This window comes from Mus caroli, unplaced genomic scaffold, assembly GCF_978045245.1.
Source record: "Mus caroli unplaced genomic scaffold, Mus_caroli_1 scaffold_4, whole genome shotgun sequence".
NCBI classification, from domain to species: Eukaryota; Metazoa; Chordata; class Mammalia; order Rodentia; family Muridae; genus Mus; species Mus caroli.
The window spans coordinates 5,918,165-7,071,597 of record NW_028227259.1 but is presented as its reverse complement, the minus strand read 5'-3'; the positions used below and the strand labels follow the sequence as shown (position 1 = coordinate 7,071,597).

General features: G+C 40.9%; 1 protein-coding gene, 6 non-coding genes and 13 pseudogenes across 28 annotated transcripts in view; 6 read left to right on the top strand and 14 right to left on the bottom strand.

The window, feature by feature from the left end:
* The window catches only part of LOC147004912 (sperm motility kinase X-like), a 16,465-nt pseudogene extending 1,111 nt beyond the window's left edge, over positions 1-15,354 (bottom strand).
* Positions 1-239,841, top strand: part of LOC147004907 (protein DBF4 homolog A-like) — a 386,595-nt pseudogene extending 146,754 nt beyond the window's left edge. The window contains exons 5-14 of the transcript XR_015046882.1: positions 93,575-93,651; positions 131,753-131,819; positions 223,438-223,617; positions 226,192-226,242; positions 227,697-227,766; positions 230,483-230,519; positions 232,577-232,705; positions 233,124-233,235; positions 236,868-236,992; positions 238,529-239,841. The product of XR_015046882.1 is annotated as a protein DBF4 homolog A-like (transcript). The remainder of the gene's footprint in view (positions 1-93,574; positions 93,652-131,752; positions 131,820-223,437; positions 223,618-226,191; positions 226,243-227,696; positions 227,767-230,482; positions 230,520-232,576; positions 232,706-233,123; positions 233,236-236,867; positions 236,993-238,528) is intronic.
* Positions 7,457-34,384, top strand: LOC147004911 (protein DBF4 homolog A-like; annotated as a pseudogene). Its single transcript, XR_015046886.1, has 9 exons — positions 7,457-7,627; positions 16,279-16,458; positions 20,936-20,986; positions 22,445-22,514; positions 25,212-25,248; positions 27,306-27,434; positions 27,851-27,962; positions 31,574-31,694; positions 33,225-34,384. The product of XR_015046886.1 is annotated as a protein DBF4 homolog A-like (transcript).
* LOC147004910 (small nucleolar RNA SNORA48) lies at positions 127,746-127,889 on the bottom strand. The gene has a single exon (XR_015047047.1). It is a non-coding gene; the product is annotated as a small nucleolar RNA SNORA48 (small nucleolar RNA).
* On the bottom strand, positions 165,720-173,141 carry LOC147004909 (sperm motility kinase X-like; annotated as a pseudogene).
* Positions 211,414-222,516, bottom strand: LOC147004908 (sperm motility kinase X-like; annotated as a pseudogene).
* Positions 239,842-275,624: 35,783 nt separating the features above from the next.
* LOC147004905 (protein DBF4 homolog A-like) lies at positions 275,625-391,493 on the top strand (annotated as a pseudogene). The gene is made up of 6 exons (XR_015046883.1): positions 275,625-275,992; positions 276,500-276,660; positions 313,301-313,377; positions 358,154-358,220; positions 387,289-387,413; positions 388,947-391,493. The product of XR_015046883.1 is annotated as a protein DBF4 homolog A-like (transcript).
* On the bottom strand, positions 354,084-354,227 carry LOC147004906 (small nucleolar RNA SNORA48). The gene has a single exon (XR_015047050.1). It is a non-coding gene; the product is annotated as a small nucleolar RNA SNORA48 (small nucleolar RNA).
* A 27,672-nt stretch (positions 391,494-419,165) lies between the features above and the next one.
* On the top strand, positions 419,166-809,622 carry LOC147004899 (protein DBF4 homolog A-like). 17 transcript variants are annotated; one of them, XM_085836427.1, is made up of 17 exons: positions 419,166-419,636; positions 420,111-420,271; positions 457,321-457,397; positions 542,561-542,627; positions 578,182-578,361; positions 582,827-582,877; positions 584,336-584,405; positions 584,588-584,649; positions 795,859-795,909; positions 797,364-797,433; positions 797,617-797,693; positions 800,149-800,185; positions 801,077-801,119; positions 802,244-802,372; positions 802,792-802,903; positions 806,487-806,611; positions 808,140-809,622. In XM_085836427.1, exons 1-17 carry the CDS (start codon positions 419,558-419,560, stop codon positions 809,083-809,085), a joined length of 2,337 nt encoding a protein of 778 aa, XP_085692553.1. In that variant the 5' UTR covers positions 419,166-419,557; the 3' UTR covers positions 809,086-809,622. The 17 variants fall into 17 exon arrangements, with proteins under 17 accessions (XP_085692553.1, XP_085692552.1, XP_085692555.1 ...); XM_085836426.1 differs by having other exon boundaries at positions 801,074-801,119; XM_085836429.1 differs by lacking the exons at positions 578,182-578,361; positions 582,827-582,877; positions 584,336-584,405; positions 584,588-584,649 and adding exons at positions 660,519-660,595; positions 705,574-705,640; positions 793,106-793,284.
* LOC147004904 (small nucleolar RNA SNORA48) lies at positions 538,487-538,630 on the bottom strand. Its single transcript, XR_015047055.1, has one exon. It is a non-coding gene; the product is annotated as a small nucleolar RNA SNORA48 (small nucleolar RNA).
* Positions 566,750-567,445, bottom strand: LOC147004903 (sperm motility kinase X pseudogene; annotated as a pseudogene).
* Positions 567,989-577,258, bottom strand: LOC147004902 (sperm motility kinase X pseudogene; annotated as a pseudogene).
* LOC147004901 (small nucleolar RNA SNORA48) lies at positions 701,574-701,717 on the bottom strand. Its single transcript, XR_015047054.1, has one exon. It is a non-coding gene; the product is annotated as a small nucleolar RNA SNORA48 (small nucleolar RNA).
* On the bottom strand, positions 739,975-747,461 carry LOC147004900 (sperm motility kinase X-like; annotated as a pseudogene).
* A 28,387-nt stretch (positions 809,623-838,009) lies between the features above and the next one.
* Positions 838,010-992,017, top strand: LOC147004896 (protein DBF4 homolog A-like; annotated as a pseudogene). Its single transcript, XR_015046884.1, has 7 exons — positions 838,010-838,072; positions 867,353-867,429; positions 903,834-903,900; positions 984,951-985,079; positions 985,496-985,607; positions 989,204-989,328; positions 990,861-992,017. The product of XR_015046884.1 is annotated as a protein DBF4 homolog A-like (transcript).
* LOC147004898 (small nucleolar RNA SNORA48) lies at positions 899,760-899,903 on the bottom strand. The gene has a single exon (XR_015047049.1). It is a non-coding gene; the product is annotated as a small nucleolar RNA SNORA48 (small nucleolar RNA).
* Positions 931,637-939,064, bottom strand: LOC147004897 (sperm motility kinase X-like; annotated as a pseudogene).
* A 28,967-nt stretch (positions 992,018-1,020,984) lies between the features above and the next one.
* LOC147004892 (protein DBF4 homolog A-like) overlaps positions 1,020,985-1,153,433 on the top strand; it is a 203,279-nt pseudogene continuing 70,830 nt past the window's right edge. Inside the window, exons 1-3 of the transcript XR_015046885.1 lie at positions 1,020,985-1,021,049; positions 1,052,161-1,052,237; positions 1,089,931-1,089,997. The product of XR_015046885.1 is annotated as a protein DBF4 homolog A-like (transcript). The remainder of the gene's footprint in view (positions 1,021,050-1,052,160; positions 1,052,238-1,089,930; positions 1,089,998-1,153,433) is intronic.
* Positions 1,085,889-1,086,032, bottom strand: LOC147004895 (small nucleolar RNA SNORA48). The gene has a single exon (XR_015047048.1). It is a non-coding gene; the product is annotated as a small nucleolar RNA SNORA48 (small nucleolar RNA).
* Positions 1,115,559-1,121,947, bottom strand: LOC147004894 (sperm motility kinase X-like; annotated as a pseudogene).

The window sequence follows — 1,153,433 nt, the reverse complement described above, 5'->3', positions numbered from 1 at the left end:
GTGGAAAGGATCGGCATACTAGTTGCCCTCCTTACTGCTACTTGGTTTTTTATGGTTGGCTCTGTGTTTTCCAACATTCTATACAGGGCCTGGGATCTGGTTTTTTTGTTGTCTTGTCTTCCTGTGGTAATGAAAGACACCCGGAGGGCAGACACTCACTCAAGCCTCGGGACAGCCGCGCACTCAAGAAGACACTGAGACCGAACTTAAGATGTAGAGAGTAAGATTTAATACAGCAACGACAAGAAAGCACATAAAAAGCACATATACCAGAGCTCTGGGGTCGAAACTCATACACCCAGCATGGTGTAGAGGAGAATCGACGCCCGGCCCAAATTTTTCACAGGCTTTTATAGGAAAAAGCCAGGGGAAAAGTACAAGTTTTATGTCACCAAGGGGTCGTGTCCTATATTTTGGCAATGTACCCGATCTATTGGAACATTCTGGGGTAGTACCAGGAGGCCCCTATCTCAAAACTGTTCTTGGAACAGTCCTCAGTTAGGAGGGGTAGGACTAGGTTTGTTCCAGGAGACCCTTATCTAAAAAATGTTCCTGGAACAGTTTTCAATTGGGAGGGGGTCGGACTCTGGGGTAAAGAGTTCAGGAATGTACTCTGGGGTAAAAAGTTCAGGAGTGTTCCGGGAACAGTCTCTAGATGGGAGGGGTAGGAGGACTATGAGTTGAAGATTTCAGGTGTCCAGTAATTTTCCTCTTTCATTCCCCACTCCTTCTAGTGAGTAATTCTAATCTTAGAATTTCAGAAGTCTATATTTTTATGCGGAGAATACTGCATTTACTCTATTTTAACATAGGAACAAAAACAGAATAAGAAGCATTAGTAAACAGAACTAGGCAGGGGCCCTTTTAGCGAGGCTTGAGGGTCTGGGCATGATGTAGGTGCACGTAGATCAGATCTCTGGCTGGAACTGGTGAGATGTCCTTGGGGTACCAAGCTCGTTCACTGTAGCCAGTTGTGACCAGACTTCTTTCTGTACCACCTGCAAGCCTTTTAACTTAACATACAGATCATTATTATAACAACATAGGTTTAAACACATTATTTAAGACAGTGATGGGCATAGGAGTCTCATAAAGGATCTTAAAAAGAGTGAAACTGAATCAAGAGGGAGTATTTCTAGTACGTTTAAATAGGGCATAGGGAAGGAACACCAAGTCTATGCCAGTCTCCACGATTAATTTTGTCAAGGTCTGTTTTAGAGTTTTAAACTAATTTTTTATCTGTCCTGAGTTCTGAGGTCTCACAATGTAATTTTTATTTGACCTCTAAATACTTGGCCACACCCTGACTTACCTGGGCAATAAAGGCAGGGCCATTATCTGACACTATTGCTTTTGGCACTCTGAACCTTGGAAAATTTTTCTTTAATAATTTTCTTGATGACTATGTGAGCAGTCTCATTTATCCATTTTGAGAACGTTTTTTTCTCAGTAAAGTTTATTTTCCAGTTGATTATTGCTCTTTGGGATGCCTGTTTGGCGGTTAGATCTGCCATCTGATTTCTTTTGTTCACAGCATCTTAGGTCTTTTTTTTTTTGCAGATGTCAACAGCTTTCTTTGTATGTATATTGTTCTATACAGTGGCAAAAGCATACCTGCTGTTAGTGTAGACTTTTCTTTTGTCATTTATAAAGCTTGTATCAAAACCACAAATTCAGCTTTCTGGGCTGAAGTCCCTTTAGGGAGGCTGCTGGCCTAGATCACTTGCTTTTTGTCCACCGCTGCACTGCTGTCCCCGCCTTCCGCTTACCTTTAACCATGAGGCTACTGCCATCCGTGTACCAGTTCAAACTTTTAGGCCAAGGCTGATTTAATCTTTACCTGCCGAGGTAAATAGTCCCCTCTGTTGGTAGATGGCCCCATGGATATGAGCTGCTTTCCATCTACTACTGCCGCTCCTGTTCTTCTTTTTCTCTCCACCACAAAGCTGCTGCCATCTGTGTACCAGGCAGGCACACCTGGCCAAGGCTGATCAGTTAGATCTCTCCTCGTTCCAGTTTTTTCAGCCAGGACATCAGCACATTGATGTACAGGAGTGGAGTCATCTGCCAAGGAGCAGCAAACTCCAGTTCATTCAGGAGCTTCTAGGAGGGCCAGAATTTCTTCTTTGTTTTTAATGTCTCTGCCTTCAGCCAACCGCAGGGCTTGAGTTAGCGCCAGGAGTTCAGCCTTCTGAGCCGAAGTTCCTTCTGCCAGAATGTCAGAGCAGTGATGAGTAGGTGAAGACTCAGCAGGTTAGCAGGGGAAGCGAAGGTCACTTGTTCTGTCAACAAAAAGCTCTGATAATGTGTCCATCAGTCAGGGGAACGATTGGATCATGTGCCAAGTTTTGTCTCAGAGTCAATTTATCTGCGTCCTTGACCAGAAGCCACTATGTGCAGACAAGCAGGCCATCTTTTACAAGTATGCCACCGGTCTTTTTTAGGGTCCCAATTTTTGAGTAAGAACTTCTTTGGCAATACCTTTGTTCTCAGTCACATCTAGGAGTCCCAAAGTTGGGTACAACATTAGGGCAGTCTCAATAGCATCTAAGGCCATCCAAGGTTGTTCTTTATTTTTTATACGAAGGGCTGTTTATCTTTTTAATTTAGCAAAACCTGGAATCCACAGTCTGCAAAGGCCCGCAGTGTCCAGGAACCTTTTAAACTTGCTTTGCACTGGTCAGTGGAGGAATATGAAACACAGTCTCTTTTTAGCTGCTTTAACAGGTAGGCCACCGGTCTCTTTTAAGGACTCAGCTTCTGTGTTAGCACCCCTTCTGCTATCTCTTTACTTTTAGCCACGAACAGGTGAAGGGTTTGGTCATGAGGGGGGCTCCTCTTCTTTTTGTTCTCACCCAGTGCTCTTCTTTTTTAACAGTAAACACTCTGATCTTTAGCCAAAAGCTTTCTTTTGTTGCCAGGTACTAAGTTTTCTACTTTCTCTGACTTTTGTGGCCAGCATTTCATTTCTCTTATCTTTTTTTAAAAAATTTTCTGGCTCCCTATTTTTTACAGATCATTTCTAAGTGCTAGTATTATTAGCAAGTGTCACTTTGCTAGGTTCTAGTCTTTGTCATTTATCTTTCTTTGCTCCTGTTTCCTAACTGTAATGGAGATCTCATATAATGTCTCTCTCTCTCTCTATCTATATGTATATATTTTTTTTCTCTTCCTTGTCTTTGCTTACTTTGAATGTTATCTAATTATTACATCTATATTCTGTCACTTAACTTTTCTTATAGTTTGCCTCTACCCTGGTTTATCTCTCTGTCTTACAGCACATCTCTGATTCTGACTCTGGTCTCTGTACTTGTCAGCCTCATTTTACTGGTTCCTCTTTTAAATATTTTTCATTTAGAGTATCTTTCTCATTTCAGACCTAATTTTTTATTTCTATTTTTACCTCTTTTTACTGTTAACTTATCTCTTTTGAGTCTGCTGAAGCTTTGCTCTCAGCTCTTTTTTTTGCAGACCTCTATTCTTCTCTTAACTTCTGTAACTTTTTATTACCTAGGTCAGATTGTTGGGGCACTTTCTAGTCCCACAGAGATGAGACCCTCATCAGAGCCTGGCAGTTAGACTCGCAGGTGCTCCTTACCTTGGATGTCTCCCTCACCGGAGCTTAGAACAGACTCACTGCCAGCAGCTCAGGGCGGTGCCTGAGAAGAGAAAACACACGGGGCAGAGAAGGGAGTGCAGCTCTCATCTGGCTGCACCAGACCACTGATATTTTAAAATGAACGCAATTTTTTCTGTTAACAAGAGACAGGATACAGGGGACAGGGGAATGAGAAGCAACCAGGGAACCTTGTGGCGACCTTAGATCAGACGTGGCGACCCGCTGAATTTAAGCATATTCAGCGGAGGAAAAGAAACTAACCAGGATTTTCTCAGTAACAGCGAATGAACAGGGAGGAGCCAAGCGCCGAATCTCCGCCGCGCACCGCGGCGGCGCGGGAAATGTGGCGTAAACTCCTGGGAGTGGCAAACAAACACTGGCAGGGAGGGGGAATTTAACCACTTGTTAGACACCCGGTGCTCTCTGCACTGTCTTCCCGCATGGCTTGGAGGCCTTGGAGGCGGCGGCGTGTGGGCATGCACCTGTGCGCAGACTCTGGGAGGAGCCAAATGAGGGGCAATTTAACCACTTGAGACACCCCCGTGCTCCCTGCACTGTCCTTGGTGAGGGAGCAAGTAGCCAGGCAGACACAAGGGAGTGCGGGCAGACTCCAGGGGGGAAGCCAAAGGAGGGACGGCGGCCGCAGTTGGCCCCTCCCCAGCTGTGGCAGGCTTTACGGCCACTCCAGGGCGCCAGGCGGGACCGGCAGGCCGCCGCACTCACCACCAGCATCTCACAACTCGCTCGCGGGGCACAGACAGCCCCTGTCGCCGCTGCCGTACCTGCAGAACCAGAACCTCAGCACCACTGCTGCTATCAAAGCCCTAACTGCGCCGCCAAAGCCTGAAATTTTTAGCCCAGCTCTGCATTTCAGAGCTCTTTTGAGCAGCCCGGGGCTCCCCAGCCGAGTGTGGACCGTGCGCCGCCTTTGTCCGCCGGTGGCAGCTGGTCCCCCGGCCTCCCCGCGATGGCCCCGCAGCAAGGCCGGCCGGCGCTGCCCGCCCGCTGCAAGCCGCCGGTACCGCCTCGCCGAGAGCGCGGTGGGTAGGACCGGCCTGATGGTTTTTTTTTTTTCTTTTTTTAAAACCATTGCTGACAAATTCTGTCCTGACGTCAGTCCAAGTCTACAGTCGACAAAGGGTTAACACACACACACAATCTGTCATGTGACAAAAACACAACCAGCCAAACGCCACTTTCTGACGGGGTCGGATTCCACATCGACTCCCTTTCCTGACGGGGGTGGGACTCCACATCCACTCCCGCCCTGGCAGAGAGAACACTGTCCTGACGGGGGTGAGATTTCACATCCACTCCCGCTCTGGCAGATTGTCTATTTTTAGAATAATAGCAGGCGCAACAAGAGCAGATACGAGACTGAGACAAAAAAGAAACCAAAAACAGCGGCGACTTCGCGTCGCCCACAGGCAACTTACAGAATCAGATTGAGACCTACCTGGCTTCCAGAGGGGTTCATCAGGCGTCCCTGATCCTCCCCGGTTCCTCCTGGGACGTCTCCCAGGGGCAGATCGGACGGTGGACACCTGGACACGTCTGTCCTTATCCACCCCGCGCTCTCTCTCCCGGAGCACGGTCTCAAGTGCTTGTACTAAGCACAGAGCGTCACGCAAAACCGAAACTGCGATCGCACCAGATACAGAACGGCCTACCTGGCCTCCAGATTGAGACCTACCTGGTCTCCAGAAACAGAACACAGACACCAGACCAAAACAAAACAGAAAATCTTACCTCTGAGTGGGTCCAGGACTTCTGGGTGGTCGCGCTGATTCCCAGCCAATGCACCAAATGAAAGACCCCCGGAGGGCAGACACTCACTCAAGCCTCGGGACAGCCGCGCACCCAAGAAGACACTGAGACCGAGAGTGAGTCCAGGACTTCTGGGTGGTCGCGCTGATTCCCGGCCAATCCACCAAATGAAAGACCCCCGGAGGGCAGACACTCACTCAAGCCTCGGGACAGCCGCGCACCCAAGAAGACACTGAGACCGAACTTAAGATGTAGAGAGTAAGATTTAATACAGCAACGACAAGAAAGCACATAAAAAGCACATATACCAGAGCTCTGGGGTCGAAACTCATACACCCAGCATGGTGTAGAGGAGAATCGACGCCCGGCCCAAATTTTTCACAGGCTTTTATAGGAAAAAGCCAGGGGAAAAGTACAAGTTTTACGTCACCAAGGGGTCGTGTCCTATATTTTGGCAATGTACCCGATCTATTGGAACATTCTGGGGTAGTACCAGGAGGCCCCTATCTCAAAACTGTTCTTGGAACAGTCCTCAGTTAGGAGGGGTAGGACTAGGTTTGTTCCAGGAGACCCTTATCTAAAAAATGTTCCTGGAACAGTTTTCAATTGGGAGGGGGTCGGACTCTGGGGTAAAGAGTTCAGGAATGTACTCTGGGGTAAAAAGTTCAGGAGTGTTCCGGGAACAGTCTCTAGATGGGAGGGGTAGGAGGACTATGAGTTGAAGAGTTCAGGTGTCCAGTAATTTTCCTCTTTCAGTAACTGTTGCTGTTGTTGTTGTTGTTGTAGCATTAAATAAGTAGCCATCACCGTGTTGAACTTTTTCTCCTGCAAACTTTCTCTTATCTCTTCTGGATTGTATCCCAGGACACCCATGAGTACGATTATACTGGGGTCTGGGTGGCTTTCAGTGTTCTCTCCCATGGAAGCTGGAGAAGCTTCATTGTCATATTTTAGCCACTTGAATCTGGCAATCTTTTGAACTGTTGGCCTCTCTCCAGGGTTGACAGTTAGCAATTTGACTATCACATCCCAAAGTTCTGGTGAGAGACTAAAACTCCTAGAGTACTTTCCTGCAAAGATCTTCTGCTTTGTTGCTTCATAGCCATATCCCTCGAAAGGGAGGCGCCCTGTGGCCATAAAATTAAGTACAACCCCCAAGCTCCAGACATCAGTGGCCCGACCATCGTACCCTCTACCTTCCAGCAGTTCTAGGGCACAGTAAGGGAGGGTTCCACAGAACTTGACCAGCTTCTGGCCCATGATTGATTATCTTGGTGCCCAATCCAAAATCAGCAAGCTTTACATCTCACTTGTGAGGGAGACAGAGAGGTGTGTGTGTGTTTCAACCTCATAGACAAAAGCAGATTTCGATCTCAGTGTTTAATATAAAAAAATTTTGTTATAGGGAAAATTCCTAAGAGGTGCGTATGTGTCTAGTAACTAAGTACTAAAGTGCAGGTTGTGTTCGAAAGTTTAAAAAAGTTGTTTGATTCTCATCTGCTTTTAAAATAAAAGATGAATGGCAGAGTCCTTAGTGGGCTTAGGTTCTTATATGTAAACAAAGTGCTTGAATCCCTCCTCTAGTTCTTTTAAGTACTAGACAAACTATGAAATGGAAATGCGAGCATTATTAACCCCTAAGAATTAGGTTGTTTATTCTAGATGAGTGTGTGTGGCTACCTAGATAAATAAGCTTTCAATATTTAAAACACCTGTGTTGGGTTTTTACCGCCCTGTTAATTCCCCACATGAAGTTTACACCATGAGAAAGTAAGTTTTCCAGAACGGCTCTATAGAATTCCTGCTTCAGACACGGAACAGGAGTAAATAATAACTATTTTCTGCTGATTCAGCTCTTGTTCTCCAGTATAGAGTTTGTGGAAACCATACAGGACAGTTTGCCTTCATCCTAAGTGGTAATATTAGGGAAAACATTTAGATTCTAAGGACTTAATTTGTTATGACTAGTAATGTTTCCTTTCTGCAATAAAGATGTTGAACATTTTTTGTAAAATAAATTAAAAAATTTGTCTGCATAAAATGTTGCCTGATTCTTTTGTAATCACAGGTGGCATCCAAGACAGAAATGAAAAGAATCGACCATCCTTGAAATCCCTGAAGGCTGATAATAGACTGGAAAAATCCAAATATAAGCCCCTTTGGGCAAAAATATTTTACCTTGACTTGCCTTCTATCACCATATGTGAGAAACCACAAAAAGATATAAAGGAACTCGGAGGGGTAAGTGAGAACCGCACACCCACCGGAAGTTGAGAAAAGTAATAATTGGCGTTCTGTAATATAAATTACCAGGGCGTTTCATTTTGGAAATTACAGCGATTTAGCAGTAGCGCTTTGATGAGCTATTGGTTATTAGTGAATCACTTGGGAACTGGGAGTGTAACCCAGTGGTCTAGCACCTGCTGACATGTGCAAGACTTTCTGTGTTCAAGTCCCAACATCAGAAGATAAAGAAAACTTTTTTTTAAAGCCTTTTGTAGCCTGATAAAATGTCAAGTTTCTGTGATTGGTGGTTTGGTATAAACGAGGCTCCTATGTCCTAGGAAACCTGCCTTTTCTTTCAAAATACCAGGAGCCATTTGACTGATGGCTGAGGGGAGCTCTTATGTGTTAAAATAATTCTTTAGTTTTATACATATACACATACATGTGTGTGTATGTATATATATACACACGTATGTGTATATGTATAATTATTATATATGTGGCATATAATTTAGTAGTGTACACATGTGTGTATATGTATACTTACATGCCAGGAGAGAAGTACTCAGTCAGCAGGCACCTGTCATGGAGGGAACAATTTTCGAGACAGGGTTTCTCTGTGTAGCCCTGGCTGTCCTGGAACTCACTCTGTAGACCAGGCTGGCCTGGAACTCAGAACTCCACCTGCCCCTGCCTCCCGAGTGCTGGGATTAAAGTCACGCGACACCACGCCCTGCAGAGTAGTAGTTAAAGTGCCTTCCCTGTCGCATCCATTTCTTTATGATTAGAAAACTTTGGCAAAACTCTATAAAGATTTCTTAGGTGTAATGTTAATGTGACCTAAAATCTAACAAATGTGGTTATTATGATTTTTACTGTTTTCAGAGGTTTCTGCTGGACTGAAAGTTAGCAGTTTTGAACATTTTGTTCCCAGACTGAAAGTTCACAAGAATACTTCACGAGTTTCTTAGAGTTCCTCATTAATGTGATATTTTCCTGCCTGCCCTTGACGTTTGCCTTCATTCTTTGGGAGGCAGTTGATGGAATCTCACTTTGACTATGAAAGGCACATGGATTTCACTCACTCTTGGTCAGTTACATTCACATATGAACTGTGTTGCAGTCCGTTACTCCTGTTACCCTCCTGCCCTTGCCCACTCTCTTCTGCATAGCTAGGTCCGCTGCCCCCCTAAGCAGCCTATTTTCCTCCTGTCCATTTTGTTGACTTACTGTTTTGTATTTATGGTAGCATTTATCATAATGACAGTATGGCTGCACTTCTAAAGGTCATGGCTGATAGACCTACTACCATCAGCTGTATTCCTGTCAACAGGATGTTCATGTTCTCAGGACATCATAGATATGAGTAAAGACCCCTCTTTTTCGCAATGAAGTGCTACCTGCTAAGCTTGTAACATGATACACCACCATTATTTTAATATCGGTGGCTATGCAGTAGTTGATAGCTTTCTCAACTACGTTGGCCATTCTGTTAACTTTGGGTATAAAGAACTCATGTTTAGATTTGTGCTTCTCACAGCAGATGCTTCACACGATGTTGTATCTCTAAGTCCAGCTCGGAAACCCACAAATGGAGCTTTGACTAAATGAGCAGTGTCATGTTGGTGCTGGCACAGGAATCACTTCCCTTTCTTTCTTCCCCCATCCTCACAACACCTCCTAAGATACTTTCAAGAAACAAATTTTCAATTACTTCTACCACAAATGGTTGTTAGAGACCATTTTGACTTTATACATGTCAGATTTTACCCTTTAAAGGTTTCAAGTACCTCAGCGGCTATCCTGAAAGCATGAGTTTTGTAGCGCTGCGGCAGGGGAGTTAGCCTGACCATGAAAGTGGTGTTTTCCTGAGGTGAGCTCTCCAGCTGTTGTGATCCCTCTGATTGCCTCCAATACAGAAAAACCTCTGCTGCATAAGTTGTGTTCTTGCATCTGCACCCTCCCCTTAGGAACAACCAAGTGCTGGGCTAGTGAGGTAGCCTGCAGGTAAGGGAGGGCATGTGCTGCCAAACCCATGGCAAAAGAGAGCACTGACTTCCACAGCCCACCACCTTTCTTGTTGGAAAAGAAAGTACCTACTTCTGGTCTTTGCTGTTTAATTCACTGATGTCAATTTAGTCCTTAGGTCCTGGTTTCTGTCCATATTTAAAGGTACCCAGTTTTATCAAATTGTCATTTATTTCAATGGTTCTCTCTTCCTCCAATGTTTAGTTTTATTTAACCTGTCTATCCTTTTATTTTCTTTTGCTTTGGATCGCCCCAATGGTGTCATTGCTTAATTGATCACACATATTTGTTTTCTGTGAGTCTTAATGAAACTGTGCTAAAAATTTGCAGAGGACATTTGTGATAATTCAAGTATTAACTGTATAGCAGTCAGTTTTCACATAATAGTGAACCTTTCTTTATAGTGTTAGAAAAATAGCCAAATGAAAGCCACTTAAGAAGGATAAAGAGAGCCGGGCAGTGGTTGTGCACGCCTTTAATCCCAGCACTCAGGAGGCAAAGGCAGGCAGATTTCTGAGTTCGAGGTCAGCCTGGTCTACAGAGTGAGTTCCAGGACAGCCAGGGCTACACAGAGAAACCCTGTCTCAAAAGAATCACATGAGTAAAGTGACACAAGGACAAGCCTGAGGTACGGACATCATGCTTTTCCATAGAGACACGTGAATAACAACAATTGAAGTACACTCAGTCGTATCCACTTCACTTGGGAGGGGCACATTCAAAAATACATTCCAAGAACAATTCTGTGCTTTGGAAAAACTGAGGTCACAAGATTCATCTTGTTTCTTGGAGTTTTCTCAGAAGCACTCAGAATTCTCACTTGACTCCATTCTTGGACTGTGTTCCAACAGGGTGTAATACCTTGTTACTTTATGATCCTGAGCACAAACAAGTATAATTTTTGTGTTTGCCCATTAAAATGTAGAGGCAGCAATTTCCAATCAGTTCTCTGAGTATGGTTTTCAGGGCATACTATTGTGCTTTTGTTAGACTCAAAAATGAATCCTATGTCTGTCTTTCCTGGAGCTCTAATCTAGATAGAAATGGCATGGTATTGTGTGAAAAACCTCTTCCTAGGGAAACACAACACTGTTGAGATATCTGTTCACCCCAGATAGGAATCTTACGACCGAGCAAAGTATGGATACCACCAAAGTCTAACTTGGTGGAGCAGTGAATTTTACTGAGGTTCCTTCCAGGAGCAGAAATGAGTCAGACAACAGCATCTCCAAGGCCCTCCTCAGCATGAATGACAGCTCACAAAAGCTGGGAAACCTGGAGCACACTGAACACACTGCAGGCAACTCAGCTGGTTTCTGCTTCTTCCAGGCAGCTGGTCTGGTCTCAGAATCTTTGCAGCTTTTCTCCTATAAGAGTCTTTACAGCTCAGCTTCCTTTTGTCTGAAAGAGATTCTCAGCTTTTGTCTCTACTCTGTCTGGGAGGGGCCTAGGGAATCTGGTCACTTTCAGGGACTTCCTTAAAGTTCTTTTTAGTAGTTTACCTTTCTGCTTAAGGAGCTTCCTATAGAATGGAATGTTTCAGTTCCCCAAGAAACTTACACAACCCATGGGTACAACTGATTGTAATTTAATACAAAAATCAAAGGAAAGGGGAGATTAGTTCTACCTGAAGGATTGTAGAGGACATTGTGTGGGCATAATAACTAAATAATTATAGAGCCGCCCTGGGAATATGTAGAAATTGCTGTTAGGATACAGATGGACATGCTTACCCACCATTGTGAATCAGTACAGTTAATGTTTGAGCTGAGTCTTGAAGGAATGTTAGGAATGTACTTAGTAAACTATATGCACATTATAGAAAGAACATACTTAAAATATATGCCTGTATAGGTGTGCTTGTGTACTTAATGCTACAAACTCCCTGCAAGTGAAACTGAGATGTGGATGTGGCAAGAATCGCTTATGTTAGAACCAGATTATAAAGGGCATTTTCTTCATGATACAGGATAACAGAGTAGTGTTGGGCTTTGGAAGGCAGCAGGGTTTTTGATGTAAGCAGTGTAACTGGCTGGCCTGGAAGTTTATAATCTTCCTGCCTCTATTTCCCCGGTTCTGAAATAATAAGTCTGAGCCACACACAAGAGAAGTGGTTTCCGGTTTGCTTTCCTTGTGGTTTTGTGGCGGTGTTATTTTGAGAGATAGTAAGTTAGGGTTTCTTTGTGTGTTTATTGTGCCCAAAACTACCAAGGGGGGGGTTGTTGTTTGTGTATTTTAAGTTATGTTTGTGTGTTTGCTGTATAAAGGCAGTGCAGGTGCCCAAGGAGGACAGAAGGATGGCATCAGACCCTCTGGAACTGGAGTTAGAGAGTTGTGAACCGCCGTGCATGTGCTGTGAATTGAGCACAGGGTCTTCTGCACAAAGTAGCAAGTACTTTATCTGCTAAGCCATTCCCGCTCTCTTTTTTACGTTTTTACACTAAGAAGTTTTAATTCCGTTTCAATGAAATTAATACTGGGAGAAATTTATGGTATTAGAGTTGTATAACATTCAGTCCAGTGAGTGAGAACTCAGAAATAAACTATTTTATATGTAGCCAGTTGCCTACTTATTTTTGTTTTTTATTGATAAGATCATTCTGCCAGCCAGTTTCAGGAAAGCTGGATATCTACATGCCAAAGAATGAGTTTGTAAATTTACCTTACATCACATATGGAGCCAAGATACACATGTAAGAGGCTTCCGATACTTAGAAAATACCATTGACAGCAAATTAAAAGTATTCATAAGTTCAGCTTAGTTAAAATTAACAACTTCTCTATCTCCCAGGACAGTAACGAGAAATCACTAAATGGTAGAGAATATTTCCAAGTCGTTTATGTTCCTCCAATTAATAGTGTTTACTAGGCCTACATGAAGCTCTGGGTTCAGTCGCAACCACTGCAGAAAACAGTGTCACAGACCAGTATTCCAGCATTCAGGGGTAAAGGCAAGAAACTCAAAAGGTTATCCTTAGGTCAAGGCCAATTTAGTCTTGTTTCCAAAGAAAAATGGTATATTCAGTATCTAGTAAGTGTATTCTATACAGAATATGTGAACATTTCAACAGAAAGGTAATCCAATGGGTAAAGGGGGCTGTAGAGGCTCAGCAGTTAAAACCTCTTATTCATACAGAGGATTTGAGTTCAGTTTTCAGCACCCAACTGGTGGCTCTAAATCATCTATAGTTCTAGGAGTTCTGACACCTTCTGGCCTCAGCAGGCATTGGGCACACATAACAGATAAATAGATGTATGTATACATGTAAGCAAACACATAAAAATGAATAATGGGTGAAGGGCCTAAATAGATATTCAGCCCCACAGCTTTGTGATTGTCAGGTATATGCAAGGTTAAACTCGTAGGCATGCCTATCAGTTACTGTCAAAGAACCAGAAAATAAACATATTAGCCTTCACAGTTTGACTTATCCACCATTTCTGGGAATGTAAAAGGCAACATCTGTGCAAACAGTATGGGCAGTTTCAAGAAAGGGGTTCCAGCAATTTATGTATCTGAAAGAGTTGAAAGTGGGGTGTCAAAGAGATAACTGAACACCTGCAAGCTGACCAAGACATGGGGAACAGGCTGGTGAGCAGGATTCGTCCATGTTCTTCAGTTCCTTCCTTCAAGCTCCTGCCAGGGATGCCCCTAGAATGGCCATTTTCAACCTGTGGGGCTCAACCCCTTTGGGCTGTTGGTTTATTATTTTACTATGTTCTTATATCTACCACCTTAGTCCATTCCAACCCCCCAACACAAGGTAGGAGAGGAAGGAGCTTAGAGTGGAAAGGGGACATTGACCTGTGGGATACTTCCTTCAGATTTAGGGTCTGCACGTTCCTAGAGACCAACCCAGTCTTCATTGTTAGAATATCCAGCAGTCCAGCAAACCATCAATTGCAAACACAGTGAACCAGCAGCAACAAAGGGGACAGCAACCACATAGGCCTGCTCAGGGTTCTCCCCTGCTCTGGGGACCCTCTCCAGAGTCCCCAGAATTAAACTATATGTTACTGGCAAAAATCACGTCCTGCTAGAGCAAGAGACAAATCATAGTTAACTGCTGTGGCCAAGCTGAAGCAGCCTACAACCCACCCCTGGGATTAAACATGTTTATATAACATAATTGGGTTTTTAAAGAAACCAATATTTTCACTACATTTGGGAGGGAGTCAGTTGACCCTTTCACAGGGGTTACCTAAGACTATCAGAGAAAACAGATACTTACGATTCATAAGAGTAGCAAAACTCCAGTTATGAAGCAGTAACAAAAATAATTTTATTGTTAGGGTCATCACAACATGAGGAATTGTATTACAGGATTACAGCACTAGGAAGGTTGAGAACCACTGCCCTAGATGACAGACAGACTGTTACCTGCAATGATAGCTGAAATAAACCCCTTCCTCAAGTTGCCTTTGGTCAGGGCTTAAGCAAATTCCAACAAGGAGGTGCTTCTCCCCATTGGATGTTCTAGCCTAGCACTCACAGTTATCTCTCTGCTTCCTGACTGCAGATACACTGGCTCAGCCTCTTCATGCTCCTGCTATCACACCCTCTCTTCCACGGTGGATTGATGAGATTCCCTCAAATCTGAACCAGAATAAACCTTTCTTCAGGTTATTTTTGTGAGGTATTTGGTGCCTGCCCATGAGAAGTGTAGTTAATACAGTGGCTGATCACCCTGCCTTAGATCTTTTTCGTTTGCATAGACTCTGGGGCTTGATCCTACTTTATGACCTCGTTTCACTTTGAAAGTCTTGTCTGCAAAGACCATGGAGCATGCATCTCAGCCGCTGTGACCCTTTAATACAATTCCTCCTTTTAGCAGAAAGTTTTTTTGTTGCTACTTCATGACTATTTTGCTACTGTTATGAGTCATAATGTAAATACTGATAAACAGGATAGCTGGTATGTGACTCCCTAATGGGTTGTGACCCACATGTTGAGAACCCCTGCCCTGAAGCGTATATTTTCACCTTTTTTTTTTAAATTATTTTTTAAGTATATGAGTCATTTTATCTACATATATTTACACATGTGTTTAGCACATACATACTGTGCCTGAAATGGTCAGAATAGGGCATCAGATCACCTGGAAATGAAGTTACAGACAGTTGGGAACCTCCGTGTGGGTTCATATGGACTGAATCCTGGTCCTCTGGAAGAGCAGCCAGTACCTGTTGAGTCATCCCTCCAGCCCATTTTCACCTTACTTACCACACAGTTGGGACAATTTAGATGAACGTGTGTGTATGTGTGTGTGTCGGTAAATTGCTGGAAACTTAATAAAGTTTAAAAGGCAGTATTTTATAAATTAGCATTTACATTCTTTTCTACTTTTATACAAGACCCATATATTTTTTCAATAAACAAATAGTGATAATTTATTAGCTGGTCAATAAAAAGGAATGTTGCCTAGAAAGGAAAGGGAAAAACAACTTGCATTTCACTAAGGTTGTTCTTGCCAACAGCTAATTCTGAGTCAATGGTAGCTTAAATTAACTTATCACAAACTTGGTTCATTTTGGTTTTAGTTCTTTAGTTTTATGTAGTTTCATGTAGTGTGTATGAATGTGCCTGCAGTGCATGTGATGTGCACTCTCACATGGAGGTCAGAGAACTTGCAGGAGTTGGTTTTTCCTTCTGCTGTGTGAGTCCAGGTGCTCGAGCTCAGATAATTAGGTTTGGTAACGAGGACCATCGGCATCACCATCAAGCATCCGGCTGCCCCAAGTTACTTACTGCCTTTCATACTGTGAATCATTAGAAATTAGAACTGGGAAAAAGTCTTATGATTATTAGTCACTTCTGCTTGCTTCTTAGTATTGTGTCAATTGTATTTATATGTATGTGTTTTAATAGAACTAACTAGTTCAATACCCCTTCCCCTGGGTGATGGTGATCTTTAATAACACCATGCTGCTGTGTGTGGTGGAGTGCATGTTCTGGAAATTTTATGCTTGTGAGAAAAAAGGTTCCTTTCTTCTGCTATTAGGAAATGTTATAACGTTAATGATCGAAACTGATGTGCCCGGTACATGTAAATAAAATTTGAAATACAATGGCCGGCTTATACTAGCTGCATTTCAGATGCTTACTGTCCACGTGTAGTGTTACATAGTACAGGCAAAGAAGAGTTCATCTCTGTAGGAGGCCTTGCTGCTGGGACTCCAGCAAGTCACTTCCACTGTCATCTCCAGTGTATGTAGATAAGTGCAGGAGAGTGCGTGGACTGCATTAATTAGGATAAAATACTTAAGAATAGTACATAGCACATGATATTATTAATGAAACTCCCATTATATTTCCTCAGAACTATGGGCTCAAAAATGCAGCGTGAAAAGCATCAATTTGTAAAACATTAGATTATAGCTGGGCGTGGCAGCGCACACCTTTAATCCCAGCACTTGGGAGACTGAGGCAGGCGGATTTCGAGTTCGAGACCAGCCTCGTCTACAAAGTGAGTTCTAGGACAGCCAGGGCTACAGAGAAACCCAGTCTTGAAAAACCAAAAAAAAAAAAAAAAAAAAAAAAACTCACAAGACATTAGATTATATGAAATTGGAATTTGTTCACAGTAACTTTAAAGAGCTTTGGAAAATTTTATTATAAATTCTTTGTTTTCTTCTAGCGAGTTGAAGAATTTCTCAGCAAAGATATCAGTTATTTTGTTTCAAATAAAAAGGAAGCAAAGTATGCACAGACATTGGGTCGCGTTTCTCCTGTACCAAGTCCAGAATCTGCATATACTGCAGAAACCACCTCTCCTCATCCCAGCCATGATGGAAGTTCCTTTAAGTCTCAAGACAGAGTAAGTGTGTCCTATATGCTTTGAGCCTAGGGCAAAGTGGATCTCATGGTTTTCTCTTTGTTTTAAGACAAATAAATCCCTCTCAGACTGGTTTGAACTCCCTCAGAATTCTTATTCTTTCTGCCTTAGTGTCTCCCAGGTCCTGGAGTTACAGATGTTTGTCTGACACCTGACACTGGGCTTCCAATAGCAGGGTTACAGTGCATAGAGTGAGTGGTTATAAAGCCAAAGATCTGTGGCTTTCTCACCTAATGTTTCTGTCTTTTTAAAAGGTGATTAAGTTTTCCTTAATAATATAGTAGTCAAGTTGTACCCTGATTCCTAAAGCATGCACTTGCACTTGAGACAGGTAGCTTTTGTTTTCTAGAATAATTTACAACTAAAGTTAATAGCCAGCCATTCTTTTGAAGAAAAGAAAAACTTGTAAATCTTTCAAAGTAGATAAACTGACCATCTACAGCATACTGACTGTGCACAACATATAAGTTAGGCATATTTTTACATATCCAGAAGTTGATGGGAAAAACAAAATAATATTTTGTGACAAGTAGAAAATGTTTGTGTAAATATTGTATGAATATTAGTTTTTTGACAAAGATGATGTGGTCTACAAGGCCTACAGTGATATGCTGTTTGTCCCCTCCCATAAAAATAAGTTATGATCCGTGTTTAAAATTTTTCTGACAGTACATTTCTATCAAGTTGGAAGACAAAATGAAGGGCAAACTGATGTAAATACTTAGAAAAGAGAGTTAGAGATAAAATGCTTACTGTATCTAAATTGTTATACTACGATATAATTAAATGGGCATTTGAAGCATAGCCACATGAAAAGCAGTTTGAATGCAGACAGAGCAGAAAGCAGGAGTTGCAAAGGCAGTCCTGTGAGAAAGGGAGGAGAGTGGGTCAGGTTGTGCAGTAGTGCTGTTTGGTAAAAATGTAATACACTACCAACAAGCTCTTGATGTGTTCATGGCCTTTCAACTGCTTTTCATGCTGTCTTACTTTAAAAGGGAAATAATTTATAAAAATTGTGTATTAATGTTTTTCTTAAATCTTTTTTTAATACAAAGCTGAGCCAGGCCTGTTAGCCCAACTCCTTAGGAATGTGAGGCAACCTAATGAAGGAGCTAGAGAAAGTACCCAAGGAGCTGAAGGGGTCTGCAACCCTATAGGAGGATGTCTTAGTTAGGGTTTTACTGCTGTGAACAAACACCATGACCAAGGCAAGTCTTATATTAAAAAAAACAACATTTAATTGGGGCTGGCTTACAGGTTCAGAGGTTCAGTCCATTATCATCAAGGTGGGAGCAAGGCAGGCACGGCGCAGGAGGAGCTGAGAGTTCTATGTCTTCATCCAAAGGCTGCTAGTGGAAGACTGACTTCCAGGCAATTAGGGTAGGGTCTTATACCCACACCCATAGTACACACCCATTCCAACCAGGCCACACCTATTCCAACAAGGCCACACCTTCAGATGGTGCCACTCCCTGGTCCAAGGATATATAAACCATCACATTCCACTCCCTGGTCCCCATAGACTTGTTAAAAAACATGAGTCTATGGGGGCCATACTTAAACATAGCATAATGCAAAATGCATGTAGTCCAACTTTCAAAGTCCTCATAGTCTATAGCAGTCGCAACAATGTTAAAAGTCCAAAGTTCAAGGACTCTTCTGAGATTCATCAACTTAATTAACTGTAATCCCCAAAACAAGGCAGGAAACCAGCTGGGCAAACTCCAAACTCTGCATCTCCATGGCTGATGTCAAAGCAGTCTTCAGATCTCCACTCATTTTTCATCTATGTTGACTGCAACAAACTGCTTTCTCCTGGGCTGATTCCACTCCTTGTGAGCAGCTTTCCTCAGCATGTATCCCATGGCTCTGGCATCTTTAACATCTTTGAGTCTCCAAGGCAATTTCAATGTTACAGCTTCTTGTTTCAGTGTCTAGGATTCCACTTGATCTTTTGGACTCCTCCTCAGGGCTGGCATCACTTCTCCATCTCTGTCCTCTGTAGCACTCTATGCTCAGGTTGATCCACTCCACTACAGCTGCTGTTCTTGGTGATCATCCCATGGTACTGACATCTCCAATACACTGGGGTGTTCCACTCCAACTAGGCTTCAGCAATAGCCTCTCATAGGCTCTCTTCAGGGTGCCAAGCCTCAAATCCTTTGCATGACCCCTTCAGTCCTGGGCCATCAATTACAGCTGAGGCTTCATCTTCTCCAATGGCCTTCCCTGGCCTCTCACAGTGCTAAGCCTCAGCTTCTCTCCATGATCCCTTCATTCCTTCACAAGCAGTACCACCTGAGTGACTCTTACACATTACCAAGTCCAGCTGCAGCATGAGGTACAACCTTGGGTATCTCTGGAACACAGCTTCTTTGTGCTCCCAGAAAACAATTTCCAGAAGATTTCACCTCAATGATGCTGGTCTCTTCTTAATCACCGCTAATTCCTTAGCTCCAGCTAACCAGCATCAATTTTCCCAGTAGTTCCTCCCATTCTTAAATCTAGAGCCAGAGCCACATGGCTGAAGCTGCCAAGTTCTGCTGCTTACAGGAACTAGAACATGATCCCCTTGTACAATAGTAAATCCTTCACTGCCTAAGCTTGGTTATTCTGGTTCTTGCTCTATAGATTGAGCTTGAATGCAGAGATCAGCATGCTTGTCTCATGGGATTAAAGGTGTGTACCACCATACCTGGATCTAATTTAGCTGGGTAGGATCTTTCCCCAAGGTCCCACTCCCTTAATCTTTATCTCCTAGAACACAAGATTTTGCTCCATTTCACTTCCTGGTACTCCTTTAATACTCAAACCATATATTTTATATTTTTCCTTTCTAAGCTTGCAATGCTTGTTCAAACTTCTCTTCATAAGACTTAACCAGAGAACAAAGTCTCTGCTGGGCTTTTTTGAAACTTCTTTTGTCAATGCAATTAATCCAAGTCTCTTCACCTTAGCCTCAGGCAAACTTTTCAGACAAGGGCAAAAAGTAGCCACATTCTTCACCAAAATACCACAAAACCAGTCTTTATGCCACATTCTGAAATTCTTCTCCTTTGAAATCTCTTGGGCCAGGTCAACACAGTTCAAATTACTCCCAGCAACAAAGTCTTCCATATTCCTACTAGGATGACCCATTAAGCCCCATTTAAAGCATTCCACTGCTTTCCAAATCCAAAGTCCCAAAATCCACATTCTTTCAAATAAAAGCATGGTCAGGCCTATCACAGCAATACCCCACTCCCGGTACCAACTTCTGTCTTAGTTAGGGTTTTACTGCTGTGAACAGACACCATGACCAAGGCAAGTCTTATATAAAAAAAAAACAACATTTAATTGGGGCTGGCTTACAGGTTCAAAGGTTCAGTCCATTATCATCAAGGTGGGAGCATGGCAGCATCCAGGCAGGCACAGCGCAGGAGGAGCTGAGAGTTCTATGTCTTCATCCAAAGGCTGCTAGTGGAAGACTGACTTCCAGGCAATTAGGGTAGGGTCTTATACCCACACCCATAGTACACACCCATTCCAACCAGGCCACACCTATTCCAACAAGGCCACACCTTCAGATGGTGCCACTCCCTGGTCCAAGGATATACAAACCATCACAGAAGATCAACAATATGAACTAACCAGTACCCCCAGAGCTGTGTCTCTAGCTGCATATGTAGCAGAGGATGGCCTAGTCGGCCATCGGTGGGAGGAGAGGCCCTTGGTCTTGCAAAGATCATATGCCCCAGTACAGGGGAACGACAGGGCCAGGAAGCAGGATTGGGTGGATTGGGGAGCAGGGCCAGGTGGAGGGTATAGAGGACTTTTGGGATAGCATTTGAAATGTAAATGAAGGAAATATCTAATAAAAAAATTTCAAGTTCATTAAAAAAAAGCAGTGTGAGGCAAGAGTATCATAAGTTGAAGGGCAGCTGGGGCAACTCAGTGAGAGCAGATGTAACGTTAAGGCTTTCGAAGGATTGGGGATGTAGCTCAGTTGTAGAATGCTTGCCAAAATACACCACCCAAAAGGAAAAAGAATAAAATCTCAAATTAACCTGAAAAGTGTAGATTTTTTCTTGTTTTCTGAGACAGATTCTCATGTAATTCAGGCTGGCCTTAAGTTTGCTATATAGCTTGACTTTAAAATGTCAGTGGGTGCTAGCTATTTTCATTTACATAGAATTGATCCTCTAGCATCTCATTCAGTTTCTTTCTTCGTGTGCCTGTGCGTGTGCCTGTGTGTTTGGTATGTTTGTAGATGTTTTCTGCACTGGAAAAAAAGAGGGAAAAAATTTTAGTCTGTCTTCCAGGAGAATAATGAAGCCACTTTTGACCATAAATTTTCTGTGTTCATAGCCATTGAGACTATATGAACAAAATTTTCTACTTTTAAGGGGTTCTCTTTTCTAACCTTTTCTCTGATGAAGTACTATAATTGTTTGGTATTTTTGTTGTTGTTGTCTTACAGGTATGTTTGAGCCGAGGAAAATTGTTAGCTGAAAAAGCTGTCAAGGATCATGTAAGTAGGAATTTGAAATTCACAGAGTGTGGGCATCAATTGGGACAGTGGGCTGGTGTCTAGCACATGAGGTCCTTAACTCTTCATAAGCCAGGCATAGCAGCATGCACCTGTCATAACAGCTCTGAGGTGGTAGGGACCAGAAGTTCAAGGACATCCTCAGTTACATAAGGAGTTCAAAGCCAGCCAGAGCTAGAAACCCTGTGATGCGGGTACAGGGAAGAAAGAAAAACATGCAGTGCATATTTTGCTTCTTTATTGTCTTGTTTTCTGAGACAGATTCTCATGTAATTCTGGCTGGACTCAATTTGCTATATAGCTTGACTTCCGAGTGCTGGCATTATAGATATATACTACCATATATAATATAGGTACAGCTGTATTTTATTCAAAATTTAACTGTGGGCTGGCTAGATGACTCAGTGGGTAAAGCTGCTTGCTGCCAAAACTACTGACCTTAGTTTGATACCAAGGACCTAAATGATGAAAGAAAAGAACTGACTCTTGAAAACTGTCTTCTGATCTCCAAGCGTGCACTGTGGTATGTGTGTACCGACACACATACACACAGACAAGCATACAAGTAGAATAAGTGAATGTAATAAGAAATACTCAACTTGGGGTCGGTAGTAAAGTTGGCAAAATGCCTGTCATGAAAGCAGTAGAACTTAAATTTGGATGTCTAAAAGCCACATAAAAAGTAAAAGGCCCAGGCATAGCAAGAGGTGCCTCTGATCTTAGCATTGACATTTTTGGAGAGGGATAGGGTGGGACACTTGGGTCCCTGAAGCTAATTGGCCAGTCAGCCTAGCTGAATCAGTGACTTCCTGGTTCAGCAAGTGACCTACCATCTCTAAAAAAATTGAAAGTGGAGTATGATTAAAGAAAGACATTTGGCATTGACCGGAGGCCTCTGCATCTCACAGGCATGGACACACCACATACGAAATTTGTAACTGAAAGTTGAAGATATTCTGGAGATAACTCTTTCATTTCTAGTGGAAAAAAGCTCAAGTTATAGCTTGTCTCATTCTATCAGAAATAGAAGCTACTTTTTCCCGGAGGAACATCCCCATCTTGTGGACATCCTAAACATTACTGAAAACTCGAAGGTTACCTTAAGATATACATTTAATTGTTAGGATATACATTAATTCTTAGGTCAGGCAGAGTGGGCATACCTTTATTCCCAGCACTTGAGAGGCAGGTGGATTTCTGGCTTCCAGGCCAGCCAGGGCTACTAAGTGAGACTTTGTCTCAAACAAAACATAGGAATATATTAATTGGAAACAATTTAAGAATGCCAAAATACAAAACAAGGTCCTCATTTCTATTGTAATTCATTAGGGACATTTATGCATAATCTCTTCAATGGCATTAAGATTTAAATAAGGTTTAAGGTTTAAAAAGTTTTAAAAGTAATTCTTAGACAAACTTGGTTTTGTTTTTGTTTCACAGGATTTTATTCCTGCTAATAGTATATTATCAAATGCCTTATCATGGGGAGTAAAGATTCTTCATATTGATGGTAAGATGACCTTTTGATAGCATTTGTAGTACGTGCCTGTCTGTCCTTTAGTTACATAATAAGAATTTTGGTAGTAGGGGGTATCTCCCATGGTAAACTTTAACATACAGTTACTGCCACTTAACATCGCAGTTTAACTCCAAAGGTAAAATTGCTAACCTTCAGTTCTCATTTCAATAAAGACATTCGATACTACATTGAACAGAAGAAGAAAGCACTGAGTGCACTCAAGAAATCCAGTGCGGTATGTGGCTCTTTTTTAAAACTCTTCTTAAAAGTGGTACTTTGTTTTTTGGTTTTTTGTTTGTTTGTGTGTTTGGGTTTTTTTGTTTTGTTTTTTTTTGTTTTGTTTTGTTTTTCTAGTGTTTTTGTTTTTAATATAAGTAATTCCGCAATAAGTAAAAAACATACTTTGAGACTCTTTTATGGATTTCTGAATTGTGTGTCATTTGACTTGAAGCTTATATTCATAAATTAAAAATTGTTTCTGGGGTAATGGCATAGGTTTTTTTCATCCTTTTTTGTTGCTGCTGTATTTTAAGAGATACTGTTTATTCTATAGAAAAACATAAGAAAATGCAGAGATGTTTGCTGTGGTTGTCCTATTATTCTCTTGTCGCCGAGTGTACAGTCTCTTCTGGCTTCATCTTTGAGTCACTCTTTGTCTCTTACACCCCTGCCTAACTACTATTCAGTCCGTACACTCCATCTTCTCACTGTTTTGCAGATCTCTACTCCTATATTTCTAACTCACTTTTAACTGACAAGGTATGAAACTGAGAAGCAGTTTGCAGATCCTTTTGATACCTTTTAAAGCCAGCTGTGTTGGATGGTTTTCCTGCTGTTGTCCATTCCTTCCTTGAGCTCTATTATTCATCTCTGCTTCTCCCTGTTTTCTCTTAGTCCTCAGACCATTTTTCGGTGGTTTGCTTTTACTACATACAATCCTTAAACGACTTAGATACAAAGAAAAGAAAGGTCTGTACTCTGGTACATAAAAAGAGATGGAGACAAAGTAGTTTGGAAATTTGGTGATTTTATGTAGTAAAATAAGCAGCTTATACTTTCCACAGCTTTAGTAACACCAGGGCTTTGTATCTGAGGTTGTGTTCATTTAGGTTTTCCTGTTTTGTTTTCCCCTCTTCCAGTTGGAAGTGGTCATCGCTCATTATCTTTGAAAAACTAGCTCCTCACTTTTTATTTGCATTCTGGTATTGACTCCACCCAGTAAATTTTGTTTTATGAGTGCCATACTCCTTTTCAGTTCTACAGTCTTTTGTGTACCAGGTAATTTTGGCTACACACAAGAAATTGCCAATGTTGTGTAGATTCCTTATCTATTAGAATAGTTAGACAATACTGATTTTGTTTTTGCTGTTACTGTTTTTCTGTTTTTGTCTTTGTTTTTATAAGATTTATTTATTTATTTATTTATTTATTTATTTATTTATTTATAAGTACACTGAAGCTGTCTTCAGACACACCAGAAGAGGGTATCAGATCTCATTACAGATGGTTGTTAGTCACCATGTGGTTGCTGGGATTTAAACTTGGGATCTGTTTTAGTTTTTGAGACAGGGTCTCGCCAAGGTAGCTCTAGGTGTCCTGGAACTCACTATGTAGACCAGGCTAGCCTCAAACTCTTAGAGATCTACTTGCTTCTGCCTCCTAAGTGCTGAGATTAAAGGAATGCACCACTGTACCTGGCATTACTGTTTTGTTAACAGATCTAGCCGTCCAGTTTTTATTCAGACTGTAAATTCTGTCTTAATTTCATAGATACCTGCAGTTTTTTAAGACTTGCATATAGTATTGGGGTTGTCTTGTACACATACTATGTGCATTTGTCTGAGATTTAGACAGTGATATAAGTCTCAGTTGCACTTCGCTTTGGATTTATTCATAGCATGAGCAGTGTTGAGTTCACACAAGAAATTGCCAATGTCCTATCTACTACAATAGTAGCACATACAGTTGGCCCACATGTAGATTTATACAGGGAATTAGGGATGCCCATCTCCAGCTTGCTCCTTAAATCCTCTGCTCAGGGATCTCTTTCCGAGCTACCCTAGTACATAAGTGGGGATGTCACATACAACCTACACTACTGCCCAGACTGCACACACAGGACAACTGGAAGGAAAGGAAAACCACTGGAGCCTCTTTTGTTATTTCCCTAGTAAAACAGATGAGGTGAGGTTAATGTTTGAGCCATTCACCCTGACAGCTTCATACCAAAGGTCCTAAGTGTGACATGCTCGACACTAAGGTCTGCTTCCTCTTTAAAACTTTCCTATACCTATCTAGTTCTTACTGAGTGCCATCCAGAGTTTCGTTATGATCGGTGACTTGATTCCCCCGAAGGAATGCAGTTCACATAGGTCTTCACTGTTAACTGTACCTTGTCCTTGCTAACCAGTGTTGAAGGCTCAATGATCAGTGCCACTGCCACTACTCTCCAACAAAGAATGTAAAGTTAGGACTGAATTCTGTAGAGATGATCAGTATCTTTCATTCTTGAGCGCCATTCAGTTTTTTGATTGAATTGATTTTAAGAAGCAAGATTTTCACCCTGTACAGTAGCCACTCTGATAAACTATTTTTCTTGTACATTTTTTTCTCTTGAAGATGACTGTGCAGTTTTTTTCTGTATTTTTAAACCCAGTATTTTCACTGTATTTGTTTTCCTTTTTAAAGGGGAAAAAAGCTGGTCCTGGAATACAAAAGACAAGAAGTAAGTATTCCTGATACATTGTTTAGTTTTCTTTTAGAGAGCAGAAAAAGATTAAGTCTGAAGTGTACAGCTTGGGCTCTTGGCCACAGGTACATGGTGTTCTAGGTTTTAACTCCAAGATGCCCAGATATTTATATACTTAGAAAGATTTGCTGAGGTAAAGTAACTAGTTATTTCCGTGATTTATTCAAGGATTTCTTAGTAATTTTTAGAACATGGACCTCAGCTACAGTCTGATGACACTTAAGCTACCCTTCCCCATGTTAATAATTTTGTAAAGATGTCTTCTTCTGTGTGTGGGAGGGGTTAGGTGTACATTAGTGCAGATGCTCCAACAAGCTAGAAGAGGACGTTGAGTCCCTTGGAGCTGAAGTTACATCAGTTGTTAGACCTGACATAGGTGCTAGGAACTGACCTTGATCTTCTATAATATCATTCTGTGATCTCCATTTCTGAGCTCTAGCTCCATCCCCGAAATTAATATTTTCAAAAACATTTTTTAAAACTCATTATAGTCCCAGAAGAAACAATTCTTCAAGTCCATTTACTGGGCGGGATGAACATGAGGAATGCTTTGGGATAGCTTTACAGTGTGAACATATCTGTGCCATTCAGCTCAAGAATCTTGGATGGTTGGTATGAATGCAATCCGGTATACAATCCGGACGCTGCAGAGGCCAAGGAGCCTGGGCCTTAGTAGAGGGATTCTGTCTTACAAAATCCAAAACACATCCTTGGCGTGACAGATACAGGGGAATGATAGTGGAAGATATTTTACCTGAGGCCTACACCTTTCAACTCTCTTGAGTTTTAAAGGATTTCTAGATGGTTTACCCACCATAGTCTTTACTGATTTGCACCTGTCTAATGGTATTTTCTCTTCATAAGCAGGGAGACTCAAGAAGCCTTTTTTAAAGGTTGAAGATGTGAACCGTTAGTGTCAGAATCCAGTGTGTTGGAAACTGTGTTAGAACTATAGAGAAAACCTCATGAGACTTATTTTCCTGACTGTGATGTGCAGAGAGCAGTAATTCCCTTGTGCTCAGGGACTGAATTTAGTTTCATTCTATTGTAGATTTGAATTCAGAGTATCTGCTTTAGACTTATCATAAAATTATCTCATTTTTTTAGTATTTTAAATAATCACTCTGGCTGCATTCAATATCATGAGTTTGAACAATTACTAAAAATTCACCCCTGTAATTGTGGGAGAAATTATTGATAGTACTTGGAAATGTTTTGAAAAGAATGGAATTCAGACATGCTTCAACATGGTGGAGCTTTCAGGACTTCATCCAAAATGAAGTATGAAGGAAAATACTGCATTATTCAATGTACATAAAGCATTCAGAATATTCAGATTCGGTCACTGCTGGTTGCAAAGACCTGTAGGGAAATAGAGGGTCCTAGGGTTTTTACTTTTGCAAGGTAAGCACCATGAGATGGGGTAGTGCTTTCACAAGTTAATGTTTAATGTGACTGCACTGTCCAGTTTCAAATGGTATCTAGAGCAGTGCTCAACCTGAGGGGGACAACTTCTAGGGGACTGAACAACTCTTTCACAGAGGTTCCTAAGACCACTAGAAAACACTAGTTACAATACGATCCATAACAGTTGAAAAATTACAGTTATGAAGTCTCAACAAAAGTAATTTTTTGGCTGGAGATCACCACAGCTGAACTGTATTAAAGGGTTCCAGCATGAGGAAGGTTGAGACCCACTGCTCTAGAAGCTGGGATAGTAATTCCAAAACTTAATGATTAATGTGACTAAACTCTACGGTTTTAATTAGTTTCGATGGTAGGTGTTTTCGGGAGGATCTGGGAGGAGGTGAGAAAGTGGGAAGTGATCAGAATATTGTATGAAATATTAGTTTCAATTTTTTAGGTGTTAAAAGAATAGGCCTACAAATTGGTTCTTTGAAAGGAAGGTTACCCCTACCAAGTCTTTCTTGTTTATTTCAGATTTGAGGTGATTTACAGAACTTAGATATAAGGCTTTGAAACATTTCTTTCATCCTAGAGAAGCTCACATGTATTTGTCTTTATTCATTTAGGTGCTACAGGCCATTTTACCTTCAGCTCCCCAGTATGCCGTGTATAAGCTACTTTCTTCAGAAGCCCTGCAGTCCGTTTGATATAGAGAAGTCATCCAGCGTCCAGAAACAAGCTCAGCCCAAGCTCAGGTTGGTGGGAAACTTGATTCTTAGAAAGAATGCTATTTAATTTAGACTTTCACTATGATTGTTTTTTTTTTCCTTCATAAGCATTTGGGGTAGTGTATTTTGTGCCATGATGGTAGTATGTGTGCTTGTTTTCCCTGTAAATATTTTAATGCTTCTATGCTAGATTTAGTGTGAATAAAAGTACATTATTTGGACATTTTAGGTGTGAGTGGGGTTCAGATACTAAAACCCGTTTCTCTTGACCATTTGAACTGTTCTTCAGAATATTTATTACATTTTGTTTTACATTTCTTGAAATTCAGTTAAAAGTATTTGCTGTTCAAAAGTGACAGATTGTGCATATGTTAGTTTAAGGCAATACGTTTTAAAATTATTCATTAGCAGTTAATTTTGTTACCATGTACTTCTATCACTAGAATTAATACGGATGGCGATAAATGTGGAACCCCAGTTCAACTCCAGTTGAAGGAAAAGAGAAAAAAAGGATATTGTGAATGTTACTTCCAGAAATACGAAGATCTCGAAACTGTAAATGTGATTTTCCATTTGGGATTGGTGTTTCTAAACATCTAAATACTGTTTTTATTTTTAAGTCCCATTTTACTATGCCGAGTATAGTTTGCAACATGATAGTCACAAATATATTCTAGAGTAGAAACATCTCTGGTTTGTTTTATGGTGGGGATAGAACACAGCTCTGCACTTTCTAGGCATGTACATCAGCACTCCTGCATCTTGAATCTGAAACACTTGAAATTGTAAGAATCCAAGGAGGGAAATCGACATTGAGAAAATAATTTTTATTCATTTAATAAATATTTGAGTGCTTAGTATATAACTACAATATAAAAATATAACAAAATATATGTAGACAGTATTAGATCAGTGCAAGGAGAAACAAAACAGGAATGGAGGTTTGCTATCATGTGTTTAGACTTGGCAAAGAAATACTTGACTGATGTTTAAGTAGAACTACAGAAAAGTTAGGTAACCAGGCATCTTGATACCAACCGAAATCGGCAAGGGTAGATAGACCCAGAGTAGAGGATGATGGCCTAGACTAAGCAGGAATAGGAGTTCTTGGGGCATGGTCAGGTTGTTGGAATACTCTAAAAATGAGACTGGAGGGATTCATATGATTTTTGGATTAAGAGATGGTAGATAAATGAGAAGTTCCTATATTTTGGTCTGAGCAATTAAAAAAGAAAAGTCTTGCAAGAGCATATCAAATAAAAGAAGTTTTTAAAGATGGGGAAGGCCTGTTGGAGTTTGAAAGCTTATTAAAATCACTGGTAGTCTTGTCTGTATCCTTAGAGTTTGGTGCATAGCAAGTGCTTATTAACCATAGCAGTTACTTTTTTAATTTCTTAGCTTTTAAATAGTAGGTAGACAGACTTAGTGGTGCACAACTTACAGCCTCTCTACTTTCAACCTCCGCAAGCTCAGGCAGGATGAATATCAGAGTGCATAAGCTCAAATATTTATCATTTGAGATGGATTAATATTTACCAGGGGTTTTGATTTGTTTTACTGATGTAATAAAGAAGGACGTACAGTTAGTTTTAAATTGCATTGAATCAGAAGCTGAAGTATTTCAAATTTTTTTCCTTTTCCTTCTAATTGTTTTGAAATTAAAGTTATTGATTGGTTCTGAAATTTACGTGCCATTGTGAGGTCAGAGTAGTATAGAATGTTTGCTTTTCTTTATCTTTGAGCTCCTAATGTGTTCAGAAATATAAGAATGAGAGGAAAGTTGTCCACTGATTGTCACAAAGAAAGTAAATTTGTGAAAGTTGATTTGAGAAGAAATTTAAGATCGTGACTTTGAAAGTTTTTGTTTGTTTTTTAATTTAAACTAAAGCAGAGTTCGGTAGGTCACTCCAACACTCTGGGAGGGTCTTGGGTTTGAGAGCAATTTGGACTACATAATGAGATCTTATCTTAAAAAACCAACTATTGTTTTATTACCTTGGGTTTCACAATAATTCATTTCTATCCATGCAAAGAGACTGAGATAGGAAATATTTTTGAGGGCTTAGGAGATGGCTCAGTTAGTGACCTGCTTGCAAAGGAGCTAAGATTGATCTCCAGAACCCACGTCAAGAAGTGTGGACATGATGGTATGCTGGGGCAGACAGGCTCATTCCTGGCCTGCTGGTCTGCTGGCCTGCTTTACTGGACTGAACATCCAGGTGCCCAGCACCTATAGAAGGAATGGTAGACAAGGTTGTCTTCAGTCTACACACACGTACACAAATATTTTTAAGTAGTGTAGGTAAAGCAGACATACAGTACTGTAGCTAAAGTATAGCATACAGAAAAGAGAACAAGAAAAGCCAAAAGGTGACAGGCCTGAGTTATAAACAGGATATATAAAGCTATCCTTGTCTAGTTGTATTGTAGCATGGAGAATGTTCAAAATAAGTGGAATGTGCCGTACAGTGGTAGCGAATGATGAGAATGACATTAGGGGTGTAGCTCAGTGCTAAGGCCTAGGCTTGGCACATGTGAGACCCAAAAGTAAAGGTAAATGAGAGTGCTTGACTTGCTATCAGAGAAGGCACAGACCTCTGAGACATACAGATCAATAATACTAAGTAATAAAAACAACTAAGTGAATTTAGAGAGAAAGTATATGTTTCACTTCATAATTTTTTTTCTTCCCAGAATATAAATGAATTCAATCTGATCTTTAAAAATGTGAAACTTATTTGAGATGTTTTGTTTGTTTTTCTGAGGGTTTCCCTCTGCAGCTCTGGCTTCGGTGGAACTCACTCTGTAGATCAGGCTGGCCTCAAACAGATATACCTGCCCCTGCCTCTACATCCCCAGTGCTGGGATTAAAGGTTTTGTGTGTGTGTGTGTGAGTGAGTGTGCGCGTGCCACCATACCCAGCTCTAGGCTCTATATAGGATATCCTGAATTTATTGACAAGACAATTAGCCTGGAGATCTCACCCTTTCAGAAGGAAGGTTGTTTCCTGTAAATTCTATACTATAAATTTGGTTTTTTTCATTTGGCACAGGGTCTTACTATTTAGACCAAATTCAGAGAAACCTACCTACCACTGCTTCCTCAGTACTAGGATTAAAGATGCCCTACCATGCCCAGTTTACTTTCCTTTTAATCACTCTGAGATTGAAAAACATTCCCTGCTGGGCTGTTGGGGAGCATGCCTTTAATCCCAGCTCTTGGCAGGCAGAGGAAGGCAGATTTCTGAGTTCTAGGCCTGCCTGGTCCTTAGAGTGAGTTTCAAGGCAGTCAGAGGTATACAGAGACACCCTGTCTGGAAAAACCAAAAGAAAAGAAAAAACACTCCCCTTTCCTCTGTTGCAATCAGTAGGTAATGAGGTAACTTGTTTGTTCGTACTTGGGTGTTTTCTTCAGTTGTGAGTCTTTTTGTAATGTATAAATGTAGCATTTATCAAAGGTCTTGGTTTTTAAAGTTTAGTTTTTACTTTTTACAGAAGTGTGTGTGTGAGTGTATGACATACGAGTGGAGTCTAGAAGAAGCCATCAAATTACCCGAAACTGGAGTTACAAGTGATTGTGTGCTACCAGATTTGGGTACTAGGAACCACCTTCAAGTCTTGGAAGAGCGTTGCGTGCCTATAACAACTGAGCCAGCTTTCTAGCCCTTTAATTTGTTTTAAAACTCTTCTAGACTCTTGTATGTCTTAAATTTTTGTATATTAAGGTAAAGGATTTCATTTAGTTCTGTAAGCCCTACTTTGGGAATTATATACAATAGTAGGTGAAGTATGTTTTATAAAGTATTAATATATTACTGAATATATTAAAGGTAGTTCTTAACTTTATCTGTTTTGAGATCCTTTAAAAACAGTTTTTAAATTGAAATATAAATACATCATTTCCCTCTTCACCACCCTCCCTAATTATTGCCTCTTGCTGTCTCTCAAATACAAGGGCTCTTTCTAAAAAATAGTTTATATATATATATATATATATATATATATATATATATATATATATATATCATTCATATACACACACGTGTGTGTGTGTGTGTGTGAGCGAGAGAGAGAGATGTTATTTGGGTTTGGTATTTGATTTTTTGGTTTAATTCATATAATTATTGAATGTAATTTTAAGATGCTTTTGTTGTGGTTTTGTTTTAGCACCTTCTGAGTGAGAAACACAGGAACTTTGCACAGAGTAACCAGTATCAAGTTGTTGATGATATTGTATCTCAGTTAGTTTTCGATTTTGTGATGGAAGAGACACACCTAAAAAGAAAAGGTAATTTGCCAAAGATACTGTTAAGCTATTTTATGGCACTCAGATTTAATATGTTTGTCTGCTCTTAGAAAGAGTACAGATTTTTTTCTAATGATGTAAATATTTTTTAGAACGAATACCTTCTTCCCTTCTTTTTCCTGCCACTAAAGGTACTTAGTCTCCCTCTAACATGGTTTTGAAAGGGAGCTCACAATTTTTTCTGTTAAGGTCAGTTATAGAGTCGATGTTTTAGGTTTTGTAAATTGGAAGAGCTCAGTGACTTCCAGTCAGCTGTGTTACTGAACACTGAGCATGGCTATTTTTCAGTGGAACATTACTTAAGAAAGTAAAGATATAGTAGCAGGCAGCATTGTAGCAGGCAGCATTGTTAACCTCTGGTGTCGAACCATGTGGTTTTCAATGTACTCAGTCTAAAAATGTTGATTAGGAATGCTTTTATATGGGTATACAGTAGGGTTGATAATTGGTCATCTGTTTTTGTCCTAGTCTTAGGGCATAACGATTAGAGGTGTGATAGTGAAGCACAACTCTGAAAAGCAAGTAGGGGGTGCTCTGTGTTTAGACCCTGGATCTCTGTAGGACTCTTGGTGGACATTATGGCTGACTACTAATGTGGCCATGTGCGACTCCTGTGAGGACTTAAAATGTTTTGAAAGTTTCAGGAAGGACCTGAACAATTTTTTATCTAGTTATTCCCTAATCATTTTATCAGTACAGCTTTTTTACTTCTTGTCAGTCTCCAGTTGGACTACTGTGACATTTTTGAACTCGAAATTTGTTAGAAGGAACTCTAGTCCCTATTTTGGTTTTACTTTGCTTTTTCGGGATCATACCTAAGGCCTCACCAATGAGGCACAAAGAGGGAATCTTTGGCATTGCTTAAACACTATATATAAGTAAAGGGAACTACTCTGGTTGGAGAGACAGGTGGATTGTAGAGGGCTCACTGTTTCTTGTGATGTATAATGCAAAGTGTAATTGGGGACCTGATAACGTGTCATGTGTTTGCATAATTAGGATTGTTCAAGAGATTCTAAGACTCTATGTGAGGAAGACGTTTAGGTCAATATATGTTTGAAATTAAAGGGTTACTTTGTCCCGTTTACATGTGCAAAGATCTAGTTCACTTTGATATGAAATAGTTTAAATGGAAAATATGTTTCTGCTTTTAGTTTCAAACAAGTACTTTCTGAAACCAAACAAACATTAAAGCACTAGTATTTTTTAAAGATAACAACAAAATCAGGGTCAGATACAGATACTGTCATCTTTCTTTGGTTTATACAATTCATGCTGTTTTGTTTTTTTCATAATTAGTTCAAAGGGTATTGTTTATCTCAAGGAGGGAGCCGAATGAATGGGGAGGTGGTACCCTAGTTCAGTTTAGGTGATTGCTGTGTTTTACTTTAAAAACATCTAAAGTAAATATTACGATTTCTGTGTTAGGGTTATCCTAAGTCAGTTTCGTAAATAACTCATACATAGTTTTATTCATTTCTAAATTCTTGCGTTTTTTTTTTCTTTATAAAGAATAAGATACAGTGTTGGGTCCCTTTCTTCTGTTTCTGCAAATGTCCTGAAAAACACTGCACCGAAGGAGAAGCCACTCTTGGAGCCCAATTTCCAGAAGGACGTGGGAGAAAGCAGTGGGCAACTGCTCAAGCAGAACTCTCAGTATGAAGAAACCCAGAAACCTGAAGAAAAGCCTGGGTTTGCTTCAGAGCCTACAACCTATTCTTCAGCTGGATTGAAAGGATGTGACCGGAAACCAGTGAGCGTGTTCAATGCCAGTGAGCCTGACCCAGAGCAGGAGTGTTCACAGCTACCTCTGCATGACAGCACACTGGAACACCAAGTGACTGTAGGTAGAAATGATGGAGAACAGAGAGTAGACGCCGCTCCAGGCGTGTCGCAGTTCTGTGGACAAGTTTCTCATCTCAGTACAGAAAGTAATCTACCCCAACCACATTAACTGTAGACATTACACATCTTTCAGCAAAAGATCTGCAAGAAAAGGGCTTTCATGTTGTGATAGGTCATGCTTCTGACCTGGTGGCATTAAATACATCAAAAGAGCAGCTAACAATGAAGGCGAGAACTCCACCCTGTAGTCCCCAGGAGCCTCATGAGTGTGACACTGGGAACATGGAGAATTTGCCTTGCAGTAAGATCCAGCGGATAGTGAGAATGCTATTAGGCCAAAAGACAGCAAAGGCTGAACTGGGTGCTGAATTGGATAAAAAGAGAACTGAGTATCTTCCTGCACATGAAGACAGAACTTGTGGGTCACCAGTACAGTCTCTTTTGGATCTTTTTCAGACAAGTGAGGAGAAATCAGAATTTTTGGGTTTTACCAGCTACACTGAAAACAGTGGAATATGTGATGTTTTAGATATTTGGGAGGAAGAAAATTCAAGTAGCCTGTTGTCAACGTTTTTTTCTTCTCCTTCAACTTCTGCATTCGTTGGATTTTAGTATTTAATGTGCTTTTCAGAAGTGACAGCTCTATTCCTGAAGTTTTTATAAATACATATATAATTAGTTGTGAGGGGGGGGAGTTGTTTTGTTTTTGCAAACTTTGTTTATGGAGCCATCTGTAAATATTAATTAAGGTGGTATTTGTAATTTTTTACAGGATTGAGTAGCTGTTACGAATTATACAATAAAAACTTGTGACTTATTTTATATTCCTGAGAGTAAAAATGAATATCATTTGCTTTATCACTGAAAATAATTTCAAGTGAGATTTGAAACCTATCAAAAATGTATGCACTATATATTACATACTATTAACTATTGCCTATTAGCATAGATTTCTATGATCAACATGTTATGCTTTAAAAAAATTCAGGTAGAAAGGAAGAAAAAGGACGTACTAATTGGTATATTTGGATTCTGGCCATTACTAGAAACATTGGCTCTAGACACAGACTCAGCTGGATTCTGTTAGGATCCTGACCCTGCAGACTGAAGTTATTGCAGGGCTCAAAATAATCCCAAAAAAACCTTAAGGGGAAGGAATTTAAGTAATTCAGTTAATTGAGAATAATTTCTTTACAAATTGGTTTTTGTTTGGTACTAGATGGTAAGAGATGTAGTGGATTGTTGGAATTGTTTTTAAATGCATGGGAGGAGTGACACAATCTGTCACTTGACTATTAAATAGAACAGGAAAATTTCTAAGTGTAAGATGAATGTCATCCTTTACCTTTGAGTATATGTGTATAGGAGTGGAACGATAGCCACTGAGGAGAGTTTTTCATGGTCTAAAGGATGATGCTATTAACTACTGTATAAAGATACAATGTCACTAAAACGTTGATTATCAGTATTCACTTAAAGTATTTTGTTACGTTTATTTATGTGAGTACTAGGGGTGGATGGATCACAGGCTATGTCATGGTTGTGGAAGTCAGAGGACTCCCCATGAAAATTCTTTCCTACCATGTAGGTCCTAGAGATCAGAGTCTCATTGTCAGGTGTGATGGCAGGCCCCTATCTACTACCCTTCTCATGGGTCCAATAGTAGTAATTTTTTGAGACTAAGGCAAAATGTCAATAAACAACTTCCAGGGGCAAAAAAACACTGCAAATTGAAAAAAGACTGTTACTCTTAAAGTATCATACAACAAACAATTATTTGGGAATATAAAAAAATCTAGAAAGTTAGAAAATATGTAGGCTTTTTTAACCTTCATGTCTCCAAATGGATTTGTATCATTTTGCCTTAGTTGTATTTAATAAAAGCTGAATACTTCCAATAGTTTTAATTTTTAATTTGACTAGGTTTGAACTAAAATACTATTTAGAACATCTCCAAGACCTTCCTAATGAATACTGGGCCTTAAAGTTTAAATGTTTTACTACCCAAAACAGAGCAATAAATGATTTGTATGGGTTGGACAATGTGGAAGACACTCAGCCTAGGCACATAGATGAAAGAATTTTAACTAAGACTTAGGTCGTTCTCCTTCCCTCCCTCAGATCTTCTGATCTGGTTTCTAGATCCTTCAAGTATCCTTAAGCAGGATAGATAGTGTTAAGTCAATTTGATTAGTAAAAAATAACATGCTTTCAATTAAAGAAATCTTATTTAATATTTGAGAAATCAGTTTATTTCAATTTTGCTTTTTATAATTGTCAGCTCAGGCAAAAATACATACATACATACATACATGTAAAACAACTAACTGCATTAGTAGTTCTGTTCACTAAGTTGTAACGCTAATTTTCCAGTTTCATTCCTCAGGTCAAGTTTTCATTGATAACTAGTGAGTTTCTTTAAGTAAAATCTTTATTATTAATAAACATTTTATTTTTTGAGTTTGAGTCTTAGAAAATTTTAAGCAAGATAGATAGTTCTATTGTCAAGTTTCAGAATTCTTATATTGACTTCTAATGCTTATAAACTCAACAAAAAAAAATGCTTCTGAGTACTCCTTTTCAGAAGCAACCAAAATTTTCCTGTTCTGAAGGCTCTGTGCTGTTGTGTTTGTTTCAAGTGATACAAACTTGGAAGGGAGAACCTCAGTTTGGAATGCAGGCATGAATTAATATTTGTGTTTAGTAGTTTATGCAGGAGGAGGACCTAACCCAGTGTGGGGAGTGTGATCTATTTATGGCACATGGACCTAGGATGGATACAAAAGCAGCCTGAGCAAGCCCTGGAGAGCTAACTAGTATTCAGTGTTCCTCCATGGCCTCTGCTTCAGTTCCTACCTCCAAACTCATGCCCTGAGCCCCTACTGCCCTTGCTTACCTCCTTGAGAGACTATCATGTACTCTGAAATAAATGCTTCCTCCCCCAAGTTAACCAACTTTTTTAAATCCACGCTTTATCACACCAACAGAAAACTACTGCCATCTGTTACTAGAAGGAGTAAACTGAGTGATAGTTATATTCCCCAAAGGATCCTCAAAATTTATGACGCATCCAAAAATATACATTAGGTACCTCTAATCCCATAAAATCCTTTCCTTACTCCATCATAGCTCTTTTCATATACTCTGTATATACTTAGGTCCTCAAAGTCTCCTGGCCCTTGAGTGCCTGGTGTATTCCAGAAAAGCTGGGGATTCTATAGGAGGCAAACTCAGATGAATTTTGTTTTGCGGGATATTTAAGGAGTGACTTTGGATGTCCACTGACTCCAAGGGGAGCTTCTTGGAGTTGCTAAGTGAAGGTAGTTGATGGTCACTGAATATAGGACATTCCTAAAAGGGCCTCACTTTGCCCCAAAAGGCTAGCCAGTCCCCAGCAGGTGGAGTACAACATTATTGATGGATCAGTATGGATAATCTTTGATGTATCTGCCTGTCATTGCACAAGAAAACTACAATGGCCTGGTGGCAGTTGTAGCTTAAAATTTAGCAGTTTTCTCAGTTAATAAGCACAAATGCAGGAGGGAGGGTCCCAACAGTGACAAGGACAGATATTCTTTGTTTCCATCTGTTCTTTTCTTAATGAGGAACTAGAGTATCATAAAATATTTGAAGTTAAATTATAGAACATTTCAGATGATAATACACTAAATCCAAATCATCATGGTCACCAAGCAGATACTACTGAATGTATTATATTCTGATATCCTTACCATTCTGGTTAATTCTATGTGCAAGAAGAGCTAGAGTTGGCATGACTATGGACCCATTCTTATACCTCTTTTTTTTTTTACTGTACATTTAATCTTCTTGTCTAGCATGCTGTTGTATAGTGACATGCCAATACATGGCACTCTTCTTTTTGCCCTCAAAATGTGGTGGTTGCTAAGTATGGTTGCTTATTCCTGTAATCAGCACCAAGGAGGCTGAGGCAGGAGGATCATGAGTTCAAGACTAGCCTGAACTGGATAGTTAGATCCTGTCTCAAGAAGGAAAAAAAAATCATTTTGCACAATAGATGCCTACTACTGTGCCAATAAATGTCTGGCTAATCTCTTGAAGAGAATATGTCAAGCGAGCTTCTGATGACTTCAAGAGAATATGTCAAGCGAACTTCTGACGACTAGGAGCCTATGTTTTTGCTTCCATGCCTACCCAGCACAGCAGCTTGTTCACATGCCCCCTGGGTGGCAGGTACCTGCAAAATGAAGATGCTTGCTGCCACATGCTTCTACCTCTTCCATTCATTCCCTTTTCTCTAGGCTCTTTAAAAGCCAATAGTGTAATTACTCATTCCCCATAAGTCTCAATATACTCTAAACTTGTCCACTTTTCCTTCCATATAAAGGGACAGATAGCCAAGGAAGGACATGGGGAAGCTGTCCATGGGTAGTGGCTTTCATGCAACTCCTGAGTAGAGCAATTTGACAGTTACATTTATTTTTCTTTTTAACCCACAAACCTATCTATGGGCTGTTTTAGATTTCCTTCCTTTCCAGCTGGTCTTAGGGATGGCCCCTAAGATTGGGTTAGGACCACATTTGTACCACGTGGGGATGGGGTGGGGGCTGTTAATTCGAGGCTGTCTCATTTGTTCCTGTAAATTATGAGCCCTCTGATCTTGTTTTTGCCCAAACCTGCACAGCTTACAGTGGGTTGTTACTTTATCCACCTAGTTTTATGAATTCAGAGATCTTTAAAAAAAATGGCAAATATGAATGTTGGTGTCCCATTGGCCAAGTGTTTCATTTCACATACATGATGATAAATCATTGTAGGCCCCCAGATCCTAGCTCAACTGATGGAAATACCATTTAGCCTGTAAAAACTAACCAAGTAAACAGTACTAGTAGCTGAAAAGACCTAATCTATCAAAATCAGAGTTCTGGGAAAGTCTCAATGTACTAACCTTCCTTTTTTGGTTTCTGTAGTTAACTGAACCATGTCAACCCAGGATACAGGGTTTGTGCTTAAAAGCTCACCCTGAGAAAGACTTGGATCCTGCACACCCACCCAATGTAGTTGTCAGCTGGCTAATACTGGCTTGAATCTGTGTCTGCGTAGTACTCTTCGGTGGATGCCCCACAATAACTGCAGAAAATAACTTTATCTTTCAGAAAGTATGTAACTACACTGAAGATGGTTTGATCTTATTCTAAATGTCCCAGGGACTCAGTTATGACTTTCCTACTGGAACTTGCCATAACTTTTTAAAAATTTTTTAAGTATTTAAAATCTTTTAAAGCTTGTATGTATACTTATTGGTAATATCTGTAATATCTGTATATACATATATGTCATTATATGCATATAATATATAATGAATATTGATATTGTAATGCATATTGAACACAGTTTTTTCTCCCTCTACTTCCCTCAGTCCCTCCCTCCTGCCACACATAACTCTCCTGTCTCCCAGATCCCTTCCTCCTCCCCTCAGAGAAAAAAGGCACCCAGGAAGGGCAAACAAGCTTATAATACATACATATATACATATATACATACATACATACATACATACATACATACATACATACATGTTACAGCCATAACAAGCTTACAGTAAGACCAGGCACATTCATTTACAGCACACCTGGACAAGGCATAGTAGGAGGAAAAGGTCCCACAAATAGAAAAGTCAGGGTCAGCCTCTGTTCCCACAGTTAGGATTTCCACAAGAGCGCCATGCTACTCAGCCATAACATACAGAGGACCTAGGTTTGACTTTTACAGGACCCCTCCTACAGGACTCCTACAAGTTCCCAGGGATCCCCATTAGTTGATTCTCTAGGCCATGTCCTCCTGGTTGTCCTTGACCCTTCTGGTTCCTCCAGTCCTTCCTCGCACTCCACAGGACTACCTGAGCTCTGCCTATTGTTTGACTGTAGCACTCTGCATCTGCTCCCATCAGTTGTTGGATGAAGTCTCTCTGGTCTCTGATGATTATTCTGCTAGTTCCACTTCCAGCACACTCAGGAGACAGAACAATGTCCTATCTTTAGATTGAAATGTTGTGGTGGGGTTGGTGTCCCAATCCTTTTATTTGAGACCTTGCTGGTTACAGAAGATGGCCAGTTCTGGCCCTATGTCCCCTATTACTAGGAGTCTGCTAGGGTTGCTCTCAGATTCCCTGAGTTTCCATTGCACTAGGTTTTCACCTCACACCCCACATCCTCCCAATGCCAGTTGTTTCTCCCAGTATTCCCTCTCTCCTTAACTTGGTTCCTCCTGTTCTCAACCTGCCCTGCCCTCGAGTCCACCTGAGAAATCTATTCAATTTCCCCTTCTCCAGAAGATCTTTGCATCTTCCCTTAAGCCCTACTTGTTGCTTAGCCTCTCTGGGTCTGCAGATTTTAACGTGATTGTCTTTTACTTTACAGCTAGTAATCTACTTATACATGAGTACATGCCATGTTTGTCTTTCTTGGTCTGGGTTAACTCACTCAGGATTCGGATTTTTTTTTGCGGGGGAAGGGTTGGGAGCTGTTTGTTCATTTTTAGTTCCATTCAATTGCCTGCAAATTTCACAATGTCATTGTTTTTAACAGGTAATACTCCATCATGTAAATGACCACATTTTCTTTATTCATTGTTCCAATGAGAGACAAATAGGTTGTTTCCAATTTCTCTTTATTATGCATAAAGCTGCTATGATCATAGTTGAGCAATTGTTCTTATGGTAGAGTGGGGCATCTTTTGGGTATATGCCCAGGCGTGTTGCAACTTGGCCTTACAGTAGATTGGTTTCCTTTTTTTCTGAGCAACTGCCTTATTAATTTCCATAGTGGCTGTACAAGTTTGCACTCCCACCAGCAATGGAGAAGTGTTAGCCTTGCTCCACATCCTTGCAAGTATGACCTGTCACTTAAGTTATTATTGACCTTAGCCATTTGGTCAGGTGTAAGATGAAATCTCAAAGTAGTTTTGATTTGCATTTTCTTTTTTTATTCTTATAAAGAACATTTAATTGGGCTGCTTACAGATTCAGAGGTTCAGTCCATTATCAAGGGGGGAGCAGGGCAGCATCTAGGCAGGCATGATACAGGCAGAGCTGGGAGTTCTACAACTTCATCTGAAGTCTGCTAGTGGAATATTGACTTCCCAGCAGCTAGGGTGAGGGTTTTTTTTTTAATTTTTAATATTTTTTATTACATATTTTCCTCAATTACATTTCCAATGCTATCCCAAAAGTCCCCCATACCCCCCCCCACTTCCCTACCCACCCATTCCCATTCTTTTGGCCCTGGCATTCCCCTATATTGGGGCATATAAAGTTTGCAAGTCAAATGGGCCTCTCTTTCCAGTGATGGCCAACTAGGCCATCTTTCGATACATATGCAGGTAGAGACAAGAGCTCCGGGGTACTGGTTAGTTCATAATGTTGTTCCAACTATAGGGTTGCAGATCTCTTTAGCTCCTTGGGTACTTTCTCTAGCTTCTCCATTGGGAGCCCTGTGATACATCCAATAGCTGACTGTGAGCATCCACTTCTGTGTTTGCTAGGCCCTGCATAGTCTCATAGATTTGCATTTTCTTGATGGCTTGGGATGTTGAACATGTTTCAAATGGTTTTTGAGCCATTTGAGGAACCCCGTTATTGGGAAGTCTCTGTTTAGATCCATTCCCCATTTTTAATTAGGTTATGTGATTTGTTGATGTCTAGTTTTTATGCCAATACCATATGATTTTTATTACAATAGCTCTATAGTACAGCTTGAAATTAGGGATAGTGATACACCTCCAGAGGTTCTTTAGTTGTTTAGAATTGTTTTAGCTATCCTGGGGTTTTTTGTTTTTCCATATGAATTTTAGCATTGTCCTTTCAACATGTGTGAAGAATTGTGTTGGAATTTTGAGGAGGATTACTTTGAGTCTGTAGATTGTTGCTGTTTTGTTTGTTTTATTTTATTTTTTTAAGGTGGTCTTTTTTTTTTTTTTTTTGCTATGTTAATCCTATCAATCCAGAAGAATGGGGGATTTTTCCATCTTCTGATATCTTCTTCAATTTCTTTCCTCAAAGACTTGAAGATTTTTTAATAGTTCCGTGATTAGGGTTACCCCATGGCATGTTACATGTGGCTAATGTGAAGGGTGTTGTTTCCCTGATTTCTTTCTCAGCCCACTTGTCATTTGTATATAGGAGGGCTACTGATTTTAGTTAATCTTGTATCCAGACCCTTCACTGAAGTATTTATCAGTGCAAGGATTTCCGTGCTAGAATTTTTGAGGACATATATGTATGCTCTCATAACAACTGTAAGTAATGATACTTGGACTTCTTCCTTCAAATTTGTAACCCTTTAATTCCTTTGTTATTTTAATGCTCCAGCTAGAACTTCAAGTACTTTACTGTATGGAGAAAGTGAACAACTTTGTCTTGTTCCTGATTTTAGTGGAATTGCTTTGAGTTTCTCTTCATTTACTTTGATGTTGGCTATAGGCTTTCTGAAAATTGCCTTTATTGTGTTTAGGTATGTTCCCTTTGCCAGCAGCCATCTAGGAGAAGCTAAGAAGTATGTGATGGTTTCACTGTGGACTGTAAGTTACAGTGAGTGAGCACTTTTCAGGCAAGGCCAAAGGGACAGTATTTTATGAAAGATTCTTGCTATTAATATGCCTTTCCTGTACGTATGTATGTATGTATGTATGTATGTATGTATGTATGTGTGTGTGTATGTATGTATGTGTATGTCTTAGTCAGGGTTTCTATTCCTGCACAAACATCATGACGAAGAAGCAAGTTGGGGAGGAAAGGGTTTATTCGGCTTACACTTCCATGCTGCTGTTCATCACCAAAGGAAGTCAGGACTGGAACTCAAACAGGTCAGGGAGCAGGAGCTGATGCAGAGGCCATGGAGGGATGTTCTTTACTGGCTTGCCTCCCCTGCCTTGCTCAGCCTGCTCTCTTATAGAACCAAGACTACCAGCCCAGAGATGGTTCCACCCACAAGGGGCCTTTCCCCCTTGATCACTAATTGAGAAAATGCCTTACAGTTGGATCTCATGGAGGCATTTCCTCAACTGAAGCTCCTTTTTCTGTGATAATTCCAGCTGTGTCAAGTTGACACAAAACTAGCCAGTACAGTGTATATATGTGTGTGTATATATATATATATATATATATATATATATATATATATATATGGTCAATCACTAGGTATTATCCTACTCATTTGGCCAGATTTCGACAAATCAACCAAGATGTACTGTCTTACAGTAATGCTATGTAGACAAATCGATGATTTCTTAGTGATGATCCTTTAAAAATGTCCTAAAATTATGCTAGTAATTATTAAGCCCTGTGTAGTAGGAAATGCAATTAAAGCCCTATTTGATATAAAAATTGCAATTAGAACTCTGCCAGTCAGGCAGGAGAGATGGCTCAGTGGTTTAGAACACTGACTGCTCTTCAAGAGGTCCTGAGTTCAATTCCCAGCATCCACATGGTGGCTCACAACCATCTGTAATAGCATCTGATGCCCTCTTCTGGTGTGTCTGAAGACAACTACAGTGTTCTCGCATATATAAAATAAATAAATCTTTAAAACAAAAACAAAAACTACCAGTGTTGATGTGTCAGGAGTTAATTGCTTCTGGTAAAGAAAGCAGGCATTTACAACTTAGAACACATTTCTGGAGGCTGTGAAACAATTAATCAAAGGTCCTAAACAGGAACAAAGGATTTATTGTAGGGGCAAAGACCGAAGATAAAATATTGACTGGGTTTATCTATACAAAGCTTCAATGCTAACAAGTCAAGTAAAAGTTATCTAAAAAAGCAACCCTAATCTCTCACAAGATCAAGTCTTGTCCCTGTCACCATTGCCCTTTGCCTTCTGCTACCTTCAAGAGAGAGCCAAGAGCTCCGGAGCTGGCCTCCACTTCTCTTCACTCCTAGTCTCTAAGAAGTGTCTCCTAAAGGGCTGTTGGATTTGGCCAAAGGCCTTTTCAGCATCTAATGAGATTATCACGTCACTTTTTTCTCTTTCAGTTTGTTTATATAGTGGATTGTACTGATGGATTTTTCATATATTAAACCACCCCTGCATCTCTGGGATGAATCCTACTTGATCTTGGTGGATAATCTTTTTGATGTGTTCTTGGATTTGGTTTCCGAGTATTTTGTTGTGTATTTCTCACCTATGCTCATTAAGGGAAATTGGTCTGTAATTTGTTTTGGGTATCAGAGGGACTGTGGCCTCATAAAATGAATTTGATAGTGTCCTTCTGCTTCTATTTGTTGAAGAATTTGAGGAGCATTGGCATTAACTCTTCTTTGAAAGTCTGGTAAAGGGGCAGGAGAGATGGCTCAGCGGTTAAGAACACTGACTGCTCTTCAAATGTCCCAATTCCCAGCAAACACATGGAGCCCCACAACCACCCATGATGAGATCTGACGTCCTCTTCTGGTATATCTGAAGACAGCTACAGTGTACTTATATACAATAATAAATAAATCTTAAAAAAAAAAAAAGAAAGTAAGCTTGGTAGAATTCTCCTCCAAAATCCATCTGGCCCTGGGCTGTTGTTGTTGTGAGACTTTTAATGACTGCTTCTATTTCTTATGGGTTAGATCTATTTAAATTGTATATCTAATCTTGATTTAACTTTGGTAAGTAGTATCCACCAAGAAAATTGTCCTTTTTTTTTTCAAAATATTTACAATTTTGTGGATTAGAGGTTTTTGAAGTATGACCTAGTGATTCTTTGGATTTCCTCAGTGTCTGTTGTTATGTCCCCTTTTTATTTCTTATTTTGTTAACTTTGATATTCTCTCTCTGTCTTTTAGTTAGTTTGGCTAAAGGTTTGTGTATCTTGTCTTTTCAAAGAACCAATTTTTTTGTTTCACTGATTCTCTGTATTGTTCTTTGTTTCTGTTTTATTGTTTTCAACCCTCAGTTTGATTATTTCCTACAGTCTGCTCCTCTTGGATGTGTTTGCTTCTTTTTGTTCTTGAGCATTCAGGTTTGTCCTGCGCTATTCCCGTCCCGCATGAACGCACACAGAACACAAGTCAAGACCTTTCGTGGTTACACTTTATTCATAATCGTGAGGTAGAACAAAGAAGGATAGAAACGTGTTGCTATATATACCCACAGGTGTGACGTGTTAATACTACTGGCGGTTCCACCCACAGTCTCAATTGTCCCAGGGGACGGACTAGTGACTTGGCAGGCATTTGCTCCGGCACATGCGCACAATGGAGCTTAGCGCCATCTAGTGACGGCACGTATTATCACGGCTTCCTACATCTCCCCCTTTTAGTTATAATAAAACAAGGCTGGTCTAGGCAATGCAGTTATGTCCATCTACTGTGGCTCCTGTTTTAGGTCGTTCCTCCAATGTCACAGCCTTACCTGTCGTTGGAAAACCCTATTGCCACCGGGCCCCGTGCCTTAGGTTGGTCTGTGCATGAGGAAAGTTGCCCGTCTTTGGATACCTCAGTACTGTTTGACAGTAACTGCTAAATGACCTAGGGCGAACTCTATAAAAGAGGCCAGCCAAAAAATGAATTAGTGGGGGAAATCATGCTCATCCCATCGCATGCAATGAGGAAACCTCAGCAATGTAAAAGGCTGATCAATGATCAATGAGTCTCTCTCATTCCAGTGCAATGGATCCACAGATCCTTGGAATGTAATAGCAGAGAACTCAGATGCCAATCAAGTTCTGAGCATGGATAGCCAAATATCAGAAGAGGTGCCTTGCTCTATGGCAGCAAGTGCTTGAGCAATTGTCACGTCTTTGTTGAGATCTGAGTTTGCAAACCAGCCATAGTAAAAACACTAATCCACAACACAGGGCTGCCCCAAATAGGCCTACTCCCACCCATTCCTTAAAATATGAGAATGCAGAAGACATCCAGAAAGTAAGTCCTTTGATTCCATCAACCAATGACGGGTCCACGCACGTGGAATTAATCGCCATCACTGCTACACGTAGCGCCTCAAGCTTTTCATCAAATCCTTCCGACCAGTTTCCTGTAAGAAACAAAGACAATTCTTTAGATAGATTAGCTGCACACGTCCAACTTTCATATTGGACACTAGTAATACATAAGGCTCCTGATTTCTTATCACAGCCAAGCTGTGCCATTTGGAGCAGAATTTCCAGCCTTTCCTCCACCAGATCAATGCGCTGGTTCACTATCATTAGCCCACCTTTTAATTGGGCACTAAGCACTGAATGTTGATCAATCGCATCTGCCACAGAGGAGGACAACTGCTCGATAGTTGTGCTTGACTGGACTGATGTTGTCATAGCAATTCCAGCAGCCGTAGCTGCCACCGCACTGGCAGCTATTGCCACCACAACAGCTGCAGTGATGCCAAAGTCTCGCTTTTGCCTGAGCAAAGATACGGTGGAAGGAGTCTCCACAGGGACAGGAATCCATCGTGGAATCTTGGCAAGCATTGCACGGCTGGCCCACTTAAGGTTCCAGCATTGTGCCATCCAGCAGGTTTCATTAGTACAGGATTCAAAGGATCCGTTAGAAAGAACAAACAAGAAAGGGGTGTACACACAAACTGGAGTATATGGATAATTAATTTGTTTTACCAGGGTCTTATTAAGTCCAGTGATTTCAGTAGTAGAATTTTGATAAATGGTTCTATCAGGTAATAGAACTTGATGAAACTGAGCAAATTTTGAAATACCAGTAAAAATCGCTTTTCCAGCAGCTCCTCCTTGGAGGAAAACCAAGGGATTAATATCTGTACAGCTACCATTAATCCCACAAAGTACCCATTTATGAAAAGGATGCATTTTAAAGTCTTGTATGAAAAGTCCCTTTTTCATAGCAAATTTACTAGGAACCCAAATCCACAGAGGTAGCACGAGGGCTAGAGGTAGTTTCCAAGGGATCCATCCGGGAGTCATTTTCAGGTGTCAGAATTCTTCGTGTCAGTCGTTCTGGCAGCCAGAATGGGTTGTCTTCTTCCTGTGGGAAAACACAAACAGCTCCCCTGGATCTTATTAATATAGGATCCGGGCCTTTCCAGAGACCAGTCAAAACATCTTTCCATTTTACTATCTCTTTTGGCCTGTCAGGCTCTGAACAATGACGTTCAGCCGCAGTGTGGCCTTGAGCATCAAGATTTAAAAAATTAAGAGTGAAGAGTGCCATAGAACCAGCTATTCTTGGTACTGGGGGTAGAGCCTCCTCGACTCCCCCCTTTTGTTTAATTAAGTAGGACTTGAGAGTACGGTGAGCCCGTTCCACAATGCCTTGTCCTTGAGGATTATATTGGAGACCAGTCAGATGAGTCACTTCCATCTGGCGACAGAACTGTTGAAATTTTTGAGAGGTATAAGCTGGCATGGCCTTTGGTAGAGCATAGGGTCTTTGCCACCAGAGTTGGGGATTGGGAAATGGTGACAAGGAGAGGTAGGAAATTGTTGTATACCCCCAACCCCTCCCTTCTTCTCCTGTCATTTTCAATCCAACTGAATATAATTAACACTCTATATATTTAAGATAAACAGCACTGACACAATACGGGAGGTTGCATTTCTTTTCTAATAATACACTTGCAGACAAATCAAACGGTAAAATTCACTGTGAGCTAACCTTTTGAAGGACTCTATTTAACTATTTCCTGTGAAAGTGTGTGTGTGTGGGGGGGGTGTGGGTGTGTGGTGTGTGTGAGCGGTGTGTGTGTGTCTGGTGTTTAAGTGTGTTTGTGGTGTGTGTGTGTGTGTGTGTGTGTGTGTGTGTGTGTGTGTAGTGGGGTGATAGTCCTCCTCTCCCCAAGCTCCCAGAATAATGACTCTGAAACTCAAGTTATATTTACAAATACCTTGGTCATAAGCTTTGGCTGTTCCTCAACTAGTTCATAAATTAATCATTCCATTTTTTTATTCTAAGTTCTGCCATGTGGCTGGTTATCTCTGCTCAGCTCCCATGCTTCTGTGCTCCTCCATGTTCCCTGGCTCTGTCCCATACTCCTTGCTTCCTACCAGAGCTCCCATCCTCTGCTTCCTGCTTTAGCTGCAGACCAATCAGCTTTGTTTGACAGGTGAAGCTTCCAAACAGACATAAGTTCCTTCTACAGGATCCCCCTTCTCATCCACCACCACTACCACCCCCGCCATCTTACCCTCAGATATTAGTTTTGATTTATTATCTTGGATAATGTGTGGATGATTTCAAGGTTATGACTTAGCTTTTTCTTCTGTAAGAGTTCTTACCCTAGACACCATAGGGAGGTTGCATTTCTCTCCTAGTGGTGAATTCACAGACATGAACCAGTGAACAGTTCACTGTGAGCTAACCTTGAAGGTCTATTTAACTGTTTCCTGCATGTCATTACTATTCAGATGATTTAGATGCCAGGCATCCTTGGTAATTCAGACCATACCCAACAAGTAGTGGATATTCTTTATCTTTCTAGTGCACAGTTAATGAAGTTGAGGGAGATACATGCCTGTTGGGATGGAGTCACCACATTCACTTGAATTTTACAGAAAGTACCTGCTGCTGATGAAAGGTCTACATAAAAAAAGAAAAAAGAAAGAAAAAAAGAAAAAGCAGGTCAAATGGGAAGCTGCTTTTAGAAAGTGGACTCACAAAATTGGAAAAGAAGATGGTAGAACAGAGAGCCCTCTTAGTCCTTAGACAAGACTATATCCTTGGCACAAAGGTCATGCCCAGGCCTCTGCGTGGAGCCCCCAAGGCTTCAGCCAGTGCTGCTTGCTCTTCTGGGAGACAGTGAGGAGCAGTGGTGCTGCCTGAAGGCTCCAAGCACAAAGTCTTGGTGGCCCAGATCGGGGTTGAGGAAGAGTTTGACAGCGAGTAGCTACCACAAAACATGCTCCTGGATGCCCTGCCTAGCCGCGAGCAATATCACCCTGGTTCCAGTCAACAACAGGGTATCCCAAACTCGTCTAGGCGTTGGCTCCATATTTATGGTGCTTCAGAAACCAGAAACCTTGAGCCAGACCAACAACTCGTTGTAGTGAATATTTGCATGTAAAGCTCTTTGGGGAAAACAAACTAACAAACAAAATGTGTGGCACACTACAGTTTCCAATGCTACAACAAAGAGAGGTAGGAAAGATAAAGATAGAAGAACAGAGCAGTGCATACGAGGTGGAGGGAGAGGCAGAATTAGAGATGTGACAGACAAAGGGGAGACTGAGCGACTGAGTGAAGGCTGCAGTGGATGGGGGAACATGTCATTGCTGAGTGTGGCCTGTTGGGTGGGGTGCAGCAACCTGGAACTTGAGCAGACTCAGCCTCCGAATATGCCTGAGCTCTGAGTAACAACAGGACTTCTGAAATGAAGAACAGTTAATTTTGTGGATGGCACCTCTGTGAAAAACTTCCATGACCGGAACTGCTCCAGAGGCCATGTGGATGCCCGTGCTATTGCCAGAAACCAAGTGGAATCTATGACCCCCCCACCGATTGGAAAGGGCAAGGAAGCGTCTTTTGCAGTGTTATCAATGACTATAGACACGGACAAGAAAGAGAAACACAGAAGGCTGCTACCTGCACCCCAACCACCCCTCTCCAAAAGTGATCGCCCAAAAAGAAAGCCATCAAAGAGAACTCTTAAAAGCTGTGTTAAGCATGCGGTAATGTAGAGCTCCACAATTGATGGCTTCTGTTCTGGTGCAGGAAGGACTCCGGTCTCTTTAAGGGGTTGGCCACTGAGAGTTTCACCATGTTCGAGTGAGTATGTGGGCAACACAATCTGAACTTTTTTTCTTTTTTCTTCCTTTTATTTGGGAGTGAGTTACAAGGGTGGGGATGTGGTCCTGAGAGAACTAGGGAGTGAGTGTGAGCGGAGTGCATTATGTAAAATTCCCAAGTAATCATTAAAAACGTTATGTTGTAGAAATTAAAAGAAAGAAAAGAAAACACAGTATCTAACCTCAGATAAAAATGGAATTGAGCCATTAAGAAATACCGGAAACATCTAGGTACTCATAAATCCAGACCAGGAAAACTAAAGATAATTTATAGCAGCACTTGTTAAAATTTGTGGGAATCAGCTAAAGCAAGGATAAAGGAAATTTATTCCATTATATGCTTAGATTTGAAAGAAGGACATGGTCATGGTGTCTCTTCCCTGTTATCCCAACACTCAAGAGGCTGAAGGCAGGAGGATCAGAGTTTGAAGTTATCTTGGACTATGTGAAAAGCACACTCCCTCTGCACCCCTTTACCCCCCTCCCCCCCATGCAACAGACAAACAAATAAAGCTATTTAGCCCAAGATGGTCCTCACTTAAAATTCCCTTTTACCTGCTGACATTGAAAGTACAGGTATGTTAACACCACACCTCACTGTTTTCTTTCCTAATCTTGGTTAGCCTTTGTGCTTTTGTTTTGAGACAGACTCTTAAGAGCCCAGGCTGGTCTCAAACTTACTATGCAAAACAACTTTGAACTTCTTCAGATCCTCCTGTCTCTGCCTCCAAAGTCTCCTGTTACAGGTGAGCGCCATCACTCGCCATTTCATCAGTACAGACCTTTAAGGATGCCAGACAGGGCATCCGCTTCTGCTTTCCTATTTTCGAAATTTCAGCTCTTTGTATATTTTCTGCTTCCAGGCCCTTTTTTGATAATGTGTTTTGGAGATGTTTTACCCCAGTTTGTGGCTTATCTTTTAATTCTCTTAAAAATATCTATCACAGAAGTTGTTTTTTCTTTTATTGAAAATAGATGTTTTTCATACAATATATTCTGATTACAGTTTCCTCTCCCCTAAATGCCCCCAAATCCCCTCCACCTTTCCTTCCATCAGATCCATGCTCTTTGTGTCTCTCATTGGATAGCAAACAGACATCTGAATAACAATATAAGATAAAACAAAAACAAAAAATCAGAATAGGACAAAATAAACAAAACAAAAAAAAAGAATCAAAGGAAAGCACAAGATATCCATGTAGAGACAGACTCACACATCTGTACACACAGGAACCCCCTAAAAACATGCAAGGAATATGTAAAGTAGAAAACCAAACCAATCCAAACCAAACCAAAAACCCTACCAAAACCCACAAGACAAACTGAGTTCTTTGAAACACAGGTAGATGTTTCTAGTTGCAATGAAAAATAGACCATTTGTTCACTCCTGAACCTTTCTTTTGGTGTTGGGTCTCACTAGCCACAGAAAGCCCAAGGGTGGTTGGGTTTTTCCTCTTACCTTCTAGGTATTTTTATCTTGTTTCATTTTCACTGTGCACCCCTCCATTTGGAGCTCATTTCCCTTGCTGTTGAAGGTATGACATTGGTGTCCAGTTCATTTTCTGCCTTCGCGTGGTCACCTGGGGGTGAGACAATCCTTTCTTCCCACATTGAGTAGAAGGGTGAGCTTTCATCTCAATGTTGTCTCTGATCTGAGAGGAATAGCATCTAGGATTTTACCAATAATTGTGCTTTTAATGAATATTCTTCATCAAGGGAGGGAGTTGTCCCTTTTCTGAGTTTGTGAGAGGTTTCACTGCAATTATTTCATATCATAATCCTGCATTTATAATTATGTTCCTATTATTTTTATTCTTTAGCTTGTTGTTGCAATGGACTGCATTGACTTTTACATATTCAACCATATTTGCATACCTAGAATAAATCCCAGTTTTTAACTTGCTGTTTTTGAGACAAGATCTCATGTATCCCAGACTGGTTTCCAAGGTGTTTTGCAGCAAAAATTGACCCCTAAATTAGTGTTCTTGACTCTACCTCCCAAGCTGAGGATGCAGACTAATGACATACCTTGTTTATTTGGGGCAGATAGTAAACCCCAGGTTGTCAAGAACGCTAGGTAAATAGTTTATCAACCGACTCTTTTATTTTTACTTGGTTGAACACAATTTGCCAGTGTCTGCCTGAGGTTTTCTATGTTTGTGCTCATAAGAGACACTGGCCTGTTCTGTTTGTCTTCATGTTTTATTTTTAGAGCCATGCTAATGCTGGCCTCACCGCTGGTAGGAACTCTTTCTGCTTCTGTGTTGTGGAAGAAAGTTCACAGAATTTGCTATCATTCTTTTTTCCAAGCATGACTGAACTTACCAGCCACTGTACCAAGATTCTGCAAGATTTGTGGTTTGAAAGGCCATTATTATTGACATGGTGTCTAGAATGTTCCTTTGTAATCTTTTGAATGTCTATTTGACCAGACCAGCAGTCATCGATCCTCTTTCTTCGCTACCACTTGTATTTGTGTCTTCTCTGCTTATTAGTTATCATGACTCCGTGTTTATTAGTTCTATTCATCATTTTAAATTGTCAAATTTTGTGTTTGTCTATTTTGATTTCCTGTTTTCAATTTCATAGATTACTGCTATATTTTTTCTTACATTTGTTTTAATATATTTCTTTTGAGACACTTGTTAACTAAAATGTGTTATTTAATTATTATTATATTTGGTGGGTATATTTCCAGTTCCTGTGAGTGCCCGACTCACCAGCAAGAAAGACACCACAACAGGATCCTTCTGCAGACATTTATTGGGAGAGCTTGATTGCAGGGGCGAAAAGACCCCGAGCCCCAGAACTGGTGCTGCTTATATAGGCCTAGGAGAGGCATGTCTACACCCGATTGGTTATGCTTTCAGTACCTCATTGGCACGCCTCGGGCCAGGCAGTGACTCGGCAAAAAACTCTACTGCACATGCTCACATTAGTTGTTTACCCAAACTTATGGGTGGTGGCCAGCAGTAGCCAGCGCCATCTTGTAATAGCGTATGTGGCTTCCCACATCTCCCCTTTAATTTTAATAAAATGATGCTGGACTAGGCCCGTGCAGTTATTTCCATCTGCCACGGCTCCTGTTTTAGGTCGTTCCTCTAGTGTCACAGCCTTACCTGTCATAGGGTTACCCTATCGCCACCAGGCCCCGTGACTTAGGTTGGTCTGTGCACGAGGAAAGTTGCCCATCTCTGGATACTGTGACGCTGTGTGACAGCAACTGCTAAATGACCTAGGGCCAACTCTACAAAAGAGGCCAGCTAAGTTTTAAGGGAATGAATTAGCGGGGAAATCATGATCACCCTACCGTGTGTAATGAGGAAACCTCAGCGATGTGCAAGGGCTGATCAATGATTGTTGAGTCTCTCTCATCCCAGTGCAATGGATCCATAAATCCGTAGGGTGCAAGAGCAGAGGACTCAGATGCCGACTAATTCTTGAGCATAGATAACCGAACTTCAGGGGAGGCGCCGTTTTCAATGGCTAAAAGTGCCTGAGTTATAATCACATTGTCACGTTTTTGTTGGGTTCTGAATTTGCAAACCAACCAAAGCATGAATACCAGTCCACAGCATATGGTGGCACCAGACAAAATCACTCCCACCCATTCCTTAAAGTAAGAAAATGCAGAGGTAAGCCAAGAGGTAAAGTCTCCAAGGGTCACTGGTTCCACTCTGATCCCATTAAGGTTCAGGATCTGTATCTGCAGCTTCGTCTGCAACCTTTCCAGCTCCTGTGACCAGTTCCCCTTCAGATAATTCAATAACTCTGTAATTTTAATAAAAGAATTATTAATATAATAATGGGAGTAATGCACACATGCGGAGTTGATGCCACACAACTCATTTGTATGACATCCATCATCTGTTCCATGTTATGTTGTAAAATATCCACTCTCTGATTCACTAACATTAATCCTGAGGCGATATGAGAATCCACCCTTTGCAGGGTAAGCAATGCCTCAGACGTTTTCTCTACTATTTGACTTATGGTGTCAGCAGTATTAACTTGATTGGCCATAGCAATTCCTGAGGTAATCACTGACGCTGCAGACACCACAATGGCAGTAACAATGGCAGCTGTGATTCCAAAAATCTCTCTTTTGCCGAACAAGACTCATAATTGGGAACTTCACTGGATCTGCCTCAACAGGCACAGGGACAAAAGTTGGTAGATGTACCACTAAGGCTAAGAATTTGGTTCCATTCCAGCATTGCATCAAAAAACAAGTGACATTTGTACAATCTAACCATTCTGTATTATTTTGAAATTCAGCCAATATAAAGAAAAATGGAGGATTAACACAAACTTCTACTGGAGAAGTAGTCATATTTCTGATAACTCTATTAGATGTCACATTCTCTAAATGAGCAGAGGTATTGGAAAGTGTGGCAGAAAAATTCAATATCTCATGAAAGTTTCCAGTCAGCAATGCAAAGGCTGACAAACTGGTACTAGCACCTGCCTCATTACTTAAAATCCATTGGTAATATGGCGAAATATTTTCTTTTCCTGTAGCATCTCCTTTATCATTCATTACGGCAAAATCCAATGGAGGTGACAAAACAAAACCCTTTGCTATTTCTTTCCGAGGAAAAAATTTTGATTGACAAGGTGAAAAAATTATAGGAAATGCAAGGTCCGGAAGACACCAGGGCACGCTGTGTATAGCAGTAGCATTGCCAACGGGCCATCGTGATCTTTTTGGAATAGTCACATTTCCCTTTATCATAATAGTGGTGATGTTTATAGGTGAAGTTACATTATTTCCAACATCACTTGAGCCTGACTGTACTCCTTGAACAACTTGCGTTAAAGCATTAAGTAACACTCCAGAGCTCACTTTATTTTGGGTAATGGGATCTGCCCAATTAGAGATAATCTTTTTCTTTAAAAACATACAGGGTGTAAAAGGTTTATCCACATTATGCACAAAGCATAGTGTATAATTTAACTGAAAACTCGTACTATTATACACCCGTGGCTCTTGAGGAGGGTGTCGTGCACAAGGTGCATCCAAAAAACATTCAGTTGCAAAAAACAAAGGCAAGGTAGAGGAATTTGAATGTACCTATAAGGATTCTACTGGCCATGATCTCACTACGGCCCACAGAGGTATACTTATCCCTGTCTCAATCATCAGGAGTAAGAATAACAGGATCATCTCATTTTGGGATTCATTTTGATCTTTCATAGTTCTTGTCAGTCGGGTCGGAACCCAAAGTGGATTATCTTCACCCTGTGGAAAAACACAAATAGCTCCCCTGGATCTGATTAATATGGGATCCGGACTATGCCATTTATTATCAAGTACATTTTTCCACTTGACCATTTCATTGGGCGGTTGAGGCCATTGGCCATGCCTCTCGGCTGGTGATCTTCCAGCATCATCCAATTTTTTAAAATTAAGAGTAAATATTGTAAGGGATAGAGCCATTTTTGGCGTCATAGCCTCTATTCCCCCTTTTTGTTTTTGCAAATATTGTTTCAAAGTACAATGGCCTCTTTCAATGATGCTTTGGCCTTGTGGATTATAGGGCAACCCAGTAATATGTTTCACTTGCATTTGTTTGCAAAATTGACTAAATTTAGAAGAGGTATATGCAGGACCATTATCTGTCTTTAGCAGCAGGGGCTTGCCCCATGCAGCTCAAGCCTCTAAGCAGTGGGATATGACATGAACTGCCTTTTCCCCTGTCAAGGGAGAGGCATGTAGGACACCAGAACTGGTATCTAAGGACACATGTATATATTGTAATTTGCCAAAAGCTGGGATATGCGTGACGTCCATCTGCCAAATATCTAGGGGTCGCAATCCGCGAGGATTAATGCCCACGGAAGGTGCATTAATAAATTCTACACATTTACCACACTGTAGGACAATATCTCGGGCTTCTCTTCGTGTGAGCTTAAACTTCTGTCGCAATGTAGAAGCAGGGACATGATAAAGTTGATGAAAATTCTTAGCACCTTCTATAGAACTTTGTGATAGCAAAACCATATCTCTGGTGGCTGAATCAGCAATTTCATTTCTTTTAACCATAGGTCCAGGTAATGATGTATGTGCTCTAATATGTAGAATATAAAAGGGATGCTCATGCATCAAAATGCAATCCTGTATTTTCATCAAAATTTCAGATACTGGACTAGACTGCTTAAAATTTCCGGCAGTCTCTAATGCTAATAGAGCATTAACCACATAAACAGAATCAGAGATAATATTTATTATTATAGTGATAATATTATTATTTATTATTTATTTTTATTTATCTATTTATTAGTATTAAATATTTTTCTTTTAATATTTATTAAATGTTTTATTATTCTATATTAACTATTTATTATTTATTATTAATATTATAGAGATAATATTTATTCTCAAGCCTACTCTTTTTACCCTTTAAACACTGCTTTTGCATATGACCTATTTGTCCACAATTATAGCAGGTTATTCCTTTTGTTTGTGCCATCAAAACAGCGGCAGCCAGCCCTGCATTTGAAAGGGTTCCTCCTATTTCTCTACAGGCCTTCATCCATGCCTGTAGTCCTTTCCCTTTCCAAGGTGTGATAGCATTTCTGCATTCTTTGGTACATTGCTCATAAACTAGTTGTCCAATTAGCGGCATTGCAGCCTCAGAATCACCAAATATGCGTCTGGCTGCTTCCATCATGCGAGCCCCAAATTCAGAGAACGGCTCATTAACTCCCTGAATAATTTTTGTCAGATTACCAGATACCTCTCCTCGATTAGGCAATGCTTTCCAAGCTTTCACTGCTGCCTGATTGATTTGATCATAGACCTGCACTGCGTATCCTAATTGATTGTTTGTCCATATACCCTGACCTGTAAGCATTTCAAAGCTCCATGCTGGTTGCCCTGCAGTAGCATTAGCACAGGCCTGACTCAAACACAGATCATGCCAGATAGACTTCCAGTCTAGATACTGTCCCATAGTAAGACATGTCTTTACCACACTCATCCAATCAGAAGGAGTCATGGCTTGCTGAGCCAGTCTATCAATTTGGGACTGAGTAAAAGAGGCATTGACTCCATAAGTCCTTACTGACTCTGCTAAATCTTTCACTTGTTTATGCGATATTGGCTCATAATATCGCTGTTGAGCTTGATCCTGAAAAACAGGAAAAGCGTGACATATTTTATGCAACCCTCTAGGAGTGCAAAAAGAGTGGCCATTGCCACTTGTTTTCTTTTCTGTATAAGGCGGAGGTGATGGGGGAGCACTGAGACTCCTCGCTATTGGACCATATCTTTCTGCCTCATACTCTGCAGCAGCCTCCTCCAAATCTTCCTCCTCACCTGCTGATAATTCCGAGTCCTCCGAGCTAGATAATTCTAATAACTCAAAGTCCTCGAGAGGAGATTGACTCAATTTTTTGATCTTCATTCTTTATATTGTCTTTTGAATCTCTATATTTTGGTTTGTTTTCCTTTTCTCTTTTTATATCTCTTCCTTTACTTATTTTTCTGTGCGCTCCTTCCTTTTCATTTCTCTCTGTTTCTGACATGCTTTCCTGGTGCTCCTGTAAAAGTCGCTGCCCTTCCTTAACAGCTGGTTCACATTTCTTGTCCTGGATACAATCCTTAATCAACTTCCATAACGGTCTTGTTCCTGCTTTCACTTTCCCTTCAGCTTCCTCTCTTGCTATATCTCTCCCTAACTTTTCCCAACTAGGTAGCATCAGGGACTCAGTGGGGGCAAACCAAAGAGCCAGTCTGTCTATCTCTGTTAAGAACCCTCTCACTGTACTTTCAGAAATCTTTAGACCTCGTCCGTTAAGCAAGGCTTGCACTGGCCCTACTAACGGTGTAGACTGGCCAGTACCCATGATCGTCCTGGACTAAAGTGTCCTTGAGACACTCACTTATTTACGTGCAATTCTTAGTCCCAAGATCGACTCACGACTTTATCTACACTTGCATTATGATCTTATGTATCTGCCAAGCTATTCCCAGCAGATACAGTCGTGTCCAGGGCGATGAAAATTAAGACAATAACACAATATCAGGACAAGAAAAAACAAGCAGCACAACCCCAGCAACAATTACTGGATGTATTCCGTAGGAAAGCATACCTCTCAGAGACTTACATTAATTTCTTTTTACTTACCGGTACCGCCGTTCCCCAGCTGAAGAGTTCTGAATCCACGAAGTCGAATCCTTCTCAACAGCCTTTATTGCGGGAACACTTCTCCTCCCCGTGATGCAGTTCTGAATCCTCCCTGTAACAGGGGGGTCTTCGCTCGTGCCTGAAGATGTCTCTTCCTGGGTTTTGGCACCACTTGTGAGTGCCCAACTCGCCAGCAAGAAAGATGCCACAACAGGATCCTTCTGCAAGCGTTTATTGGGAGAGCTTAATTGCAGAGGCGAAAAGACCCCGAGCCCCAGAACTGGCGCTGCTTATAGAGGCCTAGGAGAGGCCTGTCTATACCCGATTGGTTATGCTTTCAGTACCTCATTTGCATGCCTCAGACCAGGCAGTGACTTGGCAAAAAACTCTACTGCACATTAGTTGTTTACCCAAACTTATGCATGGTGGCCAGCGGTAGCCAGCACCATCTTGTAATGGTGTATGTGGCGTCCCACAAGTTCCCTTTGTGTTAGTGATTTTAGTGATTTCTGGTTTAATTCAACTATGTAAAAATAGAGGGGCTGGAGAGATGGGCCAGCAGTTCAGAGCACTGGCTGCTTTTGCAGATCACCGAGGTTGGCTTTCTGTCATCCATATGGTGTCTCATGAAGGGTTGTACTTCAGTTCCAGAGGATGCAAAGCCCTTTTCCAGCTTCTGTAGGCACTAGGCATGCAAGTGGTACACATATGTACATACAGTCTAACACATATCAAAATAAATGTAAATGAATTAAGAAAATATATGTATATGTATACAAGCAATCCTAGAAGCACCCTCATCCGGAGAAATTTGGGGAGGCTTTTCAGCCCATCCCAAAATGTGCAGTTTGAGAAACTGTATGTATTTTTATTAACTGTATCAATGTTATGTAATTAAATAAGATTAATATAATATGAATCTATTGAATTAAATATATTATCTTCTTACTGTCTTGATGTACTCAAGCATTGCTGCTTGTTTTCCACTGAACAGAAAAATAAACATTCTCTGATACAAACACACTTTAGCTTTCTATATTGGAAGTAACAGAGGCCATATCATTTTAGAGTTTTTGTGTAAGCAAATATTGACATGTTGCTCATTTCTTATATTGTTCATTCACATTTCAAGTAAGATTTAAAAGTTTATAAACGTTTTTAGTCATTATTTTATTTTAAAACTTTTTTTGAGAATTTCATACATGAGTATTGTATCAATAACATTTCTAAGCCACCCTCACCACACTCCAGTTCCTCAGTTTCCCCGCTCAAATTTGTGACTTATTTTCCTTTAATTATTATTGTCTTACACACACACACACACACATCTGCTGACTCCATTTAGTCGACCCCTAGATGAAGAACTATAGGCAACTATTGATTTCATAAGGGAAGAAGAACCAAACTTCTCTAGAGATGAGAACCTTTATCGATTATCTAATCCTAAGTGGTCATCTTTAAATATATATACTTATGAGTTTATAAATATACAAAATACAACACAATATATTTGTATTTATAAATATAGTAGATACTCATAATTTAAATCTATAATACAAAATTTATATTTATATAAATAAAATTATGCTTATAAATGTATAAATATTTAAATATATAATATACATATATAAATTTATAAGTACATTCCTATACTTATGAGTTTATAGAAATTTTAACCAACACAAACTTAATTTTTCTTCTTAGAGTCTTTACCATTCAAACAATATGAGAAGAGATAGGATATAATGATCTATAACTCCAGCACACAGAGGAAAAAGGCAGGAATATCAGAAGTTCAAAGTCAGGTCTTCACATGGCTGTGTGTACACATGTGCACATACCTGTATTCATGACAAACACATACATACAATTTAATATTTGCATACACATTAATGAAGACATAATTTGTCATTTAGTATTGTTTCTAAGCATCTAGTAATTTGGAGTTCTAAGTCTAATGAGTGAGGTCTTTTTAACTTCTACTAAGGAGTGATTTGCATTGAAAGATCCTGACAGAATGGAAAAGGACACAGAAGCCCTGAAATTGGCAAGATAGATGTCAGTGTTAGCAGAACTAGCTTCACTGATTTAGAAAAATAGAGGTGCACAATGCTCTGGCTACTCCTTGAACCTGTGTGTCTGCCAATGTTTTGACCGTTCCTTGACCCATGTGTGTGCCCACTGATGAAGCCCATTGCCAGGTGTTTGTAATATTGGTTGCTGAGAAAGAGTCAGAAAATCTCCCCAGCAACCACAGCCCGGCCAATCCTGAGTTGCTACACCAGCATCAGACTCTTTCCTTGTACCCCTCCCATACCTATTTCTTGAGAATAGACATTGTTTAGATCTGGAAATCCCCTACTCTCCCCCTTCTCCTTTCCCCCCTGAGGGCCTATAAAAACTGGGACCTCTTTCCTCTCAAGGTCGACTCCTCTACTCCTGCGCTGGATATGAGTCCTCCCCAGAGCTCTGGCTTTCCCCGAATAAAGCCTCATGTGGTTTGCAACAGGCTCGGTCTATAGTGAGTTCTTGGGTGTCCACTATTGTTCTGAGGAAGAAGCGAGGGGCTCCTCTCGGAGTCTTTCAGCATCACTCCAAAATTTATATATTGAAGCCCCACTATGATGGTATTTGAAGATGAGATCTTGAGAAGTAACTAGGTCCTAGGGTGAAACCTCCACTATCAGATTAATGTTTGCATGACAAAGGGAGAGAGAGAGAGAGGGGGAGAGAGAGAGAGAGAGAGAGAGAGAGAGAGAGAGAGAGAGAGAGAGAGAGAGAGAGAGAGAGAGAGAGAGAGAGTGGTCAGAGCAGGAAAGCTCTATTTGTATCTCATAAGGATGGGGCAAGGAGGCTGCTGTCCATGGCTCAGAAAGTAGTCCTTGCCTGGCACCAGATCTTGCAGTGCCTGCCTTGCTTTCTGACCTCTACCACTGTGATAAATGTTTCATTGTGTGTGTGTTTTGCTTGGTAGTGCTAAGAGTCAAACCCAGGCAGGAGTTACAGCTCTGTTCCTTACATGTTTGTTACTTAAGTTACTCAGTCTATGCTGTTAGTGCCGTAGCAATGACTAACTATGACAAACCTTTAAAAAAAGTATTTCAATATTTGTTACATCAAACTGATATGTTTAGCTTTTGAAATTATTTAGCATATTCCAAATAACCTAAAATGTGAAAAAGTAAGCACTCTATTTAGAGCAATGTAATAATAAAACTTTGCATTAAATTTGTATAATGCTTTGGGTAGGATGGCCATTTTTACTATATTAATGCTATTGACCTATGATCATGGGAGATCTTTCCAACTTCTGATATCTTCTCAATTTTTTTCTTCAATGACTTAACAATCTTATCATAGAAGTCATTCTTTCACTTGCTTGGTTAGAATTATCTGAAGATATTTTCAATTGTGAAAGATATTCCCTGATTTCTTGCTCATCCCACTTGACATTTGTATATAAGAAGGCTACTGATTTTGGGGAATTACTTTTGTATCCAGATACTTTGCTGAAAGTGTTATCAGCAGTCAGGGTTCCCTGGTTGGAATTTTCAGTCATTTATGTATACTATCATATCATCCCTCTTGTGGGATATTCAGTAGACAAGACTGCTCAGACACAGGTTTAAATCAATAGAAAATCTTTATTATTCAGTCGGAGACTATACTGGGTGTTCGTGATCCCAATGTAGCCCTGGGACTTTCTCAGGGTGAGTTTTCAAGCACACAAAAAGGTCTCAGTTGACATACTTCAATTAATAAGAGCAGTGAGTCAGAAGCAGAACCCACAGAAGCTGAAAAGCAAGGTTAGTACATTTAGAGCCTTCCTCAGAACTATGGGTTTGATGGATTAGGTCTTTGTTTTCATTTGGGCAGGTGGAGGTGTCTACCTCCTGAGTTTTACAGCCTGAAGGGTACTTCCATCATGGAGTCAGTTATGCTATGGCCTGTGGACCTACTACAGTCTGAGGTCTGTTATAATCTGCAAATAAAGACACTTTGACCTCTTCACTTCTAGTTTTATTTCCACTAGTTGTCTATTGTTCTTGCTAAGACTTCAGGTTCTATATTGAATAGGAATGGACAGAGTAGACAATCTTGTGGGATTTCTTTGAGTTTCTCTTAATTTAAGTTCGTGCTGCCAATGGTTTTGCTGTAAGTTGTCTTTATTGATTACGTATGTCCCCTGCATCCCAAATCTGTTCACAGCTCTTACGATGAAGGGATGTTGGGTTTTTCTGCAATTGATGAGATGATCACGTGGTTTTTTGTCTTTCGGTTTTTATATGTTGGATTACATTTATTGATTTACATATGTTGAATCATTTCTGCATCTTTGTGATAAAGCCTACTTGATCTAATTCTTAATCTTCTCTCTCTCTCTCTTTTGTTCTGAGGGTCAAATGCCAATATATAGATTTCAAAATCTATAAAGCTCAAGTTCTAATTATGTTAATATGTGTGTTATTATTATTTCATCCTGGTGAGCCTCTAACATTTGATAGGGGCAGTGTCTTATTTAGGGCTTTATTGCTGTGAAGAGACAGCATGACCAAGGCAACACTTATCAAGACAATATTTGATTGGAGTTGGCTTACAGGTTCAGAGGTTCAGTGTATTGTCATCAGGGTGGGAGCATGGAAGTGTCGAGGCTGGCATATGGCAGGAGGAGCTGAAGGAGCTGAGAGTTCTATGACTTCATCTGAAGGCTGCTAGGAGAAGACTGGCTTCCATGCAGCCAGGAGGAGGGGGTTAAAGCCTACACCCACAGCGGTACACCTATTCCATCAAAGCTACACTTTTGAATAGTGCCACGCCCTAGGTAGGGAAAGTGGCCTGAGAAAGTAGTTTCCCTTATCTATTACTGGTGCAGGTTTGAAGTTGACAGATATAGGAGGAAGCAAACGTATCGCAGAGCATCCAGCTGACTCACACTTCACAAGCCTTCCTAGACCTCTGGGAGACATCTGATTCTCCTGGAGTTGGGTTAACCACTCTCCCTTAGGTATCAAAATGATAGTAAATGCCAATTAAAAAAAAAAGGCGTGGAGAATGGATAGAGATATCGCAGAGGTTTAAAACACTAAGTGTTCCTCCTGAGAAAATGAGTTGGATTTCCATAACCCACAAACCTTCTGTAACCCCAGTCCTAGGGACCCAACATTCTCTTTGGGCCTCCAACCATAGATACTGCATACACATGGCGGGTGCACAGACACACCTGTTAGCAAAATACTTCATACGACTAAAAGCATTGAAAACCGCCTTGGGTAAATTCTTATCAAAAAGGCTTTTCTTAATTGCACCTGAAAACGTGTGACTCACGCCCAGCACACAGTAGGCCCTCAGTCCAGATCTGTGTCAAAACTGACTTGTCCTGCACTCAAGGCATGGTCGCTTGGAAACACAAGCAATAGTAGTAGCTAGTGAGCAACCCTGCAGCTCCTCTCAGACCTCTGGGGCGAATTCGGGGTGTGGCCACTGTGCAGGTGACCTCCATCACCTCTCCTTCTTTGGTCTGCAGTCTCCTTCTTGGGTTTTGGGGTGGCGATGGTCGCGTCGCCTTGGAGACCAGCTAGCTGTGCGGGGAGGGAACTACATTTCCCAGCTACTCTGGTGCGCGTGGCCGGATGCGGCGCGGGGGCAAGTGCACCACCAGGCCCGCTGCGCACCCGGCTCGCTCCCCGCCATGCTGGCCGCCCGCCCCGGCCTCCGCCTGTGGATGAGGTGGGAGGCGCTAGAAGCCACTTAGGTACAGCCTGGCGCCCGAAGCGGCGCTCGCTAGCTGCCCTCGCCACCGAAGCGCCCGCCAGGCACAATGCAGCACTGAGGCAAACGCGGCTGCGGCAGAGGCAGCGGCTCGGGCTGGGAAGGGGCGGTTGGGAGCCCGAGCCCCGGGCCGGGGCAGGAGCAGCTGAGCGCCGCCACCATGCAGGCAGCAGCGGCCGCGTCCTTCTGGCTGCTCTGCGTCTTGGGGACCTGCCCCGAGGCGCGCTGCGGTCGGGCAGGTAAGTTCGCAGCTGCTGGGGCGTCCAGGACACTTTGGAGCCTGGAAGGACCCCGAAAAGCCGCACCCGCAATTCCACAGTGCGCGGTTTTTTATTTTTATTTTTTGAAGGGCGGCGCGGAAGGGGTGTAAGCACACATGTGTGGGGGACACGAGGATGCATCAGCAATCTGGGATCAAATGCTCTTTCTTTCTTTCTTTCTTTCTTTCTTTCTTTCTTTTTTTTTTCCTCTTTCCTCCTGCAAAAGAAGAGTCTCCTTCAGGAGAATGGGAACGGGGTGCCCTGTTTCTGGGCCCGGAGATGCTCCAGGGGAGCTGGTTCCAGGGTTTTCCAGCTGGTGTCTCTGCGTCCTTCCCAGTTAGGTCCGGGAGGGAGGAGGCGGGGGGATAAAGGTGATGAGGACCGCAGGATGGAGGCCTGTGGGTCAGGGTCATTATTTTTTGCTGTTTCTCTCCACTCCCTCCTTCCCTCCTGCCTGCCTGCAAGGAGTCGCCTCACTGAAAGGACTGGAGAGGGGGAACGAAAACCGCTTCCTGGAGCGCCAGAGCATCATACCACTGCGCCTCATCTATAGCTTGGGCGGCGAGGATGAAACTCAGCACGACCAGCTCAACACTAGGGTGAGGGGCAACCCTGGCGGACCGCAGGTGAGTGGCAGGGTTCTGGAGGTGGTCCTCCACGCTGCCCAGAGACCCCGAGTTTGCTTAGGGTTGTCCTGGAAAAGCGGTGTACCGGGTGAAAAGAGCACAGTCCTAATGTGATTCCCGCATGATACTCTTGGTGCAAGTGCAAAAAGGAGGAAAAAAGGAACCGAAAGAAGGGTAGGCTAATGTTTTGCAGAGGTGCTAGGGGGTAGGGGTAGCATTGGATGCACCTAGTAGCCCTGTAACCTGAGCTAGGGAGAAGAGGCACAGACCCTCATCTCCTTAGTCAAGCAAAAACTGCATGGGGTAGGAGGAGATTCTATTTAGGCAGGATATGCATCATCATCTTTGTTGTTTTAACTCTGAGAGAAAACATTATCAACCAAATTGATTATTGTAGAAAGAAGAGAGGAGAAGAAAACTAGGCTGCTCTAAGAAACCAAACTAAAATAAATAACATCTCAAAATCCCCTGGTCACTGAGATTTTTGAACACCAGAGACATGCCCATTCAGTCCTAACGTAATGTCCGAAAACGGGTCTTCCTTGGGTGCGATCGTTTTATTGAGCACTTACATTGCTCTGAAAACTAACTTATTTCAGTACTTGCATTTTAATCAATACCAAACATCTATAGATACAAATGAGTACTGGCTAACTCTAGCAAACATTTTTGGGACCGTAAGTGTTTTTATGTTTGTATGGATCAAGCTGACAATTTGTTCATCTACAAGTGCATCTGAAGTTCATGTAGTTGGTAATTGAAAACTTTACTTAAGTAAAGATAAGCTGGGCAGTTTCATATAATAAATACATTCAACACTAACATAACTGTGATGTGATAATGTACTCAGTTATTCACGTGTGTGACATATGTAAAGAGTGAAAAATATCTAAGTCTATATTTGCACTTGAATATTTGGCTCCATTAAAATTTTGTTGACATAGGTAGAAATTCAGGGTAACTTGTAGTATCCATGGATGTTAGATTAATGTAGTAGAGAACCTAACATGTCCAGCTCTTAATGAAGGATTTTATTATCTGAATTAATGCTTGGCAGCTGCTTGTTTCTCTTGTTAAATTTTGGCCTGTTTCCATGGAAAACCTGCAGAAGGGATCCTGTCTTATTTTTCAGTTAGTTAATAATTATTCCTGTGAAGGAGTATTCTGATGCTTGTTTGTAGCCTCTGATTAAAAAGAAAAAAAACAATCTAGACACACACACACAAACTAAACAGAGGAATATAGTGAATTCTAGCTTCAGTGACTGGGAACTTACAGTCCATCTTGCTTTTCTCTGCCTCCTACTGGCCTGCTCCTTTCTGTATTACTTTGAAGCAAGCAACTGATGCTTTGTTTATTAACATTTTCAGTAATAAAACTCTGAAAGATAAGGGCTATATTAAAAATGCAACTCTGAATTGCCACAGTAAAAATAAGATTCATTCTTTGATACTATAAAACAACCATTCTTTCAGAAACACTTATCTCAAAAATATACTTATATGTTTGTTACACACACACACACACACACACACACACACACACACACACATTCATTTTGAGCCAGAGCTAAAAGAAAGGGCATACTTAGTTCATTGAAGTCTCTTTTAGTGTATGATTTCTTCTACCTATGCTTTTGTCTTTATTTTAATTTGCCTTTTAATTGGTTCTTATTTTTAATTTTCATTGAAATTTACTTATTGAGACATGACGTCTTTTATTCTGTATAGAGTTTTCCATGGTCAGGAATTTGCTGATGTAGACAGTGTGTTAGAGCAAGCCCCAGAGTCTTTGTGGGAAGGGAAGGAAGGATGGAGAGGAGCAGAGATGCAGAGCGAGGGGTGTGAGGGAACAGACGCAGGACCTCTGTCTCTGCCGCCTGCTGACCATGACCTCATATTCGCCCACATTGTGATGATAGAAGGAAGGCCACTGCTTCTGAGAAAAAGAGTGTTGTTTTCTCTCTCAATGTTTCTAGAACACCTCTTCTGAGACGTTTTAACTCAGATGGGCCTCTCCATATGGGGCATACGATACGATAGGCCCTTCACAAGGAAACTTTGCAGCCCAGGTGAATGAGACTGTTGTTTGGTAGAACTTAGGTTAAACATGTATAGATGACTACTCCGAGTCAGAATTGGAAGTAATGCTATTTATAATTATGGCAAATTATCCTCGGTATCTAAAGGTACACACAGCACATTTTGATATCTCCATCACCCAGGGAGTCAATGTACTTTACCAGGATCCTTTAATTGCAGCAGGACACCACAGAGAACTGATGGAATCTCAAAGACCAGTATTTCCTACAGAGAGGAAACTGAGGGATTTTCTTGTCTGTTAGGCCTTCCTGGTTTCCAGAGAGCTATAATTTAACCTGAAAATGTGTGGATTTTATATAGCTCTTGTTACTATTATTATTATCATTATTATTTTGGTAAAAAGAACTTTTGGCACTGTAGGTACCCATGGATATCTTTAGCATTTTCCTTTGTATTATAGAAATAATGTCTGGATGATTCTTTTGTTACCTCATAAGGTACACGTGTGTGTGTTTGTGTGTGTGTGTGTGTGTCTGTGTGCAAGCAATTCATTTATTGACTCATTAAGAGGAATTTATTCACTTTGAGCTCTTGCTAGTTAGCATTTTAAGTAAATCAAGGTCATAGGGATTTAGAAATAAAAGCCACAGTTCTAGCCTTTAAGGGGTTTACAGAGAGCTGGGAAAATGAATGAGTGCTTGAACAATTATTCTTTGCCCTTCAGTCTTGAGGTAATTACAGGGGCTGTGGAAACAGTGGAAGCCCAGTGCCCAGCGCATAACCCCACAAGAAGTCTCTGGGCTCTCCCAGGAGGTGCTGTTTGATTGGTCATATTACAGACAGGGAGTGGGCATAGCTAGCAGAGAGGGCAGCATATTCAGAGTCACATGGAAGCCAGGCATTGCCTCTGCTAACTGCAGATGAGATTTGGGGGACCAGTGTGAGAAGCATGTCGCTCCTAGATGCTGCAGCAAGTTCTGATGTTCTGAGGAGTTGGGACTTGGCTCTGCAGGCTATGTAAGCCTTTTGGCAAGGAGGATTAACTGGCTAAATTCATGATCCTATGGTATCATCCTAGTGTTACAGAAGAATAATTGTAATTCTCAAGAGTGAGCAGGAGTATTATTCACTTTTATTCACTGATCAATTCCAGTTCGTATCATTAAGCTTTGTAAGTGCCGAGCTCCCAAACATGCTGAGAAGACCAGATGAGTGGCATTTATGAAGCACCTAGGTCAACACTGGGTATGCAGTGACTCTCTAAGAGTCTTTTAAGTCATAGTCACTCCCTTGGCAGCTCCAGGACTGTTTTTATTCATTTTATGACATCATTTGAATGCAAAATGATGCCCTCATTACCTGAATTTAACACATTCCCTGAAGTTACAGATTACTCATTTTTTACATAACATGGAATGGTCTTGGAAGGAAGAGACCTTATAGGCCATTCAAATTAGCTCAGAAATTACCACTTACCTGATAGGCTCGAGCAACTGACCAAGGGAAGGTGGTCACCACTGTAGTCTTAGATAGTTCCATTCCTCAAGCTCAAGAGACTAGGTGAGTATCAAATTTCTTTTATATTATTAATGTGAGCTTGTTTCAGTTTTCATCCATAGATGGCAATATGAAGCTTTTATTTTAGAAGAAATTTCACTTTGGTTCTACTTGAATGGTGACAGTTTAGTGTGAAATGGTGATTTCACTGATACAAGGCCATATTGTGAGATTTTTTTTTTCTTTTTACTTATTGCATAGTGAGTTATTCCAGTGCTTACTAATTCTTATTGCAAATGGGATGATTACCCTGTGTAGACACTCATTATGTCATAAAATGCTAGAGATTATAGTCAAAATAGTTGTAGTTGATTGTGAGTAACCTTGCTGTCTTCAGGGTTGTCAAATATGAAGTAGTGCCAAGCTTAGAAGATAGCCCTCGAATATTTAAAATATTGAGGTTTTTGTTTTTTTTCCTTCTTTCTTGACAGTTTTTTTTTTTTTTTGCTAAAAGAATTGCCTGTCTGTAGATAGTAAGGTAAAACATATATCTTTCATGAATTTGTATAAGGTGTCATGTACTGAGCCTTACTGCTTATTGACCATTGATGGCCCTGTCGTTGCTATCTTAGACGTGCTTACTAATGGTTGCTCTTTGTGCCAGCTAAGCAGCATATAGTTACCACGACACTAGACGTGGGTCATCTGATAGTTTATTTTGTTACATGGTTACCTTTATATTCTGTTATGTATTTTTAAAACACCCAGTGATTTTATACTCCTACAAACGACATAATTTCTTCTATCAGAAGTATTGTTTGGAAATACAAGATCTACTTTCTTCCATCCTGTCCTCTGCAAAGTATTACAGCTTCATAAGGAGTCGTCAAGTGGGGACAAGGACATGGATCTATAACTCTCCACCGTCTTATTGCTCACCATTAGTGAGTGGGTCAGAAAGCACACTCAAGGCAAGATGGCAGCAGAGCTGTGCTCTGGCTTTTTTGTTTATATTTTGGCGAATATTTATATATATGGCATGGAATGTGTGAGCTGTCCTTAACATCAAGCTGTTCCCTCTGAGGGCACCGAGTCAGGCTGGCACTCAGTTATCTGCAGTACAGCTCCCCCAGTGGTGAAGGGTTCCTAGGAATTATAGCTTTCATGGTAGCTTGCCAGGTTAGCACAAACATCTTTTTTTTTTTTTTTTTTCTAAAAGTACATTTGTTAAACTTAGTAGCTCAATATTAATACATTTTTGCCATATGGAGCAGGAAAGAAATATTTCACAGTGCATTTTTGTTTACCTACCAATTCAATAAAGTAAAAATAAAAATTAAAATATCCATTAATCCCTTAAATATTTTTAAAACAACCTTCTTTTAATTTTACAACTATCTATCATCTATCAATCAATCTATCTATCTATCTACTGTGCATGTGTGTGTGTGCGTGTGTATGTTTGTACATGTGAAGGTCAGAAGACAACATCATACAGGAGTCACGTCTCTCCTTTTACCATGTAAGTTCTGGGAATTAAACTTAGCTTACCAGGCTTGGCTGCAAGCATCATTATCCACTGAGACATCTTGTAGGCTTTCCCTTAAAGTTTCATTCAGAATATAAATGTAGGGATAGAATTCTAGACGACAGAAGAGACCTAATTCAGGTATCACTCTTTCTTATCTTTGATATCCCAATCTGTATGTGTATACTGTGTGTGTGTATGTGTAACAGATACATATACATATAGTTATGTATGCAATTCCTCACAATTATTTTATTGTGCACAGAGGATTCACTGTTTGATCATTTCTTCATAGCTACATGGAGACCAAGTAGGAGCTTATGAGTTTATAAAGAATGTTGTTAGTTTTACTTACTTTCTCACAGTACAAAACATGCCACGTGTTCTTTTTATGGTTCTAGAGCCCATTTTAGAGAGAGACCTGCTGTTTTTCTCCTGACTCACTGAGAATGGAATCTGTAACAGAGGTATCATTTCACAGCTCAGTGAGGCTAAGCTAGGACCACCTTTATCAGGAAGTCTTGAGGACTAACCCCATGTGGAAAGAAGATGCTCATCAGAGTGGGACAGGCTTGGAAGGGGGGGTGGGGGGTGGGTGGAGAAAAGCGAGAGGAATGGTCGGAAGCAGGAAGGGAAGGAAACTGAGAAAAGAAGATGTCAGTGTTATGTATGCTGTGTATTAACATATTTAATATGTGGTAATTTTGTGGGGGCTTTTATGCCAAATTAACTTCTTAGTGTTTGGTGTACATCATGTTCACAGAAGTCCAGTGGTAGGTCATAACTTGCCATCTTTAATGAAGCCAACAGGGGATTTGAACTCAAAAAGTTCATGTCCACTTCACTTGCTGAATTCTTGGGTCAGACAGGATTCAAGACATGTAGATGTCTTTGGCATCAGAATCCAAAAATTTCTTTTATTTCCCCGATTAGAGTTACACTTTTAGTGCTTCAAAAATACCGGTGTTTATATTTGAAGTTACAGTACTGTGAAGAGGCTTGCTGAGCACAGTAGGGGTCTTCAGTTTTACTATCTTAATAACTAATGGAATATGTGGTAGACATTTGACTTCCAAGAGCAGGTCTCAAAAGAGGTGTCTATTGATATTATATTGATGATTATGTTTTCATTGTAAGTTCAATTTTTAGAATTCAGCAGTCAATATCAAAATTATATATGCTCTTGTAGCCATAGGGTTTTTTTTTTGACAGAAACATTAAATGGTAAACAGAGGTCTATATTCATATAGTCCCCCATCAAAGGAAAAGGTACAGTGTATCTTTATTTCCCTATAGTTCCAGTAGCTTAAGGGTTCCATATGTCAAACCATTCAGGTAAGACAGATTAATAATAACCCAAATGATAAGTTCTGTGAACATCTTACTGGATGTGTTTATTTTGGTAGTAAAAGTACTAGAAAGAAAAAGAAAAGTTGGAAGCAAGAGTTGAAAATACAGGAATTCATTTTTCCAAATGCGTTCCAAGTACCGTAAGCACTGTGATGAGTGACTTGTGTTCATTCTGTTTAAGGACGAGGTAGATACTATTATACCCACTTTGTAGGCGAGTGAGTTAGCTTTCCCATGCTCATGTAGCTTAATAAAAGGGTAGAAATGGGAAAATAATTCTGAAAGGAAATGTTAAAATCAACAAAATAGCCTTTAACAAAGTTTTTGCTACTAATTTATCCTGAATTTCTATTTATCTGTGTTAGAATATACCAACATGATTTCGTCAGAAACTCCTGACCCTTCTTCTCTGGATAACTTGTAATTATTTTACATGTAAATAAAAATTACATGTGTTTAAAAACTACTTAACATGAAAACTGACTTTAGCCTTCCACTCCCTTTACTCCTGATTTTAGGTCCTTTTATGGTAAAAACCTATTTTCTTTTCTCCAAGAGAAGCTATTACATATAACTGGATTTTCAAAATAAAATGAAAGATTCTGCATCGTGATGCCAAAATGCCAGCAGTTCTGATTGGAAAGAGGGGTTTAGAATTTAGTTATTCCTTTTTCCCCAGGATCTGTTGGTTGTTTGTGTGTCAGAGGGTTTCAGAGTCATGTGTTTGAGCAGGTTAAATGAATGTATATCTTCTCCATTTCAGAAATGAATGTTGTACCAGGGCATTGTATGTTTTAGCAGAGCTGCCTTTGTTGCTTGATTTCTGTTGTGAGGAAAGATCACTAGATGGCTGAGGAGAAGAAGTGGATGATGGGTTTTTGGAGCTAGCACCGAAGAGCTCTCTTTGCAGGAGTAGTTTTCTAACATTCTACCTATGGCAGCCGAAGGCGGGGCTCAAGGTCTAATTGGATCATTTCTCTGTGTGGCACTGTCTGGTGTGTGTAGCTTTATCACCAGGTGTTGGATTCTGTCCCTCTTTTTCCCTTGGCATTTGTTCTTTAGGTAGGCTAGTCTCCTCCACTGACAAGAGTACCTTGCTGGTAGACAGCTTGAGTTTCTGGCAATCACTCATTCTTTTGTGTATGCGACGTCTCTTTCTGTGGATGAAACAGCAAGATGCTTGAGAAGAGTGTCTCCTCCATAGAAACTGGTTCCCCAGATTTCCTTGAACCCCCTAGTGTGCTCTGATGCGTTTAGAGTGCCCTGATAGGGTTCTCTCTTGAAACACAATTGTGTATGATCAGCAGGTACAAGTGACAGCCAAGGCTATTCATAGTCTGGCTGTATTAGCCCAGGGTAGCCCGGAGGCCTAGGAAGGAAGACAGCTGCCTGAAAAAGTGACCTGGGACATGCAAGTGTGAGCTGAAGGTAAGAGTGGGGAGCAGATGAGGCTCCCGGGAAGAGGCTGCGCCCATTGTCCTAGATTGGCCCAGCATCCCGGCTCAGCTTAGACAGGACAAGTCAGAGTTTTAGCCTTCGCCATTCAGGGTTTTAGTGACTGACCTTAATTTTGATTCTAAGGTCATAACAGGAGTGTGTTTTTAGCCTGAGGGTGCATCTGTTCTCCAGAGAGGTCTACATTTGTGCTTCAGCCAGGAGGACACTGTCGCCCTCATTCCTTTCCCACGTCTTTCCGTCCTCTTTCCTCTTTGTTTTTGTTCCTTCTGCTTCTCCTTTCTCTCTTATTCTTGGTTTGTCTTTTTAAAGTTCCTCGGGATTGTGGGAGAGGGCTTAAGCAGCCTGGGCTTAAGGAGTCTGGAGCACTGGGCCTGTGTCAGGAGATGTCACCTAGCTAAACATTGATTTCCTAAAGTCAGGCAGGAGTTTTTAAAATTTGATTCTCTAAATATCATACGTAAATTGTATGAAATGAGTACTAGTTCATTTTGAATGGCATGTGATGCTTGTTAACCGAACGTTCAGTGAATAAGTCTGTATAAACTCGAGTTTAGAAGGAAAACAATCATTGGTTTGAATTATTGAGTCAAGCAATTTTTCTTAATTGTTTGCCATAATTGTTGAGTTAATTTCAAGGACATTTTGGTTTCCTGAAGCTTAGCTATAGTCTGTACTTTGAAACATGTTGCAGAAAACGTTAGAAAGTGTTGAATAAGGGTGGTGAGCGTTTTAAAGGGTTCATTTTCCAAGTCGCCATTATGCTGGATACCTCAGTCACCATTTCTTAAGAAGAGTTTTTATGGATGTTGGTAGAGGCTTAAACACTACCAGAGATGATAAAAGTTTGGATTCTGGACCAAAACCAACATCTACTTATTTTGATCCTGTTTCTGGCTTAACTGTAAATGGCTCACTGCTTTCTCTCTAGCTTGTGTGTAATAAAAATGCCTTTAAATTGGACAGCTATGGATTGGGCAGAAGATAGCAGAAACCCGGGCCCATTTCTGATTGGGTAGGCCACTGGAGGTGAGACTTTTAATCATAGCCGAGAGCAAGTGTTGTCGACTGTCACGGAGCCACCAGGAAAATACTGGCAAAAGCAGGGATATTGTTGAAATAGAGAGAATTCTCATGTAATTGAATTTCTGACCTAAGAATTTCACGGGGTAGTCCCAGGTCTGAGTGATGTAGCACAGGCAATGTTCTCTCACGGTTAAGAAGGAGAAACTCTATTCGTTTACAGCTTGAGCAATTTAATATGAAACATGGTTGAGGGTATCGGTTAATAAGTTTAAGTGTTCCAGTGATAAAATGGTAAAGCTTGCAGTATGGGTTGGAATATATTTTATTTTTAGCTTCAGTGCATAGAGAAGCACAGGACAAAGGCACGCAGCTTTGCTGTATTGTGTTCTGTTGCGGTGTTGAGTGGAGGCAGTCATGTACCAAGCACCCAGCACAGGAGTGTTGATCCATGCCTGGGGAGGACTCTGTCCGTGTTTCTGCTCCAAATCCTTGTTCTATGGACTGTTCCTTGGTTAATAATGCGTTCCCTCTCTTTCTTTGTAAGCTTTCTGTGAGCTTGGCCACTGTTTTGTTCACTATTTTCTTGTGAACGTAGGAAATGCTTCTCTGCAGCCTTTGGAGTACCTTACCTTTCCTCTTCTTTCTGTCAAGTGCCTCTGTTTCCCTTAGCAACGGAAACAAACGCAGTCCTCTGGAGGGTGGCTTGCACCAGCATTGGTACGCATGCTGGACACAGCTTACTTTGGGGGTTTGGAAATGTGTGACAGGCCAACAAGCTCTTCGTTTTTCCACTTACTGTGTGGTAGTATTTCATGTGACTCCCTTGCTCTTTTTCTTGGATTCCACTTCAGTTGGCTCTCCTTCATTTTCTTCATTGTGTATGTATCACACACTTCTGTGCAGAAGGCCTCCTTCCTCACATCATTGCCCTGGCCCTTGTTCCTCTGACCCTCCTGGCTCCCAGCTTCCTGTGCTCAGTCAGTCACTCCTCCATCCTGGCTGAGCCTGACACTTTGAAAGTCTTGCACCAGGACAGGGATCCATTGCTGCAGGAGAGGGACAGTGTGCCTTATTGCTGCAGGATGCATATTCAGCATCAAGGAATGACGAGGCATTTTACAGGCTACTCCGAGTCAGACGTGCCTCGGGCGTGGCATACAATTGTGTGTGCTTATGCGTGGGCTGTGTGTGTGTGTGTGTGTGTGTGTATCCAGACACTGATATCTGTGTGAAGTTGTTTCCATGAGATAGACTGTAGTCTTGGGTCTCAGACTTGGTAATCCATACTTACTATTGTCTGCTGCTCAGCACTGTGCCTGTCCCAAAGTAGGTACTCAGGAAACATTTTTAGGGCTTTTTTTTTCCCCTCAATTTTCTGTCTCAAAGATATGAAGAAAAAAAAATCTGAGACCATTATGTTATTGACTGTTATTGACAGCTGTCTTACTGTCTCACGGACTCCTAAATCACCATGACACAATCACTCATGTCAGCTTATAGCCCTGTCTCCCCTAGCAAAAGTAAATCCAAGCTATTTAACCTTCTTGGCTGAGTTGACTCAGCAGGCTGTGCCATTTGCTGCCAGGAGCAGCATCTTCATTGATACAACCATGTTTGGTCTTTTGTGAGAGTGTCATATAAGGTTTCTGATAGACTTGAGTTCATGGGACATATTCAGGTGGGGATTTCCTTGAATGGTCATTCTTTAATTTTTAACTGCAGTTATAAACTAAGGCAGTACTTAAATTTTTTTCCCTGAAGCTAAGTCCCAGATAATTCTTGTGTCATAATTTTGTTTTAACCTTTTCTAATTTTTATATTTATTTTGTGAAAATGTGTTATTTAATACTAATAAAGTTATATGATTAAACACCAATTAATCATTCACAATTAAGTAGTTAATATAAGACACAAGCATATTATAAAATTTAGTGATAATATAAACTGAATATTTATCAACTATGTACTTGACTTTTAAACAACATTTAACTCTATGTGTGTGTGCGTGTGTGTGTGTGTGTGTATGTGTGTATGTATATGTGTGTACACAAACATGTGCCATGTGGATACGTGAAGGTCAGAAGAACACTTGTGGGAGTCAGTTCTCTCCTTCCATTATTGGTAGATAGTGGAAGTCCCAGGGACAGATCTGAGGTCACCAGGCTTGGAATCAGTCAGCTTTATGCTCTGAGCCATCTCAGTGCATCTCCCCACCCACTTCCTTTTGGAGATATATGTAGCTGAGGCTGCCCTTGAACTCTCAAGTCTCTCGTTCTTTTCTCTACCTCTCAAGGGTGAGGATTACAGGTGTGAGCCACCATTGACCTAGCTTATGCTAATGCTGACGATACATGCTAATATAAGATGCTTTAATGTTTTTAAATGTATGAGGTGGTTCCCCACATGGTTCCCCAGGAGATCTCCATGCTCCTGGAAGAGCTTCACATGCTGATTTAATTCTGGAGAAGAAACCACAGAGGGGAATTTGTAGTCTAAGTAGTTTCATGTGTTTATAGTGTGGTGTGAGTGGAGGATCTGAGAACAGGGTTAAGTAGAAGAGACACCCATTGTCCGTGCAGAAAAGATGCCGTGGGAAAAGGTGAGGTTCAAGTGTCATTCTGGAGAAGTGAGCTCCTTAACTATCGTTATGACTTCACGTAACCCTGGGTATCCCGGAAAGAGAAGGATTCTTGTCTTACTTATGAGTATGTATGTACACACACACACACACATATGTATACAGTTTGTTAGTTTGCTGTGTGTGACGGGCACCAGTGGAGGGCAGAAGACACCTCTCAGGATTTGGTTCTCTCCTTCCCACTCTGTGCGACCTGAGGATCCGACTCGGGTCATCCGCATTGGTGGCAGGTGCCTTTACCTGCTGAGCCATGCCATTGGCCTTAGTTTTAGCAGACTTTGCTCTCTATAGATGTGCCTGTTCTCTCGGTGCTTCAGCCATGCCTTACTTAGCTTAATGTTTTCAACACTGATCCACATTGTAGCTTGTGTACTTCATCCCTTTTCAGTGCTGAATAATGTTCCATTATTTATTCATTGTCTTAATATGAATTTATGCTAATTAAATTCTTTCACTATGAATAGTGGTGCTATTAATATCTGTACACAAGATTTTGTGTGGGCTCATGGAAACTGGAGCGTGCCACAGAGCAGCATGTGTGTCAGAAAACAATAACCTTGCTACATATAGTAGTGTGCTTTTTGTTTCCCAAATTCTACTTCATATTTTCTAAATACCCTGGCCATGATACATTTGGTGATTTTTATAGAGGTTTTCTTTTTCAGAGAAAACCCAAATTGCAGCACTGGACAGGGTGGGGGTGACCCTAGGCAGCAGGGATGTGAACCAAGCCCTCTCTGCTGCTGCCTTCTGCCCTGTCCCTGGAGTGTTCTTCCTTTGTTCTGGTTGTTTCTAATAATAACTTTCCAGGGAAACAAGTCCCATACCATAAAGATTTACGCTTTAAATGCAAAATTTAGTGTTTTTAAAGACTATTTTTAATAAGCTTGTAGTCATCTTCACTGTGGGGGTTTTCCTCTTGTGGTGGTTTGTATCACAGCAGTGTTTGTGGGTGCTCCAGCATGCTGTTCAGATCTTCATCCCTCTACTCCGGTTCTCTCTCTCTCTCTCTCTCTCTCTCTCTCTCTCTCTCTTTCTCTCTCTCTTTTGAGTATTTTTTAAAATTGGATATTTTCTTTCTTTCTTTCTTTCTTTCTTTCTTTCTTTCTTTCTTTCTTTCTTTTTCTCTCCTGGTTTACAGGAAATGAGCAAGAACAGCATTTTTTTTCTTTTTTTATTAGATGTTTTCTTCATTTACATTTCAAATGTTATTCCCTTTCCTAGTTTCCTTTCCAAAAATCCCCTATCCCCTCCTCCCTTCCCCTGCTCCCCAACCCACCCACTCATGTGTCCTGGCCCTGGCATCTCCTATACTGGGACATATGATCTTCGCAAGTCCAATGGCCTCTCCTCCTATTGATGGCTGACTAGGCCATCCTCTACTACATATGCAGCTAGAGACATGAGCTCTGGGAAGTACTGGTTAGTTCATATTGTTGTTCCTCCTATAGGGTTGCAGACCTCTTTAGTTCCTTGGGTACTTTCTCTAGCTCCTCCATTGGGGGCCCTGTGTTCCATCCAATAGCTGTGTTAATTGTGTTATTTTCCTTAAGAAATAATTAGGTTAGAAAAGCCGGAATGCTTTTTTTTCCTTTAGTATCATATGTTCATGGCAGAAAGTGTTTGGGAGGAAAGCACCAAATGTGCTTAGTATTGTCACTGCTGTTGTTACTGGTGTGCGTGCTCTGTGTGTGTACATGTGTGTGCATTCATGTGTGTGCACATGTGTGTGTGTGCATGTGTGCATGCTGTGTGTGTGCATGTGTGTGTATTCCTGTGTGTGCACACACATGTGCATGTGTGGTAAGGGGGTATGGTATGTTTGTGCATGTGTGTGTGCACATGTGTGTGCATGGTGTACGTGTGTGTGTGTAGGTATGGGATGTTTCATTTCTCTGAGGCCTTGGCCCAGATTTTGGCTTCACATTTCACTTGAAGAGAGACAAGGTCTTCTTCCTGTGCGCTTCTGGCCCCTGTCCATTGGTGTGTCAGTTATGTCTGAGTCATTAACCACACCTTCTTATACCTCCTGCTCTGTGCAGTGTGTTGTCACTAGAATTGCAGACCCTTTGCTTCTCTCCTTGTCCTTCTGTCCTTGAATAATAATGGGAGCTGAGGAGATTGGAAAGCATGTAGTAGACTTGGAGTCTTGTTCTTTTTTTTTCTACAGAGTTTTAACTTGCGAGCTCTGTAGTGTATAGTTAAATTTTTCTTTTTTCTTTTTCTTTTGGACAAGATCTTGCTGTGTTTTCTAGGCTAGTCTGGTGCTTGCTTTATCACCCAGGCCAGCCTCAGACCTCCTGTAGGTTTTCTGCCTCAACATCCTGAGTGCTGGAACACACACATGTCCATCATACTGTGCTCCATCAATTCTCTGATACTGCACATGCAGTTTGTGTGTGTATGCATGTGTGTGATAATTCCCTTTAATGACTTGGTATGTGGACTGACATCTATTTTCTTCACTTCACTGATACTTACTGAGGGTGTCCTATATGGCAGGCACCGTTCCAGGCCCTTGGATTATATCAGTGATTATTTTCTCTTTATTCTGAGGCCCATATTTTAGCAGGCATACTAGCCAGCAGTAAGTGCTGTGGGAATGAGAACAGCATGGTGGGGTGGGGGTGGGGTGGGGTTATGGTGTTGGGATGGTGGAGCAGCAAGAAGGCATAGGCTGTAGTCTCTCTTGCAGTGTTGGAGATTGACCTTAGGACCCGTGCATGTTAGGCAAGCACTCCACCACTTCAGTAATGCTCAGCCCTAGATTGTGATCATTAGTAGGGTGATCCATGGGTCCTCAGAGAAGACCTCCAGGGAAGGGGAAAGGGAATCATGCAGGCATCTAAGAGGAACATTACAGGATGGAGTAACTGGTAGATTAACCCCAAGGCCTGTCACTAGCAAGAAGGCTATCCTAAAGAAGGGGGTGCTTGCCAGCCATGGTGGCACAGCCTTTAATCCTAGCTCTCAGGAGGGCAGGGCAGGTAGATCTCTGTGAGTTCTACATGGAGAGTCTGGGTCAGGATCACAGAGCTCTGGTTGGCCTAGAACTCCTAGCCCAGGCTGGTCCCAATCCTGTGTTAATCATCCTGCTTGTATCTGCTAACTCTTTGGAATATAGGTGGGTGTCACCACCTCCAACCAGGAAAGTCTTACTAGGGGTGGACTTTGTGATTATTCTTGTCTGTGGCTTGGAGATGCTATTTGGGATAACTCTTATTTCTGGACCTAGTTTTAGTTTCATCCCTATAATGTTTAAAATACTGGATAATCTCATCAAGGAAGACTAAGTAAGTGTTCAGTAAGGTTTCTGGAGGCAGCCCAGTTTCTTTCTTGTGCCACAGTCTCATAATATAGTACATCTGGGTTCTTCTCTGCATAGCTATATTATTTTTGTGCTCTTAGATGAACTTATATTTTATGGTTAATACAAGCATGGAAGTAAGCTTCTCCTTTTGTGTTTGTAGATATTCTCAGTGCCAACTTTCTGTAAGAGCTTGCTAAGTAGCAGGTACTTTTTTTTTTTTTCTGTGCATAAAAGATGAGGGTGCTTCCAACTCACCTTTGAACATATCCTGTTTCACAAAGAGAGGAAGTAGACACAAACTGCATTAAGACACTTTTATTATCTGTCTAAGAGAGAAAGCAAGATGATTCAGCATCCGAACAGACTCTTCTGCCAATAGGAATTGAGAATCTATCTGAGGAACTTAAGCCAGGGCATATCTTAGTGGTAGTGTGTACCCACTGTGTACAAGACCCAGCTCTTAGTTCCTTTGATCATAAATATGAACAAAGAGATAAAAAATCCCTTATAGAACAGACTCATCTGTCAATTTTCTCAATGCAAGAATGAATCACATAACCCTTTGAAACTCCCTAAAACTCGGCATTCCACCCTCTTATGCTGTCCTGTAGTGATGCGTTTTGTAGGTCATGCAGTTGAGTTGCTACTGAACTCACGGGCAAACATTATGGGAATAAAGTTTTCAGTAAGAATCAGTAGAATGCATATGCTGACAAGGACTGGGCTCTCTGTGACAGTGGTGTTGCTTATAACTACTAAACAACAAGCCACTAACGTAGTTTATGTGAAAGCCATAGTCACTGTAGTCCTGATGAGTACTTCCCACTTTAGGCTAATACAACTTATCAGACAACTTTTCTCCATAGGATTATCCTATAACAGTTGTCAGAGTTGAAGCATAAAGGCCACATGTTAGGGGAACAGAGATGCTGGGGACAGACCGCTCAGACAGCGTGAGAGTCCTTGTCAGCTAGAAGTGACAAGGCAAGCAAAATCAGTCTGACCACTCACTGAATCAACAGAAAATGTTGTTCACATATCCTGCCTTTTGGTGCTTATATGGCACAATAATATACATCGTTGCACTTCAGTCTATTCTGTCTTCCCAGCATCTCTCAGAGCTTGCCATTTAATGAATGCAAAGCCCGAGACTTAGAAAGCTGAGATAACTTACCCAAGATGACTTATCTTAGGAAGGGATAGAGCTCGTATGTATAAGGAGAAAATGTGGCTCTAGGATCTAGAGTCGTTGTAGCTTGTCTTAAACATTGAACAGAGGGAAAACTCTTTGAGGCCAGTTTAAAAACCTGGGTTACCTTACTGCCTTGTGTACCAGAAACACACCTTGTCAGACAATAGGGGTCTGTGGGCAGGGCCTTATGTTCCTCAGGGTCCACTGTGGTTTTCATGGAGTCTTTGGCACACATTGCATTCAGGCTTGCTGGCTCTAAGGAAGATAGATAGTGGGCCATTCCAGGAAGGTCAGAGAAGGACGGAGATGGTGCAGAGGCAGTTTGCTGAGGATGCTGGTCTGGGGAATGTTTGAGTCAGGAGCCTTTGCCAGGAGGCCATTTCTGAGAAACTCAGTGGGAGAGGCTCAGAGAGGCTGACTACCTACACAGTTTTGAGAAGTGAATGAATGTTCCCTGGGCATCGTTTCATAAATTAAATGAAAGGTGACCTCTGTGGTACTTGAAGTGTCCATCTGCTTAGAGTAGCAAAGAATGAAGTATCACCAAACCAAATTTCATGTTTTCCTTTGAAAAACGACTCAAGATTTCCGTAGAAATCCTTTCTTTAACTCAGAATGTCATATGCATGGAGTTGTCATAAGTCTGCACTGAGTAGAAGCTAGGACTACAGAGCATAATTTAATTCAGCTTTGTATGAAAACACTAAACACACAGAGACCCGGGTCACCCACATGAAAGGCAGCAGACGACATCTCAGACCCTGAGTATGTGCACTTTGGTTGACACTTGGGATCTGTGCAGAGAGAGAAAATGGCTCCAGTCCAGCTCTGGGCTCAGCAGCTCCACTGTCCTGCCCTCAGGAGGCCGTGGCTTCCAGTGATTCTAGTTGATGTGACCTTCTGTTTCTGACACTGTGGTGCTTAAGTGCAGTCAGCCTTTGACAGGAGGTTGTTTCAGTTACAGGTTGAGTTCATGCTAGAAGCCATGAATGGTCAAACTAGGAGTTTCATTCCTGTTTGTCTTCAGGAGTGAGGCCATGATGCTGAGAAGCCATGAGGGTTCCAGCCCTGGGCTCTTTCAGAGCTAATGGATCTCTGTCTGTGGCTCTGACTTCATGTCAGTGAGCATGCTCTAGAAGCTCCTCTGCAAGGCACGCATCTTTCCTTCACCCAGAGACCACTTATTCCATTTATTTACAGTTCTTGGTAGATTTGCCAAGCTACAGAATTTGGTCCTTTCAGCTGTATAGGTCTGTAGCTGGCTACATACTTTTCTCGCCGTGATTTGTGTACATGTGCACACATGAGCATGATGAGGTAGGAGTTGATCTGTAGAGTTTTCTTGTGTGTATAGTGTCTCTTAGTGTTTCCTACTTCAAGAGAGAATTGAGACTCAGTATATTTAAAAAATGTTTTCCACATCTCCAAGGAAAGTCTTTAATGCTAAGGATTAAGCAACCAGCTTGAGTGCAATAGTGACTTGCTAAGGTGAATAATAGAAGCGCAAATAAAATTATTTTCTAGAGTTTATATATCCATATACAACTGAATAATTTCATTATTTTGCTATCCCTTAAATTTTTGATATATGTCTTTGTTGTATCTATTAGTGTATTTATTCACTTAGGTTTTTGTATTTGTTTGTTTTGAGACAAGGTCTCACATGTATTCCAGGCTGTCCTGGATACATATAGCTCAGGCTCACATCATACCTGTGTCTCTCTCTTGCCTCCCATATGCTGAGATTTGAGCCATGTACTACCATGCCTGACTTTATTAGTATGTTTAGATTCAGATATTATAAAAGGTAGAATATCTGAAAAGACTATACACCAGATATGTGTAATGTAGTATATTTAAAATAAGTTTTTAAATGATATTTATGTTTTACTTCAAACATATATGGTAGACAGTTTCTTCATTTTCTCTCTAACTTAGTGGAAAGAAATACCCATTAAGCAGCTTGGAGATCCCAGCTGGTATTATGTAAGAACCTGTGAATTAAATCAATAAGCCCATGCTTTTAAGGCATGTTTTTCATAGGTATTCACGGATTTTTAAGATATTTTATGATATTCCTATGTCACTATCACACACATACATATATGCACATATACCTATGTCTGCTTCTCATTGTTTTCCTCCATTACTGTGGTATCTGGGGAGTTGAGATGACTATTGTGTGCATCCCACCAGCCTTCATCCCACTACTTACATGATGAGTTTGTAGTGGTCCTGTCTTTAGAGCTCTGTCATCTTGTGTCACAGGGTCACTTTTGGTCACTGTTTGAAAGTTACAGATAAAAACCACTCTGGGAACATGGTTCCCTCTGTAGATCATGATAGACCACTGCAGTGATTTTTCTCATCCAGTGACGTTTTGTTTTTTTAAATTTTTTCTTGAATTATCTCTTGACTATGTTCAATGTTCATGGTAAACTTTTGGATAGTTGGGATATGTAGTAAAGTATGAAACTGGTTCTTTTAAAGGTTATTTTATGTGTGCGTATGAGTGTGTGTGTGTGTGTATGTTTGTGAATATATGCGCGAAAATACCTCTAGAGTTATGTAGCTGTATTTTCTAGCCTTAGAAGAGTGACCAAGGCTAACCCAGTGGGAATTTGTTTCCTAAAGAACGTCTAGTAGAATTGGGACATGCCAGTCATTCACTCTAAGGTTTCGTTCAGAGACATTCCTGAGTTTTCTTTTATAAACACCAGCGCTGGCTCCTCAGTGTAAATGAGCTTAATTCTCAGTCATCTCTATTATCTGTAAACAAGATGAAATCAAGTATGCAACGAAAAAAGACAGAATAGAGTGGGCAAAATACATCCCGATGTGAAGAACTCAGCATTCTCAATTCTGCTCTTTGGAGTTGGTCCATTCCTGTTGCTCTCTCAAGGACAGACTGTATGTTAGCTGGCAGAAGCAGCTCTTGTTTACAAGTTTGCTTTTGGAATTGGCTTTAGGGCTCAGTGACTAATTATCCACTTTAGAGCGGCAGCTTGATGGCTCACGGATATTTCTTCCTCTTATTTCCCCTGCTTTTATATGGCATTCACTACTAGCATTGCTCCCTACAGCGAATCGTCTCACTGCAAACTCCGCCCTTTAAGGTTTTCTGACGTCACTGTGGTTATAGCTATTTCCGGTTCTTTTATGTGAGAAGAAGGTGGAAGGTAGGAAGTTTTGCTGACTCGGTTCTAAATCCCGTGGAAAACCTACTGTGGGCTTAGACGAGCTCTTCCCTCGCCTCTCCCAGGTCTTTCCTGCACTGAGGAGGAACATCAGTTTCCCAGTGCTGAGTCACCTGAGGGATCTTTGCCCACTGATTTTCCTGGGGGCTCCTCACACTCAGATTCAATTACAGCCCAGTGTAACTATAGATTGTGTTGTGCCCAGACTCCTAAGTGTCTTAACCGACTCCATTGACCTTCAGGATTATGCAAGCAAGCATTTTTTTTTTTTTTGTTCATGCCTGAAATTAAAGGTCTAGTAATGGGCAGTTAATGGCGAGGATGCTTGGGAGACTGACTTATCAGAAGATAGCTGAAGCATAAATAGGTAATGAGGCTTCCTGGCTTCCTGAATGGAGATGAGAAAATGGGACCTGGTGCCAGCACAGGTCAGCGTGGTCTCTGCCTCCTGCTGACTGGAACAGGGGCCACTGGAGAAAAAGGGCCTCAGGATCTAGAAAGTCACAGAGTCCAGGGTTGTCAACAGATGCAGGGAATGTTGCTTAAGACGTCGTCTTATGGGCTGGAGAGATGGCTCAACCGTTAAAGGCTAGGCTCACAACCAAAAATATAAGAAGTCATCTTATTCAACATCTAAATAACATATCCTTTGCCATTGGGTAGTAAACCCCCACATAGATTATGTTTATATCAACTGTGGAAAAAAATAAAACAAAACAACCCTCTAAATAGAGCCAACAAGAACTGAAGTTTGAGATGGAAGGCAAGGAAGAGGAAGTAAAAGTCAAAATTTTGGGGTTCAGTGATTTTGAGAAACATTTCTACAAGGAACTCGGTTTACTGTCCACCACCAAGTGGACACTAAATAGTATCCGTCTTGGTTCTTTGTTTAGTTTAGTTTAGTTTTGTTTTTTAAATAAAATGGCAATGATTGGAATCTCCATGTTATTTATCTGCATTCCTCATATGTGGCCTGGTTTCTACTTTTCTTTTTCTTCTCTTCCTTAAATAAAAACTTGAAAACTTGTGTTGTTTTTGATTGAACTTAGTGAAGTTTAGGCAGAGAGCTTTCAGAACATACACGTTACTTTTGAGGAATACTAGAGAGTGTTGAGTGAGTTGGTACACGCCTGTCGTGTCAGCACGGGGCCTGAAGCAAGGACATTCCTGGGAATTTGATGTCTCCCTGGGCCACAAAGCCAGCACAAAGTCAGTTAAAGCTAGAACGTGAAAGTCTGTCTTAAGAAAACAGAAAGTCATATTTAGGAAATCAGTAAGTAGATGTGGATCATCAGTGTCAGTAATAACTTTTGTTATTATTGCTTGTAAATAGTAAAGAAAAGGAATGTGAAATTCTGTATATTGAATACCTATTACCACAGAGGTCTGCACACACACGTCTTAGTGTTCTTTTGATAAACAGTGCATTTCTTAGAATGGTGATTTTCACTCTGTCCTCCCTTAGACTCATGTGGGGTCACTGTCAAAGATGTCACCTTAGGGTTGTTCACTGTAGAGCAAACAAACCAGAGTTGCAGAGTCCACAGCACAGGCTCCAGTGCATTTATCGAAGTTTTCTCAGGGAGAATTCAGCATGTGGCCAGCGTTGAGATGTTCCTTCATTCCTGTAGTTTAGGCCTGACCTTCCCAAACCCATTCCTCAGACTGTCTGGCTGCGTTCCAGCATTTCTCATCATTTCCTGAGCTGACTGGACCCAGGTTTTGAACCTTTGTTGGTCTTTTAGACGGTGTGTGTGTGCTGCTTTCTCAGTCTGAGGAGCACCAAGTCACTGCAGGCTACATTGCAGACAGAGAGCTGCTCTGTAGCTTACACTGTTAGGGCACATTTGCATATTTTGTAACCATTTTTTGTAACCATATGTTGGTGGCTTTTGACTGTGAGACTTGGGAGAGGATGCAAGGACTGCATCTCATTCATCTTCTTACCCCCAGGGTCAAAACTCTAAAGGATGAATGGACCCACTGCCTTGTAACAAGTCCACACAGTGTGCAGCATTGCTTTCTGCTCTCTAAAAGAGGTCAGAGGCTCTAAAAGACTTGTTCCAGTTTATTCACTTGTAGATGAAAGAACCACCATTTCATCCTGGATTAGCTCTTTTAAGTCATCTTTAAAAAACATTTTTATTGATTCTTTGTGAATTTCACATCATGCATTCATCTCTAGTCCCTCCATATTTGCCCTCCACCCTTTCAATCTCCCCTCCAAAAGAAAACAAAAAGTTAAAAAAAAAAAAAAAACCAACCTCTTTGTGGAAGCCACAGTGTGTCCCAGTGTGTCCCAGTGTGTCACACAGTATACCTTTTTGCCCAGACAGCTTTACTTGCAAATATTCATTGCAGTCTTTGGTTTGGTCCAAGGCCGCTGGCTTCTGCTATACTATCAATATTGGATCCCTACTTGGAAATCCTGTTGTTGCTGGATGATAGAGTTCCTGCAGCTTTGGCTCTGCTGGACAGGCTCCTGCATATGCTCTAGGGGCTTATAGATAGGGTAAATGTTGGGGTGGGCCAACTCAACGTCCTGGATCTGGGCCTGGGTTGTAGGTGAGTTGGTCAGCTCTGCTTTGCCCAAGCCACTGGGGCCTGCTCGCCAGACAGAAACCAGAGATGTTTTTATCAGAGAGTCATCAATACAGAAACATGAATGGTATCACTTATATCATGTATGTTGTGTTAGCTCACTCTCCTTGCTAATGGCTTGTGTACAGTTCTTCACAAGGTTGTCTGAGATCTTAGCTGCCTGGCTACTCTTACTCACGTGGCCACACAAATGCTACTGCAAAGAATAGCAATCTTGGTGGATTGGGGTTTCAGTCTCAGGCCTCTGACAAAAGTTTACTTGAGGCAGTGGGGTAATGGGTAGGACGAAAGAGAGGCTACTTCTTATGATGTCCAAATAGGGCTAATATGTACAAGTGTTACTTGGGATTGGCTGTTTGTCTTTTATTAAACTGAAGATACTAGACTTCTAGGAATCCATCAACTGAGAGAGTATTCAAGAAACAAGAATAGCTAAAGGTTCTGCCGCATACTTACAATCTTTTTAATAATGTTAATTACTTTTACAATTACGTTGCATAACACCACTTGGTTGGTAAGCTTCCCGGTCCATTACTAGTCATTAACTTATGCTCAGGTTGAAATCACTTAAGAACCTTCACTTTTGTCAATGTTTGACTTTACCATGAATGCTTTACTGCCGGCTTACTTTTTAAAATAACGTTGCTAATAAGGCAATCTTGAAAAATTGAATTTTAACCTCTGGCATATATAGGTTGGTTGGCTCTGGTTTGCTGACTTTAGATGATGTCAAAAGAAAAGGACAGGATGCCAAGAAGCTGAATTTATAGGGAACGTGGTGTTATCTTAACTTCGTATTTAAATTTCAGATGTTTCTGTGAATAATAAACAGGTCCCAATCTGGAAATCATATCAAGTTCCTTGGTTCCTACAATTCTATGATTCATTTTTGAAATTAGAAATTAAAATTAACCTTATGTAATTATACTGATTTATTAAGGGTTTTTACCATCTAGATCGTTTGAAAAATATTATTACATTTTCCTTCTGCAGCCTTTGTTTCACAACTCCTATAGATTGTTAGCCATATTTTTCATACCTATGTCAACTCTTCAGTGAAAAATGGATATTTATTTATATATTAAATTGTAAGCCTGAGTTTCTAAACCTTTAATTAGACTGGTCTTAGAGCACACTTCATGTGTCAGATGAGGTCATACTGAGTTCTAAAACAGAGTTCTAAAACAGAAGTCCAAAACTTGTTCTTCACATTCGATTTTCTTTCTGTAGCCTCTAAAACTGCAGCTCAGAGATCATTCTCATGTCTCTAAGGATGTTTCTGTCACAATTATCACTTACCAGAAATCATGAAAACCTGCATGTATCTCTGAACCACAGAATGACAACAAGGCCTTCAGGTAAGGTGGAGAGGCCTTCTGGGAGCTGGCTGCCTGGCCGGCCACCAACTGGTGTACTTGGAAGTGACTTTTGCCCATATGAGCCTCATTCTTCCTGTTTGTAAGATAAAAGGCTCCAGTGAGTCCAGTTCTAGGAATCTTTTCTGTAATATTCTGTAATGCTAAAGTGTTTTGACAGCTTTGAAAATAAGAAATGAAGAGCTGAGGTGGTAGAACTTTTGCCTTGGCTGTGCAAATCTCTGTTTCAATGCCTCTACCCCTTAAGATCAAATTTTGTTTTTGCATAATAATCATAAGTCCATTTTAGTAAAATTTTATTTGTGAAAGAAATATCCCTTAGATATAGTTGTCATCTTCTTGTCCTTGTCTTCCTCTTCCTCCTTCTTTTAGGTGCGTGTGGGGTGTGTGTGTGCTGGGGACTGAGCCCATAACCTTGCTCATGGGAAGAATGCATTTCTCTGCTGAGCCACACACACGAAGGACTTCTGCTATTCCTAACTTTTCATCTTCAATGTAAAATTAATAAGTTGGTAGTCTACATGAGCTAGTTGTCTCCCCTCACACACTTTGTTTTCCTTCAACTTGTAAGGTTAAAGCTGAGGATGATCCTGCGTCATTAAAGCTGTGGGGAATAAGCTGGACTCTTTTTTTTTTTTTTATTAGATATTTTCTTTATTTACATTTCAAATGCTATCCAGAAAGTTCCCTATACCCTCCTCCCACCCACTCCCGCTTCTCGGCCCTGGCATTCCCCTGTACTGGGGCATATAAAGTTTGCAATACCAAGGGGCCTCTCCTCCCAATAAGGGCTGACTAGGCCATCCTCTGCTACATATGCAGCTAGAGACATGAGCTCTAGGGGGTACTGGTTAGTTCATATTGTTGTTCTACCTATAGGGTTGCAGACCCCTTCAGCTCCTTGGGTGCTTTCTCCAGCTTCTCCATTGGGGGCCCTGTGTTCCATCCTATAGATTACTGTGAGCATCTACTTCTGTGTTTGCCAGGCACTGGCATACCCTCATATGAGACATAAGCTGGTTTCTTAATGCTAGAGGACTCCAGTGCAATTCTACTTAATGTATTACTTTTGCAGTGTAACCCAAGGAAGTACCTGCCTTTCCTGTTTGGATTACTTATCTACTAGACATATGAAGTCAGCTCCCAAATGCTAGAACACCACATAGAATGCAGATACTACACTTGCATTTATCTTACAGCCGGTGTGGTATGGTAGTTGGATGAGGTTTGACTGTGTCTCTTGAAGGTCCATGAGCTGCAACTATGGTCCCAACACTGGCTTGGCTGGAGCAGTGGATCCTATGAAATCGACATTGGACCTGGGGAGAGCTACTTAGGTCATAAGCATGGTGTGGCCAACTTATGTAGGCCTCCTCTGATTGAGTTAGTTCTCATGAGAGTGGTTCGTTTCTGAGACAGGGTCTCATCATGTAGCCCTGGATGCTCTAGAATTTGCTGTGTATACCAAGCTAACATCAAACTCCGAGGTCCACCTGTTTTCGTGTCCTCGTCCCAAGTGTTGGGATTAAAGACACACTGTGACTGACCCACAAAAGTGGTGTTTTGTACAATGAGACCATTGCAGGTTCTTTGCCTGATTCATTATCACATGTGGTAGCCAGAGGTCCTTCGTGAGGCAGGTGTCTGGCCATCTGGCCATTTGGACTTGTCACCTATCAGAACTGTGAGCAACATAAACCTGTGATTGTATCTGTTACTCAGTGATGAGTATTTTGTTATAGCAACATAAAATGGAGTAATAATTCCCGAAGGCCTCTGTGTAGAATTTGATACTTGTGACCAAACAAGTGTCAACCCTGCTGCTGTGGATGCCTTGATTTGTAACCCAGCAATGGAGGAAAATATCATACAATATTGGTTCACTGAGTGTTTTGAATTTGTTTTAGCAGTGCTAGGGACCCTGTATCAGTTCCCTGTTATGGTTATAACACCTTGCTCAAAACATAGTGTCTTAAAAAATTAAAAAAAAAAAAAAAGTCCAGTCCTGTAGTTCTGGAAAGCATTGGCTGTCCTTCAGGAGGCTTTTCTTTCCAAACCTTTTTAAGTGTTCTCAGAGGTCATTGGATAACGTGATGTCTTCTCCTTCTGCCACGTGGGTGCTGAGGATTTACACAGCTCTCCAGCTTGGCAGCAAGTATCCCAACCACTGAGCTGTCACTATGGCTCGGTCTTTCAGGGGCCTGGAGGGACATTGGCTCCTTGAAGTCTCTGAAGGCTGCCCATGTGCCTGATCATGCCACCAATCTCACATTGCCCTGCTCTCTACTCAAATCAGCGCATTTTCTCCATTGTCTTCTTGCTCCCTCTTATAAAAGCTGATGTTTTCAGACAGAAGCCCCTCTTGTGACCCAGGATAGTCTCCCCATAAGTCCTCAGCTTAATAGTTGCTTTTTATGACCCTTCTTTAAGGCCATGTATTCCCAGTCCTAGGGCAAGAGTGTGGACCTTGTGTAGGGCTGTTATTCTGCCTTCCTGTCATTGCTGTACCTCACTGACTTACTACCCCAGAAAGGTCTTCTGAGACCACCCCGAGACCAGCATCTGTTTTATTAATTCTTTTTTTCCCACCTCACACCAGTCAGAATGGCTGAGATCAAAAACTCAGGTGACAGCAGATGCTGGTGAGGATGTGGAGAGAGAGGAACACTCCTCCATTGCTGGTGGGATTGCATGCTGGTACAACCACTCTGGAAATTAGTGCGGTGGTTCCTCAGAAAATTGGACATAGTATTACCTGAGGACCCAGGTATACAGAAAAATTTATTGACTCTTAAGAGAGTCGTTATATTTTCTAAACTTATTTATTTTTAATCTAAGTGATAAGTCACTTTCTGTTTCTGTGTAGTAGGCAGGTAGAGCAGAAACTTGGTCAGTCTAACTCCTCCTAGCATGTGGAGTACTGTCAGAGAAGTTTGTTCAGCTCACCTTTTTGATTATGGCTTTTGAAAAATCACCTTGCCGGGTGGTGATGGCACACACCTTTAATCTCAGCACTTGGGAGGCAGGGGCAGGTGTATTACTGAGTTCGAGGCCAGGCTGGTCTACAAAGTGAGTTCCAGGACAGCCAGAGCTACACAGAGAAACCCTGTCTGGGAAAAAAACAAAACAAAAAAAGAAGAAAAGTCACCTTATGTATATTATAATTGTATTAAGTAATACACACTTAAAAATGCTTGAACCTTAGTTAAAATAAGATTTTCTTTTATTTCCTTTCAATTGAAGTTTTCCCTTGACTGAGGCCTGTAGAAACAATAAACAAAAACAAACAAAAACACATATGTAAAAAGGAACTTCAGGAAGAAAATTTATAAAAATCAGACTGAATTACCCTGTGAAAACTGAATAGTACTACAGGGTATTATGTTAAGTTAGGTAAGCCATGCAGAAAGACAAGTACTTATTATCGTTTCTCACTTATGATAGCTTAAAATGTCAGTCTAGAAGAAGAGGAAGAGGGGGAGGGAAGGAGGGAGGAGGAGAAGGAGGAGGAGAGAAAGGAGGGAAAGAAAGAAGAGGAGGAGGGAGAGAGAGAAGAGTAGGGGGAGGAAGAAGAGGAGGAGGGAGAGGAGGAGAAGGAGGGGGAGGAAGAAGAAGAGGAAGTGGGAAGGGGAGGAGGAGGAAGTTGGAAGGGGAGGAGGAGAGAGAGTCATAATAGTAATTATTAAAGCCAGGAAAAAAGGAGTGAAAAGGAGCTATCAGGGGGTTGTATAACAGGTACCGCACACATACGGTGGAGTAATGAGCTCTTCTGTACTGTAGGATGATGGGAGTTCACAGTAAGCTCTTAGATATTTTATGAAAAATTATAGGAGAAGAGCTCAGAGGCTCCAAATATTAAGAAATGGTAAGGAAATAGAAATTATAATCACCCTGATATAATTTTATAAAAATGTTTTGAAATATTACACTGTACCTTGGACAGATAAGCAATTATCACATGCTAATTATCAAGGAAAAAAGAATTAGAATGAACAAAAACAGTAACTACATTACTAAAATTAATGGTAGTGGTACCAGACTCTGAGCTATCAAACCAACGTAGCCTGTTCACCACAGATTTATGATGTTAATATTTACAATTCAGAGGAGACGGAGATAAAAGCTGTTACAGTCACATAAGGAGCCTGGAAGAGGAGAAGAGGGAAAGGTTCATTTTAATTGAGACATCAGTTCTGGTAAGTAGGCCTTTCCTGATGCAGTTCCCAAAACATGATCTTAGTGCTTCAGGAAGCCCAAGGAGCTTTGAGGCAGAAATAAACTGTCTATTGACCTGGCATTTAGATCGAGCAGGCCTAATGGGAAGACTGCATCTAGAAAGCAGGTAATTTGTAGTCACATCATGGTTTACTTGGGCATCCAGGTGATTAATAAGACAGCCTGTTAGTGAGAAATACTAACAGAATACTCCAGAAATACTGAGTCAGCGCCTAGTGCTGGACAGCACCAATTCCTTGATTTCATCCTGCTCTGCAGTGAGGAGAGAGATGGAAGACTATGGGAGAGGAGTGTTGTGGACTGAACCGGGCCTTCCAAAAATTCATGTACTGGAGCTGTTACCTCGTGTGGCTATACATGAAGACAGGGTTTTTAAAAGAGGAGATTCAGGTTAAATGAGGTCATCCAGCTGGGGTCCCTAATCCAAGAGGACTCCTGTCCTCAGGACAAAGAGGAGTGACTCTGAGAGTTCACACAGAAGACTGCGTGAGGACATGGTGAGGCCACACAGAAGCCTTGGGAGAAACTGAACCTGCCAGCCTCTGTCCAGGGACACCCATCCTCCAGAACTGTGGATAAGGGACTCTGTTATTTAAGTCACCCCACCTGTGGGCTTCTGTTAGGGACTCTGTGGCAGTTTCTAGGCTGAGTCCTGAGATTCAGATAAGGTTGTTTTCTGGAAACTGCCTAGGGCAAGGGTCTGGTACAGAAAAGCTCTCAGGAGAAGTCGTGAGTAAAAGATACAGGCAATGTTGTTCTTTTGAACTAGAGAATAGATGAAAGAAGTCCATGTGGACAGGGTGCAGGGAAGAGCACTGTGCTTGCTTGGGGTGGGCAGGAGCTGTTGCTGTGGTAGAAAAGCAAGGCTCTTTGATAGAACAGGGAGTTGTAAGGAGTGACTCCAAGGACACTGGTAAGTGAAGGAAAGCAGGGCTTGGTGGTACCTGGAGTTGGCTGTGAGGAGTTGGAAGAGTTGTGCTTGACTGACTGACGAGGCTGAAGGAATCTGAACCCTTGCTTTTCCTGGTCAGAGGAGAACTGAGGAGTCTCCCACCCACGTTCTTTCAGATGCTGTTCAGTCTTGTTGCCCCAGAAAGCTCTTTTATTGCTAGTTAGGCCTCTTTTTTCACCACGTCCTGAATGTAGTGAGCGTGAAGTCCAGGGCTGGTTGCAGCCCCACTGATGCCCTGTTCTTGGATTGGCAACACGAAGTGGGTTCAGCTCTAACACAGTGTTCATTGTTTCTCTTCATGATAGCATTTATATATGTTTATTTTATTAGGCACATATGAAAAAACAGACCTGACAGCACACAAACATACAAACAGAAGAATAACCACTATAAAAATCTGGTAGTCCATAGTCTACTGCTTAGAGCTAGTGACTATTGGCACTGGGAGTGCAAGGAAAAAGCTGTTATGGTTCCTGTAGTTTATGGCCATGATCATCCAATATGCAAATATGAATATGATCAATAGGTACGTTTAGAGCCCCTGCTTGTTGTCAGAATTCGTAGGATGACACAATAAACAGTGATTATTTTTGTCAAAGAAACATTTTGGGGGGGTGATATTCTCAGGATGTACAAAATCTTAAAGTTTGCTCTTAGAAAGAGGTGGCAACGTCTTTGAAATTAGGTCTCACCACTTAGAACTGGAATGTTATTTTAAAGGTATACCTTAGAAGTTTGATGGAGGATTTTTTTTTTTAATTTTAGTTTACCTGTCTTCCTTTAAGTATATTTACTGTATTACTTCACTCTTGAATGAAGCTTAATTTTGAAAGTGCTGCTCATAGACCAGAGAACAGGGCAGTAAAGTTGGATATGCAGTGTTTCCTGAAGAAAGACAAAGCAGAAAAGCAGGCTGATGGTAATTAACTTTGAGCTGGTGAGCACTGGGCTCCCAGGAAGGCCTACCGCTTTGCTCTAATATGCCGTCCTTTATCCTCCTCTCTGAACTGTTGTCTCATTTCTGATGCCAGGAGCCTTTCAGAAGCATCCTAGGAATGCTCACATCTGGTCACCACAGCTGCCTAGTAAATCTGCTTTACCTTTCTGATGTTGCAGCTGACGCACGTGGACAAGGCAAGCTTCCGGGTGGACGCCTTTGGAACCTCTTTCATTCTCGATGTGCTGCTGAACCAGTAAGTGCCTACTGCTGAGTTGTCTTCACATCAGATATGCTACCTAGGGACGTCAAGGTGTCCATGCTGCTGATAGTAGGAAATGAATGCACATTAGAAGTTGAACCATGTTACCAGCTCACTTTCAGAAATGTGGAATGGAAGGCAAGGGTTCTTCCAGCACCTGCATCATGAGAACATGTCCGACCTGAGTTTCCGATGGATGATAGATTAGGAAATACACTTAAGGCAGTAAAAGCCCCTTTCTCTGTGTGTGTGTGTGCTTGTATGTGGACATATCCATGTACATACGGGTTCATTCGTGTATAGGTGGGTCTGGAGCTCAGAGGACAATTGGTGGAATTCGGTTCTTACTGTTTGGGTCCTAGCCATTGAAATCAGACCCTCAGGCTTGGTAGCAGGCACCGTGGCCTGCTGAACTGCTGAGCCATCTTAACTGTTTCATTCTTGTGGTTTTTGAGAGAAAGGGTCGGGGAAAGAGAGAGGGACTTTTTACTCATGTGCATTCTGTCCAACTTGCTTATGTTCTTTGAAAAATTCTTCATGTAAAACCACATATGACCATATTTACCAGAACAAAAATAAGAAGCTTATAATGCTGAGAGAAAAGTAGATTTTAAAAAAGATATGGTATGAAGATATTAGAAAATGTTTTTCCTTTTGGCCTGGTATCTATACTAAATGTAGGTGGTACATGGCTATTTCCTTTTTAAATTTTTCTTTACTCTTGAATTTATACATATGTATAATGAAATACTGTATAATCTTAACCATAATTACTCAGTTTTTATACCCCTACTTCTCTATTTCTCATATTACCTCAGCACATTCTTTTCCCGACTTTGTGCCCCCTTAAATTACAAACTGAATCTAGTTAGTACCGTTCATATATGCATGGACATGGGACTGTTCACTGGAGCACAAGCATCCTACCAGTGGCCACATCTCAGAAATGATTGTCCAACTCTCAGCAACATACTACCACTGACTACTCAGTAATCCCTGACAATACCTATGCTGGTGTTTTGGCTGGCTTGATCTTACGAGGACGTACGCAGGTGACTCCAGCTGCCGTTGGTTCATGGGTGCACATGTGTATCATAGTCACTTGCTATGGTGAAGAGACACCATGACCAAAGTAACTCTTATAAAAGAAAGCATTAAACTGAGGGCTCGCTTAGAGCTTTAGAGGTTCTCCCATTACCATCATGGCAAGGAACACGCTCATTGCAAGCATACTTGATGCTGGAGAAGTAGCTAAGTGTTCTACATCCTGGTCGGCAGGCAGCAGGCAGAGAGAGATGCTGGGTCTGTTGTGAGCTTTTTGAAACCTTCAAGCCCACCTCCAGTGACACACTCCATAAGCCCACCTCCAACAAGGCCACACCTCATAATTCTTTTAATCTTTCTCATAGTACCATTCTCTGGTGTCTGAGCATTCTAATATATGAGTCATTGGGGGAATTTCTTATTCAAACCACCACAGTCTACAAGACAGCATTCCATAGCGCTCTTCCCCATCCTCCAGCTCTTATGTCTTCTTCTACCTAGTTTTCTAAGATGTTCCTTTGTGTGTGTGTATGCGTGTGTGTGTGTGTGTGTGTGTGTGTGTGCATGTGTGTGTATATGTGTGTGTGTGTGCATGTGTGTGTGTGTGAGGCATGATAATGTAGACATCCTGTTTGGGTTGAGCACTAAGTCTCATATTCTTGGTGCTTTGACAAGTTATGTATCTCTCCACTGACTGCTGACCAATGATAAAGAAATTTCTATGACCCAAGTTAAGAGCAGCCAGGGTCTATGGGTATAAACATATAAGCACAGATATTTAGAAAGCATTTTAACATCATGACCATTGATGTTAAGAATATAACCGTAGAAGGTTTTACTCAGGGCTGGTCACTTCCTAGCCATGGGCTAAATAATTTTTACACTCTCAGAAAAGGAATTTCATTTCGTGGAGCAGGACTGAAGTCTGGTCACAGCGTTATGACTTACTCCACACCAGTTGCATTGTTATTGCACCATGGGGCACAACTTGCCTTCAGGTTGGAGTTGCAGCGTGCAGAGCAAGGGTAAAGCCATGATGTGTTTTCGCCCCCATCAGCCTAGGTAGCACCTTACAGCATGGCCCATGATGGACATCAGGAAATTTCTTGCTTATATTTTGATTACTTTCTCTGTCTGATAGCCAAAGTGTGTGTATGCATGTGTGTATGTGCGCTTGTGTGTATACACATGTGAGCATGTGTGTGTGTGTGCACACGTGTGCATATGTATATGCACGTGCACATACATATATTGTGTGCATGTGTGTTGTTTTCATCAATAGGGTCTTACAGTCCAGTAAATCCTCATAAGTAATGGGAACAAGAGCACAGCTAAATGACAATAGTCTCTGTTACTTTTCAGATTTCTGGGTTCTCCCTGACCAAATAACTTGTAGGGAGGCATCTCACGACTTATATTGCAACTTATACGTAATAACCCATGAAGTCTATCAGTGAGCCAATTGTCTATTAAATACCGGGTATTCCATTTTAACTCCTTTTTTAAAAGTTATGTTTTGGAACTAGCTTACTTATTAGCAGGTTCTGTAGGCTTTTTCACACAGCATTAATTTTGCATACCCTACTCCACACTGCTCTTCTCCCTGTGCCCTGCCCTCATCCCCATTTCATTAATCAACTTGCAGGATTATCCACTCACAAGACATTTTACATTTCACCTGTGTTCTTCTGTCCCTCCAATTATTTCCTTTTAGCTGGTTTGTGAGATAGGGGACGTCTATGTGGTTTAACTCCTTAGGGTGAGCCCTCCCTTCACTCCCCCTGTTTAATCCCTGGTCATCCAACTTCCCTATTTTAGTTTTACCTAAAGCGAATCTCCTGCTTTCCATCTTGCAAGCACCTCCCAAAGCTCTGTCTAGTTTCCCGGTTTATGCTTGTGCTGCAAGTTAAACACCCAGAAGAGAAGGTTTGAAGGCATGGTCTGCATGTGAGAGGACAGAGCATTTGTCTTCCTGGGCCTGAGCAGTTACCTTATTCAGTATACTTTTTTTTCTAATTCCATTCATTTAGGCAAATTTTATGATGTAATTTTTCTTTACAACTTAGCAACATTGTATTGTACATAGGTGCTGTATTTTTTTTATCCGTCCATCTCTTGGTACATGTATAGGTTGATTTCATTCTCGAGCTATTGTAAATAGAATGACAGAGGAAATAATGTGAAAGTGGCTCTGTAGTTGAGTATAAAGTGTGTTAGTAGCTATTTTTTCTATTCTGTAAAAAACAGGTTTTTTTCTACCTCATTTTTAAGTAGAAGTTTTGTTTTATTTTATTTTATTTTTATTGATTTCATGGTTTCAGTTTATCTCACTGCTGAGGTTCTATTGGTTTAGAAAGAAGGAAAGTAGAAATTGAATTTGCTTTTTAAAAGCTTTGGGCTCTTCTCTCATGAAGGAATTCAAGGACTCTGGAACAAAGGAAAATTTTTTTCTTTTACTACAAGAAAATGTGTAGCTGCATATCAGTTGCAGAATAGATTTAATTATACTTATTTTTAGGTTGAAATTGAAGAAAAGGAATCATTATGTAACATTCCTTCAAAACAGACAGTAAGCCAGATTATCTATAATCAGATTATACAAGAGTTCATTCACCCTTTGGGTTGTAGTTTTGCAGAAGGCATTTTAAAAATTCAGAAAGGCTAAAAGCAAGAAACACAGCCAGTCCCTGTTTTGTCAGAGTTATTAAGGTTAGCGAGTGGCTTCCTTCATGGGTCATGGCTATGAAATTTCACTCTTTAGGACAGATACATTAATAACAGCAAACATATGGCCTCCTCTGCTATGATTAGTCCTAAGGCTAAACTGGAACTTCCGAAGGTCGGCAAAGGATAGAAGAAGGCTCAATAAAGACATCCAACATATCAGTGAATACATATTGTGTGAGTTCTTTTGTGATTGTGTTACTTCACTCAAGATGATGCCCTCCAGGTCCATCCATTTGGCTAGGAATTTCATAAATTCATTCTTTTTAATAGCTGAGTAGTACTCCATTGTGTAAATGTACCATAATTTCTGTATCCATTCCTCTGTTGAGGGACATCTGGGTTCTTTCCAGCTTCTGGCTATTATAAATAGGGCTGCTATGAACATAGTGGAGCATGTGTCCTTTTTACCGGTTGGGACATCTTCTGGATATATGCCCAGGAGAGGTATTGCTGGATCCTCCGGTAGTACTATGTCCAATTTTCTGAGGAACCGCCAGACTGATTTCCAGAGTGGTTGTACAAGCTTGCAATCCCACCAACAATGGAGGAGTGTTCCTCTTTCTCCACATCCTCGCCAGCATCTGCTGTCACCTGAATTTTTGATCTTAGCCATTCTGACTGGTGTGAGGTGGAATCTCAGGGTTGTTTTGATTTGCACAATATGTATTCACTGATAAGTGGATATTAGCCCAAAACTTAGGATACCCAAGATATAAGATACAATTTGCTAAACGCATGAAACTCAAGAAGAATGAAGACCAAAGTGTGGACACTGTGCACCTTCTTAGAATTGGGAACAAAACACCCAGGGAAGGAGTTACAGAGACAAAGTTCGTAGCTGTGATGAAAGGATGGACCATTTAGAGACTGCCGTATCCAGGGATCCATCCCATAATCAGCTTCTAAACGCTGACACCATTGCATACACTAGCAAGATTTTGCTGAAAGGACCCAAATATAGCTGTCTCTTGTGAGACGATGCCGGGGCCTAGCAAACACAGGAGTGGATGTTCACAGTCAGCTATTGGATGTATCACAGGGCTCCCAATGGAGAAGCTAGAGAAAGTACCCAAGGAGCTAAAGGGATCTGCAACCCTATTGTTGGAACAACGTGATGTACTAACCAGAACCCCGGAGCTCTTGTCTCTAGCTGCATATGTATCGAAAGATGGCCTAGTCGGCCATCAATGGAAAGAGAGGCCCATTGGACTTGCAAACTTTATATGCCCCAATATAGGGGAATGCCAGGGCCAAAAGAATGGGAATGGGTGGGTAGGGAAGTGGGGGGCGCTATGGGGGACTTTTGGGATAGCATTGGAAATATAATTGAGGAAAATATGTAATAAAAATATTAAAAATCAAAAAAAAAATAAAAACAGCAGAAAAGTAAAAAAAAAAAAAAAAAAAGACATCCAACATTTTATCTGAGCAGTCCAGGCTGAGTCTTTTCCTGTAAATTACTCAACTGTTTTTTAACGAGTGAATAATTAAACAGAATAGTGGGAACTTTTTCTTTTCTATTCCCTGAGCGTTTTATGACAGGTTACCTGTCAAAATGACCCCTCTATCAACAGACCACAGAGAAGCAAATGCCACAAGCAGAGAGCTGGGCTCTATTGGAATGTGACACCTAAGCAAGCATTAGAAAGAACTAAAGTCCTTGTTTTTGGAAGAGATGCTCTTGTGCAGCTCTCAGGTCTGGGATGATCCAACTCCAAGATGTAGACGTGGGTCTTGTTATTATTATGGACTCTTTCCCTCTCCTTATTTCAGTAACATCCAAACACTTTCTCTCTTACACTGTGTGCCTTAGTCCAATCTTTTTATTTTCTCTTTCACCGAAGGGATGGTACCCAAGACTTGGAGGAGCTGACCACACTGAATAGAAGACAGCAGGGGTGCTGGGGTTGGGGTGGGGAAATCAAGGGCAGGAACAGAACACTCAGATTTTGGTCAAATGGGCAAGTTCAGACTTGCCAATTAGGAACATTATGCCTTCTTTCCATTGTAGCCTTGAATTTATAGGAAAAATAGGGGTCCAGATACATAAAAGACATGATATGTATTCAACTGGGAGAAAAAGCTAGTTCAGGAAGTCCTCCCTCTCCCCCTCCCTCTCCCTCTCCCCCTCCCCTCCCTCTCCCTCTCCCCCTCCCCTCCCCCTCCCCCTCCCCTTTTCATGTGTATATGTTATATGTGTATGTGTAGTCCCTCTATTTTGTTCCTGCCTTATACTATTATCATGTTATATCCTACAGATCTAAACCTTATGTCTATCCATTCTCTTGATCTTTGGCATTTATATCCTCCTCCATGTTTTTAGTTGTGATGAATAATGTTTCTTTGGATATTTTCCTACACAACTTATATTTTTCTCTTGAGTAAATATCCAAAAGTAAAATTATCAGGTCATATAGTCCCTTTCTTGCTAGAAAAATGCTCAAGTGTTTTCTCTAGTGGACTTTTGAGATTTTAGTTGTGGTATGACATGTGCTTCTTTCTGTGAATGCTATGTCTAGTGTAAAGAATTACTAAGGTTTTAGATTTTTGTATTGTCTATTGCAAATCTGGAAAGACTTCTATATTTTCTTTTTTTCCATTTTTTATTAGTTATTTTATTTATTTACATTTCAAATGTCATCCTCCTTCCCAGTTTCCCCTCCACAACCCCCCCCCAGCCCGTTCCCCCTCCCCCTGCCTCTATGAGGGTGCTCCATCACCTGCCCATCCACTCCTGCCTCAGCACCCTAGCATTCTCCTACCCTGGGTCATTGAGCCTCCACAGAACCAAGGGGCTCCCCTCCCAATGATGCCCGATCAGGCAGTCTTCTACTAGATATCCAGCTAGAGCCATGGATACTCTTTGGTTGGTGGTTTAGTCCCTGGGAGCTCTGGGAGGGTCTGGTTGGTTGATATTGTTGTTCTTCCTATGGGGTTGCAAACCCCTTCAGCTACTTCTATAATATCATTTCTTTTCTTTTCTTTTTTTTGTGTTGAGTTTTTATACTGAGACTTCTTTATTTTTTATTGGATATTTTCTTTATTTACATTTCAAATGTTATGCCCTTTTCTTGTTCCTGCTTCTATGAGGATGTTCCCCATCCACCCACTCCCACCTTTGGGTCCGTGAATTCAATGGCTATAATCTTATTATGCTTTCTTGATTCAAAGTGAAACTTTTCCTTAGAAATAGATATTGAGCTTTTGAAACCTCTGCAGGCAAGAGTCTCCCATTGACAGAATACCCTAAGGAGCTATATGTGGACCATGGACCTCACATATTTTATCCTTAGCACAAGCATATTTCATTTCTGTTTTTGTTCATTTGTTTCTTTGCTTGTTTTCTCTCTTTTGTTTTGTAAGCAGGGTTTTGATATCTATCCCAGGTGTACTCCAACTTCCTCCTAACCCTCCTGTTACATTCTGAGTGGTGGGATTGTAGTGTGCATTGATGGCCTGCTTCCATGATTATTAGCTTCCTCTTCCTTACCACCACCACCACCACTGTCACCATCGTGAGAGGTTGTAGTTTTAAACCATAAGCCCCCAAACTAAGATTTTGTTAGTATAGGTGTAGTTTCCTCGAATTCTAAGACATTCTTTGAACCATCCAGGATGGTTTGATTATTACTAGGTCTGCCTTAGGTTTCAAAGCCCAGAACTGAGGGAATTGGAAAGGAGGTACTGGAAAGGCCATTGGATCTGTCTGCTGTTGAGCCAGAGAGTGACTTGTAGAGAACAGACATTAAATACTAAAGCTAAGACCTGGGAAGTTATTTCTGAAGGGATGAGGTGAAGGACTTCTAGAGATTCAGAGGGGAGCTGGACCCTACACATCTTTCTATTACTGGTTCACATAAACGTTCTGTTGTTTTGTTCATTATTAAAAATATAGCCTTAACGTCTGGAATAATGACATATGACTATAATTCTAGCAGGCAGGAAAATGGGGTAAGAGAATTGTAAGTTGTAAATTAAGGTCCACCTGGGTTATCTAACCAGAGACTATGCCTAAAAAATGGGAATAATCATCCATAGGAAAGCCATAATGAAGTCCATTACTTTATACTATTATTATATATATATATATATATATATTAATAAAAAGAAGATACAGCTATTACTTGATATTTTTAGCATTATCTTCTCTTTTTAACTGATAAGAAAATAAGAAAATCTGGAGGTTATAGCATGCTTATGAGCATATTATTTAAATTTGTAGATAAAAATAAAGAGGCATTTAATAAAAGCAAGGCCATAGTCAGGTTGTCAAGGAAGATAGCATAGAAATACTATTTTCATGCTTGAAATGATTTCTGTATATATTTTTCATTTATACATGTATTAGATCAGTTGAAAATGTATTTGATAGATTCAGTCAGTACTTTAAATGTGCAACAGTGAAACCTGCATTACAATTAAATGGTTTTGCAGAATTGAATAGATGCCCTTTTAATTTTTTACACTGATTAGAGGACATATTGCACACTGTATCATCAGCATTCTCTGCTATCTATCAACAAGATGCCAAATGATTTAATCCTGCCAATTACCGAGCAGTGGTAGTAGGACAGATGCACTATAGTTTTAGTCCATATGGACAATACAACTAATTGATTTTCTTAGACATAGTATAACTTAATTGTATGCTATTGCTGCTGAGGTGTGGTATGGACAGTGGCCCAGGGTGGTGCACATCTGTGATCCCATTTGTTTGGGAAACTAAGGAGGAAGAGTTACTTGAGCTGGTGAGTTCAATGAAACATTGGCAAATTTGTCTGAAAAACAAAGATAGTAATGTATTACCAAAGCCAAAACCAAACCAAAGTGTTCTCCAAAACAACAAAATATATTGGATGAATAAAATATTTTTTGAAATAAAAGATGTATGTGCAAATAACTCTTTCTGTTTTCTAGTTACTATTGGGTTGTAGAGGAAGGTACAGAGTATGCTATATATATATATATATATATATATATATATATATATATATATATATATATATGTTTTAATTAGGCATTTTCCTCATTTACATTTACCTTTCCAATGCTATCCCAAAAGTCCCCCATATCCTCCCCCCACTCCCCTACCCACCCACTCCCACTTTTTGGCCCTGGCGTTCCCCTGTACTGGGGCATATAAAGTTTGCAAGTCCAATGGGCCTCTCTTTCCAGTGATGGCCGACTAGGACAGCTTTTGATACATATGCAGCTAGAGTCAAGAGCTCCGGGGTACTGGTTAGTTCATATTGTTGTTCCACCTATAGGTTTACCCTTTAGCTCCTTGGGTACTTTCTCTAGCTCCTCCTTTGGGGGCCCTGTGATCCATCCAATAGCTGACTATGAGCAGCCACTTCTGTGTTTGCTAGGCCCCGGCATAGCCTCACAAGAGACAGCTATATCTGGGTCCTTTCAGCAAAATCTTGCTAGGGTATGCAATGGTGTCAGCGTTTGAAGGCTGATTATGGGATGGGTCCTGGGGTATGGCAGTCTCTAGATGGTCCATCCTTTTGACACAGCTCCAAACTTTGTCTCTGTAACTCCTTCCATGGGTGTTTTGTTCCCAATCCTAAGAAGGGGCAAAGTGTCCACACTTTGGTCTTCGTTCTTCTCGAGTTTCATGCGTTTAGCAAATTGTATCTTATATCTTGGGTATTCTAAATTTCTGGGCTAATATCCACTTATCAGTGAGTACATATTGTGCGAGTTCTTTTGTGATTGGTTTACCTCACTCAAGATGATGCCCTCCAGGTCCATCCATTTGCCTAGGAATTCCATAAATTCATTCTTTTCAATAGCTGAGTATACTCCATTGTGTAAATGTACCACATTTTCTGTATCCATTCCTCTGTTGAGGGGCATCTGGGTTCTTTCCAGCTTCTGGCTATTATAAATAAGGCTGCTATGAACATAGTGGAGCATGTGTCCTTCTTACCGGTTGGAACATCTTCAGGATATATGCCCAGGAGAGGTATTGTGGGATCCTCTGGTAGTACTATGTCTAATTTTCTGAGGAACTGCCACACTGATTTCCAGAGTGGTGGTACAAGCTTGCAATCCCACCAACGATGGAGGAGTGTTACTCTTTCTCCACATCCTCGACAGTATCTGCTGTCACCTGAATTTTTGATCTTAGCCATTCTGACTGGTGTGAGGTGGAATCTCAGGGTTGTTTTGATTTGCATTTCCCTGATGATTAAGGATTTTGAACATTTTTTCAGGTGCTTGTCTGCCATTCGGTATTCCTCAGGTGAGAATTCTTTGTTCAGCTGTGAGCCCCATTTTTTAATGGTGTTATTTGATTTTTCTGGAGTCCACCTTCTTGAGTTCTTTATATATATTGGATATTAGTCCCCTATCTGATTTAGGATAGGTAAAGAACCTTTCCCAATCTGTTGGTGATCTTTTTGTCTTATTGATGGTGTCTTTTGCATTGCAGAAGCTTTGCAACTTTATTAGGTCCCATTTGTAGATTCTCGATCTTACAGCACAAGCCATTGCTGTTTTATTCAGGAATTTTTCCCCTGTACCCATATCTCAAGGCTTTTCCATACTTTCTCCTCTATAAGTTTCAGTGTCTCTGGTTTTATGTGGAGTTCCTTAGTCTACTTGGATTTGACTTTAGTACAAGGAGATAGGAATAGATCAATTTGCATTCTTCTACATGATAACTGCCAGTTTTGCCAGCACCATTTGTTGAAAATGCTGTCTTTTTTCCACTGGATGGTTTTAGCTCCCTTGACAAAGATCAGTTGACCATAGGTGTGTGGGTTCATCTCTGGGTCTTTAATTCTGTTCCATTGCTCTACTTGTCTGTCACTATACCAGTACTGTGCAGTTTTTACCACAATTGCTCTGTAGTACAGCTTTAGGTCAGGCATGGTGATTCCCCCAGAGGTTCTTTTATCCTTGAGAAGAGCTTTTGCTATCCTAGGTTTTTTCTTATTCCAGATGAATTTGCCGATTGCCCTTTCTAATTCGTTGAAGAATTGAGTTGGATTTTGATGGGGATTGCATTGAATCCGTAGATTGCTTTTGGCAAGATAGCCATTTTTACAATGTTGATCCTGCCAATCCATGAGCATGGGATATCTTTCTATCTTCTGAGATCTTCTTTAATTTCTTTCTTCAGAGACTTGATGTTCTTATCATAGAGATCTTTCACTTCCTTAGTTAGAGTCACGCTAAGGTATTTTATTTTATTTGTGACTATTGAGAAGGGTGTTGTTTCCCTAATTTTTTCTCAGCCTGTTTATCCTTTGTGTACAGAAAGGCCATTGACTTTGTTGAGTTAATTTTATATCCAGCTACTTCATTGAAGCTGTTTATCAGGTTTAGGAGTTCTCTGGTGGAGTTTTTAGGGTCACTTATATATACTATCATATAATCTGCAAAAAGTGCTATTTTGAGTTTTCCTTTCCAATTTGTATCTCCTTGATCTCCTTTTGTTGTCAAATTGCTCTGGCTAGGACTTCAAGTACACTGTTGAATAGGTAGGGAGAGAGTGGACATCCTTGTCTAGTCCCTGATTTTAGTGGGATTGCTTCCAGCTTCTCACCATTTACTTTGATGTTGGCTACTGGATTGCTGTAGATTGCTTTTATCATGGTTAGGTATGCACCTTGAATTCCTGATCTTTCCAAGACTTTTATCATGAATGGTTGTTGGATTTTGTCAAATGCTTTCTCCACACCTAAGGAGATGATTATGTGGTTTTTGGATTTCTTCAGGATCTGTTGTTATATCTTCTTTTTCATTTCTGATTTTGTTGATTAATCAGGATGTTTTCCCTGTGCCCTTTCGTTAGTCTGGCTAAGGGTATATCTATCTTGTTGATTTTCTCAAAGAACCAGCTCCTAGATTGGTTGATTCTTTGAATAGTTCTTCTTGTTTTCCACTTGGTTGATTTCTCCCGAGTTTGATTATTTCCGACCATCTACTCCTCTGGGGTGAATTTCTTTCCTTTTGTTCTAGAGCTTTCAGGTGTGTTGTCAAGTTGCTAATGTGTGCTCTTTCTAGTTTCTTTTTGGAGGCACTCAGACCTATGAGTTTTCCTCTTAGATATGCTTTCATGGTGTCCCATAATTTTTGGCATGTTGTGGCTTCATTTTCATCAAACTCTAACAAGTCCTTAATTTCTTTCTTTATTCCTTCCTTGACCAAGGTATCGTTGAGAAGAGTGTTGTTCAGTTTCCATGTGAATGTTGGCTTTCTATTATTTATTTTGTTGTTGAAGATCAGCCTTAGTCCATGTGATCTGATAGAACGCATGGGACAATTTCAATATTATTGTATCTGTTGAAGCTTGTTTTGTGACCAATTATGTGGTCAATTTTGGAGAAGGTACCATGAGGTGCTGAGAAGAAGGTATATCCTTTTATTTTAGGATAGAATGTTCTGTAGATATCTGTTAGATCCATTTGTTTCATAACTTCTGTTAGTTTCACTGTTTAGTTTCTGTTTCCATGATCTGTCCTTTGGTGAAAGTGGTGTGTTGAAGTCTTCCACTATTATTGTGTGAGATGCAATGTGTGCTTTGAGCTTTACTAAAGTTTCTTTAATGAATGTGGCTGTCCTTGTATTTGGAGCATAGATATTCAGAATTGAGAGTTCCTCTTGGAGGATTTTACCTTTGATGAGTATGAAGTGCCCCTCCTTGTCTTTTTTGATGACTTTGGGTTGGAAGTCGATTTTATTAGATATTAGAATGGCTACTCCAGCTTATTTCTTCAGACCATTTGCTTGCAAAATTGTTTTCTAGCCTTTCTTTCTGAGGTAGTGTCTATTTTTTTTCTGAGATGAGTTTCCTGTAAGCAGCAAAATGTTGGGTCCTGTTTGTGTAGCCAGTCTGTTAATCTATGTCTTTTTATTGGGGATTTGAGTCCATTAATATTAAGAGATATTAAGGAAAAGTAATTGTTGTTTCCTATTATTTTTGTTGCTAAAGTTGGCATTCTGTTCTTCTGGCTGTCTTCTTTTAAGTTTGTTGAAGGATTACCATCTTGCTTTTTCTAGGATGTGGTTTCCATCCTCGAATTGTTTTTTTTTTTTTTTTTTTTTTTTTTTTTTCCTGTTATCATCCTTTGAAGGGCGGGATTCCTGGAAAGATAATGTGTGAATTTGGTTTTCTTGTGGAATACTTTGGTTTCTCCATCTATGGTAATTGAGAATTTGGCTGGGTATAGTAGCCTGGGCTGGCATTTGTATTCTCTTAGTGTCTGTATAACATCTGTCCAAGCTCTGCTGGCTTTCATAGTTTCTGTTGAAATACTGGTGAAATTCTGATAGACTTGCCTTTATATGTTACTTGATCTTTTTCCTTTACTGCTTTTAATATTCTATCTTTATTTAGTGTATTTGTTGTTCATATTATTATGTGTCGGTAGGAATTTTTTTTTCTGGTGCAGTCTCTTTGGAGTCCTGTAGGCTTCTTGTATGTTCATGGGCATTTCTTTCTTTAGGTTTGGGAAGTTTTCTTCTATAAATTTGTTTAAGATATTTGCGCGTCCTTTGAGTTGAAAATCTTCATTCTCATCTACTCCTATTTTCCCTAGGATTGGTCTTGTCATTATGCCCTGGATTTCTTGGATGTTTTGAGTTAGGACCTTTTTTTTTTTTTTTTAAAGATTTATTTATTATATGTAAGTACACTGTAGCTGTCTTCAGACTCTCCAGAAGAGGGCGCCAGATCTCGTTGCGGATGTTTGTGAGCCACCATGTGGTTGCTGGGATTTGAACTCTGGACCTTCGGAAGAGCAGTCGGGTGCTCTTACCCACTGAGCCATCTCACCAGCCCCCGAGTTAGGATCTTTTTGCATTTTCCATTTTCTTTGATTGTTGTGCCTATGTTCTCTATGGAATCTTTTGCACATGAGATTCTCTCTTCCATCTCTTGTATCCTGTTGCTGATGCTCGCATCTATGATTCCCAGATTTCTTTCCTAGGGTTTCTATCTCCAGCGTTGCCTCACTTTGGGTTTTCTTTATTGTGTCTACTTCCCTTTTTAGGTCTTGGATGGTTTTTTTTCAATTCAATCACCTGTTTGGTTGTGTTTTCCTGGGATTTTTGTGCTTCCTCTTTAATGTCATCTACCCGTTTTTAGCAGTGTTCTCCTGTATTTCTTTATGTGAGTTATTAAAGTCCTTCTTGATGTCCTCTATCATCATCATGAGATATGCTTTTAAATCCGGGTCTAGTTTTCCAGTGTGTTGGGGTGCCCTGGACTGGGCGAAGTGGGAGTGCTGAGTTCTGATGATGGTGAGTGGTCTTGGTTTCTGTTAGTAAGATTATTACGTTTACCTTTTGCCATCTGGTAATCTCTGGAGTTAGTTATTATAGTTGTCTCTGTTTAGAGATTGTTCCTCTGGTGATTCTGTTACCTTCTATCAGCAGACCTGGGAACTAGCTCTCTCTCCTCTGAGTTTCAGTGGTCAGAGCACTCTCTGCAGGCAAGCTCTCCTCTTACATGGGAAGGTGCACAGATATCTGGCGTTCGGACCTCCCTCCTGGCTGAAGATGAAGCCCCAAAACAGGACCTTTCCCAGAGGCTGTGTTGCTTTGGCCTGTCCCAGAAGTTGTTAGCTTCTGTAGTGCACACTCTCACCTGTGCAGACTACTTTTGGTGGAGTCGCGGAACCAAGATGGCGCTTGTGGATGCTGAGGGAAATCCCTCCCGGGCTGGGTGGACACCTGTCCCCTGGCTGGGAAGGTGGCCGGATGCCTGGATCCCGAAAAGGGCGCTGCCTCAGAAGCTCTGTGGCTCCTGCCTGTCCCAGAAGCTGTTAGCTTCTCCAGAGTATGCTTAGTACAGGTGATAATATTTCATAGAGGTTGTTGCTTTGGTGTCTATGAAGTATTTTTCTCATCATATTGTAGACCACTCTCTTACCACATACCATGAATATATGTGTTTTCTCACATATCAACGTATCATTCCAGTCAGTGAAAGCTAGTATGACAGATGTAGTGTATATCCCTGTCCCAGGACTGAGAATTCTTCAACAGTTCTCTTTCAGTATTTTAAAAATCACCTCTATATCCATTCCCAAACTACATGTGTTCTCTCTCTCCCCTTTAAAACTTTGAAGGTGGCATGGATTTGGGGATTTTTATTTACGTAATATTTGTACTAACTATAGGGCATATTCCTGGAAAGCCTCATATTGTCCCAACTAATATAGTGGGAGCCCACTAGGGTCCTGTGTTCTTTCAACATGGCTCGACTCATGGATAAATACTTCTTAGTTCTGGCTCTGCAAGAAAGACTTTGCTTTCTGAGACAACTGGATTGATATTTTACTTCTAGATTTCTATGGGGACTAGTTTATACATGAAGCTTTATCTCCTCTTGCTATTTCAATTGTACATCACCATCATCATATTACATAAGAAGAGTTAGGCAACAGCTATTCTCATTTCCTATTGTTAATGGAATCATAGCATGAGCATTTGAGCCTTTGGATAGCTCAGCTATCACTTAACCTCATGACTCTAACTTCCCAGTTACAACTCCACTCAGAATATTATTGTAGCTAATCAAATGATGATTATTTGGCCCTTAAAAAATACTACAGATCCAACGAATTAGATTCTTACTGTTCTCCAAGAGGGTCTATTTAATTAATGGTCTTGAAACCCACTAGCAAACAGTTTGATGTCTTTTCCTCCACAGCTAAAAAATTTGGCGAGAGATCTGCAGTCAGGTTCATTTCAGATCAGAGAAGTTATTCTCATGTTCAAGTCATTGTTGGTCATGGAAATAGGAACTTTCCAGTAAAAGGTGTCAAAAATCCATGGTCATCGTGCCATCAAACCTGGAGAAAAGAGGTTTTGCCTGATAAAATAGTTCTGATAAAGCTTTGAAAGAAACTGATCACCCCCTCCCCACTCATACCCAAACACCCACGTGGATTTTGAGTTGTATAAGATTTAGTTAGGACATTTTATTTTTAAAATCAGAGGAAATAGTTGTATAAAGTGAAGGGAGGTACAGCAGACAGGGAGCCAATGCGTCAGTTGTACTGTGTGAAATCACTCTAAGCACCAAGAGATTGAGTGTTAATGCCTGAGATGAACTTAGTGACACATACCTCTAATCCTACTCAAGAGGATGAGGCAGGAGATTTGATGATTCAAGATAGCCTGGGCTACATATGGAATTCTAAGCCATCCTGTATTTCAGGAAACACTGTTTCAAGAAAGTAAAAGTATATTACTATAATCCTAACATTTAGGAGGTTGGCACAGGAAAATTGCTGTAAGCTTAAGGCTATATAGTATGTGTTACACCACCTAGAGATACATAGTAAGACCCCAGCCTAAAAAAAGAAACCAAAAATCCAAAACCAAAATACCCTAAAATATATACTGTGATGGTTTTTATATGCTAGGCCCAGGGAGTTGCACTATTAGGTGTGGACCTATTGGAGTAGGTGTGGCCTTGTTGGATTATGTGTGTCTCTTTAAGACCCTTATCCTAGCTCCCTGGAAGTCAGTCTTTCACTAGCAGCCTTCAGATGAAGATGTTGAACTTTTAGCTCTGCCTGTACAATGTCTGCCTAGATGCTGCCATGCTCCCACCTTAATGATAATGGACTAAACCTCTGAACCTATAAGTCATCCCCAACTAATTGTTGTCCTTATAAGAGTTGCCTTGGTCATGGTGTCTGTTCACAGCAGTAAAACCTTAAGACAGAAGTTGGTACCAGGAGTAGGGTATTGCTGTGATAGGCCTGTCCATGGTTTTGTTTGGAAGAATGTGGATTTTGGGACTTTGGATTTGGAAAGCAGTGGAATTCTTTAAATGGGGCCAGGAATATGGAAGACTTTGTTGCTGAGTATGATTTGAACTGTGCAGATTTGATCTGCAGTCAGGTTCATTTCAGATCAGAGAAGTTATTCTCATGTTCTAGTCATTCTTGGCCATGGAAATAGGAACTGTCCAGCGAAAGGTGAAAAAAATCTATGGTCATGGGCCTGGCCCAAGAGGTCTCAGTGGAGAAGAATTTCAGAATGAGGCCTAGAGATTGTTTTTGTGGAATTTGGTAAAGAATCTGGCTGCTTTTTGCCTGTATCTGAAGAGTCTACCTGAATCTAAGGTAAAGAGATTATATTAACTATATTGACAAAGGAAGTCTCAAAAAAGGCCAGCAGAGACTTTGTTCTCTGATTAAGTCTCATGAAGAGCATTTTGAACAAGCATAGCAAACTTAGAAAGGAAAAATATAAAATATATGGTTCAAGTATTAACAGGGCACCAGGAAGTAAAGTGGAACTGAATTCTATGTTCTAGGAGATAACAAATGAAAGGATTTGGGGGTAAGATCCTACCCAGCTAAGTTTAGATTCAGATATAAACACACCTTTAATCCCAGGAGACAAAGCCAAACAAATCTCTGATTGCAAGACCAGCCTGGGACAAAGCAGGGTCTAGGTGAACAAAAATTTAAATCCAGGCCTGGTGGTACACACTTTTAATCCCAGCATGACAGGAGACAGAGCCATGCAGATCTCTGAGTTTAAGGTTAATCTACAGAGCAAATTCCTGGAAAGCCAAGCTTAGGCAGAGAGGGAGTGAGAAAACAGAAAGCTGGTAATAGAAAAAGGGGACCATGTTCCAGTCCCAACAAACAGCAGAACATGGCAGCTACAGCCATGTGACTCTGGCTTTAGAGTAAAAAATAAATGGCACTACTGGGATACTTGATGCTTGTTAGCTGGAGCTAAGAAATTAGTGGTGATTAAGAAGAGACCAGCATCACTGAGGTGAAATCTTCTTGGAAGGGTTTCCTGAAAGCACAAAGAAGCTGTGTTCCAGAAATAGCCAAGGTTGTACCTCGTGCTGCAGCTGTACTTGATGATGGGTAAGAGTTACCCAGGTGGTACTGGTTTTGAAGGCATGAAGGGGTCATGGACAGCAGCTGAAGCTTGGCACTGTGAGAGGCCATGGAAGGCCATTGGTGAAGGTGCAGCCTCAGTTGCAGTTGACAGCGCACGACTGAGGGGGTCATGTAAAGGATCTGAGGCCTGGCACCATGAAGAGAGCCTCTGGGCTATTGGTGAAGCTTAGTTGCAGCAGAAGAAGCAGTGTTTTGGAGATACCAGGACCATGAGATGAGCACCAAGAACAGCAGCAGCAGTGGAGCACAGGCAGCTGGAGCCTAGAAGACAAGCGGTGTGCCATAAAGGGCAGAGCTGGAGACGTGACAGAAGCCCTCGGAGGAGCCTAGAAGATCTGGAGTGGATTCTAGACATTGGACTGTTCAAGTCTGATTTTGCTTTTGATTGTGACTGTGCCCTGATATTTTTCCCTCTGAAGTAGGAAAGTATTTTAGTGAAGCCTACAGTTAAGAGATTTTGAATTGTAAAAAGACTTTGGATTCTGAAAGATATTAGATATTTTAAAGGGATTGAAATTTTAATATATGCCTGAGATTCTCTCTTCCATCTCTTGTATTCTGTTGCTGATGCTCGCCAAAACTTAGGATACCCAAGATATAAGATACAATTTCCTAAACGCATGAAACTCAAGAAGAATGAAGACCAAAGTGTGGACACTGTGCCCCTTCTTAGAATTGGGAACAAAACATCCATGGAAGGAGTTACAGAGACAAAGTTTGGAGCTGTGACGAAAGGATGGACCATCTAGAGACTGCCATACCCGGGGATTTATCTCATATTCAGCTTCCAAATGCTGACACCATTGCATACACTAGCAAGATTTTATTGAAAGGACCCAGATATAGCTGTCTCTTGTGAGACTATGCCAGGGCCTAGCAAACACAGAAGTGGATGCTCACAGTCATATTGGATGGATCACAGGGCCCCCAATGGAGGAGCTAGAGAAAGTACCCAAGGAGCTAAAGGGATCTGTAACCCTATAGGTGGAACAACATTATGAACTAACCAGTACCCTGGAGCTCTTGACTCTAGCTGCATATGTATCAAAAGATGGCCTAGTTGGCCATCACTGGAAAGAGAGGCCCATTGGACACACAAACTTTATATGCCCCAGTAAAGGGGAACGCCAGGGCCAAAAAAATGGGAATGGGTGGGTAGGGAAGTGGGGGGGGGAAGGTATGGGGGACTTTTGGGATAGCATTGGAAATGTAATTGAGGAAAATACGTAATAAAAAATATTAAAAATTAAAAAAAAGAAATTTTAATATGTAAAGACTGTGGGACTTTTAAAGTTATTTAGATCTTGGGGATGAGTAAGAAAGCAAGCGTTAAATGTGTTTGTGTGTCAAGTTGACAAGAGGTCAATTGTGCTGGCTGGTTTTGTGTGTCAGCTTGACACAAGCTGGAGTTATCACAGAGAAAGGAGCCTCCCTTGAGAAAATGCCTCCATGAGATCCAGCTGTAAGGCATTTTCTCAGTTAGTGATCAAGGGTGGGAGGGCCCATTGTGGGTGGTGCCATCTTTGGGTTGGTAGTCCTCGGTTCTATAAGAAAGCAAGATGAACAAGCCATGGACAGCAAGCCAGTGGGTAACATCCTCTGTGGTCTCTGCATCAGCTCTTGCTTCCTGACTTGTTTGAGTTCCAGTCCTGATTTCCTTTGGTGATGAACAGTAATGTCGAAGTGTAAGCTGAATCAATCTTTTCCTTCTCAACTTGTTTCATGGACATGATATTTGTGCAGGAATAGAAACCGTGACTAAGACACATTCATACACACACATACATACATACATATGTGCATGGATACAACAAACATTGGATTCTTGTTTTTCTTATGATCTTAAATAAACTTACTGTGTTTGAGTATCAAAATGTTCTAGATTTCCATAGGTAATACTGCTTTTTATATTTAGTAAGTGGAGATTTTTAAGAGAAAAGTCTCACTCATATTTTTTATGGTACTTTAGATTCCTTATCTCATATTACTGTCTCCAGAGGCTGGGCAGTCACATTATGCGTCCTTTACATGGAAAAGACAAAAAGAGAGCACACTGTGGTAACTGATGCCTGTGATCCCAGCACATGGAAGGCTGAAGCAAGTGGATGGTTTGAGTTTTAGGTTTCCTTGGAGTTACATAGTAAGTCCTAGGCCAGCCTGTATTAGAAACAAGTACCCTTCCAACCCCCTTAAAACACAAAAAGAGTATCTTGTCCTATGTCCCACTGGAGAAACTAGGAATTTTAAAAATCCTTTTTATTGAAAAATAAGTATTTTCATACAATATATTCTAATCACATTTTCCCACACTTACCTCTTCCCGGATCCTTCCCTCCCATTTAACTCTTGCTTGCTCTCTCTCTCTCTCTCTCTCTCTCTCTCTCTCTCTCTTAGAAAAGAGATCTCTCCTTTTGTTGTCTAATTGCTCTGGGTAGGACTTCAAGTACAATGTTGAATAGGTAGGGAGAGAGTGGGAAGCCTTGTCTAGTCCCTGATTTTAGTGGGATTGCTTCCAGCTTCTCACCATTTACTTTGATGTTGGCTACTGGATTGCTGTAGATTGCTTTTATCATGGTTAGGTATGCGCCTTGAATTCCTGATCTTTCCAAGACTTTTATCATGAATGGGTGTTGGATTTTGTTAAATGCTTTTTCAGCATCTAACGAGATGATCATGTGGTTTTTGTCTTTGAGTTTGTTTATATAATGGATTACATTGATGGATTTTCGTATATTGAACCATCCTTGCATCCCTGGGATGAAACCTACTTGGTAAGATGGATGATTGTTTTGATGTGTTCTTGAATTCGGTTAGCGAGAACTTTGTTGAGGATTTTTGCATCAATATTCATAAGGGAAATTGGTCTGAAGTTCTCTATTTTTGTTGGGTCTTTATGTGGTTTAGGTATCAGAGTAATTGTGGCTTCATAGAATGAGTTGGGTAGAGTACCTTCTGATTGTATTTTGTGGAATAGTTTGTGAAGAACTGGGATTAGTTCTTCTTTGAAGGTTTGATAGAACTCTGCACTAAACCCATCTGGTCCTGGGCTTTTCTTGGTTGGGAGACTATTAATGACTGCTTCTATTTCTTTAGGGGATATGGGACTGTTTAGATCATTAACCTGATCTTGATTTAACTTTGGTACCTGGTATCTGTCTAGAAACTTGTCCATTTCATCCAGGATCTCCAGTTTTGTTGAGTATAGCCTTTTGTAGAAGGATCTGATGGTGTTTTGGATTTCTGCAGGGTCTGTTGTTATGTCTCCCTTTTCATTTCTGATTTTGTTAATTAGAGTACTTTCCCTATGCCCTCTAGTGAGTCTGGCTAAGGGTTTATCTATCTTGTTGATTTTCTCAAAGAACCAGCTCCTCGATTGGTTGATTCTTTGAATTGTTCTTCTTGTTTCCACTTGGTTGATTTCACCCCTGAGTTTGATTATTTCTTGCCGCCTACTCCTCTTGGGTGAATTTGCTTCCTTTCTTTCTAGAGCTTTTAGGTGTGTTGTCAAGCTGCTAATGTGTGCTCTCTCTAGTTTCTTTTTGGAGGCACTCAGAGCTATGAGTTTTCCTCTTAGAAATGCTTTCAATGTGTCCCATAAGTTTGGGTATGTTGTGGCTTCATTTTCATTAAACTCCAGAAAGTCCTTAATTTCTTTCTTTATTCCTTCCTTGACCAAGGTATCATTGAGAAGAGTGTGAACCAATGTGAAAAGGATTCATCTGAAATGAAGATGTTGTGAAATAAAAGGAAAAGCACAATATTGTAATAAAATATTAAAGGAGATAATTATTGCATATCTGAGAAAAGATAATGGCGTTGGGTATCTAGAGGAAAGTAAAAGGGATAAAAAATGGAAGGGTTGAAGGATATAGGTGGGGTGGGGTAGACATAAAAACAGGACAGATTTATAAATGGTCAATAAGAGAGAAGGTAAACACCTAGAGGAGAGTCCGGATCCAGTCCTGTCTCCTGTAAAAGCCCCGCCAGAATACTGTAAAGCAATGAGGAACCATTAATCATATAATTTCAGGAAATGTTTTTCTTTTATATTTTCCCCAATGATTCTGGGGACTAAACTCACTGCTTTCTGCATGCTAGGTGTTTTAGGGTTTTATTGCTGTGAACAGACACCATGACCAAGGCAACTCTTATTAAGAACAACATTTAATTGGGGCTGGCTTACAGGTTCAGATGTTCAGTCCATTATCATCAAGGCAGCATCCAGGCAGGCATGGTTCAGGAGGAGCTGAGAGTTCTACATCTTCATCTGAAGGCTGCTAGCAGAATACTAACTTCCAGGCAGCAAGGATGAGGGTCTTATAGCCCACACCCTCAAGGCCACACCTACTCCAACAGGGCCACACCTTCTAATAGTGCCACTCCCTGGGCCAAGTCTATGCAAACCATCACATTAGGCAAATGCTCTATCATTGGTCAATACATCCTCAGCCTGGGAAAAATCTTCATAATTTCATAATATGAATTTCTAGATTGAACGAGCCCATTGAATGCACAGGACAATATGCCAAGTCTATGCAAACCATCACACTAGGCAAATGCTCTATCATTGGTCTATACATCCTCAGCCTGGGAAAAATCTTCATAATTTCATAATATGAATTTCTAGATTGAATAAGCCCATTGAATGCACACGACAATAAATGAGGAAAAAAGATCTACACAAAGATACACAGTTGTTAAATGCTAGAAGAGCAATGAGAAAAGAAAAGATTAGAACAAACTCAAGGGAGAAAAAAATCTCAGGTTACAACACTGAAGATCAGAATAGATCAGAGTTACAATAGCAGTACTAGTGATGTTGAACATTCTGCAGCTTACTGAACTAAAAATCTAAGTCATCAAGCAACAATGAGTTCCCAAAGCCAGATGCTGTGCCACGTACTTCCCAGCACTTGAGAAACTAAGACAGGAGAGTGAGTGGTTTCAGGGCCAGTCCGGGCTGCAACACCTTGTCACAACATCCCTGCAAATATGAGTTCTCAGAAAGTATAGCAGTGAAGCACACAGGAAATTAATCTGATTAAATATGATTTCGGGAAGGCACCGGGAACTGAACCAGAGAGAGGAGAGGGGGAGTTTTTGGTGGAGACAGCCCCAGCAAGATTGTGAGGACTGTGATGAAGAGAAAGTTCATGATGACAGCTGGCTCGCAGCTAACAGCAAGCCCAGAGTGCAGTGAGTCCGATGCTGGCAGTAGTATGCATACTAACTAAAAATGGGTTTGGTGAATCACCGGTATTTGCTCGTACTGATTGCTCACTGTTTTACACAGAAGTTTGAGGTTGTTTGGTGATGTGTGGTTCAATGTATGTCATTAAACACAAAAGTTATGGGAAGAAAAATTCATCTTGTCTTTGTGTTTAGTGATCCGGAGAATGACCTCTGAAGTCAGGCCATTCGGTCCAATCCTGTCTGCACGTCTCGCCCTGCATGCCTCCACTGAGACGCTTGCTCTCTCTGCTTCACTGTCTCACCTGTGTGGAAACACAGCACCCCCTTAACAAGAGGCCTGTGTGTATTACATGAGTGAATGAACATAAAGCTGTGAGACAGTGTTTAAACAGTAATAATAGTAGGAGGGGAAGCGTAAAGTAAGCATCCTTTAAAAATAAATGGAAGCATTTAGCAGAAACTTTATGCTAACAAAACCAAAAATATATATGATATGTATAATATATAGTATGACCTATAATAGTGACCATTTAAATGTGAAATTAATAGCTGATTGGTATAATTTCTTTTGTTACTTTTCTCCTTTGTGCTTTTTGTATTTTGTTGTTTTGTGATAGGGTTAACTCAGGCTGGCTCTGGAACTGACTATGTGGCTCAGGGTAGCCTGGAGCTCAGAAAAATCTTTCTACCTTAACTTTAGGGGTGCTGGGCTTCCAGTGTATGCTACTGCATCTGAAACATCTATTTATATAATTCTAGCTTTTGATACTAGGAACCTTTTCCTTTTTAGTATGAGTTTTAAAATTTATTGTATTATTTTCTGTATATGAGTATTTTGCCTGCATTCCTGATGCCAAGAAGGCAGAAGAGGATGTTGAACTCCCTGGAACTGGATTCACTAGTGGTTGTGAGTGGCCATGTAGGTGCTGGGAACTGAATTCAGGTCTGCTGAATGAGCAGCAAGTGCTCTTAGCTATTGAGACATCTCTCCAGCCCTAGTATGAATTTTTATTAAGGTGTTCCTTAATTGTTATTTTCTGCCAAATGGATGGAAAATAATTTACCAAATAACATTGGAATTACGGTACTGTGAACTTAAAATTCTGATTTTCTTATTATAACTGTAATATGAGTTTATTATGAAATATTCGGAAACTCTGCAGACATAGAACAAATGAAATTTATAAATCAGTGATTTTACTACCCAGGGAAAACGCCTGCTAGCATTTCATTGTTTGCTTCTGTTTTTCTTCACGTATACATATATTTTCTCTCTTTTGCAACATGTGGTACTTTCTTTAAGAAGACGTTACAAGTATTTGTTATTAAAAGACAGTGTTTCCTACAGCCAACTGGCCTCAGACTTACAGATGGCCTTGACCTCCTGTCCCTCCTGCTTTTCAGGTGATAGAATAATGGTGGTTCACTGCCAGGTGTGGTTAAACATCCTTTACTGGCTTATATGGAACAATAGTGCCAGAAGTATAATTGTAAGTTTTGTCGTGATTGCTATTTTGAGAGAGCATCTTGGTCCATAGCTTAGGCTGGCCTGTTCTTAATACAGTCAAGTCTGACTTCACAATCACCATAGTTGTGCTTTAGATGCCTGAGGCCACTGTTCTTGGGGGATTGTAAGTTTTGTATCTTATTTAATTTCCTGTCTGCCTTTTCCAGACTTTCTCTGTGATATTATATTGTCAGTCTTTAGAGCTAAGCATTTATACACATTTGCAATAATTTCTTTAGGTAAAATTCATAGAAGCCAAGCTATTTATTGTTGAACTGCTCTCTGAAAGTTTTGTGCAGCTACACCCGCAGTATTTATAGATGTTGCAGTTCCTTAATAGTTTTGTCAACATTTTGTTTTCTAATAATAATTATTTATAAAAGTCATACAAATATTGTTTATCTATTTTTTATTAGACTATTGGGTGTAAAATATAAGTTTAAATTTTTTATACTAAAATTTGAAAGATCATTTTCTCTAAAGAAGGAAATAATGAACTATCATTAACATTGTATAATGATGCCAATTATGTGTATTCTCAGTGACTGTTATATTCTTCATAAAGATAATGATACCATTGACAAATGGACAGAATAGACCTTAAGTGTTGTAATAAACCAAGTATGGTATCATGACCACTCAAGGCAATGCAATGGACACACTTTGGAAGGACTTTAGGACATATTTTGAAAATGGAATTGACAGACATCTCTGACCATTAGATATGAGGAAGTAAGAGGAATTGAAGAGCCAGTGGCCATTCCATAGTTCTTAACAAGAGGAGTTTGATAAGTTATTTATGGAGATGGAATGGATGTAAGAAAATCGTATTTGTTACACAAGATTGGTTCAGGGTTCAGGTTTGGATATGTTTAAGTGTGGTACACATACATATGATAAACTAGTGGAAATATTGATTCTGTTGTTCAGAGGAGAATTTTAACTAGAGTTTTAAGTATGGACATTTTCATAAAAACAAAAAGAGAAACTTTTAGATGAAATTATCAAGGAAATGAAAAAAAAATAGTAGAAGCAAGGACTCAGCCCTAGTGGCTAGCTGTGTGAAGGACTGAGCCCTAGTGTGAGGCTGTGTGAAGGACTGAGCCCTGGTGTGTAGCTGTGTGAAGTACTGAGCCCTGGTGTGTAGCTGTGTGAAGGACTGAGCCCTGGTGTGTAGATGTGTGAAGGACTCAACCCTAGTGTGTAGCTGTGTAATCAAGTATTTAGAGTTTAGAAGCCAGCAAAAGAGGTTGGGAAGCAGGAAGAAGAGAAAAACAAGCAACTGTGGATGGTAGGAATTTAAGCAGAAGGGTGCTCAGCGGTGGCAGGTGCTCCTTATGGGTCAGATAAGATGAGCACATTGATCATGGATCATAAGGCATTTGTAGATGATTAGTGAGTTTGATAAGAGCAGGCTTTGAAAGGAAAAATCATACAAATGAATGGTTTTTTTCTAAATAAGAGACATAAAAATTTATACAGTGATAGGAAAGATCTAACAATTTTTTCAAATCCCAGGAGAGGGAAGGATTTCTGGTGCTTTCTGAGTAGACAAGAATGGATGAATTAGGTATATGAGCAAGAGAGGTGCAATGGATTAGCTTTAGATAACTAGAGAGCTAATCATTAACAGTAGGGAAGGCTGAGCATAGGACGTATAGGGATGCAGTGATGGGGGTCTATGCAACTTATACATCTGTATTTGTTTTCCCTTCATGATACAACAAGCAAGAAATAATCTTTGAAAATGGATGGGGGAAGGTAGATGTTGAAGGTTTGAGGAGAGAAATGAAGACATGGGATATGCTGGGACACCGGTGGGTGTTGTACAGACTGCTGTAGGATGTGAGTGCCAGGCAGTTTTTACGGCTTGCTTATAGTTATTATATGTTAAGAAACACCTTGAGCTGCTATTAGTTTCATTTAGCTGTACTGGTAGGCCTCGAATAGACCCAGGACTTGTTTTCATCAGTATTGGTTCAGTCTGGGGAATGTCATATGTCAAGTGATGGGTTTGCAAGGTAGTGAATGCTGAGACTGACTCTCACTTGAACAAAAGCATGAGGAATGATAGAATGGTAGTAAACCCAATGGCTTAGAAGTTCTATTGCACTCAAAGTTTTGAAATGGTGTGTTAAGAAAGCTGGAATAGGTGCTGGAAAGATGGCTCAGTGGTTAAGAGCACTTGTTACCCTTTCAGAGGACCTGGGTTTGGTTTCTACAATCCTCATGTTGGCTTACATCTATTTGTAACTTCAGTTCTAGGAAATTGTCCACCCTCTTTTGGACTTCTTGGGCACTAGGCATTCACATAGTGTACACACACACACACACACACACACACACTCACTCACAGACATGCATAAAAGTTTAAAGCATGAAATGAAAATAAAGCTCAAATAAATGAACATGGTAAAAAAGAAGTAGAGAGTATTAAAGCAGATAATACTATAACTGGAAGGTTAAAGATATTACTATGGCTACTAGGGAATGATATCCAATCTCACTGGATGAGATTAAGTTGTTAATTTGAATGGTGACTTAAGTAGATACCAAAAATCTCCAGAACGTAAAATAGGAGTGATGTTGGACAGTGTGATCCTGAACCAAAACTGAAACTTTGAGAAAGTGAGGGGAAGTGACTGGAAACCAGAGACTACAGGATGTGTGACAGTATAGTCTGATGCATGGCATAAAAAAGGAGGTAAGTTTTAGTGGAATGAGGAAAAATTGCTCAACTGAAAATGAGAAACAGACATATTCTCCCTCTACCACCAGACCCCCATTAGCAAAGTTATACAGCTCCTACTCAAGAAACTCTGCAGTGCTGCTTCTGAGAACAAGATGATGAAGAAAAGAACAAAAACAAAAGTTGCAGCTAAGGGATGGATTCTGTGGATAGCCATGTGTGAATTCCAGAAGGCATCATGACTGTGAAGCAGCTGAGTTGTGGGAGGAGACAAAGCCAGATAGAGATTAGAGAGTTGGCGATGGGAGCTTCCTAAGGTAACTGGCATAAACTGATATAAAGGGCCTGGTTAGATTAGCCTTTGGGATTCTAAAGGAGACGGAGAAGATGAAGCTGCAAGTGGTGGTGGTGCTCTCTTGCCATGGATCTTGCCAGGTTTGGAGTCCATACCTGACATTTACTTATGAGGTCATGTAAGATTGGGAAGGTGAAGGGAAGCTGTGGGTGCAGTTTTACTTTGAATGCATGGCTCTTCTTCATTTCTGATGATGAGGTAAAGAGATTTGCCTTACTATCAGAGTGTTATAAAAGATAGTAATTATCAGCAAATGTAGTTAATTTGAACCATTCTTAGTTCAGTCTTTTTCTTTATTTTTAAGACCTCACTGTGTATTGTGCTGGCCTTGAACTCATGATCTTCCTGTCTCTGCTTTCTAAGTACTAAGATTACTGGCATATCCTACCACATCTGGCTCATTTTAATACCCAAATCTCTTCCTTCTAGAATATGCATTGGGAAGTTTGAACTCATGATCTTCCTGCCACTCTTTACAAGTTCTAAGATTATTGGCATACCCTACCATATCTGGCTCATTTTTATAACCAAATCTCTTACTTCTAGAACATGAATGGGAAAGCTAGGTAAATCTTGACATAGGTTTGGCATTTTCTTCTTAAAGCTAATCCTACTCCTGACTGAGAAGGAGTGAATCTCTGACCTCTGTGCCTGCTCTTGGGACTCTTTTCCTCCTGTTGTGTTGTTGTATCCAACTTCCATGTGATATCTTGCTTTGTTACGTTTTGTCATATTTGTCTGTTATCTCATAAAAGCCTATTCTTTTCTAGTGAGAGGCAGAAATGGAATGCATCTCTAATGGAGAGAATGGAGGGAAGAACTAGGAGGAGGAGAGAAAAGGGAAACTATGAGCTATGAGAAGGACTTATTATATGAGAAAAGGACTTGTTTTCAATAAAAGATGAAGAAGCGGTAAAAGGATTAGTGGGATAGGAAGGGTTAAATTCAGATGGGGAGGAGAGCAAGGTAGAGAAGGGAATATAGAGAGGGTTAAATAATACTAAAGACATTTCAAAAAATCATATGTAGAAACTTCTAAATAAATATACATATATGTATATATATTTCACACGATATCCATTTACTAATAGCATAATAGTATATTTGGAATAACTATTCTGCATACATGTGTGTGTGTATATATATATATATATATACACACATATATATACATACACATATTATATATATATATGTATATATATACATACATATACACATATACACACACACACATACACACACACACACATACACAGACACACAGACACACACACACACACATATATATATGTAAAGTTATCCTAGAACCAGGTAGCAGTGCTGCTACTAGACACCAGAGAGTATATAGTACTGAGAATGGGTTGCTTCTTTTGATGAAGTTGTTAGCTTGTGAGGGCCCATAGACCCCCCAAGATCTGTACAGGCCATTGCCAAAGTACTAGACTACCCTCCAGATACTCTGCATCTGATATAGAAGCAAAAAAACAAAAAACAACAAAGAAACAAACAATAAACCAAAACCAAACCAAACCAAACCAAACCAAACCATCATCAACAACAACAAAACCCCAAACGACAACAAAAAAAGGTCTAGGGTATTAATAGTGTATTTGGTTACCCTCTAGAACTTAACAGTACGGCTCTGTTACTGAAGACATTGCATACTTGAATCATAAGAACTTGGAGGAATCAACCTATTATAGACCTACAAGTTTCAGCCCTCCTGGCTAGCTTTGATAGTGCTAGAAGGTCCTTAGCAAGCTACCAAAAGAGAAAAATAATCACCAATTTTACCCATCTATGAAACCTGTGACCTAAACCATTGATGGGACTGCCATGCCCACTGGTGCAACAGTGAAAGGAATACCATAGGAGCACCCAAGCACCTTATGCATGAAGTTAATCCATGATCCACGAGATAAACCTATACCTGACACCATTACCAGGCCAAGGCCCTGTGGCTAGACTGGCCATGGACCCTAAGGAAGAAGCTACTACTATTGTGTTATTAAATAGACACACTATTAAACTGGCTCCTAACTGCTTATTATATGAGTAGAACAATGCATCTCTCAGTTCTCGGGTAATCTCTTATTTACAGTAGATGAGACAGAGACCCACAACTGGCCAGGATGTAGAAAATAGGAGACTTCAGAATGCTGCGCCCTGAGTAACACATCTATGCTGGACCATTCTCTCCAAGGCATAGGGATCATTGAAGAAGAGGGAATATAAAGATCATAAGAGCCAGCTGTGGTGGATGACGCTAAGTAAATAGTGTCTTCTTGACACAGAGGGCAAAGCCACACAGAAGTTGTCAACAGCACTCACACACAAGTCTTTTTTGGGTCCAAAAAAACCCAAATCCCAGCATGGAGTGTGGAGATGGAGATAAAATTTCATTCCTGGATGCAGAGCTGTTAACCATTGTTAGTTGTTGGGAGAAGAAAAAGTTAAGTTTTCTCTAAGGGTGTGTTGACTAGTAGTAGACCATATATGCAAGAATATCTGGGCTGCACAAATTGGTCTTCATGGGTTAAAAAAAGAGAAAAGAAAATGACACAAAGGTAGTTGGGGAAGAGTATGGATCTGGGAAGAGTTGATGGAGAAAGGGTGAGTATAATCAAAATACATTTTATTAAGTTCTCAATGAACTAATAAAAAAACTAAAAACAAAAAATGGGACTGGGGCAATGCCTTAGTTGGTAAAGTGCTTGCTGAATTAGCATGGTGGCCTGAGTTTGAATCCCAAAGCCCATGTTGAAAATAGTTAAGTGTCCTTAGAAGAATCAAGTTAGTCCTAGATTTGGCAGTGTTGGAGAGGCTCGTGTCTCCCTTGGTTGAATGTCATACATGCCACCCAGTGCTCCTTTTCATTGCTTTTCTGTTGTGTGTTCCCTGGTATCCTTGATTGTCAAAGTGGCAATGAGCTACAACAATCAGAACATGCAACAGAGCATTATATGCTAATAGAGTTACCAGGATATTTGTAAGCTGATTGTTCAATTATACTTTCATGTTTGGTGATGTTTTATGGTATGTAAATCTAGGAGGTTCTGATTTTGTAAATGTGAATGTGACTAGGCTTTCCCCTTACAGTCCTGTGACCCTACTGCAAAGCTAGACTTAGAAATCTTGTCTTTATTAGAAAAAAAGGAGTCTATAAATAAGATCTAACATTACTGATAGTGCACATCTCAATGTTTGCTAAGCATATTTATTCCTTATGTATACACTGAAAGCTCACTGATAATTTTCATCAGATTTTGACTTAGTAGAGCGTAATCATCTCAGTTATTGTCCCATTATTGTGAAGAGACACCACAACTAAGACATCGCATGAAAGATAGTGTTTAGTTGGAGACATGCCTACAGTTTCAGAGGATTAGTCCATGAGTACTGTGCTGGGGGACATGGCCTTCTTACAGGCAGGCATGGCATTGGAGCAGTAGCTGAGAGCTCACATCTGATTTGCAAGTTGGAAGTAGAAAGAGAGAGAAGGAGGGCGGGAAAGAAGTAAGGAGGAAGAAAGAGGGAGAGGGAGAGACAGAGACAGGCACTGACAGAACCGGTGTGGGTTTCTGAAACTATAAATCCTATCCCTGGTGACAAAGCTCCTCCAACAAGTCCACACTTTCTAATCTCTCCTAAATAGTTCTATCAACTGAGGACCAAACATTTGAATGAGTCTACCTACCCAACTTACCACAGTAACTAAAGTAGACTCACCTTTTAGCACAGTGTTACCCAGAAATTCCCTTGCAATTGCACAAATGAGAGAGCTTTTCATATTTACAGATTGGTAAGTAATAAAATGAAACTCACATCCAAAATTGTCACACATAAGCTTTTATAGTTTCAATTTCATGTCGCGTAAACAAAACAGGATTTTTAAACACTGGTTATTATGAACTGAGGAAATAGATACCAACTTTGCCATAAGACTGAGTTGTAGAATGGGTAATTAACTCTTGGTGCTACAAAGGCCCAGGGACTGCCTCTTGCTTTTGTCTAGTAGGATTCTCAGCTAGATAGTTATCTCCCAGGAAATGTCTAGTTGATTATTCTTGCTTAAAAGGAGCAAGAAAAAGAAATACACAAGAGAGAAGGTGATTTGATAAGGATTGGCAGAAGATGCACAGAATAAAAAGTAAGGTCAAAGTACTTTAAAACGTTCTCAGCTTAGTATTTAAGCAAATTAAAATTAGGTTCTTAAAGTTTCCATAAGTCGTTCCAATAACCTTTTTATAGCTAAACATCTAATGATGTTTTTGATCTTCATTGTGACCCCTATACTATATGGCTTATAATCATCTTGGAAATTTTGTTGTTCTTTTATATTCATATTATCCCAAGTAATTTTTTCTCAAGTATTTGGCAGTTACTCTAAATAAAATATATTGATTATCTGTAATATAGCAGTTACTAAGTGTGAGTTACTCAAATGCATGAGCAGCCTATGCCTTGGAGTTTATTACTTTGCATGGTTCTGTGCATTGACCATGCAGATGGACTTCATGTGGTGCCAGCCCGGACACTACCATTTCTAGAATCCAAAATGACCTCAGCTGTGTGCTTAGAAAGCAGTGCCAGTGGGAATGCAGGTGGTGCTGTTGGTGAGGAATTGACTCTGTGTCTTGTGCATGGTTTTGGTTGTTGCTTGGGTTTCCTGACGTCATAGTGGTATGACTGAAAAACGAGATTTCCAAGTGAGTTTCCATAATAGAAGCTGTGCAGCACAGATGATGCAGGGGATCCCTTTTTCCAACTGAGCTAAGAGCCAGCTCAGCTATGGGAGGAGAGGACCTCACCCGCAGCGAGAGAGGAGTGGAAAGAAAAGAGGCCTCTTTAATCAATAGCATCTGTGGGACACAACAGACTTCTAGTGTCAACCTATATAGGAGGGACTCAATTTTTCATTCCATTATAGCATCGGAATAAAGTTCAAGGGTCATGTTCTCAACCTTTGGCTCAAGTCTCGGTGTCATGAAGGCTTCTAAGGTAACTTAGGTATGAACATTGAACCTAAAGTAAGTTATTCCTTCCATATAATCCCAAGACGAAGGTTGATAAGGACAAGATGAATGCAAAAGCCAATCCTGTTCAAATAGTGCAAAGAGGACATACCCAAAAGCCACTAAGACTGAGAGGACTGTCACCTGGTCCCCCTGTTCTGGTAAAAGAAAATGTATTTTATTTGAGTCTCGATATTTATTTATTGTTTGTTTGTTTTGGAGAATGAGTCTTACTATATAACCCAAGTTGGCCTTGAACTCTGTCCTCTTGCCTCAGCCTCCCAAGGCTGCAATTAGGAATATGCACCACTGTGCTTAACTGGGAATGATTGATTAAGGTTTTGTCTCTTTTTTTGGGAATGGTTTTTGTGGTTTTTAGCTTTATTCTCTGATCATCATTTTTTAATGTATGAAGTGGCCTAGATTTTAGCTTACATATTTTAAGACTTTTTGTTGATTCTTTGTGAGTTCCACGTCATGCACCCCAGCCCTGTACATCTCCCCATTCTCTTGTATCTACCCTTCGCTCTCGCAAACTACCCCACGAACAAAATACACACACACACACACACACACACACACACACACACACAGGAGCAAACAAACAAACAAAAAACCCAATGCATAGAAAAACATTTATTCGCTCAAGCTGTAGTATGCCACAGTATATCCCTCTGTCCACACATCTTCCTTACAAATGTTCTTTGCAATGAGTCTTGTTCAAGACCTCTGGCTTCCGCGACACCATCAATATTGGATCTTCATTAGGATTCCTCCCAGTTATCCTGTTGTTAGGCTCTAGCATGGAGATCCTGTAGCCTTTGACCAGCAAGACTGTTTTTTGTTTTTGTTTTTCCTTCACAAATTCCAACCATTCACAGATAATACAGATTTTGAGGTGGCCCATCTCAGAGGGCTGGGTGGTAGCCCATTGTTTTCCCTTATCTGCACCACCAGGGAGAGTTCTCCAGCACTGCTCTGGCCAGGCCACTCATTGTTGCCATCAGTAGGAGGCAGGGTCAGCCCTTGGGGCTGGCTCAGCCACATCCACCCCTTCAGAGCCAGCTAGCTGCACTGTGCTTTCCAGTCAAGGCAAGGGCACATTCTCCCAAGTGCTTCAGCCTACAAGGCACTGGGCCAACTCTTGTTTTAACACCCTTGGGGCTGGCTCACCCATGCCTTTGTCAGCTCCATTGTGTTGTCCAGGTGAAGTGCAGGGCTTGCTCTTTTGAGTACTTCAGCCAGTGAGGGGGCAAGGCTAGCTCTCCCATCCTCTTGCCCAGCTCTCCCAACTGCTACAGGTGGAGGGGATGCTCACACCTATGCCACCTCAGGGCAGAAGTGTGGTGATGTGCATGGAACCCGCTCACTTGTGCCCACCACCAGAGTCAGCTCTGCCATACTGTCCAGGTGAGGGGCAGGGTTTACTCTCTGAGTGCCACAGCTGTTTGTTGTTGGGGAGGTCTAGCTCTCCTAGGCTCCTGACCCTCTGGGTAGCTTTCCTAATTTTGGGAGTCAGCTCTCTCACACCCCTGTCCAGGGCCAACCCCACTGTGCTGCCTGGTCATTGTTCTCTACTAGCACTGTGTGGCATAGTAAAACACAAGTCTCTGTCTATCTTCCTTTTTCCTGTGCCACTTGGGATTTGATTGAAATTTTATGTGTCCTAGGCATGAAATAGATTTGGCCACCAAGCCAGGCATCAAGCTAGGATAAACATAGGACTGCCATCTGCTCTGCCCCTGGCTGATAAAAGAACAACATGACCAACATGGTGTCTCTTTGCCCATTGCCAGGGGCATTGCCAGCTTATGTATATCTTTCTAGGCCCAGTTTCTGACTATAAAGTGTTTTAAATGACTGGTTATGATTCAAGCTAGTATTCTAGTAATACTATTTTTAATTTGGTGACCTTCATGTGTATCTTATTTGAATTTACCCTATTAATCAAAACTTATGTAAACATCTTTTTGAGATAGCTCCCTCCCTGCAGCTTAGGCTCTGTGAGACATGCCTTCAAGATTCTTAATAACAGTTTTATGATCCTATCTATGATTCATACTTACATGATTCTTTTAGGGCTGGGGACTGGAATGGGTCAGCCCTTGTTTTGAAGGCATGAAGACCTAGGTTTGATCTCTCTCACTGAGTGGAGAATCCCTAAAAACTTTCCTGTTTAGGGGAGTAATCGAGTTCCTTGTGAGTCTTAGAAAGGCTTTTCTCTTGATATATGGTCTTGAAGAAGCAGCCTAAAGTCTTTCTGAGGTTTTAGCACCCAATCTTCTTATCCTTGCCTTAATCTTAGCCCCAAGGACACATTGTAGGGATGGTGCCTTAGGCTTGGTAGTTGCCTTGAGGCTGTTTCTTGGAAAATGATGGCCAAGCCAGTTAGTTCATTTGTTTCTTGGGCAACTCCAGTGAGCATATTGGAAGCAGTGTGTCCTTAGCACAACGCTTCAAAGTGTAAGAATCTCAGTCCTTTCCTGGGTGGTTTGGTTAATGTGATACTTGGGCAAGGTAGTGTCTGCTGGTTTTTGTTATCACAAAGCTATTGCCAGGACATATTTTGAATATACAGTTAATTGTTCCTTAGGAGAGTCATATGTTTGGAATCTAGTGAACACTGTCTACTAACAAGACTGTATGTAGACTGGAAACATGAGATCACTTGGGAGTCACCACCACTCTTTTGAAGATTGAAGGGAGAGAAATCTGGAAAGATCTTCTCAGAGTAAAGTTAATAAAAACATAAAGGACTCCTGAGCATCGTGTGTTATGCTGAGGGACTGTAGGTAACTGTACTCACAATACAACCTAGGGACACTCTGATACTGTGTTGGGGAGTAAGGCTATGGCCTGTGGAGAAGGTAAGTTTAATTGTTGAAGTTTGATGGGGCCATTGCAAAGTTACAACACAGTACAAGAGAAAGGGGCATGAGGAAGTTTATAGTATGTAGGAATAGGTGATTATCCTGATTATCCAAGAATATTAACTGATTAAGAGGACAAGACAGAGGTGAACAGCAATGAACATTCCCAATAAGGGGCTCAGTAGGTATAGCCTTGTTCTTACAGAGGTCTTAGGTTCAATTGCCAACACCAAATGGTGTCTCACAGTCATCCCAGAGATCCTGTACTGTATTCTGATCTCATGGGCACCTGGCATTCATGTGGTACATGCCCTCATATAAAGGCAAAACCCTCCTATAAATTAAATAAATCTAAAATGAAAAAAAGCAATCAAAACATTTCAACTGAGAATTCTAGAGAAAATACTTGAAAATCCAAATTAGTGAATAGGTAGTGGATTGATTGAAATCAAGATTATCAAAGCATCAAAATATCAGAGATGTTTTTGACAGAAGATTTTCCTGCCTAATCATTAAAATAACAATACTTAGCATACTTTCACAAGAGTACAAGCAAAGAAAAACAGAATTGTATGAACTGTTTGTGGAGTAAGTTACATGGCGCCTTTTCAAGCAGTGCAAGTAGCTATGGATGCTTGATTGGAAAGGCTGCGAAATTCCTGAGCAGAGGGTTTTTCTTCGCTGTAATTAGTCTTGCTGTGATTCATACTGTCTTATCGCTTAGATTTTATAATCCAAGTGAAAATATTCCCTTGACATTTGAAAACTCGGAAGGCTTCAAATTTGTTTTTGAGGAACTAAGATCATTACTACTGCTGCTACAACTGTTGTTTTTCTAAAGCCTATTCCCTTTCTTTTTTAAAAATTTAATGAGATATTTTCTTTATTTACATTTCAAGTTTTATCCCCTTTCCCCATTTCCCCTCCGAAAACCTCCCTATCCTATCCTATGTCATTCTGTGAATTCTGCCTACATATAACACAATTTGCCTACTACCTACCCATACATACTTGACATATCGCAAACGTTTTTATATACATATTTTAAGGCTCAAGTTTATTCATTTAAAAGTGGTCAGTGTTCACTAAAAATTGACTTATAGTCCTGAAATTTCTAATAAGATGACAAATGTCCTTATAGCTTAATTAACTTTTTAGGCTTTTTTAAAATCTGCAACATACAACCTGACACACCTTAGTGAGGTCTCCCCTAGAGCTAACAGGAGAGTGCAATCCCGGAAGTGGGCAGGCGTCTGGGAGAGTCAGAGTATCTGTCCCCCTTTGTAGCATGTATCAATTTCCCCTAGCACTACGAATGCTAGTCAATAGGGATGAAGCTTCTAGTAGATTCTAAGCTCAATTTTCCCCTGTCTAATGACATATATGTGATGTCTTCAGCAACAGGTTGTAGAGAGTAACCAATAGCATTGTCAATAGCCTGTGATGTTTTTAGGTACAAAATCCCAACACCGAGAACTCCTTCGACAATGACCGAAAAGGATAGAACCCATTCTTGGTCCTGGGGATTGTTTTTGGTAGCATGTGATGTCCATTTGGGTCATTCTTTCCTGCCATTTTATTTAACTCTATCTAAATTCATTTTGTACAGGCATGTATTTCAGAAAGCTTCTATAGTAGTAGGTTCCCTTATGCAAGATGGCTCAGCAGATAAGAACACTGGATGCTCTTGTAAAGGACCTGTATCCAATCCCCAACACCCACATGGCGGGCCACAACTCTAAGTCGAGATTCATGAGCTCTTTCATTCTCTTCTGGCCTCCATGGGCACTGTATCTATTAGTACACAGACACACATGCAGGTGAAGCACCAATACACATAAACTGAACTAAACAAATAGATAACTAATTACATGTACATCCAATCATACGAGAAGGTTGCAGAGCAGACTGTGAGAAAAACCAGCATCTAAATGGTTACAATGTTTTGCTTTTCCTTTCTCGTGTTTATTTGTGTGTGTCTGTAGCACTTGTGTGTCTGCACGTGGAGGGCACAGGACAACTTGGGAGAGTCAGTTGTTTACTTCCACTATGTGAATGCCAGGACTGAAGTTAGGTTGGCAGGTTGGCACCAGTGTCATTACCCACCGAGCCATCTTGCCGGCCCATTGTTCTCATTTTCTTTGCTCTTTCTTTTTCTGTGTATAGTAGACTAATAATTTGTGAGGAAAAAACATATATGATACATAAAAATGGTAAGAGGCAAAATTTTTGATAGAAAGCTGTAGTAAAAGAAAACAAAACAAGAAAAAACAAAACAAAACAAAACAAAACAAAAAGAAACCAAGACTAAAGTCTCTTGAAAAAGGAATCATGTGTCTGTAGTTTCCTTCCCCCAGTGCTGGGCGGGGGAATCGGCTGTGCTCCACCATGGGATCACAGGTGGTGGAGCAGTTCAGCTTCTATCTTTGTAGAAGCCCTAGCTGTCTAGCATATTCCCTCCCTGCCTGCCTGCTTCCTTCCTTCCTTCCTTCCTTCCTTCCTTCCTTCCTTCCTTCCTTCCTTCCTTCCTTCCTTCCTTCCTTCCTCTTTCCCTTTCTGTAAAATGTTGATTTTGTTAAAAATATGAATTAAACAATTATTAAAGGCGATCGATATGTGTGAACTTGATGCAAGTTTTCAAATGGGATATCTATTCTAGGCTAACCCACCCCCACTCCCATCCCAAAACACTGGGGGTCAAGCCCAGGACCTCGAGCATGCTTGACAAGGTGTTACTGAGTTATCGTCAACAGCAGGATCCTCTTTAATTGCCATTTCTCTTTCGTTGTTGTAGCGAGTTGCTGTCTTCAGGTTATGTAGAGAGACAGATTGAACATGGAGGCAAGGTCGTGGAGAACAAAGTAAGTAAAATTTCCTTCCTTTGTGGGGTATCTTGTTTGGGGTCCAGACTTCATGCTTGCTAGATGTGCCTTCTACCAATTGAGCTGTGATCCTTAAATGAAAACTGTACCTGACTCAATGAATGCCTACAAGTCAGACTCTAAAAAGTCTCTGCTCAGTTGTCGTACAACAATCAGTGTAAAATCAAGGGTAGTATGTGTGATCTGGGGTATGAACATGAATGGGCAGAGAGGTGTACATTCACATAAAAATGAAATTACTGCTTTGGTAAATCGTAAAGACCTTAATTTTTAATTTAAAAACGTTAAAATATGTAGTTCAAAGACAGAGATGCACATAAAACCAGATAAGGACCAATGAGTCACCTTATAACTTCCATCCAATTTGAGCTGTAGAGCCTGGTCAGCGAGCCCACAAGCTCATGAGCCCACGTGTTGCTTTGCCCTATCCCCCCTCCAAGCCCCCTGCCCTGCCCCTGGCTCGCCCTGCTCCTGTACTAGGAGACCACCCTCACTGGGGAGCCTGCCCCCCCAGACCACCCTCACTGGTGAATCCCCCTCCCCTGAGTCCACCCTTACTGGGGAGCCTGCACAGCCCCCCCTTTCACCCTCACTGGGGAGCCTGCCCCACACACATCCCCTCCCTGGGGAGCCCACCCTCTTAGCACTGTCATTTATAGTTCCATGACCAAAGCTTCTGTCTAGTTTAGTTTTGTCTATTTGCCTTTAAAGTGTCTCAAGCTTATCATTTTGCTCTTTATAATTTACTTGAGGAAAGAAAATTGTTTATCTTATACAGTTTCTCATTGTCTGGATTTTAGTGTTGACTATAATTTTACATTAGGGCAAGTAAAATGCACCTTGGTGATTATCTTTAACAGAACAGTTGATTTTGCCTTTGGGGCCTTTTAGGTTTTACTGAATTCTTTTGCACAATCTCGACTTTCAAGTTCTGTTATAGCTGTTTTGATATCTTCTCCCTCCAAGGCTATAAAATATCCTTATGTACAAAAGAGATACATATTTTTATTCTTTTAATAAGACAAAAATTTCATCTTTAACATTTATTTATTTATTTTATTTATTTCAAAACTAAGTTCCAGGAGTGAGGGAGATGGCTCAGTCAGTTACATAGCTACCATTGAAAGCCTGAGACCTTGAGTTCTGATCCCCAGAACCTAGGTGAAAAGCCAGGCTGGAGGCACACACTTGTGGTCCATCCGATGAGATGATTTCTGGGGCGGGTGGCCAGCGAAATGTAACCGAATTGTTCAGCTCCATATTCATGAGTCTTAGATTTTGTCTTAAAGAGAAGGTGAAAGTGATTACAGAAGATTCCCCACATCAATGCCTCTGGCCTTTACCAGCACAGCATTCAAGTGTGTGTACACTCACACACACCAAAGCACACAGCCCCCTCACAGTAAGTATAAATGAAGGCCTGACTGTAACCCTGTGTGTAGAGTATAGGTTTTGTTTTTTTACATTTGATAGGAACTTATTTAATTCTTTTATGTTTACACCTGTGTTCCGATTAAATTGTTTTCCCTTATAAATAATGATAGCCGCCATTTGTCAGAGGCATAATGCTCCCTGCCTCACATACTCAATATAAATGTTCCTTAGAGATATGTATTATCTTCTTTGTAAAGGGGGTACAAGAATGAGTGAAGCAAGACAGGTTACAAAGTGACATACCGCATTGGAGTTTAAGTCCAAGCTCATCCAATGTTGACTTGTGTGAAGAATTGTGTAGATGTGTGCATTTATGTGCATATATTTTCATAGTTTTGTTTTCTTTGAAAGAGACACTCTGTAGTCTGGACTGGCCTTAAGCACACCTCAGTCATCTCGCTTCAGCCTTGCAAGAGCTCAAATTACTGGCACGGGCCACCATACCTGGCACCAGGAAATGGAAAGCACTTATGCATTAGGATCACAGGAAGGAAGTTTTCAGTCTTGAATGTGCAGAATGGCAACTGTGGATTTGGGAGAGAGGGAAATGGAAGCATTGAGGAGTGACAGATAGCACATTCCAAACCACACACTTTGCTGGTTTTAAGTCACAGGCTTTGTTACTGTGGTTTCTGGGTTTTGTTTGACTGTTTGTTTGCTCTCTCTCTCTCTCTCTCTCTCTCTCTCTCTGTGTGTGTTGTGGTATGTGTGTGGTTGCATACATCCCCATGCCTGAGTGCAGTGGAGGTACAAGATGACTTGTACAAAGCACTCCGTTCTCTCACTCCACCCTCTGGGGTCTTGGGACTGAACTCAGATAATCAGTCTTGGCAGCAATTGCCTTTTCCATAGAGCCGTCTTTCTGTCCCACCATTAAATATCTCCTCTTTGGCATACTATGATCTTCCTGAAGGTGCCAGCATTGCTAAATTCCTTTAGCATTCATTTTCCTAAATCAGATTTCCAGCTCATTTCTTTTTTCCTTGGAATCTTACCCAAATTTGTTTTGTTTTGTTTTCTTTAATGAATAAGTGACAGTAAAAAGATACTGTAAGGACAGTTGTGAGAAATCATTTAGAAAAACATAAATGTGGTGACTGTTAGGAAAGCCGGCATCATCCTCACTTTGTATTTCCCATGAACCTAAGCAGCACTGATAGAGAACTGCCCATCATCTCCACAGCTCGTAAGGTTTCTCTATCTCCAAGAAACCCAGTTCCCAACCTTCCAGCAGTTCAAAAGCTTCCCATGTGCTGAAGGAATAGTATTTTAGACATGTATCTTAAGGTGTTTTATTTGTGAAAAAGAAATGCAGTGTTGTAGACATCTTTGTTAAGCCAAATACAACCAGTTTTCATAAATGATAGAATTCGGATCAAAGGCATCATTCTTTCATGACATCTTATTATTTCTACTTTTTAAAATGTAATGACAGGATCATTTATCCTTTTATATGCAACTCAAATTTCACTGAGATTGTCTTATATAATTGAGTAGTACAAAAACAAAACAAAACAAACAAAAAAACCCCAAGCTTGAATTATTTCTTTTGACCCTAGGAAGTACAAACTTAGGTATTAAACTGTCAGTGCATCTTAGAAACAAATTTGTTACAGCACAAAAGAACAACACAGGAGTCAGTCAGCTTTTGCTTGTCTTAGACATTGGATTCTCAAAACCACTCTAATCCTTCAGAATGCTGGTCAAGAACAGTAAGTAAGCCATTAAGTAGGAAGGAGAAACTGGACTCTGGTGTAAAGTGACTTTTGCTGCATGTGTTAACATAGAGGCATCCTCCCCATTGTGTCTATTGTAAGCAGACATAGGTCTTTTTCTCAAGTACTTTTCAGTGTATCTTGGACTTTGAAAGCTGCCTTTGAGATGCAATGCCCAGTGATCTAGGCCAGACTATACTCTTCAACCCTACCCTCCTCTCCCTTGACCTATCTCCCTTCCCTACCCTCTTCTTCCTTTTCTTTCTCTCATCTCTTTCTTACCGGCTTTACCATGTAGCTTAGGCTGGCATTGGGCAGTTTTCCTGATACATTCTCCTGTTGTGTGTGCCTTCATGCTTTGCTTAATAAACCTCATTACATGCCTCTCAGTGTCTCTCTCTGTCCCTCTCTTTCTCTTAAAAAACACACCAAACACCCTCCTTTTCCAAGGTACCTCTTTTACTTACAACTTTATCCTGTATTTGAGACCCTTGTTTTCTTGTCTAGAATCCTAAATGCAGTAGCTTTTCCAGACTCTTGGGTAATAATTAGTCACCTTAAGAGTCACTTAGTCATACGGGCTGGATATGCGAGATGATTGTAGAAAGGAATAAAAAATGGATCTATTTATAGAGGCTGTTACTTAAGCTTAAATTTAAATCCTGGGCTGTGTGGAGATAGGGAGGTGGCCATCCAAGTGGGAGAAGTTCAGAGACGTGCATTTTTAAGGCTGACTGGTAGCGAATGCCAACCAAAGATCCTCAGTCCTTGGAGGTGCTCTCTGTACTGACCTATGTCCCCAACCCTGTAGCATAAATTCTTTAACAATGTATAGGTGTGCAAAGAATATAAAATGCTTTCAAATAATTAATGAAGCAATGATAGGACAATTTGGTAGCTACCATGTATTGGAATCTGTAGTGACATTTTTTTTAAGCTGCACTTTGTGGAAGATTTGGGTTGAACACTCTTAGTACTGAACTTGAATTCTGAGAGCAGAACCTTTTTTGCAGGAGAGAAGACATGTTGGGCTATGGGAGATTCAAGTCATGACATGTCTAGCTACGTGCCCCACCTGAATTTAGAATAGAAAATCTTCAGATTACTGTGGTGGGCTAATGATTGAGCAAGTGTAGTGGAAAAACAAAACGATATGTAAATGAACATTGTTTTCCATTTAAGAGAGGCACATTCTGGTTTTATGAAATCAGAAAAAAATCTTCTAGTCAGTAGCAACTTGATTTCTCTCTATACTAAGACCAAAGTCTGTGATGACTTCAGCAATAGGGCCTTCCCATCAAGTTCTGGTGGGAACTAAAGACAAAAGCAATGGCCTGTATTGTTTTGGCAGTGTGTGGGACAGCTCTGGCCAACAGCTTAAGAAGAGTAGCTCACCCCTGACCCTGGGCTTTTCATTTGGTTATCCTTGGCTTCTGGGAGCTGCATTATCCCCTGGGTGGGGTAAGTTTAATTAAAATCATTTAAATGAATGCATACGTATACAAGAGGTTATGAGATAGCAAGTTTCCATATGGCTTTAAAAAAATTCTTATTATTAGTTATCCCTCCCCAATTCCCCTTCCGCCTTACTCTCCTATCCCTGTCCCCTTTATCAAGACAAGGCCTCACTATGTAGCTCACAGTAACCTGGACCTCTCACCATGTGGCCCAAGTGGATCTCAATTTAGGAGTGGTTAAGAGTCTACTACTTCTGCTTCCCAAGTGATGGGATCACAAGCATGAGCTAATACACTTGGTTCTTAGGAAAAAAAATTATTTTTCTTTAAAATTTTTGAAACTGAGGCTCATGTGACTCTGGCTGGCCTTGCACTGAGTATGAGACTGAGGTTGGTATTAAATGTCTACTCTGCTTACCTTCATCTTCCCAGTGCTGGGATTGCAGACATGCATCAGTCTGCCTATCATTACGTGTGAGTGTGTGTGTGTGTGTGTGTGTGTTTGTGTGTGTGTGTGTACCAGTTAGAATGATTCTATAAGAATGAGATGTACACTTTCCAAATGACAAATGTAAAGTAGGTTTAATTTATGACCATTTAATAAATAAATAATTGAATTGAACTTCATGGTAGGTGGCAGAGGGGTTGAATTCTAGTATCTTTTTATTCAGAAACACTCTTAATGGCAAATAGGGCTGGTCCTGGAAGCCTTGTTCTTTGGGTCCTGTGGGCTTGACCTGACACTCATTTTTAAAACATTGATGTTTGAACGGATGAATGGAACTCAAAGGAACACTCAGTTTTCTCAGCCACTGGTGCAAGAACCATGTTATTTTCCAAAGGTATTTTAAAATCCTGAATTAAAGTATCGCTGGACTAAACAGTTTTGTTGATCAGTGAATTAGAATCTTGGGGCACTGATTCTTCTTGGCTCATAATTCACTATATAGTGGTGTCCTGTAGGAAAAGTAAACTTTAATCGACTTTCTAATAACTCAAGCTTCAAACTAAGTCTTGGTTTAGGGGTAAGTATGAGTCCAGTTATTTATTGCTAGTGGATTGGGAGAGTTAATGGCTTTTTCTACCTAATATAATCCCATTGTGCTCCCACAGAGAGGCTACTGTTAGCATGTTTTCTCCAGTAAATGAAACTCTTGTTCTCAATGGTATTGCATGATGGATAGGGCAGCTATGGTGGCATACCCCTTTAATCCCAGCAGATAGATGTGGCTCTCTGTGATTTTGGGCCAGCCTGGTCTACATAGTGGGTTCCAGGTCATCGAGGGCTACATAGAAAGACCTTGACAGGGAAACAAAAAGACTATTTTCTTGTTTTACATTCCCCCAAATTATGTATTTTACCAGTTAATACTTATTATAATGCTGATGTTACTACTACAGAGTTCCTGTTGTCTTAATATTGACCTAAGATACATCTTGACCTGACAGTAATAGTAATAACTGGACTGAGGAATAATGAAAGAACTCACTATAGTTGGAGTAGTGCAAGTACGTGCTATGTACTGGATACTAGTGGGCAGGTTTTGCCCATGCATTAAGTAGTCTTTTCTTTGTTATCTTCAGTCTGCATGTGAAGAAACTGACACAGAGTTGAACACACTGGTCTAAGAATTTGGAGTCAAGAAGCCTGGTAGTAGGATTTGTGTTTTTATCCACCAAAGTCCAGAGCTCTCTGGAAACAATAATAGTGGAGGAATTAAAATGTAATTTTTCTGACTCTAGTACTTCAATAACATCTCCTTTGACAGTTGTATTTAGTAAGTTGTAATGTGGAGATGTAATTGGCTCAGATGAGTCTCAATTATTCTCTAGAGAAAATTTCCGTTCTTCCAAAGAAGTCCATGTGCCTGCAATGGATGCCCTATATTCTCAACCATTTGTTCGTGTGTCTATTTTAGCCCGGCTTTGTTCTCTATAGAAGTTAAATGGTGCATTGTTTGGTACAGGGGAGCATAGTGGCTTCCAAGCCATTATGTCTGAAATATGTTGCTGCTGTGCACACGGCAGACACATGCTCCATTCTCCAGCCCATCTTAGGCCTACATATACATTTATCTACATCTGGAGAAAAGGTGAAATTTTATGAGCAAGAGTAATGAAGCTGAAACATATCATCATCTTGCCAGAAACTTGAAGAGATTTGATTACATCCTTGCCAAAGTGCTTTTAAAATGCCCACCCTCCTTCCCCACCCTCTCCCTTCTTCTCAACACACAAAGGAGCCACACAAATCTAATAAACGGATGGAGAAAATGTTTGGTCCTCCCTCACACACATTAGCTATTCAGGTCAGTGAGCTCACTGTACTTTTTGTCTACTACCAAGCATCTGTGTATTTCGCATCTCCTCTGTCGGCTTGATGGGGTGCACACTTCCTCTCTGGCAGGCTTGTGCAAGCTTATGCTCCTCCACCATTCTGTAATCAGCGTGGTTCAGGAAGGTCTCGGATTTCATGACTTGATTCTCCTTGAGTTATAGGAAAAAGAATTCTTTGGGGATTAAGTGAATTTCCTTTTCTATTGGACTAAAGCGCGGTAGCTGTAGGTTTCTCATCATGCATCAGTTGCCTTAATGGACTTATAGAGATTACGAGTCATCTTAAGTCTGTACTCTAAAGAAAATATATTGGTCCATTACCAGTTGATGCAGGTCAGGTATCATAGTGCTGGGTGTACGAAAAATAAAGTGACAACTGCTGGCAGCTTGAGTTCTGTCCCCAAGCTTGGCTCTCAAGCTTTAGTAGGGAGTCCCTCTTTTTTTTTTTTTTTTTCCTCTAGTGTAAAGTTTCTCTGCCCAAAGAATAGATTTGATATATATATCCACACAAAGTAACACCAACTAATTTTGTTTTGTATATAGGTCTAATATAGCAACAGGAGCTTTTCTAGTTTAATTTTGAAACCAATCTTTTCATTATGAAGTGTCTTCCAGTCTACTCTTGGCAATTTCTTTTTGTATCAGAGTACACTGTTGTTAGAGTAATTACAATCAAACAGGAAGTTACTTTAGCTAGCTTGAAATACCACACACACACACACACACACAATTCTCTTGATGTTACTCTAAGATATAATTATGTTCTCGTTCATTATTAAATTCTTGCTTTCCAGTGAGTATTATTATAAAATAAAAATATGTAGTAAAAACCGGAGAATCATTACCCTAGGAATTGAGCAGTTTGAATGTTTATAGGCATTTTGGATAGTAATTTATCAAGGGTCCAACTGGATTGGTGTTTGTTTGTTGGTTTGTTTTTAGAATTCTTGCATCAGTGCAATAAGAAAAGGCTTAGATGCAGGTGGACTTGATAATCCCAATAGGAAACTCTTACAAACTCAGACATGGTGAGTTTCAGAGGCTAGAACATTAACACTAGAGATTTATGTCAAAGGGAGAGAGCAGCTCAGTTTCTCAGCTGCTTTGCAATTCTTATTCCTTGTATAAATGTGAAGAGAGTTCTGGTCATCCATACAGCAGCATGCAGAACATAATGCTGTTCTTGCCCTCATGAAACTTGTCTTTAAGGAGTTAAAGGTATCTTTTAATTATTTACCCCCCATTTCCTGAAAATTATATATTTAGGAAGTGATTTATAACAGACTGCACGTTGTTGTGTGTGTACTTTGTGGTAGGCTTGATCTCATCAGACTGGTGGGTCAGAGAAGATATGTTAATTCTTCAGTACTGATCCTGAATACAGGACCTTTCCTGAGTGTGATAGGCAGATCCTCTCCCAGTGAGCTGCACATCAGCCCCAAGGCGTGCTTCGTGAAATGATACTACATTCAGAGTTTGAATAATAAATATTTGGCAGGTGAGATGGAAGCAAGGTTCTCTGGCAGTACAATTAGCATATTCCAAGGCCCCCCGAGACCTCGATGCAGGATGTCATAACATGTGAACAGAAAGAAATCAGAAGGGTGGGCAGTAAGCATAGAGCAGGAGGATCGGGAGGACTGGGTGGACCAGGAAGACCGGGAGGAGGAGGGATGCACATGGATCCATATGTCTCTCACTCTTCTAGCCCTCTTTATCTCAGAAAACATGAGATAAACTGCCACGGTCTCTGGAGTGCTAAGTGTTAGACTGATGATCCCACGGTATTCCACATCATAGAAGCATGTTGGATGAGGTCTATTTTTGAGGACATGCTATCTTTCTCACTAAGTAAAAATTTACAAATGTCCTCAGTAATGTTAGCAGATGTGACCACCTCAAGGCAGATCTGTAGTTTGCAAGCATAAACACTCAGGCACTATGAATACTGTTAGCACAAGCTGGGTGAACCTTAGCTTCTGATTGTACCGGTTAATATCTGAGGCCCCAGACAATTTACTGATACCTGTGTGCTTTATTCTTCTTTTCTCCTACAAAAGAGGAAGCAAAGAGGCAAACAAAGCTCTGGCCGTGGAAAGAACACTATCAATGTCAGTGCGGGCTTAGGAGTAAGGCCAAGTCGCAGGGTGCAGAGGGTGTCTGGGCACATCTGTGGTGGCTTTTGACCATTTTAACTGTCAATTTCCAAACTTCTCATGACACAGGCATCAGGTCAGCCATGGCCGTTCCCTTTGCTTCGATGACCTGTGTATGTACCATCTCACTTAACGTGCATGCTTAGAATACATGCTAGTCCATGCCTGTGGAATGATACAGATAGACTGGATTGCCCATGTGCTAGAAGTGTGGTTTCTCCTGACCTCCAACAGTGTGGGTGCAAAGGTCCATTTGTGAGAGATCTGGGTGAATGTGTTATTTCTCCTGCTATAAGGATGTTTCATGAATGTGAACAGGAGCAGGTAGGAAGCCATATGCTCACCCCTGGAAGTGTACCTTCTTTCCCAAGGATGGCTCATGCTCAAATTTTTAGAGACACTTTTTAGTCCGTTTTAAATTCCAACCTACAAATTATGACCACTTGAATTGGTTTGGGATAAAATTTCTGTAATTTAACATATTTCACACATATCAAAATTATGTCAAATATTTTTAAAAGAAACCTATGTGAGATATAATGTATTACATTTAACATATTACATGTTTTACTACATTTGTTTCCTTTCTCTGTCTCTCTCTCTTTGTCTCTCTCTCTCTCTTTGTGTGTGTGTGTGTGTGTGGTATGCATGGTGTGTAGTATATGTGTTGTGTGTATGCATTTATATGTGTGACACATGAGTCGTGTGGTGCATGTGTGTGATGTATATGTGATGTATGTAGGTCCTATGGTGTATGTTGTGGTGTGTGTAGGGGTTATGTGTAGGAAGGACAGTGGGATGGAAACCATCACTTTGTGCATGTCGCATGCATTTTTCCTTCGAGCTTCATCCCTCATAGGTTCACCAAATCTACCTGTGCTTCCTGACATCTGCTTTTCTTGAATCCTTGTTTCTACTCTTCCAGTTTTGTCTTGCTGTATTTATTCTTTATTCTTTTGTTGAATGAGCCATATTAGTTTAGTGTATTTAATAAATAACTTTATTTTCTTTAGTATTGTTTACTTTCCAATAATGTCTCCTCTTATCTTTCCTCTGATTTCCTTCTCCTGGTATCTTTTCCACAACAGACTCAGTGATATGTACCTGTAATTCCATCAGTCAAAAGGCAGAGGCAGGAAGGTTACTATAAATTTGTGGCCAACCTAGTGTCTATAGCAAGTTATGTGCTAGCCTGGGCTACTTAGTAAGCACTTGTCTCATAAAATGAAACAAGAAGAACCACAACAAACCTTCCCTGTGGTTCTGTGTGTGGCTGAATGAGTTTAATGTTTAACCAACCTACTAAATAACGGTTTCCTTCTGTTCTATTTTTTGTAAACATCCAGCATCCAACTATGTAAACTGTACTTTTCTTGTTTTCCAACTCCTCTTTTTGTTTTTGAGACAGTCTAGATGTGTAGTCTTAAACTTCTGAGCTTAAGAGAGCCTCTCTCCTTATCTGCTGGTTGCAGATGTAACAGGCCTGTTCCAGTGAGCTCAGCTATAGTACATTCCTAAGCTACATTCTAGCAGCACCCTGGGACGTTGGCTACATAGATTAGGTTACTTGGGCTCTTTGCTTGACTCATACATTATTCACACCTTTAGAAGTATCGTTCAATTGTTTAAAATTTGTATATTTAGCATTCTAAATGTTCCTTTATTGTAAGTGCAGTCTACAAGATATTGGCTCTTTAGATGTTGGCCTGGTATTTAAAGGGAGTAAAAATGTTGATAATCCTTAAGTGTCTAGATAGCTTGTAGATCAGGAAAGAGGAGGTATGCTGATTCATCTCTCTCCTTCATTTTAAAGGATAATAATGCCAGTAAGATGAATGGCCAACTCATGCCTCTAGGACAGTTTATGAATAAAAAGCACCTTTTTTTTCTTGCTCAGCATCTTTCAAAATCCAACACACCCTTGAATGCCTACTTGCCTTTCTCCACCGACATTGAGATCTTCCTCCCCTTATTAAGGCAACACTGTGCCTTGCTCTGTCCCAGGTGACTCCACAGTCATTCAGGGAGGGGAGGCGGGACTTGGATGTTTTAGGACTCAGGGTACAGGAAGGAAGGGAGGTGCTGCAAGGGAGCCTGTACTTGGCTGCCAGAAAGAACCTCTTCATCTTCCTTTCTACAAAGAAGTAGTGGACAGAAGAATGATCAAATGGAGGTGAAGTTAAAGTGAAAGAAATACAGCGGAAAAGCAGAGAAAAAAGCTATTTTCATCTTCCTCATTACTTCAGATTCTCAAATAGTTATAACAGTCCTGTTAATGTTTTCATTGACTTACATGTTTATTTTTGTTTTATTGAAATAGGATGTTGAAAACAAGGTTGACATCAAACTTCCTATGTAGCTAAGAATGGTCGTGAGCTACTGACCTTCTTTCCTGTCCCTTTTTTTTTTAAAAGATATTTTCTTTATTTACATTTCAAATGTTATCCCCTTTCCTAGTTTCCCCTCCAAAAGTCCCCTATCCCTTTCCCCCTTCCCCATGCTCCCCAACCCACCCACTCCTGCTTCGTGGCCCTGGCATTCCCCTATACTGGGGCATAGAACCTTCACAGGACCAAGGGCCTCTCCTCCCATTCATAACTGACTAGGCCATCCTCTGCTACATATGCAGCTGTAGCCATGAGTCCCACCATGTGTTTTCTTTGATTGGTGGTTTTGGACATAGTACTACCAGAAGATCCAGCAATACCACTCCTAGGCATACCTAGAAGATGCTCCAACTTGTAATAAGGACACATGGTCCACTATGTTCATAGCAGCCTTATTTATAATAACCAGAATCTGGAAGGAACTCAGATGTCCCTAAACAGAGGAACGGATACAGAAAATGTACATTTACACAATGGCATACTACACAGCTATCAAAAACAATGAGTTTATGAAATTCTTAGGCAAATGGACGGATCTAGAGGATATCATCCTGAGTGAGATAATCCAATTACTTGTACCTCTTAAAGCTTATAGGAGAGTGATACAGTGCCTGCTCCCCTCTTCTCCCCTCCCCTCTTTTACCCTTCCTTTTGTTTCATTCTTTCATAAGAAAAATAACTAACAGAAATCTTTTCTTTCTTTATTTTAGGGAAGCCTAATAAGCTTTCTTTTTCTATGTGTCTTTATCATCTTGTTCATATTCAAATACCTTATAAAGTATAAGGTTTCAAGTAATTTATATCTTTTATGCTAAACACTTCATGTATTGCAACACATTGAAATTTTGTTATTTATAAAATGATGCTATGGTGTGGTAGTTTCCTAGAAATAGTTATCATTTCATGGGTTTATAATTACATAGACAGTGTACCTGGCCCATGTCCATTTTCCATTCTCCCAATTTAGAAACATGGCTGAGCGGACCTGGTAAGAGCCATCTCTGCACTGCAGTAATTCATTACAGAGAAGCTCTTCATGGGAACCTAAAACATTCAGTAGCAGTATCAGGCAACTGAAGAAGAATTTCTCTTGATTTGGAATCTCTGTTTGACTTAATCATAGAACGGGAGAGCTGCTTGCTCATATTATTTAGTAAAAATGAATGAGGATTTATATGTGTGTATGTATGTGAGTGTGTATGTGTATATGCATGTGAGTGTGTATGTGTATATGTGTGTGAGTGTGTGGGCATGTGTATATGTGTGTGTGTATGTATATACATGTATGAGAGTATGTGTGTGAGTGTGTATATATGTAAATGTGTGTATGTGTATATGCATATATGTGAGTATGTATGTGTGTGTATATGTGTGAGTATGTATGTGTGAATGTGTGTCAGTATGTATATGTGTGTGTCTGTGTATATATATATATATATATATATATATATACACACATACATATATGTGTATGAGTGTGTGTGTGTATATGTGTATTATATGCAGATGTGCTCAGAGGAATAGGGTTGATCTCAGTTGCTTCTTACCTTATACACTGAGCTAGTATCTCTCACTTGAGCTCTGTAGTCATGTGATTTCACATCACTGTATTGACATGGGTCCTGGGATGTGAACTTCTGTCCTCAGGCCTGTGCATCAAACATTACTGCTGAGCTATCTCCCCAGGCCCTAGCTGAGAATTGCATTTTCCTTCTTAAAGATTCATTAGTTTGTTTTGTTCATTATGCATGTGTGTATGTGTATGTGTGTTACCTGGGTGGGTGCACAGGCCCAGGGAGCTCTGAGGGTGACAACTGGAGTTACAAGTAGTTGTGAGCTACCTGACTCGGGAGAGTAAGAGTGGGGCTGGGAACCAAACTCAAGTCCTCTGCAGGAGAAGGAAGAGCTCTTCTGGTTTGTTTGTTTTGTTAAGACAACAGTTTTTATTCCCTGTACAGTATTCCACTCAGATGAAACCAGCAGGCTACATGCTGCTCAAGAACAGCCCCCGAGAGTCTGGAAGGTACACCACGCCTCAGTTCTCTTTCTGTCTTCTGTATACAGTCAGCAATGTCCATTCCCAATCAGATCTCAGACCAATATGGCAGGTAGGCAATGGGGTTCCGACAGAAGGGAGCTATAGCAGCTAACCTTCCAGAGTCCCATCACCCCAGTCAGTGTTACAGTTCTCCTCAAAAGGTCTCCAAGACAAGAGAGGAAAAAGAAAAAGAACATGAAAATAAAATCCTAGGCCAACAGCCAGAGGAAGCTTGGAATACGAAGGAAACCAAATGAATGAATGAATGAATGATCATCGTGAAAGACTCCAAAACTCCCAAAGGGAGGCACTTACTCAAGCCTCGGGTCAGCCGCGCACCCAAGAAGACACTGAGACCGGTACTTAAGATGTATAGAGAGTAAGATTTAATACAGCAACGACAAGAAAGCACATAAAAGCACATAAACCAGAGCCCTATAAAGCAACAGCAAGCAAATACATGAACTAGAGCTCTGGGGTCGAAACCCACACACCCCGCATGGTGTAGAGGGGATTCGACCACTAGCCCAAACTTTTCACAGGCTTTTATAGGAGAAGGGTAAGGGGGGAGCAGGGCAGGGAAAATACAGGTTTTACGTCACTAAGTGATTCAGCCAAGGGTTTTTCCAAAGTGCTTTTGCAACCGCGTCCCACACTTTGGCCATGTACTTGATTCATTGGAACTGAGGTTTTTACTCACACCCTTATCTCAAAAATGTCCCTGGCACAGTCCTTAGTTAGGAGGGGTAGGACTGGGTTCGTTCCAGGAAATCCTTATCTCAGAAATGTCCCCGGAACAGTTTTCATTTGAGAGGGGGTCTGACTCTGGTGTGAGAGTTCAGAATGTACTCTGGGGTGAGAGTTCTGGTGGTCAGTAATTTTCCTCTTTCATTCCCCACTCCTTCTAGTGAGTAATTCTAATCTTAGAATTTCAGAAGTCTATATTTTTATGCGGAGAATACTGCATTTACTCTATTTTAACATGGGAACAAAAACAGAATAAGAAGCATTAGTAAACAGAACTAGGCAGGGGCCCTTTTAGCGAGGCTTGAGGATCTGGGCATGATGTAGGTGCACGTAGATCAGATCTCTGGCTGGAACTGGTGAGATGTCCTTGGGGTACCCAGCTCGTTTACTGTCTCAGCTGTTGGGATCCCTGGAGCAATGTCGTCCGCGTACTCAGTCCGATTTTTCCCAGTTGTGACCAGACCACCTGCAAGCCTTTTAACTTAGCATACAGAGCATTATTATAACATAGGTTTAAACACATCATTTAAGACTATAATGGCCATAGGTGACTCATAAAGGATCTTAAACAGAGTAAAACTGAATCAAGAAATAGGGCATAGGGAAGGAACACCAAGTCCATGCCAGTCTCCACGATTAATTTTGTCAAGGTCTGTCATAGAGTTTTAAACTAATTTCTTTATCTGTCCTGAGCTCTGAGGTCTATACACACAATGTAATTTTTATTTGACCTCTAAATACTTGGCCACACCCTGACTTACCTGGGCAACATCATCTGACACTATTGCTTTTGGCACTCTGAACCTTGGAAAAATTTTCTTCAATAATCTTCTTGATGACTATGTGAGCAGTCTCATTTATCCATTTTGAGAACGTTTTTTCTCAGTAAAGTTTATTTCTCAGTTGAGGTCAGGTCTGTCTTTTCAAGGGAGGACTAGTTTTCTTTCTTTCAGTTTTTACCATTTTATACAGGGTTTCTTTTACCAGTCTTAATTTATCTATAACTTGATAGTTTTCAGACTGCCAGGATCATTGCTCTTTGGGATGCCTGTTTTTGGCGGTTAGATCTGCCATCTGATTTCTACAGCATCTTAGGTCTTTTTCTGTAGATGTCAACAGCTCTCTTTGTCTGTATATTGTTCCATACAGTGGCAAAAGCATACCTGCTGTCAGTGTAGACTTTTATAAAGCTTGTATCAAAGCCACAAGTTTAGCTTTTTGGGCTGAAGTCCCTTTAGGGAGGCTGCTGGCCTAGATCACCTGCTTTTTGTCCACCACTGCACTGCTGTCCCCGCCTTCCACTTACCTTTAACCAGGAGGCTACTGCCATCCGTGTACCAGCTCAAACTCTCAGGCCAAGGCTGATCTGATCTTTACTTGCCGAGGTAAGTAGCCCCCTCTGTTGGTAGATGGCCCCATGGATATGAGCTGCTTTTCATCAACTACTGCTGCTCCTGTGACAAAGCTACTGCCATCTGTGTACCAGGCAGGCACACCTGGCCAAGGCTGATCAGTCAGATCTCTTCTTGTTCCAGTTTCCTCAGCCAGGACATCAGCACATTGATGTACAGGAGTGGAGTCATCCGCCAAGGAGCAGTAAACTCTGGTAGTGGGTATAGTCACATGCTGACCCAGAGTAAGCTTGTCAGCGTCTTTAACAAGCAGGGCCGCCTTTATGCTGTCAAAGGCTTTTTGGTGTTCCTCAGTCCAGGTGAATGGGACTTTTTTTTTTTTTTCTGCAAAAGCCCGCCGTCCCCAGAAACTCACGTACTTGGCGCGGGGTGGTGGGGGTTGGGATCAGCATCACAGTCTTTTTTCTGGCCTCGGTGAGCCACCACTTTTCGTCGTCTCGGCACCTCGGTACGACATAACTGAGCTTTCTTGGCTGATACCCGATACCCCAACTCACCCAGTTCATTCAGGAGCTTCTAGGAGGGCCAGAATTTCTTCTTTGTTTTTGATGTCTCTGTCTTCAGCCAACCGCAGGGCTTGGGTTAGTGCCAGGAGTTCAGCCTTCTGAGCCGAAGTTCCTTCTGCCAGAATATCAGAGCAGTGATGAGTCAACAAAAAGCTCTGATAATATGTCCATCAGTCAGGGGAACAATTGGATCATGTTTTCCAGAGCATTAGTCAGCCATCGGTCAGGGGGCTGAACCACACTTTTAGGGCATGTGCCAAGTTTTGTCTCAGAGTCAGTTTATCTGCGTCCTTGACCAGAAGCCACTATGTGCAGACAAGCAGGTCATCTTACAGTCACCAGGTCTAATTTTTACAAGTATGCCACCGGTCTTTTTCAGGGTCCCAATCTCTGAGTAAGAACCTCTTTGGCAATACTTTTGTTCTCAGTCACATCTAGGAGTCCCAAAGTTAGGGACAACATTAGGGCAGTCTCAATAGCATCTAAGGCCATCCAAGGTTGTTCTTTATTTTTTATACGAAGGGCTGTTTATTTTTTTAATTCAGCAAAACCTGGAATCCACAGTTTGCAAAGGCCCGCAGTGTCCAGGAACCTTTTAAACTTGCTTTGCACTGGTCAGTGGAGGAATATGAAACACAGTCTCTTTTTAGCTGCTTTTAACAGGTAGGCCACCGGTCTCTTTTAAGGACTCAGCTTCTGTGTTAGCACCCCTTCTGCTTTTTCTTTACTTTCAGCCACAAACAGGTGAAGGGTTTGGTCATGAGGGGGGGCTCCTCTTCTTTTTGTTAGGGCAGTCTCTCACTCAGTGCTCTTTTTCTTTAACAGATAACAGTAAACACTTTGATCTTCAGCCAAAAGCTTGCTTTTGTTGCCGGGTACTAAGTTTTCTAGCTTCCCTGACTTTTGTGACCAGCATTTCATTTTTCTTATCTTTTTAGAAAATTTTCTGGCTCCTTATTTCTAGTCTTTGTCATTTTTCTCTCTTTGCTCCTATTTCTTAACTGCAATGGAGATCTCATATAATGTCTCTCTCTCTATATATATATCTTTTTGTTCCTCTTTTTTGTCTTTGCTTACTTTGAATGTTATCTAATTATTACATCTATATTCTGTCACTTAACTTTTTTCATAGTTTACCTCTCTTTACTGTTAGGTCAGATTGTCGGGGCATTAGTCCCACAGAGACGAGACCTCATCAGAGCCTGGCAGTTAGACCCGTAGGTGCTCCTTACCTTGTATATCTCCCTCACCGGAGCTTAAAACAGATTCACTGCTATCAGCTCAGGGCGATGCCTGAGAAGAGAAAACACATGGGGCAGAGAAGGGAGTGCAGTTCTCACATCAGACCACTGATATTTCAAAATGAACACAATTTTTTTCTCTGTTAACAAGAGACAAGATACAGAGGGCAGGAGAATGAGCCTTCCTCCCACCCAGGAGGCAGGCAAAGGCTGAAAACAGATCCTTTGATGTGAAGAGCCCAGCGCTGAGTCTCCTCCGAGCGCAGGAAGCGGCGTAAACTCCTGGGAGTGGCAAACAAACGCTGGCAGGCAGAGGCAGCAATTTAACTATTTAACTACCTGATAGATACCTGGTGTTCTCTGCACTGTCTTTGGGGAGGGAGCACGCAGTCAGGCAGGCACAAGGGAGTGCGGGTAGACTCTGGGGGGGGCCAAAGGAGGGACGGCGGCTGTAGTCGGCCCCTCCCCAGCTGTGGCAAGCTTCACGGCCACTCCGGGACTGGCAGGCGGGGGCTGGCAGGCCGCTGCACTCACTATCAGCATTTTACAACTCACTCGCAGGGCACAGACAGCCTCCGTTGCTGCTGTGTCTGCAGAACTCAGAACCTCAGCACCACTGCGGCAGCTCTGGATCTCAGAGCTCTTTTGAGCAGCCTGGGGAGGACCGGCCTGGTGGTTTCCTTTCCTTTTTTAAAACCATTACTGACAAATTCTGTCCTGACGTCAGTCCAAGTCTACAGTCGACAAAGGGTCAAACACTATTTTCTGACGGGGTCGGATTCCACATTGACTCCTTTTCCTGATAGGGGTGGGATTCCACATCCACTCCCGCTCTGGCAGAGAGAACGCTCTCTCTCTCACTCTGCCAGGCAACAGCCAGGTCTTTTTGACTGTTCAGTACCCTGGGCACTCCTTCCAGGGTCTCCCTTGGAACATCTTTTTGGGGTGCAGACTGTGAGGCCATAGACAGTCGTCCTCTCACAGCCACTGCCAGAATAAACCCACAATCTCAGAATACACAAATGCAGCAGTTCCACACCTACACACCCAGCAGACTGTCCCATTTCTAGAATAATAGCAGACACAACAAGAGTGGACACGACAAAAGCAGACACGAGACTGAGACAAAAAGAAAAAACCAAAGCACGAGGTGGGACTCGAACCCACGATCTCGCAACCTGAAGCACGAGGTGGGACTCGAACCCACGATCTCGCAACCTGAAGCACGAGGTGGGACTCGAACCCACGATCTCGCACAGAGGCACGAGGTGGGACTCGAACCCACGATCTCGCAACCTGAAGCACGAGGTGGGACTCGAACCCACGATCTCGCAACCTGAAGCACGAGGTGGGACTCGAACCCACGATCTCGCACAGAGGCACGAGGTGGGACTCGAACCCACGATCTCGCAACCTGAAGCACGAGGTGGGACTCGAACCCACGATCTCGCACCCTGAAGCACGAGGTGGGACTCGAACCCACGATCTCGCACAGAGGGGTCCACTAAGCGTCCTTAGTCCTCCCCTTGTCCTCCTGGGACGTCTCCCAGGGCGCACAGACGGTGGACACCTGGACACGTCTGTCTATCCACACCCTGCGCTCCTACCCGGAGCGCGGTCTCACTGTGCACATTGCACACTGAGCGTCTGCAAACCCGAAACTGCGATCGCACCAGATACAGAATGGCCTTCCTGGCCTCTCAGAGACAAACAAAACACAGACACCAGACCAAAACAGAACAGTAAATCTTACTTCTGAGTGGGTCCAGGACTTCTGGGTGGTCGCGCTGATTCCCGGCCCATGCACCAAATGAAAGACTCCAAAACTCCCAAAGGGAGGCACTTACTCAAGCCTCGGGTCAGCCGCGCACCCAAGAAGACACTGAGACCGGTACTTAAGATGTATAGAGAGTAAGATTTAATACAGCAACGACAAGAAAGCACATAAAAGCACATAAACCAGAGCCCTATAAAGCAACAGCAAGCAAATACATGAACTAGAGCTCTGGGGTCGAAACCCACACACCCCGCATGGTGTAGAGGGGATTCGACCACTAGCCCAAACTTTTCACAGGCTTTTATAGGAGAAGGGTAAGGGGGGAGCAGGGCAGGGAAAATACAGGTTTTACGTCACTAAGTGATTCAGCCAAGGGTTTTTCCAAAGTGCTTTTGCAACCGCGTCCCACACTTTGGCCATGTACTTGATTCATTGGAACTGAGGTTTTTACTCACACCCTTATCTCAAAAATGTCCCTGGCACAGTCCTTAGTTAGGAGGGGTAGGACTGGGTTCGTTCCAGGAAATCCTTATCTCAGAAATGTCCCCGGAACAGTTTTCATTTGAGAGGGGGTCTGACTCTGGTGTGAGAGTTCAGAATGTACTCTGGGGTGAGAGTTCTGGTGGTCAGTAATTTTCCTCTTTCAATCGACTTCCAGGCTAGAATGTGCCATCTATCAAAACCAAAATAGAACACCCAACAGATAAAATAACTTAAAGCCATTTTCTTTTAATTGCATCAACTCCAATCCTTCTGCAGGTTACCATGCTGACTGTACACACATATACAGTTTGTCTGGTTGTCGCATTGGTTGTGTGTCCTGTGTGAGAGCTTAGCTTTGACAGAGTTAAGTCTAAACAAAAAAGAAAGGCCAGTTCACTTGGGAGTTTTAATAAAGGAGGTAGAAAATGTGGCTCAGCAATTGGCCCTGTAGCCTCTTCCATGGCTCAGCAATTGTCCCTGTAGCCTCTTCCAAGGCACTGTTCATAGAAAGTGAGGGATGGGATCAAGGAAGAAGAGTAGGAAACCAAACCCAGGCAGATTTTATGTAAAAGCATTTGGTACCCATGGCTATCATGGTAGGTCAGCAGTGGTCTGGTCTCGGGATCCTGCTCTATGATATGGTCCAGAGATATTCTACAGCGATATCTAGGGTCAAGTGTTCTCCAGGCAGAGGGTCTCTTCGCAACATCAGCATCTCATTAGATGACAGCTGGCCCAAAGATGCTGGCACATGGGAGTGGCCGTTGAATTGTTTTGGTGTTTTCTTCATTAATGAGGCCTTGCCATGAGTTTCTGGAGAGCAACCTGTAGTCTTGGCCATAGCTAGATTGTTTCTTGGCCAAATGTAACCCAGCTCTGGTACTAGAAGTTTTATTTGGTGACAAGATAGTCCCAGTTAGGGCTTTCCCTGTTATTTGACAATTTCATTTAGATCCCTTTCATATATTTATATATTTTTAAAGCTTCTCCTATATTAGGTTTTCATGATGTCTATTTTTAAAAAGTGGCTATTATTCCAATGTGTAATATACCACATTTTTTCATCAGTTCATCTGTCGAGGGACCTCTATGTTGTTTGTAATTTCTGGATGTTATAGAGCATCAATGAACATGGTTGAGCAAATGTGTCCATGGTAGGATGAAGTGTCCTTTTGGGAATATGCCCAGGAGTAGTATAGCTGGATCTTGAGGTGGATCGATTTCCATCTTTCTGGGAATCAGCCACACTGATTTCCATAGTGACTGTACAAGTTTGTGCTCCCAGTAGCAATGCATGAGTGATCCCTCACTCATGAGGGATCTCCAGCATGAGCTGTCATTTGTTTTATTGATCTTATCCATTCTGATGGGTATAAGATGAAATTTCAAAGAAGTTTTGATTTGCTTTTCCTGATGACTAAGGATGTCGAACAGTTAGTTAAGTGTTTCTCAGCCATTTGAGTTACCTCTTTTGCGATTCCCTGTGCCCCCTTTTTAATTGGGTTATTTGTTTTCTTGATCTCTAGTTATTTTTTGCCTTTGAGTTCCTTATTGACTGATGATAGCTGCAAGTAATCATGATGTAAATGTTGTGTAATCAATATGTAACTATTAGATTACTGCAGACCAGAGATATAGCATATACAAAACCTTGACGGCAGTCCCGAGGACCAAAAGGCAATAAAAATATATTTAAAAATCCCCATTCTAAACAATAATATATTCTCTCTCTCTCTCTCTCTCTCTCTCTCTCTCTCTCTCTCTCTCTCTCTCTCTCTCTCTCTTCCCCTCCCTCTCTCTTCCCCTCCCTCTCTCTCTCACTTTCTCTCTCTTTCTCTCTCTCTCTTTCTCTCTCTCTCTTTCCTTCTCTCCATTCCCCCTCCCTTTCTCTATCTCTCTCTCATTTGATACTGGTTCTTTCTATATAGTTCAGGCTGGCCTGAAACTTTTAATCCTCATGCTTTTGTACTGCTAAGTGCTGAGATTCCAAAAGCACATCTGGCTTTTGAATTAGTCATAACAAAGAATGAGATTCATACCTCAAGAGACATTTCAGCATCCCTCACTGGGAAATGTGACCAGACGATTCCTCAGCACTTCTGCATGATCTCTGTCCCTCTCCCCTTTTCTTCTCTCCCTCTCTCTCTCCCCATCTCCTTCACTCCTCTCTCCCTCTCTTTTACCTTTTCTTTCCCTTTTCCTCCTTCCTTCCCACTCCCATGTACAGACACACACACACACACACACACACACACACATACACATTTTTGTAAACTTCATCTTGTTGTGTTTTAGAATTCCCTGGTGGGGTTTCTTAAGTAGCTATGATGCCTGTTTTATTGATGAGCAACCTGAGATTCAGAGCATGTCTCTCTTTAAAAGAATGCTTGGGATTATGAATATGTATCAAGCATATACTTTGAAAAAGATATGGTCTGCCTGATTAAATAAGACAGAAACAGGCATGCAGGAAGAGAGATAAATATTTAAAAATTAAAATATCTAGAAGTTAGCAGGGAATAGTGAGAAGCTGTCTGAAAAAGCTTTGGGAGAATGAGACATTTCAAAAGCAGTGGCCTGTCTGAAGTTGAAAAATTACTGCATTTCCATTTGAAGACGCAGGGGGCAAATGGCTGTGATGCTGATGCTCTGTTCAGTGGGTTTCCTGCTTTGTGATTTTGTCCTTTTCTAATCCAGGCCACGTAAATTCCTTTTAGGTTATCATCTCAACTTGTTTATAATGAGTTGTCTTTTTCTTTTGAGATCGTGTGGACTAATGAAAGTTTCAGCACAACTTTAAATTTCAGAAATAAATGGTAGTTTTGAGTTTCCTACAATAAAATTTCAGTATTTTTTTATCCAATTAAACCAATTAATAGATACAAAGATGCAGATTTTCTTTTAAATAGTATTAATTATTTAAAACTAAACATCTGCATGATTATGACTGTTAGTGTATTCAACAGTATGAAGTAAGTTTGAAGCAAAATGGTTATTTCTTGAACAAATAACAGTGAGAAATAGCACTATGCCTGGCAGACAAAGTGCCCATCTCTGTGAGGAGACACTGGAATTTCTCCTTCCTGCAACATCTGACTTAGATTATTGGATATGATATATAATACTTCCATAGCAGCTGGTTCCTTAAAGTCACATGAAGGTCTAGAGAAACTTCAAACGTGGTTAGACTTGAGAAAGTTGGTGTGAAGTCGGTGAGTGTGATTGACACATGTGATTCTAATTTCATATACACACAGATACACACCATAGCATTTGTGTGGAAATCAGAGGACAACTTTTTTTTTAATTATTTATTTTCTTCATTTACATTTCCAATGCTATCCCAAAAGTCCCCCCATACCCTCCACCCCCAATTCCCTACCCACCCACTCTCACTGCTTGGCCCTGGCGTTCCCCTGTACTGAGGCAGATAAAGTTAGCAAGACCAATGGGCCTCCTAGAGCACTGATGGCCGACTAGGCCATCTTCTGATACATATGCAGCTAGAAACAGGAGATCTGGGGGCGGGGCGGGGTACTGGTTAGTTCATATTGTTGTTCCACCTATAGGGTTGCAGACCCCTTTAGCTCCTTGGGTGCTTTCTCTAGCTCCTCCATTGGGGGCCCTGTGATCCATCCAATAGCTGACTATGAGAATCCACTTCTGTGTTTGCTAGGCCCTGGCATAGCCTCACAGGAGACAGCTATATCTGGGTCCTTTCAGCAAAATCTTGCTAGTATATGAAATGGTGTCAGCATTTGGAGGCTGATTATGGGATGGATCCTCGGTTATGGCAGTCTCTGGATGGTCCATCCTTTCTTCTCAGCTCCAAACTTTGTCTCTGTAACTCCTTCCATGGGTGTTTTGTTCCCAATTCTAAGAAGGGGCAAAGTGTCCACACTTTGGTCTTCGTTCTTCTTGAGTTTCATGTGTTTTGCAGATTGTATCTGATATTTGGGTATTCTAAGTTTCTGGGCTAATATCCACCTATCAGTGAGTCATATCTTGTGAGATCTTTTGTGATTGGGTTACCTCACTCAGGATGAGGCCCTGCAGGTCCAGCCATTTGCCTAGGAATTTCATGAATTCATTCTTTTTAATAGCTGAGTATTACTCCATAGTGTAAATGTACCACATTTTCTGTATCCGTTTCTCCATTGAGGGGCATCTGGCTTCTTTCCAGCTTCCTTGGTTCCATACCCAATGTTGGGATGCCCGGATCTCAAGGAAGCCATGGTTTCATATTTTGAGCAATCTTTACACTGTGTGTAATTATGGTTGTATAGATGTTTGCTCTGCCAGCAGTGTGCAGGAGTTGCCAATTCACATGTATTCAACTTTTTTGTCTTTTTTTTTTCCCGAGGCAGGGTTCCTCTGGAAGATTTGTGAGGGCTTTAGGATCTCTTTCAGTGTGAATGTAGTAGTAATGATGCTTTGGAGACCCGCAGCAGAGCTGTAGGGCTAAGCTGTCTCTGTCCACTTTATATTTGCTTATGGATTCCAATGGACACTCATGGCTTATCAGTTCTGTTGCTACCTCTAACTTGAGCAAACATATCTATTGGTCACGTGCAACATGTCAGGTCCTCTGGTCCTTGCTCTGCCTTCAGGACCATTGACTTCCGGCTGACAGGTAAACCTGGAGCCAGCCAGCTGAATTGACATTCTCACGGTGCATGAAGGTTCTCTAAAGTCTGCTGTTGCTTCTCACATTCCTTGGTAATCACCAGCACTCCATGGATCTTTGATCCAGGGGCTCTGAGTCCTGTGGAGAGGAATACACTGGGCCACGGCAATTGTGGGACTGGTGCCCAGCATGGGTGTCCCTACATGGCATGGGCAGAATGAACATAGGCAGAACTCCTTGCCAGAATTGGCATTCAGTCCTCAAGGAAAAACGTTTTCTTCCTTCCTTCCTTCTTTCCTTTTTTCCTTCCTTCCTTCCTTCCTCCCTCCCTCCCTCCCTCACTTTCTTCCTTTCTTTCTTTCTTTCTTTCTTTCTTTCTTTCTTTCTTTCTTTCTTTCTTTCTTTCTCTCTTTCTTTCTTTCTTTCTTTCTTTCTTTCTTTTTTCTTTCTTTCTTTCTTTCTTTCTCTTTCTTTCTTTCTTTCTTTCTTTCTTTCTTTCTTTCTTTCTCTTTCTTTCTTTCCTTCTTCCTTCCTTCCTTCCTTCCTTCCTTCCTTCCTTCCTTCCTTCCTCCCTCCCTCCCTCTCTCTCCCCCTCCCTCCCTCCCTCCTTCCTTCTCCCCCTTCCCTCCCCGTCTCTCTCCCTTCCTTCCTTCCTTCCTTCCTTCCTTCCTTCCTTCCTTCCTTCCTTCCTTCCTCACTCCCTCCCTCCCTCCCTCTTCTCCCCCCTTCCCTCCCCCCCTCTCTCCCTTCCTTCCTTCCTTCCTCTCTCTCTCTCTTTCTCTCTCTCTCTCCCTCCCTCCCTCGCTCTCTCCCTCTCCCTCCTTCTCTCCCTCCTTCTCTTTCTTTCTTTCTTTCTTTCTTTCTTTCTTTCTTTCTTTCTTTCTTTCTTTCAACTAGTTCATTAATGGATGCGCAGCACATACACATGAGAGGTTCAGAGAATAACCTGAAGGGGAGGTTAGAATTTGCTCTTATTTAACATTGCAATCAAGAATATAAATTTGTGTAAAAATGACAAGTCAACGAGAAGGCACTTTGAGCTTCTGAGACAGCAAATTATAGGTAGACAAAAGGGGTAAAAAAACAAAAAAACAAAAAAACAAAAAACAAACAAAAACAACAAAAACAAAAAACCAAGTTGAGTTAGTGCGGTAGGTGGGTCCTTCTGGTGCCTCCTGAGGAGGTTAAGTCCTGTGGAGTCTCAATGATTGACAGCTGTGGAAGAAAGAGCGCCACATCTACCTGTCCACATGACATCAGCACACAAGGCATGGCCAGAACCCCTTTGACATCTGCATTCTAATGGCCACAGACTCAAAATAATTTTACCAAGTTGGCCTGCAAGCATGCCTTCTATTGTCCTTCGTTATTCTTGCAACTTTCTCTAGCTATCCTGGTGGAGTCACAGCTCTGCCACTCCACTGAAACCACCATTCTTCCTGAGATCTGAGCGAGCCTCCTGTGTCAGCTAGCACTGTACACACTTGAGCATTCATGCCTCATCCAGACCAAGAGCCTCCCCTTTGTTCAGCTCCTGTTGTAAGACTCCGGGGAGCCTTAGCCTACCAGAGACCCCTGAGTGAACCACATGGAGCCTGGATGGATGCAAAAAGCAAGAGGAATTTATTGTTCCAGTGCACAGGGTTTATCCCAGACCTAAAGGAGAGGTGCCAACCCCCAGTGCCCATTCAGTGAGTTTTTATATTCCAGGGGCAGAATAAAGCATCAGCAGCTTTTCCTCTACTTTCAACCTGTGATTTCAACAGAGCCTCCCAATGGCAAAGTCACCTGGAATTCCTACCTGGCTCTGTGCTCTTCTGCTCTGGTCTGTATCTTCAGCACACTGCTCTCCACTCTCTGGTATCATCATCCTCCAGGGACCACAGTGCCTGCAAGAGCACTGGAAACACACAAAAGGAAGGGCCCTGTTAGGAGAAATCTCCAGGACCCATGCTGGTCTGTGCTGGCACAGGCCTTCAGGCTGATTCTTCCAGAGTAATCCATTGCTCCATTCACACACCCTTTTCTAGCACCCTTGCCCAGCCTCAGGACACTGTCTTCTGCTGTCAGCATGTCAGGACTCCACTTAGGAGGGAAGACAGGATTGGATTTTTCTCTAAGACAGTAGCTACATTGCCACCAAACCCCTGAGCATGGATGCTAGTAATTTGTTGAGGTAAGGGGACAGTTTTAAAAGTACAAAATAACCATGGTCTTTCCCACCTACACACCAGTTCCTGAATAATTACTTGGAGGCTTATTATTAATGTAAAAGGCCTAGGCCACAACTTAGGCTTGTTTCCTGTCTAGCTTGTAACATGTTTAACCCACTAAAACTATACTATATCTGCCAAGAGGCAAATGACCTCTCCTTGATTTCCTGTGTCAATCTTCCTTGGAGTTTGTCCAGAATAAATCTCCCACTTCTGACTATCTCCTGTAGTTCCAATCGCTCTACTGGAACTCCTCCCCCCTCCCCCCTCGATTTCCTGGCCTTTGCTAATAAGTTTAACTCCCTGCACACAGGGTGACTCACAGCAGCTCTAATTTCAGCTCCATGTATACATCACCTCTGTCCTCCGTGGCTACTTTTACTCACATGCATTTGAAAAAGTTGCATCTCTGACATTTATGGTAACACCACCTTTGGCTGTCTATAGAATTCCACAAAGGAATCTGATGGAGAGTACAAGCCATGAGACTCAGAAGACAAAACCCATACCTTAATAGCAATAATTGTAACCAAGTAGATTTCTTTATGGTGTGCTCTAGAGATAATCTCTTGTGTACTGTCTGGAGGTAATATATGTCAATTAAAAGATGCTGCTGTGAGTCTCATCAGCCAGTGCCTAACTCTGTGATGAGGGTAGACCAAGTTACCATAATCATAGAAAGATAACAACTGTATCAATGAAATAAATTATTAATTTTTCCAATGTCAGAAGGTGATAGACAATTATTTTTGGTTATAGACTGACTTCTTTTTTTTTCTTTTTTTAATTAGATATTTTCTTCATTTACATTTCAAATGCTATCCCCAAAGCCCCGTATACCCTCCCCACGACCTGCTCCCCAACCCACACACTCCTGCTTCCTGACCCTGGCATTCCCCTGTACTGGGGCATATAATCTTTGCAAGACCAAGGACCTCTCCTCCCATTGATGGCTGACTAGGCCATCCTCTGCTACATATGCCACTAGAGACACAGCTCTGGTGGTACTGGTTAGTTCATATTGTTGTTCCTCCTACAGGGTTGCAGACCCCTTTAGCTCCTTGGGTACTTTCTCTAGCTCCTTCATTAGGGGCCCTGTGTTCCATCCAATAGATGACTGTGAGCATCCACTTCTGTATTTGCCAAGCACTGGCATAACCTCACAAGAGATAGCTATATCAGGGTCCTTTCAGCAAAATCTTGCTGGCATATGCAATAGTGTCTGCGTTTGGTGGTTGTATATGGGATGGATCCCCCGGTGGGGCAGTCTCTGGATGGTCCTTCCTTCCTTCTCAGCTTTGAACTTTGTCTCTGTAACTCCTTCCATGGGTATTTTGTTCTCCATTCTAAGAAGGAGCAAGTGTCCACACTCTGGTCTTCCTTCTTCTTGAGTTTCATGTGTTTTGCAAATTGTATCTTGGATATTCTTAGTTTCTGGGCTAATATCCACTTATCAGTGAGTGCATGTATAGGCTGACTTCTAATTTCCCCAGGTCTCTAATAGAAGGCAAATGTTGTACAAAACACTCAAATGATTCCTTAAATGGAGCTCATATTTCCCTTCAGTCTAGTTTAGAAACCAAGAAGCCGAACAACCTCTTGTTTCAGCATCTTCATAATTCTTTGTGATGCCATAGTTAAGAGGTGATTGGGAAAGGGAAAGTTATTTGAATCCTAGTTATTCATCTGCTGCATTTTCTATTTGTGTATTTTTTATGTACAGATATAATCTCAGTTCTTAGCCCAGACTGGCATGGAATTTTTCTATGTAAACCTCAAATGGTGGTTAAAGGAAAATTGGGCACTTAATGTACAAGATTGTATCTAGATCTTTGTCTCTGCCTGCATAAAAATCAACTCCAAATAGACTGAAGACCTTAAAGAAGATCTGATACTCTAAAATTGATATTAGAAAAGTAGGGGAAACAAACTAAGGTCATAGCATAAGTTAGCATTTGTGAATTGAACTGCATTTTTTCCAGGAAACATGGCAAACCATTGATAATTGAGTTGTCATAAGTGTCACCATAGGAAACAAACTTGGACATTACCAAAGGACAAAATAATTTGCCAGCATGTGAAATGGAAACCCTAGCACAGTGCTGGCAGAGCAAACATCTACACAACCATCATAAGACCTCCTGTGGAGATTCCTCAAAATGTTAATGCATGTCTCCTGGGAGGCTCTTCCAGTGCCTGGAAAATACAGAAGTGGATGCTCACAGTCATCCATTGGATGGAGCATAAGGTCCCCAATGAAGGAGCCAGAGAAATACTCAGGGAGCTGAAGGGGACTGAAGCCCCAAAGCAGGAACATCAATTTGAACTAACCAGTCCCCTCAGAGCTCCTTGGACCTATACCACCAATCAAAGAAAACACATGGTGGAACTTGTGGCTCTGGCTATATTTGTAGCAGACGATGGCCTAGTTGGTCATCAATGAGAGGAGAGGCCCTTGGTTCTGCAAAGGCTCTATGCCATAATATAGGGGAATGCCAGGACCAGGAATGGGTTTGGGTGGGTTGGGGAGCAGGGGAAGGGAGGAGGGGATAAGGGATTTTCTGAGGGGAAACCAGGAAGGGGATAACATTTGAAATGTAAATAAAGGAAATATCTAATAAAAAAGAAAGGAGAGAGGGAAGGAAGGAAGGAAGGAAGGAAGGAAGGAAGGAAGGAAGGAAAGAAGGAAGGAAGGAAAAGAAAAAGAAAGAAAAAGAAAGAAAAAAGAAAGGAAGGGAGGAAGGAAGAGAGAGAAAGAAGGAAAGAAAGAAAAGAAAGAAAAGAAAGAAAGAAAGAAAGAAAGAAAGAAAGAAAGAAAGAAAGAAAGAAAGAAAGAAAGAGAAACAAAGAAAAGAAAAGAAGAGAAAGGCAAGCTCTGGAGTCAACCAGTGTGCAGAGAACTGATACAGAACTCTACACAGTTCCACACAACACCAAGAGGATCTGCCAGATGGCACATGCTGGCTGCGCTTCCTCAGGAAGAGACACAAGCTTGTTTAGAGTTTCTTTCAACAGTGATTTGGTTTCAGGAAGCCAGGGCTCCTGTCATCTTGGAAACCTCTCCATCTCTAGTTCATGTGGCAGCACAAAGCATCCCTTCTGCCCTGAAGAAAGCTCTGCCATCTCAACAGGATATGAGTGGCTGGGCAGAAATACAAGCTGTGGGTTACCCAGATTTCAGGCTACAAAACACTGTTTTGTGAACAGAAGTCAGGACCCTGGTGAACATCTCCATACCCAGTTATAAAGAGATTTTGAAGACACTGAGATAGGACAACTGCAGAGGGAATTAGAACTCATATGAATTGATCCAAACCAAGTCCTTTCACAAGGTGGCTACTCTACCTCCACATGTCTATTGAGAGAGAATGTATTTGGGCTTTCAAATCCAGGAGGTGCAACCTGTCACAAAAGTACCAAGGATTCTGAGCAGGAGGGTCAGAAGTCGGTAGCCAGCCTAGGCTACATAGCAAGACTTTGTCTCATAAAAAATAAAGGAGAGAATTGTGCTTAACTTGAGTAGACTTGAAAGACATTAGGCTAAGAAAATAATCTACCAAATAGAGATCAATATTGCCTAATTGAAGCCTAAAACACAAATCTCCACTACTGATAAACAATAGCATGATGGAGAGATGTTTGCAGGATGCATTCTAGACAGTATGTAGGAGGAAGAGGGCAAATATGTAATGCACAGGGTGAAGACCACAGTGCATCATGAAGATCAGTGTGCTCTCACCACTGGAAAAGTGGTGCCTTTGGAAGACAGACATGTTAGCTTGTTCCAGTATGCAGACGTTTATATAGATATAAAATAGGACACGGTAACACACAGTTCAAACACAAAAAGTTTACTGTAGATTAAAAAAAAATAGTCTGTGTAGTCCGAGTTGTTTAAACCATACAATTTGTGTCCAGGTTCCAGCATCTGATACTCTTGGAGACACTTGTGCCTAAGCAGATCTTAAACCGAGATCTCTGGATATCCTCGATGGTTGATATTCACTCAGAGACACAATGCCTAAAATCAGAAATCATTCACCCTTCAGTATCCAGGACCTTTTTAAAAAAATTATTATTAGATATTTTCTTCATTGACATTTCAAATGCTATACCCAAAGTCCCCTATACCCACCCGCAACCCTGCTCCCCAACCCACCCATCCCCACTTCCTGGCCCTGGCATTCCCCTGTAGTGGGGCATACGATCTTCACAAGACCAAGGCCTCTTCTCCTATTGATAGCAGACTAAGCCATCCTCTGCTACATATGCAACTAGAGACACAGCTTTCAGGGGTACTGGTTAGTCCATATTGTTTCTCCTATAGGGTTGCCGACCCCTTTAGCTCCTTGGGTACTTTTTCTAGCTCCTTCCTTAGGGGCCCTGTGTTCCATCCAATAGATGACTGTGAGCGTCCACTTCGGTATTTGCCAGGCATTGGCATAGACTCATAAGAGAGAGCTATATCAGGGTCCTTTAAGCAAAGTCTTTCTGACATATGCAATAGTGTCTGGGTTTGGTGGTTGTATATGGGATGGATCCATAGGTGGGGCACTCTCTGGATAGTCCCTCCAGGATCTTTTTTAAAGGCCATCTTCATGGTTCATTTCTGCAGGAGACCATAAACTACCCAAAGGAAAACCTTGCTGTCAGACCAGAGGGTCTTACTTGTTTTCTTTTTTTTTTTTTTTGATTTTTAATATTTTTATTACATATTTTCCTCAATTACATTTCCAATGCTATCCCAAAAGTCCCCCATAGCGCCCCCCACTTCCCTACCCACCCATTCCCATTCTTTTGGCCCTGGCATTCCCTTATATTGGGGCATATAAAGTTTGCAAGTCCAATGGGCCTCTCTTTCCATTGATGGCCGACTAGGCCATCTTCGATACATATGCAGCTAGAGACAAGAGCTCCGGGGTTCTGGTTAGTACATCATGTTGTTCCAACAATAGGGTTGCAGATCCCTTTAGCTCCTTGGGTACTTTCTCTAGCTTCTCCATTGGGAGCCCTGTGATACATCCAATAGCTGACTGTGAACATCCACTCCTGTGTTTGCTAGGCCCCGGCATCGTCTCACAAGAGACAGCTATATTTGGGTCCTTTCAGCAAAATCTTGCTAGTGTATGCAAAGGTGTCAGCGTTTAGAAGCTGCTTATGGGATGGATCACTGGATATGGCAGTCTCTAAATGGTCCATCCTTTCATCACAGCTACGAACTTTGTCTCTGTAACTCCTTCCCTGGGTGTTTTGTTCCCAATTCTAAGAAGGGGCACAGTGTCCACACTTTGGTCTTCATTCTTCTTGAGTTTCATGCGTTTAGCAAATTGTATCTTATATCTTGGGTATCCTAAGTTTTGGGCTAATATCCACTTATCAGTGAATACATATTGTGTGAGTTCTTTTGTGATTGTGTTATTTCACTCAAGATGATGCCCTCCAGGTCCATCCATTTGGCTAGGAATTTCATAAATTCATTCTTTTTAATAGCTGAGTAGTACTCCAGGAAATAATCAAACTCAGGGGCGAAATCAACCAAGTGGAAACAAGAAAAACTATTCAAAGAATCAACCAATCAAGGAGCTGGTTCTTTGAGAAAATCAACAAGATAGATAAACCCTTAGCCAGACTCACAAGAGGGCACAGGGAAAGCATCCTAATTAACAAAATCAGACATGAAAAAGGAGACATAACAACAGATCCTGAAGACATCCAAAACACCATCAGATCCTTCTACCAAAGGCTATACTCGACAAAACTGGAGAACCTGGATGAAATGGAGAAGTTCCTAGACAGATACCAGGTACCAAAGTTGAATCAAGATCAGGTTAATGATCTAAACAGCCCTATATCCCCCAAAGAAATAGAAGCAGTCATTAATAGTCTCCCAACTAAAAAAAGCCCAGGACCAGATGGGTTTAGTGCAGAGTTCTATCAGACCTTCAAAGAAGATCTAATCCCAGTTCTTCACAAACTATTCCACAAAATAGAAACAGAAGGTACTCTACCCAACTCATTCTATGAAGCCACAATTACTCTGATACCTAAACCACAAAAAGACCCAACAAAGATAGAAAACTTCAGACCAATATCCCTTATGAATATTGATGCAAAAATCCTCAATAAAGTTCTTGCTAACCGAATCCAAGAACACATCAAAACAATCATCCATCCTGACCAAGTAGGTTTCATCCCAGGGATGCAGGGATGGTTCAATATACGGAAATCCATCAACGTAATCCAGTATATAAACAAACTCAAAGACAAAAACCACATGGTCATCTCGTTAGATGCGGAAAAAGCATTTGACAAGATCCAACACCCATTCATGATAAAAGTCTTGGAAAGATCAGGAATTCAAGGCCCATACCTAAACATGATAAAAGCAATCTACAGCAAACCAGTAGCCAACATCAAAGTAAATGGTGAGAAGCTTGAAGCAATCCCTCTAAAATCAGGGACTAGACAAGGCTGTCCACTTTCTCCATACCTATTCAACATTGTACTTGAAGTCCTAGCCAGAGCAATTCGACAACAAAAGGAGATCAAAGGGATACAAATTGGAAAAGATGAAGTCAAAATATCACTTTTTGCAGATGATATGATAGTATATATGAGTGACCCTAAAAATTCCACCAGAGAACTCCTAAGCCTGATAAACAGCTTCGGTGAAGTAGCTGGATATAAAATTAACTCAAACAAATCAATGGCCTTTCTCTACACAATGAATAAACAGGCTGAGAAAGAAATTAGGGAAACAACACCCTTCTCAATAGTCACAAATAATATAAAATATCTTGGCGTGACTCTAACTAAGGAAGTGAAAGATCTGTATAATAAAAACTTCAAGTCTCTGAAGAAAGAAATTATAGAAGATCTCAGAAGATGGAAAGATCTCCCATGCTCATGGATTGGCAGGATCAACATTGTAAAAATGGCTATCTTGCCAAAAGCAATCTACAGATTCAATGCAATCCCCATCAAAATTCCAAATCAATTCTTCAACGAATTAGAAAGTGCAATCTGCAAATTCATCTGGAATAACAAAAAACCTAGGATAGCAAAAACTCTTCTCAAGGATAAAAGAACCTCTGGTGGAATCACCATGCCGGACCTAAAGCTCTACTACAGAGCAATTGTGATAAAAACTGCAAGGTACTGGTATAGTGACAGACAAATAGACCAATGGAATAGAATTGAAGACCCAGAAATGAACCCACACTTGTTTTCTTACAACAGGTTCTTATCCATGATCATGCTTGGAAACAGGTCCTGCTCTGGCTTCAACTATTAAACACTTCATATTTCACTTTGGCTCCACTCAAAACTTACTTGGTGGAATTTACCTTTTAAGCTCTCAGATGCCTTGGGGTAGTGTGCACCATGACATGATCTGGCTTCACATGGCTCCTATGAAGATGAACTGGTTAATGTTTCAGATAAGGGTGTAGACAAGGCAATACAAATTTGGAGAGACAACTAGAGTCACAAAAAATATGATAATACTTTGTTTGGAATACAGATTCTCACCATTTCAACTAATTTCAAAAGCAGCAAAAATGCCAAAGGAATGCTCTTCTCTCTCTCTCTCTCTGTCTCTCTCTCTCTGTCTCTCTCTGTCTCTCTCTCTCTCTCTCTGTCTCTCTCTCTCTCTCTCTCTCACTCCCCATCTCTTTCTCTCTCACTGTGTGTGTGTTTGTGTGTCCGTGTGTGTGTTTGTGTGTCCCGGCATCCAACAATGGGAAATTCCTCCCTGGCCCTCTCCTGTATCTGTGTGCATCCTCAGTAGGCTGCTCTTCACTCTCTGGTATCAGTTTTCAGGGAGCACAGTGCCTGTAAATGCTCTTCAAACAGACATAAGAAAGAGAGATCTTAGTAGAAATCTTCAGGACTTATGCTTCACTGTGCTGGCCCTGTGCTGGCATGGGCTGTCAGGCTGGTTCTTCCCGAGTGCTCCACTGATCCCTTCCCCCACCCTCCTCCAACACCCTGGCCAGGCTCAAGACACTGTCCTCTGCCCTCTACATGTGGTGAAGTTACTCACAAAGGATACCGTGGGATTGGATTTATCAGTGATAATACATTACCACCAACCCCTAAGATGTATATTCTTGTAACCTGTTTATTTCAAAGCATATCATTTAGTCCAGAAAAGTGTTCAGTGAGTGCAAGCATTTGCTACCAAGGGTGGGGACGTTAATCCATTCCCTCAGACAGATAGGGTATAAAGACAGAACTGACTCTGGCTGGTTAACTTCCATGCACATACAGTAAATAAATATTTTTTCTTTAAAGAAATTGACATTATTTTAAACAAAAAACCTAGAGGTAGAAGTGTATTGTAGTCTCTCCACTTACCTGGTACCATGGCTACCTCCATGGCTCTTTTGACTGAGAGCCAGGCAGGCCTCTGTTGTTGGTCAGGGTGCACTGCTGTGGATTGGCAGGCAGCAACATAAAGTTCGCAGGCCTCTTAGAAATCCGTTCCTTAGGGTCTTCCAGGCCCGTCTTCGAAAGGGGGCCTGGGGCGCAGTCTGACACCTGTCATGGAGGTGTCCCTGGAGTGTATTTCGGGAGGATGGTCTGGACTCTCTCTGTTGTAGAGCAGGACCCTCACCCTTGGCCTCCTTCCTGGATAATGGAGGTGATGTAACTTGTGTGTTCATGATGTCCATTTGTCCAGGTGTAGTAACAATGTGGAGCTGTCCCATGAGGTTTGGATCTTCCAAAGACTCTCCAGTAGATATTTCTTCCGAGGTGTAACTGATCTCTGTCTCCCAGATGCTCTTCATGTACTGAGCCTGTCCCATGATGTTTGGATATTCCAAAGACTCTCCAGTAGATATTTCTTCCGAGGTGTCACTGATCTCTGTCTCCCAGATTCTCCTTATGTAGTGAGCCTGTCCCATGAGGTTTGGATATTCCAAAGACTCTCCAGTAGATATTTCTTCCGAGGTGTCACTGATCTCTGTCTCCCAGATGCTCTTCATGTACTGAGCCTGTCCCATGATGTTTGGATATTCCAAAGACTCTCCAGTAGATATTTCTTCCGAGGTGTCACTGATCTCTGTCTCCCAGATTCTCCTCATGTAGTGAGCCTGTCCCATGATGTTTGGATATTCCAAAGACTCTCCAGTAGATATTTCTTCCGAGGTGTCACTGATCTCTGTCTCCCAGATTCTCCTCATGTAGTGAGCCTTTCCCATGAGGTTTGGATATTCCGAAGACTCTCCAGTAGATATTTCTTCCGAGGTGTAACTGATCTCTGTCTCCCAGATTCTCCTCATGTAGTGAGCCTTCTGGACAAGCTGGGGGCTGATGCTGTTGAGTGGAGTTGTCTGCTTCTTGAAGCAGTTCCGGGTGGGTGGCATAGAGTGGCTCATTGTAGTTCTCTTTACCTTCTCAAAACTGACGGTGGAAAGGATAGGCATACTAGTTGCCCTCCTTACTTCTACTTGGTTTTTTATGGTTGGCTCTGTGTTTTCCAACATTCTATCACACGGCCTTGGATCTGGTTTTTTTGTTGTCTTGTCTTCCTGTGGTAAATGTTGTTGTTGTTGTAGCATTAAATAAGTAGCCATCACCGAGTTGAACTTTTTCTCCCGCAAACTTTCTCTTATCTCTTCTGGATTGTATCCCAGGAAACGCATGAGTTTGATTATACTGGGGTCCGGGTGGCTTTCAGTGTTCTCTCCCATGGAAGCGGGAGAAGCTTCGTTGTCATATTTTAGCCACGTGAATCTGGCAATCTCTTGGACTGTTGGCCTCTCTCCAGGGTTGATAGTTAGCAATTTGGCTATCACATCCCAAAGTTCTGGTGAGAGACTAAAACTCCTAGAGTACTTTCCTTCAAAGATCTTCTGCTTTGTTGCTTCATAGCCATATCCCTTGAAAGGGAGGTGCCCTGTGGCCATAAAATAAAGAACCACCCCCAAGCTCCAGACATCAGTGGCCCGACCATCGTACCCTCTACCTCGCAACATTTCTGGGGCACAGTAAGGGAGGGTTCCACAGAACTTGACCAGCTTCTGGCCCGTGATTATCTTGGTGCCCAATCCAAAATCAGCAAGCTTTACATCTCCTCTGTGGTCCAATAAGATGTTTTCTGGCTTTAAGTCCCGGTGGACAATCCCTTTCTGGTGACAATACTGGAGGGCATACACCATCTGTTTAAACAGTCTGTGGCACTCCTCCTCTGCTAGATAGCCACACTCTTCAATTCTACTCAGCAGCTCTCCTCCCACAGCATGCTCCAGAATGATGAAAATGTTTCTGGAGGTGTCGATTATTTCTAAAAGTTTAATAATATGGGGATGATCAAGGGATTTCATGATTTCGATTTCGGATTGCACAAGGGGGTTTCCCCTGCTTTTGGGGAGGATTTTTATTGCTACTTTTGTTTGTGTGGGGAGATGGCTCGCCAGTTTTACCTCTCCAAAGGATCCTTGGCCAAGGGTTGTTAATATTTTATAATTTTCTGTTATGGCGAATTCGCCAAAGGGGTTGGACCTGAGGTCCTCACATGCTTGCCACCTCTTCATCATTGCTGATAAGTCAATTGTTTTGTGGTCAGTGTCCACAACACCTAGGGATGCAAGAAAAAAGGGAAGTAAAAGTGGGTCTAAGAGAAACATTTATAGCCTTAAATTCCTGTGCTAATACAAACACAAAAGTTGTCCAAATGATCTAATGATGCATGTCACAGTCATAGAAATATTAGAACAAGCAAAATCCAAAAGAATTAGAATCAAGTTCAGAATATGAATTGATGAAATGAAGACAAAAATAATACAAAGACCAATGTAACTGTCTTAGTTTGGGATTTTTAGCTATGAATAGCCTCCATGACCAAGGCAACTCATATTAAAGACAATACGTATTTGAAGCTGCCTTACAGGTTCGGGAGTTCAGTCCATTATCACCAATGTAAGAATATGGCAGCATACTGGCAGGCATGAAGCAGGAGGAGATGAGAGTTCTACATCTTCATCTGAAGACTGTTAAGAGAAGACTGTCTCTTCTTAGAAGTTAGGAGTAGGAGCTCAAAACCCACCTGGACAGTGGCACACTTCATCCAACAAGGTGATACCTGTTAATAGTGCCACTCCCTGGGCCAAGCATATTCAAAACCACTCTGGTAACAAAGACTTGTTTATTCTAAGGATAACAATAACAAGTAATCTTCCCCAAGATAACTCATAGAAATTGGAAGATATACATTAACAATATTAGGGAGAAGATAATGCAGTATACAGTGGAATATACAAATGGAATCCAGACATCCAAACAATCAGTAGGGAATCTCTTAAAAATGTTCCAGTGAAGTGGAAAAATCTAGAAAAAATTGATGAACCTCTAGATACACATTAAACTACCAACTAAAACTAAAAAGAGGGAAAACATCCAAACTGAAGACTGTATGATTCAGAGGCAGTTGATGGCAAAAAGCTCCAGTGTTTTCTGGGTAAAGGAGGGAGTTGCACATATGAACTCACAGCATTGTGACCTGCTTAGGCTCAAGTCAGTCAAAATCTCATGAAGAGGGGAGGTGGACAGGAAATCACACACCTAGCTGATGAGCCCTTCAAAACTGATAGCTGTCAGGAGAGCTATCAATTTTAAGGATGTGGCCCCTTACGGATAAGGTTGGACAGACTACTCTTCAGTGGAACGCCACATACCTGAGAGTATGAAGACAAGAGAAACTGTACTGGATGGCCAGACACAAAACAAACGACCCAAACCAGGATAGTAGGAAATGCCGAGTGGAGGATCTGGGTGGAGTTAGGGGAAAGGATAAATACAACCAAAATATCATGTAAAATTCTCAAAAATCGCCGGGTGTGGTGGCGCACGCCTTTAATCCCAGCACTCGGGAGGCAGAGGCAGGTGGATTTCTGAGTTCGAGGCCAGCCTGGTCTACAAAGTGAGTTCCAGGACAGCCAGGGCTACACAGAGAAACCCTGTCTTGAAAACAAAGAAACAAACAAATCTCAAAAATCAAATTTCAAACAAAAATGCAAAAAGATTTAAATAGTAATTTAAAAGAATTTCTTAACAACAATAAAAATAAGAAAAGGCCAGACCAGACAAACTCATTGGTGATTTTCATCAAATCTTTAAAGAAGAGCCCACACCAGTACTTCTGAAACTATTTACTAAACTAGAAAGAGGAGCAGGAGCAATCAAGATTCATCCTTAGAGAATGTATTTCGCAGATACTGAGGCCACATGGGCACAGTAACAAGAGTCATAGTAACATAGTCAACACCTGTGAACACAGACACAATAATCCTTAGTCTGAGAGCTTAATGCCTCACACAGAATTCAACAGCACTTCAAAGGGTTTCCAAACTTCCTGATCAAGATGGATTCATCCAGTCCTGCCAGGGCTGCAACAACCACCACCGATTGACAACGCTGCATAGAAATGGAAGGGCAAAAACATCCAGTGGAAGAAAGACAGCATTTTCAACAAATGGTGCTGGCACAACTGGTTGTTAACATGTAGAAGAATGCGAATAGATCCATTCCTATCTCCTTGTACTAAGGTCAAGTCTAAGTGGATTAAGGAACTACACATAAAACCAGAGACACTGAAACTTATAGAGGAGAAAGTGGGGAAAAGCCTTGAAGATATGGGCACAGGGGAAAAATTCCTGAATAGAACAGTAATGGTTTGTGCTGTAAGATCGAGAATTGACAAGTGGGACCTCATGAAACTACAAAGCTTCTGCAAGGCTAAAGACACCATCAATAAGACAAAAAAACCACCAACAGATTGGGAAAGGATCTTCACCTATCCTAAATCAGATAAGGGACTAATATCCAATACATATAAAGAACTCAAGAAGGTGGACTCCAGAAAGTCAAATAACCCCATTAAAAAATGGGGCTCAGAACTGAACAAAGAATTCTCACCTGAGGAATACCGAATGGCAGAGAAGCACCTGAAAAAATGTTCAACATCCTTAATCATCAGGGAAATGCAAATCAAAACAACCCTGAGATTCCACCTCACATCCGTCAGAATGGCTAAGATCAAAAATTCAGGTGACAGCAGATGCTGGCGAGGATGTGGAGAAAGAGGAACACTCCTCCATTCTTGGTGGGATTGCAAGCTTGTACAACCACTCTGGAAATAAGTCTGGCGGTTCCTCAGAAAATTGGACATAGTACTACTGGAGGATCCAGCAATACCTTTCCTGGGCATATATCCAGAAGATGTCCCAACCGGTAAAAAGGACACATGCTCCACTATGTTCATAGCAGCCCTATTTATAATAGCCAGAAGCTGGAAAGAACCCAGATGTCCCTCAACAGAGGAATGGATACAGAAATTATGGTACATTTACACAATGGAGTACTACTCAGCTATTAAAAAGAATGAATTTATGAAATTCCTAGCCAAATGGATGGACCTGGAGGGCATCATCTTGAGTGAAGTAACACAATCACAAAAGAACTCACACAATATGTATTCACTGATAAGTGGATATGAGCCCAAAACTTAGGATACCCAAGATATGAGATACAATTTGCTAAACGCATGAAACTCAAGAAGATTGAAGACCAAATTGTGGACACTGTGCCCCTTGTTAGAATTGGGAACAAAACACCCAGGGAAGGAGTTACAGAGACAAAGTTCGTAGCTGTGATGAAAGGATGGACCATTTAGAGACTGCCGTATCCAGGGATCCATCCCATAAGCAGCTTCTAAACGCTGACACCATTGCATACACTAGCAAGATTTTGCTGAAAGGACCCAAATATAGCTGTCTCTTGTGAGACGATGCCGGGGCCTAGCAAACACAGGAGTGGATGTTCACATTCAGCTATTGGATGTATCACAGGGCTCCCAATGGAGAAGCTAGAGAAAGTACCCAAGGAGCTAAAGGGATCTGCAACCCTATTGTTGGAACAACATGATGTACTAACCAGAACCCCGAAGCTCTTGTCTCTAGCTGCATATGTATCGAAAGATGGCCTAGTCGGCCATCAATGGAAAGAGAGGCCCATTGGACTTGCAAACTTTATATGCCCCAATATAGGGGAATGCCAGGGCCATAAGAATGGGAATGGGTGGGTAGGGAAGTGGGGGGCACTATGGGGGACTTTTGGGATAGCATTGGAAATGTAATTGAGGAAAATATGTAATAAAAATATTAAAAATTTAAAAAAAAAAGAATCACATGCTCAGCTGAAGAATGGAATTGTCATTTAAAAAGAAGATCATGGATCTGGAAATCACCCCGTAGTGTTTAACAAGCCAGTGCAGAGATACTGGCTCTCAAGTGCTGAAGCATAGTTAGGGGAAGGGGCCTGTAGTACAAGGGATTCATTAGGAATGGAAAGAAGAAAGAAGGGACTGGGGTACAGGTTCTTAGATTAGGTGAATATTCTTAAAGTACATTATGTGCATATTCAGAAATGTTTTAGGGAACTGTCCTACTTTATGCTTAATGTTTATTAACAAAAACTTTAAAAAGTAAATAAATGGCAATGAAAATGAGTAGGTAGAAAAAGACAAACTGAAGATAATTAACGATGATAATTTAAACTATGTAAAAAAGAAAATCTAAAATCAAAGACAAACTAAAAAAAAAGAAAAAAGAAAAAAAGGAAAACTAAAACCATTACCTGCAAACCTCAAGCAGTAAAGTGAGAAAAGGGCTCACCTTGTCAAAGTCCAAGCAAGTTCACCAAAATCCGAGTCCAAAAACGTAACCAGTGTCCAAATAAAACAAAAAACCTTCGCCAAAATCCGAGTCCAAAAAACGTAACCAATGTCCAAGTCAGAAAAAAAACCTTCGCCAAAATCCGAGTCCAAAAAACGTAACCAATGTCCAGTTCAGAAACCTTCGCCAAAATCCGAGTCCAAAAAACGTAACCAATGTCCAGTTCAGAAACCTTCGCCAAAATCCGAGTCCAAAAACGTAACCAAAGTCCAATCCAAATTTTCCCCAGAATCCAAGTTCAAAATTATCACCACAGTCCACGTCTCCCAAACCACCACCAAACCACTCTATGCACCAAAAGGACAAAAACCAGCCCTGGGCAGTACATTTTATGGGCAGGTGTCTGTCATTTATCACAGTGGTTCTTTGTGAGGTCAGAGAAAAACATGGACCAATGAGGGATGGCCACACTCCTGTCCCAGAAGACTGTATTAGCTACTCTGCAGTCACTGCTACCAAGTGCCCAACCAGAAGCAACAGAATGGTTTATTTTGGCTCACACTTTGAGGGAACAGGGAAAGCATGATGTAGAGTGATAGCATGTGGCTGTTCACACAGTACTGCTGGTCACCCCATATCCAATGCCAGGTCAGGAAATTCCTTCCTAGAGCTAGGAGCCTACCTTTTAAAGCTAGATTCCAGCTTCCCTTCGCAGTATTACCAGCTAGAGACCATGAGTTCTGACACAAGTGTCTATAGGGGATTTTTTTTTTAATTCAAACCACAATAAGAACTGTCTCCACTCTAAAGGTAATAGAAACAGTAGTAGGAATAATGATAATATAGGCCCCCAAACCTTTATGCTTTAATGGGTATAGACTCTGGTTGCAGGAAACATTTTAAAAAGAACCAACAAGTTCCCGCACAACTGCCAGGCACCTACAACTCTCTGCCCCGTGGTACCTGGCTGGCCAGTCACTGGCAAGCAGTGGCCAACCTGTTTCTATCCCATGGAGACTCTCTGACCCAGGGCTCTTGAAATGTCTCCACCCAGCTTGCTATGTTCCCACAGGCAGGATCTGCCATTGAAATGGGGAGACTAGTCATTATTACATCTTGTCCTCATGCTAAAACCTTCCAAAAAGCCTAATTCTCTCCTGCTTCCTCTCTTTCTCTGTCCAACTGGGAAGTCCCTCTTACTCGCTCAGTTATTGGCTCCTTCATTTATTAAAGGATTGGTTCACAAGAAGTCACCTGGGTATGTGACTCTTCCTTGTCCACAGCCCCTCCCAGGAGAGCAGAATTACCATCAAAATACAAAACAGCACCAGGCCCATCCACAATAGACTGATATTTACCAGTAAAAAAGTGAACAACCCAGAGGATGCTCCTATGTCCTTTGGGAGTAGGACCCAAAATCTGTGCTAACAACTGTCTCTTACAGACCTCAACATATCTATGTTCAAAGTAGTCATATCTCTCTATATACTTGCTGTCCAAACTATGCCCCTCAATGTTGTTGTCCTGTCACAAAATATTCTTTTTCAAACACCCTAGAGCAAGTTACTAAAGTATGTGGGACTTAGAGGAAGGGAGTTTGGTCATAGCTTCCCCAAAAGACTCTTATTAGATTTCTCATCAGAGACCTAGAAGCCCAGGAGACAGAAGGCAGACATCTTCGTGATGATCCAAAAAGAAGAACATCAGCCTAGAATCATACAGACAGCAAAAGCTGTAGGCATGGGAGATAGAGAATCTTCAAATATCAAAATCTCATCCTGTTCTACAACAAAGTGCCTTATACTGAGAAACATATAAACAACAGAAATCCATTTCTTGTACGTTTGGAGATTGGTAAGTTAAAGAACAGGATATTCAGGATGTTTGATGTGTATTGAGTGCCAGGATGCTAAGGGTATACAAGGCCTTTTATTTTGCTCTAACATGCTATTTTGTTGTATATTCTCACATGGTCCTGGGAAATGAAACTCTCTTTCATTTCTTTTTCTTTTCATATAGACAAGGTTACAATCCCCTTTCAGCTCCTTCAGTCCTTCCCCTAACTCTTCCATAGAGGTCCTCTAGCTCAGTCCAATGTTTGCCTCCTCTAAGTATCTCCATCTATGCCAGTCAGATGATGGTTGAGCCCCATAGAGGATAGCCATGTAAGACCTATGTCTGCAAGCACAACACAGCATCAGCAATAGTGTTGGGATTTGGTGTCAGGCCCTATTCTATAGGGGACACATTCTTTCATGATTGTGAACACCTGGGTTGCTACCACAAAGGTCTCAAATCGGGCTGAAGATTCAACATAGATTTTTGTGAGCCACATGTTCCAACATCAGGCCCCAAAACTAGAGCTGGTTACTGTCACAGTACCAATACCATGCAGGTTTTATCTCTATTGCTCTGTAGTACAGCTTGAGGTCAAGGATGGTGACTCCCCTAGAAATTCTTTTATTTTTGGGAATAGTTTTCCCTATCCTGGTTTGATTTTTGTTTGTTTGTTTTTTTTAAATCCAGATGAATTTTAAAATTGCTCCTTCTATCTCTATATCTATATATTGCTTTTGGAAAGATGGTCATTTTTACTATGTTAATTTTACTGATCCTTCCGCGGGATCTCTGCAGAGGGCCCTAAGGTCCCCAGAGGACTCTCCATGCTGCAGGCACCCTAGGACACCCGGGACCCTGGGATCATCACTGGTGAGTGGAACGCAACATCAGTTCCAAAAAACCCAGAGGGTCTTGTGCTAGCATCAACAGGGTTAAAGCACAAAGGCAGGCCCTAGCACTCCCAGAATCTTGGGATCACTGAGACCAGTCCATGCAGGAGAGCACGTGGGCAGCAGAAGCAACAGAGGTTCTTGGACAGGGTCCCTTTGGGCCTCCATCCTTAGCCAGGAGACAGAGCTGAGACCCAGACCCCTGGACACCTTCCTTGCCAGAGGAGAGTTGGCCTCCAGGGAGGGCTCTGACCCCAGGAACCCGGAGATGGGTCTGAGCTCAAGAGTTCTGTGCATCTTCCCTGCAAGAGGAGAGCCTGCCTGCAGAGAGTGCTCTGATCACTTGGACACTGGAAAGAGTTGGTCTTCCAGGATGCTGCCAGAGCCTAAAGAATCACAGGAGGAACAAGCTCCAGTCAGAGACAGCTAGAACATCTGACACCAGAGCTTACCAGATGGCAAAAGGCAAACAAAAGAATCTTACTACAGGAACCAGGACCACTGGGCATCATCAGAACCTAGTATGCCCACCACAGCGAATCCTGGATACCCCAACACACCTGAAAAGCAAGATTCTGATCTAAAATCACATCTCACGATACTGGTGGAGGATTTTAAGAAGGGCATTAATAACTCACTTAAAGAAATGCAAGAGAACACTGCTAAACAGGTAGAAGCCCTTAAAGGGGATGCACAAAAATCCCTCAAGGAATTATAGGAAAACACTGCTAAACAGGTAGTAGACCTTAAAGAGGAAACACAAAAATCCCTTAAAGAATTACAGGAAAACACAACCAAACAGGTGATGGAATTGAACAAAACCATCCAAGGTCTAAAAATGGAACTAGAAACATTGAAGAAAACTCAAACAGAGACAACTCTGGAGATAGAAACCCTAGGAAAGAAATCAGGAACCATAGATGCGAGCATCAGCAACAGAACACAAGAGATGGTAGAGAGAATCTCAGGTTCAGAAGATTCCATAGAGAACATCGGCACAACCATCAAAGAAAATGCAAAATGCAAAAAGATCCTAACTCAAAACATCCAGGAAATCCAGGACACAATGAGAAGACCAAACCTACGGATAATAGGAGTAGATGAGAATGAAGATTTTCAACTTAAAGGGCCCCAAATATCTTCAACAAAATAATAGAAGAAAACTTCCCAAACCTAAAGAAAGAGATGCCCATGAACATACAAGAAGCCTACAGAACTCCAAATAGACTGGACCAGAAAAGAAATTCCTCCCGACACATAGTAATCAGAACAACAAATGCACTAAATAAAGATAGAATATTGAAAGCAGTAAGAGAAAAGGGTCAAGTAACATATAAAGGCAGGCCTATCAGAGTTACACCAGACTTTTCACCAGAGACTGTGAAAGCCAGAAGATCCTGGACAGATGTTGTGAATTAACTCTTGATTTACATTCCTGAGATGAATTTAAGCTCTGAGAAGCCCTGTGAGCAGCAAAAGGCTGGGTTTTCTTTCTCAGTGTTCCTATCACAATTCAGCAGCACTGGGCTTTCACTGAAGAAATGCCAGTCATTCCTCCTGGTGTGGTTTTCTGATTAGCTCTTCCTTCTATGGCATTGGTCCTCTTTTCAAGCCCAACACTTTCAGCACTCTCTTTGTGCTATTTCTGCATGCAATAAACAATTTGGATATCTGCTGGTTTTTCTGAAGACATAACTTAGATCTGACACTAAGCCCACAAGCACTACAGATTAAAAGCTGAGTGTCACATGACTGCTCACCCTTCAAATGCCAATCACAATCCCCTAAGGTCTAACCAGATATCCATTAATAATGGTTCCCACAACTTCCTCTTTTGGTTAAATACTTCACTAAAACAAGGTACACACAGAACTAAACACACTTGGATTCCCTAGTTCACTGTAAAAGGTGCAGTCTGGAAACAGCCAGGTGAAATGATTGCAAAGGGACAGGGAGCACACAAATGTTTGGAGGAAGGAAGTATAGAGGTCCCAAACATTGACATGTGCTCTGGCATGTTATCCACAGCACATTGACATTTTAACAACATCGAAGCTCTCTGCAGCCCATGAGTTAGCCAGGGGTCCATCATCATTCATGGCCTCATATGCAAGAATGACAGTCACAGAACAGATTTTGGGGTTCTTATAAAGCCTTGTGCCAATAACTGGAGACTTAGGAAAAATATTATTATAACAATATTAACCATGGCATTATCTTCCCTCTCAGGAAATTTCCAGAGTACAGCAGGGACTTTCATAGGACCAAAGGTTTAAGATTCTTCATATAACCATGCCTGACCTCAAGCTGTACTACAGAGCAATTGTGATAAAAACTGCATGGTACTGGTATAGCCACAGACAGGTAGATCAATGGAATAGAATTGAAGACCCAGAAATGAACCCACACACCTATGGTCACTTGATCTTTGACAAGGGAGCTAAAACCATCCAGTGGAAAAAAAGACAGCATTTTCAACAAATGGTGCTGGCACAACTGGGGGTTATCATGTAAAAGAATGTGAATTGGTCCATTCTTATATCCTTGTACAAAGCTCAAGTCTAAGTGGATCAAAGACCTCCACATAAAACAAGAGACACTGAAATTTATAGATGAGTGAGTGGGGAAAAGCCTCAAAAATATGGGTACAGGGGGAAAATTCTTGAACAGCATATGGCTTGTACTGTGAGATCAAGAATCTACAAATGGGACCTCATAAAATTGCAAAACTTCTGTAAGGCAAAAGATACTGTCAATAAGTCAAAAAGCCACTAGCAGATTGGGAAAGGATTTTTACCAATCCTAAATCAGATAGGGGCCTAATATCCAATACAAAGAACTCAAGAAGCTGGACTCTAGAAATTCAAATAACCCCACTAAAAATGGGGTACAGAGCTAAACAAAGAATTCTCAACTGAGGAATACTGAATAGCTGAGAAACACTTGAAAGAATGTTCAACATCCTTAATCATCAGGGAAATGCAAATCAAAACAACCCTGAGATTCCTCCTCACACCAGTCAGAATGGCTAAGATCAAAAATTCAGGTGAGAGCAGATGCTGGCGAGGATGTGGAGAAAGAGGGACACTTCTCCATTGCTGTTGGGATTGCAAGCTTGTACAACCACTCTGGAAATCAGTCTGGCGGTTCCTCAGAAAATTGGACATAGTATTACAGGAAGATTCAGCAATACCTCTCATGGGCATATACCCAGAAGATGTTTCAACTGGTAATAAGGACACATGCTCCACTATGTTCATAGCAGCCTTGTATATTATAGCCAGAATCTGGAAAGAATCCAGATGTCCCTCAACAGAGGAATAGATACAAAAAAAAAAAATGTGGTACATTTACACAGTGGAGTATTACTCAGCTATTAAAAACAATGAATTTTTAAAATTCTTGGGCAAATGGATGTGTCTGGAGGATATCATCCTGAGTGAGGTAACCCAATCACAAAAGAAGCCACTTGGTATGCACTCACTGATAAGTGATTATTAGCCCAGAAACTTAGAATACCCAAGATACAATTTGCAAAACATATGAAACTCAAGAAGAAGGAAGTCCAACGTGTGGATACTTCATTCCTCTTTAGAATAGGGAACAAAATATCCATGGAAGGAGTTACAGAGACAAAGTCTGGAGCTAAGAGGAAAGGATGGACCATCCAGAGACTACCCCACCCGGGATCTATCCCATAATCAGCCACCAAATGCAGACACTATTGCACATGCCAGCAAGATTTTTCTGAAAGGACCCCGATATAGCTGTCTTGTGTGAGGCTATGCCAGTGCCTGGCAAATACAGAAGTGGATGCTCACAGTCATCTATTGGATGAAACACAGGGAACCCAATGGAGGAGCTCAAGAAAATACCCAAGGAGCTGAAGGGGTCTGCAACCCTATAGGTGGAACAACAATATGAACTAAAATACCTCCCAGAGCTCATGTCTTTAGCTGCATATGTAACAGAAGATGGCCTAGTTGGCTCTCATTGGGAAGAGAGGCCCCTTGGTCTTGCAAACTTTATATGCCCCAGTACAGGGGAACGCCAGGGCCAAGAAGTGATAGTGGGTGGGAAGGGGAGTGGGGGGAGAGGGTATGGGAGACTTTTGGGATAGCATTGGAAATGTAAATGAAGAAACTATCTAATAAAAAATTAAAAAGAAAAGATTCTTCTTATATCATAATGGCAGGTACTAGTTAGAGATAACCACACAGACCTCTAGTCAAGATGTAGAACAATTAAGTGAAAGCAAGTAGAGCGAAGGTTTTACACAGACACAAACACATGCATATGCAAAGGTAAAATGAAATATAGTTTCTCCAAGTATAAATCCTGGAGATGGACACCAGGATTTGAATCCCTTCTCTGTTGGCTTTTAAATGGTTTATGATTGGGTGGGTTACTGGAATTCTGTGTCTCAATGTATTTATTTTAAAATGTCTGTGGTTCACAAAGTTGTTAAAAGAATTTTAAAAGTTGGTACCCATAATTCATAACAGTTTCTGTTACTTTATATGTTACATATAAAGTGGATGCTCACAGTCATCTATTGGATGAAACACAGGGAACCCAATGGAGGAGCTCAAGAAAATACCCAAGGAGGTGAAGGGGTCTGCAACCCTATAGGTGGAACAACAATATGAACTAAAATACCTCCCAGAGCTCATGTCTTTAGCTGCATATGTAACAGAAGATGGCCTAGTTGGCTCTCATTGGGGAGAGAGGCCCCTTGGTCTTGCTGTTACTTTGTTAGCCTATTATATAATTAAAATTTATATTTAGTTCAATTTAATTTTTTTCTGATCATTGTTTCCATGCATAACAATTTCTCACATTTTCTCCATTTCATTTACTATTTCTGCTGCATCTCTGTCTAGAGTGATATACTGTTCTTTGTTTTGTTTTATTTTTTTTTCTGCTCTGTGTGACATGATGTTATAAGTATATTTTGGTTTCCATCACTGATCTTTAATGACTTCTCAGACCTTGGTAATGCATAGAGTCATTGGTTAGTTCAGCAGGTTTACAGCTTGGACGAGACATGGCTACACAAAGCAGAGGTACCTTCTCTTGCTCTGGCTGGATGACCATTCTCCAGCCTTGGTATCACTCTGAATATCAGAGATGCCCCTGAGGGCTAATGAGCATTGCCCAAATGTTTGCATTTTATATTATTATCTTCCATATTATGGAGAGAAACAGAGAGACATAGACATAGACAGAATATAGAGACTATTTTTTAAATGTAATTACTTGGCAAGGAAATTTTTTTTAAAAAGCTTGCATGATAATTCTGTTTGTACTTCATATTTAGAAATGCCTTCTCACAATGTTTTTTCGGTCTGTCTTCTCTTACACACAACATGCTAACAATAACGAAAGGTAGTAATTCTGTGGAGATATGTATATCTGTGTTGGCCTTTCAGAATAGAATTAGACCCCATGTTAATTCCTTTAAGAGACAGAACATCTTTGCTAAGCAAGGAGCTACTTGACTATATTACATTTCCATCTCTCATAGACAATGTGCGATCCCATTGGATGTTTTCCTGAGGAGCAATTTATGAATCGAGGAATTTCTATAGGCTATGGGAAATTTGTTCCAAGAAAAATACCATTATATAGTTAGATCTTCAAAATGTGTACAATTTTACCTTCCTATCTGCTGGTTTTACATCTGAGGATTCAAGGATCCATGGATAAAATATGTTAGAAACTTTTATAATAAATCTGAAAGAAATTTAATTTGAGGCAATCCTTTATGTATCAAGGAGGAAATTAAATTTTCATACCAATAAGATAAATGCAGTTTATTTTTAAATAAGGTATTGCATCTTAGCTGAATATTGGATATTGCAAGCTACAGAATATCCTCAGATTTTTTTTCAGAATTGATTCAGATTTGGTCTTTATAGTCACCAGTTCTGGGAACACAGTGTCACATACGTGTAGAGTCTGAAATGACAAAACTATGTGTATTGATATTTTATGAGCTGATGGAAATGTTGTGATAATCTGAAGCCAGAACTCATCAAGGTTTTTTTTTTTAATGAAACTCAAGTCAAAACGCAAGTACCTACTTTTCCACTTAAGCATTTGAACACAATACAATCCAGAGAAATGTTTCTTTGATATTTATATTCTGAGCAATGATTGTAGGAGTATATTAAGACTTTGGCTTTTTGTAATTAAATCATTGTATTTTTATAAGAACAGAACCCCAGAATTATTTTTATTGAAAATAGATGTTCTTCATATAGTATATTCTCATTATAGTCCCCTCTCCATTCTCTCTACGATCTTCCCATTTTTCCTTTCACCCAAAGTGGCACACTCTATCTTGGTCTCTTTCCCATCCACCCCTCTGTCTCATAAACACACACATTAGAAAGCAGACTTGTAAAATAAAAATATAAAATAAAAACAAGCAAACCATAATGGGACAAAAAATGAGCAAAGAAAAAAATCACAAGAAATACATATTGATGCAGACACATATATTCACATACACAGAACTCTCATGAAAACACAAAACTTGAAACCATAAATATAGGCAAATTCCAAGACAATGCATTATGAAGCCCCCCCCCAATCTCTCTAAAAATACCATTTAGTTTGTGTTGGCCATCTCCCATTGGCCATGGAGCCTGCCCTTAAGTGTGATTCGTATGCCTCATGCAACACCATTGGGAATAAAACTCACTTTTCCTTTATGAGAGACTATCAGTTGGAGATAAATCCCAGGTTAGGGATGATAACTTGTATCTACTTCCCTCTTAACTAGGATTCCATTTGGCTTAGAGCCATGCAGGCCCTGTGTACACACACTGCCAGTCTCTGTGAGTTCAGATGTGCATCAGTCTTGATGTTTCTAGAAGACCCTGGTTTCCTTGTTGTCTTCCTTCCCACTGGCTCTTCTGCAATTCCCTGAACCCTGAGAGAAGCCATTTGGTGAAGACATCACTTTTAGGACTGGGTGTTCCAAGGTTTCTTAATCTGCACGTTGTTCTTGTGGTTCTCTGTGATTGTTCCCATTTCCTGCAGGAAGGAGCTTTTCTAGCAGCTGAGAAAGACACTATTCATGGGTATAGCAGAATGTCATTAGGATTCATCCTATTTCTATGTTCCTTTATCAGAACACTAGTAATTGTTTTTATCCTGGCCTATCTAGTTTGAGGGTCCTGGCCATCCAAGCAGTATTAGGAACAGATGCCATCTCATGGTGTGGGCCTTAAACTCAATCAGATATTGGTTGGTTAGTCCTACAAGCTTTATAACAGTATTGTACTGGAGTGTCTTGCATGCAGGTCACCATTGTAGATTGAATAGCTTATAGCTGGGTAAATGATTATCTTTCTCCTTCAGTGGTGTAGAGAGTACTTTCTCATACCGTGAATAGCACTAGTCAATAGATGTGAAGGCTTTAGGTAGGCATCAGTTTGACTTCTCCATCTTCAATGAGTTACACAGGTGTTGTCTTCTGCAGTAGGGCCTTGCCATCAATTTATGGAGAACAACCAATAGCATTGGCAATAAATAGCCTTGGTTGTTTGGAGGTTTCCATGGGGACACCCTAGTCAACAATTCAATTGCATGTAACCCATTTCTGATACTGGGGGTTTCACTTGCTGGTGACAGATATCTAGTTGTGGTACTATTTGGTAGTTTTGTTCAGAATTCTTTCATATGTGTTTATTTTTTAAAAGCTTCTATTGTATTAGGTTTCAAAACAAACTTAGGACAGACATGGATGCACACATAAGTGATCTCAGAACTTTGATGCCTGATGTTGGAGAATTACTAAGAATTCTAGACCAGGCTTGGTTACAAAGTGACACCCTGCCAGTCTCAATACAGAAGTGCGTGAAGACATAGGATTTAATATCTATAGTTTTCTTTTGTCACCATTCTGTAATAGAATGGCAATACTAGAAATGGGTGATGGTTTGTATATCCTTGGATCAGGGAGTGGCACCATCTGAAGGTGTGGCCTTGTTGGAATAGGTGTGACCTGGTTGGAATGGGTGTGTCACTGTGGGTGTGGGTATAAGATCCTCACCCTAGTTGCCTGGAAGTCAGTCTTCCACTAGCAGCCTTTGGATGAAGACGTAAAACTCTCAGCTCCTCCTGTGCCATGCCTGCCTGGATACTGCCATGCTCCCACCTTGATGATAATGGACTGAACCTCTGAACCTGTAAGCCAGCCCCAATTAAATGTTGTTTTTTATAAGACTTGCCTTGGTCATGGTGTCTGTTCACAGCAGTAAAACCGTAACTAAGACAGAAGTTGGTACTGGGAGTGGGGTATTGCTGTGATAGGCCTGACCATGCTTTTATTTGAAAAAATGTGGATTTTGGTACTTTGGATTTGGAAAGCAGTGGAATGCTTTAAATGGGGCTTAATGGGTCATCCTAGTAGGAATATAGAAGACTTTGTTGCTGGGATTGATTTGAACTGTGTTGACCTGGCCCAAGAGATTTCAAAGGAGAAGAATTTCAGAATGTGGCATAAAGACTGGTTTTGTGGTATTTTGGTGAAGAATGTGGCTACTTTTTGCCCTTGTCTGAAAAGTTTGCCTAAGGTGAAGAGACTTGCACTAGTTCCATTGACAAAAGAAGTTTCAAAAAAGCCCAGCAGAGACTTTGTTCTCTGGTTAAGTCTTATGAAGAGAAGTATGAACAAGCATAGCAAGCTTAGAAAGGCAAAATATAAAATGTATGGTTTGAGTACTAAAGGCATACCAGGAAGTGAAATGGAGCAAAATCTTGTGTTCTAGGAGATAACAGATTAAGGGAGTGGGACCTTGGGGCAAGATTCTACCCATCTTAATTAGATCCAGGCATGGTGGTACACACCTTTAATCCCATGAGATAGGCATGCTGATCTCTACATTCAAGGTCAATCTACAGAGCAAGAACCAGAATAGCCAAGCTTAGGCAGTGAAAGATTTAGAAAACATAAAGCTAGTGATAATGTGATAGTACAAGGGAATCATGTTCTAGTTCCTGTAAGCAGCAGAACTCGGCAGCTTCAGCCATGTGGCTCTGGCTCTAGAGTTAAGAATGGGAGGAACCACTGGGAAAATTGTTGCTGGTTAGCTAAGGAATTAGCAGTGATTAAGAAGAGACCAGCATTACTGAGGTGAAATCTTCTGGAAATTATTTTCTGGGAGCACAAAGAAGCTGTGTTCCAGAGATACCCAAGGTTGTACTTCATGCTGCGGCTGGACTTGGTAATGTGTAAGAGTCACTCAGGTGGTACTGCTTGTGAAGGAATGAAGGGATCATGGAGAGAAGCTGAGGCTTAGCACTGTGAGAGGCCAGGGAAGGCCATTGGAGAAGGTGAAGCCTCAGCTGTAGTTGATGGTCCAGGACTGAAGGGGTCATGCAAAGAATTTGAGGCTTGGCACCCTGAAGAGAGCCTATGAGAGGCTAATGGTGAAGCCTAGTTGGAGTGGAACACCCCAGTGTATTGGAGATGTCAGTACCATGGGATGATCACCAAGAACAGCAGCCGTAGCAGAGTGGATCAACCTGAGCATAGAGTGCTACAGAGCACAGAGATGGAAAAGTGATGCCAGCCCTTAGGAGGAGTCCAAAAGATCAAGTGGAATCCCAGACACTGAAACAAGAAGCTGTAACATTGAAATTGCCTTGGAGACTCAAAGATGTTAAAGATGCCAGATCCATGGGATACATGCTGAGGAAAGCTGCTAACAGGGAGTGGAACCAGCCCAGGAGAAAGCAGTTTGTTGCAGTCAAAAAAAACATGAACAAGGAGTGGAGATCTGAAGACCGCTTTGACATCAGCCATGGAGATGCAGTTTGGAGTTTGCCCAGCTGGTTTCCTGCCTTGCTTTGGGGATTACAGTTAATTGAGTTGAATGAATCTCAGAAGAGACCTTGAACTTTGGACTTTAAACATTGTTGCGACCGCTATAGACTATGAGGACTTTGAAAGTTGGACTAAATGCATTTTGCATTATGCTATGTTTACGTATGGCCCCCATAGACTCATGTTTTTGAACAAGTCTATGGGGACCAGGGAGTGGAATGTGATGGTTTGTATATCCTTGGATCAGGGAGTGGCACTATCTGAAGGTGTGGCCTTGTTGGAATAGGTGTGACCTGGTTGGAATGGGTGTGTCACTGTGGGTGTGGGTATAAGATCCTCACCCTAGTTGCCTGGAAGTCAGTCTTCCACTAGCAGCCTTTGGATGAAGACGTAAAACTCTCAGCTCCTCCTGTGCCATGCCTGCCTGGATACTGCCATGCTCCCACCTTGATGATAATGGACTGAACCTCTGAACCTGTAAGCCAGCCCCAATTAAATGTTGTTTTTTATAAGACTTGCCTTGGTCATGGTGTCTGTTCACAGCAGTAAAACCGTAACTAAGACAGAAGTTGGTACTGGGAGTGGGGTATTGCTGTGATAGGCCTGACCATGCTTTTATTTGAAAAAATGTGGATTTTGGGACTTTGGATTTGGAAAGCAGTGGAATGCTTTAAATGGGGCTTAATGGGTCATCCTAGTAGGAATATAGAAGACTTTGTTGCTGGGATTGATTTGAACTGTGTTGACCTGGCCCAAGAGATTTCAAAGGAGAAGAATTTCAGAATGTGGCATAAAGACTGGTTTTGTGGTATTTTGGTGAAGAATGTGGCTACTTTTTGCCCTTGTCTGAAAAGTTTGCCTAAGGTGAAGAGACTTGCACTAGTTCCATTGACAAAAGAAGTTTCAAAAAAGCCCAGCAGAGACTTTGTTCTCTGGTTAAGTCTTATGAAGAGAAGTATGAACAAGCATAGCAAGCTTAGAAAGGCAAAATATAAAATGTATGGTTTGAGTACTAAAGGCATACCAGGAAGTGAAATGGAGCAAAATCTTGTGTTCTAGGAGATAACAGATTAAGGGAGTGGGACCTTGGGGCAAGATTCTACCCATCTTAATTAGATCCAGGCATGGTGGTACACACCTTTAATCCCATGAGATAGGCATGCTGATCTCTACATTCAAGGTCAATCTACAGAGCAAGAACCAGGATAGCCAAGCTTAGGCAGTGAAAGATTTAGAAAACATAAAGCTAGTGATAATGTGATAGTACAAGGGAATCATGTTCTAGTTCCTGTAAGCAGCAGAACTCGGCAGCTTCAGCCATGTGGCTCTGGCTCTAGAGTTAAGAATGGGAGGAACCACTGGGAAAATTGTTGCTGGTTAGCTAAGGAATTAGCAGTGATTAAGAAGAGACCAGCATTACTGAGGTGAAATCTTCTGGAAATTATTTTCTGGGAGCACAAAGAAGCTGTGTTCCAGAGATACCCAAGGTTGTACTTCATGCTGCGGCTGGACTTGGTAATGTGTAAGAGTCACTCAGGTGGTACTGCTTGTGAAGGAATGAAGGGATCATGGAGAGAAGCTGAGGCTTAGCACTGTGAGAGGCCAGGGAAGGCCATTGGAGAAGGTGAAGCCTCAGCTGTAGTTGATGGTCCAGGACTGAAGGGGTCATGCAAAGAATTTGAGGCTTGGCACCCTGAAGAGAGCCTATGAGAGGCTAATGGTGAAGCCTAGTTGGAGTGGAACACCCCAGTGTATTGGAGATGTCAGTACCATGGGATGATCACCAAGAACAGCAGCCGTAGCAGAGTGGATCAACCTGAGCATAGAGTGCTACAGAGCACAGAGATGGAAAAGTGATGCCAGCCCTTAGGAGGAGTCCAAAAGATCAAGTGGAATCCCAGACACTGAAACAAGAAGCTGTAACATTGAAATTGCCTTGGAGACTCAAAGATGTTAAAGATGCCAGATCCATGGGATACATGCTGAGGAAAGCTGCTAACAGGGAGTGGAACCAGCCCAGGAGAAAGCAGTTTGTTGCAGTCAAAAAAAACATGAACAAGGAGTGGAGATCTGAAGACCGCTTTGACATCAGCCATGGAGATGCAGTTTGGAGTTTGCCCAGCTGGTTTCCTGCCTTGCTTTGGGGATTACAGTTAATTGAGTTGAATGAATCTCAGAAGAGACCTTGAACTTTGGACTTTAAACATTGTTGCGACCGCTATAGACTATGAGGACTTTGAAAGTTGGACTAAATGCATTTTGCATTATGCTATGTTTACGTATGGCCCCCATAGACTCATGTTTTTGAACAAGTCTATGGGGACCAGGGAGTGGAATGTGATGGTTTGTATATCCTTGGATCAGGGAGTGGCACTATCTGAAGGTGTGGCCTTGTTGGAATAGGTGTGACCTGGTTGGAATGGGTGTGTCACTGTGGGTGTGGGTATAAGATCCTCACCCTAGTTGCCTGGAAGTCAGTCTTCCACTAGCAGCCTTTGGATGAAGACGTAAAACTCTCAGCTCCTCCTGTGCCATGCCTGCCTGGATACTGCCATGCTCCCACCTTGATGATAATGGACTGAACCTCTGAACCTGTAAGCCAGCCCCAATTAAATGTTGTTTTTTATAAGACTTGCCTTGGTCATGGTGTCTGTTCACAGCAGTAAAACCCTAACTAAGACAAAATGTTTCCACAATATATATTGAATTAGGTGTTATAAATAATATAAAGCTTATTTCAGTTATGGAGAAGAATGTATGTAGATTATACACAAATAATTGGACTTTTTATGTGAGCAACAGAGCATGTTCAGATTTTGATCTGTGGGGATTCTAGAAAACTACTTTGAGGATATGAGATGCTACATATATTTGGTTTGGTTCTTGTCTTTAAATGGGGAAGCCATTTAGAAGCACACTACTCATTTAATTCCTCAGACTCAATGTTTGTGGTGTGTTAGCATAAATCTTGCTGCAGCCCACAGCTAACATATAGTACACGTGTTTAATGGCATGTGGCTTTCTAATCATCTTTAGCAGTTTGCTGCTCAGTAAAACAGTGAAATAAGTTTACCCAAAAACAATGTAAAGATCATTCTAACTTGTTTTTTAGAATTTTTTAGGGAAGTTCTGTTTCTTAATTAAATCTAATTAACTTTGAAAGTTTACTGGATCAGTCTTTTTAAACCTCTAGAATAAAGATATGTAATTAGAAATATTCACAATTAATAAGGGTACGTGCCATCATTAAGAAAAAGTAGATGAAATGTGAAGGTTAATGATTTGAAATACTGGTTTATTATGGTCGCTTTGAAAATGTATAAACCAAGTCATCTGTGTCCTGTGTACTTCACTATTGTAAAAATATCAGTGTCCTGCAGATTTTCCTCCCTGTCTTACATAGCAAGCTATGTCACTTCAACTGTGTGCCTTGTTTATTTGACCTTCTTATGAATTGTATGCTTGTGGTCTCCATTGGCTTTGGACATCTGTGCCATGCAATTGGAAGAAAGAATGAGTGCTTTGCCTGGTATGTGATGAACAAATGGGGCTGGACTGGCAGTGTGGTTTCTTCTGAATATTGACTTCAGCATTGGAAGCATTGTCATTGTTAAATCATAAGGACACTTATGACACTGATTGGCTTTTAGCAGAGAACAGTGACGCTCAGTCAGTTCAGTTCTCTCTAAAAACAGTGATGGCACTAACTACATTTCATAAAGTGCTTCTGTAGCTCATTATTCTATTCTCTGTGAAGGAAACAGTACTATTCTAATTATTCTGTTTCTAATGTGACAACATTGATATATGCTTGCCAATGTTAACTCAATTGGGCATCAAAATGAACAATATTTTAAATGAGCATTTCTGCTGAGTCTGCAGGATAGAAGAAAATTCATCATGAAGTAATCTTCCTAGATCATTTTATTGCTTTTATATATTTCAAGTTACATGAGCAACTTTCAAATAGTGCCAAGGTGCCTTAAGATCAGTGTTCTTATGAATATAAAATTACAGCTAACTGAATTTTGTAGTCAACTCATCACTTAAGCTGGCAGATTTTGGTAGGAAAGCAGTTAATTACCGGTCTGTTTGCCACACTGTGAGAGTGCTGGGCAGGTGGTGGCACTGCCTTTGTTTAGGTGCAGTGCCTCTCCCACCACAGATCACAGGAAATTCTTTTCTTCCTGGAATGAAGAAATTACTTTTGTCTTTTGAAAAGTGATGGAGTAAAACATAGAGGTTGGTAGATTTTTATAATGTGTAGGCTGCTTATTAGTTTTCCTGACATGATAGCAAGACACTCACACATGACACCGAATAAGATGTCAGTACAATTTTGAACATAAAATGTACTAAAGAAGTCTTTTTTCTTATCGTAGTTTTTATTATGAAAAAGCAATCAAAAGCAAAATGAAAATATAGTAAGTATACCATACAACTTGAAGAATTCTAAACTTTTTATTGAACTTGGAAGAGCTGTGAAATGACATCTTAGTTCCACTTTGGGCATTCTGGGATGGACAGCGTTCAAAATTGTATGTTACCCTAAGGACTCTATTAATGTGGGAATCTAACAATAGTGTAAAATTACCAGAAGTGACTGTTATTTCAGATATTGCTTATATCAATGTAATTGAGAATGGTTATTTAAATTCTAGGTCCTAGACTAGAACTTTTGTAAGTTGTTCTTAGAAATTTGAGTAGAGTACCTTCTGTATCTATTTTGTGGAATAGTTTGAGCAGAATTGGAATTAGGTCTTCTTTGAAGGTCTGATGGAATTCTGCACTAAACTCATCTGTTCCTGGGCTTTTTTTTTTTTTTTTTTTTTTTTTTTTTTTTTTGGTTGGGAGACTATTGATGACTGCTTCTATTTCTTTAGGGGATGAGGGACTGTTTAGATCATTAATCTGATCCTGATTTAATTTTGGTACCTGGTATCTGTCTAGGAAGTTATCCATTTCATACATGTTTTCCAGTTTTGTTGAGTATAGCCCTTTGTATATGCCCCAGTACAGGGGAACGCCAGGGCCAGGAAGTGGGAGTGGGTGGGTTGGGGAGCAGGGCAGTGGGAGGGTATAGGGGACTTTCGGAATAGCATTTGAAATGTAAGTGAAGAAAATATCTAATAAAAAGTGAAGAAAAAAAAAGAAATTTGATGGTTGGCCTTTGATAGCTCGGCTCATCCACAGGAAGTCACCACCTCTCCTGCCTGTCACTGGAGCTGTGGCTCCCTGGGTTCCCAGCCTCTCCTGCCTGTCACTAGAGCTGTGGCTCACTGGGTTCCCAGCTACTGGGGTGACACTTGATGGCACTGTGATGTGTTGACACTATTCTGTCTCAGTTATTTTTTTTTAATTTTTAATATTTTTATTACATATTTTCCTCAATTACATTTCCAATGCTATCCCAAAAGTCCCCCATAGCGCCCCCCACTTCCCTACCCACCCATTCCCATTCTTTTGGCCCTGGCATTCCCCTATATTGGGGCATATAAAGTTTGCAAGTCCAATGGGCCTCTCTTTCCAGTGATGGCCGACTAGGCCATCTTTCGATACATATGCAGCTAGAGACAAGAGCTCAGGGGTTCTGATTAGTACATCATGTTGTTCCAACAATAGGGTTGCAGATCCCTTTAGCTCCTTGGGTACTTTCTCTAGCTTCTCCATTGGGAGCCCTGTGATACATCCAATAGCTGGCTGTGAACATCCACTCCTGTGTTTGCTAGGCCCCGGCATCGTCTCACAAGAGACAGCTATATTTGGGTCCTTTCAGCAAAATCTTGCTAGTGTATGCAATGGTGTCAGCGTTTAGAAGCTGCTTATGGGATGGATCCCTGGATACGGCAGTCTCTAAATGGTCCATCCTTTCATCACAGCTACGAACTTTGTCTCTGTAACTCCTTCCCTGGGTGTTTTGTTCCCAATTCTAAGAAGGGGCACAGTGTCCACACTTTGGTCTTCATTCTTCTTGAGTTTCATGCGTTTAGCAAATTGTATCTTATATCTTGGGTATCCTAAGTTTGGGCTAATATCCACTTATCAGTGAATACATATTGTGTGAGTTCTTTTGTTATTGTGTTACTTCACTCAAGATGATGCCCTCCAGGTCCATCCATTTGGCTAGGAATTTAATAAATCATTCTTTTTAATAGCTGAGTAGTACTCCATTGTGAAAATGTACCATAATTTCTGTATCCATTCCTCTGTTGAGGGACATCTGGGTTCTTTCCAGCTTCTGGCTATTATAAATAGGGCTGCTATGAACATAGTGGAGCATGTGTCCTTTTTACCGGTTGGGACATCTTCTGGATATATGCCCAGGAGAGGTATTGCTGGATCCTCCGGTAGTACTATGTCCAATTTTCTGAGGAACCGCCAGACTGATTTCCAGAGTGGTTGTACCATCTTGCAATCCCACCAACAATGGAGGAGTGTTCCTCTTTCTCCACATCCTCGCCAGCATCTACTGTCACCTGAATTTTTGATCTTAGCCATTCTGACTGGTGTGAGGTGGAATCTCAGGGTTGTTTTGATTTGCATTTCCCTGATGATTAAGGATGTTGAACATTTTTTCAGGTGCTTCTCTTCCATTCGGTATTCCTCAGGTGAGAATTCTTTGTTCAGTTCTGAGCCCCATTTTTTAATGGGGTTATTTGACTTTCTGGAGTCCACCCTCTTGAGTTCTTTATATATATTGGATATTAGTCCCTTATCTGATTTAGGATAGGTGAAGATCTTTTCCCAATCTCTTGGTGTTTTTTTTTTTTTTTTTTTTTTTTTGTCTTATTGATGGTGTCTTTAGCCTTGCAGAAGCTTTGCAGTTTCATGAGGTCCCACTTGTCAATTCTCGATCTTACAGCACAAGCCATTACTGTTCTATTCAAGAATTTTTCCCCTGTGACCATATCTTCAAGGCTTTTCCCCACTTTCTCCTCTATAAGTTTCAGTGTCTCTGGTTTTATGTGAAGTTCCTTGATCCACTTAGACTTGACCTTAGTACAAGGAGATAGGAATGGATCGATTCGCATTCTTCTACATGTTAACAACCAGTTGTGCCAGCACCATTTGTTGAAAATGCTGTCTTTCTTCCACTGGATGTTTTTAGCTCCCTTGTCGAAGATCAAGTGACCGTAGGTGTGTGGGTTCATTTCTGGATCTTCAATTTTATTCCATTGGTCGGTTTGTCTGTCACTATACCAGTACCATGCAGTTTTTATCATAATTGCTCTGTAGTAAAGCTTTAGGTCCTGCATGGTGATTCCACCAGAGGTTCTTTTATCCTTGAGAAGAGTTTTTGCTATACTAGGTTTTTTGTTATTCCAGATGAATTTGCAGATTGCACTTTCTAATTCGTTGAAGAATTGATTTGGAATTTTGATGGGGATTGCATTGAATCTGTATATTGCTTTTGGCAAGATAGCCATTTTTACAATGTTGATCCTGCCAATCCATGAGCATGGGAGATCTTTCCATCTTCTGAGATCTTCTATAATTTCTTTCTTCAGAGACTTGAAGTTTTTATTATACAGATCTTTCACTTCCTTAGTTAGAGTCACACCAAGATATTTTATATTATTTGTGACTATTGAGAAGGGTGTTGTTTCCCTAATTTCTTTCTCAGCCTGTTTATTCTTTGTGTAGAGAAAGGCCATTGATTTGTTTGAGTTAATTTTATATCCAGCTACTTCACCGAAGCTGTTTATCAGGCTTAGGAGTTCTCTGGTGGAATTTTTAGGGTCACTTATATATACTATCATATCATCTGCAAAAAGTGATATTTTGACTTCATCTTTTCCCATTTGTATCCCTTTGATCTCCTTTTGTTGTCGAATTGCTCTGGCTAGGACTTCAAGTACAATGTTGAATAGGTATGGAGAAAGTAGACAGCCTTGTCTAGTCCCTGATTTTAGAGGGATTGCTTCAAGCTTCTCACCATTTACTTTGATGTTGGCTACTGGTTTGCTGTAGATTGCTTTTATCATGTTTAGGTATGGGCCTTGAATTCCTGATCTTTCCAAGACTTTTATCATGAATGGGTGTTGGATCTTGTCAAATGCTTTTTCCGCATCTAACGAGATGACCATGTGGTTTTTGTCTTTGAGTTTGTTTATATACTGGATTACGTTGATGGATTTCCATATATTGAACCATCCCTGCATCCCTGGGATGAAACCTACTTGGTCAGGATGGATGATTGTTTTGATGTGTTCTTGGATTCGGTTAGCAAGAACTTTATTGAGGATTTTTGCATCAATATTCATAAGGGATATTGGTCTGAAGTTTTCTGTCTTTGTTGGGTCTTTTCGTGGTTTAGGTATCAGAGTAATTGTGGCTTCATAGAATGAGTTGGGTAGAGTACCTTCTGTTTCTATTTTGTGGAATAGTTTGTGAAGAACTGGGATTAGATCTCCTTTGAAGATCTGATAGAACTCTGCACTAAACCCATCTGGTCCTGGGCTTTTTTTAGTTGGGAGACTATTAATGACTGCTTCTATTTCTTTGGGGGATATAGGGCTGTTTAGATCATTAACCTGATCTTGATTCAACTTTGGTACCTGGTATCTGTCTAGGAACTTCTCCATTTCATCCAGGTTCTCCAGTTTTGTTGAGTATTGCCTTTGGTAGAAGGATCTGGTGGTGTTTTGGATGTCTTCAGGATCTGTTGTTATGTCTCCTTTTTCATTTCTGATTTTGTTAATTAGGATGCTTTCCCTGTGCCCTCTAGTGAGTCTGGCTAAGGGTTTATCCATCTTGTTGATTTTCTCAATGAACCAGCTCCTTGATTGGTTGATTCTTTGAATAGTTCTTCTTGTTTGCACTTGGTTGATTTCACCCCTGAGTTTGATTATTTCCTGCCATCTACTCCTCTTGGGTGAATTTGCTTCCTTTTCTTCTAGTGCTTTTAGGTATGTTGTCAAGCTGCTAATGTGTGCTCTCTCTAGTTTCCTTTTGGAGGCACTCAGAGCTATGAGTTTTCCTCTTAGAAATGCTTTCATTGAGTCCCATAAGTTTGGGTATGTTGTGGCTTCATTTTCATTGAACTCTAAAAAGTCCTTAATTTCTTTCTTTATTCCTTCCTTGACCAAGGTATCATTGAGAAGAGTGTTGTTCAGTTTCCACGTGAAGGTTGGCTTTCTGTTATTTATTTTGTTATTGAAGATCAGCCTTAGTCCATGGTGATCTGATAGGATGCATGGGACAATTTCAATATTTTTGTATCTGTTGAGGCCTGTTTTGTGACCAATTATGTGGTCAATTTTGGAGAAGGTACCATGAGGTGCTGAAAAGAAGGTATATCCTTTTGTTTTAGGATAGAATGTTCTGTAGATATCTGCCAGATCCATTTGATTCATAATTTCTGTTAGTTTCACTGTGTCCCTGTTTAGTTTCTGTTTCCATGATCTGTCCATTGGTGAAAGTTGTGTGTTGAAATCTCCCACTATTATTGTATGAGGTGCAATGTGTGCTTTGAGATTTACCAAAGTTTCTTTAATGAATGTGGCTGCCTTTGTATTTGGAGCATAGATATTCAGGATTGATAGTTCCTCTTGGAGGATTTTACATTTGATGAGTATGAAGTGTCCCTCCCTGTCTTTTTTAATGACTTTGGGTTGGAAGTCAACCTTATCAGATATTAGAATGGCTACTCCAGCTTGTTTCTTCAGACCATTTGCTTGGAAAATTGTTTTCCAGCCTTTCATTCTGAGGTAGTGTCTATCTTTTTCTCTGAGATGAGTTTCCTGTAAGCAGCAAAATGTTGGGTCTTGTTTGTGTAGCCAGTTTGTTAGTCTATGTCTTTTTATCGGGGAGTTGAGTCCATTGATATTAAGAGATATTAAGGAAAAGTAATTGTTGTTTCCTGTTATTTTTGTTGTTAAAGTTGGCATTCTGTTCTCGTGGCTGTCTTCTTTTAGGTTTGTTGAGGGATTACCTTCTTGTTGTTTCTAGGGCGTGGTTTCTGTCCTTGTATTGGTTTTTTTTCTGTTATTATCCTTTGAAGGGCTGGATTCGTGGAGAGATAATGTGTGAATTTGGTTTTGTCATGGAATACTTTGGTTTCTCCATCTATGTTAATTGAGAGTTTGGCTGGGTATAGTAGCCTGGGCTGGAGTTTGTGTTCTTTTAGTGTCTGTATAACATCCGTCCAGGATCTTCTGGCTTTCATAGTCTCTGGTTAGAAATCTGGTGTAATTCTGATAGGCTTGCCTTTATATGTTACTTGGCCTTTTTCTCTTACTGCTTTTAGTATTCTATCTTTATTTAGAGCATTTGTTGCTCTGATTATTATGTGTCGGGAGGTATTTCTTTTCTGGTCCAGTCTATTTGGAGTTCTGTAGGCTTCTTGTATGTTCATGGGCATCTCTTTCTTTAGATTTGGGAAGTTTTCTTCTATAATTTTGTTGAAGATGTTTGCTGGTCCTTTGAGTTGAAAATCTTCATTCTCATCCACTTCTATTATCCGTAGGTTTGGTCTTCTTATCTATGGTTCCAGATTTCTTTCCTAGGGTTTCTATCTCCAGTGTTGCCTCATTTTGGGTTTTCTTTATTGTGTCTACTTCCCTTTTTAGGTCTAGTATGGGTTTGTTCATTTCCATCATCTTTTTGGATGTGTTTTTCTGTAAGGACTTCTACCTGTTTGATTATGTTATCCTGTTTTTCTTTAAGGATTTGTAACTCTTTAGCAGTGTTCTCCTGCAATTCTTTAAGGGATTTTTGTGCTTCCTCTTTACTGTCTTCTACCTGTTTACCAGTGTTCCTTTGTATTTCTTTAAGTGTGTTATTAAAGTCTTTCTTGAAGTCCTCTACCATCATCATGAGATATGCTTTTATATCCGTGTCTAGCCTTTCCGGTGTGTTGGGGTGCCCTGGACTGGGCGAAGTGGGAGTGCTTGGTTCTGATGATGGTGAGTGGTCTTGGTTTCTGTTAGTAAGATTATTATGTTTACCTTTCGCCATCTGGTAATCTCTGGGGTTAGTTGTTGTCGTTGTCACTGTTTAAAGATTGGAGCAGAAGCTGTGTTCCACTCACCAGCAGTCTCAAAATCATGTGGCGGGGGTCCTGGGTAGCTGGTGGGCGTCAGCCGACCCTGCACTCTAGCTACCCAGGTGCTGGTCCGGCCAGAAGAGGCCTGCGGTCCTACTCAGGCCGGTTTTCTGCTTCCCTAACTAATGCATTCTCAGGTCCCGCGCGCAATTGGATTGGAGCAGAAGCTGTGTTCCACTCACCAGAAGTCTTAAGATCCTGTGGCGGGTGTTGTGGGTAGCTGGCGAGTGTCAGCCGACCCTGCAGCCTAGCTACCCCGGCGCTTTTCTGACCGGAGAGGCTTGTGGCCCTACTCAGTCTGGAATTCTGCCTCCCCAACCAAAGCAGTCTCTATTTTTGAATAAATATTCAGATTAGAATTTGTTCGATCAAGAAAAGAATGAAAATATTACCCTTGGAATGTAAAGATGCCTGAGGTTGAGACAACCTTTTGAGGAAAATAATTATTTTTCCCATTCCTGAATTACAATGAATAAAAGAAGGAAGGAAGTAGCTGTTTATTTTGAGATCAGGCAGTTGAATACCACTGGACACATTTACTCTGCTGGGTTTTGGGTGTTCCTTTCTTCCAAAAAGAAAATGAAAAAAATGTAGCTAGTGTGGGATATTTCTTGAAATATACTATTCTGTTGAACATTTAACAGAAATTGAGCCTGTTTCTTAAATTTTGTATTGGGTATGTCAATAAGTATATTATAAGAATTATTTGTCTGCATAGCTAAAGATATGGTGGAAGTGTATGAATATGATTTATACTTGGTTTTATGTATTAAAATATTATTTTTATTATTAGAGTAAGGTAAGTTCATCTTAAAAGACTCTCTTAAGTCTGTTGGTTACCCAGTGCCACACAGTCCTGAAGATATACATGAAACTCACATCAAATGGACTCAACAGGTTATATTTACGAATATATATTATATTACATATATATATTTACACACACATATATACACAAACTAAACACTAGCATCCATTAATTTATTGTTAGATAAGGAAGAAAGTGAGATGGAAGTCTTCAAACCCAATATCGTGGTGGTTTTCTTAATGTAGGTAATTTAAAATATGAATAACTTAGAAATGGTATGTTAACAATTTTTGTGCATTTTCTGTGTCTTTTTTGTATGTCTTATTTCCCTTACCTATTAAAAATGCCCCAAAAGATGCATACTATTTTGTATTTGTCTAATAAATATATGTCCTTAATGTTTATCATGTTAAGAAGCATGACAAAATCATGTGCATCATCTGGTATTTTTCCATTATTGACTGACATATCATTTCTGTTCAAGCCTTTCTTAAGGATATTTTAATTTTTCTAATTACCCGCAATTATGCACATTTCTGCATGTCACTCTTGGTTGTGAAAGCATGATTTGCTAGTCATATAGAGTTGTTTTAAAAGCCACTGATTCTTCACTCCAAACTGGTGTGCCAAGGATGGCCCTGTACCTCCAGTGTCACAGCCTGTTGTCTAGCTAAGAATGTGCCGTGGGTATCCATCCCATGCATAGGGTGTAATGAGCAAGACTCATTCACCAATTGATGATTTCCCCCAACTAATTGTGCATTATTTTATCTTTTAATTTAAGACATGCAATTAACTGTGGTTTATTGTGTTTGGACACAAGTGTGTGTGAGATGACAGAATTGCATAGAAAAATGCAATGGAGGCAAACTGTCAAAGGGGGACAGCTCCAGGCAGCAGAGCATTTGATGCTGGGTTTCATTCACACTTTGGCATGGAAGAGCTTTGGAAACCATTTCCTTCTCTTCCCTTTCTCTTGTATGTGAACAATGGCCTAAATGTCCAAATAAAGGAGGCCAATGTGGTCCAGACGCCTGTATCCTCTGTACTGAAAATGCTACTTCCTTATTAGGAACAAATCCCAGAGGATAAAATAATGTATCAGGTTTGTTCTGTGGACTGTATTCTCGTTCATCACTTCTTGTTTCATCACAAATAAGCTTATAGTAGGCAGTCCAACTTTTTGAGAGAAATGTGAAACTTGGAGTAAGTTAGGCCTGGTTGTCTGGTCACAGTGTTGATCTATCAGCCACTTAGGTATCTGATCACAATGTCGGTCTATCAGATAGTTGATCCATAGCCTTTAATCTCAGTCAGCCAAGTGTCTTTATCATTATAGATACAGACATTTACCTTTCAGCTGTCGAATTCTTTAACAAATTGTTGATCATTATAAGTATCCCATATATAGATGTGTATATAGATGTGCTAAATACAATATATATGATACTGTTACTATGTATACAGATCTCACTAATAAAATACATCTCAGAATTTAGGACAGTAATGGGTGAATCTGATTTTAATATTGGGTGATTTTGTCCTTGGATGAGGTGAAACAGGCATAGCTATATTTATAGATTTTTCACTTCTGAACAGAACACAGTTCTAAATTCCAGGTAGTTGAAAAGCTCTAACCATTTTCAGTAAGACAAGTCCTGCTTACTACTCACTGAGCATTATTTTCTACATACATTTAGACTGAATTAGTTTGAGTGGTTTATCACTGCGATCTTCCTGTTGCGGAGCTTCACTGTGTTTTTATGTATTAAATTGTGTGCCACATTTGGACTCCTTTCCAGTTGTCTTCACATCATTTATGGGGAAAATATTCTAACGCATTATGTGCCCATGGCCTCACTACTTTGGTGCTGCTAGTAAACTGTGGCACAACCAAATTCCAAACTTGTTTCCTCATCACAGCTGTCGATTGGCCTTTATCTTCTCCTGGGATGAGCTGCTTCCTGCTTCCCATGTGGCTGTCTGTTTCTGTTACTTATTTGTTTGTTTCTTTCTTTCTTTATTAAGAGGTTTTATTCATTCATTCAATCATTCATTCATTCATTCAGAGGTAGTTCCTGTAACCCTTATCAGAATAGGGCCATTCTCATTGCTGTCATCAGCTTACCAGATTGATTCGTATTTCTAATGCTTTGAAAGTATTTTAGTCACTTGCCTTTTGCTTCAGCTACATCTCATGCTCACTATTGTCTGCACTATGTACACAACCCTACAAGAGATACTTGATAGAAAGTATTGACAGTAAATATTGGCTAATGGTTAAAAATATGCATGACAAAGTGAATAACCATCTGAAGATGAAGGCTCGATTGAACTTAACTAATCTTTGTTTAATTAGCTTTGGAAAACTGACTTTTTATAGAACAACTGTCTGTCTATCAGAGTTGTTCTAGATATTGATAGTCAAGAGTACAGATGAAATTGATGGGTTGAGATAGTGTATTTTCTCCAGTATGTTTTGAGTCTCTCACGCATGGGTTTCATACATTGTTTGATATTTACAAGGTTTGGACCTTCAGGTTACAGAAATAAAATCATCACTGAGCAAATGTAGCTATTAGACTGCACCTAACCGCCTATTTGAACTGTTAGCAACTGCAAAGTATATCAGGCATTGAATTAATTGTTATGAATTTAACTCATTTTTTCAAGAAGTTATTCATGTTTTCTGAGACGTATCTTTTCTGTGTGAAATGAAAGACCACAGTACAAATACAGTCCCAGGTCCTTTAGTGTTGGTGGTTTGTATTGAACACTGTAGGGCTTATTACCCTATTTTCTAATAACTAGGGACTTACTGGTACGGAAAAATCTGTACACTAAATTTGAATCAGTGCTGTGCCATTCCTCCCAGAAATCTAAATTTTGGGTTTTTTTTTTCTTCTTTTTTAGATTACTATAATTACATCATTTCCACTGTCCTTTCCTTTCGTCAGCCTATTCTTTATGTCCCTTCCACACACAAACTGTCATTGACATGCACAGCCCCATTTTCTTTAAATCTTGTTTCATACGTACGTGTATATATGTTTCTCTCAACACAAATACAGCATGCTCTCTTCATGTAATGTTATTTGTGTGTTTGTGTCTTCAGTAGTTTGAAATTCAAAAACAAATGAATGAAGTCATGCTTTTGTGATGCATTGAGCACTTTAAAAGAAAAGAATTGAAGCAAACTCATGAATTCATTAGGAATTAGACATTTATTTTCTATTTAATAGTGTAAGAACTCAAAATGGGGGCTGGAAGAGATGGTTCGGGGGTTAAGAGCACTTCAAGAGGTCCTGAGTTCAATTCCCAGCAACCGCATGGTGGCTCACAATCATCTCTAATGGGATTTTATGCCCTCTTCTGCCACGGACTGGCCTCAATCAGCCCCTCAACCCACAGAAGAATCAGAGTCCTGCAGTGGGCAGGGAGTTGGCAAAAAGTAACAGATGTGAACACAAGGGAGTGTTGATCTGAATGTAATTTCTCAAAGCGAGCATCAGACTTACATATTACAGAAGAAAACAAAGAAGTTAGGTGACACATCAGCCAAGGTACATTGAAGTTATCTGACACAAAACAGAGAAATGCATACAAAAAGACTGGCAGGTACCAGGCAATGTTTACAACTGAGATAAGATCAGCCCTATCTAAAGTCAGCTATTCACAGGAGCCAGGTGAAAGGTCTGATGCAATGCTAGTCTATTGTTAAACCCACCACCAGGGGTCCCTTAGTAAATACCTAATTATGGAATTCCTCTGGGCCTAGTGAAAAACATGCACTAAGGGAGTTCAGTACTACTAACCCTTTCATAATATAATACTTTAGTTCCTCCTAAGAGCACAGCTGTTCTTTCTGCTATTATGTAATGTAGGCTGCCATTCATGTCTGTAATGGGAATTCTAAGTATACTTTGCTAAGGTTGCCCTGAGATTTCTAGCTCCTATCCAGTATAAATACTACAAGAAAGCATGCAAGACCATCCACAATATTGCAGGGACAAATTTGGATCATTCGTATTATGAGAATGCTAGGGTTCCAGGAGGATAAGGTTCTGTGAAACATTTTTGCCTCAAGACTGCTTCCAAACTTTTGGGCCTGCCACACAGTCTTTACTGAAGTGGGTGTGGCACTCTTCTGGTGTGTCTGAGGAGAGCACCAGCGTGTTCATTTATATAAAATAAATAATTGTAAAAAAGAGCTAGAAGTAATTTTAATTTCCATCTAAATCAGATTAAAGAGGAGTATAGATTTATAGTTTGTGCAGCTTTTGCATGATAGCATGGGAGCAATCCAGGTTTCATCTCATAATGTTAAAAGTCAGCCTAACTATTTTGAAGGACACTTAGGTTGTTTATCCTGGGATGGAGAGAGGTACACCAAGAAGTCTCTAGTAAACAATTGAAGTCATAGTTTGTTTTACTGTCTGGTCAATGGAGGAACAGAGTTGAATAGCTCTGTGGGTTTTTTTGGTTTTTTTTTTTATATATATTTTATTACGTATTTTCCTCAATTACATTTCCAATGCTATCCCAAAAGTCCCCCTTACCCTCCCCCTCTCCCCCATTTCCCTATCCACCCAATCCCATTTTTTTTTTTTTTTTTGGCCCTGGATTTCCCCTGTACTGGGGCATATAATGTTTGTGTGTCCAAAGGGCCTCTCTTTCCAGTGATGGCTGACTAGGCCATCTTTTGATACGTATGCAGCTAGAGTCAAGAGCTCTGGGGTTCTGGTTACTTCATATTGTTGTACCTCCTATAGGGTTGCAGGTCCCTTTAGCTCCTTGGGTACTTTCTCCAGCTCCTCCATTGGGAGCCCTGTGATCCATCCACTAGCTGACTGTGAGCATCCACTTCTGTGTTTGCTAGGCCCCAGCATAGTCTCACAAGAGACAGCTATATCAGGGTCGTTTCAGCAAAATCTTGCTAGTGGATATTAGCCCAAAACTTAGGATACCCAAGATATATAATACAATCTGCTAAACACGTGAAACTCAAGAAGAATGAAGACCAAAGTGGGGTCACTGTACCCCTTCTTAGAATTGGGAACAAAACATCCATGGAAGGAGTTACAGAAACAAAGATTGGAGCTGTGACGAAAGGATGGACCATCTAGAGACTGCCATACCCAGGGATCCATCCCATAATCAGCTTCCAAACGCTGACACCATTGCATAGCTCTGTGGTTTTAATCAAGGAAACTCTCCATGCTGTCTCTCCACAATAGGTCTTGAACATCACATTCCTAATGTTGATAGTTCTCTCCAACATTTTAGGGGAATTTTTGTAAATAGAGATATATCTCTGCAGAGGACATTTTAAGTGCGTGTGTGTTTGTTTTATGCTTCTCAAAATTCACATACAAAATAATAGAACATAAAAACTAAAAAATAAATAAATTTTCAGATGCTAAGTAGGGTCCATTCAGTGGGTTTGATTGATATGAAATCTCTAGATGAAAGTCTTTTTCCAAAGGTATAGATGTTCAACTGTTTTATACCATTCACAAATGCAATTCATCATTAGAGCTATAACAGTAAATTTAAGGTCTAGCTTGACACATCTGTTATGGCCTGCAGGGTTCTGTTTTAGTAGGTCTTTCTTACATTACATAGTTTGTAATAATGAATGGCTTTATTACAGAATGAAGAATCACTCTATTTTACAAGGCCTTTGGACCATTAAACACATAATTTTAATGCAAAGTTTAGGCAGTTGCTTTTATTTAGCACTGCAAACAGACAATCTATTTAGAATTAGATGCTCCACTCTGGATGTGGAGTGGGCTGTAGGCACAGCCTTCTCTGTCCTTCCTTCCTTCCTTCCTTCCTTCCTTCCTTCCTTCCTTCCTTCCTTCCTCCTTTCTTTTCTTTTCTTTTTTCTTTTCTTTTCTTTTTCCTTTCCTTTCCTTTCCTTTCCCTTCCTTTCCTTTCCTTTCCTTTCCTTTCCTTTCCTTTCCTTTCCTTTCCTTTCCTTTCCTTTCCTTTCCTTCCTTCCTTCCTTCTCTCTCTCTCTCTCTCTCTCTCTCTCTCTCTCTCTCTCTCTCTCTCTCTCTCTCTCTTTTACTAATATTACTTTTATTACAGTTGCTCTTTTAAACATTTCCTTTGCTATGAAACAAAGGATACTTATAAACAAAATAAGCCTGTCCTTTCTATCTCAACATCTGGCACCAAAGTCGTTCATTTGAGTAGTGAGCTAATGTTGACACATTAATATCACTCATGTTAATTAGAGACGTGTATATACCCTTCCAATATTGTCAGTGGTTTCACTGGGGAAATCTCTTCCTGAAAGAAACCAGCAGATAGCGTCAGATATGGGAACTGCACTTAGACTGATTCAAAGATCAAGCTACAGTTAGAGTTCTAAATAGGAGATGGGTCTTTTGTTTTTTCCAAGGCAGGGTTTCTCTCTGTAGCCCTGGCTATCCTGGAACTCACTCTATAGACCAGGTTGTCCTCGAACTCAGAAATCCACCTGCCTCTGTCTTCCAAATGCTGGGATTAAAGGCATGTGCCACCACTGCCTGGCTTTTCTTTTCTTTTCTTTTCTTTTCTTTTCTTTTCTTTTCTTTTTTTTTTTTTTTTTGTCTTTTAATAATGTCCACTCTGGTTTAAATGGTGACATTTATGACACCTCATTTATCAATGGTTGGTGATTATTTCATGGAAAAATGCAATCCAATTCACAAGGTTCTAATACAAAAAAGAATAAAGTTCTTGCATTTTTAAATATTTCTTCTTTATTACTTTACACTGTTCCTTTATCAGCTATCCTAAGAAATCTTTATCTAGAGATTTTATAATTTTAGATCTTACTTTTAGAACTAAGATTCATTTGAGTTCACTTTTATATCTGCTGTCCATCATGGATCCAAGTTTATTGTGTGAGTGTGGATTTTCACTTGGTCCTGCCACCTGTTGAAAAGTAATCTTTAGCCAAGCACTGGTGGTGCGTCCCTCTAATCTCAGCATTGGAAAGGCAGAGACAGGCAGATCAATGTGAATTGGAGGCCAGCTAGTCTACAGAACAAGTTCTATGACAGTAAAGATCACACACACACACACACACACACACACACACACACACACACACACACATATTCCATCACCATCACTCTGGGGCAATAGGAGCTTGCCAACAGAGAAAAGAACTCATAACGTGGAGTGAACTCAGACCCTATGAATCTTAGAATTCAGAAAGGCAAATGTGGAACCATTCCCTGCCACCTCAGCCTGCACTGGAACATGGAACCTCATCACCCCACTGAGAGGACCTCATATGACCATAAATCATGTAGGAAAAACACATGGTGTCCTCTTTAAAAGATTAGTACTTATAAGCATTTGAAGACATTGAACTTAGGAAGACACAAAATGGAGAAATTCTGGAAATGGAATATCTAGGTAAGAAAACAGGAACAACAGATGCAAGCATCACCTATAAAATACAAGCGATAGAAAAGAGAATCATAGGACTGAAGTTACAATAAAATATATCCATCAGAAATGTTGAATTCCAAACATCCCTGATACGAAACAACAGGAAACTGGGATACCATGAAAAGACCAAACCTATGAATAATAGAAAGAAAAGGAGAAGAACCCTAGTTCAAAGGCCTAGAAAATATTTTCAACAAAATCAGAGAAGATAATTTTCCACTCTAAAGAAGGAGATGCCTATAGAGATACAAGCAGCATACGGAACAGTAAATAAATTTTACCAGAAAGAAGGCCTACAGAGCCAATGGACTGGACTCAAGTAGACTCACTATCTGGATCTGAGTTAGATACTCTTCGTGTATTTTATGGTTGTGTAGCTTAGTGTTCTCACAGGACAGAAAACTGTGGCAGTGAGGGCTTCTCTGACCCTCTTGGATGCGCTTAAGACCCTCTTCCTCCTCCTGGTTTACCTCGTCCAGCTGTGATACGAGGGTTTGTGCATAGTTTTCATGTAACTTGTTAGTCCATGTTCACTGGATCCTTGAGAGGCCAGCTCTTTTATATCAAGGGCTATGGAGGAGGAGGAGTGAATATGATAGAGACAAGAGGTGGGGAGGGGAACGTGGAGGAATGGAGAGAGGAGAGACTGTACTCAGCATTTAATGTATGAGAAAAAAATGAATAAAATAAATTTAATAATGGAAAATCACAAAAGGATCCTGAAACAAGGAACACTATATTTGAAAGGAAAAAAAAAAACTGATGAGACTTGTTAGGACTCTGTCTTCTCTCTCTCTCTCTCTCTCTCTCTCTCTCTCTCTCTCTCTCTCTCTCTCTCTCTTTTTCTGTGTGTGTGTGTGAGTGTGTGAGTGTGTGTGTGTGTATGTTGTGTGTCCAACCAGATGTAAAGAATACCCATCAAATGTAAAGTTTAAGGGCAAATGCATATTCAGACACTAGAGGTGGACGATTTGTGAGGGCTTCAGGATCTCTTTCAGTGTGAATGGAGTAGTAATGATGCTTTGGAGACCCGCAGCAGAGCTGTAGGGCTAAGCTGTCTCTGTCCACTTTATATTTGCTTATGGATTCCAATGGACACTCATGGCTTATCAGTTCTGTTGCTACCTCTAACTTGAGCAAACATATCTATTGGTCACGTGCAACATGTCAGGTCCTCTGGTCCTTGCTCTGCCTTCAGGACCATTGACTTCCGGCTGACAGGTAAACCTGGAGCCAGCCAGCTGAATTGACATTCTCACGGTGCATGAAGGTTCTCTAAAGTCTGCTGTTGCTTCTCACATTCCTTGGTAATCACCAGCACTCCATGGATCTTTGATCCAGGGGCTCTGAGTCCTGTGGAGAGGAATACACTGGGCCATGGCAATTGTGGGACTGGTGCCCAGCATGGGTGTCCCTACATGGCATGGGCAGAATGAACAAAGGCAGAACTCCTTGCCAGAATTGGCATTCAGTCCTCAAGGAAAAACGTTTTCTTTCTTTCTTTCTTTCTTTCTTTCTTTCTTTCTTTCTTTCTTTCTTTCTTTCTTTCTTTCTTTCCTTCTTTCCTTCCTTCCTTCCTTCCTTCCTTTCTTCCTTCCTTCCTTCTTTCTTTCTTTCTTTCCTTCCTTCCTTCCTTTTCCTTCCTACCTTCCTTCCTTTTAAACTAGTTCATTAATGGATGCAAATTATAGGTAGACAAAAGGGGTAAAAAAAAATAAATAAAAAACAAAAAAACAAAACAAAACAAAAAAAAACAACAACAAAATCCAAGTTGAGTTAGTGCGGTAGGTGGGTCCCTTTGGTGCCTCCTGAGGAGGTTAAGTCCTGTGGAGTCTCAATGATTGACAGCTGTGGAAGAAAGAGCGCCACATCTACCTGTCCACATGACATCAGCACACAAGGCATGGCCAGAACCCCTTTGACATCTACATTCTAATGGCCAAATACTCAAAATAATTCTACCAAATTGGCCTGCAAGCATGCCTTCTATTGTCCTTCGTTATTCTTGCAACTTTCTCTAGCTATCCTGGTGGAGTCACAGCTCTGCCACTCCACTGTAACCACCATGCTTCCTGGGATCTGAGCAAGCCTCCCGTGTCAACCAGCACTGTGCACACTTGAGCAATCATTCCTCATCCAGACCAAGAGCCTCACCTTTGTTCAGCTTCTGCTGTAAGACTCCTGGGAACCTTAGCTTACCAGAGACCCCTGAGTGAACAACATGGAGCCTGGATGGATGCAAAAAGCAAGAGGAATTTATTGTTCCAGTGCACAGCCTATACATGAGTGCATGTATAGGCTGACTTCTGATTTCTCCAAGTCTCTAATAGAAGGCAAACGTTGTACAAAACACTCAAATGATTCCTTAAATGGAGCTCATATTTCCCTTCAGTCTAGTTTAGAAACCAAGAAGCTGAACAACCTCCTATTTCAGCATCTTCATAATTATTTGTGATGCCATAGTTAAGAGGTGATTGGGAAAGGGAAAGTTATTTGAATCCTAGTTATTCATCTGCTGCATTTTCTATTTGTGTATTTTTTATGTACAGATATAATCTCAGTTCTTAGCCCAGACTGGCATGGAATTTTTCTATGTAAACCTCAAATGGTGGTTAAAGGAAAATTGGGCACCTAATGTACAAGATTGTATCTAGATCTTTGTCTCTGCCTGCATAAAAATCAACTCCAAATAGACTGAAGACCTTAAAGAAGATCTGATACTCTAAAATTGATATTAGAAAAGTAGGGGAAACAAACTAAGGTCATAGCATAAGTTAGCATTTGTGAATTGAACTGCATTTTTTTCCAGGAAACATGGCAAACCATTGATAATTGAGTTGTCATAAGTGTCACCATAGGAAACAAGTGTGGACATTACCAAAGGACAAAATAATTTGCCAGCATGTGAAATAGAAAACCCTAGCACAGTGCTGGCAGAGCAAACATCTACACAACCTTCATAAGACCTCCTGTGGAGATTCCTCAAAATGTTAATGCATGTCTCCTGCGAGGCTCTTCCAGTGCCTGGAAAATACAGAAGTGGATGCTCATAGTCATCCATTGGATGGAGCATAAGGTCCCCAATGAAGGAGCCAGAGAAATACTCAGGGAGCTGAAGGGGACTGAAGCCCCAAAGCAGGAACATCAATATGAACTAACCAGTCCCCTCAGAGCTCCTTGGACCTATACCACCAATCAAAGAAAACACATGGTAGAACTTGTGGCTCTGGCTATATTTGTAGCAGACGATGGCCTAGTTGGTCATCAATGAGAGGAGAGGCCCTTGGTCCTGCAAAGGCTCTATGCCCTAATATAGGGGAATGCCAGGACCAGGAATGAGAGTGGTTGGGCTGGGGAGCAGGGGAAGGGAGGAGGGGATAAGGGATTTTCTGAGGGCAAACAAGGAAAGGGATAACATTTGAAATGTAAATAAAGGAAATATCTAATAAAGAAGAAAGGAGGGAGGGAAGGAAGGAAGGAAGGAAGGAAGGAAGGAAGGAAGGAAGGAAGGAAGGAAGGAAAAGAAAGAAAAAGAAAGAAGAAAGGAAGGAAGGAAGAGAGACAAAGAAGGAAAGAAAGAAAAGAAAGAAAGAAGGAAAGAAGAGAAAGAAAGAAAGAAAGAAAAGAAAAGAAGAGAAAGGCAAGCTCTGGAGTCAACCAGTGTGCAGAGAACTGATACAGAACTCTACACAGTTCCTCACAACACCAAGAGGATCTGCCAGATGGCACATGCTGGCTGCGCCTCCTCAGGAAGAGACACAAGCTTGTTTAGAGTTTCTTTCAACAGTGATTTGGTTTCAGGAAGCCAGGGCTCCTGTCATCTTGGAAACCTCTCCATCTCTAGTTCATGTGGCAGCACAAAGCATCCCTTCTGCCCTGAAGAAAGCTCTGCTATCTCAACAGGATATGAGTGGCTGGGCAGAAATACAAGCTGTGGGTTACCCAGATTTCAGGCTACAAAACACTGTTTTGTGAACAGAAGTCAGGACCCTGGTGAACATCTCCATACCCAATTATAAAGAGATTTTGAAGACACTGAGATAGGAAACTGCAGAGGGAATTAGAACTCATATGAATTGATCTAAACCAAGTCCTTTCACAAGGTGGCTACTCTACCTCCACATGTCTATTGAGAGAGAATGTATTTGGCCTTTCAAATCCAGGAGGTGCAACCTGTCACAAAAGTACCAAGGATTCTGAACAGGAGGGTCAGAAGTCGGTAGACAGCCTAGGCTACATAGCAAGACTTTGTCTCATAAAAAATAAAGGAGAGAATTGTGCTTAACTTGAGTAGACTTGAAGGACATTAGGCTAAGAAAATAATCTACCAAATAGAGATCAATATTGCCTAATTGAAGCCTAAAACACAAATCTCCACTACTGATAAACAATAGCATGATGGAGAGATGTTTACAGGATGCATTCTAGACAGTATGTAGGAGGAAGAGGGCAAATATGTAATGCACAGGGTGAAGACCACAGTGCATCATGAAGATCAGTGTGCTCTCACCACTGGAAAAATGGTGCTTTGGGAAGACAGACATGTTAGCTTGTTCCAGTATGCAGACGTTTATATAGATATAAAATAGGACACGGTAACACACAGTTCAAATACAAAAAGTTTACTGTAGAATAAAAAAAAAATAGTCTGTGTATTCCGAGTTGTTTAAACCATACAATTTGTGTCCAGGTTCCACCATCTGATACTCTTGGAGACACTTGTGCCTAAGCAGATCTTAAACCGAGGTCTCTGGATATCCTTGATGGTTGATGGTTGATACAATGCCTAAAATCAGAAATCATTCATCCTTCAGTATCCAGGACCTTTTTAAAAAAATTATTATTAGATAATTTCTTCATTGACATTTCAAATGCTATACCCAAAGCCCCCTATACCCACCCGCAGCCCTGCTCCCCAACCCACCCATCCCCACTTCCTGGCCCTGGCATTCCCCTGTAGTGGGGCATACGATCTTCACAAGACCAAGGCCTCTTCTCCTATTGATAGCAGACTAAGCCATCCTCTGCTACATATGCAACTAGAGACACAGCTTTCAGGGGTATTGGTTAGTCCATATTGTTTCTCCTATAGGGTTGCCGACCCCTTTAGCTCCTTGGGTACTTTTTCTAGCTCCTTCCTTAGGGGCCCTGTGTTCCATCCAATAGATGACTGTGAGCATCCACTTCGGTATTTGCCAGGCATTGGCATAGACTCATAAGAGAGAGCTCTATCAGGGTCCTTTAAGCAAAGTCTTTCTGACATATGCAATAGTGTCTGGGTTTGGTGGTTGTATATGGGATGGATCCATAGGTGGGGCACTCTCTGGATGGTCCCTCCAGGACCTTTTTAAAGGCCATCTTCATGGTTCATTTCTGCAGGAGACCATACACTACCCAAAGGAAAACCTTGCTGTCAGACCAGAGGGTCTTACTTGTTTTCTTACAACAGGTTCTTATCCATGATCATGCTTGGAAACAGGTCCTGCTCTGGCTTCAACTATTAAACACTTCCTATTTCACTTTGGCTCCACTCAAAACATACTTGGTGGACTTTACCTTTTAAGCTCTCGGATGCCCTGGGGTAGTGTGCACCATGATATGATCTGGCTTCACATGGCTCCTATGAAGATGAACTGGTTAATGTTTCAGATAAGGGTGTAGACAAGGCAAAACAAATTTGGAGAGACAACTAGAGTCACAAAAAATATGATAATACTTTGTTTGGAATACAGATTCTCTCCATTTCAACTAATTTCAATAGCAGCAAGAATGCCAAAGGAATGCTCTTCTCTCTCTCTCTCTCTCTGTCTCTGTCTCTCTCTCTCTTTCTCTCTCTCTCTCACTCCCCCTCTCTTTCTCTCTCACTGTGTGTGTTTCTGTGTCCGTGTGTGTGTTTGTGTGTCCCTGTCTGTCCAAATATGGTGAGTTGTAAGGGTATCTAAGTAATGGTGAGTTAGAAGCAAGCTGACTAGCAAGCCAGGATGGTTTTATGAGCTGCACCATGAGCAATGTCATCTTGGACACAAACACAAGTAGATCAGTTCAGACACTCTGGGGTCCTACTCTGCTTCCAGTGTCCACTTGCTCTTCTAATGTCTCATGGGTACATCTGGAGACAGGCAGCTGATGATCTCTACATGCCTGGAAGTTCCTCTGAGGTTTGGTTTCCCAATGATGACCTGCATGCATGTCATGGTACCTTGTTTCCAGACTTACTGAGATCTATGGAGTACTTTGCTTGGCTGGCAAAACTGTGGAATCACCAGCCAACATGAACCAACCTAGAGGGCAAAGTCAGGACAATCATGAGTTCATACCTTCCTCCCACAATCCATGCTCAGTCCTCAGGTTGCAAAGGACCTGAGAAGGGTATCACACAAGCCAGACACACTCTGTTAATCTGCAGACAGAGGAAGAATTTGCCCTTAGTTTCGTACTGTGATGTAGAGATGGTCCCACCCCCGCCTCCCAGCATCCAACCATGGGAAATTCCTCCCTGGCCCTCTCCTGTATCTGTGTGCATCCTCAGTAGGCTGCTCTTCACTCTCTGGTATCAGTTTTCAGGGAGCACAGTGCCTGTAAATGCTCTTCAAACAGACATAAGAAAGAGAGATCTTAGTAGAAATCTTCAGGACTTATGCTTCACTGTGCTGGCCCTGTGCTGGCATGGGCTGTCAGGCTGGTTCTTCCCGAGTGCTCCACTGATCCCTTCCCCCACCCTCCTCCAACACCCTGGCCAGGCTCAAGACACTGTCCTCTGCCCTCTACATGTGGTGAAGTTACTCACAAAGGATACCGTGGGATTGGATTTATCAGTGATAATACATTACCACCAACCCCTAAGATGTATATTCTTGTAACCTGTTTATTTCAAAGCATATCATTTAGTCCAGAAAAGTGTTCAGTGAGTGCAAGCATTTGCTACCAAGGGTGGGGACGTTAATCCATTCCCTGAGACAGATAGGGTTGTAAAGACAGAACTGACTCTGGCTGGTTAACTTCCATGCACATACAGTAAATAAATATTTTTTTCTTTAAAGAAATTGACATTATTTTAAACAAAAAACCTAGAGGTAGAAGTGTATTGTAGTCTCTCCACTTACCTGGTACCATGGCTACCTCCATGGCTCTTTTGACTCAGAGCCAGGCAGGCCTCTGTTGTTGGTCAGGGTGCACTGCTTTGGATTGGCAGGCAGCAACATAAAGTTTGCAAGCCTCTTAGAAATCCGTTCCTTAGGGTCTTCAAGGCCCGTCTTCGAAAGGGGGCCTGGGGCGCAGTCTGACACCTGTCATGGAGGTGTCCCTGGAGTGTATTTCGGGAGGATGGTCTGGACTCTATCTGTTGTAGAGCAGGACCCTCACCCTTGGCCTCCTTCCTGGAGAATGGAGGTGATGTAACTTGTGTGTTCATGATGTCCATTCGTCCAGGTGTAGTAACAATGTGGAGCTGTCCCATGAGGTTTGGATCTTCCAAAGACTTTCTAGTAGACATTTCTTCTGAGGTGTCACTGATCTCTGTCTCCCAGATGCTCTTCATGTAGTGAGCCTTCTGGACAAGCTGGGGGCTGATGCTGTTGAGTGAAGTTGTCTGATTCTTGAAGCAGTTCTGGGTGGGTGGCATAGAGTGGCTCATTGTAGTTCTCTTTCCCTTCTCAAAACTGATGGTGGAAAGGATCGGCATACTAGTTGCCCTCCTTACTGCTACTTGGTTTTTTATGGTTGGCTCTGTGTTTTCCAACATTCTATACAGGGCCTGGGATCTGTTTTTTTTGTTGTCTTGTCTTCCTGTGGTAATGAAAGACCCCCGGAGGGCAGACACTCACTCAAGCCTCGGGACAGCCGCGCACCCAAGAAGACACTGAGACCGAACTTAAGATGTAGAGAGTAAGATTTAATACAGCAACGACAAGAAAGCACATAAAAAGCACATATACCAGAGCTCTGGGGTCGAAACTCATACACCCAGCATGGTGTAGAGGAGAATCGACGCCCGGCCCAAATTTTTCACAGGCTTTTATAGGAAAAAGCCAGGGGAAAAGTACAAGTTTTACGTCACCAAGGGGTCGTGTCCTATATTTTGGCAATGTACCCGATCTATTGGAACATTCTGGGGTAGTACCAGGAGGCCCCTATCTCAAAACTGTTCTTGGAACAGTCCTCAGTTAGGAGGGGTAGGACTAGGTTTGTTCCAGGAGACCCTTATCTAAAAAATGTTCCTGGAACAGTTTTCAATTGGGAGGGGGTCGGACTCTGGGGTAAAGAGTTCAGGAATGTACTCTGGGGTAAAAAGTTCAGGAGTGTTCCGGGAACAGTCTCTAGATGGGAGGGGTAGGAGGACTATGAGTTGAAGAGTTCAGGTGTCCAGTAGTTTTCCTCTTTCAGTAACTGTTGCTGTTGTTGTTGTTGTTGTAGCATTAAATAAGTAGCCATCACCGTGTTGAACTTTTTCTCCTGCAAACTTTCTCTTATCTCTTCTGGATTGTATCCCAGGACACCCATGAGTACGATTATACTGGGGTCCGGGTGGCTTTCAGTGTTCTCTCCCATGGAAGCTGGAGAAGCTTCATTGTCATATTTTAGCCACTTGAATCTGGCAATCTTTTGAACTGTTGGCCTCTCTCCAGGGTTGACAGTTAGCAATTTGACTATCACATCCCAAAGTTCTGGTGAGAGACTAAAACTCCTAGAGTACTTTCCTGCAAAGATCTTCTGCTTTGTTGCTTCATAGCCATATCCCTCGAAAGGGAGGCGCCCTGTGGCCATAAAATTAAGTACAACCCCCAAGCTCCAGACATCAGTGGCCCGACCATCGTACCCTCTACCTTCCAGCAGTTCTAGGGCACAGTAAGGGAGGGTTCCACAGAACTTGACCAGCTTCTGGCCCGTGATTGATTATCTTGGTGCCCAATCCAAAATCAGCAAGCTTTACATCTCACTTGTGAGGGAGACAGAGAGGTGTGTGTGTTTCAACCTCATAGACAAAAGCAGATTTCGATCTCAGTGTTTAATATAAAAAAATTTCGTTATAGGGAAAATTCCTAAGAGGTGCGTATGTGTCTAGTAACTAAGTACTAAAGTGCAGGTTGTGTTCGAAAGTTTAAAAAAGTTGTTTGATTCTCATCTGCTTTTAAAATAAAAGATGAATGGCAGAGTCCTTAGTGGGCTTAGGTTCTTATATGTAAACAAAGTGCTTGAATCCCTCGTCTAGTTCTTTTAAGTACTAGACAAACTATGAAACGGAAATGCGAGCATTATTAACCCCTAAGAATTAGGTTGTTTATTCTAGATGAGTGTGTGTGGCTACCTAGATAAATAAGCTTTCAATATTTAAAACACCTGTGTTGGGTTTTTACCGCCCTGTTAATTCCCCACATGAAGTTTACACCATGAGAAAGTAAGTTTTCCAGAACGGCTCTATAGAATTCCTGCTTCAGACACGGAACAGGAGTAAATAATAACTATTTTCTGCTGATTCAGCTCTTGTTCTCCAGTATAGAGTTTGTGGAAACCATACAGGACAGTTTGCCTTCATCCTAAGTGGTAATATTAGGGACAACATTTAGATTCTAAGGACTTAATTTGTTATGACTAGTAATGTTTCCTTTCTGCAATAAAGATGTTGAACATTTTTTTGTAAAATAAATTAAAAAATTTGTCTGCATAAAATGTTGCCTGATTCTTTTGTAATCACAGGTGGCATCCAAGACAGAAATGAAAAGAATCGACCATCCTTGAAATCCCTGAAGGCTGATAATAGACTGGAAAAATCCAAATATAAGCCCCTTTGGGCAAAAATATTTTACCTTGACTTGCCTTCTATCACCATATGTGAGAAACCACAAAAAGATATAAAGGAACTCGGAGGGGTAAGTGAGAACCGCACACCCACCGGAAGTTGAGAAAAGTAATAATTGGCATTCTGTAATATAAATTACCAGGGCGTTTCATTTTGGAAATTACAGCGATTTAGCAGTAGCGCTTTGATGAGCTATTGGTTATTAGTGAATCACTTGGGAACTGGGAGTGTAACCCAGTGGTCTAGCACCTGCTGACATGTGCAAGACTTTCTGTGTTCAAGTCCCAACATCAGAAGATAAAGAAAACTTTTTTTTAAAGCCTTTTGTAGCCTGATAAAATGTCAAGTTTCTGTGATTGGTGGTTTGGTATAAACGAGGCTCCTATGTCCTAGGAAACCTGCCTTTTCTTTCAAAATACCAGGAGCCATTTGACTGATGGCTGACGGGAGCTCTTATGTGTTAAAATAATTCTTTAGTTTTATACATATACACATACATGTGTGTGTATGTATATATATATACACACGTATGTGTATATGTATAATTATTATATATGTGGCATATAATTTAGTAGTGTACACATGTGTGTATATGTATACTTACATGCCAGGAGAGAAGTACTCAGTCAGCAGGCACCTGTCATGGAGGGAACAATTTTCGAGACAGGGTTTCTCTGTGTAGCCCTGGCTGGCCTGGAACTCACTCTGTAGACTAGGCTGGCCTGGAACTCAGAACTCCACCTGCCCCTGCCTCCCGAGTGCTGGGATTAAAGTCACGCGACACCACGCCCTGCAGAGTAGTAGTTAAAGTGCCTTCCCTGTCGCATCCATTTCTTTATGATTAGAAAACTTTGGCAAAACTCTATAAAGATTTCTTAGGTGTAATGTTAATGTGACCTAAAATCTAACAAATGTGGTTATTATGATTTTTACTGTTTTCAGAGGTTTCTGCTGGACTGAAAGTTAGCAGTTTTGAACATTTTGTTCCCAGACTGAAAGTTCACAAGAATACTTCACGAGTTTCTTAGAGTTCCTCATTAATGTGATATTTTCCTGCCTGCCCTTGACGTTTGCCTTCATTCTTTGGGAGGCAGTTGATGGAATCTCACTTTGACTATGAAAGGCACATGGATTTCACTCTCTCTTGGTCAGTTACATTCATATATGAACTGTGTTGCAGTCTGTTACTCCCGTTACCCTCCTGCCCTTGCCCACTCTCTTCTGCATAGCTAGGTCCACTGCCCCCCTAAGCAGCCTATTTTCCTCCTGTCCATTTTGTTGACTTACTGTTTTGTATTTATGGTAGCATTTATCATAATGACAGTATGGCTGCACTTCTAAAGGTCATGGCTGATAGACCTGCTACCATCAGCTGTATTCCTATCAACAGGATGTTCATGTTCTCAGGACATCATAGATATGAGTAAAGACCCCTCTTTTTCGCAATGAAGTGCTACCTGCTAAGCTTGTAACATGATACGCCACCATTATTTTAATATCGGTGGCTATGCAGTAGTTGATAGCTTTCTCAACTACGTTGGCCATTCTGTTAACTTTGGGTATAAAGAACTCATGTTTAGATTTGTGCTTCTCACAGCAGATGCTTCAGACGATGTTGTATCTCTAAGTCCAGCTCGGGAACCCACAAATGGAGCTTTGACTAAATGAGCAGTGTCATGTTGGTGCTGGCACAGGAATCACTTCCCTTTCTTTCTTCCCCCATCCTCACAACACCTCCTAAGATACTTTCAAGAAACAAATTTTCAATTACTTCTACCACAAATGGTTGTTAGAGACCATTTTGACTTTATACATGTCAGATTTTACCCTTTAAAGGTACAAGTATCTCAGCGGCTGTCCTGAAAGCATGAGTTTTGTAGCGCTGCGGCAGGGGAGTTAGCCTGACCATGAAAGTGATGTTTTCCTGAGGTGAGCTCTCCAGGTGTTGTGACGCCTCTGATTGCCTCCAATACAGAGAAACCTCTGCTGCATAAGTTGTGTTCTTGCATCTGCACCCTCCCCTTAGGAACAACCAAGTGCTGGGCTAGTGAGGTAGCCTGCAGGTAAGGGAGGGCATGTGCTGCCAAACCCATGGCAAAGGAGAGCACTTACTTCCACAGCCCACCACCTTTCTTGTTGGAAAAGAAAGTACCTACTTCTGGTCTTTGCTGTTTAATTCACTGATGTCAATTTAGTCCTTAGGTCCTGGTTTCTGTCCATATTTAAAGGTACCCAGTTTTATCAAATTGTCATTTATTTCAATGGTTCTCTCTTCCTCCAATGTTTAGTTTTATTTAACCTGTCTATCCTTTTATTTTCTTTTGCTTTGGATCGCCCCAATGGTGTCATTGCTTAATTGATCACACATATTTGTTTTCTGTGAGTCTTAATGAAACTGTGCTAAAAATTTGCAGAGGACATTTGTGATAATTCAAGTATTAACTGTATAGCAGTCAGTTTTCACATAATAGTGAACCTTCCTTTATAGTGTTAGAAAAATAGCCAAATGAAAGCCACTTAAGAAGGATAAAGAGAGCCGGGCAGTGGTTGTGCACGCCTTTAATCCCAGCACTCAGGAGGCAAAGGCAGGCAGATTTCTGAGTTCGAGGTCAGCCTGGTCTACAGAGTGAGTTCCAGGACAGCCAGGGCTACACAGAGAAACCCTGTCTCAAAAGAATCACATGAGTAAAGTGACACAAGGACAAGCCTGAGGTACAGACATCATGCTTTTCCATAGAGACACATGAATAACAACAATTGAAGTAAACTCAGTCGTATCCACTTCACTTGGGAGGGGCACATTCAAAAATACATTCCAAGAACAATTCTGTGCTTTGGAAAAACTGAGGTCACAAGATTCATCTTGTTTCTTGGAGTTTTCTCAGAAGCACTCAGAATTCTCACTTGACTCCATTCTTGGACTGTGTTCCAACAGGGTGTAATACCTTGTTACTTTATGATCCTGATCACAAACAAGTATAATTTTTGTGTTTGCCCATTAAAATGTAGAGGCAGCAATTTCCAATCAGTTCTCTGAGTATGGTTTTCAGGGCATACTATTGTGCTTTTGTTAGACTCAAAAATGAATCCTATGTCTGTCTTTCCTGGAGCTCTAATCTAGATAGAAATGGCATGGTATTGTGTGAAAAACCTTTTCCTAGGGAAACACAACACTGTTGAGATATCTGTTCACCCCAGATAGGAATCTTACGACCGAGCAAAGTATGGATACCACCAAAGTCTAACTTGGTGGAGCAGTGAATTTTACTGAGGTTCCTTCCAGGAGCAGAAATGAGTCAGACAACAGCATCTCCAAGGCCCTCCTCAGCATGAATGACAGCTCACAAAAGCTGGGAAACCTGGAGCACACTGAACACACTGCAGGCAACTCAGCTGGTTTCTGCTTCTTCCAGGCAGCTGGTCTGGTCTCAGAATCTTTGCAGCTTTTCTCCTATAAGAGTCTTTACAGCTCAGCTTCCTTTTGTCTGAAAGAGATTCTCAGCTTTTGTCTCTACTCTGTCTGGGAGGGGCCTAGGGAATCTGGTCACTTTCAGGGACTTCCTTAAAGTTCTTTTTAGTAGTTTACCTTTCTGCTTCAGGAGCTTCCTATAGAATGGAATGTTTCAGTCCCCCAAGAAACTTACACAACCCATGGGTACAACTGATTGTAATTTAATACAAAAATCAAAGGAAAGGGGAGATTAGTTCTACCTGAAGGATTGTAGAGGACATTGTGTGGGCATAATAACTAAATAATTATAGAGCCGCCCTGGGAATATGTAGAAATTGCTGTTAGGATACAGATGGACATGCTTACCCACCATTGTGAATCAGTACAGTTAATGTTTGAGCTGAGTCTTGAAGGAATGTTAGGAATGTACTTAGTAAACTATATGCACATTATAGAAAGAACATACTTAAAATATATGCCTGTATAGGTGTGCTTGTGTACTTAATGCTACAAACTCCCTGCAAGTGAAACTGAGATGTGGATGTGGCAAGAATCGCTTATGTTAGAACCAGATTATAAAGGGCATTTTCTTCATGATACAGGATAACAGAGTAGTGTTGGGCTTTGGAAGGCAGCAAGGTTCTTGATGTAAGCAGTGTAACTGGCTGGCCTGGAAGTTTATAATCTTCCTGCCTCTATTTCCCCGGTTCTGAAATAATAAGTCTGAGCCACACACAAGAGAAGTGGTTTCCGGTTTGCTTTCCTTGTGGTTTTGTGGCGGTGTTATTTTGAGAGATAGTAAGTTAGGGTTTCTCTGTGTGTTTATTGTGCCCAAAACTACCAAGGGGGGGTTGTTGTTTGTGTATTTTAAGTTATGTTTGTGTGTTTGCTGTATAAAGGCAGTGCAGGTGCCCAAGGAGGACAGAAGGATGGCATCAGACCCTCTGGAACTGGAGTTAGAGAGTTGTGAACCGCCGTGCATGTGCTGTGAATTGAGCACAGGGTCTTCTGCACAAAGTAGCAAGTACTTTATCTGCTAAGCCATTCCCGCTCTCTTTTTTACGTTTTTACACTAAGAAGTTTTAATTCCGTTTCAATGAAATTAATACTGGGAGAAATTTATGGTATTAGAGTTGTATAACATTCAGTCCAGTGAGTGAGAACTCAGAAATAAACTATTTTATATGTAGCCAGTTGCCTACTTATTTTTGTTTTTTATTGATAAGATCATTCTGCCAGCCAGTTTCAGGAAAGCTGGATATCTACATGCCAAAGAATGAGTTTGTAAATTTACCTTACATCACATATGGAGCCAAGATACACATGTAAGAGGCTTCCAATACTTAGAAAATACCATTGACAGCAAATTAAAAGTATTCATAAGTTCAGCTTAGTTAAAATTAACAACTTCTCTATCTCCCAGGACAGTAACGAGAAATCACTAAATGGTAGAGAATATTTCCAAGTCGTTTATGTTCCTCCAATTAACAGTGTTTACTAGGCCTACATGAAGCTCTGGGTTCAGTCGCAACCACTGCAGAAAACAGTGTCACAGACCAGTATTCCAGCATTCAGGGGTAAAGGCAAGAAACTCAAAAGGTTATCCTTAGGTCAAGGCCAATTAGTCTTGTTTCCAAAGAAAAATGGTATATTCAGTATCTAGTAAGTGTATTCTATACAGAATATGTGAACATTTCAACAGAAAGCTAATCCAATGGGTAAAGGGGGCTGTAGAGGCTCAGCAGTTAAAACCTCTTATTCATACAGAGGATTTGAGTTCAGTTTTCAGCACCCAACTGGTGGCTCTAAATCATCTATAGTTCTAGGAGTTCTGACACCTTCTGGCCTCAGCAGGCATTGGGCACACATAACAGATAAATAGATGTATGTATACATGTAAGCAAACACATAAAAATGAATAATGGGTGAAGGGCCTAAATAGATATTCAGCCCCACAGCTTTGTGATTGTCAGGTATATGCAAGGTTAAACTCGTAGGCATGCCTATCAGTTACTGTCAAAGAACCAGAAAATAAACATATTAGCCTTCACAGTTTGACTTATCCACCATTTCTGGGAATGTAAAAGGCAACATCTGTGCAAACAGTATGGGCAGTTTCAAGAAAGGGGTTCCAGCAATTTATGTATCTGAAAGAGTTGAAAGTGGGGTGTCAAAGAGATAACTGAACACCTGCAAGCTGACCAAGACATGGGGAACAGGCTGGTGAGCAGGATTCGTCCATGTTCTTCAGTTCCTTCCTTCAAGCTCCTGCCAGGGATGCCCCTAGAATGGCCATTTTCAACCTGTGGGGCTCAACCCCTTTGGGCTGTTGGTTTATTATTTTACTATGTTCTTATATCTACCACCTTAATCCATTCCAACCCCCCAACACAAGGTAGGAGAGGAAGGAGCTTAGAGTGGAAAGGGGACATTGACCTGTAGGATACTTCCTTCAGATTTAGGGTCTGCACGTTCCTAGAGACCAACCCAGTCTTCATTGTTAGAATATCCAGCAGTCCAGCAAACCATCAATTGCAAACACAGTGAACCAGCAGCAACAAAGGGGACAGCAACCACATAGGCCTGCTCAGGGTTCTCCCCTGCTCTGGGGACCCTCTCCAGAGTCCCCAGAATTAAACTATATGTTACTGGCAAAAATCACGTCCTGCTAGAGCAAGAGACAAATCATAGTTAACTGCTGTGGCCAAGCTGAAGCAGCCTACAACCCACCCCTGGGATTAAACATGTTTATATAACATAATTGGGTTTTTAAAGAAACCAATATTTTCACTACATTTGGGAGGGAGTCAGTTGACCCTTTCACAGGGGTTACCTAAGACTATCAGAGAAAACAGATACTTACGATTCATAAGAGTAGCAAAACTCCAGTTATGAAGCAGTAACAAAAATAATTTTATTGTTAGGGTCATCACAACATGAGGAATTGTATTACAGGATTGCAGCACTAGGAAGGTTGAGAACCACTGCCCTAGATGACAGACAGACTGTTACCTGCAATGATAGCTGAAATAAACCCCTTCCTCAAGTTGCCTTTGGTCAGGGTTTAAGCAAATTCCGACAAGGAGGTGCTTCTCCCCATTGGATGTTCTAGCCTAGCACTCACAGTTATCTCTCTGCTTCCTGACTGCAGATACACTGGCTCAGCCTCTTCATGCTCCTGCTAGCACACCCTCTCTTCCACGGTGGATTGATGAGATTCCCTCAAATCTGAACCAGAATAAACCTTTCTTCAGGTTATTTTTGTGAGGTATTTGGTGCCTGCCCATGAGAAGTGTAGTTAATACAGTGGCTGATCACCCTGCCTTAGATCTTTTTCGTTTGCATAGACTCTGGGGCTTGATCCTACTTTATGACCTCGTTTAACTTTGAAAGTCTTGTCTGCAAAGACCATGGAGCATGCATCTCAGCCGCTGTGACCCTTTAATACAATTCCTCCTTTTAGCAGAAAGTTTTTTTGTTGCTACTTCATGACTATTTTGCTACTGTTATGAGTCATAATGTAAATACTGATAAACAGGATAGCTGGTATGTGACTCCCTAATGGGTTGTGACCCACAGGTTGAGAACCCCTGCCCTGAAGCGTATATTTTCACCTTTTTTTAAAATTATTTTTTATTTTAAGTATATGAGTCATTTTATCTACATATATCTACACATGTGTTTAGCACATACATACTGTGCCTGAAATGGTCAGAATAGGGCATCAGATCACCTGGAAATGAAGTTACAGACAGTTGGGAACCTCCGTGTGGGTTCATATGGACTGAATCCTGGTCCTCTGGAAGAGCAGCCAGTACCTGTTGAGTCATCCCTCCAGCCCATTTTCACCTTAACTTACCACACAGTTGGGACAATTTAGATGAACGTGTGTGTGTGTCGGTAAATTGCTGGAAACTTAATAAAGTTTAAAAGGCAGTATTTTATAAATTAGCATTTACATTCTTTTCTACTTTTATACAAGACCCATATTTTTTTCAATAAACAAATAGTGATAATTTATTAGCTGGTCAATGAAAATGAATGTTGCCTAGAAAGGAAAGGGAAAAACAACTTGCATTTCACTAAGGTTGTTCTTGCCAACAGCTAATTCTGAGTCAATGGTAGCTTAAATTAACTTATCACAAACTTTGGTTCATTTTGGTTTTAGTTCTTTAGTTTTATGTAGTTTCATGTAGTGTGTATGAATGTGCCTGCAGTGCATATGATGTGTACTCTCACATGGAGGTCAGAGAACTTGCAGGAGTTGGTTTTTCCTTCTGCTGTCTGAGTCCAGGTGCTCGAGCTCAGATAATTAGGTTTGGTAACGAGGACCATCGGCATCACCATCAAGCATCCGGCTGCCCCAAGTTACTTACTGCCTTTCATACTGTGAATCATTAGAAATTAGAACTGGGAAAAAGTCTTATGACTATTAGTCACTTCTGCTTGCTTCTTAGTATTGTGTCAATTGTATTTATATGTATGTGTTTTAATAGAACTAACTAGTTCAATACCCCTTCCCCTGGGTGATGGTGATCTTTAATAACAGCATGCTGCTGTGTGTGGTGGAGTGCATGTTCTGAAAATTTTATGCTTGTGAGAAAAAAAGGTTCTTTCTTCTGCTATTAGGAAATGTTATAACGTTAATGATTGAAACTGATGTGCCCGGTACATGTAAATAAAATTTGAAATACAATGGCCGGCTTATACTAGCTGCATTTCAGATGCTTACTGTCCACGTGTAGTGTTACATAGTACAGGCAAAGAAGAGTTCATCTCTGTAGGAGGCCTTGCTGCTGGGACTCCAGCAAGTCACTTCCACTGTCATCTCCAGTGTATGTAGATAAGTGCAGGAGAGTGCGTGGACTGCATTAATTAGGATAAAATACTTAAGAATAGTACATAGCACATGATATTATTAATGAAACTCCCATTATATTTCCTCAGAACTATGGGCTCAAAACTGCAGCGTGAAAAGCATCAATTTGTAAAACATTAGATTATAGCTGGGCGTGGCGGCGCAAACCTTTGATCCCAGCACATGGGAGACTGAGGCAGGCGGATTTCTGAGTTCGAGGCCAGCCTAGTCTACAATAGTGAGTTCTAGGACAGCCAGGGCTACAGAGAAACCCAGTCTTGAAAAACCAAAAACAAAACAAAACAAAAAAACCAAGACATTAGATTATATGAAATTGGAATTTGTTCACAGTATCTTTAAAGAGCTTTGGAAAAATTTATTATAAATTCTTTGTTTTCTTCTAGCGAGTTGAAGAATTTCTCAGCAAAGATATCAGTTATTTTGTTTCAAATAAAAAGGAAGCAAAGTATGCACAGACATTGGGTCGCCTTTCTCCTGTACCAAGTCCAGAATCTGCATATACTGCAGAAACCACCTCTCCTCATCCCAGCCATGATGGAAGTTCCTTTAAGTCTCAAGACAGAGTAAGTGTGTCCTATATGCTTTGAGCCTAGGGCAAAGTGGATCTCATGGTTTTCTCTTTGTTTTAAGACAAATAAATCCCTCTCAGACTGGTTTGAACTCCCTCAGAATTCTTTTTTTTTTTAATTTTTAATATTTTTTATTACGAATTTTCCTCAATTACATTTCCAATGCTATCCCAAAAGTCCCCCATACCCACTTCCCTACCCACCCATTCCCGTTCTTTTGGCCCTGGCGTTCCCCTGTACTGGGGCATATAAAGTTTGCAAGTCCAATGGGCCTCTCTTTCCAGTGATTGCCAACTAGGCCATCTTTCGATACATATGCAGCTAGAGACAAGAGCTCTGGGGTACTGGTTAGTTCATCATGTTGTTCCCCCTATAGGGTTGCAGATCCCTTTAACTCCTTGGGTACTTTCTCTAGCTTCTCCATTGGGAGCCCTGTGATCCATCCAATAGCTGACTGTGAGCATCCACTTCTGTGTTTGCTAGGCCCCGGCATCGTCTCACAAGAGACAGCTATATCTGGGTCCTTTCAGCAAAATCTTGCTAGTGTATGCAATGGTGTCAGCGTTTGTAAGCTGATTATGGGATGGATCCCTGGATATGGCAGTCTCTAGATGGTCCATCCTTTCATCACAGCTCCAAACTTTGTCTCTGTAACTCCTTCAGAATTCTTATTCTTTCTGCCTTAGTGTCTCCCAGGTCCTGGAGTTACAGATGTTTGTCTGACACTTGACTCTGGGCTTCCAATAGCAGGGTTACAGTGCATAGATAGAGTGGTTATAAAAAAGATCTGTGGCTTTCTCACCTAATGTTTCTGTCTTTTTGAAAGGTGATTAAGTTTTCCTTAATAATATAGTAGTCAAGTTGTACCCTGATTCCTAAAGCATGCACTTGCACTTTAGACAGGTAGCTTTTGTTTTCTAGAATAATTTACAACTAAAGTTAATAGCCAGCCATTCTTTTGAAGAAAAGAAAAACTTGTAAATCTTTCAAGGTAGATTAACTGACCATCTACAGCATACTGACTGTGTACAACATATAAGTTAGGCATATTTTTGCATATCCAGAAGTTGATGGGAAAAACAAAATAATATTTTGTGACAAGTAGAAAATGTTTGTGTAAATACTGTATGAATATTAGTTTTTTGACAAAGATGATGTGGTCTACAAGGTCTACAGTGGTATGCTGTTTGTCCCCTCCCATAAAAATAAGTTATGATCCGTGTTTAAAATTTTTCTGACAGTACATTGAAGACAAAATGAAGGGCAAACTGATGTAAATACTTAGAAAAGAGAGTTAGAGATAAAATGCTTACTGTATCTAAATTGTTATACTACGATATAATTAAATGGGCATTTGAAGCATAGCCACATGAAAAGCAGTTTGAATGCAGAGAGAGCAGAAAGCAGGAGTTGCAAAGGCGGTCCTGTGAGAAAGGGAGAAGAGTGGGTCAGGTTGTGCAGTAGTGCTGTTTGGTAAAAATGTAATACACTACCAACAAGCTCTTGATGTGTTCATGGCCTTTTAACTGCTTTTCATGCTGTCTTACTTTAAAAGGGAAATAATTTATAAAAATTGTGTATAATGTTTTTCTTAAATCTTTTTTTAATACAAAGCTGAGCCAGGCCTGTTAGCCCAACTCCTTAGGAATGTGAGGCAACCTAATGAAGGAGCTAGAGAAAGTATCCAAGGAGCTGAAGGGGTCTGCAACCCTATAGGAGGATCAATAATATGAACTAACCAGTACCCCCAGAGCTGTGTCTCTAGCTGCATATGTAGCAGAGGATGGTCTAGTCGGCCATCAGTGGGAGGAGAGGCCCTTGGTCTTGCAAAGATCATATGCCCCAGTACAGGGGAATGCCAGGGTCAGGAAGCAGGATTGGGTGGATTGGGGGGCAGGGCCAGGTGGAGGGTATAGAAGACTTTTGGGATAGCATTTGAAATGTAAATGAAGGCAGTATCTAATAAAAAAATTTCAAGTTCATTAAAAAAAAGCAGTGTGAGGCAAGAGTATCATAAGTTGAAGGGCAGCTGGGGCAACTCAGTGAGAGCAGATGTAACGTTAAGGCTTTCGAAGGATTGGGGATGTAGCTCAGTTGTAGAATGCTTGTCAAAATACAACACCCAAAAGGAAAAAGAATAAAATCTCAAATTAACCTGAAAAGTGTAGATTTTTTCTTGTTTTCTGAGACAGATTCTCATGTAATTCAGGCTGGCCTTAAGTTTGCTATATAGCTTGACTTTAAAATGTCAGTGGGTGCTAGCTATTTTTATTTACATAGAATTGATCCTCTAGCATCTCATTCAATTTCTTTCTTCGTGTGCCTATGCGTGTGCGTGTGTGTTTGGTATGTTTGTAGATGTTTTCTGCACTGGAAAAAAAGAGGGAAAAAATTTTAGTCTGTCTTCCAGGAGAATAATGAAGCCACTTTTGACCATAAATTTTCTGTGTTCATAGCTATTGAGACTATATGAACAAAATTTTCTACTTTTAAGGGGTTCTCTTTTCTAACCTTTTCTCTGATGAAGTACTATAATTGTTTGGTTTTTTTGTTGTTGTTGTCTTACAGGTATGTTTGAGCCGAGGAAAATTGTTAGCTGAAAAAGCTGTCAAGGATCATGTAAGTAGGAATTTGAAATTCACAGCATGTGGGCTTCAATTGGGACAGTGGGCTGGTGTCTAGCACATGAGGTCCTTAACTCTTCATAAGCCAGGCATAGCAGCATGCACCTGTCATAACAGCTCTGAGGTGGTAGGGGACCAGAAGTTCAAGGACATCCTCAGTTACATAAGGAGTTCAAAGCCAGCCAGAGCTAGAAACCCTGTGACGCGGGGACAGGGAAGAAAGAAAAACATGCAGTGCATATTTTGCTTCTTTATTGTCTTGTTTTCTGAGACAGATTCTCATGTAATTCTGGCTGGACTCAATTTGCTATATAGCTTGACTTCCGAGTGCTGGCATTATAGATATATACTACCATATATAATATAGGTACAGCTGTATTTTATTCAAAATTGAACTGTGGGCTGGCTAGATGACTCAGTGGGTAAAGCTGCTTGCTGCCAAAACTATTGACCTTAGTTTGATACCAAGGACCTAAATGATGAAAGAAAAGAACTGACTCTTGAAAATTGTCTTCTGATCTCCAAGTGTGCACTGTGGTAAGTGTGTACCGACACACATACACACAGACAAGCATACAAGTAGAATAAGTGAATGTAATAAATACTCAACTTGGATCGGTAGTAAAGTTGGCAAAATGCCTGTCATGAAAGCAGTAGAACTTAAATTTGGATGTCTAGAAGCCACATAAAAAGTAAAAGGCCAGGCATAGCAAGAGGTGCCTCTGATCTTAGCATTGACATTTTTGGAGAGGGATAGGGTGGGACACTTGGGTCCCTGAAGCTAATTGGCCAGTCAGCCTAGCTGAATCAGTGACTTCCTGGTTCAGCAAGTGACCTACCGTCTCTAAAACAATTGAAAGTGGAGTATGATTAAAGAAAGACATTTGGCATTGACCGGAGGCCTCTGCATCACACAGGCATGGACACACCACATGCGAAATTTGTAACTGAAAGTTGAAGATATTCTGGAGATAACTCTTTCATTTCTAGTGGAAAAAAGCTCAAGTTATAGCTTGTCTCATTCTATCAGAAATAGAAGCTACTTTTTCCCGGAGGAACATCCCCATCTTGTGGACATCCTAAACATTACTGAAAACTCGAAGGTTACCTTAAGATATACATTTAATTGTTAGGGTATACATTAATTCTTAGGTCAGGCAGAGTGGGCATACCTTTATTCCCAGCACTTGAGAGGCAGGTGGATTTCTGGCTTCCAGGCCAGCCAGGGCTACTAAGTGAGACTTTGTCTCAAACAAAACATAGGAATATATTAATTGGAAACGATTTAAGAATGCCAAAATACAAAACAAGGTCCTCATTTCTATTGTAATTCATTAGGGACATTTATGCATAATCTCTTCAATGGCGTTAAGATTTAAATAAAATTTAAGGCTTAAAAAGTTTTAAAAGTAATTCTTAGACAAACTTGGTTTTGTTTTTGTTTCACAGGATTTTATTCCTGCTAATAGTATATTATCAAATGCCTTATCATGGGGAGTAAAGATTCTTCATATTGATGGTAAGATGACCTTTTGATAGCATTTGTAGTACGTGCCTGTCTGTCCTTTAGTTACATAATAAGAATTTTGGTAGTAGGGGGTATCTCCCATGGTAAACTTTAACATACAGTTACTGCCACTTAACATCGCAGTTTAACTCCAAAGGTAAAATTGCTAACCTTCAGTTCTCATTTCAATAAAGACATTCGATACTACATTGAACAGAAGAAGAAAGCACTGAGTGCACTCAAGAAATCCAGTGCTTCTGGGAGGGATGCGGTACGTGGCTCTTTTTTAAAACTCTTCTTAAAAGTGCTACTTTGTTTTTTGTTTTTTTATTTGTTTGTGTGGTTTTTTTTTTTTTTTGGTTTGGTTTTTTGTTTTGTTTTGTTTTTCGAGTGTTTTTGTTTTTAATATAAGTAATTCTGCAATAAGTAAAAAAAATACTTTGAGACTCTTATGGATTTCTGAATTGTGTGTCATTTGACTTGAAGCTTATATTCATGAATTAAAAATTGTTTCTGGGGTAATGGCATAGGTTTTTTTCATCCCTTTTTGTTGCTGCTGTATTTTAAGAGATACTGTTTATTCTATAGAAAAACATAAGAAAATGCAGAGATGTTTGCTGTGGTTGTCCTATTATTCTCTTGTCGCCGAGTGTACAGTCTCTTCTGGCTTCATCTTTGAGTCACTCTTTGTCTCTTACACCCCTGCCTAACTACTATTCAGTCCGTACACTCCATCTTCTCACTGTTTTGCAGATCTCTACTCCTATATTTCTAACTCACTTTTAACTGACAAGGTATGAAACTGAGAAGCAGTTTGCAGATCCTTTTGATACCTTTTAAAGCCAGCTGTGTTGGATGGTTTTCCTGCTGTTGTCCATTCCTTCCTTGAGCTCTATTATTCATCTCTGCTTATCCCTGTTTTCTCTTAGTCCTCAGACCATTTTTCGGTGGTTTGCTTTTACTACATACAATCCTTAAACGACTTAGATACAAAGAAAAGAAAGGTCTGTACTCTGGTACATAAAAAGAGATGGAGACAAAGTAGTTTGGAAATTTGGTGATTTTATGTAGTAAAATAAGCAGCTTATACTTTCCACAGCTTTAGCAACACCAGGGCTTTGTATCTGAGGTTGTGTTCTTTTAGGTTTTCCTGTTTTGTTTTCCCTCTTCCAGTTGGAAGTGGTCATTGCTCATTATCTTTGAAAGAACTAGCTCCTCACTTTGTATTTGCATTCTGGTATTGACTCCACCCAGTAAATTTTGTTTTATGAGTGCCATACTCCTTTTCAGTTCTACAGTCTTTTGTGTACCAGATAATTTTGGCTACACACAAGAAATTGTCAATGTTGTGTAGATTCCTTATCTATTAGAATAGTTAGACAATACTGATTTTGTTTTTGCTGTTACTGTTTTTCTGTTTTTGTCTTTCTTTTTATAAGATTTATTTATTTATTTATTTATTTATTTATTTATTTATTTATTTATAAGTACACTGAAGCTGTCTTCAGACACACCAGAAGAGGGTATCAGATCTCATTACAGATGGTTGTTAGTCACCATGTGGTTGCTGGGATTTGAACTTGGGATCTGTTTTAGTTTTTGAAACAGGGTCTCGCCAAGGTAGCTCTAGGTGTCCTGGAACTCACTATGTAGACCAGGCTAGCCTCAAACTCTTAGAGATCTACTTGCTTCTGCCTCCTAAGTGCTGAGATTAAAGGAATGCACCACTGTACCTGGCATTACTGTTTTGTTAACAGATCTAGCCGTCCAGTTTTTATTCAGACTGTAAATTCTGTCTTAATTTCATAGATACCTGCAGTTTTTTAAGACTTGCATGCAGTATTGGGGTTGTCTTGTACACATACTATGTGCATTTGTCTGAGATTTAGACAGTGATATAAGTCTCAGTTGCACTTCGCTTTGGATTTATTCATAGCATGAGCAGTGTTGAGTTCACACAAGAAATTGCCAATGTCCTATCTACTACAATAGTAGCACATACAGTTGGCCCACGTGTAGATTTATACAGGGAATTAGGGATGCCCATCTCCAGCTTGCTCCTTAAATCCTCTGCTCAGGGATCTCTTTCCGAGCTACCCTAGTACATAAGTGGGGATGTCACATACGACCTACACTACTGCCCAGACTGCACACACAGGACAACTGGAAGGAAAGGAAAACCACTGGAGCCTCTTTTGTTATTTCCCTAGTAAAACAGATGAGGTGAGGTTAATGTTTGAGCCATTCACCCTGACAGCTTCATACCAAAGGTCCTAAGTGTGACATGCTCGACACTAAGGTCTGCTTCCTCTTTAAAACTTTCCTATACCTATCTAGTTCTTACTGAGTGCCGTCCAGAGCTTCATTATGATCGGTGACATGATTCCCCCGAAGGAATGCAGTTCACATAGGTCTTCACTGTTAACTGTACCTTGTCCTTGCTAACCAATGTTGAAGGCTCAATGATCAGTGCCACTGCCACTACTCTCCAACAAAGAATGTAAAGTTAGGACTGAATTCTGTAGAGATGATCAGTATCTTTCATTCTTGAGCGCCATTCAGTTTTTTGATTGAATTGATTTTAAGAAGCAAGATTTTCACCCTGTACAGTAGCCACTCTGATAAACTATTTTTCTTGTACATTTTTTTTCTCTTGAAGATGACTGTGCAGTTTTTTTCTGTATTTTTAAACCCAGTATTTTCACTGTATTTGTTTTCCTTTTTAAAGGGGAAAAAAGCTGGTCCTGGAATACAAAAGACAAGAAGTAAGTATTCCTGATACATTGTTTAGTTTTCTTTTAGAGAGCAGAAAAAGATTAAGTCTGAAGTGTACAGCTTGGGCTCTTGGCCACAGGTACATGGTGTCCTAGGTTTTAACTCCAAGATGCCCAGATATTTATATACTTAGAAAGATTTGCTGAGGTAAAGTAACTAGTTATTTCCGTGATTTATTCAAGGATTTCTTAGTAATTTTTAGAACATGGACCTCAGCTACAGTCTGATGACACTTAAGCTACCCTTCCCCATGTTAATAATTTTGTAAAGATGTCTTCTTCTGTGTGTGGGAGGGGTTAGGTGTACATTAGTGCAGATGCTCCAACAAGCTAGAAGAGGACGTTGAGTCCCTTGGAGCTGAAGTTACATCAGTTGTTAGACCTGACATAGGTGCTAGGAACTGACCTTGATCTTCTATAATATCATTCTGTGATCTCCATTTCTGAGCTCTATCTCCATCCCCGAAATTAATATTTTCAAAAACATTTTTTAAAACTCATTATAGTCCCAGAAGAAACAATTCTTCAAGTCCATTTACTGGGCGGGATGAACATGAGGAATGCTTTGGGATAGCTTTACAGTGTGAACATATCTGTGCCATTCAGCTCAAGAATCTTGGATGGTTGGTATGAATGCAATCCGGTATACAATCCGGACGCTGCAGAGGCCAAGGAGCCTGGGCCTTAGTAGAGGGATTCTGTCTTACAAAATCCAAAACACATCCTTGGCGTGACAGATACAGGGGAATGATAGTGGAAGATATTTTACCTGAGGCCTACACCTTTCAACTCTCTTGAGTTTTAAAGGATTTCTAGATGGTTTACCCACCATAGTCTTTACTGATTTGCACCTGTCTAATGGTATTTTCTCTTCATAAGCAGGGAGACTCAAGAAGCCTTTTTTAAAGGTTGAAGATGTGAACCGTTAGTGTCAGAATCCAGTGTGTTGGAAACTGTGTTAGAACTATAGAGAAAACCTCATGAGACTTATTTTCCTGACTGTGATGTGCAGAGAGCAGTAATTCCCTTGTGTTCAGGGACTGAATTTAGTTTCATTCTATTGTAGATTTGAATTCAGAGTATCTGCTTTAGACTTATCATAAAATTATCTCATTTTTTTAGTATTTTAAATAATCACTCTGGCTGCATTCAATATCATGAGTTTGAACAATTACTAAAAATTCACCCCTGTAATTGTGGGAGAAATTATAGATAGTACTTGGAAATGTTTTGAAAAGAATGGAATTCAGACATGCTTCAACATGGTGGAGCTTTCAGGACTTCATCCAAAATGAAGTATGAAGGAAAATACTGCATTATTCAATGTACATAAAGCATTCAGAATATTCAGATTCGGTCACTGCTGGTTGCAAAGACCTGTAGGGAAATAGAGGGTCCTAGGGTTTTTACTTTTGCAAGGTAAGCACCATGAGATGGGGTAGTGCTTTCACAAGTTAATGTTTAATGTGACTGCACTGTCCAGTTTCAAATGGTATCTAGAGCAGTGCTCAACCTGAGGGGGACAACTTCTAGGGGACTGGACAACTCTTTCACAGAGGTTCCTAAGACCACTAGAAAACACTAGTTACAATACAATCCATAACAGTTGAAAAATTACAGTTATGAAGTCTCAACAAAAGTAATTTTTTGGCTGGAGATCACCACAGCTGAACTGTATTAAAGGGTTCCAGCATGAGGAAGGTTGAGACCCACTGCTCTAGAAGCTGGGATAGTAATTCCAAAACTTAATGATTAATGTGACTAAACTCTACGGTTTTAATTAGTTTCGATGGTAGGTGTTTTCGGGAGGATCTGGGAGGAGGTGAGAAAGTGGGAAGTGATCAGAATATTGTATGAAATATTAGTTTCAATTTTTTAGGTGTTAAAAGAATAGGCCTACAAATTGGTTCTTTGAAAGGAAGGTTACCCCTACCAAGTCTTTCTTGTTTATTTCAGATTTGAGGTGATTTACAGAACTTAGATATAAGGCTTTGAAACCTTTCTTTCATCCTAGAGAAGCTCACATGTATTTGTCTTTATTCATTTAGGTGCTACAGGCCATTTTACCTTCAGCTCCCCAGTATGCCGTGTATAAGCTACTTTCTTCAGAAGCCCTGCAGTCCGTTTGATATAGAGAAGTCATCCAGCGTCCAGAAACAAGCTCAGCCCAAGCTCAGGTTGGTGGGAAACTTGATTCTTAGAAAGAATGCTATTTAATTTAGACTTTCACTATGATTGTTTTTTTTTTTTCCTTCATAAGCATTTGGGGTAGTGTATTTTGTGCCATGGTGGTAGTATGTGTGCTTGTTTTCCCTGTAAATATTTTAATGCTTCTATGCTAGATTTAGTGTGAATAAAAGTACATTATTTGGACATTTTAGGTGTGAGTGGGGTTCAGATACTAAAACCCGTTTCTCTTGACCATTTGAAATGTTCTTCAGAATATTTATTACATTTTGTTTTACATTTCTTGAAATTCAGTTAAAAGTATTTGCTGTTCAAAAGTGACAGATTGTGCATATGTTAGTTTAAGGCAATACGTTTTAAAATTATTCATTAGCAGTTAATTTTGTTACCATGTATTTCTATCACTAGAATTAATACGGATGGCGATAAATGTGGAACCCCAGTTCAACTCCAGTTGAAGGAAAAGAGAAAAAAAGGATATTGTGAATGTTACTTCCAGAAATACGAAGATCTCGAAACTGTAAATGTGATTTTCCATTTGGGATTGGTGTTTCTAAACATCTAAATACTGTTTTTATTTTTAAGTCCCATTTTACTATGCCGAGTATAGTTTGCAACATGATAGTCACAAATATATTCTAGAGTAGAAACATCTCTGGTTTGTTTTATGGTGGGGATAGAACACAGCTCTGCACTTTCTAGGCATGTACATCAGCACTCCTGCATCTTGAATCTGAAACACTTGAAATTGTAAGAATCCAAGGAGGGAAATCGACATTGAGAAAATAATTTTTATTCATTTAAGAAATATTTGAGTGCTTAGTATATAACTACAATATAAAAATATAACAAAATATATGTAGACAGTATTAGATCAGTGCAAGGAGAAACAAAACAGGAATGGAGGTTTGCTATCATGTGTTTAGACTTGGCAAAGAAATACTTGACTGATGTTTAAGTAGAACTACAGAAAAGTTAGGTAACCAGGCATCTTGATACCAAGCGAAATCGGCAAGGGTAGATAGACCCAGAGTAGAGGATGATGGCCTAGACTAAGCAGGAATAGGAGTTCTTGGGGCATGGTCAGGTTGTTGGAATACTCTAAAAATGAGACTGGAGGGATTCATATGATTTTTGGATTAAGAGATGGTAGATAAATGAGAAGTTCCTATATTTTGGTCTGAGCAATTAAAAAAGAAAAGTCTTGCAAGAGCATATCAAATAAAAGAAGTTTTTAAAGATGGGGAAGGCCTGTTGGAGTTTGAAAGCTTATTAAAATCACTGGTAGTCTTGTCTGTATCCTTAGAGTTTGGTGCATAGCAAGTGCTTATTAACCATAGCAGTTACTTTTTTAATTTCTTAGCTTTTAAATAGTAGGTAGACAGACGTAGTGGTGCACAACTTACAGCCTCTCTACTTTCAACCTCCGCAAGCTCAGGCAGGATGAATATCAGAGTGCATAAGCTCAAATATTTATCATTTGAGATGGATTAATATTTACCAGGGGTTTTGATTTGTTTTACTGATGTAATAAAGAAGGACGTACAGTTAGTTTTAAATTGCATTGAATCAGAAGCTGAAGTATTTCAAATTTTTTTCCTTTTCCTTCTAATTGTTTTGAAATTAAAGTTATTGATTGGTTCTGAAATTTACATGCCATTGTGAGGTCAGAGTAGTATAGAATGTTTGCTTTTCTTTATCTTTGAGCTCCTAATGTGTTCAGAAATATAAGAATGATAGGAAAGTTGTCCACTGATTGTCACAAAGAAAGTAAATTTGTGAAAGTTGATTTGAGAAGAAATTTAAGATCATGACTTTGAAAGTTTTTGTTTGTCTTTTAATTTAAACTAAAGCAGAGTTCGGTAGGTCACTCCAACACTCTGGGAGGGTCTTGGGTTTGAGAGCAATTTGGACTACATAATGAGATCTTATCTTAAAAAACCAACTATTGTTTTATTACCTTGGGTTTCACAATAATTCATTTCTATCCATGCAAAGAGACTGAGATAGGAAATATTTTTGAGGGCTTAGGAGATGGCTCAGTTAGTGACCTGCTTACAAAGGAACTAAGATTGATCTCCAGAACCCACGTCAAGAAGTGTGGACATGATGGTATGCTGGAGCAAACAGGCTCATTCCTGGCCTGCTGGTCTGCTGGCCTGCTTTACTGGACTGAACATCCAGGTGTCCAGCACCTATAGAAGGAATGGTAGACAAGGTTGTCTTCAGTCTACACACACGTACACAAATATTTTTAAGTAGTGTAGGTAAAGCAGACATACAGTACTGTAGCTAAAGTATAGCATACAGAAAAGAGAACAAGAAAAGCCAAAAGGTGACAGGCCTGAGTTATAAACAGGATATATAAAGCTATCCTTGTCTAGTTGTATTGTAGCATGGAGAATGTTCAAAATAAGTGGAATGTGCCGTACAGTGGTAGCGAATGATGAGAATGACATTAGGGGTGTAGCTCAGTGCTAAGGCCTAGGCTTGGCACATGTGAGACCCAAAAGTAAAGGTAAATGAGAGTGCTTGACTTGCTATTAGAGAAGGCACAGACCTCTGAGACATACAGATCAATAATACTAAGTAATAAAAACAACTAAGTGAATTTAGAGAAAAAGTATATGTTTCACTTCATAATTTTTTTTCTTCCCAGAATATAAATGAATTCAATCTGATCTTTAAAAATGTGAAACTTATTTGAGATGTTTTGTTTGTTTTTCTGAGGGTTTCCCTCTGCAGCTCTGGCTTCAGTGGAACTCACTCTGTAGATCAGGCTGGCCTCAAACAGATATACCTGCCCCTGCCTCTACCTCCCCAGTGCGCTGGGATTAAAGGTTTTGTGTGTGTGTGTGTGTGTGTGTGTGTGTGTGTGTGTGTGTGTGTGAGTGAGTGTGCGCGTGCCACCATACCCAGCTCTAGGCTCTATATAGGATATCCTGAATTTATTGACAAGACAATTAGCCTGGAGATCTCACCCTTTCAGAAGGAAGGTTGTTTCCTGTAAATTCCAAACTATAAATTTGGTTTTTTTCATTTGGCACAGGGTCTTACTATTTAAACCAAATTCAGAGAAACCTACCTACCACTGCTTCCTCAGTACTAGGATTAAAGATGCCCTACCATGCCCAGTTTACTTTCCTTTTTATCACTCTGAGATTGAAAAACATTCCCTGCTGGGCTGTTGGGGAGCATGCCTTTAATCCCAGCTCTTGGCAGGCAGAGGAAGGCAGATTTCTGAGTTCTAGGCCTGCCTGGTCCTTAGAGTGAGTTTCAAGGCAGTCAGAGGTATACAGAGACACCCTGTCTGGAAAAACCAAAAGAAAAGAAAAAACACTCCCCTTTCCTCTGTTGCAATCAGTAGGTAATGAGGTAACTTGTTTGTTCGTACTTGGGTGTTTTCTTCAGTTGTGAGTCTTTTTGTAATGTATATATTCTGTAGCATTTATCAAAGGTCTTGGTTTTTAAAGTTTAGTTTTTACTTTTTACATGTGTGTGTGTGTGAGTGTATGGCATACGAGTGGAGTCTAGAAGAAGCCATCAAATTACCCGAAACTGGAGTTACAAGTGATTGTGTGCTACCAGATTTGGGTACTAGGAACCACCTTCAAGTCTTGGAAGAGCGTTGCGTGCCTATAACAACTGAGCCAGCTTTCTAGCCCTTTAATTTGTTTTAAAACTCTTCTAGACTCTTGTATGTCTTAAATTTTTGTATATTAAGGTAAAGGATTTCATTTAGTTCTGTAAGCCCTACTTTGGGAATTATATACAATAGTAGTTGAAGTATGTTTTATAAAGTATTAATATATTACTGAATATATTGAAGGTAGTTCTTAACTTTATCTGTCTTGAGATCCTTTAAAAACAGTTTTTAAATTGAAATATAAATACATCATTTCCCTCTTCCCCACCCACCCTAATTATTGCCTCTTGCTGTCTCTCAAATACAAGGGTTCTTTTTAAAAAATTGTTTATATATATATATATATATATATATATATATATATATAATTCATATACACACACGTGTGTGTGTGTGTGTGAGCGAGAGAGAGAGATGTTATTTGGGTTTGGTATTTGATTTTTTGGTTTAATTCATATAATTATTGAATGTAATTTTAAGATGCTTTTGTTGTGGTTTTGTTTTAGCACCTTCTGAGTGAGAAACACAGGAACTTTGCACAGAGTAACCAGTATCAAGTTGTTGATGATATTGTATCTCAGTTAGTTTTCGATTTTGTGGAATATGGAAGAGACACACCTAAAAAGAAAAGGTAATTTGCCAAAGATACTGTTAAGCTATTTTATGGCACTCAGATTTAATATAATGTTTGTCTGCTCTTAGAAAGAGTACAGATTTTTTTCTAATGATGTAAATATTTTTTAGAACGAATACCTTCTTCCCTTCTTTTTCCTGCCACTAAAGGTACTTAGTCTCCCTCTAACATGGTTTTGAAAGGGAGCTCACAATTTTTTCTGTTAAGGTCAGTTATAGAGTCGATGTTTTAGGTTTTGTAAATTTGAAGAGCTCAGTGACTTCCAGTCAGCTGTGTTACTGAACACTGAGCATGGCTATTTTTCAGTGGAACATTACTTAAGAAAGTAAAGATATAGTAGCAGGCAGCATTGTAGCAGGCAGCATTGTCAACCTCTGGTGTCGAACCATGTGGTTTTCAATGTACTCAGTCTAAAAATGTTGATTAGGAATGCTTTTATATGGGTATACAGTAGGGTTGATAATTGGTCATCTGTTTTTGTCCTAGTCTTAAGGCATAACGATTAGAGGTGTGATAATGAAGCACAACTCTGAAAAGCAAGTAGGGGGTGCTCTGCGTTTAGACCCTGGATCTCTGTAGGACTCTTGGTGGACATTATGGCTGACCACTGATGTGGCCATGTGCGACTCCTGTGAGGACTTAAAATGTTTTGAAAGTTTCAGGAAGGACCTGAACAATTTTTTATCTAGTTATTCCCTAATCATTTTATCAGTACAGCTTTTTTACTTCTTGTCAGTCTCCAGTTGGACTACTGTGACATTTTTGAACTCGAAATTTGTTAGAAGGAACTCTAGTCCCTATTTTGGTTTTACTTTGCTTTTTCGGGATCATACCTAAGGCCTCACCAATGAGGCACAAAGAGGGAATCTTTGGCATTGCTTAAACACTATATATAAGTAAAGGGAACTGCTCTGGTTGGAGAGACAGGTGGATTGTAGAGGGCTCACTGTTTCTTGTGATGTATAATGCAAAGTGTAATTGGGGACCTGATAACGTGTCATGTGTTTGCATAATTAGGATTGTTCAAGAGATTCTAAGATTCTACGTGAGGCAGACGTTTAGGTCAAAAATATGTTTGAAATTAAAGGGTTACTTTGTCGCCTTTACATGTGCAAAGATCTAGTTCACTTTGATATGAAATAGTTTAAATGGAAAATATGTTTCTGCTTTTAGTTTCAAACAAGTACTTTCTGAAACCAAACAAACATTAAAGCACTAGTATTTTTTAAAGATAACAACAAAATCAGGGTCAGATACAGATACTGTCATCTTTCTTTGGTTTATACAATTCATGCTGTTTTGTTTTTTTCATAATTAGTTCAAAGGGTATTGTTTATCTCAAGGAGGGAGCCGAATGAATGGGGAGGTGGTACCCTAGTTCAGTTTAGGTGATTGCTGTGTTTTACTTTAAAAACATCTAAAGTAAATATTACGATTTCTGTGTTAGGGTTATCCTAAGTCAGTTTCGTAAATAACTCATACATAGTTTTATTCATTTCTAAATTCTTGCGTTTTTTTTTTTTCTTTATAAAGAATAAGATACAGTGTTGGGTCCCTTTCTTCTGTTTCTGCAAATGTCCTGAAAAACACTGCACCGAAGGAGAAGCCACTCTTGGAGCCCAATTTCCAGAAGGACGTGGGAGAAAGCAGTGGGCAACTATCAAGCAGAACTCTCAGTATGAAGAAACCCGGAAACCTGAAGAAAAGCCTGGGTTTGCTTCAGAGCCTACAACCTATTCTTCAGCTGGATTGAAAGGATGTGACCGGAAACCAGTGAGTGTGTTCAATGCCAGTGAGCCCGACCCAGAGCAGGAGTGTTCACAGCTACCTCTGCATGACAGCACACTGGAACACCAAGTGACTGTAGGTAGAAATGATGGAGAACAGAGAGTAGACGCCGCTCCAGGCGTGTCGCAGTTCTGTGGACAAGTTTCTCATCTCAGTACAGAAAGTAATCTACCCCAACCACAGTTAACTGCAGACATTACACAGCTTTCAGCAAAAGATCTGCAAGAAAAGGGCTTTCATGTTGTGATAGGTCATGCTTCTGACCTGGTGGCATTAAATACATCAAAAGAGCAGCTAACAATGAAGGGGAGAACTCCACCCTGTAGTCCCCAGGAGCCTCATGAGTGTGACGCTGGGAACATGGAGAATTTGCCTTGCGGTAAGATCCAGCGGAAAGTGAGAATGCTATTAGGCCAAAAGACAGCAAAGGCTGAACTGGGTGCTGAATTGGATAAAAAGAGAACTGAGTATCTTCCTGCACATGAAGACAGAACTTGTGGGTCACCAGTACAGTCTCTTTTGGACCTTTTTCAGACAAGTGAGGAGAAATCAGAATTTTTGGGTTTTACCAGCTACACTGAAAACAGTGGAATATGTGATGTTTTAGATATTTGGGAGGAAGAAAATTCAAGTAGCCTGTTGTCAACGTTTTTTTCTTCTCCTTCAACTTCTGCATTCGTTGGATTTTAGTATTTAATGTGCTTTTCAGAAGTGACAGCTCTATTCCTGAAGTTTTTATAAATACATATATAATTAGTTGTGGGGGGGAGTTGTTTTGTTTTTGCAAACTTTGTTTATGGAGCCATCTGTAAATATTAATTAAGGTGGTATTTGTAATTTTTTACAGGATTGAGTAGCTGTTACGAATTATACAATAAAAACTTGTCACTTATTTTATATTCCTGAGAGTAAAAATGAATATCATTTGCTTTATCACTGAAAATAATTTCAAGTGAGATTTGAAACCTATCAAAAATTTATGCACTATATATTACATACTATTAACTATTGCCTATTAGCATAGATTTCTATGATCAACATGTTATGCTTAAAAAAATTCAGGTAGAAAGGAAGAAAAAGAACGTACTAATTGGTATATTTGGATTCTGGCCATTAGTAGAAACATTGGCTCTAGACACAGACTCAGCTGGATTCTGTTAGGATCCTGACCCTGCAGACTGAAGTTATTGCAGGGCTCAAAATAATCCCAAAAAACCTTAAGGAGAATTTAAGTAATTCAGTTAATTGAGAATAATTTCCTTACAAATTGGTTTTTGTTTGGTACTAGATGATAAGAGATGTAGTGGATTGTTGGAATTGTTTTTAAATGCATGGGAGGAGTGACACAATCTGTCACTTGACTATTAAATAGAACAGGAAAATTTCTAAGTGTAAGATGAATGTCATCCTTTACCTTTGAGTATATGTGTATAGGAGTGGAACGATAGCCACTGAGGAGAGTTTTTCATGGTCTAAAGGATGATGCTATTAACTACTGTATAAAGATACAATGTCACTAAAACGTTGATTATCAGTATTCACTTAAAGTATTTTGTTACGTTTATTTATGTGAGTACTAGGGGTGGATGGATCACAGGCTATGTCATGGTTGTGGAAGTCGGAGGACTCCCCATGAAAATCCTTTCCTACCATGTAGGTCTTAGAGATCAGAGTCTCGTTGTCAGGTGTGATGGCAGGCCCCTATCTACTACCCTTCTCATGGGTCCAATAGTAGTAATTTTTTGAGACTAAGGCAAAATGTCAATAAACAACTTCCAGGGGCAAAAAAACACTGCAAATTGAAAAAAGACTGTTACTCTTAAAGTATCATACAACAAACAATTATTTGGGAATATAAAAAAATCTAGAAAGTTAGAAAATATGTAGGCTTTTTTAACCTTCATGTCTCCAAATGGATTTGTATCATTTTGCCTTAGTTGTATTTAATAAAAGCTGAATACTTCCAATAGTTTTAATTTTTAATTTGACTAGGTTTGAACTAAAATACTATTTAGAACATCTCCAAGACCTTCCTAATGAATACTGGGCCTTAAAGTTTAAATGTTTTATTACCCAAAACAGAGCAATAAATGATTTGTATGGGTTGGACAATGTGGAAGACACTCAGCCTAGGCACATAGATGAAAGAATTTTAACTAAGACTTAGGTCGTTCTCCTTCCCTCCCTCAGATCTTCTGATCTGGTTTCTAGATCCTTCAAGTATCCTTAAGCAGGATAGATAGTGTTAAGTCAATTTGATTAGTAAAAAATAACATGCTTTCAATTAAAGAAATCTTATTTAATATTTGAGAAATCAGTTTATTTCAATTTTGCTTTTTATAATTGTCAGCTCAGGCAAAAATACATACATACATACATACATACATACATACATGTAAAACAACTAACTGCATTAGTAGTTCTGTTCACTAAGTTGTAACGCTAATTTTCCAGTTTCATTCCTCGGGTCAAGTTTTCATTGATAACTAGTGAGTTTCTTTAAGTAAAATCTTTATTATTAATAAACATTTTATTTTTTGAGTTTGAGTCTTAGAAAATTTTAAGCAAGATAGATAGTTCTATTGTCAAGTTTCAGAATTCTTATATTGACTTCTAATGCTTATAAACTCAACAACAAAAAATGCTTCTGAGTACTCCTTTTCAGAAGCAACCAAAATTTTCCTGTTCTGAAGGCTCTGTGCTGTTGTGTTTGTTTCAAGTGATACAAACTTGGAAGGGAGAACCTCAGTTTGGAATGCAGGCATGAATTAATATTTGTGTTTAGTAGTTTATGCAGGAGGAGGACCTAACCCAGTGTGGGGAGTGTGATCTATTTATGGCACATGGACCTAGGATGGATACAAAAGCAGACTGAGCAAGCCCTGGAGAGCTAACTAGTATTCAGTGTTCCTCCATGGCCTCTGCTTCAGTTCCTACCTCCAAACTCATGCCCTGAGCCCCTACTGCCCTTGCTTGCCTCCTTGAGAGACTACCATGTACTCTGAAATAAATGCTTCCTCCCCCAAGTTAACCAACTTTTTTAAATCCACGCTTTATCACACCAACAGAAAACTACTGCCATCTGTTACTAGAAGGAGTAAACTGAGTGATAGTTATATTCCCCAAAGGATCCTCAAAATTTATGACGCATCCAAAAATATACATTAGGTACCTCTAATCCCATAAAATCCTTTCCTTACTCCATCATAGCTCTTTTCATATACTCTGTATATACTTAGGTCCTCAAAAGTCTCCTGTCCCTTGAGTGCCTGGTGTATTCCAGAAAAGCTGGGGATTCTATAGGAGGCAAACTCAGATGAATTTTGTTTTGCGGGATATTTAAGGAGTGACTTTGGATGTCCACTGACTCCAAGGGGAGCTTCTTAGAGTTGCTAAGTGAAGGTAGTTGATGGTCACTGAATATAGGACATTCCTCAAGGGGCCTCACTTTGCCCCAAAAGGCTAGCCAGTCCCCAGCAGGTGGAGTACAACATTATTGATGGATCAGTATGGATAATCTTTGATGTATCTGCCTGTCATTGCACAAGAAAACTACAATGGCCTGGTGGCAGTTGTAGCTTAAAATTTAGCAGTTTTCTCAGTTAATAAGCACAAATGCAGGAGGGAGGGTCCCAACAGTGACAAGGACAGATATTCTTTGTTTCCATCTGTTCTTTTCTTAATGAGGCACTAGAGTACCATAAAATATTTGAAGTTAAATTATAGAACATTTCAGATGATAATACACTAAATCCAAATCATCATGGTCACCAAGCAGATACTACTGAATGTATTATATTCTGATATCCTTACCATTCTGGTTAATTCTATGTGCAAGAAGAGCTAGAGTTGGCATTGACTATGGACCCATTCTTATACCTCTTTTTTTTTTTTTTACTGTACATTTAATCTTCTTGTCTAGCATGCTGTTGTATAGTGACATGCCAATACATGGCACTCTTCTTTTTGCCCTCAAAATGTGGTGGTTGCTAAGTATGGTTGCTTATTCCTGTAATCAGCACCAAGGAGGCTGAGGCAGGAGGATCATGAGTTCAAGACTAGCCTGAACTGGATAGTTAGATCCTGTCTCAAGAAGGAAAAACAAAAATCATTTTGCACAATAAATGCCTACTACTGTGCCAATAAATGTCTGGCTAATCTCTTGAAGAGAATACATCAAGCGAGCTTCTGATGACTTCAAGAGAATATGTCAAGCGAACTTCTGACGACTAGGAGCTACGTTTTTGCTTCCATGCCTACCCAGCACAGCAGCTAGTTCACATGCCCCCTGGGTGGCAGGTACCTGCAAAATGAAGATGCTTGCTGCCACATGCTTCTACCTCTTCCATTCATTACCTTTTCTCTAGGCTCTTTAAAAGCCAATAGTGTAATTACTCATTCCCCATAAGTCTCAATATACTCTAAACTTGTCCACTTTTCCTTCCATATAAAGGGACAGATAGCCAAGGAAGGACGTGGGGAAGCTGTCCATGGGTACTGGCTTTCATGCAACTCCTGAGTAGAACAATTTGACAGTTACATTTATTTTTCTTTTTAACCCACAAACCTATCTATGGGCTGTTTTAGATTTCCTTCCTTTCCAGCTGGTCTTAGGGATGGCCCCTAAGATTGGGTTAGGACCACATTTGTACCACGTGGGGATGGGGTGGGGGCTGTTAATTTGAGGCTGTCTCATTTGTTCCTGTAAATTATGAGCCCTCTGATCTTGTTTTTGCCCAAACCTGCACAGCTTACAGTGGGTTGTTACTTTATCCACCTAGTTTTATGAATTCAGAGGTCTTTAAAAAAAATGGCAAATATGAATGTTGGTGTCCCATTGGCCAAGTGTTTCATTTCACAAACATGATGATAAATCATTGTAATAGGCCCCCAGATCCTAGCTCAACTGATGGAAATACCATTTAGCCTGTAAAAACTAACCAAGTAAACAGTACTAGTAGCTGAAAAGACCTAATCTATCAAAATCAGAGTTCTGGGAAAGTCTCAATGTACTAACCTTGCTTTTTTGGTTTCTGTAGTTAACTGAACCATGTCAACCCAGGATACAGGGTTTGTGCTTAAAAGCTCACCCTGAGAAAGACTTGGATCCTGCACACCCACCCAATGTAGTTGTCAGCTGGCTAATACTGGCTTGAATCTGTGTCTGCGTAGTACTCTTCGGTGGATGCCCCACAATAACTGCAGAAAATAACTTTATCTTTCAGAAAGTATGTAACTACACTGAAGATGGTTTGATCTTATTCTAAATGTCCCAGGGACTCAGTTATGACTTTCCTACTGGAACTTGCCATAACTTTTAAAAATTTTTTAAGTATTTAAAATCTTTTAAAGCTTGTATGTATACTTATTGGTAATATCTGTAATATCTGTATATACATATATGTCATTATATGCATATAATATATAATGAATATTGATATTGTAATGCATATTGAACACAGTTTTTTCTCCCTATACTTCCCTCAGTCCCTCCCTCCTGCCACACATAACTCTCCTGTCTCCCAGATCCCTTCCTCCTCCCCTCAGAGAAAAAAGGCACCCAGGAAGGGCAAACAAGCTTATAATACATACATATATACATATATACATACGTACATACATACATACATACATACATACATACATACATGTTACAGCCATAACAAGCTTACAGTAAGACCAGGCACATTCATTTACAGCACACCTGGACAAGGCATAGTAGGAGGAAAAGGTCCCACAAATAGAAAAGTCAGGGTCAGCCTCTGTTCCCACAGTTAGGATTTCCACAAGAGCGCCATGCTACTCAGCCATAACATACAGAGGACCTAGGTTTGACTTTTACAGGACCCCTCCTACAGGACTCCTACAAGTTCCCAGGGATCCCCATTAGTTGATTCTCTAGGCCATGTCCTCCTGGTTGTCCTTGACCCTTCTGGTTCCTCCAGTCCCTCCTTGCACTCCACAGGACTACCTGAGCTCTGCCTATTGTTTGACTGTAGCATTCTGCATCTGCTCCCATCAGTTGTTGGATGAAGTCTCTCTGGTCTCTGATGATTATTCTGCTAGTTCCACTTCCAGCACACTCAGGAGACAGAACAATGTCCTATCTTTAGATTGAAATGTTGTGGTGGGGTTGGTGTCCCAATCCTTTTATTTGAGACCTTGCTGGTTACAGAAGATGGCCAGTTCTGGCCCTATGTCCCCTATTACTAGGAGTCTGCTAGGGTTGCTCTCAGATTCCCTGAGTTTCCATTGCACTAGGTTTTCACCTCACACCCCACATCCTCCCAATGCCAGTTGTTTCTCCCAGTATTCCCTCTCTCCTTAACTTGGTTCCTCCTGTTCTCAACCTGCCCTGCCCTCGAGTCCACCTGAGAAATCTATTCAATTTCCCCTTCTCCAGAAGATCTTTGCATCTTCCCTTAAGCCCTACTTGTTGCTTAGCCTCTCTGGGTCTGCAGATTTTAACGTGATTGTCTTTTACTTTACAGCTAGTAATCTACTTATACATGAGTACATGCCATGTTTGTCTTTCTTGGTCTGGGTTAACTCACTCAGGATTCGGATTTTTTTTTTGCGGGGGAAGGGTTGGGAGCTGTTTGTTCATTTTTAGTTCCATTCAATTGCCTGCAAATTTCACAATGTCATTGTTTTTAACAGGTAATACTCCATCATGTAAATGACCACATTTTCTTTATTCATTGTTCCAATGAGAGACAAATAGGTTGTTTCCAATTTCTCTTTATTATGCATAAAGCTGCTATGATCATAGTTGAGCAATTGTTCTTATGGTAGAGTGGGGCATCTTTTGGGTATATGCCCAGATGTGTTGCAACTTGGCCTTACAGTAGATTGGTTTCCTTTTTTTCTGAGCAACTGCCTTATTAATTTCCATATTGGCTGTACAAGTTTGCACTCCCACCAGCAATGGAGAAGTGTTAGCCTTGCTCCACATCCTTGCAAGTATGACCTGTCACTTAAGTTATTATTGACCTTAGCCATTTGGTCAGGTGTAAGATGAAATCTCAAAGTAGTTTTGATTTGTATTTTCTTTTTTTTTTTTTTTCCTTATAAAGAACATTGAATTGGCCTGCTTACAGATTCAGAGGTTCAGTCCATTATCAAGGGGGGAACAGGGCAGCATCTAGGCAGGCATAATACAGGCAGAGCTGGGAGTTCTACAACTTCATCTGAAGTCTGCTAGTGGAATATTCACTTCCCAGCAGCTAGGGTGAGGGTCTTTTTTTTTAATTTTTAATATTTTTTTATTACATGTTTTCCTCAATTACATTTCCAATGCTATCCCAAAAGTCCCCCATACCCCCCCTTCCTACCCTACCCACCCATTTCCATTCTTTTGGCCCTGGCATTCCCCTATATTGGGGCATATGAAGTTTGCAAGTCCAATGGGCCTCTCTTTCCAGTGATGGCCGACTAGGCCATCTTTTGATACATATGCAGCTAGAGACAAGAGCTCTGGGGTACTGGTTAGTTCATAATGTTGTTCCAACTATAGGGTTGCAGATCTCTTTAGCTCCTTGGGTACTTTCTCTAGCTTCTCCATTGGGAGCCCTGTGATACATCCAATAGCTGACTGTGAGCATCCACTTCTGTGTTTGCTAGGCCCTGCATAGTCTCATAGATTTGCATTTTCTTGATGGCTTGGGATGTTGAACATGTTTCAAATGGTTTTTGAGCCATTTGAGAAACCCCGTTATGGGAAGTCTCTGTTTAGATCCATTCCCCATTTTTAATTAGGTTATGTGATTTGTTGATGTCTAGTTTTTATGCCAATACCATATGATTTTTATTACAATAGCTCTATAGTACAGCTTGAAATTAGGGATAGTGATACACCTCCAGAGGTTCTTTAGTTGTTTAGAATTGTTTTAGCTATCCTGGGGTTTTTTGTTTTTCCATATGAATTTTAGCATTGTCCTTTCAACATGTGTGAAGAATTGTGTTGGAATTTTGAGGAGGATTACTTTGAGTCTGTAGATTGTTGCTGTTTTGTTTGTTTTATTTTATTTTTTTAAGGTGGTCATTTTTTTTTGCTATGTTAATCCTATCAATCCAGAAGAATGGGGGATTTTTCCATCTTCTGATATCTTCTTCAATTTCTTTCCTCAAAGACTTGAATATTTTTTAATAGATCCGTGATTGGGGTTACCCCATGGCATATTACATGTGGCTAATGTGAAGGGTGTTGTTTCCCTGATTTCTTTCTCAGCCCATTTGTCATTTGTATATAGGAGGGCTACTGATTTTAGTTAATCTTGTATCCAGCCCCTTCACTGAAGTATTTATCACTTCAAGGATTTCCCTGCTAGAATTTTTGAGGACATATATGTATGCTATCATAACAACTGTAAGTAATGATACTTGGACTTCTTCCTTCAAATTTGTAACCCTTTAATTCCTTTGTTATTTTAATGCTCCAGCTAGAACTTCAAGTACTTTACTATATGGAGAAAGTGAACAACCTTGTCTTGTTCCTGATTTTAGTGGAATTGCTTTGAGTTTCTCTTCATTTACTTTGATGTTGGCTATAGGCTTTCTGAAAATTGCCTTTATTGTGTTTAGGTATGTTCCCTTTGCCAGCAGCCATCTAGGAGAAGCTAAGAAGTATGTGATGGTTTCACTGTGAACTGTAAGTTACAGAGAGTGAGCACTTTTCAGGCAAGGCCAAAGGGACAGTATTTTATGAAAGTTCTTGCTATTAATATGCCTTTCCTGTACGTATGTATGTATGTATGTGTGTGTATGTATGTATGTGTATGTCTTAGTCAGGGTTTCTATTCCTGCACAAACATCATGACCAAGAAGCAAGTTGGGGAGGAAAGGGTTTATTCGGCTTACACTTCCATGCTGCTGTTCATCACCAAAGGAAGTCAGGACTGGAACTCAAACAGGTCAGGGAGCAGGAGCTGATGCAGAGGCCATGGAGGGATGTTCTTTACTGGCTTGCCTCCCCTGCCTTGCTCAGCCTGCTCTCTTATAGAACCAAGACTACCAGCCCAGAGATGGTTCCACCCACAAGGGACCTTTCCCCCTTGATCACTAATTGAGAAAATGCCTTACAGTTGGATCTCATGGAGGCATTTCCTCAACTGAAGCTCCTTTTTCTGTGATAATTCCAGCTGTGTCAAGTTGACACAAAACTAGCCAGTACAGTGTATATATGTGTGTGTGTGTATATATATATATATATATATATATATATATATATATATATATATATGGTCAATCACTAGGTATTATCCTACTCATTTGGCCAGATTTCGACAAATCAACCAAGATGTACTGTCTTACAGTAATGCTATGTAGACAAATCGATGATTTCTTAGTGATGATCCATTTAAAATGTCCTAAAATTATGCTAGTAATTATTAAGCCCTGTGTAGTAGGAAATGCAATTAAAGCCCTATTTGATATAAAAATTGCAATTAGAACTCTGCCAGTCGGGCAGGAGAGATGGCTCAGTGGTTTAGAACACTGACTGCTCTTCAAGAGGTCCTGAGTTCAATTCCCAGCATCCACATGGTGGCTCACAACCATCTGTAATAGCATCTGATGCCCTCTTCTGGTGTATCTGAAGACAACTACAGTGTTCTCGCATATATAAAATAAATAAATCTTTAAAACAAAACAAAAACTACCAGTGTTGATGTGTCAGGAGTTAATTGCTTCTGGTAAAGAAAGCAGGCATTTACAACTTAGAACACATTTCTGGAGGCTGTGAAACAATTAATCAAAGGTCCTAAACGGGAACAAAGGATTTATTGTAGGGGCAAAGACCGAAGATAAAATATTGACTGGGTTTATCTATACAAAGCTTCAATGCTAACAAGTCAAGTAAAAGTTATCTAAAAAAGCAACCCTAATCTCTCACAAGATCAAGTCTTGTCCCTGTGACCATTGCCCTTTGCCTTCTGCTACCTTCAAGAGAGAGCCAAGAGCTCCGGAGCTGGCCTCCAGTCCTCTTCACTCCTAGTCTCTAAGAAGTGTCTCCTAAATGGCTGTTGGATTTGGCTAAAGGCCTTTTCAGCATCTAATGAGATGATCATGTCACTTTTTTCTCTTTCAGTTTGTTTATATAGTGGATTATACTGATTGATTTTTCATATATTGAACCACCCCTGCATCTCTGGGATGAATCCTACTTGATCTTGGTGGATAATCTTTTTGATGTGTTCTTGGATTTTGTTTCCGAGTATTTTGTTGTGTATTTCTCACCTATGCTCATTAAGGGAAATTGGTCTGTAATTTGCTTTGGGTATCAGAGGGACTGTGGCCTCATAAAATGAATTTGATAGTGTTCCTTCTGCTTCTATTTGTTGAAGAATTTGAGGAGCATTGGCATTAACTCTTCTTTGAAAGTCTGGTAAAGGGCTGGAGAGATGGCTCAGAGGTTAAGAACACTGACTGCTCTTCAAAAGGTCCCAATTCCCAGCAAACACATGGAGCCCACAACCACCCATGATGAGATCTGACGTCCTCTTCTGGTATATCTGAAGACAGCTACAGTGTACTTATATACAATAATAAATAAACCTTAAAAAAAAAAAAACAAAAGAAAGTAAGCTTGGTAGAATTCTCCTCCAAAATCCATCTGGCCCTGGGCTGCTGTTGTTGTGAGACTTTTAATGACTGCTTCTATTTCTTATGGGTTAGATCTATTTAAATTGTATATCTAATCTTGATTTAACTTTGGTAAGTAGTATCCACCAAGAAAATTGTCCTTTTTTTTTTTTCAAGATATTTACAATTTTGTGGATTAGAGGTTTTTAAAGTATGACCTAGTGATTCTTTGGATTTCCTCAGTGTCTGTTGTTATGTCCCCTTTTTATTTCTTATTTTGTTAACTTTGATATTCTCTCTCTGTCTTTTAGTTAGTTTGGCTAAAGGTTTGTGTATCTTGTCTTTTCAAAGAACCATTTTTTTTGTTTCACTGATTCTCTGTATTGTTCTTTGTTTCTGTTTTATTGTTTTCAGCCCTCAGTTTGATTATTTCCTACAGTCTGCTCCTCTTGGATGTGTTTTCTTCTTTTTGTTCTTGAGCATTCAGGTTTGTCCTGCGCTATTCCCATCCCGCAGGAACGCACACAGAACACAAGTCAAGACCTTTCGTGGTTACACTTTATTCATAATCGTGAGGTAGAACAAAGAAGGATAGAAACGTGTTGCTATATATACCCACAGGTGTGACGTGTTAATACTACTGGCGGTTCCACCCACAGACTCAAATGTCCCAGGGGACGGACTAGTGACTTGGCAGGCATTTGCTCCGGCACATGCGCACAATGGAGCTTAGCGCCATCTAGTGACAGCATGTATTATCATGGCTTCCTACATCTCCCCCTTTTAGTTATAATAAAACAAGGCTGGTCTAGGCAATGCAGTTATGTCCATCTACTGTGGCTCCTGTTTTAGGTCGTTCCTCCAATGTCACAGCCTTACCTGTCGTTGGAAAACCCTATTGCCACCGGGCCCCATGCCTTAGGTTGGTCTGTGCATGAGGAAAGTTGCCCGTCTTTGGATACCGCAGTACTGTGTGACAGTAACTGCTAAATGACCTAGGGCGAACTCTATAAAAGAGGCCAGCCAAAAAATGAATTAGTGGGGGAAATCATGCTCATCCCATCGCATACAATGAGGAAACCTCAGCAATGTAAAAGGCTGATCAATGATCAATGAGTCTCTCTCATTCCAGTGCAATGGATCCACAGATCCTTGGAATGTAATAGCAGAGAACTCAGATGCCAATCAAGTTCTGAGCATGGATAGCCAAATATCAGAAGAGGTGCCTTGCTCTATGGCAGCAAGTGCTTGAGCAATTGTCACGTCTTTGTTGAGATCTGAGTTTGCTAACCAGCCATAGTAAAAACACTAATCCACAACACAGGGCTGCCCCAAATAGGCCTACTCCCACCCATTCCTTAAAATATGAGAATGCAGAAGACATCCAGGAAGTAAGTCCTTTGATTCCATCAACCAATGACGGGTCCACGCACGTGGAATTAATCGCCATCACTGCTACACGTAGCACCTCAAGCTTTTCATCAAATCCTTCCGACCAGTTTCCTGTAAGAAACAAAGACAATTCTTTAGATAGATTAGCTGCACACGTCCAACTTTCATATTGGACACTAGTAATACATAAGGCTCCTGATTTCTTATCACAGCCAAGCTGTGCCATTTGGAGCAGAATTTCCAGCCTTTCCTCCACCAGATCAATGCGCTGGTTCACTATCATTAGCCCACCTTTTAATTGGGCACTGAGCACTGAATGTTGATCAATCGCATCTGCCACAGAGGAGGACAACTGCTCGATAGTTGTGCTTGACTGGACTGATGTTGTCATAGCAATTCCAGCAGCCGTAGCTGCCACCGCACTGGCAGCTATTGCCACCACAACAGCTACAGTGATGCCAAAGTCTCGCTTTTGCCTGAGCAAAGATACGGTGGAAGGAGTCTCCACAGGGACAGGAATCCATCGTGGAATCTTGGCAAGCATTGCACGGCTGGCCCACTTAAGGTTCCAGCATTGTGCCATCCAGCAGGTTTCATTAGTACAGGATTCAAAGGATCCGTTAGAAAGAACAAACAAGAAAGGGGTGTACACACAAACTGGAGTATATGGATAATTAATTTGTTTTACCAGGGTCTTATTAAGTCCAGTGATTTCAGTAGTAGAATTCTGATAAATGGTTCTATCAGGTACTAGAACTTGATGAAACTGAGCAAATTTTGAAATACCAGTAAAAATCGCTTTTCCAGCAGCTCCTCCTTGGAGGAAAACCAAGGGATTAATATCTGTACAGCTACCATTAATCCCACAAAGTACCCATTTATGAAAAGGATGCATTTTAAAGTCTTGTATGAAAAGTCCCTTTTTCATAGCAAATTTACTAGGAACCCAAATCCACAGAGGTAGCACGAGGACTAGAGGTAGTTTCCAAGGGATCCATCCGGGAGTCATTTTCAGGTGTCAGAATTCTTTGTGTCAGTCGTTCTGGCAGCCAGAATGGGTTGTCTTCTTCCTGTGGGAAAACACAAACAGCTCCCCTGGATCTTATTAATATAGGATCCGGGCCTTTCCAGAGACCAGTCAAAACATCTTTCCATTTTACTATCTCTTTTGGCCTGTCAGGCTCTGAACAATGACGTTCAGCTGCAGTGTGGACTTGAGCATCGAGATTTAAAAAATTAAGAGTGAAGAGTGCCATAGAAACAGCTATTCTTGATACTGGGGGTAGAGCCTCCTCGACTCCCCCCTTTTGTTTAATTAAGTAGGACTTGAGAGTATGGTGAGCCCGTTCCACAATGCCTTGTCCTTGAGGATTATATTGGAGACCAGTCAGATGAGTCACTTCCATCTGGCGACAGAACTGTTGAAATTTTTGAGAGGTATAAGCTGGTCCATTGTCTGTCTTAAGGAGTTTGGGTTTTCCCCAAGCACTCCATGCCTCGAGGCAATGTTGTATAACATGAGAGGCTTTTTCACCTGTTAAAGGTGTGGCAAACATTACACCAGAGCAGGTGTCAATAGAAACATGTAAATATTGATTTCTCCCAAAGGAGGAAACATGCGTGACATCCATTTGCCAGACCTGTAATGGCCTGATGCCACGAGGGTTTATTCCCACATGAGGGACAGGTAAAAATTCACAGCAATTCTGACATTGAGTAACAATTTCTCGAGCTTCTTTTCTAGTTAATGCAACGGTGACGTAAAGTTTTAGCTGTCACATGAAAGCGCTTATGAAATTCTTTTGCTGCTTTTGCCTGGGAAGACAGAGCAACAGCTATAACCTTAGTGGCTTTATCTGCCAAATCATTTCCCAGAGACATAGGGCCAGGGAGGCCTGAATGTGCCCTGACATGAGTAATATAAACAGGGAATCTTCTATTTAATAAGACAAATTGTATTTGTTGAAAAATATTGGCAACTTTGCTAGAGGATTTTATTACACCAGCTATCTCAAGAATATTAACGGCATCATTCACCACATAGGAAGAATCTGATACGATGTTAAGCGGTCCTGGGAATGCTTTAAGAACCTCCAGTACCACTAAACATTCCACAACTTGGGGTGAGGTTTCATTATATTGCTTAGTTGCTATCTCATTATTTACCACATAAGCACCTATACCAGTGTTTGATCCATCAGTGTATACCACAATCCCATCTGTAAGTGGGTCCTTAGCTGTTACTAGTGGAAACACTATAGCCTGATTTAGGGCAAACTGTAAAATTGGATGTTTTGGATAATGATTGTCAATCTGTCCTGAAAAGGAGGTGACTAAAACTGCCCAATCATTAGATGTGGCTGCCAAGGTTTGAACTTGTGCAGCAGTATAAGGTACAATTAGGATTTTAGGATTTTGTCCAAAGTGGGTAATAGCTGCTTTTAGGCCTTTAAGGGCAAGCTGTGCAACTGCATCAGGATACCAATCTATTATTTTAGCAGGAGATGCATTTGGATGAACCCACAATAAAGGTCCATTTTGCCACAAAACTGCGGTTGGCAACTGGGCTGTCTTAAAGACACACAAATCAAAAGGTTGTGACTCATCAATGCGTTGTAATTGAGCCTTTTGCAAAGCTTTTTCTACTGTCTGCAATGCCTGATTGGCAGCAGGATTAAGGGCTCTAGGGGAGGAGATATGAGAATCCCCTTCCAAAATATCAAATAAAGGTTTTAACTCAGCAGAGGAAATCTTTAAAAATGGTCTGAGCCAATTAATATCTCCCAATAATTTTTGGAAATCATTTAAGGTGTGCAAATGATCTCTGCAAATCTCTAATTTTTGAGGAACAATTTTGTGAGGATAAATGAGTGTTCCTAAAAAGGCTCCTATTTGAGCAACTTGCACCTTTTCAGTAGCCACCTGCAATCCCCATCGCCCTAACGTTTTTATTAATATAGGGTATGCTTCTTGCAATAACTGTAAATTTTTATGGCAAAGGAGTATGTCATCCATATAAATTGCTATGAGTAGAGATGGAAAATGATTTCTAACTGATTTAAGTGCCATTTGCACGTACAGTTGACACATGGTAGGACTATTTGCCATCCCCTGAGGTAGGACCTTCCATTGGTATCTATGATCAGGCTCTAAATGATTAATGGCTGGGTGGTAAATGCAAATCTTTGCCTATCTTGAGGACATAAAGGTATAGAGAAAAAACAATCTTTAATATCTATAATTATAATTTCCCAATTTTTAGGTAGTGCAGAGAGCAATGGAAGCCCTCGTTGAACTGGCCCAAACAGGCGCATTTGTGCATTAATTGCTCTAAGATCATGTAATAAACGCCATTTGCCAGATTTTTTCTTAATTACGAAAATAGGTGTATTCCAAGGTGAGGTAGAGGGCTCTAAATGACCTAAGCGTAGCTGTTCAGAGACCAGTTTTGTGGCTGCTTCTAATTTTTCAGAGGATAGATGCCATTGAGGAACCCATACAACTTCCTCTGTAAGCCATGGTATGGGCATGGAACCCTCAACAGCTGATCCTAGAAAAAACCCAAGCCTTGTCTTCCATTATTACCTTTTTGAGGAATAGGTTCAAGTCTACCCTGCTCTCCTTTCCCTAGTCCCTTTCCCTCTTTATAGCCCATTTTCTTCATCATTTGAACAGCTTGTGGTGAGTATTCATTAGTCAAGGTTATTCCCATTGCCTGTAAGATGTCTCTCCCCCAAAGATTAACTGGGAGTGGTAAGACATAGGGAGTGAATCGTCCCGTTTGACCTTCAGGTGCTTGCCAGCTCAAGGAGCGAGAGCTGATAGTGGGGCAGGACTGATATCCTAACCCTTGTAGTGAATGTGATGACTGAGTAACGGGCCAAGCTTTTGGCCACCAGTGGGAGGAGATGATACTTTTATCTGCTCCTGTATCCAAAATCCCTTTGAACTGTTTCCCTTCTATAACTAACTCTAAGGATGGCCTGGAATCAAGAGGCATTATTAAGTAAGCAGAATCATTGCCAGTAGAGCCAATTTCTCTAGCAGCTTGAAGGACACCAGAGGAGGGGGAGTAGCCATGTAGGCTTGGCAAGATTATTAGCTGAGCTATTCTATCTCCTTGTGATATAGAAAAAAACACCTTGAGGACAAGAACAAAGAACTTGAAGTTCCCTTTCATAGTCTTGATTTATGACTCCAGGGTGAACAGTGAGGCCTTGTAAAGTAAGGGATGCCCGGCCCAGTATCAGGCCGACGCTTCCAGATGGCAGAGGCCCTTTGTAGTCAGTGGAAATGGGCTGCACCCCCACCTGGGGTGTCAGCATGAATCGAATTGTGGAACAGAGATCCACTCCTGGTGAGACTTCTGCAGCTCTGTGGACTGTAGTGTCCGTCTGTCGTGAGCTGGGGATCCCATATGTTTTGGGGCCCTGAGACCTGGGGCCCAGAAACTCGTTTTTTGAATTGTCTTCACTTCTTTCTGCCTGAGGAGGTCCAGACTGAATAAGTCTGCCTTTGATGTCTCTAATTGAGCGACACTCACTGGCTTGATGATAACCTTTTCCACACCTAGTACACAGTCCTAGCACTTTCTTTTTTACGGGGGCCTGGCAGTCTCTTCTTATATGTCCTGGTTTGCCACAATTGTAGCAGATCTTGTGATTACTTGTATCTGAACACCTTTGGCTCTGCAGGATGGCAGCTGCTAGCCCTGCATTAGTTAAGGGGCCTCCAAGCTCATGACATACCCTTAACCAGTCCTGCAGTCCTTTACTCTTTCTGGGTGTAATCGCTGCTCTGCATTTCTGTGTGGATTGTTCATAAATCAACTGTTCCACTAACGGCATTGCCTGTTCAGAGTCTCCAAAGATTCTGCCTGCTGCCTCTGTCATCCTAGCTACAAAGTCTGAGAATGACTCCTGAGGATTTTGTATGATTTTTGTCAAGTATCCTCCAGCTTCTCCCTTTCTGGAAAGTGCTTTCCACGCCTTAATGGCAGCAGCGGAGATTTGATTGTATGCTCCCCAATCATAATTCGTCTGATTATTAACATACTGCCCTTGTCCTGTTAACAATTCAAATGTCCAGTTTCTCTGATCGCCTTCAGCAGTGGCATTGACTTTTGCCTGCGTCTGAGAAGCGTCATGCCACAGCGCCTTCCATTCGATGTACTGCCCCATATTAGGGAGTGCAGCCTTCACTGTTGTCTGCCAGTCTCCTGGAGTCATGGCCAAGGTCATAAGCCTTTCAACTTGAGATATGGTAAAATTGGCACTAACTCTGTAATTACGTACAGACTCAGCAAGTTCTTTTATCTGAATATACTCCACAGGTGCATGTACTCGCCCTCCATCAGCAACTTCATAGACAGGGAATGTCTGATAAATTTTTTTCTTTTCCTCCCTGGAGAGGAAAGAATCAGAAAAATTCTCCACATAAGGTGGAGGAGTATTGAGAACAGAAGGCCTAGAGGTGGCCTGCTCTGTGTCCCCAGTAACTTTTAATTTTTTCTCTGATTTCTTTACTTGCCTTTCTTCTGGATATCTTTCTTTTTTATAGTGAGCTGTCTCATATTCTAACTCTTCTTCCTCGGAGGAGCTAAGCTCTTCTGATTTTAATCTATCAAGCTTCAAAGCCTCCAGTTCCTTTACTGGATAAAGGCTTTTCTTTTCCTGAACTTTCTCCTTATCTTTTTTCTCTCCCTGGGAATTTATTCCCAAACCTTTCACTTCCTCAGATCCAAGGTCTGAGGAAGGGCTTAGCTTTTCACGTGCACGTTTCCTTTTTTGAGCTCTTAACCTATGGTCCCGCTCCAATTCTGGCATACTGTCTTGTAATTCTTCCAAAATCCCTTGTACTGTCCTAACAGTTAAAAGACACTTCTCATCTTCCAGGCATGTTTTCACTAGTTTCCAAAATGCCATGGTCTCTACCTTTAATTTCCCATTCTGTTGTTCCTTAATTAAGTCTTCCCTTAATTTCTCCCAAGAGGTAGATGTTAATGATCCTGAACACGCATACCAAGGTGAGATACGTTCAATTTCCTTAATGAATGTTTGTAGTGTTTTTGTAGATACTTTTATGTCACGTTGTTTTAAGACAGACTGCAAAGCTGTAATCACAGAATGTGAAGTTCCCATACTGCTCCTCTATATACAGGAGAGCTTAAGTACAGGACAAGCACCGCGGCTTATGTACGTCCCTCTGAGCGTGCTTAGCAGCAGTCAAAATTCAGAACCACCTCTGGTGAGTGTAGGAAAGAACCGGGAGGTATAGGGTTAACACTGCCAACAAGAGAACAAAAGCTTCCAGTTACAGGGAGGGATTAGAGAGATCAAAGCCAGTATATCTTTTGGAGCTTACCTTCCACCACATTCCGGTCTTCCTCCGATTTTGGAGTTCTCCTCTGGCCGCTGCGCATTGGTCAGGTGTCTTTTTCCCGGGATTTCGGCACCAATTGTCCTGTGCTATTCCCGTCCCGCAGGAACGCACACAGAACACAAGTCAAGACCTTTCGTGGTTACACTTTATTCATAATCGTGAGATAGAACAAAGAAGGATAGAAACGTGTTGCTATAAATACCCACAGGTGTGACGTGTTAATACTACTGGCGGTTCCACCCACAGTCTCAAATGTCCCAGGGGACAGACTAGTGACTTGGCAGGCATTTGCTCTGGCACATGCGCACAATGGAGCTTAGCGCCATCTAGTGACGGCACGTATTATCACGGCTTCCTACACAGGTTATGATGCTAGTATGAGATCTTATTTCTCTATGTTGGCACTTAGTGCTATGAACTTTCCTCTTGGCACTGCTTTCATTGTCTTCCATAAAGTTTGGGCATGTTGCATATTCATTTTCATTGAATTCCAGAAAATCCTTAATTTCTTTATTTCTGTCTTGACTCAATTTTATTCAATAAAGACTTTATTCAATAGAGACTTTTTTTCAGTTTTTATGAGTTTGTAGGCTTTCTATTGTTTCTGTTGTTACAATCTAGCTTGAATTTGTAGTAGTCTGATAGGATACAGAAAGTTATTTCAGTTTTCTTATATCTGTTGAGTCTTGCTTTGATAATTTTGGAGAAAGTTCCATGAAGTGCTGAGAAGAAGATATATTCTTTTGTGTTTGGGTGAAATGTTACTAGGTCCATTTGATTCATAATGTCTGTTAGCTCCTGTATTAGTTAGGGTTTTACTGTTGTGAACAGACACCACGACCACGACAAGTCTTATGAAAAAAATAAAAAAGAACATTTAATTGGGGCTGGCTTACAGGTTCAGAGGTTCAGTCCATCATCAAGGTGTGAGCATGACAGTATCCAGGCAGGCATGGCGCAGTGAGAGTTGAGAGTTCTACATCTTCATCCAAAGGCTGATAGTGGAAGACTGACTTCCAGGCAACTAGGGTGAGGGTCTTAAGCCCACACCCACAGTGACACACCTACTCTTACCAGGTCAAACCTATTTGAACAAGGCCACACCTCCAAATGGTGCCAGTCCCTGGCCCAAAAATATACAAACCATCACAGCTCCATTATTTTTTGTTTAGTTTTTGTTTGGATGATCTGTCCATTGCTAAGAGTCAAATATTGAAGATTCTCACCATCAATGTGTGAGGGTCAACATGTACTTTGAACTTTAGTAATGTTTCTTTTACAACATTGGTGCTTTTGGTTTGGGGGCATAGATGCTAAAAATGAGATGTCATCTTGGTAGATTTTTTTCCTTTGATGAGTATGAAGTGTCCTTCCCCATCACCTTTCATTAATTTTGGTTTGAAGTTTATGTTTGTTAGATATTAGAATGGCTATACCAGCTTGCTTCATGTTTCTGTCCATTTGCTTGAAAAGTCTTTTCCCAACTCTCTGAGATAATATCTACCTTTGCTGTTGAGGTGTATTTCTCATATGCAACAGACTGACGGATCCCTTTTTCACATCCATCCTGTTAGCCTGTGTCTTTTTATTAGGGAATTGAGTTCATTGATATTGATCAATATTAATGATCAATTATTGTTGATTCCTGTTATATTGTTATGTTGTTGGTGGTGTGTTTTTCTCCTTCTTGGTCTTGCCAGTATGAGATTATGTGTTTCCTGTGTTTTTATGGGTGTAGTTTTCCTTTGGGTTGGAATTTTTCTTCTAGTACTTTCTGTAAGGCTGTATTTGTAGATAGATCTCATTTTAATCTTACATTATCATGGAAGATCTAGTTTTTCTCATGTATGGTGATAGATAGGTTTTCTGGCTATAGTAGTCTCTGCTGGCCTCTGTGATCTCTGAGAGTCTACAGCACATTTATCCAGGCCCTTCTGTATTCTAGAGTCTCTATTGAGAGGACAGGTGTGATTCTGATAGGTCTGCCTTTACATTTTACTTAGCCTTCCCCCCTTGCAGATCTTAATCCTCTTTTTCATTTTGTATGTTTAGGGTTTTTTATTATCATGTGGTAAGGGAACTTTCTTTTCTGGTCCAATCTATTTTGTGTTCTTTAAGCTGCTTTTGTACCTTTATAGACATCTTGTTCTTTAGGTTAGGAAATTGTTCTTCTGTGATTTTGTTGAAAATATTTTCTGGGTCTTTGAGCTGGGATTCTTCTATTCCAATTTTTCAGGGCTTGCTGTAGTAGAGTAGCTGGGCTCTAGGTGCTGATTTCTGGGTTTATCTTTTTGGATGGGTGTTTTGTTCCTTTGTTTCTGTTTCTTCTCTGGTCTTCTGGCCAGTGGTTGAGCAGAGGATCTCTGCCCAAGTTAGGGCCTGTATTCTGGCACCTGGCATGGCCTTTGGTAGAGCATAGGGTCTTTGCCACCAGAGTTGGGGATTGGGAAATGGTGACAAGGAGAGGTAGGAAATTGTTGTATACCCCCAACCCCTCCCTTCTTCTCCTGTCATTTTCAATCCAACTGAATATAATTAACACTCTATATATCAATACGGGAGGTTGCATTTCTTTCCTAATAATACACTTGCAGACAAATCAAACGGTAAAATTCACTGTGAGCTAACCTTTTGAAGGACTCTATTTAACTATTTCCTGTGAAAGTGTGTGTGGGGGGGGTGTGGGTGTGTGGTGTGTGTGAGCGGTGTGTGTGTGTCTGGTGTTTAAGTGTGTTTGTGGTGTGTGTGTGTGTGTGTGTGTGTGTGTGTGTAGTGGGGTGATAGTCCTCCTCTCCCCAAGCTCCCAGAATAATGACTCTGAAACTCAAGTTATATTTACAAATACCTTGGTCATAAGCTTTGGCTGTTCCTCAACTAGTTCATAAATTAATCATTCCATTTTTTTATTCTAAGTTCTGCCATGTGGCTGGTTATCTCTGCTCAGCTCCCATGCTTCTGTGCTCCTCCCTGTTCCCTGGCTCTGTCCCATACTCCTTGCTTCCTACCAGAGCTCCCATCCTCTGCTTCCTGCTTTAGCTGCAGACCAATCAGCTTTGTTTGACAGGTGAAGCTTCCAAACAGACATAAGTTCCTTCTACAGGATCCTCCTTCTCATCCACCACCACTACCACCCCCGCCATCTTACCCTCAGATATTAGTTTTGATTTATCATCTTGGATAATGTGTGGATGATTTCAAGGTTATGACTTAGCTTTTTCTTCTGTAAGAGTTCTTACCCTAGACACCATATGGGAGGTTGCATTTCTCTCCTAGTGGTGAATTCACAGACATGAACCAGTGAACAGTTCACTGTGAGCTAACCTTGAAGGTCTATTTAACTGTTTCCTGCATGTCATTACTATTCAGATGATTTAGATGCCAGGCATCCTTGGTAATTCAGACCATACCCAACAAGTAGTGGATATTCTTTATCTTTCTAGTGCACAGTTAATGAAGTTGAGGGAGATACATGCCTGTTGGGATGGAGTCACCACATTCACTTGAATTGTACAGAAAGTACCTGCTGCTGATGAAAGGTCTACATAAAAAAAGAAAAAAAAAAAGAAAAAAAGAAAAAGCAGGTCAAATGGGAAGCTGCTTTTAGAAAGTGGACTCACAAAATTGGAAAAGAAGATGGTAGAACAGAGAGCCCTCTTAGTCCTTAGACAAGACTATATCCTTGGCACAAAAGTCATGCCCAGGCCTCTGCGTGGAGCCCCCAAGGCTTCAGCCAGTGCTGCTTGCTCTTCTGGGAGACAGTGAGGAGCAGTGGTGCTGCCTGAAGGCTCCAAGCACAAAGTCTTGGTGGCCCAGATCGGGGTTGAGGAAGAGTTTGACAGCGAGTAGCTACCACAAAACATGCTCCTGGATGCCCTGCCTAGCCGCGAGCAATATCACCCTGGTTCCAGTCAACAACAGGGTATCCCAAACTCGTCTAGGCGTTGGCTCCATATTTATGGTGCTTCAGAAACCAGAAACCTTGAGCCAGACCAACAACTCGTTGTAGTGAATATTTGCATGTAAAGCTCTTTGGGGAAAACAAACTAACAAACAAAATGTGTGGCACACTACAGTTTCCAATGCTACAACAAAGAGAGGTAGGAAAGATAAAGATAGAAGAACAGAGCAGTGCATACGAGGTGGAGGGAGAGGCAGAATTAGAGATGTGACAGACAAAGGGGAGACTGAGCTACTGAGTGAAGGCTGCAGTGGATGGGGGAACATGTCATTGCTGAGTGTGGCCAGTTGGGTGGGGTGCAGCAACCTGGAACTTGAGCAGACTCAGCCTCCGAATATGCCTGAGCTTTGAGTAACAACAGGACTTCTGAAATGAAGAACAGTTAATTTTGTGGATGGCACCTCTGTGAAAAACTTCCATGACTGGAACTGCTCCAGAGGCCATGTGGATGCCCGTGCTATTGCCAGAAACCAAGTGGAATCTATGACCCCCCCCACCGATTGGAAAGGGCAAGGAAGCTCTTTTGCAGTGTTATCAATTACTATAGATACGGACAAGAAAGAGAAACACAGAAGGCTGCTACCTGCACCCCAACCACCCCTCTCCAAAAGTGATCGCCCAAAAAGAAAGCCATCAAAGAGAACTCTTAAAAGCTGTGTTAAGCATGCGGTAATGTAGAGCTCCACAATTGATGGCTTCTGTTCTGGTGCAGGAAGGACTCCCGGTCTCTTTAAGGGGTTGGCCACTGAGAGTTTCACCATGTTCGAGTGAGTATGTGGGCAACACAATCTGAACTTTTTTTCTTTTTTCTTCCTTTTATTTGGGAGTGAGTTACAAGGGTGGGGATGTGGTCCTGAGAGAACTAGGGAGTGAGTGTGAGCGGAGTGCATTATGTAAAATTCCCAAGTAATCATTAAAAACGTTATGTTGTAGAAATTAAAAGAAAGAAAAGAAAACACAGTATCTAACCTCAGATAAAAATGGAATTGAGCCATTAAGAAATACTGGAAACATCTAGGTACTCATAAATCCAGACCAGGAAAACTAAAGATAATTTATAGCAGCACTTGTTAAAATTTGTGGGAATCAGCTAAAGCAAGGATAAAGGAAATTTATTCCATTATATGCTTAGATTTGAAAGAAGGACGTGGTCATGGTGTCTCTTCCCTGTTATCCCAACACTCAAGGGGCTGAAGGCAGGAGGATCAGAGTTTGAAGTTATCTTGGACTATGTGAAAAGCACACTCCCTCTGCAACCCTTTACCACCCCCCCGCCCCCCCATGCAACAGACAAACAAATAAAGCTATTTAGCCCAAGATGGTCCTCACTTAAAATTCCCTTTTACCTGCTGACATTGAAAGTACAGGTATGTTAACACCACACCTCACTGTTTTCTTTCCTAATCTTGGTTAGCCTTTGTGCTTTTGTTTTGAGACAGACTCTTAAGAGCCCAGTCTGGTCTCAAACTTACTATGCAAAACAACTTTGAACTTCTTCAGATCCTCCTGTCTCTGCCTCCAAAGTCTCCTGTTACAGGTGAGCGCCATCACTCGCCATTTCATCAGTACAGACCTTTAAGGATGCCAGACAGGGCATCCGATTCTGCTTTCCTATTTTCGAAATTTCAGCTCTTTGTATATTTTCTGCTTCCAGGCCCTTTTTTGATAATGTGTTTTGGAGATGTTTTACCCCAGTTTGTGGCTTATCTTTTAATTCTCTTAAAAATATCTATCACAGAAGTTGTTTTTTCTTTTATTGAAAATAGATGTTTTTCATACATATTCTGATTACAGTTTCCTCTCCCGTAAATGCCCCCAAATCCCCTCCACCTTTCCTTCCATCAGATCCATGCTCTTTGTGTCTCTCATTGGATAGCAAACAGACATCTGAATAACAATATAAGATAAAACAAAAACAAAAAATCAGAATAGGACAAAATAAACAAAAAAAAAAAAGAATCAAAGGAAAGCACAAGATATCCATGTAGAGACAGACTCACACATCTGTACACACAGGAACCCCCTAAAAACATGCAAGGAATATGTAAAGTAGAAAACCAAACCAATCCAAACCAAACCAAAAACCCTACCAAAACCCACAAGACAAACTGAGTTCTTTGAAACACAGGTAGATGTTTCTAGTTGCAATGAAAAATAGACCATTTGTTCACTCCTGAACCTTTCTTTTGGTGTTGGGTCTCACTAGCCACAGAAAGCCCAAGGGTGGTTGGGTTTTTCCTCTTACCTTCTAGGTATTTTTATCTTGTTTCATTTTCACTGTGCACCCCTCCATTTGGAGCTCATTTCCCTTGCTGTTGAAGGTATGACATTGGTGTCCAGTTCATTTTCTGCCTTCGCGTGGTCCCCTGGGGGTGAGACAATCCTTTCTTCCCACATTGAGTAGAAGGGTGAGCTTTCATCTCAAAGTTGTCTCTGATCTGAGAGGAATAGCATCTAGGATTTTACCAATAATTGTGCTTTTAATGAATATTCTTCATCAAGGGAGGGAGTTGTCCCTTTTCTGAGTTTGTGAGAGGTTTCACTGCAATTATTTCATATCATAATCCTGCATTTATAATTATGTTCCTATTATTTTTATTCTTTAGCTTGTTGTTGCAATGGACTGCATTGACTTTTACATATTCAACCATATTTGCATACCTAGAATAAATCCCAGTTTTTAACTTGCTGTTTTTGAGACAAGATCTCATGTATCCCAGACTGGTTTCCAAGGTGTTTTGCAGCAAAAATTGACCCCTAAATTAGTGTTCTTGACTCTACCTCACAAGCTGAGGATGCAGACTAATGACATACCTTGTTTATTTGGGGCAGATAGTAAACTCCAGGTTGTCAAGAACGCTAGGTAAATAGTTTATCAACCGACTCTTTTATTTTTACTTGGTTGAACACAATTTGCCAGTGTCTGTCTGAGGTTTTCTATGTTTGTGCTCATAAGAGACACTGGCCTGTTCTGTTTGTCTTCATGTTTTATTTTTAGAGCCATGCTAATGCTGGCCTCACCGCTGGTAGGAACTCTTTCTGCTTCTGTGTTGTGGAAGAAAGTTCACAGAATTTGCTATCATTCTTTTTTCCAAGCATGACTGAACTTGCCAGCCACTGTACCAAGATTCTGCAAGATTTGTGGTTTGAAAGGCCATTATTATTGACATGGTGTCTAGAATGTTCCTTTGTAATCTTTTGAATGTCTATTTGACCAGACCAGCAGTCATCGATCCTCTTTCTTCGCTACCACTTGTATTTGTGTCTTCTCTGCTTATTAGTTATCATGACTCCGTGTTTATTAGTTCTATTCATCATTTTAAATTGTCAAATTTTGTGTTTGTCTATTTTGATTTCCTGTTTTCAATTTCATAGATTACTGCTATATTTTTTCTTACATTTGTTTTAATATATTTCTTTTGAGACACTTGTTAACTAAAATGTGTTATTTAATTATTATTATATTTGGTGGGTATATTTCCAGTTCCTGTGAGTGCCCGACTCACCAGCAAGAAAGACACCACAACAGGATCCTTCTGCAGACATTTATTGGGAGAGCTTGATTGCAGGGGCGAAAAGACCCTGAGCCCCAGAACTGGTGCTGCTTATATAGGCCTAGGAGAGGCATGTCTACACCCGATTGGTTATGCTTTCAGTACCTCATTGGCATGCCTCGGGCCAGGCAGTGACTCGGCAAAAAACTCTACTGCACATGCTCACATTAGTTGTTTACCCAAACTTATGGGTGGTGGCCAGCAGTAGCCAGCGCCATCTTGTAATGGCGTATGTGGCTTCCCACATCTCCCCTTTAATTTTAATAAAATGATGCTGGACTAGGCCCGTGCAGTTATTTCCATCTGCCACGGCTCCTGTTTTAGGTCGTTCCTCTAGTGTCACAGCCTTACCTGTCATAGGGTTACCCTATCGCCACCAGGCCCCGTGACTTAGGTTGGTCTGTGCACGAGGAAAGTTGCCCATCTCTGGATACTGTGACGCTGTGTGACAGCAACTGCTAAATGACCTAGGGCGAACTCTACAAAAGAGGCCAGCTAAGTTTTAAGGGAATGAATTAGCGGGGAAATCATGATCACCCTACCGCGTGTAATGAGGAAACCTCAGCGATGTGCAAGGGCTGATCAATGATTGTTGAGTCTCTCTCATCCCAGTGCAATGGATCCATAAATCCGTAGGGTGCAAGAGCAGAGGACTCAGATGCCGACTAATTCTTGAGCATAGATAACCGAACTTCAGGGGAGGCGCCGTTTTCAATGGCTAAAAGTGCCTGAGTTATAATCACATTGTCACGTTTTTGTTGGGTTCTGAATTTGCAAACCAACCAAAGCATGAATACCAGTCCACAGCATATGGTGGCACCAGACAAAATCACTCCCACCCATTCCTTAAAGTAAGAAAATGCAGAGGTAAGCCAAGAGGTAAAGTCTCCAAGGGTCACTGGTTCCACTCTGGTCCCATTAAGGTTCAGGATCTGTATCTGCAGCTTCGTCTGCAACCTTTCCAGCTCCTGCGACCAGTTCCCCTTCAGATAATTCAATAACTCTGTAATTTTAATAAAAGAATTATTAATATAATAATGGGAGTAATGCACACATGCGGAGTTGATGCCACACAACTCATTTGTATGACATGCATCATCTGTTTCATGTTATGTTGTAAAATATCCACTCTCTGATTCACTAACATTAATCCTGAGGCGATATGAGAATCCACCCTTTGCAGGGTAAGCAATGCCTCAGACGTTTTCTCTACTATTTGACTTATGGTGTCAGCAGTATTAACTGGATTGGCCATAGCAATTCCTGAGGTAATCACTGACGCTTCAGACACCACAATGGCAGTAACAATGGCAGCTGTGATTCCAAAAATCTCTCTTTTGCCGAACAAGACTCATAATTGGGAACTTCACTGGATCTGCCTCAACAGGCACAGGGACAAAAGTTGGTAGATGTACCACTAAGGCTAAGAATTTGGTTCCATTCCAGCATTGCATCAAAAAACAAGTGACATTTGTACAATCTAACCATTCTGTATTATTTTGAAATTCAGCCAATATAAAGAAAAATGGAGGATTAACACAAACTTCTACTGGAGAAGTAGTCATATTTCTGATAACTCTATTAGATGTCACATTCTCTAAATGAGCAGAGGTATTGGAAAGTGTGGCAGAAAAATTCAATATCTCATGAAAGTTTCCAGTCAGCAATGCAAAGGCTGACAAACTGGTACTAGCACCTGCCTCATTACTTAAAATCCATTGGTAATATGGAGAAATATTTTCTTTTCCTGTAGCATCTCCTTTATCATTCATTACGGCAAAATCCAATGGAGGTGACAAAACAAAACCCTTTGCTATTTCTTTCTGAGGAAAAAATTTTGATTGACAAGGTGAAAAAATTATAGGAAATGCAAGGTCCGGAAGACACCAGGGCACGCTGTGTATAGCAGTAGCATTGCCAACGGGCCATCGTGATCTTTTTGGAATAGTCACATTTCCCTTTATCATAATAGTGGTGATGTTTATAGGTGAAGTTACATTATTTCCAACATCACTTGAGCCTGATTGTACTCCTTGAACAACTTGCGTTAAAGCATTAAGTAACACTCCAGAGCTCACTTTATTTTGGGTAATGGGATCTGCCCAATTAGAGATAATCTTTTTCTTTAAAAACATACAGGGTGTAAAAGGTTTATCCACATTATGCACAAAGCATAGTGTATAATTTAACTGAAAACTCGTACTATTATACACCCGTGGCTCTTGAGGAGGGTGTCGTGCACAAGGTGCATCCAAAAAACATTCAGTTGCAAAAAACAAAGGCAAGGTAGAGGAATTTGAATGTACCGATAAGGATTCTACTGGCCATGATCTCACTACGGCCCACAGAGGTATACTTATCCCTGTCTCAATCATCAGGAGTAAGAATAACAGGATCATCTCATTTTGGGATTCATTTTGATCTTTCATAGTTCTTGTCAGTCGGGTCGGAACCCAAAGTGGATTATCTTCACCCTGTGGAAAAACACAAATAGCTCCCCTGGATCTGATTAATATGGGATCCGGACTATGCCATTTATTATCAAGTACATTTTTCCACTTGACCATTTCATTGGGCGGTTGAGGCCATTGGCCATGCCTCTCGGCTGGTGATCTTCCAGCATCATCCAATTTTTTAAAATTAAGAGTAAATATTGTAAGGGATAGAGCCATTTTTGGCGTCATAGCCTCTATTCCCCCTTTTTGTTTTTGCAAATATTGTTTCAAAGTACGATGGCCTCTTTCAATGATGCTTTGGCCCTGTGGATTATAGGGCAACCCAGTAATATGTTTCACTTGCATTTGTTTGCAAAATTGACTAAATTTAGAAGAGGTATATGCAGGACCATTATCTGTCTTTAGCAGCAGGGGCTTGCCCCATGCAGCTCAAGCCTCTAAGCAGTGGGATATGACATGAACTGCCTTTTCCCCTGTCAAGGGAGAGGCATGTAGGACACCAGAACTGGTATCTAAGGACACATGTATATATTGTAATTTGCCAAAAGCTGGGATATGCGTGACGTCCATCTGCCAAATATCTAGGGGTCGCAATCCGCGAGGATTAATGCCCACAGAAGGTGCATTAATAAATTCTACACATTTACCACACTGTAGGACAATATCTCGGGCTTCTCTTCGTGTGAGCTTAAACTTCTGTCGCAATGTAGAAGCAGGGACATGATAAAGTTGATGAAAATTCTTAGCACTTTCTATAGAACTTTGTGATAGCAAAACCATATCTCTGGTGGCTGAATCAGCAATTTCATTTCTTTTAACCATAGGTCCAGGTAATGATGTATGTGCTCTAATATGTAGAATATAAAAGGGGTGCTCATGCATCAAAATGCAATCCTGTATTTTCATCAAAATTTCAGATACTGGACTAGACTGCTTAAAATTTCCGGCAGTCTCTAATGCTAATAGAGCATTAACCACATAAACAGAATCAGAGATAATATTTATTATTATAGTGATAATATTATTATTTATTATTTATTTTTATTTATCTATTTATTAGTATTAAATATTTTTCTTTTAATATTTATTAAATGTTTTATTATTCTATATTAACTATTTATTATTTATTATTAATATTATAGAGATAATATTTATTCTCAAGCCTACTCTTTTTACCCTTTAAACACTGCTTTTGCATATGACCTATTTGTCCACAATTATAGCAGGTTATTCCTTTTGTTTGTGCCATCAAAACTGCGGCAGCCAGCCCTGCATTTGAAAGGGTTCCTCCTATTTCTCTACAGGCCTTCATCCATGCCTGTAGTCCTTTCCCTTTCCAAGGTGTGATAGCATTTCTGCATTCTTTGGTACATTGCTCATAAACTAGTTGTCCAATTAGCAGCATTGCAGCCTCAGAATCACCAAATATGCGTCTGGCTGCTTCCATCATGCGAGCCCCAAATTCAGAGAACGGCTCATTAACTCCCTGAATAATTTTTGTCAGATTACCAGATACCTCTCCTAGATTAGGCAATGCTTTCCAAGCTTTCACTGCTGCCTGATTGATTTGATCATAGACCTGCACTGCGTATCCTAATTGATTGTTTGTCCATATACCCTGACCTGTAAGCATTTCAAAGCTCCATGCTGGTTGCCCTGCAGTAGCATTAGCACAGGCCTGACTCAAACACAGATCATGCCATATAGACTTCCAGTCTAGATACTGTCCCATAGTAAGACATGTCTTTACCACACTCATCCAATCAGAAGGAGTCATGGCTTGGTGAGCCAGTCTATCAATTTGGGACTGAGTAAAAGAGGCATTGACTCCATAAGTCCTTACTGACTCTGCTAAATCTTTCACTTGTTTATGCGATATTGGCTCATAATATCGCTGTTGAGCTTGATCCTGAAAAACAGGAAAAGCGTGACATATTTTATGCAACCCTCTAGGAGTGCAAAAAGAGTGGCCATTGCCACTTGTTTTCTTTTCTGTATAAGGCGGAGGTGATGGGGGAGCACTGAGACTCCTCGCTATTGGACCATATCTTTCTGCCTCATACTCTGCAGCAGCCTCCTCCAAATCTTCCTCCTCACCTGCTGATAGTTCCGAGTCCTCCGAGCTAGATAATTCTAATAACTCAAAGTCCTCGAGAGGAGATTGACTCAATTTTTTGATCTTCATTCTTTATATTGTCTTTTGAATCTCTATATTTTGGTTTGTTTTCCTTTTCTCTTTTTATATCTCTTCCTTTACTTATTTTTCTGTGCGCTCCTTCCTTTTCATTTCTCTGTTTCTGACATGCTTTCCTGGTGCTCCTGCAGAAGTCGCTGCTCTTCCTTAACAGCTGGTTCACATTTCTTGTCCTGGATACAATCCTTAATCAACTTCCATAACGGTCTTGTTCCTGCTTTCACTTTCCTTTCAGCTTCCTCTCTTGCTATATCTCTCCCTAACTTTTCCCAACTAGGTAGCATCAGGGACTCAGTGGGGGCAAACCAAGGAGCCAGTCTGTCTATCTCTGTTAAAAACCCTCTCACTGTACTTTCAGAAATCTTTAGACCTCGTCCATTAAGCAAGGCTGGCACCGGCCCTACTAACGGTGTAGACTGGCCAGTACCCATGATTGTCCTGGACTAAAGTGTCCTTGAGACACTCACTTATTTACGTGCAATTCTTAGTCCCAAGATCGACTCACGACTTTATCTACACTTGCTTTATGATCTTATGTATCTGCCAAGCTATTCCCAGCAGATACAGTCGTGTCCAGGGAGATGAAAATTAAGACAATAACACAATATCAGGATAAGAAAGAAAACAAGCAGCACAACCCCAGCAACAATTACCGGATCTATTCCGTAGGAAAGCATACCTCTCAGAGACTTACATTAATTTCTTTTTACTTACAGGTAGCGCCGTTCCCCAGCTGAAGAGTTCTGAATCCACGAAGTCGAATCCTTCTCAACAGCCTTTATTGCGGGAACACTTCTCCTCCCTGTGATGCAGTTCTGAATCCTCCCTGTAACAGGGGGTCTTCGCTCGTGCCTGAAGATGTCTCTTCCTGGGTTTTGGCACCACTTGTGAGTGCCCGACTCGCCAGCAAGAAAGATGCCACAACAGGATCCTTCTGCAAGCGTTTATTGGGAGAGCTTAATTGCAGAGGCGAAAAGACCCTGAGCCCCAGAACTGGTGCTGCTTATAGAGGCCTAGGAGAGGCCTGTCTATACCCGATTGGTTATGCTTTCAGTACCTCATTTGCATGCCTCAGACCAGGCAGTGACTTGGCAAAAAACTCTACTGCACATTAGTTGTTTACCCAAACTTATGCTTGGTGGCCAGCGGTAGCCAGCGCCATCTTGTAATGGTGTATGTGGCGTCCCACAAGTTCCCTTTGTGTTAGTGATTTTAGTGATTTCTTGTTTAATTCAACTATGTAAAAATAGAGGGGCTGGAGAGATGGGCCAGCAGTTCAGAGCACTGGCTGCTTTTGCAGAGCACCGAGGTTGGCTTTCTGTCATCCATATGGTGGCTCATGAAGGGTTGTACTTCAGTTCCAGAGGATGCAAAGCCCTTTTCCAGCTTCTGTAGGCACTAGGCATGCAAGTGGTACACATATGTACATACAGTCTAACACATATCAAAATAAATGTAAATGAATTAAGAAAACATATGTATATGTATACAAGCAATCCTAGAAGCACCCTCATCCGGAGAAATTTGGGGAGGCTTTTCAGCCCATCCCAAAATGTGCAGTTTGAGAAACTGTATGTATTTTTATTAACTGTATCAATGTTATGTAATTAAATAAGATTAATATAATATGAATCTATTGAATTAAATATATTATCTTCTTACTGTCTTGATGTACTCAAGCATTGCTGCTTGTTTTCCACTGAACAGAAAATTAAACATTCTCTGATACAAACACACTTTAGCTTTCTGTATTGGAAGTAACAGAGGCCATATCATTTTAGAGTTTTTGTGTAAGCAAATATTGACATGTTGCTTGTTTCTTATATTGTTCATTCACATTTCAAGTAAGATTTAAAAGTTTATAAATGTTTTTGGTCATTATTTTATTTTTAAACTTTTTTTGAAGATTTCATACATGAGTATTGTATCAATAACATTTCTAAGCCACCCTCACCACACTCCAGTTCCTCAGTTTCCCCGCTCAAATTTGTGACTTATTTTCCTTTAATTATTATTGTCTTACACACACACACACACACACACACATCTGCTGACTCCATTTAGTCGACCCCTAGATGAAGAACTATAAGCAACTATTGATTTCATAAGGGAAGAAGAACCTAACTTCTCTAGAGATGAGAACCTTTATAGATTATCTAATCCTAAGTGGTCATCTTTAAATATATATACTTATGAGTTTATAAATATACAAATTTACAACACAATATATTTGTATTTATAAATATAGTAGATACTCATAATTTAAATGTATAATACAAAATTTATATTTATATAAATAAAATTATGCTTATAAATGTATAAATATTTAAATATATAATATACATATATAAATTTATAAGTACATTCCTATACTTATGAGTTTATAGAAATTTTAACCAACACAAAGTTAATTTTTCTTCTTAGAGACTTTACCATTCAAACAATATGAGAAGAGATAGGATATAATGACCTATAACTCCAGCACACAGAGGAAAAAGGCAGGAATATCAGAAGTTCAAAGTCAGGTCTTCACATGGCTGTGTGTACACATGTGCACATACCTGTATTCATGACAAACACATACATACAATTTAATATTTGCATACACATTAATGAAGACATAATTTGTCATTTAGTATTGTTTCTAAGCATCTAGTAATTTGGAGTTCTAAGTCTAATGAGTGAGGTCTTTTTAACTTCTACTAAGGAGTGATTTGCATTGAAAGATCCTGACAGAAAGTAAAGGACACAGAAGCCCTGAAATTGGCAAGATAGATGTCAGTGTTAGCAGAACTAGCTTCACTGATTTAGAAAAATAGAGGTGTACAATGCTCTGGCTACTCCTTGAACCTGTGTGTCTGCCAATGTTTTGACCGTTCATTGACCCATGTGTGTGCCCACTGATGAAGCCCATTGCCAGGTGTTTGTAATATTGGTTGCTGAGAAAGAGTCAGAAAATCTCCCCAGCAACCACAGCCCGGCCAATCCTGAGTTGCTACACCAGCATCAGACTCTCTCCTTGTACCCCTCCCATACCCATTTCTTGAGAATAGACATTGTTTAGATGTGGAAATCCCCGTCTCTCCCCCTTCTCCTTTCCCCCCTGAGGGCCTATAAAAACTGGGACCTCTTTCCTCTCGAGGTCGACTCCTCTACTCCTGCACTGGATATGAGTCCTCCCCAGAGCTCTGGCTTTCCCCGAATAAAGCCTCATGTGGTTTGCAACAGGCTCGGTCTATCCTGAGTTCTTGGGTGTCCGCTATTGTTCTGAGGCCGGAGCGAGGGGCTCCTCTCGGAGTCTTTCAGCATCACTCCAAAATTTATATATTGAAGCCCCACTATGATGGTATTTGAAGATGAGATCTTGAGAAGTAACTAGGTCCGAGGGTGAAACCTCCACTATCAGATTAATGTTTGCATGGCAAAGGGAGAAAGAGAGAGAGAGAGAGAGAGAGAGAGTGGTCAGAGCAGGAAAGAACTATTTGTATCTCATAAGGATGGGGCAAGGAGGCTGCTGTCCATGGCTCAGAAAGTAGTCCTTGCCTGGCACCAGATCTTGCAGTGCCGGCCTTGCTTTCTGACCTCTACCACTGTGATAAATGTTTCATTGTGTGTGTGTTTTGCTTGGTAGTGCTAAGAGTCAAACCCAGGCAGGAGTTACAGCTCTGTTCCTTACATGGTGGTTACTTAAGTTACTCAGTCTATGCTGTTAGTGCCGTAGCAATGACTAACTATGACAAACCTTTAAAAAAAGTATTTCAATATTTGTTACATCAAACTGATATGTTTAGATTTTGAAATTATTTAGCATATTCCAAATAACCTAAAATGTGAAAAAGTAAGCACTCTATTTAGAGCAATGTAATAATAAAACTTTGCATTAAATTTGTATAATGCTTTGGGTAGGATGGTCATTTTTACTATATTAATGCTATTGACCTATGATCATGGGAGATCTTTCCAACTTCTGATATCTTCTCAATTTTTTTCTTCAATGACTTAACAATCTTATCATAGAAGTCATTCTTTCACTTGCTTGGTTAGAATTATCTGAAGATATTTTCAATTGTGAAAGATATTCCCTGATTTCTTGCTCATCCCACTTGACATTTGTATATAAGAAGGCTACTGATTTTGGGGAATTACTTTTGTATCCAGATACTTTGCTGAAAGTGTTATCAGCAGTCAGGGTTCCCTGGTTGGAATTTTCAGTCATTTATGTATACTATCATATCATCCCTCTTGTGGGATATTCAGTAGACAAGACTGCTCAGACACAGGTTTAAATCAATAGAAAATCTTTATTATTCAGTCGGAGACTATACTGGGTGTTCGTGATCCCAATGTAGCCCTGGGACTTTCTCAGGGTGAGTTTTCAAGCACACAAAAAGGTCTCAGTTGACATACTTCAATTAATAAGAGCAGTGAGCCAGAAGCAGAGCCCACAGAAGCTGAAAAGCAAGGTTAGTACATTTAGAGCCTTCCTCAGAACTATGGGTTTGATGGATTAGGTCTTTGTTTTCATTTGGGCAGGTGGTGGTGTCTACCTCCTGAGTTTTACAGCCTGAAGGGTACTTCCATCATGGAGTCAGTTATGCTATGGCCTGTGGACCTACTACAGTCTGAGGTCTGTTATAATCTGCAAATAAAGATACTTTGACCTCTTCACTTCCAGTTTTATTTCCACTAGTTGTCTATTGTTCTTGCTAAGACTTCAGGTTCTATATTGAATAGGAATGGAGAGAGTAGACAATCTTATCTTGTTCCTTTTAGTGGAATTGCTTTGAGTTTCTCTTAATTTAAGTTCATGCTGCCAATGGTTTTGTTGTAAGTTGTCTTTATTGATTACGTATGTCCCCTGCATCCCAAATCTGTTCACAGCTCTTACGATGAAGGGATGTTGGGTTTTTCTGCAATTGATGAGATGATCACGTGGTTTTTTGTCTTTCGGTTTTTTATATGTTGGATTACATTTATTGATTTACATATGTTGAGTCATTTCTGCATCTTTGTGATAAAGCCTACTTGATCTAATTCTTAATCTTCTCTCTCTCTCTCTCTTTTGTTCTGAGGGTCAAATGCCAATATATAGATTTCAAAATCTATAAAGCTCAAGTTCTAATTATGTTAATATGTGTGTTATTATTATTTCATCCTGGTGAGCCTCTAACATTTGATAGGGGCAGTGTCTTATTTAGGGCTTTATTGCTGTGAAGAGACAGCATGACCAAGGCAACACTTATCAAGACAATATTTGATTGGAGTTGGCTTACAGGTTCAGAGGTTCAGTGTATTGTCATCAGGGTGGGAGCATGGAAGTGTCGAGGCTGGCATATGGCAGGAGGAGCTGAAGGAGCTGAGAGTTCTATGACTTCATCTGAAGGCTGCGAGGAGAAGACTGGCTTCCATGCAGCCAGGAGGAGGGGGTTAAAGCCTACACCCACAGAGGTACACCTATTCCAACAAAGCTACACTTTTGAATAGTGCCACGCCCTAGGTAGGGAAAGTGGCCTGAGAAAGTAGTTTCCCTTATCTATTACTGGTGCAGGTTTGAAGCTGAGAGATATAGGAGGAAGCAAACGTATCGCAGAATATCCAGTGGACTCACACTTCACAAGCCTTCCTAGACCTCTAGGAGACATCTGATTCTTCTGGAGTTGGGTTAACCACTCTCCCTTAGGTATCAAAATTAAAATGAAATTAAATGCCAATTAAAAAAAAAAAAGGCGTGGAGAATGGATAGAGATATCGCAGAGGTTTAAAACACTAAGTGTTCCTCCTGAGAAAATGAGTTGGATTTCCATAACCCACAAACCTTCTGTAACCCCAGTCCTAGGGACCCAACATTCTCTTTGGGCCTCCAACCATAGATACTGCATACACATGGCGGGTGCACAGACACACCTGTTAGCAAAATACTTCATACGACTAAAAGCATTGAAAACCGCCTTGGGTAAATTCTTATCAAAAAGACTTTTCTTAATTGCACCTGAAAACGTGTGACTCACGCCCAGCACACAGTAGGCCCTCAGTCCAGATCTGTGTCAAAACTGACTTGTCCTGCACTCAAGGCATGGTCGCTTGGAAACACAAGCAATAGTAGTAGCTAGTGAGCAACCCTGCAGCTCCTCGCAGACCTCTGGGGCGAATTCAGGGTGTGGCCACTGTGCAGGTGACCTCCATCACCTCTCTCCTTCTTTGGTCTGCAGTCTCCTTCTTGGGTTTTGGGGTGGCGATGGTCGCGTCGCCTTGGAGACCAGCTAGCTGTGCGGGGAGGGAACTACATTTCCTAGCTACACTGGTGCGCATGGCCGGATGCGGCGCGGGGGCAAGTGCACCACCAGGCCCGCTGCGCACCCGGCTCGCTCCCCGCCATGCTGGCCGCCCGCCCCGGCCTCCGCCTGGGGATGAGGTGGGAGGCGCTAGAAGCCACTTAGGTACAGCCTGGCGCCCGAAGCGGCGCTTGCTAGCTGCCCTCGCCACCGAAGCGCCCGCCAGGCACAATGCAGCACTGAGGCAAACGCGGCTGCGGCAGAGGCAGCGGCTCGGGCTGGGAAGGGGCGGTTGGGAGCCCGAGCCCCGGGCCGGGGCAGGAGCAGCTGAGCGCCGCCACCATGCAGGCAGCAGCGGCCGCGTCCTTCTGGCTGCTCTGCGTCTTGGGGACCTGCCCCGAGGCGCGCTGCGGTCGGGCAGGTAAGTTCGCAGCTGCTGGGGCGTCCAGGACACTTTGGAGCCTGGAAGGACCCCGAAAAGCCGCACCCGCAATTCCACAGTGCGCGGTTTTTTATTTTTATTTTTTGAAGGGCGGCGCGGAAGGGGTGTAAGCACACATGTGTGGGGGACACGAGGATGCCTCAGCAATCTGAGATCAAATGCTCTTTCTTTCTTTCTTTCTTTCTTTCTTTCTTTCTTTCTTTCTTTCTTTCTTTCTTTCTTTCTTTTCTCTTTCCTCCTGCAAAAGAAGAGTCTCCTTCAGGAGAATGGGAAAGGGGTGCCCTGTTTCTGGGCCCGGAGATGCTCCAGGGGAGCTGGTTCCAGGGTTTTCCAGCTGGTGTCTCTGCGTCCTTCCCAGTTAGGTCCGGGAGGGAGGAGGCGGGGGAATAAAGGTGATGAGGACCGCAGGATGGAGGCCTGTGGGTCAGGGTCATTATTTTTTGCTGTTTCTCTCCACTCCCTCCTTCCCTCCTGCCTGCCTGCAAGGAGTCGCCTCACTGAAAGGACTGGAGAGGGGGAACGAAAACCGCTTCCTGGAGCGCCAGAGCATCATACCACTGCGCCTCATCTATAGCTTGGGCGGCGAGGACGAAACTCAGCAAGACCAGCTCAACACTCCGGTGAGGGGCAACCCTGGCGGACCGCAGGTGAGTGGCAGGGTTCTGGAGGTGGTCCTCCACGCTGCCCAGGGACCCCGCGTTTGCTTAGGGTTGCCCTGGAAAAGCGGTGTACCGGGTGAAAAGAGCACAGTCCTAATGTGATTCCCGCATGATACTCTTGGTGCAAGTGCAAAAAGGAGGAAAAAAGGAACTGAAAGAAGGGTAGGCTAATGTTTTGCAGAGGTGCTAGGGGGTAGGGGTAGCATTGGATGCACCTAGTAGCCCTATAACCTGAGCTAGGGACAAGAGGCACAGACCCCCATCTCCTTAGTCAAGCAAAAACTGCATGGGGTAGGAGGAGATTCTATTTAGGCAGGATATGCATCATCACCTTTGTTGTTTTAACTCTGAGAGAAAACATTACCAACCAAGATGATTATTGTAGAAAGAAGAGAGGAGAAGAAAACTAGGCTGCTCTAAGAAACCAAACTAAAATAAACAACATCTCAAAATCCCCTGGTCACTGAGATTTTTGAACACCAGAGACATGCCCATTCAGTCCTAACTTAATGTCCGAAAACGTGTCTTCCTCGGGTGCGATCATTTTATTGAGCACTTACATTGCTCTGAAAACTAACTTATTTCAGTACTTGCATTTTAATCAATACCAAACATCTATAGATACAAATGAGTACTGGCTAACTCTAGCAAACATTTTTGGGACCATAAGTGTTTTTATGTTTGTATGGATCAAGCTGACAATTTGTTCATCTACAAGTGCATCTGAAGTTCATGTAGTTGGTAATTGAAAACTTTACTTAAGTAAAGATAAGCTGGGCAGTTTCATATCATAAATACATTCAACACTAACATAACTGTGATGTGATAATGTACTCAGTTATTCACGTGTGTGACATATGTAAAGAGTGAAAAATATCTAAGTCTATATTTGCACTTGAATATTTGGCTCCATTAAAATTTTGTTGACATAGGTAGAAATTCAGGGTAACTTGTAGTATCCATGGATGTTAGATTAATGTAGTAGAGAACCTAACATGTCCAGCTCTTAATGAAGGATTTTATTATCTGAATTAATGCTTGGCAGCTGCTTGTTTCTCTTGTTAAATTTTGGCCTGTTTCCATGGAAAACCTGCAGAAGGGATCCTGTCTTATTTTTCAGTTAGTTAATAATTATTCCTGTGAAGGAGTATTCTGATGCTTGTTTGTAGCCTCTGATTAAAAAGAAAAAAAACAATCTAGACACACACACACAAACTAAACAGAGGAATATAGTGAATTCTAGCTTCAGTGACTGGGAACTTACAGTCCATCTTGCTTTTCTCTGCCTCCTACTGGCCTGCTCCTTTCTGTATTACTTTGAAGCAAGCAACTGATGCTTTGTTTATTAACATTTTCAGTAATAAAACTCTGAAAGATAAGGGCTATATTAAAAATGCAACTCTGAATTGCCACAGTAAAAATAAGATTCATTCTTTGATACTATAAAACAACCATTCTTTCAGAAACACTTATCTCAAAAATATACTTATATGTTTGTTACACACACACACACACACACACACACACACACACACACGCATTCATTTTGAGCCAGAGCTAAAAGAAAGGGCATGCTTAGTTCATTGAAGTCTCTTTTAGTGTCTTCTACCTATGCTTTTGTCTTTATTTTAATTTGCCTTTTAATTGGTTCTTATTTTTAATTTTCATTGAAATTTACTTATTGAGACATGACGTCTTTTATTCTGTATAGAGTTTTCCATGGTCAGGAATTTGCTGATGTAGACAGTGTGTTAGAGCAAGCCCCAGAGTCTTTGTGGGAAGGGAAGGAAGGATGGAGAGGAGCAGAGATGCAGAGCGAGGGGTGTGAGGGAACAGACGCGGGACCTCTGTCTCTGCCGCCCGCTGACCATGACCTCATATTCGCCCACTTTGTGATGATAGAAGGAAGGCCACTGCTTCTGAGAAAAAGAGTGTTGTTTTCTCTCTCAATGTTTCTAGAACACCTCTTCTGAGACGTTTTAACTCAGATGGGCCTCTCCATATGGGGCATACGATACGATAGGCCCTTCACAAGGAAACTTTGCAGCTGAGGTGAATGAGACTGTTGTTTGGTAGAACTTAGGTTAAACATGTATAGATGACTACTCCGAGTCAGAATTGGAAGTAATGCTATTTATAATTATGGCAAATTATCCTCGGTATCTAAAGGTACACACAGCACATTTTGATATCTCCATCACCCAGGGAGTCAATGTACTTTACCAGGATCCTTTAATTGCAGCAGGACACCACAGAGAACTGATGGAATCTCAAAGACCAGTATTTCCTACAGAGAGGAAACTGAGGGATTTTCTTGTCTGTTAGGCCTTCCTGGTTTCCAGAGAGCTATAATTTAACCTGAAAATGTGTGGATTTTATATAGCTCTTGTTACTATTATTATTATCATTATTATTTTGGTAAAAAGAACTTTTGGCACTGTAGGTACCCATGGATATCTTTAGCATTTTCCTTTGTATTATAGAAATAATGTCTGGATGATTCTTTTGTTACCTCATAAGGTACGCGTGTGTGTGTTTGTGTGTGTGTGTGTGTGTGTCTGTGTGCAAGCAATTCTTTTATTGACTCATTAAGAGGAATTTATTCACTTTGAGCTCTTGCTAGTTAGCATTTTAAGTAAATCAAGGTCATAGGGATTTAGAAATAAAAGCCACAGTTCTAGCCTTTAAGGGGTTTACAGAGAGCTGGGAAAATGAATGAGTGCTTGAACAATTATTCTTTGCCCTTCAGTCTTGAGGTAATTACAGGGGCTGTGGAAACAGTGGAAGCCCAGTGCCCAGCGCATAACCCCACAAGAAGTCTCTGGGCTCTCCCAGGAGGTGCTGTTTGATTGGTCATATTACAGACAAGGAGTGGGCATAGCTAGCAGAGAGGGCAGCATGTTCAGAGTCACATGGAAGCCAGGCATTGCCTCTGCTAACTGCAGATGAGATTTGGGGGACCAGTGTGAGAAGCATGTCGCTCCTAGATGCTGCAGCAAGTTCTGATGTTCTGAGGAGTTGGGACTTGGCTCTGCAGGCTATGTAAGCCTTTTGGCAAGGAGGATTAACTGGCTAAATTCATGATCCTATGGTATCATCCTAGTGTTACAGAAGAATAATTGTAATTCTCAAGAGTGAGCAGGAGTATTATTCACTTTTATTCACTGATCAATTCCAGTTCGTATCATTAAGCTTTGTAAGTGCCGAGCTCCCAAACATGCTGAGAAGACCAGATGAGTGGCATTTATAAAGCACCTAGGTCAATGCTGGGTATGCAGTGACTCTCTAAGAATCTTTTAAGTCATAGTCACTCCCTTGGTAGCTTCAGGACTGTTTTTATTCATTTTATGACATCATTTGAATGCAAAATGATGCCCTCATTACCTGAATTTAACACATTCCCTGAAGTTACAGATTATTCATTTTTTACATAACATGGAATGGTCTTGGAAGGAAGAGACCTTATAGGCCATTCAAATTAGCTCAGAAATTACCGCTTACCTGATAGGCTCGAGCAACTGACCAAGGGAAGGTGGTCACCACTGTAGTCTTAGATGGTTCCATTCCTCAAGCTCAAGAGACTAGGTGAGTATCAAATTTCTTTTATATTATTAATGTGAGCTTGTTTCAGTTTTCATCCATAGATGGCAATATGAAGCTTTTATTTTAGAAGAAATTTCACTGTGGTTCTACTTGAATGGTGACAGTTTAGTGTGAAATGGTGATTTCACTGATACAAGGCCATATTGTGAGATTTTTTTTTCTTTTTACTTATTGCATAGTGAGTTATTCCAGTGCTTACTAATTCTTATTGCAAATGGGATGATTACCCTGTGTAGACACTCATTATGTCATAAAATGCTAGAGATTATAGTCAAAATAGTTGTAGTTGATTGTGAGTAACCTTGCTGTCTTCAGGGTTGTCAAATATGAAGTAGTGCCAAGCTTAGAAGATAGCCCTCGAATATTTAAAATATTGAGGTTTTTGGTTTTTTTCCTTCTTTCTTGACAGTTTTTTTTGCTAAAAGAATTGGCTGCCTGTAGATAGTAAGGTAAAACATATATCTTTCATGAATTTGTATAAGGTGTCATGTACTGAGCCTTACTGCTTGTTGACCATTGATGGCCCTGTCGTTGCTATCTTAGACTGCTTACTAATGGTTGCTCTTTGTGCCAGCTAAGCAGCATATAGTTACCACGACACTAGACGTGGGTCATCTGATAGTTTATTTTGTTACATAGTTACCTTTAAATTCTGTTATGTATTTTTAAAACACCCAGTGATTTTATACTCCTACAAACGACATAATTTCTTCTATCAGAAGTATTGTTTGGAAATACAAGATCTACTTTCTTCCATCCTGTCCTCTGCAAAGTATTACAGCTTCGTAAGGAGTCGTCAAGTGGGGACAAGGACGTGGATCTATAACTCTCCACAGTCTTATTGCTCACCATTAGTGAGTGGGTCAGAAAGCACACTCAAGGCAAGATGGCAGCAGAGCTGTGCTCTGGCTTTTTGTTTATTTTGGCTAATATTTATATATATGACATGGAATATGTGAGCTGTCCTTAACATCAAGCTGTTCCCTCTGAGGGCACCGAGTCAGGCTGGCACTCAGTTATCTGCAGTACAGCTCCCCCAGTGGTGAAGGGTTCCTAGGAATTATAGCTTTCATGGTAGCTTGCCAGGTTAGCACAAACATCTTTTTTCTTTTTTTTTAAAGTAATGGTAAACCCATTTTATTTCTCTGAAATATTGCACTGAGTTAGAAAAAGATAGGGTAAAACTCTTGCAAGTAGACTTTCATAACACAGGTGAGTGCACAGTGTTCCGCCCAACTGCCTAGGAGGAGGGGTTGTGAGGACATCGCCCTGGTACCTCAGAGGAGGCAGGTGCATGAGGACAGGTCTGAGAGCCTGGCCCACCAACTTTTCTTTACTGTTTTTTTTAATGTTTTTTTTTAATTTTTAATATTTTTATTACATATTTTCCTCAGTTACATTTCCAATGCTATCCCAAAAGTCCCCCATAGCGCCCCCCACTTCCCTACCCACCCATTCCCATTCTTTTGGCCCTGGCATTCCCCTATATAGGGGCATATAAAGTTTGCAAGTCCAATGGGCCTCTCTTTCCAGTGAGAGCCGACTAGGCAATCTTTCGATACATATGCAGCTAGAGACAAGAGCTCCGGGGTTCTGGTTAGTACATCATGTTGTTCCGACAATAGGGTTGCAGATCCCTTTAGCTCCTTGGGTACTTTCTTTAGCTTCTGCATAGGGAGCCCTGTGATACATCCAATAGCTGACTGTGAGTAAAAGTACATTTGTTAAACTTAGTAGCTCAATATTAATACATTTTTGCCATATGGAGCAGGAAAGAAATATTTCACAGTGCATTTTTGTTTACCTACCAATTCAATAAAGTAAAAATAAAAATTAAAATATCCCTTAATCCCTTAAATGTTTTTAAAACAACCTTCTTTTAATTTTACAACTATCTATCAATCTATCTATCAATCAATCAATCTATCTATCTATCTGCTGTGCATGTGTGTGTGTGCGTGTGTATGTTTGTACATGTGAAGGTCAGAAGACAACATCATACAGGAGTCATGTCTCTCCTTTTACCATGTAAGTTCTGGGAATTAAACTTAGGTTACCAGGCCTGGCTGCAAGCATCATTATCCACTGAGACATCTTGTAGGCTTTCCCTTAAATTTTCATTCAGAATATAAATGTAGGGATAGAATTCTAGACGACAGAAGAGACCTAATTCCGGTATCACTCTTTCTTATCTTTGATATCCCAATCTGTATGTGTATACTGTGTGTGTGTATATATACAGACACATATACATATAGTTACGTATGCAATTCCACACAATTATTTTATTGTGCACAGAGGATTCACTGTTTGATCATTTCTTCATAGCTACATGGAGACCAAGTAGGAGCTTATGAGTTTATAAAGAATGTTGTTAGTTTTACTTACTTTCTCACAGTACAAAACATGCCACGTGTTCTTTTTATGGTTCTAGAGCCCATTTTAGAGAGAGGCCTGCTGTTTTTCTCCTGACTCACTGAGAATGGAATCTGTAACAGAGGTATCATTTCACAGCTCAGTGAGGCTAAGCTAGGACCACCTTTATCAGGAAGTCTTGAGGACTAACCCCATGTGGAAAGAAGATGCTCATCCGAGTGGGACAGGCGTGGAAGGGGGGGTGGGGGGTGGGTGGAGAAAAGCGAGAGGAATGGTGGGAAGCAGGAAGGGAAGGAAACTGAGAAAAGAAGATGTCAGTGTTATGTATGCTGTGTATTAACATGTTTAATATGTGGTAATTTTGTGGGGGCTTTTATGCCAAATTAACTTCTTAGTGTTTGGTGTACATCATGTTCACAGAAATCCAGTGGTAGGTCATAACTTGCCATCTTTAATGAAGCCAACAGGGGATTTGAACTCAAAAACTTCATCTCCACTTCACTTGCTGAATTCTTGGGTCAGACAGGATTCAAGACATGTAAGATGTCTTTGGCATCAGAATCCAAAGGTTTCTTTTATTTCCCCGATTGGAGTTACACTTTTAGTGCTTCAAAAATACCGGTGTTTATTTATTTATTTTTTTTTTGTTTTGTTTTTTGTTTTGTTTTGTTTTTTGTTTTTTTTTAATTAGGTAATTTCCTCAATTACATTTCCAATGCTATCCAAAAAGTCCCCAATACACTCCCCCCCCCAAGTCCCCCGCCCACCCACCCCCACCCCTTGGCCCTGGCATTCCCCTGTACTGGGGCATATAAAGTTGGCAAGTCCAATGGGCCTCTCTTTCCAGTGATGGCCTACTAGGCCATCTTTTGATACAAATGCAGCTAGAGTCAAGAGCTCCGGGGTTCTGGTTAGTACATCATGTTGTTCCACCACATTTTCCACCACATTTTCTGTATCCATTCCTCTGTTGAGGTGCATCTGGGTTCTTTCCAGCTTCTGGCTATTATAAATAAGGCTGCTATGAACATAGTGGAGCATGTGTCCTTCTTACCGGTTGGAACATCTTCTGGATATATGCCCAGGAGAGGTATTGCTGGATCCTCTGGTAGTATTATGTCCAATTTTCTGAGGAACCGCCAAACTGATTTCCAGAGTGGTTGTAACAGCTTGCAATCCCACCAACAATGAAGGAGTGTTCCTCTTTCTCCACATCCTCGCCAGCATCTGCTGTCACCTGAATTTTTGATCTTAGCCATTCTGACTGGTGTGAGGTGGAATCTCAGGGTTGTTTTGATTTGCATTTCCCTGATGATTAAGGATGTTGAACATTTTTTCAGGTGTTTCTCTGCCATTCGGTATTCCTCAGGTGAGAATTCTTTGTTCAGTTCTGAGCCCCATTTTTTTTTTGAATTAGCAAAGAATGTTTATTTTTTTTTTAATTTTTAATATTTTTATTACATATTTTCCTCAATTACATTTCCAATGCTATCCCAAAAGTCCCCCATAGCGACCCCCACTTCCCTACCCACCCATTCCCATTCTTTTGGCCCTGGCATTCCCCTATCTGAGCCCCATTTTTTAACGGGGTTATTTGATTTTCTGGAGTCCACCTTCTTGATTTCCTTATATATATTGGATATTATTCCCCTGTCTGATTTAGGATAGGTAAAGATCCTTTCCCAATCTGTTGGTGGTCTTTTTGTCTTATTGACGGTGTCTTTCGCCTTGCAGAAGCTTTGCAACTTTATGAGGTTCCATTTATCGATTCTCGATCTTACAGTGCAAGCCTTTGCTGTTCTATTCAGGAATTTTTCCCCTGTACCCATATCTTCGAGGCTTTTCCCTACTTTCTCCTCTATAAGTTTCAGTGTCTCTGGTTTTATGTGGAGTTCCTTAATCCACTTAGATTTGACCTTGGTACAAGGAGATAGGAATGGATCAATTCCCATTCTTCTACAGGATAACCGCCAGTTGTGCCAGCACCATTTGTTGAAAATGCTGTCTTTTTTCCACTGGATGGTTTTTGCTCCCTTGTCAAAGATCAAGATCAAGTGACCATAGGTATGTGGGTTGATCTCATGGTCTTCAATTCTGTTCCATTGGTCTACTTGTCTGTCAATATACCAGTACCATGCAGTTTTTATTACAATTGCTTTGTAGTACAGCTTTAGGTCAGGCATGGTGATTCCTCCAGAGGTTCTTTTATCCTTGAGAAGAGTTTTTGCTATCCTAGGTTTTTTGTTGTTCCAGATGAATTTGCAGATTGCCTTTTCCAATTCGTAGAAGAATTGAGTTGGAATTTTGATGGGGATCGCATTGAATCTGTAGATTGCTTTTGGCAAGATAGCCATTTTTACAATGTTGATCCTGCCAATCCATGAGCATGGGACGTTTTTCCATCTTCTGAGATCTTCTTTAATTTCTTTCTTCAGGGACTTGAAGTTCTTGTCATACAGATCTTTCACTTCCTTAGTTAGAGTTAGGCCAAGGTATTTTATATTGTTTGTGACTATTGAGAAGGGTGTTGTTTCCTTAATTTCCTTCTCTGCTTGTTTATCCTTTGTGTACAGAAAGGCCATTGACTTGCTTGAGTTAATTTTATATCCAGCTACTTCACCGAAGCTATTTATCAGGCTTAGGAGTTCTCTGGTGGAATTTTTAGGGTCACTTATGTATACTATCATATCATCTGCAAAAAGCGATATTTTGACTTCTTCTTTTCCTATTTGTATCCCCTTGATCTCCTTTTGTTGTCTAATTGCTCTGGCTAGGACTTCAAGTACAATGTTGAATAGGTAGGGAGAGAGTGGGCAGCCTTGTCTAGTCCCTGATTTTAGTGGGATTGCTTCAAGCTTCTCACCATTTACTTTGATGTTGGCTACTGGTTTGCTTTATATTGCTTTTATCATGTTTAGGTATGGGCCTTGAATTCCTGATCTTTCCAAGACTTTTATCATGAATGGGTGTTGGATTTTGTCAAATGCTTTTTCAGCATCTAACGGGATGATCATGTGGTTTTTGTCTTTGAGTTTATTTATATAATGGATTACATTGATGGATTTTCGTATATTGAACCATCCTTTCATTTCTGGGATGAAACCTACTTGATCAGGATGGATGATTGTTTTGATGTGTTCTTGGATTCGGTTAGCGAGAACTTTATTGAGTATTTTTGCATCAATATTCATAAGGGAAATTGGTCTGAAGTTCTCTATTTTTGTTGGGTCTTTATGTGGTTTAGGTATCAGAGTAATTGTGGCTTCGTAGAATGAGTTGGGTAGAGTACCTTCTGATTGTATTTTGTGGAATAGTTTGTGAGGAACTGGGATTAGTTCTTCTTTGAAGGTTTGATAGAACTCTGCACTAAACCCATCTGGTCCTGGGCTTTTCTTGGTTGGGAGACTATTAATGATTGCTTCTATTTCTTTAGGGGATATGGGACTGTTTAGATCATTAACCTGATCTTGATTTAACTTTGGTACCTGGTATCTGTCTAGAAACTTGTCCGTTTCATCCAGGTTCTCCAGTTTTGTTGAGTATAGCCTTTTGTAGAATGATCTGATGGTGTTTTGGATTTCTTCAGGGTCTGTTGTTATGTCTCCCTTTTCATTTCCGATTTTGTTAATTAGAGTACTTTCCCTATGCCCTCTAGTGAGTCTGGCTAAGGGTTTATCTATCTTGTTGATTTTCTCAAAGAACCAGCTCCTCGATTGGTTGATTCTTTGAATTGTTCTTCTTGTTTCCACTTGGTTGATTTCACCCCTGAGTTTGATTATTTCTTGCTGTCTACTCCTCTTGGGTGAATTTGCTTCCTTTCGTTCTAGAGCTATTAGGTGTGTTGTCAAGCTGCTTATGTGTGCAGTCTCTAGTTTCTTTTTGGAGGCACTCAGAGCTATGAGTTTTCCTCTTAGAAATGCTTTCAGTGTGTCCCATAAGTTTGGGTATGTTGTGGCTTCATTTTCATTAAACTCCAGAAAGTCCTTAATTTCTTTCTTTATTCCTTCCTTGACCAAGGTATCATTGAGAAGAGTGTTGTTTAGTTTCCACGTGTGTGTTGGCTTTCTATTATTTATTTTGTTATTGAAGATCAGTCTTTGTCCATGGTGATCTGATAGGGTGCATGGGACAATTTCAATATTTTTGTATATATTGAAGCTTGTTTTGTGACCAATTATGTGGTCAATTTTGGAGAAGGTACCGTGAGGTGCTGAGAAGAAGGTATATCCTTTCGTTTTAGGATAAAATGTTCTTTAGATATCTGTCAGATCCATTTGTTTCATAACCTCTGTTAGTTTCACTGTGTCCCTGTTTGGTTTCTGTTTCCATGATCTGTCCATTGGTGAAAGTGGTGTGTTGAAGTCTCCCACTATTATTGTGTGAGGTGCAGTGTGTGCTTTGAGCTTAATAAAGTATCTTTAATGAATGAGGCTGCCCTTGTATTTGGAGCATAGATATTCAGAATTTATAGTTCCTCTTGGAGGATTTACCTTTGATGAGAATGAAGTGCCCTTCCTTGTCCTTTTTGATGACTTTGGGTTGGAAGTCAATCTTATCAGATATTAGAATGGCTACTCCAGCTTGTTTCTTCATACCATTTGCTTGGAAAATTGTTTTCCAGCCTTTCATTCTGAGATAGTGTCTATCTTTTTCTCTGAGATGAGTTTCCTGTAAGCAGCAAAATGTTGGGTCCTGTTTCTGTAGCCAGCCTGTTAGTCTATGTCTTTTTATTGGGGAGTTGAGTCCGTTGATATTAAGAGATATTAGGGAGAAGTAATTGTTGCTTCCTTTTATTTTTGTTGTTAGAGTTGGTGTTCTGTTTTTGTGGCTGTCTTCTTTTAGGTTTGTTGAGGGATTACCTTCTTGCTTTTTCTATGACGTGGTTTCCGTCCTTGTATTGGTTTTTTTCTGTTATTATCCTTTGAAGTGCTGGATTTGTGGAAAGATAATGTGTGAATTTGGTTTTATCGTGGAATACTTTGGTTTCTCCATCTATGGTAATTGAGAGTTTGGCTGGGTATAGTAGCCTGGGCTGGAAATTGTGTTCTCTTAGTTTCTGTATAACATCTGTCCAGGCCCTTCTGGCTTTCATAGTCTCTGGTGAAAAATCTGGTGTAATTCTGATAGGCTTGCCTTTATATGTTACTTGACCTTTTTCCCTTACTGCTTTTAGTATTCTATCTTTATTTAGTGCATTTGTTGTTCTGATTAGTATGTGTCGGAAGGAATTTCTTTTCTGGTCCAGTCTATTTGGAGTTCTGTAAGCTTCTTGTATGTTCATGGGCATCTCTTTCTTTAGGTTTGGAAAGTTTTCTTCTATAATTTTGTTGAATATATTTGCTTGTCCTTTGAGTTGAAAATCTTCATTCTCATCTACTCCTATTATCCGTAGGTTTGGTCTTCTCATTTTGTCCTGGATTTCCTGGATATTTTGAGTTAGGATCTTTTTGGATTTTGTATTTTCTTTGATTGTCGTGCTGATGTTCTCTATGGAGTCTTGTGCACCTGAGATTCTCTCTTCCATCTCTTGTATTCTGTTGCTGATGCTCGTATCTATGGTTCCAGATTTCTTTCCTAGTGTTTCTATCTCCAGTGTTGCCTCAATTTGGGTTTTCTTCAGTGTTTCTACTTCCCTTTTTAGGTCTTGGATGGTTTTATTCAATTCCATCACCTGTTTGGTCTGGTTTTCCTGCAATTCTTTAATGGATTTTTGTGCTTCCTCTTTAATGTCTTCTACCTGTTTAGCAGTGTTCTCCTGCAATTCTTTAAGGGATTTTTGTGCTTCCTCTTTAATGTCTTCTACCTGTTTAGCAGTGTTCTCCTGCAATTCTTTAAGGGATTTTTGTACTTCCTCTTTAATGTCTTCTACCTGTTTAGCAATGTTCTCCTGCAATTCTTTAAGGGATTTTTGTGCTTCCTCTTTAATGTCTTCTACCTGTTTACCAGTGTTCTTTTGTATTACTTTAAGTGTGTTATTAAAGTCCTTCTTGATGTCCTCTACCATCATCGTGAGATATGCTTTTAGAAAGGGGTCTAGCTTTTCTGGTGTGTTGGGGTGCCCTGGACTGGGCGAAGTGGGAGTGCTGGGTTCTGATGATGGTGAGTGGTCTTGGTTTCTGTTAGTAAGATTCTTACGTTTACCTTTCGCCATCTGGTAATCTCTGGGATTAGTTGTTATTGTTGTCACTGTTTAAATATTGGAGCAGACTCTGTGTTCCACTCACCAGAAGTCTCAAAATCCTGTGGCGGGTGTCAGCAGACCCTGCGCTCTAGCTACCCTGGTGCTGTTCAGACCGGAAGAGGCTTGTGGCCCTACTCAGGCCGGATTTCTGCCTCCCCAACCAAAGCAGTCTCAGGTCCCGCATGATTGGCCTGGAGCAGAAGCTGTGTTCCACTCACCAGAAGTCTCAAAATCCTGTGGCGGGTGTCGTGGGTAGCTGGCGGGTGTCAGCCGACCCTGCGCTCCAGCTACCCAGGTGCTGGCCAGACCCGAAGAGGGTTGTGGCCCTACTCAGGCCGGTCTTCTGCTTCCCCAACTAATGCAGTCTCAGGTCCCGCGCGCAACTGGACCAGAGCAGAAGCTGTGTTCCACTCAACCAGAAGTCCCAAGATCCTGTGGCGGGTATTGTGGGTAGCTGGCGAGTGTCAGCCGACCCTGCGCCCTAGCTACCCCGGTGCTGGTCTGACCGGAAGAGGCTTGTGGCCCCACTCAGGCCGGATTTCTGCCTCCCAACCAAAGCAGTCTCAGGACCCGTGCGATTGGCCTGGAGCAGAAGCTGTGTACCACTCACCAGAAGTCTCAAAATCCTGTGGTGGTGTCGTGGGTAGCTGGAGGGTGTCAGCTGATCCTGCGCTCTAGCTACCCAGGTGCTGGTCAGACCCGAAGAGCCGGTGTTTATATTTGAAGTTACAGTACTGTGAAGAGGCTTGCTGAGCACAGTAGGGGTCTTCAGTTTTACTATCCTTATAACTAATGGAATATGTGGTAGACATTTGACTTCCAAGAGCAGGTCTCAAAAGAGGTGTCTATTGATATTATATTGATGATTATGTTTTCATTGTAAGTTCAATTTTTAGAATTCAGCAGTCAATATCAAAATTATATATGCTCTTGTAGCCATAGGGTTTTTTTTTTTTTTTTTACAGAAGCATTAAATGGTAAACAGAGGTCTATATTCATATAGTCCCCCATCAAAGGAAAAGGTACAGTGTATCTTTATTTCCCTATAGTTCCAGTAGCTTAAGGGTTCCATATGTCAAACCATTCAGGTAAGACAGATTAATAATAACCCAAATGATAAGTTCTGTGAACATCTTACTGGATGTGTTTATTTTGGTAGTAAAAGTACTAGAAAGAAAAAGAAAAGTTGGAAGCAAGAGTTGAAAATACAGGAATTCATTTTTCCAAATGCGTTCCAAGTACCGTAAGCACTGTGATGAGTGACTTGTGTTCATTCTGTTTAATGACGAGGTAGATACTATTATACCCACTTTGTAGGCGAGTGAGTTAGCTTTCCCATGCTCATGTAGCTTAATAAAAGGGTAGAAATGGGAAAATAATTCTGAAAGGAAATGTTAAAATCAACAAAAGAGCCTTTAACAAAGTTTTTGGTACTAATTTATCCTGGATTTCTATTTATCTGTGTTAGAATATACCAACATGATTTCGTCAGAAACTCCTGACCCTTCTTCTCTGGATAACTTGTAATTATTTTACATGTAAATAAAAATTACATGTATTTAAAAACTACTTAACATGAAAACTGACTTTAGCCTTCCACTCCCTTTACTCCTGATTTTAGGTCCTTTTATGGTAAAAACCTATTTTCTTTTCTCCAAGAGAAGCTATTACATATAACTGGATTTTGAAAATAAAATGGAAGATTCTCCATCGTGATGCCAAAATGCCAGCAGTTCTGATTGGAAAGAGGGGTTTAGAATTTAGTTATTCCTTTTTCCCCAGGATCTGTTGGTTGTTTGTGTGTCAGAGGGTTTCAGAGTCATGTGTTTGAGCAGGTTAAATGAATGTATATCTTTTCCATTTCAGAAATGAATGTTGTACCAGGGCATTATATGTTTTAGCAGAGCTGCCTTTGTTGCTTGATTTCTGTTGTGAGGAAAGATCACTAGATAGCTGAGGAGAAGAAGTGGAGGATGGGTTTTTGGAGCTAGCCCCGAAGAGCTCTCTTTGCAGGAGTTGTTTTTCTAACATTCTACCTATGGCAGTCGAAGGCGGGGCTCCAGGTCTATTTGGATCATTTCTCTGTGTGGCACTGTCTGGTGTGTATAGCTTTATCACCAGGTGTTGGATTCTGTCCCTCTTTTTCCCTTGGCATTTGTTCTTTAGGTAGGCTAGTCTCCTCCACTGACAAGAGTACCTTGCTGGTAGACAGTTTGAGTTTCTGGCAATCACTCATGCTTTTCTGTATGGGACGTTTCTTTCTGTGGATGAAACAGCAAGATGCTTGAGAAGAGTGTCTCCTCCATAGAAACTGGTTCCCCAGATTTCCTTGAACCCCCTAGTGTGCTCTGATGCGTTTAGAGTGCCCTGATAGGGTTCTCTCTTGAAACACAATTGTGTATGATCAGCAGGTACAAGTGACAGCCAAGCCTATGCATAGTCTGGCTGTATTAGCCCAGGGTAGCCCGGAGGCCTAGGAAGGAAGACAGCTGCCTGAAAAAGTGACCTGGGACATGCAAGTGTGAGCTGGAGGTAAGAGTGGGGAGCAGATGAGGCTCCCGGGAAGAGGCTGCGCCCATTGTCCTAGATTGGCCCAGCATCCCGGCTCAGCTTAGACAGGACAAGTCAGAGTTTTAGCCTTCGCCATTCAGGGTTTTAGTGACACTGACCTTAATTTTGATTCTAAGGTCATAACAGGAGTGTGTTTTTAGCCTGAGGGTGCATCTGTTCTCCAGAGAGGTCTACATTTGTGCTTCAGCCAGGAGGACACTGTCTCTCTCATTCCTTTCCCATGTCTTTCCGTCCTCTTTCCTCTTTGTTTTTGTTCCTTCTGCTTCTCCTTTCTCTCTTATTCTTGGTTTGTCTTTTTAAAGTTCCTCGGGATTGTGGGAGAGGGCTTAAGCAGCCTGGGCTTAAGGAGTCTGGAGCACTGGGCCTGTGTCAGGAGATATCACCTAGCTAAACATTGATTTCCTAAAGTCAGGCAGGCGTTTTTAAAATTTGATTCTCTAAATATCATACGTAAATTGTATGAAATGAGTACTAGTTCATTTTGAATGGCATGTGATGCTTGTTAACCAAACGTTCAGTGAATAAGTCTGTATAAACTCGAGTTTAGAAGGAAAACAATCATTGGTTTGAATTATTGAGTCAAGCAATTTTTCTTAATTGTTTGCCATAATTGTTGAGTTAATTTCAAGGACATTTTGGTTTCCTGAAGCTTAGCTATAGTCTGTACTTTGAAACATGTTGCAGAAAACGTTAGAAAGTGTTGAATAAGGGTGGTGAGCGTTTTAAACAGTTCATTTTCCAAGTCACCATTATGCTGGATACCTCAGTCACCATTTCTTAAGAAGAGTTTTTATGGATGTTGGTAGAGGCTTAAACACTACCAGAGATGATAAAAGTTTGGATTCTGGACCAAAACCAACATGTACTTATTTTGATCCTGTTTCTGGCTTAACTGTAAATAGCTCACTGCTTTCTCTCTAGCTTGTGTGTCATAAAAATGCCTTTAAGTTGGACAGCTATGGATTGGGCAGAAGGTAGCAGAAACCCAGTCCCATTTCTGATTGGGTAGGCCACTGGAGGTGAGACTTTTAATAATAGCCGAGAGCAAGTGTTGTCGACTGTCACGGAGCCACCAGGAAAATACTGGCAAAAGCAGGGATATTGTTGAAATAGAGAGAATTCTCATGTAATTGAATTTCTGACCTAAGAATTTCACGGGCTAGTCCCAGGTCTGGGTGATGTAGCACAGGCAATGTTCTCTCATGGTTAAGAAGGAGAAACTCTATTCGTTTACAGCTTGAGCAATTTAATACGAAACATGGTTGAGGGTATCGGTTAATAAGTTTAAGTGTTCCAGTGATAAAATGGTAAAGCTTGCAGTATGGGTTGGAATATATTTTATTTTTAGCTTCAGTGCATAGAGAAGCACAGGACAAAGGCACGCAGCTTTGCTGTATTGTGTTCTGTTGCGGTGTTGAGTGGAGGCAGTCATGTACCAAGCACCCAGCACAGGAGTGTTGATCCATGCCTGGGGAGGACTCTGTCCGTGTTTCTGCTCCAAATCCTTGTTCTATGGACTGTTCCTTGGTTAACAATGCGTTCCCTCTCTTTCTTTGTAAGCTGTCTGTGAGCTTGGCCACTGTTTTGTTCACTATTTTCTTGTGAACGTAGGAAATGCTTCTCTGCAGCCTTTGGAGTACCTTACCTTTCCTCTTCTTTCTGTCAAGTGCCTCTGTTTCCCTTAGCAACGGAAACAAACGCAGTCCTCTGGAGGGTGGCTTGCTCCAGCGTTGGTACGCCTGCTGGACATAGCTTACTTTTGGGGTTTGGAAATGTGTGACAGGCCAACAAGCTCTTCGTTTTTCCACTTACTGTGTGGTAGTATTTCATGTGACTCCTTTGCTCTTTTTCTTGGATTCCACTTCAATTGGCTCTCGTTCATTTTCTTCATTGTGTATGTATCACACACTTCTGTGCAGAAGGCCTCCTTCCTCACATCATTGCCCTGGCCCTTGTTCCTCTGACCCTCCTGGCTCCCAGCTTCCTGTGCTCAGTCAGTCACTCCTCCATCCTGGCTGAGCCTGACACTTTGAAAGTCTTGCACCAGGACAGGGATCCATTGCTGCAGGAGAGGGACAGTGTGCCTTATTGCTGCAGGATGCATATTCAGCATAAAGGAATGACGAGGCATTTTACAGGCTACTCCGAGTCAGACGTGCCTTGGGCGTGGCATACAATTGTGTGTGCTTATGCGTGGGCTGTGTGTGTGTGTGTGTGTGTGTGTGTGTGTGTATCCAGACACTGATATCTGTGTGAAGTTGTTTCCATGAGATAGACTGTAGTCTTGGGTCTCAGACTTGGTAATCCATACTTACTATTGTCTGATGCTCAGCACTGTGCCTGTCCCAAAGTAGGTACTCAGGAAACATTTTTAGGGCTTTTTTTTTTCCCTCAATTTTCTGTCTCAAAGATATGAAGAAAAAAAAATCTGAGACCATTATGTTATTGACTGTTATTGACAGCTGTCTTACTGTCTCACGGACTCCTAAATCACCATGACACAATCACTCATGTCAGCTTATAGCCCTGTCTCCCCTAGCAAAAGTAAATCCAAGCTATTTAACCTTCTTGGCTGAGTTGACTCAGCAGGCTGTGCCATTTGCTGCCAGGAGCAGCATCTTCATTGAGACAACCATGTTTGGTCTTTTGTGAGAGTGTCATATAAGGTTTCTGATAGACTTGAGTTCATGGGACATATTCAGGTGGGGATTTCCTTGAATGGTCATTCTTTAATTTTTAACTGCAGTTATAAACTAAGGCAGTACTTAAATTTTTTTCCCTGAAGCTAAGTCCCAGATAATTCTTGTGTCATACTTTTGTTTTAACCTTTTCTAATTTTTATATTTATTTTGTGAAAATGTGTTATTTAATACTAATAAAGTTATATGATTAAACACCAATTAATCATTCACAATTAAGTAGTTAATATAAGACACAAGCATATTATAAAATTTAGTGATAATATAAACTGAATATTTATCAACTATGTACTTGACTTTTAAACAACATTTAACTCTATGTGTGTGTGTGTGTGTGTATGTGTGTATGTATATGTGTGTACACAAACATGTGCCATGTGGATACGTGAAGGTCAGAAGAACACTTGTGGGAGTCAGTTCTCTCCTTCCATTATTGGTAGATAGTGGAAGTCCCAGGGACAGATCTGAGGTCACCAGGCTCGGAATCAGTCAGCTTTATGCTCTGAGCCATCTCAGTGCATCTCCCCACCCACTTCCTTTTGGAGATCTATGTAGATGAGGCTGCCCTTGAACTCTCAAGTCTCTCGTTCTTTTCTCGACCTCTCAAGGGTGAGGATTACAGGTGTGAGCCACCATTGACCTAGCTTATGCTAATGCTGACGATACATGCTAATATAAGATGCTTTAATGTTTTTAAATGTATGAGGTGGTTCCCCACATGGTTCCCCAGGAGATCTCCATGCTCCTGGAAGAGCTTCACATGCTGATTTAATTCTGGAGAAGAAACCACAGAGGGGAATTTGTAGTCTAAGTAGTTTCATGTGTTTATAGTGTGGTGTGAGTGGAGGATCTGAGAACAGGGTTAAGTAGAAGAGACACCCATTGTCCGTGCAGAAAAGATGCCGTGGGAAAAGGTGAGGTTCAAGTGTCATTGTGGAGAAGTGAGCTCCTTAACTATCGTTATGACTTCACGTAACCCTGGGTATCCCGGAAAGAGAAGGATTCTTGTCTTACTTATAAGTATGTATGTACACACACACACACACATACATATACAGTTTGTTAGTTTGCTGTGTGTGATGGGCACCAGTGGAGGGCAGAAGACACCTCTCAGGATTTGCTTCTCTCCTTTCCACTCTGTGCGACCTGAGCATCCGACTCGGTCATCTGCATTGGTGGCAGGTGCCTTTACCTGCTGAGCCATGCCATTGGCCTTAGTTTTAGCAGACTTTGCTCTCTACAGATGTGCCTGTTCTCTCGGTGCTTCAGCCATGCCTTACTTAGCTTAATGTTTTCAACACTGATCCACATTGTAGCTTGTGTACTTCATTCCTTTTCAGTGCTGAATAATGTTCCATTATTTATTCATTGTCTTAATATGAATTTATGCTAATTAAATTCTTTCACTATGAATAGTGGTGCTATTAATATCTGTACACAAGATTTTGTGTGGGCTCATGGAAACTGGAGCGTGCCACAGAGCAGCATGTGTGTCAGAAAACAATAACCTTGCTACATATAGTAGTGTGCTTTTTGTTTCCCAAATTCTACTTCATATTTTCTAAATACCCTGGCCATGATACATTTGGTGATTTTTATAGAGGTTTTCTTTTTCAGAGAAAACCCAAATTGCAGCACTGGACAGGGTGGGGGTGACCCTAGGCAGCAGGGATGTGAACCAAGCCCTCTCTGCTGCTGCCTTCTGCCCTGTCCCTGGGGTGTTCTTCCTTTGTTCTGGTTGTTTCTAATAATAACTTTCCAGGGAAACAAGTCCCATACCATAAAGATTTACGCTTTAAATGCAAAATTTAGTGTTTTTAAAGACTGTTTTTAATAAGCTTGTAGTCATCTTCACTGTGGGGGTTTTCCTCTTGTGGTGGTTTGTATCACAGCAGTGTTTGTGGGTGCTCCAGCATGCTGTTCAGATCTTCATCCCTCTACTCCGGTTCTCTCTCTCTCTCTCTCTCTCTCTCTCTCTCTCTCTCTCTCTCTCTCTCTCTCTCTCTCTTTCTCTCTCTCTTTTGAGTATTTTTTAAAATTGGATATTTTCTTTCTTTCTTTCTCTCTTTCTTTCTCTCTTTCTTTCTTTCTTTCTTTCTTTCTTTCTTTCTTTCTTTCTTTCTTTCTTTCTTTCTTTCTTTTTCTCTCCTGGTTTACAGGAAATGAGCAAGAACAGCATTTTTTTCTTTTTTTATTAGATGTTTTCTTCATTTACATTTCAAATGTTATTCCCTTTCCTAGTTTCCTTTCCAAAAATCCCCTATCCCCTCCTCCCTTCCCCTGCTCCCCAACCCACCCACTCATGTGTCCTGGCCCTGGCATCTCCTATACTGGGACATATGATCTTCGCAAGTCCAATGGCCTCTCCTCCTATTGATGGCTGACTAGGCCATCCTCTACTACATATGCAGCTAGAGACATGAGCTCTGGGAAGTACTGGTTAGTTCATATTGTTGTTCCTCCTATAGGGTTGCAGACCTCTTTAGCTCCTTGGGTACTTTCTCTAGCTCCTCCATTGGGGGCCCTGTGTTCCATCCAATAGCTGACTGTGTTAATTGTGTTATTTTCCTTAAGAAATAATTAGGTTAGAAAAGCCGGAATGCTTTTTTTTTTTTCCTTTAGTATCATATGTTCATGGCAGAAAGTGTTTGGGAGGAAAGCACCAAATGTGCTTAGTATTGTTACTGCTGTTGTTACTGGTGTACGTGCTCTGTGTGTGCACATGTGTGTGCATTCATGTGTGTGCACATGTGTGTGTGTGGTGTGCGTGCTCTGTGTGTGTACATGTGTGTGCATTCATGTGTGTGCACATGTGTGTGTGTGGTGTGCGTGCTCTGTGTGTGTACATGTGTGTGCATTCATGTGTGTGCACATGTGTGTGTGTGCATGTGTGCATGCTGTGTGTGTGCATGTGTGTGTATTCCTGTGTGTGCACACGCATGTGCATGTGTGGTAAGGGGGTATGGTATGTTTGTGCATGTGTGTGTGCACATGTGTGTGCATGGTGTACGTGTGTGTGTGTGTGTAGGTATGGGATGTTTCATTTCTCTGAGGCCTTGGCCCAGATTTTGGCTTCACATTTCACTTGAAGAGAGACAAGGTCTTCTTCCTGTGCGCTTCTGGCCCCTGTCCATTGGTGTGTCAGTTATGTCTGAGTCATTAACCACACCTTCTTATAGCTCCTGCTCTGTGCAGTGTGTTGTCACTAGAATTGCAGACCCTTTGCTTCTCTCCTTGTCCTTCTGTCCTTGAATAATAATGGGAGCTGAGGAGATTGGAAAGCATGTAGTAGACTTGGAGTCTTGTTCTTTTTTTTCTACAGAGTTTTAACTTGCGAGCTCTGTAGTGTATAGTTAAATTTTTCTTTTTTCTTTTTCTTTTGGACAAGATCTTGCTGTGTTTTCTAGGCTAGTCTGGTGCTTGCTTTATCACCCGGGCCAGCCTCAGACCTCCTGTAGGTTTTCTGCCTCAACATCCTGAGTGCTGGAACACACACATGTCCATCATACTGTGCTCCATCAATTCTCTGATACTGCACATGCAGTTTGTGTGTGTATGCATGTGTGTGATAATTCCCTTTAATGACTTGGTATGTGGACTGACATCTATTTTCTTCACTTCACTGATACTTACAGAGGGTGTCCTATATGGCAGGCACCGTTCCAGGCCCTTGGATTATATCAGTGATTATTTTCTCTTTATTCTGAGGCCCATATTTTAGCAGGCATACTAGCCAGCAGTAAGTGCTGTGGGAATGAGAACAGCATGGCGGGGTGGGGGTGGGGTGGGGTTATGGTGTTGGGATGGTGGAGCAGCAAGAAGGCATAGGCTGTAGTCTCTCTTGCAGTGTTGGAGATTGACCTTAGGACTCGTGCATGTTAGGCAAGCACTCCACCACTTCAGTAATGCTCAGCCCTAGATTGTGATCATTAGTAGGGTGATCCATGGGTCCTCAGAGAAGACCTCCAGGGAAGGGGAAAGGGAATCATGCAGGCATCTAAGAGGAACATTACAGGATGGAGTAACTGGTAGATTAACCCCAAGGCCTGTCACTAGCAAGAAGGCTATCCTAAAGAAGGGGGTGCTTGCCAGCCATGGTGGCACAGCCTTTAATCCTAGCTCTCAGGAGGGCAGGGCAGGTAGATCTCTGTGAGTTCTACATGGAGAGTCTGGGTCAGGATCATAGAGCTCTGGTTGGCCTAGAACTCCTAGCCCAGGCTGGTCCCAATCCTGTGTTAATCATCCTGCTTGTATCTGCTAACTCTTTGGAATATAGGTGGGTGTCACCACCTCCAACCAGGAAAGTCTTACTAGGGGTGGACTTTGTGATTATTCTTGTCTGTGGCTTGGAGATGCTATTTGGAATAATTCTTATTTCTGGACCTAGTTTTAGTTTCATCCCTATAATGTTTAAAATACTGGATAATCTCATCAAGGAAGACTAAGTAAGTGTTCAGTAAGGTTTCTGGAGGCAGCCCAGTTTCTTTCTTGTGCCACAGTCTTATAATATAGTACATCTGGGTTCTTCTCTGCATAGCTATATTATTTTTGTGCTCTTAGATGAACTTATATTTTATGGTTAATACAAGCATGGAAGTAAGCTTCTCCTTTTGTGTTTGTAGATATTCTCACTGCCAACTTGCTGTAAGAGCTTGCTAAGTAGCAGGTACTTTTTTTTTTTTCTGTGCATAAAAGATGAGGGTGCTTTCAACTCACCTTTGAACATATCCTGTTTCACAAAGAGAGGAAGTAGACACAAACTGCATTAAGACACTTTTATTAGCTGTCTAAGAGAGAAAGCAAGATGATTCAGCATCCTAACAGACTCTTCTGCCAATAGGAGTTGAGAATCTATCTGAGGAACTTAAGCCAGGGCATATCTTAGTGGTAGTGTGTACCCACTGTGTACAAGACCCAGCTCTTAGTTCCTTTGACCATAAATATGAAAAAAGAGATAAAAAATCCCTTATAGAACAGACTCATCTGTCAATTTTCTCAATGCAAGAATGAATCACAGAACCCTTTGAAACTCCCTAAAACTCGGCATTCCACCCTCTTATGCTGTCCTGTAGTGATGCGTTTTGTAGGTCATGCAGTTGAGTTGCTACTGAACTCACTGGCAAACATTATGGGAATAAAGTTTTCAGTAAGAATCACTAGAATGCATATGCTGACAAGGACTGGGCTCTCTGTGACAGTGGTGTTGCTTATAACTACTAAACAACAAGCCACTAACGTAGTTTATGTGAAAGCCATAGTCACTGTAGTCCTGATGAGTACTTCCCACTTTAGGCTAATACAACTTATCAAACAACTTTTCTCCATATGATTATCCTAGAACAGTTGTCAGAGTTGAAGCATAAAGGCCACGTGTTAGGGGAACAGAGATGCTGGGGACAGACCGCTCAGACAGCGTGAGAGTCCTTGTCAGCTAGAAGTGACAAGGCAAGCAAAATCAGTCTGACCACTCACTGAATCAACAGAAAATGTTGTTCACATATCCTGCCTTTTGGTGCTTATATGGCACAATAATATACATCGTTGCACTTCAGTCTATTCTGTCTTCCCAGCATCTCTCAGAGCTTGCCATTTAATGAATGCAAAGCCCGAGACTTAGAAAGCTGAGATAACTTACCCAAGATCACTTATCTTAGGAAGGGATAGAGCTCGTATGTATAAGGAGAAAATGTGGCTCTAGGATCTAGAGTCATTGTAGCTTGTCTTAAACATTGAACAGAGGGAAAACTCTTTGAGGCCAGTTTAAAAACCTGGGTTACCTTACTGCCTTGTGTACCAGAAACACACCTTGTCAGACAATAGGGGTCTGTGGGCAGGGCCTTATGTTCCTCAGGGTCCACTGTGGTTTTCATGGAGTCTTTGGCACACATTGCATTCAGGCTTGCTGGCTCTAAGGAAGATAGATAGTGGGCCATTCCAGGAAGGTCAGAGAAGGATGGAGATGGTGCAGAGGCAGTTTGCTGAGGATGCTGGTCTGGGGAATGTTTGAGTCAGGAGCCTTTGCCAGGAGGCCATTTCTGAGAAACTCAGTGGGAGAGGCTCAGAGAGGCTGACTACCCACACAGTTTTGAGAAGTGAATAAATGTTCCCTGGGCATCGTTTCATAAATTAAATGAAAGGTGACCTCTGTGGTACTTGAAGTGTCCATCTGCTTAGAGTAGCAAAGAATGAACTATCACCAAACCAAATTTCACATTTTCCTTTGAAAAACGACTCAAGATTTCCGTAGAAATCCTTTCTTTAACTCAGAATGTCATATGCATGGAGTTGTCATAAGTCTGCACTGAGTAGAAGCTAGGAGTACAGAGCATAATTTAATTCAGCTTTGTATGAAAACACTAAACACACAGAGACCCGGGTCACCCATATGAAAGGCAGCAGACGACATCTCAGACCCTGAGTATGTGCACTTTGGTTGACACTTGGGATCTGTGCAGAGAGAGAAAATGGCTCCAGTCCAGCTCTGGGCTCAGCAGCTCCACTGTCCTGCCCTCACGAGGCCATGGCTTCCAGTGATTCTAGTTGATGTGACCTTCTGTTTCTGACACTGTGGTGCTTAAGTGCAGTCAGCCTTTGACAGGAGGTTGTTTCGGTTACAGGTTGAGTTCATGCTAGAAGCCATGAATGGTCAAACTAGGAGTTTCATTCCTGTTTGTCTTCAGGAGTGAGGCCATGATGCTGAGAAGCCATGAGGATTCCAGCCCTGGGCTCTTTCAGAGCTAATGGATCTCTGTCTGTGGCTCTGACTTCATGTCAGTGAGCATGCTCTAGAAGCTCCTCTGCAAGGCACGCATCTTTCCTTCACCCAGAGACCACTTATTCCATTTATTTACAGTTCTTGGTAGATTTGCCAAGCTACAGAATTTGGTCCTTTCAGCTGTATAGGTCTGTAGCTGGCTACATGCTTTTCTCGCCGTGATTTGTGTACATGTGCACACATGAGCATGATGAGGTAGGAGTTGATCTGTAGAGTTTTCTTGTGTGTATAGTGTCTCTTAGTGTTTCCTACTTCAAGAGAGAATTGAGACTCAGTATATTTAAAAAATGTTTTCCACATCTCCAAGGAAAGTCTTTAATGCTAAGGATTAAGCAACCAGCTTGAGTGCAATAGTGACTTGCTAAGGTGAATAACAGAACGCAAATAAAATTATTTTCTAGAGTTTATATATCCATATACAACTGAATAATTTCATTATTTTGCTATCCCTTAAATTTTTGATATATGTCTTTGTTGTATCTATTAATGTATTTATTCACTTAGGTTTTTGTATTTGTTTGTTTTGAGACAAGGTCTCACATGTATTCCAGGCTGTCCTGGATACATATAGCTCAGGCTCACATCATACCTGTGTCTCTCTCTTGCCTCCCATATGCTGAGATTTGAGCCACGTACTACCATGCCTGACTTTATTAGTATGTTTAGATTCAGATATTATAAAAGGTAGAATATCTGAAAAGACTATACACCAGATATGTGTAATGTAGTATATTTAAAATAAGTTTTTAAATGATATTTATGTTTTACTTCAAACATATATGGTAGACAGTTTCTTCATTTTCTCTCTAACTTAGTGGAAAGAAATACCCATTAAGCAGCTTGGAGATCCCAGCTGGTATTATGTAGGAACCTGTGAATTAAATCAATAAGCCCATGCTTTTAAGGCATGTTTTTCATAGGTATTCATGGATTTTTAAGGTATTTTATGATATTCCTATGTCACTATCACACACATACATATATGCACATATACCTATGTATGCTTCTCATTGTTTTCCTCCATTACTGTGGTATCTGGGGAGTTGAGATGACTATTGTGTGCATCCCACCAGCCTTCATCCCACTACTTACATGATGAGTTTGTAGTGGTCCTGTCTTTAGAGCTCTGTTATCTTGTGTCACAGGGTCACTTTTGGTCACTGTTTGAAAGTTACAGATAAAAACCACTCTGGGAACATGGTTCCCACTGTAGATCATGATAGACCACTGCAGTGATTTTTCTCATCCAGTGACGTTTTGTTTTTTTAAATTTTTTCTTGAATTATCTCTTGACTATGTTCATTGTTCATGGGAAACTTTTGGACAGTTGGGATATGTAGTAAAGTATGAAACTGGTTCTTTTAAAGGTTATTTTATGTGTGCGTATGAGTGTGTGTGTGTATGTTTGTGAATATATGCGCGAAAATACCTCTAGAGTTATGTAGCTGTATTTTCTAGCCTTAGAAGAGTGACCAAGGCTAACCCAGTGGGAATTTGTTTCCTAAAGAACGTCTAGTAGAATTGGTACATGCCAGTCATTCACTCTAAGGTTTTGTTCAGAGACATTCCTGAGTTTTCTTTTATAAACACCAGCGCTGGCTCCTCAGTGTAAATGAGCTTAATTCTCAGACACCTCTATTATCTGTAAACAAGATGAAATCAAGTAAGCAACAAAAAAAGACAGAATAGAGTGGGCAAAATACATCCCGATGTGAAGAACTCAGCATTCTCAATTCTGCTCTTTGGAGTTGGTCCATTCCTGCTGCTGTCTCTAGGACGGACTGTAAGTTAGGTGGCAGGTACAGCTCTTGTTTACAAGTTTGCTTTTGGAATTGGCTTTAGGGCTCAGTGACTAATTATCCACTTTAGAGTGCAGCAGCTTGATGGCTCATGGATATTTCTTCCTCTTATTTCCCCTGCTTTTACTTGGCATTTACTACTAGCATCGCTCCCTACAGCGAATCTTCTTACTGCAAACTCCACCTCTTAAGGTTTTCTGACGTCACTGTGGTTATAGCTATTTCCGATTCTTTTATGTGAGAAGAAGGTGGAAGGTAGGAAGTTTTGCTGACTCGGTTCTAAATCCCGTGGAAAACCTACTGTGGGCTTAGATGAGCTCTTCCCTCGCCTCTCCCAGGTCTTTCCTGCACTGAGGAGGAGCATCAGTTTCCCAGTGCTGAGTCACCTGAGGGATCTTTGCCCACTGATTTTCTTGGGGCTCCTCACACTCAGATTCAATTACAGCCCAGTGTAACTATAGATTGTGTTGTGCCCAGACTCCTAAGTATCTTAACCGACTCCATTGACCTTCAGGATTATGCAAGCAAGCATTTTTTTTTTTGTTGTTCCTGCCTGAAATTAAAGGTCTAGTAATGGGCAGTTAATGGCGGGGATGCTTGGGAGACTGACTTATCAGAAGATAGCTGAAGCATAAATAGGTAATGAGGCTGCCTGGCTTCCTGAATGGAGATGAGAAAATGGGACCTGGTGCCAGCACAGGTCAGCACGGTCTCTGCCTCCTGCTGACTGGAACAGGGGCCACTGGAGAAAAAGGACCTCAGGATCTAGAAAGTCACAGAGTCCAGGGTTGTCAACAGATGCAGGGAATGTTGCTTAAGACGTCGTCTTATGGGCTGGAGAGATGGCTCAACCGTTAAAGGCTAGGCTCACAACCAAAAATATAAGAAGTCATCTTATTCAACATCTAAATAACATATCCTTTGCCATTGGGTAGAAAACCCCCACATAGATTATGTTTATATCAACTGTGGAAAAAAATAAAACAAAACGACCCTCTAAATAGAGCCAACAAGAACTAAAGTTTGAGATGGAAGGCAAGGAAGAGGAAATAAAAGTCAAAATTTTGGGGTTCAGTGATTTTGAGAAACATTTCTACAAGGAACTCGGTTTACTGTCCACCACCAAGTGGACACTAAATAGTATCCGTCTTGGTTCTTTGTTTAGTTTAGTTTTGTTTTGTTTTTTAAATAAAATGGCAATGATTGGAATCTCCATGTTATTTATCTGCATTCCTCATATGTGGCCTGGTTTCTACTTCCCTTTTTCTTCTCTTCCTTAAATAAAAACTTGAAAACTTGTGTTGTTTTTGATTGAACTTAGTGAAGTTTAGGCAGAGAGTTTTCAGAACATACACGTTACTTTGGAGGAATACTAGAGAGTGTTGAGTGAGTTGGTACACGCCTGTCGTGTCAGCACGGGGCCTGAAGCAAGGACATTCCTGGGAATTTGATGTCTCCCTGGACCACAAAGCCAGCACAAAGTCAGTTAAAGCTAGAACGTGAAAGTCTGTCTTAAGAAAACAGAAAGTCATATTTAGGAAATCAGTAAGTAGATGTGGATCATCAGTGTCAGTAATAACTTTTGTTATTATTGCTTGTAAATAGTAAAGAAAAGGAATGTGAAATTCTGTATATTGAATACCTATTACCACAGAGGTCTGCACACACACGTCTTAGTGTTCTTTTGATAAACAGTGCATTTCTTAGAATGGTGATTTTCACTCTGTCCTCCCTTAGACTCATTTGGGGTCACTGTCAAAGATGTCACCTTAGGGTTGTTCACTGTAGAGCAAACAAATCAGAGTTGCAGAGTCCACAGCACAGGCTCCAGTGCATTTATCGAAGTTTTCTCAGGGAGAATTCAGCATGTGGCCAGCGTTGAGATGTTCCTTCATTCCTGTAGTTTACGCCTGACCTTCCCAAACCCATTCCTCAGACTGTCTGGCTGCGTTCCAGCATTTCTCATCATTTCCTGTGCTGACTGGACCCAGGTTTTGAACCTCTGTTGGTCTTTTAGACGGTGTGTGTGTGCCGCTTTCTCAGTCTGAGGAGCACCAAGTCACTGCAGGCTACATTGCAGACAGAGAGCTGCTCTGTAGCTTACACTGTTAGGGCACATTTGCATATTTTGTAACCATTTGGTGGCTTTTGACTGTGAGACTTGGGAGAGGGTGCAAGGACTGCATCTCACTCATCTTCTTACCCCCAGGGTCAAAACTCTAAAGGATGAATGGACCCACTGCCTTGTAACAAGTCCACACAGTGTGCATCATTGCTTTCTGCTCTCTAAAAGAGGTCAGAGGCTCTAAAAGACTTGTTCCAGTTTATTCACTTGTAGATGAAAGAACCATCATTTCATCCTGGATTAGCTCTTTTAAGTCATCTTTAAAAAACGTTTTTATTGATTCTTTGTGAATTTCACATCATGCATTCATCTCTAGTCCCTCCATATTTGCCCTCCACCCTTGCAATCTCCCCTCCAAAAGAAAACAAAAAGTAAAAAAAAAAAAAAATAAAATAAAATAAAAAAGTAAAAAAACAACCTCTCTGTGGAAGCCACAGTGTGTCCCAGTGTGTCCCAGTGTGTCACACAGTATACCTTTTTGCCCAGACAGCTTTACTTGCAAATATTCATTGCAGTCTTTGGTCTGGTCCAAGGCCGCTGGCTTCTGCTATACTATCAATATTGGATCCCTACTTGGAAATCCTGTTGTTGCTGGATGATAGAGTTCCTGCAGCTTTGGCTCTGCTGGACAGGCTCCTGCATATGCTCTGGGGGCTCATAGATAGGGTAAATGTTGGGGTGGGCCAACTCAACGTCCTGGATCTGGGCCTGGGTTGTAGGTGAGTTGGTCAGCTCTGCTTTGCCCAAGCCACTGGGGCCTGCTTGCCAGACAGAAACCAGAGATGTATTTATCAGAGAGTCATCAATACAGAAACGTATCACATATATCATGTATGTTGTGTTAGCTCACTCTCCTTGCTAATGGCTTGTATACAGTTCTTCACAAGGTTGTCTGAGATCTTAGCTGCCTGGCTACTCTTACTCACGTGGCCACACAAATGCTACTGCAAAGAATAGCAACCTTGGTGGATTGGGGTTTCAGTCTCAGGCCTCTGACAAAAGTTTACTTGAGGCAGTGGGGTAATGGGTAGGACGAAAGAGAGGCTACTTCTTATGATGTCCAAATAGGGCTAATATGTACAAGTGTTACTTGGGATTGGCTGTTTGTATTTATTAAACTGAAGATACTAGACTTCTAGGAATCCATCAACTGAGAGAGTATTCAAGAAACAAGAATAGCTAAAGATTCTGCTGCATACTTACAATCTTTTTAATAATGTTAATTACTTTTACAATTACGTTGCATAACACCACTTGGTTGGTAAGCTTCCTGGTCCATTACTAGTCATTAACTTATGCTCAGGTTGAAATCACTTAAGAACCTTCACTTTTGTCAATGTTTGACTTTACCATGAATGCTTTACTGCCGGCTTACTTTTTAAAATAACGTTGCTAATAAGGCAATCTTGAAAAATTGAATTTTAACCTCTGGCATATATAGGTTGGTTGGCTCTGGTTTGCTGACTTTAGATGATGTCAAAAGAAAAGGACAGGATGCCAAGAAGCTGAATTTATAGGGAACGTGGTGTTATATTAACTTCGTATTTAAATTTCAGATGTTTCTGTGAATAATAAACAGGTCCCAATCTGGAAATCATATCAAGTTCCTTGGGTCCTACAATTCTATGATTCATTTTTGAAATTAGAAATTAAAATTAACCTTATGTAATTATACCGATTTATTAAGGGTTTTTACCATCTAGATCGTTTGAAAAATATTATTACATTTTCCTTCTGCAGCCTTTGTTTCACAACTCCTATAGATTGTTAGCCATATTTTTCATACCTATGTCAACAATTCAGTGAAAATGGATATTTATTTATATATTAAATTGTAAGCCTGAGTTTCTAAACCTTTAATTAGACTGGTCTTAGAGCACACTTCATGTGTCAGATGAGGTCATACTGAGTTCTAAAACAGAGTTCTAAAACAGAAGTCCAAAACTTGTTCTTCACATTCAATTTTCTTTCTGTAGCCTCTAAAACTGCAGCTCAGAGATCATTCTCATGTCTCTAAGGATGTTTCTGTCACAATTATCACTTACCAGAAATCATGAAAACCTGCATGTATCTCTGAACCACAGAATGACAGCAAGGCCTTCAGGTAAGGTGGAGAGGCCTTCTGGGAGCTGGGTGCCAGGCCGGCCACCAACTGGTGTACTTGGAAGTGACTTTTGCCCATATGAGCCTCATTCTTCCTGTTTGTAAGATAAAAGGCTCCTGTGAGTCCAGTTCTAGGAATCTTTTCTGTACTATTCTGTAACGCTAAAGTGTTTTGACAGCTTTGAAAATAAGAAATGAAGAGCTGAGGTGGTAGAACTTTTGCCTTGGCTGTGCAAAGCTCTGTTTCAATGCCTCTACCCCTTAAGATCAAATTTTGTTTTTGCATAATAAGCATAAGTCCATTTTAGTAAAATTTTTTTCGTGAAAGAAATATCCCTTAGATATAGTTGTCATCTTCTTGTCCTTGTCTTCCTCTTCCTCCTTCTTTTAGGTGTGTGTGGGGTGTGTGTGTGCTGGGGACTGAGCCCATAACCTTGCTCATGGGAAGAATGCATTTCTCTGCTGAGCCACACACACGAAGGACTTCTGCTATTCCTAACTTTTCATCTTTAACGTAAAATTAATAAGTTGGTAGTCTACATGAGCTAGTTGTCTCCCCTCACACACTTTGTTTTCCTTCAACTTGTAAGGTTAAAGCTGAGGATGATCCTGCGTCATTAAAGCTGTGGGGAATAAGCTGGACTCTTTTTTTTTTTATTAGATGTTTTCTTTATTTATATTTCAAATGCTATCCGGAAAGTTCCCTATACCCTCCTCCCACCTGGCTCCACTCCCCACCCACTCCCGCTTCTTGGCCCTGGCGTTCCCCTGTACTGGGGCATATAAAGTTTGCAATACCAAGGGGCCTCTCCTCCCAATAAGGGCCGACTAGGCCATCCTCTGCTACATATGCAGCTAGAGACATGAGCTCTATGGGGTACTGGTTAGTTCATATTGTTGTTCCACCTATAGGGTTGCAGACCCCTTCAGCTCCTTGGGTGCTTTCTCTAGCTTCTCCATTGGGGGCCCTGTGTTCCATCCTATAGATGACTGTGAGTATCTACTTCTGTGTTTGCCAGGCACTGGCATAGCCTCATATGAGACATAAGCTGGATTCTTAATGCTAGAGGACTCCACAGTGCAATTCTACTTAATGTATTACTTCTGCAGTGTAACCCAAGGAAGTACCTGCCTTTCCTGTTTGGATTACTTATCTACTAGACATATGAAGTCAGCTCCCAAATGCTAGAACACCACATAGAATGCAAAGATACTACACTTGCATTTATCTTACAGCCTGTGTGGTATTGTGGTTGGATGAGGTTTGACTGTGTCTCTCGAAGGTCCATGAGCTGCAATTATGGTCCCAACACTGGCTTGGCTGGAGCAGTGGATCCTATGAAATAGACATTGGACCTGGGGAGAGCTACTTAGGTCATAAGCATGGTGTGGCCAACTTATGTAGGCCTCCTCTGATTGAGTTAGTTCTCATGAGAGTGGTTCGTTTCTGAGACAGGGTCTCACCATGTAGCCCTGGATGCTCTAGAATTTGCTGTGTATACCAAGCTAACATCAAACTCCGAGGTCCTCCTGTTTTCGTGTCCTCGTCCCAAGTGTTGGGATTAAAGACACACTGTGACTGACCCACAAAAGTGGTGTTTTGTACAATGAGACCATTGCAGGTTCTTTGCCTGATTCATTATCACATGTTATAGCCAGAGGTCCTTCGTGAGGCAGGTGTCTGGCCATCTGGCCATTTGGACTTGTCACCTATCAGAACTGTGAGCAACATAAACCTGTGATTGTATCTGTTACTCAGTGATGAGTATTTTGTTATAGCAACATAAAATGGAGTAATAATTCCCGAAGGCCTCTGTGTAGAATTTGATACTTGTGACCAAACAAGTGTCAACCCTGCTGCTGTGGATGCCTTGATTTGTAACCCAGCAATGGAGGAAAATATCATACAATATTGGTTCACTGAGTGTTTTGAATTTGTTTTAGCAGTGGTAGGGACCCTGTATCAATTCCCTGTTATGGTTATGACACCTTGCTCAAAACATAGTGTCTTAAAAAATTTAAAAAAAAAAAAAAGTCCAGTCCTGTAGTTCTGGAAAGCATTGGCTGTCCTTCAGGAGGCTTTTCTTTTCAAACCTTTTTAAGTGTTTTCAGAGGTCATTGGATAACGTGATGTCTTCTCCTTCTGCCACGTGGGTGCTGAGGATTTACACAGGTCTCCAGCTTGGCAGCAAGTATCCCAACCACTGAGCTGTTACTATGGCTCGGTCTTTCAGGGGCCTGGAGGGACATTGGCTCCTTGAAGTCTCTGAAGGCTGCCCATGTGCCTGATCATGCCACCAATCTCACATTGCCCTGCTCTCTACTCAAATCAGCGCATTTTCTCCATTGTCTTCTTGCTCCCTCTTATAAAAGCTGATGTTATCAGATAGAAGCCCCCCTTGTGACCCAGGATAGTCTCCCCATAAGTTCTCAGCTTAATAGTTGCTTTTTATGACCCTTCTTTAAGGCCATGTATTCCCAGTCCTAGGGCAAGAGTGTGGACCTTGTGTAGGGCTGTTTTTCTGCCTTCCTGTCATTGCTGTACCTCACTGACTTACTACCACAGAAAGGTCTTCTGAGACCACCCTGAGACCAGCATCTGTTTTATTAATTCTTTTTTTCCCACCTCACACCAGTCAGAATGGCTGAGATCAAAAACTCAGGTGAGAGCAGAAGCTGGTGAGGATGTGGAGAGAGAGGAACACTCCTCCATTGCTGGTGGGATTGCATGCTGGTACAACCACTCTGGAAATCAGGCTGGTGGTTCCTCAGAAAATTGGACATAGTATTACCTGAGGACCCAGGTATACAGAAAAATTTGTTGACTCTTAAGAGAGTGGTTATATTTTCTAAACTTATTTATTTTTAATCTAAGTGACAAGTCACTGTCTGTTTCTGTGTAGTAGGCAGGTAGAGCAGAAACTTGGTCAGTCTAACTCCTCCTAGCATGTGGAGTACTGTCAGAGAAGTTTGTTCAGCTCACCTTTTTGATTATGGCTTTTGAAAAATCACCTTGCCGGGTGGTGAAGGCACACACCTTTAATCTCAGCACTTGGGAGGCAGGGGCAGGTGTATTTCTGAGTTCGAGGCCAGCCTGGTCTACAAAGTGAGTTCCTGGACAGCCAGGGCTACACAGAGAAACCCTGTCTTGGAAAAAAACAAAAAAAAAAATAAGAAGAAAAATCACCCTATGTATGTTATAATTGTATTAAGTAATACACACTTAAAAATGCTTAAACCTTAGTTAAAATAAGATTTTCTTTTATTTCCTTTCAATTGAAGTTTTCCCTTGACTGAGGCCTGTAGAAACAATAAACAAAAACAAACAAAAACACATATGTAAAAAGGAACTTCAGGAAGAAAATTTATAAAAAATCAGACTGAATTACCCTGTGAAAACTGAATAGTACTACAGGGTATTATGTTAAGTGAGGTAAGCCATGCAGAAAGACAAGTACTTATTATCGTTTCTCACTTATGATAGCTTAAAATGTTAGTCTAGAAGAAGAGGAAGAGGGGGAGGGAAGGAGGGAGGAGGAGAAGGAGGAGGAGAGAAAGGAGGGAAAGAAAGAAGAGGAGGAGGAGGGAGAGAGAGAAGAGTAGGGGGAGGAAGAAGAGGAGGAGGGAGAGGAGGAGAAGGAGGGGGAGGAAGAAGAGGAGGAAGTGGGAAGGGGAGGAGGAGGAAGTGGGAAGGGGAGGAGGAGAGAGAGTCATAATAGTAATTATTAAAGCCAGGAAAAAAGGAGTGAAAAGGAGCTATCAGGGGGTTGTATAACAGGTACCGCACACATACAGTGGAGTAATGAGCTCTTCTGTACTGTAGGATGATGGGAGTTCACAGTAAGCTCTTAGATATTTTATGAAAAATTATAGGAGAAGAGCTCAGAGGCTCCAAATATTAAGAACTGGTAAGGAAATAGAAATTATCATCACCCTGATATAATTTTATAAAAATGTTTTGAAATATTACACTGTACCTTGGACAGATAAGCAATTATCACATGCTAATTATCAAGGAAAAAGAATTAGAATGAACAAAAACAGTAACTACATTACTGAAATTAATGGTAGTGGTACCGGACTCTGAGCTATCAAACCAACGTAGCCTGTTCACCACAGATTTATGATGTTAATATTGACAATTCAGAGGAGACGGAGATAAAAGCTCTTACAGTCACATAAGGGCCTGGAAGAGGACAAGAGGGAAAGTTTCATTTCAATTGAGACATCAGTTCTGGTAAGTAGGCCTTTCCTGATGTAGTTCCCAAAACATGATCTTAGTGCTTCAGGAAGCCCAAGGAGCTTTGAGGCAGAAATAAACTGTCTATTGACCTGGCATGTAGATCGAGCAGTCCTAATGGGAAGACTGCATCTAGAAAGCAGGTAATTTGTAGTCACATCATGGTTTACTTGGGCATCCAGGTGATTAATAAGACAGCCTGTTAGTGAGAAATACTAACAGAATACTCCAGAAATACTGAGTCAGCGCCTAGTGCTGGACAGCACCAATTCCTTGATTTCATCCTGCTCTGCATTGAGGAGAGAGATGGAAGACTATGGGAGAGGAGTGTTGTGGACTGAACCGGGCCTTCCAAAAATTCATGTACTGGAGCTGTTACCTCGTGTGGCTATACATGAAGACAGGGTTTTTAAAAGAGGAGATTCAGGTTAAATGAGGTCATCCAGCTGGGGTCCCTAATCCAAGAGGACTCCTGTCCTCAGGGCAAAGAGGAGTGACTCTGAGAGTTCACACAGGAAGACTGCATGAGGACGTGGTGAGGCCACACAGACGACTTGGGAGAAACTGAACCTGTCAGCCTCTGTCCAGGGACACCCATCCTCCAGAACTGTGGATAAGGGACTCTGTTATTTAAGTCACCCCACCTGTGGGCTTCTGTTAGGGCCTCTGTGGCAGTTTCTAGGCTGAGTCCTGAGATTCAGATAAGGTTGTTTTCTGGAAACTGCCTAGGGCAAGGGTCTGGTACAGAAAAGCTCTCAGGAGAAGTCGTGAGTAAAAGATACAGGCAATGTTGTTCATTTGAACTAGAGAATAGATGAAAGAAGTCCATGTGGACAGGGTGCAGGGAAGAGCACTGTGCTTGCTTGGGGTGGGCAGGAGATGTTGCTGTGGTAGAAAAGCAAGGCTCTTTGATAGAACAGGGAGTTGTAAGGAGTGACTCCAAGGACACTGGTAAGTGAAGGAAAGCAGGGCTTGGTGGTACCTGGAGTTGGCTGTGAGGAGTTGGAAGAGTTGTGCTTGACTGACTGACGAGGCTGAAGGAATCTGAACCCTTGCTTTTCCTGGTCAGAGGAGAACTGAGGGCTTAGAAACCGGTGTACAGGAGTCTCCCACCCACGTTCTTTCAGATGCTGTTCAGTCTTGTTGCCCCAGAAAGCTCTTTTATTGCTAGTTAGGCCTCTTTTTTCACCACGTCCTGAATGTAGTGAGCGTGAAGTCCAGGGCTGGTTGCAGCCCCACTGATGCCCTGTTCTTGGATTGGCAACACTATCAGCCTCATTTGCTACATCAGGCTGCTGAAGTGGGTTCAGCTCTAACACAGTGTTCATTGTTTCTCTTCATGATAGCATTTATATATGTTTATTTTATTAGGCACATATGAAAAAACAGACCTGACAGCACACAAACATACAAACAGAAGAATAACCACTATAAAAATCTGGTAGTCCATAGTCTACTGCTTAGAGCTAGTGACTATTGGCACTGGGAGTGCAAGGAAAAAGCTGTTATGGTTCCTGTAGTTTATGGCCATGATCATCCAATATGCAAATATGAATATGATCAATAGGTACGTTTAGAGCCCCTGCTTGTTGTCAGAATTCGTAGGATGACACAATAAACAGTGATTATCTTTGTCAAAGAAACATTTTGGGGGGGTGATATTCTCAGGATGTACAAAATCTTAAAGTTTGCTCTTAGAAAGAGGTGGCAACGTCTTTGAAATTAGGTCTCACCACTTAGAACTGGAATGTTATTTTAAAGGTATACCTTAGAAGTTTGATGGAGGATTTTTTTTTTAATTTTAGTTTAACTGTCTTCCTTTAAGTATATTTACTGTATTACTTCACTCTTGAATGAAGCTTAATTTTGAAAGTGCTGCTCATAGACCAGAGAACAGGGCAGTAAAGTTGGATATGCAGTGTTTCCTGAAGAAAGACAAAGCAGAAAAGCAGGCTGATGGTAATTAACTTTGAGCTGGTGAGCACTCGGCTCCCAGGAAGGCCCACCGCTTTGCTCTAATATGCCGTCCTTTTTCGTCCTCTCTGAACTGTTGTCTCATTTCTGATGCCAGGAGCCTTTCAGAAGCATCCTAGGAATGCTCACATCTGGTCACCACAGCTGCCTAGTAAATCTGCTTTACCTTTCTGATGTTGCAGCTGACGCACGTGGACAAGGCAAGCTTCCGGGTGGACGCCTTTGGAACCTCTTTCATTCTCGATGTCCTGCTGAACCAGTAAGTGCCTACTGCTGAGTTGTCTTCACATCAGATATGCTACCTAGGGACGTCAAGGTGTCCATGCTGCTGATAGTAGGAAATGAATGCACATTAGAAGTTGAACCATGTTACCAGCTCACTTTCAGAAATGTGGAATGGAAGGCAAGGGTTCTTCCAGCACCTGCATCATGAGAACATGTCCGACCTGAGTTTCCGATGGATGATAGATTAGGAAATACACTTAAGGCAGTAAAAGCCCCTTTCTCTGTGTGTGTGTGTGCTTGTATGTGGACATATCCATGTACATACGGGTTCATTCGTGTATAGGTGGGTCTGGAGCTCAGAGGACAATTGGTGGAATTCGGTTCTTACTGTTTGGGTCCTAGCCATTGAAATCAGACCCTCAGGCTTGGTAGCAGGCACCGTGGCCTGCTGAACTGCTGAGCCATCTTAACTGTTTCATTCTTGTGGTTTTTGAGAGAAAGGGTCGGGGAAAGAGAGAGGGACTTTTTACTCATGTGCATTCTGTCCAACTTGCTTATGTTCTTTGAAAAATTCTTCATGTAAAACCACATATGACCATATTTACCAGAACAAAAATAAGAAGCTTATAATGCTGAGAGAAAAGTAGATTTTAAAAAAGATATGGTATGAAGATATTAGAAAATGTTTTTCTTTTTGGCCTGGTATCTATACTAAATGTAGGTGGTACATGGCTATTTCCTTTTTAAATTTTTCTTTACTCTTGAATTTATACATATGTATAATGAAATACTGTATAATCTTAACCATAATTACTCAGTTTTTATACCCCTACTTCTCTATTTCTCATATTACCTCAGCACATTCTTTTCCCGACTTTGTGCCCCCTTAAATTACAAACTGAATCTAGTTAGTACCGTTCATATATGCATGGACATGGGACTGTTCACTGGAGCACAAGCATCCTACCAGTGGCCACATCTCAGAAATGATTGTCCAACTCTCAGCAACATACTACCACTGACTACTCAGTAATCCCTGACAATACCTATGCTGGTGTTTTGGCTGGCTTGATCTTACGAGGACGTACGCAGGTGACTCCAGCTGCCGTTGGTTCATGGGTGCACATGTGTATCATAGTCACTTGCTATGGTGAAGAGACACCATGACCAAAGTAACTCTTATAAAAGAAAGCATTAAACTGAGGGCTCGCTTAGAGCTTTAGAGGTTCTCCCATTATTACCATCATGGCAAGGAACACGCTCATTGCAAGCATACTTGATGCTGGAGAAGTAGCTAAGTGTTCTACATCCTGGTCGGCAGGCAGCAGGCAGAGAGAGATGCTGGGTCTGTTGTGAGCTTTTTGAAACCTTCAAGCCCACCTCCAGTGACACACTCCATAAGCCCACCTCCAACAAGGCCACACCTCATAATTCTTTTAATCTTTCTCATAGTACCATTCTCTGGTGTCTGAGCATTCTAATATATGAGCCATTGGGGGAATTTCTTATTCAAACCACCACAGTCTACAAGACAGCATTCCATAGCGCTCTTCCCCATCCTCCAGCTCTTATGTCTTCTTCTACCTAGTTTTCTAAGATGTTCCTTTGTGTGTGTGTATGCGTGTGTGTGTGTGTGTGTGTGCATGTGTGTGTATATGTGTGTGTGTGTGCATGTGTGTGTGTGTGAAGCATGATAATGTAGACATCCTGTTTGGGTTGAGCACTAAGTCTCATATTCTTGGTGCTTTGACAAGTTATGTATCTCTCCACTGACTGCTGACCAATGATAAAGAAATTTCTATGACCCAAGTTAAGAGCAGCCAGGGTCTATGGGTATAAACATATAAGCACAGATATTTAGAAAGCATTTTAACATCATGACCATTGATGTTAAGAATATAACCGTAGAAGGTTTTACTCAGGGCTGGTCACTTCCTAGCCATGGGCTAAATAATTTTTACACTCTCAGAAAAGGAATTTCATTTCGTGGAGCAGGACTGAAGTCTGGTCACAGCGTTATGACTTATCCACACCAGTTGCATTGTTATTGCACCATGGGGCATAACTTGCCTTCAGGTTGGAGTTGCAGCGTGCAGAGCAAGGGTAAAGCCATGATGTGTTTTCGCCCCCATCAGCCTAGGTAGCACCTTACAGCATGGCCCATGATGGACATCAGGAAATTTCTTGCTTATATTTTGATTACTTTCTCTGTCTGATAGCCAAAGTGTGTGTATGCATGTGTGTATGTGCGCTTGTGTGTATACACATGTGAGCATGTGTGTGTGTGTGCACACGTGTGCATATGTATATGCACGTGCACATACATATATTGTGTGCATGTGTGTTGTTTTCATCAATAGGGTCTTACAGTCCAGTAAATCCTCATAAGTAATGGGAACAAGAGCACAGCTAAATGACAATAGTCTCTGTTACTTTTCAGATTTCTGGGTTCTCCCTGACCAAATAACTTGTAGGGAGGCATCTCACGACTTATATTGCAACTTATACGTAATAACCCATGAAGTCTATCAGTGAGCCAATTTTCTATTAAATACCGGGTATTTCATTTTAACTCCTTTTTTAAAAGTTATGTTTTGGAACTAGCTTACTTATTAGCAGGTTCTGTAGGCTTTTTCACACAGCATTAATTTTGCATACCCTACTCCACACTGCTCTTCTCCCTGTGCCCTGCCCTCATCCCCATTTCATTAATCAACTTGCAGGATTATCCACTCACAAGACATTTTACATTTCACCTGTGTTCTTCTGTCCCTCCAATTATTTCCTTTTAGCTGGTTTGTGAGATAGGGGACGTCTATGTGGTTTAACTCCTTAGGGTGAGCCCTCCCTTCACTCCCCCTGTTTAATCCCTGGTCATCCAACTTCCCTATTTTAGTTTTACCTAAAGCGAATCTCCTGCTTTCCATCTTGCAAGCACCTCCCAAAGCTCTGTCTAGTTTCCCGGTTTATGCTTGTGCTGCAAGTTAAACACCCAGAAGAGAAGGTTTGAAGGCATGGTCTGCATGTGAGAGGACAGAGCATTTGTCTTCCTGGGCCTGAGCAGTTACCTTATTCAGTATACTTTTTTTTCTAATTCCATTCATTTAGGCAAATTTTATGATGTAATTTTTCTTTACAACTTAGCAACATTGTATTGTACATAGGTGCTGTATTTTTTTATCCGTCCATCTCTTGGTACATGTATAGGTTGATTTCATTCTCGAGCTATTGTAAATAGAATGACAGAGGAAATAATGTGAAAGTGGCTCTGTAGTTGAGTATAAAGTGTGTTAGTAGCTATTTTTTCTATTCTGTAAAAAACAGGTTTTTTTCTACCTCATTTTTAAGTAGAAGTTTTGTTTTATTTTATTTTATTTTTATTGATTTCATGGTTTCAGTTTATCTCACTGCTGAGGTTCTATTGGTTTAGAAAGAAGGAAAGTAGAAATTGAATTTGCTTTTTAAAAGCTTTGGGCTCTTCTCTCATGAAGGAATTCAAGGACTCTGGAACAAAGGAAAATTTTTTTCTTTTACTACAAGAAAATGTGTAGCTGCATATCAGTTGCAGAATAGATTTAATTATACTTATTTTTAGGTTGAAATTGAAGAAAAGGAATCATTATGTAACATTCCTTCCAAACAGACAGTAAGCCAGATTATCTATAATCAGATTATACAAGAGTTCATTCACCCTTTGGGTTGTAGTTTTGCAGAAGGCATTTTAAAAATTTAGAAAGGCTAAAAGCAAGAAACACAGCCAGTCCCTGTTTTGTCAGAGTTATTAAGGTTAGCGAGTGGCTTCCTTCATGGGTCATGGCTATGAAATTTCACTCTTTAGGACAGATACATTAATAACAGCAAACATATGGCCTCCTCTGCTATGATTAGTCCTAAGGCTAAACTGGAACTTCCGAAGGTCGGCAAAGGATAGAAGAAGGCTCAATAAAGACATCCAACATATTATCTGAGCAGTCCAGGCTGAGTCTTTTCCTGTAAATTACTCAACTGTTTTTTAACGAGTGAATAATTAAACAGAATAGTGGGAACTTTTTCTTTTCTATTCCCTGAGCGTTTTATGACAGGTTACCTGTCAAAATGACCCCTCTATCAACAGACCACAGAGAAGCAAATGCCACAAGCAGAGAGATGGGCTCTACTGGAATGTGACACCTAAGCAAGCATTAGAAAGAACTCCTTGTCTGAAGTCCTTGTTTTTGGAAGAGATGCTCTTGTGCAGCTCTCAGGTCTGGGATGATCCAACTCCAAGATGTAGACGTGGGTCTTGTTATTATTATGGACTCTTTCCCTCTCCTTATTTCAGTAACATCCAAACACTTTCTCTCTCACACTGTGTGCCTTAGTCCAATCTTTTTATTTTCTCTTTCACAGAAGGGATGGTACCTAAGACTTGGAGGAGCTGACCACACTGAATAGAAGACAGCAGGGGTGCTGGGGTTGGGGTGGGGAAATCAAGGGCAGGAACAGAACACTCAGATTTTGGTCAAATGGGCAAGTTCAGACTTGCCAATTAGGAACATTATGCCTTCTTTCCATTGTAGCCTTGAATTTATAGGAAAAATAGGGGTCCAGATACATAAAAGACATGATATGTATTCAACTGGGAGAAAAAGCTAGTTCAGGAAGTCCTCCCTCTCCCCCTCCCTCTCCCTCTCCCCCTCCCCTCCCCCTCCTCTCCCCCTCCCCTCCCCCTCCCCCTCCCCTTTTCATGTGTATATGTTATATGTGTATGTGTAGTCCATCTATTTTGTTCCTGCCTTATACTATTATCATGTTATATCCTACAGATCTAAACCTTATGTCTATCCATTCTCTTGATCTTTGGCATTTATATCCTCCTCCATGTTTTTAGTTGTGATGAATAATGTTTCTTTGGATATTTTCCTACACAACTTATATTTTTCTCTTGAGTAAATATCCAAAAGTAAAATTATCAGGTCATATAGTCCCTTTCTTGCTAGAAAAATGCTCAAGTGTTTTCTCTAGTGGACTTTTGAGATTTTAGTTGTGGTATGACATGTGCTTCTTTCTGTGAATGCTATGTCTAGTGTAAAGAATTACTAAGGTTTTAGATTTTTGTATTGTCTATTGCAAATCTGGAAAGACTTCTATATTTTCTTTTTTCCATTTTTTATTAGTTATTTTATTTATTTACATTTCAAATGTCATCCTCCTTCCCAGTTTCCCCTCCACAACCCCCCCCAGCCCGTTCCCCCTCCCCCTGCCTCTATGAGGGTGCTCCATCACCTGCCCACCCACTCCTGCCTCAGCACCCTAGCATTCTCCTACCCTGGGTCATTGAGCCTCCACAGAACCAAGGGGCTCCCCTCCCAATGATGCCCGATCAGGCAGTCTTCTACTAGATATCCAGCTAGAGCCATGGATACTCTTTGGCTGGTGGTTTAGTCCCTGGGAGCTCTGGGAGGGTCTGGTTGGTTGATATTGTTGTTCTTCCTATGGGGTTGCAAACCCCTTCAGCTACTTCTATAATATCATTTCTTTTCTTTTCTTCTTTTTTTTTTGTGTTGAGTTTTTATACTGAGACTTCTTTATTTTTTATTGGATATTTTCTTTATTTACATTTCAAATGTTATGCCCTTTTCTTGTTCCTGCTTCTATGAGGATGTTCCCCATCCACCCACTCCCACCTTTGGGTCCGTGAATTCAATGGCTATAATCTTATTATGCTTCCTTGATTCAAAGTGAAACTTTTCCTTAGAAATAGATATTGAGCTTTTGAAACCTCTGCAGGCAAGAGTCTCCCATTGACAGAATACCCTAAGGAGCTATATGTGGACCATGGACCTCACATATTTTATCCTTAGCACAAGCATATTTCATTTCTGTTTTTGTTCATTTGTTTCTTTGCTTGTTTTCTCTCTTTTGTTTTGTAAGCAGGGTTTTGATATCTATCCCAGGTGGCCTCCAACTTCCTCCTAACCCTCCTGTTACATTCTGAGTGGTGGGATTGTAGTGTGCATTGATGGCCTGCTTCCATGATTATTAGCTTCTTCTTCCTTACCACCACCACCTCCACTGTCACCATCATGAGAGGTTGTAGTTTTAAACCATAAGCCCCCAAACTAAGATTTTGTTAGTATAGGTGTAGTTTCCTCGAATGCTAAGACATTCTTTGAACCATCCAGCATGGTTTGATTATTACTAGGTCTGCCTTAGGTTTCAAAGCCCAGAACTGAGGGAATTGTAAAGGAGGTACTGGAAAGGCCATTGGATCTGTCTGCTGTTGAGCCAGAGAGTGACTTGTAGAGAACAGACATTAAATACTAAAGCTAAGACCTGGGAAGTTATTTCTGAAAGGATGAAGTGAAGGACTTCTAGAGATTCAGAGGGGAGCTGGACCCTACACATCTTTCTATTACTGGTTCACATAAACTTTCTGTTGTTTTGTTCATTATTAAAAATATAGCCTTAACGTCTGGAATAATGACATATGACTATAATTCTAGTAGGCAGGAAACTGGGGTAAGAGAATTGTGAGTTGTAAATTAAGGTCCACCTGGGTTATCTAATCAGAGACTATGCCTACAAAATGGGAATAATCATCCATAGGAAAGCCATAATGAAGTCCATTACTTTATACTATTATGATATATATATATATATATATTAATAAAAAGAAGATACAGCTATTACTTGATATTTTTAGCATTATCTTCTCTTTTTAACTGATAAGAAAATAAGAAAATCTGGAGGTTATAGCATGCTTATGAGCATATTATTTAAATTTGTAGATAAAAATAAAGAGGCATTTAATAAAAGCAAGGCCATAGTCAGGTTGTCAAGGAAGATAGCATAGAAATACTATTTTCATGTTTGAAATGATTTCTGTATATATTTTTCATTTATACATGTATTAGATCAGTTGAAAATGTATTTGATAGATTCAGTCAGTACTCTAAATGTGCAACAGTGAAACCTGCATTACAATTAAATGGTTTTGCAGAATTGAATAGATGCCCTTTTCATTTTTTACAGTGATTAGAGGACATATTGCACACTGTATCATCAGCATTCTCTGCTATCTATCAACAAGATGCCAAATGATTTAATCCTGCCAATTACCGAGCAGTGGTAGTAGGACAGATGCACAATAGTTTTAGTCTATATGGACAATACAACTAATTGAATTTCTTAGACATAGTATATCTTAATTGTATGCTATTGCTGCAGAGGTGTGGTATGGACAGTGGCCCAGGGTGGTGCACATCTGTGTTCCCATTTGTTTGGGAAACTAAGGAGGAAGAGTTACTTGAGCTGGTGAGTTCAATGAAACATTGGCAAATTTGTCTGAAAAACAAAGATAGTAATGTATTACCAAAGCCAAAACCAAACCAAAGTGTTCTCCAAAACAACAAAATATATTGGATGAATAAAATATTTTTTGAAATAAAAGATGTATGTGCAAATAACTCTTTCTGTTTTCTAGTTACTATTGAGTTGTAGAGGAAGGTACAGAGTATGCTTTATATATATATTGTGTTTTAATTAGGCATTTTCCTCAGTTACATTTCCAGTGCTATCCCAAAAGTCCCCCATACCCTCCCCCCACTCCCCTACCCACCCACTCCCACTTTTTGGCCCTGGCGTTCCCCTGTACTGGGGCATATAAAGTTTGCATGTCCAATGGGCCTCTCTTTCCAGTGATGGCCGACTAGGACATCTTTCGATACATATGCAGCTAGAGTCAAGAGCTCCGGGGTTCTGGTTAGTTCATATTGTTGTTCCACCTATAGGTTTACCCTTTAGCTCCTTGGGTACTTTCTCTAGCTCCTCCTTTGGGGGCCCTGTGATCCATCCAATAGCTGACTGTGAGCATCCACTTCTGTGTTTGCTAGGCCCTGGCATAGTCTCACAAGAGACAGCTATATCTGGGTCCTTTCAGCAAAATCTTGCTAGTGTATGCAATGGTGTCAGCGTTTGGAGGCTGATTATGGGATGGGTCCCGGGGTATGGCAGTCTCTAGATGGTCCATCCTTTTGACACAACTCCAAACTTTGTCTCTGTAACTCCTTCCATGGGTGTTTTGTTCCCAATCCTAAGAAGGTGCAAAGTGTCCACACTTTGGTCTTCGTTCTTCTCGAGTTTCATGCGTTTAGCAAATTGTATCTTATATCTTGGGTATTCTAAATTTCTGGGGTAATATCCACTTATCAGTGAGTACATATTGTGCGAGTTCTTTTGTGATTGGTTTACCTCACTCAAGATGATGACCATCTTTGGCAGAGAAGCATCCTTCTCTGCCAAAAGGTCCATCCTTTTGCCTAGGAATTTCATAAATTCATTGTTTTCAATAGCTGAGTATACTCCATTGTGTAAATGTACCACATTTTCTGTATCCATTCCTCTGTTGAGGGGCATCTGGGTTCTTTCCAGCTTCTGGCTATTATAAATAAGGCTGCTATGAACATAGTGGAGCATGTGTCCTTCTTACCGGTTGGGACATCTTCAGGATATATGCCCAGGAGAGGTATTGTGGGATCCTCTGGTAGTACTATGTCTAATTTTCTGAGGAACTGCCACACTGATTTCCAGAGTGGTGGTACAAGCTTGCAATCCCGCCAACAATGGAGGAGTGTTCCTCTTTCTCCACATCCTCGCCAGTATCTGCTGTCACCTGAATTTTTGATCTTAGCCATTCTGACTGGTGTGAGGTGGAATCTCAGGGTTGTTTTGATTTGCATTTCCCTGATGATTAAGGATTTTGAACATTTTTTCAGGTGCTTCTCTGCCATTCGGTATTCCTCAGATGAGAATTCTTTGTTCAGCTGTGAGCCCCATTTTTTAATGGTGTTATTTGATTTTTCTGGAGTCTACCTTCTTGAGTTCTTTATATATATTGGATATTAGTCCCCTATCTGATTTAGGATAGGTAAAGAACCTTTCCCAATCTGTTGGTGATCTTTTTGTCTTATTGATGGTGTCTTTTGCATTGCAGAAGCTTTGCAACTTTATTAGGTTCCATTTGTAGATTCTCGATCTTACAGCACAAGCCATTGCTGTTTTATTCAGGAATTTTTCCCCTGTACCCATATCTCAAGCCTTTTCCATACTTTCTCCTCTATAAGTTTCAGTGTCTCTGGTTTTATGTGGAGTTCCTTAGTCTACTTGGATTTGACTTTAGTACAAGGAGATAGGAATGGATCAATTTGCATTCTTCTACATGATAACTGCCAGTTGTGCCAGCACCATTTGTTGAAAATGCTGTCTTTTTTCCACTGGATGGTTTTAGCTCCCTTGTCAAAGATCAGTTGACCATAGGTGTGTGGGTTCATCTCTGGGTCTTCAATTCTGTTCCATTGCTCTACTTGTCTGTCACTATACCAGTACTGTGCAGTTTTTACCACAATTGCTCTGTAGTACAGCTTTAGGTCAGGCATGGTGATTCCCCCAGAGGTTCTTTTATCCTTGAGAAGAGCTTTTGCTATCCTAGGTTTTTTCTTATTCCAGATGAATTTGCCGATTGCCCTTTCTAATTCGTTGAAGAATTGAGTTGGATTTTGATGGGGATTGCATTGAATCTGTAGATTGCTTTTGGGAAGATAGCCATTTTTACAATGTTGATCCATTTACAATGCCAATCCATGAGCATGGGATATCTTTCTATCTTCTGAGATCTTCTTTAATTTCTTTCTTCAGAGACTTGATGTTCTTATCATAGAGATCTTTCACTTCCTTAGTTAGAGTCACGCTAAGGTATTTTATTTTATTTGTGACTATTGAGAAGGGTGTTGTTTCCCTAATTTTTTCTCAGCCTGTTTATCGTTTGTGTACAGAAAGGCCATTGACTTTGTTGAGTTAATTTTATATCCAGCTACTTCATTGAAGCTGTTTATCAGGTTTAGGAGTTCTCTGGTGGAGTTTTTAGGGTCACTTATATATACTATCATATAATCTGCAAAAAGTGATATTTTGAGTTTTCCTTTCCAATTTGTATCTCCTTGATCTCCTTTTGTTGTCAAATTGCTCTGGCTAGGACTTCAAGTACAATGTTGAATAGGTAGGGAGAGAGTGGACAGCCTTGTCTAGTCCCTGATTTTAGTGGGATTGCTTCCAGCTTCTCACCATTTACTTTGATGTTGGCTACTGGATTGCTGTAGATTGCTTTTATCATGGTTAGGTATGCGCCTTGAATTCCTGATCTTTCCAAGACTTTTATCATGAATGGGTGTTGGATTTTGTCAAATGCTTTCTCCGCACCTAAGGAGATGATTATGTGGTTTTTGGATTTCTTCAGGATCTGTTGTTATATCTCCCTTTTCATTTCTGATTTTGTTAATTAGGATGTTTTCCCTGTGCCCTCTAGTTAGTCTGGCTAAGGGTATATCTATCTTGTTGATTTTCTCAAAGAACCAGCTCCTAGATTGGTTGATTCTTTGAATAGTTCTTCTTGTTTTCCACTTGGTTGATTTCTCCCAAGTTTGATTATTTCCGAACATCTACTCCTCTGGGGTGAATTTCCTTCCTTTTGTTCTAGAGTTTTCAGGTGTGTTGTCAAGCTGCTAATGTGTGCTCTTTCTAGTTTCTTTTTGGAGGCACTCAGAGCTATGAGTTTTCCTCTTAGATATGCTTTCATGGTGTCCCATAATTTTTGGCCTGTTGTGGCTTCATTTTCATTAAACTCTAACAAGTCCTTAATTTCTTTCTTTATTCCTTCCTTGACCAAGGTATCGTTGAGAAGAGTGTTGTTCAGTTTCCATGTGAATGTTGGCTTTCTATTATTTATTTTGTTGTTGAAGATCAGCCTTACTCCATGTGATCTGATAGAACGCATGGGACAATTTCAATATTTTTGTATCTGTTGAGGCTTGTTTTGTGACCAATTATGTGGTCAATTTTGGAGAAGGTACCATGAGGTGCTGAGAAGAAGGTATATCCTTTTATTTTAGGATATAATGTTCTGTAGATATCTGTTAGATCCATTTGTTTCATAACTTCTGTTAGTTTCACTGTTTAGTTTCTGTTTCCATGATCTGTCCATTGGTGAAAGTGGTGTGTTGAAGTCTTCCACTATTATTGTGTGAGATGCAATGTGTGCTTTGAGCTTTACTAAAGTTTCTTTAATGAATGTGGCTGTCCTTGTATTTGGAGCATAGATATTCAGAATTGAGAGTTCCTCTTGGAGGATTTTACCTTTGATGAGTATGAAGTGCCTCTCCTTGTCTTTTTTGATGACTTTGGGTTGGAAGTCGATTTTATTAGATATTAGAATGGCTACTCCAGCTTATTTCTTCAGACCATTTGCTTGCAAAATTGTTTTCCAGCCTTTCTTTCTGAGGTAATGTCTATTTTTTCTCTGAGATGAGTTTCCTGTAAGCAGCAAAATGTTGGGTCCTGTTTGTGTAGCCAGCCTGTTAATCTATGTCTTTTTATTGGGGATTTGAGTCCATTAATATTAAGAGATATTAAGGAAAAGTAATTGTTGTTTCCTATTATTTTTGTTGCTAAAGTTGGCATTCTGTTCTTCTGGCTGTCTTCTTTTAGGTTTGTTGAAGGATTACCTTCTTGCTTTTTCTAGGATGTGGTTTCCATCCTCGAATTGTTTTTTTTTTTTTTTTTTTCTGTTATCATCCTTTGAAGGGCGGGATTCGTGGAAATATAATGTGTGAATTTGGTTTTGTTGTGGAATACTTTGGTTTCTCCATCTATGGTAATTGAGAATTTGGCTGGGTATAGTAGCCTGGGCTGGCATTTGTATTCTCTTAGTGTCTGTATAACATCTGTCCAGGCTCTGCTGGCTTTCATAGTTTCTGTTGAAATACTGGTGAAATTCTGATAGGCTTGCCTTTATATGTTACTTGATCTTTTTCCTTTACTGCTTTTAATATTCTATCTTTATTTAGTGCATTTGTTGTTCATATTATTATGTGTCGGTAGGAATTTCTTTTCTGGTGCAGTCTCTTTGGAGTCCTGTAGGCTTCTTGTATGTTCATGGGCATTTCTTTCTTTAGGTTTGGGAAGTTTTCTTCTATAAATTTGTTGAAGATATTTGCCCGTCCTTTGAGTTGAAAATCTTCATTCTCATCTACTCCTATTATCCCTAGGATTGGTCTTGTCATTGTGCCCTGGATTTCTTGGATGTTTTGAGTTAGGACCTTTTTTTTTTTTTTTTTAAAGATTTATTTATTATATGTAAGTACACTGTAGCTGTCTTCAGACTCTCCAGAAGAGGGCGCCAGATCTCGTTGCGGATGTTTGTGAGCCACCATGTGGTTGCTGGGATTTGAACTCTGGACCTTCGGAAGAGCAGTCGGGTGCTCTTACCCACTGAGCCATCTCACCAGCCCCCGAGTTAGGATCTTTTTGCATTTTCCATTTTCTTTGATTGTTGTGCCTATGTTCTCTATGGAATCTTTTGCACCTGAGATTCTCTCTTCCATCTCTTGTATCCTGTTGCTGATGCTCGCATCTATGATTCCCAGATTTCTTTCCTAGGGTTTCTATCTCCAGCGTTGCCTCACTTTGGGTTTTCTTTATTGTGTCTACTTCCCTTTTTAGGTCTTGGATGGTTTTTTTTTTTTCAATTCAATCACCTGTTTGGTTGTGTTTTCCTGCAATTCTTTAAGGGATTTTTGTGCTTCCTCTTTAATGTCATCTACCCGTTTTTAGCAGTGTTCTCCTGTATTTCTTTATGTGAGTTATTAAAGTCCTTCTTGATGTCCTCTATCATCATCATGAGATATGCTTTTAAATCCGGGTCTAGTTTTCCGGTGTGTTGGGGTGCCCTGGACTGGGCGAAGTGGGAGTGCTGGGTTCTGATGATGGTGAGTGGTCTTGGTTTTTGTTAGTAAGATTATTACGTTTACCTTTTGCCATCTGGTAATCTCTGGAGTTAGTTATTATAGTTGTCTCTGTTTAGAGATTGTTCCTCTGGTGATTCTGTTACCTTCTATCAGCAGACCTGGGAACTAGCTCTCTCTCCTCTGAGTTTCAGTGGTCAGAGCACTCTCTGCAGGCAAGCTCACCTCTTACAGGGAAGGTGCACAGATATCTGGCGTTCAGACCTCCCTCCTGGCTGAAGATGAAGCCCCAAAACAGGACCTTTCACAGAGGCTGTGTTGCTTTGGCCTGTCCCAGAAGTTGTTAGCTTCTGTAGTGCACACTCTCACCTGTGCAGACTACTTTTGGTGGAGTCGCGGAACCAAGATGGCGCTTACGGATGCTGAGGAAAATCCCTCCCGGGCTGGGTGGACACCTGTCCCCTGGCTGGGAAGGTGGCCGGATGCCTGGAGCCTGAAAAGGGCGCTGCCTCAGAAGCTCTGTGGCTCCTGCCTGTCCCAGAAGCTGTTAGCTTCTCCAGATTATGCTTAGTACAGGTGATAATATTTCATAGAGGTTGTTGCTTTGGTGTCTATGAAGTATTTTTCTCATCATATTGTAGACCACTCTCTTACCACATACCATGAATATATGTGTTTTCTCACATATCAACGTATCATTCCAGTCAGTGAAAGCTAGTATGACAGATATAGTATATATCCCTGTCCCAGGACTGAGAATTCTTCAACAGTTCTCTTTCAGTATTTTAAAAATCACCTCTATATCCATTCCCAAACTACATGTGTTCTCTCTCTCCCCTTTAAAACTTTGAAGGTGGCATGGATTTGGGGATTTTTATTTACGTAATATTTGTACTAACTATAGGGCATATTCCTGGAAAGCCTCATATTGTCCCAATTATTATAGTGGGAGCCCACTAGGGTCCTGTGTTCTTTCAACATGGCTCTACTCATGGATAAATACTTCTTAGTTCTGGCTCTGCAAGAAAGACTTTGCTTTCTGAGACAACTGGATTGATATTTTACTTCTAGATTTCTATGGGGACTAGTTTATACATGAAGCTTTATCTCCTCTTGCTATTTCAATTGTATATCACCATCATCATATTACATAAGAAGAGTTAGGCAACAGCTATTATCATTTCCTATTGTTAATGGAATCATAGAATGAGCATTTGAGCCTTTGGATAGCTCAGCTATCACTTAACCTCATGACTCTAACTTCCCAGTTACAACTCCACTCAGAATATTATTGTAGCTAATCAAATGATGATTATTTGGCCCTTAAAAAATACTACAGATCCAACGAATTAGATTCTTACTGTTCTCCAAGAGGGTCTATTTAATTAATGGTCTTGAAACCCACTAGCAAACAGTTTGATGTCTTTTCTTCCACAGCTAAAAAATTTGGCCAGAGATCTGCAGTCAGGTTCATTTCAGATCAGAGAAGTTATTCTCATGTTCAAGTCATTGTTGGTCATGGAAATAGGAACTTTCCAGTAAAAGGTGTCAAAAATCCATGGTCATGGTGCCATCAAACCTGGAGAAAAGAGGTTTTGCCTGATAAAATATTTCTGATAAAGCTTTGAAAGAAACTGATCACCCCCTCCCCACTCATACCCAAACACTCACGTGGATTTTGAGTTGTATAAGATTTAGCTAGGACATTTTATTTTTAAAATCAGAGGAAATACTTGTATAAAGTGAAGGGAGGTGCAGCAGACAGGGAGGCAATGCGTCAGTAGTACTGTGTGAAATCACTCTAAGCACCAAGAGGTTGAGTGTTAATGCCTGAGATGAACTTAGTGACACATACCTCTAATCCTACTCAAGAGGATGAGGCAGGAGATTTGATGATTCAAGATAGCCTGGGCTACATATGGAATTCTAAGCCAGCCTGGATTTCAGGAAACACTGCTTCAAGAAAGTAAAAGTATATTACTATAATCCTAACATTCAGGAGGTTGGCACAGGAAAATTGCTGTAAGCTTAAGGCTATATAGTATGTGTTACACCACCTAGAGATACATAGTAAGACCCCAGCCTAAAAAAAGAAACCAAAAATCCAAAACCAAAATACCCTAAAATACATACTGTGATGGTTTTTATATGCTAGGCCCAGGGAGTTGCACTATTAGGTGTGGACCTATTGGAGTAGGTGTGGCCTTGTTGGATTATGTGTGTCTCTTTAAGACCCTCATCCTAGCTCCCTGGAAGTCAGTCTTCCACTACAGCCTTCAGATGAAGATGTTGAACTTTTAGCTCTGCCTGTACCATGTCTGCCTAGATGCTGCCATGCTCCCACCTTAATGATAATGGACTAAACCTCTGAACCTATAAGTCATCCCCAACTAATTGTTGTCCTTATAAGAGTTGCCTTGGTCATTGTGTCTGTTCACAGCAGTAAAACCTTAAGACAGAAGTTGGTAACAGGAGTAGGGTATTGCTGTGATAGGCCTGTCCATGGTTTTGTTTGGAAGAATGTGGATTTTGGGACTTTGGATTTGGAAAGCAGTGGAATGCTTTAAATGGGGCCAGGAATATGGAAGACTTTGTTGCTGAGTATGATTTGAACTGTGCAGATTTGATCTGCAGTCAGGTTCATTTCCGATCAGAGAAGTTATTCTCATGTTCTAGTCATTCTTGGCCATGGAAATAGGAACTGTCCAGCGAAAGGTGAAAAAATCTATGGTCATGGGCCTGGCCCAAGAGGTCTCAGTGGAGAAGAATTTCAGAATGAGGCCTAGAGATTGTTTTTGTGGAATTTGGTAAAGAATGTGGCTGCTTTTTGCCTGTATCTGAAGAGTCTACCTGAATCTAAGGTAAAGAGATTATATTAACTATATTGACAAAGGAAGTCTCAAAAAAGGCCAGCAGAGACTTTGTTCTCTGATTAAGTCTCATGAAGAGCATTTTGAACAAGCATAGCAAACTTAGAAAGGAAAAATATAAAATATATGGTTCAAGTATTAACAGGGCACCAGGAAGTAAAGTGGAACTGAATTCTATGTTCTAGGAGATAACAAATGAAAGGATTTTGGGGTAAGATCCTACCCAGCTAAGTTTAGATTCAGATATAAACACACCTTTAATCCCAGGAGACAAAGCCAAACAAATCTCTAATTGCAAGACCAGCCTGGGACAAAGCAGGTTCTAGGTGAACAAAAATTTAAATCCAGGCCTGGTGGTACACACTTTTAATCCCAGCATGACAGGAGACAGAGCCATGCAGATCTCTGAGTTTAAGGTTAATCTACAGAGCAAATTCCTGGAAAGCCAAGCTTAGGCAGAGAGGGAGTGAGAAAACAGAAAGCTGGTAATAGAAAAAGGGGACCATGTTCCAGTCCCAACAAACAGCAGAACATGGCAGCTACAGCCATGTGACTCTGGCTTTAGAGTAAAAAATAAATGGCACTACTGGCATACTTGATGCTGGTTAGCTGGAGCTAAGAAATTAGTGGTGATTAAGAAGAGACCAGCATCACTGAGGTGAAATCTTCTTGGAAGTGTTTCCTGAAAGCACAAAGAAACTGTGTTCCAGAAATAGCCAAGGTTGTACCTCGTGCTGCAGCTGTACTTGATGATGGGTAAGAGTTACCCAGGTGGTACTGGTTTTGAAGGCATGAAGGGGTCATGAACAGCAGCTGAAGCTTGGCACTGTGAGAGGCCATGGAAGGCCATTGGTGAAGGTGCAGCCTCAGTTGCAGTTGACAGCCCACGACTGAGGGGGTCATGTAAAGGATCTGAGGCCTGGCACCATGAAGAGAGCCTATGAGCTATTGGTGAAGCTTAGTTGCAGCAGAAGAAGCAGTGTTTTGGAGATACCAGTACCATGAGATGACTACCAAGAACAGCAGCAGCAGTGAAGTACAGGCATCTGGAGCCTAGAAGACAAGCGGTGTGCCATAAAGGGCAGAGCTGGAGAGGTGACAGAAGCCCTTGGAGGAGCCTAGAAGATCTTGAGTGGATCCTAGACATTGGACTGTTCAAGTCTGATTTTGCTTTTGATTGTGACTGTGCCCTGATATTTTTCCCTCTGAAGTAGGAAAGTATTTTAGTGAAGCATATAGTTAAGAGATTTTGAATTTTAAAAAGACTTTGGATTCTGAAAGATATTAGATATTTTAAAGGGATTGAAAATTTAATATATGCCTGAGATTCTCTCTTCCATCTCTTGTATTCTGTTGCTGATGCTCTCCAAAACTTAGGATACCCCGAAAGATGGCCTAGTCGGCCATCACTGGAAAGAGAGGCCCATTGGACTTGCAAACTTTATATGCCCCAATATAGGGGAATGCCAGGGCCAAAAGAATGGGAATGGGACGGTAGGGAAGTGGGGGGCGGTATGGGGGACTTTTGGGATAGCATTGGAAATGTAATTGAGGAAAATATGTAGAAAAAAAAAAACTTAGGATACCCAAGATATAAGATACAATTTCCTAAACGCATGAAACTCAAGAAGAATGAAGACCAAAGTGTGGACACTGTGCCCCTTCTTAGAATTGGGAACAAAACATCCATGGAAGGAGTTACAGAGACAAAGTTTGGAGCTGTGACGAAAGGATGGACCATCTAGAGACTGCCATACCCGGGGATTTATCTCATATTCAGCTTCCAAATGCTGACACCATTGCATACACTAGCAAGATTTTATTGAAAGGACCCAGATATAGCAGTCTCTTGTGAGACTATGCCAGGGCCTAGCAAACACAGAAGTGGATGCTCACAGTCAGCTATTGGATGGATCACAGGGCCCCCAATGGAGGAGCTAGAGAAAGTACCCAAGGAGCTAAAGGGATCTGTAACCCTATAGGTGGAACAACATTATGAACTAACCAGTACCCTGGATCTCTTGACTCTAGCTGCATATGTATCAAAAGATGGCCTAGTTGGCCATCACTGGAAAGAGAGGCCCATTGGACACACAAACTTTATATGCCCCAGTACAGGGGAACGCCAGGGCCAAAAAAATGGGAATGGGTGGGTAGGGAAGTGGGGGGGAAGGTATGGGGGACTTTTGGGATAGCATTGGAAATGTAATTGAGGAAAATACGTAATAAAAAATATTAAAAATTAAAAAAAAAGAAATTTTAATATGTAAAGACTGTGGGACTTTTAAAGTTATTTAGATCTTGGGGATGAGTAAGAAAGCAAGCGTTAAATGTGTTTGTGTGTCAAGTTGACAAGAGGTCAATTGTGCTGGCTGGTTTTGTGTGTCAGCTTGACACAAGCTGGAGTTATCACAGAGAAAGGAGCCTCCCTTGAGAAAATGCCTCCATGAGATCCAGCTGTAAGGCATTTTCTCAGTTAGTGATCAAGGGTGGGAGGGCCCATTGTGGGTGGTGCCATCTTTGGGTTGGTATTCCTCGGTTCTATAAGAAAGCAAGATGAACAAGCCATGGACAACAAGCCAGTAAGTAACATCCTCTGTGGTCTCTGCATCAGCTCTTGCTTCCTGACTTGTTTGAGTTCCAGTCCTGATTTCCTTTGCTGATGAACAGTAATGTCGAAGTGTAAGCTGAATCAATCTTTTCCTTCTCAACTTGTTTCATGGACATGATATTTGTGCAGGAATAGAAACCGTGACTAAGACACATTCATACACACACATACATACATACATATGTGCATGGATACAACAAACATTGGATTCTTGTTTTTCTTATGATCTTAAATAAACTTACTGTGTTTGAGTATCAAAATGTTCTAGATTTCCATAGGTAATACTGCTTTTTAGTTTTAGTAAGTGGAGATTTTTAAGAGAAAAGTCTCACTCATATTTTTTATGGTACTTTAGATTCCTTATCTCATATTACTGTCTCCAGAGGCTGGGCAGTCACATTAAGCGTCCTTTACATGGAAAAGACAAAAAGAGAGCACACTGTGGTAACTGATGCCTGTGATCCCAGCACTTGGAAGGCTGACGCAAGTGGATGGTTTGAGTTTTAGGTTTCCTTGGAGTTACATAGTAAGTCCTAGGCCAGCCTGTATTAGAAACAAGTACCCTTCCAACCCCCTTAAAACACAAAAAGAGTATCTTGTCCTATGTCCCACTGGAGAAACTAGGAATTTTAAAAATCCTTTTTATTGAAAAATAAGTATTTTCATACAATATATTCTAATCACATTTTCCCACACTTACCTCTTCCCGGATCCTTCCCTCCCATTTAACTCTTGCTCTCTCTCTCTCTCTTTCTCTCTCTCTCTCTCTCTCTCTCTCTCTCTTAGAAAAGAGATCTCTCCTTTTGTTGTCTAATTGCTCTGGCTAGGACTTCAAGTACAATGTTGAATAGGTAGGGAGAGAGTGGGAAGCCTTGTCTAGTCCCTGATTTTAGTGGGATTGCTTCCAGCTTCTCACCATTTACTTTGATGTTGGCTACTGGTTTGCTGTATATTGCTTTTATCATGGTTAGGTATGGGCCTTGAATTCCTGATCTTTCCAAGACTTTTATCATGAATGGGTGTTGGATTTTGTTAAATGCTTTTTCAGCATCTAACGAGATGATCATGTGGTTTTTGTCTTTGAGTTTGTTTATATAATGGATTACATTGATGGATTTTCGTATATTGAACCATCCTTGCATCCCTGGGATGAAACCTACTTGGTCAGGATGGATGATTGTTTTGATGTGTTCTTGAATTCGGTTAGCGAGAACTTTGTTGAGGATTTTTGCATCAATATTCATAAGGGAAATTGGTCTGAAGTTCTCTATTTTTGTTGGGTCTTTATGTGGTTTAGGTATCAGAGTAATTGTGGCTTCATAGAATGAGTTGGGTAGAGTACCTTCTGATTGTATTTTGTGGAATAGTTTGTGAAGAACTGGGACTAGTTCTTCTTTGAAGGTTTGATAGAACTCTGCACTAAACCCATCTGGTCCTGGGCTTTTCTTGGTTGGGAGACTATTAATGACTGCTTCTATTTCTTTAGGGGATATGGGACTGTTTAGATCATTAACCTGATCTTGATTTAACTTTGGTACCTGGTATCTGTCTAGAAACTTGTCCATTTCATCCAGGTTCTCCAGTTTTGTTGAGTATAGCCTTTTGTAGAATGATCTGATGGTGTTTTGGATTTCTTCAGGGTCTGTTGTTATGTCTCCTTTTTCATTTCTGATTTTTTTAATTAGGATGCTTTCCCTGTGCCCTCTAGTGAGTCTGGCTAAGGGTTTATCTATCTTGTTGATTTTCTCAAAGAACCAGCTCCTCGATTGGTTGATTCTTTGAATTGTTCTTCTTGTTTCCACTTGGTTGATTTCACCCCTGAGTTTGATTATTTCTTGCCGCCTACTCCTCTTGGGTGAATTTGCTTCCTTTCTTTCTAGAGCTTTTAGGTGTGTTGTCAAGCTGCTAATGTGTGCTCTCTCTAGTTTCTTTTTGGAGGCACTCAGAGCTATGAGTTTTCCTCTTAGAAATGCTTTCAATGTGTCCCATAAGTTTGGGTATGTTGTGGCTTCATTTTCATTAAACTCCAGAAAGTCCTTAATTTCTTTCTTTATTCCTTCCTTGACCAAGGTATCATTGAGAAGAGTGTGAACCAATGTGAAAAGGATTCATCTGAAATGAAGATGTTGTGAAATAAAAGGAAAAGCACAATATTGTAATAAAATATTAAAGGAGATAATTATTGCATATCTGAGAAAAGATAATGGCGTTGGGTATCTAGAGGAAAGTAAAAGGGATAAAAAATGGAAGGGTTGAAGGATATAGGTGGGATGGGGTAGACATAAAAACAGGACAGATTTATAAATGGTCAATAAGAGAGAAGGTAAACACCTAGAGGAGAGTCCGGATCCAGTCCTGTCTCCTGTAAAAGCCCCGCCAGAATACTGTAAAGCAATGAGAAACCATTAATCATATAATTTCAGGAAATGTTTTTCTTTTATATTTTCCCCAATGATTCTGGGGACTAAACTCACTGCTTTCTGCATGCTAGGTGTTTTAGGGTTTTATTGCTATGAACAGACACCATGACCAAGGCAACTCTTATTAAGAACAACATTTAATTGGGGCTGGCTTACGGGTTCAGATGTTCAGTCCATTATCATCAAGGCAGCATCCAGGCAGGCATGGTTCAGGAGGAGCTGAGAGTTCTACATCTTCATCTGAAGGCTGCTAGCAGAATACTAACTTCCAGGCAGCAAGGATGAGGGTCTTATAGCCCACACCCTCAAGGCCACACCTACTCCAACAGGGCCACACCTTCTAATAGTGCCAATCCCTGGGCCAAGTCTATGCAAACCATCACACTAGGCAAATGCTCTATCATTGGTCAATACATCCTCAGCCTGGGAAAAATCTTCATAATTTCATAATATGAATTTCTAGATTGAACGAGCCCATTGAATGCACAGGACAATATGCCAAGTCTATGCAAACCATCACACTAGGCAAATGCTCTATCATTGGTCTATACATCCTCAGCCTGGGAAAAATCTTCATAATTTCATAATATGAATTTCTAGATTGAATAAGCCCATTGAATGCACACGACAATAAATGAGGAAAAAAGATCTACACAAAGATACACAGTTGTTAAATGCTAGAAGAGCAATGAGAAAAGAAAAGATTAGAACAAACTCAAGGGAGAAAAAAAATCTCAGGTTACAACACTGAAGATCAGAATAGATCAGAGTTACAATAGCAGTACTAGTGATGTTGAACATTCTGCAGCTTACTGAACTAAAAATCTAAGTCATCAAGCAACAATGAGTTCCCAAAGCCAGATGCTGTGCCACGTACTTCCCAGCATTTGAGAAACTAAGTCAGGAGAGTGAGTGGTTTCAGGGCCAGTCCGGGCTGCAACACCTTGTCACAACATCCCTGCAAATATGAGTTCTCAGAAAGTATAGCAGTGAAGCACACAGGAAATTAATCTGATTAAATATGATTTCGGGAAGGCACCGGGAACTGAACCAGAGAGAGGAGAGGGGGAGTTTTTGGTGGAGACAGCCCCAGCAAGATTGTGAGGACTGTGATGAAGAGAAAGTTCATGATGACAGCTGGCCCGCAGCTAACAGCAAGCCCAGAGTGCAGTGAGTCCGATGCTGGCAGTAGTATGCATAGTAACTAAAAATGGGTTTGGTGAATCACCGGTATTTGCTCGTACTGATTGCTCACTGTTTTACACAGAAGTTTGAGGTTGTTTGGTGATGTGTGGTTCAATGTATGTCATTAAACACAAAAGTTATGGAAAGAAAAATTCATCTTGTCTTTGGGTTTAGTGATCCGGAGAATGACCTCTGAAGTCAGGCCATTCGGTCCAATCCTGTCTGCATGTCTCGCCCTGCATGCCTCCACTGAGACGCTTGCTCTCTCTGCTTCGCTGTCTCACCTGTGTGGAAACACAGCACCCCCTTAACAAGAGGCCTGTGTGTATTACATGAGTGAATGAACATAAAGCTGTGAGACAGTGTTTAAACAGTAATAATAGTAGGAGGGGAAGCGTAAAGTAAGCATCCTTTAAAAATAAATGGAAGCATTTAGCAGAAACTTTATGCTAACAAAACCAAAAATATATATGATATGTATAATATATAGTATGACCTATAATAGTGACCATTTAAATGTGAAATTTATAGCTGATTGGTATAATTTCTTTTGTTACTTTTCTCCTTTGTGCTTTTTGTATTTTGTTGTTTTGTGATAGGGTTAACTCAGGCTGGCTCTGGAACTGACTATGTGGCTCAGGGTAGCCTGGAGCTCAGAAAAATCTTTCTACCTTAACTTTAGGGGTGCTGGGCTTCCGGTGTATGCTACTGCATCTGAAACATCTATTTATATAATTCTAGCTTTTGATACTAGGAACCTTTTCCTTTTTAGTATGAGTTTTAAAATTTATTGTATTATTTTCTGTATATGAGTGTTTTGCCTGCATTCCTGATGCCAAGAAGGCAGAAGAGGACGTTGAACTCCCTGGAACTGGATTCACTAGTGGTTGTGAGTGGCCATGTAGGTGCTGGGAACTGAATTCAGGTCTGCTGAATGAGCAGCAAGTGCTCTTAGCTATTGAGACATCTCTCCAGCCCTAGTATGAATTTTTATTAAGGTGTTCCTTAATTGTTATTTTCTGCCAAATGGATGGAAAATAATTTACCAAATAACGTTGGAATTACGGTACTGTGAACTTAAAATTCTGATTTTCTTATTATAACTGTAATATGAGTTTATTATGAAACATTCGGAAACTCTGCAGACATAGAACAAATGAAATTTATAAATCAGTGATTTTACTACCCAGGGAAAACGCCTGCTAGCATTTCATTGTTTGCTTCTGTTTTTCCTCACGTATACATATATTTTCTCTCTTTTGCAACATGTGGTACTTTCTTTAAGAAGACGTTACAAGTATTTGTTATTAAAAGACAGTGTTTCCTACAGCCAACTGGCCTCAGACTTACAGATGGCCTTGACCTCCTGTCCCTCCTGCTTTTCAGGTGATAGAATAATGGTGGTTCACTGCCAGGTGTGGTTAAACATCCTTTACTGGCTTATATGGAACAATAGTGCCAGAAGTATAATTGTAAGTTTTGTCGTGATTGCTATTTTGAGAGAGCATCTTGGTCCATAGCTTAGGCTGGCCTGTTCTTAATACAGTCAAGTCTGACTTCACAATCACCATAGTTGTGCTTTAGATGCCTGAGGCCACTGTTCTTGGGGGATTGTAAGTTTTGTATCTTATTTAATTTCCTGTCTGCCTTTTCCAGACTTTCTCTGTGATATTATATTGTCAGTCTTTAGAGCTAAGCATTTATACACATTTGCAATAATTTCTTTAGGTAAAATTCATAGAAGCCAAGCTATTTATTGTTGAACTGCTCTCTGAAAGTTTTGTGCAGCTACACCCGCAGTATTTATAGATGTTGCAGTTCCTTAATAGTTTTGTCAACATTTTGTTTTCTAATAATAATTATTTATAAAAGTCATACAAATATTGTTTATCTATTTTTTATTAGACTATTGGGTGTAAAATATAAGTTTAAATTTTTTATACTAAAATTTGAAAGATCATTTTCTCTATAGAAGGAAATAATGAACTATCATTAACATTGTATAATGATGCCAATTATGTGTATTCTCAGTGACTGTTATATTCTTCATAAAGATAATGATACCATTGACAAATGGACAGAATAGACCTTAAGTGTTGTAATAAACCAAGTATGGTATCATGACCACTCAAGGCAATGCAATGGACACACTTTGGAAGGACTTTAGGACATATTTTGAAAATGGAATTGACAGACATCTCTGACCATTAGATATGAGGAAGTAAGAGGAATTGAAGAGCCAGTGGCCATTCCATAGTTCTTAACAAGAGGAGTTTGATAAGTTATTTATGGAGATGGAATGGATGTAAGAAATTCGTATTTGTTACACAAGATTGGTTCAGGGTTCAGGTTTGGATATGTTTAAGTGTGGTACACATACATATGTTAAACTAGTGGAAACATCGATTCTGTTGTTCAGAGGAGAATTTTAACTAGAGTTTTAAGTATGGAACAAAAAGAGAAACTTTTAGATGAAATTATCAAGGAAATGAAAAAAAAAATAGTAGAAGCAAGGACTCAGCCCTAGTGGCTAGCTGTGTGAAGGACTGAGCCCTAGTGTGAGGCTGTGTGAAGGAATGAGCCCTGGTGTGTAGCTGTGTGAAGTACTGAGCCCTGGTGTGTAGCTGTGTGAAGGACTGAGCCCTGGTGTGTAGATGTGTGAAGGACTCAACCCTAGTGTGTAGCTGTGTAATCAAGTATTTAGAGTTTAGAAGCCAGCAAAGGAGGTTGTTAAGCAGGAAGAAGAGAAAAACAAGCAACTGTGGATGGTAGGAATTTAAGCAGAAGGGTGCTCAGCAGTGGCAGGTGCTCCTTATGGGTCAGATAAGATGAGCACATTGATCATGGATCATAAGGCATTTGTAGATGATTAGTGAGTTTGATAAGAGCAGGCTTTGAAAGGAAAAATCATACAAATGAATGGTTTTTTTTCTAAATAAGAGACATAAAAATTTATACAGTGATAGGAAAGATCTAACAATTTTTTCAAATCCCAGGAGAGGGAAGGATTTCTGGTGCTTTCTGAGTAGACAAGAATGGATGAATTGGGTATATGAGCAAGAGAGGTGCAATGGATTAGCTTTAGATAACTAGAGAGCTAATCATTAACAGTAGGGAAGGCTGATCATAGGACGTATGGGGATGCAGTGATGGGGGTCTATGCAACTTATACATCTGTATTTGTTTTCCCTTCATGATACAACAAGCAAGAAATAATCTTTGAAAATGGATGGGGGAAGGTAGATGTTGAAGGTTTGAGGAGAGAAATGAAGACATGGGATATGCTGGGACACCGGTGGGTGTTGTACAGACTGCTGTAGGGTGTGAGTGCCAGGCAGTTTTTACGGCTTGCTTATAGTTATTATATGTTAAGAAACACCTTGAGCTGCTATTAGTTTCATTTAGCTGTACTGGTAGGCCTCGAATAGACCCAGGACTTGTTTTCATCAGTATTGGTTCAGTCTGGGGAATGTCATATGTCAAGTGATGGGTTTGCAAGGTAGTGAATGCTGAGACTGACTCTCACTTGAACAAAAGCATGAGGAATGATAGAATGGTAGTAAACCCAATGGCTTAGAAGTTCTATTGCACTCAAAGTTTTGAAATGGTGTGTTAAGAAAGCTGGAATAGGTGCTGGAAAGATGGCTCAGTGGTTAAGAGCACTTGTTACCCTTTCAGAGGACCTGGGTTTGGTTTCTACAATCCTCATGTTGGCTTACATCTATTTGTAACTTCAGTTCTAGGAAATTGTCCACCCTCTTTTGGACTTCTTGGGCACTAGGCATTCACATAGTGTACACACACACACACACACACACACACACACACACACACACTCACTCACAGACATGCATAAAAGTTTAAAGCATGAAATGAAAATAAAGCTCAAATAAATGAACATGGTAAAAAAGAAGTAGAGAGTATTAAAGCAGATAATACTATAACTGGAAGGTTAAAGATATTACTATGGCTACTAGGGAATGATATCCAATCTCACTGGATGAGATTAAGTTGTTAATTTGAATGGTGACTTAAGTAGATACCAAAAATCTCCAGAACGTAAAATAGGAGTGATGTTGGACAGTGTGATCCTGAACCAAAACTGAAACTTTGAGAAAGTGAGGGGAAGTGACTGGAAACCAGAGACTACAGGATGTGTGACAGTATAGTCTGATGCATAGCATAAAAAAAAGAGGTAAGTTTTAGTGGAATGAGGAAAAATTGCTCAACTGAAAATGAGAAACAGACATATTCTCCCTCTACCACCAGACCCCCATTAGCAAAGTTATACAGCTCCTACTCAAGAAACTCTGCAGTGCTGCTTCTGAGAACAAGATGATGAAGAAAAGAACAAAAACAAAAGTTGCAGCTAAGGGATGGATTCTGTGGATAGCCATGTGTGAATTCCAGAAGGCATCATGACTGTGAAGCAGCTGAGTTGTGGGAGGAGACAAAGCCAGATAGAGATTAGAGAGTTGGCGATGGGAGCTTCCTAAGGTAACTGGCATAAACTGATATAAAGGGCCTGGTTAGATTAGCCTTTGGGATTCTAAAGGAGACGGAGAAGATGAAGCTGCAAGTGGTGGTGGTGCTCTCTTGCCATGGATCTTGCCAGGTTTGGAGTCCATACCTGACATTTACTTATGAGGTCATGTAAGATTGGGAAGGTGAAGGGAAGCTGTGGGTGCAGTTTTACTTTGAATGCATGGCTCTTCTTCATTTCTGATGATGAGGTAAAGAGATTTGCCTTACTATCAGAGTGTTATAAAAGATAGTAATTATCAGCAAATGTAGTTAATTTGAACCATTCTTAGTTCAGTCTTTTTCTTTATTTTTAAGACCTCACTGTGTATTGTGCTGGCCTTGAACTCATGATCTTCCTGTCTCTGCTTTCTAAGTACTAAGATTACTGGCATATCCTACCACATCTGGCTCATTTTAATACCCAAATCTCTTCCTTCTAGAATATGCATTGGGAAGTTTGAACTCATGATCTTCCTGCCACTCTTTACAAGTTCTAAGATTATTGGCATACCCTACCATATCTGGCTCATTTTTATAACCAAATCTCTTACTTCTAGAACATGAATGGGAAAGCTAGGTAAATCTTGACATAGGTTTGGCATTTTCTTCTTAAAGCTAGTCCTACTCCTGACTGAGAAGGAGTGAATCTCTGACCCCTGTGCCTGCTCTTGGGACTCTTTTCCTCCTGTTGTGTTGTTGTATCCAACTTCCATGTGATATCTTGCTTTGTTACGTTTTGTCATATTTGTCTGTTATCTCATAAAAGCCTATTCTTTTCTAGTGAGAGGCAGAAATGGAATGCATCTCTAATGGAGAGAATGGAGGGAAGAACTAGGAGGAGGAGAGAAAAGGGAAACTATGAGCTATGAGAAGGACTTATTATATGAGAAAAGGACTTGTTTTCAATAAAAGATGAAGAAGCGGTAAAAGGATTAGTGGGATAGGAAGGGTTAAATTCAGATGGGGAGGAGAGCAAGGTAGAGAAGGGAATATAGAGAGGGTTAAATAATACTAAAGACATTTCAAAAAATCATATGTAGAAACTTCTAAATAAATATACATATATGTATATATATTTCACACGATATCCATTTACTAATAGCATAATAGTATATTTGGAATAACTATTCTGCATACATGTGTGTGTGTATATATATATATACACACATATATATACATACACATATTATATATATATATATGTATATATATACATACATATACACATATACACACACACACATACACACACACACATACACAGACACACAGACACACACACACACACACATATATATATGTAAAGTTATCCTAGAACCAGGTAGCAGTGCTGCTACTAGACACCAGAGAGTATATAGTACTGAGAATGGGTTGCTTCTTTTGATGAAGTTGTTAGCTTGTGAGGGCCCATAGACCCCCCAAGATCTGTACAGGCCATTGCCAAAGTACTAGACTACCCTCCAGATACTCTGCATCTGATATAGAAGCAAAAAAAACAAAAAACAACAAAGAAACAAACAATAAACCAAAACCAAACCAAACCAAACCAAACCATCATCAACAACAACAAAACCCCAAACGACAACAAAAAAAGGTCTAGGCAGACGGCTTCTGGGACAGGCAGGAGCCACAGAGCCGCTGAGGCAGCACCCTTTTGGGCCCGCAGACTTCCGGCACCCTCCCAGCCGGAGGACACAGACCTGCCCTGCAGAGAGCGCCATCTTGGCTCCGGGACTCCCCGAACTTAGTCTACAGGTTAGAGTGAGGACCACAGAGGCAGACAGCTTCTGGGACAGGCGGGAGCCACAGAGCCGCTGAGGCAGCACCCTTTTGGGGCCGCAGACATCCGGCACCCTCCCAGTCGGAGGACAGTGACCTGCCCTGCAGGGAGCGCCATCTTGGCTCCGGGACTCTGCCAAGCTTAGTCTCTACAGGTCAGAGTGGGGACCACGGGGGCAGACAGCTTCTGGGACAGGCAGGAGCCACAGAGCCGCTGAGGCAGCACCCTTTTGGGGCCGCAGACATCCGGCACCCTCCCAGTCGGAGGACAGTGACCTGCCCTGCAGAGAGCGCCATCTTGGCTCCAGGACTCCGCCGAGCTTAGTCTCTACAGGTCAGAGTGGGGACCACGGGGGCAGACGGCTTCTGGGACAGGCAGGAGCCACAGAGCCGCTGAGGCAGCACCCTTTTGGGGCCGCAGACTTCCGGCACCCTCCCAGCCGGAGGACAGAGACCTGCCCTGCAGAGAGCGCCATCTTGGCTCCGGGACTCCCCGAACTTAGTCTACAGGTTAGAGTGAGGACCACAGAGGCAGACAGCTTCTGGGACAGGCGGGAGCCACAGAGCCACTGAGGCAGCACCCTTTTGGGGCCGCAGACATCAGGCACCCTCCCAGTCGGAGGACAGTGACCTGCCCTGCAGGGAGCGCCATCTTGGCTCCGGGACTCTGCCAAGCTTAGTCTCTACAGGTCAGAGTGGGGACCACGGGGGCAGACAGCTTCTGGGACAGGCAGGAGCCACAGAGCCGCTGAGGCAGCACCCTTTTGGGGCCGCAGACATCCGGCACCCTCCCAGTCGGAGGACAGAGACCTGCCCTGCAGAGAGCGCCATCTTGGCTCCGGGACTCCCCGAACTTAGTCTACAGGTTAGAGTGAGGACCACAGAGGCAGACAGCTTCTGGGACAGGCGGGAGCCACAGAGCCACTGAGGCAGCACCCTTTTGGGGCCGCAGACATCCGGCACCCTCCCAGTCGGAGGACAGTGACCTGCCCTGCAGGGAGCGCCATCTTGGCTCCGGGACTCCGCCAAGCTTAGTCTCTACAGGTCAGAGTGGGGACCACGGGGGCAGACAGCTTCTGGGACAGGCAGGAGCCACAGAGCCGCTGAGGCAGCACCCTTTTGGGGCCGCAGACTTCCGGCACCCTCCCAGACGGAGGACAGAGACCTGCCCTGCAGAGAGTGCCATCTTGGCTCCGGGACTCCGCCGAACTTAGTCTGCACAGGACAGAGTGAGGACCACAGAGGCAGACAGCTTCTGGGACAGGCGGGAGCCACAGAACCACTGAGGCAGCACCCTTTTGGGGCCGCAGACATCCGACACCCTCCCAGCCGGAGAACAGTGACCTGCCCTGCAGGGAGCGCCATCTTGGCTCCGGGACTCCGCCGAACTTAGTCTGTACAGGTCTGCTGACAGAGGATACTCAGAATCCCCAGAAGAACAACCTCTGAACAGAGACAACTATAACAACTCCAGAGATTACCAGATGGCGAGAGGTAAAGGTAAGAATCTTACTAACAGAAACCAAGACCACTCACCATCATCAGGACCCAGCACTCCCACTTCGCCCAGTCCAGGGCACCCCAACACACCTGAAAAACTAGACCTGGATTTAAAAGCATATCTCATGATGATGGTAGAGGACATCAAGAAGGACTTTAAAGAACTACAGGAGAACATGGCTAAAGAGTTACAAGTCCTTAAAGAAAAACAGGAAAACACAACCAAACTGGTAGAAGTCCTTAAAGAGAAACAGGAAAACACATCCAATCAGATGATGGAAATGAACAAAACCATACTAGACCTAAAAAGGGAAGTAGACACAATAAAGAAAACCCAAAATGAGGCAACACTGGAGATAGAAACCCTAGGAAAGAAATCTGGAACCATAGATGCAAGCATCAGCAACAGAATACAAGAGATGGAAGAGAGAATCTCAGGTGCAGAAGATTCCATAGAGAACATGGGCACAACAATCAAGGAAAATGGAAAATGCAAAAAGATCCTAACTCAAAACATCCAAGAAATACAGGACACAATGAGAAGACCAAACCTACGGATAATAGGAGTGGATGAGAATGAAGATTTTCAACTCAAAGGACCAGCAAACATCTTCAACAAAATTATAGAAGAAAACTTCCCAAATCTAAAGAAAGAGATGCCCATGAACATACAAGAAGCCTACAGAACTCCAAATAGGCTGGACCAGAAAAGAAATACCTCCCGACACATAATAATCAGAACAACAAATGCACTAAATAAAGATAGAATACTAAAAGCAGCAAGAGAAAAAGGCCAAGTAACATATAAAGGCAAGCCTATCAGAATTACACCAGATTTTTCACCAGAGACTATGAAAGCCAGAAGATCCTGGACAGATGTTATACAGACACTAAAAGAACACAAATTCCAGCCCAGGCTACTATACCCAGCCAAACTCTCAATTAACATAGATGGAGAAACCAAAGTATTCCACGACAAAACCAAATTCACACATTATCTCTCCACGAATCCAGCCCTTCAAAGGATAATAACAGAAAAAAACCAATACAAGGACAGGAACCACGCCCTAGAAACAACAAGAAGGTAATCCCTCAACAAACCTAAAAGAAGACAGCCACAAGAACAGAATGCCAACTTTAACAACAAAAATAACAGGAAACAACAATTACTTTTCCTTAATATCTCTTAATATCAATGGACTCAACTCCCCGATAAAAAGACATAGACTAACAAACTGGCTACACAAACAAGACCCAACATTTTGCTGCTTACAAGAAACTCATCTCAGAGAAAAAGATAGACACTACCTCAGAATGAAAGGCTGGAAAACAATTTTCCAAGCAAATGGTCTGAAGAAACAAGCTGGAGTAGCCATTCTAATATCAGATAAGATTGACTTCCAACCCAAAGTCATCAAAAAAGACAGGGAGGGGCACTTCATACTCATTAAAGGTAAAATCCTCCAAGAGGAACTATCAATCCTGAATATCTATGCTCCAAATACAAAGGCAGCCTCATTCATTAAAGAAACTTTAGTAAATCTCAAAGCACACATTGCACCTCATACAATAATAGTGGGAGACTTCAACACACCACTTTCACCAATGGACAGATCATGGAAACAGAAACTAAACAGGGACACAGTGAAACTAACAGAAGTTATGGATCAAATGGATCTGGCAGATATCTACAGAACATTTTACCCTAAAACAAAAGGATACACCTTCTTCTCAGCACCTCATGGTACCTTCTCCAAAATTGACCACGTAATTGGGCACAAAACAGGACTCAACAGATACAAAAACATTGAAATTGTCCCATGCATCCTATCAGATCACCATGGACTAAGGCTGATCTTCAATAACAAAATAAATAATAGAAAGCCAACCTTCACGTGGAAACTGAACAACACTCTTCTCAATGATACCTTGGTCAAGGAAGGAATAAAGAAAGAAATTAAGGACTTTTTAGAGTTCAATGAAAATGAAGCCACAACATACCCAAACTTATGGGACGCAATGAAAGCATTTCTAAGAGGAAAACTCATAGCTCTGAGCGCCTCCAAAAGGAAACTAGAAAGAGCACACATTAGCAGCTTGACAACACACCTAAAAGCACTAGAACAAAAGGAAGCAAATTCACCCAAGAGGAGTAGACGGCAGGAAATAATCAAACTCAGGGGTGAAATCAACCAAGTGGAAACAAGAAAAACTATTCAAAGAATCAACCAATCAAGGAGCTGGTTCTTTGAGAAAATCAACAAGATAGATAAACCCTTAGCCAGACTCACTAGAGGGCACAGGGAAAGCATCCTAATTAACAAAATCAGAAATGAAAAAGGAGACATAACAACAGATCCTGAAGACATCCAAAACACCATCAGATCCTTCTACCAAAGGCTATACTCAACAAAACTGGAGAACCTGGATGAAATGGAGAAGTTCCTAGACAGATACCAGGTACCAAAGTTGAATCAAGATCAGGTTAATGATCTAAACAGCCCTATATCCCCCAAAGAAATAGAAGCAGTCATTAATAGTCTCCCAACCAAAAAAAGCCCAGGACCAGATGGGTTTAGTGCAGAGTTCTATCAGACCTTCAAAGAAGATCTAATCCCAGTTCTTCACAAACTATTCCACAAAATAGAAACAGAAGGTACTCTACCCAACTCATTCTATGAAGCCACAATTACTCTGATACCTAAACCACAAAAAGACCCAACAAAGATAGAAAACTTCAGACCAATATCCCTTATGGATATTGATGCAAAAATCCTCAATAAAATTCTTGCTAACCGAATCCAAGAACACGTCAAAACAATCATCCATCCTGACCAAGTAGGTTTCATCCCAGGGATGCAGGGATGGTTCAATATACGGAAATCCATCAACGTAATCCAGTATATAAACAAACTCAAAGACAAAAACCACATGGTCATCTCGTTAGATGCGGAAAAAGCATTTGACAAGATCCAACACCCATTCATGATAAAAGTCTTGGAAAGATCAGGAATTCAAGGCCCATACCTAAACATGATAAAAGCAATCTACAGCAAACCAGTAGCCAACATCAAAGTAAATGGTCAGAAGCTTGAAGCAATCCCTCTAAAATCAGGGACTAGACAAGGCTGTCCACTTTCTCCATACCTATTCAACATTGTACTTGAAGTCCTAGCCAGAGCAATTCGACAACAAAAGGAGATCAAAGGGATACAAATTGGAAAAGATGAAGTCAAAATATCACTTTTTGCAGATGATATGATAGTATATATAAGTGACCCTAAAAATTCCACCAGAGAACTCCTAAGCCTGATAAACAGCTTCGGTGAAGTAGCTGGATATAAAATTAACTCAAACAAATCAATGGCCTTTCTCTACACAAAGAATAAACAGGCTGAGAAAGAAATTAGGGAAACAACACCCTTCTCAATAGTCACAAATAATATAAAATATCTTGGCGTGACTCTAACTAAGGAAGTGAAAGATCTGTATAATAAAAACTTCAAGTCTCTGAAGAAAGAAATTATAGAAGATCTCAGAAGATGGAAAGATCTCCCATGCTCATGGATTGGCAGGATCAACATTGTAAAAATGGCTATCTTGCCAAAAGCAATCTACAGATTCAATGCAATCCCCATCAAAATTCCAAATCAATTCTTCAACGAATTAGAAAGTGCAATCTGCAAATTCATCTGGAATAACAAAAAACCTAGGATAGCAAAAACTCTTCTCAAGGATAAAAGAACCTCTGGTGGAATCACCATGCCGGACCTAAAGCTCTACTACAGAGCAATTGTGATAAAAACTGCATGGTACTGGTATAGTGACAGACAAATAGACCAATGGAATAGAATTGAAGACCCAGAAATGAACCCACACACCTACGGTCACTTGATCTTCGACAAGGGAGCTAAAAACATCCAGTGGAAGAAAGACAGCATTTTCAACAAATGGTGCTGGCACAACTGGTTGTTAACATGTAGAAGAATGCGAATCGATCCATTCCTATCTCCTTGTACTAAGGTCAAGTCTAAGTGGATCAAGGAACTTCACATAAAACCAGAGACACTGAAACTTATAGAGGAGAAAGTGGGGAAAAGCCTTGAAGATATGGGCACAGGGGAAAAATTCCTGAATAGAACAGTAATGGCTTGTGCTGTAAGATCGAGAATTGACAAGTGGGACCTCATGAAACTACAAAGCTTCTGCAAGGCTAAAGACACCATCAATAAGACAAAAAAACCACCAACAGATTGGGAAAGGATCTTCACCTATCCTAAATCAGATAAGGGACTAATATCCAATATATATAAAGAACTCAAGAAGGTGGACTCCAGAAAGTCAAATAACCCCATTAAAAAATGGGGCTCAGAACTGAACAAAGAATTCTCGCCTGAGGAATACCGAATGGCAGAGAAACACCTGAAAAAATGTTCAACATCCTTAATCATCAGGGAAATGCAAATCAAAACAACCCTGAGATTCCACCTCACACCAGTCAGAATGGCTAAGATCAAAAATTCAGGTGACAGCAGTTGCTGGCGAGGATGTGGAGAAAGAGGAACACTCCTCCATTGTTGGTGGGATTGCAAGCTTGTACAACCACTCTGGAAATCAGTCTGGCGGTTCCTCAGAAAATTGGACATAGTACTACCGGAGGATCCAGCAATACCTCTCCTGGGCATATATCCAGAAGATGTCCCAACCGGTAAAAAGGACACATGTTCCACTATGTTCATAGCAGCCCTATTTATAATAGCCAGAAGCTGGAAAGAACCCAGATGTCCCTCAACAGAGGAATGGATACAGAAATTATGGTACATTTACACAATGGAGTACTACTCAGCTATTAAAAAGAATGAATTTATGAAATTCCTAGCCAAATGGATGGACCTGGAGGGCATCATCTTGAGTGAAGTAACACAATCACAAAAGAACTCACACAATATGTATTCACTGATAAGTGGATATTAGCCCAAAACTTAGGATACCCAAGATTTAAGATACAATTTGCTAAACGCATGAAACTCAAGAAGAATGAAGACCAAAGTGTGGACACTGTGCACCTTCTCAGAATTGGGAACAAAACACCCAGGGAAGGAGTTACAGAGACAAAGTTCGTAGCGGTGATGAAAGGATGGACCATTTAGAGACTGCCGTATCCAGGGATCCATCCCATAATCAACTTCTAAACGCTGACACCATTGCATACACTAGCAAGATTTTGCTGAAAGGACCCAAATATAGCTGTCTCTTGTGAGACGATGCTGGGGCCTAGCAAACACAGGAGTGGATGTTCACAGTCAGCTATTGGATGTATCACAGGGCTCCCAATGGAGAAGCTAGAGTAAGTACCCAAGGAGCTAAAGGGATCTGCAACCCTATTGTTGGAACAACATGATGTACTAACTAGAACCCCGGAGCTCTTGTCTCTAGCTGCATATGTATCGAAAGATGGCCTAGTCAGCCATCAATGGAAAGAGAGGCCCATTGGACTTGCAAACTTTATATGCCCCAATATAGGGGAATGCCAGGGCCAAAAGAATGGGAATGGGTGGATAGGGAAGTGGGGAGGGCGCTATGGGGGACTTTTGGGATAGCATTGGAAACGTAATTGAGGAAAATATGTAATAAAAATATTAAAAATAAATAAATAAATAAATAAACTCAAGAGTAAAATTGAAAAAAAAAAAAAAAAAAAAGAAAGACTAAGTAAAATTTTAATTGCAGGTGATGTGATTAGGGGTGGCAGATACAAACTGTATTTCTTTGTGCCAGCACAGAACAAAGAAAACTATAAAAGTATATCAATCTGTGTAGCTCCCAGAAATGGAATATTATGGTAGAATTGTTTTAAAAAGTTACTTGTATAAAGTACAAATTACAAAAGGCCAATGCAAGTTAAGAAATGCCCAAATAAACATAATGATGTGATGTAAAAAAAAAAAAAAAAAAAAAAAAAAAAGGTCTAGGGTATTAATAGTGTATTTGGTTACCCTCTAGAACTTAACAGTACGGCTCTGTTACTGAAGACATTGCATACTTGAATCATAAGAACTTGGAGGAATCAACCTATTATAGACGTACAAGTTTCAGCCCTCCTGGCTAGCTTTGATAGTGTTAGAAGGTCCTTAGCAAGCTACCAAAAGAGAAAAATAATCACCAATTTTACCCATCTATGAAACCTGTGACCTAAACCATTGATGGGACTGCCATGCCCACTGGTGCAACAGTGAAAGGAATACCATAGGAGCACCCAAGCACCTTATGCATGAAGTTAATCCATGATCCACGAGATGAAACCTATACCTGACACCATTACCAGGCCAAGGCCCTGTGGCTAGACTGGCCATGGACCCTAAGGAAGAAGCTACTACTATTGTGTTATTAAATAGACACACTATTAAACTGGCTCCTAACTGCTTATTATATGAGTAGAACAATGCATCTCTCAGTTCTCGGGTAATCTCTTATTTACAGTAGATGAGACAGAGACCCACAACTGGCCAGGATGTAGAAAATAGGAGACTTCAGAATGCTGCGCCCTGAGTAACACATCTATGCTGGACCATTCTCTCCAAGGCATAGGGATCATTGAAGAAGAGGGAATATAAAGATCATAAGAGCCAGCTGTGGTGGATGACGCTAAGTAAATCGTGTCTTCTTGACACAGAGGGCAAAGCCACACAGAAGTTGTCAACAGCACTCACACACAAGTCTTTTTTGGGTCCAAAAAAACCCAAATCCCAGCATGGAGTGTGGAGATGGAGATAAAATTTCATTCCTGGATGCAGAGCTGTTAACCATTGTTAGTTGTTGGGAGAAGAAAAAGTTAAGTTTTCTCTAAGGGTGTGTTGACTAGTAGTAGACCATATATGCAAGAATATCTGGGCTGCACAAATTGGTCTTCATGGGTTAAAAAAAGAGAAAAGAAAATGACACAAAGGTAGTTGGGGAAGAGTATGGATCTGGGAAGAGTTGATGGAGAAAGGGTGAGTATAATCAAAATACATTTTATTAAGTTCTCAATGAACTAATAAAAAAACTAAAAACAAAAAATGGGACTGGGGCAATGCCTTAGTTGGTAAAGTGCTTGCTGAATTAGCATGGTGGCCTGAGTTTGAATCCCAAAGCCCATGTTGAAAATAGTTAAGTGTCCTTAGAAGAATCAAGTTAGTCCTAGATTTGGCAGTGTTGGAGAGGCTCGTGTCTCCCTTGGTTGAATGTCATACATGCCACCCAGTGCTCCTTTTCATTGCTTTTCTGTTGTGTGTTCCCTGGTATCCTTGATTGTCAAAGTGGCAATGAGCTACAACAATCAGAACATGCAACAGAGCATTATATGCTAATAGAGTTACCAGGATATTTGTAAGCTGATAGTTCAATTATACTTTCATGTTTGGTGATGTTTTATGGTATGTAAATCTAGGAGGTTCTGATTTTGTAAATGTGAATGTGACTAGGCTTTCCCCTTACAGTCCTGTGACCCTACTGCAAAGCTAGACTTAGAAATCTTGTCTTTATTAGTAAAAAAGGAGTCTATAAATAAGATCTAACATTAATGATAGTGCACATCTCAATGTTTGCTAAGCGTATTTATTCCTTATGTATACACTGAAAGCTCACTGATAATTTTCATCAGATTTTGACTTAGTAGAGCGTAATCATCTCAGTTATTGTCCGATTATTGTGAAGAGACACCACAACTAAGACATCGCATGAAAGATAGTGTTTAGTTGGAGACATGCCTACAGTTTCAGAGGATTAGTCCATGAGTACTGTGCTGGGGGACATGGCCTTCTTACAGGCAGGCATGGCATTGGAGCAGTAGCTGAGAGCTCACATCTGATTTGCAAGTTGGAAGTAGAAAGAGAGAGAAGGAGGGCGGGAAAGAAGTAAGGAGGAAGAAAGAGGGAGAGGGAGAGACAGAGACAGGCACTGACAGAACCGGTGTGGGTTTCTGAAACTATAAATCCTATCCCTGGTGACAAAGCTCCTCCAACAAGTCCACACTTTCTAATCTCTCCTAAATAGTTCTATCAACTGAGGACCAAACATTTGAATGAGTCTACCTACTCAACTTACCACTGTAACTAAAGTAGACTCACCTTTTAGCACAGTGTTACCCAGAAATTCCCTTGCAATTGCACAAATGAGAGAGCTTTTCATATTTACAGATTGGTAAGTAATAAAATGAAACTCACATCCAAAATTGTCACACATAAGCTTTTATAGTTTCAATTTTGTAGTTTCAATTTCATGTCACGTAAACAAAACAGGATTTTTAAACACTGGTTATTATGTACTGAGGAAATAGATACCAACTTTGCCATAAGACTGAGTTGTAGAATGGGTAATTAACTCTTGGTGCTACAAAGGCCTAGGGACTGCCTCTTGCTTTTGTCTAGTAGGATTCTCAGCTAGATAGTTATCTCCCAGGAAATGTCTAGTTGATTATTCTTGCTTAAAAGGAGCAAGAAAAAGAAATACACAAGAGAGAAGGTGATTTGATAAGGATTGGCAGAAGATGCACAGAATAAAAAGTAAGGTCAAAGTACTTTAAAACGTTCTCAGCTTAGTATTTAAGCAAATTAAAATTAGGTTCTTAAAGTTTCCATAAGTCGTTCCAATAACCTTTTTATAGCTAAACATCTAATGATGTTTTTGATCTTCATTGTGACCCCTATACTATATGGCTTATAGTCATCTTGGAAATTTTGTTGTTCTTTTATATTCATATTATCCCAAGTAATTTTTTCTCAAGTATTTGGCAGTTACTCTAAATAAAATATATTGATTATCTGTAATATAGCAGTTACTAAGTGTGAGTTACTCAAATGCATGAGCAGCCTATGCCTTGGAGTTTATTACTTTGCATGGTTCTGTGCATTGACCATGCAGATGGACTTCATGTGGTGCCAGCCCGGACACTACCGTTTCTAGAATCCAAAATGACCTCAGCTGTGTGCTTAGAAAGCAGTGCCAGTGGGAATGCAGGTGGTGCTGTTGGTGAGGAATTGACTCTGTGTCTTGTGCATGGTTTTGGTTGTTGCTTGGGTTTCCTGACGTGATAGTGGTATGACTGAAAAACGAGATTTCCAAGTGAGTTTCCATAATAGAAGCTGTGCAGCACAGATGATGCAGGGGATCCCTTTTTCCAACTGAGCTAAGAGCCAGCTCAGCTATGGGAGGAGAGGACCTCACCCGCAGCTAGAGAGGAGTGGAAAGAAAAGAGGCCTCTTTAATCAATAGCATCTGTGGGACACAACAGACTTCTAGTTTCAACCTATATAGGAGGGACTAAATTTTTCATTCCATTATAGCATCGGAATAAAGTTCAAGGGTCATGTTCTCAACCTTTGGCTCAAGTCTCGGTGTCATGAAGGCTTCTAAGGTAACTTAGGTATGAACATTGAACCTAAAGTAAGTTATTCCTTCCATATAATCCCAAGACGAAGGTTGATAAGGACAAGATGAATGCAAAAGCCAATCCTGTTCAAATAGTGCAAAGAGGACATACCCAAAAGCCACTAAGACTGAGAGGACTGTCACCTGGTCCCCCTGTTCTGGTAAAAGAAAATGTATTTTATTTGAGTCTCGATATTTATTTATTGTTTGTTTGTTTTGGAGAATGAGTCTTACTATATAACCCAAGTTGGCCTTGAACTCTGTCCTCTTGCCTCAGCCTCCCAAGGCTGCAATTAGGAATATGCACCACTGTGCTTAACTGGGAATGATTGATTAAGGTTTTGTCTCTTTTTTGGGAATGGTTTTTGTGGTTTTTAGCTTTATTCTCTGATCATCATTTTTTAATGTAAGAAGTGGCCTAGATTTTAGCTTACATATTTTACGACTTTTTGTTGATTCTTTGTGAGTTCCACGTCATGCACCCCAGCCCTGTACATCTCCCCATTCTCTTGTATCTACCCTTCGCTCTCGCAAACTACCCCACGAACAAAATACACACACACACACACACACACACACACACACAGAGGAGCAAACAAACAAACAAAAAACCCAATGCATAGATAAACATCTATTCGCTCAAGCTGTAGTATGCCACAGTATATCCCTCTGTCCACACATCTTCGCTTACAAATGTTCTTTGCAATGAGTCTTGTTCAAGACCTCTGGCTTCCGCAACACCATCAATATTGGATCTTCATTAGGATTCCTCCCAGTTATCCTGTTGTTAGGCTCTAGCATGGAGTTCCTGTAGCCTTTGACCAGCAAGACTGTTTTTTGTTTTTTTGTTTTTGTTTTTGTTTTTCCTTCACAAATTCCAACCATTCACAGATAATACAGATTTTGAGGTGGCCCATCTCAGAGGGCTGGGTGGTAGCCCATTGTTTTCCCTTATCTGCACCACCAGGGAGAGTTCTCCAGCACTGCTCTGGCCAGGCCACTCATTGTTGCCATCAGTAGGAGGCAGGGTCAGCCCTTGGGGCTGGCTCAGCCACATCCACCCCTTCAGAGCCAGCTAGCTGCACTGTGCTTTCCAGTCAAGGCAAGGGCACATTCTCCCAAGTGCTTCAGCCTACAAGGCACTGGGCCAACTCTTGTTTTAACACCCTTGGGGCTGGCTCACCCATGCCTTTGTCAGCTCCATTGTGTTGTCCAGGTGAAGTGCAGGGCTTGCTCTTTTGAGTACTTCAGCCAGTGAGGGGCCAAGGCTAGCTCTCCCACCCTCTTGCCCAGCTCTCCCAACTGCTACAGGTGGAGGGGATGCTCACACCTATGCCACCTCAGGGCAGAAGTGTGGTGATGTGCATGGAACCCGCTCACTTGTGCCCACCACCAGAGTCAGCTCTGCCATACTGTCCAGGTGAGGGGCAGGGTTTACTCTCTGAGTGCCACAGCTGTTTGTTGTTGGGGAGGTCTAGCTCTCCTAGGCTCCTGACCCTCTGGGTAGCTTTCCTAATTTTGGGAGTCAGCTCTCTCACACCCCTGTCCAGGGCCAACCCCACTGTGCTGCCTGGTCATTGTTCTCTACTAGCACTGTGTGGCATAGTAAAACACAAGTCTCTGTCTATCTTCCTTTTTCCTGTGCCACTTGGGATTTGATTGAATTTTTATGTGTCCTAGGCATGAAATAGATTTGGCCACCAAGCCAGGCATCAAGCTAGGATAAACATAGGACTGCCATCTGCTCTGCCCCTGGCTGATAGAAGAACAACATGACCAACATGGTGTCTCTTTGCCCATTGCCAGGGGCATTGCCAGCTTATGTATATCTTTCTAGGCCCAGTTTCTGACTATAAAGTGTTTTAAATGACTGGTTAGGATTCAAGCTAGTATTCTAGTAATACTATTTTTAATTTGGTGACCTTCATGTGTATCTTATTTGAATTTACCCTATTAATCAAAACTTATGTAAACATCTTTTTGAGATAGCTCCCTCCCTGCAGCTTAGGCTCTGTGAGACATGCCTTCAAGATTCTTAATAACAGTTTTATGATCCTATCTATGATTCATACTTACATGATTCTTTTAGGGCTGGGGACTGGAATGGGTCAGCCCTTGTTTTGAAGGCATGAAGACCTAGGTTTGATCTCTCTCACTGAGTGGAGAATCCCTAAAAACTTTCCTGTTTAGGGGAGTAATCGAGTTCCTTGTGAGTCTTAGAAAGGCTTTTCTCTTGATATATGGTCTTGAAGAAGCAGCCTAAAGTCTTTCTGAGGTTTTAGCACCCAATCTTCTTATCCTTGCCTTAATCTTAGCCCCAAGGACACATTGTAGGGATGGTGCCTTAGGCTTGGTAGTTGCCTTGAGGCTGTTTCTTGGAAAATGATGGCCAAGCCAGTTAGTTCATTTGTTTCTTGGGCAACTCCAGTGAGCATATTGGAAGCAGTGTGTCCTTAGCACAGTGCTTCAAAGTGTAAGAATCTCAGTCCTTTCCTGGGTGGTTTGGTTAATGTGATACTTGGGCAAGGTAGTGTCTGCTGGTTTTTGTTATCACAAAGCTATTGCCAGGACATATTTTGAATATACAGTTAATTGTTCCTTAGGAGAGTCATATGTTTGGAATCTAGTGAACACTGTCTACTAACAAGACTGTATGTAGACTGGAAACATGAGATCACTTGGGAGTCACCACCACTCTTTTGAAGATTGAAGGGAGAGAAATCTGGAAAGATCTTCTCAGAGTAAAGTTAATAAAAACATAAAGGACTCCTGAGCATCGTGTGTTATGCTGAGGGACCGTAGGTAACTGTACTCATAATACAACCTAGGGACACTCTGATACTGTGTTGGGGAGCAAGGCTATGGCCTGTGGAGAAGGTAAGTGTAATTGTTGAAGTTTGATAGGGCCATTGCAAAGTTACAACACAGTACAAGAGAAAGGGGCATGAGGAAGTTTATAGTATGTAGGAATAGGTGATTATCCTGATTATCCAAGAATATTAACTGATTAAGAGGACAAGACAGAGGTGAACAGCAATGAACATTCCCAATAAGGGGCTCAGTAGGTATAGCCTTGTTCTTACAGAGGTCTTAGGTTCAATTGCCAACACCATATGGTGTCTCACAGTCATCCCAGAGATCCTGTACTGTATTCTGATCTCATGGGCACCTGGCATTCATGTGGTACATGCCCTCATATAAAGGCAAAACCCTCCTATAAATTAAATAAATCTAAAATGAAAAAAAGCAATCAAAACATTTCAACTGAGAATTCTAGAGAAAATACTTGAAAATCCAAATTAGTGAATAGGTAGTGGATTGATTGAAATCAAGATTATCAAAGCATCAAAATATCAGAGATGTTTTTGACAGAAGATTTTCCTGCCTAATCATTAAAATAACAATACTTAGCATACTTTCACAAGAGTACAAGCAAAGAAAAACAGAATTGTATGAACTGTTTGTGGAGTAAGTTACATGGCGCCTTTTCAAGCAGTGCAAGTAGCTATGGATGCTTGATTGGAAAGGCTGCGAAATTCCTGAGCAGAGGGTTTTTCTTCGCTGTAATTAGTCTTGCTGTGATTCATACTGTCTTATCGCTTAGATTTTATAATCCAAGTGAAAATATTCCCTTGACATTTGAAAACTCGGAAGGCTTCAAATTTGTTTTTGAGGAACTAAGATCATTACTACTGCTGCTACAACTGTTGTTTTTCTAAAGCCTATTCCCTTTCTTTTTTAAAAATTTAATGAGATATTTTCTTTATTTACATTTCAAGTTTTATCCCCTTTCCCCATTTCCCCTCCGAAAACCTCCCTATCCTATCCTATGTCATTCTGTGAATTCTGCCTACATATAACACAATTTGCCTACTACCTACCCATACATACTTGACATATCGCAAACGTTTTTATATACATATTTTAAGGCTCAAGTTTATTCATTTAAAAGTGGTCAGTGTTCACTAAAAATTGACTTATAGTCCTGAAATTTCTAATAAGATGACAAATGTCCTTATAGCTTAATTAACTTTTTAGGCTTTTTTAAAATCTGCAACATACAACCTGACACACCTTAGTGAGGTCTCCCCTAGAGCTAACAGGAGAGTGCAATCCCGGAAGTGGGCAGGCGTCTGGGAGAGTCATAGTATCTGTCCCCCTTTGTAGCATGTATCAATTTCCCCTAGCACTACGAATGCTAGTCAATAGGGATGAAGCTTCTAGTAGATTCTAAGCTCAATTTTCCCCTTTCTAATGACATATATGTGATGTCTTCAGCAACAGGTTGTAGAGAGTAACCAATAGCATTGTCAATAGCCTGTGATGTTTTTAGGTACAAAATCCCAACACCGAGAACTCCTTCGACAATGACCGAAAAGGATAGAACCCATTCTTGGTCCTGGGGATTGTTTTTGGTAGCATGTGATGTCCATTTGGGTCATTCTTTCCTGCCATTTTATTTAACTCTATCTAAATTCATTTTGTACAGGCATGTATTTCAGAAAGCTTCTATAGTAGTAGGTTCCCTTATGCAAGATGGCTCAGCAGATAAGAACACTGGATGCTCTTGTAAAGGACCTGTATCCAATCCCCAACACCCACATGGCGGGCCACAACTCTAAGTCGAGATTCATGAGCTCTTTCATTCTCTTCTGGCCTCCATGGGCACTGTATCTATTAGTACACAGACACACATGCAGGTGAAGCACCAATACACATAAACTGAACTAAACAAATAGATAACTAATTACATGTACATCCAATCATACGAGAAGGTTGCAGAGCAGACTGTGAGAAAAACCAGCATCTAAATGGTTACAATGTTTTGCTTTTCCTTTCTCGTGTTTATTTGTGTGTGTCTGTAGCACTTGTGTGTCTGCACGTGGAGGGCACAGGACAACTTGGGAGAGTCAGTTGTTTACTTCCACTATGTGAATGCCAGGACTGAAGTTAGGTTGGCAGGTTGGCACCAGTGTCATTACCCACCGAGCCATCTTGCCGGCCCATTGTTCTCATTTTCTTTGCTCTTTCTTTTTCTGTGTATAGTAGACTAATAATTTGTGAGGAAAAAACATATATGATACATAAAAATGGTAAGAGGCAAAATTTTTGATAGAAAGCTGTAGTAAAAGAAAACAAAACAAGAAAAAACAAAACAAAACAAAACAAAAAGAAACCAAGACTAAAGTCTCTTGAAAAAGGAATCATGTGTCTGTAGTTTCCTTCCCCCAGTGCTGGGCGGGGGAATCGGCTGTGCTCCACCATGGGATCACAGGTGGTGGAGCAGTTCAGCTTCTATCTTTGTAGAAGCCCTAGCTGTCTAGCATATTCCCTCCCTGCCTGCTTGCTTGCTTCCTTCCTTCCTTCCTTCCTTCCTTCCTTCCTTCCTTCCTTCCTTCCTTCCTTCCTCCCTCCCTCCCTCCCTCCCTCCCTCCCTCCCTCCCTCCCTTCCTTCCTTCCTTCCTTCCTTCCTTCCTTCCTTCCTTCCTCTTTCCCTTTCTGTAAAATGTTGATTTTGTTAAAAATATGAATTAAACAATTATTAAAGGCGATCGATATGTGTGAACTTGATGCAAGTTTTCAAATGGGATATCTATTCTAGGCTTACCCACCCCCACTCCCATCCCAAAACACTGGGGGTCAAGCCCAGGACCTCGAGCATGCTTGACAAGGTGTTACTGAGTTATCGTCAACAGCAGGATCCTCTTTAATTGCCATTTCTCTTTCGTTGTTGTAGCGAGTTGCTGTCTTCAGGTTATGTAGAGAGACAGATTGAACATGGAGGCAAGGTCGTGGAGAACAAAGTAAGTAAAATTTCCTTCCTTTGTGGGGTATCTTGTTTGGGGTCCAGACTTCGTGCTTGCTAGATGTGCCTTCTACCAATTGAGCTGTGATCCTTAAATGAAAACTGTACCTGACTCAATGAATGCCTACAAGTCAGACTCTAAAAAGTCTCTGCTCAGTTGTCGTACAACAATCAGTGTAAAATCAAGGGTAGTATGTGTGATCTGGGGTATGAACATGAATGGGCAGAGAGGTGTACATTCACATAAAAATGAAATTACTGCTTTGGTAAATCGTAAAGACCTTAATTTTTAATTTAAAAACGTTAAAATATGTAGTTCAAGGACAGAGATGCACATAAAACCAGATAAGGACCAATGAGTCACCTTATAACTTCCATCCAATTTGAGCTGTAGAGCCTGGTCAGCGAGCCCACAAGCTCATGAGCCCACGTGTTGCTTTGCCCTATCCCCCCTCCAAGCCCCCTGCCCTGCCCCTGGCTCGCCCTGCTCCTGTACTAGGAGACCACCCTCACTGGGGAGCCTGCCCCCCCAGACCACCCTCACTGGTGAATCCCCCTCCCCTGAGTCCACCCTTACTGGGGAGCCTGCACAGCCCCCCCTTTCACCCTCACTGGGGAGCCTGCCCCACACACATCCCCTCCCTGGGGAGCCCACCCTCTTAGCACTGTCATTTATAGTTCCATGACCAAAGCTTCTGTCTAGTTTAGTTTTGTCTATTTGCCTTTAAAGTGTCTCAAGCTTATCATTTTGCTCTTTATAATTTACTTGAGGAAAGAAAATTGTTTATCTTATACAGTTTCTCATTGTCTGGATTTTAGTGTTGACTATAATTTTACATTAGGGCTAGTAAAATGCACCTTGGTGATTATCTTTAACAGAACACTTGATTTTGCCTTTAGGGCCTTTTAGGTTTTACTGAATTCTTTTGCACAATCTCGACTTTCAAGTTCTGTTATAGCTGTTTTGATATCTTCTCCCTCCAAGGCTATAAAATATCCTTATGTACAAAAGAGATACATATTTTTATTCTTTTAATAAGACAAAAATTTCATCTTTAACATTTATTTATTTATTTAATTTATTTCAAAACTAAGTTCCAGGAGTGAGGGAGATGGCTCAGTCAGTTACATAGCTACCATTGAAAGCCTGAGACCTTGAGTTCTGATCCCCAGAACCTAGGTGAAAAGCCAGGCTGGAGGCACACACTTGTGGTCCATCCGATGAGATGATTTCTGGGGCGGGTGGCCAGCGAAATGTAACCGAATTGTTCAGCTCCATATTCATGAGTCTTAGATTTTGTCTTAAAGAGAAGGTGAATGTGATTACAGAAGATTCCCCACATCAATGCCTCTGGCCTTTACCAGCACAGCATTCAAGTGTGTGTACACTCACACACACCAAAGCACACAGCCCCCTCACAGTAAGTATAAATGAAGGCCTGACTGTAACCCTGTGTGTAGAGTATAGGTTTTGTTTTTTTACATTTGATAGGAACTTATTTAATTCTTTTATGTTTACACCTGTGTTCCGATTAAATTGTTTTCCCTTATAAATAATGATAGCCGCCATTTGTCAGAGGCATAATGCTCCCTGCCTCACATACTCAATATAAATGTTCCTTAGAGATATGTATTATCTTCTTTGTAAAGGGGGTACAAGAATGAGTGAAGCAAGACAGGTTACAAAGTGACATACCGCATTGGAGTTTAAGTCCAAGCTCATCCAATGTTGACTTGTGTGAAGAATTGTGTAGAGTGTGCATTTATGTGCATATATTTTCATAGTTTTGTTTTCTTTGAAAGAGACACTCTGTAGTCTGGACTGGCCTTAAGCACACCTCAGTCATCTCGCTTCAGCCTTGCAAGAGCTCAAATTACTGGCACGGGCCACCATACCTGGCACCAGGAAATGGAAAGCACTTATGCATTAGGATCACAGGAAGGAAGTTTTCAGTCTTGAATGTGCAGAATGGCAACTGTGGATTTGGGAGAGAGGGAAATGGAAGCATTGAGGAGTGACAGATAGCACATTCCAAACCACACACTTTGCTGGTTTTAAGTCACAGGCTTTGTTACTGTGGTTTCTGGGTTTTGTTTGACTGTTTGTTTGCTCTCTCTCTCTCTCTCTCTCTCTCTCTCTCTCTCTCTCTCTCTCTCTCTCTCTCTGTGTGTGTGTGTGTGTTTGTGTTGTGGTATGTGTGTGGTTGCATACATCCCCATGCCTGAGTGCATTGGAGGTACAAGATGACTTGTACAAAGCACTCCGTTCTCTCACTCCACCCTCTGGGGTCTTGGGACTGAACTCAGATAATCAGTCTTGGCAGCAATTGCCTTTTCCATAGAGCCGTCTTTGTGTCCCACCATTAAATATCTCCTCTTTGGCATACTATGATCTTCCTGAAGGTGCCAGCATTGCTAAATTCCTTTAGCATTCATTTTCCTAAATCAGATTTCCAGCTCATTTCTTTTTTCCTTGGAATCTTACCCAATTTTTTTTGTTTTGTATTCTTTAATGAATAAGTGACAGTAAAAAGATACTGTAAGGACAGTTGTGAGAAATCATTTAGAAAAACATAAATGTGGTGACTGTTAGGAAAGCCGGCATCATCCTCACTTTGTATTTCCCATGAACCTAAGCAGCACTGATAGAGAACTGCCCATCATCTCCACAGCTCGTAAGGTTTCTCTATCTCCAAGAAACCCAGTTCCCAACCTTCCAGCAGTTCAAAAGCTTCCCATGTGCTGAAGGAATAGTATTTTAGACATGTATCTTAAGGTGTTTTATTTGTGAAAAAGAAATGCAGTGTTGTAGACATCTTTGTTAAGCCAAATACAACCAGTTTTCATAAATGATAGAATTCGGATCAAAGGCATCATTCTTTCATGACATCTTATTATTTCTACTTTTTAAAATGTAATGACAGGATCATTTATCCTTTTATATGCAACTCAAATTTCACTGAGATTGTCTTATATAATTGAGTAGTACAAAAACAAAACAAAACAAACAAAAAAACCCCAAGCTTGAATTATTTCTTTTGACCCTAGGAAGTACAAACTTAGGTATTAAACTGTCAGTGCATCTTAGAAACAAATTTGTTACAGCACAAAAGAACAACACAGGAGTCAGTCAGCTTTTGCTTGTCTTAGACATTGGATTCTCAAAACCACTCTAATCCTTCAGAATGCTGGTCAAGAACAGTAAGTAAGCCATTAAGTAGGAAGGAGAAACTGGACTCTGGTGTAAAGTGACTTTTGCTGCATGTGTTAACATAGAGGCATCCTCACCATTGTGTCTATTGTAAGCAGACATAGGTCTTTTTCTCAAGTACTTTTCAGTGTATCTTGGACTTTGAAAGCTGCCTTTGAGATGCAATGCCCAGTGATCTAGGCCAGACTATACTCTTCAACCCTACCCTCCTCTCCCTTGACCTATCTCCCTTCCCTACCCTCTTCTTCCTTTTCTTTCTCTCATCTCTTTCTTACCGGCTTTACCATGTAGCTTAGGCTGGCATTGGGCAGTTTTCCTGATACATTCTCCTGTTGTGTGTGCCTTCATGCTTTGCTTAATAAACCTCATTACATGCCTCTCAGTGTCTCTCTCTGTCCCTCTCTTTCTCTTAAAAAACACACCAAACACCCTCCTTTTCCAAGGTACCTCTTTTACTTACAACTTTATCCTGTATTTGAGACCCTTGTTTTCTTGTCTAGAATCCTAAATGCAGTAGCTTTTCCAGACTCTTGGGTAATAATTAGTCACCTTAAGAGTCACTTAGTCATACGGGCTGGATATGCAAGATGATTGTAGAAAGGAATAAAAAATGGATCTATTTATAGAGGCTGTTACTTAAGCTTAAATTTAAATCCTGGGCTGTGTGGAGATAGGGAGGTGGCCATCCAAGTGGGAGAAGTTCAGAGACGTGCATTTTTAAGGCTGACTGGTAGCGAATGCCAACCAAAGATCCTCAGTCCTTGGAGGTGCTCTCTGTACTGACCTATGTCCCCAACCCCGAAGCATAAATTCTTTAACAATGTATAGGTGTGCAAAGAATATAAAATGCTTTCAAATAATTAATGAAGCAATGATAGGACAATTTGGTAGCTACCATGTATTGGAATCTGTAGTGACATTTTTTTTAAGCTGCACTTTGTGGAAGATTTGGGTTGAACACTCTTAGTACTGAACTTGAATTCTGAGAGCAGAACCTTTTTTGCAGGAGAGAAGACATGTTGGGCTATGGGAGATTCAAGTCATGACATGTCTAGCTACGTGCCCCACCTGAATTTAGAATAGAAAATCTTCAGATTACTGTGGTGGGCTAATGATTGAGCAAGTGTAGTGGAAAAACAAAACGATATGTAAATGAACATTGTTTTCCATTTAAGAGAGGCACATTCTGGTTTTATGAAATCAGAAAAAAATCTTCTAGTCAGTAGCAACTTGATTTCTCTCTATACTAAGACCAAAGTCTGTGATGACTTCAGCAATAGGGCCTTCCCATCAAGTTCTGGTGGGAACTAAAGACAAAAGCAATGGCCTGTATTGTTTTGGCAGTGTGTGGGACAGCTCTGGCCAACAGCTTAAGAAGAGTAGCTCACCCCTGACCCTGGGCTTTTCATTTGGTTATCCTTGGCTTCTGGGAGCTGCATTATCCCCTGGGTGGGGTAAGTTTAATTAAAATCATTTAAATGAATGCATACGTATACAAGAGGTTATGAGATAGCAAGTTTCCATATGGCTTTAAAAAAATTCTTATTATTAGTTATCCCTCCCCAATTCCCCTTCCGCCTTACTCTCCTATCCCTGTCCCCTTTATCAAGACAAGGCCTCACTATGTAGCTCACGGTAACCTGGACCTCTCACCATGTGGCCCAAGTGGATCTCAATTTAGGAGTGGTTAAGAGTCTACTACTTCTGCTTCCCAAGTGATGGGATCACAAGCATGAGCTAATACACTTGGCTCTTAGGAAAAAAAATTATTTTTCTTTAAAATTTTTGAAACTGAGGCTCATGTGACTCTGGCTGGCCTTGCACTGAGTATGTGACTGAGGTTGGTATTAAATGTCTACTCTGGTTACCTTCATCTTCCCAGTGCTGGGATTGCAGACATGCATCAGTCTGCCTATCATTACGTGTGAGTGTGTGTGTGTGTGTGTGTGTGTGTGTGTGTGTACCAGTTAGAATGATTCTATAAGAATGAGATGTACACTTTCCAAATGACAAATGTAAAGTAGGTTTAATTTATGACCATTTAATAAATAAATAATTGAATTGAACTTCATGGTAGGTGGCAGAGGGGTTGAATTCTAGTATCTTTTTATTCAGAAACACTCTTAATGGCAAATAGGGCTGGTCCTGGAAGCCTTGTTCTTTGGGTCCTGTGGGCTTGACCTGACACTCATTTTTAAAACATTGATGTTTGAACGGATGAATGGAACTCAAAGGAACACTCAGTTTTCTCAGCCACTGGTGCAAGAACCATGTTATTTTCCAAAGGTATTTTAAAATCCTGAATTAAAGTATCGCTGGACTAAACAGTTTTGTTGATCAGTGAATTAGAATCTTGGGGCACTGATTCTTCTTGGCTCATAATTCACTATATAGTGGTGTCCTGTAGGAAAAGTAAACTTTAATTGACTTTCTAATAACTCAAGCTTCAAACTAAGTCTTGGTTTAGGGGTAAGTATGAGTCCAGTTATTTATTGCTAGTGGATTGGGAGAGTTAATGGCTTTTTCTACCTAATATAATCCCATTGTGCTCCCACAGAGAGGCTACTGTTAGCATGTTTTCTCCAGTAAATGAAACTCTTGTTCTCAATGGTATTGCATGATGGATAGGGCAGCTATGGTGGCATACCCCTTTAATCCCAGCAGATAGATGTGGCTCTCTGTGATTTTGGGCCAGCCTGGTCTACATAGTGGGTTCCAGGTCATCGAGGGCTACATAGAAAGACCTTGCCAGGGAAACAAAAAGACTATTTTCTTGTTTTACATTCCCCCAAATTATGTATTTTACCAGTTAATACTTATTATAATGCTGATGTTACTACTACAGAGTTCCTGTTGTCTTAATATTGACCTAAGATACATCTTGACCTGACAGTAATAGTAATAACTGGACTGAGGAATAATGAAAGAACTCACTATAGTTGGAGTAGTGCAAGTACGTGCTATGTACTGGATACTAGTGGGCAGGTTTTGCCCATGCATTAAGTAGTCTTTTCTTTGTTATCTTCAGTCTGCATGTGAAGAAACTGACACAGAGTTAAACACACTGGTCTAAGAATTTGGAGTCAAGAAGCCTGGTAGTAGGATTTGTGTTTTTATCCACCAAAGTCCAGAGCTCTCTGGAAACAATAATAGTGGAGGAATTAAAATGTAATTTTTCTGACTCTAGTACTTCAATAACATCTCCTTTGACAGTTGTATTTAGTAAGTTGTAATGTGGAGATGTAATTGGCTCAGATGAGTCTCAATTATTCTCTAGAGAAAATTTCCGTTCTTCCAAAGAAGTCCATGTGCCTGCAATGGATGCCCTATATTCTCAACCATTTGTTCGTGTGTCTATTTTAGCCCGGCTTTGTTCTCTATAGAAGTTAAATGGTGCATTGTTCGGTACAGGGGGGCATAGTGGCTTCCAAGCCATTATGTCTGAAATATGTTGCTGCTGTGCACACGGCAGACACATGCTCCATTCTCCAGCCCATCTTAGGCCTACATATACATTTATCTGCATCTGGAGAAAAGGTGAAATTTTATGAGCAAGAGTAATGAAGCTGAAACATATCATCATCTTGCCAGAAACTTGAAGAGATTTGATTACATCCTTGCCAAAGTGCTTTTAAAATGCCCACCCTCCTTCCCCACCCTCTCTCTTCTTCTCAACACACAAAGGAGCCACACAAATCTAATAAACGGATGGAGAAAATGTTTGGTCCTCCCTCACACGCATTAGCTATTCAGGTCAGTGAGCTCACTGTACTTTTTGTCTACTACCAAGCATCTGTGTATTTCGCATCTCCTCTGTGGGCTTGATGGGGTGCACACTTCCTCTCTGGCAGGCTTGTGCAAGCTTATGCTCCTCCACCATTCTGTAATCAGCGTGGTTCAGGAAGGTCTCGGATTTCAGGACTTGATTCTCCTTGAGTTATAGGAAAAAGAATTCTTTGGGGATTAAGTGAATTTCCTTTTCTATTGGACTAAAGCGCGGTAGCTGTAGGTTTCTCATCATGCATCAGTTGCCTTAATGGACTTATAGAGATTACGAGTCATCTTAAGTCTGTACTCTAAAGAAAATATATTGGTCCATTACCAGTTGATGCAGGTCAGGTATCATAGTGCTGGGTGTACGAAAAATAAAGTGACAGCTGCTGGCAGCTTGAGTTCTGTCCCCAAGCTTGGCTCTCAAGCTTTAGTAGGGAGTCCCTCTTTTTTTTTTTTTTTTTCCTCTAGTGTAAAGTTTCTCTGCCCAAAGAATAGATTTGCTATATATATCCACACAAAGTAACACCAACTAATTTTGTTTTGTATATAGGTCTAATATAGCAACAGGAGCTTTTCTAGTTTAATTTTGAAACCAATCTTTTCATTATGAAGTGTCTTCCAGTCTACTCTTGGCAATTTCTTTTTGTATCAGAGTACACTGTTGTTAGAGTAATTACAATCAAACAGGAAGTTACTTTAGCTAGCTTGAAATACCACACACACACACACACAATTCTCTTGATGTTACTCTAAGATATAATTATGTTCTCGTTCATTATTAAATTCTTGCTTTCCAGTGAGTATTATTATAAAATAAAAATATGTAGTAAAAACCGGAGAATCATTACCCTAGGAATTGAGCAGTTTGAATGTTTATAGGCATTTTGGATAGTAATTTATCAAGGGTCCAACTGGATTGGTGTTTGTTTGTTGGTTTGTTTTTAGAATTCTTGCATCAGTGCAATAAGAAAAGGCTTAGATGCAGGTGGACTTGATAATCCCAATAGGAAACTTTTACAAACTCAGACATGGTGAGTTTCAGAGGCTAGAACATTAACACTAGAGATTTATGTCAAAGGGAGAGAGCAGCTCAGTTTCTCAGCTGCTTTGCAATTCTTATTCCTTGTATAAATGTGAAGAGAGTTCTGGTCATCCATACAGCTATAGGAAAAAGAATTCTTTGGGGATTAAGTGAATTTCCTTTTCTATTGGACTAAAGCTCGGTAGCTGTAGGTTTCTCATCATGCATCAGTTGCCTTAATGGACTTATAGAGATTACGAGTCATCTTAAGTCTGTACTCTAAAGAAAATATATTGGTCCATTACCAGTTGATGCAGGTCAGGTATCATAGTGCTGGGTGTACGAAAAATAAAGCATGCAGAACATAATGCTGTTCTTGCCCTCATGAAACTTGTCTTTAAGGAGTTAAAGGTATCTTTTAATTATTTACCCCCCCATTTCCTGAAAATTATATATTTAGGAAGTGATTTAAAACAGACTGCACGTTGTTGTGTGTGTACTTTGTGGTAGGCTTGATCTCATCAGACTGGTGGGTCAGAGAAGATATGTTAATTCTTCAGTACTGATCCTGAATACAGGACCTTTCCTGAGTGTGATAGGCAGATCCTCTCCCAGTGAGCTGCACATCAGCCCCAAGGCGTGCTTCGTGAAATGATACTACATTCAGAGTTTGAATAATAAATATTTGGCAGGTGAGATGGAAACAAGGTTCTCTGGCAGTACAATTAGCATATTCCAAGGCCCCCCGAGACCTCGATGCAGGATGTCATAACATGTGAACAGAAAGAAATCAGAAGGGTGGGCAGTAAGCATAGAGCAGGAGGATCGGGAGGACTGGGTGGACCAGGAAGACCGGGAGGAGGAGGGATGCACATGGATCCATATGTGTCTCACTCTTCTAGCCCTCTTTATCTCAGGAAACATGAGATAAATGCCTCGGTCTCTGGAATGCTGAGTGTTAGACTGATGATCCCAAGGTATTCCACATCATAGAAGCATGTTGGATGAGGTATATTTTTGAGGACATGCTATCTTTCTCACTAAGTAAAAATTTACAAATGTCCTCAGTAATGTTAGCAGATGTGACCACCTCAAGGCAGATCTGTAGTTTGCAAGCATAAACACTCAGGCACTATGAATACTGTTAGCACAAGCTGGGTGAACCTTAGCTTCTGATTGTACCGGTTAATATCTGAGGCCCCAGACAATTTACTGATACCTGTGTGCTTTATTCTTCTTTTCTCCTACAAAAGAGGAAGCAAAGAGGCAAACAAAGCTCTGGCCGTGGAAAGAACACTATAAATGTCAGTGCGGGCTTAGGAGTAAGGCCAAGTCGCAGGGTGCAGAGGGTGTCTGGGCACATCTGTGGTGGCTTTTGACCATTTTAACTGTCAATTTCCAAACTTCTCATGACACAGGCATCAGGTCAGCCATGGCCGTTCCCTTTGCTTCGATGACCTGTGTATGTACCATCTCACTTAACGTGCATGCTTAGAATACATGCTAGTCCATGCCTGTGGAATGATACAGATAGACTGGATTGCCCATGTGCTAGAAGTGTGGTTTCTCCTGACCTCCAACAGTGTGGGTGAGCTACTGACCTTCTTTCCTGTCCCTTTTTTTTTAAAAGATATTTTCTTTATTTACATTTCAAATGTTATCCCCTTTCCTAGTTTCCCCTCCAAAAGTCCCCTATCCCTTTCCCCCTTCCCCATGCTCCCCAACCCACCCACTCCTGCTTCGTGGCCCTGGCATTCCCCTATACTGGGGCATAGAACCTTCACAGGACCAAGGGCCTCTCCTCCCATTCATAACTGACTAGGCCATCCTCTGCTACATATGCAGCTGTAGCCATGAGTCCCACCATGTGTTTTCTTTGATTGGTGGTTTTGGACATAGTACTACCAGAAGATCCAGCAATACCACTCCTAGGCATACCTAGAAGATGCTCCAACTTGTAATAAGGACACATGGTCCACTATGTTCATAGCAGCCTTATTTATAATAACCAGAATCTGGAAGTAACTCAGATGCCCCTAAACAGAGGAACGGATACAGAAAATGTACATTTACACAATGGCATACTACACAGCTATCAAAAACAATGAGTTTATGAAATTCTTAGGCAAATGGACGGATCTAGAGGATATCATCCTGAGTGAGATAACCCAATTACTTGTACCTCTTAAAGCTTATAGGAGAGTGATACAGTGCCTGCTCCCCTCTTCTCCCCTCCCCTCTTTTACCCTTCCTTTTGTTTCATTCTTTCATAAGAAAAATAACTAACAGAAATCTTTTCTTTCTTTATTTTAGGGAAGCCTAATAAGCTTTCTTTTTCTATGTGTCTTTATCATCTTGTTCATATTCAAATACCTTATAAAGTATAAGGTTTCAAGTAATTTATATCTTTTATGCTAAACACTTCATGTATTGCAACACATTGAAATTTTGTTATTTATAAAATGATGCTATGGTGTGGTAGTTTCCTAGAAATAGTTATCATTTCATGGGTTTATAATTACATAGACAGTGTACCTGGCCCATGTCCATTTTCCATTCTCCCAATTTAGAAACATGGCTGAGCGGACCTGGTAAGAGCCATCTCTGCACTGCAGTAATTCATTACAGAGAAGCTCTTCATGGGAACCTAAAACATTCAGTAGCAGTATCAGGCAACTGAAGAAGAATTTCTCTTGATTTGGAATCTCTGTTTGACTTAATCATAGAACGGGAGAGCTGCTTGCTCATATTATTTAGTAAAACTGAATGAGGACTTATATGTGTGTATGTATGTGAGTGTGTATGTGTATATGCATGTGAGTGTGTATGTGTATATGTGTGTGAGTGTGTGGGCATGTGTATATGTGTGTGTGTATGTATATACATGTATGAGAGTATGTGTGTGAGTGTGTATATATGTAAATGTGTGTATGTGTATATGCATATATGTGAGTGTGTATGTGTGTGTATATGTGTGAGTATGTATGTGTGAATGTGTGTCAGTATGTATATGTGTGTTTGTATATATATATATATACACATACATATATGTGTATGAGTGTGTGTGTGTATATGTGTATTATATGCAGATGTGCTCAGAGGAATAGGGTTGATCTCAGTTGCTTCTTACCTTATACACTGAGCTAGTATCTCTCACTTGAGCTCTGTAGTCATGTGATTTCACATCACTGTATTGACATGGGTCCTGGGATGTGAACTTCTGTCCTCAGGCCTGTGCATCAAACATTACTGCTGAGCTATCTCCCCAGGCCCTAGCTGAGAATTGCATTTTCCTTCTTAAAGATTCATTAGTTTGTTTTGTTCATTATGCATGTGTGTATGTGTATGTGTGTTACCTGGGTGGGTGCACAGGCCCAGGGAGCTCTGAGGGTGACAACTGGAGTTACAAGTAGTTGTGAGCTACCTGACTCGGGAGAGTAAGAGTGGGGCTGGGAACCAAACTCAAGTCCTCTGCAGGAGAAGGAAGAGCTCTTCTGGTTTGTTTGTTTTGTTAAGACAACAGTTTTTATTCCCTGTACAGTATTCCACTCAGATGAAACCAGCAGGCTACATGCTGCTCAAGAACAGCCCCCGAGAGTCTGGAAGGTACACCACGCCTCAGTTCTCTTTCTGTCTTCTGTATACAGTCAGCAATGTCCATTCCCAATCAGATCTCAGACCAATATGGCAGGTAGGCAATGGGGTTCCGACAGAAGGGAGCTATAGCAGCTAACCTTCCAGAGTCCCATCACCCCAGTCAGTGTTACAGTTCTCCTCAAAAGGTCTCCAAGACAAGAGAGGAAAAAGAAAAAGAACATGAAAATAAAATCCTAGGCCAACAGCCAGAGGAAGCTTGGAATAGGAAGGAAACCAAATGAATGAATGAATGAATGAATGATCATCGACTTCCAGGCTAGAATGTGCCATCTATCAAAACCAAAATAGAACACCCAACAGATAAAATAACTTAAAGCCATTTTCTTTTAATTGCATCAACTCCAATCCTTCTGCAGGTTACCATGCTGACTGTACACACATATACAGTTTGTCTGGTTGTCGCATTGGTTGTGTGTCCTGTGTGAGAGCTTAGCTTTGACAGAGTTAAGTCTAAACAAAAAAGAAAGGCCAGTTCACTTGGGAGTTTTAATAAAGGAGGTAGAAAATGTGGCTCAGCAATTGGCCCTGTAGCCTCTTCCATGGCTCAGCAATTGTCCCTGTAGCCTCTTCCAAGGCACTGTTCATAGAAAGTGAGGGATGGGATCAAGGAAGAAGAGTAGGAAACCAAACCCAGGCAGATTTTATGTAAAAGCATTTGGTACCCATGGCTATCATGGTAGGTCAGCAGTGGTCTGGTCTCGGGATCCTGCTCTATGATATGGTCCAGAGATATTCTACAGCGATATCTAGGGTCAAGTGTTCTCCAGGCAGAGGGTCTCTTCGCAACATCAGCATCTCATTAGATGACAGCTGGCCCAAAGATGCTGGCACATGGGAGTGGCCGTTGAATTGTTTTGGTGTTTTCTTCATTAATGAGGCCTTGCCATGAGTTTCTGGAGAGCAACCTGTAGTCTTGGCCATAGCTAGATTGTTTCTTGGCCAAATGTAACCCAGCTCTGGTACTAGAAGTTTTATTTGGTGACAAGATAGTCCCAGTTAGGGCTTTCCCTGTTATTTGACAATTTCATTTAGATCCCTTTCATATATTTATATATTTTTAAAGCTTCTCCTATATTAGGTTTTCATGATGTCTATTTTTAAAAAGTGGCTATTATTCCAATGTGTAATATACCACATTTTTTTCATCAGTTCATCTGTCGAGGGACCTCTATGTTGTTTGTAATTTCTGGATGTTATAGAGCATCAATGAACATGGTTGAGCAAATGTGTCCATGGTAGGATGAAGTGTCCTTTTGGGAATATGCCCAGGAGTAGTATAGCTGGATCTTGAGGTGGATCGATTTCCATCTTTCTGGGAATCAGCCACACTGATTTCCATAGTGACTGTACAAGTTTGTGCTCCCAGTAGCAATGCATGAGTGATCCCTCACTCATGAGGGATCTCCAGCATGAGCTGTCATTTGTTTTATTGATCTTATCCATTCTGATGGGTATAAGATGAAATTTCGAAGAAGTTTTGATTTGCTTTTCCTGATGACTAAGGATGTCGAACAGTTAAGTGTTTCTCAGCCATTTGAGTTACCTCTTTTGCGATTCCCTGTGCCCCCTTTTTAATTGGGTTATTTGTTTTCTTGATCTCTAGTTATTTTTTGCCTTTGAGTTCCTTATTGACTGATGATAGCTGCATGTAATCATGATGTAAATGTTGTGTAATCAATATGTAACTATTAGATTACTGCAGACCAGAGATATAGCATATACAAAACCTTGACGGCAGTCCCGAGGACCAAAAGGCAATAAAAATATATTTAAAAATCCCCATTCTAAACAATAATATATTCTCTCTCTCTCTCTCTCTCTCTCTCTCTCTCTCTCTCTCTCTCTCTCTCTCTCTCTCTTCCCTCCCTCTCTCTTCCCCTCCCTCTCTCTCTCACTTTCTCTCTCTTTCTCTCTCTCTCTTTCTCTCTCTCTCTTTCCTTCTCTCCATTCCCCCTCCCTTTCTCTATCTCTCTCTCATTTGATACTGGTTCTTTCTATATAGTTCAGGCTGGCCTGAAACTTTTAATCCTCATGCTTTTGTACTGCTAAGTGCTGAGATTCCAAAAGCACATCTGGCTTTTGAATTAGTCATAACAAAGAATGAGATTCATACCTCAAGAGACATTTCAGCATCCCTCACTGGGAAATGTGACCAGACGATTCCTCAGCACTTCTGCATGATCTCTGTCCCTCTCCCCTTTTCTTCTCTCCCTCTCTCTCTCCCCATCTCCTTCACTCCTCTCTCCCTCTCTTTTACCTTTTCTTTCCCTTTTCCTCCTTCCTTCCCACTCCCATGTACAGACACACACACACACACACACACACACACACATACACATTTTTGTAAACTTCATCTTGTTGTGTTTTAGAATTCCCTGGTGGGGTTTCTTAAGTAGCTATGATGCCTGTTTTATTGATGAGCAACCTGAGATTCAGAGCATGTCTCTCTTTAAAAGAATGCTTGGGATTATGAATATGTATCAAGCATATACTTTGAAAAAGATATGGTCTGCCTGATTAAATAAGACAGAAACAGGCATGCAGGAAGAGAGATAAATATTTAAAAATTAAAATATCTAGAAGTTAGCAGGGAATAGTGAGAAGCTGTCTGAAAAAGCTTTGGGAGAATGAGACATTTCAAAAGCAGTGGCCTGTCTGAAGTTGAAAAATTACTGCATTTCCATTTGAAGACGCAGGGGGCAAATGGCTGTGATGCTGATGCTCTGTTCAGTGGGTTTCCTGCTTTGTGATTTTGTCCTTTTCTAATCCAGGCCACGTAAATTCCTTTTAGGTTATCATCTCAACTTGTTTATAATGAGTTGTCTTTTTCTTTTGAGATCGTGTGGACTAATAAAAGTTTCAGCACAACTTTAAATTTCAGAAATAAATGGTAGTTTTGAGTTTCCTACAATAAAATTTCAGTATTTTTTTTATCCAATTAAACCAATTAATAGATACAAAGATGCAGATTTTCTTTTAAATAGTATTAATTATTTAAAACTAAACATCTGCATGATTATGACTGTTAGTGTATTCAACAGTATGAAGTAAGTTTGAAGCACAATGGTTATTTCTTGAACAAATAACAGTGAGAAATAGCACTATGCCTGGCAGACAAAGTGCCCATCTCTGTGAGGAGACACTGGAATTTCTCCTTCCTGCAACATCTGACTTAGATTATTGGATATGATATATAATACTTCCATAGCAGCTGGTTCCTTAAAGTCACATGAAGGTCTAGAGAAACTTCAAACGTGGTTAGACTTGAGAAAGTTGGTGTGAAGTTGGTGAGTGTGATTGACACATGTGATTCTAATTTCATATACACACAGATACACACCATAGCATTTGTGTGGAAATCAGAGGACAACTTTTTTTTAAATTATTTATTTTCTTCATTTACATTTCCAATGCTATCCCAAAAGTCCCCCCATACCCTCCACCCCCACTTCCCTACCCACCCACTCTCACTGCTTGGCCCTGGCGTTCCCCTGTACTGAGGCAGATAAAGTTAGCAAGACCAATGGGCCTCTTAGAGCACTGATGGCCGACTAGGCCATCTTCTGATACATATGCAGCTAGAAACAGGAGATCTGGGGGCGGGGCGGGGTACTGGTTAGTTCATATTGTTGTTCCACCTATAGGGTTGCAGACCCCTTTAGCTCCTTGGGTGCTTTCTCTAGCTCCTCCATTGGGGGCCCTGTGATCCATCCAATAGCTGACTATGAGAATCCACTTCTGTGTTTGCTAGGCCCTGGCATAGCCTCACAGGAGACAGCTATATCTGGGTCCTTTCAGCAAAATCTTGCTAGTATATGAAATGGTGTCAGCATTTGGAGGCTGATTATGGGATGGATCCTCGGTTATGGCAGTCTCTGGATGGTCCATCCTTTCTTCTCAGCTCCAAACTTTGTCTCTGTAACTCCTTCCATGGGTGTTTTGTTCCCAATTCTAAGAAGGGGCAAAGTGTCCACACTTTGGTCTTCGTTCTTCTTGAGTTTCATGTGTTTTGCAGATTGTATCTGATATTTGGGTATTCTAAGTTTCTGGGCTAATATCCACCTATCAGTGAGTCATATCTTGTGAGATCTTTTGTGATTGGGTTACCTCACTCAGGATGAGGCCCTGCAGGTCCAGCCATTTGCCTAGGAATTTCATGAATTCATTCTTTTTAATAGCTGAGTATTACTCCATAGTGTAAATGTAGCACATTTTCTGTATCCATTTCTCCATTGAGGGGCATCTGGCTTCTTTCCAGCTTCTTTTGTTCCATACCCAATGTTGGGATGCCTGGATCTCAAGGAAGCCATGGTTTCATATTTTGAGCAATCTTTACACTGTGTGTAATTATGGTTGTATAGATGTTTGCTCTGCCAGCAGTGTGCAGGAGTTGCCAATTCACATGTACTCAACTTTTTTGTCTTTTTTTTTTTTCCCGAGGCAGGGTTCCTCTGGAAGATTTGTGAGGGCTTTAGGATCTCTTTCAGTGTGAATGTAGTAGTAATGATGCTTTGGAGACCCGCAGCAGAGCTGTAGGGCTAAGCTTTCTCTGTCCACTTTATATTTGCTTATGGATTCCAATGGACACTCATGGCTTATCAGTTCTGTTGCTACCTCTAACTTGATCAAACATATCTATTGGTCACGTGCAACAGGTCAGATCCTCTGGTCCTTGCTCTGCCTTCAGGACCATTGACTTCCGGCTGACAGGTAAACCTGGAGCCAGCCAGCTGAATTGACATTCTCACGGTGCATGAAGGTTCTCTAAAGTCTGCTGTTGCTTCTCACATTCCTTGGTAATCACCAGCACTCCATGGATCTTTGATCCAGGGGCTCTGAGTCCTGTGGAGAGGAATACACTGGGCCACGGCAATTGTGGGACTGGTGCCCAGCATGGGTGTCCCTACATGGCATGGGCAGAATGAACATAGGCAGAACGCCTTGCCAGAATTGGCATTCAGTCCTCAAGGAAAAACGTTTTCTTCCTTCCTTCCTTCCTTTTTTCCTTCCTTCCTTCCTTCCTCCCTCCCTCCCTCCCTCACTTTCTTCCTTTCTTTCTTTCTTTCTTTCTTTCTTTCTTTCTTTCTTTCTTTCTTTCTTTCTTTCTTTCTTTCCTTTCTTTCTCTTTCTTTCTTTCTTTCTTTCTTTCTTTCTTTCTTTCTTTCTCTTTCTTTCTTTCCTTCTTCCTTCCTTCCTTCCTTCCTTCCTTCCTTCCTTCCTCCCTCCCTCTCTCTCTCTCCCCCTCCCTCCCTCCCTCCTTCCTTCTCCCCCTTCCCTCCCCGTCTCTCTCCCTTCCTTCCATCCTTCCTTCCTTCCTTCCTTCCTTCCTCACTCCCTCCCTCCCCCCCTCTCTCTCTCCCTCCCTCCCTCCCTCCTTCCCTCCCTCCCTCCCTCCTCTCCCCCCTTCCCTCCCCCCCTCTCTCCCTTCCTTCCTTCCTTCCTCTCTCTCTCTCTTTCTCTCTCTCTCTCCCTCCCTCCCTCGCTCTCTCCCTCTCCCTCCTTCTCTCCCTCCTTCTCTCTTTCTTTCTTTCTTTCTTTCTTTCTTTCTTTCTTTCTTTCTTTCTTTCTTTCTTTCTTTCAACTAGTTCATTAATGGATGCGCAGCACATACACATGAGAGGTTCAGAGAATAACCTGAAGGGGAGGTTAGAATTTGCTCTTATTTAACATTGCAATCAAGAATATAAATTTGTGTAAAAATGACAAGTCAACGAGAAGGCACTTTGAGCTTCTGAGACAGCAAATTATAGGTAGACAAAAGGGGTAAAAAAACAAAAAAACAAAAAAAACAAAAAACAAACAAAAACAACAAAAACAAAAAACCAAGTTGAGTTAGTGCGGTAGGTGGGTCCTTCTGGTGCCTCCTGAGGAGGTTAAGTCCTGTGGAGTCTCAATGATTGACAGCTGTGGAAGAAAGAGCGCCACATCTACCTGTCCACATGACATCAGCACACAAGGCATGGCCAGAACCCCTTTGACATCTGCATTCTAATGGCCACAGACTCAAAATAATTTTACCAAGTTGGCCTACAAGCATGCCTTCTATTGTCCTTCGTTATTCTTGCAACTTTCTCTAGCTATCCTGGTGGAGTCACAGCTCTGCCACTCCACTGAAACCACCATTCTTCCTGAGATCTGAGCGAGCCTCCTGTGTCAGCCAGCACTGTACACACTTGAGCATTCATGCCTCATCCAGACCAAGAGCCTCACCTTTGTTCAGCTCCTGTTGTAAGACTCCGGGGAGCCTTAGCCTACCAGAGACCCCTGAGTGAACCACATGGAGCCTGGATGGATGCAAAAAGCAAGAGGAATTTATTGTTCCAGTGCACAGGGTTTATCCCAGACCTAAAGGAGAGGTGCCGACCCCCAGTGCCCATTCAGTGAGTTTTTATATTCCAGGGGCAGAATAAAGCATCAGCAGCTTTTCCTCTACTTTCAACCTGTGATTTCAACAGAGCCTCCCAATGGCAAAGTCACCTGGAATTCCTACCTGGCTCTGTGCTCTTCTGCTCTGGTCTGTATCTTCAGCACACTGCTCTCCACTCTCTGGTATCATCATCCTCCAGGGACCACAGTGCCTGCAAGAGCACTGGAAACACACAAAAGGAAGGGCCCTGTTAGGAGAAATCTCCAGGACCCATGCTGGTCTGTGCTGGCACAGGCCTTCAGGCTGATTCTTCCAGAGTAATCCATTGCTCCATTCACACACCCTTTTCTAGCACCCTTGCCCAGCCTCAGGACACTGTCTTCTGCTGTCAGCATGTCAGGACTCCACTTAGGAGGGAAGACAGGATTGGATTTTTCTCTAAGACAGTAGCTACATTGCCACCAAACCCCTGAGCATGGATGCTAGTAATTTGTTGAGGTAAGGGGACAGTTTTAAAAGTACAAAATAACCATGGGCTTTCCCACCTACACACCAGTTCCTGAATAATTACTTGGAGGCTTATTATTAATGTAAAAGGCCTAGGCCACAACTTAGGCTTGTTTCCTGTCTAGCTTGTAACATGTTTAACCCACTAAAACTATACTATATCTGCCAAGAGGCAAATGACCTCTCCTTGATTTCCTGTGTCAATCTTCCTTGGAGTTTGTCCAGAATAAATCTCCCACTTCTGACTATCTCCTGTAGTTCCAATCGCTCTACTGGAACTCCTCCCCCCTCCCCCCCTCGATTTCCTGGCCTTTGCTAATAAGTTTAACTCCCTGCACACAGGGTGACTCACAGCAGCTCTAATTTCAGCTCCATGTATACATCACCTCTGTCCTCCGTGGCTACTTTTACTCACATGCATTTGAAAAAGTTGCATCTCCGACATTTATGGTAACACCACCTTTGGCTGTCTATAGAATTCCACAAAGGAATCTGATGGAGAGTACAAGCCATGAGACTCAGAAGACAAAACCCATACCTTAATAGCAATAATTGTAACCAAGTAGATTTCTTTATGGTGTGCTCTAGAGATAATCTCTTGTGTACTGTCTGGAGGTAATATATGTCAATTAAAAGATGCTGCTGTGAGTCTCATCAGCCAGTGCCTAACTCTGTGATGAGGGTAGACCAAGTTACCATAATCATAGAAAGATAACAACTGTATCAATGAAATAAATTATTAATTTTTCCAATGTCAGAAGGTGATAGACAATTATTTTTGGTTATAGACTGACTTCTTTTTTTTTCTTTTTTTAATTAGATATTTTCTTCATTTACATTTCAAATGCTATCCCCAAAGCCCCCTATACCCTCCCCACGACCTGCTCCCCAACCCACCCACTCCTGCTTCCTGACCCTGGCATTCCCCTGTACTGGGGCATATAATCTTTGCAAGACCAAGGACCTCTCCTCCCATTGATGGCTGACTAGGCCATCCTCTGCTACATATGCCACTAGAGACACAGCTCTGGTGGTACTGGTTAGTTCATATTGTTGTTCCTCCTATAGGGTTGCAGACCCCTTTAGCTCTTTGGGTACTTTCTCTAGCTCCTTCATTAGGGGCCCTGTGTTTCATCCAATAGATGACTGTGAGCATCCACTTCTGTATTTGCCAAGCACTGGCATAACCTCACAAGAGATAGCTATATCAGGGTCCTTTCAGCAAAATCTTGCTGGCATATGCAATAGTGTTTGTGTTTGGTGGTTGTATATGGGATGGATCCCCCGGTGGGGCAGTCTCTGGATGGTCCTTCCTTCCTTCTCAGCTTTGAACTTTGTCTCTGTAACTCCTTCCATGGGTATTTTGTTCTCCATTCTAAGAAGGAGCAAGTGTCCACACTCTGGTCTTCCTTCTTCTTGAGTTTCATGTGTCTTGCAAATTGTATCTTGGATATTCTTAGTTTCTGGGCTAATATCCACTTATTAGTGAGTGCATGTATAGGCTGACTTCTAATTTCCCCAGGTCTCTAATAGAAGGCAAATGTTGTACAAAACACTCAAATGATTCCTTAAATGGAGCTCATATTTCCCTTCAGTCTAGTTTAGAAACCAAGAAGCTGAACAACCTCTTGTTTCAGCATCTTCATAATTCTTTGTGATGCCATAGTTAAGAGGTGATTGGGAAAGGGAAAGTTATTTGAATCCTAGTTATTCATCTGCTGCATTTTCTATTTGTGTATTTTTTATGTACAGATATAATCTCAGTTCTTAGCCCAGACTAGCATGGAATTTTTCTATGTAAACCTCAAATGGTGGTTAAAGGAAAATTGGGCACTTAATGTACAAGATTGTATCTAGATCTTTGTCTCTGACTGCATAAAAATCAACTCCAAATAGACTGAAGACCTTAAAGAAGATCTGATACTCTAAAATTGATATTAGAAAAGTAGGGGAAACAAACTAAGGTCATAGCATAAGTTAGCATTTGTGAATTGAACTGCATTTTTTCCAGGAAACATGGCAAACCATTGATAATTGAGTTGTCATAAGTGTCACCATAGGAAACAAGCTTGGACATTACCAAAGGACAAAATAATTTGCCAGCATGTGAAATGGAAACCCTAGCACAGTGCTGGCAGAGCAAACATCTACACAACCATCATAAGACCTCCTGTGGAGATTCCTCAAAATGTTAATGCATGTCTCCTGGGAGGCTCTTCCAGTGCCTGGAAAATACAGAAGTGGATGCTCACAGTCATCCATTGGATGGAGCATAAGGTCCCCAATGAAGGAGCCAGAGAAATACTCAGGGAGCTGAAGGGGACTGAAGCCCCAAAGCAGAACATCAATATGAACTAACCAGTCCCCTCAGAGCTCCTTGGACCTATACCACCAATCAAAGAAAACACATGGTGGAACTTGTGGCTCTGGCTATATTTGTAGCAGACGATGGCCTAGTTGGTCATCAATGAGAGGAGAGGCCCTTGGTTCTGCAAAGGCTCTATGCCATAATATAGGGGAATGCCAGGACCAGGAATGGGTTTGGGTGGGTTGGGGAGCAGGGGAAGGGAGGAGGGGATAAGGGATTTTCTGAGGGGAAACCAGGAAGGGGATAACATTTGAAATGTAAATAAAGGAAATATCTAATAAAAAAGAAAGGAGAGAGGGAAGGAAGGAAGGAAGGAAGGAAAGAAGGAAGGAAGGAAAAGAAAGAGAAAGAAAGAAAAAGAAAGAAAAAAGAAAGGAAGGGAGGAAGGAAGAGAGAGAAAGAAGGAAAGAAAGAAAAGAAAGAAAAGAAAGAAAAGAAAGAAAGAAAGAAAGAAAGAAAGAAAGAAAGAAAGAAAGAAAGAAAGAGAAACAAAGAAAAGAAAAGAAGAGAAAGGCAAGCTCTGGAGTCAACCAGTGTGCAGAGAACTGATACAGAACTCTACACAGTTCCACACAACACCAAGAAGATCTGCCAGATGGCACATGCTGGCTGCGGTTCCTCAGGAAGAGACACAAGCTTGTTTAGAGTTTCTTTCAACAGTGATTTGGTTTCAGGAAGCCAGGGCTCCTGTCATCTTGGAAACCTCTCCATCTCTAGTTCATGTGGCAGCACAAAGCATCCCTTCTGCCCTGAAGAAAGCTCTGCCATCTCAACAGGATATGAGTGGCTGGGCAGAAATACAAGCTGTGGGTTACCCAGATTTCAGGCTACAAAACACTGTTTTGTGAACAGAAGTCAGGACCCTGGTGAACATCTCCATACCCAGTTATAAAGAGATTTTGAAGACACTGAGATAGGACAACTGCAGAGGGAATTAGAACTCATATGAATTGATCCAAACCAAGTCCTTTCACAAGGTGGCTACTCTACCTCCACATGTCTATTGAGAGAGAATGTATTTGGGCTTTCAAATCCAGGAGGTGCAACCTGTCACAAAAGTACCAAGGATTCTGAGCAGGAGGGTCAGAAGTCGGTAGCCAGCCTAGGCTACATAGCAAGACTTTGTCTCATAAAAAATAAAGGAGAGAATTGTGCTTAACTTGAGTAGACTTGAAAGACATTAGGCTAAGAAAATAATCTACCAAATAGAGATCAATATTGCCTAATTGAAGCCTAAAACACAAATCTCCACTACTGATAAACAATAGCATGATGGAGAGATGTTTGCAGGATGCATTCTAGACAGTATGTAGGAGGAAGAGGGCAAATATGTAATGCACAGGGTGAAGACCACAGTGCATCATGAAGATCAGTGTGCTCTCACCACTGGAAAAGTGGTGCCTTTGGAAGACAGACATGTTAGCTTGTTCCAGTATGCAGACGTTTATATAGATATAAAATAGGACACGGTAACACACAGTTCAAACACAAAAAGTTTACTGTAGATTAAAAAAAAAATAGTCTGTGTATTCCGAGTTGTTTAAACCATACAATTTGTGTCCAGGTTCCAGCATCTGATACTCTTGGAGACACTTGTGCCTAAGCAGATCTTAAACCGAGATCTCTGGATATCCTCGATGGTTGATATTCACTCAGACACACAATGCCTAAAATCAGAAATCATTCACCCTTCAGTATCCAGGACCTTTTTAAAAAAATTATTATTAGATATTTTCTTCATTGACATTTCAAATGCTATACCCAAAGTCCCCTATACCCACCCGCAACCCTGCTCCCCAACCCACCCATCCCCACTTCCTGGCCCTGGCATTCCCCTGTAGTGGGGCATACGATCTTCACAAGACCAAGGCCTCTTCTCCTATTGATAGCAGACTAAGCCATCCTCTGCTACATATGCAACTAGAGACACAGCTTTCAGGGGTACTGGTTAGTCCATATTGTTTCTCCTATAGGGTTGCCGACCCCTTTAGCTCCTTGGGTACTTTTTCTAGCTCCTTCCTTAGGGGCCCTGTGTTCCATCCAATAGATGACTGTGAGCGTCCACTTCGGTATTTGCCAGGCATTGGCATAGACTCATAAGAGAGAGCTATATCAGGGTCCTTTAAGCAAGGTCTTTCTGACATATGCAATAGTGTCTGGGTTTGGTGGTTGTATATGGGATGGATCCATAGGTGGGGCACTCTCTGGATGGTCCCTCCAGGATCTTTTTTAAAGGCCATCTTCATGGTTCATTTCTGCAGGAGACCATAAACTACCCAAAGGAAAACCTTGCTGTCAGACCAGAGGGTCTTACTTGTTTTCTTTTCTTTTTTTTTTTTTTGATTTTTAATATTTTTATTACATATTTTCCTCAATTACATTTCCAATGCTATCCCAAAAGTCCCCCATAGCGCCCCCAACTTCCCTACCCACCCATTCCCATTCTTTTGGCCCTGGCATTCCCCTATATTGGGGCATATAAAGTTTGCAAGTCCAATGGGCCTCTCTTTCCATTGATGGCCGACTAGGCCATCTTTCGATACATATGCAGCTAGAGACAAGAGCTACGGGGTTCTGGTTAGTACATCATGTTGTTCCAACAATAGGGTTGCAGATCCCTTTAGCTCCTTGGGTACTTTCTCTAGCTTCTCCATTGGGAGCCCTGTGATACATCCAATAGCTGACTGTGAACATCCACTCCTGTGTTTGCTAGGCCCCGGCATCGTCTCACAAGAGACAGCTATATTTGGGTCCTTTCAGCAAAATCTTGCTAGTGTATGCAATGGTGTCAGTGTTTAGAAGCTGCTTATGGGATGGATCCCTGGATACGGCAGTCTCTAAATGGTCCATCCTTTCATCACAGCTACGAACTTTGTCTCTGTAACTCCTTCCCTGGGTGTTTTGTTCCCAATTCTAAGAAGGTGCACAGTGTCCACACTTTGGTCTTCATTCTTCTTGAGTTTCATGCGTTTAGCAAATTGTATCTTATATCTTGGGTATCCTAAGTTTTGGGCTAATATCCACTTATCAGTGAATACATATTGTGTGAGTTCTTTTGTGATTGTGTTATTTCACTCAAGATGATGCCCTCCAGGTCCATCCATTTGGCTAGGAATTTCATAAATTCATTCTTTTTAATAGCTGAGTAGTACTCCAGGAAATAATCAAACTCAGGGGCGAAATCAACCAAGTGGAAACAAGAAAAAATATTCAAAGAATCAACCAATCAAGGAGCTGGTTCTTTGAGAAAATCAACAAGATAGATAAACCCTTAGCCAGACTCACTAGAGGGCACAGGGAAAGCATCCTAATTAACAAAATCAGACATGAAAAAGGAGACATAACAACAGATCCTGAAGACATCCAAAACACCATCAGATCCTTCTACCAAAGGCTATACTCGACAAAACTAGAGAACCTGGATGAAATGGAGAAGTTTCTAGACAGATACCAGGTACCAAAGTTGAATCAAGATCAGGTTAATGATCTAAACAGCCCTATATCCCCCAAAGAAATAGAAGCCGTCATTAATAGTCTCCCAACTAAAAAAAGCCCAGGACCAGATGGGTTTAGTGCAGAGTTCTATCAGACCTTCAAAGAAGATCTAATCCCAGTTCTTCACAAACTATTCCACAAAATAGAAACAGAAGGTACTCTACCCAACTCATTCTATGAAGCCACAATTACTCTGATACCTAAACCACAAAAAGACCCAACAAAGATAGAAAACTTCAGACCAATATCCCTTATGAATATTGATGCAAAAATCCTCAATAACGTTCTTGCTAACCGAATCCAAGAACACATCAAAACAATCATCCATCCTGACCAAGTAGGTTTCATCCCAGGGATGCAGGGATGGTTCAATATACGGAAATCCATCAACGTAATCCAGTATAAAAACAAACTCAAAGACAAAAACCACATGGTCATCTCGTTAGATGCGGAAAAAGCATTTGACAAGATCCAACACCCATTCATGATAAAATTCTTGGAAAGATCAGGAATTCAAGGCCCATACCTAACCATAATAAAAGCAATCTACAGCAAACCAGTAGCCAACATCAAAGTAAATGGTGAGAAGCTTGAAGCAATCCCTCTAAAATCAGGGACTAGACAAGGCTGTCCACTTTCTCCATACCTATTCAACATTGTACTTGAAGTCCTAGCCAGAGCAATTCGACAACAAAAGGAGATCAAAGGGATACAAATTGGAAAAGATGAAGTCAAAATATCACTTTTTGCAGATGATATGATAGTATATATGAGTGACCCTAAAAATTCCACCAGAGAACTCCTAAGCCTGATAAACAGCTTCGGTGAAGTAGCTGGATATAAAATTAACTCAAACAAATCAATGGCCTTTCTCTACACAAAGAATAAACAGGCTGAGAAAGAAATTAGGGAAACAACACCCTTCTCAATAGTCACAAATAATATAAAATATCTTGGCGTGACTCTAACTAAGGAAGTGAAAGATCTGTATAATAAAAACTTCAAGTCTCTGAAGAAAGAAATTATAGAAGATCTCAGAAGATGGAAAGATCTCCCATGCTCATGGATTGGCAGGATCAACATTGTAAAAATGGCTATCTTGCCAAAAGCAATCTACAGATTCAATGCAATCCCCATCAAAATTCCAAATCAATTCTTCAACGAATTAGAAAGTGCAATCTGCAAATTCATCTGGAATAACAAAAAACCTAGGATAGCAAAAACTCTTCTCAAGGATAAAAGAACCTCTGGTGGAATCACCATGCCGGACCTAAAGCTCTACTACAGAGCAATTGTGATAAAAACTGCATGGTACTGGTATAGTGACAGACAAATAGACCAATGGAATAGAATTGAAGACCCAGAAATGAACCCACACACCTATGGTCACCTGATCTTCGACAAGGGAGCTAAAAACATCCAGTGGAAGAAAGACAGCATTTTCAACAAATGGTGCTGGCACAACTGGTTGTTAACATGTAGAAGAATGCGAATCGATCCATTCCTATCTCCTTGTACTAAGGTCAAGTCTAAGTGGATCAAGGATCTTCACATAAAACCAGAGACACTGAAACTTATAGAGGAGAAAGTGGGGAAAAGCCTTGAAGATATGGGCACAGGGGAAAAATTCCTGAATAGAACAGTAATGGCTTGTGCTGTAAGATCGAGAATTGACAAGTGGGACCTCATGAAACTACAAAGCTTCTGCAAGGCTAAAGAAACCATCAATAAGACAAAAAAACCACCAACAGATTGGGAAAGGATCTTCACCTATCCTAAATCAGATAAGGGACTAATATCCAATATATATAAAGAACTCAAGAAGGTGGACTCCAGAAAGTCAAATAACCCCATTAAAAAATGTGGCTCAGAACTGAACAAAGAATTCTCACCTGAGGAATACCGAATGGCAGAGAAGCACCTGAAAAAATGTTCAACATCCTTAATCATCAGGGAAATGCAAATCAAAACAACCCTGAGATTCCACCTCACACCAGTCAGAATGGCTAAGATCAAAAATTCAGGTGACAGCAGATGCTGGCGAGGATGTGGAGAAAGAGGAACACTCCTCCATTGTTGGTGGGATTGCAAGCTTGTACAACCACTCTGGAAATCAGTCTGGCGGTTCCTCAGAAAATTGGACATAGTACTACCGGAGGATCCAGCAATACCTCTCCTGGGCATATATCCAGAAGATGTCCCAACCGGTAAAATGGACACATGCTCCACTATGTTCATAGCAGCCCTATTTATGATAGCCAGAAGCTGGAAAGAACCCAGATGTCCCTCAACAGAGGAATGGATACAGAAATTATGGTACATTTACACAATGGAGTACTACTCAGCTATTAAAAAGAATGAATTTATGAAATTCCTAGCCAAATGGATGGACCTGGAGGGCATCATCTTGAGTGAAGTAACACAATCACAAAAGAACTCACACAATATGTATTCACTGATAAGTGGATATTAGCCCAAAACTTAGGATACCCAAGATATAAGATACAATTTGCTAAACGCATGAAACTCAAGAAGAATGAGGACCAAAGTGTGGACACTGTGCACCTTCTTAGAATTGGGAACAAAACACCCAGGGAAGGAGTTACAGAGACAAAGTTTGTAGCTGTGATGAAAGGATGGACCATTTAGAGACTGCTGTATCCAGGGATCCGTCCCATAATCAGCTTCTAAACGCTGACACCATTGCATACACTAGCAAGATTTTGCTGAAAGGACCCAAATATAGCTGTCTCTTGTGAGACGATGCCGGGGCCTAGCAAACACAGGAGTGGATGTTCACAGTCAGCTATTGGATGTATCACAGGGCTCCCAATGGAGAAGCTAGAGAAAGTACCCAAGGAGCTAAAGGGATCTGCAACCCTATTGTTGGAACAACATGATGTACTAACCAGAACCCCGGAGCTCTTGTCTCTAGCTGCATATGTATCGAAAGATGGCCTAGTCGGCCATCAATGGAAAGAGAGGCCCATTGGACTTGCAAACTTTATCTGCCCCAATATAGGGGAATGCCAGGGCCAAAAGAATGGGAATGGGTGGGTAGGGAAGTGGGGGGCGCTATGGGGGACTTTTGGGATAGTATTGGAAATGTAATTGAGGAAAATATGTAATAAAAATATAAAAAAAATAAATAAAATAAATTAAAGTTTGTAGATCAAAAAAAAATGTGAAACTTATTTGAGATGTTTTGTTTGTTTTTCTGAGGGTTTCCCTCTGCAGCTCTGGCTTCGGTGGAACTCACTCTGTAGATCAGGCTGGCCTCAAACAGATATACCTGCCCCTGCCTCTACCTCCCCAGTGCGCTGGGATTAAAGGTTTTGTGTGTGTGTGTGTGTGTGTGTGTGTGTGTGTGTGTGTGTGTGAGTGAGTGTGCGCGTGCCACCATACCCAGCTCTAGGCTCTATATAGGATATCCTGAATTTATTGACAAGACAATTAGCCTGGAGATCTCACCCTTTCAGAAGGAAGGTTGTTTCCTGTAAATTCTATACTATAAATTTGGTTTTTTTCATTTGGCACAGGGTCTTACTATTTAAACCAAATTCAGAGAAACCTACCTACCACTGCTTCCTCAGTACTAGGATTAAAGATGCCCTACCATGCCCAGTTTACTTTCCTTTTTATCACTCTGAGATTGAAAAACATTCCCTGCTGGGCTGTTGGGGAGCATGCCTTTAATCCCAGCTCTTGGCAGGCAGAGGAAGGCAGATTTCTGAGTTCTAGGCCTGCCTGGTCCTTAGAGTGAGTTTCAAGGCAGTCAGAGGTATACAGAGACACCCTGTCTGGAAAAACCAAAAGAAAAGAAAAAACACTCCCCTTTCCTCTGTTGCAATCAGTAGGTAATGAGGTAACTTGTTTGTTCGTACTTGGGTGTTTTCTTCAGTTATGAGTCTTTTTGTAATGTATATATTCTGTAGCATTTATCAAAGGTCTTGGTTTTTAAAGTTTAGTTTTTACTTTTTACATGTGTGTGTGTGTGAGTGTATGGCATACGAGTGGAGTCTAGAAGAAGCCATCAAATTACCCGAAACTGGAGTTACAAGTGATTGTGTGCTACCAGATTTGGGTACTAGGAACCACCTTCAAGTCTTGGAAGAGCGTTGCGTGCCTATAACAACTGAGCCAGCTTTCTAGCCCTTTAATTTGTTTTAAAACTCTTCTAGACTCTTGTATGTCTTAAATTTTTGTATATTAAGGTAAAGGATTTCATTTAGTTCTGTAAGCCCTACTTTGGGAATTATATACAATAGTAGTTGAAGTATGTTTTATAAAGTATTAATATATTACTGAATATATTGAAGGTAGTTCTTAACTTTATCTGTCTTGAGATCCTTTAAAAACAGTTTTTAAATGGAAATATAAATACATCATTTCCCTCTTCCCCACCCACCCTAATTATTGCCTCTTGCTGTCTCTCAAATACAAGGGTTCTTTTAAAAAAATTGTTTATATATATATAGTATATATATATATATATATATATATATATATAGTATATATATATATAATTCATATACACACACGTGTGTGTGTGTGTGTGTGAGCGAGAGAGAGAGATGTTATTTGGGTTTGGTATTTGATTTTTTGGTTTAATTCATATAATTATTGAATGTAATTTTAAGATGCTTTTGTTGTGGTTTTGTTTTAGCACCTTCTGAGTGAGAAACACAGGAACTTTGCACAGAGTAACCAGTATCAAGTTGTTGATGATATTGTATCTCAGTTAGTTTTCGATTTTGTGGAATATGGAAGAGACACACCTAAAAAGAAAAGGTAATTTGCCAAAGATACTGTTAAGCTATTTTATGGCACTCAGATTTAATATAATGTTTGTCTGCTCTTAGAAAGAGTACAGATTTTTTTCTAATGATGTAAATATTTTTTAGAACGAATACCTTCTTCCCTTCTTTTTCCTGCCACTAAAGGTACTTAGTCTCCCTCTAACATGGTTTTGAAAGGGAGCTCACAATTTTTTCTGTTAAGGTCAGTTATAGAGTCGATGTTTTAGGTTTTGTAAATTTGAAGAGCTCAGTGACTTCCAGTCAGCTGTGTTACTGAACACTGAGCATGGCTATTTTGCAGTGGAACATTACTTAAGAAAGTAAAGATATAGTAGCAGGCAGCATTGTAGCAGGCAGCATTGTCAACCTCTGGTGTCGAACCATGTGGTTTTCAATGTACTCAGTCTAAAAATGTTGATTAGGAATGCTTTTATATGGGTATACAGTAGGGTTGATAATTGGTCATCTGTTTTTGTCCTAGTCTTAGGGCATAACGATTAGAGGTGTGATAGTGAAGCACAACTCTGAAAAGCAAGTAGGGGGTGCTCTGTGTTTAGACCCTGGATCTCTGTAGGACTCTTGGTGGACATTATGGCTGACTACTAATGTGGCCATGTGCGACTCCTGTGAGGACTTAAAATGTTTTGAAAGTTTCAGGAAGGACCTGAACAATTTTTTATCTAGTTATTCCCTAATCATTTTATCAGTACAGCTTTTTTACTTCTTGTCAGTCTCCAGTTGGACTACTGTGACATTTTTGAACTCGAAATTTGTTAGAAGGAACTCTAGTCCCTATTTTGGTTTTACTTTGCTTTTTCGGGATCATACCTAAGGCCTCACCAATGAGGCACAAAGAGGGAATCTTTGGCATTGCTTAAACACTATATATAAGTAAAGGGAACTGCTCTGGTTGGAGAGACAGGTGGATTGTAGAGGGCTCACTGTTTCTTGTGATGTATAATGCAAAGTGTAATTGGGGACCTGATAACGTGTCATGTGTTTGCATAATTAGGATTGTTCAAGAGATTCTAAGATTCTACGTGAGGAAGACGTTTAGGTCAAAAATATGTTTGAAATTAAAGGGTTACTTTGTCGCCTTTACATGTGCAAAGATCTAGTTCACTTTGATATGAAATAGTTTAAATGGAAAATATGTTTCTGCTTTTAGTTTCAAACAAGTACTTTCTGAAACCAAACAAACATTAAAGCACTAGTATTTTTTAAAGATAACAACAAAATCAGGGTCAGATACAGATACTGTCATCTTTCTTTGGTTTATACAATTCATGCTGTTTTGTTTTTTTCATAATTAGTTCAAAGGGTATTGTTTATCTCAAGGAGGGAGCCGAATGAATGGGGAGGTGGTACCCTAGTTCAGTTTAGGTGATTGCTGTGTTTTACTTTAAAAACATCTAAAGTAAATATTACGATTTCTGTGTTAGGGTTATCCTAAGTCAGTTTCGTAAATAACTCATACATAGTTTTATTCATTTCTAAATTCTTGCGGTTTTTTTTCTTTATAAAGAATAAGATACAGTGTTGGGTCCCTTTCTTCTGTTTCTGCAAATGTCCTGAAAAACACTGCACCGAAGGAGAAGCCACTCTTGGAGCCCAATTTCCAGAAGGACGTGGGAGAAAGCAGTGGGCAACTATCAAGCAGAACTCTCAGTATGAAGAAACCCGGAAACCTGAAGAAAAGCCTGGGTTTGCTTCAGAGCCTACAACCTATTCTTCAGCTGGATTGAAAGGATGTGACCGGAAACCAGTGAGTGTGTTCAATGCCAGTGAGCCCGACCCAGAGCAGGAGTGTTCACAGCTACCTCTGCATGACAGCACACTGGAACACCAAGTGACTGTAGGTAGAAATGATGGAGAACAGAGAGTAGATGCCGCTCCAGGCGTGTCGCAGTTCTGTGGACAAGTTTCTCATCTCAGTACAGAAAGTAATCTACCCCAACCACAGTTAACTGTAGACATTACACAGCTTTCAGCAAAAGATCTGCAAGAAAAGGGCTTTCATGTTGTGATAGGTCATGCTTCTGACCTGGTGGCATTAAATACATCAAAAGAGCAGCTAACAATGAAGGGGAGAACTCCACCCTGTAGTCCCCAGGAGCCTCATGAGTGTGACGCTGGGAACATGGAGAATTTGCCTTGCGGTAAGATCCAGCGGAAAGTGAGAATGCTATTAGGCCAAAAAACAGCAAAGGCTGAACTGGGTGCTGAATTGGATAAAAAGAGAACTGAGTATCTTCCTGCACATGAAGACAGAACTTGTGGGTCACCAGTACAGTCTCTTTTGGACCTTTTTCAGACAAGTGAGGAGAAATCAGAATTTTTGGGTTTTACCAGCTACACTGAAAACAGTGGAATATGTGATGTTTTAGATATTTGGGAGGAAGAAAATTCAAGTAGCCTGTTGTCAACGTTTTTTTCTTCTCCTTCAACTTCTGCATTCGTTGGATTTTAGTATTTAATGTGCTTTTCAGAAGTGACAGCTCTATTCCTGAAGTTTTTATAAATACATATATAATTAGTTGTGGGGGGGGAGTTGTTTTGTTTTTGCAAACTTTGTTTATGGAGCCATCTGTAAATATTAACTAAGGTGGTATTTGTAATTTTTTACAGGATTGAGTAGCTGTTACGAATTATACAATAAAAACTTGTCACTTATTTTATATTCCTGAGAGTAAAAATGAATATCATTTGCTTTATCACTGAAAATAATTTCAAGTGAGATTTGAAACCTATCAAAAATTTATGCACTATATATTACATACTATTAACTATTGCCTATTAGCATAGATTTCTATGATCAACATGTTATGCTTAAAAAAAATTCAGGTAGAAAGGAAGAAAAAGAACGTACTAATTGGTATATTTGGATTCTGGCCATTACTAGAAACATTGGCTCTAGACACAGACTCAGCTGGATTCTGTTAGGATCCTGACCCTGCAGACTGAAGTTATTGCAGGGCTCAAAATAATCCCAAAAAAACCTTAAGGGGAAGGAATTTAAGTAATTCAGTTAATTGAGAATAATTTCTTTACAAATTGGTTTTTGTTTGGTACTAGATGATAAGAGATGTAGTGGATTGTTGGAATTCTTTTTAAATGCATGGGAGGAGTGACACAATCTGTCACTTGACTATTAAATAGAACAGGAAAATTTCTAAGTGTAAGATGAATGTCATCCTTTACCTTTGAGTATATGTGCATAGGAGTGGAACGATAGCCACTGAGGAGAGTTTTTCATGGTCTAAAGGATGATGCTATTAACTACTGTATAAAGATACAATGTCACTAAAACGTTGATTATCAGTATTCACTTAAAGTATTTTGTTACGTTTATTTATGTGAGTACTAGGGGTGGATGGATCACAGGCTATGTCATGGTTGTGGAAGTCGGAGGACTCCCCATGAAAATTCTTTCCTACCATGTAGGTCCTAGAGATCAGAGTCTCGTTGTCAGGTGTGATGGCAGGCCCCTATCTACTAGCCCTTCTCATGGGTCCAATAGTAGTAATTTTTTGAGACTAAGGCAAAATGTCAATAAACAACTTCCAGGGGCAAAAAAACACTGCAAATTGAAAAAAGACTGTTACTCTTAAAGTATCATACAACAAACAATTATTTGGGAATATAAAAAAATCTAGAAAGTTAGAAAATATGTAGGCTTTTTTAACCTTCATGTCTCCAAATGGATTTGTATCATTTTGCCTTAGTTGTATTTAATAAAAGCTGAATACTTCCAATAGTTTTAATTTTTAATTTGACTAGGTTTGAACTAAAATACTATTTAGAACATCTCCAAGACCTTCCTAATGAATACTGGGCCTTAAAGTTTAAATGTTTTATTACCCAAAACAGAGCAATAAATGATTTGTATGGGTTGGACAATGTGGAAGACACTCAGCCTAGGCACATAGATGAAAGAATTTTAACTAAGACTTAGGTCGTTCTCCTTCCCTCCCTCAGATCTTCTGATCTGGTTTCTAGATCCTTCAAGTATCCTTAAGCAGGATAGATAGTGTTAAGTCAATTTGACTAGTAAAAAATAACATGCTTTCAATTAAAGAAATCTTATTTAATATTTGAGAAATCAGTTTATTTCAATTTTGCTTTTTATAATTGTCAGCTCAGGCAAAAATACATACATACATACATACATACATACATACATGTAAAACAACTAACTGCATTAGTAGTTCTGTTCACTAAGTTGTAACGCTAATTTTCCAGTTTCATTCCTCAGGTCAAGTTTTCATTGATAACTAGTGAGTTTCTTTAAGTAAAATCTTTATTATTAATAAACATTTTATTTTTTGAGTTTTGTCTTAGAAAATTTTAAGCAAGATAGATAGTTCTATTGTCAAGTTTCAGAATTCTTATATTGACTTCTAATCCTTATAAACCCAACAACAAAAAATGCTTCTGAGTACTCCTTTTCAGAAGCAACCAAAATTTTCCTGTTCTGAAGGCTCTGTGCTGTTGTGTTTGTTTCAAGTGATACAAACGTGGAAGGGAGAACCTCAGTTTGGAATGCAGGCATGAATTAATATTTGTGTTTAGTAGTTTATGCAGGAGGAGGACCTAACCCAGTGTGGGGAGTGTGATCTATTTATGGCACATGGACCTAGGATGGATACAAAAGCAGCCTGAGCAAGCCCTGGAGAGCTAACTAGTATTCAGTGTTCCTCCATGGCCTCTGCTTCAGTTCCTACCTCCAAACTCATGCCCTGAGCCCCTACTGCCCTTGCTTGCCTCCTTGAGAGACTATCATGTACTCTGAAATAAATGCTTCCTCCCCCAAGTTAACCAACTTTTTTAAATCCACGCTTTATCACACCAACAGAAAACTACTGCCATCTGTTACTAAAAGGAGTAAACTGAGTGATAGATATATTCCCCAAAGGATCCTCAAAATTTATGACGCATCCAAAAATATACATTAGGTACCTCTAATCCCATAAAATCCTTTCCTTACTCCATCATAGCTCTTTTCATATACTCTGTATATACTTAGGTCCTCAAAAGTCTCCTGTCCCTTGAGTGCCTGGTGTATTCCAGAAAAGCTGGGGATTCTATAGGAGGCAAACTCAGATGAATTTTGTTTTGCGGGATATTTAAGGAGTGACTTTGGATGTCCACTGACTCCAAGGGGAGCTTCTTGGAGTTGCTAAGTGAAGGTAGTTGATGGTCACTGAATATAGGACATTCCTCAAGGGGCCTCACTTTGCCCCAAAAGGCTAGCCAGTCCCCAGCAGGTGGAGTACAACATTATTGATGGATCAGTATGGATAATCTTTGATGTATCTGCCTGTCATTGCACAAGAAAACTACAATGGCCTGGTGGCAGTTGTAGCTTAAAATTTAGCAGTTTTCTCAGTTAATAAGCACAAATGCAGGAGGGAGGGTCCCAACAGTGACAAGGACAGATATTCTTTGTTTCCATCTGTTCTTTTCTTAATGAGGAACTAGAGTATCATAAAATATTTGAAGTTAAATTATAGAACATTTCAGATGATAATACACTAAATCCAAATCATCATGGTCACCAAGCAGATACTACTGAATGTATTATATTCTGATATCCTTACCATTCTGGTTAATTCTATGTGCAAGAAGAGCTAGAGTTGGCATGACTATGGACCCATTCTTATACCTCTTTTTTTTTTTTTACTGTACATTTAATCTTCTTGTCTAGCATGCTGTTGTATAGTGACATGCCAATACATGGCACTCTTCTTTTTGCCCTCAAAATGTGGTGGTTGCTAAGTATGGTTGCTTATTCCTGTAATCAGCACCAAGGAGGCTGAGGCAGGAGGATCATGAGTTCAAGACTAGCCTGAACTGGATAGTTAGATCCTGTCTCAAGAAGGAAAAACAAAAATCATTTTGCACAATAGATGCCTACTACTGTGCCAATAAATGTCTGGCTAATCTCTTGAAGAGAATACGTCAAGCGAGCTTCTGATGACTTCAAGAGAATATGTCAAGCGAACTTCTGACGACTAGGAGCTACGTTTTTGCTTCCATGCCTACTCAGCACAGCAGCTTGTTCACATGCCCCCTGGGTGGCAGGTACCTGCAAAATGAAGATGCTTGCTGCCACATGCTTCTACCTCTTCCATTCATTACCTTTTCTCTAGGCTCTTTAAAAGCCAATAGTGTAATTACTCATTCCCCATAAGTCTCAATATACTCTAAACTTGTCCACTTTTCCTTCCATATAAAGGGACAGATAGCCAAGGAAGGACGTGAGGAAGCTGTCCATGGGTACTGGCTTTCATGCAACTCCTGAGTAGAGCAATTTGACAGTTACATTTATTTTTCTTTTTAACCCACAAACCTATCTATGGGCTGTTTTAGATTTCCTTCCTTTCCAGCTGGTCTTAGGGATGGCCCCTAAGATTGGGTTAGGACCACATTTGTACCACGTGGGGATGGGGTGGGGGCTGTTAATTCGAGGCTGTCTCATTTGTTCCTGGAAATTATGAGCCCTCTGATCTTGTTTTTGCCCAAACCTGCACAGCTTACAGTGGGTTGTTACTTTATCCACCTAGTTTTATGAATTCAGAGATCTTTTAAAAAAATGGCAAATATGAATGTTGGTGTCCCATTGGCCAAGTGTTTCATTTCACATACATGATGATAAATCATTGTAATAGGCCCCCAGATCCTAGCTCATCTGATGGAAATACCATTTAGCCTGTAAAAACTAGCCAAGTAAACAGTACTAGTAGCTGAAAAGACCTAATCTATCAAAATCAGAGTTCTGGGAAAGTCTCAATGTACTAACCTTGCTTTTTTGGTTTCTGTAGTTAACTGAACCATGGCAACCCAGGATACAGGGTTTGTGCTTAAAAGCTCACCCTGAGAAAGACTTGGATCCTGCACACCCACCCAATGTAGTTGTCAGCTGGCTAATACTGGCTTGAATCTGTGTCTGCGTAGTACTCTTCGGTGGATGCCCCACAATAACTGCAGAAAATAACTTTATCTTTCAGAAAGTATGTAACTACACTGAAGATGGTTTGATCTTATTCTAAATGTCCCAGGGACTCAGTTATGACTTTCCTACTGGAACTTGCCATAACTTTTTAAAAATTTTTTAAATATTTAAAATCTTTTAAAGCTTGTATGTATACTTATTGGTAATATCTGTAATATCTGTATATACATATATGTCATTATATGCATATAATATATAATGAATATTGATATTGTAATGCATATTGAACACAGTTTTTTCTCCCTCTACTTCCCTCAGTCCCTCCCTCCTGCCACACATAACTCTCCTGTCTCCCAGATCCCTTCCTCCTCCCCTCAGAGAAAAAAGGCACCCAGGAAGGGCAAACAAGCTTATAATACATACATACATACATACATACATGTTACAGCCATAACAAGCTTACAGTAAGACCAGGCACATTCATTTACAGCACACCTGGACAAGGCATAGTAGGAGGAAAAGGTCCCACAAATAGAAAAGTCAGGGACAGCCTCTGTTCCCACAGTTAGGATTCCTACAAGAGCGCCATGCTACTCAGCCATAACATACAGAGGATCTAGGTTTGACTCCTACAGGACCCCTCCTACAGGACTCCTACAAGTTCCCAGGGATCCCCATTAGTTGATTCTCTAGGCCATGTCCTCCTGGTTGTCCTTGACCCTTCTGGTTCCTCCAGTCCTTCCTCCCACTCCACAGGACTACCTGAGCTCTGCCTATTGTTTGACTGTAGCACTCTGCATCTGCTCCCATCAGTTGTTGGATGAAGTCTCTCTGATCTCTGATGATTATTCTGCTAGTTCCACTTCCAGCACACTCAACAGACAGAACAATGTCCTATCTTTAGATTGAAATGTTGTGGTGGGGTTGGTGTCCCAATCCTTTGATTTGAGACCTTGCTGATTACAGAAGATGGCCAGTTCTGGCCCTATGTCCCCTATTACTAGGAGTCTGCTAGGGTTACTCTCAGATTCCCTGAGTTTCCATTGCACTAGGTTTTCACCTCACACCCCACATCCTCCCAATGCCAGTTGTTTCTCCCAGTATCTCTCTCTCCTTAACTTGGTTCCTCCTGTTCTCAACCTGCCCTGCCCTCGAGTCCACCTGAGAAATCTATTCAATTTCCCCTTCTCCAGAAGATCTTTGCATCTTCCCTTAAGCCCTACTTGTTGCTTAGCCTCTGTGTGTCTGTAGATTTTAACGTGATCGTCTTTTACTTTACAGCTAGTAATCTACTTATACATGAGTACATGCCATGTTTGTCTTTCTTGGTCTGGGTTAACTCACTCAGGATTCGGATTTTTTTTTTGCGGGGGAAGGGTTGGGAGCTGTTTGTTCATTTTTAGTTCCATTCAATTGCCTGCAAATTTCACAATGTCATTGTTTTTAACAGGTAATACTCCATCATGTAAATGACCACATTTTCTTTATTCATTGTTCCAATGAGAGACAAATAGGTTGTTTCCAATTTCTCTTTATTATGCATAAAGCTGCATGATCATAGTTGAGCAATTGTTCTTATGGTAGAGTGGGGCATCTTTTGGGTGTATGCCCAGGCGTGTTGCAACTTGGCCTTACAGTAGATTGGTTTCCTTTTTTTCTGAGCAACTGCCTTATTAATTTCCATAGTGGCTGTACAAGTTTGCACTCCCACCAGCAATGGAGAAGTGTTAGCCTTGCTCCACATCCTTGCAAGTATGACCTGTCACTTAAGTTATTATTGACCTTAGCCATTTGGTCAGGTGTAAGATGAAATCTCAAAGTAGTTTTGATTTGCATTTTCCTGATGGCTTGGGATGTTGAACATGTTTCAAATGGTTTTTGAGCCATTGGAGAAACCCCGTTATTGGAAAGTCTCTGTTTAGATCCATTCCCCATTTTTAATTAGGTTATGTGATTTGTTGATGTCTAGTTTTTATGCCAATACCATATGATTTTTATTACAATAGCTCTATAGTACAGCTTGAAATTAGGGATAGTGATACACCTCCAGAGGTTCTTTAGTTGTTTAGAATTGTTTTAGCTATCCTGGGGTTTTTTTGTTTTTCCATATGAATTTTAGCATTGTCCTTTCAACATGTGTGAAGAATTGTGTTGGAATTTTGAGGAGGATTACTTTGAGTCTGTAGATTGTTGCTGTTTTGTTTGTTTTATTTTATTTTTTTAAGGTGGTCATTTTTTTTTTTTTTGCTATGTTAATCCTATCAATCCAGAAGAATGGGGGATTTTTCCATCTTCTGATATCTTCTTCAATTTCTTTCCTCAAAGACTTGAAGATTTATTAATAGTTCCGTGATTAGGGTTACCCCATGGCATGTTACATGTGGCTAATGTGAAGGGTGTTGTTTCCCTGATTTCTTTCTCAGCCCATTTGTCATTTGTATATAGGAGGGCTACTGAGTTTAGTTAATCTTGTATCCAGCCCCTTCACTGAAGTATTTATCAGTTCAAGGATTTCCCTGCTAGAATTTTTGAGGACATATATGTATGCTATCATAACAACTGTAAGTAATGATACTTGGACTTCTTCCTTCAAATTTGTAACCCTTTAATTCCTTTGTTATTTTAATGCTCCAGCTAGAACTTCAAGTACTTTACTATATGGAGAAAGTGAACAACCTTGTCTTGTTCCTGATTTTAGTGGAATTACTTTGAGTTTCTCTTCATTTACTTTGATGTTGGCTATAGGCTTTCTGAAAATTGCCTTTATTGTGTTTAGGTATGTTCCCTTTGCCAGCAGCCATCTAGGAGAAGCTAAGAAGTATGTGATGGTTTCACTGTGGACTGTAAGTTACAGTGAGTGAGCACTTTTCAGGCAAGGCCAAAGGGACAGTATTTTATGAAAGATTCTTGCTATTAATATGCCTTTCCTGTACGTATGTATGTATGTATGTGTGTGTATGTATGTATGTGTATGTCTTAGTCAGGGTTTCTATTCCTGCACAAACATCATGACCAAGAAGCAAGTTGGGGAGGAAAGGGTTTATTCGGCTTACACTTCCATGCTGCTGTTCATCACCAAAGGAAGTCAGGACTGGAACTCAAACAGGTCAGGGAGCAGGAGCTGATGCAGAGGCCATGGAGGGATGTTCTTTACTGGCTTGCCTCCCCTGCCTTGCTCAGCCTGCTCTCTTATAGAACCAAGACTACCAGCCCAGAGATGGTTCCACCCACAAGGGGCCTTTCCCCCTTGATCACTAATTGAGAAAATGCCTTACAGTTGGATCTCATGGAGGCATTTCCTCAACTGAAGCTCCTTTTTCTGTGATAATTCCAGCTGTGTCAAGTTGACACAAAACTAGCCAGTACAATTGACCCCTTGTCAACTTGACACACAAACACATCACTAGTAAGCCTCAACCCTTAATTTCTTATTCATCCCCAAGATCTAAACAACTTTAAAAGTCCCACAGTATTTACATATTAAAAGTCAATCCCTTTAAAATGTCCAAAATCTTTTAAAATCCAAGTCTTTTTACAATTAAAAGTCTCTTAACTGTGGGCTCCACTAAAATAGTTTCTTCCTTCAAGAGGGAAAATATCAGGGCACAGTCACCATCAAAGCAAAAATCAATCTCCAACCGTCCAACGTCTGGGATCCAACTCACGATCTTCTGGGCTCCTCCAAGGGCTTGGGTCACTTCTCCAGCCATGCCCTTTGTAGCACACACATTGTCCTCTGGGCTCCAGATGCCTGTACTCCACTGCTGCTGCTGCTCTTGGTGGTCATCTCGTGGTACTGGCATCTCCAAAACACTGCATGACCCCTTGAGTCCTGGGCCTTCAATTACAACTGGGGCTGCACCTTCACCAATGGCCTTCCATGGCCTCTCACAGTGCCGAGCCTGAGCTGCTGTGTGACCCCTTCATGCCTTCAAAACCAGTACCACCTGGGTGACCCTTACACATTACCAAGTCCTGCTGCAGAAGGAGTACAACCTTGGCTATCTCTGGAACACAGCCTCTTTGTGCTTTCAGAAAACACTTCCCAGAAGATGTCACCTCAACGATGCTGGTCTCTTCTTAATCACCGCTAATTTCTTAGCTCCAGCTAACCAGCATCAATAGTCCCAGTAATGCAAAGTTTTTGCTTTAGTAGTTCTGGTACCTTGTTAATCACAGCTGATTCTTCAGCCCCAGCTAACCAGAACTACAAAATCTTCACAATAAAAACAGCAATGGCCCTGAAGAGAGTCTTTAATTTTCCCTCTGAAATTTCACAAAACAGGCCTCCATCTTCTGCACTGTTCTCAGCATTATCTTCCAAGCTCCTATACAACATCTGAAAGAGCTCTTAACAAAGAATGGATCTTCAAGCCCAAAGTTCCAAAATCCTTCCACAGTCCTCCCCAAAACGTGGTCAGGTTGTCACAGGAATACCCCACTCTGCTGGTACCAATTTGTCTTAGTCGGGGTTTATATTCCTGCACAAACATCATGACCAAGAAGCAAGTTGGGGAGGAAAGGGTTTATTCGGCTTACACTTCCATGCTGCTGTTCATCACCAAAGGAAGTCAGGACTGGAACTCAAACAGGTCAGGGAGCAGGAGCTGATGCAGAGGCCATGGAGGGATGTTCTTTACTGGCTTGCCTCCCCTGCCTTGCTCAGCCTGCTCTCTTATAGAACCAAGACTACCAGCCCAGAGATGGTTCCACCCACAAGGGGCCTTTCCCCCTTGATCACTAATTGAGAAAATGCCTTACAGTTGGATCTCATGGAGGCATTTCCTCAACTGAAGCTCCTTTTTCTGTGATAATTCCAGCTGTGTCAAGTTGACACAAAACTAGCCAGTACAGTGTATATATGTGTGTATATATATATGTTCAATCACTAGGTATTATCCTACTCATTTGGCCAGATTTCGACAAATCAACCAAGATGTACTGTCTTACAGTAATGCTATGTAGACAAATCAATGATTTCTTAGTGATGATCCTTTAAAAATGTCCTAAAATTATGCTAGTAATTATTAAGCCCTGTGTAGTAGGAAATGCAATTAAAGCCCTATTTGATATAAAAATTGCAATTAGAACTCTGCCAGTCCGGCAGGAGAGATGACTCAGTGGTTTAGAACACTGACTGCTCTTCAAGAGGTCCTGAGTTCAATTCCCAGCATCCACATGGTGGCTCACAACCATGTGTAATAGCATCTGATGCCCTCTTCTGGTGTATCTGAAGACAACTACAGTGTTCTCGCATATATAAAATAAATAAATCTTTAAAACAAAAACAAAAACTACCAGTGTTGATGTGTCAGGAGTTAATTGCTTCTGGTAAAGAAAGCAGGCATTTACAACTTAGAACACATTCCTGGAGGCTGTGAAACAATTAATCAAAGGTCCTAAACGGGAACAAAGGATTTATTGTAGGGGCAAAGACCGAAGATAAAATATTGAGAGGGTTTATCTATACAAAGCTTCAATGCTAACAAGTCAAGTAAAAGTTATCTAAAAAAGCAACCCTAATCTCTCACAAGATCAAGTCTTGTCCCGTCACCATTGCCCTTTGCCTTCTGCTACCTTCAAGAGAGAGCCAAGAGCTCAGAGCTGGCCTCCACTCCTCTTCACTCCTAGTCTCTAAGAAGTGTCTCCTAAAGGGCTGTTGGATTTGGCCAAAGGCCTTTTCAGCATCTAATGAGATGATCATGTCACTTTTTTCTCTTTCAGTTTGTTTATATAGTGGATTGTACTGATTGATTTTTCATATATTGAACCACCCCTGCATCTCTGGGATGAATCCTACTTGATCTTGGTGGATAATCTTTTTGATGTGTTCTTGGATTTGGTTTCCGAGTATTTTGTTGTGTATTTCTCACCTATGCTCATTAAGGGAAATTGGTCTGTAATTTGTTTTGGGTATCAGAGGGACTGTGGCCTCATAAAATGAATTTGATAGTGTCCTTCTGCTTCTATTTGTTGAAGAGTTTGAGGAGAATTGGCATTAACTCTTCTTTGAAAGTCTGGTAAAGGGACTGGAGAGATGGCTCAGCGGTTAAGAACACTGACTGCTCTTTTTTTTTTTTAATTTTTAATATTTTTATTACATATTTTCCTCAATTACATTTCCAATGACTGCTCTTCAAAAGGTCCCAATTCCCAGCAAACACATGGAGCCCCACAACCACCAGTGATGAGATCTGACGTCCTCTTCTGGTATATCTGAAGACAGCTACAGTGTACTTATATACAATAATAAATAAATCTTAAAAAAAAAAAAAAGAAAGTAAGCTTGGTAGAATTCTCCTCCAAAAACCATCTGGCCCTGGGCTGTTGTTGTTGTGAGACTTTTAATGACTGCTTCTATTTCTTATGGGTTAGATCTATTTAAATTGTATATCTAATCTTGATTTAACTTTGGTAAGTAGTATCCACCAAGAAAATTGTCCTTTTTTTTTTTTTCAAGATATTTACAATTTTGTGGATTAGAAGTATGACCTAATGATTCTTTGGATTTCCTCAGTGTCTGTTGTTATGTCCCCTTTTTATTTCTGATTTTGTTAACTTTGATATTCTCTCTCTGTCTTTTAGTTAGTTTGGCTAAAGGTTTGTGTATCTTGTCTTTTCAAAGAACCAATTTTTTTGTTTCACTGATTCTCTGTATTGTTCTTTGTTTCTGTTTTATTGTTTTCAGCCCTCAGTTTGATTATTTCCTACAGTCTGCTCCTCTTGGATGTGTTTGCTTCTTTTTGTTCTTGAGCATTCAGGTTATGATGCTAGTATGAGATCTTATTTCTCTATGTGGGCACTTAGTCCTATGAACTTTCCACTTTGTACTGCTTTCATTGTCTTCCATAAAGTTTGGGCATGTTGCATATTCATTTTCATTGAATTCTAGAAAATCCTTAATTTCTTTATTTCTGTCTTGACTCAATTTTATTCAATAAAGACTTTATTCAATAGAGACTTTTTTCAGTTTTTATGAGTTTGTAGGCTTTCTATTGTTTCTGTTGTTACAATCTAGCTTGAATTTGTAGTAGTCTGATAGGATACAGAAAGTTATTTCAGTTTTCTTATATCTGTTGAGTCTTGCTTTGATAATTTTGGAGAAAGTTCCATGAAGTGCTGAGAAGAAGATATATTCTTTTGTGTTTGGGTGAAATGTTACTAGGTCCATTTGATTCATAATGTCTGTTAGCTCCTGTATTAGTTAGGGTTTTACTGTTGTGAACAGACACCACGACCATGACAAGTCTTATAAAAAAAAAAAAAGAACATTTAATTGGGGCTGGCTTACAGGTTGAGAGGTTCAGTCCATCATCAAGGTGTGAGCATGACAGTATCCAGGCAGGCATGGCGCAGTGAGAGTTGAGAGTTCTACATCTTCATCCAAAGGCTGATAGTGGAAGACTGACTTCCAGGCAACTAGGGTGAGGGTCTTAAGCCCACACCCACAGTGACACACCTACTCTTACCAGGTCAAACCTATTTGAACAAGGCCACACCTCCAAATGGTGCCAGTCCCTGGCCCAAAAATATACAAACCATCACAGCTCCATTATTTTTTGTTTAGTTTTTGTTTGGAAGATCTGTCCATTGCTAAGAGTCAAATATTGAAGATTCTCACCATCAATGTGTGAGGGTCAACATGTACTTTGAACTTTAGTAATGTTTCTTTTACAACATTGGTGCTTTTGGTTTGGGGGCATAGATGCTAAAAATGAGATGTCATCTTGGTAGATTTTTTTCCTTTGATGAGTATGAAGTGTCCTTCCCCATCACCTTTCATTAATTTTGGTTTGAAATTTATGTTTGTTAGATATTAGAATGGCTATACCAGCTTGCTTCATGTGTCCATTTGCTTGAAAAGTCTTTTCCCAACTCTCTGAGATAATATCTACCTTTGCTGTTGAGGTGTATTTCTCATATGCAACAGACTGATGGATCCCTTTTTCACATCCATCCTGTTAGCCTGTGTCTTTTTATTAGGGAATTGAGTTCATTGATATTGATCAATATTAATGATCAATTATTGTTGATTCCTGTTATATTGTTATGTTGTTGGTGGTGTGTTTTTCTTCTTCTTGGTCTTGCCAGTATGAGATTATGTGTTTCCTGTGTTTTTATGGGTGTAGTTTTCCTTTTGGGTTGGAATTTTTCTTCTAGTACTTTCTGTAAGGCTGTATTTGTAGATAGATCTCATTTTAATCTTACATTATCATGGAAGATCTAGTTTTTCTCATGTATGGTGATAGATAGGTTTTCTGGCTATAGTAGTCTGTGCTGGCCTCTGTGATCTCTGAGAGTCTACAGCACATTTATCCAGGCCCTTCTGTATTCTAGAGTCTCCATTGAGAGGACAGGTGTGATTCTGATAGGTCTGCCTTTACATTTTACTTAGCCTTCCCCCCTTGCAGATCTTAATCCTCTTTTTCATTTTGTATGTTTAGGGTTTTTTATTATCATGTGGTAAGGGAACTTTCTTTTCTGGTCCAATCTATTTTGTGTTCTTTAAGCTGCTTTTGTACCTTTATAGACATCTTGTTCTTTAGGTTAGGAAATTGTTCTGTGATTTTGTTGAAAATATTTTCTGGGTCTTTGAGCTGGGATTCTTCTATTCCAATTTTTCAGGGCTTGCTGTAGTAGAGTAGCTGGGCTCTAGGTGCTGATTTCTGGGTTTATCTTTTTGGATGGGTGTTTTGTTCCTTTGTTTCTGTTTCTTCTCTGGTCTTCTGGCCAGTGGTTGAGCAGAGGATCTCTGCCCAAGTTAGGGCCTGTATTCTGGCACCTGGCATGGCCTTTGGTAGAGCATAGGGTCTTTGCCACCAGAGTTGGGGATTGGGAAATGGTGACAAGGAGAGGTAGGAAATTGTTGTATACCCCCAACCCCTCCCTTCTTCTCCTGTCATTTTCAATCCAACTGAATATAATTAACACTCTATATATTTAAGATAAACAGCACTGACACAATACGGGAGGTTGCATTTCTTTCCTAATAATACACTTGCAGAGAAATCAAACGGTAAAATTCACTGTGAGCTAACCTTTTGAAGGACTCTATTAACTATTTCCTGTGAAAGTGTGTGTGGGGGGGCTGTGGGTGTGTGGTGTGTGTGAGCGGTGTGTGTGTGTCTGGTGTTTAAGTGTGTTTGTGGTGTGTGTGTGTGTTTGTGTGTGTAGTGGGGTGATAGTCCTCCTCTCCCCAAGCTTCCAGAATAATGACTCTGAAACTCAAGTTATATTTACAAATACCTTGGTCATAAGCTTTGGCTGTTCCTCAACTAGTTCATAAATTAATCATTCCATTTTTTTATTCTAAGTTCTGCTATGTGGCTGGTTATCTCTGCTCAGCTCCCATGCTTCTGTGCTCCTCCATGTTCCCTGGCTCTGTCCCATACTCCTTGCTTCCTACCAGAGCTCCCATCCTCTGCTTCCTGCTTTAGCTGCAGACCAATCAGCTTTGTTTGACAGGTGAAGCTTCCAAACAGACATAAGTTCCTTCTACAGGATCCTCCTTCTCATCCACCACCACTACCACCCCCGCCATCTTACCCTCAGATATTAGTTTTGATTTATCATCTTGGATAATGTGTGGATGATTTCAAGGTTATGACTTAGCTTTTTCTTCTGTAAGAGTTCTTACCCTAGACACCATAGGGAGGTTGCATTTCTCTCCTAGTGGTGAATTCACAGACATGAACCAGTGAACAGTTCACTGTGAGCTAACCTTGAAGGTCTATTTAACTGTTTCCTGCATGTCATTACTATTCAGATGATTTAGATGCCAGGCATCCTTGGTAATTCAGACCATACCCAACAAGTAGTGGATATTCTTTATCTTTCTAGTGCACAGTTAATGAAGTTGAGGGAGATACATGCCTGTTGGGATGGAGTCACCACATTCACTTGAATTGTACAGAAAGTACCTGCTGCTGATGGAAGGTCTACATAAAAAAAGAAAAAAGAAAAAAAAGAAAAAGCAGGTCAAATGGGAAGCTGCTTTTAGAAAGTGGACTCACAAAATTGGAAAAGAAGATGGTAGAACAGAGAGCCCTCTTAGTCCTTAGACAAGACTATATCCTTGGCACAAAGGTCATGCCCAGGCCTCTGCGTGGAGCCCCCAAGGCTTCAGCCAGTGCTGCTTGCTCTTCTGGGAGACAGTGAGGAGCAGTGGTGCTGCCTGAAGGCTCCAAGCACAAAGTCTTGGTGGCCCAGATCGGGGTTGAGGAAGAGTTTGACAGCGAGTAGCTACCACAAAACATGCTCCTGGATGCCCTGCCTAGCCGCGAGCAATATCACCCTGGTTCCAGTCAACAACAGGGTATCCCAAACTCGTCTAGGCGTTGGCTCCATATTTATGGTGCTTCAGAAATCAGAAACCTTGAGCCAGACCAACAACTCGTTGTAGTGAATATTTGCATGTAAAGCTCTTTGGGGAAAACAAACTAACAAACAAAATGTGTGGCACACTACAGTTTCCAATGCTACAACAAAGAGAGGTAGGAAAGATAAAGATAGAAGAACAGAGCAGTGCATAGGAGGTGGAGGGAGAGGCAGAATTAGAGATGTGACAGACAAAGGGGAGACTGAGCGACTGAGTGAAGGCTGCAGTGGATGGGGGAACATGTCATTGCTGAGTGTGGCCTGTTGGGTGGGGTGCAGCAACCTGGAACTTGAGCAGACTCAGCCTCCGAATATGCCTGAGCTCTGAGTAACAACAGGACTTCTGAAATGAAGAACAGTTAATTTTGTTGATGGCACCTCTGTGAAAGACTTCCATGACTGGAACTGCTCCAGAGGCCATGTGGATGCCCGTGCTATTGCCAGAAACCAAGTGGAATCTATGACCCGTGCTCCCACCGATTGGAAAGGGCAAGGAAGCGTCTTTTGCAGTGTTATCAATGACTATAGACACGGACGAGAAAGAGGAACACAGAAGGCTGCTACCTGCACCCCAACCACCCCTCTCCAACAGTGATCGCCTAAAAAGAAAGCCATCAAAGAGAACTCTTAAAAGCTGTGTTAAGCATGCGGTAATGTAGCGCTCCACAATTGATGGCTTCTGTTCTGGTGCAGGAAGGACTCCGGTCTCTTTAAGGGGTTGGCCACTGAGAGTTTCACCATGTTCGAGTGAGTATGTGGGCAACACAATCTGAACTTTTTTTCTTTTTTCTTCCTTTTATTTGGGAGTGAGTTACAAGGGTGGGGATGTGGTCCTGAGAGGACTAGGGAGTGAGTGTGAGCGGAGTGCATTATGTAAAATTCCCAAGTAATCATTAAAAACGTTATGTCGTAGAAATTAATAGATAGAAAAGAAAACACAAGTATATAACCTCAGATAAAAATGGAATTGAGCCATTAAGAAATACTGGAAACATCTAGGTACTCATAAATCCAGACCAGGAAAACTAAAGATAATTTATAGCAGCACTTGTTAAAATTTGTGGGAATCAACTAAAGCAAGGATAAAGGAAATTTATTTCATTATATGCTTAGATTTGAAAGAAGGACGTGGTCATGGTGTCTCTTCCCTGTTATCCCAACACTCAAGAGGCTGAAGGCAGGAGGATCAGAGTTTGAAGTTATCTTGGACTATGTGAAAAGCACACTCCCTCTGCACCCCTTTACCCCCCCCCCCCCCGTGCAACAAACAAATAAAGCTATTTAGCCCAAGATGGCCCTCACTTAAAACTCCCTTTTACCTGCTGACATTGAAAGTACAGGTATGTTAACACCACACCTCACTGTTTTCTTTCCTAATCTTGGTTAGCCTTTGTGCTTTTGTTTTGAGACAGACTCTCAAGAGCTCAGGCTGGTCTCAAACTTACTATGCAAAACGACTTTGAACTTCTTCAGATCCTCCTGTCTCTGCCTCCAAAGTCTCCTGTTAGAGATGAGCGCCATCACTCCCCATTTCTTCAGTACAGACCTTTAAGGATGCCAGACAGGGCATCCAATTCTGCTTTCCTATTTTCGAAATTTAAGATTTTTGTATATTTTCTGCTTCCAGGCCCTTTTTTGATAATGTGTTTTGGAGATGTTTTACCCCAGTTTGTGGCTTATCTTTTTATTCTATTAAAAATATCTATCACAGAAGATTTTTTTCTTTTATTAAAAATTGATGTTTTTCATACAATATATTCTGATTACAGTTTCCTCTCCCCTAAATGCCCCCAAATCCCCTCCACCTTTCCTTCCATCAGATCCATGCTCTTTGTATCTCTCATTGGATAGCAAACAGGCATCTGAATAACAATATAAGATAAAACAAAAACAAAAAGAAAAATTCAGAATAGGATAAAATAAACAAAAAGAAAAAAAGAATCAAAGGAAAGCACAAGATATCCATGTAGAGACAGACTCACACATCTGTACACACAGGAACCCCCTAAAAACATTCAAAGAATATGTAAAGTAGAAAACCAAACCAAACCAAACCAAACCAAAAGCCCTACCAAAACCCACAAGACAAACTGAGTTCTTTGAAACACAGGTAGATGTTTCTAGTTGCAATGAAAAATAGACCATTTGTTCACTCCTGAACCTTTCTTTTGGTGTTGGGTCTCACTAGCCACAGAAAGCCCAAGGGTGGTTGGGTTTTTCCTCTTACCTTCTAGGTATTTTTATCTTGTTTCATTTTCACTGTGCACCCCTCCATTTGGACCTCATTTCCCTTGCTGTTGAAGGTATGACATTGGTGTCCAGTTCATTTTCTGCCTTCGCGTGGTCACCTGGGGGTGAGACAATCCTTTCTTCCCACATTGAGTAGAAGGGTGAGCTTTCATCTCAATGTTGTCTCTGATCTGAGAGGAATAGCATCTAGGATTTTACCAATAATTGTGCTTTTAATGAATATTCTTCATCAAGGGAGGGAGTTGTCCCTTTTCTGAGTTTGTGAGAGGTTTCACTGCAATTATTTCATATCATAATCCTGCATTTATGATTATGCTCCTATTAGTTTTATTCTTTAGCTTGTTCTTGCAATGGACTGCATTGACTTTTACATATTTAACCATATTTGCATACCTAGAATAAATCCCAGTTTTTAACTTGCTGTTTTTGAGACAAGATCTCATGTATCCCAGACTGGTTTCCAAGTGTTTTGCATCAAAAATTGACCCCTAAATTAGTGTTCTTGACTCTACCTCCCAAGCTGAGGATGCAGACTAATGACATACCTTGTTTATTTGGGGCAGATAGTAAACCCAAGGTTGTCAAGAACGCTAGGTAAATATTTTATCAACCGACTCTTTTATTTTTACTTGGTTGAACACAATTTGCCAGTGTCTGTCTGAAGTTTTCTATGTTTGTGCTCATAAGAGACACTGGCCTGTTCTGTTTGTCTTCATGTTTTATTTTTAGAGCCATGCTAATGCTGGCCTCATCGCTGGTAGGAACTCTTTCTGCTTCTGTGTTGTGGAAGAAAGTTCACAGAATTTGCTATCATTCTTTTTTCCAAGCATGACTGAACTTGCCAGCCACTGTACCGAGATTCTGCAAGATTTGTGGTTTGAAAGGACATTATTATTGACTCGGTGTCTTTCATGGTGTCTAGAATGTTCCTTTGTAATCTTTTGAATGTCTATTTGACGAGACCAACAGTCATCAATCCTCTTTCTTCTCTACCACTTGTATTTGTATCTTATCTGCTTATTAGTTATCATGACTCTGTGTTTATTAGTTCTATTCATCATTTTAAATTGTCAAATTTTGTGTTTGTCTATTTTGATTTCCTGTTTTCAATTTCATAGATTACTGCTATATTTTTTTCTTACATTTGTTTTAATATATTTCTTTTGAGACACTTGTTAACTAAAATGTGTTATTTAGTTATTATTATATTTGGTGGGTATATGTCCAGTTCCTGTGAGTGCCCGCCTCGCCAGCAAGAAAGATACCACAACAGGATCCTTCTGCACACGTTTATTGGGAGAGCTTGATTGCAGAGGCGAAAAGACCCCGAGCCCCAGAACTGGCGCTGCTTATATAGGCCTAGGAGAGGCATGTCTACACCCGATTGGTTATGCTTTCAGTACCTCATTGGCCCGCCTCGGGCCAGGCAGTGACTCGGCAAAAAACTCTACTGCACATGCGCACATTAGTTGTTTATCCAAACTTATGGGTGGTGGCCAGCAGTAGCCAGCGCCATCTTGTAATGGCATATGTGGCTTCCCACATCTCCCCCTTTTAATTTTAATAAAATGATGCTGGACTAGGCCTGTGCAGTTATTTCCATCTGCCACGGCTCCTGTTTTAGGTCATTCCTCTAGTGTCACAGCCTTACCCGTCATAGGGTTACCCTATCGCCACCAGGCCCCGTGACTTAGGTTGGTCTGTGCATGAAAAGTTGCCCATCTTTGGATACCGTGACGCTGTGTGACAGCAACTGCTAAATGACCTAGGGAAAACTCTACAAAAGAGGCCAGCTAAGTTTTAAGGGAATGAATTAGTGGGGAAATCATGATCACCCTACTGCATGTAATGAGGAAACCTCAGCGATGTGCAAGGGCTGATCAATGATTGTTGAGTCTCTCTCATCCCAGTGCAATGGATCCATAAATCTGTGGGGTGCAAGAGCAGAGGACTCAGATGCCGACTAATTCTTAAGCATAGATAACGAAACTTCAGGGGAGGCGCCGTTTTCAATGGCTAAAAGTACCTGAGTTATAATCACCTTGTCACATTTTTGTTGGGTTCTGAATTTGCAAACCAACCAAAGCATGAACACCAGTCCACAGCATATGGTGGCACCAGACAAAATCACTCCCACCCATTCCTTAAAGTAAGAAAATGCAGAGGTAAGCCAAGAGGTAAAGTCTCCAAGGATCACTGGTTCCACTCTGGTCCCATTAAGGTTCAGGATCTGTATCTGCAGCTTCGTCTGCAACCTTTCCAGCTCCTGCGACCAGTTCCCCTTCAGATAATTCGATAACTCTGTAATTTTAATGAAAGAATTATTAATATAATAATGGGAGTAATGCACACATGCGGAGTTGATGCCACACAACTCATTTGTATGACATCCATCATCTGTTCCATGTTATGTTGTAAAATATTCACTCTCTGATTCACTAACATTAATCCTGAGGCGATATGAGAATCCACCCTTTGCAGGGTAAGCAATGCCTCAGACGTTTTCTCTACTATTTGACTTATGGTGTCAGCAGTATTAACTTGATTGGCCATAGCAATTCCTGAGGTAATCGCTGACGCTGCAGACACCACAATGGCAGTAACAATGTCAGGTGTGATTCCAAAAATCTCTCTTTTGCCGAACAAGACTCATAATTGGGAACTTCACTGGATCTGCCTCAACAGGCACAGGGACAAAAGTTGGTAGATGTACCACTAAGGCTAAGAATTTGGTTCCATTCCAGCATTGCATCAAAAAACAAGTGACATTTGTACAATCTAACCATTCTGTATTATTTTGAAATTCAGCCAATATAAAGAAAAATGGAGGATTAACACAAACTTCTACTGGAGAAGTAGTCATATTTCTGATAACTCTATTAGATGTCACATTATCTAAATGAGCAGAGGTATTGGAAAGTGTGGCAGAAACATTCAATATCTCATGAAAGTTTCCAGTCAGCAATGCAAAGGCTGAGAAACTGGTACTAGCACCTGCCTCATTACTTAAAATCCATTGGTAATATGGCGAAATATTTTCTTTTCCTGTAGCATCTCCTTTATCATTCATTACGGCAAAATCCAATGGAGGTGACAAAACAAAACCCTTTGCTATTTCTTTCCGAGGAAAAAATTTTGATTGACAAGGTGAAAAAATTATAGGAAATGCAAGGTCCGGAAGACACCAGGGCACGCTGTGTATAGCAGTAGCATTGCCAACGGGCCATCGTGATCTTTTTGGAATAGTCACATTTCCCTTTATCATAATAGTGGTGATGTTTATAGGTGAAGTTACATTATTTCCAACATCACTTGAGCCTGATTGTACTCCTTGAACAACTTGCGTTAAAGCATTAAGTAACACTCCAGAGCTCACTTTATTTTGGGTAATGGGATCTGCCCAATTAGAGATAATCTTTTTCTTTAAAAACATACAGGGTGTAAAAAGTTTATCCACATTATGCACAAAGCATAGTGTATAATTTAACTGAAAACTCGTACTATTATACACCCGTGGCTCTTGAGGAGGGTGTTGTGCAAAAGGTGCATCCAAAAAACATTCAGTTGCAAAAAACAAAGGCAAGGTAGAGGAATTGGAATGTACCGGTAAGGGTACTACTGGCCATGATCTCACTATGGCCCACAGAGGTATACTTATCCCTGTCTCAATCATCAGGAGTAAGAATAACAGGATCATCTCATTTTGATCTTTCATAGTTCTTGTCAGTCGGGTCGGAACCCAAAGTGGATTATCTTCACTCTGTGGAAAAACACAAATAGCTCCCCTGGATCTGATTAATATGGGATCTGGACCATGCCATTTATTATCAAGTACATTTTTCCACTTGACCATTTCATTGGGCGGTTGAGGCCATTGGCCATGCCTCTCGGCTGGTGATCTTCCAGCATCATCCAATTTTTTAAAATTAAGAGTAAATATTGTAAGGGATAGAGCCATTTTTGGCGTCATAGCCTCTATTCCCCCTTTTTGTTTTTGCAAATATTGTTTTAAAGTACGATGGCCTCTTTCAATGATGCTTTGGCCCTGTGGATTATAGGGCAACCCAGTAATATGTTTCACTTGCATTTGTTTGCAAAATTGACTAAATTTACAAGAGGTATATGCAGGACCATTATCTGTCTTTAGCAGCAGGGGCTTGCCCCATGCAGCTCAATCCTCTAAGCAGTGGGATATGACATGAACTGCCTTTTCCCCTGTCAAGGGAGAGGCATGTAGGACACCAGAACTGGTATCTATGAACACATGTATATATTGTAATTTGCCAAAAGCTGGGATATGCGTGATGTCCATCTGCCAAATATCTAGGGGTCGCAATCCGCGAGGATTAATGCCCACGGAAGGTGCATTAATAAATTCTACACATTTACCACACTGTAGGACAATATCTCGGGCTTCTCTTCCTGTGAGCTTAAACTTCTGTCGCAATGTAGAAGCAGGGACATGATAAAGTTGATGAAAATTCTTAGCACCTTCTATAGAACTTTGTGATAGCAAAACCATATCTCTGGTGGCTGAATCAGCAATTTCATTTCTTTTAACGATAGGTCCAGGTAATGATGTATGTGCTCTAATATGTAGAATATAAAAGGGATGCTCATGCATCAAAATGCAATCCTGTATTTTCATCAAAATTTCAGATACTGCACTAGACTGCTTAAAATTTCTGGCAGTCTCTAATGCTAATAGAGCATTAACCACATAAACAGAATCAGAGATAATATTTATTATTATAGTGATAATATTATTATTTATTATTTATTTTTATTTATCTATTTGTTAGTATTAAATATTTTTCTTTTAATATTTAATAATTGTTTTATTATTCTATATTAACTATTTATTATTTATTATTAATATTATAGAGATAATATTTATTCTCAAGCCTACTCTTTTTACGCTTTAAACACTGCTTTTGCATATGACCTCTTTGTCCACAATTATAGCAGGTTATTCCTTTTGTTTGCGCCATCAAAACTGCGGCAGCCAGCCCTGCATTTGAAAGGGTTCCGCCTATTTCTCTACAGGCCTTCATCCATGCCTGTAGTCCTTTCCCTTTCCAAGGTGTGATAGCATTTCTGCATTCTTTGGTACATTGCTCATAAACTAGTTGTCCAATTAGCGGCATTGGGGCCTCAGAATCACCAAATATGCATCTGGCTGCTTCCATCATGTGAGCCACAAATTCAGAGAACGGCTCATTAACTCCCTGAATAATTTTTGTCAGATTACCAGATACCTCTCCTCGATTAGGCAATGCTTTCCAAGCTTTCACTGCTACCTGATTGATATAATCATAGACCTTCACTGCGTATCCTAATTGATTGTCCATATACCCTGACCTGTAAGCATTTCAAAGCTCCATGCTGGTTGCCCTGCAGTAGCATTAGCACAGGCCTGACTCAAACACAGATCATGCCATATAGACTTCCAGTCTAGATACTGTCCCATAGTAAGACATGTCTTTACCACACTCATCCAATCAGAAGGAGTCATGGCTTGGTGAGCCAGTCTATCAATTTGGGACTGAGTAAAAGAGGCATTGACTCCATAAGTCCTTACTGACTCTGCTAAATCTTTCACTTGTTTATGCGATATTGGCTCATAATATTGCTGTTGAGCTTGATCCTGAAAAACAGGAAAAGCCTGACATATTTTACGCAACCGTCTAGGAGTGCAAAAAGAGTGGCCATTGCCACTTGTTTTCTTTTCTGTATAAGGCGGAGGTGATGGGGGAGCACTGAGACTCCTCCCTATTGGACCATATCTTTCTGCCTCATACTCTGCAGCAGCCTCCTCCAAATCTTCCTCCTCCCCTGCTGATAATTCCGAGTCCTCCGAGCTAGATAATTCTAATAACTCAAAGTCCTCGAGAGGAGATTGACTCAATTTTTTGATCTTCATTCTTTATATTGTCTTTTGAATCTCTATATTTTGGTTTGTTTTCCTTTTCTCTTTTTATATCTCTTCCTTTACTTATTTTTCTGTGCGCTCCTTCCTTTTCATTTCTCTCTGTTTCTGACATGCTTTCCTGGTGCTCCTGCAAAAGTCGCTGCCCTTCCTTAACAGCTGGTTCACATTTCTTGTACTGGATACAATCCTTAATCAACTTCCATAACGGTCTTGTTCCTGCTTTCACTTTCCCTTCAGCTTCCTCTCTTGCTATATCTCTCCCTAACTTTTCCCAACTAGGTAGCATCAGGGACTCAGTGGGGGCAAACCAAGGAGCCAGTCTGTCTATCTCTGTTAAGAACCCTCTCACTGTACTTTCAGAAATCTTTAGACCTCGTCCGTTAAGCAAGGCTTGCACTGGCCCTACTAACGGTGTAGACTGGCCAGTACCCATGATCGTCCTGGACTAAAGTGTCCTTGAGACACTCACTTATTTACGTGCAATTCTTAGTCCCAAGATCGACTCACGACTTTATCTACACTTGCTTTATGATCTTATGTATCTGCCAAGCTATTCCCAGCAGATACCGTCGTGTCCAGGGCGATGAAAATTAAGACAATAACACAATATCAGGACAAGAAAGAAAACAAGCAGCACAACCCCAGCAACAATTACCGGATGTATTCCGTAGGAAAGCATACCTCTCAGAGACTTACATTAATTTCTTTTTACTTACCAGTACCACCGTTCCCCAGCTGAAGAGTTCTGAATCCACGAAGTCGAATCCTTCTCAACAGCCTTTATTGCAGGAACACTTCTCCTCCCTGTGATGCAGTTGTGAATCCTCCCTGTAACAGGGGGTCTTCGCTCGTGCCTGAAGATGTCTCTTCCTGGGTTTTGGCACCACTTGTGAGTGCCCGACTCGCCAGCAAGAAAGATGCCACAACAGGATCCTTCTGCAAGCGTTTATTGGGAGAGCTTAATTGCAGAGGCGAAAAGACCCCGGGCCCCAGAACTGGCGCTGCTTATATAGGCCTAGGAGAGGCCTGTCTATACCCGATTGGTTATGCTTTCAGTACCTCATTTGCATGCCTCAGACCAGGCATTGACTCGGCAAAAAACTCTACTGCACATTAGTTGTTTACCCAAACTTATGCATGGTGGCCAGCGGTAGCCAGCGCCATCTTGTAATGGTGTATGTGGTGTCCCACAAGTTCCCTTTGTGTTAGTGATTTTAGTGATTTCTTGTTTAATTCAACTATGTAAAAATAGAGGGGCTGGAGAGATGGGCCAGCAGTTCAGAGCACTGGCTGCTTTTGCAGAGCACCGAGGTTGGCTTTCTGTCATCCATATTGTGGCTCATGAAGGGTTGTACTTCAGTTCCAGAGGATGCAAAGCCCTTTTCCAGCTTCTGTAGGCACTAGGCATGCAAGTGGTACACATATGTACATACAGTCTAACACATATCAAAATAAATGTAAATGAATTAAGAAAACATATGTATATGTATACAGGCAATCCCAGAAGCACCCTCATCCGGAGAAATTTGGGGAGGCTTTTCAGCCCATCCCAAAATGTGTAGTTTGAGAAACTGTATGTATTTTTATTAACTGTATCAATGTTATGTAATTAAATAAGATTAATATAATATGAATCTATTGAATTAAATATATTATCTTCTTACTGTCTTGATGTACTCAAGCATTGCTGCTTGTTTTCCACTGAACAGAAAAATAAACATTCTCTGATACAAACACACTTTAGCTTTCTGTATTGGAAGTAACAGAGGCCATATCATTTTAGAATTTTTGTGTAAGCAAATATTGACATGTTGCTCATTTCTTATATTGTTCATTCACATTTCAAGTAAGATTTAAAAGTTTATAAACGTTTTTGGTCATTATTTTATTTTTAAACTTTTTTTGAGAATTTCATACATGAGTATTGTATCAATAACATTTCTAAGCCACCCTCACCACACTCCAGTTCCTCAGTTTCCCCGCTCAAATTTGTGACTTATTTTCCTTTAATTATTATTGTCTTACACACACACACACACACACACACACACACACATCTGCTGACTCCATTTAGTCGACCCCTAGATGAAGAACTATAGGCAACTATTGATTTCATAAGGGAAGAAGAACCAAACTTCTCTACAGATGAGAACCTTTATCGATTATCTAATCCTAAGTGGTCATCTTTAAATATATATACTTATGAGTTTATAAATATACAAATTTACAACACAATATATTTGTATTTATAAATATAGTAGATACTCATAATTTAAATCTATAATACAAAATTTATATTTATATAAACATATAAATAAAATTCTGCTTATAAATGTATAAATATTTAAATATATAATATACATATATAAATTTATAAGTACATTCCTATACTTATGAGTTTATAGAATCTTTAACCAACACAAACTTAATTTTTCTTCTTAGAGACTTTACCATTCAAACAATATGTGAAGAGATAGGATATAATGATCTATAACTCCAGCACTCAGAGGAAAAAGGCAGGAATATCAGAAGTTCAAAGTCAGGTCTTCACATGGCTGTGTGTACACTTGTGCACATACCTGTATTCATGACAAACACATACATACAATTTAATATTTGCATACTCATTAATGAAGACAATTTGTCATTTAGTAGTGTTTCTAAGCATCTAGTAATTTGGAGTTCTAAGTCTAATGAGTGAGGTCTTTTTAACTTCTACTAAGGAGTGATTTGCATTGAAAGATCCTGACAGAATGTAAAAGGACACAGAAGCCCTGAAATTGGCAAGATAGATGTCAGTGTTAGCAGAACTAGCTTCACTGATTTAGAAAAATAGAGGTGCACAATGCTCTGGATACTCCTTGAACCTGTGTGTCTGCCAATGTTTTGACCGTTCCTTGACCCATGTGTGTGCCCACTGATGAAGCCCATTGCCAGGTGTTTGTAATATTGGTTGCTGAGAAAGAGTCAGAAAATCTCCCCAGCAACCACAGCCCGGCCAATCCTGAGTTGCTACACCAGCATCAGACTCTTTCCTTGTACCCCTCCCATACCCATTTCTTGAGAATAGACATTGTTTAGATCTGGAAATCCCCTACTCTCCCCCTTCTCCTTTCCCCCCTGAGGGCCTATAAAAACTGGGACCTCTTTCCCCTCGAGGTGGACTCCTCTACTCCTGCACTGGATATGAGTCCTCCCCAGAGCTCTGGCTTTCCCCGAATAAAGCCTCATGTGGTTTGCAACAGGCTCGGTCTCTCGTGAGTTCTTGGGTGTCCGCTATTGTTCTGAGGCCGGAGCGAGGGGCTCCTCTCGGAGTCTTTCAGCATCACTCCAAAATTTATATATTGAAGCCCCACTATGATGGTATTTGAAGATGAGATCTTGAGAACTAACTAGGTCCTAGGGTGAAACCTCCACTATCAGATTAATGTTTGCATGGCAAAGGGAGAGAGAGAGAGAGAGAGAGAGAGTGGTCAGAGCAGGAAAGCTCTATTTGTATCTCATAAGGATGGGGCAAGGAGGCTGCTGTCCATGGCTCAGAAAGTAGTCCTTGCCTGGCACCAGATCTTGCAGTGCCGGCCTTGCTTTCTGACCTCTACCACTGTGATAAATGTTTCATTGTGTGTGTGTTTTGCTTGGTAGTGCTAAGAGTCAAACCCAGGCAGGAGTTACAGCTCTGTTCCTTACATGTTTGTTACTTAAGTTACTCAGTCTATGCTGTTAGTGCCGTAGCAATGACTAACTATGACAAACCTTTAAAAAAAGTATTTCAATATTTGTTACATCACACTGATATGTTTAGCTTTTGAAATTATTTAGCATATTCCAAATAACCTAAAATGTGAAAAAGTGAGCACTCTATTTAGAGCAATGTAATAATAAAACTTTGCATTAAATTTGTATAATGCTTTGGGTAGGATGGCCATTTTTACTATATTAATGCTATTGACCTATGATCATGGGAGATCTTTCCAACTTCTGATATCTTCTCAATTTTTTTCTTCAATGACTTAACAATCTTATCATAGAAGTCATTCTTTCACTTGCTTGGTTAGAATTATCTGAAGATATTTTCAATTGTGAAAGATATTCCCTGATTTCTTGCTCATCCCACTTGACATTTGTATATAAGAAGGCTACTGATTTTGGGGAATTACTTTTGTATCCAGATACTTTGCTGAAAGTGTTATCAGCAGTCAGGGTTCCCTGGTTGGAATTTTCAGTCATTTATGTATACTATCATATCATCCCTCTTGTGGGATATTCAGTAGACAAGACTGCTCAGACACAGGTTTAAATCAATAGAAAATCTTTATTATTCAGTCGGAGACTATACTGGGTGTTCGTGATCCCAATGTAGCCCTGGGACTTTCTCAGGGTGAGTTTTCAAGCACACAAAAAGGTCTCAGTTGACATACTTCAATTAATAAGAGCAGTGAGCCAGAAGCAGAGCCCACAGAAGCTGAAAAGCAAGGTTAGTACATTTAGAGCCTTCCTCAGAACTATGGGTTTGATGGATTAGGTCTTTGTTTTCATTTGGGCAGGTGGTGGTGTCTACCTCCTGAGTTTTACAGCCTGAAGGGTACTTCCATCATGGAGTCAGTTATGCTATGGCCTGTGGACCTACTACAGTCTGAGGTCTGTTATAATCTGCAAATAAAGATACTTTGACCTCTTCACTTCCAGTTTTATTTCCACTAGTTGTCTATTGTTCTTGCTAAGACTTCAGGTTCTATATTGAATAGGAATGGAGAGAGTAGACAATCTTATCTTGTTCCTTTTAGTGGAATTGCTTTGAGTTTCTCTTAATTTAAGTTCATGCTGCCAATGGTTTTGCTGTAAGTTGTCTTTATTGATTACGTATGTCCCCTGCATCCCAAATCTGTTCACAGCTCTTACGATGAAGGGGTGTTGGGTTTTTCTGCAATTGATGAGATGATCACGTGGTTTTTTGTCTTTCGTTTTTTTATATGTTGGATTACATTTATTGATTTACATATGTTGAGTCATTTCTGCATCTTTGTGATAAAGCCTACTTGATCTAATTCTTAATCTTCTCTCTATCTCTCTCTCTTTTGTTCTGAGGGTCAAATGCCAATATATAGATTTCAAAATCTATAAAGCTCAAGTTCTAATTATGTTAATATGTGTGTTATTATTATATCATCCTGGTGAGCCTCTAACATTTGATAGGGGCAGTGTCTTATTTAGGGCTTTATTGCTGTGAAGAGACAGCATGACCAAGGTAACACTTATCAAGACAATATTTGATTGGAGTTGGCTTACAGGTTCAGAGGTTCAGTCTATTGTCATCAGGGTGGGAGCATGGAAGTGTCGAGGCTGGCATATGGCAGGAGGAGCTGAAGGAGCTGAGAGTTCTATGACTTCATCTGAAGGCTGCTAGGAGAAGACTGGCTTCCATGCAGCCAGGAGGAGGGGGTTAAAGCCTACACCCACAGCGGTACACCTATTCCAACAAAGCTACACTTTTGAATAGTGCCACGCCCTAGGTAGGGAAAGTGGCCTGAGAAAGTAGTTTCCCTTATCTATTACTGGTGCAGGTTTGAAGCTGACAGATATAGGAGGAAGCAAACGTATCGCAGAATATCCAGCGGACTCACACTTCACAAGCCTTCCTAGACCTCTAGGAGACATCTGATTCTCCTGGAGTTGGCTTAACCACTCTCCCTTAGGTATCAAAATTAAAATGAAATTAAATGCCAATGAAAAAGAAAATATGTGGAGAATGGACAGATGTCTCAGAGGTTTAAAACACTAAGTGTTCCTCCCGAGAAAATGAGTTGGATTCCCAGAACCCACAAAACCTTCTGTAACCCCAGTCCTAGGGACCCAACATTCTCTTTGGGCCTCCAACCATAGATACTGCATACACATGGCGGGTGCACAGACACACCTGTCAGCAAAATACTTCATACGACTAAAAGCAGTGAAAACCGCCTTGGGCAAATTTTTACCAAAAAGGCTTTTCTTAATTGCACCTGAAAACGTGTGACTCACGCCCAGCACACAGTAGGCCCTCAGTCCAGATCTGTGTCAAAACTGACTTGCCCTGCACTCAAGGCATGGTCGCTTGGAAACACAAGCAATAGTAGTAGCTAGTGAGCAACCCTGCAGCTCCTCGCAGACCTCTGGGGCGAATTCAGGGTGTGGCCACTGTGCAGGTGACCTCCATCACCTCTCCTTCTTTGGTCTGCAGTCTCCTTCTTGGGTTTTGGGGTGGCGATGGTCGCGTCGCCTTGGAGACCAGCTAGCTGTGCGGGGAGGGAACTACATTTCCCAGCTACTCTGGTGCGCGTGGCCGGATGCGGCGCGGGGGCAAGTGCACCACCAGGCCCGCTGCGCACCCGGCTCGCTCCCCGCCATGCTGGCCGCCCGCCCCGGCCTCCGCCTGGGGATGAGGTGGGAGGCGCTAGAAGCCACTTAGGTACAGCCTGGCGCCCGAAGCGGCGCTCGCTAGCTGCCCTCGCCACCGAAGCGCCCGCCAGGCACAATGCAGCACTGAGGCAAACGCGGCTGCGGCAGAGGCAGCGGCTCGGGCTGGGAAGGGGCGGTTGGGAGCCCGAGCCCCGGGCCGGGGCAGGAGCAGCTGAGCGCCGCCACCATGCAGGCAGCAGCGGCCGCGTCCTTCTGGCTGCTCTGCGTCTTGGGGACCTGCCCCGAGGCGCGCTGCGGTCGGGCAGGTAAGTTCGCAGCTGCTGGGGCGTCCAGGACACTTTGGAGCCTGGAAGGACCCCGAAAAGCCGCACCCGCAATTCCACAGTGCGCGGTTTTTTATTTTTATTTTTTGAAGGGCTGCGCGGAAGGGGTGTAAGCACACATGTGTGGGGGACACGAGGATGCATCAGCAATCTGGGATCAAATGCTCTTTCTTTCTTTCTTTCTTTCTTTTTTTTTTCCTCTTTCCTCCTGCAAAAGAAGAGTCTCCTTCAGGAGAATGGGAACGGGGTGCCCTGTTTCTGGGCCCGGAGATGCTCCAGGGGAGCTGGTTCCAGGGTTTTCCAGCTGGTGTCTCTGCGTCCTTCCCAGTTAGGTCCGGGAGGGAGGAGGCGGGGGAATAAAGGTGATGAGGACCGCAGGATGGAGGCCTGTGGGTCAGGGTCATTATTTTTTGCTGTTTCTCTCCACTCCCTCCTTCCCTCCTGCCTGCCTGCAAGGAGTCGCCTCACTGAAAGGACTGGAGAGGGGGAATGAAAACCGCTTCCTGGAGCGCCAGAGCATCATACCACTGCGCCTCATCTATAGCTTGGGCGGCGAGGACGAAACTCAGCAAGACCAGCTCAACACTCGGGTGAGGGGCAACCCTGGCGGACCGCAGGTGAGTGGCAGGGTTCTGGAGGTGGTCCTCCACGCTGCCCAGGGACCCCGCGTTTGCTTAGGGTTGCCCTGGAAAAGCGGTGTACCGGGTGAAAAGAGCACAGTCCTAATGTGATTCCCGCATGATTCTCTTGGTGCAAGTGCAAAAAGGAGGAAAAAAGGAACCGAAAGAAGGGTAGGCTAATGTTTTGCAGAGGTGCTAGGGGGTAGGGGTAGCATTGGATGCACCTAGTAGCCCTGTAACCTGAGCTAGGGACAAGAGGCACAGACCCTCATCTCCTTAGTCAAGCAAAAACTGCACGGGGTAGGAGGAGATTCTATTTAGGCAGGATATGCATCATCACCTTTGTTGTTTTAACTCTGAGAGAAAACATTATCAACCAAGATGATTATTGTAGAAAGAAGAGAGGAGAAGAAAACTAGGCTGCTCTAAGAAACCAAACTAAAATAAATAACATCTCAAAATCCCCTGGTCACTGAGATTTTTGAACACCAGAGACATGCCCATTCAGTCCTAACTTAATGTCCGAAAACGGGTCTTCCTCGGGTGCGATCGTTTTATTGAGCACTTACATTGCTCTGAAAACTAACTTATTTCAGTACTTGCATTTTAATCAATACCAAACATCTATAGATACAAATGAGTACTGGCTAACTCTAGCAAACATTTTTGGGACCGTAAGTGTTTTTATGTTTGTATGGATCAAGCTGACAATTTGTTCATCTACAAGTGCATCTGAAGTTCATGTAGTTGGTAATTGAAAACTTTACTTAAGTAAAAATAAGCTGGGCAGTTTCATATCATAAATACATTCAACACTAACATAGCTGTGATGTGATAATGTACTCAGTTATTCACGTGTGTGACATATTTAAAGAGTGAAAAATATTTAAGTCTATATTTGCACTCGAATATTTGGCTCCATTAAAAGTTTGTTGACATAGGTAGAAATTCAGGGTAACTTGTAGTATCCATGGATGTTAGATTAATGTAGTAGAGAACCTAACATGTCCAGCTCTTAATGAAGGATTTTATTATCTGAATTAATGCTTGGCATCTGCTTGTTTCTCTTGTTAAATTTTGGCTTGTTTCCAAGGAAAACCTGCAGAAGGTAACCTGTCTTATTTTTCAGTTAGTTAATAATTATTCCTGTGAGGGAGTATTCTGATGCTTGTTTGTAGCCTCTGATTAAAAAGAAAAAAAAACAATCTAGACACACACACACACAAACTAAACAGAGGAATATAGTGAATCCTAGCTTCAGTGACTGGGAACTTACAGTCCATCTTGCTTTTCTCTGCCTCCTACTGGCCTGCTCCTTTCTGTATTACTTTGAAGCAAGCAACTGATGCTTTGTTTATTAACATTTTCAGTAATAAAACTCTGAAGGATAAGGGCTATATTAAAAATGCAACTCTGAATTGCCACAGTAAAAATAAGATTCATTCTTTGATACTATAAAACAACCATTCTTTCAGAAACACTTATCTCAAAAATATACTTATATGTTTGTTACACAGACACACAGACACACACACACACACACACACACACACACACACACACACTCATTTTGAGCCAGAGCTAAAAGAAAGGGCATACTTAGTTCATTGAAGTCTCTTTTAGTGTATGATTTCTTCTACCTATGCTTTTGTCTTTATTTTAATTTGCCTTTTAATTGGTTCTTATTTTTAATTTTCATTGAAATTTACTTATTGAGACATGACATCTTTTATTCTGTATAGAGTTTTCCATGGTCAGGAATTTGCTGATGTAGACAGTGTGTTAGAGCAAGCCCCAGAGTCTTTGTGGGAAGGGAAGGAAGGATGGAGAGGAGCAGAGATGCAGAGAGAGGGGTGTGAGGGAACAGACGCGGGACCTCTGTCTCTGCCGCCTGCTGACCATGACCTCAAATCCGCCCACTTTGTGATGATAGAAGGAAGGCCACTGCTTCTGAGAAAAAGAGTGTTGTTTTCTCTCTCAGTGTTTCTAGAACACCTCTTCTGAGATGTTTTAACTCAGATGGGCCTCTCCATATGGGGCATACGATACGATAGGCCCTTCACAAGGAAACTTTGCAGCCCAGGTGAATGAGACTGTTGTTTGGTAGAACTTAGGTTAAACATGTATAGATGACTACTCCGAGTCAGAATTGGAAGTAATGCTATTTATAATTATGGCAAATTATCCTCGGTATCTAAAGGTACACACAGCACATTTTGATATCTCCATCACCCAGGGAGTCAATGTACTTTACCAGGATCCTTTAATTGCAGCAGGACACCACAGAGAACTGATGGAATCTCAAAGACCAGTATTTCCTACAGAGAGGAAACTGAGGGATTTTCTTGTCTGTTAGGCCTTCCTGGTTTCCAGAGAGCTATAATTTAACCCGAAAATGTGTGGATTTTATATAGCTCTTGTTTCTATTATTATTATCATTATTATTTTGGTAAAAAGAACTTTTGGCACTGTAGGTACCCATGGATATCTTTAGCATTTTCCTTTGTATTATAGAAATAATGTCTGGATGATTCTTTTGTTACCTCATAAGGTACACGTGTGTGTGTTTGTGTGTGTGTGTGTCTGTGTGCAAGCAATTCATTTATTGACTCATTAAGAGGAATTTATTCACTTTGAGCTCTTGCTAGTTAGCATTTTAAGTAAATCAAGGTCATAGGGATTTAGAAATAAAAGCCACAGTTCTAGCCTTTAAGGGGTTTACAGAGAGCTGGGAAAATGAATGAGTGCTTGAACAATTATTCTTTGCCCTTCAGTCTTGAGGTAATTACAGGGGCTGTGGAAACAGTGGAAGCCCAGTGCCCAGCGCATAACCCCACAAGAAGTCTCTGGGCTCTCCCAGGAGGTGCTGTCTGATTGGTCATATTACAGACAAGGAGTGGGCATAGCTAGCAGAGAGGGCAGCATGTTCAGAGTCACATGGAAGCCAGGCATTGCCTCTGCTAACTGCAGATGAGATTTGGGGGACCAGTGTGAGAAGCATGTCGCTCCTAGATGCTGCAGCAAGTTCTGATGTTCTGAGGAGTTGGGACTTGGCTCTGCAGGCTATGTAAGCCTTTTGGCAAGGAGGATTAACTGGCTAAATTCATGATCCTATGGTATCATCCTAGTGTTACAGAAGAATAATTGTAATTCTCAAGAGTGAGCAGGAGTATTATTCACTTTTATTCACTGATCAATTCCAGTTCGTATCCTTAAGCTTTGTAAGTGCTGAGCTCCCAAACATGCTGAGAAGACCAGATGAGTGGCATTTATGAAGCACCTAGGTCAACGCTGGGTATGCAGTGACTCTCTAAGAGTCTTTTAAGTCATAGTCACTCCCTTGGCAGCTCCAGGACTGTTTTTATTCATTTTATGACATCATTTGAATGCAAAATGATGCCCTCATTACCTGAATTTAACACATTCCCTGAAGTTACAGATTACTCATTTTTTACATAACATGGAATGGTCTTGGAAGGAAGAGACCTTATAGGCCATTCAAATTAGCTCAGAAATTACCACTTACCTGATAGGCTCGAGCAACTGACCAAGGGAAGGTGGTCACCACTGTAGTCTTAGATAGTTCCATTCCTCAAGCTCAAGAGACTAGGTGAGTATCAAATTTCTTTTATATTATTAATGTGAGCTTGTTTCAGTTTTCATCCATAGATGGCAATATGAAGCTTTTATTTTAGAAGAAATTTCACTGTGGTTCTACTTGAATGGTGACAGTTTAGTGTGAAATGGTGATTTCAGTGATACAAGGCCATATTGTGAGATTTTTTTTTTCTTTTTACTTATTGCATAGTGAGTTATTCCAGTGCTTACTAATTCTTATTGCAAATGGGATGATTACCCTGTGTAGACACTCATTATGTCATAAAATGCTAGAGATTATAGTCAAAATAGTTGTAGTTGATTGTGAGTAACCTTGCTGTCTTCAGGGTTGTCAAATATGAAGTAGTGCCAAGCTTAGAAGATAGCCCTCGAATATTTAAAATATTGAGGTTTTTGGTGTTTTTCCTTCTTTCTTGACAGTTTTTTTTGCTAAAAGAATTGGCTGCCTGTAGATAGTAAGGTAAAACATATATCTTTCATGAATTTGTATAAGGTGTCATGTACTGAGCCTTACTGCTTATTGACCATTGATGGCCCTGTCGTTGCTATCTTAGACGTGCTTACTAATGGTTGCTCTTTGTGCCAGCTAAGCAGCATATAGTTACCACGACACTAGACGTGGGTCATCTGATAGTTTTTTTTTGTTACATAGTTACCTTTAAATTCTGTTATGTATTTTTAAAACACCCAGTGATTTTATACTCCTACAAACGACATAATTTCTTATATCAGAAGTATTGTTTGGAAATACAAGATCTACTTTCTTCCATCCTGTCCTCTGCAAAGTATTACAGCTTCATAAGGAGTCGTCAAGTGGGGACAAGGACATGGATCTATAACTCTCCACCGTCTTATTGCTCACCATTAGTGAGTGGGTCAGAAAGCACACTCAAGGCAAGATGGCAGCAGAGCTGTGCTCTGGCTTTTTGTTTATTTTGGCTAATATTTATATATATGACATGGAATATGTGAGCTGTCCTTAACATCAAGCTGTTCCCTCTGAGGGCACCGAGTCAGGCTGGCACTCAGTTATCTGCAGTACAGCTCCCCCAGTGGTGAAGGGTTCCTAGGAATTATAGCTTTCATGGTAGCTTGCCAGGTTAGCACAAACATCTTTTTTCTTTTTTTTTTTAAAGTAATGGTAAACCCATTTTATTTCTCTGAAATATTGCACTGAGTTAGAAAAAGATAGGGTAAAACTCTTGCAAGTAGACTTTCATAACACAGGTGAGTGCACAGTGTTCCCCCCAACTGCCTAGGAGGAGGGGTTGTGAGGACATCGCCCTGGTACCGCAGAGGAGGCAGGTGCATGAGGACAGGTCTGAGAGCCTGGCCCACCAACTTTTCTTTACTGTTTTTTTTTTTAAAGTTTTTTTTTTAAATTTTTAATATTTTTATTACATATTTTCCTCAGTTACATTTCCAATGCTATCCCAAAAGTCCCCCATAGCGCCCCCCACTTCCCTACCCACCCATTCCCATTCTTTTGCCCCTGGCATTCCCCTATATTGGGGCATATAAAGTTTGCAAGTCCAATGGGCCTCTCTTTCCAGTGATGGCCGACTAGGGTTGCAGATCCCTTTAGCTCCTTGGGTACTTTCTTTAGCTTTTGCATAGGGAGCCCTGTGATACATCCAATAGCTGACTGTGAGTAAAAGTACATTTGTTAAACTTAGTAGCTCAATATTAATACATTTTTGCCATATGGAGCAGGAAAGAAATATTTCACAGTGCATTTTTGTTTACCTACCAATTCAATAAAGTAAAAATAAAAATTAAAATATCCCTTAATCCCTTAAATGTTTTTAATACAACCTTCTTTTAATTTTACAACTATCTATCAATCTATCTATCAATCAATCTATCTATCTACTGTGCATGTGTGTGTGTGCGTGTGTATGTTTGTACATGTGAAGGTCAGAAGACAACATCATACAGGAGTCATGTCTCTCCTTTTACCATGTAAGTTCTAGGAATTAAACTTAGGTTACCAGGCCTGGCTGCAAGCATCATTATCCACTGAGACATCTTGTAGGCTTTCCCTTAAATTTTCATTCAGAATATAAATGTAGGGATAGAATTCTAGACGACAGAAGAGACCTAATTCAGGTATCACTCTTTCTTATCTTTGATATCCCAATCTGTATGTGTATACTGTGTGTGTGTATATATACAGACACATATACATATAGTTACGTATGCAATTCCACACAATTATTTTATTGTGCACAGAGGATTCACTGTTTGATCATTTCTTCATAGCTACATGGAGACCAAGTAGGAGCTTATGAGTTTATAAAGAATGTTGTTAGTTTTACTTACTTTCTCACAGTACAAAACATGCCACGTGTTCTTTTTATGGTTCTAGAGCCCATTTTAGAGAGAGGCCTGCTGTTTTTCTCCTGACTCACTGAGAATGGAATCTGTAACAGAGGTATCATTTCACAGCTCAGTGAGGCTAAGCTAGGACCACCTTTATCAGGAAGTCTTGAGGACTAACCCCATGTGGAAAGAAGATGCTCATCCGAGTGGGACAGGCGTGGAAGGGGGGGTGGGGGGTGGGTGGAGAAAAGCGAGAGGAATGGTGGGAAGCAGGAAGGGAAGGAAACTGAGAAAAGAAGATGTCAGTGTTATGTATGCTGTGTATTAACATGTTTAATATGTGGTAATTTTGTGGGGGCTTTTATGCCAAATTAACTTCTTAGTGTTTGGTGTACATCATGTTCACAGAAGTCCAGTGGTAGGTCATAACTTGCCATCTTTAATGAAGCCAACAGGGGATTCGAACTCAAAAACTTCATCTCCACTTCACTTGCTGAATTCTTGGGTCAGACAGGATTCAAGACATGTAAGATGTCTTTGGCATCAGAATCCAAAGGTTTCTTTTATTTCCCCGATTGGAGTTACACTTTTAGTGCTTCAAAAATACCGGTCTTTATATTTGTTTTTTTTTTTTGTTTTGTTTTTTGTTTTGTTTTGTTTTTTGTTTTTTGTTTTAATTAGGTAATTTCCTCAATTACATTTCCAATGCTATCCAAAAAGTCCCCAATACACTCCCCCCCCAAGCCCCCCACCCACCCACCCCCACCCCTTGGCCCTGGCATTCCCCTGTACTGGGGCACATAAAGTTGGCAAGTCCAATGGGCCTCTCTTTCCAGTGATGGCCTACTAGGCCATCTTTTGATACAAATGCATCTAGAGTGAAGAGCTCTGGGGAACTGGTTAGTTCATAATAATGATCCACCTATGGGGTTGCAGTTCCCTTTAGCTCCTTGGGTATTTTCTCTAGCTCCTCCATTGGGGGCCCTGTGATCCATCCAATAGCTGACTGTGAGCATCCACTTCTGTGTTTGCTAGGCCCCGGTATTGTCTAACAAGAGACAGCTATAATCTGGGTCCTTTCAGCAAAATCTTGCTAGTGTATGCAATGGTGTCAGCGTTTGGAAGCTGATTATGGGATGGATCCCTGGATATGGCAGTCTTTAGATGGTCCATCCTTTCTTCACAGCTCCAAACTTTATCTCTGTAACTCTTTCCATGGGTGTTTTGTTCCCAATTCCAAGAAGGGGCAAAGTGTCCACACTTTGGTCTTCGTTCTTCTTGAGTTTCATGTGTTTAACAAATTGTATCTTATATCTTGGGTATGCTAAGTTTTTGGGCTAATATCCACTTATCAGTGAGTACATATTGTGTGAGTTCCTTTGTGAATATGTTACCTCACTCAGAATGATGCCCTCCAGATCCATCCATTTGCCTAGGAATTTCATAAATTCATTCCTTTTAATAGCTGAGTAGTACTCCATTGTGTAAATGTACCACATTTTATGTATCCATTCCTCTGTTGAGGGGCATCTGGGTTCTTTCCAGCTTCTGGCTACTATAAATAAGGCTGCTATGAACATAGTGGAGCATGTGTCCTTCTTACCGGTTGGAACATCTTCTGAATATATGCCCAGGAGAGGTATTGCTGGATCCTCTGGTAGTATTATGTCCAATTTTCTGAGGAACCGCCAAACTGATTTCCAGAGTGGTTGTAACAGCTTGCAATCCCACCAACAATGAAGGAGTGTTCCTCTTTCTCCACATCCTCGCCAACATCTGCTGTCACCTGAATTTTTGATCTTAGCCATTCTGACTGGTGTGAGGTGGAATCTCAGGGTTGTTTTGATTTGCATTTCCCTGATGATTAAGGATGTTGAACATTTTTTCAGGTGCTTCTCTGCCATTCGGTATTCCTCAGGTGAGAATTCTTTGTTCAATTCTGAGCCCCATTTTTTAACGGGGTTATTTGATTTTCTGGAGTCCACCGTCTTGAGTTCCTTATATATATTGGATATTAGTCCTCTGTTTGATTTAGGATAGGTAAAGATCCTTTCCCAATCTGTTGGTGGTCTTTTTGTCTTATTGACGGTGTCTTTCGCCTTGCAGAAGCTTTGCAACTTTATGAGGTTCCATTTATCGATTCTCGATCTTACAGTGCAAGCCTTTGCTGTTCTATTCAGGAATTTTTCCCCTGTACCCATATCTTCGAGGCTTTTCCCTACTTTCTCCTCTATAAGTTTCAGTGTCTCTGGTTTTATGTGGAGTTCCTTAATCCACTTAGATTTGACCTTGGTACAAGGAGATAGGAATGGATCAATTCGCATTCTTCTACAGGATAACCGCCAGTTGTGCCAGCACCATTTGTTGAAAATGCTGTCTTTTTTCCACTGGATGGTTTTTGCTCCCTTGTCAAAGATCAAGTGACCATAGGTATGTGGGTTGATCTCAGGGTCTTCAAATCTGTTCCATTGGTCTACTTATCTGTCGTTATACCAGTTCCATGCAGTTTTTATCACAATTGCTCTGTAGTACAGCTTTAGGTCAGGCATGGTGATTCCTCCAGAGGTTCTTTTATCCTTGAGAAGAGTTTTTGCTATCCTAGGTTTTTTGTTGTTCCAGATGAATTTGCAGATTGCCTTTTCCAATTCGTAGAAGAATTGAGTTGGAATTTTGATGGGGATTGCATTGAATCTGTAGATTGCTTTTGGCAAGATAGCCATTTTTACAATGTTGATCCTGCCAATCCATGAGCATGGGACGTTTTTCCATCTTCTGAGATCTTCTTTAATTTCTTTCTTCAGGGACTTGAAGTTCTTGTCATACAGATCTTTCACTTCCTTAGTTAGAGTTACGCCAAGGTATTTTATATTGTTTGTGACTATTGAGAAGGGTGTTGTTTCCTTAATTTCCTTCTCTGCTTGTTTATCCTTTGTGTACAGAAAGGCCATTGACTTGCTTGAGTTAATTTTATAACCAGCTACTTCACCGAAGCTATTTATCAGGCTTAGGAGTTCTCTGGTGGAATTTTTAGGGTCACTTATGTATACTATCATATCATCTGCAAAAAGCGATATTTTGACTTCTTCTTTTCCGATTTGTATCCCCTTGATCTCCTTTTGTTGTCTAATTGCTCTGGCTAGGACTTCAAGTACAATGTTGAATAGGTAGGGAGAGAGTGGGCAGCCTTGTCTAGTCCCTGATTTTAGTGGGATTGCTTCAAGCTTCTCACCATTTACTTTGATGTTGGCTACTGGTTTGCTTTATATTGCTTTTATCATGGTTAGGTATGGGCCTTGAATTCCTGATCTTTCCAAGACTTTTATCATGAATGGGTGTTGGATTTTGTCAAATGCTTTTTCAGCATCTAACGGGATGATCATGTGGTTTTTGTCTTTGAGTTTATTTATATAATGGATTACATTGATGGATTTTCGAATATTGAACCATCCTTGCATCCCTGGGATGAAACCTACTTGGTCAGGATGGATGATTGTTTTGATGTGTTCTTGGATTCGGTTAGCGAGAACTTTATTGAGGATTTTTGCATCAATATTCATAAGGGAAATTGGTCTGAAGTTCTCTATTTTTGTTGGGTCTTTATGTGGTTTAGGTATCAGAGTAATTGTGGCTTCATAGAATGAGTTGGGTAGAGTACCTTCTGATTGTATTTTGTGGAATAGTTTGTGAAGAACTGGGATTAGTTCTTCTTTGAAGGTTTGATAGAACTCTGCACTAAACCCATCTGGTCCTGGGCTTTTCTTGGTTGGGAGACTATTAATGACTGCTTCTATTTCTTTAGGGGTTATGGGACTGTTTAGATCATTAACCTGATCTTGATTTAACTTTGGTACCTGGTATCTGTCTAGAAACTTGTCCATTTCATCCAGGTTCTCCAGTTTTGTTGAGTATAGCCTTTTGTAGAATGATCTGATGGTGTTTTGGATTTCTGCAGGGTCTGTTGTTATGTCTCCCTTTTCATTTCTGATTTTGTTAATTAGAGTACTTACCCTATGCCCTCTAGTGAGTCTGGCTAAGGGTTTATCTATCTTGTTGATTTTCTCAAAGAACCAGCTCTTCGATTGGTTGATTCTTTGAATTGTTCTTCTTGTTTCCACTTGGTTGATTTCACCCCTGAGTTTGATTATTTCCTGCCGTCTACTCCTCTTGGGTGAATTTGCTTCCTTTCGTTCTAGAGCTATTAGGTGTGTTGTCAAGCTGCTAATGTGTGCAGTCTCTAGTTTCTTTTTGGAGGCACTCAGAGCTATGAGTTTTCCTCTTAGAAATGCTTTCATTGAGTCCCATAAGTTTGGGTATGTTGTGGCTTCATTTTCATTAAACTCCAGAAAGTCCTTAATTTCTTTCTTTATTCCTTCCTTGACCAAGGTATCATTGAGAAGAGTGTTGTTTAGTTTCCACGTGTGTGTTGGCTTTCTATTATTTATTTTGTTATTGAAGATCAGTCTTTGTCCATGGTGATCTGATAGGGTGCATGGGACAATTTCAATATTTTTGTATATATTGAGGCTTGTTTTGTGACCAATTATGTGGTCAATTTTGGAGAAGGTACCGTGAGGTGCTGAGAAGAAGGTATATCCTTTCGTTTTAGGATAAAATGTTCTTTAGATATCTGTCAGATCCATTTGTTTCATAACCTCTGTTAGTTTCACTGTGTCCCTGTTTTGTTTCTGTTTCCATGATCTGTCCATTGGTGAAAGTGGTGTGTTGAAGTCTCCCACTATTATTGTGTGAGGTGCAGTGTGTGCTTTGAGCTTAATAAAGTATCTTTAATGAATGAGGCTGCCCTTGTATTTGGAGCATAGATATTCAGAATTTATAGTTCCTCTTGGAGGATTTACCTTTGATGAGAATGAAGTGCCCTTCCTTGTCCTTTTTGATGACTTTGGGTTGGAAGTCAATCTTATCAGATATTAGAATGGCTACTCCAGCTTGTTTCTTCATACCATTTGCTTGGAAAATTGTTTTCCAGCCTTTCATTCTGAGGTAGTGTCTATCTTTTTCTCTGAGATGAGATTCCTGTAAGCAGCAAAATGTTGGGTCCTGTTTCTGTAGCCAGCCTGTTAGTCTATGTCTTTTTATTGGGGAGTTGAGTCCATTGATATTAAGAGATATTAGGGAGAAGTAATTGTTGCTTCCTTTTATTTTTGTTGTTAGAGTTGGTGTTCTGTTTTTGTGGCTGTCTTCTTTTAGGTTTGTTGAGGGATTACCTTCTTGCTTTTTCTATGACATGGTTTCCGTCCTTGTATTGGTTTTTTTCTGTTATTATCCTTTGAAGTGCTGGATTTGTGGAAAGATAATGTGTGAATTTGGTTTTATCGTGGAATACTTTGGTTTCTCCATCTATGGTAATTGAGAGTTTGGCTGGGTATAGTAGCCTGGGCTGGAAATTGTGTTCTCTTAGTTTCTGTATAACATCTGTCCAGGCCCTTCTGGCTTTCATAGTCTCTGGTGAAAAATCTGGTGTAATTCTGATAGGCTTGCCTTTATATGTTACTTGACCTTTTTCCCTTACTGCTTTTAGTATTCTATCTTTATTTTTGTGCATTTGTTGTTCTGATTATTATGTGTCGGAAGGAATTTCTTTTCTGGTCCAGTCTATTTGGAGTTCTGTAAGCTTCTTGTATGTTCATGGGCATCTCTTTCTTTAGGTTTGGAAAGTTTTCTTCTATAATTTTGTTGAATATATTTGCTTGTCCTTTGAGTTGAAAATCTTCATTCTCATCTACTCCTATTATCCGTAGGTTTGGTCTTCTCATTTTGTCCTGGATTTCCTGGATATTTTGAGTTAGGATCTTTTTGGATTTTGTATTTTCTTTGATTGTCGTGCTGATGTTCTCTATGGAGTCTTCTGCACCTGAGATTCTCTCTTCCATCTCTTGTATTCTCTTGCTGATGCTCGTATCTATGGTTCCAGATTTCTTTCCTAGTGTTTCTATCTCCAGTGTTGCCTCAATTTGGGTTTTCTTCAGTGTTTCTACTTCCCTTTTTAGGTCTTGGATGGTTTTATTCAATTCCATCACCTGTTTGGTCTGGTTTTCCTGCAATTCTTTAATGGATTTTTGTGCTTCCTCTTTAATGTCTTCTACCTGTTTAGCAGTGTTCTCCTGCAATTCTTTAAGGGATTTTTGTGCTTCCTCTTTAATGTCTTCTACCTGTTTAGCAGTGTTCTCCTGCAATTCTTTAAGGGATTTTTGTACTTCCTCTTTAATGTCTTCTACCTGTTTAGCAGTGTTCTCCTGCAATTCTTTAAGGGATTTTTGTGCTTCCTCTTTAATGTCTTCTACCTGTTTACCAGTGTTCTTTTGTATTACTTTAAGTGTGTTATTAAAGTCCTTCTTGATGTCCTCTACCATCATCGTGAGATATGCTTTTAGAACCGGGTCTAGCTTTTCTGGTGTGTTGGGGTGCCCTGGACTGGGCGAAGTGGGAGTGCTGGGTTCTGATGATGGTGAGTGGTCTTGGTTTCTGTTAGTAAGATTCTTACGTTTACCTTTCGCCATCTGGTAATCTCTGGGATTAGTTGTTATTGTTGTCACTGTTTAAACATTGGAGCAGACTCTGTGTTCCACTCACCAGAAGTCTCAAAATCCTGTGGCGGGTGTCGTGGGTAGCTGGCGGGTGTCAGCCGACCCTGCGCTCCAGCTACCCAGGTGCTGGCCAGACCCGAAGAGGGTTGTGGCCCTACTCAGGCCGGTCTTCTGCTTCCCCAACTAATGCAGTCTCAGGTCCCGCACGCAACTGGACCAGAGCAGAAGCTGTGTTCCACTCAACCAGAAGTCCCAAGATCCTGTGGCGGGTATTGTGGGTAGCTGGCGAGTGTCAGCCGACCCTGCGCCTTAGCTACCCAGGTGCTGGTCTGACCGGAAGAGGCTTGTGGCCCCACTCAGGCCGGATTTCTGCCTCCCAACCAAAGCAGTCTCAGGACCCGCGCGATTGGCCTGGAGCAGAAGCTGTGTACCACTCACCAGAAGTCTCAAAATCCTGTGGTGGTGTCGTGGGTAGCTGGCGGGTGTCAGCTGATCCTGCGCTCTAGCTACCCAGGTGCTGGTCAGACCCGAAGAGCCGGTGTTTATATTTGAAGTTACAGTACTGTGAAGAGGCTTGCTGAGCACAGTAGGGGTCTTCAGTTTTACTATCCTAATAACTAATGGAATATGTGGTAGACATTTGACTTCCAAGAGCAGGTCTCAAAAGAGGTGTCTATTGATATTATATTGATGATTATGTTTTCATTGTAAGTTCAATTTTTAGAATTCAGCAGTCAATATCAAAATTATATATGCTTTTGTAGCCATAGGGTTTTTTTTTTTTTTGACAGAAGCATTAAATGGTAAACAGAGGTCTATATTCATATAGTCCCCCATCAAAGGAAAAGGTACAGTGTATCTTTATTTCCCTATAGTAGCTTAAGGGTTCCATATGTCAAACCATTCAGGTAAGACAGATTAATAATAACCCAAATGATAAGTTCTGTGAACATCTTACTGGATGTGTTTATTTTGGTAGCTTAAAAGTACTAGAAAGAAAAAGAAAAGTTGGAAGCAAGAGTTGAAAATACAGGAATTCATTTTTCCAAATGCGTTCCAAGTACCGTAAGCACTGTGATGAGTGACTTGTGTTCATTCTGTTTAAGGACGAGGTAGATACTATTATACCCACTTTGTAGGCGAGTGAGTTAGCTTTCCCATGCTCATGTAGCTTAATAAAAGGGTAGAAATGGGAAAATAATTCTGAAAGGAAATGTTAAAATCAACAAAAGAGCCTTTAACAAAGTTTTTGGTACTAATTTATCCTGGATTTCTATTTATCTGTGTTAGAATATACCAACATGATTTCGTCAGAAACTCCTGACCCTTCTTATCTGGATAACTTGTAATTATTTTACATGTAAATAAAAATTACATGTATTTAAAAACTACTTAACATGAAAACTGACTTTAGCCTTCCACTCCCTTTACTCCTGATTTTAGGTCCTTTTATGGTAAAAACCTATTTTCTTTTCTCCAAGAGAAGCTATTACATATAACTGGATTTTGAAAATAAAATGGAAGATTCTCCATCGTGATGCCAAAATGCCAGCAGTTCTGATTGGAAAGAGGGGTTTAGAATTTAGTTATTCCTTTTTCCCCAGGATCTGTTGGTTGTTTGTGTGTCAGAGGGTTTCAGAGTCATGTGTTTGAGCAGGTTAAATGAATGTATATCTTTTCCATTTCAGAAATGAATGTTGTACCAGGGCATTATATGTTTTAGCAGAGCTGCCTTTGTTGCTTGATTTCTGTTGTGAGGAAAGATCACTAGATAGCTGAGGAGAAGAAGTGGAGGATGGGTTTTTGGAGCTAGCCCCGAAGAGCTCTCTTTGCAGGAGTTGTTTTTCTAACATTCTACCTATGGCAGCCGAAGGCGGGGCTCCAGGTCTATTTGGATCATTTCTCTGTGTGGCACTGTCTGGTGTGTATAGCTTTATCAGCAGGTGTTGGATTCTGTCCCTCTTTTTCCCTTGGCATTTGTTCTTTAGGTAGGCTAGTCTCCTCCACTGACAAGAGTACCTTGCTGGTAGACAGTTTGAGTTTCTAGCAATCACTCATGCTTTTCTGTATGGGACGTTTCTTTCTGTGGATGAAACAGCAAGATGCTTGAGAAGAGTGTCTCCTCCATAGAAACTGGTTCCCCAGATTTCCTTGAACCCCCTAGTGTGCTCTGATGCGTTTAGAGTGCCCTGATAGGGTTCTCTCTTGAAACACAATTGTGTATGATCAGCAGGTACAAGTGACAGCCAAGGCTATTCGTAGTCTGGCTGTATTAGCCCAGGGTAGCCCGGAGGCCTAGGAAGGAAGACAGCTGCCTGAAAAAGTGACCTGGGACATGCAAGTGTGAGCTGGAGGTAAGAGTGGGGAGCAGATGAGTCTCCCGGGAAGAGGCTGCGCCCATTGTCCTAGATTGGCCCAGCATCCCGGCTCAGCTTAGACAGGACAAGTCAGAGTTTTAGCCTTCGCCATTCAGGGTTTTAGTGACTGACCTTAATTTTGATTCTAAGGTCATAACAGGAGTGTGTTTTTAGCCTGAGGGTGCATCTGTTCTCCAGAGAGGTCTACATTTGTGCTTCAGCCAGGAGGACACTGTCTCCCTCATTCCTTTCCCAAGTCTTTCCGTCCTCTATCCTGTTTGTTTTTGTTCCTTCTGCTTCTCCTTTCTCTCTTATTCTTGGTTTGTCTTTTTAAAGTTCCTCGGGTTTGTGGGAGAGGGCTTAAGCAGCCTGGGCTTAAGGAGTCTGGAGCACTGGGCCTGTGTCAGGAGATGTCACCTAGCTAAACATTGATTTCCTAAAGTCAGGCAGGAGTTTTTAAAATTTGATTCTCTAAATATCATACGTAAATTGTATGAAATGAGTACTAGTTCATTTTGAATGGCATGTGATGCTTGTTAACCAAACGTTCAGTGAATAAGTCTGTATAAACTCGAGTTTAGAAGGAAAACAATCATTGGTTTGAATTATTGAGTCAAGCAATGTTTCTTAATTGTTTGCCATAATTGCTGAGTTAATCTCAAGGACATTTTGGTTTCCTGAAGCTTAGCTATAGTCTGTACTTTGAAACTTGTTTCAGAACACGTTAGAAAGTGTTGAATAAGGGTGGTGAGCGTTTTAAACAGTTCATTTTCCAAGTCGCCATTATGCTGGATACCTCAGTCACCATTTCTTAAGAAGAGTTTTTATGGATGTTGGTAGAGGCTTAAACACTACCAGAGATGATAAAAGTTTGGATTCTGGACCAAAACCAACATCTACTTATTTTGATCCTGTTTCTGGCTTAACTGTAAATGGCTCACTGCTTTCTCTCTAGCTTGTGTGTCATAAAAATGCCTTTAAGTTGGACAGCTATGGATTGGGCAGAAGATAGCAGAAACCCGGGCCCATTTCTGATTGGGTAGGCCACTGGAGGTGAGACTTTTAATCATAGCCGAGAGCAAGTGTTGTCGACTGTCACGGAGCCACCAGGAAAATACTGGCAAAAGCAGGGATATTGTTGAAATAGAGAGAATTCTCATGTAATTGAATTTCTGACTTAAGAATTTCACGGGGTAGTCCCAGGTCTGGGTGATGTAGCACAGGCAATGTTCTCTCACGGTTAAGAAGGAGAAACTCTATTCGTTTACAGCTTGAGCAATTTAATACGAAACATGGTTGAGGGTATCGGTTAATAAGTTTAAGTGTTCCAGTGATAAAATGGTAAAGCTTGCAGTATGGGTTGGAATATATTTTATTTTTAGCTTCAGTGCATAGAGAAGCACAGGACAAAGGCACGCAGCTTTGCTGTATTGTGTTCTGTTGCGGTGTTGAGTGGAGGCAGTCATGTACCAAGCACCCAGCACAGGAGTGTTGATCCATGCCTGGGGAGGACTCTGTCCGTGTTTCTGCTCCAAATCCTTGTTCTATGGACTGTTCCTTGGTTAATAATGCGTTCCCTCTCTTTCTTTGTAAGCTGTCTGTGAGCTTGGCCACTGTTTTGTTCACTATTTTCTTGTGAACGTAGGAAATGCTTCTCTGCAGCCTTTGGAGTACCTTACCTTTCCTCTTCTTTCTGTCAAGTGCCTCTGTTTCCCTTAGCAAGGGAAACACACGCAGTCCTCTGGAGGGTGGCTTGCACCAGCATTGGTACGCATGCTGGACACAGCTTACTTTTGGGGTTTGGAAATGTGTGACAGGCCAACAAGCTCTTCGTTTTTCCACTTACTGTGTGGTAGTATTTCATGTGACTCCCTTGCTCTTTTTCTTGGATTCCACTTCAGTTGGCTCTCCTTCATTTTCTTGATTGTGTATGTATCACACACTTCTGTGCAGAAGGCCTCCTTCCTCACATCATTGCCCTGGCCCTTGTTCCTCTGACCCTCCTGGCTCCCATCTTCCTGTGCTCAGTCAGTCACTCCTCCATCCTGGCTGAGCCTGACACTTTGAAAGTCTTGCACCAGGACAGGGATCCATTGCTGCCGGAGAGGGACAGTGTGCCTTATTGCTGCAGGATGCATATTCAGCATAAAGGAATGATGAGGCATTTTACAGGCTACTTTGAGTCAGACGTGCCTCGGGAGTGGCATACAATTGTGTGTGCTTATGCGTGGGCTGTGTGTGTGTGTGTGTGTGTGTGTGTGTATCCAGACACTGATATCTGTGTGAAGTTGTTTCCATGAGACTGTAGTCTTGGGTCTCAGACTTGGTAATCCATACTTACTATTGTCTGCTGCTCAGCACTGTGCCTGTCCCGAAGTAGGTACATTTTTAGGGCTTTTTTTTTTTCCCTCAATTTTCTGTCTCAAAGATATGAAGAAAAAAAAATCTGAGACCATTATGTTATTGACTAATAAATTTGCTGTAGTTATAAATTCTTTCCAGTAGCTATTCAAATTTTTAGTCACATAGTGTCTAATGTGCGCTCTCTTTCCTTCCTTTCCCACAAGTATTCCTGCTGCCCCAAGCAGAGTACTGTCTACAGTATGCCCTGGTTCTCTGAGGACCTGCATAATGACACTGGGAACTGAAATCTGAGTCCCTTTTGCGTTGACACCAAGGCAGAGCTTGTCAGAAAAGTCAGAGCCTGAGTGCTGAGGGGCCGGGATGACAGAGGAGGTGGCAGGAACTTGGATGGCTGTGAGCCTGCTGACATTCCACCACATACAGCTGTCTCACTGTCTCACGGACTCCTAAATCACCATGTCACAATCACTCATGTCAGCTTATAGCCCTGTCTCCCCTAGCAAAAGTAAATCCAAGCTATTTAACCTTCTTGGCTGAGTTGACTCAGCAGGCTGTGCCATTTGCTGCCAGGAGCAGCATCTTCATTGAGACAACCATGTTTGGTCTTTTGTGAGAGTGTCATATAAGGTTTCTGATAGACTTGAGTTCATGGGACATATTCAGGTGGGGATTTCCTTGAATGGTCATTCTTTACTTTTTAACTGCAGTTATAAACTAAGGCAGTACTTAAATTTTTTTTCCCTGAAGCTAAGTCCCAGATAATTCTTGTGTCATAATTTTGTTTTAACCTTTTCTAATTTTTATATTTATTTTGTGAAAATGTGTTACTTAATACTAATAAAGTTATATGATTAAACACCAATTAATCATTCACAATTAAGTAGTTAATATAAGACACAAGCATATTATAAAATTTAGTGATAATATAAACTGAATATTTATCAACTATGTACTTGACTTTTAAACAACATTTAACTCTATGTGTGTGTGTGTGTGTGTGTGTGTGTATGTGTGTATGTATATGTGTGTACACAAACATGTGCCATGTGGATACGTGAAGCTCAGAAGAACACTTGTGGGAGTCAGTTCTCTCCTTCCATTATTGGTAGATAGTGGAAGTCCCAGGGACAGATCTGAGGTCACCAGGCTTGGAATCAGTCAGCTTTATGCTCTGAGCCATCTCAGTGCATCTCCCCACCCACTTCCTTTTGGAGATCTAGGTAGCTGAGGCTGCCCTTGAACTCTCAAGTCTCTCGTTCTTTTCTAGACCTCTCAAGGGTGAGGATTACAGGTGTGAACCACCATTGACCTAGCTTATGCTAATGCTGACGATACATGCTAATACAAGATGCTTTAATGTGTTTAAATGTATGAGGTGGTTCCCCACATGGTTCCCCAGGAGATCTCCATGCTCCTGGAAGAGCTTCACATGCTGATTTAATTCTGGAGAAGAAACCACAGAGGGGAATTTGTAGTCTAAGTAGTTTCATGTGTTTATAGTGTGGTGTGAGTGGAGGATCTGAGAACAGGGTTAAGTAGAAGAGACACCCATTGTCCGTGCAGAAAAGATGCCGTGGGAAAAGGTGAGGTTCAAGTGTCATTGTGGAGAAGTGAGCTCCTTAACTATTGTTATGACTTCACGTAACCCTGGGTATCCCGGAAAGAGAAGGATTCTTGTCTTACTTATAAGTATGTATGTACACACACACACACATATATGTATACAGTTTGTTAGTTTGCTGTGTGTGATGGGCACCAGTGGAGGGCAGAAGACACCTCTCAGGATTTGGTTCTCTCCTTTCCACTCTGTGCGACCTGAGGATCCGACTCGGTCATCCGCATTGGTGGCAGGTGCCTTTACCTGCTGAGCCATGCCATTGGCCTTAGTTTTAGCAGACTTTGCTCTCTATAGATGTGCCTGTTCTCTCGGTGCTTCAGCCATGCCTTACTTAGCTTAATGTTTTCAACATTGATCCACACTGTAGCTTGTGTACTTCATCCCTTTTCAGTGCTGAATAATGTTCCATTATTTATTCATTGTCTTAATATGAATTTATGCTAATTAAATTCTTTCACTATGAATAGTGGTGCTATTAATATCTGTACACAAGATTTTGTGTGGGCTCATGGAAACTGGAGCGTGCCACAGAGCAGCATGTGTGTCAGAAAACAATAACCTTGCTACATATAGTAGTGTGCTTTTTGTTTCCCACATTCTGCTTCATATTTTCTAAACACCCTGGCCATGATACATTTGGTGATTTTTATAGAGGTTTTCTTTTTCAGAGAAAACCCAAATTGCAGCACTGGACAGGGTGGGGGTGACCCTAGGCAGCAGGGATGTGAACCAAGCCCTCTCTGCTGCTGCCTTCTGCCCTGTCCCTGGAGTGTTCTTCCTTTGTTCTGGTTGTTACTAATAATAACTTTCCAGGGAAACAAGTCCCATACCATAAAGATTTACACTTTAAATGCAAAATTTAGTGTTTTTAAATACTGTTTTTAATAAGCTTGTAGTCATCTTCACTGTGGGGGTTTTCCTCTTGTGGTGGTTTGTATCACAGAAGTGTTTGTGGGTGCTCCAGCATGCTGTTCAGATCTTCATCCCTCTATTCCGGTTCTCTCTCTCTCTCTCTCTTTTGAGTATTTTTAAAAATTGGATATTTTCTTTCTTTCTTTCTTTCTTTCTTTCTTTCTTTCTTTCTTTCTTTCTTTCTTTCTTTTTCTCTCCTGGTTTACAGGAAATGAGCAAGAACAGTATTTTTTTTCTTTTTTTATTAGATGTTTTCTTCATTTACATTTCAAATGTTATTCCCTTTCCTAGTTTCCTTTCCAAAAATCCCCTATCCCCTCCTCCCTTCCCCTGCTCCCCAACCCACCCACTTATGTGTCCTGGCCCTGGCATCTCCTATACTGGGACATATGATCTTTGCAAGTCCAATGGCCTCTCCTCCTATTGATGGCTGACTAGGCCATCCTCTACTACATATGCAGCTAGAGACATGAGCTCTGGGAAGTACTGGTTAGTTCATATTGTTGTTCCTCCTATAGGGTTGCAGACCTCTTTAGCTCCTTGGGTACTTTCTCTAGGTCCTCCATTGGGGGCCCTGTGTTCCATCCAATAGCTGACTGTGAGCATCCACTTCTGTGTTTGCCAGGCACTGGCATAGCCTCACAGGAGACAGCTATATAGGGTTCGTATCAGCAGAAGCTGGGCCAGTGTTGGATGCAGCCTACAACTTAGTTGAACCGGTTTCATTTTCTTGCAGTGGATGCTCATATTTAATAAATATTTCACCAATCAACCATGTGTTCCTAGATCTCTAACAGTTTTCAGCAAACATTCTTTCTAAAATCTGTTATTCCCAAGTTAATTGTGTTATTTTCCTTAAGAAATAATTAGGTTAGAAAAGCCGGAATGCTTTTTTTTCCTTTAGTATCATATGTTCATGGCAGAAAGTGTTTGGGAGGAAAGCACCAAATGTGCTTAGTATTGTCACTGCTGTTGTTACTGGTGTGCGTGCTCTGTGTGTGCACATGTGTGTGCATTCATGTGTGTGCACATGTGTGTGTGTTGTGTGCATGCTGTGTGTGTGCATGTGTGTGTATTCCTGTGTGTGCACACGCATGTGCATGTGTGGTAAGGGGGTATGGTATGTTTGTGCATGTGTGTGTGCACATGTGTGTGCATGGTGTACGTGTGTGTGTGTGTAGGTATGGGATGTTTCATTTCTCTGAGGCCTTGGCACATTTCACTTGAAGAGAGACAAGGTCTTCTTCCTGTGCGCTTCTGGCCCCTGTCCATTCGTGTGTCAGTTATGTCTGAGCCATTAACCACACCTTCTTATAGCTCCTGCTCTGTGCAGTGTGTTGTCACTAGAATTTCAGACCCTTTGCTTCTCTCCTTGTCCTTCTGTCCTTGAATAATAATGGGAGCTGAGGAGATTGGAAAGCGTGTAGTAGACTTGGAGTCTTGTTCTTTTTTTTCTACAGAGTTTTAACTTGCAAGCTCTGTAGTGTATAGTTAAATATTTCTTTTTTCTTTTTCTTTTGGACAAGATCTTGCTGTGTTTTCTAGGCTAGTCTGGTGCTTGCTTTATCACCCAGGCCAGCCTCAGACCTCCTGTAGGTTTTCTGCCTCAACATCCTGAGTGCTGGAACACACACATGTCCATCATACTGTGCTCCATCAATTCTCTGATACTGCACATGCAGTTTGTGTGTGTATGCATGTGTGTGATAATTCCCTTTAATGACTTGGTATGTGGACTGACATCTATTTTCTTCACTTCACTGATACTTACTGAGGGTGTCCTATATGGCAGGCACCGTTCCAGGCCCTTGGATTATATCAGTGATTATTTTCTCTTTATTCTGAGGCCCATATTTTAGCAGGCATACTAGCCAGCAGTAAGTGCTGTGGGAGTGAGAACAGCATGGCGGGGTGGGGGTGGGGTGGGGTTATGGTGTTGGGATGGTGGAGCAGCGAGAAGGCATAGGCTGTAGTCTCTCTTGCAGTGTTGGAGATTGACCTTAGGACCCGTGCATGTTAGGCAAGCACTCCACCACTTCAGTAATGCTCAGCCCTAGATTGTGATCATTAGTAGGGTGATCCATGGGTCCTCAGAGAAGACCTCCAGGGAAGGGGAAAGGGAATCATGCAGGCATCTAAGAGGAACATTACAGGATGGAGTAACTGGTAGATTAACCCCAAGGCCTGTCACTAGCAAGAAGGCTATCCTAAAGAAGGGGGTGCTTGCCAGCCATGGTGGCACAGCCTTTAATCCTAGCTCTCAGGAGGGCAGGGCAGGTAGATCTCTGTGAGTTCTACATGGAGAGTCTGGGTCAGGATCATAGAGCTCTGGTTGGCCTAGAACTCCTAGCCCAGGCTGGTCCCAATCCTGTGTTAATCATCCTGCTTGTATCTGCTAACTCTTTGGAATATAGGTGGGTGTCACCACCTCCAACCAGGAAAGTCTTACTAGGGGTGGACTTTGTGATTATTCTTGTCTGTGGCTTGGAGATGCTATTTGGAATAATTCTTATTTCTGGACCTAGTTTTAGTTTCATCCCTATAATGTTTAAAATACTGGATAATCTCATCAAGGAAGACTAAGTAAGTGTTCAGTAAGGTTTCTGGAGGCAGCCCAGTTTCTTTCTTGTGCCACAGTCTTATAATATAGTACATCTGGGTTCTTCTCTGCATAGCTATATTATTTTTGTGCTCTTAGATGAACTTATATTTTATGGTTAATACAAGCATGGAAGTAAGCTTCTCCTTTTGTGTTTGTAGATATTCTCACTGCCAACTTGCTGTAAGAGCTTGCTAAGTAGCAGGTACTTTTTTTTTTTTCTGTGCATAAAAGATGAGGGTGCTTTCAACTCACCTTTGAACATATCCTGTTTCACAAAGAGAGGAAGTAGACACAAACTGCATTAAGACACTTTTATTATCTGTCTAAGAGAGAAAGCAAGATGATTCAGCATCCTAACAGACTCTTCTGCCAATAGGAGTTGAGAATCTATCTGAGGAACTTAAGCCAGGGCATATCTTAGTGGTAGTGTGTACCCACTGTGTACAAGACCCAGCTCTTAGTTCCTTTGACCATAAATATGAAAAAAGAGATAAAAAATCCCTTATAGAACAGACTCATCTGTCAATTTTCTCAATGCAAGAATGAATCACAGAACCCTTTGAAACTCCCTAAAACTCGGCATTCCACCCTCTTATGCTGTCCTGTAGTGATGCGTTTTGTAGGTCATGCAGTTGAGTTGCTACTGAACTCACTGGCAAACATTATGGGAATAAAGTTTTCAGTAAGAATCAGTAGAATGCATATGCTGACAAGGACTGGGCTCTCTGTGACAGTGGTGTTGCTTATAACTACTAAACAACAAGCCACTAGCGTAGTTTATGTGAAAGCCATAGTCACTGTAGTCCTGATGAGTACTTCCCACTTTAGGCTAATACAACTTATCAGACAACTTTTCTCCATATGATTATCCTAGAACAGTTGTCAGAGTTGAAGCATAAAGGCCACGTGTTAGGGGAACAGAGATGCTGGGGACAGACCGCTCAGACAGCGTGAGAGTCCTTGTCAGCTAGAAGTGACAAGGCAAGCAAAATCAGTCTGACCACTCACTGAATCAACAGAAAATGTTGTTCACATATCCTGCCTTTTGGTGCTTATATGGCACAATAATATACATCGTTGCACTTCAGTCTATTCTGTCTTCCCAGCATCTCTCAGAGCTTGCCATTTAATGAATGCAAAGCCCGAGACTTAGAAAGCTGAGATAACTTACCCAAGATCACTTATCTTAGGAAGGGATAGAGCTCGTATGTATAAGGAGAAAATGTGGCTCTAGGATCTAGAGTCGTTGTAGCTTGTCTTAAACATTGAACAGAGGGAAAACTCTTTGAGGCCAGTTTAAAAACCTGGGTTACCTTACTGCCTTGTGTACCAGAAACACACCTTGTCAGACAATAGGGGTCTGTGGGCAGGGCCTTATGTTCCTCAGGGTCCACTGTGGTTTTCATGGAGTCTTTGGCACACATTGCATTCAGGCTTGCTGGCTCTAAGGAAGATAGATAGTGGGCCATTCCAGGAAGGTCAGAGAAGGATGGAGATGGTGCAGAGGCAGTTTGCTGAGGATGCTGGTCTGGGGAATGTTTGAGTCAGGAGCCTTTGCCAGGAGGCCATTTCTGAGAAACTCAGTGGGAGAGGCTCAGAGAGGCTGACTACCCACACAGTTTTGAGAAGTGAATAAATGTTCCCTGGGCATCGTTTCATAAATTAAATGAAAGGTGACCTCTGTGGTACTTGAAGTGTCCATCTGCTTAGAGTAGCAAAGAATGAACTATCACCAAACCAAATTTCACGTTTTCCTTTGAAAAACGACTCAAGATTTCCGTAGAAATCCTTTCTTTAACTCAGAATGTCATATGCATGGAGTTGTCATAAGTCTGCACTGAGTAGAAGCTAGGAGTACAGAGCATAATTTAATTCAGCTTTGTATGAAAACACTAAACACACAGAGACCCGGGTCACCCATATGAAAGGCAGCAGACGACATCTCAGACCCTGAGTATGTGCACTTTGGTTGACACTTGGGATCTGTGCAGAGAGAGAAAATGGCTCCAGTCCAGCTCTGGGCTCAGCAGCTCCACTGTCCTGCCCTCACGAGTGATTCTAGTTGATGTGACCTTCTGTTTCTGACACTGTGGTGCTTAAGTGCAGTCAGCCTTTGACAGGAGGTTGTTTCGGTTACAGGTTGAGTTCATGCTAGAAGCCATGAATGGTCAAACTAGGAGTTTCATTCCTGTTTGTCTTCAGGAGTGAGGCCATGATGCTGAGAAGCCATGAGGATTCCAGCCCTGGGCTCTTTCAGAGCTAATGGATCTCTGTCTGTGGCTCTGACTTCATGTCAGTGAGCATGCTCTAGAAGCTCCTCTGCAAGGCACGCATCTTTCCTTCACCCAGAGACCACTTATTCCATTTATTTACAGTTCTTGGTAGATTTGCCAAGCTACAGAATTTGGTCCTTTCAGCTGTATAGGTCTGTAGCTGGCTACATGCTTTTCTCGCCGTGATTTGTGTACATGTGCACACATGAGCATGATGAGGTAGGAGTTGATCTGTAGAGTTTTCTTGTGTGTATAGTGTCTCTTAGTGTTTCCTACTTCAAGAGAGAATTGAGACTCAGTATATTTAAAAAATGTTTTCCACATCTCCAAGGAAAGTCTTTAATGCTAAGGATTAAGCAACCAGCTTGAGTGCAATAGTGACTTGCTAAGGTGAATAATAGAAGCGCAAATAAAATTATTTTCTGGAGTTTATATATCCATATACAACTGAATAATTTCATTATTTTGCTATCCCTTAAATTTTTGATATATGTCTTTGTTGTATCTATTAATGTATTTATTCACTTAGGTTTTTGTATTTGTTTGTTTTGAGACAAGGTCTCACATGTATTCCAGGCTGTCCTGGATACATATAGCTCAGGCTCACATCATACCTGTGTCTCTCTCTTGCCTCCCATATGCTGAGATTTGAGCCACGTACTACCATGCCTGACTTTATTAGTATGTTTAGATTCAGATATTATAAAAGGTAGAATATCTGAAAAGACTATACACCAGATATGTGTAATGTAGTATATTTAAAATAAGTTTTTAAATGATATTTATGTTTTACTTCAAACATATATGGTAGACAGTTTCTTCATTTTCTCTCTAACTTAGTGGAAAGAAATACCCATTAAGCAGCTTGGAGATCCCAGCTGGTATTATGTAGGAACCTGTGAATTAAATCAATAAGCCCATGCTTTTAAGGCATGTTTTTCATAGGTATTCATGGATTTTTAAGATATTTTATGATATTCCTATGTCACTATCACACACATACATATATGCACATATACCTATGTCTGCTTCTCATTGTTTTCCTCCATTACTGTGGTATCTGGGGAGTTGAGATGACTATTGTGTGCATCCCACCAGCCTTCATCCCACTACTTACATGATGAGTTTGTAGTGGTCCTGTCTTAGAGCTCTGTTATCTTGTGTCACAGGGTCACTTTTGGTCACTGTTTGAAAGTTACAGATAAAAACCACTCTGGGAACATGGTTCCCACTGTAGATCATGATAGACCACTGCAGTGATTTTTCTCATCCAGTGACGTTTTGTTTTTTTAAATTTTTTCTTGAATTATCTCTTGACTATGTTCATTGTTCATGGGAAACTTTTGGACAGTTGGGATATGTAGTAAAGTATGAAACTGGTTCTTTTAAAGGTTATTTTATGTGTGCGTATGAGTGTGTGTGTGTATGTTTGTGAATATATGCGCGAAAATACCTCTAGAGTTATGTAGCTGTATTTTCTAGCCTTAGAAGAGTGACCAAGGCTAACCCAGTGGGAATTTGTTTCCTAAAGAACGTCTAGTAGAATTGGTACATGCCAGTCATTCACTCTAAGGTTTTGTTCAGAGACATTCCTGAGTTTTCTTTTATAAACACCAGCGCTGGCTCCTCAGTGTAAATGAGCTTAATTCTCAGACACCTCTATTATCTGTAAACAAGATGAAATCAAGTAAGCAACAAAAAAAGACAGAATAGAGTGGGCAAAATACATCCCGATGTGAAGAACTCAGCATTCTCAATTCTGCTCTTTGGAGTTGGTCCATTCCTGCTGCTGTCTCTAGGACGGACTGTAAGTTAGGTGGCAGGTACAGCTCTTGTTTACAAGTTTGCTTTTGGAATTGGCTTTAGGGCTCAGTGACTAATTATCCACTTTAGAGTGCCGCAGCTTGATGGCTCACGGATATTTCTTCCTCTTATTTCCCCTGCTTTTACTTGGCATTTACTACTAGCATCGCTCCCTACAGCGAATCTTCTTACTGCAAACTCCACCTCTTAAGGTTTTCTGACGTCACTGTGGTTATAGCTATTTCCGATTCTTTTATGTGAGAAGAAGGTGGAAGGTAGGAAGTTTTGCTGATTCGGTTCTAAATCCCGTGGAAAACCTACTGTGGGCTTAGATGAGCTCTTCCCTCGCCTCTCCCAGGTCTTTCCTGCACTGAGGAGGAGCATCAGTTTCCCAGTGCTGAGTCACCTGAGGGATCTTTGCCCACTGATTTTCTTGGGGCTCCTCACACTCAGATTCAATTACAGCCCAGTGTAACTATAGATTGTGTTGTGCCCAGACTCCTAAGTATCTTAACCGACTCCATTGACCTTCAAGATTATGCAAGCAAGCATTTTTTTTTTTTTTGTTCATGCCTGAAATTAAAGGTCTAGTAATGGGCAGTTAATGGCGGGGATGCTTGGGAGACTGACTTATCAGAAGGTAGCTGAAGCATAAATAGGTAATGAGGCTGCCTGGCTTCCTGAATGGAGATGAGAAAATGGGACCTGGTGCCAGCACAGGTCAGCACGGTCTCTGCCTCCTGCTGACTGGAACAGGGGCCACTGGAGAAAAAGGACCTCAGGATCTAGAAAGTCACAGAGTCCAGGGTTGTCAACAGATGCAGGGAATGTTGCTTAAGACGTCGTCTTATGGGCTGGAGAGATGGCTCAACCGTTAAAGGCTAGGCTCACAACCAAAAATATAAGAAGTCATCTTATTCAACATCTAAATAACATATCCTTTGCCATTGGGTAGAAAACCCCCACATAGATTATGTTTATATCAACTGTGGAAAAAAAATAAAACAAAACGACCCTCTAAATAGAGCCAACAAGAACTAAAGTTTGAGATGGAAGGCAAGGAAGAGGAAATAAAAGTCAAAATTTTGGGGTTCAGTGATTTTGAGAAACATTTCTACAAGGAACTTGGTTTACTGTCCACCACCAAGTGGACACTAAATAGTATCCGTCTTGGTTCTTTGTTTAGTTTAGTTTTGTTTTGTTTTTTAAATAAAATGGCAATGATTGGAATCTCCATGTTATTTATCTGCATTCCTCATATGTGGCCTGGTTTCTACTTCCCTTTTTCTTCTCTTCCTTAAATAAAAACTTGAAAACTTGTGTTGTTTTTGATTGAACTTAGTGAAGTTTAGGCAGAGAGTTTTCAGAACATACACGTTACTTTTGAGGAATACTAGAGAGTGTTGAGTGAGTTGGTACACGCCTGTCGTGTCAGCACGGGGCCTGAAGCAAGGACGTTCCTGGGAATTTGATGTCTCCCTGGACCACAAAGCCAGCACAAAGTCAGTTAAAGCTAGAACGTGAAAGTCTGTCTTAAGAAAACAGAAAGTCATATTTAGGAAATCAGTAAGTAGATGTGAATCATCAGTGTCAGTAATAACTTTTGTTATTATTGCTTGTAAATAGTAAAGAAAAGGAATGTGAAATTCTGTATATTGAATACCTATTACCACAGAGGTCTGCACACACACGTCTTAGTGTTCTTTTGATAAACAGTGCATTTCTTAGAATGGTGATTTTCACTCTGTCCTCCCTTAGACTCATTTGGGGTCACTGTCAAAGATGTCACCTTAGGGTTGTTCACTGTAGAGCAAACAAATCAGAGTTGCAGAGTCCACAGCACAGGCTCCAGTGCATTTATCGAAGTTTTCTCAGGGAGAATTCAGCATGTGGCCAGCGTTGAGATGTTCCTTCATTCCTGTAGTTTACGCCTGACCTTCCCAAACCCATTCCTCAGACTGTCTGGCTGCGTTCCAGCATTTCTCATCATTTCCTGTGCTGACTGGACCCAGGTTTTGAACCTCTGTTGGTCTTTTAGACGGTGTGTGTGTGCCGCTTTCTCAGTCTGAGGAGCACCAAGTCACTGCAGGCTACATTGCAGACAGAGAGCTGCTCTGTAGCTTACACTGTTAGGGCACATTTGCATATTTTGTAACCATTTGGTGGCTTTTGACTGTGAGACTTGGGAGAGGGTGCAAGGACTGCATCTCACTCATCTTCTTACCCCCAGGGTCAAAACTCTAAAGGATGAATGGACCCACTGCCTTGTAACAAGTCCACACAGTGTGCATCATTGCTTTCTGCTCTCTAAAAGAGGTCAGAGGCTCTAAAAGACTTGTTCCAGTTTATTCACTTGTAGATGAAAGAACCATCATTTCATCCTGGATTAGCTCTTTTAAGTCATCTTTAAAAAACGTTTTTATTGATTCTTTGTGAATTTCACATCATGCATTCATCTCTAGTCCCTCCATATTTGCCCTCCACCCTTGCAATCTCCCCTCCAAAAGAAAACAAAAAGTAAAAAAAATAAAATAAAATAAAATAAAAAGTAAAAAAACAACCTCTCTGTGGAAGCCACAGTGTGTCCCAGTGTGTCCCAGTGTGTCACACAGTATACCTTTTTGCCCAGACAGCTTTACTTGCAAATATTCATTGCAGTCTTTGGTCTGGTCCAAGGCCGCTGGCTTCTGCTATACTATCAATATTGGATCCCTACTTGGAAATCCTGTTGTTGCTGGATGATAGAGTTCCTGCAGCTTTGGCTCTGCTGGACAGGCTCCTGCATATGCTCTGGGGGCTCATAGATAGGGTAAATGTTGGGGTGGGCCAACTCAACGTCCTGGATCTGGGCCTGGGTTGTAGGTGAGTTGGTCAGCTCTGCTTTGCCCAAGCCACTGGGGCCTGCTTGCCAGACAGAAACCAGAGATGTATTTATCAGAGAGTCATCAATACAGAAACGTATCACATATATCATGTATGTTGTGTTAGCTCACTCTCCTTGCTAATGGCTTGTGTACAGTTCTTCACAAGGTTGTCTGAGATCTTAGCTGCCTGGCTACTCTTACTCACGTGGCCACACAAATGCTACTGCAAAGAATAGCAACCTTGGTGGATTGGGGTTTCAGTCTCAGGCCTCTGACAAAAGTTTACTTGAGGCAGTGGGGTAATGGGTAGGACGAAAGAGAGGCTACTTCTTATGATGTCCAAATAGGGCTAATATGTACAAGTGTTACTTGGGATTGGCTGTTTGTCTTTTATTAAACTGAAGATACTAGACTTCTAGGAATCCATCAACTGAGAGAGTATTCAAGAAACAAGAATAGCTAAAGATTCTGCTGCATACTTACAATCTTTTTAATAATGTTAATTAGTTTTACAATTACGTTGCATAACACCACTTGGTTGGTAAGCTTCCTGGTCCATTACTAGTCATTAACTTATGCTCAGGTTGAAATCACTTAAGAACCTTCACTTTTGTCAATGTTTGACTTTACCATGAATGCTTTACTGCCGGCTTACTTTTTAAAATAACGTTGCTAATAAGGCAATCTTGAAAAATTGAATTTTAACCTCTGGCATATATAGGTTGGTTGGCTCTGGTTTGCTGACTTTAGATGATGTCAAAAGAAAAGGACAGGATGCCAAGAAGCTGAATTTATAGGGAACGTGGTGTTATATTAACTTCGTATTTAAATTTCAGATGTTTCTGTGAATAATAAACAGGTCCCAATCTGGAAATCATATCAAGTTCCTTGGGTCCTACAATTCTATGATTCATTTTTGAAATTAGAAATTAAAATTAACCTTATGTAATTATACCGATTTATTAAGGGTTTTTACCATCTAGATCGTTTGAAAAATATTATTACATTTTCCTTCTGCAGCCTTTGTTTCACAACTCCTATAGATTGTTAGCCATATTTTTCATACCTATGTCAACAATTCAGTGAAAATGGATATTTATTTATATATTAAATTGTAAGCCTGAGTTTCTAAACCTTTAATTAGACTGGTCTTAGAGCACACTTCATGTGTCAGATGAGGTCATACTGAGTTCTAAAACAGAGTTCTAAAACAGAAGTCCAAAACTTGTTCTTCACATTCGATTTTCTTTCTGTAGCCTCTAAAACTGCAGCTCAGAGATCATTCTCATGTCTCTAAGGATGTTTCTGTCACAATTATCACTTACCAGAAATCATGAAAACCTGCATGTATCTCTGAACCACAGAATGACAGCAAGGCCTTCAGGTAAGGTGGAGAGGCCTTCTGGGAGCTGGGTGCCAGGCCGGCCACCAACTGGTGTACTTGGAAGTGACTTTTGCCCATATGAGCCTCATTCTTCCTGTTTGTAAGATAAAAGGCTCCTGTGAGTCCAGTTCTAGGAATCTTTTCTGTACTATTCTGTAACGCTAAAGTGTTTTGACAGCTTTGAAAATAAGAAATGAAGAGCTGAGGTGGTAGAACTTTTGCCTTGGCTGTGCAAAGCTCTGTTTCAATGCCTCTACCCCTTAAGATCAAATTTTGTTTTTGCATAATAAGCATAAGTCCATTTTAGTAAAATTTTTTTTGTGAAAGAAATATCCCTTAGATATAGTTGTCATCTTCTTGTCCTTGTCTTCCTCTTCCTCCTTCTTTTAGGTGCGTGTGGGGTGTGTGTGTGCTGGGGACTGAGCCTATAACCTTGCTCATGGGAAGAATGCATTTCTCTGCTGAGCCACACACACGAAGGACTTCTGCTATTCCTAACTTTTCATCTTTAACGTAAAATTAATAAGTTGGTAGTCTACATGAGCTAGTTGTCTCCCCTCACACACTTTGTTTTCCTTCAACTTGTAAGGTTAAAGCTGAGGATGATCCTGCGTCATTAAAGCTGTGGGGAATAAGCTGGACTCTTTTTTTTTTATTAGATGTTTTCTTTATTTATATTTCAAATGCTATCCGGAAAGTTCCCTATACCCTCCTCCCACCTGGCTCCACTACCCACCCACTCCCGCTTCTTGGCCCTGGCGTTCCCCTGTACTGGGGCATATAAAGTTTGCAATACCAAGGGGCCTCTCCTCCCAATAAGGGCCGACTAGGCCATCCTCTGCTACATATGCAGCTAGAGACATGAGCTCTATGGGGTACTGGTTAGTTCATATTGTTGTTCCACCTATAGGGTTGCAGACCCCTTCAGCTCCTTGGGTGCTTTCTCTAGCTTCTCCATTGGGGGCCCTGTGTTCCATCCTATAGATGACTGTGAGTATCTACTTCTGTGTTTGCCAGGCACTGGCATAGCCTCATATGAGACATAAGCTGGATTCTTAATGCTAGAGGACTCCACAGTGCAATTCTACTTAATGTATTACTTCTGCAGTGTAACCCAAGGAAGTACCTGCCTTTCCTGTTTGGATTACTTATCTACTAGACATATGAAGTCAGCTCCCAAATGCTAGAACACCACATAGAATGCAAAGATACTACACTTGCATTTATCTTACAGCCTGTGTGGTATTGTGGTTGGATGAGGTTTGACTGTGTCTCTCGAAGGTCCATGAGCTGCAATTATGGTCCCAACACTGGCTTGGCTGGAGCAGTGGATCCTATGAAATCGACATTGGACCTGGGGAGAGCTACTTAGGTCATAAGCATGGTGTGGCCAACTTATGTAGGCCTCCTCTGATTGAGTTAGTTCTCATGAGAGTGGTTCGTTTCTGAGACAGGGTCTCACCATGTAGCCCTGGATGCTCTAGAATTTGCTGTGTATACCAAGCTAACATCAAACTCCGAGGTCCTCCTGTTTTCGTGTCCTCGTCCCAAGTGTTGGGATTAAAGACACACTGTGACTGACCCACAAAAGTGGTGTTTTGTACAATGAGACCATTGCAGGTTCTTTGCCTGATTCATTATCACATGTTGTAGCCAGAGGTCCTTCGTGAGGCAGGTGTCTGGCCATCTGGCCATTTGGACTTGTCACCTATCAGAACTGTGAGCAACATAAACCTGTGATTGTATCTGTTACTCAGTGATGAGTATTTTGTTATAGCAACATAAAATGGAGTAATAATTCCCGAAGGCCTCTGTGTAGAATTTGATACTTGTGACCAAACAAGTGTCAACCCTGCTGCTGTGGATGCCTTGATTTGTAACCCAGCAATGGAGGAAAATATCATACAATATTGGTTCACTGAGTGTTTTGAATTTGTTTTAGCAGTGGTAGGGACCCTGTATCAATTCCCTGTTATGGTTATGACACCTTGCTCAAAACATAGTGTCTTAAAAAATTAAAAAAAAAAAAAAAAGTCCAGTCCTGTAGTTCTGGAAAGCATTGGCTGTCCTTCAGGAGGCTTTTCTTTTCAAACCTTTTTAAGTGTTCTCAGAGGTCATCGGATAACGTGATGTCTTCTCCTTCTGCCACGTGGGTGCTGAGGATTTACACAGGTCTCCAGCTTGGCAGCAAGTATCCCAACCACTGAGCTGTTACTATGGCTCGGTCTTTCAGGGGCCTGGAGGGACATTGGCTCCTTGAAGTCTCTGAAGGCTGCCCATGTGCCTGATCATGCCACCAATCTCACATTGCCCTGCTCTCTACTCAAATCAGCGCATTTTCTCCATTGTCTTCTTGCTCCCTCTTATAAAAGCTGATGTTATCAGACAGAAGCCCCCCTTGTGACCCAGGATAGTCTCCCCATAAGTTCTCAGCTTAATAGTTGCTTTTTATGACCCTTCTTTAAGGCCATGTATTCCCAGTCCTAGGGCAAGAGTGTGGACCTTGTGTAGGGCTGTTATTCTGCCTTCCTGTCATTGCTGTACATCACTGACTTACTACCACAGAAAGGTCTTCTGAGACCACCCCGAGACCAGCATCTGTTTTATTAATTCTTTTTTTCCCACCTCACACCAGTCAGAATGGCTGAGATAAAAAACTCAGGTGAGAGCAGAAGCTGGTGAGGATGTGGAGAGAGAGGAACACTCCTCCATTGCTGGTGGGATTGCATGCTGGTACAACCACTCTGGAAATCAGTGCGGTGGTTCCTCAGAAAATTGGACATAGTATTACCAGAGGACCCAGGTATACAGAAAAATTTGTTGACTCTTAAGAGAGTGGTTATATTTTCTAAACTTATTTATTTTTAATCTAAGTGACAAGTCACTGTCTGTTTCTGTGTAGTAGGCAGGTAGAGCAGAAACTTGGTCAGTCTAACTCCTCCTAGCATGTGGAGTACTGTCAGAGAAGTTTGTTCAGCTCACCTTTTTGATTATAGCTTTTGAAAAATCACCTTGCCGGGTGGTGAAGGCAACACCTTTAATCTCAGCACTTGGGAGGCAGGGGCAGGTGTATTTCTGAGTTCGAGGCCAGGCTGGTCTACAAAGTGAGTTCCAGGACAGCCAGAGCTACACAGAGAAACCCTGTCTGGGAAAAAAACAAAACAAAAAAAGAAGAAAAGTCACCTTATGTATGTTATAATTGTATTAAGTAATACACACTTAAAAATGCTTGAACCTTAGTTAAAATAAGATTTCCTTTTATTTCCTTTCAATTGAAGTTTTCCCTTGACTGAGGCCTGTAGAAACAATAAACAAAAACACATATGTAAAAAGGAACTTCAGGAAGAAAATTTATAAAAAATCAGACTGAATTACCCTGTGAAAACTGAATAGTACTACAGGGTATTATGTTAAGTGAGGTAAGCCATGCAGAAAGACAAGTACTTATTATCGTTTCTCACTTATGATAGCTTAAAATGTTAGTCTTGAAGAAGAGGAAGAGGGGGAGGGAAGGAGGGAGGAGGAGAAGGAGGAGGAGAGAAAGGAGGGAAAGAAAGAAGAGGAGGAGGAGGGAGAGAGAGAAGAGTAGGGGGAGGAAGAAGAGGAGGAGGGAGAGGAGGAGAAGGAGGGGGAGGAAGAAGAGGAGGAAGTGGGAAGGGGAGGAGGAGGAAGTGGGAAGGGGAGGAGGAGAGAGAGTCATAATAGTAATTATTAAAGCCAGGAAAAAAGGAGTGAAAAGGAGCTATCAGGGGGTTGTATAACAGGTACCGCACACATACAGTGGAGTAATGAGCTCTTCTGTACTGTAGGATGATGGGAGTTCACAGTAAGCTCTTAGATATTTTATGAAAAATTATAGGAGAAGAGCTCAGAGGCTCCAAATATTAAGAACTGGTAAGGAAATAGAAATTATCATCACCCTGATATAATTTTATAAAAATGTTTTGAAATATTACACTGTACCTTGGACAGATAAGCAATTATCACATGCTAATTATCAAGGAAAAAAGAATTAGAATGAACAAAAACAGTAACTACATTACTGAAATTAATGGTAGTGGTACCAGACTCTGAGCTATCAAACCAACGTAGCCTGTTCACCACAGATTTATGATGTTAATATTTACAATTCAGAGGAGACGGAGATAAAAGCTGTTACAGTCACATAAGGGGCCTGGAAGAGGAGAAGAGGGAAAGGTTCAGTTCAATTGAGACATCAGTTCTGGTAAGTAGGCCTTTCCTGATGCAGTTCCCAAAACAGGATCTTAGTGCTTCAGGAAGCCCAAGGAGCTTTGAGGCAGAAATAAACTGTCTATTGACCTGGCATTTAGATCGAGCAGGCCTAATGGGAAGACTGCATCTAGAAAGCAGGTAATTTGTAGTCACATCATGGTTTACTTGGGCATCCAGGTGATTAATAAGACAGCCTGTTAGTGAGAAATACTAACAGAATACTCCAGAAATACTGAGTCAGCGCCTAGTGCTGGACAGCACCAATTCCTTGATTTCATCCTGCTCTGCAGTGAGGAGAGAGATGGAAGACTATGGGAGAGGAGTGTTGTGGACTGAACCGGGCCTTCCAAAAATTCATGTACTGGAGCTGTTACCTCGTGTGGCTATACATGAAGACAGGGTTTTTAAAAGAGGAGATTCAGGTTAAATGAGGTCATCCAGCTGGGGTCCCTAATCCAAGAGGACTCCTGTCCTCAGGGCAAAGAGGAGTGACTCTGAGAGTTCACACAGGAAGACTGCATGAGGACATGGTGAGGCCACACAGACGACTTGGGAGAAACTGAACCTGTCAGCCTCTGTCCAGGGACACCCATCCTCCAGAACTGTGGATAAGGGACTCTGTTATTTAAGTCACCCCACCTGTGGGCTTCTGTTAGGGCCTCTGTGGCAGTTTCTAGGCTGAGTCCTGAGATTCAGATAAGGTTGTTTTCTGGAAACTGCCTAGGGCAAGGGTCTGGTACAGAAAAGCTCTCAGGAGAAGTCGTGAGTAAAAGATACAGGCAATGTTGTTCTTTTGAACTAGAGAATAGATGAAAGAAGTCCATGTGGACAGGGTGCAGGGAAGAGCACTGTGCTTGCTTGGGGTGGGCAGGAGATGTTGCTGTGGTAGAAAAGCAAGGCTCTTTGATAGAACAGGGAGTTGTAAGGAGTGACTCCAAGGACACTGGTAAGTGAAGGAAAGCAGGGCTTGGTGGTACCTGGAGTTGGCTGTGAGGAGTTGGAAGAGTTGTGCTTGACTGACTGACGAGGCTGAAGGAATCTGAACCCTTGCTTTTCCTGGTCAGAGGAGAACTGAGGGCTTAGAAACCGGTGTACAGGAGTCTCCCACCCACGTTCTTTCAGATGCTGTTCAGTCTTGTTGCCCCAGAAAGCTCTTTTATTGCTAGTTAGGCCTCTTTTTTCACCACGTCCTGAATGTAGTGAGCATGAAGTCCAGGGCTGGTTGCAGCCCCACTGATGCCCTGTTCTTGGATTGGCAACACTATCAGCCTCATTTGCTACATCAGGCTGCTGAAGTGGGTTCAGCTCTAACACAGTGTTCATTGTTTCTCTTCATGATAGCATTTATATATGTTTATTTTATTAGGAACATATGAAAAAACAGACCTGACAGCACACAAACATACAAACAGAAGAATAACCACTATAAAAATCTGGTAGTCCATAGTCTACTGCTTAGAGCTAGTGACTATTGGCACTGGGAGTGCAAGGAAAAAGCTGTTTTGGTTCCTGTAGTTTATGGCCATGATCATCCAATATGCAAATATGAATATGATCAATAGGTACGTTTAAAGCCCCTGTTGGTTGTCAGAATTCGTAGGATGACACAATAAACAGTGATTATCTTTGTCAAAGAAACATTTGGGGGGTGATATTCTCAGGTTGTACAAAATCTTAAAGTTTGCTCTTAGAAAGAGGTGGCAACTTCTTTGAAATTAGGTCTCACCACTTAGAACTGGAATGTTATTTTAAAGGTATACCTTAGAAGTTTGATGGAGGATTTTTTTTTTTAATTTTAGTTTAACTGTCTTCCTTTAAGTATATTTACTGTATTACTTCACTCTTGAATGAAGCTTAATTTTGAAAGTGCTGCTCATAGACCAGAGAACAGGGCAGTAAAGTTGGATATGCAGTGTTTCCTGAAGAAAGACAAAGCAGAAAAGCAGGCTGATGGTAATTAACTTTGAGCTGGCGAGCACTCGGCTCCCAGGAAGGCCCACCGCTTTGCTCTAATATGCCGCCCTTTATCCTCCTCTCTGAACTGTTGTCTCATTTCTGATGCCAGGAGCCTTTCAGAAGCATCTTAAGGAATGCTCACATCTGGTCACCACAGCTGCCTAGTAAATCTGCTTTACCTTTCTGATGTTGCAGCTGACGCATGTGGACAAGGCAAGCTTCCGGGTGGACGCCTTTGGAACCTCTTTCATTCTCGATGTCCTGCTGAACCAGTAAGTGCCTACTGCTGAGTTGTCTTCACATCAGATATGCTACCTAGGGACGTCAAGGTGTCCATGCTGCTAATAGTAGGAAATGAATGCACATTAGAAGTTGAACCACGTTACCAGCTCACTTTCAGAAATGTGGAATGGAAGGCAAGGGTTCTTCCAGCACCTGCATCATGAGAACATGTCCGACCTGAGTTTCTGATGGATGATAGATTAGGAAATACACTTAAGGCAATAAAAGCCCCTTTCTCTCTCTCTCTGTGTGCTTGTATGTGGACATATCCATGTACATACGGGTTCATTCGTAAATAGGTGGGTATGGAGGTCAGAGGACAATTGGTGGAATTAGGTTCTTACCGTTTGCGTCCTAGCCATTGAAATCAGACCCTCAGGCTTGGTAGCAGGCACTGTGGCCTGCTGAACTGCTGAGCCATCTTAACCATTTTGTTCTTATGGTTTTTGAGAGAAAGGGTCGGGGAAAGAGAGAGGGACTTTTTACTCATGTGCATTCTGTCCAACTTGCTTATGTTCTTTGAAAAATTCTGCATGTAAAACCACATATGACCATATTTACCAGAACAAAAATAAGAAGCTTATAATGCTGAGAGAAAAGTAGATTTTAAAAAAGATATGCTATGAAGATATTAGAAAATGTTTTTCTTTTTGGCCTGGTATCTATACTAAATGTAGGTGGTAGGTAGCTATTTCCTTTTTAAATTTTTCTTTACTCTTGAATTTATACATATGTATAATGAAATACTGTATAATCTTAACCATAATTAATCAGTTTTTATACCCCTACTTCTCTATTTCTCATATTACCTCAGCACATTCTTTTCCCGACTTTGTGCCCCCTTAAATTACAAACTGAATCTAGTTAGTACCGTTCATATATGCATGGACATGGGACTGTTCACTGGAGCACAAGCATCCTACCAGTGGCCACATCTCAGAAATGATTGAGCAACAACTCTCAGCAACATACTACCACTGACTACTCAGTAATCCCTGACAATACCTATGCTGGTGTTTTGGCTGGCTTGATCTTACGAGGACGTACGCAGGTGACTCCAGCTGCCGTTGGTTCATGGGTGCACATGTGTATCATAGTCACTTGCTATGGTGAAGAGACACCATGACCAAAGTAACTCTTATAAAAGAAAGCATTAAACTGAGGGCTCGCTTAGAGCTTTAGAGGTTCTCCCATTACCATCATGGCAAGGAACACGCTCATTGCAAGCATACTTGATGCTGGAGAAGTAGCTAAGTGTTCTACATCCTGGTCGGCAGGCAGCAGGCAGAGAGAGATGCTGGGTCTGTTGTGAGCTTTTTGAAACCTTCAAGCCCACCTCCAGTGACACACTCCATAAGCCCACCTCCAACAAGGCCACACCTCATAATTCTTCTAATCTTTCTCATAGTACCATTCTCTGGTGTCTGAGCATTCTAATATATGAGCCATTGGGGGACTTTCTTATTCAAACCACCACAGTCTACAAGACAGCATTCCATAGCGCTCTTCCCCATCCTCCAGCTCTTATGTCTTCTTCTACCTAGTTTTCTAAGATGTTCCTTTGTGTGTGTGTATGCCTGTGTGTGTGTGCATGTGTGTGTATGAGTGTGTGTGTGCATGTGTGTGTGTGTGAGGCATGATAATGTAGACATCCTGTTTGGGTTGAGCACTAAGTCTCATATTCTTGGTGCTTTGACAAGTTATGTATCTCTCCACTGACTGCTAACCAATGATAAAGAAGTTTCTATTACCCAAGTTAAGAGCAGCCAGGGTCTATGGGTATAAACATATAAGCACAGATATTTAGAAAGCATTTTAACATCATGACCATTGATGTTAAGAATATAACCGTAGAAGGTTTTACTCAGGGCTGGTCACTTCCTAGCCATGGGCTAAATAATTTTTACACTCTCAGAAAAGGAATTTCATTTCGTGGAGCAGGACTGAAGTCTGGTCAGAGCATTATGACTTACTGCACACCAGTTGCATTGTTATTGCACCATGGGGCACAACTTGCCTGTCAGGTTGGAGTTGCAGCGTGCAGAGCAAGGGTAAAGCCATGATGTGTTTTTGCCCCCATCAGCCTAGGTAGCACCTTACAGCATGGCCCATGATGGACATCAGGAAATTTCTTGCTTATATTTTGATTACTTTCTCTGTCTGATAGCCAAAGTGTGTGTATGCATGTGTGTATGTGCGCTTGTGTGTATACACATGTGAGCATGTGTGTGTATATGTGTGTGCACGCATGTGCATATGTATATACACGCACACATACATATATTGTGTGCATGTGTCTTGTTTTCATCAATAGGGTATTTTTTTTTTTTTTTGGTTTTTTTTTTCGAGACAGGGTTTCTCTGTATAGCCCTGGCTGTCCTGGAACTCACTTTGTAGACCAGGCTGGCCTCGAACTCAGAAATCCGCCTGCCTCTGCCTCCCGAGTGCTGGGATTAAAGGCGTTTGCCACCACGCCCGGCTCATCAATAGGGTCTTACAGTCCAATAAATCCTCATAAGTAATGGGAACAAGAGCACAGCTAAATGACAATAGTCTCTGTTACTTTTCAGATTTCTGGGTTCTCCCTGACCAAATAACTTGTAGGGAGGCATCTCACGACTTATACTGCAACTTTTTTTTTTTTTTTACATACTTTCCTCAATTACATTTCCAATCCAATCCCAAAAGTCCCCCATAGCGCCCCCCACTTCCCTACCCACCCATTCACATTCTTTTGGCCCTGGCATTCCCCTATATTGGGGCATATAAAGTTTGCAAGTCCAATGGGCCTCTCTTTCCAGTGATGGCCGACCAGGCCATCTTTCGATACATATGCAGCTAGAGACAAGAGCTCCGGGGTACTGGTTAGTTCATCATGTTGTTCCAACTATAGGGTTGCAGATCCCTTTATCTCCTTGGGTACTTTCTCTAGCTTCTCCATTGGGAGCCCTGTGATACATCCAATAGCTGACTGTGAGCATCCACTCCTGTGTTTGCTAGGCCCCTGCATAGTCTCATAAGAGACAGCTATATTTGGGTCCTTTCAGCAAAATCTTGCTAGTGTATGCAATGGTGTCCGTGTTTAGAAGCTGATTATGGGATGGATCCCTGGATACGGCAGTCTCTAGATGGTCCATCCTTTCATCACAGCTCCAAACTTTGTAACTCCTTCCCTGGGTATTTTGTTCCCAATTCTAAGAAGGGGCACAGTGTCCACATTTTGGTCTTCATTCTTCTTGAGTTTCATGCGTTTAGCAAATTGTATCTTATATCTTGGGTATCCTAAGTTTTGGGCTGATATCCACTTATCAGTGAATACATATTGTGTGAGTTCCTTTGTGATTGTGTTACCTCACTCAAGATGATGCCCTCCAGGTTTATCCATTTGGCTAGGAATTTCATAAATTCATTCTTTTTTTTAATTTATTTTATTTTTTTTTAATTTTTAATATTTTTATTACATATTTTCCTCAATTACATTTCCAATGCTATCCCAAAAGTCCCCCATAGCGCCCCCCACTTCCCTACCCACCCATTCCCATTCTTTTGGCCCTGGCATTCCCCTATATTGGGGCATGTAAAGTTTGCAAGTCCAATGGGCCTCTCTTTCCATTGATGGCCGACTAGGCCATCTTTCGATACATATGCAGCTAGAGACAAGAGCTCCGGGGTACTGGTTAGTACATCATGTTGTTCCAACAACAGGGTTGCAGATCCCTTTATCTCCTTGGGTACTTTCTCTAGCTTCTCCATTGGGAGCCCTGTGATACATCCAATAGCTGACTGTGAGCATCCACTCCTGTGTTTGCTAGGCCCCGGCATCGTCTCACAAGAGACAGCTATATTTGGGTCCTTTCAGCAATATCTTGCTTGTGTATGCAATGGTGTCAGCGTTTAGAAGCTGATTATGGGATGGATCCCTGGATACGGCAGTCTCTAAATGGTCCATCCTTTCATCACAGCTCCAAACTTTGTCTCTGTAACTCCTTCCCTGGGTGTTTTGTTCCCAATTCTAAGAAGGGGCACAGTGTCCACACTTTGGTCTTCATTCTTCTTGAGTTTCATGCGTTTAGTGAAGCCTACAGTTAAGAGATTTTGAATTGTAAAAAGACTTTGGATTCTGAAAGATATTAGATATTTTAAAGGGATTGAAATGTTAATATATGCCTGAGATTCTCTCTTCCATCTCTTGTATTCTGTTGCTGATGCTCACCGAAACTTAGGATACCCAAGATATAAGATACAATTTGCTAAACGCATGAAACTCAAGAAGAATGAAGACCAAAGTGTGGACACTTTGCCCCTTCTTAGAATTGGGAACAAAACACCCATGGAAGGAGTTACAGAGACAAAGTTTGGAGCTGTGTCAAAAGGATGGACCATCTAGAGCCTGCCATATCCAGGGTTCCATCCCATAATCAGCTTCCAAACGCTGATACCATTGCATACACTATCAAGATTTTGCTGAAAGGACCCAGTTATAGCTGTCTCTTGTGAGAATATGCCAGGGCCTAGCAAACACAGAAGTGGATGCTCACAGTCAGCTATTGGATGGATCACAGGGACCCCAATGGAGGAGCTAGAGAAGTCATCGAAGGAGCTAAAGGGATCTGCAACCCTATAGATAGAACAACATTATGAACTAACCAGTACCCCGGAGCTCTTGACTCTAGCTGCATATGTATCAAAAGATGGCCTAGTTGGCCCTCACTGGAAAGAGAGGCCCATTGGACTTGCAAACTTTATATGCCCCAGTACAGGGGAATGCCAGGGCCAAAAAGTGGGAGTGGGTGGGTAGGGGAGTGGGTGGGTAGGGGAGTGGGTGGGAGGGCATGGGGGACTTTTGGGATAGCATTGGAAATGTAAATGAGGAAAATAGCTAATTAAAAAGTGTTAAAAAAAAGATAATTTAAAACTTCAAAAAAAAAGAAAGAAAGAAAGAAAGAAAGAAAGAAAGAACGAACGAACATACAGAGCCCATTATAATAACCAAGGACATTTATGGACAATGTGTGGTGGTATTGATTATGAAAGTTTCTAAATTTTCTCTCATAAACAACGTGCTGTATCCCATCGACCCCTGCTTTGTATGAAATGTTTTAGTTTGTAATAATTGAAGCCTTTCCTACAGTCAGTGCCATTCTGTGGAGGGGTGGCACTGTCCCTGTCACTGAAATTAATGCTTCCACTATTATTCTCTCCCTTTCAGGATCTAATTCTCATGAGCCTACTACATCTTCTGTTTTTTTTTTTTTTTAGAGATTTATTTATGTTTATATATGGGGTTTTTGCTTGGATGCACACACACACAGAAACACACACACACATACACACCTTCTATGTAGGTCTTCACAACTGAACTTGGGTCTTCTGCAAGTGATCTGAACCATTTGTAGAGACTGGAATGTTCTTTCGTTTTGGTCTTTGATGCAGCTTTGATTCTTTCCCAGGAGCCCATAGTTTGTATTATATCAGAGAACAAAGATTAATAAAGTCACAGAAAATTCCACTTTTATTCTTTATACCTTTCTATTAAAGTACCAATCATTCCAGTTTCTAAGAGTCTATCAAATGCATCAACATTTTCATTGACAGCTGATCAAATGACTTTGAAACAGCTCTTCTAGCAATCCTTGAGATATATTTTAGTTAACTGGTGACACATGGTGATGGTATGAGTACCAGAGGGTTTTCGAGAAAAAACCAGATGTTAATCTATCCTTCGCTCTGCAAAAACAATCTTGGGAGTTGCTAGGATGGACAGGCCAACCTCTTCCACTTGTTGGTTGATGTTAATTACTATTGGGCAATGTCTAGAAAGTCTCATTTTTAATATTAAAATGGGTGGTTTCTATAGATCATAAAACATCTGAAAAACAATAACATTTACCTTTTGTGACAAGTTATTCCAGGCAAGCAAAGTCAATTTTCATTGTATCTTCTTTTTTGTTCAGTGGTTTCAACCATGGCTGCATTTTACAATACTTGAAGTTTTCTTGTCAAAGACTTGATGATCTAGCTCTTGGAATGTATGCCTGTTTATGGAGCTTTGCATATTTCCTTGGTCTTAAACCTGCAGGCTGGCCTGGTCATCCAGGATCTTCATACAGGCCTATCTGCCTCCAGGTTTTGGGTACACTCCAAGAGAACCAGGAGGATGCACTTGTGGCTTTCATCATTGTTGATGCCTTGTTTTTAGTTGTCTTCACCTTCAGGTTAGCCTGTAATGTCTGTTGTAATAAATTTTAAATTAGTGATGTTTCCTGAGCAGCCTGCTGCAGGATCTGTACCTTCCTCATCCACTGTGCCTCCTTGGGTGTTCTAGCATTGATAGTTCTCTGTCACTCTCATATGTCCCCATGCCCACCTTTCCAGAGAGCCAACAGGACTGTTTAGTACCTAGCCTGGGAAGATCTAGTTACAGGACTATAGGTGATTAGCCTATGGTTGATCAGCTTCTGGATCTCTGTGGGAGTTGGCATTGATGATATCCTTGGACTCCAGCCAGACCTTCTTTTTGCCACAGCGGAGAAAACTAGAGGCGATTCTTTCCTGAAGCCTATGCATCCTTATGGCCGAAGCTCTAACAGTGAAAAGGAAACACGGTTTGTCTTCCTGGTTCGTTTTATTTTGCTTTGTTTATTGGCTTGTGTGTGTGTGTGTGTGTGTGTGTGTGTGTGTGAGAGAGAGAGAGAGAGAGAGACAGAGAGAGACAGAGAGAGACAGAGAGAGACAGAGAGAGAGACAGAAAGATGCAGAGAGAGACAGAGAGACAGAAAGACAGAGAGAGGAAACATGGAATGGGGAATGGCTGGGTGGGGAGGAGGGGAGGATCTGGGAGGAGATGAGGGAGGGGAACTATGATCAGAATATATATATATATATGAAAATATTTTTTATTTTCAAGAAAAAGTATACCTAACACATAGGGTATTTCTCATAGGTATGAAAGCCCAGAGATGTGCCTTCATGTAGGGACCCTCATTACTTTTTTATTATAATTACTTAACAGGAGCATTTTCCTTTAAAGGATGGCCGTGAACTTGGCTCTCATGAAGGGACTTGGAAAACTTGAGAAGTAAAAGAGAATCAGCTATTAAGATTGTTCTTGGAGTTTTTGCTTGTTTGCTTTTGAAAGGAAATATTCAACAAAGCCATCAGGAAAGTTCTGAGACCTTAGTAGTGCTTATTAACTCCATAAAAGTCCTGAAAATGCCTAAATAACAGAAGTACTTGTGAGTCCTTTCTGTAAAATTCTGTGTAAAGTGTCTCCATGCAGGACTGTGTTTAATTAAATAACAAGAGACTGTGAATCTCAGGGGATATCATGGGACTCTGTCTACTACAGTAGCTTGGAGCACATTTGTCTTTCTGTCATGTGATTACCATCACCTACAGAAACATTGGTAGGCTTGACTATACCTGGTTGCCCTCTATTATGCGGGGGAGTAAGTAACATAATATGTGTACATTGCTACCATTCTAAAATTAAACAGTTTCTCAACTCCCAAACACATCTGGCCACAAGGATTGTTGAAGGGATTGTGGGCGTGTGACAGAAAGTTGCTGGTGGAAGATATTTTGAAAGCATTTATATTTTAAAACGCTGTGTAATGGTACATGTGTGGAATCAGGACTTGACAGAGGATGCTAATGTGTTTGCTAGGTTCAAAATTAGAAGACTAAAAAGGACTTGGGAAACAAGTTGTTTATTTTATTTGTATTGACACATGGTCTCATTGCGTCGACCAAGTCGGTCTGGAACTCATTTTGTAGCTGAGGCTGGTATCAAACTCTTGAACCCTGTCCTTGAGTCTCTCGAGTGTTAGGTTTGCATGTGTATGCTATAATGACCACTAAAATTTATTACTGTAAAGGTTGAGAGGGTGGTATTAATATTATAGATAGGGAAGGGGAAAATGAAAGATGATATTTTGAAATACTGTATATTTGCTTTACATACTGGTGCAGCACATGTCATGTGGTGTGTGTGTTTAGTTCATGTGTGTATATATAAATATAAAACCCTTAGGGAATTGCTCAAGCTGGTCAGTATATGAAAATGGTATTTGAACTTAATTTTGACTTCAGAGTCTGCTTTATTTGTTAAAGGATGGTGGTGGATCTGGGATTCAAACCAGTCTCCTGTCTCATCCTAAAAACACCCAGATCACTTTTTGTAACTACGTAATTACAATTCATAAGTGTCTTTTGAATGTTTTAGATACTTAAAATCTTTTAATGGGATATTATAATACTTGGCTTGTTACCAGAATTAATTAGATTTAGATATCAGTCATATGGCAATAAAGATTTACATTATTTTAGGACCATCTTAGAGTAGTGCAGTCTCATGATTTAAGTCTCAGCTGAATACTATTGGATAAATTATTTATTAAAATTTATGTGCCATGAAATGCTAGTACTCAAACTGCCATTGTTTTGGGGCAGTCAGCTGAGGGGCAGAGCACTTGCTTCACTTGTGTGAGGCCATGGGTTTGATTCCTAGCTCCATAAAAAAGAAAGTTTGCCAATTTAACAGCCATTAAATACTGGAAATATTAAAGATCTATTTTCTGAAACGTGGAGTGTTTCTGAAGGTTCAGTGTTCTTCAGTTTCCCTCATATTTCTTTGCACCCTGTTTGTTCCTCCTGAGAGTAAGCAGATGCACTGCTATTGGAGCCCTACCCACCCCCCACTGTTTTGATCTGTTTTCTCTGTGGAATGAAGTATTGACAGAAAGCAACAGTACAGAGAGATTAAAAATACGCATCAATTAGAGAGCCAATTGCAGCATGGCTTTCAATCAGTGAGTGTTCTAGCTGCAGCATTGACAGTGCAGCTGGAATGCATGCCTAAAGAAGAGTATCTTTTGACTCATTACTAAAATTATACCTTACTTTTTTTCATAGCATGAGGAAATTTGGAAAAAATGTCTACCAGAATTCTACATCATTCTGAAATATATGTGAAGACTAGTGATTTTAATGTGTTTATTCTGTATCTATTATTTTGTTTTTATACCCACAAAGACAATATTCTATGTTTGCATTATTCATGATGGTTAAAGTTTTAAAACCTGGGGACAAATTTTGTGATTTTGGATTTCAGTTTAGTTGACAAAATCATTAATAAATAGAAGCTTTGAATTAGATGACAATGCTAATGATGATTTGAGTATTTGTCCTTTTTTCTACAATATAGAGAAGTTCATATTTCTTTTATCAGGATAAATACAATTTTAATTACTTGTGGTCTGTGGGGGAATAAAGCAGTGGTGAGGTAGGAAAGAAGAGACCTGGGCTTCATTTTCACCATAGCAGGAAGGACAGTGGCCAATTCTTCTGTTTCCCACTCAATTACGTTTAGCCTCCTGGTCTAGGCATTAAGATTGTACTGTTGTGTCTTACAAATGCTTCTATCTTCTGAGAATTAGGAGAACTGTTAGATTTCCTGTGACATCCTCAAGAAAAATCAAAAAGAGCTTAATACTTGGACACCTGCCTGTCTTTTGGTTCAAAAGGGTAAAGGCACATATAGAAAAAGAATATAGAAGCCATTGGCCAACACTGGCCAGGAGCATGAAAAGCAGTAGAAATCCAAAAAACAAACTTTCAGCAATGAGGAATCTGTTCTTGCTCAGAAACCTCACATCCCACGGACTCTCAGAGAGAGGATGACCCTCCTGGTCCTATGGGTCTGTGTGCTGGACTTCAAATGGGAGGATGAGATTTTTAAGGCTCAAGGCTTGACTTGATGCCTGGTACTCTGTCACCTAAAGACTTTGTTTTTAAGACCAAGTTTCTAGTGTTGTAGATAGTGGTGTGGGGGATTCCTCTCCACCTCTATCCCTACTATCTGTAATAAACTTTATTTATCAGTGAATCAGCCCTAAGCAGTCTAGCCCTTGGCTGAAATGTTAACAAGTGGAAATATTCAGAGCTGGGCACCTTGAATGTGTCTCTTAGGAAAAAGCCAAATGCATGACAGCATTGTGACTCAAAAGACCTAGATGTGGGCAGTAGCTCTGTGATGAGTTATGTAATGTTCTCTGTGTTGCATAATCTCTGGAAGTCAGTCTTCTTGACTTTAAAATGGCAAATGCTCTGCTTGAACTGACAGAGAACTTATGAAAAGATAATGTATGTTATCAGCTTTCCTAGGTAGTTGCAGATGATGCTTATTGGCAATACTTTAAATCAAATTCACAAGGGAAGGGAGAAATGACTGAGTCCTGTGAGTCACGTCCCAGGGAGTTCTGGTTGTTTTGGTTTGCAGCCTGCGATTCTGTTTTCTGTCTAGCTCTCTCTCATTTCTGCTGAGTTCTGTCTTTTTTCTAACTCACTGTGTGTGTGTGCCTTTAAGTTCAGCTGAGGGGGAAGGAATCCCTGTATTTACTTCATTATCTCAGTGAGTCTTATTGGCTTCATCCCACTCCAGAAGAGTCACAGGCTCATCACTAAACCTGATACTGTAACCTTGCAGTACCTTGGGGCTCTTGTAGACCAGCCTGAATTGGGCAGGGATGACTCCCTAAAGGACATTTAGGGTGTATATTACAGCATCAAAGGATGGCTAGTGAACAACACATTTTTATTTTATTTTTGTCTGTGAAGAAACTATGCCTATGATCTAAAAAGATAGTAAAGAAATAGCTGGGCAATGTGCACAACAAATGAAGAAAGGACTACATTTTCTTAAAAAAAATTTAACCTCTTTATTTTGTATTTTGAAGATCTTTGCCATAAATTTATGTTGTAGGAGAAAACTCTAGTAGCTTATTTTTCAAATTATATCAGGAAGGAAGGTAGGTCTTACGGCCCAATATTGATCCCATGTCTAGAATTCTGGACTCCAGAGGCTCTAAGAACCAAATCTTTGGCATGTTTCTAACATTTTATTGTGGTGATGTACACTGTGAGATGCATCATCTTGAGTACAGTGTAGTTATTAAATGGGTTTTTATCTTCACAGCCATGCATCTCTAGAACGTCTTTCATTTTGTAGAACTGAACTTAGAAAAGAAAGAGAAAAATTTCTGTTATGTGACTAAAACAGATTATAACAGCCAGGAGCATCAAAGTTCATTCATTTAGATGACTCTGAGTGTGTGTGTGTGTGTATGTGTGTGTGTGTGTGTGTGTGTGAGAGAGAGAGAGAGAGAGAGAGAGAGAGAGAGAGAGAGAGAGAGAGAGAGAGAGAGAGAGAGGAAAGAGAGACAGAGACACTTGGGTTTGAACCTGGGACCTATGCTCATCAGCTCCTTTATGTCGGATCTTTATCCTAGGCTGAGCCTGAGTTTACTGTAATACAAGCAGACCGTGGACTATGGTACTCTTCCCTTAGCCTCCCAAGTAGCTGGAATTACAGGCCTGTTCCCCCAGGGCTGGCTAGATGACTATTTTATGAGATCATTTTTCACTTGTTTCTTGATCTTAACCCAACACATTATTCATTCCAAAGGAGGTTGGGCTGGGAAAAAGTAACAGCATCAGAAAAGCACCATCCTAGATGAAATGAGGGCATGCAAAACTGGGAAGTGTTGGAGCCTTTGGCTAGAATCTGCAGTTCTTTGTCAGGAATGTGCACTCTATTGCCAAAAAGGTAGCTTCACACATTGTGAAAATAATTCTGTTTCTGTGACCAAGTAGGCTCAGAAGGAAAAGCTGAGCAGAGAAAAATCATGAAAAACCTAATAACATTTTTGTAACATTTTATTTGGCAAGGGCAGACAGCTACAGCAAGCATGTTGTGACTGCCCCCTAGGGGAACAGGGAGTCTTGGGACATTGAGAATAAACAACTTTAAGAGATTTTAATAGGCAGAAAGCTAAACAGCTCTAGCCCAGGAAAGAAGGGAACAGTTTACCATTGCTGCCTGGGTTGCAGAAACATTTTATTCATTATTATTTAAACCTTATGATAATTCTATTTACTGAAGGAGGAAGTGAAGCCTAGAGTTTAGGGGTTTTGGAGGGCTTAGGAACAGAAGTGGGGCGATAACTGGGAATCATGTGGACTGGTATGCTGCTTCAGCAGCAACCCAAACCTTCTGTGGCGTTTCTATGGGAATGCGTTTGGCTTTCTTCCTTTAAGCTTGACGGATACTACAAATCACTTTTTCAGGGCCTGGACCAGTGCTTAGAGCGCTTGCTGCATTTGCAGAGGACCCATATTCAGTCCTCAGCACCCACATAATGGGATGTATTTCCATTGACCTCTGAGCAATACATACATATGTTATATTTTCATACACGCTAGCAAAACACTCATGCACACAGAATAAAAATAAATAAAAATAACCCCACACTTTTTGAATTTTTCAAAAAAGGCAGAGTTAATATGAGAATTAAATATGATGTTGAGAACATTTGACTTTCAAATTTGACAATGAAGTCAGAATATAGTCTCCCCTTGGAGATAGCTGCTCTTTAAGAATACTGTGAGTGAAAAGACAACTATTTCCAGGAACTTAAACACCAACAACTTGTCACTGTTGAAGGGCAGCTGGCATTCTTTGAGTTATTTTAAATGTTCCTAAAGCAAGTTTCTAAGATTGGTGAAGTATGGGGCAAACTCTTTATTATGTATGCCTCTTGGATCTGTATGGAGAGGGCCATATGGAGCTGGGAAATTGCCTTTCCGGAGCCTCTAGCTCTGGAGTTGCTAGGTCTCTATGGACTGCGTGGACTTGAGACAGGTAGATACAATGCTTGAGAATACAGAAGATACCCACTAGGGAAATTGAGGAAGATATATATTTAATTTTTTTTATTATTTGTTTTACATCCCAACTGTAGTTTACCTTCCCTCCTGTCCTCCCAGTCCGTACCCACACCCCCACCCTCACCCCCGCCATCCACTCCTCCTCCACTTCTCTTCAGAAAAGGACAGGCCTCCCATGGTGTCAACCAGCCATGGCATATCAAGTTGCGGTGAGACTAGACCTCCTCTCCTATTAAGACTGGACAAGGCAATCCAGTAGAGGGAAAGGGCCCAAAGCAGAGTTAAGAACAGCCATTACTACCACTGTTAGGGGTCTCACATGAACACTAAGCTACACAACTGTAACATATGTGGAGGGCCTAGGCTAGTCATACACAATTTCCCTGGTTGGATGTTCAGTCTCTGTGAGCCCCGATGAGCCCAGGTTAGATTATGCTGTTGGTTTTCTTGTGGTCTCCTTGACCCCTCTGGCTCTTATAAGTCTTCCTTCCCATCTTCCACAGGATTCTTTCTTTGGCTGTGGGTCTCTGGATCTGTGTCCATGAGTTTCTAGGTGAAGCCTCTCTGGTGACAATTGAGTCACCAATCTATGAGTTTAGGAATCATTTCATTGACTTGACTTCTCTTCCCTTCCCTTCCCCCCGCCTCCCCTCTCCTCCGTCTTCACTCTTTTACCTTTTGTCAGTCCTGTTTGTTTCTATCCTACTTTTGTATGTCTATCCTCTAGGTAGTGTCAGGGCTTGGCTCCCTTGCATGGCATGGGTCTCACTGGACCAGTCATTGGTTGTCTACTCCTACAAAAGGAAGATCTATCTTAAGACTGGAAAGTCTTTGAGGATCTTCTTACAGTCTAGGATGCTGTCTTCCGTTTCAGGAAGGGCTTTTGTATTGCCTTCACTGAGAGGGCCCTTCCTCTGTCAGACACTGGATGATTTTATTGTGACATTTTGTGCTGTTAGTCCATTAGTTTAGATGTGCTGAGAACTCCTTTTATTGAGAAACATGTTTAATCTGAGATGTTGAAGTTTTTGGTTATGAATTATTATTATATTTGATTGATGCATCTGTTAGCATCCTTCAGACAGAGGGGAATCAGGCCTGAGTTGTGACTATAATCAGATAATGGTGGTGAACCCTGTAAAGAGCACTAAACCATAAAATAAGGGAGATCTACAAAGTTCTGTTTGTCATTTTATGACATGAGTTTTTGCTGTGTATTCCAGGCTGGCTCCACACTTGAATCCTCCTGTCTCTGCTTCCTGAATGCTGATATTACAGGTATGCATCACCACAGCCCACCTCAAGCTCTCACTTTTTAAAGGATGTCCCACTTACTCTGGTACTTGAGTTGTACAAATGTATTCAGAATTCACAACAGTAAACTGAGGGACAGTGTTTAAGTAAATATAAAGAAATCACCAGTAGGATATGTGGTGAAGCTAAGACCTTACCCCAGTTTGTATTTAATCGTACATGTTCAGGTTAAGAACTTGGATGCTTTTGAAAACGTTTCCCTCCAAAATGCCTCTTCCCGCTCCTCTTCCTCCTCCTCCTCTCCCTATCTCCCCTTCTATCTATAGAAATTAGCATTTCCCAGAGCTCTGTCACTTCAGTTTGACTTTCATATAATCAAGCACTGAATGTGGAAATACTAATATTAACTCCCAGTTATCCCGAGCTTTTGTCCCCGCCAGCAAGAACACACTCAGGACAACCGGAATCTTCTGTGGCAAAGCTTTATTGCTTACTTCTCAGGAAGATCCTGACCCCAGAAAATGGAGTCACTTATATAGCGCTCAGCCATGATGTTTCAGCACCTGATGTGGCGTGACAGCTCTTGATTTGTTGCTCGCCCATCACAGCACTATTACACCCCTAGAATGGGCAGTGACTAGGAATGAGTTCACTCTTGCACTTGCGCACAAGGCTTGTTTACTAGTTAGTCACAGCGGAGGCCAGCGCCATCTTATAATGGTGATTGCTCGCGGCACGCGCACGGCTCTCCACAGCGATTGCTCGCTGCACAGCTCTCCACATCTCCCCCTTTTTTATTTTATTAAATTGAGGCTGGACTAGGTCTGTGTAATTATGCCCATCCGCTGTGGCTCCTGTCTTAGGTTGTTCCTCCGATGTCACAGCCTTTCCTGTCATTGGGTAACCCTATCGCCACTGGGCCCCGTGTCTTAGGATGATCTGTGCATGAGGAAAGTTGTCCGTCCCTGGATACCGCAGTGCTATGTGACAGTAACTACTAAATGACCTATGGCGAACTCTACAAAAGAGGCCAGCCACCAATGTCAACTAATTTTTGAGCATAGATAGCCAGATTTCGAGGGAGGCGCCTTGCTCAATGGCAGCAAGTGCTTGAGCTATCACAACCTTGTCACGTGTTTGTTGGGTTCTGAGCTTGCAAACCAACCAGAGCATGAACACAAGTCCACAGCAGGTGGCAACACCAAATAAACCCACCCCCACCCATTCCTTAAAATAAGAAAATGCAGATGAAATCCAGGAGGAGAGGCCCTCTGTCAATGACAGGTCCACTCGCGTTGAGTTAATCTTTAAAACTGCCACCCTCAGGGCCTCAAGAGTCTCATCGAATCCCTCAGACCAATTTCCTGCAAGATACAAGGAAAGCTGTCTAGACAGATTAGCTGCATAAGTAAAATTTTCATATTGGACACTGGTAATACACAGGGCTTCCAGTTTTCTTTCACAACCCAACTGGGCCATCTGGTATAGAACTCCTTTCTGTTCTTCTGCCAGGTCAAGGCGCTGATTCAATATCATCAGCCCTCCCTTTAACTTGGTACTAGCAGAATTTTGGACAGTGATGGCATCAGCCAGATCTGCTGAAAGCTGATTTAATTTTGTGCCTGATTGAACCGTACTAGCCATAGCATACCCTGCAGCTGTAGCAGCAGCTGCACTGGTTGAAATTGCTATGATCACGGCAGCAGTAATTCCAAAATCTCTCTTTTGTCAAAACAGGGATAAGGTGGAGGGTGTTTCCACCGGAACAGGGATCCGGTGGAACAGGTTGATACATTTTCCTGGTCCATTAATTTGAAAACATAAAGAACCCTGTATCTAATAAAGAGCGATTTTCCCCTAATGGTACTCCGGTGGGATCATAGGGTAGATATGGTAAATCTAATGTTTTATTAGTAGTAAAGAATTTTGGAAAAACTATTGCATTATGGCGAACTGGCATTGGTTTAGGGAAAGTCGAGAGAATGGCCCATCTCTGTTCACCCCTCATACTAGGAACCTGAGACAAGTTCAGCATTGTCAGGATCAGGAGCAGTCCTCGGGGGGTCTGCATCTTCTGCACCATCCTTGATGAATATCTTGCGGGTGAGTCGTTCTGGCAGCCAAAATGGGTTGTCTTCACTCTGTGGAAAAACACAAACAGCTCCCCTGGATCTTATCAAAATAGGATCCGGGCCTTTCCACAGACCAGTTAAGACATCCTTCCATTTGACCATTTCTTTTGGTTTATCAGGGTCTGAGCTATGTCGATCAGCTGCAGAGCGACCTTGCTCGTCAAGATTCAAAAAATTAAGTGTAAAGAGTGCCATAGATACAGCTACTCTTGGCACTGAGGGCAGAGTCTCATCAAATCCCCCTTTTTGTTTTATAAGATAAGACTTGAGTGTACGATGGGCACGTTCCACAGTGCCTTGTCCTTGAGGATTATAAGGAAGGCCAGTCAAGTGAGTGACATCCATTTGATGACAAAATTGCTGAAATTTAGTAGAGGTATATGCTGGCCCATTATCAGTTTTAAGAATTGTGGGCTTGCCCCAAGCACTCCATGCTTCTAAACAGTGCTGTATAACATGAGAGGCTTTCTCACCTGTTAAAGGTGTAGCAAACATAACACCAGAGCAGGTGTCTATGGAAATATGTAAATATTGATTTCTTCCAAAGGAGGAAATATGAGTGACATCCATTTGCCAGACCTGTAATGGTCTGATGCCTCGGGGGTTTACCCCTACATGAGGAGTAGGCAGAAATTGACAACAGTTTTGACATTGGGTGACAATGTCACGAGCTTCTTTCCTAGTTAAAGTGAAACGGCGGCGTAATGTTTCAGCCGTCACGTGGAATCGTTTATGAAACTCCCTTGTAGCCTCTGCCTGCGAGGACAGAGCAGCAGCCACGATTCTAGTGGCTTTGTCTGCCAAGTCATTTCCATGAGACATGGGGCCAGGAAGGCCAGAATGAGCCCTAACATGAGTAATATACACAAGATGTCTTTTATGTAACAAGGCTGACTGAATTTGCTGAAAAATGTGAGCAAGCTTGCTAGAGGGTCTAATTAAGCCAGCAACTTCAAGCATATTAACTGCATTGACCACATATGAGGAATCAGATACAATATTGAGCGGTCCCGGAAAAGTTTCAAGGACTTCTAGAACTATCAAACACTCTACAGCCTGGGGTGATGTCTCATTATATTGTTTAGATGTTACTTGGCCATTTACTACATATGCACCTATGCCAGATTTGGATCCATCTGTATACACTACTACCCCATCCGGAAGTGGGTGTTTGGCTGTTATTACTGGAAACACTATGGCTTGACTTAAGGCAAATTGTAAAATTGGATGTTTTGGATAATGATTATCAATTTGTCCTGAATAAGAGGCAACCAAGACTGCCCAATCGTTAGTTGTTGCTGCCAGAGTTTGAACTTGAGCAGAAGTATAAGGTACGATTAGCATATGAGGTTCTTTCCTAAAATAAGTAATAGCTGCTTTTATCCCCCTAAGTGCAAGTTGAGCAACTGCATTAGGATACCACTCAATGATTTTTGCAGGGGAAGCATTAGGATGGACCCACAATAAGGGTCCTTTTTGCCATAAGACTGCTGTTGGTAACTGTGCAGTTTTTAATATGCACAATTCAAATGATTTTGACTCCTCAATGTGTTGTAATTGAGCATCTTGTAAGGCCTTTTCTATCATTTGTAAAGCTTGACATGCAGCTGGGATAAGTGCTCTGTGGGAGGAGATGTGGGTATCTCCCTCTAATATGTCAAATAAGGGCTTTAATTCTGCTGATGGAATTTTCAAAAGTGGTCTTAGCCAATTAATATCTCCTAGCAATTTTTGGAAATCATTCAAGGTATGTAGTTGATATTTGCGAATCTCTAATTTTTGAGGAACAATTTTGTCAGGATAAATGAGTGACCCTAGGAAGGCTCCCATTCGAGCAACTTGCACCTTTTCAGTGGCCACCTGCTATCCCCATTGCCCTAACGTTTTTATTAATATAGGGTATGCATCTTGCAATAATTGTGAATTTTTATGGCAAATCAGAATGTCATCCATATAAATTATCACCTGTAATGACGGAAAATGCTCTCTAACTGACTTAAGTGCCAATTGCACATACAGTTGACACATGGTGGGCCTATTCGCCATCCCCTGAGGTAGGACCTTCCATTCGTATCTTTGATCCGGCTCTAAATGATTAATGGCTGGGATGGTAAATGCAAATCTTTGCCTATCTTGAGGGCATAAAGGTATAGAGAAAAAGCAATCTTTAATATCTATAATTTTAATTTCCCAATTTTTGGGTAAGGCAGAAAGCAATGGTAGCCCTCACTGAACTGGTCCAAATAGACGCATTTGTGCATTAATAGCTCTGAGATCATGTAATAAGCGCCATTTGCCAGATTTTTTCTTAATTACGAAAATAGGTGTATTCCAGGGTGAGGTAGAGGGCTCTAAATGACCCAAGCGTAGCTGTTCGGAAATTAGTTTTGTAGCTGCTTCTAACTTTTCAGAGGAGAGAGGCCACTGAGGAACCCATACAACTTCCTCTGTAAGCCATGGTATGGGCATGGAGCCCTCAACAGCCCCTAGAAAAAACCCAAACCTTGTCTCCCATTATTACCTTTTTGAGGGATAGGTTCAAGTTTACCCTGCTCTCCTTTCCCTAATCCTCTTCCTTCTTTATAGCCCATTTTCTTCATTATTTGAACAGCTTGTGGCGAGTATTCATTAGTCAAGTTCAGTCCTAGTGCCTGTAAGATGTCTCTCCCCCAGAGATTTACTGGGAGTGGTAAAACATAGGGAGTGAATCGTCCTGTTTGACCTTCAGGAGCTGTCCAGCTCAAAGAACAGGAACTAATAGTGGGACAGGACTGATAACCTAAACCTTGCAAAATACGTGATGACTGAGTAATGGGCCAAGTTTTTGGCCACCATTGGGAAGAAAGGATACTTTTATCTGCTCCAGTGTCTAAAATCCCTTTAAATTGTTTTCCTTCTATAACTAATTCTAAGAATGGCCTGGAGTCAAGAGGCATCACTAAGTAAGCAGAATCATTTCCAGTAGAACCAATCCCTCTGGTAGCTCGAGGGACACCAGAGGAAGGAAAACAGCCATGTAGGCTTGGCAAAATTATTAACTGAGCTATTCTATCCCCTTGTGAAATAGAAAAGACACCCTGAGGACAGGAACAGAGAACTTGAAGTTCCCCTTCATAGTCTTGATCTACGACTCCAGGGTGAACAATAAGACCTTGTAAGGTAAGGGAGGCCTGGCCCAATATTAGGCCAACACTCCCGGATGGCAGAGGTCCTTTATAGTCAGTAGGAATAGGCTGCACCCCCATTTGGGGCATTAGCATGAATCGGGTGGTGGTACGGAGGTCCAACCCAGCTGATCCTTCTGTTGCCCTGTGGACTGTGGGGTCCACCTTTTGCCTGTCGAGGTCCCATATGTTTTCGGGCCCTGAGACCTGAGGGCCCTGTACTGGTTTTTTGGAATGGTCTCATTATCTACTACTTGAGGGAATCCTGGCTGCAGGGGCCTGCCTCGAATGTCCCTGACTGAATGACAATCTCTAGCCCAATGATATCCTTTTCCACACTTAGTACACAGTCCTGGTGCTCTCCTTTTGACAAGGGCTCTACAGTCCTTTTTTAAGTGTCCCGGTTTGCCACAATTATAGCAGAGTTTGAACTCAGCCATGTCAGGGCGTTTTTGCCCTTGTAGAATGGCAGCTGCTAAACCTGCATTAGTGAGTGGCCCTCCAAGCTCACGGCAAACCTTCAACCAGTCCTGCAGTCCCTTGCTCTTTCTAGGTGTAATAGCCGCCCTGTATTCCTGGGTAGCCTGTTCATAGATCAACTGTTCAATTAAAGGCATAGCTGTCTCTGGGTCCCCAAAAATTCTCCCTGCCGCTTCTGTCATTCTAGCCACAAAATCTGAGAATGACTCCTGTGCGCCCTGGGTGATCTTGGTCAAATGCCCACTTGCCTCTCCCTTCTTAGAGAGTGCCTTCCATGCCTTAACTGCAGCAGCTGAGATCTGAGCATAAGCTCCCCAATGGTAATTTGTCTGGTTATTAGCGTGTTGTCCCTGACCTGTAAGCAACTCAAAAGTCCATGTTCCTTGGTCCCCTTCAACATTGGCATTGGCCCTTGCCTGTGCTTGGCAGGAGTCTTGCCACAAAGCTTTCCATTCTAAATACATTCCCATGTTAGGAGATGCAGCTTTTACTACAGTCATCCAATCACCGGGGGTCATTGCCAGAGTCGCAAGCCTTTCAACTTGGGCTACAGTAAAGTTGGCATTGACTCCATAGTTACGAACTGACTCGGCAAGTTCTTTAATCTGTATATACTCCACTGGGGCATGAACGCGTCCGCCCTCTGCGCCTTCAAACACTGGGAACGCTTGCTGCACTTTTCTCTGTTCCTCTTTTGAAATGAATGAATCTGATTGATACCTCTGCACATAGGGCAGAGGTGTACTAGGACCCAGAGGTTGTGGATCTGAAGATCGCATAGTGATTTGACATTTGTCTCTAGCTACTTTTGCTTTCTTTATGTTATTCTGTGACTGATTAGCTCGTCTTTCATCTGGCTGGTATCTTTCTTCCTCTAAGTCTGTCTCCTCAGAGGAGCTAAGTTCCTTATCCAATTCTGAGCTACTGACAGCTAGTGCCTTAAACTCATCTAATGGCGGGTAGAGGCTCCTTTCCTTATGTGCCTCTCCAGTTCTTTCTCTCTTCTTCTCTCCCTTTCCATCCCTTTTTCTAATCTCTCCTAAGGCATTCTTTCCTTTATATCTCTTTTCCTCGGGCTCAAGGCCCGTGGAAAGGCCTAAATTCTTCGGTGCACCTTGTTTCATCCCAACTTTCAATCTCTCTCCCCACTCTGCCTCTGATAGACTGTCTTGAATTTCGTCCAAAATCTTCTGCCCTGCTTCTACCATTTGCTGACAATCCTCATCTGTTAAGCACGATCTCACCAATTTCCATAACGGCATGATCCCTGCTTTAAGTTTGCCGTTCTGCTGTTCCCTAACTAGATCTCCTTTCAGTTTGTCCCAAGAGGTGACAGTTAATGAACCTGAGCAAGCATACCATGGTGCCACACGGTCTACCTCCCTGACAAATGCCTCTATACTCTTAGTGGCGATTTTTAGGCCACACTGCTTCAGGACCGACCTTAACGCCACTACTACAGAGTGAGAAATTCCCATACTGCCGCTATCCAGTCCTGACCATGACTGAAACTAGTCGCTGTCCAGGCACTGTCCAGGACAGTGTCCGAGTGCTGTCCGAGCCTGACTGCGACTGGGAACCAGTCAGCAGTTCCAGCGGTGGAAGCAAAACGAAACCGAAAGGGAAAGTGCAATCGCCATGCAAACAGTCAAAATGGCATCTAACTATGGAGAAATTTCAAGACTATACTTACCTTGCAGAGCTCTAATGTCCCGCAGTTCTAGTTCCGCCCCGCGAACGAGGGATCTTCCTTGTGCTGGTGTGATGGTATAAAGTCACCGGGTCTTCGGCGCCATGTATCCCGAGCTTTTGTCCCCACCGGCAAGAACACACTCAGGACAACCAGAATCTTCTGCGGTAAAGCTTTATTGCTTACTTCTCAGGAAGATCCCGACCCCAGAAAATGGAGTCCCTTATATAGTGCTCAGCCATGACGTTTCAGCACCTGATGTGGTGTGACAGCTCTTGATTCTTTGCTTGCCCATCACACCACTATTACACCCCGAGAATGGGCAGTGACTAGGAGTGAGTTCACTCTCGCACTTGCGCACAAGGCTTGTTTACTAGTTAGTCACAGCTGAGGCCAGCACCATCTTATAATGGTGATTGCTCGCTGCAAGCGCACGGCTCTCCACAGCAATTGCTCGCTGCACGGCTCTCCATACCCAGTAATGATGGCCATTAAATTTATGTACCATAGAGTTGGGAGTGTTTGAGCTACCACCAGGGAGGGTCTATACTTAGTTCTGTGGTAAGGGAGGAGAATCAGCGCTTTTAGGCAAGAGTCAAAGCTGAAAAGACTGTACTGTTTTGAAGCCATGTTTATGGCCCCATTGATGAGGACACAATTCAAGGCTTTGAGATGGTGACTGACAGGTTTCTCTTATATGACAACCTGATATAGTGGGAAGGTTGTTACTGCTCTAGTAAGGAAATGAGGTTAGAGAAGACTGAAAAAGTAAGGGTCAGCTCTAACTTACTGGGTACAGTTCAGTGCAAAGCTGAGATCCTGATGTTGAGCCCTGGACAGATGGAGAGCAGCTCCACATTGAAGGGCAGTAGGAGCCTTTTGCATCAGGAGGTGGCCTCTGTCCAGTAGGCAGCATCTAAAGGTCACAGCTCAGTGATGTCACCATGATAATAATCTATTACATTAAAGGAGTTTCAGTTTGCTTGTATGAAGGTCTAAATTAGTGATTGACAGGCTGAGAGCTTATTTCAGTGAATACTTGTAGACAGATGTGGAGTGGGTAGGTAGGTGATGGTAATGGGCAGAGAAGGACCCTAATCTGTAATATTAACTATATTTACTAGTGTTATACAAAGCCAAGTTCCTGGTTGTATCCAAGTTTTATAAAGCATGATAATTATATTTAATGGTCATTTTAAAGGAAAAATTAAATTATTAATACAAATGAGAATGAAGGAAAATATTTTTAATATATGATATATACAAGATACATCACAAAACCCACAAAGATGATATTAAAAATCAATTACTCAACACACTGTAATTCTCATTTAATCCACATCTCTGAATTACATAGCTTTTGAGTTGGTTAGTTTTTCTCATGGTCTTGATGGAAGCTCAGGGCATGTGAGAAGAGAAAACACAAACACAGTGCAATGCCTCCATCAGATTGGTCTGTAGGCAACTCTATGGGTATTTTTTTAATAATTGATGTGGGAGGGCCAGGTCTACTGTGAGCAGTGCACACCCTGGCCATGTGGGCCTAGGCTCTGTGAGAATGCAGTCTGAGTGAGCCATGGAAAACAAGCCAGTAAGTAGTGTGCCTCAGTGCTTTTACTTCAGCTCCTGCCTCCATGTTTGTACTTCTGAGTTTTTCCCCTTACCTCCCTCAATAATGGTTTATGGTCACCATGTATAAGCGAAATAAACTTCTCAACACAGAGCGAGGTGACTTTATGCATTCTATGTTTTGGAGAGAAAGTGACTACTCTTCAATACTTAGCATTGATGTAATCCGTAGAATTCATGACTTGCTAACGTTGGCTTTGGTTGATGTTTTTAATCACAGCAATAAAAAATACTAAGACATTTTTTAATGATTTCACAATATATTATAGCAATAACTTTAAAATATATCTTCTATGCAGAGAATGTGGTGATAGTAAGTCTTTCTGGGAGCATGTTTTCTTAAAGTTTGTTTTTAGTTACTGATTGTTTAGAAACATTTCTTTGCACTTTCCTCCTTGTTTGTGCCTTACAAATTTTGTGGTTGCTGTTGTTGTTGTTGTTGATGTTAAGCTTGGTAAGGAGCACTGTGAGTTTGTGAAGTGTAAGTTTTGCAGGGAAAGTGACTTACGGTGATACTTAGGGTTGATGAACCTAACAGTAACATGACTTGTTCCTGCTGTCCTCGCTGGGTACCGTGCTATGAGTTTCACGTTATTTCTGCTGAAATCAGCTGATAACAAATCAGTAAGAGTCATAATCCCTTCCTAATGCTATTGCTGGATTTGCCTCCCCTTATGACTTGATTGTTAAAAACTTCAGAGCCTATTCATCCTTCTTAATTTCTTCTTCATAGATTACTGCTTTTCATAGTGTTTGAAAAGAAATCTGTAATAGTTGTTTCTCAAGTCAAAATAGTCTCAACTGGTAGATTACATGACAGTTCCTTGTCACATCTGGTTCAGATTACATTTTTCCTTTGAATTTTCTTTTAGTTTTTAAACAAATTTTAAAATGAAAAAAGAAAATTTCTATATATATAAATAACTGATTCCAAATATGGTGTCATAATTTTTCTTGGGTTATATTGTAATTTCTTTGCAATTTTCAGCAAAGTTGTTCTATTCAAACTTTATTTAATTTGGCATTCTTGTCAAGCCAGGAGAACAGACTGCATTTGTATGAAGCACCTATCTGGCAGGAGAGCTGAGTTTTGACTAGGCACTCCAGGAATGGAATCCTTTGCCTAGTATTTCACCTATCTTAGTAGCGAGATTTCCTGAACCTCTTACTTTTACCTTTTCATTTCCACCCTCTGTATCCTTCTGTGTTACCCATAGCAGGGCGCATTGCTCTGCTGAGGGCTCTGCAGCTCTGCATTTGTTATGGTAAGTGTTGAGTCAGCATGTGGGCTAACCATGTCCCTGCACACTGAGGCATACATGGCAGTGACATGAGCTATGTAAGTGTTTCTGTCACTTAGATCTCTTTTGGATGTCTGATACTCATATGCAGTCCAGTTTACAATATGGACACATTGCTGGGTATCATGAAGTCTTGGAAGGGAGGCCTTGGTAGAGGTCCTAAGGTTGGTTGAGAACCTAGTCTGGCTCTATCTTATTTATTTGTTCATTACCTTCATTCAATTCCCATTCTTTTTCTATGGCTTTCTGTAGTTGAATGTGCAGCTGTATTGATATTTACACATTTTGGTATTCTTTGAGCTACCTGGACCTCCAGTTTGGTGACTGCCACTAATTTGGGAAACTCTTGACCATTATTATTTCTCCCTCCCCCTCTCCCTTACACTTCATATTCTAATTCTAATTCATAATACTTCTGAAACTTTTCTAGTGATTTTTGGATATTCTATTTCTATTTTTCATTGTTTGAGTTTTGCTTCAAATCTGCAGTGTTTCCTTTGGTCCCCTTGACACTCCTCCAGGCTCACAGCTTCTTGCTTCAGTTGGGGGGTGGGGGGGTGTAACGATGAGGCTGTCAAAGCCTTTCTTCATTTCATGTGGGTTTTCTTTCCTTTGAATTGTTTCTTAGATATCACTTGTTTACCAATTTTATTTTTCCATAAAAAGCCTTTAGCCTAATTTTAAAATTGATGAATGAATTGTATCTCTCATTGACCCTAGTGATCAGTAAGGTGAAGAGCAATCAGGAAGTCCTAAACATTGTCCTACACCTGTCTACACACACACACACACACACACACACACACACACTCATATACATGTGTACACATGCATGAACACACAATATACACAAACAAAAAATAAGAAACAAAAAAAATCTCTTCAAAATCTGATTGCACTTGTCTCTTGGCAAGGGAAGCACACAGCTCTCTAATTGCTTTAAAATGCACATACACTGCTTGGATTGCAGGAAACTCAGAGAGAAGAGAACAATAACCACGCCCACTCTGTCCTCACTACAAAAGGAAGGCTGGGGTTTTAGACTGGTAATAAAAGAAGAAAACATGGAAAAAAGTAAACTCCCTCATTTCCTGGAGCAGGGTATTGAAAAGTCCAGCCTGCCCAGTGTCCAAATATAAGCTCTCAGTGTTGTGTGGCTATGGCTGGGCTCCGGTACAGCATCATCACTGAAGCTTCTTCGTTTGATCCAATCACATTCCTTCTACCACTCAGCTTTTCTGGGCCTCTTTTCTGAAACCGAATGCTCCCAGCTCTGCATGCCTTGATGATTGATTCCAAATGGAGAGTGAAGGGCGTCGGCATGGTGGAGACTGCCAAGTTACAAGGCGCAGGCAGAAGCCGCAGTTGCTTTATTTTACTGTCATACAGGGGAATTGTTTAGTCGTTTTACTAATTTCCTCACGTCTTTGTAAAAGCCACATAAAGCATATCTACTTCACAGCTCCTTAATATTTATTAAGTGCTTCTTAATCCAGATATCGCATTTCTTAGAGCTAAATCAGCTCAAGTAACTTTATCCTCTACATCCTCCTGAGGTGCTTGTAAAACCCCTTTTATGTCTTTTCCAGCGAATGGTATATTCAGTGTCTGTGATCCACCTTTAAATTAAATTATTATCTTGTTTAGAATGATAAGAAGAAAAACTGATATTGCAGTGTGCACTGAGCACTTGAGCCATATTCTTTAGTGTCATTAATCACTGTTTAATGAAACAGAACATGTGTAAATGTGATGGTTTGTATATTCTTGGACCAGGGAGTGGCGCCATTTGGAGGTGTGGCCTGGTTGGAATAGGTGTGGCCTGGTTGGAATGGGTGTGTCACTGTGGGTGTGGGTATAAGATCCTCACCCTAGTTGCCTGGAAGTCAGTCTTCCACTAGCAGCCTTTGGGTGAAGACGTAGAACTCTCAGCTCTGCCTGCACCATGCCTGCCTGGATGCTGCCATGCTCCCGCCTTGATGATAATGGACTGAACCTCTGAACCTGTAAGCCAGCCCCAATTAAAATGTAGTTTTTATAAGACTTTCCTTGGTCATGATATCTGTTCATAGCAGTGTGAGGAGCATGGTATGGGGATTGTATAATGACTTGATAGATATTATTCTGCTAATATTTCAAGCTCTGTTTGCCCCTGAAGCTGGGAAGCTCCCAAGTAACTTCTAGATTAAACGTGGCAAATTCTCAGCTTCTGTTGTGTAACCAGAGCACAAGACTCTGTACTTAGAGTAGAGTACATACTTATAGTACAGAGCATTTCTCCTAGTACTTGACCCGTCCAGCAGGCCCAGTTATTTGAGGGTCTCGAGGGGACCTTCTCCTAAGAACCAAATGGGGGGGAGAGAAAGACGGACACCAAGTGTGAGGAAGGACACAGAACCAGTCTGTGTAGCATCAAGGTGTCACTGTATTCAGCAAGGCTCAAGGCTTAAATGCACAGGCAAAGGAGGAAGTACTTCTCAGCAGGAGGGATGGGGCAGCGGAAATTTTTCTTTTGGCAACTACACGGGGAAGCAGGAACTTGGTGGTATCAGGGTACATCTTGTGGTGAGGACATCCGGTGCTGACTTAGGGCTGGAACATTCTGTGGTTGTTCTCGGAGCGGTGCGTTGGTGGCCGGCTTTTGACCCCCTTTTCTTCTGGGAGGGGGGGAGGCCCAATTCAGAGATCAGGACAATTGTGTTGTCTTAATAGCTACCAACAAGTACTCAGGAGAAAAAGGCAGGTGAATTTGAGCTGGAGCAAGCAAGCCTCAGGATCCACTAACTTGCTTAGGCAGGCTGGTGGGGGTGGGGATGTGGAGTGGGTTAAGGGTGAGGGTGGAGAGGTGGGGGGTGGGGGTGGAAAGTGGGTGATAGTCCGGTGCTGATGGGTTTGTCCAAATTTCTCCTGTCTCTGCTTCCCCAGTGCTATACCTGACTTTTTATATGGGTGCTGGAGATCTCAACCCAGGTCCTCATGCTTGTGGGAAGCGCTGACTGACGCTGCTTGGAGATACCTGCTCCTGTCTTCACTTTTCTAAAACTTTTTCCTCATTTGTAATACATGGATAAGGAATGACCCAGAACATCTTCCTTATGCTTTTCCCTAAAACTGGGCTCCTCAAAGTATGTTCTCTAAGAACTCCTAGCTCACTTTGTTGGGGAAATTCTTTAAAAGTGGTGGTTCCTTGGACACCAGATCAGCAGGAAGAGGAGGCAGCACCGGCTTCTAGAGCAGAGAGGACGGCTTGAGAGGGAAATATGAAATATGGGTCTGAGGAGGGCTTATTAAGGATATGCAGCTTCTGGGACTTTCTGTGGGTATATTTAAAAACTATGAGTTAATTAAAGTTAACTATAACTTCATTATAATCACCTGCATTGTGGTTTACTAAGGTGTAATATGTATTCTCTTATGAAAAACAGTAATATAATTAATTATGCCCTGCTAGTTATAACAGTTTTACTTATATTTGAAGTTACTTTGGGTCTTAATGTTCTTGAGGGAGAAATAACACACTGTGCTCTAGATTTATTTTAAATAATCATTTTCCAAGTTTTGTTGTGTTACCAATTGGCTGCATTTGCAGCTTTGTTTTGAATAAGGCTAGTGATTTTACCTATTTATTGAATTTTTGAAATGTGTAAAACTTGTGTCTACACATTTAAAACTACATAAGCTATGTAGAGTACACATTTAGAGAAATTTTGTTGTGTCTTTTCCATAGCTTTGACGTCTCTGCTTAGAGGTAATTATTTTGTTTTAATTTTTAGCCCGTCTTTTAGTTGTTTTTTGTTTTGTTTTTAAAAATTGTTCACATATGCATTTTATTATTTATTACTTACTTTCTCCTTTTAAAACAAATATATAATATATTTAACACATATATTATATATATTTACTATGATATATAGGTATATATATTTATTTATATTATACATGTATATCTGAACCATCAGGATACACTCTTGAAAACTACCATGTTTCTCCTTAAATATCAAAGAATGAGATGTCTTAGTTTTTTTTCCTTAGCTTCAGTCTCTTTTTAGTTCTCTCAGCTGAACTTTAGTAAAGATAGGTGTCACAAGGTTAGCAATTAAAACCCATGTTAATGAATAGGAATCACTATGTGTCTTGTTTGCAGGCCTATCCTTGTCTAGATTAGGCAGGCAATGTCAGATGGCTTTGCCTCGTGTTGCCTTCGCAAAACATGGAGGCAAAGCATGCAGAGGTGGTTACTTTATGTGTCATTTCATTGAGTTTAGATGCCAGAGTGCATTTAAAACAATCATTAAAATGTAGAATTATAACACTCAGGAGGTTGGGGCAGGAGGCTTGCTCAAATTCAGGGCAAGCTTGTACTACTGAATGAGTTCCTACCCCAACTAGACTGAAACAAACCAAACCAACTGTCTAAACAACTACACCATGTTGTTGAGAGCCATTACAAAGAAATGTCATTTACTCTTTAAGTCCTTTCTGGTCAGTGTTTATGACTAAATTATACCTGGTAATCAAGGCCACCAGTCACCATTTTACCAGTTGATACATCCACAATGCCAGCATGTATATAGAGAGAAACCAGTTGTACCGAAGAGGCTTCTGGGAGTTTAAAGCATCAAGTTTTCCCTTTATTTGCCTCACTCATCGATATGGAATTGTGTTTAGAAGGAAAGTAGTTTGTTTCGAAGAGTGATTTTTCCATTCAAATCCATTCTCTAAGGCCCCCAGAAAGTATGCTTGCTTCCTGTTTTCTTGCTGAGGCACATACTTGGAACAGGAAAACTCCTGGAGGTCAAATATATTTTCCAGATTTCTTAGCGGTGCATATTGGTTCCTTAGCAACACTGTCTCAGCTTTTTATTTACAGCCTATAGAATGTATATTGCATAGTTGATTTTTAAGAAATGATTATATAATGTTACCCAAGTCTTTGAGCAGAAGTTCTATTGCACACATTCATTTTCTTGTTGGTTTATTGGCTTTGGGCCTCTGTGTAAAGCAGTTTGAATATGGCTATAATGTCACAGTATCTTACCTCAAGATATAGCCAGTGACTTTTTTTTTCTGAAAAACATGTAAATCACTAAGCAAAAATCAGATGCGTGTCAAAGTTCCATTTTTTTAAACCCTTGTAAAGTAAGATCAATTTAACATTGAGCAAGGAAGAGGAATAATTAATTCTTAACATTTAACGTGATGATTGAAAGCTCTAAGGGATTCAGTCTAAAATAAAAATATATTTATAAATATAAACATACAAATAAATATACATAAATTTCATTTTATATTTATTGTATTTATATAATAAATATGTTTTGATCTTTAAATAAAGAAGATTAAATCATAAACTATGAAAGACTGGTTTGGTGGTCTGTCATCTTCTACAATACAGATGAAGATATTTCGAAGCTTCTGACTTTTTAAAAACTGAGTTTAACAAAAAATTGTGAATGCTATATTTTAAATGTATTTTAGAATTTTCTCTGGGGAATGTTAATGGGTAATCCAATATAGTAGTGCTGATATTTTCATAAGTATTCGTATTGTGTAGGCATTGGATATCAGTCACAGTGAGGGACAAATATATGCCCTCTAACCTCTGATGTGAAGGAAGTTGGCATTAAGAATTGATTGTTCCCAGCACTAGGGAGGCAGAGGCAGGCGGATTTCTGAGTTCGAGGCCAGCCTGGTGTGCAAAGTGAGCTCCAGGACAGCCAGGGCTATACAGAGAAACCCTGTCTCGAAAAACAAAAAAAAAAAAAAAAAAAAAAAAAGAATTAATTGTTCCTCTACCTTTTGGCTGAGATCATATGGAAAATGACAAGCTTATTCATACATTACCTCCTGGAACTTCACTCAGGCCAGAGCTAGTCTCTGTCACTTGGATTGGCAATTGAAAGCCTGAAAGAGTGGGGTTTTAATGGCTCAATTCAAGTGCTGAGATGGGGGCAGGGGTAGTAGCACACCCATGAGACATTCCTCTGGCATGCCCTGCTTTCTCTCTGCAATGCACATCTTTCTTGTCTGCCATGTGGATGTGTAGCCTGTATGTCTGAATTCCTACTGAGAGGGCAGAGGTGGCACCAGGGCCTTATTTGCTTCATCAAGTGTGTTTTGACCTTGGTCACATGAACTCCTTCATGAGTCACCCTGTAATCCTTTCACTGTCTCTGGGTGGAACAACCCAGACAGTCAAAAGGTGGTTGAAACACATATTTAAATATATATCTAATATATAAAAGCATTGTTAAAATGTATTTAAACAGGTATATATTGGTATATTTTTAATTTACAAAAGCATATATTAAAATATATTTAAATAAGTAACATTTTTAAAAAATTTTTTTTTCAAATTCCTGAATTCATATAGTCTATGATTCAAAATGTAATAAGGATTGAACCAGGCAGAACAGGCCCAGCACAGAACAAATAACATTCAGAGTAGGATTATTCTGGGACAGCTTATTTATAATGACACCATTTATAAAAGCATGGGAACAAATATACCATTATACACCCCTGGTATAACGCAGTAACCTGGCTCTTATTACAGCCTACTCAGAGATGGGAAAATGGAGGCATAGGGAACTTGGGGTGTGCATTGTGCCGAAGAGCCAGCAGCCCTGAGGAAGAGCATCAGCCTTCTTCAGAGACACAGCCAGCTCTGGACTCGGAGAGAACGAGACACTTTGTTTTCAGCCCTCTTTCTTTCTCTGATTTTCTGTCGTGTTTTCCCTTGTCCGATGTTTTAGTCTATTCCTGCTGCTATAACAACACACCCAAGGATGGGTAGGTCCTAACGGACAGAGATTCCTTTGGCCTGCAGATCTGGAGGTCTAAGAACAAGAGTCTGCATCCATTCTGGAGAGTGGCCAAGGACAGACACATGACCATTGATTACAATGGTGAGAGCTTGTACAGAAGGGATCAAAGGCTCAGCTGGGAATCAGAGTCTCCACAAGGGCCTGCATCCTCTTTACTATACTAAACTCTTACTAGAGCAAATACCCCTGCTTACTAGAGACCAGCCCCTTCTCTCAGACTGGAATTAATCTGTTCGTGAGGGAAATCACGAGCCAGTCACTTACTGAGAAGCATTAGTGTTAAAATTAGTTTTTCAATATTGCCATATTGGGGCTAGTCTTCACCTTGGGTTTGCCAGGGACAAAGCATGCGTCTTAACCGTACTGCTCTGCATCACTGGAAGGCAGAAGCAGGAAACCCTGGACTGTGAACCATAAAGATTAGCCTCAGGGTGCAAGACAGGGGAGAGAGTAGCCCAGACAGAACTGAACATTGCTGTGCTTTGCCTGCCTTGAAACCATGTTCTCCGTCTCTGCAAAAGCCTTTTAGAGACCTTCACCCACTCCTGCCATTTTATATGTAAACAAGAGTAAGGCATACACAGTTTGAAAACTTCCTTGTATAGATAAAAAACTGAATTTATGAAATTTCATTCAAAGTGTTAAGTCTTTATGTGCTGTGCTGTGTGTGTGTGTGTGTGTGTGTGTGTGTGTGTGTGTGTGTGTGTGCGTGTGTGTATTTTTAAAGAGAGCAGGGCCATGGTCTTCACTGAGTCTTCATAGAAGTCTTTGAGTCATTAGAGACTTGGGAATATTGGACTGAAGGAAGTTAATGAACTTAGAACTCCTTCTTCCTCCATTGCACACTTTTAACATAACCTCTGTTGTCATAGGTTTAAGGACACTTGGACCTGGTGAGTAACACCAGGCATTTCACAACACTGAAATTCTAAAGTTCTCAATAACTTGCAATTAAAATTCTCTAATGTAGTGGAATAATTGTGCCAAATGAGTCTTGAAATGTAAAACAATGTGATCTTTGTCATCAAATCACATTATGACCTGTTAAGAAGATAATTTATGTTTAATGAGAATATTTAAATTGAATTTAACCAAGTGAAATTTTTTTTTATACTAACAATGAGTAAGAAGACTAGTAAATGACTGTAAAAGTTATTGTTATTGCTTTTCTAAAGGAAATCAGGTCAGCTTTTCTTTTTAGATATTTTCTTTATTTGCATTTCAAATGTTATCCCTTATCCTGGATTCCCACCTGGAACTCCCCTATCCCATGCCCCCTGCCCCTGCTTCTATGAGGGTGTTCCTCACCCACTCCTGCCTCTCTGCCCTGGCATTCACATCATGTCTCTTTTTTATTTTTTTTTATTTAAAAAATATTATTTATTTATTTTTCTATGTCCATACATTTTTGCAACCATGTATGTATCTGGTGCCTGCAGAGGCCAGGGGAGGGTATTGGATCTCCTGAGACTGAAACTACAGATGTGAGCTGCCATGTGGGTATTGGGAGGGAATTGAAGTAAAGCCCTTTGGAGCAATCAGTACTTATAATCCCTGAGCCCTTCTTATTTTTGTGTGGTTTTATTTGTTACTTTTTATTTGTTTATTTTCTGTGTGTATGTGTGTGCACAGGCGTGTGCTCACGCAGGTGCCCAGGGTGGCCAGAAGAGTGTTGTAGGATTTCCTGGAGCTAATGTTGCAGGCATCCAATGCAGGTCTTCTGGAATCTGGAATAGTAGCAAGCCTTAGCACTGAGTCGTCTCTCCAACCCCCTCTTCTTTATTTCCCTTATTTCCTGATTCTTTTTGTTCTTCTTTTCTGTGTTATTCTATCTATCTATCTATCTATCTATCTATCTATCTATCAATCATCTATCCATCCATCTATCCAAATATCTATCTTTCTATTATTTCAGGGTGCCATTATGTGACCCATGCTGTCTCCCCACTTGTAATCTTCCTGCTTCAGCCTCTATGCAAGCATTACAGGTATATACCATCAATTCTATTGTTTTTCTCTCATATTAACAAAGATTACACCAAAAGATATAGGAAAGAAAACGGTTCTTTCCCCATGTAAGAATAACCAAAAATTCAAGAGAAATGAATGTGTTGGTTGCTCTTGATGAGTGGGCAAATCACTTTGTCCACTGTCTTACTCCTTGCTAAGATGTAGCTGTTTCTCAAAAGAAGGGACTGGCCACTTGTTACAGAGTGTAGAGTACAGTGGGGTGATTGGCCTGCTGGGTTAAGTAGCAGAAATTTAGTACTGCCCTTTACTGCAGGATTGTGTCAGAAAATGCTGCTTCCAAATTCCTAGCTAGAAAGCTGTCTGTGGGCACTTTGCTGAGAATCAGGTTGTTCATTCTTCCTCAGCTAAGAATGTAGCCTGTGGAAGCATGGGTTCATTTGATTTTTACACGTTCCCTGCCCAGGAGTGGCAAGGAGAAAGTGCTTAACTATAGTCATCATATAATCTTTCATGCTGCAGAAGGCTGTTAATTTGATGGTAAAATTAAATATGAATACAAGTGAGAAATAAATAGCATGTTACATTTTATATCTCCGGCACATTTGGGAGTAATTCCCACATGGGCATTTTTGCATACAATGGACTTTGCCTACATTCTTGTCTTCCTTTCTCCTCTTTTACAAGTTGCTTGAAACCTTCACTAAGGAATGAAAAGAAGCAGGAGTTGCAGTTGCTGCAAAGCCTCCCCTCCCGCAAGTACAGAAACCCTCCAGTGTGACTCCCGTTATCCCCTAAGTCCTTTGATGGGGAAGTTGCTTTTCCTCAGGGCAGTGTTCTGATGAGGCTGAAGACAGACCTGCAAAGAACTGACGAAAATGTTTCCACAGCCCGACTGTCAACACAGCACTTTAATTTCTTTTCTTTTCTTTTTTTTTATTAGATATTTTCTTTATATACATTTCAGATGCTATCCCAAAAGTTCCCTATACCCTCCCCCCACCCTGCTCCCCCACCCACCCACTCCCACTTCTTGGCCCTGGCTTTCCCCTGTACTGGGGCAGATAAAGTTTGCATGACCAATGGGCCTCTTTTTCCACTGATGGCCGACTAGGCCATCTTCTGCTACATATGCAGCTAGAAACACACAGGCTCTGGGGGTACTGATTAGTGCATATTGTTGTTCCTCCTATAGGGTTGCAGACCCCTTCAGCTCCTTGGGTACTTTCTCTAGCTTCTCCATTGGGGGCCCTGTGTTCCATCCAGTAGCTGACTATGAGCATCCACTTCTGTATTTGCCAGGCACTGGCATAGCCTCACAAGAGACAGCAATATCTGGGTCCTTTCATCAAAATCTTGCTGGCACATGCAATAGTGTCTGGGTTTGGTGGCTGATTATGGGTTGGATCTCCAGGTGGAGTAGTCTCTGGATGGCCCATCCTTTCTTCTTAGCTCCAAACTTTGTCTCTGTAACTTCTATCATGGGTATTTTGTTCCCTATTCTAAGGAGGAACAAAGTATTCACCCATTGGTCTTCCCTCTTCTTGATTTTCTTGTGTTTTGCAAATTGTATCTTAGGTGTTCTATCTTTCTGGGCTAATATCCACTTATCAGTGAGTGCATATCTAATGAGTTCTTTTGTGATTGGGTTACCTCACTAAAGATGATATCCTCCAGATACATCCATTTGTCCAAGAATTTCATAAATCCATTGTTTTTAATAGCTGAGTAGTACTCCATTGTGTAAATGTACCACATTTTCTGTTTCCATTCTTCTGTTGAGGGACATCTGGGTTCTTTCCAGCTTCTGGCTATTATAAATAAGGCTGCCATGAACATAGTGGAGCATGTGTCCTTCTTACTGGTTGGAACATCTTTTGGATATATGCCTAGGAGAGGTATTGAGGGATCCTCCTGTAGTACTATGTCCAATTTTCTGAGGAACCGCCAGACTGATTTCCAGAGTGGTTGTACAAGCTTGCAATCCCACCAACAATGGAGGAGTGTTCCTCTTTCTCCACATCCTCGCCAGCATCTGCTGTCACCTGAATTTTTGATCTTAGCCATTCTGACTGGTGTGAGGTGGAATCTCAGGGTTGTTTTGATTTGCATTTCCCTGATGATTAAGGATGTTGAACATTTTTTCAGGTGCTTCTCAGCGCTTCGGTATTCCTTAGGTGAGAATTCTTTGTTTAGCTCTGAACCCCATTTTTAATAGGGTTATTTGAATTTCTGGAGTCCAGCTTCTTGAGCTCTTTGTATATATTGGATATTAGTCCCCTATCAGATTTAGGATAGGTAAAGATCCTTTACCAATCTGTTGGTGGTCTTTTTGTCTTATTGACAGTGTCTTTTGCCTTATAGAAGCTTTGCAATTTCATGAGGTCCCATTTGTAAATTCTCGATCTTACAGCACAAGCCATTGCTCTTCTGTTTAGGAATTTTTCCCCTGTGCCCATATCTTCGAGGATTTTCCCCACTTTCTCCTCTATTAATTGCAGTGTCTCTGGTTTTATGTGGAGGTCTTTGATCCACTTAGACTTGAGCTTTGTAAAAGGAGATAAGAATGGATCAATTTGCATTCTTCTACATGATAACTGCCAGTTGTGCCAGCACCATTTGTTGAAAATGCTGTCTTTTTTCCACTGGATGGTTTTAGCTCCCTTGTCAAAGATCAAGTGACTATAGGTGTGTGGGTTCATTTCTGGATCTTCAATTCTATTCCATTGATCTACCTGTCTGTCACTGTACCAGTACCATGCAGTTTTTATCACAATTGCTTTGGAATACTGCTTAATGTCAGGCATGGTGATTCCACCAGAGGTTCTTTTATTGTTGAGAATAGTTTTTGCTATCCTAGGTTTTTTATTTTTCCAGATGAATTTGCAAATTGCCCTTTCTATCTCAGTGAAGAATTGAGTTGGGTATTTGATAGGGATTGCATTGAACCTGTAGATTGCTTTTGGCAAGATAGCCATTTTTAACTATATTGATCCTGCCAATCCATGAGCATGGGAGATCTTTCCATCTTCTGAGATCTTCTTCAATTTCTTTCTTCAGAGACTTGAAGTTCTTATCATACAAATCTTTCACTTCCTTAGTTAGAGTCACAGCAAGCTACTTTATATTATTTGTGACTTTTGTGAAGGGTGTTGTTTCCCTAATTTCTTTCTCAGTCTGTTTATCATTTATGTAGAGAAAAGCCATTGATTTATTTGAGTTAATATTATATCCAGCTACTGCACTGAAGCTGTTTATCAGGTTTAGGAGTTCTCTGGTGGAATATTTGGGGTCACTTATATATACTATCACATCATCTGCAAAAAGTGGTATTTTGACTTCTTCCTTTCCAATTTGTATCCCCTTGATGTACTTTTGTTGTCGAATTGCTCTGGCTAGAACTTCAAGTAGTATATTGAATAGGTAGGAAGAAAGTGGGCAGACTTGTCTAGTTCCTGATTTTAGTGGAATTGTTTCGAGTTTCTCTCCATTTAGTGTGATGTTGGCTACTGGTTTGCTGTAGATTGCTTTTATTATGTTTAGGTATGGGCCTTGAATTCCTGATCTTTCCAAAACTTGTATCATGAAGGGGTGTTGGATTTTTGTCAAATGGTTTCTCAGCATCTAACAAGATGATCATATGTTTTTTTTTTCTTTGAGTTTGTTTATATAGTGGATTATGTTGATGGATTTCTGTATATTAATCCATCCCTGCATCCCTGGGTTGAAGCCTCCTTGGTGATGATGGATGATCATTTTGATGTGTTCTTGGATTCGGTTTGCAAGGATTTTATTGAGTATTTTTACATCAATATTCATAACAGACATTGGTCTAAAGTTCTCTTTCTTTGTTGGATCTTTGTATGGTTTAGGTATCAGAGTAATTGTGGCTTCATAGAATGAATTGGGTAGAGTACATCCTTTTTCTATTTTGTGTAATAGTTTGAGAAAAGTTGGAATTAGGTCTTCTTTGAAGGTCTGATAGAACTCTGCACTAAACCCATCTGGTCCTGGGCTTTTTTTGGGTGGGATACTATTGATGACAGCCTCTATTTCTTTAGGGGAAATGGGACTATTTAGATCATTAATCTGGTTCTGATTTAACTTTGGTACTTGGTATCTGTCTACGAAGTTGTCCATTTCATCCAGATTTTCTTGTTTTGTTGAGTATAGCCTTTTGTAGTAGGATCTGATTATGTTTTGTATTTCTTCGGGATCTGTTGTTATGTTTCCTTTTTTGTTTTTGATTTTGTTAATTAGGATACTGTCCCTATGCCCTCTAGTTAGTCTGGCTGAGGGTTTATCTATCTTGTTGATTTTCGTAAAGAACCACCTCCTAGTTTGGTTGATTCTTTGAATAGTTGTTTTTGTCTCTACTTAGTTGATTTCAGCCTTGAGTTTGATTATTTCCTGCCATCTACTCCTCTTGAGTGAATTTGCTTCCTTTAGTTTTAGAGCTTCTAGGTGTGCTGTCAGGCTGCTAGTGTATGTCCTCTCTAGTTTCTTTTTGGATGCACTCAAAGGTTTGAGTTTTCCTCTTAGGACTGCCTTCATATTGTCCCATATATTTGGGTATGTTGCGGCTTCATTTTCATTAAACTCTAAATAGTCTTTAATTTCTTTCTTTATTTCATTCTTGACCAAGGAATCATTGAGTCAAGTGTTGTTCAGTTTCCACGTGAATGTTGGGTTTCTATTATTTATGTTGTTATTGAAGATCAGCCTTAGTCTGTGGTGATCAGATAGAATGCATGGGATAATTTCAATATTTTTGTATCTGTGGAGGACTGTTTTGCAACCAATTATATGGTCAGTTTTGGAGGAGGTACCATGTGATGCTGAAAAAAGGTATATCCTTTTGTTTTAGGATAAAATGTTCTGTAGATATCAATTAAATTTATTTGTTTCATAACTTCTGTTAGTGTCCATTTGTCTCTGTTTAGTTTCTGTTTCCAGGATCTGTCCATTGGTGAGAGTGGTGTGTGGAATTCTCCCACTATTATTATGTGAGGTGCAATATGTGCTTTGATCTTTATTAAAGTTTCTTTAATGAATGTGGCTGCCCTTGTATTTGGAGCATAGATATTTAGAATTGAGAGTTCATCTTGGTAGATTTTACCTTTGATGAGTATGAAGTGCTCCTCCTTGTCTTTTTTGATATCTTTGGGTTGGAAGTCAACTTTATTCAATATTAGAAGGTCTACTCCATCTTGTTTCTTCGGACCATTTGCTTGGAAAATTGTTTTCCAGGTTTTCACTCTGAGGTAGTGACTGTCTTTTTCCCTGAGGTGGGTTTCCTGTAAGCAGCAAATGTTGGGTACTGTTTGTGTAGCCAGTCTCTTAGTCTATGTCTTTTTATTGGGGAATCGAGTCCACTGATGTCATGAGAAATTAAAGAAAAGTAATTGTTGCTTCCTATTATTTTTGTTGTTAAAGTTGGGATTCTGTTCTTGTGGCTGTCTTCTTTTAGGTTTGTTGAAGAATTACTTTCTTGCTTTTTCTAGGCTGTAGTTTCCATCCTTGTTTTGGTGTTTTCCCTTTATTATCCTTTGAAGGGCTGGATTCATGGAAAGATACTATGTGAATTTGGTTTTATCATGGAATACTTTTGTTTCTCCATCTATAAATTGAGATTTTGGCTGCGTATAGTAGCCTGAGCTGGCATTCGTGTTCCCTTAGGGTCTGCATAACATCTGTCCAGGATCTTCTGGCTTTTGTAGTCTCTGGTAAAAAGTCTGATGTAATTCTAATAGGCCTGCCTTTATATGTTCCTTGACCTTTTTCCCTTACTGCTTTTAATATTCTCTCTTTATTTAGTACATTTGTTGTTCTGATTTTTATGTGTCAGTAGGAATTTCTTTTCTGGTCCAGTCTATTTGGAGTTCTGTAGGCTTCTTGTATGTTCATTTTCATCTCTTTCTTTAGGTTCGGGTAGTTTTCTTCTATAATTTTTTGAAGATATTTTCTGGCCCTTTATGTTGAAAATCTTCATTCTCATCTACTCCTATTATCCGTAGGCTTTGTCTTCTCATTGTGTCCTGGATTTCCTGGATGTTTTGGCTTAGGATCTTTTTGCATTTTCCATTTTCTTTGATTTTTGTGCCGATGTTCTCTATGGAATCTTTTGCACCTGAGATTCTCTTTTCCATCTCTTGTATTCTGTTGCTGATGGTCGCATCTATGGTTCCAGATATTTCTTTCCTAGAATTTCTATCTCCAGCCTTGCCTCATGTTGGGTTTTCTTTAATGTGTCTACTTCCCTTTTTAGGTCTAGTATTGTTTTGTTCATTTCCATCACCTGTTTGGATGTGTTTTTCTGTATTTGTTTAAGGACTTCTACCTCTTTAGCAGTGTTCTCCTGTATTTCTTTAAGTGAGTTATTAAAGGTCTTCTTGATGTCCTCTACCATCATCATGAGATATTCTTTTAAATGTGAGTCTAGCTTTTCGGGTGTGTTGGGGTATCCAGGACTGGCTGAGGTGGGAGTGCTGGGGTCTGATGATGGTGAGTGGTCTTGGTTTCTGATATTAAGATTCTTACATTTGCCTTTTGCTATCTGGTAATCTCTGGCGTCAGTTGTTATAGTTGTCTCTGGTTAGAGCTTGTTCCTCCCGTGATTCTGGTAGCCTCTGTCAGCAGATCTGGGAGTCTATCTCTCTCCTGCATTTCAGTGGTCAGAGTACTCTCTGCAGGCAAGCTCTCCTCTTGCAGGGAAGGTGCACAGATATCTGGCATTCGGACCTGCCTCCTGACTGAAGATGAAGGCCTGAAACTGGGCCTGTCCCAGAAGCTGTGTATCTTCTGTAGTCCGCACTCCCACCAGCGCAGACTAATCTCTGAGGAATCTGGGACCCAAGATGGCTCCTCCACCTGCTCAGGCAGAGCCCTCCTGGGCGGATACCTCTCCTCTGGCAGGGAAGGTGCCCGGATATCTGGAGGCTGAAAAGAGGTCTGTTCCACAAGCTGTGTTGATTCTGCCTATCCCAGAAGCTGTGTAGCTTCTGTAGTCTGGACTCTCACGTGTGCAGACTAATCTCTGAGGGAGCACTTTAATTTCATCACTGTTTTCCTTAAAATGTGTGATGCTGTGTGACACCCTCCTGATATGTGAACAGCAGAGCCAGCTGTGTGAATCACAACCACAGCTCACACAGGAAGAAGTTTCCTTACCCTCGGCCCTGTTACTCACTCTGACACCTTAAGAAAATAGGACTGTGTCTCTGTCTTCTCCTTTGGTGTGAAACCTCTGGGTAAAGTGAACCGATCGTTGTTTATTTTAAGAACGCTTTATTTTCCCTTCCTACCTAATAATGAGAAATTCATAATGTAGAATAAGAGAAAAAGTTCTCCTGCTTTAGTCACAGTTTAGAAGGATTATTTGACAGCAGTGTGATAATGAGGACATAAACCGAAGTAAATAGCCTTCTTTATTTCCTTTTTCTCCGGCTCAAATGGATGCTTTGATCTCTTCATGTCTTCCTTTCTCTGCCCTGACTGGAGTACACATGTTTAAGTCATTATAATCATTTCTTAGAATCTGTATACTGGTCTTCCTATTTAACATCTGCCATGAACAGCTCTGTATATCCCATATTTAATAATGACTTCATGAGATCTTATTTCCCATGTTCTGTAATTTATGCTGAAATTTTACAAGCCTTGTACCCAGAAGGCAGAGGCAGGTGGGTCTATGAGTTCAAGACCAGTCTGATCTATACAGAAAGTTCCAGGACAGTCAGGAAACCTTGTCTCAAACCCCTTCTCCCCTAAAATAAATTCACATTTTTTTCTAAAATTTTGTATTATTTTTTTACTTTAAACTTTATAAATGATGTTATTCAGATTTTTCTGGGGAATAATTCCTTTAACAAAAAAAAATTAAATACTGGAGTTCTTGGATCAATGGGTAGGCATGCTTCAAATCAGTTTAACAGTGAACTTAAGATGATTTTTAAATTTGAAACACGTAGTTACTGTATATTATAATATTCTTTATGATTGAAACTCAGGAGGATTTAATTTCATTCTTCATGGGGGCAGACTACATGGTCTTCCAAATCACTTCGTTTTCATCTGTTTCTTATTAGAGATGAAACCCTAAAGCCTAGATCCACATGGGAGTGAAAGGGAAAGATGAGGCGTGAGTATTCATTCTTTACTCTTCTCTCTAGAGGCTTCTGATGTCTTCTGTCTTTTATCTTTTTATTGCTGTATTTATCTGCCAACCCTTGAACCCAGTAATGATCAGAGAAGAATGATGGCTTGATATTTGCCTTTTAGAGGAAACTTGGATAGTGAGAGCTCACTTCCACATCCTTTGTCTCCTGGGAATTATTTATAAAAATAGTCCTTTTAGTTTTGTGTGACACTGTACTCACATATACTGTCTCTGTAAGACTATTGTCAGTAGGAAATATACTAATATTCATAGAAGTAAATGCTGGACAATGTAGAAAAGAAGAGAAAGTGGATCAAGGCTGAATTTAGATCTTGCGAGCATTTTTTCCATCCCATGGGCCAGTCAGCTGACCTGGAGTGTTGAAGAACCATGAAGTATATGATTGCAGGTCTTGAGAAAGCAGAGTGTATTTTATATTTCTTTCTGTTATCTTAAGGAGATAATTCCTGTCAAGAGAACTTTCAACATTTCCTACATCATCAGCAGAGATGTGATGTGGGACATACAGACTAAGAAGGGACACATTTCATAAACCATTGACTTGTTTTTACCTAATTTAAAATTACAGGGGTTGGGAATATTCAGTGGCAGATCTCTTGTACGACATGTATGAGGTACCTGTTTCATTTCCAGCCCCTCTTCAACTCATCCCAGGGATTTATAGTATCAAAAAAAAATAGTAATACGTAAAGTTCAAGATATATTGGCTTATGGTTGTCAGGCAGATTCATTGTCCTGTGAATTACAGAACTTGAATTTGAGCTTCTGTTTATATGCACATAAACTCCAAAAGTCTCACTGGAAACAGACAGCTCCATCTTTGTTATTTGTATAGTAATTCTGCAATACATTTCTTTATCCTATTGGAGAATTTCACAGCTTTTTGTCACTGTGGTTCTGCAAACAATGGCGACCAGAATCATCAAGTTTTTGAGATGGACTTTTAAACTGGAAAAAAAAATCATGTAGGGCAGCTACAATAAGAACTCAGCTTTTGTGTCCATATCTTTCTAAGTAATGTAGGATTCTAGGACTAGAATTCTTTTTTTTAAAAAAACAATTTTTATTAGATATTTTCTTCATTTATATTTCAAATACTATCCTGAAAGTCCCCTATACCCTCCCCCCGCCCTGCTCCCCAACCCACCCACTCCCACTTCCTGGCCCTGGCATTCCCCTGTACTGGGGCATATAATTTTTGCAAGATCAAGGGCCTTTCCTCCCAATGATGGCTGACTAGGCCATCTTCTGCTACATAATCAGCTAGAGACACGAGCCCTGGGGGTACTGGTTAGTTCATATTGTTGTTCCCCCAATAGGGTTGCAGACCCCATCAGCTCCTTGGGTACTTTCTCTGGCTCCTCCATTGGGGGCTCTGTGTTCCATCCAATAGATGACTGTGAGCATCCACATCTGTATTTGCCAGACATTGGCATAGGGCTAGAATTCTTATTAGTAATATAGCAGAGGACTGGAGAGATGGCTGGGCAGTTAAGAACACTGGCTTGTCTTCAGAGAGCCTGGATTTCATTCCCAGCACTGACTTGGTGACTCACAATTGTCTGTGACTCCGTTTCCAGAGGATCTGACAACCCCTTCTGCCCTTATCAGGCAATGTGCACACACGTGGTTCCTATACATGCAGGCAAAGCCCCACTCATATCTTTTAAAAAATCTTTTAAAAAGTATAGTGGAAACATTTTCCATCCTTTTATATATTCATATTTTCTCTTTTAAAACTGTCTGCAGTGGCCACTGTCAGGTAAATTCATTGCCTGTCTTCAAAAACAAAGGGGCAAGAGCCACTTTCTGCTTCTCACTACTTAGCTCTGCCAGTACTGCCTTGCTGAATCTATCTGCACTCACGTCCTCAATGGAGTACCAGTCCTGATGCTAATGATGCTATGTTCATTATTCTTCATCTCATCTGATATTCTTGATCCTCTTATCCTTGACCACCCTATCATCACTTCCATTTCTTCCTTCTCTAAGTGTGAGCACATCCATGCACAAGCTAACATTCTTTCATTCTCCCGCTTGCTTTCATAACTCAACCTCATAGGAGTCTTCCAAAGCTGGCCTCTTTTGTATACCTCTCAGTGGCCAGGTTTTCAGCTGTCACTTCAAGAACTATCATGTCAATTGTTAAACTCATCGTCTCCCCTCATGACACAAGCTGTCTCAGTTTTTACATGTCTTCACTAGGGCCTGAATCTGGTCTGAAGTTTAATCCAGACCTAATAAATATCTGTTGTTGAAAACTTGTGTTGCAGAGAGTGGAGTTTTGGATCGGGTGAATTTTCTGCTTAGTGAACTGCAGAAAATGTAATGTTTTAATTAACAAGTTGATCGTCGCAGTTTCTATGGATCCTAAAACTCCTTCAGATGAACTGGTTTTTCTGTTTATGGTGGACACAGGTAATCTGTGGGAGGCAAACAGAGCTGAGACACAAGGTACTTTTTCAGGTTTACCCAAGCTTTTGGCAGAATTCAGCACTTCTTATGACCTTATAACCGAGGTCCTTGTTTTCTTTTTAGCTGGTGGTTAGGACCTCTCTAATCAATTAGGGTCTCACTCACATCTTGCCCCATGATTCCTTTCATATTCATCTCACAATATAGACATTACTTTTTTTCTATCAGCACATGTTTGTTGCTTCTGGCCAGGTTCAGAGTTTCCCTGATTAAGTCAGTCCCACTCAGTATAGCGTCTTACCCTGCGTCAATGAGAAGCCCAGTGATAGGGAGTTTAGTTAAATCTATAAAATCTCATTTTTATGATATAATTTAGTCATGGGAATGAGTCTCATCCCATTGAAGCCCACTCTAGAGGGTTGAGCTTTATGTAGAATATGATACCATAGACTACTAGAGGATTGACCTGAGGTCCTTGCTGTGGTAAATATTTCCTCTGCCCTACCATGGCTCTTGAAATTTTGAAGTATTGTGCTTTTTATTGGAAGGTGTAAGCCCTTTATTTTCTGCCTAATCCTTGTTGTGTAACTCCATAAAATCGTACACGCTTTGGTTCCTAGTCTGGGTGTGCAGGGCTGTGAAGTGACTGTTCTCTTTTGTTGGATCAGATAAGCATAATTGCTTTTGGCTGGGTAAATTATGGCTTTTATCCATTTCATGTCTAAGCTGTAGAGGAAGATCATTCCTTCTCTAAGATGTGTGGACCACACCACATTTGGAAATGCTACTTTACTTAGGAGCAAATCTGTTAGAAATAAAAAGATAGCTGTTTTGTTTCAGTAAACAGAATTCTGTTCTGGTTTCCTAAAAAATGTGTTCATAAATAGCATCTGTTTCTATATAAATATAGAATTGTTGTTAATTATTTTCTGCTTTTGTTGCTAAAATTGATAGTAGAATATTTTTGTATCGTGACTATTTTGAATTTTTTTTGCTCTATTATCTTAAACTATTTTTCCAATCTAAGAAGAGGGTATCTTTTCAGGGGAGGGCTCTCATACTGTTGTTGATTTTCCATAGATCTGTGGTTATTTCCAACTCTTGGCAACTTTTTCTTATTAATCTTTAAGCACGATTCAGGATTCAGTGTCACTTATGTCATACCAGGAAGGCAATTTTATATGATTTCCTAAGTATTACTTAAAAACTGCACCATTTAAGCCAGGCTTGGTGGCATATGTTTATATTCCCAGTGCTTGGGAAACTGAGGCAAGAAGATTAACAATTGTAGGTCCACTCAAGTTATATAAGGCCCAGTCTCAAACAAACAAAGTTACATGGTTTTTTTTTTTTTTTATATTTTTATTACATATTTTCCTCAATTACATTTCCAATACTATCCCAAAAGTCCCCCATAGCGCCCCCCACTTCCCTACCCACCCATTCCCATTCTTTTGGCCCTGGCATTCCCCTATATTGGGGCATATAAAGTTTGCAAGTCCAATGGGCCTCTCTTTCCATTGATGGCTGACTAGGCCATCTTTCGATACATATGCAGCTAGAGACAAGAGCTCCGGGGTTCTAGTTTGTACATCATGTTGTTCCAACAATAGGGTTGCAGATCCCTTTAGCTCCTTGGGTACTTACTCTAGCTTCTCCATTGGAAGCCCTGTGATACATCCAATAGCTGACTGTGAACATCCACTCCTGTGTTTGCTAGGCCCCAGCATCGTCTCACAAGAGACAGCTATATTTGGGTCCTTTCAGCAAAATCTTGCTAGTGTATGCAATGGTGTCAGCGTTTAGAAGTTGATTATGGGATGGATCCCTGGATACGGCAGTCTCTAAATGGTCCATCCTTTCATCACCGCTACGAACTTTGTCTCTGTAACTCCTTCCCTGGGTGTTTTGTTCCCAATTCTGAGAAGGTGCACAGTGTCCACACTTTGGTCTTCATTCTTCTTGAGTTTCATGCGTTTAGCAAATTGTATCTTAAATCTTGGGTATCCTAAGTTTTGGGCTAATATCCACTTATCAGTGAATACATATTGTGTGAGTTCTTTTGTGATTGTGTTACTTCACTCAAGATGATGCCCTCCAGGTCCATCCATTTGGCTAGGAATTTCATAAATTCATTCTTTTTAATAGCTGAGTAGTACTCCATTGTGTAAATGTACCATAATTTCTGTATCCATTCCTCTGTTGAGGGACATCTGGGTTCTTTCCAGCTTCTGGCTATTATAAATAGGGCTGCTATGAACATAGTGGAACATGTGTCCTTTTTACCGGTTGGGACATCTTCTGGATATATGCCCAGGAGAGGTATTGCTGGATCCTCCGGTAGTACTATGTCCAATTTTCTGAGGAACCGCCAGACTGATTTCCAGAGTGGTTGTACAAGCTTGCAATCCCACCAACAATGGAGGAGTGTTCCTCTTTCTCCACATCCTCGCCAGCAACTGCTGTCACCTGAATTTTTGATCTTAGCCATTCTGACTGGTGTGAGGTGGAATCTCAGGGTTGTTTTGATTTGCATTTCCCTGATGATTAAGGATGTTGAACATTTTTTCAGGTGTTTCTCTGCCATTCGGTATTCCTCAGGCGAGAATTCTTTGTTCAGTTCTGAGCCCCATTTTTTAATGGGGTTATTTGACTTTCTGGAGTCCACCTTCTTGAGTTCTTTATATATATTGGATATTAGTCCCTTATCTGATTTAGGATAGGTGAAGATCCTTTCCCAATCTGTTGGTGGTTTTTTTGTCTTATTGATGGTGTCTTTAGTCTTGCAGAAGCTTTGTAGTTTCATGAGGTCCCACTTGTCAATTCTCGATCTTACAGCACAAGCCATTACTGTTCTATTCAGGAATTTTTCCCCTGTGCCCATATCTTCAAGGCTTTTCCCCACTTTCTCCTCTATAAGTTTCAGTGTCTCTGGTTTTATGTGAAGTTCCTTGATCCACTTAGACTTGACCTTAGTACAAGGAGATAGGAATGGATCGATTCGCATTCTTCTACATGTTAACAACCAGTTGTGCCAGCACCATTTGTTGAAAATGCTGTCTTTCTTCCACTGGATGTTTTTAGCTCCCTTGTCGAAGATCAAGTGACCGTAGGTGTGTGGGTTCATTTCTGGGTCTTCAATTCTATTCCATTGGTCTATTTGTCTGTCACTATACCAGTACCATGCAGTTTTTATCACAATTGCTCTGTAGTAGAGCTTTAGGTCCGGCATGGTGATTCCATCAGAGGTTCTTTTATCCTTGAGAAGAGTTTTTGCTATCCTAGGTTTTTTGTTATTCCAGATGAATTTGCAGATTGCACTTTCTAATTCGTTGAAGAATTCATTTGGAATTTTGATGGGGATTACATTGAATCTGTAGATTGCTTTTGGCAAGATAGCCATTTTTACAATGTTGATCCTGCCAATCCATGAGCATGGGAGATCTTTCCATCTTCTGAGATCTTCTATAATTTCTTTCTTCAGAGACTTGAAGTTTTTATTATACAGATCTTTCACTTCCTTAGTTAGAGTCACGCCAAGATATTTTATATTATTTGTGACTATTGAGAAGGGTGTTGTTTCCCTAATTTCTTTCTCAGCCTGTTTATTCTTTGTGTAGAGAAAGGCCATTGATTTGTTTGAGTTAATTTTATATCCAGCTACTTCACCGAAGCTGTTTATCAGGCTTAGGAGTTCTCTGGTGGAATTTTTAGGGTCACTTATATATACTATCATATCATCTGCAAAAAGTGATATTTTGACTTCATCTTTTCCAATTTGTATCCCTTTGATCTCCTTTTGTTGTCGAATTGCTCTGGCTAGGACTTCAAGTACAATGTTGAATAGGTATGGAGAAAGTGGACAGCCTTGTCTAGTCCCTGATTTTAGAGGGATTGCTTCAAGCTTCTCACCATTTACTTTGATGTTGGCTACTGGTTTGCTGTAGATTGCTTTTATCATGTTTAGGTATGGGCCTTGAATTCCTGATCTTTCCAAGACTTTTATCATGAATGGGTGTTGGATCTTGTCAAATGCTTTTTCCGCATCTAACGAGATGACCATGTGGTTTTTGTCTTTGAGTTTGTTTATATACTGGATTACGTTGATGGATTTCCGTATATTGAACCATCCCTGCATCCCTGGGATGAAACCTACTTGGTCAGGATGGATGATTGTTTTGATGTGTTCTTGGATTCGGTTAGCAAGAATTTTATTGAGAATTTTTGCATCAATATTCATAAGGGATATTGGTCTGAAGTTTTCTATCTTTGTTGGGTCGTTTTGTGGTTTAGGTATCAGAGTAATTGTGGCTTCATAGAATGAATTGGGTAGAGTACCTTCTGTTTCTATTTTGTGGAATAGTTTGTGAAGAACTGGGATTAGATCTTCTTTGAAGGTCTGATAGAACTCTGCACTAAACCCATCTGGTCCTGGGCTTTTTTTGGTTGGGAGACTATTAATGACTGCTTCTATTTCTTTGGGGGATATAGGGCTGTTTAGATCATTAACCTGATCTTGATTCAACTTTGGTACCTGGTATCTGTCTAGGAACTTCTCCATTTCATCCAGGTTCTCCAGTTTTGTTGAGTATAGCCTTTGGTAGAAGGATCTGATGGTGTTTTGGATGTCTTCAGGATCTGTTGTTATGTCTCCTTTTTCATTTCTGATTTTGTTAATTAGGATGCTTTCCCTGTGCCCTCTAGTGAGTCTGGCTAAGGGTTTATCTATCTTGTTGATTTTCTCAAAGAACCAGCTCCTTGATTGGTTGATTCTTTGAATAGTTTTTCTTGTTTCCACTTGGTTGATTTCACCCCTGAGTTTGATTATTTCCTGCCGTCTACTCCTCTTGGGTGAATTTGCTTCTTTTTGTTCTAGTGCTTTTAGGTGTGTTGTCAAGCTGCTAATGTGTGCTCTGTCTAGTTTCCTTTTGGAGGCACTCAGAGCTATGAGTTTTCCTCTTAGAAATGCTTTCATTGCGTCCCATAAGTTTGGGTATGTTGTGGCTTCATTTTCATTGAACTCTAAAAAGTCCTTAATTTCTTTCTTTATTCCTTCCTTGACCAAGGTATCATTGAGAAGAGTGTTGTTCAGTTTCCACGTGAAGGTTGGCTTTCTATTATTTATTTTGTTATTGAAGATCAGCCTTAGTCCATGGTGATTTGATAGGATGCATGGGACAATTTCAATGTTTTTGTATCTGTTGAGTCCTGTTTTGTGCCCAATTACGTGGTCAATTTTGGAGAAGGTACCATGAGGTGCTGAGAAGAAGGTGTATCCTTTTGTTTTAGGGTAAAATGTTCTGTAGATATCTGCCAGATCCATTTGATCCATAACTTCTGTTAGTTTCACTGTGTCCCTGTTTAGTTTCTTTTTCCATGATCTGTCCATTGGTGAAAGTGGTGTGTTGAAGTCTACCACTATTATTGTATGAGGTGCAATGTGTGCTTTGAGATTTACTAAAGTTTCTTTAGTGAATGAGGCTGCCTTTGTATTTGGAGCATAGATATTCAGGATTGATAGTTCCTCTTGGAGGATTTTACCTTTGATGAGTATGAAGTGCCCCTCCCTGTCTTTTTTGATGACTTTGGGTTGGAAGTCAATCTTATCTGATATTAGAATGGCTACTCCAGCTTGTTTCTTCAGACCATTTGCTTGGAAAATTGTTTTCCAGCCTTTCATTCTGAGGTAGTGTCTATCTTTTGCTCTGAGATGAGTTTCTTGTAAGCAGCAAAATGTTGGGTCTTGTTTGTGTAGCCAGTTTGTTAGTCTATGTCTTTTTATCGGGGAGTTGAGTCCATTGATATTAAGAGATATTAAGGAAAAGTAATTGTTGTTTCCTGTTATTTTTGTTGTTAAAGTTGGCATTCTGTTCTTGTGGCTGTCTTCTTTTAGGTTTGTTGAGGGATTACCTTCTTGTTGTTTCTAGGGCGTGGTTCCTGTCCTTGTATTGGTTTTTTTCTGTTATTATCCTTTGAAGGGCTGGATTCGTGGAGAGATAATGTGTGAATTTGGCTTTGTCGTGGAATACTTTGGTTTCTCCATCTATGTTAATTGAGAGTTTGGGTGGTTATAGTAGCTTGGGCTGGAATTTGTGTTCTTTTAGTGTCTGTATAACATCTGTCCAGGATCTTCTAGCTTTCATAGTCTCTGGTGAAAAATCTGGTGTAATTCTGATAGGCTTGCCTTTATATGTTACTTGGCCTTTTTCTCTTACTGCTTTTAGTATTCTATCTTTATTTAGTGCATTTGTTGTTCTGATTATTATGTGTCGGGAGGTATTTCTTTTCTGGTCCAGCCTATTTGGAGTTCTGTAGGCTTCTTGTATGTTCATGGGCATCTCTTTCTTTAGATTTGGGAAGTTTTCTTCTATAATTTTGTTGAAGATGTTTGCTGGTCCTTTGAGTTGAAAATCTTCATTCTCATCCACTCCTATTATCCGTAGGTTTGGTCTTCTCATTGTGTCCTGTATTTCCTGGATGTTTTGAGTTAGGATCTTTTTGCATTTTCCATTTTCCTTGATTGTTGTGCCCATGTTCTCTATGGAATCTTCTGCACCTGAGATTCTCTCTTCCATCTCTTGTATTCTGTTGCTGATGCTTGCATCTATGGTTCCAGATTTCTTTCCTAGGGTTTCTATCTCCAGTGTTGCCTCATTTTGGGTTTTCTTTATTGTGTCTACTTCCCTTTTTAGGTCTAGTATGGTTTTGTTCATTTCCATCATCTGATTGGATGTGTTTTCCTGTTTCTCTTTAAGGACTTCTACCAGTTTGGTTGTGTTTTCCTGTTTTTCTTTAAGGACTTGTAACTCTTTAGCCATGTTCTCCTGTAGTTCTTTAAAGTCCTTCTTGATGTCCTCTACCATCATCATGAGATATGCTTTTAAATCCAGGTCTAGTTTTTCAGGTGTGTTGGGGTGCCCTGGACTGGGCGAAGTGGGAGTGCTGGGTCCTGATGATGGTGAGTGGTCTTGGTTTCTGTTAGTAAGATTCTTACCTTTACCTCTCGCCATCTGGTAATCTCTGGAGTTGTTATAGTTGTCTCTGTTCAGAGGTTGTTCTTCTGGGGATTCTGAGTATCCTCTGTCAGCAGACCTGTACAGACTAAGTTCGGCGGAGTCCCGGAGCCAAGATGGCGCTCCCTGCAGGGCAGGTCACTGTTCTCCGGCTGGGAGGGTGTCGGATGTCTGCGGCCCCAAAAGGGTGCTGCCTCAGCGGTTCTGTGGCTCCCGCCTGTCCCAGAAGCTGTCTGCCTCTGTGGTCCTCACTCTGACCTGTACAGACTAAGTTCGGCGGAGTCCCGGAGCCAAGATGGCGCTCCCTGCAGGGCAGGTCACTGTCCTCCGACTGGGAGGTTGCCGGATGTCTGTGGCCCCTAAAGGGTGCTGCCTCAGCAGCTCTGTGGCTCCCGCCTGTCCCAGAAGCCGTCTGCCCCCGTGGTCCCCACTCTGACCTGTAGAGACTAAGCTCGACGGAGTCCCGGAGCCAAGATGGCGTTCCCTGCAGGGCAGGTCACTGTCCTCCGACTGGGAGGGTGCCGGATGTCTGCGGCCCCAAAAGGGTGCTGCCTCAGCGGCTCTGTGGCTCCCGCCTGTCCCAGAAGCTATCTGCCTCTGTGGTCCTCACTCTAACCTGTAGACTAAGTTCGGCGGAGTCCCGGAGCCAAGATGGCACTCTCTGCAGGGCAGGTCTCTGTCCTCCGGCTGGGAGGGTGCCGTAAGTCTGCGGCCCCAAAAGGGTGCTGCCTTAGCGGCTCTGTGGCTCCTGCCTGTCCCAGAAGCCGTCTGCCCCCGTGGTCCCCACTCTGACCTGTAGAGACTAAGCTCGGTGGAGTCCCGGAGCCAAGATGGCGCTCCCTGCAGGGCAGGTCACTGTCCTCCGACTGGGAGGGTGCCGGATGTCTGCGGCCCCAAAAGGGTGCTGCCTCAGCGGCTCTGTGGCTCCCGCCTGTCCCAGAAGCTGTCTGCCTCTGTGGTCCTCACTCTAACCTGTAGACTAAGTTCGGCGGAGTCCCGGAGCCAAGATGGCGCTCCCTACAGGGCAGGTCACTGTCCTCCGACTAGTTACATGGTTTTTAAAAATATGGCATATTAGTTAAAATGTATATAATATATATACAAGGTATATACAAAGGGATTGAAAGAGATGTAAAACTTGGCTTAATTTATTTATGAATTTATTTATTTGATTGATCTGGCATTTAGTTCATACGAAATAAATGCTGATGCTTGACATAATGGTTTTGAAATTACGAGCTGCTTACAGCATCAATTCTTTGTAGAACAATCTTTTGTATATGTATGTATTCACACATAATTCTGTACCTCTCTTTGTGCTTGACCTCAAGGAGTTTAAATATAATTTCAAATTAATATCCTTGTCTCTCTCTATCCATAGACACATTTAGTCACTCTTCTGGATTGCTAAAACATTTCTTGTAGAGTTGATGGCCCATGTCTGCTCCTCCACTGAGCACAGCTGCTTTGGGAAGCAGAAAGCATGGGAGAGTTTGACTTTGACTTCGCCTATCTCCCCCAACTCCCCACCCCACCTCGCCCCAGCCACCTCCACTGGGTGTGCTTGGCTATAGGGAAGCATAGAGGCACCACTCCCAGGGATGGCAAGTGCAGTCTTAGGTGTGGGAAATCTGGAGTTGGCTCCAGGGTCCCTGAGCCTGTGACAAGGCTGGGAACCATGGCATGCTCAGGCTCTTGGACATCCAGGCACTGCTGGAAGTCATTGAAGAGCAGAGAACCGAAGAGCAGAGAAGGCTTCCATGCGGGGGACAAGGTCTAGTCTGGGGCCAGGAGGAAATGGGGAGTCTCTGCTTGTGCCAGCAGGGATGACTGTCCTTAGCTTGGAGGCCACAGGTTGTGGCTGGGAGGGCAGAGAGGCCTTCTATGAGAGGTTAGGCTGTGGCTCCCCACAGTGGATCTCGGTATAAAGAGCAACTCCATAGTTCTAAACAATTTCTTGTCTAGGCGGAACAGGGTGGGCCTGAGATTAAATACCTTTTGCAGGGAGGAGCGTCTGGGAAGGGAAGCTTATTAGTTAAGCCCTCCAGTCCTCTAGGTACCTCATTAGCATGGAGAACTCTGTCTTGAGTCTACCTGAGGTCAGGACTCTTATGTGAGAAGCATGGCATGTGTTTCAAGTCAGGAGTGTGGCAGGGGGCTGGGAGTCACATAAGCCTCAGGTATGTGTTTACCAAGTCTCTGGGTCTCGACCTGCTCTACCTTATCAAATTTCCTGGTGTAGTTTTACATCCCACAATTTCTTAGGCAGGGCATGGGGAGAAAGAGACAGAGAAAAGGGAAGGGGAGATCTGTAGCTCAGCCAGTTACTGTGCTCATTGTCCATTTCCAATCTTTCTTCAATCTGTTCTAATCAAAATGGCATTTCTCCTTTAGTAAAGGGAACCATGATGGTAGGTGTAAGTTGACAGAATAATGTCCTATTCTTAAATGTGACTAAACTGTGCTTCCTGTGCACGACCAGGTGCCTTAACTGTCTCATCTGGCCATCATAGTTTCTTTTTTTTTTTTTTATTGGGTATTTATTTCATTTACATTTCAATGCCCACACATGCTCCCCCACCCACTCCCACTTCTTGGCCCTGGCGTTCCCCTCTACTGAGGCATATAAAGTTTGCACGACTAATGGGCCTCTCTTTCCACTGATGGCCGACTAGGTCATCTTCTGCTATATATGCAGCTAGAGACACTAGCTCTGGAGGGTACTGGGTAGTTCATATTGTTGTTCCACCTATAGGGTTGCAGATCCCTTTAGCTCCTTGGGTACTTTCTCTAGCTCCTCCATTGGGGGCCCTGTGATCCATACAATAGCTGACTGTGAGCATCCACTTCAGTGTTTGCTAGGCCCTGACATAGTCTCACAAGAGACAGCTATATCTGGGTCCTTTCAGCAAAATCTTGCTAGAGTATGCAATGGTGTCAGAGTTTGGATGCTGATTATGGGATTGATCCCCGGATATGGCAGTCTCTAGATGGTCCATCCTTTTGTCACAGCTCCAAACTATGTCTCTGTAACTCCTTCCATGGGTGTTTTGTTCCCAATTCTAAGAAGGGGCAAAGTGTCCACACTTTGGTCTTTGTTCTTCTTGAGTTTCATGCATTTAGCAAATTGTATCTTATATCTTGGGTATTCTAGGTTTCTGGGCTAATATCCACTTATCAGTGAGTACATATCATGTGAGTTCTTTTGTGATTGGGTTACCTCACTCAGGATGATGCCCTCCAGGTCCATCCATTTGCCTAGGAATTTCATGAATTCATTATTTTAATGGAGTATTACTCCATTGTGTAAATGTACCACATTTTCTGTATCCAATCTTCTGTTGAGGGGCATCTGTGTTCTTTCCAGCTTCTGGCTATTATAAATAAGGCTGCTATGAACAGAGTGGAGCATGTGTCCTTCTTATCGGTTGGAAATTTTCTGGATATATGCCCAGGAGAGGTATTTAGGGATCCTTGCGGGATGTCCAATTTTCTGAGGAACTGCCAGACTGATTTCCAGAGTGGTTTGTTATTCCAGATGAATCTGCCGATTGCCCTTTCTAATTCGTTGAAGAATTGAGTTGGAATTTTCATGGGGATTGCATTGAATCTGTAGATTGCTTTTGGCAAGATAGCCATTTTTAACTATATTGATCCTGCCAATCCATGAGCATGGGAGATCTTTCCATCTTCTGAGATCTTCTTTAATTTCTTTCTTCAAAGACTTGAAGTTCTTATCATACAGATCTGTCACTTCCTTAGTTAGAGTCATGCCAAGGTTTTTTATATTATTTGTGACTATTGAGAAAGGTTTTGTTTCACTAATTTCTTTCTCAGCCTGTTTATCCGTTGTGTACAGAAAGGCCATTGACTTATTTGAATTAATTTTATATCCAGCTACTTCATTGAAGCTGTTTATTAGGCTTAGGAGTTCTCTGGTGTAATTTTTAGGGTCACTTATATATACTATCATATCATATGCAAAAAGTGATATTTTGACTTCTTCCTTTCCAATTTGTATCCCCTTGATGTACTTTTGTTGTCGAATTGCTCTGGCTAGAACTTCAAGTAGTATATTGAATAGGTAGGAAGAAAGTGGGCAGACTTGTCTAGTTCCTGATTTTAGTGGGATTGTTTCGAGTTTCTCTCCATTTAGTGTGATGTTGGCTACTGGTTTGCTGTAGATTGCTTTTATTATGTTTAGGTATGGGCCTTGAATTCCTGATCTTTCCAAGACTTTTATCATGAATGGGTGTTGGATTTTGTCAAATGCTTTCTTCGCATCTAACGAGACAATCATGTGGTTTTTGTCTTTGAGTTTGTTTATATACTAGATTATGTTGATGGATTTCCGTATATTGAACCATCCCTGCATCCCTGGGATGAAACCTACTTGGTCAGGATGGATGATTTTTTTGATGTGTTCTTGGATTCGGTTAACAAGAACTTTATTGAGGATTTTTGCATCAATATTCATAAGGGATATTGGTCTGAAGTTCTCTATCTTTGTTGGGTCTTTTTGTGGTTTAGGTATCAGAGTAATTGTGGCTTCATGAGTTGGGTAGAGTACCTTCTGTTTCTATTTTGTGGAATAGTTTGTGAAGAACTGGGATTAGATCTCCTTTGAAGGTCTGATAGAACTCTGCACTAAACCCATCTGGTCCTGGGCTTTTTTTTGGTTGGGAGACTATTAATGACTGCTTCTATTTCTTTAGGGGATATGGGGTTAATGTTTAGATCATTAACCTGATCTTGATTTAACTTTGATACCTGGTATCTGTCTAGAAACTTGTCCATTTCATCCAGGTTCTCCAGTTTTGTTGAGTATAGCTTTTTGTAGAAGGATCTGATAGTGTTTTGGATTTCTTCAGGTTCTGTTGTTATGTCTCCCTTTTCATTTCTGATTTTGCTAATTAGGATGCTTTCCCTGTGCCCTCTAGTGGGTCTGGCTAAGGGTTTATCTATCTTGTTGATTTTCTCAAAGAACCAGCTTCTCGATTGGTTGATTCTTTGAATAGTTCTTCTTGTTTCCACTTGGTTGATTTCACCCCTGAGTTTGAATATTTCCTGCTGTCTACTCCTCCTGGGTGAATTTGCTTCCCTGTTTCTTTCCTTTTTACATTCTGACATAAAAATCTGATAACATTAGTAGCTTCCTATGGAATAAGAATATACTATAGCTATTGTAGCTGTAGAAGGTAAATTTTGTTACTTCTTGCTGCAAGGAGAAGAATGAGGCAAACTTCCTTGCACAGTGGTCACTAGCCTTTGGTTCCTTTTCATGAAGAAGTGAGGGTAGCTACATAGATGAAACCTAAAAACATGGGTCTGAGGGAAGTAAGCTAAAGATAACCTTCATGGCTTCCACCTTTTTGGACTATAGGAAACTGATGCTTATATTCCCTTCCTATTTGATTCAATAAAAAAGCTGAATACAGGTGCTGAGAAAACAGTCAAGAGGATCCTTTACATTCATGCATATCCACACAGTCAGTCCAGATGTGGGTGGTAATTGTGAAAGAATTTTCATTGGTGTGCATACCACCTAAAAGTACAAGGGACCCCAGGGAAAATAATTTCCATCTTTAGTATCAAAGATGCTTCTCTTCATCTGTTTTCATGTGTGTATTTTATGTAACTCAAAATACAGTTCTTTTTATTGCTACAGTATGGTATTAATTACAACCAAAGAGAATTGCCTTCCTAATCACTCAGCAAGCTAAACAGCATGCCGTTTATTAAAGTGTAAGTACCTCAATGTTTGTCAGTTTCCTCATATTACTGCCCTTTACGACTTGCAGATATCACACTTCAGTTTCATTCTTAGCAACCTGTTGGAAATTCCATTATTTGAAAACAGATTTGAAATTGGCTCTGCCTAATAGGCACTGCATTTGCAGATCCCCCATGATTCTGATGATGATGACTCTACTGTTATTTTGATGTCATTTTGATCTCTTTGAGATAGTCTGGGCTCTGTAGCAGACTGGTATTAAACTCACAATCCATCCTCAGGCCTCTGAAATGTTGGGATTATTGGCTTGTGCTATGTTCTGCTGATGGTGGCTTTTTAGAGTGATAATGTTCTAGCATATGGTCTGGTCTTTATATATTCTTACCATCCCAATAAGACACAGATGAATATTTATGCGTGTATTCCACAAAAATCTACCCAGAGTTGGAGATTTATTTTGTCCTTTTGCAGTGGAGCTGCTAAAAGCAATTCTCTTTGATATTCCTACCTACCTACTGCTTTCAGGTTATTATATCTGTAGCTTTGCCTCCATGCCCATGAAAACTGTACATATTCAAATATACAATGTAATATAATTAAATTATTATAGTTGCTATTTAATAACTAAAATGCCTACTGTTATGAATCATAGAGTGAATATCTAATATGCAGGATGTCTGACCTTTGACCCCTGTGAAAGGGTCACGACCCACAGGGTTGAGAAGCACTGTTTTATACACTGTGCACAACACTCCCCATTTCCTCTCCCCAGCCCCACTGTCACATTTTAGATTCCACATATAAATGAGACCATTTGGTGTTTGCTTTTCTATGCCAATGTATCTCATTTAGCATGTTGTGCTCAGATTCCTCCACATGGGTAAAGGATGGAGCAGTTGTCTTCCTTTCTGATCAGTCTGATCAGTCTGAATGGTGTTTTATCTTGTATACACACTATACCATCTTTGTCCAGTCATCTTTGGTGAATACTTAGTTGGCTCGTGTTTCTTGACTGTTGCTGGTGATGCCATACCACGGTCAAGTGCAGGTATTCTTGTTTGCTGATTTAATTTTTTTAATACATATTCCCAGAAGTTAGATTGCTAGATCCTGCAGTAATGGTACCTTTAATTGTCTGAGGAACCTTCCTACTGTTTTGTATAGCAGCTCTCCTAACTTGTGTTACTGTTAACTGTAGATGTGTAGATGTGCCCTTTTCTTTGAATCCTCTCTAATACTTGCTATATTTTATCTTTTTTAATAACAACCCTTCTGATAGATGTCTGGTAACCTTGATTTGTGGTTTTAAGTTGCATTTTCTGATGAGTTATTATATCGAGTATCCTTTCATATACTTGAAAAATGCTTGTATACCTTCTTTGGAAAACATGTTAATTTAGGTCTTCTGCTTACTTGGAAATGAGGTTATTTGTCTTAATTGCTATTGAGATCCTTCTACATTTTGATTAGGTGTTATTCCCTTGCCTTATGAAGTGTGTGCTTTGCAAATGTTTCCCCCTTTCTGTAGGGTGTATCTGGTAATTTTTTTTTTTTTTTTTTTACTTCTGCTGCCTATGCTTTTGACATATCCAAAAAAACCCACATAGCTCAGCCCACTGTCAAGAAGCTTCTAGGAGTTTTAAAGTTTCAGATACTTTGTCTTTCACGTCCTCAGACTCACTCATTTTAAACTGATCATGGCATGTGTGTAACATGGCTCCATTTTTTCTTAAGCACGCGGACATCCTGCTTTCTAGCATCATCACAGTTAGATGATTGTAGAATCACTTTCCTCTTCGATGGCCCTTTTGTGTTTGCTGGCAATTTTGGCATAGGACAAAGTTCTCAGCAGTTTAAGCTTCCTGTTTCCACTTAATAAAGGAGTCTGCTTCAAAGCTTGGGCTGAGAGTTGGACTCATCTGGGGATGAATCTTGACCTTGAACTTGACCCTAAGACAGCTGTTTCCTTACCTATCAAAACAGACCATTTTGTGCCTACCTTATTGATGTGATGCTTATTTCTGTGACATGCTGATGAATTTAAAGGATTTGGCACAACAAAACAAGACACAGCAGCAAGCTGGCACAGGAAGCACTTTGCAAACACTAGCTGTCAATATTATTATTATTTTTGGCTTGAGTAGATGCTGCTAGGCAAGCTTGTTACTTCTCTGCCTCTGGAGTCACGTGTTTCTTTTCCTGTCCAACTCTGTTTTATAATAATTATTATTATCATTATTATTCCTCTCATCTGAGATGGCCCTTTCTGCCTTTCTCCATCCCTGTGCACACTGTACCAAACAGCAAATTTAGAGCCCTTTAGCTTAAGATCTTGCTTGGCTTTCTTTGCTGTAGATAGGAAAAGCATCTTATTCTATAAAATAGGTGAATACTCCAGGTAGCTGGTCAGAGAAGGCCTCTGGGTTTCATTTGATTGTGTGACATATGTAGCCCAGACTGCCTTCTGAAAAGGAAGAGAAATGTACAGGTCTCAGATATCCTAGCTATCAAGGTGGTTAATACGTTTAGAAATATGGAGCACAGTCCAGGATCAAATAACATGCTTCATACATGACCTTGATGACCTTTCTCTCTGTTCTGTGATTCTCTATTCTCCCTGTTTATGGATGTGTGGTGATGGTATTCATTGTCATGTTTGAAAGGGGACTATAGAGTTGTTCATGTACCAAATCAGCAAGGATTTTAAATTTTTTTAATTATCAAATTTGATTTTAATTTTCATCTTAATTTTAGGAAGCACTTCTTCATTGAGCAAATAATCATACAGATTTTCCTTTCCTTCCTTAAGTTTTATGTAAATAATTGATATTTAACCTACGTACAATAGAAACACAGAAAGAGAAACAGAGTCAGAGAGAGGGGGAAGGAAGGAGGAGGAAGGAGGGAGAGAGGGAGGGAGGGAGAGAGAGAGACAGAGATAGAGAGAAAGGTATCAGTGTAAATAAGTTTAGTTTTATGATTTCAAATGACCTGCCAGTTGTTCTTGCAAGAGGTCTTTTCCTGAGGATTCTCTGCCACACAATAGCTCTTGGGAATCTTTTTTTTTAATTACTGTTTTGTTTTGTTTTTTTTTTTCAGTCCAATGTTACCCCCCTTCTGGTCCACATTTCCACATTTCATCCCATCCCCCCACCCCTATCTCCAAGAAGATGCCCCTCTCTATCCTCCAACCAGACCTCCCTAATCCCTGGGGCCTCAAGTCTCTTGAGGGTTAGGCATGTCTTCTCTCACTAAGTCCAGATCAGTCAGTCTTCTGCTGTATATGTGTTGGGAGGGGGGCTTAGACTAGCTAGTGTATGCTGCCTGGTTATTGTCTCAGTGTCTGAGAGATCTCCAGGGTTGAGGTTAGTTGAGACTTCTGGTTTTTCTATGGGGTCAGCCTCCTCCTCAGCTTCTTCCAGCCTTTCCCTAATTCAACTACAGGGGACACCTATTGGTTGGGTGTCAGTATCTGCATCTGTCTCAGTCAGCAGCTTGTTGGGCCTCTCAGAGGGCAGCCATGCTAGGCTCCTGTCTGTAAACACACCACAGCATAAGCAATAGTATTAGGACTTGGAGTCTCCCCTTGAGCTGGATCCCTTAGCCTGTCACTGGCCGTCCTTTCCCTCTGTCTCTTCTTCATTTTTGTCCCTGCAGTTCTTTTAGACAGGTAATTCTGAGTCAGGGTTTTTGACTGTGTGATGGCAACTCCATCCCTCCACTTGATGCCCTGTCTTTCTACTGGAGGTGGACTCTGCAAGTTTCCTCTCCCCACTGTTGGGCATTTTATCTAAAGTCCCTCCCATGAAGTCCTGAGAGTCTCTCGCCTCTAAGATCTCTGGTGTATTTTAGAGGGTCCCCCACACTTCCCACTCCCCGAAGTTGCCTGTTTCCATTCATAGGCAATAGGATAAATTAACAATCTACAGATTGGGAAAAAAACTTTCACTAACCTCACATCTCATAGAGGACTAATATCCAAAATAATAAAGAACTCAAGAAGTTAACCTTCAAAAACTCAAATAACCCAATCAAAAAATTGGGTTGAGCTAAACAGAGAATTCACAACAGAGGAATCAGAGAAATACAAATCAAAATGATCCTGGGATTCCACCTTACACCAATCAGAATGGCTAAGCTCAAAACCTCAGGTGACAATACATGTTGGCAAGGATATGGAGTATGTGCCTGTGGACCAGAGACTTTCCACAGAGATCGCTGGCCCAGCCTAGTGCGTGAGTTCCTGCAAAGAGAAGCAAGTGCAGGCAGGGAGGGGAAGTCACTTCCACTGCTTCTGCTGCTGTGGTTGGCTCTACCTCCTTCTCTGCCATGCTGTCTGGTTACTGGGTTACTCCACACTGCCCTGCATTGAGTCCGGTCAAGCTGGGCTGATGAGAGACCTACTAGCCAGTGAGGAGTGTGGCAGAGTTTGAAATGACCCTCTGGGAGAGCAGGCCTCTTCCCAAGTGTTACAGCTCTTAGAACAAAAGGCTTGGATGATGGAGTATTGCATGTGGAAAGGCTTGGTGCTGTTCCTACATGACTGATGGCCACACACCTCTCCTGCAGGGCCTGTGCGGGCTGTAACTTCGACAGGAGACATGATTGAACACCTTGTGTCCTGTGCAGGTGGAAATTGCCACCCACCAGGTCACTGGGCATTTCAGACCTTTGCTTAACTGGAGACCAGGCTGTCTGTGTACAGCCCACCGCCCCACAGTGGAGAAAGTGGAACACTCCTCCATTGCTGGTGGGATTGCATGCTGTTACAACCACACTGGAAATCAATCTGACGGTTCCTCAGAAAATCTGAAATAGATCTACCTGAAGACCCAATATACCACTCTTGGGAATATGCCCAAAAGGTGCCCCATCATACCATAGGGACACCTGCTCCACTATGTTCATAGTGCCCTCATCTGTGGTAGCCTGAAGCTGGAAACAACCCAGATGTCCCTCAAATGAAGAATGAATAGAGAAAATGTGGTTCATTTACACAGTGGAACACTCCTCGGCTGTTAAAAACGAGGACATCATGAGTTTTGCATACAAATGGATGGAACTAGGAAATATCATCCTGAGTAAGGTAACCCAGCCCAAAAGGACCGAATACCCAGGATACAATCCACAGGACTCAAGAAGGCTATCAAACCAAAGGACCTGAGTGAGGATGCTTCAATCCCACTTAGGAGGGAGAAGAAAGCCATCATGGAGAGCTGAGGGAGGGAGGGATCTGGGTGGGAGAGGGGAGGGAGAGGGGAAAAGGGGAGTCTTTAACTACTGAATGGCTCAGTTCTACCACCTACAAATTAGAAAGGTGACTATTCTTTAAAGTGAAGTCTTTGGAGGATAAGTCACTTGTCCAAAGTCTAGCATCTTACCTTATCTGCAGTAGAACTCTTTAATATGCACTCTTCCATATATCACTTAGCCTAGATGGCTATCATCTAGGATGGACAAAAATTCATCTGTCTTTAACTTCGACCATAGAGAAATCTAAGGTTAGACTATTTGTCATGGCCTAGGAATCAGCATTCAGGAAAAACTGCAGATGATTAAAAACATTTAGCAAACGTTTCTTTAATATTTTGCAATTTCTTATTCCCACTTAGATTTAATTTAATTTCATTGGAGACTTTAAAATGTAGATTTTGTTACTTCATAAAATTTCATACTTTTGGATATATCTGTGTACAATATTTATAGGTTATTTCTTCTAATTTAATAGTGAAATCTAAAATTGAAATAGTAACTAACGAGAGCCCAAAGAAGAATGTCAGACATGTAGATGTGGGCTTCTTTTTATTCTAAAGTTAGTCTATACATTATTTTGTATCAAGATTTATTTTAATTTTTGTTTCAAGATTTCTGTTTATTTTACAATAGCTGAGCACAGAGTCTCGCCATTATTCATTGACTTCTAGATAAAAACATTTAGAAATTTATGGCTCAAAGGCATCGATGAGAGGTAACATTTTTCTTTTGCTGGGTTGGTGGCTGTATTTTGATAAAGAAGAACACAATGATTTATCAGGTAATTGTGAAAAGAGTTTCCGGTATGAAGGCCTTAGAGAGCTCATATGTCTGCAGTGCCGACATTCACAGTTGATGTGTACATTACACCTTCTCCTACCCATGCTAAGCTCTATGTGACAACACTTTAGTAATCTTCCACAAGAAAATTTGCCCAGATGTTTTTCAGGCATAATTTTGTAATATCCAAGAAAACACATTCCACCTTCATACCTGTGATTTTAAAGAAAACCTATGATTTTAAAGATTTAAAGATTTTAAAGTCTTAGAATACACAAGCTTACTCAGGACGGCTCATTGTGTCACTCTTCTTTATACTTTTTATTGCATATTTAAGACAATTTAGTAATGATCATAAAATTTCTTTTAGCAACTTTTTCAAATGCTTGGCCAGATAAGTGAGTTGTTCCTACAGTGTGGCCATGATACATGGCACTGAATTTGCTGTAACAGCTTGCCCTGCTCATCATACATACATGTATATGTATATGTATATGTATATGTATATGTATATGTATATGTATATGTATATGTATATGTATATGTATATGTATATGTATATGTATATGTATATGTATATGTATATGTAGGGGCAGATTTGCTGTCAAAGTCTTTAGTATCTTTATGTTGTGAGCTAACATAATTCGGATATATTTGTGTTTTAGAAGCTGCCAAAAGCATCCAGAATCATCTTTGTATGGACAATTAGTCCAATTATAGATAAGACATCTCAAATCTAAAAATATGAAATGAAATATGCCCCAAATTTTGAACATTTAAAGTACTGTCCTGAGTCCAGTTATGGAAAATTCCACATCAAATTTCATGTTGTGGGTCATAAGAACTTAAAAGTACTGTGTAAAATTGCATTTGGGCTTATTCATTTGGCATATGTGAGTAATGAATGAGTTTTGTATTTAGACTTGAGTCCCATCCCTAAGATGTCTCATTAGATATTTGCAAAAATCCCCAAATCTGTGAAACATCTGCAAATGGAAACATTTTATGTCCTCGGAGTTTCAGGTGAGATGCACAAGCTACCTATGTTGTAAGCCTTTGGCAGCCATAATACTATGTACCTTTTACTCATGTGCCAATTCAGTTTTCTTTGAAGGGAATTCCAATAAAAACACTTTATAAATGTTTTGAGCAACTACAGTTATCACTGGCAGAAATGGAGGTAGTTTCAAGATTACAATGTAGAAATTAAAACTCAGCTGACTTATTTAGTTTGACTATAACTGTTTTAAGAACATTCCCATTATTGTAATACTGATCCTGTAAAGAGGAAGATATTTTAGCAGAACCAAAATAAAATGACCTTATGCGATGACCCCTTTGTTCATCAAAAGTCATCACAAACAGACTGATGTGTCCTGGAGATGGGGGTAAGTTAGCGAGCTAATGGATCAGACTGAGCGATGGCAAAGGGCACCTTTTAAGGACTGCAGTATTGAGAGAAGTGGTCCGATGTCAGCTGTTGTTCATGGATGTCCAGTTGGTGCCTGTATTTCTTAGATTCCCCTGGTTCTGACGTAATCCATTAATATTTCAACAGAAAATTGACATGTTCTGCATAGACAAGTGAAGATTTAGCTTTACCTCCTGCTGGGTGTACTGATCCATGTTGTGTCCGGCCAGCAGATCACAGACCTGGGTTCTAGTCTGGAATGGCATTTTGGAAACCTGGAAGAGAAGAAGGGCTGGGCTGCTTGAGATAAGGAAGGAACCAAGACAAGCTTTCTGTTCAAGGTTCAATTTTAATGTCAGCAAACACGCTTTATAAAGAAAAGGGGAGGCCCGACCCTGGCCAAGCAAGTTCCTTAGAAGTAGATAGTTCAGTCTTTTAGTGGGAAAGATCACAGTTCTGGAAGATTCCTGGAAGTTAGGCCTCTGGCAGGTTGGGCCTCAGGCAGGTTGGGCCTCAGGCAGGTAGTGGCACATCAAAAGAGCAGCACAGCAGGTGGCAGTGGATGGTCACAGCCAGCCTTGCTAGGCTGGAAGGAGGTAACAGATCCACACTCTTTATCCTAATATGGGGGAGGCAGAGGCAGGTGGATGGATTCAAGGACAGCTTTGGGCTTCATAGGGAGTTCCAGGAGGGCTACAAGGTGAAACTTGCTTTTATGTGTGTGTGTATTTGTGTATCTCCCTGTGTGTATGTATGTATGTATGTATGTATGTATGTATGTATGTATGTATGTATTTTCACTTCATCCTGCTCACTGCCTCTCTCCCACAATTCTCCTATACCCCTTCCCCCTATCCCCTGAGAGGGTGGGAGCCCCCTAGATATCCCCATCCTGGCATATCAAGTCTCTGTGGGGCTAGGCTCATCCTCTGCTACAGATGCCAGACAAGACAGCCCAGATAGAAGAACATATCCCATCGATGGGATGGGCAACAGCTTTTGTGATACTCCCCGCTCCAGTTGTTTCAGACTCACATGATGACCAAGCTGCTCATCTGTTACATATGTGCAGGGAGGCTTGGGTCCAGCCTGGATATGCTCTTTGGTTGGTGGTTCAGTCTCTGAGAGCCTCAAAGGTCCATGTTAGTTGAGTTTGTTGGTCTTCCTGTGGGGTTCCTATCCTCTTTGGGGCTGCAATCTTTACCCCTACTCTTCCATAACAGTCCCCAAGCTCCCTCCATTGTTTGGCTGTGGGTGTCTGCATCTGTCTGAGTCAGCTTCTGAGTAAAGTCTCTCAGAGGACAGCCTTACTAGACTCCTGTCTGAGAGCATAACAGTATATCCTTAATAGTGTCAAGGATTGGTGCTTGCCCATGGGATGGGTCCTAAGCTGGGCTGTCTATTGGATGGGCATTCCTTCTATCTCTGTTCCATCCCCAATCTTTCTTGTAGACACGATAAATTTTGGGTCAAAAGTTTTGTGGTTACATTGGTGTCCCTATCATTTCACTGGGGTTCCTGCCTGGCTACAAAAGATGGCCTCTTCAGATTCCATAATCCTCATGCTGCGAGTCTCAGCTAATGTAACCCTCATTGATTCTTGGGTGTCTCCATTATCCCAGGTCTCTGTCAGGTTCTGGAGATTCTCCACTTCCCACCCAGGTCAGTTACAGATTTCCATCCATTCTCATGGCCATCTGGCCATCTCTCCTGTCCCTCCCCACACCTGGTCCTCCCTATCCCCTCCCATACAGTTCCCTCCCTCCATCTGCCTCTTAGGACTATTTAATTTCCTCTTCTAAGTGAGATTCAAGCTTCCTTGCTTGTGCCTTCCTTCTTGTTTAGCTTCTTTGGGTCTGTGGAGTGGAGTGTGGGTATCCTGTACTTTATGTCTAATACCCACTTCTAAGTGAGTACATACCATTCATGTCCTTTTGGGTCTAGGTTACCTTACTCAGGGTATTATTCTCGAGTTGCATCCATTTGCCTGCAAAATTCATGATGTTTTTGTTTTTAATAGCTGAATAGTATTTTATTGTGTAATTGCAGCACATTTTCTTCATCCATTCTTCAGTTGAGGAAATCTAGGTTGTTTATCTTGGCTATTATGAGAAAAGCTGCTATGAGCATAGTTGAGCAAGCATCCTTCTGGGATGGTGGGGCAACTTTGTGGGATGGTGGAGCATCTTTTGGGTATATGCCCAGGAGTGATATAACTGGGTCTTGAAGGTTTCTGATACCTTCGTTTTTGTTCATTTGTTTGTTTTTCTTTTTTCTTTTGTTTTGTTGTTGTTGTTTAACTCAGAAACCTATCTACTTCTAAGAAGCGCCAGTGAATTGAAACCTTGCATGTTGTGTATAGCTTTGGTTGGTTCATTATAGTGGCAGGAAGGGTATATCCAGTTACATAAATAGATACAACACAGAAGCTGTAATAAGAAAGAACAGTTGTAACTCACTTAACAGGGTAGAAAGTTGGTTCAAGTAGAGCCTAGGAAATGTTTGAGAATCAGAGGCACCAAATACCTTAAAAAAGCAAAATAGAAAAGGAAAGAAAAGAAAAGAAAAGGGCTATGTTGTGTAACTGAAGATTATTTAATTTTAAAAAGATGCTGAACTCTAAATATAAAATGGCAAATCAACTGTCATAATTTTGTCTTATATCTATAAGGGTGTGAGAGAAGAGGAAGTGTTTCTACTGCTCTTTTGGATTAACAATTATGCAGACTTACAGCTAGTAGACTTGTCTGCTTAGATGCTGTTAATAGGACTGCAGATAATTAATGACACTAAAAAAGACTTACAGACTTCTTAGAGGTTTCACACATTTAGAGGAACATCTGGATTCTGTACAGCAGTGTGCTGTAGGAAGTCATTTCGCAGGGCCCGTTCTGTGCCACAGATAGCATTTGCTCTTCTGTTGCTTTAAGGCAAAGGACATTTATTATAGTTTGCCAGAAGCTGGAAGTCTGTGAAGTGTGCCAAAGCTAATTTTTGGAATTTTGGTAGTTAGAAACAAAGCAGACTTGGAAAGCATAAAGCTTATAGCTCAGAAGTAAAAAGTCTCAGAGCTCTGAAGCCATAGAGTACATAAGATGTATGGTGAAGCACTAGAGTTTGAAATTTTTATTTTTTATTTTTTTAGATGGGGTCAAACTCTGTAGCCCAGGCTGGCCTTGAGTTTCATGGCATCGTCCTGTCTCAGCCTCCCAAGGGCCAGGCCTGTAGCATGGACCACCAGGGCTGGGTCTAGAGTTTGTGTTCTTGAGAGGAGCAGCAGCAGTCAGGAGTCCAGCCCTTTCTAGGCCCCAGTAATCAGAGAAGAGTATTTCCATTATCCTGGCAGAAGCAGGTTTCTCTCTGGGAACAACTATCACCTCTAAATTGGGAAGTAGACAGCAGGAAGTGCAGTGAGGCTGGAGGAGATCCTAAGCCCAGTCTGAGAATCTGAATGTTGGAGCTCTACTGTCAAGACACACAGCTCTCATTCTGGGCTAAGTGACCATATCTGGTACGGAATGTACAGACACTGACATGTTTGATTTTTCCAATGAAGTTTCTGCCTTCTCTCAAGAGACATTGCACATGTGCATCCATAATGCTTCACACTTAGCTTCCAAGCAGTGAGCTACTGGCTTCTGTCTTACTTAGGGTTACTATTGCTGTGATGAAACACCTTGAGCAAAGCAACTGGGGAGCAAAGGGCTTATTTGACTTCCACTTCCACATTGTAGGCCATCACTGAAGGAAGTCAGGACAGGAGCTAAAGCAGGGCAGGAACCTAGAGGTAGGAGGTAAAGAAGAGACCATGGAGGGGTGCTGCTTACTGACTTGCTGCTCCTCCTGGCTTGCTTAGCCTGCTTTCTTTAAGAACCCCGGACCACCAGCCCAGGGATGGCACCACCTGCAATGGACTGGGCTTTCCCCACTGATCACTAATTTAAAAAAAAATGCCTCATAGCTGGATCTTATGGAGGAGTTTTCTCAACTGAGATTCCTTACTTTAAGATAGCTCTAGCTATGACAGAGGCCAAGGAGTGCCAGGCATTTGAAAATAGCATCTAGGAAAAAAAAAACAATGTGAAAAGGATTCATCTGAAATGAAGATGTTGTGAAATAAAAGGAAAAGCACAACATTGTAATAAAATATTAAAGGAGATAATTATTGCATATCTGAAAAAAGATAATGGCGTTGGGTATCTAGAGGAAAGTAAAAGGGATAAAAAATGGAAGGGTTGAAGGATATAGGTGGGATGGGGTAGACATAAAAACAGGACAGATTTATAAATGGTCAATAAGAGAGAAGGTAAACACCTAGAGGAGAGTCCGGATCCAGTCCTGTCTCCTGTAAAAGCCCCGCCAGAATACTGTAAAGCAATGAGAAACCATTAATCATATAATTTCAGAAAATGTTTTTCTTTTATATTTTCCCCAATGATTCTGGGGACTAAACTCACTGCTTTCTGCATGCTAGGTGTTTTAGGGTTTTATTGCTGTGAACAGACACCATGACCAAGGCAACTCTTATTAAGAACAACATTTAATTGGGGCTGGCTTACGGGTTCAGATGTTCAGTCCATTATCATCAAGGCAGCATCCAGGCAGGCATGGTTCAGGAGGAGCTGAGAGTTCTACATCTTCATCTGAAGGCTGCTAGCAGAATACTAACTTCCAGGCAGCAAGGATGAGGGTCTTATAGCCCACACCCTCAAGGCCACCCACACCTACTCCAACAGGGCCACACCTTCTAATAGTGCCACTCCCTGGGCCAAGTCTATGCAAACCATCACACTAGGCAAATGCTCTATCATTGGTCAATACATCCTCAGCCTGGGAAAAATCTTCATAATTTCATAATATGAATTTCTAGATTGAACGAGCCCATTGAATGTACAGGACAATATGCCAAGTCTATGCAAACCATCACACTAGGCAAATGCTCTATCATTGGTCTATACATCCTCAGCCTGGGAAAAATCTTCATAATTTCATAATATGAATTTCTAGATTGAACGAGCCCACTGAATGCACAGGACAATATGCCAAGTCTATGCAAACCATCACACTAGGCAAATGCTCTATCATTGGTCTATACATCCTCAGCCTGGGAAAAATCTTCATAATTTCATAATATGAATTTCTAGATTGAATAAGCCCATTGAATGCACAGGACAATATGCCAAGTCTATGCAAACCATCACACTAGGCAAATGCTCTATCATTGGTCTATACATCCTCAGCCTGGGAAAAATCTTCATAATTTCATAATATGAATTTCTAGATTGAATAAGCCCATTGAATGCACACGACAATAAATGAGGAAAAAAGATCTACACAAAGATACACAGTTGTTAAATGCTAGAAGAGCAATGAGAAAAGAAAAGATTAGAACAAACTCAAGGGAGAAAAAAATCTCAGGTTACAACACTGAAGATCAGAATAGATCAGAGTTACAATAGCAGTACTAGTGATGTTGAACATTCTGCAGCTTACTGAACTAAAAATCTAAGTCATCAAGCAACAATGAGTTCCCAAAGCCAGATGCTGTGCCACGTACTTCCCAGCACTTGAGATACTAAGTCAGGAGAGTGAGTGGTTTCAGGGCCAGTCCGGGCTGCAACACCTTGTCACAACATCCCTGCAAATATGAGTTCTCAGAAAGTATAGCAGTGAAGCACACAGGAAATTAATCTGATTAAATATGATTTCTGGAAGGCACCGGGAACTGAACCAGAGAGAGGAGAGGGGGAGTTTTTGGTGGAGGCAGCCCCAGCAAGATTGTGAGGACTGTGATGAAGAGAAAGTTCATGATGACAGCTGGCCCGCAGCTAACAGCAAGCCCAGAGTGCAGTGAGTCCGATGCTGGCAGTAGTATGCATAGTAACTAAAAATGGGTTTGGTGAATCACCGGTATTTGCTCGTACTGAGTGCTCACTGTTTTACACAGAAGTTTGAGGTTGTTTGGTGATGTGTGGTTCAATGTATGTCATTAAACACAAAAGTTATGGGAAGAAAAATTCATCTTGTCTTTGGGTTTAGTGATCCGGAGAATGACCTCTGAAGTCAGGCCATTCGGTCCAATCCTGTCTGCATGTCTCGCCCTGCATGCCTCCACTGAGACGCTTGCTCTCTCTGCTTCGCTGTCTCACCTGTGTGGAAACACAGCACCCCCTTAACAAGAGGCCTGTGTGTATTACATGAGTGAATGAACATAAAGCTGTGAGACAGTGTTTAAACAGTAATAATAGTAGGAGGGGAAGCGTAAAGTAAGCATCCTTTAAAAATAAATGGAAGCATTTAGCAGAAACTTTATGCTAACAAAACCAAAAATATATATGATATGTATAATATATAGTATGACCTATAATAGTGACCATTTAAATGTGAAATTTATAGCTGATTGGTATAATTTCTTTTGTTACTTTTCTCCTTTGTGCTTTTTGTATTTTGTTGTTTTGTGATAGGGTTAACTCAGGCTGGCTCTGGAACTGACTATGTGGCTCAGGGTAGCCTGGAGCTCAGAAAAATCTTTCTACCTTAACTTTAGGGGTGCTGGGCTTCCGGTGTATGCTACTGCATCTGAAACATCTATTTATATAATTCTAGCTTTTGATACTAGGAACCTTTTCCTTTTTAGTATGAGTTTTAAAATTTATTGTATTATTTTCTGTATATGAGTGTTTTGCCTGCATTCCTGATGCCAAGAAGGCAGAAGAGGATGTTGAACTCCCTGGAACTGGATTCACTAGTGGCTGTGAGTGGCCATGTAGGTGCTGGGAACTGAATTCAGGTCTGCTGAATGAGCAGCAAGTGCTCTTAGCTATTGAGACATCTCGCCAGCCCTAGTATGAAGTTTTATTAAGGTGTTCCTTAATTGTTATTTTCTGCCAAATGGATGGAAAATAATTTACCAAATAACATTGGAATTACGGTACTGTGAACTTAAAATTCTGATTTTCTTATTATAACTGTAATATGAGTTTATTATGAAACATTCGGAAACTCTGCAGACATAGAACAAATGAAATCTATAAATCAGTGATTTTACTACCCAGGGAAAACGCCTGCTAGCATTTCATTGTTTGCTTCTGTTTTTCCTCACGTATACATATATTTTCTCTCTTTTGCAACATGTGGTACTTTCTTTAAGAAGACGTTACAAGTATTTGTTATTAAAAGACAGTGTTTCCTACAGCCAACTGGCCTCAGACTTACAGATGGCCTTGACCTCCTGTCCCTCCTGCTTTTCAGGTGATAGAATAATGGTGGTTCACTGCCAGGTGTGGTTAAACATCCTTTATTGGCTTATATGGAACAATAGTGCCAGAAGTATAATTGTAAGTTTTGTCGTGATTGCTATTTTGAGAGAGCATCTTGGTCCATAGCTTAGGCTGGCCTGTTCTTAATACAGTCAAGTCTGACTTCACAATCACCATAGTTGTGCTTTAGATGCCTGAGGCCACTGTTCTTGGGGGATTGTAAGTTTTGTATCTTATTTAATTTCCTGTCTGCCTTTTCCAGACTTTCTCTGTGATATTATATTGTCAGTCTTTATAGCTAAGCATTTATACACATTTGCAATAATTTCTTTAGGTAAAATTCATAGAAGCCAAGCTATTTATTGTTGAACTGCTCTCTGAATGTTTTGTGCAGCTACACCCGCAGTATTTATAGATGTTGCAGTTCCTTAATAGTTTTGTCAACATTTTGTTTTCTAATAATAATTATTTATAAAAGTCATACAAATATTATTTATCTATTTTTTATTAGACTATTGGGTGTAAAATATAAGTTTATATTTTTTATACTAAAATTTGAAAGATCATTTTCTCTATAGAAGGAAATAATGAACTATCATTAACATTGTATAATGATGCCAATTATGTGTATTCTCAGTGACTGTTATATTCTTCATAAAGATAATGATACCATTGACAAATGGACAGAATAGACCTTAAGTGTTGTAATAAACCAAGTATGGTATCATGACCACTCAAGGCAATGCAATGGACACACTTTGGAAGGACTTTAGGACATATTTTGAAAATGGAATTGACAGACATCTCTGACCATTAGATATGAGGAAGTAAGAGGAATTGAAGAGCCAGTGGCCATTCCATAGTTCTTAACAAGAGGAGTTTGATAAGTTATTTATGGAGATGGAATGGATGTAAGAAAATCGTATTTGTTACACAAGATTGGTTCAGGGTTCAGGTTTGGATATGTTTAAGTGTGGTACACATACATATGATAAACTAGTGGAAACATTGATTCTGTTGTTCAGAGGAGAATTTTAACTAGAGTTTTAAGTATGGACATTTTCATAAAAACAAAAAGAGAAACTTTTAGATGAAATTATCAAGGAAATGAAAAAAAAAATAGTAGAAGCAAGGACTCAGCCCTAGTGGCTAGCTGTGTGAAGGACTGAGCCCTAGTGTGAGGCTGTGTGAAGGAATGAGCCCTGGTGTGTAGCTGTGTGAAGTACTGAGCCCTGGTGTGTAGCTGTGTGAAGGACTGAGCCCTGGTGTGTAGCTGTGTGAAGGACTCAACCCTAGTGTGTAGCTGTGTAATCAAGTATTTAGAGTTTAGAAGCCAGCAAAGGAGGTTGGGAAGCAGGAAGAAGAGAAAAACAAGCAACTGTGGATGGTAGGAATTTAAGCAGAAGGGTGCTCAGCAGTGGCAGGTGCTCCTTATGGGTCAGATAAGATGAGCACATTGATCATGGATCATAAGGCATTTGTAGATGATTAGTGAGTTTGATAAGAGCAGGCTTTGAAAGGAAAAATCATACAAATGAATGGTTTTTTTCTAAATAAGAGACATAAAAATTTATACAGTGATAGGAAAGATCTAACAATTTTTTCAAATCCCAGGAGAGGGAAGGATTTCTGGTGCTTTCTGAGTAGACAAGAATGGATGAATTGGGTATATGAGCAAGAGAGGTGCAATGGATTAGCTTTAGATAACTAGAGAGCTAATCATTAACAGTAGGGAAGGCTGAGCATAGGACGTATGGGGATGCAGTGATGGGGGTCTATGCAACTTATACATCTGTATTTGTTTTCCCTTCATGATACAACAAGCAAGAAATAATCTTTGAAAATGGATGGGGGAAGGTAGATGTTGAAGGTTTGAGGAGAGAAATGAAGACATGGGATATGCTGGGACACCGGTGGGTGTTGTACAGACTGCTGTAGGATGTGAGTGCCAGGCAGTTTTTACGGCTTGCTTATAGTTATTATATGTTAAGAAACACCTTGAGCTGCTATTAGTTTCATTTAGCTGTACTGGTAGGCCTCGAATAGACCCAGGACTTGTTTTCATCAGTATTGGTTCAGTCTGGGGAATGTCATATGTCAAGTGATGGGTTTGCAAGGTAGTGAATGCTGAGACTGACTCTCACTTGAACAAAAGCATGAGGAATGATAGAATGGTAGTAAACCCAATGGCTTAGAAGTTCTATTGCACTCAAAGTTTTGAAATGGTGTGTTAAGAAAGCTGGAATAGGTGCTGGAAAGATGGCTCAGTGGTTAAGAGCACTTGTTACCCTTTCAGAGGACCTGGGTTTGGTTTCTACAATCCTCATGTTGGCTTACATCTATTTGTAACTTCAGTTCTAGGAAATTGTCCACCCTCTTTTGGACTTCTTGGGCACTAGGCATTCACATAGTGTACACACACACACACACACACACACACACACACACACACACACTCAGTCACAGACATGCATAAAAGTTTAAAGCATGAAATGAAAATAAAGCTCAAATAAATGAACATGGTAAAAAAGAAGTAGAGAGTATTAAAGCAGATAATACTATAACTGGAAGGTTAAAGATATTACTATGGCTACTAGGGAATGATATCCAATCTCACTGGATGAGATTAAGTTGTTAATTTGAATGGTGACTTAAGTAGATACCAAAAATCTCCAGAACGTAAAATAGGAGTGATGTTGGACAGTGTGATCCTGAACCAAAACTGAAACTTTGAGAAAGTGAGGGGAAGTGACTGGAAACCAGAGACTACAGGATGTGTGACAGTATAGTCTGATGCATAGCATAAAAAAAAGAGGTAAGTTTTAGTGGAATGAGGAAAAATTGCTCAACTGAAAATGAGAAACAGACATATTCTCCCTCTACCACCAGACCCCCATTAGCAAAGTTATACAGCTCCTACTCAAGAAACTCTGCAGTGCTGCTTCTGAGAACAAGATGATGAAGAAAAGAACAAAAACAAAAGTTGCAGCTAAGGGATGGATTCTGTGGATAGCCATGTGTGAATTCCAGAAGGCATCATGACTGTGAAGCAGCTGAGTTGTGGGAGGAGACAAAGCCAGATAGAGATTAGAGAGTTGGCGATGGGAGCTTCCTAAGGTAACTGGCATAAACTGATATAAAGGGCCTGGTTAGATTAGCCTTTGGGATTCTAAAGGAGACGGAGAAGATGAAGCTGCAAGTGATGGTGGTGCTCTCTTGCCATGGATCTTGCCAGGTTTGGAGTCCATACCTGACATTTACTTATGAGGTCATGTAAGATTGGGAAGGTGAAGGGAAGCTGTGGGTGCAGTTTTACTTTGAATGCATGGCTCTTCTTCATTTCTGATGATGAGGTAAAGAGATTTGCCTTACTATCAGAGTGTTATAAAAGATAGTAATTATCAGCAAATGTAGTTAATTTGAACCATTCTTAGTTCAGTCTTTTTCTTTATTTTTAAGACCTCACTGTGTATTGTGCTGGCCTTGAACTCATGATCTTCCTGTCTCTGCTTTCTAAGTACTAAGATTACTGGCATATCCTACCACATCTGGCTCATTTTAATACCCAAATCTCTTCCTTCTAGAATATGCATTGGGAAGTTTGAACTCATGATCTTCCTGCCACTCTTTACAAGTTCTAAGATTATTGGCATACCCTACCATATCTGGCTCATTTTTATAACCAAATCTCTTACTTCTAGAACATGAATGGGAAAGCTAGGTAAATCTTGACATAGGTTTGGCATTTTCTTCTTAAAGCTAGTCCTACTCCTGACTGAGAAGGAGTGAATCTCTGACCTCTGTGCCTGCTCTTGGGACTCTTTTCCTCCTGTTGTGTTGTTGTATCCAACTTCCATGTGATATCTTGCTTTGTTACGTTTTGTCATATTTGTCTGTTATCTCATAAAAGCCTATTCTTTTCTAGTGAGAGGCAGAAATGGAATGCATCTCTAATGGAGAGAATGGAGGGAAGAACTAGGAGGAGGAGAGAAAAGGGAAACTATGAGCTATGAGAAGGACTTATTATATGAGAAAAGGACTTGTTTTCAATAAAAGATGAAGAAGCGGTAAAAGGATTAGTGGGATAGGAAGGGTTAAATTCAGATGGGGAGGAGAGCAAGGTAGAGAAGGGAATATAGAGAGGGTTAAATAATACTAAAGACATTTCAAAAAATCATATGTAGAAACTTCTAAATAAATATACATATATGTATATATATTTCACACGATATCCATTTACTAATAGCATAATAGTATATTTGGAATAACTATTCTGCATACATGTGTGTGTGTATATATATATATATATATACACACACATATATATACATACACATATTATATATATATATGTATATATATACATACATATACACATATACACACACACACATACACACACACACACATACACAGACACACAGACACACACACACACACATATATATATGTAAAGTTATCCTAGAACCAGGTAGCAGTGCTGCTACTAGACACCAGAGAGTATATAGTACTGAGAATGGGTTGCTTCTTTTGATGAAGTTGTTAGCTTGTGAGGGCCCATAGACCCCCCAAGATCTGTACAGGCCATTGCCAAAGTACTAGACTACCCTCCAGATACTCTGCATCTGATATAGAAGCAAAAAAACAAAAAACAACAAAGAAACAAACAATAAACCAAAACCAAACCAAACCAAACCAAACCATCATCAACAACAACAAAACCCCAAACGACAACAAAAAAAGGTCTAGGGTATTAATAGTGTATTTGGTTACCCTCTAGAACTTAACAGTACGGCTCTGTTACTGAAGACATTGCATACTTGAATCATAAGAACTTGGAGGAATCAACCTATTATAGACCTACAAGTTTCAGCCCTCCTGGCTAGCTTTGATAGTGCTAGAAGGTCCTTAGCAAGCTACCAAAAGAGAAAAATAATCACCAATTTTACCCATCTATGAAACCTGTGACCTAAACCATTGATGGGACTGCCATGCCCACTGGTGCAACAGTGAAAGGAATACCATAGGAGCACCCAACCACCTTATGCGTGAAGTTAATCCATGATCCACGAGATGAAACCTATACCTGACACCATTACCAGGCCAAGGCCCTGTGGCTAGACTGGCCATGGACCCTAAGGAAGAAGCTACTACTATTGTGTTATTAAATAGACACACTATTAAACTGGCTCCTAACTGCTTATTATATGAGTAGAACAATGCATCTCTCAGTTCTCGGGTAATCTCTTATTTACAGTAGATGAGACAGAGACCCACAACTGGCCAGGATGTAGAAAATAGGAGACTTCAGAATGCTGCGCCCTGAGTAACACATCTATGCTGGACCATTCTCTCCAAGGCATAGGGATCATTGAAGAAGAGGGAATATAAAGATCATAAGAGCCAGCTGTGGTGGATGACGCTAAGTAAATCGTGTCTTCTTGACACAGAGGGCAAAGCCACACAGAAGTTGTCAACAGCACTCACACACAAGTCTTTTTTGGGTCCAAAAAAACCCAAATCCCAGCATGGAGTGTGGAGATGGAGATAAAATTTCATTCCTGGATGCAGAGCTGTTAACAATTGTTAGTTGTTGGGAGAAGAAAAAGTTAAGTTTTCTCTAAGGGTGTGTTGACTAGTAGTAGACCATATATGCAAGAATATCTGGGCTACACAAATTGGTCTTCATGGGTTAAAAAAAGAGAAAAGAAAATGACACAAAGGTAGTTGGGGAAGAGTATGGATCTGGGAAGAGTTGATGGAGAAAGGGTGAGTATAATCAAAATACATTTTATTAAGTTCTCAATGAACTAATAAAAAAACTAAAAACAAAAAATGGGACTGGGGCAATGCCTTAGTTGGTAAAGTGCTTGCTGAATTAGCATGGTGGCCTGAGTTTGAATCCCAAAGCCCATGTTGAAAATAGTTAAGTGTCCTTAGAAGAATCAAGTTAGTCCTAGATTTGGCAGTGTTGGAGAGGCTCGTGTCTCCCTTGGTTGAATGTCATACATGCCACCCAGTGCTCCTTTTCATTGCTTTTCTGTTGTGTGTTCCCTGGTATCCTTGATTGTCAAAGTGGCAATGAGCTACAACAATCAGAACATGCAACAGAGCATTATATGCTAATAGAGTTACCAGGATATTTGTAAGCTGATTGTTCAATTATACTTTCATGTTTGGTGATGTTTTATGGTATGTAAATCTAGGAGGTTCTGATTTTGTAAATGTGAATGTGACTAGGCTTTCCCCTTACAGTCCTGTGACCCTACTGCAAAGCTAGACTTAGAAATCTTGTCTTTATTAGAAAAAAAAAAGGAGTCTATAAATAAGATCTAACATTAATGATAGTGCACATCTCAATGTTTGCTAAGCATATTTATTCCTTATGTATACACTGAAAGCTCACTGATAATTTTCATCAGATTTTGACTTAGTAGAGCGTAATCATCTCAGTTATTGTCCCATTATTGTGAAGAGACACCACAACTAAGACATCGCATGAAAGATAGTGTTTAGTTGGAGACATGCCTACAGTTTCAGAGGATTAGTCCATGAGTACTGTGCTGGGGGACATGGCCTTCTTACAGGCAGGCATGGCATTGGAGCAGTAGCTGAGAGCTCACATCTGATTTGCAAGTTGGAAGTAGAAAGAGAGAGAAGGAGGGCGGGAAAGAAGTAAGGAGGAAGAAAGAGGGAGACAGAGACAGGCACTGACAGAACCGGTGTGGGTTTCTGAAACTATAAATCCTATCCCTGGTGACAAAGCTCCTCCAACAAGTCCACACTTTCTAATCTCTCCTAAATAGTTCTATCAACTGAGGACCAAACATTTGAATGAGTCTACCTACTCAACTTACCACAGTAACTAAAGTAGACTCACCTTTTAGCACAGTGTTACCCAGAAATTCCCTTGCAATTGCACAAATGAGAGAGCTTTTCATATTTACAGATTGGTAAGTAATAAAATGAAACTCACATCCAAAATTGTCACACATAAGCTTTTATAGTTTCAATTTTGTAGTTTCAATTTCATGTCGCGTAAACAAAACAGGATTTTTAAACACTGGTTATTATGTACTGAGGAAATAGATACCAACTTTGCCATAAGACTGAGTTGTAGAATGGGTAATTAACTCTTGGTGCTACAAAGGCCTAGGGACTGCCTCTTGCTTTTGTCTAGTAGGATTCTCAGCTAGATAGTTATCTCCCAGGAAATGTCTAGTTGATTATTCTTGCTTAAAAGGAGCAAGAAAAAGAAATACACAAGAGAGAAGGTGATTTGATAAGGATTGGCAGAAGATGCACAGAATAAAAAGTAAGGTCAAAGTACTTTAAAACGTTCTCAGCTTAGTATTTAAGCAAATTAAAATTAGGTTCTTAAAGTTTCCATAAGTCGTTCCAATAACCTTTTTATAGCTAAACATCTAATGATGTTTTTGATCTTCATTGTGACCCCTATACTATATGGCTTATAGAGTCATCTTGGAAATTTTGTTGTTCTTTTATATTCATATTATCCCAAGTAATTTTTTCTCAAGTATTTGGCAGTTACTCTAAATAAAATATATTGATTATCTGTAATATAGCAGTTACTAAGTGTGAGTTACTCAAATGCATGAGCAGCCTATGCCTTGGAGTTTATTACTTTGCATGGTTCTGTGCATTGACCATGCAGATGGACTTCATGTGGTGCCAGCCCGGACACTACCGTTTCTAGAATCCAAAATGACCTCAGCTGTGTGCTTAGAAAGCAGTGCCAGTGGGAATGCAGGTGGTGCTGTTGGTGAGGAATTGACTCTTTGTCTTGTGCATGGTTTTGGTTGTTGCTTGGGTTTCCTGACGTCATAGTGGTATGACTCAAAAACGAGATTTCCAAGTGAGTTTCCATAATAGAAGCTGTGCAGCACAGATGATGCAGGGGATCCCTTTTTCCAACTGAGCTAAGAGCCAGCTCAGCTATGGGAGGAGAGGACCTCACCCGCAGCGAGAGAGGAGTGGAAAGAAAAGAGGCCTCTTTAATCAATAGCATCTGTGGGACACAACAGACTTCTAGTGTCAACCTATATAGGAGGGACTCAATTTTTCATTCCATTATAGCATCGGAATAAAGTTCAAGGGTCATGTTCTCAACCTTTGGCTCAAGTCTCGGTGTCATGAAGGCTTCTAAGGTAACTTAGGTATGAACATTGAACCTAAAGTAAGTTATTCCTTCCATATAATCCCAAGACGAAGGTTGATAAGGACAAGATGAATGCAAAAGCCAATCCTGTTCAAATAGTGCAAAGAGGACATACCCAAAAGCCACTAAGACTGAGAGGACTGTCACCTAGTCCCCCTGTTCTGGTAAAAGAAAATGTATTTTATTTGAGTCTCGATATTTATTTATTGTTTGTTTGTTTTGGAGAATGAGTCTTACTATATAACCCAAGTTGGCCTTGAACTCTGTCCTCTTGCCTCAGCCTCCCAAGGCTGCAATTAGGAATATGCACCACTGTGCTTAACTGGGAATGATTGATTAAGGTTTTGACTCTTTTTTGGGAATGGTTTTTGTTGTTTTTAGCTTTATTCTCTGATCATCATTTTTTAATGTATGAAGTGGCCTAGATTTTAGCTTACATATTTTACGACTTTTTGTTGAGTCTTTGTGAGTTCCACGTCATGCACCCCAGCCCTGTACATCTCCCCATTCTCTTGTATCTACCCTTCGCTCTCGCAAACTACCCCACGAACAAAATACACACACACACACACACACACACACACACACACACACACACACACACAGAGGAGCAAACAAACAAACAAAAAACCCAATGCATAGAAAAACATTTATTCGCTCAAGCTGTAGTATGCCACAGTATATCCCTCTGTCCACACATCTTCCTTACAAATGTTCTTTGCAATGAGTCTTGTTCAAGACCTCTGGCTTCCGCAACACCATCAATATTGGATCTTCATTAGGATTCCTCCCAGTTATCCTGTTGTTAGGCTCTAGCATGGAGATCCTGTAGCCTTTGACCAGCAAGACTGTTTTTTGTTTTTTTGTTTTTGTTTTTGTTTTTCCTTCACAAATTCCAACCATTCACAGATAATACAGATTTTGAGGTGGCCCATCTCAGAGGGCTGGGTGGTAGCCCATTGTTTTCCCTTATCTGCACCACCAGGGAGAGTTCTCCAGCACTGCTCTGGCCAGGCCACTCATTGTTGCCATCAGTAGGAGGCAGGGTCAGCCCTTGGGGCTGGCTCAGCCACATCCACCCCTTCAGAGCCAGCTAGCTGCACTGTGCTTTCCAGTCAAGGCAAGGGCACATTCTCCCAAGTGCTTCAGCCTGCAAGGCACTGGGCCAACTCTTGTTTTAACACCCTTGGGGCTGGCTCACCCATGCCTTTGTCAGCTCCATTGTGTTGTCCAGGTGAAGTGCAGGGCTTGCTCTTTTGAGTACTTCAGCCAGTGAGGGGGCAAGGCTAGCTCTCCCATCCTCTTGCCCAGCTCTCCCAACTGCTACAGGTGGAGGGGATGCTCACACCTATGCCACCTCAGGGCAGAAGTGTGGTGATGTGCATGGAACCCGCTCACTTGTGCCCACCACCAGAGTCAGCTCTGCCATACTGTCCAGGTGAGGGGCAGGGTTTACTCTCTGAGTGCCACAGCTGTTTGTTGTTGGGGAGGTCTAGCTCTCCTAGGCTCCTGACCCTCTGGGTAGCTTTCCTAATTTTGGGAGTCAGCTCTCTCACACCCCTGTCCAGGGCCAACCCCACTGTGCTGCCTGGTCATTGTTCTCTACTACCACTGTGTGGCATAGTAAAACACAAGTCTCTGTCTATCTTCCTTTTTCCTGTGCCACTTGGGATTTGATTGAATTTTTATGTGTCCTAGGCATGAAATAGATTTGTCCACCAAGCCAGGCATCAAGCTAGGATAAACATAGGACTGCCATCTGCTCTGCCCCTGGCTGATAGAAGAACAACATGACCAACATGGTGTCTCTTTGCCCATTGCCAGGGGCATTGCCAGCTTATGTATATCTTTCTAGGCCCAGTTTCTGACTATAAAGTGTTTTAAATGACTGGTTATGATTCAAGCTAATATTCTAGTAATACTATTTTTAATTTGGTGACCTTCATGTGTATCTTATTTGAATTTACCCTATTAATCAAAACTTATGTAAACATCTTTTTGAGATAGCTCCCTCCCTGCAGCTTAGGCTCTGTGAGACATGCCTTCAAGATTCTTAATAACAGTTTTATCTATCTATGATTCATACTTACATGATTCTTTTAGGGCTGGGGACTGGAATGGGTCAGCCCTTGTTTTGAAGGCATGAAGACCTAGGTTTGATCTCTGTCACTGAGTGGAGAATCCCTAAAAACTTTCCTGTTTAGGGGAGTAATCGAGTTCCTTGTGAGTCTTAGAAAGGCTTTTCTCTTGATATATGGTCTTGAAGAAGCAGCCTAAAGTCTTTCTGAGGTTTTAGCACCCAATCTTCTTATCCTTGCCTTAATCTTAGCCCCAAGGACACATTGTAGGGATGGTGCCTTAGGCTTGGTAGTTGCCTTGAGGCTGTTTCTTGGAAAATGATGGCCAAGCCAGTTAGTTCATTTGTTTCTTGGGCAACTCCAGTGAGCATATTGGAAGCAGTGTGTCCTTAGCACAGCGCTTCAAAGTGTAAGAATCTCAGTCCTTTCCTGGGTGGTTTGGTTAATGTGATACTTGGGCAAGGTAGTGTCTGCTGGTTTTTGTTATCACAAAGCTATTGCCAGGACATATTTTGAATATACAGTTAATTGTTCCTTAGGAGAGTCATATGTTTGGAATCTAGTGAACACTGTCTACTAACAAGACTGTATGTAGACTGGAAACATGAGATCACTTGGGAGTCACCACCACTCTTTTGAAGATTGAAGGGAGAGAAATCTGGAAAGATCTTCTCAGAGTAAAGTTAATAAAAACATAAAGGACTCCTGAGCATCGTGTGTTATGCTGAGGGACCGTAGGTAACTGTACTCATAATACAACCTAGGGACACTCTGATACTGTGTTGGGGAGCAAGGCTCTGGCCTGTGGAGAAGGTAAGTGTAATTGTTGAAGTTTGATAGGGCCATTGCAAAGTTACAACACAGTACAAGAGAAAGGGGCATGAGGAAGTTTATAGTATGTAGGAATAGGTGATTATCCTGATTATCCAAGAATATTAACTGATTAAGAGGACAAGACAGAGGTGAACAGCAATGAACATTCCCAATAAGGGGCTCAGTAGGTATAGCCTTGTTCTTACAGAGGTCTTAGGTTCAATTGCCAACACCATATGGTGTCTCACAGTCATCCCAGAGATCCTGTACTGTATTCTGATCTCATGGGCACCTGGCATTCATGTGGTACATGCCCTCATATAAAGGCAAAACCCTCCTATAAATTAAATAAATCTAAAATGAAAAAAAGCAATCAAAACATTTCAACTGAGAATTCTAGAGAAAATACTTGAAAATCCAAATTAGTGAATAGGTAGTGGATTGATTGAAATCAAGATTATCAAAGCATCAAAATATCAGAGATGTTTTTGACAGAAGATTTTCCTGCCTAATCATTAAAATAACAATACTTAGCATACTTTCACAAGAGTACAAGCAAAGAAAAACAGAATTGTATGAACTGTTTGTGGAGTAAGTTACATGGCGCCTTTTCAAGCAGTGCAAGTAGCTATGGATGCTTGATTGGAAAGGCTGCGAAATTCCTGAGCAGAGGGTTTTTCTTCGCTGTAATTAGTCTTGCTGTGATTCATACTGTCTTATCGCTTAGATTTTATAATCCAAGTGAAAATATTCCCTTGACATTTGAAAACTCGGAAGGCTTCAAATTTGTTTTTGAGGAACTAAGATCATTACTACTGCTGCTACAACTGTTGTTTTTCTAAAGCCTATTCCCTTTCTTTTTTAAAAATTTAATGAGATATTTTCTTTATTTACATTTCAAGTTTTATCCCCTTTCCCCATTTCCCCTCCGAAAACCTCCCTATCCTATCCTATGTCATTCTGTGAATTCTGCCTACATATAACACAATTTGCCTACTACCTACCCATACATACTTGACATATCGCAAACGTTTTTATATACATATTTTAAGGCTCAAGTTTATTCATTTAAAAGTGGTCAGTGTTCACTAAAAATTGACTTATAGTCCTGAAATTTCTAATAAGATGACAAATGTCCTTATAGCTTAATTAACTTTTTAGGCTTTTTTAAAATCTGCAACATACAACCTGACACACCTTAGTGAGGTCTCCCCTAGAGCTAACAGGAGAGTGCAATCCCGGAAGTGGGCAGGCGTCTGGGAGAGTCATAGTATCTGTCCCCCTTTGTAGCATGTATCAATTTCCCCTAGCACTACGAATGCTAGTCAATAGGGATGAAGCTTCTAGTAGATTCTAAGCTCAATTTTCCCCTTTCTAATGACATATATGTGATGTCTTCAGCAACAGGTTGTAGAGAGTAACCAATAGCATTGTCAATAGCCTGTGATGTTTTTAGGTACAAAATCCCAACACCGAGAACTCCTTCGACAATGACCGAAAAGGATAGAACCCATTCTTGGTCCTGGGGATTGTTTTTGGTAGCATGTGATGTCCATTTGGGTCATTCTTTCCTGCCATTTTATTTAACTCTATCTAAATTCATTTTGTACAGGCATGTATTTCAGAAAGCTTCTATAGTAGTAGGTTCCCTTATGCAAGATGGCTCAGCAAATAAGAACACTGGATGCTCTTGTAAAGGACCTGTATCCAATCCCCAACACCCACATGGCGGGCCACAACTCTAAGTCGAGATTCATGAGCTCTTTCATTCTCTTCTGGCCTCCATGGGCACTGTATCTATTAGTACACAGACACACATGCAGGTGAAGCACCAATACACATAAACTGAACTAAACAAATAGATAACTAATTACATGTACATCCAATCATACGAGAAGGTTGCAGAGCAGACTGTGAGAAAAACCAGCATCTAAATGGTTACAATGTTTTGCTTTTCCTTTCTCGTGTTTATTTGTGTGTGTCTGTAGCACTTGTGTGTCTGCACGTGGAGGGCACAGGACAACTTGGGAGAGTCAGTTGTTTACTTCCACTATGTGAATGCCAGGACTGAAGTTAGGTTGGCAGGTTGGCACCAGTGTCATTACCCACCGAGCCATCTTGCCGGCCCATTGTTCTCATTTTCTTTGCTCTTTCTTTTTCTGTGTATAGTAGACTAATAATTTGTGAGGAAAAAACATATATGATACATAAAAATGGTAAGAGGCAAAATTTTTGATAGAAAGCTGTAGTAAAAGAAAACAAAACAAGAAAAAACAAAACAAAACAAAACAAAAAGAAACCAAGACTAAAGTCTCTTGAAAAAGGAATCATGTGTCTGTAGTTTCCTTCCCCCAGTGCTGGGCGGGGGAATCGGCTGTGCTCCACCATGGGATCACAGGTGGTGGAGCAGTTCAGCTTCTATCTTTGTAGAAGCCCTAGCTGTCTAGCATATTCCCTCCCTGCCTGCCTGCTTCCTTCCTTCCTTCCTTCCTTCCTTCCTTCCTTCCTTCCTTCCTTCCTTCCTTCCTCCCTCCCTCCCTCCCTCCCTCCCTCCCTCCCTCCCTCCCTCCCTCCCTCCCTCCCTTCCTTCCTTCCTTCCTTCCTTCCTTCCTTCCTTCCTCTTTCCCTTTCTGTAAAATGTTGATTTTGTTAAAAATATGAATTAAACAATTATTAAAGGCGATCGATATGTGTGAACTTGATGCAAGTTTTCAAATGGGATATCTATTCTAGGCTAACCCACCCCCACTCCCATCCCAAAACACTGGGGGTCAAGCCCAGGACCTCGAGCATGCTTGACAAGGTGTTACTGAGTTATCGTCAACAGCAGGATCCTCTTTAATTGCCATTTCTCTTTCGTTGTTGTAGCGAGTTGCTGTCTTCAGGTTATGTAGAGAGACAGATTGAACATGGAGGCAAGGTCGTGGAGAACAAAGTAAGTAAAATTTCCTTCCTTTGTGGGGTATCTTGTTTGGGGTCCAGACTTCGTGCTTGCTAGATGTGCCTTCTACCAATTGAGCTGTGATCCTTAAATGAAAACTGTACCTGACTCAATGAATGCCTACAAGTCAGACTCTAAAAAGTCTCTGCTCAGTTGTCGTACAACAATCAGTGTAAAATCAAGGGTAGTATGTGTGATCTGGGGTATGAACATGAATGGGCAGAGAGGTGTACATTCACATAAAAATGAAATTACTGCTTTGGTAAATCGTAAAGACCTTAATTTTTAATTTAAAAAACGTTAAAATATGTAGTTCAAAGACAGAGATGCACATAAAACCAGATAAGGACCAATGAGTCACCTTATAACTTCCATCCAATTTGAGCTGTAGAGCCTGGTCAGGGATCCCACAAACTCATGAGCCCACGTGTTGCTTTGCCCTATCCCCCCTCCAAGCCCCCTGCCCTGCCCCTGGCTCGCCCTGCTCCTGTACTAGGAGACCACCCTCACTGGGGAGCCTGCCCCCCCAGACCACCCTCACTGGTGAATCCCCCTCCCCTGAGTCCACCCTTACTGGGGAGCCTGCACAGCCCCCCCTTTCACCCTCACTGGGGAGCCTGCCCCACACACATCCCCTCCCTGGGGAGCCCACCCTCTTAGCACTGTCATTTATAGTTCCATGACCAAAGCTTCTGTCTAGTTTAGTTTTGTCTATTTGCCTTTAAAGTGTCTCAAGCTTATCATTTTGCTCTTTATAATTTACTTGAGGAAAGAAAATTGTTTATCTTATACAGTTTCTCATTGTCTGGATTTTAGTGTTGACTATAATTTTACATTAGGGCAAGTAAAATGCACCTTGGTGATTATCTTTAACAGAACAGTTGATTTTGCCTTTGGGGCCGTTTAGGTTTTACTGAATTCTTTTGCACAATCTCGACTTTCAAGTTCTGTTATAGCTGTTTTGATATCTTCTCCCTCCAAGGCTATAAAATATCCTTATGTACAAAAGAGATACATATTTTTATTCTTTTAATAAGACAAAAATTTCATCTTTAACATTTATTTATTTATTTAATTTATTTCAAAACTAAGTTCCAGGAGTGAGGGAGATGGCTCAGTCAGTTACATAGCTACCATTGAAAGCCTGAGACCTTGAGTTCTGATCCCCAGAACCTAGGTGAAAAGCCAGGCTGGAGGCACACACTTGTGGTCCATCCGATGAGATGATTTCTGGGGCGGGTGGCCAGCGAAATGTAACCGAATTGTTCAGCTCCATATTCATGAGTCTTAGATTTTGTCTTAAAGAGAAGGTGAATGTGATTACAGAAGATTCCCCACATCAATGCCTCTGGCCTTTACCAGCACAGCATTCAAGTGTGTGTACACTCACACACACCAAAGCACACAGCCCCCTCACAGTAAGTATAAATGAAGGCCTGACTGTAACCCTGTGTGTAGAGTATAGGTTTTGTTTTTTTACATTTGATAGGAACTTATTTAATTCTTTTATGTTTACACCTGTGTTCCGATTAAATTGTTTTCCCTTATAAATAATGATAGCTGCCATTTGTCAGAGGCATAATGCTCCCTGCCTCACATACTCAATATAAATGTTCCTTAGAGATATGTATTATCTTCTTTGTAAAGGGGGTACAAGAATGAGTGAAGCAAGACAGGTTACAAAGTGACATACCGCATTGGAGTTTAAGTCCAAGCTTATCCAATGTTGACTTGTGTGAAGAATTGTGTAGATGTGTGCATTTATGTGCATATATTTTCATAGTTTTGTTTTCTTTGAAAGAGACACTCTGTAGTCTGGACTGGCCTTAAGCACACCTCAGTCATCTCGCTTCAGCCTTGCAAGAGCTCAAATTACTGGCACGGGCCACCATACCTGGCACCAGGAAATGGAAAGCACTTATGCATTAGGATCACAGGAAGGAAGTTTTCAGTCTTGAATGTGCAGAATGGCAACTGTGGATTTGGGAGAGAGGGAAATGGAAGCATTGAGGAGTGACAGATAGCACATTCCAAACCACACACTTTGCTGGTTTTAAGTCACAGGCTTTGTTACTGTGGTTTCTGGGTTTTGTTTGACTGTTTGTTTGCTCTCTCTCTCTCTCTCTCTCTCTCTCTCTCTCTCTCTCTCTGTGTGTGTGTGTGTGTGTGTGTGTGTGTGTGTTGTGGTATGTGTGTGGTTGCATACATCCCCATGCCTGAGTGCAGTGGAGGTACAAGATGACTTGTACAAAGCACTCCGTTCTCTCACTCCACCCTCTGGGGTCTTGGGACTGAACTCAGATAATCAGTCTTGGCAGCAATTGCCTTTTCCATAGAGCCATCTTTCTGTCCCACCATTAAATATCTCCTCTTTGGCATACTATGATCTTCCTGAAGGTGCCAGCATTGCTAAATTCCTTTAGCATTCATTTTCCTAAATCAGATTTCCAGCTCATTTCTTTTTTCCTTGGAATCTTACCCAAATTTTTTTTGTTTTGTATTCTTTAATGAATAAGTGACAGTAAAAAGATACTGTAAGGACAGTTGTGAGAAATCATTTAGAAAAACATAAATGTGGTGACTGTTAGGAAAGCCGGCATCATCCTCACTTTGTATTTCCCATGAACCTAAGCAGCACTGATAGAGAACTGCCCATCATCTCCACAGCTCGTAAGGTTTCTCTATCTCCAAGAAACCCAGTTCCCAACCTTCCAGCAGTTCAAAAGCTTCCCATGTGCTGAAGGAATAGTATTTTAGACATGTATCTTAAGGTGTTTTATTTGTGAAAAAGAAATGCAGTGTTGTAGACATCTTTGTTAAGCCAAATACAACCAGTTTTCATAAATGATAGAATTCGGATCAAAGGCATCATTCTTTCATGACATCTTATTATTTCTACTTTTTAAAATGTAATGACAGGATCATTTATCCTTTTATATGCAACTCAAATTTCACTGAGATTGTCTTATATAATTGAGTAGTACAAAAACAAAACAAAACAAACAAAAAAACCCCAAGCTTGAATTATTTCTTTTGACCCTAGGAAGTACAAACTTAGGTATTAAACTGTCAGTGCATCTTAGAAACAAATTTGTTACAGCACAAAAGAACAACACAGGAGTCAGTCAGCTTTTGCTTGTCTTAGACATTGGATTCTCAAAACCACTCTAATCCTTCAGAATGCTGGTGAAGAACAGTAAGTAAGCCATTAAGTAGGAAGGAGAAACTGGACTCTGGTGTAAAGTGACTTTTGCTGCATGTGTTAACATAGAGGCATCCTCCCCATTGTGTCTATTGTAAGCAGACATAGGTCTTTTTCTCAAGTACTTTTCAGTGTATCTTGGACTTTGAAAGCTGCCTTTGAGATGCAATGCCCAGTGATCTAGGCCAGACTATACTCTTCAACCCTACCCTCCTCTCCCTTGACCTATCTCCCTTCCCTACCCTCTTCTTCCTTTTCTTTCTCTCATCTCTTTCTTACCGGCTTTACCATGTAGCTTAGGCTGGCATTGGGCAGTTTTCCTGATACATTCTCCTGTTGTGTGTGCCTTCATGCTTTGCTTAATAAACCTCATTACATGCCTCTCAGTGTCTCTCTCTGTCCCTCTCTTTCTCTTAAAAAACACACCAAACACCCTCCTTTTCCAAGGTACCTCTTTTACTTACAACTTTATCCTGTATTTGAGACCCTTGTTTTCTTGTCTAGAATCCTAAATGCAGTAGCTTTTCCAGACTCTTGGGTAATAATTAGTCACCTTAAGAGTCACTTAGTCATACTGGCTGGATATGCGAGATGATTGTAGAAAGGAATAAAAAATGGATCTATTTATAGAGGCTGTTACTTAAGCTTAAATTTAAATCCTGGGCTGTGTGGAGATAGGGAGGTGGCCATCCAAGTGGGAGAAGTTCAGAGACGTGCATTTTTAAGGCTGGCTGGTAGCGAATGCCAACCAAAGATCTTCAGTCCTTGGAGGTGCTCTCTGTACTGACCTATGTCCCCAACCCCGAAGCATAAATTCTTTAACAATGTATAGGTGTGCAAAGAATATACAATGCTTTCAAATAATTAATGAAGCAATGATAGGACAATTTGGTAGCTACCATGTATTGGAATCTGTAGTGACATTTTTTTTAAGCTGCACTTTGTGGAAGATTTGGGTTGAACACTCTTAGTACTGAACTTGAATTCTGAGAGCAGAACCTTTTTTGCAGGAGAGAAGACATGTTTGGCTATGGGAGATTCAAGTCATGACATGTCTAGCCACGTGCCCCACCTGAATTTAGAATAGAAAATCTTCAGATTACTGTGGTGGGCTAATGATTGAGCAAGTGTAGTGGAAAAACAAAACGATATGTAAATGAACATTGTTTTCCATTTAAGAGAGGCACATTCTGGTTTTATGAAATCAGAAAAAAATCTTCTAGTCAGTAGCAACTTGATTTCTCTCTATACTAAGACCAAAGTCTGTGATGACTTCAGCAATAGGGCCTTCCCATCAAGTTCTGGTGGGAACTAAAGACAAAAGCAATGGCCTGTATTGTTTTGGCAGTGTGTGGGACAGCTCTGGCCAACAGCTTAAGAAGAGTAGCTCACCCCTGACCCTGGGCTTTTCATTTGGTTATCCTTGGCTTCTGGGAGCTGCATTATCCCCTGGGTGGGGTAAGTTTAATTAAAATCATTTAAATGAATGCATACGTATACAAGAGGTTATGAGATAGCAAGTTTCCATATGGCTTTAAAAAAATTCTTATTATTAGTTATCCCTCCCCAATTCCCCTTCCGCCTTACTCTCCTATCCCTGTCCCCTTTATCAAGACAAGGCCTCACTATGTAGCTCACGGTAACCTGGACCTCTCACCATGTGGCCCAAGTGGATCTCAATTTAGGAGTGGTTAAGAGTCTACTACTTCTGCTTCCCAAGTGATGGGATCACAAGCATGAGCTAATACACTTGGCTCTTAGGAAAAAAAATTATTTTTCTTTAAAATTTTTGAAACTGAGGCTCATGTGACTCTGGCTGGCCTTGCACTGAGTATGAGACTGAGGTTGGTATTAAATGTCTACTCTGGTTACCTTCATCTTCCCAGTGCTGGGATTGCAAACATGCATCAGTCTGCCTATCATTACGTGTGAGTGTGTGTGTGTGTGTGTGTGTGTGTACCAGTTAGAATGATTCTATAAGAATGAGATGTACACTTTCCAAATGACAAATGTAAAGTAGGTTTAATTTATGACCATTTAATAAATAAATAATTGAATTGAACTTCATGGTAGGTGGCAGAGGGGTTGAATTCTAGTATCTTTTTATTCAGAAACACTCTTAATGGCAAATAGGGCTGGTCCTGGAAGCCTTGTTCTTTGGGTCCTGTGGGCTTGACCTGACACTCATTTTTAAAACATTGATGTTTGAACGGATGAATGGAACTCAAAGGAACACTCAGTTTTCTCAGCCACTGGTGCAAGAACCATGTTATTTTCCAAAGGTATTTTAAAATCCTGAATTAAAGTATCGCTGGACTAAACAGTTTTGTTGATCAGTGAATTAGAATCTTGGGGCACTGATTCTTCTTGGCTCATAATTCACTATATAGTGGTGTCCTGTAGGAAAAGTAAACTTTAATTGACTTTCTAATAACTCAAGTTTCAAACTAAGTCTTGGTTTAGGGGTAAGTATGAGTCCAGTTATTTATTGCTAGTGGATTGGGAGAGTTAATGGCTTTTTCTACCTAATATAATCCCATTGTGCTCCCACAGAGAGGCTACTGTTAGCATGTTTTCTCCAGTAAATGAAACTCTTGTTCTCAATGGTATTGCATGATGGATAGGGCAGCTATGGTGGCATACCCCTTTAATCCCAGCAGATAGATGTGGCTCTCTGTGATTTTGGGCCAGCCTGGTCTACATAGTGGGTTCCAGGTCATCGAGGGCTACATAGAAAGACCTTGCCAGGGAAACAAAAAGACTATTTTCTTGTTTTACATTCCCCCAAATTATGTATTTTACCAGTTAATACTTATTATAATGCTGATGTTACTACTACAGAGTTCCTGTTGTCTTAATATTGACCTAAGATACATCTTGACCTGACAGTAATAGTAATAACTGGACTGAGGAATAATGAAAGAACTCACTATAGTTGGAGTAGTGCAAGTACGTGCTATGTACTGGATACTAGTGGGCAGGTTTTGCCCATGCATTAAGTAGTCTTTTCTTTGTTATCTTCAGTCTGCATGTGAAGAAACTGACACAGAGTTAAACACACTGGTCTAAGAATTTGGAGTCAAGAAGCCTGGTAGTAGGATTTGTGTTTTTATCCACCAAAGTCCAGAGCTCTCTGGAAACAATAATAGTGGAGGAATTAAAATGTAATTTTTCTGACTCTAGTACTTCAATAACATCTCCTTTGACAGTTGTATTTAGTAAGTTGTAATGTGGAGATGTAATTGGCTCAGATGAGTCTCAATTATTCTCTAGAGAAAATTTCCGTTCTTCCAAAGAAGTCCATGTGCCTGCAATGGATGCCCTATATTCTCAACCATTTGTTCGTGTGTCTATTTTAGCCCGGCTTTGTTCTCTATAGAAGTTAAATGGTGCATTGTTCGGTACAGGGGGGCATAGTGGCTTCCAAGCCATTATGTCTGAAATATGTTGCTGCTGTGCACACGGCAGACACATGCTCCATTCTCCAGCCCATCTTAGGCCTACATATACATTTATCTGCATCTGGAGAAAATGTGAAATTTTATGAGCAAGAGTAATGAAGCTGAAACATATCATCATCTTGCCAGAAACTTGAAGAGATTTGATTACATCCTTGCCAAAGTGCTTTTAAAATGCCCACCCTCCTTCCCCACCCTCTCCCTTCTTCTCAACACACAAAGGAGCCACACAAATCTAATAAACGGATGGAGAAAATGTTTGGTCCTCCCTCACACGCATTAGCTATTCAGGTCAGTGAGCTCACTGTACTTTTTGTCTACTACCAAGCATCTGTGTATTTCGCATCTCCTCTGTGGGCTTGATGGGGTGCACACTTCCTCTCTGGCAGGCTTGTGCAAGCTTATGCTCCTGCACCATTCTGTAATCAGCGTGGTTCAGGAAGGTCTCGGATTTCATGACTTGATTCTCCTTGAGTTATAGGAAAAAGAATTCTTTGGGGATTAAGTGAATTTCCTTTTCTATTGGACTAAAGCGCGGTAGCTGTAGGTTTCTCATCATGCATCAGTTGCCTTAATGGACTTATAGAGATTACGAGTCATCTTAAGTCTGTACTCTAAAGAAAATATATTGGTCCATTACCAGTTGATGCAGGTCAGGTATCATAGTGCTGGGTGTACGAAAAATAAAGTGACAGCTGCTGGCAGCTTGAGTTCTGTCCCCAAGCTTGGCTCTCAAGCTTTAGTAGGGAGTCCCTCTTTTTTTTTTTCTCTAGTGTAAAGTTTCTCTGCCCAAAGAATAGATTTGCTATATATATCCACACAAAGTAACACCAACTAATTTTGTTTTGTATATAGGTCTAATATAGCAACAGGAGCTTTTCTAGTTTAATTTTGAAACCAATCTTTTCATTATGAAGTGTCTTCCAGTCTACTCTTGGCAATTTCTTTTTGTATCAGAGTACACTGTTGTTAGAGTAATTACAATCAAACAGGAAGTTACTTTAGCTAGCTTGAAATACCACACACACACACACACAATTCTCTTGATGTTACTCTAAGATATAATTATGTTCTCGTTCATTATTAAATTCTTGCTTTCCAGTGAGTATTATTATAAAATAAAAATATGTAGTAAAAACCGGAGAATCATTACCCTAGGAATTGAGCAGTTTGAATGTTTATAGGCATTTTGGATAGTAATTTATCAAGGGTCCAACTGGATTGGTGTTTGTTTGTTGGTTTGTTTTTAGAATTCTTGCATCAGTGCAATAAGAAAAGGCTTAGATGCAGGTGGACTTGATAATCCCAATAGGAAACTTTTACAAACTCAGACATGGTGAGTTTCAGAGGCTAGAACATTAACACTAGAGATTTATGTCAAAGGGAGAGAGCAGCTCAGTTTCTCAGCTGCTTTGCAATTCTTATTCCTTGTATAAATGTGAAGAGAGTTCTGGTCATCCATACAGCTATAGGAAAAAGAATTCTTTGGGGATTAAGTGAATTTCCTTTTCTATTGGACTAAAGCGCGGTAGCTGTAGGTTTCTCATCATGCATCAGTTGCCTTAATGGACTTATAGAGATTACGAGTCATCTTAAGTCTGTACTCTAAAGAAAATATATTGGTCCATTACCAGTTGATGCAGGTCAGGTATCATAGTGCTGGGTGTACGAAAAATAAAGCATGCAGAACATAATGCTGTTCTTGCCCTCATGAAACTTGTCTTTAAGGAGTTAAAGGTATCTTTTAATTATTTACCCCCCATTTCCTGAAAATTATATATTTAGGAAGTGATTTAAAACAGACTGCACGTTGTTGTGTGTGTACTTTGTGGTAGGCTTGATCTCATCAGACTGGTGGGTCAGAGAAGATATGTTAATTCTTCAGTACTGATCCTGAATACAGGACCTTTCCTGAGTGTGATAGGCAGATCCTCTCCCAGTGAGCTGCACATCAGCCCCAAGGCGTGCTTCGTGAAATGATACTACATTCAGAGTTTGAATAATAAATATTTGGCAGGTGAGATGGAAACAAGGTTCTCTGGCAGTACAATTAGCATATTCCAAGGCCCCCCGAGACCTCGATGCAGGATGTCATAACATGTGAACAGAAAGAAATCAGAAGGGTGGGCAGTAAGCATAGAGCAGGAGGATCGGGAGGACTGGGTGGACCAGGAAGACCGGGAGGAGGAGGGATGCACATGGATCCATATGTCTCTCACTCTTCTAGCCCTCTTTATCTCAGGAAACATGAGATAAATGCCTCGGTCTCTGGAATGCTGAGTGTTAGACTGATGATCCCAAGGTATTCCAAATCATAGAAGCATGTTGGATGAGGTATATTTTTGAGGACATGCTATCTTTCTCACTAAGTAAAAATTTACAAATGTCCTCAGTAATGTTAGCAGATGTGACCACCTCAAGGCAGATCTGTAGTTTGCAAGCATAAACACTCAGGCACTATGAATACTGTTAGCACAAGCTGGGTGAACCTTAGCTTCTGATTGTACCGGTTAATATCTGAGGCCCCAGACAATTTACTGATACCTGTGTGCTTTATTCTTCTTTACTCCTACAAAAGAGGAAGCAAAGAGGCAAACAAAGCTCTGGCCGTGGAAAGAACACTATAAATGTCAGTGCGGGCTTAGGAGTAAGGCCAAGTCGCAGGGTGCAGAGGGTGTCTGGGCACATCTGTGGTGGCTTTTGACCATTTTAACTGTCAATTTCCAAACTTCTCATGACACAGGCATCAGGTCAGCCATGGCCGTTCCCTTTGCTTCGATGACCTGTGTATGTACCATCTCACTTAACGTGCATGCTTAGAATACATGCTAGTCCATGCCTGTGGAATGATACAGATAGACTGGATTGCCCATGTGCTAGAAGTGTGGTTTCTCCTGACCTCCAACAGTGTGGGTGAGCTACTGACCTTCTTTCCTGTCCCTTTTTTTTTTAAAAGATATTTTCTTTATTTACATTTCAAATGTTATCCCCTTTCCTAGTTTCCCCTCCAAAAGTCCCCTATCCCTTTCCCCCTTCCCCATGCTCCCCAACCCACCCACTCCTGCTTCGTGGCCCTGGCATTCCCCTATACTGGGGCATAGAACCTTCACAGGACCAAGGGCCTCTCCTCCCATTCATAACTGACTAGGCCATCCTCTGCTACATATGCAGCTGTAGCCATGAGTCCCACCATGTGTTTTCTTTGATTGGTGGTTTTGGACATAGTACTACCAGAAGATCCAGCAATACCACTCCTAGGCATACCTAGAAGATGCTCCAACTTGTAATAAGGACACATGGTCCACTATGTTCATAGCAGCCTTATTTATAATAACCAGAATCTGGAAGGAACTCAGATGTCCCTAAACAGAGGAACGGATACAGAAAATGTACATTTACACAATGGCATACTACACAGCTATCAAAAACAATGAGTTTATGAAATTCTTAGGCAAATGGACGGATCTAGAGGATATCATCCTGAGTGAGATAACCCAATTACTTGTACCTCTGAAAGCTTATAGGAGAGTGATACAGTGCCTGCTCCCCTCTTCTCCCCTCCCCTCTTTTACCCTTCCTTTTGTTTCATTCTTTCATAAGAAAAATAACTAACAGAAATCTTTTCTTTCTTTATTTTAGGGAAGCCTAATAAGCTTTCTTTTTCTATGTGTCTTTATCATCTTGTTCATATTCAAATACCTTATAAAGTATAAGGTTTCAAGTAATTTATATCTTTTATGCTAAACACTTCATGTATTGCAACACATTGAAATTTTGTTATTTATAAAATGATGCTATGGTGTGGTAGTTTCCTAGAAATAGTTATCATTTCATGGGTTTATAATTACATAGACAGTGTACCTGGCCCATGTCCATTTTCCATTCTCCCAATTTAGAAACATGGCTGAGCGGACCTGGTAAGAGCCATCTCTGCACTGCAGTAATTCATTACAGAGAAGCTCTTCATGGGAACCTAAAACATTCACTAGCAGTATCAGGCAACTGAAGAAGAATTTCTCTTGATTTGGAATCTCTGTTTGACTTAATCATAGAACGGGAGAGCTGCTTGCTCATATTATTTAGTAAAAATGAATGAGGACTTATATGTGTGTATGTATGTGAGTGTGTATGTGTATATGCATGTGAGTGTGTATGTGTATATGTGTGTGAGTGTGTGGGCATGTGTATATGTGTGTGTGTATGTATATACATGTATGAGAGTATGTGTGTGAGTGTGTATATATGTAAATGTGTGTATGTGTATATGCATATATGTGAGTGTGTATGTGTGTGTATATGTGTGAGTATGTATGTGTGAATGTGTGTCAGTATGTATATGTGTGTGTGTGTATATATATATATATATATATATATATATACACACATACATATATGTGTATGAGTGTGTGTGTGTATATGTGTATTATATGCAGATGTGCTCAGAGGAATAGGGTTGATCTCAGTTGCTTCTTACCTTATACACTGAGCTAGTATCTCTCACTTGAGCTCTGTAGTCATGTGATTTCACATCACTGTATTGACATGGGTCCTGGGATGTGAACTTCTGTCCTCAGGCCTGTGCATCAAACATTACTGCTGAGCTATCTCCCCAGGCCCTAGCTGAGAATTGCATTTTCCTTCTTAAAGATTCATTAGTTTGTTTTGTTCATTATGCATGTGTGTATGTGTATGTGTGTTACCTGGGTGGGTGCACAGGCCCAGGGAGCTCTGAGGGTGACAACTGGAGTTACAAGTAGTTGTGAGCTACCTGACTCGGGAGAGTAAGAGTGGGGCTGGGAACCAAACTCAAGTCCTCTGCAGGAGAAGGAAGAGCTCTTCTGGTTTGTTTGTTTTGTTAAGACAACAGTTTTTATTCCCTGTACAGTATTCCACTCAGATGAAACCAGCAGGCTACATGCTGCTCAAGAACAGCCCCCGAGAGTCTGGAAGGTACACCACGCCTCAGTTCTCTTTCTGTCTTCTGTATACAGTCAGCAATGTCCATTCCCAATCAGATCTCAGACCAATATGGCAGGTAGGCAATGGGGTTCCGACAGAAGGGAGCTATAGCAGCTAACCTTCCAGAGTCCCATCACCCCAGTCAGTGTTACAGTTCTCCTCAAAAGGTCTCCAAGACAAGAGAGGAAAAAGAAAAAGAACATGAAAATAAAATCCTAGGCCAACAGCCAGAGGAAGCTTGGAATAGGAAGGAAACCAAATGAATGAATGAATGATCATCGACTTCCAGGCTAGAATGTGCCATCTATCAAAACCAAAATAGAACACCCAACAGATAAAATAACTTAAAGCCATTTTCTTTTAATTGCATCAACTCCAATCCTTCTGCAGGTTACCATGCTGACTGTACACACATATACAGTTTGTCTGGTTGTCGCATTGGTTGTGTGTCCTGTGTGAGAGCTTAGCTTTGACAGAGTTAAGTCTAAACAAAAAAGAAAGGCCAGTTCACTTGGGAGTTTTAATAAAGGAGGTAGAAAATGTGGCTCAGCAATTGGCCCTGTAGCCTCTTCCATGGCTCAGCAATTGTCCCTGTAGCCTCTTCCAAGGCACAGTTCATAGAAAGTGAGGGATGGGATCAAGGAAGAAGAGTAGGAAACCAAACCCAGGCAGATTTTATGTAAAAGCATTTGGTACCCATGGCTATCATGGTAGGTCAGCAGTGGTCTGGTCTCGGGATCCTGCTCTATGATATGGTCCAGAGATATTCTACAGCGATATCTAGGGTCAAGTGTTCTCCAGGCAGAGGGTCTCTTCGCAACATCAGCATCTCATTAGATGACAGCTGGCCCAAAGATGCTGGCACATGGGAGTGGCCGTTGAATTGTTTTGGTGTTTTCTTCATTAATGAGGCCTTGCCATGAGTTTCTGGAGAGCAACCTGTAGTCTTGGCCATAGCTAGATTGTTTCTTGGCCAAATGTAACCCAGCTCTGGTACTAGAAGTTTTATTTGGTGACAAGATAGTCCCAGTTAGGGCTTTCCCTGTTATTTGACAATTTCATTTAGATCCCTTTCATATATTTCTATATTTTTAAAGCTTCTCCTATATTAGGTTTTCATGATGTCTATTTTTAAAAAGTGGCTATTATTCCAATGTGTAATATACCACATTTTTTTCATCAGTTCATCTGTCGAGGGACCTCTATGTTGTTTGTAATTTCTGGATGTTATAGAGCATCAATGAACATGGTTGAGCAAATGTGTCCATGGTAGGATGAAGTGTCCTTTTGGGAATATGCCCAGGAGTAGTATAGCTGGATCTTGAGGTGGATCGATTTCCATCTTTCTGGGAATCAGCCACACTGATTTCCATAGTGACTGTACAAGTTTGTGCTCCCAGTAGCAATGCATGAGTGATCCCTCACTCATGAGGGATCTCCAGCATGAGCTGTCATTTGTTTTATTGATCTTATCCATTCTGATGGGTATAAGATGAAATTTCGAAGAAGTTTTGATTTGCTTTTCCTGATGACTAAGGATGTCGAACAGTTAAGTGTTTCTCAGCCATTTGAGTTACCTCTTTTGCGATTCCCTGTGCCCCCTTTTTAATTGGGTTATTTGTTTTCTTGATCTCTAGTTATTTTTTGCCTTTGAGTTCCTTATTGACTGATGATAGCTGCATGTAATCATGATGTAAATGTTGTGTAATCAATATGTAACTATTAGATTACTGCAGACCAGAGATATAGCATATACAAAACCTTGACGGCAGTCCCGAGGACCAAAAGGCAATAAAAATATATTTAAAAATCCCCATTCTAAACAATAATATATTCTCTCTCTCTCTCTCTCTCTCTCTCTCTCTCTCTCTCTCTCTCTCTCTCTCTCTCTCTCTCTCTCTCTCCCTCTCTCTCTCACTTTCTCTCTCTTTCTCTCTCTCTCTTTCTCTCTCTCTCTTTCCTTCTCTCCATTCCCCCTCCCTTTCTCTATCTCTCTCTCATTTGATACTGGTTCTTTCTATATAGTTCAGGCTGGCCTGAAACTTTTAATCCTCATGCTTTTGTACTGCTAAGTGCTGAGATTCCAAAAGCACATCTGGCTTTTGAATTAGTCATAACAAAGAATGAGATTCATACCTCAAGAGACATTTCAGCATCCCTCACTGGGAAATGTGACCAGACGATTCCTCAGCACTTCTGCATGATCTCTGTCCCTCTCCCCTTTTCTTCTCTTCCTCTCTCTCTCCCCCTCTCCTTCACTCCTCTCTCCCTCTCTTTTACCTTTCCTTTCCCTTTTCCTCCTTCCTTCCCACTCCCATGTACAGACACACACACACACACACACACACACACACATTTTTGTAAACTTCATCTTGTTGTGTTTTAGAATTCCCTGGTGGGGTTTCTTAAGTAGCTATGATGCCTGTTTTATTGATGAGCAACCTGAGATTCAGAGCATGTCTCTCTTTAAAAGAATGCTTGGGATTATGAATATGTATCAAGCATATACTTTGAAAAAGATATGGTCTGCCTGATTAAATAAGACAGAAACAGGCATGCAGGAAGAGAGATAAATATTTAAAAATTAAAATATCTAGAAGTTAGCAGGGAATAGTGAGAAGCTGTCTGAAAAAGCTTTGGGAGAATGAGACATTTCAAAAGCAGTGGCCTGTCTGAAGTTGAAAAATTACTGCATTTCCATTTGAAGACGCAGGGGGCAAATGGCTGTGATGCTGATGCTCTGTTCAGTGGGTTTCCTGCGTTGTGATTTTGTCCTTTTCTAATCCAGGCCACGTAAATTCCTTTTAGGTTATCATCTCAACTTGTTTATAATGAGTTGTCTTTTTCTTTTGAGATCGTGTGGACTAATAAAAGTTTCAGCACAACTTCAAGTTTCAGAAATAAATGGTAGTTTTGAGTTTCCTACAATAAAATTTCAGTATTTTTTTATCCAATTAAACCAATTAATAGATACAAAGATGCAGATTTTCTTTTAAATAGTATTAATTATTTAAAACTAAACATCTGCATGATTATGACTGTTAGTGTATTCAACAGTATGAAGTAAGTTTGAAGCACAATGGTTATTTCTTGAACAAATAACAGTGAGAAATAGCACTATGCCTGGCAGACAAAGTGCCCATCTCTGTGAGGAGACACTGGAATTTCTCCTTCCTGCAACATCTGACTTACATTATTGGATATGATATATAATACTTCCATAGCAGCTGGTTCCTTAAAGTCACATGAAGGTCTAGAGAAACTTCACTCTTGGTTAGACTTGAGAAAGTTGGTGTGAAGTCGGTGAGTGTGATTGACACATGTGATTCTAATTTCATATACACACAGATACACACCATAGCATTTGTGTGGAAATCAGAGGACAACTTTCTTTTTAATTATTTATTTTCTTCATTTACATTTCCAATGCTATCCCAAAAGTCCCCCCATACCCTCCACCCCCACTTCCCTACCCACCCACTCTCACTGCTTGGCCCTGGCGTTCCCCTGTACTGAGGCAGATAAAGTTAGCAAGACCAATGGGCCTCTTAGAGCACTGATGGCCGACTAGGCCATCTTCTGATACATATGCAGCTAGAAACAGGAGATCTGGGGGCGGGGCGGGGTACTGGTTAGTTCATATTGTTGTTCCACCTATAGGGTTGCAGACCCCTTTAGCTCCTTGGGTGCTTTCTCTAGCTCCTCCATTGGGGGCCCTGTGATCCATCCAATAGCTGACTATGAGAATCCACTTCTGTGTTTGCTAGGCCCTGGCATAGCCTCACAGGAGACAGCTATATCTGGGTCCTTTCAGCAAAATCTTGCTAGTATATGAAATGGTGTCAGCATTTGGAGGCTGATTATGGGATGGATCCTCGGTTATGGGAGTCTCTGGATGGTCCATCCTTTCTTCTCAGCTCCAAACTTTGTCTCTGTAACTCCTTCCATGGGTGTTTTGTTCCCAATTCTAAGAAGGGGCAAAGTGTCCACACTTTGGTCTTCGTTCTTCTTGAGTTTCATGTGTTTTGCAGATTGTATCTGATATTTGGGTATTCTAAGTTTCTGGGCTAATATCCACCTATCAGTGAGTCATATCTTGTGAGATCTTTTGTGATTGGGTTACCTCACTCAGGATGAGGCCCTGCAGGTCCAGCCATTTGCCTAGGAATTTCATGAATTCATTCTTTTTAATAGCTGAGTATTACTCCATAGTGTAAATGTAGCACATTTTCTGTATCCATTTCTCCATTGAGGGGCATCTGGCTTCTTTCCAGCTTCTTTTGTTCCATACCCAATGTTGGGATGCCTGGATCTCAAGGAAGCCATGGTTTCATATTTTGAGCAATCTTTACACTGTGTGTAATTATGGTTGTATAGATGTTTGCTCTGCCAGCAGTGTGCAGGAGTTGCCAATTCACATGTATTCAACTTTTTTGTCTTTTTTTTTCCCGAGGCAGGGTTCCTCTGGAAGATTTGTGAGGGCTTTAGGATCTCTTTCAGTGTGAATGTAGTAGTAATGATGCTTTGGAGACCCGCAGCAGAGCTGTAGGGCTAAGCTGTCTCTGTCCACTTTATATTTGCTTATGGATTCCAATGGACACTCATGGCTTATCAGTTCTGTTGCTACCTCTAACTTGATCAAACATATCTATTGGTCACGTGCAACAGGTCAGATCCTCTGGTCCTTGCTCTGCCTTCAGGACCATTGACTTCCGGCTGACAGGTAAACCTGGAGCCAGCCAGCTGAATTGACATTCTCACGGTGCATGAAGGTTCTCTAAAGTCTGCTGTTGCTTCTCACATTCCTTGGTAATCACCAGCACTCCATGGATCTTTGATCCAGGGGCTCTGAGTCCTGTGGAGAGGAATACACTGGGCCACGGCAATTGTGGGACTGGTGCCCAGCATGGGTGTCCCTACATGGCATGGGCAGAATGAACATAGGCAGAACGCCTTGCCAGAATTGGCATTCAGTCCTCAAGGAAAAACGTTTTCTTCCTTCCTTCCTTTTTTCCTTCCTTCCTTCCTTCCTTCCTCCCTCCCTCCCTCCCTCACTCTTTCTTTCTTTCTTTCTTTCTTTCTTTCTTTCTTTCTTTCTTTCTTTCTTTCTTTCTTTCTTTCTTTCTTTCCTTTCTTTCTTTCTTTCTTTCTTTCTTTCTTTCTTTCTTTCTTTCTTTCTTTCTTTCTCTTTCTTTCTTTCCTTCTTCCTTCCTTCCTTCCTTCCTTCCTTCCTTCCTCCCTCCCTCTCTCTCCCCCTCCCTCCCTCCCTCCTTCCTTCTCCCCCTTCCCTCCCCGTCTCTCTCCCTTCCTTCCTTCCTTCCTTCCTTCCTTCCTTCCTTCCTTCCTTCCTTCCTCACTCCCTCCCTCCCTCCCCCCCTCTCTCTCTCCCTCCCTCCCTCCCTCCTTCCCTCCCTCCCTCCCTCCTCTCCCCCCTTCCCTCCCCCCCTCTCTCCCTTCCTTCCTTCCTTCCTCTCTCTCTCTCTTTCTCTCTCTCTCTCCCTCCCTCCCTTGCTCTCTCCCTCTCCCTCCTTCTCTCCCTCCTTCTCTCTCTTTCTTTCTTTCTTTCTTTCTTTCTTTCTTTCTTTCTTTCTTTCTTTCAACTAGTTCATTAATGGATGCGCAGCACATACACATGAGAGGTTCAGAGAATAACCTGAAGGGGAGGTTAGAATTTGCTCTTATTTAACATTGCAATCAAGAATATAAATTTGTGTAAAAATGACAAGTCAACGAGAAGGCACTTTGAGCTTCTGAGACAGCAAATTATAGGTAGACAAAAGGGGTAAAAAAACAAAAAAACAAAAAAACAAAAAACAAACAAAAACAACAAAAACAAAAAACCAAGTTGAGTTAGTGCGGTAGGTGGGTCCTTCTGGTGCCTCCTGAGGAGGTTAAGTCCTGTGGAGTCTCAATGATTGACAGCTGTGGAAGAAAGAGCGCCACATCTACCTGTCCACATGACATCAGCACACAAGGCATGGCCAGAACCCCTTTGACATCTGCATTCTAATGGCCACAGACTCAAAATAATTTTACCAAGTTGGCCTACAAGCATGCCTTCTATTGTCCTTCGTTATTCTTGCAACTTTCTCTAGCTATCCTGGTGGAGTCACAGCTCTGCCACTCCACTGTAACCACCATGCTTCCTGAGATCTGAGCGAGCCTCCTGTGTCAGCCAGCACTGTACACACTTGAGCATTCATGCCTCATCCAGACCAAGAGCCTCACCTTTGTTCAGCTCCTGTTGTAAGACTCCGGGGAGCCTTAGCCTACCAGAGACCCCTGAGTGAACCACATGGAGCCTGGATGGATGCAAAAAGCAAGAGGAATTTATTGTTCCAGTGCACAGGGTTTATCCCAGACCTAAAGGAGAGGTGCCGACCCCCAGTGCCCATTCAGTGAGTTTTTATATTCCAGGGGCAGAATAAAGCATCAGCAGCTTTTCCTCTACTTTCAACCTGTGATTTCAACAGAGCCTCCCAATGGCAAAGTCACCTGGAATTCCTACCTGGCTCTGTGCTCTTCTGCTCTGGTCTGTATCTTCAGCACACTGCTCTCCACTCTCTGGTATCATCATCCTCCAGGGACCACAGTGCCTGCAAGAGCACTGGAAACACACAAAAGGAAGGGCCCTGTTAGGAGAAATCTCCATGACCCATGCTGGTCTGTGCTGGCACAGGCCTTCAGGCTGATTCTTCCAGAGTAATCCATTGCTCCATTCACACACCCTTTTCTAGCACCCTTGCCCAGCCTCAGGACACTGTCTTCTGCTGTCAGCATGTCAGGACTCCACTTAGGAGGGAAGACAGGATTGGATTTTTCTCTAAGACAGTAGCTACATTGCCACCAAACCCCTGAGCATGGATGCTAGTAATTTGTTGAGGTAAGGGGACAGTTTTAAAAGTACAAAATAACCATGGGCTTTCCCACCTACACACCAGTTCCTGAATAATTACTTGGAGGCTTATTATTAATGTAAAAGGCCTAGGCCACAACTTAGGCTTGTTTCCTGTCTAGCTTGTAACATGTTTAACCCACTAAAACTATACTATATCTGCCAAGAGGCAAATGACCTCTCCTTGATTTCCTGTGTCAATCTTCCTTGGAGTTTGTCCAGAATAAATCTCCCACTTCTGACTATCTCCTGTAGTTCCAATCGCTCTACTGGAACTCCTCCCCCCCTCCCCCCCTCGATTTCCTGGCCTTTGCTAATAAGTTTAACTCCCTGCACACAGGGTGACTCACAGCAGCTCTAATTTCAGCTCCATGTATACATCACCTCTGTCCTCCGTGGCTACTTTTACTCACATGCATTTGAAAAAGTTGCATCTCCGACATTTATGGTAACACCACCTTTGGCTGTCTATAGAATTCCACAAAGGAATCTGATGGAGAGTACAAGCCATGAGACTCAGAAGACAAAACCCATACCTTAATAGCAATAATTGTAACCAAGTAGATTTCTTTATGGTGTGCTCTAGAGATAATCTCTTGTGTACTGTCTGGAGGTAATATATGTCAATTAAAAGATGCTGCTGTGAGTCTCATCAGCCATTGCCTAACTCTGTGATGAGGGTAGACCAAGTTACCATAATCATAGAAAGATAACAACTGTATCAATGAAATAAATTATTAATTTTTCCAATGTCAGAAGGTGATAGACAATTATTTTTGGTTATAGACTGACTTCTTTTTTTTTCTTTTTTTAATTAGATATTTTCTTCATTTACATTTCAAATGCTATCCCCAAAGCCCCCTATACCCTCCCCACGACCTGCTCCCCAACCCACCCACTCCTGCTTCCTGACCCTGGCATTCCCCTGTACTGGGGCATATAATCTTTGCAAGACCAAGGACCTCTCCTCCCATTGATGGCTGACTAGGCCATCCTCTGCTACATATGCCACTAGAGACACAGCTCTGGTGGTACTGGTTAGTTCATATTGTTGTTCCTCCTATAGGGTTGCAGACCCCTTTAGCTCCTTGGGTACTTTCTCTAGCTCCTTCATTAGGGGCCCTGTGTTTCATCCAATAGATGACTGTGAGCATCCACTTCTGTATTTGCCAAGCACTGGCATAACCTCACAAGAGATAGCTATATCAGGGTCCTTTCAGCAAAATCTTGCTGGCATATGCAATAGTGTCTGCGTTTGGTGGTTGTATATGGGATGGATCCCCCGGTGGGGCAGTCTCTGGATGGTCCTTCCTTCCTTCTCAGCTTTGAACTTTGTCTCTGTAACTCCTTCCATGGGTATTTTGTTCTCCATTCTAAGAAGGAGCAAGTGTCCACACTCTGGTCTTCCTTCTTCTTGATTTTCATGTGTCTTGCAAATTGTATCTTGGATATTCTTAGTTTCTGGGCTAATATCCACTTATTAGTGAGTGCATGTATAGGCTGACTTCTAATTTCCCCAGGTCTCTAATAGAAGGCAAATGTTGTACAAAACACTCAAATGATTCCTTAAATGGAGCTCATATTTCCCTTCAGTCTAGTTTAGAAACCAAGAAGCTGAACAACCTCTTGTTTCAGCATCTTCATAATTCTTTGTGATGCCATAGTTAAGAGGTGATTGGGAAAGGGAAAGTTATTTGAATCCTAGTTATTCATCTGCTGCATTTTCTATTTGTGTATTTTTATGTACAGATATAATCTCAGTTCTTAGCCCAGACTGGCATGGAATTTTTCTATGTAAACCTCAAATGGTGGTTAAAGGAAAATTGGGCACTTAATGTACAAGATTGTATCTAGATCTTTGTCTCTGACTGCATAAAAATCAACTCCAAATAGACTGAAGACCTTAAAGAAGATCTGATACTCTAAAATTGATATTAGAAAAGTAGGGGAAACAAACTAAGGTCATAGCATAAGTTAGCATTTGTGAATTGAACTGCATTTTTTCCAGGAAACATGGCAAACCATTGATAATTGAGTTGTCATAAGTGTCACCATAGGAAACAAGCTTGGACATTACCAAAGGACAAAATAATTTGCCAGCATGTGAAATGGAAACCCTAGCACAGTGCTGGCAGAGCAAACATCTACACAACCATCATAAGACCTCCTGTGGAAATTCCTCAAAATGTTAATGCATGTCTCCTGGGAGGCTCTTCCAGTGCCTGGAAAATACAGAAGTGGATGCTCACAGTCATCCATTGGATGGAGCATAAGGTCCCCAATGAAGGAGCCAGAGAAATACTCAGGGAGCTGAAGGGGACTGAAGCCCCAAAGCAGGAACATCAATATGAACTAACCAGTCCCCTCAGAGCTCCTTGGACCTATACCACCAATCAAAGAAAACACATGGTGGAACTTGTGGCTCTGGCTATATTTGTAGCAGACGATGGCCTAGTTGGTCATCAATGAGAGGAGAGGCCCTTGGTTCTGCAAAGGCTCTATGCCATAATATAGGGGAATGCCAGGACCAGGAATGGGTTTGGGTGGGTTGGGGAGCAGGGGAAGGGAGGAGGGGATAAGGGATTTTCTGAGGGGAAACCAGGAAGGGGATAACATTTGAAATGTAAATAAAGGAAATATCTAATAAAAAAGAAAGGAGAGAGGGAAGGAAGGAAGGAAAGAAGGAAGGAAGGAAAAGAAAGAGAAAGAAAGAAAAAGAAAGAAAAAAGAAAGGAAGGGAGGAAGGAAGAGAGAGAAAGAAGGAAAGAAAGAAAAGAAAGAAAAGAAAGAAAAGAAAGAAAAGAAAGAAAGAAAGAAAGAAAGAAAGAAAGAAAGAAAGAAAGAGAAACAAAGAAAAGAAAAGAAGAGAAAGGCAAGCTCTGGAGTCAACCAGTGTGCAGAGAACTGATACAGAACTCTACACAGTTCCACACAACACCAAGAAGATCTGCCAGATGGCACATGCTGGCTGCGCTTCCTCAGGAAGAGACACAAGCTTGTTTAGAGTTTCTTTCAACAGTGATTTGGTTTCAGGAAGCCAGGGCTCCTGTCATCTTGGAAACCTCTCCATCTCTAGTTCATGTGGCAGCACAAAGCATCCCTTCTGCACTGAAGAAAGCTCTGCCATCTCAACAGGATATGAGTGGCTGGGCAGAAATACAAGCTGTGGGTTACCCAGATTTCAGGCTACAAAACACTGTTTTGTGAACAGAAGTCAGGACCCTGGTGAACATCTCCATACCCAGTTATAAAGAGATTTTGAAGACACTGAGATAGGACAACTGCAGAGGGAATCAGAAATCATTCATCCTTCAGTATCCAGGACCTTTTTAAAAAAATTATTATTAGATATTTTCTTCATTGACATTTCAAATGCTATACCCAAAGCCCCCTATACCCACCCGCAGCCCTGCTCCCCAACCCACCCATCCCCACTTCCTGGCCCTGGCATTCCCCTGTAGTGGGGCATATGATCTTCACAAGACCAAGGCCTCTTCTCCTATTGATAGCAGACTAAGCCATCCTCTGCTACATATGCAACTAGAGACACAGCTTTCAGGGGTATTGGTTAGTCCATATTGTTTCTCCTATAGGGTTGCCGACCCCTTTAGCTCCTTGGGTACTTTTTCTAGCTCCTTCCTTAGGGGCCCTGTGTTCCATCCAATAGATGACTGTGAGCGTCCACTTCGGTATTTGCCAGGCATTGGCATAGACTCATAAGAGAGAGCTCTATCAGGGTCCTTTAAGCAAAGTCTTTCTGACATATGCAATAGTGTCTGGGTTTGGTGGTTGTATATGGGATGGATCCATAGGTGGGGCACTCTCTGGATGGTCCCTCCAGGACCTTTTTAAAGGCCATCTTCATGGTTCATTTCTGCAGGAGACCATACACTACCCAAAGGAAAACCTTGCTGTCAGACCAGAGGGTCTTACTTGTTTTCTTACAACAGGTTCTTATCCATGATCATGCTTGGAAACAGGTCCTGCTCTGGCTTCAACTATTAAACACTTCCTATTTCACTTTGGCTCCACTCAAAACATACTTGGTGGACTTTACCTTTTAAGCTCTCGGATGCCCTGGGGTAGTGTGCACCATGATATGATCTGGCTTCACATGGCTCCTATGAAGATGAACTGGTTAATGTTTCAGATAAGGGTGTAGACAAGGCAAAACAAATTTGGAGAGACAACTAGAGTCACAAAAAATATGATAATACTTTGTTTGGAATACAGATTCTCTCCATTTCAACTAATTTCAATAGCAGCAAGAATGCCAAAGGAATGCTCTTCTCTCTCTCTCTGTCTCTCTGTCTCTGTCTCTCTCTCTCTTTCTCTCTCTCTCTCACTCCCCCTCTCTTTCTCTCTCACTGTGTGTGTTTCTGTGTCCGTGTGTGTGTTTGTGTGTCCCTGTCTGTCCAAATATGGTGAGTTGTAAGGGTATCTAAGTAATGGTGAGTTAGAAGCAAGCTGACTAGCAAGCCAGGATGGTTTTATGAGCTGCACCATGAGCAATGTCATCTTGGACACAAACACAAGTAGATCAGTTCAGACACTCTGGGGTCCTACTCTGCTTCCAGTGTCCACTTGCTCTTCTAATGTCTCATGGGTACATCTGGAGACAGGCAGCTGATGATCTCTACATGCCTGGAAGTTCCTCTGAGGTTTGGTTTCCCAATGATGACCTGCATGCATGTCATGGTACCTTGTTTCCAGACTTACTGAGATCTATGGAGTACTTTGCTTGGCTGGCAAAACTGTGGAATCACCAGCCAACATGAACCAACCTAGAGGGCAAAGTCAGGACAATCATGAGTTCATACCTTCCTCCCACAATCCATGCTCAGTCCTCAGGTTGCAAAGGACCTGAGAAGGGTATCACACAAGCCAGACACACTCTGTTAATCTGCAGACAGAGGAAGAATTTGCCCTTAGTTTTGTACTGTGATGTAGAGATGGTCCCACCCCCGCCTCCCAGCATCCAACCATGGGAAATTCCTCCCTGGCCCTCTCCTGTATCTGTGTGCATCCTCAGTAGGCTGCTCTTCACTCTCTGGTATCAGTTTTCAGGGAGCACAGTGCCTGTAAATGTTCTTCAAACAGACATAAGAAAGAGAGATCTTAGTAGAAATCTTCAGGACTTATGCTTCACTGTGCTGGCCCTGTGCTGGCATGGGCTGTCAGGCTGGTTCTTCCCGAGTGCTCCACTGATCCCTTCCCCCACCCTCCTCCAACACCCTGGCCAGGCTCAAGACACTGTCCTCTGCCCTCTACATGTGGTGAAGTTACTCACAAAGGATACCGTGGGATTGGATTTATCAGTGATAATACATTACCACCAACCCCTAAGATGTATATTCTTGTAACCTGTTTATTTCAAAGCATATCATTTAGTCCAGAAAAGTGTTCAGTGAGTGCAAGCATTTGCTACCAAGGGTGGGGACGTTAATCCATTCCCTGAGACAGATAGGGTTGTAAAGACAGAACTGACTCTGGCTGGTTAACTTCCATGCACATACAGTAAATAAATATTTTTTTCTTTAAAGAAATTGACATTATTTTAAACAAAAAACCTAGAGGTAGAAGTGTATTGTAGTCTCTCCACTTACCTGGTACCATGGCTACCTCCATGGCTCTTTTGACTCAGAGCCAGGCAGGCCTCTGTTGTTGGTCAGGGTGCACTGCTTTGGATTGGCAGGCAGCAACATAAAGTTTGCAAGCCTCTTAGAAATCCGTTCCTTAGGGTCTTCCAGACCTGTCTTTGAAAGGGGGGCCTGGGGCACAGTCTGACACCTGTCATGGAGGTGTCCCTGGAGTGTATTTGGGGAGGATGGTCTGGACTCTCTCTGTTGTAGAGCAGGACCCTCACCCTTGGCCTCCTTCCTGGAGAATGGAGGTGATGTAACTTGTGTGTTCATGATGTCCATTCGTCCAGGTGTAGTAACAATGTGGAGCTGTCCCATGAGGTTTGGATCTTCCAAAGACTTTCTAGTAGACATTTCTTCTGAGGTGTCACTGATCTCTGTCTCCCAGATGCTCTTCATGTAGTGAGCCTTCTGGACAAGCTGGGGGCTGATGCTGTTGAGTGAAGTTGTCTGATTCTTGAAGCAGTTCTGGGTGGGTGGCATAGAGTGGCTCATTGTAGTTCTCTTTCCCTTCTCAAAACCGATGGTGGAAAGTATCGGCATACTAGTTGCCCTCCTTACTGCTACTTGGTTTTTTATGGTTGGCTCTGTGTTTTCCAACATTCTATACAGGGCCTGGGATCTGTTTTTTTTGTTGTCTTGTCTTCCTGTGGTAATGAAAGACCCCCGGAGGGCAGACACTCACTCAAGCCTCGGGACAGCCGCGCACCCAAGAAGACACTGAGACCGAACTTAAGATGTAGAGAGTAAGATTTAATACAGCAACGACAAGAAAGCACATAAAAAGCACATATACCAGAGCTCTGGGGTCGAAACTCATACACCCAGCATGGTGTAGAGGAGAATCGACGCCCGGCCCAAATTTTTCACAGGCTTTTATAGGAAAAAGCCAGGGGAAAAGTACAAGTTTTACGTCACCAAGGGGTCGTGTCCTATATTTTGGCAATGTACCCGATCTATTGGAACATTCTGGGGTAGTACCAGGAGGCCCCTATCTCAAAACTGTTCTTGGAACAGTCCTCAGTTAGGAGGGGTAGGACTAGGTTTGTTCCAGGAGACCCTTATCTAAAAAATGTTCCTGGAACAGTTTTCAATTGGGAGGGGGTCGGACTCTGGGGTAAAGAGTTCAGGAATGTACTCTGGGGTAAAAAGTTCAGGAGTGTTCCGGGAACAGTCTCTAGATGGGAGGGGTAGGAGGACTATGAGTTGAAGAGTTCAGGTGTCCAGTAGTTTTCCTCTTTCAGTAACTGTTGCTGTTGTTGTTGTTGTTGTAGCATTAAATAAGTAGCCATCACCGTGTTGAACTTTTTCTCCTGCAAACTTTCTCTTATCTCTTCTGGATTGTATCCCAGGACACCCATGAGTACGATTATACTGGGGTCCGGGTGGCTTTCAGTGTTCTCTCCCATGGAAGCTGGAGAAGCTTCATTGTCATATTTTAGCCACTTGAATCTGGCAATCTTTTGAACTGTTGGCCTCTCTCCAGGGTTGACAGTTAGCAATTTGACTATCACATCCCAAAGTTCTGGTGAGAGACTAAAACTCCTAGAGTACTTTCCTGCAAAGATCTTCTGCTTTGTTGCTTCATAGCCATATCCCTCGAAAGGGAGGCGCCCTGTGGCCATAAAATTAAGTACAACCCCCAAGCTCCAGACATCAGTGGCCCGACCATCGTACCCTCTACCTTCCAGCAGTTCTAGGGCACAGTAAGGGAGGGTTCCACAGAACTTGACCAGCTTCTGGCCCGTGATTGATTATCTTGGTGCCCAATCCAAAATCAGCAAGCTTTACATCTCACTTGTGAGGGAGACAGAGAGGTGTGTGTGTTTCAACCTCATAGACAAAAGCAGATTTCGATCTCAGTGTTTAATATAAAAAAATTTCGTTATAGGGAAAATTCCTAAGAGGTGCGTATGTGTCTAGTAACTAAGTACTAAAGTGCAGGTTGTGTTCGAAAGTTTAAAAAAGTTGTTTGATTCTCATCTGCTTTTAAAATAAAAGATGAATGGCAGAGTCCTTAGTGGGCTTAGGTTCTTATATGTAAACAAAGTGCTTGAATCCCTCGTCTAGTTCTTTTAAGTACTAGACAAACTATGAAACGGAAATGCGAGCATTATTAACCCCTAAGAATTAGGTTGTTTATTCTAGATGAGTGTGTGTGGCTACCTAGATAAATAAGCTTTCAATATTTAAAACACCTGTGTTGGGTTTTTACCGCCCTGTTAATTCCCCACATGAAGTTTACACCATGAGAAAGTAAGTTTTCCAGAACGGCTCTATAGAATTCCTGCTTCAGACACGGAACAGGAGTAAATAATAACTATTTTCTGCTGATTCAGCTCTTGTTCTCCAGTATAGAGTTTGTGGAAACCATACAGGACAGTTTGCCTTCATCCTAAGTGGTAATATTAGGGACAACATTTAGATTCTAAGGACTTAATTTGTTATGACTAGTAATGTTTCCTTTCTGCAATAAAGATGTTGAACATTTTTTGTAAAATAAATTAAAAAATTTGTCTGCATAAAATGTTGCCTGATTCTTTTGTAATCACAGGTGGCATCCAAGACAGAAATGAAAAGAATCGACCATCCTTGAAATCCCTGAAGGCTGATAATAGACTGGAAAAATCCAAATATAAGCCCCTTTGGGCAAAAATATTTTACCTTGACTTGCCTTCTATCACCATATGTGAGAAACCACAAAAAGATATAAAGGAACTCGGAGGGGTAAGTGAGAACCGCACACCCACCGGAAGTTGAGAAAAGTAATAATTGGCGTTCTGTAATATAAATTACCAGGGCGTTTCATTTTGGAAATTACAGCGATTTAGCAGTAGCGCTTTGATGAGCTATTGGTTATTAGTGAATCACTTGGGAACTGGGAGTGTAACCCAGTGGTCTAGCACCTGCTGACATGTGCAAGACTTTCTGTGTTCAAGTCCCAACATCAGAAGATAAAGAAAACTTTTTTTTAAAGCCTTTTGTAGCCTGATAAAATGTCAAGTTTCTGTGATTGGTGGTTTGGTATAAACGAGGCTCCTATGTCCTAGGAAACCTGCCTTTTCTTTCAAAATACCAGGAGCCATTTGACTGATGGCTGAGGGGAGCTCTTATGTGTTAAAATAATTCTTTAGTTTTATACATATACACATACATGTGTGTGTATGTATATATATACACACGTATGTGTATATGTATAATTATTATATATGTGGCATATAATTTAGTAGTGTACACATGTGTGTATATGTATACTTACATGCCAGGAGAGAAGTACTCAGTCAGCAGGCACCTGTCATGGAGGGAACAATTTTCGAGACAGGGTTTCTCTGTGTAGCCCTGGCTGTCCTGGAACTCACTCTGTAGACTAGGCTGGCCTGGAACTCAGAACTCCACCTGCCCCTGCCTCCCGAGTGCTGGGATTAAAGTCACTCGACACCACGCCCTGCAGAGTAGTAGTTAAAGTGCCTTCCCTGTCGCATCCATTTCTTTATGATTAGAAAACTTTGGCAAAACTCTATAAAGATTTCTTAGGTGTAATGTTAATGTGACCTAAAATCTAACAAATGTGGTTATTATGATTTTTACTGTTTTCAGAGGTTTCTGCTGGACTGAAAGTTAGCAGTTTTGAACATTTTGTTCCCAGACTGAAAGTTCACAAGAATACTTCACGAGTTTCTTAGAGTTCCTCATTAATGTGATATTTTCCTGCCTGCCCTTGACGTTTGCCTTCATTCTTTGGGAGGCAGTTGATGGAATCTCACTTTGACTATGAAAGGCACATGGATTTCACTCTCTCTTGGTCAGTTACATTCATATATGAACTGTGTTGCAGTCTGTTACTCCCGTTACCCTCCTGCCCTTGCCCACTCTCTTCTGCATAGCTAGGTCCGCTGCCCCCCTAAGCAGCCTATTTTCCTCCTGTCCATTTTGTTGACTTACTGTTTTGTATTTATGGTAGCATTTATCATAATGACAGTATGGCTGCACTTCTAAAGGTCATGGCTGATAGACCTGCTACCATCAGCTGTATTCCTGTCAACAGGATGTTCATGTTCTCAGGACATCATAGATATGAGTAAAGACCCCTCTTTTTCGCAATGAAGTGCTACCTGCTAAGCTTGTAACATGATACACCACCATTATTTTAATATCGGTGGCTATGCAGTAGTTGATAGCTTTCTCAACTACGTTGGCCATTCTGTTAACTTTGGGTATAAAGAACTCATGTTTAGATTTGTGCTTCTCACAGCAGATGCTTCACACAATGTTGTATCTCTAAGTCCAGCTCGGAAACCCACAAATGGAGCTTTGACTAAATGAGCAGTGTCATGTTGGTGCTGGCACAGGAATCACTTCCCTTTCTTTCTTCCCCCATCCTCACAACACCTCCTAAGATACTTTCAAGAAACAAATTTTCAATTACTTCTACCACAAATGGTTGTTAGAGACCATTTTGACTTTATACATGTCAGATTTTACCCTTTAAAGGTTTCAAGTACCTCAGCGGCTATCCTGAAAGCATGAGTTTTGTAGCGCTGCAGCAGGGGAGTTAGCCTGACCATGAAAGTGGTGTTTTCCTGAGGTGAGCTCTCCAGCTGTTGTGATCCCTCTGATTGCCTCCAATACAGAAAAACCTCTGCTGCATAAGTTGTGTTCTTGCATCTGCACCCTCCCCTTAGGAACAACCAAGTGCTGGGCTAGTGAGGTAGCCTGCAGGTAAGGGAGGGCATGTGCTGCCAAACCCATGGCAAAAGAGAGCACTGACTTCCACAGCCCACCACCTTTCTTGTTGGAAAAGAAAGTACCTACTTCTGGTCTTTGCTGTTTAATTCACTGATGTCAATTTAGTCCTTAGGTCCTGGTTTCTGTCCATATTTAAAGGTACCCAGTTTTATCAAATTGTCATTTATTCCAATGGTTCTCTCTTCCTCCAATGTTTAGTTTTATTTAACCTGTCTATCCTTTTATTTTCTTTTGCTTTGGATCGCCCCAATGGTGTCATTGCTTAATTGATCACACATATTTGTTTTCTGTGAGTCTTAATGAAACTGTGCTAAAAATTTGCAGAGGACATTTGTGATAATTCAAGTATTAACTGTATAGCAGTCAGTTTTCACATAATAGTGAACCTTTCTTTATAGTGTTAGAAAAATAGCCAAATGAAAGCCACTTAAGAAGGATAAAGAGAGCCGGGCAGTGGTTGTGCACGCCTTTAATCCCAGCACTCAGGAGGCAAAGGCAGGCAGATTTCTGAGTTCGAGGTCAGCCTGGTCTACAGAGTGAGTTCCAGGACAGCCAGGGCTACACAGAGAAACCCTGTCTCAAAAGAATCACATGAGTAAAGTGACACAAGGACAAGCCTGAGGTACGGACATCATGCTTTTCCATAGAGACACGTGAATAACAACAATTGAAGTACACTCAGTCGTATCCACTTCACTTGGGAGGGGCACATTCAAAAATACATTCCAAGAACAATTCTGTGCTTTGGAAAAACTGAGGTCACAAGATTCATCTTGTTTCTTGGAGTTTTCTCAGAAGCACTCAGAATTCTCACTTGACTCCATTCTTGGACTGTGTTCCAACAGGGTGTAATACCTTGTTACTTTATGATCCTGAGCACAAACAAGTATAATTTTTGTGTTTGCCCATTAAAATGTAGAGGCAGCAATTTCCAATCAGTTCTCTGAGTATGGTTTTCAGGGCATACTATTGTGCTTTTGTTAGACTCAAAAATGAATCCTATGTCTGTCTTTCCTGGAGCTCTAATCTAGATAGAAATGGCATGGTATTGTGTGAAAAACCTCTTCCTAGGGAAACACAACACTGTTGAGATATCTGTTCACCCCAGATAGGAATCTTACGACCGAGCAAAGTATGGATACCACCAAAGTCTAACTTGGTGGAGCAGTGAATTTTACTGAGGTTCCTTCCAGGAGCAGAAATGAGTCAGACAACAGCATCTCCAAGGCCCTCCTCAGCATGAATGACAGCTCACAAAAGCTGGGAAACCTGGAGCACACTGAACACACTGCAGGCAACTCAGCTGGTTTCTGCTTCTTCCAGGCAGCTGGTCTGGTCTCAGAATCTTTGCAGCTTTTCTCCTATAAGAGTCTTTACAGCTCAGCTTCCTTTTGTCTGAAAGAGATTCTCAGCTTTTGTCTCTACTCTGTCTGGGAGGGGCCTAGGGAATCTGGTCACTTTCAGGGACTTCCTTAAAGTTCTTTTTAGTAGTTTACCTTTCTGCTTAAGGAGCTTCCTATAGAATGGAATGTTTCAGTTCCCCAAGAAACTTACACAACCCATGGGTACAACTGATTGTAATTTAATACAAAAATCAAAGGAAAGGGGAGATTAGTTCTACCTGAAGGATTGTAGAGGACATTGTGTGGGCATAATAACTAAATAATTATAGAGCCGCCCTGGGAAAGCTTTACTAGGAATATGTAGAAATTGCTGTTAGCATACAGATGGACATGCTTACCCACCATTGTGAATCAGTACAGTTAATGTTTGAGCTGAGTCTTGAAGGAATGTTAGGAATGTACTTAGTAAACTATATGCACATTATAGAAAGAACATACTTAAAATATATGCCTGTATAGGTGTGCTTGTGTACTTAATGCTACAAACTCCCTGCAAGTGAAACTGAGATGTGGATGTGGCAAGAATCGCTTATGTTAGAACCAGATTATAAAGGGCATTTTCTTCATGATACAGGATAACAGAGTAGTGTTGGGCTTTGGAAGGCAGCAGGGTTTTTGATGTAAGCAGTGTAACTGGCTGGCCTGGAAGTTTATAATCTTCCTGCCTCTATTTCCCCGGTTCTGAAATAATAATTCTGAGCCACACACAAGAGAAGTGGTTTCCGGTTTGCTTTCCTTGTTGTTTTTTGGCGGTGTTATTTTGAGAGATAGTAAGTTAGGGTTTCTCTGTGTGTTTATTGTGCCCAAAACTACCAAGGGGGGGGGGTTGTTGTTTGTGTATTTTAAGTTATGTTTGTGTGTTTGCTGTATAAAGGCAGTGCAGGTGCCCAAGGAGGACAGAAGGATGGCATCAGACCCTCTGGAACTGGAGTTAGAGAGTTGTGAACCGCCGTGCATGTGCTGTGAATTGAGCACAGGGTCTTCTGCACAAAGTAGCAAGTACTTTATCTGCTAAGCCATTCCCGCTCTCTTTTTTACGTTTTTACACTAAGAAGTTTTAATTCCGTTTCAATGAAATTAATACTGGGAGAAATTTATGGTATTAGAGTTGTATAACATTCAGTCCAGTGAGTGAGAACTCAGAAATAAACTATTTTATATGTAGCCAGTTGCCTACTTATTTTTGTTTTTTATTGATAAGATCATTCTGCCAGCCAGTTTCAGGAAAGCTGGATATCTACATGCCAAAGAATGAGTTTGTAAATTTACCTTACATCACATATGGAGCCAAGATACACATGTAAGAGGCTTCCAATACTTAGAAAATACCATTGACAGCAAATTAAAAGTATTCATAAGTTCAGCTTAGTTAAAATTAACAACTTCTCTATCTCCCAGGACAGTAACGAGAAATCACTAAATGGTAGAGAATATTTCCAAGTCGTTTATGTTCCTCCAATTAATAGTGTTTACTAGGCCTACATGAAGCTCTGGGTTCAGTCGCAACCACTGCAGAAAACAGTGTCACAGACCAGTATTCCAGCATTCAGGGGTAAAGGCAAGAAACTCAAAAGGTTATCCTTAGGTCAAGGCCAATTTAGTCTTGTTTCCAAAGAAAAATGGTATATTCAGTATCTAGTAAGTGCATTCTATACAGAATATGTGAACATTTCAACAGAAAGGTAATCCAATGGGTAAAGGGGGCTGTAGAGGCTCAGCAGTTAAAACCTCTTATTCATACAGAGGATTTGAGTTCAGTTTTCAGCACCCAACTGGTGGCTCTAAATCATCTATAGTTCTAGGAGTTCTGACACCTTCTGGCCTCAGCAGGCATTGGGCACACATAACAGATAAATAGATGTATGTATACATGTAAGCAAACACATAAAAATGAATAATGGGTGAAGGGCCTAAATAGATATTCAGCCCCACAGCTTTGTGATTGTCAGGTATATGCAAGGTTAAACTCGTAGGCATGCCTATCAGTTACTGTCAAAGAACCAGAAAATAAACATATTAGCCTTCACAGTTTGACTTATCCACCATTTCTGGGAATGTAAAAGGCAACATCTGTGCAAACAGTATGGGCAGTTTCAAGAAAGGGGTTCCAGCAATTTATGTATCTGAAAGAGTTGAAAGTGGGGTGTCAAAGAGATAACTGAACACCTGCAAGCTGACCAAGACATGGGGAACAGGCTGGTGAGCAGGATTCGTCCATGTTCTTCAGTTCCTTCCTTCAAGCTCCTGCCAGGGATGCCCCTAGAATGGCCATTTTCAACCTGTGGGGCTCAACCCCTTTGGGCTGTTGGTTTATTATTTTACTATGTTCTTATATCTACCACCTTAGTCCATTCCAACCCCCCAACACAAGGTAGGAGAGGAAGGAGCTTAGAGTGGAAAGGGGACATTGACCTGTGGGATACTTCCTTCAGATTTAGGGTCTGCACGTTCCTAGAGACCAACCCAGTCTTCATTGTTAGAATATCCAGCAGTCCAGCAAACCATCAATTGCAAACACAGTGAACCAGCAGCAACAAAGGGGACAGCAACCACATAGGCCTGCTCAGGGTTCTCCCCTGCTCTGGGGACCCTCTCCAGAGTCCCCAGAATTAAACTATATGTTACTGGCAAAAATCACGTCCTGCTAGAGCAAGAGACAAATCATAGTTAACTGCTGTGGCCAAGCTGAAGCAGCCTACAACCCACCCCTGGGATTAAACATGTTTATATAACATAATTGGGTTTTTAAAGAAACCAATATTTTCACTACATTTGGGAGGGAGTCAGTTGACCCTTTCACAGGGGTTACCTAAGACTATCAGAGAAAACAGATACTTACGATTCATAAGAGTAGCAAAACTCCAGTTATGAAGCAGTAACAAAAATAATTTTATTGTTAGGGTCATCACAACATGAGGAATTGTATTACAGGATTACAGCACTAGGAAGGTTGAGAACCACTGCCCTAGATGACAGACAGACTGTTACCTGCAATGATAGCTGAAATAAACCCCTTCCTCAAGTTGCCTTTGGTCAGGGCTTAAGCAAATTCCGACAAGGAGGTGCTTCTCCCCATTGGATGTTCTAGCCTAGCACTCACAGTTATCTCTCTGCTTCCTGACTGCAGATACACTGGCTCAGCCTCTTCATGCTCCTGCTATCACACCCTCTCTTCCACGGTGGATTGATGAGATTCCCTCAAATCTGAACCAGAATAAACCTTTCTTCAGGTTATTTTTGTGAGGTATTTGGTGCCTGCCCATGAGAAGTGTAGTTAATACAGTGGCTGATCACCCTGCCTTAGATCTTTTTCGTTTGCATAGACTCTGGGGCTTGATCCTACTTTATGACCTCGTTTAACTTTGAAAGTCTTGTCTGCAAAGACCATGGAGCATGCACCTCAGCCGCTGTGACCCTTTAATACAATTCCTCCTTTTAGCATAAAGTTTTTTTGTTGCTACTTCATGACTATTTTGCTACTGTTATGAGTCATAATGTAAATACTGATAAACAGGATAGCTGGTATGTGACTCCCTAATGGGTTGTGACCCACAGGTTGAGAACCCCTGCCCTGAAGCGTATATTTTCACCTTTTTTTTTAAATTATTTTTTAAGTATATGAGTCATTTTATCTACATATATTTACACATGTGTTTAGCACATACATACTGTGCCTGAAATAGTCAGAATAGGGCATCAGATCACCTGGAAATGAAGTTACAGACAGTTGGGAACCTCCGTGTGGGTTCATATGGACTGAATCCTGGTCCTCTGGAAGAGCAGCCAGTACCTGTTGAGTCATCCCTCCAGCCCATTTTCACCTTACTTACCACACAGTTGGTTCAATTTAGATGAACGTGTGTGTATGTGTGTGTGTCCGTAAATTGCTGGAAACTTAATAAAGTTTAAAAGGCAGTATTTTATAAATTAGCATTTACATTCTTTTCTACTTTTATACAAGACCCATATATTTTTTCAATAAACAAATAGTGATAATTTATTAGCTGGTCAATAAAAAGGAATGTTGCCTAGAAAGGAAAGGGAAAAACAACTTGCATTTCACTAAGGTTGTTCTTGCCAACAGCTAATTCTGAGTCAATGGTAGCTTAAATTAACTTATCACAAACTTGGTTCATTTTGGTTTTAGTTCTTTAGTTTTATGTAGTTTCATGTAGTGTGTATGAATGTGCCTGCAGTGCATGTGATGTGCACTCTCACATGGAGGTCAGAGAACTTGCAGGAGTTGGTTTTTCCTTCTGCTGTGTGAGTCCAGGTGCTCGAGCTCAGATAATTAGGTTTGGTAACGAGGACCATCGGCATCACCATCAAGCATCCGGCTGCCCCAAGTTACTTACTGCCTTTCATACTGTGAATCATTAGAAATTAGAACTGGGAAAAAGTCTTATGATTATTAGTCACTTCTGCTTGCTTCTTAGTATTGTGTCAATTGTATTTATATGTATGTGTTTTAATAGAACTAACTAGTTCAATACCCCTTCCCCTGGGTGATGGTGATCTTTAATAACACCATGCTGCTGTGTGTGGTGGAGTGCATGTTCTGGAAATTTTATACTTGTGAGAAAAAAGGTTCCTTTCTTCTGCTATTAGGAAATGTTATAACGTTAATGATCGAAACTGATGTGCCCGGTACATGTAAATAAAATTTGAAATACAATGGCCGGCTTATACTAGCTGCATTTCAGATGCTTACTGTCCACGTGTAGTGTTACATAGTACAGGCAAAGAAGAGTTCATCTCTGTAGGAGGCCTTGCTGCCGGGACTCCAGCAAGTCACTTCCACTGTCATCTCCAGTGTATGTAGATAAGGAGAGTGCGTGGACTGCATTAATTAGGATAAAATACTTAAGAATAGTACATAGCACATGATATTATTAATGAAACTCCCATTATATTTCCTCAGAACTATGGGCTCAAAAATGCAGCGTGAAAAGCACCAATTTGTAAAACATTAGATTATAGCTGGGCGTGGCAGCGCACACCTTTAATCCCAGCACTTGGGAGACTGAGGCAGGCGGATTTCGAGTTCGAGACCAGCCTCGTCTACAAAGTGAGTTCTAGGACAGCCAGGGCTACAGAGAAACCCAGTCTTGAAAAACCAAAAAAAAAAAAAAAAAAAAAAAAAAAAACTCACAAGACATTAGATTATATGAAATTGGAATTTGTTCACAGTAACTTTAAAGAGCTTTGGAAAATTTTATTATAAATTCTTTGTTTTCTTCTAGCGAGTTGAAGAATTTCTCAGCAAAGATATCAGTTATTTTGTTTCAAATAAAAAGGAAGCAAAGTATGCACAGACATTGGGTCGCGTTTCTCCTGTACCAAGTCCAGAATCTGCATATACTGCAGAAACCACCTCTCCTCATCCCAGCCATGATGGAAGTTCCTTTAAGTCTCAAGACAGAGTAAGTGTGTCCTATATGCTTTGAGCCTAGGGCAAAGTGGATCTCATGGTTTTCTCTTTGTTTTAAGACAAATAAATCCCTCTCAGACTGGTTTGAACTCCCTCAGAATTCTTATTCTTTCTGCCTTAGTGTCTCCCAGGTCCTGGAGTTACAGATGTTTGTCTGACACCTGACACTGGGCTTCCAATAGCAGGGTTACAGTGCATAGAGTGAGTGGTTATAAAGCCAAAGATCTGTGGCTTTCTCACCTAATGTTTCTGTCTTTTTAAAAGGTGATTAAGTTTTCCTTAATAATATAGTAGTCAAGTTGTACCCTGATTCCTAAAGCATGCACTTGCACTTGAGACAGGTAGCTTTTGTTTTCTAGAATAATTTACAACTAAAGTTAATAGCCAGCCATTCTTTTGAAGAAAAGAAAAACTTGTAAATCTTTCAAAGTAGATAAACTGACCATCTACAGCATACTGACTGTGCACAACATATAAGTTAGGCATATTTTTACATATCCAGAAGTTGATGGGAAAAACAAAATAATATTTTGTGACAAGTAGAAAATGTTTGTGTAAATATTGTATGAATATCAGTTTTTTGACAAAGATGATGTGGTCTACAAGGCCTACAGTGATATGCTGTTTGTCCCCTCCCATAAAAATAAGTTATGATCCGTGTTTAAAATTTTTCTGACAGTACATTTCTATCAAGTTGGAAGACAAAATGAAGGGCAAACTGATGTAAATACTTAGAAAAGAGAGTTAGAGATAAAATGCTTACTGTATCTAAATTGTTATACTACGATATAATTAAATGGGCATTTGAAGCATAGCCACATGAAAAGCAGTTTGAATGCAGACAGAGCAGAAAGCAGGAGTTGCAAAGGCAGTCCTGTGAGAAAGGGAGGAGAGTGGGTCAGGTTGTGCAGTAGTGCTGTTTGGTAAAAATGTAATACACTACCAACAAGCTCTTGATGTGTTCATGGCCTTTCAACTGCTTTTCATGCTGTCTTACTTTAAAAGGGAAATAATTTATAAAAATTGTGTATTAATGTTTTTCTTAAATCTTTTTTTAATACAAAGCTGAGCCAGGCCTGTTAGCCCAACTCCTTAGGAATGTGAGGCAACCTAATGAAGGAGCTAGAGAAAGTACCCAAGGAGCTGAAGGGGTCTGCAACCCTATAGGAGGATGTCTTAGTTAGGGTTTTACTGCTGTGAACAAACACCATGACCAAGGCAAGTCTTATATAAAAAAAACAACATTTAATTGGGGCTGGCTTACAGGTTCAGAGGTTCAGTCCATTATCATCAAGGTGGGAGCAAGGCAGGCACGGCGCAGGAGGAGCTGAGAGTTCTATGTCTTCATCCAAAGGCTGCTAGTGGAAGACTGACTTCCAGGCAATTAGGGTAGGGTCTTATACCCACACCCATAGTACACACCCATTCCAACCAGGCCACACCTATTCCAACAAGGCCACACCTTCAGATGGTGCCACTCCCTGGTCCAAGGATATATAAACCATCACATTCCACTCCCTGGTCCCCATAGACTTGTTAAAAAACATGAGTCTATGGGGGCCATACTTAAACATAGCATAATGCAAAATGCATGTAGTCCAACTTTCAAAGTCCTCATAGTCTATAGCAGTCGCAACAATGTTAAAAGTCCAAAGTTCAAGGACTCTTCTGAGATTCATCAACTTAATTAACTGTAATCCCCAAAACAAGGCAGGAAACCAGCTGGGCAAACTCCAAACTCTGCATCTCCATGGCTGATGTCAAAGCAGTCTTCAGATCTCCACTCATTTTTCATCTATGTTGACTGCAACAAACTGCTTTCTCCTGGGCTGATTCCACTCCTTGTGAGCAGCTTTCCTCAGCATGTATCCCATGGCTCTGGCATCTTTAACATCTTTGAGTCTCCAAGGCAATTTCAATGTTACAGCTTCTTGTTTCAGTGTCTAGGATTCCACTTGATCTTTTGGACTCCTCCTCAGGGCTGGCATCACTTCTCCATCTCTGTCCTCTGTAGCACTCTATGCTCAGGTTGATCCACTCCACTACAGCTGCTGTTCTTGGTGATCATCCCATGGTACTGACATCTCCAATACACTGGGGTGTTCCACTCCAACTAGGCTTCAGCAATAGCCTCTCATAGGCTCTCTTCAGGGTGCCAAGCCTCAAATCCTTTGCATGACCCCTTCAGTCCTGGGCCATCAATTACAGCTGAGGCTTCATCTTCTCCAATGGCCTTCCCTGGCCTCTCACAGTGCTAAGCCTCAGCTTCTCTCCATGATCCCTTCATTCCTTCACAAGCAGTACCACCTGAGTGACTCTTACACATTACCAAGTCCAGCTGCAGCATGAGGTACAACCTTGGGTATCTCTGGAACACAGCTTCTTTGTGCTCCCAGAAAACAATTTCCAGAAGATTTCACCTCAATGATGCTGGTCTCTTCTTAATCACCGCTAATTCCTTAGCTCCAGCTAACCAGCATCAATTTTCCCAGTAGTTCCTCCCATTCTTAAATCTAGAGCCAGAGCCACATGGCTGAAGCTGCCAAGTTCTGCTGCTTACAGGAACTAGAACATGATCCCCTTGTACAATAGTAAATCCTTCACTGCCTAAGCTTGGTTATTCTGGTTCTTGCTCTATAGATTGAGCTTGAATGCAGAGATCAGCATGCTTGTCTCATGGGATTAAAGGTGTGTACCACCATACCTGGATCTAATTTAGCTGGGTAGGATCTTTCCCCAAGGTCCCACTCCCTTAATCTTTATCTCCTAGAACACAAGATTTTGCTCCATTTCACTTCCTGGTACTCCTTTAATACTCAAACCATATATTTTATATTTTTCCTTTCTAAGCTTGCAATGCTTGTTCAAACTTCTCTTCATAAGACTTAACCAGAGAACAAAGTCTCTGCTGGGCTTTTTTGAAACTTCTTTTGTCAATGCAATTAATCCAAGTCTCTTCACCTTAGCCTCAGGCAAACTTTTCAGACAAGGGCAAAAAGTAGCCACATTCTTCACCAAAATACCACAAAACCAGTCTTTATGCCACATTCTGAAATTCTTCTCCTTTGAAATCTCTTGGGCCAGGTCAACACAGTTCAAATTACTCCCAGCAACAAAGTCTTCCATATTCCTACTAGGATGACCCATTAAGCCCCATTTAAAGCATTCCACTGCTTTCCAAATCCAAAGTCCCAAAATCCACATTCTTTCAAATAAAAGCATGGTCAGGCCTATCACAGCAATACCCCACTCCCGGTACCAACTTCTGTCTTAGTTAGGGTTTTACTGCTGTGAACAGACACCATGACCAAGGCAAGTCTTATATAAAAAAAAAACAACATTTAATTGGGGCTGGCTTACAGGTTCAAAGGTTCAGTCCATTATCATCAAGGTGGGAGCAAGGCAGGCACAGTGCAGGAGGAGCTGAGAGTTCTATGTCTTCATCCAAAGGCTGCTAGTGGAAGACTGACTTCCAGGCAACTAGGGTAGGGTCTTATACCCACACCCATAGTACACACCCATTCCAACCAGGCCACACCTATTCCAACAAGGCCACACCTTCAGATGGTGCCACTCCCTGGTCCAAGGATATACAAACCATCACAGAAGATCAACAATATGAACTAACCAGTACCCCCAGAGCTGTGTCTCTAGCTGCATATGTAGCAGAGGATGGCCTAGTCGGCCATCGGTGGGAGGAGAGGCCCTTGGTCTTGCAAAGATCATATGCCCCAGTACAGGGGAACGACAGGGCCAGGAAGCAGGATTGGGTGGATTGGGGAGCAGGGCCAGGTGGAGGGTATAGAGGACTTTTGGGATAGCATTTGAAATGTAAATGAAGGAAATATCTAATAAAAAAATTTCAAGTTCATTAAAAAAAAGCAGTGTGAGGCAAGAGTATCATAAGTTGAAGGGCAGCTGGGGCAACTCAGTGAGAGCAGATGTAACGTTAAGGCTTTCGAAGGATTGGGGATGTAGCTCAGTTGTAGAATGCTTGCCAAAATACACCACCCAAAAGGAAAAAGAATAAAATCTCAAATTAACCTGAAAAGTGTAGATTTTTTCTTGTTTTCTGAGACAGATTCTCATGTAATTCAGGCTGGCCTTAAGTTTGCTATATAGCTTGACTTTAAAATGTCAGTGGGTGCTAGCTATTTTCATTTACATAGAATTGATCCTCTAGCATCTCATTCAGTTTCTTTCTTCGTGTGCCTGTGCGTGTGCGTGTGTGTTTGGTATGTTTGTAGATGTTTTCTGCACTGGAAAAAAAGAGGGAAAAAATTTTAGTCTGTCTTCCAGGAGAATAATGAAGCCACTTTTGACCATAAATTTTCTGTGTTCATAGCCATTGAGACTATATGAACAAAATTTTCTACTTTTAAGGGGTTCTCTTTTCTAACCTTTTCTCTGATGAAGTACTATAATTGTTTGGTATTTTTGTTGTTGTTGTCTTACAGGTATGTTTGAGCCGAGGAAAATTGTTAGCTGAAAAAGCTGTCAAGGATCATGTAAGTAGGAATTTGAAATTCACAGAGTGTGGGCATCAATTGGGACAGTGGGCTGGTGTCTAGCACATGAGGTCCTTAACTCTTCATAAGCCAGGCATAGCAGCATGCACCTGTCATAACAGCTCTGAGGTGGTAGGGACCAGAAGTTCAAGGACATCCTCAGTTACATAAGGAGTTCAAAGCCAGCCAGAGCTAGAAACCCTGTGACTCGGGGACAGGGAAGAAAGAAAAACATGCAGTGCATATTTTGCTTCTTTATTGTCTTGTTTTCTGAGACAGATTCTCATGTAATTCTGGCTGGACTCAATTTGCTATATAGCTTGACTTCCGAGTGCTGGCATTATAGATATATACTACCATATATAATATAGGTACAGCTGTATTTTATTCAAAATTTAACTGTGGGCTGGCTAGATGACTCAGTGGGTAAAGCTGCTTGCTGCCAAAACTACTGACCTTAGTTTGATACCAAGGACCTAAATGATGAAAGAAAAGAACTGACTCTTGAAAACTGTCTTCTGATCTCCAAGCGTGCACTGTGGTATGTGTGTACCGACACACATACACACAGACAAGCATACAAGTAGAATAAGTGAATGTAATAAGAAATACTCAACTTGGGGTCGGTAGTAAAGTTGGCAAAATGCCTGTCATGAAAGCAGTAGAACTTAAATTTGGATGTCTAAAAGCCACATAAAAAGTAAAAGGCCCAGGCATAGCAAGAGGTGCCTCTGATCTTAGCATTGACATTTTTGGAGAGGGATAGGGTGGGACACTTGGGTCCCTGAAGCTAATTGGCCAGTCAGCCTAGCTGAATCAGTGACTTCCTGGTTCAGCAAGTGACCTACCATCTCTAAAAAAATTGAAAGTGGAGTATGATTAAAGAAAGACATTTGGCATTGACCGGAGGCCTCTGCATCTCACAGGCATGGACACACCACATACGAAATTTGTAACTGAAAGTTGAAGATATTCTGGAGATAACTCTTTCATTTCTAGTGGAAAAAAGCTCAAGTTATAGCTTGTCTCATTCTATCAGAAATAGAAGCTACTTTTTCCCGGAGGAACATCCCCATCTTGTGGACATCCTAAACATTACTGAAAACTCGAAGGTTACCTTAAGATATACATTTAATTGTTAGGATATACATTAATTCTTAGGTCAGGCAGAGTGGGCATACCTTTATTCCCAGCACTTGAGAGGCAGGTGGATTTCTGGCTTCCAGGCCAGCCAGGGCTACTAAGTGAGACTTTGTCTCAAACAAAACATAGGAATATATTAATTGGAAACAATTTAAGAATGCCAAAATACAAAACAAGGTCCTCATTTCTATTGTAATTCATTAGGGACATTTATGCATAATCTCTTCAATGGCATTAAGATTTAAATAAGGTTTAAGGTTTAAAAAGTTTTAAAAGTAATTCTTAGACAAACTTGGTTTTGTTTTTGTTTCACAGGATTTTATTCCTGCTAATAGTATATTATCAAATGCCTTATCATGGGGAGTAAAGATTCTTCATATTGATGGTAAGATGACCTTTTGATAGCATTTGTAGTACGTGCCTGTCTGTCCTTTAGTTACATAATAAGAATTTTGGTAGTAGGGGGTATCTCCCATGGTAAACTTTAACATACAGTTACTGCCACTTAACATCGCAGTTTAACTCCAAAGGTAAAATTGCTAACCTTCAGTTCTCATTTCAATAAAGACATTCGATACTACATTGAACAGAAGAAGAAAGCACTGTGTGCACTCAAGAAATCCAGTGCGGTATGTGGCTCTTTTTTAAAACTCTTCTTAAAAGTGGTACTTTGTTTTTTGGTTTTTTGTTTGTTTGTGTGTTTGGGTTTTTTTGTTTTGTTTTTTTTGTTTTGTTTTGCTTTTCGAGTGTTTTTGTTTTTAATATAAGTAATTCCACAATAAGTAAAAAACATACTTTGAGACTCTTTTATGGATTTCTGAATTGTGTGTCATTTGACTTGAAGCTTATATTCATAAATTAAAAATTGTTTCTGGGGTAATGGCATAGGTTTTTTTCATCCTTTTTTGTTGCTGCTGTATTTTAAGAGATACTGTTTATTCTATAGAAAAACATAAGAAAATTCAGAGATGTTTGCTGTGGTTGTCCTATTATTCTCTTGTCGCCGAGTGTACAGTCTCTTCTGGCTTCATCTTTGAGTCACTCTTTGTCTCTTACACCCCTGCCTAACTACTATTCAGTCAGTACACTCCCATCTTCTCACTGTTTTGCAGATCTCTACTCCTATATTTCTAACTCCCATTTAACTGACAAGGTATGAAACTGAGAAGCAGTTTGCAGATCCTTTTGATACCTTTTAAAGCCAGCTGTGTTGGATGGTTTTCCTGCTGTTGTCCATTCCTTCCTTGAGCTCTATTATTCATCTCTGCTTCTCCCTGTTTTCTCTTAGTCCTCAGACCATTTTTCGGTGGTTTGCTTTTACTACATACAATCCTTAAACGACTTAGATACAAAGAAAAGAAAGGTCTGTACTCTGGTACATAAAAAGAGATGGAGACAAAGTAGTTTGGAAATTTGGTGATTTTATGTAGTAAAATAAGCAGCTTATACTTTCCACAGCTTTAGTAACACCAGGGCTTTGTATCTGAGGTTGTGTTCATTTAGGTTTTCCTGTTTTGTTTTCCCCTCTTCCAGTTGGAAGTGGTCATCGCTCATTATCTTTGAAAAACTAGCTCCTCACTTTTTATTTGCATTCTGGTATTGACTCCACCCAGTAAATTTTGTTTTATGAGTGCCATACTCCTTTTCAGTTCTACAGTCTTTTGTGTACCAGGTAATTTTGGCTACACACAAGAAATTGCCAATGTTGTGTAGATTCCTTATCTATTAGAATAGTTAGACAATACTGATTTTGTTTTTGCTGTTACTGTTTTTCTGTTTTTGTCTTTGTTTTTATAAGATTTATTTATTTATTTATTTATTTATAAGTACACTGAAGCTGTCTTCAGACACACCAGAAGAGGGTATCAGATCTCATTACAGATGGTTGTTAGTCACCATGTGGTTGCTGGGATTTAAACTTGGGATCTGTTTTAGTTTTTGAGACAGGGTCTCGCCAAGGTAGCTCTAGGTGTCCTGGAACTCACTATGTAGACCAGGCTAGCCTCAAACTCTTAGAGATCTACTTGCTTCTGCCTCCTAAGTGCTGAGATTAAAGGAATGCACCACTGTACCTGGCATTACTGTTTTGTTAACAGATCTAGCCGTCCAGTTTTTATTCAGACTGTAAATTCTGTCTTAATTTCATAGATACCTGCAGTTTTTTAAGACTTGCATATAGTATTGGGGTTGTCTTGTACACATACTATGTGCATTTGTCTGAGATTTAGACAGTGATATAAGTCTCAGTTGCACTTCGCTTTGGATTTATTCATAGCATGAGCAGTGTTGAGTTCACACAAGAAATTGCCAATGTCCTATCTACTACAATAGTAGCACATACAGTTGGCCCACATGTAGATTTATACAGGGAATTAGGGATGCCCATCTCCAGCTTGCTCCTTAAATTCTCTGCTCAGGGATCTCTTTCCGAGCTACCCTAGTACATAAGTGGGGATGTCACATACAACCTACACTACTGCCCAGACTGCACACACAGGACAACTGGAAGGAAAGGAAAACCACTGGAGCCTCTTTTGTTATTTCCCTAGTAAAACAGATGAGGTGAGGTTAATGTTTGGGCCATTCACCCTGACAGCTTCATACCAAAGGTCCTAAGTGTGACATGCTCGACACTAAGGTCTGCTTCCTCTTTAAAACTTTCCTATACCTATCTAGTTCTTACTGAGTGCCATCCAGAGTTTCGTTATGATCGGTGACTTGATTCCCCCGAAGGAATGCAGTTCACATAGGTCTTCACTGTTAACTGTACCTTGTCCTTGCTAACCAGTGTTGAAGGCTCAATGATCAGTGCCACTGCCACTACTCTCCAACAAAGAATGTAAAGTTAGGACTGAATTATGTAGAGATGATCAGTATCTTTCATTCTTGAGCGCCATTCAGTTTTTTGATTGAATTGATTTTAAGAAGCAAGATTTTCACCCTGTACAGTAGCCACTCTGATAAACTATTTTTCTTGTACATTTTTTTTCTCTTGAAGATAACTGTGCAGTTTTTTTCTGTATTTTTAAACCCAGTATTTTCACTGTATTTGTTTTCCTTTTTAAAGGGGAAAAAAGCTGGTCCTGGAATACAAAAGACAAGAAGTAAGTATTCCTGATACATTGTTTAGTTTTCTTTTAGAGAGCAGAAAAAGATTAAGTCTGAAGTGTACAGCTTGGGCTCTTGGCCACAGGTACATGGTGTCCTAGGTTTTAACTCCAAGATGCCCAGATATTTATATACTTAGAAAGATTTGCTGAGGTAAAGTAACTAGTTATTTCCATGATTTATTCAAGGATTTCTTAGTAATTTTTAGAACATGGACCTCAGCTACAGTCTGATGACACTTAAGCTACCCTTCCCCATGTTAATAATTTTGTAAAGATGTCTTCTTCTCTGTGTGGGAGGGGTTAGGTGTACATTAGTGCAGATGCTCCAACAAGCTAGAAGAGGACGTTGAGTCCCTTGGAGCTGAAGTTACATCAGTTGTTAGACCTGACATAGGTGCTAGGAACTGACCTTGATCTTCTATAATATCATTCTGTGATCTCCATTTCTGAGCTCTAGCTCCATCCCCGAAATTAATATTTTCAAAAACATTTTTTAAAACTCATTATAGTCCCAGAAGAAACAATTCTTCAAGTCCATTTACTGGGCGGGATGAACATGAGGAATGCTTTGGGATAGCTTTACAGTGTGAACATATCTGTGCCATTCAGCTCAAGAATCTTGGATGGTTGGTATGAATGCAATCCGGTATACAATCCGGACGCTGCAGAGGCCAAGGCGCCTGGGCCTTAGTAGAGGGATTCTGTCTTACAAAATCCAAAACACATCCTTGGCGTGACAGATACAGGGGAATGATAGTGGAAGATATTTTACCTGAGGCCTACACCTTTCAACTCTCTTGAGTTTTAAAGGATTTCTAGATGGTTTACCCACCATAGTCTTTACTGATTTGCACCTGTCTAATGGTATTTTCTCTTCATAAGCAGGGAGACTCAAGAAGCCTTTTTTAAAGGTTGAAGATGTGAACCGTTAGTGTCAGAATCCAGTGTGTTGGAAACTGTGTTAGAACTATAGAGAAAACCTCATGAGACTTATTTTCCTGACTGTGATGTGCAGAGAGCAGTAATTCCCTTGTGTTCAGGGACTGAATTTAGTTTCATTCTATTGTAGATTTGAATTCAGAGTATCTGCTTTAGACTTATCATAAAATTATCTCATTTTTTTAGTATTTTAAATAATCACTCTGGCTGCATTCAATATCATGAGTTTGAACAATTACTAAAAATTCACCCCTGTAATTGTGGGAGAAATTATTGATAGTACTTGGAAATGTTTTGAAAAGAATGGAATTCAGACATGCTTCAACATGGTGGAGCTTTCAGGACTTCATCCAAAATGAAGTATGAAGGAAAATACTGCATTATTCAATGTACATAAAGCATTCAGAATATTCAGATTCGGTCACTGCTGGTTGCAAAGACCTGTAGGGAAATAGAGGGTCCTAGGGTTTTTACTTTTGCAAGGTAAGCACCATGAGATGGGGTAGTGCTTTCACAAGTTAATGTTTAATATGACTGCACTGTCCAGTTTCAAATGGTATCTAGAGCAGTGCTCAACCTGAGGGGGACAACTTCTAGGGGACTGGACAACTCTTTCACAGAGGTTCCTAAGACCACTAGAAAACACTAGTTACAATACGATCCATAACAGTTGAAAAATTACAGTTATGAAGTCTCAACAAAAGTACTTTTATGGCTGGAGATCACCACAGCTGAACTGTATTAAAGGGTTCCAGCATGAGGAAGGTTGAGACCCACTGCTCTAGAAGCTGGGATAGTAATTCCAAAACTTAATGATTAATGTGACTAAACTCTACAGTTTTAATTAGTTTCGATGGTAGGTGTTTTCGGGAGGATCTGGGAGGAGGTGAGAAAGTGGGAAGTGATCAGAATATTGTATGAAATATTAGTTTCAATTTTTTAGGTGTTAAAAGAATAGGCCTACAAATTTGTTCTTTGAAAGGAAGGTTACCCCTACCAAGTCTTTCTTGTTTATTTCAGATTTGAGGTGATTTACAGAACTTAGATATAAGGCTTTGAAACATTTCTTTCATCCTAGAGAAGCTCACATGTATTTGTCTTTATTCACTTAGGTGCTACAGGCCATTTTACCTTCAGCTCCCCAGTATGCCGTGTATAAGCTACTTTCTTCAGAAGCCCTGCAGTCCGTTTGATATAGAGAAGTCATCCAGCGTCCAGAAACAAGCTCAGCCCAAGCTCAGGTTGGTGGGAAACTTGATTCTTAGAAAGAATGCTATTTAATTTAGACTTTCACTATGATTGTTTTTTTTTTTCCTTCATAAGCATTTGGGGTAGTGTATTTTGTGCCATGGTGGTAGTATGTGTGCTTGTTTTCCCTGTAAATATTTTAATGCTTCTATGCTAGATTTAGTGTGAATAAAAGTACATTATTTGGACATTTTAGGTGTGAGTGGGGTTCAGATACTAAAACCCGTTTCTCTTGACCATTTGAAATGTTCTTCAGAATATTTATTACATTTTGTTTTACATTTCTTGAAATTCAGTTAAAAGTATTTGCTGTTCAAAAGTGACAGATTGTGCATATGTTACTTTAAGGCAATACGTTTTAAAATTATTCATTAGCAGTTAATTTTGTTACCATGTACTTCTATCACTAGAATTAATACGGATGGCGATAAATGTGGAACCCCAGTTCAACTCCAGTTGAAGGAAAAGAGAAAAAAAGGATATTGTGAATGTTACTTCCAGAAATACGAAGATCTCGAAACTGTAAATGTGATTTTCCATTTGGGATTGGTGTTTCTAAACATCTAAATACTGTTTTTATTTTTAAGTCCCATTTTACTATGCCGAGTATAGTTTGCAACATGATAGTCACAAATATATTCTAGAGTAGAAACATCTCTGGTTTGTTTTATGGTGGGGATAGAACACAGCTCTGTACTTTCTAGGCATGTACATCAGCACTCCTGCATCTTGAATCTGAAACACTTGAAATTGTAAGAATCCAAGGAGGGAAATCGACATTGAGAAAATAATTTTTATTCATTTAATAAATATTTGAGTGCTTAGTATATAACTACAATATAAAAATATAACAAAATATATGTAGACAGTATTAGATCAGTGCAAGGAGAAACAAAACAGGAATGGAGGTTTGCTATCATGTGTTTAGACTTGGCAAAGAAATACTTGACTGATGTTTAAGTAGAACTACAGAAAAGTTAGGTAACCAGGCATCTTGATACCAACCGAAATCGGCAAGGGTAGATAGACCCAGAGTAGAGGATGATGGCCTAGACTAAGCAGGAATAGGAGTTCTTGGGGCATGGTCAGGTTGTTGGAATACTCTAAAAATGAGACTGGAGGGATTCATATGATTTTTGGATTAAGAGATGGTAGATAAATGAGAAGTTCCTATATTTTGGTGTGAGCAATTAAAAAAGAAAAGTCTTGCAAGAGCATATCAAATAAAAGAAGTTTTTAAAGATGGGGAAGGCCTGTTGGAGTATGAAAGCTTATTAAAATCACTGGTAGTCTTGTCTGTATCCTTAGAGTTTGGTGCATAGCAAGTGCTTATTAACCATAGCAGCTACTTTTTTAATTTCTTAGCTTTTAAATAGTAGGTAGACAGACATAGTGGTGCACAACTTACAGCCTCTCTACTTTCAACCTCCGCAAGCTCAGGCAGGATGAATATCAGAGTGCATAAGCTCAAATATTTGTCATTTGAGATGGATTAATATTTACCAGGGGTTTTGATTTGTTTTACTGATGTAATAAAGAAGGACATACAGTTAGTTTTAAATTGCATTGAATCAGAAGCTGAAGTATTTCAAATTTTTTTCCTTTTCCTTCTAATTGTTTTGAAATTAAAGTTATTGATTGGTTCTGAAATTTACGTGCCATTGTGAGGTCAGAGTAGTATAGAATGTTTGCTTTTCTTTATCTTTGAGCTCCTAATGTGTTCAGAAATATAAGAATGATAGGAAAGTTGTCCACTGATTGTCACAAAGAAAGTAAATTTGTGAAAGTTGATTTGAGAAGAAATTTAAGATCGTGACTTTGAAAGTTTTTGTTTGTTTTTTAATTTAAACTAAAGCAGAGTTCGGTAGGTCACTCCAACACTCTGGGAGGGTCTTGGGTTTGAGAGCAATTTGGACTACATAATGAGATCTTATCTTAAAAAACCAACTATTGTTTTATTACCTTGGGTTTCACAATAATTCATTTCTATCCATGCAAAGAGACTGAGATAGGAAATATTTTTGAGGGCTTAGGAGATGGCTCAGTTAGTGACCTGCTTACAAAGGAGCTAAGATTGATCTCCAGAACCCACGTCAAGAAGTGTGGACATGATGGTATGCTGGGGCAGACAGGCTCATTCCTGGCCTGCTGGTCTGCTGGCCTGCTTTACTGGACTGAACATCCAGGTGCCCAGCACCTATAGAAGGAATGGTAGACAAGGTTGTCTTCAGTCTACACACACGTACACAAATATTTTTAAGTAGTGTAGGTAAAGCAGACATACAGTACTGTAGCTAAAGTATAGCATACAGAAAAGAGAACAAGAAAAGCCAAAAGGTGACAGGCCTGAGTTATAAACAGGATATATAAAGCTATCCTTGTCTAGTTGTATTGTAGCATGGAGAATGTTCAAAATAAGTGGAATGTGCCGTACAGTGGTAGCGAATGATGAGAATGACATTAGGGGTGTAGCTCAGTGCTAAGGCCTAGGCTTGGCACATGTGAGACCCAAAAGTAAAGGTAAATGAGAGTGCTTGACTTGCTATCAGAGAAGGCACAGACCTCTGAGACATACAGATCAATAATACTAAGTAATAAAAACAACTAAGTGAATTTAGAGAGAAAGTATATGTTTCACTTCATAATTTTTTTTTCTTCCCAGAATATAAATGAATTCAATCTGATCTTTAAAAATGTGAAACTTATTTGAGATGTTTTGTTTGTTTTTCTGAGGGTTTCCCTCTGCAGCTCTGGCTTCGGTGGAACTCACTCTGTAGATCAGGCTGGCCTCAAACAGATATACCTGCCCCTGCCTCTACCTCCCCAGTGCTGGGATTAAAGGTTTTGTGTGTGTGTGTGTGAGTGAGTGTGCGCGTGCCACCATACCCAGCTCTAGGCTCTATATAGGATATCCTGAATTTATTGACAAGACAATTAGCCTGGAGATCTCACCCTTTCAGAAGGAAGGTTGTTTCCTGTAAATTCTATACTATAAATTTGGTTTTTTTCATTTGGCACAGGGTCTTACTATTTAGACCAAATTCAGAGAAACCTACCTACCACTGCTTCCTCAGTACTAGGATTAAAGATGCTCTACCATGCCCAGTTTACTTTCCTTTTAATCACTCTGAGATTGAAAAACATTCCCTGCTGGGCTGTTGGGGAGCATGCCTTTAATCCCAGCTCTTGGCAGGCAGAGGAAGGCAGATTTCTGAGTTCTAGGCCTGCCTGGTCCTTAGAGTGAGTTTCAAGGCAGTCAGAGGTATACAGAGACACCCTGTCTGGAAAAACCAAAAGAAAAGAAAAAACACTCCCCTTTCCTCTGTTGCAATCAGTAGGTAATGAGGTAACTTGTTTGTTCGTACTTGGGTGTTTTCTTCAGTTGTGAGTCTTTTTGTAATGTATAAATGTAGCATTTATCAAAGGTCTTGGTTTTTAAAGTTTAGTTTTTACTTTTTACAGAAGTGTGTGTGAGTGTATGACATACGAGTGGAGTCTAGAAGAAGCCATCAAATTACCCGAAACTGGAGTTACAAGTGATTGTGTGCTACCAGATTTGGGTACTAGGAACCACCTTCAAGTCTTGGAAGAGCGTTGCGTGCCTATAACAACTGAGCCAGCTTTCTAGCCCTTTAATTTGTTTTAAAACTCTTCTAGACTCTTGTATGTCTTAAATTTTTGTATATTAAGGTAAAGGATTTCATTTAGTTCTGTAAGCCCTACTTTGGGAATTATATACAATAGTAGGTGAAGTATGTTTTATAAAGTATTAATATATTACTGAATATATTAAAGGTAGTTCTTAACTTTATCTGTCTTGAGATCCTTTAAAAACAGTTTTTAAATTGAAATATAAATACATCATTTCCCTCTTCACCACCCTCCCTAATTATTGCCTCTTGCTGTCTCTCAAATACAAGGGCTCTTTCTAAAAAATAGTTTATATATATATATATATATATATATATATATATATATATCATTCATATACACACACGTGTGTGTGTGTGTGTGTGAGCGAGAGAGAGAGATGTTATTTGGGTTTGGTATTTGATTTTTTGGTTTAATTCATATAATTATTGAATGTAATTTTAAGATGCTTTTGTTGTGGTTTTGTTTTAGCACCTTCTGAGTGAGAAACACAGGAACTTTGCACAGAGTAACCAGTATCAAGTTGTTGATGATATTGTATCTCAGTTAGTTTTCGATTTTGTGATGGAAGAGACACACCTAAAAAGAAAAGGTAATTTGCCAAAGATACTGTTAAGCTATTTTATGGCACTCAGATTTAATATGTTTGTCTGCTCTTAGAAAGAGTACAGATTTTTTTCTAATGATGTAAATATTTTTTAGAACGAATACCTTCTTCCCTTCTTTTTCCTGCCACTAAAGGTACTTAGTCTCCCTCTAACATGGTTTTGAAAGGGAGCTCACAATTTTTTCTGTTAAGGTCAGTTATAGAGTCGATGTTTTAGGTTTTGTAAATTGGAAGAGCTCAGTGACTTCCAGTCAGCTGTGTTACTGAACACTGAGCATGGCTATTTTTCAGTGGAACATTACTTAAGAAAGTAAAGATATAGTAGCAGGCAGCATTGTAGCAGGCAGCATTGTTAACCTCTGGTGTCGAACCATGTGGTTTTCAATGTACTCAGTCTAAAAATGTTGATTAGGAATGCTTTTATATGGGTATACAGTAGGGTTGATAATTGGTCATCTGTTTTTGTCCTAGTCTTAAGGCATAACGATTAGAGGTGTGATAGTGAAGCACAACTCTGAAAAGCAAGTAGGGGGTGCTCTGTGTTTAGACCCTGGATCTCTGTAGGACTCTTGGTGGACATTATGGCTGACTACTAATGTGGCCATGTGCGACTCCTGTGAGGACTTAAAATGTTTTGAAAGTTTCAGGAAGGACCTGAACAATTTTTTATCTAGTTATTCCCTAATCATTTTATCAGTACAGCTTTTTTACTTCTTGTCAGTCTCCAGTTGGACTACTGTGCATTTTTGAACTCGAAATTTGTTAGAAGGAACTCTAGTCCCTATTTTGGTTTTACTTTGCTTTTTCGGGATCATACCTAAGGCCTCACCAATGAGGCACAAAGAGGGAATCTTTGGCATTGCTTAAACACTATATATAAGTAAAGGGAACTACTCTGGTTGGAGAGACAGGTGGATTGTAGAGGGCTCACTGTTTCTTGTGATGTATAATGCAAAGTGTAATTGGGGACCTGATAACGTGTCATGTGTTTGCATAATTAGGATTGTTCAAGAGATTCTAAGACTCTATGTGAGGAAGACGTTTAGGTCAATATATGTTTGAAATTAAAGGGTTACTTTGTCCCGTTTACATGTGCAAAGATCTAGTTCACTTTGATATGAAATAGTTTAAATGGAAAATATGTTTCTGCTTTTAGTTTCAAACAAGTACTTTCTGAAACCAAACAAACATTAAAGCACTAGTATTTTTTAAAGATAACAACAAAATCAGGGTCAGATACAGATACTGTCATCTTTCTTTGGTTTATACAATTCATGCTGTTTTGTTTTTTTCATAATTAGTTCAAAGGGTATTGTTTATCTCAAGGAGGGAGCCGAATGAATGGGGAGGTGGTACCCTAGTTCAGTTTAGGTGATTGCTGTGTTTTACTTTAAAAACATCTAAAGTAAATATTACGATTTCTGTGTTAGGGTTATCCTAAGTCAGTTTCGTAAATAACTCATACGTAGTTTTATTCATTTCTAAATTCTTGCGTTTTTTTTTTCTTTATAAAGAATAAGATACAGTGTTGGGTCCCTTTCTTCTGTTTCTGCAAATGTCCTGAAAAACACTGCACCGAAGGAGAAGCCACTCTTGGAGCCCAATTTCCAGAAGGACGTGGGAGAAAGCAGTGGGCAACTGCTCAAGCAGAACTCTCAGTATGAAGAAACCCAGAAACCTGAAGAAAAGCCTGGGTTTGCTTCAGAGCCTACAACCTATTCTTCAGCTGGATTGAAAGGATGTGACCGGAAACCAGTGAGCGTGTTCAATGCCAGTGAGCCTGACCCAGAGCAGGAGTGTTCACAGCTACCTCTGCATGACAGCACACTGGAACACCAAGTGACTGTAGGTAGAAATGATGGAGAACAGAGAGTAGACGCCGTTCCAGGCGTGTCGCAGTTCTGTGGACAAGTTTCTCATCTCAGTACAGAAAGTAATCTACCCCAACCACATTAACTGTAGACATTATTAAATAGAATGAATTTATGAAATTCCTAGCCAAATGGATGGACCTGGAGGGCATCATCTTGAGTGAAGTAACACAATCACAAAAGAACTCACACAATATGTATTCACTGATAAGTGGATATTAGCCCAAAACTTAGGATACCCAAGATTTAAGATACAATTTGCTAAACGCATGAAACTCAAGAAGAATGAAGACCAAAGTGTGGACACTGTGCACCTTCTCAGAATTGGGAACAAAACACCCAGGGAAGGAGTTACAGAGACATAGTTCGTAGCGGTGATGAAAGGATGGACCATTTAGAGACTGCCGTACCCAGGGATCCATCCCATAATCAACTTCTAAACGCTGACACCATTGCATACACTAGCAAGATTTTGCTGAAAGGACCCAAATATAGCTGTCTCTTGTGAGACGATGCTGGGGCCTAGCAAACACAGGAGTGGATGTTCACAGTCAGCTATTGGATGTATCACAGGGCTCCCAATGGAGAAGCTAGAGTAAGTACCCAAGGAGCTAAAGGGATCTGCAACCCTATTGTTGGAACAACATGATGTACTAACTAGAACCCCGGAGCTCTTGTCTCTAGCTGCATATGTATCGAAAGATGGCCTAGTCAGCCATCAATGGAAAGAGAGGCCCATTGGACTTGCAAACTTTATATGCCCCAATATAGGGGAATGCCAGGGCCAAAAGAATGGGAATGGGTGGATAGGGAAGTGGGGGGGCGCTATGGGAGACTTTTGGGATAGCATTGGAAACGTAATTGAGGAAAATATGTAATAAAAATATTAAAAAAAAAAAAAAAAAAAAAAAAAAACTTGTGACTTATTTTATATTCCTGAGAGTAAAAATGAATATCATTTGCTTTATCACTGAAAATAATTTCAAGTGAGATTTGAAACCTATCAAAAATTTATGCACTATATATTACATACTATTAACTATTGCCTATTAGCATAGATTTCTATGATCAACATGTTATGCTTTAAAAAAATTCAGGTAGAACGGAAGAAAAAGAACGTACTAATTGGTATATTTGGATTCTGGCCATTACTAGAAACATTGGCTCTAGACACAGACTCAGCTGGATTCTGTTAGGATCCTGACCCTGCAGACTGAAGTTATTGCAGGGCTCAAAATAATCCCAAAAAAACCTTAAGGGGAAGGAATTTAAGTAATTCAGTTAATTGAGAATAATTTCTTTACAAATTGGTTTTTGTTTGGTACTAGATGGTAAGAGATGTAGTGGATTGTTGGAATTGTTTTTAAATGCATGGGAGGAGTGACACAATCTGTCACTTGACTATTAAATAGAACAGGAAAATTTCTAAGTGTAAGATGAATGTCATCCTTTACCTTTGAGTATATGTGTATAGGAGTGGAACGATAGCCACTGAGGAGAGTTTTTCATGGTCTAAAGGATGATGCTATTAACTACTGTATAAAGATACAATGTCACTAAAACGTTGATTATCAGTATTCACTTAAAGTATTTTGTTACGTTTATTTATGTGAGTACTAGGGGTGGATGGATCACAGGCTATGTCATGGTTGTGGAAGTCGGAGGACTCCCCATGAAAATTCTTTCCTACCATGTAGGTCCTAGAGATCAGAGTCTCATTGTCAGGTGTGATGGCAGGCCCCTATCTACTACCCTTCTCATGGGTCCAATAGTAGTAATTTTTTGAGACTAAGGCAAAATGTCAATAAACAACTTCCAGGGGCAAAAAAACACTGCAAATTGAAAAAAGACTGTTACTCTTAAAGTATCATACAACAAACAATTATTTGGGAATATAAAAAAATCTAGAAAGTTAGAAAATATGTAGGCTTTTTTAACCTTCATGTCTCCAAATGGATTTGTATCATTTTGCCTTAGTTGTATTTAATAAAAGCTGAATACTTCCAATAGTTTTAATTTTTAATTTGACTAGGTTTGAACTAAAATACTATTTAGAACATCTCCAAGACCTTCCTAATGAATACTGGGCCTTAAAGTTTAAATGTTTTACTACCCAAAACAGAGCAATAAATGATTTGTATGGGTTGGACAATGTGGAAGACACTCAGCCTAGGCACATAGATGAAAGAATTTTAACTAAGACTTAGGTCGTTCTCCTTCCCTCCCTCAGATCTTCTGATCTGGTTTCTAGATCCTTCAAGTATCCTTAAGCAGGATAGATAGTGTTAAGTCAATTTGATTAGTAAAAAATAACATGTTTTCAATTAAAGAAATCTTATTTAATATTTGAGAAATCATTTTATTTCAATTTTGCTTTTTATAATTGTCAGCTCAGGCAAAAATACATACATACATACATACATGTAAAACAACTAACTGCATTAGTAGTTCTGTTCACTAAGTTGTAACGCTAATTTTCCAGTTTCATTCCTCAGGTCAAGTTTTCATTGATAACTAGTGAGTTTCTTTAAGTAAAATCTTTATTATTAATAAACATTTTATTTTTTGAGTTTGAGTCTTAGAAAATTTTAAGCAAGATAGATAGTTCTATTGTCAAGTTTCAGAATTCTTATATTGACTTCTAATGCTTATAAACTCAACAACAAAAAATGCTTCTGAGTACTCCTTTTCAGAAGCAACCAAAATTTTCCTGTTCTGAAGGCTCTGTGCTGTTGTGTTTGTTTCAAGTGATACAAACTTGGAAGGGAGAACCTCAGTTTGGAATGCAGGCATGAATTAATATTTGTGTTTAGTAGTTTATGCAGGAGGAGGACCTAACCCAGTGTGGGGAGTGTGATCTATTTATGGCACATGGACCTAGGATGGATACAAAAGCAGCCTGAGCAAGCCCTGGAGAGCTAACTAGTATTCAGTGTTCCTCCATGGCCTCTGCTTCAGTTCCTACCTCCAAACTCATGCCCTGAGCCCCTACTGCCCTTGCTTGCCTCCTTGAGAGACTATCATGTACTCTGAAATAAATGCTTCCTCCCCCAAGTTAACCAACTTTTTTAAATCCACGCTTTATCACACCAACAGAAAACTACTGCCATCTGTTACTAGAAGGAGTAAACTGAGTGATAGTTATATTCCCCAAAGGATCCTCAAAATTTATGACGCATCCAAAAATATACATTAGGTACCTCTAATCCCATAAAATCCTTTCCTTACTCCATCATAGCTCTTTTCATATACTCTGTATATACTTAGGTCCTCAAAAGTCTCCTGGCCCTTGAGTGCCTGGTGTATTCCAGAAAAGCTGGGGATTCTATAGGAGGCAAACTCAGATGAATTTTGTTTTGCGGGATATTTAAGGAGTGACTTTGGATGTCCACTGACTCCAAGGGGAGCTTCTTGGAGTTGCTAAGTGAAGGTAGTTGATGGTCACTGAATATAGGACATTCCTAAAAGGGCCTCACTTTGCCCCAAAAGGCTAGCCAGTCCCCAGCAGGTGGAGTACAACATTATTGATGGATCAGTATGGATAATCTTTGATGTATCTGCCTGTCATTGCACAAGAAAACTACAATGGCCTGGTGGCAGTTGTAGCTTAAAATTTAGCAGTTTTCTCAGTTAATAAGCACAAATGCAGGAGGGAGGGTCCCAACAGTGACAAGGACAGATATTCTTTGTTTCCATCTGTTCTTTTCTTAATGAGGAACTAGAGTATCATAAAATATTTGAAGTTAAATTATAGAACATTTCAGATGATAATACACTAAATCCAAATCATCATGGTCACCAAGCAGATACTACTGAATGTATTATATTCTGATATCCTTACCATTCTGGTTAATTCTATGTGCAAGAAGAGCTAGAGTTGGCATGACTATGGACCCATTCTTATACCTCTTTTTTTTTTTTTTTACTGTACATTTAATCTTCTTGTCTAGCATGCTGTTGTATAGTGACATGCCAATACATGGCACTCTTCTTTTTGCCCTCAAAATGTGGTGGTTGCTAAGTATGGTTGCTTATTCCTGTAATCAGCACCAAGGAGGCTGAGGCAGGAGGATCATGAGTTCAAGACTAGCCTGAACTGGATAGTTAGATCCTGTCTCAAGAAGGAAAAAAAAATCATTTTGCACAATAGATGCCTACTACTGTGCCAATAAATGTCTGGCTAATCTCTTGAAGAGAATACGTCAAGCGAGCTTCTGATGACTTCAAGAGAATATGTCAAGCGAACTTCTGACGACTAGGAGCCTATGTTTTTGCTTCCATGCCTACCCAGCACAGCAGCTTGTTCACATGCCCCCTGGGTGGCAGGTACCTGCAAAATGAAGATGCTTGCTGCCACATGCTTCTACCTCTTCCATTCATTCCCTTTTCTCTAGGCTCTTTAAAAGCCAATAGTGTAATTACTCATTCCCCATAAGTCTCAATATACTCTAAACTTGTCCACTTTTCCTTCCATATAAAGGGACAGATAGCCAAGGAAGGACATGGGGAAGCTGTCCATGGGTAGTGGCTTTCATGCAACTCCTGAGTAGAGCAATTTGACAGTTACATTTATTTTTCTTTTTAACCCACAAACCTATCTATGGGCTGTTTTAGATTTCCTTCCTTTCCAGCTGGTCTTAGGGATGGCCCCTAAGATTGGGTTAGGACCACATTTGTACCACGTGGGGATGGGGTGGGGGCTGTTAATTCGAGGCTGTCTCATTTGTTCCTGTAAATTATGAGCCCTCTGATCTTGTTTTTGCCCAAACCTGCACAGCTTACAGTGGGTTGTTACTTTATCCACCTAGTTTTATGAATTCAGAGATCTTTAAAAAAAAATGGCAAATATGAATGTTGGTGTCCCATTGGCCAAGTGTTTCATTTCACATACATGATGATAAATCATTGTAGGCCCCCAGATCCTAGCTCAACTGATGGAAATACCATTTAGCCTGTAAAAACTAACCAAGTAAACAGTACTAGTAGCTGAAAAGACCTAATCTATCAAAATCAGAGTTCTGGGAAAGTCTCAATGTACTAACCTTGCTTTTTTGGTTTCTGTAGTTAACTGAACCATGGCAACCCAGGATACAGGGTTTGTGCTTAAAAGCTCACCCTGAGAAAGACTTGGATCCTGCACACCCACCCAATGTAGTTGTCAGCTGGCTAATACTGGCTTGAATCTGTGTCTGCGTAGTACTCTTCGGTGGATGCCCCACAATAACTGCAGAAAATAACTTTATCTTTCAGAAAGTATGTAACTACACTGAAGATGGTTTGATCTTATTCTAAATGTCCCAGGGACTCAGTTATGACTTTCCTACTGGAACTTGCCATAACTTTTTAAAAATTTTTTAAGTATTTAAAATCTTTTAAAGCTTGTATGTATACTTATTGGTAATATCTGTAATATCTGTATATACATATATGTCATTATATGCATATAATATATAATGAATATTGATATTGTAATGCATATTGAACACAGTTTTTTCTCCCTCTACTTCCCTCAGTCCCTCCCTCCTGCCACACATAACTCTCCTGTCTCCCAGATCCCTTCCTCCTCCCCTCAGAGAAAAAAGGCACCCAGGAAGGGCAAACAAGCTTATAATACATACATACATACATACATACATACATACATACATACATGTTACAGCCATAACAAGCTTACAGTAAGACCAGGCACATTCATTTACAGCACACCTGGACAAGGCATAGTAGGAGGAAAAGGTCCCACAAATAGAAAAGTCAGGGACAGCCTCTGTTCCCACAGTTAGGATTTCCACAAGAGCACCATGCTACTCAGCCATAACATACAGAGGACCTAGGTTTGACTCCTACAGGACCCCTCCTACAGGACTCCTACAAGTTCCCAGGGATCCCCATTAGTTGATTCTCTAGGCCATGTCCTCCTGGTTGTCCTTGACCCTTCTGGTTCCTCCAGTCCTTCCTCCCACTCCACAGGACTACCTGAGCTCTGCCTATTGTTTGACTGTAGCACTCTGCATCTGCTCCCATCAGTTGTTGGATGAAGTCTCTTTGGTCTCTGATGATTATTCTGCTAGGATCCATTTCCAGCACACTCAACAGACAGAACAATGTCCTATCTTTAGATTGAAATGTTGTGGTGGGGTTGGTGTCCCAATCCTTTTGAGACCTTGCTGGTTACAGAAGATGGCCAGTTCTGGCCCTATGTCCCCTATTACTAGGAGTCTGCTAGGGTTACTCTCAGATTCCCTGAGTTTCCATTGCACTAGGTTTTCACCTCACACCCCACATCCTCCCAATGCCAGTTGTTTCTCCCAGTATTCCCTCTCTCCTTAACTTGTTTCCTCCTGTTCTCAACCTGTCCTGCCCTCGAGTCCACCTGAGAAATCTATTCAATTTCCCCTTCTCCAGAAGATCTTTGCATCTTCCCTTAAGCCCTACTTGTTGCTTAGCCTCTCTGTGTCTGTAGATTTTAACGTGATTGTCTTTTACTTTACAGCTAGTAATCTACTTATACATGAGTACATGCCATGTTTGTCTTTCTTGGTCTGGGTTAACTCACTCAGGATTCGGATTTTTTTTTTTTTTTTTTTTTTTTTTTTGCGGGGGAAGGGTTGGGAGCTGTTTGTTCATTTTTAGTTCCATTCAATTGCCTGCAAATTTCACAATGTCATTTTTTTTACAGGTAATACTCCATCATGTAAATGACCACATTTTCTTTATTCATTGTTCCAATGAGAGACAAATAGGTTGTTTCCAATTTCTCTTTATTATTCATAAAGCTGCATGATCATAGTTGAGCAATTGTTCTTATGGTAGAGTGGGGCATCTTTTGGGTATATGCCCAGGCATGTTGCAACTTGGCCTTACAGTAGATTGGTTTCCTTTTTTTCTGAGCAACTGCCTTATTAATTTCCATAGTGGCTGTACAAGTTTGCACTCCCACCAGCAATGGAGAAGTGTTAGCCTTGCTCCACATCCTTGCAAGTATGACCTGTCACTTAAGTTATTATTGACCTTAGCCATTTGGTCAGGTGTAAGATGAAATCTCAAAGTAGTTTTGATTTGCATTTTCTTTTTTTTTTTTCTTATAAAGAACATTTAATTGGGCTGCTTACAGATTCAGAGGTTCAGTCCATTATCAAGGGGGGAGCAGGGCAGCATCTAGGCAGGCATGATACAGGCAGAGCTGGGAGTTCTACAACTTCATCTGAAGTCTGCTAGTGGAATATTCACTTCCCAGCAGCTAAGGTGAGGGTCTTTTTTTTAATTTTTAATATTTTTTATTACATATTTTCCTCAATTACATTTCCAATGCTATCCCAAAAGTCCCCCATAGCGCCCCCCACTTCCCTACCCACCCATTCCCATTCTTTTGGCCCTGGCATTCCCCTATATTGGGGCATATAAAGTTTGCAAGTCCAATGGGCCTCTCTTTCCAGTGATGGCCGACTAGGCCATCTTTTGATACATATGCAGCTAGAGACAAGAGCTCCGGGGTACTGGTTAGTTCATAATGTTGTTCCAACTATAGGGTTGCAGATCTCTTTAGCTCCTTGGGTACTTTCTCTAGCTTCTCCATTGGGAGCCCTGTGATACATCCAATAGCTGACTGTGAGCATCCACTTCTGTGTTTGCTAGGCCCTGGCATAGTCTCATAGATTTGCATTTTCTTGATGGCTTGGGATGTTGAACATGTTTCAAATGGTTTTTGAGCCATTTGAGAAACCCCGTTATTGGGAAGTCTCTGTTTAGATCCATTCCCCATTTTTAATTAGGTTATGTGATTTGTTGATGTCTAGTTTTTATGCCAATACCATATGATTTTTATTACAATAGCTCTATAGTACAGCTTGAAATTAGGGATAGTGATACACCTCCAGAGGTTCTTTAGTTGTTTAGAATTGTTTTAGCTATCCTGGGGTTTTTTGTTTTTCCATATGAATTTTAGCATTGTCCTTTCAACATGTGTGAAGAATTGTGTTGGAATTTTGAGGAGGATTACTTTGAGTATGTAGATTGTTGCTGTTTTGTTTGTTTTATTTTATTTTTTTAAGGTGGTCTTTTTTTTTTTTTTGCTATGTTAATCCTATCAATCCAGAAGAATGGGGGATTTTTCCATCTTCTGATATCTTCTTCAATTTCTTTCCTCAAAGACTTGAATATTTTTTAATAGTTCCGTGATTAGGGTTACCCCATGGCATGTTACATGTGGCTAATGTGAAAGGTGTTGTTTCCCTGATTTCTTTCTCAGCCCACTTGTCATTTGTATATAGGAGGGCTACTGATTTTAGTTAATCTTGTATCCAGCCCCTTCACTGAAGTATTTATCAGTTCAAGGATTTCCCTGCTAGAATTTTTGAGGACATATATGTATGCTATCATAACAACTGTAAGTAATGATACTTGGACTTCTTCCTTCAAATTTGTAACCCTTTAATTCCTTTGTTATTTTAATGCTCCAGCTAGAACTTCAAGTACTTTACTATATGGAGAAAGTGAACAACCTTGTCTTGTTCCTGATTTTAGTGGAATTGCTTTGAGTTTCTCTTCATTTACTTTGATGTTGGCTATAGGCTTTCTGAAAATTGCCTTTATTGTGTTTAGGTATGTTCCCTTTGCCAGCAGCCATCTAGGAGAAGCTAAGAAGTATGTGATGGTTTCACTGTGGACTGTAAGTTACAGTGAGTGAGCACTTTTCAGGCAAGGCCAAAGGGACAGTATTTTATGAAAGATTCTTGCTATTAATATGCCTTTCCTGTACGTATGTATGTATGTATGTGTGTGTATGTATGAATGTGTATGTCTTAGTCAGGGTTTCTATTCCTGCACAAACATCATGACCAAGAAGCAAGTTGGGGAGGAAAGGGTTTATTCGGCTTACACTTCCATGCTGCTGTTCATCACCAAAGGAAGTCAGGACTGGAACTCAAACAGGTCAGGGAGCAGGAGCTGATGCAGAGGCCATTGAGGGATGTTCTTTACTGGCTTGCCTCCCCTGCCTTGCTCAGCCTGCTCTCTTATAGAACCAAGACTACCAGCCCAGAGATGGTTCCACCCACAAGGGGCCTTTCCCCCTTGATCACTAATTGAGAAAATGCCTTACAGTTGGATCTCATGGAGGCATTTCCTCAACTGAAGCTCCTTTTTCTGGGATAATTCCAGCTGTGTCAAGTTGACACAAAACTAGCCAGTACAATTGACCCCTTGTCAACTTGACACACAAACACATCACTAGTAAGCCTCAACCCTTAATTTCTTATTCATCCCCAAGATCTAAACAACTTTAATGGTCCCACAGTATTTACATATTAAAAGTCAATCCCTTTAAAATGTCCAAAATCTTTTAAAATCCAAGTCTTTTTACAATTAAAAGTCTCTTAACTGTGGGCTCCACTACAATAGTTTCTTCCTTCAAGAGGGAAAATATCAGGGCACAGTCACCATCAAAGCAAAAGTCAATCTCCAACCGTCCAACGTCTGGGATCCAACTCACGATCTTCTGGGCTCCTCCAAGGGCTTGGGTCACTTCTCCAGCCATGCCCTTTGTAGCACACATGTCGTCCTCTGGGCTCCAGATGCCTGTACTCCACTGCTGCTGCTGCTCTTGGTGGTCATCTCGTGGTACTGGCATCTCCAAAACACTGAGTGACCCCTTGAGTCCTGGGCCTTCAATTACAACTGGGGCTGCACCTTCACCAATAGCCTTCCATGGCCTCTCACAGTGCCGAGCCTGAGCTGCTGTGTGACCCCTTCATGCCTTCAAAACCAGTACCACCTGGGTGACCCTTACACATTACCAAGTCCTACTGCAGAAGGAGTACAACCTTGGCTATCTCTGGAACACAGCCTCTTTGTGCTTTCAGAAAACACTTCCCAGAAGATGTCACCTCAACGATGCTGGTCTCTTCTTAATCACCGCTAATTTCTTAGCTCCAGCTAACCAGCATCAATAGTCCCAGTAATGCAAAGTTTTTGCTTTAGTAGTTCTGGTACCTTGTTAATCACAGCTGATTCTTCAGCCCCAGCTAACCGGAACTACAAAATCTTCACAATAAAAACAGCAATGGCCCTGAAGAGAGTCTTTAATTTTCCCTCTGAAATTTCACAAAACAGGCCTCCATCTTCTGCACTGTTCTCAGCATTATCTTCCAAGCTCCTATACAACATCTGACAGAGCTCTTAACAAAGAATGGATCTTCAAGCCCAAAGTTCCAAAGTCCTTCCTCAGTCCTCCCCAAAACGTGGTCAGGTTGTCACAGGAATACCCCACTCTGCTGGTACCAATTTGTCTTAGTCAGGGTTTCTATTCCTGCACAAACATCATGACCAAGAAGCAAGTTGGGGAGGAAAGGGTTTATTCGGCTTACACTTCCATGCTGCTGTTCATCACCAAAGGAAGTCAGGACTGGAACTCAAACAGGTCAGGGAGCAGGAGCTGATGCAGAGGCCATGGAGGGATGTTCTTTACTGGCTTGCCTCCCCTGCCTTGCTCAGCCTGCTCTCTTATAGAACCAAGACTACCAGCCCAGAGATGGTTCCACCCACAAGGGGCCTTTCCCCCTTGATCACTAATTGAGAAAATGCCTTACAGTTGGATCTCATGGAGGCATTTCCTCAACTGAAGCTCCTTTTTCTGTGATAATTCCAGCTGTGTCAAGTTGACACAAAACTAGCCAGTACAGTGTATATATGTGTATGTATATATATATATATATATATATATATATATATATATATATGTTCAATCACTAGGTATTATCCTACTCATTTGGCCAGATTTCGACAAATCAACCAAGATATACTGTCTTACAGTAATGCTATGTAGACAAATCGATGATTTCTTAGTGATGATCCTTTAAAAATGTCCTAAAATTATGCTAGTAATTATTAAGCCCTGTGTAGTAGGAAATGCAATTAAAGCCCTATTTGATGTAAAAATTGCAATTAGAACTCTGCCAGTCGGGCAGGAGAGATGGTTCAGTGGTTTAGAACACTGACTGCTCTTCAAGAGGTCCTGAGTTCATTTCGCAGCATCCACATGGTGGCTCACAACCATCTGTAATAGCATCTGATGCCCTCTTCTGGTGTATCTGAAGACAACTACAGTGTTCTCGCATATATAAAATAAATAAATCTTTAAAACAAAAACAAACTCTACCAGTGTTGATGTGTCAGGAGTTAATTGCTTCTGGTAAAGAAAGCAGGCATTTACAACTTAGAACACATTTCTGGAGGCTGTGAAACAATTAATCAAAGGTCCTAAACGGGAACAAAGGATTTATTGTAGGGGCAAAGACCGAAGATAAAATATTGACTGGGTTTATCTATACAAAGCTTCAATGCTAACAAGTCAAGTAAAAGTTATCTAAAAAATCAACCCTAATCTCTCACAAGATCAAGTCTTGTCCCTGTCACCATTGCCCTTTGCCTTCTGCTACCTTCAAGAGAGAGCCAAGAGCTCGGAGCTGGCCTCCACTCCTCTTCACTCCTAGTTTCTAAGAAGTGTCTCCTAAAGGGCTGTTGGATTTGGCCAAAGGCCTTTTCAGCATCTAATGAGATGATCATGTCACTTTTTTCTCTTTCAGTTTGTTTATATAGTGGATTGTACTGATTGATTTTTCATATATTGAACCACCCCTGCATCTCTGGGATGAATCCTACTTGATCTTGGTGGATAATCTTTTTGATGTGTTCTTGGATTTTGTTTCCGAGTATTTTGTTGTGTATTTCTCACCTATGCTCATTAAGGGAAATTGGTCTGTAATTTGTTTTGGGTATCAGAGGGACTGTGGCCTCATAAAATGAATTTGATAGTGTCCTTCTGCTTCTATTTGTTGAAGAATTTGAGGAGAATTGGCATTAACTCTTCTTTGAAAGTCTGGTAAAGGGGCTGGAGAGATGGCTCAGCGGTTAAGAACACTGACTGCTCTTCAAAAGGTCCCAATTCCCAGCAAACACATGGAGCCCACAACCACCCGTGATGAGATCTGACGTCCTCTTCTGGTATATCTGAAGACAGCTACAGTGTACTTATATACAATAATAAATAAATCTTAAAAAAAAAAAAAAAGAAAGTAAGCTTGGTAGAATTCTCCTCCAAAATCCATCTGGCCCTGGGCTGCTGTTGTTGTGAGACTTTTAATGACTGCTTCTATTTCTTATGGGTTAGATCTATTTAAATTGTATATCTAATCTTGATTTAACTTTGGTAAGTAGTATCCACCAAGAAAATTGTCCTTTTTTTTTTTTTCAAGATATTTACAATTTTGTGGATTAGAGGTTTTTGAAGTATAACCTAATGATTCTTTGGATTTCCTCAGTGTCTGTTGTTATGTCCCCCTTTTATTTCTGATTTTGTTAACTTTGATATTCTCTCTCTGTCTTTTAGTTAGTTTGGCTAAAGGTTTGTGTATCTTTTCTTTTCAAAGAACCAATTTTTTTGTTTCACCGATTCTCTGTATTGTTCTTTGTTTCTGTTTTATTGTTTTCAGCCCTCAGTTTGATTATTTCCTACAGCCTGCTCCTCTTGGATGTGTTTGCTTCTTTTTGTTCTTGAGCATTCAGGTTATGATGCTAGTATGAGATCTTATTTCTCTATGTTGGCACTTAGTGTTATGAACTTTCCTCTTGGCACTGCTTTCATTGTCTTCCATAAAGTTTGGGCATGTTGCATATTCATTTTCATTGAATTCTAGAAAATCCTTAATTTCTTTATTTCTGTCTTGACTCAATTTTATTCAATAAAGACTTTATTCAATAGAGACTTGTTCAGTTTTTATGAGTTTGTAGGCTTTCTATTGTTTCTGTTGTTACAATCTAGCTTGAATTTGTAGTAGTCTGATAGGATACAGAAAATTATTTCAGTTTTCTTATATCTGTTGAGTCTTGCTTTGATAATTTTGGAGAAAGTTCCATGAAGTGCTGAGAAGAAGATATATTCTTTTGTGTTTGGGTGAAATGTTACTAGGTCCATTTGATTCATAATGTCTGTTAGCTCCTGTATTAGTTAGGGTTTTACTGTTGTGAACAGACACCACGACCAAGATAAGTCTTATAAAAAAAAAAAAAAAAAAAAAAAAAAAGAACATTTAATTGGGGCTGGCTTACAGGTTCAGAGGTTCAGTCCATCATCAAGGTGTGAGCATGACAGTATCCAGGCAGGCATGGCGCAGTGAGAGTTGAGAGTTCTACATCTTCATCCAAAGGCTGATAGTGGAAGACTGACTTCCAGGCAACTAGGGTGAGGGTCTTAAGCCCACACCCACAGTGACACACCTACTCTTACCAGGTCAAACCTATTTGAACAAGGCCACACCTCCAAATGGTGCCAGTCCCTGGCCCAAAAATATACAAACCATCACAGCTCCATTATTTTTTGTTTAGTTTTTGTTTGGATGATCTGTCCATTGCTAAGAGTCAAATATTGAAGATTCTCACCATCAATGTGTGAGGGTCAACATGTACTTTGAACTTTAGTAATGTTTCTTTTACAACATTGGTGCTTTTGGTTTGGGGGCATAGATGCTAAAAATGAGATGTCATCTTGGTAGATTTTTTTCCTTTGATGAGTATGAAGTGTCCTTCCCCATCACCTTTCATTAATTTTGGTTTGAAGTTTATGTTTGTTAGATATTAGAATGGCTATACCAGCTTGCTTCATGTTTCTGTCCATTTGCTTGAAAAGTCTTTTCCCAACTCTCTGAGATAATATCTACCTTTGCTGTTGAGGTGTATTTCTCATATGCAACAGACTGACAGATCCCTTTTTCACATCCATCCTGTTAGCCTGGGTCTTTTTATTAGGGAATTGAGTTCATTGATATTGATCAATATTAATGATCAATTATTGTTGATTCCTGTTATATTGTTACATTGTTGGTGGTGTGTTTTTCTCCTTCTTGGTCTTGCCAGTATGAGATTATGTGTTTCCTGTGTTTTTATGGGTGTAGTTTTCCTTTTGGGTTGGAATTTTTCTTCTAGTACTTTCTGTAAGGCTGTATTTGTAGATAGATCTCATTTCAATCTTACATTATCATGGAAGATCTAGTTTTTCTCATGTATGGTGATAGATAGGTTTTCTGGCTATAGTAGTCTGTGCTGGCCTCTGTGATCTCTGAGAGTCTACAGCACATTTATCCAGGCCCTTCTGTATTCTAGAGTCTCCATTGAGAGGACAGGTATGATTCTGATAGGTCTGCCTTTACATTTTACTTAGCCTTCCCCCCTTGCAGATCTTAATACTCTTTTTCATTTTGTATATTTAGGGTTTTTTATTATCATGTGGTAAGGGAACTTTCTTTTCTGGTCCAATCTATTTTGTGTTCTTTAAGCTGCTTTTGTACCTTTATAGACATCTTGTTCTTTAGGTTAGGAAATTGTTCTTCTGTGATTTTGTTGAAAATATTTTCCGGGTCTTTGAGCTGGGATTCTTCTATTCCAATTTTTCAGGGCTTGCTGTAGTAGAGTAGCTGGGCTCTAGGTGCTGATTTCTGGGTTTATCTTTTTGGATGGGTGTTTTGTTCCTTTGTTTCTGTTTCTTCTCTGGTCTTCTGGCCAGTGGTTGAGCAGAGGATCTCTGCCCAAGTTAGGGCCTGTATTCTGGCACCTGGCATGGCCTTTGGTAGAGCATAGGGTCTTTGCCACCAGAGTTGGGGATTGGGAAATGGTGACAAGGAGAGGTAGGAAATTGTTGTATACCCCCAACCCCTCCCTTCTTCTCCTGTCATTTTCAATCCAACTGAATATAATTAACACTCTATATATTTAAGATAAACAGCACTGACACAATACGGGAGGTTGCATTTCTTTCCTAATAATACACTTGCAGACAAATCAAATGGTAAAATTCACTGTGAGCTAAGCTTGAAGGACTCTATTTAACCATTTCCTGTGAAAGTGTGTGTGTGTGGGTGGGTGTGTGTGTGTGTGTGGTGTGTGTGAGCGGTGTGTGTGTGTCTGGTGTTTAAGTGTGTTTGTGGTGTGTGTGTGTGTGTGTTTGTGTGTGTAGTGGGGTGATAGTCCTCCTCTCCCCAAGCTCCCAGAATAATGACTCTGAAACTCAAGTTATATTTACAAATACCTTGGTCATAAGCTTTGGCTCTTCCTCAAGTAGTTCATAAATTAATCATTCCATTTTTCTATTCTAAGTTCTGCCATGTGGCTGGTTATCTTTGCTCAGCTCCCATGCTTCTGTGCTCCTCCATGTTCCCTGGCTCTGTCCCATACTCCTTGCTTCCTACCAGAGCTCCCATCCTCTGCTTCCTGCTTTAGCTGCAGACCAATCAGCTTTGTTTGACAGGTGAAGCTTCCAAACAGACATAAGTTCCTTCTACAGGATCCTCCTTCTCATCCACCACCACTACCACCCCCGCCATCTTACCCTCAGATATTAGTTTTGATTTATCATCTTGGATAATGTGTGGATGATTTCACGGTTATGACTTAGCTTTTTCTTCTGTAAGAGTTCTTACCCTAGACACCATAGGGAGGTTGCATTTCTCTCCTAGTGGTGAATTCACAGACATGAACCAGTGAACAGTTCACTGTGAGCTAACCTTGAAGGACTATTTAACTGTTTCCTGCATGTCATTACTATTCAGATGATTTAGATGCCAGGCATCCTTGGTAATTCAGACCATACCCAACAAGTAGTGGATATTCTTTATCTTTCTAGTGCACAGTTAATGAATTTGAGGGAGATACATGCCTATTGGGATGGAGTCACCACATTCACTTGAATTGTACAGAAAGTACCTGCTGCTGATGGAAGGTCTACATAAAAAAAGAAAAAAGAAAAAAAAAGAAAAAAGAAAAAGCAGGTCAAATGGGAAGCTGCTTTTAGAAAGTGGACTCACAAAATTGGAAAAGAGCTCTTCCGGTCAGAAAAGCACCGGGGTATCTAGGGCGCAGGGTCGGCTGACACTCGCCAGCTACCCACAACACCCGCCACAGGATCTTAAGACTTCTGGAGAGTGGAACACAGCTTCTGCTCCAATCCAATTGCGTGCGGGACCTGAGACTGCATTAGTTATGGAAGCAGAAAACCGGCCTGAGTAGGACCACAGGCCTCTTCCGGCTGGACCAGCACCGGGGTACTGCCAGCTACCCACGACCCCCGCCACAGGATTTTGAGACTGCTGGTGAGTGGAACACAGCTTCTGCTCCAATCTTTAAACAGTGACAACGACAACAACTAACCGCAGAGATTACCAGATGGCGAAAGGTAAACATAATAATCTTACTAACAGAAACCAAGACCTCTCACCATCATCAGAACCCAGCACTCCCACTTCGCACAGTCCAGGGCACCCCAACACACCGGAAAAGCTAGACACGGATCTAAAAGCATATCTCATGATGATGGTAGAGGACTTCAAGAAGGACTTTAATAACACACTTAAAGAAATACAAAGGAACACTTGTAAAGAGGTAAAAGACAATAAAGAGGAAGCACAAAAATCCCTTAAAGAATTGCAGGAGAACACTGCTAAAGAGTTACAAATCCTTAAAGAAAAACAGGATAACATAATCAAACAGGTAGAAGTCCTTACAGAAAAACACATCCAAAAAGATGATGGAAATGAACAAAACCATACTAGACCTAAAAAGGGAAGTAGACACAATAAAGAAAACCCAAAATGAGGCAACACTGGAGATAGAAACCCTAGGAAAGAAATCTGGAACCATAGATACGAGCATCAGCAACAGAATACAAGAGATGGAAGAGAGAATCTCAGGTGCAGAAGATTCCATAGAGAACATCGGCACAACAATCAAGGAAAATGTAAAATGCAAAAAGATCCTAATTAAAACATCCAAGAAATACAGGACACATGGAGAAGACCAAACCTACGGATAATAGGAGTGGATGAGAATGAAGATTTTCAACTCAAAGGACCAGCAAACATCTTCAACAAAATTATAGAAGAAAACTTCCCAAACCTAAAGAAAGAGATGCCCATGAACATACAAGAAGCCTACAGAACTCTAAATAGACTGGACCAGAAAAGAAATACCTCCCGACACATAATAATGAGAACAACAAATGCACTAAATAAAGATAGAATACTAAAAGCAGTAAGAGAAAAAGGCCAAGTAACATATAAAGGCAAGCCTATCAGAATTACACCAGATTTTTCACCAGAGACTATGAAAGCCAGAAGATCCTGGACGGATGTTATACAGACACTAAAAGAACACAAATTCCAGCCCAGGCTACTATACCCAGCCAAACTTTCAATTAACATAGATGGAGAAACCAAAGTATTCCACGACAAAACCAAATTCACACATTATCTCTCCACGAATCCAGCCCTTCAAAGGATAATAACAGAAAAAAACCAATACAAGGACAGGAACCACGCCCTAGAAACAACAAGAAGGTAATCCCTCAACAAACCTAAAAGAAGACAGCCACAAGAACAGAATGCCAACTTTAACAACAAAAATAACAGGAAACAACAATTACTTTTCCTTAATATCTCTTAATATCAATGGACTCAACTCCCCGATAAAAAGACATAGACTAACAAACTGGCTACACAAACAAGACCCAACATTTTGCTGCTTACAGGAAACTCATCTCAGAGAAAAAGATAGACACTACCTCAGAATGAAAGGCTGGAAAACAATTTTCCAAGCAAATGGCATGAAGAAACAAGCTGGAGTAGCCATTCTAATATCTGATAAGATTGACTTCCAACCCAAAGTCATTAAAAAAGACAGGGAGGGACACTTCATACTCATCAAAGGTAAAATCCTCCAAGAGGTACTATCAATCCTGAATATCTATGCTCCAAATACAAAGGCAGCCACATTCATTAAAGAAACTTTAGTAAATCTCAAAGCACACATTGCACCTCATACAATAATAGTGGGAGACTTCAACACACCACTTTCACCAATGGACAGATCATGGAAACAGAAACTAAACAGGGACACAGTGAAACTAAGAGAAATTATGAATCAAATGGATCTGGCAGATATGTACAGAACATTCTATCCTAAAACAAAAGGATATACCTTCTTCTCAGCACCTCATGGTACCTTCTCCAAAATTGACCACGTAATTGGGCACAAAACAGGCCTCAACAGATACAAAAATATTGAAATTGTCCCATGCATCCTAACAGGTCACCATGGACTAAGGCTGATCTTCAATAACAAAATAAATAATAGAAAGCCAACATTCACGTGGAAACTGAACAACACTCTTCTCAATGATACCTTGGTCAAGGAAGGAATAAAGAAAGAAATTAAGGACTTTTTAGAGTTCAATGAAAATGAAGCCACAACATACCCAAACTTATGGGACGCAATGAAAGCATTTCTAAGAGGAAAACTCATAGCTCTGAGTGCCTCCAAAAGGAAACTAGAGAGAGCACACATTAGCAGCTTGACAACACACCTAAAAGCACTAGAACAAAAGGAAGCAAATTCACCCAAGAGGAGTAGACGGCAGGAAATAATCAAACTCAGGGGCGAAATCAACCAAGTGGAAACAAGAAAAACTATTCAAAGAATCAACCAATCAAGGAGCTGGTTCTTTGAGAAAATCAACAAGATAGATAAACCCTTAGCCAGACTCACTAGAGGGCACAGGGAAAGCATCCTAATTAACAAAATCAGAAATGAAAAAGGAGACATAACAACAGATCCTGAAGACATCCAAAACACCATCAGATCCTTCTACCAAAGGCTATACTCAACAAAACTGGAGAACCTGGATGAAATGGAGAAGTTCCTAGACAGATACCAGGTACAGAAAGTTGAATCAAGATCAGGTTAATGATCTAAACAGCCCTATATCCCCCAAAGAAATAGAAGCAGTCATTAATAGTCTCCCAACTAAAAAAAGCCCAGGACCAGATGGGTTTAGTGCAGAGTTCTATCAGACCTTCAAAGAAGATCTAATCCCAGTTCTTCACAAACTATTCCACAAAATAGAAACAGAAGGTACTCTACCCAACTCATTCTATGAAGCCACAATTACTCTGATACCTAAACCACAAAAAGACCCAACAAAGATAGAAAACTTCAGACCAATATCCCTTATGAATATTGATGCAAAAATCCTCAATAAACTTCTTGCTAACCGAATCCAAGAACACATCAAAACAATCATCCATCCTGACCAAGTAGGTTTCATCCCAGGGATGCAGGGATGGTTCAATATATGGAAATCCATCAACGTAATCCAGTATATAAACAAACTCAAAGACAAAAACCACATGGTCATCTCGTTAGACTCGGAAAAAGCATTTGACAAGATCCAACACCCATTCATGATAAAAGTCTTGGAAAGATCAGGAATTCAAGGCCCATACCTAAACATGATAAAAGCAATCTACAGCAAACCAGTAGCCAACATCAAAGTAAATGGTGAGAAGCTTGAAGCAATCCCTCTAAAATCAGGGACTAGACAAGGCTGTCCACTTTCTCCATACCTATTCAACATTGTACTTGAAGTCCTAGCCAGAGCAATTCGACAACAAAAGGAGATCAAAGGGATACAAATTGGAAAAGATGAAGTCAAAATATCACTTTTTGCAGATGATATGATAGTATATATAAGTGACCCTAGAAATTCCACCAGAGAACTCCTAAGCCTGATAAACAGCTTCGGTGAAGTAGCTGGATATAAAATTAACTCAAACAAATCAATGGCCTTTCTCTACACAAAGAATAAACAGGCTGAGAAAGAAATTAGGGAAACAACACCCTTCTCAATAGTCACAAATAATATAAAATATCTTGGCGTGACTCTAACTAAGGAAGTGAAAGATCTGTATAATAAAAACTTCAAGTCTCTGAAGAAAGAAATTCTAGAAGATCTCAGAAGATGGAAAGATCTCCCATGCTCATGGATTGGCAGGATCAACATTGTAAAAATGGCTATCTTGCCAAAAGCAATCTACAGATTCAATGCAATCCCCATCAAAATTCCAAATCAATTCTTCAACGAATTAGAAAGTGCAATCTGCAAATTCATCTGGAATAACAAAAAACCTAGGATAGCAAAAACTCTTCTCAAGGATAAAAGAACCTCTGGTGGAATCACCATGCCGGACCTAAAGCTCTACTACAGAGCAATTGTGATAAAAACTGCATGGTACTGGTATAGTGCAGACAAATAGACCAATGGAATAGAATTGAAGTCCCAGAAATGAACCCACACACCTATGGTCACTTGATCTTCGACAAGGGAGCTAAAAACATCCAGTGGAAGAAAGACAGCATTTTCAACAAATGGTGCTGGCACAACTGGTTGTTAACATGTAGAAGAATGCGAATCGATCCATTCCTATCTCCTTGTACTAAGGTCAAGTCTAAGTGGATCAAGGAACTTCACATAAAACCAGAGACACTGAAACTTATAGAGGAGAAAGTGGGGAAAAGCCTTGAAGATATGGGCACAGGGGAAAAATTCCTGAATAGAACAGTAATGGCTTGTGCTGTAAGATCGAGAATTGACAAGTGGGACCTCATGAAACTACAAAGCTTCTGCAAGGCTAAAGACACCATCAATAAGACAAAAAAAACCACCAACAGATTGGGAAAGGTTCTTCACCTATCCTAAATCAGATAAGGGACTAATATCCAATATATATAAAGAACTCAAGAAGGTGGACTCCAGAAAGTCAAATAACCCCATTAGAAAATGGGGCTCAGAACTGAACAAAGAATTCTCACCTGAGGAATACCGAATGGCAGAGAAACACCTGAAAAAATGTTCAACATCCTTAATCATCAGGGAAATGCAAATCAAAACAACCCTGAGATTCCACCTCACACCAGTCAGAATGGCTAAGATCAAAAATTCAGGTGACAGCAGATGCTGGCGAGGATGTGGAGAAAGAGGAACACTCCTCCATTGTTGGTGGGATTGCAAGCTTGTACAACCACTCTGGAAATCAGTCTGGCGGTTCCTCAGAAAATTGGACATAGTACTACCGGAGGATCCAGCAATACCTCTCCTGGGCATATATCCAGAAGATGTCCCAACCGGTAAAAAGGACACATGCTCCACTATGTTCATAGCAGCCCTATTTATAATAGCCAGAAGCTGGAAAGAACCCAGATGTTCCTCAACAGAGGAATGGATACAGAAATTATGGTACATTTACACAATGGAGTACTACTCAGCTATTAAAAAGAATGAATTTATGAAATTCCTAGCCAAATGGATGGACCTGGAGGGCATCATCTTGAGTGAAATAACACAATCACAAAAGAACTCACACAATATGTATTCACTGATAAGTGGATATTAGCCCAGAAACTTAGGATAATCAAGATATAAGATACAATTTGATAAACGCATGAAACTCAAGAAGAATGAAGACCAAAGTGTGGACACTGTGCACCTTCTTAGAATTGGGAACAAAACACCCAGGGAAGGAGTTACAGAGACAAAGTTCGTAGCTGTGATGAAAGGATGGACCATTTAGAGACTGCTGTATCCAGGGATCCATCCCATAATCAGCTTCTAAACGCTGACACCATTGCATACACTAGCAAGATTTTGCTGAAAGGACCCAAATATAGCTGTCTCTTGTGAGACGATGCCGGGGCCTAGCAAACACAGGAGTGGATGTTCACAGTCAGCTATTGGATGTATCACAGGGCTCCCAATGGAGAAGCTAGAGAAAGTACCCAAGGAGCTAAAGGGATCTGCAACCCTATTGTTGGAACAACATGATGTACTAACCAGAACCCTGGAGCTCTTGTCTCTAGCTGCATATGTATCGAAAGATGACCTAGTTGGCCATCAATGGAAAGAGAGGCCCATTGGACTTGCAAACTTTATATGCCCCAATATAGGGGAATGCCAGGGCCAAAAGAATGGGAATGGGTGGGTAGGGAAGTGGGGGGCACTATGGGGGACTTTTGGGATAGCATTGGAAATGTAATTGAGGAAAATATGTAATAAAAATATTAAAAATCAAAAAAAAGAAATTATTTAGCATATTCCAAATAACCTAAAATGTGAAAAAGTGAGCACTCTATTTAGAGCAATGTAATAATAAAACTTTGCATTAAATTTGTATAATGCTTTGGGTAGGATGGCCATTTTTACTATATTAATGCTATTGACCTATGATCATGGGAGATCTTTCCAACTTCTGATATCTTCTCAATTTTTTTCTTCAATGACTTAACAATCTTTTCATAGAAGTCATTCTTTCACTTGCTTGGTTAGAATTATCTGAAGATATTTTCAATTGTGAAAGATATTCCCTGATTTCTTGCTCATCCCACTTGACATTTGTATATAAGAAGGCTACTGATTTTGGGGAATTACTTTTGTATCCAGATACTTTGCTGAAAGTGTTATCAGCAGTCAGGGTTCCCTGGTTGGAATTTTCAGTCATTTATGTATACTATCATATCATCCCTCTTGTGGGATATTCAGTAGACAAGACTGCTCAGACACAGGTTTAAATCAATAGAAAATCTTTATTATTCAGTCGGAGACTATACTGGGTGTTCGTGATCCCAATGTAGCCCTGGGACTTTCTCAGGGTGAGTTTTCAAGCACACAAAAAGGTCTCAGTTGACATACTTCAATTAATAAGAGCAGTGAGCCAGAAGCAGAGCCCACAGAAGCTGAAAAGCAAGGTTAGTACATTTAGAGCCTTCCTCAGAACTATGGGTTTGATGGATTAGGTCTTTGTTTTCATTTGGGCAGGTGGTGGTGTCTACCTCCTGAGTTTTACAGTCTGAAGGGTACTTCCATCATGGAGTCAGTTATGCTATGGTCTGTGGACCTACTACAGTCTGAGGTCTGTTATAATCTGCAAATAAAGATACTTTGACCTCTTCACTTCCAGTTTTATTTCCACTAGTTGTCTATTGTTCTTGCTAAGACTTCAGGTTCTATATTGAATAGGAATGGAGAGAGTAGACAATCTTATCTTGTTCCTTTTAGTGGAATTGCTTTGAGTTTCTCTTAATTTAAGTTCATGCTGCCAATGGTTTTGCTGTAAGTTGTCTTTATTGATTACGTATGTCCCCTGCATCCCAAATCTGTTCACAGCTCTTACGATGAAGGGATGTTGGGTTTTTCTGCAATTGATGAGATGATCACGTGGTTTTTTGTCTTTCGGTTTTTTATATGTTGGATTACATTTATTGATTTACATATGTTGAGTCATTTCTGCATCTTTGTGATAAAGCCTACTTGATCTAATTCTTAATCTTCTCTCTCTCTCTCTTTTGTTCTGAGGGTCAAATGCCAATATATAGATTTCAAAATCTATAAAGCTCAAGTTCTAATTATGTTAATATGTGTGTTATTATTATTTCATCCTGGTGAGCCTCTAACATTTGATAGGGGCAGTGTCTTATTTAGGGCTTTATTGCTGTGAAGAGACAGCATGACCAAGGCAACACTTATCAAGACAATATTTGATTGGAGTTGGCTTACAGGTTCAGAGGTTCAGTGTATTGTCATCAGGGTGGGAGCATGGAAGTGTCGAGGCTGGCATATGGCAGGAGGAGCTGAAGGAGCTGAGAGTTCTATGACTTCATCTGAAGGCTGCTAGGAGAAGACTGGCTTCCATGCAGCCAGGAGGAGGGGGTTAAAGCCTACACCCACAGTGGTACACCTATTCCAACAAAGCTACACTTTTGAATAGTGCCACGCCCTAGGTAGGGAAAGTGGCCTGAGAAAGTAGTTTCCCTTATCTATTACTGGTGCAGGTTTGAAGTTGACAGATATAGGAGGAAGCAAACGTATCGCAGAATATCCAGCGGACTCACACTTCACAAGCCTTCCTAGACCTCTAGGAGACATCTGATTCTTCTGGAGTTGGGTTAACCACTCTCCCTTAGGTATCAAAATTAAAATGAAATTAAATGCCAATGAAAAAGAAAATATGTGGAGAATGGACAGATGTCTCAGAGGTTTAAAACACTAAGTGTTCCTCCCGAGAAAATGAGTTGGATTCCCAGAACCCACAAAACCTTCTGTAACCCCAGTCCTAGGGACCCAACATTCTCTTTGGGCCTCCAACCATAGATACTGCATACACATGGCGGGTGCACAGACACACCTGTCAGCAAAATACTTCATACGACTAAAAGCATTGAAAACCGCCTTGGGCAAATTTTTACCAAAAAGGCTTTTCTTAATTGCACCTGAAAACGTGTGACTCACGCCCAGCACACAGTAGGCCCTCAGTCCAGATCTGTGTCAAAACTGACTTGTCCTGCACTCAAGGCATGGTCGCTTGGAAACACAAGCAATAGTAGTAGCTAGTGAGCAACCCTGCAGCTCCTCGCAGACCTCTGGAGCGAATTCGGGGTGTGGCCACTGTGCAGGTGACCTCCATCACCTCTCCTTCTTTGGTCTGCAGTCTCCTTCTTGGGTTTTGGGGTGCCGATGGTCGCGTCGCCTTGGAGACCAGCTAGCTGTGCGGGGAGGGAACTACATTTCCTAGCTACACTGGTGCGCGTGGCCGGATGCGGCGCGGGGGCAGTGCACCACCAGGCCCGCTGCGCACCCGGCTCGCTCCCCGCTGGCCGCCCGCCCCGGCCTCCGCCTGGGGATGAGGTGGGAGGCGCTAGAAGCCACTTAGGTACAGCCTGGCGCCCGAAGCGGCGCTCGCTAGCTGCCCTCGCCACCGAAGCGCCCGCCAGGCACAATGCAGCACTGAGGCAAACGCGGCTGCGGCAGAGGCAGCGGCTCGGGCTGGGAAGGGGCGGTTGGGAGCCCGAGCCCCGGGCCGGGGCAGGAGCAGCTGAGCGCCGCCACCATGCAGGCAGCAGCGGCCGCGTCCTTCTGGCTGCTCTGCGTCTTGGGGACCTGCCCCGAGGCGCGCTGCGGTCGGGCAGGTAAGTTCGCAGCTGCTGGGGCGTCCAGGACACTTTGGAGCCTGGAAGGACCCCGAAAAGCCGCACCCGCAATTCCACAGTGCGCGGTTTTTTATTTTTATTTTTTGAAGGGCGGCGCGGAAGGGGTGTAAGCACACATGTGTGGGGGACACGAGGATGCATCAGCAATCTGGGATCAAATGCTCTTTCTTTCTTTCTTTCTTTCTTTCTTTCTTTCTTTCTTTCTTTCTTTCTTTCTTTCTTTCTTTCTTTCTTTCTTTCTTTCTTTTTTTTTTTCTCTTTCCTCCTGCAAAAGAAGAGTCTCCTTCAGGAGAATGGGAAAGGGGTGCCCTGTTTCTGGGCCCGGAGATGCTCCAGGGGAGCTGGTTCCAGGGTTTTCCAGCTGGTGTCTCTGCGTCCTTCCCAGTTAGGTCCGGGAGGGAGGAGGCGGGGGAATAAAGGTGATGAGGACCGCAGGATGGAGGCCTGTGGGTCAGGGTCATTATTTTTTGCTGTTTCTCTCCACTCCCTCCTTCCCTCCTGCCTGCCTGCAAGGAGTCGCCTCACTGAAAGGACTGGAGAGGGGGAACGAAAACCGCTTCCTGGAGCGCCAGAGCATCTTGGGCGGCGAGGACGAAACTCAGCACGACCAGCTCAACACTCGGGTGAGGGGCGACCCTGGCGGACCGCAGGTGAGTGGCAGGGTTCTGGAGGTGGTCCTCTACGCTGCCCAGGGACTCCGCATTTGCTTAGGGTTGCCCTGGAAAAGCGGTGTACCGGGTGAAAAGAGCACAGTCCTAATGTGATTCCCGCATGATTCTCTTGGTGCAAGTGCAAAAAGGAGGAAAAAAGGAACCGAAAGAAGGGTAGGCTAATGTTTTGCAGAGGTGCTAGGGGGTAGGGGTAGCATTGGATGCACCTAGTAGCCCTGTAACCTGAGCTAGGGACAAGAGGCACAGACCCCCATCTCCTTAGTCAAGCAAAAACTGCATGGGGTAGGAGGAGATTCTATTTAGGCAGGATATATGCATCATCACCTTTGTTGTTTTAACTCTGAGAGAAAACATTATCAACCAAGATGATTATTGTAGAAAGAAGAGAGGAGAAGAAAACTAGGCTGCTCTAAGAAACCAAACTAAAATAAACAACATCTCAAAATCCCCTGGTCACTCAGATTTTTGAACACCAGAGACATGCCCATTCAGTCCTAACTTAATGTCCGAAAACGGGTCCTCCTCGGGTGCGATCGTTTTATTGAGCACTTACATTGCTCTAAAAACTAACTTATTTCAGTACTTGCATTTTAATCAATACCAAACATCTATAGATACAAATGAGTACTGGCTAACTCTAGCAAACATTTTTGGGACCGTAAGTGTTTTTATGTTTGTATGGATCAAGCTGACAATTTGTTCATCTACAAGTGCATCTGAAGTTCATGTAGTTGGTAATTGAAAACTTTACTTAAGTAAAGATAAGCTGGGCAGTTTCATATCATAAATACATTCAACACTAACATAACTGTGATGTGATAATGTACTCAGTTATTCACGTGTGTGACATATTTAAAGAGTGAAAAATATTTAAGTCTATATTTGCACTCGAATATTTGGCTCCATTAAAAGTTTGTTGACATAGGTAGAAATTCAGGGTAACTTGTAGTATCCATGGATGTTAGATTAATGTAGTAGAGAACTTAACATGTCCAGCTCTTAATGAAGGATTTTATTATCTGAATTAATGCTTGGCATCTGCTTGTTTCTCTTGTTAAATTTTGGCTTGTTTCCAAGGAAAACCTGCAGAAGGGAACCTGTCTTATTTTTCAGTTAGTTAATAATTATTCCTGTGAGGGAGTATTCTGATGCTTGTTTGTAGCCTCTGATTAAAAAGAAAAAAAACAATCTAGACACACACACACACAAACTAAACAGAGGAATATAGTGAATCCTAGCTTCAGTGACTGGGAACTTACAGTCCATCTTGCTTTTCTCTGCCTCCTACTGGCCTGCTCCTTTCTGTATTACTTTGAAGCAAGCAACTGATGCTTTGTTTATTAACATTTTCAGTAATAAAACTCTGAAAGATAAGGGCTATATTAAAAATGCAACTCTGAATTGCCACAGTAAAAATAAGATTAATTCTTTGATGCTATAAAACAACCATTCTTTCAGAAACACTTATCTCAAAAATATACTTATATGTTTGTTACACAGACACACAGACACACAGACACAGACACACACACACACACACACACACACACACACACTCATTTTGAGCCAGAGCTAAAAGAAAGGGCATACTTAGTTCATTGAAGTCTCTTTTAGTGTATGATTTCTTCTACCTATGCTTTTGTCTTTATTTTAATTTGCCTTTTAATTGGTTCTTATTTTTAATTTTCATTGAAATTTACTTATTGAGACATGACGTCTTTTATTCTGTATAGAGTTTTCCATGGTCAGGAATTTGCTGATGTAGACAGTGTGTAAGAGCAAGCCCCAGAGTCTTTGTGGGAAGGGAAGGAAGGATGGAGAGGAGCAGAGATGCAGAGAGAGGGGTGTGAGGGAACAGACGCAGGACCTCTGTCTCTGCCGCCCGCTGACCATGACCTCATATTCGCCCACTTTGTGATGATAGAAGGAAGGCCACTGCTTCTGAGAAAATGAGTGTTGTTTTCTCTCTCAATGTTTCTGGAACACCTCTTCTGAGATGTTTTAACTCAGATGGGCCTCTCCATATGGGGCATACGATACGATAGGCCCTTCACAAGGAAACTTTGCAGCTGAGGTGAATGAGACTGTTGTTTGGTAGAACTTAGGTTAAACATGTATAGATGACTACTCCGAGTCAGAATTGGAAGTAATGCTATTTATAATTATGGCAAATTATCCTCGGTATCTAAAGGTACACACAGCACATTTTGATATCTCCATCACCCAGGGAGTCAATGTACTTTACCAGGATCCTTTAATTGCAGCAGGACACCACAGAGAACTGATGGAATCTCAAAGACCAGTATTTCCTACAGAGAGGAAACTGAGGGATTTTCTTGTCTGTTAGGCCTTCCTGGTTTCCAGAGAGCTATAATTTAACCTGAAAATGTGTGGATTTTATATAGCTCTTGTTTCTATTATTATTATCATTATTATTTTGGTAAAAAGAACTTTTGGCACTGTAGATACCCATGGATATCTTTAGCATTTTCCTTTGTATTATAGAAATAATGTCTGGATGATTCTTTTGTTACCTCATAAGGTACACGTGTGTGTTTGTGTGTGTGTGTCTGTGTGCAAGCAATTCATTTATTGAAGCATTAAGAGGAATTCACTTTGAGCTCTTGCTAGTTAGCATTTTAAGTAAATCAAGGTCATAGGGATTTAGAAATAAAAGCCACAGTTCTAGCCTTTAAGGGGTTTACAGAGAGCTGGGAAAATGAATGAGTGCTTGAACAATTATTCTTTGCCCTTCAGTCTTGAGGTAATTACAGGGGCTGTGGAAACAGTGGAAGCCCAGTGCCCAGCGCATAACCCCACAAGAAGTCTCTGGGCTCTCCCAGGAGGTGCTGTCTGATTGGTCATATTACAGACAGGGAGTGGGCATAGCTAGCAGAGAGGGCAGCATGTTCAGAGTCACATGGAAGCCAGGCATTGCCTCTGCTAACTGCAGATGAGATTTGGGGGACCAGTGTGAGAAGCATGTCGCTCCTAGATGCTGCAGCAAGTTCTGATGTTCTGAGGAGTTGGGACTTGGCTCTGCAGGCTATGTAAGCCTTTTGGCAAGGAGGATTAACTGGCTAAATTCATGATCCTATGGTATCATCCTAGTGTTACAGAAGAATAATTGTAATTCTCAAGAGTGAGCAGGCTTATTATTCACTTTTATTCACTGATCAATTCCAGTTCGTATCATTAAGCTTTGTAAGTGCCGAGCTCCCAAACATGCTGAGAAGACCAGATGAGTGGCATTTATAAAGCACCTAGGTCAACACTGGGTATGCAGTGACTCTCTAAGAGTCTTTTAAGTCATAGTCACTTCCTTGGCAGCTCCAGGACTGTTTTTATTCATTTTATGACATCATTTGAATGCAAAATGATGCCCTCATTACCTGAATTTAACACATTCCCTGAAGTTACAGATTACTCATTTTTTACATAACATGGAATGGTCTTGGAAGGAAGAGACCTTATAGGCCATTCAAATTAGCTCAGAAATTACCGCTTACCTGATAGGCTCGAGCAACTGACCAAGGGAAGGTGGTCACCACTGTAGTCTTAGATAGTTCCATTCCTCAAGCTCAAGAGACTAGGTGAGTATCAAATTTCTTTTATATTATTAATGTGAGCTTGTTTCAGTTTTCATCCATAGATGGCAATATGAAGCTTTTATTTTAGAAGAAATTTCACTTTGGTTCTACTTGAATGGTGACAGTTTAGTGTGAAATGGTGATTTCACTGATACAAGGCCATATTGTGAGATTCTTTTTTCTTTTTACTTATTGCATAGTGAGTTATTCCAGTGCTTACTAATTCTTATTGCAAATGGGATGATTACCCTGTGTAGACACTCATTATGTCATAAAATGCTAGAGATTATAGTCAAAATAGTTGTAGTTGATTGTGAGTAACCTTGCTGTCTTCAGGGTTGTCAAATATGAAGTAGTGCCAAGCTTAGAAGATAGCCCTCGAATATTTAAAATATTGAGGTTTTTGGTTTTTTTCCTTCTTTCTTGACAGTTTTTTTTGCTAAAAGAATTGCCTGTCTGTAGATAGTAAGGTAAAACATATATCTTTCATGAATTTGTATAAGGTGTCATGTACTGAGCCTTACTGCTTGTTGACCATTGATGGCCCTGTCGTTGCTATCTTAGACTGCTTACTAATGGTTGCTCTTTGTGCCAGCTAAGCAGCATATAGTTACCACGACACTAGACGTGGGTCATCTGATAGTTTATTTTGTTACATAGTTACCTTTAAATTCTGTTATGTATTTTTAAAACACCCAGTGATTTTATACTCCTACAAACGACATAATTTCTTCTATCAGAAGTATTGTTTGGAAATACAAGATCTACTTTCTTCCATCCTGTCCTCTGCAAAGTATTACAGCTTCGTAAGGAGTCGTCAAGTGGGGACAAGGACATGGATCTATAACTCTCCACCGTCTTATTGCTCACCATTAGTGAGTGGGTCAGAAAGCACACTCAAGGCAAGATGGCAGCAGAGCTGTGCTCTGGCTTTTTGTTTATTTTGGCTAATATTTATATATATGACATGGAATATGTGAGCTGTCCTTAACATCAAGCTGTTCCCTCTGAGGGCACCGAGTCAGGCTGGCACTCAGTTATCTGCAGTACAGCTCCCCCAGTGGTGAAGGGTTCCTAGGAATTATAGCTTTCATGGTAGCTTGCCAGGTTAGCACAAACATCTTTTTTCTTTTTTTTTAAAGTAATGGTAAACCCATTTTATTTCTCTGAAATATTGCACTGAGTTAGAAAAAGATAGGGTAAAACTCTTGCAAGTAGACTTTCATAACACAGGTGAGTGCACAGTGTTCCGCCCAACTGCCTAGGAGGAGGGGTTGTGAGGACATCGCCCTGGTACCGCAGAGGAGGCAGGTGCATGAGGACAGGTCTGAGAGCCTGGCCCACCAACTTTTCTTTACTGTTTTTTTTTAATGTTTTTTTTTAATTTTTAATATTTTTATTACATATTTTCCTCAGTTACATTTCCAATGCTATCCCAAAAGTCCCCCATAGCGCCCCCCACTTCCCTACCCACCCATTCCCATTCTTTTGGCCCTGGCATTCCCCTATATTGGGGCATATAAAGTTTGCAAGTCCAATGGGCCTCTCTTTCCAGTGAGAGCCGACTAGGCAATCTTTCGATACATATGCAGCTAGAGACAAGAGCTCCGGGGTTCTGGTTAGTACATCATGTAGTTCCGACAATAGGGTTGCAGATCCCTTTAGCTCCTTGGGTACTTTCTTTAGCTTCTGCATAGGGAGCCCTGTGATACATCCAATAGCTGACTGTGAGTAAAAGTACATTTGTTAAACTTAGTAGCTCAATATTAATACATTTTTGCCATATGGAGCAGGAAAGAAATATTTCACAGTGCATTTTTGTTTACCTATCAATTCAATAAAGTAAAAATAAAAATTAAAATATCCCTTAATCCCTTAAATGTTTTTAAAACAACCTTCTTTTAATTTTACAACTATCTATCAATCTATCTATCAATCAATCAATCTATCTATCTATCTACTGTGCATGTGTGTGTGTGCGTGTGTATGTTTGTACATGTGAAGGTCAGAAGACAACATCATACAGGAGTCATGTCTCTCCTTTTACCATGTAAGTTCTGGGAATTAAACTTAGGTTACCAGGCCTGGCTGCAAGCATCATTATCCACTGAGACATCTTGTAGGCTTTCCCTTAAATTTTCATTCAGAATATAAATGTAGGGATAGAATTCTAGACGACAGAAGAGACCTAATTCAGGTATCACTCTTTCTTATCTTTGATATCCCAATCTGTATGTGTATACTGTGTGTGTGTATATATACAGACACATATACATATAATTACGTATGCAATTCCACACAATTATTTTATTGTGCACAGAGGATTCACTGTTTGATCATTTCTTCATAGCTACATGGAGACCAAGTAGGAGCTTATGAGTTTATAAAGAATGTTGTTAGTTTTACTTACTTTCTCACAGTACAAAACATGCCACGTGTTCTTTTTATGGTTCTAGAGCCCATTTTAGAGAGAGGCCTGCTGTTTTTCTCCTGACTCACTGAGAATGGAATCTGTAACAGAGGTATCATTTCACAGCTCAGTGAGGCTAAGCTAGGACCACCTTTATCAGGAAGTCTTGAGGACTAACCCCATGTGGAAAGAAGATGCTCATCCGAGTGGGACAGGCGTGGAAGGGGGGGTGGGGGGTGGGTGGAGAAAAGCGAGAGGAATGGTGGGAAGCAGGAAGGGAAGGAAACTGAGAAAAGAAGATGTCAGTGTTATGTATGCTGTGTATTAACATGTTTAATATGTGGTAATTTTGTGGGGGCTTTTATGCCAAATTAACTTCTTAGTGTTTGGTGTACATCATGTTCACAGAAATCCAGTGGTAGGTCATAACATGCCATCTTTAATGAAGCCAACAGGGGATTTGAACTCAAAAACTTCATCTCCACTTCACTTGCTGAATTCTTGGGTCAGACAGGATTCAAGACATGTAAGATGTCTTTGGCATCAGAATCCAAAGGTTTCTTTTATTTCCCCGATTGGAGTTACACTTTTAGTGCTTCAAAAATACCGGTGTTTATTTATTTATTTATTTTTTTGTTTTGTTTTTTGTTTTGTTTTGTTTTTTGTTTTTTTTTTAAATTAGGTAATTTCCTCAATTACATTTCCAATGCTATCCAAAAAGTCCCCAATACACTCCTCCCCCAAGTCCCCCGCCCACCCACCCCCACCCCTTGGCCCTGGCATTCCCCTGTACTGGGGCATATAAAGTTGGCAAGTCCAATGGGCCTCTCTTTCCAGTGATGGCCTACTAGGCCATCTTTTGATACAAATGCAGCTAGAGTCAAGAGCTCTGGGGAACTGGTTAGTTCATAATAATGATCCACCTATGGGGTTGCAGTTCCCTTTAGCTCCTTGGGTATTTTCTCTAGCTCCTCCATTGGGGGCCCTGTGATCCATCCAATAGCTGACTGTGAGCATCCACTTCTGTGTTTGCTAGGCCCCGGTATTGTCTAACAAGAGACAGCTATATCTGGGTCCTTTCAGCAAAATCTTGCTAGTGTATGCAATGGTGTCAGCGTTTGGAAGCTGATTATGGGATGGATCCCTGGATATGGCAGTCTTTAGATGGTCCATCCTTTCTTCACAGCTCCAAACTTTATCTCTGTAACTCTTTCCATGGGTGTTTTGTTCCCAATTCCAAGAAGGGGCACAGTGTCCACACTTTGGTCTTCGTTCTTCTTGAGTTTCATGCGTTTAACAAATTGTATCTTATATCTTGGGTATCCTAAGTTTTTGGGCTAATATCCACTTATCAGTGAGTACATATTGTGTGAGTTCCTTTGTGAATATGTTACCTCACTCAGGATGATGCCCTCCAGATCCATCCATTTGGCTAGGAATTTCATAAATTCATTCCTTTTAATAGCTGAGTAGTACTCCATTGTGTAAATGTACCACATTTTCTGTATCCATTCCTCTGTTGAGGTGCATCTGGGTTCTTTCCAGCTTCTGGCTATTATAAATAAGGCTGCTATGAACATAGTGGAGCATGTGTCCTTCTTACCGGTTGGAACATCTTCTGGATATATGCCCAGGAGAGGTATTGCTGGATCCTCTGGTAGTATTATGTCCAATTTTCTGAGGAACCGCCAAACTGATTTCCAGAGTGGTTGTAACAGCTTGCAATCCCACCAACAATGAAGGAGTGTTCCTCTTTCTCCACATCCTCGCCAACATCTGCTGTCACCTGAATTTTTGATCTTAGCCATTCTGACTGGTGTGAGGTGGAATCTCAGGGTTGTTTTGATTTGCATTTCCCTGATGATTAAGGATGTTGAACATTTTTTCAGGTGCTTCTCTGCCATTCGGTATTCCTCAGGTGAGAATTCTTTGTTCAGTTCTGAGCCCCATTTTTTTTTTTGAATTAGCAAAGAATGTTTATTTTTTTTTAATTTTTAATATTTTTATTACATATTTTCCTCAATTACATTTCCAATGCTATCCCAAAAGTCCCCCATAGCGCCCCCCACTTCCCTACCCACCCATTCCCATTCTTTTGGCCCTGGCATTCCCCTATCTGAGCCCCATTTTTTAACGGGGTTATTTGATTTTCTGGAGTCCACCTTCTTGATTTCCTTATATATATTGGATATTATTCCCCTGTCTGATTTAGGATAGGTAAAGATCCTTTCCCAATCTGTTGGTGGTCTTTTTGTCTTATTGACGGTGTCTTTCGCCTTGCAGAAGCTTTGCAACTTTATGAGGTTCCATTTATCGATTCTCGATCTTACAGTGCAAGCCTTTGCTGTTCTATTCAGGAATTTTTCCCCTGTACCCATATCTTCGAGGCTTTTCCCTACTTTCTCCTCTATAAGTTTCAGTGTCTCTGGTTTTATGTGGAGTTCCTTAATCCACTTAGATTTGACCTTGGTACAAGGAGATAGGAATGGATCAATTCCCATTCTTCTACAGGATAACCGCCAGTTGTGCCAGCACCATTTGTTGAAAATGCTGTCTTTTTTCCACTGGATGGTTTTTGCTCCCTTGTCAAAGATCAAGATCAAGTGACCATAGGTATGTGGGTTGATCTCATGGTCTTCAATTCTGTTCCATTGGTCTACTTGTCTGTCAATATACCAGTACCATGCAGTTTTTATTACAATTGCTTTGTAGTACAGCTTTAGGTCAGGCATGGTGATTCCTCCAGAGGTTCTTTTATCCTTGAGAAGAGTTTTTGCTATCCTAGGTTTTTTGTTGTTCCAGATGAATTTGCAGATTGCCTTTTCCAATTCGTAGAAGAATTGAGTTGGAATTTTGATGGGGATCGCATTGAATCTGTAGATTGCTTTTGGCAAGATAGCCATTTTTACAATGTTGATCCTGCCAATCCATGAGCATGGGACGTTTTTCCATCTTCTGAGATCTTCTTTAATTTCTTTCTTCAGGGACTTGAAGTTCTTGTCATACAGATCTTTCACTTCCTTAGTTAGAGTTAGGCCAAGGTATTTTATATTGTTTGTGACTATTGAGAAGGGTGTTGTTTCCTTAATTTCCTTCTCTGCTTGTTTATCCTTTGTGTACAGAAAGGCCATTGACTTGCTTGAGTTAATTTTATATCCAGCTACTTCACCGAAGCTATTTATCAGGCTTAGGAGTTCTCTGGTGGAATTTTTAGGGTCACTTATGTATACTATCATATCATCTGCAAAAAGCGATATTTTGACTTCTTCTTTTCCTATTTGTATCCCCTTGATCTCCTTTTGTTGTCTAATTGCTCTGGCTAGGACTTCAAGTACAATGTTGAATAGGTAGGGAGAGAGTGGGCAGCCTTGTCTAGTCCCTGATTTTAGTGGGATTGCTTCAAGCTTCTCACCATTTACTTTGATGTTGGCTACTGGTTTGCTTTATATTGCTTTTATCATGGTTAGGTATGGGCCTTGAATTCCTGATCTTTCCAAGACTTTTATCATGAATGGGTGTTGGATTTTGTCAAATGCTTTTTCAGCATCTAACGGGATGATCATGTGGTTTTTGTCTTTGAGTTTATTTATATAATGGATTACATTGATGGATTTTCGTATATTGAACCATCCTTTCATTTCTGGGATGAAACCTACTTGATCAGGATGGATGATTGTTTTGATGTGTTCTTGGATTCGGTTAGCGAGAACTTTATTGAGTATTTTTGCATCAATATTCATAAGGGAAATTGGTCTGAAGTTCTCTATTTTTGTTGGGTCTTTATGTGGTTTAGGTATCAGAGTAATTGTGGCTTCGTAGAATGAGTTGGGTAGAGTACCTTCTGATTGTATTTTGTGGAATAGTTTGTGAAGAACTGGGATTAGTTCTTCTTTGAAGGTTTGATAGAACTCTGCACTAAACCCATCTGGTCCTGGGCTTTTCTTGGTTGGGAGACTATTAATGATTGCTTCTATTTCTTTAGGGGATATGGGACTGTTTAGATCATTAACCTGATCTTGATTTAACTTTGGTACCTGGTATCTGTCTAGAAACTTGTCCATTTCATCCAGGTTCTCCAGTTTTGTTGAGTATAGCCTTTTGTAGAATGATCTGATGGTGTTTTGGATTTCTTCAGGGTCTGTTGTTATGTCTCCCTTTTCATTTCTGATTTTGTTAATTAGAGTACTTTCCCTATGCCCTCTAGTGAGTCTGGCTAAGGGTTTATCTATCTTGTTGATTTTCTCAAAGAACCAGCTCCTCGATTGGTTGATTCTTTGAATAGTTTTTCTTGTTTCCACTTGGTTGATTTCACCCCTGAGTTTGATTATTTCTTGCTGTCTACTCCTCTTGGGTGAATTTGCTTCCTTTCGTTCTAGAGCTATTAGGTGTGTTGTCAAGCTGCTTATGTGTGCAGTCTCTAGTTTCTTTTTGGAGGCACTCAGAGCTATGAGTTTTCCTCTTAGAAATGCTTTCAGTGTGTCCCATAAGTTTGGGTATGTTGTGGCTTCATTTTCATTAAACTTCAGAAAGTCCTTAATTTCTTTCTTTATTCCTTCCTTGACCAAGGTATCATTGAGAAGAGTGTTGTTTAGTTTCCACGTGTGTGTTGGCTTTCTATTATTTATTTTGTTATTGAAGATCAGTCTTTGTCCATGGTGATCTGATAGGGTGCATGGGACAATTTCAATATTTTTGTATATATTGAGGCTTGTTTTGTGACCAATTATGTGGTCAATTTTGGAGAAGGTACCGTGAGGTGCTGAGAAGAAGGTATATCCTTTCGTTTTAGGATAAAATGTTCTTTAGATATCTGTCAGATCCATTTGTTTCATAACCTCTGTTAGTTTCACTGTGTCCCTGTTTGGTTTCTGTTTCCATGATCTGTCCATTGGTGAAAGTGGTGTGTTGAAGTCTCCCACTATTATTGTGTGAGGTGCAGTGTGTGCTTTGAGCTTAATAAAGTATCTTTAATGAATGAGGCTGCCCTTGTATTTGGAGCATAGATATTCAGAATTTATAGTTCCTCTTGGAGGATTTACCTTTGATGAGAATGAAGTGCCCTTCCTTGTCCTTTTTGATGACTTTGGGTTGGAAGTCAATCTTATCAGATATTAGAATGGCTACTCCAGCTTGTTTCTTCATACCATTTGCTTGGAAAATTGTTTTCCAGCCTTTCATTCTGAGATAGTGTCTATCTTTTTCTCTGAGATGAGTTTCCTGTAAGCAGCAAAATGTTGGGTCCTGTTTCTGTAGCCATGTCTTTTTATTGGGGAGTCTATGTCTTTTTATTGGGGAGTTGAGTCCGTTGATATTAAGAGATATTAGGGAGAAGTAATTGTTGCTTCCTTTTATTTTTGTTGTTAGAGTTGGTGTTCTGTTTTTGTGGCTGTCTTCTTTTAGGTTTGTTGAGGGATTACCTTCTTGCTTTTTCTATGACGTGGTTTCCGTCCTTGTATTGGTTTTTTTCTGTTATTATCCTTTGAAGTGCTGGATTTGTGGAAAGATAATGTGTGAATTTGGTTTTATCGTGGAATACTTTGGTTTCTCCATCTATGGTAATTGAGAGTTTGGCTGGGTATAGTAGCCTGGGCTGGAAATTGTGTTCTCTTAGTTTCTGTATAACATCTGTCCAGGCCCTTCTGGCTTTCATAGTCTCTGGTGAAAAATCTGGTGTAATTCTGATAGGCTTGCCTTTATATGTTACTTGACCTTTTTCCCTTACTGCTTTTAGTATTCTATCTTTATTTAGTGCATTTGTTGTTCTGATTATTATGTGTCGGAAGGAATTTCTTTTCTGGTCCAGTCTATTTGGAGTTCTGTAAGCTTCTTGTATGTTCATGGGCATCTCTTTCTTTAGGTTTGGAAAGTTTTCTTCTATAATTTTGTTGAATATATTTGCTTGTCCTTTGAGTTGAAAATCTTCATTCTCATCTACTCCTATTATCCGTAGGTTTGGTCTTCTCATTTTGTCCTGGATTTCCTGGATATTTTGAGTTAGGATCTTTTTGGATTTTGTATTTTCTTTGATTGTCGTGCTGATGTTCTCTATGGAGTCTTGTGCACCTGAGATTCTCTCTTCCATCTCTTGTATTCTGTTGCTGATGCTCGTATCTATGGTTCCAGATTTCTTTCCTAGTGTTTCTATCTCCAGTGTTGCCTCAATTTGGGTTTTCTTCAGTGTTTCTACTTCCCTTTTTAGGTCTTGGATGGTTTTATTCAATTCCATCACCTGTTTGGTCTGGTTTTCCTGCAATTCTTTAATGGATTTTTGTGCTTCCTCTTTAATGTCTTCTACCTGTTTAGCAGTGTTCTCCTGCAATTCTTTAAGGGATTTTTGTGCTTCCTCTTTAATGTCTTCTACCTGTTTAGCAGTGTTCTCCTGCAATTCTTTAAGGGATTTTTGTACTTCCTCTTTAATGTCTTCTACCTGTTTAGCAGTGTTCTCCTGCAATTCTTTAAGGGATTTTTGTGCTTCCTCTTTAATGTCTTCTACCTGTTTACCAGTGTTCTTTTGTATTACTTTAAGTGTGTTATTAAAGTCCTTCTTGATGTCCTCTACCATCATCGTGAGATATGCTTTTAGAAAGGGGTCTAGCTTTTCTGGTGTGTTGGGGTGCCCTGGACTGGACGAAGTGGGAGTGCTGGGTTCTGATGATGGTGAGTGGTCTTGGTTTCTGTTAGTAAGATTCTTACGTTTACCTTTCGCCATCTGGTAATCTCTGGGATTAGTTGTTATTGTTGTCACTGTTTAAATATTGGAGCAGACTCTGTGTTCCACTCACCAGAAGTCTCAAAATCCTGTGGCGGGTGTCGTGGGTAGCTGGCGGGTGTCAGCAGACCCTGCGCTCTAGCTACCCTGGTGCTGTTCAGACCGGAAGAGGCTTGTGGCCCTACTCAGGCCGGATTTCTGCCTCCCCAACCAAAGCAGTCTCAGGTCCCGCATGATTGGACTGGAGCAGAAGCTGTGTTCCACTCACCAGAAGTCTCAAAATCCTGTGGCGGGTGTCGTGGGTAGCTGGCGGGTGTCAGCCGACCCTGCGCTCCAGCTACCCAGGTGCTGGCCAGACCCGAAGAGGGTTGTGGCCCTACTCAGGCCGGTCTTCTGCTTCCCCAACTAATGCAGTCTCAGGTCCCGCGCGCAACTGGACCAGAGCAGAAGCTGTGTTCCACTCAACCAGAAGTCCCAAGATCCTGTGGCGGGTATTGTGGGTAGCTGGCGAGTGTCAGCCGACCCTGCGCCCTAGCTACCCCGGTGCTGGTCTGACCGGAAGAGGCTTGTGGCCCCACTCAGGCCGGATTTCTGCCTCCCAACCAAAGCAGTCTCAGGACCCGTGCGATTGGCCTGGAGCAGAAGCTGTGTACCACTCACCAGAAGTCTCAAAATCCTGTGGTGGTGTCGTGGGTAGCTGGAGGGTGTCAGCTGATCCTGCGCTCTAGCTACCCAGGTGCTGGTCAGACCCGAAGAGCCGGTGTTTATATTTGAAGTTACAGTACTGTGAAGAGGCTTGCTGAGCACAGTAGGGGTCTTCAGTTTTACTATCCTTATAACTAATGGAATATGTGGTAGACATTTGACTTCCAAGAGCAGGTCTCAAAAGAGGTGTCTATTGATATTATATTGATGATTATGTTTTCATTGTAAGTTCAATTTTTAGAATTCAGCAGTCAATATCAAAATTATATATGCTCTTGTAGCCATAGGGTTTTTTTTTTTTTTTTTTTTTTTTTTTTTACAGAAGCAGAAGCATTAAATGGTAAACAGAGGTCTATATTCATATAGTCCCCCATCAAAGGAAAAGGTACAGTGTATCTTTATTTCTCTATAGTTCCAGTAGCTTAAGGGTTCCATATGTCAAACCATTCAGGTAAGACAGATTAATAATAACCCAAATGATAAGTTCTGTGAACATCTTACTGGATGTGTTTATTTTGGTAGTAAAAGTACTAGAAAGAAAAAGAAAAGTTGGAAGCAAGAGTTGAAAATACAGGAATTCATTTTTCCAAATGCGTTCCAAGTACCGTAAGCACTGTGATGAGTGACTTGTGTTCATTCTGTTTAAGGACGAGGTAGATACTATTATACCCACTTTGTAGGCGAGTGAGTTAGCTTTCCCATGCTCATGTAGCTTAATAAAAGGGTAGAAATGGGAAAATAATTCTGAAAGGAAATGTTAAAATCAACAAAAGAGCCTTTAACAAAGTTTTTGGTACTAATTTATCCTGGATTTCTATTTATCTGTGTTAGAATATACCAACATGATTTCGTCAGAAACTCCTGACCCTTCTTCTCTGGATAACTTGTAATTATTTTACATGTAAATAAAAATTACATGTATTTAAAAACTACTTAACATGAAAACTGACTTTAGCCTTCCACTCCCTTTACTCCTGATTTTAGGTCCTTTTATGGTAAAAACCTATTTTCTTTTCTCCAAGAGAAGCTATTACATATAACTGGATTTTGAAAATAAAATGGAAGATTCTCCATCGTGATGCCAAAATGCCAGCAGTTCTGATTGGAAAGAGGGGTTTAGAATTTAGTTATTCCTTTTTCCCCAGGATCTGTTGGTTGTTTGTGTGTCAGAGGGTTTCAGAGTCATGTGTTTGAGCAGGTTAAATGAATGTATATCTTTTCCATTTCAGAAATGAATGTTGTACCAGGGCATTATATGTTTTAGCAGAGCTGCCTTTGTTGCTTGATTTCTGTTGTGAGGAAAGATCACTAGATAGCTGAGGAGAAGAAGTGGAGGATGGGTTTTTGGAGCTAGCCCCGAAGAGCTCTCTTTGCAGGAGTTGTTTTTCTAACATTCTACCTATGGCAGCCGAAGGCGGGGCTCCAGGTCTATTTGGATCATTTCTCTGTGTGGCACTGTCTGGTGTGTATAGCTTTATCACCAGGTGTTGGATTCTGTCCCTCTTTTTCCCTTGGCATTTGTTCTTTAGGTAGGCTAGTCTCCTCCACTGACAAGAGTACCTTGCTGGTAGACAGTTTGAGTTTCTGGCAATCACTCATGCTTTTCTGTATGGGACGTTTCTTTCTGTGGATGAAACAGCAAGATGCTTGAGAAGAGTGTCTCCTCCATAGAAACTGGTTCCCCAGATTTCCTTGAACCCCCTAGTGTGCTCTGATGCGTTTAGAGTGCCCTGATAGGGTTCTCTCTTGAAACACAATTGTGTATGATCAGCAGGTACAAGTGACAGCCAAGCCTATGCATAGTCTGGCTGTATTAGCCCAGGGTAGCCCGGAGGCCTAGGAAGGAAGACAGCTGCCTGAAAAAGTGACCTGGGACATGCAAGTGTGAGCTGGAGTTAAGAGTGGGGAGCAGATGAGGCTCCCGGGAAGAGGCTGCGCCCATTGTCCTAGATTGGCCCAGCATCCCGGCTCAGCTTAGACAGGACAAGTCAGAGTTTTAGCCTTCGCCATTCAGGGTTTTAGTGACACTGACCTTAATTTTGATTCTAAGGTCATAACAGGAGTGTGTTTTTAGCCTGAGGGTGCATCTGTTCTCCAGAGAGGTCTACATTTGTGCTTCAGCCAGGAGGACACTGTCTCCCTCATTCCTTTCCCATGTCTTTCCGTCCTCTTTCCTCTTTGTTTTTGTTCCTTCTGCTTCTCCTTTCTCTCTTATTCTTGGTTTGTCTTTTTAAAGTTCCTCGGGTTTGTGGGAGAGGGCTTAAGCAGCCTGGGCTTAAGGAGTCTGGAGCACTGGGCCTGTGTCAGGAGATATCACCTAGCTAAACATTGATTTCCTAAAGTCAGGCAGGCGTTTTTAAAATTTGATTCTCTAAATATCGTACGTAAATTGTATGAAATGAGTACTAGTTCATTTTGAATGGCATGTGATGCTTGTTAACCAAACGTTCAGTGAATAAGTCTGTATAAACTCGAGTTTAGAAGGAAAACAATCATTGGTTTGAATTATTGAGTCAAGCAATTTTTCTTAATTGTTTGCCATAATTGTTGAGTTAATTTCAAGGACATTTTGGTTTCCTGAAGCTTAGCTATAGTCTGTACTTTGAAACATGTTGCAGAAAACGTTAGAAAGTGTTGAATAAGGGTGGTGAGCGTTTTAAACAGTTCATTTTCCAAGTCGCCATTATGGTGGATACCTCAGTCACCATTTCTTAAGAAGAGTTTTTATGGATGTTGGTAGAGGCTTAAACACTACCAGAGATGATAAAAGTTTGGATTCTGGACCAAAACCAACATGTACTTATTTTGATCCTGTTTCTGGCTTAACTGTAAATAGCTCACTGCTTTCTCTCTAGCTTGTGTGTCATAAAAATGCCTTTAAGTTGGACAGCTATGGATTGGGCAGAAGGTAGCAGAAACCCAGTCCCATTTCTGATTGGGTAGGCCACTGGAGGTGAGACTTTTAATAATAGCCGAGAGCAAGTGTTGTCGACTGTCACGGAGCCACCAGGAAAATACTGGCAAAAGCAGGGATATTGTTGAAATAGAGAGAATTCTCATGTAATTGAATTTCTGACCTAAGAATTTCACGGGCTAGTCCCAGGTCTGGGTGATGTAGCACAGGCAATGTTCTCTCACGGTTAAGAAGGAGAAACTCTATTCGTTTACAGCTTGAGCAATTTAATACGAAACATGGTTGAGGGTATCGGTTAATAAGTTTAAGTGTTCCAGTGATAAAATGGTAAAGCTTGCAGTATGGGTTGGAAAATATTTTATTTTTAGCTTCAGTGTATAGAGAAGCACAGGACAAAGGCACGCAGCTTTGCTGTATTGTGTTCTGTTGCGGTGTTGAGTGGAGGCAATCATGTACCAAGCACCCAGCACAGGAGTGTTGATCCATGCCTGGGGAGGACTCTGTCCGTGTTTCTGCTCCAAATCCTTGTTCTATGGACTGTTCCTTGGTTAACAATGCGTTCCCTCTCTTTCTTTGTAAGCTGTCTGTGAGCTTGGCCACTGTTTTGTTCACTATTTTCTTGTGAACGTAGGAAATGCTTCTCTGCAGCCTTTGGAGTACCTTACCTTTCCTCTTCTTTCTGTCAAGTGCCTCTGTTTCCCTTAGCAACGGAAACAAACACAGTCCTCTGGAGGGTGGCTTGCACCAGCATTGGTACGCATGCTGGACACAGCTTACTTTTGGGGTTTGGAAATGTGTGACAGGCCAACAAGCTCTTTGTTTTTCCACTTACTGTGTGGTAGTATTTCATGTGACTCCCTTGCTCTTTTTCTTGGATTCCACTTCAGTTGGCTCTCGTTCATTTTCTTCATTGTGTATGTATCACACACTTCTGTGCAGAAGGCCTCCTTCCTCACATCATTGCCCTGGCCCTTGTTCCTCTGACCCTCCTGGCTCCCATCTTCCTGTGCTCAGTCAGTCACTCCTCCATCCTGGCTGAGCCTGACACTTTGAAAGTCTTGCACCAGGACAGGGATCCATTGCTGCAGGAGAGGGACAGTGTGCCTTATTGCTGCAGGATGCATATTCAGCATAAAGGAATGACGAGGCATTTTACAGGCTACTCCGAGTCAGACATGCTTCGGGAGTGGCATACAATTGTGTGTGCTTATGCGTGGGCTGTGTGTGTGTGTGTGTGTGTGTATCCAGACACTGATATCTGTGTGAAGTTGTTTCCATGAGATAGACTGTAGTCTTGGGTCTCAGACTTGGTAATCCATACTTACTATTGTCTGCTGCTCAGCACTGTGCCTGTCCCAAAGTAGGTACTCAGGAAACATTTTTAGGGCTTTTTTTTTCCCTCAATTTTCTGTCTCAAAGATATGAAGAAAAAAAATCTGAGACCATTATGTTATTGACTGTTATTGACAGCTGTCTTACTGTCTCACGGACTCCTAAATCACCATGACACAATCACTCATGTCAGCTTATAGCCCTGTCTCCCCTAGCAAAAGTAAATCCAAGCTATTTAACCTTCTTGGCTGAGTTGACTCAGCAGGCTGTGCCATTTGCTGCCAGGAGCAGCATCTTCATTGAGACAACCATGTTTGGTCTTTTGTGAGAGTGTCATATAAGGTTTCTGATAGACTTGAGTTCATGGGACATATTCAGGTGGGGATTTCCTTGAATGGTCATTCTTTAATTTTTAACTGCAGTTATAAACTAAGGCAGTACTTAAATTTTTTTCCCTGAAGCTAAGTCCCAGATAATTCTTGTGTCATAATTTTGTTTTAACCTTTTCTAATTTTTATATTTATTTTGTGAAAATGTGTTATTTAATACTAATAAAGTTATATGATTAAACACCAATTAATCATTCACAATTAAGTAGTTAATATAAGACACAAGCATATTATAAAATTTAGTGATAATATAAACTGAATATTTATCAACTATGTACTTGACTTTTAAACAACATTTAACTCTATGTGTGTGTGTGTGTATGTGTGTATGTATTTGTGTTTACACAAACATGTGCCATGTGGATACGTGAAGGTCAGAAGAACACTTGTGGGAGTCAGTTCTCTCCTTCCATTATTGGTAGATAGTGGAAGTCCCAGGGACAGATCTGAGGTCACCAGGCTCGGAATCAGTCAGCTTTATGCTCTGAGCCATCTCAGTGCATCTCCCCACCCACTTCCTTTTGGAGATCTATGTAGATGAGGCTGCCCTTGAACTCTCAAGTCTCTCGTTCTTTTCTCGACCTCTCAAGGGTGAGGATTACAGGTGTGAGCCACCATTGACCTAGCTTATGCTAATGCTGACGATACATGCTAATATAAGATGCTTTAATGTCAATTCTCGATCTTACAGCACAAGCCATTACTGTTCTATTCAGGAATTTTTCCCCTGTGCCCATATCTTCAAGGCTTTTCCCCACTTTCTCCTCTATAAGTTTCAGTGTCTCTGGTTTTATGTGAAGTTCCTTGATCCACTTAGACTTGACCTTAGTACAAGGAGATAGGAATGGATCGATTCGCATTCTTCTACATGTTAACAACCAGTTGTGCCAGCACCATTTGTTGAAAATGCTGTCTTTCTTCCACTGGATGTTTTTAGCTCCCTTGTCGAAGATCAAGTGACCATAGGTGTGTGGGTTCATTTCTGGGTCTTCAATTCTATTCCATTGGTCTATTTGTCTGTCACTATACCAGTACCATGCAGTTTTTATCACAATTGCTCTGTAGTAGAGCTTTAGGTCCGGCATGGTGATTCCACCAGAGGTTCTTTTATCCTTGAGAAGAGTTTTTGCTATCCTAGGTTTTTTGTTATTCCAGATGAATTTGCAGATTGCACTTTCTTATTCGTTGAAGAATTGAGTTGGAATTTTGATGGGGATTGCATTGAATCTGTAGATTGCTTTTGGCAAGATAGCCATTTTTACAATGTTGATCCTGCCAATCCATGAGCATGGGAGATCTTTCCATCTTCTGAGATCTTCTAGAATTTCTTTCTTCAGAGACTTGAAGTTTTTATTATACAGATCTTTCACTTCCTTAGTTAGAGTCACGCCAAGATATTTTATATTATTTGTGACTATTGAGAAGGGTGTTGTTTCCCTAATTTCTTTCTCAGCCTGTTTATTCTTTGTGTAGAGAAAGGCCATTGATTTGTTTGAGTTAATTTTATATCCAGCTACTTCACCGAAGCTGTTTATCAGGCTTAGGAGTTCTCTGGTGGAATTTTTAGGGTCACTTATATATACTATCATATCATCTGCAAAAAGTGATATTTTGACTTCATCTTTTCCAATTTGTATCCCTTTGATAAACTACAAAGCTTCTGCAAGGCTAAAGACACCATCAATAAGACAAAAAAACCACCAACAGATTGGGAAAGGATCTTCACCTATCCTAAATCAGATAAGGGACTAATATCCAATATATATAAAGAACTCAAGAAGGTGGACTCCAGAAAGTCAAATAACCCCATTAAAAAATGGGGCTCAGAACTGAACAAAGAATTCTCACCTGAGGAATACCGAATGGCAGAGAAGCACCTGAAAAAATGTTCAACATCCTTAATCATCAGGGAAATGCAAATCAAAACAACCCTGAGATTCCACCTCACACCAGTCAGAATGGCTAAGATCAAAAATTCAGGTGACAGCAGATGCTGGCGAGGATGTGGAGAAAGAGGAACACTCCTCCATTGTTGGTGGGATTGCAAGCTTGTACAACCACTCTGGAAATCAGTCTGGCGGTTCCTCAGAAAATGGGACATAGTACTACCGGAGGATCCAGCAATACCTCTCCTGGGCATATATCCAGAAGATGTCCCAACGGGTAAAAAAGGACACATGCTCCACTATGTTCATAGCAGCCCTATTTATAATAGCCAGAAGCTGGAAAGAACCCAGATGTCCCTCAACAGAGGAATGGATACAGAAATTATGGTACATTTACACAATGGAGTACTACTCAGCTATTAAAAAGAATGAATTTATGAAATTCCTAGCCAAATGGATGGACCTGGAGGGCATCATCTTGAGTGAAGTAACACAATCACAAAAGAACTCACACAATATGTATTCATTGATAAGTGGATATTAGCCCAAAACTTAGGATACCCAAGATATAAGATACAATTTGATAAACGCATGAAACTCAAGAAGAATGAAGACCAAAGTGTGGACACTGTGCACCTTCTTAGAATTGGGAACAAAACACCCAGGGAAGGAGTTACAGAGACAAAGTTCGTAGCTGTGATGAAAGGATGGACCATTTAGAGACTGCTGTATCCAGGGATCCATCCCATAATCAGCTTCTAAACGCTGACACCATTGCATACACTAGCAAGATTTTGCTGAAAGGACCCAAATATAGCTGTCTCTTGTGAGACGATGCCGGGGCCTAGCAAACACAGGAGTGGATGTTCACAGTCAGCTATTGGATGTATCACAGGGCTCCCAATGGAGAAGCTAGAGAAAGTACCCAAGGAGCTAAAGGGATCTGCAACCCTATTGTTGGAACAACATGATGTACTAACCAGAACCCTGGTGCTCTTGTCTCTAGCTGCATATGTATCGAAAGATGGCCTAGTCGGCCATCAATGGAAAGAGAGGCCCATTGGACTTGCAAACTTTATATGCCCCAATATAGGGGAATGCCAGGGCCAAAAGAATGGGAATGGGTGGGTAGGGAAGTGGGGGGCGCTATGGGGGACTTTTGGGATAGTATTGGAAATGTAATTGATGAAAATATGTAATAAAAAAAGATATTTTAAAAAAAAAAGATGCTTTAATGTTTTTAAATGTATGAGGTGGTTCCCCACATGGTTCCCCAGGAGATCTCCATGCTCCTGGAAGAGCTTCACATGCTGATTTAATTCTGGAGAAGAAACCACAGAGGGGAATTTGTAGTCTAAGTAGTTTCATGTGTTTATAGTGTGGTGTGAGTGGAGGATCTGAGAACAGGGTTAAGTAGAAGAGACACCCATTGTCCGTGCACTAAAGATGCTGTGGGAAAAGGTGAGGTTCAAGTGTCATTGTGGAGAAGTGAGCTCCTTAACTGTCGTTATGACTTCACGTAACCCTGGGTATCCTGGAAAGAGAAGGATTCCTGTCTTACTTATAAGTATGTATGTACACACACACACAAACACATGTATACAGTTTGTTAGTTTGCTGTGTGTGATGGGCACCAGTGGAGGGCAGAAGACACCTCTCAGGATTTGGTTCTCTCCTTTCCACTCTGTGTGACCTGAGGATCCGACTCGGTCATCCGCATTGGTGGCAGGTGCCTTTACCTGCTGAGCCATGCCATTGGCCTTAGTTTTAGCAGACTTTGCTCTCTATAGATGTGCCTGTTCTCTCGGTGCTTCAGCCATGCCTTACTTAGCTTAATGTTTTCAACACTGATCCACACTGTAGCTTGTGTACTTCATCCCTTTTCAGTGCTGAATAATGTTCCATTATTTATTCATTGTCTTAATATGAATTTATGCTAATTAAATTCTTTCACTATGAATAGTGGTGCTATTAATATCTGTACACAAGATTTTGTGTGGGCTCATGGAAACTGGAGCGTGCCACAGAGCAGCATGTGTGTCAGAAAACAATAACCTTGCTACATATAGTAGTGTGCTTTTTGTTTCCCAAATTCTACTTCATATTTTCTAAATACCCTGGCCATGATACATTTGGTGATTTTTATAGAGGTTTTCTTTTTCAGAGAAAACCCAAATTGCAGCACTGGACAGGGTGGGGGTGACCCTAGGCAGCAGGGATGTGAACCAAGCCCTCTCTGCTGCTGCCTTCTGCCCTGTCCCTGGGGTGTTCTTCCTTTGTTCTGGTTGTTTCTAATAATAACTTTCCAGGGAAACAAGTCCCATACCATAAAGATTTACGCTTTAAATGCAAAATTTAGTGTTTTTAAAGACTGTTTTTAATAAGCTTGTAGTCATCTTCACTGTGGGGGTTTTCCTCTTGTGGTGGTTTGTATCACAGCAGTGTTTGTGGGTGCTCCAGCATGCTGTTCAGATCTTCATCCCTCTACTCCGGTTCTCTCTCTCTCTCTCTCTCTCTCTCTCTCTTTCTCTCTCTCTTTTGAGTATTTTTTAAAATTGGATATTTTCTTTCTTTCTTTCTTTCTTTCTTTCTTTCTTTCTTTCTTTCTTTCTTTCTTTCTTTCTTTCTTTCTTTCTTTTTCTCTCCTGGTTTACAGGAAATGAGCAAGAACAGCATTTTTTTTCTTTTTTTATTAGATGTTTTCTTCATTTACATTTCAAATGTTATTCCCTTTCCTAGTTTCCTTTCCAAAAATCCCCTATCCCCTCCTCCCTTCCCCTGCTCCCCAACCCACCCACTCATGTGTCCTGGCCCTGGCATCTCCTATACTGGGACATATGATCTTCGCAAGTCCAATGGCCTCTCCTCCTATTGATGGCTGACTAGGCCATCCTCTACTACATATGCAGCTAGAGACATGAGCTCTGGGAAGTACTGGTTAGTTCATATTGTTGTTCCTCCTATAGGGTTGCAGACCTCTTTAGCTCCTTGGGTACTTTCTCTAGCTCCTCCATTGGGGGCCCTGTGTTCCATCCAATAGCTGACTGTGTTAATTGTGTTATTTTCCTTAAGAAATAATTAGGTTAGAAAAGCCGGAATGCTTTTTTTTTTTTCCTTTAGTATCATATGTTCATGGCAGAAAGTGTTTGGGAGGAAAGCACCAAATGTGCTTAGTATTGTCACTGCTGTTGTTACTGGTGTGCGTGCTCTGTGTGTGTGCATGTGTGTGCATTCATGTGTGTGCACATGTGTGTGTGTGGTGTGCGTGCTCTGTGTGTGTACATGTGTGTGCATTCATGTGTGTGCACATGTGTGTGTGTGCATGTGTGCATGCTGTGTGTGTGCATGTGTGTGTATTCCTGTGTGTGCACACGCATGTGCATGTGTGGTAAGGGGGTATGGTATGTTTGTGCATGTGTGTGTGCACATGTGTGTGCATGGTGTACGTGTGTGTGTGTGTGTAGGTATGGGATGTTTCATTTCTCTGAGGCCTTGGCCCAGATTTTGGCTTCACATTTCACTTGAAGAGAGACAAGGTCTTCTTCCTGTGCGCTTCTGGCCCCTGTCCATTAGTGTGTCAGTTATGTCTGAGTCATTAACCACACCTTCTTATAGCTCCTGCTCTGTGCAGTGTGTTGTCACTAGAATTGCAGACCCTTTGCTTCTCTCCTTGTCCTTCTGTCCTTGAATAATAATGGGAGCTGAGGAGATTGGAAAGCATGTAGTAGACTTGGAGTCTTGTTCTTTTTTTTTCTACAGAGTTTTAACTTGCGAGCTCTGTAGTGTATAGTTAAATTTTTCTTTTTTCTTTTTCTTTTGGACAAGATCTTGCTGTGTTTTCTAGGCTAGTCTGGTGCTTGCTTTATCACCCAGGCCAGCCTCAGACCTCCTGTAGGTTTTCTGCCTCAACATCCTGAGTGCTGGAACACACACATGTCCATCATACTGTGCTCCATCAATTCTCTGATACTGCACATGCAGTTTGTGTGTGTATGCATGTGTGTGATAATTCCCTTTAATGACTTGGTATGTGGACTGACATCTATTTTCTTCACTTCACTGATACTTACTGAGGGTGTCCTATATGGCAGGCACCGTTCCAGGCCCTTGGATTATATCAGTGATTATTTTCTCTTTATTCTGAGGCCCATATTTTAGCAGGCATACTAGCCAGCAGTAAGTGCTGTGGGAATGAGAACAGCATGGCGGGGTGGGGGTGGGGTGGGGTTATGGTGTTGGGATGGTGGAGCAGCAAGAAGGCATAGGCTGTAGTCTCTCTTGCAGTGTTGGAGATTGACCTTAGGACTCGTGCATGTTAGGCAAGCACTCCACCACTTCAGTAATGCTCAGCCCTAGATTGTGATCATTAGTAGGGTGATCCATGGGTCCTCAGAGAAGACCTCCAGGGAAGGGGAAAGGGAATCATGCAGGCATCTAAGAGGAACATTACAGGATGGAGTAACTGGTAGATTAACCCCAAGGCCTGTCACTAGCAAGAAGGCTATCCTAAAGAAGGGGGTGCTTGCCAGCCATGGTGGCACAGCCTTTAATCCTAGCTCTCAGGAGGGCAGGGCAGGTAGATCTCTGTGAGTTCTACATGGAGAGTCTGGGTCAGGATCATAGAGCTCTGGTTGGCCTAGAACTCCTAGCCCAGGCTGGTCCCAATCCTGTGTTAATCATCCTGCTTGTATCTGCTAACTCTTTGGAATATAGGTGGGTGTCACCACCTCCAACCAGGAAAGTCTTACTAGGGGTGGACTTTGTGATTATTCTTGTCTGTGGCTTGGAGATGCTATTTGGAATAATTCTTATTTCTGGACCTAGTTTTAGTTTCATCCCTATAATGTTTAAAATACTGGATAATCTCATCAAGGAAGACTAAGTAAGTGTTCAGTAAGGTTTCTGGAGGCAGCCCAGTTTCTTTCTTGTGCCACAGTCTTATAATATAGTACATCTGGGTTCTTCTCTGCATAGCTATATTATTTTTGTGCTCTTAGATGAACTTATATTTTATGGTTAATACAAGCATGGAAGTAAGCTTCTCCTTTTGTGTTTGTAGATATTCTCACTGCCAACTTGCTGTAAGAGCTTGCTAAGTAGCAGGTACTTTTTTTTTTTTTCTGTGCATAAAAGATGAGGGTGCTTTCAACTCACCTTTGAACATATCCTGTTTCACAAAGAGAGGAAGTAGACACAAACTGCATTAAGACACTTTTATTATCTGTCTAAGAGAGAAAGCAAGATGATTCAGCATCCTAACAGACTCTTCTGCCAATAGGAGTTGAGAATCTATCTGAGGAAGTTAAGCCAGGGCATATCTTAGTGGTAGTGTGTACCCACTGTGTACAAGACCCAGCTCTTAGTTCCTTTGACCATAAATATGAAAAAAGAGATAAAAAATCCCTTATAGAACAGACTCATCTGTCAATTTTCTCAATGCAAGAATGAATCACAGAACCCTTTGAAACTCCCTAAAACTCGGCATTCCACCCTCTTATGCTGTCCTGTAGTGATGCGTTTTGTAGGTCATGCAGTTGAGTTGCTACTGAACTCACTGGCAAACATTATGGGAATAAAGTTTTCAGTAAGAATCACTAGAATGCATATGCTGACAAGGACTGGGCTCTCTGTGACAGTGGTGTTGCTTATAACTACTAAACAACAAGCCACTAGCGTAGTTTATGTGAAAGCCATAGTCACTGTAGTCCTGATGAGTACTTCCCACTTTAGGCTAATACAACTTCTCAGACAACTTTTCTCCATATGATTATCCTAGAACAGTTGTCAGAGTTGAAGCATAAAGGCCACGTGTTAGGGGAACAGAGATGCTGGGGACAGACCGCTCAGACAGCGTGAGAGTCCTTGTCAGCTAGAAGTGACAAGGCAAGCAAAATCAGTCTGACCACTCACTGAATCAACAGAAAATGTTGTTCACATATCCTGCCTTTTGGTGCTTATATGGCACAATAATATACATCGTTGCACTTCAGTCTATTCTGTCTTCCCAGCATCTCTCAGAGCTTGCCATTTAATGAATGCAAAGCCCGAGACTTAGAAAGCTGAGATAACTTACCCAAGATCACTTATCTTAGGAAGGGATAGAGCTCGTATGTATAAGGAGAAAATGTGGCTCTAGGATCTAGAGTCGTTGTAGCTTGTCTTAAACATTGAACAGAGGGAAAACTCTTTGAGGCCAGTTTAAAAACCTGGGTTACCTTACTGCCTTGTGTACCAGAAACACACCTTGTCAGACAATAGGGGTCTGTGGGCAGGGCCTTATGTTCCTCAGGGTCCACTGTGGTTTTCATGGAGTCTTTGGCACACATTGCATTCAGGCTTGCTGGCTCTAAGGAAGATAGATAGTGGGCCATTCCAGGAAGGTCAGAGAAGGATAGAGATGGTGCAGAGGCAGTTTGCTGAGGATGCTGGTCTGGGGAATGTTTGAGTCAGGAGCCTTTGCCAGGAGGCCATTTCTGAGAAACTCAGTGGGAGAGGCTCAGAGAGGCTGACTACCCACACAGTTTTGAGAAGTGAATAAATGTTCCCTGGGCATCGTTTCATAAATTAAATGAAAGGTGACCTCTGTGGTACTTGAAGTGTCCATCTGCTTAGAGTAGCAAAGAATGAACTATCACCAAACCAAATTTCACGTTTTCCTTTGAAAAACGACTCAAGATTTCCGTAGAAATCCTTTCTTTAACTCAGAATGTCATATGCATGGAGTTGTCATAAGTCTGCACTGAGTAGAAGCTAGGACTACAGAGCATAATTTAATTCAGCTTTGTATGAAAACACTAAACACACAGAGACCCGGGTCACCCATATGAAAGGCAGCAGACGACATCTCAGACCCTGAGTATGTGCACTTTGGTTGACACTTGGGATCTGTGCAGAGAGAGAAAATGGCTCCAGTCCAGCTCTGGGCTCAGCAGCTCCACTGTCCTGCCCTCACGAGTGATTCTAGTTGATGTGACCTTCTGTTTCTGACACTGTGGTGCTTAAGTGCAGTCAGCCTTTGACAGGAGGTTGTTTCGGTTACAGGTTGAGTTCATGCTAGAAGCCATGAATGGTCAAACTAGGAGTTTCATTCCTGTTTGTCTTCAGGAGTGAGGCCATGATGCTGAGAAGCCATGAGGATTCCAGCCCTGGGCTCTTTCAGAGCTAATGGATCTCTGTCTGTGGCTCTGACTTCATGTCAGTGAGCATGCTCTAGAAGCTCCTCTGCAAGGCACGCATCTTTCCTTCACCCAGAGACCACTTATTCCATTTATTTACAGTTCTTGGTAGATTTGCCAAGCTACAGAATTTGGTCCTTTCAGCTGTATAGGTCTGTAGCTGGCTACATGCTTTTCTCGCCGTGATTTTGTGTACATGTGCACACATGAGCATGATGAGGTAGGAGTTGATCTGTAGAGTTTTCTTGTGTGTATAGTGTCTCTTAGTGTTTCCTACTTCAAGAGAGAATTGAGACTCAGTATATTTAAAAAATGTTTTCCACATCTCCAAGGAAAGTCTTTAATGCTAAGGATTAAGCAACCAGCTTGAGTGCAATAGTGACTTGCTAAGGTGAATAATAGAAGCGCAAATAAAATTATTTTCTAGAGTTTATATATCCATATACAACTGAATAATTTCATTATTTTGCTATCCCTTAAATTTTTGATATATGTCTTTGTTGTATCTATTAATGTATTTATTCACTTAGGTTTTTGTATTTGTTTGTTTTGAGACAAGGTCTCACATGTATTCCAGGCTGTCCTGGATACATATATCTCAGGCTCACATCATACCTGTGTCTCTCTCTTGCCTCCCATATGCTGAGATTTGAGCCATGTACTACCATGCCTGACTTTATTAGTATGTTTAGATTCAGATATTATAAAAGGTAGAATATCTGAAAAGACTATACACCAGATATGTGTAATGTAGTATATTTAAAATAAGTTTTTAAATGATATTTATGTTTTACTTCAAACATATATGGTAGACAGTTTCTTCATTTTCTCTCTAACTTAGTGGAAAGAAATACCCATTAAGCAGCTTGGAGATCCCAGCTGGTATTATGTAGGAACCTGTGAATTAAATCAATAAGCCCATGCTTTTAAGGCATGTTTTTCATAGGTATTCATGGATTTTTAAGATATTTTATGGTATTCCTATGTCACTATCACACACATACATATATGCACATATACCTATGTCTGCTTCTCATTGTTTTCCTCCATTACTGTGGTATCTGGGGAGTTGAGATGACTATTGTGTGCATCCCACCAGCCTTCATCCCACTACTTACATGATGAGTTTGTAGTGGTCCTGTCTTTAGAGCTCTGTTATCTTGTGTCACAGGGTCACTTTTGGTCACTGTTTGAAAGTTACAGATAAAAACCACTCTGGGAACATGGTTCCCACTGTAGATCATGATAGACCACTGCAGTGATTTTTCTCATCCAGTGACGTTTTGTTTTTTTAAATTTTTTCTTGAATTATCTCTTGACTATGTTCATTGTTCATGGGAAACTTTTGGACAGTTGGGATATGTAGTAAAGTATGAAACTGGTTCTTTTAAAGGTTATTTTATGTGTGCGTATGAGTGTGTGTGTGTATGTTTGTGAATATATGCGCGAAAATACCTCTAGAGTTATGTAGCTGTATTTTCTAGCCTTAGAAGAGTGACCAAGGCTAACCCAGTGGGAATTTGTTTCCTAAAGAACGTCTAGTAGAATTGGTACATGCCAGTCATTCACTCTAAGGTTTTGTTCAGAGACATTCCTGAGTTTTCTTTTATAAACACCAGCGCTGGCTCCTCAGTGTAAATGAGCTTAATTCTCAGACACCTCTATTATCTGTAAACAAGATGAAATCAAGTAAGCAACAAAAAAAGACAGAATAGAGTGGGCAAAATACATCCCGATGTGAAGAACTCAGCATTCTCAATTCTGCTCTTTGGAGTTGGTCCATTCCTGCTGCTGTCTCTAGGACGGACTGTAAGTTAGGTGGCAGGTACAGCTCTTGTTTACAAGTTTGCTTTTGGAATTGGCTTTAGGGCTCAGTGACTAATTATCCACTTTAGAGTGCCGCAGCTTGATGGCTCACGGATATTTCTTCCTCTTATTTCCCCTGCTTTTACTTGGCATTTACTACTAGCATCGCTCCCTACAGCGAATCTTCTTACTGCAAACTCCACCTCTTAAGGTTTTCTGACGTCACTGTGGTTATAGCTATTTCCGATTCTTTTATGTGAGAAGAAGGTGGAAGGTAGGAAGTTTTGCTGATTCGGTTCTAAATCCCGTGGAAAACCTACTGTGGGCTTAGATGAGCTCTTCCCTCGCCTCTCCCAGGTCTTTCCTGCACTGAGGAGGAGCATCAGTTTCCCAGTGCTGAGTCACCTGAGGGATCTTTGCCCACTGATTTTCTTGGGGCTCCTCACACTCAGATTCAATTACAGCCCAGTGTAACTATAGATTGTGTTGTGCCCAGACTCCTAAGTATCTTAACCGACTCCATTGACCTTCAGGATTATGCAAGCAAGCATTTTTTTTTTTTTGTTCATGCCTGAAATTAAAGGTCTAGTAATGGGCAGTTAATGGCGGGGATGCTTGGGAGACTGACTTATCAGAAGGTAGCTGAAGCATAAATAGGTAATGAGGCTGCCTGGCTTCCTGAATGGAGATGAGAAAATGGGACCTGGTGCCAGCACAGGTCAGCACGGTCTCTGCCTCCTGCTGACTGGAACAGGGGCCACTGGAGAAAAAGGACCTCAGGATCTAGAAAGTCACAGAGTCCAGGGTTGTCAACAGATGCAGGGAATGTTGCTTAAGACGTCGTCTTATGGGCTGGAGAGATGGCTCAACCGTTAAAGGCTAGGCTCACAACCAAAAATATAAGAAGTCATCTTATTCAACATCTAAATAACATATCCTTTGCCATTGGGTAGAAAACCCCCACATAGATTATGTTTATATCAACTGTGGAAAAAAAATAAAACAAAACGACCCTCTAAATAGAGCCAACAAGAACTAAAGTTTGAGATGGAAGGCAAGGAAGAGGAAATAAAAGTCAAAATTTTGGGGTTCAGTGATTTTGAGAAACATTTCTACAAGGAACTCGGTTTACTGTCCACCACCAAGTGGACACTAAATAGTATCCGTCTTGGTTCTTTGTTTAGTTTAGTTTTGTTTTGTTTTTTAAATAAAATGGCAATGATTGGAATCTCCATGTTATTTATCTGCATTCCTCATATGTGGCCTGGTTTCTACTTTTCTTTTTCTTCTCTTCCTTAAATAAAAACTTGAAAACTTGTGTTGTTTTTGATTGAACTTAGTGAAGTTTAGGCAGAGAGTTTTCAGAACATACACGTTACTTTTGAGGAATACTAGAGAGTGTTGAGTGAGTTGGTACACGCCTGTCGTGTCAGCACGGGGCCTGAAGCAAGGACGTTCCTGGGAATTTGATGTCTCCCTGGACCACAAAGCCAGCACAAAGTCAGTTAAAGCTAGAACGTGAAAGTCTGTCTTAAGAAAACAGAAAGTCATATTTAGGAAATCAGTAAGTAGATGTGGATCATCAGTGTCAGTAATAACTTTTGTTATTATTGCTTGTAAATAGTAAAGAAAAGGAATGTGAAATTCTGTATATTGAATACCTATTACCACAGAGGTCTGCACACACACGTCTTAGTGTTCTTTTGATAAACAGTGCATTTCTTAGAATGGTGATTTTCACTCTGTCCTCCCTTAGACTCATTTGGGGTCACTGTCAAAGATGTCACCTTAGGGTTGTTCACTGTAGAGCAAACAAATCAGAGTTGCAGAGTCCACAGCACAGGCTCCAGTGCATTTATCGAAGTTTTCTCAGGGAGAATTCAGCATGTGGCCAGCGTTGAGATGTTCCTTCATTCCTGTAGTTTACGCCTGACCTTCCCAAACCCATTCCTCAGACTGTCTGGCTGCGTTCCAGCATTTCTCATCATTTCATGTGCTGACTGGACCCAGGTTTTGAACCTCTGTTGGTCTTTTAGACGGTGTGTGTGTGCCTCTTTCTCAGTCTGAGGAGCACCAAGTCACTGCAGGCTACATTGCAGACAGAGAGCTGCTCTGTAGCTTACACTGTTAGGGCACATTTGCATATTTTGTAACCATTTGGTGGCTTTTGACTGTGAGACTTGGGAGAGGGTGCAAGGACTGCATCTCACTCATCTTCTTACCCCCAGGGTCAAAACTCTAAAGGATGAATGGACCCACTGCCTTGTAACAAGTCCACACAGTGTGCATCATTGCTTTCTGCTCTCTAAAAGAGGTCAGAGGCTCTAAAAGACTTGTTCCAGTTTATTCACTTGTAGATGAAAGAACCATCATTTCATCCTGGATTAGCTCTTTTAAGTCATCTTTAAAAAACGTTTTTATTGATTCTTTGTGAATTTCACATCATGCATTCATCTCTAGTCCCTCCATATTTGCCCTCCACCCTTGCAATCTCCCCTCCAAAAGAAAACAAAAAGTAAAAAAAATAAAAATAAAATAAAAAAAAAAGTAAAAAAACAACCTCTCTGTGGAAGCCACAGTGTGTCCCAGTGTGTCCCAGTGTGTCACACAGTATACCTTTTTGCCCAGACAGCTTTACTTGCAAATATTCATTGCAGTCTTTGGTCTGGTCCAAGGCCGCTGGCTTCTGCTATACTATCAATATTGGATCCCTACTTGGAAATCCTGTTGTTGCTGGATGATAGAGTTCCTGCAGCTTTGGCTCTGCTGGACAGGCTCCTGCATATGCTCTGGGGGCTCATAGATAGGGTAAATGTTGGGGTGGGCCAACTCAACGTCCTGGATCTGGGCCTGGGTTGTAGGTGAGTTGGTCAGCTCTGCTTTGCCCAAGCCACTGGGGCCTGCTTGCCAGACAGAAACCAGAGATGTATTTATCAGAGAGTCATCAATACAGAAACGTATCACATATATCACGTATGTTGTGTTAGCTCACTCTCCTTGCTAATGGCTTCACAAGGTTGTCTGAGATCTTAGCTGCCTGGCTACTCTTACTCACGTGGCCACACAAATGCTACTGCAAAGAATAGCAACCTTGGTGGATTGGGGTTTCAGTCTCAGGCCTCTGACAAAAGTTTACTTGAGGCAGTGGGGTAATGGGTAGGACGAAAGAGAGGCTACTTCTTATGATGTCCAAATAGGGCTAATATGTACAAGTGTTACTTGGGATTGGCTGTTTGTCTTTTATTAAACTGAAGATACTAGACTTCTAGGAATCCATCAACTGAGAGAGTATTCAAGAAACAAGAATAGCTAAAGATTCTGCTGCATACTTACAATCTTTTTAATAATGTTAATTACTTTTACAATTACGTTGCATAACACCACTTGGTTGGTAAGCTTCCTGGTCCATTACTAGTCATTAACTTATGCTTAGGTTGAAATCACTTAAGAACCTTCACTTTTGTCAATGTTTGACTTTACCATGAATGCTTTACTGCCGGCTTACTTTTTAAAATAACGTTGCTAATAAGGCAATCTTGAAAAATTGAATTTTAACCTCTGGCATATATAGGTTGGTTGGCTCTGGTTTGCTGACTTTAGATGATGTCAAAAGAAAAGGACAGGATGCCAAGAAGCTGAATTTATAGGGAACGTGGTGTTATATTAACTTCGTATTTAAATTTCAGATGTTTCTGTGAATAATAAACAGGTCCCAATCTGGAAATCATATCAAGTTCCTTGGGTCCTACAATTCTATGATTCATTTTTGAAATTAGAAATTAAAATTAACCTTATGTAATTATACCGATTTATTAAGGGTTTTTACCATCTAGATCGTTTGAAAAATATTATTACATTTTCCTTCTGCAGCCTTTGTTTCACAACTCCTATAGATTGTTAGCCATATTTTTCATACCTATGTCAACAATTCAGTGAAAATGGATATTTATTTATATATTAAATTGTAAGCCTGAGTTTCTAAACCTTTAATTAGACTGGTCTTAGAGCACACTTCATGTGTCAGATGAGGTCATACTGAGTTCTAAAACAGAGTTCTAAAACAGAAGTCCAAAACTTGTTCTTCACATTCAATTTTCTTTCTGTAGCCTCTAAAACTGCAGCTCAGAGATCATTCTCATGTCTCTAAGGATGTTTCTGTCACAATTATCACTTACCAGAAATCATGAAAACCTGCATGTATCTCTGAACCACAGAATGACAGCAAGGCCTTCAGGTAAGGTGGAGAGGCCTTCTGGGAGCTGGGTGCCAGGCCGGCCACCAACTGGTGTACTTGGAAGTGACTTTTGCCCATATGAGCCTCATTCTTCCTGTTTGTAAGATAAAAGGCTCCTGTGAGTCCAGTTCTAGGAATCTTTTCTGTACTATTCTGTAACGCTAAAGTGTTTTGACAGCTTTGAAAATAAGAAATGAAGAGCTGAGGTGGTAGAACTTTTGCCTTGGCTGTGCAAAGCTCTGTTTCAATGCCTCTACCCCTTAAGATCAAATTTTGTTTTTGCATAATAAGCATAAGTCCATTTTAGTAAAATTTTTTTTGTAAAAGAAATATCCCTTAGATATAGTTGTCATCTTCTTGTCCTTGTCTTCCTCTTCCTCCTTCTTTTAGGTGCGTGTGGGGTGTGTGTGTGCTGGGGACTGAGCCCATAACCTTGCTCATGGGAAGAATGCATTTCTCTGCTGAGCCACACACACGAAGGACTTCTGCTATTCCTAACTTTTCATCTTTAACGTAAAATTAATAAGTTGGTAGTCTACATGAGCTAGTTGTCTCCCCTCACACACTTTGTTTTCCTTCAACTTGTAAGGTTAAAGCTGAGGATGATCCTGCGTCATTAAAGCTGTGGGGAATAAGCTGGACTCTTTTTTTTTTTTATTAGATGTTTTCTTTATTTATATTTCAAATGCTATCCGGAAAGTTCCCTATACCCTCCTCCCACCTGGCTCCACTACCCACCCACTCCCGCTTCTTGGCCCTGGCGTTCCCCTGTACTGGGGCATATAAAGTTTGCAATACCAAGGGGCCTCTCCTCCCAATAAGGGCCGACTAGGCCATCCTCTGCTACATATGCAGCTAGAGACATGAGCTCTATGGGGTACTGGTTAGTTCATATTGTTGTTCCACCTATAGGGTTGCAGACCCCTTCAGCTCCTTGGGTGCTTTCTCTAGCTTCTCCATTGGGGGCCCTGTGTTCCATCCTATAGATGACTGTGAGTATCTACTTCTGTGTTTGCCAGGCACTGGCATAGCCTCATATGAGACATAAGCTGGATTCTTAATGCTAGAGGACTCCACAGTGCAATTCTACTTAATGTATTACTTCTGCAGTGTAACCCAAGGAAGTACCTGCCTTTCCTGTTTGGATTACTTATCTACTAGACATATGAAGTCAGCTCCCAAATGCTAGAACACCACATAGAATGCAAAGATACTACACTTGCATTTATCTTACAGCCTGTGTGGTATTGTGGTTGGATGAGGTTTGACTGTGTCTCTCGAAGGTCCATGAGCTGCAATTATGGTCCCAACACTGGCTTGGCTGGAGCAGTGGATCCTATGAAATAGACATTGGACCTGGGGAGAGCTACTTAGGTCATAAGCATGGTGTGGCCAACTTATGTAGGCCTCCTCTGATTGAGTTAGTTCTCATGAGAGTGGTTCGTTTCTGAGACAGGGTCTCACCATGTAGCCCTGGATGCTCTAGAATTTGCTGTGTATACCAAGCTAACATCAAACTCCGAGGTCCTCCTGTTTTCGTGTCCTCGTCCCAAGTGTTGGGATTAAAGACACACTGTGACTGACCCACAAAAGTGGTGTTCTGTACAATGAGACCATTGCAGGTTCTTTGCCTGATTCATTATCACATGTTGTAGCCAGAGGTCCTTCGTGAGGCAGGTGTCTGGCCATCTGGCCATTTGGACTTGTCACCTATCAGAACTGTGAGCAACATAAACCTGTGATTGTATCTGTTACTCAGTGATGAGTATTTTGTTATAGCAACATAAAATGGAGTAATAATTCCCGAAGGCCTCTGTGTAGAATTTGATACTTGTGACCAAACAAGTGTCAACCCTGCTGCTGTGGATGCCTTGATTTGTAACCCAGCAATGGAGGAAAATATCATACAATATTGGTTCACTGAGTGTTTTGAATTTGTTTTAGCAGTGGTAGGGACCCTGTATCAATTCCCTGTTATGGTTATGACACCTTGCTCAAAACATAGTGTCTTAAAAAATTTAAAAAAAAAAAAAAAGTCCAGTCCTGTAGTTCTGGAAAGCATTGGCTGTCCTTCAGGAGGCTTTTCTTTTCAAACCTTTTTAAGTGTTTTCAGAGGTCATTGGATAACGTGATGTCTTCTCCTTCTGCCACGTGGGTGCTGAGGATTTACACAGGTCTCCAGCTTGGCAGCAAGTATCCCAACCAGTGAGCTGTTACTATGGCTCGGTCTTTCAGGGGCCTGGAGGGACATTGGCTCCTTGAAGTCTCTGAAGGCTGCCCATGTGCCTGATCATGCCACCAATCTCACATTGCCCTGCTCTCTACTCAAATCAGCGCATTTTCTCCATTGTCTTCTTGCTCCCTCTTATAAAAGCTGATGTTATCAGACAGAAGCCCCCCTTGTGACCCAGGATAGTCTCCCCATAAGTTCTCAGCTTAATAGTTGCTTTTTATGACCCTTCTTTAAGGCCATGTATTCCCAGTCCTAGGGCAAGAGTGTGGACCTTGTGTAGGGCTGTTATTCTGCCTTCCTGTCATTGCTGTACCTCACTGACTTACTACCACAGAAAGGTCTTCTGAGACCACCCCGAGACCAGCATCTGTTTTATTAATTCTTTTTTTCCCACCTCACACCAGTCAGAATGGCTGAGATCAAAAACTCAGGTGAGAGCAGAAGCTGGTGAGGATGTGGAGAGAGAGGAACACTCCTCCATTGCTGGTGGGATTGCATGCTGGTACAACCACTCTGGAAATCAGGCTGGTGGTTCCTCAGAAAATTGGACATAGTATTACCTGAGGACCCAGGTATACAGAAAAATTTGTTGACTCTTAAGAGAGTGGTTATATTTTCTAAACTTATTTATTTTTAATCTAAGTGACAAGTCACTGTCTGTTTCTGTGTAGTAGGCAGGTAGAGCAGAAACTTGGTCAGTCTAACTCCTCCTAGCATGTGGAGTACTGTCAGAGAAGTTTGTTCAGCTCACCTTTTTGATTATGGCTTTTGAAAAATCACCTTGCCGGGTGGTGAAGGCACACACCTTTAATCTCAGCACTTGGGAGGCAGGGGCAGGTGTATTTCTGAGTTCGAGGCCAGCCTGGTCTACAAAGTGAGTTCCTGGACAGCCAGGGCTACACAGAGAAACCCTGTCTTGGAAAAAAACAAAAAAAAAAAAAATAAGAAGAAAAATCACCCTATGTATGTTATAATTGTATTAAGTAATACACACTTAAAAATGCTTAAACCTTAGTTAAAATAAGATTTCCTTTTATTTCCTTTGAATTGAAGTTTTCCCTTGACTGAGGCCTGTAGAAACAATAAACAAAAACATACAAAAACACATATGTAAAAAGGAACTTCAGGAAGAAAATTTATAAAAATCAGACTGAATTACCCTGTGAAAACTGAATAGTACTACAGGGTATTATGTTAAGTGAGGTAAGCCATGCAGAAAGACAAGTACTTATTATCGTTTCTCACTTATGATAGCTTAAAATGTTAGTCTAGAAGAAGAGGAAGAGGGGGAGGGAAGGAGGGAGGAGGAGAAGGAGGAGGAGAGAAAGGAGGGAAAGAAAGAAGAGGAGGAGGAGGGAGAGAGAGAAGAGTAGGGGGAGGAAGAAGAGGAGGAGGGAGAGGAGGAGAAGGAGGGGGAGGAAGAAGAGGAGGAAGTGGGAAGGGGAGGAGGAGGAAGTTGGAAGGGTAGGAGGAGAAAGAGTCATAATAGTAATTATTAAAGCCAGGAAAAAAGGAGTGAAAAGGAGCTATCAGGGGGTTGTATAACAGGTACCGCACACATACAGTGGAGTAATGAGCTCTTCTGTACTGTAGGATGATGGGAGTTCACAGTAAGCTCTTAGATATTTTATGAAAAATTATAGGAGAAGAGCTCAGAGGCTCCAAATATTAAGAACTGGTAAGGAAATAGAAATTATCATCACCCTGATATAATTTTATAAAAATGTTTTGAAATATTACACTGTACCTTGGACAGATAATTAATTATCACATGCTAATTATCAAGGAAAAAAGAATTAGAATGAACAAAAACAGTAACTACATTACTGAAATTAATGGTAGTTGTACCGGACTCTGAGCTATCAAACCAACGTAGCCTGTTCACCACAGATTTATGATGTTAATATTGACAATTCAGAGGAGACGGAGATAAAAGCTGTTACAGTCACATAAGGGCCTGGAAGAGGACAAGAGGGAAAGTTTCATTTCAATTGAGACATCAGTTCTGGTAAGTAGGCCTTTCCTGATGTAGTTCCCAAAACATGATCTTAGTGCTTCAGGAAGCCCAAGGAGCTTTGAGGCAGAAATAAACTGTCTATTGACCTGGCATTTAGATCGAGCAGGCCTAATGGGAAGACTGCATCTAGAAAGCAGGTAATTTGTAGTCACATCATGGTTTACTTGGGCATCCAGGTGATTAATAAGACAGCCTGTTAGTGAGAAATACTAACAGAATACTCCAGAAATACTGAGTCAGCGCCTAGTGCTGGACAGCACCAATTCCTTGATTTCATCCTGCTCTGCAGTGAGGAGAGAGATGGAAGACTATGGGAGAGAAGTGTTGTGGACTGAACCGGGCCTTCCAAAAATTCATGTACTGGAGCTGTTACCTCGTGTGGCTATACATGAAGACAGGGTTTTTAAAAGAGGAGATTCAGGTCAAATGAGGTCATCCAGCTGGGGTCCCTAATCCAAGAGGACTCCTGTCCTCAGGGCAAAGAGGAGTGACTCTGAGAGTTCACACAGGAAGACTGCATGAGGACATGGTGAGGCCACACAGACGACTTGGGAGAAACTGAACCTGTCAGCCTCTGTCCAGGGACACCCATCCTCCAGAACTGTGGATAAGGGACTCTGTTATTTAAGTCACCCCACCTGTGGGCTTCTGTTAGGGCCTCTGTGGCAGTTTCTAGGCTGAGTCCTGAGATTAAGATAAGGTTGTTTTCTGGAAACTGCCTAGGGCAAGGGTCTGGTACAGAAAAGCTCTCAGGAGAAGTCGTGAGTAAAAGATACAGGCAATGTTGTTCTTTTGAACTAGAGAATAGATGAAAGAAGTCCATGTGGACAGGGTGCAGGGAAGAGCACTGTGCTTGCTTGGTGTGGGCAGGAGATGTTGCTGTGGTAGAAAAGCAAGGCTCTTTGATAGAACAGGGAGTTGTAAGGAGTGACTCCAAGGACACTGGTAAGTGAAGGAAAGCAGGGCTTGGTGGTACCTGGAGTTGGCTGTGAGGAGTTGGAAGAGTTGTGCTTGACTGACTGACGAGGCTGAAGGAATCTGAACCCTTGCTTTTCCTGGTCAGAGGAGAACTGAGGGCTTAGAAACAGGTGTACAGGAGTCTCCCACCCACGTTCTTTCAGATGCTGTTCAGTCTTGTTGCCCCAGAAAGCTCTTTTATTGCTAGTTAGGCCTCTTTTTTCACCACGTCCTGAATGTAGTGAGCGTGAAGTCCAGGGCTGGTTGCAGCCCCACTGATGCCCTGTTCTTGGATTGGCAACACTATCAGCCTCATTTGCTACATCAGGCTGCTGAAGTGGGTTCAGCTCTAACACAGTGTTCATTGTTTCTCTTCATGATAGCATTTATATATGTTTATTTTATTAGGCACATATGAAAAAACAGACCCGACAGCACACAAACATACAAACAGAAGAATAACCACTATAAAAATCTGGTAGTCCATAGTCTACTGCTTAGAGCTAGTGACTATTGGCACTGGGAGTGCAAGGAAAAAGCTGTTATGGTTCCTGTAGTTTATGGCCATGATCATCCAATATGCAAATATGAATATGATCAATAGGTACGTTTAGAGCCCCTGCTTGTTGTCAGAATTCGTAGGATGACACAATAAACAGTGATTATTTTTGTCAAAGAAACATTTTGGGGTGGTGATATTCTCAGGATGTACAAAATCTTAAAGTTTGCTCTTAGAAAGAGGTGGCAACGTCTTTGAAATTAGGTCTCACCACTTAGAACTGGAATGTTATTTTAAAGGTATACCTTAGAAGTTTGATGGAGGATTTTTTTTTAATTTTAGTTTAACTGTCTTCCTTTAAGTATATTTACTGTATTACTTCACTCTTGAATGAAGCTTAATTTTGAAAGTGCTGCTCATAGACCAGAGAACAGGGCAGTAAAGTTGGATATGCAGTGTTTCCTGAAGAAAGACAAAGCAGAAAAGCAGGCTGATGGTAATTAACTTTGAGCTGGTGAGCACTCGGCTCCCAGGAAGGCCCACCGCTTTGCTCTAATATGCCGTCCTTTATCGTCCTCTCTGAACTGTTGTCTCATTTCTGATGCCAGGAGCCTTTCAGAAGCATCCTAGGAATGCTCACATCTGGTCACCACAGCTGCCTAGTAAATCTGCTTTACCTTTCTGATGTTGCAGCTGACGCACGTGGACAAGGCAAGCTTCCGGGTGGACGCCTTTGGAACCTCTTTCATTCTCGATGTCCTGCTGAACCAGTAAGTGCCTACTGCTGAGTTGTCTTCACATCAGATATGCTACCTAGGGACGTCAAGGTGTCCATGCTGCTGATAGTAGGAAATGAATGCACATTAGAAGTTGAACCATGTTACCAGCTCACTTTCAGAAATGTGGAATGGAAGGCAAGGGTTCTTCCAGCACCTGCATCATGAGAACATGTCCGACCTGAGTTTCCGATGGATGATAGATTAGGAAATACACTTAAGGCAGTAAAAGCCCCTTTCTCTGTGTGTGTGTGTGCTTGTATGTGGACATATCCATGTACATACGGGTTCATTCGTGTATAGGTGGGTCTGGAGCTCAGAGGACAATTGGTGGAATTCGGTTCTTACTGTTTGGGTCCTAGCCATTGAAATCAGACCCTCAGGCTTGGTAGCAGGCACCGTGGCCTGCTGAACTGCTGAGCCATCTTAACTGTTTCATTCTTGTGGTTTTTGAGAGAAAGGGTCGGGGAAAGAGAGAGGGACTTTTTACTCATGTGCATTCTGTCCAACTTGCTTATGTTCTTTGAAAAATTCTTCATGTAAAACCACATATGACCATATTTACCAGAACAAAAATAAGAAGCTTATAATGCTGAGAGAAAAGTAGATTTTAAAAAAGATATGGTATGAAGATATTAGAAAATGTTTTTCTTTTTGGCCTGGTATCTATACTAAATGTAGGTGGTACATGGCTATTTCCTTTTTAAATTTTTCTTTACTCTTGAATTTATACATATGTATAATGAAATACTGTATAATCTTAACCATAATTACTCAGTTTTTATACCCCTACTTCTCTATTTCTCATATTACCTCAGCACATTCTTTTCCCGACTTTGTGCCCCCTTAAATTACAAACTGAATCTAGTTAGTACCGTTCATATATGCATGGACATGGGACTGTTCACTGGAGCACAAGCATCCTACCAGTGGCCACATCTCAGAAATGATTGTCCAACTCTCAGCAACATACTACCACTGACTACTCAGTAATCCCTGACAATACCTATGCTGGTGTTTTGGCTGGCTTGATCTTACGAGGACGTACGCAGGTGACTCCAGCTGCCGTTGGTTCATGGGTGCACATGTGTATCATAGTCACTTGCTATGGTGAAGAGACACCATGACCAAAGTAACTCTTATAAAAGAAAGCATTAAACTGAGGGCTCGCTTAGAGCTTTAGAGGTTCTCCCATTATTACCATCATGGCAAGGAACACGCTCATTGCAAGCATACTTGATGCTGGAGAAGTAGCTAAGTGTTCTACATCCTGGTCGGCAGGCAGCAGGCAGAGAGAGATGCTGGGTCTGTTGTGAGCTTTTTGAAACCTTCAAGCCCACCTCCAGTGACACACTCCATAAGCCCACCTCCAACAAGGCCACACCTCATAATTCTTCTAATCTTTCTCATAGTACCATTCTCTGGTGTCTGAGCATTCTAATATATGAGCCATTGGGGGAATTTCTTATTCAAACCACCACAGTCTACAAGACAGCATTCCATAGCGCTCTTCCCCATCCTCCAGCTCTTATGTCTTCTTCTACCTAGTTTTCTAAGATGTTCCTTTGTGTGTGTGTATGCGTGTGTGTGTGTGTGTGTGTGTATATGTGTGTGTGTGTGCATGTGTGTGTGTGTGAGGCATGATAATGTAGACATCCTGTTTGGGTTGAGCACTAAGTCTCATATTCTTGGTGCTTTGACAAGTTATGTATCTCTCCACTGACTGCTGACCAATGATAAAGAAATTTCTATGACCCAAGTTAAGAGCAGCCAGGGTCTATGGGTATAAACATATAAGCACAGATATTTAGAAAGCATTTTAACATCATGACCATTGATGTTAAGAATATAACCGTAGAAGGTTTTACTCAGGGCTGGTCACTTCCTAGCCATGGGCTAAATAATTTTTACACTCTCAGAAAAGGAATTTCATTTCGTGGAGCAGGACTGAAGTCTGGTCACAGCGTTATGACTTACTCCACACCAGTTGCATTGTTATTGCACCATGGGGCACAACTTGCCTTCAGGTTGGAGTTGCAGCGTGCAGAGCAAGGGTAAAGCCATGATGTGTTTTCGCCCCCATCAGCCTAGGTAGCACCTTACAGCATGGCCCATGATGGACATCAGGAAATTTCTTGCTTATATTTTGATTACTTTCTCTGTCTGATAGCCAAAGTGTGTGTATGCATGTGTGTATGTGCGCTTGTGTGTATACACATGTGAGCATGTGTGTGTGTGTGCACACGTGTGCATATGTATATGCACGTGCACATACATATATTGTGTGCATGTGTGTTGTTTTCATCAATAGGGTCTTACAGTCCAGTAAATCCTCATAAGTAATGGGAACAAGAGCACAGCTAAATGACAATAGTCTCTGTTACTTTTCAGATTTCTGGGTTCTCCCTGACCAAATAACTTGTAGGGAGGCATCTCACGACTTATATTGCAACTTATACGTAATAACCCATGAAGTCTATCAGTGAGCCAATTGTCTATTAAATACCGGGTATTCCATTTTAACTCCTTTTTTAAAAGTTATGTTTTGGAACTAGCTTACTTATTAGCAGGTTCTGTAGGCTTTTTCACACAGCATTAATTTTGCATACCCTACTCCACACTGCTCTTCTCCCTGTGCCCTGCCCTCATCCCCATTTCATTAATCAACTTGCAGGATTATCCACTCACAAGACATTTTACATTTCACCTGTGTTCTTCTGTCCCTCCAATTATTTCCTTTTAGCTGGTTTGTGAGATAGGGGACGTCTATGTGGTTTAACTCCTTAGGGTGAGCCCTCCCTTCACTCCCCCTGTTTAATCCCTGGTCATCCAACTTCCCTATTTTAGTTTTACCTAAAGCGAATCTCCTGCTTTCCATCTTGCAAGCACCTCCCAAAGCTCTGTCTAGTTTCCCGGTTTATGCTTGTGCTGCAAGTTAAACACCCAGAAGAGAAGGTTTGAAGGCATGGTCTGCATGTGAGAGGACAGAGCATTTGTCTTCCTGGGCCTGAGCAGTTACCTTATTCAGTATACTTTTTTTTCTAATTCCATTCATTTAGGCAAATTTTATGATGTAATTTTTCTTTACAACTTAGCAACATTGTATTGTACATAGGTGCTGTATTTTTTTATCCGTCCATCTCTTGGTACATGTATAGGTTGATTTCATTCTCGAGCTATTGTAAATAGAATGACAGAGGAAATAATGTGAAAGTGGCTCTGTAGTTGAGTATAAAGTGTGTTAGTAGCTATTTTTTCTATTCTGTAAAAAACAGGTTTTTTTCTACCTCATTTTTAAGTAGAAGTTTTGTTTTATTTTATTTTATTTTTATTGATTTCATGGTTTCAGTTTATCTCACTGCTGAGGTTCTATTGGTTTAGAAAGAAGGAAAGTAGAAATTGAATTTGCTTTTTAAAAGGTTTGGGCTCTTCTCTCATGAAGGAATTCAAGGACTCTGGAACAAAGGAAAATTTTTTTCTTTTACTACAAGAAAATGTGTAGCTGCATATCAGTTGCAGAATAGATTTAATTATACTTATTTTTAGGTTGAAATTGAAGAAAAGGAATCATTATGTAACATTCCTTCCAAACAGAGAGTAAGCCAGATTATCTATAATCAGATTATACAAGAGTTCATTCACCCTTTGGGTTGTAGTTTTGCAGAAGGCATTTTAAAAATTTAGAAAGGCTAAAAGCAAGAAACACAGCCAGTCCCTGTTTTGTCAGAGTTATTAAGGTTAGCGAGTGGCTTCCTTCATGGGTCATGGCTATGAAATTTCACTCTTTAGGACAGATACATTAATAACAGCAAACATATGGCCTCCTCTGCTATGATTAGTCCTAAGGCTAAACTGGAACTTCCGAAGGTCGGCAAAGGATAGAAGAAGGCTCAATAAAGACATCCAACATATTATCTGAGCAGTCCAGGCTGAGTCTTTTCCTGTAAATTACTCAACTGTTTTTTAACGAGTGAATAATTAAACAGAATAGTGGGAACTTTTTCTTTTCTATTCCCTGAGCATTTTATGACAGGTTACCTGTCAAAATGACCCCTCTATCAACAGACCACAGAGAAGCAAATGCCACAAGCAGAGAGATGGGCTCTACTGGAATGTGACACCTAAGCAAGCATTAGAAAGAACTCCTTGTCTGAAGTCCTTGTTTTTGGAAGAGATGCTCTTGTGCAGCTCTCAGGTCTGGGATGATCCAACTCCAAGATGTAGACGTGGGTCTTGTTATTATTATGGACTCTTTCCCTCTCCTTATTTCAGTAACATCCAAACACTTTCTCTCTCACACTGTGTGCCTTAGTCCAATCTTTTTATTTTCTCTTTCACCGAAGGGATGGTACCTAAGACTTGGAGGAGCTGACCACACTGAATGGAAGACAGCAGGGGTGCTGGGGTTGGGGTGGGGAAATCAAGGGCAGGAACAGAACACTCAGATTTTGGTCAAATGGGCAAGTTCAGACTTGCCAATTAGGAACATTATGCCTTCTTTCCATTGTAGCCTTGAATTTATAGGAAAAATAGGGGTCCAGATACATAAAAGACATGATATGTATTCAACTGAGAGAAAAAGCTAGTTCAGGAAGTCCTCCCTCTCCCCCTCCCTCTCCCTCTCCCCCTCCCCTCCCCCTCCTCTCCCCCTCCCCTCCCCCTCCCCTCCCCCTCCCCTTTTCATGTGTATATGTTATATGTGTATGTGTAGTCCATCTATTTTGTTCCTGCCTTATACTATTATCATGTTATATCCTACAGATCTAAACCTTATGTCTATCCATTCTCTTGATCTTTGGCATTTATATCCTCCTCCATGTTTTTAGTTGTGATGAATAATGTTTCTTTGGATATTTTCCTACACAACTTATATTTTTCTCTTGAGTAAATATCCAAAAGTAAAATTATCAGGTCATATAGTACCTTTCTTGCTAGAAAAATGCTCAAGTGTTTTCTCTAGTGGACTTTTGAGATTTTAGTTGTGGTATGACATGTGCTTCTTTCTGTGAATGCTATGTCTAGTGTAAAGAATTACTAAGGTTTTAGATTTTTGTATTGTCTATTGCAAATCTGGAAAGACTTCTATATTTTCTTTTTTTCCATTTTTTATTAGTTATTTTATTTATTTACATTTCAAATGTCATCCTCCTTCCCAGTTTCCCCTCCACAAACCCCCCAGCCCGTTCCCCCTCCCCCTGCCTCTATGAGGGTGCTCCATCACCTGCCCACCCACTCCTGCCTCAGCACCCTAGCATTCTCCTACCCTGGGTCATTGAGCCTCCACAGAACCAAGGGGCTCCCCTCCCAATGATGCCCGATCAGGCAGTCTTCTACTAGATATCCAGCTAGAGCCATGGATACTCTTTGGTTGGTGGTTTAGTCCCTGGGAGCTCTGGGAGGGTCTGGTTGGTTGATATTGTTGTTCTTCCTATGGGGTTGCAAACCCCTTCAGCTACTTCTATAATATCATTTCTTTTCTTTTCTTTTTTTTTTGTGTTGAGTTTTTATACTGAGACTTCTTTATTTTTTATTGGATATTTTCTTTATTTACATTTCAAATGTTATGCCCTTTTCTTGTTCCTGCTTCTATGAGGATGTTCCCCATCCACCCACTCCCACCTTTGGGTCCGTGAATTCAATGGCTATAATCTTATTATGCTTCCTTGATTCAAAGTGAAACTTTTCCTTAGAAATAGATATTGAGCTTTTGAAACCTCTGCAGGCAAGAGTCTCCCATTGACAGAATACCCTAAGGAGCTATATGTGGACCATGGACCTCACATATTTTATCCTTAGCACAAGCATATTTCATTTCTGTTTTTGTTCATTTGTTTCTTTGCTTGTTTTCTCTCTTTTGTTTTGTAAGCAGGGTTTTGATATCTATCCCAGGTGGCCTCCAACTTCCTCCTAACCCTCCTGTTACATTCTGAGTGGTGGGATTGTAGTGTGCATTGATGGCCTGCTTCCATGATTATTAGCTTCTTCTTCCTTACCACCACCACCTCCACTGTCACCATCATGAGAGGTTGTAGTTTTAAACCATAAGCCCCCAAACTAAGATTTTGTTAGTATAGGTGTGGTTTCCTCGAATGCTAAGACATTCTTTGAACCATCCAGCGTGGTTTGATTATTACTAGGTCTGCCTTAGGTTTCAAAGCCCAGAACTGAGGGAATTGGAAAGGAGGTACTGGAAAGGCCATTGGATCTGTCTGCTGTTGAGCCAGAGAGTGACTTGTAGAGAACAGACATTAAATACTAAAGCTAAGACCTGGGAAGTTATTTCTGAAAGGATGAAGTGAAGGACTTCTAGAGATTCAGAGGGGAGCTGGACCCTACACATCTTTCTATTACTGGTTCACATAAACTTTCTGTTGTTTTGTTCATTATTAAAAATATAGCCTTAACGTCTGGAATAATGACATATGACTATAATTCTAGTAGGCAGGAAACTGGGGTAAGAGAATTGTGAGTTGTAAATTAAGGTCCACCTGGGTTATCTAATCAGAGACTATGCCTACAAAATGGGAATAATCATCCATAGGAAAGCCATAATGAAGTCCATTACTTTATACTATTATGATATATATATATATATATATATATATATATATTAATAAAAAGAAGATACAGCTATTACTTGATATTTTTAGCATTATCTTCTCTTTTTAACTGATAAGAAAATAAGAAAATCTGGAGGTTATAGCATGCTTATGAGCATATTATTTAAATTTGTAGATAAAAATAAAGAGGCATTTAATAAAAGCAAGGCCATAGTCAGGTTGTCAAGGAAGATAGCATAGAAATACTATTTTCATGTTTGAAATGATTTCTGTATATATTTTTCATTTATACATGTATTAGATCAGTTGAAAATGTATTTGATAGATTCAGTCAGTACTTTAAATGTGCAACAGTGAAACCTGCATTACAATTAAATGGTTTTGCAGAATTGAATAGATGCCCTTTTCATTTTTTACAGTGATTAGAGGACATATTGCACACTGTATCATCAGCATTCTCTGCTATCTATCAACAAGATGCCAAATGATTTAATCCTGCCAATTACCGAGCAGTGGTAGTAGGACAGATGCACAATAGTTTTAGTCTATATGGACAATACAACTAATTGAATTTCTTAGACATAGTATATCTTAATTGTATGCTATTGCTGCTGAGGTGTGGTATGGACAGTGGCCCAGGGTGGTGCACATCTGTGTTCCCATTTGTTTGGGAAACTAAGGAGGAAGAGTTACTTGAGCTGGTGAGTTCAATGAAACATTGGCAAATTTGTCTGAAAAACAAAGATAGTAATGTATTACCAAAGCCAAAACCAAACCAAAGTGTTCTCCAAAACAACAAAATATATTGGATGAATAAAATATTTTTTGAAATAAAAGATGTATGTGCAAATAACTCTTTCTGTTTTCTAGTTACTATTGAGTTGTAGAGGAAGGTACAGAGTATGCTTTATATATATATTGTGTTTTAATTAGGCATTTTCCTCAGTTACATTTCCAGTGCTATCCCAAAAGTCCCCCATACCCTCCCCCCACTCCCCTACCCACCCACTCCCACTTTTTGGCCCTGGCGTTCCCCTGTACTGGGGCATATAAAGTTTGCATGTCCAATGGGCCTCTCTTTCCAGTGATGGCCGACTAGGACATCTTTCGATACATATGCAGCTAGAGTCAAGAGCTCCGGGGTTCTGGTTAGTTCATATTGTTGTTCCACCTATAGGTTTACCCTTTAGCTCCTTGGGTACTTTCTCTAGCTCCTCCTTTGGGGGCCCTGTGATCCATCCAATAGCTGACTGTGAGCATCCACTTCTGTGTTTGCTAGGCCCTGGCATAGTCTCACAAGAGACAGCTATATCTGGGTCCTTTCAGCAAAATCTTGCTAGTGTATGCAATGGTGTCAGCGTTTGGAGGCTGATTATGGGATGGGTCCCGGGGTATGGCAGTCTCTAGATGGTCCATCCTTTTGACACAACTCCAAACTTTGTCTCTGTAACTCCTTCCATGGGTGTTTTGTTCCCAATCCTAAGAAGGTGCAAAGTGTCCACACTTTGGTCTTCGTTCTTCTCGAGTTTCATGCGTTTAGCAAATTGTATCTTATATCTTGGGTATTCTAAATTTCTGGGGTAATATCCACTTATCAGTGAGTACATATTGTGCGAGTTCTTTTGTGATTGGTTTACCTCACTCAAGATGATGACCATCTTTGGCAGAGAAGCATCCTTCTCTGCCAAAAGGTCCATCCTTTTGCCTAGGAATTTCATAAATTCATTGTTTTCAATAGCTGAGTATACTCCATTGTGTAAATGTACCACATTTTCTGTATCCATTCCTCTGTTGAGGGGCATCTGGGTTCTTTCCAGCTTCTGGCTATTATAAATAAGGCTGCCTTGAACATAGTGGAGCATGTGTCCTTCTTACCGGTTGGGACATCTTCAGGATATATGCCCAGGAGAGGTATTGTGGGATCCTCTGGTAGTACTATGTCTAATTTTCTGAGGAACTGCCACACTGATTTCCAGAGTGGTGGTACAAGCTTGCAATCCCGCCAACAATGGAGGAGTGTTCCTCTTTCTCCACATCCTCGCCAGTATCTGCTGTCACCTGAATTTTTGATCTTAGCCATTCTGACTGGTGTGAGGTGGAATCTCAGGGTTGTTTTGATTTGCATTTCCCTGATGATTAAGGATTTTGAACATTTTTTCAGGTGCTTCTCTGCCATTCGGTATTCCTCAGGTGAGAATTCTTTGTTCAGCTGTGAGCCCCATTTTTTAATGGTGTTATTTGATTTTTCTGGAGTCTACCTTCTTGAGTTCTTTATATATATTGGATATTAGTCCCCTATCTGATTTAGGATAGGTAAAGAACCTTTCCCAATCTGTTGGTGATCTTTTTGTCTTATTGATGGTGTCTTTTGCATTGCAGAAGCTTTGCAACTTTATTAGGTTCCATTTGTAGATTCTCGATCTTACAGCACAAGCCATTGCTGTTTTATTCAGGAATTTTTCCCCTGTACCCATATCTCAAGGCTTTTCCATACTTTCTCCTCTATAAGTTTCAGTGTCTCTGGTTTTATGTGGAGTTCCTTAGTCTACTTGGATTTGACTTTAGTACAAGGAGATAGGAATGGATCAATTTGCATTCTTCTACATGATAACTGCCAGTTGTGCCAGCACCATTTGTTGAAAATGCTGTCTTTTTTCCACTGGATGGTTTTAGCTCCCTTGTCAAAGATCAGTTGACCATAGGTGTGTGGGTTCATCTCTGGGTCTTCAATTCTGTTCCATTGCTCTACTTGTCTGTCACTATACCAGTACTGTGCAGTTTTTACCACAATTGCTCTGTAGTACAGCTTTAGGTCAGGCATGGTGATTCCCCCAGAGGTTCTTTTATCCTTGAGAAGAGCTTTTGCTATCCTAGGTTTTTTCTTATTCCAGATGAATTTGCCGATTGCCCTTTCTAATTCGTTGAAGAATTGAGTTGGATTTTGATGGGGATTGCATTGAATCTATAGATTGCTTTTGGGAAGATAGCCATTTTTACAATGTTGATCCATTTACAATGCCAATCCATGAGCATGGGATATCTTTCTATCTTCTGAGATCTTCTTTAATTTCTTTCTTCAGAGACTTGATGTTCTTATCATAGAGATCTTTCACTTCCTTAGTTAGAGTCACGCTAAGGTATTTTATTTTATTTGTGACTATTGAGAAGGGTGTTGTTTCCCTAATTTTTTCTCAGCCTGTTTATCGTTTGTGTACAGAAAGGCCATTGACTTTGTTGAGTTAATTTTATATCCAGCTACTTCATTGAAGCTGTTTATCAGGTTTAGGAGTTCTCTGGTGGAGTTTTTAGGGTCACTTATATATACTATCATATAATCTGCAAAAAGTGATATTTTGAGTTTTCCTTTCCAATTTGTATCTCCTTGATCTCCTTTTGTTGTCAAATTGCTCTGGCTAGGACTTCAAGTACAATGTTGAATAGGTAGGGAGAGAGTGGACAGCCTTGTCTAGTCCCTGATTTTAGTGGGATTGCTTCCAGCTTCTCACCATTTACTTTGATGTTGGCTACTGGATTGCTGTAGATTGCTTTTATCATGGTTAGGTATGCGCCTTGAATTCCTGATCTTTCCAAGACTTTTATCATGAATGGGTGTTGGATTTTGTCAAATGCTTTCTCCGCACCTAAGGAGATGATTATGTGGTTTTTGGATTTCTTCAGGATCTGTTGTTATATCTCCCTTTTCATTTCTGATTTTGTTAATTAGGATGTTTTCCCTGTGCCCTCTAGTTAGTCTGGCTAAGGGTATATCTATCTTGTTGATTTTCTCAAAGAACCAGCTCCTAGATTGGTTGATTCTTTGAATAGTTCTTCTTGTTTTCCACTTGGTTGATTTCTCCCGAGTTTGATTATTTCCGAACATCTACTCCTCTGGGGTGAATTTCCTTCCTTTTGTTCTAGAGCTTTCAGGTGTGTTGTCAAGCTGCTAATGTGTGCTCTTTCTAGTTTCTTTTTGGAGGCACTCAGAGCTATGAGTTTTCCTCTTAGATATGCTTTCATGGTGTCCCATAATTTTTGGCCTGTTGTGGCTTCATTTTCATTAAACTCTAACAAGTCCTTAATTTCTTTCTTTATTCCTTCCTTGACCAAGGTATCGTTGAGAAGAGTATTGTTCAGTTTCCATGTGAATGTTGGCTTTCTATTATTTATTTTGTTGTTGAAGATCAGCCTTACTCCATGTGATCTGATAGAACGCATGGGACAAATTCAATATTTTTGTATCTGTTGAGGCTTGTTTTGTGACCAATTATGTGGTCAATTTTGGAGAAGGTACCATGAGGTGCTGAGAAGAAGGTATATCCTTTTATTTTAGGATATAATGTTCTGTAGATATCTGTTAGATCCATTTGTTTCATAACTTCTGTTAGTTTCACTGTTTAGTTTCTGTTTCCATGATCTGTCCATTGGTGAAAGTGGTGTGTTGAAGTCTTCCACTATTATTGTGTGAGATGCAATGTGTGCTTTGAGCTTTACTAAAGTTTCTTTAATGAATGTGGCTGTCCTTGTATTTGGAGCATAGATATTCAGAATTGAGAGTTCCTCTTGGAGGATTTTACCTTTGATGAGTATGAAGTGCCTCTCCTTGTCTTTTTTGATGACTTTGGGTTGGAAGTCGATTTTATTAGATATTAGAATGGCTACTCCAGCTTATTTCTTCAGACCATTTGCTTGCAAAATTGTTTTCCAGCCTTTCTTTCTGAGGTAATGTCTATTTTTTCTCTGAGATGAGTTTCCTGTAAGCAGCAAAATGTTGGGTCCTGTTTGTGTAGCCAGCCTGTTAATCTATGTCTTTTTATTGGGGATTTGAGTCCATTAATATTAAGAGATATTAAGGAAAAGTAATTGTTGTTTCCTATTATTTTTGTTGCTAAAGTTGGCATTCTGTTCTTCTGGCTGTCTTCTTTTAGGTTTGTTGAAGGATTACCTTCTTGCTTTTTCTAGGATGTGGTTTCCATCCTCGAATTGTTTTTTTTGTTTTTGTTTTTTTTCTGTTATCATCCTTTGAAGGGCGGGATTTGTGGAAAGATAATGTGTGAATTTGGTTTTGTTGTGGAATACTTTGGTTTCTCCATCTATGGTAATTGAGAATTTGGCTGGGTATAGTAGCCTGGGCTGGCATTTGTATTCTCTTAGTGTCTGTATAACATCTGTCCAGGCTCTGCTGGCTTTCATAGTTTCTGTTGAAATACTGGTGAAATTCTGATAGGCTTGCCTTTATATGTTACTTGATCTTTTTCCTTTACTGCTTTTAATATTCTATCTTTATTTAGTGCATTTGTTGTTCATATTATTATGTGTCGGTAGGAATTTCTTTTCTGGTGCAGTCTCTTTGGAGTCCTGTAGGCTTCTTGTATGTTCATGGGCATTTCTTTCTTTAGGTTTGGGAAGTTTTCTTCTATAAATTTGTTGAAGATATTTGCCCGTCCTTTGAGTTGAAAATCTTCATTCTCATCTACTCCTATTATCCCTAGGATTGGTCTTGTCATTGTGCCCTGGATTTCTTGGATGTTTTGAGTTAGGACCTTTTTTTTTTTTTTTTTTAAAGATTTATTTATTATATGTAAGTACACTGTAGCTGTCTTCAGACTCTCCAGAAGAGGGCGCCAGATCTCGTTGCGGATGTTTGTGAGCCACCATGTGGTTGCTGGGATTTGAACTCTGGACCTTCGGAAGAGCAGTCGGGTGCTCTTACCCACTGAGCCATCTCACCAGCCCCCGAGTTAGGATCTTTTTGCATTTTCCATTTTCTTTGATTGTTGTGCCTATGTTCTCTATGGAATCTTTTGCACCTGAGATTCTCTCTTCCATCTCTTGTATCCTGTTGCTGATGCTCGCATCTATGATTCCCAGATTTCTTTCCTAGGGTTTCTATCTCCAGCGTTGCCTCACTTTGGGTTTTCTTTATTGTGTCTACTTCCCTTTTTAGGTCTTGGATGTTTTTTTTTTCAATTCAATCACCTGTTTGGTTGTGTTTTCCTGCAATTCTTTAAGGGATTTTTGTGCTTCCTCTTTAATGTCATCTACCCGATTTTAGCAGTGTTCTCCTGTATTTCTTTATGTGAGTTATTAAAGTCCTTCTTGATGTCCTCTATCATCATCATGAGATATGCTTTTAAATCCGGGTCTAGTTTTCCGGTGTGTTGGGGTGCCCTGGACTGGGCGAAGTGGGAGTGCTGGGTTCTGATGATGGTGAGTGGTCTTGGTTTTTGTTAGTAAGATTATTACGTTTACCTTTTGCCATCTGGTAATCTCTGGAGTTAGTTATTATAGTTGTCTCTGTTTAGAGATTGTTCCTCTGGTGATTCTGTTACCTTCTATCAGCAGACCTGGGAACTAGCTCTCTCTCCTCTGAGTTTCAGTGGTCAGAGCACTCTCTGCAGGCAAGCTCTCCTCTTACAGGGAAGGTGCACAGATATCTGGCGTTCGGACCTCCCTCCTGGCTGAAGATGAAGCCCCAAAACAGGACCTTTCCCAGAGGCTGTGTTGCTTTGGCCTGTCCCAGAAGTTGTTAGCTTCTGTAGTGCACACTCTCACCTGTGCAGACTACTTTTGGTGGAGTCGAGGAACCAAGATGGCGCTTACGGATGCTGAGGGAAATCCCTCCCAGGCTGGGAGGACACCTGTCCCCTGGCTGGGAAGGTGGCCGGATGCCTGGAGCCTGAAAAGGGCGCTGCCTCAGAAGCTCTGTGGCTCCTGCCTGTCCCAGAAGCTGTTAGCTTCTCCAGATTATGCTTAGTACAGGTGATAATATTTCATAGAGGTTGTTGCTTTGGTGTCTATGAAGTATTTTTCTCATCATATTGTAGACCACTCTCTTACCACATACCATGAATATATGTGTTTTCTCACATATCAACGTATCATTCCAGTCAGTGAAAGCTAGTATGACAGATATAGTATATATCCCTGTCCCAGGACTGAGAATTCTTCAACAGTTCTCTTTCAGTATTTTAAAAATCACCTCTATATCCATTCCCAAACTACATGTGTTCTCTCTCTCCCCTTTAAAACTTTGAAGGTGGCATGGATTTGGGGATTTTTTTTTTTCCTCTTTGATAATTTCTTTTTTTTTTTCACTTTTTTTTATTACATATTTTCCTCAATTACATTTCCAATGCTATCCCAAAAGTCCCCCATACCGCCCCCCACTTCCCTACCCTCCCATTCCCATTCTTTGGCCCTGGCATTCCCCTATATTGGGGCATATAAAGTTTGCAAGTCCAATGGGCCTCTCTTTCCAGTGATGGCCGACTAGGCCATCTTTCGATACATATGCAGCTAGAGACAAGAGCTCCGGGGTACTGGTTAGTTCATCATGTTGTTCCAACTATAGGGTTGCAGATCCCTTTAGCTCCTTGGGTACTTTCTCTAGCTTCTCCATTGGGAGCCCTGTGATACATCCAATAGTTGACTGTGAGCATCCACTCCTGTGTTTGCTAGGCCCCTGCATAGTCTCACAGGAGACAGCTATCTTTGGGTCCTTTCAGCAAAATCTTGCTAGTGTATGCAATGGTGTCAGCGTTTAGAAGCTGATTATGGGATGGATCCCTGGATATGGCAGTCTCTAGATGGTCCATCCTTTCATCACAGCTCCGAACTTTGTCTCTGTAACTCCTTCCCTGGGTGTTTTTTTTTTTTAAATTTTTAATATTTTTATTACATATTTTCCACAATTACATTTCCAATGCTATCCCAAAAGTCCCCCATAGCGCCCCCCACTTCCCTACCCACCCATTCCCATTCTTTTGGCCCTGGCATTCCCCTATATTGGGGCATATAAAGTTTGCAAGTCCAATGGGCCTCTCTTTCCATTGATGGCCGACTAGGCCATCTTTCCATACATATGCCGCTAGAGACAAGAGCTCCGGGGTTCTGGTTAGTACATCATGTTGTTCCAACAATAGGGTTGCAGATCCCTTTAGCTCCTTGGTTACTTTCTCTAGCTTCTCCATTGGGAGCCCTGTGATACATCCAATAGCTGACTGTGAACATCCACTCCTGTGTTTGCTAGGCCCCGGCATCATCTCACAAGAGACAGCTATATTTGGGTCCTTTCAGCAAAATATTGCTAGTGTATGCAATGGTGTCAGCGTTTAGAAGCTGATTATGGGATGGATCCCTGGATACAGCAGTCTCTAAATGGTCCATCCTTTCATCACAGCTACGAACTTTGTCTCTGTAACTCCTTCCCTGGGTGTTTTGTTCCCAATTCTAAGAAGGTGCACAGTGTCCACACTTTGGTCTTCATTCTTCTTGAGTTTCATGCGTTTAGCAAATTGTATCTTATATCTTGGGTATCCTAAGTTTTGGGCTAATATCCACTTATCAGTGAATACATATTGTGTGAGTTCTTTTGTGATTGTGTTACTTCACTCAAGATGATGCCCTCCAGGTCCATCCATTTGGCTAGGAATTTCATAAATTCATTCTATTTAATAGCTGAGTAGTACTCCATTGTGTAAATGTACCATAATTTCTGTATCCATTCCTCTGTTGAGGGACATCTGGGTTCTTTCCAGCTTCTGGCTATTATAAATAGGGCTGCTATGAACATAGTGGAGCATGTGTCCTTTTTACCGGTTGGGACATCTTCTGGATATATGCCCAGGAGAGGTATTGCTGGATCCTCCGGTAGTACTATGTCCAATTTTCTGAGGAACCGCCAGACTGATTTCCAGAGTGGTTGTACAAGCTTGCAATCCCACCAACAATGGAGGAGTGTTCCTCTTTCTCCACATCCTCGCCAGCATCTGCTGTCACCTGAATTTTTGATCTTAGCCATTCTGACTGGTGTGAGGTGGAATCTCAGGGTTGTTTTGATTTGCATTTCCCTGATGATTAAGGATGTTGAACATTTTTTCAGGTGTTTCTCTGCCATTCGGTATTCCTCAGGTGAGAATTCTTTGTTCAGTTCTGAGCCCCATTTTTTAATGGGGTTATTTGACTTTCTGGAGTCCACCCTCTTGAGTTCTTTATATATATTGGATATTAGTCCCTTATCTGATTTAGGATAGGTGAAGATCCTTTCCCAATCTGTTGGTGGTTTTTTTGTCTTATTGATGGTGTCTTTAGCCTTGCAGAAGCTTTGTAGTTTCATGAGGTCCCACTTGTCAATTCTCGATCTTACAGCACAAGCCATTACTGTTCTATTCAGGAATTTTTCCCCTGTGCCCATATCTTCAAGGCTTTTCCCCACTTTCTCCTCTATAAGTTTCAGTGTCTCTGGTTTTATGTGAAGATCCTTGATCCACTTAGACTTGACCTTAGTACAAGGAGATAGGAATGGATCGATTCGCATTCTTCTACATGTTAACAACCAGTTGTGCCAGCACCATTTGTTGAAAATGCTGTCTTTCTTCCACTGGATGTTTTTAGCTCCCTTGTCGAAGATCAAGTGACCGTAGGTGTGTGGGTTCATTTCTGGGTCTTCAATTCTATTCCATTGGTCTATTTGTCTGTCACTATACCAGTACCATGCAGTTTTTATCACAATTGCTCTGTAGTAGAGCTTTAGGTCCGGCATGGTGATTCCACCAGAGGTTCTTTTATCCTTGAGAAGAGTTTTTGCTATCCTAGGTTTTTTGTTATTCCAGATGAATTTGCAGATTGCACTTTCTAATTCGTTGAAGAATTGATTTGGAATTTTGATGGGGATTGCATTGAATCTGTAGATTGCTTTTGGCAAGATAGCCATTTTTACAATGTTGATCCTGCCAATCCATGAGCATGGGAGATCTTTCCATCTTCTGAGATCTTCTAGAATTTCTTTCTTCAGAGACTTGAAGTTTTTATTATACAGATCTTTCACTTCCTTAGTTAGAGTCACGCCAAGATATTTTATATTATTTGTGACTATTGAGAAGGGTGTTGTTTCCCTAATTTCTTTCTCAGCCTGTTTATTCTTTGTGTAGAGAAAGGCCATTGATTTGTTTGAGTTAATTTTATATCCAGCTACTTCACCGAAGCTGTTTATCAGGCTTAGGAGTTCTCTGGTGGAATTTCTAGGGTCACTTATATATACTATCATATCATCTGCAAAAAGTGATATTTTGACTTCATCTTTTCCAATTTGTATCCCTTTGATCTCCTTTTGTTGTCGAATTGCTCTGGCTAGGACTTCAAGTACAATGTTGAATAGGTATGGAGAAAGTGGACAGCCTTGTCTAGTCCCTGATTTTAGAGGGATTGCTTCAAGCTTCTCACCATTTACTTTGATGTTGGCTACTGGTTTGCTGTAGATTGCTTTTATCATGTTTAGGTATGGGCCTTGAATTCCTGATCTTTCCAAGACTTTTATCATGAATGGGTGTTGGATCTTGTCAATGCTTTTTCTGCATCTAACGAGATGACCATGTGGTTTTTGTCTTTGAGTTTGTTTATATACTGGATTACGTTGATAGATTTCCGTATATTGAACCATCCCTGCATCCCTGGGATGAAACCTACTTGGTCAGGATGGATGATTGTTTTGATGTGTTCTTGGATTCGGTTAGCAAGAACTTTATTGAGGATTTTTGCATCAATATTCATAAGGGATATTGGTCTGAAGTTTTCTATCTTTGTTGGGTCTTTTTGTGGTTTAGGTATCAGAGTAATTGTGGCTTCATAGAATGAGTTGGGTAGAGTACCTTCTGTTTCTATTTTGTGGAATAGTTTGTGAAGAACTGGGATTAGATCTTCTTTGAAGGTCTGATAGAACTCTGCACTAAACCCATCTGGTCCTGGGCTTTTTTTAGTTGGGAGACTATTAATGACTGCTTCTATTTCTTTGGGGGATATAGGGCTGTTTAGATCATTAACCTGATCTTGATTCAACTTTGGTACCTGGTATCTGTCTAGGAACTTCTCCATTTCATCCAGGTTCTCCAGTTTTGTTGAGTATAGCCTTTGGTAGAAGGATCTGATGGTGTTTTGGATGTCTTCAAGATCTGTTGTTATGTCTCCTTTTTCATGTCTGATTTTGTTAATTAGGATGCTTTCCCTTTGCCCTCTAGTGAGTCTGGCTAAGGGTTTATCTATCTTGTTGATTTTCTCAAAGAACCAGCTCCTTGATTGGTTGATTCTTTGAATAGTTTTTCTTGTTTCCACTTGGTTGATTTCACCCCTGAGTTTGATTATTTCCTGCCGTCTACTCCTCTTGGGTGAATTTGCTTCCTTTTGTTCTAGTGCTTTTAGGTGTGTTGTCAAGCTGCTAATGTGTGCTCTCTCTAGTTTCCTTTTGGAGGCACTCAGAGCTATGAGTTTTCCTCTTAGAAATGCTTTCATTGCGTCCCATAAGTTTGGGTATGTTGTGGCTTCATTTTCATTGAACTCTAAAAAGTCCTTAATTTCTTTCTTTATTCCTTCCTTGACCAAGGTATCATTGAGAAGAGTGTTGTTCAGTTTCCACGTGAAGGTTGGCTTTCTATTATTTATTTTGTTATTGAAGATCAGCCTTAGTCCATGGTGATCTGATAGGATGCATGGGACAATTTCAATATTTTTGTATCTGTTGAGGCCTGTTTTGTGACCAATTATGTGGTCAATTTTGGAGAAGGTACCATGAGGTGCTGAGAAGAAGGTATATCCTTTTGTTTTAGGATAGAATGTTCTGTAGATATCTGCCAGATCCATTTGATTCATGATTTCTGTTAGTTTCACTGTGTCCCTGTTTAGTTTCTGTTTCCATGATCTGTCCATTGGTGAAAGTGGTGTGTTGAAGTCTCCCACTATTATTGTATGAGGTGCAATGTGTGCTTTGAGATTTACTAAAGTTTCTTTAATGAATGTGGCTGCCTTTGTATTTGGAGCATAGATATTCAGGATTGATAGTTCCTCTTGGAGGATTTTACCTTTGATGAGTATGAAGTGTCCCTCCCTGTCTTTTTTAATGACTTTGGGTTGGAAGTCAATCTTATCAGATATTAGAATGGCTACTCCAGCTTGTTTCTTCATGCCATTTGCTTGGAAAATTGTTTTCCAGCCTTTCATTCTGAGGTAGTGTCTATCCTTTTCTCTGAGATGAGTTTCCTGTAAGCAGCAAAATGTTGGGTCTTGTTTGTGTAGCCAGTTTGTTAGTCTATGTCTTTTTATCGGGGAGTTGAGTCCATTGATATTAAGAGATATTAAGGAAAAGTAATTGTTGTTTCCTGTTATTATTGTTGTTAAAGTTGGCATTTTGTTCTTGTGGCTGTCTTCTTTTAGGTTTGTTGAGGGATTCCCTTCTTGTTGTTTCTAGGGCGTGGTTCCTGTCCTTGTATTGGTTTTTTTCTGTTATTATCCTTTGAAGGGCTGGATTCGTGGAGAGATAATGTGTGAATTTGGTTTTGTCGTGGAATACTTTGGTTTCTCCATCTATGTTAATTGAGAGTTTGGCTGGGTATAGTAGCCTGGGCTGGAATTTGTGTTCTTTTAGTGTCTGTATAACATCCGTCCAGGATCTTCTGGCTTTCATAGTCTCTGGTGAAAAATCTGGTGTAATTCTGATAGGCTTGCCTTTATATGTTACTTGGCCTTTTTCTCTTACTGCTTTTAGTATTCTATCTTTATTTAGAGCATTTGTTGTTCTGATTATAATGTGTCGGGAGGTATTTCTTTTCTGGTCCAGTCTATTTGGAGTTCTGTAGGCTTCTTGTATGTTCATGGGCATCTCTTTCTTTAGATTTGGGAAGTTTTCTTGTATAATTTTGTTGAAGATGTTTGCTGGTCCTTTGAGTTGAAAATCTTCATTCTCATCCACTCCTATTATCCGTAGGTTTGGTCTTCTCATTGCGTCCTGTATTTCTTGGATGTTTTGAGTTAGGATCTTTTTGCATTTTACATTTTCCTTGATTGTTGTGCCGATGTTCTCTATGGAATCTTCTGCACCTGAGATTCTCTCTTCCATCTCTTGTATTCTGTTGCTGATGCTCGTATCTATGGTTCCAGATTTCTTTCCTAGGGTTTCTATCTCCAGCGTTGCCTCATTTTGGGTTTTCTTTATTGTGTCTAATTCCCTTTTTAGGTCTAGTATGATTTTGTTCATTTCCATCATCTGTTTGGATGTGTTTTCCTGTTTTTCTGTAAGGACTTCTACCTGTTTGATTATGTTATCCTGTTTTTCTTTAAGGATTTGTAACTCTTTAGCTGTGTTCTCCTGCAATTCTTTAAGGGATTTTTGTGCTTCCTCTTTATTGTCTTCTGCCTGTTTAGCAGTGTTCTCCTGCATTTCTTTAAGTGTGTTATTAAAGTCCTTCTTGAAGTCCTCTATCATCATCAGGAGATATGCTTTTAAATCTGTGTCTAGCTTTTCCGGTGTGTTGGGGTGCCCTGGACTGGGCGAAGTGGGGGTGCTGGGTTCTGATGATGGTGAGTGGTCTTGGTTTCTGTTAGTAAGATTATTATGTTTACCTTTCGCCATCTGGTAATCTCTGGGGTTAGTTGTTATCGTTGTCACTGTTTAAAGATTGGAGCAGAAGCTGCGTTCCACTCACCAGCAGTCCCAAAATACTGCGGCGGGGGTCGTGGGTAGCTGGCGGGTGTCAGGCAACCCTGCTCTCCCGCTACCCCGGTGCTTATCCGGCCAGATGAGGCCTGTGGCCCTACTCAGGCCGGTTTCTGCTTCCCTAACTAATGCAGTCTCAGGTCCCGAGCACTTGGATTGGAGCAGAAGCTGTGCTCCACTCACCAGAAGTCTTAAGATCCTGTGGCGGGTGTTGTGGGTAGCTGGCGAGTGTCAGCAGACCCTGCGCCCCAGCTGCCCCGGTGCTTTTCTGACCGGAAGAGGGTTGTGGCCCTATGTAGGCCGGATTCCTCTCTCCCCAACCAGAGCAGTCTCAGGTCCCGCGTGATTGGACTGGAGCAGAAGCTGTGTTCCACTCACCAGCAGTCCCAAAATCCTGCGGCGGGGGTCGTGGGTAGCTGGCGGGTGTCAGGCAACCCTGCGCTCCTGCTACCCCGGCGCTGATCCAGCCGGATGAGGCCTGTGGCCCTACTCAGGCCGGTTTCTGCTTCCCTAACTAATGCAGTCTCAGGTCCAGCGCAATTGGATTGGAGCAGAAGCTGTGCTCCACTCACCAGGAGTCTTAAGATCCTGTGGCGGGTGTTGTGGGTAGCTGGTGAGTGTCAGCAGACCCTGCGCCCCAGCTGCCCTGGTGCTTTTCTGACCGGAAGAGGGTTGTGGCCCTGTGTAGGCCAGATTTCTCTCTCCCCAACCAGAGCAGTCTCAGGTCCCGCGTGATTGGACTGGATCAGAAGCTGTGTTCCACTCACCAGCAGTCCCAAAATCCTGCGGCGGGGGTCGTGGGTAGCTGGCGGGTGTCAGGCAACCCTGCGCTCCCGCTACCCCTGCGCTGATCCAGCCGGATGAGGCCTGTGGCCCTACTCAGGCCGGTTTCTGCTTCCCTAACTAATGCAGTCTCAGGTCCCGAGCACTTGGATTGGAGCAGAAGCTGTGCTCCACTCACCAGAAGTCTTAAGATCCTGTGGCGGGTGTTGTGGGTAGCTGGCGAGTGTCAGCAGACCCTGCGCCCCAGCTGCCCTGGTGCTTTTCTGACCGGAAGAGGGTTGTGGCCCTATGTAGGCTGGATTTCTCTCTCCCCAACCAGAGCAGTCTCAGGTCCCGCGTGATTGGACTGGAGCAGAAGCTGTGTTCCACTCACCAGCAGTCCCAAAATCCTGCGGCGGGGGTCGTGGGTAGCTGGCGGGTGTCAGGCAACCCTGCGCTCCCGCTACCCCGGCGCTGATCCGGCTGGATGAGGCCTGTGGCCCTACTCAGGCCGGTTTCTGCTTCCCTAACTAATGCAGTCTCAGGTCCTGAGCACTTGGATTGGAGCAGAAGCTGTGCTCCACTCACCAGAAGTCTTAAGATCCTGTGGCGGATGTTGTGGGTAGCTGGCGAGTGTTAGCAGACCCTGCGCCCCAGCTGCCCTGGTGCTTTTCTGACCGGAAGAGGGTTCGGATTTGGGGATTTTTATTTACGTAATATTTGTACTAACTATAGGGCATATTCCTGGAAAGCCTCATATTGTCCCAATTATTATAGTGGGAGCCCACTAGGGTCCTGTGTTCTTTCAACATGGCTCTACTCATGGATAAATACTTCTTAGTTCTGGCTCTGCAAGAAAGACTTTGCTTTCTGAGACAACTGGATTGATATTTTACTTCTAGATTTCTATGGGGACTAGTTTATACATGAAGCTTTATCTCCTCTTGCTATTTCAATTGTATATCACCATCATCATATTACATAAGAAGAGTTAGGCAACAGCTATTATCATTTCCTATTGTTAATGGAATCATAGAATGAGCATTTGAGCCTTTGGATAGCTCAGCTATCACTTAACCTCATGACTCTAACTTCCCAGTTACAACTCCACTCAGAATATTATTGTAGCTAATCAAATGATGATTATTTGGCCCTTAAAAAATACTACAGATCCAACGAATTAGATTCTTACTGTTCTCCAAGAGGGTCTATTTAATTAATGGTCTTGAAACCCACTAGCAAACAGTTTGATGTCTTTTCTTCCACAGCTAAAAAATTTGGCCAGAGATCTGCAGTCAGGTTCATTTCAGATCAGAGAAGTTATTCTCATGTTCAAGTCATTGTTGGTCATGGAAATAGGAACTTTCCAGTAAAAGGTGTCAAAAATCCATGGTCATGGTGCCATCAAACCTGGAGAAAAGAGGTTTTGCCTGATAAAATATTTCTGATAAAGCTTTGAAAGAAACTGATCACCCCCTCCCCACTCATACCCAAACACTCACGTGGATTTTGAGTTGTATAAGATTTAGCTAGGACATTTTATTTTTAAAATCAGAGGAAATACTTGTATAAAGTGAAGGGAGGTGCAGCAGACAGGGAGGCAATGCGTCAGTAGTACTGTGTGAAATCACTCTAAGCACCAAGAGGTTGAGTGTTAATGCCTGAGATGAACTTAGTGACACATACCTCTTATCCTACTCAAGAGGATGAGGCAGGAGATTTGATGATTCAAGATAGCCTGGGCTACATATGGAATTCTAAGCCAGCCTGGATTTCAGGAAACACTGCTTCAAGAAAGTAAAAGTATATTACTATAATCCTAACATTCAGGAGGTTGGCACAGGAAAATTGCTGTAAGCTTAAGGCTATATAGTATGTGTTACACCAGCTAGAGATACATAGTAAGACCCCAGCCTAAAAAAAGAAACCAAAAATCCAAAACCAAAATACCCTAAAATACATACTGTGATGGTTTTTATATGCTAGGCCCAGGGAGTTGCACTATTAGGTGTGGACCTATTGGAGTAGGTGTGGCCTTGTTGGATTATGTGTGTCTCTTTAAGACCCTCATCCTAGCTCCCTGGAAGTCAGTCTTCCACTACAGCCTTCAGATGAAGATGTTGAACTTTTAGCTCTGCCTGTACCATGTCTGCCTAGATGCTGCCATGCTCCCACCTTAATGATAATGGACTAAACCTCTGAACCTATAAGTCATCCCCAACTAATTGTTGTCCTTATAAGAGTTGCCTTGGTCATGGTGTCTGTTCACAGCAGTAAAACCTTAAGACAGAAGTTGGTACCAGGAGTAGGGTATTGCTGTGATAGGCCTGTCCATGGTTTTGTTTGGAAGAATGTGGATTTTGGGACTTTGGATTTGGAAAGCAGTGGAATGCTTTAAATGGGGCCAGGAATATGGAAGACTTTGTTGCTGAGTATGATTTGAACTGTGCAGATTTGATCTGCAGTCAGGTTCATTTCCGATCAGAGAAGTTATTCTCATGTTCTAGTCATTCTTGGCCATGGAAATAGGAACTGTCCAGCGAAAGGTGAAAAAAATCTATGGTCATGGGCCTGGCCCAAGAGGTCTCAGTGGAGAAGAATTTCAGAATGAGGCCTAGAGATTGTTTTTGTGGAATTTGGTAAAGAATGTGGCTGCTTTTTGCCTGTATCTGAAGAGTCTACCTGAATCTAAGGTAAAGAGATTATATTAACTATATTGACAAAGGAAGTCTCAAAAAAGGCCAGCAGAGACTTTGTTCTCTGATTAAGTCTCATGAAGAGCATTTTGAACAAGCATAGCAAACTTAGAAAGGAAAAATATAAAATATATGGTTCAAGTATTAACAGGGCACCAGGAAGTAAAGTGGAACTGAATTCTATGTTCTAGGAGATAACAAATGAAAGGATTTGGGGGTAAGATCCTACCCAGCTAAGTTTAGATTCAGATATAAACACACCTTTAATCCCAGGAGACAAAGCCAAACAAATCTCTAATTGCAAGACCAGCCTGGGACAAAGCAGGTTCTAGGTGAACAAAAATTTAAATCCAGGCCTGGTGGTACACACTTTTAATCCCAGCATGACAGGAAACAGAGCCATGCAGATCTCTGAGTTTAAGGTTAATCTACAGAGCAAATTCCTGGAAAGCCAAGCTTAGGCAGAGAGGGAGTGAGAAAACAGAAAGCTGGTAATAGAAAAAGGGGACCATGTTCCAGTCCCAACAAACAGCAGAACATGGCAGCTACAGCCATGTGACTCTGGCTTTAGAGTAAAAAATAAATGGCACTACTGGCATACTTGATGCTGGTTAGCTGGAGCTAAGAAATTAGTGGTGATTAAGAAGAGACCAGCATCACTGAGGTGAAATCTTCTTGGAAGTGTTTCCTGAAAGCACAAAGAAACTGTGTTCCAGAAATAGCCAAGGTTGTACCTCGTGCTGCAGCTGTACTTGATGATGGGTAAGAGTTACCCAGGTGGTACTGGTTTTGAAGGCATGAAGGGGTCATGAACAGCAGCTGAAGCTTGGCACTGTGAGAGGCCATGGAAGGCCATTGGTGAAGGTGCAGCCTCAGTTGCAGTTGACAGCCCACGACTGAGGGGGTCATGTAAAGGATCTGAGGCCTGGCACCATGAAGAGAGCCTATGAGCTATTGGTGAAGCTTAGTTGCAGCAGAAGAAGCAGTGTTTTGGAGATACCAGTACCATGAGATGACTACCAAGAACAGCAGCAGCAGTGAAGTACAGGCATCTGGAGCCTAGAAGACAAGCGGTGTGCCATAAAGGGCAGAGCTGGAGAGGTGACAGAAGCCCTTGGAGGAGCCTAGAAGATCTTGAGTGGATCCTAGACATTGGACTGTTCAAGTCTGATTTTGCTTTTGATTGTGACTGTGCCCTGATATTTTTCCCTCTGAAGTAGGAAAGTATTTTAGTGAAGCCTACAGTTAAGAGATTTTGAATTTTAAAAAGACTTTGGATTCTGAAAGATATTAGATATTTTAAAGGGATTGAAATTTTAATATATGCCTGAGATTCTCTCTTCCATCTCTTGTATTCTGTTGCTGATGCTCTCCAAAACTTAGGATACCCCGAAAGATGGCCTAGTCGGCCATCACTGGAAAGAGAGGCCCATTGGACTTGCAAACTTTATATGCCCCAATATAGGGGAATGCCAGGGCCAAAAGAATGGGAATGGGACGGTAGGTAAGTAGGGGGCGGTATGGGGGACTTTTGGGATAGCATTGGAAATGTAATTGAGGAAAATATGTAAAAAAAAAAAAAACTTAGGATACCCAAGATATAAGATACAATTTCCTAAACGCATGAAACTCAAGAAGAATGAAGACCAAAGTGTGGACACTGTGCCCCTTCTTAGAATTGGGAACAAAACATCCATGGAAGGAGTTACAGAGACAAAGTTTGGAGCTGTGACGAAAGGATGGACCATCTAGAGACTGCCATACCCGGGGATTTATCTCATATTCAGCTTCCAAATGCTGACACCATTGCATACACTAGCAAGATTTTATTGAAAGGACCCAGATATAGCTGTCTCTTGTGAGACTATGCCAGGGCCTAGCAAACACAGAAGTGGATGCTCACAGTCAGCTATTGGATGGATCACAGGGCCCCCAATGGAGGAGCTAGAGAAAGTACCCAAGGAGCTAAAGGGATCTGTAACCCTATAGGTGGAACAACATTATGAACTAACCAGTACCCTGGAGCTCTTGACTCTAGCTGCATATGTATCAAAAGATGGCCTAGTTGGCCATCACTGGAAAGAGAGGCCCATTGGACACACAAACTTTATATGCCCCAGTACAGGGGAACGCCAGGGCCAAAAAAGTGGGAATGGGTGGGTAGGGAAGTGGGGGGGAAGGTATGGGGGACTTTTGGGATAGCATTGGAAATGTAATTGAGGAAAATACGTAATAAAAAATATTAAAAATTAAAAAAAAAGAAATTTTAATATGTAAAGACTGTGGGACTTTTAAAGTTATTTAGATCTTGGGGATGAGTAAGAAAGCAAGCGTTAAATGTGTTTGTGTGTCAAGTTGACAAGAGGTCAATTGTGCTGGCTGGTTTTGTGTGTCAGCTTGACACAAGCTGGAGTTATCACAGAGAAAGGAGCCTCCCTTGAGAAAATGCCTCCATGAGATCCAGCTGTAAGGCATTTTCTCAGTTAGTGATCAAGGGTGGGAGGGCCCATTGTGGGTGGTGCCATCTTTGGGTTGGTAGTCCTCTGTTCTATAAGAAAGCAAGATGAACAAGCCATGGACAGCAAGCCAGTAAGTAACATCCTCTGTGGTCTCTGCATCAGCTCTTGCTTCCTGACTTGTTTGAGTTCCAGTCCTGATTTCCTTTGCTGATGAACAGTAATGTCGAAGTGTAAGCTGAATCAATCTTTTCCTTCTCAACTTGTTTCATGGACATGATATTTGTGCAGGAATAGAAACCGTGACTAAGACACATTCATACACACACATACATACATACATATGTGCATGGATACAACAAACATTGGATTCTTGTTTTTCTTATGATCTTAAATAAACTTACTGTGTTTGAGTATCAAAATGTTCTAGATTTCCATAGGTAATACTGCTTTTTAGTTTTAGTAAGTGGAGATTTTTAAGAGAAAAGTCTCACTCATATTTTTTATGGTACTTTAGATTCCTTATCTCATATTACTGTCTCCAGAGGCTGGGCAGTCACATTAAGCGTCCTTTACATGGAAAAGACAAAAAGAGAGCACACTGTGGTAACTGATGCCTGTGATCCCAGCACTTGGAAGGCTGACGCAAGTGGATGGTTTGAGTTTTAGGTTTCCTTGGAGTTACATAGTAAGTCCTAGGCCAGCCTGTATTAGAAACAAGTACCCTTCCAACCCCCTTAAAACACAAAAAGAGTATCTTGTCCTATGTCCCACTGGAGAAACTAGGAATTTTAAAAATCCTTTTTATTGAAAAATAAGTATTTTCATACAATATATTCTAATCACATTTTCCCACACTTACCTCTTCCCGGATCCTTCCCTCCCATTTAACTCTTGCTCTCTCTCTCTCTCTCTCTCTCTCTCTCTCTCTCTCTCTCTCTCTCTCTCTCTCTCTTAGAAAAGAGATCTCTCCTTTTGTTGTCTAATTGCTCTGGCTAGGACTTCAAGTACAATGTTGAATAGGTAGGGAGAGAGTGGGAAGCCTTGTCTAGTCCCTGATTTTAGTGGGATTGCTTCCAGCTTCTCACCATTTACTTTGATGTTGGCTACTGGATTGCTGTATATTGCTTTTGTCATGGTTAGGTATGGGCCTTGAATTCCTGATCTTTCCAAGACTTTTATCATGAATGGGTGTTGGATTTTGTTAAATGCTTTTTCAGCATCTAACGAGATGATCATGTGGTTTTTGTCTTTGAGTTTGTTTATATAATGGATTACATTGATGGATTTTCGTATATTGAACCATCCTTGCATCCCTGGGATGAAACCTACTTGGTAAGATGGATGATTGTTTTGATGTGTTCTTGAATTCGGTTAGCGAGAACTTTATTGAGGATTTTTGCATCAATATTCATAAGGGAAATTGGTCTGAAGTTCTCTATTTTTGTTGGGTCTTTTTGTGGTTTAGGTATCAGAGTAATTGTGGCTTCATAGAATGAGTTGGGTAGAGTACCTTCTGATTGTATTTTGTGGAATAGTTTGTGAAGAACTGGGACTAGTTCTTCTTTGAAGGTTTGATAGAACTCTGCACTAAACCCATCTGGTCCTGGGCTTTTCTTGGTTGGGAGACTATTAATGACTGCTTCTATTTCTTTAGGGGATATGGGACTGTTTAGATCATTAACCTGATCTTGATTTAACTTTGGTACCTGGTATCTGTCTAGAAACTTGTCCATTTCATCCAGGTTCTCCAGTTTTGTTGAGTATAGCCTTTGGTAGAAGGATCTGATGGTGTTTTGGATTTCTTCAGGGTCTGTTGTTATGTCTCCTTTTTCATTTCTGATTTTTTTAATTAGGATGCTTTCCCTGTGCCCTCTTGTGAGTCTGGCTAAGGGTTTATCTATCTTGTTGATTTTCTCAAAGAACCAGCTCCTCGATCGGTTGATTCTTTGAATTGTTCTTCTTGTTTCCACTTGGTTGATTTCACCCCTGAGTTTGATTATTTCTTGCCACCTACTCCTCTTGGGTGAATTTGCTTCCTTTCTTTCTAGATCTTTTAGGTGTGTTGTCAAGCTGCTAATGTGTGCTCTCTCTAGTTTCTTTTTGGAGGCACTCAGAGCTATGAGTTTTCCTCTTAGAAATGCTTTCAATGTGTCCCATAAGTTTGGGTGTGTTGTGGCTTCATTTTCATTAAACTCCAGAAAGTCCTTAATTTCTTTCTTTATTCCTTCCTTGACCAAGGTATCATTGAGAAGAGTGTGAACCAATGTGAAAAGGATTCATCTGAAATGAAGATGTTGTGAAATAAAAGGAAAAGCACAATATTGTAATAAAATATTAAAGGAGATAATTATTGCATATCTGAGAAAAGATAATGGCGTTGGGTATCTAGAGGAAAGTAAAAGGGATAAAAAATGGAAGGGTTGAAGGATATAGGTGGGATGGGGTAGACATAAAAACAGGACAGATTTATAAATGGTCAATAAGAGAGAAGGTAAACACCTAGAGGAGAGTCCGGATCCAGTCCTGTCTCCTGTAAAAGCCCCGCCAGAATACTGTAAAGCAATGAGAAACCATTAATCATATAATTTCAGGAAATGTTTTTCTTTTATATTTTCCCCAATGATTCTGGGGACTAAACTCACTGCTTTCTGCATGCTAGGTGTTTTAGGGTTTTATTGCTGTGAACAGACACCATGACCAAGGCAACTCTTATTAAGAACAACATTTAATTGGGGCTGGCTTACGGGTTCAGATGTTCAGTCCATTATCATCAAGGCAGCATCCAGGCAGGCATGGTTCAGGAGGAGCTGAGAGTTCTACATCTTCATCTGAAGGCTGCTAGCAGAATACTAACTTCCAGGCAGCAAGGATGAGGGTCTTATAGCCCACACCCTCAAGGCCACACCTACTCCAACAGGGCCACACCTTCTAATAGTGCCAATCCCTGGGCCAAGTCTATGCAAACCATCACACTAGGCAAATGCTCTATCATTGGTCAATACATCCTCAGCCTGGGAAAAATCTTCATAATTTCATAATATGAATTTCTAGATTGAACGAGCCCATTGAATGCACAGGACAATATGCCAAGTCTATGCAAACCATCACACTAGGCAAATGCTCTATCGGTCTATACATCCTCAGCCTGGGAAAAATCTTCATAATTTCATAATATGAATTTCTAGATTGAATAAGCCCATTGAATGCACACGACAATAAATGAGGAAAAAAGATCTACACAAAGATACACAGTTGTTAAATGCTAGAAGAGCAATGAGAAAAGAAAAGATTAGAACAAACTCAAGGGAGAAAAAAAATCTCAGGTTACAACACTGAAGATCAGAATAGATCAGAGTTACAATAGCAGTACTAGTGATGTTGAACATTCTGCAGCTTACTGAACTAAAAATCTAAGTCATCAAGCAACAATGAGTTCCCAAAGCCAGATGCTGTGCCACGTACTTCCCAGCACTTGAGAAACTAAGTCAGGAGAGTGAGTGGTTTCAGGGCCAGTCCGGGCTGCAACACCTTGTCACAACATCCCTGCAAATATGAGTTCTCAGAAAGTATAGCAGTGAAGCACACAGGAAATTAATCTGATTAAATATGATTTCGGGAAGGCACCGGGAACTGAACCAGAGAGAGGAGAGGGGGAGTTTTTGGTGGAGACAGCCCCAGCAAGATTGTGAGGACTGTGATGAAGAGAAAGTTCATGATGACAGCTGGCCCGCAGCTAACAGCAAGCCCAGAGTGCAGTGAGTCCGATGCTGGCAGTAGTATGCATAGTAACTAAAAATGGGTTTGGTGAATCACCAGTATTTGCTCGTACTGAGTGCTCACTGTTTTACACAGAAGTTGGAGGTCATTTGGTGATGTGTGGTTCAATGTATGTCATTAAACACAAAAGTTATGGAAAGAAAAATTCATCTTGTCTTTGGGTTTAGTGATCCGGAGAATGACCTCTGAAGTCAGGCCATTCGGTCCAATCCTGTCTGCATGTCTCGCCCTGCATGCCTCCACTGAGACGCTTGCTCTCTCTGCTTCGCTGTCTCACCTGTGTGGAAACACAGCATCCCCTTAACAAGAGGCCTGTGTGTATTACATGAGTGAATGAACATAAAGCTGTGAGACAGTGTTTAAACAGTAATAATAGTAGGAGGGGAAGCGTAAAGTAAGCATCCTTTAAAAATAAATGGAAGCATTTAGCAGAAACTTTATGCTAACAAAACCAAAAATATATATGATATGTATAATATATAGTATGACCTATAATAGTGACCATTTAAATGTGAAATTTATAGCTGATTGGTATAATTTCTTTTGTTACTTTTCTCCTTTGTGCTTTTTGTATTTTGTTGTTTTGTGATAGGGTTAACTCAGGCTGGCTCTGGAACTGACTATGTGGCTCAGGGTAGCCTGGAGCTCAGAAAAATCTTTCTACCTTAACTTTAGGGGTGCTGGGCTTCCGGTGTATGCTACTGCATCTGAAACATCTATTTATATAATTCTAGCTTTTGATACTAGGAACCTTTTCCTTTTTAGTATGAGTTTTAAAATTTATTGTATTATTTTCTGTATATGAGTGTTTTGCCTGCATTCCTGATGCCAAGAAGGCAGAAGAGGATGTTGAACTCCCTGGAACTGGATTCACTAGTGGTTGTGAGTGGCCATGTAGGTGCTGGGAACTGAATTCAGGTCTGCTGAATGAGCAGCAAGTGCTCTTAGCTATTGAGACATCTCTCCAGCCCTAGTATGAATTTTTATTAAGGTGTTCCTTAATTGTTATTTTCTGCCAAATGGATGGAAAATAATTTACCAAATAACGTTGGAATTACGGTACTGTGAACTTAAAATTCTGATTTTCTTATTATAACTGTAATATGAGTTTATTATGAAACATTCGGAAACTCTGCAGACATAGAACAAATGAAATTTATAAATCAGTGATTTTACTACCCAGGGAAAACGCCTGCTAGCATTTCATTGTTTGCTTCTGTTTTTCCTCACGTATACATATATTTTCTCTCTTTTGCAACATGTGGTACTTTCTTTAAGAAGACGTTACAAGTATTTGTTATTAAAAGACAGTGTTTCCTACAGCCAACTGGCCTCAGACTTACAGATGGCCTTGACCTCCTGTCCCTCCTGCTTTTCAGGTGATAGAATAATGGTGGTTCACTGCCAGGTGTGGTTAAACATCCTTTATTGGCTTATATGGAACAATAGTGCCAGAAGTATAATTGTAAGTTTTGTCGTGATTGCTATTTTGAGAGAGCATCTTGGTCCATAGCGTAGGCTGGCCTGTTCTTAATACAGTCAAGTCTGACTTCACAATCACCATAGTTGTGCTTTAGATGCCTGAGGCCACTGTTCTTGGGGGATTGTAAGTTTTGTATCTTATTTAATTTCCTGTCTGCCTTTTCCAGACTTTGTCTGTGATATTATATTGTCAGTCTTTATAGCTAAGCATTTATACACATTTGCAATAATTTCTTTAGGTAAAATTCATAGAAGCCAAGCTATTTATTGTTGAACTGCTCTCTGAATGTTTTGTGCAGCTACACCCGCAGTATTTATAGATGTTGCAGTTCCTTAATAGTTTTGTCAACATTTTGTTTTCTAATAATAATTATTTATAAAAGTCATACAAATATTGTTTATCTATTTTTTATTAGACTATTGGGTGTAAAATATAAGTTTAAATTTTTTATACTAAAATTTGAAAGATCATTTTCTCTATAGAAGGAAATAATGAACTATCATTAACATTGTATAATGATGCCAATTATGTGTATTCTCAGTGACTGTTATATTCTTCATAAAGATAATGATACCATTGACAAATGGACAGAATAGACCTTAAGTGTTGTAATAAACCAAGTATGGTATCATGACCACTCAAGGCAATGCAATGGACACACTTTGGAAGGACTTTAGGACATATTTTGAAAATGGAATTGACAGACATCTCTGACCATTAGATATGAGGAAGTAAGAGGAATTGAAGAGCCAGTGGCCATTCCATAGTTCTTAACAAGAGGAGTTTGATAAGTTATTTATGGAGATGGAATGGATGTAAGAAAATCGTATTTGTTACACAAGATTGGTTCAGGGTTCAGGTTTGGATATGTTTAAGTGTGGTACACATACATATGTTAAACTAGTGGAAACATTGATTCTGTTGTTCAGAGGAGAATTTTAACTAGAGTTTTAAGTATGGACATTTTCATAAAAACAAAAAGAGAAACTTTTAGATGAAATTATCAAGGAAATGAAAAAAAAAATAGTAGAAGCAAGGACTCAGCCCTAGTGGCTAGCTGTGTGAAGGACTGAGCCCTAGTGTGAGGCTGTGTGAAGGAATGAGCCCTGGTGTGTAGCTGTGTGAAGTACTGAGCCCTGGTGTGTAGCTGTGTGAAGGACTGAGCCCTGGTGTGTAGCTGTGTGAAGGACTCAACCCTAGTGTGTAGCTGTGTAATCAAGTATTTAGAGTTTAGAAGCCAGCAAAGGAGGTTGGGAAGCAGGAAGAAGAGAAAAACAAGCAACTGTGGATGGTAGGAATTTAAGCAGAAGGGTGCTCAGCAGTGGCAGGTGCTCCTTATGGGTCAGATAAGATGAGCACATTGATCATGGATCATAAGGCATTTGTAGATGATTAGTGAGTTTGATAAGAGCAGGCTTTGAAAGGAAAAATCATACAAATGAATGGTTTTTTTCTAAATAAGAGACATAAAAATTTATACAGTGATAGGAAAGATCTAACAATTTTTTCAAATCCCAGGAGAGGGAAGGATTTCTGGTGCTTTCTGAGTAGACAAGAATGGATGAATTGGGTATATGAGCAAGAGAGGTGCAATGGATTAGCTTTAGATAACTAGAGAGCTAATCATTAACAGTAGGGAAGGCTGAGCATAGGACGTATGGGGATGCAGTGATGGGGGTCTATGCAACTTATACATCTGTATTTGTTTTCCCTTCATGATACAACAAGCAAGAAATAATCTTTGAAAATGGATGGGGGAAGGTAGATGTTGAAGGTTTGAGGAGAGAAATGAAGACATGGGATATGCTGGGACACCGGTGGGTGTTGTACAGACTGCTGTAGGATGTGAGTGCCAGGCAGTTTTTACGGCTTGCTTATAGTTATTATATGTGAAGAAACACCTTGAGCTGCTATTAGTTTCATTTAGCTGTACTGGTAGGCCTCGAATAGACCCAGGACTTGTTTTCATCAGTATTGGTTCAGTCTGGGGAATGTCATATGTCAAGTGATGGGTTTGCAAGGTAGTGAATGCTGAGACTGACTCTCACTTGAACAAAAGCATGAGGAATGATAGAATGGTAGTAAACCCAATGGCTTAGAAGTTCTATTGCACTCAAAGTTTTGAAATGGTGTGTTAAGAAAGCTGGAATAGGTGCTGGAAAGATGGCTCAGTGGTTAAGAGCACTTGTTACCTTTCAAAGGACCTGGGTTTGGTTTCTACAATCCTCATGTTGGCTTACATCTATTTGTAACTTCAGTTCTAGGAAATTGTCCACCCTCTTTTGGACTTCTTGGGCACTAGGCATTCACATAGTGTACACACACACACACACACACACACACACACACACACTCACTCACAGACATGCATAAAAGTTTAAAGCATGAAATGAAAATAAAGCTCAAATAAATGAACATGGTAAAAAAGAAGTAGAGAGTATTAAAGCAGATAATACTATAACTGGAAGGTTAAAGATATTACTATGGCTACTAGGGAATGATATCCAATCTCACTGGATGAGATTAAGTTGTTAATTTGAATGGTGACTTAAGTAGATACCAAAAATCTCCAGAACGTAAAATAGGAGTGATGTTGGACAGTGTAATCCTGAACCAAAACTGAAACTTTGAGAAAGTGAGGGGAAGTGACTGGAAACCAGAGACTACAGGATGTGTGACAGTATAGTCTGATGCATAGCATAAAAAAAAGAGGTAAGTTTTAGTGGAATGAGGAAAAATTGCTCAACTGAAAATGAGAAACAGACATATTCTCCCTCTACCACCAGACCCCCATTAGCAAAGTTATACAGCTCCTACTCAAGAAACTCTGCAGTGCTGCTTCTGAGAACAAGATGATGAAGAAAAGAACAAAAACAAAAGTTGCAGCTAAGGGATGGATTCTGTGGATAGCCATGTGTGAATTCCAGAAGGCATCATGACTGTGAAGCAGCTGAGTTGTGGGAGGAGACAAAGCCAGATAGAGATTAGAGAGTTGGCGATGGGAGCTTCCTAAGGTAACTGGCATAAACTGATATAAAGGGCCTGGTTAGATTAGCCTTTGGGATTCTAAAGGAGACGGAGAAGATGAAGCTGCAAGTGATGGTGGTGCTCTCTTGCCATGGATCTTGCCAGGTTTGGAGTCCATACCTGACATTTACTTATGAGGTCATGTAAGATTGGGAAGGTGAAGGGAAGCTGTGGGTGCAGTTTTACTTTGAATGCATGGCTCTTCTTCATTTCTGATGATGAGGTAAAGAGATTTGCCTTACTATCAGAGTGTTATAAAAGATAGTAATTATCAGCAAATGTAGTTAATTTGAACCATTCTTAGTTCAGTCTTTTTCTTTATTTTTAAGACCTCACTGTGTATTGTGCTGGCCTTGAACTCATGATCTTCCTGTCTCTGCTTTCTAAGTACTAAGATTACTGGCATATCCTACCACATCTGGCTCATTTTAATACCCAAATCTCTTCCTTCTAGAATATGCATTGGGAAGTTTGAACTCATGAACTTCCTGCCACTCTTTACAAGTTCTAAGATTATTGGCATACCCTACCATATCTGGCTCATTTTTATAACCAAATGTCTTACTTCTAGAACATGAATGGGAAAGCTAGGTAAATCTTGACATAGGTTTGGCATTTTCTTCTTAAAGCTAGTCCTACTCCTGACTGAGAAGGAGTGAATCTCTGACCTCTGTGCCTGCTCTTGGGACTCTTTTCCTCCTGTTGTGTTGTTGTATCCAACTTCCATGTGATATCTTGCTTTGTTACGTTTTGTCATATTTGTCTGTTATCTCATAAAAGCCTATTCTTTTCTAGTGAGAGGCAGAAATGGAATGCATCTCTAATGGAGAGAATGGAGGGAAGAACTAGGAGGAGGAGAGAAAAGGGAAACTATGAGCTATGAGAAGGACTTATTATATGAGAAAAGGACTTGTTTTCAATAAAAGATGAAGAAGCGGTAAAAGGATTAGTGGGATAGGAAGGGTTAAATTCAGATGGGGAGGAGAGCAAGGTAGAGAAGGGAATATAGAGAGGGTTAAATAATACTAAAGACATTTCAAAAAATCATATGTAGAAACTTCTAAATAAATATACATATATGTATATATATTTCACACGATATCCATTTACTAATAGCATAATAGTATATTTGGAATAACTATTCTGCATACATGTGTGTGTGTATATATATATATATATACACACATATATATACATACACATATTATATATATATATGTATATATATATATATATACATACATATACACATATACACACACACATACACACACACACACATACACAAACACACAGACACACACACACACACATATATATATGTAAAGTTATCCTAGAACCAGGTAGCAGTGCTGCTACTAGACACCAGAGAGTATATAGTACTGAGAATGGGTTGCTTCTTTTGATGAAGTTGTTAGCTTGTGAGGGCCCATAGACCCCCCAAGATCTGTACAGGCCATTGCCAAAGTACTAGACTACCCTCCAGATACTCTGCATCTGATATAGAAGCAAAAAAACAAAAAACAACAAAGAAACAAACAATAAACCAAAACCAAACCAAACCAAACCAAACCATCATCAACAACAACAAAACCCCAAACGACAACAAAAAAAGGTCTAGGGTATTAATAGTGTATTTGGTTACCCTCTAGAACTTAACAGTACGGCTCTGTTACTGAAGACATTGCATACTTGAATCATAAGAACTTGGAGGAATCAACCTATTATAGACGTACAAGTTTCAGCCCTCCTGGCTAGCTTTGATAGTGCTAGAAGGTCCTTAGCAAGCTACCAAAAGAGAAAAATAATCACCAATTTTACCCATCTATGAAACCTGTGACCTAAACCATTGATGGGACTGCCATGCCCACTGGTGCAACAGTGAAAGGAATACCATAGGAGCACCCAAGCACCTTATGCATGAAGTTAATCCATGATCCACGAGATGAAACCTATACCTGACACCATTACCAGGCCAAGGCCCTGTGGCTAGACTGGCCATGGACCCTAAGGAAGAAGCTACTACTATTGTGTTATTAAATAGACACACTATTAAACTGGCTCCTAACTGCTTATTATATGAGTAGAACAATGCATCTCTCAGTTCTCGGGTAATCTCTTATTTACAGTAGATGAGACAGAGACCCACAACTGGCCAGGATGTAGAAAATAGGAGACTTCAGAATGCTGCGCCCTGAGTAACACATCTATGCTGGACCATTCTCTCCAAGGCATAGGGATCATTGAAGAAGAGGGAATATAAAGATCATAAGAGCCAGCTGTGGTGGATGACGCTAAGTAAATCGTGTCTTCTTGACACAGAGGGCAAAGCCACACAGAAGTTGTCAACAGCACTCACACACAAGTCTTTTTTGGGTCCAAAAAAACCCAAATCCCAGCATGGAGTGTGGAGATGGAGATAAAATTTCATTCCTGGATGCAGAGCTGTTAACCATTGTTAGTTGTTGGGAGAAGAAAAAGTTAAGTTTTCTCTAAGGGTGTGTTGACTAGTAGTAGACCATATATGCAAGAATATCTGGGCTGCACAAATTGGTCTTCATGGGTTAAAAAAAGAGAAAAGAAAATGACACAAAGGTAGTTGGGGAAGAGTATGGATCTGGGAAGAGTTGATGGAGAAAGGGTGAGTATAATCAAAATACATTTTATTAAGTTCTCAATGAACTAATAAAAAAACTAAAAACAAAAAATGGGACTGGGGCAATGCCTTAGTTGGTAAAGTGCTTGCTGAATTAGCATGGTGGCCTGAGTTTGAATCCCAAAGCCCATGTTGAAAATAGTTAAGTGTCCTTAGAAGAATCAAGTTAGTCCTAGATTTGGCAGTGTTGGAGAGGCTCGTGTCTCCCTTGGTTGAATGTCATACATGCCACCCAGTGCTCCTTTTCATTGCTTTTCTGTTGTGTGTTCCCTGGTATCCTTGATTGTCAAAGTGGCAATGAGCTACAACAATCAGAACATGCAACAGAGCATTATATGCTAATAGAGTTACCAGGATATTTGTAAGCTGATAGTTCAATTATACTTTCATGTTTGGTGATGTTTTATGGTATGTAAATCTAGGAGGTTCTGATTTTGTAAATGTGAATGTGACTAGGCTTTCCCCTTACAGTCCTGTGACCCTACTGCAAAGCTAGACTTAGAAATCTTGTCTTTATTAGAAAAAAAGGAGTCTATAAATAAGATCTAACATTAATGATAGTGCACATCTCAATGTTTGCTAAGCATATTTATTCCTTATGTATACACTGAAAGCTCACTGATAATTTTCATCAGATTTTGACTTAGTAGAGCGTAATCATCTCAGTTATTGTCCCATTATTGTGAAGAGACACCACAACTAAGACATCGCATGAAAGATAGTGTTTAGTTGGAGACATGCCTACAGTTTCAGAGGATTAGTCCATGAGTACTGTGCTGGGGGACATGGCCTTCTTACAGGCAGGCATGGCATTGGAGCAGTAGCTGAGAGCTCACATCTGATTTGCAAGTTGGAAGTAGAAAGAGAGAGAAGGAGGGCGGGAAAGAAGTAAGGAGGAAGAAAGAGGGAGAGGGAGAGACAGAGACAGGCACTGACAGAACCGGTGTGGGTTTCTGAAACTATAAATCCTATCCCTGGTGACAAAGCTCCTCCAACAAGTCCACACTTTCTAATCTCTCCTAAATAGTTCTATCAACTGAGGACCAAACATTTGAATGAGTCTACCTACTCAACTTACCACAGTAACTAAAGTAGACTCACCTTTTAGCACAGTGTTACCCAGAAATTCCCTTGCAATTGCACAAATGAGAGAGCTTTTCATATTTACAGATTGGTAAGTAATAAAATGAAACTCACATCCAAAATTGTCACACATAAGCTTTTATAGTTTCAATTTCATGTCGCGTAAACAAAACAGGATTTTTAAACACTGGTTATTATGAACTGAGGAAATAGATACCAACTTTGCCATAAGACTGAGTTGTAGAATGGGTAATTAACTCTTGGTGCTACAAAGGCCCAGGGACTGCCTCTTGCTTTTGTCTAGTAGGATTCTCAGCTAGATAGTTATCTCCCAGGAAATGTCTAGTTGATTATTCTTGCTTAAAAGGAGCAAGAAAAAGAAATACACAAGAGAGAAGGTGATTTGATAAGGATTGGCAGAAGATGCACAGAATAAAAAGTAAGGTCAAAGTACTTTAAAACGTTCTCAGCTTAGTATTTAAGCAAATTAAAATTAGGTTCTTAAAGTTTCCATAAGTTGTTCCAATAACCTTTTTATAGCTAAACATCTAATGATGTTTTTGATCTTCATTGTGACCCCTATACTATATGGCTTATAGTCATCTTGGAAATTTTGTTGTTCTTTTATATTCATATTATCCCAAGTAATTTTTTCTCAAGTATTTGGCAGTTACTCTAAATAAAATATATTGATTATTTGTAATATAGCAGTTACTAAGTGTGAGTTACTCAAATGCATGAGCAGCCTATGCCTTGGAGTTTATTACTTTGCATGGTTCTGTGCATTGACCATGCAGATGGACTTCATGTGGTGCCAGCCCGGACACTACCGTTTCTAGAATCCAAAATGACCTCAGCTGTGTGCTTAGAAAGCAGTGCCAGTGGGAATGCAGGTGGTGCTGTTGGTGAGGAATTGACTCTTTGTCTTGTGCATGGTTTTGGTTGTTGCTTGGGTTTCCTGACGTCATAGTGGTATGACTGAAAAACGAGATTTCCAAGTGAGTTTCCATAATAGAAGCTGTGCAGCACAGATGATGCAGGGGATCCCTTTTTCCAACTGAGCTAAGAGCCAGCTCAGCTATGGGAGGAGAGGACCTCACCCGCAGCTAGAGAGGAGTGGAAAGAAAAGAGGCCTCTTTAATCAATAGCATCTATTGGACACAACAGACTTCTAGTTTCAACCTATATAGGAGGGACTCAATTTTTCATTCCATTATAGCATCGGAATAAAGTTCAAGGGTCATGTTCTCAACCTTTGGCTCAAGTCTCGGTGTCATGAAGGCTTCTAAGGTAACTTAGGTATGAACATTGAACCTAAAGTAAGTTATTCCTTCCATATAATCCCAAGACGAAGGTTGATAAGGACAAGATGAATGCAAAAGCCAATCCTGTTCAAATAGTGCAAAGAGGACAAACCCAAAAGCCACTAAGACTGAGAGGACTGTCACCTGGTCCCCCTGTTCTGGCAAAAAAAAATGTATTTTATTTGAGTCTTGATATTTATTTATTGTTTGTTTGTTTGTTTTGGAGAATGAGTCTTACTATATAACCCAAGTTGGCCTTGAACTCTGTCCTCTTGCCTCAGCCTCCCAAGGCTGCAATTAGGAATATGCACCACTGTGCTTAACTGGGAATGATTGGTTAAGGTTTTGTCTCTTTTTTGGGAATGGTTTTTGTGGTTTTTAGCTTTATTCTCTGATCATCATTTTTTAATGTATGAAGTGGCCTAGATTTTAGCTTACATATTTTACGACTTTTTGTTGATTCTTTGTGAGTTCCACGTCATGCACCCCAGCCCTGTACATCTCCCCATTCTCTTGTATCTACCCTTCGCTCTCGCAAACTACCCCACGAACAAAATACACACACACACACACACACACACACACACACACAGAGGAGCAAACAAACAAACAAAAAACCCAATGCATAGAAAAACATCTATTCGCTCAAGCTGTAGTATGCCACAGTATATCCCTCTGTCCACACATCTTCGCTTACAAATGTTCTTTGCAATGAGTCTGGTTCAAGACCTCTGGCTTCTGCGACACCATCAATATTGGATCTTCATTAGGATTCCTCCCAGTTATCCTGTTGTTAGGCTCTGGCATGGAGATCCTGTAGCCTTTGAACAGCAAGACTGTTTTTTGTTTTTTTGTTTTTGTTTTTGTTTTTCCTTCACAAATTCCAACCATTCACAGATAATACAGATTTTGAGGTGGCCCATCTCAGAGGGCTGGGTGGTAGCTGAGCTGGTTAGCCCATTGTTTTCCCTTATCTGCACCACCAGGGAGAGTTCTCCAGCACTGCTCTGGCCAGGACACTCATTGTTGCCATCAGTAGGAGGCAGGGTCAGCCCTTGGGGCTGGCTCAGCCACATCCACCCCTTCAGAGCCAGGTAGCTGCACTGTGCTTTCCAGTCAAGGCAAGGGCACATTCTCCCAAATGCTTCAGCCTACAAGGCACTGGGCCAACTCTTGTTTTAACACCCTTGGGGCTGGCTCACCCATGCCTTTGTCAGCTCCATTGTGTTGTCCAGGTGAAGTGCAGGGCCTGCTCTTTTGAGTACTTCAGCCAGTGAGGGGGCAGGGCTAGCTCTCCCATCCTCTTGCCCAGCTCTCCCAACTGCTACAGGTGGAGGGGATGCTCACACCTATGCCACCTCAGGGCAGAAGTGTGATGATGTGCATGGAACCCGCTCACTTGTGCCCACCACCAGAGTCAGCTCTGCCATACTGTCCAGGTGAGGGGCAGGGTTTACTCTCTGAGTGCCACAGCTGTTTGTTGTTGGGGAGGTCTAGCTCTCCTAGGCTCCTGACCCTCTGGGTAGCTTTCCTAATTTTGGGAGTCAGCTCTCTCACACCCCTGTCCAGGGCCAACCCCACTGTGCTGCCTGGTCATTGTTCTCTACTAGCACTGTGTGGCATAGTAAAATACAAGTCTCTGTCTATCTTCCTTTTCCTGTGCCACTTGGGATTTGATTGAATTTTTATGTGTCCTAGGCATGAAATAGATTTGGCCACCAAGCCAGGCATCAAGCTAGGATAAACATAGGACTGCCATCTGCTCTGCCCCTGGCTGATAGAAGAACAACATGACCAACACGGTGTCTCTTTGCCCATTGCCAGGGGCATTGACAGCTTATGTATATCTTTCTAGGCCCAGTTTCTGACTATAAAGTGTTTTAAATGACTGGTTATGATTCAAGCTAGTATTCTAGTAATACTATTTTTAATTTGGTGACCTTCATGTGTATCTTATTTGAATTTACCCTATTAATCAAAACTTATGTAAACATCTTTTTGAGATAGCTCCCTGCAGCTTAGGCTCTGTGAGACATGCCTTCAAGATTCTTAATAACAGTTTTATGATCCTATCTATGATTCATACTTACATGATTCTTTTAGGGCTGGGGAATGGAATGGGTCAGCCCTTGTTTTGAAGGCATGAAGACCTAGGTTTGATCTCTCTCACTGAGTGGAGAATCCCTAAAAACTTTCCTGTTTAGGGGAGTAATTGGGTTCCTTGTGAGTCTTAGAAAGGCTTTTCTCTTGATATATGGTCTTGAAGAAGCAGCCTAAAGTCTTTCTGAGGTTTTAGCACCCAATCTTCTTATCCTTGACTTAATCTTAGCCCCAAGGACACATTGTAGGGATGGTGCCTTAGGCTTGGTAGTTGCCTTGAGGCTGTTTCTTGGAAAATGATGGCCAAGCCAGTTAGTTCATTTGTTTCTTGGGCAACTCCAGTGAGCATATTGGAAGCAGTGTGTCCTTAGCACAGCGCTTCAAAGTGTAAGAATCTCAGTCCATTCCTGGGTGGTTTGGTTAATGTGATACTTGGGCAAGGTAGTGTCTGCTGGTTTTTGTTATCACAAAGCTATTGCCAGGACATATTTTGAATATACAGTTAATTGTTCCTTAGGAGAGTCATATGTTTGGAATCTAGTGAACACTGTCTACTAACAAGACTGTATGTAGACTGGAAACATGAGATCACTTGGGAGTCACCACCACTCTTTTGAAGATTGAAGGGAGAGAAATCTGGAAAGATCTTCTCAGAGTAAAGTTAATAAAAACATAAAGGACTCCTGAGCATCGTGTGTTATGCTGAGGGACGGTAGGTAACTGTACTCATAATACAACCTAGGAACACTCTGATACTGTGTTGGGGAGCAAGGCTCTGGCCTGTGGAGAAGGTAAGTGTAATTGTTGAAGTTTGATAGGGCCATTGCAAAGTTACAACACAGTACAAGAGAAAGGGGCATGAGGAAGTTTATAGTATGTAGGAATAGGTGATTATCCTGATTATCCAAGAATATTAACTGATTAAGAGGACAAGACAGAGGTAAACAGCAATGAACATTCCCAATAAGGGGCTCAGTAGGTACAGCCTTGTTCTTGCAGAGGTCTTAGGTTCAATTGCCAACACCATATGGTGTCTCACAGTCATCCCAGAGATCCTGTACTGTATTCTGATCTCATGGGCACCTGGCATTCATGTGGTACATGCCCTCATATAAAGGCAAAACCCTCCTATAAATTAAATAAATCTAAAATGAAAAAAAAAGCAATCAAAACATTTCAACTGAGAATTCTAGAGAAAATACTTGAAAATCCAAATTAGTGAATAGGTAGTGGATTGATTGAAATCAAGATTATCAAAGCATCAAAATATCAGAGATGTTTTTGACAGAAGATTTTCCTGCCTAATCATTAAAATAACAATACTTAGCATACTTTCACAAGAGTACAAGCAAAGAAAAACAGAATTGTATGAACTGTTTGTGGAGTAAGTTACATGGCGCCTTTTCAAGCAGTGCAAGTAGCTATGGATGCTTGATTGGAAAGGCTGCGAAATTCCTGAGCAGAGGGTTTTTCTTCGCTGTAATTAGTCTTGCTGTGATTCATACTGTCTTATCGCTTAGATTTTATAATCCAAGTGAAAATATTCCCTTGACATTTGAAAACTCGGAAGGCTTCAAATTTGTTTTTGAGGAACTAAGATCATTACTACTAGTGCTACGACTGTTGTTTTTCTAAAGCCTATTCCCTTTCTTTTTTAAAAATTTAATTAGCTATTTTCTTTATTTACATTTCAAGTTTTATCCCCTTTCCCCATTTCCCCTCCGAAAACCTCCCTATCCTATCCTATGTCATTCTGTGAATTCTGCCTACATATAACACAATTTGCCTACTACCTACCCATACATACTTGACATATTGCAAACGTTTTTATATACATATTTTAAGGCTCAAGTTTATTCATTTAAAAGTGGTCAGTGTTCACTAAAAATTGACTTATAGTCCTGAAATTTCTAATAAGATGACAAATGTCCTTATAGCTTAATTAACTTTTTAGGCTTTTTTAAAACCTGCAACATACCACCTGACACACCTTAGTGAGGTCTCCCCTAGAGCTAACAGGAGAGTGCAATCCCGGAAGTGGGCAGGCGTCTGGGAGAGTCAGAGTACCTGTCCCCCTTTGTAGCATGTATCAATTTCCCCTAGCACTACGAATGCTAGTCAATAGGGATGAAGCTTCTAGTAGATTCTAAGCTCAAATTTCCCCTGTCTAATGACATATATGTGATGTCTTCAGCAACAGGTTGTAGAGAGTAACCAATAGCATTGTCAATAGCCTGTGATGTTTTCAGGTACAAAATCCCAACACCAAGAACTCCTTCGACAATGACCGAAAAGGATAGAACCCATTCTTGGTCCTGGGGATTGTTTTTGGTAGCATGTGATGTCCATTTGGGTCATTCTTTCCTGCCATTTTATTTAACTCTATCTAAATTCATTTTGTACAGGCATGCATTTCAGAAAGCTTCTATAGTAGTAGGTTCCCTTATGTAAGATGGCTCAGCAGATAAGAACACTGGATGCTCTTGTAAAGGACCTGTATCCAATCCCCAACACCCACATGGCGGGCCACAACTCTAAGTCGAGATTCATGAGCTCTTTCATTCTCTTCTGGCCTCCATGGGCACTGTATCTATTAGTACACAGACACACATGCAGGTGAAGCACCAATAGACATAAACTGAACTAAACAAATAGATAACTAATTACATGTACATCCAATCATATGAGAAGGTTGCAGAGCAGACTGTGAGAAAAACCAGCATCTAAATGGTTACAATGTTTTGCTTTTCCTTTCTCGTGTTTATTTGTGTGTCTGTAGCGCTTGTGTGTCTGCACATGGAGGGCACAGGACAACTTGGGAGAGTCAGTTGTTTACTTCCACTATGTGAATGCCAGGACTGAAGTTAGGTTGGCAGGTTGGCACCAGTGTCATTACCCACCGAGCCATCTTGCCGGCCCATTGTTCTCATTTTCTTTGCTCTTTCTTTTTCTGTGTATAGTAGACTAATAATTTGTGAGGAAAAAACATATATGATACATAAAAATGATAAGAGGCAAAATTTTTGATAGAAAGCTGTAGTAAAAGAAAACAAAACAAGAAAAAACAAAACAAAACAAAACAAAACAAAACAAAAAGAAACCAAGACTAAAGTCTCTTGAAAAAGGAATCATGTGTCTGTAGTTTCCTTCCCCCAGTGCTGGGCGGGGGAATCGCCTGTGCTCCACCATGGGATCACAGGTGGAGGAGCAGTTCAGCTTCTATCTTTGTAGAAGCCCTAGCTGTCTAGCATATTCCCTCCCTGCCTGCCTCCTTCCTTCCTTCCTTCCTTCCTTCCTTCCTTCCTTCCTTCCTTCCTTCCTTCCTTCCTTCCTTACTCTTTCCCTTTCTGTAAAATGTTGATTTTGTTAAAAATATGAATTAAACAATTATTAAAGGCGATCGATATGTGTGAACTTGATGCAAGTTTTCAAATGGGATATCTATTCTAGGCTAACCCACCCCCACTCCCATCCCAAAACACTGGGGGTCAAGCCCAGGACCTCGAGCATGCTTGACAAGGTGTTACTGAGTTATCGTCAACAGCAGGATCCTCTTTAATTGCCATTTCTCTTTCGTTGTTGTAGCGAGTTGCTGTCTTCAGGTTATGTAGAGAGACAGATTGAACATGGAGGCAAGGTCGTGGAGAACAAAGTAAGTAAAATTTCCTTCCTTTGTGGGGTATCTTGTTTGGGGTCCAGACTTCGTGCTTGCTAGATGTGCTTTCTACCAATTGAGCTGTGATCCTTAAATGAAAACTGTACCTGACTCAATGAATGCCTACAAGTCAGACTCTAAAAAGTCTCTGCTCAGTTGTCGTACAACAATCAGTGTAAAATCAAGGGTAGTATGTGTGATCTGGGGTATGAACATGAATGGGCAGAGAGGTGTACATTCACATAAAAATGAAATTACTGCTTTGGTAAATCTTTAAGACCTTAATTTTTAATTTAAAAATGTTAAAATATGTAGTTCAAAGACAGAGATGCACATAAAACCAGATAAGGACCAATGAGTCACCTTATAACTTCCATCCAATTTGAGCTGTAGAGCCTGGTCAGCGAGCCCACAAGCTCATGAGCCCACGTGTTGCTTTGCCCTATCCCCCCTCCAAGCCCCCTGCCCTGCCCCTGGCTCGTCCTGCTCCTGTACTAGGAGACCACCCTCACTGGGGAGCCTGTCCCCCCAGACCACCCTCACTGGTGAATCCCCCTCCCCTGAGTCCACCCTTACTGGGGAGCCTGCACAGCCCCCCCTTTCACCCTCACTGGGGAGCCTGCCCCACACACATCCCCTCCCTGGGGAGCCCACCCTCTTAGCACTGTCATTTATGGTTCCATGACCAAAGCTTCTGTCTAGTTTAGTTTTGTCTATTTGCCTTTAAAGTGTCTCAAGCTTATCATTTTGCTCTTTATAATTTACTTGAGGAAAGAAAATTGTTTATCTTATACAGTTTCTCATTGTCTGGATTTTAGTGTTGACTATAATTTTACATTAGGGCAAGTAAAATGCACCTTGGGGATTATCTTTAACAGAACACTTGATTTTGCCTTTGGGGCCGTTTAGGTTTTACTGAATTCTTTTGCACAATCTTGACTTTCAAGTTCTGTTATAGCTGCTTTGATATCTTCTCCCTCCAAGGCTATAAAATATCCTTATGTACAAAAGAGATACATATTTTTATTCTTTTAATAAGACAAAAATTTCATCTTTAACATTTATTTATTTATTTAATTTATTTCAAAACTAAGTTCCAGGAGTGAGGGAGATGGCTCAGTCAGTTACATAGCTACCATTGAAAGCCTGAGACCTTGAGTTCTGATCCCCAGAACCTAGGTGAAAAGCCAGGCTGGAGGCACACACTTGTGGTCCATCCGATGAGATGATTTCTGGGGCGGGTGGCCAGCGAAATGTAACCGAATTGTTCAGCTCCATATTCATGAGTCTTAGATTTTGTCTTAAAGAGAAGGTGAAAGTGATTACAGAAGATTCCCCACATCAATGCCTCTGGCCTTTACCCGCACAGCATTCAAGTGTGTGTACACTCACACACACCAAAGCACACAGCCCCCTCACAGTAAGTATAAATGAAGGCCTGACTGTAACCCTGTGTGTAGAGTATAGGTTTTGTTTTTTTACATTTGATAGGAACTTATTTAATTCTTTTATGTTTACACCTGTGTTCCGATTAAATTGTTTTCCCTTATAAATAATGATAGCTGCCATTTGTTAGAGACATAATGCTCCCTGCCTCACATACTCAATATAAATGTTCCTTAGAGATACGTATTATCTTCTTTGTATAAGGGGTACAAGAATGAGTGAAGCAAGACAGGTTACAAAGTGACATACCGCATTGGAGTTTAAGTCCAAGCTCATCCAATGTTGACTTGTATGAAGAATTGTGTACATGTGTGTATTTATGTGCATATATTTTCATAGTTTTGTTTTCTTTGAAAAAGACACTCTGTAGTCTGGACTGGCCTTAAGCGCACCTCAGTCATCTCGCTTCAGCCTTGCAAGAGCTCAAATTACTGGCACCAGGAAATGGAAAGCACTTATGCATTAGGATCACAGGAAGGAAGTTTTCAGTCTTGAATGTGCAGAATGGCAACTGTGGATTTGGGAGAGAGGGAAATGGAAGCATTGAGGAGTGACAGATAGCACATTCCAAACCACACACTTTGCTGGTTTTAAGTCACAGGCTTTGTTACTGTGGTTTCTGGGTTTTGTTTGACTGTTTGTTTGCGCTCTCTCTCTCTCTCTCTCTCTCTCTCTCTCTCTCTCTCTCTCTCTCTCTCTGTGTGTGTGTTGTGGTATGTGTGTGGTTGCATACATCCCCATGCCTGAGTGCATTGGAGGTACAAGATGACTTGTACAAAGCACTCCGTTCTCTCACTCCACCCTCTGGGGTCTTGGGACTGAACTCAGATAATCAGTCTTGGCAGCAATTGCCTTTTCCATAGAGCCATCTTTCTGTCCCACCATTAAATATCTCCTCTTTGGCATACTATGATCTTCCTGAAGGTGCCAGCATTGCTAAATTCCTTTAGCATTCATTTTCCTAAATCAGATTTCCAGCTCATTTCTTTTTTCCTTGGAATCTTACCCAATTCTTTTTTTTGTTTTGTATTCTTTAATGAATAAGTGACAGTAAAAAGATACTGTAAGGACAGTTGTGAGAAATCATTTAGAAAAACATAAATGTGGTGACTGTTAGGAAAGCCGGCATCATCCTCACTTTGTATTTCCCATGAACCTAAGCAGCACTGATAGAGAACTGCCCATCATCTCCACAGCTCGTAAGGTTTCTCTATCTCCAAGAAACCCAGTTCCCAACCTTCCAGCAGTTCAAAAGCTTCCCATGTGCTGAAGGAATAGTATTTTAGACATGTATCTTAAGGTGTTTTATTTGTGAAAAAGAAATGCAGTGTTGTAGACATCTTTGTTAAGCCAAATACAACCAGTTTTCATAAATGATAGAATTCGGGTCCAAAGGCATCATTCTTTCATGGCATCTTATTATTTCTACTTTTTAAAATGTAATGACAGGATCATTTATCCTTTTATATGCAACTCAAATTTCACTGAGATTGTCTTATATAATTGAGTAGTACAAAAACAAAACAAAACAAACAAAAAAACCCCAAGCTTGAATTATTTCTTTTGACCCTAGGAAGTACAAACTTAGGTATTAAACTGTCAGTGCATCTTAGAAACAAATTTGTTACAGCACAAAAGAACAACACAGGAGTCAGTCAGCTTTTGCTTGTCTTAGACATTGGATTCTCAAAACCACTCTAATCCTTCAGAATGCTGGTCAAGAACAGTAAGTAAGCCATTAAGTAGGAAGGAGAAACTGGACTCTGGTGTAAAGTGACTTTTGCTGCATGTGTTAACATAGAGGCATCCTCCCCATTGTGTCTATTGTAAGCAGACATAGGTCTTTTTCTCAAGTACTTTTCAGTGTATCTTGGACTTTGAAAGCTGCCTTTGAGATGCAATGCCCAGTGATCTAGGCCAGACTATACTCTTCAACCCTACCCTCCTCTCCCTTGACCTATCTCCCTTCCCTACCCTCTTCTTCCTTTTCTTTCTCTCATCTCTTTCTTACCGGCTTTACCATGTAGCTTAGGCTGGCATTGGGCAGTTTTCCTGATACATTCTCCTGTTGTGTGTGCCTTCATGCTTTGCTTAATAAACCTCATTACATGCCTCTCAGTGTCTCTCTCTGTCCCTCTCTTTCTCTTAAAAAACACACCAAACACCCTCCTTTTCCAAGGTACCTCTTTTACTTACAACTTTATCCTGTATTTGAGACCCTTGTTTTCTTGTCTAGAATCCTAAATGCAGTAGCTTTTCCAGACTCTTGGGTAATAATTAGTCACCTTAAGAGTCACTTAGTCATACGGGCTGGATATGCGAGATGATTGTAGAAAGGAATAAAAAATGGATCTATTTATAGAGGCTGTTACTTAAGCTTAAATTTAAATCCTGGGCTGTGTGGAGATAGGGAGGTGGCCATCCAAGTGGGAGAAGTTCAGAGACGTGCATTTTTAAGGCTGGCTGGTAGCGAATGCCAACCAAAGATCCTCAGTCCTTGGAGGTGCTCTCTGTACTGACCTATGTCCCCAACCCTGTAGCATAAATTCTTTAACAATGTATAGGTGTGCAAAGAATATAAAATGCTTTCAAATAATTAATGAAGCAATGATAGGACAATTTGGTAGCTACCATGTATTGGAATCTGTAGTGACATTTTTTTTAAGCTGCACTTTGTGGAAGATTTGGGTTGAACACTCTTAGTACTGAACTTGAATTCTGAGAGCAGAACCTTTTTTGCAGGAGAGAAGACATGTTGGGCTATGGGAGATTCAAGTCATGACATGTCTAGCCACGTGCCCCACCTGAATTTAGAATAGAAAATCTTCAGATTACTGTGGTGGGCTAATGATTGAGCAAGTGTAGTGGAAAAACAAAACGATATGTAAATGAACATTGTTTTCCATTTAAGAGAGGCACATTCTGGTTTTATGAAATCAGAAAAAAATCTTCTAGTCAGTAGCAACTTGATTTCTCTCTATACTAAGACCAAAGTCTGTGATGACTTCAGCAATAGGGCCTTCCCATCAAGTTCTGGTGGGAACTAAAGACAAAAGCAATGGCCTGTATTGTTTTGGCAGTGTGTGGGACAGCTCTGGCCAACAGCTTAAGAAGAGTAGCTCACCCCTGACCCTGGGCTTTTCATTTGGTTATCCTTGGCTTCTGGGAGCTGCATTATCCCCTGGGTGGGGTAAGTTTAATTAAAATCATTTAAATGAATGCATACGTATACAAAAGGTTATGAGATAGCAAGTTTCCATATGGCTTTAAAAAAATTCTTATTATTAGTTATCCCTCCCCAATTCCCCTTCCGCCTTACTCTCCTATCCCTGTCCCCTTTATCAAGACAAGGCCTCACTATGTAGCTCACGGTAACCTGGACCTCTCACCATGTGGCCCAAGTGGATCTCAATTTAGGAGTGGTTAAGAGTCTACTACTTCTGCTTCACAAGTGATGGGATCAGAAGCATGAGCTAATACACTTGGCTCTTAGGAAAAAAAATTATTTTTCTTTAAAATTTTTGAAACTGAGGCTCATGTGACTCTGGCTGGCCTTGCACTGAGTATGTGACTGAGGTTGGTATTAAATGTCTACTCTGCTTACCTTCATCTTCCCAGTGCTGGGATTGCAGACATGCATCAGTCTGCCTATCATTACGTGTGAGTGTGTGTGTGTGTGTGTGTGTGTGTGTGTACCAGTTAGAATGATTCTATAAGAATGAGATGTACACTTTCCAAATGACAAATGTAAAGTAGGTTTAATTTATGACCATTTAATAAATAAATAATTGAATTGAACTTCATGGTAGGTGGCAGAGGGGTTGAATTCTAGTATCTTTTTATTCAGAAACACTCTTAATGGCAAATAGGGCTGGTCCTGGAAGCCTTGTTCTTTGGGTCCTGTGGGCTTGACCTGACACTCATTTTTAAAACATTGATGTTTGAACGGATGAATCGAACTCAAAGGAACACTCAGTTTTCTCAGCCACTGGTGCAAGAACCATGTTATTTTCCAAAGGTATTTTAAAATCCTGAATTAAAGTATCGCTGGACTAAACAGTTTTGTTGATCAGTGAATTAGAATCTTGGGGCACTGATTCTTCTTGGCTCATAATTCACTATATAGTGGTGTCCTGTAGGAAAAGTAAACTTTAATTGACTTTCTAATAACTCAGGCTTCAAACTAAGTCTTGGTTTGGGGGTAAGTATGAGTCCAGTTATTTATTGCTAGTGGATTGGGAGAGTTAATGGCTTTTTCTACCTAATATAATCCCATTGTGCTCCCACAGAGAGGCTACTGTTAGCATGTTTTCTCCAGTAAATGAAACTCTTGTTCTCAATGGTATTGCATGATGGTTAGGGCAGCTATGGTGGCATACCCCTTTAATCCCAACAGATAGATGAGGCTCTCTGTGATTTTGGGCCAGCCTGGTCTACATAGTGGGTTCCAGGTCATCGAGGGCTACATAGAAATACCTTGCCAGGGAAACAAAAAGACTATTTTCTTGTTTTACATTCCCCCAAATTATGTATTTTACCAGTTAATACTTATTATAATGCTGATGTTACTACTACAGAGTTCCTGTTGTCTTAATATTGACCTAAGATACATCTTGACCTGACAGTAATAGTAATAACTGGACTGAGGAATAATGAAAGAACTCACTATAGTTGGAGTAGTGCAAGTACGTGCTATGTACTGGATACTAGTGGGCAGGTTTTGCACATCCATTAAGTAGTCTTTTCTTTGTTATCTTCAGTCTGCATGTGAAGAAACTGACACAGAGTTGGACACACTGGTCTAAGAATTTGGAGTCAAGAAGCCTGGTAGTAGGATTTGTGTTTTTATCCACCAAAGTCCAGAGCTCCCTGGAAACAATAATAGTGGAGGAATTAAAATGTAATTTTTCTGACTCTAGTACTTCAATAACATCTCCTTTGACAGTTGTATTTAGTAAGTTGTAATGTGGAGATGTAATTGGCTCAGATGAGTCTCAATTATTCTCTAAAGAAAATTTCCATTCTTCCAAAGAAGTCCATGTGCCTGCAATGGATGCCCTATATTCTCAACCATTTGTTCGTGTGTCTATTTTTAGCCCAGCTTTGTTCTCTACAGAAGTTAAATGGTGCATTGTTCGGTACAGGGGAGCATAGTGGCTTCCAAGCCATTATGTCTGAAATATGTTGCTGCTGTGCACACGGCAGACACATGCTCCATTCTCCAGCCCATCTTAGGCCTACATATACAGTTATCTGCATCTGGAGAAAATGTGAAATTTTATGAGCAAGAGTAATGAAGCTGAAACATATCATCATCTTGCCAGAAACTTGAAGAGATTTGATTACATCCTTGCCAAAGTGCTTTTAAAATGCCCACCCTCCTTCCCCACCCTCTCCCTTCTTCTCAACACACAAAGGAGCCACACAAATCTAATAAACGGATGGAGAAAGTGTTTGGTCCTCCCTCACACGCATTAGCTATTCAGGTCAGTGAGCTCACTGTACTTTTTGTCTACTACCAAGCATCTGTGTATTTCGCATCTCCTCTGTGGGCTTGATGGGGTGCACACTTCCTCTCTGGCAGGCTTGTGCAAGCACATGCTCCTCCACCATTCTGTAATCAGCGTGGTTCAGGAAGGTCTCGGATTTCAGGACTTGATTCTCCTTGAGTTATAGGAAAAAGAATTCTTTGGGGATTAAGTGAATGTCCTTTTCCATTGGACTAAAGCGCGGTAGCTGTAGGTTCCTCATCATGCATCAGTTGCCTTAATGGACTTATAGAGATTACGAGTCATCTTAAGTCTGTACTCTAAAGAAAATATATTGGTCCATTACCAGTTGATGCAGGTCAGGTATCATAGTGCTGGGTGTACGAAAAATAAAGTGACAGCTGCTGGCAGCTTGAGTTCTGTCCCCAAGCTTGGCTCTCAAGCTTTAGTAGGGAGTCCCTGTTTTTTTTTTTTTTTCTCTAGTGTAAAGTTTCTCTTCCCAAAGAATAGATTTGATATATATATCCACACAAAGTAACACCAACTAATTTTGTTTTGTATATAGGTCTAATATAGCAACAGGAGCTTTTCTAGTTTAATTTTGAAACCAATCTTTTCATTATGAAGTGTCTTCCAGTCTACTCTTGGCAATTTCTTTTTTTTTTTTTTTTAATATTTTTATTACATAATTTCCTCAATTACATTTCCAATACTATCCCAAAAGTCCCCCATAGCGCCCCCCACTTCCCTACCCATCCATTCCCATTCTTTTGGCCCTGGCATTCCCCTATATTGGGGCATATAAAGTTTGCAAGTCCAATGGGCCTCTCTTTCCATTGATGGCCGACTAGGCCATCTTTCGATACATATGCAGCTAGAGACAAGAGCTCCAGGGTTCCGGTTAGTACATCATGTTGTTCCAACAATAGGGTTGCAGATCCCTTTAGCTCCTTGGGTACTTTCTCTAGCTTCTCCATTGGGAGCCCTGTGATACATCCAATAGCTGACTGTGAACATCCACTCCTGTGTTTGCTAGGCCCCGGCATCGTCTCACAAGAGACAGCTATATTTGGGTCCTTTCAGCAAGATCTTGCTAGTGTATGCAATGGTGTCAGCGTTTAGAAGCTGATTATGGGACGGATCCCTGGATACAGCAGTCTCTAAATGGTCCATCCTTTCATCACAGCTACGAACTTTGTCTCTGTAGCTCCTTCCCTGGGTGTTTTGTTCCCAATTCTAAGAAGGTGCACAGTGTCCACACTTTGGTCTTCATTCTTCTTGAGTTTCATGCGTTTAGCAAATTGTATCTTATATCTTGGGTATCCTAAGTTTTGGGCTAATATCCACTTATCAATGAATACATATTGTGTGAGTTCTTTTGTGATTGTGTTACTTCACTCAAGATGATGCCCTCCAGGTCCATCCATTTGGCTAGGAATTTCATAAATTCATTCTTTTTAATAGCTGAGTAGTACTCCATTGTGTAAATGTACCATAATTTCTGTATCCATTCCTCTGTTGAGGGACATCTGGGTTCTTTCCAGCTTCTGGCTATTATAAATAGGGCTGCTATGAACATAGTGGAGCATGTGTCCTTTTTACCGGTTGGGACATCTTCTGGATATATGCCCAGGAGAGGTATTGCTGGATCCTCCGGTAGTACTATGTCCAATTTTCTGAGGAACCGCCAGACTGATTTCCAGAGTGGTTGTACAAGCTTGCAATCCCACCAACAATGGAGGAGTGTTCCTCTTTCTCCACATCCTCGCCAGCATCTGCTGTCACCTGAATTTTTGATCTTAGCCATTCTGACTGGTGTGAGGTGGAATCTCAGGGTTGTTTTGATTTGCATTTCTCTGATGATTAAGGATGTTGAACATTTTTTCAGGTGCTTCTCTGCCATTCGGTATTCCTCAGGTGAGAATTCTTTGTTCAGTTCTGAGCCACATTTTTTAATGGGGTTATTTGACTTTCTGGAGTCCACCTTCTTGAGTTCTTTATATATATTGGTTATTAGTCCCTTATCTGATTTAGGATAGGTGAAGATCCTTTCCCAATCTGTTGGTGGTTTTTTTGTCTTATTGATGGTGTCTTTAGCCTTGCAGAAGCTTTGTAGTTTCATGAGGTCCCACTTGTCAATTCTCGATCTTACAGCACAAGCCATTACTGTTCTATTCAGGAATTTTTCCCCTGTGCCCATATCTTCAAGGCTTTTCCCCACTTTCTCCTCTATAAGTTTCAGTGTCTCTGGTTTTATGTGAAGTTCCTTGATCCACTTAGACTTGACCTTAGTACAAGGAGATAGGAATGGATCGATTCGCATTCTTCTACATGTTAACAACCAGTTGTGCCAGCACCATTTGTTGAAAATGCTGTCTTTCTTCCACTGGATGTTTTTATCTCCCTTGTCGAAGATCAAGTGACCATAGGTGTGTGGGTTCATTTCTGGGTCTTCAATTCTGTTCCATTGGTCTATTTGTCTGTCACTATACCAGTACCATGCAGTTTTTATCACAATTGCTCTGTAGTAGAGCTTTAGGTCCGGCATGGTGATTCCCCCAGAGGTTCTTTTATCCTTGAGAAGAGTTTTTGCTATCCTAGGTTTTTTGTTATTCCAGATGAATTTGCAGATTGCACTTTCTAATTCGTTGAAGAATTGATTTGGAATTTTGATGGGGATTGCATTGAATCTGTAGATTGCTTTTGGCAAGATAGCCATTTTTACAATGTTGATCCTGCCAATCCATGAGCATGGGAGATCTTTCCATCTTCTGAGATCTTCTAGAATTTCTTTCTTCAGAGACTTGAAGTTTTTATTATACAGATCTTTCACTTCCTTAGTTAGAGTCACGCCAAGATATTTTATATTATTTGTGACTATTGAGAAGGGTGTTGTTTCCCTAATTTCTTTCTCAGCCTGTTTATTCTTTGTGTAGAGAAAGGCCATTGATTTGTTTGAGTTAATTTTATATCCAGCTACTTCACCGAAGCTGTTTATCAGGCTTAGGAGTTCTCTGGTGGAATTTTTAGGGTCACTTATATATACTATCATATCATCTGCAAAAAGTGATATTTTGACTTCATCTTTTCCAATTTGTATCCCTTTGATCTCCTTTTGTTGTCGAATTGCTCTGGCTAGGACTTCAAGTACAATGTTGAATAGGTATGGAGAAAGTGGACAGCCTTGTCTAGTCCCTGATTTTAGAGGGATTGCTTCAAGCTTCTGACCATTTACTTTGATGTTGGCTACTGGTTTGCTGTAGATTGCTTTTATCATGTTTAGGTATGGGCCTTGAATTCCTGATCTTTCCAAGACTTTTATCATGAATGGGTGTTGGATCTTATCAAATGCTTTTTCCGCATCTAAGGAGATGACCATGTGGTTTTTGTCTTTGAGTTTGTTTATATACTGGATTACGTTGATGGATTTCCGTATATTGAACCATCCCTGCATCCCTGGGATGAAACCTACTTGGTCAGGATGGATGATTGTTTTGATGTGTTCTTGGATTCGGTTAGCAAGAACTTTATTGAGGATTTTTGCATCAATATTCATAAGCGATATTGGTCTGAAGTTTTCTATCCTTGTTGGGTCTTTTTGTGGTTTAGGTATCAGAGTAATTGTGGCTTCATAGAATGAGTTGGGTAGAGTACCTTCTGTTTCTATTTTGTGGAATAGTTTGTGAAGAACTGGGATTAGATCTTCTTTGAAGGTCTGATAGAACTCTGCACTAAACCCATCTGGTCCTGGGCTTTTTTTAGTTGGGAGACTATTAATGACTGCTTCTATTTCGTTGGGGGATATAGGGCTGTTTAGATCATTAACCTGATCTTGATTCAACTTTGGTACCTGGTATCTGTCTAGGAACTTGTCCATTTCATCCAGGTTCTCCAGTTTTGTTGAGTATAGCCTTTGGTAGAAGGATCTGATGGTGTTTTGGATGTCTTCAGGATCTGTTGTTATGTCTCCTTTTTCATTTCTGATTTTGTTAATTAGGATGCTTTCCCTGTGCCCTCTAGTGAGTCTGGCTAAGGGTTTATCTATCTTGTTGATTTTCTCAAAGAACCAGCTCCTTGATTGGTTGATTCTTTGAATAGTTTTTCTTGTTTCCACTTGGTTGATTTCACCCCTGAGTTTGATTATTTCCTGCCGTCTACTCCTCTTGGGTGAATTTGCTTCCTTTTGTTCTAGTGCTTTTAGGTGTGTTGTCAAGCTGCTAATGTGTGCTCTCTCTAGTTTCCTTTTGGAGGCACTCAGAGCTATGAGTTTTCCTCTTAAAAATGCTTTCATTGCGTCCCATAAGTTTGGGTATGTTGTGGCTTCATTTTCATTGAACTCTAAAAAGTCCTTAATTTCTTTCTTTATTCCTTCCTTGACCAAGGTATCATTGAGAAGAGTGTTGTTCAGTTTCCACGTGAAGGTTGGCTTTCTATTATTTATTTTGTTATTGAAGATCAGCCTTAGTCCATGGTGATCTGATAGGATGCATGGGACAATTTCAATATTTTTATATCTGTTGAGGCCTGTTTTGTGACCAATTATGTGGTCAATTTTGGAGAAGGTACCATGAGGTGCTGAGAAGAAGGTATATCCTTTTGTTTTAGGATAGAATGTTCTGTAGATATCTGCCAAATCCATTTGATTCATAATTTCTCTTAGTTTCACTGTGTCCCTGTTTAGTTTCTGTTTCCATGATCTGTCCATTGGTGAAAGTGGTGTGTTGAAGTCTCCCACTATTATTGTATGAGGTGCAATGTGTGTTTTGAGATTTACTAAAGTTTCTTTAATGAATGTGGCTGCCTTTGTATTTGGAGCGTAGATATTCAGGATTGATAGTTCCTCTTGGAGGATTTTACCTTTGATGAGTATGAAGTGTCCCTCCCTGTCTTTTTTAATGACTTTGGGTTGGAAGTCAATCTTATCAGATATTAGAATGGCTACTCCAGCTTGTTTCTTCATGCCATTTGCTTGGAGAATTGTTTTCCAGCCTTTCATTCTGAGGTAGTGTCTATCCTTTTCTCTGAGATGAGTTTCCTGTAAGCAGCAAAATGTTGGGTCTTGTTTGTGTAGCCAGTTTGTTAGTCTATGTCTTTTTATCGGGGAGTTGAGTCCATTGATATTAAGAGATATTAAGGAAAAGTAATTGTTGTTTCCTGTTATTTTTGTTGTTAAAGTTGGCATTCTGTTCTCGTGGCTGTGTTCTTTTAGGTTTGTTGAGGGATTACCTTCTTGTTGTTTCTAGGGCATGGTTTCTGTCCTTGTATTGGTTTTTTTCTGTTATTATCCTTTGAAGGGCTGGATTCGTGGAGAGATAATGTGTGAATTTGGTTTTGTCATGGAATACTTTGGTTTCTCCATCTATGTTAATTGAGAGTTTGGCTGGGTATAGTAGCCTGGGCTGGAGTTTGTGTTCTTTTAGTGTCTGTATAACATCCGTCCAGGATCTTCTGGCTTTCATAGTCTCTGGTGAGAAATCTGGTGTAATTCTGATAGGCTTGCCTTTATATGTTACTTGGCCTTTTTCTCTTACTGCTTTTAGTATTCTATCTTTATTTAGAGCATTTGTTGCTCTGATTATTATGTGTCGGGAGGTATTTCTTTTCTGATCCAGTCTATTTGGAGTTCTGTAGGCTTCTTGTATGTTCATGGGCATCTCTTTCTTTAGATTTGGGAAGTTTTCTTCTATAATTTTGTTGAAGATGTTTGCTGGTCCTTTGAGTTGAAAATCTTCATTCTCATCCACTCCTATTATCCGTAGGTTTGGTCTTCTCATTATGTCCTGTATTTCTTGGATGTTTTGAGTTAGGATCTTTTTGCATTTTCCATTTTCCTTGATTGTTGTGCCGATGTTCTCTATGGAATCTTCTGCACCTGAGATTCTCTCTTCCATCTCTTGTATTCTGTTGCTGATGCTCGTATCTATGGTTCCAGATTTCTTTCCTAGGGTTTCTATCTCCAGTGTTGCCTCATTTTGGGTTTTCTTTATTGTGTCTACTTCCCTTTTTAGGTCTAGTATGGTTTTGTTCATTTCCATCATCTGTTTGGATGTGTTTTCCTGTTTTTCTGTAAGGACTTCTACCTGTTTGATTATGTTATCATGTTTTTCTTTAAGGATTTGTAACTCTTTAGCAGTGTTCTCCTGCAATTCTTTAAGGGATTTTTGTGCTTCCTCTTTATTGTCTTCTTCCTTTTTAGCAGTGTTCTCCTGCATTTCTTTAAGTGTGTTATTAACGTCCTTCTTGAAGTCCTCTATCATCATCAGGAGATATGCTTTTAAATCCGTGTCTAGCTTTTCCGGTGTGTTGGGGTGCCCTGGACTGGGCGAAGTGGGGGTGCTGGGTTCTGATGATGGTGAGTGGTCTTGGTTTCTGTTAGTAAGATTATTACGTTTACCTTTCGCCATCTGGTAATCTCTGGGGTTAGTTGTTATCGTTGTCACTATTTAAAGATTGGAGCAGAAGCTGTGTTCCACTCACCAGCAGTCTCTAAATCCTGCAGCGGGGTTCGTGGGTAGCTGACGGTACCCCGGTGCTGGTCCAGCCGGAAGAGGCCTGTGGTCCTACTCAGGCCGTTTTTCTGCTTCCCTAACTAATGCAGTCTCAGGTCCCGTGCAATTGGATTGGAGCAGAAGCTGTGCTCCACTCACCAGAAGTCTTAAGATCCTGTGGCGGGTGTTGTGGGCAGTTGGCGAGTGTCAGCAGACCCTGCGCCCCAGCTGCTCAGGTGCTTTTCTGACCGGAAGAGGGTTGTGGCCCTATGTAGGCCGGATTTCTCTCTCCCCAACCAGAGCAGTCTCAGGTCCCGCGTGATTGGACTGGAGCAGAAGCTGTGTTCCACTCACCAGCAGTCCCAAAATCCTGCGGCGGGGGTCGTGGGTAGCTGGTGGGTGTCAGGCAACCCTGTGCTCCCGCTACCCTGGCGCTGATCCGGCCGGGTGAGGCCTGTGGCCCTACTCAGGCTGGTTTCTGCTTCCCTAACTAATGCAGTCTCAGGTCCCGCGCAATTGGATTGGAGCAGAAGCTGTGTTCCACTCACCAGCAGTCCCAAAATCCTGCGGCGGGGGTCGTGGGTAGCTGGCGGGTGTCAGGCAACCCTGTGCTCCCGCTACCCTGGCGCTGATCCAGCCGGATGAGGCCTGTGGTCCTACTCAGGCCGGTTTCTGCTTCCCTAGCTAATGCAGTCTCAGGTCCCGCGCAATTGGATTGGAGCAGAAGCTGTGCTCCACTCACCAGAAGTCTTAAGATCCTGTGGCGGGTCGGCAATTTCTTTTTGTATCAGAGTACACTGTTGTTAGAGTAATTACAATCAAACAGGAAGTTATTTTAGCTAGCTTGAAATACCACACACACACACACAATTCTCTTGATGTTACTCTAAGATATAATTATGTTCTCGTTCATTATTAAATTCTTGCTTTCCAGTGAGTATTATTATAAAATAGAAATACGTAGTAAAAACCGGAGAATCATTACCCTAGGAATTGAGCAGTTTGAATGTTTATAGGCATTTTGGATAGTAATTTATCAAGGGTCCAACTGGTTTGGTGTTTGTTTGTTGGTTTGTTTTTAGAATTCTTGCATCAGTGCAATAAGAAACGGCTTAGATGCAGGTGGACTTGATAATCCCAATAGGAAACTCTTACAAACTCAGACATGGTGTTTGAGAGGCTAGAACATTAACACTAGAGATTTATGTGAAAAAGGGAGAGAGCAGCTCAGTTTCTCAGCTGCTTTGCAATTCTTATTCCTTGTATAAATGTGAAGAGAGTTCTGGTCATCCATACAGCAGCATGCAGAACATAATGCTGTTCTTGCCCTCATGAAACTTGTCTTTAAGGAGTTAAAGGTATCTTTTAATTATTTACCCCCCATTTCCTGAAAATTATATGTTTAGGAAGTGATTTATAACAGACTGCACGTTGTTGTGTGTGTACTTTGTGGTAGGCTTGATCTCATCAGACTGGTGGGTCAGAGAAGATATGTTAATTCTTCAGTACTGAACCTGAATACAGGACCTTTCCTGAGTGTGATAGGCAGATCCTCTCCCAGTGAGCTGCACATCAGCCCCAAGGCGTGCTTCGTGAAATGATACTACATTCAAAGTTTGAATAATAAATATTTGGCAGGTGAGATGGAAGGAAGGTTCTCTGGCAGTACAATTAGCATATTCTGAGGCCCCCGAGACCTCGATGCAGGATGTCATAACATGTGAACAGAAAGAAATCAGAAGGGTGGGCAGTAAGCATAGAGCAGGAGGATCGGGAGGACTGGGTGGACCAGGAAGACCGGGAGGAGGAGGGATGCACATGGATCCATATGTCTCTCACTCTTCTAGCCCTCTTTATCTCAGAAAACATGAGATAAACTGCCACGGTCTCTGGAGTGCTAAGTGTTAGACTGATGATCCCAAGGTATTCCACATCATAGAAGCATGTTGGATGAGGTCTATTTTTGAGGACATGCTATCTTTCTCACTAAGTAAAAATTTACAAATGTCCTCAGTAATGTTAGCAGATGTGACCACCTCAAGGCAGATCTGTAGTTTGCAAGCATAAACACTCAGGCACTATGAATACTGTTAGCACAAGCTGGGTGAACCTTAGCTTCTGATTGTACCGGTTAATATCTGAGGCCCCAGACAATTTACTGATACCTGTGTGCTTTATTCTTCTTTTCTCCTACAAAAGAGGAAGCAAAGAGGCAAACAAAGCTCTGGCCGTGGAAAGAACACTATAAATGTCAGTGCGGGCTTAGGAGTAAGGCCAAGTCGCAGGGTGCAGAGGGTGTCTGGGCACATCTGTGGTGGCTTTTGACCATTTTAACTGTCAATTTCCAAACTTCTCATGACACAGGCATCAGGTCAGCCATGGCCGTTCCCTTTGCTTCGATGACCTGTGTATGTACCATCTCACTTAACGTGCATGCTTAGAATACATGCTAGTCCATGCCTGTGGAATGATACAGATAGACTGGATTGCCCATGTGCTAGAAGTGTGGTTTCTCCTGACCTCCAACAGTGTGGGTGCAAAGGTCCATTTGTGAGAGATCTGGGTGAATGTGTTATTTCTCCTGCTATAAGGATGTTTCATGAATGTGAACAGGAGCAGGTAGGAAGCCATATGCTCACCCCTGGAAGTGTACCTTCTTTCCCAAGGATGGCTCATGCTCAAATTTTTAGAGACACTTTTTAGTCCGTTTTAAATTCCAACCTACAAATTATGACCACTTGAATTGGTTTGGGATAAAATTTCTGTAATTTAACATATTTCACACATATCAAAATTATGTCAAATATTTTTAAAAGAAACCTATGTGAGATATAATGTATTACATTTAACATATTACATGTTTTACTACATTTGTTTCCTTTCTCTGTCTCTCTCTCTTTGTCTCTCTCTCTCTCTTTGTGTGTGTGTGTGTGTGTGGTATGCATGGTGTGTAGTATATGTGTTGTGTGTATGCATTTATATGTGTGACACATGAGTCGTGTGGTGCATGTGTGTGATGTATATGTGATGTATGTAGGTCCTATGGTGTATGTTGTGGTGTGTGTAGGGGTTATGTGTAGGAAGGACAGTGGGATGGAAACCATCACTTTGTGCATGTCGCATGCATTTTTCCTTTGAGCTCCATCCCTCATAGGTTCACCAAATCTACCTGTGCTTCCTGACATCTGCTTTTCTTGAATCCTTGTTTCTACTCTTCCAGTTTTGTCTTGCTGTATTTATTCTTTATTCTTTTGTTGAATGAGCCATATTAGTTTAGTGTATTTAATAAATAACTTTATTTTCTTTAGTATTGTTTACTTTCCAATAATGTCTCCTCTTATCTTTCCTCTGATTTCCTTCTCCTGGTATCTTTTCCACAACAGACTCAGTGATATGTACCTGTAATTCCATCAGTCAAAAGGCAGAGGCAGGAAGGTTACTATAAATTTGTGGCCAACCTAGTGTCTATAGCAAGTTATGTGCTAGCCTGGGCTACTTAGTAAGCCCTTGTCTCATAAAATGAAACAAGAAGAACCACAACAAACCTTCCCTGTGGTTCTGTGTGTGGCTGAATGAGTTTAATGTTTAACCAACCTACTAAATAACGGTTTCCTTCTGTTCTATTTTTTGTAAACATCCAGCATCCAACTATGTAAACTGTACTTTTCTTGTTTTCCAACTCCTCTTTTTGTTTTTGAGACAGTCTAGATGTGTAGTCTTAAACTTCTGAGCTTAAGAGAGCCTCTCTCCTTATCTGCTGGTTGCAGATGTAACAGGCCTGTTCCAGTGAGCTCAGCTATAGTACATTCCTAAGCTACATTCTAGCAGCACCCTGGGACGTTGGCTACATAGATTAGGTTACTTGGGCTCTTTGCTTGACTCATACATTATTCACACCTTTAGAAGTATCGTTCAATTGTTTAAAATTTGTATATTTAGCATTCTAAATGTTCCTTTATTGTAAGTGCAGTCTACAAGATATTGGCTCTTTAGATGTTGGCCTGGTATTTAAAGGGAGTAAAAATGTTGATAATCCTTAAGTGTCTAGATAGCTTGTAGATCAGGAAAGAGGAGGTATGCTGATTCATCTCTCTCCTTCATTTTAAAGGATAATAATGCCAGTAAGATGAATGGCCAACTCATGCCTCTAGGACAGTTTATGAATAAAAAGCACCTTTTTTTTCTTGCTCAGCATCTTTCAAAATCCAACACACCCTTGAATGCCTACTTGCCTTTCTCCACCGACATTGAGATCTTCCTCCCCTTATTAAGGCAACACTGTGCCTTGCTCTGTCCCAGGTGACTCCACAGTCATTCAGGGAGGGGAGGCGGGACTTGGATGTTTTAGGACTCAGGGTACAGGAAGGAAGGGAGGTGCTGCAAGGGAGCCTGTACTTGGCTGCCAGAAAGAACCTCTTCATCTTCCTTTCTACAAAGAAGTAGTGGACAGAAGAATGATCAAATGGAGGTGACGTTAAAGTGAAAGAAATACAGCGGAAAAGCAGAGAAAAAAGCTATTTTCATCTTCCTCATTACTTCAGATTCTCAAATAGTTATAACAGTCCTGTTAATGTTTTCATTGACTTACATGTTTATTTTTGTTTTATTGAAATAGGATGTTGAAAACAAGGTTGACATCAAACTTCCTATGTAGCTAAGAATGGTCGTGAGCTACTGACCTTCTTTCCTGTCCCTTTTTTTTTTTAAAGATATTTTCTTTATTTACATTTCAAATGTTATCCCCTTTCCTAGTTTCCCCTCCAAAAGTCCCCTATCCCTTTCCCCCTTCCCCATGCTCCCCAACCCACCCACTCCTGCTTCGTGGCCCTGGCATTCCCCTATACTGGGGCATAGAACCTTCACAGGACCAAGGGCCTCTCCTCCCATTCATAACTGACTAGGCCATCCTCTGCTACATATGCAGCTGTAGCCATGAGTCCCACCATGTGTTTTCTTTGATTGGTGGTTTTGGACATAGTACTACCAGAAGATCCAGCAATACCACTCCTAGGCATACCTAGAAGATGCTCCAACTTGTAATAAGGACACATGGTCCACTATGTTCATAGCAGCCTTATTTATAATAACCAGAATCTGGAAGTAACTCAGATGCCCCTAAACAGAGGAACGGATACAGAAAATGTACATTTACACAATGGCATACTACACAGCTATCAAAAACAATGAGTTTATGAAATTCTTAGGCAAATGGACGGATCTAGAGGATATCATCCTGAGTGAGATAACCCAATTACTTGTACCTCTTAAAGCTTATAGGAGAGTGATACAGTGCCTGCTCCCCTCTTCTCCCCTCCCCTCTTTTACCCTTCCTTTTGTTTCATTCTTTCATAAGAAAAATAACTAACAGAAATCTTTTCTTTATTTTAGGGAAGCCTAATAAGCTTTCTTTTTCTATGTGTCTTTATCATCTTGTTCATATTCAAATACCTTATAAAGTATAAGGTTTCAAGTAATTTATATCTTTTATGCTAAACACTTCATGTATTGCAACACATTGAAATTTTGTTATTTATAAAATGATGCTATGGTGTGGTAGTTTCCTAGAAATAGTTATCATTTCATGGGTTTATAATTACATAGACAGTGTACCTGGCCCATGTCCATTTTCCATTCTCCCAATTTAGAAACATGGCTGAGCGGACCTGGTAAGAGCCATCTCTGCACTGCAGTAATTCATTACAGAGAAGCTCTTCATGGGAACCTAAAACATTCAGTAGCAGTATCAGGCAACTGAAGAAGAATTTCTCTTGATTTGGAATCTCTGTTTGACTTAATCATAGAACGGGAGAGCTGCTTGCTCATATTATTTAGTAAAAATGAATGAGGACTTATATGTGTGTATGTATGTGAGTGTGTATGTGTATATGCATGTGAGTGTGTATGTGTATATGTGTGTGAGTGTGTGGGCATGTGTATATGTGTGTGTGTATGTATATACATGTATGAGAGTATGTGTGTGAGTGTGTATATATGTAAATGTGTGTATGTGTATATGCATATATGTGAGTGTGTATGTGTGTGTATATGTGTGAGTATGTATGTGTGAATGTATGTCAGTATGTATATGTGTGTGTGTGTATATATATATATATATATATATACACACATACATATATGTGTATGAGTGTGTGTGTGTATATGTGTATTATATGCAGATGTGCTCAGAGGAATAGGGTTGATCTCAGTTGCTTCTTACCTTATACACTGAGCTAGTATCTCTCACTTGAGCTCTGTAGTCATGTGATTTCACATCACTGTATTGACATGGGTCCTGGGATGTGAACTTCTGTCCTCAGGCCTGTGCATCAAACATTACTGCTGAGCTATCTCCCCAGGCCCTAGCTGAGAATTGCATTTTCCTTCTTAAAGATTCATTAGTTTGTTTTGTTCATTATGCATGTGTGTATGTGTATGTGTGTTACCTGGGTGGGTGCACAGGCCCAGGGAGCTCTGAGGGTGACAACTGGAGTTACAAGTAGTTGTGAGCTACCTGACTTGGGAGAGTAAGAGTGGGGCTGGGAACCAAACTCAAGTCCTCTGCAGGAGAAGGAAGAGCTCTTCTGGTTTGTTTGTTTTGTTAAGACAACAGTTTTTATTCCCTGTACAGTATTCCACTCAGATGAAACCAGCAGGCTACATGCTGCTCAAGAACAGCCCCCGAGAGTCTGGAAGGTACACCACGCCTCAGTTCTCTTTCTGTCTTCTGTATACAGTCAGCAATGTCCATTCCCAATCAGATCTCAGACCAATATGGCAGGTAGGCAATGGGGTTCCGACAGAAGGGAGCTATAGCAGCTAACCTTCCAGAGTCCCATCACCCCAGTCAGTGTTACAGTTCTCCTCAAAAGGTCTCCAAGACAAGAGAGGAAAAAGAAAAAGAACATGAAAATAAAATCCTAGGCCAACAGCCAGAGGAAGCTTGGAATAGGAAGGAAACCAAATGAATGAATGAATGAATGATCATCGACTTCCAGGCTAGAATGTGCCATCTATCAAAACCAAAATAGAACACCCAACAGATAAAATAACTTAAAGCCATTTTCTTTTAATTGCATCAACTCCAATCCTTCTGCAGGTTACCATGCTGACTGTACACACATCTACAGTTTGTCTGGTTGTCGCATTGGTTGTGTGTCCTGTGTGAGAGCTTAGCTTTGACAGAGTTAAGTCTAAACAAAAAAGAAAGGCCAGTTCACTTGGGAGTTTTAATAAAGGAGGTAGAAAATGTGGCTCAGCAATTGGCCCTGTAGCCTCTTCCATGGCTCAGCAATTGTCCCTGTAGCCTCTTCCAAGGCACTGTTCATAGAAAGTGAGGGATGGGATCAAGGAAGAAGAGTAGGAAACCAAACCCAGGCAGATTTTATGTAAAAGCATTTGGTACCCATGGCTATCATGGTAGGTCAGCAGTGGTCTGGTCTCGGGATCCTGCTCTATGATATAGTCCAGAGATATTCTACAGCGATATCTAGGGTCAAGTGTTCTCCAGGCAGAGGGTCTCTTCGCAACATCAGCATCTCATTAGATGACAGCTGGCCCAAAGATGCTGGCACATGGGAGTGGCCGTTGAATTGTTTTGGTGTTTTCTTCATTAATGAGGCCTTGCCATGAGTTTCTGGAGAGCAACCTGTAGTCTTGGCCATAGCTAGATTGTTTCTTGGCCAAATGTAACCCAGCTCTGGTACTAGAAGTTTTATTTGGTGACAAGATAGTCCCAGTTAGGGCTTTCCCTGTTATTTGACAATTTCATTTAGATCCCTTTCATATATTTATATATTTTTAAAGCTTCTCCTATATTAGGTTTTCATGATGTCTATTTTTAAAAAGTGGCTATTATTCCAATGTGTAATATACCACATTTTTTTCATCAGTTCATCTGTCGAGGGACCTCTATGTTGTTTGTAATTTCTGGATGTTATAGAGCATCAATGAACATGGTTGAGCAAATGTGTCCATGGTAGGATGAAGTGTCCTTTTGGGAATATGCCCAGGAGTAGTATAGCTGGATCTTGAGGTGGATCGATTTCCATCTTTCTGGGAATCAGCCACACTGATTTCCATAGTGACTGTACAAGTTTGTGCTCCCAGTAGCAATGCATGAGTGATCCCTCACTCATGAGGGATCTCCAGCATGAGCTGTCATTTGTTTTATTGATCTTATCCATTCTGATGGGTATAAGATGAAATTTCGAAGAAGTTTTGATTTGCTTTTCCTGATGAATAAGGATGTCGAACAGTTAAGTGTTTCTCAGCCATTTGAGTTACCTCTTTTGCGATTCCCTGTGCCCCCTTTTTAATTGGGTTATTTGTTTTCTTGATCTCTAGTTATTTTTTGCCTTTGAGTTCCTTATTGACTGATGATAGCTGCATGTAATCATGATGTAAATGTTGTGTAATCAATATGTAACTATTAGATTACTGCAGACCAGAGATATAGCATATACAAAACCTTGACGGCAGTCCCGAGGACCAAAAGGCAATAAAAATATATTTAAAAATCCCCATTCTAAACAATAATATATTCTCTCTCTCTCTCTCTCTCTCTCTCTCTCTCTCTCTCTCTCTCTCTCTCTCTCTCTCTCTCTCTCCCTCCCTCTCTCTCTCACTTTCTCTCTCTTTCTCTCTCTCTCTTTCCTTCTCTCCATTCCCCCTCCCTTTCTCTATCTCTCTCTCATTTGATACTGGTTCTTTCTATATAGTTCAGGCTGGCCTGAAACTTTTAATCCTCATGCTTTTGTACTGCTAAGTGCTGAGATTCCAAAAGCACATCTGGCTTTTGAATTAGTCATAACAAAGAATGAGATTCATACCTCAAGAGACATTTCAGCATCCCTCACTGGGAAATGTGACCAGACGATTCCTCAGCACTTCTGCATGATCTCTGTCCCTCTCCCCTTTTCTTCTCTCCCTCTCTCTCTCCCCATCTCCTTCACTCCTCTCTCCCTCTCTTTTACCTTTTCTTTCCCTTTTCCTCCTTCCTTCCCACTCCCATGTACAGACACACACACACACACACACACACACACACACATTTTTGTAAACTTCATCTTGTTGTGTTTTAGAATTCCCTGGTGGGGTTTCTTAAGTAGCTATGATGCCTGTTTTATTGATGAGCAACCTGAGATTCAGAGCATGTCTCTCTTTAAAAGAATGCTTGGGATTATGAATATGTATCAAGCATATACTTTGAAAAAGATATGGTCTGCCTGATTAAATAAGACAGAAACAGGCATGCAGGAAGAGAGATAAATATTTAAAAATTAAAATATCTAGAAGTTAGCAGGGAATAGTGAGAAGCTGTCTGAAAAAGCTTTGGGAGAATGAGACATTTCAAAAGCAGTGGCCTGTCTGAAGTTGAAAAATTACTGCATTTCCATTTGAAGACGCAGGGGGCAAATGGCTGTGATGCTGATGCTCTGTTCAGTGGGTTTCCTGCTTTGTGATTTTGTCCTTTTCTAATCCAGGCCACGTAAATTCCTTTTAGGTTATCATCTCAACTTGTTTATAATGAGTTGTCTTTTTCTTTTGAGATCGTGTGGACTAATAAAAGTTTCAGCACAACTTTAAATTTCAGAAATAAATGGTAGTTTTGAGTTTCCTACAATAAAATTTCAGTATTTTTGTATCCAATTAAACCAATTAATAGATACAAAGATGCAGATTTTCTTTTAAATAGTATTAATTATTTAAAACTAAACATCTGCATGATTATGACTGTTAGTGTATTCAACAGTATGAAGTAAGTTTGAAGCACAATGGTTATTTCTTGAACAAATAACAGTGAGAAATAGCACTATGCCTGGCAGACAAAGTGCCCATCTCTGTGAGGAGACACTGGAATTTCTCCTTCCTGCAACATCTGACTTAGATTATTGGATATGATATATAATACTTCCATAGCAGCTGGTTCCTTAAAGTCACATGAAGGTCTAGAGAAACTTCAAACGTGGTTAGACTTGAGAAAGTTGGTGTGAAGTCGGTGAGTGTGATTGACACATGTGATTCTAATTTCATATACACACAGATACACACCATAGCATTTGTGTGGAAATCAGAGGACAACTTTTTTTTAATTATTTATTTTCTTCATTTACATTTCCAATGCTATCCCAAAAGTCCCCCCATACCCTCCACTCCCAATTCCCTACCCACCCACTCTCACTGCTTGGCCCTGGCGTTCCCCTGTACTGAGGCAGATAAAGTTAGCAAGACCAATGGGCCTCTTAGAGCACTGATGGCCGACTAGGCCATCTTCTGATACATATGCAGCTAGAAACAGGAGATCTGGGGGCGGGGCGGGGTACTGGTTAGTTCATATTGTTGTTCCACCTATAGGGTTGCAGACCCCTTTAGCTCCTTGGGTGCTTTCTCTAGCTCCTCCATTGGGGGCCCTGTGATCCATCCAATAGCTGACTATGAGAATCCACTTCTGTGTTTGCTAGGCCCTGGCATAGCCTCACAGGAGACAGCTATATCTGGGTCCTTTCAGCAAAATCTTGCTAGTATATGAAATGGTGTCAGCATTTGGAGGCTGATTATGGGATGGATCCTCGGTTATGGCAGTCTCTGGATGGTCCATCCTTTCTTCTCAGCTCCAAACTTTGTCTCTGTAACTCCTTCCATGGGTGTTTTGTTCCCAATTCTAAGAAGGGGCAAAGTGTCCACACTTTGGTCTTCGTTCTTCTTGAGTTTCATGTGTTTTGCAGATTGTATCTGATATTTGGGTATTCTAAGTTTCTGGGCTAATATCCACCTATCAGTGAGTCATATCTTGTGAGATCTTTTGTGATTGGGTTACCTCACTCAGGATGAGGCCCTGCAGGTCCAGCCATTTGCCTAGGAATTTCATGAATTCATTCTTTTTAATAGCTGAGTATTACTCCATAGTGTAAATGTACCACATTTTCTGTATCCGTTTCTCCATTGAGGGGCATCTGGCTTCTTTCCAGCTTCCTTGGTTCCATACCCAATGTTGGGATGCCCGGATCTCAAGGAAGCCATGGTTTCATATTTTGAGCAATCTTTACACTGTGTGTAATTATGGTTGTATAGATGTTTGCTCTGCCAGCAGTGTGCAGGAGTTGCCAATTCACATGTATTCAACTTTTTTGTCTTTTTTTTTTCCCGAGGCAGGGTTCCTCTGGAAGATTTGTGAGGGCTTTAGGATCTCTTTCAGTGTGAATGTAGTAGTAATGATGCTTTGGAGACCCGCAGCAGAGCTGTAGGGCTAAGCTGTCTCTGTCCACTTTATATTTGCTTATGGATTCCAATGGACACTCATGGCTTATCAGTTCTGTTGCTACCTCTAACTTGATCAAACATATCTATTGGTCACGTGCAACAGGTCAGATCCTCTGGTCCTTGCTCTGCCTTCAGGACCATTGACTTCCGGCTGACAGGTAAACCTGGAGCCAGCCAGCTGAATTGACATTCTCACGGTGCATGAAGGTTCTCTAAAGTCTGCTGTTGCTTCTCACATTCCTTGGTAATCACCAGCACTCCATGGATCTTTGATCCAGGGGCTCTGAGTCCTGTGGAGAGGAATACACTGGGCCACGGCAATTGTGGGACTGGTGCCCAGCATGGGTGTCCCTACATGGCATGGGCAGAATGAACATAGGCAGAACGCCTTGCCAGAATTGGCATTCAGTCCTCAAGGAAAAACGTTTTCTTCCTTCCTTCCTTCCTTTTTTCCTTCCTTCCTTCCTTCCTCCCTCCCTCCCTCCCTCACTTTCTTCCTTTCTTTCTTTCTTTCTTTCTTTCTTTCTTTCTTTCTTTCTTTCTTTCTTTCTTTCTTTCTTTTTCTTTCTTTCTCTTTCTTTCTTTCTTTCTTTCTTTCTTTCTTTCTTTCTTTCTCTTTCTTTCTTTCCTTCTTCCTTCCTTCCTTCCTTCCTTCCTTCCTTCCTCCCTCCCTCTCTCTCCCCCTCCCTCCCTCCCTCCTTCCTTCTCCCCCTTCCCTCCCCGTCTCTCTCCCTTCCTTCCTTCCTTCCTTCCTTCCTTCCTTCCTTCCTTCCTCACTCCCTCACTCCCTCCCTCTTCTCCCCCCTTCCCTCCCCCCCTCTCTCCCTTCCTTCCTTCCTTCCTCTCTCTCTCTCTCTCTTTCTCTCTCTCTCTCCCTCCCTCCCTCGCTCTCTCCCTCTCCCTCCTTCTCTCCCTCCTTCTCTTTCTTTCTTTCTTTCTTTCTTTCTTTCTTTCTTTCTTTCTTTCTTTCTTTCTTTCTTTCAACTAGTTCATTAATGGATGCGCAGCACATACACATGAGAGGTTCAGAGAATAACCTGAAGGGGAGGTTAGAATTTGCTCTTATTTAACATTGCAATCAAGAATATAAATTTGTGTAAAAATGACAAGTCAACGAGAAGGCACTTTGAGCTTCTGAGACAGCAAATTATAGGTAGACAAAAGGGGTAAAAAAACAAAAAAACAAAAAAACAAAAAACAAACAAAAACAACAAAAACAAAAAACCAAGTTGAGTTAGTGCGGTAGGTGGGTCCTTCTGGTGCCTCCTGAGGAGGTTAAGTCCTGTGGAGTCTCAATGATTGACAGCTGTGGAAGAAAGAGCGCCACATCTACCTGTCCACATGACATCAGCACACAAGGCATGGCCAGAACCCCTTTGACATCTGCATTCTAATGGCCACAGACTCAAAATAATTTTACCAAGTTGGCCTACAAGCATGCCTTCTATTGTCCTTCGTTATTCTTGCAACTTTCTCTAGCTATCCTGGTGGAGTCACAGCTCTGCCACTCCACTGAAACCACCATTCTTCCTGAGATCTGAGCAAGCCTCCAGTGTCAGCCAGCACTGTACACACTTGAGCATTCATGCCTCATCCAGACCAAGAGCCTCACCTTTGTTCAGCTCCTGTTGTAAGACTCCGGGGAGCCTTAGCCTACCAGAGACCCCTGAGTGAACCACATGGAGCCTGGATGGATGCAAAAAGCAAGAGGAATTTATTGTTCCAGTGCACAGGGTTTATCCCAGACCTAAAGGAGAGGTGCCGACCCCCAGTGCCCATTCAGTGAGTTTTTATATTCCAGGGGCAGAATAAAGCATCACCAGCTTTTCCTCTACTTTCAACCTGTGATTTCAACAGAGCCTCCCAATGGCAAAGTCACCTGGAATTCCTACCTGGCTCTGTGCTCTTCTGCTCTGGTCTGTATCTTCAGCACACTGCTCTCCACTCTCTGGTATCATCATCCTCCAGGGACCACAGTGCCTGCAAGAGCACTGGAAACACACAAAAGGAAGGGCCCTGTTAGGAGAAATCTCCAGGACCCATGCTGGTCTGTGCTGGCACAGGCCTTCAGGCTGATTCTTCCAGAGTAATCCATTGCTCCATTCACACACCCTTTTCTAGCACCCTTGCCCAGCCTCAGGACACTGTCTTCTGCTGTCAGCATGTCAGGACTCCACTTAGGAGGGAAGACAGGATTGGATTTTTCTCTAAGACAGTAGCTACATTGCCACCAAACCCCTGAGCATGGATGCTAGTAATTTGTTGAGGTAAGGGGACAGTTTTAAAAGTACAAAATAACCATGGGCTTTCCCACCTACACACCCGTTCCTGAATAATTACTTGGAGGCTTATTATTAATGTAAAAGGCCTAGGCCACAACTTAGGCTTGTTTCCTGTCTAGCTTGTAACATGTTTAACCCACTAAAACTATACTATATCTGCCAAGAGGCAAATGACCTCTCCTTGATTTCCTGTGTCAATCTTCCTTGGAGTTTGTCCAGAATAAATCTCCGACTTCTGACTATCTCCTGTAGTTCCAATCGCTCTACTGGAACTCCTCCCCCCTCCCCCCTCGATTTCCTGGCCTTTGCTAATAAGTTTAACTCCCTGCACACAGGGTGACTCACAGCAGCTCTAATTTCAGCTCCATGTATACATCACCTCTGTCCTCCGTGGCTACTTTTACTCACATGCATTTGAAAAAGTTGCATCTCTGACATTTATGGTAACACCACCTTTGGCTGTCTATAGAATTCCACAAAGGAATCTGATGGAGAGTACAAGCCATGAGACTCAGAAGACAAAACCCATACCTTAATAGCAATAATTGTAACCAAGTAGATTTCTTTATGGTGTGCTCTAGAGATAATCTCTTGTGTACTGTCTGGAGGTAATATATGTCAATTAAAAGATGCTGCTGTGAGTCTCATCAGCCAGTGCCTAACTCTGTGATGAGGGTAGACCAAGTTACCATAATCATAGAAAGATAACAACTGTATCAATGAAATAAATTATTAATTTTTCCAATGTCAGAAGGTGATAGACAATTATTTTTGGTTATAGACTGACTTCTTTTTTTTTCTTTTTTTAATTAGATATTTTCTTCATTTACATTTCAAATGCTATCCCCAAAGCCCCGTATACCCTCCCCACGATGTGCTCCCCAACCCACCCACTCCTGCTTCCTGACCCTGGCATTCCCCTGTACTGGGGCATATAATCTTTGCAAGACCAAGGACCTCTCCTCCCATTGATGGCTGACTAGGCCATCCTCTGCTACATATGCCACTAGAGACACAGCTCTGGTGGTACTGGTTAGTTCATATTGTTGTTCCTCCTATAGGGTTGCAGACCCCTTTAGCTCCTTGGGTACTTTCTCTAGCTCCTTCATTAGGGGCCCTGTGTTCCATCCAATAGATGACTGTGAGCATCCACTTCTGTATTTGCCAAGCACTGGCATAACCTCACAAGAGATAGCTATATCAGGGTCCTTTCAGCAAAATCTTGCTGGCATATGCAATAGTGTCTGCGTTTGGTGGTTGTATATGGGATGGATCCCCCGGTGGGGCAGTCTCTGGATGGTCCTTCCTTCCTTCTCAGCTTTGAACTTTGTCTCTGTAACTCCTTCCATGGGTATTTTGTTCCCCATTCTAAGAAGGAGCAAGTGTCCACACTCTGGTCTTCCTTCTTCTTGAGTTTCATGTGTTTTGCAAATTGTATCTTGGATATTCTTAGTTTCTGGGCTAATATCCACTTATCAGTGAGTGCATGTATAGGCTGACTTCTAATTTCCCCAGGTCTCTAATAGAAGGCAAATGTTGTACAAAACACTCAAATGATTCCTTAAATGGAGCTCATATTTCCCTTCAGTCTAGTTTAGAAACCAAGAAGCAGAACAACCTCTTGTTTCAGCATCTTCATAATTCTTTGTGATGCCATAGTTAAGAGGTGATTGGGAAAGTGAAAGTTATTTGAATCCTAGTTATTCATCTGCTGCATTTTCTATTTGTGTATTTTTTATGTACAGATATAATCTCAGTTCTTAGCCCAGACTGGCATGGAATTTTTCTATGTAAACCTCAAATGGTGGTTAAAGGAAAATTGGGCACTTAATGTACAAGATTGTATCTAGATCTTTGTCTCTGACTGCATAAAAATCAACTCCAAATAGACTGAAGACCTTAAAGAAGATCTGATACTCTAAAATTGATATTAGAAAAGTAGTGGAAACAAACTAAGGTCATAGCATAAGTTAGCATTTGTGAATTGAACTGCATTTTTTCCCAGGAAACATGGCAAACCATTGATAATTGAGTTGTCATAAGTGTCACCATAGGAAACAAGCTTGGACATTACCAAAGGACAAAATAATTTGCCAGCATGTGAAATGGAAACCCTAGCACAGTGCTGGCAGAGCAAACATCTACACAACCATCATAAGACCTCGTGTGGAGATTCCTCAAAATGTTAATGCATGTCTCCTGGGAGGCTCTTCCAGTGCCTGGAAAATACAGAAGTGGATGCTCACAGTCATCCATTGGATGGAGCATAAGGTCCCCAATGAAGGAGCCAGAGAAATACTCAGGGAGCTGAAGGGGACTGAAGCCCCAAAGCAGGAACATCAATTTGAACTAACCAGTCCCCTCAGAGCTCCTTGGACCTATACCACCAATCAAAGAAAACACATGGTGGAACTTGTGGCTCTGGCTATATTTGTAGCAGACGATGGCCTAGTTGGTCATCAATGAGAGGAGAGGCCCTTGGTTCTGCAAAGGCTCTATGCCATAATATAGGGGAATGCCAGGACCAGGAATGGGTTTGGGTGGGTTGGGGAGCAGGGGAAGGGAGGAGGGGATAAGGGATTTTCTGAGGGGAAACCAGGAAGGGGATAACATTTGAAATGTAAATAAAGGAAATATCTAATAAAAAAGAAAGGAGAGAGGGAAGGAAGGAAGGAAGGAAGGAAGGAAAGAAGGAAGGAAGGAAAAGAAAAAGAAAGAAAAAGAAAGAAAAAAGAAAGGAAGGGAGGAAGGAAGAGAGAGAAAGAAGGAAAGAAAGAAAAGAAAGAAAGAAAGAAAGAAAGAAAGAAAGAAAGAAAGAAAGAAAGAAAGAAAGAAAGAAAGAAAGAAAGAAAGAAAGAAAGAGAAACAAAGAAAAGAAAAGAAGAGAAAGGCAAGCTCTGGAGTCAACCAGTGTGCAGAGAACTGATACAGAACTCTACACAGTTCCACACAACACCAAGAAGATCTGCCAGATGGCACATGCTGGCTGCGCTTCCTCAGGAAGAGACACAAGCTTGTTTAGAGTTTCTTTCAACAGTGATTTGGTTTCAGGAAGCCAGGGCTCCTGTCATCTTGGAAACCTCTCCATCTCTAGTTCATGTGGCAGCACAAAGCATCCCTTCTGCCCTGAAGAAAGCTCTGCCATCTCAACAGGATATGAGTGGCTGGGCAGAAATACAAGCTGTGGGTTACCCAGATTTCAGGCTACAAAACACTGTTTTGTGAACAGAAGTCAGGACCCTGGTGAACATCTCCATACCCAATTATAAAGAGATTTTGAAGACACTGAGATAGGACAACTGCAGAGGGAATTAGAACTCATATGAATTGATCCAAACCAAGTCCTTTCACAAGGTGGCTACTCTACCTCCACATGTCTATTGAGAGAGAATGTATTTGGGCTTTCAAATCCAGGAGGTGCAACCTGTCACAAAAGTACCAAGGATTCTGAGCAGGAGGGTCAGAAGTCGGTAGCCAGCCTAGGCTACATAGCAAGACTTTGTCTCATAAAAAATAAAGGAGAGAATTGTGCTTAACTTGAGTAGACTTGAAAGACATTAGGCTAAGAAAATAATCTACCAAATAGAGATCAATATTGCCTAATTGAAGCCTAAAACACAAATCTCCACTACTGATAAACAATAGCATGATGGAGAGATGTTTGCAGGATGCATTCTAGACAGTATGTAGAAGGAAGAGGGCAAATATGTAATGCACAGGGTGAAGACCACAGTGCATCATGAAGATCAGTGTGCTCTCACCACTGGAAAAGTGGTGCCTTTGGAAGACAGACATGTTAGCTTGTTCCAGTATGCAGACGTTTATATAGATATAAAATAGGACACGGTAACACACAGTTCAAACACAAAAAGTTTACTGTAGATTAAAAAAAAATAGTCTGTGTATTCCGAGTTGTTTAAACCATACAATTTGTGTCCAGGTTCCAGCATCTGATACTCTTGGAGACACTTGTGCCTAAGCAGATCTTAAACCGAGATCTCTGGATATCCTCGATGGTTGATATTCACTCAGACACACAATGCCTAAAATCAGAAATCATTCACCCTTCAGTATCCAGGACCTTTTTAAAAAAATTATTATTAGATATTTTCTTCATTGACATTTCAAATGCTATACCCAAAGTCCCCTATACCCACCCGCAACCCTGCTCCCCAACCCACCCATCCCCACTTCCTGGCCCTGGCATTCCCCTGTAGTGGGGCATACGATCTTCACAAGACCAAGGCCTCTTCTCCTTTTGATAGCAGACTAAGCCATCCTCTGCTACATATGCAACTAGAGACACAGCTTTCAGGGGTACTGGTTAGTCCATATTGTTTCTCCTATAGGGTTGCCGACCCCTTTAGCTCCTTGGGTACTTTTTCTAGCTCCTTCCTTAGGGGCCCTGTGTTCCATCCAATAGATGACTGTGAGCGTCCACTTCGGTATTTGCCAGGCATTGGCATAGACTCATAAGAGAGAGCTATATCAGGGTCCTTTAAGCAAAGTCTTTCTGACATATGCAATAGTGTCTGGGTTTGGTGGTTGTATATGGGATGGATCCATAGGTGGGGCACTCTCTGGATGGTCCCTCCAGGATCTTTTTTAAAGGCCATCTTCATGGTTCATTTCTGCAGGAGACCATAAACTACCCAAAGGAAAACCTTGCTGTCAGACCAGAGGGTCTTACTTGTTTTCTTTTTTTTTTTTTTGATTTTTAATATTTTTATTACATATTTTCCTCAATTACATTTCCAATGCTATCCCAAAAGTCCCCCATAGCGCCCCCCACTTCCCTACCCACCCATTCCCATTCTTTTGGCCCTGGCATTCCCCTATATTGGGGCATATAAAGTTTGCAAGTCCAATGGGCCTCTCTTTCCATTGATGGCCGACTAGGCCATCTTTCGATACATATGCAGCTAGAGACAAGAGCTCCGGGGTTGCAAGAGCTCATGTTGTTCCAACAATAGGGTTGCAGATCCCTTTAGCTCCTTGGGTACTTTCTCTAGCTTCTCCATTGGGAGCCCTGTGATACATCCAATAGCTGACTGTGAACATCCACTCCTGTGTTTGCTAGGCCCCGGCATCGTCTCACAAGAGACAGCTATATTTGGGTCCTTTCAGCAAAATCTTGCTAGTGTATGCAATGGTGTCAGCATTTAGAAGCTGCTTATGGGATGGATCCCTGGATATGGCAGTCTCTAAATGGTCCATCCTTTCATCACAGCTACGAACTTTGTCTCTGTAACTCCTTCCCTGGGTGTTTTGTTCCCAATTCTAAGAAGGGGCACAGTGTCCACACTTTGGTCTTCATTCTTCTTGAGTTTCATGCGTTTAGCAAATTGTATCTTATATCTTGGGTATCCTAAGTTTTGGGCTAATATCCACTTATCAGTGAATACATATTGTGTGAGTTCTTTTGTGATTGTGTTATTTCACTCAAGATGATGCCCTCCAGGTCCATCCATTTGGCTAGGAATTTCATAAATTCATTCTTTTTAATAGCTGAGTAGTACTCCAGGAAATAATCAAACTCAGGGGCGAAATCAACCAAGTGGAAACAAGAAAAACTATTCAAAGAATCAACCAATCAAGGAGCTGGTTCTTTGAGAAAGTCAACAAGATAGATAAACCCTTAGCCAGACTCACTAGAGGGCACAGGGAAAGCATCCTAATTAACAAAATCAGACATGAAAAAGGAGACATAACAACAGATCCTGAAGACATCCAAAACACCATCAGATCCTTCTACCAAAGGCTATACTCGACAAAACTGGAGAACCTGGATGAAATGGAGAAGTTCCTAGACAGATACCACGTACCAAAGTTGAATCAAGATCAGGTTAATGATCTAAACAGCCCTATATCCCCCAAAGAAATAGAAGCAGTCATTAATAGTCTCCCAACTAAAAAAAGCCCAGGACCAGATGGGTTTAGTGCAGAGTTCTATCAGACCTTCAAAGAAGATCTAATCCCAGTTCTTCACAAACTATTCCACAAAATAGAAACAGAAGGTACTCTACCCAACTCATTCTATGAAGCCACAATTACTCTGATACCTAAACCACAAAAAGACCCAACAAAGATAGAAAACTTCAGACCAATATCCCTTATGAATATTGATGCAAAAATCCTCAATAAAGTTCTTGCTAACCGAATCCAAGAACACATCAAAACAATCATCCATCCTGACCAAGTAGGTTTCATCCCAGGGATGCAGGGATGGTTCAATATACGGAAATCCATCAACGTAATCCAGTATATAAACAAACTCAAAGACAAAAACCACATACATGGTCATCTAGTTAGATGCGGAAAAAGCATTTGACAAGATCCAACACCCATTCATGATAAAAGTCTTGGAAAGATCAGGAATTCAAGCCCCATACCTAAACATGATAAAAGCAATCTACAGCAAACCAGTAGCCAACATCAAAGTAAATGGTGAGAAGCTTGAAGCAATCCCTCTAAAATCAGGGACTAGACAAGGCTGTCCACTTTCTCCATACCTATTCAACATTGTACTTGAAGTCCTAGCCAGAGCAATTCGACAACAAAAGGAGATCAAAGGGATACAAATTGGAAAAGATGAAGTCAAAATATCACTTTTTGCAGATGATATAATAGTATATATAAGTGACCCTAAAAATTCCACCAGAGAACTCCTAAGCCTGATAAACAGCTTCGGTGAAGTAGCTGGATATAAAATTAACTCAAACAAATCAATGGCCTTTCTCTACACAAAGAATAAACAGGCTGAGAAAGAAATTAGGGAAACAACACCCTTCTCAATAGTCACAAATAATATAAAATATCTTGGTGTGACTCTAACTAAGGAAGTGAAAGATCTGTATAATAAAAACTTCAAGTCTCTGAAGAAAGAAATTATAGAAGATCTCAGAAGATGGAAAGATCTCCCATGCTCATGGATTGGCAGGATCAACATTGTAAAAATGGCTATCTTGCCAAAAGCAATCTACAGATTCAATGCAATCCCCATCAAAATTCCAAATCAATTCTTCAACGAATTAGAAAGTGCAATCTGCAAATTCATCTGGAATAACAAAAAACCTAGGATAGCAAAAACTCTTCTCAAGGTTAAAAGAACCTCTGGTGGAATCACCATGCCGGACCTAAAGCTCTACTACAGAGCAATTGTGATAAAAACTGCAAGGTACTGGTATAGTGACAGACAAATAGACCAATGGAATAGAATTGAAGACCCAGAAATGAACCCACACTTGTTTTCTTACAACAGGTTCTTATCCATGATCATGCTTGGAAACAGGTCCTGCTCTGGCTTCAACTATTAAACACTTCATATTTCACTTTGGCTCCACTCAAAACTTACTTGGTGGAATTTACCTTTTAAGCTCTCAGATGCCCTGGGGTAGTGTGCACCATGACATGATCTGGCTTCACATGGCTCCTATGAAGATGAACTGGTTAATGTTTCAGATAAGGGTGTAGACAAGGCAATACAAATTTGGAGAGACAACTAGAGTCACAAAAAATATGATAATACTTTGTTTGGAATACAGATTCTCACCATTTCAACTAATTTCAAAAGCAGCAAAAATGCCAAAGGAATGCTCTTCTCTCTCTCTCTCTCTGTCTCTCTCTCTCTCTGTCTCTCTCTGTCTCTCTCTCTCTCTCTCTCTCTCTCTCTCTCACTCCCCCTCTCTTTCTCTCTCACTGTGTGTGTGTTTGTGTGTCCGTGTGTGTGTTTGTGTGTCCCGGCATCCAACAATGGGAAATTCCTCCCTGGCCCTCTCCTGTATCTGTGTGCATCCTCAGTAGGCTGCTCTTCACTCTCTGGTATCAGTTTTCAGGGAGCACAGTGCCTGTAAATGCTCTTCAAACAGACATAAGAAAGAGAGATCTTAGTAGAAATCTTCAGGACTTATGCTTCACTGTGCTGGCCCTGTGCTGGCATGGGCTGTCAGGCTGGTTCTTCCCGAGTGCTCCACTGATCCCTTCCCCCACCCTCCTCCAACACCCTGGCCAGGCTCAAGACACTGTCCTCTGCCCTCTACATGTGGTGAAGTTACTCACAAAGGATACCGTGGGATTGGATTTATCAGTGATAATACATTACCACCAACCCCTAAGATGTATATTCTTGTAACCTGTTTATTTCAAAGCATATCATTTAGTCCAGGAAAGTGTTCAGTGAGTGCAAGCATTTGCTACCAAGGGTGGGGACGTTAATCCATTCCCTCAGACAGATAGGGTGTAAAGACAGAACTGACTCTGGCTGGTTAACTTCCATGCACATACAGTAAATAAATATTTTTTCTTTAAAGAAATTGACATTATTTTAAACAAAAAACCTAGAGGTAGAAGTGTATTGTAGTCTCTCCACTTACCTGGTACCATGGCTACCTCCATGGCTCTTTTGACTCAGAGCCAGGCAGGCCTCTGTTGTTGGTCAGGGTGCACTGCTTTGGATTGGCAGGCAGCAACATAAAGTTCGCAGGCCTCTTAGAAATCCGTTCCTTAGGGTCTTCCAGGCCCGTCTTCGAAAGGGGGCCTGGGGCGCAGTCTGACACCTGTCATGGAGGTGTCCCTGGAGTGTATTTCGGGAGGATGGTCTGGACTCTCTCTGTTGTAGAGCAGGACCCTCACCCTTGGCCTCCTTCCTGGAGAATGGAGGTGATGTAACTTGTGTGTTCATGATGTCCATTTGTCCAGGTGTAGTAACAATGTGGAGCTGTCCCATGATGTTTGGATCTTCCAAAGACTCTCCAGTAGATATTTCTTCCGAGGTGTAACTGATCTCTGTCTCCCAGATTCTCCTCATGTAGTGAGCCTGTCCCATGAGGTTTGGATATTCCAAAGACTCTCCAGTAGATATTTCTTCCGAGGTGTCACTGATCTCTGTCTCCCAGATTCTCCTCATGTAGTGAGCCTGTCCCATGAGGTTTGGATATTCCAAAGACTCTCCAGTAGATATTTCTTCCGAGGTGTCACTGATCTCTGTCTCCCAGATTCTCCTTATGTTGTGAGCCTGTCCCATGAGGTTTGGATATTCCAAAGACTCTCCAGTAGATATTTCTTCCGAGGTGTCACTGATCTCTGTCTCCCAGATTCTCCTCATGTAGTGAGCCTGTCCCATGAGGTTTGGATATTCCAAAGACTCTCCAGTAGATATTTCTTCCGAGGTGTCACTGATCTCTGTCTCCCAGATTCTCCTCATGTAGTGAGCCTGTCCCATGAGGTTTGGATATTCCAAAGACTCTCCAGTAGATATTTCTTCCGAGGTGTCACTGATCTCTGTCTCCCAGATTCTCCTCATGTAGTGAGCCTTCTGGACAAGCTGGGGGCTGATGCTGTTGAGTGGAGTTGTCTGCTTCTTGAAGCAGTTCCAGGTGGGTGGCATAGAGTGGCTCATTGTAGTTCTCTTTACCTTCTCAAAACTGACGGTGGAAAGGATAGGCATACTAGTTGCCCTCCTTACTTCTACTTGGTTTTTTATGGTTGGCTCTGTGTTTTCCAACATTCTATCACACGGCCTTGGATCTGGTTTTTTTGTTGTCTTGTCTTCCTGTGGTAAATGTTGTTGTTGTTGTAGCATTAAATAAGTAGCCATCACCGAGTTGAACTTTTTCTCCCGCAAACTTTCTCTTATCTCTTCTGGATTGTATCCCAGGAAACGCATGAGTTTGATTATACTGGGGTCCGGGTGGCTTTCAGTGTTCTCTCCCATGGAAGCAGGAGAAGCTTCGTTGTCATATTTTAGCCACGTGAATCTGGCAATCTCTTGGACTGTTGGCCTCTCTCCAGGGTTGATAGTTAGCAATTTGGCTATCACATCCCAAAGTTCTGGTGAGAGACTAAAACTCCTAGAGTACTTTCCTTCAAAGATCTTCTGCTTTGTTGCTTCATAGCCATATCCCTTGAAAGGGAGGTGCCCTGTGGCCATAAAATAAAGAACCACCCCCAAGCTCCAGACATCAGTGGCCCGACCATCGTACCCTCTACCTTGCAACATTTCTGGGGCACAGTAAGGGAGGGTTCCACAGAACTTGACCAGCTTCTGGCCCGTGATTATCTTGGTGCCCAATCCAAAATCAGCAAGCTTTACATCTCCTCTGTGGTCCAATAAGATGTTTTCTGGCTTTAAGTCCCGGTGGACAATCCCTTTCTGGTGACAATACTGGAGTGCATACACCATCTGTTTAAACAGTCTGTGGCACTCCTCCTCTGCTAGATAGCCACACTCTTCAATTCTACTCAGCAGCTCTCCTCCCACAGCATGCTCCAGAATGATGAAAATGTTTCTGGAGGTGTCGATTATTTCTAAAAGTTTAATAATATGGGGATGATCAAGGGATTTCATGATTTCGATTTCGGATTGCACAAGGGGGTTTCCCCTGCTTTTGGGGAGGATTTTTATTGCTACTTTTGTTTGTGTGGGGAGATGGCTCGCCAGTTTTACCTCTCCAAAGGATCCTTGGCCAAGGGTTGTTAATATTTTATAATTTTCTGTTATGGCGAATTCGCCAAAGGGGTTGGACCTGAGGTCCTCACATGCTTGCCACCTCTTCATCATTGCTGATAAGTCAATTGTTTTGTGGTCAGTGTCCACAACACCTAGGGATGCAAGAAAAAAGGGAAGTAAAAGTGGGTCTAAGAGAAACATTTATAGCCTTAAATTCCTGTGCTAATACAAACACAAAAGTTGTCCAAATGATCTAATGATGCATGTCACAGTCATAGAAATATTAGAACAAGCAAAATCCAAAAGAATTAGAATCAAGTTCAGAATATGAATTGATGAAATGAAGACAAAAATAATACAAAGACCAATGTAACTGTCTTAGTTTGGGATTTTTAGCTATGAATAGCCTCCATGACCAAGGCAACTCATATTAAAGACAATACGTATTTGAAGCTGCCTTACAGGTTTGGGAGTTCAGTCCATTATCACCAATGTAAGAATATGGCAGCATACTGGCAGGCATGAAGCAGGAGGAGATGAGAGTTCTACATCTTCATCTGAAGACTGTTAAGAGAAGACTGTCTCTTCTTAGAAGTTAGGAGTAGGAGCTCAAAACCCACCTGGACAGTGGCACACTTCATCCAACAAGGTGATACCTGTTAATAGTGCCACTCCCTGGGCCAAGCATATTCAAAACCACTCTGGTAACAAAGACTTGTTTATTCTAAGGATAACAATAACAAGTAATCTTCCCCAAGATAACTCATAGAAATTGGAAGATATACATTAACAATATTAGGGAGAAGATAATGCAGTATACAGTGGAATATACAAATGGAATCCAGACATCCAAACAATCAGTAGGGAATGTCTTAAAAATGTTCCAGTGAAGTGGAAAAATCTAGAAAAAATTGATGAACCTCTAGATACACATTAAACTACCAACTAAAACTAAAAAGAGGGAAAACATCCAAACTGAAGACTGTATGAGTCAGAGGCAGTTGATGGCAAAAAGCTCCAGTGTTTTCTGGGTAAAGGAGGGAGTTGCACATATGAACTCACAGCATTGTGACCTGCTTAGGCTCAAGTCAGTCAAAATCTCATGAAGAGGGGAGGTGGACAGGAAATCACACACCTAGCTGATGAGCCCTTCAAAACTGATAGCTGTCAGGAGAGCTATCAATTTTAAGGATGTGGCCCCTTACGGATAAGGTTGGACAGACTACTCTTCAGTGGAACGCCACATACCTGAGAGTATGAAGACAAGAGAAACTGTACTGGATGGCCAGACACAAAACAAACGACCCAAACCAGGATAGTAGGAAATGCCGAGTGGAGGATCTGGGTGGAGTTAGGGGAAAGGATAAATACAACCAAAATATCATGTAAAATTCTCAAAAATTGCCAGGTGTGGTGGCGCACGCCTTTAATCCCAGCACTCGGGAGGCAGAGGCAGGTGGATTTCTGAGTTCGAGGCCAGCCTGGTCTACAAAGTGAGTTCCAGGACAGCCAGGGCTACACAGAGAAACCCTGTCTTGAAAACAAAGAAACAAACAAATCTCAAAAATCAAATTTCAAACAAAAATGCAAAAAGATTTAAATAGTAATTTAAAAGAATTTCTTAACAACAATAAAAATAAGAAGAGGCCAGACCAGACAAACTCATTGGTGATTTTCATCAAATCTTTAAAGAAGAGCCCACACCAGTACTTCTGAAACTATTTACTAAACTAGAAAGAGGAGCAGGAGCAATCAAGATTCATCCTTAGAGAATGTATTTCGCAGATACTGAGGCCACATGGGCACAGTAACAAGAGTCATAGTAACATAGTCAACACCTGTGAACACAGACACAATAATCCTTAGTCTGAGAGCTTAATGCCTCACACAGAATTCAACAGCCCTTGAAAGGGCTTCCAAACTTCCTGATCAAGATGGATTCATCCAGTCCTGCCAGGGCTGCAACAACCACCACCGATTGACAACGCTGCATAGAAATGGAAGGGCAAAAACATCCAGTGGAAGAAAGACAGCATTTTCAACAAATGGTGCTGGCACAACTGGTTGTTAACATGTAGAAGAATGCGAATAGATCCATTCCTATCTCCTTGTACTAAGGTCAAGTCTAAGTGGATTAAGGAACTACACATAAAACCAGAGACACTGAAACTTATAGAGGAGAAAGTGGGGAAAAGCCTTGAAGATATGGGCACAGGGGAAAAATTCCTGAATAGAACAGTAATGGTTTGTGCTGTAAGATCGAGAATTGACAAGTGGGACCTCATGAAACTACAAAGCTTCTGCAAGGCTAAAGACACCATCAATAAGACAAAAAAACCACCAACAGATTGGGAAAGGATCTTCACCTATCCTAAATCAGATAAGGGACTAATATCCAATATATATAAAGAACTCAAGAAGGTGGACTCCAGAAAGTCAAATAACCCCATTAAAAAATGGGGCTCAGAACTGAACAAAGAATTCTCACCTGAGGAATACCGAATGGCAGAGAAGCACCTGAAAAAATGTTCAACATCCTTAATCATCAGGGAAATGCAAATCAAAACAACCCTGAGATTCCACCTCACACCCGTCCAAATGGCTAAGATCAAAAATTCAGGTGACAGCAGATGCTGGCGAGGATGTGGAGAAAGAGGAAAACTCCTCCATTGTTGGTGGGATTGCAAGCTTGTACAACCACTCTGGAAATCAGTCTGGCGGTTCCTCAGAAAATTGGACATAGTACTACTGGAGGATCCAGCAATACCTTTCCTGGGCATATATCCAGAAGATGTCCCAACCGGTAAAAAGGACACATGCTCCACTATGTTCATAGCAGCCCTATTTATAATAGCCAGAAGCTGGAAAGAACCCAGATGTCCCTCAACAGAGGAATGGATACAGAAATTATGGTACATTTACACAATGGAGTACTACTCAGCTATTAAAAAGAATGAATTTATGAAATTCCTAGCCAAATGGATGGACCTGGAGGGCATCATCTTGAGTGAAGTAACACAATCACAAAAGAACTCACACAATATGTATTCACTGATAAGTGGATATTAGCCCAAAACTTAGGATACCCAAGATATGAGATACAATTTGCTAAACGCATGAAACTCAAGAAGATTGAAGACCAAAGTGTGGACACTGTGCCCCTTCTTAGAATTGGGAACAAAACACCCAGGGAAGGAGTTACAGAGACAAAGTTCGTAGCTGTGATGAAAGGATGGACCATTTAGAGACTGCCGTATCCAGGGATCCTTCCCATAAGCAGCTTCTAAACGCTGACACCATTGCATACACTAGTAAGATTTTGCTGAAAGGACCCAAATATAGCTGTCTCTTGTGAGACGATGCCGGGGCCTAGCAAACACAGGAGTGGATGTTCACATTCAGCTATTGGATGTATCACAGGGCTCCCAATGGAGAAGCTAGAGAAAGTACCCAAGGAGCTAAAGGGATCTGCAACCCTATTGTTGGAACAACATGATGTACTAACCAGAACCCCGGAGCTCTTGTCTCTAGCTGCATATGTATCGAAAGATGACCTAGTCGGCCATCAATGGAAAGAGAGGCCCATTGGACTTGCAAACTTTATATGCCCCAATATAGGGGAATGCCAGGGCCATAAGAATGGGAATGGGTGGGTAGGGAAGTGGGGGGCACTATGGGGGACTTTTGGGATAGCATTGGAAATGTAATTGAGGAAAATATGTAATAAAAATATTAAAAATTGAAAAAAAAAAGAATCACATGCTCAGCTGAAGAATGGAATTGTCATTTAAAAAGAAGATCATGGATCTGGAAATCACCCCGTCGTGTTTAACAAGCCAGTGCAGAGATACTGGCTCTCAAGTGCTGAAGCATAGGTAGGGGAAGGGGCCTGTAGTAAAAGGGATTCATTAGGAATGGAAAGAAGAAAGAAGGGACTGGGGTACAGGTTCTTAGATTAGGTGAATATTCTTAAAGTACATTATGTGCATATTCAGAAATGTTTTAGGGAACTGTCCTACTTTATGCTTAATGTTTATTAACAAAAACTTTAAAAAGTAAATAAATGGCAATGAAAATGAGTAGGTAGAAAAAGACAAATTGAAGGTAATTAACGATGATAATTTAAACTATGTAAAAAAGAAAATCTAAAATCAAAGACAAACTAAAAAAAAAGAAAAAAGAAAAAAAAGAAAACTAAAACCATTACCTGCAAACCTCAAGCAGTAAAGTGAGAAAAGGGCTTACCTTGTCAAAGTCCAAGCAGGTTCACCAAAATCCGAGTACAAAAACGTAACCAGTGTCCAAATAAAACAAAAAACCTTCGCCAAAATCCGAGTCCAAAAACGTAACCAATGTCCAAGTCAGAAAAAAAACCTTCGCCAAAATCCGAGTCCAAAAAACGTAACCAATGTCCAGTTCAGAAACCTTCGCCAAAATCCGAGTCCAAAAAACGTAACCAATGTCCAGTTCAGAAACCTTCGCCAAAATCCGAGTCCAAAAACGTAACCAAAGTCCAATCCAAATTTTCCCCAGAATCCAAGTTCAAAATTATCACCACAGTCCACGTCTCCCAAAACACCACCAAACCACTCTCCGCACCAAAAGGACAAAAACCAGCCCTGGGCAGTACATTTTATGGGCAGGTGTCTGTCATTTATCACAGTGGTTCTTTGTGAGGTCAGAGCAAAACATGGACCAATGAGGGATGGCCACACTCCTGTCCCAGAAGACTGTATTAGCTACTCTGCAGTCACTGCTACCAAGTGCCCAACCAGAAGCAACAGAATGGTTTATTTTGGCTCACACTTTGAGGGAACAGGGAAAGCATGATGTAGAGTGATAGCATGTGGCTGTTCACACAGTACTGCTGGTCACCCCATATCCAATGCCAGGTCAGGAAATTCCTTCCTAGAGCTAGGAGCCTACCTTTTAAAGCTAGATTCCAGCTTCCCTTCGCAGTATTACCAGCTAGAGACCATGAGTTCTGACACAAGTGTCTATAGGGGATTTTTTTTTTTAATTCAAACCACAATAAGAACTGTCTCCACTCTAAAGGTAATAGAAACAGTAGTAGGAATAATGATAATATAGGCCCCCAAACCTTTATGCTTTAATGGGTATAGACTCTGGTTGCAGGAAACATTTTAAAAAGAACCAACAAGTTCCCGCACAACTGCCAGGCACCTACAACTCTCTGCCCCGTGGTACCTGGCTGGCCAGTCACTGGCAAGCAGTGGCCAACCTGTTTCTATCCCATGGAGACTCTCTGACCCAGAGCTCTTGAAATGTCTCCACCCAGCTTGCTATGTTCCCACAGACAGGATCTGCCATTGAAATGGGGAGACTAGTCATTATTACATCTTGTCCTCATGCTATAACCTTCCAAAAAGCCTAATTCTCTCCTGCTTCCTCTCTTTCTCTGTCCAACTGGGAAGTCCCTCTTACTCGCTCAGTTATTGGCTCCTTCATTTATTAAAGGATTGGTTCACAAGAAGTCACCTGGGTATGTGACTCTTCCTTGTCCACAGCCCCTCCCAGGAGAGCAGAATTAGCATCAAAATACAAAACAGCACCAGGCCCATCCACAATAGACTGATATTTACCAGTAAAAAAGTGAACAACCCAGAGGATGCTCCTATGTCCTTTGGGAGTAGGACCCAAAATCTGTGCTAACAACTGTCTCTTACAGACCTCAACATATCTTTGTTCAAAGTAGTCATTTCTCTCTATATACTTGCTGTCCAAACTATGCCCCTCAATGTTGTTGTCCTGTCACAAAATATTCTTTTTCAAACACCCTAGAGCAAGTTACTAAAGTATGTGGGACTTAGAGGAAGGGAGTTTGGTCATAGCTTCCCCAAAAGACTCTTATTAGATTTCTCATCAGAGACCTAGAAGCCCAGGAGACAGAAGGCAGACATCTTCGTGATGATCCAAAGAGAAGAACATCAGCCTAGAATCATACAGACAGCAAAAGCTGTAGGCATGGGAGATAGAGAATCTTCAAAGGTCAAAATCTCATCCTGTTCTACAACAAAGTGCCTTATACTGGGAAACATATAAACAACAGAAATCCATTTCTTGTACGTTTGGAGATTGGTAAGTTAAAGAACAGGATATTCAGGATGTTTGATGTGTATTGAGTGCCAGGATGCTAAGGGTATACAAGGCCTTTTATTTTGCTCTAACATGGTATTTTGTTGTATATTCTCACATGGTCCTGGGAAATGAAACTCTCTTTCATTTCTTTTTCTTTTCATATAGACAAGGTTACAATCCCCTTTCAGCTCCTTCAGTCCTTCCCCTAACTCTTCCATAGAGGTCCTCTAGCTCAGTCCAATGTTTGCCTCCTCTAAGTATCTCCATCTATGCCAGTCAGATGATGGTTGAGCCCCATAGAGGATAGCCATGTAAGACCTATGTCTGCAAGCACAACACAGCATCAGCAATAGTGTTGGGATTTGGTGTCAGGCCCTATTCTATAGGGGACACATTCTTTCATGATTGTGAACACCTGGGTTGCTACCACAAAGGTCTCAAATCGGGCTGAAGATTCAACATAGATTTTTGTGAGCCACATGTTCCAACATCAGGCCCCAAAACTAGAGCTGGTTACTGTCACAGTACCAATACCATGCAGGTTTTATCTCTATTGCTCTGTAGTACAGCTTGAGGTCAAGGATGGTGACTCCCCTAGAAATTCTTTTATTTTGGGGAATAGTTTTCCCTATCCTGGTTTGATTTTTGTTTGTTTGTTTGTTTTAAATCCAGATGAATTTTAAAATTGCTCCTTCTATCTCTATATCTATATATTGCTTTTGAAAAGATGGTCATTTTTACTATGTTAATTTTACTGATCCTTCCGCGGGATCTCTGCAGAGGGCCCTAAGGTCCCCAGAGGACTCTCCATGCTGCAGGCACCCTTAGGACACCCGGGACCCTGGGATCATCACTGGTGAGTGGAACGCAACATCAGTTCCAAAAAACCCAGAGGGTCTTGTGCTAGCATCAACAGGGTTAAAGCACAAAGGCAGGCCCTAGCACTCCCAGATTCTTGGGATCACTGAGACCAGTCCATGCAGGAGAGCACGTGGGCAGCAGAAGCAACAGAGTTTCTTGGACAGGGTCCCTTTGGGCCTCCATCCTTAGCCAGGAGGCAGAGCTGAGACCCAGACCCCTGGACACCTTCCTTGCCAGAGGAGAGTTGGCCTCCAGGGAGGGCTCTGACCCCAGGAACCCGGAGATGGGTCTGAGCTCAAGAGTTCTGTGCATCTTCCCTGCAAGAGGAGAGCCTGCCTGCAGAGAGTGCTCTGATCACTTGGACACTGGAAAGAGTTGGTCTTCCAGGATGCTGCCAGAGCCTAAAGAATCACAGGAGGAACAAGCTCCAGTCAGAGACAGCTAGAACATCTGACACCAGAGCTTACCAGATGGCAAAAGGCAAACAAAAGAATCTTACTACAGGAACCAGGACCACTGGGCATCATCAGAACCTAGTATGCCCACCACAGCGAATCCTGGATACCCCAACACACCTGAAAAGCAAGATTCTGATCTAAAATCACATCTCACGATACTGGTGGAGGATTTTAAGAAGGGCATTAATAACTCACTTAAAGAAATGCAAGAGAACACTGCTAAACAGGTAGAAGCCCTTAAAGGGGATGCACAAAAATCCCTCAAGGAATTATAGGAAAACACTGCTAAACAGGTAGTAGACCTTAAAGAGGAAACACAAAAATCCCTTAAAGAATTACAGGAAAACACAACAAAACAGGTGATGGAATTGAACAAAACCATCCAAGGTCTAAAAATGGAACTAGAAACATTGAAGAAAACTCAAACAGAGACAACTCTGGAGATAGAAACCCTAGGAAAGAAATCAGGAACCATAGATGCGAGCATCAGCAACAGAACACAAGAGATGGAAGAGAGAATCTCAGGTTCAGAAGATTCCATAGAGAACATCGGCACAACCATCAAAGAAAATGCAAAATGCAAAAAGATCCTAACTCAAAACATCCAGGAAATCCAGGACACAATGAGAAGACCAAACCTACGGATAATAGGAGTAGATGAGAATGAAGATTTTCAACTTAAAGGGCCCCAAATATCTTCAACAAAATAATAGAAGAAAACTTCCCAAACCTAAAGAAAGAGATGCCCATGAACATACAAGAAGCCTACAGAACTCCAAATAGACTGGACCAGAAAAGAAATTCCTCCCGACACATAGTAATCAGAACAACAAATGCACTAAATAAAGATAGAATATTGAAAGCAGTAAGAGAAAAGGGTCAAGTAACATATAAAGGCAGGCCTATCAGAGTTACACCAGACTTTTCACCAGAGACTGTGAAAGCCAGAAGATCCTGGACAGATGTTGTGAATTAACTCTTGATTTACATTCCTGAGATGAATTTAAGCTCTGAGAAGCCCTGTGAGCAGCAAAAGGCTGGGTTTTCTTTCTCAGTGTTCCTATCACAATTCAGCAGCACTGGGCTTTCACTGAAGAAATGCCAGTCATTCCTCCTGGTGTGGTTTTCTGATTAGCTCTTCCTTCTATGGCATTGGTCCTCTTTTCAAGCCCAACACTTTCAGCACTCTCTTTGTGCTATTTCTGCATGCAATAAACAATTTGGATATCTGCTGGTTTTTCTGAAGACATAACTTAGATCTGACACTAAGCCCACAAGCACTACAGATTAAAAGCTGAGTGTCACATGACTGCTCACCCTTCAAATGCCAATCACAATCCCCTAAGGTCTAACCAGATATCCATTAATAATGGTTCCCACAACTTCCTCTTTTGGTTAAATACTTCACTAAAACAAGGTACACACAGAACTAAACACACTTGGATTCCCTAGTTCACTGTAAAAGGTGCAGTCTGGAAACAGCCAGGTGAAATGACTGCAAAGGAACAGGGAGCACACAAATGTTTGGAGGAAGGAAGGATAGAGGTCCCAAACATTGACATGTGCTCTGGCATGTTATCCACAGCACATTGACATTTTAACAACATCGAAGCTCTCTGCAGCCCATGAGTTAGCCAGGGGTCCATCATCATTCATGGCCTCATATGCAAGAATGACAGTCACAGAACAGATTTTGGGGTTCTTATAAAGCCTTGTGCCAATAACTGGAGACTTAGGAAAAATATTATTATAACAATATTAACCATGGCATTATCTTCCCTCTCAGAAAATTTCCAGAGTACAGCAGGGACTTTCATAGGACCAAAGGTTTAAGATTCTTCATATAACCATGCCTGACCTCAAGCTGTACTACAGAGCAATTGTGATAAAAACTGCATGGTACTGGTATAGCCACAGACAGGTAGATCAATGGAATAGAATTGAAGACCCAGAAATGAACCCACACACCTATGGTCACTTGATCTTTGACAAGGGAGCTAAAACCATCCAGTGGAAAAAAAGACAGCATTTTCAACAAATGGTGCTGGCACAACTGGGGGTTATCATGTAAAAGAATGTGAATTGGTCCATTCTTATATCCTTGTACAAAGCTCAAGTCTAAGTGGATCAAAGACCTCCACATAAAACAAGAGACACTGAAATTTATAGATGAGTGAGTGGGGAAAAGCCTCAAAAATATGGGTACAGGGGGAAAATTCTTGAACAGCTATGGCTTGTACTGTGAGATCAAGAATCTACAAATGGGACCTCATAAAATTGCAAAACTTCTGTAAGGCAAAAGATACTGTCAATAAGACAAAAAGCCACTAGCAGATTGGGAAAGGATTTTTACCAATCCTAAATCAGATAGGGGCCTAATATCCAATACAAAGAACTCAAGAAGCTGGACTCTAGAAATTCAAATAACCCCACTAAAAATGGGGTACAGAGCTAAACAAAGAATTCTCAACTGAGGAATACTGAATAGCTGAGAAACACTTGAAAGAATGTTCAACATCCTTAATCATCAGGGAAATGCAAATCAAAACAACCCTGAGATTCCTCCTCACACCAGTCAGAATGGCTAAGATCAAAAATTCAGGTGAGAGCAGATGCTGGTGAGGATGTGGAGAAAGAGGAACACTTCTCCATTGCTGTTGGGATTGCAAGCTTGTACAACCACTCTGGAAATCAGTCTGGCAGTTCCTCAGAAAATTGGACATAGTATTACAGGAAGATCCAGCAATACCTCTCATGGGCATATACCCAGAAGATGTTTCAACTGGTAATAAGGACACATGCTCCACTATGTTCATAGCAGCCTTGTATATTATAGCCAGAATCTGGAAAGAATCCAGATGTCCCTCAACAGAGGAATAGATACAAAAAAAAAATGTGGTACATTTACACAGTGGAGTATTACTCAGCTATTAAAAACAATGAATTTTTAAAATTCTTGGGCAAATGGATGTGTCTGGAGGATATCATCCTGAGTGAGGTAACCCAATCACAAAAGAAGCCACTTGGTATGCACTCACTGATAAGTGATTATTAGCCCAGAAACTTAGAATACCCAAGATACAATTTGCAAAACATATGAAACTCAAGAAGAAGGAAGTCCAAAGTGTGGATACTTCATTCCTCTTTAGAATAGGGAACAAAATATCCATGGAAGGAGTTACAGAGACTACCCCACCCGGGATCTATCCCATAATCAGCCACCAAATGCAGACACTATTGCACATGCCAGCAAGATTTTTCTGAAAGGACCCCGATATAGCTGTCTTGTGTGAGGCTATGCCAGTGCCTGGCAAATACAGAAGTGGATGCTCACAGTCATCTATTGGATGAAACACAGGGAACCCAATGGAGGAGCTCAAGAAAATACCCAAGGAGCTGAAGGGGTCTGCAACCCTATAGGTGGAACAACAATATGAACTAAAATACCTCCCAGAGCTCATGTCTTTAGCTGCATATGTAACAGAAGATGGCCTAGTTGGCTCTCATTGGGAAGAGAGGCCCCTTGGTCTTGCAAACTTTATATGCCCCAGTACAGGGGAACGCCAGGGCCAAGAAGTGATAGTGGGTGGGAAGGGGAGTGGGGGGAGAGGGTATGGGAGACTTTTGGGATAGCATTGGAAATGTAAATGAAGAAACTATCTAATAAAAAATTAAAAAGAAAAGATTCTTCTTATATCATAATGGCAGGTACTAGTTAGAGATAACCACACAGACCTCTAGTCAAGATGTAGAACAATTAAGTGAAAGCAAGTAGAGCGAAGGTTTTACACAGACACAAACACATGCATATGCAAAGGTAAAATGAAATATAGTTTCTCCAAGTATAAATCCTGGAGATGGACACCAGGATTTGAATCCCTTCTCTGTTGGCTTTTAAATGGTTTATGATTGGGTGGGTTACTGGAATTCTGTGTCTCAATGTATTTATTTTAAAATGTCTGTGGTTCACAAAGTTGTTAAAAGAATTTTAAAAGTTGGTACCCATAATTCATAACAGTTTCTGTTACTTTATATGTTACATATAAAGTGGATGCTCACAGTCATCTATTGGATGAAACACAGGGAACCCAATGGAGGAGCTCAAGAAAATACCCAAGGAGGTGAAGGGGTCTGCAACCCTATAGGTGGAACAACAATATGAACTAAAATACCTCCCAGAGCTCATGTCTTTAGCTGCATATGTAACAGAAGATGGCCTAGTTGGCTCTCATTGGGGAGAGAGGCCCCTTGGTCTTGCTGTTACTTTGTTAGCCTATTATATAATTAAAATTTATATTTAGTTCAATTTAATTTTTTTCTGATCATTGTTTCCATGCATAACAATTTCTCACATTTTCTCCATTTCATTTACTATTTCTGCTGCATCTCTGTCTAGAGTGATATACTGTTCTTTGTTTTGTTTTATTTTTTTTTCTGCTCTGTGTGACATGATGTTATAAGTATATTTTGGTTTCCATCACTGATCTTTAATGACTTCTCAGACCTTGGTAATGCATAGAGTCATTGGTTAGTTCAGCAGGTTTACAGCTTGGACGAGACATGGCTACACAAAGCAGAGGTACCTTCTCTTGCTCTGGCTGGATGACCATTCTCCAGCCTTGGTATCACTCTGAATATCAGAGATGCCCCTGAGGGCTAATGAGCATTGCCCAAATGTTTGCATTTTATATTATTATCTTCCATATTATGGAGAGAAACAGAGAGACATAGACATAGACAGAATATAGAGACTATTTTTTAAATGTAATTACTTGGCAAGGAAATTTTTTTTAAAAAGCTTGCATGATAATTCTGTTTGTACTTCATATTTAGAAATGCCTTCTCACAATGTTTTTTCGGTCTGTCTTCTCTTACACACAACATGCTAACAATAACAAAAGGTAGTAATTCTGTGGAGATGTGTATATCTGTGTTGGCCTTTCAGAATAGAATTAGACCCCATGTTAATTCCTTTAAGAGACAGAACATCTTTGCTAAGCAAGGAGCTACTTGGCTATATTACATTTCCATCTCTCATAGACAATGTGCGATCCCATTGGATGTTTTCCTGAGGAGCAATTTATGAATCGAGGAATTTCTATAGGCTATGGGAAATTTGTTCCAAGAAAAATACCATTATATAGTTAGATCTTCAAAATGTGTACAATTTTACCTTCCTATCTGCTGGTTTTACATCTGAGGATTCAAGGATCCATGGATAAAATATGTTAGAAACTTTTATAATAAATCTGAAAGAAATTTAATTTGAGGCAATCCTTTATGTATCAAGGAGGAAATTAAAATTTCATACCAATAAGATAAATGCAGTTTATTTTTAAATAAGGTATTGCATCTTAGCTGAATATTGGATATTGCAAGCTACAGAATATCCTCAGATTTTTTTTCAGAATTGATTCAGATTTGGTCTTTATAGTCACCAGTTCTGGGAACACAGTGTCACATACGTGTAGAGTCTGAAATGACAAAACTATGTGTATTGATATTTTATGAGCTGATGGAAATGTTGTGATAATCTGAAGCCAGAACTCATCAAGGTTTTTTTTTTTAATGAAACTCAAGTCAAAACGCAAGTACCTACTTTTCCACTTAAGCATTTGAACACAATACAATCCAGAGAAATGTTTCTTTGATATTTATATTCTGAGCAATGATTGTAGGAGTATATTAAGACTTTGGCTTTTTGTAATTAAATCATTGTATTTTTATAAGAACAGAACCCCAGAATTATTTTTATTGAAAATAGATTTTCTTCATATAGTATATTCTCATTATAGTCCCCTCTCCATTCTCTCTACGATCTTCCCATTTTTCCTTTCACCCAAAGTGGCACACTCTATCTTGGTCTCTTTCCCATCCACCCCTCTGTCTCATAAACACACACATTAGAAAGCAGACTTGTAAAATAAAAATATAAAATAAAAACAAGCAAACCATAATGGGACAAAAAATGAGCAAAGAAAAAAATCACAAGAAATACATATTGATGCAGACACATATATTCACATACACAGAACTCTCATGAAAACACAAAACTTGAAACCATAAATATAGGCAAATTCCAAGACAATGCATTATGAAGCACCCCCCCCCAATCTCTCTAAAAATACCATTTAGTTTGTGTTGGCCATCTCCCATTGGCCATGGAGCCTGCCCTTAAGTGTGATTCGTATGCCTCATGCAACACCATTGGGAATAAAACTCACTTTTCCTTTATGAGAGACTATCAGTTGGAGATAAATCCCAGGTTAGGGATGATAACTTGTATCTACTTCCCTCTTAACTAGGATTCCATTTGGCTTAGAGCCATGCAGGCCCTGTGTACACACACTGCCAGTCTCTGTGAGTTCAGATGTGCATCAGTCTTGATGTTTCTAGAAGACCCTGGTTTCCTTGTTGTCTTCCTTCCCACTGGCTCTTCTGCAATTCCCTGAACCCTGAGAGAAGCCATTTGGTGAAGACATCACTTTTAGGACTGGGTGTTCCAAGGTTTCTTAATCTGCACGTTGTTCTTGTGGTTCTCTGTGATTGTTCCCATTTCCTGCAGGAAGGAGCTTTTCTAGCAGCTGAGAAAGACACTATTCATGGGTATAGCAGAATGTCATTAGGATTCATCCTATTTCTATGTTCCTTTATCAGAACACTAGTAATTGTTTTTATCCTGGCCTATCTAGTTTGAGGGTCCTGGCCATCCAAGCAGTATTAGGAACAGATGCCATCTCATGGTGTGGGCCTTAAACTCAATCAGATATTGGTTGGTTAGTCCTACAAGCTTTATAACAGTATTGTACTGGAGTGTCTTGCATGCAGGTCACCATTGTAGATTGAATAGCTTATAGCTGGGTAAATGATTATCTTTCTCCTTCAGTGTTGTAGAGAGTACTTTCTCATACCGTGAATAGCACTAGTCAATAGATGTGAAGGCTTTAGGTAGGCATCAGTTTGACTTCTCCATCTTCAATGAGTTACATAGGTGTTGTCTTCTGCAGTAGGGCCTTGCCATCAATTTATGGAGAACAACCAATAGCATTGGCAATAAATAGCCTTGGTTGTTTGGAGGTTTCCATGGGGACACCCTAGTCAACAATTCAATTGCATGTAACCCATTTCTGATACTGGGGGTTTCACTTACTGGTGACAGATATCTAGTTGTGGTACTATTTGGTAGTTTTGTTCAGATTTCTTTCATATGTGTTTATTTTTTAAAAGCTTCTATTGTATTAGGTTTCAAAACAAACTTAGGACAGACATGGATGCACACATAAGTGATCTCAGAACTTTGATGCCTGATGTTGGAGAATTACTAAGAATTCTAGACCAGGCTTGGTTACAAAGTGACACCCTGCCAGTCTCAATACAGAAGTGCGTGAAGACATAGGATTTAATATCTATAGTTTTCTTTTGTCACCATTCTGTAATAGAATGGCAATACTAGAAATGGGTGATGGTTTGTATATCCTTGGATCAGGGAGTGGCACCATCTGAAGGTGTGGCCTTGTTGGAATAGGTGTGACCTGGTTGGAATGGGTGTGTCACTGTGGGTGTGGGTATAAGATCCTCACCCTAGTTGCCTGGAAGTCAGTCTTCCACTAGCAGCCTTTGGATGAAGACATAGACTCTCAGCTCCTCCTGTGCCATGCCTGCCTGGATGCTGCCATGCTCCCACCTTGATGATAATGGACTGAACCTCTGAACCTGTAAGCCAGCCCCAATTAAATGTTGTTTTTTATAAGACTTGCCTTGGTCATGGTGTCTGTTCACAGCAGTAAAACCGTAACTAAGACAGAAGTTGGTACTGGGAGTGGGGTATTGCTGTGATAGGCCTGACCATGCTTTTATTTGAAAAAATGTGGATTTTGGGACGTTGGATTTGGAAAGCAGTGGAATGCTTTAAATGGGGCTTAATGGGTCATCCTAGTAGGAATATAGAAGACTTTGTTGCTGGGATTGATTTGAACTGTGTTGACCTGGCCCAAGAGATTTCAAAGGAGAAGAATTTCAGAATGTGGCATAAAGACTGGTTTTGTGGTATTTTGGTGAAGAATGTGGCTACTTTTTGCTCTTGTCTGAAAAGTTTGCCTAAGGTGTAGAGACTTGCACTAGTTCCATTGACAAAAGAAGTTTCAAAAAAGCCCAGCAGAGACTTTGTTCTCTGGTTAAGTCTTATGAAGAGAAGTATGAACAAGCATAGCAAGCTTAGAAAGGCAAAATATAAAATGTATGGTTTGAGTACTAAAGGCATACCAGGAAGTGAAATAGAGCAAAATCTTGTGTTCTAGGAGATAACAGATTAAGGGAGTGGGACCTTGGGGCAAGATTCTACCCATCTTAATTAGATCCAGGCATGGTGGTACACACCTTTAATCCCATGAGATAGGCATGCTGATCTCTACATTCAAGGTCAATCTACAGAGCAAGAACCAGGATAGCCAAGCTTAGGCAGTGAAAGATTTAGAAAACATAAAGCTAGTGATAATGTGATAGTACAAGGGAATCATGTTCTAGTTCCTGTAAGCAGCAGAACTCGGCAGCTTCAGCCATGTGGCTCTGGCTCTAGAGTTAAGAATGGGAGGAACCACTGGGAAAATTGTTGCTGGTTAGCTAAGGAATTAGCAGTGATTAAGAAGAGACCAGCATTACTGAGGTGAAATCTTCTGGAAATTGTTTTCTGGGAGCACAAAGAAGCTGTGTTCCAGAGATACCCAAGGTTGTACTTCATGCTGCGGCTGGACTTGGTAATGTGTAAGAGTCACTCAGGTGGTACTGCTTGTGAAGGAATGAGGGATCATGGAGAGAAGCTGAGGCTTAGCACTGTGAGAGGCCAGGGAAGGCCATTGGAGAAGGTGAAGCCTCAGCTGTAGTTGATGGTCCAGGACTGAAGGGGTCATGCAAAGAATTTGAGGCTTGGCACCCTGAAGAGAGCCTATGAGAGGCTAATGGTGAAGCCTAGTTGGAGTGGAACACCCCAGTGTATTGGAGATGTCAGTACCATGGGATGATCACCAAGAACAGCAGCCGTAGCAGAGTGGATCAACCTGAGCATAGAGTGCTACAGAGCACAGAGATGGAAAAGTGATGCCAGCCCTTAGGAGGAGTCCAAAAGATCAAGTGGAATCCCAGACACTGAAACAAGAAGCTGTAACATTGAAATTGCCTTGGAGACTCAAAGATGTTAAAGATGCCAGATCCATGGGATACATGGTGAGGAAAGCTGCTAACAGGGAGTGGAACCAGCCCAGGAGAAAGCAGTTTGTTGCAGTCAAAAAAAACATGAACAAGGAGTGGAGATCTGAAGACCGCTTTGACATCAGCCATGGAGATGCAGTTTGGAGTTTGCCCAGCTGGTTTCCTGCCTTGCTTTGGGGATTACAGTTAATTGAGTTGAATGAATCTCAGAAGAGACCTTGAACTTTGGACTTTAAACATTGTTGCGACCGCTATAGACTATGAGGACTTTGAAAGTTGGACTAAATGCATTTTGCATTATGCTATGTTTACGTATGGCCCCCATAGACTCATGTTTTTGAACAAGTCTATGGGGACCAGGGAGTGGAATGTGATGGTTTGTATATCCTTGGATCAGGGAGTGGCACTATCTGAAGGTGTGGCCTTGTTGGAATAGGTGTGACCTGGTTGGAATGGGTGTGTCACTGTGGGTGTGGGTATAAGATCCTCACCCTAGTTGCCTGGAAGTCAGTCTTCCACTAGCAGCCTTTGGATGAAGACGTAAAACTCTCAGCTCCTCCTGTGCCATGCCTGCCTGGATACTGCCATGCTCCCACCTTGATGATAATGGACTGAACCTCTGAACCTGTAAGCCAGCCCCAATTAAATGTTGTTTTTTATAAGACTTGCCTTGGTCATGGTGTCTGTTCACAGCAGTAAAACCCTAACTAAGACAAAATGTTTCCACAATATATATTGAATTAGGTGTTATAAATAATATAAAGCTTATTTCAGTTATGGAGAAGAATGTATGTAGATTATACACAAATAATTGGACTTTTTATGTGAGCAACAGAGCATGTTCAGATTTTGATCTGTGGGGATTCTAGAAAACTACTTTGAGGATATGAGATGCTACATATATTTGGTTTGGTTCTTGTCTTTAAATGGGAAAGCCATTTAGAAGCACACTACTCATTTAATTCCTCAGACTCAATGTTTGTGGTGTGTTAGCATAAATCTTGCTGCAGCCCACAGCTAACATATAGTACGCGTGTTTAATGGCATGTGGCTTTCTAATCATCTTTAGCAGTTTGCTGCTCAGTAAAACAGTGAAATAAGTTTACCCAAAAACAATGTAAAGATCATTCTAACTTGTTTTTTAGAATTTTTTAGGGAAGTTCTGTTTCTTAATTAAATCTAATTAACTTTGAAAGTTTACTGGATCAGTCTTTTTAAACCTCTAGAATAAAGATATGTAATTAGAAATATTCACAATTAATAAGGGTACGTGCCATCATTAAGAAAAAGTAGATGAAATGTGAAGGTTAATGATTTGAAATACTGGTTTATTATGGTCGCTTTGAAAATGTATAAACCAAGTCATCTGTGTCCTGTGTACTTCACTGTTGTAAAAATATCAGTGTCCTGCAGATTTTCCTCCCTGTCTTACATAGCAAGCTATGTCACTTCAACTGTGTGCCTTGTTTATTTGACCTTCTTATGAATTGTATGCTTGTGATCTCCATTGGCTTTGGACATCTGTGCCATGCAATTGGAAGAAAGAATGAGTGCTTTGCCTGGTATGTGATGAACAAATGGGGCTGGACTGGCAGTGTGGTTTCTTCTGAATATTGACTTCAGCATTGGAAGCATTGTCATTGTTAAATCATAAAGACACTTATGACACTGATTGGCTTTTAGCAGAGAACAGTGACGCTCAGTCAGTTCAGTTCTCTCTAAAAACAGTGATGGCACTAACTACATTTCATAAAGTGCTTCTGTAGCTCATTATTCTATTCTCTGTGAAGGAAACAGTACTATTCTAATTATTCTGTTTCTAATGTGACAACATTGATATATGCTTGCCAATGTTAACTCAATTGGGCATCAAAATGAACAATATTTTAAATGAGCATTTCTTGGATTCGGTTAGCAAGAACTTTATTGAGGATTTTTGCATCAATATTCATAAGGGATATTGGTCTGAAGTTTTCTATCTTTGTTGGGTCTTTTTGTGGTTTAGGTATCAGAGTAATTGTGGCTTCATAGAATGAGTTGGGTAGAGTACCTTCTGTTTCTATTTTGTGGAATAGTTTGTGAAGAACTGGGATTAGATCTTCTTTGAAGGTCTGATAGAACTCTGCACTAAACCCATCTGGTCCTGGGCTTTTTTTAGTTGGGAGACTATTAATGACTGCTTCTATTTCTTTGGGGGATATAGGGCTGTTTAGATCATTAACCTGATCTTGATTCAACTTTGGTACCTGGTATCTGTCTAGGAACTTGTCCATTTCATCCAGGTTCTCCAGTTTTGTTGAGTATAGCCTTTGGTAGAAGGATCTGATGGTGTTTTGGATGTCTTCAGGATCTGTTGTTATGTCTCCTTTTTCATTTCTGATTTTGTTAATTAGGATGCTTTCCCTGTGCCCTCTAGTGAGTCTGGCTAAGGGTTTATCTATCTTGTTGATTTTCTCAAAGAACCAGCTCCTTGATTGGTTTATTCTTTGAATAGTTCTTCTTGTTTCCACTTGGTTGATTTCACCCCTGAGTTTGTGTGCTCTCTCCAGTTTCCTTTTGGAGGCACTCACAGCTATGAGTTTTCCTCTTAGAAATGCTTTCATTGCGTCCCATAAGTTTGGGTATGTTGTGGCTTCATTTTCATTGAACTCTAAAAAGTCCTTAATTTCTTTCTTTATTCCTTCCTTGACCAAGGTATCATTGAGAAGAGTGTTGTTCAGTTTCCACGTGAAGGTTGGCTTTCTATTATTTATTTTGTTATTGAAGATCAGCCTTAGTCCATGGTGATCTGATAGGATGCATGGGACAATTTCAATATTTTTGTATCTGTTGAGGCCTGTTTTGTGACCAATTATGTGGTCAATTTTGGAGAAGGTACCATGAGGTGCTGAGAAGAAGGTATATCCTTTTGTTTTAGGATAGAATGTTCTGTAGATATCTGCCAGGTCCATTTGATTCATAATTTCTGTTAGTTTCACTGTGTCCCTGTCTGCTGTTGAGCCAGAGAGTGACTTGTAGAGAACAGACATTAAATACTAAAGCTAAGACATGGGAAGTTATTTCTGAAGGGATGAGGTGAAGGACTTCTAGAGATGCAGAGGGGAGCTGGACCCTACACATCTTTCTATTACTGGTTCACATAAACTTTCTGTTGTTTTGTTCATTATTAAAAATATAGCCTTAACGTCTGGAATAATGACATATGACTATATGTCACCGTAGGTGTGTGGGTTCATTTCTGGATCTTCAATTTTATTCCATTGGTCGGTTTGTCTGTCACTATACCAGTACCATGCAGTTTTTATCATAATTGCTCTGTAGTAAAGCTTTAGGTCCTGCATGGTGATTCCACCAGAGGTTCTTTTATCCTTGAGAAGAGTTTTTGCTATACTAGGTTTTTTGTTATTCCAGATGAATTTGCAGATTGCACTTTCTAATTCGTTGAAGAATTGATTTGGAATTTTGATGGGGATTGCATTGAATCTGTATATGGCTTTTGGCAAGATAGCCATTTTTACAATGTTGATCCTGCCAATCCATGAGCATGGGAGATCTTTCCATCTTCTGAGATCTTCTATAATTTCTTTCTTCAGAGACTTGAAGTTTTTATTATACAGATCTTTCACTTCCTTAGTTAGAGTCACACCAAGATATTTTATATTATTTGTGACTATTGAGAAGGGTGTTGTTTCCCTAATTTCTTTCTCAGCCTGTTTATTCTTTGTGTAGAGAAAGGCCATTGATTTGTTTGAGTTAATTTTATATCCAGCTACTTCACCGAAGCTGTTTATCAGGCTTAGGAGTTCTCTGGTGGAATTTTTAGGGTCACTTATATATACTATCATATCATCTGCAAAAAGTGATATTTTGACTTCATCTTTTCCCATTTGTATCCCTTTGATCTCCTTTTGTTGTCGAATTGCTCTGGCTAGGACTTCAAGTACAATGTTGAATAGGTATGGAGAAAGTAGACAGCCTTGTCTAGTCCCTGATTTTAGAGGGATTGCTTCAAGCTTCTCACCATTTACTTTGATGTTGGCTACTGGTTTGCTGTAGATTGCTTTTATCATGTTTAGGTATGGGCCTTGAATTCCTGATCTTTCCAAGACTTTTATCATGAATGGGTGTTGGATCTTGTCAAATGCTTTTTCCGCATCTAACGAGATGACCATGTGGTTTTTGTCTTTGAGTTTGTTTATATACTGGATTACGTTGATGGATTTCCATATATTGAACCATCCCTGCATCCCTGGGATGAAACCTACTTGGTCAAGATGGATGATTGTTTTGATGTGTTCTTGGATTCGATTAGCAAGAACTTTATTGAGGATTTTTGCATCAATATTCATAAGGGATATTGGTCTGAAGTTTTCTGTCTTTGTTGGGTCTTTTCGTGGTTTAGGTATCAGAGTATTTGTGGCTTCATAGAATGAGTTGGGTAGAGTACCTTCTGTTTCTATTTTGTGGAATAGTTTGTGAAGAACTGGGATTAGATCTCCTTTGAAGATCTGATAGAACTCTGCACTAAACCCATCTGGTCCTGGGCTTTTTTTAGTTGGGAGACTATTAATGACTGCTTCTATTTCTTTGGGGGATATAGGGCTGTTTAGATCATTAACCTGATCTTGATTCAACTTTGGTACCTGGTATCTGTCTAGGAACTTCTCCATTTCATCCAGGTTCTCCAGTTTTGTTGAGTGTTGCCTTTGGTAGAAGGATCTGGTGGTGTTTTGGATGTCTTCAGGATCTGTTGTTATGTCTCCTTTTTTATTTCTGATTTTGTTAATTAGGATGCTTTCCCTGTGCCCTCTAGTGAGTCTGGCTAAGGGTTTATCTATCTTGTTGATTTTCTCAATGAACCAGCTCCTTGATTGGTTGATTCTTTGAATAGTTCTTCTTGTTTGCACTTGGTTGATTTCACCCCTGAGTTTGATTATTTCCAGCCATCTACTCCTCTTGGGTGAATTTGCTTCCTTTTGTTCTAGTGCTTTTAGGTATGTTGTCAAGCTGCTAATGTGTGCTCTCTCTAGTTTCCTTTTGGAGGCACTCAGAGCTATGAGTTTTCCTCTTAGAAATGCTTTCATTGAGTCCCATAAGTTTGGGTATGTTGTGGCTTCATTTTCATTGAACTCTAAAAAGTCCTTAATTTCTTTCTTTATTCCTTCCTTGACCAAGGTATCATTGAGAAGAGTGTTGTTCAGTTTCCACGTGAAGGTTGGCTTTCTGTTATTTATTTTGTTATTGAAGATCAGCCTTAGTCCATGGTGATCTGATAGGATGCATGGGACAATTTCAATATTTTTGTATCTGTTGAGGCCTGTTTTGTGACCAATTATGTGGTCAATTTTGGAGAAGGTACCATGAGATGCTGAAAAGAAGGTATATCCTTTTGTTTTAGGATAGAATGTTCTGTAGATATCTGCCAGATCCATTTGATTCATAATTTCTGTTAGTTTCACTGTGTCCCTGTTTAGTTTCTGTTTCCATGATCTGTCCATTGGTGAAAGTGGTGTGTTGAAGTCTCCCACTATTATTGTATGAGGTGCAATGTGTGCTTTGAGATTTACTAAAGTTTCTTTAATGAATGTGGCTGCCTTTGTATTTGGAGCATAGATATTCAGGATTGATAGTTCCTCTTGGAGGATTTTACATTTGATGAGTATGAAGTGTCCCTCCCTGTCTTTTTTAATGACTTTGGGTTGGAAGTCAACCTTATCAGATATTAGAATGGCTACTCCAGCTTGTTTCTTCAGACCATTTGCTTGGAAAATTGTTTTCCAGCCTTTCATTCTGAGGTAGTGTCTATCTTTTTCTCTGAGATGAGTTTCCTGTAAGCAGCAAAATGTTGGGTCTTGTTTGTGTAGCCAGTTTGTTAGTCTATGTCTTTTTATCGGGGAGTTGAGTCCATTGATATTAAGAGATATTAAGGAAAAGTAATTGTTGTTTCCTGTTATTTTTGTTGTTAAAGTTGGCATTCTGTTCTCGTGGCTGTGTTCTTTTAGGTTTGTTGAGGGATTACCTTCTTGTTGTTTCTAGGGCATGGTTTCTGTCCTTGTATTGGTTTTTTTCTGTTATTATCCTTTGAAGGGCTGGATTCGTGGAGAGATAATGTGTGAATTTGGTTTTGTCATGGAATACTTTGGTTTCTCCATCTATGTTAATTGAGAGTTTGGCTGGGTATAGTAGCCTGGGCTGGAGTTTGTGTTCTTTTAGTGTCTGTATAACATCCGTCCAGGATCTTCTGGCTTTCATAGTCTCTGGTGAGAAATCTGGTGTAATTCTGATAGGCTTGCCTTTATATGTTACTTGGCCTTTTTCTCTTACTGCTTTTAGTATTCTATCTTTATTTAGAGCATTTGTTGTTCTGATTATTATGTATCGGGAGATATTTCTTTTCTGGTCCAGTCTATTTGGAGTTCTGTAGGCTTCTTGTATGTTCATGGGCATCTCTTTCTTTAGGTTTGGGAAGTTTTCTTCTATAATTTTGTTGAAGATGTTTGCTGGTCCTTTGAGTTGAAAATCTTCATTCTCATCCACTCCTATTATACGTAGGTTTGGTCTTCTCATTGTGTCCTGTATTTCTTGGATGTTTTGAGTTAGGATCTTTTTGCATTTTACATATTCCTTGATTGTTGTGCCGATGTTCTCTATGGAATCTTCTGCACCTGAGATTCTCTCTTCCATCTCTTGTATTCTGTTGCTGATGCTCGTATCTATGGTTCCAGATTTCTTTCCTAGGGTTTCTATCTCCAGTGTTGCCTCATTTTGGGTTTTCTTTATTGTGTCTACTTCCCTTTTTAGGTCTAGTATGGTTTTGTTCATTTCCATCATCTTTTTGGATGTGTTTTTCTGTAAGGACTTCTACCTGTTTGATTATGTTATCCTGTTTTTCTTTAAGGATTTGTAACTCTTTAGCAGTGTTCTCCTGCAATTCTTTAAGGGATTTTTGTGCTTCCTCTTTACTGTCTTCTACCTGTTTACCAGTGTTCCTTTGTATTTCTTTAAGTGTGTTATTAACGTCTTTCTTGAAGTCCTCTACCATCATCATGAGATATGCTTTTATATCCGTGTCTAGCCTTTCTGGTGTGTTGGGGTGCCCTGGACTGGGCGAAGTGGGAGTGCTTGGTTCTGATGATGGTGAGTGGTCTTGGTTTTGTTAGTAAGATTATTACGTTTACCTTTCGCCATCTGGTAATCTCTGGGGTTAGTTGTTGTCGTTGTCACTGTTTAAAGATTGGAGCAGAAGCTGTGTTCCACTCACCAGCAGTCTCAAAATCATGTGGCGGGGGTCCTGGGTAGCTGGCGGGCGTCAGCCGACCCTGCACTCTAGCTACCCAGGTGCTGGTCCGGCCAGAAGAGGCCTGCGGTCCTACTCAGGCTGGTTTTCTGCTTCCCTAACTAATGCATTCTCAGGTCCCGCGCGCAATTGGATTGGAGCAGAAGCTGTGTTCCACTCACCAGAAGTCTTAAGATCCTGTGGCGGGTGTTGTGGGTAGCTGGCGAGTGTCAGCCGACCCTGCAGCCTAGCTACCCCGGCGCTTTTCTGACCGGAGAGGCTTGTGGCCCTACTCAGTCTGGAATTCTGCCTCCCCAACCAAAGCAGTCTCTATTTTTGAATAAATATTCAGATTAGAATTTGTTCGATCAAGAAGAGAATGAAAATATTACCCTTGGAATGTAAAGATGCCTGAGGTTGAGACAACCTTTTGAGGAAAATAATTATTTTTCCCATTCCTGAATTACAATGAATAAAAGAAGGAAGGAAGTAGCTGTTTATTTTGAGATCAGGCAGTTGAATACCACTGGACACATTTACTCTGCTGGGTTTTGGGTGTTCCTTTCTTCCAAAAAGAAAATGAAAAAAATGTAGCTAGTGTAGGATATTTCTTGAAATATACTATTCTGTTGAACATTTAACAGAAATTGAGCCTGTTTCTTAAATTTTGTATTGGGTATGTCAATAAGTATATTATAAGAATTATTTGTCTGCATAGCTAAAGATATGGTGGAAGTGTATGAATATGATTTATACTTGGTTTTATGTATTAAAATATTATTTTTATTATTAGAGTAAGGTAAGTTCATCTTAAAAGACTCTCTTAAGTCTGTTGGTTACCCAGTGCCACACAGTCCTGAAGATATACATGAAACTCACATCAAATGGACTCAACAGGTTATATTTACGAATATATATTACATATATATATTTACACACACATATATACACAAACTAAACACTAGCATCCATTAATTTATTGTTAGATAAGGAAGAAAGTGAGATGGAAGTCTTCAAACCCAATATCGTGGTGGTTTTCTTAATGTAGGTAATTTAAAATATGAATAACTTAGAAATGGTATGTTAACAATTTTTGTGCATTTTCTGTGTCTTTTTTGTATGTCTTATTTCCCTTACCTATTACAAATGCCCCAAAAGATGCATACTATTTTGTATTTGTCTAATAAATATATGTCCTTAATGTTTATCATGTTAAGAAGCATGACAAAATCATGTGCATCATCTGGTATTTTTCCATTATTGACTGACATATCATTTCTGTTCAAGCCTTTCTTAAGGATATTTTAATTTTTCTAATTACCCGCAATTATGCACATTTCTGCATGTCACTCTTGGTTGTGAAAGCATGATTTGCTAGTCATATAGAGTTGTTTTAAAAGCCACTGATTCTTCACTCCAAACTGGTGTGCCAAGGATGGCCCTGTACCTCCAGTGTCACAGCCTGTTGTCTAGCTAAGAATGTGCCGTGGGTATCCATCCCATGCATAGGGTGTAATGAGCAAGACTCATTCACCAATTGATGATTTCCCCCAACTAATTGTGCATTATTTTATCTTTTAATTTAAGACATGCAATTAACTGTGGTTTATTGTGTTTGGACACAAGTGTGTGTGAGATGACAGAATTGCATAGAAAAATGCAATGGAGGCAAACTGTCAAAGGGGGACAGCTCCAGGCAGCAGAGCATTTGATGCTGGGTTTCATTCACACTTTGGCATGGAAGAGCTTTGGAAACCATTTCCTTCTCTTCCCTTTCTCTTTTATGTGAACAATGGCCTAAATGTCCAAATAAAGGAGGCCAATGTGGTCCAGACGCCTGTATCCTCTGTACTGAAAATGCTACTTCCTTATTAGGAACAAATCCCAGAGGATAAAATAATGTATCAGGTTTGTTCTGTGGACTGTATTCTCGTTCATCACTTCTTGTTTCATCACAAATAAGCTTATAGTAGGCAGTCCAACTTTTTGAGAGAAATGTGAAACTTGGAGTAAGTTAGGCCTGGTTGTCTGGTCACAGTGTTGATCTATCAGCCACTTAGGTATCTGATCACAATGTCGGTCTATCAGATAGTTGATCCATAGCCTTTAATCTCAGTCAGCCAAGTGTCTTTATCATTATAGATACAGACATTTACCTTTCAGCTGTCGAATTCTTTAACAAATTGTTGATCATTATATGTATCCCATATATAGATGTGTATATACATGTGCTAAATACAATATATATGATACTGTTACTATGTATACAGATCTCACTAATAAAATACATCTCAGAATTTAGGACAGTAATGGGTGAATCTGATTTTAATATTGGGTGATTTTGTCCTTGGATGAGGTGAAACAGGCATAGCTATATTTATAGATTTTTCACTTCTGAACAGAACACAGTTCTAAATTCCAGGTAGTTGAAAAGCTCTAACCATTTTCAGTAAGACAAGTCCTGCTTACTACTCACTGAGCATTATTTTCTACATACATTTAGACTGAATTAGTTTGAGTGGTTTATCACTGCGATCTTCCTGTTGCGGAGCTTCACTGTGTTTTTATGTATTAAATTGTGTGCCACATTTGGACTCCTTTCCGTTGTCTTCACATCATTTATGGGGAAAATATTCTAACGCATTATGCGCCCATGGCCTCACTACTTTGGTGCTGCTAGTAAACTGTGGCACAACCAAATTCCAAACTTGTTTCCTCATCACAGCTGTCGATTGGCCTTTATCTTCTCCTGGGATGAGCTGCTTCCTGCTTCCCATGTGGCTGTCTGTTTCTGTTACTTATTTGTTTGTTTCTTTCTTTCTTTATTAAGAGGTTTTATTCATTCATTCAATCATTCATTCATTCATTCAGAGGTAGTTCCTGTAACCCTTATCAGAATAGGGCCATTCTCATTGCTGTCATCAGCTTACCAGATTGATTCGTATTTCTAATGCTTTGAAAGTATTTTAGTCACTTGCCTTTTGCTTCAGCTACATCTCATGCTCACTATTGTCTGCACTATGTACACAACCCTACAAGAGATACTTGATAGAAAGTATTGACAGTAAATATTGGCTAATGGTTAAAAATATGCATGACAAAGTGAATAACCATCTGAAGATGAAGGCTCGATTGAACTTAACTAATCTTTGTTTAATTAGCTTTGGAAAACTGACTTTTTATAGAACAACTGTCTGTCTATCAGAGTTGTTCTAGATATTGATAGTCAAGAGTACAGATGAAATTGATGGGTTGAGAGAGTGTATTTTCTCCAGTATGTTTTGAGTCTCTCACGCATGGGTTTCATACATTGTTTGATATTTACAAGGTTTGGACCTTCAGGTTACAGAAATAAAATCATCACTGAGCAAATGTAGCTATTAGACTGCACCTAACCGCCTATTTGAACTGTTAGCAACTGCAAAGTATATCAGGCATTGAATTAATTGTTATGAATTTAACTCATTTTTTCAAGAAGTTATTCATGTTTTCTGAGACGTATCTTTTCTGTGTGAAATGAAAGACCACAGTACAAATACAGTCCCAGGTCCTTTAGTGTTGGTGGTTTGTATTGAACACTGTAGGGCTTATTACCCTATTTTCTAATAACTAGGGACTTACTGGTACGGAAAAATCTGTACACTAAATTTGAATCAGTGCTGTGCCATTCCTCCCAGAAATCTAAATTTTGGGGTTTTTTTTTTTCTTCTTTTTTAGATTACTATAATTACATCATTTCCACTGCCCTTTCCTTTCGTCAGCCTATTCTTTATGTCCCTTCCACACACAAACTGTCATTGACATGCACAGCCCCATTTTCTTTAAATCTTGTTTCATACGTACGTGTATATATGCTTCTCTCAACACAAATACAGCATGCTCTCTTCATGTAATGTTATTTGTGTGTTTGTGTCTTCAGTAGTTTGAAATTCAAAAACAAATGAATGAAGTCATGCTTTTGTGATGCATTGAGCACTTTAAAAGAAAAGAATTGAAGCAAACTCATGAATTCATTAGGAATTAGACATTTATTTTCTATTTAATAGTGTAAGAACTCAAAATGGGGGCTGGAAGAGATGGTTCGGGGGTTAAGAGCACTTCAAGAGGTCCTGAGTTCAATTCCCAGCAACAGCATGGTGGCTCACAATCATCTCTAATGGGATTTTATGCCCTCTTCTGCCACGGACTGGCCTCAATCAGCCCCTCAACCCACAGAAGAATCAGAGTCCTGCAGTGGGCAGGGAGTTGGCAAAAAGTAACAGATGTGAACACAAGGGAGTGTTGATCTGAATGTAATTTCTCAAAGCGAGCATCAGACTTACATATTACAGAAGAAAACAAAGAAGTTAGGTGACACATCAGCCAAGGTACATTGAAGTTATCTGACACAAAACAGAGAAATGCATACAAAAAGACTGGCAGGTACCAGGCAATGTTTACAACTGAGATAAGATCAGCCCTATCTAAAGTCAGCTATTCACAGGAGCCAGGTGAAAGGTCTGATGCAATGCTAGTCTATTGTTAAACCCACCACCAGGGGTCCCTTAGTAAATACCTAATTATGGAATTCCTCTGGGCCTAGTGAAAAACATGCACTAAGGGAGTTCAGTACTACTAACCCTTTCATAATATAATACTTTAGTTCCTCCTAAGAGCACAGCTGTTCTTTCTGCTATTATGTAATGTAGGCTGCCATTCATGTCTGTAATGGGAATTCTAAGTATACTTTGCTAAGGTTGCCCTGAGATTTCTAGCTCCTATCCAGTATAAATACTACAAGAAAGCATGCAAGACAATATTGCAGGGACAAATTTGGATCATTCGTATTATGAGAATGCTAGGGTTCCAGGAGGATAAGGTTCTGTGAAACATTTTTGCCTCAAGACTGCTTCCAAACTTTTGGGCCTGCCACACAGTCTTTACTGAAGTGGGTGTGGCACTCTTCTGGTGTGTCTGAGGAGAGCACCAGCGTGTTCATTTATATAAAATAAATAATTGTAAAAAAGAGCTAGAAGTAATTTTAATTTCCATCTAAATCAGATTAAAGAGGAGTATAGATTTATAGTTTGTGCAGCTTTTGCATGATAGCATGGGAGCAATCCAGGTTTCATCTCATAATGTTAAAAGTCAGCCTAACTATTTTGAAGGACACTTAGGTTGTTTATCCTGGGATGGAGAGAGGTACACCAAGAAGTCTCTAGTAAACAATTGAAGTCATAGTTTGTTTTACTGTCTGGTCAATGGAGGAACAGAGTTGAATAGCTCTGTGGGTTTTTTTTGGTTTTTTTTTTTATATATATTTTATTACGTATTTTCCTCAATTACATTTCCAATGCTATCCCAAAAGTCCCCCATACCCTCCCCCTCTCCCCCATTTCCCTATCCACCCAATCCCATTTTTTTTTTTTTTTTTGGCCCTGGATTTCCCCTGTACTGGGGCATATAATGTTTGTGTGTCCAAAGGGCCTCTCTTTCCAGTGATGGCTGACTAGGCCATCTTTTGATACGTATGCAGCTAGAGTCAAGAGCTCTGGGGTTCTGGTTAGTTCATATTGTTGTACCTCCTATAGGGTTGCAGGTCCCTTTAGCTCCTTGGGTACTTTCTCCAGCTCCTCCATTGGGAGCCCTGTGATCCATCCACTAGCTGACTGTGAGCATCCACTTCTGTGTTTGCTAGGCCCCAGCATAGTCTCACAAGAGACAGCTATATCAGGGTCGTTTCAGCAAAATCTTGCTAGTGGATATTAGCCCAAAACTTAGGATACCCAAGATATATAATACAATCTGCTAAACACATGAAACTCAAGAAGAATGAAGACCAAAGTGGGGTCACTGTACCCCTTCTTAGAATTGGGAACAAAACATCCATGGAAGGAGTTACAGAAACAAAGATTGGAGCTGTGACGAAAGGATGGACCATCTAGAGACTGCCATACCCAGGGATCCATCCCATAATCAGCTTCCAAACGCTGACACCATTGCATAGCTCTGTGGTTTTAATCAAGGAAACTCTCCATGCTGTCTCTCCACAATAGGTCTTGAACATCACATTCCTAATGTTGATAGTTCTCTCCAACATTTTAGGGGAATTTTTGTAAATAGAGATATATCTCTGCAGAGGACATTTTAAGTGCGTGTGTGTTTGTTTTATGCTTCTCAAAATTCACATACAAAATAATAGAACATAAAAACTAAAAAATAAATAAATTTTCAGATGCTAAGTAGGGTCCATTCAGTGGGTTTGATTGATATGAAATCTCTAGATGAAAGTCTTTTTCCAAAGGTATAGATGTTCAACTGTTTTATACCATTCACAAATGCAATTCATCATTAGAGCTATAACAGTAAATTTAAGGTCTAGCTTGACACATCTGTTATGGCCTGCAGGGTTCTGTTTTAGTAGGTCTTTCTTACATTACATAGTTTGTAATAATGAATGGCTTTATTACAGAATGAAGAATCACTCTATTTTACAAGGCCTTTGGACCATTAAACACATAATTTTAATGCAAAGTTTAGGCAGTTGCTTTTATTTAGCACTGCAAACAGACAATCTATTTAGAATTAGATGCTCCACTCTGGATGTGGAGTGGGCTGTAGGCACAGCCTTCTCTGTCCTTCCTTCCTTCCTTCCTTCCTTCCTTCCTTCCTCCTTTCTTTTCTTTTCTTTTCTTTTCTTTTTTCTTTTCTTTTCTTTTCTTTTCTTTTTCCTTTCCTTTCCTTTCCTTTCCTTTCCTTCCTTCTCTCTCTCTCTCTCTCTCTCTCTCTCTCTCTCTCTCTCTCTCTCTTTTACTAATATTACTTTTATTACAGTTGCTCTTTTAAACATTTCCTTTGCTATGATACAAAGGATACTTATAAACAAAATAAGCCTGTCCTTTCTATCTCAACATCTGGCACCAAAGTCGTTCATTTGAGTAGTGAGCTAATGTTGACACATTAATATCACTCATGTTAATTAGAGACGTGTATACACCCTTCCAATATTGTCAGTGGTTTCACTGGGGAAATCTCTTCCTGAAAGAAACCAGCAGATAGCGTCAGATATGGGAACTGCACTTAGACCAGGCTTGAAGCGATAGAGTGGATTATTGAGGTGAACTGATTCAAAGATCAAGCTACAGTTAGAGTTCTAAAAAGGAGATGGGTCTTTTGTTTTTTCCAAGGCAGGGTTTCTCTCTGTAGCCCTGGCTATCCTGGAACTCACTCTATAGACCAGGTTGTCCTCGAACTCAGAAATCCACCTGCCTCTGTCTTCCAAATGCTGGGATTAAAGGCATGTGCCACCACTGCCTGGCTTTTCTTTTCTTTTCTTTTCTTTTTTTTTTTTTTGTCTTTTAATAATGTCCACTCTGGTTTAAATGGTGACATTTATGACACCTCATTTATCAATGGTTGGTGATTATTTCATGGAAAAATGCAATCCAATTCACAAGGTTCTAATACAAAAAAGAATAAAGTTCTTGCATTTTTAAATATTTCTTCTTTATTACTTTACACTGTTCCTTTATCAGCTATCCTAAGAAATCTTTATCTAGAGATTTTATAATTTTAGATCTTACTTTTAGAACTAAGATTCATTTGAGTTCACTTTTATATCTGCTGTCCATCATGGATCCAAGTTTATTGTGTGAGTGTGGATTTTCACTTGGTCCTGCCACCTGTTGAAAAGTAATCTTTAGCCAAGCACTGGTGGTGCGTCCCTCTAATCTCAGCATTGGAAAGGCAGAGACAGGCAGATCAATGTGAATTGGAGGCCAGCTAGTCTACAGAACAAGTTCTATGACAGTAAAGATCACACACACACACACACACACACTCCACCACCATCACTCTGGGGGAAAAGGAGCTTGCCAACAGAGAAAAGAACTCAACGTGGAGTGAACTCAGACCCTATGAATCTTAGAATTCAGAAAGGCAAATGTGGAACCATTCCCTGCCACCTCAGCCTGCACTGGAACATGGAACCTCATCACCCCACTGAGAGGACCTCATATGACCATAAATCATGTAGGAAAAACACATGGTGTCCTCTTTAAAAGATTAGTACTTATAAGCATTTGAAGACATTGAACTTAGGAAGACACAAAATGGAGAAATTCTGGAAATGGAATATCTAGGTAAGAAAACAGGAACAACAGATGCAAGCATCACCTATAAAATACAAGCGATAGAAAAGAGAATCATAGGACTGAAGTTACAATAAAATATATCCATCAGAAATGTTGAATTCCAAACATCCCTGATACGAAACAACAGGAAACTGGGATACCATGAAAAGACCAAACCTATGAATAATAGAAAGAAAAGGAGAAGAACCCTAGTTCAAAGGCCTAGAAAATATTTTCAACAAAATCAGAGAAGATAATTTTCCACTCTAAAGAAGGAGATGCCTATAGAGATACAAGCAGCATATGGAACAGTAAATAAATTTTACCAGAAAGAAAGCCTACAGAGCCAATGGACTGGACTCAAGTAGACTCACTATCTGGATCTGAGTTAGATACTCTGCGTGTATTTTATGGTTGTGTAGCTTAGTGTTCTCACAGGACAGACCACTGTGGCAGTGAGGGCTTCTCTGACCCTCTTGGATGCTCTTAAGACCCTCTTCCTCCTCCTGGTTTGCCTCGTCCAGCTGTGATACGAGGGTTTGTGCATAGTTTTCATTTAACTTGTTAGTCCATGTTCACTGGATCCTTGAGAGGCCAGCTCTTTTATATCTAGGGCTATGGAGGAGGAGGAGTGAATATGATAGAGACAAGAGGTGGGGAGGGGAATGTGGAGGAATGGAGAGAGGAGAGACTGTACTCAGCATTTAATGTATGAGAAAAAAATGAATAAAATAAATTTAATAATGGAAAATCACAAAAGGATCCTGAAACAAGGAACACTATATTTGAAAGGAAAAAAAAAAAAAAACCTGATGATACTTGTTAGGACTCTGTCTTCTCTCTCTCTCTCTCTCTCTTTCTGTGTGTGTGTGTGAGTGAGTGAGTGTGTGTGTGTGTATGTTGTGTGTCCAACCAGATGTAAAGAATACCCATCAAATGTAAAGTTTAAGGGCAAATGCATATTCAGACACTAGAGGTGGACGATTTGTGAGGGCTTCAGGATCTCTTTCAGTGTGAATGGAGTAGTAATGATGCTTTGGAGACCCGCAGCAGAGCTGTAGGGCTAAGCTGTCTCTGTCCACTTTGTATTTGCTTATGGACTCCAATGGACACTCATGGCTTATCAGTTCTGTTGCTACCTCTAACTTGAGCAAACATATCTATTGGTCACGTGCAACATGTCAGGTCCTCTGGTCCTTGCTCTGCCTTCAGTACCATTGACTTCCAGCTGACAGGTAAACCTGGAGCCAGCCAGCTGAATTGACATTCTCACGATGCATGAAGGTTCTCTAAAGTCTGCTGTTGCTTCTCACATTCCTTGGTAATCACTAGCACTCCATGGATCTTTGATCCAGGGGCTTCTGAGTCCTGTGAAGAGGAATACACTGGGCCACGGCAATTCTGGGACTGGTGCCCAGCATGGGTATCCCTACATGGCATGGACAGAATGAACAAAGGCAGAACGCCTTGCCAGAATTTGCATTCAGTCCTCAAGGAAAAACGTTTTCTTTCTTTCTTTCTTTCTTTCTTCCTTCCTTCCTTTCTTTCTTTCTTTCTTTCTTTCTTTCTTTCCTTCCTTTCCTTCCTTTCCTTCCTTTCCTTCCTTTCCTTCCTTTCCTTCCTTTCCTTCCTTTCCTTCCTTTCCTTCCTTTCCTTCCTTTCCTTCCTTTCCTTCCTTCCTTCCTTCCTTCCTTCCTTCCTTCCTTCCTTTTTTTTAAACTAGTTCATTAATGGATGCAAATTATAGGTAGACAAAAGGGGTAAAAATAAATAAATAAATAAAAAACAAAACCAAAAAAACAACAACAAAAACCAAGATGAGTTAGTGCGGTAGGTGGGTCCCTCTGGTACCTCCTGAGGAGGTTAAGTCCTGTGGAGTCTCAATGATTGACAGCTGTGGAAGAAAGAGCGCCACATCTACCTGTCCACATGACATCAGCACACAAGGCATGGCCAGAACCCCTTTGACATCTGCATTCTAATGGCCAAATACTCAAAATAATTCTACCAAATTGGCCTGCAAGCATGCCTTCTATTGTCCTTCGTTATTCTTGCAACTTTCTCTAGCTATCCTGGTGGAGTCACAGCTCTGCCACTCCACTGTAACCACCATGCTTCCTGGGATCTGAGCAAGCCTCCCGTGTCAGCCAGCACTGTGCACACTTGAGCATTCATGCCTCATCCAGACCAAGAGCCTCACCTTTGTTCAGCTTCTGCTGTAAGATTCCTGGGAACCTTAGCTTACGAGAGACCCCTGAGTGAACCACATGGAGCCTGGATGGATGCAAAAAGCAAGAGGAATTTATTGTTCCAGTGCACAGGGTTTATCCCAGACCCAAAGGAGAGGTGCCGACCCCCAGTGCCCATTCAGTGAGTTTTTATATTCCAGGGGCAGAATAAAGCATCAGCAGCTTTTCCTCTACTTTCAACCTGTGATTTCAACAGAGCCTCCCAATGGCAAAGTCACCTGGAATTCCTACCTGGCTCTGTGCTCTTCTGCTCTGGTCTGTATCTTCAGCACACTGCTCTCCACTCTCTGGTATCATCATCCTCCAGGGACCACAGTGCCTGCAAGAGCACTGGAAACACACAAAAGGAAGGGCCCTGTTAGGAGAAATCTCCAGGACCCATGCTGGTCTGTGCTGGCACAGGCCTTCAGGCTGATTCTTCCAGAGTAATCCATTGCTCCATTCACACACCCTTTTCTAGAACCCTTGCCCAGCCTCAGGACACTGTCTTCTGCTGTCACCATGTCAGGACTCCACTTAGGAGGGAAGACAGGATTGGATTTTTCTCTAAGACAGTAGCTACATTGCCACCAAACCCCTGAGCATGGATGCTAGTAATTTGCTGAGGTAAGGGGACAGTTTTAAAAGTACAAAATAACCATGGGCTTTCCCACCTACACACCAGTTCCTGAATAATTACTTGGAGGCTTATTATTAATGTAAAAGGCCTAGGCCACAACTTAGGCTTGTTTCCTGTCTAGCTTGGAACATGTTTAACCCACTAAAACTATACTATATCTGCCAAGAGGCAAATGACCTCTCCTTGATTTCCTATGTCAATCTTCCTTGGAGTTTGTCCAGAATAAATCTCCCACTTCTGACTATCTCCTGTAGTTCCAATCGCTCTACTAGAACTCCTCCCCCTCCCCCCCTCGATTTCCTGGCCTTTGCTGATAAGTTTAACTATCTGCACACAGGGTGACTCACAGCAGCTCTAATTTCAGCTCCATGTATACATCACCTCTGTCCTCCGTGGCTACTTTTACTCACATGCATTTGAAAAAGTTGCATCTCCGACATTTATGGTAACACCACCTTTGGCTGTCTATAGAATTCCACAAAGGAATCTGATGGAGAGTACAAGCCATGAGACTCAGAAGACAAAACCCATACCTTAATAGCAATAATTGTAACCAAGTAGATTTCTTTATGGTGTGCTCTAGAGATAATCTCTTGTGTACTGTCTGGAGGTAATATATGTTAATTAAAAGATGCTGCTGTGAGTCTCATCAGCCATTGCCTAACTCTGTGATGAGGGTAGACCAAGTTACCATAATCATAGAAAGATAACAACTGTATCAATGAAATAAATTATTAATTTTTCCAATGTCAGAAGGTGATAGACAATTATTTTTGGTTATAGACTGACTTCTTTTTTTTCTTTTTTTAATTAGATATTTTCTTCATTTACATTTCAAATGCTATCCCCAAAGCCCCCTATACCCTCCCCACAACCTGCTCCCCAACCCACCCACTCCTGCTTCCTGACCCCGGCATTCCCCTGTACTGGGGCATATAATCTTTGCAAGACCAAGGACCTCTCCTCCCATTGATGGCTGACTAGGCCATCCTCTGCTACATATGCCACTAGAGACACAGCTCTGGGGATACTGGTTAGTTCATATTGTTGTTCCTCCTATAGGGTTGCAGACCCCTTTAGCTCCTTGGGTACTTTCTCTAGCTCCTTCATTAGGGGCCCTGTGTTCCATCCAATAGATGACTGTGAGCATCCACTTCTGTATTTGCCAAGCACTGGCATAACCTCACAAGAGATAGCTATATCAGGGTCCTTTCAGCAAATTCTTGCTGGCATATACAATAGTGTCTGCGTTTGGTGGTTGTATATGGGATGGATCCCCTGGTGGGGCAGTCTCTGGATGGTCCTTCCTTCCTTCTTGCTTCGAACTTTGTCTCTGTAACTCCTTCCATGGGTATTTTGTTCTCCATTCTAAGAAAGAGCAAGTGTCCACACTCTGGTCTTCCTTCTTCTTGAGTTTCATGTGTTTTGCAAATTGTATCTTGGATATTCTTAGTTTCTGGGCTAATATCCACTTATCAGTGAGTGCATGTATAGGCTGACTTCTAATTTCCCCAGGTCTCTAATAGAAGGCAAATGTTGTACAAAACACTCAAATGATTCCTTAAATGGAGCTCATATTTCCCTTCAGTCTAGTTTAGAAACCAAGAAGCTGAACAACCTCCTGTTTCAGCATCTTCATAATTATTTGTGATGCCATAGTTAAGAGGTGATTGGGAAAGGGAAAGTTATTTGAATCCTAGTTATTCATCTGCTGCATTTTCTATTTGTGTATTTTTTATGTACAGATATAATCTCAGTTCTTAGCCCAGACTGGCATGGAATTTTTCTATGTAAACCTCAAATGGTGGTTAAAGGAAAATTGGGCACTTAATGTACAAGATTGTATCTAGATCTTTGTCTCTGACTGCATAAAAATCAACTCCAAATAGACTGAAGACCTTAAAGAAGATCTGATACTCTAAAATTGATATTAGAAAAGTAGGGGAAACAAACTAAGGTCGAAGCATAAGTTAGCATTTGTGAATTGAACTGCATTTTTTCCAGGAAACATGGCAAACCATTGATAATTGAGTTGTCATAATTGTCACCATAGGAAAAAAGTGTGGAGATTACCAAAGGACAAAATAATTTGCCAGCATGTGAAATGGAAACCCTAGCACAGTGCTGGCAGAGCAAACATCTACACAACCATCATAAGACCTCGTGTGGAGATTCCTCAAAATGTTAATGCATGTCTCCTGCGAGGCTCTTCCAGTGCCTGGAAAATACAGAAGTGGATGCTCACAGTCATCCATTGGATGGAGCATAAGGTCCCCAATGAAGGAGCCAGAGAAATACTCAGGGAGCTGAAGGGGACTGAAGCCCCAAAGCAGGAACATCAATTTGAACTAACCAGTCCCCTCAGAGCTCCTTGGACCTATACCACCAATCAAAGAAAACACATGGTGGAACTTGTGGCTCTGGCTATATTTGTAGCAGACGATGGCCTAGTTGGTCATCAATGAGAGGAGAGGCCCTTGGTCCTGCAAAGGCTCTATGCCCTAATATAGGGGAATGCCAGGACCAGGAATGAGAGTGGTTGGGCTGGGGAGCAGGGGAAGGGAGGAGGGGATAAGGGATTTTCTGAGGGGAAACCAGGAAAGGGATAACATTTGAAATGTAAATAAAGGAAATATCTAATAAAGAAGAAAGGAGGGAGGGAGGGAGGGAAGGAAGGAAGGAAGGAAGGAAGGAAGGAAGGAAGGAAGGAAGGAAGGAAGGAAGGAAGGAAAAGAAAGAAAAAGAAAGAAGAAAGAAAGGAAGGAAGAGAGAGAAAGAAGGAAAGAAAGAAAAGAAAGAAAGAAGGAAAGAAGAGAAAGAAAGAAAAGAAAAGAAGAGAAAGGCAAGCTCTGGAGTCAACCAGTGTGCAGAGAACTGATACAGAACTCTACACAGTTCCTCACAACACCAAGAGGATCTGCCAGATGGCACATGCTGGCTGCGCCTCCTCAGGAAGAGACACAAGCTTGTTTAGAGTTTCTTTCAACAGTGATTTGGTTTCAGGAAGCCAGGGCTCCTGTCATCTTGGAAACCTCTCCATCTCTAGTTCATGTGGCAGCACAAAGCATCCCTTCTGCCCTGAAGAAAGCTCTGCTATCTCAACAGGATATGAGTGGCTGGGCAGAAATACAAGCTGTGGGTTACCCAGATTTCAGGCTACAAAACACTGTTTTGTGAACAGAAGTCAGGACCCTGGTGAACATCTCCATACCCAATTATAAAGAGATTTTGAAGACACTGAGATAGGACAACTGCAGAGGGAGTTAGAACTCATATGAATTGATCCAAACCAAGTCCTTTCACAAGGTGGCTACTCTACCTCCACATGTCTATTGAGAGAGAATGTATTTGGGCTTTCAAATCCAGGAGGTGCAACCTGTCACAAAAATACCAAGGATTCTGAACAGGAGGGTCAGAAGTCGGTAGACAGCCTAGGCTACATAGCAAGACTTTGTCTCATAAAAAATAAAGGAGAGAATTGTGCTTAACTTGAGTAGACTTGAAGGACATTAGGCTAAGAAAATAATCTACCAAATAGAGATCAATATTGCCTAATTGAAGCCTAAAACACAAATCTTCACTACTGATAAACAATAGCATGATGGAGAGATGTTTGCAGGATGCATTCTAGACAGTATGTAGGAGGAAGAGGGCAAATATGTAATGCACAGGGTGAAGACCACAGTGCATCATGAAGATCAGTGTGCTCTCACCACTGGAAAAATGGTGCTTTGGGAAGACAGACATGTTAGCTTGTTCCAGTATGCAGACGTTTATATAGATATAAAATAGGACACGGTAACACACAGTTCAAATACAAAAAGTTTACTGTAGAATAAAAAAAAATAGTCTGTGTATTCTGAGTTGTTTAAACCATACAATTTGTGTCCAGGTTCCAGCATCTGATACTCTTGGAGACACTTGTGCCTAAGCAGATCTTAAACCGAGGTCTCTGGATATCCTTGATGGTTGATATTCACTTGGACACACAATGCCTAAAATCAGAAATCATTCATCCTTCAGTATCCAGGACCTTTTTAAAAAAAATATTATTAGATATTTTCTTCATTGACATTTCAAATGCTATACCCAAAGCCCCCTATACCCACCCGCAGCCCTGCTCCCCAACCCACCCACCCCCACTTCCTGGCCCTGGCATTCCCCTGTACTGGGGCATACGATCTTCACAAGACCAAGGCCTCTTCTCCTATTGATAGCAGACTAAGCCATCCTCTGCTACATATGTAACTAGAGACACAGCTTTCAGGGGTACTGGTTAGTTCATATTGTTTCTCCTATAGGGTTGCCGACCCCTTTAGCTCCTTGGGTACTTTTTCTAGCTCCTTCATTAGGGGCCCTGTGTTCCATCCAATAGATGACTGTGAGCGTCCACTTCCGTGTTTGCCAGGCATTGGCATAGACTCATAAGAGAGAGCTATATCAGGGTCCTTTAAGCAAAATCTTTCTGACATATGCAATAGTGTCTGGGTTTGGTGGTTGTATATGGGATGGATCCATAGGTGGGACACTCTCTGGATGGTCCCTCCAGGACCTTTTTTAAAGGCCATCTTCATGGTTCATTTCTGTAGGTATTGGTTGATGCCACTGCTTTCAAGGGACCCAATAAAAGGGATTCCCCCTCTCCACTGCACAATGCCTGTCAGTGTTGTATATATCTGGGGTCTAGGTCATGCAAATGACACAGTTTCTTGAGATGTTTTACTTGGGATGTGGTGTCCATGCCTAGGTGACTGAGAGGGCAGTACACCAGGTGACACCTCTTATCCCATATACACAGCAGTGCACTTGGTGGATGGGAGGGATTTGAGCCACACCTTACCCTGATCACTTGATGTCTGCTGGAGAGAGAGGAACTTTGCCCCAGTGAGGAAGTTCCCCAAGTTGCCTCTTATAATCTTCTTACACAAGGAAGGGTCATGGTAAGGTTCTGGGTGTTCCTGAGATGAGAACGTTTTTCTTCTCTTCTTGCTGTCAGTCCACCTGGCTGCTGATGCCATCTCTGTCTCCGGTGCCACTTCCCTACCTATCAGCAGGACGCTCTTCCATCAGTGAGACCTGAATACAGGGGTTTGGTAAGATTACCGAGTGTTAGCCAATCATGCCTTCTCCATGGCATGAGCAAGGAAGCATAACCTGTGTGGCCGTCTTCCATCCACTGTGTTAGGGCTTGGCGGGCACCTCCTGCACTGTTCACCATGCAGACGAAACAGTTCTCAGACTTTGTCCCTTGTTGAGTGTGTTCCTAGGAGTCCTTTGGGGCCGCAGCAAAAGACCATTCAGGCAGTAAAGGCGCTAGTCTTGTCTGGGGACACACAGCTGCATTAGTAGCAACATCCCTATGGGGTATCAGAAAGAAAACAGCTTGGATCTTGTGAGATACTGTTGAAAACAAGAAAGGCAGTATATACTAGCATGTGGGCATAAGGAGGAGTGTGAATCTGATGACTTAATTCCCTAGGTTTTCTTAGGTGGTAGAAGATAGCAGGAGACCATAAACTACCCAAAGGGAAACCTTGCTGTCAGACCAGAGGGTCTTACTTGTTTTCTTACAACAGGTTCTTATCCATGATCATGCTTGGAAACAGGTCCTGCTCTGGCTTCAACTATTAAACACTTCCTATTTCACTTTGGCTCCACTCAAAACATACTTGGTGGACTTTACCTTTTAAGCTCTCGGATGCCCTGGGGTAGTGTGCACCATGATATGATCTGGCTTCACATGGCTCCTATGAAGATGAACTGGTTAATGTTTCAGATAAGGGTGTAGACAAGGCAAAACAAATTTGGAGAGACAACTAGAGTCACAAAAAATATGATAATACTTTGTTTGGAATACAGATTCTCTCCATTTCAACTAATTTCAATAGCAGCAAGAATGCCAAAGGAATGCTCTTCTCTCTCTCTCTCTCTGTCTCTGTCTCTGTCTCTCTCTCTCTCTCTCTCTCTCTCTCTCTCTCTCTCTCTCTCTCTCTCTCTTTCTCTCTCTCTCTCACTCCCCCTCTCTTTCTTTCTCACTGTGTGTGTTTCTGTGTCCGTGTGTGTGTTTGTGTGTCCCTGTCTGTCCAAATAGGGTGAGTTGTAAGGGTATCTAAGTAATGGTGAGTTAGAAGCAAGCTGACTAGCAAGCCAGGATGGTTTTATGAGCTGCACCATGAGCAATGTCATCTTGGACACAAACACAAGTAGATCAGTTCAGACACTCTGGGGTCCTACTCTGCTTCCAGTGTCCACTTGCTCTTCTAATGTCTCATGGGTACATCTGGAGACAGGCAGCTGATGATCTCGACATGCCTGGAAGTTCCTCTGAGGTTTGGTTTCCCGATGATGACCTGCATGCATGTCATGGTACCTTGTTTCCAGACTTACTGAGATCTATGGAGTACTTTGCTTGGCTGGCAAAACTGTGGAATCACCAGCCAACATGAACCAACCTAGAGGGCAAAGTCAGGACAATCATGAGTTCATACCTTCCTCCCACAATCCATGCTCAGTCCTCAGGTTACAAAGGACCTGAGAAGGGTATCACACAAGCCAGACACACTCTGTTAATCTGCAGACAGAGGAAGAATTTGCCCTTAGTTTCATACTGTGATGTAGAGATGGTCCCACCCCCGCCTCCCAGCATCCAACCATGGGAAATTCCTCCCTGGCCCTCTCCTGTATCTGTGTGCATCCTCGGTAGGCTGCTCTTCACTCTCTGGTATCAGTTTTCAGGGAGCACAGTGCCTGTAAATGCTCTTCAAACAGACATAAGAAAGAGAGATCTTAGTAGAAATCTTCAGGACTTATGCTTCACTGTGCTGGCCCTGTGCTGGCATGGGCTGTCAGGCTGGTTCTTCCCGAGTGCTCCACTGATCCCTTCCCCCACCCTCCTCCAACACCCTGGCCAGGCTCAAGACACTGTCCTCTGCCCTCTACATGTGGTGAAGTTACTCACAAAGGATACCGTGGGATTGGATTTATCAGTGATAATACATTACCACCAACCCCTAAGATGTATATTCTTGTAACCTGTTTATTTCAAAGCATATCATTTAGTCCAGGAAAGTGTTCAGTGAGTGCAAGCATTTGCTACCAAGGGTGGGGACGTTAATCCATTCCCTGAGACAGATAGGGTTGTAAAGACAGAACTGACTCTGGCTGGTTAACTTCCATGCACATACAGTAAATAAATATTTTTTCTTTAAAGAAATTGACATTATTTTAAACAAAAAACCTAGAGGTAGAAGTGTATTGTAGTCTCTCCACTTACCTGGTACCATGGCTACCTCCATGGCTCTTTTGACTCAGAGCCAGGCAGGCCTCTGTTGTTGGTCAGGGTGCACTGCTTTGGATTGGCAGGCAGCAACATAAAGTTTGCAAGCCTCTTAGAAATCCGTTCCTTAGGGTCTTCCAGACCCGTCTTTGAAAGGGGGGCCTGGGGCACAGTCTGACACCTGTCATGGAGGTGTCCCTGGAGTGTATTTCGGGAGGATGGTCTGGACTCTCTCTGTTGTAGAGCAGGACCCTCACCCTTGGCCTCCTTCCTGGAGAATGGAGGTGATGTAACTTGTGTGTTCATGATGTCCATTCGTCCAGGTGTAGTAACAATGTGGAGCTGTCCCATGAGGTTTGGATCTTCCAAAGACTTTCTAGTAGACATTTCTTCTGAGGTGTCACTGATCTCTGTCTCCCAGATGCTCTTCATGTAGTGAGCCTTCTGGACAAGCTGGGGGCTTGTATTTATGGTAGCATTTATCATAATGACAGTATGGCTGCACTTCTAAAGGTCATGGCTGATAGACCTGCTACCATCAGCTGTATTCCTATCAACAGGATGTTCATGTTCTCAGGACATCATAGATATGAGTAAAGACCCCTCTTTTTCGCAATGAAGTGCTACCTGCTAAGCTTGTAACATGATACACCACCATTATTTTAATATCGGTGGCTATGCAGTAGTTGATAGCTTTCTCAACTACGTTGGCCATTCTGTTAACTTTGGGTATAAAGAACTCATGTTTAGATTTGTGCTTCTCACAGCAGATGCTTCAGACGATGTTGTATCTCTAAGTCCAGCTCGGGAACCCACAAATGGAGCTTTGACTAAATGAGCAGTGTCATGTTGGTGCTGGCACAGGAATCACTTCCCTTTCTTTCTCCCCCATCCTCACAACACCTCCTAAGATACTTTCAAGAAACAAATTTTCAATTACTTCTACCACAAATGGTTGTTAGAGACCATTTTGACTTTATACATGTCAGATTTTACCCTTTAAAGGTACAAGTATCTCAGCGGCTGTCCTGAAAGCATGAGTTTTGTAACGCTGCGGCAGGGGAGTTAGCCTGATCATGAAGGTGATGTTTTCCTGAGGTGAGCTCTCCAGGTGTTGTGACGCCTCTGATTGCCTCCAATACAGAAAAACCTCTGCTGCATAAGTTGTGTTCTTGCATCTGCACCCTCCCCTTAGGAACAACCAAGTGCTGGGCTAGTGAGGTAGCCTGCAGGTAAGGGAGGGCATGTGCTGCCAAACCCATGGCAAAAGAGAGCACTGACTTCCACAGCCCACCACCTTTCTTGTTGGAAAAGAAAGTACCTAGTTCTGGTCTTTGCTGTTTAATTCACTGATGTCAATTTAGTCCTTAGGTCCTGGTTTCTGTCCATATTTAAAGGAACCCAGTTTTATCAAATTGTCATTTATTTCAATGGTTCTCTCTTCCTCCAATGTTTAGTTTTATTTAACCTGTCTATCCTTTTATTTTCTTTTGCTTTGGATCGCCCCAATGGTGTCATTGCTTAATTGATCACACATATTTGTTTTCTGTGAGTCTTAATGAAACTGTGCTAAAAATTTGCAGAGGACATTTGTGATAATTCAAGTATTAACTGTATAGCAGTCAGTTTTCACATAATAGTGAACCTTCCTTTATAGTGTTAGAAAAATAGCCAAATGAAAGCCACTTAAGAAGGATAAAGAGAGCCGGGCAGTGGTTGTGCACGCCTTTAATCCCAGCACTCAGGAGGCAAAGGCAGGCAGATTTCTGAGTTCGAGGTCAGCCTGGTCTACAGAGTGAGTTCCAGGACAGCCAGGGCTACACAGAGAAACCCTGTCTCAAAAGAATCACATGAGTAAAGTGACACAAGGACAAGCCTGAGGTACAGACATCATGCTTTTCCATAGAGACACGTGAATAACAACAATTGAAGTACACTCAGTCATATCCACTTCACTTGGGAGGGGCACATTCAAAAATACATTCCAAGAACAATTCTGTGCTTTGGAAAAACTGAGGTCACAAGATTCATCTTGTTTCTTGGAGTTTTCTCAGAAGCACTCAGAATTCTCACTTGACTCCATTCTTGGACTGTGTTCCAACAGGGTGTAATACCTTGTTACTTTATGATCCTGAGCACAAACAAGTATAATTTTTGTGTTTGCCCATTAAAATGTAGAGGCAGCAATTTCCAATCAGTTCTCTGAGTATGGTTTTCAGGGCATACTATTGTGCTTTTGTTAGACTCAAAAATGAATCCTATGTCTGTCTTTCCTGGAGCTCTAATCTAGATAGAAATGGCATGGTATTGTGTGAAAAACCTTTTCCTAGGGAAACACAACACTGTTGAGATATCTGTTCACCCCAGATAGGAATCTTACGACCGAGCAAAGTATGGATACCACCAAAGTCTAACTTGGTGGAGCAGTGAATTTTACTGAGGTTCCTTCCAGGAGCAGAAATGAGTCAGACAACAGCAACTCCAAGGCCCTCCTCACCATGAATGACAGCTCACAAAAGCTGGGAAACCTGGAGCACACTGAACACACTGCAGGCAACTCAGCTGGTTTCTGCTTCTTCCAGGCAGCTGGTCTGGTCTCAGAATCTTTGCAGCTTTTGTCCTATAAGAGTCTTTACAGCTCAGCTTCCTTTTGTCTGAAAGAGATTCTCAGCTTTTGTCTCTACTCTGTCTGGGAGGGGCCTAGGGAATCTGGTCACTTTCAGGGACTTCCTTAAAGTTCTTTTTAGTAGTTTACCTTTCTGCTTAAGGAGCTTCCTATAGAATGGAATGTTTCAGTTCCCCAAGAAACTTACACAACCCATGGGTACAACTGATTGTAATTTAATACAAAAATCAAAGGAAAGGGGAGATTAGTTCTACCTGAAGGATTGTAGAGGACATTGTGTGGGCATAATAACTAAATAATTATAGAGCCGCCCTGGGAAAGCTTTACTAGGAATATGTAGAAATTGCTGTTAGCATACAGATGGACATGCTTACCCACCATTGTGAATCAGTACAGTTAATGTTTGAGCTGAGTCTTGAAGGAATGTTAGGAATGTACTTAGTAAACTATATGCACATTATAGAAAGAACATACTTAAAATATATGCCTGTATAGGTGTGCTTGTGTACTTAATGCTACAAACTCCCTGCAAGTGAAACTGAGATGTGGATGTGGCAAGAATCGCTTTTGTTAGAACCAGATTATAAAGGGCATTTTCTTCATGATACAGGATAACAGAGTAGTGTTGGGCTTTGGAAGGCAGCAGGGTTTTTGATGTAAGCAGTGTCTAACTGGCTGGCCTGGAAGTTTATAATCTTCCTGCCTCTATTTCCCCGGTTCTGAAATAATAAGTCTGAGCCACACACAAGAGAAGTGGTTTCCGGTTTGCTTTCCTTGTGGTTTTGTGGAGGTGTTATTTTGAGAGATAGTAAGTTAGGGTTTCTCTGTGTGTTTATTGTGCCCAAAACTACCAAGGGGGGGGTTGTTGTTTGTGTATTTTAAGTTATGTTTGTGTGTTTGCTGTATAAAGGCAGTGCAGGTGCCCAAGGAGGACAGAAGGATGGCATCAGACCCTCTGGAACTGGAGTTAGAGAGTTGTGAACCGCCGTGCATGTGCTGTGAATTGAGCACAGGGTCTTCTGCACAAAGTAGCAAGTGCTTTATCTGCTAAGCCATTCCCGCTCGCTTTTTTACGTTTTTACACTAAGAAGTTTTAATTCCGTTTCAATGAAATTAATACTGGGAGAAATTTATGGTATTAGAGTTGTATAACATTCAGTCCAGTGAGTGAGAACTCAGAAATAAACTATTTTATATGTAGCCAGTTGCCTACTTATTTTTGTTTTTTATTGATAAGATCATTCTGCCAGCCAGTTTCAGGAAAGCTGGATATCTACATGCCAAAGAATGAGTTTGTAAATTTACCTTACATCACATATGGAGCCAAGATACACATGTAAGAGGCTTCCGATACTTAGAAAATACCATTGACAGCAAATTAAAAGTATTCATAAGTTCAGCTTAGTTAAAATTAACAACTTCTCTATCTCCCAGGACAGTAACGAGAAATCACTAAATGGTAGAGAATATTTCCAAGTCGTTTATGTTCCTCCAATTAATAGTGTTTACTAGGCCTACATGAAGCTCTGGGTTCAGTCGCAACCACTGCAGAAAACAGTGTCACAGACCAGTATTCCAGCATTCAGGGGTAAAGGCAAGAAACTCAAAAGGTTATCCTTAGGTCAAGGCCAATTTAGTCTTGTTTCCAAAGAAAAATGGTATATTCAGTATCTAGTAAGTGTATTCTATACAGAATATGTGAACATTTCAACAGAAAGGTAATCCAATGGGTAAAGGGGGCTGTAGAGGCTCAGCAGTTAAAACCTCTTATTCATACAGAGGATTTGAGTTCAGTTTTCAGCACCCAACTGGTGGCTCTAAATCATCTATAGTTCTAGGAGTTCTGACACCTTGTGGCCTCAGCAAGCATTGGGCACACATAACAGATAAATAGATGTATGTATACATGTAAGCAAACACATAAAAATGAATAATGGGTGAAGGGCCTAAATAGATATTCAGCCCCACAGCTTTGTGATTGTCAGGTATATGCAAGGTTAAACTCGTAGGCATGCCTATCAGTTACTGTCAAAGAACCAGAAAATAAACATATTAGCCTTCACAGTTTGACTTATCCACCATTTCTGGGAATGTAAAAGGCAACATCTGTGCAAACAGTATGGGCAGTTTCAAGAAAGGGGTTCCAGCAATTTATGTATCTGAAAGAGTTGAAAGTGGGGTGTCAAAGAGATAACTGAACACCTGCAAGCTGACCAAGACATGGGGAACAGGCTGGTGAGCAGGATTCGTCCATGTTCTTCAGTTCCTTCCTTCAAGCTCCTGCCAGGGATGCCCCTAGAATGGCCATTTTCAACCTGTGGGGCTCAACCCCTTTGGGCTGTTGGTTTATTATTTTACTATGTTCTTATATCTACCACCTTAATTCATTCCAACCCCCCAACACAAGGTAGGAGAGGAAGGAGCTTAGAGTGGAAAGGGGACATTGACCTGTGGGATACTTCCTTCAGATTTAGGGTCGGCAAGTTCCTAGAGACCAACCCAGTCTTCATTGTTAGAATATCCAGCAGTCCAGCAAACCATCAATTGCAAACACAGTGAACCAGCAGCAACAAAGGGGACAGCAACCACATAGGCCTGCTCAGGGTTCTCCCCTGCTCTGGGGACCCTCTCCAGAGTCCCCAGAATTAAACTATATGTTACTGGCAAAAATCACGTCCTGCTAGAGCAAGAGACAAATCATAGTTAACTGCTGTGGCCAAGCTGAAGCAGCCTACAACCCACCCCTGGGATTAAACATGTTTATATAACATAATTGGGTTTTTAAAGAAACCAATATTTTCACTACATTTGGGAGGGAGTCAGTTGACCCTTTCACAGGGGTTACCTAAGACTATCAGAGAAAACAGATACTTACGATTCATAAGAGTAGCAAAACTCCAGTTATGAAGCAGTAACAAAAATAATTTTATTGTTAGGGTCATCACAACATGAGGAATTGTATTACAGGATTACAGCACTAGGAAGGTTGAGAACCACTGCCCTAGATGACAGACAGACTGTTACCTGCAATGATAGCTGAAATAACCCCCTTCCTCAAGTTGCCTTTGGTCAGGGTTTAAGCAAATTCCAACAAGGAGGTGCTTCTCCCCATTGGATGTTCTAGCCTAGCACTCACAGTTATCTCTCTGCTTCCTGACTGCAGATACACTGGCTCAGCCTCTTCATGCTCCTGCTATCACACCCTCTCTTCCACGGTGGATTGATGAGATTCCCTCAAATCTGAACCAGAATAAACCTTTCTTCAGGTTATTTTTGTGAGGTATTTGGTGCCTGCCCATGAGAAGTGTAGTTAATACAGTGGCTGATCACCCTGCCTTAGATCTTTTTCGTTTGCATAGACTCTGGGGCTTGATCCTACTTTATGACCTCGTTTAACTTTGAAAGTCTTGTCTGCAAAGACCATGGAGCATGCATCTCAGCCGCTGTGACCCTTTAATACAATTCCTCCTTTTAGCAGAAAGTTTTTTTGTTGCTACTTCATGACTATTTTGCTACTGTTATGAGTCATAATGTAAATACTGATAAACAGGATAGCTGGTATGTGACTCCCTTATGGGTTGTGACCCACAGGTTGAGAACCCCTGCCCTGAAGCGTATATTTTCACCTTTTTTTAATTATTTTTTATTTTAAGCATAGGAGTCTTTTTATCTACATATATCTACACATGTGTTTAGCACATACATACTGTGCCTGAAATGGTCAGAATAGGGCATCAGATCACCTGGAAATGAAGTTACAGACAGTTGGGAACCTCCGTGTGGGTTCATATGGACTGAATCCTGGTCCTCTGGAAGAGCAGCCAGTACCTGTTGAGTCATCCCTCCAGCCCATTTTCACCTTAACTTACCACACAGTTGGGACAATTTAGATGAACGTGTGTGTGTGTCGGTAAATTGCTGGAAACTTAATAAAGTTTAAAAGGCAGTATTTTATAAATTAGCATTTACATTCTTTTCTACTTTTATACAAGACCCATATTTTTTTCAATAAACAAATAGTGATAATTTATTAGCTGGTCAATGAAAATGAATGTTGCCTAGAAAGGAAAGGGAAAAACAACTTGCATTTCACTAAGGTTGTTCTTGCCAACAGCTAATTCTGAGTCAATGGTAGCTTAAATTAACTTATCACAAACTTTGGTTCATTTTGGTTTTAGTTCTTTAGTTTTATGTAGTTTCATGTAGTGTGTATGAATGTGCCTGCAGTGCATATGATGTGTACTCTCACATGGAGGTCAGAGAACTTGCAGGAGTTGGTTTTTCCTTCTGCTGTTTGAGTCCAGGTGCTCGAGCTCAGATAATTAGGTTTGGTAACGAGGACCATCGGCATCACCATCAAGCATCCGGCTGCCCCAAGTTACTTACTGCCTTTCATACTGTGAATCATTAGAAATTAGAACTGGGAAAAAGTCTTATGACTATTAGTCACTTCTGCTTGCTTCTTAGTATTGTGTCAATTGTATTTATATGTATGTGTTTTAATAGAACTAACTAGTTCAATACCCCTTCCCCTGGGTGATGGTGATCTTTAATAACAGCATGCTGCTGTGTGTGGTGGAGTGCATGTTCTGAAAATTTTATGCTTGTGAGAAAAAAAGGTTCTTTCTTCTGCTATTAGGAAATGTTATAACGTTAATGATTGAAACTGATGTGCCCGGTACATGTAAATAAAATTTGAAATACAATGGCCGGCTTATACTAGCTGCATTTCAGATGCTTACTGTCCACGTATAGTGTTACATAGTACAGGCAAAGAAGAGTTCATCTCTGTAGGAGGCCTTGCTGCTGGGACTCCAGCAAGTCACTTCCACTGTCATCTCCAGTGTATGTAGATAAGTGCAGGAGAGTGCGTGGACTGCATTAATTAGGATAAAATACTTAAGAATAGTACATAGCACATGATATTATTAATGAAACTCCCATTATATTTCCTCAGAACTATGGGCTCAAAAATGCAGCGTGAAAAGCATCAATTTGTAAAACATTAGATTATAGCTGAGCGTGGCGGCGCAAACCTTTGATCCCAGCACATGGGAGACTGAGGCAGGCGGATTTCTGAGTTTGAGGCCAGCCTAGTCTACAATAGTGAGTTCTAGGACAGCCAGGGCTACAGAGAAACCCAGTCTTGAAAAACCAAAAACAAAACAAAACAAAAAAACCAAGACATTAGATTATATGAAATTGGAAATTGTTCACAGTATCTTTAAAGAGCTTTGGAAAAATTTATTATAAATTCTTTGTTTTCTTCTAGCGAGTTGAAGAATTTCTCAGCAAAGATATCAGTTATTTTGTTTCAAAAAAAAGGAAGCAAAGTATGCACAGACATTGGGTCGCGTTTCTCCTGTACCAAGTCCAGAATCTGCATATACTGCAGAAACCACCTCTCCTCATCCCAGCCATGATGGAAGTTCCTTTAAGTCTCAAGACAGAGTAAGTGTGTCCTATATGCTTTGAGCCTAGGGCAAAGTGGATCTCATGGTTTTCTCTTTGTTTTAAGACAAATAAATCCCTCTCAGACTGGTTTGAACTCCCTCAGAATTCTTTTTTTTTTTAATTTTTAATATTTTTTATTACGAATTTTCCTCAATTACATTTCCAATGCTATCCCAAAAGTCCCCCATACCCACTTCCCTACCCACCCATTCCCGTTCTTTTGGCCCTGGCGTTCCCCTGTACTGGGGCATATAAAGTTTGCAAGTCCAATGGGCCTCTCTTTCCAGTGATTGCCAACTAGGCCATCTTTCGATACATATGCAGCTAGAGACAAGAGCTCTGGGGTACTGGTTAGTTCATCATGTTGTTCCCCCTATAGGGTTGCAGATCCCTTTAACTCCTTGGGTACTTTCTCTAGCTTCTCCATTGGGAGCCCTGTGATCCATCCAATAGCTGACTGTGAGCATCCACTTCTGTGTTTGCTAGGCCCCGGCATCGTCTCACAAGAGACAGCTATATCTGGGTCCTTTCAGCAAAATCTTGCTAGTGTATGCAATGGTGTCAGCGTTTGTAAGCTGATTATGGGATGGATCCCTGGATATGGCAGTCTCTAGATGGTCCATCCTTTCATCACAGCTCCAAACTTTGTCTCTGTAACTCCTTCAGAATTCTTATTCTTTCTGCCTTAGTGTCTCCCAGGTCCTGGAGTTACAGATGTTTGTCTGACACTTGACTCTGGGCTTCCAATAGCAGGGTTACAGTGCATAGATAGAGTGGTTATAAAAAAGATCTGTGGCTTTCTCACCTAATGTTTCTGTCTTTTTGAAAGGTGATTAAGTTTTCCTTAATAATATAGTAGTCAAGTTGTACCCTGATTCCTAAAGCATGCACTTGCACTTTAGACAGGTAGCTTTTGTTTTCTAGAATAATTTACAACTAAAGTTAATAGCCAGCCATTCTTTTGAAGAAAAGAAAAACTTGTAAATCTTTCAAAGTAGATTAACTGACCATCTACAGCATACTGACTGTGTACAACATATAAGTTAGGCATATTTTTGCATATCCAGAAGTTGATGGGAAAAACAAAATAATATTTTGTGACAAGTAGAAAATGTTTGTGTAAATACTGTATGAATATTAGTTTTTTGACAAAGATGATGTGGTCTACAAGGTCTACAGTGGTATGCTGTTTGTCCCCTCCCATAAAAATAAGTTATGATCCGTGTTTAAAATTTTTCTGACAGTACATTGAAGACAAAATGAAGGGCAAACTGATGTAAATACTTAGAAAAGAGAGTTAGAGATAAAATGCTTACTGTATCTAAATTGTTATACTACGATATAATTAAATGGGCATTTGAAGCATAGCCACATGAAAAGCAGTTTGAATGCAGACAGAGCAGAAAGCAGGAGTTGCAAAGGCAGTCCTGTGAGAAAGGGAGAAGAGTGGGTCAGGTTGTGCAGTAGTGCTGTTTGGTAAAAATGTAATACACTACCAACAAGCTCTTGATGTGTTCATGGCCTTTTAACTGCTTTTCATGCTGTCTTACTTTAAAAGGGAAATAATTTATAAAAATTGTGTATAATGTTTTTCTTAAATCTTTTTTTAATACAAAGCTGAGCCAGGCCTGTTAGCCCAACTCCTTAGGAATGTGAGGCAACCTAATGAAGGAGCTAGAGAAAGTATCCAAGGAGCTGAAGGGGTCTGCAACCCTATAGGAGGATCAATAATATGAACTAACCAGTACCCCCAGAGCTGTGTCTCTAGCTGCATATGTAGCAGAGGATGGCCTAGTCGGCCATCAGTGGGAGGAGAGGCCCTTGGTCTTGCAAAGATCATATGCCCCAGTACAGGGGAATGCCAGGGTCAGGAAGCAGGATTGGGTTGATTGGGGGGCAGGGCCAGGTGGAGGGTATAGAAGACTTTTGGGATAGCATTTGAAATGTAAATGAAGGCAGTATCTAATAAAAAAATTTCAAGTTCATTAAAAAAAAGCAGTGTGAGGCAAGAGTATCATAAGTTGAAGGGCAGCTGGGGCAACTCAGTGAGACCAGATGTAACGTTAAGGCTTTAGAAGGATTGGGGATGTAGCTCAGTTGTAGAATGCTTGTCAAAATACAACACCCAAAAGGAAAAAGAATAAAATCTCAAATTAACCTGAAAAGTGTAGATTTTTTCTTGTTTTCTGAGACAGATTCTCATGTAATTCAGGCTGGCCTTAAGTTTGCTATATAGCTTGACTTTAAAATGTCAGTGGGTGCTAGCTATTTTTATTTACATAGAATTGATCCTCTAGCATCTCATTCAATTTCTTTCTTCGTGTGCCTATGCGTGTGCGTGTGTGTTTGGTATGTTTGTAGATGTTTTCTGCACTGGAAAAAAAGAGGGAAAAAATTTTAGTCTGTCTTCCAGGAGAATAATGAAGCCACTTTTGACCATAAATTTTCTGTGTTCATAGCTATTGAGACTATATGAACAAAATTTTCTACTTTTAAGGGGTTCTCTTTTCTAACCTTTTCTCTGATGAAGTACTATAATTGTTTGGTTTTTTTGTTGTTGTTGTCTTACAGGTATGTTTGAGCCGAGGAAAATTGTTAGCTGAAAAAGCTGTCAAGGATCATGTAAGTAGGAATTTGAAATTCACAGCATGTGGGCTTCAATTGGGACAGTGGGCTGGTGTCTAGCACATGAGGTCCTTAACTCTTCATAAGCCAGGCATAGCAGCATGCACCTGTCATAACAGCTCTGAGGTGGTAGGGGACCAGAAGTTCAAGGACATCCTCAGTTACATAAGGAGTTCAAAGCCAGCCAGAGCTAGAAACCCTGTGACGCGGGGACAGGGAAGAAAGAAAAACATGCAGTGCATATTTTGCTTCTTTATTGTCTTGTTTTCTGAGACAGATTCTCATGTAATTCTGGCTGGACTCAATTTGCTATATAGCTTGACTTCCGAGTGCTGGCATTATAGATATATACTACCATATATAATATAGGTACAGCTGTATTTTATTCAAAATTTAACTGTGGGCTGGCTAGATGACTCAGTGGGTAAAGCTGCTTGCTGCCAAAACTATTGACCTTAGTTTGATACCAAGGACCTAAATGATGAAAGAAAAGAACTGACTCTTGAAAATTGTCTTCTGATCTCCAAGCGTGCACTGTGGTATGTGTGTACCGACACACATACACACAGACAAGCATACAAGTAGAATAAGTGAATGTAATAAATACTCAACTTGGATCGGTAGTAAAGTTGGCAAAATGCCTGTCATGAAAGCAGTAGAACTTAAATTTGGATGTCTAGAAGCCACATAAAAAGTAAAAGGCCAGGCATAGCAAGAGGTGCCTCTGATCTTAGCATTGACATTTTTGGAGAGGGATAGGGTGGGACACTTGGGTCCCTGAAGCTAATTGGCCAGTCAGCCTAGCTGAATCAGTGACTTCCTGGTTCAGCAAGTGACCTACCGTCTCTAAAAAAATTGAAAGTGGAGTATGATTAAAGAAAGACATTTGGCATTGACCGGAGGCCTCTGCATCACACAGGCATGGACACACCACATACGAAATTTGTAACTGAAAGTTGAAGATATTCTGGAGATAACTCTTTCATTTCTAGTGGAAAAAAGCTCAAGTTATAGCTTGTCTCATTCTATCAGAAATAGAAGCTACTTTTTCCCGGAGGAACATCCCCATCTTGTGGACATCCTAAACATTACTGAAAACTCGAAGGTTACCTTAAGATATACATTTAATTGTTAGGGTATACATTAATTCTTAGGTCAGGCAGAGTGGGCATACCTTTATTCCCAGCACTTGAGAGGCAGGTGGATTTCTGGCTTCCAGGCCAGCCAGGGCTACTAAGTGAGACTTTGTCTCAAACAAAACATAGGAATATATTAATTGGAAACGATTTAAGAATGCCAAAATACAAAACAAGGTCCTCATTTCTATTGTAATTCATTAGGGACATTTATGCATAATCTCTTCAATGGCGTTAAGATTTAAATAAAATTTAAGGCTTAAAAAGTTTTAAAAGTAATTCTTAGACAAACTTGGTTTTGTTTTTGTTTCACAGGATTTTATTCCTGCTAATAGTATATTATCAAATGCCTTATCATGGGGAGTAAAGATTCTTCATATTGATGGTAAGATGACCTTTTGATAGCATTTGTAGTACGTGCCTGTCTGTCCTTTAGTTACATAATAAGAACTTTGGTAGTAGGGGGTATCTCCCATGGTAAACTTTTAACATACAGTTACTGCCACTTAACATCGCAGTTTAACTCCAAAGGTAAAATTGCTAACCTTCAGTTCTCATTTCAATAAAGACATTCGATACTACATTGAACAGAAGAAGAAAGCACTGAGTGCACTCAAGAAATCCAGTGCTTCTGGGAGGGATGCGGTACGTGGCTCCTTTTTAAAACTCTTCTTAAAAGTGCTACTTTGTTTTTTGTTTTTTTATTTGTTTGTGTGTTTGGTTTTTTTTTTTTTTTTTGGTTCGGTTTTTTGTTTTGTTTTATTTTTCGAGTGTTTTTGTTTTTAATATAAGTAATTCCGCAATAAGTAAAAAAAATACTTTGAGACTCTTATGGATTTCTGAATTGTGTGTCATTTGACTTGAAGCTTATATTCATGAATTAAAAATTGTTTCTGGGGTAATGGCATAGGTTTTTTTCATCCTTTTTTGTTGCTGCTGTATTTTAAGAGATACTGTTTATTCTATAGAAAAACATAAGAAAATGCAGAGATGTTTGCTGTGGTTGTCCTATTATTCTCTTGTCGCCGAGTGTACAGTCTCTTCTGGCTTCATCTTTGAGTCACTCTTTGTCTCTTACACCCCTGCCTAACTACTATTCAGTCCGTACACTCCATCTTCTCACTGTTTTGCAGATCTCTACTCCTATATTTCTAACTCACTTTTAACTGACAAGGTATGAAACTGAGAAGCAGTTTGCAGATCCTTTTGATACCTTTTAAAGCCAGCTGTGTTGGATGGTTTTCCTGCTGTTGTCCATTCCTTCCTTGAGCTCTATTATTCATCTCTGCTTATCCCTGTTTTCTCTTAGTCCTCAGACCATTTTTCGGTGGTTTGCTTTTACTACATACAATCCTTAAACGACTTAGATACAAAGAAAAGAAAGGTCTGTACTCTGGTACATAAAAAGAGATGGAGACAAAGTAGTTTGGAAATTTGGTGATTTTATGTAGTAAAATAAGCAGCTTATACTTTCCACAGCTTTAGCAACACCAGGGCTTTGTATCTGAGGTTGTGTTCTTTTAGGTTTTCCTGTTTTGTTTTCCCTCTTCCAGTTGGAAGTGGTCATTGCTCATTATCTTTGAAAGAACTAGCTCCTCACTTTGTATTTGCATTCTGGTATTGACTCCACCCAGTAAATTTTGTTTTATGAGTGCCATACTCCTTTTCAGTTCTACAGTCTTTTGTGTACCAGATAATTTTGGCTACACACAAGAAATTGTCAATGTTGTGTAGATTCCTTATCTATTAGAATAGTTAGACAATACTGATTTTGTTTTTGCTGTTACTGTTTTTCTGTTTTTGTCTTTCTTTTTATAAGATTTATTTATTTATTTATTTATTTATTTATTTATTTATAAGTACACTGAAGCTGTCTTCAGACACACCAGAAGAGGGTATCAGATCTCATTACAGATGGTTGTTAGTCACCATGTGGTTGCTGGGATTTGAACTTGGGATCTGTTTTAGTTTTTGAAACAGGGTCTCGCCAAGGTAGCTCTAGGTGTCCTGGAACTCACTATGTAGACCAGGCTAGCCTCAAACTCTTAGAGATCTACTTGCTTCTGCCTCCTAAGTGCTGAGATTAAAGGAATGCACCACTGTACCTGGCATTGCTGTTTTGTTAACAGATCTAGCCGTCCAGTTTTTATTCAGACTGTAAATTCTGTCTTAATTTCATAGATACCTGCAGTTTTTTAAGACTTGCATGCAGTATTGGGGTTGTCTTGTACACATACTATGTGCATTTGTCTGAGATTTAGACAGTGATATAAGTCTCAGTTGCACTTCGCTTTGGATTTATTCATAGCATGAGCAGTGTTGAGTTCACACAAGAAATTGCCAATGTCCTATCTACTACAATAGTAGCACATACAGTTGGCCCACGTGTAGATTTATACAGGGAATTAGGGATGCCCATCTCCAGCTTGCTCCTTAAATCCTCTGCTCAGGGATCTCTTTCCGAGCTACCCTAGTACATAAGTGGGGATGTCACATATGACCTACACTACTGCCCAGACTGCACACACAGGACAACTGGAAGGAAAGGAAAACCACTGGAGCCTCTTTTGTTATTTCCCTAGTAAAACAGATGAGGTGAGGTTAATGTTTGAGCCATTCACCCTGACAGCTTCATACCAAAGGTCCTAAGTGTGACATGCTCGACACTAAGGTCTGCTTCCTCTTTAAAACTTTCCTATACCTATCTAGTTCTTACTGAGTGCTGTCCAGAGCTTCATTATGATCGGTGACTTGATTCCCCCGAAGGAATGCAGTTCACATAGGTCTTCACTGTTAACTGTACCTTGTCCTTGCTAACCAATGTTGAAGGCTCAATGATCAGTGCCACTGCCACTACTCTCCAACAAAGAATGTAAAGTTAGGACTGAATTCTGTAGAGATGATCAGTATCTTTCATTCTTGAGTGCCATTCAGTTTTTTGATTGAATTGATTTTAAGAAGCAAGATTTTCACCCTGTACAGTAGCCACTCTGATAAACTATTTTTCTTGTACATTTTTTTTCTCTTGAAGATGACTGTGCAGTTTTTTTCTGTATTTTTAAACCCAGTATTTTCACTGTATTTGTTTTCCTTTTTAAAGGGGAAAAAAGCTGGTCCTGGAATACAAAAGACAAGAAGTAAGTATTCCTGATACATTGTTTAGTTTTCTTTTAGAGAGCAGAAAAAGATTAAGTCTGAAGTGTACAGCTTGGGCTCTTGGCCACAGGTACATGGTGTCCTAGGTTTTAACTCCAAGATGCCCAGATATTTATATACTTAGAAAGATTTGCTGAGATAAAGTAACTAGTTATTTCCGTGATTTATTCAAGGATTTCTTAGTAATTTTTAGAACATGGACCTCAGCTACAGTCTGATGACACTTAAGCTACCCTTCCCCATGTTAATAATTTTGTAAAGATGTCTTCTTCTCTGTGTGGGAGGGGTTAGGTGTACATTAGTGCAGATGCTCCAACAAGCTAGAAGAGGACGTTGAGTCCCTTGGAGCTGAAGTTACATCAGTTGTTAGACCTGACATAGGTGCTAGGAACTGACCTTGATCTTCTATAATATCACTCTGTGATCTCCATTTCTGAGCTCTATCTCCATCCCCAAAATTAATATTTTCAAAAACATTTTTTAAAACTCATTATAGTCCCAGAAGAAACAATTCTTCAAGTCCATTTACTGGGCGGGATGAACATGAGGAATGCTTTGGGATAGCTTTACAGTGTGAACATATCTGTGCCATTCAGCTCAAGAATCTTGGATGGTTGGTATGAATGCAATCCGGTATACAATCCGGACGCTGCAGAGGCCAAGGCGCCTGGGCCTCAGTAGAGGGATTCTGTCTTACAAAATCCAAAACACATCCTTGGCGTGACAGATACAGGGGAATGATAGTGGAAGATATTTTACCTGAGGCCTACACCTTTCAACTCTCTTGAGTTTTAAAGGATTTCTAGATGGCTTACCCACAATAGTCTTTACTGATTTGCACCTGTCTAATGGTATTTTCTCTTCATAAGCAGGGAGACTCAAGAAGCCTTTTTTAAAGGTTGAAGATGTGAACCGGTAAGTGTCAGAATCCAGTGTGTTGGAAACTGTGTTAGAACTATAGAGAAAACCTCATGAGACTTATTTTCCTGACTGTGATGTGCAGAGAGCAGTAATTCCCTTGTGTTCAGGGACTGAATTTAGTTTCATTCTATTGTAGATTTGAATTCAGAGTATCTGCTTTAGACTTATCATAAAATTATCTCATTTTTTTAGTATTTTAAATAATCACTCTGGCTGCATTCAATATCATGAGTTTGAACAATTACTAAAAATTCACCCCTGTAATTGTGGGAGAAATTATAGATAGTACTTGGAAATGTTTTGAAAAGAATGGAATTCAGACATGCTTCAACATGGTGGAGCTTTCAGGACTTCATCCAAAATGAAGTATGAAGCAAAATACTGCATTATTCAATGTACATAAAGCATTCAGAATATTCAGATTGGGTCACTGCTGGTTGCAAAGACCTGTAGGGAAATAGAGGGTCCTAGGGTTTTTACTTTTGCAAGGTAAGCACCATGAGATGGGGTAGTGCTTTCACAAGTTAATGTTTGATGTGACTGCACTGTCCAGTTTCAAATGGTATCTAGAGCAGTGCTCAACCTGAGGGGGACAACTTCTAGGGGACTGGACAACTCTTTCACAGAGGTTCCTAAGACCACTAGAAAACACTAGTTACAATACGATCCATAACAGTTGAAAAATTACAGTTATGAAGTCTCAACAAAAGTAATTTTATGGCTGGAGATCACCACAGCTGAACTGTATTAAAGGGTTCCAGCATGAGGAAGGTTGAGACCCACTGCTCTAGAAGCTGGGATAGTAATTCCAAAACTTAATGATTAATGTGACTAAACTCTACAGTTTTAATTAGTTTCGATGGTAGGTGTTTTCGGGAGGATCTGGGAGGAGGTGAGAAAGTGGGAAGTGATCAGAATATTGTATGAAATATTAGTTTCAATTTTTTAGGTGTTAAAAGAATAGGCCTACAAATTGGTTCTTTGAAAGGAAGGTTACCCCTACCAAGTCTTTCTTGTTTATTTCAGATCTGAGGTGATTTACAGAACTTAGATATAAGGCTTTGAAACCTTTCTTTCATCCCAGAGAAGCTCACATGTATTTGTCTTTATTCATTTAGGTGCTACAGGCCATTTTACCTTCAGCTCCCCAGTATGCCGTGTATAAGCTACTTTCTTCAGAAGCCCTGCAGTCCGTTTGATATAGAGAAGTCATCCAGCGTCCAGAAGCAAGCTCAGCCCAAGCTCAGGTTGGTGGGAAACTTGATTCTTAGAAAAAATGCTATTTAATTTAGACTTTCACTATGATTGTTTTTTTTTTTTCCTTCATAAGCATTTGGGGTAGGGTATTTTGTGCCATGGTGGTAGTATGTGTGCTTGTTTTCCCTGTAAATATTTTAATGCTTCTATGCTAGATTTAGTGTGAATAAAAGTACATTATTTGGACATTTTAGGTGTGAGTGGGGTTCAGATACTAAAACCCGTTTCTCTTGACCATTTGAAATGTTCTTCAGAATATTTATTATATTTTGTTTTACATTTCTTGAAATTCAGTTAAAAGTATTTGCTGTTCAAAAAGTGACAGATTGTGCATATGTTAGTTTAAGGCAATACGTTTTAAAATTATTCATTAGCAGTTAATTTTGATACCATGTATTTCTATCACTAGAATTAATACGGATGGCGATAAATGTGGAACCCCAGTTCAACTCCAGTTGAAGGAAAAGAGAAAAAGAGGATATTGTGAATGTTGCTTCCAGAAATACGAAGATCTCGAAACTGTAAATGTGATTTTCCATTTGGGATTGGTGTTTCTAAACATCTAAATACTGTTTTTATTTTTAAGTCCCATTTTACTATGCCAAGTATAGTTTGCAACATGATAGTCACAAATATATTCTAGAGTAGAAACATCTCTGGTTTGTTTTATGGTGGGGATAGAACACAGCTCTGCACTTTCTAGGCATGTACATCAGCACTCCTGCATCTTGAATCTGAAACACTTGAAATTGTAAGAATCCAAGGAGGGAAATCGACATTGAGAAAATAATTTTTATTCATTTAATAAATATTTGAGTGCTTAGTATATAACTACAATATAAAAATATAACAAAATATATGTAGACAGTATTAGATCAGTGCAAGGAGAAACAAAACAGGAATGGAGGTTTGCTATCATGTGTTTAGACTTGGCAAAGAAATACTTGACTGATGTTTAAGTAGAACTACAGAAAAGTTAGGTAACCAGGCATCTTGATACCAACCGAAATCGGCAAGGGTAGATAGACCCAGAGTAGAGGATGATGGCCTAGACTAAGCAGGAATAGGAGTTCTTGGGGCATGGTCAGGTTGTTGGAATACTCTAAAATTGAGACTGGAGGTATTCATATGATTTTTGGATTAAGAGATGGTAGATAAATGAGAAGTTCCTATATTTTGGTCTGAGCAATTAAAAAAGTCTTGCAAGAGCATATCAAATAAAAGAAGTTTTTAAAGATGGGGAAGGCCTATTGTAGCTTGAAAGCTTATTAAAATCACTGGTAGTCTTGTCTGTATCCTTAGAGTTTGGTGCATAGCAAGTGCTTATTAACCTTAGCAGTTACTTTTTTAATTTCTTAGCTTTTAAATAGTAGGTAGACAGACGTAGTGGTGCACAACTTACAGCCTCTCTACTTTCAACCTCAGCAAGCTCAGGCAGGATGAATATCAGAGTGCATAAGCTCAAATATTTATCATTTGAGATGGATTAATATTTACCAGGGGTTTTGATTTGTTTTACTGATGTAATAAAGAAGGATGTACAGTTAGTTTTAAATTGCATTGATTCAGAAGCTGAAGTATTTCAAATTTTTTTCCTTTTCCTTCTAATTGTTTTGAAATTAAAGTTATTGATTGGTTCTGAAATTTACGTGCCATTGTGAGGTCAGAGTAGTATAGAATGTTTGCTTTTCTTTATCTTTGAGCTCCTAATGTGTTCAGAAATATAAGAATGGTAGGAAAGTTGTCCACTGATTGTCACAAAGAAAGTAAATTTGTGAAAGTTGATTTGAGAAGAAATTTAAGATCATGACTTTGAAAGTTTTTGTTTGTTTTTTAATTTAAACTAAAGCAGAGTTCGGTAGGTCACTCCAACACTCTGGGAGGGTCTTGGGTTTGAGAGCAATTTGGACTACATAATGAGATCTTATCTTAAAAAACCAACTATTGTTTTATTACCTTGGGTTTTACAATAATTCATTTCTATCCATGCAAAGAGACTGAGATAGGAAATATTTTTGAGGGCTTAGGAGATGGCTCAGTTAGTGACCTGCTTACAAAGGAACTAAGATTGATCTCCAGAACCCACATCAAGAAGTGTGGACATGATGGTATGCTGGGGCAGACAGGCTCATTCCTGGCCTGCTGGTCTGCTGGCCTGCTTTACTGGACTGAACATCCAGGTGTCCAGCACCTATAGAAGGAATGGTAGACAAGGTTGTCTTCAGTCTACACACACGTACACAAATATTTTTAAGTAGTGTAGGTAAAGCAGACATACAGTACTGTAGCTAAAGTATAGCATACAGAAAAGAGAACAAGAAAAGCCAAAAGGTGACAGGCCTGAGTTATAAACAGGATATATAAAGCTATCCTTGTCTAGTTGTATTGTAGCATGGAGAATGTTCAAAATAAGTGGAATGTGCCGTACAGTGGTAGCGAATGATGAGAATGACATTAGGGGTGTAGCTCAGTGCTAAGGCCTAGGCTTGGCACATGTGAGACCCAAAAGTAAAAGTAAATGAGAGTGCTTGACTTGCTATCAGAGAAGGCACAGACCTCTGAGACATACAGATCAATAATACTAAGTAATAAAAACAACTAAGTGAATTTAGAGAGAAAGTATATGTTTCACTTCATAATTTTTTTTCTTCCCAGAATATAAATGAATTCAATCTGATCTTTAAAAATGTGAAAGTTATTTCAGATGTTTTGTTTGTTTTTCTGAGGGTTTCCCTCTGCAGCTCTGGCTTCGGTGGAACTCACTCTGTAGATCAGGCTGGCCTCAAACAGATATACCTGCCCCTGCCTCTACCTCCCCAGTGCTGGGATTAAAGGTTTTGTGTGTGTGTGTGTGTGTGTGTGTGTGTGTGTGTGTGAGTGTGCGCGTGCCACCATACCCAGCTCTAGGCTCTATATAGGATATCCTGAATTTATTGACAAGACAATTAGCCTGGAGATCTCACCCTTTCAGAAGGAAGGTTGTTTCCTGTAAATTCTATACTATAAATTTGGTTTTTTTCATTTGGCACAGGGTCTTACTATTTAAACCAAATTCAGAGAAACCTACCTACCACTGCTTCCTCAGTACTAGGATTAAAGATGCCCTACCATGCCCAGTTTACTTTCCTTTTAATCACTCTGAGATTGAAAAACATTCCCTGCTGAGCTTTAATCCCAGCTCTTGGCAGGCAGAGGAAGGCAGATTTCTGAGTTCTAGGCCTGCCTGGTCCTTAGAGTGAGTTTCAAGGCAGTCAGAGGTATACAGAGACACCCTGTCTGGAAAAACCAAAAGAAAAGAAAAAACACTTCCCTTTCCTCTGTTGCAATCAGTAGGTAATGAGGTAACTTGTTTGTTCGTACTTGGGTGTTTTCTTCAGTTGTGAGTCTTTTTGTAATGTATATATTTTGTAGCATTTATCAAAGGTCTTGGTTTTTAAAGTTTAGTTTTTACTTTTTACAGAAGTGTGTGTGAGTGTATGACATACGAGTGGAGTCTAGAAGAAGCCATCAAATTACCCGAAACTGGAGTTACAAGTGATTGTGTGCTACCAGATTTGGGTACTAGGAACCACCTTCAAGTCTTGGAAGAGCGTTGCGTGCCTATAACAACTGAGCCAGCTTTCTAGCCCTTTAATTTGTTTTAAAACTCTTCTAGACTCTTGTATGTCTTAAATTTTTGTATATTAAGGTAAAGGATTTCATTTAGTTCTGTAAGCCCTACTTTGGGAATTATATACAATAGTAGGTGAAGTATGTTTTATAAAGTATTAATATATTACTGAATATATTAAAGGTAGTTCTTAACTTTATCTGTCTTGAGATCCTTTAAAAACAGTTTTTAAATGGAAATATAAATACATCATTTCCCTCTTCCCCACCCACCCTAATTATTGCCTCTTGCTGTCTCTCAAATACAAGGGCTCTTTTTAAAAAATTGTTTATATATATATATATATCATTCATATACACACACGTGTGTGTGTGTGTGTGTGTGTGTGAGCGAGAGAGAGAGATGTTATTTGGGTTTGGTATTTGATTTTTTGGTTTAATTCATATAATTATTGAATGTAATTTTAAGATGCTTTTGTTGTGGTTTTGTTTTAGCACCTTCTGAGTGAGAAACACAGGAACTTTGCACAGAGTAACCAGTATCAAGTTGTTGATGATATTGTATCTCAGTTAGTTTTCGATTTTGTGGAATATGGAAGAGACACACCTAAAAAGAAAAGGTAATTTGCCAAAGATACTGTTAAGCTATTTTATGGCACTCAGATTTAATATAATGTTTGTCTGCTCTTAGAAAGAGTACAGATTTTTTTCTAATGATGTAAATATGGTTTAGAACGAATACCTTCTTCCCTTCTTTTTCCTGCCACTAAAGGTACTTAGTCTCCCTCTAACATGGTTATGAAAGGGAGCTCACAATTTTTTCTCTTAAGGTCAGTTATAGAGTCGATGTTTTAGGTTTTGTAAATTGGAAGAGCTCAGTGACCTCCAGTCAGCTTTGTTACTGAACACTGAGCATGGCTATTTTGCAGCGGAACATTACTTAAGAAAGTAAAGATATAGTAGCAGGCAGCATTGTAGCAGGCAGCATTGTCAACCTCTGGTGTCGAACCATGTGGTTTTCAATGTACTCAGTCTAAAAATGTTGATTAGGAATGCTTTTATATGGGTATACAGTAGGGTTGATAATTGGTCATCTGTTTTTGTCCTAGTCTTAAGGCATAACGATTAGAGGTGTGATAGTTAAGCACAACTCTGAAAAGCAAGTAGGGGGTGCTCTGTGTTTAGACCCTGGATCTCTGTAGGACTCTTGGTGGACATTATGGCTGACTACTAATGTGGCCATGTGCAACTCCTGTGAGGACTTAAAATGTTTGAAAGTTTCAGGAAGGGCCTGAATAATTTTTTATCTAGTTATTCCCTAATCATTTTATCAGTACAGCTTTTTTACTTCTTGTCAGTCTCCAGTTGGACTACTGTGACATTTTTGAACTCGAAATTTGTTAGAAGGAACTCTAGTCCCTATTTTGGTTTTGCTTTGCTTTTTCAGGATCATACCTAAGTCCTCACCAATGAGGCACAAAGAGGGAATCTTTTGCATTGCTTAAACACTATATATAAGTAAAGAAAACTGCTCTGGTTGGAGAGACAGGTGGATTGTAGAGGGCTCACTGTTTCTTGTGATGTATAATGCAAAGTGTAATTGGGGACCTGATAACGTGTCATGTGCATAATTAGGATTGTTCAAGAGATTCTAAGATTCTACGTGAGGAAGACGTTTAGGTCAAAAATATGTTTGAATTTAAAGGGTTACTTTGTCGCCTTTACATGTGCAAAGATCTAGTTCACTTTGATATGAAATAGTTTAAATGGAAAATATGTTTCTGCTTTTAGTTTCAAACAAGTACTTTCTGAAACCAAACAAACATTAAAGCACTAGTATTTTTTAAAGATAACAACAAAATCAGGGTCAGATACAGATACTGTCATCTTTCTTTGGTTTATACAATTCATGCTGTTTTGTTTTTTTCATAATTAGTTCAAAGGGTATTGTTTATCTCAAGGAGGGAGCCGAATGAATGGGGAGGTGGTACCCTAGTTCAGTTTAGGTGATTGCTGTGTTTTACTTTAAAAACATCTAAAGTAAATATTACGATTTCTGTGTTAGGGTTATCCTAAGTCAGTTTCCTAAATAACTCATACGTAGTTTTATTCATTTCTAACTTCTTGGGTTTTTTTTTCTTTTTAAAGAATAAGATACAGTGTTGGGTCCCTTTCTTCTGTTTCTGCAAATGTCCTGAAAAACACTGCACCGAAGGAGAAGCCACTCTTGGAGCCCAATTTCCAGAAGGACGTGGGAGAAAGCAGCGGGCAACTGCTCAAGCAGAACTCTCAGTATGAAGAAACCCGGAAACCTGAAGAAAAGCCTGGGTTTGCTTCAGAGCCTACAACCTATTCTTCAGCTGGATTGAAAGGATGTGACAGGAAACCAGTGAGCGTGTTCAATGCCAGTGAGCCTGACCCAGAGCAGGAGTGTTCACAGCTACCTCTGCATGACAGCACACTGGAACACCAAGTGACTGTAGGTAGAAATGATGGAGAACAGAGAGTGGACGCCGCTCCAGGCGTGTCGCAGTTCTGTGGACAAGTTTCTCATCTCAGTACAGAAAGTAATCTACCCCAACCACAGTTAACTGAAGACATTACACAGCTTTCAGCAAAAGATCTGCAAGAAAAGGGCTTTCATGTTGTGATAGGTCATGCTTCTGACCTGGTGGCATTAAATACATCAAAAGAGCAGGTAACAATGAAGGCGAGAACTCCACCCTGTAGTCCCCAGGAGCCTCATGAGTGTGACGCTGGGAACATGGAGAATTTGCCTTGCTGTAAGATCCAGCGGAAAGTGAGAATGCTATTAGGACAAAAGAAAGCAAATGCTGAACCAGGTGCTGAATTGGATAAAAAGAGAACTGAGTATCTTCCTGCACATGAAGACAGAACTTGTGGGTCACCAGTACAGTCTCTTTTGGACCTTTTTCAGACAAGTGAGGAGAAATCAGAATTTTTGGGTTTTACAAGCTACACTGAAAACAGTGGAATATGTGATGTTTTAGATATTTGGGAGGAAGAAAATTCAAGTAGCCTGTTGTCAACGTTTTTTTCTTCCCCTTCAACTTCTGCATTCGTTGGATTTTAGTATTTAATGTGCTTTTCAGAAGTGACAGCTCTATTCCTGAAGTTTTTATAAATACATATATAATTAGTTGTGGGGGGGTTGTTTTGTTTTTGCCAACTTTGTTTATGGAGCCATCTGTAAATATTAATTAAGGTGGTATTTGTAATTTTTTACAGGATTGAGTAGCTGTTACAAATTATACAATAAAAACTTGTGACTTATTTTATATTCCTGAGAGTAAAAATGAATATCATTTGCTTTATCACTGAAAATAATTTCAAGTGAGATTTGAAACCTATCAAAAATGTATGCACTATATATTACATACTATTAACTATTGCCTATTAGCAAGATTTCTATGATCAACATGTTATGCTTAAAAAACATTCAGGTAGAAAGGAAGAAAAAGAACGTACTAATTGATATATTTGGATTCTGGCCATTAGTAGAAACATTGGCTCTAGACACAGACTCCGCTGGATTCTGTTAGGATCCTGACCCTGCAGACTGAAGTTATTGCAGGGCTCAAAATAATCCCAAAAAACCTTAAGGGGAATTTAAGTAATTCAGTTAATTGAGAATAATTTCCTTACAAATTGGTTTTTGTTTGGTACTAGATGATAAGAGATGTAGTGGATTGTTGGAATTGTTTTTAAATGCATGGGAGGAGTGACACAATCTGTCACTTGACTATTAAATAGAACAGGAAAATTTCTAAGTGTAAGATGAATGTCATCCTTTACCTTTGAGTATATGTGTATAGGAGTGGAACGATAGCCACTGAGGAGAGTTTTTCATGGTCTAAAGGATGATGCTATTAACTACTGTATAAAGATACAATGTCACTAAAACGTTGATTATCAGTATTCACTTAAAGTATTTTGTTACATTTATTTATGTGAGTACTAGGGGTGGATGGATCACAGGCTATGTCATGGTTGTGGAAGTCGGAGGACTCCCCATGAAAATTCTTTCCTACCATGTAGGTCCTAGAGATCAGAGTCTCATTGTCAGGTGTGATGGCAGGCCCCTATCTACTACCCTTCTCATAGGTCCAATAGTAGTCATTTTTTGAGACTAAGGCAAAATGTCAATAAACAACTTCCAGGGGCAAAAAAACACTGCAAATTGAAAAAAGACTGTTACTCTTAAAGTATCATACAACAAACAATTATTTGGGAATATAAAAAAATCTAGAAAGTTAGAAAATATGTAGGCTTTTTTAACCTTCATGTCTCCAAATGGATTTGTATCATTTTGCCTTAGTTGTATTTAATAAAAGCTGAATACTTCCAATACTTTTAATTTTTAATTTGACTAGGTTTGAACTAAAATACTATTTAGAACATCTCCAAGACCTTCCTAATGAATACTGGGCCTTAAAGTTTAAATGTTTTATTACCCAAAACAGAGCAATAAATGATTTGTATGGGTTGGACAATGTGGAAGACACTCAGCCTAGGCACATAGATGAAAGAATTTTAACTAAGACTTAGGTCGTTCTCCTTCCCTCCCTCAGATCTTCTGATCTGGTTTCTAGATCCTTCAAGTATCCTTAAGCAGGATAGATAGTGTTAAGTCAATTTGATTAGTAAAAAATAACATGCTTTCAATTAAAGAAATCTTATTTAATATTTGAGAAATCATTTTATTTCAATTTTGCTTTTTATAATTGTCAGCTCAGGCAAAAATACATACATACATACATACATACATACATGTAAAACAACTAACTGCATTAGTAGTTCTGTTCACTAAGTTGTAACGCTAATTTTCCAGTTTCATTCCTCAGGTCAAGTTTTCATTGATAACTAGTGAGTTTCTTAAATAAAATCTTTATTATTAATAAACATTTTATTTTTTGAGTTTGAGTCTTAGAAAATTTTAAGCAAGATAGATAGTTCTATTGTCAAGTTTCAGAATTCTTATATTGACTTCTAATGCTTATAAACTCAACAACAAAAAATGCTTCTGAGTACTCCTTTTCAGAAGCAACCAAAATTTTCCTGTTCTGAAGGCTCTGTGCTGTTGTGTTTGTTTCAAGTGATACAAACTTGGAAGGGAGAACCTCAGTTTGGAATGCAGGCATGAATTAATATTTGTGTTTAGTAGTTTATGCAGGAGGAGGACCTAACCCAGTGTGGGGAGTGTGATCTATTTATGGCACATGGACCTAGGATGGATACAAAAGCAGCCTGAGCAAGCCCTGGAGAGCTAACTAGTATTCAGTGTTCCTCCATGGCCTCTGCTTCAGTTCCTACCTCCAAACTCATGCCCTGAGCCCCTACTGCCCTTGCTTGCCTCCTTGAGAGACTACCATGTACTCTGAAATAAATGCTTTCTCCCCCAAGTTAACCAACTTTTTTAAATCCACGCTTTATCACACCAACAGAAAACTACTGCCATCTGTTACTAGAAGGAGTAAACTGAGTGATAGTTATATTCCCCAAAGAATCCTCAAAATTTATGACGCATCCAAAAATATACATTAGGTACCTCTAATCCCATAAAATCCTTTCCTTACTCCATCATAGCTCTTTTCATATACTCTGTATATACTTAGGTCCTCAAAAGTCTCCTGTCCCTTGAGTGCCTGGTGTATTCCAGAAAAGCTGGGGATTCTATAGGAGGCAAACTCAGATGAATTTTGTTTTGCGGGATATTTAAGGAGTGACTTTGGATGTCCACTGACTCCAAGGGGAGCTTCTTGGAGTTGCTAAGTGAAGGTAGTTGATGGTCACTGAATATAGGACATTCCTCAAGGGGCCTCACTTTGCCCCAAAAGGCTAGCCAGTCCCCAGCAGGTGGAGTACAACATTATTGATGGATCAGTATGGATAATCTTTGATGTATCTGCCTGTCATTGCACAAGAAAACTACAATGGCCTGGTGGCAGTTGTAGCTTAAAATTTAGCAGTTTTCTCAGTTAATAAGCACAAATGCAGGAGGGAGGGTCCCAACAGTGACAAGGACAGATATTCTTTGTTTCCATCTGTTCTTTTCTTAATGAGGCACTAGAGTACCATAAAATATTTGAAGTTAAATTATAGAACATTTCAGATGATAATACACTAAATCCAAATCATCATGGTCACCAAGCAGATACTACTGAATGTATTATATTCTGATATCCTTACCATTCTGGTTAATTCTATGTGCAAGAAGAGCTAGAGTTGGCATGACTATGGACCCATTCTTATACCTCTTTTTTTTTTTTACTGTACATTTAATCTTCTTGTCTAGCATGCTGTTGTATAGTGACATGCCAATACATGGCACTCTTCTTTTTGCCCTCAAAATGTGGTGGTTGCTAAGTATGGTTGCTTATTCCTGTAATCAGCACCAAGGAGGCTGAGACAGGAGGATCATGAGTTCAAGACTAGCCTGAACTGGATAGTTAGATCCTGTCTCAAGAAGGAAAAAAAATCATTTTGCACAATAGATGCCTACTACTGTGCCAATAAATGTCTGGCTAATCTCTTGAAGAGAATACGTCAAGCGAGCTTCTGATGACTTCAAGAGAATATGTCAAGCGAACTTCTGACGACTAGGAGCCTATGTTTTTGCTTCCATGCCTACCCAGCACAGCAGCTTGTTCACATGCCCCCTGGGTGGCAGGTACCTGCAAAATGAAGATGCTTGCTGCCACATGCTTCTACCTCTTCCATTCATTACCTTTTCTCTAGGCTCTTTAAAAGCCAATAGTGTAATTACTCATTCCCCATAAGTCTCAATATACTCTAAACTTGTCCACTTTTCCTTCCATATAAAGGGACAGATAGCCAAGGAAGGACATGGGGAAGCTGTCCATGGGTAGTGGCTTTCATGCAACTCCTGAGTAGAGCAATTTGACAGTTACATTTATTTTTCTTTTTAACCCACAAACCTATCTATGGGCTGTTTTAGATTTCCTTCCTTTCCAGCTGGTCTTAGGGATGGCCCCTAAGATTGGGTTAGGACCACATTTGTACCACGTGGGGATGGGGTGGGGGCTGTTAATTCGAGGCTGTCTCATTTGTTCCTGTAAATTATGAGCCCTCTGATCTTGTTTTTGCCCAAACCTGCACAGCTTACAGTGGGTTGTTATTTTATCCACCTAGTTTTATGAATTCAGAGATCTTTAAAAAAAATGGCAAATATGAATGTTGGTGTCCCATTGGCCAAGTGTTTCATTTCACATACATGATGATAAATCATTGTAGGCCCCCAGATCCTAGCTCAACTGATGGAAATACCATTTAGCCTGTAAAAACTAACCAAGTAAACAGTACTAGTAGCCTAAAAGACCTAATCTATCAAAATCAGAGTTCTGGGAAAGTCTCAATGTACTAACCTTGCTTTTTTGGTTTCTGTAGTTAACTGAACCATGTCAACCCAGGATACAGGGTTTGTGCTTAAAAGCTCACCCTGAGAAAGACTTGGATCCTGCACACCCACCCAATGTAGTTGTCAGCTGGCTAATACTGGCTTGAATCTGTGGGATGCCCCACAATAACTGCAGAAAATAACTTTATCTTTCAGAAAGTATGTAACTACACTGAAGATGGTTTGATCTTATTCTAAATGTCCCAGGGACTCAGTTATGACTTTCCTACTGGAACTTGCCATAACTTTTTAAAAATTTTTTAAGTATTTAAAATCTTTTAAAGCTTGTATGTATACTTATTGGTAATATCTGTAATATCTGTATATACATATATGTCATTATATGCATATAATATATAATGAATATTGATATTGTAATGCATATTGAACACAGTTTTTTCTCCCTCTACTTCCCTCAGTCCCTCCCTCCTGCCACACATAACTCTCCTGTCTCCCAGATCCCTTCCTCCTCCCCTCAGAGAAAAAAGGCACCCAGGAAGGGCAAACAAGCTTATAATACATACATATATACATATATACATATATACATACATACATACATACATACATACATACATACATACATACATGTTACAGCCATAACAAGCTTACAGTAAGACCAGGCACATTCATTTACAGCACACCTGGACAAGACATAGTAGGAGGAAAAGGTCCCACAAATAGAAAAGTCAGGGTCAGCCTCTGTTCCCACAGTTAGGATTTCCACAAGAGCGCCATGCTACTCAGCCATAACATACAGAGGACCTAGGTTTGACTCCTACAGGACCCCTCCTACAGGACTCCTACAAGTTCCCAGGGATCCCCATTAGTTGATTCTCTAGGCCATGTCCTCCTGGTTGTCCTTGACCCTTCTGGTTCCTCCAGTCCTTCCTCGCACTCCACAGGACTACCTGAGCTCTGCCTATTGTTTGACTGTAGCACTCTGCATCTGCTCCCATCAGTTGTTGGATGAAGTCTCTCTGGTCTCTGATGATTATTCTGCTAGTTCCACTTCCAGCACACTCAGGAGACAGAACAATGTCCTATCTTTAGATTGAAATGTTGTGGTGGGGTTGGTGTCCCAATCCTTTGATTTGAGACCTTGCTGGTTACAGAAGATGGCCAGTTCAGTCCATTATCAAGGGGGGAGCAGGGCAGCATCTAGGCAGGCATGATACAGGCAGAGCTGGGAGTTCTACAACTTCATCTGAAGTCTGCTAGTGGAATATTGACTTCCCAGCAGCTAGGGTGAGGGTTTTTTTTTAATTTTTAATATTTTTTATTACATATTTTCCTCAATTACATTTCCAATGCTATCCCAAAAGTCCCCCATACCCCCCCCCACTTCCCTACCCACCCATTCCCATTCTTTTGGCCCTGGCATTCCCCTATATTGGGGCATATAAAGTTTGCAAGTCCAATGGGCCTCTCTTTCCAGTGATGGCCAACTAGGCCATCTTTCGATACATATGCAGGTAGAGACAAGAGCTCCGGGGTACTGGTTAGTTCATAATGTTGTTCCAACTATAGGGTTGCAGATCTCTTTAGCTCCTTGGGTACTTTCTCTAGCTTCTCCATTGGGAGCCCTGTGATACATCCAATAGCTGACTGTGAGCATCCACTTCTGTGTTTGCTAGGCCCTACATAGTCTCATAGATTTGCATTTTCTTGATGGCTTGGGATGTTGAACATGTTTCAAATGGTTTTTGAGCCATTTGAGGAACCCCGTTATTGGGAAGTCTCTGTTTAGATCCATTCCCCATTTTTAATTAGGTTATGTGATTTGTTGATGTCTAGTTTTTATGCCAATACCATATGATTTTTATTACAATAGCTCTATAGTACAGCTTGAAATTAGGGATAGTGATACACCTCCAGAGGTTCTTTAGTTGTTTAGAATTGTTTTAGCAATCCTGGGGTTTTTTGTTTTTCCATATGAATTTTAGCATTGTCCTTTCAACATGTGTGAAGAATTGTGTTGGAATTTTGAGGAGGATTACTTTGAGTCTGTAGATTGTTGCTGTTTTGTTTGTTTTATTTTATTTTTTTAAGGTGGTCATTTTTTTTTTTTTGCTATGTTAATCCTATCAATCCAGAAGAATGGGGGATTTTTCCATCTTCTGATATCTTCTTCAATTTCTTTCCTCAAAGACTTGAAGATTTTTTAATAGTTCCGTGATTAGGGTTACCCCATGGCATGTTACATGTGGCTAATGTGAAAGGTGTTGTTTCCCTGATTTCTTTCTCAGCCCACTTGTCATTTGTATATAGGAGGGCTACTGATTTTAGTTAATCTTGTATCCAGACCCTTCACTGAAGTATTTATCAGTGCAAGGATTTCCGTGCTAGAATTTTTGAGGACATATATGTATGCTCTCATAACAACTGTAAGTAATGATACTTGGACTTCTTCCTTCAAATTTGTAACCCTTTAATTCCTCTGTTATTTTAATGCTCCAGCTAGAACTTCAAGTACTTTACTGTATGGAGAAAGTGAACAACTTTGTCTTGTTCCTGATTTTAGTGGAATTGCTTTGAGTTTCTCTTCATTTACTTTGATGTTGGCTATAGGCTTTCTGAAAATTGCCTTTATTGTGTTTAGGTATGTTCCCTTTGCCAGCAGCCATCTAGGAGAAGCTAAGAAGTATGTGATGGTTTCACTGTGGACTGTAAGTTACAGTGAGTGAGCACTTTTCAGGCAAGGCCAAAGGGACAGTATTTTATGAAAGATTCTTGCTATTAATATGCCTTTCCTGTACGTATGTATGTATGTATGTATGTATGTATGTGTGTGTGTGTATGTATGTATGTGTATGTCTTAGTCAGGGTTTCTATTCCTGCACAAACATCATGACGAAGAAGCAAGTTGGGGAGGAAAGGGTTTATTCGGCTTACACTTCCATGCTGCTGTTCATCACCAAAGGAAGTCAGGACTGGAACTCAAACAGGTCAGGGAGCAGGAGCTGATGCAGAGGCCATGGAGGGATGTTCTTTACTGGCTTGCCTCCCCTGCCTTGCTCAGCCTGCTCTCTTATAGAACCAAGACTACCAGCCCAGAGATGGTTCCACCCACAAGGGGCCTTTCCCCCTTGATCACTAATTGAGAAAATGCCTTACAGTTGGATCTCATGGAGGCATTTCCTCAACTGAAGCTCCTTTTTCTGTGATAATTCCAGCTGTGTCAAGTTGACACAAAACTAGCCAGTACAGTGTATATATGTGTGTGTGTGTATATATATATATATATATATATATATATATATATATATATATATTCAATCACTAGGTATTATCCTACTCATTTGGCCAGATTTCGACAAATCACCAAGATGTACTGTCTTACAGTAATGCTATGTAGACAAATCGATGATTTCTTAGTGATGATCCTTTAAAAATGTCCTAAAATTATGCTAGTAATTATTAAGCCCTGTGTAGTAGGAAATGCAATTAAAGCCCTATTTGATATAAAAATTGCAATTAGAACTCTGCCAGTCAGGCAGGAGAGATGGCTCAGTGGTTTAGAACACTGACTGCTCTTCAAGAGGTCCTGATTTCAATTCCCAGCATCCACATGGTGGCTCACAACCATCTGTAATAGCATCTGATGCCCTCTTCTGGTGTGTCTGAAGACAACTACAGTGTTCTCGCATATATAAAATAAATAAATCTTTAAAACAAAAACAAAAACTACCAGTGTTGATGTGTCAGGAGTTAATTGCTTCTGGTAAAGAAAGCAGGCATTTACAACTTAGAACACATTTCTGGAGGCTGTGAAACAATTAATCAAAGGTCCTAAACAGGAACAAAGGATTTATTGTAGGGGCAAAGACCGAAGATAAAATATTGACTGGGTTTATCTATACAAAGCTTCAATGCTAACAAGTCAAGTAAAAGTTATCTAAAAAAGCAACTCTAATCTCTCACAAGATCAAGTCTTGTCCCTGTCACCATTGCCCTTTGCCTTCTGCTACCTTCAAGAGAGAGCCAAGAGCTCCGGAGCTGGCCTCCACTCCTCTTCACTCCTAGTCTCTAAGAAGTGTCTCCTAAAGGGCTGTTGGATTTGGCCAAAGGCCTTTTCAGCATCTAATGAGATGATCATGTCACTTTTTTCTCTTTCAGTTTGTTTATATAGTGGATTGTACTGATGGATTTTTCATATATTAAACCACCCCTGCATCTCTGGGATGAATCCTACTTGATCTTGGTGGATAATCTTTTTGATGTGTTCTTGGATTTGGTTTCCGAGTATTTTGTTGTGTATTTCTCACCTATGCTCATTAAGGGAAATTGGTCTGTAATTTGTTTTGGGTATCAGAGGGACTGTGGCCTCATAAAATGAATTTGATAGTGTTCCTTCTGCTTCTATTTGTTGAAGAATTTGAGGAGCATTGGCATTAACTCTTCTTTGAAAGTCTGGTAAAGGGGCAGGAGAGATGGCTCAGCGGTTAAGAACACTGACTGTTCTTCAAATGTCCCAATTCCCAGCAAACACATGGAGCCCCACAACCACCCATGATGAGATCTGACGTCCTCTTCTGGTATATCTGAAGACAGCTACAGTGTACTTATATACAATAATAAATAAATCTTAAAAAAAAAAAAAGAAAGTAAGCTTGGTAGAATTCTCCTCCAAAATCCATCTGGCCCTGGGCTGTTGTTGTTGTGAGACTTTTAATGACTGCTTCTATTTCTTATGGGTTAGATCTATTTAAATTGTATATCTAATCTTGATTTAACTTTGGTAAGTAGTATCCACCAAGAAAATTGTCCTTTTTTTTTTTCAAAATATTTACAATTTCGTGGATTAGAGGTTTTTGAAGTATGACCTAGTGATTCTTTGGATTTCCTCAGTGTCTGTTGTTATGTCCCCTTTTTATTTCTTATTTTGTTAACTTTGATATTCTCTCTCTGTCTTTTAGTTAGTTTGGCTAAAGGTTTGTGTATCTTGTCTTTTCAAAGAACCAATTTTTTTGTTTCACTGATTCTCTGTATTGTTCTTTGTTTCTGTTTTATTGTTTTCAGCCCTCAGTTTGATTATTTCCTACAGTCTGCTCCTCTTGGATGTGTTTGCTTCTTTTTGTTCTTGAGCATTTAGGTTTGTCCTGCACTATTCCCGTCCCCCAGGAATGCACACAGAACACAAGTCAAGACCTTTCGTGGTTACACTTTATTCATAATCGTGAGGTAGAACAAAGAAGGATAGAAACGTGTTGCTATATATACCCACAGGTGTGACGTGTTAATACTACTGGCGGTTCCACCCACAGTCTCAAATGTCCCAGGGGACGGACTAGTGACTTGGCAGGCATTTGCTCCGGCACATGCGCACAATGGAGCTTAGCGCCATCTAGTGACGGCATGTATTATCACGGCTTCCTACATCTCCCCCTTTTAGTTATAATAAAACAAGGCTGGTCTAGGCAATGCAGTTATGTCCATCTACTGTGGCTCCTGTTTTAGGTCGTTCCTCCAATGTCACAGCCTTACCTGTCGTTGGAAAACCCTATTGCCACCGGGCCCCGTGCCTTAGGTTGGTCTGTGCATGAGGAAAGTTGCCCGTCTTTGGATACCGCAGTACTGTGTGACAGTAACTGCTAAATGACCTAGGGCGAACTCTATAAAAGAGGCCAGCCAAAAAATGAATTAGTGGGGGAAATCATGCTCATCCCATCGCATGCAATGAGGAAACCTCAGCAATGTAAAAGGCTGATCAATGATCAATGAGTCTCTCTCATTCCAGTGCAATGGATCCACAGATCCTTGGAATGTAATAGCAGAGAACTCAGATGCCAATCAAGTTCTGAGCATGGATAGCCAAATATCAGAAGAGGTGCCTTGCTCTATGGCAGCAAGTGCTTGAGCAATTGTCACGTCTTTGTTGAGATCTGAGTTTGCAAACCAGCCATAGTAAAAACACTAATCCACAACACAGGGCTGCCCCAAATAGGCCTACTCCCACCCATTCCTTAAAATATGAGAATGCAGAAGACATCCAGGAAGTAAGTCCTTTGATTCCATCAACCAATGACGGGTCCACGCACGTGGAATTAATCGCCATCACTGCTACACGTAGCGCCTCAAGCTTTTCATCAAATCCTTCCGACCAGTTTCCTGTAAGAAACAAAGACAATTCTTTAGATAGATTAGCTGCACACGTCCAACTTTCATATTGGACACTAGTAATACATAAGGCTCCTGATTTCTTATCACAGCCAAGCTGTGCCATTTGGAGCAGAATTTCCAGCCTTTCCTCCACCAGATCAATGCGCTGGTTCACTATCATTAGCCCACCTTTTAATTGGGCACTAAGCACTGAATGTTGATCAATCGCATCTGCCACAGAGGAGGACAACTGCTCGATAGTTGTGCTTGACTGGACTGATGTTGTCATAGCAATTCCAGCAGCCGTAGCTGCCACCGCACTGGCAGCTATTGCCACCACAACAGCTGCAGTGATGCCAAAGTCTCGCTTTTGCCTGAGCAAAGATAAGGTGGAAGGAGTCTCCACAGGGACAGGAATCCATCGTGGAATCTTGGCAAGCATTGCACGGCTGGCCCACTTAAGGTTCCAGCATTGTGCCATCCAGCAGGTTTCATTAGTACAGGATTCAAAGGATCCGTTAGAAAGAACAAACAAGAAAGGGGTGTACACACAAACTGGAGTATATGGATAATTAATTTGTTTTACCAGGGTCTTATTAAGTCCAGTGATTTCAGTAGTAGAATTTTGATAAATGGTTCTATCAGGTAATAGAACTTGATGAAACTGAGCAAATTTTGAAATACCAGTAAAAATCGCTTTTCCAGCAGCTCCTCCTTGGAGGAAAACCAAGGGATTAATATCTGTACAGCTACCATTAATCCCACAAAGTACCCATTTATGAAAAGGATGCATTTTAAAGTCTTGTATGAAAAGTCCCTTTTTCATAGCAAATTTACTAGGAACCCAAATCCACAGAGGTAGCACGAGGGCTAGAGGTAGTTTCCAAGGGATCCATCCGGGAGTCATTTTCAGGTGTCAGAATTCTTTGTGTCAGTCGTTCTGGCAGCCAGAATGGGTTGTCTTCTTCCTGTGGGAAAACACAAACAGCTCCCCTGGATCTTATTAATATAGGATCCGGGCCTTTCCAGAGACCAGTCAAAACATCTTTCCATTTTACTATCTCTTTTGGCCTGTCAGGCTCTGAACAATGACGTTCAGCCGCAGTGTGGCCTTGAGCATCAAGATTTAAAAAATTAAGAGTGAAGAGTGCCATAGAAACAGCTATTCTTGGTACTGGGGGTAGAGCCTCCTCGACTCCCCCCTTTTGTTTAATTAAGTAGGACTTGAGAGTACGGTGAGCCCGTTCCACAATGCCTTGTCCTTGAGGATTATATTGGAGACCAGTCAGATGAGTCACTTCCATCTGGCGACAGAACTGTTGAAATTTTTGAGAGGTATAAGCTGGCATGGCCTTTGGTAGAGCATAGGGTCTTTGCCACCAGAGTTGGGGATTGGGAAATGGTGACAAGGAGAGGTAGGAAATTGTTGTATACCCCCAACCCCTCCCTTCTTCTCCTGTCATTTTCAATCCAACTGAATATAATAAACACTCTATATATTTAAGATAAACAGCACTGACACAATACGGGAGGTTGCATTTCTTTCCTAATAATACACTTGCAGACAAATCAAACGGTAAAATTCACTGTGAGCTAAGCTTGAAGGACTCTATTTAACCATTTCCTGTGAAAGTGTGTGGGGGGGGGCTGTGGGTGTGTGGTGTGTGTGAGCGGTGTGTGTGTGTCTGGTGTTTAAGTGTGTTTGTGGTATGTGTGTGTGTGTGTGTGTGTGTGTGTGTGTGTGTAGTGGGGTGATAGTCCTCCTCTCCCCAAGCTCCCAGAATAATGACTCTGAAACTCAAGTTATATTTACAAATACCTTGGTCATAAGCTTTGGCTGTTCCTCAACTAGTTCATAAATTAATCATTCCATTTTTTTATTCTAAGTTCTGCCATGTGGCTGGTTATCTCTGCTCAGCTCCCATGCTTCTGTGCTCCTCCATGTTCCCTGGCTCTGTCCCATACTCATTGCTTCCTACCAGAGCTCCCATCCTCTGCTTCCTGCTTTAGCTGCAGAGCAATCAGCTTTGTTTGACAGGTGAAGCTTCCAAACAGACATAAGTTCCTTCTACAGGATCCCCCTTCTCATCCACCACCACTACCACCCCCGCCATCTTACCCTCAGATATTAGTTTTGATTTATCATCTTGGATAATGTGTGGATGATTTCAAGGTTATGACTTAGCTTTTTCTTCTGTAAGAGTTCTTACCCTAGACACCATAGGGAGGTTGCATTTCTCTCCTAGTGGTGAATTCACAGACATGAACCAGTGAACAGTTCACTGTGAGCTAACCTTGAAGGACTATTTAACTGTTTCCTGCATGTCATTACTATTCAGATGATTTAGATGCCAGGCATCCTTGGTAATTCAGACCATACCCAACAAGTAGTGGATATTCTTTATCTTTCTAGTGCACAGTTAATGAAGTTGAGGGAGATACATGCCTGTTGGGATGGAGTCACCACATTCACTTGAATTGTACAGAAAGTACCTGCTGCTGATGAAAGGTCTACATAAAAAAAGAAAAAAGAAAAAAGAAAAAAAGCAGGTCAAATGGGAAGCTGCTTTTAGAAAGTGGACTCACAAAATTGGAAAAGAAGATGGTAGAACAGAGAGCCCTCTTAGTCCTTAGACAAGACTATATCCTTGGCACAAAGGTCATGCACAGGCCTCTGCGTGGAGCCCCCAAGGCTTCAGCCAGTGCTGCTTGCTCTTCTGGGAGACAGTGAGGAGCAGTGGTGCTGCCTGAAGGCTCCAAGCACAAAGTCTTGGTGGCCCAGATCGGGGTTGAGGAAGAGTTTGACAGCGAGTAGCTACCACAAAACATGCTCCTGGATGCCCTGCCTAGCCGCGAGCAATATCACCCTGGTTCCAGTCAACAACAGGGTATCCCAAACTCGTCTAGGCGTTGGCTCCATATTTATGGTGCTTCAGAAACCAGAAACCTTGAGCCAGACCAACAACTCGTTGTAGTGAATATTTGCATGTAAAGCTCTTTGGGGAAAACAAACTAACAAACAAAATGTGTGGCACACTACAGTTTCCAATGCTACAACAAAGAGAGGTAGGAAAGATAAAGATAGAAGAACAGAGCAGTGCATACGAGGTGGAGGGAGAGGCAGAATTAGAGATGTGACAGACAAAGGGGAGACTGAGCGACTGAGTGAAGGCTGCAGTGGATGGGGGAACATGTCATTGCTGAGTGTGGCCTGTTGGGTGGGGTGCAGCAACCTGGAACTTGAGCAGACTCAGCCTCCGAATATGCCTGAGCTCTGAGTAACAACAGGACTTCTGAAATGAAGAACAGTTAATTTTGTTGATGGCACCTCTGTGAAAGACTTCCATGACCGGAACTGCTCCAGAGGCCATGTGGATGCCCGTGCTATTGCCAGAAACCAAGTGGAATCTATGACCCCCCCACCGATTGGAAAGGGCAAGGAAGCTCTTTTGCAGTGTTATCAATGACTATAGACACGGACAAGAAAGAGAAACACAGAAGGCTGCTACCTGCACCCCAACCACCCCTCTCCAAAAGTGATCGCCCAAAAAGAAAGCCATCAAAGAGAACTCTTAAAAGCTGTGTTAAGCATGCGGTAATGTAGAGCTCCACAATTGATGGCTTCTGTTCTGGTGCAGGAAGGACTCCGGTCTCTTTAAGGGGTTGGCCACTGAGAGTTTCACCATGTTCGAGTGAGTATGTGGGCAACACAATCTGAACTTTTTTTCTTTTTTCTTCCTTTTATTTGGGAGTGAGTTACAAGGGTGGGGATGTGGTCCTGAGAGAACTAGGGAGTGAGTGTGAGCGGAGTGCATTATGTAAAATTCCCAAGTAATCATTAAAAACGTTATGTTGTAGAAATTAATAGAAAGAAAAGAAAACACAAGTATATAACCTCAGATAAAAATGGAATTGAGCCATTAAGAAATACTGGAAACATCTAGGTACTCATAAATCCAGACCAGGAAAACTAAAGATAATTTATAGCAGCACTTGTTAAAATTTGTGGGAATCAGCTAAAGCAAGGATAAAGGAAATTTATTTCATTATATGCTTAGATTTGAAAGAAGGACCTGGTCATGGTGTCTCTTCCCTGTTATCCCAACACTCAAGAGGCTGAAGGCAGGAGGATCAGAGTTTGAAGTTATCTTGGACTATGTGAAAAGCACACTCCCTCTGCACCCCTTTACCCCCCCCCCCGTGCAACAAACAAATAAAGCTATTTAGCCCAAGATGGCCCTCACTTAAAACTCCCTTTTACCTGCTGACATTGAAAGTACAGGTATGTTAACACCACACCTCACTGTTTTCTTTCCTCCTGTTTTCTTAGTTAGCCCTTGTTCTTTTGTTTTGAGACAGACTCTCAAGAGCCCAGGCTGGTCTCAAACTTACTATGCAAAACGACTTTGAACTTCTTCAGATCCTCCTGTCTCTGCCTCCAAAGTCTCCTGTTACAGGTGAGCGCCATCACTCGCCATTTCATCAGTACAGACCTTTAAGGATGCCAGACAGGGCATCCGATTCTGCTTTCCTATTTTCGAAATTTAAGATTTTTGTATATTTTCTGCTTCCAGGACCTTTTTTGATAATGTGTTTTGGAGATGTTTTACCCCAGTTTGTGGCTTATCTTTTAATTCTCTTAAAAATATCTATCACAGAAGTTGTTTTTTCTTTTATTGAAAATAGATGTTTTTCATACAATATATTCTGATTACAGTTTCCTCTCCCCTAAATGCCCCCAAATCCCCTCCACCTTTCCTTCCATCAGATCCATGCTCTTTGTGTCTCTCATTGGATAGCAAACAGACATCTGAATAACAATATAAGATAAAACAAAAACAAAAAATCAGAATAGGACAAAATAAACAAAACAAAAAAAAAGAATCAAAGGAAAGCACAAGATATCCATGTAGAGACAGACTCACACATCTGTACACACAGGAACCCCCTAAAAACATGCAAGGAATATGTAAAGTAGAAAACCAAACCAATCCAAACCAAACCAAAAACCCTACCAAAACCCACAAGACAAACTGAGTTCTTTGAAACACAGGTAGATGTTTCTAGTTGCAATGAAAAATAGACCATTTGTTCACTCCTGAACCTTTCTTTTGGTGTTGGGTCTCACTAGCCACAGAAAGCCCAAGGGTGGTTGGGTTTTTCCTCTTACCTTCTAGGTATTTTTATCTTGTTTCATTTTCACTGTGCACCCCTCCATTTGGAGCTCATTTCCCTTGCTGTTGAAGGTATGACATTGGTGTCGAGTTCATTTTCTGCCTTCGCGTGGTCACCTGGGCGTGAGACAATCCTTTCTTCCCACATTGAGTAGAAGGGTGAGCTTTCATCTCAAAGTTGTCTCTGATCTGAGAGGAATAGCATCTAGGATTTTACCAATAATTGTGCTTTTAATGAATATTCTTCATCAAGGGAGGGAGTTGTCCCTTTTCTGAGTTTGTGAGAGGTTTCACTGCAATTATTTCATATCATAATCCTGCATTTATAATTATGTTCCTATTATTTTTATTCTTTAGCTTGTTGTTGCAATGGACTGCATTGACTTTTACATATTCAACCATATTTGCATACCTAGAATAAATCCCAGTTTTTAACTTGCTGTTTTTGAGACAAGATCTCATGTATCCCAGACTGGTTTCCAAGGTGTTTTGCAGCAAAAATTGACCCCTAAATTAGTGTTCTTGACTCTACCTCCCAAGCTGAGGATGCAGACTAATGACATACCTTGTTTATTTGGGGCAGATAGTAAACCCCAGGTTGTCAAGAACGCTAGGTAAATAGTTTATCAACCGACTCTTTTATTTTTACTTGGTTGAACACAATTTGCCAGTGTCTGCCTGAGGTTTTCTATGTTTGTGCTCATAAGAGACACTGGCCTGTTCTGTTTGTCTTCATGTTTTATTTTTAGAGCCATGCTAATGCTGGCCTCACCGCTGGTAGGAACTCTTTCTGCTTCTGTGTTGTGGAAGAAAGTTCACAGAATTTGCTATCATTCTTTTTTCCAAGCATGACTGAACTTGCCAGCCACTGTACCAAGATTCTGCAAGATTTGTGGTTTGAAAGGCCATTATTATTGACATGGTGTCTAGAATGTTCCTTTGTAATCTTTTGAATGTCTATTTGACCAGACCAGCAGTCATCGATCCTCTTTCTTCGCTACCACTTGTATTTGTGTCTTCTCTGCTTATTAGTTATCATGACTCCGTGTTTATTAGTTCTATTCATCATTTTAAATTGTCAAATTTTGTGTTTGTCTATTTTGATTTCCTGTTTTCAATTTCATAGATTACTGCTATATTTTTTCTTACATTTGTTTTAATATATTTCTTTTGAGACACTTGTTAACTAAAATGTGTTATTTAATTATTATTATATTTGGTGGGTATATTTCCAGTTCCTGTGAGTGCCCGACTCACCAGCAAGAAAGACACCACAACAGGATCCTTCTGCAGACATTTATTGGGAGAGCTTGATTGCAGGGGCGAAAAGACCCCGAGCCCCAGAACTGGTGCTCCTTATATAGGCCTAGGAGAGGCATGTCTACACCCGATTGGTTATGCTTTCAGTACCTCATTGGCACGCCTCGGGCCAGGCAGTGACTCGGCAAAAAACTCTACTGCACATGCTCACATTAGTTGTTTACCCAAACTTATGGGTGGTGGCCAGCAGTAGCCAGCGCCATCTTGTAATAGCGTATGTGGCTTCCCACATCTCCCCTTTAATTTTAATAAAATGATGCTGGACTAGGCCCGTGCAGTTATTTCCATCTGCCACGGCTCCTGTTTTAGGTCGTTCCTCTAGTGTCACAGCCTTACCTGTCATAGGGTTACCCTATCGCCACCAGGCCCCGTGACTTAGGTTGGTCTGTGCACGAGGAAAGTTGCCCATCTCTGGATACTGTGACGCTGTGTGACAGCAACTGCTAAATGACCTAGGGCCAACTCTACAAAAGAGGCCAGCTAAGTTTTAAGGGAATGAATTAGCGGGGAAATCATGATCACCCTACCGTGTGAAATGAGGAAACCTCAGCATGTGCAAGGGCTGATCAATGATTGTTGAGTCTCTCTCATCCCAGTGCAATGGATCCATAAATCCGTAGGGTGCAAGAGCAGAGGACTCAGATGCCGACTAATTCTTGAGCATAGATAACCGAACTTCAGGGGAGGCGCCGTTTTCAATGGCTAAAAGTGCCTGAGTTATAATCACATTGTCACGTTTTTGTTGGGTTCTGAATTTGCAAACCAACCAAAGCATGAATACCAGTCCACAGCATATGGTGGCACCAGACAAAATCACTCCCACCCATTCCTTAAAGTAAGAAAATGCAGAGGTAAGCCAAGAGGTAGAGTCTCCAAGGGTCACTGGTTCCACTCTGGTCCCATTAAGGTTCAGGATCTGTATCTGCAGCTTCGTCTGCAACCTTTCCAGCTCCTGCGACCAGTTCCCCTTCAGATAATTCAATAACTCTGTAATTTTAATAAAAGAATTATTAATATAATAATGGGAGTAATGCACACATGCGGAGTTGATGCCACACAACTCATTTGTATGACATCCATCATCTGTTCCATGTTATGTTGTAAAATATCCACTCTCTGATTCACTAACATTAATCCTGAGGCGATATGAGATCCACCCTTTGCAGGGTAAGCAATGCCTCAGACGTTTTCTCTACTATTTGACTTATGGTGTCAGCAGTATTAACTTGATTGGCCATAGCAATTCCTGAGGTAATCACTGACGCTGCAGACACCACAATGGGAGTAACAATGGCAGCTGTGATTCCAAAAATCTCTCTTTTGCCGAACAAGACTCATAATTGGGAACTTCACTGGATCTGCCTCAACAGGCACAGGGACAAAAGTTGGTAGATGTACCACTAAGGCTAAAAATTTGGTTCCATTCCAGCATTGCATCAAAAAACAAGTGACATTTGTACAATCTAACCATTCTGTATTATTTTGAAATTCAGCCAATATAAAGAAAAATGGAGGATTAACACAAACTTCTACTGGAGAAGTAGTCATATTTCTGATAACTCTATTAGATGTCACATTCTCTAAATGAGCAGAGGTATTGGAAAGTGTGGCAGAAAAATTCAATATCTCATGAAAGTTTCCAGTCAGCAATGCAAAGGCTGACAAACTGGTACTAGCACCTGCCTCATTACTTAAAATCCATTGGTAATATGGCGAAATATTTTCTTTTCCTGTAGCATCTCCTTTATCATTCATTACGGCAAAATCCAATGGAGGTGACAAAACAAAACCCTTTGCTATTTCTTTCCGAGGAAAAAATTTTGATTGACAAGGTGAAAAAATTATAGGAAATGCAAGGTCCGGAAGACACCAGGGCATGCTGTGTATAGCAGTAGCATTGCCAACGGGCCATCGTGATCTTTTTGGAATAGTCACATTTCCCTTTATCATAATAGTGGTGATGTTTATAGGTGAAGTTACATTATTTCCAACATCACTTGAGCCTGATTGTACTCCTTGAACAACTTGCGTTAAAGCATTAAGTAACACTCCAGAGCTCACTTTATTTTGGGTAATGGGATCTGCCCAATTAGAGATAATCTTTTTCTTTAAAAACATACAGGGTGTAAAAGGTTTATCCACATTATGCACAAAGCATAGTGTATAATTTAACTGAAAACTCGTACTATTATACACCCGTGGCTCTTGAGGAGGGTGTCGTGCACAAGGTGCATCCAAAAAACATTCAGTTGCAAAAAACAAAGGCAAGGTAGAGGAATTTGAATGTACCGATAAGGATTCTACTGGCCATGATCTCACTACGGCCCACAGAGGTATACTTATCCCTGTCTCAATCATCAGGAGTAAGAATAACAGGATCATCTCATTTTGGGATTCATTTTGATCTTTCATAGTTCTTGTCAGTCGGGTCGGAACCCAAAGTGGATTATCTTCACCCTGTGGAAAAACACAAATAGCTCCCCTGGATCTGATTAATATGGGATCCGGACTATGCCATTTATTATCAAGTACATTTTTCCACTTGACCATTTCATTGGGCGGTTGAGGCCATTGGCCATGCCTCTCGGCTGGTGATCTTCCAGCATCATCCAATTTTTTAAAATTAAGAGTAAATATTGTAAGGGATAGAGCCATTTTTGGCGTCATAGCCTCTATTCCCCCTTTTTGTTTTTGCAAATATTGTTTCAAAGTACGATGGCCTCTTTCAATGATGCTTTGGCCTTGTGGATTATAGGGCAACCCAGTAATATGTTTCACTTGCATTTGTTTGCAAAATTGACTAAATTTAGAAGAGGTATATGCAGGACCATTATCTGTCTTTAGCAGCAGGGGCTTGCCCCATGCAGCTCAAGCCTCTAAGCATTGGGATATGACATGAACTGCCTTTTCCCCTGTCAAGGGAGAGGCATGTAGGACACCAGAACTGGTATCTAAGGACACATGTATATATTGTAATTTGCCAAAAGCTGGGATATGCGTGACGTCCATCTGCCAAATATCTAGGGGTCGCAATCCGCGAGGATTAATGCCCACAGAAGGTGCATTAATAAATTCTACACATTTACCACACTGTAGGACAATATCTCGGGCTTCTCTTCGTGTGAGCTTAAACTTCTGTCGCAATGTAGAAGCAGGGACATGATAAAGTTGATGAAAATTCTTAGCACCTTCTATAGAACTTTGTGATAGCAAAACCATATCTCTGGTGGCTGAATCAGCAATTTCATTTCTTTTAACCATAGGTCCAGGTAATGATGTATGTGCTCTAATATGTAGAATATAAAAGGGATGCTCATGCATCAAAATGCAATCCTGTATTTTCATCAAAATTTCAGATACTGGACTAGACTGCTTAAAATTTCCGGCAGTCTCTAATGCTAATAGAGCATTAACCACATAAACAGAATCAGAGATAATATTTATTATTATAGTGATAATATTATTATTTATTTTTTATTTTTATTTATCTATTTATTAGTATTAAATATTTTTCTTTTAATATTTATTAAATGTTTTATTATTCTATATTAACTATTTATTATTTATTATTAATATTATAGAGATAATATTTATTCTCAAGCCTACTCTTTTTACCCTTTAAACACTGCTTTTGCATATGACCTATTTGTCCACAATTATAGCAGGTTATTCCTTTTGTTTGTGCCATCAAAACTGCGGCAGCCAGCCCTGCATTTGAAAGGGTTCCTCCTATTTCTCTACAGGCCTTCATCCATGCCTGTAGTCCTTTCCCTTTCCAAGGTGTGATAGCATTTCTGCATTCTTTGGTACATTGCTCATAAACTAGTTGTCCAATTAGCGGCATTGCAGCCTCAGAATCACCAAATATGCGTCTGGCTGCTTCCATCATGCGAGCCCCAAATTCAGAGAACGGCTCATTAACTCCCTGAATAATTTTTGTCAGATTACCAGATACCTCTCCTCGATTAGGCAATGCTTTCCAAGCTTTCACTGCTGCCTGATTGATTTGATCATAGACCTGCACTGCGTATCCTAATTGATTGTTTGTCCATATACCCTGACCTGTAAGCATTTCAAAGCTCCATGCTGGTTGCCCTGCAGTAGCATTAGCACAGGCCTGACTCAAACACAGATCATGCCAGATAGACTTCCAGTCTAGATACTGTCCCATAGTAAGACATGTCTTTACCACACTCATCCAATCAGAAGGAGTCATGGCTTGGTGAGCCAGTCTATCAATTTGGGACTGAGTAAAAGAGGCATTGACTCCATAAGTCCTTACTGACTCTGCTAAATCTTTCACTTGTTTATGTGATATTGGCTCATAATATCGCTGTTGAGCTTGATCCTGAAAAACAGGAAAAGCGTGACATATTTTATGCAACCCTCTAGGAGTGCAAAAAGAGTGGCCATTGCCACTTGTTTTCTTTTCTGTATAAGGCGGAGGTGATGGGGGAGCACTGAGACTCCTCGCTATTGGACCATATCTTTCTGCCTCATACTCTGCAGCAGCCTCCTCCAAATCTTCCTCCTCACCTGCTGATAATTCTGAGTCCTCCGAGCTAGATAATTCTAATAACTCAAAGTCCTCGAGAGGAGATTGACTCAATTTTTTGATCTTCATTCTTTATATTGTCTTTTGAATCTCTATATTTTGGTTTGTTTTCCTTTTCTCTTTTTATATCTCTTCCTTTACTTATTTTTCTGTGCGCTCCTTCCTTTTCATTTCTCTCTGTTTCTGACATGCTTTCCTGGTGCTCCTGTAAAAGTCGCTGCCCTTCCTTAACAGCTGGTTCACATTTCTTGTCCTGGATACAATCCTTAATCAACTTCCATAACGGTCTTGTTCCTGCTTTCACTTTCCCTTCAGCTTCCTCTCTTGCTATATCTCTCCCTAACTTTTCCCAACTAGGTAGCATCAGGGACTCAGTGGGGGCAAACCAAAGAGCCAGTCTGTCTATCTCTGTTAAGAACCCTCTCACTGTACTTTCAGAAATCTTTAGACCTCGTCCGTTAAGCAAGGCTTGCACTGGCCCTACTAACGGTGTAGACTGGCCAGTACCCAGGATCGTCCTGGACTAAAGTGTCCTTGAGACACTCACTTATTTACGTGCAATTCTTAGTCCCAAGATCGACTCATGACTTTATCTACACTTGCATTATGATCTTATGTATCTGCCAAGCTATTCCCAGCAGATACAGTCGTGTCCAGGGCGATGAAAATTAAGACAATAACACAATATCAGGACAAGAAAGAAAACAAGCAGCACAACCCCAGCAACAATTACTGGATGTATTCCTTAGGAAAGCATACCTCTCAGAGACTTACATTAATTTCTCTTTACTTACCGGTACCGCCGTTCCCCAGCTGAAGAGTTCTGAATCCACGAAGTCGAATCCTTCTCAACAGCCTTTATTGCGGGAACACTTCTCCTCCCCGTGATGCAGTTCTGAATCCTCCCTGTAACAGGGGGGTCTTCGCTCGTGCCTGAAGATGTCTCTTCCTGGGTTTTGGCACCACTTGTGAGTGCCCAACTCGCCAGCAAGAAAGATGCCACAACAGGATCCTTCTGCAAGCGTTTATTGGGAGAGCTTAATTGCAGAGGCGAAAAGACCCCGAGCCCCAGAACTGGCGCTGCTTATAGAGGCCTAGGAGAGGCCTGTCTATACCCGATTGGTTATGCTTTCAGTACCTCATTTGCATGCCTCAGACCAGGCAGTGACTTGGCAAAAAACTCTACTGCACATTAGTTGTTTACCCAAACTTATGCATGGTGGCCAGCGGTAGCCAGCGCCATCTTGTAATGGTGTATGTGGCGTCCCACAAGTTCCCTTTGTGTTAGTGATTTTAGTGATTTCTGGTTTAATTCAACTATGTAAAAATAGAGGGGCTGGAGAGATGGGCCAGCAGTTCAGAGCACTGGCTGCTTTTGCAGAGCACCGAGGTTGGCTTTCTGTCATCCATATGGTGTCTCATGAAGGATTGTACTTCAGTTCCAGAGGATGCAAAGCCCTTTTCCAGCTTCTGTAGGCACTAGGCATGCAAGTGGTACACATATGTACATACAGTCTAACACATATCAAAATAAATGTAAATGAATTAAGAAAATATATGTATATGTATACAAGCAATCCTAGAAGCACCCTCATCCGGAGAAATTTGGGGAGGCTTTTCAGCCCATCCCAAAATGTGCAGTTTGAGAAACTGTATGTATTTTTATTAACTGTATCAATGTTATGTAATTAAATAAGATTAATATAATATGAATCTATTGAATTAAATATATTATCTTCTTACTGTCTTGATGTAATCAAGCATTGCTGCTTGTTTTCCACTGAACAGAAAAATAAACATTCTCTGATACAAACACACTTTAGCTTTCTATATTGGAAGTAACAGAGGCCATATCATTTTAGAGTTTTTGTGTAAGCAAATATTGACATGTTGCTCATTTCTTATATTGTTCATTCACATTTCAAGTAAGATTTAAAAGTTTATAAACGTTTTTAGTCATTATTTTATTTTAAAACTTTTTTTGAGAATTTCATACATGAGTATTGTATCAATAACATTTCTAAGCCACCCTCACCACACTCCAGTTCCTCAGTTTCCCCGCTCAAATTTGTGACTTATTTTCCTTTAATTATTATTGTCTTACACACACACACACACACACACACATCTGCTGACTCCATTTAGTCGACCCCTAGATGAAGAACTATAGGCAACTATTGATTTCATAAGGGAAGAAGAACCAAACTTCTCTAGAGATGAGAACCTTTATCGATTATCTAATCCTAAGTGGTCATCTTTAAATATATATACTTATGAGTTTATAAATATACAAAATACAACACAATATATTTGTATTTATAAATATAATAGATACTCATAATTTAAATCTATAATACAAAATTTATATTTATATAAATAAAATTATGCTTATAACTGTATAAATATTTAAATATATAATATACATATATAAATTTATAAGTACATTCCTATACTTATGAGTTTATAGAAATTTTAACCAACACAAACTTAATTTTTTTTCTTAGAGTCTTTACCATTCAAACAATATGAGAAGAGATAGGATATAATGATCTATAACTCCAGCACACAGAGGAAAAAGGCAGGAATATCAGAAGTTCAAAGTCAGGTCTTCACATGGCTGTGTGTACACATGTGCACATACCTGTATTCATGACAAACACATACATACAATTTAATATTTGCATACACATTAATGAAGACATAATTTGTCATTTAGTATTGTTTCTAAGCATCTAGTAATTTGGAGTTCTAAGTCTAATGAGTGAGGTCTTTTTAACTTCTACTAAGGAGTGATTTGCATTGAAAGATCCTGACAGAATGGAAAAGGACACAGAAGCCCTGAAATTGGCAAGATAGATGTCAGTGTTAGCAGAACTAGCTTCACTGATTTAGAAAAATAGAGGTGCACAATGCTCTGGCTACTCCTTGAACCTGTGTGTCTGCCAATGTTTTGACCGTTCCTTGACCCATGTGTGTGCCCACTGATGAAGCCCATTGCCAGGTGTTTGTAATATTGGTTGCTGAGAAAGAGTCAGAAAATCTCCCCAGCAACCACAGCCCGGCCAATCCTGAGTTGCTACACCAGCATCAGACTCTTTCCTTGTACCCCTCCCATACCCATTTCTTGAGAATAGACATTGTTTAGATCTGGAAATCCCCTACTCTCCCCCTTCTCCTTTCCCCCCTGAGGGCCTATAAAAACTGGGACCTCTTTCCTCTCAAGATCGACTCCTCTACTCCTGCGCTGGATATGAGTCCTTCCCAGAGCTCTGGCTTTCCCCGAATAAAGCCTCATGTGGTTTGCAACAGGCTCGGTCTATAGTGAGTTCTTGGGTGTCCGCTATTGTTCTGAGGCCGGAGCGAGGGGCTCCTCTCGGAGTCTTTCAGCATCACTCCAAAATTTATATATTGAAGCCCCACTATGATGGTATTTGAAGATGAGATCTTGAGAACTAACTAGGTCCTAGGGTGAAACCTCCACTATCAGATTAATGTTTGCATGGCAAAGGGAGAGAGAGAGAGAGAGAGAGAGAGAGAGAGAGAGAGAGAGAGAGAGAGAGAGAGAGAGAGAGAGAGAGAGAGAGAGAGAGAGAGAGAGAGAGTGGTCAGAGCAGGAAAGCTTTAATTGTATCTCATAAGGATGGGGCAAGGAGGCTGCTGTCCATGGCTCAGAAAGTAGTCCTTGCCTGGCACCAGATCTTGCAGTGCCGGCCTTGCTTTCTGACCTCTACCACTGTGATAAATGTTTCATTGTGTGTGTGTTTTGCTTGGTAGTGCTAAGAGTCAAACCCAGGCAGGAGTTACAGCTCTGTTCCTTACATGGTGGTTACTTAAGTTACTCAGTCTATGCTGTTAGTGCCGTAGCAATGACTAACTATGACAAACCTTTAAAAAAAGTATTTCAATATTTGTTACATCAAACTGATATGTTTAGCTTTTGAAATTATTTAGCATATTCCAAATAACCTAAAATGTGAAAAAGTAAGCACTCTATTTAGAGCAATGTAATAATAAAACTTTGCATTAAATTTGTATAATGCTTTGGGTAGGATGGCCATTTTTACTATATTAATGCTATTGACCTATGATCATGGGAGATCTTTCCAACTTCTGATATCTTCTCAATTTTTTTCTTCAATGACTTAACAATCTTATCATAGAAGTCATTCTTTCACTTGCTTGGTTAGAATTATCTGAAGATATTTTCAATTGTGAAAGATATTCCCTGATTTCTTGCTCATCCCACTTGACATTTGTATATAAGAAGGCTACTGATTTTGGGGAATTACTTTTGTATCCAGATACTTTGCTGAAAGTGTTATCAGCAGTCAGGGTTCCCTGGTTGGAATTTTCAGTCATTTATGTATACTATCATATCATCCCTCTTGTGGGATATTCAGTAGACAAGACTGCTCAGACACAGGTTTAAATCAATAGAAAATCTTTATTATTCAGTCGGAGACTATACTGGGTGTTCGTGATCCCAATGTAGCCCTGGGACTTTCTCAGGGTGAGTTTTCAAGCACACAAAAAGGTCTCAGTTGACATACTTCAATTAATAAGAGCAGTGAGTCAGAAGCAGAACCCACAGAAGCTGAAAAGCAAGGTTAGTACATTTAGAGCCTTCCTCAGAACTATGGGTTTGATGGATTAGGTCTTTGTTTTCATTTGGGCAGGTGGAGGTGTCTACCTCCTGAATTTTACAGCCTGAAGGGTACTTCCATCATGGAGTCAGTTATGCTATGGCCTGTGGACCTACTACAGTCTGAGGTCTGTTATAATCTGCAAATAAAGACACTTTGACCTCTTCACTTCTAGTTTTATTTCCACTAGTTGTCTATTGTTCTTGCTAAGACTTCAGGTTCTATATTGAATAGGAATGGACAGAGTAGACAATCTTGTGGGATTTCTTTGAGTTTCTCTTAATTTAAGTTCGTGCTGCCAATGGTTTTGCTGTAAGTTGTCTTTATTGATTACGTATGTCCCCTGCATCCCAAATCTGTTCACAGCTCTTACGATGAAGGGATGTTGGGTTTTTCTGCAATTGATGAGATGATCACGTGGTTTTTTGTCTTTCGGTTTTTATATGTTGGATTACATTTATTGATTTACATATGTTGAATCATTTCTGCATCTTTGTGATAAAGCCTACTTGATCTAATTCTTAATCTTCTCTCTCTCTCTCTTTTGTTCTGAGGGTCAAATGCCAATATATAGATTTCAAAATCTATAAAGCTCAAGTTCTAATTATGTTAATATGTGTGTTATTATTATTTCATCCTGGTGAGCCTCTAACATTTGATAGGGGCAGTGTCTTATTTAGGGCTTTATTGCTGTGAAGAGACAGCATGACCAAGGCAACACTTATCAAGACAATATTTGATTGGAGTTGGCTTACAGGTTCAGAGGTTCAGTGTATTGTCATCAGGGTGGGAGCATGGAAGTGTCGAGGCTGGCATATGGCAGGAGGAGCTGAAGGAGCTGAGAGTTCTATGACTTCATCTGAAGGCTGCTAGGAGAAGACTGGCTTCCATGCAGCCAGGAGGAGGGGGTTAAAGCCTACACCCACAGTGGTACACCTATTCCAACAAAGCTACACTTTTGAATAGTGCCACGCCCTAGGTAGGGAAAGTGGCCTGAGAAAGTAGTTTCCCTTATCTATTACTGGTGCAGGTTTGAAGCTGACAGATATAGGAGGAAGCAAACATATCGCAGAATATCCAGCGGACTCACACTTCACAAGCCTTCCTAGACCTCTAGGAGACATCTGATTCTTCTGGAGTTGGGTTAACCACTCTCCCTTAGGTATCAAAATTAAAATGAAATTAAATGCCAATGAAAAAGAAAATATGTGGAGAATGGACAGATGTCTCAGAGGTTTAAAACACTAAGTGTTCCTCCCGAGAAAATGAGTTGGATTCCCAGAACCCACAAAACCTTCTGTAACCCCAGTCCTAGGGACCCAACATTCTCTTTGGGCCTCCAACCATAGATACTGCATACACATGGCGGGTGCACAGACACACCTGTCAGCAAAATACTTCATACGACTAAAAGCATTGAAAACCGCCTTGGGCAAATTTTTACCAAAAAGGCTTTTCTTAATTGCACCTGAAAACGTGTGACTCACGCCCAGCACACAGTAGGCCCTCAGTCCAGATCTGTGTCAAAACTGACTTGTCCTGCACTCAAGGCATGGTCGCTTGGAAACACAAGCAATAGTAGTAGCTAGTGAGCAACCCTGCAGCTCCTCGCAGACCTCTGGGGCGAATTCAGGGTGTGGCCACTGTGCAGGTGACCTCCATCACCTCTCCTTCTTTGGTCTGCAGTCTCCTTCTTGGGTTTTGGGGTGGCGATGGTCGCGTCGCCTTGGAGACCAGCTAGCTGTGCGGGGAGGGAACTACATTACCTAGCTACACTGGTGCGCGTGGCCGGATGCGGCGCGGGGGCAGTGCACCACCAGGCCCGCTGCGCACCCGGCTCGCTCCCCGCCATGCTGGCCGCCCGCCCCGGCCTCCTCCTGGGGATGAGGTGGGAGGCGCTAGAAGCCACTTAGGTACAGCCTGGCGCCCGAAGCGGCGCTCGCTAGCTGCCCTCGCCACCGAAGCGCCCGCCAGGCACAATGCAGCACTGAGGCAAACGCGGCTGCGGCTGCGGCAAAGGCAGCGGCTCGGGCTGGGAAGGGGCGGTTGGGAGCCCGAGCCCCGGGCCGGGCAGGAGCAGCTGAGCGCCGCCACCATGCAGGCAGCAGCGGCCGCGTCCTTCTGGCTGCTCAGCGTCTTGGGGACCTGCCCCGAGGCGCGCTGCGGTCGGGCAGGTAAGTTCTCAGCTGCTGGGGCGTCCAGGACACTTTGGAGCCTGGAAGGACCCCGAAAAGCCGCACCCGCAATTCCACAGTGCGCGGTTTTTTATTTTTATTTTTTGAAGGGCTGCGCGGAAGGGGTGTAAGCACACATGTGTGGGGGACACGAGGATGCATCAGCAATCTGGGATCAAATGCTGTTTCTTTCTTTCTTTCTTTCTTTCTTTCTTTCTTTCTTTCTTTCTTTCTTTCTTTCTTTCTTTTTTTTTTTCTTTTTCCTCCTGCAAAAGAAGAGTCTCCTTCAGGAGAATGGGAAAGGGGTGCCCTGTTTCTGGCCCCGGAGATGCTCCAGGGGAGCTGGTTCCAGGGTTTTCCAGCTGGTGTCTCTGCGTCCTTCCCAGTTAGGTCCGGGAGGGAGGAGGCGGGGGAATAAAGGTGATGAGGACCGCAGGATGGAGGCCTGTGGGTCAGGGTCATTATTTTTTGCTGTTTCTCTCCACTCCCTCCTTCCCTCCTGCCTGCCTGCAAGGAGTCGCCTCACTGAAAGGACTGGAGAGGGGGAACGAAAACCGCTTCCTGGAGCGCCAGAGCATCATACCACTGCGCCTCATCTATAGCTTGGGCGGCGAGGACGAAACTCAGCACGACCAGCTCAACACTCGGGTGAGGGGCGACCCTGGCGGACCGCAGGTGAGTGGCAGGGTTCTGGAGGTGGTCCTCTATGCTGCCCAGGGACTCCGCGTTTGCTTAGGGTTGCCCTGGAAAAGCGGTGTACCGGGTGAAAAGAGCACAGTCCTAATGTGATTCCCGCATGATACTCTTGGTGCAAGTGCAAAAAGGAGGAAAAAAGGAACCGAAAGAAGGGTAGGCTAATGTTTTGCAGAGGTGCTAGGGGGTAGGGGTAGCATTGGATGCACCTAGTAGCCCTGTAACCTGAGCTAGGGAGAAGAGGCACAGACCCTCATCTCCTTAGTCAAGCAAAAACTGCATGGGGTAGGAGGAGATTCTATTTAGGCAGGATATGCATCATCATCTTTGTTGTTTTAACTCTGAGAGAAAACATTATCAACCAAGATGATTATTGTAGAAAGAAGAGAGGAGAAGAAAACTAGGCTGCTCTAAGAAACCAAACTAAAATAAATAACATCTCAAAATCCCCTGGTCACTGAGATTTTTGAACACCAGAGACATGCCCATTCAGTCCTAACTTAATGTCCGAAAACGGGTCTTCCTCGGGTGCGATCGTTTTATTGAGCACTTACATTGCTCTGAAAACTAACTTATTTCAGTACTTGCATTTTAATCAATACCAAACATCTATAGATACAAATGAGTACTGGCTAACTCTAGCAAACATTTTTGGGACCATAAGTGTTTTTATGTTTGTATGGATCAAGCTGACAATTTGTTCATCTACAAGTGCATCTGAAGTTCATGTAGTTGGTCTTATTTTTCAATACTTCCTGTGAGGGAGTATTCTGATGCTTGTTTGTAGCCTCTGATTAAAAAGAAAAAAAAAATCTAGACACACACACACACAAACTAAACAGAGGAATATAGTGAATCCTAGCTTCAGTGACTGGGAACTTACAGTCCATCTTGCTTTTCTCTGCCTCCTACTGGCCTGCTCCTTTCTGTATTACTTTGAAGCAAGCAACTGATGCTTTATTTATTAACATTTTCAGTAATAAAACTCTGAAAGATAAGGGCTATATTAAAAATGCAACTCTGAATTGCCACAGTAAAAATAAGATTCATTCTTTGATACTATAAAACAACCATTCTTTCAGAAACACTTATCTCAAAAATATACTTATATGTTTGTTACACACACACACACACACACACACACACACACACACACATTCATTTTGAGCCAGAGCTAAAAGAAAGGGCATACTTAGTTCATTGAAGTCTCTCTTTTAGTGTCTTCTACCTATGCTTTTGTCTTTATTTTAATTTGCCTTTTAATTGGTTCTTATTTTTAATTTTCATTGAAATTTACTTATTGAGACATGACGTCTTTTATTCTGTATAGAGTTTTCCATGGTCAGGAATTTGCTGATGTAGACAGTGTGTTAGAGCAAGCCCCAGAGTCTTTGTGGGAAGGGAAGGAAGGATGTAGAGGAGCAGAGATGCAGAGAGAGAGGTGTGAGGGAACAGACGCGGGACCTCTGTCTCTGCTGCCTGCTGACCATGACCTCAAATCCGCCCACTTTGTGATGATAGAAGGAAGGCCACTGCTTCTGAGAAAAAGAGTGTTGTTTTCTCTCTCAATGTTTCTAGAACACCTCTTCTGAGATGTTTTAACTCAGATGGGCCTCTCCATATGGGGCATACGATACGATAGGCCCTTCACAAGGAAACTTTGCAGCCCAGGTGAATGAGACTGTTGTTTGGTAGAACTTAGGTTAAACATGTATAGATGACTACTCCGACTCAGAATTGGAAGTAATGCTATTTATAATTATGGCAAATTTTCCTCGGTATCTAAAGGTACACACAGCACATTTTGATATCTCCATCACCCAGGGAGTCAATGTACTTTACCAGGATCCTTTAATTGCAGCAGGACACCACAGAGAACTGATGGAATCTCAAAGACCAGTATTTCCTACAGAGAGGAAACTGAGGGATTTTCTTGTCTGTTAGGCCTTCCTGGTTTCCAGAGAGCTATAATTTAACCTGAAAATGTGTGGATTTTATATAGCTCTTGTTACTATTATTATTATCTTTATTATTTTGGTAAAAAGAACTTTTGGCACTGTAGGTACCCATGGATATCTTTAGCATTTTCCTTTGTATTATAGAAATAATGTCTGGATGATTCTTTTGTTACCTCATAAGGTACACGTGTGTGTGTTTGTGTGTGTGTGTGTCTGTGCAAGCAATTCATTTATTGACTCATTAAGAGGAATTTATTCACTTTGAGCTCTTGCTAGTTAGCATTTTAAGTAAATCAAGGTCATAGGGATTTAGAAATAAAAGCCACAGTTCTAGCCTTTAAGGGGTTTACAGAGAGCTGGGAAAATGAATGAGTGCTTGAACAATTATTCTTTGCCCTTCAGTCTTGAGGTAATTACAGGGGCTGTGGAAACATTGGAAGCCCAGTGCCCAGCGCATAACCCCACAAGAAGTCTCTGGGCTCTCCCAGGAGGTGCTGTTTGATTGGTCATATTACAGACAGGGAGTGGGCATAGCTAGCAGAGAGGGCAGCATGTTCAGAGTCACATGGAAGCCAGGCATTGCCTCTGCTAACTGCAGATGAGATTTGGGGGACCAGTGTGAGAAGCATGTCGCTCCTAGATGCTGCAGCAAGTTCTGATGTTCTGAGGAGTTGGGACTTGGCTCTGCAGGCTATGTAAGCCTTTTGGCAAGGAGGATTAACTGGCTAAATTCATGATCCTATGGTATCATCCTAGTGTTACAGAAGAATAATTGTAATTCTCAAGAGTGAGCAGGCTTATTATTCACTTTTATTCACTGATCAATTCCAGTTCGTATCCTTAAGCTTTGTAAGTGCCGAGCTCCCAAACATGCTGAGAAGACCAGATGAGTGGCATTTATGAAGCACCTAGGTCAACACTGGGTATGCAGTGACTCTCTAAGAGTCTTTTAAGTCATAGTCACTCCCTTGGCAGCTCCAGGACTGTTTTTATTCATTTTATGACATCATTTGAATGCAAAATGATGCCCTCATTACCTGAATTTAACACATTCCCTGAAGTTACAGATTACTCATTTTTTACATAACATGGAATGGTCTTGGAAGGAAGAGACCTTATAGGCCATTCAAATTAGCTCAGAAATTACCGCTTACCTGATAGGCTCGAGCAACTGACCAAGGGAAGGTGGTCACCACTGTAGTCTTAGATGGTTCCATTCCTCAAGCTCAAGAGACTAGGTGAGTATCAAATTTCTTTTATATTATTAATGTGAGCTTGTTTCAGTTTTCATCCATAGATGGCAATATGAAGCTTTTATTGTAGAAGAAATTTCACTTTGGTTCTACTTGAATGGTGACAGTTTAGTGTGAAATGGTGATTTCACTGATACAAGGCCATATTGTGAGATTCTTTTTTCTTTTTACTTATTGCATAGTGAGTTATTCCAGTGCTTACTAATTCTTATTGCAAATGGGATGATTACCCTGTGTAGACACTCATTATGTCATAAAATGCTAGAGATTATAGTCAAAATAGTTGTAGTTGATTGTGAGTAACCTTGCTGTCTTCAGGGTTGTCAAATATGAAGTAGTGCCAAGCTTAGAAGATAGCCCTCGAATATTTAAAATATTGAGGTTTTTGTTTTTTTTCCTTCTTTCTTGACAGTTTTTTTTTTTTTTTTTTTTTTTTTTTTTTTTTTTTTTTTTTTTTGCTAAAAGAATTGCCTGTCTGTAGATAGTAAGGTAAAACATATATCTTTCATGAATTTGTATAAGGTGTCATGTACTGAGCCTTACTGCTTATTGACCATTGATGGCCCTGTCGTTGCTATCTTAGACGTGCTTACTAATGGTTGCTCTTTGTGCCAGCTAAGCAGCATATAGTTACCACGACACTATACGTGGGTCATCTGATAGTTTATTTTGTTACATGGTTACCTTTATATTCTGTTATGTATTTTTAAAACACCCAGTGATTTTATACTCCTACAAACGACATAATTTCTTCTATCAGAAGTATTGTTTGGAAATACAAGATCTACTTTCTTCCATCCTGTCCTCTGCAAAGTATTACAGCTTCGTAAGGAGTCGTCAAGTGGGGACAAGGACATGGATCTATAACTCTCCACCGTCTTATTGCTCACCATTAGTGAGTGGGTCAGAAAGCACACTCAAGGCAAGATGGCAGCAGAGCTGTGCTCTGGCTTTTTTGTTTATGTTTTGGCGAATATTTATATATATGGCATGGAATGTGTGAGCTGTCCTTAACATCAAGCTGTTCCCTCTGAGGGCACTGAGTCAGGCTGGCACTCAGTTATCTGCAGTACAGCTCCCCCAGTGGTGAAGGGTTCCTAGGAATTATAGCTTTCATGGTAGCTTGCCAGGTTAACACAAACATCTTTTTTCTTTTTTTTTTTTTTTCTAAAAGTACATTTGTTAAACTTAGTAGCTCAATATTAATACATTTTTGCCATATGGAGCAGGAAAGAAATATTTCACAGTGCATTTTTGTTTACCTACCAATTCAATAAAGTAAAAATAAAAATTAAAATATCCATTAATCCCTTAAATATTTTTAAAACAACCTTCTTTTAATTTTACAACTATCTATCATCTATCAATCAATCAATCTATCTATCTACTGTGCATGTGTGTGTGTGCGTGTGTATGTTTGTACATGTGAAGGTCAGAAGACAACATCATACAGGAGTCACGTCTCTCCTTTTACCATGTAAGTTCTGGGAATTAAACTTAGCTTACCAGGCTTGGCTGCAAGCATCATAATCCACTGAGACATCTTGTAGGCTTTCCCTTAAAGTTTCATTCAGAATATAAATGTAGGGATAGAATTCTAGACGACAGAAGAGACCTAATTCAGGTATCACTCTTTCTTATCTTTGATATCCCAATCTGTATGTGTATACTGTGTGTGTGTATGTGTAACAGATACATATACATATAGTTATGTATGCAATTCCTCACAATTATTTTATTGTGCACAGAGGATTCACTGTTTGATCATTTCTTCATAGCTACATGGAGACCAAGTAGGAGCTTATGAGTTTATAAAGAATGTTGTTAGTTTTACTTACTTTCTCACAGTACAAAACATGCCACGTGTTCGTTTTATGGTTCTAGAGCCCATTTTAGAGAGAGACCTGCTGTTTTTCTCCTGACTCACTGAGAATGGAATCTGTAACAGAGGTATCATTTCACAGCTCAGTGAGGCTAAGCTAGGACCACCTTTATCAGGAAGTCTTGAGGACTAACCCCATGTGGAAAGAAGATGCTCATCAGAGTGGGACAGGCGTGGAAGGGGGGGTGGGGGGTGGGTGGAGAAAAGCGAGAGGAATGGTCGGAAGCAGGAAGGGAAGGAAACTGAGAAAAGAAGATGTCAGTGTTATGTATGCTGTGTATTAACATGTTTAATATGTGGTAATTTTGTGGGGGCTTTTATGCCAAATTAACTTCTTAGTGTTTGGTGTACATCATGTTCACAGAAGTCCAGTGGTAGGTCATAACTTGCCATCTTTAATGAAGCCAACAGGGGATTTGAACTCAAAAAGTTCATGTCCACTTCACTTGCTGAATTCTTGGGTCAGACAGGATTCAAGACATGTAGATGTCTTTGGCATCAGAATCCAAAAATTTCTTTTATTTCCCCGATTGGAGTTACACTTTTAGTGCTTCAAAAATACCGGTGTTTATATTTGAAGTTACAGTACTGTGAAGAGGCTTGCTGAGCACAGTAGGGGTCTTCAGTTTTACTATCCTAATAACTAATGGAATATGTGGTAGACATTTGACTTCCAAGAGCAGGTCTCAAAAGAGGTGTCTATTGATATTATATTGATGATTATGTTTTCATTGTAAGTTCAATTTTTAGAATTCAGCAGTCAATATCAAAATTATATATGCTCTTGTAGCCATAGGGTTTTTTTTGACAGAAACATTAAATGGTAAACAGAGGTCTATATTCATATAGTCCCCCATCAAAGGAAAAGGTACAGTGTATCTTTATTTCCCTATAGTTCCAGTAGCTTAAGGGTTCCATATGTCAAACCATTCAGGTAAGACAGATTAATAATAACCCAAATGATAAGTTCTGTGAACATCTTACTGGATGTGTTTATTTTGGTAGTAAAAGTACCAGAAAGAAAAAGAAACGTTGGAAGCAAGAGTTGAAAATACAGGAATTCATTTTTCCAAATGCGTTCCAAGTACCGTAAGCACTGTGATGAGTGGCTTGTGTTCATTCTGTTTAAGGACGAGGTAGATACTATTATACCCACTTTGTAGGCGAGTGAGTTAGCTTTCCCATGCTCATGTAGCTTAATAAAAGGGTAGAAATGGGAAAATAATTCTGAAAGGAAATGTTAAAATCAACAAAATAGCCTTTAACAAAGTTTTTGCTACTAATTTATCCTGGATTTCTATTTATCTGTGTTAGAATATACCAACATGATTTCGTCAGAAACTCCTGACCCTTCTTCTCTGGATAACTTGTAATTATTTTACATGTAAATAAAAATTACATGTGTTTAAAAACTACTTAACATGAAAACTGACTTTAGCCTTCCACTCCCTTTACTCCTGATTTTAGGTCCTTTTATGGTAAAAACCTATTTTCTTTTCTCCAAGAGAAGCTATTACATATAACTGGATTTTCAAAATAAAATGAAAGATTCTGCATCGTGATGCCAAAATGCCAGCAGTTCTGATTGGAAAGATGGGTTTAGAATTTAGTTATTCCTTTTTCCCCAGGATCTGTTGGTTGTTTGTGTGTCAGAGGGTTTCAGAGTCATGTGTTTGAGCAGGTTAAATGAATGTATATCTTTTCCATTTCAGAAATGAATGTTGTACCAGGGCATTGTATGTTTTAGCAGAGCTGCCTTTGTTGCCTGATTTCTGTTGTGAGGAAAGATCACTAGATGGCTGAGGAGAAGAAGTGGATGATGGGTTTTTGGAGCTAGCCCCGAAGAGCTCTCTTTGCAGGAGTAGTTTTCTAACATTCTACCTATGGCAGCCAAAGGCGGGGCTCAAGGTCTAATTGGATCATTTCTCTGTGTGGCACTGTCTGGTGTGTGTAGCTTTATCAGCAGGTGTTGGATTCTGTCCCTCTTTTTTCCCTTGGCATTTGTTCTTTAGGTAGGCTAGTCTCCTCCACTGACAAGAGTACCTTGCTGGTAGACAGCTTGAGTTTCTGGCAATCACTCATTCTTTTCTGTATGCGACGTCTCTTTCTGTGGATGAAACAGCAAGATGCTTGAGAAGAGTGTCTCCTCCATAGAAACTGGTTCCCCAGATTTCCTTGAACCCCCTAGTGTGCTCTGATGCGTTTAGAGTGCCCTGATAGGGTTCTCTCTTGAAACACAATTGTGTATGATCAGCAGGTACAAGTGACAGCCAAGGCTATTCATAGTCTGGCTGTATTAGCCCAGGGTAGCCCGGAGGCCTAGGAAGGAAGACAGCTGCCTGAAAAAGTGACCTGGGACATGCAAGTGTGAGCTGAAGGTAAGAGTGGGGAGCAGATGAGGCTCCCGGGAAGAGGCTGGGCCCATTGTCCTAGATTGGCCCAGCATCCCGGCTCAGCTTAGACAGGACAAGTCAGAGTTTTAGCCTTCGCCATTCAGGGTTTTAGTGACTGAACTTAATTTTGATTCTAAGGTCATAACAGGAGTGTGTTTTTAGCCTGAGGGTGCATCTGTTCTCCAGAGAGGTCTACATTTGTGCTTCAGCCAGGAGGACACTGTCTCCCTCATTCCTTTCCCACGTCTTTCTGTCCTCTTTCCTCTTTGTTTTTGTTCCTTCTGCTTCTCCTTTCTCTCTTATTCTTGGTTTGTCTTTTTAAAGTTCCTCGGGATTGTGGGAGAGGGCTTAAGCAGCCTGGGCTTAAGGAGTCTGGAGCACTGGGCCTGTGTCAGGAGATGTCACCTAGCTAAACATTGATTTCCTAAAGTCAGGCAGGAGTTTTTAAAATTTGATTCTCTAAATATCATACGTAAATTGTATGAAATGAGTACTAGTTCATTTTGAATGGCATGTGATGCTTGTTAACCGAACGTTCAGTGAATAAGTCTGTATAAACTCGAGTTTAGAAGGAAAACAATCATTGGTTTGAATTATTGAGTCAAGCAATTTTTCTTAATTGTTTGCCATAATTGTTGAGTTAATTTCAAGGACATTTTGGTTTCCTGAAGCTTAGCTATAGTCTATACTTTGAAACATGTTGCAGAAAACGTTAGAAAGTGTTGAATAAGGGTGGTGAGCGTTTTAAAGAGTTCATTTTCCAAGTCGCCATTATGCTGGATACCTCAGTCACCATTTCTTAAGAAGAGTTTTTATGGATGTTGGTAGAGGCTTAAACACTACCAGAGATGATAAAAGTTTGGATTCTGGACCAAAACCAACATCTACTTATTTTGATCCTGTTTCTGGCTTAACTGTAAATGGCTCACTGCTTTCTCTCTAGCTTGTGTGTCATAAAAATGCCTTTAAATTGGACAGCTATGGATTGGGCAGAAGATAGCAGAAACCCGGGCCCATTTCTGATTGGGTAGGCCACTGGAGGTGAGACTTTTAATCATAGCCGAGAGCAAGTGTTGTCGACTGTCACGGAGCCACCAGGAAAATACTGGCAAAAGCAGGGATATTGTTGAAATAGAGAGAATTCTCATGTAATTGAATTTCTGACCTAAGAATTTCACGGGGTAGTCCCAGGTCTGGGTGATGTAGCACAGGCAATGTTCTCTCACGGTTAAGAAGGAGAAACTCTATTCGTTTACAGCTTGAGCAATTTAATACGAAACATGGTTGAGGGTATCGGTTAATAAGTTTAAGTGTTCCAGTGATAAAATGGTAAAGCTTGCAGTATGGGTTGGAATATATTTTATTTTTAGCTTCAGTGCATAGAGAAGCACAGGACAAAGGCACGCAGCTTTGCTGTATTGTGTTCTGTTGCGGTGTTGAGTGGAGGCAGTCATGTACCAAGCACCCAGCACAGGAGTGTTGATCCATGCCTGGGGAGGACTCTGTCCGTGTTTCTGCTCCAAATCCTTGTTCTATGGACTGTTCCTTGGTTAATAATGCGTTCCCTCTCTTTCTTTGTAAGCTGTCTGTGAGCTTGGCCACTGTTTTGTTCACTATTTTCTTGTGAACGTAGGAAATGCTTCTCTGCAGCCTTTGGAGTACCTTACCTTTCCTCTTCTTTCTGTCAGGTGCCTCTGTTTCCCTTAGCAACGGAAACAAACGCAGTCCTCTGGAGGGTGGCTTGCACCAGCATTGGTACGCATGCTGGACACAGCTTACTTTTGGGGTTTGGAAATGTGTGACAGGCCAACAAGCTCTTTGTTTTTCCACTTACTGTGTGGTAGTATTTCATGTGACTCCCTTGCTCTTTTTCTTGGATTCCACTTCAGTTGGCTCTGGTTCATTTTCTTCATTGTGTATGTATCACACACTTCTGTGCAGAAGGCCTCCTTCCTCACATCATTGCCCTGGCCCTTGTTCCTCTGACCCTCCTGGCTCCCATCTTCCTGTGCTCAGTCAGTCACTCCTCCATCCTGGCTGAGCCTGACACTTTGAAAGTCTTGCACCAGGACAGGGACCCATTGCTGCAGGAGAGGGACAGTGTGCCTTATTGCTGCAGGATGCATATTCAGCATAAAGGAATGACGAGGCATTTTACAGGCTACTCCGAGTCAGACGTGCCTCGGAAGTGGCATACAATTGTGTGTGCTTATGCGTGGGCTGTGTGTGTGTGTGTGTGTGTGTGTATCCAGACACTGATATCTGTGTGAAGTTGTTTCCATGAGATAGACTGTAGTCTTGGGTCTCAGACTTGGTAATCCATACTTACTATTGTCTGCTGCTCAGCACTGTGCCTGTCCCAAAGTAGGTACTCAGGAAACATTTTTAGGGCTTTTTTTTTTTCCCTCAATTTTCTGTCTCAAAGATATGAAGAAAAAAATCTGAGACCATTATGTTATTGACTGTTATTGACAGCTGTCTTACTGTCTCACGGACTCCTAAATCACCATGACACAATCACTCATGTCAGCTTATAGCCCTGTCTCCCCTAGCAAAAGTAAATCCAAGCTATTTAACCTTCTTGGCTGAGTTGACTCAGCAGGCTGTGCCATTTGCTGCCAGGAGCAGCATCTTCATTGAGACAACCATGTTTGGTCTTTTGTGAGAGTGTCATATAAGGTTTCTGATAGACTTGAGTTCATGGGACATATTCAGGTGGGGATTTCCTTGAATGGTCATTCTTTAATTTTTAACTGCAGTTATAAACTAAGGCAGTACTTAAATTTTTTTCCCTGAAGCTAAGTCCCAGATAATTCTTGTGTCATAATTTTGTTTTAACCTTTTCTAATTTTTATATTTATTTTGTGAAAATGTGTTATTTAATACTAATAAAGTTATATGATTAAACACCAATTAATCATTCACAATTAAGTAGTTAATATAAGACACAAGCATATTATAAAATTTAGTGATAATATAAACTGAATATTTATCAACTATGTACTTGACTTTTAAACAACATTTAACTCTATGTGTGTGTGTGTGTATGTGTGTATGTATATGTGTGTACACAAACATGTGCCATGTGGATACATGAAGGTCAGAAGAACACTTGTGGGAGTCAGTTCTCTCCTTCCATTATTGGTAGATAGTGGAAGTCCCAGGGACAGATCTGAGGTCACCAGGCTCGGAATCAGTCAGCTTTATGCTCTGAGCCATCTCAGTGCATCTCCCCACCCACTTCCTTTTAGAGATCTATGTAGATGAGGCTGCCCTTGAACTCTCAAGTCTCTAGTTCTTTTCTCGACCTCTCAAGGGTGAGGATTACAGGTGTGAGCCACCATTGACCTAGCTTATGCTAATGCTGACGATAAATGCTAATACAAGATGCTTTAATGTTTTTAAATGTATGAGGTGGTTCCCCACATGGTTCCCCAGGAGATCTCCATGCTCCTGGAAGAGCTTCACATGCTGATTTAATTCTGGAGAAGAAACCACAGAGCGGAATTTGTAGTCTAAGTAGTTTCATGTGTTTATAGTGTGGTGTGAGTGGAGGATCTGAGAACAGGGTTAAGTAGAAGAGACACCCATTGTCCGTGCAGAAAAGATGCCGTGGGAAAAGGTGAGGTTCAAGTGTCATTGTGGAGAAGTGAGCTCCTTAACTATCGTTATGACTTCACGTAACCCTGGGTATCCCGGAAAGAGAAGGATTCCTGTCTTACTTATAAGTATGTATGTACACACACACACAAACACATGTATACAGTTTGTTAGTTTGCTGTGTGTGATGGGCACCAGTGGAGGGCAGAAGACACCTCTCAGGATTTGCTTCTCTCCTTTCCACTCTGTGTGACCTGAGGATCCGACTCGGTCATCCGCATTGGTGGCAGGTGCCTTTACCTGCTGAGCCATGCCATTGGCCTTAGTTTTAGCAGACTTTGCTCTCTATAGATGTGCCTGTTCTCTCGGTGCTTCAGCCATGCCTTACTTAGCTTAATGTTTTCAACACTGATCCACATTGTAGCTTGTGTACTTCATCCCTTTTCAGTGCTGAATAATGTTCCATTATTTATTCATTGTCTTAATATGAATTTATGCTAATTAAATTCTTTCACTATGAATAGTGGTGCTATTAATATCTGTACACAAGATCTTGTGTCGGCTCATGGAAACTGGAGCGTGCCACAGAGCAGCATGTGTGTCAGAAAACAATAACCTTGCTACATATAGTAGTGTGCTTTTTGTTTCCCAAATTCTACTTCATATTTTCTAAATACCCTGGCCATGATACATTTGGTGATTTTTATAGAGGTTTTCTTTTTCAGAGAAAACCCAAATTGCAGCACTGGACAGGGTGGGGGTGACCCTAGGCAGCAGGGATGTGAACCAAGCCCTCTCTGCTGCTGCCTTCTGCCCTGTCCCTGGGGTGTTCTTCCTTTGTTCTGGTTGTTTCTAATAATAACTTTCCAGGGAAACAAGTCCCATACCATAAAGATTTACGCTTTAAATGCAAAATTTAGTGTTTTTAAAGACTGTTTTTAATAAGCTTGTAGTCATCTTCACTGTGGGGGTTTTCCTCTTGTGGTGGTTTGTATCACAGCAGTGTTTGTGGGTGCTCCAGCATGCTGTTCAGATCTTCATCCCTCTACTCCGGTTCTCTCTCTCTCTCTCTCTCTCTCTCTCTCTCTTTTGAGTATTTTTTAAAATTGGATATTTTCTTTCTTTCTTTCTTTCTTTCTTTCTTTCTTTCTTTCTTTCTTTCTTTCTTTCTTTCTTTCTTTCTTTCTTCTTCTCTCCTGGTTTACAGGAAATGAGCAAGAACAGCATTTTTTTTTCTTTTTTTATTAGATGTTTTCTTCATTTACATTTCAAATGTTATTCCCTTTCCTAGTTTCCTTTCCAAAAATCCCCTATCCCCTCCTCCCTTCCCCTGCTCCCCAACCGACCCACTCATGTGTCCTGGCCCTGGCATCTCCTATACTGGGACATATGATCTTCGCAAGTCCAATGGCCTCTCCTCCTATTGATGGCTGACTAGGCCATCCTCTACTACATATGCAGCTAGAGACATGAGCTCTGGGAAGTACTGGTTAGTTCATATTGTTGTTCCTCCTATAGGGTTGCAGACCTCTTTAGCTCCTTGGGTACTTTCTCTAGCTCCTCCATTGGGGGCCCTGTGTTCCATCCAATAGCTGAATGTGTTAATTGTGTTATTTTCCTTAAGAAATAATTAGGTTAGAAAAGCCGGAATGCTTTTTTTTTTTTCCTTTAGTATCATATGTTCATGGCAGAAAGTGTTTGGGAGGAAAGCACCAAATGTGCTTAGTATTGTCACTGCTGTTGTTACTGGTGTGCGTGCTCTGTGTGTGTGCATGTGTGTGCATTCATGTGTGTGCATATGTGTGTGTGTGGTGTGCGTGCTCTGTGTGTGTACATGTGTGTGCATTCATGTGTGTGCACATGTGTGTGTGCATGTGTGCATGCTGTGTGTGTGCATGTGTGTGTATTCCTGTGTGTGCACACGCATGTGCATGTGTGGTAAGGGGGTATGGTATGTTTGTGCATGTGTGTGTGCACATGTGTGTGCATGGTGTACGTGTGTGTGTGTGTGTAGGTATGGGATGTTTCATTTCTCTGAGGCCTTGGCCCAGATTTTGGCTTCACATTTCACTTGAAGAGAGACAAGGTCTTCTTCCTGTACGCTTCTGGCCCCTGTCCATTAGTGTGTCAGTTATGTCTGAGTCATTAACCACACCTTCTTATAGCTCCTGCTCTGTGCAGTGTGTTGTCACTAGAATTGCAGACCCTTTGCTTCTCTCCTTGTCCTTCTGTCCTTGAATAATAATGGGAGCTGAGGAGATTGGAAAGCATGTAGTAGACTTGGAGTCTTGTTCTTTTTTTTCTACAGAGTTTTAACTTGCGAGCTCTGTAGTGTATAGTTAAATTTTTCTTTTTTCTTTTTCTTTTGGACAAGATCTTGCTGTGTTTTCTAGGCTAGTCTGGTGCTTGCTTTATCACCCAGGCCAGCCTCAGACCTCCTGTAGGTTTTCTGCCTCAACATCCTGAGTGCTGGAACACACACATGTCCATCATACTGTGCTCCATCAATTCTCTGATACTGCACATGCAGTTTGTGTGTGTATGCATGTGTGTGATAATTCCCTTTAATGACTTGGTATGTGGACTGACATCTATTTTCTTCACTTCACTGATACTTACTGAGGGTGTCCTATATGGCAGGCACCGTTCCAGGCCCTTGGATTATATCAGTGATTATTTTCTCTTTATTCTGAGGCCCATATTTTAGCAGGCATACTAGCCAGCAGTAAGTGCTGTGGGAATGAGAACAGCATGGTGGGGTGGGGGTGGGGTGGGGTTATGGTGTTGGGATGGTGGAGCAGCAAGAAGGCATAGGCTGTAGTCTCTCTTGCAGTGTTGGAGATTGACCTTAGGACTCGTGCATGTTAGGCAAGCACTCCACCACTTCAGTAATGCTCAGCCCTAGATTGTGATCATTAGTAGGGTGATCCATGGGTCCTCAGAGAAGACCTCCAGGGAAGGGGAAAGGGAATCATGCAGGCATCTAAGAGGAACATTACAGGATGGAGTAACTGGTAGATTAACCCCAAGGCCTGTCACTAGCAAGAAGGCTATCCTAAAGAAGGGGGTGCTTGCCAGCCATGGTGGCACAGCCTTTAATCCTAGCTCTCAGGAGGGCAGGGCAGGTAGATCTCTGTGAGTTCTACATGGAGAGTCTGGGTCAGGATCATAGAGCTCTGGTTGGCCTAGAACTCCTAGCCCAGGCTGGTCCCAATCCTGTGTTAATCATCCTGCTTATATCTGCTAACTCTTTGGAATATAGGTGGGTGTCACCACCTCCAACCAGTAAAGTCTTACTAGGGGTGGACTTTGTGATTATTCTTGTCTGTGGCTTGGAGATGCTATTTGGAATAATTCTTATTTCTGGACCTAGTTTTAGTTTCATCCCTATAATGTTTAAAATACTGGATAATCTCATCAAGGAAGACTAAGTAAGTGTTCAGTAAGGTTTCTGGAGGCAGCCCAGTTTCTTTCTTGTGCCACAGTCTTATAATATAGTACATCTGGGTTCTTCTCTGCATAGCTATATTATTTTTGTGCTCTTAGATGAACTTATATTTTATGGTTAATACAAGCATGGAAGTAAGCTTCTCCTTTTGTGTTTGTAGATATTCTCACTGCCAACTTGCTGTAAGAGCTTGCTAAGTAGCAGGTACCTTTTTTTTTTTCTGTGCATAAAAGTAGAGGGTGCTTTCAACTCACCTTTGAACATATCCTGTTTCACAAAGAGAGGAAGTAGACACAAACTGCATTAAGACACTTTTATTATCTGTCTAAGAGAGAAAGCAAGATGATTCAGCATCCTAACAGACTCTTCTGCCAATAGGAGTTGAGAATCTATCTGAGGAACTTAAGCCAGGGCATATCTTAGTGGTAGTGTGTACCCACTGTGTACAAGACCCAGCTCTTAGTTCCTTTGACCATAAATATGAAAAAAGAGATAAAAAATCCCTTATAGAACAGACTCATCTGTCAATTTTCTCAATGCAAGAATGAATCACAGAACCCTTTGAAACTCCCTAAAACTCGGCATTCCACCCTCTTATGCTGTCCTGTAGTGATGCGTTTTGTAGGTCATGCAGTTGAGTTGCTACTGAACTCACGGGCAAACATTATGGGAATAAAGTTTTCAGTAAGAATCACTAGAATGCATATGCTGACAAGGACTGGGCTCTCTGTGACAGTGGTGTTGCTTATAACTACTAAACAACAAGCCACTAACGTAGTTTATGTGAAAGCCATAGTCACTGTAGTCCTGATGAGTACTTCCCACTTTAGGCTAATACAACTTCTCAGACAACTTTTCTCCATATGATTATCCTAGAACAGTTGTCAGAGTTGAAGCATAAAGGCCACGTGTTAGGGGAACAGAGATGCTGGGGACAGACCGCTCAGACAGAGTGAGAGTCCTTGTCAGCTAGAAGAGACAAGGCAAGCAAAATCAGTCTGACCACTCACTGAATCAACAGAAAATGTTGTTCACATATCCTGCCTTTTGATGCTTATATGGCACAATAATATACATCGTTGCACTTCAGTCTATTCTGTCTTCCCAGCATCTCACAGAGCTTGCCATTTAATGAATGCAAAGCCCGAGACTTAGAAAGCTGAGATAACTTACCCAAGATCACTTATCTTAGGAAGGGATAGAGCTCGTATGTATAAGGAGAAAATGTGGCTCTAGGATCTAGAGTCGTTGTAGCTTGTCTTAAACATTGAACAGAGGGAAAACTCTTTGAGGCCAGTTTAAAAACCTGGGTTACCTTACTGCCTTGTGTACCAGAAACACACCTTGTCAGACAATAGGGGTCTGTGGGCAGGGCCTTATGTTCCTCAGGGTCCACTGTGGTTTTCATGGAGTCTTTGGCACACATTGCATTCAGGCTTGCTGGCTCTAAGGAAGATAGATAGTGGGCCATTCCAGGAAGGTCAGAGAAGGACGGAGATGGTGCAGAGGCAGTTTGCTGAGGATGCTGGTCTGGGGAATGTTTGAGTCAGGAGCCTTTGCCAGGAGGCCATTTCTGAGAAACTCAGTTGGAGAGGCTCAGAGAGGCTGACTACCTACACAGTTTTGAGAAGTGAATAAATGTTCCCTGGGCATCGTTTCATAAATTAAATGAAAGGTGACCTCTGTGGTACTTGAAGTGTCCATCTGCTTAGAGTAGCAAAGAATGAACTATCACCAAACCAAATTTCACGTTTTCCTTTGAAAAACGACTCACGATTTCCGTAGAAATCCTTTCTTTAACTCAGAATGTCATATGCATGGAGTTGTCATAAGTCTGCACTGAGTAGAAGCCAGGACTACAGAGCATAATTTAATTCAGCTTTGTATGAAAACACTAAACACACAGAGACCCGGGTCACCCATATGAAAGGCAGCAGACGACATCTCAGACCCTGAGTATGTGCACTTTGGTTGACACTTGGGATCTGTGCAGAGAGAGAAAATGGCTCCAGTCCAGCTCTGGGCTCAGCAGCTCCACTGTCCTGCCCTCACGAGGCCGTGGCTTCCAGTGATTCTAGTTAATGTGACCTTCTGTTTCTGACACTGTGGTGCTTAAGTGCAGTCAGCCTTTGACAGGAGGTTGTTTCGGTTACAGGTTGAGTTCATGCTAGAAGCCATGAATGGTCAAACTAGGAGTTTCATTCCTGTTTGTCTTCAGGAGTGAGGCCATGATGCTGAGAAGCCATGAGGATTCCAGCCCTGGGCTCTTTCAGAGCTAATGGATCTCTGTCTGTGGCTCTGACTTCATGTCAGTGAGCATGCTCTAGAAGCTCCTCTGCAAGGCACGCATCTTTCCTTCACCCAGAGACCACTTATTCCATTTATTTACAGTTCTTGGTAGATTTGCCAAGCTACAGAATTTGGTCCTTTCAGCTGTATAGGTCTGTAGCTGGCTACATGCTTTTCTCGCCGTGATTTGTGTACATGTGCACACATGAGCATGATGAGGTAGGAGTTGATCTGTAGAGTTTTCTTGTGTGTATAGTGTCTCTTAGTGTTTCCTACTTCAAGAGAGAATTGAGACTCAGTATATTTAAAAAATGTTTTCCACATCTCCAAGGAAAGTCTTTAATGCTAAGGATTAAGCAACCAGCTTGAGTGCAATAGTGACTTGCTAAGGTGAATAATAGAAGCTCAAATAAAATTATTTTCTAGAGTTTATATATCCATATACAACTGAATAATTTCATTATTTTGCTATCCCTTAAATTTTTGATATATGTCTTTGTTGTATCTATTAATGTATTTATTCACTTAGGTTTTTGTATTTGTTTGTTTTGAGACAAGGTCTCACATGTATTCCAGGCTGTCCTGGATACATATAGCTCAGGCTCACATCATACCTGTGTCTCTCTCTTGCCTCCCATATGCTGAGATTTGAGCCATGTACTACCATGCCTGACTTTATTAGTATGTTTAGATTCAGATATTATAAAAGGTAGAATATCTGAAAAGACTATACACCAGATATGTGTAATGTAGTATATTTAAATAAGTTTTTAAATGATATTTATGTTTTACTTCAAACATATATGGTAGACAGTTTCTTCATTTTCTCTCTAACTTAGTGGAAAGAAATACCCATTAAGCAGCTTGGAGATCCCAGCTGGTATTATGTAGGAACCTGTGAATTAAATCAATAAGCCCATGCTTTTAAGGCATGTTTTTCATAGGTATTCATGGATTTTTAAGATATTTTATGATATTCCTATGTCACTATCACACACATACATATATGCACATATACCTATGTCTGCTTCTCATTGTTTTCCTCCATTACTGTGGTATCTGGGGAGTTGAGATGACTATTGTGTGCATCCCACCAGCCTTCATCCCACTACTTACATGATGAGTTTGTAGTGGTCCTGTCTTAGAGCTCTGTCATCTTGTGTCACAGGGTCACTTTTGGTCACTGTTTGAAAGTTACAGATAAAAACCACTCTGGGAACATGGTTCCCTCTGTAGATCATGATAGACCACTGCAGTGATTTTTCTCATCCAGTGATGTTTTGTTTTTTTAAATTTTTTCTTGAATTATCTCTTGACTATGTTCATTGTTCATGGGAAACTTTTGGATTGTTGGGATATGTAGTAAAGTATGAAACTGGTTCTTTTAAAGGTTATTTTATGTGTGCGTATGAGTGTGTGTGTGTATGTTTGTGAATATATGCGCGAAAATACCTCTAGAGTTATGTAGCTGTATTTTCTAGCCTTAGAAGAGTGACCAAGGCTAACCCAGTGGGAATTTGTTTCCTAAAGAACGTCTAGTAGAATTGGTACATGCCAGTCATTCACTCTAAGGTTTTGTTCAGAGACATTCCTGAGTTTTCTTTTATAAACACCAGCGCTGGCTCCTCAGTGTAAATGAGCTTAATTCTCAGAACCTCTATTATCTGTAAACAAGATGAAATCAAGTAAGCAACGAAAAAAGACAGAATAGAGTGGGCAAAATACATCCCGATGTGAAGAACTCAGCATTCTCAATTCTGCTCTTTGGAGTTGGTCCATTCCTGCTGCTGTCTCTAGGACAGACTGTAAGTTAGCTGGCAGATGCAGCTCTTGTTTACAAGTTTGCTTTTGGAATTGGCTTTAGGGCTCAGTGACTAATTATCCACTTTAGAGTGCGGCAGCTTGATGGCTCACGGATATTTCTTCCTCTTATTTCCCCTGCTTTTATTTGGCATTTACTACTAGCATTGCTCCCTACAGCGAATATTCTCACTGCAAACTCCGCCTCTTAAGGTTTTCTGATGTCACTGTGGTTATAGCTATTTCCGGTTCTTTTATGTGAGAAGAAGGTGGAAGGTAGGAAGTTTTGCTGACTCGGTTCTAAATCCCGTGGAAAACCTACTGTGGGCTTAGACGAGCTCTTCCCTCGCCTCTCCCAGGTCTTTCCTGCACTGAGGAGGAGCATCAGTTTCCCAGTGCTGAGTCACCTGAGGGATCTTTGCCCACTGATTTTCTTGGGGCTCCTCATACTCAGATTCAATTACAGCCCAGTGTAACTATAGATTGTGTTGTGCCCAGACTCCTAAGTATCTTAACCGACTCCATTGACCTTCAGGATTATGCAAGCAAGCATTTTTTTTTTGTTGTTGTTCATGCCTGAAATTAAAGGTCTAGTAATGGGCAGTTAATGGCGGGGATGCTTGGGAGACTGACTTATCAGAAGGTAGCTGAAGCATAAATAGGTAATGAGGCTGCCTGGCTTCCTGAATGGAGGTGAGAAAATGGGACCTGGTGCCAGCACAGGTCAGCACGGTGTCTGCCTCCTGCTGACTGGAACAGGGGCCACTGGAGAAAAAGGACCTCAGGATCTAGAAAGTCACAGAGTCCAGGGTTGTCAACAGATGCAGGGAATGTTGCTTAAGACGTCGTCTTATGGGCTGGAGAGATGGCTCAACCGTTAAAGGCTAGGCTCACAACCAAAAATATAAGAAGTCATCTTATTCAACATCTATATAACATATCCTTTGCCATTGGGTAGAAAACCCCCACATAGATTATGTTTCTATCAACTGTGGAAAAAAATAAAACAAAACAACCCTCTAAATAGAGCCAACAAGAACTGAAGTTTGAGATGGAAGGCAAGGAAGAGGAAGTAAAAGTCAAAATTTTGGGGTTCAGTGGTTTTAAGAAACATTTCTACGAGGAACTCAGTTTACTGTCCACCACCAAGTGGACACTAAATAGTATCCGTCTTGGTTCTTTGTTTAGTTTAGTTTAGTTTTGTTTTTTAAATAAAATGGCAATGATTGGAATCTCCATGTTATTTATCTGCATTCCTCATATGTGGCCTGGTTTCTACTTTTCTTTTTCTTCTCTTCCTTAAATAAAAACTTGAAAACTTGTGTTGTTTTTGATTGAACTTAGTGAAGTTTAGGCAGAGAGTTTTCAGAACATACACGTTACTTTTGAGGAATACTAGAGAGTGTTGAGTGAGTTGGTACACGCCTGTCGTGTCAGCACGGGGCCTGAAGCAAGGACGTTGCTGGGAATTTGATGTCTCCCTGGGCCACAAAGCCAGCACAAAGTCAGTTAAAGCTAGAACGTGAAAGTCTGTCTTAAGAAAACAGAAAGTCATATTTAGGAAATCAGTAAGTAGATGTGGATCATCAGTGTCAGTAATAACTTTGTTATTATTGCTTGTAAATAGTAAAGAAAAGGAATGTGAAATTCTGTATATTGAATACCTATTACCACAGAGGTCTGCACACACACGTCTTAGTGTTCTTTTGATAAACAGTGCATTTCTTAGAATGGTGATTTTCACTCTGTCCTCCCTTAGACTCATTTGGGGTCACTGTCAAAGATGTCACCTTAGGGTTGTTCACTGTAGAGCAAACAAATCAGAGTTGCAGAGTCCACAGCACAGGCTCCAGTGCATTTATCGAAGTTTTCTCAGGGAGAATTCAGCATGTGGCCAGCGTTGAGATGTTCCTTCATTCCTGTAGTTTACGCCTGACCTTCCCAAACCCATTCCTCAGACTGTCTGGCTGCGTTCCAGCATTTCTCATCATTTCCTGTGCTGACTGGACCCAGGTTTTGAACCTCTGTTGGTCTTTTAGAAGGTGTGTGTGTGCCGCTTTCTCAGTCTGAGGAGCACCAAGTCACTGCAGGCTACATTGCAGACAGAGAGCTGCTCTGTAGCTTACACTGTTAGGGCACATTTGCATATTTTGTAACCATTTGGTGGCTTTTGACTGTGAGACTTGGGAGAGGGTGCAAGGACTGCATCTCACTCATCTTCTTACCCCCAGGGTCAAAACTCTAAAGGATGAATGGACCCACTGCCTTGTAACAAGTCCACACAGTGTGCATCATTGCTTTCTGCTCTCTAAAAGAGGTCAGAGGCTCTAAAAGACTTGTTCCAGTTTATTCACTTGTAGATGAAAGAACCATCATTTCATCCTGGATTAGCTCTTTTAAGTCATCTTTAAAAAACGTTTTTATTGATTCTTTGTGAATTTCACATCATGCATTCATCTCTAGTCCCTCCATATTTGCCCTCCACCCTTGCAATCTCCCCTCCAAAAGAAAACAAAAAGTAAAAAAAATAAAAATAAAATAAAAAAAAAAGTAAAAAAACAACCTCTCTGTGGAAGCCACAGTGTGTCCCAGTGTGTCCCAGTGTGTCACACAGTATACCGTTTTGCCCAGACAGCTTTACTTGCAAATATTCATTGCAGTCTTTGGTCTGGTCCAAGGCCGCTGGCTTCTGCTATACTATCAATATTGGATCCCTACTTGGAAATCCTGTTGTTGCTGGATGATAGAGTTCCTGCAGCTTTGGCTCTGCTGGACAGGCTCCTGCATATGCTCTGGGGGCTCATAGATAGGGTAAATGTTGGGGTGGGCCAACTCAACGTCCTGGATCTGGGCCTGGGTTGTAGGTGAGTTGGTCAGCTCTGCTTTGCCCAAGCCACTGGGGCCTGCTTACCAGACAGAAACCAGAGATGTATTTATCAGAGAGTCATCAATACAGAAACGTATCACATATATCATGTATGTTGTGTTAGCTCACTCTCCTTGCTAATGGCTTGTGTACAGTTCTTCACAAGGTTGTCTGAGATCTTAGCTGCCTGGCTACTCTTACTCACGTGGCCACACAAATGCTACTGCAAAGAATAGCAACCTTGGTGGATTGGGGTTTCAGTCTCAGGCCTCTGACAAAAGTTTACTTGAGGCAGTGGGGTAATGGGTAGGACGAAAGAGAGGCTACTTCTTATGATGTCCAAATAGGGCTAATATGTACAAGTGTTACTTGGGATTGGCTGTTTGTCTTTTATTAAACTGAAGATACTAGACTTCTAGGAATCCATCAACTGAGAGAGTATTCAAGAAACAAGAATAGCTAAAGATTCTGCTGCATACTTACAATCTTTTTAATAATGTTAATTACTTTTACAATTACGTTGCATAACACCACTTGGTTGGTAAGCTTCCTGGTCCATTACTAGTCATTAACTTATGCTCAGGTTGAAATCACTTAAGAACCTTCACTTTTGTCAATGTTTGACTTTACCATGAATGCTTTACTGCCGGCTTACTTTTTAAAATAACGTTGCTAATAAGGCAATCTTGAAAAATTGAATTTTAACCTCTGGCATATATAGGTTGGTTGGCTCTGGTTTGCTGACTTTAGATGATGTCAAAAGAAAAGGACAGGATGCCAAGAAGCTGAATTTATAGGGAACGTGGTGTTATATTAACTTCGTATTTAAATTTCAGATGTTTCTGTGAATAATAAACAGGTCCCAATCTGGAAATCATATCAAGTTCCTTGGGTCCTACAATTCTATGATTCATTTTTGAAATTAGAAATTAAAATTAACCTTATGTAATTATACCGATTTATTAAGGGTTTTTACCATCTAGATCGTTTGAAAAATATTATTACATTTTCCTTCTGCAGCCTTTGTTTCACAACTCCTATAGATTGTTAGCCATATTTTTCATACCTATGTCAACTATTCAGTGAAAAATGGATATTTATTTATATATTAAATTGTAAGCCTGAGTTTCTAAACCTTTAATTAGACTGGTCTTAGAGCACACTTCATGTGTCAGATGAGGTCATACTGAGTTCTAAAACAGAGTTCTAAAACAGAAGTCCAAAACTTGTTCTTCACATTCGATTTTCTTTCTGTAGCCTCTAAAACTGCAGCTCAGAGATCATTCTCATGTCTCTAAGGATGTTTCTGTCACAATTATCACTTACCAGAAATCATGAAAACCTGCATGTATCTCTGAACCACAGAATGACAGCAAGGCCTTCAGGTAAGGTGGAGAGGCCTTCTGGGAGCTGGGTGCCAGGCCGGCCACCAACTGGTGTACTTGGAAGTGACTTTTGCCCATATGAGCCTCATTCTTCCTGTTTGTAAGATAAAAGGCTCCTGTGAGTCCAGTTCTAGGAATCTTTTCTGTACTATTCTGTAACACTAAAGTGTTTTGACAGCTTTGAAAATAAGAAATGAAGAGCTCAGGTGGTAGAACTTTTGCCTTGGCTGTGCAAAGCTCTGTTTCAATGCCTCTACCCCTTAAGATCAAATTTTGTTTTTGCATAATAAGCATAAGTCCATTTTAGTAAAATTTTATTTGTGAAAGAAATATCCCTTAGATATAGTTGTCATCTTCTTGTCCTTGTCTTCCTCTTCCTCCTTCTTTTAGGTGCGTGTGGGGTGTGTGTGTGCTGGGGACTGAGCCCATAACCTTGCTCATGGGAAGAATGCATTTCTCTGCTGAGCCACACACACGAAGGTCTTCTGCTATTCCTAACTTTTCATCTTCAATGTAAAATTAATAAGTTGGTAGTCTACATGAGCTAGTTGTCTCCCCTCACACACTTTGTTTTCCTTCAACTTGTAAGGTTAAAGCTGAGGATGATCCTGCGTCATTAAAGCTGTGGGGAATAAGCTGGACTCTTTTTTTTTTATTAGATGTTTTCTTTATTTATATTTCAAATGCTATCCGGAAAGTTCCCTATACCCTCCTCCCACCTGGCTCCACTACCCACCCACTCCCGCTTCTTGGCCCTGGCGTTTTCCTGTACTGGGGCATATAAAGTTTGCAATACCAAGGGGCCTCTCCTCCCAATAAGGGCCGACTAGGCCATCCTCTGCTACATATGCAGCTAGAGACATGAGCTCTATGGGGTACTGGTTAGTTCATATTGTTGTTCCACCTATAGGGTTGCAGACCCCTTCAGCTCCTTGGGTGCTTTCTCTAGCTTCTCCATTGGGGGCCCTGTGTTCCATCCTATAGATGACTGTGAGTATCTACTTCTGTGTTTGCCAGGCACTGGCATAGCCTCATATGAGACATAAGCTGGATTCTTAATGCTAGAGGACTCCACAGTGCAATTCTACTTAATGTATTACTTCTGCAGTGTAACCCAAGGAAGTACCTGCCTTTCCTGTTTGGATTACTTATCTACTAGACATATGAAGTCAGCTCCCAAATGCTAGAACACCACATAGAATGCAAAGATACTACACTTGCATTTATCTTACAGCCTGTGTGGTATTGTGGTTGGATGAGGTTTGACTGTGTCTCTCGAAGGTCCATGAGCTGCAATTATGGTCCCAACACTGGCTTGGCTGGAGCAGTGGATCCTATGAAATAGACATTGGACCTGGGGAGAGCTACTTAGGTCATAAGCATGGTGTGGCCAACTTATGTAGGCCTCCTCTGATTGAGTTAGTTCTCATGAGAGTGGTTCGTTTCTGAGACAGGGTCTCACCATGTAGCCCTGGATGCTCTAGAATTTGCTGTGTATACCAAGCTAACATCAAACTCCGAGGTCCTCCTGTTTTCGTGTCCTCGTCCCAAGTGTTGGGATTAAAGACACACTGTGACTGACCCACAAAAGTGGTGTTTTGTACAATGAGACCATTGCAGGTTCTTTGCCTGATTCATTATCACATGTTGTAGCCAGAGGTCCTTCGTGAGGCAGGTGTCTGGCCATCTGGCCATTTGGACTTGTCACCTATCAGAACTGTGAGCAACATAAACCTGTGATTGTATCTGTTACTCAGTGATGAGTATTTTGTTATAGCAACATAAAATGGAGTAATAATTCCCGAAGGCCTCTGTGTAGAATTTGATACTTGTGACCAAACAAGTGTCAACCCTGCTGCTGTGGATGCCTTGATTTGTAACCCAGAAATGGAGGAAAATATCATACAATATTGGTTCACTGAGTGTTTTGAATTTGTTTTAGCAGTGGTAGGGACCCTGTATCAATTCCCTGTTATGGTTATGACACCTTGCTCAAAACATAGTGTCTTAAAAAATTAAAAAAAAAAAAAAAGTCCATTCCTGTAGTTCTGGAAAGCATTGGCTGTCCTTCAGGAGGCTTTTCTTTTCAAACCTTTTTAAGTGTTTTCAGAGGTCATTGGATAACGTGATGTCTTCTCCTTCTGCCACGTGGGTGCTGAGGATTTACACAGGTCTCCAGCTTGGCAGCAAGTATCCCAACCACTGAGCTGTTACTATGGCTCGGTCTTTCAGGGGCCTGGAGGGACATTGGCTCCTTGAAGTCTCTGAAGGCTGCCCATGTGCCTGATCATGCCACCAATCTCACATTGCCCTGCTCTCTACTCAAATCAGCGCATTTTCTCCATTGTCTTCTTGCTCCCTCTTATAAAAGCTGATGTTATCAGACAGAAGCCCCCCTTGTGACCCAGGATAGTCTCCCCATAAGTTCTCAGCTTAATAGTTGCTTTTTATGACCCTTCTTTAAGGCCATGTATTCCCAGTCCTAGGGCAAGAGTGTGGACCTTGTGTAGGGCTGTTATTCTGCCTTCCTGTCATTGCTGTACCTCACTGACTTACTACCACAGAAAGGTCTTCTGAGACCACCCCGAGACCAGCATCTGTTTTATTAATTCTTTTTTTCCCACCTCACACCAGTCAGAATGGCTGAGATCAAAAACTCAGGTGAGAGCAGAAGCTGGTGAGGATGTGGAGAGAGAGGAACACTCCTCCATTGCTGGTGGGATTGCATGCTGGTACAACCACTCTGGAAATCAGGCTGGTGGTTCCTCAGAAAATTGGACATAGTATTACCTGAGGACCCAGGTATACAGAAAAATTTGTTGACTCTTAAGAGAGTGGTTATATTTTCTAAACTTATTTATTTTTAATCTAAGTGACAAGTCACTGTCTGTTTCTGTGTAGTAGGCAGGTAGAGCAGAAACTTGGTCAGTCTAACTCCTCCTAGCATGTGGAGTACTGTCAGAGAAGTTTGTTCAGCTCACCTTTTTGATTATGGCTTTTGAAAAATCACCTTGCCGGGTGGTGAAGGCACACACCTTTAATCTCAGCACTTGGGAGGCAGGGGCAGGTGTATTTCTGAGTTCGAGGCCAGCCTGGTCTACAAAGTGAGTTCCTGGACAGCCAGGGCTACACAGAGAAACCCTGTCTTGGAAAAAAACAAAAAAAAAAAATAAGAAGAAAAATCACCCTATGTATGTTATAATTGTATTAAGTAATACACACTTAAAAATGTTTAAACCTTAGTTAAAATAAGATTTCCTTTTATTTCCTTTGAATTTAAGTTTTCCCTTGACTGAGGCCTGTAGAAACAATAAACAAAAACATACAAAAACACATATTAAAAAGGAACTTCAGGAAGAAAATTTATAAAAATCAGACTGAATTACCCTGTGAAAACTGAATAGTACTACAGGGTATTATGTTAAGTGAGGTAAGCCATGCAGAAAGACAAGCACTTATTATCGTTTCTCACTTATGATAGCTTAAAATGTTAGTCTAGAAGAAGAGGAAGAGGGGGAGGGAAGGAGGGAGGAGGAGAAGGAGGAGGAGAGAAAGGAGGGAAAGAAAGAAGAGGAGGAGGAGGGAGAGAGAGAAGAGTAGGGGGAGGAAGAAGAGGAGGAGGGAGAGGAGGAGAAGGAGGGGGAGGAAGAAGAGGAGGAAGTGGGAAGGGGAGGAGGAGGAAGTGGGAAGGGGAGGAGGAGAGAGAGTCATAATAGTAATTATTAAAGCCAGGAAAAAAGGAGTGAAAAGGAGCTATCAGGGGGTTGTATAACAGGTTGTATACAGTGGAGTAATGAGCTCTTCTGTACTGTAGGATGATGGGAGTTCACAGTAAGCTCTTAGATATTTTATGAAAAATTATAGGAGAAGAGCTCAGAGGCTCCAAATATTAAGAACTGGTAAGGAAATAGAAATTATCATCACCCTGATATAATTTTATAAAAATGTTTTGAAATATTACACTGTACCTTGGACAGATAAGCAATTATCACATGCTAATTATCAAGGAAAAAAGAATTAGAATGAACAAAAACAGTAACTACATTACTGAAATTAATGGTAGTGGTACCGGACTCTGAGCTATCAAACCAACGTAGCCTGTTCACCACAGATTTATGATGTTAATATTGACAATTCAGAGGAGACGGAGATAAAAGCTCTTACAGTCACATAAGGGCCTGGAAGAGGACAAGAGGGAAAGTTTCATTTCAATTGAGACATCAGTTCTGGTAAGTAGGCCTTTCCTGATGTAGTTCCCAAAACAGGATCTTAGTGCTTCAGGAAGCCCAAGGAGCTTTGAGGCAGAAATAAACTGTCTATTGACCTGGCATTTAGATCGAGCAGGCCTAATGGGAAGACTGCATCTAGAAAGCAGGTAATTTGTAGTCACATCATGGTTTACTTGGGCATCCAGGTGATTAATAAGACAGCCTGTTAGTGAGAAATACTAACAGAATACTCCAGAAATACTGAGTCAGCGCCTAGTGCTGGACAGCACCAATTCCTTGATTTCATCCTGCTCTGCAGTGAGGAGAGAGATGGAAGACTATGGGAGAGGAGTGTTGTGGACTGAACCGGGCCTTCCAAAAATTCATGTACTGGAGCTGTTACCTCGTGTGGCTATACATGAAGACAGGGTTTTTAAAAGAGGAGATTCAGGTTAAATGAGGTCATCCAGCTGGGGTCCCTAATCCAAGAGGACTCCTGTCCTCAGGGCAAAGAGGAGTGACTCTTAGAGTTCACACAGGAAGACTGCATGAGGACATGGTGAGGCCACACAGACGACTTGGGAGAAACTGAACCTGTCAGCCTCTGTCCAGGGACACCCATCCTCCAGAACTGTGGATAAGGGACTCTGTTATTTAAGTCACCCCACCTGTGGGCTTCTGTTAGGGCCTCTGTGGCAGTTTCTAGGCTGAGTCCTGAGATTCAGATAAGGTTGTTTTCTGGAAACTGCCTAGGGCAAGGGTCTGGTACAGAAAAGCTCTCAGGAGAAGTCGTGAGTAAAAGATACAGGCAATGTTGTTCTTTTGAACTAGAGAATAGATGAAAGAAGTCCATGTGGACAGGGTGCAGGGAAGAGCACTGTGCTTGCTTGGGGTGGGCAGGAGCTGTTGCTGTGGTAGAAAAGCAAGGCTCTTTGATAGAACAGGGAGTTGTAAGGAGTGACTCCAAGGACACTGGTAAGTGAAGGAAAGCAGGGCTTGGTGGTACCTGGAGTTGGCTGTGAGGAGTTGGAAGAGTTGTGCTTGACTGACTGACGAGGCTGAAGGAATCTGAACCCTTGCTTTTCCTGGTCAGAGGAGAACTGAGGGCTTAGAAACCGGTGTACAGGAGTCTCCCACCCACGTTCTTTCAGATGCTGTTCAGTCTTGTTGCCCCAGAAAGCTCTTTTATTGCTAGTTAGGCCTCTTTTTTCACCACGTCCTGAATGTAGTGAGCGTGAAGTCCAGGGCTGGTTGCAGCCCCACTGATGCCCTGTTCTTGGATTGGCAACACTATCAGCCTCATTTGCTACATCAGGCTGCTGAAGTGGGTTCAGCTCTAACACAGTGTTCATTGTTTCTCTTCATGATAGCATTTATATATGTTTATTTTATTAGGCACATATGAAAAAACAGACCCGACAGCACACAAACATACAAACAGAAGAATAACCACTATAAAAATCTGGTAGTCCATAGTCTACTGCTTAGAGCTAGTGACTATTGGCACTGGGAGTGCAAGGAAAAAGCTGTTATGGTTCCTGTAGTTTATGGCCATGATCATCCAATATGCAAATATGAATATGATCAATAGGTATGTTTAGAGCCCCTGCTTGTTGTCAGAATTCGTAGGATGACACAATAAACAGTGATTATTTTTGTCAAAGAAACATTTTGGGGGGGTGATATTCTCAGGATGTACAAAATCTTAAAGTTTGCTCTTAGAAAGAGGTGGCAACGTCTTTGAAATTAGGTCTCACCACTTAGAACTGGAATGTTATTTTAAAGGTATACCTTAGAAGTTTGATGGAGGATTTTTTTTTTAATTTTAGTTTAACTGTCTTCCTTTAAGTATATTTACTGTATTACTTCACTCTTGAATGAAGCTTAATTTTGAAAGTGCTGCTCATAGACCAGAGAACAGGGCAGTAAAGTTGGATATGCAGTGTTTCCTGAAGAAAGACAAAGCAGAAAAGCAGGCTGATGGTAATTAACTTTGAGCTGGTGAGCACTCGGCTCCCAGGAAGGCCCACCGCTTTGCTCTAATATGCCGTCCTTTATCGTCCTCTCTGAACTGTTGTCTCATTTCTGATGCCAGGAGCCTTTCAGAAGCATCCTAGGAATGCTCACATCTGGTCACCACAGCTGCCTAGTAAATCTGCTTTACCTTTCTGATGTTGCAGCTGACGCACGTGGACAAGGCAAGCTTCCGGGTGGACGCCTTTGGAACCTCTTTCATTCTCGATGTCCTGCTGAACCAGTAAGTGCCTACTGCTGAGTTGTCTTCACATCAGATATGCTACCTAGGGACGTCAAGGTGTCCATGCTGCTGATAGTAGGAAACGAATGCACATTAGAAGTTGAACCATGTTACCAGCTCACTTTCAGAAATGTGGAATGGAAGGCAAGGGTTCTTCCAGCACCTGCATCATGAGAACATGTCCGACCTGAGTTTCCGATGGATGATAGATTAGGAAATACACTTAAGGCAGTAAAAGCCCCTTTCTCTCTGTGCGTGTGTGCTTGTATGTGGACATATCCATGTACATACGGGTTCATTCGTGTATAGGTGGGTCTGGAGCTCAGAGGACAATTGGTGGAATTCGGTTCTTACTGTTTGGGTCCTAGCCATTGAAATCAGACCCTCAGGCTTGGTAGCAGGCACCGTGGCCTGCTGAACTGCTGAGCCATCTTAACTGTTTCATTCTTGTGGTTTTTGAGAGAAAGGGTCGGGGAAAGAGAGAGGGACTTTTTACTCATGTGCATTCTGTCCAACTTGCTTATGTTCTTTGAAAAATTCTTCATGTAAAACCACATATGACCATATTTACCAGAACAAAAATAAGAAGCTTATAATGCTGAGAGAAAAGTAGATTTTAAAAAAGATATGGTATGAAGATATTAGAAAATGTTTTTCTTTTTGGCCTGGTATCTATACTAAATGTAGGTGGTACATGGCTATTTCCTTTTTAAATTTTTCTTTACTCTTGAATTTATACATATGTATAATGAAATACTGTATAATCTTAACCATAATTACTCAGTTTTTATACCCCTACTTCTCTATTTCTCATATTACCTCAGCACATTCTTTTCCCGACTTTGTGCCCCCTTAAATTACAAACTGAATCTAGTTAGTACCGTTCATATATGCATGGACATGGGACTGTTCACTGGAGCACAAGCATCCTACCAGTGGCCACATCTCAGAAATGATTGTCCAACTCTCAGCAACATACTACCACTGACTACTCAGTAATCCCTGACAATACCTATGCTGGTGTTTTGGCTGGCTTGATCTTACGAGGACGTACGCAGGTGACTCCGGCTGCCGTTGGTTCATGGGTGCACCAACGGCAAGGGTCTATGGGTATAAACATATAAGCACAGATATTTAGAAAGCATTTTAACATCATGACCATTGATGTTAAGAATATAACCGTAGAAGGTTTTACTCAGGGCTGGTCACTTCCTAGCCATGGGCTAAATAATTTTTACACTCTCAGAAAAGGAATTTCATTTCGTGGAGCAGGACTGAAGTCTGGTCAGAGCGTTATGACTTACTCCACACCAGTTGCATTGTTATTGCACCATGGGGCACAACTTGCCTGTCAGGTTGGAGTTGCAGCGTGCAGAGCAAGGGTAAAGCCATGATGTGTTTTCGCCCCCATCAGCCTAGGTAGCACCTTACAGCATGGCCCATGATGGACATCAGGAAATTTCTTGCTTATATTTTGATTACTTTCTCTGTCTGATAGCCAAAGTGTGTGTATGCATGTGTGTATGTGCGCTTGTGTGTATACACATGTGAGCATGTGTGTGTGTGTGCACACGTGTGCATATGTATATGCACGTGCACATACATATATTGTGTGCATGTGTGTTGTTTTCATCAATAGGGTCTTACAGTCCAGTAAATCCTCATAAGTAATGGGAACAAGAGCACAGCTAAATGACAATAGTCTCTGTTACTTTTCAGATTTCTGGGTTCTCCCTGACCAAATAACTTGTAGGGAGGCATCTCACGACTTATATTGCAACTTATACGTAATAACCCATGAAGTCTATCAGTGAGCCAATTGTCTATTAAATACCGGGTATTCCATTTTAACTCCTTTTTTAAAAGTTATGTTTTGGAACTAGCTTACTTATTAGCAGGTTCTGTAGGCTTTTTCACACAGCATTAATTTTGCATACCCTACTCCACACTGCTCTTCTCCCTGTGCCCTGCCCTCATCCCCATTTCATTCATCAACTTGCAGGATTATCCACTCACAAGACATTTTACATTTCACCTGTGTTCTTCTGTCCCTCCAATTATTACCTTTTAGCTGGTTTGTGAGATAGGGGTCGTCTATGTGGTTTAACTCCTTAGGGTGAGCCCTCCCTTCACTCCCCCTGTTTAATCCCTGGTCATCCAACTTCCCTATTTTAGTTTTACCTAAAGCGAATCTCCTGCTTTCCATCTTGCAAGCACCTCCCAAAGCTCTGTCTAGTTTCCCGGTTTATGCTTGTGCTGCAAGTTAAACACCCAGAAGAGAAGGTTTGAAGGCATGGTCTGCATGTGAGAGGACAGAGCATTTGTCTTCCTGGGCCTGAGCAGTTACCTTATTCAGTATACTTTTTTTTCTAATTCCATTCATTTAGGCAAATTTTATGATGTAATTTTTCTTTACAACTTAGCAACATTGTATTGTACATAGGTGCTGTATTTTTTTATCCGTCCATCTCTTGGTACATGTATAGGTTGATTTCATTCTCGAGCTATTGTAAATAGAATGACAGAGGAAATAATGTGAAAGTGGCTCTGTAGTTGAGTATAAAGTGTGTTAGTAGCTATTTTTTCTATTCTGTAAAAAACAGGTTTTTTTCTACCTCATTTTTAAGTAGAAGTTTTGTTTTATTTTATTTTATTTTTATTGATTTCATGGTTTCAGTTTATCTCACTGCTGAGGTTCTATTGGTTTAGAAAGAAGGAAAGTAGAAATTGAATTTGCTTTTTAAAAGCTTTGGGCTCTTCTCTCATGAAGGAATTCAAGGACTCTGGAACAAAGGAAAATTTTTTTCTTTTACTACAAGAAAATGTGTAGCTGCATATCAGTTGCAGAATAGATTTAATTATACTTATTTTTAGGTTGAAATTGAAGAAAAGGAATCATTATGTAACATTCCTTCCAAACAGACAGTAAGCCAGATTATCTATAATCAGATTATACAAGAGTTCATTCACCCTTTGGGTTGTAGTTTTGCAGAAGGCATTTTAAAAATTTAGAAAGGCTAAAAGCAAGAAACACAGCCAGTCCCTGTTTTGTCAGAGTTATTAAGGTTAGCGAGTGGCTTCCTTCATGGGTCATGGCTATGAAATTTCACTCTTTAGGACAGATACATTAATAACAGCAAACATATGGCCTCCTCTGCTATGATTAGTCCTAAGGCTAAACTGGAACTTCCGAAGGTCGGCAAAGGATAGAAGAAGGCTCAATAAAGACATCCAACATATTATCTGAGCAGTCCAGGCTGAGTCTTTTCCTGTAAATTACTCAACTGTTTTTTAACGAGTGAATAATTAAACAGAATAGTGGGAACTTTTTCTTTTCTATTCCCTGAGCGTTTTATGACAGGTTACCTGTCAAAATGACCCCTCTATCAACAGACCACAGAGAAGCAAATGCCACAAGCAGAGAGATGGGCTCTACTGGAATGTGACACCTAAGCAAGCATTAGAAAGAACTCCTTGTCTGAAGTCCTTGTTTTTGGAAGAGATGCTCTTGTGCAGCTCTCAGGTCTGGGATGATCCAACTCCAAGATGTAGACGTGGGTCTTGTTATTATTATGGACTCTTTCCCTCTCCTTATTTCAGTAACATCCAAACACTTTCTCTCTCACACTGTGTGCCTTAGTCCAATCTTTTTATTTTCTCTTTCACCGAAGGGATGGTACCTAAGACTTGGAGGAGCTGACCACACTGAATAGAAGACAGCAGGGGTGCTGGGGTTGGGGTGGGGAAATCAAGGGCAGGAACAGAACACTCAGATTTTGGTCAAATGGGCAAGTTCAGACTTGCCAATTAGGAACATTATGCCTTCTTTCCATTGTAGCCTTGAATTTATAGGAAAAATAGGGGTCCAGATACATAAAAGACATGATATGTATTCAACTGGGAGAAAAAGCTAGTTCAGGAAGTCCTCCCTCTCCCCCTCCCTCTCCCTCTCCCCCTCCCCTCCCCCTCCCCCTCCCCTTTTCATGTGTATATGTTAGATGTGTATGTGTAGTCCCTCTATTTTGTTCCTGCCTTATACTATTATCATGTTATATCCTACAGATCTAAACCTTATGTCTATCCATTCTCTTGATCTTTGGCATTTATATCCTCCTCCATGTTTTTAGTTGTGATGAATAATGTTTCTTTGGATATTTTCCTACACAACTTATATTTTTCTCTTGAGTAAATATCCAAAAGTAAAATTATCAGGTCATATAGTCCCTTTCTTGCTAGAAAAATGCTCAAGTGTTTTCTCTAGTGGACTTTTGAGATTTTAGTTGTGGTATGACATGTGCTTCTTTCTGTGAATGCTATGTCTAGTGTAAAGAATTACTAAGGTTTTAGATTTTTGTATTGTCTATTGCAAATCTGGAAAGACTTCTATATTTTCTTTTTTCCATTTTTTATTAGTTATTTTATTTATTTACATTTCAAATGTCATCCTCCTTCTCAGTTTCCCCTCCACAACCCCCCCCAGCCCGTTCTCCCTCCCCCTGCCTCTATGAGGGTGCTCCATCACCTGCCCACCCACTCCTGCCTCAGCACCCTAGCATTCTCCTACCCTGGGTCATTGAGCCTCCACAGAACCAAGGGGCTCCCCTCCCAATGATGCCCGATCAGGCAGTCTTCTACTAGATATCCAGCTAGAGCCATGGATACTCTTTGGTTGGTGGTTTAGTCCCTGGGAGCTCTGGGAGGGTCTGGTTGGTTGATATTGTTGTTCTTCCTATGGGGTTGCAAACCCCTTCAGCTACTTCTATAATATCATTTCTTTTCTTTTCTTTTTTTTTTTTTGTGTTGAGTTTTTATACTGAGACTTCTTTATTTTTTATTGGATATTTTCTTTATTTACATTTCAAATGTTATGCCCTTTTCTTGTTCCTGCTTCTATGAGGATGTTCCCCATCCACCCACTCCCACCTTTGGGTCCGTGAATTCAATGGCTATAATCTTATTATGCTTCCTTGATTCAAAGTGAAACTTTTCCTTAGAAATAGATATTGAGCTTTTGAAACCTCTGCAGGCAAGAGTCTCCCATTGACAGAATACCCTAAGGAGCTATATGTGGACCATGGACCTCACATATTTTATCCTTAGCACAAGCATATTTCATTTCTGTTTTTGTTCATTTGTTTCTTTGCTTGTTTTCTCTCTTTTGTTTTGTAAGCAGGGTTTTGATATCTATCCCAGGTGGCCTCCAACTTCCTCCTAACCCTCCTGTTACATTCTGAGTGGTAGGATTGTAGTGTGCATTGATGGCCTGCTTCCATGATTATTAGCTTCTTCTTCCTTACCACCACCACCTCCACTGTCACCATCATGAGAGGTTGTAGTTTTAAACCATAAGCCCCCAAACTAAGATTTTGTTAGTATAGGTGTAGTTTCCTCGAATGCTAAGACATTCTTTGAACCATCCAGCATGGTTTGATTATTACTAGGTCTGCCTTAGGTTTCAAAGCCCAGAACTGAGGGAATTGGAAAGGAGGTACTGGAAAGGCCATTGGATCTGTCTGCTGTTGAGCCAGAGAGTGACTTGTAGAGAACAGACATTAAATACTAAAGCTAAGACCTGGGAAGTTATTTCTGAAAGGATGAAGTGAAGGACTTCTAGAGATTCAGAGGGGAGCTGGACCCTACACATCTTTCTATTACTGGTTCACATAAACTTTCTGTTGTTTTGTTCATTATTAAAAATATAGCCTTAACGTCTGGAATAATGACATATGACTATAATTCTAGTAGGCAGGAAACTGGGGTAAGAGAATTGTGAGTTGTAAATTAAGGTCCACCTGGGTTATCTAATCAGAGACTATGCCTACAAAATGGGAATAATCATCCATAGGAAAGCCATAATGAAGTCCATTACTTTATACTATTATGATATATATATATATATATATATTAATAAAAAGAAGATACAGCTATTACTTGATATTTTTAGCATTATCTTCTCTTTTTAACTGATAAGAAAATAAGAAAATCTGGAGGTTATAGCATGCTTATGAGCATATTATTTAAATTTGTAGATAAAAATAAAGAGGCATTTAATAAAAGCAAGGCCATAGTCAGGTTGTCAAGGAAGATAGCATAGAAATACTATTTTCATGTTTGAAATGATTTCTGTATATATTTTTCATTTATACATGTATTAGATCAGTTGAAAATGTATTTGATAGATTCAGTCAGTACTTTAAATGTGCAACAGTGAAACCTGCATTACAATTAAATGGTTTTGCAGAATTGAATAGATGCCCTTTTCATTTTTTACAGTGATTAGAGGACATATTGCACACTGTATCATCAGCATTCTCTGCTATCTATCAACAAGATGCCAAATGATTTAATCCTGCCAATTACCGAGCAGTGGTAGTAGGACAGATGCACAATAGTTTTAGTCTATATGGACAATACAACTAATTGAATTTCTTAGACATAGTATAACTTAATTGTATGCTATTGCTGCTGAGGTGTGGTATGGACAGTGGCCCAGGGTGGTGCACATCTGTGTTCCCATTTGTTTGGGAAACTAAGGAGGAAGAGTTACTTGAGCTGGTGAGTTCAATGAAACATTGGCAAATTTGTCTGAAAAACAAAGATAGTAATGTATTACCAAAGCGAAAACCAAACCAAAGTGTTCTCCAAAACAACAAAATATATTGGATGAATAAAATATTTTTTGAAATAAAAGATGTACCAAAAAAAAAAAAAAAAAAAAAAAAAGCCGGGCGTGGTGGCGCACGCCTTTAATCCCAGCACTCGGGAGGCAGAGGCAGGCGGATTTCTGAGTTCGAGGCCAGCCTGGTCTACAAAGTGAGTCCCAGGACAGCCAGAGATATACAGAGAAACCCTGTCTTGAAAAACCAAAAAAAAAAAAAAAAAAAAAAAAAAAGAAATAAAAGATGTATGTGCAAATAACTCTTTCTGTTTTCTAGTTACTATTGAGTTGTAGAGGAAGGTACAGAGTATGCTTTATATATATATTGTGTTTTAATTAGGCATTTTCCTCAGTTACATTTCCAGTGCTATCCCAAAAGTCCCCCATACCCTCCCCCCACTCCCCTACCCACCCACTCCCACTTTTTGGCCCTGGCGTTCCCCTGTACTGGGGCATATAAAGTTTGCATGTCCAATGGGCCTCTCTTTCCAGTGATGGCCGACTAGGACATCTTTCGATACATATGCAGCTAGAGTCAAGAGCTCCGGGGTTCTGGTTAGTTCATATTGTTGTTCCACCTATAGGTTTACCCTTTAGCTCCTTGGGTACTTTCTCTAGCTCCTTCTTTGGGGGCCCTGTGATCCATCCAATAGCTGACTGTGAGCATCCACTTCTGTGTTTGCTAGGCCCTGGCATAGTCTCACAAGAGACAGCTATATCTGGGTCCTTTCAGCAAAATCTTGCTAGTGTATGCAATGGTGTCAGCGTTTGGAGGCTGATTATGGGATGGGTCCTGGGGTATGGCAGTCTCTAGATGGTCCATCCTTTTGACACAACTCCAAACTTTGTCTCTGTAACTCCTTCCATGGGTGTTTTGTTCCCAATCCTAAGAAGGTGCAAAGTGTCCACACTTTGGTCTTCGTTCTTCTCGAGTTTCATGCGTTTAGCAAATTGTATCTTATATCTTGGGTATTCTAAATTTCTGGGGTAATATCCACTTATCAGTTAGTACATATTGTGCGAGTTCTTTTGTGATTGGTTTACCTCACTCAAGATGATGACCATCTTTGGCAGAGAAGCATCCTTCTCTGCCAAAAGGTCCATCCTTTTGCCTAGGAATTTCATAAATTCATTGTTTTCAATAGCTGAGTATACTCCATTGTGTAAATGTACCACATTTTCTGTATCCATTCCTCTGTTGAGGGGCATCTGGGTTCTTTCCAGCTTCTGGCTATTATAAATAAGGCTGCTATGAACATAGTGGAGCATGTGTCCTTCTTACCGGTTGGAACATCTTCAGGATATATGCCCAGGAGAGGTATTGTGGGATCCTCTGGTAGTACTATGTCTAATTTTCTGAGGAACTGCCACACTGATTTCCAGAGTGGTGGTACAAGCTTGCAATCCCACCAACGATGGAGGAGTGTTACTCTTTCTCCACATCCTCGACAGTATCTGCTGTCACCTGAATTTTTGATCTTAGCCATTCTGACTGGTGTGAGGTGGAATCTCAGGGTTGTTTTGATTTGCATTTCCCTGATGATTAAGGATTTTGAACATTTTTTCAGGTGCTTCTCTGCCATTCGGTATTCCTCAGGTGAGAATTCTTTGTTCAGCTGTGAGCCCCATTTTTTAATGGTGTTATTTGATTTTTCTGGAGTCCACCTTCTTGAGTTCTTTATATATATTGGATATTAGTCCCCTATCTGATTTAGGATAGGTAAAGAACCTTTCCCAATCTGTTGGTGATCTTTTTGTCTTATTGATGGTGTCTTTTGCATTGCAGAAGCTTTGCAACTTTATTAGGTCCCATTTGTAGATTCTCGATCTTACAGCACAAGCCATTGCTGTTTTATTCAGGAATTTTTCCCCTGTACCCATATCTCAAGGCTTTTCCATACTTTCTCCTCTATAAGTTTCAGTGTCTCTGGTTTTATGTGGAGTTCCTTAGTCTACTTGGATTTGACTTTAGTACAAGGAGATAGGAATAGATCAATTTGCATTCTTCTACATGATAACTGCCAGTTTTGCCAGCACCATTTGTTGAAAATGCTGTCTTTTTTCCACTGGATGGTTTTAGCTCCCTTGACAAAGATCAGTTGACCATAGGTGTGTGGGTTCATCTCTGGGTCTTTAATTCTGTTCCATTGCTCTACTTGTCTGTCACTATACCAGTACTGTGCAGTTTTTACCACAATTGCTCTGTAGTACAGCTTTAGGTCAGGCATGGTGATTCCCCCAGAGGTTCTTTTATCCTTGAGAAGAGCTTTTGCTATCCTAGGTTTTTTCTTATTCCAGATGAATTTGCCGATTGCCCTTTCTAATTCGTTGAAGAATTGAGTTGGATTTTGATGGGGATTGCATTGAATCCGTAGATTGCTTTTGGCAAGATAGCCATTTTTACAATGTTGATCCTGCCAATCCATGAGCATGGGATATCTTTCTATCTTCTGAGATCTTCTTTAATTTCTTTCTTCAGAGACTTGATGTTCTTATCATAGAGATCTTTCACTTCCTTAGTTAGAGTCACGCTAAGGTATTTTATTTTATTTGTGACTATTGAGAAGGGTGTTGTTTCCCTAATTTTTTCTCAGCCTGTTTATCCTTTGTGTACAGAAAGGCCATTGACTTTGTTGAGTTAATTTTATATCCAGCTACTTCATTGAAGCTGTTTATCAGGTTTAGGAGTTCTCTGGTGGAGTTTTTAGGGTCACTTATATATACTATCATATAATCTGCAAAAAGTGATATTTTGAGTTTTCCTTTCCAATTTGTATCTCCTTGATCTCCTTTTGTTGTCAAATTGCTCTGGCTAGGACTTCAAGTACACTGTTGAATAGGTAGGGAGAGAGTGGACATCCTTGTCTAGTCCCTGATTTTAGTGGGATTGCTTCCAGCTTCTCACCATTTACTTTGATGTTGGCTACTGGATTGCTGTAGATTGCTTTTATCATGGTTAGGTATGCACCTTGAATTCCTGATCTTTCCAAGACTTTTATCATGAATGGTTGTTGGATTTTGTCAAATGCTTTCTCCGCACCTAAGGAGATGATTATGTGGTTTTTGGATTTCTTCAGGATCTGTTGTTATATCTCCTTTTTCATTTCTGATTTTGTTGATTAATTAGGATGTTTTCCCTGTGCCCTTTCGTTAGTCTGGCTAAGGGTATATCTATCTTATTGATTTTCTCAAAGAACCAGCTCCTAGATTGCTTGATTCTTTGAATAGTTCTTCTTGTTTTCCACTTGGTTGATTTCTCCCGAGTTTGATTATTTCCGACCATCTACTCCTCTGGGGTGAATTTCTTTCCTTTTGTTCTAGAGCTTTCAGGTGTGTTGTCAAGTTGCTAATGTGTGCTCTTTCTAGTTTCTTTTTGGAGGCACTCAGAGCTATGAGTTTTCCTCTTAGATATGCTTTCATGGTGTCCCATAATTTTTGGCATGTTGTGGCTTCATTTTCATCAAACTCTAACAAGTCCTTAATTTCTTTCTTTATTCCTTCCTTGACCAAGGTATCGTTGAGAAGAGTGTTGTTCAGTTTCCATGTGAATGTTGGCTTTCTATTATTTATTTTGTTGTTGAAGATCAGCCTTAGTCCATGTGATCTGATAGAACGCATGGGACAATTTCAATATTATTGTATCTGTTGAAGCTTGTTTTGTGACCAATTATGTGGTCAATTTTGGAGAAGGTACCATGAGGTGCTGAGAAGAAGGTATATCCTTTTATTTTAGGATAGAATGTTCTGTAGATATCTGTTAGATCCATTTGTTTCATAACTTCTGTTAGTTTCACTGTTTAGTTTCTGTTTCCATGATCTGTCCTTTGGTGAAAGTGGTGTGTTGAAGTCTTCCACTATTATTGTGTGAGATGCAATGTGTGCTTTGAGCTTTACTAAAGTTTCTTTAATGAATGTGGCTGTCCTTGTATTTGGAGCATAGATATTCAGAATTGAGAGTTACTCTTGGAGGATTTTACCTTTGATGAGTATGAAGTGCCCCTCCTTGTCTTTTTTGATGACTTTGGGTTGGAAGTCGATTTTATTAGATATTAGAATGGCTACTCCAGCTTATTTCTTCAGACCATTTGCTTGCAAAATTGTTTTCCAGCCTTTCTTTCTGAGGTAGTGTCTATTTTTTTTCTGAGATGAGTTTCCTGTAAGCAGCAAAATGTTGGGTCCTGTTTGTGTAGCCAGTCTGTTAATCTATGTCTTTTTATTGGGGATTTGAGTCCATTAATATTAAGAGATATTAAGGAAAAGTAATTGTTGTTTCCTATTATTTTTGTTGCTAAAGTTGGCATTCTGTTCTTCTGGCTGTCTTCTTTTAAGTTTGTTGAAGGATTACCATCTTGCTTTTTCTAGGATGTGGTTTCCATCCTCGAATTGTTTTTTTTTTTTTTTTTTTCTGTTATCATCCTTTGAAGGGCGGGATTCCTGGAAAGATAATGTGTGAATTTGGTTTTCTTGTGGAATACTTTGGTTTCTCCATCTATGGTAATTGAGAATTTGGCTGGGTATAGTAGCCTGGGCTGGCATTTGTATTCTCTTAGTGTCTGTATAACATCTGTCCAAGCTCTGCTGGCTTTCATAGTTTCTGTTGAAATACTGGTGAAATTCTGATAGACTTGCCTTTATATGTTACTTGATCTTTTTCCTTTACTGCTTTTAATATTCTATCTTTATTTAGTGTATTTGTTGTTCATATTATTATGTGTCGGTTGGAATTTTTTTTTCTGGTGCAGTCTCTTTGGAGTCCTGTAGGCTTCTTGTATGTTCATGGGCATTTCTTTCTTTAGGTTTGGGAAGTTTTCTTCTATAAATTTGTTTAAGATATTTGCGTGTCCTTTGAGTTGAAAATCTTCATTCTCATCTACTCCTATTTTCCCTAGGATTGGTCTTGTCATTATGCCCTGGATTTCTTGGATGTTTTGAGTTAGGACCTTTTTTTTTTTTTTAAAGATTTATTTATTATATGTAAGTACACTGTAGCTGTCTTCAGACTCTCCAGAAGAGGGCGCCAGATCTCGTTGCGGATGTTTGTGAGCCACCATGTGGTTGCTGGGATTTGAACTCTGGACCTTCGGAAGAGCAGTCGGGTGCTCTTACCCACTGAGCCATCTCACCAGCCCCCGAGTTAGGATCTTTTTGCATTTTCCATTTTCTTTGATTGTTGTGCCTATGTTCTCTATGGAATCTTTTGCACATGAGATTCTCTCTTCCATCTCTTGTATCCTGTTGCTGATGCTCGCATCTATGATTCCCAGATTTCTTTCCTAGGGTTTCTATCTCCAGCGTTGCCTCACTTTGGGTTTTCTTTATTGTGTCTACTTCCCTTTTTAGGTCTTGGATGGTTTTTTTTCAATTCAATCACCTGTTTGGTTGTGTTTTCCTGCAATTCTTTAAGGGATTTTTGTGCTTCCTCTTTAATGTCATCTACCCGTTTTTAGCAGTGTTCTCCTGTATTTCTTTATGTGAGTTATTAAAGTCCTTCTTGATGTCCTCTATCATCATCATGAGATATGCTTTTAAATCCGGGTCTAGTTTTCCGGTGTGTTGGGGTGCCCTGGACTGGGCGAAGTGGGAGTGCTGTGTTCTGATGATGGTGAGTGGTCTTGGTTTCTGTTAGTAAGATTATTACGTTTACCTTTTGCCATCTGGTAATCTCTGGAGTTAGTTATTATAGTTGTCTCTGTTTAGAGATTGTTCCTCTGGTGATTCTGTTACCTTCTATCAGCAGACCTGGGAACTAGCTCTCTCTCCTCTGAGTTTCAGTGGTCAGAGCACTCTCTGCAGGCAAGCTCTCCTCTTACATGGGAAGGTGCACAGATATCTGGCGTTCGGACCTCCCTCCTGGCTGAAGATGAAGCCCCAAAACAGGACCTTTCCCAGAGGCTGTGTTGCTTTGGCCTGTCCCAGAAGTTGTTAGCTTCTGTAGTGCACACTCTCACCTGTGCAGACTACTTTTGGTGGAGTCGCGGAACCAAGATGGCGCTTGTGGATGCTGAGGGAAATCCCTCCCGGGCTGGGTGGACACCTGTCCCCTGGCTGGGAAGGTGGCCGGATGCCTGGATCCCTAAAAGGGCGCTGCCTCAGAAGCTCTGTGGCTCCTGCCTGTCCCAGAAGCTGTTAGCTTCTCCAGAGTATGCTTAGTACAGGTGATAATATTTCATAGAGGTTGTTGCTTTGGTGTCTATGAAGTATTTTTCTCATCATATTGTAGACCACTCTCTTACCACATACCATGAATATATGTGTTTTCTCACATATCAACGTATCATTCCAGTCAGTGAAAGCTAGTATGACAGATGTAGTGTATATCCCTGTCCCAGGACTGAGAATTCTTCAACAGTTCTCTTTCAGTATTTTAAAAATCACCTCTATATCCATTCCCAAACTACATGTGTTCTCTCTCTCCCCTTTAAAACTTTGAAGGTGGCATGGATTTGGGGATTTTTATTTACGTAATATTTGTACTAACTATAGGGCATATTCCTGGAAAGCCTCATATTGTCCCAACTAATATAGTGGGAGCCCACTAGGGTCCTGTGTTCTTTCAACATGGCTCGACTCATGGATAAATACTTCTTAGTTCTGGCTCTGCAAGAAAGACTTTGCTTTCTGAGACAACTGGATTGATATTTTACTTCTAGATTTCTATGGGGACTAGTTTATACATGAAGCTTTATCTCCTCTTGCTATTTCAATTGTACATCACCATCATCATATTACATAAGAAGAGTTAGGCAACAGCTATTCTCATTTCCTATTGTTAATGGAATCATAGCATGAGCATTTGAGCCTTTGGATAGCTCAGCTATCACTTAACCTCATGACTCTAACTTCCCAGTTACAACTCCACTCAGAATATTATTGTAGCTAATCAAATGATGATTATTTGGCCCTTAAAAAATACTACAGATCCAACGAATTAGATTCTTACTGTTCTCCAAGAGGGTCTATTTAATTAATGGTCTTGAAACCCACTAGCAAACAGTTTGATGTCTTTTCCTCCACAGCTAAAAAATTTGGCCAGAGATCTGCAGTCAGGTTCATTTCAGATCAGAGAAGTTATTCTCATGTTCAAGTCATTGTTGGTCATGGAAATAGGAACTTTCCAGTAAAAGGTGTCAAAAATCCATGGTCATCGTGCCATCAAACCTGGAGAAAAGAGGTTTTGCCTGATAAAATAGTTCTGATAAAGCTTTGAAAGAAACTGATCACCCCCTCCCCACTCATACCCAAACACCCACGTGGATTTTGAGTTGTATAAGATTTAGTTAGGACATTTTATTTTTAAAATCAGAGGAAATAGTTGTATAAAGTGAAGGGAGGTACAGCAGACAGGGAGCCAATGCGTCAGTTGTACTGTGTGAAATCACTCTAAGCACCAAGAGATTGAGTGTTAATGCCTGAGATGAACTTAGTGACACATACCTCTAATCCTACTCAAGAGGATGAGGCAGGAGATTTGATGATTCAAGATAGCCTGGGCTACATATGGAATTCTAAGCCAGCCTGGATTTCAGGAAACACTGTTTCAAGAAAGTAAAAGTATATTACTATAATCCTAACATTTAGGAGGTTGGCACAGGAAAATTGCTGTAAGCTTAAGGCTATATAGTATGTGTTACACCACCTAGAGATACATAGTAAGACCCCAGCCTAAAAAAAGAAACCAAAAATCCAAAACCAAAATACCCTAAAATATATACTGTGATGGTTTTTATATGCTAGGCCCAGGGAGTTGCACTATTAGGTGTGGACCTATTGGAGTAGGTGTGGCCTTGTTGGATTATGTGTGTCTCTTTAAGACCCTTATCCTAGCTCCCTGGAAGTCAGTCTTTCACTAGCAGCCTTCAGATGAAGATGTTGAACTTTTAGCTCTGCCTGTACAATGTCTGCCTAGATGCTGCCATGCTCCCACCTTAATGATAATGGACTAAACCTCTGAACCTATAAGTCATCCCCAACTAATTGTTGTCCTTATAAGAGTTGCCTTGGTCATGGTGTCTGTTCACAGCAGTAAAACCTTAAGACAGAAGTTGGTACCAGGAGTAGGGTATTGCTGTGATAGGCCTGTCCATGGTTTTGTTTGGAAGAATGTGGATTTTGGGACTTTGGATTTGGAAAGCAGTGGAATTCTTTAAATGGGGCCAGGAATATGGAAGACTTTGTTGCTGAGTATGATTTGAACTGTGCAGATTTGATCTGCAGTCAGGTTCATTTCAGATCAGAGAAGTTATTCTCATGTTCTAGTCATTCTTGGCCATGGAAATAGGAACTGTCCAGCGAAAGGTGAAAAAATCTATGGTCATGGGCCTGGCCCAAGAGGTCTCAGTGGAGAAGAATTTCAGAATGAGGCCTAGAGATTGTTTTTGTGGAATTTGGTAAAGAATCTGGCTGCTTTTTGCCTGTATCTGAAGAGTCTACCTGAATCTAAGGTAAAGAGATTATATTAACTATATTGACAAAGGAAGTCTCAAAAAAGGCCAGCAGAGACTTTGTTCTCTGATTAAGTCTCATGAAGAGCATTTTGAACAAGCATAGCAAACTTAGAAAGGAAAAATATAAAATATATGGTTCAAGTATTAACAGGGCACCAGGAAGTAAAGTGGAACTGAATTCTATGTTCTAGGAGATAACAAATGAAAGGATTTTGGGGTAAGATCCTACCCAGCTAAGTTTAGATTCAGATATAAACACACCTTTAATCCCAGGAGACAAAGCCAAACAAATCTCTGATTGCAAGAGCAGCCTGGGACAAAGCAGGTTCTAGGTGAACAAAAATTTAAATCCAGGCCTGGTGGTACACACTTTTAATCCCAGCATGACAGGAGACAGAGCCATGCAGATCTCTGAGTTTAAGGTTAATCTACAGAGCAAATTCCTGGAAAGCCAAGCTTAGGCAGAGAGGGAGTGAGAAAACAGAAAGCTGGTAATAGAAAAAGGGGACCATGTTCCAGTCCCAACAAACAGCAGAACATGGCAGCTACAGCCATGTGACTCTGGCTTTAGAGTAAAAAATAAATGGCACTACTGGGATACTTGATGCTTGTTAGCTGGAGCTAAGAAATTAGTGGTGATTAAGAAGAGACCAGCATCACTGAGGTGAAATCTTCTTGGAAGGGTTTCCTGAAAGCACAAAGAAGCTGTGTTCCAGAAATAGCCAAGGTTGTACCTCGTGCTGCAGCTGTACTTGATGATGGGTAAGAGTTACCCAGGTGGTACTGGTTTTGAAGGCAAGAAGGGGTCATGGACAGCAGCTGAAGCTTGGCACTGTGAGAGGCCATGGAAGGCCATTGGTGAAGGTGCAGCCTCAGTTGCAGTTGACAGCGCACGACTGAGGGGGTCATGTAAAGGATCTGAGGCCTGGCACCATGAAGAGAGCCTCTGGGCTATTGGTGAAGCTTAGTTGCAGCAGAAGAAGCAGTGTTTTGGAGATACCAGGACCATGAGATGAGCACCAAGAACAGCAGCAGCAGTGGAGCACAGGCAGCTGGAGCCTAGAAGACAAGCGGTGTGCCATAAAGGGCAGAGCTGGAGACGTGACAGAAGCCCTCAGAGGAGCCTAGAAGATCTGGAGTGGATCCTAGACATTGGACTGTTCAAGTCTGATTTTGCTTTTGATTGTGACTGTGCCCTGATATTTTTCCCTCTGAAGTAGGAAAGTATTTTAGTGAAGCCTACAGTTAAGAGATTTTGAATTTTAAAAAGACTTTGGATTCTGAAAGATATTAGATATTTTAAAGGGATTGAAATTTTAATATATGCCTGAGATTCTCTCTTCCATCTCTTGTATTCTGTTGCTGATGCTCGCCAAAACTTAGGATACCCAAGATATAAGATACAATTTCCTAAATGCATGAAACTCAAGAAGAATGAAGACCAAAGTGTGGACACTGTGCCCCTTCTTAGAATTGGGAACAAAACATCCATGGAAGGAGTTACAGAGACAAAGTTTGGAGCTGTGACGAAAGGATGGACCATCTAGAGACTGCCATACCCGGGGATTTATCTCATATTCAGCTTCCAAATGCTGACACCATTGCATACACTAGCAAGATTTTATTGAAAGGACCCAGATATAGCTGTCTCTTGTGAGACTATGCCAGGGCCTAGCAAACACAGAAGTGGATGCTCACAGTCATATTGGATGGATCACAGGGCCCCCAATGGAGGAGCTAGAGAAAGTACCCAAGGAGCTAAAGGGATCTGTAACCCTATAGGTGGAACAACATTATGAACTAACCAGTACCCTGGAGCTCTTGACTCTAGCTGCATATGTATCAAAAGATGGCCTAGTTGGCCATCACTGGAAAGAGAGGCCCATTGGACACACAAACTTTATATGCCCCAGTAAAGGGGAACGCCAGGGCCAAAAAAATGGGAATGGGTGGGTAGGGAAGTGGGGGGGGGGGAAGGTATGGGGGACTTTTGGGATAGCATTGGAAATGTAATTGAGGAAAATACGTAATAAAAAATATTAAAAATTAAAAAAAAGAAATTTTAATATGTAAAGACTGTGGGACTTTTAAAGTTATTTAGATCTTGGGGATGAGTAAGAAAGCAAGCGTTAAATGTGTTTGTGTGTCAAGTTGACAAGAGGTCAATTGTGCTGGCTGGTTTTGTGTGTCAGCTTGACACAAGCTGGAGTTATCACAGAGAAAGGAGCCTCCCTTGAGAAAATGCCTCCATGAGATCCAGCTGTAAGGCATTTTCTCAGTTAGTGATCAAGGGTGGGAGGGCCCATTGTGGGTGGTGCCATCTTTGGGTTGGTAGTCCTCGGTTCTATAAGAAAGCAAGATGAACAAGCCATGGACAGCAAGCCAGTGGGTAACATCCTCTGTGGTCTCTGCATCAGCTCTTGCTTCCTGACTTGTTTGAGTTCCAGTCCTGATTTCCTTTGGTGATGAACAGTAATGTCGAAGTGTAAGCTGAATCAATCTTTTCCTTCTCAACTTGTTTCATGGACATGATATTTGTGCAGGAATAGAAACCGTGACTAAGACACATTCATACACACACATACATACATACATAGGTGCATGGATACAACAAACATTGGATTCTTGTTTTTCTTATGATCTTAAATAAACTTACTGTGTTTGAGTATCAAAATGTTCTAGATTTCCATAGGTAATACTGCTTTTTAGTTTTAGTAAGTGGAGATTTTTAAGAGAAAAGTCTCACTCATATTTTTTATGGTACTTTAGATTCCTTATCTCATATTACTGTCTCCAGAGGCTGGGCAGTCACATTAAGCGTCCTTTACATGGAAAAGACAAAAAGAGAGCACACTGTGGTAACTGATGCCTGTGATCCCAGCACTTGGAAGGCTGACGCAAGTGGATGGTTTGAGTTTTAGGTTTCCTTGGAGTTACATAGTAAGTCCTAGGCCAGCCTGTATTAGAAACAAGTACCCTTCCAACCCCCTTAAAACACAAAAAGAGTATCTTGTCCTATGTCCCACTGGAGAAACTAGGAATTTTAAAAATCCTTTTTATTGAAAAATAAGTATTTTCATACAATATATTCTAATCACATTTTCCCACACTTACCTCTTCCCGGATCCTTCCCTCCCATTTAACTCTTGCTCTCTCTCTCTCTCTCTCTCTCTCTCTCTCTCTCTCTCTTAGAAAAGAGATCTCTCCTTTTGTTGTCTAATTGCTCTGGCTAGGACTTCAAGTACAATGTTGAATAGGTAGGGAGAGAGTGGGAAGCCTTTTCTAGTCCCTGATTTTAGTGGGATTGCTTCCAGCTTCTCACCATTTACTTTGATGTTGGCTACTGGTTTGCTGTATATTGCTTTTATCATGGTTAGGTATGGGCCTTGAATTCCTGATCTTTCCAAGACTTTTATCATGAATGGGTGTTGGATTTTGTTAAATGCTTTTTCAGCATCTAACGAGATGATCATGTGGTTTTTGTCTTTGAGTTTGTTTATATAATGGATTACATTGATGGATTTTCGTATATTGAACCATCCTTGCATCCCTGGGATGAAACCTACTTGGTCAGGATGGATGATTGTTTTGATGTGTTCTTGAATTCGGTTAGCGAGAACTTTGTTGAGGATTTTTGCATCAATATTCATAAGGGAAATTGGTCTGAAGTTCTCTATTTTTGTTGGGTCTTTATGTGGTTTAGGTATCAGAGTAATTGTGGCTTCATAGAATGAGTTGGGTAGAGTACCTTCTGATTGTATTTTGTGGAATAGTTTGTGAAGAACTGGGACTAGTTCTTCTTTGAAGGTTTGATAGAACTCTGCACTAAACCCATCTGGTCCTGGGCTTTTCTTGGTTGGGAGACTATTAATGACTGCTTCTATTTCTTTAGGGGATATGGGACTGTTTAGATCATTAACCTGATCTTGATTTAACTTTGGTACCTGGTATCTGTCTAGAAACTTGTCCATTTCATCCAGGTTCTCCAGTTTTGTTGAGTATAGCCTTTTGTAGAATGATCTGATGGTGTTTTGGATTTCTTCAGGGTCTGTTGTTATGTCTCCTTTTTCATTTCTGATTTTTTTAATTAAGATGCTTTCCCTGTGCCCTCTTGTGAGTCTGGCTAAGGGTTTATCTATCTTGTTGATTTTCTCAAAGAACCAGCTCCTCGATTGGTTGATTCTTTGAATTGTTCTTCTTGTTTCCACTTGGTTGATTTCACCCCTGAGTTTGATTATTTCTTGCCGCCTACTCCTCTTGGGTGAATTTGCTTCCTTTCTTTCTAGAGCTTTTAGGTGTGTTGTCAAGCTGCTAATGTGTGCTCTCTCTAGTTTCTTTTTGGAGGCACTCAGAACTATGAGTTTTCCTCTTAGAAATGCTTTCAATGTGTCCCATAAGTTTGGGTATGTTGTGGCTTCATTTTCATTAAACTCCAGAAAGTCCTTAATTTCTTTCTTTATTCCTTCCTTGACCAAGGTATCATTGAGAAGAGTGTGAACCAATGTGAAAAGGATTCATCTGAAATGAAGATGTTGTGAAATAAAAGGAAAAGCACAATATTGTAATAAAATATTAAAGGAGATAATTATTGCATATCTGAGAAAAGATAATGGCGTTGGGTATCTAGAGGAAAGTAAAAGGGATAAAAAATGGAAGGGTTGATGGATATAGGTGGGATGGGGTAGACATAAAAACAGGACAGATTTATAAATGGTCAATAAGAGAGAAGGTAAACACCTAGAGGAGAGTCCGGATCCAGTCCTGTCTCCTGTAAAAGCCCCGCCAGAATACTGTAAAGCAATGAGAAACCATTAATCATATAATTTCAGGAAATGTTTTTCTTTTATATTTTCCCCAATGATTCTGGGGACTAAACTCACTGCTTTCTGCATGCTAGGTGTTTTAGGGTTTTATTGCTATGAACAGACACCATGACCAAGGCAACTCTTATTAAGAACAACATTTAATTGGGGCTGGCTTACGGGTTCAGATGTTCAGTCCATTATCATCAAGGCAGCATCCAGGCAGGCATGGTTCAGGAGGAGCTGAGAGTTCTACATCTTCATCTGAAGGCTGCTAGCAGAATACTAACTTCCAGGCAGCAAGGATGAGGGTCTTATAGCCCACACCCTCAAGGCCACACCTACTCCAACAGGGCCACACCTTCTAATAGTGCCAATCCCTGGGCCAAGTCTATGCAAACCATCACACTAGGCAAATGCTCTATCATTGGTCAATACATCCTCAGCCTGGGAAAAATCTTCATAATTTCATAATATGAATTTCTAGATTGAACGAGCCCATTGAATGCACAGGACAATATGCCAAGTCTATGCAAACCATCACACTAGGCAAATGCTCTATCATTGGTCTATACATCCTCAGCCTGGGAAAAATCTTCATAATTTCATAATGTGAATTTCTAGATTGAATAAGCCCATTGAATGCACACGACAATAAATGAGGAAAAAAGATCTACACAAAGATACACAGTTGTTAAATGCTAGAAGAGCAATGAGAAAAGAAAAGATTAGAACAAACTCAAGGGAGAAAAAAAATCTCAGGTTACAACACTGAAGATCAGAATAGATCAGAGTTACAATAGCAGTACTAGTGATGTTGAACATTCTGCAGCTTACTGAACTAAAAATCTAAGTCATCAAGCAACAATGAGTTCCCAAAGCCAGATGCTGTGCCACGTACTTCCCAGCACTTGAGAAACTAAGTCAGGAGAGTGAGTGGTTTCAGGGCCAGTCCGGGCTGCAACACCTTGTCACAACATCCCTGCAAATATGAGTTCTCAGAAAGTATAGCAGTGAAGCACACAGGAAATTAATCTGATTAAATATGATTTCGGGAAGGCTCCGGGAACTGAACCAGAGAGAGGAGAGGGGGAGTTTTTGGTGGAGACAGCCCCAGCAAGATTGTGAGGACTGTGATGAAGAGAAAGTTCATGATGACAGCTGGCCCGCAGCTAACAGCAAGCCCAGAGTGCAGTGAGTCCGATGCTGGCAGTAGTATGCATAGTAACTAAAAATGGGTTTGGTGAATCACTGGTATTTGCTCATACTGATTGCTCACTGTTTTACACAGAAGTTTGAGGTTGTTTGGTGATGTGTGGTTCAATGTATGTCATTAAACACAAAAGTTATGGAAAGAAAAATTCATCTTGTCTTTGGGTTTAGTGATCCGGAGAATGACCTCTGAAGTCAGGCCATTCGGTCCAATCCTGTCTGCATGTCTCGCCCTGCATGCCTCCACTGAGACGCTTGCTCTCTCTGCTTCGCTGTCTCACCTGTGTGGAAACACAGCACCCCCTTAACAAGAGGCCTGTGTGTATTACATGAGTGAATGAACATAAAGCTGTGAGACAGTGTTTAAACAGTAATAATAGTAGGAGGGGAAGCGTAAAGTAAGCATCCTTTAAAAATAAATGGAAGCATTTAGCAGAAACTTTATGCTAACAAAACCAAAAATATATATGATATGTATAATATATAGTATGACCTATAATAGTGACCATTTAAATGTGAAATTTATAGCTGATTGGTATAATTTCTTTTGTTACTTTTCTCCTTTGTGCTTTTTGTATTTTGTTGTTTTGTGATAGGGTTAACTCAGGCTGGCTCTGGAACTGACTATGTGGCTCAGGGTAGCCTGGAGCTCAGAAAAATCTTTCTACCTTAACTTTAGGGGTGCTGGGCTTCCGGTGTATGCTACTGCATCTGAAACATCTATTTATATAATTCTAGCTTTTGATACTAGGAACCTTTTCCTTTTTAGTATGAGTTTTAAAATTTATTGTATTATTTTCTGTATATGAGTGTTTTGCCTGCATTCCTGATGCCAAGAAGGCAGAAGAGGACGTTGAACTCCCTGGAACTGGATTCACTAGTGGTTGTGAGTGGCCATGTAGGTGCTGGGAACTGAATTCAGGTCTGCTGAATGAGCAGCAAGTGCTCTTAGCTATTGAGACATCTCTCCAGCCCTAGTATGAATTTTTATTAAGGTGTTCCTTAATTGTTATTTTCTGCCAAATGGATGGAAAATAATTTACCAAATAACGTTGGAATTACGGTACTGTGAACTTAAAATTCTGATTTTCTTATTATAACTGTAATATGAGTTTATTATGAAACATTCGGAAACTCTGCAGACATAGAACAAATGAAATTTATAAATCAGTGATTTTACTACCCAGGGAAAACGCCTGCTAGCATTTCATTGTTTGCTTCTGTTTTTCCTCACGTATACATATATTTTCTCTCTTTTGCAACATGTGGTACTTTCTTTAAGAAGACGTTACAAGTATTTGTTATTAAAAGACAGTGTTTCCTACAGCCAACTGGCCTCAGACTTACAGATGGCCTTGACCTCCTGTCCCTCCTGCTTTTCAGGTGATAGAATAATGGTGGTTCACTGCCAGGTGTGGTTAAACATCCTTTACTGGCTTATATGGAACAATAGTGCCAGAAGTATAATTGTAAGTTTTGTCGTGATTGCTATTTTGAGAGAGCATCTTGGTCCATAGCTTAGGCTGGCCTGTTCTTAATACAGTCAAGTCTGACTTCACAATCACCATAGTTGTGCTTTAGATGCCTGAGGCCACTGTTCTTGGGGGATTGTAAGTTTTGTATCTTATTTAATTTCCTGTCTGCCTTTTCCAGACTTTCTCTGTGATATTATATTGTCAGTCTTTATAGCTAAGCATTTATACACATTTGCAATAATTTCTTTAGGTAAAATTCATAGAAGCCAAGCTATTTATTGTTGAACTGCTCTCTGAATGTTTTGTGCAGCTACACCCGCAATATTTATAGATGTTGCAGTTCCTTAATAGTTTTGTCAACATTTTGTTTTCTAATAATAGTTATTTATAAAAGTCATACAAATATTGTTTATCTATTTTTTATTAGACTATTGGGTGTAAAATATAAGTTTAAAGTTTTTATACTAAAATTTGAAAGATCATTTTCTCTAAAGAAGGAAATAATGAACTATCATTAACATTGTATAATGATGCCAATTATGTGTATTCTCAGTGACTGTTATATTCTTCATAAAGATAATGATACCATTGACAAATGGACAGAATAGACCTTAAGTGTTGTAATAAACCAAGTATGGTATCATGACCACTCAAGGCAATGCAATGGACACACTTTGGAAGGACTTTAGGACATATTTTGAAAATGGAATTGACAGACATCTCTGACCATTAGATATGAGGAAGTAAGAGGAATTGAAGAGCCAGTGGCCATTCCATAGTTCTTAACAAGAGGAGTTTGATAAGTTATTTATGGAGATGGAATGGATGTAAGAAATTCGTATTTGTTACACAAGATTGGTTCAGGGTTCAGGTTTGGATATGTTTAAGTGTGGTACACATACATATGTTAAACTAGTGGAAACATTGATTCTGTTGTTCAGAGGAGAATTTTAACTAGAGTTTTAAGTATGGAACAAAAAGAGAAACTTTTAGATGAAATTATCAAGGAAATGAAAAAAAAATAGTAGAAGCAAGGACTCAGCCCTAGTGGCTAGCTGTGTGAAGGACTGAGCCCTAGTGTGAGGCTGTGTGAAGGAATGAGCCCTGGTGTGTAGCTGTGTGAAGTACTGAGCCCTGGTGTGTAGCTGTGTGAAGGACTGAGCCCTGGTGTGTAGATGTGTGAAGGACTCAACCCTAGTGTGTAGCTGTGTAATCAAGTATTTAGAGTTTAGAAGCCAGCAAAGGAGGTTGGGAAGCAGGAAGAAGAGAAAAACAAGCAACTGTGGATGGTAGGAATTTAAGCAGAAGGGTGCTCAGCAGTGGCAGGTGCTCCTTATGGGTCAGATAAGATGAGCACATTGATCATGGATCATAAGGCATTTGTAGATGATTAGTGAGTTTGATAAGAGCAGGCTTTGAAAGGAAAAATCATACAAATGAATGGTTTTTTTCTAAATAAGAGACATAAAAATTTATACAGTGATAGGAAAGATCTAACAATTTTTTCAAATCCCAGGAGAGGGAAGGATTTCTGGTGCTTTCTGAGTAGACAAGAATGGATGAATTGGGTATATGAGCAAGAGAGGTGCAATGGATTAGCTTTAGATAACTAGAGAGCTAATCATTAACAGTAGGGAAGGCTGAGCATAGGACGTATGGGGATGCAGTGATGGGGGTCTATGCAACTTATACATCTGTATTTGTTTTCCCTTCATGATACAACAAGCAAGAAATAATCTTTGAAAATGGATGGGGGAAGGTAGATGTTGAAGGTTTGAGGAGAGAAATGAAGACATGGGATATGCTGGGACACCGGTGGGTGTTGTACAGACTGCTGTAGGATGTGAGTGCCAGGCAGTTTTTACGGCTTGCTTATAGTTATTATATGTTAAGAAACACCTTGAGCTGCTATTAGTTTCATTTAGCTGTACTGGTAGGCCTCGAATAGACCCAGGACTTGTTTTCATCAGTATTGGTTCAGTCTGGGGAATGTCATATGTCAAGTGATGGGTTTGCAAGGTAGTGAATGCTGAGACTGACTCTCACTTGAACAAAAGCATGAGGAATGATAGAATGGTAGTAAACCCAATGGCTTAGAAGTTCTATTGCACTCAAAGTTTTGAAATGGTGTGTTAGGAAAGCTGGAATAGGTGCTGGAAAGATGGCTCAGTGGTTAAGAGCACTTGTTACCCTTTCAGAGGACCTGGGTTTGGTTTCTACAATCCTCATGTTGGCTTACATCTATTTGTAACTTCAGTTCTAGGAAATTGTCCACCCTCTTTTGGACTTCTTGGGCACTAGGCATTCACATAGTGTACACACACACACACACACACACACACACACACACACACACTCACTCACAGACATGCATAAAAGTTTAAAGCATGAAATGAAAATAAAGCTCAAATAAATGAACATGGTAAAAAAGAAGTAGAGAGTATTAAAGCAGATAATACTATAACTGGAAGGTTAAAGATATTACTATGGCTACTAGGGAATGATATCCAATCTCACTGGATGAGATTAAGTTGTTAATTTGAATGGTGACTTAAGTAGATACCAAAAATCTCCAGAACGTAAAATAGGAGTGATGTTGGACAGTGTGATCCTGAACCAAAACTGAAACTTTGAGAAAGTGAGGGGAAGTGACTGGAAACCAGAGACTACAGGATGTGTGACAGTATAGTCTGATGCATGGCATAAAAAAAAGAGGTAAGTTTTAGTGGAATGAGGAAAAATTGCTCAACTGAAAATGAGAAACAGACATATTCTCCCTCTACCACCAGACCCCCATTAGCAAAGTTATACAGCTCCTACTCAAGAAACTCTGCAGTGCTGCTTCTGAGAACAAGATGATGAAGAAAAGAACAAAAACAAAAGTTGCAGCTAAGGGATGGATTCTGTGGATAGCCATGTGTGAATTCCAGAAGGCATCATGACTGTGAAGCAGCTGAGTTGTGGGAGGAGACAAAGCCAGATAGAGATTAGAGAGTTGGCGATGGGAGCTTCCTAAGGTAACTGGCATAAACTGATATAAAGGGCCTGGTTAGATTAGCCTTTGGGATTCTAAAGGAGACGGAGAAGATGAAGCTGCAAGTGATGGTGGTGCTCTCTTGCCATTGATCTTGCCAGGTTTGGAGTCCATACCTGACATTTACTTATGAGGTCATGTAAGATTGGGAAGGTGAAGGGAAGCTGTGGGTGCAGTTTTACTTTGAATGCATGGCTCTTCTTCATTTCTGATGATGAGGTAAAGAGATTTGCCTTACTATCAGAGTGTTATAAAAGATAGTAATTATCAGCAAATGTAGTTAATTTGAACCATTCTTAGTTCAGTCTTTTTCTTTATTTTTAAGACCTCACTGTGTATTGTGCTGGCCTTGAACTCATGATCTTCCTGTCTCTGCTTTCTAAGTACTAAGATTACTGGCATATCCTACCACATCTGGCTCATTTTAATACCCAAATCTCTTCCTTCTAGAATATGCATTGGGAAGTTTGAACTCATGATCTTCCTGCCACTCTTTACAAGTTCTAAGATTATTGGCATACCCTACCATATCTGGCTCATTTTTATAACCAAATCTCTTACTTCTAGAACATGAATGGGAAAGCTAGGTAAATCTTGACATAGGTTTGGCATTTTCTTCTTAAAGCTAGTCCTACTCCTGACTGAGAAGGAGTGAATCTCTGACCTCTGTGCCTGCTCTTGGGACTCTTTTCCTCCTGTTGTGTTGTTGTATCCAACTTCCATGTGATATCTTGCTTTGTTACGTTTTGTCATATTTGTCTGTTATCTCATAAAAGCCTATTCTTTTCTAGTGAGAGGCAGAAATGGAATGCATCTCTAATGGAGAGAATGGAGGGAAGAACTAGGAAGAGGAGAGAAAAGGGAAACTATGAGCTATGAGAAGGACTTATTATATGAGAAAAGGACTTGTTTTCAATAAAAGATGAAGAAGCGGTAAAAGGATTAGTGGGATAGGAAGGGTTAAATTCAGATGGGGAGGAGAGCAAGGTAGAGAAGGGAATATAGAGAGGGTTAAATAATACTAAAGACATTTCAAAAAATCATATGTAGAAACTTCTAAATAAATATACATATATGTATATATATTTCACACGATATCCATTTACTAATAGCATAATAGTATATTTGGAATAACTATTCTGCATACATGTGTGTGTGTATATATATATATACACACATATATATACATACACATATTATATATATATATGTATATATATACATACATATACACATATACACACACACACATACACACACACACATACACAGACACACACACACACACACACATATATATATGTAAAGTTATCCTAGAACCAGGTAGCAGTGCTGCTACTAGACACCAGAGAGTATATAGTACTGAGAATGGGTTGCTTCTTTTGATGAAGTTGTTAGCTTGTGAGGGCCCATAGACCCCCCAAGATCTGTACAGGCCATTGCCAAAGTACTAGACTACCCTCCAGATACTCTGCATCTGATATAGAAGCAAAAAAACAAAAAACAACAAAGAAACAAACAATAAACCAAAACCAAACCAAACCAAACCAAACCATCATCAACAACAACAAAACCCCAAACGACAACAAAAAAAGGTCTAGGGTATTAATAGTGTATTTGGTTACCCTCTAGAACTTAACAGTACGGCTCTGTTACTGAAGACATTGCATACTTGAATCATAAGAACTTGGAGGAATCAACCTATTATAGACGTACAAGTTTCAGCCCTCCTGGCTAGCTTTGATAGTGCTAGAAGGTCCTTAGCAAGCTACCAAAAGAGAAAAATAATCACCAATTTTACCCATCTATGAAACCTGTGACCTAAACCATTGATGGGACTGCCATGCCCACTGGTGCAACAGTGAAAGGAATACCATAGGAGCACCCAAGCACCTTATGCATGAAGTTAATCCATGATCCACGAGATGAAACCTATACCTGACACCATTACCAGGCCAAGGCCCTGTGGCTAGACTGGCCATGGACCCTAAGGAAGAAGCTACTACTATTGTGTTATTAAATAGACACACTATTAAACTGGCTCCTAACTGCTTATTATATGAGTAGAACAATGCATCTCTCAGTTCTCGGGTAATCTCTTATTTACAGTAGATGAGACAGAGACCCACAACTGGCCAGGATGTAGAAAATAGGAGACTTCAGAATGCTGCGCCCTGAGTAACACATCTATGCTGGACCATTCTCTCCAAGGCATAGGGATCATTGAAGAAGAGGGAATATAAAGATCATAAGAGCCAGCTGTGGTGGATGACGCTAAGTAAATCGTGTCTTCTTGACACAGAGGGCAAAGCCACACAGAGGTTGTCAACAGCACTCACACACAAGTCTTTTTTGGGTCCAAAAAAACCCAAATCCCAGCATGGAGTGTGGAGATGGAGATAAAATTTCATTCCTGGATGCAGAGCTGTTAACCATTGTTAGTTGTTGGGAGAAGAAAAAGTTAAGTTTTCTCTAAGGGTGTGTTGACTAGTAGTAGACCATATATGCAAGAATATCTGGGCTGCACAAATTGGTCTTCATGGGTTAAAAAAAGAGAAAAGAAAATGACACAAAGGTAGTTGTGGAAGAGTATGGATCTGGGAAGAGTTGATGGAGAAAGGGTGAGTATAATCAAAATACATTTTATTAAGTTCTCAATGAACTAATAAAAAAACTAAAAACAAAAAATGGGACTGGGGCAATGCCTTAGTTGGTAAAGTGCTTGCTGAATTAGCATGGTGGCCTGAGTTTGAATCCCAAAGCCCATGTTGAAAATAGTTAAGTGTCCTTAGAAGAATCAAGTTAGTCCTAGATTTGGCAGTGTTGGAGAGGCTCGTGTCTCCCTTGGTTGAATGTCATACATGCCACCCAGTGCTCCTTTTCATTGCTTTTCTGTTGTGTGTTCCCTGGTATCCTTGATTGTCAAAGTGGCAATGAGCTACAACAATCAGAACATGCAACAGAGCATTATATGCTAATAGAGTTACCAGGATATTTGTAAGCTGATAGTTCGATTATACTTTCATGTTTGGTGATGTTTTATGGTATGTAAATCTAGGAGGTTCTGATTTTGTAAATGTGAATGTGACTAGGCTTTCCCCTTACAGTCCTGTGACCCTACTGCAAAGCTAGACTTAGAAATCTTGTCTTTATTAGTAAAAAAGGAGTCTATAAATAAGATCTAACATTAATGATAGTGCACATCTCAATGTTTGCTAAGCATATTTATTCCTTATGTATACACTGAAAGCTCACTGATAATTTTCATCAGATTTTGACTTAGTAGAGCGTAATCATCTCAGTTATTGTCCCATTGTTGTGAAGAGACACCACAACTAAGACATCGCATGAAAGATAGTGTTTAGTTGGAGACATGCCTACAGTTTCAGAGGATTAGTCCATGAGTACTGTGCTGGGGGACATGGCCTTCTTACAGGCAGGCATGGCATTGGAGCAGTAGCTGAGAGCTCACATCTGATTTGCAAGTTGGAAGTAGAAAGAGAGAGAAGGAGGGCGGGAAAGAAGTAAGGAGGAAGAAAGAGGGAGAGGGAGAGACAGAGACAGGCACTGACAGAACCGGTGTGGGTTTCTGAAACTATAAATCCTATCCCTGGTGACAAAGCTCCTCCAACAAGTCCACACTTTCTAATCTCTCCTAAATAGTTCTATCAACTGAGGACCAAACATTTGAATGAGTCTACCTACTCAACTTACCACAGTAACTAAAGTAGACTCACCTTTTAGCACAGTGTTACCCAGAAATTCCCTTGCAATTGCACAAATGAGAGAGCTTTTCATATTTACAGATAGGTAAGTAATAAAATGAAACTCACATTCAAAATTGTCACACATAAGCTTTTATAGTTTCAATTTTGTAGTTTCAATTTCATGTCGCGTAAACAAAACAGGATTTTTAAACACTGGTTATTATGTACTGAGGAAATAGATACCAACTTTGCCATAAGACTGAGTTGTAGAATGGGTAATTAACTCTTGGTGCTACAAAGGCCTAGGGACTGCCTCTTGCTTTTGTCTAGTAGGATTCTCAGCTAGATAGTTATCTCCCAGGAAATGTCTAGTTGATTATTCTTGCTTAAAAGGAGCAAGAAAAAGAAATACACAAGAGAGAAGGTGATTTGATAAGGATTGGCAGAAGATGCACAGAATAAAAAGTAAGGTCAAAGTACTTTAAAACGTTCTCAGCTTAGTATTTAAGCAAATTAAAATTAGGTTCTTAAAGTTTCCATAAGTCGTTCCAATAACCTTTTTATAGCTAAACATCTAATGATGTTTTTGATCTTCATTGTGACCCCTATACTATATGGCTTATAGAGTCATCTTGGAAATTTTGTTGTTCTTTTATATTCATATTATCCCAAGTAATTTTTTCTCAAGTATTTGGCAGTTACTCTAAATAAAATATATTGATTATCTGTAATATAGCAGTTACTAAGTGTGAGTTACTCAAATGCATGAGCAGCCTATGCCTTGGAGTTTATTACTTTGCATGGTTCTGTGCATTGACCATGCAGATGGACTTCATGTGGTGCCAGCCCGGACACTACCGTTTCTAGAATCCAAAATGACCTCAGCTGTGTGCTTAGAAAGCAGTGCCAGTGGGAATGCAGGTGGTGCTGTTGGTGAGGAATTGACTCTGTGTCTTGTGCATGGTTTTGGTTGTTGCTTGGGTTTCCTGACGTCATAGTGGTATGACTGAAAAACGAGATTTCCAAGTGAGTTTCCATAATAGAAGCTGTGCAGCACAGATGATGCAGGGGATCCCTTTTTCCAACTGAGCTAAGAGCCAGCTCAGCTATGGGAGGAGAGGACCTCACCCGCAGCGAGAGAGGAGTGGAAAGAAAAGAGGCCTCTTTAATCAATAGCATCTGTGGGACACAACAGACTTCTAGTGTCAACCTATATAGGAGGGACTCAATTTTTCATTCCATTATAGCATCGGAATAAAGTTCAAGGGTCATGTTCTCAACCTTTGGCTCAAGTCTCGGTGTCATGAAGGCTTCTAAGGTAACTTAGGTATGAACATTGAACCTAAAGTAAGTTATTCCTTCCATATAATCCCAAGACGAAGGTTGATAAGGACAAGATGAATGCAAAAGCCAATCCTGTTCAAATAGTGCAAAGAGGACATACCCAAAAGCCACTAAGACTGAGAGGACTGTCACCTGGTCCCCCTGTTCTGGTAAAAGAAAATGTATTTTATTTGAGTCTCGATATTTATTGTTTGTTTGTTTGTTTTGGAGAATGAGTCTTACTATATAACCCAAGTTGGCCTTGAACTCTGTCCTCTTGCCTCAGCCTCCCAAGGCTGCAATTAGGAATATGCACCACTGTGCTTAACTGGGAATGATTGATTAAGGTTTTGTCTCTTTTTTGGGAATGGTTTTTGTGGTTTTTAGCTTTATTCTCTGATCATCATTTTTTAATGTAAGAAGTGGCCTAGATTTTAGCTTACATATTTTACGACTTTTTGTTGATTCTTTGTGAGTTCCACGTCATGCACCCCAGCCCTGTACATCTCCCCATTCTCTTGTATCTACCCTTCGCTCTCGCAAACTACCCCACGAACAAAATACACACACACACACACACACACACACACACACAGAGGAGCAAACAAACAAACAAAAAACCCAATGCATAGAAAAACATTTATTCGCTCAAGCTGTAGTATGCCACAGTATATCCCTCTGTCCACACATCTTCCTTACAAATGTTCTTTGCAATGAGTCTTGTTCAAGACCTCTGGCTTCCGCGACACCATCAATATTGGATCTTCATTAGGATTCCTCCCAGTTATCCTCTTGTTAGGCTCTAGCATGGAGATCCTGTAGCCTTTGACCAGCAAGACTGTTTTTTGTTTTTTTGTTTTTGTTTTTGTTTTTCCTTCACAAATTCCAACCATTCACAGATAATACAGATTTTGAGGTGGCCCATCTCAGAGGGCTGGGTGGTAGCCCATTGTTTTCCCTTATCTGCACCACCAGGGAGAGTTCTCCAGCACTGCTCTGGCCAGGCCACTCATTGTTGCCATCAGTAGGAGGCAGGGTCAGCCCTTGGGGCTGGCTCAGCCACATCCACCCCTTCAGAGCCAGCTAGCTGCACTGTGCTTTCCAGTCAAGGCAAGGGCACATTCTCCCAAGTGCTTCAGCCTACAAGGCACTGGGCCAACCCTTGTTTTAACACCCTTGGGGCTGGCTCACCCATGCCTTTGTCAGCTCCATTGTGTTGTCCAGGTGAAGTGCAGGGCTTGCTCTTTTGAGTACTTCAGCCAGTGAGGGGGCAGGGCTAGCTCTCCCATCCTCTTGCCCAGCTCTCCCAACTGCTACAGGTGGAGGGGATGCTCACTCCTATGCCACCTCAGGGCAGAAGTGTGGTGATGTGCATGGAACCCGCTCACTTGTGCCCACCACCAGAGTCAGCTCTGCCATACTGTCCAGGTGAGGGGCAGGGTTTACTCTCTGAGTGCCACAGCTGTTTGTTGTTGGGGAGGTCTAGCTCTCCTAGGCTCCTGACCCTCTGGGTAGCTTTCCTAATTTTGGGAGTCAGCTCTCTCACACCCCTGTCCAGGGCCAACCCCACTGTGCTGCCTGGTCATTGTTCTCTACTAGCACTGTGTGGCATAGTAAAACACAAGTCTCTGTCTATCTTCCTTTTTCCTGTGCCACTTGGGATTTGATTGAATTTTTATGTGTCCTAGGCATGAAATAGATTTGGCCACCAAGCCAGGCATCAAGCTAGGATAAACATAGGACTGCCATCTGCTCTGCCCCTGGCTGATAGAAGAACAACATGACCAACATGGTGTCTCTTTGCCCATTGCCAGGGGCATTGCCAGCTTATGTATATCTTTCTAGGCCCAGTTTCTGACTATAAAGTGTTTTAAATGACTGGTTATGATTCAAGCTAGTATTCTAGTAATACTATTTTTAATTTGGTGACCTTCATGTGTATCTTATTTGAATTTACCCTATTAATCAAAACTTATGTAAACATCTTTTTGAGATAGCTCCCTCCCTGCAGCTTAGGCTCTGTGAGACATGCCTTCAAGATTCTTAATAACAGTTTTATGATCCTATCTATGATTCATACTTACATGATTCTTTTAGGGCTGGGGACTGGAATGGGTCAGCCCTTGTTTTGAAGGCATGAAGACCTAGGTTTGATCTCTCTCACTGAGTGGAGAATCCCTAAAAACTTTCCTGTTTAGGGGAGTAATCGAGTTCCTTGTGAGTCTTAGAAAGGCTTTTCTCTTGATATATGGTCTTGAAGAAGCAGCCTAAAGTCTTTCTGAGGTTTTAGCACCCAATCTTCTTATCCTTGCCTTAATCTTAGCCCCAAGGACACATTGTAGGGATGGTGCCTTAGGCTTGGTAGTTGCCTTGAGGCTGTTTCTTGGAAAATGATGGCCAAGCCAGTTAGTTCATTTGTTTCTTGGGCAACTCCAGTGAGCATATTGGAAGCAGTGTGTCCTTAGCACAGCGCTTCAAAGTGTAAGAATCTCAGTCCTTTCCTGGGTGGTTTGGTTAATGTGATACTTGGGCAAGGTAGTGTCTGCTGGTTTTTGTTATCACAAAGCTATTGCCAGGACATATTTTGAATATACAGTTAATTGTTCCTTAGGAGAGTCATATGTTTGGAATCTAGTGAACACTGTCTACTAACAAGACTGTATGTAGACTGGAAACATGAGATCACTTGGGAGTCACCACCACTCTTTTGAAGATTGAAGGGAGAGAAATCTGGAAAGATCTTCTCAGAGTAAAGTTAATAAAAACATAAAGGACTCCTGAGCATCGTGTGTTATGCTGAGGGACCTTAGGTAACTGTACTCATAATACAACCTAGGGACACTCTGATACTGTGTTGGGGAGCAAGGCTCTGGCCTGTGGAGAAGGTAAGTGTAATTGTTGAAGTTTGATAGGGCCATTGCAAAGTTACAACACAGTACAAGAGAAAGGGGCATGAGGAAGTTTATAGTATGTAGGAATAGGTGATTATCCTGATTATCCAAGAATATTAACTGATTAAGAGGACAAGACAGAGGTGAACAGCAATGAACATTCCCAATAAGGGGCTCAGTAGGTATAGCCTTGTTCTTACAGAGGTCTTAGGTTCAATTGCCAACACCATATGGTGTCTCACAGTCATCCCAGAGATCCTGTACTGTATTCTGATCTCATGGGCACCTGGCATTCATGTGGTACATGCCCTCATATAAAGGCAAAACCCTCCTATAAATTAAATAAATCTAAAATGAAAAAAAGCAATCAAAACATTTCAACTGAGAATTCTAGAGAAAATACTTGAAAATCCAAATTAGTGAATAGGTAGTGGATTGATTGAAATCAAGATTATCAAAGCATCAAAATATCAGAGATGTTTTTGACAGAAGATTTTCCTGCCTAATCATTAAAATAACAATACTTAGCATACTTTCACAAGAGTACAAGCAAAGAAAAACAGAATTGTATGAACTGTTTGTGGAGTAAGTTACATGGCGCCTTTTCAAGCAGTGCAAGTAGCTATGGATGCTTGATTGGAAAGGCTGCGAAATTCCTGAGCAGAGGGTTTTTCTTCGCTGTAATTAGTCTTGCTGTGATTCATACTGTCTTATCGCTTAGATTTTATAATCCAAGTGAAAATATTCCCTTGACATTTGAAAACTCGGAAGGCTTCAAATTTGTTTTTGAGGAACTAAGATCATTACTACTGCTGCTACAACTGTTGTTTTTCTAAAGCCTATTCCCTTTCTTTTTTAAAAATTTAATGAGATATTTTCTTTATTTACATTTCAAGTTTTATCCCCTTTCCCCATTTCCCCTCCGAAAACCTCCCTATCCTATCCTATGTCATTCTGTGAATTCTGCCTACATATAACACAATTTGCCTACTACCTACCCATACATACTTGACATATCGCAAACGTTTTTATATACATATTTTAAGGCTCAAGTTTATTCATTTAAAAGTGGTCAGTGTTCACTAAAAATTGACTTATAGTCCTGAAATTTCTAATAAGATGACAAATGTCCTTATAGCTTAATTAACTTTTTAGGCTTTTTTAAAATCTGCAACATACAACCTGACACACCTTAGTGAGGTCTCCCCTAGAGCTAACAGGAGAGTGCAATCCCGGAAGTGGGCAGGCGTCTGGGAGAGTCATAGTATCTGTCCCCCTTTGTAGCATGTATCAATTTCCCCTAGCACTACGAATGCTAGTCAATAGGGATGAAGCTTCTAGTAGATTCTAAGCTCAATTTTCCCCTTTCTAATGACATATATGTGATGTCTTCAGCAACAGGTTGTAGAGAGTAACCAATAGCATTGTCGATAGCCTGTGATGTTTTTAGGTACAAAATCCCAACACCGAGAACTCCTTCGACAATGACCGAAAAGGATAGAACCCATTCTTGGTCCTGGGGATTGTTTTTGGTAGCATGTGATGTCCATTTGGGTCATTCTTTCCTGCCATTTTATTTAACTCTATCTAAATTCATTTTGTACAGGCATGTATTTCAGAAAGCTTCTATAGTAGTAGGTTCCCTTATGCAAGATGGCTCAGCAGATAAGAACACTGGATGCTCTTGTAAAGGACCTGTATCCAATCCCCAACACCCACATGGCGGGCCACAATTCTAAGTCGAGATTCATGAGCTCTTTCATTCTCTTCTGGCCTCCATGGGCACTGTATCTATTAGTACACAGACACACATGCAGGTGAAGCACCAATACACATAAACTGAACTAAACAAATAGATAACTAATTACATGTACATCCAATCATACGAGAAGGTTGCAGAGCAGACTGTGAGAAAAACCAGCATCTAAATGGTTACAATGTTTTGCTTTTCCTTTCTCGTGTTTATTTGTGTGTGTCTGTAGCACTTGTGTGTCTGCACGTGGAGGGCACAGGACAACTTGGGAGAGTCAGTTGTTTACTTCCACTATGTGAATGCCAGGACTGAAGTTAGGTTGGCAGGTTGGCACCAGTGTCATTACCCACCGAGCCATCTTGCCGGCCCATTGTTCTCATTTTCTTTGCTCTTTCTTTTTCTGTGTATAGTAGACTAATAATTTGTGAGGAAAAAACATATATGATACATAAAAATGGTAAGAGGCAAAATTTTTGATAGAAAGCTGTAGTAAAAGAAAACAAAACAAGAAAAAACAAAACAAAACAAAACAAAAAGAAACCAAGACTAAAGTCTCTTGAAAAAGGAATCATGTGTCTGTAGTTTCCTTCCCCCAGTGCTGGGCGGGGGAATCGGCTGTGCTCCACCATGGGATCACAGGTGGTGGAGCAGTTCAGCTTCTATCTTTGTAGAAGCCCTAGCTGTCTAGCATATTCCCTCCCTGCCTGCTTGCTTGCTTCCTTCCTTCCTTCCTTCCTTCCTTCCTTCCTTCCTTCCTTCCTTCCTTCCTCCCTCCCTCCCTCCCTCCCTCCCTCCCTCCCTCCCTCCCTCCCTCCCTCCCTTCCTTCCTTCCTTCCTTCCTTCCTTCCTTCCTTCCTCTTTCCCTTTCTGTAAAATGTTGATTTTGTTAAAAATATGAATTAAACAATTATTAAAGGCGATCGATATGTGTGAACTTGATGCAAGTTTTCAAATGGGATATCTATTCTAGGCTTACCCACCCCCACTCCCATCCCAAAACACTGGGGGTCAAGCCCAGGACCTCGAGCATGCTTGACAAGGTGTTACTGAGTTATCGTCAACAGCAGGATCCTCTTTAATTGCCATTTCTCTTTCGTTGTTGTAGCGAGTTGCTGTCTTCAGGTTATGTAGAGAGACAGATTGAACATGGAGGCAAGGTCGTGGAGAACAAAGTAAGTAAAATTTCCTTCCTTTGTGGGGTATCTTGTTTGGGGTCCAGACTTCGTGCTTGCTAGATGTGCCTTCTACCAATTGAGCTGTGATCCTTAAATGAAAACTGTACCTGACTCAATGAATGCCTACAAGTCAGACTCTAAAAAGTCTCTGCTCAGTTGTCGTACAACAATCAGTGTAAAATCAAGGGTAGTATGTGTGATCTGGGGTATGAACATGAATGGGCAGAGAGGTGTACATTCACATAAAAATGAAATTACTGCTTTGGTAAATCGTAAAGACCTTAATTTTTAATTTAAAAACGTTAAAATATGTAGTTCAAGGACAGAGATGCACATAAAACCAGATAAGGACCAATGAGTCACCTTATAACTTCCATCCAATTTGAGCTGTAGAGCCTGGTCAGCGAGCCCACAAGCTCATGAGCCCACGTGTTGCTTTGCCCTATCCCCCCTCCAAGCCCCCTGCCCTGCCCCTGGCTCGCCCTGCTCCTGTACTAGGAGACCACCCTCACTGGGGAGCCTGCCCCCCCAGACCACCCTCACTGGTGAATCCCCCTCCCCTGAGTCCACCCTTACTGGGGAGCCTGCACAGCCCCCCCTTTCACCCTCACTGGGGAGCCTGCCCCACACACATCCCCTCCCTGGGGAGCCCACCCTCTTAGCACTGTCATTTATAGTTCCATGACCAAAGCTTCTGTCTAGTTTAGTTTTGTCTATTTGCCTTTAAAGTGTCTCAAGCTTATCATTTTGCTCTTTATAATTTACTTGAGGAAAGAAAATTGTTTATCTTATACAGTTTCTCATTGTCTGGATTTTAGTGTTGACTATAATTTTACATTAGGGCTAGTAAAATGCACCTTGGTGATTATCTTTAACAGAACACTTGATTTTGCCTTTGGGGCCGTTTAGGTTTTACTGAATTCTTTTGCACAATCTTGACTTTCAAGTTCTGTTATAGCTGTTTTGATATCTTCTCCCTCCAAGGCTATAAAATATCCTTATGTACAAAAGAGATACATATTTTTATTCTTTTAGTAAGACAAAAATTTCATCTTTAACATTTATTTATTTATTTAATTTATTTCAAAACTAAGTTCCAGGAGTGAGGGAGATGGCTCAGTCAGTTACATAGCTACCATTGAAAGCCTGAGACCTTGAGTTCTGATCCCCAGAACCTAGGTGAAAAGCCAGGCTGGAGGCACACACTTGTGGTCCATCCGATGAGATGATTTCTGGGGCGGGTGGCCAGCGAAATGTAACCGAATTGTTCAGCTCCATATTCATGAGTCTTAGATTTTGTCTTAAAGAGAAGGTGAAAGTGATTACAGAAGATTCCCCACATCAATGCCTCTGGCCTTTACCCGCACAGCATTCAAGTGTGTGTACACTCACACACACCAAAGCACACAGCCCCCTCACAGTAAGTATAAATGAAGGCCTGACTGTAACCCTGTGTGTAGAGTATAGGTTTTGTTTTTTTACATTTGATAGGAACTTATTTAATTCTTTTATGTTTACACCTGTGTTCCGATTAAATTGTTTTCCCTTATAAATAATGATAGCCGCCATTTGTCAGAGGCATAATGCTCCCTGCCTCACATACTCAATATAAATGTTCCTTAGAGATATGTATTATCTTCTTTGTATAAGGGGTACAAGAATGAGTGAAGCAAGACAGGTTACAAAGTGATGTACCGCATTGGAGTTTAAGTCCAAGCTCATCCAATGTTGACTTGTATGAAGAATTGTGTAGATGTGTGCATTTATGTGCATATATTTTCATAGTTTTGTTTTCTTTGAAAAAGACACTCTGTAGTCTGGACTGGCCTTAAGCGCACCTCAGTCATCTCGCTTCAGCCTTGCAAGAGCTCAAATTACTGGCACCAGGAAATGGAAAGCACTTATGCATTAGGATCACAGGAAGGAAGTTTTCAGTCTTGAATGTGCAGAATGGCAACTGTGGATTTGGGAGAGAGGGAAATGGAAGCATTGAGGAGTGACAGATAGCACATTCCAAACCACACACTTTGCTGGTTTTAAGTCACAGGCTTTGTTACTGTGGTTTCTGGGTTTTGTTTGACTGTTTGTTTGCTCTCTCTCTCTCTCTCTCTTTCTCTCTCTCTCTCTCTCTCTCTCTCTCTCTCTCTCTCTCTCTCTCTGTGTGTGTGTGTTGTGGTATGTGTGTGGTTGCATACATCCCCATGCCTGAGTGCAGTGGAGGTACAAGATGACTTGTAGAAAGCACTCCGTTCTCTCACTCCACCCTCTGGGGTCTTGGGACTGAACTCAGATAATCAGTCTTGGCAGCAATTGCCTTTTCCATAGAGCCATCTTTCTGTCCCACCATTAAATATCTCCTCTTTGGCATACTATGATCTTCCTGAAGGTGCCAGCATTGCTAAATTCCTTTAGCATTCATTTTCCTAAATCAGATTTCCAGCTCATTTCTTTTTTCCTTGGAATCTTACCCAATTTTTTTTTGTTTTGTATTCTTTAATGAATAAGTGACAGTAAAAAGATACTGTAAGGACAGTTGTGAGAAATCATTTAGAAAAACATAAATGTGGTGACTGTTAGGAAAGCCGGCATCATCCTCACTTTGTATTTCCCATGAACCTAAGCAGCACTGATAGAGAACTGCCCATCATCTCCACAGCTCGTAAGGTTTCTCTATCTCCAAGAAACCCAGTTCCCAACCTTCCAGCAGTTCAAAAGCTTCCCATGTGCTGAAGGAATAGTATTTTAGACATGTATCTTAAGGTGTTTTATTTGTGAAAAAGAAATGCAGTGTTGTAGACATCTTTGTTAAGCCAAATACAACCAGTTTTCATAAATGATAGAATTCGGATCAAAGGCATCATTCTTTCATGACATCTTATTATTTCTACTTTTTAAAATGTAATGACAGGATCATTTATCCTTTTATATGCAACTCAAATTTCACTGAGATTGTCTTATATAATTGAGTAGTACAAAAACAAAACAAAACAAACAAAAAAACCCCAAGCTTGAATTATTTCTTTTGACCCTAGGAAGTACAAACTTAGGTATTAAACTGTCAGTGCATCTTAGAAACAAATTTGTTACAGCACAAAAGAACAACACAGGAGTCAGTCAGCTTTTGCTTGTCTTAGACATTGGATTCTCAAAACCACTCTAATCCTTCAGAATGCTGGTCAAGAACAGTAAGTAAGCCATTAAGTAGGAAGGAGAAACTGGACTCTGGTGTAAAGTGACTTTTGCTGCATGTGTTAACATAGAGGCATCCTCCCCATTGTGTCTATTGTAAGCAGACATAGGTCTTTTTCTCAAGTACTTTTCAGTGTATCTTGGACTTTGAAAGCTGCCTTTGAGATGCAATGCCCAGTGATCTAGGCCAGACTATACTCTTCAACCCTACCCTCCTCTCCCTTGACCTATCTCCCTTCCCTACCCTCTTCTTCCTTTTCTTTCTCTCATCTCTTTCTTACCGGCTTTACCATGTAGCTTAGGCTGGCATTGGGCAGTTTTCCTGATACATTCTCCTGTTGTGTGTGCCTTCATGCTTTGCTTAATAAACCTCATTACATGCCTCTCAGTGTCTCTCTCTGTCCCTCTCTTTCTCTTAAAAAACACACCAAACACCCTCCTTTTCCAAGGTACCTCTTTTACTTACAACTTTATCCTGTATTTGAGGCCCTTGTTTTCTTGTCTAGAATCCTAAATGCAGTAGCTTTTCCAGACTCTTGGGTAATAATTAGTCACCTTAAGAGTCACTTAGTCATACGGGCTGGATATGCGAGATGATTGTAGAAAGGAATAAAAAATGGATCTATTTATAGAGGCTGTTACTTAAGCTTAAATTTAAATCCTGGGCTGTGTGGAGATAGGGAGGTGGCCATCCAAGTGGGAGAAGTTCAGAGACGTGCATTTTTAAGGCTGGCTGGTAGCGAATGCCAACCAAAGATCCTCAGTCCTTGGAGGTGCTCTCTGTACTGACCTATGTCCCCAACCCCGAAGCATAAATTCTTTAACAATGTATAGGTGTGCAAAGAATATAAAATGCTTTCAAATAATTAATGAAGCAATGATAGGACAATTTGGTGGCTACCATGTATTGGAATCTGTAGTGACATTTTTTTTAAGCTGCACTTTGTGGAAGATTTGGGTTGAACACTCTTAGTACTGAACTTGAATTCTGAGAGCAGAACCTTTTTTGCAGGAGAGAAGACATGTTGGGCTATGGGAGATTCAAGTCATGACATGTCTAGCTACGTGCCCCACCTGAATTTAGAATAGAAAATCTTCAGATTACTGTGGTGGGCTAATGATTGAGCAAGTGTAGTGGAAAAACAAAACGATATGTAAATGAACATTGTTTTCCATTTAAGAGAGGCACATTCTGGTTTTATGAAATCAGAAAAAAATCTTCTAGTCAGTAGCAACTTGATTTCTCTCTATACTAAGACCAAAGTCTGTGATGACTTCAGCAATAGGGCCTTCCCATCAAGTTCTGGTGGGAACTAAAGACAAAAGCAATGGCCTGTATTGTTTTGGCAGTGTGTGGGACAGCTCTGGCCAACAGCTTAAGAAGAGTAGCTCACCCCTGACCCTGGGCTTTTCATTTGGTTATTCTTGGCTTCTGGGAGCTGCATTATCCCCTGGGTGGGGTAAGTTTAATTAAAATCATTTAAATGAATGCATACGTATACAAGAGGTTCTGAGATAGCAAGTTTCCATATGGCTTTAAAAAAATTCTTATTATTAGTTATCCCTCCCCAATTCCCCTTCCGCCTTACTCTCCTATCCCTGTCCCCTTTATCAAGACAAGGCCTCACTATGTAGCTCACAGTAACCTGGACCTCTCACCATGTGGCCCAAGTGGATCTCAATTTAGGAGTGGTTAAGAGTCTACTACTTCTGCTTCCCAAGTGATGGGATCACAAGCATGAGCTAATACACTTGGCTCTTAGGAAAAAAAATTATTTTTCTTTAAAATTTTTGAAACTGAGGCTCATGTGACTCTGGCTGGCCTTGCACTGAGTATGAGACTGAGGTTGGTATTAAATGTCTACTCTGCTTACCTTCATCTTCCCAGTGCTGGGATTGCAGACATGCATCAGTCTGCCTATCATTACGTGTGAGTGTGTGTGTGTGTGTGTGTGTGTGTGTGTACCAGTTAGAATGATTCTATAAGAATGAGATGTACACTTTCCAAATGACAAATGTAAAGTAGGTTTAATTTATGACCATTTAATAAATAAATAATTGAATTGAACTTCATGGTAGGTGGCAGAGGGGTTGAATTCTAGTATCTTTTTATTCAGAAACACTCTTAATGGCAAATAGGGCTGGTCCTGGAAGTCTTGTTCTTTGGGTCCTGTGGGCTTGACCTGACACTCATTTTTAAAACATTGATGTTTGAACGGATGAATGGAACTCAAAGGAACACTCAGTTTTCTCAGCCACTGGTGCAAGAACCATGTTATTTTCCAAAGGTATTTTAAAATCCTGAATTAAAGTATCGCTGGACTAAACAGTTTTGTTGATCAGTGAATTAGAATCTTGGGGCACTGATTCTTCTTGGCTCATAATTCACTATATAGTGGTGTCCTGTAGGAAAAGTAAACTTTAATCGACTTTCTAATAACTCAAGCTTCAAACTAAGTCTTGGTTTAGGGGTAAGTATGAGTCCAGTTATTTATTGCTAGTGGATTGGGAGAGTTAATGGCTTTTTCTACCTAATATAATCCCATTGTGCTCCCACAGAGAGGCTACTGTTAGCATGTTTTCTCCAGTAAATGAAACTCTTGTTCTCAATGGTATTGCATGATGGATAGGGCAGCTATGGTGGCATACCCCTTTAATCCCAGCAGATAGATGTGGCTCTCTGTGATTTTGGGCCAGCCTGGTCTACATAGTGGGTTCCAGGTCATCGAGGGCTACATAGAAAGACCTTGACAGGGAAACAAAAAGACTATTTTCTTGTTTTACATTCCCCCAAATTATGTATTTTACCAGTTAATACTTATTATAATGCTGATGTTACTACTACAGAGTTCCTGTTGTCTTAATATTGACCTAAGATACATCTTGACCTGACAGTAATAGTAATAACTGGACTGAGGAATAATGAAAGAACTCACTATAGTTGGAGTAGTGCAAGTACGTGCTATGTACTGGATACTAGTGGGCAGGTTTTGCCCATGCATTAAGTAGTCTTTTCTTTGTTATCTTCAGTCTGCATGTGAAGAAACTGACACAGAGTTGAACACACTGGTCTAAGAATTTGGAGTCAAGAAGCCTGGTAGTAGGATTTGTGTTTTTATCCACCAAAGTCCAGAGCTCTCTGGAAACAATAATAGTGGAGGAATTAAAATGTAATTTTTCTGACTCTAGTACTTCAATAACATCTCCTTTGACAGTTGTATTTAGTAAGTTGTAATGTGGAGATGTAATTGGCTCAGATGAGTCTCAATTATTCTCTAGAGAAAATTTCCGTTCTTCCAAAGAAGTCCATGTGCCTGCAATGGATGCCCTATATTCTCAACCATTTGTTCGTGTGTCTATTTTAGCCCGGCTTTGTTCTCTATAGAAGTTAAATGGTGCATTGTTCGGTACAGGGGAGCATAGTGGCTTCCAAGCCATTATGTCTGAAATATGTTGCTGCTGTGCACACGGCAGACACATGCTCCATTCTCCAGCCCATCTTAGGCCTACATATACATTTATCTGCATCTGGAGAAAAGGTGAAATTTTATGAGCAAGAGTAATGAAGCTGAAACATATCATCATCTTGCCAGAAACTTGAAGAGATTTGATTACATCCTTGCCAAAGTGCTTTTAAAATGCCCACCCTCCTTCCCCACCCTCTCCCTTCTTCTCAACACACAAAGGAGCCACACAAATCTAATAAACGGATGGAGAAAATGTTTGGTCCTCCCTCACACGCATTAGCTATTCAGGTCAGTGAGCTCACTGTACTTTTTGTCTACTACCAAGCATCTGTGTATTTCGCATCTCCTCTGTCGGCTTGATGGGGTGCACACTTCCTCTCTGGCAGGCTTGTGCAAGCTTATGCTCCTCCACCATTCTGTAATCAGCGTGGTTCAGGAAGGTCTCGGATTTCATGACTTGATTCTCCTTGAGTTATAGGAAAAAGAATTCTTTGGGGATTAAGTGAATTTCCTTTTCTATTGGACTAAAGCGCGGTAGCTGTAGGTTTCTCATCATGCATCAGTTGCCTTAATGGACTTATAGAGATTACGAGTCATCTTAAGTCTGTACTCTAAAGAAAATATATTGGTCCATTACCAGTTGATGCAGGTCAGGTATCATAGTGCTGGGTGTACGAAAAATAAAGTGACAACTGCTGGCAGCTTGAGTTCTGTCCCCAAGCTTGGCTCTCAAGCTTTAGTAGGGAGTCCCTCTTTTTTTTTTTTTTTTTTTCCTCTAGTGTAAAGTTTCTCTGCCCAAAGAATAGATTTGATATATATATCCACACAAAGTAACACCAACTAATTTTGTTTTGTATATAGGTCTAATATAGCAACAGGAGCTTTTCTAGTTTAATTTTGAAACCAATCTTTTCATTATGAAGTGTCTTCCAGTCTACTCTTGGCAATTTCTTTTTGTATCAGAGTACACTGTTGTTAGAGTAATTACAATCAAACAGGAAGTTACTTTAGCTAGCTTGAAATACCACACACACACACACACACACAATTCTCTTGATGTTACTCTAAGATATAATTATGTTCTCGTTCATTATTAAATTCTTGCTTTCCAGTGAGTATTATTATAAAATAAAAATATGTAGTAAAAACCGGAGAATCATTACCCTAGGAATTGAGCAGTTTGAATGTTTATAGGCATTTTGGATAGTAATTTATCAAGGGTCCAACTGGATTGGTGTTTGTTGGTTTGTTTTTAGAATTCTTGCATCAGTGCAATAAGAAACGACTTAGATGCAGGTGGACTTGATAATCCCAATAGGAAACTCTTACAAACTCAGACATGGTGAGTTTGAGAGGCTAGAACATTAACACTAGAGATTTATGTCAAAGGGAGAGAGCAGCTCAGTTTCTCAGCTGCTTTGCAATTCTTATTCCTTGTATAAATGTGAAGAGAGTTCTGGTCATCCATACAGCAGCATGCAGAACATAATGCTGTTCTTGCCCTCATGAAACTTGTCTTTAAGGAGTTAAAGGTATCTTTTAATTATTTACCCCCCATTTCCTGAAAATTATATATTTAGGAAGTGATTTATAACAGACTGCACGTTGTTGTGTGTGTACTTTGTGGTAGGCTTGATCTCATCAGACTGGTGGGTCAGAGAAGATATGTTAATTCTTCAGTACTGATCCTGAATACAGGACCTTTCCTGAGTGTGATAGGCAGATCCTCTCCCAGTGAGCTGCACATCAGCCCCAAGGCATGCTTCGTGAAATGATACTACATTCAGAGTTTGAATAATAAATATTTGGCAGGTGAGATGGAAACAAGGTTCTCTGGCAGTACAATTAGCATATTCCAAGGCCCCCCGAGACCTCGATGCAGGATGTCATAACATGTGAACAGAAAGAAATCAGAAGGGTGGGCAGTAAGCATAGAGCAGGAGGATCGGGAGGACTGGGTGGACCAGGAAGACCGGGAGGAGGAGGGATGCACATGGATCCATATGTCTCTCACTCTTCTAGCCCTCTTTATCTCAGAAAACATGAGATAAACTGCCACGGTCTCTGGAGTGCTAAGTGTTAGACTGATGATCCCAAGGTATTCCACATCATAGAAGCATGTTGGATGAGGTCTATTTTTGAGGACATGCTATCTTTCTCACTAAGTAAAAATTTACAAATGTCCTCAGTAATGTTAGCAGATGTGACCACCTCAAGGCAGATCTGTAGTTTGCAAGCATAAACACTCAGGCACTATGAATACTGTTAGCACAAGCTGGGTGAACCTTAGCTTCTGATTGTACCGGTTAATATCTGAGGCCCCAGACAATTTACTGATACCTGTGTGCTTTATTCTTCTTTTCTCCTACAAAAGAGGAAGCAAAGAGGCAAACAAAGCTCTGGCCGTGGAAAGAACACTATAAATGTCAGTGCGGGCTTAGGAGTAAGGCCAAGTCGCAGGGTGCAGAGGGTGTCTGGGCACATCTGTGGTGGCTTTTGACCATTTTAACTGTCAATTTCCAAACTTCTCATGACACAGGCATCAGGTCAGCCATGGCCGTTCCCTTTGCTTCGATGACCTGTGTATGTACCATCTCACTTAACGTGCATGCTTAGAATACATGCTAGTCCATGCCTGTGGAATGATACAGATAGACTGGATTGCCCATGTGCTAGAAGTGTGGTTTCTCCTGACCTCCAACAGTGTGGGTGCAAAGGTCCATTTGTGAGAGATCTGGGTGAATGTGTTATTTCTCCTGCTATAAGGATGTTTCATGAATGTGAACAGGAGCAGGTAGGAAGCCATATGCTCACCCCTGGAAGTGTACCTTCTTTCCCAAGGATGGCTCATGCTCAAATTTTTAGAGACACTTTTTAGTCCGTTTTAAATTCCAACCTACAAATTATGACCACTTGAATTGGTTTGGGATAAAATTTCTGTAATTTAACATATTTCACACATATCAAAATTATGTCAAATATTTTTAAAAGAAACCTATGTGAGATATAATGTATTACATTTAACATATTACATGTTTTACTACATTTGTTTCCTTTCTCTGTCTCTCTCTCTTTGTCTCTCTCTCTCTCTTTGTGTGTGTGTGTGTGTGTGGTATGCATGGTGTGTAGTATATGTGTTGTGTGTATGCATTTATATGTGTGACACATGAGTCGTGTGGTGCATGTGTGTGATGTATATGTGATGTATGTAGGTCCTATGGTGTATGTTGTGGTGTGTGTAGGGGTTATGTGTAGGAAGGACAGTGGGATGGAAACCATCACTTTGTGCATGTCGCATGCATTTTTCCTTTGAGCTCCATCCCTCATAGGTTCACCAAATCTACCTGTGCTTCCTGACATCTGCTTTTCTTGAATCCTTGTTTCTACTCTTCCAGTTTTGTCTTGCTGTATTTATTCTTTATTCTTTTGTTGAATGAGCCATATTAGTTTAGTGTATTTAATAAATAACTTTATTTTCTTTAGTATTGTTTACTTTCCAATAATGTCTCCTCTTATCTTTCCTCTGATTTCCTTCTCCTGGTATCTTTTCCACAACAGACTCAGTGATATGTACCTGTAATTCCATCAGTCAAAAGGCAGAGGCAGGAAGGTTACTATAAATTTGTGGCCAACCTAGTGTCTATAGCAAGTTATGTGCTAGCCTGGGCTACTTAGTAAGCCCTTGTCTCATAAAATGAAACAAGAAGAACCACAACAAACCTTCCCTGTGGTTCTGTGTGTGGCTGAATGAGTTTAATGTTTAACCAACCTACTAAATAACGGTTTCCTTCTGTTCTATTTTTTGTAAACATCCAGCATCCAACTATGTAAACTGTACTTTTCTTGTTTTCCAACTCCTCTTTTTGTTTTTGAGACAGTCTAGATGTGTAGTCTTAAACTTCTGAGCTTAAGAGAGCCTCTCTCCTTATCTGCTGGTTGCAGATGTAACAGGCCTGTTCCAGTGAGCTCAGCTATAGTACATTCCTAAGCTACATTCTAGCAGCACCCTGGGACGTTGGCTACATAGATTAGGTTACTTGGGCTCTTTGCTTGACTCATACATTATTCACACCTTTAGAAGTATCGTTCAATTGTTTAAAATTTGTATATTTAGCATTCTAAATGTTCCTTTATTGTAAGTGCAGTCTACAAGATATTGGCTCTTTAGATGTTGGCCTGGTATTTAAAGGGAGTAAAAATGTTGATAATCCTTAAGTGTCTAGATAGCTTGTAGATCAGGAAAGAGGAGGTATGCTGATTCATCTCTCTCCTTCATTTTAAAGGATAATAATGCCAGTAAGATGAATGGCCAACTCATGCCTCTAGGACAGTTTATGAATAAAAAGCACCTTTTTTTTCTTGCTCAGCATCTTTCAAAATCCAACACACCCTTGAATGCCTACTTGCCTTTCTCCACCGACATTGAGATCTTCCTCCCCTTATTAAGGCAACACTGTGCCTTGCTCTGTCCCAGGTGACTCCACAGTCATTCAGGGAGGGGAGGCGGGACTTGGATGTTTTAGGACTCAGGGTACAGGAAGGAAGGGAGGTGCTGCAAGGGAGCCTGTACTTGGCTGCCAGAAAGAACCTCTTCATCTTCCTTTCTACAAAGAAGTAGTGGACAGAAGAATGATCAAATGGAGGTGACGTTAAAGTGAAAGAAATACAGCGGAAAAGCAGAGAAAAAAGCTATTTTCATCTTCCTCATTACTTCAGATTCTCAAATAGTTATAACAGTCCTGTTAATGTTTTCATTGACTTACATGTTTATTTTTGTTTTATTGAAATAGGATGTTGAAAACAAGGTTGACATCAAACTTCCTATGTAGCTAAGAATGGTCGTGAGCTACTGACCTTCTTTCCTGTCCCTTTTTTTTTTTAAAGATATTTTCTTTATTTACATTTCAAATGTTATCCCCTTTCCTAGTTTCCCCTCCAAAAGTCCCCTATCCCTTTCCCCCTTCCCCATGCTCCCCAACCCACCCACTCCTGCTTCGTGGCCCTGGCATTCCCCTATACTGGGGCATAGAACCTTCACAGGACCAAGGGCCTCTCCTCCCATTCATAACTGACTAGGCCATCCTCTGCTACATATGCAGCTGTAGCCATGAGTCCCACCATGTGTTTTCTTTGATTGGTGGTTTTGGACATAGTACTACCAGAAGATCCAGCAATACCACTCCTAGGCATACCTAGAAGATGCTCCAACTTGTAATAAGGACACATGGTCCACTATGTTCATAGCAGCCTTATTTATAATAACCAGAATCTGGAAGTAACTCAGATGCCCCTAAACAGAGGAACGGATACAGAAAATGTACATTTACACAATGGCATACTACACAGCTATCAAAAACAATGAGTTTATGAAATTCTTAGGCAAATGGACGGATCTAGAGGATATCATCCTGAGTGAGATAACCCAATTACTTGTACCTCTTAAAGCTTATAGGAGAGTGATACAGTGCCTGCTCCCCTCTTCTCCCCTCCCCTCTTTTACCCTTCCTTTTGTTTCATTCTTTCATAAGAAAAATAACTAACAGAAATCTTTTCTTTATTTTAGGGAAGCCTAATAAGCTTTCTTTTTCTATGTGTCTTTATCATCTTGTTCATATTCAAATACCTTATAAAGTATAAGGTTTCAAGTAATTTATATCTTTTATGCTAAACACTTCATGTATTGCAACACATTGAAATTTTGTTATTTATAAAATGATGCTATGGTGTGGTAGTTTCCTAGAAATAGTTATCATTTCATGGGTTTATAATTACATAGACAGTGTACCTGGCCCATGTCCATTTTCCATTCTCCCAATTTAGAAACATGGCTGAGCGGACCTGGTAAGAGCCATCTCTGCACTGCAGTAATTCATTACAGAGAAGCTCTTCATGGGAACCTAAAACATTCAGTAGCAGTATCAGGCAACTGAAGAAGAATTTCTCTTGATTTGGAATCTCTGTTTGACTTAATCATAGAACGGGAGAGCTGCTTACTCATATTATTTAGTAAAAATGAATGAGGACTTATATGTGTGTATGTATGTGAGTGTGTATGTGTATATGCATGTGAGTGTGTATGTGTATATGTGTGTGAGTGTGTGGGCATGTGTATATGTGTGTGTGTATGTATATACATGTATGAGAGTATGTGTGTGAGTGTGTATATATGTAAATGTGTGTATGTGTATATACATATATGTGAGTGTGTATGTGTGTGTATATGTGTGAGTATGTATGTGTGAATGTGTGTCAGTATGTATATGTGTGTGTGTATATATATATATATATATATATATATATATATATATATGTATACACACACATACATATATGTGTATGAGTGTGTGTGTGTATATGTGTATTATATGCAGATGTGCTCAGAGGAATAGGGTTGATCTCAGTTGCTTCTTACCTTATACACTGAGCTAGTATCTCTCACTTGAGCTCTGTAGTCATGTGATTTCACATCACTGTATTGACATGGGTCCTGGGATGTGAACTTCTGTCCTCAGGCCTGTGCATCAAACATTACTGCTGAGCTATCTCCCCAGGCCCTAGCTGAGAATTGCATTTTCCTTCTTAAAGATTCATTAGTTTGTTTTGTTCATTATGCATGTGTGTATGTGTATGTGTGTTACCTGGGTGGGTGCACAGGCCCAGGGAGCTCTGAGGGTGACAACTGGAGTTACAAGTAGTTGTGAGCTACCTGACTCGGGAGAGTAAGAGTGGGGCTGGGAACCAAACTCAAGTCCTCTGCAGGAGAAGGAAGAGCTCTTCTGGTTTGTTTGTTTTGTTAAGACAACAGTTTTTATTCCCTGTACAGTATTCCACTCAGATGAAACCAGCAGGCTACATGCTGCTCAAGAACAGCCCCCGAGAGTCTGGAAGGTACACCACGCCTCAGTTCTCTTTCTGTCTTCTGTATACAGTCAGCAATGTCCATTCCCAATCAGATCTCAGACCAATATGGCAGGTAGGCAATGGGGTTCCGACAGAAGGGAGCTATAGCAGCTAACCTTCCAGAGTCCCATCACCCCAGTCAGTGTTACAGTTCTCCTCAAAAGGTCTCCAAGACAAGAGAGGAAAAAGAAAAAGAACATGAAAATAAAATCCTAGGCCAACAGCCAGAGGAAGCTTGGAATAGGAAGGAAACCAAATGAATGAATGAATGAATGATCATCGACTTCCAGGCTAGAATGTGCCATCTATCAAGACCAAAATAGAACACCCAACAGATAAAATAACTTAAAGCCATTTTCTTTTAATTGCATCAACTCCAATCCTTCTGCAGGTTACCATGCTGACTGTACACACATATACAGTTTGTCTGGTTGTCGCATTGGTTGTGTGTCCTGTGTGAGAGCTTAGCTTTGACAGAGTTAAGTCTAAACAAAAAAGAAAGGCCAGTTCACTTGGGAGTTTTAATAAAGGAGGTAGAAAATGTGGCTCAGCAATTGGCCCTGTAGCCTCTTCCATGGCTCAGCAATTGTCCCTGTAGCCTCTTCCAAGGCACTGTTCATAGAAAGTGAGGGATGGGATCAAGGAAGAAGAGTAGGAAACCAAACCCAGGCAGATTTTATGTAAAAGCATTTGGTACCCATGGCTATCATGGTAGGTCAGCAGTGGTCTGGTCTCGGGATCCTGCTCTATGATATGGTCCAGAGATATTCTACAGCGATATCTAGGGTCAAGTGTTCTCCAGGCAGAGGGTCTCTTCGCAACATCAGCATCTCATTAGATGACAGCTGGCCCAAAGATGCTGGCACATGGGAGTGGCCGTTGAATTGTTTTGGTGTTTTCTTCATTAATGAGGCCTTGCCATGAGTTTCTGGAGAGCAACCTGTAGTCTTGGCCATAGCTAGATTGTTTCTTGGCCAAATGTAACCCAGCTCTGGTACTAGAAGTTTTATTTGGTGACAAGATAGTCCCAGTTAGGGCTTTCCCTGTTATTTGACAATTTCATTTAGATCCCTTTCATATATTTATATATTTTTAAAGCTTCTCCTATATTAGGTTTTCATGATGTCTATTTTTAAAAAGTGGCTATTATTCCAATGTGTAATATACCACATTTTTTTCATCAGTTCATCTGTCGAGGGACCTCTATGTTGTTTGTAATTTCTGGATGTTATAGAGCATCAATGAACATGGTTGAGCAAATGTGTCCATGGTAGGATGAAGTGTCCTTTTGGGAATATGCCCAGGAGTAGTATAGCTGGATCTTGAGGTGGATCGATTTCCATCTTTCTGGGAATCAGCCACACTGATTTCCATAGTGACTGTACAAGTTTGTGCTCCCAGTAGCAATGCATGAGTGATCCCTCACTCATGAGGGATCTCCAGCATGAGCTGTCATTTGTTTTATTGATCTTATCCATTCTGATGGGTATAAGATGAAATTTCGAAGAAGTTTTGATTTGCTTTTCCTGATGAATAAGGATGTCGAACAGTTAAGTGTTTCTCAGCCATTTGAGTTACCTCTTTTGCGATTCCCTGTGCCCCCTTTTTAATTGGGTTATTTGTTTTCTTGATCTCTAGTTATTTTTTGCCTTTGAGTTCCTTATTGACTGATGATAGCTGCATGTAATCATGATGTAAATGTTGTGTAATCAATATGTAACTATTAGATTACTGCAGACCAGAGATATAGCATATACAAAACCTTGACGGCAGTCCCGAGGACCAAAAGGCAATAAAAATATATTTAAAAATCCCCATTCTAAACAATAATATATTCTCTCTCTCTCTCTCTCTCTCTCTCTCTCTCTCTCTCCCTCCCTCTCTCTCTCACTTTCTCTCTCTTTCTCTCTCTCTCTTTCCTTCTCTCCATTCCCCCTCCCTTTCTCTATCTCTCTCTCATTTGATACTGGTTCTTTCTATATAGTTCAGGCTGGCCTGAAACTTTTAATCCTCATGCTTTTGTACTGCTAAGTGCTGAGATTCCAAAAGCACATCTGGCTTTTGAATTAGTCATAACAAAGAATGAGATTCATACCTCAAGAGACATTTCAGCATCCCTCACTGGGAAATGTGACCAGACGATTCCTCAGCACTTCTGCATGATCTCTGTCCCTCTCCCCTTTTCTTCTCTCCCTCTCTCTCTCCCCATCTCCTTCACTCCTCTCTCCCTCTCTTTTACCTTTTCTTTCCCTTTTCCTCCTTCCTTCCCACTCCCATGTACAGACACACACACACACACACACACACACACACACATTTTTGTAAACTTCATCTTGTTGTGTTTTAGAATTCCCTGGTGGGGTTTCTTAAGTAGCTATGATGCCTGTTTTATTGATGAGCAACCTGAGATTCAGAGCATGTCTCTCTTTAAAAGAATGCTTGGGATTATGAATATGTATCAAGCATATACTTTGAAAAAGATATGGTCTGCCTGATTAAATAAGACAGAAACAGGCATGCAGGAAGAGAGATAAATATTTAAAAATTAAAATATCTAGAAGTTAGCAGGGAATAGTGAGAAGCTGTCTGAAAAAGCTTTGGGAGAATGAGACATTTCAAAAGCAGTGGCCTGTCTGAAGTTGAAAAATTACTGCATTTCCATTTGAAGACGCAGGGGGCAAATGGCTGTGATGCTGATGCTCTGTTCAGTGGGTTTCCTGCTTTGTGATTTTGTCCTTTTCTAATCCAGGCCACGTAAATTCCTTTTAGGTTATCATCTCAACTTGTTTATAATGAGTTGTCTTTTTCTTTTGAGATCGTGTGGACTAATAAAAGTTTCAGCACAACTTTAAATTTCAGAAATAAATGGTAGTTTTGAGTTTCCTACAATAAAATTTCAGTATTTTTTTATCCAATTAAACCAATTAATAGATACAAAGATGCAGATTTTCTTTTAAATAGTATTAATTATTTAAAACTAAACATCTGCATGATTATGACTGTTAGTGTATTCAACAGTATGAAGTAAGTTTGAAGCACAATGGTTATTTCTTGAACAAATAACAGTGAGAAATAGCACTATGCCTGGCAGACAAAGTGCCCATCTCTGTGAGGAGACACTGGAATTTCTCCTTCCTGCAACATCTGACTTAGATTATTGGATATGATATATAATACTTCCATAGCAGCTGGTTCCTTAAAGTCACATGAAGGTCTAGAGAAACTTCAAACGTGGTTAGACTTGAGAAAGTTGGTGTGAAGTCGGTGAGTGTGATTGACACATGTGATTCTAATTTCATATACACACAGATACACACCATAGCATTTGTGTGGAAATCAGAGGACAACTTTTTTTTAATTATTTATTTTCTTCATTTACATTTCCAATGCTATCCCAAAAGTCCCCCCATACCCTCCACTCCCAATTCCCTACCCACCCACTCTCACTGCTTGGCCCTGGCGTTCCCCTGTACTGAGGCAGATAAAGTTAGCAAGACCAATGGGCCTCTTAGAGCACTGATGGCCGACTAGGCCATCTTCTGATACATATGCAGCTAGAAACAGGAGATCTGGGGGCGGGGCGGGGTACTGGTTAGTTCATATTGTTGTTCCACCTATAGGGTTGCAGACCCCTTTAGCTCCTTGGGTGCTTTCTCTAGCTCCTCCATTGGGGGCCCTGTGATCCATCCAATAGCTGACTATGAGAATCCACTTCTGTGTTTGCTAGGCCCTGGCATAGCCTCACAGGAGACAGCTATATCTGGGTCCTTTCAGCAAAATCTTGCTAGTATATGAAATGGTGTCAGCATTTGGAGGCTGATTATGGGATGGATCCTCGGTTATGGCAGTCTCTGGATGGTCCATCCTTTCTTCTCAGCTCCAAACTTTGTCTCTGTAACTCCTTCCATGGGTGTTTTGTTCCCAATTCTAAGAAGGGGCAAAGTGTCCACACTTTGGTCTTCGTTCTTCTTGAGTTTCATGTGTTTTGCAGATTGTATCTGATATTTGGGTATTCTAAGTTTCTGGGCTAATATCCACCTATCAGTGAGTCATATCTTGTGAGATCTTTTGTGATTGGGTTACCTCACTCAGGATGAGGCCCTGCAGGTCCAGCCATTTGCCTAGGAATTTCATGAATTCATTCTTTTTAATAGCTGAGTATTACTCCATAGTGTAAATGTACCACATTTTCTGTATCCGTTTCTCCATTGAGGGGCATCTGGCTTCTTTCCAGCTTCCTTGGTTCCATACCCAATGTTGGGATGCCCGGATCTCAAGGAAGCCATGGTTTCATATTTTGAGCAATCTTTACACTGTGTGTAATTATGGTTGTATAGATGTTTGCTCTGCCAGCAGTGTGCAGGAGTTGCCAATTCACATGTATTCAACTTTTTTGTCTTTTTTTTTTCCCGAGGCAGGGTTCCTCTGGAAGATTTGTGAGGGCTTTAGGATCTCTTTCAGTGTGAATGTAGTAGTAATGATGCTTTGGAGACCCGCAGCAGAGCTGTAGGGCTAAGCTGTCTCTGTCCACTTTATATTTGCTTATGGATTCCAATGGACACTCATGGCTTATCAGTTCTGTTGCTACCTCTAACTTGATCAAACATATCTATTGGTCACGTGCAACAGGTCAGATCCTCTGGTCCTTGCTCTGCCTTCAGGACCATTGACTTCCGGCTGACAGGTAAACCTGGAGCCAGCCAGCTGAATTGACATTCTCACGGTGCATGAAGGTTCTCTAAAGTCTGCTGTTGCTTCTCACATTCCTTGGTAATCACCAGCACTCCATGGATCTTTGATCCAGGGGCTCTGAGTCCTGTGGAGAGGAATACACTGGGCCACGGCAATTGTGGGACTGGTGCCCAGCATGGGTGTCCCTACATGGCATGGGCAGAATGAACATAGGCAGAACGCCTTGCCAGAATTGGCATTCAGTCCTCAAGGAAAAACGTTTTCTTCCTTCCTTCCTTCCTTTTTTCCTTCCTTCCTTCCTTCCTCCCTCCCTCCCTCCCTCACTTTCTTCCTTTCTTTCTTTCTTTCTTTCTTTCTTTCTTTCTTTCTTTCTTTCTTTCTTTCTTTCTTTCTTTCTTTTTCTTTCTTTCTCTTTCTTTCTTTCTTTCTTTCTTTCTTTCTTTCTTTCTTTCTCTTTCTTTCTTTCCTTCTTCCTTCCTTCCTTCCTTCCTTCCTTCCTTCCTCCCTCCCTCTCTCTCCCCCTCCCTCCCTCCCTCCTTCCTTCTCCCCCTTCCCTCCCCGTCTCTCTCCCTTCCTTCCTTCCTTCCTTCCTTCCTTCCTTCCTTCCTTCCTCACTCCCTCACTCCCTCCCTCTTCTCCCCCCTTCCCTCCCCCCCTCTCTCCCTTCCTTCCTTCCTTCCTCTCTCTCTCTCTCTCTTTCTCTCTCTCTCTCCCTCCCTCCCTCGCTCTCTCCCTCTCCCTCCTTCTCTCTCCCTCTCTTTCTTTCTTTCTTTCTTTCTTTCTTTCTTTCTTTCTTTCTTTCTTTCTTTCTTTCTTTCAACTAGTTCATTAATGGATGCGCAGCACATACACATGAGAGGTTCAGAGAATAACCTGAAGGGGAGGTTAGAATTTGCTCTTATTTAACATTGCAATCAAGAATATAAATTTGTGTAAAAATGACAAGTCAACGAGAAGGCACTTTGAGCTTCTGAGACAGCAAATTATAGGTAGACAAAAGGGGTAAAAAAACAAAAAAACAAAAAAACAAAAAACAAACAAAAACAACAAAAACAAAAAACCAAGTTGAGTTAGTGCGGTAGGTGGGTCCTTCTGGTGCCTCCTGAGGAGGTTAAGTCCTGTGGAGTCTCAATGATTGACAGCTGTGGAAGAAAGAGCGCCACATCTACCTGTCCACATGACATCAGCACACAAGGCATGGCCAGAACCCCTTTGACATCTGCATTCTAATGGCCACAGACTCAAAATAATTTTACCAAGTTGGCCTACAAGCATGCCTTCTATTGTCCTTCGTTATTCTTGCAACTTTCTCTAGCTATCCTGGTGGAGTCACAGCTCTGCCACTCCACTGAAACCACCATTCTTCCTGAGATCTGAGCAAGCCTCCAGTGTCAGCCAGCACTGTACACACTTGAGCATTCATGCCTCATCCAGACCAAGAGCCTCACCTTTGTTCAGCTCCTGTTGTAAGACTCCGGGGAGCCTTAGCCTACCAGAGACCCCTGAGTGAACCACATGGAGCCTGGATGGATGCAAAAAGCAAGAGGAATTTATTGTTCCAGTGCACAGGGTTTATCCCAGACCTAAAGGAGAGGTGCCGACCCCCAGTGCCCATTCAGTGAGTTTTTATATTCCAGGGGCAGAATAAAGCATCACCAGCTTTTCCTCTACTTTCAACCTGTGATTTCAACAGAGCCTCCCAATGGCAAAGTCACCTGGAATTCCTACCTGGCTCTGTGCTCTTCTGCTCTGGTCTGTATCTTCAGCACACTGCTCTCCACTCTCTGGTATCATCATCCTCCAGGGACCACAGTGCCTGCAAGAGCACTGGAAACACACAAAAGGAAGGGCCCTGTTAGGAGAAATCTCCAGGACCCATGCTGGTCTGTGCTGGCACAGGCCTTCAGGCTGATTCTTCCAGAGTAATCCATTGCTCCATTCACACACCCTTTTCTAGCACCCTTGCCCAGCCTCAGGACACTGTCTTCTGCTGTCAGCATGTCAGGACTCCACTTAGGAGGGAAGACAGGATTGGATTTTTCTCTAAGACAGTAGCTACATTGCCACCAAACCCCTGAGCATGGATGCTAGTAATTTGTTGAGGTAAGGGGACAGTTTTAAAAGTACAAAATAACCATGGGCTTTCCCACCTACACACCCGTTCCTGAATAATTACTTGGAGGCTTATTATTAATGTAAAAGGCCTAGGCCACAACTTAGGCTTGTTTCCTGTCTAGCTTGTAACATGTTTAACCCACTAAAACTATACTATATCTGCCAAGAGGCAAATGACCTCTCCTTGATTTCCTGTGTCAATCTTCCTTGGAGTTTGTCCAGAATAAATCTCCGACTTCTGACTATCTCCTGTAGTTCCAATCGCTCTACTGGAACTCCTCCCCCCTCCCCCCTCGATTTCCTGGCCTTTGCTAATAAGTTTAACTCCCTGCACACAGGGTGACTCACAGCAGCTCTAATTTCAGCTCCATGTATACATCACCTCTGTCCTCCGTGGCTACTTTTACTCACATGCATTTGAAAAAGTTGCATCTCTGACATTTATGGTAACACCACCTTTGGCTGTCTATAGAATTCCACAAAGGAATCTGATGGAGAGTACAAGCCATGAGACTCAGAAGACAAAACCCATACCTTAATAGCAATAATTGTAACCAAGTAGATTTCTTTATGGTGTGCTCTAGAGATAATCTCTTGTGTACTGTCTGGAGGTAATATATGTCAATTAAAAGATGCTGCTGTGAGTCTCATCAGCCAGTGCCTAACTCTGTGATGAGGGTAGACCAAGTTACCATAATCATAGAAAGATAACAACTGTATCAATGAAATAAATTATTAATTTTTCCAATGTCAGAAGGTGATAGACAATTATTTTTGGTTATAGACTGACTTCTTTTTTTTTCTTTTTTTAATTAGATATTTTCTTCATTTACATTTCAAATGCTATCCCCAAAGCCCCGTATACCCTCCCCACGATGTGCTCCCCAACCCACCCACTCCTGCTTCCTGACCCTGGCATTCCCCTGTACTGGGGCATATAATCTTTGCAAGACCAAGGACCTCTCCTCCCATTGATGGCTGACTAGGCCATCCTCTGCTACATATGCCACTAGAGACACAGCTCTGGTGGTACTGGTTAGTTCATATTGTTGTTCCTCCTATAGGGTTGCAGACCCCTTTAGCTCCTTGGGTACTTTCTCTAGCTCCTTCATTAGGGGCCCTGTGTTCCATCCAATAGATGACTGTGAGCATCCACTTCTGTATTTGCCAAGCACTGGCATAACCTCACAAGAGATAGCTATATCAGGGTCCTTTCAGCAAAATCTTGCTGGCATATGCAATAGTGTCTGCGTTTGGTGGTTGTATATGGGATGGATCCCCCGGTGGGGCAGTCTCTGGATGGTCCTTCCTTCCTTCTCAGCTTTGAACTTTGTCTCTGTAACTCCTTCCATGGGTATTTTGTTCCCCATTCTAAGAAGGAGCAAGTGTCCACACTCTGGTCTTCCTTCTTCTTGAGTTTCATGTGTTTTGCAAATTGTATCTTGGATATTCTTAGTTTCTGGGCTAATATCCACTTATCAGTGAGTGCATGTATAGGCTGACTTCTAATTTCCCCAGGTCTCTAATAGAAGGCAAATGTTGTACAAAACACTCAAATGATTCCTTAAATGGAGCTCATATTTCCCTTCAGTCTAGTTTAGAAACCAAGAAGCAGAACAACCTCTTGTTTCAGCATCTTCATAATTCTTTGTGATGCCATAGTTAAGAGGTGATTGGGAAAGTGAAAGTTATTTGAATCCTAGTTATTCATCTGCTGCATTTTCTATTTGTGTATTTTTTATGTACAGATATAATCTCAGTTCTTAGCCCAGACTGGCATGGAATTTTTCTATGTAAACCTCAAATGGTGGTTAAAGGAAAATTGGGCACTTAATGTACAAGATTGTATCTAGATCTTTGTCTCTGACTGCATAAAAATCAACTCCAAATAGACTGAAGACCTTAAAGAAGATCTGATACTCTAAAATTGATATTAGAAAAGTAGTGGAAACAAACTAAGGTCATAGCATAAGTTAGCATTTGTGAATTGAACTGCATTTTTTCCCAGGAAACATGGCAAACCATTGATAATTGAGTTGTCATAAGTGTCACCATAGGAAACAAGCTTGGACATTACCAAAGGACAAAATAATTTGCCAGCATGTGAAATGGAAACCCTAGCACAGTGCTGGCAGAGCAAACATCTACACAACCATCATAAGACCTCGTGTGGAGATTCCTCAAAATGTTAATGCATGTCTCCTGGGAGGCTCTTCCAGTGCCTGGAAAATACAGAAGTGGATGCTCACAGTCATCCATTGGATGGAGCATAAGGTCCCCAATGAAGGAGCCAGAGAAATACTCAGGGAGCTGAAGGGGACTGAAGCCCCAAAGCAGGAACATCAATTTGAACTAACCAGTCCCCTCAGAGCTCCTTGGACCTATACCACCAATCAAAGAAAACACATGGTGGAACTTGTGGCTCTGGCTATATTTGTAGCAGACGATGGCCTAGTTGGTCATCAATGAGAGGAGAGGCCCTTGGTTCTGCAAAGGCTCTATGCCATAATATAGGGGAATGCCAGGACCAGGAATGGGTTTGGGTGGGTTGGGGAGCAGGGGAAGGGAGGAGGGGATAAGGGATTTTCTGAGGGGAAACCAGGAAGGGGATAACATTTGAAATGTAAATAAAGGAAATATCTAATAAAAAAGAAAGGAGAGAGGGAAGGAAGGAAGGAAGGAAGGAAGGAAAGAAGGAAGGAAGGAAAAGAAAAAGAAAGAAAAAGAAAGAAAAAAGAAAGGAAGGGAGGAAGGAAGAGAGAGAAAGAAGGAAAGAAAGAAAAGAAAGAAAGAAAGAAAGAAAGAAAGAAAGAAAGAAAGAAAGAAAGAAAGAAAGAAAGAAAGAAAGAAAGAAAGAAAGAAAGAGAAACAAAGAAAAGAAAAGAAGAGAAAGGCAAGCTCTGGAGTCAACCAGTGTGCAGAGAACTGATACAGAACTCTACACAGTTCCACACAACACCAAGAAGATCTGCCAGATGGCACATGCTGGCTGCGCTTCCTCAGGAAGAGACACAAGCTTGTTTAGAGTTTCTTTCAACAGTGATTTGGTTTCAGGAAGCCAGGGCTCCTGTCATCTTGGAAACCTCTCCATCTCTAGTTCATGTGGCAGCACAAAGCATCCCTTCTGCCCTGAAGAAAGCTCTGCCATCTCAACAGGATATGAGTGGCTGGGCAGAAATACAAGCTGTGGGTTACCCAGATTTCAGGCTACAAAACACTGTTTTGTGAACAGAAGTCAGGACCCTGGTGAACATCTCCATACCCAATTATAAAGAGATTTTGAAGACACTGAGATAGGACAACTGCAGAGGGAATTAGAACTCATATGAATTGATCCAAACCAAGTCCTTTCACAAGGTGGCTACTCTACCTCCACATGTCTATTGAGAGAGAATGTATTTGGGCTTTCAAATCCAGGAGGTGCAACCTGTCACAAAAGTACCAAGGATTCTGAGCAGGAGGGTCAGAAGTCGGTAGCCAGCCTAGGCTACATAGCAAGACTTTGTCTCATAAAAAATAAAGGAGAGAATTGTGCTTAACTTGAGTAGACTTGAAAGACATTAGGCTAAGAAAATAATCTACCAAATAGAGATCAATATTGCCTAATTGAAGCCTAAAACACAAATCTCCACTACTGATAAACAATAGCATGATGGAGAGATGTTTGCAGGATGCATTCTAGACAGTATGTAGAAGGAAGAGGGCAAATATGTAATGCACAGGGTGAAGACCACAGTGCATCATGAAGATCAGTGTGCTCTCACCACTGGAAAAGTGGTGCCTTTGGAAGACAGACATGTTAGCTTGTTCCAGTATGCAGACGTTTATATAGATATAAAATAGGACACGGTAACACACAGTTCAAACACAAAAAGTTTACTGTAGATTAAAAAAAAATAGTCTGTGTATTCCGAGTTGTTTAAACCATACAATTTGTGTCCAGGTTCCAGCATCTGATACTCTTGGAGACACTTGTGCCTAAGCAGATCTTAAACCGAGATCTCTGGATATCCTCGATGGTTGATATTCACTCAGACACACAATGCCTAAAATCAGAAATCATTCACCCTTCAGTATCCAGGACCTTTTTAAAAAAATTATTATTAGATATTTTCTTCATTGACATTTCAAATGCTATACCCAAAGTCCCCTATACCCACCCGCAACCCTGCTCCCCAACCCACCCATCCCCACTTCCTGGCCCTGGCATTCCCCTGTAGTGGGGCATACGATCTTCACAAGACCAAGGCCTCTTCTCCTTTTGATAGCAGACTAAGCCATCCTCTGCTACATATGCAACTAGAGACACAGCTTTCAGGGGTACTGGTTAGTCCATATTGTTTCTCCTATAGGGTTGCCGACCCCTTTAGCTCCTTGGGTACTTTTTCTAGCTCCTTCCTTAGGGGCCCTGTGTTCCATCCAATAGATGACTGTGAGCGTCCACTTCGGTATTTGCCAGGCATTGGCATAGACTCATAAGAGAGAGCTATATCAGGGTCCTTTAAGCAAAGTCTTTCTGACATATGCAATAGTGTCTGGGTTTGGTGGTTGTATATGGGATGGATCCATAGGTGGGGCACTCTCTGGATGGTCCCTCCAGGATCTTTTTTAAAGGCCATCTTCATGGTTCATTTCTGCAGGAGACCATAAACTACCCAAAGGAAAACCTTGCTGTCAGACCAGAGGGTCTTACTTGTTTTCTTTTTTTTTTTTTTGATTTTTAATATTTTTATTACATATTTTCCTCAATTACATTTCCAATGCTATCCCAAAAGTCCCCCATAGCGCCCCCCACTTCCCTACCCACCCATTCCCATTCTTTTGGCCCTGGCATTCCCCTATATTGGGGCATATAAAGTTTGCAAGTCCAATGGGCCTCTCTTTCCATTGATGGCCGACTAGGCCATCTTTCGATACATATGCAGCTAGAGACAAGAGCTCCGGGGTTGCAAGAGCTCATGTTGTTCCAACAATAGGGTTGCAGATCCCTTTAGCTCCTTGGGTACTTTCTCTAGCTTCTCCATTGGGAGCCCTGTGATACATCCAATAGCTGACTGTGAACATCCACTCCTGTGTTTGCTAGGCCCCGGCATCGTCTCACAAGAGACAGCTATATTTGGGTCCTTTCAGCAAAATCTTGCTAGTGTATGCAATGGTGTCAGCATTTAGAAGCTGCTTATGGGATGGATCCCTGGATATGGCAGTCTCTAAATGGTCCATCCTTTCATCACAGCTACGAACTTTGTCTCTGTAACTCCTTCCCTGGGTGTTTTGTTCCCAATTCTAAGAAGGGGCACAGTGTCCACACTTTGGTCTTCATTCTTCTTGAGTTTCATGCGTTTAGCAAATTGTATCTTATATCTTGGGTATCCTAAGTTTTGGGCTAATATCCACTTATCAGTGAATACATATTGTGTGAGTTCTTTTGTGATTGTGTTATTTCACTCAAGATGATGCCCTCCAGGTCCATCCATTTGGCTAGGAATTTCATAAATTCATTCTTTTTAATAGCTGAGTAGTACTCCAGGAAATAATCAAACTCAGGGGCGAAATCAACCAAGTGGAAACAAGAAAAACTATTCAAAGAATCAACCAATCAAGGAGCTGGTTCTTTGAGAAAGTCAACAAGATAGATAAACCCTTAGCCAGACTCACTAGAGGGCACAGGGAAAGCATCCTAATTAACAAAATCAGACATGAAAAAGGAGACATAACAACAGATCCTGAAGACATCCAAAACACCATCAGATCCTTCTACCAAAGGCTATACTCGACAAAACTGGAGAACCTGGATGAAATGGAGAAGTTCCTAGACAGATACCACGTACCAAAGTTGAATCAAGATCAGGTTAATGATCTAAACAGCCCTATATCCCCCAAAGAAATAGAAGCAGTCATTAATAGTCTCCCAACTAAAAAAAGCCCAGGACCAGATGGGTTTAGTGCAGAGTTCTATCAGACCTTCAAAGAAGATCTAATCCCAGTTCTTCACAAACTATTCCACAAAATAGAAACAGAAGGTACTCTACCCAACTCATTCTATGAAGCCACAATTACTCTGATACCTAAACCACAAAAAGACCCAACAAAGATAGAAAACTTCAGACCAATATCCCTTATGAATATTGATGCAAAAATCCTCAATAAAGTTCTTGCTAACCGAATCCAAGAACACATCAAAACAATCATCCATCCTGACCAAGTAGGTTTCATCCCAGGGATGCAGGGATGGTTCAATATACGGAAATCCATCAACGTAATCCAGTATATAAACAAACTCAAAGACAAAAACCACATACATGGTCATCTAGTTAGATGCGGAAAAAGCATTTGACAAGATCCAACACCCATTCATGATAAAAGTCTTGGAAAGATCAGGAATTCAAGCCCCATACCTAAACATGATAAAAGCAATCTACAGCAAACCAGTAGCCAACATCAAAGTAAATGGTGAGAAGCTTGAAGCAATCCCTCTAAAATCAGGGACTAGACAAGGCTGTCCACTTTCTCCATACCTATTCAACATTGTACTTGAAGTCCTAGCCAGAGCAATTCGACAACAAAAGGAGATCAAAGGGATACAAATTGGAAAAGATGAAGTCAAAATATCACTTTTTGCAGATGATATAATAGTATATATAAGTGACCCTAAAAATTCCACCAGAGAACTCCTAAGCCTGATAAACAGCTTCGGTGAAGTAGCTGGATATAAAATTAACTCAAACAAATCAATGGCCTTTCTCTACACAAAGAATAAACAGGCTGAGAAAGAAATTAGGGAAACAACACCCTTCTCAATAGTCACAAATAATATAAAATATCTTGGTGTGACTCTAACTAAGGAAGTGAAAGATCTGTATAATAAAAACTTCAAGTCTCTGAAGAAAGAAATTATAGAAGATCTCAGAAGATGGAAAGATCTCCCATGCTCATGGATTGGCAGGATCAACATTGTAAAAATGGCTATCTTGCCAAAAGCAATCTACAGATTCAATGCAATCCCCATCAAAATTCCAAATCAATTCTTCAACGAATTAGAAAGTGCAATCTGCAAATTCATCTGGAATAACAAAAAACCTAGGATAGCAAAAACTCTTCTCAAGGTTAAAAGAACCTCTGGTGGAATCACCATGCCGGACCTAAAGCTCTACTACAGAGCAATTGTGATAAAAACTGCAAGGTACTGGTATAGTGACAGACAAATAGACCAATGGAATAGAATTGAAGACCCAGAAATGAACCCACACTTGTTTTCTTACAACAGGTTCTTATCCATGATCATGCTTGGAAACAGGTCCTGCTCTGGCTTCAACTATTAAACACTTCATATTTCACTTTGGCTCCACTCAAAACTTACTTGGTGGAATTTACCTTTTAAGCTCTCAGATGCCCTGGGGTAGTGTGCACCATGACATGATCTGGCTTCACATGGCTCCTATGAAGATGAACTGGTTAATGTTTCAGATAAGGGTGTAGACAAGGCAATACAAATTTGGAGAGACAACTAGAGTCACAAAAAATATGATAATACTTTGTTTGGAATACAGATTCTCACCATTTCAACTAATTTCAAAAGCAGCAAAAATGCCAAAGGAATGCTCTTCTCTCTCTCTCTCTCTGTCTCTCTCTCTCTCTGTCTCTCTCTGTCTCTCTCTCTCTCTCTCTCTCTCTCTCTCTCACTCCCCCTCTCTTTCTCTCTCACTGTGTGTGTGTTTGTGTGTCCGTGTGTGTGTTTGTGTGTCCCGGCATCCAACAATGGGAAATTCCTCCCTGGCCCTCTCCTGTATCTGTGTGCATCCTCAGTAGGCTGCTCTTCACTCTCTGGTATCAGTTTTCAGGGAGCACAGTGCCTGTAAATGCTCTTCAAACAGACATAAGAAAGAGAGATCTTAGTAGAAATCTTCAGGACTTATGCTTCACTGTGCTGGCCCTGTGCTGGCATGGGCTGTCAGGCTGGTTCTTCCCGAGTGCTCCACTGATCCCTTCCCCCACCCTCCTCCAACACCCTGGCCAGGCTCAAGACACTGTCCTCTGCCCTCTACATGTGGTGAAGTTACTCACAAAGGATACCGTGGGATTGGATTTATCAGTGATAATACATTACCACCAACCCCTAAGATGTATATTCTTGTAACCTGTTTATTTCAAAGCATATCATTTAGTCCAGGAAAGTGTTCAGTGAGTGCAAGCATTTGCTACCAAGGGTGGGGACGTTAATCCATTCCCTCAGACAGATAGGGTGTAAAGACAGAACTGACTCTGGCTGGTTAACTTCCATGCACATACAGTAAATAAATATTTTTTCTTTAAAGAAATTGACATTATTTTAAACAAAAAACCTAGAGGTAGAAGTGTATTGTAGTCTCTCCACTTACCTGGTACCATGGCTACCTCCATGGCTCTTTTGACTCAGAGCCAGGCAGGCCTCTGTTGTTGGTCAGGGTGCACTGCTTTGGATTGGCAGGCAGCAACATAAAGTTCGCAGGCCTCTTAGAAATCCGTTCCTTAGGGTCTTCCAGGCCCGTCTTCGAAAGGGGGCCTGGGGCGCAGTCTGACACCTGTCATGGAGGTGTCCCTGGAGTGTATTTCGGGAGGATGGTCTGGACTCTCTCTGTTGTAGAGCAGGACCCTCACCCTTGGCCTCCTTCCTGGAGAATGGAGGTGATGTAACTTGTGTGTTCATGATGTCCATTTGTCCAGGTGTAGTAACAATGTGGAGCTGTCCCATGATGTTTGGATCTTCCAAAGACTCTCCAGTAGATATTTCTTCCGAGGTGTAACTGATCTCTGTCTCCCAGATTCTCCTCATGTAGTGAGCCTGTCCCATGAGGTTTGGATATTCCAAAGACTCTCCAGTAGATATTTCTTCCGAGGTGTCACTGATCTCTGTCTCCCAGATTCTCCTCATGTAGTGAGCCTGTCCCATGAGGTTTGGATATTCCAAAGACTCTCCAGTAGATATTTCTTCCGAGGTGTCACTGATCTCTGTCTCCCAGATTCTCCTTATGTTGTGAGCCTGTCCCATGAGGTTTGGATATTCCAAAGACTCTCCAGTAGATATTTCTTCCGAGGTGTCACTGATCTCTGTCTCCCAGATTCTCCTCATGTAGTGAGCCTGTCCCATGAGGTTTGGATATTCCAAAGACTCTCCAGTAGATATTTCTTCCGAGGTGTCACTGATCTCTGTCTCCCAGATTCTCCTCATGTAGTGAGCCTGTCCCATGAGGTTTGGATATTCCAAAGACTCTCCAGTAGATATTTCTTCCGAGGTGTCACTGATCTCTGTCTCCCAGATTCTCCTCATGTAGTGAGCCTTCTGGACAAGCTGGGGGCTGATGCTGTTGAGTGGAGTTGTCTGCTTCTTGAAGCAGTTCCAGGTGGGTGGCATAGAGTGGCTCATTGTAGTTCTCTTTACCTTCTCAAAACTGACGGTGGAAAGGATAGGCATACTAGTTGCCCTCCTTACTTCTACTTGGTTTTTTATGGTTGGCTCTGTGTTTTCCAACATTCTATCACACGGCCTTGGATCTGGTTTTTTTGTTGTCTTGTCTTCCTGTGGTAAATGTTGTTGTTGTTGTAGCATTAAATAAGTAGCCATCACCGAGTTGAACTTTTTCTCCCGCAAACTTTCTCTTATCTCTTCTGGATTGTATCCCAGGAAACGCATGAGTTTGATTATACTGGGGTCCGGGTGGCTTTCAGTGTTCTCTCCCATGGAAGCAGGAGAAGCTTCGTTGTCATATTTTAGCCACGTGAATCTGGCAATCTCTTGGACTGTTGGCCTCTCTCCAGGGTTGATAGTTAGCAATTTGGCTATCACATCCCAAAGTTCTGGTGAGAGACTAAAACTCCTAGAGTACTTTCCTTCAAAGATCTTCTGCTTTGTTGCTTCATAGCCATATCCCTTGAAAGGGAGGTGCCCTGTGGCCATAAAATAAAGAACCACCCCCAAGCTCCAGACATCAGTGGCCCGACCATCGTACCCTCTACCTTGCAACATTTCTGGGGCACAGTAAGGGAGGGTTCCACAGAACTTGACCAGCTTCTGGCCCGTGATTATCTTGGTGCCCAATCCAAAATCAGCAAGCTTTACATCTCCTCTGTGGTCCAATAAGATGTTTTCTGGCTTTAAGTCCCGGTGGACAATCCCTTTCTGGTGACAATACTGGAGTGCATACACCATCTGTTTAAACAGTCTGTGGCACTCCTCCTCTGCTAGATAGCCACACTCTTCAATTCTACTCAGCAGCTCTCCTCCCACAGCATGCTCCAGAATGATGAAAATGTTTCTGGAGGTGTCGATTATTTCTAAAAGTTTAATAATATGGGGATGATCAAGGGATTTCATGATTTCGATTTCGGATTGCACAAGGGGGTTTCCCCTGCTTTTGGGGAGGATTTTTATTGCTACTTTTGTTTGTGTGGGGAGATGGCTCGCCAGTTTTACCTCTCCAAAGGATCCTTGGCCAAGGGTTGTTAATATTTTATAATTTTCTGTTATGGCGAATTCGCCAAAGGGGTTGGACCTGAGGTCCTCACATGCTTGCCACCTCTTCATCATTGCTGATAAGTCAATTGTTTTGTGGTCAGTGTCCACAACACCTAGGGATGCAAGAAAAAAGGGAAGTAAAAGTGGGTCTAAGAGAAACATTTATAGCCTTAAATTCCTGTGCTAATACAAACACAAAAGTTGTCCAAATGATCTAATGATGCATGTCACAGTCATAGAAATATTAGAACAAGCAAAATCCAAAAGAATTAGAATCAAGTTCAGAATATGAATTGATGAAATGAAGACAAAAATAATACAAAGACCAATGTAACTGTCTTAGTTTGGGATTTTTAGCTATGAATAGCCTCCATGACCAAGGCAACTCATATTAAAGACAATACGTATTTGAAGCTGCCTTACAGGTTTGGGAGTTCAGTCCATTATCACCAATGTAAGAATATGGCAGCATACTGGCAGGCATGAAGCAGGAGGAGATGAGAGTTCTACATCTTCATCTGAAGACTGTTAAGAGAAGACTGTCTCTTCTTAGAAGTTAGGAGTAGGAGCTCAAAACCCACCTGGACAGTGGCACACTTCATCCAACAAGGTGATACCTGTTAATAGTGCCACTCCCTGGGCCAAGCATATTCAAAACCACTCTGGTAACAAAGACTTGTTTATTCTAAGGATAACAATAACAAGTAATCTTCCCCAAGATAACTCATAGAAATTGGAAGATATACATTAACAATATTAGGGAGAAGATAATGCAGTATACAGTGGAATATACAAATGGAATCCAGACATCCAAACAATCAGTAGGGAATGTCTTAAAAATGTTCCAGTGAAGTGGAAAAATCTAGAAAAAATTGATGAACCTCTAGATACACATTAAACTACCAACTAAAACTAAAAAGAGGGAAAACATCCAAACTGAAGACTGTATGAGTCAGAGGCAGTTGATGGCAAAAAGCTCCAGTGTTTTCTGGGTAAAGGAGGGAGTTGCACATATGAACTCACAGCATTGTGACCTGCTTAGGCTCAAGTCAGTCAAAATCTCATGAAGAGGGGAGGTGGACAGGAAATCACACACCTAGCTGATGAGCCCTTCAAAACTGATAGCTGTCAGGAGAGCTATCAATTTTAAGGATGTGGCCCCTTACGGATAAGGTTGGACAGACTACTCTTCAGTGGAACGCCACATACCTGAGAGTATGAAGACAAGAGAAACTGTACTGGATGGCCAGACACAAAACAAACGACCCAAACCAGGATAGTAGGAAATGCCGAGTGGAGGATCTGGGTGGAGTTAGGGGAAAGGATAAATACAACCAAAATATCATGTAAAATTCTCAAAAATTGCCAGGTGTGGTGGCGCACGCCTTTAATCCCAGCACTCGGGAGGCAGAGGCAGGTGGATTTCTGAGTTCGAGGCCAGCCTGGTCTACAAAGTGAGTTCCAGGACAGCCAGGGCTACACAGAGAAACCCTGTCTTGAAAACAAAGAAACAAACAAATCTCAAAAATCAAATTTCAAACAAAAATGCAAAAAGATTTAAATAGTAATTTAAAAGAATTTCTTAACAACAATAAAAATAAGAAGAGGCCAGACCAGACAAACTCATTGGTGATTTTCATCAAATCTTTAAAGAAGAGCCCACACCAGTACTTCTGAAACTATTTACTAAACTAGAAAGAGGAGCAGGAGCAATCAAGATTCATCCTTAGAGAATGTATTTCGCAGATACTGAGGCCACATGGGCACAGTAACAAGAGTCATAGTAACATAGTCAACACCTGTGAACACAGACACAATAATCCTTAGTCTGAGAGCTTAATGCCTCACACAGAATTCAACAGCCCTTGAAAGGGCTTCCAAACTTCCTGATCAAGATGGATTCATCCAGTCCTGCCAGGGCTGCAACAACCACCACCGATTGACAACGCTGCATAGAAATGGAAGGGCAAAAACATCCAGTGGAAGAAAGACAGCATTTTCAACAAATGGTGCTGGCACAACTGGTTGTTAACATGTAGAAGAATGCGAATAGATCCATTCCTATCTCCTTGTACTAAGGTCAAGTCTAAGTGGATTAAGGAACTACACATAAAACCAGAGACACTGAAACTTATAGAGGAGAAAGTGGGGAAAAGCCTTGAAGATATGGGCACAGGGGAAAAATTCCTGAATAGAACAGTAATGGTTTGTGCTGTAAGATCGAGAATTGACAAGTGGGACCTCATGAAACTACAAAGCTTCTGCAAGGCTAAAGACACCATCAATAAGACAAAAAAACCACCAACAGATTGGGAAAGGATCTTCACCTATCCTAAATCAGATAAGGGACTAATATCCAATATATATAAAGAACTCAAGAAGGTGGACTCCAGAAAGTCAAATAACCCCATTAAAAAATGGGGCTCAGAACTGAACAAAGAATTCTCACCTGAGGAATACCGAATGGCAGAGAAGCACCTGAAAAAATGTTCAACATCCTTAATCATCAGGGAAATGCAAATCAAAACAACCCTGAGATTCCACCTCACACCCGTCCAAATGGCTAAGATCAAAAATTCAGGTGACAGCAGATGCTGGCGAGGATGTGGAGAAAGAGGAAAACTCCTCCATTGTTGGTGGGATTGCAAGCTTGTACAACCACTCTGGAAATCAGTCTGGCGGTTCCTCAGAAAATTGGACATAGTACTACTGGAGGATCCAGCAATACCTTTCCTGGGCATATATCCAGAAGATGTCCCAACCGGTAAAAAGGACACATGCTCCACTATGTTCATAGCAGCCCTATTTATAATAGCCAGAAGCTGGAAAGAACCCAGATGTCCCTCAACAGAGGAATGGATACAGAAATTATGGTACATTTACACAATGGAGTACTACTCAGCTATTAAAAAGAATGAATTTATGAAATTCCTAGCCAAATGGATGGACCTGGAGGGCATCATCTTGAGTGAAGTAACACAATCACAAAAGAACTCACACAATATGTATTCACTGATAAGTGGATATTAGCCCAAAACTTAGGATACCCAAGATATGAGATACAATTTGCTAAACGCATGAAACTCAAGAAGATTGAAGACCAAAGTGTGGACACTGTGCCCCTTCTTAGAATTGGGAACAAAACACCCAGGGAAGGAGTTACAGAGACAAAGTTCGTAGCTGTGATGAAAGGATGGACCATTTAGAGACTGCCGTATCCAGGGATCCTTCCCATAAGCAGCTTCTAAACGCTGACACCATTGCATACACTAGTAAGATTTTGCTGAAAGGACCCAAATATAGCTGTCTCTTGTGAGACGATGCCGGGGCCTAGCAAACACAGGAGTGGATGTTCACATTCAGCTATTGGATGTATCACAGGGCTCCCAATGGAGAAGCTAGAGAAAGTACCCAAGGAGCTAAAGGGATCTGCAACCCTATTGTTGGAACAACATGATGTACTAACCAGAACCCCGGAGCTCTTGTCTCTAGCTGCATATGTATCGAAAGATGACCTAGTCGGCCATCAATGGAAAGAGAGGCCCATTGGACTTGCAAACTTTATATGCCCCAATATAGGGGAATGCCAGGGCCATAAGAATGGGAATGGGTGGGTAGGGAAGTGGGGGGCACTATGGGGGACTTTTGGGATAGCATTGGAAATGTAATTGAGGAAAATATGTAATAAAAATATTAAAAATTGAAAAAAAAAAGAATCACATGCTCAGCTGAAGAATGGAATTGTCATTTAAAAAGAAGATCATGGATCTGGAAATCACCCCGTCGTGTTTAACAAGCCAGTGCAGAGATACTGGCTCTCAAGTGCTGAAGCATAGGTAGGGGAAGGGGCCTGTAGTAAAAGGGATTCATTAGGAATGGAAAGAAGAAAGAAGGGACTGGGGTACAGGTTCTTAGATTAGGTGAATATTCTTAAAGTACATTATGTGCATATTCAGAAATGTTTTAGGGAACTGTCCTACTTTATGCTTAATGTTTATTAACAAAAACTTTAAAAAGTAAATAAATGGCAATGAAAATGAGTAGGTAGAAAAAGACAAATTGAAGGTAATTAACGATGATAATTTAAACTATGTAAAAAAGAAAATCTAAAATCAAAGACAAACTAAAAAAAAAGAAAAAAGAAAAAAAAGAAAACTAAAACCATTACCTGCAAACCTCAAGCAGTAAAGTGAGAAAAGGGCTTACCTTGTCAAAGTCCAAGCAGGTTCACCAAAATCCGAGTACAAAAACGTAACCAGTGTCCAAATAAAACAAAAAACCTTCGCCAAAATCCGAGTCCAAAAACGTAACCAATGTCCAAGTCAGAAAAAAAACCTTCGCCAAAATCCGAGTCCAAAAAACGTAACCAATGTCCAGTTCAGAAACCTTCGCCAAAATCCGAGTCCAAAAAACGTAACCAATGTCCAGTTCAGAAACCTTCGCCAAAATCCGAGTCCAAAAACGTAACCAAAGTCCAATCCAAATTTTCCCCAGAATCCAAGTTCAAAATTATCACCACAGTCCACGTCTCCCAAAACACCACCAAACCACTCTCCGCACCAAAAGGACAAAAACCAGCCCTGGGCAGTACATTTTATGGGCAGGTGTCTGTCATTTATCACAGTGGTTCTTTGTGAGGTCAGAGCAAAACATGGACCAATGAGGGATGGCCACACTCCTGTCCCAGAAGACTGTATTAGCTACTCTGCAGTCACTGCTACCAAGTGCCCAACCAGAAGCAACAGAATGGTTTATTTTGGCTCACACTTTGAGGGAACAGGGAAAGCATGATGTAGAGTGATAGCATGTGGCTGTTCACACAGTACTGCTGGTCACCCCATATCCAATGCCAGGTCAGGAAATTCCTTCCTAGAGCTAGGAGCCTACCTTTTAAAGCTAGATTCCAGCTTCCCTTCGCAGTATTACCAGCTAGAGACCATGAGTTCTGACACAAGTGTCTATAGGGGATTTTTTTTTTTAATTCAAACCACAATAAGAACTGTCTCCACTCTAAAGGTAATAGAAACAGTAGTAGGAATAATGATAATATAGGCCCCCAAACCTTTATGCTTTAATGGGTATAGACTCTGGTTGCAGGAAACATTTTAAAAAGAACCAACAAGTTCCCGCACAACTGCCAGGCACCTACAACTCTCTGCCCCGTGGTACCTGGCTGGCCAGTCACTGGCAAGCAGTGGCCAACCTGTTTCTATCCCATGGAGACTCTCTGACCCAGAGCTCTTGAAATGTCTCCACCCAGCTTGCTATGTTCCCACAGACAGGATCTGCCATTGAAATGGGGAGACTAGTCATTATTACATCTTGTCCTCATGCTATAACCTTCCAAAAAGCCTAATTCTCTCCTGCTTCCTCTCTTTCTCTGTCCAACTGGGAAGTCCCTCTTACTCGCTCAGTTATTGGCTCCTTCATTTATTAAAGGATTGGTTCACAAGAAGTCACCTGGGTATGTGACTCTTCCTTGTCCACAGCCCCTCCCAGGAGAGCAGAATTAGCATCAAAATACAAAACAGCACCAGGCCCATCCACAATAGACTGATATTTACCAGTAAAAAAGTGAACAACCCAGAGGATGCTCCTATGTCCTTTGGGAGTAGGACCCAAAATCTGTGCTAACAACTGTCTCTTACAGACCTCAACATATCTTTGTTCAAAGTAGTCATTTCTCTCTATATACTTGCTGTCCAAACTATGCCCCTCAATGTTGTTGTCCTGTCACAAAATATTCTTTTTCAAACACCCTAGAGCAAGTTACTAAAGTATGTGGGACTTAGAGGAAGGGAGTTTGGTCATAGCTTCCCCAAAAGACTCTTATTAGATTTCTCATCAGAGACCTAGAAGCCCAGGAGACAGAAGGCAGACATCTTCGTGATGATCCAAAGAGAAGAACATCAGCCTAGAATCATACAGACAGCAAAAGCTGTAGGCATGGGAGATAGAGAATCTTCAAAGGTCAAAATCTCATCCTGTTCTACAACAAAGTGCCTTATACTGGGAAACATATAAACAACAGAAATCCATTTCTTGTACGTTTGGAGATTGGTAAGTTAAAGAACAGGATATTCAGGATGTTTGATGTGTATTGAGTGCCAGGATGCTAAGGGTATACAAGGCCTTTTATTTTGCTCTAACATGGTATTTTGTTGTATATTCTCACATGGTCCTGGGAAATGAAACTCTCTTTCATTTCTTTTTCTTTTCATATAGACAAGGTTACAATCCCCTTTCAGCTCCTTCAGTCCTTCCCCTAACTCTTCCATAGAGGTCCTCTAGCTCAGTCCAATGTTTGCCTCCTCTAAGTATCTCCATCTATGCCAGTCAGATGATGGTTGAGCCCCATAGAGGATAGCCATGTAAGACCTATGTCTGCAAGCACAACACAGCATCAGCAATAGTGTTGGGATTTGGTGTCAGGCCCTATTCTATAGGGGACACATTCTTTCATGATTGTGAACACCTGGGTTGCTACCACAAAGGTCTCAAATCGGGCTGAAGATTCAACATAGATTTTTGTGAGCCACATGTTCCAACATCAGGCCCCAAAACTAGAGCTGGTTACTGTCACAGTACCAATACCATGCAGGTTTTATCTCTATTGCTCTGTAGTACAGCTTGAGGTCAAGGATGGTGACTCCCCTAGAAATTCTTTTATTTTGGGGAATAGTTTTCCCTATCCTGGTTTGATTTTTGTTTGTTTGTTTGTTTTAAATCCAGATGAATTTTAAAATTGCTCCTTCTATCTCTATATCTATATATTGCTTTTGAAAAGATGGTCATTTTTACTATGTTAATTTTACTGATCCTTCCGCGGGATCTCTGCAGAGGGCCCTAAGGTCCCCAGAGGACTCTCCATGCTGCAGGCACCCTTAGGACACCCGGGACCCTGGGATCATCACTGGTGAGTGGAACGCAACATCAGTTCCAAAAAACCCAGAGGGTCTTGTGCTAGCATCAACAGGGTTAAAGCACAAAGGCAGGCCCTAGCACTCCCAGATTCTTGGGATCACTGAGACCAGTCCATGCAGGAGAGCACGTGGGCAGCAGAAGCAACAGAGTTTCTTGGACAGGGTCCCTTTGGGCCTCCATCCTTAGCCAGGAGGCAGAGCTGAGACCCAGACCCCTGGACACCTTCCTTGCCAGAGGAGAGTTGGCCTCCAGGGAGGGCTCTGACCCCAGGAACCCGGAGATGGGTCTGAGCTCAAGAGTTCTGTGCATCTTCCCTGCAAGAGGAGAGCCTGCCTGCAGAGAGTGCTCTGATCACTTGGACACTGGAAAGAGTTGGTCTTCCAGGATGCTGCCAGAGCCTAAAGAATCACAGGAGGAACAAGCTCCAGTCAGAGACAGCTAGAACATCTGACACCAGAGCTTACCAGATGGCAAAAGGCAAACAAAAGAATCTTACTACAGGAACCAGGACCACTGGGCATCATCAGAACCTAGTATGCCCACCACAGCGAATCCTGGATACCCCAACACACCTGAAAAGCAAGATTCTGATCTAAAATCACATCTCACGATACTGGTGGAGGATTTTAAGAAGGGCATTAATAACTCACTTAAAGAAATGCAAGAGAACACTGCTAAACAGGTAGAAGCCCTTAAAGGGGATGCACAAAAATCCCTCAAGGAATTATAGGAAAACACTGCTAAACAGGTAGTAGACCTTAAAGAGGAAACACAAAAATCCCTTAAAGAATTACAGGAAAACACAACAAAACAGGTGATGGAATTGAACAAAACCATCCAAGGTCTAAAAATGGAACTAGAAACATTGAAGAAAACTCAAACAGAGACAACTCTGGAGATAGAAACCCTAGGAAAGAAATCAGGAACCATAGATGCGAGCATCAGCAACAGAACACAAGAGATGGAAGAGAGAATCTCAGGTTCAGAAGATTCCATAGAGAACATCGGCACAACCATCAAAGAAAATGCAAAATGCAAAAAGATCCTAACTCAAAACATCCAGGAAATCCAGGACACAATGAGACCAAACCTACGGATAATAGGAGTAGATGAGAATGAAGATTTTCAACTTAAAGGGCCCCAAATATCTTCAACAAAATAATAGAAGAAAACTTCCCAAACCTAAAGAAAGAGATGCCCATGAACATACAAGAAGCCTACAGAACTCCAAATAGACTGGACCAGAAAAGAAATTCCTCCCGACACATAGTAATCAGAACAACAAATGCACTAAATAAAGATAGAATATTGAAAGCAGTAAGAGAAAAGGGTCAAGTAACATATAAAGGCAGGCCTATCAGAGTTACACCAGACTTTTCACCAGAGACTGTGAAAGCCAGAAGATCCTGGACAGATGTTGTGAATTAACTCTTGATTTACATTCCTGAGATGAATTTAAGCTCTGAGAAGCCCTGTGAGCAGCAAAAGGCTGGGTTTTCTTTCTCAGTGTTCCTATCACAATTCAGCAGCACTGGGCTTTCACTGAAGAAATGCCAGTCATTCCTCCTGGTGTGGTTTTCTGATTAGCTCTTCCTTCTATGGCATTGGTCCTCTTTTCAAGCCCAACACTTTCAGCACTCTCTTTGTGCTATTTCTGCATGCAATAAACAATTTGGATATCTGCTGGTTTTTCTGAAGACATAACTTAGATCTGACACTAAGCCCACAAGCACTACAGATTAAAAGCTGAGTGTCACATGACTGCTCACCCTTCAAATGCCAATCACAATCCCCTAAGGTCTAACCAGATATTCATTAATAATGGTTCCCACAACTTCCTCTTTTGGTTAAATACTTCACTAAAACAAGGTACACACAGAACTAAACACACTTGGATTCCCTAGTTCACTGTAAAAGGTGCAGTCTGGAAACAGCCAGGTGAAATGATTGCAAAGGAACAGGGAGCACACAAATGTTTGGAGGAAGGAAGGATAGAGGTCCCAAACATTGACATGTGCTCTGGCATGTTATCCACAGCACATTGACATTTTAACAACATCGAAGCTCTCTGCAGCCCATGAGTTAGCCAGGGGTCCATCATCATTCATGGCCTCATATGCAAGAATGACAGTGATATAACAGATTTTGGGGTTCTTATAAAGCCTTGTGCCAATAACTGGAGACTTAGGAAAAATATTATTATAACAATATTAACCATGGCATTATCTTCCCTCTCAGAAAATTTCCAGAGTACAGCAGGGACTTTCATAGGACCAAAGGTTTAAGATTCTTCATATAACCATGCCTGACCTCAAGCTGTACTACAGAGCAATTGTGATAAAAACTGCATGGTACTGGTATAGCCACAGACAGGTAGATCAATGGAATAGAATTGAAGACCCAGAAATGAACCCACACACCTATGGTCACTTGATCTTTGACAAGGGAGCTAAAACCATCCAGTGGAAAAAAAGACAGCATTTTCAACAAATGGTGCTGGCACAACTGGGGGTTATCATGTAAAAGAATGTGAATTGGTCCATTCTTATATCCTTGTACAAAGCTCAAGTCTAAGTGGATCAAAGACCTCCACATAAAACAAGAGACACTGAAATTTATAGATGAGTGAGTGGGGAAAAGCCTCAAAAATATGGGTACAGGGGGAAAATTCTTGAACAGCTATGGCTTGTACTGTGAGATCAAGAATCTACAAATGGGACCTCATAAAATTGCAAAACTTCTGTAAGGCAAAAGATACTGTCAATAAGACAAAAAGCCACTAGCAGATTGGGAAAGGATTTTTACCAATCCTAAATCAGATAGGGGCCTAATATCCAATACAAAGAACTCAAGAAGCTGGACTCTAGAAATTCAAATAACCCCACTAAAAATGGGGTACAGAGCTAAACAAAGAATTCTCAACTGAGGAATACTGAATAGCTGAGAAACACTTGAAAGAATGTTCAACATCCTTAATCATCAGGGAAATGCAAATCAAAACAACCCTGAGATTCCTCCTCACACCAGTCAGAATGGCTAAGATCAAAAATTCAGGTGAGAGCAGATGCTGGTGAGGATGTGGAGAAAGAGGAACACTTCTCCATTGCTGTTGGGATTGCAAGCTTGTACAACCACTCTGGAAATCAGTCTGGCAGTTCCTCAGAAAATTGGACATAGTATTACAGGAAGATCCAGCAATACCTCTCATGGGCATATACCCAGAAGATGTTTCAACTGGTAATAAGGACACATGCTCCACTATGTTCATAGCAGCCTTGTATATTATAGCCAGAATCTGGAAAGAATCCAGATGTCCCTCAACAGAGGAATAGATACAAAAAAAAAATGTGGTACATTTACACAGTGGAGTATTACTCAGCTATTAAAAACAATGAATTTTTAAAATTCTTGGGCAAATGGATGTGTCTGGAGGATATCATCCTGAGTGAGGTAACCCAATCACAAAAGAAGCCACTTGGTATGCACTCACTGATAAGTGATTATTAGCCCAGAAACTTAGAATACCCAAGATACAATTTGCAAAACATATGAAACTCAAGAAGAAGGAAGTCCAACGTGTGGATACTTCATTCCTCTTTAGAATAGGGAACAAAATATCCATGGAAGGAGTTACAGAGACAAAGTCTGGAGCTAAGAGGAAAGGACGGACCATCCGGAGACTACCCCACCCGGGATCTATCCCATAATCAGCCACCAAATGCAGACACTATTGCACATGCCAGCAAGATTTTTCTGAAAGGACCCCGATATAGCTGTCTTGTGTGAGGCTATGCCAGTGCCTGGCAAATACAGAAGTGGATGCTCACAGTCATCTATTGGATGAAACACAGGGAACCCAATGGAGGAGCTCAAGAAAATACCCAAGGAGCTGAAGGGGTCTGCAACCCTATAGGTGGAACAACAATATGAACTAAAATACCTCCCAGAGCTCATGTCTTTAGCTGCATATGTAACAGAAGATGGCCTAGTTGGCTCTCATTGGGAAGAGAGGCCCCTTGGTCTTGCAAACTTTATATGCCCCAGTACAGGGGAACGCCAGGGCCAAGAAGTGATAGTGGGTGGGAAGGGGAGTGGGGGGAGAGGGTATGGGAGACTTTTGGGATAGCATTGGAAATGTAAATGAAGAAACTATCTAATAAAAAAATTAAAAAGAAAAGATTCTTCTTATATCATAATGGCAGGTACTAGTTAGAGATAACCACACAGACCTCTAGTCAAGATGTAGAACAATTAAGTGAAAGCAAGTAGAGCGAAGGTTTTACACAGACACAAACACATGCATATGCAAAGGTAAAATGAAATATAGTTTCTCCAAGTATAAATCCTGGAGATGGACACCAGGATTTGAATCCCTTCTCTGTTGGCTTTTAAATGGTTTATGATTGGGTGGGTTACTGGAATTCTGTGTCTCAATGTATTTATTTTAAAATGTCTGTGGTTCACAAAGTTGTTAAAAGAATTTTAAAAGTTGGTACCCATAATTCATAACAGTTTCTGTTACTTTATATGTTACATATAAAGTGGATGCTCACAGTCATCTATTGGATGAAACACAGGGAACCCAATGGAGGAGCTCAAGAAAATACCCAAGGAGCTGAAGGGGTCTGCAACCCTATAGGTGGAACAACAATATGAACTAAAATACCTCCCAGAGCTCATGTCTTTAGCTGCATATGTAACAGAAGATGGCCTAGTTGGCTCTCATTGAAGAGAGAGGCCCCTTGGTCTTGCTGTTACTTAGTTAGCCTATTATATAATTAAAATTTATATTTAGTTCAATTTAATTTTTTTCTGATCATTGTTTCCATGCATAACAATTTCTCACATTTTCTCCATTTCATTTACTATTTCTGCTGCATCTCTGTCTAGAGTGATATACTGTTCTTTGTTTTGTTTTATTTTTTTTTTTCTGCTCTGTGTGACATGATGTTATAAGTATATTTTGGTTTCCATCACTGATCTTTAATGACTTCTCAGATCTTGGTAATGCATAGAGTCATTGGTTAGTTCAGCAGGTTTACAGCTTGGACGAGACATGGCTACACAAAGCAGAGGTACCTTCTTTTGCTCTGGCTGGATGACCATTCTCCAGCCTTGGTATCACTCTGAATATCAGAGATGCCCCTGAGGGCTAATGAGCATTGCCCAAATGTTTGCATTTTATATTATTATCTTCCATATTATGGAGAGAAACAGAGAGACATAGACATAGACAGAATATAGAGACTATTTTTTAAATGTAATTACTTGGCAAGGAAATTTTTTTTAAAAAGCTTGCATGATAATTCTGTTTGTACTTCATATTTAGAAATGCCTTCTCACAATGTTTTTTCGGTCTGTCTTCTCTTACACACAACATGCTAACAATAACAAAAGGTAGTAATTCTGTGGAGATATGTATATCTGTGTTGGCCTTTCAGAATAGAATTAGACCCCATGTTAATTCCTTTAAGAGACAGAACATCTTTGCTAAGCAAGGAGCTACTTGGCTATATTACATTTCCATCTCTCATAGACAATGTGCGATCCCATTGGATGTTTTCCTGAGGAGCAATTTATGAATCGAGGAATTTCTATAGGCCATGGGAAATTTGTTCCAAGAAAAATACCATTATATAGTTAGATCTTCAAAATGTGTACAATTTTACCTTCCTATCTGCTGGTTTTACATCTGAGGATTCAAGGATCCATGGATAAAATATGTTAGAAACTTTTATAATAAATCTGAAAGAAATTTAATTTGAGGCAATCCTTTATGTATCAAGGAGGAAATTAAATTTTCATACCAATAAGATAAATGCAGTTTATTTTTAAATAAGGTATTGCATCTTAGCTGAATATTGGATATTGCAAGCTACAGAATATCCTCAGATTTTTTTTCAGAATTGATTCAGATTTGGTCTTTATAGTCACCAGTTCTGGGAACACAGTGTCACATACGTGTAGAGTCTGAAATGACAAAACTATGTGTATTGATATTTTTTAAGAGCTGATGGAAATGTTGTGATAATCTGAAGCCAGAACTCATCAAGGTTTTTTTTTTTTTAATGAAACTCAAGTCAAAACGCAAGTACCAACTTTTCCACTTAAGCATTTGAACACAATACAATCCAGAGAAATGTTTCTTTGATATTTATATTCTGAGCAATGATTGTAGGAGTATATTAAGACTTTGGCTTTTTGTAATTAAATCATTGTATTTTTATAAGAACAGAACCCCAGAATTATTTTTATTGAAAGTAGATTTTCTTCATATAGTATATTCTCATTATAGTCCCCTCTCCATTCTCTCTACGATCTTCCCATTTTTCCTTTCACCCAAAGTGGCACACTCTATCTTGGTCGCTTTCCCATCCACCCCCTCTGTCTCATAAACACACACATTAGAAAGCAGACTTGTAAAATAAAAATATAAAATAAAAACAAGCAAACCATAATGGGACAAAAAATGAGCAAAGAAAAAAATCACAAGAAAAACATATTGATGCAGAGACACATATATTCACATACACAGAACTCTCATGAAAACACAAAACTTGAAACCATAAATATAGGCAAATTCCAAGACAATGCATTATGAAGCCCCCCCCCCCAATCTCTCTAAAAATACCATTTAGTTTGTGTTGGCCATCTCCCATTGGCCATGGAGCCTGCCCTTAAGTGTGATTCGTATGCCTCATGCAACACCATTGGGAATAAAACTCACTTTTCCTTTATGAGAGACTATCAGTTGGAGATAAATCCCAGGTTAGGGATGATAAGTTGTATCTACTTCCCTCTTAACTAGGATTCCATTTGGCTTAGAGCCAGGCAGGCCCTGTGTACACACACTGCCAGTCTCTGTGAGTTCAGATGTGCATCAGTCTTGATGTTTCTAGAAGACCCTGGTTTCCTTGTTGTCTTCCTTCCCACTGGCTCTTCTGCAATTCCCTGAACCCTGAGAGAAGCCATTTGGTGAAGACATCACTTTTAGGACTGGGTGTTCCAAGGTTTCTTAATCTGCACGTTGTTCTTGTGGTTCTCTGTGATTGTTCCCATTTCCTGCAGGAAGGAGCTTTTCTAGCAGCTGAGAAAGACACTAGTCATGGGTATAGCAGAATGTCATTAGGATTCATCCTATTTCTATGTTCCTTTATAAGAACACTAGTAATTGTTTTTATCCTGGCTTATCTAGTTTGAGGGTCCTGGCCATCCAAGCAGTATTAGGAACAGATGCCATCTCATGGTGTGGGCCTTAAACTCAATCAGATATTGGTTGGTTAGTCCTACAAGCTTTATAACAGTATTGTACTGGAGTGTCTTGCATGCAGGTCACCATTGTAGATTGAATAGCTTATAGCTGGGTAAATGATTATCTTTCTCCTTCAGTGGTGTAGAGAGTACTTTCTCATACCGTGAATAGCACTAGTCAATAGATGTGAAGGCTTTAGGTAGGCATCAGTTTGACTTCTCCATCTTCAATGAGTTACACAGGTGTTGTCTTCTGCAGTAGGGCCTTGCCATCAATTTATGGAGAACAACCAATAGCATTGGCAATAAATAGCCTTGGTTGTTTGGAGGTTTCCATGGGGACACCGTAGTCAACAATTCAATTGCATGTAACCCATTTCTGATACTGGGGGTTTCACTTGCTGGTGACAGATATCTAGTTGTGGTACTATTTGGTAGTTTTGTTCAGATTTCTTTCATATGTGTTTATTTTTTAAAAGCTTCTATTGTATTAGGTTTCAAAACAAACTTAGGACAGACATGGATGCACACATAAGTGATCTCAGAACTTTGATGCCTGATGTTTGAGAATTACTAAGAATTCTAGACCAGGCTTGGTTACAAAGTGACACCCTGCCAGTCTCAATACAGAAGTGGGTGAAGACATAGGATTTAATATCTATAGTTTTCTTTTGTCACCATTCTGTAATAGAATGGCAATACTAGAAATGTGTGATGGTTTGTATATCCTTGGATCAGGGAGTGGCACCATCTGAAGGTGTGGCCTTGTTGGAATAGGTGTGACCTGGTTGGAATGGGTGTGTCACTGTGGGTGTGGGTATAAGATCCTCACCCTAGTTGCCTGGAAGTCAGTCTTCCACTAGCAGCCTTTGGATGAAGACATAGAACTCTCAGCTCCTCCTGTGCCATGCCTGCCTGAATACTGCCATGCTCCCACCTTGATGATAATGGACTGAACCTCTGAACCTGTAAGCCAGCCCCAATTAAATGTTTTTTTTATAAGACTTGCCTTGGTCATGGTGTCTGTTCACAGCAGTAAAACCCTAACTAAGACAAAATGTTTCCACAATATATATTGAATTAGGTGTTATAAATAATATAAAGCTTATTTCAGTTATGGAGAAGAATGTATGTAGATTATACACAAATAATTGGACTTTTTATGTGAGCAACAGAGCATGCTCAGATTTTGATCTGTGGGGATTCTAGAAAACTACTTTGAGGATATGAGATGCTACATATTTTTGGTTTGGTTCTTGTCTTTAAATGGGAAAGCCATTTAGAAGCACACTACTCATTTAATTCCTCAGACTCAATGTTTGTGGTGTGTTAGCATAAATCTTGCTGCAGCCCACAGCTAACATATAGTACACGTGTTTAATGGCATGTGGCTTTCTAATCATCTTTAGCAGTTTGCTGCTCAGTAAAACAGTGAAATAAGTTTACCCAAAAACAATGTAAAGATCATTCTAACTTGTTTTTTAGAATTTTTTAGGGAAGTTCTGTTTCTTAATTAAATCTAATTAACTTTGAAAGTTTACTGGATCAGTCTTTTTAAACCTCTAGAATAAAGATATGTAATTAGAAATATTCACAATTAATAAGGGCACGTGCCATCATTAAGAAAAAGTAGATGAAATGTGAAGGTTAATGATTTGAAATACTGGTTTATTATGGTCGCTTTGAAAATGTATAAACCAAGTCATCTGTGTCCTGTGTACTTCACTGTTGTAAAAATATCAGTGTCCTGCAGATTTTCCTCCCTGTCTTACATAGCAAGCTATGTCACTTCAACTGTGTGCCTTGTTTATTTGACCTTCTTATGAATTGTATGCTTGTGGTCTCCATTGGCTTTGGACATCTGTGCCATGCAATTGGAAGAAAGAATGAGTGCTTTGCCTGGTATGTGATGAACAAATGGGGCTGGACTGGCAGTGTGGTTTCTTCTGAATATTGACTTCAGCATTGGAAGCATTGTCATTGTTAAATCATAAGGACACTTATGACACTGATTGGCTTTTAGCAGAGAACAGTGACGCTCAGTCAGTTCAGTTCTCTCTAAAAACAGTGATGGCACTAACTACATTTCATAAAGTGCTTCTGTAGCTCATTATTCTATTCTCTGTGAAGGAAACAGTACTATTCTAATTATTCTGTTTCTAATGTGACAACATTGATATATGCTTGCCAATGTTAACTCAATTGGGCATCAAAATGAACAATATTTTAAATGAGCATTTCTGCTGAGTCTGCAGGATAGAAGAAAATTCATCATGAAGTAATCTTCCTAGATCATTTTATTGCTTTTATATATTTCAAGTTACATGAGCAACTTTCAAATAGTGCCAAGGTGCCTTAAGATCAGTGTTCTTATGAATATAAAATTACAGCTAACTGAATTTTGTAGTCAACTCATCACTTAAGCTGGCAGATTTTGGTAGGAAAGCAGTTAATTACCGGTCTGTTTGCCACACTGTGAGAGTGCTGGGCAGGTGGTGGCACTGCCTTTGTTTAGGTGCAGTGCCTCTCCCACCACAGATCACAGGAAATTCTTTTCTTCCTGGAATGAAGAAATTACTTTTGTCTTTTGAAAAGTGATGGAGTAAAACATAGAGGTTGGTAGATTTTTATAATGTGTAGGCTGCTTATTAGTCTTCCTGACATGATAGCAAGACACTCACACATGACACCGAATAAGATGTCAGTACAATTTTGAACATAAAATGGACTAAAGAAGTCTTTTTTCTTATCTTAGTTTTTATTATGAAAAAGCAATCAAAAGCAAAATGAAAATATAGTAAGTATACCATACAACTTGAAGAATTCTAAACTTTTTATTGAACTTGGAAGAGCTGTGAAATGACATCTTAGTTCCACTTTGGGCATTCTGGGATGGACAGCGCTCAAAATTGTATGTTACCCTAAGGACTCTATTAATGTGGGAATCTAACAATAGTGTAAAATTACCAGAAGTGACTGTTATTTCAGATATTGCTTATATCAATGTAATTGAGAATGGTTATTTAAATTCTAGGTCCTAGAGTAGAACTTTTGTAAGTTGTTCTTAGAAATTTGAGTAGAGTACCTTCTGTTTCTATTTTGTGGAATAGTTTGAGGAGAATTGGAATTAGGTCTTCTTTGAAGGTCTGATGGAATTCTGTACTAAACTCATCTGGTCCTGGGCTTTTTTTTTTTTTTTGGTTGGGAGACTATTAATGACTACTTCTATTTCTTTAGGGGATATGGGACTGTTTAGATCATTAATCTGATCCTGATTTAATTTTGGTACCTGGTATCTGTCTAGGAAGTTATCCATTTCATACATGTTTTCCAGTTTTGTTGAGTATAGCCCTTTGTATATGCCCCAGTACAGGGGAACGCCAGGGCCAGGAAGTGGGAGTGGGTGGGTTGGGGAGCAGGGCGGTGGGAGGGTATAGGGGACTTTTGGGATAGCGTTTGAAATGTAAATGAAGAAAATATCTAATAAAAAGTGAAGAAAAAAAAAGAAATTTGATGGTTGGCCTTTGATAGCTCGGCTCATCCACAGGAAGTCACCACCTCTCCTGCCTGTCACTGGAGCTGTGGCTCCCTGGGTTCCCAGCCTCTCCTGCCTGTCACTGGAGCTGTGGCTCACTGGGTTCCCAGCTCTTGGGGTGACACTTGATGGCACTGTGATGTGTTGACACTATACTGTCTCAATTATTTTTGAATAAATATTCAGATTAGAATTTGTTCCATTAAGAAGAGAATGAAAATATTACCCTTGGAATGTAAAGATGCCTGAGGTTGAGACAACCTTTTGAGGAAAATAATTATTTTTCCCATTCCTGAATTCCAATGAATAAAAGAAGGAAGGAAGTAGCTGTTTATTTTGAGGTCAGGCAGTTGAATACCACTGGACACATTTACTCTGCTGGGTTTTGGGTGTTCCTTTCTTCCAAAAAGAAAAATGAAACAAAAGTTAGCTAGTGTAAGATATTTCTTGAAATATACTATTCTGTTGAACATTTAACAGAAATTGAGCCTGTTTCTTAAATTTTGTATTGGGTATGTCAATAAGTATATTATAAGAATTATTTGTCTGCATAGCTAAAGATATGGTGGAAGTGTATGAATATGATTTACACTTGGTTTTATGTATTAAAATATTATTTTTATTATTAGAGTAAGGTAAGTTCCTCTTAAAAGACTCTCTTAAGTCTGTTGGTTACCCAGTGCCACACAGTCCTGAAGATATACATGAAACTCACATCAAATGGACTCAACAGGTTATATTTACGAATATATATTATATTATATATATATATGTATGTATATTTACACACACATATATACACAAACTAAACACTAGCATCCATTAATTTATTGTTAGATAAGGAAGAAAGCGAGAGGGAAGTCTTCAAACCCAATATCGTGGTGGTTTTCTTAATGTAGGTAATTTAAAATATGAATAACTTAGAAATGGTATGTTAACAATTTTTGTGCATTTTCTGCGTCTTTTTTGTATGTCTTATTTCCCTTACCTATTACAAATGCCCCAAAAGATGCATACTATTTTGTATTTGTCTAATAAGTATATGTCCTTAATGTTTTTCATGTTAAGAAGCATGACAAAATCATGTGCATCATCTGGTATTTTTCCATTATTGACTGACATAGCATTTCTGTTCAAGCCTTTCTTAAGGATATTTTAATTTTTCTAATTACCCACAATTATGCACATTTCTGCATGTCACTCTTGGTTGTGAAAGCATGATTTGCTAGTCATATAGAGTTGTTTTAAAAGCCACTAATTCTTCACTCCAAACTGGTGGCCCTGTACCTCCAGTGTCACAGCCTGTTGTCTAGCTAAGAATGTGCCGTGGGTATCCATCCCATGCATAGGGTGTGATGAGCAAGACTCATTCACCAATTGATGATTTCCCCCAACTAATTGTGTATTATTTTATCTTTTAATTTAAGACATGCAATTAACTGTGGTTTATTGTGTTTGGACACAAGTGTGTGTGAGATGACAGAATTGCATAGAAAAATGCAATGGAGGCAAACTGTCAAAGGGGGACAGCTCCAGGCAGCAGAGCATTTGATGCTGGGTTTCATTCACACTTTGGCATGGAAGAGCTTTGGAAACCATTTCCTTCTCTTTCCTTTCTCTTGTATGGGAACAATGGCCTAAATGTCCAAATAAAGGAGGCCAATGTGGTCCAGACGACTGTATCCTCTGTACTGAAAATGCTACTTCCTTATTAGGAACAAATCCCAGAGGATAAAATAATGTATCAGGTTTTTTCTGTGGACTGTATTCTCGTTCATCACTTCTTGTTTCATCACAAATAAGCTTATAGTAGGCAGTCCAACTTTTTGAGAGAAATGTGAAACTTGGAGTAAGTTAGGCCTGGTTGTCTGGTCACAGTGTTGATCTATCAGCCACTTAGGTATCTGATCACAATGTCGGTCTATCAGATAGTTGATCCATAGCCTTTAATCTCAGTCAGCCAAGTGTCTTTATCATTATAGATACAGACATTTACCTTTCAGCTGTCGAATTCTTTAACAAATTGTTGATCATTATATGTATCCCATATATAGATGTGTATATAGATGTGCTAATTACAATATATATGATACTGTTACTATGTATACAGATCACACTAATAAAATACATCTCAGAATTTAGGACAGTAATGGGTGAATCTGATTTTAATATTGAGTGATTTTGTCCTTGGATGAGGTGAAACAGGCATAGCTATATTTATAGATTTTTCACTTCTGAACAGAACACAGTTCTAAATTCCAGGTAGTTGAAAAGCTCTAACCATTTTCAGTAAGACAAGTCCTGCTTACTACTCACTGAGCATTATTTTCTACATACATTTAGACTGAATTAGTTTGAGTGGTTTATCACTGCGATCTTCCTGTTGTGAAGCTTCACTGTGTTTTTATGTATTAAATTGTGTGCCACATTTGGACTCCTTTCCAGTTGTCTTCACATCATTTATGGGGAAAATATTCTAACGCATTATGCGCCCATGGCCTCACTACTTTGGTGCTGCTAGTAAACTGTGGCACAACCACATTCCAAACTTGTTTCCTCACCACAGCTGTCGATTGGCCTTTATCTTCTCCTGGGATGAGCTGCTTCCTGCTTCCCATGTGGCTGTCTGTTTCTGTTACTTATTTGTTTGTTTGTTTCTTTCTTTATTAAGAGGTTTTATTCATTCATTCATTCATTCATTCATTCAGAGGTAGTTCCTGTAACCCTTATCAGAATAGGGCCATTCTCAGTGCTGTCATCAGCTTACCAGATTGATTCGTATTTCTAATGCTTTGAAAGTATTTTAGTCACTTGCCTTTTGCTTCAGCTACATCTCATGCTCACTATTGTCTGCACTATGTACACAACCCTACAAGAGATACTTGATAGAAAGTATTGACAGTAAATATTGGTTAATGGTTAAAAATATGCATGACAAAGTGAATAACCATCTGAAGATGAAGGCTCGATTGAACTTAACTAATCTTTGTTTAATTAGCTTTGGAAAACTGACTTTTTATAGAACAACTGTCTGTCTATCAGAGTTGTTCTAGATATTGATAGTCAAGAGTACAGATGAAATTGATGGGTTGAGAGAGTGTATTTTCTCCAGTATGTTTTGAGTCTCTCACCCATGGGTTTCATACATTGTTTGATATTTACAAGGTTTGGACCTTCAGGTTACAGAAATAAAATCATCACTGAGCAAATGTAGCTATTAGACTGCACCTAACCGCCTATTTGAACTGTTAGCAACTGCAAAGTATATCAGGCATTGAATTAATTGTTATGAATTTAACTCATTTTTTCAAGAAGTTATTCATGTTTTCTGAGACGTATCTTTTCTGTGTGAAATGAAAGACCACAGTACAAATACAGTCCCAGGTCCTTTAGTGTTGGTGGTTTGTATTGAACACTGTAGGGCTTATTACCCTATTTTCTAATAACTAGGGACTTACTGGTACGGAAAAATCTGTACACTAAATTTGAATCAGTGCTGTGCCATTCCTCCCAGAAATCTAAATTTTGGGTTTTTTTTCTTCTTTTTTAGATTACTATAATTACATCATTTCCACTGTCCTTTCCTTTCGTCAGCCTATTCTTTATGTCCCTTCCATACACAAACTGTCATTGACATGCACAGCCCCATTTTCTTTAAATCTTGTTTCATACGTACGTGTATATATGTTTCTCTCAACACAAATACAGCATGCTCTCTTCATGTAATGTTATTTGTGTGTTTGTGTCTTCAGTAGTTTGAAATTCAAAAACAAATGAATGAAGTCATGCTTTTGTGATGCATTGAGCACTTTAAAAGAAAAGAATTGAAGCAAACTCATGAATTCATTAGGAATTAGACATTTATTTTCTATTTAATAGTGTAAGAACTCAAAATGGGGGCTGGAAGAGATGGTTCGGGGGTTAAGAGCACTTCAAGAGGTCCTGAGTTCAATTCCCAGCAACCGCATGGTGGCTCACAATCATCTCTAATGGGATTTTATGCCCTCTTCTGCCACGGACTGGCCTCAATCAGCCCCTCAACCCACAGAAGAATCAGAGTCCTGCAGTGGGCAGGGAGTTGGCAAAAAGTAACAGATGTGAACACAAGGGAGTGTTGATCTGAATGTAATTTCTCAAAGCGAGCATCAGACTTACATATTACAGAAGAAAACAAAGAAGTTAGGTGACACATCAGCCAAGGTACATTGAAGTTATCTGACACAAAACAGAGAAATGCATACAAAAAGACTGGCAGGTACCAGGCAATGTTTACAACTGAGATAAGATCAGCCCTATCTAAAGTCAGCTATTCACAGGAGCCAGGTGAAAGGTCTGATGCAATGCTAGTCTATTGTTAAACCCACCACCAGGGGTCCCTTAGTAAATACCTAATTATGGAATTCCTCTGGGCCTAGTGAAAAACATGCACTAAGGGAGTTCAGTACTACTAACCCTTTCATAATATAATACTTTAGTTCCTCCTAAGAGCACAGCTGTTCTTTCTGCTATTATGTAATGTAGGCTGCCATTCATGTCTGTAATGGGAATTCTAAGTATACTTTGCTAAGGTTGCCCTGAGATTTCTAGCTCCTATCCAGTATAAATACTACAAGAAAGCATGCAAGACAATATTGCAGGGACAAATTTGGATCATTCGTATTATGAGAATGCTAGGGTTCCAGGAGGATAAGGTTCTGTGAAACATTTTTGCCTCAAGACTGCTTCCAAACTTTTGGGCCTGCCACACAGTCTTTACTGAAGTGGGTGTGGCACTCTTCTGGTGTGTCTGAGGAGAGCACCAGCGTGTTCATTTATATAAAATAAATAATTGTAAAAAAGAGCTAGAAGTAATTTTAATTTCCATCTAAATCAGATTAAAGAGGAATATAGATTTATAGTTTGTGCAGCTTTTGCATGATAGCATGGGAGCAATCCAGGTTTCTTCTCATAATGTTAAAAGTCAGCCTAACTATTTTGAAGGACACTTAGGTTGTTTATCCTGGGATGGAGAGAGGTACACCAAGAAGTCTCTAGTAAACAATTGAAGTCATAGTTTGTTTTACTGTCTGGTCAATGGAGGAACAGAGTTGAATAGCTCTGTGGTTTTTTTTTTTTTTGTTTTTTTGTTTTTTTATATATATTTTATTACGTATTTTCCTCAATTACATTTCCAATGCTATCCCAAAAGTCCCCCATACCCTCCCCCTCTCCCCCATTTCCCTACCCACCCATTCCCATTTTTTTTTTTTTTTTTTTTTTGGCCCTGGATTTCCCCTGTACTGGGGCATATAAAGTTTGTGTGTCCAATGGGCCTCTCTTTCCAGTGATGGCTGACTAGGCCATCTTTTGATACGTATGCAGCTAGAGTCAAGAGCTCTGGGGTTCTGGTTAGTTCATATTGTTGTACCTCCTATAGGGTTGCAGGTCCCTTTAGCTCCTTGGGTACTTTCTCCAGCTCCTCCATTGGGAGCCCTGTGATCCATCCACTAGTTGACTGTGAGCATCCACTTCTGTGTTTGCTAGGCCCCAGCATAGTCTCACTAGAGACAGCTATATCAGGGTTGTTTCAGCAAAATCTTGCTAGTGGATATTAGCCCAAACCTTAGGATACCCAAGATATATAATACAATCTGCTAAACACATGAAACTCAAGAAGAATGAAGACCAAAGTGGGGTCACTGTACCCCTTCTTAGAATTGGGAACAAAACATCCATGGAAGGAGTTACAGAAACAAAGATTGGAGCTGTGACGAAAGGATGGACCATATAGAGACTGCCATACCCAGGGATCCATCCCATAATCAGCTTCCAAATGCTGACACCATTGCATAGCTCTGTGGTTTTAATCAAGGAAACTCTCCATGCTGTCTCTCCACAATAGGTCTTGAACATCACATTCCTAATGTTGATAGTTCTCTCCAACATTTTAGGGGAATTTTTGTAAATAGAGATATATCTCTGCAGAGGACATTTTAAGTGCGTGTGTGTTTGTTTTATGCTTCTCAAAATTCACATACAAAATAATAGAACATAAAAACTAAAAAATAAATAAATTTTCAGATGCTAAGTAGGGTCCATTCAGTGGGTTTGATTGATATGAAATCTCTAGATGAAAGTCTTTTTCCAAAGGTATAGATGTTCAACTGTTTTATACCATTCACAAATGCAATTCATCATTAGAGCTATAACAGTAAATTTAAGGTCTAGCTTGACACATCTGTTATGGCCTGCAGGGTTCTGTTTTAGTAGGTCTTTCTTACATTACATAGTTTGTAATAATGAATGGCTTTATTACAGAATGAAGAATCACTCTATTTTACAAGGCCTTTGGACCATTAAACACATAATTTTAATGCAAAGTTTAGGCAGTTGCTTTTATTTAGCACTGCAAACAGACAATCTATTTAGAATTAGATGCTCCACTCTGGATGTGGAGTGGGCTGTAGGCACAGCCTTCTCTGTCCTTCCTTCCTTCCTTCCTTCCTTCCTTCCTTCCTTCCTTCCTTCCTTCCTTCCTCCTTTCTTTTCTTTTCTCTTTTCTCTTTTCTTTTTCCTTTCCTTTTCCTTTCCTTTCCTTTTCCTTTCCTTTCCTTTCCTTTCCTTTCCTTTCCTTTCCTTTCCTTTCCTTTCCTTTCCTTTCCTTTCCTTTCTTTTTCCTTTTTCCTTTCCTTTCCTTTCCTTTCCTTTCCTTTCCTTTCCTTTCCTTTCCTTTTTCCTTTCCTTTCCTTTTTCCTTTCCTTTCCTTTTTCCTTTCCTTTCCTTTTTCCTTTCCTTTCCTTTTTCCTTTCCTTTCCTTTTTCCTTTCCTTTCCTTTTTCCTTTCCTTTCCTTTTTCCTTTCCTTTCCTTTTTCCTTTCCTTTCCTTTTTCCTTTCCTTTCCTTTCCTTTTTCCTTTCCTTTCCTTTTTCCTTTCCTTTCCTTTTTCCTTTCCTTTCCTTTTTCCTTTCCTTTCCTTTTTCCTTTCCTTTCCTTTTTCCTTTCCTTTCCTTTTTCCTTTCCTTTCCTTTTTCCTTTCCTTTCCTTTTTCCTTTCCTTTCCTTTTTCCTTTCCTTTCCTTTCCTTTTTCCTTTCCTTTCCTTTTTCCTTTCCTTTCCTTTCCTTTCCTTTCCTTTCCTTTCCTTTCCTTTCCTTTCCTTTCCTTCCTTCCTTCCTTCCTTCCTTCTCTCTCTCTCTCTCTCTCTCTCTCTCTCTCTCTCTCTCTCTCTCTCTCTTTTACTAATATTACTTTTATTACAGTTGCTCTTTTAAACATTTCCTTTGCTATGATACAAAGGATACTTATAAACAAAATAAGCCTGTCCTTTCTATCTCAACATCTGGCACCAAAGTCGTTCATTTGAGTAGTGAGCTAATGTTGACACATTAATATCACTCATGTTAATTAGAGACGTGTATACACCCTTCCAATATTGTCAGTGGTTTCACTGGGGAAATCTCTTCCTGAAAGAAACCAGCAGATAGCGTCAGATATGGGAACTGCACTTAGACCAGGCTTGAAGCGATAGAGTGGATTATTGAGGTGAACTGATTCAAAGATCAAGCTACAGTTAGAGTTCTAAAAAGGAGATGGGTCTTTTGTTTTTTCCAAGGCAGGGTTTCTCTCTGTAGCCCTGGCTATCCTGGAACTCACTCTATAGACCAGGTTGTCCTCGAACTCAGAAATCCACCTGCCTCTGTCTTCCAAATGCTGGGATTAAAGGCATGTGCCACCACTGCCTGGCTTTTCTTTTCTTTTCTTTTCTTTTCTTTTCTTTTTTTTTTTTTTTTTTGTCTTTTAATAATGTCCACTCTGGTTTAAATGGTGACATTTATGACACCTCATTTATCAATGGTTGGTGATTATTTCATGGAAAAATGCAATCCAATTCACAAGGTTCTAATACAAAAAAGAATAAAGTTCTTGCATTTTTAAATATTTCTTCTTTATTACTTTACACTGTTCCTTTATCAGCTATCCTAAGAAATCTTTATCTAGAGATTTTATAATTTTAGATCTTACTTTTAGAACTAAGATTCATTTGAGTTCACTTTTATATCTGCTGTCCATCATGGATCCAAGTTTATTGCGTGAGTGTGGATTTTCACTTGGTCCTGCCACCTGTTGAAAAGTAATCTTTAGCCAAGCACTGGTGGTGCGTCCCTCTAATCTCAGCATTGGAAAGGCAGAGACAGGCAGATCAATGTGAATTGGAGGCCAGCTAGTCTACAGAACAAGTTCTATGACAGTAAAGATCACACACACACACACACACACACACACACACACACACACACACATTCCACCACCATCACTCTGGGGGAAAAGGAGCTTGCCAACAGAGAAAAGAACTCAACGTGGAGTGAACTCAGACCCTATGAATCTTAGAATTCAGAAAGGCAAATGTGGAACCATTCCCTGCCACCTCAGCCTGCACTGGAACATGGAACCTCATCACCCCACTGAGAGGACCTCATATGACCATAAATCATGTAGGAAAAACACATGGTGTCCTCTTTAAAAGATTAGTACTTATAAGCATTTGAAGACATTGAACTTAGGAAGACACAAAATGGAGAAATTTTGGAAATGGAATATCTAGGTAAGAAAACAGGAACAACAGATGCAAGCATCACCTATAAAATACAAGCGATAGAAAAGAGAATCATAGGACTGAAGTTACAATAAAATATATCCATCAGAAATGTTGAATTCCAAACATCCCTGATACGAAACAACAGGAAACTGGGATACCATGAAAAGACCAAACCTATGAATAATAGAAAGAAAAGGAGAAGAACCCTAGTTCAAAGGACTAGAAAATATTTTCTTTTTTTTTTTTTTAATTTTATAAACTTTATTATAAAACAACCCTGGAAATAAAAATATTACACACCAAAATTCACCAGACCCAAAGTCTATACAGATCAATGAACTTCTATACTAGAACTGGCATTTGGAACAGAAACTGTGAATCTTTACATTAAAATTTACACTTTAGTATCAAACGTTTTATACATTTACACACCACCAAAATTAAAAAGATTCTATGACAGATTTAGAATTAGAAAAACAATTAGCTTTAGGTCCTCTTTCATAGCTCATGTCCATTACCTGCATCCAGTCCTTCCTTGACCCCTTAAATTTAGCCTTTCTTTTTTTTTTTTGATTTTTAATATTTTTATTACATATTTTCCTCAATTACATTTCCAATGCTATCCCAAAAGTCCCCCATAGCGCCCCCCACTTCCCTACCCACCCATTCCCATTCTTTTGGCCCTGGCATTCCCCTATATTGGGGCATATAAAGTTTGCAAGTCCAATGGACCTCTCTTTCCATTGATGGCCGACTAGGCCATCTTTCAATACATATGCAGCTAGAGACAAGAGCTCCGGGGTTCTGGTTAGTACATCATGTTGTTCCAACAATAGGGTTGCAGATCCCTTTAGCTCCTTGGGTACTTTCTCTAGCTTCTCCATTGGGAGCCCTGTGATACATCCAATAGCTGACTGTGAACATCCACTCCTGTGTTTGCTAGGCCCCGGCATCGTCTCACAAGAGACAGCTATATTTGGGTCCTTTCAGCAAAATCTTGCTAGTGTATGCAATGGTGTCAGCGTTTAGAAGCTGATTATGGGATGGATCCCTGGAAACAGCAGTCTCTAAATGGTCCATCCTTTCATCACAGCTACGAACTTTGTCTCTGTAACTCCTTCCCTGGGTGTTTTGTTCCCAATTCTAAGAAGGTGCACAGTGTCCACACTTTGGTCTTCATTCTTCTTGAGTTTCATGCGTTTATCAAATTATATCTTATATCTTGGGTATCCTAAGTTTTGGGCTAATATCCACTTATCAGTGAATACATATTGTGTGAGTTCTTTTGTGATTGTGTTACTTCACTCAAGATGATGCCCTCCAGGTCCATCCATTTGGCTAGGAATTTCATAAATTCATTCTTTTTAATAGCTGAGTAGTACTCCATTGTGTAAATGTACCATAATTTCTGTATCCATTCCTCTGTTGAGGGACATCTGGGTTCTTTCCAGCTTCTGGCTATTATAAATAGGGCTGCTATGAACATAGTGGAGCATGTGTCCTTTTTACCGGTTGGGACATCTTCTGGATATATGCCCAGGAGAGGTATTGCTGGATCCTCCGGTAGTACTATGTCCAATTTTCTGAGGAACCGCCAGACTGATTTCCAGAGTGGTTGTACAAGCTTGCAATCCCACCAACAATGGAGGAGTGTTCCTCTTTCTCCACATCCTCGCCAGCATCTGCTGTCACCTGAATTTTTGATCTTAGCCATTCTGACTGGTGTGAGGTGGAATCTCAGGGTTGTTTTGATTTGCATTTCCCTGATGATTAAGGATGTTGAACATTTTTTCAGGTGTTTCTCTGCCATTCGGTATTCCTCGGGTGAGAATTCTTTGTTCAGTTCTGAGCCCCATTTTTTAATGGGGTTATTTGACTTTCTGGAGTCCACCTTCTTGAGTTCTTTATATATATTGGATATTAGTCCCTTATCTGATTTAGGATAGGTGAAGATCCTTTCCCAATCTGTTGGTGGTTTTTTTGTCTTATTGATGGTGTCTTTAGCCTTGCAGAAGCTTTGTAGTTTCATGAGGTCCCACTTGTCAATTCTCGATCTTACAGCACAAGCCATTACTGTTCTATTCAGGAACTTTTCCCCTGTGCCCATATCTTCAAGGCTTTTCCCCACTTTCTCCTCCATAAGTTTCAGTGTCTCTGGTTTTATGTGAAGTTCCTTGATCCACTTAGACTTGACCTTAGTACAAGGAGATAGGAATGGATCGATTCGCATTCTTTTACATGTTAACAACCAGTTGTGCCAGCACTATTTGTTGAAAATGCTGTCTTTCTTCCACTGGATGTTTTTAGCTCCCTTGTCGAAGATCAAGTGACCTTAGGTGTGTGGGTTCATTTCTGGGTCTTCAATTCTATTCCATTGGTCTATTTGTCTGTCACTATACCAGTACCATGCAGTTTTTATCACAATTGCTCTGTAGTAGAGCTTTAGGTCCTGCATGGTGATTCCACCAGAGGTTCTTTTATCCTTGAGAAGAGTTTTTGCTATCCTAGGTTTTTTGTTATTCCAGATGAATTTGCAGATTGCACTTTCTAATTCGTTGAAGAATTGATTTGGAATTTTTATGGGGATTGCATTGAATCTGTAGATTGCTTTTGGCAAGATAGCCATTTTTACAATGTTGATCCTGCCAATCCATGAGCATGGGAGATCTTTCCATCTTCTGAGATCTTCTATAATTTCTTTCTTCAGAGACTTGAAGTTTTTATATTTTTTTATTTTTTTTAATATATTTTTATTACATATTTTCCTCAATTACATTTCCAATACTATCCCAAAAGTCCCCCATAGCGCCCCCCACTTCCCTACCCACCCATTCCCATTCTTTTGGCCCTGGCATTCCCCTATATTGGGGCATATAAAGTTTGCAAGTCCAATGGGCCTCTCTTTCCATTGATGGCCGACTAGGTCATCTTTTGATACATATGCAGCTAGAGACAAGAGCTCCGGGGTTCTGGTTAGTACATCATGTTGTTCCAACAATAGGGTTGCAGATCCCTTTAGCTCCTTGGGTACTTTCTCTAGCTTCTCCATTGGGAGCCCTGTGATACATCCAATAGCTGACTGTGAACATCCACTCTTGTGTTTGCTAGGCCCCGGCATCGTCTCACAAGAGACAGCTATATTTGGGTCCTTTCAGCAAAATCTTGCTAGTGTATGCAATGGTGTCAGCGTTTAGAAGCTGATTATGGGACGGATCCCTGGATACAGCAGTCTCTAAATGGTCCATCCTTTCATCACAGCTACGAACTTTGTCTCTGTAACTCCTTCCCTGGGTGTTTTGTTCCCAATTCTAAGAAGGTGCACAGTGTCCACACTTTGGTCTTCATTCTTCTTGAGTTTCATGCGTTTAGCAAATTGTATCTTATATCTTGGGTATCCTAAGTTTTGGGCTAATATCCACTTATCAATGAATACATATTGTGTGAGTTCTTTTGTGATTGTGTTACTTCACTCAAGATGATGCCCTCCAGGTCCATCCATTTGGCTAGGAATTTCATAAATTCATTCTTTTTAATAGCTGAGTAGTACTCCATTGTGTAAATGTACCATAATTTCTGTATCCATTCCTCTGTTGAGGGACATCTGGGTTCTTTCCAGCTTCTGGCTATTATAAATAGGGCTGCTATGAACATAGTGGAGCATGTGTCCTTTTTACCGGTTGGGACATCTTCTGGATATATGCCCAGGAGAGGTATTGCTGGATCCTCCGGTAGTACTATGTCCAATTTTCTGAGGAACCGCCAGACTGATTTCCAGAGTGGTTGTACAAGCTTGCAATCCCACCAACAATGGAGGAGTGTTCCTCTTTCTCCACATCCTCGCCAGCATCTGCTGTCACCTGAATTTTTGATCTTAGCCATTCTGACTGGTGTGAGGTGGAATCTCAGGGTTGCTTTGATTTGCATTTCCCTGATGATTAAGGATGTTGAACATGTTTTCAGGTGCTTCTCTGCCATTCGGTATTCCTCAGGTGAGAATTCTTTGTTCAGTTCTGAGCCCCATTTTTTAATGGGGTTATTTGACTTTCTGGAGTCCACCTTCTTGAGTTCTTTATATATATTGGATATTAGTCCCTTATCTGATTTAGGATAGGTGAAGATCCTTTCCTAATCTGTTGGTGGTTTTTTTGTCTTATTGATGGTGTCTTTAGCCTTGCAGAAGCTTTGTAGTTTCATGAGGTCCCACTTGTCAATTCTCGATCTTACAGCACAAGCCATTACTGTTCTATTCAGGAATTTTTCCCCTGTGCCCATATCTTCAAGGCTTTTCCCCACTTTCTCCTCTATAAGTTTCAGTGTCTCTGGTTTTATGTGAAGTTCCTTGATCCACTTAGACTTGACCTTAGTACAAGGAGATAGGAATGGATCGATTCGCATTCTTCTACATGTTAACAACCAGTTGTGCCAGCACCATTTGTTGAAAATGCTGTCTTTCTTCCACTGGATGTTTTTAGCTCCCTTGTCGAAGATCAAGTGACCATAGGTGTGTGGGTTCATTTCTGGGTCTTCAATTCTGTTCCATTGGTCTATTTGTCTGTCACTATACCAGTACCATGCAGTTTTTATCACAATTGCTCTGTAGTAGAGCTTTAGGTCCGGCATGGTGATTCCACCAGAGGTTCTTTTATCCTTGAGAAGAGTTTTTGCTATCCTAGGTTTTTTGTTATTCCAGATGAATTTGCAGATTGCACTTTCTAATTCGTTGAAGAATTGATTTGGAATTTTTATGGGGATTGCATTGAATCTGTAGATTGCTTTTGGCAAGATAGCCATTTTTACAATGTTGATCCTGCCAATCCATGAGCATGGGAGATCTTTCCATCTTCTGAGATCTTCTATAATTTCTTTCTTCAGAGACTTGAAGTTTTTATTATACAGATCTTTCACTTCCTTAGTTAGAGTCACGCCAAGATATTTTATATTATTTGTGACTATTGAGAAGGGTGTTGTTTCCCTAATTTCTTTCTCAGCCTGTTTACTCTTTGTGTAGAGAAAGGCCATTGATTTGTTTGAGTTAATTTTATATCCAGCTACTTCACCGAAGCTGTTTATCAGGCTTAGGAGTTCTCTGGTGGAATTTTTAGGGTCACTTATATATACTATCATATCATCTGCAAAGAGTGATATTTTGACTTCATCTTTTCCAGTTTGTATCCCTTTGATCTCCTTTTGTTGTCGAATTGCTCTGGCTAGGACTTCAAGTACAATGTTGAATAGGTATGGAGAAAGTGGACAGCCTTGTCTAGTCCCTGATTTTAGAGGGATTGCTTCAAGCTTCTGACCATTTACTTTGATGTTGGCTACTGGTTTGCTGTAGATTGCTTTTATCATGTTTAGGTATGGGCCTTGAATTCCTGATCTTTCCAAGACTTTTATCATGAATGGGTGTTGGATCTTGTCAAATGCTTTTTCCGCATCTAACGAGATGACCATGTGGTTTTTGTCTTTGAGTTTGTTTATATACTGGATTACGTTGATGGATTTCCGTATATTGAACCATCCCTGCATCCCTGGGATGAAACCTACTTGGTCAGGATGGATGATTGTTTTGATGTGACTTGAATTCGGTTAGCAAGAACTTTATTGAGGATTTTTGCATCAATATTCATAGGGGATATTGGTCTGAAGTTTTCTATCTTTGTTGGGTCTTTTTGTGGTTTAGGTATCAGAGTAATTGTGGCTTCATAGAATGAGTTGGGTAGAGTACATTCTGTTTCTATTTTGTGGAATAGTTTGTGAAGAACTGGGATTAGATCTTCTTTGAAGGTCTGATAGAACTCTGCACTAAACCCATCTGGTCCTGGGCTTTTTTTAGTTGGGAGACTATTAATGACTGCTTCTATTTCTTTGGGGGATATAGAGCTGTTTAGATCATTAACCTGATCTTGATTCAACTTTGGTACCTGGTATCTGTCTAGGAACTTCTCCATTTCATCCAGGTTCTCCAGTTTTGTTGAGTATAGCCTTTGGTAGAAGGATCTGATGGTGTTTTGGATGTCTTCAGGATCTGTTGTTATGTCTCCTTTTTCATTTCTGATTTTGTTAATTAGGATGCTTTCCCTGTGCCCTCTAGTGAGTCTGGCTAAGGGTTTATCTATCTTGTTGATTTTCTCAAAGAACCAGCTCCTTGATTGGTTGATTCTTTGAATAGTTTTTCTTGTTTCCACTTGGTTGATTTCACCCCTGAGTTTGATTATTTCCTGCCGTCTACTCCTCTTGGGTGAATTTGCTTCCTTTTGTTCTAGTGCTTTTAGGTGTGTTGTCAAGCTGCTCATGTGTGCTCTCTCTAGTTTCCTTTTGGAGGCACTCAGAGCTATGAGTTTTCCTCTTAGAAATGCTTTCATTGCGTCCCATAAGTTTGGGTATGTTGTGGCTTCATTTTCATTGAACTCTAAAAAGTCCTTAATTTCTTTCTTTATTCCTTCCTTGACCAAGGTATCATTGAGAAGAGTGTTGTTCAGTTTCCACGTGAATGTTGGCTTTCTATTATTTATTTTGTTATTGAAGATCAGCCTTAGTCCATGGTGATCTGATAGGATGCATGGGACAATTTCAATATTTTTGTATCTGTTGAGGCCTGCTTTGTGACCAATTATGTGGTCAATTTTGGAGAAGGTACCATGAGGTGCTGAGAAGAAGGTATATCCTTTTGTTTTAGGATAGAATGTTCTGTAGATATCTGCCAGATCCATTTGATTCATAATTTCTGTTAGTTTCACTGTGTCCCTGTTTAGTTTCTGTTTCCATGATCTGTCCATTGGTGAAAGTGGTGTGTTGAAGTCTCCCACTATTATTGTATGAGGTGCAATGTGTGCTTTGAGTTTTACTAAAGTTTCTTTAATGAATGTGGCTGCCTTTGTATTTGGAGCATAGATATTCAGGATTGATAGTTCCTCTTGGAGGATTTTACCTTTGATGAGTATGAAGTGTCCCTCCCTGTCTTTTTTAATGACTTTGGGTTGGAAGTCAATCTTATCAGATATTAGAATGGCTACTCCAGCTTGTTTCTTCATGCCATTTGCTTGGAAAATTGTTTTCCATCCTTTCATTCTGAAGTAGTGTCTATCCTTTTCTCTGAGATGAGTTTCCTGTAAGCAGCAAAATGTTGGGTCTTGTTTGTGTAGCCAGTTTGTTAGTCTATGTCTTTTTATCGGGGAGTTGAGTCCATTGATATTAAGAGATATTAAGGAAAAGTAATTGTTGTTTCCTGTTATTATTGTTGTTAAAGTTGGCTTTTTGTTCTTGTGGCTGTCTTCTTTTAGGTTTGTTGAGGGATTACCTTCTTGTTGTTTCTAGGGCGTGGTTCCTGTCCTTGTATTGGTTTTTTTCTGTTATTATCCTTTGAAGGGCTGGATTCGTGGAGAGATAATGTGTGAATTTGGTTTTGTCGTGGAATACTTTGGTTTCTCCATCTATGTTAATTGAGAGTTTGGCTGGGTATAGTAGCCTGGGCTGGAATTTGTGTTCTTTTAGTGTCTGTATAACATCCGTCCAGGATATTCTGGCTTTCATAGTCTCTGGTGAAAAATCTGGTGTAATTCTGATAGGCTTGCCTTTATATGTTACTTGGCCTTTTTCTCTTACTGCTTTTAGTATTCTATCTTTATTTAGAGCATTTGTTGTTCTGATTATAATGTGTCGGGAGGTATTTCTTTTCTGGTCCAGTCTATTTGGAGTTCTGTAGGCTTCTTGTATGTTCATGGGCATCTCTTTCTTTAGATTTGGGAAGTTTTCTTCTATAATTTTGTTGAAGATGTTTGCTGGTCCTTTGAGTTGAAAATCTTCATTCTCATCCACTCCTATTATCCGTAGGTTTGGTCTTCTCATTGCGTCCTGTATTTCTTGGATGTTTTGAGTTAGGATCTTTTTGCATTTTACATTTTCCTTGATTGTTGTGCCGATGTTCTCTATGGAATCTTCTGCACCTGAGATTCTCTCTTCCATCTCTTGTATTCTGTTGCTGATGCTCGTATCTATGGTTCCAGATTTCTTTCCTAGGGTTTCTATCTCCAGTGTTGCCTCATTTTGGGTTTTCTTTATTGTGTCTACTTCCCTTTTTAGGTCTAGTATGGTTTTGTTCATTTCCATCATCTGTTTGGATGTGTTTTCCTGTTTTTCTGTAAGGACTTCTACCTGTTTGATTATGTTATCCTGTTTTTCTTTAAGGATTTGTAACTCTTTAGCAGTGTTCTCCTGCAATTCTTTAAGGGATTTTTGTGCTTCCTCTTTATTGTCTTCTGCCTGTTTATCAGTGTTCTCCTGCATTTCTTTAAGTGTGTTATTAAAGTCCTTCTTGAAGTCCTCTATCATCATCAGGAGATATGCTTTTAAATCCGTGTCTAGCTTTTCCGGTGTGTTGGGGTGCCCTGGACTGGGCGAAGTGGGGGTGCTGGGTTCTGATGATGGTGAGTGGTCTTGGTTTCTGTTAGTAAGATTATTAAGTTTACCTTTCGCCATCTGGTAATCTCTGGGGTTAGTTGTTATCGTTGTCGCTGTTTCAATATTGGAGCAGAAGCTGTGTTCCACTTACCAGCAGTCCCAAAATCCTGCGGCGGGGGTCGTGGGTAGCTGGCGGGTGTCAGGCAACCCTGCTCTCCCACTATCCCGGCGCTGATCCGGCCGGATGAGGCCTGTGGCCCTACTCAGGCCGGTTTCTGCTTCCCTAACTAATGCAGTCTCAGGTCCCGAGCACTTGGATTGGAGCAGAAGTTGTGCTCCACTCACCAGAAGTCTTAAGATCCTGTGGCGGGTGTTGTGGGTAGCTGGCGAGTGTGAGCCGACCCTGCGCCCCAGCTGCCCCGGTGCTTTTCTGACCGGAAGAGGGTTGTGGCCCTATGTAGGCCGGATTTCTCTCTCCCCAACCAGAGCAGTCTCAGGTCCCGCGTGATTGGACTGGAGCAGAAGCTCTGTTCCACTCACCAGCAGTCCCAAAATCCTGCGGCGGGGGTCGTGGGTAGCTGGCGGGTGTCAGGCAACCCTGCGCTCCCGCTACCCCGGCGCTGATCCGGCCGGATGAGGCCTGTGGCCCTACTCAGGCCGGTTTCTGCTTCCCTAACTAATGCAGTCTCAGATCCCGCGCAATTGGATTGGAGCAGAAGCTGTGTTCCACTCACCAGAAGTCTTAAGATCCTGTGGCGGGTGTTGTGGGTAGCTGGCGAGTGTCAGTGGACCCTGTGCCCCAGCTGCCCCGGTGCTTTTCTGACCGGAAGAGCTAGAAAATATTTTCAACAAAATCAGAGAAGATAATTTTCCACTCTAAAGAAGGAGATGCCTATAGAGATACAAGCAGCATACGGAACAGTAAATAAATTTTACCAGAAAGAAGGCCTACAGAGCCAATGGACTGGACTCAAGTAGACTCACTATCTGGGTCTGAGTTAGATACTCTGCGTGTATTTTATGGTTGTGTAGCTTAGTGTTCTCACAGGACAGACCACTGTGGCAGTGAGGGCTTCTCTGACCCTCTTGGATGCGCTTAAGACCCTCTTCCTCCTCCTGGTTTGCCTCGTCCAGCTGTGATAGGAGGGTTTGTGCATAGTTTTCATGTAACTTGTTAGTCCATGTTCACTGGATCCTTGAGAGGCCAGCTCTTTTATATCAAGGGCTATGGAGGAGGAGGAGTGAATATGATAGAGACAAGAGGTGGGGAGGGGAACGTGGAGGAATGGAGAGAGGAGAGACTGTACTCAGCATTTAATGTATGAGAGAAAATTGAATAAAATAAATTTAATAATGGAAAATCACAAAAGGATCCTGAAACAAGGAACACTATATTTGAAAGGAAAAGAAAAAAAAAAACCTGATAAGACTTGTTACGACTCTGTCTACTCTCTCTCTCTCTTTCTCTCTCTTTCTGTGTGTGTGTGTGAGTGTGTGTGTGTATGTTGTGTGTCCAACCAGATGTAAAGAATACCCATCAAATGTAAAGTTTAAGGGCAAATGCATATTCAGACACTAGAGGTGGACGATTTGTGAGGGCTTCAGGATCTCTTTCAGTGTGAATGGAGTAGTAATGATGCTTTGGATACCTGCAGCAGAGCTGTAGGGCTAAGCTGTTTCTGTCCACTTTGTATTTGCTTATGGACTCCAATGGACACTCATGGCTTATCAGTTCTGTTGCTACCTCTAACTTGAGCAAACATATCTATTGGTCACGTGCAACATGTCAGGTCCTCTGGTCCTTGCTCTGCCTTCAGGACCATTGACTTCCGGCTGACAGGTAAACCTGGAGCCAGCCAGCTGAATTAACATTCTCACGGTGCATGAAGGTTCTCTAAAGTCTGCTGTTTCTTCTCACTTTCCTTGGTAATCACTAGCACTCCATGGATCTTTGATCCAGGGGCTCTGAGTCCTGTGAAGAGGAATACACTGGGCCACGGCAATTCTGGGACTGGTGACCAGCATGGGTATCCCTACATGGCATAGGCAGAATGAACAAAGGCAGAACTCCTTGGCAGAATTTGCATTCAGTCCTCAAGGAAAAACGTTTTCTTTCTTTCTTTCTTTCTTTCTTTCTTTCTTTCTTTCTTTCTTTCTTTCTTTCTTTCTTTCCTTCCTTCCTTCCTTCCTTCCTTCCTTCCTTCCTTCCTTCCTTCTTTCTTTCTTTCTTTCTTTCTTTCTTTCTTTCTTTCTTCCTTTCTTTCCTTCCTTTCCTTCCTTTCCTTCCTTCCTTCCTTCCTTCCTTCCTTCCTTCCTTCCTTCCTTCCTTCCTTCCTTTTTTTTAAACTAGTTCATTAATGAATGCAAATTATAGGTAGACAAAAGGGGTAAAAATAAATAAATAAATAAAAAACAAAACAAAACAAAACCAAAAAAACAACAACAAAAACCAAGTTGAGTTAGTGCGGTAGGTGGGTCCCTCTGGTACCTCCTGAGGAGGTTAAGTCCTGTGGAGTCTATCACCAGCTATCCTGGTGGAGTCACAGCTCTGCCACTCCACTGTAACCACCATGCTTCCTGGGATCTGAGCAACTTTCTTTCTTTCTTCCTTTCTTTCCTTCCTTTCCTTCCTTTCCTTCCTTTCCTTCCTTCCTTCCTTCCTTCCTTCCTTCCTTCCTTCTTTCTTTCTTTCTTTCTTTCTTTCTTTCTCTTTCTTTCTTTCCTTCTTCCTTCCTTCCTTCCTTCCTCCCTCCCTCTCTCTCCCCCTCCCTCCTTCCTTCTCCCCCTTCCCTCCCCCTCTCTCTCCCTTCCTTCCTTCCTTCCTTCCTTCCTTCCTTCCTTCCTTCCTTCCTTCCTCCCTCCCTCCCTCCCTCCCTCCCTCCCTCCCCCCACTCTCTCTCCCTCCCTCCCTCCCTCCTCTACCCCCTTCCCTCCCCCCCTCTCCCTTCCTTCCTTCCTCTCTCTCTCTCTTTCTCTCTCTCTCTCCCTCCCTCCCTCGCTCTCTCCCTCTCCCTCCTTCTCTCCCTCCTTCTCTCTCTCTTTCTTTCTTTCTTTCTTTCTTTCTTTCTTTCTTTCTTTCTTTCTTTCAACTAGTTCATTAATGGATGCGCAGCACATACACATGAGAGGTTCAGAGAATAACCTGAAGGGGAGGTTAGAATTTGCTCTTATTTAACATTGCAATCAAGAATATAAATTTGTGTAAAAATGACAAGACAACGAGAAGGCACTTTGAGCTTCTGAGACAGCAAATTATAGGTAGACAAAAGGGGTAAAAAAAACAAAATAACAAAAAAAACAAAAAACAACAAAAACAAAAAACCAAGTTGAGTTAGTGCAGTAGGTGGGTCCCTCTGGTGCCTCCTGAGCAGGTTAAGTCCTGTGGAGTCTCAATGATTGACAGCTGTGGAAGAAAGAGCGCCACATCTACCTGTCCACATGACATCAGCACACAAGGCATGGCCAGAACCCCTTTGACATCTGCATTCTAATGGCCACAGACTCAAAATAATTTTACAAAGTTGGCCTGCAAGCATGCCTTCTATTGTCCTTCGTTATTCTTGCAACTTTCTCTAGCTATCCTGGTGGAGTCACAGCTCTGCCACTCCACTGAAACCACCATTCTTCCTGAGATCTGAGCGAGCCTCCGGTGTCAGCCAGCACTGTGCACACTTGAGCATTCATGCCTCATCCAGACCAAGAGCCTCACCTTTGTTCAGCTCCTGTTGTAAGACTTCGGGGAGCCTTAGCCTACCAGAGACCCCTGAGTGAACCACATGGAGCCTGGATGGATGCAAAAAGCAAGAGGAATTTATTGTTCCAGTGCACAGGGTTTATCCCAGACCCAAAGGAGAGGTCCCGACCCCCAGTGCCCATTCAGTGAGTTTTTATATTCCAGGGGCAGAATAAAGCATCAGCAGCTTTTCCTCTACTTTCAACCTGTGATTTCAACAGAGCCTCCCAATGGCAAAGTCACCTGGAATTCCTACCTGGCTCTGTGCTCTTCTGCTCTGGTCTGTATCTTCAGCACACTGCTCTCCACTCTCTGGTATCATCATCCTCCAGGGACCACAGTGCCTGCAAGAGCACTGGAAACACACAAAAGGAAGGGCCCTGTTAGGAGAAATCTCCATGACCCATGCTGGTCTGTGCTGGCACTGTGCTGGCACAGGCCTTCAGGCTGATTCTTGCAGAGTAATCCATTGCTCCATTCACACACCCTTTTCTAGCACCCTTGCCCAGCCTCAGGACACTGTCTTCTGCTGTCAGCATGTCAGGACTCCACATAGGAGGGAAGACAGGATTGGATTTTTCTCTAAGACAGTAGCTACATTGCCACCAAACCCCTGAGCATGGATGCTAGTAATTTGTTGAGGTAAGGGGACAGTTTTAAAAGTACAAAATAACCATGGGCTTTCCCACCTACACACCAGTTCCTGAATAATTACTTGGAGGCTTATTATTAATGTAAAAGGCCTAGGCCACAACTTAGGCTTGTTTCCTGTCTAGCTTGAAACATGTTTAACCCACTAAAACTATACTATATCTGCCAAGAGGCAAATGACCTCTCCTTGATTTCCTGTGTCAATCTTCCTTGGAGTTTGTCCAGAATAAATCTCCGACTTCTGACTATCTCCTGTAGTTCCAATCACTCTACTGGAACTCCCCCCCCCTCTCCCCACCTCGATTTCCTGGCCTTTGCTGATAAGTTTAACTCCCTGCACACAGGGTGACTCACAGCAGCTCTAATTTCAGCTCCATGTATACATCACCTCTGTCCTCCATGGCTACTTTTACTCACATGCATTTGAAAAAGTTGCATCTCCGACATTTATGGTAACACCACCTTTGGCTGTCTATAGAATTCCACAAAGGAATCTGATGGAGAGTACAAGCCATGAGACTCAGAAGACAAAACCCATACCTTAATAGCAATAATTGTAACCAAGTAGATTTCTTTATGGTGTGCTCTAGAGATAATCTCTTGTGTACTGTCTGGAGGTAATATATGTCAATTAAAAGATGCTGCTGTGAGTCTCATCAGCCATTGCCTAACTCTGTGATGAGGGTAGACCAAGTTACCATAATCATAGAAAGATAACAACTGTATCAATGAAATACATTATTAATTTTTCTAATGTCAGAAGGTGATAGACAATTATTTTTGGTTATAGACTGACTTCTTTTTTTTCTTTTTTTAATTAGATATTTTCTTCATTTACATTTCAAATGCTATCCCCAAAGCCCCCTATACCCTCCCGACAACCTGCTCCCCAACCCACCCACTCCTGCTTCCTGACCCTGGCATTCCCCTGTACTGGGGCATATAATCTTTGCAAGACCAAGGACCTCTCCTCCCATTGATGGCTGACTAGGCCATCCTCTGCTACATATGCCACTAGAGACACAGCTCTGGGGATACTGGTTAGTTCATATTGTTGTTCCTCCTATAGGGTTGCAGACCCCTTTAGCTCCTTGGGTACTTTCTCTAGCTCCTTCATTAGGGTCCCTGTGTTCCATCCAATAGATGACTGTGAGCATCCACTTCTGTATTTGCCAAGCACTGGCATAACCTCACAAGAGATAGCTATATCAGGGTCCTTTCAGCAAAATCTTGCTGGCATATACAATAGTGTCTGCGTTTGGTGGTTGTATATGGGATGGATCCTCTGGTGGGGCAGTCTCTGGATGGTCCTTCCTTCCTTCTTGCTTTGAACTTTGTCTCTGTAACTCCTTCCATGGGTATTTTGTTCTCCATTCTAAGAAGGAGCAAGTGTCCACACTCTGGTCTTCCTTCTTCTTGAGTTTCATGTGTTTTGCAAATTGTATCTTGGATATTCTTAGTTTCTGGGCTAATATCCACTTATCAGTGAGTGCATGTATAGGCTGACTTCTAATTTCCCCAGGTCTCTAATAGAAGGCAAATGTTGTACAAAACACTCAAATGATTCCTTAAATGGAGCTCATATTTCCCTTCAGTCTAGTTTAGAAACCAAGAAGCTGAACAACCTCCTGTTTCAGCATCTTCATAATTATTTGTGATGCCATAGTTAAGAGGTGATTGGGAAAGGGAAAGTTATTTGAATCCTAGTTATTCATCTGCTGCATTTTCTATTTGTGTATTTTTTATGTACAGATATAATCTCAGTTCTTAGCCCAGACTGGCATGGAATTTTTCTATGTAAACCTCAAATGGTGGTTAAAGGAAAATTGGGCACTTAATGTACAAGATTGTATCTAGATCTTTGTCTCTGACTGCATAAAAATCAACTCCAAATAGACTGAAGACCTTAAAGAAGATCTGATACTCTAAAATTGATATTAGAAAAGTAGGGGAAATAAACTAAGGTCGAAGCATAAGTTAGCATTTGTGAATTGAACTGCATTTTTTCCAGGAAACATGGCAAACCATTGATAATTGAGTTGTCATAAGTGTCACCATAGGAAACAAGCGTGGACATTACCAAAGGACAAAATAATTTTCCAGCATGTGAAATGGAAACCCTAGCACAGTGCTGGCAGAGCAAACATCTACACAACCATCATAAGACCTCGTGTGGAGATTCCTCAAAATGTTAAAGCATGTCTCCTGCGAGGCTCTTCCAGTGCCTGGAAAATACAGAAGTGGATGCTCACAGTCATCCATTGGATGGAGCATAAGGTCCCCAATGAAGGAGCCAGAGAAATACTCAGGGAGCTGAAGGGGACTGAAGCCCCAAAGCAGGAACATCAATATGAACTAACCAGTACCCTCAGGGCTCCTTGGACCTATACCACCAATCAAAGAAAACACATGGTGGAACTTGTGGCTCTGGCTATATTTGTAGCAGACGATGGCCTAGTTGGTCATCAATGAGAGGAGAGGCCCTTGGTCCTGCAAAGGCTCTATGCCCTAATATAGGGGAATGCCAGGACCAGGAATGAGAGTGGTTGGGCTGGGGAGCAGGGGAAGGGAGGAGGGGATAAGGGATTTTCTGAGGGGAAACCAGGAAAGGGATAACATTTGAAATGTAAATAAAGGAAATATCTAATAAAGAAGAAAGGAGGGAGGGAAGGAAGGAAGGAAGGAAGGAAGGAAGGAAAAGAAAGAAAAAGAAAGAAGAAAGGAAGAGAGACAAAGAAGGAAAGAAAGAAAAGAAAGAAAGAAGGAAAGAAGAGAAAGAAAGAAAAGAAAAGAAGAGAAAGGCAAGCTCTGGAGTCAACCAGTGTGCAGAGAACTGATACAGAACTCTACACAGTTCCTCACAACACCAAGAGGATCTGCCAGATGGCACATGCTGGCTGCGCTTCCTCAGGAAGAGACACAAGCTTGTTTAGAGTTTCTTTCAACAGTGATTTGGTTTCAGGAAGCCAGGGCTCCTGTCATCTTGGAAACCTCTCCATCTCTAGTTCATGTGGCAGCACAAAGCATCCCTTCTGCCCTGAAGAAAGCTCTGCCATCTCAACAGGATATGAGTGGCTGGGCAGAAATACAAGCTGTGGGTTACCCAGATTTCAGGCTACAAAACACTGTTTTGTGAACAGAAGTCAGGACCCTGGTGAACATCTCCATACCCAGTTATAAAGAGATTTTGAAGACACTGAGATAGGACAACTGCAGAGGGAATTAGAACTCATATGAATTGATCCAAACCAAGTCCTTTCACAAGGTGGCTACTCTACCTCCACATGTCTATTGAGAGAGAATGTATTTGGGCTTTCAAATCCAGGAGGTGCAACCTGTCACAAAAGTACCAAGGATTCTGAGCAGGAGGGTCAGAAGTCGGTAGCCAGCCTAGGCTACATAGCAAGACTTTGTCTCATAAAAAATAAAGGAGAGAATTGTGCTTAACTTGAGTAGACTTGAAGGACATTAGGCTAAGAAAATAATCTACCAAATAGAGATCAATATTGCCTAATTGAAGCCTAAAACACAAATCTTCACTACTGATAAACAATAGCATGATGGAGAGATGTTTGCAGGATGCATTCTAGACAGTATGTAGGAGGAAGAGGGCAAATATGTAATGCACAGGGTAAAGACCACAGTGCATCATGAAGATCAGTGTGCTCTCACCACTGGAAAAATGGTGCTTTTGGAAGACAGACATCTTAGCTTGTTCCAGTATGCAGACGTTTATATAGATATAAAATAGGACACGGTAACACACAGTTCACATACAAAAAGTTTACTGTAGATTAAAAAAAATAGTCTGTGTATTCCAAGTTGTTTAAACCATACAATTTGTGTCCAGGTAATCCAGTATATAAACAAACTCAAAGACAAAAACCACATGGTCATCTCGTTAGATGCGGAAAAAGCATTTGACAAGATCCAACACCCATTCATGATAAAAGTCTTGGAAAGATCAGGAATTCAAGGCCCATACCTAAACATGATAAAAGCAATCTACAGCAAACCAGTAGCCAACATCAAAGTAAATGGTGAGAAGCTGAAGCAATCCCTCTAAAATCAGGGACTAGACAAGGCTGTCCACTTTCTCCATACCTATTCAACATTGTACTTGAAGTCCTAGCCAGAGGAATTCGACAACAAAAGGATATCAAAGGGATACAAATTAGAAAAGATGAAGTCAAAATATCACTTTTTGCAGGTGATATGATAGTATATATAAGTGACCCTAAAAATTCCACCAGAGAACTCCTAAGCCTGATAAACTGCTTCGGTGAAGTAGCTGGATATAAAATTAACTCAAACAAATCAATGGCCTTTCTCTACACAAAGAATAAACAGGCTGAGAAAGAAATTAAGGAAACAACACCCTTCTCAATAGTCACAAATAATATAAAATATCTTGGCGTGACTCTAACTAAGGAAGTGAAAGATCTGTATAATAAAAACTTCAAGTCTCTGAAGAAAGAAATTATAGAAGATCTCAGAAGATGGAAAGATCTCCCATGCTCATGGATTGGCAGGATCAACATTGTAAAAATGGCTATCTTGCCAAAAGCAATCTACAGATTCAATGCAATCCCCATCAAAATTCAAACTCAATTCTTCAACGAATTAGAAAGTGCAATCTGCAAATTCATCTGGAATAACAAAAAACCTAGGATAGCAAAAACTCTTCTCAAGGATAAAAGAACCTCTGGTGGAATCACCATGCCGGACCTAAAGCTTTACTACAGAGCAATTGTGATAAAAAAGGCGTGGTACTGGTATAGTGACAGACAAATAGACCAATGGAATAGAATTGAAGACCCAGAAATGAACCCACACACTTACGGTCACTTGATCTTTGACAAGGGAGCTAAAACCATCCAGTGGAAGAAAGACAGCATTTTCAACAAATGGTGCTGGCACAACTGGTTGTTAACATGTAGAAGAATGCGAATCGATCCATTCCTATCTCCCTGTACTAAGGTCAAGTCTAAGTGGATCAAGGAACTTCACATAAAACCAGAGACACTGAAACTTATAGAGGAGAAAGTGGGGAAAAGCCTTGAAGATATGGGCACAGGGGAAAAATTCTTGAATAGAACAGTAATGGCTTGTGCTGTAAGATCGAGAATTGACAAGTGGGACCTCATGAAACTGCAAAGCTTCTGCAAGGCTAAAGACACCATCAATAAGACAAAAAAAACACCAACAGATTGGGAAAGGATCTTCACCTATCCTAAATCAGATAAGGGACTAATATCCAATATATATAAAGAACTCAAGAAGGTGGACTCCAGAAAGTCAAATAACCCCATTAAAAAATGGGGCTCAGAACTGAACAAAGAATTCTCACCTGAGGAATACCGAATGGCAGAGAAGCACCTGAAAAAAATGTTCAACATCCTTAATCATCAGGGAAATGCAAATCAAAACATCCCTGAGATTCCACCTCACACCAGTCAGAATGGCTAAGATCAAAAATTCAGGTGACAGCAGATGCTGGCGAGGATGTGGAGAAAGAGGAACACTCCTCCATTGTTGGTGGGATTGCAAGCTTGTACAACCACTCTGGAAATCAGTCTGGCGGTTCCTCAGAAAATTGGACATAGTACTACCGGAGGATCCAGCAATACCTCTCCTGGGCATATATCCAGAAGATGTCCCAACCGGTAAAAAGGACACATGCTCCACTATGTTCATAGCAGCCCTATTTATAATAGCCAGAAGCTGGAAAGAACCCAGATGTCCCTCAACAGAGGAATGGATACAGAAATTATGGTACATTTACACAATGGAGTACTACTCAGCTATTAAAAAGAATGAATTTATGAAATTCATAGCCAAATGGATGGACCTGGAGGGCATCATCTTGAGTGAAGTAGCACAATCACAAAGAACTCACACAATATGTATTCACTGATAAGTGGATATTAGCCCAAAACTTAGGATACCCAAGATATAAGATACAATTTACTAAACGCATGAAACTCAAGAAGAATGAAGACCAAAGTGTGGACACTGTGCCCCTTCTTAGAATTGGGAACAAAACACCCAGGGAAAGAGTTACAGAGACAAAGTTCATAGCTGTGATGAAAGGATGGACTATTTAGAGACTGCCTTATCCAGGGATCCTTCCCATAAGCAGCTTCTAAATGCTGACACCATTGCATACACTAGCAAGATTTTGCTGAAAGGACCCAAATATAGCTGTCTCTTGTGAGATGATGCCGGGGCCTAGCAAACACAGGAGTGGATGTTCACAGTCAGCTATTGGATGTATCACATGGCTCCCTATGCAGAAGCTAGAGAAAGTACCCAAGGAGCTAAAGGGATCTGCAACCCTATTGTTGGAACAACATGATGTACTAACCAGAACCCCGGAGCTCTTGTCTCTAGCTGCATATGTATGGAAAGATGACCCAGTCGGCCATCATTGGAAAGAGAGGCCCATTGGACTTGCAAACTTTATATGCCCCAATATAAGGGAATGCCAGGGCCAAAAGAATGGGAATGGGTGGGTAGGGAAGTGGGGGGCGCTATGGGGGACTTTTGGGATAGCATTGGAAATGTAACTGAGGAAAATATGTAATAAAAATATTAAAAATTAAAAAAATTAAAAAAAGTGGTACTTTGTTTTTTGTTTTTTTGTTTGTTTGTGTGTTTGGGTTTTTTTGTTTTGTTTTGTTTTTTTGTTTTGTTTTTTTTTGTTTGTTGAGTGTTTTTGTTTTTAATATAAGTAATTCCGCAATAAGTAAAAAACATACTTTGAGACTCTTTTATGGATTTCTCAATTGTGTGTCATTTGACTTGAAGCTTATATTCATAAATTAAAAATTGTTTCTGGGGTAATGGCATAGGTTTTTTTCATCCTTTTTGTTGCTGCTGTATTTTAAGTGATACTGTTTATTCTATAGAAAAACATAAGAAAATGCAGAGATGTTTGCTGTGGTTGTCCTATTATTCTCTTGTCGCCGAGTGTACAGTCTCTTCTGGCTTCATCTTTGAGTCACTCTTTGTCTCTTACACCCCTGCCTAACCTCTATTCAGTCAGTACACTCCCATCTTCTCACTGTTTTGCAGATCTCTACTCCTATATTTCTAACTCACTTTTAACTGACAAGGTATGAAACTGAGAAGCAGTTTGCAGATCCTTTTGATACCTTTTAAAGCCAGCTGTGTTGGATGGTTTTCCTGCTGTTGTCCATTCCTTCCTTGAGCTCTATTATTCATCTCTGCTTATCCCTGTTTTCTCTTAGTCCTCAGACCATTTTTCGGTGGTTTGCTTTTACTACATACAATCCTTAAACGACTTAGATACAAAGAAAAGAAAGGTCTGTACTCTGGTACATAAAAAGACATGGAGACAAAGTAGTTTGGAAATTTGGTGATTTTATGTAGTAAAATAAGCAGCTTATACTTTCCACAGCTTTAGTAACACCAGGGCTTTGTATCTGAGGTTGTGTTCATTTAGGTTTTCCTGTTTTGTTTTCCCTCTTCCAGTTGGAAGTGGTCATTGCTCATTATCTTTGAAAAAACTAGCTCCTCACTTTGTATTTGCATTCTGGTATTGACTCCACCCAGTAAATTTTGTTTTATGAGTGCCATACTCCTTTTCAGTTCTACAGTCTTTTGAGTACCAGGTAATTTTGGCTACACACAAGAAATTGCCAATGTTGTATAGATTCCTTATCTATTAGAATAGTTAGACAATACTGATTTTGTTTTTGCTGTTAGTTTTTCTGTTTTTGTCTTTGTTTTTATAAGATTTATTTATTTATTTATTTATTTATTTATTTATTTATAAGTACACTGAAGCTGTCTTCAGACACACCAGAAGAGGGTATCAGATCTCATTACAGATGGTTGTTAGTCACCATGTGGTTGCTGGGATTTGAACTTGGGATCTGTTTTAGTTTTTGAGACAGGGTCTCGCCAAGGTAGCTCTAGGTGTCCTGGAACTCACTATGTAGACCAGGCTAGCCTCAAACTCTTAGAGATCTACTTGCTTCTGCCTCCTAAGTGCTGAGATTAAAGGAATGCACCACTGTACCTGGCATTGCTGTTTTGTTATCAGATCTAGCCGTCCAGTTTTTATTCAGACTGTAAATTCTGTCTTAATTTCATAGATACCTGCAGTTTTTTAAGACTTGCATGCAGTATTGGGGTTGTCTTGTACACATACTATGTGCATTTGTCTGAGATTTAGACAGTGATATAAGTCTCAGTTGCACTTCGCTTTGGATTTATTCATAGCATGAGCAGTGTTGAGTTCACACAAGAAATTGCCAATGTCCTATCTACTACAATAGTAGCACATACAGTTGGCCCACGTGTAGATTTATACAGGGAATTAGGGATGCCCATCTCCAGCTTGCTCCTTAAATCCTCTGCTCAGGGATCTCTTTCCGAGCTACCCTAGTACATAAGTGGGGATGTCACATACAACCTACACTACTGCCCAGACTGCACACACAGGACAACTGGAAGGAAAGGAAAACCACTGGAGCCTCTTTTGTTATTTCCCTAGTAAAATAGATGAGGTGAGGTTAATGTTTGAGCCATTCACCCTGACAGCTTCATACCAAAGGTCCTAAGTGTGCCATGCTCGACACTAAGGTCTGCTTCTTCTTTAAAACTTTCCTATACCTATCTAGTTCTTACTGAGTGCCATCCAGAGTTTCGTTATGATCGGTGACTTGATTCCCCCGAAGGAATGCAGTTCACATAGGTCTTCACTGTTAACTGTACCTTGTCCTTGCTAACCAATGTTGAAGGCTCAATGATCAGTGCCACTGCCACTACTCTCCAACAAAGAATGTAAAGTTAGGACTGAATTCTGTAGAGATGATCAGTATCTTTCATTCTTGAGCGCCATTCAGTTTTTTGATTGAATTGATTTTAAGAAGCAAGATTTTCACCCTGTACAGTAGCCACTCTGATAAACTATTTTTCTTGTACATTTTTTTTCTCTTGAAGATAACTGTGCAGTTTTTTTCTGTATTTTTAAACCCAGTATTTTCACTGTATTTGTTTTCCTTTTTAAAGGGGAAAAAAGCTGGTCCTGGAATACAAAAGACAAGAAGTAAGTATTCCTGATACATTGTTTAGTTTTCTTTTAGAGAGCAGAAAAAGATTAAGTCTGAAGTGTACAGCTTGGGCTCTTGGCCACAGGTACATGGTGTCCTAGGTTTTAACTCCAAGATGCCCAGATATTTATATACTTAGAAAGATTTGCTGAGGTAAAGTAACTAGTTATTTCCATGATTTATTCAAGGATTTCTTAGTAATTTTTAGAACATGGACCTCAGCTACAGTCTGATGACACTTAAGCTACCCTTCCCCATGTTAATAATTTTGTAAAGATGTCTTCTCTGTGTGGGAGGGTTAGGTGTACATTAGTGCAGATGCTCCAACAAGCTAGAAGAGGACGTTGAGTCCCTTGGAGCTGAAGTTACATCAGTTGTTAGACCTGACATAGGTGCTAGGAACTGACCTTGATCTTCTATAATATCATTCTGTGATCTCCATTTCTGAGCTCTATCCCCATCCCTGAAATTAATATTTTCAAAAACATTTTTTAAAACTCATTATAGTCCCAGAAGAAACAATTCTTCAAGTCCATTTACTGGGCGGGATGAACATGAGGAATGCTTTGGGATAGCTTTACAGTGTGAACATATCTGTGCCATTCAGCTCAAGAATCTTGGATGGTTGGTATGAATGCAATCCAGTATACAATCCGGACGCTGCAGAGGCCAAGGCGCCTGGGCCTTAGTAGAGGGATTCTGTCTTACAAAATCCAAAACACATCCTTGGCGTGACAGATACAGGGGAATGATAGTGGAAGATATTTTACCTGAGGCCTACACCTTTCAACTCTCTTGAGTTTCAAAGGATTTCTAGATGGTTTACCCACAAAGGTCTTTACTGATTTGGACCTGTCTAATGGTATTTTCTCTTCATAAGCAGGGAGACTCAAGAAGCCTTTTTTAAAGGTTGAAGATGTGAACCGTTAGTGTCAGAATCCAGTGTGTTGGAAACTGTGTTAGAACTATAGAGAAAACCTCATGAGACTTATTTTCCTGATTGTGATGTGCAGAGAGCAGTAATTCCCTTGTGTTCAGAGACTGAATTTAGTTTCATTCTATTGTAGATTTGAATTCAGAGTATCTGCTTTAGACTTATCATAAAATTATCTCATTTTTTTAGTATTTTAAATAATCACTCTGGCTGCATTCAGTATCATGAGTTTGAACAATTACTAAAAATTCACCCCTGTAATTGTGAGAGAAATTATAGATAGTACTTGGAAATGTTTTGAAAAGAATGGAATTCAGACATGCTTCAACATGGTGGAGCTTTCAGGACTTCATCCAAAATGAAGTATGAAGGAAAATACTGCATTATTCAATGTACATAAAGCATTCAGAATATTCAGATTGGGTCACTGCTGGTTGCAAAGACCTGTAGGGAAATAGAGGGTCCTAGGGTTTTTACTTTTGCAAGGTAAGCACCATGAGATGGGGTAGTGCTTTCACAAGTTAATGTTTAATGTGACTGCACTGTCCAGTTTCAAATGGTATCTAGAGCAGTGCTCAACCTGAGGGGGACAACTTCTAGGGGACTGGACAACTCTTTCACAGAGGTTCCTAAGACCACTAGAAAACACTAGTTACAATACGATCCATAACAGTTGAAAAATTACAGTTATGAAGTCTCAACAAAAGTAATTTTATGGCTGGAGATCACCACAGCTGAACTGTATTAAAGGGTTCCAGCATGAGGAAGGTTGAGACCCACTGCTCTAGAAGCTGGGATAGTAATTCCAAAACTTAATGATTAATGTGACTAAACTCTACGGTTTTAATTAGTTTCGATGGTAGGTGTTTTCGGGAGGATCTGGGAGGAGGTGAGAAAGTGGGAAGTGATCAGAATATTGTATGAAATATTAGTTTCAATTTTTTAGGTGTTAAAAGAATAGGCCTACAAATTGGTTCTTTGAAAGGAAGGTTACCCCTACCAAGTCTTTCTTGTTTATTTCAGATTTGAGGTGATTTACAGAACTTTGATATAAGGCTTTGAAACCTTTCTTTCATCCTAGAGAAGCTCACATGTATTTGTCTTTATTCATTTAGGTGCTACAGGCCATTTTACCTTCAGCTCCCCAGTATGCCGTGTATAAGTTACTTTCTTCAGAAGCCCTGCAGTCCGTTTGATATAGAGAAGTCATCCAGCGTCCAGAAACAAGCTCAGCCCAAGCTCAGGTTGGTGGGAAACTTGATTCTTAGAAAGAATGCTATTTAATTTAGACTTTCACTATGATTGTTTTTTTTTTCCTTCATAAGCATTTGGGGTAGTGTATTTTGTGCCATGATGGTAGTATGTGTGCTTGTTTTCCCTGTAAATATTTTAATGCTTCTATGCTAGATTTAGTGTGAATAAAAGTACATTATTTGGACATTTTAGGTGTGAGTGGGGTTCAGATACTAAAACCCGTTTCTCTTGACCATTTGAAATGTTCTTCAGAATATTTATTACATTTTGTTTTACATTTCTTGAAATTCAGTTAAAAGTATTTGCTGTTCAAAAGTGACAGATTGTGCATATGTTAGTTTAAGGCAATACGTTTTAAAATTATTCATTAGCAGTTAATTTTGTTACCATGTACTTCTATCACTAGAATTATTACGGATGGCGATAAATGTGGAACCCCAGTTCAACTCCAGTTGAAGGAAAAGAGAAAAAAAGGATATTGTGAATGTTGCTTCCAGAAATACGAAGATCTCGAAACTGTAAATGTGATTTTCCATTTGGGATTGGTGTTTCTAAACATCTAAATACTGTTTTTATTTTTAAGTCCCATTTTACTATGCCGAGTATAGTTTGCAACATGATAGTCACAAATATATTCTAGAGTAGAAACATCTCTGGTTTGTTTTATGGTGGGGATAGAACACAGCTCTGCACTTTCTAGGCATGTACATCAGCACTCCTGCATCTTGAATCTGAAACACTTGAAATTGTAAGAATCCAAGGAGGGAAATCGACATTGAGAAAATAATTTTTATTCATTTAATAAATATTTGAGTGCTTAGTATATAACTACAATATAAAAATATAACAAAATATATGTAGACAGTATTAGATAAGTGCAAGGAGAAACAAAACAGGAATGGAGGTTTGCTATCATGTGTTTAGACTTGGCAAAGAAATACTTGACTGATGTTTAAGTAGAACTACAGAAAAGTTAGGTAACCAGGCATCTTGATACCAACCGAAATCGGCAAGGGTAGATAGACCCAGAGTAGAGAATGATGGCCTAGACTAAGCAGGAATAGGAGTTCTTGGGGCATGGTCAGGTTGTTGGAATACTCTAAAAATGAGACTGGAGGGATTCATATGATTTTTGGATTAAGAGATGGTAGATAAATGAGAAGTTCCTATATTTTGGTCTGAGCAATTAGAAAAGTCTTGCAAGAGCATATCAAATAAAAGAAGTTTTTAAAGATGGGGAAGGCCTGTTGGAGTTTGAAAGCTTATTAAAATCACTGGTAGTCTTGTCTGTATCCTTAGAGTTTGGTGCATAGCAAGTGCTTATTAACCATAGCAGTTACTTTTTTAATTTCTTAGCTTTTAAATAGTAGGTAGACAGATGTAGTGGTGCACAACTTACAACCTCCGCAAGCTCAGGCAGGATGAATATCAGAGTGCATAAGCTCAAATATTTATCATTTGAGATGGATTAATATTTACCAGGGGTTTTGATTTGTTTTACTGATGTAATAAAGAAGGACGTACAGTTAGTTTTAAATTGCATTGAATCAGAAGCTGAAGTATTTCAAATTTTTTTCCTTTTCCTTCTAATTGTTTTGAAATTAAAGTTATTGATTGGTTCTGAAATTTACATGCCATTGTGAGGTCAGAGTAGTATAGAATGTTTGCTTTTCTTTATCTTTGAGCTCCTAATGTGTTCAGAAATATAAGAATGATAGGAAAGTTGTCCACTGATTGTCACAAAGAAAGTAAATTTGTGAAAGTTGATTTGAGAAGAAATTTAAGATCATGACTTTGAAAGTTTTTGTTTGTCTTTTAATTTAAACTAAAGCAGAGTTCGGTAGGTCACTCCAACACTCTGGGAGGGTCTTGGGTTTGAGAGCAATTTGGACTAGATAATGAGATCTTATCTTAAAAAACCAACTATTGTTTTATTACCTTGGGTTTCACAATAATTCATTTCTATCCATGCAAAGAGACTAAGATAGGAAATATTTTTGAGGGCTTAGGAGATGGCTCAGTTAGTGACCTGCTTACAAAGGAACTAAGATTGATCTCCAGAACCCACGTCAAGAAGTGTGGACATGATGGTATGCTGGGGCAGACAGGCTCATTCCTGGCCTGCTGGTCTGCTGGCCTGCTTTACTGGACTGAACATCCAGGTGTCCAGCACCTATAGAAGGAATGGTAGACAAGGTTGTCTTCAGTCTACACACACGTACACAAATATTTTTAAGTAGTGTAGGTAAAGCAGACATACAGTACTGTAGCTAAAGTATAGCATACAGAAAAGAGAACAAGAAAAGCCAAAAGGTGACAGGCCTGAGTTATAAACAGGATATATAAAGCTATCCTTGTCTAGTTGTATTGTAGCATGGAGAATGTTCAAAATAAGTGGAATGTGCCGTACAGTGGTAGCGAATGATGAGAATGACATTAGGGGTGTAGCTCAGTGCTAAGGCCTAGGCTTGGCACATGTGAGACCCAAAAGTAAAGGTAAATGAGAGTGCTTGACTTGCTATTAGAGAAGGCACAGACCTCTGAGACATACAGATCAATAATACTAAGTAATAAAAACAACTAAGTGAATTTAGAGAGAAAGTATATGTTTCACTTCATAATTTTTTTTCTTCCCAGAATATAAATGAATTCAATCTGATCTTTAAAAATGTGAAACTTATTTGAGATGTTTTGTTTGTTTTTCTGAGGGTTTCCCTCTGCAGCTCTGGCTTCGGTGGAACTCACTCTGTAGATCAGGCTGGCCTCAAACAGATATACCTGCCCCTGCCTCTACCTCCCCAGTGCTGGGATTAAAGGTTTTGTGTGTGTGTGTGTGTGTGTGTGTGTGTGTGTGTGTGTGTGAGTGTGCGCGTGCCACCATACCCAGCTCTAGGCTCTATATAGGATATCCTGAATTTATTGACAAGACAATTAGCCTGGAGATCTCACCCTTTCAGAAGGAAGGTTGTTTCCTGTAAATTCTATACTATAAATTTGGTTTTTTTCATTTGGCACAGGGTCTTACTATTTAAACCAAATTCAGAGAAACCTACCTACCACTGCTTCCTCAGTACTAGGATTAAAGATGCCCTACCATGCCCAGTTTACTTTCCTTTTAATCACTCTGAGATTGAAAAACATTCCCTGCTGGCCTTTAATCCCAGCTCTTAGCAGGCAGAGGAAGGCAGATTTCTGAGTTCTAGGCCTGCCTGGTCCTTAGAGTGAGTTTCAAGGCAGTCAGAGGTATACAGAGACACCCTGTCTGGAAAAACCAAAAGAAAAGAAAAAACACTCCCCTTTCCTCTGTTGCAATCAGTAGGTAATGAGGTAACTTGTTTGTTCGTACTTGGGTGTTTTCTTCAGTTGTGAGTCTTTTTGTAATGTATATATTCTGTAGCATTTATCAAAGGTCTTGGTTTTTAAAGTTTAGTTTTTACTTTTTACATGTGTGTGTGTGTGAGTGTATGACATACGAGTGGAGTCTAGAAGAAGCCATCAAATTACCCGAAACTGGAGTTACAAGTGATTGTGTGCTACCAGATTTGGGTACTAGGAACCACCTTCAAGTCTTGGAAGAGCGTTGCATGCCTATAACAACTGAGCCAGCTTTCTAGCCCTTTAATTTGTTTTAAAACTCTTCTAGACTCTTGTATGTCTTAAATTTTTGTATATTAAGGTAAAGGATTTCATTTAGTTCTGTAAGCCCTACTTTGGGAATTATATACAATAGTAGGTGAAGTATGTTTTATAAAGTATTAATATATTACTGAATATATTAAAGGTAGTTCTTAACTTTATCTGTCTTGAGATCCTTTAAAAACAGTTTTTAAATTGAAATATAAATACATCATTTCCCTCTTCCCCACCCACCCTAATTATTGCCTCTTGCTGTCTCTCAAATACAAGGGCTCTTTCTAAAAAATTGTTTATATATATATATATATATATATATATATATATATATATATATATATAATTCATATACACATGTGCGTGTGTGTGTGAGCGAGAGAGAGAGAGAGATGTTATTTGGGTTTGGTATTTGATTTTTTGGTTTAATTCATATAATTATTGAATGTAATTTTAAGATGCTTTTGTTGTGGTTTTGTTTTAGCACCTTCTGAGTGAGAAACACAGGAACTTTGCACAGAGTAACCAGTATCAAGTTGTTGATGATATTGTATCTCAGTTAGTTTTCGATTTTGTGGAATATGGAAGAGACACACCTAAAAAGAAAAGGTAATTTGCCAAAGATACTGTTAAGCTATTTTATGGCACTCAGATTTAATATAATGTTTGTCTGCTCTTAGAAAGAGTACAGATTTTTTTCTAATGATGTAAATATGGTTTAGAACGAATACCTTCTTCCCTTCTTTTTCCTGCCACTAAAGGTACTTAGTCTCCCTCTAACATGGTTTTGAAAGGGAGCTCACAATTTTTTCTCTTAAGGTCAGTTATAGAGTCGATGTTTTAGGTTTTGTAAATTGGAAGAGCTCAGTGACCTCCAGTCAGCTTTGTTACTGAACACTGAGCATGGCTATTTTGCAGTGGAACATTACTTAAGAAAGTAAAGATATAGTAGCAGGCAGCATTGTAGCAGGCAGCATTGTCAACCTCTGGTGTCGAACCATGTGGTTTTCAATGTACTCAGTCTAAAAATGTTGATTAGGAATGCTTTTATATGGGTATACAGTAGGGTTGATAATTGGTCATCTGTTTTTGTCCTAGTCTTAAGGCATAACGATTAGAGGTGTGATAATGAAGCACAACTCTGAAAAGCAAGTAGGGGGTGCTCTGTGTTTAGACCCTGGATCTCTGTAGGACTCTTGGTGGACATTATGGCTGACCACTGATGTGGCCATGTGCGACTCCTGTGAGGACTTAAAATGTTTTGAAAGTTTCAGGAAGGACCTGAACAATTTTTTATCTAGTTATTCCCTAATCATTTTATCAGTACAGCTTTTTTACTTCTTGTCAGTCTCCAGTTGGACTACTGTGACATTTTTGAACTCGAAATTTGTTAGAAGGAACTCTAGTCCCTATTTTGGTTTTACTTTGCTTTTTCGGGATCATACCTAAGGCCTCACCAATGAGGCACAAAGAGGGAATCTTTGGCATTGCTTAAACACTATATATAAGTAAAGGGAACTGCTCTGGTTGGAGAGACAGGTGGATTGTAGAGGGCTCACTGTTTCTTGTGATGTATAATGCAAAGTGTAATTGGGGACCTGATAACGTGTCATGTGTTTGCATAATTAGGATTGTTCAAGAGATTCTAAGATTCTACGTGAGGCAGACGTTTAGGTCAAAAATATGTTTGAAATTAAAGGGTTACTTTGTCGCCTTTACATGTGCAAAGATCTAGTTCACTTTGATATGAAATAGTTTAAATGGAAAATATGTTTCTGCTTTTAGTTTCAAACAAGTACTTTCTGAAACCAAACAAACATTAAAGCACTAGTATTTTTTAAAGATAACAACAAAATCAGGGTCAGATACAGATACTGTCATCTTTCTTTGGTTTATACAATTCATGCTGTTTTGTTTTTTTCATAATTAGTTCAAAGGGTATTGTTTATCTCAAGGAGTGAGCCGAATGAATGGGGAGGTGGTACCCTAGTTCAGTTTAGGTGATTGCTGTGTTTTACTTTAAAAACATCTAAAGTAAATATTACGATTTCTGTGTTAGGGTTATCCTAAGTCAGTTTCGTAAATAACTCATACGTAGTTTTATTCATTTCTAACTTCTTGCGTTTTTTTTCTTTATAAAGAATAAGATACAGTGTTGGGTCCCTTTCTTCTGTTTCTGCAAATGTCCTGAAAAACACTGCACCGAAGGAGAAGCCACTCTTGGAGCCCAATTTCCAGAAGGACGTGGGAGAAAGCAGTGGGCAACTGCTCAAGCAGAACTCAGTATGAAGAAACCCGGAAACCTGAAGAAAAGCCTGGGTTTGCTTCAGAGCCTACAACCTATTCTTCAGCTGGATTGAAAGGATGTGACCGGAAACCAGTGAGCATGTTCAATGCCAGTGAGCCCGACCCAGAGCAGGAGTGTTCACAGCTACCTCTGCATGACAGCACACTGGAACACCAAGTGACTGTAGGTAGAAATGATGGAGAACAGAGAGTAGACGCCGCTCCAGGCGTGTCGCAGTTCTGTGGACAAGTTTCTCATCTCAGTACAGAAAGTAATCTACCCCAACCACAGTTAACTGTAGACATTACACAGCTTTCAGCAAAAGATCTGCAAGAAAAGGGCTTTCATGTTGTGATAGGTCATGCTTCTGACCTGGTGGCATTAAATACATCAAAAGAGCAGCTAACAATGAAGGGGAGAACTCCACCCTATAGTCCCCAGGAGCCTCATGAGTGTGAAGCTGGGAACATGGAGAATTTGCCTTGCGGTAAGATCCAGCGGAAAGTGAGAATGCTATTAGGCCAAAAGACAGCAAAGGCTGAACTGGGTGCTGAATTGGATAAAAAGAGAACTGAGTATCTTCCTGCACATGAAGACAGAACTTGTGGGTCACCAGTACAGTCTCTTTTGGACCTTTTTCAGACAAGTGAGGAGAAATCAGAATTTTTGGGTTTTACCAGCTACACTGAAAACAGTGGAATATGTGATGTTTTAGATATTTGGGAGGAAGAAAATTCAAGTAGCCTGTTGTCAACGTTTTTTTCTTCTCCTTCAACTTCTGCATTCGTTGGATTTTAGTATTTAATGTGCTTTTCAAAAGTGACAGCTCTATTCCTGAAGTTTTTATAAATACATATATAATTAGTTGTGGGGGGGGAGTTGTTTTGTTTTTGCAAACTTTGTTTATGGAGCCATCTGTAAATATTAATTAAGGTGGTATTTGTAATTTTTTACAGGATTGAGTAGCTGTTACGAATTATACAATAAAAACTTGTGACTTATTTTATATTCCTGAGAGTAAAAATGAATATCATTTGCTTTATCACTGAAAATAATTTCAAGTGAGATTTGAAACCTATCAAAAATTTATGCACTATATATTACATACTATTAACTATTGCCTATTAGCATAGATTTCTATGATCAACATGTTATGCTTAAAAAAAATTCAGGTAGAAAGGAAGAAAAAGAACGTACTAATTGGTATATTTGGATTCTGGCCATTACTAGAAACATTGGCTCTAGACACAGACTCAGCTGGATTCTGTTAGGATCCTGACCCTGCAGACTGAAGTTATTGCAGGGCTCAAAATAATCCCAAAAAAACCTTAAGGGGAAGGAATTTAAGTAATTCAGTTAATTGAGAATAATTTCTTTAAAAATTGGTTTTTGTTTGGTACTAGATGATAAGAGATGTAGTGGATTGTTGGAATTGTTTTTAAATGCATGGGAGGAGTGACACAATCTGTCACTTGACTATTAAATAGAACAGGAAAATTTCTAAGTGTAAGATGAATGTCATCCTTTACCTTTGAGTATATGTGCATAGGAGTGGAACGATAGCCACTGAGGAGAGTTTTTCATGGTCTAAAGGATGATGCTATTAACTACTGTATAAAGATACAATGTCACTAAAACGTTGATTATCAGTATTCACTTAAAGTATTTTGTTACGTTTATTTATGTGAGTACTAGGGGTGGATGGATCACAGGCTATGTCATGGTTGTGGAAGTCGGAGGACTCCCCATGAAAATTCTTTCCTACCATGTAGGTCCTAGAGATCAGAGTCTCGTTGTCAGGTGTGATGGCAGGCCCCTATCTACTACCCTTCTCATGGGTCCAATAGTAGTAATTTTTTGAGACTAAGGCAAAATGTCAATAAACAACTTCCAGGGGCAAAAAAACACTGCAAATTGAAAAAAGACTGTTACTCTTAAAGTATCATACAACAAACAATTATTTGGGAATATAAAAAAATCTAGAAAGTTAGAAAATATGTAGGCTTTTTTAACCTTCATGTCTCCAAATGGATTTGTATCATTTTGCCTTAGTTGTATTTAATAAAAGCTGAATACTTCCAATAGTTTTAATTTTTAATTTGACTAGGTTTGAACTAAAATACTATTTAGAACATCTCCAAGACCTTCCTAATGAATACTGGGCCTTAAAGTTTAAATGTTTTATTACCCAAAACAGAGCAATAAATGATTTGTATGGGTTGGACAATGTGGAAGACACTCAGCCTAGGCACATAGATGAAAGAATTTTAACTAAGACTTAGGTCGTTCTCCTTCCCTCCCTCAGATCTTCTGATCTGGTTTCTAGATCCTTCAAGTATCCTTAAGCAGGATAGATAGTGTTAAGTCAATTTGACTAGTAAAAAATAACATGCTTTCAATTAAAGAAATCTTATTTAATATTTGAGAAATCAGTTTATTTCAATTTTGCTTTTTATAATTGTCAGCTCAGGCAAAAATACATACATACATACATACATACATACATGTAAAACAACTAACTGCATTAGTAGTTCTGTTCACTAAGTTGTAACGCTAATTTTCCAGTTTCATTCCTCAGGTCAAGTTTTCATTGATAACTAGTGAGTTTCTTTAAGTAAAATCTTTATTATTAATAAACATTTTATTTTTTGAGTTTGAGTCTTAGAAAATTTTAAGCAAGATAGATAGTTCTATTGTCAAGTTTCAGAATTCTTATATTGACTTCTAATGCTTATAAACTCAACAACAAAAAATGCTTCTGAGTACTCCTTTTCAGAAGCAACCAAAATTTTCCTGTTCTGAAGGCTCTGTGCTGTTGTGTTTGTTTCAAGTGATACAAACGTGGAAGGGAGAACCTCAGTTTGGAATGCAGGCATGAATTAATATTTGTGTTTAGTAGTTTATGCAGGAGGAGGACCTAACCCAGTGTGGGGAGTGTGATCTATTTATGGCACATGGACCTAGGATGGATACAAAAGCAGACTGAGCAAGCCCTGGAGAGCTAACTAGTGTTCAGTGTTCCTCCATGGCCTCTGCTTCAGTTCCTACCTCCAAACTCATGCCCTGAGCCCCTTCTGCCCTTGCTTGCCTCCTTGAGAGACTATCATGTACTCTGAAATAAATGCTTCCTCCCCCAAGTTAACCAACTTTTTTAAATCCACGCTTTATCACACCAACAGAAAACTACTGCCATCTGTTACTAGAAGGAGTAAACTGAGTGATAGTTATATTCCCCAAAGGATCCTCAAAATTTATGACGCATCCAAAAATATACATTAGGTACCTCTAATCCCATAAAATCCTTTCCTTACTCCATCATAGCTCTTTTCATATACTCTGTATATACTTAGGTCCTCAAAAGTCTCCTGTCCCTTGAGTGCCTGGTGTATTCCAGAAAAGCTGGGGATTCTATAGGAGGCAAACTCAGATGAATTTTGTTTTGCGGGATATTTAAGGAGTGACTTTGGATGTCCACTGACTCCAAGGGGAGCTTCTTGGAGTTGCTAAGTGAAGGTAGTTGATGGTCACTGAATATAGGACATTCCTCAAGGGGCCTCACTTTGCCCCAAAAGGCTAGCCAGTCCCCAGCAGGTGGAGTACAACATTATTGATGGATCAGTATGGATAATCTTTGATGTATCTGCCTGTCATTGCACAAGAAAACTACAATGGCCTGGTGGCAGTTGTAGCTTAAAATTTAGCAGTTTTCTCAGTTAATAAGCACAAATGCAGGAGGGAGGGTCCCAACAGTGACAAGGACAGATATTCTTTGTTTCCATCTGTTCTTTTCTTAATGAGGCACTAGAGTACCATAAAATATTTGAAGTTAAATTATAGAACATTTCAGATGATAATACACTAAATCCAAATCATCATGGTCACCAAGCAGATACTACTGAATGTATTAAATTCTGATATCCTTACCATTCTGGTTAATTCTATGTGCAAGAAGAGCTAGAGTTGGCATGACTATGGACCCATTCTTATACCTCTTTTTTTTTTTTTACTGTACATTTAATCTTCTTGTCTAGCATGCTGTTGTATAGTGACATGCCAATACATGGCACTCTTCTTTTTGCCCTCAAAATGTGGTGGTTGCTAAGTATGGTTGCTTATTCCTGTAATCAGCACCAAGGAGGCTGAGGCAGGAGGATCATGAGTTCAAGACTAGCCTGAACTGGATAGTTAGATCCTGTCTCAAGAAGGAAAAACAAAAATCATTTTGCACAATAGATGCCTACTACTGTGCCAATAAATGTCTGGCTAATCTCTTGAAGAGAATACGTCAAGCGAGCTTCTGATGACTTCAAGAGAATATGTCAAGCGAACTTCTGACGACTAGGAGCCTATGTTTTTGCTTCCATGCCTACCCAGCACAGCAGCTTATTCACATGCCCCCTGGGTGGCAGGTACCTGAAAAATGAAGATGCTTGCTGCCACATGCTTCTACCTCTTCCATTCATTCCCTTTTCTCTAGGCTCTTTAAAAGCCAATAGTGTAATTACTCATTCCCCATAAGTCTCAATATACTCTAAACTTGTCCACTTTTCCTTCCATATAAAGGGACAGATAGCCAAGGAAGGACGTGGGGAAGCTGTCCATGGGTACTGGCTTTCATGCAACTCCTGAGTAGAGCAATTTGACAGTTACATTTATTTTTCTTTTTAACCCACAAACCTATCTATGGGCTGTTTTAGATTTCCTTCCTTTCCAGCTGGTCTTAGGGATGGCCCCTAAGAGTGGGTTAGGACCACATTTGTACCACGTGGGGATGGGGTGGGGGCTGTTAATTCGAGGCTGTCTCATTTGTTCCTGTAAATTATGAGCCCTCTGATCTTGTTTTTGCCCAAACCTGCACAGCTTACAGTGGGTTGTTACTTTATCCACCTAGTTTTATGAATTCAGAGATCTTTAAAAAAAATGGCAAATATGAATGTTGGTGTCCCATTGGCCAAGTGTTTCATTTCACATACATGATGATAAATCATTGTAGGCCCCCAGATCCTAGCTCAACTGATGGAAATACCATTTAGCCTGTAAAAACTAACCAAGTAAACAGTACTAGTAGCTGAAAAGACCTAATCTATCAAAATCAGAGTTCTGGGAAAGTCTCAATGTACTAACCTTGCTTTTTTGGTTTCTGTAGTTAACTGAACCATGTCAACCCAGGATACAGGGTTTGTGCTTAAAAGCTCACCCTGAGAAAGACTTGGATCCTGCACACCCACCCAATGTAGTTGTCAGCTGGCTAATGCTGGCTTGAATCTGTGTCTGCGTAGTACTCTTCGGTGGATGCCCCACAATAACTGCAGAAAATAACTTTATCTTTCAGAAAGTATGTAACTACACTGAAGATGGTTTGATCTTATTCTAAATGTCCCAGGGACTCAGTTATGACTTTCCTACTGGAACTTGCCATAACGTTTTAAAAATTTTTTAAATATTTAAAATCTTTTAAAGCTTGTATGTATACTTATTGGTAATATCTGTAATATCTGTATATACATATATGTCATTATATGCATATAATATATAATGAATATTGATATTGTAATGCATATTGAACACAGTTTTTTCTCCCTCTACTTCCCTCAGTCCCTCCCTCCTGCCACACATAACTCTCCTGTCTCCCAGATCCCTTCCTCCTCCCCTCAGAGAAAAAAGGCACCCAGGAAGGGCAAACAAGCTTATAATACATACATATATACATATATACATACATACATACATACATACATACATACATACATACATGTTACAGCCATAACAAGCTTACAGTAAGACCAGGCACATTCATTTACAGCACACCTGGACAAGGCATAGTAGGAGGAAAAGGTCCCACAAATAGAAAAGTCAGGGTCAGCCTCTGTTCCCACAGTTAGGATTTCCACAAGAGCGCCATGCTACTCAGCCATAACATACAGAGGACCTAGGTTTGACTCCTACAGGACCCCTCCTACAGGACTCCTACAAGTTCCCAGGGATCCCCATTAGTTGATTCTCTAGGCCATGTCCTCCTGGTTGTCCTTGACCCTTCTGGTTCCTCCACTCCTTCCTCGCACTCCACAGGACTACCTGAGCTCTGCCTATTGTTTGACTGTAGCACTCTGCATCTGCTCCCATCAGTTGTTGGATGAAGTCTCTCTGGTCTCTGATGATTATTCTGCTAGTTCCACTTCCAGCACACTCAGGAGACAGAACAATGTCCTATCTTTAGATTGAAATGTTGTGGTGGGGTTGGTGTCCCAATCCTTTTATTTGAGACCTTGCTGGTTACAGAAGATGGCCAGTTCTGGCCCCATGTCCCCTATTACTAGGAGTCTGCTAGGGTTGCTCTCAGATTCCCTGAGTTTCCATTGCACTAGGTTTTCACCTCACACCCCACATCCTCCCAATGCCAGTTGTTTCTCCCAGTATTCCCTCTCTCCTTAACTTGGTTCCTCCTGTTCTCAACCTGCCCTGCCCTCGAGTCCACCTGAGAAATCTATTCAATTTCCCCTTCTCCAGAAGATCTTTGCATCTCCCCTTAAGCCCTACTTGTTGCTTAGCCTCTCTGGGTCTGTAGATTTTAACGTGATTGTCTTTTACTTTACAGCTAGTAATCTACTTATACATGAGTACATGCCATGTTTGTCTTTCTTGGTCTGGGTTAACTCACTCAGGATTCGGATTTTTTTTTTGCGGGGGAAGGGTTGGGAGCTGTTTGTTCATTTTTAGTTCCATTCAATTGCCTGCAAATTTCACAATGTCATTGTTTTTAACAGGTAATACTCCATCATGTAAATGACCACATTTTCTTTATTCATTGTTCCAATGAGAGACAAATAGGTTGTTTCCAATTTCTCTTTATTATGCATAAAGCTGCTATGATCATAGTTGAGCAATTGTTCTTATGGTAGAGTGGGGCATCTTTTGGGTATATGCCCAGGCGTGTTGCAACTTGGCCTTACAGTAGATTGGTTTCCTTTTTTTCTGAGCAACTGCCTTATTAATTTCCATAGTGGCTGTACAAGTTTGCACTCCCACCAGCAATGGAGAAGTGTTAGCCTTGCTCCACATCCTTGCAAGTATGACCTGTCACTTAAGTTATTATTGACCTTAGCCATTTGGTCAGGTGTAAGATGAAATCTCAAAGTAGTTTTGATTTTCATTTTCCTGATGGCTTGGGATGTTGAACATGTTTCAAATGGTTTTTGAGCCATTGGAGAAACCCCGTTATTGGAAAGTCTCTGTTTAGATCCATTCCCCATTTTTAATTAGGTTATGTGATTTATTGATGTCTAGTTTTTATGCCAATACCATATGATTTTTATTACAATAGCTCTATAGTACAGCTTGAAATTAGGGATAGTGCTACACCTCCAGAGGTTCTTTAGTTGTTTAGAATTGTTTTAGCTATCCTGGGGTTTTTTGTTTTTCCATATGAATTTTAGCATTGTCCTTTCAACATGTGTGAAGAATTGTGTTGGAATTTTGAGGAGGATTACTTTGAGTATGTAGATTGTTGCTGTTTTGTTTGTTTTATTTTATTTTTTTAAGGTGGTCATTTTTTTTTTTTTGCTATGTTAATCCTATCAATCCAGAAGAATGGGGGATTTTTCCATCTTCTGATATCTTCTTCAATTTCTTTCCTCAAAGACTTGAAGATTTTTTAATAGTTCCGTGATTAGGGTTACCCCATGGCTAATGTGAAAGGTGTTGTTTCCCTGATTTCTTTCTCAGCCCACTTGTCATTTGTATATAGGAGGGCTACTGATTTTAGTTAATCTTGTATCCAGACCCTTCACTGAAGTATTTATCAGTGCAAGGATTTCCGTGCTAGAATTTTTGAGGACATATATGTATGCTCTCATAACAACTGTAAGTAATGATACTTGGACTTCTTCCTTCAAATTTGTAACCCTTTAATTCCTTTGTTATTTTAATGCTCCAGCTAGAACTTCAAGTACTTTACTGTATGGAGAAAGTGAACAACTTTGTCTTGTTCCTGATTTTAGTGGAATTGCTTTGAGTTTCTCTTCATTTACTTTGATGTTGGCTATAGGCTTTCTGAAAATTGCCTTTATTGTGTTTAGGTATGTTCCCTTTGCCAGCAGCCATCTAGGAGAAGCTAAGAAGTATGTGATGGTTTCACTGTGGACTGTAAGTTACAGTGAGTGAGCACTTTTCAGGCAAGGCTAAAGGGACAGTATTTTATGAAAGATTCTTGCTATTAATATGCCTTTCCTGTACGTATGTATGTATGTATGTGTGTGTGTGTATGTATGTATGTGTATGTCTTAGTCAGGGTTTCTATTCCTGCACAAACATCATGACGAAGAAGCAAGTTGGGGAGGAAAGGGTTTATTCGGCTTACACTTCCATGCTGCTGTTCATCACCAAAGGAAGTCAGGACTGGAACTCAAACAGGTCAGGGAGCAGGAGCTGATGCAGAGGCCATGGAGGGATGTTCTTTACTGGCTTGCCTCCCCTGCCTTGCTCAGCCTGCTCTCTTATAGAACCAAGACTACCAGCCCAGAGATGGTTCCACCCACAAGGGGCCTTTCCCCCTTGATCACTAATTGAGAAAATGCCTTACAGTTGGATCTCATGGAGGCATTTCCTCAACTGAAGCTCCTTTTTCTGTGATAATTCCAGCTGTGTCAAGTTGACACAAAACTAGCCAGTACAGTGTATATATGTGTGTGTGTATATATATATATATATATATATATATATATATATATATATATTCAATCACTAGGTATTATCCTACTCATTTGGCCAGATTTCGACAAATCAACCAAGATGTACTGTCTTACAGTAATGCTATGTAGACAAATCGATGATTTCTTAGTGATGATCCTTTAAAAATGTCCTAAAATTATGCTAGTAATTATTAAGCCCTGTGTAGTAGGAAATGCAATTAAAGCCCTATTTGATATAAAAATTGCAATTAGAACTCTGCCAGTCAGGCAGGAGAGATGGCTCAGTGGTTTAGAACACTGACTGCTCTTCAAGAGGTCCTGATTTCAATTCCCAGCATCCACATGGTGGCTCACAACCATCTGTAATAGCATCTGATGCCCTCTTCTGGTGTGTCTGAAGACAACTACAGTGTTCTCGCATATATAAAATAAATAAATCTTTAAAACAAAAACAAAAACTACCAGTGTTGATGTGTCAGGAGTTAATTGCTTCTGGTAAAGAAAGCAGGCATTTACAACTTAGAACACATTTCTGGAGGCTGTGAAACAATTAATCAAAGGTCCTAAACAGGAACAAAGGATTTATTGCAGGGGCAAAGACCGAAGATAAAATATTGACTGGGTTTATCTATACAAAGCTTCAATGCTAACAAGTCAAGTAAAAGTTATCTAAAAAAGCAACCCTAATCTCTCACAAGATCAAGTCTTGTCCCTGTCACCATTGCCCTTTGCCTTCTGCTACCTTCAAGAGAGAGCCAAGAGCTCCGGAGCTGGCCTCCACTCCTCTTCACTCCTAGTCTCTAAGAAGTGTCTCCTAAAGGGCTGTTGGATTTGGCCAAAGGCCTTTTCAGCATCTAATGAGATTATCACGTCACTTTTTTCTCTTTCAGTTTGTTTATATAGTGGATTGTACTGATGGATTTTTCATATATTAAACCACCCCTGCATCTCTGGGATGAATCCTACTTGATCTTGGTGGATAATCTTTTTGATGTGTTCTTGGATTTGGTTTCCGAGTATTTTGTTGTGTATTTCTCACCTATGCTCATTAAGGGAAATTGGTCTGTAATTTGTTTTGGGTATCAGAGGGACTGTGGCCTCATAAAATGAATTTGATAGTGTCCTTCTGCTTCTATTTGTTGAAGAATTTGAGGAGCATTGGCATTAACTCTTCTTTGAAAGTCTGGTAAAGGGGCAGGAGAGATGGCTCAGCGGTTAAGAACACTGACTGCTCTTCAAATGTCCCAATTCCCAGCAAACACATGGAGCCCCACAACCACCCATGATGAGATCTGACGTCCTCTTCTGGTATATCTGAAGACAGCTACAGTGTACTTATATACAATAATAAATAAATCTTAAAAAAAAAAAAAGAAAGTAAGCTTGGTAGAATTCTCCTCCAAAATCCATCTGGCCCTGGGCTGTTGTTGTTGTGAGACTTTTAATGACTGCTTCTATTTCTTATGGGTTAGATCTATTTAAATTGTATATCTAATCTTGATTTAACTTTGGTAAGTAGTATCCACCAAGAAAATTGTCCTTTTTTTTTTTCAAAATATTTACAATTTTGTGGATTAGAGGTTTTTGAAGTATGACCTAGTGATTCTTTGGATTTCCTCAGTGTCTGTTGTTATGTCCCCTTTTTATTTCTTATTTTGTTAACTTTGATATTCTCTCTCTGTCTTTTAGTTAGTTTGGCTAAAGGTTTGTGTATCTTGTCTTTTCAAAGAACCAATTTTTTTGTTTCACTGATTCTCTGTATTGTTCTTTGTTTCTGTTTTATTGTTTTCAGCCCTCAGTTTGATTATTTCCTACAGTCTGCTCCTCTTGGATGTGTTTGCTTCTTTTTGTTCTTGAGCATTCAGGTTTGTCCTGCGCTATTCCCGTCCCACAGGAACGCACACAGAACACAAGTCAAGACCTTTCGTGGTTACACTTTATTCATAATCGTGAGGTAGAACAAAGAAGGATAGAAACGTGTTGCTATATATACCCACAGGTGTGACGTGTTAATACTACTGGCGGTTCCACCCACAGTCTCAAATGTCCCAGGGGACGGACTAGTGACTTGGCAGGCATTTGCTCCGGCACATGCGCACAATGGAGCTTAGCGCCATCTAGTGACGGCATGTATTATCACGGCTTCCTACATCTCCCCCTTTTAGTTATAATAAAACAAGGCTGGTCTAGGCAATGCAGTTATGTCCATCTACTGTGGCTCCTGTTTTAGGTCGTTCCTCCAATGTCACAGCCTTACCTGTCGTTGGAAAACCCTATTGCCACCGGGCCCCGTGCCTTAGGTTGGTCTGTGCATGAGGAAAGTTGCCCGTCTTTGGATACCTCAGTACTGTGTGACAGTAACTGCTAAATGACCTAGGGCGAACTCTATAAAAGAGGCCAGCCAAAAAATGAATTAGTGGGGGAAATCATGCTCATCCCATCGCATGCAATGAGGAAACCTCAGCAATGTAAAAGGCTGATCAATGATCAATGAGTCTCTCTCATTCCAGTGCAATGGATCCACAGATCCTTGGAATGTAATAGCAGAGAACTCAGATGCCAATCAAGTTCTGAGCATGGATAGCCAAATATCAGAAGAGGTGCCTTGCTCTATGGCAGCAAGTGCTTGAGCAATTGTCACGTCTTTGTTGAGATCTGAGTTTGCAAACCAGCCATAGTAAAAACACTAATCCACAACACAGGGCTGCCCCAAATAGGCCTACTCCCACCCATTCCTTAAAATATGAGAATGCAGAAGACATCCAGGAAGTAAGTCCTTTGATTCCATCAACCAATGACGGGTCCACGCACGTGGAATTAATCGCCATCACTGCTACACGTAGCGCCTCAAGCTTTTCATCAAATCCTTCCGACCAGTTTCCTGTAAGAAACAAAGACAATTCTTTAGATAGATTAGCTGCACACGTCCAACTTTCATATTGGACACTAGTAATACATAAGGCTCCTGATTTCTTATCACAGCCAAGCTGTGCCATTTGGAGCAGAATTTCCAGCCTTTCCTCCACCAGATCAATGCGCTGGTTCACTATCATTAGCCCACCTTTTAATTGGGCACTGAGCACTGAATGTTGATCAATCGCATCTGCCACAGAGGAGGACAACTGCTCGATAGTTGTGCTTGACTGGACTGATGTTGTCATAGCAATTCCAGCAGCCATAGCTGCCACCCCACTGGCAGCTATTGCCACCACAACAGCTGCAGTGATGCCAAAGTCTCGCTTTTGCCTGAGCAAAGATACGGTGGAAGGAGTCTCCACAGGGACAGGAATCCATCGTGGAATCTTGGCAAGCATTGCACGGCTGGCCCACTTAAGGTTCCAGCATTGTGCCATCCAGCAGGTTTCATTAGTACAGGATTCAAAGGATCCGTTAGAAAGAACAAACAAGAAAGGGGTGTACACACAAACTGGAGTATATGGATAATTAATTTGTTTTACCAGGGTCTTATTAAGTCCAATGATTTCAGTAGTAGAATTTTGATAAATGGTTCTATCAGGTAATAGAACTTGATGAAACTGAGCAAATTTTGAAATACCAGTAAAAATCGCTTTTCCAGCAGCTCCTCCTTGGAGGAAAACCAAGGGATTAATATCTGTACAGCTACCATTAATCCCACAAAGTACCCATTTATGAAAAGGATGCATTTTAAAGTCTTGTATGAAAAGTCCCTTTTTCATAGCAAATTTACTAGGAACCCAAATCCACAGAGGTAGCACGAGGGCTAGAGGTAGTTTCCAAGGGATCCATCCGGGAGTCATTTTCAGGTGTCAGAATTCTTCATGTCAGTCGTTCTGGCAGCCAGAATGGGTTGTCTTCTTCCTGTGGGAAAACACAAACAGCTCCCCTGGATCTTATTAATATAGGATCCGGGCCTTTCCAGAGACCAGTCAAAACATCTTTCCATTTTACTATCTCTTTTGGCCTGTCAGGCTCTGAACAATGACGTTCAGCCGCAGTGTGGCCTTGAGCATCAAGATTTAAAAAATTAAGAGTGAAGAGTGCCATAGAAACAGCTATTCTTGGTACTGGGGGTAGAGCCTCCTCGACTCCCCCCTTTTGTTTAATTAAGTAGGACTTGAGAGTACGGTGGGCCCGTTCCACAATGCCTTGTCCTTGAGGATTATATTGGAGACCAGTCAGATGAGTCACTTCCATCTGGCGACAGAACTGTTGAAATTTTTGAGAGGTATAAGCTGGCATGGCCTTTGGTAGAGCATAGGGTCTTTGCCACCAGAGTTGGGGATTGGGAAATGGTGACAAGGAGAGGTAGGAAATTGTTGTATACCCCCAAACCCTCCCTTCTTCTCCTGTCATTTTCAATCCAACTGAATATAATTAACACTCTATATATTTAAGATAAACAGCACTGACACAATACGGGAGGTTGCATTTCTTTCCTAATAATACACTTGCAGACAAATCAAACGGTAAAATTCACTGTGAGCTAACCTTTTGAAGGACTCTATTTAACTATTTCCTGTGAAAGTGTGTGTGTGGGGGGGTGTGGGTGTGTGGTGTGTGTGAGCGGTGTGTGTGTGTCTGGTGTTTAAGTGTGTTTGTGGTGTGTGTGTGTGTGTGTGTGTAGTGGGGTGATAGTCCTCCTCTCCCCAAGCTCCCAGAATAATGACTCTGAAACTCAAGTTATATTTACAAATACCTTGGTCATAAGCTTTGGCTCTTCCTCAACTAGTTCATAAATTAATCATTCCATTTTTTTATTCTAAGTTCTGCTATGTGGCTGGTTATCTCTGCTCAGCTCCCATGCTTCTGTGCTCCTCCATGTTCCCTGGCTCTGTCCCATACTCCTTGCTTCCTACCAGAGCTCCCATCCTCTGCTTCCTGCTTTAGCTGCAGACCAATCAGCTTTGTTTGACAGGTGAAGCTTCCAAACAGACATAAGTTCCTTCTACAGGATCCTCCTTCTCATCCACCACCACTACCACCCCCGCCATCTTACCCTCAGATATTAGTTTTGATTTATCATCTTGGATAATGTGTGGATGATTTCAAGGTTATGACTTAGCTTTTTCTTCTGTAAGAGTTCTTACCCTAGACACCATAGGGAGGTTGCATTTCTCTCCTAGTGGTGAATTCACAGACATGAACCAGTGAACAGTTCACTGTGAGCTAACCTTGAAGGACTATTTAACTGTTTCCTGCATGTCCTTACTATTCAGATGATTTAGATGCCAGGCATCCTTGGTAATTCAGACCATACCCAACAAGTAGTGGATATTCTTTATCTTTCTAGTGCACAGTTAATGAAGTTGAGGGAGATACATGCCTGTTGGGATGGAGTCACCACATTCACTTGAATTGTACAGAAAGTACCTGCTGCTGATGAAAGGTCTACATAAAAAAAGAAAAAAGAAAGAAAAAAAAGAAAAAGCAGGTCAAATGGGAAGCTGCTTTTAGAAAGTGGACTCACAAAATTGGAAAAGAAGATGGTAGAACAGAGAGCCCTCTTAGTCCTTAGACAAGACTATATCCTTGGCACAAAGGTCATGCCCAGGCCTCTGCGTGGAGCCCCCAAGGCTTCAGCCAGTGCTGCTTGCTCTTCTGGGAGACAGTGAGGAGCAGTGGTGCTGCCTGAAGGCTCCAAGCACAAAGTCTTGGTGGCCCAGATCGGGGTTGAGGAAGAGTTTGACAGCGAGTAGCTACCACAAAACATGCTCCTGGATGCCCGGCCTAGCCGCGAGCAATATCACCCTGCTTCCAGTCAACAACAGGGTATCCCAAACTCGTCTAGGCGTTGGCTCCATATTTATGGTGCTTCAGAAACCAGAAACCTTGAGCCAGACCAACAACTCGTTGTAGTGAATATTTGCATGTAAAGCTCTTTGGGGAAAACAAACTAACAAACAAAATGTGTGGCACACTACAGTTTCCAATGCTACAACAAAGAGAGGTAGGAAAGATAAAGATAGAAGAACAGAGCAGTGCATACGAGGTGGAGGGAGAGGCAGAATTAGAGATGTGACAGACAAAGGGGAGACTGAGCGACTGAGTGAAGGCTGCAGTGGATGGGGGAACATGTCATTGCTGAGTGTGGCCTATTGGGTGGGGTGCAGCAACCTGGAACTTGAGCAGACTCAGCCTCCGAATATGCCTGAGCTCTGAGTAACAACAGGACTTCTGAAATGAAGAACAGTTAATTTTGTGGATGGCACCTCTGTGAAAAACTTCCATGACCGGAACTGCTCCAGAGGCCATGTGGATGCCCGTGCTATTGCCAGAAACCAAGTGGAATCTATGACCCCCCCACCGATTGGAAAGGGCAAGGAAGCGTCTTTTGCAGTGTTATCAATGACTATAGACACGGACAAGAAAGAGAAACACAGAAGGCTGCTACCTGCACCCCAAACACCCCTCTCCAAAAGTGATCGCCCAAAAAGAAAGCCATCAAAGAGAACTCTTAAAAGCTGTGTTAAGCATGCGGTAATGTAGAGCTCCACATTTGATGGCTTCTGTTCTGGTGCAGGAAGGACTCCGGTCTCTTTAAGGGGTTGGCCACTGAGAGTTTCACCATGTTCGAGTGAGTATGTGGGCAACACAATCTGAACTTTTTTTCTTTTTTCTTCCTTTTATTTGGGAGTGAGTTACAAGGGTGGGGATGTGGTCCTGAGAGAACTAGGGAGTGAGTGTGAGCGGAGTGCATTATGTAAAATTCCCAAGTAATCATTAAAAACGTTATGTTGTAGAAATTAAAAGAAAGAAAAGAAAACACAGTATCTAACCTCAGATAAAAATGGAATTGAGCCATTAAGAAATACTGGAAACATCTAGGTACTCATAAATCCAGACCAGGAAAACTAAAGATAATTTATAGCAGCACTTGTTAAAATTTGTGGGAATCAGCTAAAGCAAGGATAAAGGAAATTTATTCCATTATATGCTTAGATTTGAAAGAAGGACATGGTCATGGTGTCTCTTCCCTGTTATCCCAACACTCAAGAGGCTGAAGGCAGGAGGATCAGAGTTTGAAGTTATCTTGGACTATGTGAAAAGCACACTCCCTCTGCACCCCTTTACCCCCCTCCCCCCCATGCAACAGACAAACAAATAAAGCTATTTAGCCCAAGATGGTCCTCACTTAAAATTCCCTTTTACCTGCTGACATTGAAAGTACAGGTATGTTAACACCACACCTCACTGTTTTCTTTCCTAATCTTGGTTAGCCTTTGTGCTTTTGTTTTGAGACAGACTCTTAAGAGCCCAGGCTGGTCTCAAACTTACTATGCAAAACAACTTTGAACTTCTTCAGATCCTCCTGTCTCTGCCTCCAAAGTCTCCTGTTACAGGTGAGCGCCATCACTCGCCATTTCATCAGTACAGACCTTTAAGGATGCCAGACAGGGCATCCGCTTCTGCTTTCCTATTTTCGAAATTTCAGCTCTTTGTATATTTTCTGCTTCCAGGCCCTTTTTTGATAATGTGTTTTGGAGATGTTTTACCCCAGTTTGTGGCTTATCTTTTAATTCTCTTAAAAATATCTATCACAGAAGTTGTTTTTTCTTTTATTGAAAATAGATGTTTTTCATACAATATATTCTGATTACAGTTTCCTCTCCCGTAAATGCCCCCAAATCTCCTCCAACTTTCCTTCCATCAGATCCATGCTCTTTGTGTCTCTCATTGGATAGCAAACAGACATCTGAATAACAATATAAGATAAAACAAAAACAAAAAATCAGAATAGGACAAAATAAACAAAACAAAAAAAAAAGAATCAAAGGAAAGCACAAGATATCCATGTAGAGACAGACTCACACATCTGTACACACAGGAACCCCCTAAAAACATGCAAGGAATATGTAAAGTAGAAAACCAAACCAATCCAAACCAAACCAAAAACCCTACCAAAACCCACAAGACAAACTGAGTTCTTTGAAACACAGGTAGATGTTTCTAGTTGCAATGAAAAATAGACCATTTGTTCACTCCTGAACCTTTCTTTTGGTGTTGGGTCTCACTAGCCACAGAAAGCCCAAGGGTGGTTGGGTTTTTCCTCTTACCTTCTAGGTATTTTTATCTTGTTTCATTTTCACTGTGCACCCCTCCATTTGGAGCTCATTTCCCTTGCTGTTGAAGGTATGACATTGGTATCGAGTTCATTTTCTGCCTTCGCGTGGTCACCTGGGGGTGAGACAATCCTTTCTTCCCACATTGAGTAGAAGGGTGAGCTTTCATCTCAATGTTGTCTCTGATCTGAGAGGAATAGCATCTAGGATTTTACCAATAATTGTGCATTTAATGAATATTCTTCATCAAGGGAGGGAGTTGTCCCTTTTCTGAGTTTGTGAGAGGTTTCACTGCAATTATTTCATATCATAATCCTGCATTTATAATTATGTTCCTATTATTTTTATTCTTTAGCTTGTTGTTGCAATGGACTGCATTGACTTTTACATATTCAACCATATTTGCATACCTAGAATAAATCCCAGTTTTTAACTTGCTGTTTTTGAGACAAGATCTCATGTATCCCAGACTGGTTTCCAAGGTGTTTTGCAGCAAAAATTGACCCCTAAATTAGTGTTCTTGACTCTACCTCCCAAGCTGAGGATGCAGACTAATGACATACCTTGTTTATTTGGGGCAGATAGTAAACCCCAGGTTGTCAAGAACGCTAGGTAAATAGTTTATCAACCGACTCTTTTATTTTTACTTGGTTGAACACAATTTGCCAGTGTCTGCCTGAGGTTTTCTATGTTTGTGCTCATAAGAGACACTGGCCTGTTCTGTTTGTCTTCATGTTTTATTTTTAGAGCCATGCTAATGCTGGCCTCACCGCTGGTAGGAACTCTTTCTGCTTCTGTGTTGTGGAAGAAAGTTCACAGAATTTGCTATCATTCTTTTTTCCAAGCATGACTGAACTTACCAGCCACTGTACCAAGATTCTGCAAGATTTGTGGTTTGAAAGGCCATTATTATTGACATGGTGTCTAGAATGTTCCTTTGTAATCTTTTGAATGTCTATTTGACCAGACCAGCAGTCATCGATCCTCTTTCTTCGCTACCACTTGTATTTGTGTCTTCTCTGCTTATTAGTTATCATGACTCCGTGTTTATTAGTTCTATTCATCATTTTAAATTGTCAAATTTTGTGTTTGTCTATTTTGATTTCCTGTTTTCAATTTCATAGATTACTGCTATATTTTTTCTTACATTTGTTTTAATATATTTCTTTTGAGACACTTGTTAACTAAAATGTGTTATTTAATTATTATTATATTTGGTGGGTATATTTCCAGTTCCTGTGAGTGCCCGACTCACCAGCAAGAAAGACACCACAACAGGATCCTTCTGCAGACATTTATTGGGAGAGCTTGATTGCAGGGGCGAAAAGACCCCGAGCCCCAGAACTGGTGCTGCTTATATAGGCCTAGGAGAGGCATGTCTACACCCGATTGGTTATGCTTTCAGTACCTCATTGGCACGCCTCGGGCCAGGCAGTGACTCAGCAAAAAACTCTACTGCACATGCTCACATTAGTTGTTTACCCAAACTTATGGGTGGTGGCCAGCAGTAGCCAGCGCCATCTTGTAATAGCGTATGTGGCTTCCCACATCTCCCCTTTAATTTTAATAAAATGATGCTGGACTAGGCCCGTGCAGTTATTTCCATCTGCCAGGGCTCCTGTTTTAGGTCGTTCCTCTAGTGTCACAGCCTTACCTGTCATAGGGTTACCCTATCGCCACCAGGCCCCGTGACTTAGGTTGGTCTGTGCACGAGGAAAGTTGCCCATCTCTGGATACTGTGACGCTGTGTGACAGCAACTGCTAAATGACCTAGGGCCAACTCTACAAAAGAGGCCAGCTAAGTTTTAAGGGAATGAATTAGCGGGGAAATCATGATCACCCTACCGTGTGTAATGAGGAAACCTCAGCAATGTGCAAGGACTGATCAATGATTGTTGAGTCTCTCTCATCCCAGTGCAATGGATCCATAAATCCGTAGGGTGCAAGAGCAGAGGACTCAGATGCCGACTAATTCTTGAGCATAGATAACCGAACTTCAGGGGAGGCGCCGTTTTCAATGGCTAAAAGTGCCTGAGTTATAATCACATTGTCACGTTTTTGTTGGGTTCTGAATTTGCAAACCAACCAAAGCATGAATACCAGTCCACAGCATATGGTGGCACCAGACAAAATCACTCCCACCCATTCCTTAAAGTAAGAAAATGCAGAGGTAAGCCAAGAGGTAAAGTCTCCAAGGGTCACTGGTTCCACTCTGGTCCCATTAAGGTTCAGGATCTGTATCTGCAGCTTCGTCTGCAACCTTTCCAGCTCCTGCGACCAGTTCCCCTTCAGATAATTCAATAACTCTGTAATTTTAATAAAAGAATTATTAATATAATAATGGGAGTAATGCACACATGCGGAGTTGATGCCACACAACTCATTTGTATGACATCCATCATCTGTTCCATGTTATGTTGTAAAATATCCACTCTCTGATTCACTAACATTAATCCTGAGGCGATATGAGAATCCACCCTTTGCAGGGTAAGCAATGCCTCAGACCTTTTCTCTACTATTTGACTTATGGTGTCAGCAGTATTAACTTGATTGGCCATAGCAATTCCTGAGGTAATCACTGACGCTGCAGACACCACAATGGGAGTAACAATGGCAGCTGTGATTCCAAAAATCTCTCTTTTGCCGAACAAGACTCATAATTGGGAACTTCACTGGATCTGCCTCAACAGGCACAGGGACAAAAGTTGGTAGATGTACCACTAAGGCTAAGAATTTGGTTCCATTCCAGCATTGCATCAAAAAACAAGTGACATTTGTACAATCTAACCATTCTGTATTATTTTGAAATTCAGCCAATATAAAGAAAAAAGGAGGATTAACACAAACTTCTACTGGAGAAGTAGTCATATTTCTGATAACTCTATTAGATGTCACATTCTCTAAATGAGCAGAGGTATTGGAAAGTGTGGCAGAAAAATTCAATATCTCATGAAAGTTTCCAGTCAGCAATGCAAAGGCTGACAAACTGGTACTAGCACCTGCCTCATTACTTAAAATCCATTGGTAATATGGCGAAATATTTTCTTTTCCTGTAGCATCTCCTTTATCATTCATTACGGCAAAATCCAATGGAGGTGACAAAACAAAACCCTTTGCTATTTCTTTCCGAGGAAAAAATTTTGATTGACAAGGTGAAAAAATTATAGGAAATGCAAGGTCCGGAAGACACCAGGGCACGCTGTGTATAGCAGTAGCATTGCCAACGGGCCATCGTGATCTTTTTGGAATAGTCACATTTCCCTTTATCATAATAGTGGTGATGTTTATAGGTGAAGTTACATTATTTCCAACATCACTTGAGCCTGACTGTACTCCTTGAACAACTTGCGTTAAAGCATTAAGTAACACTCCAGAGCTCACTTTATTTTGGGTAATGGGATCTGCCCAATTAGAGATAATCTTTTTCTTTAAAAACATACAGGGTGTAAAAGGTTTATCCACATTATGCACAAAGCATAGTGTATAATTTAACTGAAAACTCGTACTATTATACACCCGTGGCTCTTGAGGAGGGTGTCGTGCACAAGGTGCATCCAAAAAACATTCAGTTGCAAAAAACAAAGGCAAGGTAGAGGAATTTGAATGTACCGATAAGGATTCTACTGGCCATGATCTCACTACGGCCCACAGAGGTATACTTATCCCTGTCTCAATCATCAGGAGTAAGAATAACAGGATCATCTCATTTTGGGATTCATTTTGATCTTTCATAGTTCTTGTCAGTCGGGTCGGAACCCAAAGTGGATTATCTTCACCCTGTGGAAAAACACAAATAGCTCCCCTGGATCTGATTAATATGGGATCCGGACTATGCCATTTATTATCAAGTACATTTTTCCACTTGACCATTTCATTGGGCGGTTGAGGCCATTGGCCATGCCTCTCGGCTGGTGATCTTCCAGCATCATCCAATTTTTTAAAATTAAGAGTAAATATTGTAAGGGATAGAGCCATTTTTGGCGTCATAGCCTCTATTCCCCCTTTTTGTTTTTGCAAATATTGTTTCAAAGTACAATGGCCTCTTTCAATGATGCTTTGGCCTTGTGGATTATAGGGCAACCCAGTAATATGTTTCACTTGCATTTGTTTGCAAAATTGACTAAATTTAGAAGAGGTATATGCAGGACCATTATCTGTCTTTAGCAGCAGGGGCTTGCCCCATGCAGCTCAAGCCTCTAAGCAGTGGGATATGACATGAACTGCCTTTTCCCCTGTCAAGGGAGAGGCATGTAGGACACCAGAACTGGTATCTAAGGACACATGTATATATTGTAATTTGCCAAAAGCTGGGATATGCGTGACGTCCATCTGCCAAATATCTAGGGGTCGCAATCCGCGAGGATTAATGCCCACGGAAGGTGCATTAATAAATTCTACACATTTACCACACTGTAGGACAATATCTCGGGCTTCTCTTCGTGTGAGCTTAAACTTCTGTCGCAATGTAGAAGCAGGGACATGATAAAGTTGATGAAAATTCTTAGCACCTTCTATAGAACTTTGTGATAGCAAAACCATATCTCTGGTGGCTGAATCAGCAATTTCATTTCTTTTAACCATAGGTCCAGGTAATGATGTATGTGCTCTAATATGTAGAATATAAAAGGGATGCTCATGCATCAAAATGCAATCCTGTATTTTCATCAAAATTTCAGATACTGGACTAGACTGCTTAAAATTTCCGGCAGTCTCTAATGCTAATAGAGCATTAACCACATAAACAGAATCAGAGATAATATTTATTATTATAGTGATAATATTATTATTTATTATTTATTTTTATTTATCTATTTATTAGTATTAAATATTTTTCTTTTAATATTTATTAAATGTTTTATTATTCTATATTAACTATTTATTATTTATTATTAATATTATAGAGATAATATTTATTCTCAAGCCTACTCTTTTTACCCTTTAAACACTGCTTTTGCATATGACCTATTTGTCCACAATTATAGCAGGTTATTCCTTTTGTTTGTGCCATCAAAACTGCGGCAGCCAGCCCTGCATTTGAAAGGGTTCCTCCTATTTCTCTACAGGCCTTCATCCATGCCTGTAGTCCTTTCCCTTTCCAAGGTGTGATAGCATTTCTGCATTCTTTGGTACATTGCTCATAAACTAGTTGTCCAATTAGCGGCATTGCAGCCTCAGAATCACCAAATATGCGTCTGGCTGCTTCCATCATGCGAGCCCCAAATTCAGAGAACGGCTCATTAACTCCCTGAATAATTTTTGTCAGATTACCAGATACCTCTCCTCGATTAGGCAATGCTTTCCAAGCTTTCACTGCTGCCTGATTGATTTGATCATAGACCTGCACTTCGTATCCTAATTGATTGTTTGTCCATATACCCTGACCTGTAAGCATTTCAAAGCTCCATGCTGGTTGCCCTGCAGTAGCATTAGCACAGGCCTGACTCAAACACAGATCATGCCAGATAGACTTCCAGTCTAGATACTGTCTCATAGTAAGACATGTCTTTACCACTCTCATCCAATCAGAAGGAGTCATGGCTTGGTGAGCCAGTCTATCAATTTGGGACTGAGTAAAAGAGGCATTGACTCCATAAGTCCTTACTGACTCTGCTAAATCTTTCACTTGTTTATGCGATATTGGCTCATAATATCGCTGTTGAGCTTGATCCTGAAAAACAGGAAAAGCGTGACATATTTTATGCAACCCTCTAGGAGTGCAAAAAGAGTGGCCATTGCCACTTGTTTTCTTTTCTGTATAAGGCGGAGGTGATGGGGGAGCACTGAGACTCCTCGCTATTGGACCATATCTTTCTGCCTCATACTCTGCAGCAGCCTCCTCCAAATCTTCCTCCTCACCTGCTGATAATTCCGAGTCCTCCGAGCTAGATAATTCTAATAACTCAAAGTCCTCGAGAGGAGATTGACTCAATTTTTTGATCTTCATTCTTTATATTGTCTTTTGAATCTCTATATTTTGGTTTGTTTTCCTTTTCTCTTTTTATATCTCTTCCTTTACTTATTTTTCTGTGCGCTCCTTCCTTTTCATTTCTCTCTGTTTCTGACATGCTTTCCTGGTGCTCCTGTAAAAGTCGCTGCCCTTCCTTAACAGCTGGTTCACATTTCTTGTCCTGGATACAATCCTTAATCAACTTCCATAACGGTCTTGTTCCTGCTTTCACTTTCCCTTCAGCTTCCTCTCTTGCTATATCTCTCCCTAACTTTTCCCAACTAGGTAGCATCAGGGACTCAGTGGGGGCAAACCAAAGAGCCAGTCTGTCTATCTCTGTTAAGAACCCTCTCACTGTACTTTCAGAAATCTTTAGACCTCGTCCGTTAAGCAAGGCTTGCACTGGCCCTACTAACGGTGTAGACTGGCCAGTACCCATGATCGTCCTGGACTAAAGTGTCCTTGAGACACTCACTTATTTACGTGCAATTCTTAGTCCCAAGATCGACTCACGACTTTATCTACACTTGCATTATGATCTTATGTATCTGCCAAGCTATTCCCAGCAGATACAGTTGTGTCCAGGGCGATGAAAATTAAGACAATAACACAATATCAGGACAAGAAAGAAAACAAGCAGCACAACCCCAGCAACAATTACTGGATGTATTCCGTAGGAAAGCATACCTCTCAGAGACTTACATTAATTTCTTTTTACTTACTGGTACCGCCGTTCCCCAGCTGAAGAGTTCTGAATCCACGAAGTCGAATCCTTCTCAACAGCCTTTATTGCGGGAACACTTCTCCTCCCCGTGATGCAGTTCTGAATCCTCCCTGTAACAGGGGGGTCTTCGCTCGTGCCTGAAGATGTCTCTTCCTGGGTTTTGGCACCACTTGTGAGTGCCCAACTCGCCAGCAAGAAAGATGCCACAACAGGATCCTTCTGCAAGCGTTTATTGGGAGAGCTTAATTGCAGAGGCGAAAAGACCCCGAGCCCCAGAACTGGCGCTGCTTATAGAGGCCTAGGAGAGGCCTGTCTATAACCGATTGGTTATGCTTTCAGTACCTCATTTGCATGCCTCAGACCAGGCAGTGACTTGGCAAAAAACTCTACTGCACATTAGTTGTTTACCCAAACTTATGCATGGTGGCCAGCGGTAGCCAGCACCATCTTGTAATGGTGTATGTGGCGTCCCACAAGTTCCCTTTGTGTTAGTGATTTTAGTGATTTCTGGTTTAATTCAACTATGTAAAAATAGAGGGGCTGGAGAGATGGGCCAGCAGTTCAGAGCACTGGCTGCTTTTGCAGATCACCGAGGTTGGCTTTCTGTCATCCATATGGTGTCTCATGAAGGGTTGTACTTCAGTTCCAGAGGATGCAAAGCCCTTTTCCAGCTTCTGTAGGCACTAGGCATGCAAGTGGTACACATATGTACATACATTCTAACACATATCAAAATAAATGTAAATGAATTAAGAAAATATATGTATATGTATACAAGCAATCCTAGAAGCACCCTCATCCGGAGAAATTTGGGGAGGCTTTTCAGCCCATCCCAAAATGTGCAGTTTGAGAAACTGTATGTATTTTTATTAACTGTATCAATGTTATGTAATTAAATAAGATTAATATAATATGAATCTATTGAATTAAATATATTATCTTCTTACTGTCTTGATGTACTCAAGCATTGCTGCTTGTTTTCCACTGAACAGAAAAATAAACATTCTCTGATACAAACACACTTTAGCTTTCTATATTGGAAGTAACAGAGGCCATATCATTTTAGAATTTTTGTGTAAGCAAATATTGACATGTTGCTCATTTCTTATATTGTTCATTCACATTTCAAGTAAGATTTAAAAGTTTATAAACGTTTTTAGTCATTATTTTATTTTAAAACTTTTTTTGAGAATTTCATACATGAGTATTGTATCAATAACATTTCTAAGCCACCCTCACCACACTCCAGTTCCTCAGTTTCCCCGCTCAAATTTGTGACTTATTTTCCTTTAATTATTATTGTCTTACACACACACACATCTGCTGACTCCATTTAGTCGACCCCTAGATGAAGAACTATAGGCAACTATTGATTTCATAAGGGAAGAAGAACCAAACTTCTCTAGAGATGAGAACCTTTATCGATTATCTAATCCTAAGTGGTCATCTTTAAATATATATACTTATGAGTTTATAAATATACAAAATACAACACAATATATTTGTATTTATAAATATAGTAGATACTCATAATTTAAATCTATAATACAAAATTTATATTTATATAAATAAAATTATGCTTATAAATGTATAAATATTTAAATATATAATATACATATATAAATTTATAAGTACATTCCTATACTTATGAGTTTATAGAAATTTTAACCAACACAAACTTAATTTTTCTTCTTAGAGTCTTTACCATTCAAACAATATGAGAAGAGATAGGATATAATGATCTATAACTCCAGCACACAGAGGAAAAAGGCAGGAATATCAGAAGTTCAAAGTCAGGTCTTCACATGGCTGTGTGTACACATGTGCACATACCTGTATTCATGACAAACACATACATACAATTTAATATTTGCATACACATTAATGAAGACATAATTTGTCATTTAGTATTGTTTCTAAGCATCTAGTAATTTGGAGTTCTAAGTCTAATGAGTGAGGTCTTTTTAACTTCTACTAAGGAGTGATTTGCATTGAAAGATCCTGACAGAATGTAAAAGGACACAGAAGCCCTGAAATTGGCAAGATAGATGTCAGTGTTAGCAGAACTAGCTTCACTGATTTAGAAAAATAGAGGTGCACAATGCTCTGGCTACTCCTTGAACCTGTGTGTCTGCCAATGTTTTGACCGTTCCTTGATCCATGTGTGTGCCCACTGATGAAGCCCATTGCCAGGTGTTTGTAATATTGGTTGCTGAGAAAGAGTCAGAAAATCTCCCCAGCAACCACAGCCCGGCCAATCCTGAGTTGCTACACCAGCATCAGACTCTTTCCTTGTACCCCTCCCATACCTATTTCTTGAGAATAGACATTGTTTAGATCTGGAAATCCCCTACTCTCCCCCTTCTCCTTTCCCCCCTGAGGGCCTATAAAAACTGGGACCTCTTTCCTCTCAAGGTCGACTCCTCTACTCCTGCGCTGGATATGAGTCCTCCCCAGAGCTCTGGCTTTCCCCGAATAAAGCCTCATGTGGTTTGCAACAGGCTCGGTCTATAGTGAGTTCTTGGGTGTCCACTATTGTTCTGAGGCCGAAGCGAGGGGCTCCTCTCGGAGTCTTTCAGCATCACTCCAAAATTTATATATTGAAGCCCCACTATGATGGTATTTGAAGATGAGATCTTGAGAAGTAACTAGGTCCTAGGGTGAAACCTCCACTATCAGATTAATGTTTGCATGACAAAGGGAGAGAGAGAGAGAGAGGGAGAGAGAGAGAGAGAGGGAGAGAGAGAGAGAGAGAGAGAGAGAGAGAGAGAGAGAGAGAGAGAGAGAGGTCAGAGCAGGAAAGAACTATTTGTATCTCATAAGGATGGGGCAAGGAGGCTGCTGTCCATGGCTCAGAAAGTAGTCCTTGCCTGGCACCAGATCTTGCAGTGCCTGCCTTGCTTTCTGACCTCTACCACTGTGATAAATGTTTCATTGTGTGTGTGTTTTGCTTGGTAGTGCTAAGAGTCAAACCCAGGCAGGAGTTACAGCTCTGTTCCTTACATGTTTGTTACTTAAGTTACTCAGTCTATGCTGTTAGTGCCGTAGCAATGACTAACTATGACAAACCTTTAAAAAAAGTATTTCAATATTTGTTACATCAAACTGATATGTTTAGCTTTTGAAATTATTTAGCATATTCCAAATAACCTAAAATGTGAAAAAGTAAGCACTCTATTTAGAGCAATGTAATAATAAAACTTTGCATTAAATTTGTATAATGCTTTGGGTAGGATGGCCATTTTTACTATATTAATGCTATTGACCTATGATCATGGGAGATCTTTCCACCTTCTGATATCTTCTCAATTTTTTTCTTCAATGACTTAACAATCTTATCATAGAAGTCATTCTTTCACTTGCTTGGTTAGAATTATCTGAAGATATTTTCAATTGTGAAAGATATTCCCTGATTTCTTGCTCATCCCACTTGACATTTGTATATAAGAAGGCTACTGATTTTGGGGAATTACTTTTGTATCCAGATACTTTGCTGAAAGTGTTATCAGCAGTCAGGGTTCCCTGGTTGGAATTTTCAGTCATTTATGTATACTATCATATCATCCCTCTTGTGGGATATTCATTCAGTAGACAAGACTGCTCAGACACAGGTTTAAATCAATAGAAAATCTTTATTATTCATTCGGAGACTATACTGGGTGTTCGTGATCCCAATGTAGCCCTGGGACTTTCTCAGGGTGAGTTTTCAAGCACACAAAAAGGTCTCAGTTGACATACTTCAATTAATAAGAGCAGTGAGTCAGAAGCAGAACCCACAGAAGCTGAAAAGCAAGGTTAGTACATTTAGAGCCTTCCTCAGAACTATGGGTTTGATGGATTAGGTCTTTGTTTTCATTTGGGCAGGTGGAGGTGTCTACCTCCTGAGTTTTACAGCCTGAAGGGTACTTCCATCATGGAGTCAGTTATGCTATGGCCTGTGGACCTACTACAGTCTGAGGTCTGTTATAATCTGCAAATAAAGACACTTTGACCTCTTCACTTCTAGTTTTATTTCCACTAGTTGTCTATTGTTCTTGCTAAGACTTCAGGTTCTATATTGAATAGGAATGGACAGAGTAGAGAATCTTGTGGGATTTCTTTGAGTTTCTCTTAATTTAAGTTCGTGCTGCCAATGGTTTTGCTGTAAGTTGTCTTTATTGATTACGTATGTCCCCTGCATCCCAAATCTGTTCACAGCTCTTACGATGAAGGGATGTTGGGTTTTTCTGCAATTGATGAGATGATCACGTGGTTTTTTGTCTTTCGGTTTTTATATGTTGGATTACATTTATTGATTTACATATGTTGAATCATTTCTGCATCTTTGTGATAAAGCCTACTTGATCTAATTCTTAATCTTCTCTCTCTCTCTCTTTTGTTCTGAGGGTCAAATGCCAATATATAGATTTCAAAATCTATAAAGCTCAAGTTCTAATTATGTTAATATGTGTGTTATTATTATTTCATCCTGGTGAGCCTCTAACATTTGATAGGGGCAGTGTCTTATTTAGGGCTTTATTGCTGTGAAGAGACAGCATGACCAAGGCAACACTTATCAAGACAATATTTGATTGGAGTTGGCTTACAGGTTCAGAGGTTCAGTGTATTGTCATCAGGGTGGGAGCATGGAAGTGTCGAGGCTGGCATATGGCAGGAGGAGCTGAAGGAGCTGAGAGTTCTATGACTTCATCTGAAGGCTGCTAGGAGAAGACTGGCTTCCATGCAGCCAGGAGGAGGGGGTTAAAGCCTACACCCACAGCGGTACACCTATTCCATCAAAGCTACACTTTTGAATAGTGCCACGCCCTAGGTAGGGAAAGTGGCCTGAGAAAGTAGTTTCCCTTATCTATTACTGGTGCAGGTTTGAAGTTGACAGATATAGGAGGAAGCAAACGTATCGCAGAGCATCCAGCTGACTCACACTTCACAAGCCTTCCTAGACCTCTGGGAGACATCTGATTCTCCTGGAGTTGGGTTAACCACTCTCCCTTAGGTATCAAAATGAAAGTAAATGCCAATTAAAAAAAAAAGGCGTGGAGAATGGATAGAGATATCGCAGAGGTTTAAAACACTAAGTATTCCTCCTGAGAAAATGAGTTGGATTTCCATAACCCACAAACCTTCTGTAACCCCAGTCCTAGGGACCCAACATTCTCTTTGGGCCTCCAACCATAGATACTGCATACACATGGCGGGTGCACAGACACACCTGTTAGCAAAATACTTCATACGACTAAAAGCATTGAAAACCGCCTTGGGTAAATTCTTATCAAAAAGGCTTTTCTTAATTGCACCTGAAAACGTGTGACTCACGCCCAGCACACAGTAGGCCCTCAGTCCAGATCTGTGTCAAAACTGACTTGTCCTGCACTCAAGGCATGGTCGCTTGGTAACACAAGCAATAGTAGTAGCTAGTGAGCAACCCTGCAGCTCCTCTCAGACCTCTGGGGCGAATTCAGGGTGTGGCCACTGTGCAGGTGACCTCCATCACCTCTCCTTCTTTGGTCTGCAGCCTCCTTCTTGGGTTTTGGGGTGGCGATGGTCGCGTCGCCTTGGAGACCAGCTAGCTGTGCGGGGAGGGAACTACATTTCCCAGCTACTCTGGTGCGCGTGGCCGGATGCGGCGCGGGGGCAAGTGCACCACCAGGCCCGCTGCGCACCCGGCTCGCTCCCCGCCATGCTGGCCGCCTGCTCCGGCCTCCGCCTGGGGATGAGGTGGGAGGCGCTAGAAGCCACTTAGGTACAGCCTGGCGCCCGAAGCGGCGCTCGCTAGCTGCCCTCGCCACCGAAGCGCCCGCCAGGCACAATGCAGCACTGAGGCAAACGCGGCTGCGGCAGAGGCAGCGGCTCGGGCTGGGAAGGGGCGGTTGGGAGCCCGAGCCCCGGGCAGGGCAGGAGCAGCTGAGCGCCGCCACCATGCAGGCAGCAGCGGCCGCGTCCTTCTGGCTGCTCTGCGTCTTGGGGACCTGCCCCGAGGCGCGCTGCGGTCGGGCAGGTAAGTTCTCAGCTGCTGGGGCATCCAGGACACTTTGGAGCCTGGAAGGACCCCGAAAAGCCACACCCGCAATTCCACAGTGCGCGGTTTTTTATTTTTATTTTTTGAAGGGCGGCGCGGAAGGGGTGTAAGCACACATGTGTGGGGGACACGAGGATGCATCAGCAATCTGGGATCAAATGCTCTTTCTTTCTTTCTTTCTTTCTTTCTTTCTTTCTTTCTTTCTTTCTTTCTTTCTTTCTTTCTTTTTTTCCTCTTTCCTCCTGCAAAAGAAGAGTCTCCTTCAGGAGAATGGGAAAGGGGTGCCCTGTTTCTGGCCCCGGAGATGCTCCAGGGGAGCTGGTTCCAGGGTTTTCCAGCTGGTGTCTCTGCGTCCTTCCCAGTTAGGTCCGGGAGGGAGGAGGCGGGGGAATAAAGGTGATGAGGACCGCAGGATGGAGGCCTGTGGGTCAGGGTCATTATTTTTTGCTGTTTCTCTCCACTCCCTTCTTCCCTCCTGCCTGCCTGCAAGGAGTCGCCTCACTGAAAGGACTGGAGAGGGGGAACGAAAACCGCTTCCTGGAGCGCCAGAGCATCTTGGGCGGCGAGGACGAAACTCAGCACGACCAGCTCAACACTCGGGTGAGGGGCGACCCTGGCGGACCGCAGGTGAGTGGCAGGGTTCTGGAGGTGGTCCTCCACGCTGCCCAGGGACCCCGCGTTTGCTTAGGGTTGCCCTGGAAAAGCGGTGTACCGGGTGAAAAGAGCACAGTCCTAATGTGATTCCCGCATGATACTCTTGGTGCAAGTGCAAAAAGGAGGAAAAAAGGAACTGAAAGAAGGGTAGGCTAATGTTTTGCAGAGGTGCTAGGGGGTAGGGGTAGCATTGGATGCACCTAGTAGCCCTGAAACCTGAGCTAGGGACAAGAGGCACAGACCCTCATCTCCTTAGTCAAGCAAAAACTGCATGGGGTAGGAGGAGATTCTATTTAGGCAGGATATGCATCATCATCTTTGTTGTTTTAACTCTGAGAGAAAACATTATCAACCAAGATGATTATTGTAGAAAGAAGAGAGGAGAAGAAAACTAGGCTGCTCTAAGAAACCAAACTAAAATAAACAACATCTCAAAATCCCCTGGTCACTCAGATTTTTGAACACCAGAGACATGCCCATTCAGTCCTAACTTAATGTCCGAAAACGGGTCCTCCTCGGGTGCGATCGTTTTATTGAGCACTTACATTGCTCTAAAAACTAACTATTTCAGTACTTGCATATCAATACCAAACATCTATAGATACAAATGAGTACTGGCTAACTCTAGCAAACATTTTTGGGACCGTAAGTGTTTTTATGTTTGTATGGATCAAGCTGACAATTTGTTCATCTACAAGTGCATCTGAAGTTCATGTAGTTGGTAATTGAAAACTTTACTTAAGTAAAGATAAGCTGGGCAGTTTCATATCATAAATACATTCAACACTAACATAACTGTGATGTGATAATGTACTCAGTTATTCACGTGTGTGACATATTTAAAGAGTGAAAAATATTTAAGTCTATATTTGCACTCGAATATTTGGCTCCATTAAAAGTTTGTTGACATAGGTAGAAATTCAGGGTAACTTGTAGTATCCATGGATGTTAGATTAATGTAGTAGAGAACCTAACATGTCCAGCTCTTAATGAAGGATTTTATTATCTGAATTAATGCTTGGCATCTGCTTGTTTCTCTTGTTAAATTTTGGCTTGTTTCCAAGGAAAACCTGCAGAAGGTAACCTGTCTTATTTTTCAGTTAGTTAATAATTATTCCTGTGAGGGAGTATTCTGATGCTTGTTTGTAGCCTCTGATTAAAAAGAAAAAAACCAATCTAGACACACACACACAAACTAAACAGAGGACTATAGTGAATTCTAGCTTCAGTGACTGGGAACTTACAGTCCATCTTGCTTTTCTCTGCCTCCTACTGGCCTGCTCCTTTCTGTATTACTTTGAAGCAAGCAACTGATGCTTTATTTATTAACATTTTCAGTAATAAAACTCTGAAGGATAAGGGCTATATTAAAAATGCAACTCTGAATTGCCACAGTAAAAATAAGATTCATTCTTTGATACTATAAAACAACCATTCTTTCAGAAACACTTATCTCAAAAATATACTTATATGTTTGTTACACAGACACACACACACACACACACACACACACACACACACACACTCATTTTGAGCCAGAGCTAAAAGAAAGGGCATACTTAGTTCATTGAAGTCTCTTTTAGTGTATGATTTCTTCTACCTATGCTTTTGTCTTTATTTTAATTTGCCTTTTAATTGGTTCTTATTTTTAATTTTCATTGAAATTTACTTATTGAGACATGACATCTTTTATTCTGTATAGAGTTTTCCATGGTCAGGAATTTGCTGATGTAGACAGTGTGTTAGAGCAAGCCCCAGAGTCTTTGTGGGAAGGGAAGGAAGGATGGAGAGGAGCAGAGATGCAGAGAGAGGGGTGTGAGGGAACAGACGCGGGACCTCTGTCTCTGCCGCCTGCTGACCATGACCTCAAATCCGCCCACTTTGTGATGATAGAAGGAAGGCCACTGCTTCTGAGAAAAAGAGTGTTGTTTTCTCTCTCAATGTTTCTAGAACACCTCTTCTGAGACGTTTTAACTCAGATGGGCCTCTCCATATGGGGCATACGATACGATAGGCCCTTCACAAGGAAACTTTGCAGCCCAGGTGAATGAGACTGTTGTTTGGTAGAACTTAGGTTAAACATGTATAGATGACTACTCCGAGTCAGAATTGGAAGTAATGCTATTTATAATTATGGCAAATTATCCTCGGTATCTAAAGGTACACACAGCACATTTTGATATCTCCATCACCCAGGGAGTCAATGTACTTTACCAGGATCCTTTAATTGCAGCAGGACACCACAGAGAACTGATGGAATCTCAAAGACCAGTATTTCCTACAGAGAGGAAACTGAGGGATTTTCTTGTCTGTTAGGCCTTCCTGGTTTCCAGAGAGCTATAATTTAACCTGAAAATGTGTGGATTTTATATAGCTCTTGTTACTATTATTATTATCATTATTATTTTGGTAAAAAGAACTTTTGGCACTGTAGGTACCCATGGATATCTTTAGCATTTTCCTTTGTATTATAGAAATAATGTCTGGATGATTCTTTTGTTACCTCATAAGGTACATGTGTGTGTTTGTGTGTGTGTGTGTCTGTGTGCAAGCAATTCATTTATTGAAGCATTAAGAGGAATTAACTTTGAGCTCTTGCTAGTTAGCATTTTAAGTAAATCAAGGTCATAGGGATTTAGAAATAAAAGCCACAGTTCTAGCCTTTAAGGGGTTTACAGAGAGCTGGGAAAATGAATGAGTGCTTGAACAATTATTCTTTGCCCTTCAGTCTTGAGGTAATTACAGGGGCTGTGGAAACAGTGGAAGCCCAGTGCCCAGCGCATAACCCCACAAGAAGTCTCTGGGCTCTCCCAGGAGGTGCTGTTTGATTGGTCATATTACAGACAAGGAGTGGGCATAGCTAGCAGAGAGGGCAGCATGTTCAGAGTCACATGGAAGCCAGGCATTGCCTCTGCTAACTGCAGATGAGATTTGGGGGACCAGTGTGAGAAGCATGTCGCTCCTAGATGCTGCAGCAAGTTCTGATGTTCTGAGGAGTTGGGACTTGGCTCTGCAGGCTATGTAAGCCTTTTGGCAAGGAGGATTAACTGGCTAAATTCATGATCCTATGGTATCATCCTAGTGTTACAGAAGAATAATTGTAATTCTCAAGAGTGAGCAGGAGTATTATTCACTTTTATTCACTGATCAATTCCAGTTCGTATCATTAAGCTTTGTAAGTGCTGAGCTCCCAAACATGCTGAGAAGACCAGATGAGTGGCATTTATGAAGCACCTAGGTCAACACTGGGTATGCAGTGACTCTCTAAGAGTCTTTTAAGTCATAGTCACTCCCTTGGCAGCTCCAGGACTGTTTTTATTCATTTTATGACATCATTTGAATGCAAAATGATGCCCTCATTACCTGAATTTAACACATTCCCTGAAGTTACAGATTACTCATTTTTTACATAACATGGAATGGTCTTGGAAGGAAGAGACCTTATAGGCCATTCAAATTAGCTCAGAAATTACCGCTTACCTGATAGGCTCGAGCAACTGACCAAGGGAAGGTGGTCACCACTGTAGTCTTAGATGGTTCCATTCCTCAAGCTCAAGAGACTAGGTGAGTATCAAATTTCTTTTATATTATTAATGTGAGCTTGTTTCAGTTTTCATCCATAAATGGCAATATGAAGCTTTTATTTTAGAAGAAATTTCACTTTGGTTCTACTTGAATGGTGACAGTTTAGTGTGAAATGGTGATTTCACTGATACAAGGCCATATTGTGAGATTCTTTTTTCTTTTTACTTATTGCATAGTGAGTTATTCCAGTGCTTACTAATTCTTATTGCAAATGGGATGATTACCCTGTGTAGACACTCATTATGTCATAAAATGCTAGAGATTATAGTCAAAATAGTTGTAGTTGATTGTGAGTAACCTTGCTGTCTTCAGGGTTGTCAAATATGAAGTAGTGCCAAGCTTAGAAGATAGCCCTCGAATATTTAAAATATTGAGGTTTTTGTTTTTTTTCCTTCTTTCTTGACAGTTTTTTTTTTTTTTTTGCTAAAAGAATTGCCTGTCTGTAGATAGTAAGGTAAAACATATATCTTTCATGAATTTGTATAAGGTGTCATGTACTGAGCCTTACTGCTTATTGACCATTGATGGCCCTGTCGTTGCTATCTTAGACGTGCTTACTAATGGTTGCTCTTTGTGCCAGCTAAGCAGCATATAGTTACCACGACACTAGACGTGGGTCATCTGATAGTTTATTTTGTTACATGGTTACCTTTATATTCTGTTATGTATTTTTAAAACACCCAGTGATTTTATACTCCTACAAACGACATAATTTCTTCTATCAGAAGTATTGTTTGGAAATACAAGATCTACTTTCTTCCATCCTGTCCTCTGCAAAGTATTACAGCTTCATAAGGAGTCGTCAAGTGGGGACAAGGACATGGATCTATAACTCTCCACCATCTTATTGCTCACCATTAGTGAGTGGGTCAGAAAGCACACTCAAGGCAAGATGGCAGCAGAGCTGTGCTCTGGCTTTTTTGTTTATATTTTGGCGAATATTTATATATATGGCATGGAATGTGTGAGCTGTCCTTAACATCAAGCTGTTCCCTCTGAGGGCACCGAGTCAGGCTGGCACTCAGTTATCTGCAGTACAGCTCCCCCAGTGGTGAAGGGTTCCTAGGAATTATAGCTTTCATGGTAGCTTGCCAGGTTAACACAAACATCTTTTTTCTTTTTTTTTTTTTTTTTCTAAAAGTACATTTGTTAAACTTAGTAGCTCAATATTAATACATTTTTGCCATATGGAGCAGGAAAGAAATATTTCACAGTGCATTTTTGTTTACCTACCAATTCAATAAAGTAAAAATAAAAATTAAAATATCCATTAATCCCTTAAATATTTTTAAAACAACCTTCTTTTAATTTTACAACTATCTATCATCTATCAATCAATCAATCTATCTATCTACTGTGCATGTGTGTGTGTGCGTGTGTATGTTTGTACATGTGAAGGTCAGAAGACAACATCATACAGGAGTCACGTCTCTCCTTTTACCATGTAAGTTCTGGGAATTAAACTTAGCTTACCAGGCTTGGCTGCAAGCATCATAATCCACTGAGACATCTTGTAGGCTTTCCCTTAAAGTTTCATTCAGAATATAAATGTAGGGATAGAATTCTAGACGACAGAAGAGACCTAATTCAGGTATCACTCTTTCTTATCTTTGATATCCCAATCTGTATGTGTATACTGTGTGTGTGTGTATGTGTAACAGATACATATACATATAGTTATGTATGCAATTCCTCACAATTATTTTATTGTGCACAGAGGATTCACTGTTTGATCATTTCTTCATAGCTACATGGAGACCAAGTAGGAGCTTATGAGTTTATAAAGAATGTTGTTAGTTTTACTTACTTTCTCACAGTACAAAACATGCCACGTGTTCTTTTTATGGTTCTAGAGCCCATTTTAGAGAGAGACCTGCTGTTTTTCTCCTGACTCACTGAGAATGGAATCTGTAACAGAGGTATCATTTCACAGCTCAGTGAGGCTAAGCTAGGACCACCTTTATCAGGAAGTCTTGAGGACTAACCCCATGTGGAAAGAAGATGCTCATCAGAGTGGGACAGGCGTGGAAGGGGGGGTGGGGGGTGGGTGGAGAAAAGCGAGAGGAATGGTGGGAAGCAGGAAGGGAAGGAAACTGAGAAAAGAAGATGTCAGTGTTATGTATGCTGTGTATTAACATGTTTAATATGTGGTAATTTTGTGGGGGCTTTTATGCCAAATTAACTTCTTAGTGTTTGGTGTACACTTTGGTGCCTGTCCCAAAGTAGGTACTCAGGAAACATTTTTAGGGCTTTTTTTTTTCCCTCAATTTTCTGTCTCAAAGATATGAAGAAAAAAAAATCTGAGACCATTATGTTATTGACTGTTATTGACAGCTGTCTTACTGTCTCACGGACTCCTAAATCACCATGACACAATCACTCATGTCAGCTTATAGCCCTGTCTCCCCTAGCAAAAGTAAATCCAAGCTATTTAACCTTCTTGGCTGAGTTGACTCAGCAGGCTGTGCCATTTGCTGCCAGGAGCAGCATCTTCATTGAGACAACCATGTTTGGTCTTTTGTGAGAGTGTCATATAAGGTTTCTGATAGACTTGAGTTCATGGGACATATTCAGGTGGGGATTTCCTTGAATGGTCATTCTTTAATTTTTAACTGCAGTTATAAACTAAGGCAGTACTTAAATTTTTTTCCCTGAAGCTAAGTCCCAGATAATTCTTGTGTCATAATTTTGTTTTAACCTTTTCTAATTTTTATATTTATTTTGTGAAAATGTGTTATTTAATACTAATAAAGTTATATGATTAAACACCAATTAATCATTCACAATTAAGTAGTTAATATAAGACACAAGCATATTATAAAATTTAGTGATAATATCAACTGAATATTTATCAACTATGTACTTGACTTTTAAACAACATTTAACTCTATGTGTGTGTGTGTGTGTGTATGTGTGTATGTATATGTGTGTACACAAACATGTGCCATGTGGATACGTGAAGGTCAGAAGAACACTTGTGGGAGTCAGTTCTCTCCTTCCATTATTGGTAGATAGTGGAAGTCCCAGGGACAGATCTGAGGTCACCAGGCTCGGAATCAGTCAGCTTTATGCTCTGAGCCATCTCAGTGCATCTCCCCACCCACTTCCTTTTGGAGATCTATGTAGATGAGGCTGCCCTTGAACTCTCAAGTCTCTCCTTCTTTTCTCGACCTCTCAAGGGTGAGGATTACAGGTGTGAACCACCATTGACCTAGCTTATGCTAATGCTGAGGATACATGCTAATATAAGATGCTTTAATGTTTTTAAATGTATGAGGTGGTTCCCCACATGGTTCCCCAGGAGATCTCCATGCTCCTGGAAGAGCTTCACATGCTGATTTAATTCTGGAGAAGAAACCACAGAGGGGAATTTGTAGTCTAAGTAGTTTCATGTGTTTATAGTGTGGTGTGAGTGGAGGATCTGAGAACAGGGTTAAGTAGAAGAGACACCCATTGTCCGTGCAGAAAAGATGCCGTGGGAAAAGGTGAGGTTCAAGTGTCATTGTGGAGAAGTGAGCTCCTTAACGATCGTTATGACTTCACGTAACCCTGGGTATCCCGGAAAGAGAAGGATTCCTGTCTTACTTATAAGTATGTATGTACACACACACACACACACACATGTATACAGTTTGTTAGTTTGCTGTGTGTGATGGGCACCAGTGGAGGGCAGAAGACACCTCCCAGGATTTGCTTCTCTCCTCTCCACTCTGTGCGACCTGAGCATCCGACTCGGGTCATCCGCATTGGTGGCAGGTGCCTTTACCTGCTGAGCCATGCCATTGGCCTTAGTTTTAGCAGACTTTGCTCTCTATAGATGTGCCTGTTCTCTCGGTGCTTCAGCCATGCCTTACTTAGCTTAATGTTTTCAACACTGATCCACATTGTAGCTTGTGTACTTCATCCCTTTTCAGTGCTGAATAATGTTCCATTATTTATTCATTGTCTTAATATGAATTTATGCTAATTAAATTCTTTCACTATGAATAGTGGTGCTATTAATATCTGTACACAAGATTTTGTGTGGGCTCATGGAAACTGGAGCGTGCCACAGAGCAGCATGTGTGTCAGAAAACAATAACCTTGCTACATATAGTAGTGTGCTTTTTGTTTCCCAAATTCTACTTCATATTTTCTAAATACCCTGGCCATGATACATTTGGTGATTTTTATAGAGGTTTTCTTTTTCAGAGAAAACCCAAATTGCAGCACTGGACAGGGTGGGGGTGACCCTAGGCAGCAGGGATGTAAACCAAGCCCTCTCTGCTGCTGCCTTCTGCCCTGTCCCTGGGGTGTTCTTCCTTTGTTCTGGTTGTTTCTAATAATAACTTTCCAGGGAAACAAGTCCCATACCATAAAGATTTACGCTTTAAATGCAAAATTTAGTGTTTTTAAAGACTGTTTTTAATAAGCTTGTAGTCATCTTCACTGTGGGGGTTTTCCTCTTGTGGTAGTTTGTATCACAGAAGTGTTTGTGGGTGCTCCAGCATGCTGTTCAGATCTTCATCCCTCTTCTCCGGTTCTCTCTCTCTCTCTCTCTCTCTCTCTCTCTCTCTCTCTCTCTCTCTCTCTTTCTCTCTCTCTTTTGAGTATTTTTTAAAATTGGATATTTTCTTTCTTTCTTTCTTTCTTTCTTTCTTTCTTTCTTTCTTTCTTTCTTTCTTTCTTTCTTCTTTCTTTCTTTTTCTCTCCTGGTTTACAGGAAATGAGCAAGAACAGCATTTTTTTCTTTTTTTATTAGATGTTTTCTTCATTTACATTTCAAATGTTATTCCCTTTCCTAGTTTCCTTTCCAAAAATCCCCTATCCCCTCCTCCCTTCCCCTGCTCCCCAACCGACCCACTCATGTGTCCTGGCCCTGGCATCTCCTATACTGGGACATATGATCTTCGCAAGTCCAATGGCCTCTCCTCCTATTGATGGCTGACTAGGCCATCCTCTACTACATATGCAGCTAGAGACATGAGCTCTGGGAAGTACTGGTTAGTTCATATTGTTGTTCCTCCTATAGGGTTGCAGACCTCTTTAGCTCCTTGGGTACTTTCTCTAGCTCCTCCATTGGGGGCCCTGTGTTCCATCCAATAGCTGACTGTGTTAATTGTGTTATTTTCCTTAAGAAATAATTAGGTTAGAAAAGCCGGAATGCTTTTTTTTTTTTTTCCTTTAGTATCATATGTTCATGGCAGAAAGTGTTTGGGAGGAAAGCACCAAATGTGCTTAGTATTGTCACTGCTGTTGTTACTGGTGTGCGTGCTCTGTGTGTGTGCATGTGTGTGCATTCATGTGTGTGCACATGTGTGTGTGTGGTGTGCGTGCTCTGTGTGTGTACATGTGTGTGCATTCATGTGTGTGCACATGTGTGTGTGTGCATGTGTGCATGCTGTGTGTGTGCATGTGTGTGTATTCCTGTGTGTGCACACGCATGTGCATGTGTGGTAAGGGGGTATGGTATGTTTGTGCATGTGTGTGTGCACATGTGTGTGCATGGTGTACGTGTGTGTGTGTGTGTAGGTATGGGATGTTTCATTTCTCTGAGGCCTTGGCCCAGATTTTGGCTTCACATTTCACTTGAAGAGAGACAAGGTCTTCTTCCTGTGCGCTTCTGGCCCCTATCCATTGGTGTGTCAGTTATGTCTGAGCCATTAACCACACCTTCTTATAGCTCCTGCTCTGTGCAGTGTGTTGTCACTAGAATTGCAGACCCTTTGCTTCTCTCCTTGTCCTTCTGTCCTTGAATAATAATGGGAGCTGAGGAGATTGGAAAGCATGTAGTAGACTTGGAGTCTTGTTCTTTTTTTTCTACAGAGTTTTAACTTGCGAGCTCTGTAGTGTATAGTTAAATTTTTCTTTTTTCTTTTTCTTTTGGACAAGATCTTGCTGTGTTTTCTAGGCTAGTCTGGTGCTTGCTTTATCACCCAGGCCAGCCTCAGACCTCCTGTAGGTTTTCTGCCTCAACATCCTGAGTGCTGGAACACACACATGTCCATCATACTGTGCTCCATCAATTCTCTGATACTGCACATGCAGTTTGTGTGTGTATGCATGTGTGTGATAATTCCCTTTAATGACTTGGTATGTGGACTGACATCTATTTTCTTCACTTCACTGATACTTACTGAGGGTGTCCTATATGGCAGGCACTGTTCCAGGCCCTTGGATTATATCAGTGATTATTTTCTCTTTATTCTGAGGCCCATATTTTAGCAGGCATACTAGCCAGCAGTAAGTGCTGTGGGAATGAGATCAGCATGGCGGGGTGGGGGTGGGGTGGGGTTATGGTGTTGGGATGGTGGAGCAGCGAGAAGGCATAGGCTGTAGTCTCTCTTGCAGTGTTGGAGATTGACCTTAGGACTCGTGCATGTTAGGCAAGCACTCCACCACTTCAGTAATGCTCAGCCCTAGATTGTGATCATTAGTAGGGTGATCCATGGGTCCTCAGAGAAGACCTCCAGGGAAGGGGAAAGGGAATCATGCAGGCATCTAAGAGGAACATTACAGGATGGAGTAACTGGTAGATTAACCCCAAGGCCTGTCACTAGCAAGAAGGCTATCCTAAAGAAGGGGGTGCTTGCCAGCCATGGTGGCACAGCCTTTAATCCTAGCTCTCAGGAAGGCAGGGCAGGTAGATCTCTGTGAGTTCTACATGGAGAGTCTGGGTCAGGATCATAGAGCTCTGGTTGGCCTAGAACTCCTAGCCCAGGCTGGTCCCAATCCTGTGTTAATCATCCTGCTTGTATCTGCTAACTCTTTGGAATATAGGTGGGTGTCACCACCTCCAACCAGGAAAGTCTTACTAGGGGTGGACTTTGTGATTATTCTTGTCTGTGGCTTGGAGATGCTATTTGGAATAATTCTTATTTCTGGACCTAGTTTTAGTTTCATCCCTATAATGTTTAAAATACTGGATAATCTCATCAAGGAAGACTAAGTAAGTGTTCAGTAAGGTTTCTGGAGGCAGCCCAGTTTCTTTCTTGTGCCACAGTCTTATAATATAGTACATCTGGGTTCTTCTCTGCATAGCTATATTATTTTTGTGCTCTTAGATGAACTTATATTTTATGGTTAATACAAGCATGGAAGTAAGCTTCTCCTTTTGTGTTTGTAGATATTCTCACTGCCAACTTGCTGTAAGAGCTTGCTAAGTAGCAGGTACTTTTTTTTTTTCTGTGCATAAAAGATGAGGGTGCTTTCAACTCACCTTTGAACATATCCTGTTTCACAAAGAGAGGAAGTAGACACAAACTGCATTAAGACACTTTTATTAGCTGTCTAAGAGAGAAAGCAAGATGATTCAGCATCCTAACAGACTCTTCTGCCAATAGGAGTTGAGAATCTATCTGAGGAACTTAAGCCAGGGCATATCTTAGTGGTAGTGTGTACCCACTGTGTACAAGACCCAGCTCTTAGTTCCTTTGACCATAAATATGAAAAAAGAGATAAAAAATCCCTTATAGAACAGACTCATCTGTCAATTTTCTCAATGCAAGAATGAATCACAGAACCCTTTGAAACTCCCTAAAACTCGGCATTCCACCCTCTTATGCTGTCCTGTAGTGATGCGTTTTGTAGGTCATGCAGTTGAGTTGCTACTGAACTCACTGGCAAACATTATGGGAATAAAGTTTTCAGTAAGAATCACTAGAATGCATATGCTGACAAGGACTGGGCTCTCTGTGACAGTGCTGTTGCTTATAACTACTAAACAACAAGCCACTAGCGTAGTTTATGTGAAAGCCATAGTCACTGTAGTCCTGATGAGTACTTCCCACTTTAGGCTAATACAACTTATCAGACAACTTTTCTCCATATGATTATCCTAGAACAGTTGTCAGAGTTGAAGCATAAAGGCCACGTGTTAGGGGAACAGAGATGCTGGGGACAGACCGCTCAGACAGCGTGAGAGTCCTTGTCAGCTAGAAGTGACAAGGCAAGCAAAATCAGTCTGACCACTCACTGAATCAACAGAAAATGTTGTTCACATATCCTGCCTTTTGGTGCTTATATGGCACAATAATATACATCGTTGCACTTCAGTCTATTCTGTCTTCCCAGCATCTCTCAGAGCTTGCCATTTAATGAATGCAAAGCCCGAGACTTAGAAAGCTGAGATAACTTACCCAAGATCACTTATCTTAGGAAGGGATAGAGCTCCTATGTATAAGGAGAAAATGTGGCTCTAGGATCTAGAGTCGTTGTAGCTTGTCTTAAACATTGAACAGAGGGAAAACTCTTTGAGGCCAGTTTAAAAACCTGGGTTACCTTACTGCCTTGTGTACCAGAAACACACCTTGTCAGACAATAGGGGTCTGTGGGCAGGGCCTTATGTTCCTCAGGGTCCACTGTGGTTTTCATGGAGTCTTTGGCACACATTGCATTCAGGCTTGCTGGCTCTAAGGAAGATAGATAGTGGGCCATTCCAGGAAGGTCAGAGAAGGATGGAGATGGTGCAGAGGCAGTTTGCTGAGGATGCTGGTCTGGGGAATGTTTGAGTCAGGAGCCTTTGCCAGGAGGCCATTTCTGAGAAACTCAGTGGGAGAGGCTCAGAGAGGCTGACTACCCACACAGTTTTGAGAAGTGAATGAATGTTCCCTGGGCATCGTTTCATAAATTAAATGAAAGGTGACCTCTGTGGTACTTGAAGTGTCCATCTGCTTAGAGTAGCAAAGAATGAACTATCACCAAACAAATTTCACGTTTTCCTTTGAAAAACGACTCAAGATTTCCGTAGAAATCCTTTCTTTAACTCAGAATGTCATATGCATGGAGTTGTCATAAGTCTGCACTGAGTAGAAGCTAGGAGTACAGAGCATAATTTAATTCAGCTTTGTATGAAAACACTAAACACACAGAGACCCGGGTCACCCATATGAAAGGCAGCAGACGACATCTCAGACCCTGAGTATGTGCACTTTGGTTGACACTTGGGATCTGTGCAGAGAGAGAAAATGGCTCCAGTCCAGCTCTGGGCTCAGCAGCTCCACTGTCCTGCCCTCACGAGTGATTCTAGTTGATGTGACCTTCTGTTTCTGACACTGTGGTGCTTAAGTGCAGTCAGCCTTTGACAGGAGGTTGTTTCGGTTACAGGTTGAGTTCATGCTAGAAGCCATGAATGGTCAAACTAGGAGTTTCATTCCTGTTTGTCTTCAGGAGTGAGGCCATGATGCTGAGAAGCCATGAGGATTCCAGCCCTGGGCTCTTTCAGAGCTAATGGATCTCTGTCTGTGGCTCTGACTTCATGTCAGTGAGCATGCTCTAGAAGCTCCTCTGCAAGGCACGCATCTTTCCTTCACCCAGAGACCACTTATTCCATTTATTTACAGTTCTTGGTAGATTTGCCAAGCTACAGAATTTGGTCCTTTCAGCTGTATAGGTCTGTAGCTGGCTACATGCTTTTCTCGCCGTGATTTGTGTACATGTGCACACATGAGCATGATGAGGTAGGAGTTGATCTGTAGAGTTTTCTTGTGTGTATAGTGTCTCTTAGTGTTTCCTACTTCAAGAGAGAATTGAGACTCAGTATATTTAAAAAATGTTTTCCACATCTCCAAGGAAAGTCTTTAATGCTAAGGATTAAGCAACCAGCTTGAGTGCAATAGTGACTTGCTAAGGTGAATAATAGAAGCGCAAATAAAATTATTTTCTAGAGTTTATATATCCATATACAACTGAATAATTTCATTATTTTGCTATCCCTTAAATTTTTGATATATGTACTTGTTGTATCTATTAATGTATTTATTCACTTAGGTTTTTGTATTTGTTTGTTTTGAGACAAGGTCTCACATGTATTCCAGGCTGTCCTGGATACATATAGCTCAGGCTCACATCATACCTGTGTCTCTCTCTTGCCTCCCATATGCTGAGATTTGAGCCATGTACTACCATGCCTGACTTTATTAATATGTTTAGATTCAGATATTATAAAAGGTAGAATATCTGAAAAGACTATACACCAGATATGTGTAATGTAGTATATTTAAAATAAGTTTTTAAATGATATTTATGTTTTACTTCAAACATATATGGTAGACAGTTTCTTCATTTTCTCTCTAACTTAGTGGAAAGAAATACCCATTAAGCAGCTTGGAGATCCCAGCTGGTATTATGTAGGAACCTGTGAATTAAATCAATAAGCCCATGCTTTTAAGGCATGTTTTTCATAGGTATTCATGGATTTTTAAGATATTTTATGATATTCCTATGTCACTATCACACACATACATATATGCACATATACCTATGTCTGCTTCTCATTGTTTTCCTCCATTACTGTGGTATCTGGGGAGTTGAGATGACTATTGTGTGCATCCCACCATCCTTCATCCCACTACTTACATGATGAGTTTGTAGTGGTCCTGTCTTTAGAGCTCTGTTATCTTGTGTCACAGGGTCACTTTTGGTCACTGTTTGAAAGTTACAGATAAAAACCACTCTGGGAACATGGTTCCCACTGTAGATCATGATAGACCACTGCAGTGATTTTTCTCATCCAGTGACGTTTTGTTTTTTTAAATTTTTTCTTGAATTATCTCTTGACTATGTTCATTGTTCATGGGAAACTTTTGGACAGTTGGGATATGTAGTAAAGTATGAAACTGGTTCTTTTAAAGGTTATTTTATGTGTGCGTATGAGTGTGTGTGTGTATGTTTGTGAATATATGCGCGAAAATACCTCTAGAGTTATGTAGCTGTATTTTCTAGCCTTAGAAGAGTGACCAAGGCTAACCCAGTGGGAATTTGTTTCCTAAAGAACGTCTAGTAGAATTGGTACATGCCAGTCATTCACTCTAAGGTTTTGTTCAGAGACATTCCTGAGTTTTCTTTTATAAACACCAGCGCTGGCTCCTCAGTGTAAATGAGCTTAATTCTCAGACACCTCTATTATCTGTAAACAAGATGAAATCAAGTAAGCAACAAAAAAAGACAGAATAGAGTGGGCAAAATACATCCCGATGTGAAGAACTCAGCATTCTCAATTCTGCTCTTTGGAGTTGGTCCATTCCTGCTGCTGTCTCTAGGACGGACTGTAAGTTAGGTGGCAGGTACAGCTCTTGTTTACAAGTTTGCTTTTGGAATTGGCTTTAGGGCTCAGTGACTAATTATCCACTTTAGAGTGCCGCAGCTTGATGGCTCACGGATATTTCTTCCTCTTATTTCCCCTGCTTTTACTTGGCATTTACTACTAGCATCCCTCCCTACAGCGAATCTTCTTACTGCAAACTCCACCTTTTAAGGTTTTCTGACGTCACTGTGGTTATAGCTATTTCCGATTCTTTTATGTGAGAAGAAGGTGGAAGGTAGGAAGTTTTGCTGATTCGGTTCTAAATCCCGTGGAAAACCTACTGTGGGCTTAGATGAGCTCTTCCCTCGCCTCTCCCAGGTCTTTCCTGCACTGAGGAGGAGCATCAGTTTCCCAGTGCTGAGTCACCTGAGGGATCTTTGCCCACTGATTTTCTTGGGGCTCCTCACACTCAGATTCAATTACAGCCCAGTGTAACTATAGATTGTGTTGTGCCCAGACTCCTAAGTATCTTAACCGACTCCATTGACCTTCAGGATTATGCAAGCAAGCATTTTTTTTTTTTTGTTCATGCCTGAAATTAAAGGTCTAGTAATGGGCAGTTAATGGCGGGGATGCTTGGGAGACTGACTTATCAGAAGGTAGCTGAAGCATAAATAGGTAATGAGGCTGCCTGGCTTCCTGAATGGAGATGAGAAAATGGGACCTGGTGCCAGCACAGGTCAGCACGGTCTCTGCCTCCTGCTGACTGGAACAGGGGCCACTGGAGAAAAAGGACCTCAGGATCTAGAAAGTCACAGAGTCCAGGGTTGTCAACAGATGCAGGGAATGTTGCTTAAGATGTCGTCTTATGGGCTGGAGAGATGGCTCAACCGTTAAAGGCTAGGCTCACAACCAAAAATATAAGAAGTCATCTTATTCAACATCTAAATAACATATCCTTTGCCATTGGGTAGAAAACCCCCACATAGATTATGTTTATATCAACTGTGGAAAAAAAATAAAACAAAACGACCCTCTAAATAGAGCCAACAAGAACTAAAGTTTGAGATGGAAGGCAAGGAAGAGGAAATAAAAGTCAAAATTTTGGGGTTCAGTGATTTTGAGAAACATTTCTACAAGGAACTCGGTTTACTGTCCACCACCAAGTGGACACTAAATAGTATCCGTCTTGGTTCTTTGTTTAGTTTAGTTTTGTTTTGTTTTTTTAAATAAAATGGCAATGATTGGAATCTCCATGTTATTTATCTGCATTCCTCATATGTGGCCTGGTTTCTACTTCCCTTTTTCTTCTCTTCCTTAAATAAAAACTTGAAAACTTGTGTTGTTTTTGATTGAACTTAGTGAAGTTTAGGCAGAGAGCTTTCAGAACATACACGTTACTTTTGAGGAATACTAGAGAGTGTTGAGTGAGTTGGTACACGCCTGTCGTCTCAGCACGGGGCCTGAAGCAAGGACGTTCCTGGGAATTTGATGTCTCCCTGGACCACAAAGCCAGCACAAAGTCAGTTAAAGCTAGAACGTGAAAGTCTGTCTTAAGAAAACAGAAAGTCATATTTAGGAAATCAGTAAGTAGATGTGGATCATCAGTGTCAGTAATAACTTTTGTTATTATTGCTTGTAAATAGTAAAGAAAAGGAATGTGAAATTCTGTATATTGAATACCTATTACCACAGAGGTCTGCACACACACGTCTTAGTGTTCTTTTGATAAACAGTGCATTTCTTAGAATGGTGATTTTCACTCTGTCCTCCCTTAGACTCATTTGGGGTCACTGTCAAAGATGTCACCTTAGGGTTGTTCACTGTAGAGCAAACAAATCAGAGTTGCAGAGTCCACAGCACAGGCTCCAGTGCATTTATCGAAGTTTTCTCAGGGAGAATTCAGCATGTGGCCAGCGTTGAGATGTTCCTTCATTCCTGTAGTTTACGCCTGACCTTCCCAAACCCATTCCTCAGACTGTCTGGCTGTGTTCCAGCATTTCTCATCATTTCCTGTGCTGACTGGACCCAGGTTTTGAACCTCTGTTGGTCTTTTAGACGGTGTGTGTGTGCCGCTTTCTCAGTCTGAGGAGCACCAAGTCACTGCAGGCTACATTGCAGACAGAGAGCTGCTCTGTAGCTTACACTGTTAGGGCACATTTGCATATTTTGTAACCATTTGGTGGCTTTTGACTGTGAGACTTGGGAGAGGGTGCAAGGACTGCATCTCACTCATCTTCTTACCCCCAGGGTCAAAACTCTAAAGGATGAATGGACCCACTGCCTTGTAACAAGTCCACACAGTGTGCATCATTGCTTTCTGCTCTCTAAAAGAGGTCAGAGGCTCTAAAAGACTTGTTCCAGTTTATTCACTTGTAGATGAAAGAACCATCATTTCATCCTGGATTAGCTCTTTTAAGTCATCTTTAAAAAACGTTTTTATTGATTCTTTGTGAATTTCACATCATGCATTCATCTCTAGTCCCTCCATATTTGCCCTCCACCCTTGCAATCTCCCCTCCAAAAGAAAACAAAAAGTAAAAAAAATTAAAATAAAAAAAAAAAACGTAAAAAAACAACCTCTCTGTGGAAGCCACAGTGTGTCCCAGTGTGTCCCAGTGTGTCACACAGTATACCTTTTTGCCCAGACAGCTTTACTTGCAAATATTCATTGCAGTCTTTGGTCTGGTCCAAGGCCGCTGGCTTCTGCTATACTATCAATATTGGATCCCTACTTGGAAATCCTGTTGTTGCTGGATGATAGAGTTCCTGCAGGTTTGGCTCTGCTGGACAGGCTCCTGCATATGCTCTGGGGGCTCATAGATAGGGTAAATGTTGGGGTGGGCCAACTCAACGTCCTGGATCTGGGCCTGGGTTGTAGGTGAGTTGGTCAGCTCTGCTTTGCCCAAGCCACTGGGGCCTGCTTGCCAGACAGAAACCAGAGATGTATTTATCAGAGAGTCATCAATACAGAAACGTATCACATATATCATGTATGTTGTGTTAGCTCACTCTCCTTGCTAATGGCTTGTGTACAGTTCTTCACAAGGTTGTCTGAGATCTTAACTGCCTGGCTACTCTTACTCACGTGGCCACACAAATGCTACTGCAAAGAATAGCAACCTTGGTGGATTGGGGTTTCAGTCTCAGGCCTCTGACAAAAGTTTACTTGAGGCAGTGGGGTAATGGGTAGGACGAAAGAGAGGCTACTTCTTATGATGTCCAAATAGGGCTAATATGTACAAGTGTTACTTGGGATTGGCTGTTTGTCTTTTATTAAACTGAAGATACTAGACTTCTAGGAATCCATCAACTGAGAGAGTATTCAAGAAACAAGAATAGCTAAAGATTCTGCCGCATACTTACAATCTTTTTAATAATGTTAATTACTTTTACAATTACGTTGCATAACACCACTTGGTTGGTAAGCTTCCTGGTCCATTACTAGTCATTAACTTATGCTCAGGTTGAAATCACTTAAGAACCTTCACTTTTGTCAATGTTTGACTTTACCATGAATGCTTTACTGCCGGCTTACTTTTTAAAATAACGTTGCTAATAAGGCAATCTTGAAAAATTGAATTTTAACCTCTGGCATATATAGGTTGGTTGGCTCTGGTTTGCTGACTTTAGATGATGTCAAAAGAAAAGGACAGGATGCCAAGAAGCTGAATTTATAGGGAACGTGGTGTTATATTAACTTCGTATTTAAATTTCAGATGTTTCTGTGAATAATAAACAGGTCCCAATCTGGAAATCATATCAAGTTCCTTGGGTCCTACAATTCTATGATTCATTTTTGAAATTAGAAATTAAAATTAACCTTATGTAATTATACCGATTTATTAAGGGTTTTTACCATCTAGATCGTTTGAAAAATATTATTACATTTTCCTTCTGCAGCCTTTGTTTCACAACTCCTATAGATTGTTAGCCATATTTTTCATACCTATGTCAACTATTCAGTGAAAAATGGATATTTATTTATATATTAAATTGTAAGCCTGAGTTTCTAAACCTTTAATTAGACTGGTCTTAGAGCACACTTCATGTGTCAGATGAGGTCATACTGAGTTCTAAAACAGAGTTCTAAAACAGAAGTCCAAAACTTGTTCTTCACATTCAATTTTCTTTCTGTAGCCTCTAAAACTGCAGCTCAGAGATCATTCTCATGTCTCTAAGGATGTTTCTGTCACAATTATCACTTACCAGAAATCATGAAAACCTGCATGTATCTCTGAACCACAGAATGACAGCAAGGCCTTCAGGTAAGGTGGAGAGGCCTTCTGGGAGCTGGGTGCCAGGCCGGCCACCAACTGGTGTACTTGGAAGTGACTTTTGCCCATATGAGCCTCATTCTTCCTGTTTGTAAGATAAAAGGCTCCTGTGAGTCCAGTTCTAGGAATCTTTTCTGTACTATTCTGTAACGCTAAAGTGTTTTGACAGCTTTGAAAATAAGAAATGAAGAGCTGAGGTGGTAGAACTTTTGCCTTGGCTGTGCAAAGCTCTGTTTCAATGCCTCTACCCCTTAAGATCAAATTTTGTTTTTGCATAATAAGCATAAGTCCATTTTAGTAAAATTTTTTTTGTGAAAGAAATATCCCTTAGATATAGTTGTCATCTTCTTGTCCTTGTCTTCCTCTTCCTCCTTCTTTTAGGTGCGTGTGGGGTGTGTGTGTGCTGGGGACTGAGCCCATAACCTTGCTCATGGGAAGAATGCATTTCTCTGCTGAGCCACACACACGAAGGACTTCTGCTATTCCTAACTTTTCATCTTTAACGTAAAATTAATAAGTTGGTAGTCTACATGAGCTAGTTGTCTCCCCTCACACACTTTGTTTTCCTTCAACTTGTAAGGTTAAAGCTGAGGATGATCCTGCGTCATTAAAGCTGTGGGGAATAAGCTGGACTCTTTTTTTTTTATTAGATGTTTTCTTTATTTATATTTCAAATGCTATCCGGAAAGTTCCCTATACCCTCCGCCCACCTGGCTCCACTACCCACCCACTCCCGCTTCTTGGCCCTGGCGTTCCCCTGTACTGGGGCATATAAAGTTTGCAATACCAAGGGGCCTCTCCTCCCAATAAGGGCCGACTAGGCCATCCTCTGCTACATATGCAGCTAGAGACATGAGCTCTATGGGGTACTGGTTAGTTCATATTGTTGTTCCACCTATAGGGTTGCAGACCCCTTCAGCTCCTTGGGTGCTTTCTCTAGCTTCTCCATTGGGGGCCCTGTGTTCCATCCTATAGATGACTGTGAGTATCTACTTCTGTGTTTGCCAGGCACTGGCATAGCCTCATATGAGACATAAGCTGGATTCTTAATGCTAGAGGACTCCACAGTGCAATTCTACTTAATGTATTACTTCTGCAGTGTAACCCAAGGAAGTACCTGCCTTTCCTGTTTGGATTACTTATCTACTAGACATATGAAGTCAGCTCCCAAATGCTAGAACACCACATAGAATGCAAAGATACTACACTTGCATTTATCTTACAGCCTGTGTGGTATTGTGGTTGGATGAGGTTTGACTGTGTCTCTCGAAGGTCCATGAGCTGCAATTATGGTCCCAACACTGGCTTGGCTGGAGCAGTGGATCCTATGAAATAGACATTGGACCTGGGGAGAGCTACTTAGGTCATAAGCATGGTGTGGCCAACTTATGTAGGCCTCCTCTGATTGAGTTAGTTCTCATGAGAGTGGTTCGTTTCTGAGACAGGGTCTCACCATGTAGCCCTGGATGCTCTAGAATTTGCTGTGTATACTGAAAGAGGAAAATTACTGACCACCAGAACTTCTCACCCCAGAGTACATTCTGAACTCTCACACCAGAGTCAGACCCCCTCTCAAATGAAAACTGTTCCGGGGACATTTCTGAGATAAGGGTTTCCTGGAACGAACCCAGTCCAACCCCTCCCAACTAAGGACTGTGCCAGGGACATTTTTGAGATAAGGGTGTGAGTAAAAACCTCAGTTCCAATGAATCAAGTACATGGCCAAAGTGTGGGACGCGTTGCGAAAAGCACTTTGGAAAAACCCTTGGCTGAATCTCTTAGTGACGTAAAACCTGTATTTTCCCTGCCCTGCTCCCCCCTTGCCTCCTTCCTATAAAAGCTTGTGAAAAGTTTGGGCTAGTTGCCGAATCTCCTCTGCACCTTGCAGGCTGCATGAGGTTCGACCCCAGATATCTGGTATATGTGCTTTTTGTTTGCTTTCTTGTCATTGCTGTATTAAATCTTACTCTCTATACATCTTAAGTACCGGTCTCAGTGTCTTCTTGGGTGCGCGGCTGACCCGAGGCTTGAGTAAGTGCCTCCCTTTGGGAGTTTTGGAGTCTTTCATTTGGTGCGTTGGCCGGGAATCAGCGCGTCTACCCAGAAGTCCTGGACCCACTCAGAAGTAAGATTTACTGTTCTGCTTTGGTCTGGTGTCTGTGTTCTGTTAATTTCTGAAAGGCCAGGAAGGCCATTCTGTATGAGCGATCGCTGTTCTGGTTTTGCGTGACGCTCTGTGCTCAGTAAGAGCACCAGAGATCGCACTCCGGGAGGGAATGCGAAGTGGGTAAGAGTAGACGTGCTCAGGTGCCCACCGTCCGATCTGCCCCTGGGAGACGTCCCAGGTGAGATAGGGGAGGACCAAGGACGCTTGGTGGACCCCTGTGGAGACCAGGAAGGTCTCAATCTGTAGGCCTTGGAGAGGCCATCTGATTCTGTAAGTTGCCTGTGGTGTCTCAGTCTTGTGTCTGCTCTTGTTGTGTTTGCTATTATTCTAGAAATGGGACAATCTGCTGGGTGTGTAGGTGTGGAACTGCTGCATTTGTGTATTCTGAGATTGTGGGTTTATTCTGGCAGTGGCTGTGAGAGGACGACTGTCTATGGCCTCACAGTCTGCACCCCAAAAAGATGTTCCAAGGGAGACCCTGGAAGGAGTGCCCAGGGTACAGAACAGTCAAAAAGACCTGGCTGTTGCCTGGCAGAGTGAAGGAGAGAGAGAGTGTTCTCTCTGCCAGAGCGGGAGTGGATGTGTTATCCCACCCCTATCAGGAAAAGGAGTCAATGTGGAATCCGACCCCGTCAGAAAATAGTGTTTGGCTGGTTGTATAAGTCCAGATGTGGACGGGTGTGCTTGTTTGTAGTTTTTGTCACGTGACAGACTTGTGTGTGTGTGTGTGTGTGTGTGTTAACCCTTTGTCGACTGTAGACTTGGACTGACGTCAGGACAGAATTTGTCAGCAATGGTTTTAAAAGGAAAAAAAACCACCAGGCCGGTCCTCCCCAGGCTGCTCAAAAGAGCTCTGAGATTGCAGAGCTGGGCTAAGAATTTCCGGCTTTGGTGGCGCAGTTAGGGCTTTAATAGCAACAGTGGCGCTGAGGTTCTGAGTTCTGCAGGCACAGCAGCAGCAGCGGCTGTCTGTGCCCCGTGAGCGAGTTGCCCTAGAGTGGCCATAAAGCCTGCCACAGCTGGGGAGGGGCCGACTGCGGCCGCCGTCCCTCCTTTGGTTCCCCCCCCAGAGTCTACCCGCACTCCCTTGTGCCTGCCTGGCTGCGTGCTCCCTCCCCAAAGACAGTGCAGAGAGCACCAGGTGTCTATCAGGTAGTTAAATAGTTAAATTGCTGCCTCTGCCTGCCAGCGTTTGTTTGCCACTCCCAGGAGTTTACGCCGCATTCCAGCGCGCGGCGGAGACTCGGGCGCTGGGCTCTTCACATCAAAGGATCTGTTTTCAGCCTTTGCCTGCCTCCTGGGTGGGAGAAAGGCTCATTCTCCTGTCCCCTGTATCCTGTCTCTTGTAAACAGAAAAAATTGTGTTCATTTTGAGATATCAGTGGTCTGGTGCAGCCAGATGATGTGAGAGCTGCACTCCCTTCTCTGCCCCGTGTGTTTTCTCTTCTCAGGCATCGCCCTGAGCTGCTAGCAGTGAATCTGTTCTAAGCTCCGGTGAGGGAGACCACTCACTTGGGGCTTCTTCTGTCCAAGGTAAGGAACACCTACGAGTCTAACTGCCAGGCTCTGATGAAGGATAGAGGTCTGCAAAGAAGAACTGAGAGCAAAGCTTCAGCAGACTCAAAAGAAATAGGTTAACAGTAAAAAGAGGTAAACTATGAAAAAAGTTAAGTGACAGAATATAGATGTAATAATTAAGTAACATTCAAAGTAAGCAAAGACAAGAAAGAGATATATATAGATAGAAAGAGAGACATTATATGAGATCTCCATTGTAGTTAAGAAATAGGAGCAAAGAGAGATAAATGACAAAGACTAGAACCTAGCAAAGTGACACTTGCTAATAATACTAGCACTTAGAAATGATCTGTAAAAAATGCTGGTCACAAAAGTCAGGGAAGCTAGAAAACTTAGTACCCGGCAACAAAAGAAAGCTTTTGGCTAAAGATCAAAGTGTTTATTGTTAAAAAGAAAAAGAGCACTGAGTGAGAGACTGCCCTAACAAAAAAAAGAGGAGCCCCCCCTCATGACCAAACCCTTCACCTATTTGTGGCTGAAAGTAAAGAAAAAGCAGAAGGGGTGCTAACACAGAAGCTGAGTCCTTAAAAGAGACTGGTGGTCTACCTGTTAAAAGCAGCTAAAAAGAGACTGTGTTTCATATTCCTCCACTGACCAGTGCAAAGCAAGTTTAAAAGGTTCCTGGACACTGCAGGCCTTTGCAGACTGTGGATTCCAGGTTTTGCTGAATTAAAACGATAAACAGCCCTTCATATAAGAAATAAAGAACAACCTTGGATGGCCTTAGATGCTATTGAGACTGCCCTAATGTTGTCCCTAACTTTGGGACTCCTAGATGTGACTGAGAACAAAAGTATTGCCAAAGAGGTTCTTACTCAGAAATTGGGACCCTAAAAGACCGGTGGCATACTTGTGAAATTTAGACCTGGTGACTGTAAGATGACCTGCTTGTCTGCACATAGTGGCTTCTGGTCAAGGACGCAGATAAACTGACTCTGAGACAAAACTTGGCACATGCCCTAAAAGTGTGGTTCAGCCCCCTGACCGATGGCTGACTAATGCTCTGGAAAACATGAACTCTTGGCACTAACCCAAGCCCTGCGGTTGGCTAAAGGCAGAGACATCAAAGACAAAGAAAAAATTCTGACCCTCCTAGAAGCTCCTGAATGAACTGGGTGAGTTGGGGTACCGGGTATCAGCCAAGAAAGCTCAGTTATGTCGTACCGAGGTGCCGAGACGACGAAAAGCGGTGGCTCACCGAGGCCAGAAAAAATACTGTGATGCTGATCCCAACCCCCACCACCCCGCGCCAAGTACGTGAGTTTCTGGGGACGGCGGGCTTTTGCAGAAAGAAAAAGTCCCATTCACCTGGATTGAAAAACACCAAAAAGCCTTTGACAGCATAAAGGCAGCCTTGTTTGCAGCCCCCGCCCTGGCTTTGCCAAATTTGACTAAGCCTTTTACCCTATATGTTGATGAGCTGCAATGGCCCTGCTTGTTAAAAGACCCTGACAAGCTTACTCTGGGTCAGCATGTGACTATACCCACTACCAGAATTTGTTGCTGAATGATTGAGTAACTTTTGCTCCACCTCCATCCTCAATCCTGCCACCTCCCGTTGGCGGATGACTCCACTCCTGTACATCAATGTGCTGATAAAATTGGAACAAGGAGAGATCTGACTGATCAGCCTTGGCCAGGTGTGCCTGCCTGGTACACAGATGGCAGCAGCTTTGTCACAGGAGCAGCAGTAGTAGATGGAAGGCAGCTCATATCCATGGGACCATCTACCAACAGAGGGGGCTACTTACCTCGGCAGGTAAAGATCAAATCAGCCTTGGCCTGAAAGTTTAAACTGGTACACGGATGGCAGTAGCCACATGGTTAAAGGTAAGCGGAAGGCGGGGACAGCAGTGCAGCGGTGGACAAAAAAGCAGGTGATCTAGGCCAGCAGCCTCCCTAAAGAGACTTCAGCCCAGAAAGCTGAATTTGTGGTTTTGAAGAAAAGTCTACACTGACAGCAGGTATGCTTTTGCCACTGTATGGAACAATATACAGACAAAGAGAGCTGTTGACATCTACAGAAAAAGACCTAAGATGCTGTGAACAAAAGAAATCAGATGGCAGATCTAACCGCCAAACAGGCATCCCAAAGAGCAATGATCCTGGCAGTCTGAAGACTATCAAGTTATAGACAAATTAAGACTGGTAAAAGAAACCCTGTATAAAATGGTAAAAACTGAAAGAAAGAAAACTAGTCCTCCCTTGAAAAGACAGACCTGACATCAACTGAGAAATAAACTTTACTGAGAAAAAACGTTCTCAAAATGGATAAATGAGACTGCTCACATAGTCATCAAGAAGATTATTGAAGAAAATTTTTCCAAGGTTCAGAGTGCCAAAAGCAATAGTGTCAGATAATAGCCCTGCTTTGTTGCCCAGGTAAGTCAGGGTGTGGCCAAGCATTTAGAGGTCAAATAAAAATTACATTGTGTGTATAGACCTCAGAGCTCAGGACAGATAAAGAAATTAGTTTAAAACTCTATGACAGACCTTGACAAAATTAATCGTGGAGACTGGCACAGACTTGGTGTTCCTTCCCTATGCCCTATTCAAACGTATTCAGTTTTACTCTGTTTAAGATCCTTTATGAGTCTCCTATGGCCATTACTGTTTCAAATGATGTGTTTAAACCTATGTTATAATAATGCTCTGTATGCTAAGTTAAAAGGCTTGCAGGTGGTCTGGTCACAACTGGGAAAAATCGGACTGAGTACGCGGACGACATTGCTCCAGGGATCCCAACAGCTGAGACAGTGAACGAGCTGGGTATCCCAAGGACATCTCACCAGTTCCAGCCAGAGATCTGATCTACGTGCACCTACATCATGCCCAGACCCTCAAGCCTCGCTAAAAGGGCCCCTGCCTAGTTCTGTTTACTAATGCTTCTTATTCTGTTTTTGTTCCCATGTTAAAATAGAGTAAATGCAGTATTCTCCGCATAAAAATATAGACTTCTGAAATTCTAAGATTAGAATTACTCACTAGAAGGAGTGGGGAATGAAAGAGGAAAATTACTGACCACCAGAACTTCTCACCCCAGAGTACATTCTGAACTCTCACACCAGAGTCAGACCCCCTCTCAAATGAAAACTGTTCCGGGGACATTTCTGAGATAAGGGTTTCCTGGAACGAACCCAGTCCAACCCCTCCCAACTAAGGACTGTGCCAGGGACATTTTTGAGATAAGGGTGTGAGTAAAAACCTCAGTTCCAATGAATCAAGTACATGGCCAAAGTGTGGGACGCGTTGCGAAAAGCACTTTGGAAAAACCCTTGGCTGAATCTCTTAGTGACGTAAAACCTGTATTTTCCCTGCCCTGCTCCCCCCCTTGCCTCCTTCCTATAAAAGCTTGTGAAAAGTTTGGGCTAGTTGCCGAATCTCCTCTGCACCTTGCAGGCTGCATGAGGTTCGACCCCAGATATCTGGTATATGTGCTTTTTGTTTGCTTTCTTGTCGTTGCTGTATTAAATCTTACTCTCTATACATCTTAAGTACCGGTCTCAGTGTCTTCTTGGGTGCGCGGCTGACCCGAGGCTTGAGTAAGTGCCTCCCTTTGGGAGTTTTGGAGTCTTTCAATACCAAGCTAACATCAAACTCCGAGGTCCTCCTGTTTTCGTGTCCTCGTCCCAAGTGTTGGGATTAAAGACACACTGTGACTGACCCACAAAAGTGGTGTTTTGTACAATGAGACCATTGCAGGTTCTTTGCCTGATTCATTATCACATGTTGTAGCCAGAGGTCCTTCGTGAGGCAGGTGTCTGGCCATCTGGCCATTTGGACTTGTCACCTATCAGAACTGTGAGCAACATAAACCTGTGATTGTATCTGTTACTCAGTGATGAGTATTTTGTTATAGCAACATAAAATGGAGTAATAATTCCCGAAGGCCTCTGTGTAGAATTTGATACTTGTGACCAAACAAGTGTCAACCCTGCTGCTGTGGATGCCTTGATTTGTAACCCAGCAATGGAGGAAAATATCATACAATATTGGTTCACTGAGTGTTTTGAATTTGTTTTAGCAGTGGTAGGGACCCTGTATCAATTCCCTGTTATGGTTATGACACCTTGCTCAAAACATAGTGTCTTAAAAAATTAAAAAAAAAAAAAAGTCCAGTCCTGTAGTTCTGGAAAGCATTGGCTGTCCTTCAGGAGGCTTTTCTCTTCAAACCTTTTTAAGTGTTTTCAGAGGTCATTGGATAATGTGATGTCTTCTCCTTCTGCCACGTGGGTGCTGAGGATTTACACAGGTCTCCAGCTTGGCAGCAAGTATCCCAACCACTGAGCTGTTACTATGGCTCGGTCTTTCAGGGGCCTGGAGGGACATTGGCTCCTTGAAGTCTCTGAAGGCTGCCCATGTGCCTGATCATGCCACCAATCTCACATTGCCCTGCTCTCTACTCAAATCAGCGCATTTTCTCCATTGTCTTCTTGCTCCCTCTTATAAAAGCTGATGTTATCAGACAGAAGCCCCCCTTGTGACCCAGGATAGTCTCCCCATAAGTTCTCAGCTTAATAGTTGCTTTTTATGACCCTTCTTTAAGGCCATGTATTCCCAGTCCTAGGGCAAGAGTGTGGACCTTGTGTAGGGCTGTTATTCTGCCTTCCTGTCATTGCTGTACCTCACTGACTTACTACCACAGAAAGGTCTTCTGAGACCACCCCGAGACCAGCATCTGTTTTATTAATTCTTTTTTTCCCACCTCACACCAGTCAGAATGACTGAGATCAAAAACTCAGGTGAGAGCAGAAGCTGGTGAGGATGTGGAGAGAGAGGAACACTCCTCCATTGCTGGTGGGATTGCATGCTGGTACAACCACTCTGGAAATCAGTGCGGTGGTTCCTCAGAAAATTGGACATAGTATTACCAGAGGACCCAGGTATACAGAAAAATTTGTTGACTCTTAAGAGAGTGGTTATATTTTCTAAACTTATTTATTTTTAATCTAAGTGACAAGTCACTGTCTGTTTCTGTGTAGTAGGCAGGTAGAGCAGAAACTTGGTCAGTCTAACTCCTCCTAGCATGTGGAGTACTGTCAGAGAAGTTTGTTCAGCTCACCTTTTTGATTATGGCTTTTGAAAAATCACCTTGCCGGGTGGTGAAGGCACACACCTTTAATCTCAGCACTTGGGAGGCAGGGGCAGGTGTATTTCTGAGTTCGAGGCCAGCCTGGTCTACAAAGTGAGTTCCTGGACAGCCAGGGCTACACAGAGAAACCCTGTCTTGGAAAAAAACAAAAAAAAAAAATAAGAAGAAAAATCACCCTATGTATGTTATAATTGTATTAAGTAATACACACTTAAAAATGCTTAAACCTTAGTTAAAATAAGATTTCCTTTTATTTCCTTTGAATTTAAGTTTTCCCTTGACTGAGGCCTGTAGAAACAATAAACAAAAACATACAAAAACACATATTAAAAAGGAACTTCAGGAAGAAAATTTATAAAAATCAGACTGAATTACCCTGTGAAAACTGAATAGTACTACAGGGTATTATGTTAAGTGAGGTAAGCCATGCAGAAAGACAAGTACTTATTATCGTTTCTCACTTATGATAGCTTAAAATGTTAGTCTAGAAGAAGAGGAAGAGGGGGAGGGAAGGAGGGAGGAGGAGAAGGAGGAGGAGAGAAAGGAGGGAAAGAAAGAAGAGGAGGAGGAGGGAGAGAGAGAAGAGTAGGGGGAGGAAGAAGAGGAGGAGGGAGAGGAGGAGAAGGAGGGGGAGGAAGAAGAGGAGGAAGTGGGAAGGGGAGGAGGAGGAAGTGGGAAGGGGAGGAGGAGAGAGAGTCATAATAGTAATTATTAAAGCCAGGAAAAAAGGAGTGAAAAGGAGCTATCAGGGGGTTGTATAACAGGTACCGCACACATACAGTGGAGTAATGAGCTCTTCTGTACTGTAGGATGATGGGAGTTCACAGTAAGCTCTTAGATATTTTATGAAAAATTATAGGAGAAGAGCTCAGAGGCTCCAAATATTAAGAACTGGTAAGGAAATAGAAATTATCATCACCCTGATATAATTTTATAAAAATGTTTTGAAATATTACACTGTACCTTGGACAGATAAGCAATTATCACATGCTAATTATCAAGGAAAAAAGAATTAGAATGAACAAAAACAGTAACTACATTACTGAAATTAATGGTAGTGGTACCGGACTCTGAGCTATCAAACCAACGTAGCCTGTTCACCACAGATTTATGATGTTAATATTGACAATTCAGAGGAGATGGAGATAAAAGCTGTTACAGTCACATAAGGGCCTGGAAGAGGACAAGAGGGAAAGTTTCATTTCAATTGAGACATCAGTTCTGGTAAGTAGGCCTTTCCTGATGTAGTTCCCAAAACAGGATCTTAGTGCTTCAGGAAGCCCAAGGAGCTTTGAGGCAGAAATAAACTGTCTATTGACCTGGCATTTAGATCGAGCAGGCCTAATGGGAAGACTGCATCTAGAAAGCAGGTAATTTGTAGTCACATCATGGTTTACTTGGGCATCCAGGTGATTAATAAGACAGCCTGTTAGTGAGAAATACTAACAGAATACTCCAGAAATACTGAGTCAGCGCCTAGTGCTGGACAGCACCAATTCCTTGATTTCATTGTGCTCTGCAGTGAGGAGAGAGATGGAAGACTATGGGAGAGGAGTGTTGTGGACTGAACCGGGCCTTCCAAAAATTCATGTACTGGAGCTGTTACCTCGTGTGGCTATACATGAAGACAGGGTTTTTAAAAGAGGAGATTCAGGTTAAATGAGGTCATCCAGCTGGGGTCCCTAATCCAAGAGGACTCCTGTCCTCAGGGCAAAGAGGAGTGACTCTGAGAGTTCACACAGGAAGACTGCATGAGGACATGGTGAGGCCACACAGACGACTTGGGAGAAACTGAACCTGTCAGCCTCTGTCCAGGGACACCCATCCTCCAGAACTGTGGATAAGGGACTCTGTTATTTAAGTCACCCCACCTGTGGGCTTCTGTTAGGGCCTCTGTGGCAGTTTCTAGGCTGAGTCCTGAGATTCAGATAAGGTTGTTTTCTGGAAACTGCCTAGGGCAAGGGTCTGGTACAGAAAAGCTCTCAGGAGAAGTCGTGAGTAAAAGATACAGGCAATGTTGTTCTTTTGAAATAGAGAATAGATGAAAGAAGTCCATGTGGACAGGGTGCAGGGAAGAGCACTGTGCTTGCTTGGGGTGGGCAGGAGCTGTTGCTGTGGTAGAAAAGCAAGGCTCTTTGATAGAACAGGGAGTTGTAAGGAGTGACTCCAAGGACACTGGTAAGTGAAGGAAAGCAGGGCTTGGTGGTACCTGGAGTTGGCTGTGAGGAGTTGGAAGAGTTGTGCTTGACTGACTGACGAGGCTGAAGGAATCTGAACCCTTGCTTTTCCTGGTCAGAGGAGAACTGAGGGCTTAGAAACCGGTGTACAGGAGTCTCCCACCCACGTTCTTTCAGATGCTGTTCAGTCTTGTTGCCCCAGAAAGCTCTTTTATTGCTAGTTAGGCCTCTTTTTTCACCACGTCCTGAATGTAGTGAGCGTGAAGTCCAGGGCTGGTTGCAGCCCCACTGATGCCCTGTTCTTGGATTGGCAACACTATCAGCCTCATTTGCTACATCAGGCTGCTGAAGTGGTTTCAGCTCTAACACAGTGTTCATTGTTTCTCTTCATGATAGCATTTATATATGTTTATTTTATTAAGCACATATGAAAAAACAGACCCGACAGCACACAAACATACAAACAGAAGAATAACCACTATAAAAATCTAGTAGTCCATAGTCTACTGCTTAGAGCTAGTGACTATTGGCACTGGGAGTGCAAGGAAAAAGCTGTTATGGTTCCTGTAGTTTATGGCCATGATCATCCAATATGCAAATATGAATATGATCAATAGGTATGTTTAGAGCCCCTGCTTGTTGTCAGAATTCGTAGGATGACACAATAAACAGTGATTATTTTTGTCAAAGAAACATTTTGGGGGGGTGATATTCTCAGGATGTACAAAATCTTAAAGTTTGCTCTTAGAAAGAGGTGGCAACGTCTTTGAAATTAGGTCTCACCACTTAGAACTGGAATGTTATTTTAAAAGTATACCTTAGAAGTTTGATGGAGGATTTTTTTTTAAATTTTAGTTTAACTGTCTTCCTTTAAGTATATTTACTGTATTACTTCACTCTTGAATGAAGCTTAATTTTGAAAGAGCTGCTCATAGACCAGAGAACAGGGCAGTAAAGTTGGATATGCAGTGTTTCCTGAAGAAAGACAAAGCAGAAAAGCAGGCTGATGGTAATTAGCTTTGAGCTGGTGAGCACTCGGCTCCCAGGAAGGCCCACCGCTTTGCTCTAATATGCCGCCCTTTATCCTCCTCTCTGAACTGTTGTCTCATTTCTGATGCCAGGAGCCTTTCAGAAGCATCCTAGGTATGCTCACATCTGGTCACCACAGCTGCCTAGTAAATCTGCTTTACCTTTCTGATGTTGCAGCTGACGCACGTGGACAAGGCAAGCTTCCGGGTGGACGCCTTTGGAACCTCTTTCATTCTCGATGTCCTGCTGAACCAGTAAGTGCCTACTGCTGAGTTGTCTTCACATCAGATATGCTACCTAGGGACGTCAAGGTGTCCATGCTGCTGATAGTAGGAAATGAATGCACATTAGAAGTTGAACCATGTTACCAGCTCACTTTCAGAAATGTGGAATGGAAGGCAAGGGTTCTTCCAGCACCTGCATCATGAGAACATGTCCGACCTGAGTTTCCGATGGATGATAGATTAGGAAATACACTTAAGGCAGTAAAAGCCCCTTTCTCTGTGTGTGTGTGTGCTTGTATGTGGACATATCCATGTACATACGGGTTCATTCGTGTATAGGTGGGTCTGGAGCTCAGAGGACAATTGGTGGAATTCGGTTCTTACTGTTTGGGTCCTAGCCATTGAAATCAGACCCTCAGGCTTGGTAGCAGGCACCGTGGCCTGCTGAACTGCTGAGCCATCTTAACTGTTTCATTCTTGTGGTTTTTGAGAGAAAGGGTCGGGGAAAGAGAGAGGGACTTTTTACTCATGTGCATTCTGTCCAACTTGCTTATGGTCTTTGAAAAATTCTTCATGTAAAACCACATATGACCATATTTACCAGAACAAAAATAAGAAGCTTATAATGCTGAGAGAAAAGTAGATTTTAAAAAAGATATGGTATGAAGATATTAGAAAATGTTTTTCCTTTTGGCCTGGTATCTATACTAAATGTAGGTGGTACATGGCTATTTCCTTTTTAAATTTTTCTTTACTCTTGAATTTATACATATGTATAATGAAATACTGTATAATCTTAACCATAATTACTCAGTTTTTATACCCCTACTTCTCTATTTCTCATATTACCTCAGCACATTCTTTTCCCGACTTTGTGCCCCCTTAAATTACAAACTGAATCTAGTTAGTACCGTTCATATATGCATGGACATGGGACTGTTCACTGGAGCACAAGCATCCTACCAGTGGCCACATCTCAGAAATGATTGTCCAACTCTCAGCAACATACTACCACTGACTACTCAGTAATCCCTGACAATACCTATGCTGGTGTTTTGGCTGGCTTGATCTTACGAGGACGTACGCAGGTGACTCCAGCTGCCGTTGGTTCATGGGTGCACATGTGTATCATAGTCACTTGCTATGGTGAAGAGACACCATGACCAAAGTAACTCTTATAAAAGAAAGCATTAAACTGAGGGCTCGCTTAGAGCTTTAGAGGTTCTCCCATTATTACCATCATGGCAAGGAACACGCTCATTGCAAGCATACTTGATGCTGGAGAAGTAGCTAAGTGTTCTACATCCTGGTCGGCAGGCAGCAGGCAGAGAGAGATGCTGGGTCTGTTGTGAGCTTTTTGAAACCTTCAAGCCCACCTCCAGTGACACACTCCATAAGCCCACCTCCAACAAGGCCACACCTCATAATTCTTTTAATCTTTCTCATAGTACCATTCTCTGGTGTCTGAGCATTCTAATATATGAGCCATTGGGGGAATTTCTTATTCAAACCACCACAGTCTACAAGACAGCATTCCATAGCGCTCTTCCCCATCCTCCAGCTCTTATGTCTTCTTCTACCTAGTTTTCTAAGATGTTCCTTTGTGTGTGTGTATGCGTGTGTGTGTGTGTGTGCATGTGTATGTATATGTGTGTGTGTGTGCATGTGTGTGTGTGTGTGAGGCATGATAATGTAGACATCCTGTTTGGGTTGAGCACTAAGTCTCATATTCTTGGTGCTTTGACAAGTTATGTATCTCTCCACTGACTGCTGACCAATGATAAAGAAATTTCTATGACCCAAGTTAAGAGCAGCCAGGGTCTATGGGTATAAACATATAAGCACAGATATTTAGAAAGCATTTTAACATCATGACCATTGATGTTAACAATATAACCGTAGAAGGTTTTACTCAGGGCTGGTCACTTCCTAGCCATGGGCTAAATAATTTTTACACGCTCAGAAAAGGAATTTCATTTCGTGGAGCAGGACTGAAGTCTGGTCACAGCGTTATGACTTACTCCACACCAGTTGCATTGTTATTGCACCATGGGGCACAACTTGCCTTCAGGTTGGAGTTGCAGCGTGCAGAGCAAGGGTAAAGCCATGATGTGTTTTCGCCCCCATCAGCCTAGGTAGCACCTTACAGCATGGCCCATGATGGACATCAGGAAATTTCTTGCTTATATTTTGATTACTTTCTCTGTCTGATAGCCAAAGTGTGTGTATGCATGTGTGTATGTGCGCTTGTGTGTATACACATGTGAGCATGTGTGTGTGTGTGCACACGTGTGCATATGTATATGCACGTGCACATACATATATTGTGTGCATGTGTGTTGTTTTCATCAATAGGGTCTTACAGTCCAGTAAATCCTCATAAGTAATGGGAACAAGAGCACAGCTAAATGACAATAGTCTCTGTTACTTTTCAGATTTCTGGGTTCTCCCTGACCAAATAACTTGTAGGGAGGCATCTCACGACTTATATTGCAACTTATACGTAATAACCCATGAAGTCTATCAGTGAGCCAATTGTCTATTAAATACCGGGTATTCCATTTTAACTCCTTTTTTAAAAGTTATGTTTTGGAACTAGCTTACTTATTAGCAGGTTCTGTAGGCTTTTTCACACAGCATTAATTTTGCATACCCTACTCCACACTGCTCTTCTCCCTGTGCCCTGCCCTCATCCCCATTTCATTCATCAACTTGCAGGATTATCCACTCACAAGACATTTTACATTTCACCTGTGTTCTTCTGTCCCTCCAATTATTTCCTTTTAGCTGGTTTGTGAGATAGGGGACGTCTATGTGGTTTAACTCCTTAGGGTGAGCCCTCCCTTCACTCCCCCTGTTTAATCCCTGGTCATCCAACTTCCCTATTTTAGTTTTACCTAAAGCGAATCTCCTGCTTTCCATCTTGCAAGCACCTCCCAAAGCTCTGTCTAGTTTCCCGGTTTATGCTTGTGCTGCAAGTTAAACACCCAGAAGAGAAGGTTTGAAGGCATGGTCTGCATGTGAGAGGACAGAGCATTTGTTTTCCTGGGCCTGAGCAGTTACCTTATTCAGTATACTTTTTTTTCTAATTCCATTCATTTAGGCAAATTTTATGATGTAATTTTTCTTTACAACTTAGCAACATTGTATTGTACATAGGTGCTGTATTTTTTTATCCGTCCATCTCTTGGTACATGTATAGGTTGATTTCATTCTCGAGCTATTGTAAATAGAATGACAGAGGAAATAATGTGAAAGTGGCTCTGTAGTTGAGTATAAAGTGTGTTAGTAGCTATTTTTTCTATTCTGTAAAAAACAGGTTTTTTTCTACCTCATTTTTAAGTAGAAGTTTTGTTTTATTTTATTTTATTTTTATTGATTTCATGGTTTCAGTTTATCTCACTGCTGAGGTTCTATTGGTTTAGAAAGAAGGAAAGTAGAAATTGAATTTGCTTTTTAAAAGCTTTGGGCTCTTCTCTCATGAAGGAATTCAAGGACTCTGGAACAAAGGAAAATTTTTTTCTTTTACTACAAGAAAATGTGTAGCTGCATATCAGTTGCAGAATAGATTTAATTATACTTATTTTTAGGTTGAAATTGAAGAAAAGGAATCATTATGTAACATTCCTTCCAAACAGACAGTAAGCCAGATTATCTATAATCAGATTATACAAGAGTTCATTCACCCTTTGGGTTGTAGTTTTGCAGAAGGCATTTTAAAAATTTAGAAAGGCTAAAAGCAAGAAACACAGCCAGTCCCTGTTTTGTCAGAGTTATTAAGGTTAGCGAGTGGCTTCCTTCATGGGTCATGGCTATGAAATTTCACTCTTTAGGACAGATACATTAATAACAGCAAACATATGGCCTCCTCTGCTATGATTAGTCCTAAGGCTAAACTGGAACTTCCGAAGGTCGGCAAAGGATAGAAGAAGGCTCAATAAAGACATCCAACATATTATCTGAGCAGTCCAGGCTGAGTCTTTTCCTGTAAATTACTCAACTGTTTTTTAACGAGTGAATAATTAAACAGAATAGTGGGAACTTTTTCTTTTCTATTCCCTGAGCGTTTTATGACAGGTTACCTGTCAAAATGACCCCTCTATCAACAGACCACAGAGAAGCAAATGCCACAAGCAGAGAGATGGGCTCTACTGGAATGTGACACCTAAGCAAGCATTAGAAAGAACTCCTTGTCTGAAGTCCTTGTTTTTGGAAGAGATGCTCTTGTGCAGCTCTCAGGTCTGGGATGATCCAACTTTAAGATGTAGACGTGGGTCTTGTTATTATTATGGACTCTTTCCCTCTCCTTATTTCAGTAACATCCAAACACTTTCTCTCTCACACTGTGTGCCTTAGTCCAATCTTTTTATTTTCTCTTTCACAGAAGGGATGGTACCTAAGACTTGGAGGAGCTGACCACACTGAATAGAAGACAGCAGGGGTGCTGGGGTTGGGGTGGGGAAATCAAGGGCAGGAACAGAACACTCAGATTTTGGTCAAATGGGCAAGTTCAGACTTGCCAATTAGGAACATTATGCCTTCTTTCCATTGTAGCCTTGAATTTATAGGAAAAATAGGGGTCCAGATACATAAAAGACATGATATGTATTCAACTGGGAGAAAAAGCTAGTTCAGGAAGTCCTCCCTCTCCCCCTCCCTCTCCCTCTCCCCCTCCCCTCCCCCTCCTCTCCCCCTCCCCTCCCCCTCCCCCTCCCCTTTTCATGTGTATATGTTATATGTGTATGTGTAGTCCCTCTATTTTGTTCCTGCCTTATACTATTATCATGTTATATCCTACAGATCTAAACTTTATGTCTATCCATTCTCTTGATCTTTGGCATTTATATCCTCCTCCATGTTTTTTGTTGTGATGAATAATGTTTCTTTGGATATTTTCCTACACAACTTATATTTTTCTCTTGAGTAAATATCCAAAAGTAAAATTATCAGGTCATATAGTCCCTTTCTTGCTAGAAAAATGCTCAAGTGTTTTCTCTAGTGGACTTTTGAGATTTTAGTTGTGGTATGACATGTGCTTCTTTCTGTGAATGCTATGTCTAGTGTAAAGAATTACTAAGGTTTTAGATTTTTGTATTGTCTATTGCAAATCTGGAAAGACTTCTATATTTTCTTTTTTTCCATTTTTTATTAGTTATTTTATTTATTTACATTTCAAATGTCATCCTCCTTCCCAGTTTCCCCTCCACACCCCCCCAGCCCGTTCCCCCTCCCCCTGCCTCTATGAGGGTGCTCCATCACCTGCCCACCCACTCCTGCCTCAGCACCCTAGCATTCTCCTACCTGGCTCATTGAGCCTCCACAGAACCAAGGGGCTCCCCTCCCAATGATGCCCGATCAGGCAGTCTTCTACTAGATATCCAGCTAGAGCCATGGATACTCTTTGGTTGGTGGTTTAGTCCCTGGGAGCTCTGGGAGGGTCTGGTTGGTTGATATTGTTGTTCTTCCTATGGGGTTTCAAACCCCTTCAGCTACTTCTATAATATCATTTCTTTTCTTTTCTTTTTTTTTTTTGTGTTGAGTTTTTATACTGAGACTTCTTTATTTTTTATTGGATATTTTCTTTATTTACATTTCAAATGTTATGCCCTTTTCTTGTTCCTGCTTCTATGAGGATGTTCCCCATCCACCCACTCCCACCTTTGGGTCCGTGAATTCAATGGCTATAATCTTATTATGCTTCCTTGATTCAAAGTGAAACTTTTCCTTAGAAATAGATATTGAGCTTTTGAAACCTCTGCAGGCAAGAGTCTCCCATTGACAGAATACCCTAAGGAGCTATATGTGGACCATGGACCTCACATATTTTATCCTTAGCACAAGCATATTTCATTTCTGTTTTTGTTCATTTGTTTCTTTGCTTGTTTTCTCTCTTTTGTTTTGTAAGCAGGGTTTTGATATCTATCCCAGGTGGCCTCCAACTTCCTCCTAACCCTCCTGTTACATTCTGAGTGGTGGGATTGTAGTGTGCATTGATGGCCTGCTTCCATGATTATTAGCTTCTTCTTCCTTACCACCACCACCTCCACTGTCACCATCATGAGAGGTTGTAGTTTTAAACCATAAGCCCCCAAACTAAGATTTTGTTAGTATAGGTGTAGTTTCCTCGAATGCTAAGACATTCTTTGAACCATCCAGCATGGTTTGATTATTACTAGGTCTGCCTTAGGTTTCAAAGCCCAGAACTGAGGGAATTGGAAAGAAGGATCTGGAAAGGCCATTGGATCTGTCTGCTGTTGAGCCAGAGAGTGACTTGTAGAGAACAGACATTAAATACTAAAGCTAAGACCTGGGAAGTTATTTCTGAAAGGATGAAGTGAAGGACTTCTAGAGATTCAGAGGGGAGCTGGACCCTACACATCTTTCTATTACTGGTTCACATAAACTTTCTGTTGTTTTGTTCATTATTAAAAATATAGCCTTAATGTCTGGAATAATGACATATGACTATAATTCTAGTAGGCAGGAAACTGGGGTAAGAGAATTGTGAGTTGTAAATTAAGGTCCACCTGGGTTATCTAATCAGAGACTATGCCTACAAAATGGGAATAATCATCCATAGGAAAGCCATAATGAAGTCCATTACTTTATACTATTATGATATATATATATATATATATATATATATTAATAAAAAGAAGATACAGCTATTACTTGATATTTTTAGCATTATCTTCTCTTTTTAACTGATAAGAAAATAAGAAAATCTGGAGGTTATAGCATGCTTATGAGCATATTATTTAAATTTGTAGATAAAAATAAAGAGGCATTTAATAAAAGCAAGGCCATAGTCAGGTTGTCAAGGAAGATAGCATAGAAATACTATTTTCATGTTTGAAATGATTTCTGTATATATTTTTCATTTATACATGTATTAGATCAGTTGAAAATGTATTTGATAGATTCAGTCAGTACTTTAAATGTGCAACAGTGAAACCTGCATTACAATTAAATGGTTTTGCAGAATTGAATAGATGCCCTTTTCATTTTTTACAGTGATTAGAGGACATATTGCACACTGTATCATCAGCATTCTCTGCTATCTATCAACAAGATGCCAAATGATTTAATCCTGCCAATTACCGAGCAGTGGTAGTAGGACAGGTGCACAATAGTTTTAGTCTATATGGACAATACAACTAATTGAATTTCTTAGACATAGTATATCTTAATTGTATGCTATTGCTGCTGAGGTGTGGTATGGACAGTGGCCCAGGGTGGTGCACATCTGTGTTCCCATTTGTTTGGGAAACTAAGGAGGAAGAGTTACTTGAGCTGGTGAGTTCAATGAAACATTGGCAAATTTGTCTGAAAAACAAAGATAGTAATGTATTACCAAAGCCAAAACCAAACCAAAGTGTTCTCCAAAACAACAAAATATATTGGATGAATAAAATATTTTTTGAAATAAAAGATGTATGTGCAAATAACTCTTTCTGTTTTCTAGTTACTATTGAGTTGTAGAGGAAGGTACAGAGTATGCTTTATATATATATTGTGTTTTAATTAGGCATTTTCCTCAGTTACATTTCCAGTGCTATCCCAAAAGTCCCCCATACCCTCCCCCCACTCCCCTACCCACCCACTCCCACTTTTTGGCCCTGGCGTTCCCCTGTACTGGGGCATATAAAGTTTGCATGTCCAATGGGCCTCTCTTTCCAGTGATGGCCGACTAGGCCATCTTTCGATACATATGCAGCTAGAGTCAAGAGCTCCGGGGTTCTGGTTAGTTCATATTGTTGTTCCACCTATAGGTTTACCCTTTAGCTCCTTGGGTACTTTCTCTAGCTCCTCCTTTGGGGGCCCTGTGATCCATCCAATAGCTGACTGTGAGCATCCACTTCTGTGTTTGCTAGGCCCTGGCATAGTCTCACAAGAGACAGCTATATCTGGGTCCTTTCAGCAAAATCTTGCTAGTGTATGCAATGGTGTCAGCGTTTGGAGGCTGATTATGGGATGGGTCCCGGGGTATGGCAGTCTCTAGATGGTCCATCCTTTTGACACAACTCCAAACTTTGTCTCTGTAACTCCTTCCATGGGTGTTTTGTTCCCAATCCTAAGAAGGTGCAAAGTGTCCACACTTTGGTCTTCGTTCTTCTCGAGTTTCATGCGTTTAGCAAATTGTATCTTATATCTTGGGTATTCTAAATTTCTGGGGTAATATCCACTTATCAGTGAGTACATATTGTGCGAGTTCTTTTGTGATTGGCTTACCTCACTCAAGATGATGACCATCTTTGGCAGAGAAGCATCCTTCTCTGCCAAAAGGTCCATCCTTTTGCCTAGGAATTTCATAAATTCATTGTTTTCAATAGCTGAGTATACTCCATTGTGTAAATGTACCACATTTTCTGTATCCATTCCTCTGTTGAGGGGCATCTGGGTTCTTTCCAGCTTCTGGCTATTATAAATAAGGCTGCTATGAACATAGTGGAGCATGTGTCCTTCTTACCGGTTGGGACATCTTCAGGATATATGCCCAGGAGAGGTATTGTGGGATCCTCTGGTAGTACTATGTCTAATTTTCTGAGGAACTGCCACACTGATTTCCAGAGTGGTGGTACAAGCTTGCAATCCCGCCAACAATGGAGGAGTGTTCCTCTTTCTCCACATCCTCGCCAGTATCTGCTGTCACCTGAATTTTTGATCTTAGCCATTCTGACTGGTGTGAGGTGGAATCTCAGGGTTGTTTTGATTTGCATTTCCCTGATGATTAAGGATTTTGAACATTTTTTCAGGTGCTTCTCTGCCATTCGGTATTCCTCAGGTGAGAATTCTTTGTTCAGCTGTGAGCCCCATTTTTTAATGGTGTTATTTGATTTTTCTGGAGTCTACCTTCTTGAGTTCTTTATATATATTGGATATTAGTCCCCTATCTGATTTAGGATAGGTAAAGAACATTTCCCAATCTGTTGGTGATCTTTTTGTCTTATTGATGGTGTCTTTTGCATTGCAGAAGCTTTGCAACTTTATTAGGTTCCATTTGTAGATTCTCGATCTTACAGCACAAGCCATTGCTGTTTTATTCAGGAATTTTTCCCCTGTACCCATATCTCAAGGCTTTTCCATACTTTCTCCTCTATAAGTTTCAGTGTCTCTGGTTTTATGTGGAGTTCCTTAGTCTACTTGGATTTGACTTTAGTACAAGGAGATAGGAATGGATCAATTTGCATTCTTCTACATGATAACTGCCAGTTGTGCCAGCACCATTTGTTGAAAATGCTGTCTTTTTTCCACTGGATGGTTTTAGCTCCCTTGTCAAAGATCAGTTGACCATAGGTGTGTGGGTTCATCTCTGGGTCTTCAATTCTGTTCCATTGCTCTACTTGTCTGTCACTATACCAGTACTGTGCAGTTTTTACCACAATTGCTCTGTAGTACAGCTTTAGGTCAGGCATGGTGATTCCCCCAGAGGTTCTTTTATCCTTGAGAAGAGCTTTTGCTATCCTAGGTTTTTTCTTATTCCAGATGAATTTGCCGATTGCCCTTTCTAATTCGTTGAAGAATTGAGTTGGATTTTGATGGGGATTGCATTGAATCTGTAGATTGCTTTTGGCAAGATAGCCATTTTTACAATGTTGATCCATTTACAATGCCAATCCATGAGCATGGGATATCTTTCTATCTTCTGAGATCTTCTTTAATTTCTTTCTTCAGAGACTTGATGTTCTTATCATAGAGATCTTTCACTTCCTTAGTTAGAGTCACGCTAAGGTATTTTATTTTATTTGTGACTATTGAGAAGGGTGTTGTTTCCCTAATTTTTTCTCAGCCTGTTTATCGTTTGTGTACAGAAAGGCCATTGACTTTGTTGAGTTAATTTTATATCCAGCTACTTCATTGAAGCTGTTTATCAGGTTTAGGAGTTCTCTGGTGGAGTTTTTAAGGTCACTTATATATACTATCATATAATCTGCAAAAAGTGATATTTTGAGTTTTCCTTTCCAATTTGTATCTCCTTGATCTCCTTTTGTTGTCAAATTGCTCTGGCTAGGACTTCAAGTACAATGTTGAATAGGTAGGGAGAGAGTGGACAGCCTTGTCTAGTCCCTGATTTTAGTGGGATTGCTTCCAGCTTCTCACCATTTACTTTGATGTTGGCTACTGGATTGCTGTAGATTGCTTTTATCATGGTTAGGTATGCGCCTTGAATTCCTGATCTTTCCAAGACTTTTATCATGAATGGGTGTTGGATTTTGTCAAATGCTTTCTCCGCACCTAAGGAGATGATTATGTGGTTTTTGGATTTCTTCAGGATCTGTTGTTATATCTCCCTTTTCATTTCTGATTTTGTTAATTAGGATGTTTTCCCTGTGCCCTCTAGTTAGTCTGGCTAAGGGTATATCTATCTTGTTGATTTTCTCAAAGAACCAGCTCCTAGATTGGTTGATTCTTTGAATAGTTCTTCTTGTTTTCCACTTGGTTGATTTCTCCCGAGTTTGATTATTTCCGAACATCTACTCCTCTGGGGTGAATTTCCTTCCTTTTGTTCTAGAGCTTTCAGGTGTGTTGTCAAGCTGCTAATGTGTGCTCTTTCTAGTTTCTTTTTGGAGGCACTCAGAGCTATGAGTTTTCCTCTTAGATATGCTTTCATGGTGTCCCATAATTTTTGGCCTGTTGTGGCTTCATTTTCATTAAACTCTAACAAGTCCTTAATTTCTTTCTTTATTCCTTCCTTGACCAAGGTATCGTTGAGAAGAGTGTTGTTCAGTTTCCATGTGAATGTTGGCTTTCTATTATTTAATTTGTTGTTGAAGATCAGCCTTACTCCATGTGATCTGATAGAACGCATGGGACAATTTCAATATTTTTGTATCTGTTGAGGCTTTTTTTGTGACCAATTATGTGGTCAATTTTGGAGAAGGTACCATGAGGTGCTGAGAAGAAGGTATATCCTTTTATTTTAGGATATAATGTTCTGTAGATATCTGTTAGATCCATTTGTTTCATAACTTCTGTTAGTTTCACTGTTTAGTTTCTGTTTCCATGATCTGTCCATTGGTGAAAGTGGTGTGTTGAAGTCTTCCTCTATTATTGTGTGAGATGCAATGTGTGCTTTGAGCTTTACTAAAGTTTCTTTAATGAATGTGGCTGTCCTTGTATTTGGAGCATAGATATTCAGAATTGAGAGTTCCTCTTGGAGGATTTTACCTTTGATGAGTATGAAGTGCCTCTCCTTGTCTTTTTTGATGACTTTGGGTTGGAAGTCGATTTTATTAGATATTAGAATGGCTACTCCAGCTTATTTCTTCAGACCATTTGCTTGCAAAATTGTTTTCCAGCCTTTCTTTCTGAGGTAATGTCTATTTTTTCTCTGAGATGAGTTTCCTGTAAGCAGCAAAATGTTGGGTCCTGTTTGTGTAGCCAGCCTGTTAATCTATGTCTTTTTATTGGGGATTTGAGTCCATTAATATTAAGAGATATTAAGGAAAAGTAATTGTTGTTTCCTATTATTTTTGTTGCTAAAGTTGGCATTCTGTTCTGGCTGTCTTCTTTTAGGTTTGTTGAAGGATTACCTTCTTGCTTTTTCTAGGATGTGGTTTCCATCCTCGAATTGTTTTTTTTTTTGTTTTTTTTTTTTGTTTTTTTTTTCTGTTATCATCCTTTGAAGGGCGGGATTCGTGGAAAGATAATGTGTGAATTTGGTTTTGTTGTGGAATACTTTGGTTTCTCCATCTATGGTAATTGAGAATTTGGCTGGGTATAGTAGCCTGGGCTGGCATTTGTATTCTCTTAGTGTCTGTATAACATCTGTCCAGGCTCTGCTGGCTTTCATAGTTTCTGTTGAAATACTGGTGAAATTCTGATAGGCTTGCCTTTATATGTTACTTGATCTTTTTCCTTTACTGCTTTTAATATTCTATCTTTATTTAGTGTATTTGTTGTTCATATTATTATGTGTCGGTAGGAATTTCTTTTCTGGTGCAGTCTCTTTGGAGTCCTGTAGGCTTCTTGTATGTTCATGGGCATTTCTTTCTTTAGGTTTGGGAAGTTTTCTTCTATAAATTTGTTGAAGATATTTGCCCGTCCTTTGAGTTGAAAATCTTCATTCTCATCTACTCCTATTATCCCTAGGATTGGTCTTGTCATTGTGCCCTGGATTTCTTGGATGTTTTGAGTTAGGACCTTTTTTTTTTTTTTTTTAAAGATTTATTTATTATATGTAAGTACACTGTAGCTGTCTTCAGACTCTCCAGAAGAGGGCGCCAGATCTCGTTGCGGATGTTTGTGAGCCACCATGTGGTTGCTGGGATTTGAACTCTGGACCTTCGGAAGAGCAGTCGGGTGCTCTTACCCACTGAGCCATCTCACCAGCCCCCGAGTTAGGATCTTTTTGCATTTTCCATTTTCTTTGATTGTTGTGCCTATGTTCTCTATGGAATCTTTTGCACCTGAGATTCTCTCTTCCATCTCTTGTATCCTGTTGCTGATGCTCGCATCTATGATTCCCAGATTTCTTTCCTAGGGTTTCTATCTCCAGCGTTGCCTCACTTTGGGTTTTCTTTATTGTGTCTACTTCCCTTTTTAGGTCTTGGATGGTTTTTTTTTCAATTCAATCACCTGTTTGGTTGTGTTTTCCTGCAATTCTTTAAGGGATTTTTGTGCTTCCTCTTTAATGTCATCTACCCGTTTTTAGCAGTGTTCTCCTGTATTTCTTTATGTGAGTTATTAAAGTCCTTCTTGATGTCCTCTATCATCATCATGAGATATGCTTTTAAATCCGGGTCTAGTTTTCCGGTGTGTTGGGGTGCCCTGGACTGGGCGAAGTGGGAGTGCTGGGTTCTGATGATGGTGAGTGGTCTTGGTTTTTGTTAGTAAGATTATTACGTTTACCTTTTGCCATCTGGTAATCTCTGGAGTTAGTTATTATAGTTGTCTCTGTTTAGAGATTGTTCCTCTGGTGATTCTGTTACCTTCTATCAGCAGACCTGGGAACTAGCTCTCTCTCCTCTGAGTTTCAGTGGTCAGAGCACTCTCTGCAGGCAAGCTCTCCTCTTACAGGGAAGGTGCACAGATATCTGGCGTTCGGACCTCCCTCCTGGCTGAAGATGAAGCCCCAAAACAGGACCTTTCCCAGAGGCTGTGTTGCTTTGGCCTGTCCCAGAAGTTGTTAGCTTCTGTAGTGCACACTCTCACCTGTGCAGACTACTTTTGGTGTAGTCGCGGAACCAAGATGGCGCTTACGGATGCTGAGGGAAATCCCTCCCGGGCTGGGTGGACATCTGTCCCCTGGCTGGGAAGGTGGCCGGATGCCTGGAGCCTGAAAAGGGCGCTGCCTCAGAAGCTCTGTGGCTCCTGCCTGTCCCAGAAGCTGTTAGCTTCTCCAGATTATGCTTAGTACAGGTGATAATATTTCATAGAGGTTGTTGCTTTGGTGTCTATGAAGTATTTTTCTCATCATATTGTAGACCACTCTCTTACCACATACCATGAATATATGTGTTTTCTCACATATCAACGTATCATTCCAGTCAGTGAAAGCTAGTATGACAGATATAGTATATATCCCCGTCCCAGGACTGAGAATTCTTCAACAGTTCTCTTTCAGTATTTTAAAAATCACCTCTATATCCATTCCCAAACTACATGTGTTCTCTCTCTCCCCTTTAAAACTTTGAAGGTGGCATGGATTTGGGGATTTTTATTTACGTAATATTTGTACTAACTATAGGGCATATTCCTGGAAAGCCTCATATTGTCCCAATTATTATAGTGGGAGCCCACTAGGGTCCTGTGTTCTTTCAACATGGCTCTACTCATGGATAAATACTTCTTAGTTCTGGCTCTGCAAGAAAGACTTTGCTTTCTGAGACAACTGGATTGATATTTTACTTCTAGATTTCTATGGGGACTAGTTTATACATGAAGCTTTATCTCCTCTTGCTATTTCAATTGTATATCACCATCATCATATTACATAAGAAGAGTTAGGCAACAGCTATTATCATTTCCTATTGTTAATGGAATCATAGAATGAGCATTTGAGCCTTTGGATAGCTCAGCTATCACTTAACCTCATGACTCTAACTTCCCAGTTACAACTCCACTCAGAATATTATTGTAGCTAATCAAATGATGATTATTTGGCCCTTAAAAAATACTACAGATCCAAAGAATTAGATTCTTACTGTTCTCCAAGAGGGTCTATTTAATTAATGGTCTTGAAACCCACTAGCAAACAGTTTGATGTCTTTTCTTCCACAGCTAAAAAATTTGGCCAGAGATCTGCAGTCAGGTTCATTTCAGATCAGAGAAGTTATTCTCATGTTCAAGTCATTGTTGGTCATGGAAATAGGAACTTTCCAGTAAAAGGTGTCAAAAATCCATGGTCATCGTGCCATCAAACCTGGAGAAAAGAGGTTTTGCCTGATAAAATATTTCTGATAAAGCTTTGAAAGAAACTGATCACCCCCTCCCCACTCATACCCAAACACTCACGTGGATTTTGAGTTGTATAAGATTTAGCTAGGACATTTTATTTTTAAAATCAGAGGAAATACTTGTATAAAGTGAAGGGAGGTGCAGCAGACAGGGAGGCAATGCGTCAGTAGTACTGTGTGAAATCACTCTAAGCACCAAGAGGTTGAGTGTTAATGCCTGAGATGAACTTAGTGACACATACCTCTAATCCTACTCAAGAGGATGAGGCAGGAGATTTGATGATTCAAGATAGCCTGGGCTACATATGGAATTCTAAGCCAGCCTGGATTTCAGGAAACACTGCTTCAAGAAAGTAAAAGTATATTACTATAATCCTAACATTCAGGAGGTTGGCACAGGAAAATTGCTGTAAGCTTAAGGCTATATAGTATGTGTTACACCAGCTAGAGATACATAGTAAGACCCCAGCCTAAAAAAAGAAACCAAAAATCCAAAACCAAAATACCCTAAAATACATACTGTGATGGTTTTTATATGCTAGGCCCAGGGAGTTGCACTATTAGGTGTGGACCTATTGGAGTAGGTGTGGCCTTGTTGGATTATGTGTGTCTCTTTAAGACCCTCATCCTAGCTCCCTGGAAGTCAGTCTTCCACTACAGCCTTCAGATGAAGATGTTGAACTTTTAGCTCTGCCTGTACCATGTCTACCTAGATGCTGCCATGCTCCCACCTTAATGATAATGGACTAAACCTCTGAACCTATAAGTCATCCCCAACTAATTGTTGTCCTTATAAGAGTTGCCTTGGTCATGGTGTCTGTTCACAGCAGTAAAACCTTAAGACAGAAGTTGGTACCAGGAGTAGGGTATTGCTGTGATAGGCCTGTCCATGGTTTTGTTTGGAAGAATGTGGATTTTGGGACTTTGGATTTGGAAAGCAGTGGAATGCTTTAAATGGGGCCAGGAATATGGAAGACTTTGTTGCTGAGTATGATTTGAACTGTGCAGATTTGATCTGCAGTCAGGTTCATTTCCGATCAGAGAAGTTATTCTCATGTTCTAGTCATTCTTGGCCATGGAAATAGGAACTGTCCAGCGAAAGGTGAAAAAATCTATGGTCATGGGCCTGGCCCAAGAGGTCTCAGTGGAGAAGAATTTCAGAATGAGGCCTAGAGATTGTTTTTGTGGAATTTGGTAAAGAATGTGGCTGCTTTTTGCCTGTATCTGAAGAGTCTACCTGAATCTAAGGTAAAGAGATTATATTAACTATATTGACAAAGGAAGTCTCAAAAAAGGCCAGCAGAGACTTTGTTCTCTGATTAAGTCTCATGAAGAGCATTTTGAACAAGCATAGCAAACTTAGAAAGGAAAAATATAAAATATATGGTTCAAGTATTAACAGGGCACCAGGAAGTAAAGTGGAACTGAATTCTATGTTCTAGGAGATAACAAATGAAAGGATTTTGGGGTAAGATCCTACCCAGCTAAGTTTAGATTCAGATATAAACACACCTTTAATCCCAGGAGACAAAGCCAAACAAATCTCTAATTGCAAGACCAGCCTGGGACAAAGCAGGTTCTAGGTGAACAAAAATTTAAATCCAGGCCTGGTGGTACACACTTTTAATCCCAGCATGACAGGAGACAGAGCCATGCAGATCTCTGAGTTTAAGGTTAATCTACAGAGCAAATTCCTGGAAAGCCAAGCTTAGGCAGAGAGGGAGTGAGAAAACAGAAAGCTGGTAATAGAAAAAGGGGACCATGTTCCAGTCCCAACAAACAGCAGAACATGGCAGCTACAGCCATGTGACTCTGGCTTTAGAGTAAAAAATAAATGGCACTACTGGCATACTTGATGCTGGTTAGCTGGAGCTAAGAAATTAGTGGTGATTAAGAAGAGACCAGCATCACTGAGGTGAAATCTTCTTGGAAGTGTTTCCTGAAAGCACAACGAAACTGTGTTCCAGAAATAGCCAAGGTTGTACCTCGTGCTGCAGCTGTACTTGATGATGGGTAAGAGTTACCCAGGTGGTACTGGTTTTGAAGGCATGAAGGGGTCATGAACAGCAGCTGAAGCTTGGCACTATGAGAGGCCATGGAAGGCCATTGGTGAAGGTGCAGCCTCAGTTGCAGTTGACAGCCCACGACTGAGGGGGTCATGTAAAGGATCTGAGGCCTGGCACCATGAAGAGAGCCTATGAGCTATTGGTGAAGCTTAGTTGCAGCAGAAGAAGCAGTGTTTTGGAGATACCAGTACCATGAGATGACTACCAAGAACAGCAGCAGCAGTGAAGTACAGGCATCTGGAGCCTAGAAGACAAGCGGTGTGCCATAAAGGGCAGAGCTGGAGAGGTGACAGAAGCCCTTGGAGGAGCCTAGAAGATCTTGAGTGGATCCTAGACATTGGACTGTTCAAGTCTGATTTTGCTTTTGATTGTGACTGTGCCCTGATATTTTTCCCTCTGAAGTAGGAAAGTATTTTAGTGAAGCCTACAGTTAAGAGATTTTGAATTTTAAAAAGACTTTGGATTCTGAAAGATATTAGATATTTTAAAGGGATTGAAATTTTAATATATGCCTGAGATTCTCTCTTCCATCTCTTGTATTCTGTTGCTGATGCTCTCCAAAACTTAGGATACCCCGAAAGATGGCCTAGTCGGCCATCACTGGAAAGAGAGGCCCATTGGACTTGCAAACTTTATATGCCCCAATATAGGGGAATGCCAGGGCCAAAAGAATGGGAATGGGACGGTAGGGAAGTGGGGGGGCGGTATGGGGGACTTTTGGGATAGCATTGGAAATGTAATTGAGGAAAATATGTAAAAAAAAAACAGGATACCCAAGATATAAGATACAATTTCCTAAACGCATGAAACTCAAGAAGAATGAAGACCAAAGTGTGGACACTGTGCCCCTTCTTAGAATTGGGAACAAAACATCCATGGAAGGAGTTACAGAGACAAAGTTTGGAGCTGTGACGAAAGGATGGACCATCTAGAGACTGCCATACCCGGGAATTTATCTCATATTCAGCATCCAAATGCTGACACCATTGCATACACTAGCAAGATTTTATTGAAAGGACCCAGATATAGCTGTCTCTTGTGAGACTATGCCAGGGCCTAGCAAACACAGAAGTGGATGCTCACAGTCAGCTATTGGATGGATCACAGGGCCCCCAATGGAGGAGCTAGAGAAAGTACCCAAGGAGCTAAAGGGATCTGTAACCCTATAGGTGGAACAACATTATGACCTAACCAGTACCCTGGAGCTCTTGACTCTAGCTGCATATGTATCAAAAGATGGCCTAGTTGGCCATCACTGGAAAGAGAGGCCCATTGGACACACAAACTTTATATGCCCCAGTACAGGGGAACGCCAGGGCCAAAAAAATGGGAATGGGTGGGTAGGGAAGTGGGGGGGAAGGTATGGGGGACTTTTGGGATAGCATTGGAAATGTAATTGAGGAAAATACGTAATAAAAAATATTAAAAATAAAAAAAAAAGAAATTTTAATATGTAAAGACTGTGGGACTTTTAAAGTTATTTAGATCTTGGGGATGAGTAAGAAAGCAAGCGTTAAATGTGTTTGTGTGTCAAGTTGACAAGAGGTCAATTGTGCTGGCTGGTTTTGTGTGTCAGCTTGACACAAGCTGGAGTTATCACAGAGAAAGGAGCCTCCCTTGAGAAAATGCCTCCATGAGATCCAGCTGTAAGGCATTTTCTCAGTTAGTGATCAAGGGTGGGAGGGCCCATTGTGGGTGGTGCCATCTTTGGGTTGGTAGTCCTCGGTTCTATAAGAAAGCAAGATGAACAAGCCATGGACAGCAAGCCAGTAAGTAACATCCTCTGTGGTCTCTGCATCAGCTCTTGCTTCCTGACTTGTTTGAGTTCCAGTCCTGATTTCCTTTGCTGATGAACAGTAATGTCGAAGTGTAAGCTGAATCAATCTTTTCCTTCTCAACTTGTTTCATGGACATGATATTTGTGCAGGAATAGAAACCATGACTAAGACACATTCATACACACACATACATACATACATAGGTGCATGGATACAACAAACATTGGATTCTTGTTTTTCTTATGATCTTAAATAAACTTACTGTGTTTGAGTATCAAAATGTTCTAGATTTCCATAGGTAATACTGCTTTTTAGTTTTAGTAAGTGGAGATTTTTAAGAGAAAAGTCTCACTCATATTTTTTATGGTACTTTAGATTCCTTATCTCATATTACTGTCTCCAGAGGCTGGGCAGTCACATTAAGCGTCCTTTACATGGAAAAGACAAAAAGAGAGCACACTGTGGTAACTGATGCCTGTGATCCCAGCACTTGGAAGGCTGACGCAAGTGGATGGTTTGAGTTTTAGGTTTCCTTGGAGTTACATAGTAAGTCCTAGGCCAGCCTGTATTAGAAACAAGTACCCTTCCAACCCCCTTAAAACACAAAAAGAGTATCTTGTCCTATGTCCCACTGGAGAAACTAGGAATTTTAAAAATCCTTTTTATTGAAAAATAAGTATTTTCATACAATATATTCTAATCACATTTTCCCACACTTACCTCTTCCCGGATCCTTCCCTCCCATTTAAATCTTGCTCTCTCTCTCTCTCTCTCTCTCTCTCTCTCTCTCTCTCTCTCTCTCTTAGAAAAGAGATCTCTCCTTTTGTTGTCTAATTGCTCTGGCTAGGACTTCAAGTACAATGTTGAATAGGTAGGGAGAGAGTGGGAAGCCTTGTCTAGTCCCTGATTTTAGTGGGATTGCTTCCAGCTTCTCACCATTTACTTTGATGTTGGCTACTGGTTTGCTGTATATTGCTTTTATCATGGTTAGGTATGGGCCTTGAATTCCTGATCTTTCCAAGACTTTTATCATGAATGGGTGTTGGATTTTGTTAAATGCTTTTTCAGCATCTAACGAGATGATCATGTGGTTTTTGTCTTTGAGTTTGTTTATATAATGGATTACATTGATGGATTTTCGTATATTGAACCATCCTTGCATCCCTGGGATGAAACCTACTTGGTAAGATGGATGATTGTTTTGATGTGTTCTTGAATTCGGTTAGCGAGAACTTTGTTGAGGATTTTTGCATCAATATTCATAAGGGAAATTGGTCTGAAGTGCTCTATTTTTGTTGGGTCTTTATGTGGTTTAGGTATCAGAGTAATTGTGGCTTCATAGAATGAGTTGGGTAGAGTACCTTCTGATTGTATTTTGTGGAATAGTTTGTGAAGAACTGGGACTAGTTCTTCTTTGAAGGTTTGATAGAACTCTGCACTAAACCCATCTGGTCCTGGGCTTTTCTTGGTTGGGAGACTATTAATGACTGCTTCTATTTCTTTAGGGGATATGGGACTGTTTAGATCATTAACCTGATCTTGATTTAACTTTGGTACCTGGTATCTGTCTAGAAACTTGTCCATTTCATCCAGGTTCTCCAGTTTTGTTGAGTATAGCCTTTTGTAGAATGATCTGATGGTGTTTTGGATTTCTTCAGGGTCTGTTGTTATGTCTCCTTTTTCATTTCTGATTTTTTTAATTAGGATGCTTTCCCTGTGCCCTCTTGTGAGTCTGGCTAAGGGTTTATCTATCTTGTTGATTTTCTCAAAGAACCAGCTCCTCGATTGGTTGATTCTTTGAATTGTTCTTCTTGTTTCCACTTGGTTGATTTCACCCCTGAGTTTGATTATTTCTTGCCGCCTACTCCTCTTGGGTGAATTTGCTTCCTTTCTTTCTAGAGCTTTTAGGTGTGTTGTCAAGCTGCTAATGTGTGCTCTCTCTAGTTTCTTTTTGGAGGCACTCAGAGCTATGAGTTTTCCTCTTAGAAATGCTTTCAATGTGTCCCATAAGTTTGGGTATGTTGTGGCTTCATTTTCATTAAACTCCAGAAAGTCCTTAATTTCTTTCCTTATTCCTTCCTTGACCAAGGTATCATTGAGAAGAGTGTGAACCAATGTGAAAAGGATTCATCTGAAATGAAGATGTTGTGAAATAAAAGGAAAAGCACAATATTGTAATAAAATATTAAAGGAGATAATTATTGCATATCTGAGAAAAGATAATGGCGTTGGGTATCTAGAGGAAAGTAAAAGGGATAAAAATGGAAGGGTTGAAGGATATAGGTGGGATGGGGTAGACATAAAAACAGGACAGATTTATAAATGGTCAATAAGAGAGAAGGTAAACACCTAGAGGAGAGTCCGGATCCAGTCCTGTCTCCTGTAAAAGCCCCGCCAGAATACTGTAAAGCAATGAGAAACCATTAATCATATAATTTCAGGAAATGTTTTTCTTTTATATTTTCCCCAATGATTCTGGGGACTAAACTCACTGCTTTCTGCATGCTAGGTGTTTTAGGGTTTTATTGCTGTGAACAGACACCATGACCAAGGCAACTCTTATTAAGAACAACATTTAATTGGGGCTGGCTTACGGGTTCAGATGTTCAGTCCATTATCATCAAGGCAGCATCCAGGCAGGCATGGTTCAGGAGGAGCTGAGAGTTCTACATCTTCATCTGAAGGCTGCTAGCAGAATACTAACTTCCAGGCAGCAAGGATGAGGGTCTTATAGGCCACACCTACTCCAACAGGGCCACACCTTCTAATAGTGCCAATCCCTGGGCCAAGTCTATGCAAACCATCACACTAGGCAAATGCTCTATCATTGGTCAATACATCCTCAGCCTGGGAAAAATCTTCATAATTTCATAATATGAATTTCTAGATTGAACGAGCCCATTGAATGCACAGGACAATATGCCAAGTCTATGCAAACCATCACACTAGGCAAATGCTCTATCATTGGTCTATACATCCTCAGCCTGGGAAAAATCTTCATAATTTCATAATATGAATTTCTAGATTGAATAAGCCCATTGAATGCACACGACAATAAATGAGGAAAAAAGATCTACACAAAGATACACAGTTGTTAAATGCTAGAAGAGCAATGAGAAAAGAAAAGATTAGAACAAACTCAAGGGAGAAAAAAAATCTCAGGTTACAACACTGAAGATCAGAATAGATCAGAGTTACAATAGCAGTACTAGTGATGTTGAACATTCTGCAGCTTACTGAACTAAAAATCTAAGTCATCAAGCAACAATGAGTTCCCAAAGCCAGATGCTGTGCCACGTACTTCCCAGCACTTGAGAAACTAAGTCAGGAGAGTGAGTGGTTTCAGGGCCAGTCCGGGCTGCAACACCTTGTCACAACATCCCTGCAAATATGAGTTCTCAGAAAGTATAGCAGTGAAGCACACAGGAAATTAATCTGATTAAATATGATTTCTGGAAGGCACCGGGAACTGAACCAGAGAGAGGAGAGGGGGAGTTTTTGGTGGAGACAGCCCCAGCAAGATTGTGAGGACTGTGATGAAGAGAAAGTTCATGATGACAGCTGGCCCGCAGCTAACAGCAAGCCCAGAGTGCAGTGAGTCCGATGCTGGCAGTAGTATGCATAGTAACTAAAAATGGGTTTGGTGAATCACCGGTATTTGCTCGTACTGATTGCTCACTGTTTTACACAGAAGTTTGAGGTTGTTTGGTGATGTGTGGTTCAATGTATGTCATTAAACACAAAAGTTATGGAAAGAAAAATTCATCTTGTCTTTGGGTTTAGTGATCCGGAGAATGACCTCTGAAGTCAGGCCATTCGGTCCAATCCTGTCTGCATGTCTCGCCCTGCATGCCTCCACTGAGACGCTTGCTCTCTCTGCTTCGCTGTCTCAACTGTGTGGAAACACAGCACCCCCTTAACAAGAGGCCTGTGTGTATTACATGAGTGAATGAACATAAAGCTGTGAGACAGTGTTTAAACAGTAATAATAGTAGGAGGGGAAGCGTAAAGTAAGCATCCTTTAAAAATAAATGGAAGCATTTAGCAGAAACTTTATGCTAACAAAACCAAAAATATATATGATATGTATAATATATAGTATGACCTATAATAGTGACCATTTAAATGTGAAATTTATAGCTGATTGTGAAAGACTCCAAAACTCCCAAAGGGAGACACTTACTCAAGCCTCGGGTCAGCCGCGCACCCAAGAAGACACTGAGACCGAACTTAAGATGTATAGAGAGTAAGATTTAATACAGCAATGACAGAAAGCACATAAAAAAAGCACATATACCAGATATCTGGGGTCGAAACTCATGCAGCCAGCAAGGTGCAGAGGAGATTCGGCAATTAGCCCAAAATTTCACAGGCTTTTATAGGAAATGGGTAAGGGGAAAAGTACAAGTTTTACGTCACCAAGGTGTTCTGCCAAGGGGCTTTACATAACCAAGGGGTCGTGTCCTATATTTTGGCAATGTACTCGATCTATTGGAACATTCCGGGATAGTACCAGGAGGCCCCTATCTCAAAAATGTTCTTGGCATAGTCTTCAGTTAGGAGGGGTAGAACTAGGTTTTTTCCAGGAGACCCCTTATCTAAAAAATGTTCCTGGAGCAGTTTCCAATTGGGAGGGGGTACCTTGGGGTAAAAAGTTCAGGAGTGCTCCGGGAACAGTCTCCGGATGGGAGGGGTAAGAGAGTTCAGGAACAGTTCAGGTGTTCAGTAATTTTCCTCTTTCAATTGGTATAATTTCTTTTGTTACTTTTCTCCTTTGTGCTTTTTGTATTTTGTTGTTTTGTGATAGGGTTAACTCAGGCTGGCTCTGGAACTGACTATGTGGCTCAGGGTAGCCTGGAGCTCAGAAAAATCTTTCTACCTTAACTTTAGGGGTGCTGGGCTTCCGGTGTATGCTACTGCATCTGAAACATCTATTTATATAATTCTAGCTTTTGATACTAGGAACCTTTTCCTTTTTAGTATGAGTTTTAAAATTTATTGTATTATTTTCTGTATATGAGTGTTTTGCCTGCATTCCTGATGCCAAGAAGGCAGAAGAGGATGTTGAACTCCCTGGAACTGGATTCACTAGTGGCTGTGAGTGGCCATGTAGGTGCTGGGAACTGAATTCAGGTCTGCTGAATGAGCAGCAAGTGTTCTTAGCTATTGAGACATCTCGCCAGCCCTAGTATGAAGTTTTATTCAGGTGTTCCTTAATTGTTATTTTCTGCCAAATGGAATAAAAATAATTTACCAAATAACATTGGAATTACGGTACTGTGAACTTAAAATTCTGATTTTCTTATTATAACTGTAATATGAGTTTATTATGAAACATTCGGAAACTCTGCAGACATAGAACAAATGAAATTTATAAATCAGTGATTTTACTACCCAGGGAAAACGCCTGCTAACATTTCATTGTTTGCTTCTGTTTTTCTTCACGTATACATATATTTTCTCTCTTTTGCAACATGTGGTAGTTTCTTTAAGAAGACGTTACAAGTATTTGTTATTAAAAGACAGTGTTTCCTACAGCCAACTGGCCTCAGACTTACAGATGGCCTTGACCTCCTGTCCCTCCTGCTTTTCAGGTGATAGAATAATGGTGGTTCACTGCCAGGTGTGGTTAAACATCCTTTATTGGCTTATATGGAACAATAGTGCCAGAAGTATAATTGTAAGTTTTGTCGTGATTGCTATTTTGAGAGAGCATCTTGGTCCATAGCTTAGGCTGGCCTGTTCTTAATACAGTCAAGTCTGACTTCACAATCACCATAGTTGTGCTTTAGATGCCTGAGGCCACTGTTCTTGGGGGATTGTAAGTTTTGTATCTTATTTAATTTCCTGTCTGCCTTTTCCAGACTTTCTCTGTGATATTATATTGTCAGTCTTTATAGCTAAGCATTTATACACATTTGCAATAATTTCTTTAGGTAAAATTCATAGAAGCCAAGCTATTTATTGTTGAACTGCTCTCTGAATGTTTTGTGCAGCTACACCCGCAGTATTTATAGATGTTGCAGTTCCTTAATAGTTTTGTCAACATTTTGTTTTCTAATAATAATTATTTATAAAAGTCATACAAATATTGTTTATCTATTTTTTATTAGACTATTGGGTGTAAAATATAAGTTTAAATTTTTTATACTAAAATTTGAAAGATCATTTTCTCTATAGAAGGAAATAATGAACTATCATTAACATTGTATAATGATGCCAATTATGTGTATTCTCAGTGACTGTTATATTCTTCATAAAGATAATGATACCATTGACAAATGGACAGAATAGACCTTAAGTGTTGTAATAAACCAAGTATGGTATCATGACCACTCAAGGCAATGCAATGGACACACTTTGGAAGGACTTTAGGACATATTTTGAAAATGGAATTGACAGACATCTCTGACCATTAGATATGAGGAAGTAAGAGGAATTGAAGAGCCAGTGGCCATTCCATAGTTCTTAACAAGAGGAGTTTGATAAGTTATTTATGGAGATGGAATGGATGTAAGAAAATCGTATTTGTTACACAAGATTGGTTCAGGGTTCAGGTTTGGATATGTTTAAGTGTGGTACACATACATATGTTAAACTAGTGGAAACATTGATTCTGTTGTTCAGAGGAGAATTTTAACTAGAGTTTTAAGTATGGACATTTTCATAAAAACAAAAAGAGAAACTTTTAGATGAAATTATCAAGGAAATGAAAAAAAAAATAGTAGAAGCAAGGACTCAGCCCTAGTGGCTAGCTGTGTGAAGGACTGAGCCCTAGTGTGAGGCTGTGTGAAGGAATGAGCCCTGGTGTGTAGCTGTGTGAAGGACTGAGCCCTGGTGTGTAGATGTGTGAAGGACTCAACCCTAGTGTGTAGCTGTGTAATCAAGTATTTAGAGTTTAGAAGCCAGCAAAGGAGGTTGGGAAGCAGGAAGAAGAGAAAAACAAGCAACTGTGGATGGTAGGAATTTAAGCAGAAGGGTGCTCAGCAGTGGCAGGTGCTCCTTATGGGTCAGATAAGATGAGCACATTGATCATGGATCATAAGGCATTTGTAGATGATTAGTGAGTTTGATAAGAGCAGGCTTTGAAAGGAAAAATCATACAAATGAATGGTTTTTTTCTAAATAAGAGACATAAAAATTTATACAGTGATAGGAAAGATCTAACAATTTTTTCAAATCCCAGGAGAGGGAAGGATTTCTGGTGCTTTCTGAGTAGACAAGAATGGATGAATTGGGTATATGAGCAAGAGAGGTGCAATGGATTAGCTTTAGATAACTAGAGAGCTAATCATTAACAGTAGGGAAGGCTGAGCATAGGACGTATGGGGATGCAGTGATGAGGGTCTATGCAACTTATACATCTGTATTTGTTTTCCCTTCATGATACAACAAGCAAGAAATAATCTTTGAAAATGGATGGGGGAAGGTAGATGTTGAAGGTTTGAGGAGAGAAATGAAGACACGGGATATGCTTGGGACACCGGTGGGTGTTGTACAGACTGCTGTAGGGTGTGAGTGCCAGGCAGTTTTTACGGCTTGCTTGTAGTTATTATATGTTAAGAAACACCTTGAGCTGCTATTAGTTTCATTTAGCTGTACTGGTAGGCCTCGAATAGACCCAGGACTTGTTTTCATCAGTATTGGTTCAGTCTGGGGAATGTCATATGTCAAGTGATGGGTTTGCAAGGTAGTGAATGCTGAGACTGACTCTCACTTGAACAAAAGCATGAGGAATGATAGAATGGTAGTAAACCCAATGGCTTAGAAGTTCTATTGCACTCAAAGTTTTGAAATGGTGTGTTAAGAAAGCTGGAATAGGTGCTGGAAAGATGGCTCAGTGGTTAAGAGCACTTGTTACCCTTTCAGAGGACCTGGGTTTGGTTTCTACAATCCTCATGTTGGCTTACATCTATTTGTAACTTCAGTTCTAGGAAATTGTCCACCCTCTTTTGGACTTCTTGGGCACTAGGCATTCACATAGTGTACACACACACACACACACACACACACACACACTCACTCACTCACTCACAGACATGCATAAAAGTTTAAAGCATGAAATGAAAATAAAGCTCAAATAAATGAACATGGTAAAAAAGAAGTAGAGAGTATTAAAGCAGATAATACTATAACTGGAAGGTTAAAGATATTACTATGGCTACTAGGGAATGATATCCAATCTCACTGGATGAGATTAAGTTGTTAATTTGAATGGTGACTTAAGTAGATACCAAAAATCTCCAGAACGTAAAATAGGAGTGATGTTGGACAGTGTGATCCTGAACCAAAAGTGAAACTTTGAGAAAGTGAGGGGAAGTGACTGGAAACCAGAGACTACAGGATGTGTGACAGTATAGTCTGATGCATAGCATAAAAAAAAAAGAGGTAAGTTTTAGTGGAATGAGGAAAAATTGCTCAACTGAAAATGAGAAACAGACATATTCTCCCTCTACCACCAGACCCCCATTAGCAAAGTTATACAGCTCCTACTCAAGAAACTCTGCAGTGCTGCTTCTGAGAACAAGATGATGAAGAAAAGAACAAAAACAAAAGTTGCAGCTAAGGGATGGATTCTGTGGATAGCCATGTGTGAATTCCAGAAGGCATCATGACTGTGAAGCAGCTGAGTTGTGGGAGGAGACAAAGCCAGATAGAGATTAGAGAGTTGGCGATGGGAGCTTCCTAAGGTAACTGGCATAAACTGATATAAAGGGCCTGGTTAGATTAGCCTTTGGGATTCTAAAGGAGACGGAGAAGATGAAGCTGCAAGTGATGGTGGTGCTCTCTTGCCATGGATCTTGCCAGGTTTGGAGTCCATACCTGACATTTACTTATGAGGTCATGTAAGATTGGGAAGGTGAAGGGAAGCTGTGGGTGCAGTTTTACTTTGAATGCATGGCTCTTCTTCATTTCTGATGATGAGGTAAAGAGATTTGCCTTACTATCAGAGTGTTATAAAAGATAGTAATTATCAGCAAATGTAGTTAATTTGAACCATTCTTAGTTCAGTCTTTTTCTTTATTTTTAAGACCTCACTGTGTATTGTGCTGGCCTTGAACTCATGATCTTCCTGTCTCTGCTTTCTAAGTACTAAGATTACTGGCATATCCTACCACATCTGGCTCATTTTAATACCTAAATCTCTTCCTTCTAGAATATGCATTGGGAAGTTTGAACTCATGATCTTCCTGCCACTCTTTACAAGTTCTAAGATTATTGGCATACCCTACCATATCTGGCTCATTTTTATAACCAAATCTCTTACTTCTAGAACATGAATGGGAAAGCTAGGTAAATCTTGACATAGGTTTGGCATTTTCTTCTTAAAGCTAGTCCTACTCCTGACTGAGAAGGAGTGAATCTCTGACCTCTGTGCCTGCTCTTGGGACTCTTTTCCTCCTGTTGTGTTGTTGTATCCAACTTCCATGTGATATCTTGCTTTGTTACGTTTTGTCATATTTGTCTGTTATCTCATAAAAGCCTATTCTTTTCTAGTGAGAGGCAGAAATGGAATGCATCTCTAATGGAGAGAATGGAGGGAAGAACTAGGAGGAGGAGAGAAAAGGGAAACTATGAGCTATGAGAAGGACTTATTATATGAGAAAAGGACTTGTTTTCAATAAAAGATGAAGAAGCGGTAAAAGGATTAGTGGGATAGGAAGGGTTAAATTCAGATGGGGAGGAGAGCAAGGTAGAGAAGGGAATATAGAGAGGGTTAAATAATACTAAAGACATTTCAAAAAATCATATGTAGAAACTTCTAAATAAATATACATATATGTATATATATTTCAAACGATATCCATTTACTAATAGCATAATAGTATATTTGGAATAACTATTCTGCATACATGTGTGTGTGTATATATATATATATACACACATATATATACATACACATATTATATATATATATATATGTATATATATACATACATATACACATATACACACACACATACACACACACACACACATACACAGACACACAGACACACACACACACACATATATATATGTAAAGTTATCCTAGAACCAGGTAGCAGTGCTGCTACTAGACACCAGAGAGTATATAGTACTGAGAATGGGTTGCTTCTTTTGATGAAGTTGTTAGCTTGTGAGGGCCCATAGACCCCCCAAGATCTGTACAGGCCATTGCCAAAGTACTAGACTACCCTCCAGATACTCTGCATCTGATATAGAAGCAAAAAAACAAAAAACAACAAAGAAACAAACAATAAACCAAAACCAAACCAAACCAAACCAAACCATCATCAACAACAACAAAACCCCAAACGACAACAAAAAAAGGTCTAGGGTATTAATAGTGTATTTGGTTACCCTCTAGAACTTAACAGTACGGCTCTGTTACTGAAGACATTGCATACTTGAATCATAAGAACTTGGAGGAATCAACCTATTATAGACCTACAAGTTTCAGCCCTCCTGGCTAGCTTTGATAGTGCTAGAAGGTCCTTAGCAAGCTACCAAAAGAGAAAAATAATCACCAATTTTACCCATCTATGAAACCTGTGACCTAAACCATTGATGGGACTGCCATGCCCACTGGTGCAACAGTGAAAGGAATACCATAGGAGCACCCAAGCACCTTATGCATGAAGTTAATCCATGATCCACGAGATGAAACCTATACCTGACACCATTACCAGGCCAAGGCCCTGTGGCTAGACTGGCCATGGACCCTAAGGAAGAAGCTACTACTATTGTGTTATTAAATAGACACACTATTAAACTGGCTCCTAACTGCTTATTATATGAGTAGAACAATGCATCTCTCAGTTCTCGGGTAATCTCTTATTTACAGTAGATGAGACAGAGATCCACAACTGGCCAGGATGTAGAAAATAGGAGACTTCAGAATGCTGGGCCCTGAGTAACACATCTATGCTGGACCATTCTCTCCAAGGCATAGGGATCATTGAAGAAGAGGGAATATAAAGATCATAAGAGCCAGCTGTGGTGGATGACGCTAAGTAAATTGTGTCTTCTTGACACAGAGGGCAAAGCCACACAGAAGTTGTCAACAGCACTCACACACAAGTCTTTTTTGGGTCCAAAAAAACCCAAATCCCAGCATGGAGTGTGGAGATGGAGATAAAATTTCATTCCTGGATGCAGAGCTGTTAACCATTGTTAGTTGTTGGGAGAAGAAAAAGTTAAGTTTTCTCTAAGGGTGTGTTGACTAGTAGTAGACCATATATGCAAGAATATCTGGGCTGCACAAATTGGTCTTCATGGGTTAAAAAAAGAGAAAAGAAAATGACACAAAGGTAGTTGGGGAAGAGTATGGATCTGGGAAGAGTTGATGGAGAAAGGGTGAGTATAATCAAAATACATTTTATTAAGTTCTCAATGAACTAATAAAAAAACTAAAAACAAAAAATGGGACTGGGGCAATGCCTTAGTTGGTAAAGTGCTTGCTGAATTAGCATGGTGGCCTGAGTTTGAATCCCAAAGCCCATGTTGAAAATAGTTAAGTGTCCTTAGAAGAATCAAGTTAGTCCTAGATTTGGCAGTGTTGGAGAGGCTCGTGTCTCCCTTGGTTGAATGTCATACATGCCACCCAGTGCTCCTTTTCATTGCTTTTCTGTTGTGTGTTCCCTGGTATCCTTGATTGTCAAAGTGGCAATGAGCTACAACAATCAGAACATGCAACAGAGCATTATATGCTAATAGACTTACCAGGATATTTGTAAGCTGATAGTTCAATTATACTTTCATGTTTGGTGATGTTTTATGGTATGTAAATCTAGGAGGTTCTGATTTTGTAAATGTGAATGTGACTAGGCTTTCCCCTTACAGTCCTGTGACCCTACTGCAAAGCTAGACTTAGAAATCTTGTCTTTATTAGAAAAAAAGGAGTCTATAAATAAGATCTAACATTAATGATAGTGCACATCTCAATGTTTGCTAAGCATATTTATTCCTTATGTATACACTGAAAGCTCACTGATAATTTTCATCAGATTTTGACTTAGTAGAGCGTAATCATCTCAGTTATTGTCCCATTATTGTGAAGAGACACCACAACTAAGACATCGCATGAAAGATAGTGTTTAGTTGGAGACATGCCTACAGTTTCAGAGGATTAGTCCATGAGTACTGTGCTGGGGGACATGGCCTTCTTACAGGCAGGCATGGCATTGGAGCAGTAGCTGAGAGCTCACATCTGATTTGCAAGTTGGAAGTAGAAAGAGAGAGAAGGAGGGCGGGAAAGAAGTAAGGAGGAAGAAAGAGGGAGAGGGAGAGACAGAGACAGGCACTGACAGAACCGGTGTGGGTTTCTGAAACTATAAATCCTATCCCTGGTGACAAAGCTCCTCCAACAAGTCCACACTTTCTAATCTCTCCTAAATAGTTCTATCAACTGAGGACCAAACATTTGAATGAGTCTACCTACTCAACTTACCACAGTAACTAAAGTAGACTCACCTTTTAGCACAGTGTTACCCAGAAATTCCCTTGCAATTGCACAAATGAGAGAGCTTTTCATATTTACAGATTGGTAAGTAATAAAATGAAACTCACATCCAAAATTGTCACACATAAGCTTTTATAGTTTCAATTTTGTAGTTTCAATTTCATGTCCCGTAAACAAAACAGGATTTTTAAACACTGGTTATTATGTACTGAGGAAATAGATACCAACTTTGCCATAAGACTGAGTTGTAGAATGGGTAATTAACTCTTGGTGCTACAAAGGCCTAGGGACTGCCTCTTGCTTTTGTCTAGTAGGATTCTCAGCTAGATAGTTATCTCCCAGGAAATGTCTAGTTGATTATTCTTGCTTAAAAGGAGCAAGAAAAAGAAATACACAAGAGAGAAGGTGATTTGATAAGGATTGGCAGAAGATGCACAGAATAAAAAGTAAGGTCAAAGTACTTTAAAACGTTCTCAGCTTAGTATTTAAGCAAATTAAAATTAGGTTCTTAAAGTTTCCATAAGTCGTTCCAATAATCTTTTTATAGCTAAACATCTAATGATGTTTTTGATCTTCATTGTGACCCCTATACTATATGGCTTATAGAGTCATCTTGGAAATTTTGTTGTTCTTTTATATTCATATTATCCCAAGTAATTTTTTCTCAAGTATTTGGCAGTTACTCTAAATAAAATATATTGATTATCTGTAATATAGCAGTTACTAAGTGTGAGTTACTCAAATGCATGAGCAGCCTATGCCTTGGAGTTTATTACTTTGCATGGTTCTGTGCATTGACCATGCAGATGGACTTCATGTGGTGCCAGCCCGGACACTACCGTTTCTAGAATCCAAAATGACCTCAGCTGTGTGCTTAGAAAGCAGTGCCAGTGGGAATGCAGGTGGTGCTGTTGGTGAGGAATTGACTCTTTGTCTTGTGCATGGTTTTGGTTGTTGCTTGGGTTTCCTGACGTCATAGTGGTATGACTGAAAAACGAGATTTCCAAGTGAGTTTCCATAATAGAAGCTGTGCAGCACAGATGATGCAGGGGATCCCTTTTTCCAACTGAGCTAAGAGCCAGCTCAGCTATGGGAGGAGAGGACCTCACCCGCAGCGAGAGAGGAGTGGAAAGAAAAGAGGCCTCTTTAATCAATAGCATCTGTGGGACACAACAGACTTCTAGTGTCAACCTATATAGGAGGGACTCAATTTTTCATTCCATTATAGCATCGGAATAAAGTTCAAGGGTCATGTTCTCAACCTTTGGCTCAAGTCTCGGTGTCATGAAGGCTTCTAAGGTAACTTAGGTATGAACATTGAACCTAAAGTAAGTTATTCCTTCCATATAATCCCAAGACGAAGGTTGATAAGGACAAGATGAATGCAAAAGCCAATCCTGTTCAAATAGTGCAAAGAGGACATACCCAAAAGCCACTAAGACTGAGAGGACTGTCACCTGGTCCCCCTGTTCTGGTAAAAGAAAATGTATTTTATTTGAGTCTCGATATTTATTTATTGTTTGTTTGTTTTGGAGAATGAGTCTTACTATATAACCCAAGTTGGCCTTGAACTCTGTCCTCTTGCCTCAGCCTCCCAAGGCTGCAATTAGGAATATGCACCACTGTGCTTAACTGGGAATGATTGATTAAGGTTTTGACTCTTTTTTGGGAATGGTTTTTGTGGTTTTTAGCTTTATTCTCTGATCATCATTTTTTAATGTATGAAGTGGCCTAGATTTTAGCTTACATATTTTACGACTTTTTGTTGATTCTTTGTGAGTTCCACGTCATGCACCCCAGCCCTGTACATCTCCCCATTCTCTTGTATCTACCCTTCGCTCTCGCAAACTACCCCACGAACAAAATACACACACACACACACACACACACACACACACACACACACACACACAGAGGAGCAAACAAACAAACAAAAAACCCAATGCATAGAAAAACATTTATTCGCTCAAGCTGTAGTATGCCACAGTATATCCCTCTGTCCACACATCTTCCTTACAAATGTTCTTTGCAATGAGTCTTGTTCAAGACCTCTGGCTTCCGCAACACCATCAATATTGGATCTTCATTAGGATTCCTCCCAGTTATCCTGTTGTTAGGCTCTAGCATGGAGATCCTGTAGCCTTTGACCAGCAAGACTGTTTTTTGTTTTTTTGTTTTTGTTTTTGTTTTTCCTTCACAAATTCCAACCATTCACAGATAATACAGATTTTGAGGTGGCCCATCTCAGAGGGCTGGGTGGTAGCCCATTGTTTTCCCTTATCTGCACCACCAGGGAGAGTTCTCCAGCACTGCTCTGGCCAGGCCACTCATTGTTGCCATCAGTAGGAGGCAGGGTCAGCCCTTGGGGCTGGCTCAGCCACATCCACCCCTTCAGAGCCAGCTAGCTGCACTGTGCTTTCCAGTCAAGGCAAGGGCACATTCTCCCAAGTGCTTCAGCCTACAAGGCACTGGGCCAACTCTTGTTTTAACACCCTTGGGGCTGGCTCACCCATGCCTTTGTCAGCTCCATTGTGTTGTCCAGGTGAAGTGCAGGGCTTGCTCTTTTGAGTACTTCAGCCAGTGAGGGGGCAAGGCTAGCTCTCCCATCCTCTTGCCCAGCTCTCCCAACTGCTACAGGTGGAGGGGATGCTCACACCTATGCCACCTCAGGGCAGAAGTGTGGTGATGTGCATGGAACCCGCTCACTTGTGCCCACCACCAGAGTCAGCTCTGCCATACTGTCCAGGTGAGGGGCAGGGTTTACTCTCTGAGTGCCACAGCTGTTTGTTGTTGGGGAGGTCTAGCTCTCCTAGGCTCCTGACCCTCTGGGTAGCTTTCCTAATTTTGGGAGTCAGCTCTCTCACACCCCTGTCCAGGGCCAACCCCACTGTGCTGCCTGGTCATTGTTCTCTACTAGCACTGTGTGGCATAGTAAAACACAAGTCTCTGTCTATCTTCCTTTTTCCTGTGCCACTTGGGATTTGATTGAATTTTTATGTGTCCTAGGCATGAAATAGATTTGGCCACCAAGCCAGGCATCAAGCTAGGATAAACATAGGACTGCCATCTGCTCTGCCCCTGGCTGATAGAAGAACAACATGACCAACATGGTGTCTCTTTGCCCATTGCCAGGGGCATTGCCAGCTTATGTATATCTTTCTAGGCCCAGTTTCTGACTATAAAGTGTTTTAAATGACTGGTTATGATTCAAGCTAGTATTCTAGTAATACTATTTTTAATTTGGTGACCTTCATGTGTATCTTATTTGAATTTACCCTATTAATCAAAACTTATGTAAACATCTTTTTGAGATAGCTCCCTCCCTGCAGCTTAGGCTCTGTGAGACATGCCTTCAAGATTCTTAATAACAGTTTTATGATCCTATCTATGATTCATACTTACATGATTCTTTTAGGGCTGGGGACTGGAATGGGTCAGCCCTTGTTTTGAAGGCATGAAGACCTAGGTTTGATCTCTCTCACTGAGTGGAGAATCCCTAAAAACTTTCCTGTTTAGGGGAGTAATCGAGTTCCTTGTGAGTCTTAGAAAGGCTTTTCTCTTGATATATGGTCTTGAAGAAGCAGCCTAAAGTCTTTCTGAGGTTTTAGCACCCAATCTTCTTATCCTTGCCTTAATCTTAGCCCCAAGGACACATTGTAGGGATGGTGCCTTAGGCTTGGTAGTTGCCTTGAGGCTGTTTCTTGGAAAATGATGGCCAAGCCAGTTAGTTCATTTGTTTCTTGGGCAACTCCAGTGAGCATATTGGAAGCAGTGTGTCCTTAGCACAGTGCTTCAAAGTGTAAGAATCTCAGTCCTTTCCTGGGTGGTTTGGTTAATGTGATACTTGGGCAAGGTAGTGTCTGCTGGTTTTTGTTATCACAAAGCTATTGCCAGGACATATTTTGAATATACAGTTAATTGTTCCTTAGGAGAGTCATATGTTTGGAATCTAGTGAACACTGTCTACTAACAAGACTGTATGTAGACTGGAAACATGAGATCACTTGGGAGTCACCACCACTCTTTTGAAGATTGAAGGGAGAGAAATCTGGAAAGATCTTCTCAGAGTAAAGTTAATAAAAACATAAAGGACTCCTGAGCATCGTGTGTTATGCTGAGGGACCGTAGGTAACTGTACTCATAATACAACCTAGGGACACTCTGATACTGTGTTGGGGAGCAAGGCTCTGGCCTGTGGAGAAGGTAAGTGTAATTGTTGAAGTTTGATAGGGCCATTGCAAAGTTACAACACAGTACAAGAGAAAGGGGCATGAGGAAGTTTATAGTATGTAGGAATAGGTGATTATCCTGATTATCCAAGAATATTAACTGATTAAGAGGACAAGACAGAGGTGAACAGCAATGAACATTCCCAATAAGGGGCTCAGTAGGTATAGCCTTGTTCTTACAGAGGTCTTAGGTTCAATTGCCAACACCATATGGTGTCTCACAGTCATCCCAGAGATCCTGTACTGTATTCTGATCTCATGGGCACCTGGCATTCATGTGGTACATGCCCTCATATAAAGGCAAAACCCTCCTATAAATTAAATAAATCTAAAATGAAAAAAAGCAATCAAAACATTTCAACTGAGAATTCTAGAGAAAATACTTGAAAATCCAAATTAGTGAATAGGTAGTGGATTGATTGAAATCAAGATTATCAAAGCATCAAAATATCAGAGATGTTTTTGACAGAAGATTTTCCTGCCTAATCATTAAAATAACAATACTTAGCATACTTTCACAAGAGTACAAGCAAAGAAAAACAGAATTGTATGAACTGTTTGTGGAGTAAGTTACATGGCGCCTTTTCAAGCAGTGCAAGTAGCTATGGATGCTTGATTGGAAAGGCTGCGAAATTCCTGAGCAGAGGGTTTTTCTTCGCTGTAATTAGTCTTGCTGTGATTCATACTGTCTTATCGCTTAGATTTTATAATCCAAGTGAAAATATTCCCTTGACATTTGAAAACTCGGAAGGCTTCAAATTTGTTTTTGAGGAACTAAGATCATTACTACTGCTGCTACAACTGTTGTTTTTCTAAAGCCTATTCCCTTTCTTTTTTAAAAATTTAATGAGATATTTTCTTTATTTACATTTCAAGTTTTATCCCCTTTCCCCATTTCCCCTCCGAAAACCTCCCTATCCTATCCTATGTCATTCTGTGAATTCTGCCTACATGTAACACAATTTGCCTACTACCTACCCATACATACTTGACATATCGCAAACGTTTTTATATACATATTTTAAGGCTCAAGTTTATTCATTTAAAAGTGGTCAGTGTTCACTAAAAATTGACTTATAGTCCTGAAATTTCTAATAAGATGACAAATGTCCTTATAGCTTAATTAACTTTTTAGGCTTTTTTAAAATCTGCAACATACAACCTGACACACCTTAGTGAGGTCTCCCCTAGAGCTAACAGGAGAGTGCAATCCCGGAAGTGGGCAGGCGTCTGGGAGAGTCAGAGTATCTGTCCCCCTTTGTAGCATGTATCAATTTCCCCTAGCACTACGAATGCTAGTCAATAGGGATGAAGCTTCTAGTAGATTCTAAGCTCAATTTTCCCCTTTCTAATGACATATATGTGATGTCTTCAGCAACAGGTTGTAGAGAGTAACCAATAGCATTGTCAATAGCCTGTGATGTTTTTAGGTACAAAATCCCAACACTGAGAACTCCTTCGACAATGACCGAAAAGGATAGAACCCATTCTTGGTCCTGGGGATTGTTTTTGGTAGCATGTGATGTCCATTTGGGTCATTCTTTCCTGCCATTTTATTTAACTCTATCTAAATTCATTTTGTACAGGCATGTATTTCAGAAAGCTTCTATAGTAGTAGGTTCCCTTATGCAAGATGGCTCAGCAGATAAGAACACTGGATGCTCTTGTAAAGGACCTGTATCCAATCCCCAACACCCACATGGCGGGCCACAACTCTAAGTCGAGATTCATGAGCTCTTTCATTCTCTTCTGGCCTCCATGGGCACTGTATCTATTAGTACACAGACACACATGCAGGTGAAGCACCAATACACATAAACTGAACTAAACAAATAGATAACTAATTACATGTACATCCAATCATACGAGAAGGTTGCAGAGCAGACTGTGAGAAAAACCAGCATCTAAATGGTTACAATGTTTTGCTTTTCCTTTCTCGTGTTTATTTGTGTGTGTCTGTAGCACTTGTGTGTCTGCACGTGGAGGGCACAGGACAACTTGGGAGAGTCAGTTGTTTACTTCCACTATGTGAATGCCAGGACTGAAGTTAGGTTGGCAGGTTGGCACCAGTGTCATTACCCACCGAGCCATCTTGCCGGCCCATTGTTCTCATTTTCTTTGCTCTTTCTTTTTCTGTGTATAGTAGACTAATAATTTGTGAGGAAAAAACATATATGATACATAAAAATGGTAAGAGGCAAAATTTTTGATAGAAAGCTGTAGTAAAAGAAAACAAAACAAGAAAAAACAAAACAAAACAAAACAAAAAGAAACCAAGACTAAAGTCTCTTGAAAAAGGAATCATGTGTCTGTAGTTTCCTTCCCCCAGTGCTGGGCGGGGGAATCGGCTGTGCTCCACCATGGGATCACAGGTGGTGGAGCAGTTCAGCTTCTATCTTTGTAGAAGCCCTAGCTGTCTAGCATATTCCCTCCCTGCCTGCCTGCTTCCTTCCTTCCTTCCTTCCTTCCTTCCTTCCTTCCTTCCTTCCTTCCTTCCTTCCTTCCTTCCTTCCTTCCTTCTTTCCTTCCTCCCTCCCTTCCTTCCTTCCTTCCTTCCTCTTTCCCTTTCTGTAAAATGTTGATTTTGTTAAAAATATGAATTAAACAATTATTAAAGGCGATCGATATGTGTGAACTTGATGCAAGTTTTCAAATGGGATATCTATTCTAGGCTAACCCACCCCCACTCCCATCCCAAAACACTGGGGGTCAAGCCCAGGACCTCGAGCATGCTTGACAAGGTGTTACTGAGTTATCGTCAACAGCAGGATCCTCTTTAATTGCCATTTCTCTTTCGTTGTTGTAGCGAGTTGCTGTCTTCAGGTTATGTAGAGAGACAGATTGAACATGGAGGCAAGGTCGTGGAGAACAAAGTAAGTAAAATTTCCTTCCTTTGTGGGGTATCTTGTTTGGGGTCCAGACTTCGTGCTTGCTAGATGTGCCTTCTACCAATTGAGCTGTGATCCTTAAATGAAAACTGTACCTGACTCAATGAATGCCTACAAGTCAGACTCTAAAAAGTCTCTGCTCAGTTGTCGTACAACAATCAGTGTAAAATCAAGGGTAGTATGTGTGATCTGGGGTATGAACATGAATGGGCAGAGAGGTGTACATTCACATAAAAATGAAATTACTGCTTTGGTAAATCGTAAAGACCTTAATTTTTAATTTAAAAACGTTAAAATATGTAGTTCAAAGACAGAGATGCACATAAAACCAGATAAGGACCAATGAGTCACCTTATAACTTCCATCCAATTTGAGCTGTAGAGCCTGGTCAGCAAGCCCACAAGCTCATGAGCCCACGTGTTGCTTTGCCCTATCCCCCCTCCAAGCCCCCTGCCCTTCCCCTGGCTCGCCCTGCTCCTGTACCAGGAGACCACCCTCACTGGGGAGCCTGCCCCCCCAGACCACCCTCACTGGTGAATCCCCCTCCCCTGAGTCCACCCTTACTGGGGAGCCTGCACAGCCCCCCCTTTCACCCTCACTGGGGAGCCTGCCCCACACACATCCCCTCCCTGGGGAGCCCACCCTCTTAGCACTGTCATTTATAGTTCCATGACCAAAGCTTCTGTCTAGTTTAGTTTTGTCTATTTGCCTTTAAAGTGTCTCAAGCTTATCATTTTGCTCTTTATAATTTACTTGAGGAAAGAAAATTGTTTATCTTATACAGTTTCTCATTGTCTGGATTTTAGTGTTGACTATAATTTTACATTAGGGCAAGTAAAATGCACCTTGGTGATTATCTTTAACAGAACAGTTGATTTTGCCTTTGGGGCCGTTTAGGTTTTACTGAATTCTTTTGCACAATCTCGACTTTCAAGTTCTGTTATAGCTGCTTTGATATCTTCTCCCTCCAAGGCTATAAAATATCCTTATGTACAAAAGAGATACATATTTTTATTCTTTTAATAAGACAAAAATTTCATCTTTAACATTTATTTATTTATTTAATTTATTTCAAAACTAAGTTCCAGGAGTGAGGGAGATGGCTCAGTCAGTTACATAGCTACCATTGAAAGCCTGAGACCTTGAGTTCTGATCCCCAGAACCTAGGTGAAAAGCCAGGCTGGAGGTACACACTTGTGGTCCATCCGATGAGATGATTTCTGGGGCGGGTGGCCAGCGAAATGTAACCGAATTGTTCAGCTCCATATTCATGAGTCTTAGATTTTGTCTTAAAGAGAAGGTGAAAGTGATTACAGAAGATTCCCCACATCAATGCCTCTGGCCTTTACCAGCACAGCATTCAAGTGTGTGTACACTCACACACACCAAAGCACACAGCCCCCTCACAGTAAGTATAAATGAAGGCCTGACTGTAACCCTGTGTGTAGAGTATAGGTTTTGTTTTTTTACATTTGATAGGAACTTATTTAATTCTTTTATGTTTACACCTGTGTTCCGATTAAATTGTTTTCCCTTATAAATAATGATAGCTGCCATTTGTTAGAGGCATAATGCTCCCTGCCTCACATACTCAATATAAATGTTCCTTAGAGATATGTATTATCTTCTTTGTAAAGGGGGTACAAAAATGAGTGAAGCAAGACAGGTTACAAAGTGACATACCGCATTGGAGTTTAAGTCCAAGCTCATCCAATGTTGACTTGTGTGAAGAATTGTGTAGATGTGTGCATTTATGTGCATATATTTTCATAGTTTTGTTTTCTTTGAAAGAGACACTCTGTAGTCTGGACTGGCCTTAAGCACACCTCAGTCATCTCCCTTCAGCCTTGCAAGAGCTCAAATTACTGGCACGGGCCACCATACCTGGCACCAGGAAATGGAAAGCACTTATGCATTAGGATCACAGGAAGGAAGTTTTCAGTCTTGAATGTGCAGAATGGCAACTGTGGATTTGGGAGAGAGGGAAATGGAAGCATTGAGGAGTGACAGATAGCACATTCCAAACCACACACTTTGCTGGTTTTAAGTCACAGGCTTTGTTACTGTGGTTTCTGGGTTTTGTTTGACTGTTTGTTTGCGCTCTCTCTCTCTCTCTCTTTCTTTCTCTCTCTCTCTCTCTCTCTCTCTCTGTGTGTGTGTTGTGGTATGTGTGTGGTTGCATACATCCCCATGCCTGAGTGCAGTGGAGGTACAAGATGACTTGTACAAAGCACTCCGTTCTCTCACTCCACCCTCTGGGGTCTTGGGACTGAACTCAGATAATCAGTCTTGGCAGCAATTGCCTTTTCCATAGAGCCGTCTTTCTGTCCCACCATTAAATATCTCCTCTTTGGCATACTATGATCTTCCTGAAGGTGCCAGCATTGCTAAATTCCTTTAGCATTCATTTTCCTAAATCAGATTTCCAGCTCATTTCTTTTTTCCTTGGAATCTTACCCAATTCTTTTTTTTGTTTTGTATTCTTTAATGAATAAGTGACAGTAAAAAGATACTGTAAGGACAGTTGTGAGAAATCATTTAGAAAAACATAAATGTGGTGACTGTTAGGAAAGCCGGCATCATCCTCACTTTGTATTTCCCATGAACCTAAGCAGCACTGATAGAGAACTGCCCATCATCTCCACAGCTCGTAAGGTTTCTCTATCTCCAAGAAACCCAGTTCCCAACCTTCCAGCAGTTCAAAAGCTTCCCATGTGCTGAAGGAATAGTATTTTAGACATGTATCTTAAGGTGTTTTATTTGTGAAAAAGAAATGCAGTGTTGTAGACATCTTTGTTAAGCCAAATACAACCAGTTTTCATAAATGATAGAATTCGGTTCAAAGGCATCATTCTTTCATGACATCTTATTATTTCTACTTTTTAAAATGTAATGACAGGATCATTTATCCTTTTATATGCAACTCAAATTTCACTGAGATTGTCTTATATAATTGAATAGTACAAAAACAAAACAAAACAAACAAAAAAACCCCAAGCTTGAATTATTTCTTTTGACCCTAGGAAGTACAAACTTAGGTATTAAACTGTCAGTGCATCTTAGAAACAAATTTGTTACAGCACAAAAGAACAACACAGGAGTCAGTCAGCTTTTGCTTGTCTTAGACATTGGATTCTCAAAACCACTCTAATCCTTCAGAATGCTGGTCAAGAACAGTAAGTAAGCCATTAAGTAGGAAGGAGAAACTGGACTCTGGTGTAAAGTGACTTTTGCTGCATGTGTTAACATAGAGGCATCCTCCCCATTGTGTCTATTGTAAGCAGACATAGGTCTTTTTCTCAAGTACTTTTCAGTGTATCTTGGACTTTGAAAGCTGCCTTTGAGATGCAATGCCCAGTGATCTAGGCCAGACTATACTCTTCAACCCTACCCTCCTCTCCCTTGACCTATCTCCCTTCCCTACCCTCTTCTTCCTTTTCTTTCTCTCATCTCTTTCTTACCGGCTTTACCATGTAGCTTAGGCTGGCATTGGGCAGTTTTCCTGATACATTCTCCTGTTGTGTGTGCCTTCATGCTTTGCTTAATAAACCTCATTACATGCCTCTCAGTGTCTCTCTCTGTCCCTCTCTTTCTCTTAAAAAACACACCAAACACCCTCCTTTTCCGAGGTACCTCTTTTACTTACAACTTTATCCTGTATTTGAGACCCTTGTTTTCTTGTCTAGAATCCTAAATGCAGTAGCTTTTCCAGACTCTTGGGTAATAATTAGTCACCTTAAGAGTCACTTAGTCATACTGGCTGGATATGCGAGATGATTGTAGAAAGGAATAAAAAATGGATCTATTTATAGAGGCTGTTACTTAAGCTTAAATTTAAATCCTGGGCTGTGTGGAGATAGGGAGGTGGCCATCCAAGTGGGAGAAGTTCAGAGACGTGCATTTTTAAGGCTGACTGGTAGCGAATGCCAACCAAAGATCCTCAGTCCTTGGAGGTGCTCTCTGTACTGACCTATGTCCCCAACCCTGTAGCATAAATTCTTTAACAATGTATAGGTGTGCAAAGAATATAAAATGCTTTCAAATAATTAATGAAGCAATGATAGGACAATTTGGTAGCTACCATGTATTGGAATCTGTAGTGACATTTTTTTTAAGCTGCACTTTGTGGAAGATTTGGGTTGAACACTCTTAGTACTGAACTTGAATTCTGAGAGCAGAACCTTTTTTGCAGGAGAGAAGACATGTTGGGCTATGGGAGATTCAAGTCATGACATGTCTAGCCACGTGCCCCACCTGAATTTAGAATAGAAAATCTTCAGATTACTGTGGTGGGCTAATGATTGAGCAAGTGTAGTGGAAAAACAAAACGATATGTAAATGAACATTGTTTTCCATTTAAGAGAGGCACATTCTGGTTTTATGAAATCAGAAAAAAATCTTCTAGTCAGTAGCAACTTGATTTCTCTCTATACTAAGACCAAAGTCTGTGATGACTTCAGCAATAGGGCCTTCCCATCAAGTTCTGGTGGGAACTAAAGACAAAAGCAATGGCCTGTATTGTTTTGGCAGTGTGTGGGACAGCTCTGGCCAACAGCTTAAGAAGAGTAGCTCACCCCTGACCCTGGGCTTTTCATTTGGTTATCCTTGGCTTCTGGGAGCTGCATTATCCCCTGGGTGGGGTAAGTTTAATTAAAATCATTTAAATGAATGCATACGTATACAAAAGGTTATGAGATAGCAAGTTTCCATATGGCTTTAAAAAAATTCTTATTATTAGTTATCCCTCCCCAATTCCCCTTCCGCCTTACTCTCCTATCCCTGTCCCCTTTATCAAGACAAGGCCTCACTATGTAGCTCACGGTAACCTGGACCTCTCACCATGTGGCCCAAGTGGATCTCAATTTAGGAGTGGTTAAGAGTCTACTACTTCTGCTTCCCAAGTGATGGGATCAGAAGCATGAGCTAATACACTTGGCTCTTAGGAAAAAAAATTATTTTTCTTTAAAATTTTTGAAACTGAGGCTCATGTGACTCTGGCTGGCCTTGCACTCAGTATGTGACTGAGGTTGGTATTAAATGTCTACTCTGGTTACCTTCATCTTCCCAGTGGTGGGATTGCAGACATGCATCAGTCTGCCTATCATTACGTGTGAGTGTGTGTGTGTGTGTGTGTGTGTGTGTGTGTGTACCAGTTAGAATGATTCTATAAGAATGAGATGTACACTTTCCAAATGACAAATGTAAAGTAGGTTTAATTTATGACCATTTAATAAATAAATAATTGAATTGAACTTCATGGTAGGTGGCAGAGGGGTTGAATTCTAGTATCTTTTTATTCAGAAACACTCTTAATGGCAAATAGGGCTGGTCCTGGAAGCCTTGTTCTTTGGGTCCTGTGGGCTTGACCTGACACTCATTTTTAAAACATTGATGTTTGAACGGATGAATGGAACTCAAAGGAACACTCAGTTTTCTCAGCCACTGGTGCAAGAACCATGTTATTTTCCAAAGGTATTTTAAAATCCTGAATTAAAGTATCGCTGGACTAAACAGTTTTGTTGATCAGTGAATTAGAATCTTGGGGCACTGATTCTTCTTGGCTCATAATTCACTATATAGTGGTGTCCTGTAGGAAAAGTAAACTTTAATTGACTTTCTAATAACTCAGGCTTCAAACTAAGTCTTGGTTTGGGGGTAAGTATGAGTCCAGTTATTTATTGCTAGTGGATTGGGAGAGTTAATGGCTTTTTCTACCTAATATAATCCCATTGTGCTCCCACAGAGAGGCTACTGTTAGCATGTTTTCTCCAGTAAATGAAACTCTTGTTCTCAATGGTATTGCATGATGGTTAGGGCAGCTATGGTGGCATACCCCTTTAATCCCAGCAGATAGATGAGGCTCTCTGTGATTTGGGGCCAGCCTGGTCTACATAGTGGGTTCCAGGTCATCGAGGGCTACATAGAAATACCTTGCCAGGGAAACAAAAAGACTATTTTCTTGTTTTACATTCCCCCAAATCATGTATTTTACCAGTTAATACTTATTATAATGCTGATGTTACTACTACAGAGTTCCTGTTGTCTTAATATTGACCTAAGATACATCTTGACCTGACAGTAATAGTAATAACTGGACTGAGGAATAATGAAAGAACTCACTATAGTTGGAGTAGTGCAAGTACGTGCTATGTACTGGATACTAGTGGGCAGGTTTTGCCCATGCATTAAGTAGTCTTTTCTTTGTTATCTTCAGTCTGCATGTGAAGAAACTGACACAGAGTTGGACACACTGGTCTAAGAATTTGGAGTCAAGAAGCCTGGTAGTAGGATTTGTGTTTTTATCCACCAAAGTCCAGAGCTCCCTGGAAACAATAATAGTGGAGGAATTAAAATGTAATTTTTCTGACTCTAGTACTTCAATAACATCTCCTTTGACAGTTGTATTTAGTAAGTTGTAATGTGGAGATGTAATTGGCTCAGATGAGTCTCAATTATTCTCTAAAGAAAATTTCCATTCTTCCAAAGAAGTCCATGTGCCTGCAATGGATGCCCTATATTCTCAACCATTTGTTCGTGTGTCTATTTTTAGCCCGGCTTTGTTCTCTACAGAAGTTAAATGGTGCATTGTTCGGTACAGGGGAGCATAGTGGCTTCCAAGCCATTATGTCTGAAATATGTTGCTGCTGTGCACACGGCAGACACATGCTCCATTCTCCAGCCCATCTTAGGCCTACATATACATTTATCTGCATCTGGAGAAAAGGTGAAATTTTATGAGCAAGAGTAATGAAGCTGAAACATATCATCATCTTGCCAGAAACTTGAAGAGATTTGATTACATCCTTGCCAAAGTGCTTTTAAAATGCCCACCCTCCTTCCCCACCCTCTCCCTTCTTCTCAACACACAAAGGAGCCACACAAATCTAATAAACGGATGGAGAAAATGTTTGGTCCTCCCTCACACGCATTAGCTATTCAGGTCAGTGAGCTCACTGTACTTTTTGTCTACTACCAAGCATCTGTGTATTTCGCATCTCCTCTGTGGGCTTGATGGGGTGCACACTTCCTCTCTGGCAGGCTTGTGCAAGCACATGCTCCTCCACCATTCTGTAATCAGCGTGGTTCAGGAAGGTCTCGGATTTCAGGACTTGATTCTCCTTGAGTTATAGGAAAAAGAATTCTTTGGGGATTAAGTGAATGTCCTTTTCCATTGGACTAAAGCGCGGTAGCTGTAGGTTCCTCATCATGCATCAGTTGCCTTAATGGACTTATAGAGATTACGAGTCATCTTAAGTCTGTACTCTAAAGAAAATATATTGGTCCATTACCAGTTGATGCAGGTCAGGTATCATAGTGCTGGGTGTACGAAAAATAAAGTGACAGCTGCTGGCAGCTTGAGTTCTGTCCCCAAGCTTGGCTCTCAAGCTTTAGTAGGGAGTCCCTGTTTTTTTTTTTTTTTTTCTCTAGTGTAAAGTTTCTCTTCCCAAAGAATAGATTTGATATATATATCCACACAAAGTAACACCAACTAATTTTGTTTTGTATATAGGTCTAATATAGCAACAGGAGCTTTTCTAGTTTAATTTTGAAACCAATCTTTTCATTATGAAGTGTCTTCCAGTCTACTCTTGGCAATTTCTTTTTGTATCAGAGTACACTGTTGTTAGAGTAATTACAATCAAACAGGAAGTTATTTTAGCTAGCTTGAAATACCACACACACACACACAATTCTCTTGATGTTACTCTAAGATATAATTATGTTCTCGTTCATTATTAAATTCTTGCTTTCCAGTGAGTATTATTATAAAATAGAAATACGTAGTAAAAACCGGAGAATCATTACCCTAGGAATTGAGCAGTTTGAATGTTTATAGGCATTTTGGATAGTAATTTATCAAGGGTCCAACTGGTTTGGTGTTTGTTTGTTGGTTTGTTTTTAGAATTCTTGCATCAGTGCAATAAGAAACGGCTTAGATGCAGGTGGACTTGATAATCCCAATAGGAAACTCTTACAAACTCAGACATGGTGTTTGAGAGGCTAGAACATTAACACTAGAGATTTATGTGAAAAAGGGAGAGAGCAGCTCAGTTTCTCAGCTGCTTTGCAATTCTTATTCCTTGTATAAATGTGAAGAGAGTTCTGGTCATCCATACAGCAGCATGCAGAACATAATGCTGTTCTTGCCCTCATGAAACTTGTCTTTAAGGAGTTAAAGGTATCTTTTAATTATTTACCCCCCATTTCCTGAAAATTATATGTTTAGGAAGTGATTTATAACAGACTGCACGTTGTTGTGTGTGTACTTTGTGGTAGGCTTGATCTCATCAGACTGGTGGGTCAGAGAAGATATGTTAATTCTTCAGTACTGATCCTGAATACAGGACCTTTCCTGAGTGTGATAGGCAGATCCTCTCCCAGTGAGCTGCACATCAGCCCCAAGGCGTGCTTCATGAAATGATACTACATTCAAAGTTTGAATAATAAATATTTGGCAGGTGAGATGGAAGGAAGGTTCTCTGGCAGTACAATTAGCATATTCCGAGGCCCCCGAGACCTCGATGCAGGATGTCATAACATGTGAACAGAAAGAAATCAGAAGGGTGGGCAGTAAGCATAGAGCAGGAGGATCGGGAGGACTGGGTGGACCAGGAAGACCGGGAGGAGGAGGGATGCACATGGATCCATATGTCTCTCACTCTTGTAGCCCTCTTTATCTCAGGAAACATGAGATAAACTGCCTCGGTCTCTGGAATGCTGAGTGTTAGACTGATGATCCCAAGGTATTCCACATCATAGAAGCAGGTTGGATGAGGTCTATTTTTGAGGACATGCTATCTTTCTCACTAAGTAAAAATTTACAAATGTCCTCAGTAATGTTAGCAGATGTGACCACCTCAAGGCAGATCTGTAGTTTGCAAGCATAAACACTCAGGCACTATGAATACTGTTAGCACAAGCTGGGTGAACCTTAGCTTCTGATTGTACCGGTTAATATCTGAGGCCCCAGACAATTTACTGATACCTGTGTGCTTTATTCTTCTTTTCTCCTACAAAAGAGGAAGCAAAGAGGCAAACAAAGCTCTGGCCGTGGAAAGAACACTATAAATGTCAGTGCGGGCTTAGGAGTAAGGCCAAGTCGCAGGGTGCAGAGGGTGTCTGGGCACATCTGTGGTGGCTTTTGACCATTTTAACTGTCAATTTCCAAACTTCTCATGACACAGGCATCAGGTCAGCCATGGCCGTTCCCTTTGCTTCGATGACCTGTGTATGTACCATCTCACTTAACGTGCATGCTTAGAATACATGCTAGTCCATGCCTGTGGAATGATACAGATAGACTGGATTGCCCATGTGCTAGAAGTGTGGTTTCTCCTGACCTCCAACAGTGTGGGTGCAAAGGTCCATTTGTGAGAGATCTGGGTGAATGTGTTATTTCTCCTGCTATAAGGATGTTTCATGAATGTGAACAGGAGCAGGTAGGAAGCCATATGCTCACCCCTGGAAGTGTACCTTCTTTCCCAAGGATGGCTCGCTAATGCTCAAAATTTTAGAGACACTTTTTAGTCCGTTTTAAATTCCAACCTACAAATTATGACCACTTGAATTGGTTTGGGATAAAATTTCTGTAATTTAACATATTTCACACATATCAAAATTATGTCAAATATTTTTAAAAGAAACCTATGTGAGATATGATGTATTACATTTATCATATTACATGTTTTACTACATTGTTTCCTTTCTCTGTCTCTCTCTCTTTGTCTCTCTCTCTCTCTTTGTGTGTGTGTTTGTGGTATGCATGGTGTGTAGTATATGTGTAGTGTGTATGCATTTATATGTGTGACACATGAGTCGTGTGGTGCATGTGTGTGATGTATATGTGATGTATGTAGGTTCTATAGTGTATGTTGTGGTGTGTGTAGGGGTTATGTGTAGGAAGGACAGTGGGATGGAAACCATCACTTTGTGCATGTCGCATGCATTTTTCCTTCGAGCTCCATCCCTCATAGGTTCACCAAATCTACCTGTGCTTCCTGACATCTGCTTTTCTTGAATCCTTGTTTCTACTCTTCCAGTTTTGTCTTGCTGTATTTATTCTTTATTCTTTTGTTGAATGAGCCATATTAGTTTAGTGTATTTAATAAATAACTTTATTTTCTTTAGTATTGTTTACTTTCCAATAATGTCTCCTCTTATCTTTCCTCTGATTTCCTTCTCCTGGTATCTTTTCCACAACAGACTCAGTGATATGTACCTGTAATTCCATCAGTCAAAAGGCAGAGGCAGGAAGGTTACTATAAATTTGTGGCCAACCTAGTGTCTATAGCAAGTTATGTGCTAGCCTGGGCTACTTAGTAAGCCCTTGTCTCATAAAATGAAACAAGAAGAACCACAACAAACCTTCCCTGTGGTTCTGTGTGTGGCTGAATGAGTTTAATGTTTAACCAACCTACTAAATAACGGTTTCCTTCTGTTCTATTTTTTGTAAACATCCAGCATCCAACTATGTAAACTGTACTTTTCTTGTTTTCCAACTCCTCTTTTTGTTTTTGAGACAGTCTAGATGTGTAGTCTTAAACTTCTGAGCTTAAGAGAGCCTCTCTCCTTATCTGCTGGTTGCAGATGTAACAGGCCTGTTCCAGTGAGCTCAGCTATAGTACATTCCTAAGCTACATTCTAGCAGCACCCTGGGACGTTGGCTACATAGATTAGGTTACTTGGGCTCTTTGCTTGACTCATACATTATTCACACCTTTAGAAGTATCGTTCAATTGTTTAAAATTTGTATATTTAGCATTCTAAATGTTCCTTTATTGTAAGTGCAGTCTACAAGATATTGGCTCTTTAGATGTTGGCCTGGTATTTAAAGGGAGTAAAAATGTTGATAATCCTTAAGTGTCTAGATAGCTTGTAGATCAGGAAAGAGGAGGTATGCTGATTCATCTCTCTCCTTCATTTTAAAGGATAATAATGCCAGTAAGATGAATGGCCAACTCATGCCTCTAGGACAGTTTATGAATAAAAAGCACCTTTTTTTTCTTGCTCAGCATCTTTCAAAATCCAACACACCCTTGAATGCCTACTTGCCTTTCTCCACCGACATTGAGATCTTCCTCCCCTTATTAAGGCAACACTGTGCCTTGCTCTGTCCCAGGTGACTCCACAGTCATTCAGGGAGGGGAGGCGGGACTTGGATGTTTTAGGACTCAGGGTACAGGAAGGAAGGGAGGTGCTGCAAGGGAGCCTGTACTTGGCTGCCAGAAAGAACCTCTTCATCTTCCTTTCTACAAAGAAGTAGTGGACAGAAGAATGATCAAATGGAGGTGACGTTAAAGTGAAAGAAATACAGCGGAAAAGCAGAGAAAAAAGCTATTTTCATCTTCCTCATTACTTCAGATTCTCAAATAGTTATAACAGTCCTGTTAATGTTTTCATTGACTTACATGTTTATTTTTGTTTTATTGAAATAGGATGTTGAAAACAAGGTTGACATCAAACTTCCTATGTAGCTAAGAATGGTCGTGAGCTACTGACCTTCTTTCCTGTCCCTTTTTTTTTTAAAAGATATTTTCTTTATTTACATTTCAAATGTTATCCCCTTTCCTAGTTTCCCCTCCAAAAGTCCCCTATCCCTTTCCCCCTTCCCCATGCTCCCCAACCCACCCACTCCTGCTTCGTGGCCCTGGCATTCCCCTATACTGGGGCATAGAACCTTCACAGGACCAAGGGCCTCTCCTCCCATTCATAGCTGACTAGGCCATCCTCTGCTACATATGCAGCTGTAGCCATGAGTCCCACCATGTGTTTTCTTTGATTGGTGGTTTTGGACATAGTACTACCAGAAGATCCAGCAATACCACTCCTAGGCATACCTAGAAGATGCTCCAACTTGTAATAAGGACACATGGTCCACTATGTTCATAGCAGCCTTATTTATAATAACCAGAATCTGGAAGTAACTCAGATGTCCCTAAACAGAGGAACGGATACAGAAAATGTACATTTACACAATGGCATACTACACAGCTATCAAAAACAATGAGTTTATGAAATTCTTAGGCAAATGGACGGATCTAGAGGATATCATCCTGAGTGAGATAACCCAATTACTTGTACCTCTGAAAGCTTATAGGAGAGTGATACAGTGCCTGCTCCCCTCTTCTCCCCTCCCCTCTTTTACCCTTCCTTTTGTTTCATTCTTTCATAAGAAAAATAACTAACAGAAATCTTTTCTTTCTTTATTTTAGGGAAGCCTAATAAGCTTTCTTTTTCTATGTGTCTTTATCATCTTGTTCATATTCAAATACCTTATAAAGTATAAGGTTTCAAGTAATTTATATCTTTTATGCTAAACACTTCATGTATTGCAACACATTGAAATTTTGTTATTTATAAAATGATGCTATGGTGTGGTAGTTTCCTAGAAATAGTTATCATTTCATGGGTTTATAATTACATAGACAGTGTACCTGGCCCATGTCCATTTTCCATTCTCCCAATTTAGAAACATGGCTGAGCGGACCTGGTAAGAGCCATCTCTGCACTGCAGTAATTCATTACAGAGAAGCTCTTCATGGGAACCTAAAACATTCAGTAGCAGTATCAGGCAACTGAAGAAGAATTTCTCTTGATTTGGAATCTCTGTTTGACTTAATCATAGAACGGGAGAGCTGCTTGCTCATATTATTTAGTAAAAATGAATGAGGACTTATATGTGTGTATGTATGTGAGTGTGTATGTGTATATGCATGTGAGTGTGTATGTGTATATGTGTGTGAGTGTGTGGGCATGTGTATATGTGTGTGTATGTATATACATGTATGAGAGTATGTGTGTGAGTGTGTATATATGTAAATGTGTGTATGTGTATATGCATATATGTGAGTGTGTATGTGTGTGTATATGTGTGAGTATGTATGTGTGAATGTGTGTCAGTATGTATATGTGTGTGTGTGTGTATATATATATATATATATATATACACACACATACATATATGTGTATGAGTGTGTGTGTGTATATGTGTATTATATGCAGATGTGCTCAGAGGAATAGGGTTGATCTCAGTTGCTTCTTACCTTATACATTGAGCTAGTATCTCTCACTTGAGCTCTGTAGTCATGTGATTTCACATCACTGTATTGACATGGGTCCTGGGATGTGAACTTCTGTCCTCAGGCCTGTGCATCAAACATTACTGCTGAGCTATCTCCCCAGGCCCTAGCTGAGAATTGCATTTTCCTTCTTAAAGATTCATTAGTTTGTTTTGTTCATTATGCATGTGTGTATGTGTATGTGTGTTACCTGGGTGGGTGCACAGGCCCAGGGAGCTCTGAGGGTGACAACTGGAGTTACAAGTAGTTGTGAGCTACCTGACTCGGGAGAGTAAGAGTGGGGCTGGGAACCAAACTCAAGTCCTCTGCAGGAGAAGGAAGAGCTCTTCTGGTTTGTTTGTTTTGTTAAGACAACAGTTTTTATTCCCTGTACAGTATTCCACTCAGATGAAACCAGCAGGCTACATGCTGCTCAAGAACAGCCCCCGAGAGTCTGGAAGGTACACCACGCCTCAGTTCTCTTTCTGTCTTCTGTATACAGTCAGCAATGTCCATTCCCAATCAGATCTCAGACCAATATGGCAGGTAGGCAATGGGGTTCCGACAGAAGGGAGCTATAGCAGCTAACCTTCCAGAGTCCCATCACCCCAGTCAGTGTTACAGTTCTCCTCAAAAGGTCTCCAAGACAAGAGAGGAAAAAGAAAAAGAACATGAAAATAAAATCCTAGGCCAACAGCCAGAGGAAGCTTGGAATAGGAAGGAAACCAAATGAATGAATGAATGAATGATCATCGACTTCCAGGCTAGAATGTGCCATCTATCAAAACCAAAATAGAACACCCAACAGATAAAATAACTTAAAGCCATTTTCTTTTAATTGCATCAACTCCAATCCTTCTGCAGGTTACCATGCTGACTGTACACACATCTACAGTTTGTCTGGTTGTCGCATTGGTTGTGTGTCCTGTGTGAGAGCTTAGCTTTGACAGAGTTAAGTCTAAACAAAAAAGAAAGGCCAGTTCACTTGGGAGTTTTAATAAAGGAGGTAGAAAATGTGGCTCAGCAATTGGCCCTGTAGCCTCTTCCATGGCTCAGCAATTGTCCCTGTAGCCTCTTCCAAGGCACTGTTCATAGAAAGTGAGGGATGGGATCAAGGAAGAAGAGTAGGAAACCAAACCCAGGCAGATTTTATGTAAAAGCATTTGGTACCCATGGCTATCATGGTAGGTCAGCAGTGGTCTGGTCTCGGGATCCTGCTCTATGATATGGTCCAGAGATATTCTACAGCGATATCTAGGGTCAAGTGTTCTCCAGGCAGAGGGTCTCTTCGCAACATCAGCATCTCATTAGATGACAGCTGGCCCAAAGATGCTGGTACATGGGAGTGGCCGTTGAATTGTTTTGGTGTTTTCTTCATTAATGAGGCCTTGCCATGAGTTTCTGGAGAGCAACCTGTAGTATTGGCCATAGCTAGATTGTTTCTTGGCCAAATGTAACCCAGCTCTGGTACTAGAAGTTTTATTTGGTGACAAGATAGTCCCAGTTAGGGCTTTCCCTGTTATTTGACAATTTCATTTAGATCCCTTTCATATATTTATATATTTTTAAAGCTTCTCCTATATTAGGTTTTCATGATGTCTATTTTTAAAAAGTGGCTATTATTCCAATGTGTAATATACCACATTTTTTTCATCAGTTCATCTGTCGAGGGACCTCTATGTTGTTTGTAATTTCTGGATGTTATAGAGCATCAATGAACATGGTTGAGCAAATGTGTCCATGGTAGGATGAAGTGTCCTTTTGGGAATATGCCCAGGAGTAGTATAGCTGGATCTTGAGGTGGATCGATTTCCATCTTTCTGGGAATCAGCCACACTGATTTCCATAGTGACTGTACAAGTTTGTGCTCCCAGTAGCAATGCATGAGTGATCCCTCACTCATGAGGGATCTCCAGCATGAGCTGTCATTTGTTTTATTGATCTTATCCATTCTGATGGGTATAAGATGAAATTTCGAAGAAGTTTTGATTTGCTTTTCCTGATGACTAAGGATGTCGAACAGTTAAGTGTTTCTCAGCCATTTGAGTTACCTCTTTTGCGATTCCCTGTGCCCCCTTTTTAATTGGGTTATTTGTTTTCTTGATCTCTAGTTATTTTTTGCCTTTGAGTTCCTTATTGACTGATGATAGCTGCATGTAATCATGATGTAAATGTTGTGTAATCAATATGTAACTATTAGATTACTGCAGACCAGAGATATAGCATATACAAAACCTTGACGGCAGTCCCGAGGACCAAAAGGCAATAAAAATATATTTAAAAATCCCCATTCTAAACAATAATATATTCTCTCTCCCTCCCTCCCTCTCTCTCTCACTTTCTCTCTCTTTCTCTCTCTCTCTTTCTCTCTCTCTCTTTCCTTCTCTCCATTCCCCCTCCCTTTCTCTATCTCTCTCTCATTTGATACTGGTTCTTTCTATATAGTGCAGGCTGGCCTGAAACTTTTAATCCTCATGCTTTTGTACTGCTAAGTGCTGAGATTCCAAAAGCACATCTGGCTTTTGAATTAGTCATAACAAAGAATGAGATTCATACCTCAAGAGACATTTCAGCATCCCTCACTGGGAAATGTGACCAGACGATTCCTCAGCACTTCTGCATGATCTCTGTCCCTCTCCCTTTTCTTCTCTCCCTCTCTCTCTCCCCCTCTCCTTCACTCCTCTCTCCCTCTCTTTTACCTTTCCTTTCCCTTTTCCTCCTTCCTTCCCACTCCCATGTACACACACACACACACACACACACACACACATTTTTGTAAACTTCATCTTGTTGTGTTTTAGAATTCCCTGGTGGGGTTTCTTAAGTAGCTATGATGCCTGTTTTATTGATGAGCAACCTGAGATTCAGAGCATGTCTCTCTTTAAAAGAATGCTTGGGATTATGAATATGTATCAAGCATATACTTTGAAAAAGATATGGTCTGCCTGATTAAATAAGACAGAAACAGGCATGCAGGAAGAGAGATAAATATTTAAAATTAAAATATCTAGAAGTTAGCAGGGAATAGTGAGAAGCTGTCTGAAAAAGCTTTGGGAGAATGAGACATTTCAAAAGCAGTGGCCTGTCTGAAGTTGAAAAGTTACTGCATTTCCATTTGAAGACGCAGGGGGCAAATGGCTGTGATGCTGATGCTCTGTTCAGTGGGTTTCCTGCTTTGTGATTTTGTCCTTTTCTAATCCAGGCCACGTAAATTCCTTTTAGGTTATCATCTCAACTTGTTTATAATGAGTTGTCTTTTTCTTTTGAGATCGTGTGGACTAATAAAAGTTTCAGCACAACTTTAAATTTCAGAAATAAATGGTAGTTTTGAGTTTCCTACAATAAAATTTCAGTATTTTTTTATCCAATTAAACCAATTAATAGATACAAAGATGCAGATTTTCTTTTAAATAGTATTAATTATTTAAAACTAAACATCTGCATGATTATGACTGTTAGTGTATTCAACAGTATGAAGTAAGTTTGAAGCACAATGGTTATTTCTTGAACAAATAACAGTGAGAAATAGCACTATGCCTGGCAGACAAAGTGCCCATCTCTGTGAGGAGACACTGGAATTTCTCCTTCCTGCAACATCTGACTTAGATTATTGGATATGATATATAATACTTCCATAGCAGCTGGTTCCTTAAAGTCACATGAAGGTCTAGAGAAACTTCAAACGTGGTTAGACTTGAGAAAGTTGGTGTGAAGTCGGTGAGTGTGATTGACACATGTGATTCTAATTTCATATACACACAGATACACACCATAGCATTTGTGTGGAAATCAGAGGACAACTTTTTTTTTAATTATTTATTTTCTTCATTTACATTTCCAATGCTATCCCAAAAGTCCCCCCATACCCTCCACCCCCACTTCCCTACCCACCCACTCTCACTGCTTGGCCCTGGCGTTCCCCTGTACTGAGGCAGATAAAGTTAGCAAGACCAATAGGCCTCTTAGAGCACTGATGGCCGACTAGGCCATCTTCTGATACATATGCAGCTAGAAACAGGAGATCTGGGGGCGGGGCGGGGTACTGGTTAGTTTATATTGTTGTTCCACCTATAGGGTTGCAGACCCCTTTAGCTCCTTGGGTGCTTTCTCTAGCTCCTCCATTGGGGGCCCTGTGATCCATCCAATAGCTGACTATGAGAATCCACTTCTGTGTTTGCTAGGCCCCGGCATAGCCTCACAGGAGACAGCTATATCTGGGTCCTTTCAGCAAAATCTTGCTAGTATATGAAATGGTGTCAGCATTTGGAGGCTGATTATGGGATGGATCCTCGGTTATGGCAGTCTCTGGATGGTCCATCCTTTCTTCTCAGCTCCAAACTTTGTCTCTGTAACTCCTTCCATGGGTGTTTTGTTCCCAATTCTAAGAAGGGGCAAAGTGTCCACACTTTGGTCTTCGTTCTTCTTGAGTTTCATGTGTTTTGCAGATTGTATCTGATATTTGGGTATTCTAAGTTTCTGGGCTAATATCCACCTATCAGTGAGTCATATCTTGTGAGATCTTTTGTGATTGGGTTACCTCACTCAGGATGAGGCCCTGCAGGTCCAGCCATTTGCCTAGGAATTTCATGAATTCATTCTTTTTAATAGCTGAGTATTACTCCATAGTGTAAATGTAGCACATTTTCTGTATCCATTTCTCCATTGAGGGGCATCTGGCTTCTTTCCAGCTTCCTTGGTTCCATACCCAATGTTGGGATGCCTGGATCTCAAGGAAGCCATGGTTTCATATTTTGAGCAATCTTTACACTGTGTGTAATTATGGTTGTATAGATGTTTGCTCTGCCAGCGGTGTGCAGGAGTTGCCAATTCACATGTATTCAACTTTTTTGTCTTTTTTTTTTCCCGAGGCAGGGTTCCTCTGGAAGATTTGTGAGGGCTTCAGGATCTCTTTCAGTGTGAATGTAGTAATAATGATGCTTTGGAGACCTGCAGCAGAGCTGTAGGGCTAAGCTGTCTCTGTCCACTTTGTATTTGCTTATGGACTCCAATGGACACTCATGGCTTATCAGTTCTGTTGCTACCTCTAACTTGATCAAACATATCTATTGATCACGTGCAACATGTCAGGTCCTCTGGTCCTTGCACTGCCTTCAGGACCATTGACTTCCGGCTGACAGGTAAACCTGGAGCCAGCCAGCTGAATTGACATTCTCACGGTGCATGAAGGTTCGCTAAAGTCTGCTGTTGCTTCTCACATTCCTTGGTAATCACTAGCACTCCATGGATCTTTGATCCAGGGGCTCTGAGTCCTGTGGAAAGGAATACACTGGGCCACGGCTATTCTGGGACTGGTGCCCAGCATGGGTATCCCTACATGGCATGGACAGAATGAACAAAGGCAGAACTCCTTGCCAGAATTGGCATTCAGTCCTCAAGGAAAAACGCCTTCTTTCTTTCTTTCTTTCTTTCTTTCTTTCTTTCTTTCTTTCTTTCTTTCTTTCTTTCTTTCCTTCCTTTTTTCCTTCCTTCCTTCCTTCCTTCCTTCTTTCTTTCTTTCTTTCTTTCTTTCTTTCTTTCTTTCTTTCTTTCTTTCTTTCTTTCTTTCCTTCTTTCTTTCTTTCTTTCTTTCTTTCTTTCCTTCCTTCCTTTTCCTTCCTTCCTTCCTTCCTTCCTTCCTTCCTTCCTTCCTTCCTTTTAAACTAGTTCATTAATGGATGCAAATTATAGGTAGACAAAAGGGGTAAAAAAAAAATAAATAAAAAACAAAAAAACAAAACAAAACAAAAAAAACAACAACAAAAACCAAGTTGAGTTAGTGCGGTAGGTGGGTCCCTCTGGTACCTCCTGAGGAGGTTAAGTCCTGTGGAGTCTCAATGATTGACAGCTGTGGAAGAAAGAGCGCCACATCTACCTGTCCACATGACATCAGCACACAAGGCATGGCCAGAACCCCTTTGACATCTGCATTCTAATGGCCACAGACTCAAAATAATTCTACCAAGTTGGCCTGCAAGCATGCCTTCTATTGTCCTTCGTTATTCTTGCAACTTTCTCTAGCTATCCTGGTGGAGTCACAGCTCTGCCACTCCACTGTAACCACCATTCTTCCTGGGATCTGAGCAGGCCTCCCGTGTCAGCCAGCACTGTGCACACTTGAGCATTCATGCCTCATCCAGACCAAGAGCCTCCCCTTTGTTCAGCTCCTGTTGTAAGACTCCGGGGAGCCTTAGCCTACCAGAGACCCCTGAGTGAACCACATGGAGCCTGGATGGATGCAAAAAGCAAGAGGAATTTATTGTTCCAGTGCACAGGGTTTATCCCAGACCCAAAGGAGAGGTGCCGACCCCCAGTGCCCATTCAGTGAGTTTTTATATTCCAGAGGCAGAATAGACCATCAGCAACTTTTCCTCTACTTTCAACCTGTGATTTCAACAGAGCATACCAATGGCAAAGTCACCTGGAATTCCTACCTGGCTCTGTGCTCTTCTGCTCTGGTCTGTATCTTCAGCACACTGCTCTCCACTCTCTGGTATCATCATCCTCCAGGGACCACAGTGCCTGCAAGAGCACTGGAAACACACAAAAGGAAGGGCCCTGTTAGGAGAAATCTCCATGACCCATGCTGGTCTGTGCTGGCACTGTGCTGGCACAGGCCTTCAGGCTGATTCTTGCAGAGTAATCCATTGCTCCATTCACACACCCTTTTCTAGCACCCTTGCCCAGCCTCAGGACACTGTCTTCTGCTGTCAGCATGTCAGGACTCCACTTAGGAGGGAAGACAGGATTGGATTTTTCTCTAAGACAGTAGCTACATTGCCACCAAACCCCTGAGCATGGATGCTAGTAATTTGTTGAGGTAAGGGGACAGTTTTAAAAGTACAAAATAACCATGGGCTTTCCCACCTACACACCAGTTCCTGAATAATTACTTGGAGGCTTATTATTAATGTAAAAGGCCTAGGCCACAACTTAGGCTTGTTTCCTGTCTAGCTTGTAACATGTTTAACCCACTAAAACTATACTATATCTGCCAAGAGGCAAATGACCTCTCCTTGATTTCCTGTGTCAATCTTCCTTGGAGTTTGTCCAGAATAAATCTCCGACTTCTGACTATCTCCTGTAGTTCCAATCGCTCTACTGGAACTCCTCCCCCCTCCCCCCCTCGATTTCCTGGCCTTTGCTGATAAGTTTAACTCCCTGCACACAGGGTGACTCACAGCAGCTCTAATTTCAGCTCCATGTATACATCACCTCTGTCCTCCATGGCTACTTTTACTCACATGCATTTGAAAAAGTTGCATCTCTGACATTTATGGTAACACCACCTTTGGCTGTCTATAGAATTCCACAAAGGAATCTGATGGAGAGTACAAGCCATGAGACTCAGAAGACAAAACCCATACCTTAATAGCAATAATTGTAACCAAGTAGATTTCTTTATGGTGTGCTCTAGTGATAATCTCTTGTGTACTGTCTGGAGGTAATATATGTTAATTAAAAGATGCTGCTGTGAGTCTCCTCAGCCATTGCCTAACTCTGTGATGAGGGTAGACCAAGTTACCATAATCATAGAAAGATAACAACTGTATCAATGAAATAAATTATTAATTTTTCCAATGTCAGAAGGTGATAGACAATTATTTTTGGTTATAGACTGACTTCTTTTTTTTCTTTTTTTAATTAGATATTTTCTTCATTTACATTTCAAATGCTATCCCCAAAGCCCCCTATACCCTCCCCACAACCTGCTCCCCAACCCACCCACTCCTGCTTCCTGACCCTGGCATTCCCCTGTACTGGGGCATATAATCTTCACAAGACCAAGGACCTCTCCTCCCATTGATGGCTGACTAGGCCATCCTCTGCTACATATGCCACTAGAGACACAGCTCTGGGGATACTGGTTAGTTCATATTGTTGTTCCTCCTATAGGGTTGCAGACCCCTTTAGCTCCTTGGGTACTTTCTCTAGCTCCTTCATTAGGGTCCCTGTGTTCCATCCAATAGATGAATGTGAGCATCCACTTCTGTATTTGCCAAGCACTGGCATAACCTCACAAGAGATAGCTATATCAGGGTCCTTTCAGCAAAATCTTGCTGGCATATACAATAGTGTCTGCGTTTGGTGGTTGTATATGGGATGGATCCCTTGGTGAGGCAGTCTCTGGATGGTCCTTCCTTCCTTCTTGCTTCGAACTTTGTCTCTGTAACTCCTTCCATGGGTATTTTGTTCTCCATTCTAAGAAGGAGCAAGTGTCCACACTCTGGTCTTCCTTCTTCTTGAGTTTCATGTGTTTTGCAAATTGTATCTTGGATATTCTTAGTTTCTGGGCTAATATCCACTTATCATTGAGTGCATGTATAGGCTGACTTCTAATTTCCCCAGGTCTCTAATAGAAGGCAAATGTTGTACAAAACACTCAAATGATTCCTTAAATGGAGCTCATATTTCCCTTCAGTCTAGTTTAGAAACCAAGAAGCTGAACAACCTCCTGTTTCAGCATCTTCATAATTATTTGTGATGCCATAGTTAAGAGGTGATTGGGAAAGGGAAAGTTATTTGAATCCTAGTTATTCATCTGCTGCATTTTCTATTTGTGTATTTTTTATGTACAGATATAATCTCAGTTCTTAGCCCAGACTGGCATGGAATTTTTCTATGTAAACCTCAAATGGTGGTTAAAGGAAAATTGGGCACTTAATGTACAAGATTGTATCTAGATCTTTGTCTCTGACTGCATAAAAATCAACTCCAAATAGACTGAAGACCTTAAAGAAGATCTGATACTCTAAAATTGATATTAGAAAAGTAGGGGAAACAAACTAAGGTCATAGCATAAGTTAGCATTTGTGAATTGAACTGCATTTTTTCCAGGAAACATGGCAAACCATTGATAATTGAGTTGTCATAAGTGTCACCATAGGAAACAAGCGTGGACATTACCAAAGGACAAAATAATTTTCCAGCATGTGAAATGGAAACCCTAGCACAGTGCTGGCAGAGCAAACATCTACACAACCATCATAAGACCTCGTGTGGAGATTCCTCAAAATGTTAACGCATGTCTCCTGCGAGGCTCTTCCAGTGCCTGGAAAATACAGAAGTGGATGCTCACAGTCATCCATTGGATGGAGCATAAGGTCCCCAATGAAGGAGCCAGAGAAATACTCAGGGAGCTGAAGGGGACTGAAGCCCCTAAGCAGGAACATCAATATGAACTAACCAGTCCCCTCAGAGCTCCTTGGACCTATACCACCAATCAAAGAAAACACATGGTGGAACTTGTGGCTCTGGCTATATTTGTAGCAGACGATGGCCTAGTTGGTCATCAATGAGAGGAGAGGCCCTTGGTTCTGCAAAGGCTCTATGCCATAATATAGGGGAATGCCAGGACCAGGAATGGGCTTGGGTGGGTTGGGGAGCAGGGGAAGGGAGGAGGGGATAAGGGATTTTCTGTGGGGAAACCAGGAAGGGGATAACATTTGAAATGTAAATAAAGGAAATATCTAATAAAAAAGAAAGGAGAGAGGGAAGGAAGGAAGGAAGTAAAGAAGGAAGGAAGGAAAAGAAAGAGAAAGAAAGAAAAAGAAAGAAAAAAGAAAGGGAGGAAGGAAGAGAGAGAAAGAAGGAAAGAAAGAAAAGAAAGAAAAGAAAGAAAGAAAGAAAGAAAGAAAGAGAAACAAAGAAAAGAAAAGAGAAAGGCAAGCTCTGGAGTCAACCAGTGTGCAGAGAACTGATACAGAACTCTACACAGTTCCTCACAACACCAAGAGGATCTGCCAGATGGCACATGCTGGCTGCGCTTCCTCAGGAAGAGACACAAGCTTGTTTAGAGTTTCTTTCAACAGTGATTTGGTTTCAGGAAGCCAGGGCTCCTGTCATCTTGGAAACCTCTCCATCTCTAGTTCATGTGGCAGCACAAAGCATCCCTTCTGCCCTGAAGAAAGCTCTGCCATCTCAACAGGATATGAGTGGCTGGGCAGAAATACAAGCTGTGGGTTACCCAGATTTCAGGCTACAAAACACTGTTTTGTGAACAGAAGTCAGGACCCTGGTGAACATCTCCATACCCAGTTATAAAGAGATTTTGAAGACACTGAGATAGGACAACTGCAGAGGGAATTAGAACTCATATGAATTGATCCAAACCAAGTCCTTTCACAAGGTGGCTACTCTACCTCCACATGTCTATTGAGAGAGAATGTATTTGGGCTTTCAAATCCAGGAGGTGCAACCTGTCACAAAAGTACCAAGGATTCTGAGCAGGAGGGTCAGAAGTCGGTAGCCAGCCTAGGCTACATAGCAAGACTTTGTCTCATAAAAAATGAAGGAGAGAATTGTGCTTAACTTGAGTAGACTTGAAGGACATTAGGCTAAGAAAATAATCTACCAAACAGAGATCAATATTGCCTAATTGAAGCCTAAAACACAAATCTCCACTACTGATAAACAATAGCATGATGGAGAGATGTTTGCAGGATGCATTCTAGACAGTATGTAGGAGGAAGAGGGCAAATATGTAATGCACAGGGTGAAGACCACAGTGCATCATGAAGATCAGTGTGCTCTCACCACTGGAAAAGTGGTGCCTTTGGAAGACAGACATGTTAGCTTGTTCCAGTATGCAGACGTTTATATAGATATAAAATAGGACACGGTAACACACAGTTCAAACACAAAAAGTTTACTATAGATTAAAAAAAATAGTCTGTGTATTCCGAGTTGTTTAAACCATACAATTTGTGTCCAGGTTCCAGCATCTGATACTCTTGGAGATACTTGTGCCTAAGCAGATCTTAAACCGAGATCTCTGGATATCCTCGATGGTTGATATTCACTCAGACACACAATGCCTAAAATCAGAAATCATTCACCCTTCAGTATCCAGGACCTTTTTAAAAAAATTATTATTAGATATTTTCTTCATTGACATTTCAAATGCTATACCCAAAGCCCCCTATACCCACCCGCAGCCCTGCTCCCCAACCCACCCACCCCCACTTCCTGGCCCTGGCATTCCCCTGTACTGGGGCATAAGATCTTCACAAGACCAAGGCCTCTTCTCCTATTGATAGCAGACTAAGCCATCCTCTGCTACATATGCAACTAGAGACACAGCTTTCAGGGGTACTGGTTAGTTCATATTGTTTCTCCTATAGGGTTGCCGACCCCTTTAGCTCCTTGGGTACTTTTTCTAGCTCCTTCATTAGGGGCCCTGTGTTCCATCCAATAGATGACTGTGAGCGTCCACTTCGGTGTTTGCCAGGCATTGGCATAGACTCATAAGAGAGAGCTCTATCAGGGTCCTTTAAGCAAAGTCTTTCTGACATATGCAATAGTGTCTGGGTTTGGTGGTTGTATATGGGATGGATCCATAGGTGGGGCACTCTCTGGATGGTCCCTCCAGGACCTTTTTTAAAGGCCATCTTCATGGTTCATTTCTGCAGGAGACCATACACTACCCAAAGGAAAACCTTGCTGTCAGACCAGAGGGTCTTACTTGTTTTCTTACAACAGGTTCTTATCCATGATCATGCTTGGAAACAGGTCCTGCTCTGGCTTCAACTATTAAACACTTCATATTTCACTTTGGCTCCACTCAAAACTTACTTGGTGGAATTTACCTTTTAAGCTCTCAGATGCCCTGGGGTAGTGTGCACCATGACATGATCTGGCTTCACATGGCTCCTATGAAGATGAACTGGTTAATGTTTCAGATAAGGGTGTAGACAAGGCAATACAAATTTGGAGAGACAACTAGAGTCACAAAAAATATGATAATACTTTGTTTGGAATACAGATTCTCACCATTTCAACTAATTTCAAAAGCAGCAAAAATGCCAAAGGAATGCTCTTCTCTCTCTCTCTCTCTCTCTCTGTCTCTCTATCTCTGTCTCTCTGTCTCTGTCTCTGTCTCTCTCTCTCTCTCTCTCTCTCACTCCCCCTCTCTTTCTCTCTCACTGTGTGTGTGTGTGTGTGTGTTTGTGTGTCCGTGTGTGTGTTTGTGTGTCCCGGCATCCAACCATGGGAAATTCCTCCCTGGCCCTCTCCTGTATCTGTGTGCATCCTCAGTAGGCTGCTCTTCACTCTCTGGTATCAGTTTTCAGGGAGCACAGTGCCTGTAAATGCTCTTCAAACAGATATAAGAAAGAGAGATCTTAGTAGAAATCTTCAGGACTTATGCTTCACTGTGCTGGCCCTGTGCTGGCATGGGCTGTCAGGCTGGTTCTTCCCGAGTGCTCCACTGATCCCTTCCCCCACCCTCCTCCAACACCCTGGCCAGGCTCAAGACACTGTCCTCTGCCCTCTACATGTGGTGAAGTTGCTCACAAAGGATACCGTGGGATTGGATTTATCAGTGATAATACATTACCACCAACCCCTAAGATGTATATTCTTGTAACCTGTTTATTTCAAAGCATATCATTTAGTCCAGGAAAGTGTTCAGTGAGTGCAAGCATTTGCTACCAAGGGTGGGGACGTTAATCCATTCCCTGAGACAGATAGGGTGTAAAGACAGAACTGACTCTGGCTGGTTAATTTCCATGCACATACAGTAAATAAATATTTTTTCTTTAAAGAAATTGACATTATTTTAAACAAAAAACCTAGAGGTAGAAGTGTATTGTAGTCTCTCCACTTACCTGGTACCATGGCTACCTCCATGGCTCTTTTGACTCAGAGCCAGGCAGGCCTCTGTTGTTGGTCAGGGTGCACTGCTGTGGATTGGCAGGCAGCAACATAAAGTTCGCAGGCCTCTTAGAAATCCGTTCCTTAAGGTCTTCCAGGCCCGTCTTCGAAAGGGGGCCTGGGGCGCAGTCTGACACCTGTCATGGAGGTGTCCCTGGAGTGTATTTCGGGAGGATGGTCTGGACTCTCTCTGTTGTAGAGCAGGACCCTCACCCTTGGCCTCCTTCCTGGAGAATGGAGGTGATGTAACTTGTGTGTTCATGATGTCCATTTGTCCAGGTGTAGTAACAATGTGGAGCTGTCCCATGAGGTTTGGATCTTCCAAAGACTTTCTAGTAGATATTTCTTCCGAGGTGTCACTGATCTCTGTCTCCCAGATTCTCCTCATGTAGTGAGCCTGTCCCATGAGGTTTGGATATTCCAAAGACTCTCCAGTAGATATTTCTTCCGAGGTGTCACTGATCTCTGTCTCCCAGATTCTCCTCATGTAGTGAGCCTGTCCCATGAGGTTTGGATATTCCAAAGACTCTCCAGTAGATATTTCTTCCGAGGTGTCACTGATCTCTGTCTCCCAGATTCTCCTCATGTAGTGAGCCTGTCCCATGAGGTTTGGATATTCCAAAGACTCTCCAGTAGATATTTCTTCCGAGGTGTCACTGATCTCTGTCTCCCAGATTCTCCTCATGTAGTGAGCCTTTCCCATGAGGTTTGGATATTCCAAAGACTCTCCAGTAGATATTTCTTCCGAGGTGTAACTGATCTCTGTCTCCCAGATTCTCCTCATGTAGTGAGCCTTCTGGACAAGCTGGGGGCTGATGCTGTTGAGTGGAGTTGTCTGCTTCTTGAAGCAGTTCCGGGTGGGTGGCATAGAGTGGCTCATTGTAGTTCTCTTTACCTTCTCAAAACTGACGGTGGAAAGGATAGGCATACTAGTTGCCCTCCTTACTTCTACTTGGTTTTTTATGGTTGGCTCTGTGTTTTCCAACATTCTATCACACGGCCTTGGATCTGGTTTTTTTGTCTTGTCTTCCTGTGGTAAATGTTGTTGTTGTTGTAGCATTAAATAAGTAGCCATCACCGAGTTGAACTTTTTCTCCCGCAAACTTTCTCTTATCTCTTCTGGATTGTATCCCAGGAAACGCATGAGTTTGATTATACTGGGGTCCGGGTGGCTTTCAGTGTTCTCTCCCATGGAAGCGGGAGAAGCTTCGTTGTCATATTTTAGCCACCTGAATCTGGCAATCTCTTGGACTGTTGGCCTCTCTCCAGGGTTGATAGTTAGCAATTTGGCTATCACATCCCAAAGTTCTGGTGAGAGACTAAAACTCCTAGAGTACTTTCCTGTAATGATCTTCTGCTTTGTTGCTTCATAGCCATATCCCTTGAAAGGGAGGTGCCCTGTGGCCATAAAATAAAGAACCACCCCCAAGCTCCAGACATCAGTGGCCCGACCATCGTACCCTCTACCTTGCAACATTTCTGGGGCACAGTAAGGGAGGGTTCCACAGAACTTGACCAGCTTCTGGCCCGTGATTATCTTGGTGCCCAATCCAAAATCAGCAAGCTTTACATCTCCTCTGTGGTCCAATAAGATGTTTTCTGGCTTTAAGTCCCGGTGGACAATCCCTTTCTGGTGACAATACTTCAGGGCATACACCATCTGTTTAAACAGTCTGTGGCACTCCTCCTCTGCTAGATAGCCACACTCTTCAATTCTGCTCAGCAGCTCTCCTCCCACAGCATGCTCCAGAATGATGAAAATGTTTCTGGAGGTGTGGATTATTTCTAAAAGTTTAATAATATGGGGATGATCAAGGGATTTCATGATTTCGATTTCGGATTGCACAAGGGGGTTTCCCCTGCTTTTGGGGAGGATTTTTATTGCTACTTTTGTTTGTGTGGGGAGATGGCTTGCCAGTTTTACCTCTCCAAAGGATCCTTGGCCAAGGGTTGTTAATATTTTATAATTTTCTGTTATGGCGAATTCGCCAAAGGGGTTGGACCTGAGGTCCTCACATGCTTGCCACCTCTTCATCATTGCTGATAAGTCAATTGTTTTGTGGTCAGTGTCCACAACACCTAGGGATGCAAGAAAAAAGGGAAGTAAAAGTGGGTCTAAGAGAAACATTTATAGCCTTAAATTCCTGTGCTAATACAAACACAAAAGTTGTCCAAATGATCTAATGATGCATGTCACAGTCATAGAAATATTAGAACAAGCAAAATCCAAAAGCATTAGAATCAAGTTCAGAATATGAATTGATGAAATGAAGACAAAAATAATACAAAGACCAATGTAACTGTCTTAGTTTGGGATTTTTAGCTATGAATAGCCTCCATGACCAAGGCAACTCATATTAAAGACAATACGTATTTGAAGCTGCCTTACAGGTTCGGGAGTTCAGTCCATTATCACCAATGTAAGAATATGGCAGCATACTGGCAGGCATGAAGCAGGAGGAGATGAGAGTTCTACATCTTCATCTGAAGACTGTTAAGAGAAGACTGTCTCTTCTTAGAAGTTAGGAGTAGGAGCTCAAAACCCACCTGGACAGTGGCACACTTCATCCAACAAGGTGATACCTGTTAATAGTGCCACTCCCTGGGCCAAGCATATTCAAAACCACTCTGGTAACAAAGACTTGTTTATTCTAAGGATAACAATAACAAGTAATCTTCCCCAAGATAACTCATAGAAATTGGAAGATATACATTAACAATATTAGGGAGAAGATAATGCAGTATACAGTGGAATATACAAATGGAATCCAGACATCCAAACAATCAGTAGGGAATCTCTTAAAAATGTTCCAGTGAAGTGGAAAAATCTAGAAAAAATTGATGAACCTCTAGATACACATTAAACTACCAACTAAAACTAAAAAGAGGGAAAACATCCAAACTGAAGACTGTATGAGTCAGAGGCAGTTGATGGCAAAAAGCTCCAGTGTTTTCTGGGTAAAGGAGGGAGTTGCACATATGAACTCACAGCATTGTGACCTGCTTAGGCTCAAGTCAGTCAAAATCTCATGAAGAGGGGAGGTGGACAGGAAATCACACACCTAGCTGATGAGCCCTTCAAAACTGATAGCTGTCAGGAGAGCTATCAATTTTAAGGATGTGGCCCCTTACGGATAAGGTTGGACAGACTACTCTTCAGTGGAAAGCCACATACCTGAGAGTATGAAGACAAGAGAAACTGTACTGGATGGCCAGACACAAAACAAACGACCCAAACCAGGATAGTAGGAAATGCCGAGTGGAGGATCTGGGTGGAGTTAGGGGAAAGGATAAATACAACCAAAATATCATGTAAAATTCTCAAAAATTGCCGGGTGTGGTGGCGCACGCCTTTAATCCCAGCACTCGGGAGGCAGAGGCAGGTGGATTTCTGAGTTCGAGGCCAGCCTGGTCTACAAAGTGAGTTCCAGGACAGCCAGGGCTACACAGAGAAACCCTGTCTTGAAAACAAAGAAACAAACAAATCTCAAAAATCAAATTTCAAACAAAAATGCAAAAAGATTTAAATAGTAATTTAAAAGAATTTCTTAACAACAATAAAAATAAGAAAAGGCCAGACCAGACAAACTCATTGGTGATTTTCATCAAATCTTTAAAGAAGAGCCCACACCAGTACTTCTGAAACTATTTACTAAACTAGAAAGAGGAGCAGGAGCAATCAAGATTCATCCTTAGAGAATGTATTTCGCAGATACTGAGGCCACATGGGCACAGTAACAAGAGTCATAGTAACATAGTCAACACCTGTGAACACAGACACAATAATCCTTAGTCTGAGAGCTTAATGCCTCACACAGAATTCAACAGCCCTTCAAAGGGCTTCCAAACTTCCTGATCAAGATGGATTCATCCAGTCCTGCCAGGGCTGCAACAACCACCACCGATTGACAACGCTGCATAGAAATGGAAGGGCAAAAACATCCAGTGGAAGAAAGACAGCATTTTCAACAAATGGTGCTGGCACAACTGGTTGTTAACATGTAGAAGAATGCGAATAGATCCATTCCTATCTCCTTGTACTAAGGTCAAGTCTAAGTGGATTAAGGAACTACACATAAAACCAGAGACACTGAAACTTATAGAGGAGAAAGTGGGGAAAAGCCTTGAAGATATGGGCACAGGGGAAAAATTCCTGAATAGAACAGTAATGGTTTGTGCTGTAAGATCGAGAATTGACAAGTGGGACCTCATGAAACTACAAAGCTTCTGCAAGGCTAAAGACACCATCAATAAGACAAAAAAACCACCAACAGATTGGGAAAGGATCTTCACCTATCCTAAATCAGATAAGGGACTAATATCCAATATATATAAAGAACTCAAGAAGGTGGACTCCAGAAAGTCAAATAACCCCATTAAAAAATGGGGCTCAGAACTGAACAAAGAATTCTCACCTGAGGAATACCGAATGGCATAGAAGCACCTGAAAAAATGTTCAACATCCTTAATCATCAGGGAAATGCAAATCAAAACAACCCTGAGATTCCACCTCACACCCGTCCGAATGGCTAAGATCAAAAATTCAGGTGACAGCAGATGCTGACGAGGATGTGGAGAAAGAGGAACACTCCTCCATTGTTGGTGGGATTGCAAGCTTGTACAACCACTCTGGAAATCAGTCTGGCGGTTCCTCAGAAAATTGGACATAGTACTACTGGAGGATCCAGCAATACCTTTCCTGGGCATATATCCAGAAGATGTCCCAACCGGTAAAAAGGACACATGCTCCACTATGTTCATAGCAGCCCTATTTATAATAGCCAGAAGCTGGAAAGAACCCAGATGTCCCTCAACAGAGGAATGGATACAGAAATTATGGTACATTTACACAATGGAGTACTACTCAGCTATTAAAAAGAATGAATTTATGAAATTCCTAGCCAAATGGATGGACCTGGAGGGCATCATCTTGAGTGAAGTAACACAATCACAAAAGAACTCACACAATATGTATTCACTGATAAGTGGATATTAGCCCAAAACTTAGGATACCCAAGATATGAGATACAATTTGCTAAACGCATGAAACTCAAGAAGATTGAAGACCAAAGTGTGGACACTGTGCCCCTTCTTAGAATTGGGAACAAAACACCCAGGGAAGGAGTTACAGAGACAAAGTTCGTAGCTGTGATGAAAGGATGGACCATTTAGAGACTGCCGTATCCAGGGATCCTTCCCATAAGCAGCTTCTAAACGCTGACACCATTGCATACACTAGCAAGATTTTGCTGAAAGGACCCAAATATAGCTGTCTCTTGTGAGACGATGCCGGGGCCTAGCAAACACAGGAGTGGATGTTCACATTCAGCTATTGGATGTATCACAGGGCTCCCAATGGAGAAGCTAGAGAAAGTACCCAAGGAGCTAAAGGGATCTGCAACCCTATTGTTGGAACAACATGATGTACTAACCAGAACCCCGGAGCTCTTGTCTCTAGCTGCATATGTATCGAAAGATGGCCTAGTCGGCCATCAATGGAAAGAGAGGCCCATTGGACTTGCAAACTTTATATGCCCCAATATAGGGGAATGCCAGGGCCATAAGAATGGGAATGGGTGGGTAGGGAAGTGGGGGGCACTATGGGGGACTTTTGGGATAGCATTGGAAATGTAATTGAGGAAAATATGTAATAAAAATATTAAAAATTAAAAAAAAAAAAAGAATCACATGCTCAGCTGAATAATGGAATTGTCATTTAAAAAGAAGATCATGGATCTGGAAATCACCCCGTCGTGTTTAACAAGCCAGTGCAGAGATACTGGCTCTCAAGTGCTGAAGCATAGGTAGGGGAAGGGGCCTGTAGTAAAAGGCATTCATTAGGAATGGAAGGAAGAAAGAAGGGACTAGGGTACAGGTTCTTAGATTAGGTGAATATTCTTAAAGTACATTATGTGCATATTCAGAAATGTTTTAGGGAACTGTCCTACTTTATGCTTAATGTTTAGTAACAAAAACTTTAAAAAGTAAATAAATGGCAATGAAAATGAGTAGGTAGAAAAAGACAAATTGAAGATAATTAACGATGATAATTTAAACTATGTAAAAAAGAAAATCTAAAATCAAAGACAAACTAAAAAAAAGAAAAAAGAAAAAAAGGAAAACTAAAACCATTACCTGCAAACCTCAAGCAGTAAAGTGAGAAAAGGGCTCACCTTGTCAAAGTCCAAGCAAGTTCACCAAAATCCGAGTCCAAAAACGTAACCAGTGTCCAAATAAATCAAAAAACCTTCGCCAAAATCCGAGTCCAAAAACGTAACCAATGTCCAAGTCAGAAAAAAAACCTTCGCCAAAATCCGAGTCCAAAAAACGTAACCAATGTCCAGTTCAGAAACCTTCGCCAAAATCCGAGTCCAAAAAACGTAACCAATGTCCAGTTCAGAAACCTTCGCCAAAATCCGAGTCCAAAAACGTAACCAAAGTCCAATCCAAATTTTCCCCAGAATCCAAGTTCAAAATTATCACCACAGTCCACGTCTCCCAAAACACCACCAAACCACTCTCTGCACCAAAAGGACAAAAACCAGCCCTGGGCAGTACATTTTATGGGCAGGTGTCTGTCATTTATCACAGTGGTTCTTTGTGAGGTCAGAGCAAAACATGGACCAATGAGGGATGGCCACACTCCTGTCCCAGAAGACTGTATTAGCTACTCTGCAGTCACTGCTACCAAGTGCCCAACCAGAAGCAACAGAATGGTTTATTTTGGCTCACACTTTGAGGGAACAGGGAAAGCATGATGTAGAGTGATAGCATGTGGCTGTTCACACAGTACTGCTGGTCACCCCATATCCAATGCCAGGTCAGGAAATTCCTTCCTAGAGCTAGGAGCCTACCTTTTAAAGCTAGATTCCAGCTTCCCTTCGCAGTATTACCAGCTAGAGACCATGAGTTCTGACACAAGTGTCTATAGGGGATTTTTTTTTTTTAATTCAAACCACAATAAGAACTGTCTCCACTCTAAAGGTAATAGAAACAGTAGTAGGAATAATGATAATATAGGCCCCCAAACCTTTATGCTTTAATGGGTATAGACTCTGGTTGCAGGAAACATTTTAAAAAGAACCAACAAGTTCCCGCACAACTGCCAGGCACCTACAACTCTCTGCCCCGTGGTACCTGGCTGGCCAGTCACTGGCAAGCAGTGGCCAACCTGTTTCTATCCCATGGAGACTCTCTGACCCAGAGCTCTTGAAATGTCTCCACCCAGCTTGCTATGTTCCCACAGACAGGATCTGCCATTGAAATGGGGAGACTAGTCATTATTACATCTTGTCCTCATGCTATAACCTTCCAAAAAGCCTAATTCTCTCCTGCTTCCTCTCTTTCTCTGTCCAACTGGGAAGTCCCTCTTACTCGCTCAGTTATTGGCTCCTTCATTTATTAAAGGATTGGTTCACAAGAAGTCACCTGGGTATGTGACTCTTCCTTGTCCACAGCCCCTCCCAGGAGAGCAGAATTAGCATCAAAATACAAAACAGCACCAGGCCCATCCACAATAGACTGATATTTACCAGTAAAAAAGTGAACAACCCAGAGGATGCTCCTATGTCCTTTGGGAGTAGGACCCAAAATCTGTGCTAACAACTGTCTCTTACAGACCTCAACATATCTATGTTCAAAGTAGTCATTTCTCTCTATATACTTGCTGTCCAAACTATGCCCCTCAATGTTGTTGTCCTGTCACAAAATATTCTTTTTCAAACACCCTAGAGCAAGTTACTAAAGTATGTGGGACTTAGAGGAAGGGAGTTTGGTCATAGCTTCCCCAAAAGACTCTTATTAGATTTCTCATCAGAGACCTAGAAGCCCAGGAGACAGAAGGCAGACAAAGTTCGTAGCTGTGATGAAAGGATGGACCATTTAGAGACTGCTGTATCCAGGGATCCGTCCCATAATCAGCTTCTAAACGCTGACACCATTGCATTCACTAGTAAGATCTTGCTGAAAGGACCCAAATATAGCTGTCTCTTGTGAGATGATGCCGGGGCCTAGCAAACACAGGAGTGGATGTTCACAGTCAGCTATTGGATGTATCACAGGGCTCCCAATGGAGAAGCTAGAGAAAGTACCCAAGGAGCTAAAGGGATCTGCAACCCTATTGTTGGAACAACATGATGTACTAACCAGAACCCTGGAGCTCTTGTCTCTAGCTGCATATGTATCGAAAGATGGCCTAGTCGGCCATCAATGGAAAGAGAGGCCCATTGGACTTGCAAACTTTATATGCCCCAATATAGGGGAATGCCAGGGCCAAAAGAATGGGAATGGGTGGGTAGGGAAGTGGGGGGCGCTATGGGGGACTTTTGGGATAGTATTGGAAATGTAATTGAGGAAAATATGTAATAAAAATATTAAAAAAAAAAAAAAACAAAATAAGATTCTACAATGATGAAAAAAAAAAAAAGTGAACAACCCAGAGGATGCTCCTATGTCCTTTGGGAGTAGGACCCAAAATCTGTGCTAACAACTGTCTCTTACAGACCTCAACATATCTTTGTTCAAAGTAGTCATTTCTCTCTATATACTTGCTGTCCAAACTATGCCCCTCAATGTTGTTGTCCTATCACAAAATATTCTTTTTCAAACACCCTAGAGCAAGTTACTAAAGTATGTGGGACTTAGAGGAAGGGAGTTTGGTCATAGCTTCCCCAAAAGACTCTTATTAGATTTCTCATCAGAGACCTAGAAGCCCAGGAGACAGAAGGCAGACATCTTCGTGATGATCCAAAGAGAAGAACATCAGCCTAGAATCATACAGACAGCAAAAGCTGTAGGCATGGGAGATAGAGAATCTTCAAAGGTCAAAATCTCATCCTGTTCTACAACAAAGTGCCTTATACTGGGAAACATATAAACAACAGAAATCCATTTCTTGTACGTTTGGAGATTGGTAAGTTAAAGAACAGGATATTCAGGATGTTTGATGTGTATTGAGTGCCAGGATGCTAAGGGTATACAAGGCCTTTTATTTTGCTCTAACATGGTATTTTGTTGTATATTCTCACATGGTCCTGGGAAATGAAACTCTCTTTCATTTCTTTTTCTTTTCATATAGACAAGGTTACAATCCCCTATCAGCTCCTTCAGTCCTTCCCCTAACTCTTCCATAGAGGTCCTCTAGCTCAGTCCAATGTTTGCCTCCTCTAAGTATCTCCATCTATGCCAGTCAGATGATGGTTGCGCCCCATAGAGGATAGCCATGTAAGACCTATGTCTGCAAGCACAACACAGCATCAGCAATAGTGTTGGGATTTGGTGTCAGGCCCTATTCTATAGGGGACACATTCTTTCATGATTGTGAACACCTGGGTTGCTACCACAAAGGTCTCAAATCGGGCTGAAGATTCAACATAGATTTTTGTGAGCCACATGTTCCAACATCAGGCCCCAAAACTAGAGCTGGTTACTGTCACAGTACCAATACCATGCAGGTTTTATCTCTATTGCTCTGTAGTACAGCTTGAGGTCAAGGATGGTGACTCCCCTAGAAATTCTTTTATTTTGGGGAATAGTTTTCCCTATCCTGGTTTGATTTTTGTTTGTTTGTTTGTTTTAAATCCAGATGAATTTTAAAATTGCTCCTTCTATCTCTATATCTATATATTGCTTTTGAAAAGATGGTCATTTTTACTATGTTAATTTTACTGATCCTTCCGCGGGATCTCTGCAGAGGGCCCTAAGGTCCCCAGAGGACTCTCCATGCTGCAGGCACCCTAGGACACCCGGGACCCTGGGATCATCACTGGTGAGTGGAACGCAACATCAGTTCCAAAAAACCCAGAGGGTCTTGTGCTAGCATCAACAGGGTTAAAGCACAAAGGCAGGCCCTAGCACTCCCAGATTCTTGGGATCACTGAGACCAGTCCATGCAGGAGAGCACGTGGGCAGCAGAAGCAACAGAGTTTCTTTGACAGGGTCCCTTTGGGCCTCCATCCTTAGCCAGGAGGCAGAGCTGAGACCCAGACCCCTGGACACCTTCCTTGCCAGAGGAGAGTTGGCCTCCAGGGAGGGCTCTGACCCCAGGAACCCGGAGATGGGTCTGAGCTCAAGAGTTCTGTGCATCTTCCCTGCAAGAGGAGAGCCTGCCTGCAGAGAGTGCTCTGATCACTTGGACACTGGAAAGAGTTGGTCTTCCAGGATGCTGCCAGAGCCTAAAGAATCACAGGAGGAACAAGCTCCAGTCAGAGACAGCTAGAACATCTGACACCAGAGCTTACCAGATGGCAAAAGGCAAACAAAAGAATCTTACTACAGGAACCAGGACCACTGGGCATCATCAGAACCTAGTATGCCCACCACAGCGAATCCTGGATACCCCAACACACCTGAAAAGCAAGATTCTGATCTAAAATCACATCTCACGATACTGGTGGAGGATTTTAAGAAGGGCATTAATAACTCACTTAAAGAAATGCAAGAGAACACTGCTAAACAGGTAGAAGCCCTTAAAGGGGATGCACAAAAATCCCTCAAGGAATTATAGGAAAACACTGCTAAACAGGTAGTAGACCTTAAAGAGGAAACACAAAAATCCCTTAAAGAATTACAGGAAAACACAACAAAACAGGTGATGGAATTGAACAAAACCATCCAAGGTCTAAAAATGGAACTAGAAACATTGAAGAAAACTCAAACAGAGACAACTCTGGAGATAGAAACCCTAGGAAAGAAATCAGGCACCATAGATGCGAGCATCAGCAACAGAACACAAGAGATGGAAGAGAGAATCTCAGGTTCAGAAGATTCCATAGAGAACATCGGCACAACCATCAAAGAAAATGCAAAATGCAAAAAGATCCTAACTCAAAACATCCAGGAAATCCAGGACACAATGAGAAGACCAAACCTACGGATAATAGGAGTAGATGAGAATGAAGATTTTCAACTTAAAGGGCCCCAAATATCTTCAACAAAATAATAGAAGAAAACTTCCCAAACCTAAAGAAAGAGATGCCCATGAACATACAAGAAGCCTACAGAACTCCAAATAGACTGGACCAGAAAAGAAATTCCTCCCGACACATAGTAATCAGAACAACAAATGCACTAAATAAAGATAGAATATTGAAAGCAGTAAGAGAAAAGGGTCAAGTAACATATAAAGGCAGGCCTATCAGAGTTACACCAGACTTTTCACCAGAGACTGTGAAAGCCAGAAGATCCTGGACAGATGTTGTGAATTAACTCTTGATTTACATTCCTGAGATGAATTTAAGCTCTGAGAAGCCCTGTGAGCAGCAAAAGGCTGGGTTTTCTTTCTCAGTGTTCCTATCACAATTCAGCAGCACTGGGCTTTCACTGAAGAAATGCCAGTCATTCCTCCTGGTGTGGTTTTCTGATTAGCTCTTCCTTCTATGGCATTGGTCCTCTTTTCAAGCCCAACACTTTCAGCACTCTCTTTGTGCTATTTCTGCATGCAATAAACAATTTGGATATCTGCTGGTTTTTCTGAAGACATAACTTAGATCTGACACTAAGCCCACAAGCACTACAGATTAAAAGCTGAGTGTCACATGACTGCTCACCCTTCAAATGCCAATCACAATCCCCTAAGGTCTAACCAGATATCCATTAATAATGGTTCCCACAACTTCCTCTTTTGGTTAAATACTTCACTAAAACAAGGTACACACAAAACTAAACACACTTGGATTCCCTAGTTCACTGTAAAAGGTGCAGTCTGGAAACAGCCAGGTGAAATGACTGCAAAGGAACAGGGAGCACACAAATGTTTGGAGGAAGGAAGGATAGAGGTCCCAAACATTGACATGTGCTCTGGCATGTTATCCACAGCACATTGACATTTTAACAACATCGAAGCTCTCTGCAGCCCATGAGTTAGCCAGGGGTCCATCATCATTCATGGCCTCATATGCAAGAATGACAGTCACAGAACAGATTTTGGGGTTCTTATAAAGCCTTGTGCCAATAACTGGAGACTTAGGAAAAATATTATTATAACAATATTAACCATGGCATTATCTTCCCTCTCAGGAAATTTCCAGAGTACAGCAGGGACTTTCATAGGACCAAAGGTTTAAGATTCTTCATATAACCATGCCTGACCTCAAGCTGTACTACAGAGCAATTGTGATAAAAACTGCATGGTACTGGTATAGCCACAGACAGGTAGATCAATGGAATAGAATTGAAGACCCAGAAATGAACCCACACACCTATGGTCACTTGATCTTTGACAAGGGAGCTAAAACCATCCAGTGGAAAAAAAGACAGCATTTTCAACAAATGGTGCTGGCACAACTGGGGGTTATCATGTAAAAGAATGTGAATTGGTCCATTCTTATATCCTTGTACAAAGCTCAAGTCTAAGTGGATCAAAGACCTCCACATAAAACAAGAGACACTGAAATTTATAGATGAGTGAGTGGGGAAAAGCCTCAAAAATATGGGTACAGGGGGGAAATTCTTGAACAGCTATGGCTTGTACTGTGAGATCAAGAATCTACAAATGGGACCTCATAAAATTGCAAAACTTCTGTAAGGCAAAAGATACTGTCAATAAGACAAAAAGCCACTAGCAGATTGGGAAAGGATTTTTACCAATCCTAAATCAGATAGGGGCCTAATATCCAATACAAAGAACTCAAGAAGCTGGACTCTAGAAATTCAAATAACCCCACTAAAAATGGGGTACAGAGCTAAACAAAGAATTCTCAACTGAGGAATCCTGAATAGCTGAGAAACACTTGAAAGAATGTTCAACATCCTTAATCATCAGGGAAATGCAAATCAAAACAACCCTGAGATTCCTCCTCACACCAGTCAGAATGGCTAAGATCAAAAATTCAGGTGAGAGCAGATGCTGGCGAGGATGTGGAGAAAGAGGAACACTTCTCCATTGCTGTTGGGATTGCAAGCTTGTACAACCACTCTGGAAATCAGTCTGGCAGTTCCTCAGAAAATTGGACATAGTATTACAGGAAGATCCAGCAATACCTCTCATGGGCATATACCCAGAAGATGTTTCAACTGGTAATAAGGACACATGCTCCACTATGTTCATAGCAGCCTTGTATATTATAGCCAGAATCTGGAAAGAATCCAGATGTCCCTCAACAGAGGAATAGATACAAAAAAAATGTGGTACATTTACACAGTGGAGTATTACTCAGCTATTAAAAACAATGAATTTTTAAAATTCTTGGGCAAATGGATGTGTCTGGAGGATATCATCCTGAGTGAGGTAACCCAATCACAAAAGAAGCCACTTGGTATGCACTCACTGATAAGTGATTATTAGCCCAGAAACTTAGAATACCCAAGATACAATTTGCAAAACATATGAAACTCAAGAAGAAGGAAGTCCAACGTGTGGATACTTCATTCCTCTTTAGAATAGGGAACAAAATATCCATGGAAGGAGTTACAGAGACAAAGTCTGGAGCTAAGAGGAAAGGATGGACCATCCAGAGACTACCCCACCCGGGATCTATCCCATAATCAGCCACCAAATGCAGACACTATTGCACATGCCAGCAAGATTTTTCTGAAAGGACCCCGATATAGCTGTCTTGTGTGAGGCTATGCCAGTGCCTGGCAAATACAGAAGTGGATGCTCACAGTCATCTATTGGATGAAACACAGGGAACCCAATGGAGGAGTCCTATAGGTGGAACAACAATATGAACTAAAATACCTCCCAGAGCTCATGTCTTTAGCTGCATATGTAACAGAAGATGGCCTAGTTGGCTCTCATTGGGAAGAGAGGCCCCTTGGTCTTGCAAACTTTATATGCCCCAGTACAGGGGAACGCCAGGGCCAAGAAGTGATAGTGGGTGGGAAGGGGAGTGGGGGGAGAGGGTATGGGAGACTTTTGGGATAGCATTGGAAATGTAAATGAAGAAACTATCTAATAAAAAAATTAAAAAGAAAAGATTCTTCTTATATCATAATGGCAGGTACTAGTTAGAGATAACCACACAGACCTCTAGTCAAGATATAGAACAATTAAGTGAAAGCAAGTAGAGCGAAGGTTTTACACAGACACAAACACATGCATATGCAAAGGTAAAATGAAATATAGTTTCTCCAAGTATAAATCCTGGAGATGGACACCAGGATTTGAATCCCTTCTCTGTTGGCTTTTAAATGGTTTATGATTGGGTGGGTTACTGGAATTCTGTGTCTCAATGTATTTATTTTAAAATGTCTGTGGTTCACAAAGTTGTTAAAAGAATTTTAAAAGTTGGTACCCATAATTCATAACAGTTTCTGTTACTTTATATGTTACATATAAAGTGGATGCTCACAGTCATCTATTGGATGAAACACAGGGAACCCAATGGAGGAGCTCAAGAAAATACCCAAGGAGCTGAAGGGGTCTGCAACCCTATAGGTGGAACAACAATATGAACTAAAATACCTCCCAGAGCTCATGTCTTTAGCTGCATATGTAACAGAAGATGGCCTAGTTGGCTCTCATTGGGAAGAGAGGCCCCTTGGTCTTGCTGTTACTTAGCCTATTATATAATTAAAATTTATATTTAGTTCAATTTAATTTTTTTCTGATCATTGTTTCCATGCATAACAATTTCTCACATTTTCTCCATTTCATTTACTATTTCTGCTGCATCTCTGTCTAGAGTGATATACTGTTCTTTGTTTTGTTTTATTTTTTTTTCTGCTCTGTGTGACATGATGTTATAAGTATATTTTGGTTTCCATCACTGATCTTTAATGACTTCTCAGATCTTGGTAATGCATAGAGTCATTGGTTAGTTCAGCAGGTTTACAGCTTGGACGAGACATGGCTACACAAAGCAGAGGTACCTTCTTTTGCTCTGGCTGGATGACCATTCTCCAGCCTTGGTATCACTCTGAATATCAGAGATGCCCCTGAGGGCTAATGAGCATTGCCCAAATGTTTGCATTTTATATTATTATCTTCCATATTATGGAGAGAAACAGAGAGACATAGACATAGACAGAATATAGAGACTATTTTTTAAATGTAATTACTTGGCAAGGAAATTTTTTTTAAAAAGCTTGCATGATAATTCTGTTTGTACTTCATATTTAGAAATGCCTTCTCACAATGTTTTTTCGGTCTGTCTTCTCTTACACACAACATGCTAACAATAACAAAAGGTAGTAATTCTGTGGAGATATGTATATCTGTGTTGGCCTTTCAGAATAGAATTAGACCCCATGTTAATTCCTTTAAGAGACAGAACATCTTTGCTAAGCAAGGAGCTACTTGGCTATATTACATTTCCATCTCTCATAGACAATGTGCGATCCCATTGGATGTTTTCCTGAGGAGCAATTTATGAATCGAGGAATTTCTATAGGCCATGGGAAATTTGTTCCAAGAAAAATACCATTATATAGTTAGATCTTCAAAATGTGTACAATTTTACCTTCCTATCTGCTGGTTTTACATCTGAGGATTCAAGGATCCATGGATAAAATATGTTAGAAACTTTTATAATAAATCTGAAAGAAATTTAATTTGAGGCAATCCTTTATGTATCAAGGAGGAAATTAAATTTTCATACCAATAAGATAAATGCAGTTTATTTTTAAATAAGGTATTGCATCTTAGCTGAATATTGGATATTGCAAGCTACAGAATATCCTCAGATTTTTTTTCAGAATTGATTCAGATTTGGTCTTTATAGTCACCAGTTCTGGGAACACAGTGTCACATACGTGTAGAGTCTGAAATGACAAAACTATGTGTATTGATATTTTATGAGCTGATGGAAATGTTGTGATAATCTGAAGCCAGAACTCATCAAGGTTTTTTTTTTTTTTAATGAAACTCAAGTCAAAACGCAAGTACCTACTTTTCCACTTAAGCATTTGAACACAATACAATCCAGAGAAATGTTTCTTTGATATTTATATTCTGAGCAATGATTGTAGGAGTATATTAAGACTTTGGCTTTTTGTAATTAAATCATTGTATTTTTATAAGAACAGAACCCCAGAATTATTTTTATTGAAAGTAGATTTTCTTCATATAGTATATTCTCATTATAGTCCCCTCTCCATTCTCTCTACGATCTTCCCATTTTTCCTTTCACCCAAAGTGGCACACTCTATCTTGGTTGCTTTCCCATCCACCCCTCTGTCTCATAAACACACACATTAGAAAGCAGACTTGTAAAATAAAAATATAAAATAAAAACAAGCAAACCATAATGGGACAAAAAATGAGCAAAGAAAAAAATCACAAGAAAAACATATTGATGCAGAGACACATATATTCACATACACAGAACTCTCATGAAAACACAAAACTTGAAACCATAAATATAGGCAAATTCCAAGACAATGCATTATGAAGCCCCCCCCCCATCTCTCTAAAAATACCATTTAGTTTGTGTTGGCCATCTCCCATTGGCCATGGAGCCTGCCCTTAAGTGTGATTCGTATGCCTCATGCAACACCATTGGGAATAAAACTCACTTTTCCTTTATGAGAGACTATCAGTTGGAGATAAATCCCAGGTTAGGGATGATAAGTTGTATCTACTTCCCTCTTAACTAGGATTCCATTTGGCTTAGAGCCATGCAGGCCCTGTGTACACACACTGCCAGTCTCTGTGAGTTCAGATGTGCATCAGTCTTGATGTTTCTAGAAGACCCTGGTTTCCTTGTTGTCTTCCTTCCCACTGGCTCTTCTGCAATTCCCTGAACCCTGAGAGAAGCCATTTGGTGAAGACATCACTTTTAGGACTGGGTGTTCCAAGGTTTCTTAATCTGCACGTTGTTCTTGTGGTTCTCTGTGATTGTTCCCATTTCCTGCAGGAAGGAGCTTTTCTAGCAGCTGAGAAAGACACTATTCATGGGTATAGCAGAATGTCATTAGGATTCATCCTATTTCTATGTTCCTTTATCAGAACACTAGTAATTGTTTTTATCCTGGCCTATCTAGTTTGAGGGTCCTGGCCATCCAAGCAGTATTAGGAACAGATGCCATCTCATGGTGTGGGCCTTAAACTCAATCAGATATTGGTTGGTTAGTCCTACAAGCTTTATAACAGTATTGTACTGGAGTGTCTTGCATGCAGGTCACCATTGTAGATTGAATAGCTTATAGCTGGGTAAATGATTATCTTTCTCCTTCAGTGGTGTAGAGAGTACCTTCTCATACCGTGAATAGCACTAGTCAATAGATGTGAAGGCTTTAGGTAGGCATCAGTTTGACTTCTCCATCTTCAATGAGTTACACAGGTGTTGTCTTCTACAGTAGGGCCTTGCCATCAATTTATGGAGAACAACCAATAGCATTGGCAATAAATAGCCTTGGTTGTTTGGAGGTTTCCATGGGGACACCCTAGTCAACAATTCAATTGCATGTAACCCATTTCTGATACTGGGGGTTTCACTTGCTGGTGACAGATATCTAGTTGTGGTACTATTTGGTAGTTTTGTTCAGATTTCTTTCATATGTGTTTATTTTTTAAAAGCTTCTATTGTATTAGGTTTCAAAACAAACTTAGGACAGACATGGATGCACACATAAGTGATCTCAGAACTTTGATGCCTGATGTTGGAGAATTACTAAGAATTCTAGACCAGGCTTGGTTACAAAGTGACACCCTGCCAGGCTCAAGACAGAAGTGCGTGAAGACATAGGATTTAATATCTATAGTTTTCTTTTGTCACCATTCTGTAATAGAATGGCAATACTAGAAATGTGTGATGGTTTGTATATCCTTGGATCAGGGAGTGGCACCATCTGAAGGTGTGGCCTTGTTGGAATAGGTGTGACCTGGTTGGAATGGGTGTGTCACTGTGGGTGTGGGTATAAGATCCTCACCCTAGTTGCCTGGAAGTCAGTCTTCCACTAGCAGCCTTTGGATGAAGACATAGAACTCTCAGCTCCTCCTGTGCCATGCCTGCCTGGATACTGCCATGTTCCCACCTTGATGATAATGGACTGAACCTCTGAACCTGTAAGCCAGCCCCAATTAAATGTTGTTTTTTATAAGACTTGCCTTGGTCATGGTGTCTGTTCACAGCAGTAAAACCCTAAGACAGAAGTTGGTACTGGGAGTGGGGTATTGCTGTGATAGGCCTGACCATGCTTTTATTTGAAAGAATGTGGACTTTGGGACTTTGGATTTGGAAAGCAGTGGAATGCTTTAAATGGGGCTTAATAGGTCATCCTAGTAGGAATATAGAAGACTTTGTTGCTGGGAGTAATTTGAACTGTGTTGACCTGGCCCAAGAGATTTCAAAGGAGAAGAATTTCAGAATGTGGCATAAAGACTGGTTTTGTGGTATTTTGGTGAAGAATGTGGCTACTTTTTACCCTTTTCTGAAAAGTTTGCCTAAGGTGAAGAGACTTGCACTAGTTCCATTGACAAAAGAAGTTTCAAAAAAGCCCAGCAGAGACTTTGTTCTCTGGTTAAGTCTTATGAAGAGTAGTATGAACAAGCATAGCAAGCTTAGAAAGGCAAAATATAAAATGTATGGTTTGAGTACTAAAGGCATACCAGGAAGTGAAATGGAGCAAAATCTTGTGTTCTAGGAGATAACAGATTAAGGGAGTGGGACCTTGGGGCAAGATTCTACCCATCTTAATTAGATCCAGGCATGGTGGTACACACCTTTAATCCCATGAGATAGGCATGCTGATCTCTACATTCAAGGTCAATCTACAGAGCAAGAACCAGGATAGCCAAGCTTAGGCAGTGAAAGATTTAGAAAACATAAAGCTAGTGATAATGTGATAGTACAAGGGAATCATGTTCTAGTTCCTGTAAGCAGCAGAACTCGGCAGCTTCAGCCATATGGCTCTGGCTCTAGAGTTAAGAATGGGAGGAACCACTGGGAAAATTGTTGCTGGTTAGCTAAGGAATTAGCAGTGATTAAGAAGAGACCAGCATTACTGAGGTGAAATCTTCTGGAAATTGTTTTCTGGGAGCACAAAGAAGCTGTGTTCCAGAGATACCCAAGGTTGTACTTCATGCTGCGGCTGGACTTGGTAATGTGTAAGAGTCACTCAGGTGGTACTGCTTGTGAAGGAATGAGGGATCATGGAGAGAAGCTGAGGCTTAGCACTGTGAGAGGCCAGGGAAGGCCATTGGAGAAGGTGAAGCCTCAGCTGTAGTTGATGGTCCAGGACTGAAGGGGTCATGCAAAGAATTTGAGGCTTGGCACCCTGAAGAGAGCCTATGAGAGGCTAATGGTGAAGCCTAGTTGGAGTGGAACACCCCAGTGTATTGGAGATGTCAGTACCATGGGATGATCACCAAGAACAGCAGCCGTAGCAGAGTGGATCAACCTGAGCATAGAGTGCTACAGAGCACAGAGATGGAAAAGTGATGCCAGCCCTTAGGAGGAGTCCAAAAGATCAAGTGGAATCCCAGACACTGAAACAAGAAGCTGTAACATTGAAATTGCCTTGGAGACTCAAAGATGTTAAAGATGCCAGATCCATGGGATACATGCTGAGGAAAGCTGCTAACAGGGAGTGGAACCAGCCCAGGAGAAAGCAGTTTGTTGCAGTCAAAAAAAACATGAACAAGGAGTGGAGATCTGAAGACCACTTTGACATCAGCCATGGAGATGCAGTTTGGAGTTTGCCCAGCTGGTTTCCTGCCTTGCTTTGGGGATTACAGTTAATTGAGTTGAATGAATCTCAGAAGAGACCTTGAACTTTGGACTTTAAACATTGTTGCGACCGCTATAGACTATGAGGACTTTGAAAGTTGGACTAAATGCATTTTGCATTATGCTATGTTTACGTATGGCCCCCATAGACTCATGTTTTTGAACAAGTCTATGGGGACCAGGGAGTGGAATGTGATGGTTTGTATATCCTTGGATCAGGGAGTGGCACCATCTGAAGGTGTGGCCTTGTTGGAATAGGTGTGACCTGGTTGGAATGGGTGTGTCACTGTGGGTATGGGTATAAGATCCTCACCCTAGTTGCCTGGAAGTCAGTCTTCCACTAGCAGCCTTTGGATGAAGACATAGAACTCTCAGCTCCTCCTGTGCCATGCCTGCCTGGATACTGCCATGCTCCCACCTTGATGATAATGGACTGAACCTCTGAACCTGTAAGCCAGCCCCAATTAAATGTTGTTTTTTATAAGACTTGCCTTGGTCATGGTGTCTGTTCACAGCAGTAAAACCCTAACTAAGACAAAATGTTTCCACAATATATATTGAATTAGGTGTTATAAATAATATAAAGCTTATTTCAGTTATGGAGAAGAATGTATGTACTTTATACACAAATAATTGGACTTTTTTTTTTATATTTTTATTACATATTTTCCTCAATTACATTTCCAATACTATCCCAAAAGTCCCCCATAGCGCCCCCCAATTCCCTACCCACCCATTCCCATTCTTTTGGCCCTGGCATTCCCCTATATTGGGGCATATAAAGTTTGCAAGTCCAATGGGCCTCTCTTTCCATTGATGGCTGACTAGGCCATCTTTCGATACATATGCAGCTAGAGACAAGAGCTCCGGGGTTCTAGTTAGTACATCATGTTGTTCCAACAATAGGGTTGCAGATCCCTTTAGCTCCTTGGGTACTTACTCTAGCTTCTCCATTGGGAGCCCTGTGATACATCCAATAGCTGACTGTGAACATCCACTCCTGTGTTTGCTAGGCCCCAGCATCGTCTCACAAGAGACAGCTATATTTGGGTCCTTTCAGCAAAATCTTGCTAGTGTATGCAATGGTGTCAGCGTTTAGAAGTTGATTATGGGATGGATCCCTGGATACGGCAGTCTCTAAATGGTCCATCCTTTCATCACCGCTACGAACTTTGTCTCTGTAACTCCTTCCCTGGGTGTTTTGTTCCCAATTCTGAGAAGGTGCACAGTGTCCACACTTTGATCTTCATTCTTCTTGAGTTTCATGCGTTTAGCAAATTGTATCTTAAATCTTGGGTATCCTAAGTTTTGGGCTAATATCCACTTATCAGTGAATACATATTGTGTGAGTTCTTTTGTGATTGTGTTACTTCACTCAAGATGATGCCCTCCAGGTCCATCCATTTGGCTAGGAATTTCATAAATTCATTCTTTTTAATAGCTGAGTAGTACTCCATTGTGTAAATGTACCATAATTTCTGTATCCATTCCTCTGTTGAGGGACATCTGGGTTCTTTCCAGCTTCTGGCTATTATAAATAGGGCTGCTATGAACATAGTGGAACATGTGTCCTTTTTACCGGTTGGGACATCTTCTGGATATATGCCCAGGAGAGGTATTGCTGGATCCTCCGGTAGTACTATGTCCAATTTTCTGAGGAACCGCCAGACTGATTTCCAGAGTGGTTGTACAAGCTTGCAATCCCACCAACAATGGAGGAGTGTTCCTCTTTCTCCACATCCTCGCCAGCAACTGCTGTCACCTGAATTTTTGATCTTAGCCATTCTGACTGGTGTGAGGTGGAATCTCAGGGTTGTTTTGATTTGCATTTCCCTGATGATTAAGGATGTTGAACATTTTTTCAGGTGTTTCTCTGCCATTCGGTATTCCTCAGGCGAGAATTCTTTGTTCAGTTCTGAGCCCCATTTTTTAATGGGGTTATTTGACTTTCTGGAGTCCACCTTCTTGAGTTCTTTATATATATTGGATATTAGTCCCTTATCTGATTTAGGATAGGTGAAGATCCTTTCCCAATCTGTTGGTGGTTTTTTTGTCTTATTGATGGTGTCTTTAGCCTTGCAGAAGCTTTGTAGTTTCATGAGGTCCCACTTGTCAATTCTCGATCTTACAGCACAAGCCATTACTGTTCTATTCAGGAATTTTTCCCCTGTGCCCCTATCTTCAAGGCTTTTCCCCACTTTCTCCTCGATAAGTTTCAGTGTCTCTGGTTTTATGTGAAGTTCCTTGATCCACTTAGACTTGACCTTAGTACAAGGAGATAGGAATGGATCGATTCGCATTCTTCTACATGTTTACAACCAGTTGTGCCAGCACCATTTGTTGAAAATGCTGTCTTTCTTCCACTGGATGTTTTTAGCTCCCTTGTCGAAGATCAAGTGACCATAGGTGTGTGGGTCCATTTCTGGGTCTTCAATTCTATTCCATTGGTCTATTTGTCTGTCACTATACCAGTACCATGCAGTTTTTATCACAATTGCTCTGTAGTAGAGCTTTAGGTCCGGCATGGTGATTCCACCAGAGGTTCTTTTATCCTTGAGAAGAGTTTTTGCTATCCTAGGTTTTTTGTTATTCCAGATGAATTTGCAGATTGCACTTTCTAATTCGTTGAAGAATTGATTTGGAATTTTGATGGGGATTGCATTGAATTTGTAGATTGCTTTTGGCAAGATAGCCATTTTTACAATGTTGATCCTGCCAATCCATGAGCATGGGAGATCTTTCCATCTTCTGAGATCTTCTATAATTTCTTTCTTCAGAGACTTGAAGTTTTTATTATACAGATCTTTCACTTCCTTAGTTAGAGTCACGCCAAGATATTTTATATTATTTGTGACTATTGAGAAGGGTGTTGTTTCCCTAATTTCTTTCTCAGCCTGTTTATTCTTTGTGTAGAGAAAGGCCATTGATTTGTTTGAGTTAATTTTATATCCAGCTACTTCACCGAAGCTGTTTATCAGGTTTAGGAGTTCTCTGGTGGAATTTTTAGGGTCACTTATATATACTATCATATCATCTGCAAAAAGTGATATTTTGACTTCATCTTTTCCAATTTGTATCCCTTTGATCTCCTTTTGTTGTCGAATTGCTCTGGCTAGGACTTCAAGTACAATGTTGAATAGGTATGGAGAAAGTGGACAGCCTTGTCTAGTCCCTGATTTTAGAGGGATTGCTTCAAGCTTCTCACCATTTACTTTGATGTTGGCTACTGGTTTGCTGTAGATTGCTTTTATCATGTTTAGGTATGGGCCTTGAATTCCTGATCTTTCCAAGACTTTTATCATGAATGGGTGTTGGATCTTGTCAAATGCTTTTTCCGCATCTAACGAGATGACCATGTGGTTTTTGTCTTTGAGTTTGTTTATATACTGGATTACGTTGATGGATTTCCGTATATTGAACCATCCCTGCATCCCTGGGATGAAACCTACTTGGTCAGGATGGATGATTGTTTTGATGTGTTCTTGGATTCGGTTAGCAAGAATTTTATTGAGGATTTTTGCATCAATATTCATAAGGGATATTGGTCTGAAGTTTTCTATCTTTGTTGGGTCTTTTTGTGGTTTAGGTATCAGAGTAATTGTGGCTTCATAGAATGAGTTGGGTAGAGTACCTTCTGTTTCTATTTTGTGGAATAGTTTGTGAAGAACTGGGATTAGATCTTCTTTGAAGGTCTGATAGAACTCTGCACTAAACCCATCTGGTCCTGGGCTTTTTTTGGTTGGGAGACTATTAATGACTGCTTCTATTTCTTTGGGGGATATACGGCTGTTTAGATCATTAACCTGATCTTGATTCAACTTTGGTACCTGGTATCTGTCTAGGAACTTCTCTATTCTTTGAATAGTTTTTCTTGTTTCCACTTGGTTGATTTCACCCCTGAGTTTGATTATTTCCTGCCGTCTACTCCTCTTGGGTGAATTTGCTTCCTTTTGTTCTAGTGCTTTTAGGTGTGTTGTCAAGCTGCTAATGTGTGCTCTCTCTAGTTTCCTTTTGGAGGCACTCAGAGCTATGAGTTTTCCTCTTAGAAATGCTTTCATTGCGTCCCATAAGTTTGGGTATGTTGTGGCTTCATTTTCATTGAACTCTAAAAAGTCCTTAATTTCTTTCTTTATTCCTTCCTTGACCAAGGTATCATTGAGAAGAGTGTTGTTCAGTTTCCACGTGAAGGTTGGCTTTCTATTATTTATTTTGTTATTGAAGATCAGCCTTAGGCCATGGTGATCTGATAGGATGCATGGGACAATTTCAATATTTTTATATCTGTTGAGGCCTGCTTTGTGACCAATTATGTGGTCAATTTTGGAGAAGGTACCATGAGGTGCTGAGAAGAAGGCATATCCTTTTGTTTTAGGATAGAATGTTCTGTAGATATCTGCCAGATCCATTTGATTCATAATTTCTCTTAGTTTCACTGTGTCCCTGTTTAGTTTCTGTTTCCATGATCTGTCCATTGGTGAAAGTGGTGTGTTGAAGTCTCCCACTATTATTGTATGAGGTGCAATGTGTGCTTTGAGCTTTACTAAAGTTTCTTTAATGAATGTGGCTGCCTTTGTATTTGGAGCATAGATATTCAGGATTGATAGTTCCTCTTGGAGTATTTTACCTTTGATGAGTATGAAGTGTCCCTCCCTGTCTTTTTTAATGACTTTGGGTTGGAAGTCAATCTTATCAGATATTAGAATGGCTACTCCAGCTTGTTTCTTCATGCCATTTGCTTGGAAAATTGTTTTCCAGCCTTTCATTCTGAGGTAGTGTCTATCCTTTTCTCTGAGATGAGTTTCCTGTAAGCAGCAAAATGTTGGGTCTTGTTTGTGTAGCCAGTTTGTTAGTCTATGTCTTTTTATCGGGGAGTTGAGTCCATTGATATTAAGAGATATTAAGGAAAAGTAATTGTTGTTTCCTGTTATTTTTGTTGTTAAAGTTGGCATTTTGTTCTTGTGGCTGTCTTCTTTTAGGTTTGTTGAGGGATTACCTTCTTGTTGTTTCTAGGGCGTGGTTCCTGTCCTTGTATTGGTTTTTTTCTGTTATTATCCTTTGAAGGGCTGGATTCGTGGAGAGATAATGTGTGAATTTGGTTTTGTCGTGGAATACTTTGGTTTCTCCATCTATGTTAATTGAGAGTTTGGCTGGGTATAGTAGCCTGGGCTGGAATTTGTGTTCTTTTAGTGTCTGTATAACATCCGTCCAGGATCTTCTGGCTTTCATAGTCTCTGGTGAAAAATCTGGTGTAATTCTGATAGGCTTGCCTTTATATGTTACTTGGCCTTTTTCTCTTACTGCTTTTAGTATTCTATCTTTATTTAGAGCATTTGTTGCTCTGATTATTATGTGTCGGGAGGTATTTCTTTTCTGGTCTAGTCTATTTGGAGTTCTGTAGGCTTCTTGTATGTTCATGGGCATCTCTTTCTTTAGATTTGGGAAGTTTTCTTCTATAATTTTGTTGAAGATGTTTGCTGGTCCTTTGAGTTGAAAATCTTCATTCTCATCCACTCCTATTATCCGTAGGTTTGGTCTTCTCATTGCGTCCTGTATTTCTTGGATGTTTTGAGTTAGGATCTTTTTGCATTTTACGTTTTCCTTGATTGTTGTGCCGATGTTCTCTATGGAATCTTCTGCACCTGAGATTCTCTCTTCCATCTCTTGTATTCTGTTGCTGATGCTCGTATCTATGGTTCCAGATTTCTTTCCTAGGGTTTCTATCTCCAGTGTTGCCTCATTTTGGGTTTTCTTTATTGTGTCTACTTCCCTTTTTAGGTCTAGTATGGTTTTGTTCATTTCCATCATCTGTTTGGATGTGTTTTCCTGTTTTTCTGTAAGGACTTCTACCTGTTTGATTATGTTATCGTGTTTTTCTTTAAGGATTTGTAACTCTTTAGCAGTGTTCTCCTGCAATTCTTTAAGGGATTTTTGTGTTTTCTCTTTATTGTCTTCTGCCTGTTTAGCAGTGTTCTCCTGCATTTCTTTAAGTGTGTTATTAAAGTCCTTCTTGAAGTTCTCTATCATCATCAGGAGATATGCTTTTAAATCCGTGTCTAGCTTTTCCGGTGTGTTGGGGTGCCCTGGACTGGGCGAAGTGGGGGTGCTGGGTTCTGATGATGGTGAGTGGTCTTGGTTTCTGTTAGTAAGATTATTACGTTTACCTTTCACCATCTGGTAATCTCTGGGGTTAGTTGTTATCGTTGTCACTGTTTAAAGATTGGAGCAGAAGCTGTGTTCCACTCACCAGCAGTCTCTAAATCCTGCGGCGGGGGTTGTGGGTAGCTGACGGTACCCCGGTGCTGGTCCAGCCGGAAGAGGCCTGTGGTCCTACACAGGCCGTTTTTCTGCTTCCCTAACTAATGCAGTCTCTGGTCCCGCGTGCAATTGGATTGGAGCAGAAGCTGTGTTCCACTCTCCAGAAGTCTTAAGATCCTGTGATGGGTGTTGTGGGTAGCTGGTGAGTGTCAGCCAACCCTGCGCCCCAGCTGCCCGGTGCTTTTCTGACCGGAAGAGGGTTGTGGCCCTATGTAGGCCGGATTTCTCTCTCCCCAACCAGAGCAGTCTCAGGTCCCGCGTGATTGGACTGGAACAGAAGCTGTGTTCCACTCACCAGCAGTCCCAAAATCCTGCGGCGGGGGTCGTGGGTAGCTGGCGGTTGTCAGGCAACCCTGCGCTCCTGCTACCCCGGCGCTGATCCGGCCGAATGAGGCCTGTGGCCCTACTCAGGCCGGTTTCTGCTTCCCTAACTAATGCAGTCTCAGGTCCCGCGCAATTGGATTGGAGCAGAAGCTGTGTTCCACTCACCAGCAGTCCCAAAATCCTGCGGCGGGGGTCGTGGGTAGCTGGCGGGTGTCAGGCAACCCTGCGCTCCCGCTACCCCGGCGCTGATCCGGCCGGATGTGGCCTGTGGCCCCACTCAGGCCGGTTTCTGCTTCCCTAACTAATGCAGTCTCAGGTCCCGCGCAATTGGATTGGAGCTGAAGCTGTGTTCCACTCACCAGCAGTCCCAAAATCCTGCGGCGGGGGTCGTGGGTAGCTGGCGGGTGTCAGGCAACCCTGCGCTCCCGCTACCCTGGCGCTGATCCAGCCGGATGAGGCCTGTGGTCCTACTCAGGCCGGTTTCTGCTTCAACATGCTATTTCAATATTGTGGAAATTCAAGTACCATAAAATATTGAATTAAAAATGTAGCTTACTAGACTGTCACTCATGGCATTAACATTTGAAATATAATCATGAAAAGTGAATGCTTTGGTTATCTTTGATGGGAAAGCATACCAGTTGGTTTGCTGGTTCTGAAGTCTTCTAACTAAACTGATAGGAATTTGTGTATGCTTAGAGAAAGAAATATTGACCAAGTAGCTTTTTCTGGGATGGTTTTACATCCTAATTTTCCAATCCCATTTTATCCACTCTTTCATCAAACAAAATAGCAAAGTTTTTTTTTCAAAGTTTTATTAGAATTTTCTTCATTTACATTTCAAATGCTATCCCAAAAGTCCCCTATACCCTCCCCCTGCCCTGTTCCCCTACCCACCCACTCCCACTTCTTGGCCCTGGCATTCCCCTGTACTGGGCATATAAAGTTTACAAGACCAAGGGGCCTCTCTTCCCAGTGATGGCCGACTAGGCCATCTTCTGATACATATGCAGCTAGAGACACGAGTTCTGGGGGGAACTGGTTAGTTCATATTGTTGTTCCACCTATAGGGTTACAGACCCCTTCAGCTCCTTGGGTGCTTTCTCTAGCTCCTCCATTGGGGGTCCTGTGTTCCATCTTATAGATGACTGTGAGCATCCACTTCTGTATTTGCCAGACACTGGCAATCGCCTCACAGGAGACAGCTATATCAGGGTCCTTTCAGCAAAATCTTGCTGGTATATGAAATAGTGTCTGGGTTTGGTGGCTGATTATGGGATGGATCCCCAGGTGGGGTAGTCTCTGAATGGTCCATCCTTTCGTCTCAACTCCAAACTTTTTCTCTGTAACTCCTTCCCTGGGTATTCTGTTCCCTATTCTAAGAATGAATGAAGTATCCACTTGTTGGTCTTCCTTCTTCTTGATTTTCTTGTGTTTTGAAAATTGTATATTTGGTATTCTAAGTTTCTGGGCTAATATCCACTTATCAGTGAGTGCATATCAAGTGACTTCTTTTGTGATTGGGATATCATCCTCACTCAGGATGATATCCCCCAGATACATCCATTTGCCCAAGAATTTCATAAATTCATTGTTTTTAATAGCTGAGTAGTACTCCATTGTGTAAATGTACCACATTTTCTGTATCCATTCCTCTGTTGAGGGACATCTGAGTTCTTTCCAGCTTCTGGCTATTATAAATAAGGCTGAATAACAAAGTTTTTAAGCTTCAAATTAAAAGAATCCTATAAACTAAAGCAAGAAAGCCTTGCTTGTCTATGTTTAAGCGTTTTAAGGCATTCATTCAGTACTAAAGCTGTGATGCTGGCCTGTAAGTCAGCTGTCCATCAAAGTTCTTGAGGAAATCATCTTGAATGAGGGAAGGTTTATTTTGACTGATGATTTTACGGATTTTGGTCCATGGTCAGTGCAGTTGGGGTTGGGATATGGCATAGAACTGATAATTTCACCTCTTAGTGTTCTCCTCTTAAGCCTATTTTGTGCTGCTCAGACCAGATATACAGACTGGGTAGTTTAATAACAACAGGTGTTTGGCAGGCAGTTCTGGAAGCTAAGAAGAAGCGTGGGGGGCTCTCCAGTGAGATCCTTGTTACAGAGGCATCCCCCAGTGAATGGGAGGAGGAGGAAGCAGCAGAAGCTTGAACCTGCCCTTGTATAAAGAGCTCACGTTTGTAACAGTGGCATAAATACTCCCATAGAGTGAAACCCTCACCACCCATTCACCTCCCACCTTTCAGATATCCTCATGTTAGGGATTATGTTTCCCACACAGAAACATTGAAGAAGACATTTAAATGCACACTCTACTTTCCATCCTGGTTCAGGCACTTTCTGAAGAGTTCTGTTTCCCAGGTTTTCTGCAGTGTTTCCTCGTCCTGTAAATGCCTCTTAGATATTCACTTGGGTTTCTTCCTCATGGCCTCCATGTGTCTATGCAATTAGTTTCTTGGTCAGGCTTTCCTGGGAGACATGTATAAAGTTAGAACCCCCTTTTATTTCTAGGTTATGCTATGTGTAAATTTACTTTGAGATAAGTAGTTTATTTTTAATTCCTTTTTTATTGGATATTTCCTTTATTTACATTTCAAATGTTATCCCCCTTTCCTGGTTGCCCCCCTCAACCCCCCCTATACCTCCCCCTGCTTCTATGAGGGTGTTCCCCCACTCACACACCCACCCACTCCTGCCTTCCCTCCCTGGCATTCCCCTACACTGAGGCATTGAGCCTTCACAGGACTGAAAGCCTCTCCTCCCCTTGATGCCTGACAAGGCTATCTCTACTACATATGTGGCTGGAGCCATGGGTCCTTCCATGTGTACTCTTTGGTTGGTTGTCTAGTCCCTTGGAGATCTGTGGGGCAGGGGTGGGGGTCTGGTTGGTTGATATTGTTGTTCTTCCTATGGGGTTGCAGAACCCTTTAGCTCCTTCAGTCCTTTCTCTAACTCCTCCATTGGGGACTCCATGTTCACTCTAATGGTTTGGCTGTGGGCATTCACTTCTGTATTTGTCAGGCACTGGCAGAGCCTCTCAGGAGACAGCTATATCAGGCTCCTGTCACAAGCATTTTTTGGCATCAGCAACAGTGTCTGGGTTTGGTGACCGTATATGGGATGGATCCAGGTGGGGCAGTCTCTGGATGGCCTTTCCTTCAGTCTCTGCTCCACACTTTGTCTCCATATTTCCTCCTGTGAGTATTTTGTTCTCCCATCTAAGAAGGACCAAAGCATTTACACTTTAGTCTTGAGCTTCATGTGGTCTGTGTATCTTGGGTATTTCGAGCCTTTGGGCTAATATCCACGTATCAGTTATTAATATACCATATGTGTTCTTTTGTGACTGGGTTACCTCACTCAGGATGATATTTTCTAGTTCCATCCATTTATCTAAGAATTTCATGAAGTCATTGCTTTTCATAGCTGAGTAAATGTGTAATTGTACCACATTTTCTGTATCCATTCCTCTGTTGAGGGACATCTGGGTTCTTTCCAGCTTCTGGCTATTATAAATAAGGCTGCTATGAACATAGTGAAGCATATGTCTTTGTTATATGTTAGAGCATCTTTTGGGCATATGCCCATATAAAAACTTTATAATAAGTGATGGAAGGAGTTACCGAGACAAAGTTTGGAGCTGTGATGAAAGGATGGACCATCTAGAGACTGCCATATCTAGGGATCCATCCCATAATCAGCTTCCAAACGCTGACACCATTGCATACACTAGCAAGATTTTGCTGAAAGGACCCAGATATAGCTGTCTCTTGTGAGACTATACCGGGGTCTAGCAAACACAGAAGTGGATGCTCACAGTCAGCTATTGGATGGATCACAGGGCTCCCAATGGAGAAGCTAGAGAAAGTACCCAAGGAGGTAAAGGGATCTGCAACCCTATAGGGGGAACAACATGATGAACTAACCAGTACCCCGGAGCTCTTGTCTCTAGCTGCATATGTATCGAAAGATGGCCTAGTCGGCCATCACTGGAAAGAGAGGCCCATTGGACTTGCAAACTTTATATGCCCCAATACAGGGGAATGCCAGGGCCAAAAGAATGGGAATGGGTGGGTAGGGAAGTGGGGGCGGGGTATGGGGGACTTTTGGGATAGCATTGGAAATGTAATTGAGGAAAATATGTAATAAAAATATTAAAAATTAAAAAAAAGAATTATGTAAATTTCTAATGATCAAAGAAATATAATTTACAGTAGAAATATTAGTTTGGAAGATCAGAATATTTTTATGAATTTGATGATAAATAAGTATCTTGCTGCTATGATTTATATTTTTATTTATTTATTTTAAAGGTTTATTTAATGTATGTAAGAACATTGTTGCTGACTTCAGAAGAGGGCATTGGATCCTATTACAGATGGTCGTGAGCAACCATGTGGTTGCTGGGAATTGAACTTAAGATCTCTGGTAGAGCAGTCAGTGCTCCTAACCACTGAGTCATCTCTCCAGCCCCATTTATATTTTTATTTAATCAGTAATGACAGCAATATTTTTATGCCACTTATATTTTTGTATTTTGTCTCTTGTGGAACTTCTGTTTTTGTTGTTTTTCCCATGTATGTGAATTGTTATAATAAGGAAAAATATATATTACCAATATTTTTGGCCTGTCTAGATGTTTTGAGATATATAACACCTAAAGAAAGTAATTATTCCAAATACATATACATAAAGTATATGTAATTTTCCTTTAATATTTCAGGTAAGAATAATTTTATTTCTAAAAAAAAAATCAATGGAGCATAATGTTTTACCAAATTTCCACAATAATAGAGTTGTTTATGTGTATTTTTCAGAAGAAATACTGAAACAGCTAAAGTGGCTAAAACACTTCGGGTTTGCATTGCCGTTCAGAGTATTTTTGAAATTTTTATTTTGCTTTGTTTTTCTCGATAGGTTTTTCTGTAGCAGGGATGTCCTGGAACTCACTTTGTAGATCAGGCTGGCCTCAAATTCAGAGATCTGCCTGCCTCTGCCTCCCAAGTGCAGTGTGGTGTGTTCCAGTGTGCCCAGCCAGCATGTTTGAAAATTTGTCAGCAATTTCCTTCTCTGTTACTTCTTTTACGGTGGTCATCCATCCGTTTATTCACTTAGTACATGAGTAGCATATAGTCCTCTCATTTTTGATGGTAGGGCAGGTGGGATAAGTGCTTTCACAGAGCCATGCACAGGGCTGAGTAAGCACCAGGAAGGGTCCACTAAGCTTGGGCTTAGAGCAGGTGATGATGTTTCAGCTGAAATTTGGGAGTACTGTATTAGATGCAGGGAGGCTAACATGTTGCTGGGAAAGAAAATAGCAGGTTCTATGTAAGTTAACAATAGGCATTATGATGGCCAACATGAAAAACACATGGAGCGAATGGCAGGAAATGCTTACGATTTGAGAAAGGCCCAGAGACTGAATGCACAGGGGGCTGTTAGCACCAAGTTAGAAAGCTTCTTCTCTCTGCAAGTGGGGGAAGCTAAAGGGGGGATTGCACTGCAGATAGGAAGATCATTTAGGGGACTTCTGCCTCTGTAGTGAGAAAATAAATATTAGACAAAACCTGAACAGCTAACAAATGACAGGATTGGAAGAAGAGAGGGAAGGGGAGAGATAGATTTACTACCTATGGAAAGGATCCCATTTTCAGGCGAGTACCAGCTCAATACCTCCATGTTCTATGAATCATGTTTGGTGTCTTCAGCAATGGGGTCTTACTGTCAAAGTAACTGAGAGGCAATCTGTAATGTTTGAAGATCTATGCTATAGGGACTCACTTGCCAAGAATTCCAAAGGAGGTAACCTGTACCTGGCACCAAACTTTTGTTTGATATCTTGTGGTGTCTAGTAGAGGTGTTGTTATCATAGGGTAAATCCATCCAAATTATTTATCTAATTATCTGTCTGCCTGTGTCTGTCTCTCACCCCTCTACATAATTACTCAAACACACACACATACATTTTAGGAAGCTTATATGGTAATAAGTTTTCATATGATTTATTTTCAGAGTGTCTTCTTGTTTGTTTTCTTGAGACAGGGTCCCACCCCTAACTAAGTACCCATTGGCAGTTGGTATCTGCTAGGAGACAAGAGTCAGTTCTAGTTTAAGGGTTTGGCCCTTGCAGTGAATTCCACACATCCATGACTATACATGACTATATGGGCAGCACAAACCTAACTTGACAGATTAAAGAAAAGGACACAAAGTTGTTTTAAAGAAAACGGACAGAAAATTGGGTGGGTGGGGAGGAGAGGGTGGATCTGGGAGGAGTCAGGGAGGGAGCGAATGTGATCTAAACGCATTGTACAAAATTCTCAAAGGACTAATGAAAGTAAGAAAAAGTTCCCATTTTTCTAGCATCTACAGCTGAATTTCTGTCCCTTTTATAAAGAACTCACTTCTGCGCTAATAGCATGAGTCCCTTCATAGAATAGAACCCTCCGGACTCAAACATCTCCTGAGTTTTTGCTCTCGTAGATGCCATTGCTGCCTCTCACTGAGACTGAATAATAAGGAGAGGAAGGAGGAGGAGTTCCGCTTGTACATCCTGTATTTAAAGTGCCCAAGAAATGGCCAAATGCTGTTCTCTTGAAATCTGGTTCATCTAAGGGCACAGTGCTTATAGAGCAGGGTTTTGAGTACATAAGCCATAGCTGAAATCACTGGTGTTGGTGAGATCATTGGGGTTCCGAGCACACAGCAAGAGCAGCAAATGACAAGTGCTCAGGAAAATGCTGCACCTGAAGAAGCAGCAGAAGGAGAAGGCACAGCCAACAGAGATGAATAGTATAGAAGCTATCTGGAGGTCGATGGGGGAAGATACCACCAGATCTAGAGTATGGGGTAGATACGGTGATTTTCAATATCCAGCAAGGCACTGAGGTTGTTGTGGAATTGTGAACAAGATACAAAGGTATATGATGGATGAAGGCATGCTAAACAGGTTCTTGATTGGTCATACAAACATACTCTATAAAGTTATAATTTTAACAATTGATGCTAACTGGATGAAGATAACCAATGTAGTTGAAAAGTTAGAATAATGAGTAAGCAAACATGACTGAGATGTAGACTGTTATGTTTGCTCTTGAAATTTCATGTTTAAGCATAGGATTGGTGAAATCTTTTTTTTAAAGATTTATTTATTTTTATGTATATGAGTACACTGTAGCTGTACAGATGGTTGTGAGTCTTCTGGTGGTTGTTGGGAATTGTATTTAGGACCTCTGCTCGCTCCAGTTGGCCCCACTCACTCAGTCCCTGTTTGCTCCAGCCCAAAGATTTTTTTATTATTATGCATAAGTACACTGTAGCTGTCTTCAGATGCACCAGAAGAGGGCATCAGAACTTGTTACAGGTGGTTGTGAGCCACCATGTGGTTGCTGGGATTTGAACTCAGGACCTTCAGAAGAGCAGTCAGTGCTCTTACTCACTGAGCCATCTTGCCAGCCCAATTGGTGAAATCTTAAGGTGACTTTTGTGGCCCTGTCTGTCACATGGCTACAAAAAGCAATGACTCAGCAGATCTGTCTTTGGGTCTATGTGCTTGAACAGAATAACTTAGGCCATCAATTCAATTTACAGGCAATACTTAAAGGGGAGCAAAGATGTGGGTTGTGTTGGAAAGTGAATTATTTGGCAAGTTTTCCCTGTGAGGACTATGCAAAGGAATTGAGGGTGTTCAGCTTAAAACTTCACATGTATTAAATGTAATCATACACAGACATTGGTGTGATTTTGACTTAGATAACTTGGATTAGTAAATAGAAGAATTCAGAATTGAGCTCATCCAGAAGGTATTTTATATTTATAGGGGATGCTATTTTGCTCTCTTTGAGACTTTCAGGGTTTCTGCTTTGTATGGAACACTGGCTTGGGGTGCAACAATGAGTTCCAGTTTATTGAACTTTCTATATAACCATGGACCCAAGGGACATTTCACTGAAAGTTGCAGCCACACCCCCTGAAACTGGCAAGAAAGTAAATCTTTACTTTCAGTGCTTTGGTTTAAAATAGTGGTTTTTTTTTTTATTTGTTGTACTAAGTACTTAATTTTAATGTTGCCACAGTGTAGTCAGATAAAGGCCCTTGTTTATCATCCTAAAACTGAGGGCAAAAAGAACTGACCATTTAAAATGAAAGCTTAACGCAGACTTCTGTTTGATCATTCATGTGCAAATCAATAATATATACTAGGCAGTAATTTGAACCAAAATAATAACTGACACTTTAATACTCATGATTCTGGTGTGCAGAGGAAGTGCCTACTTGTCTAAAGGCCAGGTAAGTATTAACACCATTCACCTCAGGTTTTTGTTTCATTTCTGACATTTGTTACTTTTAAAAATTAGTAATAAGGACTCCGCCGAACTTAGTCTACAGGTTAGAGTGAGGACCACAGAGGCAGACAGCTTCTGGGACCGGCGGGAGCCACAGAGCCGCTGAGGCAGCACCCTTTTGGGGCCGCAGACATCTGGCACCCTCCCAGTCGGAGGACAGTGACCTGCCCTGCAGGGAGCGCCATCTTGGCTCCGGGACTCCGCCAAGCTTAGTCTGTACAGGTCAGAGTGGGGACCACGGGGGCAGACGGCTTCTGGGACAGGCGGGAGCCACAGAGCTGCTGAGGCAGCACCCTTTAGGGGCCGCAGACATCCGGCACCCTCCCAGTCGGAGGACAGTGACCTGCCCTGCAGGGAGCGCCATCTTGGCTCCGGGACTCCGCCGAACTTAGTCTACAGGTTAGAGTGAGGACCACAGAGGCAGACAGCTTCTGGGACAGGCGGGAGCCACAGAGCCGCTGAGGCAGCACCCTTTTGGGGCCGCAGACATCTGGCACCCTCCCAGTCGGAGGACAGTGACCTGCCCTGCAGGGAGCGCCATCTTGGCTCCGGGACTCCGCCAAGCTTAGTCTGTACAGGTCAGAGTGGGGACCACGGGGGCAGACGGCTTCTGGGACAGGCGGGAGCCACAGAGCTGCTGAGGCAGCACCCTTTAGGGGCCGCAGACATCCGGCACCCTCCCAGTCGGAGGACAGTGACCTGCCCTGCAGGGAGCGCCATCTTGGCTCCGGGACTCCGCCGAACTTAGTCTACAGGTTAGAGTGAGGACCACAGAGGCAGACAGCTTCTGGGACAGGCGGGAGCCACAGAGCCGCTGAGGCAGCACCCTTTTGGGGCCGCAGACATCTGGCACCCTCCCAGTCGGAGGACAGTGACCTGCCCTGCAGGGAGCGCCATCTTGGCTCCGGGACTCCGCCGAGCTTAGTCTGTACAGGTCAGAGTGGGGACCACGGGGGCAGACGGCTTCTGGGACAGGCGGGAGCCACAGAGCTGCTGAGGCAGCACCCTTTAGGGGCCGCAGACATCCGGCACCCTCCCAGTCGGAGGACAGTGACCTGCTCTGCAGGGAGCACCATCTTGGCTCCGGGACTCCGCCGAACTTAGTCTGTACAGGTCAGAGTGGGGACCACAGAGGCAGACAGCTTCTGGGACAGGCAGGAGCCACAGAGCCGCTGAGGCAGCACCCTTTTGGGGCCGCAGACTTCCGGCACCCTCCCAGCCGGAGGACAGAGACCTGCCCTGCAGAGAGCGCCATCTTGGCTCCGGGACTCCGCCGAACTTAGTCTACAGGTTAGAGTGAGGACCACAGAGGCAGACAGCTTCTGGGACAGGCGGGAGCCACAGAGCCGCTGAGGCAGCACCCTTTTGGGGCCGCAGACATCTGGCACCCTCCCAGTCGGAGGACAGTGACCTGCCCTGCAGGGAGCGCCATCTTGGCTCCGGGACTCCGCCGAGCTTAGTCTGTACAGGTCAGAGTGGGGACCACGGGGGCAGACGGCTTCTGGGACAGGCGGGAGCCACAGAGCTGCTGAGGCAGCACCCTTTAGGGGCCGCAGACATCCGGCACCCTCCCAGTCGGAGGACAGTGACCTGCCCTGCAGGGAGCGCCATCTTGGCTCCGGGACTCCGCCGAACTTAGTCTGTACAGGTCAGAGTGAGGACCACAGAGGCAGACAGCTTCTGGGACAGGCGGGAGCCACAAAACAGCTGAGGCAGCACCCTTTTGGGGCCGCAGACATCCGACACCCTCCCAGCCGGAGAACAGTGACCTGCCCTGCAGGGAGCGCCATCTTGGCTCCGGGACTCCGCCGAACTTAGTCTGTACAGGTCTGCTGACAGAGGATACTCAGAATCCCCAGAAGAACAACCTCTGAACAGAGACAACTATAACAACTCCAGAGATTACCAGATGGCGAGAGGTAAAGGTAAGAATCTTACTAACAGAAACCAAGACCACTCACCATCATCAGGACCCAGCACTCCCACTTCACCCAGTCCAGGGCACCCCAACACACCTGAAAAACTAGACCTGGATTTAAAAGCATATCTCATGATGATGGTAGAGGACATCAAGAAGGACTTTAAAGAACTACAGGAGAACATGGCTAAAGAGTTACAAGTCCTTAAAGAAAAACAGGAAAACACAACCAAACTGGTAGAAGTTCTGAAAGAGAAACAGGAAAACACATCCAATCAGATGATGGAAATGAACAAAACCATACTAGACATAATTGGACTTTTTATTTGAGCAACAGAGCATGCTCAGATTTTGATCTGTGGGGATTCTAGAAAACTACTTTGAGGATATGAGATGCTACATATTTTTGGTTTGGTTCTTGTCTTTAAGTGGGAAAGCCATTTAGAAGCACACTACTCATTTAATTCCTCAGACTCAATGTTTGTGGTGTGTTAGCATAAATCTTGCTGCAGCCCACAGCTAACATATAGTACACGTGTTTAATGGCATGTGGCTTTCTAATCATCTTTAGCAGTTTGCTGCTCAGTAAAACAGTGAAATAAGTTTACCCAAAAACAATGTAAAGATCATTCTTACTTGTTTTTTAGAATTTTTTAGGGAAGTTCTGTTTCTTAATTAAATCTAATTAACTTTGAAAGTTTACTGGATCAGTCTTTTTAAACCTCTAGAATAAAGATATGTAATTAGAAATATTCACAATTAATAAGGGCACATGCCATCATTAAGAAAAAGTAGATGAAATGTGAAGGTTAATGATTTGAAATACTGGTTTATTATGGTCACTTTGAAAATGTATAAACCAAGTCATCTGTGTCCTGTGTACTTCACTGTTGTAAAAATATCAGTGTCCTGCAGATTTTCCTCCCTGTCTTACATAGCAAGCTATGTCACTTCAACTGTGTGCCTTGTTTATTTGACCTTCTTATGAATTGTATGCTTGTGGTCTCCATTGGCTTTGGACATCTGTGCCATGCAATTGGAAGAAAGAATGAGTGCTTTGCCTGGTATGTGATGAACAAATGGGGCTGGACTGGCAGTGTGGTTTCTTCTGAATATTGACTTCAGCATTGGAAGCATTGTCATTGTTAAATCATAAGGACACTTATGACACTGATTGGCTTTTAGCAG

Bases quoted from the DNA above. Each gene is read 5' to 3' on its own strand.
- LOC147004899 (XM_085836426.1), top strand. From the start codon at position 419,558: ATGCAGGCAGCAGCGGCCGCGTCCTTCTGGCTGCTCTGCGTCTTGGGG. The intron at 584,406-584,587 runs GTAAGATGACCT...ATTTCAATAAAG, and splicing joins AAAGATTCTTCATATTGATG to ACATTCGATACTACATTGAA. The intron at 801,120-802,243 runs GTAAGTGTCAGA...TTATTCATTTAG, and splicing joins AAGGTTGAAGATGTGAACCG to GTGCTACAGGCCATTTTACC.